Source organism: Leptidea sinapis, chromosome 2 (genome assembly GCF_905404315.1).
Source record: "Leptidea sinapis chromosome 2, ilLepSina1.1, whole genome shotgun sequence".
Taxonomy (NCBI): Eukaryota; Metazoa; Arthropoda; class Insecta; order Lepidoptera; family Pieridae; genus Leptidea; species Leptidea sinapis.
Window position 1 is genome coordinate 11,284,621 of NC_066266.1, and position 1,153,433 is coordinate 12,438,053.

The 1,153,433-nt window shown below is 34.7% G+C and overlaps 13 protein-coding genes and 1 long non-coding RNA gene across 21 annotated transcripts; 9 read left to right on the forward strand and 5 right to left on the reverse strand.

Moving 5' to 3' along the window:
• Nucleotides 1-10,436: 10,436 nt before the first annotated feature.
• LOC126971812 (cell division control protein 6 homolog) lies at nucleotides 10,437-14,798 on the forward strand. Of its 2 annotated transcripts, XM_050818254.1 has the most exons (3): nucleotides 10,441-10,523; nucleotides 10,572-10,617; nucleotides 11,132-14,798. In XM_050818254.1, exon 3 carries the CDS (start codon nucleotides 11,153-11,155, stop codon nucleotides 12,500-12,502), a length of 1,350 nt encoding a protein of 449 aa, XP_050674211.1. In that variant the 5' UTR covers nucleotides 10,441-10,523; nucleotides 10,572-10,617; nucleotides 11,132-11,152; the 3' UTR covers nucleotides 12,503-14,798. The 2 variants fall into 2 exon arrangements, with proteins under 2 accessions (XP_050674204.1, XP_050674211.1); XM_050818247.1 differs by having other exon boundaries at nucleotides 10,437-10,617.
• A 2,497-nt stretch (nucleotides 14,799-17,295) lies between these two features.
• On the reverse strand, nucleotides 17,296-27,197 carry LOC126972000 (uncharacterized). Of its 3 annotated transcripts, none has more exons than XM_050818535.1 (6): nucleotides 27,093-27,197; nucleotides 26,708-26,926; nucleotides 25,274-25,341; nucleotides 24,547-24,666; nucleotides 23,331-23,381; nucleotides 17,296-21,018 (listed from the first exon to the last, which is right to left on the reverse strand). In XM_050818535.1, the coding sequence occupies exons 2-6, from the start codon at nucleotides 26,892-26,894 to the stop codon at nucleotides 20,932-20,934; spliced, it is 513 nt and encodes a 170-aa protein (XP_050674492.1). In that variant the 5' UTR covers nucleotides 26,895-26,926; nucleotides 27,093-27,197; the 3' UTR covers nucleotides 17,296-20,931. The 3 variants fall into 3 exon arrangements, with proteins under 3 accessions (XP_050674492.1, XP_050674502.1, XP_050674484.1); XM_050818545.1 differs by having other exon boundaries at nucleotides 27,053-27,161; XM_050818527.1 differs by having other exon boundaries at nucleotides 26,708-27,190.
• Nucleotides 27,198-204,299: 177,102 nt separating this feature from the next.
• LOC126971895 (rho guanine nucleotide exchange factor 17) lies at nucleotides 204,300-214,285 on the forward strand. The gene is made up of 7 exons (XM_050818411.1): nucleotides 204,300-204,321; nucleotides 205,730-205,910; nucleotides 208,160-208,227; nucleotides 209,133-209,266; nucleotides 210,085-210,262; nucleotides 211,513-211,671; nucleotides 213,295-214,285. Exons 1-7 carry the CDS (start codon nucleotides 204,315-204,317, stop codon nucleotides 213,576-213,578), a joined length of 1,011 nt encoding a protein of 336 aa, XP_050674368.1. The 5' UTR covers nucleotides 204,300-204,314; the 3' UTR covers nucleotides 213,579-214,285.
• A 2,108-nt stretch (nucleotides 214,286-216,393) lies between these two features.
• Nucleotides 216,394-218,263, reverse strand: LOC126971751 (uncharacterized). Its single transcript, XM_050818144.1, has one exon. The coding sequence runs from the start codon at nucleotides 218,241-218,243 to the stop codon at nucleotides 216,420-216,422; it is 1,824 nt and encodes a 607-aa protein (XP_050674101.1). The 5' UTR covers nucleotides 218,244-218,263; the 3' UTR covers nucleotides 216,394-216,419.
• Nucleotides 218,264-290,890: 72,627 nt separating this feature from the next.
• On the forward strand, nucleotides 290,891-635,498 carry LOC126971639 (stAR-related lipid transfer protein 13). 2 transcript variants are annotated; one of them, XM_050818006.1, is made up of 20 exons: nucleotides 290,891-291,190; nucleotides 544,348-544,419; nucleotides 578,249-578,400; nucleotides 596,492-596,605; nucleotides 598,011-598,153; nucleotides 610,007-610,616; nucleotides 611,858-612,000; nucleotides 614,825-614,965; nucleotides 615,575-615,684; nucleotides 618,673-618,840; nucleotides 619,905-620,017; nucleotides 621,727-621,979; nucleotides 622,846-622,949; nucleotides 623,850-623,977; nucleotides 624,769-624,928; nucleotides 626,042-626,136; nucleotides 628,583-628,720; nucleotides 629,918-630,058; nucleotides 631,802-631,978; nucleotides 632,540-635,498. In XM_050818006.1, the coding sequence occupies exons 1-20, from the start codon at nucleotides 291,106-291,108 to the stop codon at nucleotides 632,652-632,654; spliced, it is 3,162 nt and encodes a 1,053-aa protein (XP_050673963.1). In that variant the 5' UTR covers nucleotides 290,891-291,105; the 3' UTR covers nucleotides 632,655-635,498. The 2 variants fall into 2 exon arrangements, with proteins under 2 accessions (XP_050673963.1, XP_050673972.1); XM_050818015.1 differs by lacking the exons at nucleotides 290,891-291,190; nucleotides 544,348-544,419 and adding an exon at nucleotides 553,894-554,045.
• A 2,565-nt stretch (nucleotides 635,499-638,063) lies between these two features.
• On the forward strand, nucleotides 638,064-661,696 carry LOC126971971 (putative glutathione-specific gamma-glutamylcyclotransferase 2). Its single transcript, XM_050818503.1, has 3 exons — nucleotides 638,064-638,496; nucleotides 641,086-641,121; nucleotides 659,686-661,696. The coding sequence occupies exons 1-3, from the start codon at nucleotides 638,287-638,289 to the stop codon at nucleotides 660,187-660,189; spliced, it is 750 nt and encodes a 249-aa protein (XP_050674460.1). The 5' UTR covers nucleotides 638,064-638,286; the 3' UTR covers nucleotides 660,190-661,696.
• Nucleotides 661,697-672,096: 10,400 nt separating this feature from the next.
• Nucleotides 672,097-785,530, reverse strand: LOC126971707 (fibroblast growth factor receptor homolog 1-like). 2 transcript variants are annotated; one of them, XM_050818108.1, is made up of 15 exons: nucleotides 785,362-785,530; nucleotides 742,259-742,406; nucleotides 692,998-693,154; nucleotides 690,594-690,721; nucleotides 686,703-686,984; nucleotides 686,118-686,309; nucleotides 684,117-684,334; nucleotides 683,342-683,477; nucleotides 680,449-680,705; nucleotides 679,604-679,841; nucleotides 678,830-679,019; nucleotides 677,568-677,679; nucleotides 676,921-677,114; nucleotides 675,699-675,836; nucleotides 672,097-674,781 (listed from the first exon to the last, which is right to left on the reverse strand). In XM_050818108.1, the coding sequence occupies exons 2-15, from the start codon at nucleotides 742,359-742,361 to the stop codon at nucleotides 674,577-674,579; spliced, it is 2,550 nt and encodes an 849-aa protein (XP_050674065.1). In that variant the 5' UTR covers nucleotides 742,362-742,406; nucleotides 785,362-785,530; the 3' UTR covers nucleotides 672,097-674,576. The 2 variants fall into 2 exon arrangements, with proteins under 2 accessions (XP_050674065.1, XP_050674066.1); XM_050818109.1 differs by lacking the exon at nucleotides 684,117-684,334 and adding an exon at nucleotides 685,342-685,544.
• Nucleotides 785,531-794,117: 8,587 nt separating this feature from the next.
• On the forward strand, nucleotides 794,118-863,181 carry LOC126972103 (uncharacterized). Its single transcript, XR_007731048.1, has 2 exons — nucleotides 794,118-794,171; nucleotides 861,357-863,181. It is a non-coding gene; the product is annotated as an uncharacterized LOC126972103 (long non-coding RNA).
• Nucleotides 840,668-863,181, forward strand: LOC126971927 (syntaxin-12). 2 transcript variants are annotated; one of them, XM_050818441.1, is made up of 6 exons: nucleotides 840,668-840,875; nucleotides 843,333-843,573; nucleotides 849,199-849,364; nucleotides 850,222-850,350; nucleotides 851,082-851,220; nucleotides 856,948-863,181. In XM_050818441.1, exons 2-6 carry the CDS (start codon nucleotides 843,350-843,352, stop codon nucleotides 857,121-857,123), a joined length of 834 nt encoding a protein of 277 aa, XP_050674398.1. In that variant the 5' UTR covers nucleotides 840,668-840,875; nucleotides 843,333-843,349; the 3' UTR covers nucleotides 857,124-863,181. The 2 variants fall into 2 exon arrangements, with proteins under 2 accessions (XP_050674398.1, XP_050674408.1); XM_050818451.1 differs by having other exon boundaries at nucleotides 843,347-843,573.
• A 6,406-nt stretch (nucleotides 863,182-869,587) lies between these two features.
• On the reverse strand, nucleotides 869,588-899,120 carry LOC126971774 (general transcription factor IIH subunit 1). The gene is made up of 11 exons (XM_050818175.1): nucleotides 898,732-899,120; nucleotides 898,103-898,304; nucleotides 896,956-897,092; nucleotides 894,667-894,868; nucleotides 893,213-893,318; nucleotides 889,906-890,031; nucleotides 881,052-881,276; nucleotides 879,654-879,752; nucleotides 877,270-877,396; nucleotides 876,225-876,412; nucleotides 869,588-874,475 (listed from the first exon to the last, which is right to left on the reverse strand). The coding sequence occupies exons 1-11, from the start codon at nucleotides 898,883-898,885 to the stop codon at nucleotides 874,353-874,355; spliced, it is 1,689 nt and encodes a 562-aa protein (XP_050674132.1). The 5' UTR covers nucleotides 898,886-899,120; the 3' UTR covers nucleotides 869,588-874,352.
• A 6,822-nt stretch (nucleotides 899,121-905,942) lies between these two features.
• On the forward strand, nucleotides 905,943-910,493 carry LOC126971630 (transcription initiation factor TFIID subunit 3). Its single transcript, XM_050817994.1, has 2 exons — nucleotides 905,943-906,142; nucleotides 906,297-910,493. Exon 2 carries the CDS (start codon nucleotides 906,317-906,319, stop codon nucleotides 909,773-909,775), a length of 3,459 nt encoding a protein of 1,152 aa, XP_050673951.1. The 5' UTR covers nucleotides 905,943-906,142; nucleotides 906,297-906,316; the 3' UTR covers nucleotides 909,776-910,493.
• A 543-nt stretch (nucleotides 910,494-911,036) lies between these two features.
• On the reverse strand, nucleotides 911,037-914,791 carry LOC126971730 (AFG3-like protein 2). The gene is made up of 2 exons (XM_050818114.1): nucleotides 912,977-914,791; nucleotides 911,037-912,082 (listed from the first exon to the last, which is right to left on the reverse strand). The coding sequence occupies exons 1-2, from the start codon at nucleotides 914,427-914,429 to the stop codon at nucleotides 911,217-911,219; spliced, it is 2,319 nt and encodes a 772-aa protein (XP_050674071.1). The 5' UTR covers nucleotides 914,430-914,791; the 3' UTR covers nucleotides 911,037-911,216.
• Nucleotides 914,792-922,998: 8,207 nt separating this feature from the next.
• Nucleotides 922,999-961,951, forward strand: LOC126971759 (serine/threonine-protein kinase 40-like). 2 transcript variants are annotated; one of them, XM_050818156.1, is made up of 7 exons: nucleotides 922,999-923,721; nucleotides 924,512-924,745; nucleotides 927,489-927,621; nucleotides 929,702-929,882; nucleotides 932,332-932,425; nucleotides 947,359-947,538; nucleotides 953,966-961,951. In XM_050818156.1, the coding sequence occupies exons 1-7, from the start codon at nucleotides 923,245-923,247 to the stop codon at nucleotides 954,458-954,460; spliced, it is 1,794 nt and encodes a 597-aa protein (XP_050674113.1). In that variant the 5' UTR covers nucleotides 922,999-923,244; the 3' UTR covers nucleotides 954,461-961,951. The 2 variants fall into 2 exon arrangements, with proteins under 2 accessions (XP_050674113.1, XP_050674121.1); XM_050818164.1 differs by lacking the exons at nucleotides 922,999-923,721; nucleotides 924,512-924,745 and having other exon boundaries at nucleotides 925,981-927,621.
• Nucleotides 961,952-1,121,192: 159,241 nt separating this feature from the next.
• On the forward strand, nucleotides 1,121,193-1,121,798 carry LOC126973125 (uncharacterized). Its single transcript, XM_050820270.1, has one exon. It carries the CDS (start codon nucleotides 1,121,193-1,121,195, stop codon nucleotides 1,121,796-1,121,798), a length of 606 nt encoding a protein of 201 aa, XP_050676227.1.
• Nucleotides 1,121,799-1,153,433: the final 31,635 nt, after the last annotated feature.

A 1,153,433-nucleotide genomic window follows, 5' to 3' on the forward strand; every position in this document is an offset into this window, starting at 1 on the left:
CTTCCTGAGGTAAGAAATTTCAGTCGTAGAATGTCTTACGTCAATCAATATATGGATGGAATTTCGCACTTTAAGGTAATTTCCGGTGGTGGAATTCAGCTGCTGGTAAAACCCGAACAATCAAGGTAATCGGAGATTAATCCGCTGATTTGGCCGCTGTTAGTTGCATGCGGTCAAATGGAAAAAGCTGGCACTGGAGAGCGCCCGCCTATAGATGAGAAAGAAAGAACTACGAATATAATCATTCCTGAAAAGCGCCATCTTTGATGAGATTAATGTACTTAGAATTTAAAGCTACCGTACCGTTTGCGACCAGATAAGTAGTCATCGCCACATTATTCCGTGCTAGAGTTATATCTATAGAAGTGAAGATGGCGCAGTTTTATATATTACCCATATATTTAAAGCCATTCGTGCTTATATTTCACTGTTTTACAAGTAACTGTATATCACAAACTGTCACAACTAACAAGTAAGTACACCATACACCATATACGAGAGATAGATGTGCAACTGCTTTTATTTTGTAAAATCAGTATACCCAGGCTAAGAGAGCACTGCGTTATATTATTTTTATTTTTTATTTATTTTTATATTTACGCCCATAGCAAACTGTAGCTAGATGGCGCTCATTACGTTTATAATATTGCAGTAGAGTGTAGACCGTATTGATTAATATTGTGATTTGTATTTTTTTTCTGGATAATAATAATAATATTGACACACTTTATACACAAATTATCTTGCCCCAAGTTAAGCATATATAGCCTGTGTTATGGGTTTCAAGACAATGATATATTTAATACAATATACCTACTTACTTAAACATACATAAATTCTTATAAACATACATAAATACATTTAAACATCCATGACTGGGAAACAAACATCCGTATTCATCATAACTATAAATCGGATCGCTAACCACTCGGCTATACAGGTCGTCAAATTCGATACAAATTCTTAATGTGTACCTAATGTTCGGCAAACGGCAGTTACCTTTAAGATTAGAGTAGGCATACTATGATATAACACGATTGTCAATTAGTCTTGTATTATTATGTTATTTAAGTAAGTTTTTTGCAATCACTAGCTCTATCTATCATGTATGTAAAATGATCTCCATCGTGATGAAGTTACAGCGTACCTAATGAAATAGATGGCAGCACTTTCAATGCAATTTTTTGGTGAGAAGCGCCTTAAGCACGGCACTATGCCGGATTTTTACCTCCGGCATATATGAATCGCACCGCGGAATATGCGGTGGTGGTGCACCTTGGTCATCCAGAGTCGAGTTGGACGCGAAGAGGGAGCCCAGGAGATCAGCTTTTTCTTTCGCGTCATGGGCCAGCGAGTCATCATCTGTGCAGTGGCGGAATGGCTGGCTGGCAGAAGTTTCCTTGGACAGCCTTGGCGAGCGACCAGAACGCACGAGTTCCCGAGGGAAGGTGTACAAGTCTTTCGCCAATTCTGCCAATGTGCTTCGACTTCGCGTCAGCAATAACTCTTTTGAAGGACCTGGAGGCATGATTGAAGTGTTTTTTAAGTTCGCTGGAATTCACATCCTTAGATACCACCGCATTGACCCAAGCCTGATAGCACTCCTGCTTTCGGCGAGAGGCCATTTTGCAGGAGCGGTCAAACCATAATTGGGACTTGCCACCGATAGGCACAGAGGAGTATGGAATGAAGAGTTCCATACCTTGCAGTACCACATCAGCAACAACGTCAGCAGCGGCATCTGGATCTCCCAGCGAAAAACAGATCTGCCTCCACGGGTAGGATGCAAAAAAGCACCGCATCTCGTCCCAGTCTGCTGACCTATAGCGGCGACAGCCTAAGAAGCGGGGCCGTGTTAGGCGCGTGATCGGCACGGTGCTCCGGATCAGGCAGTGGTCCGACGATCCCAGAGGAGGGTCAACGGAAACTAGGTAGCCGTCCGGATGTGAGGTCAACAGAAGGTCCAACAGTGAAAGTGTATGATCTTGCACATCTGGGATTCGCGTTGGCGCAATAACCAGTTTCGTCAGACCATATGCTAAGGCGAAGTCGTGAACAGATCTCCCTGCATGATCGGTGGTACGTGAGCCTAGCCATTCGGCGTGGTGGGCGTTAAAATCGCCAAGAAACACGCTCTCTGCAGTGGGGATCTGCTCCAACACGGAATCTGTAGCCATTTGGATGTGTTCGAGGAGCCGGTCAGTCTCTGCGTAACCGCTATGGGACCTATACAGGCATGCGTAGATTCGCGGATGGTCATCGCAGTCTACACGCAGCCAGATGATGGATAGGTCCTGTCCTTCAAGAAAACTCAGGCGTCGAGAACAGACATCCTCCCTGACGTAAACGCACACGCCAGCCTGTGGTATCTTTATACCACAGGCTGGCGTGTGCGTTTACACTCCTTTGAGTGTTCCAAATTATACCCCGGGTAGGAAAGGTAAGATGAATCAGCCAGGGAGGATATCTGTGTCTCGGTTAAAAAGAGCAGGGCCGGCTTCGCCGTCTCCAGGTGAAAGTGGACGGCATTTAAATTTGATCGAAGCTCCCTGATGTTGCAAAAGTCCACAGCGAGTGTGGAGTGGTTTGAGCCTCCTGCTCTGTTTGCCCCGAGTCAGCGCAGATTTGCCCCCTCCAGAATACGTGGGGCAGCCTGGGCAACCACTCTTAGGTACAGGCCCTAATTGTGGACGCCCAGGGACGGATTCTCCAGGGCTGCATAGCCTGGTACCGTCCTGGAGTAGTCTCTTTTTAGTCTGTGCTGCCATTTGTATTTGGGAGGGGGGGTGTAGGCCTCCGGATACCCCACTCACCGGACGAAACACAGCGGCATAGCCGCTATTTCACGCCGGTTTCGAGTGGGGGAGTGGTATTTCTCCGGGCGTGCCGGCCCAATTCGGTTGTGTCCGTGAGGACCCAACATTGCACTACCACTCCTTGATAATAGTTAATATATTATAGATGGCTGGTGGGCTGGATAAGGGAGTTTGGTCGGGATGGGTGGAAGTGGGTGGCTGTGAGTGGCAAAAATGTGAAATTGTGTACATCTGTCCTTCTACTAACTAACTAATATAAAATTCTAAAAATCTCGGGAAAAATCTAGAAAGTTCCAGAATATTTGTAGGGTAAGGTGGGGCACAGTGTTACATGGGGTACACTGTTACAATGCAAATATCTATGTTGCTGACAATTATTTTTATAATGTTGGTATACAGTTTTCACAACCTCATAAGCGGCCATCTTTGAACAGATGTAATCGCTTCAGTATGTACCGCGTTTTAAAAAGAACAAACAAAAATCGAATTTATGTTTTCAAAATTAGAAAAAAACAAATCAAATTTATTAATTTGTTTTTGGTGTATTATGTAAAGGTAAGTGATTGTGATTTTCCTCTATTCCCTGTATATTTAGCTTCAAATTATCATTAAGTAGATTTTTGTAAATATTTCTGAAAAGACCCTATTGATATTTTTTTCGATTTGTCGTACCTGGGGCACTGTGTTACATTGTACCAACTAACATTTCTTTAGGTTTTAAAAGAAAATGGTAAGAAATAAACTTGAAAAAGTAAACAAAAACAATACAACACAAAGAAAAGAAATTCGATGCAAGAGAGATGAAAAACTTCGAAAATTACAACAGAAATTTGTAAAGTGATGTATATAAAGTCAGCTATTTACATAAAAGTGGAAAAGTTGATAGTCATTTCTACTTTCCTCTTGAACCAGATATGGCAACGGCACATACCGTTGGAAGACATATTAAGATTTTTCTTTCTCTTGAAAACGTTTTTATACTATTTTGATGTTGTAACATTGTGCCCCTTACCGTGTAACTGAGTACCCCAGATACGGGGTTCACTGTTATAGTCGACTGATCTGATTAAAGTGCAATTTAAGTAAAGAAGTTCGTAATAAAAGTTATGTTTAAATAATTTTAAATGAAGAGAGACTATTAAAGTTTATATACGTGCTAGTTAGAAGTTGATTATATAAATATTTTTGGCGCTACATTATCGCTTGTTTTTTTTGTAACAATGTGCCCCACCTTACCCTATTCCAAAATGTGTACAATTGATGATTTCATCATGATGCTAAACGGTCTAGAAAATTCTAAAAATTTCTGAAATGATCTGGGAAGTTCTAAAATGGTTTCAATACTTAAATTTCCAAATCCAGCGTTCCTTCCTTTTAAAATTCGGCCAGCAAATTGGGCGGGAACGGCTAGTACAATTTAATTATTTATTACTCAGGTTGGTCACTAAAATACCTTTTGTGCTTAAAGTACAATTCGAACGTTACATCAGTCTTTGATTTGTGTGCATCATATGGCATACATAATGTCGGGACCATACTATGTTTTGTTTTTTATTGGTTGACGCGGTATGTCTAAAAGCTCACTGAAATTTAACAAATAAATTATTTGTTCATTCATATTTAAAAACAACTTACTAGCTTTCCATCTATTTCCCAAAGTCTGCCCAACAGCTGTCGGTTCTCCTAATATTTAATATATCCCCAGGATGGCAAAAAATCTCCAAGCTGAAACTGAACTTGCAAGAGATAGGTTACACGTACAAAAAAATATAATCTGTGGGTACTACTTGATATTTTCTAGTACTAACTTCTTACTGATTACTACAAACTTGAAGCTACTAGGTGTCTACCCCCACCTCGGGTCTCTCCTGAATTGATTTGATTATTTATTACTCTAAGAGTCCAATGAGGATGTAAATAGTTGGTTAAGTGACCTTAGTAGACTGTAGAAGTAGCGTTGCTAGAATGTTACTTTTGTAACCTTTTAAGTAATATTTTTAACTCCGTCAGGTTGCTTGTAGGTTACCCAACTCAAAAGGTCACTTTAGGTGATTTTCCGAATCTCGTGGAATTGATTTTTTTATGGAAAAAGGAGGACAAACGAGCGTACGGGTCAACTGGTGCTAAGTGATCACCACCAATCACATTCTCTTGAAACACAAGAGGAATCACAGGAGCGTTGCCAGCTTTTAAGGAAGGTGTACGCGATTTTTTTGAAGGTATCCATGTCGTATCGTCCCGGAAACACCGCACAAGGAAGCTAATGAGCTTCCTTGTGCGGTGTTTCCGCCGTGTGGAATGCCACACCTTTGTAGTACGTGGAAGAAAGCTCCTTGAAAACCTCACTGTTGAGGACCGCCACACATCCAGATGTTGGGGATGAGATCCTAACTTGCGGCGTGTTTTGCGAAGGTGGAATTCGGCGGCAGGAATCAGGTTAATCAGCTCTTCGGAACACTCCCCGTGGCAAATGCGGTAGAAGACACACAATGAAATAACGGCTCTACGCAACGCCAAATGATCCAGCCGTTCACAGAGCACTGGGTCCCAACAATTCGAGCTGCTCTGCGTTGCACGCGCTGAAATGGATCGAGCTGATACTGGGGTGCGCCTTTGATTCTTAATTTCTTATATAAAACCAACATAAAGTGGAACGCAAATTGAAGCAAATCATATAAATACTATTATTTAATATAATAATAGTGAAAAGGGCTTAATGGTTTATAATTTGACGCTGTAACGTGCAATTTCAGCTTCATGGTACGAATCTTAGTGATTCAATTTAGGTACCTAAATTGAAATGCATCGGAATTGAATCGCTAATTAAAAGTTAATGGTAGGCCTTCTGTTCTTTAAAGAACATGGTCTCAAATATAAAGTAGCAAAAACTGAAGTACTCGTCTTTAGAGCTGGTAAAAGTCCGTAGGCGTTGCCGCCAATATTTTTACAAGAATCATTAGTTCGTGTTGTAAAAAGTTTTAAGTTCCTTGGGCACATCTTAACAGAAGATTTGAAGGACGACAGAGATATGGAGAGAGAGCGCAGGGCTCGCTTAGTGGGAGCTAACATGATGTAGATTCGTGCGCTGCTCTAATGAAGTAAGGTGACCTTGTCTAAAGCATTTTGCCAATGTTTTTTAGACTTTTCAGCTGTGGACCAGGATTACCGAGCGAAGTTATAATACGTTTAGAATTTAATATAATAACGACTTTCCCACGCTAATGAAATAGTCTCGCTAACACTTCTGCAGTGCTAAATCTATGTTTGCCATGCCTCCGCGTGAGAACAGCTTGTAACGCAGATGTAAACAACGTCCTAACCCGTTTGCAAAAGTATTGGTCCCACTTGCACCGATACGTGAATAACACTTTTACGTGAAAGTATATGTTAATAAGATCTTCGATTCTATTTTTAATTTGCTATTCATATTTGTACTTTTATTTTTCTATAATGTAACACATATATGTAGTTGTACATGTGTCCTGTAACCTGAAAATAAAACATATTATTATTTTAACCTTTACGTTGTCACTAGAAAAAAATATAAGGTTATTTGTTACACTAATAGGTTACTTTTTTATTTGTTTCGGATACCTTTGACTAGACCTGGGTGGCAGCACTCTGAAGTAGTGTTCGGCCTATGGACTTGCATCCCGTGCCACTAAATAAATTTAAAAATAAAGTATTTTTCTGAAAATTTATCCTTGCCACTAAATAAATTAAAAAAATGGTGTGTTTACTGTTTATTTACGTTCAGACAAAAAAGTTATAATTGCAAATTTTATTAGTTTGTATTTTCAGTTGAGAATACTAACATATTGTTTAGTCGAGTTTCCAATATATCTTGATACTATTTTCGTTTTAATATTATATGATATGAGCGCATATAATGTTAAAAACTTAAAAAATCTTTATATTATTAAAATGGTTGCTTAGTTTTTGTAATATTTTATTAATAGATTATCAAATCTGTGCTTTTTGTTATACTAGGCATGTATTTTATATTTTACAGAAGATACTAAAATGATTTGTAAACACAATAAGTATTTACTTTTAGTTGATAACAATTATCATGGTGTATCAGGCTTATTGTTAGTTTGTTTTTTAGAAGTAAGTAATGCCACTCACTCCTGCTGAGAAGCAAATAAGGTTTGAAGAAATCATAAAGAAAGATGCAAAAACTGAAAAAAAAAGCAGAGAGAAAGAGAGTATTATCACAAGAAAAAAAAGTTGATTGGAGATTTATCAGCAAAAGACAGAAATAATAAAAGGGCAATGTGGAGGCTACGAAAACAAGAACAGCGCCAGCGTGACAAACAGCTTGCTGGTGTGTTAAATGATTCTTCTCCTGGAACACACTCACAACAGCCTCCTGTGAATGACCTTGAAGCTCAGGAAGAAGATAGAGTACTTGGTGTACAAGATACATCTGGAGTTTACTCCTTTATGTACATAATATAAATTTATATATAAATTACTTATAAAAATAATAATATTACCACACTTTTACACAAATTATGTTGCCCCAAACTAGGCACAGCCTTTGTTTGCTATGGGATGCAAGACTACAATATATTTAATATGTATATGTATGTATTTCTAATCTATCTATTTAAACATACATAAATACAAATTAACATCCATGACTCGGAATAAAATATCTATATTCATCATATTATAAATGGCTGCACCTACCGGGACTTAAATAAGTAACTTTTTAACATTATTAGTATATAAGTATTTATTTATTCATTTTTGAAATACTTCAATTATTATTTTAATTCTTTATTATGATTAAACTGAAAAAGGATTGTTATATTTTTTTATGCAGGGTTCTGGTTGATATGGATGATGCCCCCAATACACAATTTGTTTTGTGTGGCATTTTGTCACTTTTTGTTGAAGTTTTAGTATAGAATTTTTTTTTTGTCTAATTTAAAAATCATTTCATTGCGACAATTATTCTACTGAATTGGTTTATTGAAAGTTCAAAATAAAAAATTTGTTTAAAATTATTTCTGGAGGTGAGCATGAATAATTTTAATAGTATTACCATAACCTATAAATATTCTGGATGGACCATAATCTATTAAAAAAAGCCTAGAAAAAGTACTAAAGACAGCTTATTAGAGCCTTAATTTTGTATATCTAATTTGTATTTATATTTTGCATATATTGGCTGTAATAGTTTCTGAGAAGAATGTTCAATATGATGACAGATTTCTGCGAAATTAATATTTTGTGTACATTCTATCAGTAAAAGATACGAAATAAGTAAAAAGTAGATTACCAATTTTTCTTTTATTTCACGCTTACCCACAATCAGTATTCTACTATAAGTGGATGTGTTGGTAGATCTGGCTAGCACTTGCTCATTCCGGTGAGTGCACTAGTCTTTCTTAATTCGGTCCTTGACTTCAGAGCTGGGGTAAACTGAGATTGGATTTTGTGTTTAGGTTTGGGCCTATAAAGGGATATAGCTTGGGCTGTGTGTCCTTTTCTGACGTTTTGGTGAATTTTCTATAGAGTCGCCTTTGAGCTAACACATTCGGGTGGGTCCTTAATCTGGATTTGTATTTTGAGCTGGTATTTGCAATCTCTTCTCTGATCGTAGGCAGATTTGAGAACTGGTGAACTTTGTTGTTTGCTATGAACCAGGCTTTAACGATGGTTTTAAGTATGGCATTTTGGGAGTGTTGCAATATTTCTATGTTGGACTGACTGGAGCTTCCCAACAGTTGGATACCATAAGTTCAGATTTGCTTTATAGCCACCTGGTATATAAGCAACTTGTTTTCTACTGAGAGTTTGAATGCTGAAACCAGAAGCCAATACAGATATGGAATCTGAAGTTTGTTGCATCCTGTTTTCCTCTGATTTGATGTTTCCATGTAAGTCTCCAATCCAAATGGAGACCTAGTTATTTCAAACAATCCACATGTGGCAATGTTTCATTGGACTAGGATACAGAGGGGCAGTTACCTTGACGGAGGGTGAAAGTAATTTGATAGCAATATTGTCAGCATAGGGAATAATAAGATAAAAACAAGTAATCAAGAGACTTGTGTAACTGCGATGTATATGCTTGAACATTTTCCCAGAATATGTACAAAACAAATGTGTTATGAAGTTCAAAAGAATTGTTAAAAAATGTTCTGTGTTAAGGTATACCACAAGTTTGCCAATGTTGTTAAGGTAGACCTGGTGGTCTACTACCTACCTACCAAGCTTAGAGTATTTGTAGTACCTAGAGTATCAGTGCTAAAGATTGAAACAAGATTTATTTCCTTTTTTATACCTGAAACAAATATACCTACATGCTCAGACTATAAAGGACACAATAATAATTAATAATAACATACACAAATATAATTAAGTAAGTACTTCAATTGTTACATATTAGTATTTAGTGAAATTTTTTATTTTAATAAATTTACAAAAGGAGTGAAAACTAGGGAGAGGAGACATATACAGGAAGTTGGGCGGGGAACTTCAGGTGGTATAAAATTGTACAAAGAAGGTTGCATTAAAGGGCAATTGAAGAAAAAATGATCCATATTTCTCTCATGTAGACCACATTCACAAAGGGAATTGTCCCTAATTCTTAGTTTAGCTAAAAAAAAACTGGAGTAGTAGGTACTCCAGCATGATTAAAACATAAACAACAAATAGTACATATTACTGATTTGTTGGGAATTTTAAATTTGTAGAACCAAGGTTTTTGAGGAATTACAGGTTGTAGATCTCCATAAAATTTGCCTATAGAGTTTTTTGGAAACTTGTCATAATATGTTGGACCAACTCTCATGCATCTTGGGTTTCAGGATGGTGCCCAGGTCATGAGAGAAAATTTCAGAATATTGGAGGGAAGCTGTTTCAGTAGCTGACCTCGCACAGGCATATGCATTTTCATTATACCTAGAATCCATGCTAAAACAATGTTAATATTAAGGTTGTAGCATTCTTTCAATGATTCTCTTATTTTGAGTAGGTATAATTGGAGACTGACTTTTTGACCTAAATGGATTTGATAGTATTGATTTAAGGCAACTTTTAGAGTGAAATAATAATAGAATTATTCATGGCATGAGAATTAACAAAAAAAATTGCTTCAAGTATGGCAATTGATTACCAAGTAAAAACAGAAGTGATAGATGGGCAGCTATTACTCAGTATAATTCTTGTTGAGGGAATACATACTGCAGCACCAACCGGACTCATGTCTATTTTTGAAACATCAGTTTTAGTTGTAGATTTTATACCAATATTGAAAATCAGTGAAGGTACATTAACTGAGAAAAAGTTTTATTGGCTTCTATGGAAAACTTATCTAGGTATAACCAGGTTTAAAAGTACAGATGGTTGGAAAGTGATTTCATTAAAAGGCATTGTAAATACAGGCAATTTGGATTATTGGAAGAGTGGGGTTAGAGAGGTGAGAATATAATAATCAAAATGCTTTATGCCTGATAATTTATGATCTAAGCCCCAGAAACTTAACATGGGTCGCAATAGGTAACTCAACATCATAAATTTTAATATGATATAACTAACCTAACTACTATACTTTTAGATACATACTATATATTTAGAAGTTGACAGTGACAGCCCATGTTGCATTAAATAATTACTTAGCAAGATATTCAAGTGCGTAATTTAAATGATTAGATGAATCTTGTATAGACTTGTTAGAAGTATAAAGAACAATATAATCTGCATATTGCAATATTTAGCAGAAGGGGTAGTATACAGAGCTAAGTATACAGATTGTAAAGAAGGGGACTAAGGACTGAGCCTTAAGGTAAGCCTTTTCAAACTGACTTGGGAGGGAGGTAAAAGGATGAACCTTTGATAGTGACTGTTCATTCCATTGACATGTTACTTATGAAACGAGATAACATCACAGGGATTCTCAGCTGGTTGAGTTTACTCCTGAGAGGAGAATTTTGAACAAAATGCAGACGGTGGCAAATTGTGTATATTATTATTGATTAGCTGTCAATTTACATTTTTATAATAGAATGACAAGTACATATTATAGTATTTAACTCTCCTGCATGATATTATATCAAGACAAGCAAGCATAATTGCATTGTTTTATAAATTGTGAGCTAAATGTAAAACTCTGGGTAGTACTAGGTATAAGTTACAAAACAATAATACACTTGTTGCATACGTGCCGGTGTGCAAGTAAGGAAACTGCAAAGTTGGTAATTGTATTATTTTTATTTACTTATAACATTTTCTAATGTCGTTATATAAATAACCTCTTTAAGTCGTGTTAGGTTACTTTATAATGCATGTTTTTATTTTAGAGCCATCATTAGTTGTTTAAAATGTCAAGACTACAAACTAGAATTGATTTTAAATCACGGAAGAGGACTCGCCCTAGTATTAAAGTGGCCAAGCAAAATATAGATGACAGTAATAAATTGAGTGCATCTGCTGTGGATCACTGTCCACCAGCTAAGCAAAAAAAAGAAAATTCATTTAATGGGGAACACATTAAAAATGGAGACACTAACTCCAAAGCACTAAATCCATTGACCTGCAGAGAGGATGAAATACAATTTCTTGAATCATTTTTAACTGAACATCTTGAGAAGGCGGAATCTGCCTCATTATATATTTCGGGACAGCCTGGAACTGGAAAAACTGCGTGTTTATCATATATATTGCAATTGCCAAAGGTACAAAAAGGATATCAACAAGTCTACATAAATTGTACAATGTTGAAATCAGCAGCTAGTATTTATAACAGAATCTGTACTGAACTGCAGTTGCCTACCAGTGGCACTTCTATGAAAGCATGCCTTGGGGCAATACACAAATTATTTAAAAATAATCATAAGATGATACTCCTGGTGCTGGATGAAATTGATCAACTAGTCAGTAAACAGCAATCTGTTTTATACACAATATTTGAATGGCCCTCACTTCCACAGTCTGGAATAGTACTAGTTGGCATTGCCAATGCCTTGGATCTCACAGAGAGGACCTTACCGCGCCTTCAATCGAGGTGTGCCTTGACACCATCAACATTACACTTTGCCCCATACACCAAGCAGCAAATTATAAATATTTTTACTAATTTACTTGCTGATGAAGACAAAACCAATATCTTCTCACCGGTTGCTTTACAAATGCTAGCAGCAAAGATAGCTGCTGTGTCAGGAGATATGAGGAGAGCTCTGAACATTGGATATAGAGTTATTGAGCTGGCTGAACGTACTAAGTTTTCTAAGACTAAATCTCTTGACTCCATCATGAAGGACTCTAATGTAACAGTGGAATTAAAACAAGTACTAGAAATCCTGAACAGTGTTTATGGGGATTCAACAAACATAGATACTTGTGTTGAAGAAGGCATGCCAATGCAGCAGAAGTTAATACTATGCAGCTTGTTATTAATGTTAAAGAATGGAAAAAATAGGGCAATTCTCATGGGAAAACTGTATGATACTTATAAAAAAGTGGCGGAGTCACGCAACATCTGCCCGTTGGACATGGGCGAGGTGTGCGGCGCCGTGGAGCTGCTAGAGTGTCGCGGCGCCGTGCGGCTCGGACGGAGGGCGGCCTCGGCCCGAGCGCGGCCCGTGCGCCTTCACTGGCACGAGTCGGAGCTGGACGCCGCACTCGCTGACAAGCCGCTACTGTCCGCGATACTGGCAGGGAAATACAACTAACCTCATGATGCCACGTTGATTCCTCATACAATGATAAACTGCCAAACTGGCGGCAACCAAAATTGCGGTCTCACGTCTATGTAGATAAAGAATTTTTTTGACCATAAATGTAACGGGAGTTTTTCCCAACAACGAAAATGGCGGCTTAACGTAGATGTAGATATAGAATTTGCCCATAAACCTAACGGGGGTTTTTCTAGTAATCGAGTATATTGAAAAATCATTCAAATATTTTCGTACTTTGGTTTAAGCTAATGGTCTTGTTACTAATGCACTGAAAAAATGATAAACTGCCAGAATTTTGATCATGAAACAGTATCAATTCTTTTAATCTCCAGTGATATTACAATATAGATTTATACTGACAAAACTATTGAAAATTTTTTTCCCCATGGCACACTGAAAAATTAAATAAAATCAAAATATTGGAGCGATCAAAATATTAAGAAATAAAGGACATCTAGTATTTGTCACCGCCAAACTTTTTGTAAACACTGTAAAAATGTGACGCTTTGGAGACACGCAAAGCGTGGTCTAATATGAGCTATTTTTTATGCATATTTTTATTAGCTATTATTCTCTTTTAAGTTTTGGAATAATATTAATATTTAGTACTCTGTCGATAATAACTTGACTGTCTATGCACACTATGATTACCGCTTTGACGAATTTCAACAGTAACTGGCTTTTTATATTCCTATTGAAATAAGTAATTTGTAATAAGTACAAACTTGATATCTTTATTAGGATATCATCTATATTATAATAATTAGGTATGGCAAGTGTTTCATAGTCTTGTATTAATAGAAAAATGAATATTACTTGAATTATAAAACCAAAGTTACATTACCGTAAGTTAAGTTGAACGTAGTTAAGCAGAAAGGACTCAAACCACACAAAGGCACTTTTGAGATATAGGCGTTTGAAGTGTCAGCTGTAAATAATCTTCGAAAAACAAGTCTTTTTTTGTTTTTTTTTGGCATATGAAATTGAAAGACTATATTTTTTTGTCCATTAAATTATATTTATATATTTTGCAATAGATTTCGAGATATTAAGTAAATTGTGGGATGAGTCTTTACCATTTAACTTCAGTTTGTAAAGACAGGTATTTCTTTTTAATTTCGCAGAAACGACTCAAAACTACCCTTATTAGACTAGAAAAAAAGTTTGTAAAAGAGAATAAATGAATGAAAGTAATAAAACGTTACATATTTATTGTCCTTAAGCGCAATACTAGCAAAATCACATAAAAACACCATTATAAAAATTTAAATAAAAAAAATAAAGGGAACAAAATGAGCTCAAAATCAACTTGTCTCATCCTCTTCATCCAAGTCAAAATCTTTGTATTAATTTACATTTACATTTTTGACTTACTCGTGTAAGACACTGACTATTTGACGTTTGAGTGTGTCTGTTGCATCATTCTACATTTTACATATTATATTGTAATTGAAATGATTTGTAAATCGATGTAAATGTAAATCTTGATATAAAAAAAGAGTGGCAATGAGTTTCTTGCTACTTCTTCTCATTAGCTCAACCCTTTACGAAGTAGCGGTAGATTCAATAAGAAAGATATTTTTTTTGACATTCATAAGTGTAATTTCCGTGATCTACGTGAATAAACTGATTTTGATTTGATTTGATTTGAAGTGGTACATTAACATATGCAGATTCTTTGTCAAGGAAAACTTCCAAAAGCTGTTCTTTACTGAGGAGTGCTATTCTAATGTCAGTTGTAAGGATGCCTAAGCTATCTAGGGAACTCTTGCCCTTTCTGAAACCATATTGAGAGTTGGAAAGTAGATAATTGTTTTCAACAAACCACTCGAGTATGTGTTTTATCATGATTTCAGAAACTTTTGCAAGAGTAGAAGAGAGGGCAATTGGTCTATAGCTGGTGGCTACAGATTTATTCTGACCAAGATTAAGCATTGGAATAATTACGTGATTTTTCCAGGGTGGAGGGATGATGCCAAAATGTTATTATATCTGGGTAATATTCCTTGGATGTACTTGATGAGATTTTTATGGAAAAATGGGGGGTTGCATCTGCAGCAGAATCAACTACACTGTCTACAGAGAATGAGTTTAGAGAAGGAGAGGGGGGACTCTATGATATGAGTTGAAGCAATAGGGCTTGGAGGGGATGGAAAATAGTTAATATTTGGAACTGAACATTCTATCTGAAACGTATTCAAGCCATAAAGATGAATCCACACTTAAATCATGCTCTTGAGCACAAAATGAGCTTCTAAATTTTTTAGTCTGTTTCCAAACCATGAAGTGCTTAAAGACAAATTTTGGCAAAAGTTAATCCATCCTTATTTTTTATTTTAAATAAATTTAAAAGCTTTAGCAGGTACTTTTTATAGTGGATAAAGTTAGAAAGAGACATATTTCTGTTGTAATTCTTTTCCTCTAATACCTTTGTTTGGCAGCAGCAGTGCACTCATCATCCCACCAAGGAGTTAAAATAAATATTAGAAAAAGAGAAAAGTTTAGTGAAATAAATATTATGACAGTACACTGGCAGTACATATACGAGGACCTTCTATACGCTCATAAAAATATTAGCCAATTTAAAAAGAATAGTGATGTATAAATAGTAATGTAGAAAAAAAACACAAGGTGGTATTGTTTGCGGATGACACTTCACTTATATTCAAAGTGAAACGAAGCCAAGTTTTATATGACGAAATAAACAATGCTCTATCTGACATCGTGTACTGGTTTAGCGTTAACTTATTGTTAAATAATCATAAAACCAAATATATTAAATTCACCGCGCCAAATGTCAAAAATGTAGATGCGAATATTTTATTAAATGGAGAGGTGGTAAAACCAGTGGAATCTGCTATATTTCTTGGCATTACTCTTGATTCCAAATTGCAGTGGGGCCCCCATATTGAAGGATTGGCGAATAGGCTTAGTTCTGCAGCATATGCGGTTAAGAAAATCAGACGGTTAACTGACATAGATATGGCGAGATTAGTATACTTTAGTTATTTTCATAGTATTATGTCCTATGGTATATTGTTATGTGGCAGTGCGGCCGATATTAATACTATCTTTGTGCTGCAGAAGAGGGCTATTCGCGCGATTTATAACCTAGGTCCTAAAGAATCATTAAGAGAAAAATTTAAAGAAATAAACATTTTGACTGTTGCTTCTCAATACATTTTTGATAATGTTTTGTATGTTCATAAGCACATTGAGGAATTTTCTAGAAACTGTGGCATTCATAATGTTAACACGAGGAACAAACATAAACTTGTTATGCCTACTACTCGGTTGGGTCGAGTTAATAAGTCTTTTGTTGGGCGATGTATATGCTTCTACAATATGATCCCAGAAAATGTACAAAACAAATGTGTTACGAAATTTAAAAGAATTGTTAAAAAACGTTTGTGTGGGAAAGGTTATTATAGCATAAACGATTTTCTTAATGACACCACGGACTGGGATTAAAGCGAACACCCTCAGGCCCTTTAATTATTAATGTTTATTGTACGATATTACATTGTAATCCATATTTTATATAAAAAAAAGCCCGCTGAGTTTCTTGCGCCCATTCTTCTCAGGTCTGAGGCAGTCTCTTTTGAATGGGTGGTAGATTTTGACGTTCAATAAGTGATTATAAATCCTATTTTGAATAAAAATATTTGAATTTGACACAGTGTCAATACTCGAAACAAACAAACTCGCAATTCCATCTACTAGGCTCCGTAAAACTGCTAAATCTTTTAAATTGGATTGTGTTATATTTTATAATAAACACCCAAATGAAATTAAAATAATACCTATTAAAAAATGTGTCGTAAAATATAAATTAACATCTAAGGCCTATTATAATGTGAAAGATTATTTGAATGATAAAGATAGTTGGAATTAATGTTCTAAATTTTGTTAATGAATATTGTTATACTCATTTGAATGCTTTTGTAACTTTTGTACTTCATCCTGACTTGCACTAAATCTTAATATATATAAATCTCGTGTCACAATGTTTGTCCTCAATGGACTCCTAAACTAATGAACGGATTTTAATGGTGATTACTTCATGGAGTGCAGTTTGGTCCAACTTGAGAGATAGGGTAGTTTTTATTTCGATTTGGGACCCATAAATATTTTTATTTTCAATATTTGTTTTGTATGGACATATTTTCTATGAGAGAATTTAGTGACGCACGGTTTGACAGTTCCGCTGTGAAACAATTTCATTCTAACAACAGGGAGCATTCTTTACGAAATATTTCTTGATGTTTAGAAATTTTATTGGAAAATTCTGTTTTATAAAACAGTATTTTTTTATTATCTACAGAACAACGTCTGTCGGGGCAGCTAGTAACTTATAAAGTTTTACAGTGAATAAAGATTTTTTTACTTTGACATTATTTTGCTGTTAAACATGCAATGTGTGTGTGTGTGATAAATGATTGACAACGCCCAGCTTTAGACATTTTTAGGGATAGCAGTGAGTGTAACATAGATTGACAAAAGTACCCATAAATAAATCAAAAAGGTTTCCACCAATCACAGAGCATTAATAAATTCCAATTTAAATGTATAACTAATACACATATGATATATGATTATTTTATATCAATACCAATGACACTACAATATTGTATATTTTATTTAAAAAAGCGCAAAAAAAGAATGCGCCATTTGTTTCCGAAGCGGTAGTAGTATCTAGTATATTAGAAATGACATCAAAAAGAATTATAATGGAATCTATTTTGAGAAAATAAATGCCTTTTATGCCTTTAGAAGAATACTCAAGATTTTTCAAAAATTTTTTATTGTAAATTTTATATAGTGTACAATACATTTTAATTACAATAAAAGAAAGAAATAGATATCATAACATAAATCAGTCAACACTGGACGGATTAAACTTAAACTAAACATTATTATTCACAATTACAACATGGTCACATTGTCTCTGGACCTCCATGGACCCAGCCTGTTCCCCTTACACCCCCTCTCGCTCGTACGGTTTGCAGTTACATTACCGTTAGGTACATGTCGTGCTATCACTGTTTTGTTTTCGAACTTTTCATTGTTACTTTTTGACTTTTGTTGTTAATAGGTCTGTTGTTCTGTGCCAGTTTTAATTGGCAGGTAGCTGATATTATAAGGAGTAACTTAGGCTACGTTTATTTTGAAAAAATAAAGTAATGTTACAATGTCCAAGAGACGGTCTAACTCTAAAAATAATTTATATGGCAAAATAATGTTTGCCGGGTCAGCTAGTACATAAATAAAATTAAAAAACCCACGACCAGTGCCAGTGCTCTTCCAACTGAGCAACCGTTCGAGTGAAGTATCGTCATAAAATCTGGTATGATTTGTTCAACTCTCAGGTTGAATAATATCATAGTTTTGCACACGGTAACAAAGTGACGATGTGACATCACCGAAGTCAAGTCCAGAGATGATGTAACCGGGTAAGTAATGCATATTCAAATAATCGAAAGGTATATTATAAAGACATGCATGTATCTATAGTGATATTGCATGGAGCGTCAACACTCACTTTATATGGCATACAAAGCCGTTTATGGTTCATTAATATTGATACAACAGTTCCAAAGAATAACAATTCAGAAAGGGGTTCCAAAAGAAAACAACTCGAGTCGTCACTGTTTGAAACGAAATTATTCTAGACTTATGAAGAAATATTGGAAGCATAGATCATTTATACATCTAGATAGACTATGACAGCTGTGAGAACGTCAAAAAAACACTAACACACAACACAGTGACATACATATCGCGAGTGTAAGACGTAGCTTGTCACGCACATTAAAGTAATATTCCTGGCTTGTTTTTACCGGTTGTTAAACAGCAAGAGATTCTATCTTGACAACTAAACTGCATTTACTTCTTTCTCTTTGGTAATGGTGGGTTATTAGTTATCTCACTCATACTTACACTTTGGAACTGTGGTATCATTAAAATTTATACTATGAAATTTAAAAAGAAAAGTTTTTATTACAAAATTGGCATATGTTATAAACTATTCTAAAACTAATTAAACATCTATATGATATCATAATTAAATATTAATTAGTACATTTCGAAACAAGTGCAGAAACTTGAAATGAAAATGAAAATTCCTTACGTGTGTCGAACAATTTTTTTTAATACATTTGTGAAAAAATATATTCATCACAATCACTAATAAATCTAATATTTTTAGACGATTTGGCAGTGCAGCGGTGTCTATGCCTTCAGCCAAATTAAAAACAATAATTTATCTAAATACAAAATACTTTTATTACCTACGTAATAATTTTTTTTTAGTTATGTTCTTCTCAGGTCTGAGGCAGTCTATTTTGAATGGGTGGTAGTTATTGACTTTCAATAAGTGATTTTGAATCCTATTTTGAATAAAAATACTTGAGTTAATATTATTTAAAAAAAAAAATAATTCATGTATTAATTATTCACGCTGTAAAATAGTTTTTTTTTATGACAATAAGGGACGAGACGAGCAGGAAGTTCACGTGATGGTCATTTATAGGTACGCCCTGCCCATTACAATACAGTGCCGCTATGGATTCTTGAAAAAGACAAAAAGATTCTGAGTGGCAACACAATTGCGCTCGTCACCTTGAGACATAAGTGATATGATGTCGAGTCTCATTTGCCCAGTAATTTCGCTAGCTACGGCTCCCTTCAGAACGAAACACAATAATGCTTACACATTACTGCTTCACGGCAGAAATAGGTGCCGTGGTGATACCCATAATCTAGCCAGCATATTGTGCAAAGGAATGCACAGAAAACTTTTTGATCAAAAACTATCTTCATGGATTTCCATTACCAGTAGATACTGAAATGAACAACTTTCGTTCTACTTCAACACATATGGAAAAGTCTCATTTTCGAACAAATGTATTTAAAAAATATTTAGGTGACACGAAAAAAAAATGTGAGATTCAAGTAAATATTTTGTTACAAGAGTTGCAGTTTAAAAAATATTGAGACCAGTTGAGATTAAGACGTCATGCCCACTAGGAGTTTTCTCCGTTTTCTGTGGACACGAAATAGCGAGATTCCAAGCAATTATACATCCCCAAACTTTTACCTCTAAGGCGAATACGGCACATTGAGTCGTATGTACGTCGGTGGTTGAATCCGTATGTCAGTATAAATGGATTGTAAACTAATTCTGTTATATTATTAACTTACGGCCATTCCCAATATATTATCTACAGATAGAGATAAATTACCACCTTCTACTGTCAGTAATTATCTGTCAATAATCTGAAGCTGTCCCAATATACACGATAAGTCAGTCTTATCGCCTTATATTAGGACGCGTGAATTGCAACTTTATATCGCTGGTAAGCTATACGTCGTCCCATTGACAGACATCGTGCACGGATAAGGTAAGTTACCGTCGATAAGTTAATTGGGACAGAAAATTCAATGATACTTAAGATTTTTATCTCAATTAAGAGATAGACTGAATACTGGGAACGGCCGTTAAAGTTCTAGCATTATCTATATATATAAATGAATTGCTGTTCGTTAGTTTCGCTAAAACTCGAGAACGGCTGGACCGATTGGGCTAATTTGGGTCTTGAATTGAATTTGGTCTAAGCCCTTTGAGATATAACAAAATAATGTATGGTGGAATTGTATATCTTATATAGGTCTACAGAAAACTCCCTGATGCCATATATCTATCTCCTAAGGATCCTACAATACACATTTTAATACTTAAAAAAAAATTGGCATTTATAAATCCGCAATGTAAAAGCTGTACACAAATACGATATTACCTAATCCATATCATTTTATTACTCAATAATATTATAAAATCATTCAGACATACGTTTTTGTTTCATTTTGAACTCAATAACTTTGATTACCCATTACTGATGGCTTTAGACTATATTATTCCCGAATACTTTCATTTTATTTCTACTGACAGACATAGGTCCTTAACCAGAGACTATATATAGATATGGCGCAGTATAAAAATGTGTTGGGCCAGAAAGTAATTAAAATAAACTACAACTCAAATGGTGTTTTATGCCTTTCCCGTCCTATTTCGGACTACACAAACTTAAACGACTGCAGGATTTTATTTTAAATCCTTGGCATACTTTTAGTAAGTATTCTACTTTATGAAGTATGAATATGTCTTATAGGAAATCTATTTAGTGGATGCAACCACAATGCCAATAGCCAGTATAACTATAGACGGTTACACAGTAAATTTTTAGTAAATTTTTGTATGATCAGTACAGATGACATTGGTCTGCAAATTTTTCGGGTTAAAAATATGAAGGGTTGATGTAAGTAGAAGAATGAGAAGAGAGAAGTAACTCTTAATTTACATTCCTATCAATATTTACGTATAATATTCTAATTTGTACCCAATGGATTTGTTGTAATTCTTCTTAGTAGTCGACAAGTATTTCAATATTGGGTGACTGCATTTCTAATATAATCTGGTACTGAGATAGCACACACAGCCAGCAGTATATCTGAAATATAATAATTATTTATATTATTATTCTAGTCAATAATCAACAACGTACCAATAAACCAGATGGATAAATATCTCAGTCTGTAGACAGTCAAGAGAAGCAATTCCTGCAATATCACCCAAGCTGACATGTCGACTTATCAGCCTAAACAGACATGACATCCGAGTCATAGGGCACCCTTCACTAAACAAGCACCTTTTACACTATGTGGGTAAGGGGGACAGTCGTCAGTGCAGAGGCAGTCTAGCTAAACTTAACAAAGGCAAAAGCCTCAGTGATACAAGGAAGAAGAAGTTTGAACCTCTGGAGGGAACTGGGCTGGCTGGAATGACTGGCCAACACTGCACGCAAAATGGAAACAAATGAGTGAGTTTAATTGTGGAAACAGGAGCCCCTCTATGGATAGAGAATGTGACTACCTCCACCTTTTACATCATTACTGTTGTTAAGACTTTTCTGAGGAAGGAGTGTATGGGTCACCTGATGATATGGATGGTACTGTCATGAAATCTAGAGGAATCATAGGCATGGCCGCCTTTTTGGTCGGTCTCCGCGCTTTTTTAAGGTACATAGGTACCTTTTTAAGAACACAGGTTCTATCGTACTGGAGACACCACGCATGGATTATTATGATAATAATAAAACATTTATTTCGGATCAGATCCATATCTCTGTTAGTAATGTTTTACTTTAAAAGAAATGTTGGTAGGCACCCACGTCAAAATTATTTTGTATTGTTGTGAAGCCTTATCCACCTTTGTAGAAGGGGATACTACCAGCAATCCGCAAAAACGCACAGGATAGTGTTGGTGCTGCCGCGGACTCGAGCGAGTAGAGATGCGCATCTTTTCGTATAATGGCTGCGAAACCATCAATGGACGCCTCAGCGAACATCCCTGGTGCACTGTGTAGCTTACTGATTTTGTACACCGTGGAAACCTGCGAGCCAGCATGTTACATCGAACAGCCAGCAAACTATAAATTTCAACATTATCACTTACTCCTTAAGTGACAAGGGGAGCTTTATACAGAGAAACATAAGGAACGGTTGGATATTAAAAAACCAGTTGCCTTGAAAAGCATCAGTTCACTTTTTCGAACGTTATACTTAAGTCCACAAGTCACCGCATATGATTCACACATTGACACTAGTCTTCTCATAGCACTTATCAATGGACTCAGCAATACCATATCATGTACGTAATTCATATTATTTGTACACACTCCATCAATATGTCTTTAGTTTTGCTTAGCTCAACAATGAGATGATTTATATACAGATTAAAGAGTCGAGGTGAGCTTACTCCTCCATGCCCCATTCCACATTCCAATAGATAGATATATATATATATATATATATCTGATAAAGAACCATTCCAGCTGTGATGTTGGAGGTTCGGGTATGAAGTGATTATAAGTCTGACTGCAACTATATACCCCTTTAGTACTCTACGCAATTCCTTGTGTGCATAGGTGTATAAAGGTGATACAAACACTACACAGTTTTATTGATTGCCATACCAATACTTAAATATTGAAATAACCTTGTGTGGCAGAGAAGATTCAGCTTGTAACTTATGAAACAACACACCATAACTCACAAGATTGCATGCCTACAACAATTCCAAGAAATACAAGTATTTTCCTTTCATATAATGCTGTACGGTCTGCTTGAGGCATATGATAGCACTTTCAGTGAAAAGCCCGGGTCTGAAGCCAAACTGAGTATCATGTAGTTCAAGGTGTTTGGCTTATTGTTTGTCAAGCAGACTATTCAGCACATTCGCTATAATAGTGGACAAGGATATAAGGTCTGTAATTGGATGTATTGGAAATTGTAATTAAAAACTATTGGATTGGCAAGCTTAACAAAGTAAATATGAAATGCACACTCTAATTATTAGTGAATGATGATTTGTGGAGTCAACAGAGTTCACACCAAATAGAAAATAAGTGGAAATGGAAAGCAGCTACAGCATGTATGTATGGAAATTGTATCATTGTTTTCTGTTATTGTGACTTTAGTGACAATGATATATTTATGATATAAAGAGCGAATTCCACTAGTATTTGCTATTTCGTGCATAAAACCCCACATTGGGTTAGGGACAGCAGCATGTCATAAGTGAAATTCTACTTTTGATTGGTTAAAACAGTGATATGCCTACATCAGATTTATTCTGTTTATAATAATAATAATGATAAATTTTACTAGCATTATATGAGTTGTGGATTGATAATTAAATTATTTTCTTATATTTAAGCAAAATATAGTTTTGAACAAGATAAAAACACCATTTGTTACTCACATTATATGACATCCACAGAAAATCAAGGAATGCAGCAAATGTAGCATCCAACTGAAATATTTTAAAGGCAATGTAGGTACACATCTAACATGTAATTTATTTCATACAATTGCTGTAAGTAAATGAAAACATAAATAACAATCAAGTTGTCTCTGATTGACCAAACTCTATGGCATTGTGTAGAAATATATATTCCATCTGATATTTAACAGAGGTGTTTGCAAGAATTGTTCAAGTTCAGTAGCCAGTTTACCAGTGGGAGTGCTAGTTTGCACAGGATACCGGCTAGATTATGGGTGTGGTACCCATGGCGGTGTGGTAACCATGGCCCAGTGGCGAATATTGCTGCCATGAAGCATCAAAGTGTAAGCATTATTCTGTCGGCTTGAAGGGCGCCATAGTTAGTGAAATTACTGGGCAAATTTGACTTAACATCTTATGTCTCAAGGTGACTAGCACAATTTTGGTGATGATCATAATGTTTGGGTTTTTCAACAATCCTGAGTGGCACTGCATTGTAATGGGCAGGGTGTATCAATTACAATAAGCTTAACATCCTGATAGTCTCAGCATTAATTTTCATAAAAAAAAGGCTAACTTTTATATATCTGCATTGTACAACCACAAAATTGACAAGGGAGTTTTTACCTCACATAGCCATTTTGTGGAATCAACTCCCAGCTACAGTAATCCCAAACAAATGGAGCTTAGAGCCCCTTGAGTGTCAAGCATATTTTCATTTGGAAATGTAGTGGAGATTTCCATGCTGCAGATGGTGGTATTGGCTTGTCATTTATTAAGCCAAGTACCTAATTTTCAGCCTTGTTGGCACTAAAACTAACCGAACTCCTGATGTGACTGGAATTTTATTGAACTTAATTGTACACTCAAACTGTTACTTACAATTCTGTTTTACTACATTAAATACCATAGTAATTGCATTGAACTTTGGCCAAGTGTTAGTTATAAAACAGTAATAATGTGGCTAACTTTTTAGTAAAAGATGTAAGATTTTTATACATTTTGAAGAGAAACTGTACGGCTTTGTTGGAAAAGCTTTTAGAGCTGTCAGCACAGAGGAGGTTATTAAAGGGTTTACACCTGAGCCTGACATATGGGTCCGGGTTTTGGGGTCTCCAATATATAAATATAATTTCCTTGTCAAAAAAAATTTTTAAGTTTTCAATCGCACATGTAAAAAATAACACACACTCACATAAATATAATATCCTCCAATAAGCCACAAACCAAAAGCAAATTGGAACACAATAATGAGTCCCATTGTTATCATCCACGGCAGCATTAGCCCTCTCATCCATATATTAACACCAATCACCTTAAAATATGCAATTTAATTATAAAAACTTTCATGAAACAACTACACTATTTGTTACTTACCAACACTGATACACTGTGAGGAAAGCTGATTTAAATAAATAGTAAAAATATGCAATTTAACATTCAATATCATAAAATGGTTAGAACTTTGTGAGACATTATTTTAATATTAACTTAAAATCGGCTTACCCATGGTTTACTGGTGTTGGTACCAACAAGATTCCTACCACTTGGAGGTCCTTCCTCAGGTTGAGTGTAGTGAGTTCGCTGTGACATCCCATCTCATTCTCAACCTGATGAGGGACCTTCAAATGGTCTGAAACTATTCAGTACAAACTCTGATAAGCCTTGAGTAAAGCCAATTTAAAATAAATAATAAAAAAATTCAATTAAGCTCTCAAATAAACTTTACTTTTGTATGAATATATTTGCTTTAGTAGGCAGTAGATTCTAAGAATCTTCAAAATGGGAGAAATGAACAAAGTTTCTAAGATTTTAATAAAAAAATAAAAACAAAAAGTAAGCTGTAACAGTTTCCATGGCCCACCTATTAAGGTACGAGCTTAATAATAAAATTAAAAGTTATAATAACTCTCCAAACTTACCATTAAGACAGATGATACAATTAGGACTCCAAATATTATAATGAATATAATCCCAAACACCTGTAGAGCTGGAAGGAAAAGTGGAAAAAGATTAAATACGGAAATTTATAGGAATTGAGCTGCTGTAACTAATCAATAGTGCTGGAATCACAAATTTCAGAGATTCCAGCACTAGAAAAAGGCAAGATTTTAAACACCTGCATAACACCATGTATGTCCTATGAATGCCAAACCTGGGCCGTTACAAACAAAAATATGAGAAAACTGGAAGTATGCCAAAACACCATGCAGAGGAGCCTATTGGACATAAAATTAAAGGACAGAGAAAGACTAACGGACATAAGAGAAAAAACAAAGGTGACATAACAAAAGTTGTCAAAAAATGATCAGAGGCCTATTTCATATAGATACTAGAGGAAATTTGAATTTGATGACATAAAGAAGGTTGCTGGACCAGTTTGGAGTAGAGAAGCGCGGGAGACAGAAGAAAAGAAGAAGAGAGAGCACTGGAAGGTCCTAGAGGAGGCCTATGTCAGTGGACTAGCTAGATATATTGTTAAAAAATAGAGGAAATAAAAAATAAACATGTTAATACATCACTAATATCTAGAAATAAAGGCTATCTTTATCTTTAACTAATCAATATTATGATGGATAACCTAAATTCTTTTCTACTGGAAAGGGATAGATTTCTTTGACTGTGACTCCATCAATTTGCGACAATGTGTGGATGTGAATCATCATCAGCTAGATGATATCCGCTGCTGGACAAAGGTCTTCCCCATAGACCTCCATGGCTATTGGTCCTAGACTGCCCTCATCCAATGTTGGTAATACTATTGGCAAATTTAATCTCAGAATACCATTACCTTCTTAGCCATACACTCCTGGTGGAGTGGTAGTAATTGGATTCACCCACAGCATTCTTAAGAGTAGTGTGAATCATCATAAAGTAAATGGCACAACTTACTGTCTCATTATTTCTTACGACAAGAAGTCTTAATATACTATGTCATGCTCTCCTTTAAGCATTTATGATTACATGTTCCCATAGAACAATATGTTAACTCTTACAATGACAGTTTTGGCATGAACAAATAATATTATTATAATAGGTATCAGTGTTCGTATTTCCTCTAGAATATGTTATTGGAAAGAACAATTTACTGAATTTAAAATATTCATTTATATTTTAAATTAAGTTAGTGCAATTCTCTGAAACAATCACAGCATTTATGCTTTACCTAACCAATGGAAACCTAAAAAAATTGTTTTAAGTGGGGTTACCCATACACTTTCAACTTATTTTAACTACCAAATTTACTAATGGTGAGTTTGCTTTAATGATTATAGTGTATTTTATCAACACCAAATACCACTAACCAAATAGACTTATAAAACCAGGTATTTTAATGATTTTGTCAATATACTTACAACCCCTAACATCTGCTTCGAACAATGGATTCCAAAGTTGAGTTGAGTCTCCTCCATCCATTTGATAAGCAATAAAAGTTATCAGTACCATGCTCATTGCTGCAGTATACAATGCAACAGCTTTGCTGCCCACTTTCGTATTTGAAGACCAAATGCATGGTGACCAACAGGATTCCAACACGGGCATTTTTTGGAATTTTTAAATATATTTCTCCGCAACTGATGACACAAAACCAAAGTTATTATCCTGATGCGAACTAAACAACCACACCCTCTATAATCTGTAACGGATTATATTGTGCCGCAACAAATTAAGAGAAGAATAATATTAATGTTATTAAATACTTATATAATATAATTTCAGTAGAATTTTAGAAATTCTCACAAGTATCTGTTTATAAAATATTATTCTCATAGAATCTTCAATTCTGAAATTTGAATCTCAAAATTCGCTATCGCAATCAAACCCAAACACAATTCACAAAATATGACAAATTTGAAATATCTGTATTTGTGAAGTCAAATTGTCAAGAATGTCAAGTCAACTTTTGACATCATAATATGTCAAAATCTAAGAACATTTTTTATCTGGCACGGGAGCTGTGCTCGCCATAAATCAGGGAATCGAGCGAAGAAGAAGAGAGGGAATCATAATTAGTAGTTTTACAATTACAGAGCATAATGCAACTCAGTGCCGCACAATGCCGAATTGTGCTGATGCTTAATTGGAACATGAAGTAGTTTTAAAATGCACCTGCAGAGTGCGTGTGTACTAAGTTCAGTGTTTAAAAAGAATATTCATAGAGTTAGCAATCTAATTAGAAAATAAGATGTTGTCTTCTTCATTTTGATAAATATGTTCATTTCCACGAAGACATTTATGATGTCTGCTAAGTTAAATGATTCGATCAAGCCATTGCAATGTTGACAAAAGTATACATTTCTATTCAATAAATTTGTGTATACTTTAGAATTCTAAAATGAAATTGTATTCACATTTTTAATGTGGTATAAAAAATTAAATAGTCAATGTTTGTACCTTCATTTGTTTTAGTTTTATTTATTTAGAGCATTGGTAATAAGACCATCAGCTCAAACCAAAATACAATAAACGAAGAATATTTAAATCATTTTTCGGTAAATTTGTGCCTTTATCCATACTTACATTTTTTTAACAGTCAAGTTTTATTATTTCTAAAAAACTACGACGAAACGAAAGCTATCAATTTTTTTTCAACAATAAACAATATTACTACCGATTAATGGCGTTCTATACATATAGACAATGCACCTCATACAAAATCAAAGCCAATATGTGGCACATGCGACATAATAAGCTTCGACTGCTATGTCTAAACATTTCTGCGTTTACTCCAGTTTTTAAAATATTATTGGCAGCAAATAGTGCTTACTATATGATTTTCAGCTGTGTATTTTGAATTTAGAACCCGATCTGGACAGTGACATCAGTGGAATAGCAGTTAAGTATTTTTTTAACCTTTTATTATTTTTGTTTTACGTTGGTCAGTCTGTCCCTATTTTCCGATTAAAATCTGTTCAGTTGGAGGTTTTTTACTTTCTTAATCAAAAATTACACTCATATTATATAGGGAAAAGTTTATATATTTATTCATTGGTTTGTGTTTTTTATTTGTTACTTCTTTACGTTCTAAAGGGATTTGGATTTAATAAGTTAAAATAACAATTAATGAGAGAAACTAACACTCAAATATAATATTTTATTACATCCTTTCCAATAAAAAGAAAATTATCTAAATCGGCTGGCGCGATATTGAGTTATTTGTTAATTTATTGAGCACATACATTAAGCAAATTTACGCTATTGCTATATGACCACAGGGGAAGCACCAGCTTTCAGCAGTTCACCCAGTAGAAAGACCTGAGGTAACAAACATAAAAAAAACATAGCGACGAATTGAGAACCTCCTCCTTTTTCAGAGTCGGTTAAAAAGAGCGACTCTATTGTTTTCGTTTCTGACTGTGTCCTTTCATGTGTCCCATTCTAACAAGCGGGTCTTGTCTGGGGACTTGTCAATAATATTGTACCATATTTAATGAAAAAATATTCGTTTTATTAAATCACTTCCGATTTTTACATATCAATCTTATATAAATACGAGCTGACCCAGCAAACGTTGTATAAAGTAATAAATAAATTTTTGGGGTGTAAAAAGTAGATGCAACCGATTCTCAGACCTACAAAATTTATGGTACTACAATTATTGTAAGTATTGATCCATTGCCATCTTGCAGCCCTACCCGGTAGTCCAACATTAAACGTTCTAAACCAGCTCATTAGAAAAAACATTTTGAACAAAAGTGGAAGAGAATAAACAGATCTCTAAAAATGGATGGATGGTTTTTTTTATTAATCCAAAATCTTAAGAGGTATCGGCCGATATAGCAAAAGTGGTTGATAAAATGGGTCAATAAACGTAATCAGAAAAGCTTACAGAAAATAAGAGATGCAAAATTTTTTAAAATAGTTTTCGAGATATCAGCCAAAACTTTTTTTTTGATTTATGATTTCAATTGGATCGAAAATTTTGTGCGAGGTCAAATTCAATTTTTACTGGTCTCCATAATTTAAGCCGCTTTTGATAGGTTTTTCTTGCTGACCATACTTCCTATAACTGTCATTCGAGCTAGGTCCCGAGTTAAGTTGACGGACTTATAGAGGTCCGGTACACGAAAGAAGTCTCGCAGACACGGCGCGGTCATGCAACAAAATAATGATTATGTATTAAACTCTACAGAGTTTGACTCAGCTATACTTTTTCCATTTTATTTATAGTTTTTTCTAATAATATAACAATATTATTGTAGGCTTCATGGCCGGGTACAGTGATGTGCACACATAGCGATTACTTCAATTGTGTCACAGATTCCAAATAATCGGAAGAAATAAAATATGTATGTACCTAAATAAGGTGTAATAATTATACATGTAATTTAATCATTTTAAAGTTGAAACTAAAAATTTAAAATATTTATATTGTACAAAGTTTTACTTTCTTCTTCGTTTAAAATAAAAGGGTATAAATAAAAAAAACTCAAATTGTTTAATTCCTTTTAGTAACATGAGTCTTCAGAATTATAGTTTACATTACATTCGTTCGATCTTCAGTAATGAGTCTTCAGTAATAAAAAAGATTAACTCTTGTGTGCATAAATTATCAAATGCAATGTCACGGTCCCCATCAGACATGACTCTCTTAGTTCTCTCCACTACACTTGCCCAGTTCTCTTCTAAGTCGTTCTCAAGTGCACTTGAAAAGTTTAGCCATTGCCATTGTCGTGCAGTTGCAGCAAATAGATATTACATATATTATTATGTTTGTCTATAATGAAGGAGCTTCACTACAACGGACACAGATGTATAGGGACGCAATTAGTTCTTTTTAAAGCTTATCCGATACTGTTGATATTTATAGGATAACTATTTTTATTATACATATTAACAGTTACTTTAACATAATTTTATATCTTATCCTCTTTGTAATTTTAGTGTATCTAGAACCCGGCCACAGGGGGCTGCCAGAATAGCATTTTTACATTCAGCAGGTATTAAAAGCTTACTCTTTTGATTTTTCAAGACTGATGAAATGACAACACATAATTCGTTGCTGCCTCTTCGGCTATAGGCGCGCAAAGCTGTGTTTACTTAGTTGATCAATTAGTTAAAAGTCTTCGTAGGTCATCATGGGTTTGATAGATAATTTTATATGAAAGAGGTCACATAGGTCATAACAAGGATACAGAAAATCATTAATTTTCTAATGTTGTTGATTTACATAAAAATATCAAGTTGCAACGTCATAATTATTACATTGATGAAATATAATTATTATTATTGTAGATCTTTTTGTTTGGTAGTGCACACTAATCATGTTTTGAATGTGATTGACCGATACAATTGTTATCGGCTAGCGATCGCAACACTCAAAAGATATCGATAAGTGTAATACAGATAAGAAAAATCGATGATAATTTAAAAAATTATCGAATGGCTAGCTAATTGTCTTACAGCTTACTCAATATCATTATAATGTCACATATTATCAATATCATTTAGATCTGTAATTGATGTTTATTTAGAATTCTGTTTATACTCTATTCTACTAAGGTAGATACCACCAACCCAAGTGTCTACGTTTTCTACTTTTAACGGTAACGATCGGTGCTATGTTTTGACAAAGTTTTATTTTCTTTTTATACCTGAAACAAACATACATGCTGTTACACTGTTAGTAGGACATACACAGATAAAATTACTTCAAAAATTAAGTATGCTTAAGTACTGATATTTACAACTTAATCTTTTATTTTTTCAGACATTCAATATAGCATCCGCTCGCAGCAGATACCACAACCACTCGCCTGGTAGATAGTTGATTTTATGAACAATTTTAAAGGAATACGTATATTGTTCAGTGGGCATAGAACAATAATAATAAATAGGCATCAAGTATGGATCAAATCTGATGTATTAACATGTTGGAGTGTTTAACCTTGCGAAGATGGTATTTTTTATGTAAGAAAAAAAAGTGTACGTATCCCTCATTTAGGTATGATTTCTTTGAAGGATGAAATGTGGTTAATTTGCCATATCGTTTTCTTCTTCAACCTTGATCTACCCAATACTGAGTAAAGGTTTCTTCAATCTTAGACCATTTTGTGCGGTCGTGAGTTTTCCACATAAAGTCCTTCGCAGCCGCCCGCACCAAATCGTCCCTCCATCTTGCTGGTTGTGGCATATCTTTTGTAAGCGGCCACAGGACATTAGTCTCATTGTTTGTTGGCATTTCGAACCAAGTTCATTGAGTTGATGTTCGCCAGGCTTAACATTCAATAACACCTCCCTAAAGGGCTGGCCACAGCTCGTTCGTCCTCCTCTGATATATAGAAAAATGCTCTATTTTCTATATTTTTGTATATATACGCTCGAATATATACATTGGTATACATACTTTTTCGATGTGATGCGAGACAAACTGAACTTGGGTATATTTTTGAAAAAAGTTTGGATTGCCTTTCAATTCGATAATTCATATGTTATCATTTGAAGTATGCATGCATTACACTTTAGATTGTTAGCTCATTTTGTTGAATTTGAGTACTTCCTGAATTATGTACCAACTAAAATATTTGTGCATTTATAGTGTTGTTTCATCATGGAACGTTCTTCCACGCACAAATAACTAATAGAGCAAACTTTCTTCCTCTGTGTTTCCATGTCTATAGCACAAGTTTATATATTGGGATATATAAAGGCGAATTATCATGTATCCACAAAAATAGCATCTCCATTTGATTATATACTCTAAAACTAACGAGCTACATGATGCTACATTATACAAACGATGGACTTTATAATCTCCATCTGTTTACAATTATTGGATTACACCGATCTTTATAAATACACTCACAAAATATTTATATTGAGATTATTTTTGGCTACCCATTATAATACTTTTTGTATCTAGGCCAGAGGCGATATTTGAACAAAGTTTTTGTTTGATTTGAACTTTTTGTTTTTATTTTTTTTTATTTATCAACTGAGGCCAAGATTATGTTGGTATGATTCTGTCAACTTATATTAACCATAGCTTTATAATGTGTGGTAATGACGTAAAAATAATGTATTAAATTAAATATTGACAATAACTTAGATAAAGGATTGATCTCCTCTGTGCTACAACTCCATACCGCAGGCGTCGTCGCAAAGTGCGGCAACGAATACTACGCCCAAGTGGGCGTACTCGAGGCAGTCTCGAATAATGTGTGACGTTGACGTGCCACATGCTTAAATGCCGGGTTACGTAGTAACCTTTGTTAAAAATAATACTACAAGAAATAAGAAAGACACTGGGATCACATATCATCAGTAATTATTATGTATTTTATTAATTTCAATGTAAAATAACACGAAGCGTATGCGACAAAATTTGAAAGATGCCATTGAGTGTCAAGATACCACGCACACAAGCATCAATACAAATTTGCCGTAATAAAAAAGCTGTTGTTCTTAGGTAGTACGGTATCTAGTTGGAGCGCAGTGTAGACCAATCCTCAATCTAAGGCTGAATAGTTGGTAATTTTTCAAGAACAATGTTACCACGATTCATACAAATATGTAAAAGATGCCTGTAATTACAGGAATACGATTTTTTGACTTGGTGTATGATTTTATGAATAAAAAGGCATTTATTTTCTCATTATTGATTCCTTTCGAATTCTTTTTTATGTCATTTCTAATCTACCACCGCTACGGAAACAAATGACGCTCTGAGAGAGAAAAAACGGCGTAAGAAACTCTTCTAGCGTTCTTTTTCATTGCGCTCTTTTTAATAAAATATACAATACTATACTGTCATTGCTATTGCTATAAAATAATCTTGTCCCAGGCTGTCCGATCACTTAAATATTCAGCTGTGGACTAGTACGATTTACGACGGAGACATTGCTTAATAAAACATTTTAATTTATTTTTAGATAATACCCGAACTTTATTATAAAAATGTATACATTTACCCTTAAAGCTATAATAGCTTATACATAAGTATCTTATGCTTATTATTGACATCAGCTGTATGCTTTCTGCTGGCAGCATGCAAGTCTAAATAAACTATGGCTTATTTGGTAAGTCTTGTTGGAAATTTCCAAATCTGTTTTCCATAAGTCTAATATGAACAAACGTTATAAAATTTATAAATTATATAGAATATATAGAACTAGACGACTATAAATAAATAATATAATAGACTATATAGAAGTATACTTCTAGATAGTCTCTTGCTCGTAGACAACAGACAAAAACAGGCCAGGAATATTAGTTATGTGTGCGTGAGAAGCTACGTCTTCCACACGCGATTTGTATGACATTTTGCATTAGAGTGCGTGCATTGCTCAAAATAGAGGTTAGTTTTAAACTGATTTTTTTTTCGACGTTTTCACAGCTGTCATAGTAGTCTATGACAGACTATTTTTATAAAAAATAATGAAATAAAACTTAAATGATCTCATAAAATTAATTAATTACAAATTGTGAATATCATTTAAGAACGCTGTCGGCAGGTAGCACAGTACAGAAAAAACAAGTTTTCTGTTCTGTGGCAGGTAAGGTGCCTATGAAACTGTCAACGTTAAGATCTTAGTTATGTAAGTTAAATATTAGAAGTAAATTATTGTATTGTTGTATAAGTAGTTATATATTTTATAAATCTCTTTTTTTTTATAATAGAAATGTATTTAAGTCATTTTTTATCATCATTTTTGTTTCACACTTAATCTCTTTAATTTTATTATGTTTAATTGTTGAACTTAGTTATTCTTTTCGCACTATTGTAAATGTTGTAATCACATGTAAAGACATGTCGTATTGTTCCATCCCTTGTGTGATGTGTTGTTGGTGTAACTATCTAAATAAAAAAATAAATAAACGTTACCTCTTTGTATGGCCAAACTAATCTTTTGACAGGCGTATGTTAGCCCTTGGGTCAATACAATCTTCTATACAAGAGATTTCCACGTATATAGTCACTCATCACGATATCTCTGGAACCATTAGAGCTAAAGACTTGAAATTTGGTAGGAATATTCTTTTCACCGAGTAGAGGTAGAAATTCCAAGTTTTTTTTAAATTATGAACAGAACAACGTCTGTCGGGTCAGCTAGTTTTATATAATAGAGATATCTATAAAGGTAGTGATTTCTTTTTTTGAGGTAAATGTGAAGACAATAACAGATTTATATTTAAATGTGTGAGAATATCTACAATATTCTAAAAGACAATAATTATACAAAAAAAAAACAATTTTTAAGATTTTTTGGATTATAAACTATTTTTAATACATTCGGCCTACTTATCCCAAGTGACTGGTCAAATTTTAACAGGACTTTCACTAGATGATTTTTTTTTGCCAATACGGGACGAGATGAGCAGGATGTTCAACGGATGGTAATTGATACGCCCTGCCAATGGGCAGTAATGTAATGACAATGCAGTGCCTTTCAGGATTCTTGAAACATAAGTCACCCTGAGACATAAGATGTTCTCTCAGTCTCATTTGCCCTGTAATTACGCTAGCTACGGCGCCTTTCAGACCGAAACACATTACTGCTTCACGGCAGAAATAGGCGCCGTTGTGGTACCCATAATCTAGCCGGCATCCTGTGCAAAGGAGCCAAAAAAAACTTACAATTTTTTATGAATTTCTTACAAATGTATATTTTTAGTAGTTTTGTCTAGTATATGACCTTATTACCTTTTACAAATTTTATAGTTCTAGGTCATCGATCCCAAGGATCCACTTGGCCAAGCGAGCCCAAGGCCGATTTCCTACCAGATGGAGCGACGAAATAAAAGACTCCAGGTCCCCGAGGCTTAGCTCCGTCGTCAGGACCGCGATGGATAGAATCCGATGGATACAAATAGTTCACTCCAAGAGTGGACCACTTGTTGGTGACTACGGTCCTCAGTCATGAGGAAACTACTAGAGAGAGAGATCAACGATACGACATGGGTATCTCAAAGAGCGGGTAAAAAAAGCGCGTACACTTTTTCAAAGGGCCGGTAACGCCCTTTAATTCCTCTGGTATTGCAGGAGAATGTGACCCGTTCGCAATTTTGTTTTCTCTTTTTTTTATGGAAAAGGAGGACAAACAAGCGTACAGGTCGCCTGGTGTTAAGTGATCACCGCCGCCCACATTCTCTTGCAACACCAGAGGAATCACAGGAGCGTTGCCGGCTTTGAAAGAAGGTGTACGCACTTTTTTGAAAGTTCCATGTCGTATCGTCCCGGAATCACCCCACAAGGAAGTTCATTCCACAGCTTTGTAGTACGTGGAAGAAAGCTCCTTGAAAACCGCACTGATGAGGACCGCCACACATCCAGATGGTGGGGATGATATCCTAATTGGTGGCGTGTCGTGTGAAGGTGGAATTCGGCGGCAGGAATCAAGTGAAACAGCTCTTCAGAACACTCCCCATGATAAATGCGGTAGAGGAAATTATCTTCTCTCTAAAAATAGGTGAATACCTTATAAATTATGATCCCCTTGGGACTGTCGAAATATGCGATTTTTGCAGCATCAGCGGCCGTTTATTTTTTTCACGGTAACTTAGAGGTTTGATTTTTTCACAGTCTCAAGAGATTTAAGGCTTGAGTATATCATTTTAATTTCAGCTCGATACCGGCAAGTGTTCCCGAGATAAAGGGTCTTGACAGACAGACGAACGGGTAACAGCCCTAAAAATCAAATTGAAAAGTTGGCGGGCAAATACGCGTGCGGCTTGTCGTATCTAGTACATAATTTCATTGTTATACATTGTGTCAATAAATATTAATGTCAGTGTGATACTAGAACATCGATAAATGTTACCCAAGAAGATATTACTAGGTAAGAGGCTTAGATTAAGGATTAATCTCCGCTGTAAATAGTAGTTTGTTTTATTATGGCAACTTTAAGATGCTTGTGTACGTGTCATCTTCAAACTCAATGGCATCTTTCAAATATTGCAACATACGCTTCGTGTTATTTTACATTGAAATTAATAAAATACAATTTGCTTACTGATGATATGTGATCCCAGTGTGTTTATTATTTCTTGTAGTATTATTTTTACAAAGTTGTAATACGGCATTTAAGTTTCAATTATTAGCAAAGTTTAACAGAACATGTGGCACATCAACGTCACACATTGTTCGTGACTGGCTCGAGTACGCCCACTCGGGAGTAGTATTAGTTGCCAGACTTTGCGACTACGCCTGCGGTATCTGGTTGCAGTGCAGACCAATCCATAATCTAAGGCAAGAGGTTGATTAGCTGAATTCTTTTTGAGATTTAAGAATCTAAAATCAATATTTCTGTCTCGCAAACGCAGGCGAAAGAAATAGACTTATTAGTGTGATAAAGTCAATTCCGACTTAAAATCGTACGTAAAAACTAAAAAATCAGTTTCGTCCTCGACTATCTTCTCCAAAATGCAGCACTTTACAAACTAATTTGATTTATTACAGCCATTATTTATATTATAGCCATTGTAAAATACTCTATTGATTGAAAAGAGTGGCTGTTGATTTTCTTGTATCTTCTATTTTTACCAAACTTATGGTCTATTCGGTAATTTAAAAGAAATATTTATAGCATAGATCATTTATACGTCTAGATAGACTATGACAGATGTGAAAACGTCGAAAAAATGAGAATTTAGAACTAACCTCTATTTTGAGCCATTCACGCACACTAATACAAAGAGTCATACAATTCGCGAGTGTAAGACATAGCTTTTCACGTAGCTAGTGAAATTACTGGGCAAATGAGACTTAACACCTTGTGCCGCTCAGATTTTTTGGGTTTTTCAAGAACCCTGAGCGGCATTGCATTTTAATGGGCAATGCGTATTAATTACGAGTTTCTTGCGCAGTTACTTCTCTCTTAGAGCGCCATTTGTTTCCGAAGTTCTGGTAGTGTTTAAACTGACATCAAAATGAATTTTGAGTAAATAAATCGCTTTAAATAAATATTGGTCTTATCAAGCCAAGTATACGTCTTCCATACAAAAGTTTTCTGAATGTTGGCGTTACTAAAACGTGTACAGTAACTGTATAATAGAGAACTTATGTATGGAAGAATTGCTGATGTGTCCTGTTAAAGGGGTCCTCAGTTATAAGCAAAATAATTGTTATGTAGAGTAATCAGTGTGCGCTACAACTTCCAATTGGTTACAATACAGCGCGCGTTTCGTGGTCGGACGAAATCACGTTTCGTTCGCACGTACTTCACACTGGTTAGTTCAGTTTTAGAGCAGCTCGCGTCAGCGAAGCGCTTGCGCTGTTCAGTTTTGTTGCCGGCGAGACGATCTTTTTTTAAAACGGGATTCATCAAACCACGCAACTTTTTACTCTGAATATTGTGCTGTTAAAGCGGATAACTTATTTAGTTTCTTGTGTTGTGTTGTTATTGTGATTCTACACTGTTTTTGGTGACCCGTTTGCGCTTGGTATATGATACGAATTGCTATTTGCTTCACACAAGTTCATTGTCATCTTGTACATCTGATTGACTCCCTGGTGAGTGTAATTGTTCATCTTAATAATTCTTATAAGACTGATACTCTCATAAATTATGTAGAATGCCACAGATAATAATTGATAACAAACTGAATATCGTACACCTATATGTCTTGATCAGCGTTCAAAAAAAGATAAAAATGACTAGAGGTTTTACAAGGGACTCTCGTCTGTGTAGGTATATAGGAATCTTGTCTGTTTAATTAAATAGTCGTGTGTTTAGTATCGATTGAAAAGTAATATTAATATTGTGAATGTACATTATTATAATGTAATAACATATTATTGTGATACCATTTTGTTTAAATGTTGTTCGTGTAATGATACCACTGTGTAGGCTTTGTTGTAAACAAGTTATGAATATAATCGGGTGTGCACTTTTTTCATGTTGCTGAGTTAGATATTGATATTTTGATTCTGAGAATAGAACTTAACTCATTACCTAAGAATATGTAATAGTACTCATTACTTAGAAATCAACTTCAATATAGTTTTATAATATAATTATTAGGTAGTTACCCGCAAGGTACTTCGTGCGCGTGCAATTTACTGTGGGCAGCATTATTTATTTTTTAATATACTCACTTTGCAAATAATACACAACAAATTGCTGTGGTTAATACATTTTTATAAACTGCCAGCTATAGAACTTTCAACCCCTTTCATATCTCCACACAGGTCTAAATTTCGACAACGCTAGAACAAATATATATTTATTTATTTTCTTTGATTAACTCGAGTGTTACACATTTAAATAAAACACTTTTAAAGGATTAAAACGCGTGTAGGGGGACTGTCCCCTGAAAACGAGATCTGGAAAGATCTTGAAACTTCGGGTTAACTAAAATAAAAATGTAACTTTTACGCAAACATCTAATGTAAAACCGTTACAATTACACGCGTTTTAATCCTTTAAAAGTGATTTATTTAAATTTATTTATTTCTTATCAAGTGCCTTAATATAAATTTTCATGGTTTACTTCGCTATTGAAGAACTTTCATACAAATTTCCACCCCCTATTTCAACCCCGCCAAGCCTTTTGGTTGAGATAAAAGGTAGCCTATGTCCTTTCCCATTCACATTTATTATATTAGTAGGTACCTATGAACTAAATTATTTGTATGTTTATGTGCATGATGTGTTCACCTGTAAAAGCAGGAACACGATTTTTGGACTTTGTGTTACAATTTTATGAATTGACATGTGTATTCTGTGTTAGTGGACCTTGAATAAATAAATATATAAACGGAATAAATCTTATAATTAGGTATATCTCGTTTGATAAAAGAAAATATATTTTTATTTGATTCTTGGTAGGTACCTAGATTGAACTAAAAGAGACTTCATACAATTAATAATTATTGTGGTTACTCCGATATCGCTTTTTAAAAATAAGTACCGACTTAATAAAAGCGAGACTTATTTCTATGAATATTTTTTACTTCGCTAATATCGAGCGATACTTCGAATTCCGTTCTTTAATTCTTCGCATTCTCCTCGGATATCGATGTATTTTTAAAGACTTTGATCGTATACTTACCAAAGTTGGTTATGATTAAACAATATCATGCACTTATGATTAAATTATGGATTTATTTCCGCTACGCTCCAAATAGATACCGCGCTACCTAACAACAATAGATTTTTTATAACGGCAACTGTTAGATGCTTGTGTACGTGAAATCTTGACACTCAATGGCATCTTTCAAATATTGTAAAATTAATAAAATATAAAATACCTACTTACTGATGATAAGTGATCCCAGTGTGTTTCTTATTTCTTGTAGTATTATTATTCGCAATCCGGCAATTTAGTTTCAATTATTATTAGTTAACTTTAACAGAACATGTGACACACGTCAACGTCACACATTGTTCGAGACTGGCTCGAGTACGCCCACTTAGTTGCCGCACTTTGTGACTACGCCTACGGTATCTAGTTGGAGCGCAGCGGAGACCAATCCTCAATCTAAGCACTTATGATTTATCGAGTCTCATTAATATTATTGAGTTCTCGATATTTTAGAACTACGCTGTCTTCACATTCAGTAATGTATGTACTTATGTTGTGATCATAAAGGTCACGTTTCTAACATTCGTAATATAAAATATATCAACACATTGGCTAGTATATTATTACTAGGTATACTATTATATTGAAATACAACGACTCTAATAACTATAACATCTGATCAGTGTTGTTATATAAATAAAATAGTAGATTGTTAACCGAAGGGTCGAAAGAATCAATTCGCGAGGTATTTAGACGCCCGAGCGCAGCAAGGGCGGCTATAGTCCGAGTAGGAATTGATTATTAAAAGTAGTTGTTTATCTAAACTATTTCTTGGTAATATATAATGATATTAGTGGTAACTATTTAAAATTAATTGTCAAATTAGGACAATATATGTCGACTTTTCAAATTTTAAATATGGAACTCACCGCGTAATTTTTGCAGCTTATTCCGCTCAAAGAAGTTTGCACTGGTTCACACTGGCTGTTTAGAAAGTTACGTGGCCGCAGATTTTTTTTCTACACAAAACTTCACAGCTGTCAGCAGTTCTATTTTTAAAATTCATTCCGGCCCTTAGGTGGGAAGTAATTTGTATGAGTTTTTCTCCTCTTTATGCTTTTATCCTTTTTTTCCTCTCTATGGAGGGAAGCAGTATTTTCCACCCAATAATCTGATCAAAACAACATAACTTACCGAGCATGAGAAATGAAAAAAATATTACATTGTTAGAGCGCTTTTGCACTATATTCCATTATAGTCCGATTCGTACCCGTGAAAATAGGGTCCGAAGTAGTCTTAGAACTATTTCTATGCTAGTTTACGAACTATATCCGGCTTCCGTCATCCGATTTCTTTCCAATTTTTTATTATTCGTGTTTTCTCGGATACGAATTCTGATCGGACGTAGTGCGAAAGCGCTAGGTATAACAATTTAATATTGAATCCAATCCCGAACATTACTTGTAATCTTTGAATGTGCGGGATCGTTGATTATCGATCCCGCAGATAGATGCCGCTAGTGACATGCAAATATACTGGATGCCTACTAAGTGTTTTATAAATGGTTATTTAATAAATAACATACCTAGGTCATTGAGTGCAAAATTTAAAAAAAAATAACATCTTGACTGTTACTCCTCAATATACCAATTCTTGATAATGTTATGTAAACGAACATAGGCACATAAGTGTATTTACCAGGAACTGTCATAAGCATAATGTTAACAACACCAGGAACAGCCATAAACTTATAATGCCTACTACTCGGCTAAGAAGAGTTATGCTTTTACAACAAGATCCCAGAAAATCTTCAAAACAAATGTATTACGAAATTGTTAAGAAACTTTTAAAGGTTATGAATAACATAAAATATGACTTTCTTAATGATACCACAGATTCGGAATGGAGCGACTGCCATCAGGCTATAAAATAATAAGTTTAATTGTACGATATGACTTTATAACCCACGGACTAGTAAAAAACTCCGTGTCACCTTCCATAACAGTGTAGCCCCAAAACAAGCCGATTAACGTGTAAATACATAGCCCCACGCTCACACTTACACTACTACAGGCCGATAGGCGGTCATTATGAGAATTGTCATCGTCTGTGACAGATCAGTTTGCGTCTCAATAAAATATTTCAAAAATGCCGTCGTGCGTTGTGAAAAAGTTTAAAAACGATACTATATATAAATATTTGTGGCCATATATGATTATTTAAGGGAGAATAAATTGTGTGTCTAGGTATCCCCTGTAACCGCACAGACACTAGCATAACGGTGCTTCACTTACTAATATCACGGCGCGGAGTCCGTCTTTTTTTACTCGTACGTGTTATCACTATATTTTTTATGAAAAAAACGAAGCCCGCAAACATACTCAATGTTCCGCCCGTTCTTCTGAGGTCTGAGGCATACTTTTTGCAGTGGGTGGTAGTTTTTGACTTTTAATAAAACTAATACATCCTTTCTTTATGGAAAAGGAGGACAAACTAGCGTACGGGTCACCTGGTGTTAAGTGATCACCGCAGCCCACAATTTTGAAACGAAACGAAACGTCAGGTTAACTAAACGGATAATAAAATTGTGATGTTTACGCACATATACGCATGTAAAACACATTTACAAAACACGCGTTTTAATCCTTTAAAAACTGTTTTTTAAATTACGTAGATAAACTTATATAAGTTAAGTATATAACTTATATAAATAGTCATAAATTTTTTACAAAAATAAGTGTACAAAAGCGTCAAAAAGTAAATTAGGTAAACTTACCTAATAAAAAATAGCGGTTGACATGATAGAAATTTCACACTCAAAATTTTTTTTTGATAGTGTGAGAGTGCAGTGGCTTGCATTCTATATAGGCATTCAGGCAATGCCTATCTTAATAAGAACCTAACCTTACATATGCCACTAGTGTTAGGTAATATTTTAGTTCTATTATTCTATAACAAAATTTCTATTGAACATCCAACCACCAAGTTTTAGCTTACTTACTTTTAAAACCACAAAATTAACATGTCGAGAGTAAATCACTATGTCAAACTCTTCGCGATATGTCTGCAATATTTAAATATTATATTATTGAGATAGTTAATTGCCTACCTTGCCAGAAAAGAATACGATGGCAAGTAGTAGGATCTACCGAATTATTTTTTAGCTTTTATTACATTGTATAAATAATTTAATAATTATTTTCATTAAAATCGTTTAACTTAAAAAAAATACTCATTTTTTATTAGTAGTTACATTTACTTGCTTCTGTAAATATGTATTATTCTTTACGCTCTTGGCAGAGCGGTCGTGGTCATCACGAAGTGACATCTTTTGGCATATGTCATTCGCCTGACGAGCATTTACCACTTTACCCTGCTGGCCGACAGTCTGGCACACTCGTTCAATGAACCTACCACAGCAGATTTAATTAATTGGTCAGTCCATCGCATGGGCGACCTTCATCGCCCTCTGGTGCCCTCCACGACAAGGTGCTCAATGGACTCACGCCGGGAGACGTGTCCGAAGAACTTAACAATGCGTCTCTGTACTAACACCGAATGCCAAGTTCTTGGAGAGTAGAGACGTTGATGCGAAACTCGGTCCACTCCCCGCACTCCCAGCATTCTCCTCTAGCATCACATCTCCAAAGCATCAATTTTCTTTTTCTCGTCTTTTCGCAAAGTCCACGTCTCTGCATTCCTGTGTTTCTGTAGCTAGTGAAATTATTTGGCAAATGAGAGTCTCAAGCTAACGAGCGCGTAGTAGTGCCACTCAGAATGGACTGGACTTTTCAAGAATCCTGAGCGGCACTGCACTGTGTTGCGCTGGGCGTATCAATTACCATCAGCTGAACGTCCTGCTCATCTCGTCCCGCGTAAAAATATGGGAAAAACAAGTGTTTTTACGTAACATAGGTATATATAAGAATTGTAATTTACAATAATTGCGCCGAGAACTATGATGATATAGCTACGTAAGTATGATAAATATATGATTGATAAGATAACTTTATGTTTGACGGTGAACTAGATAATAATACAGTGACAACTAGGTGCGTGTAGATAAAGGTCAGCTGTCATATGTCATCAATTTTTACTTACAAAAATATATAATAACTAGCTGACCCAGCAAACGTTGTATTGCCGATATTAAAATCGCGATACAATAGTAACTGTTGATCGTAGATGGGTGAAAATTTGAAGTTGTATGTATTTTTTAATGCTGACTCATAATCAAACAAATTTAAAAAAAAAATTCGTGTGGACCACCCTTAACATTTAGGGGAATGAAAAATAGATGTTGTCCGATTCTCAGACCTACCCAATATGGACTCAAAATTTTATGAGAATCGGTCAAGCCGCTTCGGAGGAGTTCAAAGTTTAACACCATGAAACAAGAATTTTATATATTAGATAATAAAAAAAATCCATAGTAATTGTTAGTAATATGTCCTAAATTATGTTAGTATAATTATAACTAGACAGGCACATGAAGCCGCATAAATGCCTTTATAATTGGCGCATCATAATGATTAGCAATGATTCGCAGAATGATGTTAAATATGCCTACCGTCTTAGATTAAGGAGTGGTCTCCGCTGCGCTCCAACTAGATACAGCAGGCGTAGTGCCAAAGTGCGGCAACTAAAACTACGCTCAAGTACTCGAACCAGTCTCGAACAATGTGTGACGTTGACGTGCCACATGTTCTGTTAAATGTTGCTAATAATTGAAACTAAAATGCCGGGTTGTGTAGTAAAACTTTGTAAAAATAATACTATAAGAAATAAGATAGACACTGGGATCACATATCATTAGTAAGTATTTTGTATTTTACTAATTTTAATGTAAAATAACACGAAGCGTATGTTACAAAATTTGAAAGATTCCATTGAGTGTCAAGATGCCACGCACACAAGCATCAATAGTTGCCGTAATAAAAAAGCTATTGTTCTTAGGTAGTGAGGTATCTACTTGGAGCGCAGTGGAGACCAATTGTCGAGGACCCAGTGCTCTGTGAACGGCTGGATCACGTGGCGTTGTGTAGAGATGTCGCTTCATTGTGTGTCTTCTACTGCATTTATCACGGGGAATGTTCCAATGAGATGTTTGACCAGATTCCTGGCGCCTTCGCACGACACGCCACAAATTACAATATTATCCCCACCATCTGGATGTGTGGCGTACGTCCATAGTGCGGTTTTAAAGGAACTTTCATCCACGTGTAACCAAGCTGTGGAATGAGATTCCTATAGCGGTGTTCCTGGGACGATACGGTATCTTCAAAAAAGCGCACATTCTTTACTAAGAGGCCGGCAAAGGTCCTGTAATTCCTCTGGTTTTGTAAGGGAATGTGGGCGACGGAGATCACTTAACACCAGGTCACCAGTACGCTGCTTTGGTCATCTTTTGATTTGGAGTTAAATAGCTTTAAGGATAAATGTTTATACTTTTATAATAGAGTCCCAGTCACTGTTCAGGCATTATCTATAAATAAATTTAAATGTTTTATTAAAGAATGGCTCTGTCGTAAATCCTATTACTCCACGGCTAAATATCAAAGTTATCCGACAGCCTGGGACAAGATTTTGATTATTTTATAGCGATAGTAATGACATACAATATTGTATATTCTATTAAAATAATTCTTGCGCCGCTTCTTCTCTCTCAGAGTGCCATTTGTTTCCAGAGTACCAGGGAGACATGATACAAATTCACAAAAAAGCGCATTTTTACATTGGGCGTACTAAGTTGTACTAATTCCACCACGACTCGCCAAAAATTAGGATATCATCCCCACCATCTGGATGTGTGGCGGTCCTCCACAGTGTGGTATTCAAGGAGCTTTCTTCCACGTACTACTAAGCTGTGGAATGAGCTTCCTGGTGCGGTGTTTCCGGGACGATACGACATGGGTACCTTCAAAAATAGAGCGTACACCTTTCTTAAAGGCCGGCAACGCTCCTGTGTTTCTTCTAGTGTTGCTAAAAATGAGTCACTTCTTATAAGATAACCTACAGTCTCGATCTAATTCTATATATATACTTTGCACTTCATTGATGAACATAGTGGGATCCATCAAATCTTATGATTACATAACTTACAACTAACTTACCAGTGGGAGGCTCCTTTGCACAGGATGCCGGCTAGATCATGGGTACCACAACGGCGCCTATTTCTGTCGTGAAGTAGTTATGTGTAAACATTGCTGTGTTTCGGTCTGAAGGGACCGTAGCTAGTGTAATTACTGGGCGAATGGGACTTAATATCTTATGTCTCAAGGTGACGAATTGTAATGACGATCAGAATTTTTGGGTTTTTCAAGAATCCTGAGCGGCATTGCATTGTAATGGTTAGGGCGTATCAATTACCATCAGCTGAACATCCTGCTCGTCTCGTCCCTTATTATCATAAAAAATTTAGGAATACCTTCAAAAAAAAACAGTGTGTGTGTTATGATTAAATGATAATTATGTACGCACGCAAGAAGTTATAATTCTTCGTGATAAAACAAAAATCCTAAAAAAAATTTTCGTGCTATTTTACGTTCGTAGAAAAAGCAATATTGTAATAAAGAATGAATTCAATACCAGCCTAGCGATACTATCTAAGAAAATGTTGAGAACTATGTTACCACGATTCATACAAATAAATTAATCTCATTTCAAAAAAGCGATTGTATGAAACGTGCAGTCGTTGATAGATTGACAGATGTATAATCTTGTAAAAAACGGAGATAGCCGAAATCCACTACTTATTAAGCAACTGCTCGCTTTCAAACTTAGCCGGATTATACTTCGTCGCGAAAATAATATTGTAATTACTATTTAAAACAAATGTATGCGCGTTTCATACTAAACTAAATTTCAATTTTTACTTAGGCAGTCCGTCCTCTATGTATTATTTATATATCCTCTCTGTTAAATACAACCATAAAAATCTTAATAATAAGGCACTATTATTAAGATTTCTATGAATACAACCAATGAAAATATTGTTATACCGCATAATTTGTGTAAATAAATATAATTAAATTATTTTTATACAATTGGAGATTTTTTTTTTAATTACAGCCCTTGTTATATATGTAAGTTGAAATTATAGATTGAAATTTAATTAATTCTCTTCCATTGGTTGTTGAGGCTTACCCCCTTATTCATAATGGTCCGATAACTTTAAACAGCCGCCAAGGAGTGTTTTTTCTCATTCTGACTTAGGTCAATAGAAGAAGACAGAGTGAGAATTAGCAATGCTTTAAGTTAGCAGACTATTATGAATAAGGGGGTTAGTAGCTGAAGTATGATATAGATTGTCTAGTTGATCAACTTTCGTCAGGGTGTCGAGCTTGCGTGACGGTGTGCGCGCGCATCGTAAAAATCACTCTTATAATATTTCCCTAACGCGCCAAGAGAAGTATAACTTCAAAAACATCAAAACAAATTACAACATTGAAAGCTAAATCTCTGCGCAAACGAAAGAGTTCACAGAGTTTTAATATGAGCGTTGCGGTCATAACGAGGTCAATACTTAGTATTTAATATTTAAGTCTGAAGCCCGGCTCGGGTTGCACGCGCGAAATTTGATATTTCTGATACTACGTGCTAATAATTTGGGCTGTAGCACAGCGAAAGCTATACTATAACGCAGAGCTGCGCGAATTGTCCGGAACTTAGTACACTGCGAACAGCTCTATCTCTTGACATTTAGAACTATCAGTAACATGTTTTTTTTCCCTTTTTGAAATGAAAACTTCGCTATCAGGCTCGGTTGTTTAACTCTTGTTCGGACAAATTGAGCCAACCGTTTGCACACTCAAACCGAGAGGTCGCGGGTATGAGTACAGCATCATTCATAAATTTTGGATACAAATTTAATCTCCATAGATGTGTTATAATTCCACATTGTTAACTTTATAATACAAATAAAAAATACGTTAAATCCCAGTAATGAGAAAGATTGACCAACACTTTTATTTTAAGACAACCTTTTATGGATGAATTATTTTTATATTATGCATTGTCTCGCTTTGTGTACACCCAGTCTTTATATTCAAACTAAACATTGGCTATTTAAAGTGCGAAATGTATTAAAAGTATACATAATTTATTAGCTGTTTTATGTATCACGATAGACATCTATTGCGTAAAGTCTAAATATAAACGTATTAAGAATCGAAATTTTGAATAACTTTCAAAATACACAAAAGCTGTAATTTTTTTATACTGTAATAAAGTGACGTCATGAGCAAGATGTGGTTTTGATGGTAATTGTTAACGCCCTGCCCATTACAATGTAGTGTCACTCAGGATTCAAATATTTTTATTCAAAACTAGCTGACCCGTCAGACGTTGTTCTGTATATAAAATTAAGTTAATTTTTTACCTCCTGAGAAAGTTAGAAAGATATAGATTCTAATTAGTTATTTATTTTAAACTATTCTCTCAATTTGATTTCTGAACTACGGGGGACACATCAAAGGAATAACCAAATTGTTGTTTTTATTTAATTCCGAGCATTTTCATATTTATTCACATTTAAAACCTTCTCTGGACTTCCACAAATAATTCAAGACCAAAATTAGCCAAATCGGTCCAGCCGTTCTCGAGTTTTAGCGAGACTAACGAACAGCAATTCATTTATATATATATATAAACTAGTGGAACCGACAGACGTTGTCACAGGACAACGTCTGTCGGTTCCACTAGTTTATGTGTTTATGTGTATATTTAGTGTGTACAGACACACGTCTTAAATTTGAAAAATCGGTCCAGCCGTTAGGAGGAGTTCACTAACATACACATGAGCAGGAGAATTATAATATATGGACGGAGTTGACATTGACACACACAAAAAAATCATCAAAATCGGTCCAGCCGTTTAGAAGGTAGTTCAATTGTGAATCTAAACCATCCTCGAATGCCCTTGAACTCACACAAAACACTTCATCAAAATCGGTCCAGCCGTTTAGGAGGAGTTCAGTGACATACACACGCACACAAGAAATATATATAGTAAGATTACCTTATATTAAGGATTGGTCTCCGCTGCGCTCCAACTTATTATGGCAACTATTAGATGCTTGCGTGGCAAATTGACCCTTAATGGCATATTTTAAATTTTGTAACAAGCGCTTATATTTACATTGCGCGAGTTATTTTACATTGAAATTAATAAAATACAAAATACTTACTAATGATATGTGATCCCGGTGTCTTTCTTATTACTTGTAGTATTATATTTACAAAGTTTTACAACGCATCTCGGCATTTTAGTTTCAATAATAAGCAAAGTTTAACAGAACATGTGGCACGTCAACGTCACACATTGCTCGAGACTGGCTCGAGGGCGCCCACTTGGGCGTAGTATTAGTTGCCCACTTTTTCACTACGCCTGCGGTATGTAGTTGGAGCGCAGCGGAGACCAATCATTAATCTCTTCAATCTTAACCTCAGACCTGAAAATAAAGGGCGCAATAACTCAGTGGGCTGCTTTTTATTTTAATAAAATTTCGATACAATCAAAATTATAATTTTGAAGCCTGACGGCGGTCGCTCCATTCCCAGTCTGTGGTATCATTGAGAAAGTCATATATGTTATATATACATAACCTTTACCTCATAAACGTCTTTGAACAATTCTTTTGAATTTGGTATTTATATTTGTTTTGAACATTTTCTGGGATATTGTTGTAAAAGTATGTAAATGGTGTTTTACAAAAGACTTACTAACTAGACTTAGCCGATTCTCGATTGAACCAAAATTCAGAGCGGCACTGCATTTTCTCAATAAACTTTGTGGCATAAGATGTTAAGTCATAAAAGCTATGTAAGTTCACTACCTATGGAAAAAAATAACGGGTTGCACTCCGGGAGTGTCGGTAGAAGTGAAAACTTAAAGTAATTTAAATTGTAATTTTTATGCACGATAGCGCAATAAATGAACATTGTATTTAACCACATAAATGCTATTATTTTTATACTGAAGTTATTCACTAACCATTCCAATATATTAAAAAACACACTGTTAATGTTCAAGTTTTCATTTCTGCCGGCACTCCCGGAGAGCAATCGTTTATTTTTTTTAAAGTAAAAACTTCTTTGGTTTGTTGGCGACTTTTGAGAGTTCGTGTGACCATCAAACGTTTGACATTTGAGATAAATTTTATTTATTTATTTATTTCTTATTAACAAATTACATATTGTAAATATCAAAATTCTTAGACATACATAAACTCATTCGAGTTTTACCGTGTACAAAAAATCGTAGGAATACATAATATTATTTAAATTAAAAGTGTAATACTTCATAATTTATAAAAGAAAAAGGAAACAACTTAAAACTACATACAAATATTAAATTTGTAGAAAAAAACAAAACAAAAGCATAATAAACATTAAGACATTATATGAAAAACATTACAAACTAAAGAATTTACGAATACCCTCAATAAAATTAATATTTAATTGTAATTGTAAGTATTTCATATAGATTTTTACTAAATTACTTAATATATTGATAAAGAACATTTGTATTAAAAAGAAATAGGTAATACAACAATATAATATAATAATCTGCCAAAAAAAAAAACGAAGCATTGATAACGAAAATGAATTTATTAAGATACTAAAAACTTTTTATTAGAAAAGTGCTACTATGCCATAAATGATTTCCTAAAAGACTCAAACGAAAATAAGTAAAAATGTGGGTCTCCTGTGCAGACCAAATTGCGACACCCAAACTGGGTATCCATAATAGTGCCTTGTACAATTATATATATACCCCAAATGTTATATTTAAGGATTGTATTTATGGAATTGCAATAAATTGAAATTGAAAAGTAATGCTTACAAGTAATTACCAAGTTCTTACTGCTAATTTTTACTTCTGACGTTCAACTCTAGGATTGACCTTTTTTTTTAACTAAAACGTACCTTACATTTGACATACAGAAATAGCCCGAACGGATGTAAGCATAACTTTTAATGACCTGTAAATAATTGATACAATCTAGATAATTTAATATGTATTCGGATGTGATAAGCTACCGGTTCGCGCGAATATTGCGTCATTACGTTGTACAAGAAACTTGTTCACTTTTCCAAAATCAACTACGTATTTAGCTCGCTGTTTGAATCAAGAAAATTGGCATTTTTGATTTTGATATTTCGCAAACGGATCCCGGTACTGAAGTATTCAAATTCATTATATTTATCAAATCGAGAATGAAAGCAATGTTCACGAGGGTGGAGCTTTGGAGGTTGTAGGCACGAGGACTAGAGGATTCGGAAAACACCAGATTATTTCCACAAATAATTGTTGATAAAACGTCAGTTGGTTATGTTGTCCTTACTAGGTACAGTTTCGTAGATTATAGATCAATTCATCTAGAGAATTAATCAACGTACCTGCCTTTGGTATTACAAGTAGTAGAATAGTAACTAATAGAGATATCTACTAATTTGCTAATTCACTGACTGACTATATACCACTGGACTGGCGGCTGTCAAAATGCTTTTGTGCCTGTTTGATATTCGACATTTTGGCGCTGTTGGCCATGCAGCGAGAGTCTGCGGTACTAAAACTAGTGATGACAACCTCAGCAAACATCGATAGATGGTGGGAAAATATTTACAAAAAAAATTGTGTACTTTATTACGTTGATTCTGGAAGTATATAAATAACAGGGAAAACGACCGAAATCAGTTCAAAATGCAAAAATACTTCAGAGTATTGTACGCTTCTCTCGCAGCCATTTGTATTATACGTCAAACTTCTCTGGACGCTCGCGAGTGGCGCTTCAAATAGGCACAAAGAAATTGCTGTCAAACATATGGAACCTCCTGTCCAGTGGTATTTATACAGGTCAGTGGTTAAAATTGTTTTCGCAAATGCTGCAACCAATTATACGGACAACAATGACATTCATTTTAATCGAACTGAATATACTTCAGGAATCAACGTAATGAAATACACAATTTTTTTGTAAATAGTTTTCCTATCGATGTTTGCTGAGGTTGTCATCACTAGTTTTAGTACCGCAGACTCTCGGTACATGGCCAACAGCGCTAAAATGTCTGAGGCAGTCTATTTTGAATGGGTGGTAGTTTTTGACGTTCAATAAGTGATTTTATATCGTATTTTGAATTAAAATATTTGAATTTGAATATAGTAAACCAATGTAAGGGTTGTAATCAATCCATATTTTTTATCGATAATTAACTATACTATACAAAAAGTATACTTTCTTATATCGATAGTTACATTAGTATAAATGTTATCTAATTTTAAGGTTCCCTCTGCTAATTTTAAGATGGACCCAGGCCGAGTCGAACTAGTTAAAACTAGGTATACCTTTTAATTATCTCAAAGAAAAAAAGAATTTACATATTTTTTTTTTAATAACTTTCTTTTGCATTGTGTATAAGTTTTGACAGTCTTTGGTTTTTGTTTTTCAGATGTTGCATTAAATGTTTTTGAACTAGTGGGAGGCTCCTTTGCACAGGAAGCCGGCTAGATATTGGGTACCACAACGGCGTCTATTTCTGCCGTGAAGCAGTAATGTGTAAACATTACTGTGTTTCGTTCTGAAGGGCGCCGTAGCTAGTGAAATTACTGGGCAAAGGAGACCTAACATCTTATATCTCAGGGTGATGAGCGCAATTGTAGTGTCGCCTAGAATTTTTGGGGTTTTTCAAGAATCCTGAGCGGCCCTGCATTGTTATGGATAGGGCGTATCAATTACCATCAGTTGAACGTCCTGCTCGTCTCGTCTCTTATTTTGATAAAAAAAAGAAGTATAATAGATTTTTCAAGTTTAATAGATAGTTGCGCCAGGCTGAGTGATTTGTACGAACTTCACGATGGAAATCTAACATTTACGATTTGGTCGTCTTAATATTCAAAACAGATTTCTACAAACCCATCAATATGCAAGATTATATCTTAAAGACTTAAACGATTGTAATAGCCTTTAATTTATGCAAGACATTTGTATAAAAACGATTTGACTTATTACAACTTGTAATTTAAGGTTTTTGGGGAACATAATATATATTTACGAGTTGTGTTCAGTGGTTTGACATTTTTGACGGGTGACAAATATTTTTTATTTTTAAAAAGTGTTATCGTGGCTAATTTATAAAACACTAGCGTCTGCATCCGACTTTACCCGCGTTATGTTCGTGTCACTTAAAAAAATCTTGAAAAATTTTTCCTGTTGATATTTTACGTTTGTAGAAAGAAAAACAATATTGTAATAAAGATGTTATCAAACACAACCAATGAAAATATTATTATACCGCATAATTTAGTTAAATAACGCGCAATTAAATAAATATCATTAAAATTATTTTTATGCAATTATTAGAGAGAAATTATTTTTTATATTTTTATACTTGTATATATAAATTGAGATAATAATATAATAATGAATTTTATGTAATTCTCGTCCATTTTTTGTGGTTCAGTGGACATATTATTGTGAGTTACAAGAGGCTTGGTAGCTGAAGTATTATTCAAATGGTCTAGTTGACCAGCTAACGTCAGGGTGTCGAATTTGCATGACGGTGTGCAAGCGCATCGTAAAAATTCATAATCATCCACGGAAGAAGTCCACTGCTAGACAAAGGTCTCCCCCAAAAGACAATCGGTCCTGCGCTCCCCTCATCCAACGTATTCCGGTGATCTTGACTTGATGGTCGGTCCATCTTGTGAGTTTATTGCATCGTCTCAAACTTTTTCGTCTATGTGTTGCATGTCGCGTGACGATCGGGGGGCGCCTATAGTTCGCAGCAGCTGACCGTGTAGTGTATAGACTATTACTCATTTGTGCCAGTGCTCCACGCTATTTTGTTTGTTTTTGTCAGTGTTCAATGTAAATGTTGTTATATTTTAGTTAAATGTCTATAATGTGAAAAAAAGTTTCACTTTTACCGTGGTTTCATAAAACCACACAATCCTTTTTTCCCTAACGCGCCAAAAGAAGTAATAACTTCAAAAATAATCGCTTTAGATAAATAACTTCAACTATACCAGTCTGCTTAATATGGATAAATGTTCTCCTTTCGGGGCAATGCTGAGATAACAACTAGTAATAAATATATCACAAGTATAAACTTGAATAATACATCACGATAATGAAGCATAAAGAAAGAGTGGGTAGAAATACTTGTAACTGTTTCTCTGAGCGACGCGCAACTCGATTCTTAAAAATGATTTGCAATTGCCGCAATCATTCATACAAGCAGTCTAATTGTCTTGTTCCTTGTACATATATTGTGTTTAACTTATTGTTATGTAACCTTTGCCCTGTGAATGCGGCTGTGTGTATATTTGCTTATTGAAAGTTATCAATTTTAGGACTGAGTTGTACACTTGGGCTTTGCTCTAAAACTGCAGCCTAGCGAAACACTCTAAGAAAAAAGCGATTCACGCGATTGTATGAAACGTTCAGTCGTTGATAGATTGACAGATGACGGCTATAATCTTGTAAAAAACAGATATGGCTGATATCCACTACGTTTTAAGCAACTGATCGCTTTCTAACTTAGCCGGATTATACTTCGTCGCCAATCTGCTGTAATTACTACTATTTCTTATGTCAAATGACTGCACGTTTCATACTCAACTAAATTTCAATTTTAAATTTGGCAGTACCGCCTCTTATTACGTAGTATCTTTGAAAATTCTATGCTTACAAATAGACATTTTGTTTATGATTGGTTTATTCGGACATATTATAACGTTTCCCTTCTATTTGCAAGAAATTTACTAGCCATTTGGCAAACTTCAGAATTATCATTGTATTAACAGTGTTGTCAGCATTTTGAATATTCTTAGTTTATTCTCAGGTATAACTTTATACTAATTTTATTAATTGTAAGGCCGTATAAGTATATCTTAATGGAATTAGTAGTTTAGTACTAGAAACTGAACAATTATAAAAAGCATGCTTAAAAAGTGCTAAAATATAATTTTGAATACTTATCCGTACTTTCCCTAAACGTCCAAAGGGCATTTTTTATCCTCCCCTTTGGTGTGAAATAGGTATTTTTCTATATGAATACGAGATAGGTCTCTCAGTTACCAATGTATCCATGTATCAAGTTTGCCTGTTTTATATACCTACCGCATCGGATTATTCTTAATTAATGTTCTCAAGTGTGTAGTAATAAACAACAAATGATAATGAGTAAACAAGTTGTTTACATATTAGCAAGGTATGTCATACTCGACCTTATTGTGTGAGTCACAAGGTCGAGATTCCTATACGCCGCCGGTAGGTACATGGAATTCTATGACTCACGATATTTCAACGCTCGACATGACATTCGTCACAATATTGTACATTGTTCCTTTTTGAATATTGAAACTACAACAGTAATTATTTAATTTCAATTTAATATTTATTCAAACAAAACAAATCTTATAAATATATTTACAATACTATGATTACATTAAAACTAAGCTATGATTACGGGGACGCGTACCAAGTATACTGGCTGTATTTCCACGTTGGATAGCTAAGCTAATCCATTGACCGAAATAGCTGCCAACGCTTGGGTTGGGTACTTTGTACATTCTCCGCGCCTCTGGGCCCCACGAACCAAGTGTCTCGACACCAAACGGCGCAAAGATGTAAGATTTACTGAGACCGACATATTTGCGCCGCTTGCTGTCTTCGCCAGTCGAAGCAGCAGCCCCGGCACCAACTGACGTAACTTGGACATGAGAAGGAGCCCGAGTGTGGACGCTAGTCGCGTACCACACCAGCACCCTTCTCCGTGCCCAAGAAGCCACCAGAGTCATTCCAACAGAATGCTTGCCATCGCGGCGGGTAATAATACCATTTGGCTCTAAAACAGCTGGTATATTAAGAGCGGAAAATGCTCCCTGCGGATGACATCATTAATGCTCGCATGACGACTGATACGCACACACACACATACTCACGCCTTGTTCCCGTCGGGGTAGGCAGAGACAATAGAATGCCATTTGCTTCTATCCTTACAAACCTCACGCGCTTCCTCTACATTCATTACTCTTTTCATACATGCTCGCCGGTTGCGGGTGCTTCGGACCTCTCCTTTTCTCAAAACGTCCCCAATTTGATCGACGAATGTTCTACGAGGTCTCCCGCGACCGGCTTGCCCACACACACTTGCCTTATATATTTGATGCGTCATTCTTTCTTCACTCATTCGCTCCACGTGTCCAAACGATTTAAGCATTCCTTTTTCAGTCCTTGTCACAACATCCTCTTTCAAACCACAGCGCGCTCGTATTACCGCATTCGGAATTCTATCAGTCAGTCTTACCCCACACATACTACGCAGTGATCGCATCTCAACTGCGTTAATTCTGCTTTTATGCTTCTTCTGCCATACCCAACTCTCACTTCCATACATTAACGTGGCGACAAGCACTCCATTATGTACAGCCATTCGCGCTTCTATTGGCACAGTCTTACCGTTTATAAAGGCATGCAGCGCTCCATTCACACAATTTCCCGCAGTCACTCTCCTTTCAATATCACCTTCAAATCTTCCGTCTCTTGTAAACATGCTACCCAAATATACGAATTCTGTAACTTGTTCTACCCTTTCATCTTCAATCGTGATAGTACACTCAGTCAACCTTTCATCGACTGATACGGCCTGCCGATTATATATATAAACTAGCTGACCCGGCAAATGTTGTTTTGCCATAAAATTTTTGAGTTAGACCATTTCTTAGAAATTGCAACATTACTTAATTTTCTAAAATAAAATAATTTTTCTAAAATTAATGTAGCCTAAGTTACTCCTTATTACATCAGCTACCTGCCAATAAAAGTCCAGTTAAAATCGGTCCAGCCATTTCAGAGATTAGCCGGAAGAAACAGACAGACAGACAAAAATTTAAAAAAATGTAATTTTGGTGTATATACCGTATATATATTCATATACGTCATGTAGTAAAAACGGTTATTTCAATATTACAAACAGACTCTCCAATTTTTTAAATATGTGTAATGATTATTATACTCAGCCTAAAATGTAAAGATTTCTAAGATTGATACATTTTTATTAACTTAGCTCATTTGTTATGTCCCAAAAACGGTATTAACCAATACCTTAAATAGCCACTACAGTAATTATATAATTATAAATTATAAAAAATGGATTCCGTAAATATTTTAAACAAATAACTGTTATCTTTAAATAGGCAGTATTTAATTAAGAACTTGTATGTTATGTCTATATTAATACTAACCAGTTATTTAATAGGGTATTTGCTTGGGCAAGTTCTAGCACAAGGATATAGGACGATATAGGACGATCATCTGCATGGAAGTTGGATCGGATAAACTCTGTGATACCAGAGACAGCGGCAGAGTTATCGCAGAAGAAACTGAAAATTTAGAATTTGTTTCTATGGAAGAAGATGACATAAATACTTGCGAGATACTTGATATTAATGACTGACACACATATTCCTCTAAAACCGATGTCTTATGTACTTTGGATTGCTGTGGTAGAGTTTTCGGAGTAGGAATTGAAAAAGGAGGAATTATTTATATGGTAGAAGGGGACATAAAGACTTGCGAGATACTTGATAGTAATGACTGACACACATATTCCTCTAAAACCGATGTCTTATCGACATATATACACTTTTGATTGCTGTGGTAGAGTTTTCTGAGTAGAAATTGAAAAAGGAGATTTTTTTCATGGAAGAAGAGGACTTAAAACCGATGTCTTATTGACATATATATAAACTGGATTGCAGTGGTAGAGTTTTCGGAATAGAAATTGAAAAAGGAAAATTTGTTGTCGTTAAATGTCGCATCGACATATATGAACTTTATTTATTTATTAAAGCACACCACATCATATATAATACAATTTTCTTAATGTTATGTTTTAAAGTGATAACCCTCACTTCTAGGATTAATACACAAATAAAATTTGATAAACAAATTTTATGAACGATGCCGGACTCGAATCCACGACCTCCGGCGTTCCGTGCCAGTGCTCTAATCAACTGAACTAACCGTTCAAGTACGTCACTCGATCGATCGTCATAAAATCTTGTATGCTTTGTTCAACTCTCAGGGTGTGGCTTCATCTACAGGATCTACTTTACAGTTGATAGCTTGCTCAACCCAAATATTTGCATATTAGGAAAATGACTTAAGATGTCGCTCATGTAAATCTATATACCAAATTGTTTAGAACGGAACGCCGGAGGTCGTGGGTTCGAGTCCCGCATCGTTCATAAAATTTTGATATTAATTTTTTTTTGCAAATATATCAAGTTCTGAATTAGTATCGTATACTTTGGGATTGTAGTTAATTTAAAATTTTAATAGTCCGTAGTAGAAAGCCGCTTGAGTCTTTACAATAGTAAGTAATGTTAATAGATTTCATCTTATTGTCTAGTTATTAGTGTGGTTAAAATAAAAAAAGACCCCTCCTTCTGTGCTTATATAAACTTCTGTATTTATAAAAAAAAAGCGGCCAAGTGCGAGTCGTACTCGTCCATGAAGGGTTCTGTAGGAACACGTAACATAATATAAAAGTTCTTTAATAGTAGTAATAATAATATTTGAGTTGATTGAATGAAAGGTGAATCGGGGTTTTCGATTAATTACGTATTAAAATAAAACAACTTACCTTACAACAAATAACTAATTTTGTAATGTACAGTAATGTACATCATATATTTTTTAGAAGTTACAGGGACGCACACAGGTTACCACTTTGGAAATGTCTCTCGCCCAAACTATTCAGTTAACAAAGAATTTATTTTCGAATCCTCAATATCATTTTTGAAGACCTAACCATAGATAAGTTTTTGAGTTTCGGTTCTAGTATAGATTCGGAATAGGGAAACCCCAAAATTTTTTGTTTTTTTTTTTCAATTTTTGTATTAAAATGTTAACGCGGTTCACAGAATACATCTATTTACCAAGTTACAACAGATAGTGCTTATAGTTTCAGAAAAAGTGGCTGTGACATACAGACGGATTTGCCATTTGGTCACGGAACCCTAAAAAGTAACTTTTTATCTTTGTCGGGGAGTAATTTTCAACTTGGAGTAATGTTTCGTTGCCTTTATTATTAACAGCTTGGACGAGGACCACCTCCATTACTACCCATCTCTTGAAACCAAATACTATTATCACTTATTGAACGTCAAATTCTATCAATCATTCGAAAAATGTGTGCCTCAGATCTAAAAAGATCCGGCGCAAAAAACTCTTCTTTTAAATAGAATTTCACAACAATAAAATTTATTTCTGTCAGTCATTACATAATATTTCTTACAGTAACAAATTTTGATTTGCTTGTTCAGCGTCAAACATTACGTTCATAACAAATCCTGATTTTGTATAGATAAATAATTACCTCACACAATACATCGAATCCTCGTAAGGCAAGACAAACAGACTCAAGAAATTTAAGCGTAGATTCCTCATACACTTATCGCGACTAGCAAATATTGTATGAACAAATAAGTGTTCTGGTATTAAGTGGGCGGTGTTAATATTGGCGCCGTTTTATTTTTATATTTATTCTTATCTTTATAACGTGACTAATAAGCTCTTATATTTTTTATTTATTTATGAAAATAAGGGATGAGACGAGCAGGACTTTCAGCTGATGGTAATTGATTCGCCCTGTCCATTACAATGCAGTGCCGCTCAGGATTCTTGAAAATCCCAAAAATTCTGAGTGGCGCAACAACTGCGCTCGTCACCTTGAGACATAAAATGTTAAGTCTCATTTGCCCAGTAATTTTACTAGCTACGGCGCCTTTCAGACCGAAACACAGGAATGGTTACACAGTACTGCTTCACGGCAGAAATACTCGTAGACGCCGTGGTGGTACCCATAATCTAGCCGGCATCCTGTGCAAAGGAGCCTCCCACTGGTAAACTCTTATATACAAATATATGGTGTTAAATCTTACAATAAAATACAAGATATTGTACTAGGACTCACTGAGAACAAATTCAAAATTTAAAGCTTCTTCTACAAAGAAGAGGAAAGATTTGATTGTTTGCGTTCAATGGGCTCTGAAATAGATTCGAAAAATTCTTTTCACTTTTGGGAAGCCACACTATCCCTTAATCTATATTATATTTACAATAAATATTAGGGATTCTTATTAGAACTCATTTTTTTTAACTTGAACATGGGGAGAGGTGAGGCAAACGCCCATGGACATCCGAAACATCAGGTGCCAAGAGATGCGTTGCCGAACTTTTTAGGTGGGAGTATGCTCTTTTCTTGAAGGTCCCTAAGTCGTATCGGTTCGGGGAAACCGCAGCCGGTAGTTGATCCTACAAAGCTGTGCGAGGCAAGAAATTTCTTGCAAAAGGCGCAGTTATGGAATACCAGACGTCAACGTGTTGCGGGTGAAAATAATGTAAAATTACTTACAATATTGATGATCGAATAAAATAATGTACTACGACTCTGCAGAACACATCATGATTTACGCAGTTTCGCATCAGTATGTGTTGTTTTATTTTACTACTACGTGCTAAATTATGTGTGTACGCGGACGAAGTCGCGGGGTATCAGCTGGTAGATTATATAGAGGATAATGATGCATTCCTGTCTGGTTCTGCGCAGGCCACCTAAAATTGTATAATGTTATAGTAAATAGGCTAAATTGTTATATGAATTAAAATATCGTATGTGAGTTTCTTATCAGTGCTTCTCCCCATGCACTGACCTGTATAAATACCACTGGACAGGCTGTACCATATTTGACAGCCTATTTGAAGCGCCACTCGCGAACGGCCAGAGAACTAATTTTGATGTATAATACAAATGGCTGCGAAGGAACATACAATACTCTAAAGTATTTTTACGTTTTGAATTAATTTAGTTCGTTTTCCGTGTTATTTATGTTCATGAATCAACTATCAATCAAATACAGGATAATAAAACACATAAAAATCACCCACACATAGCAAATATATACAACATTTAGCAAAAAAGGTTATACAAATTAGATTTGTAACCAACTGAAGCTGAACTGAAGCCACAACTCAGGTTGTGGCTTGAGTTGAACAGAGACATAGCAAGATTTATCAAATTTATGTCACTCGAACAGTTCAGGCTCAGTGGGAGAGCATTCTCACACGGAACGCGAGAGGTCGCGGGTTCGAGTCCCGCATCGTTCATAGATTTTGATTTAATAAACTTAACATATACTTCAATGTTTGAGGTCTACGTAGAAATTGAGGGCTGAAGTACCCTTCAGCTGCACTATTTATAAATTGATAAAATTTCGATACAATCTCAAGTGAAACATTCGCGAATCCGAAATCAAAACAATCGTTATCTGAGGAATGCGGCCGAACAAAGAACGCTTGCGCAGTTAACACTGGAATTATATTGTCTGACACGATAGCCTGGACAAATAAATGAGTTGGCGACATCCGTCACTAGTCACGACCAAGGTCCCGCTGAATAACTTGCGTCTGCGTTCTTCAGATGAAACTCACTTCGTTGTCTTTCGGAAATAATCCCGATTTCTCAACACGGTAATTGCTAAGATCATTATCTGGAAACGGAAACAGCCGTTATCTACAGATAGAGGTAAATTACTACCTTCTACTGTCAGTAATTAGCTGTCAATAATCTGAAGCTGTGTCAATATACCCGATAAATAATTCTTATCGCCTTGTATTGGGACTCGTGAATTGCAATTTCCATACAAACTTCTAGCTATGTCGATAAGTTCATTGGGACAGAAAAGTCAACGATAGTTACGATTTTTATCTCAAGTAAGAGATAGACTGAATATTGGGAACGGCCGATATACGTCTAGATAGACTATGACAGCTGTGAAAACGTCGAAAAAAATGACTTTAGAACTAACCACTGACCTTTATAAATACCATTGGACAGGCTGTTCAATATGTTTGACAGCAAATTTTTCGTGTCTATTTGATGCGCCACTCGCGAGCGTCCAGAGAACTTATTTTGACGTATAATACAAATGGCTGCGACAGAAGCGTACCCTAAAGTACTTTTGCATTTTGAATTAATTTCGTTCGATATCCGTGTTATTTATGTTTCAACAATCATCGTAATAAAGTACACATTTTTTTTTGTAAATAGTTGTTTGTTTAGCTAAGGTTGTCATTTTTAGTTTTAGTACATATCACATCGAACGAACGAGCCTTAAATATGCTCAATGCGCCTAAACAAGTTTGCACTTCAAAATGGGAGGACGAAAGTGATATGCCTGGAATGGGTTTGAAAAGAAAGACTAGAGAGTAGCTAGATAAGCAAACTTTAGGAGAGGATTTTGCCAAAGAAAGGATAACCTGGCGTAATACCGTTAGCTCAAACTATATGAGGTTGCTAAATGGAATATTCAAAGTCACCCACATAGATCTGCTGGTTGCGGAACTGAAGTGGCAGTGGGCAGGGCACACAGCTCGGCGGACAGATGCCCGTTGGGACAGTAGAGTCCTCGAATGGCGACCACGTACCGGAATACGTTGTGTTAGTAGTCTCCCACAAGATGGACTAACGATCTGATCAAGATCGCCGGAATAGTTTGGATGAGAGCAGCGCAGGACCGATCGTCATGGCGAGTTTTGGGGGAGGCCTTGTCCAGCAGTGGACGCCTTCCGGCTGAAATGATGAAATGGTACCTGTATATTATAGTCAGTAAAATAGGCTTCATTGCTAAAGTAATACCGGCTCAACGTTCTACTCGTCTGGTCCCTTATTGTGATAAAAAAACGAATTTGCGCTCGTTGCGCGTGGCTTGACAAGGTGTACTCAGTCATACTTAGCTGTTTCTTATTATTTCATATATTAATTCATAGAACTGGTATGTATTTCAAGTAACAGATTAACAGTCTGATCCGTTGCAGTATAGTTTAAGCATAGATAGTTTAAAAGGATTGTTGTGTATTACCCGTCAATTATAATTTCATTGACATTTTGATGGGAACAAAACATTTGCACAGTCACTGGCATAAATGGCTCCACCAAACAATGATTTCTAATGAACGCGGTTTGTGATTGACCGTTGATTAATCATTGATACATTGTAGTATGTACACACACAGTCACACACATTTTTAGGTACATAGATTTTAGGGTGGCGCACCAAAAGGGTAAAAATGGATCCCTCCAAACTAAGACTCCCATTGTTTTTAATATCTATGCAGAATAAATCATGAGAAGTGCCCTAGATGGATGGGACGGAGGATTTACCATAGGAGGTGTTGAAATCAACCTAAGATAAGCGGATGACACCATACTCTTTCGATCATCTGAAAAGGAACTATCTCAACTGTTCGATTTTCATGTCTTAATGGAGATTCAATTCGCTAGGACAGGCGAACTTTCGGATTTGAAATTTTTAAGCGACCTTGTGTACCTCGGATCTTTAGTTTCGGACAAAGGTGGGAGTGAACTCGATATCAGAAGACTAATTCAAATAGCCAAAGTCGCGATGAGTGAAATGATCAGAATTTGGCAAAGCAGGAAGATCTCTTATCAACCAAAAAGAGACTCGTGAATATCTTAGTCTTATCAATCTTCCTCTATGGATCTAAAGCGTGGACGATCCGAGCGGCAGAGAGTTGATGTGGTGTTGGAGAAGAGTGCTTCGCATACCATGGACGGTTAAGAGAACAAAAAAGTCTATCCAGGAGCAACTTCGCATTGAAACTAGATTGTCCACACTCTTCTATCAAATATCTTCGGGTATTTTGGCCACATTGCACGTCGTGGCATAGTCATAGGTATAGTGGAGGGTAAAAGATCACGTGGACGATCACCCAGCCGGGCCAGATCAAAACACTCACAGGCGTACACTTACGACCGCAATAAGGAAAGCCGAGGACCGAAAGGAGTGGAAGGAAGGCTTTAGTGACCAACGTTATGAAAACTTTGAAGACACGACTTTCAGAAATGAAGAATACGACCACGAAGATGCTAAGACTCAGCTATCCGTCCGTCTGTATGTACATTTATCATCTGTATGACTCGTTATAGACAATTGAAATTTTGATCACAGATGGTGTCTTCTATTGTCGCTGTTACAGCAAATACTAAAAAATAGAATAAATAAATAGGTATTAATATTAAGGGGGCTCCCATACAACAAATGTGATTTTTATATAAAACGTCTTAATAGAGATGATGTTTTTATAGATAACTAGCTGACCCAGCAAACGTTGTATTGCCGATATTAAAATCGCGATACAAAAGTGACTGTTGATCGTAGATGGGTGAAAATTTGAAATTGTACGTATTTTTAAATGTTGACTCATAATCAAACAAATTTAAAAAAAAAAATGTCAAAAAAATTAAAAAAAAAATTTGGCGTGGACCACCCTTAACATTTATGGGGAGGAAAAATAAATGTTGTCAAATTCTCAGACCAACCCCATATGCACTCAAAATTTCATGAGAATCGGTCAAGCCGTTTCGAAGGAGTTTAACTACAAACACCGCGACATGAGAATTTTATATATTAGATGGTACGGAGGTCTTCGTGCGCGAGTCCGACTCGCACTTTGCCGGTTTTTTCCTAATAACGAGTAAATAATGATAATAGATAATTTAAGATGTTACTTCCCAGTTCTTTTTTATTTGTTTCTCATAATTAGTCCTAGAAGTGAGGGCTATCAGTTAAAAAAAAACAAATTGTGTAGATTTGAAAGAGCGACATTTTAAGTCAACTTCCTAATATGCAAATGTTGGGGTTGAGCAGTTATTAACTGTAAAGTAGATCCTGTATATAAAGCCACAACCCGAGAGTTGAATAACACAAACAGGATTTATCAACGATACGTCACTCGAACAGGTGGCTCAGTGGTAAGAGCGATCTTACGGAACGTGAGGGTTCGAGTCCCGCATCGTTCATAAATTTTGTTTTCAAATTTAAATTGTGTTTCTAATAATTGTTCACATAATTACGTTTATCTTGAATTGCCAATCTTTCATATTTTTATGTAATACCAATGTATTTGTTTATTTTTTTTGGATTTATTACCTTCACTTTTTTATCCGCCCGTCTGTCCTACCGTATCTTTCTAAACTGTTAAGATATGTCTTTTACCTGTTCTGTGGTTAAGACAGTCACAATTTATATGACCTAAAACTATGAAGGAAACTACAAGGATAAGAAAATGTCTGGAATTTATACAAAGTCTAGTTTTAAAACAGAGTCTTTATAAAAATAACGGTGAGTTTGAATTGTGTTAACCATGTCATATGGGGTATATTATGATAGGGCTTCATTGGCACAAGTTTAAACTGATTGAGATTTATTTTTATTACCAAAAGAACAACGTCTGTCGGATCAGCTAGTACAATTAGAAATGTTATTAGATTATTAATTTATTTGTGCAAACCTTACAGCATTTTTATTTACAAATTAATACTGTAAACCTACATGTATTGCCTCTTACAAAGTTTAACAGGTTAAATTATAATTAAATAATAACGCTAATAATAATATTACATTGTTCTATTGATTGTTACTATTATGGTATTTAAATAAAAAAAAGAAGAAGAAGTACTGAATAATGTGTGCTTGTGATACATGATTATATATAGACGATAGCATAAACGATTTTCTTAATGACACCACGGAATGAGAATAAAGCGAGCACCCTCAGGCTCTTCAATTATAAATGTTTATTGTACGATATCACATTGTAATCCATATTTTATATTAAAAAGAAAAACCCGCTGAGTTTCTTGCGCCCATTCTTCACAGGTCTGAGGCAGTCTGTTTTGAATAGGTGGTAGTTTTTGACGTTCAATAAGTGATTTTAAATCCTATCTATATATATAAAAATGAATTGCTGTTCGTTAGTCTCGCTAAAACTCGAGAACCACTGGACCGATTTGGCTTATTTTGGTGTTGAATTATTTGTGGAAGTCCAGGGAAGGTTTAAAAGTGAATAAATATGAAAATTCTCGGAAAAAATATATACATAAACAAAAGTTTGTTTTTCCTGTGATGTGTCCCCCGTCGTTAAGAAATCAAATTGAAACAATAATTTAAAATGAATAACTAATTAGATTTTATATATCTTTCTTTCTTAATGATACTAAGCACTTCTTGGCCAACATTCAGAAATATAACAGCTGTTTCCCGATGACATCTATTTTGCACACCCGTATATTATATAACAACTATTAGCCTAGATAATTATATAATTAATATATAACCTGATTATTATATAGTCTGAAAATTGGTCGTCATCTATTTTTTATACCCCAAAAATTTTAATTATTAATTTTCTTATTACTTTATATGGCAATACAACGCTTGCTGGGTCAACTAGTTTTGAATAAAAATATCTGAATTTGAATTAAATAGATGAGAGAGTGTTATGAGTTGTCAGTAGTGTGTAAAGTTATCAATGCGCTTACTACGTTTGATAGTCATAGGTTTGTTATGAAATTACAAAACAAATTTGCGTAATAAGTGGCGCCCGATTCGGATAAGAAAATGTGAATGTATTGTTATTTTAATTAAAACATCGATGCCATTGTGAAACAGACGTGTAACTGTCGATAGTTCGGTACGGCTCTTAAAGGGCATAATGTTATGTAATCTTTAACTGAGCGCGTTCTCTCCATGATATAACAAAAGTTTGATTTCTGCTGGAGTGTTCACGTATCAACTATCAACATATATAAAAAAGAATTGCTGTTCGTTACTCTCGCTAAAACTCGAGAACGGCTGGACCGATTTGGCTATATTTGGTCTTCAAATATTTGTGGAGGTCTAGAGAAGGTTTAAAAGGTGAATAAATATGAAAATTTTCTGAAATTAAATAAATACAAAATATTGTTTTTCCTTTGCTGTGTCCCCCGTCGTTCGGAAAACAAATTGAAAGAATAGAAAATGAATAAGTTATTATAATCTTTATACCATTATAACTTTCTCAGGAGGTAAAAAACAAACTTAAGTTTAGCTGCATATAGTTGGTAGTTAACTACAATTGTTAACTATGATGGCAATACAACGTTTGCTGGGTCAGCTAGTTCGAAATAAATAATTTGTGATGTGATAACCCTCACTTCTAGGATTAATACACAAATAAAATTTGAAAAACAAAATTTTATGAACGACGTGGGACTCGAACCCATCACCTCTAGCGTTCCGTGCCAGTGCTCTAATCAACTGAGCTAACCGTTCGAGTGACGTATCGTCATAAAATCTTGTATGCTTTGTTCAACTCTCAGGTTATGGCTTCATCTACAGGATCTACTTTACAGTTGATAACCTGCTCAACTCCAATATTTGCATATTAGGAAATTGACTTGAGATGTCGCTCTTGTAAACCTAAATACTGACACGCCAGAGGTAGTGGAATTGGGTCCCGCATCCTTCATAAAGTTTTCTTTTTCAAATTTTATTTGTGTATTCGAAATAGCTGGTTTTCTGTTAGATCTTAGTATACTTATCACGGGGAGTATTCGAATTCCATCTTCGCACGACACGAAACAAATTAGGATATCATCCCCACCATCTGGATATGTGGTGTTCCTACACAGTGCCATTTCCTACCCATTACAATGCGGTGCCGCTCAGGCTTCTTGAAAAACCCAAAAATTCTGAGCGGCACTAAAATTGCGCTATTCACCTTGAGACATAAGATGTTAGTCACATTTGCCCACTAATTTCACTAGCTACGGCGCCCTTCAGACCGCAACACAGTAATGTTTATACTGCTTCACAGCAGAAATAGTCGCCGTTATAGTACCCATAATCTAGCCGGCTTCCTGTGCAAAGGACTCTTCCACTGGTGAACTATTATTTTTATTAAATTTTTTCGTTACTAACCCAAGATATGTTTAAAGGCTTTTAAAAATAAATTCTACAGCAGAAGCTGCTAATTATGATTAACAACATAGTCATGATCATTTATCATATGTACATCTGATCACAATTTGCAAATTTTTTGCTTTACAGCAGACATTCAAGCCACGCACTTCTGTATGATAAATTATTGAAACATCAATAGAGTCATTGACTTATATGAGTTAGTCAATAATTGTAGTGAGCAATTAAGCGAAAATCGAGAGGTCATGACCTTGTGAAATTTATTGATGTTTATTCCAGTCAAGTTAGAGTCGGAGGAGAGTAATATCTAATATATAAATTCTCGTGTCATGGTGTTAAACATTGAACTCCTCCGAAACGGTTTGACCGATTCTCATGAAATTTTAAGTGCATATTGGGTACGTCTGAGAATCGGACAACATCTATTTTTCACCCCCCTAAATGTTAAGGGTGGTATTCCACACGGTTTTTTTTTTAAATTTTTTTGTCATTTTTTTTAAATTTGTTTGATTAAGAGTCAACATTAATAAATACATACAACTTCAAATTTTCACCCATCTACGATCAACAGTTACTTTTGTATCGCGATTTTAATATCGGCAATATAACGTTTGCTGCGTCAGCTAGCTTTATATAAAGCGTGCTTTTTAGTTTTTTTTAACTATTATTTATTTTTCATTTTTTAGTCAAATTTTCTATAAAAGCGTATTTTTAAAACTATTAAGTACTTTAACATCAATTCCTGCCTTATCGACTATAGATGAAAATTGTATAAATTAACAAAAATCATATTTGGCAAATTGAAAAATTGCATAATTTTATGAAATTAGTGTAATGTCATCGGTCCTCGATAAATCAACAAAGTTTGAACGAAATCTAGCCGTTTAAAGTGGGTGAAAATAGCGCCCAAAGAAGTCGGTTACAAACATACAAACATACAGGTGAAGCTAATATAAAGCGTATAAAAAGGGACCCGTTTAGTCATACATATAAGGTGTAATTCAGATCGCACAGCGCTACTAACCTATTTTTATTAACCTAGAAGTTGCCTCTCTTTCTATCACGTGACTCTTACCTCTTCTGACGACATCAGGGTTGACTTATTTACCTAAAACTGTACCTACCTAGTATAAGGTCATCTTATTATAAAATAGCTCAGTTTTTTATAATACAAATAGGTATGTTATCATAATTTTAAAGCAATATTCTTTCGTTTTCAAACCTACATTACTTGCAGATGGTAATGTATGCGTTGGAAGACCACGACATAGATGAACCTACTTAGTATATTGTAGGAAATAAATAGGTAGCTATCATGAATTGTAATTTTATAATAATAATAATCACTTTAAATTACATTTTTTCACAGTATTTAGGAAACTTATAAAATTAACAATGACCTTAAATATGCTTTGCTTTATTTATGTTTCTCCAATTTTAAAATAAAGGTCGGATCTATGAAGTAGGTGACATCAAAGCTCGCTCGTGCGAGTTCCAGGTATACAATTATTCGCTGCATTTACTTCAGAATAACTCATATCATGTTTCACCACTTTGTAAAGACAAAAGTTACAGTTCTAGTACAACTATTCTTTGATAAGTTTAAATGTAGACAAACAATTTGTTATTTTAATGTGATAATAAAATTTATGAACGATGCGGGAATCTAAGATAAATATAAAGAAAAAAATAAACCTTTTTTCCGGAATTCCTTAAGGAAATATTAGTAAATAACTTATAATTTACAAAAAAAATATTATTTAACATTTAATTTCTAAATTATAACTTTAAGAATTTAGTAATTTATATTTGAATAAATGTTATTAATGTCTTGTGTTTTTAACTTATAAAGTATAGTATTATGTTTCTTGTGCCTTTGAATCCCTCACTAGGCTCAGGATTCTAACTAAGAATCACTCGCTCCACGCGTGATTCAATTATAGAATCCTTCGCTTGCTCGGGATTCAAACTCAGCACTAGCAACAAAAACGAACGTTACTCTCTTGTTGAACAAATAATAATTACAAGTTTTTGAATCCAAGAAGTGATCACGTTCTGACGTACGTGACGTGCCCATATAAGGACATATCAATCGCAGTCTGATAGCGAACGGCAATAGTGTGCTTAAAGACAATGTAACTCCTAAGTCGGTTGTCAACTGTCACTGTCCGAATCAAAACTGAACTGAAAAAATGTTTTTCATTGCTGCTAATTCACCAAGAATATTTTAAACAACTGGAGTAAATGCGACAATGTATAGATGTAATATGATTTGTCTTTAAGTATAGAACGTCATTGCTTTAAATAAAGAATATTAAATTTAAACTGTATGTACCTACAACTGTTTGCTAAACAATACACATCAAGATACATAATATATCGAAACACAATCATCAAATTATGCGACACTCCTATACCATCTCACGGGGCCATAAATAAGAACTGTGCTCGTAAATAACAAATAACAAATGAGTTTATTGACCACGGAGTTACTACTAAGACATGACGTGACTCAATTGGCTTTTTTGTCACGACAATCAGGATATATCTCAGATAACGCAACGAAATGGAGACGTATTAACCTGCGCTCCTGTCTAATTAAGATGAGGAAGGAGTTCCTTCTCGTTTTTAAAACTTGCTATTTTATTCTTGAGAATTCGTAATTATTAATACAAACAGTGACGCGTTGTTTTCAGTTTATTACCAGTTAAATTCAGTTATATGTATGTCATTAATTGGCATATTAATAGATTCTATGGACAGTTACGTCACGCAATCTCAAAAGTATCTCTTAGGTTAGAATAAGTTTTATTCCTAGGAAAAAGATGTTATTTACTCTCAGATAAACATGTCTTCATTTTGGACAGAATTGGGCCAAGGTTAAATCCCTGTGGTACACCCATTTAAGCTATGGACCCAGCGGACTGTTTTCCAATAATTTTAACTCCCTATATCCCGTCACTTTAAAATGAAGTAAGAAGATCCAAATACATAAACTTCATCCTATATGCTGCAATTTCTTCTATATTAATATATCTTTGTATACAGAATCAAATGCCTTAGACAAATCCCGTTAAGGTCGGATTTCACCAAAGTAGAATATATTTTATTATAAGTGGAATAACTGGCTTATTCTTATGATAAAATCAACATGGTGTCATATTTTTATCTTAGCTAAGCGCACAGAGTATATTAGAACTGAGCGACCATATTCGGAAGAAGAAGGAAATCTATATACATAAAAATGAATTGCTGTTCGTTAGTCTCGCTAAAACTCGAGAACGGCTGGACCGATTTGGCTAATTTTAGTCTTGAATTATTTGTGGAAGTCCAGAGAAGGTTTAAAAGGAATAAATAGGAAAATGCTGCTAAATTAAATAAAAACAACAAGTTTGTTTTTCCTTTGATGTGTCCATACATAATTTCTATGAGAGAATTTATTGACACAAGGTTTGACAGTTCTGCTGTGAAACAATTTCATTACGACAGCAGGGTGCATATTTTACGACGTAATTTTTGATGTTATGATATATTATTGACAAATTTATATAAAAACATTATTTTATTTATTATATACAGAACAACGTCTGTCGGGTCAGCTAGTATGTTAATAAAAATGCAGCGTTCGAGAAAACAGCAAATAAAACGTAATTGAAACACCGCACAGCGCGACTTTACTGATAATTTGTTTGAAAAAATAGCACTTGACACATTGAAACAAGTTCAAAGTGACGACTAAATTAAAAATGTTCTGTCATGCCTACTGTAATGAGACAATAATTACAAGCCTATTTAATGTCTGCATTCATGTGCTATAATAACACTTATCAAAGAATAGTTGTACAAGGGGTAACTTTTTGTCTTTACAAAGTGCTGAAACGTACTATGAGTTATTATGAGAGTGCAAATTCAGCGAAAAATTTTATACCTGGAATAGTTATTCTCGTATGATGACTTCATTGGTAAAATTGATCCTTAGATGCACAAGATAAAAATAATGTTTGTCTTATATGATTTATACGGCAATTATCATATCAATATACTTTTACCCCCTTATTCATAATGGTCCGCTAACTTTAAACAGCCGCTTAGGAGTGTTTTTACTCATTCTGACTTAGGTAAATAGAAGAAGACAGAGTGAGATTTAGCAATGCTTTAAGTTAGCAGACTATTATGAATAAGGGGGTTAGGGTTTTGTAGAAAAAATGAAAAAAAAAACGGAACCTACCCTTATAGGAACACTGCGTCTGTGTTTTGTTTTGCAAACCTTACTGTATATCAAAAAAATATTTTGACTGACCCTTCCCCCCCTTGATCCCCGAAATTAACGAGCCTAAAATTTTGATAAAAATTTAAAATATTGTTCATTGATTGTAAATTACAACATTAACCGAAATTCACATTCGGTTAGAGGTATTCTAAATATTCTAAAATTGAATAAAAAACAATGTTTTGGAATTGTACGGACCTCTCCACGCGAATTCAACTCTCACTTGGTTGGTTTTTTGAAACGCAAGAGCGTCCACAGCTTGGTTATACGTCGAAGAAAGTTTCTTGAAACCGCACTGTGAAGAAACACCACACATCCAGGTGGTGCCAATAATATCCTAATTTATATTGTTACACTCCCCGTGATAAGTGCGGGTTAAAGACACACAACGACTTTATCCTTTCATCTATTCACGTTCCAAGTATAACATCCAAAGGTCTTCCTAAAACAAAAATGACTCATTCCATCTTCGGCTTGTCTAGCATCGTCTTTAACACCAGTGTTTTTAAATTTACGAGCCGATTATATTTAATAGAAAACGTTTATGTTAAATGATGATGTGTTATCAATTAAGTAAGATACTGGGAAGTGTGTTAAGTTAGTCTAAAAACAAGCAAATTGATGTTCGACCTGCGCGTAGCTTAATGTGGCCATTACTTTAATGTTAGCTATCATTCAATTTCAAATCGTCAGCCGACAGATGGTAATTTTAAGTTGGAGATAAGTTTGATTTGAGTGTTTTAAGTTTAAAGTCATCAACTTCGCTTTTGGTGGTCTTGTTCACTGGTGTTTTTTGTAAGCTATTCAAGAGCATCATAAGGCACATTGTATCTTTACAAATAAAACTGGAGACTTAAACATTTGTTGAAAGTAAAAAAAAACACATCATATGAATGTATAATGTACAAAAATGTTGAATGTAAAAATGACGGATAGATTCAGAAAAAGTGTCAGCAGAAGCAAAACAATAGTTCCGGACATTACCACGAAAATCAGAAAACTCAAATGGAGATGGGTAATTTCAAATACGTATAGCTAAAAGTACTCTGTGATGATCAGTGCACATGGTAAGATGATGAGGTAAATGGAACACAATTGTTACAAGTTGGTACTCAAGAGAAGGTAAACGCAAAAGAGGAAGATTACATAAAAGATTGGACTAGTATATGAGACAAGTGGTAGGAGTAACTTGAAATAGAGTCGCAAACGAAAGTTAAAATTGTGCGTTTAATGCTTTTTGTATAGATTATACATATAAATGCAACCAATAAATACTTTTTGCTTAGAGTGCCGATTGATGTAAGAACGAAACAACAATTAATCTAATTTTTAACCGACTTCAAAAAAGGAGGAGGTTCTCAATTCGTCGGTATATGTTTGTTACCTCAAAACTTTCGACTGGGTGAACCGATTTTGATAATTCTTTATTTGAAAGTTTTTTTTTATTTGAAAGCTGGTGCTTCCTGTGTGATCCAATTGTAATTTGGGCCAGATATGACAATGGCATCCATGAGAAAACCATAAAAGTCTTAAATTTGCTGCATATCTACGTATACCAACGTGGATGATAAATTTACGAATACATCAATCGCGCCAACCGATTTCGATGATTCTTTTTTATTGGAAAGGATATACATCAAAGATAGTTTGGTGAGATTCCAAAAATGACAATAATCGTAGCTAGAATTAGATTATTAGTTATATTGTATAAAAATACGCAATTATTTTTGAACTTTTTAGTGTATATTATATCTATTGTTTTGAAATAGTGTTTTTGAAGTCGGTTATTTTTTTTAAAAAAAAAAGACCTGCTAACCTTCATAATTTAATGCATTTACTTCTGTGGGTGATATGAATGCGATATGTGTCATCAGTATATTAAGTTTCACGTCTTACATCGTTTTGCACTGCGCGCTGGACTTAAAGATAGAATTAAGTCATATGGTTCGCAGTGGGACAGGTCTACCCAAAGTCATAATCATAGGACATGGAATGTCTCGTGAGCTTGATATTACACTGGAACCAAAAGTACTTAGTAGTTTTACACAAATCAAACAAATCTTCGATCGATCTTTTTGTTTGTAGCTTTGTAAAATTAAAATTAAAATATTTTTATTCAATATAGGATATGAAATCACGTGATGTTTTACTTACTTTGCCACCTTCATCCTTCAATCCAAAACACGACAGTTAAAGTACTGATAATCTTGTGTCATAATATGTGGTAGTACTGAACGGACGAATCCTGCGTGTACAGCTATTCAGACCCATTATTGAAAGACTTGATTTTTACAAGCACCAAAGAAATTCACAAACTAAGTTTAAACACAGGTTTACACAGGCCAGGCTTTACGTCTATATCTACTTGAAATTGTAATCGTACAGTATAATACTCTCTTTGATCGAAAATTGATGCCTTGCATAAATATTTAAATATACACGTTTTTAGAATCTTTCCACTTTTTCGCCACTCAAAATTGTGAATTCGTATTTTAACTCTCGTGAGATTCCCACTTTCTATAGAATTCAAGACATGTTATTTATATTAGCCAGATAAGTAAAAATTTAATACTTTTAGTCGACCGAAAGCATCACTTTGTATTTAATTCAAAAGATAAAACCAGTTCAGCGTTTAGCACCAATTCATATCATATTATTATTAAGTAAGGCTTTAGATACACCGTCGACGTTTTTATATAACATTATTAAACAGTTCTGACTTAGCCCATATTATTTTATTTTAGATTAAAATGTATAATATATAGCATTGGAAAACAAAACCAGAATAAGATGGGAAGATAGTTAATAAAAACCTAAATAGGAGTGGACCAAGTATAGATCCTTGTGGTACACCAATTTAAGCTATGGACCCATGAGATTGTTTTCCAATAACTTCAACTCCTTATATTCTGTCACTTAAGTATCAAGTATGTATATCTAAAAACATAAACCTTATCTTATATGCTGCAATTTCTATAATGTGAATATATTTTGATATAGATAATCAGATGCCTATGTAAAATCCCTTAAAATGTATTACGTATCTTGAAACCTGCATGGTACAAATGTGGCTGTAATACAATACTGGTAATCAACCAAATGGTTAAGGTTGAAGAGAGTTAACATCATTAAGGTAATGTTTTTTATAGCTTACTTCAAATCAGATTAACATAAATTTACATGAATATTAATATTATGAACTAGGTTTTAGAGATACCTACCTACTGCCGTATTTGAGCAATGGTTTCTTACCAAGTTTCATTACATCCATACAAACTCGACCAACATTAAATATGTAAGTAATACCAAAGATTAATGTATAATTTTATTTGCATTCATCACATTAATCGGTCAGTTTTAAATCTCTTAATGGTTTGTTGTCATTGTCGCTTGGCGTGACTTATCAAGGTGCTAGCCCACGCTCAAAAACTGTTTGTTCATATCTAAAAGTGCAGTTTGATTATCGCTATTAGGGGCAGATCATATCTATATATATCATAGTGGCAGATGATATCCTAATTTGTGAGGTTACAGATGAGCCGATATATAACTATATATGATATAACCTTTTTTATTTCTATAGCTGAGCCATAGTAAATCGTAGTCTGTAGCCAGTTGTCTTAATACACATAAAAAGCAATTATGTGGTTTTATGAAACCATTATGCAAGTGAAACTTTTTTTCACAAAATAACAAAGGTATTAATATCAGCATAGAAAAAAAAACAAATTTAAATATTATTGTTTACATTTTCATAAAATAAGAAAACCTTTATTTAGTGTGTGGGGGTCGAAACTAATCTTCCACCCGAACGCAAATGCATCCAATATGAGAACTATAGGCGCCGCCCGACCGCCACGCGACATGCAAGACACAGACGAAAAAGTTTGAGATGATGTAATAAAAGTTTCACTTTAATAATTATAAAATTAACAGTGTGCACGATGCCCTACAATTTGATAGGTACCGCCCCGTACATTTACATAAAAAATTATACTGTATAATTCTATTCAATCTTAATCAAGCCGTTGACACAATTATTGATAAATATTTCACAATAATATCCTGTTGAAGTGTTATCACGTATTAAGAATAATTAATTTAAAAGTAATAAATGTGGGACATTTAAAAATATATTTACATAATAGTGCTGTGTAATACGCATAATAGCGTAATAAATGTCTTTATTTATTTATTTATTTATTTAGAATTGGTCCACCATCAGTTATTACAATAAATTTTATAAAAAAGCAATGAATATGTATAACTATTACTAATTGTATAACTAATTACAGGTAAACACCACAAATTCAAATTCAACTATTTTTATTCAAAATAGGATGTGACATCACTTATTGAAAGTCAAAAAATACCACCCATTAAAAATAGAATGCCTCAAACCTGAGAAGAATGGCGCAACAAACTCAGTGGGATTTTTTTTCATAAACAAATATATATGTTTTCAAAGTAATATCGTACAATTAGACTTATTATTTAATAGCCTGAGGGCGTTGTCGTAATGAAATGTCATTCACTGAATTTTCTGTATTGCGATTAAATGTAGGTATTTCTAAGTTAAAAAATATAGATTCCGAATAAGTAATTAGTAATCACTAACATAGCCCAAATTATTGCGAAACTGAAGGGGCAGTGGGCAGGGTACATCTTCTTCTTCGGCGATACACTCTTGTCAGAGTGGTCATGGTCGTCACGTCGAGGTTAGTGGCCTGTTTCACAATGCGACGCCACTCGTGGTCTAGTGTCCTCGACTTTACCCTGCACTATTAAGCGTTCTATGGAGTCGCTTCCACGTCGCGATATATGCCCGAAGAAAGTGAGAATGCCTAGTGCAGGGTACATAGTTCGACGGAAAGATCGCCATTGGGACATTTCCCTCCCCTGGACTTACAACCTTTCGGTTATAAAGATCTACATCCCATTTGCGCCAAGCCACTACGACTCCGCCACCAATGGAGGGGCACTGATAACCAGTGAGCTCCCCTCCCCCATAGCACCCGTGTCGGTAAAGCTACCTCCACCACGTTTGACGGGTAACCGCCGAGGAACCTTTCGGAACCATCTACTTCAGGTCAATTGAAGGCCACCGCGCCCGTTGCTCGGATAACCGAGATGAGGTGGCTACTTGACCAACTTTGGGACAGTCAAGTCCTTGAATGGCGACCACGTATTGGAAGCGCAGGGCAGCGCAGGACCGATCGTCGTGGAAATCTTTGGGGGAGGCTTTTGTCCAGCAGTGGACGTCTTACGGCTGATGATGATGAATCACCAACATAACATAGGTACTAAAACTCTGCTTACTACTACTTCTTAGTAATATTCCGACCACTTCAGTAGTTTTCGCAGTATAACCGAAGGAAAAGCTCTCGATTTATAAGTATAGATTAATACTATTTGTCAGTGAAATCGATAAATGCGGTTTTTGAAGTGAAAATTCAAATGAAAAGCTACGATTTATTAAAAAGTTGTTACAACATAGTAAACTTGATAGTAAAGTTATTCATGATTGCATAGATTCTTAAATATTTTTCTTAAATCACCTATCCTTAATCTAAGATCCTATTAATTTTTTTGTTTGTAGGTCGTGGGTATAGATTTCATACTAAGTTGCCCAGTCCCCTATTATATTAATGAATTGTATCGGCCTATATTAAATTTTATTTATTTATTTTATTTTTTTATTTTATCTTAACGTCTTATGTCTCAAGGTGACGGGCGCCGTTGTAGTGCCGCTCAGAATTTTTGGGTTTTTCAAGAATCCTGAGCGGTACTGAATTGTAATGGGCAGGGCGTATCAATTACCATCAGCTGAACGTCCTGCTTGTCTCGTTACTTATTGTCATATAAAAATTTGGTATCATAATATATTTAATTTTATCAAGGTTATCTCAATTATGTAATCTAAGTCATTGGTTGTTTGTTATTTTATGGGTGAAATGGCTGTAAAAAGGCCATATAGCCCGGTGGTCAGTGACCCCGCCTATTGAGCTAGAGGTCCCGGGTTCCAATTCTGGTAGGTGCAATCATTTATATGATGAATATAAATGTTTGTTTCCTTGTAATGGATGTTTATATGTATGTTTACGTAAGTATATTGTATTAAATATATCGCCGAAGCCTTTGAAAATGATAAAAAGTGAAACAAAATAATAGTAGGATGAAACCCATTGGTAAAGGATGAGAATATAACAAACATTAAGGGGAAAATAAATTACGGGCGATCTGAGGTCGGGAATTGGACAAGGGGGGGTGTTTTAGGGTAAAAAATGGTTTATCTCGATTTCCGGCAAAACTACAAATCCTATGGCAAAAAGTTAGTTGGCAAAGTTGTAGGTAATAAAGAGATCTACAACTTTTGTATTTACACTTTTTTCACATAACCTCCAAATTTAGGTGAAAAATTAAAAAAACCAAGTTTTTTTCAAAAAAAAATTTTTTTTTCTACGAAATTTGGTGAAAACTTACCTTATTATGTCCCAAATACCAATGGGTTTCATCCTACTGTAATTTTTTTTGGTTTCAAAAATTATCGACCCTGGTCTATATGCCTAGTTTGGGGGCAAGATAATTTGTGTAAAAGTGTGTCAATCTTAAATATATTAAAAAATATTTAAATAAATATTTCGCCGTTTTAGCGCCGCTGTACAATTAAATGCATTAAGTTCTTAGTTAGTTCTCATAGGTATAATTGCTGTGGGCGGATGTAGGTAGAGTCAGCAAAAGCATCGTTAATCTTCTGCTGTCGTGGTTTCTAACTGTACCAGAAACAATACTACTTAACGGCGTACCGGAGATATTAATGATCCTTGTTTGTATACAAGCCTGATGTTATATATATTTAGCCTGGCCATAAATACTGTTAAAATTAACTTACTTTACGTTTGAATTTGGAAACTATCCTTCTAATATATAAGTAATAGATGATGCGCGCACTTCGTCCGCTTAGATAAAGGGTTTTTAAAATAATAAGCAATTATCCAATTGAAGATTATCTCATGTCCTATTCTAGTTCCAGTTCCCGTTTTCGCTTCCGTTCCCAACATATTATATGAATCTTATTTCGAGAAAGATTGCTATGGGAAACTAAACCTACTGAAGTATAGTTAAAGCTCATCGACTTGAAATCCAGTTTTTTACAAGTCCCGCAGGAACCACGGATTTTTCAGGGATAAAATGTAGCCTAGGTCCTTTCCCAATCTCTAGTCAAGCTCAGGCGTAAAAGCGTAACAAACAAACTTACATTCACATTTATAACATTAGACTTACTTCCTCTTTGATATAAACTAGCTGATCCGACAGACCCTGTCAAGGAAATGAGTTAGAATGAAACAAAAACGTATTTCTGAGTGATTTTATTATATGTAGTAATAAAAAATGATAAGGATTAGGTAATATCGTATTTGTGTAAAATTCTTTTACATTACCGCTTCATTATTGACAATTTTTTAAAGTGGATATAGTATGTAAGATATGACATTACCGACTTTTCTGTAGATCTATATAGTTCAACAATTCCATCAAACTTTATTATATTATATCTCAAAAGAATGTGTTGTAAGTTCCCAGGCGGCAATATTTTTTCCGACACCTCCAGCAAATATCGTTAATATATACAAAAACTTAACGAATTATATACTCAAACCTTCCTCGAGAACCACGCTATCCATTGGTGAAAACAGAATTAAAATTGGTGCAAAAAAAATTGAAATTAATAAAAGGTATATTAGTTTTAAAATTTCATTGGTAATAAGAACGCGCTGTGGTAATGAAGAAGATGTCCTGACAAGGAATTCAGAAATGGTTTGGACACGTTGAGCGAATGAGTGAAGAAAGAATGACTTATAAAATATTTAAGTGTGTGTGGGCAAGTCGTTAGAGGGAGACCTCGTAGAACATTCGTCGACCAAATTGGGGACGTCTTGGAAAAAGTAAAGGTATCGCAACCAGCGAGCTTGTATGAAAAGAGTGATGAATGTAGAAAAAGCGCGTGAGGTTTGTAAGGAAAGAAGAAAGTTGCGTTCTGTTGTCTCTGCCTACCCGGATGGGAAACAGGCGTGTATGTGTGTGTGTGAAATTGCATATTTTAATACTTCAACGCTTAAGCTATATCTGAGAATTAACCATGAACATGCATAATGTTTACAGAATAAATTCTAAGCTTTCTATAGCTGTCATTAAATATTTTGTTTCAATGACTTTCATTCGATTTTCACTCATTTATCCTTTAATTTATTTTATATTACGAGTTTTCCGTCATAGGTTAATCCGATCGCTGCGTTGGTTAGCTAAGATTATCAAAATTAACAAGATAATGCACTTTACTAAGGTATGTACACATCCGTGGCACACTTCCAAACTATATTCCTAGTATTCGCTTTATTGGTCCTTTGCACCTACGTTGTCTATTTTAAAAATCTCTGCGTGTCGTCGCTCGGGCTGAACTATAGATCTACAGTATACTAGCGTATAGGCAAAGCGTTTAATGAACAATATCTGTAACGGAGATACAGCAAGAAAGGTAAGTAACCGATTTTCATTGCTAGGTCGTAAACAGCTCCTAAGTATTATGATGACGAACGATACGGAGACGTGGTCGCTAACTATGGCCTGATGAGACAGCTCTTGGTCGCACAGAGGACAATGGAGAGGGCTATGTTCGGAGTTTCCCTACAAGATCTCAGGCACATAGCTCAACGGGCAGATGGCCGTTGGGGCAGTAAAGTCCTCGAATGGCGACCACGTACCGGAATACATAGTGTTAGTAGGCCCCCTTACAAGATGGATCTGGTCAAGATCGCCGGAATACGTTGGATGAGGGACGAATCGTCGTGGACATCTTTGGAGTAGGCCTTCGTCCTGAGTGGATGTCTTCCGGCTGATGATCATGATGAAAGATATAACGTTCTCCGCTTCCATACTTGTGTTCTCCTGGTGTCTATGTAGTAATACGTCGTGGGCATGATGTCAGAATATATTAAGGTATATATTCGTGTTATACATAAGACAATCTCTTCTACAAAGTCAAAGTTTTTATTTGCATAAACATGTTGATTGATGTAGATTCATGTTACATAAATATTATAAAGTACATGTTTGCCACAAATTTAATAAAATACATTTCTAAATCATTAGTTACAATAATATCAATTAAACCAAAGATTAGTAGCAGTGTTATATAGTATATAGTCAAGTTTTTAGTTGAAAATATTCGTCTAATTAATATAAGCAGTTTTTACTAAGGCATATTTTCAATTTAGATGAGAAATTCCAATTTGACGACACCTCTCTTATTATTTTTGGGATGTAATTATAAATTATTATGCACATACACAAACAGTTTCTCTGAAATAATGTAGTTCTACAGCAAGGTACTTGTAGTTTGGTGGGGTCCCTGGATGGGAAAAGAGAAGTGTTTTCATGTTTATTGAATTCGCTAAAATTTTTTCCAACAAACATACAGCACTCAAATATGTATAATTCAACAATTGTTAATAAGTTATATTTTTTAAATACGGGTCTGCAGCTTTCAAGAGGTCCTTTTCCCGCTGCAGCCCTAAAACATTTTTTTTGCGCTATTAAGACTCTATTTATTACTGTTGAGTTACCCCATATTATGATACCATACCTAATTATGGACTCCACGTAAGCGTGGTAAGCCGTTAAAGCCGCTTTTTCCGATATAGTTTTTTTAAGCACCTTATTGCAAAAACAGACTTATTAAGACGTTTGCATAATGATTCAACGTGAGCTTTCCAATTACATTTATTATCCATTATTATGCCTAAGAATTTGGTATTTTCAACCTCATCAATTTTAATTTCATTGTAAGTTATAATTAATTTTATTTTAATTTCATTCCTAAGGGTCCACCCCTTGGTATTATAATTTTTAAATGTATAAGTTTTGTTTTTATTATTTTATTATTTAAATTGTTACTTTCTAACCATTTGCCGATTTTAATGATTTCATCATTTATGACCGAGTCGTATGATCTTTTTGAGTTTGTGTCAGGGATAATTATTGTAATGTCATCAGCATATAACACACACTTCAACTATGATCGCCTGGTATCACTGTATAATTAATGCTTCCTTTCTCATTTTCTTCCAAATCTCCAAATCGTATGAATTTATGTGCCTGTTTATTTTTACTAACTTTTGTTTTGTATTAATTTACAATTACTTTTTTGACTTTTGAGTATGTTTGTTGCACCACTCTACGTATTTATATTGTAATTGAAATGATTTGTAAAACGATAAAAATGTAAATCTTGATTTAAAAGAGTGACAGTGAGTTTATTGCTAATTCTTCTCATTAGCTTAACCCTTTACGAAGTAGCAGCAGATTCAATAAGAAAAATCATTTTTTTTTCACATTCATAAGTTTCATTTTCGTGACATTGAAAAAAGTGATTTTTATTTGATTTGACTGTCGCGCTTTTTCGTTTCATCGATATTCATTATAAGACTCGCGGCAAAATAACGATATTGTTAAACAGGTCCTCCAACTTCAATATATTACAAGTAAGTTTTTGAATGCAATTATTCAGATAAGATCGAGCTATTGCATCTCTGGCCCGAACCGTTAACATAGAGGTTAAGACGAGATTTGCGATAACATTGACACGGAGCATAATTACATGTTTAATATAACGTATCTATCGAATATTGCGTAAACTGTTGATAAACATGGCGCTGCGTTAATTAAAATATTGAGTAAGCAATAAATCACAAAAACAAAGAGGATACTAATCTTATCTCAGACATGCTTGGAAATTTGAACATTTCTTTGACAATTCATTTCGAGATAAAATGAAATTGCTGCAACGGCCGTAACCATGCGAGCGGCGGCTCGTCACCTTGACACATAAGATGTTAAGTCTCATTTGCCCAGTAATTTCACTAGCTACGGCGCCCTTCAGACTGAAACACAATAGTGCTTACACATAACTGCTTCACGGTAGAAATAGGTGCCGTTGTGGTACCCATAATCTAGCCGGCATCCTGTGCAAAAGAGCCCCCCACTGGTAATAATACTAATTATTACACGTTCGTCCATCAATGCCTCTTTTGCTGACCGCTGCAATAATTTACTACCTACTAACAAATGCATATGAATGCTCTGTTTGTACAAGTACGAATTTATCCCGTTGAGATAGATGGCGTATGAACCAGCTATTGCTTCGTATTTTAGGAAAAGGAACAAGCTGTCGTTTATGTTCTTAATAAGTATAAACTGGCTCTGTAATTATTAGTTAAACATTCCATCCATCCAAAAAAAATATGGTTAAATAGGTGGAAAGGTTAACAAAATTCGCAGCCGATTTCCGTCTCATTAAATTTAAAACGATTTCAAAATGAGTTTTAAAATCATGACATTATATGATATAAACCGATTAAACCCATAAAGTGTTAATATTATAAAGTCGGTTTGTTCTCAGTCTGAAAGATATTTTTATTGAATTGAATAAGTTTATTAAATAAGAATAGCGACATCTAGTGAGTGTAGTGATACTTAGCAGTGCAATCCGCCCGCCCTAGGCTCCATATCTGAAAACTCAAATTAGTAATCTTACTGTATTATTGTAGATGTCGTTGAAGAATAATTAATAAGTATTCGTCAATGTAGCACTTTGATGATGATATCTGTTATCAAACATTCTTTCCCTGTGCGGTGGCAGATGGTAGAAATCTGACGGAGTTAGAGATTTTAGAGTAAAGCATAGCACCTCGAGTTTGTTAGGCAGAATCAATAATATTTGGAAACAGTAATAGATCTCTTACTGTTTAGAGTTTAGAGTACATATATCTACTGTGGTTTAGACGACCCATAAAGACCCTATCTACTAGCTGACTAAACCTTTATATGATGAATATTATTGTTTTTTACGAGTCATGGATCAGGATGTTAATATTATGTATTTAAGTATGTTTAGGTAAGTTTACTGTTTGCGGCTACAGTAACAGGGCTATGCCTAGTTTGCGGCAAGATAATTTGTGTAAAAGTGTGTTAATATAAAAAAAAACTATATGTGAAGTATTTGTCTGGGCCAGTAGGTACTGTATTCACACCTAAAATTATGGATTAAAGGGTGAAGGCAGGTGTTATCCAAAGGTGCACACTCCATACTCTCTAGGTGATGATGCATTTTGATTCATATTTTTTTTTTTTTGATTAGAAATGGCGAGACAAGCAAGACACGCAGTGCCGCACAAAGTGAAAGTCAAAGTCACGTAAACTTTATTCAATTAGGATTTTACTAAGCGCTCTTGAATCGTCACTACAAATATCTAAGAAATTTGACTTGGTTCTTCTACGGATTTCCTCATTTCTGATTCGATCTCGCAGTTAAACGCCGAGCAGAACCCTCTACATTGCCCTCTGAGTGGCCATGAGCTTCCTCATAAGGCACATAGTTAGCGACCACGTCTGCGTTCCGTATGACACTGGTTAAAAACCTTCGTCTTGTAATAATATATTATTAAAAATCTACACAAATAAAACGTAAATTTCATCGTAACAATTCATATCGGTAATATTTTAATAATGTTACATTTTATCTCGAAATCTTAATGAGCTCTCTAGGGACCGTAATATCAGCTAGAAGCTGCGAAAATAATCTGGTTATATTGAATATTATATCTATGACACAGCTCTATATGCACCAGGGCCTAGAAAGAAAGAAAAGGTACAAAAGTATTTTGAAGTGATCACTTCTTATGGGAGGCTAAGCCGCTTCGTAACGCAACGTGTTACGGCGCCAGTCTGTCTGACTTCCCTTTCCCTCACGCATACGACAGCGTCCTCTCTCACTCTAACCATTTGTTACTTTCAAAATAGTAAATAATAATACAAATAATGTACAAGCACACAATTCTAATGGACATATTCAAAAATTGTAACTAAGAATAAAATATATGTTATAATCAATAAAATATTTTATTAATAAATAACCTAAGTTCCTTATATTATCATATAAATATAATATATTATATACTAGTTGGCCTGGCAGACTTCGTACTGCCTCAATTGATAAATAAAAGACCTAAACTTTTGTGTATAATAAATTTAAAACAAACAGGAATCCTTTTTTTAGTAAAACAAATAAAAAAAATACACGGTATGAATGAAATTATATTATTATTTTCGATTTTTCCTGAAATACTGGTTATTTATATGGTTTCAATTTGATATTGACAGTCACACACAGTTATGATCTAATTAGTTATACATTATAAACTATTATTTTAATTTGATTTCTGAACCACATCAAAGAAAAATCAAAATCGTTGTTTTTATTTAATTCCGAGTATTTTAATATTTATTCACCTTTTAAACCTTCTCTGGAAATCCACAAATAATTCAAGACCAAAATTAGCCAAATCGGTCCAGCCATTCTCGATTATTTAGCGAGACTAACGAACAGCAATTCATTTTTATATATATGTATATAGATTTATATAACATACTTCAAATTTAAGTAATAACCTAAGCTTTTCACAAGTTAAACAATTTCAATATTAAATAGTTCAACTTAGACTAGTTTAAGTTAACACTTCAGTCTCTTTTTAACTCTGTTTGTACTTACAATATTTAAGTACCAATGAAATAGATATGCTCAGTGTTTGCAGCAAGTTATATTTGATACATCATGAGTATTATTTCACTTCAAAGTGAAAATGACACCGTTTTCAAATATTCATTGTAATGTTTGCGAACGGATGTACATTTTTCATTTTAATATTCATAAGTGTTTGGTTTTATCTTGTAATTTAAACCGATATTGTTGCGGTGGTTGCGAACATCAAAAGACATCCAACGAATAGGGTTGTCAAATTCATAAAAATTATTACAAATTTGAAATAAAACTATTATTAAGTTATAGTATTATATTAATTTTGACACGATACAATAATAACATAAGGTTTTTTTTTGTTTACAAAGCTTTAAAAATAAAATGATTTTGTTTTTAATTCAGGTGATAAAATTACAGTAATGAATGTCCAAGTTGTAGCTAGATATTTACATTTACAAACACCTTTTAGATTAATGAATTAAAGTGGCAAGAAACTCATTACCTCTATTTTAAATCGACCATCAGCCGTTTACAGAATATCTATATAATCACAAATACTCGAATAAATTTAGAAAACAAAAGTAAACAATCCAAACTTTGTGAGTTTTCATATTTTTTATAAGGCTTTGCCCAAATTTAACGAACAATAGCTAAAGAAAGCCAGTGAAAGGCTTCAGTTTCAATTGTTTTCCCGGAATCCAACATAATCTTTCATATAGAAATAATAATAATATTGACACACTTTTTAAACAAACTATCTTGCCCCAAGTTAAGCATTTATAGCATGTGTTATGGGATACAAGACAATGATATATTTAATACAATATACTTGATTAAACATACATATATTCATATAAACATACATAAATACATTTAAACATCGATGACTCGGAAACAAACATCTATATTCATCATATAAATGCTTGCACCTTCCGGGATTCGAACCCGGGACCTCTAGCTTAGTAGGTAGGATCGCTAACCACTCGGCTATACAGGTTGTCATATGAACCCGGCATATGAACAGGCAAGTCATAGTCACCTGATCATAGACTTAGATATATAACTTGCGTGAAGACAAATGGACACCCCTATTTCCTGACATTCGGTTTCGTTGATTCTTCGCCAGTAAAGACCTACATTCGAAGCAAGGGTTGTAAGTTCGAAAAGAATTATTCTTTTTGATTTATTGCTGAGATTATATAAATAAATATAAAAAAAGCAATAATTGTGTGGTTTTATGAAACCACGATGAAAGTGAAACTTCTTTCCACATACTAATATATCAAAATTATATATATTATGTTTTAATCAATAAACAAACAAAATAGCGTGGAGCACTGGCAGAAATGAGTAATACGAGTAGTCTATACACTACACGATCTGCTGCGAACTATAGGCGCCGCCCGACCGTCACGCGACATGCAACACACAGACGAAAAAGTTTGAGACGATGTAATAAAAGTTCATTTTAAATTATACGATAAATAAATATTCAAGATTAAATAAAATAATTTATATAGAAATCAGATACAAATACAAAGATTCTATAAATATAAGTTTTAACAAGATTTTGTAACAGAACTAATGACCAGACTAGATAGATCCCTTAACGGTTTTTTTTAACGATTTAATGAATAACAAAGCTCTATGATATTATAATAATGCTATATGCATTATTGCTTTTTATTTTAACTTATTCGTGACAGCCCTAGCTGTTTTCATGACATATATACACGTGTTATAATCGTATCACCTCTTTTGTGAAATTAACAGAGGTTGGGCATAAACAAATGTTATTATAAATTTAATTAAATCATTACTCATTTCATTTACTTCCTTTGACAAAGCTGGTGAATATTATGTTTGAGTTAAATTATATTTATTCTCGTCGAGTTGTTCCATTTCAAATGGTTTTGTATATTTAAGTTTACTTTGAAGCAAGCATTTTTTAAATACATAATTTGTAAGCTGTGTTTTTGATACTTTTGCGGTGTCCACATCGTCTGCTATTAAAAAAATAATGAACTCCAACCCTCCAGAAACAAACATATGACTAACTTGATTGTATGTGATTACCACCGCTATTTCCCTCTCTCATGACGACATACGAGTGTTGCTGGCTGAATAGACTGTAAGAATAGCTTTTTTTACCCCTACCAATGACGTTCAACACACACACTCTATTGTAAAATTTTGAAGCTGAATATTTTTTTATCTCGACCACCTAGAAACCCAAACTCAACGATTTTAAGCTTTTCTCATCAAAACCTCTCTGTATCTCTTGTGGTTGCTGAGGAATTATTTCCAACACGTCTTTGTGCTTTGTCTTAATATTTAATTATTATATTAATTATAATATACAGTGTCCTGATGTTTGTTTAAAGGGAACTCCTAAACTAATGAACGGATTTTAATGGGGATTACTTCATGGAGTGCAGTTTAGTCCAACTTAAGAGATAGGATACTTTTTATTTCGATTTGGCACCCATAATTATTTTTACCCTTGGACCGATGGTGCCACACGCGGCGACACTCTGAGAAGCGGGGCCGTTGCTCGGCACGGTGCTCCGGATCAGGCATTGGTCCGACTACCCCAGAGAAGGGTCAACGGAAACTAGGTAGCCGTCCGGATGTTAGGTCAACAGAAGGTCTAACAGTGAAGGTGTATGATCTTCCACATCTGGGATTCGCGATGGTGCAATAACCAGTTGCGTCAGACCATATGCTAAGGCGAAGTCGTGAACAGATCTCCCTGCATGATCGGTGGTACGTGAGCCTAGCCATTAGGCGTGGTGGGCGTTAAAGTCGCCAAGAAACACGATCTTTTCGGTACGGATCTGCTCCAACACGGAATCTGTAGCCATTTGGATGTGCTCCAGAAGGCGGTCAGTCTCTGCATTACTGCTTTACCGCTATGCGACCTATACAGCCATGCGTAGATTCACGGATGGTCGTCGCTTAACACGCAGCCAGATGTTGGATAGGTCATGTCCTTCAAGAAAACTCAGGCTTCGAGAACAGACATCCTGCCTGACGTAAATGCCTAGTCCTCCGCACATATCGGACGAAACACAGCAGCAAAGCCGCTATTTCACGCCGCGGCCGGTTTCAATTGGGAGAGTGGTATTACTCCGGGCGTGCCGGCCTATTTTGGTTGTGTCCGTTAGGACCCAACATGGCACTACCACTCAATAAATTCTGCTTTTGAGCCTGACACTGTAAAATTATATACGGCACCAGGAACATTATATGTAATTTTAATTAATAATAAATAAATGAAATGAAATAAAGATAGTAGTAGAAATTGAAATGTTTAAAATGGAACCCTTTTACTAAGACTCCACTGTCCATCCGTCTGTCTACTCACCAGGCTGTATCTCATGAACCGTGACAGATCCACGGTTGAAATTCACAGACTTTCACTGTATTATGCTTTTTTTCAGTCAAAGTTTTATATATTTTTCATATGTGACATCAATCTAAGTAGGTTGATGTTACATATAAATATTATAAAGTACATGTTTGCCATATTTATGACGTGCAAATTTTACAATAGTTATTTATGCTACTGTTGTGTATTAAGGGATATTAAAACACGAATGTGGGTTTATCAAACGAGGCGAACTGATAATAGTATCACATGAGTGTTTTAACACCTAATTATCAACAGTTGCATACAAGACTGTATCTGCATCCATAATATGAATCCTCTATAAAAATTCTGAAACAGTTAGCTTACTGTTAACATTTGAAAAGCTAGTCCTAGTAACCATAATATCATTCAAAGGAGTGTTATCATAAAAACGAATGACATAATGTTGTACTGAATTTTATTACAACACTCCTTTGGATGATGTAATGGTTATTACAACATTGGTTGTTTTAATGTTGGCAATAAGCTTACTGTTTTAGAATCTTTAATTGGATTTAAAGCATGGGTGTAGATAAAATACATTACACATTACTAAATCATTAGTCACATTAATATAATTTTAATTTAAAAGGGTCTCAATAACGTCATAAAATGAATTCTGATTCAAATTTGCATTGCAATAGAAACTAATTTCTAAAGAGCACTAGTGAGTTTGCGGGCATTAAAATTGTACGAGAACTTTTAATTAACTTTCAGTTTGCTAATTACGTGAGTGGCGCTTTCATCGCTATAACTTTAGCCAGTAAACAATTTCCCTTACCGTTCGAATTTATTCATTCGTGACAACCCTGATTTGCATTTGGTTGCTCACTAATGGGTAAATAATTCATAATAATATTATATTTTCGTTCGAGTAAGAGAGACAAACTTATGCAACGACTGTAGAGCGTCATCTCTTTCTCACACCGCGGACCAAAGACGAATTTATTTAGTTCATTCTTCATAAGCGATCGAAGCGCCATTCAGTAAAAGGCACTTCATGGTATGAATTTTAGCGATTCAGTTTCGGTACCTAAACTGAACTGCATCGGAATCGCATCGCTTAAAAAGTTGATGGTAGGCCCTCTGTTTTAGTCAATGAATCGTTTTATTTGTTAAATGGGCGAAGCATCCTTACACAAACAATGAATTCTAAAAAAAGCTCTTATTTCAACTTTGTTTACATTTTTTTTGTGGAATAGGAGGACATACGAGCGTACGGGTCACCTGGTGTTAAGTGATCACCGCCGCCCACATTCTCTTGCAACACCAGAGGAATCACAAGAGCGTTGCTGGCCTTTAAGGAAGGTGTACGCGCCTTTTTTAAGGTACCCATGTCGTATCGTCCCGGAAACACCGCTCTCATATTTTGTTGGGGGAAAGGGGGGGGGGGGGAATGGCTTCCGGTCCTCGACCCATGCGAAACATAGCGGCGCTAGGCCGCTACTTCACGCCGATATTCTGTGCGAGTGTGGTAAGTAACCCGGACGAGTCTGGCCCGATTGTGCTGACGTCAAAAGACGGTAGCGTGACTCTCCCACTTTCAATAAGCCCGTAGTCGCCTCTTACGACACCCTTGGGCCAGCACAGGGAAAATTGTACTTCCTTTGGCGCGTTAGGGAACGGGGTTTTTCCATTTGGGTTAGACCATTTGTATCATACTTCAGCTTCCAAGCCTCTTGTAACTCTTATGTCTACTGAACAACATTCAATGGACGAGAATTAAATGAATTCCAATATACACTGGCCTTCAAAAGTAAGTATCACACTTTTAAAATTGGGATAACGTTTTAAGTTCACAAGATATACTTTCGAAATAAAAAGGACTCCAAAGAGAATTTAATTTTGTACATAAAAACTTTATAGTCGGTAACCTTCTTTTAAGAATTGGCAGAAAAAAAACTTCAAAAACAAAACCATTCCTTTTTCAAAGTGGACGTTTCCCAATTACAATTTTACCATTCACATTTTTCTTTCTGTTTTAAATTTTTTTCAAGATGGATGGGTCTTGTTTTAAAAATTTATGCTAAAAAGCACATAACATTTATTAATCATGCCTCTTTCAGTTGAAGAATGTGCTAGGATCATGGCTTTTCTGGAACTAGGTATCAGTATGCGTCGCACTGCAAGAATGGTGGGTGTGACGGTACGAACGGTCCAGAAGGTAAAGCGAAGGTACGAAGAGACTGGACACTATCTGAGGAGACCTTGTAATGGCAGACCCAGGTGTAACAGTGCCCGAGAAGATCGTTATATTATTTCCACTGTGTTAAGAAATCGCCACCAAAATGCAGTTGAAGTCCAGCAACAGCTACTTCAGACCCGGAGGGACTACATTAGTGACAGTACAGTGAGAAGAAGACTTGCTGAAGCTAATTTGAAACCCCGAAAACCAGCGAGTGGCCCAAAACTCGAGAAACAGCATCGAGTAGCAAGACTGCGATACGCCCGTGAACACATGCAGTGGGATGAAGAAGAATGGTCAAGAATTTTGTTTGCAGATGAGTCTCGATTCTCCCTTTACACTTCTGATGGAAGGCGAAGTGTTTACAGGCGACCTGGTGAGCGATACCTTCAAGCCTGCATCTCAGAAAGAGTCCAATACGGTGGAGGCAGTGTACATGTATGGGCTGGCATATCTTCAGAAGGTCGCACAGAGCTAGTAGCCATAGAAAATGGCACCCTCACTGGGCAAAGATATGCTCAAGAGATTCTCAATGAGTATGCAGGGTCGTATTTAGCAAATATGGGTGATGGATCTATGTGATGCATTAGCCCGGCCACACACGGCTCATATCGTACAAGAGTATATTCAGGAGGTCGGTATCAGCGTGATGGCTTGGCCATCAAGAAGTCCCTATCTCAACCCGATTGAACACGCCTGGGATGAGCTTGGGAGGCTAGTCAGAAATCGCAGACCACTACCTACTACCCTCAGGGCACTAAAGCTAGAAGAATGGGAGAATATTCCCCAACATCGGCTTCAAAACCTAGTGTTCAGTATGCCAAACCGGCTCGAAGCTGTAATCAGAGCTCGAGGAGGCAATACCAGTTATTAAAAATTAAATAACATGTGTAACATACATTTTAGTTGAATTTTTTTACACTAAACTAAAAATCTATTTTCATTGTTTTATGTTTTTTAAGTTAAAAAAGTTAATTATGTATAATTTTAGTTTCTAAGAATTAAAGCCTATAAAATTTGCAACAAAACGTTTTTAATCTTAAATATCTACCTTCTATAGTTAAGAAAAAAAAAGTTAATTTGAAAAGTGTGATAAAATAAAAAAATTCTCTCTAATTCTATAAGAATAATTCAATGAAATTTAATTACACGTCATTTTACTAAATTATGATATTTTATATTTATTATAGATAAACGTCGAGGAGTAGAAAAAAACATGTAAAATGCTCAAAAACACTGCTTTTTTAAAAAGAAGATTTTGTACTCCAATAAGACACCACCAGCCACACACGTTTATAATATCCTATTCCTCTGATGTCGTCAAATTACGCACAACTTTCTATAATTATTATTAACAATAATAAGCCCTTTTATTCCTAAACTATGTTCTTACAATAATGTTTAAATCAAATTAACAAACATTTCTAATTTTTGCGTGCCTCTTGCCAGAGGCCTCCTCTAAAGTTTTCCATTGTTTACTATCTTGCGTGATTCTCCTCCAGTTAGGACCCGCTGTTAACTGTATTTCATCCTACCATCTGGTCCACTGCCTGGCTCCAGTTTTTATCACTAACACACCAATGATATTTTAGTATTAAAAGAGGTAGATATGTCACAAGTGCGGGGAAAATCAATCGCCTAAATAGAGTCAATTGGTTCCTTTGCTCGTAGTCGCTCTTTCTATACGAAAACGCTACGCACTCGTTTGTTGTTGACAGAATTGCTTACAATTTGATATAGGTACACCATTAAAATGCCGTCTTGTGTTAAGGGAAGATGCAGTAATTACGAAAGCAAAAAGATATCATAGATTTACATACCACAGTTTAGAAATCATGAATTATAACATTTTATTTGATTTCATTAATTCTGGAACAAAATAAATATGACACCATGACATCGCCGATCGACGCCAAGCCGAGTCAAGCCGAATGCCGCAGCGTGACTCGAGTCTCGAGTGCGGACATAGATTAACGTATGGCGAAATATTGATGCTGTCTGTTTCGGGATGATCGTGGTAGTATATTTTAGGAAGTGATGTAAAAAAGCGTTGTTCCAGTGAATGTAATACGAAATGTAGTAATAAACAAGTGCGTATATAGGGTAGCTGAACTATCAAACTACAAAAACAAGTTTTAGAGTAGGTAGTTTTTTTCAGTAACACTGTCCCTTTCGGTATATCCCTTGCTAACTGCAAAAGAATCAATGGATCATTTTATTCTTCTCTTACTATCGTATTGTAATAAACCCTCAACAAAAAGACATTCATCAATAATATAAGATACATAAAATAATAATTGTAAACTTTAAACTTTTTGGGAGCCGTCTTTAGTAAAATTGTAGAAATGGGACCCTTACTGTAAATAAATTTCGGTTGTGTTTTGTTATGTCTGTATGTTTTTCATTATTTCATGTACAAATAATTGATATTGTCAATGTGGCTATATACTATAATTAATATTAAATTTAACTTAAATATATTAAATTTAAATATTTTTTTTGTGAAATCAATGACACTTTATTTAAGTACCTAATTTCAATGCAGTTTTACTACTTTCAAACTTTTACTACGTGAACTCATTAATGAATCGTATTTTAGGCATAAATCACGGTGTACGATAAAAATGATATCTGATGGATGATTCTGTATTTATCTATTCAAATACTAAGCAATTAGCAAATTAGATTTATCTCTTTTTCGCTTGCTAGTGTGCTGTTGCAATGTTAAATTATTCATGTGTGCGTAAGTGTATCATTTATAAACACTGAATGTTGTCTAGGTAACCTATCTATACTTTTAAATATTATTGATACACATACACATTTCCAACCTTCACACAGACATATATATATACTGACTACTATCTGTCCGAATACAATCATGGTGTTTTACTGTGTTGATTGCTTAAAAATTCAGGCTTTTATAACATTAATCCCCATTTGGCGGTTAAATTATATTTTATGTATTATTTAAAACTTTTGAGAAGCCGTGGATTATGTATAGATAAATAAATGACAGAGTTACCGACATAGCCCAATGATTGCGAAACTGAAGTGGCAGAGGGCGTACATAGTACATAGTTCAACGGACAGATTGCCGTTGGGGCAGTAAAGTCCTCGAATGGCGACCACGTACCGTAAGACGTAGTGTTGGTACGCCCCCAACAAGATGGACCGACGATCTCGTCAAGATCGCCGGAATACGTTTGATGAGGGCAGCACCGATCGTCGTGGAAATGTTTGGGAAAGGCTTTGTCCAGCACCGGACGTCTTCCGCTAATGATGATGGATGATGATGATAATGAAATAAATGAAGGTAATATTTTGTTGCAGAATCGCGGGCAGTCGAATAAAACATGTTCGGAGTGACGTAGCACACATGGCGTCGGACGCGCGTACACGATCTCCGCAAGATGGCGTCCGAAGGAGACGCGACACCACCAGGTCCCCTGTATTTACCGTTTTGTGTTTATTTTGTTAATTTTAAGTTACTTTTATTATTATTATTTAATTGATTCTACATTTTTTTTAATTTTCACCTGGCGTTACTTAGTGACGTCGTTTCATTATGTGTCTTCTACTGCATTTATCACGGGAGGTGTTCCGTATTCAATCTTCGCACGACAAGCCACAAATGAGAATGTCATCCCCACCATCTGGATGTGTGAACTCTCTTCCAGCTCCAACCAAGTTGTGGAATGAGCTCCCTTGTGTGGTGTTTCCAGGATGATACGACATGGGTACCTACAAAAACCTCCTTTTTCATTAAAAGAGGTAATTATGGTTAAAGAGATATAGCATATTGAAAATTCAACGCAATCCCGTTAGGAGGTGATATGAGTATGCAATGTATGTCATTATGAAAGTTTTTTTTTTCAGTTTCTTTGAAATAAGTTCCTATTTGTTATGCATTGTTTGAGAGCTAAGAAAACGGTTGTGTTTAAATAGTTAAAATAATCTGGAAGCTAAGTTTCATAACGTCTTTTTTTTTTAGTTTAAGACATTTTAGCCGCCTTAATCACAAAAAAATAATGAAATAATATCGTATTTATATTTCGCATTTTTATGCAAATATTAATAAGTAACAAGGGGTTTATCCTTGCTATAAAAATTAGATTTAAATTGATACTTTTTTTAAATAATATTATGACTTGTTTTGAAAAAAGCTAAAAAACATGATAACTCAAAAAGTGTCACTTTTGCTTAATGGGGTAAATTTAAGGGGGTAAAATTATCGCAAATAGCCCCTAACACCTTACCTACTAACCAATAACTCTGTATATATGTAGGATCATACTTGACTGCGAGTTCGATGCCCGCTGAACATTTCATAGTTTTTAGAGTAGTGTTATTAATCACCGAATATATTCCAGGTGTTAGCAATATTGAGGGAGGCGAACTTATTGGCGTCCGTATAACAGGCACAATACTGTTTCGATATTGCTTTGAAAATTTCTTCACTAAAATCCTATTTCACTTTGCACTTGGGATTGGACTGCGCGGTTGAATTTTGTTCTACTGCATGTTATTTTCTTTTTGTTTTATATTAAATCTAGAATAAATTTAAAAGCATGCTGTGTTCACTTCCAGATCGAGGCACTCGGCACATGTGAACGTATAAATCTGTTTTATATTTTCCAAATAAAAAAATGTATATTTTACTTTAATCAAGTGATAACGAGTAGGCAAGCTACAAGCTACAGTTATTGCACAGATTTAATGCATTTCCTGTTGTACACAAATAAATTCCGTCAACTATCTTAATATTATAAATGATATAAAAACTCGTTTCTTTGTCTTTTGCTGTATGATACGAAATGTAAACATTGCTCCGAGGTCGACCTACTGCTAAATTGCCAACGTTCGCCTATTTATACCCGTGGCGTCTTCCGTTTGTCTGTCAGCCAGCCATCGCGGCCGTCCTCACACATATCACAGATGCACTTGTACGAAATAGGCCATATAATATTCGCTTGTCATAAAACTCTCAGTTCGCTCTCCATTTGCGACATATAAACTGTACAAAGAGAACACAGATGCGCATCATCAACACCAATATAACTCCATCGGAGTGGGTCGTGGGGAATCCTCCCGGAATTCAGTAACAGGTTGCGGGGGACGTTCGGGCGCTCTAAATTCGTCCCACTCGCCGCCCGACCGTTTGGCGAGTTACACGTTACACTAAATATATCGGCGCTTGCGCAGGTCGCCGTACGTGAGCCTGGGCGCCGTGCGATACACGGTGCGGCGAGCTCCGGCGCCGCGCTCCTGTCCGTGCCACTGCTGCTCCGAGGAGGCGGTGGCAGCGTGCCTCGGCCGCGCCAGGCCCGACCGACGCACGCTGGAGCGCTTCCAGCGCCGACTGGGGCGCGGCTCGCGCGAAGAGCGGCCCTCGCGCCAGCAGCGCCTGAAGGACCTCACCGAGCGGCTCATGCCTCGAGGGCACTCGACCCCCACGCCGCCCCCGCCTCCACCGCCGCCACCGCCACCACCGCCGCATTCAGCCCCTGTCCTCCCCCCAGTTCCACCCCCACGCTTGCGACATCGCCACAGTCCGCCCCGTGGCGTCTCCGTCGACCGTGATGACTTCGATGCCGACAACATTACCCTAGTTCGCGTCGAACCGCGCTCAATCGTCGGCTCTTATGCACAAAAGACTATTCCATACCGTAGTGCATCATTCTCCCAAGGTGACTTTGTACATGATAAATATTACCGTAAACAGAACTCAGTGTTTGACTTTAGCAAACGGGATTCTAAGCCAGAGACTGTGAGTAATTTTCCGCGCCGCTGTGATTCCGCGAGTGTTATTGAAGAGAATGTGAATGAGGGTGGATCTGTTGCGTCAGTTGATTCAGCGGTAGGCTCGGACGAAGGACTATTGACGCACACAGCGCCGGCCGCTAGATCCTCACCGCCTGATGCTCTACACAAACAATTAGGTGCCCGATCATTGACACATCCATTACCGCGTCGCGTACCTCCAGTGCGGGAGGAGGGACCGACTGAAGCCGGTGGAAGCTTACCAGCTTTGATACCTCCGAGGGTATTGCACGAATTACGCGAAGAAAGTGACGGTTCTCAAGCTGACAGTGCGCAGGCCCATAGTGAGGGTACGTCGCCCTTAGAGCCAACTCAACCTTTTACGTTCCCTCCCCTTCCGGCTCCTCCGTCGAATGTATGTGCTAACGTAGATTGTGAGTGTGCAAGTGTTCCGAAACGTAAGGAATCGTTTGGTGAATTAGACAGTACTATTCCGATTCCTATTCCTGTGTATGAGTGTATTGTAAAACAGTGGTCGCAAGATGTGCTACCTGACGAAGCACAGAAATCGGATGCCGCATCGGACGGATCATTAGACCGCGACAAGGAAGACGAGACTATAACGAGTGAACAGGTTGCAAGTTTGCTAGCGGCTGTGCATAACCCGTGTACACCAGCCCCTATTGGAGCTAGGGAGAGACGAAGGCCCTTAGACAAAACAAAGAGAAGAAAGGGAATTTATATAACAACTGCCAGTGACGACGGTGGTGATGATCCACCTCCACCTGTGAACGGCAGTAACAGAGAAAGCAGCGACGTTTCTGTACAAGATATGCGGTTATCTACTGAAACACGGACGTCTTCATTACTTGGTGACAAATCTGATGATTCCTGTACAAACGGGCCACCTAGTCCTTGTGAAAGTTCAAACACAATGTGGACGAAATCAGATGATCTTACAGCGAGACGAGCTCGGTTCTCTCATCAGAGTTCTGATGAGAGAGATGAAGATGCCTATAGAATAAGAAGGAAATATGGAGTCACATCGCGTGGTGATTCACCTTCTGAAGTTGAAAGTGATACATGTTCGCGAGATCGAACCGCGTCACCGTCACCGTTCACTCCTGATACGTCGGATGTTGAGGCAAAGAAGCAATTTACGAGACCTTTCGGTAGAAATTTGGAGGCTCCATCTAAATCAGTTGAAGTTGGTCGCAGAAGTTTTTCTGATGCAACAGTTCCTTGTCGTAAAATAAGTGCCGGAGCTGCTCCTAGCTCTTGTAGTAGATCTAAGGGTCCTACTCACGTAAGGGCAACTTCGTCACCGTCGAAATTGGCAGGAGTAAAGCCTGGGACAGACCTACTGGCAGAACTGCTGCGCGGAAGTTCCGAAGCCTTATCGAACTCATCGACCTTCGACAACGTGATCCTGACTCTTCATCAGCACAATGTAAGTACTTTAAGATAGCAATATGATTATTATTTGGAATAGTAGATTGTTTGTCAGACTACTTATATGATGGATAAGAAATGAAAGAATCTCTTAAAATTCTGTGAAGTTTTACAGCACTCAATCGAATGAGTTTGTAATATTGCCAAAATTTTTCGTATTTGCGCGGATGTTCACGCGAGAATGTTTTGCGCGTCAGTGAAATTTTGTTTAAAGCGAATAATTTCGTTTATGTTCCGCTTAATCCACGAATCGTCTCAGGGTCAAAGTGTAAATACATTACTCCATTCCAAACAACCAATGTCGTATGAATCACATCCCAGCTGTTACAAAAAACATTAAAAATCTAAAGGGCAATTGTGTGTATAAATAAATACTGTTCGAACAGTAAAATACTTTTAAGTACATTTTATTTCGAGAATATTGGCTAATTAGTGATCTTTTTGGGTACATATTTACATTATTGGCATTGCTAATGTAAAAAACTTAAGATCCGTTGTCATTTTATAATTAATACAACTTAAGCTACTGGAAATGATTTATTATATTTAAAAGTATATTTATACGTTTATTTTTAACGAAGACTCGGATGAAGGAAAGTTATTGCAGGCATGTTCGTGTTATTTATCAACTTTGTGTATAAATTACTCGTCAAAGGGGCGTCAGTGGCTTGTTAAACATCAAGAAGACGATTAAAAAATATCATTTTTTAATTTCTTTCTCAGTTAAATGAAATAAAAAGGATGCTATTTATTTAATAATTCAACACCAGATTTTATTGATTATATGCAATTATAGGCAAACACAACTTATTTATATTAGGTTTAATTCAATAGAGGTATAACAAAGTTTTTTAACAAAAAAGCATTTTAATAAACAATATGCTTTTTTAATGCTAGTGCTAAGCATTGAAGATATCAATGTAGAATTTGTTTTGTCAGATTGTTTTTGAAATGAAGACTTCTTTGGCGGTGTTGAGCTTTTATTTATTATAATAAGGACGAGACGTTCAGCTGATGGTAATTGATACGCTCTGCCCATTATAATGCAGTGCCGCTTAGAATTCTTGAAAAACCCAAAAATTCTGAGCGGCACTACAGTTGCGCTCGTCACCTTGAGACAAGATGTCTCATATGCCCTGTAATTTCACTAGCTACGGCGCCCTTCAGACCGAAACACAGTAATGCTTACTCATTACTGCGTCACGGCAGAAATAGGCGCCGTTGTGGTACCCATAATCTAGCCGGCATCCTGTGCAAAGGACCCTCCTACTGGTTATGTTGGGATGGGTATAAAATCTTAAACTGCCCTGTTACACGTGTGCTGATCGAAAACTCGTAAGACAGTCGTTGGAATTACGGATGAAAGTTGTTTTTTCTGAGGGATACTTTTTAATGTAAAGTAATTGTAATAGTTCTAAAGTGTATTTTTTTTATTTAATATAAATTGTTATCTATGTGTACGATAGCGCAATTAATGAATATTGTATTTAACCACATAAATGCTAGTACTTTTATACTAACAAATAAAGCAATGCGAAATTATTCCCTAACCATTTCAATTATTTTTCTGCCGGAGTGCAATCCGTATTTTTATATTTTCTAACGGCCGTTCCCAATATTCAGTCTAACTCTTACTTGAGAGAAATATCGTAACTATCGCTGTCTTTATTGTCCCAATAAACTGTAAATTGTATATTGGGAACGGCCGTCAATCTGCTAAACTATGTCTGCTTTTATTTATTTGGTAAATATTATTTATGTTGGTATTGAAGACCAAATTGGTTCTGTACCCTTTCAAATACAAATGCTTACATTTACAAATCTAGCGTTACGTCTTGGAACTTGGAACAACAAACTCAATACAAGTCATATCAATATTGTTAATGCTATCAGTATGACATTATTGAAATAGTTGATTGTTAACCGAGGGTCGAAAGAATCAATTCCCGAGGTATTTAGACGTCCGAGCGCAGCAAGGGCGGCTATAGTCCGAGTAGGAATTGATTATTTTACCCGTGTTAAACACTCTACTTTTCATTTCGAATATGAGGAAAATAAAACTAGTTTATCTAAACTATTTATTGATAATATATAATAATATTAGTAGTACCTATTTAAAATTAATTGTCAAATTAGGACAATTTATGTCGACTTTTTAAATTTTAAATATGGAATTCGCCACTTAATTGTTGCGGCTTATTCCGCTCAAAGTAGTTTTCGCTAAGTTCACACAGGCTGTTTTTTTAGTTGTTTTTTACATAAAACTTCAAAGCTGACAGGAGTTCTCTTTTTAAAATTCATTCCGGCCCTTAGGTGGGTAGTAATTTGTATGAGTTTTTCCCTCTCTATGGAGGGAAGCAGTATTTTTCACCTAATAATCAGATCAAAATAACATAACTTTCCGAGTATGAGAATACGCCATTTTGTGTTCTATTAGTCTACAGTGGCAAAAAATATTTAACAGTACAAGTAACAGCGGCGATCATAGTACGCTCTTTGAAGCTGAGATCTACAGAGCATACTTAGAAATTGCTCAGACATTACTCATATAAAATTTAGTTGAGTGTTATAAAACAATAACTTGACTTTTGCATTAGGCTGTCCTAGGCTAGCTTAAGATTAGCACAATTAAAGCTATCAAATGACTACAAAAACGATGCCCAAGGTTATGCTAAAGATAAAGCAATTGAGTGGTTGAAAAAAAATTGACACCACGATGCAAGTGAAACTGTTTCTTACAAAATATCATTATTAATGTGAGCATAATAATCGAAACAAAAAAAAAAACATATATTACTTATTCGTATAATAAGAAATATCTGGACGACCGAGCCTTGCTCGGCTTTTTATGAAGTTACAAAAAAAAACTAATAGGACATCTGGATTCGAACTGGACTTTTCTGTCATCTGAACTATTATAGTATTGTATATGGTGGCGATAGCAGTTTCTCATTAAAACACGGATAAAACTACATTTTTTTAAATTGAAACCTAGCTTGATCAATTTCTAGCCCCCGAAACCACCTGTATACTAAATTTCATTAAAATCGTCGGAGCCGTTTCCGAGATTCAGATTATATATATATACAAGAATAGCTCGCTTAAAGATATAAGATATATACCCTTGTCAGTTGTGAAATTGTAGTAGTAGTACGGCCAGCGCGTACACCTTCCTCAAAGGCCGGCAACACTCCTGTGATTCCTCTAATGTTGCAAGAGAATGTGGGCGGCGGTGCTCACTTAACACCAGGTGACCCGTACGCTCGTTTGTCCTCCTATCCCGTCCTATATACTATCAGAAATGCCAACCCACGCCTACCTAACCAATGCTTTAATAGTCAAAACCGATATGAAAGCAGTGATTGTAACTTTACCCCGCGGCTGGCTGTAATGCAACATGCGATAGATGAAGGAAATAAATTAAAGCAATATAATAAAAGTTTCACTTTTAAAATCAATCATATAGTGTCACTTCGCTAGGTTCCATCAGCTATCATAAAGTGACCAGATTTTCGCAATAATACTCTCTCTTGTCAATCATTTACGAATATTTTGCGACATTAACCATGTAATGTGAAATGTTAACACCTGGCAAAGGTCGAATTTTAAGATTGACCTTGTGTTCGCACTCATTTAGGTCAAAACATTAATTAACCTAGATTTAACTCTAGTACCCACAGCGAGTTTATAATGCTATTCAATATTTCACTGTCCTTTACTTTTTTAAAGAATATGTACCTGGTGGACGTGATATGACCTGCCCAATAATACAATGCAGCGCCGCCCAGGACTTTTACGTATGTATGTGTAACAAACCAGTGGGAGGCTCCCTTGCACAGGATGCCGGCTAGATTATGGCTACCACAACGGCGCCTATTTCTGCCGTGATGCAGTAATGTGTAAGCATAACTGTGCTTCGGTCTGAAGGGCGCCGTAGCTAGTGAAATTACTGGGTAAATCAGACTTAATATCTTATGTCTCAAGGTGACGAGCGCAGTTGTAGTGCCATTCAGAATTTTTGGGTTTTTTCAAGAATCCTGAGCGGTACTGAATTTTTATGGGCAGGGCGTATCAATTAGATATTAATAATTTTTGTTAGTATTTTATGCTTAATGTGAAGATGTTATTTTTTTTTTAAATTTAAAATCAGATTGTAAAGGTCTCTTCCTTCATTCATCTACAACTTTTTTCTTCCATAGCTGCCGTTATTGTACCTGTCTCATCAAATCTCATCCCTGTATCTCGTCATTGTTTGTACCAGACTGGCTTCAATTAGTAGATGCAAACTATGTGGTTCTGAGGTATAGGCATTACCAATCACTATCATCCAACTCGACATCACTGTGAGCCTATTTGAATAGAAAACAGTCCCGGCTTGAAGTTCTTTTTGAAGTGAAAACATCTTTAGCGGAACACTATTCTTGGGATGGGTATAAAATGTTAAACTCGCGTCAGGACACGTGACCTGATCGAAAATTCGTAAGACAGTCGTTGAAATTATGGATGAAAGTTGATTTTTCTGAGAGATAATTTTTTTAATGTAAAGTAATTGTAAGAATTAAGAAGTGTTACATTTTATATTTAACTAGTTGACCCGACAGACGTTGTTGTGTATATAATAAATAAAATAATGTTTTTATATGATTTTGTCAATAATATATCATAACATCAAAAATTACTTCGTAAAATATGCACCCTGCTGTCGTAATGAAATTGTTTCACAGCAGAACTGTCAAACCGTGCGTCAATAAATTATCTCATAGAAATTATGTATGGACACATCAAAGGAAAAACAAATTTGTGGTTTTTATTTAATTTAGCAGCATTTTCCTATTTATTCACCTTTTAAACCTTCTCTGGACTTCCACAAATAATTCAAGACCATAATTATCAAATCGGTCCAGCCGTTCTCGAGTTTTAGCGAGACTAACGAACAGCAATTCATTTTTATATAGATTTCAATTGGCAAATTTGTGTTCGATAGCGCAATAAATGAATATTGTATTTAACCACATAAATGCTAGTACTTTTATACTGATAAATAAAGCGATTTGTGCGAAATTATTACCTAACCATTCCAAAATATTAAAAAATGCACAATGTTAATGTTCAAGTTTTCATTTCTGCCAGCACTCACGGAGTGCAACACGTATTTTAAGTAATCCTAAGTTTATATGATCGACCACGTTCGCCCAATGCAAGTTGGTGGAACTTAACACGCCATCTTTAAATTTCTGAGCGTGGTGTGTAGGTTTTTATATTTTTGTTTTATATCATTTATTTCAAAAACAAAATTACGTAGCGATATAGACATAGGATTCTGCCAAATAGCGCAGCAGTTTGTTGGCAGTAATTCTCGTGTTTCGCATATTATCAAACCATTAATATATTTATTGTGTGACAATTTTATATATTAGATTGATAATATTATCATGACCCGCAGTAGCTACGAATTTGTACGTGGCGATCTTAAGGATACAAGGCAACAACCAAAAATTCTTTTTATTTTGGTATTTAGCTTGGTTAAATAAAGATGGTTTTATCACGTCCTAATTTTGTAGGAGGGAGAAAATACCAAAGTGATTATTTACGTGCGCTTAACGTCAGGCTAGTTCGACACCCTGACAGCTGCTCAACAAGACCATTTGTATCATACTTCAGGTGCCAAGCCTCTTGTACCTCATAAGTCTTCTGAACTACCAATAATGGATAAGAATCTTAATAAATTATTAAAAAAAAAAAAACTTAAATTATGTGGTATGATAATATTTTCATTGGTTGTATTTAATACATTATTTATTGCAGTTTTAAACAATTTGTTATGTTTTTAAAGTGATAACCCTCACCTCTGGGATTAATTACACAAATAAAATTGAAAACAAAAAGGTAAAATAGATAGTAAAGTAGATCCTGTAGATGAAGCCAAAACCTGAGAGTTGAACTAAGCATACAAGATTCTATCAACGATACGTCACTCGAACGGTTGGCACAGTTGGAAGTGCACTCGCATCTAACGCGAGAGTTCCCGCATCGTTCATAAAATTTTGTTGTCAAAAAAATTATTTGTGTAATATTGTTCTTTATATAAAAGTGAAATACCACCAGGAATAAATTTTGTTAAGGATTTTTGTTTTGTTACGCCAAAAAAGGATTCTTCTTGCGTGCTTACAAAAGAATACTTCTTTTTTCTTCTCCATTCCTCAAACCTGGAGTATTCTTTCTCCATTCTGAACGGATATTGAACTGGTGATATTTGTTTTGCTTACGTTATCATAATTTGCACACCTCATTACCAATTAACATAATACGCTCACTCATCGATATATATGACCTCCGCTATAAGATATCTTTCCACTGCTTTTGATGTGTATTTCTGCCGTGGAGCAGTAATGTGTAAGCATTACTGAGTTTCGGTCTGAAGGGCGCTGTAAATAGCGAACTTACTGGGCAAATGAGACTTAATATCTTATGTCTCAAGGTGACAAGCGCAGTTTGTAGTGCCTCTCAGAATTTTTGGGTTTTTCAATAATCCTGGGCGGCACTGCATGGGCAAAGCATCAATTACCATCAGCTGAACCCCCTGCTCGTTTCGTCCTATATTTTTCGTTTATTTTATTTATCGTTTATTTCGCACTTTACATGTACACATTATATGCTAACCTCAACACTAGGCGTTGTCTGTCTCGTGGGGGAAATAGTTATATTAGCAGAAAATAAATACATTAATTATAACATAATATATGGGTCCCCTTAAGTAGGTACTTTCAATCACTTAGATTTTCTAACAAGGTAGGCACTGTAGCTTAGTCCGACAGTACGACATAAGTTGTATTAAACGTTGCTTACATAAAGAGGTAGGCACTGCCTAACTCCCTATATGATATGCACGCCTAACCTAACCTAACCTAACCTAACTCCCTATATGATATGCACGCCCCTGAATAGATGTTTTTTTGGTTACTATTTATAATTTATGTTCAATTATTCATTTATGTAGCATATATGTTTTTTTGTTTGTTACTAGAATAATATTATCTCAGTATGTGAATATTTTTTTCAGATAGTTTCTGAAACATAATTGTATATTATACAAGCGGCTAGTGACAACAAGATGTTTACTAAAATAAACTAAAAATAAAGATATAAAGTGATAGTAATAACTATACAAGTATTAATTGTGTTATAATTTTATAACAATCGAGCAGGACGTTCAGCTGATGGTAATTGATACGCCCTGCCTATTACAATGTAGTGCCGCTCTGGATTCTTGACACCTTGAGACATAAGATGTTAAGCCTCGTTTGCCCAGTAATTTCATTACCTACGGCGCCATTCAGACCGAAACACAACAATGCTTACATATTATTGCTTCACGGCAGAAATAGGCGCCGTTGTGATACCCATAATCTAGCCGGCATGCTGTGCAAAGGAGCCTCCCATTGGTAAAAGTGTCTTTTATTCTTCTCATCCCAACACCTCAACCCATGACTGTTCTATCTTGCTGAACGCCAGCCAAACCAAGTTACGCACAATAATTACATAATATTTTCATTTACTTTCACCGCAACTTAAACTCTTACTTAAGTCATTAAATAAAACTTCACAATAATTCTGTTCCGATTATTTTATACCCGTGTTCCTTGGTTATTGAGTGAAAGTTACATTCAAGTTGAATCTTAATTAATCTTAATTCAATTATTTTGAAGCCTTTTGCATTTTACACTTGAAAATTAACCGCTCAAGAACGGTGCCAAGTCCTATACGTTTTTATATTCTCAAATTCAGTCTAATAAGCTTTATTCGATTAGGCTTTAACTAATCGTTTTTGAATCGTCACTATAAATGTTTCTTTTTTATTGAGTTTGCCACATGTTTAAATAATATTAACAATTTCATAAAAGTAATAAAGAATTAATTGTATAAATATAAAATATCGTATTTTGTATGCGTCAACCTTTAGAGACCCCGCAAACTGCAGACTTTTGATCGGCCGATAGTTTGCTTGGTTTCTTAATCAGTATGAAGATGTATGAGAATGCGCACATTATAAAGATTCGGTATTGGCCGACAAAAAAGTTTGATGGGCTTCACGATTGCCTTCAAACTGAACCGTCAGAAAACTATCGGCCGACTGTTAAATCAGTACAGCGCTCTTCTAGGTGCGCAAACCACCGATTGTTTAGTCGGCCAGACTCATCAATAGCCGATTTAAAACTAATAGCGAATCGTCCCTAAAACTGTCGGCCGATAGTTGTCTAGTGTGCGTACTCATCACAGACCCAACTGTTTAGTCGGGCCAGTGTGCGCACTTAACAGCCGAACTCAACCAAACTATCGGCCGATCGAAAGTCTGGAGTTTGCGGGGTCTCTTAGAGCTTGAATTCATTGTTTGCGTAAGTATGCTTGGTGAACATGAAGGTCGTGATTACTGTTAATAATTAGTAATCACATCCAACAAATACAATGATTTATTAACTTTATCGGGTCGACCTGGTACCACATGCAGCTCTCGTTCACGAGTTTTCACGAGCTGATGCATGGACCAGTCGTTCCTCTCTTTTCCCCCATTTATTTTGAAAACAAACTGTATTAACAATAAATATAGAAAAAGAAAATCATTAATTAACCAACAACAGTTTCTAAACAAAAAATACATTTAAGTTGGGAGAGAAGATGAATAACTTAATTGAATTATAATGTATGTTAAAAAACTGAGAGCCGGTTTTTTTCCTTCTGTTATACTGCAAAAAATACTGAACCGATCGGAATAATACTCATATCATAACATGCAGCGTGCTTCCTAGAAGGCTTTAGAAAAGGATATGTTTCTGATTACTAATCCGAAACCTATATTTTTAGACTCAAAAATACCAATATATTCGCAATACAAATAATTCTGTCAATGACATTTCATTACAAATGAAAATTCATACATATAGCAATACAACTCCGGGTCAACACTTGTTTTAAATTAAACAAAAATCTAACAAATTAAAAAACAGAGAGATACAGATAGACCATTTTCAAATAATAAGTTAGGTACCGACTTAGATGAACTGTAATGAATTACCATTGCATATATATCGGCTTTAATTTGCGAATACCCTCAGATTTAGAAAATAACGTAACATGAAAGAAAACCGATAACGTTAGACCTTTGTGGATGCAAACTTATTCTCAAGTGGATTACTTCATTACAGTACTGAATACTATCTGAAAAAAAAAGCCTAGATTTTTTTTTTAAATTAATTAAATCAAAAATTGTTTTATTACTAGTCAAAGTGAGTCAGCATCGAAATAGGTCACAGGCGATGTACTGCGTTAGTTCGTCTATGTTTGTTTCTAGGTTACATCACAAAGTAGACGCCGGCCGTTTATTATGGGTGCTGTAAAGTTGATGGCACACTGAGCGCTGAGAGCTATCCATACATAATCAATTTGAATTTTTGTATCTATGTGATTAATTGAACATTATTGAGCAAACATGCGATGGTGTGATAATCACCATTATATAATTAAAATTGCTGGGGCATTATACATAGTATTTATCACGGTATAGCAGAGCCAGTTCTTCTCTGCAGGTCAATACAATAGCTTAGCACTGCTGTTTTTGATATCCAATTGGACACTACGGATATTAGCAGAAAGATTAAGAATAAGCTATACTTAATCTTTCTGCCGATGTCCATTTAGGTACAGATAAATGTGTTCGTATAAGTTTCCCATTTAATCAGTTTTTTTTATTGTGTACTTTGCAGTTGTCGTTTAATTCGTTGGTGTTGCCTTGTGTGAAAGATGATTTATTACTGTAATTCTCATTCCGAATTTAAATTAAAACACAAATAAGATAATATTCTACGTTTTATAGACATATTATTGTTATTTTATATGCTGTTAGGATATTCTCTAAATCTAAAAGAGTATAGACTATTGGCTTTTATGATAAGACCATAAGGTCTCGGTTTATCATATACAATTTTAAATTCGGGCCACATGTTACAAATACCCTGAATGGTTTTACTAACAAACTCTCTCTAGGTGGAGCTCCAAACTATTGTGACTATTAAGACAATTTTTCATCTCTATATGAGTTTCGCAAATGTTTGTATTTTGAATAGTGAGTTTAAATTCTAACGTTGTAACGTCAATATTGCCAATCAAAATAAAACTCACACGCATATAATTTTGGGATAACACTCTTTCAAAATCGTTTGTGCTCAACAATTTCTTCGTTAAAATATAAGATATAAGTATTTTTAGTACAAATCGCTGGATTTTCACTTAATCACATATCTTTTTGACTCTTGACAAAAAGGGTAGAGTGAGAACGATTGTTCAAAATAAAGTTATATTAAGTACTAATGATAAATAATTCATATCTTTTCAAATTTTGTCTAAGTTTAATATATAATATTGAAGATCGTTCTTGTTCTGTAACAGTAATTTTAGATTACAAGACGCTCTTTTACATCCTTAGGAGTACCTTACATAGTACCTAATTGAAATACATCTTTAAATAAATTTCGCTTTTATTATTGCTTTTTATCAATTAATTCCGAAGAAATCAATACATGCAAACATGAACTCGTGCGTCATTAAAACTAGAGACAGTAAGGTAATGGTTTCTTAAAATAACACCAATACCTACTGCTACAGAATTAAATTTTACAATAGGAATACTCTTAAATAACTACAATTAAACTTCTTTTTAATTTATTTTTGGCCCGGTGTGCCCCCAGCACTAAAGAAACGTTTCAAAATATTATATTTATTATTTTATGCAATTTACTACTGTTTATTTTGCGCTTTGATTTCATAGATTATTAATTCTTAGTCTCAAGTTCATACGTGGGAAGTTAATTTGATTGGGAAGTGAATCTAAATGTGATTTGTTGTTTATCAGTTGAATATTATTTTCGATTAGTTGAGGTAAATTAGCTTTTTTTTTAGCAGGACATACAACTGATGGTTATTGATACACCCTGCTCATTACAAAGCAGTCCCGCTCAGGATACTTGAAAAATCCAAAAACTCTGAGGGGCACTACAATTGCGCTCGTCACCCTGAGACATAAGATGTTAAGTCTCATTTGCCCAGTCATTTTAATAATAATAATAATAAACATAACTGCTTCACGGCATAAATAGGCGCCATTGTGGTACCCACAATCTAGCCGGCATCCTGTGCAAAGGAGCCTCCTACTGGTGAAGTTTATGAATAGAATGTCATATACAACGCCTGTACGCCTATGATTGAGATAATATGTTATCATCGTCGACAGAAGAACCTTAAAAGATGGTAACAAAAGTCATGATTTGTTAGAAAATAATAGAATGCGAGTAAGAAGAAAGTACTGGTATTATTGCAAGACAAAACAAGGCGACAGTATCTACCAAGAGATAGAACCTTCGTATGTTGTTTTCGAGCGGTGCTGGACAAATATTAGGTAAATATCCCTAAAATGCAAAATGATTGCTGACTGAAATGACTTGTCAACGGAAACTCTCGAAACTTATTTATCCAAAAAAACCTTCCTAATAAATTGGGATGACTAAAAATTTTAAAATTTTAGCCACCATCATCAGCCGGAAGACGTCCACTGCTGGACAAAGGACTCCCCCAAAGATCTCCACGAAGATCGGTCCTGCACTGCCCTCATCCAACCGATTCCGGAGATCTTGACCAGATCATCGGTCCATCTTGTTTGGGGGGTTGAAAAACTTTGTCTTCAGAGACAAACTTTAGTCATACTTATGTCGAGTAGTAGGCATAATAAGTTTATGTTACTTCCTGGTGTTAACATTATGATTATGATCGTTGCTAGAAAATCACTGCTGTGCCTATATATAGACATAACATTATCAATAATATATTGAGAAGCAACAGTTAAAATGTTTATTTTTTAAAGGACCTAGGCTTATAGCCTGAACCGGATCTCCCAAACTTATATTGTTATCTACCGCCACTTTTTCCATCTCTTGGAAACCATTTTGTCACTCCCAATTTCCCCAATTGGTTAATCTTAAAAAGTTTCCACGGGAAACGCTCTAAAACTTCCTTACTTTCGGATAAAAGCTCTTAAAAACTTAATCGAAAACGTCTTATAAAAATTAAAGACATCCGATAAATAAGTGATACGCGGTTTAATTATTTAAATAAATATCAATAAACCCAATGTTTATTTTCATAAGAAGCGGTCGATAAAAATTAATCGTTTCGGTTCGCGCCAACGGCCACGCAACTATCTTTATTTTTAATTTTGGCGCCAAATGAATAATTAAACATGTCTCCGACGAGAAGCGTGGCAAATTAGCGAATATATTTTGTGAAAAAAGATTTATGACGGTAGAATCATATTTAATACTATCTCGTGTAACCTTGGCACAAGTATTATCTTTGGCTAAATGTTAGAAGTCTTTTCTATGATGCTCCTTACCGTGTGGATCGATTCTATTTTACGAATTCATCGGTTTTAAGCGTATCCGTCGTGGTAACCGACATATCCGTCATTTGCCTGATCCATTTTTTATTTACTTACGAAAATCAGGGACGAGACGAGCAGGACGTTTAGCTCGTCACCTTGAGACATAAGATGTCTAGTCTCGTTTGCCGAGTAATTTCACTAGCTACGACGCCCTTCAGACCGAAACACAATAATGTTTACACGTTACTGCTTCACAGCAGAAATAGGCGCCGTTGTGGTACCCATAATCTCGCCGGCATCCTGTGCATAGGAGCCTCTCACTGGTATTAGCCCAGGTATGATGATAAAATCATTGTTGCCCAACAATTTCCGGGCAATGCATATTTAGCGAAGTAGCGCTCGATTATTTAAGGGCTATCAACCAGCTGTGATTGGAATTTTTAATTAAGTACAGTAATATTTACAAATACTAGTCTTTTCTAGTCGTCAATAGAAGTAATGGAACAAGTTGTGTTTTTGTTTTTTTTTTCTCAATAATCCAAGTTTACAGCCAAAACGTAAATTTTGAAGAATCTCGCGTGAGATTAGGGGTGGGGAGGGAGTTGAGGGAAATCTTACAATATCTCACAAAGGGGGGACGGGGATCGGAATATTCTCAAAAATGCCTCACGTAATTAATGGACGCCCCCAAAATGCCTAAATTATCAAAGTTTCAAATATTCATAACGAAATTTGTAGAAGTTCAATAATTACAATAATTATTTCCTTCGCCCCTGTTCTTGTAATGAAAATATAATCTCACAACAGAACTGTCAAACTGCGCGGCAAATATCTATCTCACATTCATACAGAAATATAATTTGAAATTAAAAATTATAAAGGGTCATGAAAACTAAATAAATAAAAGTCGTTTAAAAAAACTAAAAAACACGCATTGGTTGAAAACATAATGGTTAAAATTTAAATTGAACATCAATACCTGCCTTATCGACGGTAGATGAAAAAGTTATATAAATTAACAAAAATCTTATATATGTTTATCATAAGGACGATTCATAGATTATTATTTATAAATATTGTTCTCATGTAAGTGACAGTTTGTAATGTTTTTTAATAAGAATAAATGATCTTTAATTAAAGTTTCACTTTAAAACTATTCTATATCTCAAGTTGGATCAAACAGTACACAGTGTGTAAAAATTTATTAAAATCGGTTCACTAGGAGTTCATCGCGGACCAAGAAAGTGATACGAAACTTTTAAGATTATACATTTTATCTTCGTAGAGAAGATAAAATTTAAATTTGAAAAATACTTAATGAATAATGATCTGCTGAAACATACAATTAAACGAGAAAAAACGACATAAAGTAATTAGGGTACCAGTCTAACTAGATATGTCAGATCTAATCGCTGTAGTAAAATAAAAACTCGAATTATATGTGACGAGTGAAATTATTCGTAGAAATTTTTATACATCATCAAAGCAGATGTTTTGAATCAACAATTAGTTCTATATTTCCGCGTTCTTGATTAAGTTCTGTGAAATTTTGTCACATTACATGTCCTATATTCAAATTCAAATGTTTGTATACAAAATAGGATTTTAAATCCGTTATTTTCATCGTCAAAATCTACTCCCTGGGCACTTTTTGGTAGGGGAAAATCTTATGAGTTCGCGTCACCAACATGCTCATGACTGACGCACGTGGTAAATATACAATTGATATATAAATATATAAAGTTTGACACTTTTAGATGAGTGAGTGAGGTGATTTAGATGTGTGATCTCGTGAGTTCGCATCACCGAAATTATTATAGCAGTATATCTGTAGCTATACAGCTGACGTATTGTGCAACATTAGTGATGTGTTTATCTTTTAAGTGAAATTTAATGGATTTAGTGAAAATTTCAATTTGTATATACTGTGCGTTGTTAAAATAGTGTTTTTGTTTGATTAATAAATTATTTAAAATAAATTTTAAAAATAAACTGAAATTAATAATGAAATTGTTTATAAACATTATAAAATTTCAAATTTTATTAATAAAAGTTCGAAGTTTTTACTTCTATCGGCAGTCTCTTCAACAGCCATTTTTTTTTAGTAAATATCCTGAGGGCGTTCGCTCCATTCCCACTCTGTGGAATCATTAAGAAAATCATGCTATAGTAACTTTTACCACATAACAGGTTTTTAACAATTTCTTATACCTAATACAAATATATTGTTATATCTTAACTATAAATACATTTTTGCGATTATTGTTTAAAATTAGAATGTTATATTTTTCGCGTGAATAGAGTTTCAAATGAATCCCCAAGCAGCTTAACTTTAATTCTACTTGGTTTATACGTCAAAATAGTAATACTATTCTGTATTCACAGAAAAAATTCGTAGTAGGCGAATATGTGTACCTATATAGTTTGCTTTTGATTTGGATAAACGCCAAAACAGCTTCCGTGTGTTTTATAGACATACGATTTCCACTGCAGTATTTTCACGCCATAGCGTTCGATAAACATTGAATCTATATCTACCTGCTATTACTCCACTGCTGTATATCTAAATGATCGGACAGCCTGGGCTTAGATTGTGATAATTTTATAGCGATAGAAATAACTGTACAATATTGTATATTTTTATTGAAAAGAGCGCAAAAGAAAAATGCTGGGAGCGTTTCTTGCGCCGTTTCTTCTCTCTCAGAGCGCCATTCGTTTCTGAAGCGGTAGTAGTATCTAGTAGTTTAATCAATTTTGAGAAAAAAAAATGCCTTTTACGCCTTTTTATGCCTCTTATGTGTCTTCTTCGCGTGCCTCTCCGACTAGCGGAAGTTGGCAGTCAGCTTTGTAAATTCAACGTTTTGTTCTTCGCGATGTGAAATAGTAATGCCGCGCTCGCGATTCCTGTCCACTCTCGGATGTTGCGCAGCCAAGATTTTTTTCTGTGATCTACGCCTCCTCTTCCGGTAACTTTTCCCATCATGATGACTTGTAGGAGTTCGTACCTCTCGTGCCTAAGCACGTGCCCCAAATATGCGACTTTCCTCATCTTGATGGTTTGCATGATTTCGCGTATTTGATTGTTGTGGCACAGAACTTCCATATTCGTGAACTTGTTACTCTAACGAATGGTCAACATACGTTATACGTATGCCCTTATTTCGAAAACTTCTATACGTTTCCTGAGGTCTTCTTCCCACACAATATATAACAAAATGATTGTCTACACCTTTTTTATGGAAGAGTCGCCTGATTTTAATTGATCACCGCCGGTCATATTCTCCTGCAACACAAGAGGAATCACACGAGCCTGGCCGGATTTTTAGAAGGTGTACCTTTTTTAAGGTACCCACATCGTTGAGTCCTGAAAACACTGCAAGGAAATAAACTGCTGATCGTGACGTATGGCCTACATGCAGCAAGCCGTTGGGGCAGTAAAGTCCTCGAACGGTGACCACGTACCGGAAGAAGTAGTGTCGTTAGACCCACAAGATGGACCGATGATCTGGTCAAGATCGCCGGAATAGGTTGGATGAGGGCAGCGCAGGACCGATCGTCATGGCACTCTTTGGGGGAGGCCTTTGATGAGTCGGCTGAAATGATGAAGTGGTTTTTCCTTGACTTACATAAATACAGTGAATTTGAACATATGAATTTTAACATATGCCACAGTGAAACCTGTGTCGCGGAAAGTGTGAAGGTAGTGTAAAATAGTAAATTATGCACCTAGGGAGAAAAGTAGGTCATTCTCATCCCCGGAATTTTCTCGTCTTTGGCTTGGGTGACAATCGCGGGTGGCAATACTTATCTCACGTGGTGGGTATACGATTGTTTTCCCACCCTGATGAAAAGCTCGCTTTTAGTCCCTGGTACGAGGGACAAAAGTGGCTGATTCTCTACCGGCAAGACGACTTTTGTCCTTAAAGCGATCTTTTCATGCAGGTGGGAACAAAAAAGCTTTTAACTATGAGTGATTGATAGATGCACTGAAATGGTATAACAAGGTTATTTTGTTAACTTATATCTATTGCTGGTATGTATTCAATTATAGGCATGTCTGTACGACTCTGTACATAGACATGAAATAGAGTTGTTGGTTTATGGTTTGTTTGGACCAAATCACTAAGACCTACAGATTTATAGAAGTGACGCGACAACCAATATATACACGTAATGGTAAGTGATATTTATAAATTTATAATTGAATTGTAAACTTTAAGCCTTTTACTTTGTGGGTATTTAATGAAACTAAGTTGTCATGCTCGATTATGTAACGCATTTTCGAATGAAATCGGCTCTTATATATATTGAATATGTTATTTTTTTTTAATATAAGAGTAGGCACACAGGCAAGAGTCACACGGGATAGGGAGTGGTGAGGCAACCGCCCATGGACATCCGCAACATCAGGTGTCAAGAAATGCGTTGCCGGCCCTTAAGGTGGGAGTTTGCACTTTCTTGAAGCTCCCTAAGTCGTATCGGTTTGGGAAAACTCGGATTTCGATGATTCTTTTTTTTTTAAAGGATATACTTGAACGGTAGTTTGATGATATTTTGGTTAGTTTCTGATTACGGGATCCATGACAAAGTAACGGAACTCGGATTTAACGTCGTAGTCGAAGACTTCAAAATCTCAAAAGTATAAAATAACTTTATAGTGATTTAATTTAATACACCTCTTATGCAAATCTATAAGATTAATATTATGCCATTAATATTATTAAAATACTGTTATTAGTATATGCTACCTATTGATAGGGTTTAAGTCGGTGCTTGCCCGCTTTGGTTGTTTGGTTCTAGACGAAGCTATCCCGCTCAAATTCACGCGTGGCAAGAGTAGGTACCTGTTATTACATTTGGCTTGGCATCGAATTCAAACCTATCAATAGGTAGCATATACAAATAATAGTAGTTTATTAATATTAAAGGTATAAATTTGGATAAGAGATGTATTAAATTAAATCTCTATTAGGTTATTTTATACTTTTGAGTTATTGAAGTCGGTTTTTTTAAACGTAGTTTTTTTTTTACTTTTTAGTGTAATTAATCTGGTAAACTATAAAATTTCGTTGCTTGCATATATACAATAGTATATATTATAATAGCATATATAATGGTTTTAAGTAGCTATGGGTAGGCCTACGAAAGGTTCCACGTGCCTTAAAAAATACAGATACCATACCTATTTCACGTTTTTGTGAGACAATGAAATATCGTGAGGAACGTTTGTTAGCTATGAATAACAGAATAATGCTATGAATAATAATATATAATCAAACTAAATGAAAACTCCTAAAAAATCAGTACACACTATAATAACATCATCCACGTAAACAAAAATATTCATAAAAATGTTCATAAAATGAAAACTAACTGAGCCAAAGATGTCAAATTTTTATGAGGACCAAATGGCAAACATTCTGCATTAAACTAAAATAAGAATCACGAAAATCATAAATCTCAGCGTAATCGGTGTACATACATTAAAAAATATACAGATTGAATTGAGAGCCTCCTACTTTTTGATGTCGGTTAAATATTAATAGTTAACGCACTTGAAAAAATCAAAATTGGTCACATATAATCGTCGTCACGTCGGCTACTTACTGTAACCAGTATCAGATCGTAAAAATAAGATATATATATATATACATATATCGAAGTATAAACGTATCCAACACAAAAACAACAGGTTACACACAATTTAAAGATAGAAACAAAAAAAGTGTCGCTTGCGCATTGGTTGGCAAGCGGCGGAGCGCGCGGGCGTCTCCCCGGTAATTACTACGTGGACGTCATTCCTGCGTCAAACCACGGTTACGTTGTTCATTCATGATCCAATGTGCGACCAACTCCTTATTTGTGCTAATTGAAATAGATCCCAGTCTAAATTTATCAATTATAGTTTTAATTATATTTTACTAGCCGTTCCCGCCCGCTTCGATGGGCGATTTTTATAAGAAAGGAACGTTGGAATTCGAAAAATAGTAGCCACAAACCATCTAGGATAAATTTCGCATCGAATAGTGGTAGTTTCATATCGATACGATTAGTGGCTTAGGCGTGATTGAGCCTTAAACAAAGACCATTTTCATTATATATTCAGATGGCCGTTGGGGTAGTAAAGTCCTCGAATGGCGACCACATCCCGGAAGACCTGCGTCGTGTTGGTAGGCCCCTCACAAGATGGACCGACGATCTGGTCAAGATCGCCGCCGGAATACGTTGGATGAGGGAAGCGCAGGCCGGTCGTAGTGGAAATCTTTGGGGGAGGCCTTTGTCCAGCAGACGTCTTGCGGCTGATCATGATGATATTAAAACTAGCATTACCATTTGTTTTAACACTGGGGGACTCCTTTGCGCAGGATGCGGGCTAGATTATGGGGTACCACAACGGCGGTTTTTTCTGCCGTCAAGCAGTAATATGCATTATTGTGTTTCTATCTGAAGGGCGCCGTTGCTACTGACTTACCATCAGCTGAACGTCCTGCTGGGCTCGTCCCTTATTGTCATAAAAAAGCCAGGCTTGTCGTAAGGTCCTTAATATTTTGAATATAAAACCAATAGCTAACACGCACAATTCAAATTATCGGTCTGTCAGGTGATCTATATCCTAGTAAGTATATTGGTGTTACCTACAACATAAGGATAGACAATATGTAATAATATGCAAGGGCATAGTAACAGTATCTAGTGCTTACGAACAATATAATATTTGGTCATACAAATAATTTTAAACATTACTATTCCTATAATTAATTAGTAAGCAATGGGAGGCTCCTTTGCACAGGATCCCGGCTAGATTATGGGTACCAACGGCGCCTATTTCTGCTGTGAAGCAGTAATGTGTCAACATTATTATGTTTCGATCTGAAGGGCGCCGTAGCTAGTGAAATTACTGGGCAAATGAGACTTAATATCTTGTCTCAAGGTGATGAGGGCAATTGTAGTGCCGCTCAGAATATTTGGGTTTTTCAAGAATCCTGGGTGGCACTGCATTGTAATGGGCAACGCCTATCGGTTACCATCAACTGAACGTCCTGCTCGTCTAGTGCCTTATTTTAATAAAAAAAATATAATAAAAACGCCCAGTGTGTCCACAGCTTTAACATCAGGCGTAACATCAAAATAGGAAAGTAATGCAAACACAATAAAATATCTTTTTAGAAGATCTTGCTTGTAAAGTTGTTTACTATCGAGTTATGGAGCAACAATAGCCCGTGATTGCGATATGAAATAACCATAGGCTTAATTCTTAACAAACTGTTAATTCATTTAACCGTTTGTCAATTAATTTCATTCATATTGCCAATCATTTGCACGGCGCTTGGGTTAGAGGTTGTGAAGAAATTTCATGTGAGGCTTACTGCAACTACATTGGCATCTACAACAATAAGTATGTTTTTAATAGAATAATAATAAGTAATAAGTTAGACTGCAATAGTTTTTGAGCTTGATGCTTGTCATTCTATTCTATTGATTGGCTTTCATGGCCGTTACCGCCGCAACCGCAATAATCCTAGCACGATTTTAAATGGGCCGGACTTTTGGAATCAATCTAGCTAGTTTTAGGATCTTTGCGAAAATCTTAGTTTACAGATAAACGTTGATTGGTTTATAAAATAGCTGATTAACAGCCGTTCCCAATATTCATTCTATCTCTTACTTGAGATAAAAATCGTAACTATCGTTGAATTACAGTAGAAGGTAGTAATAGATCTCTATCTGTAGATAGTATATTGGGAACGGCCGTAAGAGTATCTTTATTTTGATTCGTCAGAAATATAACCTAGCTTTATTTTCAACCAATCAATTCTCGTAATGTGATGGTTATTAGAAATTTATCTAAGCCAAGCCGTATTTGTCGGGCAATTGTCGGGGACTCAGTGCTCTGTGAACGGCTGGATCTCTTGGCGTTACGTAGAGACGTCGCTTCATTGTGTGTCTTCTACCGCATTTATCACGGGGAGTGTTCCGAAGAGCTGTTTAACCTGATTCCTGCCGCCGATTTCCACCTTCGCACGACACGCCACAAGTTAGGATTTCATCCCCACCATCTGGATGTGTGGCGGTCCTCCACAGTGCGGTTTTCAAGGAGCTTTCTCCCTCGTACTACAAAGCTATGGAATGAGCTTACTAGTGCGCTGTTTCCGGACACAATACGACATGGGTACCTTCAAAAAAAGCGCGTACACCTTCCTTAAAGGCCGGCAACGCTCTTGTGATTCCTCTGGTGTTGCAAGAGAATGTGGGCGGCGGTGATCACTTGGTGAACACCAGGTGACCCGTACGCTCGTTTGTCCTCCTATTCAATAAAAAAAAAATCGACATGATCCCAATTAAATGTTAGATATTTGCAGAAATCTGCTTTATAGTTCAACTATTTTTATTATATAGCTTTATCGTTAGCCATTCAACGCCCGTAAGGTGATTGATGGTTATTTGCAATTTACCATGATCCCCCAAAAAATCTTGGATATTTGTAAAAATTACTCTTATTACATTTGTCCCATTGCAATCATCCAGGATTCTGACAATAATCCAATCGTCTTATTACTGTACGAATTCTGTTAATTCTTACAACTTCGTTCCAAACTTATCAAATTCACATGAATTATCTTTGTAATGCCACTCAGTACTGTGCTCGAATATAAACTGCTGTATAATCCGTTAAAGCCTTAAAATTGAGCATGAACGTGTCAATTTTAACATATTTATTATTCAACGCACTCCGCGCAATATTCTTGACAATGCAACAATTATTGCGTGACCCAAATACATAAATGTCAACAGTTTTATTGCCATTTAAGTTCATAAAAGTACCAAATTTACGTTCGAAATTTATAGCTGTTGTACGCTTGCTAAATATGTTCGTAAATATCGTAAGTTACTTGATTTATTGCTTCGGTATTAGACTCTTCATATTGGTTCACTGGCACAGTTTCACAGTGTTTTTTTAGGATACCAAAAGGTTATGGGACTTTATTAACAATCTGATTAAATTCAACAGAGTTCTTCATGATCTCTTAAATGCCACTCGCGAGGGTTTGAAAGGGAAACGGGAGGGGGCATTACGTTCCAATGACGTTCAGAAATAATGTGACCGTGTTGTACAAAGTTTCATTGTAATCATGGCAGTCAGGTTTGCAACTTTAGGAGTATCTTGGCATAAAGGTGAGTATTGTATCATCCAACCACTGGTACGATTCCGTCATGTGCTAAGTTTTATATATTGAAGATATACTTCTTTAGGCGCTTTATGAAAAAATTATAAGAGTGAAAGATGCGCTCGCATCACTGTACCACAAAAGTAACAGGTTGAAGTTGGTTATTAAAATATGTCTTTCAAACATTGAAAATTAACAATTATTGGCAATTGACACATTTCTGACAAATTACATTGATTGTTTGTTTTATTATATTTAGAGTATTGGTAACAAGACCAAACCGAATTAAAATACAATAAAAGAATATTTAAATAGGTTTATAACTGCAAAATAACATTGACATAAAAGCAAAACATAATGTCGTTTATACTTTTTAGATGTTATTGAAGAAAAACTTTGACTGTTAACGATGTGCGCGCACAGCGACATCTAAAAATAAAAGTTTTCAGAAATTTTCTGACGTTTGCGACAGTAACAATTTTTTTTGGTTTCTTCGTCTATTATTGTAGTCTAGTATAACTTCTTGCGTGCATACATAAGTATACACACACTGTTTAATTATTGAATTTCTATTTCGATTATTATGACCCAAAATATCGTGGGAAGCCTACACACACCTGCGATCAAATTAAAAGTGTTTTTGTTTTTGTGTGATGTTTAACAACTCAAGCAGTTCCAGCGTAGGCGATGAAAACCACGGTAACGGCCGTAGGTAGTATTACAAAAATACGAACAATTTTACACAAACAAGATGTTTTTGTTGATGACTTATTGTAATTGGTATCAAACCAAATACACAATTTTGTTATTATAAAAAGAGGGTAAACAAAAACCTAAGGCCAGTTTTAGACATGGACTACATTTCCTCACAAAAAAAAACATAATTGCTCCATTAAAAATATATTTACTTCTCAAATGTGTAATGTGTGTGGAAACTCCGTTACTTTCACCTCTTTTTTTATCAAAGTTTAATACTCAAGCAAGGCTTATGATGGGTTGAATAGACAGGAATCATGGGGGGTGCTATCTATGTTAGGGGGTGGACAATTTTCTGATAAGGCTCTGAAATCTCTGTATAGGGATTCTCGAGCCTGTGTTCGAATTAATGGTGCCTATACGGGCTAGTTTGATATGTACAAGGTTCGTTTAAAATTAAAATAAGCCTATATTGCTATTCACAAATATTATAAATGATACTTAACTAAATATAAACTTAAATCTAAATTATATGTTAAGTTAAACAACTTGTCCCTTGATAAAGGGCTCCTCTAAAGGTTATTATTATTTTACCTCATCTTCCCAGCGTTTAATTTGTCTAATGCGTTTAATGAATCTTTCATTCACGTACACCCTTAAATTTTTATTCTATTCTCAAAGGATGTATCAATAAACATCACGAAAATATGAAACAGTTAATAACTTGAGTTATTATGAATAATATTTCACGCAGATTATCCTATTTTGCATCGCATGCACGCTTTTTTTCAGTCGCGCAATTTCCGCGGATCCCGCGCCCGTAATCCCGCATCTAGCGGGATTGGATCTGTTATTATTTAAGTCAATTTTTTATATACTTAACATGAGTCTTATCCATTGCCATTTAAGTGTTCTGCATATTGTTTTAGCCTCATTGAATTTAGTCATACTTTTTATATCTTTTTTATATCAAATTTTACTTTCTTTTTGCATCGCCTCAAATTTTGGTTTGTCCGTCGCATTACACCCGGCCGCGGAGTAAGGGTGAAGTAGAATCAATAATTTCAATGTCTGCTTTCAAGTCAGTTTGGCCGAGTGATCTAAAATGCCAGATTTAAGCTCTAGTAGGCGAGAGGGGAGCGTGGGTTCGAGCGCCACACCTGATAACGGTTTTTATTACATTTATAATATTTTTATTTTATGAATAAGTAAATTAGCATTAATCTTTCGATTACTAAGCTAATATTAATATTATTTTGTGAAAAAAGATTAACTTGCATCTTGATTTCATAAAACCATAAAAATATTTTTTCTTATTTAAATTTATTTTAAAATATTTCAGCATTATAGCATATAAGTTTAGGAAATCCATACAACTTCACCTTATTAATGTCATCATAAGACGTCCACTGCTGGACAAAGGCCTCCCACAAAGATCTCTACAACGATCGATCCTGCGCTACCCTCATCCCACGTATTCCGGTGATCTTGACCAGATCGCCGGTTCAGCTTGTGCGGGGCCTACCAACACTACGTTTACCGGTACGTGGTTGCCATTCGAGGACTTTCGTGCTCTAAGAGCCATCTGTCCGTCGAACTATGTGCCCTGCCCACTGCGACTTAAGTTTATTTTATGGAAAATGAGGACAATCAAACGTACGGGTCACCTGGCCTTAAGTGATCACCAACGCTTGCAACACCAGAGGAATCACAGTAGCATTGCCGGTCTTATTCATTCATATTCATTTATTTGCTATTAAATAGGATGGTACAAATTTGGTCTTACAGTAGCTTAAAGTATCTCCTGCTTAGCCATTACCAATAGCATGCAAACTTGGTCTTGGGCTAAAATTTTATTACAATATAAATTTATTTATTTTATATAACACAAAATTATAATTTTATACAATACAAAAAAAAATTAAAGTCAAGATAAGAATAATCCACTTACAATGCAATGTCAAATTCCTTTACTCTTTGTGGTCAAAAAACTCTTCTATTGAATAAAATGTGTTTTGAAGAAGCCAACTGTGTTAGGATACTTTAAATCTTGAAAAAGGTAACAACTTAAATGAATCAGGGATCTTATAGAAAATTTTCATGCCCATCCAGAAGCAATTTTTCTGAAATAAAGTGCTATGTGGTGCTCTCTCTTGCACGCACAGCTCACGCGGAACGTGACGGTTTTTCGTGCGTGCAGCCGGCGTTCATCGATTTATTAGCTTCTAACAATGTTAAAATAGGGAATATTGTTGCCAACTAAATAAAATTTAATAAACGTATAGAAAAACCTAAGCTTTTTAAATACTTAATGTATGCGCTTTAATGCTAAAAAAAATAACTCTAGTCACTAACCTATCAGCTTTCCTAAGTATTCTAGTACTGTGGGTCATATGCATTTGCTGTAAGTATAGCACACTGTGATTTTCCTTTACAAATTTTGCCATCTCGTAAATGTATAGATCGGGCAGTGTCAATAGTTTCAGTGACTTGAAAAAGGGCTTGCATGAAACGTCAGGCTTAATACCACAGATAGATCTGATGCACTTTTTCTGTGCAATAAATGCTTTGTTTATTATTGAAGAGTTGCCCCACAGTATGAGACCGTATCTAAGTATGGACTCAACGTACGCATGGTACGTACTTAAGGTGTATGCGCTTTTTTTAAAGGTACCCATATCGTATCATCCCGGAAACACCGCACAAGGAAGCTCATTCCACAGCTTTGTAGTACGTGGAAGAAAGCTCAATCATTTGGGCTACGTCGATGACTGGTACTCCTACGGCATCTTAACTTAATCAAAAATTCTTCCTCACTATATTACGACATTGAAACACGACTTAATCTAAAAGAATGTAAGACGAGGTGTTGAAACAGTCGCCATAATTTTCATGATAAGCTCCCGAAATTGCCACATAAATTATATTTCAGTGAAACGCTGCAACGTAAGAGGAATACTCTTAAATTATTTAAAACCGCCGGTTTATAACTGTACATCTATTTTAGCAGATTTTAATGCCATTGCCAAGGAATTCTGTGGTTACATAATATACACGGACTATTCATAATTTAGTTTGTCTTTATTATTGGTGAGTCACGCTCAGGTGTTGGGAACTTATATATCTTCTTCTTCTTAGACATATATATATGTCTTATCTTAATATACATAAATTACGTGACACGTTGGTTGTCCGCGACGGACTCCTAAACTAATGCACAGATTTAAACGGTTATTACTTCATGGAGTGCAGTTTAGTCCAACTTGAGAGATAGGATACTTTTTATATCGATTTGGGACCCATAATATTTTTATTAAAAATAATTACGGTTTGACAATTCCGCTCTGAAACAATTTCATTATAACAACAGGAAGCATATTTTACGGAATTATTCTTGTGTCATGAAATATTATTGACAAATTCATAAAAAAAACATTACTTTATTTATTATGTACAGAACAACGTCTGGCGGGTCAGCTAGTATAGGTATATATATATATATATAATGAAAATGGTATTTGTTTGAGGCTCTTTCACGCCAAACCACTGCTCGTATCGACATGAAACTACCACCATTCGATGCGAAATATTTTTCGAATTCCAACGTTTCTACATTAATTTATTTAGTTTTAAAATTTGCACAGCAAAGCGGGTGGGAACGGCTAGTATCTAATATATAAAATTCTCGTGTTCCGGCATTTGTTAACAAACTCCTCCGAAACGGATAAACCTATTTGTTTGAAAATATATCGGCTAGGTCTGAGAATCGGCCAACATCTATTTTTCATGCCCCTTAAGGTTGACCCACCCCTAAATTTATTTATTTTACAATTTTCTACTTTTATTTTATTATGATTCAGCATTTAAAATACACCCGTATAAATTCACCCATCTACGATCAACATCTATTTTTGCATCGCGATTTTAATATTATTCTATTCCATCCATATATCTTCGCAATAGAGATAAGGGCTTCCAATCCCGTGGCCTGTATTCAATCTCGGCATTTGCGGGACTACGAATTTTGTATCCCGTGGGATCTAGGTATTTGCGGGATCCCGCATATTGAAAATATTTTAAAATAATGAATTTATCAACTCCACAGTTATTAACGTACATATTTCTATTAAAATGAGATATATCAAATTATACTGGTTTATTCACAAAAAAAAATAATAACAAATTCTGAATAAAAAGCAAATCAAAACAAAACAAATCGTTTTCAAAAAACACACAACGCAAAAACAATCAACCAAAAACGTATTTTAAACTGATAATTTATTACTTAATTATTAAATTTTTCAGATTTTAATATTAACTGAAAATGTTTGCGAAGGAAACTGCGTATTTTACTTTACTGCCTGGCCAGAAAATGCCCTTGCTGCTTCCACACTTGTGGGCGGTATTCCTTTTAAGGGCTTGTACGTGAATGAATCTTTCATTCACGTACACCCTTAAATTTTTATTCTATTCTCAAAGGATGTATCAATAAACATCATGAAAATATGAAACAGTTAATAACTTGAGTTATTATGAATAATATTTCACGCAGATTATCCTGTTTTGCATCGCATGCACGCTTTTTTCAGTCGCACAAACATTATGCTTAGCTATTATTCATTCAATAAAAATATAATATAATTTAAAAATATATCTTGGTAAAGGTGGGGTGCGAACCCACACTCCCTCTCGGGAACTAGAGCTAAAATCTGGCGTCTTACACCACTCGGCCCCAATGAATTGACCCCTTAGCTCAGCAGCGGGCTTTAATGCGACATGCGATAGAAGGAACAAAGGCGATGTAATAAAAGATTCACTTTCAAAAATATAAAAATTAATATCACGCACGCTCCCGCCATTTACATTCCGTCATTTGATATCACAAAAAGTCCCAATAAAAACTCTCATGAAACCTATTTTAAACGAGCCGTAACTCTAGTTCGTTGACTGATGACTCCGATGATTTATGGACGATGATCTCATGAAGGTTAAATCAAAACGACGTCAAATTTATTGGGCGATATCTTCTGGTTTCCGTTTCCGAGATTGCGTTTTGTAGACACAAATAAAGAGGACAAAGGCGAGTCTCAATAAAACACCGCGGGTTCCGTGCTAATGAAATAACAAGAAAAATTTAAATGCATTCAAAATAATATTTGTTTTATTCAAAATAGGATTCAATTCAATTCAAATCACTTATTGAACGGCAAAATCCTTTACGAATCCATTCGAATATCTTATATATACAATTCTCGTTTCCCGGTGTTTGTTACCAAACTCCTGTTAAAAAACGTCCGAAACGGCTAAACCAATTTGTTTAAAAATTTGTGTGTATATCGGGTGAGTCTGAGAATCAGCCAACATCTATTTTTCATACCCCTAAATTATAAGAGTCATTCACCACTTCTTTCTTATTTGTTTTGATTGATGATTCAGCATTAAAAAATACTTACAACTTCAAATTTTCACCCGTCTAAGATCAACACCTATTTTTGTATCGCGATTTAAATATTAAAAGGCATAAAGGCATTTATTTTCTCAAAATTGATTCCTTTAAAATTCTTTTTGATGTCATTTCTTATACTACTAGATACTACTACCACTTCGGAAACAAATGGCGCTCTGAGAGAGAAGAAGCGGCGCAAGAAACTCTCCCAGCATTTTTTTTTTTTGCGCTCTTTTCAATAAAAATATACAATATTTACAGTCGCTATAAAATAATCACAATCTAGTCCCAGGCTATTATTCTATTCCATCCACAGATACGCAATAGAGTTGCAAGATGGCTATCGAATATGATGATTATTGTAGTACGATAAATTCTATGTACGATATATTTGGTAGGTCTGAGAATTGGTCGACATCTATCTTTTATACCCCAAATTTTTTAATTATTGTTATTTTTTACTACTTTATATTGCAATTCAACGTAGCTGTGTCAGCTAGTACATATATAATAACTTTGACCTGAGAAGAAGAGACGTAAGAAATTTGACGGGCCTTTTTCTCATTCACAAAAATTTCGTTATAATAACATTAGGCTAAGGCGTCGTATAAAGACTTAGAAGTAAAAGATATAACACTAATTTGCACTTGTTAATTTAAGTATTTATTTATTTAAATTAAAAAGACCCTTAGGCCAATCATCCTCTCTATCTCTTGTTCCTCTCTCTCTCTTGCACGCACAGCTCACGCGGAACGTGACGGTTTTTCGTGCGTGCAGCCGGCGTTCATCGATTTATTATTAGCTTCTAACAATGTTAAAATAGGGAATATTGTTGCCAACTAAATGAAATTAATTAAAACTTATAGAAAAACCTAAGCGTTTTAAATACTTAATGTATGCGCTTTAATGCTAAAAAAAATGTCAGAAACTCCAAAATTAACAAAATAAAATTATTATTTTAAAGATTTATGAATTAGATTTTTTTTTTTTTTCAATGAAAATATACAATATTGTACAGTCATTTCTATCGCTATAAAATAATCACAATCTAGTCCCAGGCTGTCTGATCATTTAGATATTCAGCTGTGGAGTAATAGGATTTACGACAGAGCCATTTTTTTTTTATAAAACATTTAAATTTATTTATAGATAATGCCTGAACAGTTGCTGGTACTTTATTATAGAAGTGTATACATTTACCCTTAAAGCTATTATGTATCTTATGAAGCCTACTAGAATTAGTTACAAGCAATCCCTTATTTCTAGTGTTATAATAATGAAAATCACTATTAAGAGCAAAAAGGTGACGATTTTTGTGATCAGGTATCCCGAGAAATCGCCAAAATAGCGAATAATTGAAACCATTTCTTAACGTTTTATATTAAGGATTTATTTTTAATTAATTATTAATTATTATTAATTATTTATTAATTATTTATTTAATTATTATTATTTTTTACAAAAAAATAACTGAGTGTCTACAGAATATGAGAAGAAAATTCATATTTTCTTTACATTTCTATCTTCAATAGACACTGCGAATAAAAAACAGCAAACTAATCTTACAGCTAGTAATTCAATCTAGATAAAAATTGTATGAAAAATTATTAACTGTTTACCAATCGATTTAGCATGAAATACTTTTGTTATTTTTGTAATGAAAATTGTATTATGTTTGTTAAGAATTAAAACGTGCTTCTATTTCTGAAATAAACAATGGCGATCATTTGCGAGAGAGGTAACCTAGCTCCGCTCAATTCCTCAAGGCCATTGGCTCCGTCCCCAGCCTTAAGGCGACACTAAATGCCAGCGACCTTGAGCGGTATGAGTTCCCGGCTGCCGGCCCGCAATGTATGTAACAAAGCTAATATTTTCAAAATTCTTGCGTGGAAAACAGTTTATATGCTTACGATCCTCGTTATTCACTACTAATCTGAAAAAATCTAAACAAATTATAAGAATAACTTTTCTGAGAGAAGTACCAAAAAAATGCGTCACGCTATGCCAAAAAACTTGTTTAACTTCAAAGAAATGTGGTAGTTCAAAAAGGCTCGGCAGTGTTAATATAACCAACAGCAAGCCTTAGCAACCTACAATTAAGACTTAAGGATATGTGTAACAGGATTAAGTAGTGTTCATAGCTCGAAATGCTATACTTTCACCACAAAACTTGTCTAAAAACACCATGTTTGCGTGTTTTCTGCTTACTCTTCGCCTTAAGAGTTAAAATATTTAACTAAAATGGCAGTTCTTTTGGTTAGATTGAATAGGAAGCGTCATTGTTTCATATTGAAGTCTTCGCGACTAAAACTTCATTAAGGAAAATGGTTCCTTACTTCTTTTAGAGAACCCTAATCACTGTGGTTCTGTCACATATCGTAGGTGGCACTGCAAATATATTCTAACAATAACTGGCTGGAAAACACTGAGTCAGTCCATAAAATTTATTTTTAAAAGTGTTCATTCGGCTTCAGATAAATCTTTTCTACTCCCATCATTTTTGACACTTTGTTTGTAAAAATGTCGTATTTTTGACAGGCTGCTATGATCAATGGGTTACATCTTAGATCAAGCATTGGTCTCCGCTGCGCTCCAACTAGATACCCCACACTACCTTCGGACAGTAGCTTTTTATAACGGCAAATATAAGTTGATTGTTTGCATCTTTCAAATTTTGTAACATACGCTTCGAGTTATTTTACATTTAAATTAATAAAATACAAAATAGTTACTGATGATATGTGATCCCAGCGCCATTCTTATTTCCAATAGTATTATTTTTACAAAGTTTTAATACGCAACCCGGCATTTTAGTTTCAATTATTAGTAAAGTTGAACCGAACATGTGGCACGTCAGCGTCACACATTGTTCGAGACTGGCTCGAGTACACCTACTTGGGCGTATTATTAGTTGCCGCACTTTACAACTACGCTTGCGGTATCTAGTTGGAGCGCAGCGGAGACCAATCCTTAATCTAAGAGATAACTTATACTTCAAATTGTAGCGATAAGGCGAAACCTTTGCTAATTTATACGCCACATTATATAGAGCCACAACACGAACCATGCGTCACTCGAACGGTTGGCTCAGTAGGTAAGAGCGCTTGGACGGAACCAGACATATCGCGGGTTCGAGTCCCGCCTCGTTCATAAATTTGGTTGCAAATTGAATTTGTATAATTTTAACGTCTATATAGAACCTCTAGCAGTAGCTAGACAATCAATGAAAACAGGCCTGGTTTATAACTGTTTATAACTTAACACACTCACAATTTGTATGTCACTTTATGTTAATGTGCGCGCATTGCTCAAAATAGAGCTTAACTATCAACCTCAATTTTTACGACGTTTTCACAGCTGTAACAATCTATCTATCTATAAATTATCTATGGGCGAAACTTTGCGTTGTCGCAACACGTTTGGATAAGCAATTCGTCATCATAAAATTTATATGCATAAGAGTCTTGGCTTTAAATTTGTTATGCCATGCCAAAGCAGTAGATATTACCTCTTACGTGCGTACATAAGTACTCACATACTTTTTATTGCTTCAATACAAATTTATATCAGTCTTCAACGGACGAGCGTGTAGCTCAATTGTTAGTATATGTCATATGATCACCTACACACATTACGTTATTAAGAAGGCTCTCTCATAATTCTAAAACAATATTCAATGGGTGGGACAATATAGGGTATGGGCGTTTTTTTTATTTTTCTGTACCAAAGTCAATTTAATTTTTGTGATTTGGCCATTTTTGGCCAGATTTTTGTGTGTGCCAAAGTCTATTTGACAAAAAGGAATTATTGACAGCTAATTATTAATATTTATGGGTTTTCTTGTAATATTAGTTATGTGAACATTATATTTTTTTGAGAGTTCTCATAAAAAAACAATTTGATTATTGCTAAATGTTATAAATTAGTCTCAGCTTGAGCACCTTTAAGTTCCACTGAGTTACAATATAATTCCTTTTGTTTTCATAATGTTTTTTCTACTAAGATACGTTTTGGTTATGCAACTCTAATATCTTTTACATTAAAATGTCATCACGTAAATGCTCTATAGATATAGAACTAAAAACCAATTCAATGAGATCAGATTAATACTTGCTTTAAAAAAGTAGAGTGGCCTTAAGAACACATAACGATTTTTTATGTTTTCTGAATGCCACTTGTCGTGAGACACCCTTAAAAAATATCTTCTATATAAATATATGTAACAGATATTAGAGCAGTAAAATAATAAGTGGATTTCATGTTTATTCATAAAAAAAATATAAAATTAGTATATGTATGTAACTTATGTTGAATATATGAAAATTTAATATATGTTCACAAAAATCGTCACCTTGTTGCTCTTAATAATGATTTTCATTATCATAACACTAGAAATAAGGGATTGCTTGTAACTAATTCTAATAGGCTTCATAAAGTCCCAGCCACTGTTCAGGCATTATCTATAAATAAGTTTAAATGTTTTATTGAAAAATGGCTCTGTCGTAAAACCTACTACTCCAAAGCTGAATATCTAAGTGACCCGACAGTCTGGGACTAGATTATGATTATTTTATAGCAATAGCAATGACAGTACAATATTGCATATTTCATTAAAAAGAGCTCAAAAAAAGAATTTTCCGAAGCGATAGTAGTGTCCGGTATATTAGAAATGAAATCAAAAAGAATTCTTAACGAATCTATTTTGAGAAAATAAATGCCTAAATATATATTTGCTTAGTATACTTATATATATATGTTTCTTTAATCTTTATTATTACTGATTATATCTTAAATAGTTTCATTATAATTCAGTAGTTTTCAGTATAACCGAAGGAAAAACCCGGCTCTACATTTATTAGTATAATATAGATCGTCAAGACTCTATCTTACACTAAGCCTAATAAGATATCTCAAAGCGTTGCTGATTTAAGAAAAATATTTGAGCATAATTAGATATTAGATAGAGATTTTCTGAATTTTTTACGTTAATTCGTTTAAAGGTAATGAAATTTTAATAATTACAAATAACCTTTTTAATTTGCCAGTTGTCAGTGGACAGTGTAATATACTATTTTTCATAAAATTGTATATTAAAAGTATTTCACAGATTCAAAAAAAAAATATTAGTCTCTAATATTGACAAAAATCATTAGATTTAGAGGACTGATTGAAAAATTAGATTGTTAAAGTAGTTTCACTTCTGACATGACATGACATGACATGTGTACTTTGTACGCACACAATTTTTTTTCTTTTTTAAATTAAAGCAATCCGACACTGATTATGAATCATTGTATTTGTTGGATTAAATTATTAATTATGACAGAAATCACTACCATCGGGTTCACGAAGCATCCTTCCACAAACAATGAATTCAATCTCTAAAGGTATATATCTCCAATATACTATAATTATATTTATACAGTTAATTATTTATAACTTTTTATGAAATATATTATATTATTTATATACGGGATGCAGCACCTTACAAACTTATTTGTTAGGTATATTACATCCATTGTAAAATACTCTATTTGATTGAAAAGAGGGGCCGTTGAGATTCTTGTATGTTCTTCTCACGAGCTTCTACGTTATTCGAACATATGGTAAATTCAAAGATTAAAAGAAATATTTGTAGTGCCGATTTAAGCCTAATTGAATAAAGTTTATTTTACTTTGACTTTTATATTGGAACACTCGTTTATTTGTTGCGAAATTTCTGTTATTGATTTTGGTATGGAAAAGGAGGACAAACGAGCGTACGGCTCATTGTGTTAGGTGATCACCGCCGCCCACATTCTCTTGCAAAACCAGAGGAATCACAGGAGCGATGCCGGCCTTTAAGGAAGGTGTGAGCGCTTTTTTTGAAGGTATACATGTTGTATCGTCCCGGAAACACCGTAGAAGGAAGCTCAATCCACAGCTTTGTAGTACGTGATAGAAAGCTCCTTGAAAAGCGGACAGTGGAGAACCGCCACACATCCAGATGGTGGAGATGATATCCTAATTTATAGCGTGTCGTGCGAAGCTGGAATTCGGCGGCAGAAATCAGGTGAAACAGCTCTTCGGAATACTCCCCGTGATAAATGCGGTAGAAGACGCACAATGAAGCCACGTCTCTACGCAATGCCAAGTGATACAGCCGTTCACAGAGCACTGTGTCCCCGACAATTCCAGCTGCTCTGCGTTGCAAGCGGTCAAATGGATCGAGCTGATATGGTGGTACGCCAGACCAGAGATGACAGCAATACTCCATATGTGGCCGGACCTACGCTTTGTAGAGCTCTTTTTCTTTTGCTGTTTTTAAACACTTTTTTAAACCTTTACCCCTTATTCATAATGGTCTGCAGACTTTATACAGCCGCTAAGGAGTGTTTTTTCTCATTTTGACTTAAGTCAATAGAAGAAGACAGAGTGAGAATTATCAATGCTTTAAGTTAGCAGACTATTATGAATAAGGGGTTAGTCATACATAATATTTAATCTAGTGCATGCAATGAACTATTATGTCGCTGTATACGGTTTCACAAAGCACTGATCGGAGAAGTAGAACAAAGCCACATGTAAAACGTTGTTAGCACACGAATCATTTGACTGTTTGCCAACGATTTTGGGTCATGATCACTATCCTCGGTTAAGTATAACTGAAAGTTAAATGCTTTGAACTCGATCTGTCTTCCAAATGTTTATGTACATTTTTTATTGTATACTCTGGGCTTATTTCTCAAGGTGCGTTGTATGAACGTCTTAGATAATTCATACGACTACGTAGAGCCTCTTGTTCCTAGGCAACACCTAGGTTTTTTATGAAAATTAGGGACGAGACGTGGAGGACGTTCAGCTGATGGTTATTGATAATTCCTGACCATTAGAATGCAGTGCCGCTCAGGATTCTTGAAAAACCCCAAAAATTCTGAGCGGCACTACAACAGCGCTCGTCACCTTGAGACATATGATGTTAAGTCTCATTTGCCCAGTAATTTCACTAACTACGCCGCCCTTCAGACCGAAACACAGTAATGCATGACATGTGTACTTTGTACGCACGCAATTTTTTTTTCTTTTGTAAATTAAAACATATTCCGACACTTATGATGAATCATTGTATTTGTTGAATGGAAATATGACTGTAATCATGACCATCATGTTCACGAAGCATCCTTCCACAAATAATGAATTCAATACAAAAATTCAAAATTCAATCAATGAATGAATACATAACTGCTTCACTGCAGAAATTATGCATGATAACAGGTCAGATTTATTACTTTAGTGTGCACGACAGCTACGTTATACACTCGCGATACGTCGGTAGGTCACTTTGTTTTAATGTGCGTGCATTTCTGAAAATAGAAGTGAACAGTTCGCCGCAATTTTTTTCGACGTGTTCACAGCGGTCTAGACGTATAATTTATCTAAGATGATCACACCGAATCGACAATAGTAGATTCGATCAGAAGAGAATTTTTAATTAAATCCCACCAAATTTCATCCAATGAAATTTCTGGTCAAATGAGACTTATTTGTAGATCTTATGTCTCAAGGTGACGAGCGTAATTGTAGTGCCGCACAGAATTTTTGGGTTTTCTAGAATACTGAGTGGTACTGCATTGTAATTGGCAGGCCGTATCAATTACCATCAGCCGAACATCCTGCTCGTCTCTTTTCTAATATTGCCTGCCACCTTCGCACGACACGCCAAAAATAAGAACATCATCCCCACAACCTGGATATGTGGCGGTCCTCCACTGTGCGCTTTTCAAGGAGCTTTCTGCCACGTACTAGCAAAGCTGTGGAATGAGCTTCCCTGCGGTGTTTCCGGGACGATACGACATGGGTACCTTCAACCAGTGCTTACACTTTCCTATTATATATGTTATAATAAGAATCTATCGCATGTTGCATTACAGGCGACCGCTTAGTAATGTTAAATTTAATTCATTTCTAACTACGGTTTTCAAGTCCGGTTACCTAAGTAGTTTAAGGTGTCAGATTTAAGCTCTGGTTCCCGTGGGTGAACTTGGGTTCGAACCCTATACGTGACACCGGTATTCTATGAATAAGTAAAGCATCTTCTATATAAAATTCTCGTGTCTCGGTGTTTCTTACCAACGTTCCTCCGAAACCGCTAAACCAATTTGTTTGACAATTTGTATATCGGGTAGGTCTGGGAATCGGCCAACATCTATTTTTCATAACCCTAAATGATAAGGGTCATCCAATTTATTGACAATTTATATTTCAGCATTAAAAAATACATACAACTTCAAATTTTCATCCGTCTACGATTAACACCTATTTTCGTATCGCGATTTTAATATTATTCTATTCCATCCACAGATTCGCAATAGAGTTGCAAGATGGCAATCGCATATAATAATAATTATTGTAGTACGAAATATTTGGTAGGTCTGAAAATCCGTCATCATCTATTTTTTACCCCCAAGATTTTAATTATTGATTTTTTTTACTATTTTATATGGCAATACAACGTTGGCTGGGTCAGCTAGTTATATATATAAATTTGACGTTTTTTTTCTTTCATTATTATTTCATTCTGGAAAAAAGTTTAATTGGATTGTGCTCAATAATTATACGATATAATAATATATTCATTGGTTTTATTTTAATACATTCTTTATTACAATATTATTTTTTCTACAAACTTAAAATACCACAAGTAATGAAATAAAGTATTTAAGGATTTTTGTTTGATACGCCAATGAAGTAAAACTTCTTGCGTGCGTAGATTAGTACACACAGACTTTAATTACGAAGTACCGCACCGATAAAAACTTTTACGACCTTACAAATAAACTTGGTATTTCGTTGACTAACGGCCGTTCTCAATATACTATCTACAGATAGAGATGAATTACTACCTTCTACTGTCAGTAATTAGCTGTCAATAATCTGAAGCTGTCCCAATATATTCGATAAGTCATTCTTATCACCAGTTCACTGTTGCAAATTCCATACAAACTTCTATTCCTGGTAAGCTATACGTCGTCCCATTTACGGCCGTTTTCAATAACCTATTTATCCTTAGTTTAACTTACTAGAGGTAGAGAAATCTATCCTTTAACGCTTACTTACATTTCAATAACCTATCGACATAAATCATTGGACTATAACTATATTGGACACAACTATGGACAGATAAGAACTTGTCATTCAACGGTGACAGCAATGTATACGTATGTAGAGATACGTTATTGAAAACGGTCGTTATAGACAGCGTGTACGGATAAGGTGAGTTACCGTCAATAAGTTTATTGGGACAGAAAAGTCAACGATAATTATTTTTTTTTATCTCAAGTAGGCCACAACCGTAGACGAGAAGAAGACTGAATATTGGGAATGGCCGTATTTCTTTGACAACACTGTCAATAAAATGATAATTCTGAAGTTTTCCGAATGTCAATCAGCCTTGCAAATAAACGCGGGAAACGTTATACGTCCGAATAAACCAATCATAAGCAAAATGTCTATTTGTAAACGTTTTGCATATTGGTTTATTCTCAAATATAACTTGGTACCAAGTTTATTTGTGAGGCCATTAGAGCGAATTGAATTGTTTAGTCTAGCGTAAATAATTGACGTACGAAATGACGTAAACAAGCTAGGACAGTATTAACCCTTTGTGCGCGAAAGCCTTAAAATAGAAGACACTCTTTGGTGACATAAATTCGAAGCACCTTGTTTCACTTAAGGTGAATTTTCTGCAGATGTGTCGTTCTATTTATGACAACTTTGTTGTTTCTTACAGTTTGTACTTATCAAGCTTTTAGCGGGTTTTATTCTGTAATAAATTTTTTGTTTTTTCTGTTTTAAATTTTAAGAAAACTAACTAGGGTTATGAGGCCAATAATAAGTTTGCACACCTTTCAGTACTCACAAATTAATGCCGAAACTTACAATTTGCACTTTAATGTGCACTGTCACGTCTATAACATATATTGTGAATGACGGACCGTTGCCCGGTTTGAATTTATTAATTAAACATAAAAAAATAATTGTAGTATCATCGACAGCACATTATCAACTATTTGAATACTATTTGCTGATTCCGCGGTTATCTGTGAGGCAAATTTCTTTTTAAAAATACGGGTTTTCGTGGAAGTTAATAGACCAACACAGGCAACACTCAAAGCCTTCAAAACACGTGTTACGGCTCTACGGAGAGCCGCTTCAGCTACACGTAGAGCCATCAGCTCTCATGTTTTTTTTTCCTGCTTAAACCATTTGACAGCGTGCAATGCAAAACGAATTGTCAGGAATCTGGTACTTTCTGAACGGCGTGACCACTTGGCGTAGCTAGTCGCTAGTCGCCATACTGTAATTACTACTATTTCAAACTTATGTCAAATGACTGCACGTTTCTTTTTTTTCTTCTTACTTCTTACGTAGTATTTATATCGTCTTTGGACATAACTTCAAAAAAAGCGCGTACACTGTGATTCCTTTGGTGTTGCAGTTAAATATGGGTGCCGGTGATAAAACATCAGATGAAACCCATGTTAGCCTGTCCTTCTATTCCCATAATAAAATTCCTAAGCGTCCGATCGAGTGCTGCATTGTTCGTGAATACAGCCGACAGTAACTCGCAGTAGGAATATTCATCACATCGAATATCTTTCAACATTTACATGTCTAATTATAGTCTATAAATAGTGGAGAATTGTAAACAATGTAATGTTATAAACGGGATGATAGAAATAGTCTGTGACGTCACTGCGGACGGTACACTCGTTGCCAAACTTTGTGCGAAATAAAAAATATAATTATAACTTAATTTACTAAATAATAAACACATGTCATGTTAATTATATATTATATATATATCAATTACCATAAATAAATCTAAATTCAAATCAAAACTCATAGCTACATTCAATGATACATCGTAGTAACTGATGCATTAACATATATTTATCATGGACGAGTAAAAAAAAATAAGGACTCCTAGTCACCTTACATAACAGTGAGCCACCAAAACAAGCCGGTAAACGTGTAAATACAAAGCCCCATGCATACACTTACACTAATACAAGCCGATCGGCCGCCATTATGAGATTTGCCATCGTCTGTAACAGATCAGTTTTTTAATGCCGTTGTGCGTTGAAAAAGTGTAAAAACAATATAATAAAAGCATTTGTGGATATATGATTATTTAAGGGAGAAAAAATTGTGTAGCTGGTATACCCCGTAACCGCACACACACTAGCATAAAGGTGCTTCACTTGCTAATATCACGGCGCGGAATCCTTATTTTTTTACTAGTCCATATTTTTTTACTAGACTATATTAATATGTTTATTTATTTTATCACATCCTAAACATATAGTATATAGTACCTATTATGTAGATATTTAGTTAAAATATTTGTTTATGTAACGAAACGACCTATAATAATAATATATAATGCCAAAATAATTCTTATTTTTGTTAGGGAGATATCGCACCATCTTGAATTTTTCGTAAACCGTAATATAATTTAAGTGAAACCTGTTATTGGCATAATTATTGTAAAATGCTATTAGTTATTTATCTAATCTGTAATATGCTGTTGGTTTTCTTAATAAAATAAATAAATAATAAAAGTCATACAAAATTGCACGACTATCTCCCAGTGGATGTGGACCTCTGTTCGCCTTAGTTCTGATTTACTTCAATTTTAAATTCAATTTATATTGAGGGACTAGCAGGAAGTTCAGCTGATCTTTATTGATATTCATTGCCATTTAGGTTCAGGACTCTTGAAAAACCCATAAATTCTAAGCGGCAATACAATTGTATTTAATTTGAGCAATTGCGCTCGTCACCTTGAGAAATAAGATGTTAAGTCTCATTTGTCCATTAATATCACTAGCTACGGCGCCCTTCAGACCGAAACACAGTAATGCTTACACATTACTGCTTCATACTATTATATGTGGTGGTATTATTACTGCGTATACTTTGATTAAGGAATGGTCTGCGCTGCGCTCCAACTAGATACCGCAAGCGTAGTTGCATAGTGCAGCACTAAAAATACTACGTCCAAGTGGGCGTACTCGAGCCAGTCTCGAACAATTTGTGACGTTGACGTGCTACATGTTCTGTTAAACTTTGCTAATAATTGAAACTAATATGCCGGGTGCTGTAGTAAAACTTTGTATAAATAATACTACAAGAAATATGAAAGACACTGGAATCATATACCATCAGTAAGTATTTTCTATTTTATTAATTTCAATGTAAAACAACACGAAGGGTATGTTACACAATTTGAAAGCATTGTTGTGTTTCGCTTTAAAGGGTGCCGTAGCTAGTGAAATAACTGGGCAAATGAGACTTAACATCTTATGTCTCAAGCTGACGAGCGCAGTTGTTTTGAGTTTTCAAGAATCCTGAATGGTACTGCATTGTAATTGGCAGGCCGTATCAATTACCATCAGCTGAACGTCCTCCTCGTCTCTTTTCTAATATTGCCTGCCACCTTCGCACGACACGCCTAAAATAAGAACATCATCCCCACAATCTGGATATGTGGCGGTCCTCCACTGTGCGCTTTTCAAGGAGCTTTCTGCCACGTACTACAAAGCTGTGGAATGAGCTTCCCTGCGGTGTTTCCGCGATTATACGACATGGGTACCTTCAACCAGCGCTTACACTTTCCTTAAAGGCCGGCAACGCTCCCGTGATTCATCTGGTGTGCAAGAGAATGTGGGCGGCGATGTTCACTTAACACCCACCTCCTCTTTGCATAAAAAAAATACACCATCGTTTTTTTTTTTATGGAATAGGAGGACAGACGAGCGTACGGGTCACCTGTTGTTAAGTGATCACCGCCGCCCACAATCTCTTGCAACACCAGAGGAATCACAGGAGCGTTGCCGTCCTTTCCGCTGTCATATTCGGGTGGAGAGGGGGGGGGGTATGGCCACCGGTCCTCGACACTAACCTATGCGAAACATAGCGGCACTAGGCCGCTACTTCACGCCGGTATTCTGTGCGAGTGTGGTAATTAACCCGGACGAGCCTGGCCCGATTGAGCTGACGTCAAAAGACGGCAGCGTGACTCTCCCACTTCTAAAAAGCCCTTAGTCGCCTCTTACGACACCCGTGGGCCTGGGACTCCCCTATTCTTTTTATGCCCCGGGGAAAATAAAATAAAATAAATTATTGTAAAATATTGCAAGACTCACGCTCGAACCAAACCACAGACTCGATTAAATTTTAATGGACCTAGTAATCGACGTCGCGGACTCATAACTGAGTTAGACCCCAACTTAAATAGAGTTAGTTTGCTATCGGGATGCACTCTGACATCTACGTGATTAGATTTACTTTGACCTGGTATTTCCAAGGTATCGGACGTGGAAATTGATACAATATTGCATTATCATTATGATGGATATGTTGTTAGGTTTATGCATAGATAATTAATACCAGTGTACCTATTACGGAAATTTCTGCTAGACATAAACTTTACAACAAATTCACCGATTTTAATAACACTCTCATAGTAACAGTAGTATTATGTACCAGTAAATATACCAGTGGGAGGCTGCTTTGCACAGGGTGCTGGCTAGATTATGGGTACCACAACGGCGCATATTTCTGCCCTGAAGCAGTAATGTGTAAGCATTATTGTGTTTGGTTCTGAAGGGCGCCGTAGCTAGTGAATATGACTGGGCAAATGAGACTTAACATCTTATGACTCAAGGAGACGAGCGCAATTGTAATGCGATGGTAGTTGATACGCCTTGCCCATTACAATGAAATGCCGCTCAGGATTCTTGAAGTACCCTAAAATTCTGAGCGGCACTAATAGTAATTCACGGCAGAAATAGGCGCCGTTGTGGGACCCATAATCTAGCCGGCTTCCTGTGCAAAGCAGCCTCCAACTGGTGAAATTGTGAGGGTTATCACTTTGAAACATAACAAATCGTTTACACTAAGGACTGTGAATTCAGTGCTGTCATTCGTTGACCATCAGAAAAGGCCTCTATCTAGATGTATCAATTATCTATACATAAAATGGAATACATATGACTTCCTTAGAGCTCCCTATAACAGAATCATATTCTATCATAGTATGGAGGCTATACTAAACAAACTCTTGCGTATTTGCGTATTTTACTATCGTATGAATGGTAGTACGGCTAAAAAATGAACTTTTGAAAAAATACAATTTACTTTCACTTAGCTCAAGACGTCACATTGACTGTGTCACCTTAAGAAAAATATGTGTGAATGAACTAACTTGTCCCGAACTTCTCGAGCTTTTGCCATTCAATGTTCCTGGCAGGTCTTTACGCACGCACAGAACTTTCAACCTACCGACTCCTAGAACCATTATTGGGTTTCGCGCGGCTCTTCACAGAATGTGTTCTTCATTGGATTCTCACAATAATGCCGACCTGTTTTCGAAAGTTAAAACAACAATTACTGTCCTTACCTTAAACCTTGTATCTTTATTCGTTATTTTATCCATTAGTATTTCTCTCTGTGTCTTGATTTATATATACTGTGTATTCGCCTAAATATTCTATTATTTACTTATCTTAACGTTCTGTTATCATGTCTGTATAATTTTATTATTTCGTGTTCTCAGTGAAACTATTCTAGGATATATCCAACTAGCTGACCCGGCAAACGTTGTTTTGCCATATAAAGTATAATTCACGCGATAGTTTTATAAGTAATAAAATATTGCCTACATTATAGCCTGTACATCATTTTGTTCTATTGTAAATAGTTTTTGCAGCGCACGCAAAAATAGGTTTTCGATTTTACACCTTGTGTTACAAAATAGCAATTTTATTACGGATCCCTAATTTTGAAAAAAAAAACATAACCTATAGCCTTCCTCGATAAATGGACTACCCAACACTGAAAGAATCATTCAAATCGGACCAGTAGTACCAGAGATTAGCGCGTTCAAACAAACAAAAAAACAATGCAGCTTTATAATATTAATATATATATAATATATATTTGTATAGATATTGTCGTTTTTATATTTTATTTAACTTCATACTCGTAATGTACTATAGTGATATATTTGTTTTTTTTCTTAATAAATAAATATTGAAATTTTAGCGATAGAGTTCTGTAGTTGCAAAAAAAAAATTTTGTGATTTTTTAGACCGCATTGTAATGCAATCTACAGTACCCATGTAATAACGTTCAATGTCGCGTCTCGTGCAACGCTTTTTACGTTGTTGCGACGAAATACATTCCATGATTATTGGCTTTTAGGGTTGCGTGTCCAAACGGCAAGAAACGGTACCCTTATGGATTCGTCATGTCTGTCTGTCTGTCCGTCCGAATGTCACAGCTACATTTTTTTTGAAACTATAAAAACACTAGTCTTGAAAGTAGATGCTAGTAGATTTATTCTTTGAAACTCAAAAATTTTAATTCATCAAACCCATAAGTGTGGGGTATGTATGTACAGGTCTTCAAAAATGATATTGAGGTTTCTAGTATAATTTTTTTCTTACTGACTAGTTTGCGCGAGAGACACTTCCAAACTGGTAAAATAATAAAGAACGATAAAACTAAAAGAAATATTCGATTTACATTACCATGCAAACTTCCAACGAAATTTAGTTTGAACGAGATCTAGTAAGTAGTTTTTTTAAGACGTTATAAATCGTTACATCGAATTACAAGAACTTTTATATTATGTTACTTGCTGTTACGGAACCCTTCATGGGCGGGTCTGACTCACTTTTGTAATTTTAAGGGCTATTAATAAAGATAATTAGATAGCTCTCATTTATAAACGGAGTAATGTTCTGCATTTTTATTTATCCTATTAATATTATAAATGTGAAAGTATGTATGTCTGGATGTATGTTTGAACATCTTTAACGCAAACACTACTGAATGAACTTTGCAATAATATAGCTTCTTACACACCAGAATAACGTTATAACGGCTATAATTTATAAAAATATTGTGTGAATTATCTATACATTTAAATAAAATTGGAGTGTCTGTTTGTAATATTGAAATAACCGTTTTTAACTAAATTTATATTATGAATATATATACGGTACATACACCAAAATAACATTTTTTACACTTTTGTCTGTCTCTCTGTCTGTTTGTTCCGGCTAATCCGGCGACTTTTATTGGCAGGTAGCTGATGTAATAAGGAGTAACTTAGGCTACGTTTCTTTTAGAAAAATAAAGCAATGTCCAAGAAACGGTCTAACTCTAAAAATAATTTATATGGCAAAACAACGTTTGACGGGTCAGCTAGTAAATAATATTAATGTGCATCATATTCTTTATATTGGAAATTTTCAGTGCCAACTTATTAAGAATCAAGGTCCAATTACAACCACCCACGTTTAGGATGCAGTACGTAATAATGTGTAAGTTATCTGTAAACTTATTGAAGTGGAAAATTATTTATCGGCGTTGAGAACTTTTTTTTCGAATGGGTACAAAATGTGAAAGTCGCATCAGGACTCTTGACCTGATGGAAAATTCGTAAGACAGTCGTTGGAATTATATATGAATGTTGATTTTTCTGAGAGATAAACTTTTTAATGTAAAATAATCGTAATTATTCTGAACTTAATTTTTTTTTGTAATATAAATTGTCTATTTTGTATATAATATCGCAAATGAATATTGTATTTAACCACATAAATGCTAGTAATATTATACTGATAAAGAAAGCAATTCGTGCGAAATTATTCCCTGACCATTCCAAATTAGTGTGCGATCGTTCGGTTTCCGAAAATAATATATATCTGTTGCCTGTCTAGTAATATTTCCATGAGGATCACCAGACTAGCATACATGATATTGTTATCGACTGTTGTAGTTTATAGGAATAGTGATTCCTTCCGTATTTGAATGATATATTGGATAACGTCAGAATGCTTATTGTGCTATCGGCACAATTGGGCTGACGTATTCACCGATGTGTGTGTGATATAAGAACTTGTACCTTCTTCGAACTATTTTTATATTATTTTCTACCAACTTTTGATTAATAAACATGGCAGTCATACCAAAACCGACTTTAAAACGTAGTATTATCGTTTCGGTTTTTTATAGTTAACCTTTGAAAGTATGTTCTATTTCCTATCCCATTAATTTGACATACTGCTGTCCTTAGCTATCACAATAAATATTTACTGACATATTATAAAGCCTGGCGTCGACTAAACGCGTCAAATCGACGCGAGCCGATTCTTAGACCGAGTGCGTCTATGTCTGAAGAATCGATGCGAATTGTGCATTCATCGCAAAATATCATCAAATTAGGTTTATGCGTCATGAATAGCTAGGATAAAGAGATTTTTTTTATTTCAAATAAATTTTATAAAGAAGAGGAGAATTGAAAAAGGAAACAGATAAATACTCCTCCTAAATACTGAGTACACGACATTAATATAAAAGTAAATAACTAATTATAGAAATAATAAAAATCCGCGTCGACTTGAGGTATGGATGAGTCGAAACAAATCGCACCAATGAAAAATTCGCCTGTCGAGCAATTCGTGCGGTTGATTCAATTCGGCGCGCCGCGGCTAGTCGCTAATGGACGCAGTTTTTTAATAAATATATAGGAGGCGAATTTCTGCGATTCGATTCGCCACGGCTCGGCGAGCCTAGTGGATGCGGGCCTTAATACTCCAGTATAATATGAAACGAATATTCATATATCATATTCAGCTCTTCCAACGCGTCAATAAATCGCTTTTCACGTGTACACCAGCCACTTTAACGTTCTGATAAATAATAATATGTGTGTCAAATAACTAATTGGACGTGAAAAATTAACGAAATAATGGGTGCGAAAATCTTTTCGATACGAATTAAAAGGTGATGGAATTCAGTTCGCTATTGTTCTTACTAGTTGAAGCGAAATTTCCAATACCAGAATGAGATTTCGTATTTCAATAAACAAAAATGTTGGCAGATTTCCGTTGATGACATTTATTTGATGAAAATTTAAAATAATGAAACTTTCGTGTGGCATACCAAATACGTATTTTCACTAACTTAGACTTTTACGGCCGTTCCCAATATTCAGTCTATCTCTTACTTGAGATAAAAATCGTAACTATCGTTGACTTTTCTGACCCAATAAACTTATCGACGGTTACCCACCTTATCCGTACACACTGTCTGTCAATGGGACGACGTATAGCTTACCAGCAATAGAACTTTGCATGGAAATTTCAATTCACGCTTCCCAATATAAGACGATAAGAATGACTTATGGAGTATATTGGGACAGCTTCAGATTATTGACAGCTAATTACTATCAGTAGAAGGTAGTAATTTATTTCTATCTGTAGATAGTATGTTGAGAACGGCCATTATACGTCTAGATAGACTATGACAGCTGTGAAAGCGTCGAAAACATCAACTTTAGAACAAACCTCTATTAAGAGCAGTTCATGCACACTAACACAAAGTGTCATACAAATTGCGAGTGTCAGACGTAGCCTGTCACGCACACTAAACTAATATTCCTGGCCTGTTTTTATCGGTTGTCTAACAGCAAGATGCTCTATGTATATATTATCTAAGGTCTAGATATACTGTGACAGCTGTGAACATTTCAAAATAAATTGAGGTTATCTGTTAGCCTTTTTTTCAGCAACATACGCAAATTAAAACAAAGTGACTAACGTAAAGTAAATTCCTGGCTTATTGTCATGCTTTGCCTAACAGCTAGAGGCTCTATCTAGACGTATAAATTATCTAAGGATGATGTTACTTATGGTCGTAATTTGATGGCTGACAACGAAAATGGGTCCAACAAATATTATTGTTGCTCAAAATCTATGCCTGGGAGTTACTATACTAGCGGCACGCTATGACATATTTTTTTTTTGACGTTTTGACATATTATAATAGTGACGTGAAATGTCAATTTATTCTCGAAAAAAATATAATCGAATCTATTAGTTTTTTTTGCAAGTAGTACCCGATTAAAAAGGTATAATAAAACAAAAATATAAATGTTTACTTAATATATTTGAACGAACTGACTATTGGAATGAAAATGAATATACATACTTTATATGCACATAAGAAACATATGAATACAAAAAGAGACCAAAAAAGGTGTAACAAAAGGCCAGATTTAATCAGATTCGTCCATACTGCTATTTTCACTGTTGTCACTGCTATCATCACCTATATTAATTATAAGTTCGTTTTCTAAAATATTATCTATTTTCACATCTCTTTCATAATCCTCCCTTATTGACTTAACAGTTCTATTTACAACCTTTTCCCAGTCTCCTTTAGTTACATGTTCACAAGCTTCTTCTAATATTTTTATTATTTTTGTTGTGGTAAATGCGGGTTCCGTATTGCGTCTTGCAATCATATCCTCATATCCCTTAATTTGAGCCCACATCAACTCAATTGCATTATATTCACAATGGTAGGACGGTAACCTTATAACTCTGTTACCCGTGTTATAACGCTATTTCGTCAATGACGTATCGGATCTTAGTTGGTTTGTTTTCTTTTAAAAGACGTACTAATTCCGCTTTTAACATATTTATATTTGCTTCTACGCCATTTTTTTAAAGCCATGCGACGATGTCAGCTTTCTTTTGGGATTGGGCAAGTGGCTTGTCAATTTCCATCGAGTGGTATGGGGCGTTGTCCATAATTATAATAGATGGTTCAGGGAGGCTACACAACATTGAGGTAAACCATTCAGTAAAATTTTCTCCATTAATTTCTTCATGATAGTCTCCAGTGGTTTTTGTCGCAAAAGCCATGAGAGAACCTTCGACAAACCCGTTGATGGTTCCGGCGTGACAAATTATAAGTCGCGATATTTTTCCAACAGGAACTTTGGATGTAGATGCTGCAGTGCTTAATGCTAACCATTCTTGAACCTCATCGGTTCAAGAATGGTTAGCATTAAGCCATGTTTCATCCAAAAACACAACATTTCGCCAATTTTCAATTTCTTTCACTTGCCGTAAAAAACTATATCTTGCCATCACGATATCAAATAAAAATATTGATGAAAAATCAATATTTTGCGTTTGTTACATTGTTTGTATCAAAATGCAACGGTCTTCAAAATCTTCGTTTAAGAACTTTCCCCACCGAAGAATAATCCAGCTTCCTTCAGTGATTGCACTAACTTTTTTCTTGTTGGATACTCCTTCCGTAAATAGTAGCCGTACACATGTCTTCGGATGGCATCGGCATCAAAGCTATCGATGCCTACGACTGGTTTTGCTAGTTTTATCTTTTTTGGTGTGTGAAGTTTATTTTCTTCTGTGCCAGTCTCGCCATGTTTTTCTTTAGTCTATATTCATCTTAAAGTTCGTTTTCTAATATAAAGCGCATCAGCTACGCGTTCAACTACTGACGTTATAGGTAAAATTTGCCCTCCATTTTGAGATTCACGATCAAAATAGTTACAAAGGCGTATAACGAACTCACGTGTCTGACTGTTTAGAACAGTTCTCTGCGTACGTTCGGCCATATCGACGAAACACACAACAAAAGGCGAAAACAGAGTCCAAATTAACGAGCAAGGGTCAACAGTAATGCAGTATCAATATCTGAAATCCAAAGCCAGGTAAAAACCATATCACAATCGCAGTGCACTCACAATTTGTACTTTTCGAAGCAACGTCAAGTCGAAACTGCTTTGTTTCGCATTGAGCATTGACGCGAGTTTGCCGGAGCTTGTAGTTGTGCTGGCCGGCAATCCTATGTGACGATCGTATTAGATTTCATTTAAAAAAAAATTGTATTTCGAAAAACAAATACCGTGTTTTGTGGTAAATAAGTAAACCAATATTAATTACAATCTTATAAAAATAAAAAATAAATGTTCGCGGGACCCTAATATAGTTTAGAAATCAATGTAATAAATAAATTTTGTGTCCTAAAATTATACATTCGATACATTTTTATATCTAAGTGCACGTCACTATTGACAATAAAGAACAGTAATTTGCTCCTTCAATGTAATTATTAATTAATACGAAACTTCATGAGTGGGCAGACGTCAAAACGGCCATCATAGCGTGACGTACGTATACGTGCAATATCGATTGACATTGAGCAAATGCGTCGCCATGACAACGAGAGCTTCATAATGTCAAGGTTGCCAGCATCCGTGGGAGGTAGATGCAATATCGATTGACATTCAGCAAATGCGTCGCCATGACAACGACTAACGAGAGCTTCTCAATGTATGAGAGTAGTCAACTTGAGTGTTATGTGTTTGGATTTAAGAAAATTTATTGAAGTAAGCGCTATTTTGTGGAAATCCATAATTATACAAATGATTTGAGTTTTCTTTAGTGCAGCCTCGTGCCAGATTTTGGCGAGACAACACGTTCTGAGGATGCCTCGTGCAGAGGCGAAACTCGTGTCGAATTGTTTAAAGACAAATAAATATTGGCGGAATTAACACTAAAGAAAACTCAAATCATTTGTCTTTGGATTTTAAAATGTATGTTCTGGATCAAAATGGGTTATCTTGTCTAAAATTAGGCACTTATCTTAATTATACTTGCTGCTTCTCAATATATTTTTGATAATGTTATGTATGTTCATAGGCACATAAGCGAATTTGTTAGAAACTGTCATAACCATAATGTTAACAGCAGGAACAGAGAAACTTGTAATGCCTACTATTCGACGAAGTCGAGTCCTTTGTGAGGCGATGTATATGCTGTTACAACAAGATCCCAGAAAATGTTCAAAACAAATGTATTACGAAATTCAAAAGAATTGTTAAATAACGTTTGTGTGGTAGAGGTTACTATAACATTAATGATACCACAGATTGGGAATGGAGCGACCGCCCACAGGCTTTTAAATAATAAGATTTATTGTTCGATATATCATATTAAAGGTGCAAGCATTTATATGATGAATATTGATGTTTGTTTTTTGTATGTTTAAGTATTTTGTATTAAATATATCGTTATCTTGCAACCCATAACACAGGCTATATGCTTAATTTGGGGCAAGATAATTTGTGTAAAAGTGTGTCAATATTATTATTATATTATTACATAAAAAAAACATACGCCCGCTGAGTTTCTTGCTCCCCTTCTTCTCAGGTCTGAGGCATACTTTTTATAATGGGTAGTTTTTGACTTTCAATAAGTGATATCATATCTTATTCTGAATAAATTTATTTGAATTTGCTTTTCGATATACCAAAAAGTGTGTGCTTGTCATATTTATGCGCGATTGTGGTAAAACTAAATGATAATTAACTTTAGGAATAATTAACATATATAAATATATATGTAGTAAATAATTATTCCTAAAAAGTTGAAAGACAAGAAGAATTTATGTACATCTTGTATGTATATCTATAAGGGTATTCTTAGTTAGCGTGATGGGTGCAATGTGATGTTATCGGGGTCATATCATAATATAATCCATTTGTTCGTTTTGTATTGTGTTACGACATTGTCATGGGTAGGCTGTGACGCTTGACATTTTGTTGGATTTTTGGATAATCTTCTCGAAGTAATTTATTGACATAAAAAAACATATCTTTATTATTTCGGGTTGTAGAAAAATCTACTCAATTTCGTCTCGACAATGAACCACCGTTCGCATATGATATATCTCGGTAGAAATATTTTAATAAATTTTACGCTGGCAACAAAATATAATTTACATGAGTACCAATATTACTTAATAATAATTAATTTATTTCACAGCTACGTGATGAAATATTAATAACACTAAGGTATTAAAAACTCTAGATATTCAGAAATATATAGTTTTTAAAATAAATAGTTTTCGAAAATGTCATTCCATACTGAAACCTGTTTATGTTTTGGTTTTAGGGAGCGCGCGACAGCTGTCACTCTGTACAACTATACAAATATATCGTGTAACGGAGTACCGTATCTGACAGTTGTCAGAGGTTCTCGTGTAACGCTAGAAAATCTGACGCTAAGCACGAGTAGACAGCCCGAACGGCCGGAACGTCCATATAAAAAATTAACTTCAACAAGCTAGGTACCCAAAAAAATCTCGTGTGGTAGTGAGATCAAATGAACCGTCAACTCATTTGCGATTAATTAATTAATGGAATGGGAGGACAAACGGTACGCTCGTTTGTCCTCCTATTCCATAACCTCACCTCTTGCAACACCAGAGGAATCACAAGAGCGTTGCCGGCCTTTAAAGAAGGTGTACGCGCTTTTTTGAAGGCACCCATGTCGTAACGTCCCGGAAACACCGCACAAGGAAGCTCATTCAACAGCTTAGTAGTACGAGGAAGAAAGCTCCTTGAAAACCGCACTGTGGAGGTACGCCACACAACCAGATGGTGGGGATGATATCCTCATTTATGTCGTGTCGTGCGAAGGTGGAATTATTAGTTAGTTAATTATTATTATTATTTATTGAGATGTAATAAACTGAACTGTTTTTGAATAGATTGAGTACTGGAGATGAAAATGTCACGGTCAAAGGTCGGTCAGGCTACAGAGACTGAGGCAAAAGTCAGGATAGTTCTCAATCAGTTCACAGTCAAATAAACTTTATTCAGTCCATTACTTTAAGCCCAATTAAACTAGGCGTTTTTCCATCGTCATTAAAAATATATAAGTAATTTAAATTACTGAATCTACTATATCTTCGTATAAAAGTAGAGCTCGTGATAGATAACCAAATTACTCAACGGCTACTCTTTTCAATCAAATAGAAATTTTGGAATGAAAATAAGGGTCGAGACGAGCAGGATGTTCAGTTGATGGTAATTGGTTCGCCCTGCTTGTACTACAATTGCACTCATCACCTTGAGACATGACATCAAATGTTAAGTCTCATTTGTCCAGTAATTTCACTAGCTATGGCGTCCTTCAGACCGAAACACAATAATGCTTATACATTACAGCTTCACGGCAGAAAAAGGCGCCGTTGTGGTACACATAATCTATCCGGCATCCTGTGCAAAAGAGCCTCCCACTGGTATATAGAGTATTTTACAATGGATGAATATACATAAAAATATTGTTTGTTAGGTGCTGCATCAAATACATGAATCGTGTCTAAATAATATCAAATTTTCATAAAAAATAATACAGAATTAACTGTATCAATATAAATTATCAAAATATATTCGATGCATCAACCTTTAGAGCTTGAATTCATTCGTGTAAGGACCCTTCGGAGATGATGGTCGTGGTTACTGTCATAATTAGTAATCAAGCAAGATTTATTAACTACTAGCTGACCCGACAGACGTTGTTCTGTAAATAATAAATAAAGTAATGTTTTTATGAATTTGTCAATAATATATCATAACATCAAGAATTACTTCGTAAAATATGCACCCTGCTGTCGTAATGAAATTGTTTCACAGCAGAACTGTCAAACCGTGCGTCAATAAATTCTCTCATAGAAATTATGTATGGATACGTCAAAGGAAAAACAAATTTGTTGTTTTTATTTAATTCCGAGTATTTTCATATTTATTTAAACCTTTTAAACCTTCTCTGGACTTCCACAAATAATTCAAGACCAAAATTAGCCAAATCGGTCAAGCCGTTCTCGAGTTTTAGCGAGACTAATGATAACAGTTGATGCTGTATGTATGGTGGGATTGGAAAGGCGTTATTATATCATTTAATTTATTTGTGTTGTGTCTGTTGAAATACTTACTCTGTGCCTATCCGATCCATAGAGTAAAATTATTGTGGAATGGAACTTAATTCATTACGGCCCAACTTTGTAACGTCGCCATCTCTTCAATAAGACAATCATTTCGCTCCAACTTAGAAAGTTACTACGAAATGAGTATCAAAGAAGACTTTGAGGCTGATATGCATAGTTTGGGTCTTATTTTTCCGATTGTTTTTCTTGAATTAACGCTAGCATCACGGAATACTCTTAAAATGACATGAATGCGAGTCAATATTTTTTTTAATATTAAAAATAATAATGATTTAATCAAGTCTATAAATATATGGTTACTATAGAATGTTTTGTACCCTGTGGTAGGATAGCCTGAAATGCAGAGGCTAGGTCCTTCCGTAGAATTGACTTGATTTTGAAAATTTTGTTTATATTCTATGTTAGAATTACATGAGATAAAATAAGTGTAAGTAATTGATGCTTAAGTTTCAATTTTATTTTATTCTTTTTACATACATATGCTTTGATACATAATAGCTTTAAGGGTAAATGTATACACTTCTATAATAAAGTCTCAGCCACTGATCAGGCATTATCTATAAATCAATTTAAATGTTTTAATAAAAAATGGCTCTGTCGTAAATCCTATTACTCCACATGTGAATATCTAAATGATCGGACAGCCTGGGACTAGATTGTGATTATTTTATAGCGATAGAAATGACTGTACAATATTGTATATTTTTATTGAAAAGAGCGCAAAAAAAGAATGCGTTTCATGCGCCGCTTCTCTCTCAGAGCGCCATTTTTTTCCGAAGCGGTAGTAGTATCTAGTATATTAGAAATGACATCAAAAAGAATTCTTAAGGAATCAATTTTGAGAAAATAAATGCCTTTTATTTATTATACTATATTTTGTTTTTCCACCCTTTGCTAAAGCATAAAGATTTTGCGGGTTTGTTATTCGAGAGCACGCCACTTAATATGTCTTCCTATGGGATTAAACATTGTTTTCTTAAAGTATTTCAAGTAACTTTTAAACGTTCTAATTTTGTTACAAATATAATCAAAGTTAAATTCGTAGCAAGGCGGAAAGCGCGACTTTGTATGGTTTCAATGCGAACTTTGATCCCCTATTTCAACCCCACGCAGGTGGAAATTTCAAAAACAATAGAAAATAAATATTTACTTATTTCCTAGAAAGTGCCCTATTACAAAGTTATTTCGGTAATGACGAACTTCCATAAAAACTTACATCCCCTATTATATAGGGGTTGCTCCTAGCTTTTTTCGCAGTAAGAAATAGCCTAAGTCTACGTACATATTTATTTTTTGTATATTCGCTCCATCATTTTAACCATGTGCTTTGGGGGCCCGGTGACTTGTAGCACAGGTATTTGTTACCTATTTCAAGCACCGGTCTCTCACAATTATAAGAATGTATCAATATAGATTTTAATAAACTGTGTATTGTAAGTTTTTATTGTGAGAGAAAATAAATATATTTTCATATAAATATAAAATAAAATAAATAAATTATTTCATTTCATTTCCCTACCTCTAGTCTATCTTGTTACTGAATTTCATCAAAATTGGTTCAGTAGCTCTGGCGTGAAAGCGTAACAAACAAACTTACATTCACATTTATAATATTAGTAGGGATGTACAGAGCAACATGTGTCGTGTCAGCTAGAAGCCTATATTGTTGTCTCAACCTATGTATAAATTACTTAACTAAGTTTTGCTCTGACTGATCGCGTTACACACCCGAGCGTGACAGCTCAGTCTCATTTAGTACCTACACAAAATTGATCAAACAAAGCACTCAGCGAAACAAGTTTTCCCTTCAGTAATATCCAAGAGTAAATACGAATATTCACAATAATTGAAGATTTAATTAAATAACTTTAAAAGCGTCGGTGGCCCAATAAATTTAACCGTTACTCTCCCCACGGAGTTTCTCCCAGTTCGATCCTCGCCTGCCTTGTAAGCGGCCTCTCTTTTCAGTTGTCGAATTCATAATATGTAAGTTTATTAGACATTTTATAACAGCGGCAAGGCTCCTGTAATTCGTCTGGTGTTACAGGAGTGTATAGGCTGCGGTGGTTACATACCATTAGGTGACCCGTATGCTCGCAGAAATCGGCACCGTTGGTTCTCTAAGGAAACATTTGACGGCACACTTTATATGAAGTTATACTTCTTTATTTATAAGAAGTGTTTCGAATAATATGCCGCTAAGAATTTTTGTTTTTTTTTTTTCATGAACCCTAAGCGGCACTGCATTGTAATGGACAGAGCGTATAAATTATCATCAGCTGAACGTGCTGCTCTCGTCTCTTATTTTCATAAAAAAAGAAAGAATAGCTCTGGTATATTGTTAAAAAGAAAGTCTAAAACAAACATAACACCAGTCAAAACGAACTCTACGAAGCATTTGTTGAAGCATGGAACTAAATCCCCTAAGAAAAATGTATGAATTTGATTGAATCAATGCCACGTCGTTGCAGTGCTGTTATTGTTATTTACCAGTGGGAGGCTCCTTTGCGCAGGATTCCGGCTAGATTATGGGTACCACAACGGCGCCTATTTCTACCGTGAAGCAATGTTCAAGTAATGTTTCAATGTCCAAGAAACGGTCTAACTCAATAATTTATTAGGAAAAACAACGTTTGCCGGTTCAGCTAGTTACAAAATAAAAAAAGATTCCGGTGAAGTATCTTACATAATATCACGGACCGTTGGTAGTTTTTCTTATTATACGACCACTCCTGTATATCTATCCCTGAGTGCACCCCATTTCATTTATAATACTTATTGAATGAATTTATGAAAAGCAATCCAAACGCCCTTAAAGCCTGGTAAATGGACTTGAGCCTGTCAAAAAAGCAAATAATGATAACGTAATGATAGCTCGCGTAATGATTAATAATAACCCTAATGAAACAGGACTTGCTTAGAAGAGCGGGCGGAACGCGCTTCGAACAAAGGGATATACACCTACGTACTGAAAAATAGACTACAAGCGACATTACATCGTATGTTTACGGGTTAGGTTTCAATGTCGCGTAAACACAATGAATCCGTATGAAACTCCCTAGAACGAAGCTTTCAGTCAGTGCCGATCGGGGCGCTGCTGTCGGCGGGCGTTGGGACGCTCCGTGTATCGCGTTAAATATACCATAATAAACGTGAATTTATTAACAGAATGTACAATAACGTAAGACGAACATGCTTCGTATTAAAGTGACCTGTGTTTTAGGCGTAGTTTAACATAATCTAGATATTTCACCTTGATTTTTGGCAGTATCGATACGATTACAGTTTCGTGAATGGTTTTCACCTTAATTTAGCATTTGCTTGTCCTTTGACTCGAGTTATTTTATAATCAATACATATTCTTCATTTTATATATAGAAAGCTATATTGTTTTCCGTGTTGTTTTTACCAAATATTTTGAGATGTTATGTCTGCGTGTAAAAATCAATTTTCTTGTAGGAAACGCGTTTTGTTAATGTATTTTCTTATGGCGGATTACGCGTTGCGTCTTGTGTACTACACATAAAACTTTCGAATGTTCGTAATACTGGCATTAGTTTCCCAGTTTTCCATCGTACTTAAATTCTGGATAATTGCTCCCGATAACCGTACAAAAATGCAATTAGATTTTATTACAGGGATATTCTATGTTATCTTAATATTATTGGTATAAATAAAACTACCAAACTATATGAGAATTTCTTGAGCGGAGTTTCCAGGACAATGCGACATGGTACCTTCCTAAAAGGCTGGCAAAATGATTTCTCTGGTTTTATAATAGAATTTGGGCGGCGGTGATTTGCTCGTTTATCAAATAAATGTGTTACGAAATTTAAAATAATTCTTAAAAAACGTTTGTGTGGGAAAGGTTACTATACCATAAACGATTTTCTTAATGATACCACAGACTGGGAATGAAGCGAACACCCTCAGGCTCTTTTATTATAAAATATGTTTATTGTACGGTATTACATTGTAATCCATATTTTATAAGAAAAAAGCCCGCTGAGTTTCTTGCGCCCGTTCTTCTCAGGTCTGAGGCAAACTGTTTTGAATGGGTGATAATTTTTGACGTTCAATAAGTTATTTTGAATCCTATTTTGAAATATTTGAATTTGAATACCGAACTCTTTCATAAAAGCAAAAAAGTTCTAGGATATAAATAATCTCGTGCCAATATCGCATCATTAATCTTCGAGAAAAAAATCAAAATTGTTCACGCTTTATCGGGCTCTCAGATTTATACGCTAGTGTGTTCACAGTCTATGAACCCGAATAAGGGAAATTATCCTACGATAAGTGTTTCTCAATTATCATTTTATTCACGTATACTACCCGTGCCCGCTCGCTTCGCTGGGCGAATTTTAAAAGGAAATAAATCAATGAAGGAACGTTGGAATTCGAAAAATATTTCGCATCGAATGGTGATAGTTTTATGTCGATACGATCAGTGGTTTGGCGTGAAACAGCCTCAAACAAAGACCATTTTCATTTATATATATATAGACTAGCCGTTCCCGCCAGCTGGGCGAATTTTAAAAGAAGGGACGTTGGAATTCGTAAAAATAAGTAGGCATAAACCATCTAGGATAAATTTCGCATCGAATAGTGGTAGTTTCATGTCGATACGATCAGTGGTTTAGGCGAGATTAAACCTCAAACAAATACCATTTTCATTATATATATATAGATTCAACCTTTCACCCTTCGTGTAATACTCGACGTTATAGCGCTCCTAGAGGTTAATATGGGGAAGTCGAAATAAGAAAATAAAACAATATGTTTTTTGCTCCACTAGGGAACATAATAGGTTATTTGTTATAATATTATTGGCCCACTTATAAACAATCTAGTCTAAACTTAGGCTGATAAGTGACTGTACTTTTAATGCTAGATACATGAAACTATAATGTCTCTATTAACACATTTCTGAATTAAGGGGAAGTCACTTTTGTAATATCACTCTATTTATATTGTTTTACACTCATTCACTAGCACAAACTAACTAACACTAACTAACTCAAATGGTTTTGTTCGTTATAGTCTTCTTACTATGTCTACTAATAAATGTGAATGTAAGTTTGTTTGTTACGCTTTTACGCCGGAGCTACTGAACCGATTTTGCTGAAATTTGACAAGAGCTAGGGAAGGGACATAGGCATACATTATATTCCGGAAAAATCCATGGTTCCCGCGGGATTTCTGAAAAACTATTTCACGTCGACGAGCTATAACTATACCAATAGAAGGCTAAGTTAGCCATAGCAATTTTCCTCTTAATAAAATTCAAAAGATATATTCATCACAATATATGACATATAGGGAACGGGCGAGAAAACGGGAACCGGTACTGGAATAAGACATGAGGTAATCTTGAATTCCTAACTTGCTTATTATTTTTGAAAACCCTTTATCTACGCGGACATCAGCTAGTGAAAATATGAAAGAGTGAGTTTATTTTATTCAATTGACAAGTATTGGGTATTTTAATACATTTATTACTAGCTGCAGGTTGTGTCGCGAACTGCCGATAATTTGGTATCGGTAACATCGTCAGCGCCGTTTGGCCATATTATGAAGAATTTTAATAAAAAACTATATACAACTGATGTCCCCCATTGAATGACCCCACTCCCCCCAAGTGGGGCGCACCTTACGGGTTGGTAATCTATGTTCTAATGTGTTCAACCCATTTCAAACTCGAGCTTATCATTTTATATAGAGCCGGATTTTTACGGAAAATAATCTCGAGAAAATATCACGTATTAAAGAAATTTCTGCTAGACATAAACTTTACTGTGTTTCGGTCTGAAGGGCGGCGCAGCTAGTGAAATTACTGGGCAAATGAGACTTAACATCATATATCTCAAGGTGACGACCGCAATTACTGTAGTGCCGCTCAGAATTTTCGGGTTTGACAAGAATCCAGAGCGGCAGTACATTGTTATGGGCAGGGCGTATCAATTACCACCAGCTGAACGTCCTGCTCGTCTCGTCCCTTACTGTCATTTAAAAAAATAATATTATCACTGTCTACCAAAGGTAGTACGTATGTAAACACCTTAGGGACTTCCCTACGTTAGTTGCATGTAAAAATGGCAGACTATATAAATCATAGAATTGTCATCGGTCCTTGTGAAAAGTTTGAAATTAATCTGACGTTTTGAACGGGTCAAAAGTCATATTAAAAGATTGCTGTACGTAAACAGCTAATAAAAATAACATAGACAATTTAAATTATTGTAGTGTCCTTGAATAGAGTGCAAAGTTTAAATTCAAGCCGACATTTGAAAGTGGGTGAAAATGACATTCAAAAATTCTGTTACACATTGCATGGATATAGGTCAAGCTAATAATAAGGGTCAAGGTATGAAATAGCCGTTTTATTATAATAGGTATTTCGAGTTGACATAGAACTGATTGTTGAGTGAAACTTTTTTCACATGGTAACTCTATATTTATTCAGCTTAGGCGAGAAATATGGATACTTCGAAAATTCGAGTGATTTTTGAATGCGAGTTCCTACGCGGAACAAACGCGGCAGAAACAGGTCGTCATATCAACGTTGCGTTTGGAGAGGGGACTGCTAATGACCGCTTAATGTGATTTTGGTTTAAACGCCTTCATGATGGATTCTTTGATTTGAAGAATGAATCACGTGGAAGACCCCACAGGAAAATAACAATGAATTGAAAGAGATGGTGGAAGCCGATCCGAGTGAAATTACCCAGGAATTAGCGGCATGGTTTAACGTTACCTTACGAACAATATTGACTCAATTGTGTCAAATTAATAAAAAAATATAAAAAATGGGTGCTTCATTATTTGACTGATCTACAGAAAGAAACGCGTGTTGAAACTTGTGTTGCCATGTTGAATCGATACAGAAATTAAGAAAATATTGGATCGAATTGTGACATGCGATGAAAAGTAGATTCTTTACGATAACCGTAACCGAAAAATGCAGGTCAAACGCTACACCAGTGTCCCAAAGCAAAGCTTACCAATAAAAAGGTAATGTTAACTATTTGGAAGTCTCAGCATGGTGTTATTTACTACAGATTTCTCCGATCTGGTCAAGCAACAACGGCAGATGTCTACTGTACCGAACTTCGAACAATGATAGCAAAACTAGCAGTGAAACAGTCCCGACCCATGTTTCGATCTTCACCATTTTTGCCAAATGATAACACGAGACCTCATACAGCACGAAAAACCATTTTAACTCTACTGGAACTGGAATTAGAAACCATTCGTGACCCTCCGTATTCGCCAGACCTTGCTGCAACGGACTACAATTTTTTCGTGATTTGGACAATTTTCTACGTGATAAAAAGTTTTCGTCTCAGGACAAAATGTTTTCACACACAAAGGCATAAATGACGTTCCTATTAGATGGCAGCAATGTATAGATAATAATGGTAATTATTTTAATTAATAAATAGGTTACATTTAAAAAAAATCAATTCAAATTTTTCAGTACACATCGGCAATTTCATTTTTTAAACCCTTTAATATAAAGCGTGTCTATGGAAAACATGCTGCGCCACTCACAGCAGGACGTTACATTTTCTACTTCTAACTATACAAATTAACTTTGTAACCAAGTGATACCACTTTAAAATTAACAAAATACTTCTAAAACTAATAAATTCAGCTCATAATAATATAATGAACTACTTAAGTTAAGAACTGCCAAGACCCTCTCGAGGTTGACCCCGCTAGTCGCTTCTGGCGGCCTCGGTGAAGACCTAGAAAGTTCTCAAGTACGAAGTACGTGACGTTCATAATGGAACAAATCTTTGAGCGGATTTGACCAAACTGGACTGGAAGTGTATAATCACGAGTAACAAAGGCTATATTAAGATTAAAGTTAATTCTGCATTTTACCAACCACTTACCCTAAAATAATATTACTATACGCGAGTAAATATTTTAACGGACGATTTTGGCGGTACCAAAGATTAAACTGAGAATCAGTTGTCATAGCAGAGATGTCACTTGTCACTTTGACATAACATTTGACACTTTGTTTTATTATCCTACAAAATATATTTTATTGAAACAAAACAAATCTTAAAACTATATTTACTATACTATGATTACATTAAATTAAAACTATCATTACGGGGAAGCGTACCAAGAGTACCTGCAGTATTTCCACGTTAAAAAGCTAGGCTGATCCCTTGCCAAATTAGCTGGCCGCGCTTGGGTTGCCAGAGGCATTGAGGCGAGAAGATAGTACTTTGTACATTCTCCACGCCTCTGGGTCTCACGGGCCAAGTGTCGCGACACCAAATAGATCAAAGATGTAAGACTCACCGAGACCCACAAAATTCCTACAGAATTGAATTGTTATAGCATTTCATGTAACGTTAGAAGAAACAATGGAGCATTGAATTTTGTCGGTTTATACATTCGTTCGCCCTTCGTTCCTTATTCATTTTTTAAACCGAGATAGCGTACTCCGCAAGTACATTGGAAAAACGGCAGCAAACATATCCCAGGGATAAATTGTAGGAGTAAAATTATCCCCGTGCAACATCATGTTTGGTCGAAGCAGCCCTTAAGCGTCACACCCTTGACAAGCAACGACAACTCAGAACTATTATATTATTACTCGATAATCTAAGGGCGTTTCAGCTTCAGTTGGTGATTCTACACCAAACGTCGATTAAGATCCGCCGCATAAATTTGGTTTTATGATCAGAATAATAGTTGGCCTTTTAATACAATTCATCATTTATCGATTTACTAACTGACCCGATAGACGTTGTTCTGGTAAAAATTAAAAAATAACGAATTAATTGGACTCTTACTGCCTAACCATTGAGAGTTATTTCAAATAACGCTTGAGGTTTCATTGAAAAAGTTTATAATAAAGTTAATCGTTATTTTTTTTTAATTTCTGTGCAATTTTGTTAACTTTTTTAAATTTACGAACATTCTTAGAAAATATGAAAAACATGATGAATGAAAGCCGTTCTCAAGTTAAGCGTAACTAGGAGAAATAGGGGTTCATTTTATATAAAATATAGATTACATATCTCGAGCCAGTAGAAAAAATCATACAATATGTAGTTAAACTAAACCAGAAAACAATTTGCTAGGAAGCTAAAGCATAAAATCATATAAAAATCACACAATTGGTTATTTTTAGAACTCTCCCTACTTGAAAATTACTTTGTACTTATTACTCTAGCTTTCCTCCATCCTTAAAGTTAATTTTTCATTATATCACATGCTATCTTTGTCTGTCAAAATGTAAAAGAAAGTGACGGTATTATATTATACGAAACATTAACTTTAAGGATGTTTTCTGCAACCAGCGGATAGTCTCTTAAACCATTATTCACCTTTTTACTTATGCCTCATAATTAAGTTAAATAACGCGTAATTAAATATCATTAAATTATTTTTGTTCAATGAGATAGAAATATTTTTTTTTATTTTAAAATTTGTATAAGTATACGTTTCGAGACCAAATCAGGGACGTCTTAAAAAAGGGCAAGGTCAAGAGTACTCTAAGCCGAAGAGCCTGTATGAAAGGAATAATGAAAGTGTACGAAGCGAATCAAGTATGTAAGGATCGTAGCAAGTGGAAAGAAGTGGTCTCTGCCTACCCCTACGTGAAAGAGGCGTGATTATATGTATGTATGTATGTATATAATTGTAATATATTCGCGTCCATTGGTTGTGGTTCAGTAGACATATGAGTTACAAGAGGCTTAGTAGCTGAAGTATGATACAAATGGTCTAGTTGACCAGCTAACGTCAGGGTGTCGAATTTACGTGCGCGCGCATCGTTAAATTCACTCTGATAATATTTCCTTAACTCTCCAAAAGTAGTATCACTTCAATAATTCAAAATTCGAACGAGTCCCAACCTTGTTACACTCATATTCTGTCCCACGTTAACTATTACATCACAGCTCAGGAATTCGGATTTAGTGAGCTTTACCGTCCTTAATACTTCCTATATGTCAACCTTGAAGTATGTTACGATCGGTTTGCGTTACATGCCATACGCTACGAAACGTACAAAATATCAGTTTTTGCTTGTTTTTGTATTTTTAAAGTGAAAACTTCATAAGCATCGCTGTGATTTGAAAGTCGATGAAACGAAAAAGCGCGACAGTAAAAACATGGGCACTTATAGATTCATACGTGGGAGAAAATTAGATAGGAAGCAATATTCAGTGTTTTGGTACCAGGCGATCATAGTTGAAAAAGAGATTGTCTTATGTATGACGCCAGTATACTATAATATATTCTGACGTCAAGCGCACGATGTATTACTACATAGACAACAGGAGAACCTAAATATGGTAGCGGTGATAGTAATGTCTTTCATAGCGGTTGAAATCATGTGTTATCCTAGCAAGATGTACCAGGACTTCATATGCAGTTCAGAGATTCATGTACAAAACACATCTTAAAATATTTATACAATTAGTGCTGTACACATGTTTTTTTTTAATTTCATAACTCGCAAGGGACAAAATGCGACAAAAGCTCTTAAATTATGTTTTCTTTTTTATTTATTTGGTTAGCATATTGGGACAAAGTCAGACTCAAAAATAAATGTAGTAGACAATATGTAGTTACAGTAATACCAAAGTGGGCACCTTAAACAACTCAACAGTAGTAAGCACAAAATTACATAGCTTTAGGTTATTCAAACTTCAAATTCAAATATTTTTATTCAGAATAGTATTCAAAATCACTTGTTGAACGTCAAAAACTAACTCTCATTCAAATTAGACTGCCTCAGACCTGAGAAGAACGGGCGCAAAAACCTCAGCGGGCTTTTTTACACAAATTAAATTTGAAAACAACATTTTTCAACAATGCGGGCGCTCTTCCACTGAGCCCACCGTTCGAGTGACTAGTGTCACTCAGGTCCTGAGTTAGATTACAATTTATGTAAAGAAATGCAGCAGAAAACTCAAACGTCTTACTAAGGCAAAATTTCACCAACACTAACGGCCGTTTTCAATAACCTATCTACCCTTAGTTTAACTTCCGAATACATTGCTGTCACCGTATAATGACAAGATCTTATCTATCCGTAGTTATGTCCAATATAGTTATAGTCCAATGCTATCTGTCAATATGTTATTGAAATGTAAGTAAGCGTTAAAGGATAGATTTGTCTACCTCTAGTAAGTTAAATTAAGGATTAATAGGTTATTGAAAACGGCCGTAAATTGACACAATTTAATCTGTCAATATATTCGATGGTTAAATTTCGTTTCAGCACGGTAGTCTATTGAAATCATACTATCGCATAGTTACTCTATGACATTGAACGAACGAATGCGAAATGCACCCGAGTAAAATAGACAGTTTGACATATACTTGCACAAAAGCGCTACGTATTCTTTTATTTGCTTGTATAATACGTTAACTTGACAGTTGAGTTGACAATGATCTCGTGTTTCAGTATAAATTATAATGTACTCTGTGCGTAAAACTTTACAACACAGTTAGAGGCACAGTGACACTCCTAATCTAGAAATAACAGCTTACTCGTCCAAAATCGTTTAGGATTTTACTCTTGTATTTAAATTTTATTCCTAGATTAAATATTGGTGAAACGTAAAATGGGTTTACTTTCAAGTTATTCAAATTAGCTTTTTACATAATTTTTTTTTTGTTACTTAATCACATTATTCGTAGTTTATGCTTATTTAAATTATTTGCAATAAATGAATATTGTATTAACATCATAAATGCTAGTAATTTTATACTGATAAATAATTTCCCTTACCATTCCAAAATATTCAAAAATGCACAACGTTAATATTCAAGTTTTACAAGGCACTAGTTAAACCATATCTATTATATCTCATAGAATATGGGTTTGTACTGCAAACCCGAAATTATTTAAACTACAGACAACACAAAATAAACTAAAAAAATCTACACAATCAGAGAATTACACACATACACTACATGCTTACTCATTTACAAGGATTTAAATAAAAAAAATCACTCTAACACACCCTTTTTAAAAAAAAACGGATTTATTACTATGAATTGTTACACGAAGAGCTAGTCATATTGAGCTGCCAATTGTAAGAAGTAATTATGGAAAACAGGAATAACCTTAGGTCAGATGAAATAAGAAATGCCACAACATTAACTTCTTTTAAGGCGAGACTTCAAAGGCATATACTCCATCATTTTGAAGCGTTTCAATAACATAAGTGGATTGTTTTATGTTTTATCATCTGCCTAACATTGTATACCTACCAAAATCATTGTTTCTAAGTACCTACTTTAATTGTTAAAATGTTAATTTCTCATGTAAGTAATAATAGGTCTTAATGAGTCAAAAATAGATCACATTGTTCGTAAGAGTTTTTAAATGCTAGGTTGTATTTTCCGTAATACTAAAGATTTTAGAAGTATTTTACCACTCAAGATACTTTTCCACTCTGTTGTCAGATCTAATCTAGAATTTAACTCAGCCGTTTGTTGCCCATATCACAAAAAATGTATATCACGAACCATAAAAAAAAAGTTTCTTTCAAAGTTAAGTTTTTTTTTTGCAAATAAATATAGCCGCAACGATAGCTAGGAGAATAGATTAAATACATTTCAAATGAGATCTCTACGAATACGCAGAAATGCTTCACAATTGCTGTGTTTGCATAAAACTTTTAAGCTATGATATGAACTGTCCTTCGCTTTTATCACAAATTGGTTTGCATGTGCCTGCCTTCAATTATCGGCTTATTACTTTTTCCCCAATGCACATTAAATTCCACCACATGCATTATGGCTTAAACTCTCCTCTACAGCTAATGTTATAATTATATAATAGTATTTTTAATATAGATGAAAACAATGATATCTTCTCTTCATATTTTCAAACAAATTTATATTGCTCTCCAAAATTAATAGATTTTAGCTTTTAAAATATCACATGTATTTCGTATAGTAATGTTGTGCCTACCTATAATTTAAGTACATTTATTTTGATTTATAATATTTATTTAATTCTCAGTGCCTAAGTTAATAAATTGTCTTTAGTTGGGAAGACTTTATGAATAAATAAATAAATGAGAATAAAGTTACTTAAACCTAAAAGAAGAACGTCTTAAGTCTAACACTCAAGCAGGGTTTTTATTTATTTATTATACGTTGTGTTTTATACTATTACTATGTTATAAGGAGTAACTTATGAATAACAAAGATTTCGTGCAAAACATTAAAATATATTCTTAATTTATGAGCAAAAACTTATTCAAATGTCATATCGCTACATATCTTTCGGTAATTTCGCGGGCGCAGCTTGTATTCGTATAAACTAGTTATTGTAAACATCGGAAAAGCATATTACATACTAAGAGATGTAATTAGTAACGATCCACCAAAGGACGTCCTGCCCTGGCGATTAACGTGTCGGATTTCACTTGCGTAGGCAACTAGGGTGACCATTATATAACATCTATGCTGAATAAAAATGCAGTTATTATTTTTAATTGTATAGTTATTTGTTTATCTTAATTTATCACAACTTACTCATATAAAAGACACATTTTCTTCTCATAGATTTATTGATCTTATTTGTTATTAAGATATTATTATCTTAAGTCAACGAACATTAGTTTCAGAACCGTGGCATCTATTTTAGAGCTTTTTTAATCATTCTGGAATATTCTATGGAAATTTCTGTTTCTAGATGATTCCAGATTTTTTTTCGAACGTTTCAAATACGCTCGATCGATCGGAGCCTTAGAACACTTATTCTGGGATGTTCTAGACTCTAATCAAAAATTTTCTAGATCGTTCTAAGATTTTCTAAAACACTTTCATTTAATTAGTATACAGGCTTTCTTTTGAAAACTTTCCAAATAATTCTAGAAATCTCTAGATCATTCTAGAATTTTCAAGAACTATACAAATCATTTTAGATTAATGATAATCACACATTTTTATAAATCACATGTTTCAACCTTCGTATCTTTTACATCCTTATAAGTATGACTTGCAACCACCATAGTGCACGATGGGAGCCTTGTACCTATTGCGAAATGCAAACATTATACGTTTACGACGTGCAGTTTGTAATTGAAATATGGGTTTGTACTATTACATATATCAATAGGGACTCACATCTCTATTGATATATGTAATAGATAAACAGCCTTTATTATTGGCTACATGAAATAATTTAAAAAAGCATTTAGATACTAACTATGTGTAACTCATAAAACTAAAATACAATGTTTCCTTATATTCTATTGAAGAATTTTGACGTTATATCCTTCGTTTAAAAAAACCTTCAGTAAAAATCGGTGTGTTGCTCCAATATCATACAACAGGAGTAAAAATTTCGGCAGTCAGGTTTAATAGTACGAAATTTTTGTTTTTTTCCCTGTTCATAGAAGAATTACATTTATATTATATTAATAAGTATTATAATTACTATATATTATAAATCAAAGTCCACCGCCGCGTCTGTGCGCGATATAATCAAAAACTATGCACCGATTTTCATGCTGTTTTTACCAATAGATAGTGTGGTTCTCGAGGGAGGTTTTAGTATAATTTGTTAAGTTCTATACATTAATGATATTCGTTGGAGGTGTCGGAAAAACATTAGCCATAGGGCTTTCGACGAGAACGCTGCCAAAAGCTGCCCTTTGAGGTACAACAATATAATCCATGGTAAAATTGTGTATCTTATATAGATCTACAAAAAAGGCCCCTAGGATATATGTCTAACTGTTAAGGTTAACATACTATATCCATTTTAATACTTTAAAAAATTGGTGCACATCATACTTTAGACTACATTATTCCCGAGTACTATTATGTTTTATAATTTTTTTTTTCTACTAACAGAACAGCGTCTGTCGGGTCAGCTAATAGTTTATCATTCTGATAGATTCTTCTCTCTATTATACGAGTCTAGCCGAGTTTAACGAACAATTATTGAATCTTATTTAATACTCACAAAATAGAGTGTTCAGCGCGCACAAGAATTAATTAATTTAATATATCAATATATTTGTACGTACTGAATCTGAAATAACAAAAAAAAATATATAAATTAGTTTAAAAATAGTCTGTTAAATTATAAAAGGCTGCACGAGTAACGGGAATGATCTAACAAAGGTCACCAGTACTCCCGCTTTTAGAGTATCAGATTTCTTTTGCGTAGGTGACTAGGTTCACCATGAATAACATTAATGTTGGATAAATATTCTAAGACAATGCTAATAGTGCATTACCTAAGAACAATAGCTTTTTTATTACGGCAACTATTAGATGCTTGTTTGCATTGTATTTTGACACTCAATGGCATCTTTCAAATTTTTTAATACGCTTCGTGTTTTTTTACAATGAAATTAATAAAATACAAAATACTTACTGATGATAAGTGATCCCATAAAGTTTAACAGAACATGTGGCACGTCAAAGTCACACATTGTTCGAGACCTATTGGGGCCCATTTGGGCGTAGTATTAGTTGCCGCACTGAGTCTTGGAGAGAGAAGATGGTAGGTAACTTTCTATAGGTGAACGCGTTTTAAAGGTTATTGTTAAAAAAATCTAATATCAATTTTCTTTGAATCATTATGTTAGTAGAGAGTAACATATAAAAATCTTTATAAACTTCAGATTAGAAGTAGTTAGACAGAGTATGCTTCTCTTAAACTAAATCAATTGTAACGAAACCCGAATGGCTAAGAAATATAGTGTCTGACTTTTTTTTATTATTCCGCATATTCTTGTCGGTTTAGTGTTGTAGTCGTCTGACTGTGGTCTATATGAAGCCGTTTTTAGTACTGAACGAAGTCCTTTAATACTGACAAAAACAAAAGTATCAAAAGAAACAAAACAGAAAGACACAGATAGTAATGATATTGATCTTATTTGAAAATATCAAGGGCAATGACGTTCTATAAACATATAAGGACATATAATTCGCAGTTTGATAGAGGAACGGAAAAAATGCTTAAACGCTTAAAGACAAGTCAACTGTCACTGTCCGAATCAAATCTGAACTAAATAACTGTTTTACATTGCTGCTTATTGACCAAGAATATTTTAAACAACTGGAGCAAATGCGACAATGTATAGATATAGAAAAATCCAAACTTATTATCGTGTAATTTGTGACATGTTTCATCTTTCCGCTTTGCTTTTATACGACGTGATTTGTCTATATTTATAGAACGTCATCGATTTAGGGCTAAAAACCAACGGTGAAAACAGCCCAGAACGTTTGTAAGGAAAAACGGCTAGTAATGATATTATCCCTTCGTTTCGAATCACTAGAAATGCTACATAAATTAATTAACACCAAGCTGATTTTATTGCTTTGCGAAACTTTTAAAACTCTTAGAATATATTCAAAACAAATGTATTACGAAATTCAAAAGAAGGTGTTGTTAGGTTCGAAAGGAATGCTGAAATGGTTTGGACACGTGGAGCGAATGAGTGAAGAAAGAATGACTGATGAAATATATATGGCAAGTTTGTGTTGGTAAGTCGGTTGCGGGAGACCTCGTAGGACATTCCTCGCCCAAATTGGGGACGTTTTGAGAAAAGGAAAGGTCCGAAGCACCCGCAACCGGCGAGCTTGTATGAAAAGAGTAATGAATGTAAAAGAATCGGGTGAGTTTTGTATGGATGTGGCTAGCAATGTGTGATAAGCAAGTGGCGTTCTGTTGGTTCTGCCTACCCCGTCGAGAAACAGGCGTCAGGCGACAGAAGTTTTATTGTACGATATTATATTGTAAGCATAATTTTATGAAATAAATAAGCTGAGTCTTGCGCCCGTTCTTCTCATGTCTGAGGCATACTTTTTCGAATGAGAGGTAGTTTTTGACATTCAATAAGAAACCATATCCTATTTTGAATAAAAATATTTGAATTTGAAACGATTACTGATGTAATATATAATTCTTCTTGTTTGACAAAATCTCTAATTACTTAAAGCTTCTGCCAATATCTAGAATATATAATGAAGAATATCGACAATTTCATCTTCTATATATATTCCTTTGACAAATATTTACAAAAAAGATCTTTTCGCAATATATGTCTTGAAATCGAATAAAACTATGGTCACATTAAGAAAAGCCTGTTAAACTTTACGAAACTCTCATTACAACTTAAAATTAGATTAGGTAAAAATAACATTCCAAAGAGTAACCAAAAATAATGAACCATGAAACGGGATGGCTTGAAGTTGCGTTTGAGTGGCACCTTCTCCGGTAGTCTGTCGGTGCACGGCTCGGAGTCGGATGATGATGGAGCCAGAGGAAGAAGGTCGAGGAGTGGAACTGAAGAAGAGAGTCCGCTGCCTCTTGCTATCACATCAACAACTGTAAGTAATTCTTTTTAGACAATTTTAGGACGACATATTTACTGTTTTGGTCTTACCAATCTAAGACGCACAATCACGCTCAAAAATTGTCTGAAGCAAAACTTTACCTACGCGTCTATAAAGCAAAGTTTTCGTTCAGTTCAGACCGCGCTTTGAATATAACGCCACGCAATCACAACAACTGTCAAAATCACAGCATATCCAAGCTTAAAAAGGATGGAGTGTCGTATTTTAGGTAAGTGCCCCTTTATATTAACAAAATTATGTTACTAACTTGACGTTTATAATCATTTTGCTAAATAATTACATTTCAAATGTTCTTGCTTCGAGTTCGCGCCCAAGTTTCTTATGAGCGTATTTCTTCAGACAATTTTTATTGTATTTCAATGATTCATTGTCCAATTATTTGAAAGATTTATAGGTAATAATACTCTATGCGGGAACTTTCTACCATTCTTAAGCACATCGTACACACAGAAGTGTGTGAGATTTACTATAACAGTGAAAGTTCACACATTACGTGTTTTTTTTTAATCGATTGCAATTGCGAATTTATTTTATATACTAAGGATGTACCTATTAGAACAAATAATTAAAATGAGCAATTCTTGTGAATGTATATAATATATGGACATAATATATATTTTTCTTTTATTAACGCGAATGTTACACATTTAAATAAAACACTTTTAAAGGATTAAAACGCGTTTTCCATCTGCAGTCCCGCTGAAAACGAGATGTGGAAAGGTCTAAGAAAGAAAGAGAAACGTCGGGCTAACTAAAATAATAATAACAATTTAACTTTAACGCACAAAACCTAAAAACAGTTAAAAATTACACGCGTTGAAATCTTTTAAAAGTGTTTTATTTAAATAATATGTCTTATCACCTTGCGAATTTTCGAAAAGCTTAAAATGTGATGTTATTGCATTGCAGATTATATTTTATGGATAACACAGAATCTGGATTGTAAATAATATTAAACTAGAGATTGGATACAGAAAGTAGCCGTAATTCTCAATCCAAAATTGTTTGTATATCTTATGTTTGTTGCTCAATAAAAGTTTACACACCGCAAGCTACCGTGAAGAGTGCGAATGACGTTTGTGGTTAAGTTTGTTAGGGTTGTCACTTATTATTATTGTAATTTTTTTTTATGATACTAAGGGACGAGTCGAGCAGGATGTTCAGCTGATGGTAGTTGATACGACCTGCCCATTACAATGAAATGCCGCTCAGGATTCTTGAAAAATCCACAAATTCGGAGTGACACTACAATTTCGCTAGTCACCTCGAGACATAAGATGTTAAGTCTCGTTTGCCCAGTAATTTCACTAGCTACGGCGCCCTTCGGTCCGAAACACAATAATGCTTACACATTACTGCTCACCGTAGAAATAGGCGCCGTTGTGGTACCCATAATCTAGCCGGCATCCTGTGCAAAGAAGCCAGTAAATTTCAAAACCATAATAACCAAAGGCATAATTAACTACTACTTATTCTAAGTAGTAGTTAATTCTGCCACTGTCAATTTTTTTTTATATAAGAGTCGCAAACGGTCAAGAGGTTGACGTGATGGATGTAGTGATTCAACCGCTCGTGATACAACACCTGATGCGTCAAGAGATGCGTTACTGGCTTTTAAGTTGGGAGTGTGTTCTAAGCGGGAAGGTCCCAAGGCCCTATCTTAATTTCATAATTATGGAATGAAATTTCTTTATGGAAGTTATACTTCTTTAGGCGCCTTGTGAAAAAATGATGAGTGTGAGGTTTTCAGTTAACCGGGTGAAGCTGGTTCCTCATATTTTCTGACGTTTGCGACATTCGTTATTTTTTTTTTGGTTTCTTCGTCCATTATTAGGACAGGCAGGGGGTTCAAGCCCATACAGCCGCATTCATTATTTAATAATTAATTGTCAAAACCATCTTTGCAAGAATTTTACAATATTGTTCCTTCTACAAACGTAGAATAGCACCAGCAATAAATAATTTTAAAGATTTTTGCTTTATTATGCCAGAGAAGTAAAACTTCTTGCGTGCATACATAAGAACACACACACTTTTTTAATATAGGTACAATTTGAACACCTATGAAAATCAATTTTGATGCCATTGGTTCAAAAGAATACGAGGAGGCCTTGTTCTGAGAAAAAGCGGCAACAAAGTCAGCAAGTTTTATCCTTCCCATGCAGTTTTCACACTACCCACATATTTTATATGGGTGTTTTTTATGGAAAAGGAGGACAAATGAGCGTACGGATTAAGGTCATCTGGTGCTAAGTGATCACCACCGCCCACTTTCTCTTGCAACACCAGAGGAATGACAGGAGAATTGCCGGCCTTTAAGGAAGGTGTACGCGCTTTTTTTGAAGGTACCCATGTCGTATCGTCCCGTAAACACCGCACAATGAAGCTCATCCCACAGTTTTGTAGTACGTGGAAGAAAGCTACTTGAAAACCGCACTGTGGAGGACCGCCACGTCCAGACATTATATTTTTTCAATACTTTATTTTCAATTAATGTGATTATAATTATATTTTTATTACGTACTTATCTGTGAATTTGAAAAACCTTACATGGAAATTTTAAAGACACTGCGATGTCACGTCCGAATTAGGAGAGCCTGGGTATCTTAAGATACAGGATATTGCTTAATTCTGGTTTTTGTATTCTTATAATTATGGTAACATTTAAGTGCTAGTTCGGCAGTTGGCACTATATCTGTTACAATCAATGACGAAATATCGAACATACCACAAGTTCCACCATAATACGCTTAGATAGGTATATCTATATACATTGCTGCATTTACTCCAGCTCTTTAAAATATATAGTTTAGGTTTGATTTGGATAGTGACAGATGAAACACGACTAAGGAGAAAAGTGTGCTTACATTGTCTATAAGCACACTTTTAGCGTTCCGTTATCAGACTTCGAATGATATGTCCTTACATGTGTATCTAGAACGTCATACAAGACATGCGATAGTGGAAAAAAATAATTGTTGTGTAATAATAAAGTGACAACCCTACAACGAAGTACAGGTTATACAGAACACACTTTTCTCTGCATCTAGCAGCCCTAGAACAATAGAACGAGTTGAGACAGGTACTCGAACAACAATATACCTGACACTATGCTGCTACTTTCACTGCTACAATTAACAATAACGTGGATAATACAGTTTTATTGTTGTGTCTACGACAACGGAACAATATATAAGTGGAAATTGTTTTATATTAATTATTACTGGATGTGGCATTTCTGTTGTCAAAGCATTGTTAGACTCAAGATAATATTCTGTGTCTATTGTTATGTGTAGGTTTTAACTCCTTTAAGCATATTTGAATAGAAACATCCTTTCCTCCCGTCGCGCTGCGAACTTTTTGTGTATGCTTAATGAGTTTGTGTATGCTAAGGCTGTGGACCGAGCCAACAGCCTTGAGGAATCGAGCGGGGCTAGGTTACCTCTCCCGTACAAGATCACCATATTTTAATTTATCACAAACAATACAATTTTCTTTACTACTTACTTTACTTACGTTGAGGCTAGTTATCAATAGAAGCACGCACTCTTTCCATAGGAAAAAACTTCACTGCCAATCGTACGGATTGTTCTATGGACTCAAAATTATCATTGCGCTTAGAGCAAGCCGTATTCTCTAAAACTGACCATAAATCATTATCCAGTGGATTAAGATCGGGACTAGACGACGGCCAGTCTTCAGCTCTGATGAAGTCCGAAACGTTCGTTTCCAACCAAGACTGCGGAGACCGAGCTTTATGACACGGCGTCGAGGCTTGCTGGAAGGACCATTCTTGGTTATTGAACATGGTGTTATTAAGGGGCTTCACTACCTTCGCAATAGTGGTATCTTGATACACTTTTGCGGATGTTTTGATACCTTTTTCACAACAGTATGGCTCAGTCACTCCTTCATAGCTAATACCCCACCAAACCATCACTGAAGTCGGATAGTGCCCACTAATTGGGAAGCTTCCTTAGAGCTTTGAGCATAATTGTTTGTTAAAATGTTTCTCAACTGTAAAAAAAATCTCATCCGTAAATAAATTTTTACTGTGACCTCCCTTTGCGTACCGCTTCAGTAGTTGTTTCGATTTTACCACCCAATTCTTTTTATAAATAATCTGTTAAGAAATGACCAGTAAGCCTTTTATAGACTGCAAGTCCTAAGTCATCTTCTAGTAAGCGACATGGTTCTAGGTGCTACGTATCTCTCGAGATAAAATAATTTGATTAATTATTAATTTAATTTTTTTTTTTAAATATTATAACCTTTTTAATGCCATCAAATATAACAGCCAAAGAATTTTTATTACCAGTTTATATTATACAGATAAGGAAAGGCGAAACGACTTTTTCCGCGGAAAATAAGTTTTGAATTTAGCCATTTTCGGCAAGTTTAAAATGAACTTTAACGGCCAAACATATAAACTTGGTATAAAGTGATACCTGATATGAAACCTGAGAATAAACCAAGAATATGCAAACTGCAAAAAACGTACCGGAAGACGCAGTGTTAGTAGGCGCCGACCAAGATGGACCGACGATCTGGTCAAGATCGCCGGAATACGTTGGACGAGGGCAGCACAGGACCGAACATTGTAGAAATCTTTGGGGTAGGCCTTTGTTTAGCAGTGAACGTCTCACGGCTGATGATGATTCAGCACAATGATAACTGAAGTTTTCCGAATGTCAAGCAGCAAAAAAACGCGGGAAACGTTATGCGTCCGATTAAAACACAAATAAACCCATTATTATCAAAATGTCCATTTGTGAACATTTTTTATATTCTAAGGCCGTTATTGTTTTGTCTATTACATTCTTCTATCATCCTAATACAAGCAAAATTAAGCATTATTCAATAATCTGTTCTGTGATATGAGTTTTGTTTATATGTTATTAATAGATCTTCATTACACAATGATTTCGTCTTTAATAAAACAATAAGGAAAACGCGAAATGGGTCAAACACATTAAATAGTGCATTGACTGATGAATGGTTTTTGATTCAATGTTGGACTTTCATTTGGCAATGCCGTTTTCCTTGTGTATTCTTGGATTTGCTGGAGGATAGGCTCGTTGATTCATAATAGTATGCATGTGTAAACAGTTTGTTATTTTGAAAGTGTTCAGTTTGTTTGATGATGAATTTATTGCGAAACTAAAGTGGCAGTGGGCAGGGCTCATAGCTCGTCGGACATCTGTTCGAGCTATGTGCCCTTGATGCGGCCATTTCGCCGTTGGGGCAGAAAAGTCCTCGAATTGCGACCCGTACTGGAAGACGTAGTGTTGGTAGGCCCCCCACAAGATGGACTGACGATCTGGTCAAGATCGCCGGAATAGGTTGGTTGAGGGCAGCGCAGAACCGATCGTCATGGCGATCTTTGGGGGAGGCCTTTGTCCAGCAGTGGACGTCTTCTGGCTCAAACCCATTATATTTTTAAATTTCAAATTTTATTTCTCTATTACTGTATCGTATCGGATGAAGTTTTGACGCACAGTTTGACAGCTCTGACATTACAAGAACAGGGAATAGCGAATACTTACTGGAATGATTAAACTATTACAAATATTGTAATTAACAAATAATAATATGAACTTTGATATGAAATTTTGTATACGTGCATTTGTTTAGATGAAGCGAAAATTTGTCAGATTAAAAGTATTTTTTCTATGTACATATAAGGACATGATAGTATAGCGGAACAGAAAAAGTGTGCACTTTTTCTTTTTCTGTGAAAAAGACAATGTAGACTTTTCTCCTTAGTCATGTGTTAACTGTCGCTGGGTTCTATACTGAATTACGTAACCTGAACTTATTAAATGTTTTACATTGCTGCTTATTGACCAAGAATATTCTAAACAACTGGAGTAAACACGGCAATGTATAGATATGGCCGTTGAAGCTTATTACGGTGTAATTTGTGGCATGTTCCATATTTCGGCTTTGTTTTTATACGACGTGATTTGTCTGTATGTATAGAACGATATTGGTTGTGACTTACAAATATATTTTATGCATAAGTATTCTGTGTGTAATGACTGTAATCATATTTATAACTGTCAGATTCGTCGAAAGATTCTCAACTCGCATGAAGTAGGTAAATTACTTAATCCTTGAAATAAAAGTATTTCGCAGTTCGCTTTAGTCACTGGCAATAAGATTTTGTTCCATTCCGATAATATTTGATATAAAACTGAATCGCATATTGTATTTGTGGTACTAAAAACAAATAACGAATTCGGATCCCAAGAGCAACAAATAAAATTGGCATTATTTATGTACTACCCTGTCATTTTATCCCTGGACCTCGCGTGACCCCTCTCCCGTTCCCCTTTCACCCCCTCACCCTCGACGTTGCATCAGTACAGTTTGCAGTTTCATTACCGTTAGGTACATGTCGAGATTTTCGTGCTATCACTGCTTTCAAAGTCAAAGTTCTTTATTTGCCAGAAACATTCACAAGTAAAGGTGTTACAAATTTAATAGAAGGCACATGTTTCGTCTTGACAGACATGCAAATATTTTAGTGGTTTCATTTTATAATATTATAAACTTAACACAATCAATAATTACTGCTACATTTAGTTTGACCAACGTTAAGCTATACCCAAAACTAGGGTCTGTTCACACAACACACTAACATTTCTTTGTTGTGTTTTTATTTGTAATTGTATAATAATTACAATAATTAATGAAATGTTAAGTATATGTACATTATAAATAAAGTTGTTGTACATAATAAAAATAATCACAAAAATTTATATCATTAAAAATAGTTTTGGTGCCAGCTATACCACTTCGCTTGATAATATTCGTTTATTGAGAAAAAACAATATTTTTTGAATAGTGTTAGTAATTTAAATATAAATCTATTTAACACTGTCTCCTCTCTTATTTATTTTGGTAAATGAGGGGTACTCGAAGTCTGGTAGGATCACGCGATGGAAACAAGAAACAGTCGCCGAGCCGAGTGAATAAGTTTTATTCTTCTTAACAAATGATGAAAAAAATTAAATAACCTTTTAACCAGTGATTCTATATGAGCCTTCCAGTCTAAACTTTTATCTACACTGATACCAAGGAAATTTAGAGTAGCGACTTCTTCAATTAATTTACGTTGATACTTATACTCTTAAATAAATTATAATCGTGTTTTTGTTACTTAATTGAACTATATTCGTTTATTCAATAATTACACTTAATTTCTTTCTTTCCATTCTATTTATAATTGTTAAGATTTCATCTTTTACAATTTTGTCATTATTTTTTGGGTTAAGGTCAGGAATTAGAAGAGAAACGTCGTCCGCAAAAGTAAGCATTTTCGTGATGTTGAATTTGGTAAATCATTTACATATAGAAGAAACAGCAAAGGCCCTAGAAATCTGCCTTGTGGTACACCTGAATTTGAATAAGTCCACTTGGATTCATAAACTATTATATTATTACAATTTTTCCAGTTCAAAGTAATTCCCCTTAAAGAATATTTATAACATTTAATTCATAATATATCATGGTCAACATAGTCAAATGCTTTGGTCATGTCAAAAAATACGCCTGTAACTCTTTTTTATTGTCAATATATTTTAAAATATGATTCACGACGGAAAATATAGCACGGGGAGTACATTTTCCTTTTTGGAATGCGTATTAAGCCTCACTGAAAACATTAAATTTTGTTAGAAACTGTACCAATCTACTTTGCATTAATTTCTCATATAACTTGGATAGGATCGGAATTAGTGTGATCGGTCTATAGTTGCCTGCATCAGTTTTATCACCTTTTTTGTGGACTGGTCTTATTATGGAATATTTAAGTTTTTCTGGGAATTTTCCATGGGAAAAAGAAAGATTTATTAGCGTATCTAATTAATAATCGAGGAGTTCGACAAATAAGGTAAATCTACTGCAATATTTTTGCAGCTTGTGATTTTGTATCTCATAATGATTTTATTGCAGCTGCTACTTCATCGTGTGTGCATGGCGTCAGATAAATATAATTATTTACTGAATTAACTTGTTTATAACTTCTATCAGTGTGAGTATTATTATAATTGTGATATGTCATATTCACAAATATTTTACTATTAAACAGGTCAGCAATTTCTTGAGGATTACTTATTGTAGTTCCTTTGTATATTAATTTATCGATGTCCGCGGAGAGATAATAATTGTCGACATCGACATGAGGTCCAGAAATAATGTAACCGGGTATTCAATTGCCAGCTCCGCGTAAGATATTCTCTTGTACCCCGCAGTTGCGGAGCTGGAACTTCAGTTGTTATTTGCATGTTATGTATATATGTAACAGTATCTTTGCACGTAATTTTAACTCCTTAACCGCTTTACGATTTGAACTGAACGTTTTCCCACTGATCAATGACCAATTAAAATTCAATAATTTATTTAGTCTGTATAGGGTTCTTTAGGGTTGGAAATTTCTTTATGAAAAATACCCGCAACCCGGTAGTGTATACCTGAGATTGCCTGAGAGTCGATTATTCGCTGCAACGAAATTATCATTGCCAAGTTAGACTATACGGAACTTGTATTTGGTTCATAGATGAAGTTATAACTCGTTTCAGCTAGCTCCGATTCGGACAGTTTTCAAGGAACTTTCAGTGACAGATGCTACAGTTTATAGCTCCTTAGAGAAGGCCACTTATATGTAAGAAAATGAACGAGATGAATTTTTGTTCAAAATAAGTTTTAAAATCACTTATTGAATATAAAGAACTACTCACGCATTCGAAATAGTGTGCGTCAGACCTGAGAAGAACTGGCGCAATAAAATCAGCGAGCCTTTATTAAATAAAAATATGGATTGCAATGTAATATCGTACAATAAACATTAATAATTAAAGAGCTTAAGGCTGTTCGCTTCATTTTCAGTCTGTAGTATCATTAATAAAATCATTTATGTTATTATACCATTACCATACATATATTTTTAACAATTATTTTAAATTTCGTAACACATTTCTTTTATACAATTTCTGGGATCATGTTGTAAAAGTATAAACATCGCCCAATAAAAGACTTACTAACTCTACTTTGCCGGGTAGTAGGCATAACAACTTTGTATTTGTTCCTTGTGTTAACATTATAATTGTCACAGTTTCTAGCAAATTTCTCTATGTGCTTATGAACATATAGAACAATATATGTATTCAGATGCAACAGTCAAAATGTTTAATTCTATAATTACATACGTTCAGGCCGCTATCGACTCGCGGTCACTTTATCCATGCTTAGCGTCAGATTTTAGCGTTACATGATATCGTCAGATTCAGTACCGTTACACGATTTAGAGGTATACAGAATGTGAACGTTCTTCTGTCTTTAACTTATGTCAGTCAACGTGGCTGGTGTGGCTTTCTACCTCTTTCTCAACTCTAAGCATCCACGCTAGTCAGTTAGTTTGAAATTTAAATATCCGTTGCGATCAGCTGTTTCGTTTATCCTTTCTGTCTATTATAAAAAAACTATGAAAATTTTCCCTCACCTCCTTTTTTTTCAAATTTTTAACGCTTACTTCGTACGATTTATATTATAAAACTTCGCTTCTTGAGCTTCGCCTGAGCGTCCCTAGAGGGCACTGTTATTTTTTTATTGAAGAGGAGGATAAGCGAGCGTACGGATCTCCTGATGTTTAGTGATCACCGCCGCCCACATTATCGTACAACAATTCTCCTTTGAGAAAAGTATACATGCTTTTGAAGCAAAACTTTTTACGGACGTTGGCCGGCTCGCCACGCGGGCTCTATCCGAGCTGAGCGTCAGATTTAAGACCGTTACACGATGTAATATATAAGTATACACAATTCTCGAATAACATAAAAATCAGACACATATTCACCAGTGGGAGGCTCCTTTGCACCGGATGCCGGCTAGATTATGGGTACCACAATGGAGCATTGTGTTTCGGTCTAAAGTACACCGTAGCTAGTGAATTACTGGGAAAATGAGACTTGACAACTTATGTCTCAAGGTGACGAGCGCAGTTGTAGTGCCGCTCTGAATTTTTGGGTTTTTCATTAATCCTGAGTGGCACTGCATTGTAATGTCAATTATCATCAGCTGAACGTCCTGCTCTTTTCGTCTCTTATTTTCATAAAAGAACATATTATAGCAATAACTCTACTAATCTACTCATAAGATTAGATTTTCTTATCTTCGATTTGTTTATATTAATCTCGTAATTAGATAGGCACTGTTAAAATAATGATAGTTTAATACATAGTCGATAGCCGGTACGCACACGAACACCGAAATTGTACAAAACGAATCGCTTTATACTTATAACATTAAGATCTTCCTTTAGGCGTCCTTAGATAAGACGGTGCTGTTATTTTTTTTAAAGCTAACATAACCATCATAGGTTAGGTACTTGTAGTAAATTGATTGATAAAATGTTCAGTTCGATTAAGCCTCAATATTATATATAATCTGTAACGGAAGCAGTCTCTTATTACGTGGGAAATTCATGAGTCCATTTTATCAGTCGACCTCCATGTGGCAATCGATAACTCATCAAATATTTCACACCACCGACTGCTAAAAACTGGTCAACGTCATAACAGACAGATGGTCGAATGAACTTATACATAATCAATATATATGTTATTATTAGTGAGACTTCAAATCTGAAGTTATATAATAAAAAATAGAAAATTTATTATAAAATTTAAAATTAACATCAGACTCGTGCCAGATTTTGGCGAATCAACATGTCCTGAGGATGCCTCGTGTAGAGGCGAAACACGAGTCGAATTGTTTAAAAGACAAATATTGGCGGAGTTAACACTAAAGAAAACTGAAAACATTTGTATAATTATGGATTTCCGCAAAGTAACGCCTACTTCAATAAATTTTATTATCATCAATAAATTTTACTAATATCAATTCTTGCCTGAATCGACGATAGATAAAAAAAAAATTATTTAAATTAACAAAAATATTATTTTGCAAATTAGAAATGGAATAATTTTATCAAATTAATGTATTGTCATCGGTCCTCGATAAATCTACGAAGGTTGAATGAAATCTGGGCGTAAAAGTAGGTCAAATTAGCGCCCAAATGTATCGGTTACAAACAAACATACATACATACAGGTGAAGCTAATAAAAAGCGTGTAAAAAGGCATTTATTCTCTGAAAATTGATTCTTTTAGAATACTTTTTGATGGCAATTTAAACGCTCATTTTTTTTTCAACTTCTGCTCGTTTGGTTGCCTTTTTTGTAGAACAATATAAAACAAAAAAGAAAATTAAAATATATTTTTAATAACAATTTTTTTTTTTGAATTATTTATATGATAAATGTAATAATATGAATGGCGCTCGCTGTAAGTATCCGATTTGTTTCTAGAATTGAAAGTATTTGCAGTAAATTCAAATATTTTTATTCAAAATAAGATTCAAAATCACTTATTGAACGCCAAAAACCCATTCAAATAGACTGCCTCAGACCTGAGAAGAAGGGGCGCAAAAAACTCAGCGGGCTTTGTTTTATAAAAATATAGATTACTTACATCGTACAATAAACGAGCCTGAAGGTCACTCCATTGCCAATCTGTGGTATCATTAAGAAAGTCATTAATATTATAGTAACCTTTACCACACAAACGTTTTTTAACAATTCCTATGAATTTCTGCTGAAAAATCATATACATCGCCCCACAAAACACTAAATTGACTTAGTCGAGTAGTAGGCATAATAAGCTTATGTTTGTTCCTGGTATGGCTATGACAGTTTCTACTTTCTTTCTCAGTTCTTCTTTTCTCTCTAGAATATTCACTTATGTAAAATGGTTGTGGGTACATACAAAACCTTATCACGAATATATTGAGAAGCAACAGTTAAGATGTTTATTTCTTAAAATTTTGCTCTCATTGAATCTTTAGGACCTAGGTTATAGATTGCGCAAAAATTAAGCTCAAATATGGTATTGATATCGGCAGCATTGTCCCATAGCAATATACCATATGACATAATATTATGATATTGGTATTAGTATTCCAAAGACTTATTTTAACTGTTTATTGAACGCCCCTCGTATGTACGTCTTGCCTTAAAAGGCTGGTTTTATCTCTTGTTGTACAATTTACTTACAAACATTACTTCATGATGTGATTTGATATTAATTACAAGTATTGTTGTTAAGGGGCGACTTTATAAAACATAACGGCTGAACCGATTTGTATGAATTTTTGTGTGCATATCGGGTATGTCGGAGAATCGGCCAACATCTATACTTCATACCCCTAAATGATAAGGGTGCTGGATGACCCACCCCAAAATATTTATTATTATTTTATTGACAAATTTTTATTTTTATTATGATTCAATATTATAAAATACATACAACTTCAAATTTTCATCTGTCTGCAATCAACACCTTTTTTTGTATCGCGATTTTTATATTATGCTGTTCCATCCACAGAAATAGGGTTGCAAGATGGCAATCGAATATAATAATTATTGTAGTACAATACATTTTATGTACGATACATTTGGTAGGTCTGAGAATCCGTCGTCATCTAATTTTTATACCCCAATTTTTTTTTATTACTTTATAAGGCAATACAACGTTTTCTGGGTCAGCTAGTTTATGTATAAAATTTCTCTGTCTGGCTCACTCAGGGTGCCTTTGTGTCAGATGTGACTTTGTATCTAAAATGAATATTTTTTTATTGGTTTCAGGACACTAGGACTCACGTTGTGGTGGAGTTGTACGAGACAGAGAAGTCGTATGTTGAAGCTCTGGAGATTCTAGTCAAGGTACGTTCATCTATAATTGTTCTATCTATATGTTACTAGTGACGACCCGCTCGTCTCTTGCGTATCTCCTACTTTGTTTCTTGCGCCTCTTCTCGCGGTAGTAGTATCTAGTATATTAGAAGTGACATCAAAAAGATTTCTAAAGGAATCAATGTTTTAAAAATAAATGCCTTTTATGCGTACCATTGTTGGCACGTTTTAGTTAACAAACCTCATTTTCAATGTAACTCTATGGAAGATGTTTGATCCTGAATAGATTTTGATCCCGACCAACTAGAAACCAAACTCAATAATCGTATCGAACTTTGTTTGCGGCGCTGGGCTCAAATAATCCAAAATGCAAAGTTCTAACGAGGAAATACAACCGTGCCTCCAGATTCTTTAAGCTGCAATTGGCCCGTGCGAAATACGAAGCACGTTGTCAAAAATCGGCGAGCAGCGTTTCAGTTACCCGATTGGAACATGTAAGTCCTGGTCGTTGTCGAAAGCAGCTCTTGGTAACTTCAACCAGCCGTCCCTATCCCCTTGCACATGAAAAATGACACCCTGGCCCATACGGCAAAAGTGAAAACCGATCTTCTGTGCGCTCTTTTTGCCTCCCAACTCGACTCATGACAACAGCGGAAATATAAGGTGTCAGAGCTCTATGCCTGAAGTACAGTTCAGACAGAAAACTGTTCGGCGAGTAAATAGTACTTGGTTCTGGTTCTGATATTCGCCCTCCTACCGCTGCGAATGCTTTGCACGAGTACGCGGTGAATTTCAGATGCGTGGATTCATTTGTCTGACAACGTAGGTCCATGTATCCACTGCAGCACACACTATACAGGGATATGAACCCACAATTATGTACAACTATAGTGTAGCTTACCACCATTTTGACAACGTTGAGCTAAGTCAGCGCCTATTGGAGCACGAATGTATCAATGACGTCAATTGATGCTTAGCGTGTCCGTGGGCTGCAGTGGACAATTTTTTTTATGTAAATAAGGGACGACACGAGCAGGACGTTCAGTTGATGGTAATTGATGCGCCTTGTCCATTACAATGCAGTGCCGCTCTGGATTCTTGAGAATCCTCCAAAATTGCGGCTCTACAATTGCGCTCGTCACCTTGAGACATAAATGTTAACTCTCATTTGCTCCGTAATGACACTAGCTACGGTGCCCTTTAGACCAAACATAATAATGTTTACACTTTACTGTACATATTAGTAAAAATACTAATTAGTAATTTAGTATTTTTTCTATGAAAATAAGGAACAAAACGAGCAGGACGTTCAGCTGATGGTAACTGATACGCCCTGCCCATTACAATGCAGTGCTGCTCAGGATTCTTGAAAAACCCAAAAATTCTGAGCGGCACCACAATTGCGCTCGACACCTTGGGACATAAATGTTAACTTTCATTTGCCCCGTAGTGACACTACAAACAAAGGACACTAATGACGCTACTGACAAAGGAGCCTCCCACTGGTAAAGTGAAGTTGGCACGCTGTATATATATATACACGTGCATCGTATATATATCGCCGCGCCGTGGTGGCACAGCGCCTTTATATCACAAAATGTATTCAAAATATATTTTATAACGTATTGTGTTGCATTAATCACTCAAATTAAGTAGAGTTATGTTAATTTAACGCAAGATTAGTGGCTATAATTTAGACTTCCTTGGGCAGAAGGACGACATATTGATAATGTTTATTAACGTGATGAAGTATCCAGATATGTTTCCTTGTTTACAATTATACATCTACAAATATAAGGAAGTATGACAATTTCTATAATAATATTTTTGTATCACAGTAACGAGATTATTAAAGTCTAACTTTTACCCGCGGTTTCATCCGTATTTACCAGTATAACAATCACAGAGAGATATATAAAGTGAAATGATAAATCAGTGGGTATGTCTACCAGTGGGAGTCTCCTTTTCTCAGGATGCCAGCTAGATTATGGGTATCACAACGGCGCCTATTTCTGCCGTTAAGCAGTAATGTGTAAGCATTACTGTGTTTCGGTTTGAAGGGCGCCGTAGCTAGTGATAGTGAATTACTGGGCAAATAAGACTTAACATCTTATGTATCAAGGTGTCAAGCGCAATTGTGGTGCGGCCAGAATTTTTGGGTTTTTCAAGAATCCTGAGCGGCACTGAATTGTAATGGGCAGGGCGTATCAGTTACCATCAGCTGAACGTCCTGCTCGTTTCGTTCCTTATGTCATGTTAAGTCTCATTTGCCCAGTAATTTCACTAGCTACGGCGCCCTTCAGACGGAAACACAGTAATGCTTACACATTACTGCTTCACGGCAGAAATAGGCGCCGTTGTGGTACCCATAATCTAGCCGGCATCCTGTACAAAGGAGCCTCCCACTGGTAAATGTATTTTAGGAAGTATGTGAATTTTGTATATTTATAGTTTTGTGTGACAGTAACGAGATTATTAAAGACTAACTGTTACCCGCTACTTTTCTCTCATTTACCAGTATAACCATATTTGTTGGTATTTATGCTGCCACATGAATATATACAAAACAATCACAGAGAGATATTATATTATGATCGTTCGTTAAGGTAGAGGTCGTAAGATCCATTTTCGTTCGAACGTTTTTTTCGACTTTCTTTGCCTACTAGCTTATTATGCCCGCAACTTCGTCCTCGTAGATAAAGGGTCTTTTTTAAATAATAAGCAAGTTGGAAATTGAAGATTATCTCATGTCCTGTTCCAGTGGCGGTTCACGTTTTCGCTCGCGTTCCCAACATATTATATGAATGTTGTTTCGAGAAAGATTGCTATGGCAAACTATACGTAATAGTATGTTATAGTTATAGCTGATCGACATCAATTTAGGTTTTTCACAAATCCCGCGGCAACCATGGATTCCGTGATAAAATATAGCTCTACTCTATCGCTGTACCAAATTTCATCAAAATCGGTTCAGTAGCTTCGGCGTGAAAACGTAACAAACAAACTTACATTCACATTTATAATATTAGTAGGGTTTTTTATGAGACAGAAAATCAGTCTAAAAATCATAACCCCTATTTTTTTTTTAAATTAAATTGCTAATTTGTTTTTAATATTGTTTACGCACGTGTCAGCCCTAGCGACTGCAAGCGTGTACGCCAAATCTGTCAATGTCGTATCAATAGAGCGGGAGAAGAGAAGTCTTCTCGGAGTTAAATTGGACATGGTTCATCTTACTCCATTCCGCGAACCTTCTCGAGAGAGGACTCTACAAAAGATACAAGTTTCTTCCGGCACTTGACGACGATTTCCCGAGAGAGACCTGCATGGCCCTTCTTTACGAACTTCAGTACTGTTATCCGCATAGCAATGTAACATACATTTGGAGGCGTCCTAAATTTTTGCATAGAGACATCGCTTCATTATGTGTCTTCTACATAATACTACAAGAAATAAGAAACATTATCAGTAAGTATTTAGTATTTTATTAATTGCAATGTAAAACAACACGAAGGGTATGTTACAAAATTTGAAAGCAGTAATGTGTAAGTAGTATTGTGTTTCTGTTTAAAGGGTGCCATAGCTAGTGAAATTATTGGGCAAATGAGACATAACATCTTATGTCTCAAGGTGACGAGCGCAGTTGTTGTGCCACTCAGAATTTTTGAGTTTTCAAGAATCCTGAGTGGCACTGCATTGTAATGGGCAGGCCGTATCAATTACCATCAGCTGATTGTCCTGCTAGTCTCTTTTCTAATATTGCCTGCCATCTTCGCACGACACGCCACAAATTAGAATATCATCCCCACCATCTGGATATATGGCGGTCCTTCAAAGTGCAGTTTTCAAAGAGCTTTCTTGCACGCACTACATGGGTACCTTCAAAAAAAGCGCGTACACCTTCCTTAAAGGCCTTTGGTGTTGCAAGAAAATGTAGGCGGCGGTGATCACATAAGACCAGGTGAGACGTACGCGCGTTTGTCCTCCTTTTCCATAGAAAAAGATGTTTATAATATGCAGAAGATACAGTGGAGGAGATAGCACACAGCCTGGACTACGCAAATCTCCGCCTATCCGAGAAGCCCTGTCTTTTATGTGGTTGGTACTAGATCTGGAGTTCACCAGAGATGAAACAATCAGTTCATGTCTTCTGCGACTTAAAGAGCGCTTGGAATCTTTTTTTATTGTGAAAAGTTTGAATCGTGCAAACAGCACACTGTGCAACTAATGTATTTTAAGTCTCGTCGTGACGCGCGTAGTACGATGTGACTTGGATCGCAAAACTAAGAACCTAAGACTTAAATCATTTTATGATTTGTGATGATTCACATGTTATTATTACCGTTGATGTTACACCGTAACATATTATTATAAGTCGCATTAAGTGAAATGATAATTCAGTGCATATATCCGTCAGTGTGTGCCGATTTTGTTGACAAATTAATTATATCGATTCTGGCACTGAAGTATTAGGGCTGTCACGCGCGCGTTCTTCGATCTAACGATGGCTGCTCAAAATAAAAAAATACAACTTTTACCCAGTAGGATCAATGCAATCACTTTGAATCGTATTGGCACGTTATGGCGTCACAAAACGATCTATTCTAGAATTCTGCTGTTGTTTGTAGTAAAAAGTACAACGTCATATAAATAAATGTATAGAAGAAAATATATATATTTATATATATATATATAAACTTCCTTTAATTATTTATGGCGGATAGGTACTCGTAGTTCTTGAAAGGTTTTTATAATATTTTAATTACTTTTGCTTAACTTAGGCGAATCTATTGACTTTTCAAGTTGCTCCCAATTTTTTTTTTAAAGTTGAATGAAATGTACAAATGTATTTCTTTGTGTTTATTTAATTTCATTTATTGAACTGTGGAAACCGCTAACTGCAAATATATTAGTCCATAGCATTTTATCGTTAAATATTTTTTTAACTAAACTGCTGTTTTTTTTTAAATAAGTTATGACGATATTCTTCACTATTAGATTCTTTTTTCATTTATTCATTGCTGAAGAAGTCCCAAATTATCCGAAACGTTGCAAGCGTGAACAGCAATGTATTGTATGTATATATAGGCAGTCGTCCCGCAGGGTCATTTGCACATAATATAACACTTCTTTTACTTTCTCATTTAGATTTGAATATTAATCGTTAAACAAATAAAATTAAAAACAAAATTTTAATAACGATGCGGAACTCGAACCCGCGACCTCTCGCGTTCTGTGCGAGCGCTCTTCCTAACTGTGCCAACCGTTCTAGTGACGTATCGTTTATAAAATCTTGTATGCTTTGTTCAACTCTCAGGTTGTGGCTTCATCTACAGGATCTACTTTACAGTTGATAATCTGCTCAACCTCAATATTTGCATATTAGGAAATTGACTTGAGATGTAGCTCTCGCAAATATAAACAATTTGTTATGTTTTAAAGTGATAACCCTAACTTCTGGGATTAACTACACAAATAAAATTAAAAACAAAATTTTATGAACGATGCGGAACTCGAACCCGCGACCTCTCGCGTTCCGTGAGAGCGCTCGCGAGAGGTGAGGGTTATCACTTTAAAAACATAACAAATTATTGATCGTTGTAACTGACAGCCCTATTTCGATTATATCTGTTGGACAAGTATGTCACAAATTACATTCACGTTGGTGAGTATTTCACTGGACAATCTGGATATTCAAGTGTTTCTCTAATATAGCTTCAAGTTCGATAATACGGATTAAAATGATCTGCCAGACCGAAGTTGGTCCCTTATACTTTTTAAAAGAAAAGATTTTATTAACATGTACTGCTACCGATAGCCGAGTGGTTAGCGATCCTACCTACGAAGCTAGAGGTCTCGGGTTCGAATCCCGGTAGGTGCAAGCATTTATATGATAAATATGGATGTTTGTTTCCGAGTCATGGATGTTTATATGTATTTATCTATGTTTAAGTAAGTATATTGTTTTAAATATATCGTTGTCTTGAAACCCATAACACAGGCTATATATGCCTAATTTGGGGCAAGATAATTTGTGTAAAAAGTGTGTCAATATTATTATTATATATATTACTACTAGCTGATCCGACAGACGTTGTTCTGTACATTTTTTTTTTTTAATATTTCGTAAAATGTGATGCCTGTTGTCATAATGATTGTTTCACATCAGAACTGTGAAACCGTGCGTCAATAAATTCTCTCACAGAAAATATGTCCATACAAAACATATATTGGAAATTATAATTATTATAGGTCCCAAATCGAAATAAAAACTATCCTATCTCTCTAGTTGGACTAAACTGCACTCCATGAAGTAAACCCCATTTAAATTCGTTCATTAGATGAGAAGCCCATCGCGGACAAACAACGTGTCACGTAATTTATATATATTAGACTATAATATAATATCTACTACGTAAATCTGTTCAGCCTTTTCAACACCGGTACACAAGAAGTTTATATACTAGAATAGGTGACTTTTCCCGCAAAAGCGTTACATTACCAAGCATAATAGTAATCTCAATCAAATAATAATCTCATTCAATATCCACAAAAAAAGTACTCAGGGACTTTAATTTCAATGAACATTTGAAAGTTAAGACCGACAATATTTTAATTCTGTAACATCTTATTGATTCATTTTAATATCGCAAAATATTGTACAATGTATTGGCGCCGAAATGAATAATCATATAAAAATGAATTATTCCAAATTCAAATGTAATATTTTGTTTATTTTTAATTGTTTACACTATCTCTGGACATGACGTCGATGACGTCACATCGTCGCTTTGGTACGGTGTGCAAAACAAGCATCACTAGGGTATTATTATTAATAAATAAACAATGATTTATTTTTCCTGTATTTTTATTGATGTCAAAGTGTTGCGTTGTGATGCTGATTATCATTGTAATGATGAAAAATCAATGAAAGAGATTCTTTTGGTTGAGTTGTTGAGAGATAAGGGTTGAGTACAAAAGGTATTTATGCTTCTGACAAAACTCTTATAACAACACAGAACTACTAAAGCAGTTATAGCACGAAAATATCACGACATGTACCTAACGGTAATCAAACTGCAAACCGTACTGACGCAATTCTGTTTATTTAAAATATTCTCGTACAAATTACGCAGTTATTACAATCATGTGACTTAGATATATATATTATTTAAGAAAATTTATTGAATTAGGCGTTACTTTGCGGAAATCCATAATTTTACAAATGATTTAAGTTTTCTTTAGTGTTAATTCCGCCAATATTTGTTTTTAAAACAATTCGACACGTGTTTCGCCTCTACACGAGGCATCCTCAGGACGTGACAGTCTCGCCAAAATCTGGCACGAGACTTCAGTCTCGGCGGAATATTGGCCGAATTAACACTAAAGAAAACTTAAATCACTTGTATATTATTTAATCTTAATTAGATATAAGAACGAAGTTGGCAACATTATATTTTGATTAGTTGTACTGTTATATATGTGTGATCGTCTAAATCACAATCACAAATACGCTTCTATTTATTCTGTTATTGAATTTTGTATAGTAATTTATAGGAATATTTTCATCTATTCGATTGACTGATTCGATTCACTGATCTGTATAAATATAGTAGAGGTCAGTGATTCGATTTAATTATTTTTATATGACTGTTTGTTCATTTAAAATAATTAAAATATTAAAGGTTGCCAAGTTATATCTTTAATTTTGACAAACTTAACATATTATTATAATCTAATAGCATACTGTCACTTCAAAGCATATTTAAAACGTCTGGTATTGCAGATGTGCATGAGCAATGGTTCATGTACTTATTATTATTATTCTCGTCTTGTCTAAAAAAAGCTCTAAATACAGTCAATGCTAATATTATTTATCTTTGCGTTACAGAAGTACCTGCATCCGCTCAAGAGTCCAGAAAACGCTGGTCTCCTGGACGCTTTTGTGGTAGACGAGATCTTTTACCAAGTTCCAGCTATTCTGAACGTGCACCAGGTCTTCCTGGAGCAGTTGAGAAGGAGATTGGAACAATGGGACCTTCAGCAGAAAGTCGGAGATGTATTCCTGGACGTGGTAAGATTGATTGAATATAGACTCGAAACTGATGAAATGTGTTTCTAGATTCCCTTCATTATATATATAGTTCTTTTGGATTATCTACATAAGCCATTAATGGCTTTATCATTTGATTACGTTTATTTAGAAGATCGATTTATCAACAGCTTCAAAAAATTGCGGGATACTAACCGAATAATATTTTATTTACAATTTGAGATTTTGAAGAAACAGGTCTTGTCTGAAGGACATATAGATATATAATGGATGTAAAGAATGCTAAAAACATAGAAACAGTAAAACAAACAATAACGAATTCTCTCCGCAATAGCCAGAAAATACTTTAACACATATTCCTAGAACCGACGGCAAAGAAATGCTAGTACTAGTTCCAACCTTATCTATTAAAAAGCTTGCCTGAGGACATCCGACTAGAAACCAGTAAAAGAAAATATAAAACTAAACTTAAGAAATATTTATTGTCAACACTGCCTTAAAATTAAAATTAGATTTTTTATTATATTTTTATCAATATTTGTTAATTGTAAATTACAAGTGTATTGTATAAAATCAATGTTCTAATAAGCATTAATGTATTACAAGAGTCCCGCAAAATTGTCCAAACAGTTTTTGCGGGACTATGTTAGCTTTTAAGATTTTTTCCGTAAATGATTAATAGTATAAATAAATAATAAAATAATATAGTGAATCCATTGTTCCTTTTAAACTAATGTTTTTAATGTTAAACTTGTGCAGGAAGTTGATATAGAACTAATACGATATATTATTAACATTTCAGTTTACAAAACCCACCGTAATGGACACCTATATGTCGTTTATAAGCAATTTGAAAAAGGCAAAGGAAACTATCAAGACCTCTGCAGCATCGAGGCCAGCGTTTGCCAAGTTCCTGGACGCCATGGCGAGAGACCACAAGGGGAAGTTGTCATTGGACAATCTTCTCATTAAACCTGTACAGAAGTTCCCAAGTTACAAGCTCTTGATTCAACGCTTGATCAAACATACAGGTACTTACTTTCATATCTGTTTTGTTTGTTCTCTTTGTATATTTCTTTTCCTTTTTGCTACTCTGGAGTACCATCGTTCCCAATATTCAGTCTATCTCCGGTTGTGGCCTACTTGAGATAAAAATTGTAACTATCGTTTTATCTCTTTCTGTAGATAGTATATTGGGGACGGCCGTAAGTGGAACCAAACGTTACAGTTTTATCAATCTTATACTTTCAAACTAACAATTCATGCAAAATATATATCTTATGTATTGGACATGAATTTTTATTTTTGTGACTAAAATCAGTCTCTATCATCTTTAAAAAGATACAAGTATTTGCGCTGGTCGTCTTTCAGAAATCTCCCTCTTTGAATGAAGCTTTCATCTTTCACTGCTATTGGTAAAACTGTTTAACGAGAAAGAAAACCCATTAATCCTTTGCAGTCTGAACAAAGCTAGATTACATAGCTATTGGACGTGTAAGAGTGCACGATTCGGTTTCAACACGTAATTCTTCAATGTTGGTTTTTATATTATTATAAAGTTATAGACACCTAGTAATCGAGTGATCCCCGTTTTTGCCAGTCGGCTCTGCTTCCTAGCACATAGCAATAGTAGGTACTTGGCTTGGTAGCTCAGAATGACAGTTAGATTGATACCGGTGCTTTTTCTGCCGCTGTGTGTGGAACACTATTACTGTTTCGGTTTGAAGTCTTCAGTGAAATTATTGGGCTGATGAGATTTAAACTCTTATGTCTCAAAGTCACGAGCGCAATTGCAATGTCGCTCATAATTTTGATTGTACCAAGAATCCTGAGCGGCACTTTTTCTTCTTTCTCCTCCTGTATGAAAGTAAGTGTTTTTAATAGGACAGACGGTTCATTGAACTTTGTATTATTGTTTTCATCTCTGTGGTTAGTTTCCAATGATGCGTCTATGTTATGATTTACGCCTCACGCTTTGATATGTCTACGGGGCGTGATTTACGATGGAAAGTTTAGGAGTAATTTTAGGCAGCGACTCATAAAAATAAATAAAATGTAGCCTTCAAATTAATGCTGAAATCGCGTCTTTTATCTTTAAGACGTAGGTCAATGTTAGCGCAATAACACCATCATGAAATCTTTTGATGTAAATGTAGCCGATGAAAACTAATATAATGGTGACGATTCAAGAGAAAATGATTCAGTAAATTTTTAATAAAAATAATCTTTTGTCCATGTCTTTATGTTTGGTTGTAAGTGAACTAGAGTAAAATCAAATTTCCCGATCAATTCGATCAAGCAATCACTATTTGTCTGCTTCTATAATCTGACTACGTGCGCGACCGTTCCACGGGGTTACAGACGGTGGTGGGGTCGGTGTACTAAAGATCTCAGCGGGTAGCGGGTGGTGTTACGGGGAAGGGCAACGCATGAGACTACCGTAACACGCTACCCGCATTAAGTTGTCGGATTATAGAACTAAAAGCCAGTTTCTGCAAAGTACTATCGACAATATTGAATCGTGACCCACCTTTATCATTCTCTTAGTCATAGTAAACAAGTAGGTCTAAATTAGCTTGAACGTACATTTCCTAAGTAACTGTTAACATTTTATTGGACACTGACAGTTCATCAATTGTCATACAATCTTTTTCGTGTATTATTATAGTATTGTATTGGAAAACCTAAAAATTCTGAGCGACACTACAACTGCGTTCGTCATTTTGAGACATAAGATGTCAAGTCTCATTTGGCCAGTTATTTGACTAGCTACGGTCCCTTCAGACCGAAACACAGTAATGCTTACATATTACTGCTTCACGGCAGAAATAGGAGCCGATGTGTTACCCATAATCTAGCCGGCATCTGGTGCAAAGGAGCTTCCCACTGGTTTTATGCTATGATTTCAATTTGGATTAAAATTTTCTTTCCAGATCAGACCCACCCCGACCACAAATTACTGCTGGAAGCCCAGAAAGAGATCCACGACCTCTTAGAGCTTATCAACTGTACAGAACGAGAGAGTCTCGAGTTGGAAATGCAACAACAGACACTAAGGGACTTGGAGCAGATGATCGAAGGTCTATCGAACTTGGTGACAGCAGACAGGACCTATATAAAACATGAAACGGTGATGATGACGGCAGCGCAGGGGAACACCAAGGATCGATCCCTGTTTCTGTTCAGTGACACCTTGCTGATAACGAGTGTGAAGCGACGTACTGGGACCATTAAGAAACCTATTCCGTAAGTTACTTTTTTAGGGTTTCATATTTCAAAAATTAAAACAGGACGCTTATAGGATCTACCTCTTATAACGCATATCGCATACTTTTTGAAGTTATACTTCCTTAGGCGCGTTATGTAAAAAATGATGAGAGTGAAATTTTAAGATGCGCGCGCACGACGTAACACACAAAAGTAACAGGGTGAAGTTGGTTCCTAAAATTTGCCGACATTTACGTCATTCGTTATTTTTTTTTGGTTTCAAGCCCATACAGACGTATTAATTATTTAATAATTAATTGTCAAAGCCATCTTTGCAAGATTTTTACAAAATTGTTCTTTCTTAAAATGTAGAATTAGCACGAGGAATAAATCATTTTAATGATTTTTGCTTTGTTAGTCCACAGAAGTATAACTTCTTGCGAGCACACATAAGTACACGCACACTTTTTTTTCGATTGGGTGTAGTTTATAACATTCAATAAGTGATATCATATTCTTTTTGAAAAAAACATATTTGAATTTGATCACTTTGTTGTCCGTCTCTACGTCCGTCTGTCTGTCAAGACCCTTTATCTCGGGAACGCGTGGAGGTATCGATATGAAATTAAAACGATATAGTTAAGTCTACAGACTCTTAAAGCTGTGAAAAAATCAAACTTCTAAGTGAACGTTAGAAAAAGATACGGCCGTTTATGCCCCACAATATGTATATTTCGACATTCTCAAGGGCATTAAAATTTATAGGGCAATTTTCGTGGACCTAGAACTATTAACTTTAAATAAAATACTAGCGCGTATTTTTGTAACTGTGTTTTTACACCAGTTTTTAAATAAAAATGTGATTTTATCGCAAAATCATGTGAAAACACAGTTACAATTACACGCGTTTTAATCCTTTAAAAAGCGTTTTATTTAAATTTGTAACACTCGCGCTAATCAACGATAATACTATGAAAACTATTCACTTGTCGTCTCGTGCCAGATTTTGGCGAGTCCACATCTCCAGAGGATACCTCGTATAGAGGCGAAACACGGTTATATGTAACTGTATATGACTATACAAGCAGGACGTCAACTAATGGTAATTAATACGCCCTGTGCCGCTCAGGATTCTTGAAAAATCCAAAATTTCTGAGTTATAAAAGATGTTAAGTATCGTTTGCCCAGTAATTTCACTAGCTACAGCACCCTTCAGAATTATATCATGGAAAATTAATTTATTTTGGTGAATTATGTATATTTTTTTTTTTTATCATTACGGTTAAGGTGTTTATTTAAAGTCGCCAATGTAGCCCCAAGCTATATACGTACATTACATTGCTGCGTACGCTTGCAACGTTCCGGCTATTGCGGGACTTGGGCAGCAATAGTGTGAAAAATGGCGACAAAACGAATCCAATTTCAAAAGTTATTTATTTTTATACCGAAAATAGGATTTCTTGTTACTTGTTGGATGTCAGAAACTACCACCCATTCGAATATTTATGCCTCCGACCTGTGAAAAATAGACGCAAGTAACTCAGGGGGGTTTGTTATTTAATAAAACTTCGTTACAATTTTTTTTAATTAAATAGCCCGAGAGCCATCTCTCAATTTCCAACCTGTGGTTTGATTGAGAAATAAATAAACCAGCGGAGAGCCCTGTTCTGATAAATATTACATTATTGAGGTTTCTAATTAAATTATTAAATATAAATTTCAGAACATACCAAAGTAGCATAGCGAGTCAGATGGAGGGAAACAAATATAAGCTACTAATGCGAATCAACTTGGCTGATCTTGAAATTGTTAAGTGTAAGTACAGATTCATTATTAAAAGTATATTAAGGAGTTTGATAGCGAGTAGTTTTTTATAGAGAAGCGGGCGGGGGCCTTGGAGGCCGAAGGGGGTGAGGTGCGGGCAGGGAGTTATCATATAATATTTTGTTTCATATTTTGCAGCCAAAGATGAAAACTTGCGCCGAGTAATGCACGAGCTGGATACGCTTAAAGAGGACGTGAACACACTCACACAAATAAGCGAGCACGTGGCCGCGTTGCACACACAACACACACAGCTGGAGGAGATAGTCCGAGAGATGCTGCACAATGTTAACAAACAACTTGCCGAGCGGCAGAACAGCGATAATCAACTCTGTCACATGGAAATAAGTGTTCATACGCCGTAAGTTGCCTGTATTGTATATATTGTCATGTAAAAACAAAAGCGACACGGCTGTATCATCCTTTTCTCTAAACAGTTCAGGCCATCTTCAACGCCTTATAACTTCGTTGTGGATAAAACTACAATACTGAATTTTCAGTAACCATGCAGGCAATATACAATATAAACACAGTATATTTAATTAGTTTAAAAATTATAAGTTTCATGCAGTAAAATATTTTAGGTTTGCTAATTACCTTAAAACTTAATACTGACGGACCCTTAAGTAGAGGTTGAGGAAACCGCCAATGGACATCCGCAACAACAGATGTCAAGAGATGCGTTGCCGGCTTTTAAGGGAGTATGCTCTTTTCTTGAATCATCAGCCCGTAATTGATTCCACAAAGTGGCTGTCCGAGGCAAGAAATTTCTTGCAAAACGCGCGGTTGTGGAATGCCAGACGTCAACGTGATGCGGTGGTATTTTCTATTATTTTCTGCTTAGTATCATATTACTTTTTTGTTTCGACAAAACTACTGTTCCGACAGAGACCAGATCCAGCCAGACCAACCAGTAATCTGGTTGAGCCTTATTCAACTATTGTTATACAGCGCGCCAGACCCTGTTACTTGGAGCAATGTTGCAACGTGGCTGTAGTGTGTACGAGCCTTAACGCCACCGTTAAATGATTGTTTATTATCTTTTAAATTGTTAGCTCTTGGCCTATTTAAATTTCTCAATACTTCTTCTATTCTACATTTTATTACAGAAGCGGTCCGGAACACCTGACCATTATTTTCCCGAAAACCGAGAAGAGGAGCAGTTGGGATGAACTTATCACAGAAACTAAGCAGAAATTATGTAAGAATAGTATATTACTAGTATATTATATACTCAAGCGAATGACCATCATCAACTTCGCTTTCGTGGGCATACGCCATCTTGTCGCAAGAGTTGCACATACTTTTTTGTATTATTTCCGACTCCATATTCGTTTATAAACTTTTGTAACTTAAATTATTATTTTATTTATAAAATTAAACTGTCAGACGCGTCAACCTCAATTCAGTTTTGATATTTCGATTGTATTTTTTTTGTTATTACTATATTTATTTTAGCAATTTTTTCTATTTTGCGTGTGCCAAGTATAATTTGCGTGCGACAAGAAAACTTATCGCACTCAAACAACAGTTTCATTTACGAAAAAACTCACGCGTAATTTTAAAATGGGCAAACGGCTCTTGTTCAACCGCAACCGCGAGCGCCACTATACTACTTTTCCCGCATGAGAAATACAAAATATTGCATTTGAGTTGTGTATACGCTTGTGAAGTCGTGTATATCTTGGGGACAGAATTTTTTTATTTCCATCAAGAATATTTTACTGAGCAATGACAGCACGATCAAAGTCGCCTCCTGTCAGATGCAGATGTAGGCGATACTAGCGCCACCAGACGTCGTTTATACTTATTTGTGCAACTGTTGTGTAATAAGGGATATTAAAACACGAATGTGGGTTTATGGTGGCTAATAGACAACAAGAGTGCTTTAATACCTCTTTATCAACAGTGCATAAAAGACTTTATCTACACCTATAATATGAATCCTCTATAAAAATTGTGAAACAGTCAGCTTACTGTTAACAGCCAGTCCCAGTAACCATAATATCATCCAAAGAAGTATTATTATGAAAACGGATTGTATAATGTTGTACTAAATTTCATTACAATACTCGTTTGGATGATGTATTTAGGCTATTGACTGTTTTAGAATCTCCAATAGAGGATTTAAGGTATTGGTGTAGATAAATGTACTTTATACCCTTCACCTTAGACTAAAGTGTAATAATTTAACTCTTTGCGTAACTAGTAAGTCATCCACTTACGTATTTTAACACGCACGAAATACCGGATAAGACTATTACCGACGCACTCCACACTACCTCATTCAACTTTTGGTCTTATATTGCTACTAGGAAGTGCTTATTTCCGTCACGTGACTTCGTCGTCAGCGCTCCCAGTGATACTATCCGAAACTAAGTAAAGGAGCACAACGCAAGCCGCCATACTCATCATCGCCATACTCATCAGCTAAAAAATATTGAGAAAGCTACTTTTGTGACTGAGTACAATTTTGTCAACAATCCAATTCTCGACAGTAATATTATTTAAAAGTCATTTTGTGGCGCCAATTAGGTTTGCCAGAATATCGTTTACAGAGTACTTTTCTAAAAAATTGAGTGACGATACTGCAGACCTACAACTACCAGGCGAAGCCTCTATCCCAGCTTCAGATAGAGTTCGTCTCACCCAGCCATCTATAACCACAGCAGAGGCTGGCTTGATAGGTTCCCTGTTAGTAATAAATAATTAATTTGTCAGAGAACCCCTAACATTCATTGAAATCTGTAACAATGTTCTAATCCAAAACAATGGATCTGTATTTCGGTCTGCTGAAGCCAGGAACGTCCAACTTGATTGACTATATGATGCTGAATCTGTTTTAGAGCCAAAAACAGGGTGTAATGTGATGGAATCTCCATGATCAACTAAATGCTTAGGGCCACAATGTAAAAGCGTCAACCCATGTACTCTACGCCGGTAAGCAAAAGAATCGTGGCATTATGCCGGGAGACATCAAATATATTACTTAGATTAGGATTGTTATTTTTAAAAACTGAATAACAATTCTCGCATCCCAGATCGGTTATTTAGGTTGAGTTGGTCTAGCTAAAGATATGGCTTTAACTATGTGCCTAACTAAAGGATTTGAGTAAATTCTTATATCGGATAGCGTTTCACAAACTGATGCTATGACAGATGTTTGTGTTGTAATAGTGCGGTATGCTAATCGATCTGTAATATAGGGTTTAGCTAAATATGAAAATCTAAATTATTTTGACGGCACTACTGTGACTATTTGTTCCATATGGGGGCATGTGTTTTAATAGTAGATGCTCTCCAACATATACACAGTAGCTGTTTTTCTTCAGTTGACCAATGTTCTGTTAAGGTATCCCAGCCGAAATGAGCCAGGCTTCCAACTGTAGGTTCTGTATTTGAGGTAGAGGGCGGCCTGTCACTGTATCTACCAAAAATGGTTTCAGTTGCTGAATTTTTACAGGATGTGTAAAGGAGCGGCTCTTTAGGTCTGGTCTCCAAAAGGGTTTCTCCCACCAGGTAAGGCCTGGCTTAAGTCGAGTTTTACCATCCATTCGTTGTTCTGTAAAAATTTTGGAATTTGGTAATGATGAAACAAACGGAAATGTTTTGGTTTCATGAATAGGTTCAGTGCCTTCAAATTTAAACTACCCCGTTTTTTGCCGTTGCTCTTTGTAACTAGAAATAATGGGGATATGAATAAAGGTGTTACTGGTGCATGCTCGAGAATCTGATTTTCGATTTGACATTTTGACATTTCTTGAGAACTTGGAGTTTGAATTTTTTTCGTAATATCTGGTGTTGGGAGGATTAATGGTGGTAACTAATTGAAAGGAATACGGGCTGAGGTGATCAATTTGAGAATTGATTTGGGTGGCTGTAATTTTGCCCAAATCTCTCGATAAAACTTTAGCCGCCCGAAAACCCTCGAGAGTTATTTGCGTCTGTTCCTGTTAATATGGTCTCTTCAATAAGCGTACGCAAAGCTGTATTAACGTATTCATTTTGTGTTTAAAAATTTGCATTCGAAAAGGCTGCAAAGTTTCGTTCCATTTGAAACCACATTATCGAAGCGAGAGGATCCTCTAAACGTCTCAACTCCTGATTTACCTTAAGCTCCATAAACGCCGCAAAAGCGGCATTTTTCTTTTGAGTGTCAGCGTATCGCATAGAGTTCCAGTCGGGAGTATAAAATCTTATCAATGAATGAAGCTAACTCATCAACCCTGACGGCTCCTTAATTGAAACATTAATTCCACATTATCAGCCACCAAAGCAGATGAGTTTAAAAAGGAGTCGTTCAAAGCAAACGGGCCCGCCATTAGAGCCGGAGTCAGTATTTGACTGTGTATTAGCTTAATTAGCACAAAATATATTATTAACATGACTCACCAATTGTTGAGACAACAACTCAAACCTGCGGTCCATTTCTCGCCACACCCGCGCCGATTGGACGGTGGCTCGTCGTCCTCGCTGGACCTGCTGCTCCACGACGACCTCGTGGAGCTCGACCGCGTGGTGGTCCGTGATGTGGACCCCGTGGCATGCCGCGCTTGGGTTCCACCCGCACATGCTTTCTCTTCTTGTAGGACGAAGCCGGAATCACGCTCACAAGACACAGTCATTTTAGCACGGTCGTTAATTTTTCACGTAACGGATTAAAAATAGAATAAAAACCGAAATTTTAACATTCTAATTTGATCTCGAAAGTTTTAAAGTATTTATTATTATAATTTTATAATTTTTTCAAAAATGTATTTTTAAACAATCTTGCGACCAGAGTTTGTTTTAAAAAACGACGGAACAATGAGAACAAATATGGCGGCTTCCGTTGTGCTCGTTTAATTAGTTCCAGATAGTATCACTGGGAGCACTGACGACGAAGTTACGTGACGGAAAAGTAGCGACATCTAACGGCTACGCACAAAAAGCGACGAACTATCTCATTTAAAAGAACTTCGAACGTCAATCAGAACTCATAATAATAATATTGACACACTTTTACACAAATTATCTTGCCCCAAACTAGGCATAGCCTGTACTATGGGTACAAGACAACGATATATTAAATACAATATTCTCACTTAAACATACCAAATACATATAAACGTCTATGACTCGGAAACAAACATCCATATTCTTCATATATAAAATAATAATAAATAAATAAATATATATATCAGCACCTACCGGGATTCGAACCCGGGACCTCTAGCTTAGCGTATGGGTCGTCAAATGATTTGTAATATTATCATATTTACATAAAAATAACCCGATATTATCACCTTTTTTATGAAAGAGGAGAACAAACGAGTATAGGGTTCACCTGATTGTAAGTGATCACCGCAGCATACTCTTGTAACACCAGAGGAATCACAGGAGCATTGCCGAACTTATAAAGCGTCTAATAAACTTACATAATGAAGTCGAAAGCCGAAAATTAATTGAAACGTGGCGGGCGAGAATCGTACCGGGACTCCGTGGTGAGAGTAAACGGCTCAACCTATCATAGGTATTTTTTAATTACTTAAATGATTAAAACTTAACTCCCATAAACATTATTATAGTAATTCTTCAACTCCGCTCATACCAGCCATATACATATTATATCACTGGATGTGAAATTTTACTAATAATTTTAGAATTAAATATTTTTAATATTCATTTACTAATAAACTATGACAGAGAGGGAGGGATCTGTTCGAATCAGAAATCTGGATAGCCGTTGGAGAACCATAGTCACCGACATAGCCCATATTATTGCGAAACTGAAGTGGCAGTGCCACAAAGCTCGACGGACAGATGGCCGTTAGGGTAGTAAAGTCCTCGAATGGCAGTGTCGGTAGGCCCCTCAAAAGATGGACCGACGATCTGGTCATAGAATACGTTGGACGAGGGCAGCGCAGAACCGATCGTCATAGAGACCTTTGGGGGAGGCTTTTGTTAAGCAGTGGACGTCTTCAGGCTGGTGATGATGATACAAAAACATAGACTAATAACATAAATTCATTTATAATTATTATTAACAGCGTTCAACAGTTTTGCTAACGGTACTGATTTTATCAAACGCCGCCCTATCCTTACGTCACTAACATGGCGGCCGCTCACATTAGCAATTCTTAGGAGTTATTTGTGTGACTTTTTTCAGGTGTGTACGGTCAAGAGCGTACCGCACCAGAATTTCTGTCACCAGTTCCAATACGCAAGACCAGAGCTGGTCTGCAGTTTACCTGTGCGGCCCCAACTTTACCGCCGAAGGGACAGTCACCAGATGTTTGGGTAAGGATATTTTTTTTTGTAGATTTTGATGTGCCCTTTAAATATTTTGATGTTTAACTAAAAAAACTTAATACACTAAATAAAAGTCAGCTAAATTGAATTCAAATATTTTTATTCAAAATAGGATATGATATCACTTATTGTAAATTAAAAACTACCACCCATTCCAAAAGGTATGCCTCAGACCTGAGAAGAACGGGCGCAACTCAGCGGGCTTCTCTTTTTTTACTTATCATAAAAATATGGTTACAACGTTATATCGTACAGTAAAATTTATAATTTAATAGCCTGAGTTCGGTCGCTCCATTCCCAATCTGTGGTATCATTAAGAAAGTCATTTAAGTTACAGTAACCTTTACTACCAACCAACCATGTTGCGAAATTGAAATGGGAGTGGGCTGGCCATGTCGCCCGCAAGCATGGCTCGTGCTGCAAGGCAGTGATAGAATGGAGACCGTGGGCTGAGAAACGCCCAAGAGGAAGACCGCAGATGCGTTGGTACGACGATATCAAAAAACTGGCGGGAACAAAGTGGTTGGAAACTACTCATCACCGGAAAAGATGGCATAAGCTTAAGGAGGCCTACACCTTAGAAGTTGAGAACGGCTACAGAATAAGAACCTTTACCACAGACGTTTTTTTTACAATTCTTTTGAATTTTTTATACATTTGTTTTGATTTTTTTCTGTGATCTTGTTGTAAAAGCATATACATCGGCCCAAAAAAGACTAAATCGACTTAGCCGTGTAGTAAACATTACTACCCTACCCAGGTAACTTCTATTATAACATGAATGAAATGCGTGTTTCCAGGTGTGCAATAGCGACGGGTACGTTGGTCAAGTGTGCGTGCTTACGTTGTCGGGCAAGCCGCAGGTGACGTCATGCAATGGCGTCTGCAACGCACGCATTCTGTGTGTGTCATGCGTGCCCCCAGCGCCCGCTACCCGCGTACTCGACATACCGTACGTAGTTTTGTTACTTCACTATAAGCGCAACTGTATATAAAAAAGGTGTTTGTAATAGTGTACACACGTAAGAAGTGAAACTTACAATCAAGAAGTATCTGCAGTAAATGTTCAAAATATTCAAATATTTTTATTATTATTATTTAATTATAGTCACAAAACTACCACCCATTCCAAAATGAATGCCTCAGGCCTGAGAAGAATGGGCGCAACAAACTCAGCGGGATTTTTTTTTATCAAAAAATATGCTTACAAAGTAATATTGTACAGTTAAACTTATTATTTAATATCCTGAGGGCGGTTGCTCCACACGGGCGGTTATATACCATAGGAGATGTATAAATCCATTGAAATAATTATTATGACTTTGAATCTCGTAGATATTATTTTTTACCCATTTTCACTATCTAGTTCTATTCAAGTAATCTATTGTAGCATTTAGTATGTACAGTAGAAGTTTCACTTCAAAAATGTATTTATTAAACTTTAAATGACAGAATTGTCAGTTGTCAGTCAGTACTGTATACTACAGCCCGTATGTCACGCGTATACAACAAATGTTGAAGGCTCCCACTTTTTGTGAAAATATTTAGCCACGCTCTGGTCAATTAATTAGTGTTTAACTTTCTATTATATTCAACATTTGTTATTGTTCAGAAAACCATATTCTTCCAACTAATACTCATTATATAACTTATTATTAAGATACTTAAGTAGTTTTTAGTCACCTTAAATGCAAATTAGAGTCACTGTAATTGTTATGGAATTATGTGTTCTCCTATAATTGGTAGTACATACAAATGTTTAGTTATAAGGCATGTGTTAGATGTAAGTTAATAGATACAACTGTTGGAGATCCATACAAATAAATAAATAGTACTGTTGCACTTAAAACAAGAACAAAATGGCGCGTAACCGAAAATCGTGACGATTCGCTGTAAAATTTGTCTCATACGTCGATAAAGAAGTTTCACTTCAATAATACATAAATAGTAGTATAGTATGGCACAAGTGAGCTAATTTGCTCATTATACAATGACGTAATGAGGCTGTGGGTTGCAGCCCGAGCCGTAGGCGAGTGCGTAAATCAGCCGAGTGTCTAGCGAGCAAGTTACTCACTTACAAGGAAGAAACAAACACTAGTACACAGCAATAAATGCTATACAAACAAAAAAAAGATGTGGTGGACACCAGGTAGGCACGAAGTTCCTTCGGCTAATGTAGAATCGACACAATTTGTAAAAAAAAAACTATGTAGTTAAATTTTATGTAGGTTTTCTTGATTTTTCTCTTAAATTTTGCAGATTAGTTTTTATTTAAGTACAGGCAAGTATTTAGGAAATTCAGTATTTTAGTGAATAATAAATTACGTAAAATAAAAATAAAATCGTAATCCAAATTATCAATTAAAATAACAAAATATGTCTCTTTATTTTTGTTTGACAACATAAAATTACATAGAAATAGAAATAATTACAAAAAAGTTTATTATTATTATAAGTAATTCTTATTAATCAGTCATTAAATTCTATTGCTGAAACTATTGGCTTGTGGTAACTAAAATATGATACATATGTAATAATTAATTTTTAGTCGCGCACGTCTTATTTAACGGTTTTATTCCACGGACTTTTTCTTACGGTTCACATTGTTTTAAGTTCGGTCCCGCAGCAAAATCCCTATCTCCTCCAAGGCTGCCGTAAGGAACTTCGTTCCAATAAGAAAATTATGGCGCGCAAGTTTTTTATGTCACAATTATTATTTTAGAGATAGAATAAATATTTTTAATAACAAATGATTGGGATGTATAAATAATTTGATATTAATAAATGCTTTTCGTCTTCATTTCGTGTTAGATAATTTACTTATTCCAAAAATGGAAATGGATTTTTAAGGCATTAAACCTCTTTGGTGTTACAAAAAAAAACTGTATTACCCGGTTAAATTGAAAATGCTCTGTTTACTCTCATAAGTATAATTTGCAGTAGGGTACTAAGATAATTATGTAGGGATACATCTATTATACACTAGTGTGTAAAATAGTTATGCAAGTGTGTGTTATATTTGGGTTTATGGCCCTAAGAACGATCTAAACAGGCTAGGTTTATTACGTTAGTGTGCGTTACGTCTACGTCTTACTATCGCGATTTGTATATCACTTTGTGTTAGTGTGCGTGCATTGCTCAAAGTAGAGGTTAACAGTCAACCTCAATTTTTTTCGACATTTTCACAGCTGTGACAGTCCTTCTACACGTGTAAATGATCTTAGTGTTAACCATTTCTAGTTCTGCATCAAGATAAAGACGCTTTTACAACAGCTGTACTGTTATTCTGGTGTACAGGTGTTCAGGTGTCGGTGTAATAACAGGCATATAAATATCGCGGTACGCTACGGCTGAGCTCTTAAGATCACATCAATTTTTTTATTTATTATTACCATAAGAAATTATGGATATATTGGAAGTTCGCTGGATCCTAATCTTACAATCCAGATTAGATAGTAAGTTTAATTATCTGTGTTTATAGAGAAATTTTACATTATTTAACTAATTCCAGGCCATCGGCGCTGAATACCGGCGCCAACAAGCCAGGGATCAGCATATCGGATCCTGATGATAGCTGCAAAAATATACGCCTCGACAGGTACATAATTTACAAGTACTATTAACTATATCATATCTGTTACGATGTTTACATACAGCGTGACGCTAGAATTGCATTCACTTTTTTCATTTTATCAATTTTATATAATATTACTAGCTGACTCGACAGACGTTGTTCTGTGCATAATAAATAAAATACTGTTTTTTTATGAATTTGTCAATAATATATCATAACATCAAGAATTACTTCGTATAATATGCACCCTGCTGTCGTGATGAAATTGTTTCACAGCAGAACTGTCAAACCGTGCGTCAATAAATTCTCTCATAGAAATTGTGGGTGGGTGTATATAGAAGATAGATATTATTTCAGAACAACCTGTAATTAATCTACTAGCTCCGCGTAGGCATTGATACCTATTTACCACGCTACGCTGTAGCCGTTACGAACTCGTAGGTGTATAGCGACCTAAATATTTACAATAATTTTCAAAAACAGTTCATCATCAAGCGATGAGGAAGACGACGGTTCATCCAGCGAGAACCAAGATGCGCTCTCGGAGCGTAGCCAGGAGTCGGGCAGCCTGCGTCTCACCACCATCAACAGGACCCTGACCCCCAACCACAGCAAGAGTCTGTCAACGCCGCACACCGGCCAAATGCCAGTACATCCGGTGATGAAGTCAAACTCCAACCCTGCAGTTGATAAGCAGGCTATGGGCATCTCTTCTGGTGAGTTGAGTAATATAACTTAAAAAAATACTTTTTTTTAAGTTATATTACTAATCTGTGTCTTTGTGTTGGTTTGCATTAAACAATCTTTAGACATTGCTTATATTTAAATTCGTGTAGAAGCAAGCGTGTTTAATTTGTATATATCACATTCATAATAATTATGAAAGATTTAAATTATATGATGACAGATAGATGACAGCTCAAAAATCTTTTTTCAGTCTTATTCCATTCAAATATTTACTAACATCCTAACACTTCCTTTCATGCACCAGTACCAGGGAGGATAATGGCTGGTATGGTATTGTTTTTATTTCTAACAAGCTTGATATGTTATTTGCATTGCAAAATATATAAATTTATAATTTCAGGTAATCGTCAGGTATATAATTAAAAGTTATAAGCAAGAGTTACTTTTATCTTTCCTCATGCCACATAAGCACAACGCCTTTATTTTTTTATTTTATATAGTTTTAGAAATCCCTTCTACTCACTACATAGTATAAAACAAAGTCGCTTCCCGCTGCCTGTCCCTATGTTTGCTTAAATCTTTAAAACTACGCAACAAATTTTGATGCGATATTTTGAAGTTATACTCCTTTAGGCGCGTCGTGAAAAAATGATGAGAGTGACAGTTTAAGATGCGCGCACATCAACACAAAAGTAACAGGTTGAAGTTAGTTCCTAGAATTTCTGATTTCCTTTCGAGTTTGCGACATTCGTTTTGTTTTGGTTACTTCGTCCATTATTAGGACAGGCAAAGTATTCAAGCCCATGCAGCCATATTCATTATTTAATAATTAATCGTCAAAGCCATCTTTGCAAGATTTTTCCAATATTGTTCTTTTTACAAAAGTAGAATAGCAGGAGGAATAAATAACTTTAAGGATTTTTGCTTTGTTACGCCAAAGAAGTATAACTTCTTGCGTGCATACATAAGTACACACACACCTTTTTAATAGATAGAGCTATTGTGTAATTTATTAAATTATCTATGAAAATTTTTACTATGCAACTATTATTTTCATTATTTAGACAGCGTAGTGATGAAAATTATAATTTTATTTCCGTTTACGTATGTTTGCATGAATAATAATCTAAATCGGTTCACCCAGTTGCAAGGTAACAAACATTAAGAATGTCGAATTGAGACCCTCCTCCTTTTTTGAATTCGGTTAAAACTTATGTTAAACTATTTGTCTTATTAATAAACGCAATGAAAAGTTACTCTAACTTTGAAATTACTTCTCCCTATCATGTAATTCTGTAGTGACAAAGGTTAGAAGACAAAGAAATTAAATTTGTAATAACCTATACCAGTGGGCGGCTCCTTTGCAAAGAATGCCGACTAGATTATGGGTACCACTACGGCTCCTATTTCTGCCGTGAAGCAGTAATATGTAAGCATTACTGTCTTTCGGTCTGAAGGGCGCCGTAGCTAGTGAAATTACTGGGCAAATGAGACTTAACATCTTATGTCTCAAGGTGACGAGCGCAGTTGTAGTGCTCCTCAGAATTTTTGGGTATTTCAATAATCCTGAGCGGCACTGCATTGTAATGGGCAGGGCGTATCAATGAGCATAAGCGAACGTTCTGTTTGTCTCGTCCCTTATTGTCATAAGAAAAACCTTACTTCGCGTTTGTTAATAACACAGTTTGTGTGTAATGAATGGATGTTTTTACGTTTTTTTTTGCTTTTTTCAGGCACCCTTTCTTCTCCAGCGTCCCGCCAATCATCAGAAGACAGTAGCACAACAGCCAATCAGCCCACCATGTGGCTTGGCACTGAAGATGGCTGTATACACGTGTACAACTGCCTCGATAACATCCGGATTAAGAAAAACAAAGTCAAGCTGCAACATAACTTTGGCGTTCACTCCATCGTGTGAGTTATTTACACTGGTGTAACCGTTAAGCATGAATTGAGAGATAATATTTAAGGTATGGATACAGTCACGACACGCGCAACGCTGTTCAATCATATTACGTTGGCTCACACGCATCAAACAAGCACCCTCGTTATCCCCGCCCTCAATCCGCTGACTGTCGCGACACCGGTCACCGCTGTGTGTGACTAACGTCTTGTTCGTTAGGTGTAAGCGCGAGCGCCGACAGGACTAGGTACTTGATCAGCTCAATACTGTTGGTGCGGTAAACAGCATGACTCGTGAGACAATATTTAACGAAAGTACAAAATTTTAATAATGTAAGGCATTTTTGAACATATATTCCATTAAAAAATTGAGATGTGGATAAATTCCCGACACGCACAACGCTGTTCAATCATATTACGTTGGCTCACGCGCATCAAACATGCACCCTCGTTATCCCCGCCCTCAATCCGCTGACTTTCGCGACACCGGTCACCGCTGTATGTGACTAACGTCGTAATCGGGAGCGCCGACAGGACTGCTTGATCAGCTCAATACTGGTGTTTCGGTATACAGCATGACTTGTGAGACAATATTTAACGAAAGTACAAAATTTTAATAATGTAAGGCATTTTTGAACATATATTCCATTAAAAAATTGAGATGTGGTTACATTCCCGAAACGCATAACGCTGTTCAATCATATTACGTTGGCTCACGCGCATCAAATAAGCACACCCATTAGCCCCCGCCCTAAATCCGCTGAATGTCGCAACACCGGTCACCGCTGTGTGTGACTAACGTCTTGTGAGTTAAGTGTAAGCGCGAGCGCCGACAGGTCTGCTTGTTCAGCTCAATACTGTATACAGCATGACTTGTGAGACAATATTTAAGGAGAGTACAAAAATGTAATAAAGTAAGACATTTTTTTTAAATTTTTCAGTAAATAAACAAAATGCGGATACATTCCCGACACACAGAACGTTGATTCAATCATATTGCATTGGCACGAGTGCACAAAGAGCACTTTGTCCCGTGCCCTCAATCCGCTGACTGTCGCGACACCGGTCACCGCACTGTGTGACTACGTCTTGTTCGTTAAGCGTAAGCGCGAGCGCCGACAGGTCTGCTTATTCAGCTCAGTATTGAGCGTTACGGTATACATCATGACTTGTGAGACAATATTTAAGGAGATAGACAGAAGCACCGCCGTTACGCTCCGCCCTCAAAGCGTTGCGTCACCGGTCACTGCACTGTGTAACTAACACTGACGCACAATAAACAATTACCGCCTTATTCATAATAAAACGCTGCCCGAAGGTATAAACCTGTAATAGTTAAAACGTATTTTAAGCCTATCGAACGTTCGATAAAATTATTTATTCATAATAGTTTGATAAACCTCCATTAACTAATACGTCTCTATAGTACGCAATGTTGCCATTTCGTACAAAAAACATGATTTTAACTGATTTGACGAGGGCCTGCATATAGAAACAGACAGCTTTTCAAAAAATTTCAAAAAAGCTTATCATATTATGGATTGTCAGTTGTCAAAATTAGATGTCGAAATAAGTTCAAACTTCTCAAAATCAAAGTGTTGAGTAGCGCTGTGGATGGGTAATGATAACTTGTTACAGCTATGAACCCGTGCCACTAAATAAATAAAAAAAAACAGTTATGAACTGACTGACATCGAAAAACAAACGTCAAGCGAAGCAGCTGATCGATGTCGGCCTTATTTTTTGCTATAGTGGGCTTAAAATAGGTTTAGAAGGGTTCTAATTATTATAAGCCACATCAGCTTTATCGAAGAGAAAATGAGCGTTTTAGCCGTAATATGTGATTATGAATACCATTTTTAACAAGCGTTTATTAGCGATGTTTTAGGCCTACGATAAATCCTTATAAATAAGATCGTTAGACTTACAATCACCTTTTAAAAGTTCGTCAGAAACATTCCGGCGGCGTTGCATATACGTATGAATGAACTTCTACAGATAAAGTTAAAACATATCTTATCTAAACTATCAGAAAAAAGTCAGTTATATAGGAGCAAATGCTGACGACAACATATTGCATCATTACAATATTTAAAACTGTTTTACAATAAATTTTAATGTAAGAAATAATATTATGTCAAGAATTTTATGGAAAATAAAAAAAAAGCCTTCTCATAAATTTTCAAATGGGTGGTTCAATAAGTGATTAAAAACCTGTTTTGTTTTTCATTTGAATTAATTTAACGTTTATTATTTAACAGATACATGGAGGGCAAGGTGTTTGTGGCGCTGGGAAACGGTGATCTGGTGGTGTACTGTAGAGACATTGGTATGTAAGTTTTACTATATAAAACTATAATAAACTTTTAAAACGACATCAAAAAATATTACCTTTCTAGCTGCTGCCCGCAACGTCATACGCGTTAACGCTTTAAAGTGGCAAAAATATATAGGTATATGCCTGCATCTAGCGTGAAAATATGTAGCCTATATGTTGTATCAATCTCTTGTTATGCAAATTTTGAATTAAATCTATTCAGTAGTAAGCACGCCACCGGAGCGCACCATAATATCGCGCACTCGGTTGTTTATCGTCATCGTCATAACTATACAAATATTTCTGAAAATTATGTATTGTAAAACACAAAGTTTATCTAATTTAAATACCAGATGCAATAAAAGTATTTATTTTTATATAAGGATTAGTTTGTTACTGCCAAGTGCGCGTAAGAAATAAATTATTTTTGTATTTATTGTGCACTATTTTGGCGATAGTGGCTTACACATACGAAAACAATGAAGATATATGATGTCGCTGGATTTTTTGTAGGACTTCTTAACATAAATATTTCCATTACACATTATATACCTGTAACTGCAACGGGTTTTGCGGCTTACGCCAGAATAGCTCGCAAAAAAGTGCAGTATGATTCAGATCATATTTTCTAATTCATGAGTAGGTTCATTTCCCTTCCCATTTGGCAGTGGGCATTGCGCATAGCAAAGTCCTCTAATGGAGACCACGTATTGGAAAAAGTAGTTTTGGTAGGCCCTTACAGGATGGATTGATGACCTGATCAATGTCGCGGGAATACGTAGGATGAGGGCAGCGTAGGACCAATCGTCGTGGAGATCTTTGGGGGAGGCCTTTTTCCAGCAGTGGACGTCTTCTGGCTAATATGATGATGATTCCATATAAAATAAATGAATAATCAATTAATGTTTCATCTTCAGATGGATCGTGGGCAGAGTTGACAACGATAGCAGTAGGAACCCATGGCGCAGTTAGCTCTATGCTGTTGTCTGAAGGTCGGCTCTGGTGTGCCACTCACTCCTCCATCAAGATCATTGACCCACACACCCTGCAGGTCAGTCACTAACTTGCTAATAATTGCCAAAAGGTTTTATAATGTCTATAAATTACGTCACTCGAATTTCATGCTTCTGTGACCCCTCCCCCATTAAAAATATGTGATGTTACAAAATTTGTGACATCTCCCCGCCCTTTGTCACACAATGTCACACTACGTGGACCACCTGTCTTACCTTAACGTGTGACGTAATTTTTGGAAGGCCCATAGTTACGAATTTTAGCAGTTATTGTTTTGGGAGTAAACAGATTTCACGGGATCAATTATCTGCAAGTCACCTCTGATATTGCAGAATTGGCACAATAAAGTAATAGATAGGTAGTAAGCACAATACTGAATCCACGCTGTACACCAGCCACCGAGACTGGTGTCTGTCCGAGTTAAATTAGCACGCCGTCCGTGTCGTCAATATTTTTAATATACCAATCTTATTATACCATAGAATGATATTATATGTCAATACTCTATATTGTACAGGGGCTAAAATGAATTAATAGTAGTATGGCTGTATAATGAATGAGTTGCGGTCTCCTTGAAATATATTGGTTATACATATAGGTTGGTACATATAAAAAGACTGAAGACGCGGACAGAAACCAGTCTCGGCGGCATACGGCGTGACACTCAGTTGATTTGTCTTCCCAAGATTGCTTAGCGGCCGTGTAAATCGTGTATGTGTGCGTGCGTCAGACGCTCTTGTGTGAACTTAAAGATCTGTTCTATTACTGTACTGTGACAAAACGCACGCCAACAGATATTGCTATTGTTTTAACAGATTTGCAGCTAAAATATAATAATTTTAAAAACACCTACAGGTGGACGAAACATTCCAAATAAGCTCGGAGACGAAACCCATAAGTCACATGGCGGTTGCTGGCAACCGAATTTGGCTATCGCTGCATAACGCTGCTCAACTCCGGTGCTACAACACCAGCACCAGGGAGCAGCTGGCTGAGATCAACATCACGCCGCAAGTCACCAAGATGCTGCACAGTGAGTGTAGCTTACTATTCTAACGCCCGTTCAACAATCACGCGAGAATCTCGCGAACAAAATACGAGAAATGCGAATGTGGAACCGATTCGAATTAGACAATTAACTGACATAGATACGGCGCGACTAGTATACTTTATATAGTATTATGTCCTATGGTATATTGTTATGGGGCCGATAATATAACCTTTATCCTCAAGAATCATAAAAAGCAAATATGTTTTGAAATTTAATAGAATTATTAAAAAACGTTTGTCTGGGATAGGTTACTATAGCACAAACGTTATTCTTAATGATACCACAGACTGGGAATGAAGCGGACACCCTCAGGATCTTTAATTATAAATGTTTATTGTACGATATTACATTGTAATCCATATTCATATAAAGAAAAAAACCCGCTGAGTTTCTTGCGCCCGTTCTTCTCAGGTCTGAGGCAGTCTATTTTGAATGGGTGGTAGTTTTTGGCGTTCAAATAAGTGATTTTTAGAAAAATATTTGAATTCACATAATCTTCGAAGGTTTTGGTCTTGATCTCCGATTTTTATCGGTTTTTTGGCGCGAACTTCTATTGACTCCACATCCGCATGTTTCTCACTGTCGGTAGCGAGATACTCGTCGAATATAAACCGTTTTGCTTGGTATTTGCTGAGCATCGATATGAGCCGGATTTGGACCACCGAACTAAAATTGACATTCCTAGAATTTGTTTTTATTTTCTGCCGCTTTCAAAAACCTTAGTTTAACTTGCTATAGATAGACAAATCCATCCTTTTACGCTTACTAACATTTCAATAACCTATCGACTTAAAGCATTGGACTATAACTATATTGGACATAACTATGGATAGATAAGATCTTGTCATTAAATGGTGAGAGAAATGTATCCGTAACGAGATACGTTATTGAAAACGGCCGATAATAGTTATGTTTAACTAGTTATGCGGTAGATATAATAATATTTTCACTGGTTGGTTAATGTCAATATTTTTCTTTCCGAACATCTAAAATAAATCTCGAAAGACGCAGTGTTGGTAGGCCCCCCACAAGATGGACCGATGATCTCATCAAGATCGGCGGAATACGTTGGATGAGGGCAGCGCAGGACTAATCGTCATGGAAATCATTGGGGGAGGCCTTTATCCAGCAGTTGACGTCTTACGGCTAATAATGATGAAGCCTAAAATAGCACGAGGAATAAAAATGTCTGTATTCTAATTGTACTTTATCTATGTTTTTGTTTTTACTAGGTTGTGACGACATAATACGCCAGCATAAAGCGGCGTGTCTACGCGTGACAGCCCTGCTGGCTCATCGGGATACTCTCTGGATCGGCACCAGCGCAGGAGTGTTGCTTACTGCGCCGCTAAATAACTCGAGTCACACCTTCACCGTGCCCCAGCTCACTGGTGAGACACCCAGTTGCAACTACCACAGTACAGTAATAGAACAGTGCCTTAACTTCAGGACCTGTCTTCAATATGACGTCACTAAGATGGAAGCCAGTCCCATTTTCAACGCGCGGGTTTAATACAGTGTAGTTGCACAATACAAGTGATGGAACAGTTGCGTAACTCAGCCGTCTCCTTGAAATTCATACCTACGACGGGGCTTGGAACATACAAAATGATTGTCGGCGCGGCACTCAACAGTTTTATCTCCCTAAGATTGCTTAGCGCCTCTGTAAATCGTGTGTATGTGTGTGTGCGTCGATTCGGGCGCTCTATAGTTGGGCCATTTCAAACGTGCGACCTGAGTCATAAAACATTACGTCAAAGGGATGTGACAATGCCGCATAACTCGTTATCAATAAAGGGATGCCGCTCGGACGTAGGATGACTAATGCAATAAGGTCAAATGTAGGTGTTTGTGAAAATTGTTTTATAATTGTCATTAGACTTTCATAAGCGAACCATGGACGCATTTTTTTCCAACTTAACTTTGTTAAAATTAAAGAGCGGTATGACTAGGCCTGCTAATGACTATCCGACAAATCCCTTCTTTGTTGCACACAACACTAGCAGTGCGAGCGAGAGTTCCGATATGCCAATAAGTGTGAGTGAGAGATCTGATAAAAATGATTTACGACTCAGTTCGCACGATTGTAATGGCCTAACTATAGAGCGCCCGAATCGACGCACACACACATACACACGATTTACAGAGGCGCTAAGCAATCTTGGGGAGATAAAACTGTTGAGTGCCGCGCCGTCCGCGTCGACAATCATTTTGTATGTTCCAAGCCCAGACGTAGGTATGAATTTCAAGGAGACGGCTGAGTTACGCAATTGTTCCATCACTTGTATTTTGCAACTACACTGTATTAAACCCGCGCGTTGAAAATGGGATTGGCTTCCATCTTAGTGACGTCATATTGAAGATAGATCCTGACAGACATATTAGAAATACAGTTTGTATCCTATGATATGAGTACATACGTATATTCGTAGAATATACTAGATTAAAGACGATATTACAGCCCGATAATACGTAACCAAATTCAATTTGTCAATTTACGTGTTAGCTAGCTCTCTAGCGAAACACAACTGAACGAAAACTCTGCCTAATAAACGCGGAGGCAGAGTTTTGCTTCAGACAATTATTGAGTGTGGTTGTGTAATAAATAAGGAAAAATAAGGGGCGAAACGAGCAAAACGTTCAGCTGATGGTAATTGACACGCCTTGCCAATTACAATTCAGTGCCGCTCAGGATTCTTGAAAAACCCCAAAAATTCTGAGCGGCACTACAATTGCGCTCGTCACCTTGAGACATAAGATGTTAAGTCTCATTGCCGAGTAATTTCGCCCTTCCGATCGAAACAGAGTAATCTTGCCCTAAACTAGGCATAGCCTGTACTATGGACACAAGACAACTCTATATTTATATAATATATTTACTTAAACATACATAAATACATATAAGCATCCATGACTCGGAAACAAACATCCATATTCATCATATAAATGATTGCACCTACCGGGAATCGAACCCGAGACCTAAATACTAATTAATACGCAATTTTTTCTCCTAGGTATTCCATACGGGCACACAGGCCACGTCCGTTTCCTGACAATCGTTGAAAATCCAGTCCCAAAGAAGCCAACGGCAAAACCGCAAACTCTAAAAACAAAGGGGCTAAGCAGACGATCCACAAATGCGGAGAAACTTCAGAAACAAACAGAAGCTCCGAAAAACAACGTTGAAACTTTAATTATATCTGGCGGAGATGGCTACGAAGACTTTAGGACGTCCACCATGTCTGAAGATGCAGGTCGAGAGGATTCCACCAACCATCTGCTGATCTGGAGAGTTTGAAGAACCCGACCGGTTTTAAGGAATCAAGTATTCGCCGATAATGTCTCGGCTGAGTTGCGCGTAGATACGTTTGTCGGGAGCCTTATTTATAAAGTCATGTTCCAACTATTTTGATTCATTGACGTTTTTCATGTATTAAAATTGTTTTCTACTCGTGACCGTTTGATGTTGAGATTATTAATGTAAGTTAGGACATTAAATGTCGTTTATATCAGTGTCTAAATATCAAAATTATTCTAACAGTATTAAAGTGAACATAGTATTGATTATAATGATCAATATATTTTGTGGTTGTTTAGAGTCGTTGAATTACCTGTCTATTCATATCAAAATTTAATAGATTTAAACTCTAAAATAGATTTAATTACGTGTCTAAATGTGTAGATGAATTGTAATATGTTGATAGATAAATGTGAATTCTATCCCCTTTTTCATGTAGATAATATTTGCAAAAGTTTTGTTTGAGCGCAGAGTTTAATAGACCCTACCTATTAGCCTTTTAAAAAATACTTAAATGTTTCAAGAAAGATCTCAATGCACATGAAATATGCCGTAACGTTATTGATTCGGTTTTGCTCAAAGAATAATAGAAACGATTTGAAATACCACACTGTAATATTGATATTGATTTGAAGAGCAAACTTGATTGTCAAAGATGCGAAATTGTAGGAATATTTAGAATGATAATAAAAAAGTGCACTCAATAATTGTTTTCTTTTATCATATCAACCATGATACCTACATACTTAGAGCGCTTTCCCACTACGTCCGATCCGAATCCGACCCGTATCCGTGAAAATACCGTCCAGTGCAGTAGTAGAACTATTTGTACCGGTTGACGGAAAAAGATCGGGTGACGGAAGCTGGATCTAGTGCGGAAATAGTTCTTTCCACGACTACTTCGGACCGTGTTTTCAAGGATTCGGATCGGAAGAGTGCGAAAGCGCTCTTACTCCGAACGGTGCTGAAGCAGAAAAAGTTAAGTTCGTTGACCTATTACCTATCCCTGTCACACACATACAACCATTACATCTCACTTACGCTTACATCTCACTTACGAAATTTAATCGAATAATATAATTTATTAATAAAAATGATTTACTTTAATACCTATATATGTTATAGACAGCTCTCAAAGAAAAAAATAAAGATATAATTATGACTATTCATTTTCAGTACATTTATGAAAATTTAATATACATTCACAAAAATCGTCACCTTTTTGCTCTTAATAGTGATTTTCATTATTATAACACTAGAATAAGGGAATGCTTGTAATTAATTCTAGTAGGCTTCATAAGATACATAATAGCTTTAAGGGTAAATATATACACTTCTATGATAAAGTCCCAGCCACTGTTCAGGCATTATCTATAAATAAATTTAAATGTTTTATAAAAAAAATGGCTCTGTCGTAAATCCTATTACTCCACTGCTGAATATCTAAATGATCGCACAGCCTGGGACTAGATTGTGATTATTTTATAGCGATAGAAATGACTGTACAATATTGTATATTTTTATTGAAAAGAGCACAAAAAAAGAATGCTGGGAGAGTTTCTTGCGCCGCTTCTTCTCTCTCAGAGCGCCATTTGTTTCCGAAGCGGTAGTAGTATCTAGTAGTTATTAGAAATGACATCAAAAAGAATTCTAAAGGAATCAATTTTGAGAAAATAAATGCCTTTTATGCCTTTTATACCTCTGATGCAAAGCTAATACTTTTAATATTAATAAAATATTATTATTTGCATGTGCACCCTATTGATAGATTTAAGTCGGTGTCAAGCCCTAAACATAATAAAACTCATTAATATGTAAATGTAAATGCAAATAGATGTCTGCCTGCTTGGGTTGTTTTGTTCGAGACTTTAAGAGTCTAGAAGTCACGCGTGGCGAGTTGTAAGTACTATTTACATTTGGCTTGGTACCGGCTTCAAATTTATCCATTGGTATAGTATTTTATTATTATTAGGTTTGTATCAGCGGTGTTTTAAATGAAATCATTATTAACTTAATTATAATTTTTAGTTTATGAAGTCCGTTGGCTTTCAAAACGTGGTTCTTTATTTTTTTTTATACTTTTTAGTGTCTGTAATAGGTTGTTCTGTAATCTACAGTAGGATTTTTTTAGATTACTCCAGGTAAATTATAACATTTCGTTTTAACTGTCATAAATTAAATAATATTTTTTATGGAGCTATCCCAAGAAACGGGAAAGGAAAAAAGAATCTACTCCAAAAATGCTATTCTAAACTGTATTTCACCTTCTTGTGAGTAAATGAAATACCGTGAAGAACGTTTGTTAGCTTTGAATGAATGGTCGTCTAAGATCCACTATAACTTGACTCAGATAATAATATTATTTAATCAACAAAAATGTTCATAAAATGAAAACTACTGGGCCAAACTATATTTAAATTGTATGAACCCAAATGGCAAATTTTCCGCATCAAGCTAAAGAAGAATCACGTAAATTGGATCATAAATCTTATACATACATAAATAAATATGGGTATTTTATTTATGTATGATATTCGGTATATTCAATGGGTCTCCCTACTACGGTCTGTTGTTCAGACCAAATTGCGACACCTAAACCATATATACTGGGTATCCATAATATACTGCCTTGTATAATAATTACAGTATTAACTCCAAATGTTATATTCAAGGAATTGCAATAAATTGAAATTGAAATAGCAATCGAATTGAGAAACTCCTCCTTTTTGAAGGCGGTGAAAAATAAAATACACTTTAAATGCTCAAAATTAATTTTATTATTTTCTTACAACTATAATACAATCTTCTGTGTGTAGTTTCTTTTTAACATATCCAAAAGCTTTATGCAGAACATATTTCATAAAACATATTGACTAATGCATACAAATCTGAGTTTTTTTCATTGGAATCAAAATCTTTTTTCCCTCTGCTGACAAAATACGGATCAATTTGCAGCTGAGCGGCTAGTTTTTTCAGGATAGTGCGCCTTTCTCTATCAGAATCATTCTCGCTCTTCTTGACTTCACTGCTTTTATTGAGAAAAGAATTTATTACACCACAAATAACTTCTTTATCCTTGTCTGAATAATTTAACAAATTCCTTATTTTGGCTACGTTATCTGTGTCCTTCTTACCTCTAGCAATATAAAACGGATCGTTTCTTACAGATTTTACTATATCGTCAATTGCCCCACGACGCCCTCTTGCGGTTTTGGCCTCGGTCATTTTTTTCCCTCTTGAAATATAGTAAGGATCATCTTCGGATGAAGATCGACTACTTCTCTCTATTAGAATATAATGGGGTTCTTCGGCGAAAATTCTATCATCATTTAAAGTATTTTGCTCCGAAGGCTTTGCATGATAGCCTATATTGACTTCTTTGTTTAAATTTGGAGTGTATTTGAGTCGTGCTCTCACTGGGTAGTTGAAATAATGTTTAAATTTGCTATTTCTTCCTCTGTTGGACCAAAACGATATTTCAGTATTCCGTTTTCGTTTGCATTGGAAAATGTTATCTATCTGGCTACACGTATTGATTTTTTGTGTTATAGGCCATGGCGGATCATCATTTTCTAGATCTCTACTTCCCCAATTCGAATCATCATCTTGTGGCCCTAATATTAAACCATCTAAAACTTGCTGACTTAGACTATTCTGATTAAAGGTAGTTGTTCTTTTACCTCTATTTGCCCAAAAAGGACCATCATCTTCATTTTGTCTACGCAACCCATTATCTCCAGTAATTCGTCGGCCTCGATTACCCCAAAAAGGCGTATCTTCGGTCCTTCTTCCTCTATTAGCCCAAAAAGGGTCTTTTTCGTCACTTTGCTTTTTGAATCTATCTTTTTCAAATAAACGTCTACCTCTACTTCCCCAAAATGGCTCGTCTTCTTCAGTAGTGACCTTGTTTGCTAAGTTGGGTTCATACTCATCAAGCTGTTTTTTATGTTTACTATCCATAGATATTCGTTGGCCTCTATTTCCCCAAAAGGGTACAACTTCTGGCCTGCCTCTGTTTCTCGTTAATGCATCATACTTATCATCTTCACTTCTATGTTTGCTAGTTCCAGATAACCTTCGCCCTCTATTAGCCCAAAATGGTGGATCTTCTTCGCTTATGCTATTTTTCCAAAAATTATCATCATCATCATTTTGTTTCTTTGCTCTACTCTCATCCGACTCACGTCTACCACGACTACCCCAAAATGGCGGATCATCGCTTGCGCCTCGATTCATTAATAATTCATAATGTTTATTTTGTCTCACTGTTCTTTCTTGGTTTTCCCACGTTGCTGAGCCTCGAAATGACCGACCTTCTTCTCTCCTACCCCTGTTTGCCCAAAAAGGACCGTCATCATCGTCAAGTTTTTTAAGTCTGTTGCTCCATAGCTTGACAAATTTTTCTTTGTTTTCTTTAGGACTCGGCAGATCTTTGTCTTTATAAGACACGCTCTCACTTGTATCTTTTTCGGTTAAATCATCTTTATTAAAGACAGAACGAGAAATATAATTTACACTTACAGATCTCTTATTCCTGTCAGATGTGTCAGATTTTATTCTTGACTTGTTGCTAAATTGACCGTTTTCTAATTTTGTTGGTTTCAAACAGACACTAAAATCAGAAACGATAAGGACTGTTATGAAAATGCATATGTTTTTGAGCATTTTTATCTTCCACTTTTTCAAAGACGATATTCATCTGATATTTATGTTTAATAATTTATACTTGAAATAACAGAGTACATAGTAGATAAAAACTATAAGTTGGTTCGTTGCGTACTGAAGTTATTCTGAGGTCGAGATTTTTGCGTTTGGCTTTATATAGAAGCTGGGTTGTGGGCGGCGGTCTCTAGGGCTGTCGGTCCGTGTTTTGTGTTTTCTTTTTAACGAGTAATGTGTTGGGACTATGTGACCGTTATTAAATTAAAACAATGCTTTCTGTTATTGGTTTGGACGTGGTAAGGGAAATACAGTTTCACAATTTCTTATTTCAGTTATATTGTATTAAAACGCATGTAATCTTTATGGTATCGAATTTTTTGTGTGCTGCGAACTAAATACGATCTAATTAATTTATATTAATGAATACTTCATAAATAAAAAAAAAACAATTGAATTAGATGCAGTTTTGAAAAGGAAATGCAGCTACATAATTTTTATTGCTTACATACAATTTATTTATTTAATTCAGAGAGATCTCCATATATATAAATGTAAATTAGTAACAATATTTCTTAATTACGAACTATGTTAGTATTATTAGTCATATATATTTACAAACCTAGAGCTAGCTGGACCCAGTGTTTCTGGAAGGAACAGTCAGCTCTGGCAGCAATCATCTTTAAGATGCTGTTACTTTTTTTACGCTTTTTTGCGCATTATGGCATGGAAACCATCCACAGATGCATCAGCAAACATTCCAGAGGCACTAAAACGCCACGGTAGCCCCAACAGCCTCCTAAACGTATTATTATATGTGACATGTAGAACGCGAAGAGGACACCCACAAGCCACTCGAGTAAAAAGACAATATTAACAAAGTTTTATTAATAAATTAAGTCCATTTACTGAAAGTGTTGTTAAATGATGTGAATGATAATTAATGTAGGAAAAACGGAAACGTTATGGTAAGTGACCACTAACTGTCATGTGATGTAGTGGAATGCCAGACCTGAAATGACTTTGTATACCGAAGATTCATTCTCGTTATAACCGTTTTTCTCTTAATTAATACGTCTGGTGGTACGTATAGTAACAACTTTGTATTTTTTTAAATCACGTGTTGTAACGAAAACATCTTAAAAAACATAAAAATGCGGCGGAAATCAAGTTACCATTAGAAGTCAAACATCACAGAAATGAAAACTACGAATGTCAACATCACTTTGGAAAAGATGAGCTTTAATGAGAAGGAATGGCGAAACTCATTGCCACTCTTTTTAAGTCCTCATATAAAGTGATACACCAACATTTTAACGTTTTGACTTACTTGTCTACGTAAAAAAAGTAGTGATTAATCTTCAAATAAATTCATTAACGAGTGCAGTGTGTGTCAATTAATCGCATATGTAATTAAAACCTGAGTGACCCTTTGAAAATAAAAGATAAAAAGCAGCGCCGGTTCACGATCATGACGCATGGACTAGTCATCGCTTCCCTTGCACCTAACTTTGGGAAGCTGTTAAAAACTGACTAAAGCTGTGTAAAACTCACTAATACTTTTCAGGTACCAAGTTTATCAGTACACAGGATGCCGGCTAGTAATGTGTAAGTAATATTGTGTTTGGGTCTGAAGTGCGCCGAAGCTAGTAAAATTACTGGACACATGAGGCTTAACATCCTATGTCTCAAGGTCACGAGCGCAATTGTACTGCCGCTCAGAATTTTTGGGTTTTTCAAGAATCCTGAGCGGCACTGCATCGTCATGGGCAGGGCATATCAATCACCATCAGCTGAACGTCTCGTCCTATATGGTTATAAAAATCAAATATTATCTCTACCTACTTCCTCAATACGAATCATCTTCTTGTATTACTAATATTAAACCGTCTAAAATTTTTTGACTAACCTCCTTATTCATAATAGTCTGCTAACTTAAAGCATTGCTAATATTCACTCTGTCTTCTTCTATTGATCTAAGTCAGAATGAGAAAAAACACTCCTTAGCGGCTGTTGAAAGTTAGCGGACCTTTATGAATAAGGGGGTTAGACTATTCTGGTTAAAGGTAGTTTAGTAGTTTTTTTTTGTTACCTCTATTTGCCCAAAAAAAATAATAATCTTTATTTTACTTAATCCACTTTCTTCAGAAATATGTCGCCCTGGATTACTCCAAAAAGGAGTATCTTCGGTCCTTCTGCCCATATTCGCCCAAAACGGGTATTTTTCGTCATTTTGCATTTTGAATGTATTTATTACAAAATACGCCTCCTTCCATTTCCCCAAAATGATCCCCCTCGGTCCCATATGGGGATGTCACATTAAAATTGCCGTTACCAACCCTATTAAGCCCATACGATATCAGTGTAAACCAAATTAGAATATGAATATATTGATGTTAGTTATACTGAACTACTCTTCCGTTGACCCAAGGATCAAAGCAGAAGTGAACATATTGCATTTGAATGTATGAATATTAGATATTAGCAAGATCCGTTCGCAGAACTCACTTCACTGTATATATATACTAATATATTGTCAATTCACTATATTACAATTTCACTAGTTATATTATAATTTAACGGTAGATTGTTATTGACATATTCTTTCAATTTAACGGCCTGGTTTTAGTGATATTGTAATGTGACTGGTACACCATAGTGATATTGTAAAACAATGATGATGTTATTAGTTTATGAGGCCGTCTCTGATTGGTCTGTGTCTTGTATTTATTGTATTGTCATTATTTTTTAGTTATGCATGAGTGTAATCAACTAATTGTTATCTAAGCTAATCGGCATTTGTTCACTAGTAGGTCCGAAAAACAAATTTAGACCGTTGGCCGCAACGCATGAGCCGAGCGTAGCGTGCCGTAGATTTCTGCAGTTTCTGGTGATGAGCCAAAATATACCTTTTTCAATCGTGGAATGAATTTTCCACGGTGCTAGAACTGTTTATCGACCTTGGTCGATCTTGGTTGCATCAACGATTTAGCTCTAGCGTACGACCCTTAAATTAAGTATAATTTAGTGCAAAATTCATATGCCTATTACGATTGTGGATGTAACGGCGAGTTCGGGTTTAGCGACTGTTTTCAAATAAATCATTTATAACAAATTCATAAAAATCCCATGCATTATTGCGACCGGAGTAGGCTAAAGACACAAAGTTTTCTTACTCTTTGTTTAGAATCACACTTTTAGCTTTTTTTATTGGTAGATATTGGTTAAGTAGGTCGGTACTGTTTATGCCCTATGCTTCCCAAGGGCGTAAAAACAATAGGGGAGTTCCAGGTCCAAGGGTAAGTATCGTAAGAGGCGACTAAGAGCTTTTTAGTAGTGGGAGAGTCACGCTGCCGTCTTATGACGTCAGCATAATCGGGCCAGACTCGTCCGGGTTACTTACCACACTCGCACAGAATACCGCCGTGAAGTAGCGGCCTAGTGCCGCTATGTTTCGTATAGGTTAGTGTCGAGGACCCGAGCCCCGGAGCTTCCTGATTGTCCCGCATAAACTGTACTACTGTGCTGTGCTGCGACCCCTGCGTCGCATACGTTTAGCCTTAATGTGGACTTTGGCAACATTAAGGGAATCCACTCCAATTTGTGTTTCCTGCACGATACCTTCCAAAAAAAGTGATTCCTCTATTGCAAGAGAATGTGGGCGGCGGTGATCACTTGACACCAGATGACCCGTACGCTCCTTTGTCCTCCTTTTCCATAAAAAAAGGTAAGCAGGTACGTTTCAGAGTTAAATTTATGGTTCAGTTACAAAGTGACATTCAATATTGAATGAATACGGCTCCTAAAAAATTCATATGTTATTCTAAAGTAGAAAAGATGTTTTATTCGTCAAATAGGGATTCTGTTCAGAGACATTTCAAATACAATGTTAAATAATAACGTGTAATTAAGTATAAATACAACACATAAAATACCTATTTTATTGCAGTAGTATTCCTCTTAACAGCATCACGTTTGTAACAAGTTGACGGCTTTGTTTGTTGCTGAGATTAAACCTGAGACCGACTTGACGATGGGGAGACTGGGGAAAAAGTCGTCATTTTTTTGTTCTATATTTAAATAAGCTCAAAGTTTATTGTAAGTGAAAATATCTATATTATATTGTTTTGACACGAATAATCGTCAGATCGAAGTGTCAGATCTATCAGAATATTTTTATGTAAGTATTAAATGTTTGCTGTTAATCTCAGTTGAAGTAAGTTCGATCACAAGTTACTAATTAATCTGTTAGATTATTTGGCATTCGATTAAGAAGACGGAGGTAAGAAAATTTAAGAGTTTGTTGTGTGCCGCATCGCTACTGATAATTTATTTTGAGAGCGAACTTTTTTGTTACAAAAATCTGATATTTTTGTATCTGCTTGGCATATCTACTTTTTATGTAAAAGGAAGACAAACGAGCGTACGGGTGACCTGGTGTTAAGTGATATATAATTAATAATCACAATATAAACCAGGTCTCGTCTCGTCTCCAATCGCGACCAGATTGTTTCTTGAAATAATAAAATAAAAACGTCTAGGGCAAAAACAAATAGGGAAACAGGTAAAAACAAAACAAATAAATTTTCTATTTGTATGAGAAAAGGTTGAGTCGTCATCGAAAATTGTAGTGATATCGCTCAAACTTTTGAAAACTAATATTCCTGTTCAGATTCAGAATAAGCTGAATACTTAAAACTAATGTACCTCAGTGCATAGTTTTATTTAATTTTAGGCACGCCACTACTAGTGAGATAATCAAAGTTTAAAACTCATTTAATGTATCTGTTAATACGGCTTTACACAATTCTTGTCGGTATCAGTGAGTGTGGTAAGTCCGCGGTAGGTTCGTGGTACCGACAAAAACGTGAGTAAAGCCGTTTTAACAGATAATTTAATAATGACTCACGAAAGTTTTAATAATATAATCATTAAATGTAATTGAATTCATCCTAGCAAGTATAAAAGAAGTATCAAGGAGTATAATACGGGAACCTTTACAACCGTTCTCGCAATGGTATTAGATGAAAAAAATTTAGTGAGGTTGAAAAGAGTGGCCGTTGTGTGTTCTTCTCACGAGCTCCACTATTTCGCTACATATGATAGTTTTAGTAATTTAAATGAAATATTTATAGTGACAATACAAAAGCGCTTAATTTAAGCTAAATTTTAATAAAGTTTATTTGACTTAGACTTTGACACGTAGTACACAAATTCTTTTATTGTCGCATTTCATTCAAACACATATTATGTACATATCTCAATTATTTTCATTTTGCTAAAATAATAAATGAAATGCATAAGAATCTTGAAAGAAATATGATATTAAATGATGAACATGAGAATACATGTAGATTTTTTTTACTATAAATCATATTCTTAACGTACAGAAATGTTTTTTTTTTAATTAAATTATTACTACTGGGATAAATATCTACCACATATTAACGATTTTTAAGTTGCGAAAACAAAACTGCTCCTTAAAAAACTGTGTCAAATGTCAAACTACTAAATTGTCAAATCATGATATTGTGAATCATTTGTCTATTAGTAAGTAAGTAATAAAAAAGTCATATATTTTTTTTAATTATAACATCTGTTAAAAATTGGTTTACTATTTGCCAGTGGGAGGCTCCTTTGCACAGGAAGCCAGCTAGTTACCACCTAAGTGGTGCCACAACGGCGCCTATTTCTGCTGTGACGCAGTAATGTGTTAACATTACTGTGTTTCGGTCTGAAGGGCGCCGTAGCTAGTGTAGTAGTAGATTACTGGGCAAATGAGACTAAACATCTTATGTCTCAAGGTGACGAGCGTAATTGTAAAGCCTCTTAGAATTTTTGGTATTTTCAAGAATCCTGAGCGGTACTACATTGTAATGTGTACATCGTATTAATAATTATTATCAGCTGAACGTCCTGCTCGTCTCGACCCTTATTTTCATAAAACATTCTGCCCCTGGCATTCAAATGTTATTTTCATGCTCATAAACAAAATAGCTGAATAGAGAAAAATCGACTAAAGCATATCAACGGAATAAAAAATAGAAAGACTGATGTGACTGTCATATCCTATCCGTCCCCAGTATCCCCTCAGCTCCTCAGAGTATTGCACTCTAATGAGACAAGCCATGTTTCTATTACCGGAACCGCCCTTCTAGACTTCACCTCATGCCGTATAAAAGGACCACATTTCTTAGAGCCTCTCATTCCGTATGTAATCGTAGTTTAGTAAAGAACAAGATTTTTTCAATACTGGTTGGTACTGCCTAAATACATTATGATGTGTGGCTATTTTTATATATTTAAGTAGCTCTAATTGACTAGTAGCCCTTTTCCCTATTATTATTATATATTTACTGAGAAGTGGTAATAATTTAAACTAATTGCCAGGTTTTTAAATCAATTATATTTGCAGCTTAATACAAATAAAAAGTACTCTAAGTTATAGAGGTACAGGAAAGTTGTAAGTAATATATCAAAATCATATTAAGTAGTTATTTAAATTTCTCAAGGAGATTCACCGCCGAAGTATGGGATCTGGTTTCCCATTGTATCATGATATGTGCCTTCATGAAACTAACGTAATTAATAAAGTATAATACAGCAAAGAAATTCGCGGATTAAAAAATTGTGATCCAATACAAAACTGTTGTAACAGTTTGGCGAGATGTAAAATCTAAGTACCAACTGTGCATATATTTATGATTCAATAAATTTATATATATAAAAAAAGCTATTTACTTGGCAATGTACATTACATTAAGTTTTGTTATCTTCAACATGTAGAACCAATCATTTTATAACAAATTACGCTAATAGATGTTAGATGGCGCTGCTTCACACTGCTATAAGAAATTAGTACGCGCTGTATATATTCGTTGATAATTGATCTAGACACTTGTGAATGTAACTTTGATTTTCCACTGGCTCTGGTCATCCTCACCAATGTCCCCGAGTCGAGGGAAATCTTCAAGAGAGAGCTCATCGTATGTGGGCTCTCAAACATCCGTGTTGAAGCTCCACACAGACGGGGCTTCCCAGGGCAGTGCCATCGCTGCCAGCTTTATGGCCACGCAGCTGCAAACTGCTCAGCCCCGCCTAGGTGCGTCAAGTGCCTAGAGCCACACACAACCAAGGAGTGCAAACGCACCCGCGATGCGGAGACTCCTCCAGCTTGCGTCCTTTGTGGGCAGGAAGGACATCCCGCGAACTACCGCGGATGTCCCCGCGCCCCTCGTCCCTCAACATCGAAGCCTGCTAAGAAGCAGGCTTCTAAACCAGGGCCACCTCCGGCCACTGGCACGAACTTCCCTCAACTGAGGAAGAGGACAACCGGGCCTTTACTCTCCACTTCTTGGAGACAAGCAGCCCCGATCTCCCAGACATCCAATGTCAATTCCCGCCCTGTGCAAGTCACCCCGAGTGGCCGCAGATGGGCAACACCTACCCAACCAGACTCAGGAGTGCAAAACCCCCTGAGTTTCTTGAAGAATGGAGAATTCGATATTAAAGAATTCAACATTCTCGCCAACAAATTTAAATCAGCTAGGTCTCCCGCTGAGCGCCTGGTTGCAATGATAGAGCACCAAGACCTGGTGAATTCTTTGTACTAATGTCCCAATCGCGTAACGCTTCATCATCGAACATGGGGCGAGTGAAGCCTCAGGGCTTATCACTTGTCTCATTCAATACGCGCGGCCTGCGCACCAACCTCCCAGAGATTAAGGAATTTGTTCGCAATAAGGACATCGACCTATTGCTTATCCAAGAAACATTCCTTAAACCTGACGCTTCAAAGGGATTATCGATCCCTTCCTACTCTCTTGTACACAATGGCAGAGCCGACGACCGTCGTGGCGGAGGCACAGCCATTTACTACAAGAAATCCCTTCATTGCTCGCAAATCGCTACTCCAGTGCTTACCAACATGGAAGCAACCGTCTGTCAGTTGGGCATGTCAGGTCATCCGTCTCTGATCATAGCCTCAATCTACCTCCCTACTCTCAAGATCCCTCTCCAGAGCGACCTTGAGACTCTCCTCTCTCTAGGTGACTCAGTCATCTTGTTTGGGGATTTCAACTCCAAACACACTGACTGGAAGTGCCTATCCACAAACGGGAATGGCATCAAGCTCCGCCGTCTAGTTAGGTCTATGGACTTAGACGTCCTAAGTCCCACCTCTCCAACGCACTACCCGGATAACGTAGCACACTCCCCCGATATTTTAGACATCGCCTTGGTCAAGGGTGTCGCTCTTAATTTAAGGGCGATTGAACCACTCGATGACCTGGGCTCCGACCATCGTCCAGTCTCCCTCAAGCTCGGGCCCCATGCCCCCACTCCTACCACCATACACCCTAAAACCCTCACCAACTGGGAGGGTTATAGGGAGTCTCTTGCATCAACTTTTGATGCCCACAATTCACCGTATGCAATCTCGTCCAACTATTTCGATAGTACGGATAAGATTGACATCACGGTAAAAGCACTTACTCAAACAGTGCAGTCCGCTCTCCATGACAACGAGCGGGTGGTTAAGATTAACAGCCATAAGCTCCCGCTTGATGTCATGAACCTCATTAGAGCCAAGAATGCAGCTCTCAGAAGAGCCGCCAAGTACCCAACGCCCAACTATAGGTCACGCGCTAACTTCCTCCAGAGCCAAGTTAGGTTACGTCTCTCCGAATTGAGGAATTCCAATTGGGATTCACTCATGGAGAACATATCCCCTTCACACCAGGCGTATTACAAAGTGGTGAAAGCCCTTCGTACTGACGCAATATTCCACACTCCGCCTTTGATACGCCCCGACGGCAGTACAGCTTTCGAGGACAGGGATAAAGCGGAGTGTTTTGCTGAAAGCATTGCTTCACAATGCTCATCCAGCACTTCTTCTTTCGAACCCCTCCACGTAGCGTCGGTGGAGAATGAGGTCAGCCGTCTGAACTCAATGCCTCTCACCGACGATCCCATTCCAACTTCTGTAGAGGAGGTTAAATCCATCATCCGTGGATTAAAACCTCGCAAAGCTCCAGGAGCCGACGGTATTTCCAACCTGGCGCTCAAACACTTCCCCGAGCAGGTGATCTTCTTTCTTGTCCTCCTCTTCAACGCCTGCCTCGACCACTGCTTCTTTCCAACCGCTTGGAAAGAGGCCATAGTTATAGGGATCCCTAAACCAGGAAAACCCCTCAATATCCCCTCCAACCATCGCCCCATCAGCCTCCTCTATGGGGAAAGTCTTTGAACGGGTTATTCTGTTCCGTATGAGAAAGCATCTCTTTCCAACGGACGGCCCTCCCTTAATAATAAATCAACAATTCGGCTTTCGTGCTAAACACTCTTGTCCTCAGCAAGTCCACCGCATTGTAGAGTACATCTACAGCGGGTTCTATCCCAAACGTAAGAAGACAATCGCTGTCTTCTTCGACGTCGCCAAGGCTTTTGACAAAGTCTGGCACGAAGGCCTAATATATAAACTCCACGCTCTAGGCCTCCCATCCCGATTAGTCCGCATAGTAGCTTCTTATCTTCACAAACGTACCTTTCGTTTCAGACACGAAGGTGTCCTCTCCTCCCCTCGCCTGCTCGCGGCTGGGGTACCACAGGGCTCAGTGCTCTCACCACTTCTATACATATCGTATACCAACGATATTCCCATCCCTAGAAATGGAGTCCAACTCTCTCTCTTCGCTGACGATACCGCTCTCTACGTCCAGTCCCAACAGATTTCTTCAGTCCTCTCCAGGCTCCAACGCTCAGTTAATGAGCTAGGTGACTGGTTTAGGAAATGGCGTATTGAGGTCAACCCGGATAAAAGCTCCGCAGTCCGTTTTGATTTTAAGCGCAGACGCTTCTGCCGGGATCGACCCATTCATCTATTAGGCTCCCCTATCCCCTTCAGGTCCACAACCAAGTACTTGGGTGTGACCCTCGACTCCCAACTCACCTTCAGGCCTCACGTCAAGAAGGTGACCGGAACCGCCCGCTTCTATCTGTACCGCCTAAACAGTATGTTAGGTAGGCACAGTAAAATGTCTTTTAGGAACAAGCGAACACTCTTCAAGGTTTGCATTCGACCGGTTTTGACTTACGCCGCTCCAGTTTTCGCTCATGCGAAACCCAATATTATAGACAAATTACAAACAGTTCAATCCATTTTCTGCCGTAAGGCTGTCAATGCCCACTGGTGTGTTAGAAACGCAGACCTTCACCGGGACTTAGAGCTCCCCACCATCCAACAACACCTTAAGTGCTTGTCTGAAACTTTCTTTAAGTCCTCAGACAATCACCCAAATCCCTTGATTAAGGAGGCAGCGGATTATACCGCCTCCCCTCCTTCACGTCATCAAGTCAGGAGGCCCAGACACGCCCCCTCCGATCCCCCTAACAAACTCTCGTCTGACCTGGAACGCCTCTTGGCATCCGGGGACAATCAGACGCACTCACCTCTATTTTGTGATCATCCTTCTGATGTGACTAGTCCCAATTAGATAGCACCCTCTGTGCAATATCCCAGCGGAAACTCCATAGGGAGTGCCGCTTGCGCCTCTCTCTCCCCATGAGAAGGTCGCCTTCGATGTAGGCTTAGAGGGCACCTGCCCAAAGCCAACTGCAGGTGGTGTTTAGTGGGTAGGCACCTAGGTTTCACGTGAGTCCCACATAACCAACGCAGACTTAGGCTGCGTTGGTATGCATGAGCATTCACCACCTCCCTCCCGTCGTTATCCCGGAGGGTAGCCCATTCCCTTGCTTGGGCGCAAAAAAAAAAAAAAAAAAAACTTTGATTTATGATTCAATAAATACAACAACCATTATAATATTGGAATTTTTTGCAGGGTTAACTTCTGTGCCATAATAGAAGAACCTTCCTGAAAATATTGAAAAGTCTCTTTTAAATAGAGGTGTGTCATTGAAGTTTAAAATTAATTTAATTAAAATGTTATTTGTCAATACTCAAACAGGTTTTGAAAAATCGGTTAATGCAATTTTTAAATAATTAGGTTTCATATTATATTAATTATTAATAACATTATTAAAATTTAGTTTCTACGTAGTAGCTATTACTTTATCCTACTAATATTACAAATGTGAAAGTTTGTATGTCTGGATGTATGTTTGAACTTCTTTAACGCAAACACTACTAAATGGATTTTGATGAAACTTTGCAATAATATAGCATACACACCAGAATAACATATAATTTATAAAAGTATTGTGTGAATTATCTATAAGTACATTTAAATATAATTTGAGTGTCTGTTTCTAATATTTTAAATAACCGTTTTTACTATATGTATATTATGAATACATATACGGTACATACACCAAAATAACAATTTTTGTCTGTCTGTCTGTCTGTTTGTTCCGGCTAATCTGGCGACCTATTGGCAGGTAGCTGATGTAATAAGGAGTAACTTAGGCTACGTTAATTTTGTAAAAATAAAGCAATGTCCAAGAAACGGTTTAACTCTAAAAATAATTTATATGGCAAAACAACGTTTGCGGGTCAGCTAGTTCAATATAATATCAAGTCAACTTTTTCGTTCTCATCTTCGTCAACTGTTTTGAACTTACTGTTTCAGTGAAGCATTCAATCATTTTACTGGCGTTGTTGTGGCGGGAGTGCAACTGAGAAAGGAATAGGTCCAAAGGGTCGGAATTATGCTACATTTATTGCGAGTTCCGGACGAAGACGTTGATTGAATTTATTAGGTTCAAATTTTTTTTTCACATACAAATAAGAGTTCTTTTATCATATTAATATTCGAAGTATTTTTATATGTTTGGACTTTACAGTTTACAGTATATAAAGTATAGTAGCCTTATAAATTATATGCTATTTATTTTATTAATAGATACTACATAGATTAGATTCACGTGATATAAAGTGAAAACTGTTGCCATTTAAAATCGGCATTAAGCAGTGCTCTTACGGCCGTTCCCAATATACTATCTACAGATTGAGATAGATTGCTACCTCATACTGTCAGTAATCAGCTATTCATCTTTTGAAGCTTCCAATATTCCCAATAAGAGATTCTAATTGCCAGTTCACTCTAGATTAGCTGCCTATCTGCCTTCCCATGCGTTCGAGCTAACGGAAAATAACGGAGGGAATTTAGAGAGGAATTCGTCATCTCAATATTTTTTTCTTTTCTATCTAAAGTGTTTTTTTTTTACAAAATAAATACTAAATATAATAATTCAACTTACTTTATATTATGTTTAAATATAAACAAAATAAACAGATGTGCTGACAAAGGAACGTTTCTCTAATGGCAGTAATTCTTGATATATTATATTGAATAAATAAATAAATAAATATTCTTCATTGACGTTTCATGTTAATTTGTCGGATACTTTTTGCATTGTGGACGATAATTTATGCAGTAACAGCAAGATTACAATGCCATAAATACCGCCTGCACATTTTGACTTAATATCGAAAAAGAACCCTAAATTTTCAATTTAAAATTCTCGCGTCAAAAGTACAGCTTTTTAAAAAAAAAGTGGATGGGCTTTTTATTCCCATCTAGCAGATAGACTCAGCTCTGCGGCATATGCAGTTAGAAAGATTAGAGAGTACACGAATGTTGCGACCGCTAGATTAGTGTACTTTAGTTATTTTCACAGCATCATGACGTACGGTATATTACGATGGGGTCATGCTGCTGACATTGATATATTGTTTGCTCTGCAAAAGAGAGCTGTTCGTGCTATATATCAGCTTGGTTATAGACAGTCTCTCAAAGAAAAATTTAAAGAAATAAATATTATGACTATTCATTGTCAGTACATTTATGAAAATTTAATATATGTTTACAAAAATCGTCACCTTTTTGCTCTTAATAGTGAATTTCATTATTATAACACTAGAAATAAGGGATTGCTTGTAACTAATTCTAGTAGGCTTCGTAAGATACATAATAGCTTTAAGGGTAAATGTATACACTTCTACAATAAAGTCCCAGCCACTGTTCAGGCATTATCCATAAATAAATTTAAATGTTTTATAAAAAAATGGCTCTGTCGTAAATCCTATTACTCCACTGCTGAATATCTAAATGATCGGACAGCCTGGGACTAGATTGTGATTATTTTATAGCGATAGAAATGACTGTACAATATTGTATATTTTTATTGAAAATAGCGCAAAAAAAAGAATGCTGGGAGAGTTTATTGCGCCGCTTCTTCTCTCTCAGAGCGCCATTTATTTCCGAAGCGGTAGTAGTATAAGAAATGACATCAAAAAGAATTCTAAAGGAATCAATTTTGAGAAAATAAATGCCTTTTATGCCTTTATGCCTTTTATTGAAATCTTTACTTTTTGATAAAAATATAAATATAGTATATATATTGTTATAAGTTTTTATATTTTTGTGTAGATACTTTATAAAGTTATTTAGATAGTAAGTAAAAAAGGAATATGTCTTATTTTAATAATGTTATTAAGTACTTGTAATTTAATTATCCAATTGCATGTTAGCCTATAATGTTATTTATTTATTTTTTTTTAATCGTGTTGTTTTACATTGAAATTAATAAAATACAAAATACTTACTGATGTTATGTGATCACAGTGTCTTTCTTATTTCTTTTTTACAAACTTTTACTATGCAACCCGGCATTTTGTTTCAGTTATTAGCAAAGGTTAAAAATGTTCACGAGTTTATGTTGTGTTTTAATGAATTATTGACAAAATTGAAAAAATAATAACGGATTGTAGAGCGACGTATTTCATCTTCAACTTTCGTATTAACAACTTAGATCGTTAGAAAACTACGTATTGACATAAATCTCAATAATTTTTTAACCTCTATTAATATAGAAATTATAATGTAGATCTTGACCATGTGACCGGCCATGTGCCATGTGTGTGCGCCACGTGTATATACGTGGGTAACACTGAGAATGTTTAGAACTGGCCAGAGTTTAGAAACATTGCTTATGAAAACTTTTTTACCACTATTTACCATTGGTTTAACGAGTTTAAGCGTGGACGTAGCAATCTCAATGATGATCCTTTAACAGTGACTACTGAAGAAAACATCAGTGCTGTGCGACGCATGATAGAGGAAGTGAAGAGAGTGACCTATCAGCTGATACGGTAAGCCTAGGTATGGTATGAGTCAAGTTCAAAAAATATTATACGAACATTTAGGCGTCAGGAAGCTTTGTCTCGATGGATTCCCCATACTTTAACCGACGACCAGAAACACCTAAGCTTGGACTGGTGTCGCCAAATGTTAGATAAGTTCAACGGCGGTGACTCAAATGGTGTATTTGACATCGTCACAGGTGGTGAAAGCTGGATATATTGCTACGAACCTCAAACCAAAAGATAATCAGCTCAGTGGGTGTTTCTTTTCGAGGATCGGCCAACTACGGTTTACCTTAGAAAGGAAGAAGTCAAGAAAAAGATAATTGCCTCATCCTTTGGTCGGAAAGGTCATTTCGCGACAGTTGTGCTAGCCGATGGAAGGACAGTTGCTGCAGACGTGTGTTTATCGCTGTTTGCCTGTTGTCTTGGAATAAATTCGACAGCAGCGCCCTCGAAGCAGGATCCTCCTCCACCACGAAAATACTTCAGCGCACTCCGTAAAACGAACTGTTGAATATTTGCCTATGGCAGGTGTCGAGATAATGAGTCATCCGCCATACAGTCCCGACCTGCGACTTTTACTTATTCCCAAGAATTAAAGATAAAATTCGACTCGGCCTCGGGTTCACTTGTCATTTGTGTTCCCAACTACGATCAATTTCTCCAGGCTCTCATTACCCCTTCGCATTATGTAGCCAAAATACGAAAGAATTCATTGGTGGGATGTCGTAGACAGACAGGTTTTTATCTTAAGCTGCTTAGAGGATCGACACATTTGTTCGCTTCGTCCAAGGTATCCTCAACATACGCCTGCAACATCACATCTCCAAGACATCAATCCTCTGCCTCTCTCGAAGGTGTACGCGCTTTTTTTTGCAAGTATCCATGTCGTCTCGTCCTGGAAATACCAACCAAAGGAAGTTCATTACTTAGCTATTTACTTAGCAATGTTCATTACATTAAGTTTTGCTATCTTCAACATGTAAAACTAATTTTATAACAAATTACGCTATTTCCTGTTAGATGGCGCTGCTTCACACTGCTATAAGAAATTAGAACGCGCTCTATATATTCGTTGATAATTCATCTACAATGTATCTTTGATTTATCACGTCATTAATTAATGAACATGAACATTCTTTTTTTGCAGGGTTAACTTCTATTCCATGATAGAAGAACCTTCCTTTTATTAATAAATCGTCAGTTGTAAATAGATGTGTGTCACTGAAGGTATTTAAATTATTGTGATTTAACTGTGTTTTGTCAATTGTAAACAGGTTTTGAAATATCGGTAACAAAAAAAGGAATTTAATTACTTAGCTATTTACTTAGCAATGTTCATTACATTAAGCTTTTGCTTATGTGCGGCCGATATTAATACCATCTTTGATCTTTGTGCTGCAGAAGAGGGCAATTCGCGTGATTTATAACCTTGGTCCTAAGGAATCATTAAGAGCAAAATTTAAAGAAATAAACATTTTGACACTGAGGAATTTTCTAGAAACTGTGACATTCATAATGTTAACACGAGGAACAAACATAAACTTGTTATGCCTACTACTCGGTTGGGTCGAGTTAGTAAGTCTTTTGTTGGGCGATGTATATGCTTCTACAATATGATCCCAGAAAATGTACAAAACAAATGTGTTACGAAATTTAAAAGAATTGTTAAAAAACGTTTGTGTGGGAAAGGTTACTATAGCATAAACGATTTTCTTAATGACACCACAGACTGGGAATAAAGCGAACACCCTCAGGCTTTTTAATTATAAATGTTGTACGATATCACATTGTAATCCATATTTTATATTTAAAAAAAAAGCCCGCTGAGTTTCTTGCGCCCATTCTTCTCAGGTCTGAGGCAGCTTCTTTTGAATGGGTGGTAGTTTTTGACGTTCAATAAGTGATTTTAAATCCTATTTTGAATAAAAATATTTGAATTTGAATTTATCTTCAACATGTAGAAGAACCAATCATTTTATAACAATTTACGCTATTTACTGTTAGATGGCGCTGCTTCACATTGCTATAACAAATTAGTAAGCGCATTATATTATATATTCGTTCTTAATTGATCTAGAAAATAGTGAATTAATCTTTATGACTGTCTTCGTGTGCTGAGTCTGCTGACGTCTAGGAACTCGCACCGGCGCTCGGGCCGTTTTAGCGTTTCAGTGAACAGTGATACCGCTTACTGAAACCCTATTTTTGACCACGGTTGGTGTTCTGGGTCAACACGACACACCCTCCGGTCTGGGTTCGGTCTGCCACCAGTGGCAAGTCTCGGGAGCCAGGCTGGTGGGGTGCTGGCGAGCCAGTACCTCCGCTTGGGCCGCGCTTAAGGCAAGGCAAAAAAAATTGCAGAATTGTAAAACATGCTACCGCCGATCCTGCCGCCGATATCGCGACGCGCGACTAAACCGCGTCCGCTTCGCCGCAAGGTTTTTGTGCGGTCGGCGATCTCCGGCCTCGAAGCAGGGTTGGGCGCGATGATAGCGTCCGGCCAAGCCAAGCTCGCTGCCGGCGCAAGGAGGCGATCCGACCCTGCTCAAGCGGGTCCATCGACGGGAGCTGGTGAGGAGACGTTTCTCGCGAGTCCGCCACGCCCAGGCGACAACCGAATCCCATGATTTCCGCAACACCGATTTGCGAGATATTCATTCTTACTCCTGAAAACTCACAGGAGTTACAAATATACTTAATAATGTTTAATGAGAATCTTAAATAATCCTACAAAAAAGTGAAGGGCGGTCGGACGACTGCGGGCGGGGTGCGGGGTGCGGGGAAGGGGTCACTTATAGCTGAGTGCGCGACCCGAACGCATGATGCAAGAGCTCAGGAAAGTTAGCCCCCCAGATTTTTTTATTTTTCTGTTCTTGATTGTTCTCTATAAACATTTGTTTGTTCTCGTTTTTTTTTTTTTAATTTGCAATTCATTAAAATTGGTTAGGTTAGATTATGTTAGAACAGTTAAAACAACGCATGAGCCGAGCGTAGCGTGCCGCGGGAGCGGCCGGCGAGTGCCAGAACCAAATAATAGGCGTTTCCCCCATTTTTAATTAATTGTTTTTAAATAAACAACAAAAGAACAAACAATTCTTTATAGCGAACAATTAAGAACAAACTACGAACTAACGATATACGATATTGAAAATTGAAAAATAGAAAAAAATTTTTTTTTGGGGGGCTAAGTTTGATGAGCCTGATGCAAGAGTATGTAAATATTGTCGAACGCGGGCGCCGGGTAGACAGCGTTGAAGGTTGTGTCCTTAATGCGAATTAATGTATTGTAATAGTTTTAAAGGGTTTTTTTGTGGTTAGGAGACACGTATAGAAAGATACTTTATTTTTATAAGATTACATCGGTGGGTTACTTTACTTTATACTTAACAGTTACAATAATTTCACGACATCTTAAATTTTTGGGGTTGTTACTTATAAGGAGTTAGGATTTTTATTTTAATCACTTAAGTTGGTATTTGATTTTTATGGACATTACTACTTATAATAAGACCACGAAAGCGAAATTTATTTGTGCTGAATAGTTAATTATAAGGGATAACTTCGTTTTTATTTTAATTACATAGTTTAATAGTTGTTTTTTTTTTATATTTATATAATAAATAACATATTTGGTTTTCTTTTTGTTAAATAAGAATGCGAAAGTTTGTGAGTGGGTGTGTATGTTTGTTACGTCTTCATGCAAAAACTACTGAATGGATTTTAATGAAGCTACAATAATAAAGCTTAATAATTTTACTCTGAAATGCTACTAATATAATAAATAGGAATGTTTTTGAGTGTGTGTGTGTTTATTACTTCTTCACGTAAACATGTTTGCCGTGTAAAGCCCGTAGGACTTACATAAATACATATTATAATGTATATCGGCGCAAATACTACAACATATCTATTATAAAAACGAAAATAATAAGATTAATAATTTTACTATAAAATTAAATCATAAATCATCATTTGATTACATTGTGATGTAAAATTATTTTTAAAAGGAATTAATCGAAAACACGTGCACTTGCACCGAGCCCTATAAATATGGTCACACTATCGATACTCGAGGCATTCGTGCTCGGTCTGTCGTACGGTACGGGCCTCTCAGGGTCGTTATAACATTGCCTGTATACGAAGGTGGTCAAATACTCTTGTAGTTTTCTTTCGATGATCCAATTAAGATTGATCACTAGCAAGTTGACAATTGTGACGTCACACCTTTAAAAACAATACGGAGGCCGTTTCTGCGTCATCGAAGGTGGAATAAAGGATTCAAATTAACTTAATTTGAATTTACCGATAATTCGACGTTATTTTTGAAGGTAGTTTTAAAACAAAAAAAAGGGTGTCGTAGCTACTGTTTACAAAGTCGTGTGATAGTGAAAAAAATATTTTTGACGAATAAATAAAATACTTTCTGATAATAATAATGTCTGGATTTACTGAAACGATTTTAAATTTTTTCTTACCAATAGAAAGCCACATTTTATGTAAGTGTGTTATGCTATATTAAATTAACCCGAAAAATGAGAGAAAAACGGTCAAAAACTAAAAATAATTTATATGGCGAAACAACGTTTGCCAGGTCAGCTAGTGACTGCATAAAATTGAAAAACCAGAACCCTTATCTACATAATAACCGGTAAGGAATTATAAAAAAAATAGGAAAAGTATCAAAATGATTTATTACTACTTTAATTGGTAATTAGTAATACCATATGTTTTTTTTTTGTTTTTGCCACCTTTTGCTAGGTTCAGATTTCGTTAGCCAAACTATACCTCTGATAATACACTAGGTACTGTACTGGAGCGTATATTTTTCGTTGTTTGGTGTTACTTGTTAGCACCATCTTTACGAAGTACTTTCTCTTGTGGTAACTTCGAATTTCAAAAGTTCTGTTATTGTGGTAAAACAGAACTTACATAATTCTTTTAATAATTATGATGTAATAGTAATAATTATTATGCTTTCCTGTGTTGAGTGGATGCATAAACAGTGATTCTGACTTAGTAACTACAATATTAAAATTTGCCATTATCATACAAATTATTTAAAAATATTATTATATTATTCACCAGGTACCTCAGATCATTTAAGTGATAGGTACCATCAAATTATCATTTTTTTTTTAAAACAAGCCCGTCGAGCCCTATTATTACGTATTATGTTGTTCGTAGGCACAAAATACCTGTGAATAAATAAAAATATGAAAAATATCAGAAATAAGAATAAAAGAAGAAAGCTTTTAATTGTGTTCACCATGAGACTCTTATTAATAAATTATATCATTACGGTGTACGAGTCTCGCTGAAACTGTTAAAATCATATTTACGAGGAAGTATCCAATTCGTTAATGTAAATGAAAAGCAATCGCCTCGTTCTTTTGGTCTCAATGGGCGTATCTCAAGGCTCAATACTGGGACCTTTCCTGTTTCTGGTATATATTAACGATCTGAGATTTTTTATAAATAACAAGTATCAAATAGTTGTGTTTGCTGATGACAGATGTTTGTAATCATTAATCATATAATAAAACGTCAGCAAGATAAGTGTGATGAATTAAATAACGCCTTGTTAAGAGTTTCAAAATGGTTCATTTGTTACTGAATAAAAAATAATTTGAACACTGGAAATAACTACAACCTTGCCCCCTTAGGCTCTGTGAAATAAACAATTCTTCGGCATGCAATGGTGTTACATATTACAGTAAATTACCCCAAAGGATATATTGTAGTAAGTACATAGAAAGTGTTACTTTTTATAAATTACTAGCTGACCCGACAGGCGTTGTTCTGTATATAATAAATAAAATAATGTTTTTATATGAATTTGTCAATAATATATCAATATCCGGACGACCGAGCCTTGCTCGGATTTTTAAGAATGTACAAAACTTGAACAAAAAAAAAACTAATAGGACATCTGGATTCGAACCGGCGTCTTCTGCTTTCCGGATCACCCAATGTCCCATCTGAGCTATAATAGTCTTGTATATAGTGGCGAAATTTACCTTTGTATTCTAATGTTATTGTAGCTGTTTCTCATTCAAACATGGATAAAACCATTTTTTTTTAAATTGAAACCTAGCTAGATCGATTTATCACCCCCGAAATCCCCTGCATACTTAATTTTATGAAAATCGTTGGAGCCGTTTCCGAGATTAAGATTATATATATATATATATATATATATATATATATATACAAGAATTGCTCGTTTAAAGATAACATCAAAAATTACTTCGTAAAATATGCACCCTGCTGTCGTAATCAAATTGTTTCACAGCAGAACTGTCAAACCGTGCGTCAATAAATTCTCTCATAGAAATTATGTATGGACACATCAAAGGAAAAACAAATTTGTTGTTTTTATTTAATCTAGCATTATTTTCCTATTTATTCACCTTTTAAACCTTCTCTGGACTTCCACAAATAATTCAATTCCGAAATTAGCCAAATCGGTCCAGCCGTTCTCGAGTTTTAGCGAGACTAACGAACAGCAATTCATTTTTATACATATAGATATGGTTCCTTGTGTTATTTTACTAGATTGCATTATTAAAGATTTGTGAAATCAGCATGTATTTAAATTATATTTTTAGTGATTGACGTTGACGAGCAATCTGTTGATTTTATGTCAATTAAGTATTTTTGACTTTGACTTCAAGAGTGTAATAAACTTTGGAGCAACACCCAGGTTTAACCCATTCCAAAACCCTAATCCTTGAGCCATGAGGCACTAGGGATAATAAGGGAAAACTTACGTATTCTAACCAGGACTCTGACAGGGCACTGCGGATTAAACAAACACCTCTCAATCAAGCCTCATAGATTTCGGAGCGTGTAGATTCTATAATAGTGCAGATGAAACCCCGTTACACATTCTCTCTGAATGTGGTCCTTTAATGCGTTAACGTAGCATCTCTTTGGCAAGTCCAACTCTTTAATGACTTTAGATACGTCAGCTCACTGCAAACGATGTAATAAGATTCATGAAAAGAATTAAGCTATACTTAACAGTGGCTATCACCAATAGATCACATTGTTTGCAGTGGGAAAGGGCTGCTGTTTATTTTTTTTAAGTTTACTTATGGCCGTTCCCAATATTCAGTCTATCACTTGAGATAAAAATCGTAACTATCGTTGACTTTTCTGTCCCAATAAACTAATCGACAGTAACTCACCTTATCCGTACACGCTGTCTGACAAAGGGAGGACGTATAGCTTACCAGCGATAGAAGTTTGTATGGAAATTGCAATTCACGCGTCCCAATATAAGGTGATAAGAATGACTTATCGGGTATATTGGGACAGCTTCAGATTATTGACAGCTAATTACTGACAGTAGAACGTAGTAATTTATCTCAATCTGTACATAGTATAGTATTCCTAGTACCTTCGGGTACGGAATTATAAAAATATTGGAACTATAAGAATTACGATATTATTCTGGCAAATACATGAAGCTGAATAACGTAAATAACGATCGTAAACGGCCGCGAAAACAAACCAAAGTGGTGCCGTATTTATAGATCGGTTTAGCTTTGATATGTCGGATACATCGATGATAACTTTGACTTGTTTAACGATATTATATATATATAGATTATTATTTATCGGAACTACCGTTGAGTTTAAGATATTAAATGTAGTTTAAAATCAAACATCAAATTCGTTACAAGGAAAATTGTTCGTAGTTTCTATATTAAATGTTTATTTGTAGTAGTTTGCCTAATGTTTGTAACGAACGCTGTTAAACTATGGAGTGAACAATTTAAATGTTTTTAAATGTATTTATTACTTTTAGATAATTCGTGATATTATTTACATGCATACATTTTGAGAATGAATCGTTATTTTTAAAGAATCAGCTCTTTTATGACAATGATCAATTCAACGTCAAAGTCAAAGTCAAATAAACTTTATTCAAATAGGCTTAATCGAAGCGCTTCTTTCTTACAAATTACTGAATTTACCATAAGTTCTTCTCAGCTCGTGAGAAGAACTTATTATTAGAAACTCTTTTCAATCAAATAGAGTATTTTACAATGGCTGTAATATACATATTAAATTCGTGTTAAAATAATAATGCATAAATATAAATTATCGTTTATTGGATGCATCAAACTTTAGAGGTTGAACTCATACTGTTTTTGTAAGGGTACTTTGGGAACATGATGGTCGTGATTACTGTCACAATTAATAATTGCATCCAACAAATACAATAAATTATGTATATACACTATAATCCGACAGACGCAGTACTGTCAATAGAAAAAAATGTGAGTATTCGGCATAATAATGCACTCTAAAGCGATTGGAAATCTGTAATCTTATTTAATTAATTAGAAATGAAACAAAAATGTATTTCTGAATGATCATACCCTTCAACTACCGTTCCTTGTAGTGTCGTATCACGTCAAATAATTATATTGTGTTAAAGAGTAAAATAATAAGGATTAATATCGTCGTTGTGTAAACAGCTTTTACCTACACCCATGCTTTAAATACTCTATTAAAGATTCTAAAACAGTTAGCTTATTGCCAACATTAAACCATCCAATGTCCTAATAACCATTACATCATCCAAACGAGTGTTGTAACGAAATTCAATACAACATTATTTCATCCGTTTTCATAATAACACTCCTTTGAATGATATTATGGTTACATACTAGGACTGGCTTTTTGAATGTTAGCAGTAAGCTGTTTCGGAATCTTTTATAGAGGATTTATATTATAGGTGTAGATAAAGTCTTGTATGCAACTATTGATAATTAGGTATTGAAACACTCAAGTGATACTATTATCACTTTTTAATTCCTTTGGGTTGGAAGTTGAATATATTATGGTTACTAGAGTTAACTTTTTTAATGTTGGCAATAAGCTTACTCTTTCAGAATCTTTTATAGAAAATTCAAATTATGGGTGTAGATAGTTTTGTATGCAACTGTACTGAATTTCAAGCTAACAATCTTTTGTTTTTTTTCGATCCCTTCAAGCGCTAAGAGTTTCAACAGATAGCCACATTCTTATTGCTCGATGCGTGGTATCTGTATGAATTTCAAAAAAAGAACATTTTCGTTAACGCGTGTTCCACACTACCAGAACGTCGCGTAACTAAGTAGGTTATTCGAAATCCCGCCTTTTTTTTTTTGTTATTTTTATTGTTTTGTTTATAAAAATATTATGACCAGATATTTTAAACGCTGCAATGTAAATTACTAGGTACTAAAATAAATAAATATTTCATTAAATCTCAGTTTATTTGTATATAATCAGTAATGGATGAAATTAGGTTACTACTAGGGCTGGCTGTTTTAATGTTAGCAGTAAGCTAACTGTTTCAGAATCTTTTAGAGGATTCATATTATGGGTGAAGATAATGTCTTGTATGCAACTGTTGATAATTAGGTATTAAAACTCTCATGTGATACTATTATCAAACCCACTTTCGTGTTTTAATACCGCTTATTACACAACAGTTGCATAAATAACTATTACATTACCTCTTTATAGTTGCCAATTTTTTAAAGTATTAAAATTTTTATATCGTATTTTATCTTTAAGAGATAGACATATGTCATCGCAGACTGTTCGATAGGCCTATATAAGATACACAATTCTACCATACATTATATTATTATATCTCAAAGGGTTTAGACAGCATTTTTATTGAAAGCTCCCAGACGGCTTACTTTTTTCCGACACCTACAACAAATATCGATAATGTAAACAAAAATGTATACAAAATTTATATACTGAAACCTTCCTCGAGAACTACGCTACCTATAGGTGAAAACAGCAGAAAAATCGGTGCAGTAGCTTTTGAGTTTATCGCAAACAGACAGACAGACAGATGCGGAGGAGGACTGGTTTTAAAATATATAGTGATATAAGGAGAGTTTTGTGTGAGAGATGAGTGGGCTCGGGGTATTTGATTTATATGGCAAAACATCGTTAGCCAGTCCAGCTAGTAGCTTAATTTACCAGTGAGAGGCTCCTTTGCACCGGATGCCAGCTAGATTATGGGTACCACAACGGCGCCTCTTTCTGCCGTGAAGCAGTAATGTTTAAGCATTACTGTGTTTGATTGGTCTGAAAGGCGCCGTAGATAGGGAAATTACTGGGCAAATGAGACTTGACGTCTTATATCTCAAGAAGACGAGCTCAATTGTGAATCCTGAGCGGCACTGCATTGTAATGGATAGGGCGGATCAACTACCATCAGCTGAACATTTAACAAAAATTTAAAAAACACAAAGATGGCTTTGGAAATTTTATTCCTAAGCAACACAAACATACCCACGTTCTTGATGAGAAAAGCTTAAAATCTTTGAGTTTGTGGTTCTAGGTGGTCGTGATCTAAAGCTATTCAGGTTCAAACGTGTTCCATAAATTGAGGTTTGCTCACCAGGCATGCATACACGGACAGGAGACAGGGTTGTCAATAATATACGCGTACTTCACAGGTAGTTCTCAGAGTTGTTCGGGGTAATAGCAATCTTTGGAGGGGGCCGATCAAATTTAGTGTACGCAAATAAAATTTATGAACCATGCGTTACTCGAACCCGCGACCTCTACGTGTGAGCACTCTTCCACTGAGCCAACCGTTCGAGTGCGTATCGTTGATAAATCTTTTATGTCGGGTTTAACTCTAAGGCTGTTGCTTCATCTACATGATACTCACTTCTGGGAATTATTACACAAATTAAATTTTAAAACAAAATTTATGAACATCTTCAAATTTAATTTTTGTAATTCATTCCAGAAGTACCCTTACTTTATCACTTTAAAATAACAAATTGTTTAAAATTTAGAGTAATTAAATCCTAAGAACAGTCTCTCTTTGTCGTATCCCCTCCACTCCTGGTCACTCCTCCAACTGCCACAGCCTGTATCGGTATAATTGGCGGCGATATATCGATTGCCTTGATTGCCTCGTACACTCACTTTGTAGAATCAATTAATGGCTGTTATTTTCCCTAACCGATACGACTAAAGGATCTTCATACTTAGAGTATATTTCTAAGGGCGGCAACGTATCTGATGACACCTGCGGCCCTACCATGAACTGAACCTAAAATAAACTGCTTTGCTATTTCATGCCACGAGGTCATTAGAGCTATCCAATTTAGGTTGACGTAAAATCAAGTCGCACATGAATAACGTCGTAACGGGACGTAAAATGAATCGCAAACTGAATTTTAACCTAAACTGGGTTACTTATGTGTCAAAATGAGCGATTCGCGATTGCGAAAAAATAGTAAAAACATGCAGAAAAGTTTATCGGAATTGATGAAAGATGAGATGATTAAAAGTTGATGTTAGGCATTCTGGTGTTGCGAGTATCTATGGGCGGTTACCTCGCCACTCCCCATCCCGTAAGCTTCTTACACGTTTACCCGCTCCTAAATATAATAATATAATAAAAAATATATATTTTAAATCATTGGAAGTGGAACTTTAAAAGATAGTTGGGATTTCTCATGAGTCGTTAAAAATACATGAATGAAGGGTATGTAAGACGTAAGTTATGGTAATTGAAAGAGATGGGTATTTGTTGGGTATATGACAGAGAATAATATTATAGATAATGATTAATAATTTCACTTTCTCATGACAAGCTACAAATTAGGATATCAACGTCACAATCTGGACGTATGACGTCCTCCACAGTGCGGTTTTCAAGAAAAATCTCAAGACTTTTCAGTAACGGCAGACAGAGGATCGAGAAATCGCTAAAATTGCTTGTAATTAATAAGTCTTATGATATAATTTAATAATTTACATTTATATTTTTGAATTAATCGTGTAAGCCATTGAAGATTCGTCGTTTGAATATTTCTTTTGCATCACTTTATATATCATCATCAGCCGAAAGACGTCCACTGCTGGACAAAGGCCTCCCCCAAAGATCTCCACCACGATCGGTCCTGCGCTGCCCTCATCCAACGTACTCCGGCGATCTTGACCAGATCGTCGGTCCATCTTGTGAGGGGCCTACCAACACTGCTTCTTCCGGTACTTAATATATTTTATTATATTGTGATTAAAATTATTTGTAAAACAGTGAAACTATAAACGTTGATTTTAAAAGAGTGACAATGAATTTCTTGCGACATTTTCTTATAAAAACTCAACCTATTCAGCTGTGTTGGTAAATGGTAAAAAAAAAAAACATATAGGTACATATTTATAAGTGTCATTCCCTTGACCTAGATGTATAATTTGATTGATATGATTTGATTCATATAATTTATGTATTAACTTTGGCGTTAAGACTACTGTGTACTCTACGCTAGCCTACTACAATTAGTTACCAGAAAAATAGGAAAAATCCATTGTATTTCCAAACTATCAAGTTAATGAGAATGAAACGTTAAACTACCATGATTCTGCAATATTTCAGAGGAAAATACATTAATTTACCAACAGAAATAGGTCGACGATCGTTACTTGTAATTAAAAGAAAAAAAGCTTCTGAACAGAGAATAAATTGTAACTTTTTAATCATCTAACAAGACGAGAACTGAGTATCGTTTATGTTTAAGTCACTTAGCTGTTATGCTAAGTTACTTTATAAGGGTCCTCGTAGCTTTACGTAGCTACTACGCGATGTAGCGATTGTAAGCTGTTGAATTTTTTGACGTCAAAAGCAAGCTGTGGAATGAGCTTTCTTGTGCGGTGTCCACACATCCAGGACGATACGACATGGATATCATCAAAAAAGTCCGGCAACGCTCCAGATATTCTTCTGGTGTTGCAAGAGAATGTGGGCGGCGGTGATCACTTCACACCAGGTGACCCGTACGCTTGGTTATCCTTCTCACCAGTAGGAGGCTCCTTTGCACAGGAAGCCGGCTAGATTATGGGTACCACAATGGCGCCTATTTCTGCCGTGAAGCAGTAATGTGTAAGCATTACTGTGTTTCGGTCTGAAGGGCACCGTAGCTAGTGAAATTGACTCAAGGTGACGAGCGCAATTGTAGTGCCGCCCAGAATTTTTGGGTTTTTTGAGAATCCTGAGCGGCACTGCTTTGTAATGGGCATGGCGTATCAATTACCATCAGCTGAACGCCCTGCTCGTCTCGTCCCTTATTATCATCAAAATAAAAAATTTCTTCCATAAAAAGTATCGTTAAAGAGCTTTCATTTCAATAACACACTAGTTACTATGTTATTTTTTCCTTTGAGGTAATAATTTTTGAATTTTGAATTCAGTTTGTGTTATCCGATCTATGTAACATATTTATTTTTATGAAAGCATAGTAATATGATGTGAAATGCAATAAAAATTACCAAGGAAGTCGCGCAAATAAATTTCAATAGATGCAATAATATTTTCACAAAATCTGAAGTTGCAAACGCTTACTTCCATTAAAATAATATATTTTCTCAAACAAAGTATCAAGATTTGATGAAAAGCTTATTAACGATTATTTAAACCACATATGTTTATCATAAAATTTATTCCACACATTTATAGAACGCTCAATGTCGTTAGCAATGGTCCAATGCGATTTTCCACGCAATCGAGAAAATACAGTCATCTCGTTCTATCCAGGGTTTTCCATCGTTTCGTCTCCTTCACTCATTACGCGGGAAAATGTGCCACTGCGGTCCGTCAGACCTGTAGAATCGCACGCTTACAGTGGACGCTTTTCGCAAGCTTTCAGTGCTTAAGTAGTGGCGGTAACTTAGAACTTAGAGCCTTGTGTAGTGTAGTGATGCTTAGTTGAAAGACATAATAGTGAGGTAAGTTCTTAAATTAAATTATTATATTATTAAATAATCTATTTTCAATGCTTCAACTGCTTTTGTTTACATTATAAATATAAATGGAGATTTGGATACGCGTTTAATTTTGCAGCTCTGATAATTTGAACAATTCTAGAAATCTTAAGAAGTATGTTATTTGAAATTTAAAAGCAAATATTTCATCAATAATATATTATCCAACCAACTTGATTCACAATTCCAAAGGCTAACCATAATATTTATTCCCGATCAAAAGATATTTCATACACTCGACCCAGTTTTATGCAAACGAGATGCAAATTTTTATCATTAATGAAACGATTTTAATGAACATTTTAATATATTTCAAATTAGTGGCTTCATTAATTTAACAGCTCATCTTATTAATAACAGCATACCTTACGGCCAATAAAATGCTTTTTTCCTCAAATTCATGCTAATATTTCATCCCTTAGGGAATGAAATTCAGAACAAAATGTGCCTTTTCTTTTTTGTAATAACATTATTCAGAAATCACTTAGTCTGAAATCTATAGAGAGTACTTGCACTTTGCTCAGACTGACTTTCACCTGATTCCTGCTGCCAAATTCCACCTTCGCACGATACGCCACAAGTTAGGATATCATCCCCACCATCTGGATGTGTGCGGGGTCCTCCACAGTGCGGTTTTCAAGGAGCTTTCTTCCACGCACTACAGAGCTGTGGAATAAACTGTCTTGTGCGATTTTTCCAGGACCATACGACATGGGTAACTTCAAAAAAAAGGCCGTTCCTTAAAGGCCGGCAACGCTACTGTGATTCCTCTGGTGTTGCAAGACAATGGGCGGCGGTGATCACTTAACACCAGGTTACCCAAACGATCGTTTGTCCTCCTTTTCCATAAAAAAAGACTTTATTAACGTAATACTTTGCTGAGTGTGATAAAACAGGAGATTGTCTTTTGCAATGTCTTAGCTTAAGCTCAGCATAAATTTCAGTTGCCAAATGACTAGAAAAACGAAATCAAAGATTATGCTAAGTTTTAACTAAGTCTAACGTGAGTAAAGTATAAGAACACTCTATGATTAATCATCAGTATATTCAGGATAAATAATTAATCGTCACACCGTAATTTGAACATTATATTCGAACGAACACTCACATTCACTCACACCACACAACCAACTCACCATTTAAGTTTGAGTAACTAATAATATGGTACCATACCATATGGTAAGTAATATGGATACCATTCCTTCTTTTCTTTCGATGCATTTTTTTCTTGTAAGTTTTTCTTGAGCACTTGTTAATGGTATCACACTACGCGTCTCCTGGAGAACTGCTGGTCCTCGTGTAAATGATTTCAAATGGTTTGATCACTAACACGTGTACCGATCGCGTGCCGCAAACGGTTTTGTAAGGAGCGGGCTGTGATGCAGGGTTCTCTGCGCGCAGTCAAGTGGACGTAGCAGTCCTTTTGTGCAGTAGTTACTCGAACTTTGCCAAGTCCACGTCTCCTGGTTATACTCCCAGTGTCTTGAAAACTATTCCAAGCATATTTTTCCCGGGTTTTTCCCGGGTTAAAAACCCAGCTGCAACGCCACAGAACGCTGCGCATGGCCTTCTTGAGGCAATGTAACGGCCCTAGTTACGGTTGGAAAGTCCATATGGCGTTGAATTCTCAGCATAACTTTTTATAAATGTTAATTCAGCCACTAGTTAAACAAAACTTACAGTGTTCTTGACAGAATCGTCAATTTGACCGAGTTGAAATCCGTCCTCAAATCGGGTAGAATCAAGTGGTTCCAATAAATTATCAAAACTACCCACTTTAAACAATAATGCAGGTGAAATACTCAAAAAAGTATGTGTAAACAAATAAGGTAACACGATAAATAATCAGCTACTCGAGAATGCATAAAAAAATAATTATCGCTAATGAGGTCAAAAAATCAAGTGGCCCTTTTTTTTTTTGTCTTTAACTACAAATTTGTCACATACTTATTGTACTGTTATTAGTATTCCTTTTTATTGGCGTATCTATTCTGTATTCTTTTTAATATACTCTTTACATTTTGTTAGCTGTACGGAATCATAAATAAATAAAATAAAATAAACCAGTGGGAGGCTCCTTTGCACAGGATGCCGGCTAGATTATGGGTACCACAACGGCGCCTATTTCTGCCGTGAAGCAGTAATGTGTAAGCATTACTGCATTTTGACACAAATTATTGGGCAAATGAGACACCTTTTGTTTCAAGGTGACGAGCGCAATTGTAGTGCCGCTCAAAATTTTTGGGTTTTTCAAGAATCCTTTGTAGTGGGCAGGGCGTATACGCCCATCAGCTGAACGTCGTGCTCGTCTCGTCCCTTATTTTCATAAAAAAAAAATAGATGTCAGCCTAAGTATCGGAGCTACTATTGCATTTATTTGATCGCCGTATACTTTCAATATCCAATCTATTACAATACTATTAGCTTAATTTCATTTTCTCATGTAAATTTCAAACAAAAAAATATCATCCCTAAAGTCTTTTCGTGAGTGACATTTTGGGATTTTATCTTGCCCGTATACGTTAAATAAAATGAAGGTATGTCACGACAGAGTCTTCAAGGAAATATAGAAAAATATTACAAACATACGTTTTCGACTACTTTCTCCATGGTTTTAAGCCCATCTAAGGTAAGGTCAGTATTTTTTTAAGATAACTCTGTGATAAACCTCACTTCTGGAATTAAAAAATGGGGACACAAATAAAATTTGGAACTTAGGTCACCGTTCGAGTGACTCAAATTCCTAATATGCAAATATTGGGGTTGAGCACGTTATCAACCGTAAAGTAGATCCTGTAGATGAAGCCACAACCTGACAGTTAGCTCAGTTGGAAGAGCACTCACACGGAACGCGAGAGGTCGTGGATTCGAGTCCCGCATCGTTCATAAAATTATGTTTTCAAATTTTATTTGTGTATTAATCCTAGAAGTAAGGGTTATCACTTTAAAAACATAACAAATTGTCATAATTAGCTCAAAATTTATCAACTGAAATAGTGAACGTCTCGCCTAACTTAGCTATAAAATATCTAAAAGTATATAAGTATATTATTATTATGATAAAAATACTCAATGGAGTATTTATTATTATTATTAATATCGTCGCCCACATCCTTCTGCAGTGCCAGAGGAATCACAAAAGTGCTGTCGGCCCTTTAAGACCCATATCGGATCATCCTGGAAATCCCGCACAAGGAAGCTCATTTCACAGCTTGGTCGAATGAAATTTGCTTAAAAACCGCAATGTGTGTGTGCTAGGATTAAAAGGGCATTGTTAATTACGAGCTTTTACCGCCAAACAGATCCACCTATTCAGATCTCTACTGATGAAATAACGATAACACTACACTTCACACATATTTACTCACTTGGCAAAAATTAAGAGAGTTTGCCTGGGAAGTTAACACTTGCCTTTCCCGACCTTGAAATTTCAGATTTCCAATTGTTTCTCTCTCTTCCGAATTCCTTAGGCAGTGTGAGGTTTATATCAAAGATGATGTTTTTTATGACAATAAGAAAGGAGAAGAGCAGGACGTTCAGCTGATAGTAATTGATAAGCTCTGCCCATTACAGTGCAGTGCGCTCAGGATTCTTGCAAACCCAGAAATGCCGAGCGTCAAAAATTTCGCTCGTCATAATGTAAATAAATATAAATACATTCAATAAAAATCAAAGAACATACCGTTATAAATGATCTCATATTTATAATTCGATAATATGAGTTTTCATAATGTATTTATTTCACGAAAAAGTTAAATTTCCCAGTGCTTTATAACAACTATACTTTTTAAAGCAGGTTTCAAAATAATTCGCAGCTCGTTAATTTAGTAACAGACGTTTTATAAAATTTGGATATAGTTTTTGTATTGACTGTTTGTGAAAGGTTCCTTTAATATATGTACCTCAAAATTCTCTATTTCTTCATCTGTTTTGTATCTCATGTACGAAATAATACACCGCAATCACTGTACTTCCATTGCGTGTACATCTCTACAGTTCTGCCGACGAAGTGACCGTCGTTTAGTCTGTGAAATATCTGCTAAAGACATTTTGCGCGCAGACTTTTTGTGTGCCGCAGACTCGATAGCTGAAAAAGTGCGTCGTCTGCGATAGGCCTAAACGGATGGATAAGTTAGCTTTTGTAACTATACGAGACTGCAACTTGGTTTGTGGACCCCTGGTCCCAATAATTGCAATAAAATTAATTCAAAACAGTATCAAGCTAACACCAGTTAAAGTCAGCTAAAATCGACTTAGCTGTTTAGCGATTAGCGGCATCAAAAACAGATAAACAGACAAAACTGCTAGGAATACTTATCGATGGATTTATTGCCATAATAATTAGCAACTATTAACAAATTGTTTAGATTAGCAAACCTTTCAACTGTCACTGTTTTAATTTGGTATATGTGTATGCGCACGCACGCGCGCGGAAAAGGATTTATATTATTAAACTTGCGAAATCAGTTATGGCTAAAATATGCCGACGTACCTGAGATCCTTAGTGCGATGGTCTGCAGCTGGGGGCCCCTGCTAATCCTCTAGGAACTCCTGGTGCTAAGGTGTGTGTTACTTGCTCTCGGCGCGTGTAGAAAAAGAGTTTTGCGATGCGTTACACCGAGAACTTATCGATTAGATCGTTGATTCCTTTAATTATTTTGGGTGATAGAAACGTTTAACTAATAAATTCCGTCTGCTTCCCCAAGGCCCGTAGAAAAGCTTCGCAATACACATAGAATTAGTTTGTATATGCGGTGAATACGGCTTCTATATACCCAAACTTTCCAAATTATATTACCATTTGTGATAATTCCGTAAAAGCCCCAAAATTAATGGAATTAAGCAATTTCGCGCTTATCCATCAAAAACTTTTAATGGTGATGAGATGTGATTGTTATATAAATAATTTGGTTTAGAAAGCTTGGGAACTAACAGACGCGAAGAAGATGGTTTTATTATAATTAAATAAGTTTTAATTATTTCAATTATTTTTAGACAGTAATGGAAAATCTTTAGTACAATTATCATTTTCACTCTTTCCTTTGACGACGTTTCACCACACACGGGTCACACGGGTCACCTGAAGTTAGGAAAGTTAGTTAGTTAAGTGATCACCGCCGCCCACAATCTCTTGCAACACCACAGGAATCACGGGAGCGTTGCCGGCCTTTTTGAAAGGTGTACGCGCTTTTTTTTGAAGGTACCCATGTCGTACCGTCCATTTTGAAGGAACATGCTGTGGAATGAACTTCCTTGTGTGGTGTTTCCGGGACGATACGACATGGGTACCTTCAAAAAAAGCACGTACACCTTCCTTAAAGGCCGGCAACGCTCCCGTGATTCCTGTGGTGTTACAAGAGATTGTGGGCGGCGGTGATCACTTAACAACAGGTTACCCGTACGCTCGTTTGTCCTCCTATTCCATAAAAAAAAAGTAAAAAATTAATATTCAAATATTTTTATTCGAAATAGGATGTGACATCACTAATTAGAAGTCAAAACCTACCACCCATTCCAAAAAGAATGCCTTAAACATGAGAAGAACGAGCGCAATAAACTCAGCGGACTTCTATTTTCAATAAAAAAGATATGGTTACAAAGTAATATCGTACAATTAAACTTTTTATTTAATAGCCCGAGGTCGCTCCATTCCCAATCTGTGGAATATTTAAGAAAGTCATTTATGTCATCGTTACCTTTACCACACAAACGTTTTTTAAAAATTATTTTGAATATCGTAATACTTTTGTTTTGAACATTTTCTGGTATCTTGTAAAAGCATATATATCGCCCCACAAAACACTAACTCGACTTAGCCGAGTAGTAGGCATATCAAGTATAGTTTTGTTCCTTGTGTTAACATTATGATTGTCACAGTTTCTATGTGCTTATGAACATATAAAACACTAGCTCACCCGACAGACGTTGTACTGTACATAATAAATAAAATACTGTTTTTTATGTATTTGTCAATAATATTTCATAACATCAAGAATTATTTCGTAAGGTACGCTCCTTGTTGTTATAAGTAAATTGTTTCACAGCAGAACTGTGCGTCAATAAATTCTCTCACAGAAAATATGTCTATACAAAACAAATATTGGAAATAAAAATAATTATGGGTCTCAAATCGAAATAAAAAGTATCCTATCTCTCAAGTTGGACCTAACTGCACTCCATGAAATAATCCCTATTCAAATCCGTTCATTAGTTTAGGAGTCCATCGCGGACAAACAACGTGTTACGTAATTTATATATATTAAGAAGATTATCAAGAATATACAAATTTTCAATAACAATTATTAACAAGTTATCAAGGAACTTTTTTTCTTGGAGCCTCAGTACACCATGGTAATATAATAAAAAAAAAATATTTAAAACTCCCATTAAAATTCAATATTTTTAGTTTATTCTCTTTTTGTACTATTTTTAGACGGTTATTATGACTCTTACCGCTACGGTGACGGTGACTCTTAAGTCACAAAAGGAACCGGGTTGTCTACAGCTGCTGTCAACAGGCCCACTTGGTACCTACTGAAAATCACTGTTGGAATTGTTGTGATCCTGATTTCAATTCCAAAAATGCTGAGTGGGTGTCCTTTTCATGACATCCTATTTTTCATTTGTTAATTTTATTTATGTATATAATTTTTGGGTTGTCATGAATAAATGCATACTTTACTTTACTTTACTTTACCTAATAATTCGTTCTGGGATCACTGTTACCTGTTGTTAGTGACATTAAAATACGACAAGAGCTACATAACCGTGATCATTAGATAAATCTCAAAATTTAAGAAAATAATAGAAATTTTCAGGCAAACATTATATATTAAAAAAGTGCTGATCAATTACATTTTTTTGACAGCTACAGCGCGACGTGGGAAAAGTAGGTGTCAGTGCCTACGCAAGCGCTCGACTACTAGATTACTTACAGGGTGTTCCGAAATGATATTATGGAAAATTGATTTATTGCGGTGAATTATGTATTTTTTTCTATGATTATGATAGCTTTATTTATATTATATCTTGATCGGTATAGCTGTAGGTAGTCGAACAGATTTAGCAGTTGTACTGATATACACCAAAATTACGTGTTGCTTCACGTCCGCCGTTCAGATTTGTACTAAATCACTACTTACTGGGTGGTGGTCCAAATATCACCTGCGAGGCGATTTGATTAATGCAGTTATGTCAATTCAAGTAGCTTAATATTATTTAGATTTCTTTTTTACCTATTCTTTACCGCATTAATTTATTTATTATAAAAGGCTTACCAACTAGATATACAATTAATATTATGACAACTTATAATTACAATTTCCTATATTTAATACTTATATATCTAATTAATAGGTATTTATATATGTATCTCTAATATATAAAATTCTTGTGTCATGGTGTTAAACATTGAACTCCTCCTAAACGGCTTGATCGATTCTCATGAAATTTTGAGTGCATATTGGGTAGGTCTGAGAATCAGACAACATCTGTTTTTCATCCCCCTAAATGTTAAGGGTGGTCCACACGAAATTTTTTTGACATTTTTTGACATTTTTTTTTAAATTTGTTTTTTAAACAGCACAAATACATACAACTTCAAATTTTCACCCATCTACGATCAAGAGTTACTTTTGTATCGCGATTTTAATATCGGCAATACGACGTTTGCCGGGTCAGCTCGTATCGATGTATATATATATATATATATACATCCAAATTATAAGGATTCAAAAGTGTATTTTTTTAAATTGCGAAATGTATTAAAATTTATATCTATTCTACTATTACTATGGAATTTGTTATATAATTTTGAAGTAAGTTGGATAGGTTAATTTGAGTCGTAATAATTGTTTCCGAAAAATCGTACATGTACTGGCAGATGTGTACTAATACGACAATAATAAGGTGGTACGATTACACTCAACCCAATCTTGGATAGAAGTAATTGACAGTCTAATTGATTACTTAATGATTTATATAAGAAAAGAATTTGTGATACATTGATTGAGATATTCAATTCACCGCATCTACCACTGATAGAGTTCTACAGAGTTATTTGAGTTGAATCATACCGCAGAGTTACAATCCTCAATTACTGGATATTGGCTTCATATTGGATTTGTATATTAATATTTGATATGTATTTAATTATTCTGAGTAGTGTGAGGATGTTTACGGTTATAAATACTAAATTTTCAAGTTAAGCTTAAAGTGAGTGACAATCCAGTCCAACGATTTAAAAAGGATCTTCTTACATGGCTTATAGATAAATGTTTTTATTCCATAAATGAAATGTTGACACATTACATCAAATTAAATTGACTTTAAAATGTATATTAATTCTAGTCTTTAAATAATGACATTTAAAAATAATAATTATAATTTAAATTGACCTAAGTGCTTAAAATATAGAGTTTATTAATGTTAAATCAATTATAATACAAACTAGAATTTTGTTAATAATAATTTTGCATGCCAGAAATGGCCGATAACATTGATACATTAAAACTATTTACACCCATTGTTACATGTTTTCTCGCAAAATAAAGGATTATTTATTTATTTATTTAGCATGCAGCTACATCCATAGTATATAAAAACTTTTTCCACCTTCAGCATCTAGAGCTTTATTCCATCGCGTATCCAAAATTAGAAATATTCATAAACTCGGTCCTTGATTTTCCCAGCTTTCTCCTCCAGCACCACATCTCCAGAGCATCAATTTTCTCTTTCTCGGCTTGTCGCAACGTGCAGCAGTTTGCAGCATACAAAAATATGAGAAAAACAACTTGTTTGTAACTTACAAAAATTTCTGCTTGTACTGTTCATCAATAAAATTTTCCATTTCTGTATGTTTTGACTATTTTTTACAAGTTGTTAACAACACGATTCACTTTCCTCTAAGGAAGTAGCAACTTTTATCGAATCACTCACTTACGCACGCTATCCAGTTTAGGTTGAAATATTACCTCGTGGTACGAATGAATGAACGAACTAAATCGGTTTGCGATTCAATTTTTTGATTTGACCTCAACCTAAAATGGATAATGACGTCGTGGTACGAAATAGTAAAGCAGTTCATTTTAGCTTGTCAATTGAATCGCAATAAGAGTTCATGGTAGGCCCGCAGTTCTATTGCTGTAGTGGAGTCCACCCGTTTGTTTATATATCAGACCGCTGAGTTATGACACCAGAAGACCTACCATCAACATTTAATGAGCGATGCGATTCCAATGCAGTTCAGTTTAGGTACCTAAACTGAATCGCTAAAATTCGCACCATGAAGTGTCTTTTACTGAATGGCGTTTGGATCGCTTATGAACAATTAATTTTTTTACTGTCTTTAGTATTTTCATTTTCGGCATTTATTTTCAGTATTTTGTTTTACAAAAAAGTCCAATAAAGTATTCTCATCTCATGTTTCATCAATAAAATTTTCCATTTCTGTATGTTTTGACTATTTTTTACAAGTTGTTAACAACACGATTCACTTTCCTCTAAGGAAGTAGCAACTTTTATCGAATCACTCACTTACGCACGCTATCCAGTTTAGGTTGAAATATTACCTCGTGGTACGAATGAATGAACGAACTAAATCGGTTTGCGATTCAATTTTTTGATTTGACCTCAACCTAAAATGGATAATGACGTCGTGGTACGAAATAGTAAAGCAGTTCATTTTAGCTTGTCAATTGAATCGCAATAAGAGTTCATGGTAGGCCCGCAGTTCTATTGCTGTAGTGGAGTCCACCCGTTTGTTTATATATTTATAAAAACTACTGTATCAATATTATGTTGTGCAGGAAAAATATTTTATTTTAATAATATATTTTTCTTTCTTTCCAGGAAAGAATAGAACAAGCGGTTAACGATTGGAAAGCAACCTAACCATTTTAATAACTATTTTTGGAGTGTAGAACTATTGAATTGTTATCAAATTTCATTAAATGAAATCAAAATGATCTATCAGTATTAAATTCAGTATTATATTAATACATAGTATTTTTAAAGTTACGTTTGAAAATATTGTAGAGATTTAAAAAGGGAATTTGAAATGGGGCCATAAATAAACCGAATTTAGAAAAAAGCGCGAACGTTGCTTATAAAACAAAATGGCGTCTAATTCAAATACTCATAAAGATCCGTCACCGCCGCCAGCGGATCAAATGCCAAGCAAGATGGAGAGAAGAATGTCACAATTCAAAGAGTATAAGTTCTTCAGGAGTTTCAGCGCGAAGATTGAGAATTGGCCGATGAGAAAAGCCGAACAGATATGGCGGAGGATGAGAGAAAGAAAAATAGCAGGTTTGTTTTATTTATTACAATTTTTTTGAAGTAAAATCTTTTTTAGGTAGGGTAGGGGAAAATCTTATGTGTTCGCGTCATCAACATACTCATAACTGGCGCTCGCGATAAATATATAATTAAAAAGAGACGTGTGGCACTCGGGGACTGCCGCGGTAAAGCTATTGCATAGCATTTTTTATCAATTTATGCAATTATAATTATTTATTTTATTTATGCAGTATTTTTTTTTTGATAAAATTAATTTGAAAAGTGAGTAAAATTTAACTTGCAAGATTTAATTTCAAACAGACAACGGGACAGGTGTAACTAAATAAAAATGCTTGTCATAATAATAAAAATTAAAAAACGTGATAAAAAAAATAAAGAAATTAAAAAAATCAAGACGTACCCCAGGCTCGAACCTGAGACCTTCTGCACAAAAAGCATACGTGATAACCGCTGTTCCACGGCAACTGCAATAACCGTGGCGAAATATCTATATAGATCTAGTAAGTAAGTGTTAGGTTATTTTCGTTACGGAATTTTTGGATTCGGTCTCCACGCTCAAGGCCCGTGATAGAAGCTATGCAATAGCTTAAACATAAATATGGATAGACACTATTTGGATGGGTGAAATCTCGTGAGTTCTTGTCACCAAAATAGTATATCTGTAGCTATACAGCTGACGTATTGTTAAACATTAGTGCTGTGTAGCTCTATATTAATATAAAACAAAGTTCATCGCGCGTCTGTCTGTCTGTTCGCGATAAACTGCAAAAATATCTGCACCGAATTTTCATGCTGTTTTCACCAATGGATAGCGTGGTTCTCGGGGAAGGTATTTATTGTTATTTACTTATGTTTATTGTATACATTAACGATATTTGTTGGAGGTGTCGGAAAAAATAAGCCGCCTAGAAATTTTCAAAGAAAACGCTGACGAAACGGAATTGTGTATCTTATATACATAGGTATCTCTTAAGCATAACATATTGTATCCCTTTTGAATACTTACAAGAATTGCCGCTTAAAGATAATACAATAGGAATGAAAGAGCTGTTTACACAAATACAATATTTATCCTAATCATTTTTTATTACTTCATTTTATAAAATCATTCATAAACAAGTTTTTGTTTGATTTTTAACTCAATTATTTCTACTTCAAATACTTGTTTTCCGTTGATAGAACAGCGTCTGTCGGATCAGCTGGTATCTTATAAATGAAATTGAATATATTTAGTGAAAAGTTTCAATGTATATAATATTATACTGTGTATTGTTGATATAGTGTTTTTGTTTGATTAAAATACTAGTGAAAGTAAGTTATAGAAATTAATATGTTAATTGGTTTAACACTAAGAAATTTCAAATTACATACTAAATTTTAATTTTTCACTTTTATCGGCAGTCTCTACAACTGCCAATAAAAGAGATTTTTTTATATTTTTGTTTCAATTCTTTTTTCGGCCGTTCCCAATATTCAGGCGATACGATAACGTATTCCGGCGATCTTGACCAGATCTTTGGTCCATCTTCTTCCGTTACGTGGTTGTTATTCAAAGACTTTATTGCCCCAACGGCCATCTGTCCGTCGAACTACATATGTGCACTGCTTATTGCCACTTCAGTTACGCAATCATCTGTGCTATTTCGGTAACTGTAGTTCTCCTACGGATATCCTCATTTCTAATTCGATCACGCGGGGAAACTCCGAGCTTTCTCATATGGCCCATAGCGAACACGTGAAACAAAGAAATGTATATTTCGAAGTCAAGCAACGAGTACGAAGATAAATCGGTACTCGTCTTAGCTAAGTAAACGGCGTGCAGTGCGATTGCGGGCGAGAGCAGGCACCGGGCGAGCGCCGGACAGGCAGTCAGGGAAGAACTTTCGAGCGAGGCGGTTGTGTCGCACGCGCATTCCGAGAACACCACGTTTATTACGTAATCGTCATTCCTGTGATTGTGAAGTGTACCTACTTCTATGATTGTAACGTTTGTTCCTAATAATGATTCTGACACGAGAGTGGGTCAGGGATTGGAAATAATACTCCGCTTATAGAAAGGAGTGTTTATTTGCGTTCACTTTTCTGAACGTGCACTTCGCCGGTCTGCCGCTGTCGGCGGCGGTACCTTTAACGCGTCACACCGCACCGAACACTAAGTCTCTTCTATCTTCTTCCTCCTGCAACACTTCCACTTTTCACTACTTCTTCTTTTCTTCTTCTTCTTCCTTACACTTTCGAGTCAGAACTGGAACTGCCGTAGGCCACGCTTAGTACGGCTTATATACCCCCGGATCTATTCTATTCTCAAAATGATTCTCCCATTCCATCTTTAAATTTAAATTGTACTAAAAATTTCTTTTAACTGTTGTTAGCCTGCTTACACATTTTCCATCCTCTTTACTCTGTTCGTTTTGATCTTGAACTTACTAGAAATTTCCATTAACTTAACAAAACCCAAAAAATTCCATACACTAGTAGGTGTTATGATTCAGCTTTTAAAATTTTACAAATTTTCACCCGTCTAGAATCAACACCTATTTTTGTACCACGATTCTAATATTATTCTATTCCATCCACAGATACGCAATAGAATTGCAAGATGGCAATCGAATAAAATATTATCGTAGTACGATCAGTTTTATGTCCGATAAATTTGGTAGGTTTGACAATCGGTCATCGTCTATTTTTATACCCCAAAAATTTTAATTATTTCTTTTATTACTTTATATGGCAATACAATGTTTGCTCGTTCAGTTAGAATAATAAATAAATGTTTATTGTAAATACAATCAGCCAAGTTTACAGTTTTGTGCGTTTCAGTTGTTATCACTTAAGATTACTTGAGGAGACGGTCTTAAAATAATACAAATAAATAGTAAAATAAGGTCTTCATAGGGTTGTCACTTCATGAGTGACAAAGGGATATATTAATACAATTTTTAAAAACACATTTATCAAAGTTTATGTCCTTTTATGAGAAAAAGTGACGAAATAACTATAAATAAGACGTTTTTTATCTACCAATCTGGCACTGGCCACTCGTGTCTTATGATTGAACTATACAATTTATAGTTAGCGACATTTGGACTACTTTTTTTTAATAAATGGGACGAGACGAGCAATAAGTTCAGCTGATGCTTATTGATACGCGCTGCAATGCGGTGCCGCTCAAGATTATTCAAAAACACAAAAATTCTTAGCGGCACTACAACTAAGCTCGTCACCTTAAGACATAAGATGTCAAGATTCATTTGCCCTATTATTTCACTAGCTACGGCGCCCTTCAAATTGAAACATAAAAATGTCGTTCTGGTGAACTTTCCCGTTTTCATCGTCTTTAGTTAAAAAAAAAAACAGTGGATAAACTTATCAAACATCAGGACACTGGATTGGCAAATTTCAATTGTGAGATTCCGACAAAGATAATAACTGAGTGGCTGAAACCTGGCTAATCTTTGTTTCCACTTAGTAAATTTGTCACGAATTATTAACATTAATTTATTAATACTTATTGTGGCGTCCCATATAAAAAACAGACATCACAAAATAGTTTACTGGTTGGTCACTGACTCTTACACCAGCTGTGCACGCTTTTTCTTCCAATTTACTTTATTAAATCAATATTTGAAGGTAGCTAAGAGGTGATATAGTGCTGATGAAACCCTGTTACACATTCTCTCTGAATGTGGTCCTTTAATGTGTAAACGTAGCATCTCTTTGGGAAGTCCAATTCTTCAAGTACTTGAAGTTTAAAACGTCAGCTTGCTGCAAAAGATGTAGAAGAAAATTCATAAAAAGAATCAAACTTAGCAGTGAGCTATAGTTAACAGTGTCTGTCACAACAGATCAAATTGGTCGCAGTGAAACAGGGCTGCACTTATTAACTATACTAATTCACTCTACAAATCATAAGAGGTGGTATGGGCGTTAGGGCTAGCTTTAAGTGCTAAAAAATCTTTACAATTATTCGTGAATGGCATAGCATTGTTTAAAATCAAACAACAATCGGATATTGCAGGGGTTTGTCATGCCCGCTTGCTTTGAGGGAAGCGATGGATGGTCCACGTGTCATACTGGTGAACGGACGCTGTTTTTGAGTTTTGGTCACTTCTCTCATTGGGGGCTTCTATTATATATTTCTATTTATTGGTATCGTTAAGCTAAAAATAATATATTTCTTTGGTTTTATTTCATTTACTGATAAAATGCACGTATACTTATTTACATTGCATACGTATTGATGCAGCTACTAAAGTTGAAACTCTTATGAGGTATTTTTATACGGTATATATTATTAATCATTTAATCTACATCATTTTATTAACTTCCACAAGTAAGTTGAAACTTTTGAAAACATTCATTGAACATAATATTGTAAAATACCGAAGCTGTAATTGATTTAAATCTTAAAAGTCCAACTTTTCTAAACATCTAAACATTATAATACATCTTTGACACAAGTATTTCCCTGTGAGATCGAATCAGAAGTGAGGAGATCCGTAGGAGAAAGCTACCGAAATAGCCCAGATGGTTGCGAAACTGAAGTGGCAGTGGGCACGGCAAATAGCTCGACGGACAGATGGCCCTTGGGGAAGTAAAGTCCTCGAACGGCGACCACGTACCGGAAGACGTAGTGTTGGTAGGCCCCTCACAAGATGGACCGACGATCTCGTCAAGATCTTTGGGGGAGGCCATTGTCCAGCAGTGGACTTCTTCCGGTTTAAATGGTGATGAATGGTTAATGATTTACTTGTGTAAAAAATTTAATCGGAATAAAAAATAATATTACTGTATGCGACAACCCTAGGGTGATAGATAAAGCGAGCAATAAACGCAGTTACCAAGATGGACCGTAAAAAGGACAATTTCATGAAATACGATGTCGTCTCATCGCTCGTTGTATGATTGCTCATCAAATTGAGGTAACTTTTGACGTTTATGTACTTTATGTTCCATTAATATTCAATGTTATGGCCGTATTACCTTGGTCTTGTTCAAGTTTATTTATATACGTGTTGTTTATATTGAAACTGAACACAATACTTGCCAATTAACCTAATTACTAGGTTTATTATGATGGAAAATTATGAACTATTAATTTTACCTAGCTTTTGCTAGCATACACGGTGAATTTAGAATCAATTAGAGAACTTTACTTGCATTTTATAATATAAAGTAAACTCTTTAGTTACTGCTTCTCTAGTTACTTTTTTAAATGTTTATTAACGTTTAAGAGCCGTATCATCATCATCAGCCGTAAGACGTCCACTGTTGGACAAAGGCCTTCCCCAAAGATTTCCACGACAATCAGTCCAGCGCTGCCCTCGTCCAACGTATTCCGGCGATCTTGACCAGATCGTCTGTCCATCTTGTGAGGGGTCTACCAACACTGCGTCTTCCGGTACGTGGTCGCCATTCGAGGACTTTACTGCCTCAACGGCCATCTGTCCGTCGAACTGCCATCACTAACGTCGCCACTTCAGTGTCGCAGTCATTTAATAGTCGTATATACCATGGTATATATGTGAAATTTGTTCAACGAGTTTTTTCCTTCTTTTATAGTGACATAATTTCGTTGCTGCAGAAATTTTGGGACTTTTGATCAAAAAATAAGACAGATGGATATGAACTCCCATGATGATAATGCGACATTGTCTAAAGAATTCCGAACAGATCGAAACAGGTGGAAATCTGAAGTCGCAAGTCCGAGCTGTATGGCCGATGCTAAAACAAGTCCCAGCCAAATTCTCTAAATTTTTACTGAATGGCTAAAGTTGTGTCAGGCTTAGCGTAATCGTGATGAAAGACTATTTATATTGTACATTTCCGACCACTTTCTCTATCATTTTTACTTTAATTTCTAATAGGAATATTCCTACCAAATTTCAAGGCTCTACGCCTTATGGTTCCAAAAATATCGTGATGAGACAATACATACGTGGAAATCTTTAATTTATGTTTAGGTTGATAAACGTTTTGTATTAATGATTAATAAATAAATGAATTACTAGAGACTGGGAGTACAAAACCACGATGCAAGTATAACAACACAAAAAACATTAAGAACAGCATAATAATCGAAAGAAAAAAGCCTTATATATATTTAATACTTTAATTGTTCAAAAATAAAAGTATAATGTAATAAAAAAATTACGTGCGTACAAATTACACATGTCAGAAGTGAAACTTGCAATGTGTATGAACCTCTAAGCTGCATAGGAAATCCTGGTAAATGTTGCTAGGATAACACACGATTTCAACCGCTATGAAAGACATTACTATCACTGCTACCATATTTATGTTCTCCTGGTGTCTATGTAGTAATACGTCGAGCGCATGACCTCAGAATATATATTAAGGTATACTCGCGTCATACATATAGCAATCTCTTCTTCAACTATGATCGCCTGGTACCAAAACGCTGCATAATGCTTCCTATCTCATTTTATCCCAGGTTAAATCTTATGAATTTATGTGTTTGTCTCTTTTTACTGTCTCACTTTTTCGTTTCATCGACTTTTGAATCACAACGATGCTAATGAAGTTTTGACTTAAAAAAACCTGTGTGTTCGAATATACACTCCCTTTCGGGCACCAGAGCTAAAATCTGTCGCCATAGACAATATTGCTAACCGGACTTGAAAGCAGTAGTTAAAATTAATGATTCATATTAAGACCTACTTATTATTATTCCAAATTTAAAGCAAACCAAGCAAATTGGATAAAATTATTAAAATTCGAATGTTGATACGCTCAGAAACATTCTAGTAAAACAAATTGTAATCGGAAACGTAATTCTTTCAATACTCAAACCCTTATTACTAATAACTAACATTGATTATCGTCGAAAAACACAGTCGAAATTAAAGAACGGAAACGATAAATCTTAGCGGTTGTATAACATCCTTGATCTGTTTATATTTCACTGAAAACTTTGTTTGAAATAATAAACACGGTTGACGTTGTAAAAACGTAATGTCTCATCAAACTCTCAATTTCACTCGTATGTGTTTCAGTTGTGTTTTGACTGTCTATTGCTTGGTAATAGATTTATTTATGATAATAAGGGACGAGACGAATAGGAAGTTCAGCTGATGATAATTAATACACCCTGCCCGCTATATTAAAATTAAAATGCAGTGTCGGGTCTTGAAATACCCAAAAATTCTGAGCGGCACTAAAATTGCGCTCGTCACCTTGAGACATAAGATGTTAAGTCCCATTTGCCCAGTAATTTCACTAGCTACGGCGCCCTTCAGACCGAAGCACAGTAATGCTTACACATTACTGCTTCACGACAGAAAAAGGCACCGTTGTGGTACCCATAATCTAGTCGGCATCCTGTGCAGAGGAGCCTCCCACTGATTAATTATAAGGACCCTAACCACTTACGATATGAAGAAGTTACGACGGTTGATCTTAGCTACAAAAAGCTCAGGATATGAGCGACCACGATTCGAAAGAACTAGAATTTAACTTATAGATACTGGATTCTGGACTCGGAAAGTACGTAAACTGATGTTTTAGCAAAGCAATTATTATTTCGATTCCTTATCCATCAAGGATGAATAACGTTTTCACTTTATCTCTGAAAAGGGTAATATTTTTGATAGGTCACAATGACACCTACCTCTTTAATCATTATCTTAACATGGCGTTAGGGAAAATGGCGCCTCCATTGGAAAAATCCTATATATTTCATACACATAACCATTTAACTATTCGTTAATTTGTATTTTTGGGGTATACCTTGCATTTTTTTTAAAGAGGTGTATCTCCTATCAGACTCTCTAATTTCTTCTATGGAGAAGGCTCGCGGAGGGGTTCTTCTAAGCCAAATAGAAATATAATTTTACAATTTCAAATACAAATGAAAGATTTAAATTTACTAAGTTATAAATATATTATGCAGGTCAATTATCATTCTATATTCTATATTATCCTGTCGCTTCTAGTAGCTGCTAATACTGTGCAGATTCATGTCGGTATCAACTCACTCTGTGTTTTATTGAGGGTACACCTTATTTTGGATACAACAGTGAAGTAGAGATTATTTTGTGCAATGTGTACCATTTTTATTAGAAACTGTGGTAATAATGTAGTGTGTTTGATATTTATTTAATTGGTAGACATCCTGTTATTTAATTAAGTGTAACAAACCAAAGATGTGAATCAGGTTAGCTACTCAACTGGCGAAATGGTCTGGGTATGTAGGTACCGAAAGTTATTTTACTTAATCACATTACACGTATTGTTTAGATTACTTCAGCTGACCTAAATAATTAATAAACGATATTATTTATCAATACTGACACGATAGTGGGTCAGGTATTGGAAATAAATACTCCGCTTTTAGGAACGAGTCTATATTTGCGTTCACTTTTCTGAACATGCACTTCGGTCTGCCGCTGTTCCTCTTGCGGGCGGCGGTACCTTCAATGCGTCACACCGCAGCGAACACTAAGTCAGATAGATCACTTTCCACTTTTCACAACTTCCTCTTTTCTTCTTCTTCTTCCATTATACTTTCAGAACTACAACTGCCGTAGGCCAGGCTTAGTATGGTTTATATATTACCGGATCTATTCTATTTTCAAAATGATTCTCCCATTCTATCTTTAAATTTAAATTATACTAGAAATTTCTTTTAACTATTGTTAGCATGCTTATACATTTTCCATCCTTTTTACTCTGTTCTATTTGATTGTGAACTTACTAGAAATTTCCATTAACTTTACAAAACCCAAAAAATTCCATGTACAGGTAGGTGTATCGAACCCGGGTCTACAGCGTCTAAAGTAAACACTATTCCGCTGAGCTACGAGTTTTGCAGACGGAGCTGTTGAAATTATCAATATCTTGAATTTTGACAACTCTCGTCATGTACGTTGCACCACGATATGAAGTTTGACAACTCTCGTCGTGTACGCCATTTGAGCGCCATTTGTTTCCGAAGCGGTAGTAGTATCTAGTATATTAGAAATGACATCAAAAAGGAATCAATTTTGAGAAAATAATAGCCGTTTATGCCTTTTTACGTCGAAGCGTTGCTACGCGACAATACTTATATTTCAATAGGTTTAGGATACATTTAAACTTGGCTAATTTAAATCTAGGTAATAATCTAGGCAATAATAATAATATATACCTCCCTTTAATAATTAGCAAGTAATCACATATCTTTTAGAAAATATTATATCTATCTATATTCCATACATATAATAAAATATACAATAAAATACCTTCACTGGTATGTATATAATAATCTGGTGGTATACTTACCTACCTACATATTTACTCATTACTACTCATACCCTTAAATTATATTTTACCTACTTACATGGAATACTATATTATATTACGTAGTTACTTTTCCTCTCAAAATTATTAAACTACTACTCATATTGTGCATTATAATAGTCAGACATACACATTCTTTAACTATGCAATAACCGACCGATACACGGGGAGTACTAATATCCTAAACATAGGGAAACTTTGGAGTTAGAGCTCAGCCTTGTACCAGTAGATTGTTGTCATAATGTAGACTACATACCTACTCTCCAGTAAAATAGCAATTTTCTGGAAAGGCACCAGCTTTTATGTCCGTTCCACATAAACCTACTGTCTGTATGTGCCTAGTTTATTTAAGAAGTACTAGCAATTAAAACTTCGTATCGCTTGTCTAGATGCATTTACCAAACTTAAATATGTAGACTTCTTCTTAATGTTTGTACCTAAAGGTTGTGATGTATAATGTTGTGTAGTAGGTAGTATGAGTATGTAGTAACTTGTACATTGTTCTTTGTATAATACGTTTTCTTTTGAGACAAAATAAAATATTTGTACTTGTATTCTTTGTATTATTATAATACTTTGGAATGAATTGAAGATTTTATATTTTTTTATAATAATAAGTTGAGAAATTTAAATAAATTAAAGTAACCTCATACAAAAATGTCAATAGTGACATCGAAACTTCAACACTAACAATAGAAATTTATAATAACATCCCGAATTATATCAAAAATAAAGAGAAGCCTCCTTTGTTTAAAATACACCTGCGTGCAATGTAGAGCAGCTCGAATTGTCGAGGTCTGTGAACGGCTCGATCACTTGGCGTTACGTAGAGACGTCACTTATAACTGTGTGTCTTCGACCACATTTATTACGGGGAGTGTTCGTATGAACTGTTTCACCTGATTCCTGCCGCCGATTTCCATCTTCGCACGACATGCCATGTAGTAGAATATCATCCCCGCCATCTGGATGTATCGCATTCTTCCACAGTGGGTTTTTCAAGGATCTTTCTGTGGAAACTGCGGAATGAGCTTCCTTGTGCGGTGTTTCCGGGACGTTACGACATGGGTACCATCAAAAAATGCGCGTACATTTCCTCTGGTGTTGCAACAGAATGTGAGCGGCAGTGATCACTTAATATCAGGTGACCGGAACGCTCGTTTGTCCTTTTCCATAAAAATAATAGTTGAATAATGCTTCTATGATCAGACAGAATTTTTTTGTACTTACTGTGAGAATTAGTTTTAATATAGATAATATTATAGTAAAAGTAGTTGTACTCGTATCATCTGTGAAACTTACTTCTTAATATTGTTTTGTTTGTATCTGTATATTGTACCACTAATTGGAATAATGAGACTTGCATTAAAAATATTATAATTGATTTTTTTTTAAGGAAATTATGGGACGTTCATTACAATGCAGTGCTGCTCAGGGTTATTGAAAAGACCGAAAATTCTGAGTGGTACTACAATTGCGCTCGTCACCTTAAGACATAAGATGTTAAGTCTCATTTGCCCAGTAATTTCGACAGCTACGGCACCCTTCAGACTGAAACACAGTAATGCTTACACATTACTGCTTCACGGCAGAAATAGGCCCCGTTGTGGTACCCAAAATCAAGCCGGCATCCTGTGCTAAGGTGGTGATGGTGATTTGATTCAATTTTATATTTATAACAAACATTTTTGCTTTTATAAGCTGCGAAAAGTAAATTAATCTCATGTTTCGATACGATTTCAATCTATCTGGTTGTGAAAGCAAGGGAAATCTCAAGTGATTTGGATCAAGGTCGGTTCGTATCAGATTTATTAGATGTCTAACAGTGCCCGCGACTTTGTCTGATACTCTCCGGCCGAATGCAAGGTCGTCAATCGTGACGCAAAACGATATTAAATGCTATAAGGTATATAATAAATTTAAAAAAAATAAACTTACGATGAAAGTAAAACTTTTATCGGAAATATGGTTTTGATTGGCGTTGTTCTTATTGAAATATTTTTATTCAAAATCACATATAGAACGTCCGAAACAACCACCCATTCAAAATAGACCTGAGAAGAACGGGCGCAAGAAACTCAGCGGGTTTTTTTTTATAAAAATATGAATTACAATGTAATATCGTATAATAAACATTTATAATTAAAGACCCTGAGGGTGTTCGCGTCATTGCCAGTCTGTGGTATCATTAAGAAAATCGTTTATGCTATAGAAACCTTTCCCACACAAACATTTTTTAACAATTCTTTTAAATTTCATAACACATTTGTTTTGTACATTTTCTAGGATCATATTGTAGAAGCATATACATCGCCTAATAAAAGACTTACTAACTCGACTTAACCGAGTATTAGGCATAACAAGTTTATGTTTGTTCCTCGTGTTACCAGTTGCACAGGATTCCGGCTAGATTATGGGTACCACAACGGCACCTTTTTCTGCCGTGAAGCAGTAATGTGTGAGCATTATTGTGTTTCGGTCTGAAGGGCGCCGCAGCTAGTGAAATTACTGAGAAAATGAGACTTAACATCTTTTGTTTCAAGGTGATGAGAGTAATTGTAGTGCCGCTCATCATTTTTGAGGGTTTTTCAAGAATCATGAGCGGCACTGCATTGTAATGGGCAGGGCATATCAATTACCATCAGCTGAACGTCCTGCTCGTCTCGTACCTAATTGTCAGAAAAATAGCATACACATCGCCCCCCGCCATATAACTATAAGAATGATAAAGCGACTGTGATCTGCGTTGGAATACGCAGTTACGGTCATAATAATAAGCAATATGTGAAGATTATTGCAGTTTAATAACATTCAAGTTTGTCTCCGTATGGTTCATAGCGTTATGACTCAAACATCACTTTCAATTTTGTGTCATCTCGCAATATTATTATGGAAATCATATCCATCATCGCTGTAATAAAATATCTATAAACACGAGATGGCACCATGCCAAATCTCTCGACGTCGGTATACAGTCTGAAGAGAATCATTAACGGCCGTTTTCAATAAACTATCTATCCTTAGTTGTAGTTACTAGAGGTAGACAAATCTATCCTTTTACGCTTACTTACATTTCAATAACCTATCGACATAAAGCATTGGACTATAACTATATTGGACATAACTATGGATAGATAAGATCTTGTCATTAAACGGTGACAGCACGGTATCCATAACTAGAGATACGTTATTGAAAACGGCCGTAAAGCTATTGTTAACTTTAAATAGCTGAATAGCGATCTGTCAAAAGTTTCAAATAATACGATGGTGCAACACATTCCGCAGTGTGTGTTAAATACTGTTATCGTTAAATTTGACTTAAACCTTAACTATAACAGCTAATATAATAATAATAATAATAATAAAATAAGCCTTTAGTCAGATAGTATCATTTACATATATACTTACAAACTATCCTTAACTAAATATCTATTACTCTCTGTTTGTCTATTGACAAAGGCCTCTTCCAACTTCTTCCACTCTTTTCTATCTTTAGCTAACCTATACCATATCTTGCCTGCTATCGTCTTAAGTTCGTCTGACCATCTCGTGTATTGTCCCCCCGGTTTCCTTTTTAAGTTTCTGGGATACCAGTCTGTGATACATTTGCCCCAATTGTCTATACCCCGAAAGGTGTGTCCCGTCCAGTGCCATTTAAATTTTCTTATAGCATTAGTGACAATAGTGATTTTTGTTTTCTGTCTTAGGTCTGTGTTTTAACAGCAAATATAATGCAACCCAGCCTTTATGTAATACCAAAAATCTAACTAATTCCTTACATACAAAACTGTTTTCGATTAAACTTAAACAAACAAATAAAAAGTTGATTGATCCGATACAGATCCTTTGAACGTATGTTTCTTACTGAACTTAAAAAAGCTTTTGTGTACATTTGTGTTATATTGATGGTTCATATTTAGATTTGAACAATTATAATATGAATGGTATAAATCTGTAATGATTTCGCTATATGATACAACATTTTAAATACAGTAGGTATGCCATGTAATCACTGATAGCAAAGAACGCTTACTAACATATAGAGTAATATAGTCAAAGCAGTTTTTACCTGTATAGCCGAGTGGTTAGCAATCCTACCTACTAAGCTAGAGGTCCCGGGTTCGAATCCCTGTAGGTGCAAGCTTTTTATGAATATGGATGTTTCTTTCAGAGTCATGGATGTTTATATGTTTTTATATATGTACTATCTGACCCAGCAAACGTTGTATTGCCGATATTAAAATCGCGATACAAAAGTAACTGTTGATCGTAGATGGGTGAAAATTTGAAGTTGTATGTATTTTTTACATTTTATTTTTTTAACAAATTTAAAAAATAAATAAAAAAAAAATAAAATTAAAATTTCGTGTGGACCACCCTTAACATTTAGGGGGATGATGTTGTCCGATTCTCAGACCTACCCAATATGCACTCAAAATTTTTTGAGAATCGGTCAAGCCGTTTCGGAGGAGTTCAATGTTTAACACTATGACACGAGAATTTTATATATTAGAGAGATAAGTAAGTATATTGTATTAAATATATCATTGTCTTGCAACCCATAACACAGGCTATATGCCTACGATAGTTACGATTTTTATCTCGAGTAAGAGATAGACTGAATATTGGGAACGGCCGTAAGTAACCTAGTTCATAAATATAATGATATTTTTTTAAAGTGCCATACATTTAAAATGTATAAAAGGAAATTATTATAATAAAGTTACATAAAGGAAATATAAAGTAATATAGAAATCCAATTGAATTTACATTATGAAAGCTTTAGTAGTAAGTAGCAATTCTTTTATAAACAAAATTCAAAGCAATTTCAATGGAGTCTGGCGCACCCCAGTATCAGCTCGATCCATTTGACCGCGTGCAACGCAGAGCAGCTTGAATTGTCGGAGACCCAGTGCTCTGTGAACGGCTGGATCACTTGGCATTGCGTTGAGACGTCGCTTCATTGTGTGTCTTCTACCGCATTTATCACGGGGAGTGTTCCGAAGAGCTGTTTAACCTGATTCCTGCCGCCGCATTCCAACTTCGCACGACACGCCACAAATTAGGATATCATCACCACCATCTGGATATGTGGCTGTCCTCCACTATGCGGTTTTCAATTAGCTTTCTACCTCGTACAACGCTGTGGAATGAGCTTCCTTGTGCGGTGTTTCCGGAACGATACGACATGGGTACCTTCAAAAAAAGCGCATACACCTTCCTTAAAGGCCGGCAACCCTCTTGTGATTCCTCTGGTGTTGCAAGAGAATGTGGACGGCGGTGATCACTTAACACCAGGTGACCCGTAGGCTCATTTGTCCTCCTATTCCATAAAAAAAACTAAACAAAACTTCACTGCAGTGCTAAAACACATATTTATAAAAAATATTTTAATTACTGCATATACTAATGAATACTACTATAATTTATGGTAGTTAAAATTGTATCGTGGATTACATTTCGCCTGTTGGATTCTATCCAATTACACATGAGAAAGTAATTGCTGTGAAATAAAATTCAGGCGCTACGTTTCGACATAATTACTTGTGAAATTTGAAGAATTTTCGTTGAAAACTGTAAAGGAGATGCAATGTTTTATTTTTAATAACTACTACGAGCTATACCAAGGTGTTTGATACATACATACATATGTTATATTTGCAATACTAATCTTTGAAATACGTGATATTAATGTTTTTTCCCAGACTTTTAGATTGTTTTTGGTGAAGTGAAAAATTCTCTAAGGCGCTTTTAGTACCATATTTGGAGGGTGTTGAATGAAACTGAGCTGTAATGCCTGGCTATGAAACGCTTGTTGTAGCACGGTTAAATAACCATAATAATATAATAAATATACATAAATAATCCTCCTCCTTCTTTTTTGAAGTCGGTTAAAAATAAATAAAAGTAAATTAAAACGAAAAACCTTGAGTTATTGAGTGCAGTAGATGCAAAAATCCACACACACCCTTAATAAATAAATTTTACGACCATTTTATATGCAATTATAAAAATATAATGATATTTAATTTTAAATTACGTCACATATTGTTCGAGACCGGCTCAAGCACGCCCACTTGGGCGTAGTATTAGTTGCCGCACTTTGCGACTACGCTTGTGGTATCTAGTTGGAGAGCAGCGGAGACCAATCCTTAATCTAAGAGAACAGGTTTATATTTACACGAAAAGGAGTGTGTGACAATAATTGGTGGAATCTTAGAATCTAATAAAATGATAATAGTTACTTAGGAGATGTAGGTTCAAGCGAATTTCAACCTAATTGTTTATTATGACTGTATGAAAATTATATTAAGAAGGATTACGATTCAATTTTGTCGATATCGATGTCGATGGTCGTGTGTCCTCCTCAACCAAAAAAAAAATTAATAAGTCAAAATGTCTATTTCTTAGAAGTATTTTCTTTATGATTCGCTTTGCATCAAAAATTCTTCTTCTTCTCCTTTTCTTATTAGCTCGGGATGGAACGAGCAGATGGTCCATCTCATACCGTATGCAATATAACCTCAATCTTAATGATATCAACAATACTAAAGATTATACTAGCTTATATCTCATGTTATACTACCGGAAACAATTCTATTTACTATTTCAAATTAATTACTGTCAATAATATTGAATACAGTTATTAAACTGAAATTATGACTAAATACAAAATTTGAAAACAAAAGAAGTACTTACAGTACACAAAAGTATTTAAGAAGTACGGGGGTATATATATTTTAAGTACAGTTGCTATAAAGTGGCGTATTGCAGGGACGTATAGCGTTCCGGATGTGGGCTATTACATACTCAAGCTTTTTCTTTACCAAAGAGAATTTAAGCACTACGTTAAAGAGACGGCTGCCATATAAAATAATGAGAAATGTCGCTTGTATTGTATTGTACTAAACCTTGATACCAACATAATCAACTAATGACGTAATATCAGAGCTGCCAATACAATAAATATATAGGGTTGGAATCAATCCATATTTTTTATCGATAATTAACTAGTATATAATATCTAGTGTATATTATGAATTAATATAAATAATATCTTATTTTAAGGTTCTATTTTGTTAATTTTAAGATGGACCTATTTATGATTAAGCCAAGTCTAACTAGTTTAAACTAGGGATACGTCATAGTTATCTTAAAGAAAAAAACAATTTACATAATTAATATTTTTAATAGTTTTGTTTTGCGTTGTGTAGTAGTTTTGATTTAGACAGTCTTTGGTATTGGTTTTTTTATTATTCTATTAAATTGCTTCATTTTTTCGCAACTGTTTTAAAAATGGTTGTTCAGTACACGTGCGGAACTGTCATTGCAACTTGTTCCGACTGTCAACCCTCACCTTCGGCTGCGCTCGGCTCGGGTAGACATTTGTCGGAACTCTTTGCAATGACAGGCTTTCCGCACTCGTAATGAAATATACTATCACACTTGTACGGAACCCTTTATGCATATTGTGTTCGATTTTTACTTGACCGAGTTTTATTTGAACTAGTGATGTAAGGAGCAGATGGCCTGACGTTTAGTGACGTGATCTTAACGGTGACATTCTGTTCTTAGTCATAATACTCGTACAAAATAAAACAACGTAACGTTAAACATTTGACAAACGACTTCAAACACATTCCTGTGTTTTTCCTTATGACAATAAGGGACGAGACGAGCAGGGCGTTCAGCCGATAGTAATTGATACGCCCTGCCCATTACACGTAGTGCCGCTCAAGTTTCTTGAAAATCCGGCACTACAGTTGCGCTCATCACCTTGAGACATAAGATGTTAAGTCTTATTTGCCCAGTAATTTCACTAGTCACGTCGCGTTTCAGGCCGAAACAATAATGCTAACACTTTACTGCTTGCCTGTGCAAAGGAGCCTCCCACTGGTTTCTGCTCCCCCCGAGGCTTAAGACGAAATATGTCTCATAGAGGTAACTTTATCATAAACTTTCCGAGACTCTTAGCATTCGATCCAATAATTTATTTTACCATTCGTGAATGTTTTAGTTGGAAGCATATTGCATACCATCAATATATCCATCGCCAAGATCTTACCAAGTGATATGAAAAATATTATATACCACATAACCCAAATGCATCATATGTTACGTAACGTAAATCCATTTAATAGTAAAAATTGCAAAAGCAGATGTATTCTATGTGCATTAAGGGCACGAAACTAGCATAGAAATATGAAATAGCATAGACAAACATAGAGCAAGTTGAATGACCTCACATTCGTTGTAATGTGACCATACTTTAACCCGACGCGTTCCGGGCACTCTTAACCTTGAATATGGTTGTAGTCTAATTAGTACCCTTATTCCCTCCTAGCCTTCCCAAATCAGCAGTGCCCCAGGGCACTAGTTTTTTCAAATACACCAAAACCGAAAGTGCCGAACGGCACCCTACTCCCTCACCAAGTTCTGACTCTTATTTTGTTTATAATATGGTTTATTTTGCATGGTATTGTAGCTTGTTTTAATAGCTTTCTGATACATTCACTCAAATTATCCTAATTATAAGCAATCTATTGCTTCACGTAAAATAATACTCATTAACAGAACGCTGCGCGAGCGCCAAAATCGTCTATCTGAGTCATACCGCAATACCGCATACAATATCAAATCACCAGATATCTCAATGAGTTCCCAAGAATAAAAAATATGGTTCTTATCGTCGTGTTAAAACGATTAATAGGCATTTAAAAAGTTTTAGTTTATTCCTTTATTCGCTCTTACTTTAAATTTCGATCGCGAAAATATTTAAATGAAACAAATATACTCAAGTAATAATTGGAGATATACTTAACTAGTGGGTAATACCGTCTCGTACAAAAACTTAGATAACTCCGAAAATATAATAGTAAAAATTTTTTTCACTAGTATTTGTTAAATTTTGATTAAATTAGATATTTCATGCAAAATAATATATTTTTATAAAGTTTCCAGTTAAAAAAATACATTTTATTTACGATATTATTCGCTAATTGCATTAACCCTTCTCTTTTCCATGAAGTTCCGAATATAACAGTTTTAATATTGTTCCAAGTTTTTGGTATAATTGAATGCACACTGCTACACTTACCTCTTACATAAATAAATCTGTGAACATATACACATTATTTACATTTTAAGTGTTTCCTTAAGAATAATGTATTAAGTACCATCGAAGAAAATTGATTTCTGAAAGGGAGTTTATTATGACAGTGGTAAATGTGAATTATCAGAGTTTTCCTGCGAAATCCAATCAGAAATGAGGAGATCCTTAGGAGAACCAAGGTTACCGACATAGTCCAAATGATTGCAAAACTGAAGTGGCAGCGGACAGGGCACATAGTTCGACGAACAGATGGCCATTGGGGCTGTAAAGTCCTCGAATGGCGACCACGTACCGGAAGACGCATTGTTGTTAGGCCCCTCACAAGATGGACCGACGATCTGGTCAGGATCGCCGGAATACGTTGCATGAGGGCAGTGCAGGACCGATCGTTATGGTGATCTTTGGGGAAGGCCTTTGTCCAGCAGTGGACGTCTTCCGGCTGATGATAGTGATGATGATGAAATGTGAATTATTGGATGTGAGAAAAAAATACATAACTCAATATATTAGTGTTAATATCGTTACCGACAAGAGATCAAATCCGTTTTTAAATTGTCTAAAAAATAAGGAATGAGTTTTTTGTGTACAATAAAATACCTGGAAATCCTGAACCATGGTCACTGTACTCTCCATTGATGCGTGTGCGCATCGTTCATTGTATGGTAATTGTTTCGAGTTCCTCGTGGCAACGCATGGTTTCGGACACTTGTCTTACTTTTGAGGAAGTCATACGATGATCCGACATACGACAGCATTGTCACGAACCCTGCTCACGAAGGTAGCAAATATCATGTACGATTGTTTTAGTTAATCCATCTATTATTTAATTTTATTATTCCGTTTTAAATAAATAGCAAAAAGGTTAGTTGACATCACAGGAGACCGAAGAGCTGGCAGCTACCTCGGACAAAGAATTACTCTAGCTATTCAAAGGGGGAACGCTGCCAGTATCTTAGATTTACATTCGCTTTTACGCCGGAGCTACTCAACCGATATTGACGAAATTTGGTACAGCGATAGACTAGAGCATGGGAAAGGAGATAGGCAGATAGACTTACATTTAATCCCGGAAAAATCCATGGTTGCCGCGGGATTTACGAAAAACTAAAATTCACGTCGATGAGCTATGACTATACCAATAGTAGGTTTAGTTTTCCACAGCAATCTTCCTCGAAATGAGATTCATATAATATGTTGGGAACGGGAGCGAAAACCGGAACCGCCACTGGAATAGGACATGAGATAATCTTCAATTCCAAACTTGCTTATTATTGTTAAAAACCCTTTATCTGCGTGGACGAAGTCGCGGGCATCAGCTAGTTAAGGCAAAGAAGGCATTTATTTTGTAAATTGAATCTTAAGAATTCTTTAAGATGTCAGTTCAAACACCAACCACTGCTTCGGAAACAAATGGCGCTCTGAGAGAGAAGAAACGGAGCAGGAAACTCCCTCAGCATTATTTTTTTGCGCTCTTTTTAATTAAATACCTACTCAATACCGTATCGTCATTATTATTGCTATAAAATAATCATATCTATAGACCAGGGTCGATAGTTTTTAAAACTAAAATAAAATTGTAGGATGATCCCCCCAAAGCCATTGGAAAAGGTAGAGAATATAACAAAAAGAAAGGAAAAATAAATTAATAAGTAATCTTAGATCGGGAAGTAGAAAGTAGTAAGAAGTAAGTAATGTATACTATTTTACACCATCAAAAAGTAGAGATTTCAAGGAACAAATGGTCCACCGAATTTTTTGGAAAAGCTGATATTTTGACGTGAGAGTTTTCGATTTTTCGAAATGATGGTGTTCGTTTTCGATATTAAGTCAAAATAAAGTGAAATAATAAATATTTAAAATAAAAAAAAAATATAGTGCCAAATTTCGTGGATTTTTTTTTTGTAAAAGAAAAAATTAAAAAACCACAAACTTGGCAATTTAAATTTTTCAGATAAATTTTGAGATAATGTGAAAAGAGTGCAAAAACAAAAGTTGAAGATTTTATAACCTTTAATTTTGCTATTTAACTTTTTTCCATAGGACTTGTAGTATCGCCGGAAATCGATATAAACCGTTTTTTAACATTTCCACTTCTAGACCTCAAATTCTCGACTTTATATTCTCTTCCTTTTCCAATAGGTTCATCCCACTTTTATTGATTTTTTCACTTTTTATCATTTTCAAAGGCACTGGCCTACTAGTCCCAGGCTACCCGGATATTCAACTGTGGAGTAATAGGATTTACGACCGAGCCATTTTTTAATAAAACATATTTAAATTTATTTTTATATATGCCTGAACAGCAACTGGGACTGAGGTTCTTTTATGATAAAACTTACCATTCTTCTGAAAATCGCGAAAACTCATTCTTTTGACCTTTGACCATGGGTAATTTTTTTACACACACGGGAATGATTGGGTATGAAAATATGTTATGAAAAGTTTCACTGATTTCCAACTTTTTGGGAATTTATGCACCTTCTCTCATTTTTAAGTCTAGATTAAACAGTCTAGTCTCATCTATGCACAGTTATAAAGACTGCCACCAACACAATTGATTATGTAATACGAATATATTGACCTCAAAAATTCAATGAATCATTGCCAACTTAGCGACGAGTTGTCAGAAATTAAACGATAAACTAAAATATCGAAGTACCGTCAAGCATGATAAAACACGATTCGGCTATTAGTGTGATTAATAAACGAAAGTTAATTAATTTAATGGCGTGACGTCCTACTGCGAGCATGGTATTAGAGTCAACAATTCATTAACCAATTACAAGCTAGTGACTAGAAACGGTTAAGCTTAATTTTTTAATTATTGGTTAGGTTATTAATTACATTAGGACGTAATAAAATTTACGGTTGTCTGTCAAAACAAGTTGTTCAGCTTTCGTATGGAGTTCTTGATATTTTAATGTCATTTCCTTCTTTCATGTACCTCACATTAAAACTACTTTGCAAGTATACAGTATTTTTTATAATGAAAATAAGGGACTATGGATAGAAATTGATACACCTTGCCCATTACAAGACAGTGCCCCTCAGGATTCATGAAAAACCCCAAAAATTCTGAGCGACAATACAACTGCGCTCGTCACCTTGAGACATAAGATGTTAAGTCTCATTTGCCCAGTAATTTCACTAGCTACGGCGCCTTTCAGACCGAAACACAGTAATGCTTACACATTACTGCTTCACGGCAGAAATAAGCGCCGTTGTGGTATCCAAAATCAAGCCGGCATCCTGTGCAAAGGATCCTCCCACTGGTATACAGTATGAAAAACGTGCGGCCTTACTATGTAATAAAATAAATAAACTCAACAATATATATGAAAAATGTAATGATATGCATATGCATATGCCTATGAATGCAAGAAAATAATAATTGAGTGGATAAGGTCATATAATTATGAAGAAAAGAAAACCTACTTATAGTTAGGTACTAAATCTTTAAGTGTTCTTTCAAACTAACACACACCCACACACACACTCACCAATACATACAGTCACACACACGTCCACATACACATATACACATACCCACACACACACACACACAGCACATTAAGTTTAGATTACAAATAAATCAATTTCTATTATGTTATTATTGTTAGTAGTTTTCATTCCCTTAGTTTATTATATTTAAGTTAAGGTCAACTTGTTTATTATTACATCATATTATTATGTTTTTTGCTATGGAAGAGCGGGACTCCTACTACAGATAACTCTTTGCTTAAAAGAAGATCCTAACACTGATATTGTATATTGTTGTAATAAATAAATATTTGTATTTGTTCTTTAAAATAGTACATCGCCTGTCATTGTAAGTTTATACATTTAATTAATATTTTTCTATTTCAGTTAAAAAAAAAAACGAATTTATCTATATAATAATGTCATGTCAAAACATATTGACATAAGTCACTATAATAATGAAGAGATATGAGTACCAATAACAAACATCGTACTTAAACCGCCGGCTGCCTGCGCTTGTCTATAGCTGTGCTCCCCGTACCATAAACGTCAGTGCACGACGATAAGCGGCACACGTCATACAGTTTGCGATAATTACGCGAAAGTCACTATTCCGAGACGTTTCATAATATTTTTCGACTATCAGCGAACTGAATATAATAAATTGCAGACTGACAGATGACTAAATAATGTTCTAATATCAAACTTAGACGCTTAATTGCATTATTCATTTCCATATCGCAAATGAAAGCGACCATAAAATTCATTGACACAAAAATTTAAATAATCTACAAATCAATATTTGCTATAATCTACAGCAATAAAATCAGACAGCCTTTTGAAATCGCCGATGAATTGATGTGATACTCGTATCAATTCGCCAAAACCTTATAGTGACAGTATAAATTTTATGATAGTGTTGAACGCAAATTGATTACATTGGAAAGCTACAAGTTGGTCGTCTGACTTAGAAGTCTTTTTTATTGCTAATAAATTGCAATGTTAAGGGGAAGGCTTATTCGGATTATCATCTTATGGACGTTGATCTCTCAACCTTGACATTAGATGCTGCATGAAGTCAACCATGTAAAATTACGGCCGTTTTCAATAACGTATCTCTAGTTAAGGATATATTGCTATCACCGTTTAGTGACAAGATCTTATCTATCCATAGTTATATCCAATATAGTTGTTATACGGCCATTTTCAATAACCTATCTATCTTTAGATTAAGTTACTAGAGGTAGACAAATCTATCCTTTCTTACATTTCAATAACCTGTCGAAATAAAGCATTGGACTATAACTATACTGGACATAACTATGGGTATATAAGATCTTGTCAATAAACGGTGACAGCAATGTATCCGTAATCAGAGATACGTTATTGAAAACGGCCGATAGTAGAATGCTATCTGTCAATAGGATAGTTTTGTCTACCTCTAGTAAGTTAAACTGTTAAACTAAGGATAGATAGGTTATTAAAAACGGTCGTTAGATAATTTATACGGTTAGATAGATTGGACAGTTGTGAACACACAAAACGACGAACATTTAGCCTCCATTTTTAGCAACTCAAGTAAAAGCAAAACGTTAGTGTGCACTAAAGTATTAAACCTGGCCTGTTGTAGTGCGTTTCAGAAAATAGCTCTATCTAGACCTGTAAACTATCTAAGCACGTAGGTTACCAAGCTTTATTTTAATATACATAGAAATTGTGTAATGAATATTTGTGATATTATATTGCAATAATTCCAGTCTTCCGGTACGTGGTCACCATTCTAGGACTTTACTGCCCCATCGGCCATCTGTCGGTCGAACTATGTGCCCTGCCAGTGGGCAGAAACTGAAGTGGCAGTGGCCACTTCAGTTTTGCAATCATCTGGGTTATGTTGGTAACTTTAGTTCTCCTACGGATCTCCTCATTTCTGATTCGATCTCGCGGGGAAACTCCAAGCATAGCCCTCTCTATTGCCCTCTATATTTCAAGTAATTGTCGTAGTCGAATATGATGATCAATGGGACTCCTTAATGACTTACAGTAAGGGTAAATCTGTGGTAGAATTTCTTACTCTCTGTAATCAAATTGTATTCTATTTTCGATTGGTTTGAATCTAGTCGGTACTAAAACAGACTGATCGTGAGTAATGCCGACTTAAGTAAATCTAATTAATAATATCTCACGAAATAGAATTGGAAAGGGGTAGGACATGTGGTACGTCTGCAAGACCAATGGACCAAAAAGGAGACTGTATGGAAAGGACCTCAATGGGCAAAAAGAGGCAGACCCTATGCTAGATGGAAAGACGAAATTATTCAGCCAACTGGTAGTAATTGGTTTCAGCTAACACAAACCACAGAATACTGGCGATCCTTGGAGGAGGCCTTCACTTGTGGAGGAGTTCTTGCAATTATATTGACTCAAACATAAAGAAAAATATTATTTTAAGTACTAATAATTAGTTTCACAAAAGTTACTAATCCTACCAACTGAAATGTGAAACAATTACAATGTTAATAGGTGTATGTTTGTTTTTTGCAAGCAATATAAGGCTTTTTATTAAGTATTTTCTTTAATTAACGCGAGTGTTACATTAAAATAAAACACTTTTTAAAAGGTTAAGACGCGTGTAATTTTAACTTTGATTTTACATTAGATTTTTGCGTAAAAGTTACATTTTTATTATTATTTCAGTTAACCCGACGTTTCAAGACCTTTCCAGATATCGTTTTCAGGGGGACTGCAGATGAAATGAGTCAAAGATAGTATTTGTCATAGTTGTCAGTAAGAAGTTTTGAGCCCTTTATTGCCTCGGAGGTGGTATTCGGTATGGTTAACTAAAATATAATAAAATTTTTGAATTCTACACAAAAATCTAGTGTGAAAATAAAGTTCAAATAACACGCGTTAATTCTATAAAATGTGTTTTATTTTAAAGGCTTTTTATTATTTATTTATTAGTCTCACGAAAGTTTTCATAATTGAATCTCCAACTCTTAATAATAGAATAAAAATATGCTTTTTCTTAAATCTTTACTAACGATACAAGTTCTAATAACATTAATCGTAACTGGTATTCGCCTTAACGAATGCAAATTGCCAATGAAGTTTGGTTTCCTATTTAATTTACAATGTCTTTCTACTTTGATTAACGACATGTTTCCATCTTTTTATGTTAAGCATTGTATTCATAAATTAGATTTAATGAATATTATGTGCTAAATTATTATTAAAATATGATTCTTGACACTGATCTTGTGAGAGTGAAACCTATTGGTATATTTATAATTTATTATTTTTATTTTAGTAATGCACTGTTATTACAATTATTTCGATTCCAATTATAGCCTAAACACACAATCGGATTTGGTAAGGCTGAACAATCGGACCATGTTTGATGGTCCGGACCGTACCGAGTACGACGCCTGACTAATTGGTGCGAGGCGCCCACCGGATCGTGCGATGGTCCGGCCGTACTTCGTTTTGTATATTACGTACAGCCATTGCGAAATACTCTATTTGATTGAAAAGAGTGCCCGTTGAGTTCCTTGTATGTTCTCACGAGCTTTTACGTACATTTCTAGTGATATCAATCTTTCAGCGGAATTTCGGACACAAATAGTATTTGCACTCTATTTATTAGCAGGAATATATGCATCTTCTGGCTCGTTGATTTTTATGATAATAGAATCATCGTTTCAATCGAAAGACGTACTGCCTACAACTAAAGACGTACGATGTTCAACCGAAAAGCACTACTGGACAAAGGTCTCCAAGGAACTTCAAGATGCTCGGTCCTGCGCTGGCCACATCCAATCTATTCCAGATATCTTGACCAGATTATCGGTCCATCTTATTACCTACCAACACTGTGTCTGCTAGTACGTGGTTGCATTTGGAGGACTTTGCTGCCCCAACGGCCATCTGGCCTTAGAGCTATGTACACTGCCCACTGCCACTTCAGCTTCGCAAACATCCTGGCTATGTCGGTGACTTTGGTTCTCCTACGGAATTCTCATTTCTGATTTGATCACGAAGGGAAACTCCGAGCAGAGGACTATCCTCTCCACTGCTTTCTGGGTGACCATGAGCTTTGTCATAATGCGCATAGTTAGCGATCACGTCTGCGTTCCGTATCATATAATCTCCTAATAGAATCCACTTACACCTGATAATATTTCATTGGGCTATTTCTTGCGATACTTAAATTGATAGTCATAAAAGTATTGTTCGTTTAATTAACTAACGTTATAAATCTTGTGGTGTGACTAAAAAAGGGAAATTAAATAAATTTACCCCTAGTAATTATGGATGGGGTGCGAATATCACCGGAAACACGGTTTTTTACTTATATTTCGTAACTCTACCCCCCTAATGAATTTATACTTACTCATCGCTACTGCATGCCTTAAGTGATAAGCATATAGCGAGATAATATCTATGTTACGAAAAATAGATACCGTCACAAAAAATATATCTTCTGTAATATCAATTGTATTAGAGTTTGTTTTTTTGGATATGCTAAAGTTAAAAACTCAAATATGAATGATTACTAATTTCATGTAGCCAATATTTACGATGTGATTTTCAATATCAATAAAAGAGGAAAACCTGAAACCGTTGAGTTACGTTTCTACATTAGACACTAATTAGTAATCCCAAAGTCTTCCTGGAATAGTGTGACATAAACTTTTCAAATATTTGTTTTCAAACCAATCTTCTTTCATGCCAATAAATGATTATGGCAAATGGAGGGGCAGTACCTTAAATAAAACAGACGTTACATTTTACTGAAAGAAGTCTTTATTTTAATTTAAAAAACAATTTAAACAACTGCATTTATAGTTTTTTTTTTTAAATAACTGCCTGATTGAACCGGGAACCGATCATGATAACGTCAGTTGTCGTCATAATATCCTTATGGAAATGTCAGTTTTTCATTTTCCTGAACAAAATTTATAATAAATATTATATTTATAAGTCATGGTGTTTATTTTATTTGTCATATTATGTAGCAAAAATAAAACCTTACGATGAAGCCTTTCGACCTGTTTATATAACTACAGTATATTTTTTCTCGTGTAGCGGGTTCGGTTAATTAAAAGGCAGGCTGCACCTATATTTAAAAAAATATAGGTGCAGTTTAAAATATTTTTTTATATTAAAATAAAATTTTCGATCAGTATAATGTTACAATATTTAAGGTTCTTGTGGCATAGCCGAGGGACATCCTATATACAAACTCAACTATTCACAGTAATATTCACTTATTATTCATAACAAATTCATTAATCTAAATACCTAAAAATACTCCTAAAAACGAGAACCAGTATAAAAAATAAAAATAGAAAATTATGAAAGCATTCAAGGATAAAATCAACCAATGTTAAATTTATAAAGAAAAATACTTCCATTCAAAAATTTATCTCAGGACACATTCCTTTTTATGCTAAAATTCCGTCACCGAGTTTCAATAAAGAAAACATCGTCTACATAAGTGATATTTAAATATAATATCGAGTGAAGAGTATTTATAATAGGTTCCTTCTCGGTGTCTATTAATATGAGTTTACGTAGGCGTGCTGTAAAAATTGTATCAAAAATCAAAATTTTATCGTACTTTTCAAATGAATGACTTCTGTGAAAAGAGTAGGTATATATAGTTTGACAGTCAATTAAAAAATTAAGTAGCTAACTACTCAGTAATAAAATTATGTTATTGTTTTTCATGGTAACATTTTTATTATGTACGTGAACGTAAAGTATTTAGTATGGCTTAAGCGCGAAGTGCGTAGATATGTTCTAGTAGGGCCTAAAAATCAAAACTTCCACGATTTGTCGCATAAAATCGTGTATAACAATAAAATTGATATAATAAGCACATCGTAAGAAAAATAAATGATTGTTGAATTTATCAAAAAAAAACTAAATCGATTAATAACTGTTTTTACATACATAAATGGTTTTAATGGCTTATGGTGCGGATTTATAGAGTCCGCGTGGTGGGGTAAACACAATAACTTCTGAAAATATAAATTCTTTAACTAAATATATATTTTTTAATCTCTTCATTAATTATGTGGGAAGCCATGGAATGTAAATGGCAGCATAATTTGGTATGTTTAATCAGAGTTATTGTCAGATCAAAGTGCCATTGCAGGACTTTCGATGAATACAACTAAAACAAAAATTTTGACCAATGGTTCGCAAACCTATAACATCACAGTAAATACGAAAAAAATTGAATATGTTAAGGAGTATATTTATCTAGGTCAGCTTATAGCCGCAATTGACACCATGCTTAAAGAAATAGACAGAAGGATAGCCAACACCGGGAAAAGATTTTGGTCCCTTAGCGAGATTATGAAAAATGCAGATATGCCAATTAAAGAAAAAAGAAAAGTATATAATACCTGCATTTTGCCATGTCTAACGTATGGTTGCCAAACATGGGCATTAACAGAAAAGTTGTTGTAAAAAAATCGAAATCTGCCAAAACGGAATCGAAAGAAGTGTTATTGGAATTAAAAGAAGAGATAAAATAAAACTATCAAAAACTAAGAGGAAAACTAAATTCAAAGATGTGAAAACTGTGTGCAAAACATTAAAGTGGAAATTATTAAATTATTATATGTTATCAAAATACTTTCGTAGATACTTCTTTGATTTAACATAAAATATATTTGCTTAGTTATTTGCTTACCATACTAAGTCAGTCAGTCATGCCGTCTCATTTAACTATAAGTCTTACAGTTAGTCCTTTTTCCAGAAGGCGTATACGTAATTGAGTGTATTACTGTCTGTTTTATGCAGAGTTGTGAAGAGAATGATAACTTACCCATGATAACGGATGAGGAATCTTCTGGAATACGAACCTTAGTTTCTACAATGATAACACTTTGACAGGTCTATTCAGGATGGCCATGATTGCAATCAACGTTTGTGGATTGAACATAACTAAGAGCAAATATTTATGCTATAAACTGCTAATTTTGTAATGTCTTATCGTTACAATCACATTCAAATACAATATTAGTTAATTTTCAAGACTGAATTATAATATAAAATAAAATATCGCTGCAGCTTACATCTTGCACCACCTTGTCGTGTCGGGTTTAGTTTACTTTCGCGCAGCGCACGCGTCGCAACTTCCTGTCGAAATACGATAAGTTTTATATAATAGACTATAGAGTATCGATTTATTGAAAACATGTGTAATGCGGATTAGTTCTGTAATACACATACATTACAAATATGAACTTTCTTTTTCATTTTACAATTTATTGCATTGTGTTTTTTATACTTATTTAAACAATATTCAATAAATAATTCCATTTACATAAGACTGTGGTGGTAACATATTCCTTTAATTAAAAAAAGGATCAACACATATGTACTTATACAATTACATTAAAAACACTGCATTTGCTACCTAAGCTTAGATAAGCTTAGTAGATTCATCTAAACTGAACCCTAACAATGATGTAATATAAATAATAAATAAAATATAGTTTTCGTCCACAACGGAACATATCTCGAAAGATGATTGTAAAAGCTCGCTTCTTTTCGAGTTTAGTTCCGATAGTTTTGTAGTTTGGCTATAATATAAGAAATGGAACAAAGAAAAAACATATTATAGAGATTTTATACATACATTTTAAAAAGAATGATATAATTTTATATTCGTTACAAAATAACACTTACGTTTTTTACAGGTCAAGTCATTATCAGGTTCCTGTTTTTCTCTTTTATTGCAATTGCAAGAAATAGTTCTTGCTGAAAGAGTAAAATGTCCTGGGACTCCGACATTTGACTGGTTATTATTTCTTACTTATACTTTATAAAATTTATTAATTAATAATATTATATACTTTATAAAATATATTAATATAATAAAATAAAATAATTGAGAATAAGGAATTAAAGGTTAGTAGATTAGTACACTACAATATATATAACGTTGTTATTGGCTTATATAACGTTCTTTAAAATATTAAAGAACGTTATATAGGGAATATTTCTGAAGACTTTATGAATAAGACAAATGTACCTAGTATCAAATAAACAAATACACTTGGGGTTTAAAAAAATACTAAGCAGATTGAAAAATATTTTTTAAAACCTTTCAGTTTTATTCATTGACAAAACTAAAATTGTTTAACAAAACGGAAGAAACGCTGCGCTATTTCTGTCAGAAAAAAAAGTTTTGCAGTGGAAACCTTAACTTTAAGGTTGTGAATTGTTTTTGTGGAAATATTTTGGAATAGTAAGGAATTAATTTCTTACGAATAACTTTATTTATCGATAGAAAGTAGTAGCAGACATTTGCATTTAAGTGGTTAATACAATATTCTCTTATTGTGCTATCGTTCACAAAAGTGATAATCTATATTACATAAAACATTTAACACTTCAGAACTATTCCAATTATTTACATTAAGAATTTATCTCTCAGAAAAATCAACTTTCGTCCATAATTTCATCAATTGTCTTATGAATTTTCGAACAGGTCACGCGTCCTGACCCGAGTTTAACATTTTATACCCATCCCAAGAAAAGTTCTCAACGCCGCTAAAGAAGTTTCTATCAACATTAATAGAAGCATTTACATATTGCAATGAATTTCATCAGAACACATCAAATGTATCTAGAGTCTAGCCTTTCGAACATACTTCTGTGTAGAGTCTGCCACAAGCATATTGCGACAGAATCTGATTACGTTTCTTAATAATGAGTGTAAATTACAAATTAGCAATTCCTACTTTTCATGACTAGCCAATTAGAGACGTGATAATATTGATGATTCAACATTGCCAAGCTTGGTCTTATATCGTCATCACTATTTCTGCCAATGTCCTTGGAACCAATTGTATTAACAGGTCAGGTGTTTCTTACAAAAATATTTTCTTTATGGAAAAGTAGGACAAATGAGCGTGTGGGTCAGCTGATCTTAAAGTTAAAGTTAAAGTCAATTATCCAATTAGGCTTTAACTAAGCACTTTTGAATCGTCACTATAAGTATTTAATTTATCTACCATAACATGTTCGGAAAAAGTAGAGCTTGTGAGAAAACCATACACGAATCTCAACGGCCACTCTTTTCAATCATTGGAGTATTACATTAGCTGTAATATATAAAACAAATTAGTTTGTAACGTGCTGCATCCAATATATAATAATAATAATATTGACACACTTTTTACACAAATTATCTTGCCCCAAGTTAAGCATATATAGCCTGTGTTATGGGTTACAAGGCAATGATATATTTAATACAATATACTTACTTAAACATACATAATTACATTTAACATCAACATCAATGACTCGGAAACAAATATCCATCTTAATCATATAAATGCTTGCTCCTACCGGGATTCGAACCCGGGACTATCGTTAGGATCGCTAACCACTCGGCTATACAGGTCGTCGTCGTCAGGTTGTATATGAATCTTGTTTAATGTTAAAAGCGTTTTAAATATTAAATATTTCATACAAATTAATAAAGAATAAACTATATTTGATGCACCAACCTTTAGAGCTTGAATTCATTGTTTGTGTAAGGATGCTTCGTGAACATGATCTTTCCTGAGAGATGAATGGTCGTGATCACAACCGCACACATTCTAATCTATAATATTGATTTAAAAGAGTGGCAATTAGTTTCTTCTGACTTCTTCTAATTTAAGCTCAACCTCACAGTGTGGTTTTCAAGGAGCTTTCATTGAGCCGAATTCGACCTTCGCACGGCACGCCACAAGTTAGAATATCATCCCCAACATCTGGATGTGTGGCGGTCTTCCAAAGTGAGGTTTTCAAGGAGCTTTCTTCCTCGTACTACAAGGCTGTGGAATGAACTTTCTTGTGCGGTGATTCCGGGACGATACGAAATGGGTAGCTTAAAAAAAGCGCGTACACCTTCCTTAACTAAACGCTCCTGTGATTCCTCTGGTGTTGCAAGAGAATGTGGGCGGCGGTGATCACTTAACACTAGGTGACGCTTGTTTGTCCTCGTTTTCCATAAAAACAGAACGTTTACAAAGCGGTTATAAATGGTGCAATTTAAAACTTCGACATTCATACGTATTTTTTTATATAGATACTGTAGCGCGTGAGTCCTCTCTCACACGCGGGCTCGTTTCAGAATTAAACAATGTTACTCCGTTAATATTTCTATATTCACTTTCATTTACTATTAAACATATTAATTATAAATATTAAATATTAGGCCGAAGGCCGACCGTTCTTGCTTCATTCATTCTCTTTTCTCTGTATCTGTTACTATTCGATTGTCTTCTTCGCGTCACTTGAATCTCTTTTAAATATTTTATTTTAACCCCCTTATTCATAATAGTCTGCTAACTTAAAGCATTGCTAATTCTCACTCTCTCTTCTTCTATTGACCTAAGTCAGAATGAGAAAAAACACTCCTAAGCGGCTGTTTAAAGTTAGCGGACCATTATGAATAAGGGGGTAAATCTTTACGGCCAACCATACAACAATGAGTTCATATATGCGGATAAGAATTCCTTGTTACAATACTTAAATATTTATCTTTTTTTGATTTGGTTTAATCAGTTTGCACTTGTCTCATAATGCTGACCCCGATGATACAATTGTTATTCCTTATATTAAACCAAGGTTATCAGTTAGAGAGATAGATTCAGTTTTATTTTTATAGAGCGTGAAAAATATTAATATATCTGTTTTATTTGATCTTGTGCCATTAGTACAGGCTACGCCTAGTTTGGGGCAAGATAATTTGTGTAAAAATATGTCAATAATATTATTTATTTTTCCTCGCAGAGGTTCTTACAACAATCCAGTGGACTCATAAGTGTTACATTTAAAATTAATCATTAAAATGCTTTTGTGTGGAGCTGGTGGAAGGTTGACCCTGTATTAATGACCACTAGGACCTCATCAGGACAGTTTGAAAACGATTATAAATTACACTACAGCAAGAAAAAGCATTAGAAAATAATAGTACAGTACACAATTTTAATTTGAAAATTTATGAACGATGCGGGACTCAAAGCTCTCGTGTTCCGTGCGAGCGCTCTTACCACTGAGACAACCGTTTTATTTACGTATCGTTGATAAATCTTGTCTGTCTTGTTCAACTCTCAGGTTGCGGCTACAGGATCTACATTAAAGCTGATAACCTGCTCAAACCCAATTTTTGCATATTAGGAAATTGAATTAAGATGTCGCTCTTTCAATTGCACGGAACGTGAGAGATCGCGGTTTCGAGACCCGCATCGTTCATAAATTTAGTTTTCAAATTAAATTTGGGTAATTAAACCCAGAAGTAAGGGTTATCACCTGCTAACAATACAGTATTTAAAGATAAAATGTGTGCGAGTCTGTGTATGTGTTTGTTTTAAACTCAACGGGAGATAAATGACATCAAATATAATTGTAAAGGAATCCATTTTGAGAAAATATATGCCTTTTATGCCTTTAACGTTTCAGTAGATTGGTAGTCCAAACTACTGTTTCAAGACAAACTTACATTTAGTTTTATTGAGGTAACAAATTTACAAAAGTCTGTTCACCTTACTGTAAAAGTAACCTACTACCTGCAAACAGGAGAAGCGGTTAAATAAAAATGTAAATTTGATGCAAAAAGCTAATGTAAAAATACATATATTTTTTTTTTAAGAATACAAGGGTTGAGACGAGCAGCATATTCCGCTTATAGTAATTGATACGCCCAGCTACTATTCTAGTTACGACGCCCTTCAGAGTGAAACACAATAATGCTTACACATTACGGCTTCTCGGCAGGAAAACGCGCCGTTGTGGTACCCATAATCTAGCCGGCATCCTGTGCAAAGGAGCCTCCCATCAATACACGCGCTTCAATCCTATAAAGAGAATTTTATTGAAACTAACAATCTTGTTAATCAAACAAAATACTAAACTACGTGTTTTACTAATAAGAGTTTATGAATTTAAAAAATTATTAGTAGTATAAACTAGGGCAGGAACGGGGAGGGAGTAACGAGGAGTAACGGGTCAAAAATATTATCCATCTAAGTGGCAGCTTAGAGAATAGGGTGACCTCCTCGCTTAGAGGTTATGGTAACCTAGTTAAAAGGCATAAAAGGCATTTATTTTCTTAAAATCATCATCATTTCTAATATACTAGACACTACTACCGCTTCAGAAACAAATAGCAACAAATAGAGAGAAGAGGCGCAAGAAACTCTCCCAAAATATACAATATTGTACCGTCATTGTTATTGCTATAAAAATTTATAATCTAGTTAAATTAGCAGAACTAAGTTTAAAATTAAGTACTCAATGTAAAATCCCATAAATAACCAATAAAACGTTTTTATAACATATTACACCATAAACAGTCCGTAATAATTTACCAGAGTAATAAAAATATGTAACTGCACTCATATGGCAATAATTCGGCCGTTAGCCCGAGATTTAGGGATGTGCAAATCTTATCGATGATGTGTTGTGGTAATAGTTGATACGTTTGGCCCCCCGCTTAGTTCAACTTAGTTTAGTCGTTTAGTCACAGCCGCACTCCGACGAAAGGCGCACGTTCGAATCGTGCGCATTGCGTTCAAGACCACTTCTACGATCGTAACTACAAACAAACTAAACACATTGTTTTTTTTTTTAGTTTTAACAACTAAACTATATTTTGTTTACGTGTGATGCTTAGTTCCGTTCGGCGGGTTTGTGTATGTGTTATGATAGTGCTGTGTACTTAATGTTTTGTGGAAGGCTGTTATCATGACGCATTGATGTCTAGTGAAGCTGATATGTCTATTATTAGCGAGCTGAGATGGCTGCAAGATGAAGAGCTGTTCGCGTTATCCTTGCAAAACGGTAATTCGCATATTTGATTAGAATTAAAGATTTTATTTACAAATCCCACATGACATTGTGCAATATTCAATTTAAAATTTAAAACTATAATATAAACCGCCTGAATAAAGTCATTTTGTAACATATATACGTAAAAAAACAAATAAACACATGTAATATACTTTTTTGTTTTTTTTTTGTTGACTCTACAATCAACATAGTTATATGTAGCGTTTATTTAAGTGCTAGGAACCACAGCAAAACCTAGTATTTTCATTTTAATTTCTGAGTAAAACTATATGAAATTACAATTTAAATTTAGTGAGCACAGATAACACAAAACAGAAGACTTATACAATGCGTCCGTTGGCGAGAATAGAGTTACTTGGTTGTTATCAAAGTTTAAAGGTTTCTGTGATAAGGCTATTTAAGTGTTAATGTAATGTTTGATTAGTGACAGAATGGTTCCAAATATAGTGTAACAGGTGGAGAAACATTCATAAGAAAATATACGCACAATTTTAAGGTTATATTAACTGTACGGCGTAAAGGTAGAGTCTGCATGATAATTGTTATCAACGTAAGACTCTCCTTTTCTATTTCATAACGTAAAATGCTTAATTTTGTAATATATTTTGTTTGTACAAAAGGGTCACAATATATTTTTAAGTTACTTATATGTTTTTATTATAATCTTACGCATATATATGATAAAAAAATACTTTTCGCCTTTGTAAATGTTTATATTACATATATCATACTGTATACAAGTCATATGGTAACTAACCCAAGTGCTTAAATTACTTTTTGCTTTACAAACAGCTTTGCGAATTTCTTGACAGTTGACACTCGACTAAGGAGAAAAGTGTGCTTACATTGTGTTTAAGCGCACTTTTCCCATTCCGCTAGCAGACTGCGAATGATATGTCCTTATATATATATAGAACGCTATTGCTTTTATTAAATAACGACATATATGAAGAAAAACTATGTAATGTACCCAGCGGAGATTGAATCCGCTAAGTGTTAGTTTGTTAGGAAAAAAACCATTGATCTCTGCCTAACTTTGTGCATGGGATTCGTCAAACTTCGTTCAAAATTAGATTCTTGGACGAGACGAGCAGTACGTTTAGCTGTTGGTTATTGATACGCCTTGCCCATTAGAATGCAGTGCTGTTCAGGATTCTTGAAAGACCCACAAAATCTGAGCGGCACTACAATTGCGCTCGTCACCTTGAGACATAAGATGTTAAGTCTCATTTGCCCAGTAATTTCATTAGCTACGGCGCCCTTCAGACCGAAACACTATAATGCTTACATCACTGCTAAATATCGACCAAAAAATCAACCTTGTCACAATATCTTGCTTAATAAACAGCTTCTAACTTCAACCAATAAGATTTGTACATTATTGTGCGCGTACGCAAATCGACAAAGGAATTTTTTCTGTAAACACAATTTTAATAACCGGTTTGGCAATGTAAAATTCAGCGGCCGCGTGACAATTTATTTCCTATTAATTATAATGAATACAATTCTGTCGTTTACTCTCAAGTTATTTAAGTAAATGATTTATCGATCTACAGCATAACTTAGACTGGTTTATTAAATTTAATTAAGTAGCACTTTGTTTAAATAAAACACTTTTTAAAGGATTAAAACGCGTTTAATTGCAACTGTTTTTTTTAAATTAGATTTTGCCACCCTCTGTCTACAGCAAATACCACCTCCGAGGCAATAAATGGCGCTAAACTTCATAATAACAAGTATGACAATTACGACCTGGACTCATTCCCACTGAAAACGTGATCAGGAATGTCGGCTTAAATAATTATAAAAAAGTTACTTTTACGCAAAATCTAATGTTAAAACACAGTTACGATTACACGCGTTTTAATCTTTTAAAAAGTGTCTTATTTAAATGAAATACTAGTTTGTTTAAAATTTTCTCAATCTACTTTTTAGTATAGTGATCGATACTAAATTATTGGGAGGAGGGAGTAGCAGGGTTATCAACCTTGCAGATGACAACTTAAATAAGTACCACAGTTGCCAGCCTTGAGACTAAATTTTTAAAGTTTTAATTATTTTAGAGCGTTAGGGAAAATTATCAGAATATATTATTACGATGCGCGTACACCGTGACGTAAATTCGACACCCTGACGTTAGCTGGTCAACTAGACCATTTGCCATTTCAGCTACCAAGCCTCTTGTAACTCATATGTCTACTGGACTACAAATAATGGATAACAATTAAATAAATTTCAATTTATATATACAAGTTTTAAAACAAAAAAATAATTTCTCTCTAATTTTAAATTTAATTACACATTACTTAACTATAACGTCTTACTAGTTTATTTGTTTTACTATACTTAAGCGATACTGTTATGTTTTAATTTTAAGTGTAAATATAACTAAGTTAATTAATTTGTGTGGTGTGAAATAGTGTCTGTCTATTTGTAAGGCCATTAGGATAAGGATTATTTAATATCAACTAAGCAAGAGAATCAAATATAGTAATCAATACATTTAAATAGACTCCAGTGTAAGATATATATCTATAACTTGGCATGAAGTTATAAAATGACATAATATAGGTCTGAGGCAGTCTATTTTTTATGTTTTTGACGTTCAATGAGTGATTTTGAATCCTATTTTGAATTAAAATATTTGAATTTGAATTTATAGGATCTATTTATTCGACGACCGAATAGCCGAATGGTTAGTGACTCTGACTACTAAACTCGTGGTTCCGGGTTTGAATTCCGGTAGGTGCAAGCATTTATATGATGAATATGGATTGTTTCCGAGTCATGGATGTTTATTATTGTTTTATGTTTGCTTCAGTATGTTATTGTATTAAATATATGGTTGTCTTGTACCCATAGCACAGACTATACCTAGTTTGGGGCAAGATAATTTGTGTAAAAGTGTGTCAATATTATTTATTATTATATATTATATACACACATAAAACATACACACAGATATAAACATAATGTATGTAAATACAACTTATTTTGCTGTATTCATCTTAGAGGTACCGCTGAAGTTAAAATTCTTGGTGATGTTTTCTCATGATCATGTATATCAAACAGATGACCTCAATAATGACCGTAGCTAATTAAATCTGACCCTGATTGGATAATAAAACTATTTCGTCATAGCTGAGCAAAATAATTACCTTACCTACCTTACCTTATTTGATAAAGTAGATACAAAATATTTTCAATCATTTACAACAAGAAGAACTGATTCAGGGGGAGAACACGAACAGATATCGAGTAGAGAAAAATAAACACAATAAGTAGTAGACATCATCAAAGCAGATATTAATTCAGGAAGAAAACACAAACAGATATCAAGTAGAGAAAAATTAATAAAATAAGTAGTAGATATTATTAGAGAAGTTATTGATTCAGGATGAGAACATGAACAGATATCGAGTAGAGAAAAATTAACACAATAAGTAGTTGATATTATTAAAGAAGTTATTGATTCAGGAGGAGAACATGAACAGATATCGAGTAGAGAAAAATTAATATAATAAGTAGTTGATATATTTAAAGAAGGTATTGATTCAGGAGGAGAACATGAACAGATATCGAGTAGAGAAAAATTAATATAATAAGTAGTTGATATATTTAAAGAAGGTATTGATTCAGGAGGAGAACATGAACAGATATCGAGTAGAGAAAAATTAATATAATAAGTAGTTGATATTATTAAAGCAGATATTGATTCAGGAGGAGAACATGAACAGATATCGAGTAGAGAAAAATTAATATAATAAGTAGTTGATATATTTAAAGAAGGTATTGATTCAGGAGGAGAACATGAACAGATATCGAGTAGAGAAAAATTAATATAATAAGTAGTTGATATATTTAAAGAAGGTATTGATTCAGGAGGAGAACATGAACAGATATCGATTAGAGAAAAATGAAGACAATAAGTAATTGATATTAATAGAGAAGTTATTGATTCAGGAGTACAATATGAACAGATATCGAGTAGAGAAAAATGAACACAATTAGTAGTTGATATTATTAGAGAAGTTATTGATTCAGGGGGAAATCATGGACAGATATCGAGTAGAGAAAAATTAATATAATAAGTAGTTGATATTATTAAAGCAGATATTGATTCAGTGGGAAAACACAAACAGATATCGAGTAGAGAAAAATTAATATAATAAGTAGTTGATATATTTAAAGAAGGTATTGATTCAGGAGGAGAACATGAACAGATATCGAGTAGAGAAAAATTAATATAATAAGTAGTTGATATATTTAAAGAAGGTATTGATTCAGGAGGAGAACATGAACAGATATCGAGTAGAGAAAAATTAACACAATAAGTAGTTGATGTTATTATCAAGCGAATATTGATTCAGGAGGAAAACACGAACAGATATCGAGTAGCGAGACGATGAGAACAGTGAGTAAATAGGAAATAGTTGTCAAGGTGAGCTGCTTGTCGGCTGTTATGCCAGTCGCCAGAACATTACCGGCACTAGCGAAACATTTATTGGTTTATTTAATATCTACAGTTCAAGAAGCACTTGTTACTAGAAATATTGATAGCAGCCTAGCGCAACGCTAAGAAAAAATCGATTCACTCGATTGTATGAAAAGTGCAGTCATTGATAGATTGACAGATGACGGCTATAATCTTGTAAAAAACGGTGATAAACGAGATCTACTTAGTTTTACATCCTCTTCTATTGATAGTATGTCAAAATTTTTTCAACTAAGTCGAATAAGTAATTCTTTGTGGGGCGATGTATATTTGCTTTTACAACAAGATCCCATAAAATGTTCAAAACAAAACACGTATAACGAAATTCAAAAGAATTGTTGAAATATGTTTGTGTGGTAAAGCTTACTATAGTAAAAATTACTTTCTAACTATACCACAGAATGGGAATAGAGCGATCGCGCTCAGGCTTTTAAATAATAAATTTTGTTGCACGGTATTATAATGTAACCATATTTTTATAAAAAAAAACCGGCAGAGTTTTTTGCACCCGTTCTCCTCAAGTCTGAGGCATACTTTTTCGAATGGGTGGTAGTTTTTGACTTTCAATAAGCGAAATTATATAACTATACAATTTTGAATAAAATTTTTAAATTTGAATTTGAATGCAGCAGTTATTTATACTACCTATATGCTGCACTAAAGAGACAAATTTAAAGAAATAAACATTTTAAACTGTTTTCTCTCAATATATTATTGTTGTTAATGTTATGTTTGTATATTGGTACATTAGCAATTTTTCTAGAAATTGTGATAATTCAAATTTAATTAAATAAAATAAATTTTATTACAATGATTTATATTAATAAAAGAAGTGTATGTTACAACATTTGAAAGATGCCATTGAATGTCACGTACGCTACGGACATAAGCATCTAATAGTTGCCGTGATAAAAAAGCTATTGTTCTTAGCGCGGTATCTAGTTGGAGCGCTGCGGACCAATCTTTAATCTTAGTTCGACGTACATAAAAATTAAAGAAAAACTCAAGCTTTTCAATGAGAGTACTCTAATTACTGTTTATAATGCTTAAAATATCTTATTCAGATAAATACATTTTATATACTAGAAAATAGAAATTATTTATTAAACATTGACTGTTTAGTTGAGATATAAAGTTTACTGGTTTCATTATAATTAAAGAAATACGAATTATTTCACTTTTGAAGTGATAACATCTTATAGGAGGGTAAACGCGTCGTAACGTAACGCGTTACGGCACCAGTCTGTCTGGCGTCCCTCTCTCTCACGCACACGGCAGCGGTAGGCAGGCTCCTACTATCTCACTCTAACCAATTGTTACTTTTATAGGATTAAATAATGATACTTATGATGTACAAAACACAAAATTCAAATGTACAAATTCAAATATTTTTATTCAAAATATGATGGACATCTACGTTTTACACGTTTACCGGCTTGTTTTGGTGCTTCACTCTTATGTAAGGTGACACGGAGTTCTTTTTTTTTACTAGTCCGTGGACGTGACATCTCTGATTGAAAGTCAAACCCGTTCCGAAAAAAATGCCTCAGACCTGAGATGTATGGGCGCCACAAACTCAGCGGGCTTTTTTTTCACCAAAAATATGTTTAGAAAGTAAGAATTTACAATTAAACTTATTATTTAATAGGCCAAATGCGGTCGCTCAATTCCCAATCTGTGGTATCATTAAGAAAGTCATTTATGTTACAGTATATTTTACCACACAAACGTTTTTAGCAATTCTTTTGAATATTGTCATATTTTGTTATAAACATTTTCTGGGATCTTGTTGTAAATGCATATAGATCGCCCCATAACAGACTTACTGACTCGACTTAGCCGAGTAGTAGGCATAATAAGTTTATGTATGTTCCTGGTGTTAATATTATGGTTATGACAGCGCTATAGCAAATTCACTTATGTGCCTAAGAACATACATTATATTATCAAGAATATATACATATTCAAGTGTATTTTTTTCCTTTATTTATTTAGGGGCTTTTATATGTATGTACATGTCAGCTCCATTATAATCTACATCCTCCATTATATCCTCCATTATAATGTACATTAACACTAAAAAAAAAGTTAATAAAAGGAAAAGCAAGTTATACAGTCTTCAACAAATAAGACTTATGGATTCAAACAGACTTATGGCATCCTTAGATGCAGGACGGGCAAGAAGTATATTTACAAACATGCCCGTATCAAATCTGTTTAAACCCATAAGTCCTACAATTTTGTCTCTACTAGACTGAAATTGGACACATTCATTTAATAAAAAGAATAATATATATGTATATATATATATATTAATAAATTGGTAGATATGTTTGTTTAACATCAACAATAAGCTTCCCTTATCGATACAAACGTAGTGCTCTATTGTGAACAGTATCAAGGTTAGCGTGAAGCAAGAACGGTTATTGTTCATCAGTTCAGCTGTCAGTTATGTATGACTGCTGCGAGTCTGATAACCTAAGCGTTTGATGTAACTGTGCTGACGTGAGAACTATCACGCCTTACGATCTTAAAGCTCACTAGTGTCCGCTCCCGACTTCGGGAATTTTTAGTTGGTGAACTAGACCATTTGTATCATACTTCCACTACCAAGTCCCTTGTAACTCATATGACTACTAGACCACAAGCAATGTACGTGAATTAAATAAATTTCAATACATAATTTCAATATAATATATACAGGTTTTAAATAGAACAAATAATTTATATCTAATCAATTCTGTGGGGAGATTGTTGATTTTGTATTTTGACGATACGATGGTTGAATAATAAATAAATAAAAAATGTAATTCTTGTGAAAATTTAATGAACACCATTTCGTGCTGTTGTTTTAATTTGCAAGCATACACAGTTCAATTTGTTTTTTAAAAAGCCTAAAATACATCAATTAATAAAATATTCATCTTGAGCATCTTAAAATATTTGATTTACAACTTTTATTGTAAAGAATTAATAATGACGCGCAATTATATGCAATAAAGTTATCCGCGGGAGAATCTACATAATTATTTTAAAAGAACATTCACGACGAAAACTTAGAGTATATAAGGAGGCGGAGACGTTATTATGTCATTGTAATGCTGGTACATAGAGTTGAGCAGTAGCCACTTTTTACATTACAATAAATCTTTGATTGAATCTTGATGTAATAAATATAAATTATACGTAATTATGTGAAATTTAAAACGTTATCCGCGAGAGAATCTACATAATGATTTTAAAATTCAATAAGATAATTGATATGCGTTTAAAAGGAAGGCTTAGACTATTTAATAAATCGGAGACGAAATATATATATATATATATATTATGTGCAGAGCCGCGCAAACGTTGTTTCGCCATATAAATTAAGTACTCCAGGCCCGCTCATTGTATGAATCTGTAATGATATGTCACTGACTGAATTATTTGTCTTGCGAATATATAGGTGTTTCTAATTCAAAAAAATATAGGTTACGGATAAGTTATCACCGTAATGATATACTAAAACCTTTACTGAAACTTGTTCCATCTTACGGTTTAAGTATTATTCCGATCGGTTCAGTAGTTTTCGCAGTATAACCGAAGGGAAATTCAGTTCTCATTTAGAAAGATTTATAAACTTATTTTAATGCGTTCTCAATAAGGTATTAATTATACATATGCTTTAAAAAAAAGCGGTTTGATTTGAGTACAAACAAACACTTACAGTCGAAAAGCTTTGGCTGGCGCATTGGTTAGAACTATTGACACTTATCAAGGAGCCGAGGTTCGATCCTCGCCCGCCACGTATCAAAGTGTTTTCGGTTTTCAAATTCACATGTACGTTTATTTGACGCTTTATAAGGTTGTTCGCTCTTGTGATTCCTCTGGTGTTACAACAGATGGGCGGCATCGGGTGTCTTGTATAAACATTTCGCATGCATCGCATATCCTTTTGGTTAAGTATTCTGAGACTGAAGGTGATTATAATATCAAGCAAAATATTTTCGGCACATTATAAAGATTTTATAGACTGTGGTTTATAATATTTTCCAAAAATATTGTAATAATTCTAAGCTTCAAGGATATATTATTTATAATCTTCTTCTTCTGGATATATATACTGAAGATGGTCTTTGTTTGAGGCTCAATCATGCCTAAACCACTGATCGTATCGACATGAAACTACCACCATTCGTAGCGAAATTGATCCTAGATGTTTTATGTTTATTTATTTTATGAAGTCCAACGTTCCATCATTAATTTATGTCCTTTTAAAATTTGCCCAGCTAAGCGGGCAGGAACGGCTATTAATATATATAAATCCAGTGTCCTGATGTTTGTTTCCAGTGAACTCCTAAACTATCCAACGGATTGTAATGGGGATTACTTCATGGAGTGCAGTTTAGTCCAACTTCAGAAATAGTTTAGTTTTTATTTTGATTTGGCTCTAAAAATTATTTATATTTCCAATATTAATTGTTTTGTATGCACATATTTTCTATGAGAGTATTTATAGACACACGCTTCGACAGTTCTGCTGTGAAACAATTTCATTATAACAACAGTTCTTGATATTGTTATGAAATATTATTGACAAATTCATAAAAACAGTGTTTTATTTATTATGTAAAGAACAATGTATGTTGGGTCAGCTGGTAATACATATATTATTTTCACAATCTGACTAAACAAATGATGAATTAATGTTGTATATATACAATTACATACGTCTTTCGCTTAGTGAATGAGATAAAGTAAAATGATTTTAATTATTATTTAACTTTATGATTAAATTTGTTTGATATACATCTTTATTTCAAGGCTCGTATTCTAGAACACGTCTCAATATCTAATCCTTGATCAAGTCTATTTTGTCTCTTTAACACATGATTTTGAAGACAGTGACAAAACATACTTGATTACTATTAAAAATTAAGAACATAAAATTACTGAACAATTTTTTTATAAAAAAAAAAGAAATAAACGAGAAAAATTGTATCAGGATAATAGCAAATCATTTTATGGAATAGGAGCACAAACGAAAGTACGGGTCACCTGGTGTTAAGTGATCACCGCCACCCACATTCTCTTGCAACACCAGTGGAATCACAGTAGCGTTTCCGGCTTTTAAGGAAGGTGTACGCGCTTTTTTGAAGGTACCCATGTCGTATCGTCCGGAAACACCACACAAGGAAGCTCATTTCACAGCTTTGTAGTACGTGGAAGAAAGGTCCTTGAAAACCTCACTGTGGAAGACCGCCACACATCCAGATGTTGGGGATGATATTCTAACTTGTGGCGTGTCATGCGAAGGTGGAATTCGGCGGCAGGAATCAGGTTAAACAGCTCTTTGGAACACTCGCCGTGATAAATGCGGTAGAAGACACACACAGGACACATTACGATAAAATATGTTATGGTGTGCTCTCGTACAATTCACAATTTTATTAATAAACTATATACCCGCAAACATTGCTTTGACATATAAAATTTTAGTATTTGTTAAAAGACTAAGGGTGGATTGCATCATATTAACTGTTATAGTTAAGATTTAAGTCAAATTAACTTTAACAGTTACGCTGACTTTAACATAGACTGCGTAATACAGACAATATTGAATATTTGTTTGAAACTTTTGACACGTCGCTATTTAGCTATTTATCATTAACAATAGCTTTAGCCGGCGAAGATTTGACGGTTACCGTTAACAGTTAAAGTTGTGACGTCATCTAAAATTGTCAAATGGTGCAACTCACTTATTTCTTAACCGGTACTTTAACAGGTTTGTTATTGCTAATGATGGTTGGTGCAACTCAGCCAAAACGTAGGAAAGATTATTCAAACAGGGTATACATCAAAGAGGATGTAAATATTACGTATTAAGAGGGAGAACTGCCTAAGGAAAAATTGAAATTTAGTTTAATATGAAACGTGCCGTGATTTGACATAAGTTTGAAATAGTAGTAATTACAGTATGACGATTGGCGGCGAAGTATTATCCTGCTAAGTTTGAAAGCGAATAGTTGTTTAAAATGTAGTGGATTTCAGCAATCTCTGTTTTTTACAAGATTATAGCCGTCATTTGTCAATCTATCAATGACTGCACGTTATATACTCGTACAATCGCGTGAATCGCTTTTTACACACTTTATTTTAGCTTCACCTGTAGATATGTATATTTTTTTTTGTAACCGACTAATTTAGCGCGATTTTGACCCACTATAAATAGCCAGATTTCGTTCAAACGATAAAATTACTCCATTTTTCAATTTGCAAAATACGATTTCATCGTTTTTCAATTATTTTGTCGGGTTTTCTATAAGAATCATGTTTATTTAGTTTTTTTAAACTTTTATTTATTTCTTAGAGAGTTTTGCTACTCTGGGTGGTATGTGTTTGTAATGTCAACGATAACGAATTAACGGTTGACAAGGAGTATTATATAGTCTTCAAAAATACGTTTTCAACGATATCAAATGTTTTACTTTGCGTATACAACTCATGAGATGAATAAACAGCATAAAACGGATGTAGCACATAAACAGAAAGATTAACCAAGATCCCATCACCTTGCTAATGTTAATGATGATGAGCAAACCGCCCCAGGGTCACTGCAAGCATTTATCTTCAAACAAAATGATAGCACGACACTTTATCTCAACGGGTTAAGTCTTAAATTACAATGTCAATGCATTTTCACCCGCAAATAGCGTCTAGATATCGCAGTCGTTAAAATCGGTAACACAGTCTTGTAAGAAGCGATTGCGAGTTGGTAAAGGAAATTATAGTAATTATTGAATACATATAGTGTAGTTTTCTCGTCCTTAATGCTTAGTATTTGCCCGTTTATTGTAGTGTAAAAATTACACGAAGCAGTTATGATGTATGGGATAATTGTCGTGTTAAAACTACACGGGGCATTAGTGTGTACAAATTAATTGCCTTGGTGTAATCTTTTACGATTCAAGTGATACGCCCTGCTAACATGATAACTAATTGCCGCTCAGGCTTCTAGGCATCGCAATTGCGTTCGTCATTTTAAGACAAAAGTTATGTTAAGTCTCATTAGGTCGATTATGGAGCCCTTTAAACTGAAACAAAAAAATTGCGTGTCAGAAGTGAAACCTCATTCTTCTTCGTAATTTAATGAATTTGATTATAATTAAAATAATTATAATTACTGTCTTCAATAATACTTGCACATATAACTTATTGACGCCGAATAAAGAACAGAAGAAAGAGCCGGTGTGACCACTAGACTCCTCCCAAGAAGCCTCCCGCTGGAAAATTGGTCGCATGTTAAAGAGCACTAGTTAGCACTAAATATTTGGGACCATTCCAGACATACTATATATTTTTATTATAAAAGAAAATGCCTCTAAAATCGATAGAAAAATGCAGTTGATTTGGACTTAAGTAAATACAATAAATGTATACACTTCTACAATAAAGTCCCAGCCACTGTTCAGGCATTGTCTATAAATAAATTTAAATGTTTTATAAAAAAATGGCTCTGTCGTAAATCCTATTACTCCACTGCTGAATATCTAAATGATCGGACAGCCTGGGACTAGATTGTGATTATTTTATAGCAACTGTACAATATTGTATATTTTTATTGAAAAGAGCGCAAAAAAAAAGAATGCTGGGAGAGTTTCTTGCGCCGCTTCTTCTCTCTCAGAGCGCCATTTGTTTCCGAAGCGGTAGTAGTATCTAGTAGTATAAGAAATGACATCAAAAAGAATTCTAAAGGAATCAATTTTGAGAAAATAAATGCCTTTTATGCCTTTTATGCCTTTTACAAAGTATACTTAAAACTGCATTGCATATGAATAAATAAACCTAAACTTCTTTAGTTAGCCATAAACAATTTGGAACTAACCAACCATACTGCCCATTATTTCACCGGAAAATGCTTCTAAAATCGATAGAAAAAGGCAGTCGGTTGGGACCAAAATATTATTATTACTATGGCATCCATGCCATCCAACGCAAAAGAACCGCGTCATTGCTGAAGAGGTTGCGGGGTAGCCGTAACATCATTCTGCAAACCATTGCTAGTCATTATGATGCGCCAATTATAAAGACATTTATATGCCTGTAATGTCATTGTACTAACAATTATTATGTTTTTTTTTTCTCTTAATTAAATTATTATTATGATTATTAATTATTATCTTTTTAATTGTGATGATATTAAATTTTTATCTGTAATTTAATTAAAATGAAATAAAACTCAACAATGTAATGTAATTTAAGTTAATATTGTTTGTAAATCTATGGGTGAATTGCCTGAAATAAATGATTATTATTATTATAATTATTATAAGTTATACTTATTTGAATATCTTGTTTATTGTTCTATGAGTAAAACATTATACATTGACGACCTATGTAGCCGAATGGTTAGTGGCCCTGACTACTAAGCTAGAGGTCCCTCATCAGAGGTTCAATCATTTATATGATGAATATAGATGTTTGTTTCCGAGTCATGGATGTTTATATGTATTTATGAATGTTTAAGTAAGTATATTGTATTAAATATATCGTTGTCTTGTACCCATAGTACAGGCTACGCCCAGTTTGGGGCAAGATAATTTGTGTAAAAGTGTGTCAATAATATTATTATTATTCTCGGCGTTACGAATAAACTTGGTGTAAAGTGATAGCTGAGAATAAACCAAGAATATTGCAAAATATTAACAAAAAGACATTTTGCTAATGATTGGTTTATTCGGACGTATATTGTTTCCCGTGTTAATTTGCGTGGCTACCTGACATTCGCAAAACTTCAGAATGATCATTATATTGACAATATTGTCAGCGTAACAGACAAGATTTTGCGTATTATTGGCTTATTCTCAGGTTTAACTTTATTTGAAAGGCCGTAGCAGAATAGAATACTATGTCACTGGTGTAACATATAATTACTTAAGACGAAGCCTTTCAAAACATTGAGTCATAGCTATAAAATTGGATACATTCAACGTTTAACCAGAAAAATACTTTTACGGCCGTTTTGTGTTTTTCCTTATTGTCATATTGATTATAAAACAATTTAATGGTGCTGAGAAATATCTATATTAATTCCTACGTAAAGTTTTTATTTTAACATACATAAATCCAGTGTCCTGATGTTTTTTTTTCCAATGAACTTCTAAACTAATTAATGGATTTTTGTGGGTATTACTTCATGGAGTGCGGTTTAGTCCAATTTGAGAAATAGGATAGTTTTTATTTCGATTTGGGACCCATAATTATTTTTATATCCAATATTTGTTTTGTATGGACATATTTTCTATCTGTTTCATTTATTTTCTCTATCTGTTTAAATAAGTGAATATAATGAAGAAATTCAATACATTCAAAAAAAATGTGTACATTGCAATTTGCACGTGGTAGAAGTGAAACCTTCAAACATTTTGGCTTCAAGATGGTCAGCACTTGTATAATAATTATAAGATGTGCATTGTGCATGAAACTCTAAACTGCATATTATGGTTTCCTGGTACATGTTGCTACCTACGATGACACATCATTTCAACCGCTATGAATGACATTACTATCGCCGCTACCATATTTATGTTCTCCTGGTGTCTATGTAGTAATACGTCGTGCGCATGACGTCAGAATATATTAAGGTATACTCGCGTCATACATAAGACAAACTCCTCTTCAACTTTAATCGCCTAGTACCAAAACACTGTATAATGCTTCCTATATCATTCTCTCGCCGGCTGACTTCTACACATTTACCTGTATGTGTATTTATCGTTTCGCTTTTAAGTATCATTTCTAAAAATTGAGACGTTTGACGTATGAGTAGGACAAAGTTGGTTTAGGCCCGATTTCACAAAGACTGTATTTACACTAGAGTCCATCTAGTACAACTATACTCAGTCGATTTATTCGATGGTTAACTTCAATAACGTTTCACCATGTTAGTTTATGAATATGTTACCTTCGCATAGTAACTCTGTGACATTGAACGAATGAATCGATTGAATGCATAATGCATCCAAGTATAATACACAGTTTGACGTATTTTGGCACAATAGCGCTGCGTACTTAGGTATATCGCTGACAACTGAATACAATGATGATTCTGAAGTTTTCCGAATGTCAAGCAGCCTTACAAATAAACGCGGACACGCTATACGTCCGAATAAACCAATCATAAGCAAAATGTCTATTTGTAAACATTTTGCATATCCTTGGTTTATTCTCAGGTATAACTGTATACCAAGTTTATGGTAAGTTCGCATAGATTAAATATTACATAGTTCATATATATATATATATTTTCTACATAGAATTTTTTTAGTTTAATTTTGAAATTTTTCATTATAATCAAAAATAAAAAAGTCATCGAGTAGTGAATTTAGCATCTAAGGTAACAGTGGTAAGGTATCTTATTATTTGTATAAATGAATATATTTCGAAATATTTCAATTCATAAGGTATTGCAGACTTTTAAATTACTTTTGTAATATTATTTTTTTCTATCTGGCTTTGGTTAATTCCTGTTTTTAACTCACTTTTATATTTATGAAGGTATGATAAGCGAAATTAGCATGTAGCGTTAACCTTTGAAATATTTTGCATACCCTGTGCATTTAATGTAAATTGTAAATAGTATAATTTTTTTATAACAGTAAGGGACGAGACGAGGAGGACGTTCAGCTGATGTTAATTGATACGCCCTCCCCATTACAATGCAGTACTACTCAGAATTCACGAGAAATCCAAACAATACAATTGGATTTGTCTCCTTGAGACATAAGATGTTAGGTCTCATTTGCCCAGTAATTTCGCTAGCTACGGCGCCATACAGAGTGTAATACAATAATGCTTACACATTACTGCTTCACGGCAGAAATAGGCGCCATTGTGGTACTCATAATCTAGCCGGCATCCTGTGCAAAGGAGACATCTGGTAACAGACTATAGAGAGCGTAATTCTTCAGTTGAAATCCGATCCTTACAGAATTACTACTTGTTATATAACTACATATATACATACAACAATGTTGCTATCGTTTTTGCCCGCGTATTCTTATAAGGTCCGAACTTCATAGATGTTAGAAGCGATGAACATACAATAACAAGTCCGTCACGACTCGGCAATACCAAGTACTGAGTGTCATGACCTTCGCTCGATTTTGACAGTTATGTAATTAAAAATAACTTTGAAGTTCCTTTATCTGACCCTGGCGGTAATCGTTGATCGAATCAGTTCCTTGTTGTTGTTTTAGCAGGAACAATATTAAATGACAACATAATTATTATTAACTAGCTGTCCGGACAGACGTCGTTCTGTCAAAAGTTAATATTAAAACTTAAATAAATATTATATATAACGTAAATATCTGACAATAAATGACGAATATCTGGACTATACCCTCCTTTAAGGCCGGCAACGGTTTCATGATTCCTCTGGTGTTGCAAGAGAATGTGGGCGGCGGTGATCACTTAACACCAGGTGACGCGTACGCAAACCTCCTCCAGCATAAAGAACAGTTAGTTTTAACTAGGTACCATTGTATATTCTTAACCAGGCTTGCAGACACGCGTAGGAGATACTCGAGGTACAACCAGGTCGTCACTAGTAGTGAAATAAATGTATTCTATTTTCAAATTGGACATGTAGGATTAGTTGATTATAAGGATGACTCACAGAAGGCTGTACTGTGACATAAGTCCGTCGCGCTCAATGGATTAGTGTTGCTCAAGCGATTACTGTTTGTGCTGGCTTATATATTTAATGTCAACTTACCTACAGTCTGACAACTTATGCTTTGTGCGAAACAATTACATAATACTTGTTAATGAATGTCTTGAAAAAAAAAGCAATTGTATGGTAGTATGAATTTACGATGTGTCATTTTTTCCACAAAATATAATCAATATCAGATTAATAATTGGAAGAAAAAAAAACTAGATTAAATAATACAATAATATGCTTTGCTGATTCGTAAAAAAAAACCTTAGTTATGTGTCGGGTTTGAACCTACGTTCCCTCTCGAGAACCAGAGCTAAAATCTGGCGCCATAGTCTTCTTGGCCAACCTGACTTTATGGTAACAGTTGAATCATTTATATCCGAATGGCAATGGAGCGACCGTCCTCAGGTTATTTTCCAATAAATTATGTATCGCAATAAAATATTTTTAATCTATACACATAAATAAATTTGGAGTGTCCGTTTGTTATATTGAAATAACCGGTTTTTTACTACATGTATATGAATATATATACACCAATATAACATTTGTTACAATTTTTATTTCTCTGTCTGTCCGTTTGTTCCGGCTAATCTCTGACATGGCTGGATCGATCCTGACGGGACTTTTATTGACAGGTAGCTGATGTAATAAAAAGTAACTTAGGCTACGTTTATTTTTGAAAAAATATTTTATTTTAGAAAAATAAAGTAATGTTGCAATGTCCAAGAAACGGTCTAACTTTAAAAATAATTTATATGGCGAAACAACGTTTGCCGGGTCAGCTAGTATATTATAAATTAAATGCTCACTGAGTATCACCCCTTCTTATCCAGTATAATATTTTAAAACCCTATTTTGAATAAAAAACATGCCAAAAACCATTGCTGTAAAATTTACTATTGACAAATAAGGTCCAACAGCCATCTTCCATACTGAAGTAATTGACAGAAACAACCTTCATAATTGCTAGCTAGCTCCTTCTGATACAAATATAACACATTCCATCATTTCTCAAGAATATCTCCAACCATAAGTCATACAGTGCTATTTCTTCACAAATGGCGTAAGCTTCGTGTAATCGCTTTTGTAATTAGTGCTAAATAGTTTTGCAGTCATGTATAACAGTTAATCTCTCACTTATGCAGCCTGATTCTAATCTAAGTCTATATATTACACATATAAGCCAGATAATTAAACTTTATATTCATTGACGTGCAATAATCAATTACACTCACAATCATCAAAAATTGTTTGAAGCAAAACTCTGCCTACGTGTCTATTAGGTGGAGTGTTCAATTGTGTTTCGACTGCGCTTTGAATACAACGCCACGCAATGACAAAGTGTTCAGTGAAACATTTGAGACAAAATTGGGTAACTAACTTGACGTTTTAATCATTTTGCTAAATAATTACATTTCAATTGCTAAAACAAAATGTTCTTGCCTCGTGTTCGCATCCGAACTTCTAATGAGCGTGTACAATAGACTTTGATCATTACTGTCACGAAGTAAGGTGCTAATTTGAATGAATATTTTTATGTTGTCTATACAAATTAATATATACGTATATACAACGCTGCTCCGCTAGTACATTATTTGACGCCCTTTTAATAGGCGATTGAGTATAGTGAGTGTAGTGAATTCGCAATGATGTCCCGTCTCAAACTGCGTATTTGCGCTCGCAGTGCGCGGCTAGATTATGGGTACCGCAACCGCGCCTTTTTCTGCCGTGAAGAAGTAATGTGTGTAATTTTTGTGAAATTACTGGGCAAATGAGGCTTAAGATCTTATATTTTTTTATGAAAATAAGGGTCAAGACGATCAGAACGTTCAGCTGATGGTAATTGATACGCCCTGCCCATTACAATGCAGTGCCGCTCAGGATTCTTGAAATACCCAAAAATTCTGAGCGGCACTACAGCAGCGCTCGTCACCTTGAGACATAAGATGTCAAGTCTCATTTGTCCAGTAATTTCACTAGCTCCGGCGCCCTTCGGACCGAAACAGTAATCCCAAAATCTAGCCGGCATCCAGGAGCCTCCCACTGGTATCTATAGGTGCGTAATTGTAGTGCCACTCAGAATGTTTGGGTTTTGGGTTGTTGTTTTGGGTTTCATTGTAATGGGCAGAGTGTAACAATTACCATCGGTAAGTACTGCTCATCTGTCCCTTGCTATCATAAAACAGATTAAAAAGTGTTGGGGAAATATTTGAGGAAATGCAAATAAGGGCTCGCTTCACATGCACAATATTAGCTCACGTGTAACATTATTTGGAAATGAAATGTGTTTCATGCCACTAGACGAAATTCTTATCACGTTTTCTTTACTAACTGGTCTTTAGATAATTAGGTGAACTAAGCGTGGGAGATGTGTACATGAGCATGTTAAGACGAGTTCACACTACACGGCTTTACGGCCGGTTTCTAAATTCATTTGCAATCTGAATCGGCGATCCGATATTGATAGCTTAAACTATCTTCCGCTTTTGGTTCACAAATTGGTGATCTTTTTTTGTCAATCCATCTATAGGATGATGTATTCCTATATTTATTATTATTTCAAACGAGTGTACATGTGGTCACCCAAAGTAACGAACACATTTACGATCCCGTTCAGAACCTTGGGTTCAATCAATACCACTTACTCTCAGATGAAAACCTACTCTCGTCACTATTTCTCATAAAAAAAATTGCCTGCGTACAAAGTACACACGTCAGATGTGAAACCTGCATTATGCATGAACCTCTAAACTGCATATGAACTCCTGGTACACGTTGCTAGGATGACACATGATTTCAACCGCTATGAAAGACATTACTATCACCGCTATCATGTTTATCTGGTGTCTATGTAGTAATACGTCGTGCGCATGATGTCAAAATATATAAAGGTACATTCGCGTCATACATAAGACAATCTCTTCTTCAACTATGATCGCCTGGTACCAAAGCACTGTGTTATGCTTTCTGTCTCATTTTCTCCCACGTTAAACTTATGATTTTATGTTTCTGTCCCTTTTTACTGTCACGCTTTTTCGTTTCATCGACTTTGAAATTACAACGATGCTAAAGTAGTTTTCACTTCAAAAGTAATTCTTCTTATAATCTACTAAGTAGGCTTAGAAGCCAATAGCCAGGTTTTCTTATTAAAGAATGTTTAGATTTATATGCGCGGAGAGACTTGGATTTAGTATGCGGAGGAATTCAGAGATAGTTTATCTAACATCTGCTTTAATATTGTTGTCACGTTCTACAATAAGATTATTACTTAATAATATATTTGTTGTTTCAAATTGACCTATTAGTTAGTAGTTTATTACTGATGAGTATTACCTCATTTTGGATATTTTTGAAGTGATAACTTCTTATGGGAGGATAAAGCGCTTCGTAACGTAACGCGTTACGAGGCCAGTAAATATTAAACCACTCGCTAACTCACACATTGACATAAATTTGTCACGTATTATTGTCACGGATCGAATACTCCGCGACCGCCTGTAGTGCGACATGGGATAGATAGATATATTAAGGCGACGAATATAACACTTATTTTTAAATATATCCCTCCCATACTTTTGGGATTAATATACACAGCTGAGACTTGAACAAGACATTCCAAGATTTACGATCGATTCGTCACTCGGACGATTGACTCGGTAAGAGCGCTCGGACACCCGAGAGGTTGCGGATTCGAGTCCCGTGTCGACAATAAATTTTGGTACAAATTAAACTTGGATGTAATAAGGTTATCACATAAAAAATATGGATTTATTTTTTTACTTATTAAGTGTGCAGGGGCCTTAATGCGTTTGTTGACACGGCATCGTTATCAATCAAGTAGACGGTATGATAGCAGACACCTGACTGTCAGGCCTGTGCTTTGTAACACGAGCTTCTTATTTACACACCTCTATTCTATTACGTTTTATATTTCATTAACCTTTCACAGTGTCCAATTTCAAGAGCGTCATGTAAAATTGTCTTAAAAACAATTGCAATGTGTGACGGGTCAGTAAACTTGATGTCGTCGACGGCGGTCGTTGAACCTTTACGTCGTAAATAATAATCAATTATTTATATTTTTTTTTTGTCAAATACTATGTAGATGGACTTATAAATCATCCGGCCAAATTACGGCGTGCCAATTTAGGATTGCTATTGAATATGTAATTGGCAGTTATTTAATGAATTACGATGTAAATTAATTAAAACATCTCTAGGTTAATTGATAGTACATTTTTTTTATGACATTAAGGGACGAGACGAGCAGGACGTTCAGCTGATGGTAATTCATACGACCTGTCCATTACAATGCAGTGCCGCTCCGGATTCTTGTAAAACCCAAAAATTCTGAACTGCCACAATGCGCTCGTCACCTTGACTGTATAGTCTCATTTACCCAGTAATTCTACTAGTTACGGCGCCCTTCAGACCTAAACACAATCATCCTCGAGAAGTAAGCTTCGCTTAGACCATCTCGTCCCCACACGCCCGTTTACGACCATGAAGCATGGACCAGCTACTTTCGACAATGTTTTAAAGAAGGGAACGAGCCGTCCCCCAATGCAACGTAGCGAAAGGAAATAACATCGAAGCGCATACTCATATTAAAGTAGGTAGGCTCATATCAAAGGTATTTAAAAATAACGTGATTAGGTAAATGTTGATGAAATTCATCATCAACATCATTATTTCAGCCGGAAGACGTCTACTGCTGGAGAAAGGCCTCACCCAGAGATCACCATGATGACAGGTCCTGCCCTGCCCTCGTCCAACCTATTCCAGCGTACTTGACCAGATCGTCGGTCCATCTTGTTCGGAACCAACACTACGTTTTCCAGTACGTGGTCGTCATTTGAGGACTTTACTGCCCCAACTGCCATCTGTCCATCAACCTATGTGCCCTGCCCACTGCCACTTCAGTTTCGCAACCATCTTTAACAGGCAACAGGTTATGTCGCTAACTTTAGTTCTCCTACGGCTTTCCTCTTTTCTGATTGGATCTCGCAGGGAAAACTCAAAGCATAGCCCTCTCCATTGCCCGCTGAGTGACAATGAGCATTCTTATAAGGCCCATAGTTAGCGACAACGAAATACACTGGCCTGCAAAAGTAAGTATCACACTTTTCAAATTAAATTTTTTTCTTAACTATAGAAGGTAGAGATTTAAGATTAAAAACGTTTTGTTGCAAATTTTATAGGCTTTAATTCTTAGAAACTAAAATTATAAATTAGTAACATTTTTAACTTAAAAAAGATAAAATAGTGAAAATAGACATTTTTAGTTTAGTGTAAAAAAATTCAACTAAAATGTATTACATGTTATTTAATTTTTAATAACTGGTATTGCCTCCTCGAGCTCTGATTACAGCTTCGAGCTGGTTTGGCATACTGAACACTAGGTTTCGGAGCCGATGTTGGGGAATATTCTCCCATTCTTCTACCAGGGCCTGCTTTAGTGCCCTGAGGGTAGTAGGTGGTGGTCTGCGATTTCTGACTAGCCTCCCAAGCTCATCCCAGGCGTGTTCAATCGGGTTGAGATCAGGTCTTCTTGATGGCCAAGCCATCACGCTGATACCGACCTCCTGAAGATACTCTTGTACGATATGAGCCGTGTGTGGCCGGGCATTATCATGCATCAGCATCGATCCATCACCCATATTTGCTAAATACGGCCCTGCATACTCATTGAGAATCTCTTGAGCATATCTTTGCCTAATGAGGGTGCCATTTTCTATGGCTACTAGCTCTGTGCGACCTTCTGAAGATATGCCAGCCCAAACATGTACACTGCCTCCATCGTATTGGACTCTTTCTGAGATGCAGGCTTAAGGTATCGCTCACCAGGTCGCCTGTAAACACTTCGCCTTCTATCAGAAGTGTAAAGGGAGAATCGAGACTCATCTGCAAACAAAATTCTTGACCATTCTTCTTCATCCCACTGCATGTGTTCACGGGCGTATCGCAGTCTCGCTACTCGATGCTGTCTCTCGAGTTTTGGGCCACTCGCTGGTCTTCGGGGTTTCTAATTTGCTACAACAAGTCATCTTCTCACTGTACTGTCACTAATGTAGTCCCTCCGGGTCTGAAGTAGCTGTTGCTGGACTTCAACTGCATTTTGGTGGCGATTTCTTAACACAGTGGAAATAATATAACGATCTTCTCGGGCACTGGTACACCCGGGTTTGCCATTACAAGGTCTCCTCAGATGGTGTCCAGTCTCTTCGTACCTTCGCTTTACCTTCTGGACCGTCCGTACCGTCACACCCACCATTCTTGCAGTGCGACGCATACTGATGATTTTAAAACAAGACCCATTGATCTTGAAAAAAATTTAAAACAGAAAGATAAATGTGAATGGTAAAATTGTAATTCGGAAACGTCCATTTTGAAAAAGGAATGGTTTTGTTTTTGAAGTTTTTTTTCAGCCAATTCTTAAAAGAAGGTCGAAAATATATCTTGTGAACTTAAAACGTTATCCCAATTTTAAAAGTGTGATACTTACTTTTGAAGGCCAGTGTAGATACAAGATAGATAGATAGAATAGATATAGATATAGATACAATTAATAGATCACCATGATTAAATTAAACTTACGTAATTTTGCCAAAATAATACAATTATCACATTTGACATACGTATAGACAAGCTTTCGTAAAATATTCTTCGAATGGGTGGTAGTTTTTTTGACGTTCAATAAGTGTTTTTTAACAATATATCGATTTCGAATCGTTATCGGAATTAGCTCTTTGTAATACCTAGATAATAGATACTACCTATAGGTCTAATCAATAGACAAAATACTGTTGTAACAAAAGCGGTACAGTTAGTAAAAAAAGCGCAATTTTCTCTTTCGACTGTTTTCCCACTGTTCGTTAACTTTAGTCCGTATTCTAATCAATAGGTAATCCTTGATTAGCTACATTTGTCCCATTTATGCACAGTTACGAAGACAGTGACAAAACACTCTTGATCACAGATTCTATAATACGAGCAATTTTGCGTTATAGATTTAGTTGTAATTTTTTTGCACGCAGTACTCCCGCTAGTGTGAGAATAAATAGCAATAGGGTGTGAGGGACAAAGAAGTATAAGTTTCGCCATTTTTAGATTGTTTTCTATCGATTTGATTGATACGATATAAATATAAAGCGTCATAAATAGAGCATGGCAATACTTCAAGCCGGCCCACTTTCTAGCGCTCTACAAAGCGCAGGTCCGGCCACATATGGAGTATTGCTGTCAGCTCTGGTCTGGCTCACCCCAGTATCAGCTCGAACCATTTGACCGCGTGCAACGCAGAGCTACTCGAATTGAAGGACTCGGTGACCCAGTGCTCTGTGAACGGCTGGATCACCTGGTGGTGCGTTGAGACGTCGCTTCATTGTGTGTCTTCTACCGCATTTATCACGGGGAGTGTTCCGAAGGGCTGTTTCACCTGATTCCTGCCGCCGGGTTGCATTTTCAACACACCGCAAATTAGGATATAATCCCCACCATCTGGCTGTGTGGCGTTCCTCGACAGAACTTTCTTCCACGTACAACAAAGCTGTGGAGCTTGTGCGGTGTTTCCAGGACAATACATGGGTACCTCCAAAAAAAGCACATACACCTTCCTTAAAGGCCGACTACACTCCGGTGATTCCTCTGGTGTTACAAGAGAATGTGGGCGATGGTGATCACGTTACACCAGATGACTCATACGCTCGTTCGTACCCCTTTTCCATTAAATAAAACTTAGTTATTTCAATTTTAATAATAAGTGTTATATATTCACACATTAACGAACTCAGTGATTTATTAGTATACAAGTAACTCTTCTTATATGTAAATACCTCGGAGCTTTAAATTCTTGTGTGTTAATAATTGGTCTAATACTTCTTCAGTGCATCTATTACTGGTTAAAATACGTGAAGCCATTTACTTGTAAAATATATTATCCATATCATAACGACATCTACGTCACATCCGCTACTTTATCTACAAATTAACTCCATACCATTTCTATTGAAGTTTTTATCAAGGAAATTGCTTTATCAATTACTTTCTTAGTAATAAAAAGTTCATCAACCCACTTTTAATTGGATAACGTGTGACAAGTTCTAAGTGTTTGATAAAATTTCTAAAATATTATGCTATATTTTATAAATATATATGTTATAGTTATTATTTCTATAAGATACTCTGTGGAATAAATACTATCGGCCTTACAAATAAAATTGGCATAAAGTTATACCTAAGCATAAACAATGAATATGCAAAATGTTTACAAATAAACATTTTGCCTATGATTGGCTTATACGGACGTAACGTTTCCCTCATTTATTTGTAAGGCTGCTTGACATTCGGAAAACATCAGAATTATCATTGTATTGTCAGTGAAATAGCCAACATTTTGCATATTCTTGGTTTATTCTCAGGTATAACTTTACTTCAAGTTTATTTGTAAAAACAAAGTATAAATAAAAAATAATGTCTAGCAATCAACAGATTATGTTACAATTTACGCATATTTTAAGTTTATACGATCCATTATTTATTATAGCTCGTTCATTTTAGACATGATTTTCAACAGCCTAACAAAAATCACTAAGATAAACGAATCACTCGATTAGATGAAACGTGGAGTCATTGATAGATTGACAGATGACGGCTATAATCTTGTAAAAAACGGAGATAGCCGAAATCCACTAAGTTTTAAGCAACTGTTCGCTTTCAAACTTAGCCGGATTATAGTTGGTCGCCAATCGCCATATTGTAATTAATACTGTTTCAAACTTATATCAAAATCACGTTTCATACTAAAATAAATTTCAACTTTTACCTAAGCAATCCCGCCTCCTATTACGTAGTATTTAAATCCTCTTAGATTTTCCAACTCTGAAACAATTTAGACGATAAATATATTTCCTTTGTATGGTGTGAAGAGATATCTTATTTCAAGATAATTATTCAGTAAGTGACACTGTCGGTACATAACAATAGATCACTATGGTAACCAAGATGTCAGACTACTACAGCGATTTGTATTAAAAACTCACTGTAGTCTATATATATATAAGAGACTTCCACGTATATAGTCACTCATCACGATATCTCTGGAACCATAAGGCGTAGAGACTTCAAATTTGGTAGGAATATTCCTTTCGCCGAGTAGAGGCCAGCGGATTTTTACGAAATTCCACCTCTAAGAGTTTTTTTATTAACAGAACGTCTGTCGGGTCAGCTAGTATAGTATAGAGTGATTTGTTATTCTAAGATATTTTTTATTTAACATGAGACAGTTTGTATTGAAAAATTTAACTAAAAAATGACCGACTTTAAAAAAAACTTTAGCAAAACAATAAATATAATATGCACTAAAAAGTATAAAAATAATTGCGTATTTTTATACAATGTTATTAATTAGTCTAGTTACGATTATTGTTATTTTGGGAACGGTGTCCTCTCCTCGTCACTACGCGCGTGCGACACAGGCACATCTCACCTTTCACTATGTTTGTAAATACAAATCTACCTTGGCTGACAAGAATAACAAAATTGCAATAGGGACATACGGGAAGCAACAGCTTTCAAACAAAAAAAGAATAATCGAAATCGGTTCACCCAGTCGAAAGCTCTGAGCTAACAAACATAAAAATAATCCCGTCGAATTGAGAACCTCCTCCTTTCTTGAAGTCGGTTAAAAAATCTGTGTACTCCATTTACTTCCTTGTTATTAAAGCCTTGTTAACTTGAATATTTTCGAGGTACGGAATCATTGAAAAGTAGCACCATACGGTCAGTCGAGATAATAATTGACACCATATTGATATTAATATGAACAGACGTATTCTTGACCTGGCCTACAATTCGCGTGTCTCAATGAAATCTTCTTATTGGTCGATGCTCTGTATTTGGCGTTGCCCCTGCGAAATTAAATTGAAATTTACGCTTAAATTTGTACAAATTGAATTTTAAACTTTCGTTTTCAATGCGGGCTGCGTAGTTTGGGCATGTATGTGACCTTTCATATAAGGATAGAGTCGGTTAAATGAAATGACTTCACTCGGATGGAATTAGATTGGTAAAAACATATATTATAGCTAATTATATAAGGATTTTTTATCTCGCTTAAATTATTGCAACTTTTATAGGGCTCATATTTCGAAATTACTTTTTATAATTGTTTTATTAATTAGGTAGATGCTTGCGTGCATGGCATATTGATACACAATAGCATCTTTCAAATTTTGTAACATACGCTTCGTGTTATTTTACATTGAAATTAATAAAATACAAAAGACTCACTGATGATTTCAGTGTCTTTTCCCAGTTCTTGTAGTATTTTATTTACAAATATATATATCAGCAAAGTTTAACAGATAATGTCAACATCACTCATTGTTCGAGACTGGCTCGATTGCGCCCACTTATGCGTAGTATTAGTTGCCGCACTTTGCGACTACGCCTTCGGTATCTAGTTGGAGCGCAGCGGCGACCAAACCTTAATGTAAGATAAAAATATAAAAAATATATAGTTACTTAAATAACGATTTTTAATCTCGCTTAAATCGTTCGCTTGTTATAATTTCTTAGGGGCTTATATTTCTAAATTATTTTTTATATTATATATAAAAAAAATCTTTTTAAATCTTGGACGGTCATCGACAAAAGTACCATCAGAAAATCTCATATTATTTTCAGTCGCTTATCGATATTGCAATAAATATACATATAAATATATGGAATATAATATTTAGAAAGCCAAACTCGCATTATAACAATAGACATATAGTATGTCAAACGTTTATCACAGTTCGTTATTAATAGTTACTTTAGTGCTATATTTGTTACACTTTATCGCTCGCCATTGTTAATCTGTGGCGTAGCTTGTGTTATTGATGTGGCCTTTACTAAAACTATCAGGTATCTTAATGTTTTATTGTTGTATCTGTGCTATTTAAATGTTTGATTTACGTTTCTGTATTGCGTAGTATTAAATTTAGCACAACTATTAAACAGTATCTAGAGCCTATCATTAAACAGATAGCATAGTAATAGAGATTTTAAACAAATTACTAATGGAGTCGTTTACCAGTGGGACTAGACAAGACTATGGGTACCACAACGGCACCTATTTCTGCCGTGAAGCAGTAATGTGTAAGCATTACTGTGTTTCGGTCTGAAGGGCGCCGTAGCTAGTGAAATTACTGGGAAAATGAGACTTAACATCTTATGTCTCAAGGTGACGAACGCAGTTGTAATGCCATTCAGAATTTTTCGGGTTTTTCAAGAATTCTGAGTGGCACTGCATAGTAATGGGCAATCCTACTCGTAAATTTTGTTCTTCCTTAGATGCGTTGAGCACTTTTTTGTGGTTATTAAATGAGTTTGAGCTATGACGCTTGCTTTGATAATATTTTCACTTTCAGTATTACGTTAATCAAAAAAATTGTTAAAAAACGTTTGTGTGGTAAAGGTTACTATAACATAAATGACTTTCTTAATGATACCACAGATTGGGAATGGAGTGACCGCCCTCGGGCTATTAAATAATAAGTATAATTGTACTATATTACTTTGTAAACATACTTATTCGATGAAAAAAAATAGCCCGCTGAGTTTGTTGCGCCCATTCTTCTCAGGTCTGAGGCATACATTTTGGAATGGGTGGTAGTTTTTGACTTTCAATAAGTGATGTTACATCCTATATTGAATAAAAATATCTGAATTTGAATTTGAACTTTTACCTTAAGCACTGACCGCTTTTTTGTATAGAAAAAAGTTATAACTTTAGTAGTTATTTCGGCCTAAACCATTTGTTTGGAAAGTGTGATGTTAAAAAAAAATACATAGAAACAACATATTCGCTTGTTGTAAGACTAAAGATGTTTATTCCTACTACTCTATACAGCTGAATGTCTAATTGATCAGACAGCCTGGAACTAGATTATGATTATTTTATAGCAATAGCAATGACAGTACAATATTGAATTTTTATTAAAAAGAGTGCAAAAAAGGACGCTTCTCTCCCAGAGCGTCATTTGTTTCCGAATTGGTAGAAGTGTATAGTATATTACAAAATGACATCAAAAAGAATTCTAAATGAAATCAATTTTGACAAAATAAATGCCCTTTATACCATTTAAGAGCGCTAGCGTTACGCGAACGGTGATTACTAGATCATTTCGTAATTTCATTTCGTTCTTGAACAATTTTATAAATTTATTTTAATTCAGTCGTTTGGTCTAAGCCACACTCGTTTTTAATTCTCATAAAAACTCTTTAAAGTCATTCTTAATCTCTTCAGAAATGTGAAACTGGTTGAAATCTCGTGGTTGTTTCAAAATAACTTTAACTTCATTTCGTATCTGACAGAACCCATGTTTGACTTCAACCAAATACTAGCTTAATAAACCTTTGTGGCATTTATGCAAAACCTTCAAACATGACGGGAGAAAGGACACGTTTGGAACTGTAGTGAAAACGTGAATTATCTTGACCTTAGCAAATACAGAATAGCCAGCATTATTGTCTCTACTTTTATGGTACAGTGTTTGTTTTCATTACCTAATACGGCAGAGCCTTTCGCAATAACGGAATTTATTTCAGTATAAGTACTTAAGCGTAGTGCAACCAAACTATCATTAAAAAAAAGTGTGCGTGTACTTAATTATGCACGCAAGAAGTTATACTTCTTTGGCCTAACGAAGTAAAAATCATTAAAATGATTAATTACGTTTTTAGAATAAACAATTTTGTAAAAATCTTGCAAATATGGCTTTGATAATTGATTATTAAATAATGAATAGGGCTGTATGGGCTTGATCCTTTTGCCTGACCTAATAATAAAAAAAAATCGGAACCAACTTCATCCTGTTACTTTTGTGTTAAAAATCCTAAAAATTCACTCTCATCATTTTTTCATATTGCGCCTAAAGAATTTTAACTTCAAAAATCCTTTTAAATTCTATGTTAGAATAAATAGAAATATTTACCATAGGGAGTGAATAGCATAACGTATTGCAACAACACTTGTACGTCATGAAGCTACATCAGTTCGTAAATGGGCTTTGACATGGGGAGAAGAACTGATAAGAAACTCTCAGCCGATCTTTTAAATCATATAACTACATAGCATACTTAATATAGTATCTTTAAATATATAAATCCAGTGTCCTGCTGTTTGTCTCCAGTGAACTCCTAAATTAATGAGCGGATTTTAAAGGGAATTTCTTCATGGAGTGCAGTTTAGTCCAACTTGAGAAATAGGATAGTTTTTATTTCGATTTGGGACCTATAATTATTTTTATTTCAAATGGAAAAAGTGTACTTAAAGACAATTTAAGTAAACTCTTCTCCAAAATTCTGTGTCAACTGTCATTGTCTGAATCGAATCTGAATTGTATAAATGTTTTACATTGCTTCTTTTTCACCAAGAATATTTTAAACAACTGGAGTAAATACGGCAATGTATAGAAATAGCAGTCGAAGCTTATGATGGTGTAATTTGTGGCATGTTCCATATAACGGCTCTGTGTTTAAATTAATTTGAAGACCAATATCTTTAAGTATACAAAGTCATTGATCTTCAAATTCATACTTACGGCTGTTCCCAACATAATATCTACAGACAGAGATAAATTACTAACTTCTACAGTCAGTAATTAGCTGTCAAGAATCTGAAGCTGTCCCAATATACCCGAAAAGTCATTCTTATCGCCTTATATTGGGACGCGTGAATTGCAACTAAAATACAAACTTCTATCGCTGGTAAACAACACTTCCTCCCATTGACAGACAGCATGTACGGATAAGGTGAGGTCGATAAGTTTATTGGGACATAAAAGTTAACGATACTTAAGATTTTTATCTCAAGTAAGAGATAGACTGAATATTGCGAACGATAATCTGTAATGTTAAAACAAGAAACTGTCGAAAACCCTTTCAAACAACAAAACGCGGATGAAACCGTAAACAAAGCTTGCGTATTCCTTTAAGTTTTAAACTGTCGACTCGCAAACAACTCAAGACAAGCATAATTAGTATTATGCGGCTAAATCTACAACACTTCGGAAGTTCTCAAGATAACTTTATCGAAATTTCAATAGCTGAGAGTAAAACAATTTGTTGTTCAACACTCTTATCACATTGAGGTATATTTATTATATAGCTGTTGTAATAATAGATTACACAAGGCTTTGAGGATATTTACGGTACATTTTAACAGCAAATGGCTTATTTACTTTAGGTATATTTACTATTTTAGATGCTCTAAAGCGATACTAGGAGAATGAGACCAGTGCAGAAGCCTTTGAAATTGATAAAAAGAGAAAAAAAATTCTAGGATGAAACTTATTGGAAAAGGAAGAGAATATAACAAAAATGAAAGGAAAATAATATACGGGCGATCTGCGGACGGGAAGTGGAAATGGGACTCCCCTTTTTCTATGGGTTTCATCCCACTATATTTTTTTTGGTTTCAAAAATTATCGACCCTGGTCTTAATAGAGTTAAAATGATTCATCATAATAAAATAAGTAGCAAGTCTGTGGTTCTGTACACTGAAGAGGTCCTGGTATTCCGATAGATTCTTACATTTATTTGATGTAGTTGTTTGTGTCAGATTCATAAATATTTATTATTTACTAGCTGACCCGACAGACGTTGTTCTGTATATAATAAATAAAATAATGTTTTTATATGAATTTGTCAATGATATATCATAACATCAAAAATTACTTCGTAAAATATGCACCCTGCTGTCGTAATGAAATTGTTTCACAGCAGAACTGTCTAACCGTGCGTCAATAAATTCTCTCATAGAAATTATGTATGGACACATCAAAGGAAAAACAAATTTGTTGTTTATATTTAATTTAGCAGCATTTTCCTATTTATTCTTTTAAACCTTCCCTGGACTTCCACAAATAATTCAAGACCAAAATTAACCAAATCGGTCCAGCCGTTCTCGAGTTTTAGCGAGACTAACGAACAGCAATTCATTTTTAAATATATAGATTGATAGATAGATAGATATGTATTTATGTTGCCATTGCTGACTTACGGTACGCAGACGTGGTCGCTAACTATGGGCCTGCTGAGAAAGCTCATAGTCGCTCAGAGGGCAAACGAGAGGTTGGTTATACTCGGAGTTTCCCTGCGAGATCGAATCAGAAATGAAGAGATCCCTAGGAGACCGATATAGCCCAAATGATTGTGAAACTGAAGTGAAGTGGGCAGGACACAGTTCGACGTATAGATGGCCGTTGGGGCAGTAAAGTCTTCGAATGGCGACCACGTACCGGAAGACGCAGTGTTGGTAAGCCACAAGATGGACCGACGATCTGGTCAAGATCGACGGAATACGTTGGATGAGGGCAGCGCAGAGCCTATCGTCATGGAGATCTTTCGGGGAGGTCTTCTTCCGGTTGATGATAATGATGATGATGTTGGTGTAACGCATTAATATATCGTTGTTTTCTATCTGTAATTTCATTTTTGTAAACTTTAGATAGTGTGTGTTAAACGATAGTTCGGTTAGAACTGTTCACTAGAATATCCTAGGCTATTTTACTTAATCAATTGAACTATACTTATATTATAGTATTGTCACTACAAAACTACAGTATATGTTACTAGCTCACTTTAATTTTTTTTTAAACCCAGACAAACGTGAAAGGGGCTTCCCTCCCATACCAATGCATCTGGCTGGGTTGGTTATGTGGGACTCACGTGAAACCTACGAGCCTATCCACTAAATACCACGGTCTGAGGTTGGCTTTGGGCCAACCATCTCTATGGGAGAGAGATCAGAGAGTTGTGCACCGCGCAAACGGCACTCCCTTGGGAGTAGCGCCGAGTACATCTTGACTCGAGTCAGGCTCGATTCCCGCTTTGGACACGCCTACTCGAATATCAATTTATTTTGATTCGAGTACGCCTGACTTGCTTCTGGTACTCGAGTCAGGAAAATCGACTTTTGACTCGCTGACTCGATTCTATAACAAGTTAAGTTCTTAAATAGATTCTAAAAAGATTATTATTTTGTGTGATAAAACTTATAGAATTTGATCTCATTTCTGGTTCCTAGATACCTCCTTAGCATGCTGTTTCTTTCAAATGTTTAAAAAAATTTTCATGAAAAATGTTTGATGTTTTATCGTTGTGTCGTTAATATGAAATGTACTAAGTTGTTTTAACTCCATTTCGATGTTTTGCTTGTTGACCAGAACTTCCAAACTAGAGTTATGGACTCAATCAATCAAAATCATTCATAATTCGAATACCGTATAACAGCCGTTTTCAATAACGTAACAAAATGGCTGATAGTCCAATGCTATCTGTCGATAGGTTATTGAAATTTAAGTAAGCGTAAAAGCATAGATTTGTCTATCTCTAGTAAGTTAAATACCCCCAAAAAAAACTGAAACTGAAAAAATATATAAAAACATATGAACGATTACTTAAGATTGTGATATTATGTAGTATACCCAGTGCACATAATAAGATAAACTTGAATGGGACTCGAAGTTAAAAAAAAACACATCGGCGCTCTTAATATCAATCAAAATTTTAAAGTACTCCGAATCGAAATATCTTTCATTATTGATTAAGAGTCAAGACTATATTTAGCATTTAAGCAAAGGAATTCTAAATGCGAACAGTATTCAAGTAACAACGCGCAAACTTAAGCAATCACAGTCTCAAATATTTGGTTAAGAGATTAAAGCGCTGATAACGTGATGTAATAGGTCATTTCTTAACATGTTATACTTAGAATATACTAGCGTATAGAGTACCTGACAGCCAAATCACGCGAGACCAATTGATTTTTGTAAATGTTTGCGTTAGATATCTTTTATGGAATAGGAGGACAAACTAGTGTCACCTGGTGTTATGTCGTATCGTCCTGGAATCACCGCACAAGTAACCTCATTCCATAGCTTGGTTGTACGTGGAAGAAAGTTTTTTTTTTTATGAAAATAAGGGACGAGTCGAGCAGGACGTTCAGCTGATGGTAATTGATACGCCCTACCTATAGCAATGCAGTGCCACTCAGGATTCTTGAAAGGAAACCAAAAATTCTGAGAGAGATTGTGCTCGTCACGTCATAAGATGTTAAGTCTCATTTGCCCAGTAATTTCACTGGCTACGATGCAGAAGACCGAAACACAGTAATGTATACACATTACTGCTTCACGGCAGAAATAGGCGCCGTTGTAGTACCCATAATCTAGCAGGCTTTCTATGCAAAGGAGCTTCCCATTGGTCAAAAAAAAGTAGTTTCTTGAAAACCTCACTTTGGAGGAACGCCATGCATTCAGATGGTGGGGATGATCATGTAATTTGTGGCGTGTTGTGCGAAGCTGGAATTTGGCGGCAGGAATTAAGTTATGCAGCTCTTTGAAACACTCCCTGTGTTAAGCTAATGGTTAAATATTTAAATAACGAAATTCATAAAATAAAAGCCAAGATTGACTGACTGTTTACGACTTGTCAAACCGGTTACGCTCACAATAGGTGTGCTTACCTTCTCTGTCTTTCTGTATCTCCTTGGAACACTCACCGTGATGATGCGGCACAAGTCGCACAAAGACCTCATCCAACGTATTCCGGAGATCTTGACAAGATCGTCGGTCCATCTAATGGGAGGACTATCAACACTACGTACGTGGTCGCCATTCGAAGACTTTACTGCCCCACCGGCCATCTGTCCGTCGAACTATGTGCTCACTGCCACTTCAGTTTCGCAACCATTTGGGCTATGTCTGTGACGTTCGTAAGTTAGTTCGTCCATAAGTACACAGAAATTCAAACATATATATTATAAACATATGCAATTATTGGGTATCCAGCGGGGATTATGGTACATGTTGGTTAACAGGCTATTAAGTTGACCACTCCAATATGTTTGTCGAAGCTAATGCCTGAAGGTATGAATAGCCGTTAAGTAAAATATAAATATTAAGAAAATAGCATAGCATCCAATGATGTATGTACATAGTTTTGCAGATACAGTTAGAAATGCCTTAGGCACTGCGTAGTTTTTTGCAGATGGTATGGGAGATTCTTATCAGTTTTATTTTATTTTTTATCAAAATAAGGGACGAGACGAGCCAGACGTTCAGCTGATGGTTGTTGATACGTCCTGCCCATTACAATGCAGTGCCGTTCAGGATTCTTGAAAGACTAAAATTCTGAGCGGCACTACAACTGTGCTCGTCACCTTGAGACAAGGTGTTAAGTCTCATTTGCCCAGTAATTTCACTAACTACGGCGCCCTTCAGACCGAAACACAGTAATGCTTACATAATATTATGCTTCACGGTTCACGGCAGAAAAAGGCGCCGTTGTAGTACCCATATTTTAGCTGGCATCCTGTGCAACGAAGCCACTGTTAAATGCAATAGTAATACTAAAGTGATACACCTTCCTTAAGGCGATTAACGATCCCGTGATGCCTCTGGTGTTGCAAGAGAATGTTGTACGCTCGTTTGTCCTCCTTTTCCAAAAAAATGCCCTAAGTCTCCTCTTACGATACCCTTGGGCCTGGGACTTCCCTATCTAATCCCCGGGGAATTTCAGAGCATAATATATTTATTTATAGTGTATGTCGTGTCAAAGGGAAGGCATTTTTTTATAAAGAAATGGACATTATGAGTCTGATTTCATCTATGTCGCCGATTATCAAGTCGACTTTGTCAAAGGTCGACACACCGGATTCCGTGAAACAGGTTGGTGACGTGAGTCCCAATAATAATCAGAGTAAATCAAAATATTACATGATTGTGTTGCACTATTTCTCTGTTAATTGGAAAACCCATTTCAATGTTTCTTTAGTTTGTATGAATTTTACTTCAGAATTTTCACCCTATTAGAGTGAAATTTGAAATTCAATTACCTAACTTCTGTTATTTAATGCTGCTATCCGAGACTAACGCATCTAATACATTTTGTTGAATCCTTAACTTAAATAGGAGAAAAAAAGGTTTGAAAAGATTGAGTTGAAAAAAATATTTTCAGAAGTTATGCGGACTCTATAAATCCATTCCATAAACTACTAAAACCAGTTTTTAAATGTAAAAATAGCAAGTAAACAATATTTTTTTTCTTACGATGTGCTTTTTGTATCAATTTAACTGTTATATATATACGATTTTGTGCGACAAAACGTGGGAGTTTTGATTTTTAGACTCTATTGGAAAATACCCATGTGCTTCATTATGCAATTTTTTTGAATATCTCTATGGTTTATTTAATATGATTTTATATGAAACATTAGAAATAACTACAAGCTTATAATGCCCCCTAAAAGGCTCTGTAAAATAAACAATTCTTTTGCATACAATGGTATTAAATTTACAATAAATTTCCAAAAAGTGTATCTGAATTATCAATAAATAAATTTAAAACTTTTATTAAACGCGACGACTTAATATGTCGAAGGCTTATTACAGTATTGAAGATTACGTAAACAATATTACAATGTGGAATTGAATAGTTGTTTTTTTTTATGGATTTTATGGTTCAGCCTTGTGTTGTTTTACTGGATTGCATTATTTTTATAATATAATATATGTTTAAACTTTTGTGTAATTAACATGTATTTAATTGTATTTTTGGTAATTGACGTAGACGAGCAATCTTTTGATTTTATGTCAATAAAATGTTTTTGACTTTGACTATATTTCGGCCTCATTAACACCAATCAGCGGGCCCTTTATTCTTCACACGACATCGATGTTTTGATATTCTATTCACAAATACAATTAAAAGCACAGTAAGAAATCAACTGTTACTCTGGGCATAATAATTAATCTGTACAATCATTGTCCATTTTGCCGTTTTGTGACTATTCCATCGTTTCGACTTGTTACTTTTTGTTATTACCAGTTATAGCGACCTTCACGGCTTATGGCTTATGCCCTCTATTTGCGTTGAATGTTTTCCTCCCATACACTACATACATACCAAGAGCAGACTTGTGCGTGTATTCCATTGCTTGACCGTTTAATATGATTTCATGGTTTCTGCTTTGCGAATTCGTGAAACGGTACATTATTAACCACCTATAACGTTGTCTAGTAAAACATAATTAAAAAATAAAGATTTCTTTCATTCCTTTATACAGATTGATTTTTAACAAGGGCGGTGATATGGTCAAGTCGTAGACGAGACTCACGTAATTCCAATATTCAGTCTATCTCTTACTTGAGATAAAAATCGTAACTATCGTTGACTGTTCTGTCCCAATAAACTTATTGACAGTAGCTCACCTCATCCTTGCACGCTGTCTGTCAATGGGACGACGTATAGCTTAGAATGCAATTCACGCGTCCCAATATAAGGCGATAAGAATGACTTATCGGGTATATTAGGACAGCTTTAGATTATTGACAGCTAATTACTGACAGTAGATATACAGAGTATATTGGGAAAGGCCGTTAAAGAAAAGTTGTGAAAGGAGTCATGCCATCAGAATATATGAAGGTATACTACCTAGACAATATCTTCTTCGAGTATGAGCGCATATCTCATTTTCTATTTTTCATACACAAAAATCTTATGAATTTATGTGTATGTAAAATACTGTCAGTGCAGGCTCAAGTAAGATTAGCAATACTTAAGGAAGAATATCTTAATATGAAGGGATTAAAAGGTAGGGTGCGTAACGCCAATTTGCGTAAATTGGCTAACTATAAAAGGTTTGAGTTGCCATAAACCAATAACATATATGGTAAAAGAAAATGGGACTATATATTGCCTATATTTACCCCAATTTTTTTTTATTTTTATCTTATTATGCATTGAAAAATACATACAACTTCACATTTTCGCCCATCTACGATCTACAACTATTTTTGTATCGCGATTTTTATAATATTCTGTTCTATCCACAAACTCTATAGGTTACAAGATGGCAATCGAATACAATAATTGTAGTACGATAAATTTTATATATCCAAATACGATATATGTATTTGGTAAGGTCTGAGAGTCGGTTGTCATATATATTTTATACCCCAAATCTTAATTATTGATTTTTTTATTAAATTACTTTATATGTCAATACAACGTTTGCTGGGTCAGCTAGTTTCTATATAACAACTTAACTCTCCAAAGTGGTGAATAGCTTTGACATCACCCATAGTTCGTATACTGACATTATTCTATTATGCTTTTTAACAAAAGTGTATCACACGGGTTATCAAAAACTTACATTTAAATAATATGTTACTAAGACTAATAAAACTTTATAATAAAAAAAACGATTAAATAATTTCCTTAAATCCATGCCATTCTTCTTCTATTAACTCTTATCTTCGATACTAAGCCTGTTAATTCCCGCCATATGTGATTCTGAAAAAAAAAAATTGTATTAACAAACTAATCATAGCTCGGTGAAAATTGTCTGGAAAAGTGAAGCAGTAACAAGAAACACGAAGAAAGTGCGTATCGCCGGAATGTGATCTGGACCGTAAAACCCTTTCTCATTTGTAATTTCTAACAACATTAATTCTCAACAATACTTTTATTACTCAAAATAATCATTTCATTTTCTCATTGTACAAAAAATCCATTAGGCCGGTCACACCCTTGAGCGTAATTAAATTAAGTCAAAACTTGGATGTTGAATATTTAAGTAATGTTTTTATTAATTACAGTTACAGTGAGTTTCTTGCGCCCGTTCTTCTCAGGCAGTTTATTTTGAATGAGTGGTAGTTTTTGAGGTTCAATAAGTGATTTTGAATCTTATTTGAATAAAAATATTTGAATTTGAAATTGAGTGGACTACGATAATTCACCCCTGTGATATGATAAAATTTATACGTCTAGAAAACTGATAAAAATGACATGGGTACCGGCCGTTAAAGGCCGGCAACGCTCCTGTGATTCCTCTGGTGTTGCAAGAGATTGTGGGCGGCGGTGATCACTTAACAACAGATGACCCGTACGCTCGTTTGTCCTCCTATTCCATAAAAAAAAACCGGCCAGGCTTATACTTTAGTGTGCGTGACAAGCTATGTTATCACACTCGCGATTTGTATGACACTTTGTGTTAGTGTGCGTGCATTGCTCAAATATATTTTGAGCAATCATAATAAATCTAAACTCAATTTTTTTCGACGTTTTCACAGCTTTCATAGTCTTTTGTTTTTTGGCGCCATTTGAATAAATGACGTCAAAAAAAATTCTAAAGGAATCAATTTTAAGAAATAAATGCCCATTATGACGTATAAATGATCTAACATATAAGTTTATTTTCGATGAAACACTTAATATAATTAAAGGAGACAAAAGTAATATTTCACTAAGTTACAAATTGAGTAGTAAACTCAATTAAGATCGGCAAAGTGGCAACCTCTACCTATTCCACATACATAGACACCTCTACACTTTACCCCTTTCAATTTTGTTATCTTAGGTAAACTTATACTTATTATAAACTAACCATGGAATATTTAGTTTAATTATAAACGTCCGGTTTTTATTTCTCCAAAATAATATTATTTTTGTTTCCAAAATGCAAAAAAGTAATATACATCGGGTGGGTCTTAATCTTTTTAGTCATCAATTATTATAAATTAATAATCATTTAAACCTAATACGGCCCTCCTTCGCCCTATGCGTTAAGGCGAAGGGTAATGAGAAAACACGCAAACAAGGTCTTTTTAGACAAGTTTTGTGGTAAAAATATAGAATTTGGAGCTATGAACACTACTTAATCATGTTACAAATACCCTTAAGTCTTATTTGTAGGTTGCTAATGCTTGCTGTTGGTTATAGTTAACACTCCAGAGCCTTTTTGATCTACCACTTTTCTTTGCAGTTATACAAGTTTTTTTGCATGGCATGACGCATTTGTGTAGTACTACTCTCAGAAAAGTTATTCTTATAGCTTGTATTTTTTTGTGTAGGTACATTTATTCAGGTAAAAAATGAATAACGAGGATTGTAAGCATATAAACTGTTTGCAACTGTTAAAATATTACGTTTTCCACTCAAGAACTTTTAAAATTTTGGCTTTGTTGCATAGATGGCGGCCGGCAGCCGTTAACTCATATCGCTCAAGGTCTTTAGTGTCGCCTTAAGTATAAACGCCTAAGAATAACGTGTAAAGTTAGCAATGACTAATTGTACGGTAGGCTTCGAAACTTCATCGTTAAATGGAATTGGTATGATTTACTGAAACATTATGACATTTTATTTAAATTATAGGTCAAATTTTTTAATTTTCTTGTCATTTATGATAGATATATCTTTGCGTATTCTTTCGCCACATTCACCTCGACTATATACCACTGGACTGACGGCGGTTAAAAGTGCTTTTGTGCCTGTTTGATATTTGTCATTTTGGCGCTGTTGGCCATGTAGCGAGAGTCTTCGGTACTAAAACTAGTGATGACAACCTCGGCAAACATCGATAGATGGCGGAAAACTATTTACAAAAAAAAATGTGTCAAATGTACTTTATTACGTTGATTCTTGAAGTATACACGGAAAACGAATTAAATCAATTCAAAATGCATAAATACTTCAGAGTATTGTACGTTCCTTCTTAGCCATTTGCATCATATGTTAAAATTAGTTCTCTAGACGCTCGCGAGTGGGGCTTCAAGAAAGCACAAAAAAATTGCTGTTAAACATATGAAACAGCCTGTCCAGTGGTATTTATACAAGTCAGTGGTTCGCCATAATATTTTAATGACCAAGGCTGTAGATTCGGTCAACGGATTAGCCTAGCTATGGAAATGCTGCAAGTATTTTATAATTTATTGTAATCATAAAAGATACATAATAGAGTCTTTAAGATTTTTAAAAATAAAATTTTGAATAGTAAATATATTTCTGTAGTGTGAAGACGCCTTTATGCTCTAATTACATTTTTACGCAAGCACCAAATTGCCTATTTCGAAATCTCCACAGAACGTTAAGTACGTATTGCGCATTGTTTTCTCCAAGAGGTGATAATTTGTTGAAAGTTTTCAAAATAGAGAAATTCTTTGAAGTCGAGCGTGTGACTAGATGTTACAATCATATATAAATACAACTTTCTCTGGGATTCGTGGGACGATCGTTTATATCTTTATTATAGTATTATTGTGTATCACTTATATTATGTAAAAGATGTCATTGTATTGAGTGAAAATTTTACATCTAACATAATATTATATAACTACATAATAATGGGGCTTATGGTGCCAGATTGACATATTAATAAATCATTGTATTTCTTGGATGCGATTACTAATTATGACAATAATCACGACCATCATGTTCACGAAGCATCCTTACACAAACAATGAATTCAAGCTCTAAAGTTTGATACATCCAATATACGATAATTTATATTTATACAGTTTAATCTTTATAACTTTTTATGAAATATTTGATACTAGCTGATGCCCATTACTTCGTCCGCGTAGATAAAGGGTATTTAAAAATACTAAGCAAGTTTGGAATTTAAGATTTTCTCATGTACTATTACAGTTCCGGTTCCCATTTTCGCTCCCGTTCCCAACATATTATATGAATCTTATTTTGAGGAAGATTGCTATGGCAAACTAAACCTAATATTGGTATAGCTATAGGTCATCAACGTATATTTCAGTTTATCACAAGTCCCGCGGTAACCATGAATTTTTCCGGGATAAAATTTAGCCTATGTCCTTTCCCAAACTCTAAGCTATCGCTGTACCAAATTTAATCAAAATCAGTTCTGTATCTCCTTAAAGCGTAACAAACAAACTTACATTCACATTTATTATATTGGTAGGGATTTGAAACGCTTTAAACTTTGACCATGATTAATATATTGGATACAGCACTTCAATGTAAAAGAAATATTTATATATATATATTATAGTGACGATTAAAAAGCGCTTAGCTTAAGCCTATAGTACTATTGTCTATTTTAGCCTATTGTATATTTTTATTAAAAAGAGCGCAAAAAAAATGCTGAGAGAGTTTCTTGCGCCTCTTCTTCTCTCTCAGAGCGCCATTTGTTGCCGAAGCGGTAATAGTATCTAGTATATTAGAAATGACATCAAAAAGAATTCTAAAGGATGATTTTTGAGAAAATAATTTTTTTATGCCTTTTTATGCCTTTTATGCCTAATTGAATAATGTTTCTTTTACTTTGACCTATGAAAAGTTTAAGGATAAAGTAGTAAAATACTTAATTTGCTTAGTGCAGACTCTGTCTTTTCCTTTTATGGTGTTATAGACCTGAACTGAATTGGTGCATCTCATTTAGAATCACAAACTCTGAATTAATATGGCTCACACAAAACAAATATTAAACACTTTTGAAACTGGTATTATAAAAGTCAAAAGGATTTTATCACTTACTTGAGATGCCCTTCCAGTTCTATTAAGCCCTCATTCTAGTACACAATATTATGATTTTATCACTTACTTGAGTTCTATTAAGCCCTCATTCTTGTACACAATATTATGTTGTCGTCTTTTGGTGTTTCAGCAACTGAAGTCCCTTAGTACGTTCAACAAGATTCCAAGGGTGCCCTACCTGTTGCGCAAAGCGTGTTAAGTGATTCACGACCTAGTGTTTACGGCTTTGAGGCGAAAATCCATTTCTTTATGTATTCAAACGAAGTTGAATTGATTCAATCTGTATACTACGACTCACTGTGCACAAATTCTAGAAATATATTAAAAGTTCTTTGACAAGAAAGCAAAAAGAAGAATGAAGAAGTTTAAAATGAAATTTATAATGATTTATTTAGAATCATAATTTAAACACTCTATACACAGCCAAAATGCCTCAGGCATAAGAAGAACTGTCTCAATAAGCTAAATCCGAATTCTTACTCAAATTGAGGTTTTCCTCAAAATCCAACCACAATTGTATCAACATCATAATCATCAGCCGGAAGACGTCCACTGCTGGACAAAGGCCTCCCCCAAAGATCTCCACTACGATCGGTCCTGTGCTGCCCTCATCCAACGCATTCCGGCGATCTTGACCAGATCGTCGGTCTATCTTGTCGGGGAGTTTTCTGCCCCATCGGCCATTTGTACGTCGAACTGTGTGCCCTGTCAAAAACGCATACTGTGCAGTAAATCTACTTGCATTTATCCTCTTTCTCCAAATAAGATCAAAATATCTATCTCACTGGTAGTTCCGAATAATCTAAAGTATCATCGTAATTTACGATCAAGTGAACTCCATGCGCGTCAGCCATCATGAAACAGAAATAAATGCAAATAATTATTGACTTTCTTAGAGAGATGAATGTTAAGATTTCACTTACGCTTAATATGTTTGTCTAAGGAAAGTCGAGTTCGATAACGTAAACAAGACGCAGACATTTGCACAACTGTGAGAAAGTGGTACTTTTTGAAACATTACAATTATTAGTGTCAAAGATGTGCGAAATTAAAAAAAAACTTCGTCAAAGAAGTTTTTTAAGAAGAAAAAAGAACAACGCCTTTTTTTCTTGTTCAAACAAGGCGTTGTTCTTTTTTTGGTGTAATAATACAAAAAATCTTAAAAAATATATTCCTCGTGTTATTTCGATTTTAACAGAGTGCTTGGGTTTTTGTGAGAGGAACGGATGAACGGTATTTGGATGTAAATTAATTGTTAGTTATTTACAGTAAACTTTGTATTTATTAACTATTATTTGTGTAATATGTTTAGTTTGTAACAAATTCTTACTTTAATATTGTAATTAGCTTACGCCGTTTTATTACAGTATAAATAAAATAAAATAAAAATAAATAAAATAAAATTCATTACGTTTGTAGAAAAAACAATATTTTCATAAAAATATTATTATTATAATGTAAACGAGTTATTAAATATCATAAATAAATTATTTTTATACAATAAGAGAGAATATTTTGTTTATTTTAAAACTTGTAGGTATATAAATAGAAAATTATATATTATTGAATCTAGTTCATTGCTTGTGGTTCAGTAGACATATGAGTTACAGTTGGTAGCTGAAGTATGCTACAAATGGTCTAGTTGACCAGCTAACGTCAGGGTGTCGAATTTGCGTGACGGTGTGCGCGCGCATCGTAATAATTCACTCTGATTATGTATAAGTTCAATTACTTCAAAAATAAATCAAATATTTACTTGAACATAAAATAATAATTATTAAACGTTGCAGAAACGCTGTGTAAAATGTAAATGCTGTGAAGTGAGGATTTTCGATTTAGCATAGTTTGTGTATCTTACCAGTAATAATAAGGCAAAGTAATCTCGGGGAAAATGGCAATAGTACAGGGTAAAAGTATGACATAGCAAATCTGTATGAATATAAAGTAGTATTGTTTGTACTAATGTTTATCTTATTCCTCCCGACGAATTCCACCCTCACACGACATGCCACAAGTTAGGATATCACATCCACCATCTGGATGTGTGGCGTTACTCCACAGTGCTGTTTTCAATGAATTTTCTTCCATGTACAACAAAACACTGAGCTTCCTTGTGCGGTATTTCCAGTACGATATGTCATGGCATTAATAAAGCGCTTTTACCAAAAGTATAGTAGGAGATACGTGCGGAGGCGATCACTTAAAATTAGGTGAGCCGTACGCTCGTTTGTCCGCCTCTTCCATAATTAACTCTATTATGAAAGATACATACGTACACACTCACGCCCTGTTCCCGTCGGGGTAGGCATAGATAATAGAATGCCATTTGCTTCTATCCTTACAAACCTCACGCGCTTCCTCTACATTCATTACTCATTTCATACATGCTCGCCGGTTGCGGGTGCTTCGGACCTCTCCTTTTCTCAAAACGTCCCCAATTTGGTCGACGAATGTTCTACGAGGTCTCCCGCGACCGACTTGCCCACACACACTTGCCTTATTATGAAACATAATCTATATATATATCAGGAATGTTACCAGTGGGAGGCTCCTTTCCACAGGATGCCAACTAGATTATGGGTACCACAACATTAATGTTTAAACATTATTGTGTTTCGATCTGAAGGGCACCGTAGCTAGTGATATTACTGGGCAAATGAAACTTAACATCTTATGTCTCACGGTGATTATCTCGATTGTAGTGCCGCTCATAATTTTTGGATTTTTCAAGAATCTTGTGCGGCACTGCATTGTAATGGGCAGGGTGTATCAATTACCATCAGCTGAACGCCCTGGTCGTCTCGTCTCTTATTTTTATAAAATCAAATGTTTTCTAATGGAATAAATATTTTCCATTTAAGAAGACTCTTCTATTTGAGAAGCCTGAGAAGAAAGTGCGCAAGAAACTCAGTGAGTGTTAGCTTCTTTATATTCTTAAACTGTTATTCAAGAAACAGCCTATATAGGCAATCGCTAATTTTCCAAGTTCAAAAAGTATCCATTGTAATAAACGGTGATTCAGTACAGCCGAAAATATTTAAGCGAGAACAAGGAAATTGTTGGAGACCTTTTGCAATAGAAAATGATATTTAATTAAATTAGAATAAAGTTCAATATATACCATTGATACTATATATGTAATAAAACATCTCAATATATATAAATCCAGTGTCCTAATGTTTGTTTCCAGTGAATTCCTAAACTAACGAACGTATTTTAATGGGGATTAGTTCATGCAGTTTAGTCCAACTTGAGAGATAGGATAGTTTTTATTTCGATTCGGGACCCAAAATGATTTTCATTTCCAATTTTTATTTGTATGGACATATTTTCTATGAAATAATTTATTGACGCACGGTTTGAAAGTTCGAAATAATTCTTGATGTTATGAAATATTCTTGACAAATTCATAAAAAAACATTATTTTCTTTTTTTCTTAGCTAGTATTATATATGTGGGACAATATACTTGACTAACTTTTACGATAAGTATAGATGTATATCGTCACCTTTCTGCTCTTAATAGTGATTTTCATTATTATAACGCTAGAAAGGCTTCATAAGATACATAATAGCTTTAAGGGTAAATGTATACACTTCTATAATAAAGTCCCGGCCACTGTTCAGGCATTATCTATAAATAAATTTAAATGTTTTATAAAAAATGGCTCTGTCGTAAACCCTATTACTCCACTGCTGAATATCTAAATGATCGGACAGCCTGGGATTAGATTGTGATTATTTTATAGCGATAGAAATGACTGTACAATATTGTATATTTTTATTGAAAAGAGCGCAAAAAAAGAATGCTGGGAGAGTTTCTTGCGCCGCTTGTTCTCTATCAGGGCGCCATTTGTTTCCGAAGCGGTAGTAGTATCTAGTAGTTATTAGAAATGACATCAAAAAGAAGTCTAAAGGAATCAATTTTGAGAAAATAAATGCCTTTTATGCCTTTTTATAAAGATCAAGGAATTTCATATTGACATTTCACCCAAGTAAGTACATGACCTGTAGTAATTACCAAAAATGGAGCTATAATATAAAAGTGTTCAATCATGCACATTCCATGGCATCGTGCGAAAGTTGGAAAGTCGAAAAACAAGTAATTGAGCCGACCCTATCATCGCACTTCGGTACTTGATCACTTAAATATACTTAGAACGGGATGATAAAATGGTTCATTTTAAGTAAGGCTTCCTGCGTTCATTATACCGTAACTTATGTGCCACAGTTTGAGCTTTAAGTAATAATAATACAAAAATAAAATTAAATAAACAAACAATAAATAAAATAAACATCAACATATTTTAGGTGACTAACAATGGTTGTTATGCGACTAATGTTGACAACAATAACGATTTTATATTTAATTTAGGGTGTGTGTTATGTGTTTGTGTATATGTCTATGTGTGTGTGTGTGTGAATATGTGTTTAGCTTTTTATTTATCAAATGATATGCCTAATATAAGAAGACATTAACGAATTAGATTTCCAGTAGCTTCGTAATTTAGGTTCCTTAATATGTTTTTGAGTTTATGAAGTATGTGGTCTGTTTTTGTCATTATTGGAATCATTTAAAAGAATCTCTACATAACACACAATATCATTTTTTTTACTTAAGAACGGGGTGGCCAACAAATGGGCAATACCTTGGTTAATACAAGGTCGCTGCAGGACGTCTGCAAATAGCCCAGGAGTGTTCTGAACTTCTGGAAGGTGCTGGGCTGGTTGGAATTTTTGGCCAACACTGCACGCAAAATGGACCCAACTGAGTAGTCTTAGCGGCACCAGGAGCCCCTTTGCCAATACCAATTCTACTTAACAAACCAATCTTTATCAAATTATAAGATAATATTAAAATTTTGTTTGGTAGACTTTTTTATGTTAGACTCCAAACTTGCAAGATGCTCACTGAAAGGGAGTGGTGGGGTAAATGACCATGGACATCTGCAAGTCTGCACTAATCTTGAAGGTCCCTAAGTCTTATCGGGAAAATTGCAGCCGCTAATTCATTCCCCAAAGTGGCTGTGTGAGGCGAGAATTAACTCGCATAACTGTATTGTAGCTTGTAATGATTTGTGGAATTTTTTTTTTTTTATTGTTTTGACATGTTAGCGTATAGGACTTCAATTTACTAATTTCATGTCCTCCTCCTCGCGTCGTTGTCCTCATTACTGAGGGTCGTGACTCCTCCGCTGCATCAGTTTCTCCCGTATGCTTCCCCTCCATCTGCTGTGATCCTTAGCCTTATGAAGGGCATCATGGAAGTTGATGTTTAGACCAGATCGTACTTGGTCAGAGCATCTCGTGGGACTGCGTCCTCTGGGACGCAGTCTGCCATCTACCTTGCCTGTCACCATCACATGTTCCAGAGCATAAGCAGGGCATAATTAATTTCATGTGTTCACCTATAATTCTAGGAACACGATTTTTGGACTTTGTGTTACAATTTTAATAATTGACATGTGTATTCTGTGTTGGTGGACCTTGAATAAATAATTAAATATATAACCCGCGGTTGACTAGGCCTGTATTGTATTGACTAAAACAATAACTAAAAATTTTCGCCTAACATATTTAAATGATGACATAAGGGTCACCTGATGGTAATGATCACCGCAGCCTACTCTCTTAAAGTACCAGAGGAATCACAAGAGCAATTGAACATAAAAAGCATCGAATAAACCTAAAATTTGCAAACCGAAAACATTAGGATCATACCGGAGGCACAGTGGTAGGCGACTTAGGGTGAGAACTATAGAGATCGGACTTTCCTTCCGTAAAAGGCTAGGCTATTTCTCTTCCTTGAATAGAATTACCAGGGAATATAATAGTCATCACGATGAAGTCGACATAATATTTGATCATAACTTACATAAATTTAAAAAATATATTAAAACGGTTCTTTCAAAGGATGGATGACACCAATCTATATTTTTCGATAATATTTTGTGTAAATTTATATTAAGATTGTAATCATAGATATTTAATATATTATAGTTCTTATTTTATTTTGTGGCTTAATTTAATTGAATAGCATGTCATTTTCGCCTATAATTGAGGCATCACTTACAATGTGAATGTTATTATTTTTGTATTATACGGTGTTTATATTGGTGTATACCTTGTTGACGGAATTTAATAAATAAACAAATAAATCTTAGCTGAATGTGATAAAATGCGAACTTGATTTATGCATTCAACTGTCTTCGCTTAATCTCAACATAATTACAGTTGTCAAATGACTATAATAACGAAATCAAAGATTGTGCTGAGCTTACACTCAGCTATCTTTTACGTACAACTACTTATCCCCTTATTCATAATAGTCTGCTTAAATCATTGCTAATTCGCACTCTGTCTTCTTCTATTGACTTAAGTCAGAATAATTAAAAACACTACTTAGCGGCTGCTTAAAGTTAGCGGACCATTATGAATAAGGGGGATACTGTTTTACCAGTGGGAGGCTCCTTTGCACCCGATGCCGGATTATGGGTACCACAACGGTGCCTATTTCTACCGTGAAGCAGTAATGTGTAAGCATTGTTGTGTTTCGGTCTGAAGGGCGCCGTAGCTAGTGAAATAGCTGATCAAATGAGATTTGACACCTTATGTCTTAAGGTGACGAGTGCAGTTGTAGTGCCGCTCAGGATTTTTAGGTTTTAATTCAATTTCAATCAATTACCATCAGCTGAACGTCCTACTCGTCTCGTCCCTTATTTTCATATAAAAATAACGTAAGTGAAGTCCCAGTGCGCTCTATAGATCTCATACTTAATCATAATATCATTTTCATCCTTATTAAACACAAAAAATTAAAAAAAAAAGACCATAACAATAAGACGTATCACGGATAATGTAGGCATATATACCTACCATCAAGCGAATAACAGGAAATCGATCTTCAGTCATGTTATTAAATAAAGACACACAAAAACTTAATCCTTATTATCATAACCACAGAATTACTATTACTGATAACGAATACATTGAATTTAAAACTTTGTGTCTACAACATACAGTTAAAATTTCATACCAATGCCAATATCGGGGCGTATGATAAATCGTTTTTTGTTAACAATTTCAATGTATAGAGTATAATTTTGGCATCACATAAAACATATATGGTGTTCATTTGTATAAGACTTGTATCTTCTTAGAAGTCTGCGGTTAAGATGACTTCATGGTCCTAAATAATTTTTATAATATGATCAAAGGAAAGAAACGTATGAGAAAGTCTTCACATTTGAAATTTCAACTGGTAAAGAAAAATCCGCAATTTGATCTAGAAATAAGTAGGCCTAGGTGGCCTTTCTTACTTTTTACTTTTTTAATCCCACCCTGTTAATTGAAAAAAATAGACCCTTTGGTTTACGACAACTTGATATAAATTACAAAAACATTTTACCAAAAATTAATAATAAATATGGGAAGAAAACGATCAAATACGTAATACCAGATTACATTAATGAACTGCCCAAAGAGCTGCAAGAGATGTACATAAATACCACGAAAATCAAAACTCGCTTTAAAAGATACTTCCTGAAAAAAGAATAGAATTTGGAAAAAAAGAATTGAATGGCCCTAGGTAAACAGATAAACCCGTGAGGTTTTCGTGGTACTTATTTCATAAGAATGTATGTATTTGTTCTGTATTGGCCAATAAAATAAAGAACAAAAAAAACTTACTTTCTTATTTCTAAGGTATCAGTCAAAATCTTGGTACAACTAAACATTTTATGATGAATTCGTTTGTCAAAATATTTATATATCCCCGCCCGAAACATATCAATATGTTTTCGGTTTTACAAATTCATATGCTCATTTATTCAACGCTTGAGTCGTGGGTATATTCATGCAAAATAGGCACACTGTAGAGCTGCGTCGATAAGCCAGTGAATTTTGTTTCGGTATTTTATTCTGCGATGTCCATATTATATCGTGTGTTTCGTTTCAAAAGGCACTGTACCAAGTGAAATTACTGAGCTAATGAGACGAAACATCTTACATCTGAAAGTGACAAGTGCAGTTGCAATGCCGCTTAGAATTTTGGGTTCATTTAAGAATCTTCGAATCAAGGCAGGGCTCATAGCTTACTGCTTGTTGCGGCGACGTGGGATGGGTCGTTTCCTTCCTTAAAATATTGTCGATGCCTCCCTCATGCCTCATGCTCGTGAACGGGCGCTACTTGTGGTAGCAGGATGATCCTGTTACCAGAAACTCTGCTTCATGTTCTTAAATTCAAAGTTTTTTTTACAATCGCTAATAAAATGCTCACAGAATACTTTTATTTATTTGCGGTGTGTGTGGATTGATGCATCTACTGTACTCAATAAATCTGGTTTTTACGTATTAATTTACATTTAATTTCTTGACTAATACTCGTGTAGGGCATTATGTATTTGAAATTATTTGTAAAAAAAAAGAGTGGCAATGAGTTTCTTGCAACTTCTTCTCATTAAAGCTCTACCTTTTGCGAAGTGGCGGTAAATTTAAAAAGAAAAGAAAACTAGACATTCGTGAGTGTCATTTCCTTGACCTACACGAATAAAGTGATTTTGATTTGATTGATTCGAATTGTCAATCGTATTTCTCGACTCGTGATAAGAACTCTTTTTCATTTCACTGAACAAAAGATTTCTTTTTTTAATCTAGTAGAAAAATCGTAGACAAACACTAAACAGTGAGGTATAATTTAGATGATTTACAGAGTGTACAGTTATTATACAACGCCCACAGTTAACACAGCTGATTGTGAATATTCACTAGATATTCAAGGTTAAATATCAGAAAAAAGGAATGCGGTGTAGCAAGTTTAAGTTTTAATCGAGTTTATTTATAAAGAAACTTATTTGTCATCGTGGTAAGGCGGTGAATGGATTCTTGATTAATGTTTGTATTATATCAGGATAAATCAGACATTTTGGGGCTTAAGTGGCTGTAAACACCTATAATAAAGTAGGTGTATATACCCGTCTATTATATCACTACATATTATAGAAAAAGTCCTCCTCCGCTTCATGCTGTTTTTACCAATGGATCGCGTGGTTCTCGAGAAAGGTTTTAGCATATAATTAGTTATTTAGTTTTTGTATGTATGTATTTACAATATTTGTTGAAAGTGTCGGCAAAAAAAAAGCAGTCAGGGGCTTTTGAGGTATAACAAATAACTATGGAACCCAAATCGAAACAAAACCTATCCTATCTCTAAAGTTGGACTAAACTGCACTCTATGAAGTAATTCCCATTAAAATCCGTTAATTAGTTTAGGAGTTCACTGGAAACAAACATCAGGACACTGGATTTATATATATTAAGATGTCGTGCAAATACATCTGCATGAAACGCACACCAAAGACACAAATGTAGCAGATCTAGTGTGCGATTCAAATGTGTCGCCACAATTTACACGCCACAAATGGTCTGGTTAATTTTTATCTATACTTCAAAAATATTTTCTGTACAATTTCTAATATATTTACAAGGCTTTATTTAAATAAATAATATTAGTTAGCCTTGAATTTGTAAAATAAATCCACTGAAAATGATAAAGAGGAAATACATTTGCAGAAATGTTTTAAAAGGTTTACATCAATTTGAATAATCCGTGAAAAGTATCCAATTTAATATTCCAGCAGCGACTCGCCGTTCAGAAGTAAGAAAGGCACGCTCTGTCTGTTAATTAACTTAAAATGGAAATATGAAACAGGCAGTAGGCTATTCAAAAATATTTTTTTTTAAATTCAACGAATGCTTGTTAGCTAAAAATGGCTGCCAGATATCTCTCTAATATATAAAATTTTCGTGTCATGGTGTTAAACATTGGACTCCTCCGAAACGGCTTGACCGATTCTCATAAAATTTTGAGTGCATATTGGGTAGGTCTGAGAATCGGACAACATCTATTTTTCATCTCCCTAAATGTTAAGGCGACACGATTTTTTTTTAATTTTTTTGACATTTTTTTTAAATATGATTTATTATGAGTCAGCATTAAAAAATACATACAACTTCAAATTTTCACCCATCTAAGATCAACAGTTAATTTTGTATCCCGATTTTAATATCGGCAATACAACGTTTGTTGGGTCAGCTAGTACAAATATATAGAAGAAGGAAGCCCTTTTGTAATCTGTCACATTTACCTAACAAACATTAAAAAAATAAATTATTAACTTAATTTAATGAATTTAACCTAGTGAGCCATCCAGAGAAATATATTAAGGATGCCTCTTTGTTTCTGTTTTTGAGACTGAGACTGTAGATTTATATTGGCATGAACACCAATGTATGTAATTATAATCAATAAATGAAATAAATGAAAAATTTAACTCGATAACTTAAGTTAACGGTCCTCCACACAGTGCGGTTTTTTTTTATGGAATAGGAGGACAAACGACTGTACGGGTCACCTGTTGTTAAGTGATCACCGCCGCCCACAATCTCTTGCAACACCAGAGGAATCACAGGAGCGTTGCCGGCCTTTAAGGCAGGTGTACGCACTTTTTTTGAAGGTACCCATGTCGTATCGTCCCGGAAACACCGCACAAGGAAGTTCATTCCACAGCTTTGTAGTACGTGGAAGATAGCAGCTCCTTGAAAACCGCGCTGTGGAGGACCGCCACACATCCAAATGGTGGGGATGATATCCTAACTAAGGAAGAAACAGTTTTTAAGGAACTTACTTCCTCATACAACAAAGCTGTGGAATGAGCTAGCTACCTTGTGCGATGTTTCTGGGACGATACGACAAGGTTACCTTGAAAAAAAGCGCGTACCTACACCTTCCTTAAAATCTTCTTTCTTGCAAAATAATGTGGGCGGCTGTGATCACTTAACACCAGGTGAACCGTACGTTTGATTGTCCTCCTTTTGCATAAAAAAACTATAACCTCGACATCAGGTTTAATAAATATTATAATTATTGTACAATTAAATTAATGCGAATAGTAAATAACTACAAATAATAGAATACAATGAAAATGTAGTCAGATACATTATCCGTATCTTACTATGAAAACGCATCTTACTCGATTTTGATACGAAATAAAAATACATACAGAAAAAACTTATGTACCAGAGTACATAAGTAAGAAATGAAACTTCTCTAAGACATATGTTTTTTTACTATTTACAATTTCACACAAATAGGATAGATAACGCTTAAGAAAAATCAATTTTTCTCTATTAAATTACAGCTATTTTATTATTATAGATATGCTTACAAATAAGTCTTATTATTTTATCTCTTTCATTCTAATATATTATTCTTTACGTCACTATAATGAAGTTTCATAAAAAAGCAAAATGGCGCGAATCCGAGAATTGTGACAAAATTTCTCTCATACTTAGAAAACTTCACTTCAAAAACAATGAAAATAATTATTGAGGTATACTCGCGTCATACATAAGACAATCTCTTCTTCTACTATGATCACCTGGTACCATAACACTGTATAATGCTTTGTATCACATTTTCTCCCACGTTAAATCTTAATATGAATTTATGTGTCCGTCTCATTTGTCTCGCTTTTTCGTTTCATCGAATTTCAAATCACAACCATTCTAAAGAAGATTTCACTTCAAAATATAACTAATACACATAATTATGTGTCTATTTATAATGAACTTCAAATAGTATTCTGTTTAAATGTTTGATGCTTAAAAACTCGAATAGTAAGCATAAAACACGAGCATAATTTTCGATGCGGGTGGTTCAACAATCTATGGATCGTACACATAAATAGTTTACCCTTATTAAGCATTCTATATACTATTATTATTCCAACACTTACAAAGTCTTTTGTTAATATTCTATAGTTCTCCATGTTGAATAAGTTATTCAATGCAAGTCTTTTAACCTTAGGCGTAAGTGCCCTTAAGTATTTGCAATTTAAATGTGTTTACTCGTAAATGTGACACTTGGGAACACACTCAAAGTAGTGCTTGTATACAAGATTGTATTTGAATGCAATACCCATTCGTTTTACAGTATTTTAAACTTATCAGTCATCGATTTCAAAAATTCTTAAAACATTAGAAAGCTGCATATTCACTGAGTGACATAGGCTATATTACATTTAAAAAAAATAGGGATCGCTAATGAAAATGTAATATTGTAGCCCAAGGTGTGAAAAAAAATTGTCATCAAAAATGTGTAATTGCGTTCGCTGGGGAAACTATTGATGATAGAACAAAAAATGTTCTGCAGTATTATATACTGGGTGGCCGAGAAGTAAACGACCAAAGCTAAATTTGAATTTGGCTCATTTTATTGGCAATGTTCTTTGAAGTTTTTAAAAATAGTTATAAGCCATAGGCTCTCCATTTAATTTTTTTTATACCTTGAACATTTTCATAAATTTAGCTGGAGCAGTTATCTTGAACATACGACTCAAATCTAAACTAGTTCCGCATTGTTTAAACTATTCATAGTTTCTTATGTGGTTATTGCAACTGTAGTTAATAATTATCAACAGTAAAATTAACTAAAAGTGTTCAAAAAATTAGAAAAAAGTCCTAAGCCACAAGTAGGTGAAAAAAGCGGATAAAAGGGGAAAAAAAATATCATCTCCTAAACGACGCAAAATCGTAGAACATACATAGGGGTGATTCGGATACTCATCACCATGAGGCTTTCAAATTTTAGCTTTGGACGTCATCTTCCGGCCACCCTGTATAACGTATCAATTCTACAAAAAAGACCACGGTACCATTTGTCCACCTACTGTTATAGTTATGCCCACAGACATAGATCCAAGATAACGCAAATCTCTCCGTCTGTATGAAAACCAAGCGTACCTTTTTTTTGTACCTACTGTGACGTTGTTAAAAATGCCAGTGCATCGAGCCTAACGTTTAGCCACTCATCTCATCATTAGTTGACGTTTTCAGTACATCAATAGTCGGTATTGCTTATTACTAAAATCGGCAATGTATTACAAATCATAATAAAAAATAAAATAAAAGCGTCAAAGGAAGAGCATTGCTCATAAGCTTCTCCTCTTTTTGACACGCGAAGTACATACACTCGCGGCATCTATTTGGATCCATGTCTGTGGTTATGTCATTATAACTACTTTTTTACATTTTAAAAGTTGGTAAAGTTCCTACAATAATTTAAACCATATTATTCATACATCTGTATCTATGAAATAATATTTTATTAAAAACCATTTTAAATCCTGTAAAATACTTTTTAAATTATTAAAATCGGACATTCCAATCAAAAGATATAACGAATTCAAAAATTTCAATCTAAAGAAAATAATGCAATAATAAAATAATAACAAAGTCATATAAAACTTTACTCTACCACGAGTGAAACCGCGGGACATTGCTAGTATTAAATATTTTATCCATAATATTATGTAAAGTAGTGTTAAACTGGTATTCAATGTACTATAATTGTTGACAATTGAAAATAAAATTAAATATTCTATAGCGTACACTTGTGCCAACGTTGTATGACCTCACGTGTTTTACAAGTTGCCTTATGTTTATTCTTGCATATGTTTTAGGAATTCATAAGTGCTTTTTGTGGGTTGTAATGATGTAACTTACAATAGGTATGTCTAAGAGCATTGACTCAGAATAAACTGATGTATAGGCCAGGCCACCTGACAGCCCGATAATACTTGAATAATTTTGATTTTTCTCAAATGTTGCTGCTTGCGGCGTTGACGTGGGAGGGGTCGTTCCCTTCCCTAAGATAAGGTCGAGGGGAGCGATGGCTCATGCTCGTGTACGGGCGGCAGATTATTATATTTTTTTATATTATCGCTTACAAAATGCTCGCAAAATGTTAATATTTATTTACGGTGTGTGTGGATGATGCAGCTACTGTTCTCAATAACTTTCGTTTTGGTATTAATTTATATTTACTTTTTTGACTTACTCTTGTCAGATATTGATTATTTAACGCTCGAGTATTTTGGTTGCATCACTTTACATATTTTGAAATTGAAATGATTTGTAAAACGATGAAAATGTAAATCTTGATTTAAAAGAGTGGCAATGAGTTTCTTGCTACTTCTTCTCATTAGCTTAACCCTGTACAAATTGGTAAATTCTATAAAAAAAAATTTTTTTGACATTAATATGATTTGTCAATGTATGCTTTCTTTTGGTAGTGATATAATATTCAAAATTCTAAGGACCTATTGACAAGCGTGGCTAACAGTTTACGACTTGTCGATAAGTCGCAATAAAGTCTCGTTTGCACAGTAATATCGGCGCCCTTCAGACCGCAACACATTAATGTTTACACATTACTGCTTATACCTATTTATATTAATACCGCGCAGTAGCTGGTGAAGTTACTGGACAAATGAGATTTAACATCTTATGTCTCAAGGTGACGAGCGCAATTGAAGTGCCGCTCAGAAAATTTGGTGTTTTTCAAGAGTCCTGAGCAGCACTGCATTGTAATGGGCAGGGCGTAGCAATTACCATTAGTTGAACAGCCCGGTTGTCTCGTTCCTTCTTTTCATGAAAAAAAATCGTTCTGTACCATCGTTTGTTCCGTAGTTTAATCTTAGTGTATGGTATGGACTTTAGCTATAGTTATTCTGATAGCCTCGGCATTGTAATCACACAATCAAACTGTTTAAACAATACCATTTTGTTTGGTTAATGTCCATGGAAAATATTCCCATAGACGCTGTCGAGTAATCTTCTAAGTCAATGACCGTTCCGGTCCGAAAGGTTTTCGACATCCGGAAACGAGAATAAGAACATTATATAGGCTCAAATAAGATTAATCTCGCGGGCAGATTTTTGATAATAGGAAGTGATGACTTTTAATAATTATATATAATATATTATAATAATAATCTTTATTAAAATATTATTAAAACAACCATTATACAGCTTCTTAATCTATACAATTAACTAAACACAATATAACTAATTATTATTCATAGTTAACTTACATTATTATAGGTAACTTAGTGGCTGTCATTAAACTGATGAACCCTATCGTTTCGTACTAGTAAATACTGTATCACGAAAGGATAGAATTCATCCTTAGATCAGCGATACTTTCGGTGCTATTAATTTCAAGTACAACTTTCAAGTACAGTAAGTTATTAATTTCAAGTACAACTTGAAATTAATAAACCTAACTAAACTAGGAACTAGATTGTGTTCAAATTCGATCCTGTTATATTTACGTTATGACTGTTATGTGTGGATGGGTATGGTATTCACCATACCCATACACACATTCGTGTGTACTGTATTTACGTACCCGAGGGGAAGTAGTGCCTTTGTGCCTGTCGGTCAAATAAGATTTTCCAGTAAATTTTCGGTTTGACATAAGGCGTAATTCGCATATTTGGTGAGTTTCTTCAAGATGGAATTTTGTCATCGGTTGAATGAGAATTAATAGACAAAGTTTGACCAAATCAGCAATTTAACAAAAGCAGTTGATGAAAGTACCTTCATAAAACGTTTTATTTTTATTCTATATAGCATCTATCACACTAAGCAATGGAATCAAACAATATTTCCGAACTAATTTAAGTTTTCAATCTTGTATATTTTTTAATAATTCTGTTTTAGTCTCTTCCTTTATTCTCACGCTTAATTCAATTAATTCATGATTTTTATTATAAAAAAATTCAGAATTACATTTACAAATAAAAAAAAATACAATAATAAATAACTAAGTATAACATGAATGACTTTATTAATAATACCACACCCTTAAAGCGAACGCCCTCAGGCCATTAAAGTTAATAATTTTAATTAAATAAAATACTAAAAACAGAGTCAGTTTGAGTTACATACGCCGGTTGCTCTCAGGTCTATGGCATAATTATTATATTGTCAAATGAGTTGAGGTTATCGAAATTCAATTAATGATATTATCCTGTTGTGAATAAAAACTTACGGATTTGAATAAATTCCTACCTCTAAAGACTTGTGAGACCTCATCTGTGGAAATTGGTTCGTTGCCCTATTGTATTTCTGTCCACTGTAAGGAACTTATGTGCAAGCGGGAAATCGACTCTAAACATTCTTAATATGACATCATCTAGCAATAAAACCGCAGCACTTATGGGCATCAGATGCACTAATAGCGGATGTGTCGTAAATTCCGTCTGTCTTACCATAAGCCGTACATAACATCCGTTGAAGATGCTCAAATATAAATAGCATATGGTTCAATCCGAGTTTCACAATTAATGAATAAAGAATGAGATTTGATAGGGTCAGCCAGTTGTTACATTTACTAAAAATATGTTATTATTTCACTTATTTATGACATATAATTATAATAACAATACTATGATACATTGAATTAAAACTATTATTACGGGGAAACGTACCAAGAATACTGGCAGCATTTCCGCGTTGGGAAGCTAGCCTGAGCCGTTGACCGAAATAGCTGCCAGCGTTTGTGGTGCCAGTAGCCCTATTGAGGCAAGAAGATAGTACTTTGTACATTCTCCGTGCTTCTAGGCTCACCGGACAAGTGTCTCGACGCCAAACGGCACAAAGATGTAAGAGTCACAGAGACCGACAATATTTATGACATTTGCTGTCTTCGGCAGTCGAAGCAGCAGCCCCAGCACCAACTGTTGTAACTTGGATATGAGAAGGAGCCAGAGTGGCATCCCCATCCACACGCGCGCCCAAGCCACCAGGGTCATTCCGTCGCGGAGGATAATTTTGCATGGCGGCATTTGGCTTTAAAACAGCTGGTATATTAAGAGCAGCAAATGCCCTGCATAACATCATACCAGCCGGAAGACGTTCACTGCTGGACAAAAGCCTCCCCCAAAGATCTCCACGACGATCGGTCATGCTCTGCCCTTATCCAACGTATTCCGGCAATCTTGACCAGATCATCGGACCATCTTGTAGTCGCCATTCGAGGACTTTACTGCCCCAACGGCCACCTGTCCGTCGCACTACGTGCCTTGCCAACTGCTTCGATCTCGTATGGAAACTCTGCACATAGCCCTCTTAATTGCCCTCTGAGGCTCGCTCAGACAATGAGCTTTCTCATCAGGCCCATATTCAGCGACCACGTATTTGTACCCTAAGTCATCTCTGGCAACTCAAACTTGTTGAAAGCCTTCGTCTTCAGACACTGTGGTATTTGAGACGAGAAGATTTTACGGAGCCTCCCAATATTGTATTGAAAAACAATAATATCATATTCGATGCAAAAGTGTGCGGTTTCGTAACTTTTAAACAATGTATGTGTAGCAAAATAAAGGCAACGCAGACAATTTTCCACATGAAACCGTAAAATCATGTGTTACACAAAAGAATTAGGTAAAGCCAAATAACGCAATTCAGTCTAAATCTTAGCCGAAATATGGCGCAATGAGTTCGTTCACAGGCATGTACTGTCATCGTAAAAATGTATCGATAGCTTGAATTTTTTGTGTTTTGAAGTATTTTATTTTTAATCAATGAATATATTCTTGTATTGAGAAAACTGTACCCTATTAGGGATGTGCTTGTTATTGAAGTGCCAATTCTCATAATATATTCTACTGTCTACAATGTATTCTACCTTCCATGCATTCATATATTCTACATATTATATAAGAATATGATATGGGTAAGTATTTTAGTTTATTTATTTATTCCACATTAATGAAGTGTCATATTCTAAAATTGTTAGATTAACAGGATATAAATTATAGACCTATACTTTTTAAAACTCGATAAGACGAAAAATCAAGACGATAAAGACACATGTACACGGCATGACGCGAGTATACCTTTATATATTCTGACGTCATGCGCACGTCGTATTACTACACATAGACACCAGGAGAACATAAATATGGTAGCGGTGAGAGTTAAGTCTTTTATAGCGGTTGAAATCATATTGTGTCATCCTAGCAACATGTACCAGGACTTTATAATTGTGCAGTTTAGATGTTTAATGTAAATTTTGCATTGGATATAGCGATTCCATTGATTGAGTTTTTGGACGCCAAATTTAATTTGAAAATGTGCAGCAGTCGTACTGTATCAGGAACAAAATCAAAAACAGTAACTAAGGCAGTATTAACAGGTAAAATATAGATCGAAAAAAGGAAAAACAAGATTTAAATTTTTAAATATTGGGTTACAGGTTTTAAATGATGTTAATGATTGATACATGTATCTTGTAAAACAAATCGTTATTCAAATTACCCGTGTGCTTATTTGGAGGACAAATTTTCGAATTAAAAAATAGTATTGAGCCCATAATATGAGAGCGCTTTGAGCAATTTGCTAAGGTTTTATTTTATTGAAGTAACTGGTTTCATTTAGCGACTATCTTTTCATTCTTGAGATTATCTTATGAATTCACGATTTAAACGAAATACTTGCATATGAGCGAGTAATAAATTAATTGTAACTTAATATTTTTTTAGTAAAGCATAAATTCTAATTAACATTTATTTTGAATAAATATATTAATGCACAATTCAGTTCATAGTCTCATTATAAGTACAGTTACAAACAGAAATTCATTTTATGACATGAATCCGATAAAATAAAAATAGAAGAATATACATTTTTTTATACGAAGACTACAGATGTTTTTAAGTTATTACAATAAATAGCCAGACTACTTAAATAATTTTAGTATGACAATATCATTTTTACCTACTAGGTTTGTAATAAATATTTTTTTTTTCAGGTAAGCAACAATCGACTCTTCAGTAAGTGTAACTATCAAACAGGATTTGGTACGTACTTCCTAGAGGGTCACTAGTTGATCATCAACGGGTAGTACGTAGTATCGTTGATCGGCTGGCAATCTTCTTTTATATCTAAGACATAGATAGGCGGAGGCTATCGAAAGCAATAAAGAAGACCTGACATTTAGTCTGGATATAGCGAAGGCCCTATCGTATGTGGTACAAGAGTCTTTCTACACATCTGTCTGTCTCAGTATAATGCATAATATAGTACATAGATTCTATTTTTTTTCTTCAAATTATTACTTAATTATTATTTATGATATATTTGTAGCGTAATGTATCTGCTGAAGACTTCACTAAAGAAAATGCAGGATTTTTTTTCCTAATTAATTAATTTGAATCCAGGCAGTTTTTAAAAAAAGTTATAAATGAATTCATTCATATATTTTGTAAGCCTTTCTATTCTAAATTCACACAAATAATCTTTAATATTAAACTTAAAAAAAGATCGCATCGATAAAGCCACATACATCACTACAGTTCAAAGTTGACCTATATCGTATAAAAACACGCTTCCTCGTTGATTCACAATCGGCCCACTGTTCGAGTGTTGTGCCGTAACAAGTATTTGGGTCGATGACATCGATACGTTTTGGTAACGCTCATGTCAAGTGTATTTAACGTAATATTTTAAGTCGACAGTTAATTTGTAAACTTAGCCTTATGCAATTTGCATAAGTAGTGAGAGTAGATACAGAAATATTTATAGTTAGTTATTGTCACTAGAAGAATCGAGTTTTATATTTGATTGATATGGCCGTTATTTTAATACATACATACATAATTATTCAAAGGTAGTAATTTTCATTGAGAATAAATTCTGCTAAGTTTTGCCTTTACTCAATTGGACACGTGTTTCCAGATTTACCAGTGGGAGGCTCCTTTGCACAGGATGTCGCCTAGATTGTGGGTATCACAACGGCGCCTATTTCTGCCGTGAAGCAGTAATGTGTAATCACTATTGTGTTTCAGACTGAAGAGCGCCGTAGCTAGTGAAATTATTGGGCAAATGAGACTGAGCATCTTATGTCTCAAGGCGACGAGCGCAATAATTGTAGTGCCGCTCAGAACTTTTGATGTTTTTCAAGAATCCTGAGCGCCACTGCATTGTAATGGGCAGGGCGTATCAATTACCATCAGATGAACGTCCTGATGGTCTTATCCCTTATTTTCATAAAAAAAAAGTTCTAAACCCAGAATTTGGCGAGTCAACATCTCCTGAGGATGCCTCTTTTACAGGCAATACATGTGTCGAATTGATTAATTACAAAACATAGCGGAAATTACACTCGATAAAAATTACAACATTTGGCTAATCGTGTTCATAATGTTAAACAAGTTTTATAGCCTTTTATTGCCTTTAATAAATTCTTGGACTGGGGTTGTCATCAGTTCAAATGGAATTACATAGCTAGTTCACTTCCGATTCTTGTGAGATTTTAACTAATTTAACGTGCTTTCGATATCAGTTTAAAGTTTTTTGATATCTGTAATACTTACGGAATAAAAGCGTTGTAACACTTAACACAGAAAGTCAAAAACTACCACCCATTCCAAAAGGAATGCCTCAGACGAATGAGAAGAATGGGCGCAACTGAGCTAAGTATTTAGTTTTATCATAAAAGCTGTATAAGTACCTACAATATTTAATAAATAATTAAGTAGGTATTTAATTAGTCCAATAACATAGGTTAAGGTAAATAAATACCTTCTCTTTATTCTATCTTTATTCTCTTCCATCCTGAGTAAGAGGAAAATAAATATGTTTTTTTAAATAACTCAACATAATTGAGTGCTTTAGTCACCTGTCGCACTGCTCTAGACACTGTAGGTTGAGATACTGAGTTGAAATTACTCTGACGAACAATGGTTTGGAAAGATCCTGAAGCATAAAATACTAGTGCTATAAATACCTATAATGTAAAAAAGCACATGATTTTATTATTTATTTAATTAAAGTTTTAAATATAGTAAATATCTAGTCCGATAAGTCGGTAGGTACCTACTAAGATCTTTCTTGGTAACTACCAACCTAAATAGGAAACTAAGTATAGTATTACGCTCTCATAGAATTAGAGGAACGAGGTCTTTAATAAGACCAAGGACTAAATCCTTGGTAAATCGAAATGTTTTCACGAACTCCGTATCTGTCATTTCGAAAGCAAAATATTTGTTGATCCTCTTATTATTTCGGCGTCGACGTTCTCTCCGCCGGTCTTCCCTTTCGGAAAGATCCAAAAGTAGCCAAGACAAGCTGATATTCATGTTTATGAAAAATCTTTCAACAGCCAACAACTGCAAATTACTAACTTCAGTTCAGTGACTTCTCAGGCGTTCGATTTGACATTAAATCGTTTGTAACCGATTGTAAAAAGATAGCAGAATACCAATGACACAACGATTGAAGTCCGTCTAGCTGACGTGAATACGCTTTAGCGATTTTTGGGTCGCTGCGATATCGCTCATGTAAAATTACGTGAATCGGGCCGCTGAGAAGAATGGGCGCAACAAACTCAGCGGGCTTTTTTTTTCATCAAAAAAATATGTTTACAATGTTATTTTGCACAATGAAACTTAATATTTAATAGGCTGAGGGCGGTCGCTCCATTCCCAATCTGTGGTATCATTAAGAAAGTCATTTATGTTATAGTAACCTTTACCACACCAACGTTTTTTAACAATTATTTTGAATAGCGTAATACTTTTGTTTTGAACTTTTCTGTAATCTTGTTGTAAAAACATATACATTGCCCTACAAAAGACTTACTGACACGACTTAGCCGAGTAGTAGTAGTAAGTTTATGTCTGTTCCTGGTGTTAACATTATTGTTATGATAGTTTCTAGCAAATTCACTTAATAAATGCGCCTTAAACATACATTATTATCAAGAATATATTGAGAAGAAACAGTCAAGATGTTAATTTCTTTAAATTTTGCTCTCAATGATTTTTGACCTAGGTTTCAAATAGCGCGAATAGCCCTCTTCTACAGCACAAATATTGTATTAATATCGGCAGCGTTGCCCCATAGCAATATACAATATGACATAATACTATGGAAATAAGTGGAATAAAGTGTACTATTCGCGCCGTATACGAGTCCCCTGTATTTACATCTCTTATTGTGCGTAAATCTTTCAAAATGAATAGTAATGGCAAAATAAATGCATTTCGCAATCACATCAAAACGTATTGCCTCATGTTAATCTGCGTTACTAGTCGCATTAGATTGACACAACAACTTTTGTTTTATGGCCTATAAAATGTAACAAATAAATGTCTATGCCGCGATTGTCATATAACCAAAGGCTAATAAAATACCAAATCTATGTCCATTGCGTATATAACCTGAAAATACATCGGTGTTGAGTTACAAAATTTCAATGTACGAAGTCGTTCCGTTGCACGCTATCTTCCCATAAAATATCCCGACTTGCAATATGTTAGTGTACTTCTAACAGAGATAAATTAACACAATAATAAGCAGTATTGAATTTCTTGCGATAATACTGCGAGAGGTGATGTAGGTCTTAGCAAATAGGGTAATAATTGGACGCAACAATTTAATTTCATGGTTATATTGCATGGCTATTAATAATGAAATATATCTTTATTGCACACCACAAAATAATTAAACATCAAGACATAACAAAAATCGAGACTACAAAAAGCAATAGGCGGCCTTATCGCTTAAGAGCGATTTCTACCAGGCAACCTGTAAAGAAGTAGTTTTAGTTGAAAAGATAACAGTACAGTACAGTACAGTAATGAATTTGTCACAGTAATAAATAGGAATTATGGAGCATTGTTTTGAAAGATTGGAGAGTTTGAGCCTTTCTGATTTCAGAGGGAAGAGAATTCCATAAATTAATTAAATGGGGATTTTGTTTGTATTTTTGAAGTTATACTTCTTTAGGCGCGTTATGAAAAAATTATGAGAGTGATATTTTAAGATGCGCGCGCATCACTTTTACACAGGTTGAAGTTGGTTTCTAAAATTTTCTAACATTTGCGTCCATTATTAGGGCAGGCAAAAGGTTCAAGCCCATACAGCCGTATTCATTATTTCATTACTAGCTGACCCGGCAGACTTCTTCAGTAAGAAGGCAGTCCTCAATCGATAAATAAAAGACCTAAACTTAATCAATTTAAAGCTTTCTGATAAACGTTATTTTTTGTTTTGTTTTGTGGTGCGGTTAGGTTCAGAAATTTTATTTATTAACAAAACTTAAGATTTATCAATCTACCAGTTAGTTGTCAAATGCTAAATAATTCTGTTTGCGTTCAGAAAATTAATTTGTGACAAAACTTAAGATCTATCAATCCATTTAAAAATAATCTGAGAGATAGTTAACAGCTGTAGTTAATCTACCAACCATAACTTTAAGTTACATACTAAAATTAAGTTTATTTTTTACCTTCTAAGAAAGTTAGATAGATATAAAAATTCTAATTAGTTAATCATTTTAAAATATTTTTTAATTTGATTTCTGAACGACACATCAAAGGAAAATCAAAATCGTTGTTTTCATTTAGTTGCGAGTATTTTCATATTTATTTTTCACCTTTTAAACCTTCTCTGGACTTCCACAAATAATTCAAGACCAAAATTAGGCAAATCGGTCCAGCCGTTCGCGAGTTTTAGCGAGACTAACGAATAGCATTTCATTTTTATATATATATAGATTAATTGTCAAAGCCATCTTTGCAAGATTTTTACAAAATTATTCTTTCTAAAAACGTAGAATAGCACGAGGAATAAATCATTTTAATGATTTTTGCTTCGTTAGTCCAAAGAAGTATAACTTCTTGCGTGCATCCATACATACATAAATTTGTATACATAACCTAAGAAGTGAGGGTTATCACTTAAAAATAACAAACTGTTAAGAACAAAATTGTCAAATTGACTAACCTGTTGTTACCAACGAAAAAGTTAAGACGGAATAAAAATAGTTTAAATTGGTAATGTGCCTTTTAAAAAATATATTTTTATTAATTATATTATAGTGTTTTGGCGAAGGTTTTCAACAAGTGTGTGTTGCCATTGGTGACATACGGAACGCAGATTGTTCGCTAATTGTGGGCCTTTTGAGGAAGCTCATTGTCGCTCAGAATGCAATAGAGAGGCCTGTGCTGGGGAGTTTCCCTTCGAGATCGCACCAGAAATGAGGAGATCCGTAGATGAACCAAAGTACCGACATAGCCCAAATGATTGCGAAGCTGAAGTGGATCTTGCAGGCGACGGACAGATGGCCAGTGGGGCAGAAAAGTTCTCAAATAGCGACCACGTACCGGAAGACGTAGTGTTGGTAGGCCCCACAAGATGGACCAACGGTCTGGTCAAGGTCACCGGAATACGTTGGATAAGGGCAGCGCAGGATAATCGTCGTGGAGATCGTTGAGGGAGGCCTTTGTCCAGCAGTTGATATGAATGAATGAATAGTTTTGAGGGATTTTTTCAAGCGACCTACTTCCAATATATTTTAGCAGTTGGGTGAAGATTGCTTCCTAATATACCTACATACATACATATAATCACGCCTCTTTCCCGTAGGGGTATGCAGAGACTACTTCATTCCACTTGCTACGATCCTTACATATTTGTTTCGCTTCGTACACTTTTATTATTCCCTTCATACATGCTCCTCAGTTTAGGATACTCTTGGCCTGGCCTTTTTTCAAGATGTCCCGGATTTGGTCTCGAAACGTCCGCCTAGGCCTACCCCTTCCAACACTTTCATTCACACTTGCCTCATACACTTTTTTCGTCAAACGTTATTCATTAATTCTCTCGACATGGCCAAACCATCTCAGCACACCTTTCACAATTTTTGCCACAACATCTACTGTCAGACCACAACGTTTCCTTATCTCACTCTTTTATCCTGTCACTCAGTGTAACTCCTATCCTATTTTCATGTTTCTTCTTCCATACCCAACTTTCACTTCCGTACACGGATTAGTTAAAAAAGGTATTTTTGTATTTTTTTACTAGACCATGTTCCGTATATGAGTGTTGGAATCAACACCCCCTCATCCAAACGAGCCTTGTTAGACACCTTCTGCCTGTTCATTAAGGAGTGCAAAGCTCCATTCACCATGTTTCCTGCATTCACTATTCTTTCAATATCACTCTCACTAATATAAAATCCTCTACTATATTAGGAAATACATATTCACATCCGTCAATATGACCACAAAGCATTGCGAAATAAACAAATGATTGGCCGCAAGACGCACAGAGATGGTCGCCATCACGGTACATCAACTTGTCACTCCGATTACGAAAGATGGCACTTAGCGGTGCGCACGCGCATCATTGTATACACTGTTATTAATACCGATCTTAATCGGTGTTGTAACTTGTATTTTTAATAAGGCGCTTTGGCTATTATTTATGTATTTATGGTTGTAAAGCATACACAAATAACCTCATATGTCATTGTTCCCTTAAATTTTATATTAACACTAGTTGCTGACCGCGACGTCACCCGCGTGGATGATATTAGGCAGGAAAAATTGTTTTTAAGTAGAAAATATATATTTAATATTTATAGTTTAAAATTTAAAAACGATGTATGACTAGAATATGTTAATAGATAGATAGGACATAGGACAATTTAAACCATTTGTTATTTTTTAAAGTGATTAAGTACACAAATTAAATATGAAAACAAAATTTATGAACGATGCGATACTCGATCCCGCGACCTCTCGCATTCGTTAATCTCGTTTAAATATGCAAATATTGGGGTTGAGCAGGTTATCAACTGTAAGGTGGATCCTGCAGTAGATGAAGGCTCAACCTGAGAGTTGAATAAGCATACAAGATTTATCAACGTTACGTCACTGGAACGATTGGTTCAGTGGAAGAGCGCTCGCACGGAACGCGCTCTTGCGAGAGGTCGCGGGTTCGAGTCCCGCATCGTTCATAAATTATGTACTAAATCAAATTTAATTTGTGTAGGGCAGTTTGTTCAAACTGTGACATTTTTCTTATTTAGATAATTTTTATACCCAGTTCTGTTTCCGACTCACTCATCACTCATAATGGAAAATGTATTTATTGATGTACAAGAAATACAATAAAATATAATTCGCAAGATATCATATTATCCTAAAAACATTCGAAAGATTTTTATTTGACAATGCGAAATTTAAAAAAAAAGTAATTTTCAATAAAAATCAATTTTCGTATCACAAAAGCGTTAAAACGATATTATTTCGGTTGAGAAAGTTTATCACCCGACGCAACTCGACAAAGAAATAACAAACCGTAAAATTACCACTACAAAAAAGTCACCGCGCGATTGTGCCGAGGTTTTTATAATTTTTATGGTAACACTCGAGCGTTATTCAATTACGTTTTACGGTCCCAGTGGCACCATTGAGCCCAGAATACCGTGTGATTTATAGCACAGTTTATTCTAGACTTATTGTGCCTAGTTGGTTACTCACGGGAGGCGGGATTGATCAAGAATAATTCTTATTGAAGTGGAATGGTTATAAAATGTCATACACGCTGCCTGATCGAAAATTCGTAAGACAGTCGTTGAAATTATGGATGAAAGATTTATACTTCTAACTATAGTTCGGCTATTTTAACCTGATGATCATAAGGTGATTGGACCAGTGGTTGGATCATTGTGATTGCTAAGCCGAAACTCCGCGAGGTCGATGGATCGAATCTCAGCCTTGAAATATTTCTACAGTTTATTATGGCTGAAAGTTGATTTTTCTGAAAGATATACTTATTAATGTAAAATAATTAATTAATAGTTCTGACGTGTTAAGTTTTTTATGTAGTATAAATTTTCATTTTTGTTTACCATAGCGCTATAAATGAATACCTATTATATTTATTTAACCACATAAATTCGTCATAATTAAATATTACACAAGATAACACTTATTAAAAATCTGTATAATCTTGCTAATGAAGCCATTTCATACGATACTCCCGCAGCTAGTAAATTACTGGGTTAATGAGACTTTACATCTTATGTGTCGAAGTGACGAAAGCCTTAGATTTTCCAGCTTACACAGATATTATCTTATCAGGGAGCAAACCTCGATGATATTTCTAGTGTTAAAGAACAAGAGCCCTTCATTTACAACCATTTATTTTCCTAATTGTAAATTATAACATGTATATATTCCGTATTTCATAAACATCATCCTGAAATTAGCAACCGACATTTACAAATGTAGCGTAGGTTGAATGCGCATTGTACGTTTCGGACTAAGTTTATGTCAAACTCTTAAAGAAGTAATCATAAGTGTAGAAGGGGTTGGTAATTTAAACGCACTTAAAATTTAAATATCTGTATTTTACAGTTTCCACTAATTATAATTTGGGCACCGTTACCCCTTATAATTCACAATAAGTAATGTCCACTCGAAAAAAAAATCTATATCCAATTCCAAATTAACTTATAATCTACTTATTATAGCAATTTACAATAAAGCCTTATATATGTAGGTCTCAGAAAACTTATTTCTACAACCCTAACTACGTGTTGAGGGATAAAACTTTATTATGCTTAAAACTAATAAAAAACTGGGAAAACCTGGCTATTTGCTATCACTGTCCACTCGATTTTTTTTTGCGCCCAAACAAAGGGAAAGGCCTACCCTCCGGGATAACGACGGGAGGGAGGTGGTGAATGCTCATGCATACCAACGCAGCCTAAGTCTGCGTTGGTTATATGGGACTCACATAAAACTTAGTTGCCTACCCACTAAACACCACCTGAGGTTGGCTTTGGGCAGGTGCCCTCTAAGCCTTCATCGAAGGCGACCTTCTCTTGGGGAGAGAGAGGCGCAAGCGGCACTTCCTATGGAGTATCCGCTGAGATATCCACTCGAACTGAGCGCTCTGGCTTATATATAGAGCACGACTGTCTACCGTGATGATGTTACCAACTCTTAGGTGGCACTACTGTAGTGCCAACTAACTTACACGAATCAAGGTAACTAAAGATCTGAATATAATATTCTATTATAGTTATTTCTGATAATAGTGACAATTATACAAAAAAACATTACTAACACAGTAAGTAGTTAAATGAATGTTATAAATAATTGGGATGTATAATGGCATACATCAAGTAATCAATATTTTCACACAATATCATCAGGTAAGGCCAATGCTCGCACAGAATATAAACATGAATTATTCATGGAAATAGGTAGTGCCTATAATTGAAATTAATTTTAAACAAATTTGACCCAAACGTAAACCCTTTTATTGCTGCCAGAGCTGACTGTTCCTTCCAGAAACACTGGATACAGCTAGCTCTAGGTTTATAAATATATTTAACTAACAACTCTAACATAGTTCATAAGAAATATTGTTACAAATCCATTTACTTATATGTATGGAGATCTCTCTAATTTAAATAAATAAATACAATAAAATTACTTAAGTAACATTCAACCGTAAAAAAACAATTTGTAGTCTAATTAAAACAAACAAAACAATGTATTTCAATCTTATTTATGTATCTAATAAAAATTAGGTTTGAATAACGATTCATCTCAAATTATTGGAATAGTTTACTTTGATAGTCCGCCGAACGCCGGCGGCGCATATCTTGCATTTTCCTTCTAGTTTATTTGACAGTGAGCATCGTAAATTCTGAACTAAATCAATCGGAGGAATAAAATTTAAATGAATAATAAAACATTACTAATTAGATATATATATATATATATATAATGAATATGGTATTTGTTTGAGGCTCTTTCACGCCTAAACCACTGATCGTATCGACATGAATTTACCACCATTCGATGCGCCATGAATTTATCCTAGAAGGTAACTTAGCTACTTATGTTTTTTATTGTTTAATTTATTTTTATTTAAAATTCGCCCAGCGAAGCGGACGGTTCGGCTAGTTTGTCTATATAAATAATCTATATAAATAATCTCTATATTAGCTGACCCGACAGACGTTGTACTGTACATAATAAATAAAATACTGTTTTTTATATATTTGTCAATAATTTTTCATAACATCAAGAATTATTTCGTAACGTTGTTCCTTGTTGTTATAATGAAATTGTTTCACAGCAGAACTGTCAAACCGTGCGTCAATAAAATCTCTCATAGAAAATATGTCCATATAAACCAAATTTGGAAAAATAATTATGGGTGCAAAAACGAAATAAAAAGTATCCGTAGAGGTATATAACAAATAACTATGGAACCCAAATCGAAACAAAACCTATCCTATATCTCAAGTTGGACTAAACTGCACTCCATGAAGTAATCCCCATTAAAATCTGTTCATTAATTTAGGAGTCCATCGAGGACAAACAACGTGTCACGTAATTTATATATATTAAGATAATGAAAATGGTATTTGTTTGAGGCTCTTTCACGCCTAAACCACTGATCGTATCGACATGAATTTACCACCATTCGATGCGAAATTTATCCTAGAAGGTAACTTGGCTACTTATTTTTTTATTGTTTAATTTATGTCTATTTAAAATTCGCCCCGCGAAGCGGACGGGAACGGCTAGTTTGTCTATATAAATATATAGAACGTCATTGTTACCACATCACAATTGAAATATCAATATTACATGATAGAATTTTTGCGCATAAAATTGCCATCTGTGTGTGGCCGCTTACAAAATAAAGATGATTATGAATCATTATATAAGTAAAAAGAAGTAATATTAAAATAATAAAAGAACAACATAATTATGTTATTACGTCTGTTGTATGCTATTAAGTATGTCCATACATTAATTGTATGGTACGCCTTATATGTCAATATTTTAATAATCTTTTTAAAGAATAACTTACTCAAAATTTAGTCTGGTATATAATTAATTATATTTATTTGTAGCTATAACAATTGACTTTTTATTTTTTATCATACGTGTTTGCTTTACAATTGATTATTCTTTTTTTATGACAATAAGTGACGAGGATGTTCAGCTGATGGTTATTGATACGACCTGCCCGCTACAAAGCAGTGCCGCTGAGGATACTTGAAAAATCCGAAAATTCTGAGCGACACTACAATAGCGCTCGTCACATTGAGACTTAATAATATGATGTTAAGTCTCATTTGCCTAGTATTTTTACTATCTACTGCATTACTGCTTCACGGAAAAAGGCGCTGTTGTGGTACCAGAGGTGCCTCCCACTGGTCCTTCGCAGTCTAGACCAGTCTTTATCTTAAAGTTATTATTGTTATGATTAGGGGATTCAGATGCACTTACTATTGTTCCCCATGCTTGCGCTTACGCGCCTAACCTCTACTTCTTATGTCTAAAAACCATCTTAAAGGCTAGGCTTAAAAGTTAAACGTTAGGCTTATTTTTAACTTTGCAATCCTTTAAAAAAAATTTGTATAAATATTAATTAAATTCAGCATTAAAAAATACATGCAACATCAAATTTTCATCCTTCTACGATCAACCCCTGATTTTTAATCACCATTTATATACTTTTCTGTTCCATCCACAGATCCGCAATAGTTGCAAGAAGGCAATCGAATACAATAATTTTAGTACGATAAATTTTATTAACGATATATTTGGTAGGTCTGAGAATCGGTCGTCATCGTACTACGTATGTTGGGTCAGCTCGTTAATATATTATCTTAATATATATTAATTACGTGACACGTTGTTTGTCCGCGATGGACTCCTAAACTAATGAACTGATTTTAATGGGGATTACTTCATGGAGTGCAGTTTAGTCCAACTGGAGATATATGATAGTTTATATTTCGATTTGGGACTGATAATTATTTTTATATCCAATATTTGTTTTGTGTGCACATATTTTCTATGAGAGAATTTATTGACGCACGGTTTCACAGTTCTGCTGTTCACAGCAAAACTGAATGAAATTGTTTCAACAATTTCATTATAACAACAGGGAGCATACAAAATAATTCTTGATTTTATGAAATGTTATTGACAAATTCATATGAAAACAGTATTTTATATATTATTTACAGGACGTCTGTCTGATCAGCTAGTACATTATTATGTGCTTATAGAGTTCTAAATGCATTGTTAACCTGCAAAATTCTCTTACGGCCGTCCCCAATATTCTATCTACAGATAGAGATAAATTACTACCTTTTACTGTCAGTAATTAGCTGTCAATAATTTGAAGCTGCCCCAATATACCCGATAAGTCATTCTTATCGCCTTATATTGGGACGCGTGAATTGCAATTGCCATACAAACTTCTATCGCTGGTAAGCTATAGGTCGTCCCATTGACAGACAGCGTGTACGGATAAGGTACCGTCGATAAGCTTATTGGGACAGAATATATAATAGTCAACGATAGTTACGATTTTTATCTCAAGTAAGAGATAGACTGAATATTGAGAACGGCCGTTATAGTATCGAGTCAACATTGAGACTTAACCCTTACGTATCAAACCAATGCGTGTGGTAAATAAAAATAACTTAGGCAGGTTTAAAAATATCCACGAAGGTCGAGTAAATTAACTTGAACAACATTTAATGACTTCATTATGAATATAATTATTATATTTATTATCTGAAGGAATTGTTGTAAATATATTGTACCTTTTTATTAATTACATGAGGCATAATATTTTTATATTTCAATAATTGTATCGTTATTAAATGAGCGACCTAAAGGTTCTCTTTTCTCAATATTACGTAAAAATATGCATAGACTTTGAATATACTAGCGTTTAGATGAGAGACAGCCCGATAATACGTGACCTATTTTGATTTGTAACGCTGGCTGGCAACGCTCCGGTGATTCCTCTGGTGTTATTATAACTTTATCATCAGATTACCAAATTGCTCGTATCATGAAAAAAATATAACTGACTCGCCGAACTCTGGCACGAAATAGTCACGTGCCATAGTTTGGCGAGTCAACATCTCCTGAGGAAGCCTCGTGCATCTCGATGGCTTCTTTTATAACTATATCGAACGAATAGCAGAACAAGACCACAACATACTCAATACTTTTTTACTGAACTTGTATTCGCCTTAAGAAGCAGGTTTGTATCTATTACGTCACTTAAATATGTATTCAATCATCATCATTACGTGTATAAAGAACCAAGAAAATACCCAAATAAAGGAATAACTCATTTAATCAATAATTCAACAGCGTGTTTATTTCCATTGAAGCAATTCATGTCAAAGGTCCAATCACAGATTAAATATGACAGCTTGACAGCTGTCAACATTATGTCAGTGTTCGGTTCACACTTGATATTAGTGACGGTGTCTATGGTTGCGCAATTCAGCCATATGGCTTCCACAGACGCCTACAGTATTTCGTAACTAAGGCTCATTTTTACTGGTCTATTTAGGTTAGCATCTCAAATGGCCCGTTTTGGAAGATAAATGTGTCTTTGTTTTCATTACAATGAGTAGGAATGCGCTGTTGCAACAGTTAAATGGATTGTATTTTTCAAAACTTACTATCTCTCGAGTGACTCCAAAATTAATCACACAACATTGCAAACGAGAAATGAAAAATTGGTAGGGTTTTTTTAAATCATATTTTATACGTGTTCTACAAAAATAAATTATGTATTTATTGTCATATGGTTAACTAGACACTATTGAATATATTATTATAGAGAATTGTATTATGATTATAAAGTAGTTTCATAAAACTATTAGATTAAGTTGAGATAGTTCGTCTTTTAAGATAATATTTTAGATTTGCATTTATTATATGTACTGTTAGTTTTTCAATTTATTAAGAAATTACATTTTTAATTATTACTTACTAGTAGGAGGCTCCTTTGTACAGGATGCCGGCTATATTGGGTACCACAACGGCGCCTATTTCTACCATGAAGCAATAATGTGTAAGCATTACAGTGTTTCGGTGCAAAGCGCGCAGTAGCTAGTGAAATTACTGGGCAAATGAGACTTGCCATCTTATGTCTCAAGGTGACGAGCGCAATTGTAGTGCCGCTCAGAATTTTTGGGTATTTCAAGAATCCTGAGCGGCACTGCATTGTAATGGGCAGGGCGTATCAATTACCTTTAGCTGAACGTCCTGCTCGTCTCGTCTTGGCACTACAAGTCTAGTAATTTCACTAGCTTCGGCACCCTTCCGACCGATACACAATAATGCTTACACATAGGAATGTTGGGATACCCATAATCTAACCGGCATCCTGTGCAAAGAAGCCTCCCACTGGTAAATGCCCTTAGTTGCCTCTTACGACACCCTTGGGCCTGGGACTTCCCCATTCTCTTTATGCCTCAGGAAGCCCAGGTCAAAGGGCAATATATTTTACCATGGGTTAATTTTGATATTTCATGAACCCTACATATGGTAGGTACCTAGTCTTCAGGGTTTTGATTAGAGTTGTTCTCACACGAAGATTTAAACACTCCTTTCCCATTCCATTTCCCACATAGGTACATTAAAGTTTACCTATCTCCTGGTGGAATATTTGATTGAGGTGCTCATCAATGACGTTCTATACATATAGTTAAATCACGTCGTATAAAAACAAAGCCAAAATATGAAAACACGTCAGAAATTACACCTTAATTAGTTTCCACTGCTATTTCTATACATTGCCGTGTTTACTCCAGTTGTTTAAAATACTCTTGGTGAATTAGCAGCAATGTAAAACATTTATTCACTTCAGATTTGATTCGGATAGTGACAGTTGACACACGACTAAAGAGAAAAGTGTGCTTACATTGTCATGCACACTTTTGCCGTTCCGTCATCAGACTGCGAATGATGTGTCCTTATTTGTAACTAACCTAACCTTTACCTAACCTAAACTAACCTAGAATTCAGAGCATCAAAAAATTATATCAATTGTAATTTTCATTATAAAACCTACTATTGGTCTAGCCATAGAAAGTTTAGTTCATTTTTGTTAATTCACGTTATGGTTCCCAACATTCCATCATTCTCTAATTTCACTGTTAGTTTCTATATTATTAGTAATAATATATTCCGGCTTTCTATAATTGGCTTGATCTTTTGGTATTGCGATGACGTCACTTCAATCTACGTTTTCTACAGAATTTGTCGTGAGACTATTTCTTTACTTGATCCCTCTTGCTGAATCGAGTCGCCCACTACAAGAAATCAGACCATAACTTCTGGTAAAACTAAATCCCCTTATTCATAATGGTCCGCTAACTTAAAACAGCCGCTAAGGAGTGTTATTTCTCATTCTGACTTAGGTCAGTAGAAGAAGACAGAGTGAGAATTAGCAATGCTTTAAGTTAGCAGACTATTATGAATAAGGGGGATAGAATATGGACGTTAACTAATGACGCCATTTTAGTAATGTAATACTCCCATAGGTATTTTATTCATTGAAACTTGTATAGACATTTGCACTATACTGTTATGACTAATGATTATGGTTCATTAATATGACATTGTTTCCTACAAATAACATGGAACTAAGTAGGTTTATTGGCATTTAAATTGCACAAGCCATTCGCAAAGCTATTAAAACGTAGTTAAGGCTATTTTGCTTTGTCTAGATAAATGCATAAAAAGACGTTGGCGTGAGAGCCCGCATAGTTGGTCGTTACGTGCAACGCATGCTGAATGTGGACTATGACGTCATAGCGATCGTTTTGGAAATATGCGTGGCAGGACCAGGTGTTGCGACCGTGAACTTTGAAGTTGTGATATAGACTTTTTGAAGTACTAATTCTTTTTGCGCGTTTGGGAAAAATAATGAGACTGTATTTATGAGTTATGCGTGCACAACGACATATAAAAATAAACAGTATGAAGTTGGTTTCTTTATGTCTCTTAAATTATCTTGGTGACTATTATGGAGTGTAAAGTCTCCATTTTATCTGAGTGATTATTCAAATATTTATGAATTTAACAACACACGTTTTTATTATATTAATGGGGATAAATATTGAGTTTTTTGTACATTCACAGCGCCTCTAAACCTCACGGGCTAAGTGTGTGGACACCAAACGGCACAAAGATGTAAGACTCACTAATACCGACATAATTGCTACTTTTGCCGTCTTTGGCAGTGGAAGCAGCAACCCCAGAACCAACTGACGTAAGTTGGACATGAGAAGAAGCCAGAGTGTCAACACTAGTCGCGTCCTACACCAAAGACACTAGGGTCATTCCATTAGGACGCTCGTCATCCTGACGCGTCTAAAATAGCTGCTCTATCTCTTGTATTAAGAGCTATGGATGACTTCATAGGCTAGTAGCCTAATGATCTGTCCTGCCTTACTTCAACTTAATTTATAAAAACTTTTTTTTATGAAAATAAGACGAAGAAGTGACGAGACGAGCAGGACGTTCAGCCGTTGGTAATTGATATGCCCTGCCCATTACTGTGCAATGCACTTTGAGACATAAGATGTTACGTCTCATTTGCCCAGTAATTTCACTAGCTACGGCGCCAGAAATAGTCAAAGGAGCCTCCCACTTAAAATAGATTTGGATGACATCTGAAACACAATAATTGGGTTGTTATATGAAGTTGTTTTAGAACATTTGCGGTATTAATTAATGAAGTAACAAGTAATATTGAGGTAACCAAAGGTATAGATGACATAATAATTATTTGTCCATATCCGACAATATCGTGTTCCACGATTAAGTAATAAGTAAGCTTTAAGTTATTATTGGTATTTGTATGTGGTATGTTGTAACTTAACCACAGATTAGGATCTTGTTATATCTTTATAACTGACCTTTTTGTTTTGTGTTCATTTGTTCATAGTTTTTTTTTTGTTAAATAATGAAGACAAAAGAGGTCACAAGTTACTTTAAGTTTTTATGATTTGTTTGTAAGCCGTAGTTAGTGACTTACGGCCGTTCCCAATATCTACAGATAGAGGTAAATTACTACCTTCTACTCTCAGTAATTAGCTGTAAATAATCTGAAGCTATCCCAATATACCCGATATGTCATTCTTATCGCGTTATATTGGGACGCGTGAATAGAAATTTCCATACAAACTTCTATCGTTGGTAAGCTATACGTCGTTCCATTGACAGAAAGCGTGTACGGATAAGGTGAGTTACCGTCGATAAGTTTATTGGGACAGAAAAGTCAACGATAGTTACGATTTTTATCTCTCGTAAGAGATAGACTGAATATTGGGAACGGCCGTAAGTGTTAGTTAGGAAGTTATGCGGCAGGGACAGAAATGATCACTTATTCACCAGGTGACCGACTTTATCTTACAACTAGCTGCCGCCCGCGACGTTGTCTGCGTGGATGCTATATAACAGAAACAATACTATGTCTGCATTTAACGAGATAATATATAACCTATATGTTGTACCGACCCCTTGTTTATAGTCATAAAAATATATAATTAAATCAATTAAGTATTTTTTTTAAATAAAGTACTTTATATTCTGGTTTTGTTTGTGGAACTACACAGAAATATTCTTCTAAAATAAACATGCAAATATTGTGTAAAATTTTAAATTATTACTATTTTATTTGATAGTTAATTTAATTTATTAGAGATAATGTAGCTGTGGTATACATACACAAATTTTCGCCTTTTTGGCAGATTTTTTTATGAAAATAAGGGACGAGACGAGCAGGACGTTCAGCTGATGATAATTGAATCGCCCTGCCCATTACAATGCAGTGCCGGATTCTCGAAAAACCCAAAAATTTTGAGCGGCACTAAAATTGCGCTCGTCACTTTGAGACATAAGATGTTAAGTCTCATTTGCCCAGTTATTTAACTAGCTACGGCACCATTCAGACCGAAACACAGTAATGTTTACACATTACTGCTTCACGGTAGAAATAGATTTTGACAAAGCCCTGGTATTAAGTGGAAATATAATATATAATTAACAGTTATGTAAAGGAAACTTACAGGTTAACAAAAACAAAACCATCAAATGTATTGAAATTTATTTAATTCTCGTCCATTGGTTGTCGTTCAGTAGATATATATATGTAAGAGGCTTATAGCTGAAGTATGATACAAATGGTCTAGTTGACCAGCTAACGTCAGGGTGTCGAATTAACGTGACGGCGTGCGCGCGCAACGTATAATTCACTTTGACAACACGGACGAGTAAAAAACGAAGGACTCCGCGCTGTGTTATTAGCAAATGAAGCACATTTATGCTAGTGTGTGTGCGGTTAGGGGGATACCAGTTCCACATTTTTTTCTCCTTTAAATAATCATATATGGCCACAAATACTTTTATAGTTTTGATTTACACTTGTTCAGAACGCACGACGGCATTTTTAAAAAAATTTATTGCGACGCAAACTGATCTGTCACAGACGATGGCAAATCTCATAATGGTGGCCGATCGGCGTGTATTACTGTAAGTGTGTGCTTGGAGCTATGTATCTACACGTTTACCGGCTTGTTTTAGGTGCTTCACTGTTATGTACGGTGACACGGAGTCCTACTTTTTTTTCTCGTCCGTGCTTGACAATACTTCCCTAACGCGCCAAGAGAAATATATCTTCAAAAGATAAAAATCTCAACAAAATTAACTTGCATTCGGCCAGTTCAGATAAAAACCAAATTAAAGCGACATACTTGAGGAATGCGCACCCAAAATCACACTCAACTAGGTCATAATCAAATCATCTTTATTACTGGTATTTCGTGGAAAATAAAACCAGAATAAATTGGTTTATGGCGTAAGTTAAAATTTTTGCCTGTTTGCTTCCAATTTAAATCCACTTTGCTTCGAACGGTATGTATTATGAAAGTTGAATGAACTTTTTTAAATCTAGTATTTACTTTTATCAACGCGATTGTTACAAGTTTATATAGAACATTTATTTTATTTATGTTTTACTTATGAAAATAAGGCACGAGACGAGTAGGACGTTCAGATGATGGTAATTGATACGACCTGCTCATAATACTGCAACGCCGCTTAGGATTGAAAAACATAAAAATTCTGAGCGGCCAGTAATTTCACGGCGCCCTTCACACCGAAACACAATTATGTTTACACATTACTGCTTCACGGCAGAAATAGGCTCAATTGTGCTACCCATAATCTAGCCGGTATCCTGTGCAAAGGAAAAAGGATACACTGGTAAAGAAAAAAAGAATACTTTTTAAAAGATTAAAACGTGTGTTATTTTAACGGTCTTTTCACCATTCTGTTTCTGCATAAAAGTTTTATTTTAGTTTGATAATCCCCCTGATAACCCCAGAAAGTTACTCTGCAAAGGTTACGAAATTTAATAAACCTAAAAACGACCATAGAACCTTTCAAAATTGTACAGAAACAATATGGTCAACTCTTCAAAAATCCCATTTGTTGGTTTAATATAATTCAAAAAACGCCGATATAACGCTTGGAACTAATACAGAAACAATCTGGCCAGCTCTTCATAAATTCCGTTTATCTTTATTTAATATAAATCAGTTTTGATTCAATATACTTCAATTTTGGTTTATAAACCTCCAAAACGCCAATATAACGCTTGGAACTAGTACAAAAACAACATTATGGTTAGCTTTACAAAATTATCTTTCTTGTTATATAATATATATACCTCAGTTTTGATTTAATATATCTCAAAATGTTTTAAACTAGTACAGAAAGAAACTGTTCAGCTCTTTAAAATTCTCTCTATTTTTATAATATATACAGAAAGACTTGCACATGCTTTGAAACATAAACCCATGAAGATAAAATGCAGTCTGCTTTTATAACAAAGGATGTACTTGAGCGTCGTTCCTTCTTGAGATATAATGTAAACACGCGGAATGGTCTGCTAAAATAATTCACTATAATAATATCTGTTTTTACCATCATTTCATTTTAATCGAGATACCATGAGGTTACGATATTTTCCTAAAGGCTAAACCCTAATCAGGTTGATGGAATTAAACTAAACAAATACAAAAGACAAAGTTATTAAATTTATTAAAAAAAATATGCTATACTTAATTACTAACTATAACTACTTTAATTCAACAAGTTTTTTTATGAAAATAAGGGACGAGACGAGCAGGACGTTCAGCTGATGCTAATTAATACGCCCTGCCCATTACAATGCAGTCCCGCTCAGGATTCTCGAAAAACCCAAAATTTTGAGCGGCACTACAACTGCGCTCGTCACCTCGAGACATAAGTTGTTAAGTCTCATTTGCCTAGTAATTTCACTAGCTACGGCGCCCTAAGTTTGATCACAGAACTACAATTTATTTACTTTAAGTCAAATTAATAAACAAGAAACTAACTTAAATCAGTTCTAGTGTTTTAAGTTACCTACGAGTAGTAGGTTTCATCATAGATTTACTACAAATACTACTATTACATACTATTTCAATTTATTGAAAAGCCGACTGTAGTGGAAATCTTTAATAATAAATTGAGTCTGGCTAGACAAGAGCGAGCGTGGAGATCGACATAGGTAGCCCTGATATAAAGCCTTTATTCCTGTTATTTTTAACTTAATTTACAAAAAGAGTGCATCTTATCTTTAATGATTATAAAATATATTTAATTTTACTTACAATTCTTGCATATGTAGGTTAGAGAGCGTTGCCGGCCTTTAAGGAAGGTGTACGCGCTTTTCTTGAAGGTACCCATGTCGTATCGTCCCGGAAACACCGCACAAGGAAGCTCATTCCACAGCTTCGTAGTACGAGGAAGAAAGCTCCTTGAAAACCGCACTGTGGAGGACCGCCACACACCCAGATGGTGGGGATAATATCGTAACTTGTGGCGTGTCGTGCGAAGGTGAAATTCGGTTATTTATTAGTTTCATTATTTAATTCTATAAAAGTAACAATCAGCTTATGATGGCTATAATAAGCAACCAAATTTTTACATTGTATGTCATCTAAGAAACTTGCAAAGACGGCTTTGAAACCCTTTGCCTGGCAGATACTGGACGAAGAAACCAAAAAAAATAATGAATGTCGCAAACGTCAGAAAATTTCTGAAAACTTTTTTTTATTACTTTTTACAAAAGTAACATTATAAATAAATAAATACACTTGGAGATCACCTTAAAGCCATTAAATTTTAACGGTTAAAAATTGTTTCAATTGTTTTTTCTGACGGAAGTATAGCGTTACGTAACGGAGTGGCTTACCCTCCTGCAAGAAGTTATCACTTCAAAACAATTTAACTAAAGTAACGTAAGCCATAAAAAATTCTATGTATTACCTTAAATTTTTCTATTGACAGAGTATTACCTAAATTCGATAATATCACATTCCTTGTTAGCGTAAAGCAAAATGGCCAACGGCGCATAATTCTTGTCCACAGAACCAGTATTAGCCGCTGTAAGGTCACACAGCTTTGTTGACATTCATTTTTCTCGTCTAACTGTTTGCGTCAGCCCATTGTTGTGACGATGTTTGGTCCGGACTGTGGCTTTTCATACTAAACGCCGCGTTGCGTTTTAAACTTAGATGAACTAACCGCTGGATGTTTAACTAGGGCCGTGTTCGCTTTTACTCCTCTATCCACATACCGAGGCTCAGTAAAAATATGGTGCTGTCACTATGACGCGAGATGTCAAATTGTATTATTAAATATTATCACAAAAACTGACAAATACACTATTGTTTTGCAACAATGAGGATGTAAATACTGCGTAATAAGAGGCGGAACTGCTTTAGTAAAAACTGAAATTTAGTTTAGTATGAAACGTGCATTAATTTGACATAAGTTTGTAATAGAAGTAATCTGGCTAAGTTTGAAAGCGAACAGTTGCTTAAAACGTAGTGGATCTCGGCTATCTCTATTTTTACAAGATTATAGCCGTCATCTGTCAATCTATCAATGACTGCACGTTTCAAACAATCGAGTGAATTGATTTTTCGTTAGATAGTTTCGAGAGGCTGTTTTGCAAGAATTATGTCTTGTTTGTTGGTATCGTACTATTGGTATCGTACGTGAAATTATGTAAAGGTCACTTATAAAATAACTAGTCTTCTCTCAAGCACAACCAGCCTACGAACGAGAATTACTGCTGCAGGCTTTGTGAGTAATTTTAAATAGTGACAAACTTAAAAGTGAAATAGATAGTAAATATTCTTAAAAATTCAATAGGTACTTTACAAATAAAATTATGTGATTTATCATATACTACAGTGAAAAGACGTTATCTGCATGGAATTAAATAATAAATAATTTCTCCAAATTTTGTTTCTATTAAGAATATTTATAATCACTTTGTATACGCCGCTTTATTACTCAAGTAATTGAAATAAGTTTTTAAAACCGCTTAACTTAACGCATCTATCTCCTGTATGAAAGACCTTTATCCTTCCATAGTATCGCTTCAACAGAATCGGTACACGGTAACGGTACTCTTATCGAAATTGCGTAACAGTGCTCTCGCTATTGGTAGTGAATTTTTGATAGAACCTTTATAAGGTTACAAGTTACAACAGAATAGATCGCTCGGTAAACATCAAGGTACTCAGCTATCATTTACCTTGTTGATTGATTATGTGATAGGTTTCATGACATTGCGATTTTTAGATTAATAATTCTTGTGTTATATAGATTAATTGTCATGATAGTCATCTATATATGTAATAATAATCATAATATTGATACACATCATCATCAGCCAGAAAACGTCCACTCCTGGACAAAGGCCTCCCCCAAAGATTTCCACGTCGATCGGTCCTGCGCTGCCTTCATACAACGTATTCAGGCGATCTTGACCAGATCGTCGGTCTATCTTGTGGGGGGCCTACCAACACTGTGTCTTCCGGTACGTGGTCGCCATTCGTCCATCGGCTATCTGTCCGTCGAAGTACGTGCCCTGCCCACTGCCACTTCATTTTCGCAATAATTTGAACTATGTCGGTAACTTTGGTTCTCCTACGGCTCTCCTCATTTCTGGTTCGATCTCGCAGGGAACCTCCGAGCATAGCCCTCTCCCTTGATACACATTTCACACAAATTATCTTGCCCCAAACTAAGCATAGCCTATGCTATGGGTTGCAAGACAACGATAGATGTAATGCGATATACATACTTAAACATCCACATTCATTAAACACCTCCTGGAATTCGAACCTGGGACCTCAAGCACTGGGCTGTGTGGGTGGTCAAATGGATTTAGACCACCATTGCGTTTACTTGGTGGTATGTAAATGGTAACCATGATTAGCACATGGGATATTACAGGTTTAGTCGTTAACTGCCGGATTTCCACTTAATCGGCGTTAAACAGGATTATATCATATTAATTTAGATAAACAAAATGAAACTTCGCATAAGTGTACTTTATTTTAATAATCAAGACCCAGTAAACGACGTATTGTCATATAAAGTAATAAAAAAAAATTGCTATTTAATAAATACATGAAGAACGATTCTCAGACTTACCAAATATATCGTAAATAAAACTTATCGTACTACAATTTAAAAAAAATGAAAAGAGTGGAGTTTTTTTTTGCTACTTCTTCTCAATAACATTAATGACACATGTAGCCCATTGTGTAGTGAATTTACCTACCCGGTCCCGGTTTTGAATCCCGGTAGGTGCAAACATTTATATGATGAAAATGGTGACATAATATGTTTGTTTCCGACTCATGGATTTTTTTATGACAATAAGTTTAGAGCATGGTAATTGATACGCCCTGACTATTACAATGTAAGAGAATTTGAGAAAATCCCAAAAATTCTGATCGGCACTACAATTGCGCTCGTCTCCTTGAGGCATAAGATGTAAAGTGTCGTTTGCCCAGTAATTTGTGGTACCCATAATCTAGCCGGCATCCTGTGTAAAGGAGCCTCCCACTGGTATAATGTTTTTATGTATGTTTAAGTAAGTATATCGTATTAAATATATTGACTAGCACCCATAGTATAAGGCTATGCCTAATTGGAGTCAAGATTATTTGTGTAAAATTGCGTCAATATTAATAACAAAAGTCATATAAAGCCTTTTATGTGTTTGAACTAATTCTTAATATGTTAGAATTTAATATCTTCTAGTGTAAGTGGGGCAAAATTCTTAGACACCATTAATATTCTCGGAAGCTTGACACATATTAGGATTTAAATTAATTGCTGTTTGTCACGCGAAGTTAAATTATGCCAAAGAAAAAACTGGTCACACATTGGGTTATAAAAGTGTGTTGTTATGTCTTGATTACTTAAAATAAAATTCAGATGCTCTTTGGGAAATCTGCGAGAGAAAAAATAATAAATGACCATAATTCCAGAAAAACGTTCCAAACCACAATTATTTCGAAATGTTAACGGACTGACAAAAAATGGCAGCGATAATGTCACTCTTTAAATGACATCATGACTTAGTAGCGCAACCCACATGTATGGAATACAAGAATATTGACTAAACTTTAAACAGGAATTCCTTAAAATGTGATGAATGTGGCTTGGAACGTTTTTCAGGAACTACGTCCTAAAAAAAATATTCCAAAAAATATAATACCTACTTACATTAAAATTTTGTTTAAAAAAATATTTATAAAATCAAAATTTCTGAAACATTCCAAAAATTTAAAAAAAAAATATTGATGTTAGTACCTATATTTCAAAACAAATTATTCTACCAAAATTCAACTTCCCTTCCACTCGCCCGATCACACTTTTCGTAACGCTCTCGTCACTCTTGACTCAATCTAACTAAAAAATACTTTTATATAGAAAACCAAATAAAAAGTAGAAAATAATTTTCAATAAGTATTTAAACTACGAATAGAGTAACAAAAAAATTGTATTTTATTAACCAACTTCAAAAAGGAGGATGTTCTCAATTTGATCATAGTGTCATGTCTTACGGAATTATATTGTGGGCTGCAGATATTGAAAACATATTTGTGCTGCAGAAAATAGCAATTCGAGCAGTCTATAAAATGCGGTCAAGGGATTCATTGAGAGAAAAGTTTAGTGAAATAAATATTATGACAGTACACTGCCAGTACATATACGAGAACCTCCTATACGCTCATAAAAATATTAGCCAATTTAAAAAGAATAGTGATGTACACAGTGTCAATACTCGAAACAAACATAAACTCGCATTCCATCTACTAGGCTCCGTAAAATTGCTAAATCTTTTAAAGTGGTTTGTGTTATATTTTGTAATAAACTCCCAAATGAAATTAAAATTTTACCTATTATTAAAAAATTTAAATGTATCGTAAAAAATAAATTAACATCTAAGGCCTACTATAATGTGAAAGATTATTTGAATGATAAAAATAGTTGGAATTAATGTTCTAAATTTTGTTAATGAATGTTGTTGTACTCATTTGAATGTTATTGTAAGTTTTGTACTTCATCCTGACTTGCACTAAATAACTTATAAAGTTTTACAGTGAATAAAGATTTTTTGACTTTGACTTTGATCGGTATCTTTTTTTATGTATGTACACCGGAATTCTTTGGAGGAGGCTTTTACCCAAAATGAGTCCATACAAAACCAGGGATAGTAAGTTAGAAGTAAGATTAAATAATTATAATTTTGTGCATGGAATCAAATAAAGCTTCATTATTTGAGATTTATGATCGGATTTACGTAATTCTTCTTCAGTCGATGCCAAGCCAAAAGCAATAGCAGATACCTACACTCGCCACACGTGACTTTGAGCGGGATAGCTTCGTCTACAACCAAACAACCCAAGCGGGCAAGCACCGACTTAAACCCTATCTGTGAATAGGTAGCATATACTAATAATAGTATTTTATTAATATTAAAGGTATAAGATTTGCATAAGAGGTGTCTTAAATCAAATCTCTATTAAGTTATTTCATACTTTTGAGTTTTTGATTTAATTAATAATTAATGTATAAGTATTAGTACTATCTTTGACACAGACACTACCAGGTGTCGGTTATGAAATCTTGTCAGATAAATCATAAAAAAATTGTATGAACAAATAAAATATTTCTGTTTTGAATATATCTAAAAAAATATTACCAGGATGGACCAGCCCTCATAAGCAGCTAGAACAAAACGTATTTCATCATTTACCATCATAAACATTAGTTACACAATCGCGCAGTATCTGTGCGATAATTACCCGCATGTCATTGGCAACTAACATAATTGCATATTGAGATTGAATGCTTAGAAAAATAATAAGTTACTCTTATTTTGAAGTGAAAACTTCTTGGGAAAAATGATTTCGCGTCACCGACATGCTCATAAACAATAAAAAAATACAATAGATATATAAATATATTATTGACACACTTTTTACACAAATTATCTTGCCCCAAGTTAAGCATATATAGCCTGTGTTATGGGTTGGTTACAAGACAATGATATATTTAATAAAATATACTTACTTAAACATACATAAATTCATATAAACATACATATAAACATACATAAATACATTACGTACATTATGTAGATGGACACTTTTTGGATAAGTGAAATCTTGTAAATTCGCGTCACTGAAATGCTTATAGCAGTGTATCTGTGGCTATACAGTGGACGTATTGTTAACATTGGTGCTGTGTTTATTTTATAAGTGAAATTGAATGGATTTTGTGAAAAGTTCAATGTGTATATATATATATACTATGCATTGTTGATGTAGTGTTTTTGTTTGATTACTATATTAATGGAAATAAGTATTTAAATTCAAATTCAAATATTTTTCAAAATCACTTATTAAACGTAAAAACTACCACCCATTCAAAAGAGACTGCCTCAGACCTGAGAAGAATAGGCGCAAGAAACTCAGCGGGCTCTTTTTTTTAATATGAAAATATGGATTACAATGTGATATCGTACACTAAACATTTATTATTAAAGGGCCGGAAGGTGTTTGCTTTAGCCCCAGTCCGTGGTGTCCGAAAATCGTAAAATAACTTGAAATTAATAATATAATTATTTTTAAGCATTACGAAATTTCATATTGTAATACTTAAAGTTCTATATTCTATCGATAGTCTCTACAATTGCCAATATTTTGTTATTTATTCTATGATAGGAAACTACTTGCTACTTCGATGTTTCTACATAATACCATCTGATTCACTGCCCTATTCTATGATTTAAATCAATATTAAATTACTACCCGTATAAAATAAATATAATTCTGTGATTCCTATCGCTGTAATTACTGCTGTACTTTTATTAACATTTTAATTACTTCTAGACACGCAAATGCATTCATATCCCCATACGTTATTCTCATACCATAAAAAGTTATTTTATGAAATTATCATATTTTTTTTTCAGAAGATTTATGAGCGTTATGGTTATGGGTTTTGAAGCGGCTAGAACAGTTCAGTGCAGCCCTGTTTCACTGCGACCAATGTGATCTATTGTAAATGTAATTGATTCTTATCATAAATCTTATTATATACTATATACTCATATTATAACACGTGTGTGTTATAGTTAGTTTGTATATGAAAAGAAAAGAAGTAAAGTGGAGTAAGTATTTCAAAATTATTTTGCATTTGTTTCACAGCACCGCTGGAACTAACAGTTATTCATTTCTGTAAGGTCTGCCCTTAGAAATCTGCACTTATGTAATCCAAAAAAAAAAAAACCAATAAAAAATAAATGAAACAAAAACACTATTTCTACAATGCACAGTATATACACATTGAAATTTTCACTAAATCCATTCAATTTCACTTATAAGATATACACAGCAAATAATTTAACTAATGTTGCACAATACGTCAGCTGTATAGCTACAGATATACTGCTACAATAATTTCGGTAACGCGAACTCACGAGGTTTCATCCATCCAAAAAGTGTCTCACTGTATAAGTATATATTTATTTTTGTAATTATTCCTTTATGGCGTGCGCCAGTCAGGAGCATGTCAGTGACGCCAACCCATAAGATTAGCCCCTACCAAAAAGTGCCCAACACCGCTAAAGGTTTCACTTCAAAAAACTGTGACACTCTGGGAATGCCCGTTGAAGTGAAAACCTTATCAATTACTTGTGTAATTTTGGAATCATCAGGAAATATTTTTCTTTACGGGAAATACTTTTAAATGAAATGTTTTTGGAAGCGGTAACAAGAGCAAGTTTACAATTTCAACGGTTTTTCCCATCTCAAAAAATATCCAACTATATTAACGACTACTGAAACGGTTTTCACTTAAAAAAAAACAAATAAGTTTAAGTACCTTTTTACTTACGACATTTGAAGAAATTGCTGTTTTAGCACTCTGAGCAAACATTTTATCATACTTCAACCGCTGAATAATAAATTATTGTTTCTAGAAGCTTCCAGCCGTTATTCTCGGCATTGTTATTCGAAATATGAAAACATGTGAAACAATATGGCCGCTAAAAATAGCCAAGTTACCAGTGACATGTGTGGTCGCACCCGGGACTTTATTTAGACGTTCGCTTTGTTCTCAAAAAGGCTATGAAACGGTTGCTCAGATGCTATTGTTAATTGTTATCATGTTTAAGGTATATTCATAGAAGGTATCTAGTTTACTGTAATACGTAATGTAAATGTTTCTATAGCTGTCATAAGTTACAACGGTCTCGATGTTTACTATTTATTTTAAATGAAAATACGGGACGAGACGAGCAGGACGTTCAGCTGATGGTAATTGATACGCCCTGCCCATTACAATGCAAAAATTCTGAGCGGCACTACAATTGCGCTCGTCACCTTTAGACATAAGATGTCAAGTCTCATTTGCCAAGTAATTTCACTAGCTACGGCGCCCTTCAGACCGAAACACAGTAATGTTTACACTGGTTCACGGTAGAAATAGGCGCCTTTGTGGTACACATAATCTAGCCGGCATCTTGTGCAAAGGAGCCTCCCACTCGTAAACTGTATATGCGAAAGAAATGGAAAAGGAGTCATAAATGCTTTTGCAACAGCTGAAATTAGAAGATGCCTTTGCGATTTGCCAATGAGAATGACAGCAGAAAATTTTGAGGAGTTAGTAGCGATACATCATTAACCTTACGTGAAGGGCAGATTATTTCATTCATCATTCCAGCGCTGTACTGGAATAATGTGAACCGAGCCTTAGTCTATAGTAAAACAATTTATTCTCATCGTTTGTCAGCAGCAAACATTCCTCCCTCAAAATAACTTTACGGTATAGCCCTTGACCAGATGGCATATAAATTAAATATTTTATTAAATTGTTTCTCGCTTAGGGACAGTATTTCTAATGTATACGATAAATACGATATTAAGTTCCTGTCATAGTGTTATGGCCAGCGTGGGGCCTTAGACCATATTGAGTTTCATTTGAGACACACTGACTGCACGAACGGCACATAAAGTTATCTATATATTTATTTCAAATTTCTTTTTTACTTTTATGTTCAGTGGATGTTTTCACAGCGCTGTAATAATTGGAATTCGGATTGGTCTTATGGAGAATTGAAGTACTAATACTAAAAATATAAGCAATGTTTGTAAAACAAATTATTTATCTAAATATATAGTTTTTACCTCCATGCTGCAAGTAACGAATACGATAGCTAAAGATACATTAAATACTAATCTAGCTTATAATATAATTAACCTGATTCCTGCCGCCGAATTCCACCTTCGCACGATACGCCAAAAGTTAGGATATCATTCCCACCATCTGGATGTGTGGCGGTCCTCCACACTGCGGTTTTCAAGGAGCTTTCTTCCAACTACTACAAAGCTGTGGAATGACCTTCCTTGTGCGGTGTTTCCGGGACGATACGACATGGGTACCTTCAGAAAAAGCGCGTACACCTTCCTTAAAGGCCGGCAACGCTCCTGTGATTCCTCTGGTGTTGCAAGAGATTGTGGGCGGCGGTGATCACTTAACAACAGGTGACCCGTACGCTCGTTTGTCCTCCATAAAAAAAACTCTAATAAAAAATTGTCTTATTTTGCAGAAAATTCCAAAAATTAAATTTTCGTATTTTATTAAATAAACTTTTATATTTCATATAAGTTAATAACTTTTTTGTTTCTTTTTTTACAAACATGATATATACTCCAAGAAAAATAAACAATTAAAATTCAGCTTTCCATTTTATGTATCTGTATGTCATTAATATGTACTTAAGTATTGTAAAATATGTTCACATTCGTTATACAGCGGCGATCTATAAGAAGTATTATTTCTGAGTCGATAATTCCAAATAATTAATAAAATGTAATAGTTACTTAAGTGAAAGCCTTGTTGGCAATGACAGGTGCTTTATAAATTAATGCTTGTCTTCGAATTCCAATTATTTTATCTTTTAATTACAATATTTTGATTGCAACAAGAAATTGTTAATTGAAATATGGATAATTGTTGTTTTTTTTTTAATCCAAAGGCGGATTTTTGTCATAGATACCTACTTTACATTGAACAATTAGAATGATAAAAAGTCTTGCATATTTTTAATACGTTACTGAAATTCAATTAAAAAAAAGAAACGTAAGAAGATTATTATTATTATGACAACCCATATAGTGGTTAATGACCCTGGCTACTGAACTAGAGGCCCCGGGTTCGAATCCCGGTAGATGCAAACATTTATATGATGAATATGGATGTTTGTTTCCGAGTCGTGGATGTTTATATATATTTATGTATGTATAAGTAAGTATATTGTATTAAATATATCGTTTAGTACAGGCTATACCTAGTTTGGGGCAAGATAATTTGTGTTAAAATGTGTCAATATCTATTTATTTATTATTATATAGTCTAAAATAATAAAAAAAAAATTGTATGAAACGACTATGTTACTACTATTTCAGTTATTATTAAATGACAAATATCATAATTATATTTTATTCGATTTTAGATTGATAATCTCTTGTATGAAATTATTAATAAGAAGTTTAAAAAATATATTACTTTTAAATCTCTCTGGGGTCGATTCCTTATATCTGAGCATCATGGTCAGTATAAGGCTGCATCTGGAGTGGATAATCTCCCTCCACCAGGTTCCGTCCAGCGTTTCTCTTACAACCTTGGAGAATTTAGAAGAGTCTTTCTTTTTTATGGAAAAGGAGGACAAACGAGCGTACGGGTCACCTGGTGTTATGCGATGACCGCCGCCTACATTCTCTTGCAACACCAGAGGAATCACAGGAGCGTAATCGGCCTTTAAGGAAGGTGTACGCGCTGTTTTTAAGGGTACCTATGTACCCACAGCTATGTAGTACGTAGAAGAAAGCTCCTTGAAAATCGCAATGTGGAAGGCTGCCGCACATGCAGATGTTGGGGATGATATCCTTACTTGGCGTATCGTGCGATGGTGGAATTCGGCAGGAATCAGGTGAAACAGCTCTTCAGCAAACTCCCCGTGATAAAAGTCTTTAATTTGGTCTATCTGTGTTGTTGTACACGACCTTAACATATAATAGTGTATTTAAATAGATAACATTTTAGAAAAAAGGCCGCTGTGTACTATTTTTGGTTTTATATGGACAGGACGGGATGAGAAGTCTTGGAAATATCGCTGAAGATGCTTAAAGCTTAAACACATGATCGAATTTGGTACGGCCAGACTTTCGCACGCGGTCTGGGAGCGGATCATATTTGATGGTTTTCGCATTGTTCATCGCACACAAAATTATAATTATTACCATCCGGACCGTACCGAGTACGATGCTGGTCCAATTGGTGCGAGGCGCCCACCGGACCGTCCGCTGGTCCGGCCGTACCAAATCCGACCTTGTTCCTAATATCGCCTTTGTTATATTTTGACTGTAGTTTGACTAGATCTTGTTCTATTAGCTTCTTATATTGTTAGTTTTAGACTCATAAAATCAAAGTTATATATATCAATACTGATAATAAAATATTTCTAATACAAATAATAATATGGTTATAAAGTTTCACAAGTGGTACGCCCCAGGGGAGCGCTCTTGGTCACAGTTTATTTATTACCTTCATTATTGCTGAGAACTCCTAATTACACGCCCAATAATAATATAATTTATATGAGCTATTATATTTTAAATCTTTATTCATTGAATGACAGCGCTATTAATAATGCGAGTGACTTTAATGTGGCTCTTGTTTTTTGTTTTCCTTTGTGATATTCTTTTTAATACTATTATATACTTATATAATATTTTCAATAATAAACCAAATTAACTTGTAGTACCACTGGGTACAGTATGAATGTATCTTTTTTAAATAGGCTTTTGCGACAATATCTATAATTTCTAAGCGACCTATAGATAGTTTTGGAGATATGAGTAGCACAATTAAATTTGTAACCAAAATTAATGAACGATTCGGGACTCGAAACAGTGATCTCTCGAGTTCCGTCCAAGCCCTCTTCCAACTGACCCAACTGAGTGATACAGGGTTTGTAAATCTTGGAATGTCTTGTTCAACTCTCAGGTGGTCCATCTACAGGTTCTCCTTTACAGTTGAAAACCTGCAACACCAATAATATCATATTAGGAAATTGACTTGAGATGTCGCTCTTTCAAAACTAAAAAATTGTTATTTTTAATGTGAACCGGAAAGGACGCGGGTTCGAGTCCCGTATCCTTCTTAAGCTGTGGTTACAAATTTAATTTAATTAATCCCAGAAGTCAGAGATATCACTTTAAAAATAACAAATTGTTAACAGTACCACAATTTAAGAAAAACCTGACATTCTGATTTGTAAAATATAATGACCTTATTTTAATAACATATACGCAATGCAGTGACAAATTTTGAAATTAAATGAAATAAAGTATATTTTTTGTATGAATCGTGATTACTTATTTACTTAAAACATAACAAATTTCATCAATAAATCGATATACAAATATTTGTTTATATGAGTGAATTCGTAGCTTGTAATGAATTGTAAAATTAATTTAATTTATTAATTTAGATTAAATTAATGATTGGTGTCCACTTGTGCTTCAACTAAATACCGCAGGCGTAATCGCAGCGGAAACTAATACTACGCCCAAGTGGGCGTAAGTAAGCCAGTCTCGAACAATGTGTGACGTCGAAGTGCCTCATGTTCTGTTAAACATTGCTAATAATTGAAACTATTTTTTTATGAAAATAAGGGACGAGACGAGCAGGACGTTCAGCTGATGGTAATTGATACGCCCTACCCATTACAATGCAACACCGCTCAGGATTCTCGAAAACCCCAAAAATTCAGAGCGGCACTACAATTGCGCTCGTCACCTTTAGACATAAGATGTCAAGTCTCATTTGCCCGGTAAAATGCCGGGTTACGTATACGGGTTATTTGAAAAATGATCACATAATCGTTCTCTGCACCCTCGAGAACCTCGGATACGATACCCATAATGTAGTTATCATAATTTTGAGCGGCGGCCATCTTGGATTTCAAAAATTATCACAAAATCGTTCTGTGCACTCTCGAGAACCTAGGATACGATACCCATATTTTTTTGATCATAATCTTGCACGGCGGCCATCTTAGATTTGAAAAATGATCACAAAATCGTTCTCTGCACCCTCGAGAACCTCGGATACGATACCCATAATGTAGTTATCATAATAACTAACATAACTTTGTATAAATACTAATACATACAAGAAATAAGAAAGACACTGGGATCATAATATCATGAATAAGTATTTAATTAATTTCAATTTAAAATAACACGAAGCGTACGTTACAATTTTTTTTACATGCTATTGAGTGTCAAGATGCCACGCACACAAGCATCTAATAGTTGCCATAATAAAAAAGCTATTGTTCTTAGGTAGTGCTTGAAAATGCTGTTTTGAAATTTTAGCGTTTAATACTTCATTTCGAAGTATATAGGTATTAGATTGTCTATATTCCATTGAGAAGTCATTATTTGAACTTCGTAAAAAGGCATTTATTTTCTCAAAATTGATTCCATTAGAATTATTTTTGATGTCATTTCTAATAACTACTAGATACTACTACCGCTTCGGAAACAAATGGCGCCCTGAGAGAGAAGAAGAGGCGCAAGAAACACTCCCAGCATTATTTTTTTGCGCTCTTTTCAATAATAATATACAATATTGTACAGTCATTTCTATCGCTATAAAATAATCATAATCTAGTCCTAGGCTGTCCGATCATTAAGATATTCAGCAGTGGAGTAATAGGACTTACGACAGAGCCTTTTTTTTAATAAGAAGTAAATGTGGTTATATAATCTATCTGTATCAATATAATGGACAGCGTAACAGACAAACAAACCATGTAATTGATGTTTATCGCTATGAGTTAAGAGTTTAATAATAAATTATTCTAATTTGATTCGCTATCATATTCAATGAATACAAAATAGTGACTGATTTAAGACTGATTTGAACTCTTCTAACAAAGTAATTTGTCTCGCGTTATATCTGATTTTATATCTTCTAATATATAAAATTCTCATGTCGCAGTGTTTGTAGTTGTTTAGTAACTCCTTCGAAACGGCTTGACTGATCATGAAATTTTGAGTGCATATTGGGTAGGCCTGAGAATCGGACAACATCTATTTTTCATCCCCTTTAGGTAAGGGTGGTCCACGCCATATTTATTTTTGAAGTTTTTGACATTTTTTTTTAAATTTGTCAGAAGATTATGAGTCAGCATATACATACAACTTCAAATTTTCCTCCATCTACGATCAACAGTTACTTTTGTATCGCGATTTTAATATCGGCAATACAACGTTTGCTGGGTCAGCTAGTTTTTTTATAACAATAAGGGACGAAACGAGCAGGATCTAACCAAATTTTTGGATTTTTCAAAAATCCTGAGCGCCACTGTATTGTAATGTGCAGGGCGTGTCAATTACCATCAGGTGAACGTCCTGCTCATCTCGTCTCTTAATTCATAAAAAAATATAAATTAAGATTTTATAATTTTGGAATATTTTTCACCAGTTCAATAAGAATATCTCCATCCATTGGCCGAGACCATTTGGAAATTATAACCACATATATAATATGTATATCTGAATTATACATGTTTATATATATATATATATTTATATATATATTTATTTAAATTTATTGATACTTAATCTTTCTCGTCACATTTGTCATAAAAATCCTTAAAACACTCAAACATTTCCAATGATTTCTATAAAAATCAGTCGCTTCATTAAAATTACTCAAGGAAGAGAAGTAAATACTCCTGCAGAAGTATTTCATATTAAATTATAATAATTATTATTTACAATGAATGTATTTAGGACCCTACATCAACCTTCGTTTCGAGGTACTTGACCTATTATCTAACAATGCTTATCATCATGAGCGCTGCACCAGATTCACAACGTGCCAATATGAATAACATGTTCTACAAGATACAATGTATAACAAAACATATTATGCGCCTGACAATACGGCGACTAATTCGTGGAAAAACTTAAATATAGTTCAATCCTGATAATTGAATAAAGTAACCAACGCAAATTAAATTTGGACACAACGCGTTCCGTGCGAGCGCTCTTTCACTGAGCCCACCGTTTGAGTGACGTATCGTTGTTAAATCTTGTATGCTTTGTTCAACTCTCAGGTTGTGGCTTTTTTTATGCCAATACGGGACGAGACGAGCAGCACGTTCAACTGATGGTAATTGAAACGCCCTGCTCATTACAATGCAGTGCCTTTCAGGACTCTTGAAAAACCCAAAAACTCTGAGCGGCACTACCATTGCGCTCGTCACCCTGAGACATAAGATGTTAAGTCTCATTTGCCCAGTAATTTCACTAGCTACAGTGCCCTTCAGACTGAAACACAGTAGTGCTTACACATTACTGCTTCACAGCAGAAATAGGCGCCGTTTTGGTACCCATAATCTAGCCGGCATCCTGTGCAAATGAGCCTCCTACTAGTTATTGGGCTTCATCTACAGGATCTACTTTACAGTTGATAACCTGCTCAACCCCAATACTTGCATATTACGAAATTGACTTAGAATGTCGCTCTTTCAAATCTGAACAATTTGTTATTTTTTAAAGAGGTCGTGGGCTTGAGGCCAGCATCGTTCATAAATTTTGTTTGCGTAATAAATCCCAGAAGTGAGGGTGAGCACTTTAAAAAATTAACGATTTAAGTAACCAATTGTTATCGTTGTTGTCTCAATTTTATGTTAATACATCTATGTTCGTCTTTTTCCCGCTTCCGTAGCGGAAATGGGCTTCCGCAGTCTGTAAAACAATTTGATGTTCAGTTTACTTTAATATATCTATTTGTTTTGTTTTATTCCTTTCTTGAGTGAAAACTTTTTCAAATAATTATAAAGCATTTAATTTTATGTGTATTGTAGTGTTTTATGCGTACCTATCCTTCGAGTGTCATCAACTCAATTCGACTATGGAAGCGATAGATTGGAAGATATCAGAGTATTTATGCCATAGATAATATACCAGCGTATTGACAAAGAAAACATTAAAGAAGTACGAAAATCTCTAACGGATATACAGCAATACAGAAAAGATAAGCGAATTTTTTGTAAACGATTTTTAACCGACTTCAAAAAATGAGCAGGTTCTCAATTCGTCGGTTTATTATGTTTGTTACCTCAGAACTTTCGGCTGGGTGAATCGATATGATAATTCTCTTTTTATTTGAAAGCTTGTGCTTCCCGTGTGGTCCCATTGCTAATTTGCTCCAGTACTGACAATCTAATAATGGCGATATATAATCAGAAAAATCTTAAATTTGTTGTAAGTATGTGCGCGACAAAATTTATAAATAACTCAATATCGCGCCAACCGTAGTTTGGTTAGGTTCTGATTATGGGATCCATGACAAAGTAACGGAACTCTTCAATTATTGGTAGCAAATTAACGATACTAGGCCGAATCTTTTATGCTATCCGGATATTTGAGTTATGTACCGTACCGTCGTTATGATCAAGTAATTTTCATAATCTAACTTAATGAATTACACAAAGGGTGCGATATGTGGCATAATTTCTGTCTGTATTAAAAATTGCAATGCGCTTACGTTCATTATTGCGTTGCATAATTTAGTAGATCTACACAAATTTAGACAAATTATTAGGTAGTCTAGTTCAGATTCACTAACATTATTAGCTCCTTAGTGTTTTGAATATAAAACCACAAGCTTATGCACCATATTGACGAAACCTGTCACGCATTCTCGAGCTGTCATGTTGTGTATACATATAAAAGGCATTTATTACCTCAAAATTGATTCCTATAGAATTATTATGTCATTTCTAATTTACTAGATACTACTACCGCTTCGATAACAAATGGCGCACTGAGAGAGAAGAAGGGGGGCAAGAAACTCTCCCAGCATTCTTTTATTTTTGCACTCTTTTTAATCAAATATACATTATTGATTTGAATATCTAAATGATCGGACAGCCTGGGACTAGATTGTGATTATTTTATAGCGACTGTACAATATTGTGTATTTTTATTGAAAAGAGCGCATAAAAAAAGAATGCTAGGAGAGTTTCTTGCGCCGCTTCTTCTCTCTCAGAGCGCCATTTGTTTCCGAAGCGGTAGTAGTATAAGAAATGACATCAAAAAGAATTCTAAAGGAATCAATTTTGAGAAAATAAATGCCTTTTATGCCTTTTATGCCTTTTTATTGCTATTGCTATAAAATAATCATAATCTAGTCCCAGGCTGTCGGATCACTTAGATATTCAGCTGTGGAGTAGTAGTCTATTATGCATATTTGAGACATAAGATGTTAAGTCTCATTTGCCCAGTAACTTCACTAGCTACATCGCTCTTCAGATTGAAACACAATAATGCTTACACATTACTTTTTCACGAGAGAAAGAGGCGCAGTTGTAGTACCCATAATCTATCCGGCATCCTGTGCAAAGAAGCCTCCTCCTATTAATTTGATTGGTCTGAAAGACTAAATTTTGTAGAACGCACGAAGCAACTGAATAATTGAAACTGAATGAACGCCTGAAGGCACCGGTACTATTAATTAGCAGTATATCGCAATTAGTGGCACCTGACTCAAATTGTTAATTAAGGAAATTGCAGCTTACATCGATTTCCTCACAATACCTTTTGTCTGTTTGCGAGTTTATTTTGAGTATTTAATTAATTTCTTGAAACGTCATTCGATAATTCTTTGTTTCCCTTTTTGTGTTATAATATGACGTGTTTCATATAAATTGTATTTTTTGTTTTAATAATTGATAATGTTTCTTTGTTTTCTTTTAGTAAATAATGTTCAAGAAATATTTTCTTTAGAGTTAAACAAACAATTAAATTTTAAATATCTCAATAGAAATGTTGTGTTGCCCGAATAGGTATAATAATATAATTATGTTTAACTTATTGTGAGGAGCATATTTGGAGCTTTAACTGCATATGGCTTTCAGATTAAAATTAAGTTAAATTTTCACACTTATCGAGGAGTTATATTTAAAAAAACATAAGTAGAAATGAAGCCTACTAATCATACATAACCTTTATGAGTTTTACTATAATATTTTCTTGTATCATTAAAATCTTATAAATAATTATATCATTTATAAATGTTTCCAAATTATTTTCAATTTAATTGTAATGGTATATAAATCCCATTCCAAATATATCATAATTACAAGAAATTAAAAGTTGCATGGATATGACTTGCTAATATTAAATACACTTTAAATTTTATACAAATTAGAAAAACGCCCCTTACGTTCAAAATTGAATGTACTTAGGTGCTGATAGACTTTTAATAACAATTTTGTAATAAGCACTTATTAACTGATATTTACCGATATGTTAAAGCATTAAGTAGTGAAGATTAATAGCAATGCTAAATAGTAAATCAGTGTATCTATCTAATTACTACACAACTCCTTACTAATGATACGAGTAATCACATTATTAATAATATTTTCCAAAGATTTTGTAATAATATGAACTAATAAATAGTTTTAAAATTGATCAAACGTTTGTAATTATTACAATAAACTACCATTAATGAATACTCCTATATCCCTAATAATTAATATTTTTTTGTTACAGGTAAGTTCCAACAACCGTTGCAGCCAGTACATTGATATTTGAACATCTGCTCTCATCAACGACCTAAAAGGTGGGACCGTTCGTAAACAACCCTACAAAAGAGAAGCAAAAGAAAAACCACACTTTCTTTTGTTGGAATATCCATATTATGATGTCAGTGACTTAAAATGGCGGGAAATGAAAATAGACTTTAATATAAAGGAATTAGGTTAATTTTAGATTGCGTAGTCATGGTTAATACCTTTTGTTACTTAGCGGCGCCTATGGCACGTGAGTTAAAAGAAGCCATCTGCCATCCAATTAGGACCTTTGGTACTAGCGGCCTTGTCCTGTTTGTTTTTCCTTTATTGTACTCTGTGAATAGAGTTTTTGAACAAGAATGTTCATTCAGATATGATCTTATCTCATGTAGGGCTTTCACACTGTAATTATGCTAGTTAAGTATTGATACGGCTTATATTTATATATTTTTTGTCGGAATAGTTTATAGACTACATTTTTAATTTCGACATCGATACCTTCAAAATAAGCGCGTTCCTTGAACATGGAAGGTATGCCGGCAACGCTCCTGTGATGCCTCTGGTGTTGCAAGTGAATTTGGGCAGCGGTTAACACCATGTGACCCTTACGCTCGTTTGTCCTACTTTTCCATAAAAAAACAAACGTTTTCGTTCGATCGTTTTTCTCGAACTTTATTTGCAAATCGAATTACCACGATAAAATCTAATTATTTTTGGGGTTAATATACCTATGATATGCGGCAAATCAGTTGCAACAAAAATGATAGAATTTTTAAAATCCCCCTCATTATTATACATTAAAGCTTCTGTTCTGCCCACCTAAAGTTGTATATACAAATGATTTAAGTTTTCTGAGACTGACTTGCAGTCTCGTGCCAGATTTTGGCGAGACAGCACGTCTTGAAGATGCCTCGTGTAGAGGCGAAACACGTGTCGAATTGTTTTAAATACAAATATTTGCGGAATTAACACTAAAGAAAACTTAAATCATTTGTATAATTATCGACTTCCGCAAAGTAACGCCTACTTCAATAAATTTTCATGACGTTTACCAATTGTTGTTGCAATATGATATTGTCACTCCCTATGGTAAATTAATATACTTCTATTTATATTTCCCCCTACAAAATCACTTACTTTATCTCTTTATAACATTAATATTAAATATGGGTTATTATTGGGTCACATACAATATTTACATTACCAAAGTTACCGACATAATTCAAACGATTGCTAAACTGAGGTGGCAGTGGATAGGCACACAATTCAACGGACAGATGGCCGTTGGGGCAGTAAAGTCCTCGAATGGCGACCTCGAACCGGAAGACGCAGTGTTGGTAGCCCTCCCCACAAGATGAACCGACGGTCAAGATCGCCGGAATACGTTGGATGAGGGCAGCGCAGGACCGTTCTTCGAACAATCTATGGGGGAGGCCTTTGTCCAGCAGTACACGTCTTCCAGCAGATGATGATGATACAAGATTTAAAAAAAATCTTTCATAATCTATTACCAATTACCCTAGCTTATATAATTAAACGACTAAAGTATTAAAAGATGGAACTTTTGTAGCGAGAGGTTTCAAATTTAACATGAAACATTTATATGATGTCCTTAACTTCGAAGTGCCTATTGGCAAACCCAATTGTCTCCAGTACTTCCGGTCCGGAACAACCCTGTTCCAATACGGGCCATATGTCTGATATAATTCGTCCTCCCATCGTCATCATTGGGGGCCGTCCTCTGAGCCGTTTGCCTTCTCTTGGGTACCAGAGAGTAATCTGCTTGGACCATTTTTCCAACAGCACAGCAAATGACCTGTCCATCTCCATTTTTGCTGATCAATTCGGGTTAGGATGTCCTTGACTTTTGTTTTTTGTCGGATGACTGTGTTATGAACTCTATCTTTAGTTTTTATTCCCACAAACTCCTTTCCATATCCCGTTGATATACTGCAAGTTTCTTTCTGTGTTGTTGGGTGATAGCCCAGGTTTCACAGCCATAAGTTATGCATGGTAGAATAAACGTGTTGTCAGTCTTTTTTTAATGTTTATTCTTCGGTCTTTCCTATTTAATATCTCCTTATATAAAAGACTTAACTAACGTATAATTTTTAACTTCAGCCAGAAGATATTGTAGTTGTTAATCGTAAAATGACCATAGGCACGTTAATGTTATTCACTGCATACGTAACTCGTCCTATATTCAAGAAGTGCTGTTTAGAAGGTTATCAGACCGTGTCGGTAATTGTAACGTCAATAACTCCGAAACATTTCAGATATGTCTGAATCATTGAAACTAATTTAACTTTGACTAACAAAGTGATTCGCTACCATTAACAATAATACTATCGTAACTTCGATTATTGAAATCCCTGACGTGGGATTTCCTGATAAGATATGCGTAAGCTTAAATAATTTATGCGTCTAAAGACAACGACAGCTGACAGCGACCAATGCATTCACACTAACAAAAAGTGACACAGAAATCGCGAGTGTAAGACGTAGCTTGTCACGCACACTAAGGTAATAAACCTGGCATATTTTTATCAGCAGCACGAGGCTCCATTTAGTTTTAGTCGTATAAATTATCTAAGTGCATAAATTGAAACCTGAATTCTAGCTCTTTTATCTTACACATTTTTTTTTGCTTTTTTCTATCTTAAAAAAATTACAGCCCTTTCAAAAATAGGTCAACTTAGCATCTAACAAAAAACAGCAAAGGCTACAATTATTAATGCTTATGTAAGTTAAGAAATCAGTAAAAACTATTGTTGGTCTTAGAAAGAATAAGAACTTAGTATACTTTCTTATATATTTCATAGATTCTGTTATAGTGTTTTTATAAGTAAATCCTTTAATCTTTAGTAAATATGTTGCATTAATAATTTGACCCGCTCAATGGAATTTAGCAAGCGAGCTACCAGTGGGAGGCTCTGTTGCACAGGATGCCGGCTAGATTATGGGTACCACAACGGCGCCTTTTTCTGCCGTGTAGCAGTAATGTGTAAACATTATTGTGTTTTTGTCTAATGGGTGCCGTAACCGTAAATTAATGGGCAAATGAGACTTAACATCTTATGTCTTAAGGTGACAAGCACAATTGTAGTGCCACTAAGAAATTTTGGGATTTTCAAGAATCCTGAGCGGCACTGCATTGTAATAGTGTAGGTCGTATCAATTACCATCAGCTGAACGTCCTGCTCGTCCCTTCCTTACTGTTATAAATCCTTTCCTTCCTTTATGTTATAAAGCAAGCTATGAGGTAATCGACGGTTCGTATGCTGACATTTGTAGGAGGAAGTGTTTAGATGGATCTTAAAAACTAATTCAAATTTTAAATTCAAAGTCGCTTATTGAACGTCAAAAACTACCACCCCCCTCTGTAATAGTGTGCCTCAGACCTGAGAAGAACGGGCGCAAGAAACCGAGTGTACTTCTAATATACATAAAATTCTTGGTTCCCGGTGTTTGTTACGAAACTCCTTCGATACGGCCGAACCGATTTGTATGAAATTTTGTGTGCATATCAGGTAGGACCCACCCCTATATATATATATTTTATTGACAATTTTTATTTTATTTTAACTTTTTTTATTTTAAAACTTTTGAATTGCGATATTTATATTATTCTGTTCCATCCACAAATCCGCTATAGGGTTGCAAGATGACAATCGAATACAATAATTGTAGTACGATATATTTGGTAGATCTGAGAATCGGTTGCATCTATTTTTTAGGCCTCAAAAATTTTAATTATTGTTTTTTTTTAATTACTTTATGGTGCAATGATATAAATGGTACAATTAACGTTTATAATTAAATAGCCTTGACCACTCCCACTCTGAAAAATAAAAATACTTTATTGTTATTTTTATAGAAGTACCTACTAGCTGACCCAGCAAACGTTGTATTGCCGATATTAAAATCGCGATACAAAAGTAACTGTTGTTCGTAGATGGGTGAAAATTTGAAGTTGTATGTATTTTTAATGCTGACTCATAATCAAACAAATTTAAAAAAAATGTCAAAAGAATTAAAAAAGAAATTGGCGTGGACCACCCTTAACATTTAGGGGGATGAAAAAAAGTTGTCCGATTCTCAGACCTACCCAATATGCACTCAATATTTCATTAGAATCCGTCAAGCCGTTTCGAAGGAGTTTAACTACAAACACCGAGAGATGACATTTTTATATATTAGATAGTACAAGTGAGTGTACTATTTTTAATTTTTTAAAACTCACATACTCTTATAATATCTCTATACTATCTATCTATCTATTCACTCATATTTCCTTACCCTTTTGATCAATATCGAAACATACAACTCGTAAATACGATATATAAATATCAATATTAAGTTGTAAATGTATAACATCAAAATTAATTCTGCTTATTCTAATATGTCTATTTCGTGAAACCGTTGGTAAGTTAATTAACTTGGCATCTCATGCCAAAGAATAATTAAACAGAACCATCTTTATTACTCCTATCGTATTTATTTTAAAAGGCACTAATTTAAAGATTTTATTTATATTTGCTATTTCATAAGCTAAATTATAATTTATAGTTCTTTTTTTTATGGAATAGGAGGACAAACGAGCGTACATGTCACCTGGTGTTAAGTGATCACCGCCGCCCACATTCTCTTGCAACACCAGAGGAATCACAAGAGCGTTGCCGGCCTTTAAGGATGGTGTACGCGCTTTTTTTGAAGGTACCAATGTCGTATCGTCCCGGAAACAACTCTTCAAACAAGAAAACATTAACAGCTCTTCGGAACACTCCCCGTGATAAATGCAATGTAGAAGACACACAATGAAGCGACGTATCTACGCAACGCCAAGTGATCCAGCCGTTCACAGAGCACTGAGGCCCCGACAATTCGAGCTGCTCTGCGTTGCATGTGGTCAAATGGATCGAGCTGACACTGGGGTGCGCCAGACCAGAGATGACAGCAATACTCCATCTGGACCTACGCTTTGTAGAGCGCTAGAATGTGGGCCTTCGCTACAATGGAATGTGTTCTTATATAATTTAATACAATAAATATATAATATAAGTATAGTATTAATTCTTATTCGTCATAATGCATCTAATTTCTGTATTTATTAGGTATCAGAATCGATTAAATAATAAATTAATAGATTATTTCGTCCTGTTCGCCCTAGAAATCAATAATAATTGCATAAAATAACGTTACTACCCAACGAGGGTTTCGAAGAGCTCTTTGATCTTATTTCTGCAACCGAATTCCACCTTTGCATGACACGCCACTAATTAGGATATCATCCCCACCATCTGAATGTGTGGTGTTCGTTCACAGTTAGGTCTTTAAAGAACTTTCTACCACGTACTACCAAGCTGTGGAATGAGCTTTCTTGTACAGTGTTTTCGGGATGGTACCACATGGGTAGCTTCAAAAAAAGCGCGTACACTTTTCTAAAAGGTCGGCAAAGCTTCTTTGATTTTCTCTGGTGTTGCAGGACATGGTGGGTGGCGGTGATCACTTAAAATCAGGTGACACGTACGCTCGTCTGTACTGCTCTTCAATAAAATAAAATAAGACTGTTAAATAAATGATAATGTTACTTGTGTTTTCTTACTATCGGCAAGTTATAGATAAATAATTTAATAAGAGCAGTTTGCGAGAAACACAAATAAAATATGAATACAAAATTTTATGAACCATGCGGGACTCGAACCCTCGACCTCTCGCGTTCCGTGCGAGTGTTCTGAAAACTGAGCTAACCGTTCTAGTGACGTATCGTCATAAAATCTCTTATGCTTTGTTCAACTCTCAGGTTGTGGCTTCATCTACAGGATCTATTTCACAGTTGATAACAATAAGCTGATATATTGCTTTAAAGTCATTTAGATAAAATAGTTTTAAAATTTGTGCGTATCTGTACTTTCTGCGAACTTGTCTTTGACATTTCAAGTCTAGTGTAACCTCTGTGATGAAATTGAATTAGGTTTGTGCGTCCCGAGCGAATCCTTAGGTGTCAATCTACTTACTTATTTAAGAGTACATTATATTATATCATATATTGTTCCCTTATTTGTGTAATTAATGCCAGAAGTGAGAGTTATTACTTTTATTTATTTATTGTGATTCACCAGTGGTAATTACAATAATACATTTATAATTATTATGTTAATTTACAAGGGTCTTATTACTAAATGCATTACCTTTTAAGGCGAATACCACATGCTAAATTATGCGTGAAATAGTTACATAAAATAAGTATAAGTTATAAAACAACCATTCTATAATGTAATGATATTAAGAAATTAACAAAATCTACTAAACAAGTCAAGATAAACGTATCAAACAAACCAAGAATACGTATAAATTATTTATTTACAATACATTTTTTTACATTTTTGCGAAACCTTGCCAAATAATCACTGGATGGGTCTAAGCATTTATAATCATTCATAATTCTGCATAATCGCGACACAGGTGAATTGATCCCCAAAATAGTTCTGCGAGAAGGTTTTTCAAATAAGTTCACAGGTTTACGTGGGCATCTAGGCACTCTAAAATTAAACATAGACACAAGAAAGGAGTTGTCATAAATGTTGTTAATAGTTTTGTATAAGAAATGTAAACTAAATATGTCCCTACGTTGTTTCAGAGTTAGTATATTCTAATATGTAAATCTTTCAGAGTATTTTGCGAGTGATCTAGATTTCCCAATTGAGAAAGTGATAAAGAAAACGCTTTTGAATTCTATATTTATTATTATGATTATATTTAAAAACGTAACATATTGCTTAGATTTACAAGAGCGACATCTCAAGTTAATTTCCTAATATGCAAATATTGGGCTTGAGATGGTTATCAACTGTAAAGTAGATCCTGTAGATGAAGCCACAACCTGAGAGTTGAACAAAGCATACAAGATTTTATGAACGATACGTTACTCGAACGTTTGGCTCAGTTGGTTGGAGTACTGGCACGGAACGCGAGAGGTCGCGGGTTCGATCCCCGTATCACTCATAAAATTTTATTTTCAAATTTTATTTGTATTTATTGTTTAACTTTGGAGGTTCTACTTAAGCTGTCTATAGATAGACATATCAATAGCATAGGGATACAAATGTCAAATGTTCCTGAAGAGAGAAATAATTTTTAAGAAATGGAAGGTATTATTAATGTACCTACGGACTCTGACTCTTGTTCCACAGAACATTTAAGGACACATCCTTCCTGTCTAGGTTTTAAGTACATACTTGAAATAAATATTAAATATATATTCTTATACCGGAAGACGCAGTGTAGGTAGGCCCCCCACAAGATGGACCGACGATCTGGTCAAGATCGCCGGAATACGTTGGATGAGGGCAGCGCAGGACCGATCGTCGTGGAAATCTTTCGAGGAGGCCTTTGTCCATCATTGGACGTGTTCCAGCTGATGATGATGATGATAATAATGATGAAAACCCGACAGACGTTCTGTACATAAAAGTCTAAAATTTGAAAATTTTTAACTCTTAGAAGCTGCAACTCTGGACCGTTTTGATAAAAAAATTTCAATACATTAATACAATATCATCCCAAAATATTTTATACCAGGGTTATCATAATGCCAAGAAGATTTGGAAAAGGAGGTAAGGCTCTGAATTCTGAGACTAGAAGAAATAATGCATGGAATAAACGACGAACTAAATAAAGATATCAAATTAAGATTATTACATGATTGTAAATTCAGGTCAATGCTTATTTTGTTTATTTGTATCTAATTGAAATTAATGTTTACCTTGATGTAAATATTCAAGCTGACAATGCGTCAAATAACACGTTTCATTATACGATATTTAATTTTATAAGATGTTATAAGAATGACTCGATGGCATATACAAATTATCAAATCAAATCAAAATCAGTTTATTCACGTAGGTCACGGAAATGACACTTATGAATGTCAAAAAAAAAGAAAAAAGGTAAAGGGTTGAGGTAATGAGAAGAAGTGGCAAGAAACTCATTGCCACTCTTTTATATCAAGATTTACAATTACATCGATTTACAAATAATTTCAATTACAATATAATATGTAAAATGATGTAACAAACACACTCAAACGTCAAATAGTCAATGGCCTACACGAGTAAGTCAAAAAAGTAAATGTAAATTAATACAAAAGTTATTGAGTACAGTAGCTGCATCATCCACATACACCATAAATAAGTAAAGGTATTCTGTGAGCATTTTATAAGCGATTATAAATAAATAAATATGTATATATCCATACATATATATACATATATATGTGTATATATATATATACATATTATGTAAGGACATAGTATCCGGAAGATCGAGCCTTGCTCGGATTTTTCAGAATGTACAAAGCTTACACACAAAAATAGCTAATTGAACATTTGGATTCGAACCGGGGTCTTCTGCTTACCGCATCATCCAATGTCCCATCTGAGCTATTATAGTCTTGTATATAGTGGCGAAATATACCTTTGTATTCTAATGTTATTGTAGCTGTTTCTCATTAAAACACGGATAAAAGTACATTATTTAAAGCTAGATCGATTTATCTAATAATAGCGATATAAGCTATACGTCGTCCCATCGACAAACAGCGTGTACGGATAGGGTGAGTTACTGTTGATAAGTTTATTGGGACAGAAAAGTCAACGATAGTTACGATTTTTATCTCAAGTAGGCCACAACGGGAGATAGACTGAATATTGGGAACGGCCGTTAGTAAGTTAGCTACAGTTAAGGGCTCCTTCATAAGTCTTGGTATTCAATTTTACAATCAATTACTAGACAGTATACTCAAACTCGCTGAGCACAAATTCAAGAAATATACTAAAGCTTGATTGACAAAGAAGGCTTAAGTAAGAGAGACTGAATATTGGGAACGGCCGTTAGGTAGGTTTGAAAGGAAAAGAAGGAGACAAAGGTGTCAAAGTGAGCACTTGCTTATATTAAAATTTATTGCCTTTTACTACAAAGTTATAAAAATTAAGTGTCATGCCAGGTGTAGACATGTAGATTTAATGTTATCGAAGTTATAGATAAAAATGATCGAAATTTTGTTGATAGGTGTGATTTGACATGCATAGAGGCTTCTCGCGCTAAACTTGCGTGAATCACCGCTAGTAGGGAAGAGTTCTACTTACTCGGGGCTGCGCGGTATCGTCTCCCGCATCGTCCATGAATTTTGATACAAATTAAATTTGTTTATTAAAAAAAAACTAAGTTTGTAAGGCTATTTAAAGATAATAATTTAGATTTCTCATAAATTGAAGATATTCAGGCAACAAATAAGCTCGAATTTTATGAAGATTATAATTTGCCGTTTTAATATTGATGGCGTCGACAAAATGAGCTCAAAATCAAAACAGGGTCAAAGGCAATTCCCGGGTCACAGGATATTCGTTGATATATTCTTACTTCATATAACGCTTGAAATCTAAATGAAGTCCTATTAGTGAGGCATATTTGTTTATTTGAAGGACGAAACTGTGTATATGTTAAATGTTTATTTCATCTTTATCATCTAAAGATAAAGATTAAGGTAAACCTTAATAATCGTTATTATCAAATAGATATATAATCTCACCTGTTAAATTTCAATATATTTTATTTTTGAATTTTTTTATGATTACAGTTTCATAGCTTTAAAAAAGAAGACAGAAAGAAAACTTTTTTTAAATAATACACTACAATAAATTTTAAATCTAATTAAAACAATCTACATAATTATACTGATCAGTAAAAAAGGGAAGTGCCGGTAGAAGTGAAAACTTGTACCTACATTAAAGTTGTGCATTTTTGATTATTCTGGAATTGTTAGGGAATAATTTCACACGAATTTCTTTATTTATAAGTTTAAAACTAATACCAATTATGTGGTTAAATACAATATTCATTTATTGCGCTATCGTACACAAAAATGACAATTTATATTAAATTAATAATTTAACAGTTTATCAGTATCACGATTATTTTACATTATATTAATTCAGATTTTTTTTTTAATTTCATCATAACTATTGGGACGAATGTCTTACGAATTTTTGATCAGGTCACGTGTCCTGACGCGAGTTGAACATTAAATTGAACCTACCCAAGGAAAGTGCTCAACGCCGCTAAAGAAATTTTTACTTAAAAAGATCTAAATATAGTGACAAATGTGACCAAATGTAGGTCCCATTCAGCATCACGCTGCACCAAGCTGCAGCGCTGGTTGTCTGTGTGAACCTTAAATGTGGGCGGCGGTGATCACTTAATTCCAGGTGACACGTACGCCCGGTTGTCCTCCTTTTCCATAAAAAAAGAAAGTCATCTATGTAATAGCAACTATTATTTTAACAATTCCTTCGAATTTCGTAACATATTTACTTTATACTTTTTCAATCGCCCCACAAAAAGCACTCTTGACTTAAATACTCAAATATTATGGTATTTTTTAAACATGATAACAAGATTAAGGGAATAAATATTTCTACACTAGCCGTAGTCCCCGACATCCGAATGCTGCCTTATTTGGTAGTCTTAAGTAGTGAAACTGCAGTCGCGAGCATAACCTTTGTTTTACCGTCAATACTGTTTCAAACCGGTACTTCAAAGCAATCCTTCATGGAATGGTATGAACACTTCGTGAATACCGCCAAATGTTCGGAATCAATATATTATTTCTATGAGCAGAATCTAAAACGGCGTGAACAATGGGTCGTTTGGGCTTCCGTCTGTCTGTGGTCCAATTTAGAAGCTGATTTCTCTTAATTATCAATATCACTCTTCAATCTCTTTATATTTTTAAATATCTCAAGCTCTCTAAAACCTTTTATCACTGTTATTAAGCAATACGTTGTACATTTAAATTATGATTTTACTTGGAAATTAAGTTTGGAAGGGCAAATTATAACAAATATTCATCGCTTTGTTATTCTATCACGATATTAATATGATGAGTACAAAAAAAATTATAAAAATTACTAATAATGTTTTTAATAACTCATGCTCACTTGAATAATGAGAAATTATGCAAATCAGAATGTATAATTAGTTAAAGAAGGGGTGGTATAGTTTCGAAATGTCATTGAATGAAAATGTCATGAAATGAAAATTATTATCATTCCATACCTACAAAATCACAAGATTTTACATCGTAACCATATTTAAAAAAAAAGAAGCCCGCTTAGTTTTTTGCGACCGTTCTTTTCAGTTCTGAGGGATACTCGAATGGGTGGTAGTTTTTGACTTTCAATAAGTAAGATCCAATTTTTAATTAAAATTTTTGTTTTTCAAATAAATTTGAATTTGAATCCAAAATTGGCATATTTGTAAAGTTATTTGTAACTCTATTATAATGGTATATAAAACTGTTGGATTATTAATAATAAATAAATAAATGAACTTAATGTCTCTTAACTCGAGTCAGATTCGCACTTATATTTTTTATCGGTTCATTATTTAATAAATCGCTTCATCTTTTAACTTGGATACTTACGTCACGCTAACCACAAATTACTGTCTCACTGTGGTTATTATATTGTACACTATAATAATTACTTCCTGGCGTGCGACGAAGTGTCCGATGCATGTTCGTAAGCGCCCCAATATTGTATTGATGTATGAAGCTATAATGTATAGGTCATTTATTGTGTTGCAGAGTTTAAATGACTCATTGTACTTAGTAATTATTTACAATGAAATCCGATCGTGGCTTCTGTCTTTGAATAAAATATCAAGACTCTGGATTTATTCTCAGTTTTTTGTTTCATACATTCATACAATTACTTTTTTTGTTAATTAATTAGGGAAACAATCAATGTAATAGTGCTTATATGATTCTTATATACAAAAATACATACTTCAGCTAAGTTTGATAGAAATTACGTGAACATTGGGTAGCAATAACAAAGATAAACCAGATACAATTAAACATAGGTATCCGTATGAAAACGAATGGTTACAAATAACATAATTCAGGCTCAAAACTTAAGTATAAAAAAGAAGTGATAAATGTGGTAATTTGTTACGCTTTTACCCTGGAGCTACTGATTCAATTTTGAAGAAATCTGTTGTAGCGATAGACTATAGCTTGGGAAAGACATAGGCTCAGACATTATATGACGGAAAAATCCACGGTACCCGCGGAATTTGTGAAAAACTGAAATTCACGTGAATGAGCTATAACTGTACCAATAGTAAGTTTAGTTTCCCATAGCAATCTTCCTGGATATAAGATTCATATAATATGTTGGAAACGGAAGCGAAAACGGGAACGGGAACTGGAATAGGACATGAGATAATCTTCAATTCCAAACTTGTTTATTATTTTTAAAAACCCTTAAACTACGCGGACAATGTCACGGGCATCAGTTAGTAATAAATAATACGTAAAAAGGCATAGCAGCAAAGTAGCATACATGTGTTACTCTTGTTTCTAACCTACAAAAATTTCTGCTTGTACTTTACACTTTACGGAGGGGTGTTTATAGAATGACGTCACGGTGCAGCGAATATTTTATTCCAAAGCCCACCAACCAAAGTATAAGTTAAAAAATCTGAATAACTTCTATCTTACTATTTATATTTAACTTTGTATATTGATATAAACTAAGTATCATTCGGCAAGAGTTGGGAGGAAAAGATATTACAGCTGGTAGGAGTTGGAATGCATTAACACTAGTTGTCCACAATTTGCTATGAAAATACCAACAAAAACCACTTACGACCGCAATATGTAAGGCCGATGACCGAAAGGAGTGGAAGGCTTTAGTGACCAACGTTACGAAATACGGACATGACCTTCTGAAATGAAGAACGTGACCAAGAAGAAGGAGTTGGATCCCTAATTATAACGCTGCATGGACATCCGCAACACCAGGATTCAAGAGATGCGTTTCAGCCTTTAAGTAGGTTAGTAGGCTCCAAGCTAGAGGAAACAGTAGTGGATATTTTTCTTTTAAAACATCCCCGACTCTTTTCTCCTTCATTTTAAATCCTAGAACAAAATTACTTTCAAATCAGATCAATATCATCATTATCTGTGTCTCTCTCTTTTGCTTTTTTTTATATTATTGTTTTTGTTAATGCTTGTGTGTTTCTTGAAGCGGCTTTATCATATAGGCAACAAACAGAAGCTTAGTATTGAAATTCAACACAATAGACGAAACAATCAATACATTCCGACACAGCATATTTCCGTCCTATTCTCTTTCAAAAATTTCGTTATGAAAATTGCCGAGAGCAAAACCCTGATATTCAAATATTTTCTCTGAAGATATCTCTTTACAGTTTAGTCTTTTTATGATAATAAGGGACGAACGCCCTGCCCATTACAATGCAGTGCCGCTCAGGAATCTTAAAAAACCCAAAATTTCTGAGCGGCACTACAATCACACTCGTCACATTGAGACACAAGAAACACAGTAAAGTGTACACCTTACTATTTCACGGCAGAAATAGGAGCTGTTGTGGTACCCATGATCTAACCGGCATTCCGTGCAAAAGAGCCCCGTTATGGTAAAAATCTAAGTCTAATGCAATACCCATAATATAAAGTGCTTAACGCACCATAAGAAATTTTCACTTCAAAAATAACAAATACATTCACGATCTTCAAACAAACGAAGCCAACAATCAGATCTATCCGCTCTGTGTCAAGGTGAACCGCAAGTCTGTTTGCTAATCACAACTCAATCGTTGGCCAATAAGTGTGACAACATTTGCATAAGTGTGTTTAGCTGCCAAATGTTCGTTCGCCTACACGGCAAACTTGATTGCAAACTGCAGTTGTAATGAATTGTGTTGCAATGCTGTTGAAGATAATATATTCAATTACAATTTAATTAACCCGTGTTATATTACGCCCTGTGCTTCCCCTGGGCATAAAAAGAATAGGGAAGTACCAGGTGTGTGTCGTAAGACTGCGACTAGGGGCATTTGCACAGGTAGCCGGCTAGATTATGGGTACCGGAACTGCAATGAAGCAGTAATGTGTAAGCATTATTGTGTTTCGCTCTGAAAGGCGCATTATCTAGGGAAATTACTGGGCAAATGAGACTAAACGTCTACGACTACGACTTACGTCTCAAGGTGATGAGTGCAATTTTAGAGCCGCTCAGTCTTTTTGAGTTTTCCAAGAATTCTGAGCGACATTGTAATGAGCTCAATTAACATCAGCTGTACCGTCCTGCTTATCTCGTCCCTTATTGTCATTAAAAAAGATATCGCCTATTATTCATTTATAGCAAATAGCTTTACAGCCGGCCGCGTAGTAGGGGTGAAGTTGAATCATTAATTTCACCTACTACTCTCAAGTCAGGTTGATCGAGTGTAGTGTTGTTTCGAACCCCACACCTGATAAAGGTTTCTTATTGCATAATATTTTTAATTAAACATATATCTGTTACATATATTCTTCTCGCTTTATTGAGTCTATCAGAGTTGTTTTTTTGTTTAAATCTCCCAAATCTCCCTGTTTAAATCTCCTCAATACTTATAGAAGATGCAGTGCAGTAAGATATTTTTTACCAGTTTGTCTCCTTCCATCAAATTTGTGCGACGGAAACGATAGCTGGTCCATGATTCAACTCGTCAACGGGTGCTGCTTGTGGTGCCAGGTCAACCTGGTAGTCAATAAATCATTGTAATTGTTCTCGAACATCTTATTCACTAAGCATCCTTACACAAACAATGAATTAAAGCTCTGAAGGTTGATGCATCCAATATACGATAAATTATATTTGTACAGTTTATTCTTAAGTTTAAATGAAATGAAATTTAGAAGCAATATTTATAGTGACGATACAAAAGTTCTTTTTTTAAGCCGTATTGAATAAAGTTTATTTGATTTGTACTCTGATAAAAAATATGTACAATATTTTTACAAACGGATGAAAATTTGGCTGACTTAGTATAAAATCTATAGATCGTACTAAGACTACACTTACGTAAAACTTTGCTGAGTGTAACAAAACGCGAACTTGACTATTGAATTGGTCTATCTTTATCTGCTGTCAAATGACAATAAAAATTAACGGCCTTTTTCAATAACCTATCTATCCTTAGTTTAACTTACTAGAGGAAGACGAATCTATCCTTTTACGCTTACTTACATTTCAATAACCTATCAACAGATAGCATTGGACTTACGGCCGTTTTCAATAACCTATCTATCCTTAGTAGTAAAATCTATTCTTATACGCTTACTTACATTTCAATAACCTATTGATAGATATTATTGGACTATAACTATAATGGACATAACTGTGGATAGATAAGATCTTTTCATTAAACGGTGACAGCAATGTATCCGTAACTGGAGATACGTTATTGAAAATGGTTGTAAATCAAAGATTATGGCAAAGCTTACACTCTGCTAAGTTTTTCGTAAATAAAGTTTGAGCAAAGCCTCAGTAAGTATCTCAGCCTTAGACTGAGCATGGCTTCACAGCGTCACTATTAGTTAAAATACAATTTTTCATAGCGCATAGAAATAGTGTATAAACTATTTATATTTAAAATAAATAAACAGAGCAAACATGAATCATATCAGATGAAGTGGAAATACCTCTGCGTGTTACGGTGTGGCCAAGAATTCAGCGTCACGGCACAGAATCGCTGTGGTGTTAGCGGAAGCGACTGTGGTAATCAGATTATTAAAAATATACCAAGTTACAAAAAGCATGGTTGACTTTGGTGTACTAGAACTTGGAGTTATCGATTTAATATAAAATGTTTGATAATAAAACCTCAGGTCTAAAAAAATGACTCAGTCTATTTCAAAGGCGTGTTTCGGTCTATCATTATTATTTATGTGTGATCGAACGATTGTAGAGGCGCTGAATATACGAATAATAATTTCATAATAATGGTTCCAATTGTTTTGTTTTTTTAATAATATTAATTGTCTTATATTTATCTGCTCGTTTTAGTGGTACCTTTCCTGTATTCCATTGTACTAGACTTGGTGATATAAAGTGTTTTAGCGATATACTCGGTATGTCTTTATTCCTAAGAGCAACAGTAATATACGATAAATATATCATTTTTATCGTATATTATTAAATTGTGTATATAAAACCTAATTTTTCTAACATGCCAGACAAACCTCTATGATTTTTGGCCTGTGATATATTTATAAATTGTATTTCTGTTTTTCATAATAAATAAATAAATTGTTTTACCGCTTGGTACAATGCACTAAAAATCGCTCGGAAAAGCGCAGTCGTGGCCACATTGTTACATGACTCATATGGATACAAGATCAATTTGTTTATGCCTTTATAATGTGATGAAATCCTATTACTAAACTATCTTATGAAAATGATAGAGCTTAGAATAAAAGAAGGAAATTCACCGTTTAAACTGTTGGTAATCGATACATTAATATCGTCAAAAACAACTTGTGCTTGCATGTTTTGACGAGCCCCTTAATCGAGTAATAGAAACTCTGCGCATTGGAATAGCGATAGTCTTCTCTACTGTTTTGTCATCAAAATTACACTTAAAATATTTTTTTTTGAAGTGAAAACTTCTTTTGTGTCGTTGTGATTTGATAGTCGATGAAACGAAAAAGCGAGACAGTAAAAAGACACGGACACATAAATCCATAAGATTTAATGTGGGAGAAAATGGGATAGGAAATATTACACAGTGTTTTGGTACCAGGCGATCATAGTTGAAGAAGAGATTGTCTTATGAATGACATGAGTTACCTTAATATATTCTGATGTCTTGCGCGTGACGTATTACTACATAGACACCAGGAGAACATAAATATGGTGGCGGTGATAGTAATTATCTTTTAAAGCGGTTAAAATCATGTGTCATCCTAGCAACATGTACGTGGGTAACACTGAATATGTTTAGAAATGGCCAGTTAGAAACATTGTTAATGAAATTTTTTTTGAATTTCAATTTAAGAAACTCTTTGGCAACCAAATGTAAGTAAGTAAGTATATTGCATTCATTTGTCATTTATTTTTGTGAATTGGCGGCAAATATAAAAACTCGTGAAAATGAACCTAACGGGAGAAAATTTTCGGTCAATCATTTATTATGACATTCGTTGTGGGCGTACTCAACAACAAAGCTATGGTAGGCTGCGATTAGCATTTCTTAATGAAGCCCCATCTCGTGCCACTATTTATAATTGGCTTAACGAGTTTAAGCGTGGACGTAGCAATCTCAAAGATGATCCACGTGAGGGATTTAACAGCGTCTACTGAAGATAACATCAGTGCTGTGCGACGCACGATAAAGGAAGATAAGAGAGTGACCTATCAGCAGATACGGGCAAGCCTAGGCATTGGTATGAGTCAAGTTCAAAAAATATTACACGAACATTTAGGGGTCAGGAAGCTTTGTACCAGATGGATTCCCCATACTTTAACCGACGACTAGAAACACCTTCGCATGGACTAGTGTCGCCAAATGTTAGATAAGATCAACAGAGGTGACTCAAATGCTGTATTTGACATCGTCACTGGTCACACTACGAACCCGAAACCAAAAGACAATCAGCTCAGTGGGTGTTTCCTTTCGAGAATCAACCAACTAAGGTTAAGAAAGGAAGAAAGTCAAGGAAAAAAGATGATTGCCTCATTCTTTGGTTGGAAAGGTCATTTCGCGACAGTTGTGCTAGAAGGTACTTTTTTGAACGGAGATTACTTCAAAAAATAATAAAAGCATTGGCAACTTCTACATTAAGCTGTTTTTCATTCTCTAAACATTTTCAGTGTTACCTAGGTACCAGGAATTCATATGCAGTTTACAGGTTTAATATAAATTTTGCATCGGATACAGCGATTTCGTTGATTGAGCTTTTGGACGTCGAATTTAATTTGAAGATGTGCATCAGTCACTGGCACTATATCAACAATATGCTAGAAAAAAAAATACTATTAAAAACCGACTTCAAAAACTGAAAAGTATCAAATAACTAAAAATTTAATTTAATACACCTTTACCTTTAATATTAATAAAATGCTATTATTTATATGTGCTACCTATTGATAGGTTTTAAGTCGGTGCCAAGCCCTAAATAAAATAAAACCTAATATTATAAACAGCTTACTTACTGTAATTATTAAGGTTGTCTGGCCACGCGTGTCTGTCCGCTTGGGTTGTTTTGTTCTAGACGAAGCCATCCCGCTGAAAGTCACGCGTGGCGAGTGTAGGTACTTATTATTACTTTTGGCTTGGCACCGACATCAAAGCTATTAATATGTAGCACATACCAAATAAAAGTATTTTATTAATATTGAAGGTAAAGGTGTTTTAAATAAAATTTTTAGTTAATTGATACTTTTCAGTTTTTGAAGTCGGTTTTTTAAACGTAGTTTTTTTTTTTATTTTTTACTTAGCACCTAATTTCTATGCTTACTTTTTAGTGTCACTTAATAATTATAATATATAATCAACCTGAATGAAAACTCCTAAAAAAGCCGTACACAAAAAACAATTATACCATCGAGGTAAACAAAAATTTTCATAAAATATGTTCATAAAATGAAAACTACTGGGCCGAACTATGTAAACAATTTATGGGACCAAATGGCATCTATTCTGCATCGAACAAAAGAAAAATCGTAAATCGGATCATAAATCTCAGAGTAATCGGTGTACATACATAAAAAAAATACCGATCGAATTGATTACCTCCTCCTTTTTGAAGTCGGTTAATCAGTAATTGACGCAGTATTCCAAAGATATATTGACCATATTAAGACCAAAGTATTTATGTCATACTTTAGTTACCATGTAAGCTCTGAGTCGGAATAAATCTATATATATCGAATTATTAAAATTTGTATCACAATGATCATTACTCAAACCTACAATTATCCTCTTCCCGAAATTTTACATTCGTCTCATTATGTTAAAGCCAAAATGTTTGAAGGTTTCACTACCACGTGTTAATTGCACACATTATGTTTTTTTTAACCGAAGCAAAGAAATGGACGTTACTAATATTAACCGGTGTTGGCCGCTATTCTTTTCAACCCTTTTGACAGCTTTTGAGTCTAAGTATTTTTTGTCCGTGTGATCCACGAATCCCGTGTGGGCGAATATGCGAGCGGTAATAATGCTGCTAATAATCCTTTGAATTCTCTGCTTACAAGTGTGTCTGGTTAAGTTCCTCATTAACCAGCACTAAATTACTGAACAAATTTGAAATTTCACCCCAAAGAGATTGTTTGATATAAATATCAAAGCTGAGACAAATTTTCTCCTTTGTAATTTAGAGGTTCAAATTACGTCAACTGTAGTTAAGTCTTCTTTAGTTACTTTAATTAAACAAGATCTAAACAACAACATATAACGTTATAAATATTTTCTTGACTAAGTAAGCAGACATAATCTTAAACAACTTTAATGTCAAAGCATAAATACCGGAATACTTCTACCGCCGTAAAGAATGACGCACACTGCGCTAAATAAGCTTTCTTCCACGTACTACAAAGCTGTGGAATGAGCTTCCTTGTGCGGTGTTTCCGGGACGATACGACATGGGTACCTTCAAAAAAAGCGCGTAAACCTTCCTTAAAGGCCGGCAACGTACCTGTGATTCCTCTGGTGTTGCAAGAGATTGTGGGCGGCGGTGATCACTTAACAACAGGTGACCCGTACGCTCGTTTGTCCTCCTATTCCATAAAAAAAATATAGACACAAACATGTATGCCAAAACTTCAGTAAGTATCAGTAGGTACGTACAGGATCTTGGTTTAAAAAACATTACTTATCTACTTACAAGTATACAATATATTATGCGAATGGTAATCAATGCTCTGAAAAATTTACTCCTCCGTAACGGCTTGATAAATTTTAATAAAATGTTATATATATATATATTTGGTAGGTCTCAGAAAAAGTCGTTACCTATTTGGTATACCTCATTTTTACTGCAATTTTTTATTATTATTGGCGATACTACGTTTGCTGGGTCAGCTAGTAATTTATAATATAATATAAATTTAAAATAATTCCCAATATTTCTTTATTTAATTTTTTGTGGCTTTATTTCAAATTGATTTAAATGTTTTTATTTATACATTTAAGTTATCAATGGATAATGAGTCCAGAAATACATAGTTTTCTTATGGTTATCAATATTCGAAATATTTGTCCATCCATCCATATTTATCCAATTTTGTGTCCATATCTACGTTTTCTTACTACGACTTATTAGGATGGTAAAAAGACAGTGATAACTAGAATCACAGTAAATACATACGCGCAGTGTGAGCCTCCCTTTATTTGGTTTTAAATAACGTGTAAATTTTAATTGCTTCGCTGGCAGATTAGTAATAAGATTGTAGCTTCCAATATGTCGGCCTTCAAGATTATTGCAGAAGCTGCCTTTAGAACATCTAATCAATAAAAGACGAATGATTAATGTTGTGCATCCAATAGCTCTTTAATGGAGAAATAAAATAAATTTTATTTAAGTTTATTTTTAAGAATACATTTGGAGCGATTTGAAAAAAATGCTAGGTGCGACCAGACGGACCAGTGGGAGGCTCTTTTGCACAGGATTCCGGTTAAATTATGGGTAAGACAACGGCGCCTATTTCTGCCGTGAAGCAGTAATGTGTAAGCATTACTGTGTTTCGGTCTGAAGGGCGCCGTAGCTAGTGAAATTACTGGGCAAATGAGACTTAACATCTTATGTCTCAAGGTGACGAGTGCAGTTGTAGTGCCGCTCAGTATTTTAGGGGTTTTCAAGATTCCTGAGTGGCATTGCATTGTACATTGGCACATCAATTACCATCAGCTGAACGTCCTGCTCGTCTCGTCCATTACTTTCATAGAAAAAGACATTGTTGATTACGCTTTATTATTAGTGTGACCTGTCTTTGCATGGAACCTGTCAACCTAATTTCTATGCTTGCTGTGTTTATATGTAAATAATCACTATATTATAAATTCCCAGTTCTTAGTTCTATTTTTATTTGTGTGTATTATTGTAACTGTAAATAAATAAACCTAATTTTCACAATAAAGACAGATTACAATACAATAATAATAATATAATAATATTATTGACACACTTTTTACACAAATTATCTTGCCCCAAGTTAAGCATATATAGCCTGTGTTATGTGTTACAAGACAATGATATATTTAATACAATATACTTACTTAAAGATACATATATTCATATAAATATACATAAATACATTTAAACATCCATGACTCGGAAATAAACATCTATATTCATCATATAAATGCTTGCACCTACCGGGATTCGAACCCGGGACCTCTAGCTTAGTAGGTAGGATCGCTAACGACTCGGCTATACAGGTTGTCATAATATTCATATCTTTGATCTTATATCTAAACGGTATACTACATTTTTTATCATATAATGTTTTCACACTATAACTACTGGACCGATTTCAAAAATTCTTTCACGATGAGAAAGCTGCATCTTCAGTGAGCGACATAGGCTATATTACATTTTCTAAAAGTATTAGACTTAGTAGACTTTCCACTCAGAGTGAAACCGCGGGTAGAATGAAATATTTTGAATAGCCAATTGACTAACAATATACTAGTGCAAAGACAAACAAAGTCTGTGAGAGAGATACATATCTAACGGAGATATAGCAAGAATCAATATTGAAAAAGTAATCGAATCTATTGATTCTGTAACCGATTTTGATTGATAGGGCGTAAACAGTCAGCCACGCTTGACATTAGCTCCAGAGTATTTCGAATATTAAACCACTGGCTAAGGCAAACATTGATAAATCAAATTTTTCACGCATTATAGGTCAACTATGCGCAAGTATTTTCTAAATAGCCAATGTCGGCTTTATCCACTACACGTGTATCGTGCTAGATTTTGGCGAGTCGACATGTCCTGAGGATGCCTCGCGTAGAGGCATCCTCAGGACATGTCGACTTGTTTAAAGACAAATATTGGCGGAATTAACACTAAAGAAAATCAAAACATTTGGATAATTATGGATTTCCGCAAAGTAACGGCTACTTTAATAAAAATGTCGGCTTTTATGAAATAGAAAAAGAAATATCTTTATTTACAATAAGGAGTGACAATAACATATTGCAACAGCACTTACGGCCGTTTTCAATAACCTATCTGTTCTTAGTTTAACTTACTAGAGATAGGACAAATCTATCCTTTTACGCTAACTTACATTTCAATAACCTATCGACATAAAGCATTGGACTATAACTATACTGGACATAACTATGGATATATAAGATCTTGTCATTAAACGGTGACAGCAATGTATCCGTAACTAGAGGTACGTTATTGAAAACGGCCCTTAGTAAACGAAAAAAAAAAAGATAAAGATAGGTACATAAATTTGTAAAGGGGCTTTGACATGGGGAGAAGAACTGATAACAAACTACCAGCCCATCTTTTAAATCTTACATACATACATACACACACTCACATCTTATTCCCGTCGGGGTAGGCAGAGACAATAGAATGTCATTTGCTTCTATCCTTACAAACCTCACGCGCTTCCTCTACATTCATTACTCTTTTCATACATGCTCGCCGGTTGCGGGTGCTTCGGACCTCTACTTTTCTCAAAACGTCCCCAATTTGATCGACAAATGTTCTACGAGGTCTCCCGCGACCGACTTGCCCACACACACTTGCCTTATATATTTGATGCGTCATTCTTTCTTCACTCATTCGCTCCACGTGTCCAGACCATTTCAGCATTCCTTTTTCAGTAAATTTAGCCTTTTAAATCATATAATAAGCCTACTGAATATAATATTATACAATTCTAGGTGGCCTGCATAGAACCAGACAAGAACCATGCATCATTAGTCAATAGAGGTTCTATATAATCTACTATAGTAAGCCTTTTTTGTCAAAGAAGCTTTAGTATATTTCTTGAATTTGTGCTCAGTGAGTTTTAGTCTACTGTCTGGTAATTTATTGTAAAATTGAATACCAAGACCTATGAAGGAGCCCTTAACTATAGCTAACTTACTAACGGCCATTCCCAATGTTCAGTCTATCTCCGGTTGTGTCCTACTTGAGATAAAAATCGTAACGTCTGTCAATGGGGGGACGTATAGTTTACCAGCGACAGAAGCTTGTATGGGAATTTTAATTCACACGTCCCAATATAAGGCAGTAGGAATGACTTATCGGGTATATTGGGACAGCTTCAGATTATTGACAACTAATTACTGGCAGTAGAAGGTAGTAATATCATCTCATTAGCTCAACCCTTTACGAAGTAGCGGTAGATTCAATAAGAAAAATATTTTATTTTTTTTTGACATTCAGAAGTGTCATTTTCGTGACCTACTTGAATAAACTAATTTTGATTTGATTTGATTGAATATATCTCTATCTGTAGATAGTATATTGGCAACGGCCGTAAATGGCATGTACAGTTTATTCTTTCTTCTTAAATTGAATGATTGATTGATGTAAGAATTGATAATCTCTAAAAATATTTTTATGTTGTTGATAATTTACGACTAATAACATCGATAAAAATACCAATAAATCAAAAAATCAATGGTCCGCTAAACTATGTGACCCGGATTCGCCATAAAATAACCTCATTCACTTTCCATGAACGAAATTTCGGTGAAAGTACTTAAAAATAATGGAAATTGATTTTTATTGTGAAGAATTATGGTGTCCGTGTAATTTAATACCAATTTTGTATTTTACCCAGATTATGTCAATAATAACTGCTAATTGAAATATTGGGCAAGCTGATTGTTCAGGGGATATCGTATAACTATCAGATGAAAGAAATTAACATTTTTTATTTTAAGTATGCATATGGAATTTTTCAACGTCAGGAAGAAATCTTAACCTAAATAGGCTGTTATATAAATCTGAAATAAAAGGAATACAGGAATCGGAAATGAGGAGATCCGAAGGAGAACAAAATTCACGGATATACCCCAAATTAATGCGAAACTGAAGTGGCAGTGGGTAGGACAAATAGTTTAACGGATAGATGGCTGTTGGAGCAGTAAAGTCCTCGAATGGCGACCACGTACCGGAAGACGCAGTGTACGTAAATCCTCTAGATGATGGATTGATGATCTAATCAAGATGGCCGGAATCAATTCGATGAGGGCAGCGCAGGAAGCGATCCTGAATCGTCGTGGAGATCTTTGGGGGAGACCTTTGTGCAGCAGTGGACGTCTTCCGGCTGATATGATTGGCATTATTGGAAGGCCTATTCACAGCAATAACGGTAATAAAGTTACAAATTCCTATTTATTCGAAGCAAAAGTTCTGAGCCTTCAAAATATACGCAGAATTAAACTGCGGTGTTATTCTAGTAATTTCAAAATCGTTGATGACGTTGGAGATCCAGTGGTTCAGACTCTACTATGATGTCAGTCAATAATTATATATTACGTCTATTCTAAACACTATATTTATCCCACTTCCGACTCTGCAATAATAATATAAACCGTATATTGGTCCCACTTCTGATACTGCAAATGTCTTGCTCTCTCGAAAATTACGCTTCCCTTGATTTCATTTTCACGACGAGCTTAACATAATTTTTTGTACAAACTGCTTCCTGACTCTTCGTCCAAGAGAACTCAATTTGCGATAAAATATATACTCATAATTTACCAGTGAGACTGCTCTGAAGAAAATGTTGGTTGCTAACACAGCGTCGCCAATTGTTTCCATGAAATAGTAATTAAGTTTCGCTATGAAGGGTGCCGTAGCTAATGTAATTACTAGGCTAATAAGTCTTAGCATCTTATATCTCAAAGTGTCGACCACAATAATTGATATGTTACTTAGACATTTGGTTTCTTTAAATAATCCTAAACGGCACATCACGACACTGATCACGTTCTATACATCGTATAAAAAGAAAGCCAAAATATGAAACAAACTACAAATTACACCATATTAAGCTACGAGTGCCATATACTATACATTTCTGCGTTTACTCTAGATGCTTAAAATATTATTGGTCAATAGGCAGCAACGTAAACACTTTTTCAGTTTAGGCTGCATATTTTGAATTCAGAACCCAATGTGGACAGTATCATCAGTAGAGTAGCATTTAGGTATATTTTTAAACTCTGACGAAAAAGGGGGTACATCTTAGAATTGCCGCATTTGCTTAAATTGCTTAAAATATTATTTTCAGTTCGGATTTGATTCGAATAGTGACAGTTGGCACACGACTAAGTAGGAAAAGTGTGCTTACAACTTAAAGGCCGGCAACGCACCAGTGATTCCTCTGGTGTTGCAAGAGAATATGGGCATACGGTCGTTTGTCCTCTTTTTCTATAAAAAAAAACACACTTCTCCCGATCCGCTATCAGACTGCGTATAATATGATCATTTTAATTAGAAAAGTTTCATTCAAGAATCCTAAACGGTACATTGAAATGACCAGAGCATAGTGCTTACAATAAGGTGAACGGTGTAACTGGTCTTTCATTTTATTCTATCAACGTTCTCATCAACTATTTGTGGGCCATTCACCTCGCCATAAGTCTAGCCCGTCAATCACATTGGAAATTGTCCACACGGCCTACTGCCCTCTTGTCTGTTTTCTCCGACAGTGGAACCTACGTTTTCCCGCTATACGTGACTTAAATCAAGAATGCTTCATGATATACTAACGAAGTAATTTACGTTGATCTGACTTATCACATATAAACTTCAAATCATAAGTATTTTTATGGTTCAAATTATAAAAGAAAGAGAGAAAGTACCCGTAAAGTATCATCACCGCGCATTACGTCAAAGTGCTAATTACGAACTTCGTCATGTTGATGGCTTTCCACAACTGCGCGTTTTGCAAAAAATTTTTCCTTGGCCTCGCACAGCCACTTTGTAGAATCAATTACCGGCTGCTGTTTTGCCGAGCCGATACGACTTAGGGACCTTCAAGAATATAGCATACTCCCACCTTAAAGGCCGGCAACCCATCTCTTGACACCTTGTATTGATGATGTCCATGGGCGGTTGCCTCATATAACATAAAGTGAGCCCCTTTCCCGTTTGCCCTCTTTTATATAAAAAAAGTAAAATCATTTATTCACTTAACGTGACACTTATGAGTGTTTTAGATATTACCAGGACTTCGAAAAGGTTGAGCTTTAAGAGAAAAAGTCACAAAATCCCATTGCCACTTAGAAATCTATTACTGTCAGCATTAACATTATATTTTATACAATGTATGTTAATTGATGCATCAAAATTATTTGTATTGCGAATATACAGGTATTTCTAATTAAGAAAAATATATGATCCGAATTAGTAATCATCATAAATTGTATAAGCATCCTTCTCCGAAATACGCTGCTTCTTATTGTAGAATATGATTCCGATCGGTTCAGTAGTTTTCACAGTATAAACGAAGGAAAAAACCTCTCCGCATTTTCATTGGTATAGTTTTGCTTCATATTGTTCATTATACTATCGCTACTCTACGATGTAATACATCTAAATTTAAATTGTTCTTTACCATTTTTAGTATTTTTGTAATAAAAAAAAAGTGGCTTACATACAAAGACAATCTTTACAAAATTTTTAATGTTCATAATTGTATTTTAAACTATGTTCTAACTTAAATGTTACATAAATGAAATAATATGTTATTATACTTTGGTTGTCATCTGAACGCTTTTGTAAAACAAAACGGCTACAATTACAATAATTTACAAGCCAATGTGAAATTACCTAATTATAATTCAAACAAAACAGTTTATGAGACTATAATTCCATCTTGAACAACTTTACAAAAGCCACAATAATTAAAAGCTTTATCGAAAGCCAAAAATCACCGACGTCAGTCTTAACAAATTATCGCTGCAACGGGGAATAAATCCTCGACTTTCACCATTCTTTGTAAGAGATAATTGTGCATAAACAATGAGCGAATGATCAACTCCATCGTGATCGAACAAAAGGAGACTCCACAGAGACTGTGTACGCTCATAAAAATTAATTAGATTTCCATTAATTTGAATGTAATTTGTAAATAAAACAAATCTTATAAGTATATTTACATTACTATGATTACATTAAATTAAATCTATTGTTATGGGGAAGTGTACCAAGAATACTGGCAGCATTTCCTCGTTGGATAGCCGCCAGCGCTTGGGTTACCAGTAGCCCTATTGAGGCGCCTAGATAGGACTGTGTACATTCTCCGTGCCTCTTGGCCCAAAGGCCAAGTATCTCGACAATTTCTGTCAATGATTTTAATATCAGCCCTGTGTGTCTTGAATTTACATAATATGAGCCGTTAATAATAACTTAATAGGTACATTAATATTGTATGGTAGCTGCTATAGTTTTTTTAATAGGTAATCCTCTAATTAGTAATTAATTAATTATTACTCTCTGAATGTCTACTTCTTTCCGGATCAGCCATTGTACCATCTGAGCTTAAATAGTCTTGTATATAGTGCCGAAATTTACCTTTGTATTCTAATGTAGCAGTATCTAATGAGAAAACACGGATAAAATGACACTTTTTAAAATTTAATCCTAGCTAGATCGATTTCTCGCCCACGAAACTACCTCTATACAAAATTTCATTAAAATCGTTGGAGCCATTTCCGAGATTCAGATTATATATATACAAGAATTGCTCGTTTAAAGATATAAGATTCTATGAAGTATATGTACTTATAAGTAAGTATGTTTTCTATATCTATATAATGTACAATCTTCGCCTTGTGGGGTCCCCACGGTCGCATACACAACTGAAATTAAGTTATTAAGCAATGCAAATGAATGTGATATGGTAATTCACGTGTATAAACACGATATGTTGCATTCTGAGTTTATCATACAGATTTAATGTTTCTGAGACTAGTAATAAGGTAGAAATTCGTGTAAATTTTAATGTGCTTGTGTTCCTCTTAAGATTTGCCGGAGGAATCATAAATTGTAGAGACATTTAAAGCTGCTTGTTATTATTTTCATTAGTTACAAATACTTTCTTTTAAATAAAATCTTTTTGGTGTATTTAATACGTGTAACCTTTACATTATGTATGTATATTTATTGGCAACATTATAACTATTATGCTATATAATATGATTAAATAAAGTTAAAACTCTCTCTACGAGGAGGTGTACCAAGAATACTGGCACAATTTCCGCTTTGGACAGCTAGGCTGATCCGTTGGTCGAAATATCTGCCCAGCTGCCCTATTGAGGCGCGTAGATGTACTTATATACTTTATATATAACTAGTGACGACCTACACGTATCTTGCCTGTCTCTTGCCCGTGTATGCAGGCCTGGTAAAACATATGTTATTTTTTAACAATAGTAGTTAAAAGTTAGAAGAAATACTCCATTTAGTTCTAAAGGGATAAAGATTCAAGATTTCCTGTAGCCGGTATATTGGCAGTCCCCATTTTCAATGTAACTTACGGGAAACTTACCAGTGGGGCGCTCCTTTGCACAGGTTGCCGGCTAGAATATGGGTACCACAACTGTGCCTATATCTGCCGTGAAGCAGTAACGTGCAAGAATTATAGTGTTTCGGTCTGAAGGGCGCCGTAACTAGTGAAATTCCTGGGCAAATGAGACTAAACATCTTATGTCTCAATGTGATAAGCGCAATGGTAGTGCCGCTCAGAATTTTTGGATTTTTCAAGAATCCTGAGTGGCACTGCATTGTAATGGGCAGGGCGTTTCAATTACCGTCATGCTCGTCTCGTACTTTTGTTGTAAATGGTTTATCAATAATATTTAGTATTTATTTTGGAAATTTGAAATTTATAGTCCAATTGCAATTATCCACTTTTAGGGTTAACATAATCTGTATTCCCACTTCCAAATGATCCCATTTAAAAAAAACAACTTGTACTTAAAATCTCATGGCAGAAGTGTAGACGTCATCAATGCGAGGTAAAGAATACGAAACAAAAATATTTTCTGAAGTGAAATTTGTTTAGCCGTGTTGGGCACTTTTTGGTAGCGGAAATTCTTATGGGTTTCGCGTCACCGACATGTATATATGTAGTATTATTGCTGTGTTTATCTTATAACAGAAATTGAATGGATTTGAGTGAAAAGTTCAATGTCTATATTCTGTGCATTGTTGAAATAATGTTTTTATGATTCCCGACTCGTGGTCACACCAGTTTATCAGACCAGTGTGACTACGAGTATTTTTTTTTCCTCGTCGTCACACCAAGGGTTTTACTACACCCTGTTGGCAAGTGATATAATAAGTTATGTGTCAATTTCTATTATCATGATCTCGACATTCTCGACAGTTTAGATAACGAATGACTATGGACGGAAAATGTTTATTTCCTCGTCTTCACACCACGGGTTTGACTACACCTTAATTAAAATAATATTTCCGTAAAATGGCCTAAAGATATATAATTATTTATTTGATTAATATATTATGGAAAGTCTTAAAAATAAATTGAAATTATTAATTTAATTGTTTTTAAACATTATTAAATTACAATTTTAATGCTAATAGTTTAATGTTTTCACTTCTATCTGCGCTCTCTTCAACTGTCAATTTTTTTATATTACGAAGAAAGTACCTACTCTTGGCTAAATTGTGCTCTTTAGCCGAACCAAGAAGACTTTACAGACATAGGCCTTCTTATGAGGAAACAATGCTATTTACAATGTAAACCAAACTGTGTATAACGTTATAAATGTGTGTAAGAATTTGTTTGTTTATATTATTTAAATTATTAAATTACACAAGTTTAAGTCAGTGCCGTAAACATTTTTTTGAAATATAAGATTATTTACTAAACACACACATACGCATTCACACACACACAATATAAGAAACACAAGAGTAAAATAATATTGTAAATATGTTATCTATAATGGCCTTTAGAATTAAGTTTTATATTATTGTTTATTAACTATTAACTGTAACGCTGTTGATTACCAATAAATAAATAAAATAAATATACTTTCATGCGTCAGTACCCAACCATTCATGAAATTTTGCTAATACGGGGAGTGCTCAGAGGAGGTGTTCGGGTTAATACCAACGCCCGAATTCCACCACCAGACATCACGTCAAAATGTAAAACACCACCCAGTGGTGTCTGGTATATCACGACCTCACGGTTTTCAAGAAATTTCTTGCCTCGTACAGCCACTTTGTGGAATCAATTACCGACTACTGTTTTCCAGAACCGGTACGACTTAGAGACTTTCAAGAAAAGAGCATACTCCCACCTGAAAGGCCGGCAACGCATCTCTTGACCCCTGGGTTTGCGGATGTCCATGAGCGGTTGCCTCACCACTCCCCAACACACGAGCCTTTTGCCCGTTTGTCCCCTCTTATAGAAAAAAAAAAAACGGAAAGAACATTTATCCCAAAATTTTATAGAAGTCCCTAGGGAGGATGATTTTTTTTATCAAAATAAATTGCTATCTGCCCATTACAATGCAGTGCCGCACAGGATTCTTGAAAAACCCAAAAATTCTGAGCGGCACTACAATTGCGCTCGTCTCCTTGAGACATAAGATGTTAAGTCTCATTTGCCCAGAAAGTTCACTAGCCACGGCGCCCTTCAGACCGAAACACTGTAATGCTTACACATTACTGCTTCACGGCAGAAATAGGCGCAATTTTGGTGCCCATGATCTAGCTGGCATCCTGTGCAAAGGAGCCTCCCACTGTGACTGTGTCCCACGCAGCCAGGTGCTCTACATTCTAGTGTGAGTATAAATTGGTGAAAATAGCACTTACTTATTATTTAAACGTCTAGAATCAAAAATATTGAGACGTATCTCTATCCCTAAGCCAAAGATAGATAAATTGATGTTGAAGTAATCTCCTGTTACAACGGCGTTGTAAATATGAATCGAATGAAAGATCGGAGATATGACACGACTCGAATAGAATAAATTCGAATGCGGAGATTCGACCGTGACACAATAAACTTGATAGATAACAATATCGATGTTATAATCCTTACAAATGTGTCGTCGTTGTGTGTTTAGAAAAGAATAGAGTATAGTATATAAAATAATAAATAATAAAATATGATGCAAATGGCTTAACTGATCGAAGAGCTCAAAATAAGACAAATTATATAATCATATATCCTAAGTAATAAATCGTCGTACAACTTGAAGGTAAGGATTTAGCATGAAGTTGTAGGGATGGCCTTTAGGGTCAACCATTTTCCTATTTATTTTTAAAAAAAAGTTTTCCAAATTATCGCAAAGCTTAACCCACTAATAGCTTTTACTTTCAATGTCAAATTATTATTAATATTAACCCCATTATTCATAATAGTCTGCTAACTTAAAACATTGCTAATTCTCACTCTGTCTTCTTCTACTGACCTAAGTCAGCATGAGAAAAAACACTCTTTAGCGGCTGTTTTAAGTTAGCGGACCATTATGAAGAAGGAGGTAAATATTTATCTCCAAATCATAGGGGTTCGGATCAATTTTTGATATACCAAAAGTTATAGTAATATATTTGGCTTTTACTTATTCAATAATTCAGTAGTGGTAAATAATATAAATATTTAAATCACAAAACTGATAAGATTTACTATATCTTTCCATTGTGGAGGTAAACACATAAATAACTTGGAGATATCTGAGTTCTAAAGTTTGTGGTACAAGACATAAGAGGTGATTTGTTTAAATGATACTTTTCAATTTTGCTAAGTCTATCAGCAATTGCTTATCCACGGAGCTTTCTCAATTGTGGATGAACATTTGCACATTAATTATATGCCACATAATCTATTTTTAAATTTAGTTTCGGTACTATTAGTGGAACTATTTAGAACTGCACTGTTTCTAAGCAGTCAAACTTTAATAAAATGTATTATAAAAAGTGGCCATAGTATATTCAAGGAAATCTGTCTACATAGGTGTTAACTTTTTTTAAATGTCAATTAGGGACGAGACGAACAGGATGTTCAGTTGATGGTAATTGAAACGCCCTGCACTTTTTCACATTAAAGCGCAACTTTTCCAAAGTGGGGGCTCAATTTATCCAAAATCTTTGACATTCATAAGAGTAATTTTGGGCTTATTCTATAAATGATTTTTCTTTCTTTCTTTCTGACTATGCTTTTATTTGCTTAATGCATTAGCGATAAAAGATTTTTGTAATCAAGGTTTTTTGTAATGCGTTCACGACACGGAAAATTATCCAGATTTATAATTTGATATTTCGATCATCTGCCAGTTCAATTTCGTATTTTTATGAAAAAAATTCAATTGTTGGCTAGTTTTCCTCGTTTCGTGAAATTAATTAATATTTTGTATGAAACCATCCACAAATATATCTGAAAATGCATTTATATTAGCTGGCAATGCAATTTATTGCAGAGAAATTCAAAAACCGTGCGAGGTCGAGATTTTATTTGTGATTTGTCCACGACAAAGTGTTTTTTTTTTATGAAAATAAGGGACGAGACGAGCAGGACGTTCAGCTGATGGTAATGGATACACCCTGCCCATTACAATATAGTGCCGCTCAGGATTATTGAAAAACTCCAAAAATTCTGAGCGGCACTACAACTGCGCTCGTCACCTTGAGACATAAGTTATTAAGTGGGAAGAATATCATTGGCACTCTTTTTAATCTTTATTTTTATGGAATAGTAGGACAAATGAGCTAGTATTAAGTGATCACCGTCGCCCACATTATCTTGCAATACCGGAGGAATCACAAGATTATACACTATATTTTATACAGTGTATAAAAAGTGATGCACCAAAATTACTCAAACGCTATGACTTACTTGTTTCAGGAAAAAAAGAAGTGATTAATCTTAAACAAACTCAATTGAGTAATGATTTCAGTTGATGCATCAATTTGCATAGTCTGCAAATAAGTTAGTCTGTAAATAAGCTAGCAAAGCTATGGCCGCTATGAGCTTATGATGTGTACCACGTAAGCGAGTGACTCACGAGTATCGCTGTCGCTTCTTGTGTTACCATCAACACTTCCTATTTCACAAGCCGAGTTTGAGAAATGTTGTTCTGTTACTCTACCGTCGTCAAATGAAAGTTATATGTATGATACTATTTGCAAAGGGTACATTTTGTATTTATTTTGTTGATTCTGTTATTTATTATGCTACCATACACTATATACGGACGAGCGTGGAGCATAGGTTTTTTTTTAATGAAAATAAGGGACGAGACGAGCAGGACGTTCAGCTGATGGTAATTGATACGCCCTACCCATTACAGTGCCGCGCAGGATTCTTGAAAAACCCAAAAATTCTGAGAGGGAGTATGTTTGCGCTTGTCACTTTGAGACGGAAGATATTAAGTCTCCTTTGCCCAGTAATTTCACTAGCTACGGCGCCCTCCAGATCGAAATACAGCAATGTTTACAAGATTACTGCTTCACGGCAGAAATAGGCACCGTTGTGGTACCCATTAATCTAGCCGGCACCCTGTGCAAGGGAGCCTCCCACTGGCTGCTGAGTTATGCTACTGTTCTATGAGTGAACTGTGGTATTAATAGTCTAGTACAAGCACGGCCATCCCAGGACGTCACTATAAGCAAGTAATCAGTACTCGACCGTATTTCCAACATGACCATACGCAGATATGAAAATGAATGCAATAATGCCTTTTAAATATGTCCAAAGCGCTGTCTTCGTTTGCATTTAAAATCAATTAATAACATTAACACACTCATTATCTCTTCATATAATTTATGGCGTGCAAATTTGGCAATATTTTCGAAGAAATCTGATATTTTATGCTGAAATTAAAAACCACCGAATATATATGGATATGTCGAGTTCTTAAATGTCAATGTTGAAACCTAAGAAGGTATGTGTTGTACTAGCTATTACCCGCGATTTCGTCCGTCTTTAATTCGTATCTGTAGCCGAGATAAGAATATTTAATTTAACTTATACGTCTAGATCCTAGAGCCTCTAGTCTAGCAACAATCGATGAAAATAGACCAGGTTTATTACTTAAGTGTGCGTGACAATAGCCACGTATTACGCTCGCGATTTGTATTTCACTTTGTGTTAGTGTGCGTGCCTTGCTCAAAATAGAGGTTAAGCGTCAAAATCAATTTTTTTCGTCGTTTTCACATCTATCACAGTCGACAGTAAGACGTATAAATGATCTAAGTTAAATAAGTAGATAAATTATTGGCCTCGAATTTGACGTTCCTTAACAGATGGACCTAATAACACCAGTGGAAGGCTCCTTTGCACAGGATGCCGGCTAGATTATGGGTAACACAACGACGCCTTTCTCTAACATGAAGCAATAATATATAGCATTATTTTGTTTTACTCTGAAGGGCGCCGTATTTAGTAAAATTACTGGGCAAATGAGACTTAACACCTTATGTCTCAAGGAGACGAGCACGATTGTAGCTCCGCTCAAAATTTTTAGGTTTTTCAATAATCCTGAGCGGCACTGCATTGTAATGGGCAGGGTGTATCAATTACCATCAGCTGAACGTCCTGCTCATCTCGTCCTTTATTGTCATAAAAAAAATATAGATGACTCGACCTCAAATTCGTGTTGCCCTCCTTTGGAAACTCTTAATTTCAGGATAAAATGTGCTATGTTTAATCTTAAACGGTTGAGTAGTTAAAGCAAAAAGTAGCTCTTCTTTCTGAATAATTATAAAAAAAGTGTGTGTGGTCTAACGAAGCACAATGCATTAAAATGATTTTATTACATTTAGAAAGAACAATTTTGTAAAAATCTTGCAATAATGGCTTTGACAATTAATTTTTAAATAATGAATACGGCTGTACGGGCTTGAACAGGCAAAGGCCTGTTCTAATAATGGAAGAAGAAACCAAAAAAAATATAACGAATAACGCAAACGTCAGAAAATTTTAGGAACCAACTTCAACCTGTTTCTTTTGTGTTAGAGTGATGCACGCGCATTTTAAAATTTCACTCTCATCATTTTTTCATAAAGCGCCTAAAGAAGTATAACTTCAAAAAAGTTCTTTGTATTCAAGAATTCCAATTTATATGGTGTAGACTTAGCGCCTGCCTTGAAAATCTCTCCGTGAATAAATCAGCAATAAAAATGTTTAATCTAAGAGTCGAATGAGTGTTTACAAAACAAACATTTCTCGATACATCGTCGAATCGAATCGGATCAAAGACGCCAATTCGATTATCGATGAGGAGTTAAATTTAGAACTAATTTGAACGTGTTTCACTCTCGTACTCGCGTAAAATTTATGTGGAACATATTTTAGGGATGAAATTTTAAAATCGAATTATTGCATTAAGGTCAAGTCTATGTTATAAATATTTCACAAGAGTTCTTTAAGGCTGTATTATTTGCTAGATTATGCATGCAAGCATCATGCGTGGATTTTTTTACCGAAAACGATTGTATGGTGCGCCCGACGCTAAGTGATCACCGCCGCCCACATTCTCTTGCTATACCAGAGGAATCAAAGGAGCGTTGCCGGCCTATCATTTTCTGAAAAAAATGCGCTTCTTTTTTAAATTACTCATTCGTAGGAAGCTCATTCCATAGATTAGTTGTTCCTCGAAGATGTTCCTTGAAAACCCAACTGTACAGGCACCAAAAATCTAAATGATGTCGATGGCGTCTTGTAAGCGGAGACCAGGGTATCGTGATGTTTTTGCCTCGTTTGTCCTCGGTTTTTTCAGTACCCCTTCATTATCATCATTTCAGCCGTAAGAAGTCCACTGCTGGACAAAGGCCTCCCCCGGCATCGCTACGACGATAGTTCCTGCGCTGTCCTCATCCAACCTACTCCGGCGATCTTGACCAGATTATCGGTCTATCTTGTGGCGGGCCTACCAATACTACGTTTTCCGGTACGTGGTCACCATTCGAAGACTTTACTGCCCCAAGATCTGTCCGTGGAACTATAGGTATATAGTGCTGCCTGTTTCTGATTCGACCTCGCAGAGAAACTGCGATCATAGCCATATCCATTGCCCTCTGAGCCACCATAAGCTTGCTCATAAGACCAATATGAAACTTAATAAATACGTTTACGAAATAAAATTTATATGTGTCACACAGAGTATCATTGAACCAAGGCCTACAAAAAAACATTCACATGTTTGATCGAGTCGGTCAAAGTATGCCGGTCTCATTCTGTGACCATAAAAGTCAGTCATGAAATGTTTGCCCTATACGTACATATCGGTCGGGGCATGAGTATATCATTAGCTATATTTTAAGCGCTGTTTTGTGCGCCTAGTAATTTAAACACCGCTTATAAATTATAGCCGGTTCACATGACTACGGTAGCATTCCTGATAATCCAGCGCTTGAAAGCTGTTTGTATAAATTGTAAATGTTATAATTGGCAGCGCTTATATCGCTTACTTTGACAATAATTTCTGTTATGTTGTGGTAAAACTATTGTAAAACTATTGTGGTAAAACTGAAGAAAAGTTATTCTAAATTTAAAACTTTTCGTCTTTATCTTACCTTTGTCACTACGGAATTAAATTACAGGTAGAAGTAATTTTAAACTTTGAGTAAATTTACACTGCTTTTTATTAATAAGACAGAAAATTTAACGTTTGAGTACATTTTTTGACTTGACAAAGAATTGACTAACGGCCGTTCCCAAAATTCAGTCTATCTCTTACTTGAGATAGCAATCGTAACTATCGTTGACTTTTCTGTCCCAATAAACTTATCGACTGTAACTCACCTTATCCGTACACATTGTCTGTCAATGGGACGACGTATAGCTCACCAGCGATAGAAGTTTGTATGGAAATTGCAATTCACGCGTCTCAATATAAGGGGATAAGAATGACTTATCAGGTATATTGGGACAGCTTCAGATTATTGACAGCTAATTACTGGCAGTAGGCGGTAGTAATTTATCTCTATCTGTAGTATATTGGGAACCGCCGCTAATCAACGCAGAGCTGCTCGAATAATTGGGGACCCAGTGCTCTGTGAGAGGCTCGATCACCTAGCGTTGAGAGGAAGAGACGTCGCTTCATTGTGTGTCTTCTACCGCATTTATTACGGGGAGTGTGCTATAGAGCTGTTTCACCTGATTTCTGCCGCCGAATTCAATCTTCGCATGACATGTCTACTAACAAGGATATCATTCCCACCCGTTCTTCTCAGGTCTGAGGCATTCTTTTGGGTTAATTTTTGACTTTCAATAAGTGATTTTATATTATAATTTGAGTAAGAATATTTGGATTTGAATGCGCTTCCTTGTGCAGTATTTCAGGGACGATACGACATGGGTATCTTCAAAAAAAGCGCGTACACCTTCTTTAAAAGGCGGCGGTGGTCCTTGATTTCTCTGGTGTTGCAAGAGAATGCGGTGAAGAGTGGTGATCACTTAACACCAGGTGACGCATTACCTCGTTTTTCCTCTTCTTCCATTTAAAAACCTACATGAAGTGATTTTGATTTTTTTTTATTGATTCTGTGATTCCTCTGCTGTTACAAGAAGTTATTGGCAGCAGTGATCACTTACCAGTTTGTAACCTTGTACCATGGAAAACCCCACGATAACTTGCTTACTTATATCTTATCGCAGTCCCTAAACGTGTTAACTTAGAATTCAATAGGTAGCTTGAAGGCCAGACATGTCGTCTGGTAACTGGAAAAGCTTTCCACTTTCCTAAGGATTTTACTTTAGAAGTTGTCTTTATAAAATATTTATGAGTGGATCTTACGTACACGGACTAATAGATTTATTAAAAATGTTAGTAGCTACACTTTCACACATTTTCTAATTATCTATCTTTATCTATATATGTATATAAAAATGAATTGCTGTTCGTTAGTCTCGCTAAAACGGCTGGACCGATTTGGCAAATTTAGGTCTTGAATTATTTGTGTAAGTCCAGAGAAGGTTTAAAAGGTGAATAAATAGGAAAATGCTACTAAATTAAATAAAAACGACAAATTTGTTTTTCCTTTGATGTGTCCATACATAATTTCTATGAGAGAATTTATTGACGCACGGTTTGACAGTTCTGCTGTGAAACAATTTCATTACGACAGCAGGGTGCATATTTTACGTAGCAATTTTTGATGTAATGTAATCCGACACACAGTATTGCTTATACATTACTGCTTCCCGGCAGAAAAAGGCGCCGTTGTGTAATAACTTACATTAATGATGATTTGAACTTGATGTTCAAAAGAAGAATTACTATGCAATTTAAAACAATTTTTTGAAACTGTCTATGTTTCACGGGTAAAAAATTTTTTAACTGACTATTTTCTTCTGGTTTTTTAAAATGAATTACCCCCAAGAGGCGCCTAAAGAGATTTTACTTCGAAAATTCGTATTTTTCATCATAATAGCGGTGAGTAAACATATAAGGGTGTGTGTGTGTAAAGAAAATTAGTTTTAAAATTAAATAAAATACGTAAATATAATAAATTGCTCTGTATCTACATAGTAAAAATTTATCATTTTTTTTTATGGAATAGGACGACAAACGAGCGTACGGGTCACCTGGTGTTTAGTGATCACCGCCGCCCACATTCTCTTGCAACACCAGAGGAATCACAAGAGCGTTGCCGGCCTTTAAGGAAGGTTTACGCGCTTTTTTTGAAGGTACCCATGTTGTATCGTCCCGGAAACACCGCACAAGGAAGCTCATTCCACAGCTTAGTAGTACGAGGAAGAAAGCTCCTTGAAAACCGCACTGTGGAGGACCGCCACACATCCAGATGGTGGGGATGATATCCTAATTTGTATATAATAATAATAATACTGCTATTATAGCTTTCAACTGCACTTAGTATTATCTATAGAATTGCTATTTGAATATTATCCATAACCCAATGGTTATGAAACGTAACGCAAGCAAGATATTAATCAAGTGATTAAGTTAATGTACTTAAATCATAGATACGCTTAATACTTTATATGGAAGCCATGTTTAATATCGTAATTACTATGTGAGACTATGCTTAGTCTACGGTTCGACGTTGATTGATAAAACTACAAACTCTTTCGCGTTTATAAAAATATTTTGATATTTTTAGATGATTTACATCAAACTGTATTACTTAAAGATTTCCTCTTAGATTAAGGATTGGTCTCCGCTGCGCAGGGGTAGTCGCTAAGTGCGGCAATTAATTCTCGCCCATGTGGGCTACGTGGGCGTACTCGAGCCAGTCTCGAACAATGTGTGATGTTTACGTGGAAATCTTCTGTTAAACTTTGCTAATAATAATACTACAAGAATTAAGAAAGACACTGGGATCACATATCATTAGTAAGTATTTTGTATTTTATTAATTTCAATGTAACATAACACGAAGCGTATGTTACACAATTTGAAAGATGCCATTAATACAATGGTCGTTCGAGTCGGGTTCGGGTCCCGCATCGTTCATAAAATTTTGTTTTCAAATTTAATTTGTGTATTAATCCTAGAAGTGAGGGTTATCACTGAAAATACATAACGAATTGTTTAAATACGAATATAATTTACAATAGATTAAACAGTACTTAAAATCAAATAAAGCAAATTTAAACGAAACAGCCTTCTTCAACTCAAAAGCAATCTCTAATTGCCAAATAACATTTTACCCTGATCAAAGAACGCCGAAACATCTTAATTATTAAAAATAAATGTATGTTGAACTTGGCCCGCCAAAGGTTTGACACACCTGATCTAAATTAATCACTTAGATCAGATAATAATTTGGCAATACAATAACGAAAGTGAAAGGTATGAAATAAAATCGATAATACAATGAAGGTTATTGGCAAGGCTGATTTTTATGGGCTTAAATTACAAGACTCTTCAATCAGATATTCGAAATTTAATCTGTTCAATCATATTAATAATATAGAAACTTTTAGATTATTCGATGTCAGTATCGTTCCAATTTCAAATCTTACTCACTCCATTCGCAAGATTCATTCATTTACGTATGACATTCATAAGAATGTCAAAAGTTATATATTTTACAAATACCCACTAGCCTAGTGAAACTCTCTAAAAATAAAGCGGTTCACTCGATTGTATGACACGTTCAGTCATTGATATATTGACAGATGATGGCTATAATCTTAGATATAAAAAAAACGGAGAATACTGCACGTTTCATACTTAATAAAATTTCAATTTACACAAATTCGAATCGTCTTTAAAGATCGGCAACTTAAATAATTTATACGTCTAGATAGACTATGACAGAAACGTCGAAAAAAATTGAGTTTACGCCTAACCTATATTTTGAGCAATTCACACACACTAACACAAAGTGTCATAAAAATCGCGTAAGACGTAGCTTGTCACGCACACTAAACTAATATTCCTGGCCTCTTTTTAGAAGTATATAAGTCTAAGAATATAAACTCTAAGTGAAGTATGCATTTTTGGTATAATTTCATTGAATATTTCAACAGATACAAACCATTATACAAATTAAAGTTTTAGCCAAAATTTATGTACGATGCGGGACTCGAACACAATTATAAGAAATTGTTTATAACCTAAACACATGGTCGGATTTGGTACGGACCATTGGACGGTCCAGTGGGCGCCTCGCACCAATTGGTCCGGTACACGGTACGTTCCAGACGGTAGTAATAATAATTATGTGCGATGGAAGAACCGAAATACTATCGAATATAGTACCAAATTCGATAATACACTATCTGTAAAGATATACATACATATACGAAATATTCCTATTTTCTTAATTACCTTCAATGTGAATTTACCGTGCTCCCTAAAGGACTGTCAAAGCAGCTAACGTCATTTATGAAAGTGTTGTCAATGTCAGCGACTTGTGTCTCATCTGTGTTTTAAAGTTATATAACACTACAAGATTGGAGGTTTTAGGTAAAATAGATTATGTGAAAAGATTGAATTGAAAGTTGAAACAATTAAAAATAATTAATAAGGATTTGGCTTATTTAAAGAATGAACTTTAAATTCGTTTCTTTTTTCTTCAGTTGTGTTGTTATAAATTAAGTGTGTAAAAAACTATAAAGTAACTAGCTGACCCAGCAAACGTTGTATTGTCGATATTAAAATCGCGATACAAAAGTAACTGTTGATCGTAGATGGGTGAAAATTTGAAGTTGTATGTATTTTTTAATGCTGACTCATAATCAAACAAATTTAAAAAAAAAGTCGATAAAATTAAAAAAAAATTCGTGTGGACCACCCTTAACATTTAGGGGGATGAAAAATAGATGTTGTCCGATTCTCAGACCTACCCAATATGCACTCAAAATTTCATGAGAATCGGTCAAGCTGTTTCGGAGGAGTTCAATGTTTAACACAATGACACGAGAATTTTATATATTTGAGATAAATTAATAAATATTTTATTTCGGAGCAACACATTATAGTTTTATTATTTTATCTATTTATATGTATTTATAGCTTTAGTTACAAACCATTTACAAATCAGCCGTTTGTATATTGATCTTGGTGATCAATAATAACTTAAGCTAGACTGTTTGCACTTTAGCTTAAGTAATAATTATTTTGATTAGCTAATTAACATTTGCCGTTTGCTTTTTTGTTGTTATCAATAGTATCTTTAATTACCTTGTTATGAGCACTCAAGTGTAAACGATATAATTGTAATTAGTTTATTTACAAAATGTGCCAATAACTCAGACCAAAAGCCTTCGCTGATAAGGCGTTTTGTCAATTTACGGGTTTTTTTTATGCAATAGGAGGACAAACGAGCGTACGGGTCACCTGGTGTTAAGTGATCACCGCCGCCCACATTCTCTTGCAACACCAGAGGAATCACAAGAGCGTTGCCGGCCTTTAAGGATGTCGTATCGTCCCGGAAACACCGCACAAGGAAGCTCATTCCACAGCTTTGTAGTACGAGGAAGAAAGCTCCTTGAAAACCGCACTGTGGAGGACCGCCACACATCCAGATGGTGGGGATGATATCCTAACTTGTGGTTGTTTTCAATAACCTATCCTCAGTTTTACTTACTAGAGGTAAGACAAATCTATCATTTTATGCTTACTTACATTTCAATAACCTATCGACATAAAGCATTGGACTATTACCATACTGGAAATAACTATGGATAGATAAGATCTTGTCATTAAACGGTGACAGCAATGTATCCGTAACTAGAGATACGTTATTGAGAATGGCCGTAAAAAAATATGTTTTTCAACTCTTTGTTGTACAGCTATCGAAGTTCTTAATTAAATACACTACTTTATCTACCCACATGTCATAAGCCTCTATGATACATGCAGGAGCCGCATAGTATAATGACCAAAGAGAATGTAAATACTATGTAATGAGAGGCAGGACTGCCTTAGTAAAAATGTTATTATTATTTAAAATTAGTATGAAACGTGCAGTCATTTGCCATAAGTTTGAAATAGTAGTAATTACAGTATGGCGGCTGGCGACGAAGTATAATCCGGCTAAGTTTTAAAGCGAGCAGTTGCTCAAAACGTAGTTGCTTTCGGATCTCCTTTTTATATGAATTTTTAAGCTATTGCATAGCTTCTATCGCGGGCCTCGTGCGTGGAGACCGAATCCAGAAATTCCGTAACGAAAATAACCTAACACTTACTAGATGTATATAGATATTTCGGCGCGGTGATAAAAGTTACCGTGGAACAGCGGTTATCACGTATGCTTATTGTGCAAAAGGTCCCAGGTTAGAGCCTGGGGTACATCTTGATTTTTTTTAATTTCTTTATTTTTTTTATCACGTTTTTTTAATTTTTATTATTATGACAAGAATTTTTAATTAGTTTCACCTGTCCCGTTGTCTGCAATGTCATGTAATCAAATCTTGCAAGTTAAATTTTACTCACTTCCCGTTTTGCTTTTTTTAAAATTAATTTTATCAAATAAAAATACTGCATAAATAAAATAAATAAATAATTATAATTGCATAAGTTGATAAAAAATGCTATGCAATAGCTTTACCGCGGCAGTCCCCGAGTGCCACACGTCTTCTTTGATATAATTTATATCTGTCTTAACAACTGTGTATTTTTCGTTTCAGGTAATCATTATGCATTTTAACAACTGGAAAGCGAGATAGCAGATAGGTATCGGGAGGAACGCTTCCTGTTTTTATTTTATCAGTGGGAGGCTCCTTTGCACAGGATACCGCCTAGATATCGGTACCACAATGGCGCCTCTTTCTGCCGTGAAGCGGTAATGTGTAAAGCATTATTGTGTGTTGGTGTGAAAGGCGCCGTAGCTAGTGAAATTACTGGACAAATGAGAGTTAACATTTTATGTCTCAAGATGACGAGCACAATTGAAGTGCAGAGTTTTTGGGTGTTTCAAGAATCCTGAGCGGCACTACATTGTAATGGGCAGGACGTATCAATTACCATCAGCTGAACGTCCTGTTCGTCTCGTCTCTTATTATTATAAAAAAATAGCTTTATGATAATAATAAATTATGTTTGTTTTATTTATATATTTGGGTCATCAATATAACATATACGTATTTTAAACCCGCGCCTCTCGGGTTCCGTCCCAGCGCTCTTCCAACTGAGCCAACCGTTCGAATGATCCATGCGATCATAAATTTTGGTATGTTTTGTTCAACTCTCTGGTTATGTCTCCATGATAGATGGATTGCCATCGGGTTTGAAACCCGCATTAATATTTATAATTTTTAATTATTCTATATGCAAAATGGTCAAATCTAAGTGTATTTGGTTAATATGCTGTAGATGAATATATTTTTTTGTTATTTGGTTGAGTTCTCGTGACAGGTTTCATTACGCTCGCGTAAATGTCACTGCTTGCGGCGGCGATGTGGGACGGGTCGTTCCCTTCCCTAAAATATGGTCGAGGGACTGTAACCAGAAACTCTGCTTCAGATTCTTAAAAGTTATTATATATTTTTTATAATCGCCTATAAAACGCTCGCAAAATACCTTTATTTATTTACGGTGTGTGTGGATGATGTAACTAGCTACTGTACACGATAACTTCTGTTCTGTATTAACTAATAAATAATACATTATTAATTGCTCTTTTCATTAAAGAACTGATGGAAACTGTCTCAGCTTATACCAGGGATCTGAAAAGAGATGATGATGAGACCAATTCTGATGTTATCGTACCAAGTAGTTGATGATATTTGAAAATTTAATATAAGTTCACAAAAATCGTCACCTTTTTGCTATTAATAGTGATTTTCATTATTATTACATTAGAAAACAGGAATCACTTATAATTAATTCTAGTAGGCTTAGTAAGCTACATAATAGATTTAAGGGTAAATTATGTATACAATTTTATAATAAAGTTCAAACCACTCTTCAGGCATTATCTATAAATAAATTTAAATGTTTTATTAAAAATGGCTCTTTCATAAATCTAACTACTCCACAGCTGAATATATAAGTGATCGGACACCTGGGACTGGATTATGATTATTTTGTAGCAATAACAATGACAGTACAATATTGTATATTTTATTAAAAAGAGCGCAAAAAAAAGAATGCTGGGAGAATTTTTGCACCTCTTCTTCTATCTCAGAGCGCCGTTGGTTTCCGAAGCGGTAGCAGTAGTATTTTGAGAAATGAAATGCCTTTTATGCTTTTTAAATGGAAAGTCCAAATTTCATTCCTCCCTGAATCAAGTGAGCCAGCTATATTCAGTCAAACTAACATTAAAATGACGGGAGGGAATGTATATTCTATGTTGGCAAATCATCGATCTGGCTAACAAAAGTTGTTGGAGCACATCAGTAAATAGGATCAAGGTAGAAACAAGTCGTACAATGAAATAGAAACTTTACAACGTGTATCGAGAATTGAAGTTTGCGTAACATGTAAATAAAGCTGTTATATTTAATCGTTTTGCAACTGAGGCCGATGTAGACTGCATGACGCGTAGATCGTGTGGTTTTTGTAACCACTATCTAGAAACACTAGTGTTGTGGTTGATGTGGATATTTTTGATTTATTGAGATAAATTCGATGTTTTTGTTATGGTAATGGAAGCTAAAAGTATTTAAGGAATAACCAAAAAGTTGATTTTTTTTCGATAGTGCGAGCGTATAAGAAACATTATTACGATAGCACACGCACTCTAAATATAAATTAATATCTGATTTAGTTTTATTGAAACTGAAAAATTACATTCATGGCTTATTGCACCGATTGTAAGAAAGATAACGCTGAACTGAATTGATTTTTTTTTAAATATATTTGAAAACAAAAATCCATTTTATTCATACAATTGCAATTAAATTACAAGTTCATCGTTATATTATATTCATATTTTCGAAAAAAAAATAAGAAAAAAATTAAAAAATCTACGAGAATGTTCGTGTTTTCTTCGGATTAATTTAATAGTCTTTAATAAATTATAAAAAAAACACTATTTAATTGAGGTTTCATAATAATAGCTTTTTGATATATCGATACAATTTAATTACGATCGCCCATCACTAGTCAGTATAAAATGTCGACGCACCGCGGAACCAGTAGTTGCTCATTTCATAAAAGGATCACAAGCTATTTTACTTTTTACTATACAGCTGCGATGTATTCCATGTTTTTTTTATGGCATAAGAGAACAAGCGAACTTGCAGCTTACCTGATTCAGGTAATCACCAGCACCGCATCGGTTTCATTTTTGTAGCACGCAGGAATAAAAAAATTCGTACAAAGTACACGTCATGTCAGAAGTGAAACTTGCATTGTGCTCTAAACTACATATGAAGTCCTGGTACATGGTTGTTAGGATGACACATGATTTCAACCGCTATGAAAGACATTACTATCACCGCTACCATATTTATGTTCTCGTAGTAGTAATACATCGTGCGCATGACATCAGAGTGCATTAAGATATACTCGCGTCATACATAAGACAATCTCTTCTTCAACTATGATCGCCTGGTACCAAATCACTGTATAATGCTTCCTGTCTCATTTTCTCCCACGGTAAATCTTATGAATTTTTGCATTTGTCTCTTTTTACTGTCGCGCTTTTTCGTTTCATCGACTTTCAAATCACAGCGATTTTAAAGAAGTTTTCACTTCAAAAGGAACTTGAACATCGGTTTTACTTTGTTTCTAGACAATCCCTTAACAAAAAACCAAGTGATCTAAAAATTATATTCAGGAGTTGTGTTTGGAAGCAGCTCGCTAAACCAATAAAATAGGTATGGAGTGTCTATTGTGCCAAAAGTTTTTTGTCAGAAAGTTTTTAATAGATTGCATTGAAATAAATATAATATCAATAAGTGTTCTGTTTATTAATCACATATGAAACTTTGAAAATGGAAAACTCATTTTTGGTAATGGGGTGATAGCAACTCCATTTAAAAAAGATCGTCCGGTTTTCACGAACCATTTTTTTTCTTAATTTATTGTAAACACATGTGAATTATAAAAGTGGCTAAACTCAGATGTCATGCCAAACCCGTGGGTCATCCACGTATGGTGAGCAACCGATATACCCCATCGGTGGGCATGCACAGTGAACATGATAATTTTAATGAACGTACTACGCCTGGCTCCGAGGATCGTCACTATTTTTCACGGTCCTGACTAACCGTAGATTCTTTCACTTTCATCAAACCCTTCATACAAGTCTTATTCTTTGTGCTTTTGTCTCGGCGTACAACTTTCCTAAAACCACCTCACATCCATTCTCACTTTATAAATGAGTGCAGTCAATCTACTTTTTCTTTGTACAAGTTTGCACAGCAAGCCAGTGCCAGCAATGTGCCCCGATCCTGTTTGAAGGGCGCTGTAGCTAGAGACACTACTGAGCAAATGAGACTTTGTATCTGTTCAGTCTCAAATTAACGAGCACAAGCATAATGCTGCTTAGTATCTTGGATTCAATTATTAAATTATTCTCTATTTTATCAAATTTCAACCTACCATTTTAGTCTTATAAAGCATAATTGTTATCCAAGAAATACTGGAATGACCTCTAGTAGTTTTTTGGCACAAATAAGTGTGTCTTTGCAATGTAGGTTCTCAAGAATCTTGTAGAATGCTATTCAAAAAGAAGTGTACATGCAGTAAATGAACTTACAAGTAATACTAGCCCACACAAGTATAGGGAAATCGATTTTTTAGTAATAACGCTAATTTATAAATGTGAAATTTTCAAAATAAATATCACAATAAAAGTAGTAAAAGCAAACAGTTTGATTAGACTCTGGCGTAGACAACCTACCCCTAGAAGAGCGGCAACTATGTAGTATCGTTGTAGTCGTATGCTACAACAACATCATGATAGCTTGCACTGCGTGGCAACGTCGCTTTTCATTGTTCAAGGATTCAAGTTCATTGAATCATTAACCTAGTGATCAAAATTAAGAGTCTACTTTTTGAACTTCTTAATGCACCGGTTCCGTTTTTATATATCATCAGCAAAATCATTAGCAAGTATGTAGGCATATTTATTGTATACCTATAACATAGTGTATAACGGTACAAAGCTTTTAGTTTTGCAACGTAACACTAGATGTAGTGTTTGCTCTAGGGACAAGCTTTTAAGCTTAGCATGTTTAATGCGAGGTGGAGTATATTTGTGTTTGTTTACCTCTACCATTTAGGTTCTACATTTGCATTAGCAATGACCTTTGTAAGAAATTTCTCTTATTGGATGTCTCGAAATCAGTATTTAGCCCAACTTCAAGAAAAGGAGCTTAAGGTTTTCAATTAGTGTGTATTTTAAAAGGAAATTCTATTTTTTTGACGTCACATAAATAGATGGACGCCAGCACACACGAAAAAGCATGACTCATTGTCACATTCCGTCGAATGCGAACGTGTGAGCGAGAGCGCGGATCGAGCGATAAAGACAGACGATTGGCAGAAGCGTTCGGCTTATGATTAAATTTAAATGATTACTTGAATTAACGGTTATTTATTGTATATCAATGCCGTAGACCAACTTTAATAATAAAGCATTATTTAATTCCATGCATAGTACATACTAAACGATAACAATTGGTAATTTATCAACATAATAATTAATTACATTTATTACACTTAAATTAATTTTGTTTCTAATTATAGATTCAATTTTGTAACTAGTTTAATTATTGTTTGCTTGAATTAGCAACTACCTAATTATTTAATGCATGGACCCCGTTTGGGTAAAAGCCTCCCTCAAGGAATGCCATTGAGGGTGCAAATGTAGACGGTACTTTTCGTTTCGATAATGGTTGTTCTTGGGAGGTTTTCGTCGAGCTCTACTGTGGTGACCGGCCGTACTAGGAGATGAGGGGTTGGCAGAGGGTTCGATTTTGATTGCTATGCTGTGTTATGGTCTGATGTCTTTGATTGGCGTTGAGGTGATTCTGTATTAGCGAGAATTAGTTTGAGCTTTTGTATTATATAGTTCTTCATGTCTCCTTATTTTGCTTAGATGTTTGTTTACTAGTCTGTTCAATATTTTTATCAAAAATCTTTAAATCCATTTCAAGACTTGCTCGTGTAATACTACAAGTTAATATAATATAACTTCTATTGTTATTTGGTGTTAGTAAATCTGCTTCAGTAATTAGTCGTCACAATATTTACGAGCCACTAGCTACATAGGCGACAACGACCCATAAGATTTATCTGTTTCCTCTTAATTGGATAACTATCTGTTGTAATTGGCTTCTTGATATCTGACTGGAAATAATAGAAGATATTATATCGCTTTAGCCGAGAATTGAACACATTCAAAGAGATAGTTTATATATTATATTATATCGTAGGTATATTGTCAAAGCTGTGATATTACAATTTTACTGGTGATATTATAATAAAATTGTAGATTGTCAATCGACTTCATTTCTTACAATTAAATGGTCTGGTTGTAGTGATATTGTAATGTCACAGGTACACTATAGTGATATTATAATAAATCTAGGTATATTATAAATGAAGTAAGCAGTGTGAGACTTCGAGCGTACTGATTGGTCGATTTTTTTATATATATACGCAATTTGCAAAATAATAATAGTAAACTTTGGAGCGTGTATGTAATTTTCCATTTGAATTGTTTTTGAAATAGTAGTGAACAAGGGCTGATTCAGCACTCACCAGCCGCTGCCGCGGCACGCTACGCTCGGCTCGTGCGGTGTGATTAACAGTGTTAATTTGTTTATTGAACCTACTAGCAAACAAGGGCCGATTTGGTTCAGCCCCCGCTGCATCACCTTCTCCCACTTGTGTCGCCTATTCATCGCGTAGATGTTCTACTTATATATTTATTACTTAATTTGATGTTAGAGTTCCCGTTGCTTATCTTTCAGTTACGTAATTCTTAAACGCGATATATTTCAAAGTGTTACAAAGAATATACTGTCAAGTAAATTACTAATTTCTTAGTGATGAGGAAAAGTTTTATCGTAATTTGATTCCATCAAATTTGAAGTGCTGGCTTAAATAATGTAATGAGAACGTAGGCTTCAACTTTTTACTGCCTTACGACGTGTTGCCGGATTTATCACTTCTTTATTTATGGTTGAACTGTTCTAAAAGACATGGAGACGTTTAAATTTTTAAAATCTAAAATAATTCAATGTAAGAGTAAAACAAGGTAACTCAAAATTAAAATAAATATTTTCTCTGTAGCGTTTTGAAGTTGGAGCTAAGTTAAACAAAAAGATTACGATATTCGATACTTATATTGTATAATATCTAAAGTGATGTTAAAACGAAATGTTGTTAGTTGTTTTTTATTTGGATGTTATTTGTCTGTAATTATCTGTAACTTCGAAATATAGCTTTTTTATGTCTATTCAATAGATATTCGTGGGTTTGTATGTATAAACCAACTTTAAAATATTTAAGTAAAATATAGTATTCAGATAAATAGCAAAAATAATTTAGATTTAATAAAGTATTTATGTTTTATTTTCAAATAGTCTAACTACTTCATAAATCTGTGAACGAACTTATTTTAGAGTTTTTGCATGACTATGCATACAAAAAAACGTTAAAAAGGTCTAAGAGAAGGTATGGGTAATGGCGAATTTTCGACGTTATGCGTGGCACTATTGTCAATATCCATACATAGTTCCAGAGTTTTTTTTGCGACCTTTTATTTTGTGCGACCGATGTCATTTGTAATTATTTAGCAAAGTGACTAAAAACGTCAAGTTAGTTACATACTTTTTGTAAAGTGGGCACTTAACAAATAAGATTATTTAGACAGTTTTCACTGAACACTTTGTTATTGCGTGACGTTGTATTCAAAGCGCGGTCGAAATCCAACTGCACGAAAACTCTGCCTGATAGACGCATTGGTTTGCTTCAACAAATTTTTGAGCGTGATTGTGAGTCTACTTGTATACTTTACGTCAATGTTCACTGTAAGCCCAGGCAAAGTTAGCCTAACTTAGAAATACAAAGTAAGGGAATGAAGCGGACACCCTCAGACTCCTTAATTATAAATGTTTATTGTACGATATTACATTGTAATCCATATATCTACCACTGGGAGGCACTTTTACACAGGATGCTAGCTAGATTATGGGTACCACAACGGCGCCTATTTCTGCCATGAAGCAGTAATGTAAAAACATTACTGTGTTTCGGTCTGAAGGGCGCCGCAGCTAGTGAAATTACTGGGCAAATGAGACTTAACATCTTATGTCTCAAGGTGATGTTCGCAATTGTAGTGTTGTTCAGAATTTTTAGGGTATTTCAAGAATCCTGAGCGGCACTGCATTGTAATGGGCATGGCGTAGCAATTATCATCAGCTGAACGTCCTGCTCGTCTCGTCTCTTATTTTCATTAAAAAAAATATTTTTATAAAAAAAAGCCCGCTGAGTTTCTTGCGCCCGTTCTTCTCAGGTCTGGGGCAGTCTATTTTGAATGGGTGGTAGTTTTGACGTTCAATAAGCGATTTTGAATATAAATATTTGAATTTGAATATGTGTTCCTCATTACCATTTGATCCAGATACCAAGTACAGATAGCCAGTACTTACTGCCGGTTCGAATCCCGGTACGTGCAATCATTTACCTATATGATGAATATGGAAGTTTGTATCCGATTCATGGATGTTTATATGTATTTATGTATGTTTAAGTAAGTATAATATTGTATTAAATATATCATTGTCTTGTACATAGTACAGGCTATGCCTAGTTTGGGGCAAGAGTTTTTGTGTCAAAGTGTGTCAATATTGTTATTATTACTTACAGTAGCCCGCTTCTTGGCGTAAATGAGAAACTTTCGACTGTCATCAAATGCATTTCAAACAATTGCAAGTGACATTCAGATTCTATATAGTAGCGATGTCTTATCGCAAAACAACGCGGAACCACCGGGCGCCATATTGTTGGTTATTTATCAATAGCCACGATTTTTGATAGAGCCGTCCATGATCCGAGATAGATGTCTTGAGAAATAGTTGGTGATATAAATGAATTATAACGCAAAACAAGAATGCAATTTTGTTCCATATAGATGAGCGCGGTACTAACCAATCGAGCGCAGTTAAATGGTAAATTTTGTAGCTTTTGATTATTTAAAAATAATTGGATTTTTTTTTATGAAAATAAGAGACGAGACGAACAAGACGTTCAGTTGATGATTGAGTGCCGCTCAATATTAATGAAAAACCCAAAACTTCTGAGTGGCACTACAATGGCGCATAAAAGATGTCATGTCTCATTTGCCCAGTAATTTCACTAGCTACGGCGCCCTTCAGACCGAAACACAGTAATGCTTACACATTACTGCTTCACGGCAGAAATAGGCGCCGTTGTGTTACCCATAATCTAGCCGGCATTGTTAAATTTTTGCTTAAGTATCTAGAATTGGCCATACTGGATAATTATTTTAATTTACATAAGAAACTAAAATTGACATCACATCACATTTAGAAAATTTCAGTGTTTAGTACTTAGATAATACCTAAATACGTCTAGAATCTAGATAGAGCCTTTTGTTGGTAGACAACCGATGAAAACAGGCCAGGTATATTACTTTACTATGCGCGACAAGCTACGTCTTACATTCGCCATTTGTACGTCAATTTGTGTTAGTGTGCGTGCATTGCTCAAAATAGAGGTTAAAAATCGACCTTAATTTGTTTTTCGATGTTTTTACAGCTATCACAATCTATGTAGACGTATAAACGATTTAAGTCTTAGTACATATTATAATCTACTTTCGAAATATTTTTTTTTTAATTTTTTACTTCAAAGATCAAAGTTTATGTTATATGTTATTTTAGACATTTTTCGTAATATTCTATAGAATCCTCTTAGGTAGTGTTCTAAAGAAAGAATAGTCCGTAAGCAATAAATGATAAGTGTAGTTTTTTGGAACTAAAAAAATTAAACAATGCACATTTAAATTTTCACTAAATCCATTCAATTTCACTTATAAGATATACACAGCACTAATGTTGCACAATACGTCAGCTGTATAGCTACATATATAATGCTACAAGCATTTCGGTGACGCGAACTCACGCGATTTCACCCATGCAAAAAATTCTAACTATATATTTTCATATTTATATTTTTGTATATCTTTTTCAATTATTAATTTATCGCGTGCGGCTGTCATGAGCATGTCGGTGACGCGAACCCGCATTAATTTCCCCTACCAAAAAGTGACCAACGCTGCTAAAGAAGTTATCAATTCAAAAATTCTAGAATTTACGTCTACTAATTAAAATATCTTATTGTTTTATTATATAGCATCTCGAGCTAAAGGATTTGAATCTCACTAAATTGCCAACTTCGAATTTAACAAAAGGTCCCATAATGAAAGATTTTAATTAAAATACATACCCCTGTCATGTTTCGATCCCTTTGTAACTTTAGCGTGGAGTATTCGAAGAATTGAGAAGTAACAAAAACAAATCCTGATCCTACGAAAATATTTTTGATTATGATAAATTAATTTAAGTTTATGTAGTTTGTGTTTGATAACAAGGCAAAGAACATGGACGAGAAAAAAAAAGGACCCCGCGCCGTGATATATCAGCAAGTGAAGCACTTTTAAGCTAGTGTGTGTGCGGTTACGGGTGTACCAGTGACACAATTATTTCTCTCTTATGGCCCCAATTACATTAAACTCCGATTTTCAAAATTCCGATAGATTGTTTTACACTCTTTCACAATGCCTGACGGCTTTTTTAAAAGATTTTATTGCGACGCAAAATTAATCTGGTAGAAATCGTAAGGACGGCCGATTGGCTTGTATTGGTGTAAGATTGTGCGTGGAGCTATGTATTTACAAGTTTAGCGGCTTATTTAGGTGCTTCACTGTTTTGTGAGGTGACATGGAGTCCTTCTTTTTTTACTGGTACGTGGCAAAGAATAGTATGTTGTGCAACTCGTGCGACAAGTATAATTTGCGTGCGACAAGTAAACTTACGCACTTAAGTAACAACTAACTAAGCAACTTAACTTAAGCACACAAACAACAGTTGCATTTACGAAAAAACTCACGCGTAATTTTAAAATGGGCAAACGGCTCTTTTTCAACCGCAACTAATACTTTTCCCGCATGAGTAATACAAAAAACATTACTTACTACATATTCAATTCTTAAAAGAAACAACTTTACGCGCGTTGAGAACTATTTTGTGGGTTTTAAATAAAATTGAGTGTTACGCTAGTGTTTGTAATTGTAATTCAGCCGAACTACGAGAGCACAATTAGTCAGAGAAACTGTTGTTGTTGTGGAAAATTTATCATCATCAGCATTATCATCAACCGGAAGACGTCCACTGCTGGACAAAGGCCTCCCCCAAAGATTACAACAACGATCGGTCCTGCGCTGCTCTCATCCAACGTATTCCGGCGATCTTGACCAGATCGTCGGTCCATCTTGTGTAGGGCCTACCAACACTGAATGGAAAAAAACTTTATGAATATACTATATATAATAAAAAAAAGTAGCTATAATTCGTATTATTAACGTCGCCTTATAGTATTTTATGCAACAGTTGTACAAAAAGGGTCAAAACACGTGAGTGGTGTGGATTGCAATGTGAGCCGCAGGCAATGAATGACGACACGAGCATGTTTTGACCTAGCTATACAACGTGTCGCATACAAAAAAAAACTACGACTACGATGATTTAATTAATTATTAAACAAACAAATACCACAAGTTCCGAGTTGCCACTTAAATGGGCGGGAAATGTATTGTATACATACTTATCTGTGGTAAGTGGTTTTATTTTTACTTCAAGGAATGGCAAAGCTACACCCATACAGCCAAACAAATAAACGCGGGAAATGGGATAATGACAGAACCAGCACCTTGGCAAATTATATTCTAAAAAGTATTTTCTTAAATTTACATTAAAATGTTTAGTTATTTATTATTTAAAAAAGGAAATATTATGTATGTTGTAGTACTACGTACCCATTACCAGTTTCATGAACCTACCATACCTAACCTAGATTTAGTTGTCTTTGGCACCAAAACACTGTGCTTTTCTGGTGACAATAACGTACGAGAAACAATGTTTTTTAGGCCATAGAGTATATAATTTTTAAAGGCTCAATAAAGTATGTTCTAGTGTGGCTGTATAAATGACAGAAAAAGTAAAGGAGTAGAAAAATGAATTTTTCACTTCATCCATAATAGGTTTGTGTTTTTATATGTTGGTTTATCATACTTGCCATCGTTTAAAATACACACTTTTAAATTTGTCTTCTACGGCTTATATTTTATGTTCAAATTTCAGTTAAATGACTCATAATTAAATTAATATTTATTAATTTGTTTTAAAAATACATGCCCTTAATTAGGGTCAGTAGAGCTTTCGAAATTTAAATAAACCAACGTAATTGGTCATGCTTGAACGTAGTTGTCGAAACATTACTCCAATTAATTAACAAAATTCCAACCCCAGACTCAATCTAGAGTTTCGCCGTCGAATAGTTAGCGTTCCTGTTGCTTTGAATGCGCCAAGCCTTGGATTACATAACTTTTGTCGTGGAATATTTAACAAGGTCGCTTTATAAATATATCGAAGTTAGTGTTTGTATGCATGTATTTAGTATATATTGTTTTTATTATTAATAATCGCTTATTACAACCTAATATAAAAACATACAATATTAGTGTTGGGGTCTCCTTTAAGCGCGAGTTGCCTGTAATAGATGTATGCTCTTCCAAAGTCAAAAAATATTTTCTTGACATAAAATCGAAACATTGCTCGTCAACGTCTATCACCAAAATATAATGCAAATACATGTTAAATACACAAATAAAAATACATATATATTTTAAAATAGATGCAATTCAGTAAAAAAATACAAGGATGACCCATAAAAAAACAACAATAATACTATTCAATTCCACATTGTTATATTGTTTACGTAATCTTCAATACTGTAATGTGTACTACTGTAATTCAAACTTATTTATTGATAATTCATATACACTTTTTGGTAATTTATTAGCAAAAACATAATATGACGTTATAATAAACAAGTTTAACTTAACATTAGTAAAACAAAACGTAAATAACCTCCGACTGAACAGTTCTTTATCGGAAAATAGGGACAGATTGACGAACTTAAAACTTATAGCAGCCCTCATTTGAGTTTGCGTTTAAAAAAATACCTAACTGCTACTCCACTGATGTCACTGTCCAAATCGGGTTCCAAATTCAAAATACGTAGCTCAAACTAAGCATATTACGGTGTCATTTGTGGCATGTGCCATATTTCGGCTTTGATTTTGTATGAGGTGCATTGTCTATATGTATAGAACGTAACTGCCTGTAAATGATTTACTGATAAAAAAAATCTATTTGATATAACACAACGCGGAGACTTGAGATTAAGTTAATTAGAACCTAATATGAAATCTCTGTGCAGCAAGCATCAAACGCAAGGATCGCACTAAATGAATATAGAAAAAACATTATTAAAATTATTTTGAATTTCAGTTTTTCATTACAATTATCTTTCGAAATTTTACTTACCATGTTTTGATAACAATTTTATAGTGGTTTCATCCTAAAGTATCCACACAAAAATAATTTTAAATATTTCTTACGGGAAAAAATCGAAAAAAAAAATGCGATAGTAACATCTTGGAGCGAACCAGCGGGCAAGAGTAGCCGAGGGAGACCACTAACCAGATGGGAAGACGACCTCAGACGGACAGCTGGCCCTAACTGGATAGACGTAGCACAGGATAGAGACGCGTGGGCATCTTTGGAGGAGGCCTTTACCCAATCCGGGGTCCTTGCTAACAAATTTAGTTAATTATTATTAATTTACTTACAATATTTAAAAAACTTTGTAAAAGCAAGAAATAAATGGCTTATTATTATGGGAACAAAACAGTATAAAAATTTTAGAAAAGTTAAGCTAAGCATGGCCTAAAAAAGATTGGGTAACATTAGTTTAGTGCGGTGGTGATCAATGTATTTATTTTAAACATAAAATATTTTCAATAATGGCTCGGTCGGCGAAACGCTACGCGCTATAAAGATTTCATCATACCGAGAGCTAATTGTTTCCCAGTGTTTAACAATAAATTATTAATTAACGGATATTGCGAGCTCTCGAAATTGTATGTAATTATAATTTATAAAGAGATAAAACGGTAAATCTGGTGATCTACAGATACCCCTGAGCTTCTTCAACATAACAAGCAATTAGAAGATAAACCTTGGTATCATAACGATGACTCCGAGATACTGGTTCCGTCTCCTGGCCTATCCTTAGAAACCTGTTTCTTAAGCCAACACAATAGCCGTCAACATACTTTCATATAACACTATCTTGAATCTTGCCACTGTCCTCTCATGACTAGGGTGACCATAATTTTGTTAATTTTAAATTTTTGCTTTAAATTACCGTATTATTAGAAATCTCGAAAGTAATTGAAGCGAAATTAAACTGTTTAATGAAGAAATTAGACAAGACTGATCTTAAGCTAATTTCATTTGTATATATAAAAAACAGAATTTTAGCAAGTGATACATCAGTGATATATTATATAACTGTATTACGGGTTCCCGTCATAAAGGGTGTTAAGCTTCTATACGCAACCATAACTCGTGGGCGCCATTTTACCATGACCAAACATGTCCTTCCATTTTTTATAAACTGCTATAGCTTTAAATTGTAATAGGTGACATATAGAGTAGGTAACAGTTATACTGTGGATAAGTGTAGCAACTTCGTTGGTATAACCAACAATAATAAACCGAAGATGTTGAACTCCAAATAGACAACCAAGCAAATGAGATAATATTTTTTTTATTTGCATGGCAAATATTTCGGGTATTGATCCCCGTAATATTTGAATAACAATCTAATCAAAACAAAAATAGACGCGTGGACAGCTTATTACTATCTACTATCAATCATAAATACCTTAATTTATTTAGATTGTATATAAATTAAATTATGCGAATATATCAAAAATATGAAGGAATAAAATAAAAGCAGCCAGGCAAATATGATTTATTTTATGAAAAAAAGGGACGAAACGGGCATGACGTTCAGCTGATGGTAATTGATACGCCCTACCCATTACAATGCAGTGCCGTTCAGTATTCTTGGAAAACCCAAAAATTCTGAGTGACACTACAATTGCGCTCGACACCTTGAGACATAAAATGTGAAGTCTCATTTTCCCAGTAATTTCACTAGCAACGGCGCCCTTCAGACCGAAACACGATAATGCTTACACATTACTGCGTCACGGCAGAAATAGGCGCCGTTGTCGTATCCATAATCCAGCCGGCATCCTGTTCAAAGGAGCCTCCCCCTCCAGTTTTCATTTCATTCAAGTATTTTCCAAATAACAAATTAAACGAATGGGTAACGTGAAACTTATGGTCACCCTAAGATTTGTTTATCTAACTCGGTGGCGAGTTAATCGCTGCCACAATCTTATCTGTGCATCGTTAGGTAAAAGTGTGATAGTAATCATGTGTGTGTTGATTTGTGAACCCGAGCGGGTCTGCGCGTACCAGCGCTTTCATTGTTTAGTTTCCTCATACTTTATGTGCTATTCTTACTTGTTAAATGAAAATTTAGTGGCAATTGTTACACTCACGCCTAAATATGACTCGCTAGTTGCAATGCGCAAATGATTGCGAAGCTGAAATGGCAGTGCACAGCACATAGTTCGACGGACAGATAGCCGGTGGGGCAGAAAAGTCTTTTTATTTATTGTCACCTGGTGTTAAGTGATCACTGCCACCCACATTCTGTTGCAACACCAGAGGAATCACAGGAGCTTTGCCAGCCTTTAAGGAAGGTGCACGCGCTTTTTTTGAAGGTACCCATGTCATATCGTCCTGTAAATGGAATCGTCCTTGTACACGTATCGGAAGACGCAGTGTTGGTAGGCCCCCCACAAGATGGACCGACGATCTGGTCAAGTTCAAGGCAGGGCAGTCGATCGTTGTGGAAATCTTTGGGGGAGGCTTTTGTCCAGCAGTGGACGACTTCCCGCGCTCGCCACGGGATGTCTACTCGGGGTTAGCGTCAGATTTTCTAGCATTACACTAGAACGTCAGATTTAGAACCGAACGTTACGAGAACGTCAGATTTTTTGTTCAGCTGATGATAATTAATACGCACTGCTCATTACAATGCAGTGCCGCTCAGGATTCTTAAAAAACCCAACAATTCAGAGCGACACTTCAATTGCGCTCGTCGTTCGTTATTCGTATAACTTCATGTTGCTAGTGAAAGTTATTAATTATTATTAAGTAAAAATTGGTACTCATGAAAATTATATATTGTGGCCGCCGCCAAAAAATTATTGTGTGAATTTTTTGTCAAAATGATTGACCATTTAATGTTTTACATGGGTCTACATGAAACTATAAAGAATATTGTCATTTTTATTTTTCATCCATTGTTAGTACCAAACGAGTGACTGTTGACGAGTGATGCGGAACTCGAACCCGCGACCTCTCGAGTTCTTAATCAGAATGTTAAGTCTCATTTTCCAGTTATTTCACTAGCTACGGCGCACTTGACATCGAAACACAATAATGCTCACACATTACTGCTTCACGACAGAAAATTCCGCCGTTGTGGTACCAATAATCTAGCCGGTATCCTGTGAAAAAAACCTCCCAATGCCCTTAGTCGCGTCTTAATTGTTATTCATAAGCCTAAATTATGAATTGCTTTACAATAAAAGTTTTTTTTTTTATGTAAGAGGGGGGAAACGGGCAAGAGGATTCCACCTTCGCACCACACGCCACAAGTTAGGATGTCATCCCCACCATCTGGATGTGTGGCGGTCCTCCACAGTGCGGTTTTCAAGGAGCTTTCTTCCACATACTACAAAGCTGTGGAATGAACTTCCTTATGCGGTGTTTCCGGCACGATACGACATGGGTACCTTCAAAAAAAGCGCGTACACCTTCCTTAAAAGCCGGCAACGCTGCTGTGATTCCTCTGGTGTTAGAGATTATGGGCGGCGGTGATCACTTAACAACAGGTGACCCGTACGCTCCATATAACCATAGGCATCCGCATCACCTATCATGACATATCATCATCCAAACATTCCTTACAAGTACAATTTCACAGAAATCGATAAGTCTATTTAACTGTGAAATCGGAATATACAAATCACTTTCACATTTATATTAAGTAAGGATTAATTCCGATTTAAACAACTTTCTACCTAAACATTACATCAATAAGACTCACATCTAATTACCATTGATTTGCTATAAATCATTTTTACTTACACGTTAAGCTTAAAATTAATTCCACACAATTCACGTTTGAATAATGCAAGGTGACATGCAATTACAGGATGCTACGACCAATTATCTTTTGCCTTTGTGTCGAGGCTTTGTCTTGTCTAGAGTTAATTAAAATTCTTGCCTAGGACGTAAAGCGTCGAGTTTATAAAGGAGATGAAATATCAGTAGGTAATCAGGTTTTATGTACTGTTACAGTATGGTTACAACAAAATGGAGACTTCACATTTCATACGAACCTCGGCTCATAAGTGCCGGCCAGTAAAAAACAAATAATCCAAATTATGGCCACATTGATCTGATCATTTCATAGTAAAACAACAATATTCTATAGTCAATATTGTAAATGCTAATAGAAATGACCCTCACTACTAAGCTAGAGGCTCCTTTGCACATGAAGCCGGCTAGATTATGGGTGCCACAACGGCGCTTATTTCTGCCGTGAAGCAGTAATGTGTAAAAATTACTGTGTTTCGGTCTGAAGGGCGCCGTAGCTAGTGAAATTACTGGGCAAATGAGACGTAACATCTTATGTCTCAAGGTGACGATCGCAATTGTTGTACCCCTCAGAATTTTTTAGGTTTTTCAAGAATCCTGAGCGGCATTGCACTGTAATGGGTAGGTCGTATTAATTACCATCAGCTGAACTTCCTGCTCGTCTCGTCCCCTTATTTTCATAAAACAAAAACACTTTAACTGCCTTACAAAGCACATAACTTGGTTTAATTTAAAACTGAGAATAAACCAAGGATGCAATGCAATTTTTTTATCTATATCGCTGACAACACTGTCAATACAATGATAATTCGGTTCTTAGAATGTCAGGCAGCCATGCGAAAAAACGCGGCAAACATTTTACCTACGTCCGAAAAAAATATTTGCAAACATTTTGCAGATTATTGTCAAGTATTAAGTACTAAGTTTATTTGTAAGGCTTGTTTGTTGTTGTATTGTCTATTTATCTATCTATATATATATAAAAATGAATTGCTGTTCGCTAGTATCGCTAAAACTCGAGAACGGCTGGACCGATTTGGCTGATTTTGGTTTTGAATTATTTGTACAGACAAGGTTTGAAAGGTGAATGAATATGAAAGTGTTCGGAATTAAATAATAACAACAATTTTGTTTTCCTTTGATGTGTCCCCCGTCGTCCGATATTTGTTTTGTATGGACATATTTTCTATGAGGGAATTTATTGACGCACGGTTTGACAGTTCTACTGTAAAACAATTTCATTACAACAGTCGAGTTCATAAAAAAAAACAGTTTAACTATTTATTATTTACAGAACAACGTCTGTCCGGTCAGCTAGTACTATATAAATATTCTCATTTGAATGATATTTTACAGGCTACACATTATATAACATAATATTATGGTTGTTTAAATTAGTTTAAATTACAGTCAAGCTACATGTATGGCGAAGTACTTTTAAATGAAAGTTTGAAAGGAATTATAAATGCAGAGTAATTCGCATATAGTGAGTGTTAATTTTTTCATCAAAAAATTATGTAAAATATATTTATTGTAATGCACATGTTACTAATTTGTTCAAGTTTAATATATTAACAGTAATTGAAGCCACAAAACATGATGGTTTATATTTTTTTAATCATTAAACATAGATTGAATTCTGTATGTTTTTAAAGGTAATTTTGAATATAATAATAACTTATCTCGTGTAATTTCAAAGAATGAAGTTTTCAAAGAACTTTCTATCACGTACTACCAAGCTATGAAATGAAATTCGTTAGGAAGGGATTCCTCGATATCGTTACCTTCAAATGCAACTATCCTGTGATTCCTTTATCCTTGTCATTAATACATGCGCTCTTTTGTCTTTCTCGTACATTAAAATGTTAAGCTGTTTTCTATTATTTCGTATTAATCTTGCAAACTGCGAAATTTTGGGAAATCTACAAATTATGTTTGTAATACCATTACTTGAAATAAGTTCCATAAAAACCCAATCCATGAAATAATGCGTACATTCCAATATAATGATGCATCTGAATTATATTACTACTCTGTGATATAAATTAATAACTGTAGACACAAATGTAAATAGAGGTTACATGTCGGTGATATCACCCAAATCATAGACATCGCGACGCCAATCGTAATCAAAATCAATCAATCGATAAGAATTAGTGATGCGAGCGCTTGATATCGATAATCAGTAGCGGGTGCCAAATCGACCGTTAATCGATTCTGCTCAAGGCAATATTTTCACTTTCTATGCATGTGTCCGTTTGTGAAGATCTATAGCAGTTTTAAATAGAAATGTAATTTACTAGTGCCATAAATAATTTATGATATATTTTCATTTAGCATTTAGGATAACCGGTGCTGTTGGTCTGAAAACACATATTAAGACTATAAATTATTGTGATGATAGGAACCAAAACAATTATTTGACTTTCACGAGATTTCATATTAAATTACGTTTTGGCTTAAAGTTGTTTAATTTAAAACAATGTTTCATTGGTTTGCTCCTACGCACCTTATCGAGGTTATTAAATATACTACCCAATTCAATTAGTCAAAAATAATAATTGATAGACAATTATGACATCAATTCTGTTGTGAGATAAACTTTTTTTTTAGCTTAGCTGACTTTATGACAATGTTTTAGTAGTGATGTTCATCATTGTGGTATTATATGGCTTAGGTGTAGTAAAATATAGTTTCGTCATTTACCTGCAGTGCTCTGTGAACGGCTAGCACTTGGCGTTGCTTAGAGACATCGCTTCATTTTGTGTCTTCTACCGCATTTAAGAAGGGAGTGTTCCGAAGAGCCGTTTCACACAAGCCACAGAATTCCACCTACTCCGAACAGGCCACAAGTTAGGATTTCATCCCCACCATCTGGATGTGTAGCGGTCTCATCTCTGCAGTTTTCAAGGAGCTTTCTTTTACGTACTACAAAGCTGTGAATGAGCTTCCTTGTGCGATGTTTCCTGGTAGATACGATATGAATGCCTTCAAAAAAGCGTCAACACCTTCCAGGCCGGCAACACTCCTGCGATTCCTCTGATGTTGCAAGAGAATGTGGGCGGCAGTGATCACTTAACACCAGGTAACCGGTACGCTCGTTTGTCCTCCTTTTCCATAAAGAAAGATACATATGCACATCAATTTTGCTGTGAGATATACTTTTTCTTAGCTCAGATGAGTTGATTGACAAAGTTTCAGTAGTGTTGTTGATTATTGTAGTATTATATGACTTAATAGACTTAGTAAAATATAGTTTCGTGATTTACCTTAAGAGATGTTATTACTGAACGAAAACTATTACCTGTACAAGTAATTAATAGAAGCTTTAAAATTATTCAAAATAAATTGCAATTAATTCTATTACATTAATACTTTTAGTCTCACTGAGTATATATTCTGAGTATCCATTTTCACTAACGGTTAATCTATTCTACACAATAGTGTCGTGCTTTCCTTAGAAGGAAAATGGTCTCACTATTGATTCAAACGAGGGCTCCTATTATGAAAGGAGGTATCAACAGCAGTGTATCTGTAGCTGTTTGTGAGAATTCTACGATCATTTTAATGGTGGGAATGGTATTCTTTGCGTCCATAATTTTTGCTAAGTATTGAGCTATACATTTTGTATCCGAGGGATAAACAGACAGCGCACCTTCAGGTCAATAAGACTTAGATATATACATCGTACCTAGACTTTACTAAGTCGCTGATTGTAGCATAAACTTGAGAGAGAGGAACAAACATAAACTTTTTATGCCTAAAGATAAAAATCGTAACTATCGTTGACTTTTCTGTCCCAATAAACTTATCGACGGTAACTCACAAAGTTTACCTGCGATAGAAATTTGTATGGAAATTGCAATTCACGCGTCCCTTATATAAGGCAATAAGAATGACTTATCGGGTATATTGCGACAGCTTCAAATTATTGACAACTAATTACTGACAGTAGAAGGTAGTAATTTATCTCTATCTGTAGATAGTATATAGGAAACGGCCGTTAGTTGTGTTGGTAAGTCTTTTGTGGAGCGATTTATATGCTTTTACAATAAGATCCCAGAAAATGTTCAAAACAAAAGTACAACGATATTCAAAAGAATTTATTTTAGTGAAAAAAGGTCACGATGGAATACATCTATTCAAATTTCTACGAAAATCTTTTGTTATATTTCTGACGTTATTATTTTTTAATTAAATTATGACTGCTTATGCTTACTATTTTATTATTGGTTTGATGTTGATTTTATGTTAATAAAGTATTTTTGATTTTTGAATTTTTTTGAGTTTTTATGATACTACCTGCGCTTGGCTTTACCATATATTTGTATATATTCAAAATTACATTAATATTATTTTTTGTTATTTATCAAATTCGTTGAATTTTGATCTTTACAATAATTGTTTGGTTGTTGTAATGAAATAATGTAAGAACTGTGAAAGTGTGCCTCAAAAATTTTTCTCATACAATTATTCATATGGAAATCAAATTTGAAATTTAAAAATATTAAGGATCATGAATCGAAATAAAAACTCCCCTACTCCCAGGCTGGATAAAACTACACACAGTGTATCAAAGTTTGATTAGAATCGGTTCAGTAGTAGGAGTTCATCGCCGACAAATAACGTGACACAATTTTTTTATAAATAAATATTTAATACGAAAATGTATAAAAGAAAAAAAAAATTAAATTAAAAATTATTTAAAGCCAAACAGTCCATTTAACAAACAGTCATTGTAAAATGCTGAAGTCATGAAATGATCCAGACCTCTATCCATCCTCTCTCCATCTAACTTACCTGCATCTCATTGTCTTTTATTATGCTATTAGTCTGCAATTCGAGAAGAAAATTAATCTCCGTCATTAAAATACGTTAGATGAAGACATTCTTGTAAAATTGCAGCACAGAATTCAGCTAGTAAGCGGCAATTTGTCAATCATTCCAATTCCACAGCAATTGCTCTCCAAGAAATACGATTATATTTGTTTGATGGAAGTATTATTACTTGTTATAAATATTTTATTTAAATACTGTGAAATTTGACTCTTGATAAAAATTCGCTTATGAAAATGGCTTATGAAAGATACTTTCTTGATGAAGATAATAATAGCTAAAAAAGTACTACAAAGCTGTGGAATGAACTTCCATGTGCGGTGTTTCCTGAGCGATACGGCAACGCTCTTGTGATTCCTCTGGTGCTGCAAAAGAATGTGGGCGGCGGTGATTACTTAACATCAGGTTACCCGTACGCTCGTTTGTCCTCCTTTTCCATAAATAAAATGTATTGATATGATCAAGCATGTAAAAGGTAATGTATATCCTTCACCTTACTTAACTTACACCTTACCTTCCCTTCTAGCAGTGGTAGGTACATAATATTTTTATTTTTTATGTACACACCTGTTACTAAAAGTATTTAATCATAACCCCAAACATTCAATCGTTGTCCAATATTTTGCAATGTGAAACAGCCTACATTTCATTTAATATTTATATATTCCTGCAATCCAGTCGAGTTTGAATTGCAATATGGGACGTAATGTGTGTAAGTCGAGAGTTTCAATGCCCAATAGAGATGTCAACAAGATGTATCGATAAAGCAATCAGTCAAACCCCTTTTTGCATATAACGGTGTTGGAAATACTAATTCCCAATACTATTATGTGCGAATATTATTCATAGCTATTATGTACAGACCATTGAAACGTCGCTAACAGTGTTCGATTATAAATTGTAATTATGTTGAAGGTCAGAGGCAATAAAAGTGAAATTGTATAGGTAATTTTATAGGAAACTAGCTGATCCGACAGACGTTGTTCTGTTCATATTTAAAAAAAAATCTCTTGGGGGTGAAATTTCGTAAAATCCTTCTTAAAATCTTTCTTAACTGACCTCTACTCGGCAAAAGGATTATTCCTACCAAATTTCAAGTTTCTACGCCTAATGGTTCCAGAGATATCGTGATGAGTGACTATATACGTGGAGATTTCTTATATATATAGATTCATAAACCAAAAGCAAGTTGCTATATCTTCATAGACTCAGTTTATTAATAAATTGGCACTAATATTATAAATGTGAAAGTTTGAAGACATAAAAAATTACAAAATGGATTTAATTTAAACTAATAATATAGCTTACACATCAGAATAACACAGGCTATAATGTATAAAGATATAGTTTGAATTATCTAAAGCCTCTGTGAGATAGGCAGACATATTGTATGTTTGTTGTTTTTATGGAAAAAGTCCGCGCTGTAATTGAAGGTCATGACATATCACGAAAGAGTGAGTAAGGAAGTTTGTAATTACTGAGAGCAAGATTGTTGTTTATAAGCCGCTACTGATGAAGACTAGCTGACATATAACGCCTGGGTATCTTGAGTGAACCGGGAACGTGTTTACATTCAATAACTATTGTTGGTATTTGGGTTAGTCCGAAGTTATAATAGTTATTTATGCAACTGTTGTGTAAAAAGGGGTATTAAATCACATGATTATTTTAATACCAAAATATCAACAGTTGCATACAAAACTTTATCTACAACCATAATATGAATCCTATTTAAGAGATTCTGAAACAGTTAACTTACTGCTAACATTAAAAAAGCTAGTCCATGTCATCCAAACGAGTGTTGTAATGAAATTCAGTACAACATTACAACACTCATTTGGATGATGTAATGATTATTAGGACATTGGGTGTTTTAATGTTGGCAATAAGCTAACTGTTTTAGAAGATTTAAATCATGGGTAGACAATAAATTTTAAGTAATCGCAACATCACGTGAATATTTTTCATAATATCAGCCTATTTTATGTATCGTCAATTCGAGTAACTTACGAAGTGCAAAATTTTTAATGCCTGAGAATAAATTATTGCAAATTTTGTAGGAAACCATTTTTTTTAAATAAAATGCTGGCTATACCACTCATTGATAAACTAGATTTCTACAATGTTTTACACCAGTTCAGGCATTTTTAAGTTTATCCATAAAAATATAAAATCTTCAATTATTTCCTTTATTACTAACACATCCTTGAAATAAAAGTAAAGGTTGCTTTTGTAAATACAAATCCTTTATGACACAAAGGATAAAGAAAAACTATAGGAATAGATTTTACTTTATAAAGCTGATTTCTCGAATCAAAATGGATCATATTTTTAATATTAACCCGTAGAACGAAGCCAGTAAAATTGTTGTCTTATTTGAATTTACGCTTTGTCTTTAAACATGTACCATTCTACAACCGCAAGAAAATTCGCAAATTTAGGCGGCATTTAAGAGAGATTTTTTATTTCAATTAAGTCCATGCCTCGGTGATTCGTCAATTTGTAGTCCGGTTAATCCTTGCGTCTATAGAACTGCGCACACAAATTACTCGCAGCAATAAACATCAATTAAGTTTAATTACTAGACCCACATTTAACTTCCTAATTCCATATTTCCCTCTCAACAATTAATAGCGAAATTGTCTGAATAAATACCAAGGGCGACGACCTTTATATATATTTTTTAAAGCCATTTGTGATCAATTATAAGTAGTGATGGGCCGAACTTGGGCGGGTTGAACAGAACTTCGATATTCGGCCGAAGTGCGGCATTTTTGAGAAGACAAAATTAAAAATAACATCTGCACTTTTTTTGATTGAATATAATAGCACCAAAAATCCATCATATCTGTTACATAAAACAAGAACGCTATAAAATAATACTCCTCTATATATGCCCTCGTTGTAATTAAATTTTATCCTACTTGATTATACTCAGTTTTACATAAAACACAATACATAGCCATCAATAACAAACAATGAGATAAAAAGTGAGAATTTAAAAGCAAAATAGTTACTCATCAGTCATTAAATAGTATTTATCACTCGCATTCTTTACGAAATAAAAAGGTATAAAATTGAAGGCAATGCGCAATTATTAAAGCATTATTTATAAGTGCGTAGTTTGCCCGCACCAGTACAAAGATCTGAGCAGTGCAATAATTATAACAGAATTTTATCTCGTGCTCGACTATTTTATTTATAGTCTTAACGTTCCCACTGTGCGCCGAGGGGTGCTCTAGTGATGGGCTCGCAAATTTTATCGATAAATTGCGAAAATAAAAGCGGCAACAAAACTTCTTCGCTGTCTTTAACTTCGTTATTACTGGATGATTAAAACAGGTTTGAACAGTTATATTTATAACTAAATAATATATAAACTATTTAGTTTGCATATAAAGTTCTATATTTATTATTGCATATTATATTATTCAGCACATTCTACAGTGAAATTTGCTACAAAAATACAAGGGGTATTAAAAAAGTAAAAGCATATTAATAAATTAAATTTCTATTTTTACTTGTTATTAATAATAATAATGTTTGAAATGTATAACATAGTGACGCTGGCTTACTATTAAAGTATCACTTTATTTATTTAGGTAAACTTTTTATAAAAAATTATTACAATATAAGAAAATTTATTGAATTAGGCGTTACTTTGCGGAAATCCATAATTATACAAATGATTTAGGTTTTATTTACTGTTAATTCCGCCAATATTTGATTTTAAAAACAATTCGACACGTGTTTCGCCTCTACATATTAAAATATACGTACTTATCCATAAAATCCAGAACTAGTCTGAACATAATCAATGGAAATGTAATTGGATGTTGTTTTAGTTAATGGAGAACCGTAAAGAAGAAAAATTATCGACTGTTATTTGTTATTAATCTGCACATCACTAGAATATTATCATGTACCTACATAATTATTATGCATCAGCAACATTACCAAGCCATTAGTTAATATTACTTGGTTCTGTTGCATAAGTCAGTATCTAATAAACCACAATAATCGTTAGATTCATTTGTTTATTAAATTCAAAAGTTCTTAATAGAATAAATAATATGTTTTAAACTTTAACTTAGTTGGATTTGACAATTATCCAAATAAGTGTTTGAGACATTTGTTTCAATTCACATGACACAAAAACTAATATACTATATCTAAATATTATTACGGTTTTGCACAGATCTTAAAAAAGGTTTAATTTCTTAAAATAATGTAATTTATGTTCTTTTGTTTAAATCTTAGAACGGCATCAATAATTTACGTAAAACTAATTATTTCCAATTCTTCGAATCTAACATCGTCTCTTCCCTCAAAGGGATGAAATATGACATAATAACAAGACCAGCAAGACGTACGCCCTGCCGATAATACTGCATTGCCGTAAAAATTTTTTTTGCGCTCAATTACACTATGGGATATTAGATTTGAAGTCACTCTAGCGCCGTAGTATCACTAGCTACGTCGCCCTTCCCACTAAAATACAATAATGCTTGCGCATTATTTTTTCTCGATAAATCAAATCAAATCAAATAAAAAGCACTATATTCATTTAGGTCAAGGAACTGACACTTATGTATGTCAAAAGTAATAGAAATAAACAATATGAAGGTGCAAGGTCGGCCACGTGGTCATTGTTGTGGGCATTTTAACACGACAGAAAGTAAAACACAGTATGATAATCAGCAACAAACGTTACATTCGCAGAAATAGGTATACTTCAAAAACACAGCAATTAAGATAACGTAATAATAACGTTGTATTCCCGACATGCGTATGGGACACAACCGCCTCGCTCGATAGTTCTCCCCTGACTGCCTGCTCGGCGCTCGCCTGTGGCAGCTGTCGCCCGCACTTGCACCGCACGCTCTTTACACCCCGAGAGTACCAAAACATCTTCGTATTCTCTCATGGCTCGACGTTCTTTTCTACGACATATATGTAGTAGTTAAAGAAAAGGCTTGCTCTACATAAGGTTTAGAGCTTTCGTCGTCGAACAAATTAGAAATCGACATAAAATATTAAAGAAAATGGCAATTTGTAATTTCGCAAACCCACCGTGTTGATTTAACATTGGAAAGTTATGAGCAACGGTGCGTGGGTTCGGTATCAATAGTGGTTGTAAGCACTCATCCAATCAGTGCCAAATTGTTTGTATGTCTTGTAGAAAGTAGATTTGATGTATGTTCCACAGGCTATTAAATCAAATTGAATTTTATCTAACTTGGAGTTAGCAATTTGGTAGAACAATGTCTAATCATTTTGCTTGATGATATCTTATGATAATTTATGTTGAAATACAATTTCCTAATATAATTTATACGTCTGGATAGAGACTCTTGCCATTAGACAATAGATGAAAACAGGCCAGTTTTAATACTTTAGTGTGCGTGACAAGCCACGTCTTATTATTATTATTATAATTTGGGGATTATAATGCACTTAAATCCTAGGCCTATCTCTTGTGATAGCACGCCTACCCTCAACTCGAAAGTTTAGGAGGAGAATCGAGGTTACTAACTAGGAAACGTGTTACTGTGCCGAGATTTAAATTATATCCTCGAGACCTATTACTTTTAAAAGGCGTAGGATCCTCAGAGGGTCCAGGCAGGGCACGTCCTTTGATATAAGTGAAGGTATTTTAGGACACCCCAGCCTGATTCTGGCAATGGCTTCACATTCCAGAAGGATGTGTATAGGATCTTCAGCGGCTTCGAAGCAGAATCTGCACAGGTTTGATTGACTGAGAACCATTCTGGCTATGTTCCCATTTAGCTTACAAAGGTTGAATAGGAACCCCGTGAGGTCAGTTGTCTACGTCTTACACACGTGATTTGTATGACACTTTGTGTTAGTGTGCGTGCCTTACTCAAAATAGAGGTTAATTCTCGTCTCTCACTCATCAGTTTTTCGACGTTTTTGCAGCTGCCATAGTCTAGCTAGACGTATAAATTATCTTAGACGGTTTCAAATAACTTATATAAAGTCCTTAATCATTAATTAAACATCAAAATTCAGCGGGCTTCTTTTTTTAAAAGATTTTTATTACAATAAAATGTATTGGTTGAAGCCTCAGGATGGTCGCTCCATTCCCAAAGTATGATATTATTAAAAAAATAATTTTTGTTATTTATAACCTTTACCAGAAAAACGTTTTTTTAACAATTCTTTTGAATTTTGTAGAACATTTGTTTTGAACATGCTTTGCTCCACAAAAGACTCATTGACTCGACTTAGCCGAGTAGTAGGCATGACAAGTTTATATACAAATTAAATTTGTATATTTAATCAAAGATATTGCTGCTGCAAACTGCTTAGAATGTTATTGATACCGAGTTTATGTTTATTTGGTGTTAACATTATGAATATCACAGCTTCTAGAAAATTCATTTATCGGCTTTTGTACATACGTCATATTATCAAGAATATATTAAGACGCAACGGTTAAACTGTTTATTTAAATATTTTTATTAAATCATAGTATAAAAAATCACATCATAATTATTAACATTAAAAATAAATCATAACAAAAAAATGGTAAATGATGCTTACGATCACGTGAAAGAAGTTAAGTGTTTTTAATCGTATGAAATACAATTCTGCTTACTGATGGAGACGCCCAAATTTACACGAAGCGTTACAAAGTGGAACGTGATGTCTCAGTCTCATTCAATACACACAAAAAAGAGTTCATCTAAAGAATTTATCACTTCAAAAATCAAAGGGGATCACCTACTATCAAGCGATCCCGCCCGCATGTTATTAGTGACAAAAAAACTAATAACATCTATAAATAAGTAATACTTTCAGTCTCTATAACCCACATTTATAATTAAACACTTAATATAAAATATATTTACATAATACCAAAATAAAGATAAAAAAATCCAATCTTGTAAACATTAGAATCGCAATCTTTTATGCTGTAGAAAGTAATTTACATTTTGCATAAATTTCACATAAAAACACATGTAAACGACGCGACAGCTAAGTCGAAACAACAAAATAATTCAAAAATTAATCGTCCCGTCACATAAATCAATATTTCGTAACTTTCATTAGTATTAAGATATGTTTGGAACCAGCTATACCATTATAAACACTTATTATCTATGATAATTTATTAATATGAATATTGTGGCCGAAATTGACGTTGAGAAAAAATACACGCTCTATGTTTTGCTCATCACCGTAATTGACTTTATATTATGATACTTATATCGATCAAAATATCATTATGTGAGGGCTTGGTGCAAGTGCAAGCGTTTTAAAAATTTTATAATTTATTTTACTTCCATTATATACTTGACGGAAGGCCGGTCAGATGGTTAGTATCGTCGGGGTTGTCTATTGTTGTGGGCATTTAACACCACAGTTTCACTTCATATTTTTTTACGTTACTTCACAGGTATTATATACATATTACGTAATAAGAGCGTGGTGTTCCCGGCATGCAGGTGTGACACAACCGCTTTGCTCGATAGTTCTTCCCTGACTGACTCCTCGGCGCTCGCCCGGCGCCCGCTCTCGTCCGTACTCGCACCACACGCTGATTATACCTATCGAAGACGAATACCAAATAATCTTTGAATTTGCTACTTGGCTCGACGTTCTTGACTGCGACATACATACAATCAAGCTTGTCATCCAGATGGACAAAATCATAACTAAGGCTAGTTTTCACATTGATTAGATCTGATAATAAAAACAATAATAGTCTCATATTTGCATTAAGTATGTGCGTGACAAATGAACGAATCAAATCGAGCCTTCTGATTTGGATTATTCTTGTATCTATTGGAAATACTTTAAGGCTAATTAATTTGGTACAAAAAAATTCACAAATTACTCACACCGACACATAATAAACACCAAAAGAATCAGTGAAAAACGAAGTTTTTCTTTTTTCTTGATTTTTGCCATTATTATATTGTATATAACGATCTGACAGTAAACAAATTCAATCATAAACCTTATCCATTTTATTTTTGAATCAATTTTCTATCTCACAGCAAACTTTGTACACTTTATTTTTAATGTTTTATTTAAACTTAAAAGCCACCTAAGGAATAATAGCATACCACAATTGGGCCCCTCACATCGCACTCTACAGTAATTAATGTATTAAGTAATGTACCTAATATAATTTAACTATTGTTCGTTAGGTATACCTTTGATATTATAATAATTAAAAGGAGTTGATATTTTACTTGATACTGTCCTAATTGCGAAGCATTTTGACCATGAGTACCGTTTCCGTACATAAACTTTGACACTGGCAAACCTTAGAATTTTTTTTTATTGTTTTAATCACGACATATTTTTGATATCATTTCAAATTGAATCATTTTACCAGTGGTAAGCTCCTTTGCACAGGAAGCCAGCTAGATTATGGGTAACACAACAGCGCCTATTTCTGCCGTGAAGCAGTAATATGTGAACAGTTCTGAAGGGCGCCGTAGCTAGTGAAATTACTGGGCAAATGAGATTTAACATGTTATGTCTCAAGGTGACGAGCGGAATTGTAGTGCCGCTCAAAATTATTGGGTTTTTCCTAAATCCTGAGCGGCACTGCATTGTATTGGGTAGGGCGTATCAATTACCATTAGCTGCTCATCTCGACCCTTATATTCATAAAAAAAATTGAATCACTTTTTTCGGTGTTTAGTTATATGCACATTATATTTATTGTTTATACCGCTCAAAGCTTATATCTTACGACCAGTATCACATCCACTTATTTACATGTACAATGAGGCACATCCTGTACAAAGCCATATTATGGTGACCCCGGATCAACAATTGAATTTCTAGTTAATTTTTTGCTCTAACGTCAATGCCATTTTGTGTAGGTATGGTCGCCTGGGGCTCAGAAAGTTTATTTTTATTTTACTGAGTGAACTTCTTTTTCGTTATTACTTAAAATAATGTTGGTATTTATACCTTTTAAACTATCATAGATTTTAACATTTTGAGTATTACAAATGGGATATTTTCATTATTTGTGGAGCTATATCATAGTAAGCCCGACTCACCAAGTCAATTAAGATTTTTTTTTTATAAAAAGAGAATGCTGTTAAGTGTAGGTACGGTTGTTTAAAACTCAGAAAGTTACTTTAATTTGGCAGAGTAAACTTTTTTCTCGTTAGTCTATTATGTAATATAGGTACTTATAGACTATAATGTACTTATAATGTACCTTTTTAGACTGTCATAGTTTTAAACCTTTTTTAGTTATTCAAATGGGAAATTTACCACGATTAATGGCGCAATTTCAAACGACATACTGGCAGGCTGACTGAAGACTGAAGTTATAAGTAACATTAAGAAAATGCTTTCTTTTTTTTCCACCTTCGCAAGACACGCCACAAATAAGGATATCATCACCACCATCTGGATGTGTGGCGGTCTTCCACAATACGGTTTTCAAGGAACTTTCTTCCACGTACTACAAAGTTGTTGAATGAGCTTCCTTGTGCGGTGTTTCCAAGACGATACGATTGAGTACCTTCATAAAAAGCGCGTACACCTTCCACAAAGGCCGGCAACGCTTCTGTGATTCCTCTGGTGTTGCAAGAGAACGTGGGCGGCGGTGATTTGATAACACCAGATGACCCGTACGCTCGTTTGTCCTCCTTTTCCATAAAAAAAAGAGTAAGTCCTTCACTAATCGGGCCAATCTCTCTTCTCAATTTTTTTCTTACTTCTTGTCAGAATACATACTAGTTGGGTTGTGATGATGGCACATGAAACTGCCCCAAATATCGGAAAATGCTAAACTCTTCTCAGAGCAAGCCACTACAAAGAAAGTAATAAAATTCAAATTGTTATGTAAATTATATGCGATTAAAGCCTCAAGCGGCATCTTCTATGTACAATATAATGTGTAATTATATTTTCCTTTGTAGTATCTCATCGACAACCGTATCATCACTATATTTCGAAACACATTCACACATCTGTAATCACCCTTAAATTACATAATCTATAAGGCTGACTGCACATCACAATTACCTCTCGTCCATTGTTCGTGACCGCTTGTACTGGGAGCGTTATTACACGCTGTTCGGCTTCGTTTACTTGACTCTACGCAAATTATTTCCTCGTGAGTATCGCCCGGATGTTGCTAATTACTAGATCACTGCAATTGCAACATCTATGATTGACATGAATTGGTTTATACGTACATAAACTTAGTATACTATAGCGTAACAGACAAACACTCTCCTCATTACGGCGAGACTAAATTTAAAATGTTCATGTGTGCTAGTTTTACAGATGTGTTAGTAACGGCGTCATATTCATGTACACATATTTAAATTTGTAACACCTATTTTATTATTAATATAATCTTTAGAAAATAGTATACTTCATATATAAAATGTAATACAAAGTATTTTAGTGCGAGAAAATAAGCGAAAACGAAAGCAGTATAGAAGAATCGGTATTTACCTGTGAAATGTTTCTTTATTTGGATTATAGCTGTAAATAACAACACAACATTACCCATCCAATTAACGGAATCAGTAACGGTTTCATTAAGGGAGCAGTACATGATTATTATTTATTATATAATTATTAGGTAATAACCACGACTTACTCCGCGTGGAATAGGTACTTTGGGCAGCATTTTTTTAGAAAAATAATTATTTTTCAGAAATTACTTTTGTAAAATCAATTTCGCAGGTAGGCGTGAAAGCGTGCCTTTGCTTGGACTCCATATGAACTTTCATCCCCTATTTCACCCCCCCACAGGTGGAAAATTAAAAAAACGCTAGAACAAATATTCATTTATTACTTATCAAGTACCTAAATACAAAGTTTCATGGTGCCATCTTCGATAGTGATGACTTTCCATACAAACTTCCATTCCCTATTTCAACCCCTCTAGGCCTTTTTTTGCGATAAATTGACTTGTACAATTAGCACTGCGCTCTTCCATATGTTGAAAGGCAAATTTTTGTGCCTATTTAAAGCGCCACTTACGATCGCCCAGAGAACTAATTTTCACATTTAATTAAAAATGGCCGCGAAGGAACGTACAATACTCTGAAGTATTTTTGTATTTTGAATTAATTTCGTTCGTTTTCCGTGTTAATCTTTCAATCAATTCTTCAAGAATCAACGTAAAAAAGTACACAATTTTTCCCACCATCTATCGATGTTTGATGAGGTTATCATCACTAGTTTTAGTACCGCGGACTCTCGCTATGGCCAACAGCGCCAAAATGGCGAATATCAAACAGTCACAAAAGCACTTTGACAGCCGCCAGTCCAGTGGTATACAGTAAAGGACAGTGATCAGTAGGGATAAGAGAGATTATAGATTATTCTTTGAATTATGCTAGAGCTCTAAATACCCAAAGTATCCATGCACTCTTTTAACTATGTTTAATATGCACGAAATGTAAACAATCTGCCTTTGACAAGCGCGCAATCGAACCCCGATCTAGCATGCCCATGTTTATGTATGGTGGTACCGTTAACACGTGTTCATCACTATTCCAGTAACGTTACAAACCTCGTGAATGAACGTTTTTTATTGTTTCGAGCTGAGCCGGTGTAAATATTTATCTATCGCCACGATCTTGTGAGTGCATACAAATGTTTTGCGATTTCTATTTGTTGATTAGATTATTTCTTGTTACAGGTAAGTTGAATGCTGAATATCGAGGAGTTGGTGCACCTGCCGGAAATACTTTGATGTGTTATTAGGTAAGTATACTAATATTATAAAGAGGTAAAATCTGGGTGTAGTAAGAGGCGACTGAGGGCATTCTCCTTTGCACAAGATGCCGGCTAGATTATTGGTACTACAACGGCGCTTATTTCTGCCGTGAAACAGTAATGTGTAAGCATTATAGTGTTTCGTTCTGAAGGGCGCTGAAACTAGTGAAATTATTGGGCAAATGAGACTTTACATCTTATGTCACAAGGTGAAGAGCGCAATTGGAGTGCCGCTCAGAATTTTTCGATTTTTGAAAAATGCTGAGTGGCACTGCATTGTAATGGGCAGGGCGTATCGATTACCTTCAGCTGAACGTCGTGCTCGTCTTATCCCTCATTGTCATAAAAAATGTGAAGTGATGTTACAAAAATGCTCAATTGTTAAATTCTCAATGACTTAAACTAGTAAAAAAAAATATAAATATTTAAAAAAACATTATATATCTTTTCTGAGTATCATAAAATTTTAAATCATTTTTCTTTATTACGAACTGTCAAATAATGCGTCAAAATTTGTCTCGTAGATAATTCTTTATTCATACAGAAATAAAATTTTAAATACTTATAAAATACTAGCTGACCTGGCAAACGTTGTTTTGCCATATAAATTATATATTTAAACCTTCCTTGAGCTTCAACGAATCTATTACAAAAGATTTCATTGGTATCGGTCAAATATTTTAGGAGTTATTAGGGAACATACAAACATACATTCTCTTTTATATATATAGAAGATAAATTAAGGGTGACGAATCGAAATCAAAACTATCCTATCTCTCAAGTTGTATCAAACAGCACACATTATGCAGAATATGCTTACATTCGGTTCTGTAGTTTAGGGGTTTATCGCAGACACGAAATTCTTATAAATTAAGTTACAAGAAAACTTTAACTTTTACAACACAAGGCAGAGTTTCCTATGACATAATGTTTATCCAGCCACATCGGTGGTTTTTCTAAGGTGAAGCAGAAATGTGGATTAGTGTGTTTCGGTCTGAAGGGCGCCGTAGCTAGTGATATTACTGGGCAAATGAGACTTAACATCTTATGTCTGAAAGTGACGAGAGCAATTGCAAAGCCGCTCAGTTTGAGTTCTTCAAGAAACCACACTGGAATTGCATTGTAATGGGCATTTAGCATCATTAACCTTTTTTGTTATAAAAAATAACCAGCAAACGGGCAAAAGGCTCAAGTCCACAAAACTAGGGTTTAAAGATTCGTTGCCGGCCTCAATGGTAGGTATGCTCTTTTCGTTAAGGTCCCTAAGTCGTATCGGTTCTGAAAAACAGCAGCCGGCAATTGATTCCACAATGTGGTATAAAATATCTTAAAAAAACACGCGTTTGTTGAAGACCAGACGTCTACGTGAAACTTCTGGTCATCTTGTCACTGTTTATCGTAGAAAACTTTATAATATAGCTCTTTACTAAAACTAAAAACAACTATATTAATAACATTCATGCTAAATAAAATGGTAGCCTTGTCGGTAATTGAACAATTTGCGCCGTTTTCCCCGTAAAATGTCGAGGAGGTTTCACCGTTTTACTAAATTGATGGTTCTCTATGCCCCCGAGGGAAATAACTTAGACATACACTTACTCGTACTCACAGATTCTATGTTCATGTTTGAGTGTTAATACCTTGATGTAAAACTTCTAAAACTATCATGTTTATACTGCAATAGAATCTATGTGGCGTTTTTCGACATTTTAACTAACCCTACACTTAGAGACATAAAAGTATAGCCGAAAACATTTGGGCATCATTTACGGTAGTTAAAAGTATTCAGAAAAGGGGCGTAGTGTTAGCACTACTAGCGTATTAATACTTTATTAATACCTTGTTGTGAAATTTCTAAAACTATTTTCGTTATTACTGTAGTAATAATTTAGCCTTATTTGAAATTTTTTTTACCTGAAAACATTTCAGCATCATTTATGGCATTAAATACGACGCAAAGTATTCAAAAAAAGAGCATAGTGTTCATACCACGATGTGAAAGTTCTAAAACTAGCTTTTTTTTACTGCAATAGACATTAAGTCGGCTTTTTCGGCTTTTTAATCTAATCTTAGGCTTAGAGACAAATAAGTATAGCCGAAAACAATTCAGCATCACTAAAGGCAGTTAAATACGCCAAAAATATTCATAAGAGGAGCGTAGTCTTAATACCTTGATGTGAATTTTATAGCACTATCTGCGTTTTCACTGCAATAGTAATAATATGGCTTTTTTCGACATTTTAAGCTAATTTCATGTAGTGGTTGATAATCTCGAAGTCGGATATATAATATTATAAATTTAATTAAATTCCACTCTCTTGCATATGCATGCATGCATTCTTCCCTTCCGTTTCCTAGCACGATCTCATTATTAATGCATGTCATAAGCTTGTTTTATTCTTGTACACAGACAGACAAACTGCTCGCTACATCCGCATGCCATTTATAAATATATTTTATTTCGACAAGACATTAATATTGTTTCTAAACTAAAGAAAGAACTTAGTAACTCTTTGGAAAATAAAACAAGATAAAAAAAAACTAAAAAACACGTAAGGTTGAAAAAATAATAGTTGAAATTTAAAATGAATATTATCAATTCCTGCCTTATCATAGATGAAAAAATTATATAAATTAACAAAAATCTTATTTTGTACATTGAAAAATTTAATTATTTTATCAAATTAATGTATTGTTATCGGTCCTCGAAAAATCTACGAAGTTTGAACGAAATGTGGCCGTTTAACACTTTAAGAAACACGGTCAAAATCGCGCCCAAATGAGTCGGTTACGAACATACACACATACAGGTGAAGCTAATAAAAGCGTGTGAAAAACGAAAGCCTACCGCAGTATGTTCATATTATTCATTATTTTCTTTAAGTACCAGAAAGTAATAGAAAATAACTGAAAATCACAATTATAAAGAAAACCAAACTAAAATTTAGAAAATCATTTTTAATAATCATAAACTACGAACTAATAAAATAATACAAATTAGTCATTAAACATAAATTAATAGAAACGAACTGATTACCTCCTCCTTTTATGATGTCGGTTAAAACAATGTACGTTTTTATATTGTGAGATAATAATCTATGAAAAGTATCGTCCTTATTGTATCATGTCTTCTATTTGTTAATCTAAACGTTCTAAACTTAATATTATAAAGAGGAAACATTTGTGTGTTTGTATGTATGTTTTGAAAGAAAAACTACTGGACCGATTTCAAAAATTATTTCACCATTACAAAGTTGCATCTTCACTGAGTGACATGGGCTACTTATTACTACCAAAAACATAGGGATCCCTAATAAAAATGCAATTATATAACCCAAGGTGTGAAAAAATTAGTCAAAAAATCTGTCATCACCTGTGCTGCGGAAATTATTTAGATAGAACAAAAAATGTTCTACAGTACTATAGAACGTATCAAAATCTACAAAAAAAGTCCACAGTACCGTTCGTCCAACTACTACTGTAGTTATGCCACTATAACTGCTTTTTTACATTTAAAAAGTTGATAAAAGTGCCGCCAATAATCAAACGATATTATTTATACCTCGGTATAAATCCTTATCCCATTAAATGTTATTATATATGTGTTATATTTTATTATAGTCCTTTTCAATACCAGTAAAATACTTTTTAAATTATTAAAATCGGACATTCCATTCAAATGATATAACGAATTTAAAAATGTCAATTTAAAGAAAATAATGCAATATTAAGCTAATGGGGTGTGGGTGATGCTACAGGGTGGGGGAAAGGGGCATATATATTATAGATATCTGTTATATAGATCTGATTAGATTATGAATGTAAGTATCTAATAATCTAAAAGGATGTAATTAAAAACTAAGTGAAATAAAACTTTTATGTAACCAAAAATAAATCTATAGTCCAACTTAGCAGTACTTTCCACTACCACGAAATCGGTATCTACGCGAGTGAAACCGCGGGTCATGGCTAGTACGTAATAATAGTATAAAATTGACGTCAACAAAATATTAACTCATTTCCTTTTAAAAGCCGAAGCGCTTTAAAAGCTTTTCCCGAGAAATTTAATAAACCAACCGCACTGGAATATAAATGCATAAGATATAGCTGATGTAAATCTGTTTTTAGTTTCCGAACCAGTAATATATTATGATAAACTAGAGTCTTTGTAAATGTATTACTCTAAATAACCGAAGTCACCGACATAGCCCAAATGTTTGCGAAACTGAAGTGGCAGTGGGCAGGGCATATAGCTCGACGGACAGATGACCGTTGGGGCAGCAAAGTCGTCGAATGGCGTCAAGTTTTATCGACGATCAGGCCAAGATGGCTGGAATATGTTGGATGAGTTGAGTTGTAGATCTTGGAGATCTTTGAGGGAGGCCTTTGTCCAGGAGTGGACGTCTTTCGGCTGACGATGATGATGATGACAGAAATAATTATTATATTACCCTTTATGATATTACGTGGAGTTTTGTTAATTTTTTACGTAACCTGTACATTTTTTTTAATCCACAACAAAAACTAATCGTTTTAGGGCTTAAAATAACTGGGTGTAACAGACCTACATAGGATTTAAAATATATTTATAGTTAGTTATCTATATAAATAAGAGACTTTAAGAGACTCCCAGCCACTATTCAGGCATTATCTATAAATAAATATAAATGTTTTATTAAAAAATTACTGTGTCGTAAATCCTACTACTGCACAGCTGAATATCTGAGTGATCCGACAACCTGGGACTAGATTATGATTATTTTATAGCAATAGCAATGACGGTATAATATTATATATTTTATTCAGTTTCTTGCACCGGTTCTTCTCTATCAGAGCACCATTTGTTTCCGAAGCGGTAGTAGTTGTGTAGTATGTTAGAAATGACATCAAAAAGAATTCTAAAGGATTCAATTTTGAGAAAATAAATGCCTTTAATGCCTTTTGCACGTGAATCTAATTAATTGAGAGTACAAATCCTCACCCACTCACGCAAATCTGAGCTTCGATAAAGGTCATCCACAAAATAAACATAACAGAATCAATCTGCGGCTCGACGTAATCGCTAAATACATTTCCCACGCGGAGTATTACGAAAACATCAAGAAGCGAGAATCATTGAGTTGTTTCAAAACCAATATAATCGTGACCCTAACTCCTACTCGTTCCGTTATACAAATCAATCTAAAATAATCATTATAGTTGCTGTAATACAGATTAAAATAGCGTGGAGCATTAATTTATCTGTAGTAGCTAATTTTGATCGAAAAAATACACTGTTCCCTGCTGTATAAAGATCAATTTTATCTAAGTACGATTTGCTTGGGGCAGTAAATTAGAGTTGAGGTATATTAATTCAACTTTTGCATCACAAAAATAGTGAAGTTGAGGACAACTTATTGTACCCACATACATGAATTAATATAATGAATTGTACTGTTTTTTATTCATAAAAAATAAAGTACACATATTTGTACATCATACTATTAATTTTAGAAAACTTTTTCAATAAAAAGCGTTATACAAAAATGTACGTATTTCAAACAAATTCAATCAAAATTTAAATATTTGAGCATTTTGAGGTTGGTGCCAATTAAAACATCAAAACACAGTGTAGAGACAGACTATTTGACAAATATTTTATTAAAAAATTGTCAGTGAATTATGCAAAAATAAGTAGAATTACATATTTTTTTATTTAAATATTGTCTCGTGGGGTTCAGTAAATATGCATTTATTTATAAACTTATCGGTGAATGATATAAGAAATGGTTACTAACACAATACTTATTATTTAGTATGACTAAATATTACTTTAACGTATTTATTTTTATTTATAATATATTTGAAAGATATAGAAATAATTTGGTACTGAGCTACAACTAGTCATTGCGGTGAAAAAATATTTATTGTTAATTATTAATAAAATAATAACATTTAAAATATCTATATATTAAATGAATATAATTATAAATAAGTTGTTATATTGTCTCAAACTAAATTTTCTTGAGAGCCCAATGCTTGTAAAGGAGTAGTTTCATTCGGAAGCTATTGATGAAAAGAGAAAACGGAAGGCCAGTTAGACTTTACTTACTAAAATATAATAGAATTTACTAAAATACACATTCGAAGCGCAGTTCTCGAGTTATAAGTTCCGTTTCACAGAGTTCCGAGTAATACTGACTGCATTTCACAAATAATTCACTGCTTTGACTACTTACCAGCTGACCTTCAAGCAGGACGGTTTGGCAACCTCGCATTCTATAGTTCAGTTTTACAAAATGGAAATATAAAAAAAGGTTCTAATACGAAATAACTAAACGTATGTCAATAGCTTTTAGTACATAATTTTATTTCATATCCATATTACAATTTTCTTTTTGTATAATTTTAAATGGCACTTGCAGAACTAATTTCACATTCAAAACAGTCATCACATAACTCTTTTGGAAATGTCAACAAATCAAGCAAAACCATAATAATAATATATTGTAATGTTGTATCAAAAGTGTTTGCTAAAAAAGTGTCCTTAAGTACACTATAATCGTAAAGGCCTACGCAGACCGGGACGGCAAGGCAAGGGATTTTGCCGTGAGTCAGCGCACACTGGCCGCTTAGATACCGCGGCATTCCAGCACTTTGCCACGGCATGCCACGGCGTGCCGCGGCACGACAAAGCACGCCTCAGCGACTCCTGCTGCCTGATACACTTTTAGTCTTCAGTTGCGTTTGATCGAGTGTTGGTGTGCCTCAGTTTTAAAATGGTAGATTGGGATTTGGTGTTGATATCGATTATTGCAGATGAAGAAGAAGGTGCACAGGCTAATAATAGGGATAGAAGAAGATTTTGGGTTGATAATTTATGGAAAGAAAGGGAATCAAAGGGTGAATTCAATAATTTATTTAATGATTTAAAATACGACGTGCAAAAATTTTATGACTATCATAGAATGGATTATGAGCACCCCGCAGTATATCACTACGAGCGCCGGAGTCCGTGGCATGCCGTTGCCTACCGCAGTATGCCACGGCATCCCGCCACGGGAGCCTGTGGCGCGTGTTGCGATAAAATCCCTTTCAATGCCACGGCATCATTTTAAAGCATAGCAATTTATGTCGTATTTCTGTACCAGTACGGTTGAATGTCCATTAGTAAAAATTAAAATCCCTTGCCTTGCCGTCCCGGTCTGCGTAGGCCTTTACTGATATCATAAGATCAGTGTTTCTGTCCTATTATCGAATGTTTAGCTCATTGTTTAGAAATGATGAATCGATTTGATATATCCGAGTGATATGTATTAAGATATATGGCGTTAAGAATTACTGTGAGGTTTTTATTGATTGCTTTGAGATAAATATTTTGCGAAGATTATTTATCTATGAGTAAATTTTATTTAGCTACGATATTATTGTTCGGTTCTTTACACATTGTATTTTTACCATTAATAACACTTAATTACCTTTTCGTTCCTTATCAATATTTTATATTGTATAAGGATTTATATAAAATTATCTATATCACCTCACATTAAGGATTGGTCTCCACTATTGTCCAACTAGATACCACAGGCGTAGTCGCAAAGTTTGGCAACTAATACTACGCCCAAGTGGGCGTACTCGAGCCACTGAACACTACGCGGCAAAGTGTCTCGACGCCAAAGACCAGAAAGATGTAAGACTCACTGAGACCGATATATTTACGTCGCTTGCTGTCTTCGCCAGCCGAAGCACCAACTGACGTAACTTGGGCATGAGAAGGAGCCAGAATATCGACCCAAGGCGCAAGTCAAGAATGCTGGGAGAGTTTCTTCTGCGCTTCTTCTCTTGCAGAGCGCGATTTGTTTCCGAAGCGGTAGTAGTATCTAGTATATTAGAAATGACATCAAACAGAATTCTAAAGGAATCAAATATGAGAAAAATAATGCCCTTACGGTCTACCAATTTTAGACAGGATAGCCCTGACGCCCAAGAGCATCTACTTGCAAACCACATCTGCATTGATGTGGTCCATTTAATTATATATCTATCTAGCCGGGGTGATAATCATATTATTGACAATATCATATTATCAAGTAACGATCCAATCGGCGCTGAAGACGATCCTTATAGCCATAACCCCAACTCATTTAGTCTCCAAAAACACTACTACTCTCCACCCAAATATTATGAAAGTTCTAAGATATAACGAATTAACAGAAACTGAACTATTAGTTGTTGCTTACTTGAACTTAACCTAACTTAAGTTCCTGTATCCCCTATCTGGGGCAGAGAGCATCCACAGTGCATCTCCATCGCGATCGGTCCCGAGCATCTCTCTTAATTTCACTCCAGGTCTTTCCGATGTCTATCGCTTCGTCAATGACAATCCATCGCCAGGTTTGCTTTGAGGGTTCCAGTGTAGGGCTTGCCTCGGTATATCATTGGGATCCCTCCGGAGTGTGTGGCCTGTCCAGCTCCATTTGCGGCGTTTTATTGTTGGTCAATTGGGTTGATGACAGCGTTGCCAAAGGTGAGCGTTGGAAATTTTGTCGGGCCAGTGAATACCGAGGATATTTCGATGGCATCGGTTAATAATAATACAATTTATTGTATAGTTATATAGTTTAGAATTGTATAGTTACATAGTTACATTGTATAGTTTTAGTTAGATTTAAATTTAGAATACCTACTTCCATAAAAAAAATAACCGCCTTGAACAAAATATTTTGATGTTTGTGTTATTGTTACTGTATCAATGGCTATATCAATGTAAGTTTACGTAATAGTGAGCCCTATACGAAATATATTTATGGGTCATATTTGTGTGATACGGCGTGTCAATATTTACCATTCAATGAGCATCAATGAAGGTCGTATAGAAACATTCGGTAATTTTATAATCATGACCTCAATACAAAGAGTTTATGTTATATTGCATCAATTTGTTTTGAATATTTTTTAGATACAATCAGTTTTACTGCGTTTGGGAATCAAATACTACCACCCATTCCAAAATGCCTCAAGACCTGAGAAGAACGAGCGCAAGAAACTCAGCAGGTTTTTTTAATAAACATCGTACAATAAACATTTATAATTAAAGAGCCTGAGGGCCGTCGCTCCATTCCCAATCTGTGTTATGATTAAAAAAGTCATTTATGTTATAATAACCTTTACCACAGAAACGTTTTTTCAATAACAATTATTTGAATAACGTAATACTTGTGTTTTGAACATTTTCTGGGTTCTTGTTGTAAAAGCATATACATTGCCCCATAAAAGACTGGACTAGACATCATCTTACAAATCATTTCAATTACAATATAGGTATTAGTGTCGTATGTCCGGTAAGTCCCCTTTAAATTAACAATTTGTGTTACCATTTTGATATTTTAAAATCATTTTGCTAAATAACTACATTTCTATTGCTAAAATACATCGCCGACGATATGTGTGAAAGAGACCAATAAGTTTCTTATGAGCGTATAAATTGATTTTGAACATTACTGCCACGAAAAAGCGGCCAAGTGCGAGTCGGACTCGCCTATAAAGGGTTCCGTAGCAGCAAGTAACATAATATAAAAGTTCTTGTAGTTCGTTGTAACTTTATTCAATGTTTTAACAATATTTTATTTAAAAATACTACTTATTGGGTCTCGTTCAAACCAATTTTTGGTGGAAGTTCGTACCAACGGTAATGTATTGTATGTATTTTTTGGTTTTATCATTCTCTTATTTTAGAAGTTACAGGGAGGGAGGGACATTTTACCACTTTGGAAGTGTCTCTCGCGCAAACTAGTCAGTTTAGAAAAAAAATATATTAGAAACCTCAATATCATTTTTGAAGACCTATCTATAGATAACCCACGGGTATGGGTTTGATGAAAATTATGAACTTGAGTTCTAAGTATGGGGAACCCCCCAAATTTATTGTTTTTTTTTTCTATTTTTGTGTGAAACTATTAATGCGGTTCACAGAATACATCTAATCGAACCCTAAAAAAGGTGTTAATTTGAATGTATTTCTTAATGTTACATATCTGTATAAGTTAATTTATACGTATATACAACGCCGGTTGGACATTTTTGACAATCTTTTAATAGGTGGTTGGAAGCCTAGACGCTAGTTGTCTATAGTACGTCAATGAATATGATTAATCGTACATTGATATCCCCCCCCCCCCTCCCCTAGACATAAGCCACCACGATCGATACAATGCGATTCGTATGCAAATAACTTTTGAGTTAATATGCAAATGTTGGAAACTGATACAGACACATTGAGGTTGTAATCCGGTGGGCGATGAGTACTGAAGCCCGGCTTACAATGGATAGCATATCTAGGCCACGTCATGTCAGACTCTCTTGTATTAATTATCGACCGATTTATTTGTGTTGGTGCTTCCACATGGCACAATACAGTCATAGAAAAGTAGCGTAACTCAATTTTTTTTTTATGAGAAGAGGAAAATACATTTGCTTATTGAAGACCCCGAATCGGGGGACTAAAACCTCGTCTATGCTGTTAGCCCTGAAGGCCTGGAGACTCGAACCTTGGACTGGCTGTGTGCACAAGCAAGGAATGGAAGGAGAGAATGAAGATGAAGATGAAAGATGGGAAGAACACACTCGCCGGCGAGTGCGGTTATGTATTGTGTAATGTATGTCAGTGTGTATGTATGTGTATGTGCATGAATATATGTATGTAAGTAGTGTAAATGTTTGTGTGTATGTATGTGGTGTATGTCAGTCCGTCAGTCAGTCCGTGTGCGAGTGATCGACTCAGCTGTCTCCCTGAAATTTATATCTTCGTCTGGGTATATATGTATAAGTATTTCAAATAAAAAAAGGACTTCGGATAAGTGATCCCCATATATTATGTTCTAAAACCGTGTCCGAAACACGTTCAATTTATACAAATGATTTAAGTTTTCTTTAGTATTAATTCGGCCAATATTTGTTTTTAAAACAATTCGACACGTGTTTCGCCTCTACAGTCTCGTGCCAGATTTTGGCGAGAGAACACGTCCTGAGGATGCCTCGTTTAGAGGCGAAACACGTGTCGAATTGCTTTAAAAACAAATATTGGCGGAATTAACACTAAAGAAAATTTAAATCATTTGTATAATTATGGATTTCCGCAAAGTAACGCCTAATTCAATAAATTTTACGTTCAATTTAATTGAATTATTATCACTGAATTATCATTATTTTGTAATATACAAAGAAGGAGTTCTTAATTGAAAGTTGCAATTTTTCGATATATTAAAATTTATTTGCACTCAATACTTCAATTTTTTTTAACTTAAATTAAACCACATTTTAGGTCGATCATGTCTCTCTATCTCTTGTTTCTCACTCTCACTTGCACGCACACTGTGATACTTTTTCTTGTTCATACTTCATAGTTGTAATTGTTTTCATATTTGTTTGTATTCATTGTAAGATGTCAGAAAAACTAAAATCATATACCTACCTACATGTTAAAATCATAAAACCATCCAGATCAATTGGTAGGTACTTACGGCCGTTCCTAGCTACATATCTACACATAGAGATAAACTACTACCTTCTACTGTCAGTAATTATCTGTCAATAATCTGAAGCTGTTCCAATATACCCGATAAGTCATTCTTATCGCCTTATATTGGGACGCGTGAATTGCAATTTCCATACATACTTCTATCACTGGAAGCTATACGTCCGTATCGTACTGTATCCGTACACGCTGTCTGCATTGACAGGTAATAAGATAAGGTGAGTTACCATCGATAATTTTATTAGGACACAGAAAAGTCAACGATAGTTACGATTTTTATCTCATGTAGGCCACAACCGGAGATAGATTGAATATTGACGACCTGAATAGCCGAGTGGTTTACGATCCTACCTACTAAGCTAGAGGTCCCGCGTTCGAATCCCGGTAGGTGCAAGCATTTATATGATGAATATGGATGTTTGTTTCCGAGTCATGGATGTTTAAATATATTTATGTATTGTAGGCATTGCGAATCACTAAAAGCATTAGCGAATCTCCCTAAGGCGATTGTTATACTTGTATTACTCTCTACCTTAATATATTTTCTTGCAACACCCGAGGAATCACAGGAGCGTTGCCGGCCTTTTAGAAATATGCACTTTCTTGAAGATACCCACGTCGTATCGTCCTGGAAACACCGCACAGGGAAGCTCATTCTACAGCTTGGTTGTACGTTTCTTGACAACCGCACTGTCCACAGTGCCCTCCAGGGCCACGACACATCCAGATGGTGGGGATGATATCGAAGGTAGTAGACAAAAATTTCATCTTTGCAAATTTTTTTTTATGAAAATAAAGAGACGAGCAGGACGTTCAGCTGATGGTAATTAATACGCCATGCCCATTACAATGCAGTGCCGCTCAGGATTTTTGAAAAACCCAAAAATTCTGAGCGGTACTACAATTGCGCTTGTCACCTTGAGACGTAAGATATTAAGTCCCATTTGCCCAGTAATTTCACAAGCTACGGCGCCCTTCAGACCGAAACACAGTAATGCATACACATTACTGCTTCACAATAGAAATACGGGCCGTTGTCGTACCCATAATCTAGCCGGCATCCTGTGCATCCCATTGGTAAAACATTACTGCTACACACAACAGCTCCTTAACATGTGTAACATCAAAAATTCATAATACAAAAGACGGGTTGTGGTAATTACCACACCCACAAGCAGGAATGTGTAAGGTCAAGAACCTATAAACGATTGTTGATAGCAATATTGGGCTCAATCGGCGCGGAGATAACAGCTTGAATTAATGAGCGGGGTTCAGTAATTGTAGTACCGCATAACACTTTATATAAACTCTATCGGCGATCATTATTTATTAATACTTTAACTTTTTTATTGGTTGATAAGACAAGAGTAATAGCTTTATTTAGAATTATGAATGTGAGGCATGCCCTTAAAGTGTGGTTTTTATTTGTTAACAAGCGTAAAGATGACGATATATGGAGAGGGCTATGCTCGTAGTTTCCCTGCGAGATCGAATCAGAAATGAGGAGATACGTTAGAGAACCCAAGTTACCGACATAATCCAAATGATTGCGAAACTGAAGTGGCAGTGGGCAGGGCACATAGTTCGACGGACAGGTGGCCGTTGGGGCAGTAAAGTCCTCGAATGGCAAACACATACCGGAAGACGCAGTGATGGTAGGCCCCCCACAAGATGGACCGACGATCTGGTCAAGATCGCCGGAATACGTTGGATGAGGGCAGCGTAGGATGGATCGTCGTGGAAATCTTTGGCGGAGGCCTTTGTCCAGCAGTGGACGTCTTCCGGTTGATGACGATGATAATTAATATTTTAGCGTACATTTAAACAAACAACAAACTTAATTATCCGTTCAATGTACTTTTTTAAACAGCATTGTTTTAGCTCATAATAAATCTCTAAATTACCGAAGCATTCGTTTTCGAAACATAAATAACTTTACAATTTTATATTGATTGAAATTGACTCATATAGCCTGTGGTTATTGACCCTGACTATATAGACTATAATTCGAGGACTGTATTGCCCCAACGGCCATCTGTCCGTCGAGCCATATGCCATGCCCACTGCCACTTCAGTTTCGGAACCACTGAGCTATGTCGTTCTGCTGCGGATGTCCTTATTTCTAATTCGATCTCGTAAGGAAACTTCGAGCATAGCCCTCTCCGTCGTCCTCTGAGCGACCATGAGCTTCCTCATCAGGTCCATATTTAGCGACCACGTCTGCATACCGTAAGTCATCACTGGCAACACACACTGTTTGAAAACTTTCAGACAGATAATGAGTTAGTCGCTATCCATACCAATAAAATGAAATGTTCATGTTTATTAGTGTTAGAAGAGGTTGATCATTCACATTCTCAATTATAATATCTGTGTTTCCACTTAAAATTCACAATTATTACTTTCTTGGCGTATTTCCTACAACCAATTGTGCTTAAAGCTTACAAAAAATACATGAATCATATAACAATTAATTTTACTAAAGATCTGAATATTATGAAGATATGTCCATACAAAACAAATATTGGAAATATATATAATTATTGGCCCCAAATCGAAATATAAACAATTCTATATCTTTTAAGTTGGACTAAAGTGCGCTCAATGAAGTAATCCCCATTAAAATCCGTTCATTACTTTAGCCCCCTTATTCATAATAGTCTGCTAACTTAAAGCATTGCTAATTCTTACTCTGTCTTCTTCTATTGACCTAAGTCAGAATGAGAAAAAACACTCCTTAGCGGCTGTTTAAAGTTAGCGGACCATGATGAATAAGGGGGTAGGGAGTTCACTGGAAACAAACATCAGGACACTAGATTTATATTAGACACTAGATTGCTGTCATTAGTTTCTATATATTGAAGTAGTCAACGAAATCATATACAAACATTCATATATAACATTCCGTAGTTCTGTGGTCAATTGAAGGCTAAAATGGATACATGTTAATCTTACGTGGCCTCCTCGAAAATCAATTAGTATTTATTATAATTTATGTCGTTTTGTTTGTTTAATTATAAAAAACAAACAGACAATATATGTATAAAATTGTTAACATAACCAGATTAAATTTAAAGTCAAATTCAAAAACTTTATTCAAACTGGGCTTAAATTAAGCGCTTTTGAATCGACACTACAAATATTTCTTTTATATTACTGCTTTTACTCAACGGCCACTCTTTTCAACCAAATAGAGTATTTTATATAATACTAGTGGACCCAACAGACGTTGTCCTGTACACACGTCATAAATTTGAAAAATCGGTCCAGCCGTTAGGAGGAGTTCACTAACATACACATGAGCAGGAGAATTATGTTATATGGACGAAATTGAGAATCTAAACCAATCTCAAATTCACTGAAACAAACAAAAAAATTATCAAAACCCGTCTAGGAGGAGTTCAGTGACACGCACACTAGAAATATATATATAAAGATTTGTATCGTATTTAAATAATATAAATTATTTCATAAAAAGTAATAAAGATTTAACTGTATAAATATAAATTATCGTATATTGGATGCATCAACCTTCAGAGCTTGAATTCATTGTTTGTCTAAAGATGCGTCGTGAGCAAGATGGTCGTGATTACTGTCACAATTAGTAATTGCATCCAACAAAAACAAGGATTTGAGTGATAAATGACAGATTCTTATACAGCAAACTTACATCAAATTGAGAACTTCCTTTTTTGAAGACGGTTAAATAGGAAAAGTAACAATAAACCCCTAATTAGCTTTAGACATATTTTTTATCGAAGCTTCATAAGAAATCTCTCAATTGAGTATTTATCAAGGAATCCTCTTATAAAATTGTAACAACAAAAGAACCCAACCCATATGGGTTAAAAATAAATAAGGGATAATATTTTAAATATTGAATTAACAGACAATACCATATCCGTCCGTACAATGGATCGCTAACAATATTCTATTACCGGGTGGAATGACTTGGGGTTTTATAATTTTTTATTCTTGCGTACATGGATGTGTGAATGACACGGAGAAGGCAATTTAATTTTTATATTTTATAGTATACATAATATTATAGTTTAAACTAGGTATTAATTTAGTTGGACCTCGAATGAATGAACTAAATAGAAAAGAACTGCGCGCGTTTTGCCCTCTATATCGAAAATGGTTCAAGTAAAAAAAATGTTTATACAGAAATTGTAGAGAATTTACAATGTTTATAATATCAAAATAGCATATAACCCATAGAAAACGAGATTTGGAATAAATTTGTAAAAAATCTATTTTGTCCTTAGAATATCTGTAGTCCCGAACACTACTAAAAGTAGCTTAGGATGCCAAAATAAATGCTTTATACATTTTCATACTTTATAGCTGACTGCGAGATTATGGCCTCATTTGACTAATTTTCCTGGACTGAAATTCTTTCAAATATTATTCCGATATCAAACTACAAACATGAAGTCTAAAACAAGGTATCTTGAAGTAAAAAATAAATACGTTCTGCAAAATTTTCAAATATGCACGATTGCCGTTACCCAAATACCACAAGGTAAATCGAAAGATCGGTTACCCATCTTCTTTATATAACAGTGTAAAATATTTGTGGTTTGTGGATTTTTTTTTAAATACAAATGGAAGATAAACGAGCGCACGGGTCACCTGCTGTTAAGTGATCACCACCGCCCACATTCTCTTTCAAAACCAGAAGAATCATAGGAGCGTTGAAGGCTTTTAGAAACCATGTCGTACCATCCTGGTAACTCTGCACAAGGAAGCTCAAGATCAAAAGTTAAAACCGCACTGTTCAGGAACGCAACACATCTAGATGGTGTGGATTACGTCCTAATTTGTGGCATATCTTGCGAAGGTGGAATTCGGTGGAAGGAATCAGGTCAAACAGCTCTTCTGAACAGTACGCGTGATAAATGCGGTAAAAGACACACAACGAAGCGACGTCCCTACGCAACGCCTAGTGATCCAATCGTTCACAGAACACTGGGTTCCAACAATTCGAGCAGTTCTTTAACGTAAATATGAAACGTTTTTTCTATGACGGAATAAGGGACGAGACGTGCAGGAGGTTCAGCTGTTTTTAATTGCTACGCCCTGCCCATTTCGATGCGGTGCCGCTCAGGATTCTTTGCAATCCCAAAATTTCTGATAGGTACTACAATTGCGCTCATCTCCTTGAGAAATTAGATGTTAAGTCTCATTTATCCAGTAGTTTCACTAGCTACGGCGCCCTTCAGACCGAAACAAAATAATGCTTTCACATTACTGCTTCAAGGCAGTAATAGGCCCCGTTATGGTACGCATAATCTAGCCGGCAACCTGTGCACAGGAGCGTCCCACTGGCAAACTATTAATTTCATTTCAAAAAATATTTATGGATATAAATTTTATGTTTATATAAAATCCTCTACGGTGTAATTGTTTACAACCCAAATACAAAAGACTCAATTTTGTATTCATACTAAAAACATAATAAATATTGTCACATCCATTTATAGTACATCCCTTATAAAAGGGGCTGTTTTATGCAAACAATGGCTTATTTCTAAAGATATAATCTTACTTAAATACGATAGGACTATGATTGTAGAAATATTTTGTTTGTATATTAAGCCAGTATCACACGCAATGAGATATGCGTAGTTTTTTATTAGTGTAGTATAACGTAGTGTTAATAAATTTTTTGTATACAGCCACGCGTACTTACAAATAATCCAATGAGAGAATCATCTTTAAAGTACCCCGCTCGCAGCTGCCCGCAGCGCACGGTTGTTTTGCGAACGCGATACCTATGTTTCGTTCACCTACCCGCAATACCGCGAGTCGCGGAAGTGATAACACTGTTGTTTGTGATACTGTGCAATGTAAGGAATGCAAATTAGTGGTAAATGAACTATTGGCTTTTGTGAGTAATAAAATAGATACTTTACCAGAAACGGGTATCATACAAATATGTTTAAGTGCATACAGTTGCGATGAAATCGAGTCTGCGCGATTGATAGCATACAAATTATTAGCACCGACAAAAAAATTCATGCGGAGGAGAGATGGCTCGGAACAAAAGGGCCTACAGGATATAATAAAACAAATAAAAGAATACGATCCATAATCCGATCCGATAAAAGATACGAGTAATGAGCAAATAAATAAATATCAAAAGTATTGCTATGAACACTTTGACAATTTCCCAGGTGTATTTCACTGTAATTGTAATAGTCATAAAACTTGTTCGCATTATAAAGAATACTTCTCGAGTATAGAACTGTACTACAATTTTATCGTTGATGTATTGCAGAAGGCAGCATTAATAAGTTCGCGTCCGACGCACCTTCATACTAAAAAAAAACATGTGACGGGGTGGAATTACTATGTCAGAGACAGTCATCAGTTAGCAAGATTATATTTTAAAACCTGGGTTAGTGCGGGAAAACCTAGTAATGGGGAGCTTTACGAGAAAATGAAAATAAGTAGAAGGGAATTCAAAAATAAACTTAAATGGAGCCAGCAAAACGAAGAATCCATTAAAATGAATATTTTAGCAACACATCAGAAAGAAAACAATTTTATAAAATTTTGGAATGCAACCAAAAGACTACAGGGTAAGGAATGTAGGCCGGTATCCATAGATGGGTCTAAAGAAATTTCACATATTGCCAACATATTTAAAACTAAATTTAGAGCCAAACCCCTGACCACAAATTGTGTGGTTGACACCAAAAAAGTACCAAGGTCAGAGTTAGATTCTTCCGGTTGTTTTATACAGTTTACGCCTGAAGATATTAGAAATACAGTTAAATCTATTAAACGCGGTAAGTCACCTGGGCATGATGGTCTTAGTGTCGAACACATAGTGTGGGGTACAGATAAAGTATACCATCATGTATGTACATTTTTTAATCTATGCATAAAATATGAATTTTTACCGGTTTCTTTAACTAAAACATTAGTAGTTCCTATCGTTAAAAATAAAACAGGCAATTTAAATGATTCTGCAAATTACAGGCCCATCTCGCTTAGCACAATTATTAGTAAAGTTCTGGAGCGTCTAATTCACCCGGTATTGCAAAGATTTATCAATATTGATGACGCACAATTTGGTTTCCGACCAGGTTTGTCAACGGATTCAGCTATCGTTACACTAAAGAGTTGTGTGAGCTATTATACAGAACGTAGAACCTGGGTATATGCATGTTTTCTTGACCTAAGTAAAGCCTTTGACCTGGTCAATTATGACATTCTTTGGAAAAAGCTTTCTGCTACGAAAGCTCCTACTGAGATCATAAATTTATTAAAATTTTGGTACGGAAACCAAATAAACTGCGTTAAATGGGGTGACACCCTATCTAGTGGCTACAGACTAGATTGCGGTGTGAGACAAGGAGGGTTGACTTCTCCTGATCTGTTCAATCTTTACATCAACGATTTGATCGTCGAACTCAGGAGGGCCAGAATAGGCTGTCATGTGGGAAATATATGCATCAATAATTTAAGTTACGCTGATGATATGGTCCTGCTGAGTCCGTCGATCAAAGGGTTACGTAAATTAATATCAATATGCGAAAATTATGCTAACAGTCATGGATTGAAGTCTAATGTTAATAAAACCGTGTTTATGGTATTTAAATCTGGAAAGGGTCCAGAAAATATTCCTGGGGTATATCTGAATGAGAATAGTGTAAAAATTGTAAATCAATTCAAATATTTAGGTCATATCTTAACGGAAGATCTGAAAGATGACTGCGATATTGAGAGGGAGCGAAGGGCGCTCTCGGTACGTAGCAACATGATAGCACGAAGGTTTGCAAAGTGCAGCAATGAGGTGAAAACAACACTATTTAAAACTTATTGCCTGTGTATGTACACCTGCCAACTGTGGTGTAATTATTCAAACAAGACCTTAAGTTCACTAAGAGTGCAATATAATGATTCCTATCGAGCTCTTATGAAACTTCCAAGGTATTGCAGTGCTGCAAGTATGTTTGCGAGAGCGAGAGTGCCCGACTTCTTCGCAATAATTCGCACACGAATTGCTTCTTTTTGGGATCGAATGAGACGCTCCACCAACGGAATTCTGATGACTGTCTCTAACAATGTATATAATAACGATATTTTCAAAAGATGGATGGACATCCATCTTAATAAAAATAGAAAATAAGATATTTAATGTAAGTAAGTAATTTGTAATTTATTTAATTTAATTTTTTTGCATGGTTAGTTAATTCGATTTAGTTGTAATTTAATTGTAATTTTGATTTTAATTTGTATTTTCTATGGGTTATGCCTGAAATAAATGATTATTATTATTATTATTAAAGGAAGGCTGTGAAGGACTATTATAGCATTGATAACATAGAATCAGGATACCAGTAAACTAACTTAACCTTATAATACAAAACAATATAAGAAATTCAACGTATTATGAGAAAGTCAGTATTATCCAAATGTTTTGAGACTGGTCTGAGTCTCGTGCCAGAGTTTGGCGAGTCAATATCTCCCGAGGATACCTCGTATAGAGGCGAAACACGTGTCGAATTGTTTAACGACAATGATTGGCGGAAGTATCACTGAAAAAAAGTTAAAACATTTGGATAATTATGGATTTCCGTAAAGTAACGCCTACTTCAATAAAAGTCAGTATTATAAATTAGTCAATAAGTTCTGACTTTTCCATCATAGAGATTTTTAAAGGAATGATACGAAGGAAAAACCGAATACAAAAGTACTAAACAGAACAGTGATATAGAATGGAGGAGGCCTAGTATTATTATTGATGTCATCAACTCACCTAAGTTGACAATCTTAGGTTTTTTATGGATTGGGAGGACTAATGTTAAGTGATCTCCGCACTCCACAATCTCTGGGATACCAGAGGAATAAATTTGTAAGCGCATTTAATTAAAAACAACCATGCCGTACGCTTTGATTTTTATTTATGTTCAGGTATTCTGATATATACTCAGCTTGCATCACATCGGTTTAAAAATTATATCAATTTTCTTGCATCTACTTTTAGAACTCTGCAGCGTATGCGAGTCGATGTATTTGCGAGTCTTATGTGTCTGATGTTATTACTATCTATATAATATATCCATAGATAATAATAATTATATAATATTTTCACACTTTTAAACAAATTATGTTGCCCCAAATTAGGCATATAGCCTGTGTTGCAAGACAACGATATATTTTATACAATATACTTATGTAAACATACATAAATACATATAAACATCCATGACTCCTAAGCAAACATCTATATTCATCATATAAAATCTTGCACCTACCAGGATTCGAGCCCAGGACCTCTAGCTTAGTAGGTAGGATCGCTAGATAGCTGAATGAATTGTGCCTTGCTGTATTTAAAACACAAAAACGAAATTCTGAAATACCTTTTTAGAACTGGAAATAAAAATTTTGCATTAAAAAGTTAAATAAAGAATATGTGGAAATTTTTAAGATGATTTTGACATACACAGAGGATAGATGAATGAATATTGACTACAGAAGTCTATAAATAAGATAACGAAGATATATTGAGAATAAGTCATGTTCGATAGTGTCAAGAGCAAAGACGGAGAAAGAAAGGATGAATGTGTATAAGGTAAAGTAGTATATTTCTGAGATATGGTTGAACGGTCACTTCTGTATCGAGTTGTTTAGGTTTTCTTTCAAGGTTTACTTATAACAGATTATTTTCCTTTGATCTAAATGATCAAAATCTTTTAAATTCAGTAGCCGGATTTCATAGGCCAAATATATAGAGTATCAATGTCCCACGTAACTTCAGCCCTGAAAATAAAAAAGAGTATGTTATTGATATAAAATAAATTACTATTTATATTTCAGATATACTAAGCAACTGCATGCTATTAATAGCACCATCGATATCTTCCGATAAAATAAAGGGTCCAAGATTATAAGTGAACTAAACAAACTGATGTCATTAACTAGCATAATGTTTTTTTTAATTTAATTTCCAATAATGTTTGTTTTTACTAACGTGTTGTTGTTTTTGTTTTGTGAATGCTGTATACACTTTAATAGATGTTACACTTCGAACCATAGTTATAAGTTATGAATAATAATTATTATTAACATCTTGACTGTTGCTTCTCAATATATTCTTGATAATGTAATGTATGTTCATAGGCACATAAGTGAATTTGCCTGAAACTGTCATAACCATAATGTTAACACCAGGAACAGACATAAGCTGACGATGCCTACTACTCGGCTAAGTCGAGTTAGTAAGTCTTTTGTGGGGTGATGTATATGCTTTTACAACAAGATCCCAGAAAATGTTCAAAACAAAAGTATTACGTTATTCAAAAGAATTGTTAAAAAACGTTTGTGTGGTAAAGGTTACTATAACATAAATTACTTTCTTAATGATACCACAGATTGGGAATGGAGTGACCGCCCTCAGGCTATTAAATAATAAGTTTAATTGTACAATATTACTTTGTAAACATATTTATTCGATGAAAAAAAAGCCCGCTGAGTTTGTTGCACCCATTCTTCTCAGGTCTGAGGCATTCATTTTGGAATGGGTGGTAGTTTTTTGACTTTCAATAAGTGATATCACATCCTATTTTGAATAAAAATATTTGAATTTGAATTACTTATTTATAATATTTAATAGTTTATAATTTAAATAGTTATAAATGCTTAGTGTAAGATCAATAGTGTATCAAACATAGTTATGAAATCTCTACTTACCCGTCAGATAGTCAAGCGTGATTACATATTATACATATAATATATTTGTACATTTCACATTGCCTCTAAATACGAAAATATGATATTTATTTTATTTTTTATGACCAAACCTACTTAACCACTGACTGATTGTGAAGAACATACCACAATATAATAAGGCGTGTGTAACAGCCCTTAGTCTTCGTCACATTTATGGCGCGACGGATTTACGAGCGCATAAAGATAAAAATTTACATAGGCGGGATTTTCAGCTTAGTGTGAATGTGTGGAAGGTTAATTGCTTTTTAACAACAGGTAAAACATTTTAGAGGTCAGTGCTAAAGAGGATTTCTTTTACCTAGATTTTCGTGGACACAAGTTATACGAAAATGAAATTTAATTTAACCCAAAATTATTTTTCAAGATTTAATAAAAAAAATACAGTCCACATTCTCTTGCAACACCAGTCGAATCACTGCAGTATTGACTGCTTTTTATAAAAGTGTACTCGCTTGAAAGTACGCGTGTTGTATTGTCTAGGAAACAGCGGACAGGGAAGATGTGGAGCTTGGTTGTACGTGGGTCAAAGTTGGATCAGGTGGGTGGGTGGAACATCCGTATGGAAGGCATGATATTCGAATTTGTGGTGTGGCGAAAGTGGAATTCGACGGCAGGATTCAGGTCAGACCACAGTTTTCCAATGGGAGGCTCCTTTGCACATGATGTCGTGTTATATTATCTTTTTTTAAAGTGTCTTTTGTTTACCCTGTGCTTCCCCGGGGCAAAAAAAGAATATGGGAAGTCCCATGCCCAAGGGTGTCGTAAGACTGCGACTAGGGGCTTTTGAACTTGATGCCGGCTATATACCGCTATTATGGGTACCGCAAAGGCGCTTATTTCTGCCGTGAAGCAGTAATGTGTAAACATTATTGTATTTTAGTCGAAAAGGCGCCGGGCTAGTGAAATTACCGAGCAAATGAGACTATTTTGTTTCATCGTGACGAGCGCAAATGTAGTGCTGCTCAGAATTTTTGGATATTTCAAAAATAACCTAACCTAACTCAACTTAAAATGTTCTGCAATACCAGCCAATTAATAACTTCCAATTGTTATTAATGTAATCTTTACTCTTATTCTTTAAGGTCCGTCTCCAAAACGCATCTAAATATTCCATCAATTTTATCCGATTATGTGATAGGATTAAACTATTTTTATCGTCAAAAGTAACCAATGAAAAGGCGTAACGTGCCGACAAATAAACTCTTACACATTGACTACTGCTCTTTAAAGCTATGCGATAAACCTCTTTGCTTCCATAAAGAATTGGCTTTGATGTCGCTCTATTGTGTACAGTTATACAGGATGCTTCATTTTAAATTAAAGCATTGAAAATTAATGTTCATAATTGTATTGTTTTGAATATTAAATAGGGTATTTAATGAAAATAATGGACGAGAAGAGCAGGACGTTCAGCTCATGGTAATTGAAACGCCCTGCCCATTACAATGCAGTGCCGTTCAGGATTCTTGAAAAACCCCAATAATTCTGAGCGGCACTGCAACTGCGCTTGTCTCCTTGAGACGTAAGATTTTAAGTCTCATTTGCCCGGTAATTTCACTAGCTGTGGGTATTATAAGTCTTGAATGCTGAGCGACACCTATAATGAATATGGCGAACTACATACTGGTAAAGATATTGCTCATCTCGCCAATTTTTTCTCCTTAAAAATATCATCCAATTAGTTTATCTAGAGCTTTCTATTCATTATTCAAAATACCTACTTACATAAAGCTAGAAAAATCCTTTTTCTTATGCAAAAACGGTACAATAGACAAAATAGAGAAAAACTGTGCTATAGTCTTGAACTTCTAAGTTAATGAAAACTTGAACAATACACAAGACTTGGGTCAAACGCGAAGTGTTAATTTCGTTTGAACTTGAAAGCTCTGTAGTATCTTCGTTTATAGACCAAGAGTAATTTACGAGACATAAAACAGGTAATATAACAGTTAATAAAATACCCAATCTTTATAATAGTTTACATAAAATATTTTGTACGGATTAAAATGCGTGAAATTGTAACTGTTTTTACATTAAAGTTACATCTAACCCGACGTTTCGCGACCTTTCCAGAGCATGTCTTCAGGTGGAATGCGGTTAAAATAAGTCATAATAATGTTTTATTTAATTTTTTGCCTATGAAAATAAGGGACGAAACGAGCTAGGCGTTCAGCTGATGGTAATTGATACGCCCTGCCAATTACAATCCAGTGCCGTACAAGATTTTTGAATAACACAAAAATTCTGAGCGGCACTACAACTGCGCTCGTCACCTTGAGACATAAGATGTTAAGGCCCATTTGCCTAGTAATTTCACTAGCTACGGCGCCTTTCAGACCGAAACACAATAATGCTTACACATTACGGCTTCACGGCAGAAATAGGCGCTGTTGTGGTGCCTATGATCTAGCCGGCATACTGTGCACTGGTAAAAATGTGTAACACTCGCATTAATCACATGTAATACAATTTTAATAATAATTCTATAATGATTTCATAAATATCTGAATTGAAATATTAAAAATAAATAAACAAATAATTTTGGTGCAACCTGTATAATATCATAAATCGCAGCGCTCCGGCCAAGTAGATCATAAGCAGATTATCCTAATAAATGTCCTAAGTGCACTTAAGCCCTTTGAATACCCGATTACAATACGTAGCTCTATTTTATTGGGTATAACATTGCTGGCTTTATTAATCTGTATTATGAACTTAGATATTAATAGGAGAGATGTAAATCAAATTAATGTAAAAAAATGTGACAGATACATTTTCTTTTTTTACTAGTGGGAGCGTATGACTTAGTCCAAATTATTTTAACTTTTTAAGCGCTACGGCCGCTGTCTGCGCGGGCTATATATCTACGCTAGGCGTCAGATTTGAGCGTTACACGAAAACTTCAGATTAAGGAGCGTTACATGATATATATCGTTATGTTATGTTCATTCTTTCCATCGATTATAAACGGTGTCAATTGTTCCTCTCGTCTTTTTTTCATTACTTTTTTAACCTAATTGTTAAAAAATAAAGAAAAAAAAAAGGCTTTATACTATAAAAAGTTCGCTTCCTTCGCGTGTCCTTAGACAATACTTTTTTTGTTTTTGAATATATCTTAATAAAACTAGCACTACATGTTATGCGGAGCTTTCTTCGATATGTCAGTGATAGCCGCTTTTAATTCGGTTTAGCCGTTTCTGAGATTCGCATGCACAAACAAATGGATAAAAAAGTTGAAATTTCTAAATATTACTTTTTAGTCCTCGATCACATAAGTACCTACTCAAACTCAAAAGTTATTTTTAATGTAGATATAAAATTACTCGTATCTCTGTTTCAATTATATATTTTACTAAAGTGGTAACTTCGTACAAGTTGAGTTTTAATGAGAACATTAATAGTAAGTTAGTCATTGTCGCTTTTGAAATCAATATTTAATAATAAATATATATTAATATTATAACCACAATTTAAGCAGTGATGCAACGAAATACTTTCAACCTTCAAAGTCAAAGTCAATTAAACTATATTCAATTAAGCTTAACCTAAGCGCTTTTAAATCATCATTATAAATATTTCATTTAAATTACTGAATTTACTATATGTTCATAAAAAGGTAGAGCTCTTCAAAAGATCATACAAGAAACTCAACGGCCACTCTTTTCAATCAAATAGAGTATTTTATATTGGCTGTAATATACAAAGCCAATTAGTTTGAAAGGTGCTATGAGTACATCTACTAATGTACTCATAGTATTTAAATAATATCAAATATTTTATGTAAAGTAATAAAGAATATCTATCTATATATACATATAAAAATGAATTGCTGTTCGTTAGTCTCGCTAAAACTCGAGAACGCCTTGACCGATTTGGCTAATTTTGGTGTTGAATTATTTGTGGAAGTCTGAAGGAATTTTGATTTTCCTCCGACGTGTCCCCCGTCGTTCAGAAATGAAATGAAAATAATAGTTTAAAATGAATAACTAATTAGAATTTGTATATCTTTCTAACTTTCTGAGGAGATAAAAAATAAACTTCCTTAAAACACGGGTAACACTTAAAAAAATGATTCCTGTTTTTTGTTTGAAGTTTATTTTATACAAAAGTTAAGGTCTTTTATTTATCGATTGAGGTAGTATGAAGTCTGCCGGGTCAGTTAGTGTTGTATAAATATAAATAATCGTATATTGGATGCTTTATATTATATGTTATGCTTTTTTTTGTACCTTTAGAGCTTGACTCCATTGTTTGTGTAAGGACTTCTTAAGAAGGAGTAAAAATAAAATGTAATATTATTTACAAACCTCAAGATTTAATAAGCACCTACAGTAGATGCATCAATTTACACGCTCTAAATAACTAAAGATATTTTATTATTCATAATGGTCCGCTAACTTTAAACAGCCGCTAAGGAGTGTTTTTTCTCATTCTGACTTAGGTCAATAGAAGAAGACAGAATGAGAATTAGCAATGCTTTAAGTTAGCAGACTATTATGAATAAGGGGGTTAAATATTTGATTATATATAATAATTGCTATAAGTTACATAGTAAAAGTAATAAAAGTTTCACATTAAAAATATATAAATTGGCTTTTAATCTAATATATAAAATTACGAGTGGGATCCTCCTTTGCACAGTATGCCGGCTAGATTATGGGTACCACAACGGCGCCTATTTCTGCCGTGAAGCAGTAATATGTAAGCATTACTGTGTTTCGCTCTGAAGGGCGCTGCAGTTAGTGAAATTATTGGGCAAATGAGACTTAACATCTTATGTCTCAAGGTGCCAAGCGCAATTGTAGTGCCGCTCAGAATTTTTCGGTTTTTCAAGATTCCTGTGCGGCACTGCATTGTAATAGGCAAGGCGTATGAATTACCATCAAGTGAAAGTCCTGCTCGTCTCGTTCCTTATTTTCATTAAAATAAACATTCGAAACGAAAAACGTAACGAAAGTGTTCCAAACATTTCACTTAAAAATCACTCATTGTAAAATTATAAGACGAACAATTTCTTATCCCCGAATCAAGTATACTCCCTGAAGGAAAAGAAAGTACGGAAAATTGTTTTGAATCACAACTCAATGTTTATTTATGAGTCCATTCAATGTCCACTCTGATGCACCTTTCATTTTATTAAAGTACTTCCCGTCAGATAAATCGATTAATAATTTATCAGACGATAAAAGCTATCGGGCGATCTATCGCGAGAGAGTTGCAAACTTTTGTATGATACTTTCTTTGGTTCTTTTTTATGAAAATAAGTGACGAGACGGGCAGGACGTTTAGCTGAAAGTAATTGATACGCCCTGCCTATTACAATGTAGTGCCGCTCAGAATTCTTGAGAGACCCAAAAATTCTGAGCGGCTCTATAACTGCGCTCGTCACCTTGAGATATGTTAAGTCACATTTGCTCAGTAATTTCACTAGCTACGGCGCCCTTCAGACGGAAACACCGTAATGCTTACACATTACTGCTTTACGGCAGAAATTGGCCCACTTGTTGGTATGCTATCTTTATTCGTAATAAAACTTATTATTAAATAGGCTGCGGGCGGCCGCTCCATTACAAATCTGTGGTAACGTTAAGAAGGTCAGCTATATTATTCTAACCTTTACCACACAAACGTTTTTTTATGGAATAGGAGGAGAAACGAGCGCATAGGTCACCTGGTGTTAAGTGATCACCGCCGCCCAGATTCTCTTGCAACACCAGATTAATCACAAGAGCGTTGCCGGCCTTTAAGGAAGGTGTACGCGCTTTTTTCGAAGGTATCCATGTCGTATCGTCTCGGAAACACCACACAAGGAAGCTCATACCACAGCTTTGTAGTACGAGGAAGAAAGCACCTTGAAAACCGCACTGTGGAGGACCGTCACACATCCAGGTGGTGGGGATGATATCCTAACTTTTTTTTAACAATTCTTTTATATTATGGTTACACATTTATGTGGAATTTGAGAAAAAAAAAGTAAATAATCACCGCTGAAAGGAGTCATTTCCAAGATTTACCATTTCTGTGTCAAATGAAATGTTCAATGTACTTAATTTAGTTTGGCCTCAACGCGAAAATTAGGAAAATAAAATAATCTGTGACAAAAAAGAAGAACGGACATTATCTTTTTATTCCTATTAAATAAAAAGAGAAAAAACATTGTCGTAAGTTTATGAGAGACCTAAAACACAATCATTCATTCTTTTCATAACTAAAAATTGAATTAATGACGTTAAATGAATTTGAAATTTTAGGAGGCTTTTATCCAAAAGGGGTCCATATAAAATCAGAGATAGTTACTTAGAGTAATATTAAACAATTGTTATTTTTTGCATGGAAACAAATAAATCTTCATTATTATTATTATTTATTTATCTTTCTACAATTTAATATATTATTACTACTCACCTTCTATTCTCAAAAGAAATATCATTTTAATTTATATTCGTTTTTGTAACAAACCTAATTTTTTTCAATATTTTTGAAACGAAATGACATCCGAGAGAGGGTAAGATAAACGATGCGAATTAGACTTTATCAAAACGCATCAAAGAAAAAAATGTATAATTTTTTCAAAAATATTAGTTGTTCGATTTCGTTTCTACGGCAGCGATTTGTTTTGTACATTTTATGTGATCATGTTGTAAAAGTATCTACATCGCATCGCATCTTAAAAGTTTTCCGAAGTACAGTACTTTACCTGTGGGAGGAATGGATCTAGCCGGCATCATGTGCAAAGGAGCCCTTGCACATGATGCCGGCTAGATTATGGGTACCACAACAAGACCGAAACACAGTAATGTATAAGCATTACTGTGTTTCGGTCTGAAGGGCACCATAGTTAGTGGAATTACTGAGCAAATGAGACTTAACAACTTATGTCTCAAGGTGACGAGCGCAGTTGTAGTGCCGCTCAGAATTTTTGGGTCTTTCAATAATCCTGAGCTGCATTGTAATGGGCAGGGCGTATCAATTACCATCAGTTGAACGTCTGGCTCGTCTCGTCCCTTTTTCATAAAAAAAACTAAGTTTTCCGATTTTTGACCTAAATATAAGAGAATTGAGTAAGAGATTTAGGAATTTTCGAAAGCAATAAACGTTCTTTCAGAAATTATGATCCGTAGTAGGGGAACCTGTTGGACCTTGGCACTTTATGTACCTAGGCCTATAGGCTTTTTAGAAAATTCCAGTTACGTTAAATTCTTTTACTTGTATATTCTGTACGTCACTTATGACTATTCAATGTGAAGTTATTCGCTTACCGCCATTAAGCCGGTGTTTGGTGTTATCGACGTTAAAAAGTAATTTGGGGTCAAAAGTAAGTATTTTTATTATACTTTGATATCTTTTTCAAGTATTAAAATAATAAAAAACTTACGAGATAAGTTACCTCAATTTTTTTCAATTTTACCGTTATGTTGAAGTTGGAGTTTTGTTGTACCTTGCTCAGTGGTCAAGGTACTTACACATGTTATGATTTGGCTTTAGAGAATATTTATTTTTAATTATTTCATATTCATATAATATGTTACTAATAAAACACATGAGCTGATGAGCTGACAAATCCCATTAAAATGATAGGCATCTTATAAAAAAATAAGATTCAGAACTTGGTGAGAGAATAGTGTGTTGTAAAAATAAAAAATATACATCTAAAGAACTGTCCAAGGTACAGCAGGGTCCCCTATTATTTAAACTTAATTAAATAGATTTATTTCCAAAGCGAAAGTCGATATTTTACCCGAAACGAATAAAATATTCATAAGACATTTACGGCACATCATTCGACCCAAAAACGATTCCAAAAATTCCAAATAAATAAGAAATTAATTGGTGTTTCATTAAGTCCATGACGTTTACATGAAACCGAGAAAACAAAAAACGCTATCCCGTTACCAATTTAAAATGCATTAAAACCAACAAAAAGACAGACAATTCCTTTTGTACTCACAAAAATGTCTAAAGACACAACGGGAGATTCTTCATGTTTATTTAACGACATCCATTCAAAAGTCCACCACTGTTTATGTTGACTGTCCAAGTTTTTTGCTGACGCTACTTAAATATCGCTACTGTTTTAAGTCATCAGACGCTCATTGAATTCAATGCATGTTTGTAAAGTACAGTTAGCATAAACGTGTTTAATATTACTTTGGTAATATATATTATTTTATAACACAATATTTACAGACGGTAATTTCAAGATAACAGGTTTAATTACTTATTTTATCCTGTATCTTTTTGGGTTTTCTGGAAGAGATCGCTTGCTCATTGCATACCTTTGGCAGTAATTAACTTAATATCATTTTTATAAATCGTTTTATTTTTAAGTCTGTATGTAATATATGTAATATGGTATGCAGTAAAGTGTTTATCAATCTATCTATTTTATTACACTATATTATTGATTGATTTTTGAAACGTACGATGCTGAAATATAGAAAATATATTCATTGACAGTTTATTACCATAATCGTAACTAGAATTAGATACTGATATATTTTATTATTATACTATATATTTAATCAAAACAAATCTTATAACAATATTTACAATACTACAACTACATAAAATTAAAACTATCATTACGTGGAAGCGTACCAAGAATACTGGCAGCATTACCGCGTTGGATAGCAAGGCTGATCCGTTGACCGAAATAGCTGCCAGCGCTTGGGTTTCCAGTAGCCTTATAGCGCGAAGATAGTATTTTGAACATAGGTAACATATATTCATTTGGTTCAAAAACATATTTGCAAACACAAAAAATAATAATACACAAAGATATAAACTTTGAACCAAAGGTGGTCTGCTCAGCTTTATGTTGTGAAACTAGCCACAAACACTGGTATTTTGTAGACGTATATGGTTTGGTTGCTACGAAAGTTAACATAATAAATCAAATCTTGACAACAAAAACCACACTATGAACAGGAATAAAATAAAATCTATATATATAAAAATGAATTGCTGTTCGTTAGTATCGCTAAACTCGAGAACGGCTGCACCGATTTGGCTAATTTTGTTCTTGAATTATTTGTGGAAGTCCAGAAAAGGTTTAAAATGTGAATAAATATGAAAATGTTCGGAATTTAAAAAAATCAACAATTTTGTTGTGTGTCGTCGTTCAGAAATCAAAATGAAAGAATAGTTTAAAATGAATAACTAATTAGAATCTTTGTATCCGTCTAACTTTCCCAGGAGTTAAAAAAACAAACTTAATTTTAGCTACCTATAGTTGATAGATTACCTACAGTTGATGATGATACTTTGATGGCAAAACATCGTTTGCTGGGTCACCTGGTTATAAATAAAAATAGAATTGTGAAAAAAAATATAGTCGTGGAATAATACTCAAAGTCTTAAATTAAAATTTAAGTAAATTAAAATAAAACAAGACATGTTACCCTATAATGAAAATAACAATGGAAAATTTAAAATAAAACTTGGTAATTAAATATATTCTGATATTAAGTAAATGATATAAAATGATAAAATCCGACGTAAAACTTCTGCTTAGTTGATTTCCTTTTGGGTTTTTAATAAATAAATACGGAGCCTTAATCTACAATGTCATACATGTAATTTAAAAAACATCGGGGACCCAATAGGTTGAACCGTTGAACTGTTGAACTCACCACGGAGCCCTCAGTTCTACCCTCGCCCATCACAAACATACTAATGTGTTTTCAGTTTAAGAATTCATATCTACGTTAATTTGTCACTTTATAAGGTAGACAACGCTCTTGTGATTCCTCTGGTGTTAAAAGACAGTACAATCTGTAGTGATTACATACCATCAGGTAATATTATGCTTGTTTGTTCTCCTCTTACATAAAAATAAATTATTACAATAACAGGATCTAGTGGTCTGAACGGATGGATCATTTGACGTTGCATAGAGACGCTTCATTGTGTGTCTTCTACCGCATTTATCACGGGTAGTGTTCTGAAGAGCTTTTTACCTGATTCCTACCGCCGAATTCAACTTCGCACGACACGACACAATAAGAATATAATCCTCACCATCTGGATATGTGGCGGTCCACCACAGTGCGGTTTTCAAGGAACTTTCTTCCACGTACAACCAAGCTGTGGAATGAGCTTCCTTGTGCGGTGTTTCCCGGACGATACGACATGGGGTACCTTCAACAAAAGAATACCTATGATTCCTCTGGTGTTACAAGAGAATGTGGGCGGTGGTGATCACTAAACCCCTGGTGACCCGTACGCTTACTAACTGTCCTCCTTTTCCATAAAAAAATAATATATATTGGAAGTAAATATTCACATATAATATAATTTTAAACTCTTGCCAACAAGGATCCTAAACTTTTTATATTACGGTTACTCACGAAATACTATATCTGTAGCCGATATTCTGACTTACTTACTTTTGATAACGTGGTCACTTCCATCATTAACAAAATTTATACGAAGGTATTTTTGTAGGGCCGATATTGTTATAAATTTGGAATAACCTTACTTCGCATTTTTAAATAACACAGTACAATATGTTTAAATTTTTTTTCAAAATTTATTTTTCTGACCGTACCTACGCGGTATAGACCCTTTTTTAAGACATCCTGTCTCATTCAACCGATGTCACGAAATTTTCAATGCATTGAGTGCTTTACTGTTCGCGATTTACGAAAAGGCAATAATGAATTAAACATTATGTACGTGTAAATCTGTGTTATGATATGAATTATGTGTGAAATTTCGACTGTCCGTTGATTTACGGGTTTCGACTGTAGAAGTGACCTGAATATCCTATCGAAACTTACGTAAACTAGTATATATGATTTACGCGGCGATTTTAATGTAATAATTAAGCCTTTTATAAATTTTCTATATTTTTTTTATATTTTAGTGTTAGTATGTATTGTAGTACGCCAAAAGATAAACATCAATTTTTTTCTTAACGTTTATGCTTTTTTATTTATGACAGTAAGAAATGAGTGGAGCAGGACGTTCAGCTGTTGGTTATTGGTATGCCCTTCCCATTACAATCCAGTGCCGCTCAGGATTCTTCAAAAACCCAAAAATTCTGAGTGGCACAACAATTGCGATCGTCTCCTTGAGGCATAAGATGTTAAGTCTCATTTGCCCAGTAATGACACTAGCTACCTACCAACCTACTAGGTGCCCTTTAGAATGAAACACACCATGCTGACACATTACTGCTTCACGGGAGAAAAAGGCGCCGTTGTGGTACCCATAACGTAATTTTTAACTATGTTACTTTAGTTCATATTTTGCTATTTTTCAAATGGATCCCAGTTGGGTAAAGGCCTTCTCCACTTATTTCATTTATTACCTTTTCGAGCCAGTTAGTTCCCCCAGTCTCTATAAATTCATCGGTCCTTTTTATGGGATCTGCCCATGTTTCTCTTTCGGACAGGTTCCATGTTGTGGTTCGAATGGTCCATTTTCGCCGGGAAATGTCCCTGGCCCATTGCCACTAAAGTGGCTGGTAATACTTGATTTAAAGCAGCATTTTACTTTTGTTTTCTTTCTTATATTTTGACTGCGTACATAAGGGGGCGTCGATTAATTACATAAGGTGTTCCAGGGGGGGAGGGGATCAAGCTAAATCTTTCCAAATCTCAATTAGGGGGGAGGGGTTGGGGTCTTGGCAAATATCACGAAATTATTTTTCTATAAGCGGTGTTAAATTTGTTCGAGTCTCCATGGACTGAATTAGAATAAATCTTTACTAAACTTTCCTAGTCTTCAATAAACGTAATAAAACAAGCTGTGTTTTTGTTTCTTTTCTATCAATAATCCAACATATTTATAGTCAAAACATAAATTTTGAAGAATCTCGTGTGAGATTACGGGGAGGTGAGGAAAATCATACGATATTTCAAAAATATCTCACGTAACGTTTTTATATCATTGTATTGTATATTTTATTAAAAAGACCACAAAAATAATGTTAAGAGAGTTTCTTGCGCCACTTCTTCTCAATAAATAGTAAATCAAAAAGAATTCTAAGTGAATCAATTTTGAGAAAATAAATGCCTTTTATGCCTTTTAGACGTGTACCTTTTATGTGCGTGAACTGCTCTAAGTAGAGCTTAATTCTAAAATCTATTTCTTTCGACGTTTTCACAGCTGTCATAATCTATCTAGATGTACAAATGATCTAACCCTGCTTATAACTTTCGTATTATTAGTAACTAAAGAGAATAACCATGGTAGATATTCTGTGGTTGTTTTGTTAAGTCCGGTTAGTGTGGATACAAATGGCATATCAATATATGGAAGTTCATTCATGAGGACATGACGAGAAGCGAGTATCGGTTGCATTGTGACGCTTTATTACTGAACATATTCGTGCTATGTCGCCTTTTAAGCGATAAGCAGACGCGATTTAATGGAAAATAATAATTTTAATGTTTCAAAGAAATATCAGTTTTTTTTATGAAAATAAGGGACGAGAAGAGCAGGACGTTCAGTTTATGGTAATTGATACGCCCTGCTCATTACAATGCAATGCCACTCAGGGTTCTTGAAAAACATGAATATTCTAAGTGGCAATACAATTGCGCCCGTCACCTTGATGCATAACATGTTGTCTCATTTGCCCAGTAATTTCATTAACTACAGCGCAGTTCAGACCGAAACAAAATAATGCTTACACATTACTGCTTCACGGCAGAAATAGGTGCCGTTTTGGTCCACATAATCTAGCCGGCATCCTGTGTAAATGAGCCTCCCTGAGTTACTGTATCTTCGTTCAATTTTTATTTGAAACATATGGTTTCTATACTTCCTTTGATGTTTACAGTAAGTTCACCCGCAAACTCCATTTGAATTCTGTTTTATAAGACTAGAACGGCGAATTTTTTGTATTTCATGATTTCAATGATTTTGTGCATTATTAAGAATCACAAGATCCATAGCGGATTTTTTGCTCTATCTGAATTTATAATCTTACGAAAAATAAATCGATTTATAGCTACAATGTGTGTGTTTGAAAAAGTCAAAAAGACTCTCAGAATTGGGTGCCTTAATGCTGCAGAAGAATATTACTACTAAAATACAATACTAAATGTAGGTTGTAAATAATCTGATGATAATTATTTATATCAATATATAAACGTCCTTTCGTATTGTTAGCAAATATTTCTATTTTACCACGAAATCTTTTCAGAAATGTATGTCGGACAGATGGAATATCTTATAAACTTCTCGTGTCACAGTGTTAGTTACCTTACTCCTCCGAAACGGCTTTACTGATTTTTACCAAATTTTATATGCATATTCAGTAGGTCTGAGAATCGGCTTCTGTCTATTTTTCATTCCTCTAAATGTTAAGGGTAGTCCACCCCAATTTATTTTTCTTTTAATTTTTAGACAATTTTTTTTTATTTTTATTTTATTATGATTTTGCATTGAAAAATACATACAAATTTAAATATTCACCCTTCTACTATCCACAAGTATTTTTGTATCACGATATACGATATATTTGGTAGGTCTGAGAATCGCTTGCATCAAAATTTAAATAATTGATGGGTCAGCTAGTTATTTTATGAAATTTAAGCAAAATCTACATTTCATAGTCGTGGCATAGGAACTTATTTTGATTACTTTGTGCTGTTTTAGTTTGGTTTTATTTACTTACTTTTTACAATGTAATGTTTAATCTTATTTATATATATATATATGTATGTATGTATGACAGTATATGTATTAGGAACCTGTTACGATCGAAGTTAAAATGTTTGACATAATACAAAGACGCGACAATATAATAGTACAAGTAACTACATTAACTCTTTTTAAATAATTTTTTGTAGCTACAAATTCAAAGTAAAATATTTTTATTCAAAATAGGAGTAAATCACTTATTGAACAGTAAAAATTACTCCTCAATCCTGATAAGAACAAACGCAAGAAACTCAGTTTATTTTAATAAAATTTCGTTACAATAAACATTAAATATAAGTTGCATTTATTATAATTGTTGCAACTATCCTACTAATTTCAAATTCCAATTCAACTTCCCTTTCTTGGCGTGCGTTCGTACAAAATGAGATGTCGCTATGCAAACTTAATGGCTGACAGGATTGCCCTGCAAGTTTCAGTATGACAACTCTCTCTGTTAATGATTATCCTCATACTTATACAAATGATTTAAGTTTTCTTTAGTGTTAATTCCGTGACGTGTTGTCTCGCCGAAAACTGGCACGAGACTCAAAGTCTCGAGTCGAATCGAGGCGAAACACGTGTCGAATTGTTTAAAAACAAATATTGGCGGAATTAACACTAAAGAAAACTTAAATCATTTATATAATTATGGATTTCCGCAAAGTAACGCCTACTTCAATAAATTTTCTATCCTCATACTATTATATTATATCTTTTTTACTCGTCCGTGCATGCCACATAATATTTATGTCAAAACGCTGCAACCGCATCACTTGAACCACACATATAGCTAAAAGCAAAATGGCATTGCACACAGCGCGCGGTCGATCGCAAAAAAGCCGCATTGACAGACGACTAAACGGGTTTCAATGAAATGATAATTGAAGCAATAATAATAAGCTTAGCGACAATTATCGAACGTAATTGCAGTTTCACCTGACGGGCAAAAAGCACAACAGTTAAAAACGCTTTTGTGTTATTAATGTGAAATTGTTTGGAATACTTTTCTGATATGGTATTTGCAATTTTATAATTGCAAAAAGGACCACCTTTTTATGAGTAGTGTCGACCTGGAAAGGCCTTGAAAACTGGGCCGTAGCTATACGACTGCTTTTACTGTACGATAAGACAATAAAGAACAATACAGACTTATGATGATAGCTCTGTGTCTCTTGCAACGCCAAGAGAATATTAATAGTTTATTGGTAGCCTGTTTTTTACGGTTGCTAAGCCATGCGCTTTTAACAGGAACGCCTGCATATTATGTAAAGGGGCACGAACTAGTAAAAAAGAAGGACTCCACGTCGTGATATTAGCAAGTGAAGCACCTTTATGCTTGTGTGTGCGGTTACGGGGTATACCAGATATAAAATTTTTTCCCCCTTAAATAATCATATATCCACAAATACTTTTATAGTATTGTTTTTACACTTTTTCACAACGCACGACGGCAAAATATTTTATTACGACGCAAACTGATCTGTCACAGACGATGGCAAAACTCATAATGGCGGCCGATCGGCTTGTATTAGTGTAAGTGTATGCGTGGGGCTATGTATTTACACGTTTACCGGGTTGTTTTGGTGCCTCACTGTTATGTATTCGGTTTAGTCGGAATCCTTCTTAATTTACTCGTCCGTGGTAAAGGGGTTATTTCGGCAATCCTCCTTAATTGGGCATGTAATAGCTTAGATAATATATACGTCTTGCCTAGACAACCGATGAAAACAGGCCAGGTTTTTAACTTTACGGTGAGTGACAATAATACTATAACAGACTTTCTTAATGATACCACATATTGGGAATGGAGCAACCGCCCTCAGGCTATTAAATAATAAATTTAATTGTACAATATTACTTTGTAAACATATTTTTTCCCGCTCTACTCAGGTCTGAGGCTTTCATTTTGGAATGGGTGGTAGTTTTTGACTTTCAATAAGTGATGTCACATCCTATTTTGAATAAAAATATTTGAATTTTAATTTATCCTATTTTCACTCCCTAATGTAAATGCGGACGAAGTCACGTGTAATAGCTAGTCCAACATTAAGTGATACGCAGTATTGGACATGTCAAAATCTTAAACCATAACTGCCGTACCTACCCATCCATTGTCACAACACACTCCCACATATCTTACTAAACTTATAGTCATTGCATTAAAACATGCATTATTCATATTGCATATATATCCTCATTGTATTCTAATGTGGTGACTTTCGCCAATTACTTGGGCTTCGCGGAGCTTTCGTGCTTGTAATGATCAGGACAATTTTGGTGTTGTCATAGAAAGTGGGCTGATGTAATCGGGCCACTGGTACCATGCTATCCTTCTACGGATATTGTCCTAAATCGCATTTCAAATGTCATCCATGTGCAGTTGAAAACTTCGTGGCCATTATGTTGTATATGGTCAATGTATTTTATGAGGTGTTGAGCTGCCCCCATATTGAAGGATTGGAGACTTAATCCTGCAGCATGTGCGGTTAACTGACATAAAAATGGAGTTATTTGTTTACCATAATTATTTTCACAGTTTGTATTATGTCCTAAAGTAAATTGTTATGGGGTATCGCATGTCGCATTACAGGCGGTCGAGGAGTAGGGGTGAAGTTGACTCATTAATTTCAACTACTGCACTTAAGTCATAATGAACACTCTAAGTACCCTCTATAGATCTCAGCCTCAGTCAACATCTCCTGAGGATGCCTCGTATAGAGGCAAAACACGTGTCGAATTGATTAAAGATAATTCTTAGCGGAATTTACACTCAAGAAACCTTACAACATTCGGAGAAAAAGTTGTCTAATAACTGAAATTATTTACCGCTTTGTAATATGAAGTTATTTTATTGGACAAGACAAGCTCTTAAGCCGCCCTACTACTGTTATTACCAAACCGTAAGCCTTAAAGCCGGGAAAGTAGTAATAAATAACAATTTATCTCCCCATCATATCCCTGGTGGGCGCAAGGCTACTGAATCAACAGATTTGACAAATCACACACAAGCGTTGACAAATCGATTCAAACGATCGTTTGTCGTCGCCCTATTGTTTGCGTAATTTGGGTATTACTAATGATTTTCGAGGTCTAATCGATTAGATGTCGAACCGTTTATTTGGCTTATACTCCCACGTGGATTTCTAATATGACGCTACTTGTGTAAATGCTTGCATAGTTAGGATTGCGGTGAATTGAAATATTTTAGGTCACATTATCTCATAGTTATGTACTAAAAACGAAGATACTTTGATGGTATTAATCATGCACAAGTATGTAATAGTCCGGTCAATCTAGACATTAGAAGGTGCATAAAAATAGGAACCCTTTAAGAATAACTTTTTTTATGACAATTAGGGCTGAGATGAGCAGGACGTTCAGCTGATGGTAACTGATATGCCCTGCTCATGACAATGCAGTACCGCTCAGGATTCTTGAAAAACCCAAATATTCTGAGCGGCACTATAATTGCGCTCGTCACCTTGAGACATAAGATGTTAAGTCTCATTTGCCCAGTAACTTCACTAGCTACGGCAATGTAATTACATTAGGGTTGCCTCTGGTGTAACGAAAGTATGGGATCACATACCATCAGGTAACCCACGTGTAGGCTCGTCTTCAATAAAAAAATTGGTAGATATAGAGACTGCCGTTAGAACTGAAAACTTGGAACTTTTAGTATTAAATTAATACTATTAATTTTTGAAATTTATTAATATTTATATTTAAAACTACTATTTTCAATAATATATTAATCAAACACTATTGAAAAAACACTATTTCAACAATCTACAGTATATAATGTGGAACTTTTCACTAAATTCATTCAATTTTACTTATAAGATCTACACAGCAACAGATATACTGCTATAAGCATTTCGGTGACGCGAACTCACAAAAAAATACCCATCCATAAAGTGTCCAACTATATATTTATATACATTTGTTAAAAATATTTATCTATCACGAGCGCCAGTCATAAGCATGTCGGTGACGCGAACCCATAAAATTATTCTCCACCAAAAAGCGCCTAAAAAAGTTACTTCAAAAATGCTAACTGTTTTTGATTTAAATTTTGTGCGTGTGTGAGTGAATGATTCCGTTACATACATGAGAAACTAATAGGTTATAAAGAATATAAAATATGATATGACAGACGATAGTAAGGGACGATACAATTCATTGCCACTATGTCGTGAGATGTCACCCGTTATCACTGGAATCCGTTCGCACGACAATTATCGAGTACTTTTATCGATTCCATCGAATTCATTACAGAAACATATTTCTTGGTGAAACTTACTTTATTACTTGCCTCCTGGGCTTTTGGCGCCATTCGGAATCACATTATAAATCAATTATTTTCTTGAGATGCGTCTTGAGATGACATCGTGACCTCGAGACTTTTTGTTTGATTTTAAGAAGATCATATAAATCACAAATTTTCGTCTTATATATTTCATGTGAATCTGCTTTTCATTGTTATATTATTATTTATAATTTATAATAAATAATATATAAAATTTATGTATACCAATACTGATATTACAGGAATAACTAAGGGTCAAATTCATCAATTTGTTTCTAAAGACATTGATATATTTTAGCATTTTTTTTTATGTGATAACCCTCACTTCTGGGATTAATTACACAAGTTAATAACAAAAGCCACCACCTGAGACTTGATCAAAGACACATCAAGATTTATGAACGTTACGTCACTCGAACGGTGGGCTCAATGGAAGAGCACTTGCACGGAACGTTTGTGAGTCAATTATTTAAGTTATACTTTTAATAAATATTGACAATACTATGCATAATAATTAGTTCAATTTGTAAATAACAAGTAATAGATTTATATTAAAAATGTTAATTAAGAAGTTGTCCACGTATTCACTATATAACATAATATGAATAAAAGCCTCAAATACGAGGTATCATGTTGTTTTAAACTGTTAAAACACTAGGGACTTTTGATTCCTAAAAAAAACAAACAGTTTGGTAAAAGAAACAATCCAAATAAAAATCCAAAATCCCAAAATTTATGTATTTGGAATGAAATGAAAAAATTTAAAATGTTTATTTTGAAACGTATAGTACACATAAATATACAAATAACTTAAAATAAAACTTACAAAGGAGACAAACAAAGAAACAAAATCTGAAATAATACTACCTATGTGTTACAAAAATGGTCCCAACTCAGCATGTTTGCTGGTGTGAAAACCAATGCTGGTCTTCCGTTGGGCCATTTGGTGACGTCGCGCTAAATATAATTTTAAATAATAAAATATTATATATGTAACTAGCTGACCCGGCAAACGTTGTTTTGCCATATAAATTATTTTTAGAGTTAAACCGTTTCTTGGACATTGCAACATTACTTTATTTTTCTAAAATAAAATATTTTTTCTAAAAATAAACGTTGTCTTAGTAACTCCCAATAGGGAGTTACTATGTAATAACATAAGCTACCTGCCAATAAAAGAGCCGTCAAAATCGGTCCAGCCATTTCAGAGATTAGCCGGAACAAACAGACAGACAGACAGAGAAAAATTGTAAAAAATGTTATTTTAGTATGTGTACCGTATATATATATATATATATTCATTTACATGGAGTAAAACACGGTTATTTCAATATTAAAAACAGACACTCCAATTTAATTTATATTATGTATGTATAGATATTTAAGCTAGTAAATTAACGAATGGAATTTGGAAATTAAAATGAACAAGATTGCTTTTAAAAAAAGTGAAAATTTGTTAATTAATTATATGCTCTCTCTTTACTGTGTATGACACCTTAGGGATTTGGGGATGACTGAAAACCAGCGCTGCATGAAATTTTTATTTCAAGCCGCATAAGCTAAGCCTTCTATCTTTTGCCTTAATGTATGTTTATAATAAGTTGATTTTGTATATTTAAATTTACTTCAAGGCAATAAATTTTCTTATTACTAGCTGACCCACCAAACATTGTATTGCCATATAAATTAATTAAATTTTTTTGTGTATAAAAAATAGATGCAACCGATTCTCAGTCCTTCCCAATAAATCGTACTACAATTATTGTATTCGATTGCCATCTTGCAACCCTATAGCGGAATTGTGGATGGAAAAGAATAATATAAAAATCACGATAAAAAAATTATTGTAGAACGTAGAAGGGCGAAACTTGAAGTTGTCATTAGTTTAGTTTTTTATTAGATTAATCATTAAGGGGTATGAAAAGTGTATGTTGATCGATTCTCAGACTCACAAAATTTCGTACAAATCGGTTCAGCCGTTTCGGAGGAGTTTGGTAACAAACACCGGGACACGAGAATTTTATATATTAGATTATATTTAACTATCTTAATATGTATATTTTTTTGTGCATCTGTTGTTAATATGTATATTTTTTTGTGCAACAGATTAAACGGCTGGATCGATTTTAATGAAACTTTCTGTGTGTCTTCAGGTGGATTCGAGAATGGTTTAGATTCAAAATTGAACTACCTCCTAAACGACTGGACTTTGATGATTTTTTTGTGTGTTCCAGTGAATTTGAGATTGGTTTAGAGTCTCAATTTCATCCATATAATATAATTCTCATGCTCATGTGTATGTTAGTGATCTCCTCCTAACGGCTGGACCGATTTTTCGAATTTAAGACGTGTGTACAGGACAACGTCTGTCGGGTCCACTAGTATATATATATATATATATATATAGGGGGCTTATCACACACAGCGATTAAACGCAAGCGATCTAACAATAGCTAAAGAACGCACAGCATCTGGTGTTTTCTTTTACTTATTTCAATACCACCGTGGATTTCTGTGAAACAGTGGCTTTTGTTTTTGTTTAACAAAGTAGAAAACATAAACAACGCCACATCTAAAGACGGTTTAAATTTGCAGTGTGATGCTTAAGTATAGAATTAAAACAATTAACTTTTTATAATAAACAATTTCTTATATTTTAATTGGGATAACCATCACTTCTGGGATTAATACACGAATAATGAAAACAAAATTTTATGAACGATGTGGGACTCGAACCCACGACCTCTCGCGTTCCGTGCGAGTGCTCTTCCAACTGAGCTAACCGTCCGAGTCATAAAATGTTGTATGCTTTGTGCAACTCTCAGGTTGTGGCTTCATCTACAGGATCTACTTTACAGTTGATAACCTTTTCAACACCAATATTACTCGCACGGAACGCGAGAGGTCGTGGGTTCGAAATCAGCATCGTTCATTAAATTTTTGTTTTAAAATTTTATTTGTGTTTTAATATTAAAATTAATAACCTTTTATATTAATCTCTGTCTTCTTGAAACTTGTCATGCACATGATTTGGAATTACTGCAAAAGTCGAGTTTTAACAATTCTATATCTTTGACTTAAGGATTTGTCATATAATACTGGCTCTTTTATTTCCTTTTTAAATAAGAGGGGGCAAATGGGCTAGAGGCTTTCGAGATGGGGAGTGGTGAGGCAGCCGCTATGGAAATCCGCAACAACAGGGGTCAAGGGTTTCATCGCCTCAGGTTTCCAACTAACTGAGCCAACCTTCCGAGTGACGCATCGTTTGTAAATCTTGCTATGTCTTGTTCAACCCTCAGGTTGTGGAGAAGTGTGTAAGAGTGCTCGGACGGAACCCGAGCGACGTGGTTTCAAGTACCGCATCGTCCGTAAATTTTGGTACAAATCAAATTTGTTAATGACAGTAAGGTACGAGACGAGCAGACGAGGCCCTGCAGTACAATGCAGTGCCATCGTCACCTTTAGACATAAGATAATAAGTCTCATTTACCCAGTAATTTCACTAGCTACGGCGCCCTTCAGACCGAAACACAATAATGCTTACACATTACTGCTTCAGGCAGAAATAGGCGCCGTTGTGGTACCCATTATCTAGCCGGCATCCTGTGCAAAGGAGCCTCCCACTAGTAGTACTGGTAATCCGAGAACAATCCACTTAAAAAATTTCTTATTACTATTTATTATTATTATAATATAATATAATAATATATTGACACACTTCCTACACAAATTATCTTGCCCCAAGTTACGCATATATAGCCTGTGTTATGTGTTACAAGACAATGATATATTTAATACAATATACTTACTTAAACATACATAAATTCATATAAACATACATAAATACATTTAAACATCCATGACTCGGAAACAAACATCCATATTCATCATATATATATAAATGCTTGCACCTACCGGGATTCGAACCCGGGACCTCTAGCTTAGTAGGTAGGATCGCTAACCACTCGGCTATACAGGCTATTATAAAAATAATAAACTGTTGAAACATTTCTCATTGTAAGAAAAGTAGTGGTTAAATGTCAAATGCAGAAAATAGTAAAGTAATACGCGACAGACCAGAACCAGTATTTCGCTTGTCATCCCAAGAAATTGTTCTTGATTGTAATGGTAGCTTGATCTTTAAAAGCTTTTACGTTTCGGGATAGTTTTCTCGATCCGTTCAACATTAAACCTCTTTCTATTGATTCCATTAATTGGTTTAAGCCCGATTGAAATCTCAACGGCTCAAACAACCCACATTTATTTCCAATTAGAGTTTACAAAAGAAAATAGACTCTTTAATATATTGTGGTTGAATGTGGCATATTTAAATTAAGCTTTAACTTTTTTAAATCTTAGCTCTTCTTCTTCAATTTAAATAAGTTACTTTTTTATAAAAACCTCGCATCTATTTGTTATGTCTTTTGTGTTTCTCCTCATGATCATACAAACATTAGAAGACATCTGTTATGAACGTCAGCATAACTGGTGACACTTTAACAGACTCGAGGACATAATATTATCCAATGATATATGATGAAACTTGTCTGTCCTACGTTTAAGATGGAAATGGGCTGGACATATATAAAGAAGAAAAGGCGAAAGATGGTCCAAAGTAATAATGAACTGTTATAAAAGCTGTAGCCTTAAATGATGTAAGGAAATACATCTCTTAATAAAAAAATATGATGAAACAAAACAACATTACTACATGATACGCCTTGGCCATGGATCCAGAGCGGCACTGCATTGTAATGGACAGGGCGTATAGATTACCATCAGCTGAACGTCTTGCTCGTCTCGTCCCTGATTTTCTTAAAAAAAATACTACTTACCTTAAGTAGCAAAGTAAACATTGTATTGATGTTATTTGAACACATTGGTGACAAAAAAATCGAATACACCAACTTGAGAATGGAATCGTTTGTTTGTCGATTTTAGCAACTATAAAGATAGATTTAAGAATGAATATTGCTTGAAGGCATCGATTTTCTTAGTATTTGAGTTGATGTTGAGAATTCGCAGGATTCGCGCGTCGTGGCCTTTGTCCACGAGCAAATAAGTCTCGAGAAAAAATCATTAGGAATTTGAGCAAATATTGCTCGAACGGAAAATAAAATTTTGAGTTGTACTTGAAATGTTATTAGTACAGGTATATTTCCGACTTTTATAAAGTATGAATTGTTTGGTAGGAATATTAAAAGCTTAATCTTTACTGAAACCTTAGGGCAGCTGCCTTAGTATTTATTTCTTTTATGACAGTTTGATACGCCCTGCCCAGTACAATGCAGTGCCACTAAGAATTCTTGAAAAACTTAAACAAAAATTCTGAGCGGCACTACAATTGCACTCGTCACCTTGAGACGTGAGATGTTAAGTCTCCTTTGCCCAGTAATTTCACCAGCTAAAGCGCTCTTCATACCGAAACACAATAATGCTTGCACATTACTGCTTCACGGTAGAAATAGGCGCCGTTATTGTACCCATAACCTAGCAGACATCCTGTGCAAAGGAGCCTCCCACTAGGAATATGTCACAACCGGGCCGAAACTGTGTCATTTATTTTGTACAAATAAGCAGGCAATTTTTTTTATATGAAAATCTATTTCTAATGTGTTTTTAATTAATATATTTATTTAATATATTATGAATAATTTTTTAAATTGAAAACTTCACTTTTTCCATGGGTGAAATCTCGTGAGTTCGCGTCACCATAATTCTTATAGCAGTATATCTGTAGCTATACAGCTGACGTATTGTGCAACAGTAGTGCTATGTTATATCTTATAAGTGAAATTGAATGGATTTAGTGAAAAGTTCAATGTGTTTATACTGTGCATTGTTGAAAGAGAAGAAAAGAAGTTGAAGACGTTTTGTTTGATTACATTATTGAAAATAAGTTTTAAAAGTAAATTTAAATTAATAATTTAATTGTTTTTAAACATTATGAAACTTTGAATTTAAAACTTAAAGTTCTGATTTCTCACAAGTCCATTAAAATGAATTCGTCGCGTATTTTTCTTCACGAGACGTTTTCAGGATCTGTTCTCGCAAAACACAATAGGCAATATGTAATATATTAGGCTGTTAGTTGCTTTTTCGGTAAACTATACTGGCCTGTACAAATGTTGTGACTGACAGTACATTCGTATACCTTTTCCATTTCAGCCGAAATACATTAACTGCTTGACAAAGACCTTCCCCAAAAGATCGCCTCCACGATCGGTCCTACGCTGCACTCATCCAACCTACTCCGTCGATCTTAACCAGATCATCGGTCCATCTTGTCCTACCAACACTACGTCTTCTGGTACGTGGTCACCATTCGAGGACTCAACTGCCCCAACGGCCATCTGTCCGTCTAACTATGTGCCCTGCCCCTTCAGTTTTGCAAACATCTGGTCTATGTCCAAGTTTGGTTTTCCTACGGATCTCCTCATTTCTGATTCGATCTCGCAGGGAAACTCCGAGGATAGCCCTGTCCACTGCTCTCTGAACTAGCAAGAGCTTCCTCATAACGTTAAGGACTACGTGTGGGTCACTGCGTTCCGTATGTCATCACTGGCAATTACTTGGTACTATCGAGGTCTGTTATTACGCGTTGTTCATATAAAAAATACATTTATTTTATAACGAAATGTACTTAGAATCCCTTTATCACTAAAAAGAATACAGAAAGAAGCACAAAGCACTCATTATATCAAAATTACACATAGACGTAGATCGTTGCGAGATAATAAACAATTTATTTAATGATAATTAGATAATGTAATGGTAAGAACAAAAAAGGAAGGAATTCAAAAAGCAAACACAAGATCTCCTCAAGGCAGGTTTCGTAAGTGCGTTGATGTACACAAACTGTAACATCATTAAATGTTGCTCCATGTCATAATCTTGAAGCGTTTTCTTAAAATTGATTTTATTTTTTAAGTAAAACTATTTTATTCGTGACTTGAGGGTAAATCAAATTCTTTCTAAGCGTTAAATATTAAACAATATTTTTAACCGTTAAATATAACGGTTTAAAAAATCTTCTTGAAATTGCTCAATATTTTTTTTTAATTCCCAAGCGTATTTTCTTATTTATTTCTACTTTTGTAATAAATAAATAATTTAAAAATTATTCAGAAATTTTCCGGAACTTGGCTCTGAAAGATCTTTCATATATTCGACACAAGTTCTGACCTCATTATGTTGATATGATAGTTTATTTTGCATGGTCTTATAGCTTGTTTCAATAGCTTTCTTGTCCAATATCTCATTTCATCCTAATTATAAGCAATCTATCAATACACGTAAAATAATACGCATTGACAGAACGCTGCGCACGCGCATAAATCGCGCCGATCTAAAGCATACAGCGTCCCCGCGCCGATTTCGAAAGGTTAAATATTTAATAACAACGATATAATAACATGACGTAATAATCCAACATTCAATTTCATAATCTCAATTATAATATTTAAATAGTAATTTTTTTTAAATGTGAAAGTGATATAAATTTACATTATAAAGAATATTAAATGTAATAATAATCACATAAATAAATTGGCGGAATCCCAGAAAATAAGAATAAAAGAGAAAATCAAGAACCTGATAATGACTTTACGTGTGCAAAAGTATTTATTTTTTATGTATATCATTCCTAAAGTTAATTACCATTAATTTTTACTTCAATCACGCGTAGAAATTACACGCACATTCTTTTTTTTATTCGTACTGAAAACCCTTCAAGAAACATGGTTAAGCAATCAAATGTCTTCATCATAAGACAATTACCAGTGGGAGGCTCCTTTGCAGCGGATGCCGGCTACATTATGGGTACCACAACGGCACCTTTTTCTTCCGTGAAGCAGTAATGTGTAAGCATTATTGTGTTGCGGTCTGAAGGGTGCCGTAGCTAGTGAAATTAATGGGCAAACGAGACGTATCTTATGTCTCAAGGAGACGAGCGCAATTGTGGTGCTGGATCAGGACTTTTGGGATTTTCAAGAATCCTGAGCGGTACTACATTGGAATGGGCAGGGCGTATCAATTTCCATCAGATGAACGTCCTCCTCATCTCGTCCCTTATTGTCATAAAAAACTCTCTTAAGTTTTTTTGGAAAACCTTGTTTCAAAAAGCGCAATTAGGGGCCCCAAATGCACAGAAAAACGTAAAAAAATATCCTAAAATTAACTTAAGTTCAATATATATATCCTAATTTTACTAAAATCAAACTTCTATAAGTCTATAAAAGCAATAATGTTTACATTATATATTTTTATTGAAGTAAATATTTCGCTTATAACATAGACTATTGTTTAATGACCCCACAAGTAGTAGTGTCATTAATCATATTATTCAGTGCATTTGTAAATGTTTGCTAAAATAAAGTTAAAAGTTTTGACGATGGAATATCATCCCCACCATCTAAATGTGTGGTGTTCCACCACTGAGCGGTTTTCAAGGAACTTTCTTCCACGAACTACAAAGCTGTCGAATGAGCTTACCTGTGCGGTGTTTCCGGGATGATACGCGCTTTATTTTGAAGGTACCCCTTCAAACTAAAGCGCGTACACCTTCTTTAAAGGCCAGCAACGCTCCTGTGATCCCTCTGGTTTTGCAAGAGAATGTCGGCGGCGGTGATCACTTAACACCAGGTGATAAAAAAATGCGTCATATTTATACGCTGCTAAGCCCCAGTTTATTTATAATTACAAAATTATACAATCTATCTATCGCATTACGGTACCCCTTGGATCATTTTCAGATGCGTTGCAAATCATATCATAATGTCGTTGTTAGTACCAAACGATGAAATTTACTATCAAGTGATCAATAGGCGCAATATTTCATCCACTACTATAAGAAAAGTGAGTTTCCATGTTAGAAATATATTTTATACAAATAAAATTTGTAATGAAATATTATGAACTATGCGGGATTCGACCCGCACCTCTCGTGTTCCTTCCGCGCGCTCTTACCAACTGAGCCAACCGTTCGAGTGACGCATGTATCGTAAAGTTTGGGATATCTTGTTCAATTCTCAGATTGTGTATGGAGACACACTACAGGATCTACTTTACAGTTGATAATTTTTGTTCATTCGGGTTACAAATTTCAAATGTATAATTAATCACAGAACGGCGAGTGACAAAAGATTTTAAGAGCACCAAACCTAAAATTATTTTATATGATGCACTTGTGCGGAGCATTCTTGAATTTGGCAGCATAATATGAAATCCATACTATTCGGTACATAGTGACCGAATCGAGAGGATTAATCGTACGTTTACTCGACATCTGTGTAAAAACATATGCAATAGAAGTGATTATTATAGCAGGTTACAGTTCTTCAATATACAAAAATTAGCAGTTCGTCGGCGTATGCTTGACATTACATATCTATACAAAATTGTAAACAATAAAATAGATTCTGTGGACATATTAAATTGTATAACATTTCAAGTACCTCAACGTAATACTCGAAATAAAACAATTTTTTTCTATTTACCGGTTACGAGACCTAATATAGGACGGAATGCACCTATCTATAGGATTTGTTCCACATATAACTCTATAATTTTGAATAATGCTGATTTAGATCTCTTCAACGACAATTTAGTGGATCTGAAACGAAAATTACTTGCAATTGCTTAATATTGTCATAAGATTTTCTTGTATATATTCATAAATTATTAATTTTTATCATATTTTGTAATAAGTTTAATTTAATTTACTAGCATTTTGTTTTAATTTTTATGTCTTGTTTTTGCCAATTGTAAATATCTATTATGAAATGCTGTGAATGCCTTTAAGTAATAGATATACTAGACTATATAGAATCTTAATATTGTGTAAGCAAAGGTCATGTATACTTATTGTTGGTGTTCCAATAAATAGAACTTTAAAATGAAAAAGTACAGCCTTATAATCTGTTGACAAATTAATGGTCTTATAGGAAAGAGCCTCGTCCATCATCTCAAGAGGCTCTCGCTTAATAACTGGATTAAGGGTCAGTTACAGAAAGCATTGTTTTGGGAACGGCACGCATCGTGCGGAAGTTCCTCAGTCTGTCGCGCTAACCACCGGCGGAATTGTCGTGAACCAACGCCGGCGGGACTATATCTTTTATATTTATAATAGCTGACCCGACAGACGCTGTTCTGTAGATAATAAAAAAAAACTGTTTTATAGGAATTTGCCAATAATATTTCAAAACATCAAGAATTACTTCGTAACGTATGCTCCTTGTTGTTATAATGAAATTGTTTCACAGCAGAACTGTCAAACCGTGCGTCACTAAATTCTCTCATAGAAAATATGTCCATACAAAACCAATATTGAAAATGAATTATGGGTCCCAAATCGAAATAAAATCCTATCTCTCAAGTTGGACCAAACTGTACTCCATGAAGTAATCCCCATTTAAATCCGTTCATTAGTTTAGGAGTCCATCGCGGACAAACAACGTGTCACGTAATTTATAAATATTAAGATTTGTAATATTGTTTTTTATAAATATATAAATGTATAAAATAACGTGAAATTATAATAAAGGCAATAATTAATAATCATCTCTGGTCTGGCGCATCCCAGTATTAGCTTGAACCATTTGACCGCGCGCAACCCAAAGTCGTTGATTGTTACAAAATGGCGACCCATTGTTCGCACACCATTATAATTTCACACAGATTACAATCCCTGTCGTAATCAAGGCATAGTTCGCAAATTACCTTCGTCCTACGTCCTCACCTACGACTCTCGTATTAATCATAGATTCTCAATGCTTTCCAATCGATTGTTCTACTCGTAGTAATTACCATACTTATCGATGTGTCGTGATTCTGCATAATAATTTGTTATTACAACTGTGTGTAATGCACAATCGAAAGCGTTCACTTGCAACATATGGAAGTCTACGAAACTTTTACAGTAATAGGTTACACTTTTTTTTAAATGAAAAAAAGGGAAAACTAATGAAAATCAGGTAATTGTTACGCCCTACCCATTACAATGCAGTACCGCTCGGGATTCTTGAAAAAGCCAAAAAATTCTGAGCGGCACTACAATTGCGCTGTTCGCCTTGATACATAAGATATTTAGTCTCATTTGCCCAGTAATTTCACTACCTACAGCGACCTCCAGACCGAAACACGGTAATGTTTTCAGATTACTGCTCCACAGCAGAAATAGGCGCCGTTGTGGTAGGTACCCTAAATAATCTAGCCGGCTTTATGTGCAAAGGAGCCTCCCACTTACAATCAATCGAAACTTCAGTAGTCATATATGTCTACAAAAAGCAAGCTTTTAACTTTTATGTCAACTTTGGTGCACTAAAGCTCAATGTAAATACAGTTTACGACACAGCGCCTTACCTCACTCATCAATAACAGCCTTCACTGAACATAAAACGATCGTAAATTCTCACCATATTTTCTGCCACTTTCGCGGCGTATTGATTTTTACGCTTCAGTTAATTTTTGACTGAGAAGCCGGTGGAGATAATATGGTCGTAAAACACCCATCTAGATCATCGTAAGATAAGCTTTCACCAATGCCCATGGATGGCGCATGTAAAGTACGTTAGTCCGTAAGTCTTTTTTTTTAAAGCATGTGGGACATTCGATCCTCAGAAATTAATATCACTCACAATCGGTCTAGTACCAGAGCCTAGTGGGCCAGTTATAGTAAATAAAAGATTGTAGGATATAAGATACATAATAGCTTTAAGGGTAAATGTACACTTTTATTATAAAGCCTTAGCCAGTGTTCAGATATTATTTATAAATAAATTTAAATCTTTTATTAAAAAATGTCTCTGTTGTAAATCCTATTACTCCACAGCTGAATATCTAAGTGATAGGACAGCCTGGGACTAGATGATGATTATTTTATAGCAATAGCAATGATAGTACAATATTGTATATTTTTATTAAAAAGAGCGCAAAAATAGCATGCTGGGAGGGTTTCTTGAGCATTTCCTTCTCTCTCAGAGCGTCATTTGTTTCCGGTAGTAGTATCTAGTGTATTAGAAATGACATCATAAAGAATTTTAAAGGAAACAATTTTGAAAAAATAAATGCCATTTATGCCTTTTATGTATTTGCTTGCTTAATTATGACAGTAATCACGACCATCATGTTCACGAAGCATCCTTATACAAACAATGAATCCGAGCTGTAAAGACGCAATATATGATAATTTATATTTAAACAGTTTATTTTTAATTACTTCTTATGTATTGTTAGATATTTATAGCGCTTTTTAACTTTGAACATGATTCATATATTGAATCAAACAGCTTACAAACTAATTTGTTATAAAAGTATATAACATCTATTGTAAAATACATTACATACATTGCTTTAAAGAAGTGGCCTTTTACCAACGTATTATAGATACAGTAATTCAGTAATATTAAAATATTATATTTGTAACTACGATTAAAAAGTTTAACATGCAGCTTAACCCTATTCAAATATTTGTATTTTAATTTGACAATTTTCAATTGAGAATTTTCCGATGTCGTATCGTAATCGAAATTCCAAGGAAGGTAGTTCGTTATTTAGTTGGATAGCAGGTGTAAAACAAAGTGTGTGAGTACTTATGTATGTACGCAAGATGTTATACTTCTATTGCCTAACAAAGAAAAAATCATTTTAATTATTTATTCCTCGTGCTATTCTTCGTTTGTAGAAAGAACAAAACGCAGCAACGAGGATGTCTCGTGTGGAGGCACTACGTGTCGAATTAACACTAAAGAAAACTTAAAACATTTGGATAATTATGGATTTCCGCAAAGTAACGCCTACTTCAAAAACTTTCAAAAGAACAATTTTCCCAAAATCTTGCAACGACGGCTTTGATAATTAATTATTTTATAACAAATACGGCTGTACGAGCTTGAACCCTTTGCCTATCCAAATAATGGACGAAGAAGCCAAAAAAAGAAAATTACGAATGTTGCAAACGCCAGCAAAATTTTAGGCACCAACTTCACCCTGTTACTTTTGTGTTAGAGTGATGCACGCGCATCTTAACATTTCACTTTCATCATTTTTTCATAACGCGCCTAAAGAAGTATAACTCTTAGTTGATTGAGTGCCGCACTCTCGAGGAACGCTATACATCCAGGTGGTAGAGATTCTACTTAAGTTTGTGTGTGGTATGATGAGTTGACAGCTAACATGTATTTTGAGCAATGCTGCGTGCTTTAACACAGTGACACTAACACAAAACGCGAGTATAACAAAACTGAATAAACCTGGCCTGTTTTCATCGGTTGTCTTGCAGGAAGAGTATCTAGACGTATACATTTTATAAGGTTACAAACGTAATATATACAAAACTAGCGACAGATATTGTCTTGTAAACATGTATTAAGTTTGAAAAATCGGTCCAGCCGTTAGGGGGACTTCACTAACATGGGCAGGAATATTATATATGGAGTGAATTGAGAATCTAAACCATTCTCAAATTCACTGGAACACACAAAAAATCATCAAAATTGGTCCAGCCATCTAGGAGAGAGTTCAATCGTGAATCTAACCCAACCTCGAATCCACTTCAACACACACAAAAAAATTCATTCAAATCAGATTAGCTGTTTAGGAGGCGTTCACTGTCAACACACGTACAGATGAATTATATATATAAAGATAAATAAAATGCTGTGTTACACAGATAAACTCGAGGGGCGCAAGATACGAAAGCCAATAAAACAAACAGATAGTTAGAAGTGAGCAATAAAATAATCTATCAAATGTTAACGATTGCTAGGGGTTGAGAGGATTCTTGTTTGGAGTAGTAAACCGAACGGAAACGGCATAAATATCAAGAATTAATTTCTAGCACATGAAACTGCTGTGACACTTTGCACAGGATGCCGGCTAGATTATGGGTACCACAACGGTGCCTATTTCTGCCGTGAAGCAGTAATGTATAAGCATTACAATGTTTCGGTCTGAAAGGCACCGTAGCTAGTGAATTACAGGGCAAATGAGACTTAACATCTCAAGGTTGTCACCACAGTTGTAGTGTCGAACAGAATTTTTGAGTATTTCAAGAAACCTGAGCGGCACTGAATTGTAATGGGCAGGGCGTATCAATTACCATCGGCTGAACGTCCTGCTCGTCTCGTTCCTTATTATCATAAAAAAAGAATCATCAGAAACTCTGCCTACTCGTTCCAGCACTTGCGTCCTTATTTTTTTTAACTTAATTTAATGTAACAATAATATTCTTCAAAAAGATTAGTTTCTCCCCCACCCTAATAATATAATAATAACTTTATGAATATATATAACAGGTTTATGGTCAATGCCATTACTTAATTAATAAGTTAACTAGTAATTGAACTTACATTATTTTTTAATATTCATGATTGATTGACTTCATTGTGCAGGACTTCAGAAATATTGTCCTCCATTTTTTTTATTTTATTGAAACGAGCGCCAGAATGAAAAGGTGGCATAATAATAAATGGAGTCATCACAGCAGTCACTTGAGCAAGTTACATCGGCATCTAGACCCTTAACATTAAACCCAACTGTACAATTTCACCTGCTTTTTTGGGGCTGAAATAACCATCAGACTAGAAATAGATAATACCTAGGGTCTAGAGTAACATACTATTCCGTGGGTATACAAATACAAATAAGGACTCTGTGTCACCTTATATAACAGTGTAGCACCAAAACAAGCAAATTATCGTGTAAATACAAAGCCCCACGCACACACTTACACTACTACAGGCCGATAGGCGGCCATTATGAGAAATGTCATCGTCTGTGACAGATTAGCTTGCGTCTCAATAAAATATTTAAAAAACACGGTCGTGCGTTGTGAAAAAGAGTAAAAACGATACTGTATAAGTATTTGTGGCCATTTAAGATTATTTAAGGGAGAAAAAATTGTGTAACTATTATCCCCCGTAACCGTACACACACTAGCATAACGGTGCTTCACTTACTATTCACGGCGCGGAGTTCTTCTATTTTTTTCTCGTCCGTGTATATACCCACTTAATTTGTTATTTTAAAGTGATTTATCTAAAATCATATCGGCGACCTCTCGGGTTCCGGAAGGGAAGACGCGGATTGGAGTCCCGTAAGGTTCATAAATTTTGGTTACAAAAATTATTCCTATATACCCCTCTATACTGTTCTAAAGTAAAGATTTTTCATGTGTATCATTCATGGAAAGTGAGTGAGCATCACTTAGCTTGATCACTGCATTAAATTCTGTGATATGAAATTTTAAATAATCATTATTTATTACAGGAAAAATGAAAAAAAGATTCAAATCCTTTTTACAAAATTCTGTCTCCATTAGTTAAGTACTCCAAGATTTTGACTCTTCACCCATCGCTTTCAGCTAAACGTTGGAATTTAAAATCGCTCGTAAAGTTGTTGTGTGGTCTATTGCTGGGGACAAAATGTCCCTTTATAAATCCACAACAGAAATACGTTGTAGTTGTAACAACTATTTATAATAGTATAAATTGTTGTAATTTAAAGATACATTATAAATAATCTCTGACGAAATTTTATTTACTATGCATAGGTTTGTTTCTGTGGTTTGAAAGACAGCAGTTTAATGACTCGTAATTGTTTATAAGTATTGTAAACTTACAGTATATAGTTTAATTTTGTAACAGATATAATATTCGTCAATAAATAAATAACACTTCATTATATCTTATATCTGTCAGATTTATGTTTTTTTTTATTTAAAGACACCAAGATTCCACTTTAAATGAAATACTTAATTATAAATGGTAATAAATATCATAAAGGTCCCAGTCGGAAGGTAAGATGCCTTTCTGTACCGCCAAACTTATTCTGTGACAGATGAAGTATTTGTAATCCGTCACATCGGTACAGCGCCTGAACAATTCTTATCTTTTTTTTTTATTTTAAAAGGAGTCAAAAGAGCGAACGTATACAATCTCTTGCAAAGACGGAGAAATTACAGATGCGTTGCCGGCCATTTAGAAGAGTCCGTGCATTTTTGAAGGTATCCATGTTGTATATTTTTTTTATGAAAATAAGGGACAAGACGAGCAGGACGTTCAGCTGATGGTTATTGATACACCCTACCCATTACAATGCAGTGCCGCTCAGGATTCTTGAAAAACCCAAAAATTCTGAGCAGCACTACAGTTGTACTCGTCACCTTTATACAATACAAGATGTTAAGTCTAATTTGCCCAGTAATATCACTAGCTACGTCGCCCTTGAGACTGAAACAGAGTAATGTTTACACATTACTGCTTCACGACAGAAATGCACCGTTGTGGTACCCATAATCTAGCCGGTATCCTGTGAAAAGGAGCCTCCCACTGGTATTAAGCGGGAAAGACCACGAAAGGAAGTTCCTTCTAAAGTTCGGAATGGGTCTTAAATTCATGAAAAAAAAAACATTGAGGAGTCATCAACAATGAATCATGTGTGACTAACGGTCGATTACTTACAATCTCTAGTGTAAGGTAGATCAGAATTTTAAACCATCCGTTTAGAATCTGCATTTCAATATTTCAATCTTAATTTGCAAATTAATTTACAACAGAAATATCTTGTCACTTTAATACGATAAATATACGAATACGTCGTTAGACAATTTATGCGTCTAGATAAAGCCATTTGGTGCTACAGAACCGATGAAAACAGGCCGGGTTTATTACTTTAGTTTGCGTGACAAGCTATGTCTTACACTCGCGATTTGTGTGTCACTTTTTGATAGTGTGCTTGCATTGCTCAAAATAAAGGTTAACAATCAATCTCAATTATTTTCGACGTTTTCACAGCTGTTTGGAAAAAAGGCATCAAAACTATAAATTAAAAAAAAAATACTCTGTCGTAAATCCCATTACTCCACAGCTGAATATCTAAGTTATCGGACAGCCTGAGACTAGATTATGATTATTTTATAGCAATAGAAATGACAGTACAATATTGTATATTTTATTAAAATGAGCGCAAAAAAGAATGCTGGGAGAGTTTCTTGCGCTGCTTCTTCTCTCTCAGAGCGCAATTGTTTCCGAAGCGGCAGTAGTATCTAGTATATCAATTAAAGAGTAATATACCTTTTGTTATAATTTATCAACATTGTAATGTTATTATTATTAATTATAATAATTGTAATGTGACCTTGTGTTATTTCCTTAACGACTAATTATTAAAACAAACCTGATTCGCCGAAAAACTGTCCCAAATTTATTCCAAATAACATCGCTTTCATTACCTACCAACAATAGTATTTTAATTAAATTTAACTTTTTCAACGTCATATTTTGGTAATGTGAATATTTAAATTGTACGGTTTGACCTCACAAATAAATTGGTGCAAGTTTAAAATACTTAATGAGGTTTAACTGTGTTAATTAACGTTTAAAAATAAGTTTGACTTGTATACTGTCGAAGTTTATGAAACCATGAATGGAAGTAAATTTGTTTTTATTGGAATTAATTTCATTTACAAGATTGCGGATTAACGTTACTAAGTATAAAACGATCGAACAGGATGTAAATACTACGTAATTAGAGGCAGGACTGCCTACGAAAAAATTTAAATTTAGTTTAGTATGAAACGCGCAGTGATTTGCCATAAGTTTGAAAGCGAACAGTTGCTTAAAACGTAGTGCATTTCGTCTATCTCCGTTTTTTACAAGATTATAGCCGTCATCTGTCAATCTGTCAATGACTGGACGATTCATACAATCGAGTGAATCGCTTTTTTCTCAGAGAGTTTCGCTAGGCTGAAAGGGATAATATAAACATCAATGATGATTTTGAAATATGATGTAATCTGGATGTTTTTAAACCAAATTCCAATCAAACTTCAACCATTCCAACATAAATGGTAAATAAACCAAATATGAAAGAAAAATAGCAAATTTTTGATATAAAACGTGGTGCTATAATAGCGACATTATATGAACACACGGATAGAGCTATATAACCTTAATCGTAAAAAAAATAATTCAAAAATTTACTGTATTTAATTAAAATTTTGAAAGAAACAAATTATGTATTTAGGAAACAAAATTTTAATCACTCTTACGTGGTGCATAAAACGGCACGAAGTAGGCGTCAATGCCTACGCTAGCGCGCGGCTACTAGATTTCTTACAGGTTGCTCCAAAATGATATTATGGAAAAAATATTTATCTAAGTGATTTATGTATTCTATTTTTGAATATTTTTTTATGATTACGGTTTAGTAGTTCTTGTGTTTATTAAATTTTGCCATTCCGCCACGCTGTATATAGACTTTGTTTTTTTTTTTTCATCTAGTTACCAGTAATTTGCTACAAATTAATAGATTTCTATTTAAATTTGTGATTTCACTTATCACACATTCATAGATGTATCCTTTGCAATTGCACTGAATGTTCTGCAGAACGCTCAGCATTGAATGAATAAATGTTTGAAATTTGAAATTTTTTGCGCCCAACCAAAGGAGAAAGGGCTACCCTGCGGGATAACGATGGGAGATAGGTGGTGAATGCTCATGCATACCAACGCAGCCGACTGCGTTGGTTATTTGGGACTCACGTGAAAACTACGCGCCTGCCCAACAAAAAACAACCTGAGCTTGGCTTTGGGCAGGTGCCCGCAAAGACTTCATCAGAGGTGATTTTCTCATGTGAGAGAGAGGCCCAAGAGACCCTTGGGAGTACCCGCTGGGATATAGCTCAAGGTTCTATCTAATTGGGACTAGTATTCAAGCGCGCCTCTATATATACTTTTAATCATTGCTGTCGAATGATATCGAGTAGTGCAGTAAACAATAAACATGTAAACAGGTTCTTTAATAAACAATGTTTATGTAATAGCAAGTTGTGTCATACTTGACCTTAATGGTCGAGATATAAGGTCGAGATTACCTTGCGCTACCAGCGTACGTACATATCGAATTATTTGTATCCCTCGAAATTTTTAATGGGGAATTTATTTTTTAAACGCCTACGCGACAAAAATATGGTTAAATAATTTATCATTTACCAGTGGAAGGATTGTTTGCACAGAATGCCGGCTAGATTATGGGTACTGGGTAATGTATGGGTAATGTATAAACATTGCTGTGTTTTGGTCTCAAAGGCGCCATAGTTAGTGAAATTACTGGGAAAATGAGACTTAACATTTTACGTCTCAAGGTGACGAGCGCAATTGTAGTGCCGCTCAGAATTTTTGGGTTTTTCAATCATCCTGAACGGCACTGCATTGTAATGGGCAGGGCGTATCAATTATCATCAGCTGAACGTTAAAAACAAATTAGCGGTTTTCATTTTGGTAGGTAGGATTGAGACGAATTCAAAGCTTAAAATATTTGACACAAAATAATATTTATAATTTTAAATACGTCTGCTCCTGTCCGTGCAATTTGTAAGTATGTCAAATAAATATCGTTGTAATATCTCTATCTCTTAGACAACACGAAGCCTGTTAGCTGACGTCTAACAGATATGAAGGCTCTATGAAATGACCCTCACAACCGCAGGTCAGGTTCGTTTGAATAGGTCACACTTGTTTCCTGACCACCCAGTGAGTTAAGCTTGTTGTAATGCGGTCAAATTGGTTAAGCGGGCGATTAATTCGCACCGTTTGCGTTTGGTATTCCGATGTATTTGGGTTACGAAAGGTTTAATATCATTTAACTATTAATAAGAAAATATTTAAAATGAGAGAAATATTTAAAATTTAGAAACTTGTGGAAGAGTTATTGTTATATAAAACCTTTATTTGATATTCTTCAGCTAAATATGGGTTCAAACCATTTGACCGCGTTCAATGCAGAGCTACTCGAATTGTCGGGGACGCAGTGCTCTGTGAACGCCTCGATCACCTGGCATTGCTTAGAGACGTAGCTTCATTGTGTGTCTTCTATCGCATTTATCACGGGGAGTTTGCTTAGAGCTGTTTCAACTGATTCCTGCCGCCGTATTTCACCTACGCTTGACACGCCACAAATTAGAACAACATCCCCATCATCTGGATGTTTGCGTTCCTTGAAAACCACACTGTGGAAGTGTGGAAGGAACTTTCTTCCACGTACTAAATATTTGTGGAATGTGCTTCCTTGTGCGGTGTTCCCGGGACGATACGACATGGGTACCTTTAAAAAAAGCGCGAACACCTTCTTTAATGCCCGGTGACGCTCCTGTGTTTCCTCTGGTGTTGCAAGAAAATATGAGCGTCGGTGATCATTTAACACCAGGTTATCTGTGCGTTCGTTTGTCCTCCATTTGCATAACAAAACATAAAATTAACATTCTCTTGCAATAGCCATTTTATAAAAAAATTATAAAAAAATCTCTTAAAAATTTGATATCCTTTTATTCCATGAATGTTACTACGTCTAAAGTCTACTAGTCAATATACTAATGAATAATTCATTCAGTGTCATTTGTTATCAGCTAGTGAGTCTCTTTAGTTTTGGTGATGAGATAATTATTACTTTGAGATTTCATTTAGAAATTGTGGTTATGTTTAGGTATTAAGATGTACACGACATTGGAATATTAAAAACTTTAACACAAATATTGGGGTACATATTGAGAAATTTTGATATGAAAACTTCTTTAGCGGCGTTAAGCACTTTACGTGGGATGAGTTTAAAATGTTAAACTCGCGTCAGAACACGTGGCCTGATCGAAAATTCGTAAGACAGTCGTTGAAATTGTGGATGAAAGATTTATACTTCTAACCAATAACTATAATTCAGCTATTTCAACTTATTGATCATCAGTGGACCAGTCGGCTTCGCAATCAAAATGATTCAATGTGATTGCAAAGCCGAGGGAGCGAATCTTAGCCATGAAATATTTTTTCAGTTTAATTATTTGGTGTTTAAGCTTTTCATTAGCGAAGGCATTGCGAATCATTGAAAACATAGCGAATCTCCCTAAGGCGATGGTTATACTTGTATTACTTTCTTACTTATTATTTTGTTTATTTTTTTTTCAATTTTGTTTCTTACTTCAGCTACCATAAAACTAATGTATCAGTTTTAGAGATAGGCAGTGGTAATGAAGATGTTGAAATGGATGAATAATTGTAATTGTTCTGAAGTGTTAAATTTTTATGTAATATAAATTGTCAGTTTTGTGTACGATAGCGAAATAAATGAATATTGTATTTAACCACATAAATGCTAATACTGATAAATAAAGAAATTCGTGCGAAATTATTCCCTAACCATTCCAAAATATTTAAAAATGCACAACGTTAATGTTCAAGTGTTCACTTCTGCCGGCACTCCCGGAGTGCAACCCGTTTTTTGTATAAAAGAGGGCAAACGGGCAAGAGGCTCACGGGATGGGGATCGGTGAGGCAACCACCCATAGACATCCGAAACAACAGGTGTCAAGAGATGCGTTGCCGGCCTTTAAGGTGGGAATATGCTCTTTTATTTGAGGTCCCTAAGTCGTATTGGCTTAGGAAATCGGGAGCCGGTAGTTCAATAAATACAAAAAACATATTACAAAATAAAATAATAATTAAAGTATTGATTGCTAAATATGGCAGAGGAAAACTTAAAGCAGAATAAATGAAATGTAGAAATTCGTTGCGCGGAATATATGTATATTTATTATATTATCTTTATGTTTTTCCTACTATCCTACTCCTCCTTCAGTATCTTTTTTACCGTTTCTATGTACCTAAGATTATTCCTCTCCCTAATGGCAGCGTACAAGGCCACACAGATGGCACTAGTAGGTCGGGTAAAGCCTTCAAATCTGCTAATTGCAAGAGGTGAATCCAAAGACGGACGTTAATGCCTTTGAAGTTCCGCTTGAGTGACATCGCCACACCGCCGCATATAATATATTGAGATTCGCGCAATCACCGCATTAACTATCTAAATAATTAATTACCTGTATCTGTGTAATAAGTGTAAATCAAGTGTAAAAAGCGCGTACACCTTCCTTAAAGGCCGGCAACGCTCTTGTGATTCCTCTGGTGTTGCAAGAGAATGTGGGCGGCGGTGATTACTTAACACTAGGTGACCCGTACGCTCGTTTGTCCTCCTATTCCATAAAAAAAAGTGTTACTTGGAAATCAGCTGGAGAGAGAATGAGCTCATCGAATAAGGTAGGTTCGTTGATTTCCTTCCGCCATATGTAATCCTGATTTAAGTTAATACCTACATTACCTACTTATAATTTTGGACCAGCCAATACAGTCCAAAAATTCCGCAACACCAGAAATGTGACTTTTGCCTAGTATTTCTTGGCAGAAACAGACTGAGATCAGTTAAAGAAGAAAGTATTAAGAGTCGGAGTTATTAATATAAGTACATTGAGAAATTAGAAATATTTGACAAACTCATTCCATGTATTAAATTTTGACTATCGACCTTGTAAAAAATATTTGCCGTACGTTACGGCTTTTCTTGACATTATGTGGTATACGCTTAAATAACTTACATATAAAATTTCACAGCAGATCAATTATATGTATTAACTCTTATCGGGTAACTAATATTATAAATAGGAAATATTTGTGTTTTTGTAATATTTTCACACAAAAAACACTACTGGACCAATTTCAAAAAATTTTTCACCATTAGAAAGATGCATTTTCATACATACGCTAAATAACATTTTCAAAATAATAGGGATCCCTAAAAAAATGCAATAGTATATAATATAATTAACACCTGTAAAATAATTTTTAAATTATTAAAATCAGACATTCCATTCAAAGGATATAATGAATTTTAAAAAATACAATCTATAGAAAATAATGCAATAATAAAATAATAACTAAGTAAAAAAAAGTGTGTGTGTACTTATATGTATGCACGCAAGAAGTAATACTTCTTTGGCCTAACAAAGCAAAAATCCTTAAAATTATTTATTCCTGGTGCTATTCTACGTTTGTAAAAATAACAATATTGTAAAAATCTTGCAACGCTGCCTTTGACAATTAATTATTACATAAAGAATATAGCTGTATGGGCTTAAACCCTTTGCCTATCCTAATAATGGACGAAGAAACCAAAAAATAAAACGAATGTCGGAAACATCAGAAAATTTTAGGAACCAACTTCACCCTGTTACTTTTGTGTTAGAGTGTTCAGCGCTTCTTAAAATTTCACTCTCATCATTTTTTCATAACGTGCCTAAATAATTATAACTTCAAAAACTTTTATGTTAACAAAAATAAATCTATAGTACGACTTAATAAACTTTCCTCTACCACGAAATCGGTATGAACGCGAGTGAAACTGCGGGACTAGTAAATAATAAATACAAACTTAATAATGAAAACAATATTCCCAGATATAGCTTCATAAATATAACAGTATGTTTTTGATTACTATTATTCTGCTCACATATGAGTACATCTTACACTTATTTCAAAAGAATCCGCTTTCTTGTACAATGTGATCTTTACCCAATGCGTATTTAAAGGATTATGTCAAATTTGGCGTTAAATCTCTGAATATCGCGTAATCTGCAACAAGTTTCGCTTCATTTCGATTTCTCGTGATTGCCTTTATAACTTTTATTCTCTCATAGCGATAAAATTTTATATTTTAAACCGGCGTGAGATGTTTATTGCTGTTTTACATGCGTAATAGTATTTTATGTACTTTAATCGGTTATAAGTGCAGTAAAAACGAGGTAACAGGTGTGTAAATACAACTTGTTAGTATCGAGCATGTTACTGCTATTTGCTTTGTTTATATGAGCAGTTTATAGTAAGTTGAATAGTAAGAAGATTAGTATACTGGCGTGTTCTTATCTTTGGAGAGTTAGAAAGGGGTATTAGAAAGAGAGGCAGGCCTTGTGGTAGGTGGACAGATGAAATAGTGACAGTGGCGGGGCAAAGATGGATAGAGACTGCAAAACCCAAAACTAAATGGAGTTCTTTGGAGGAGGCTTTTACCCAAAACGGGTCCATACAAAACCAGAGATAGAGATAGTAACTTAGAGTAAGATTAAATAATTGTTATTTTTACATGGAATCAAATAAAGCTTCATTATTATTATTATTATATTATTATACTGGCTTGTACAATTCGCTTTGGCGTGAGTGTCAATGTAAGAGGGAGACGGAGATAACTTGAGCGAGAGAGAAGTTCGAAGTGGGTCATTGACCGAAAATCTGTCTACTTTGCGACCGGATGCATGTTTTAATCGCATGCTCGCCTCATTAAATAGATTTATATGAAAATCAAGGGCTAAGTGGATTTAATGAAAGTGATAATTATTGAAAAGGGAATGTTGATTTGGTGATTGATGAAAGTAGATTGACTGCAGGGAAAAGAGTTAATTCAGAAGTATTGGAAGACAAAGACAATGACGTAAGTTTCACAAACACTTCGGTTATGTACTCATTTCAAATTTAAATACAAATATTTTTATTCAAAATAGGATGTGACATCACTTATTGAAAGTCAAAAACTACCACCCATTCCAAAAATAATGCCTCCGAAGAATGGGCGCATCAAACTCAGCGGGCTTTTTTTTTCACAAAAAAAATGATTAAAAATAATATTGTACAACTAAACCTTTTATATAATAGCCTGAGAGTGGTTGCTCCATTCCCAATCTGTGGAATCATTAAGAAAGTCATTTATGCTATAGTAACCTTTTTTTTTAACAATTATTTTGAATATCGTAATACTTTTATGGGATCTTGTTGTAAAAGTATATACATCGCCCCACAAATAGAGGTCAAGTTAAAACTGCTAAGGGTAAATATACAAACGGGTAAAATAATTTCTTTATCTTAGACGAAGGATACAGAGACGAATACCAAAAGCGTGGCTTATGAATATCCATACTCTCGACCTATTCCCCAGAAAGACAGAAAGCTACATATCTCTGAACCTCCCTGGAACGTGAAGCCCTCTCTTGTTCCCCTTTCACACCCTCGCGCTCGTCCTGTTGCGTCAGTACGGTTGGCAGTTTCATCACAGTTAGGTACATGTCGTGATATTTTCGTGCTATCGCTGCTTTGTTTTTGAAGTTCATCGTTTCATTTTGACTTTTGTTCTTAATAGTTCTATAGTTTCTGTTGTTCTGTGTAATAGTTCTTCCAGAAAAATCCAATATTTTTTACCTAAGCCAAATTTTTCATTGCTTTTTCATCAATATAATAATAATAATGATAATAATCAGCATCACGACACAGCACCTTTACTTACATCAATATATAATATTGACAAAATAAATCATTGTTTATTAATTAATAATAATATCCTAGCGATGCTTTGTTTTGCACACCGTAATAAAGCGACGATGTGACGTCATTGACGTCAGGTCCCAAGACAATGTTACCGGGTTACGATTAACTGTCTAATTAAAGTGATATTTTTGTCGAAGATTTTCTTCAAACCAGACTTATGAATTTTGTTCTTGATTTAAGTCACGTTTTAATATGCTAGAGGACGACATTGGACATCTATAAGGTTTCTTTTAATATACATTTCATAGGTTTCAATTGATTGTGTGAATTGGCCCAGACTAGAGAAATCATAAAAGTCTTACCGAACTATAGGGACTGATTAAAGAATAAAGTTCTATTGACATTCGTGTACTCATATCTTTCTTGATGCTATAAAATCACTATACATCCAAGTGCTGATGAAATAACAATAAAAAATTATATTATTTAACAATAGTAGTTACTCAATAGGTCACCAGGGGTCCGCTGAAAATCAGCGCTGTGTTGGTATTATACCAACGCAACATGACGCTGAGTCAGCTCCTTTTGGTAGCAATAACTGCTACACAGTACTTTTAAATTAAGATAATTAGTATAATATTATATATACATATATTACTTTTTGTATTTCTTTCATCATCAACAGCCGGAAGACGACCACTGCTGGACAAAGGCCTCTCCCAAAGATTTCCACGGCGATCGGTCCTGCGCTGCCCTCATTCAACGTATTCCGGCGATCTTGACCAGATCGTCGGTAAATCTTGTGGGGGCCCTACCAACACTGCGTCTTCCGGTATGTGGTCGCCATTCGAGGAATTTACTGCCCCATCTGTACGTCGAACTGCCACTTCAGTTTCGCAATCGTTCGGACTATGTCAGTTACTTTGGTTTTCCTACGGATCTCCTCATTTCTGATTCGATCTCGCAGAGAAACTCCGAGCATAACCCTCTCCATTGCACTCTGAGTGACCATGAGCTTTCACATAATGCCCATAGTTAGCTTTTTATGTTATTAGTTCTTAATTTTTTTTAACTCTATAAGTCCTTTCTACTTATAATATGCTTTTTTTTTGTTATTAATATTGTTTTCATTCATTCACATATATAATAATCCAAATACATTAGATTCAAAGGTGCGAGCGAGTGGACGATAGTGGCAATTCTACTCCCTCACTGCGTGTTGAGTAGTTGTATGAGTTTGCATACGGTTGTTACCTTAGTATAAAAATACAGAATAGTTCTCTAAATCTGTCTTAAAGTATATCGTTAATATTATAAATGTATTACCATAGTTGTACAGTTACTAATAACCTAATTGCTATTTGTAGCAATGGCTGGAACATCTGGTGAAGCTAGATTCGCTTTCAGGAAAGCTCTCGAGTTTATAACGGGGCAGCCGCAGACGTAATCTTCTTTGAAATGATTTACGAGTAGCTGTGACCATATTTTAGGTATTTTTAGGATATTTAAAGTAACCTTGACTACGCATCTGTTTGGTATTTTTCTACTCCATTTTGGTACTTACTCAATACAAACCCTCAAATCATTATTTACACAGAACTATTAATAGATTGGTGATGAATTATGAATGTAAATGATCATCTCAAAATAGTCAGCCAAATTTTGAAAACAATGGAATTTTTTCAAACAGTTTCATGGTATTAGCTACAATTGTATGATTATGGCTAAATTTCATTGTTTATTGCATTCATTATTTGGGGGAACACACCAGTGGGGGACTCTTAAGTTGGACTAAACTGCAATCCATGAAGTAATCCCTATTAAAATCCGTTCATTAGTTTAGGAGTTCACTGGAAATAAACACCAGGATATTGGATATTTATTAAGATATCCATAATATTTTTTTCTTTAACTTTTAAAATTTGCACTTTTCATATAAAACATATTTTCAATGTAGGCTGCAACCCGTGACTTTGACTTCATATTTTACATATTTATTTTAGTTCGGACAATAGTCTTTTGATTTCATTGGCCTTATGGTTTCTAAAAAAAAAATGTGTGTATACTTATGTATGCACGCAAGAAGTTATACTTCTTTGGCCCTACGAAGCAAAACTAAATAAAATGATTTATTCCTCGTGCTATTCTACGTTTTTAGAAAAATTTTGTGAAAATCTTGCAAAGATGGCTTTGACAATTAATTATTAAATAATGCTGTATGGGCTTGAACCCTTTGCCTGTCCTAGTAATTGACGAAGAAACCAAAAACATCAGAAAATTCCAAGGAACCAACTTCAATCTGTTACTTTTGTGTTACAGTGATGCGCGCGCATCTTAAATTTCACTCTCATCTTTTTTCGCCTAAAGAAGTACCTATAAATTCATAATCGGAATAAGATTGTATAAAAATACGCAATTATTTTTATACTTTTTAGTGCATATTATATCTATTGTTATGGAATAGTGTTTTTGAAGTCGGTTGTTTTTTTTGTTTTTATCTTTGATTTTTAGTGAATTTGCAGTACACTAGCTAACAACTTGTCTAAATATGTGCAGATATTCTAAATTCTAAATGCAGCAATGAACGTAAGCGCTTAACTGAAGAGTTACGTCACTTTGCCATGGATACCGTAATGAGAACCTAAGCAAACTCTCACCAAACTATCTTTGAAGTATATCCTTTCTAATAAAAAAAATATCCTCGAAATCGGTTGGCGCGATATTGACTTATTCGTAAATTTATCATCCAATTTGCTTGCTATGTATAGCAAATTTAAGACTTTTATGATTTTTCTTATGGATGCCATAGTCAGATCTGGACCAAATTACAATGGGACCAAGTAAAAAAAGAATTATCAAAATCGGTTCACCCAGTCGAAAGTTTTGAGGTAACAAAGATAAAAAAAAATACCGACGAATTGAGAACCTCCTCCTTTTTTGATGTTGGTTAAAAACAGATATAAAACCTGATAATCTCATCTAGTACATAAATTTTACAAATAAAGATATAGTAAAGTATATGCAATTATCCCAACAAACAGAAACATATGTCACCATAATTATAATGTTGCGTGGTATTTATTAATTGCATTCGTAATTGATAAACAAATGGAGCTAATTCGTTCAAGGTTCTAGTGAGTCATTATACCGAGAAATGATGTTTATCATGATTTTCCTATAGGTTTTATGAGCGGTTTTATGTTATGTGAGTAAGCCGTGGAAATAATTGACCGTTTTATACTTAGTTAACTGGAAACTATTATGAGGTTTTGTGAAGGTAGATATAATCACTATTTAGCCGACAGACAACGTCAAAAAAAATTTTTTTTATTACTAATTTAAACAATTTGTTATGTTTTTAAAGTGATAACCCTCACTTCACTCTATTAATCCTAATACACAAATAAAATTTAAAACACAAAATTTTATGAACGATGTGGGACTCTAACCCACAACCTCTGGCGTTCCGTGCCAGTGCTCTTACCAACTGAGCTAACCGTTCGAGTGTCGTATCGTTATTAAATCTTGTATGATTTGTTCAACTCTCAGGTTGTGGCTTCATCTACAGGATCTACTTTACAGTTGATAACCTGCTCAACCCCAATATTTGCATATTAGGAAATTGACTTGAGATGTCGCTCTTGTAAATCTAAACAATTAACACGGAACGCCAGAGGTCGTGGGCTCGAGTCCCGCATCGTTCATAAAATATTGTTTTTCAAATTTTATTTGTGTATTACTAATTTAATTTAAATGTTTTTTAATTGCCTGTAAGTAGTTACGTAATTATAATTTTTTTTAAATATTTTGTAATTTTAGTGGAATGTATGTTGTAGTTTCCGTAGGTAGTCTTAAATAAATAAATTGAAAGAAGGTAAGTAAGATAATGAAAATGATCAGCTATTTAAGTTGACGAAGCTATTTAAGATGACGAACGAAATGGTGCGAAAATATTAATTAAAAAACTATTTAAAAGTAAGCTTTATTTTATATTCAATACTTTATCGTTAAATATATGAAAAAATTGGATGTAAGTCATATAAAACATGATTATAAATAAGAAGTTTGATGTTTACAAACCTACTTATGATATAGAACAAAGCAAGTGTACCATCTGGTTTAAAGTGATCACCTCCGCCCAACAGGAGGCCTTGATACCATCTGGTTTAAAGTGATCACCTCCGCCCAACAGGAGGCCTTGATACCATCTGAAGAGGTGTTCGTGCACTAGATTTAATTGGTTTAAAAGTTTGTTTATTTGCGATAAATATTTTTAAAAAATTTCGCACAGCAATATTTTTATGTATTTCTCTCAGCAATCCATACTTTTTCATAGGGATGAACAAAACAAATGTAACAGATTCCATACGAATTAGACTATGTTTAAATCATCACAAATTAGTATTATGGAGACTTTTCACAAAATAAGATACAACTAAAACGATTCTATATTCACGAATAATTGTACAACTTCATGGTCACCCTACACGTACTCGTAAAATTACTGTAAAATTAAATATCTTACTTCAGTGAGGTCTCATTTTTTATTTCGATTACCACAACTCTGCTACTGATGAAAATGCTGCAGATTTTCTGCTTTCTCGGAATTCAATACTGTTAAATTCTTTAAATGATATTATTTACATATCATTAAAAACATTGCCGCTGAAAGATTGTTAAAAACCCCAAATTGTGAGCTGCTGCTGTGAATGCGCCCTTCACTTAGAGACATTAGATGTAAAGTCTCATCATTGCAGCCGGAAGACCTCCGCTGTTGGTCAAAGGCCTACCCTAAAACCCTCATCAAACCTGTTCCAGCGGTTTTGACTAAATCATCGGATCATATTGTGGGAGGCCTGCCAATACTGCGTCTTCCTGGTCGTTATTGGAAGATTTTCGCGCCTTAACTACAAGTTATTTGTCTTTCGAGCAATGTGCCCTATAGAGGGGGTTTTGCCATAATCACCACGCTTGATAGGCAGGCTGGCGATCGCAGTAGATGGTGGTGCTCTCACGGAAAGTTGCTACTGCCCATCCTCCGTTCTTTGGATCCCTTAAACACCTCTTAGGACACCCACGGAATAATCGGTCATCTTATGGGCGGCCTACCAACACTGCGTCTTTTAGTACGTGAGTGCCATTCGAGGACTTAACTGCCTCAAAAGTTATCTGTCCTTCGAGCCCTACATCCAAAAACTCTCTCTTAATTCATCTGAATTTACCATCAGGTGACCATGCTCTTTTAACTATTCGAACCCCTAAAAACACTTAAAATATTAATTCCCTGATGAATAGCTGTTTAAATCATCTGTCCATGAATATTTACATTTACATTTTCAAATATAATATAGTCTAATGTTAAGTAACAAAGTTGAATGGCGGTCACTGATAACGTAACTCACAAAATATTCCTTTAATTTTTAAACCCATTCCGCCGGAAAACGCAGTTACATAATAATGGATGTGGCATATCAGAATACTGTTTTGAAATAGATATTAAAAAATATGTAAAAGTGTTGTTGCAGTATGGTATAAATATATTTCTATTTTATTATATTATGGACCTCTGTGATCACATAACATTACCCGTGAAATATGCTTGTTTGTCTTCCTGTTTGATAAAAATATAAGCATTTTTAATGTTGAGCACTCCACTAGGCGACGGAGTGAAACCGATGGAGACAACTCCTAGACCAAATGAATATCAATCACGATCCTCAACAGTGTGGGAACGACTACGAAGAGACGATGTTAAATAACATTAAAAAAATACATGAGTACTTATGGGACGAGTGTTGCACTCACCCATAACTGAAATAACTCCTTCATTTAAGTTTAAAAAAACCGATATAAAGACGTGTGAAACTATGTTTAAACATTGGAAACTATAAACTTATATATATAATGTAAATTTGAAACAATGTTGATTTATATCTGTATGTGTGTATGTAATAACAAAACCTCTGCCATTACAAAGTATTAACTTATAATATTTAAAAAAGGAATTGTATGGTTTTATGATGGAAGTAATGAATGAAAAAAACAAATGCTTTACTTCTTTATAACTTTTTAAAGATAAATAGTGTGGGGTTCGAAACTACTCTCCCTCTCAAGAACCAGAGCTTAAATATGGCGCCTTAGACCGCGCCTTTAAAGCAGTTGTTGAAATTAATGATGCAACTTCACCCCTACTTCAGGATTACAAACGCGGTACTCGGCCGCGGAGTACCGCGTTTTTAATGCGACATGAGCGAAAAAAATGTGGCCATGTAATAAAAGTTTCACTTTAAATATAAGAATTTTTTATGACAGTAAGGGACGAGACGAGCAGGACGTTCAGCTGATGGCAATTGATACACCCTGCTCATTACAATGCAGTGACGCTCAGAATTATTTAAACATAACAATACAATGCCGGTCAGGATTCTTGAAAAACCCACAAATTCTGAGCGGCAATACTTTTAAGCTCGTCACCTGGAGACATAAGATGTCAACCCAGTAATGCTTACACATTACTGCTTCACGGCAGAAATACGCGCCGTTGTGGTACCCATAATCTAGCCGGCATCCTGTGCAAAGTAGCCGTAAAACAGTATTCAATAAGTTTTTGTATATATCTGATAAAATTCCACGAAATTAACGACACGCGCAAAAAATGTAGATTCCAACAAGGTGCAACAACATTCCATATTACCTGGTCACCGCTTGCCTTCAATAAATTCTTCTTAAAATCGTTAATCTTAAACAGGGCTAGTTCGCAATTGACATTTATAATTCTATATATGGCCTGGTTTTATGAACAAGTATTATATCTGTCGTATTGCTTTACATAACAAATTTATCGTATTGACAATATCGTTATCTTGTGCAATCAAGAATAATAGATAATAATTTACACATAATGTTACGTTTTTATAACAAACTTAAATATTCCGCATTAACTCCTCCTTCCTACAGGATGTCTGGTGTTCCTCTTCAAAACAGTTTTCCAAGAACCTACCATATACAACAAGTTATGGAATGAAACTTCTATGACACACTAGAAATAAGGGATTACTCGTAACTAATTCTAGTAGGATTCATAAGATACATAATAGCTTTAAGGGTAAATGTATACACTTTTATAACAAAGTCCCAGCCACTGTTCAGGCATTATCTATAAATAAATTTAAATTGTTTATAAAAAAATGTCTGTGTCGTAAATCCTTTTACTCCACAGCTAAATATCTAAATGATCGGACAGCCTGGAACTAGATTGTGATTATTTTATAGCGATAGAAATGACTGTACAATATTGTATATTTTTATTGAAAAGAGCGCAAAAAAAAATGCTGGGAGAGTTTCTTGCGCCGCTTCTTCTTCAGAGCGCCATTTGTTTCCGAAGCAGTAGTAGTATCAAGTATATTAGAAATGACATCAAAAAGAATTCTAAAGGAATCAATTTTGAGAAAATAAATGCCTTTTATGCCTTTTTAGTGCGGTGTACCAACACAACAACTTTTCTAAGAGGCCAGTAAACGTATTTTTTCAAATCAAGAGACCCTTAAGGTCGTTTGTCCTCCACTTCTTTAAAAAAGCATATTTCAATAAAATAATCAACACACGATACAACAAATATAATAGCTCTGAAATAATATTTAAATTAGGTCAAAATAACGCACGTATTGATAATTTCAAAAAGTATTTTATTTAAATTTGTTTCAAACTACGCAAAAAATCTCAACTTAAAATTGTCTGTTAAAAATTGCGTTAATCATCTGTTTTTTTAAATAAAATTGATACCAGCGAAATTGATGATATATTTATTTAATATTAAATATTATATAAGTGTAAATTTCGAGTAAACAACTTACTTTTTAATAAAAATACTGCTAATATTATTATAATGAATCAGTATGACATGTCAATAACAGCAGCGAAGTAATCTTCAAACCATAATTACATTTTAATAAATTACCATATCAATAGACCAATTAGTTTTCCTACTTCAATGTTCCAGGGCTATCGGTGACGTGTCCAGTGATTAAAGGACGTAAGTACCCACTAGTTATGATAAACACTGATAATCTCATTCTAGAGCAACGCCTCAAGTGTTCGCGCGTTTATTTCTTTTTCATTCCATTTTTAAATTTCGTTTTTTAATTAACTGCCAGACAGCACGAAGCTACCAAAAAGTTTGTAATTGGAATGGTTTTAGTCATCGATGTTTTGGTGCCACACCGTTATATTTAGTCGTAAAGCGAGCTATTTGTATTCAAAAAATTGGAAACGTACAGGTGGAGCTGTTAACACCTCGAAGCTATAGTGTAACGTTGGAAAATAACTTGTTCTTTCGGCGAAAACGTGTATTAGTGTTGTGATTGAGTGTTTATGGATGTGTCATGTGGATCAGTGTATTTGGGTATGCGTACGCGTCGATTCGATAGAACTTCGTTTTCGTTAACGTAGTGATGAGTGTTCCAAACTTAAGTGCCGACCAAATTACAGGTACTTTCTTCTATTATGTTATAAATTGATCTTTGTAAGAATGAAATCACCCATTTTTTTTTTTTTTATATTCTATTTAATTAACTCACAATAATCGTATCAGATGATCGTGAGCCGAGCGTGCAAGAGAGATAGAGGAACAAGCGATAGAGACACGATCGGCTTAAGGTATTTTTTTATGGAAAAGGGGGACAAACGAGTGTACGGATTACCTGGTATTAAGTGATCACCGCCACCCACATTCTCTTGCAACACCAGAGGAATCACAGGAGCGCTGCCGGCTTTTAAGGAAGATGTATCAAATGTCGTATCGTCCCGGAAACACCGCACAAGGAAGTTCATTCCACAGCTTCGTAGTGTAGTAGTAGATGTGGGTTAATTAAAGAATTTATGAATTAGCGAGTGCATTCGAAAACTTATTTTATGAAAAATTTCTAATTTATTATAACTTCTTCTTTTTAGTATTAATATTGATAATTAAGTGACAATAATTCGATTCAATTTATAAAACTATGCAATTTTTCATCAATGTTTTCAAGGGACGTAATTTTTTTTCAATAATATTTCGAAGTATTGCCTTGATAATTCAAGTTTTGAAATGTTTTATTCTTATTTCTTTTTAATTTCGTTTTTCGTATTTTTTTCAACAAACCCTTTTGGAGTTATTTAAGATGTCTACTTTATGTCGACCATTGAGGAGTTTCCTCGTTAGAAAGCAACCTTGAGCGCAAAAGGCATGTCATGGTGACTATTTAAACCAGTTTCCATATTTAAATGCGTACATAAAATATCATATTTATACTGAAACCCAACGGCGTTATATACATAATATTTATGGAAATATCATTCGCAGTGTGATAGTGGTATGGCAGAAATGTGCTAAAAGACACAATGTAAGTACACTTTTCTCCTTAGTCATGTGTCAACTGTCACTGTCCGAATCGGGTTCTAAACTCAACATACGTAACCTGAACTGAAAAACTGGACTAAATGCGGCAAGGGCAAGTTTTATATTTCGGCTTTGTTTTTACACGATGTGATTTGCATATAATTAATGATATACTATATCTATGTAATTGCTGATAACCAATGAAGTATTCCTTTATGTGGAGCAGATACTAGCAATCCAGGTGATGCTAAACATAAAAATGTATTTTCATTCGAATAGAACCAACACATCAAATGTCATCTCAATTGGTTGAATACAACAGATCCAATATTTAGTTGAAAGGCTTGACTCACTCATAATAATGAAAATACCAGAATGCCTGGTTGTTTTAAAGGATAATACACGGACACTCATATAAAGCAGGTTGAAATACGCTACTTATATTATTTTGCAGTCATAGTTACTATAAAAGGCTCCTTAATGTTAACTATAGGTGTGACTAATTACCAGGGGGATGCAAGTTGGTGAAGGAGTTTAGAAACGTCAGGTCGTCCAATCTCCAGGATCACTCCTGGAAGTTTAATAAAAGTAGAAAATAGTAGTTCCTTGAGTATTTAGACGTTCTACTGGATTTAGTAAAAATCACCATTTCAGCTGAAAAACGACCAAAGATCTACTCGACGATCGGTCATGAGTTACACTCATCTAACCTGTTGCAGCGATCTTGACCAAATCATCGGTCCATCTTGTCGCCTACCAACACTACGTCTTTCAGTGCGTGGTTACCATTCGAGGACTTTACTGCCCCAACGGCCATCCCTCCGTCGAGCTATATGGCATGCCCACTGCCACTTCAGTTTCACAACCATCCGGGTTATTTTTGACTATGGTTCTCCTACGGAACTCCTCGTTTCTTTTAGTTAGCGACCACTTAGCGACTTAGTTAAAAACCTTTGTCTTGCGACACTGTGGTATTTGGGACGAGATGATTTTACGGAGCATCCCGAATCCAAGTTGGATTCAACGAGTGACCTCTTTCGCGAAATTAAACCTGCCTAACTGGATCATGTGTCCAAGCTAGACATGCTCATACACATTACGAGAGTAGGTGCGACAAAGACTTAAGAGATGCTCTGCGTTTTATCCATGTTCGTTTTGGAACCTGCTTCATGGGAAGATGTACTGAGGCCATCGAAATAGTAAAAAGCTTTTATTGTAAGTAGAAAGATGTATTTGGTAAGCATTATTACGAGTACTTGGACACAAATTTACATTTTTTTAATTGTTTGAGGTTCCGGCGAGAATGTTAAACTTCAACATTTTTGCTTCAACGTCATTGCTAGTGGCGGTGTCATGGGGCGGGTCGTTCGCTTCGTAAAATATGGCGAGGGAAGCGCGCTGCTTGGGGTTACTCTTTAATCCTATCTGTCATCTTGAAATCTGCTTATATATCTTATCTATCTAATTTGCATTTTTCCACAATTATTGTTAGACGACCTCTATAGCCCATTGCTAAGTGACCCTGCCTACTGAGCTAGAGGTCCCGGGTTCGAATCCCGGTAGGTGCAATCATTTATATGATGAATACTAATGTTTGTTTCCGAGTCATGGATGTTTATATGTATTTATATATATTTAAGTAAGTATATTCTATTAAATATATCTTTGTCTTGTACCCATAGTACAGGCTATGCCTAGTTTGGGGCAAGATAATTTGTGTAAGTGTGTCAATCAATATTATTATTATTGTAGTAAACATTTTATTTCCAGTGAGATTATTGTTTCGTAGTGTTGTAGATTCAATAAATTAAATTAAACTTGTAGCGATAATTCCAAAGCGCTTAGTTTAAGCCTATTTGGATAAAGATTATTTGAGTTAGTTTAAAAGGAACATTAGCTAATAGGCTTCGGATAACAGTATAATGGTATTTTGAACGTTAACAAATTACTGTACCCTATCCGAATGTTATCTTTCTATATGGTGGTCCAAACAACATCTCGGTGTACATTTTGTTGCGTTGGTTATACGTTTCTAGTGTTATAATTCGAATTTTAAGCTTCGAAACCAGCCTAGATAAGCTCTCTAAGATAAAAGCGATTTACTCTATCTATTGTATGAAATGTGCAGACATAAATATAATGACAGATGACGGATATAATCTTGTAAAAAACGTAGATTATAGAAATACACTACTTTTTAAGCAACTGTTCGCTTTCAAACTTAGCCGTATTATACTTGGTCGCCTATCGCGATACTGTAATTACTACTATTTCAAACTTATGTCAAATCACTGCACGTTTTATACTAAACTTAATTTCAATTTTTACTTACGCAGTCCCGTCTTTTATTGCGTAGTATTTACATCCTCTTTGTTCTAAACATTTTTTTTTATTTCAAAAACCTATTCAATTGTATTCAACAACTATATTCTGTTGATATAGGAGGAACTTTGCTTAAAGTTGTTTTAAATGAAACCTTATATGTTTATTCTGAAGATGTATCTTTTTTATTTATTTATATTTATAATCCTTAAAAAGAATGCTCGCATAAATCCTTTATGTCCTTACAGTGTGTGTTGATTTTTCATCTATTGTCGTTACGTACGTAATAAATATTTTGTTTTTTTTTTTAATTGTTACATTTATTTATAAACTTACTAGTGTACTAAGGTATTTTCTTTGATTTACGCGAGTGCATTTAGATAAAACACTTTTTAAAGGATTAAAACGCGTGTAATTTAAACTGTCTGTAAACAGCAGTGCCACTGAAAAATAGCTTTGAAAAGGTCTCGAAACGTCGGGTTAGCTTAAAAATAATAAAAAATTAACCTATAGGCAAAATCTAATCAAAAAACATAGTTACAATTACATAGGTTTTAATCCTTTAAAAAGTGTTTTATTTAAATGTGTAACATAGTTTGCAATTAAAATTGATTGCAATTGTAATTAAATTTGTAAAACGATGAAGCTGTAAATGTTGATTTAAAAAAGTGGCAACGTCTATGCCAGTACTTTTGACAATCATAAGTGTCATTATTGACCTACATGAATAATGTGGTTTTGATTTGATTTAATATTGATTTAATTTATCAAAGGATGGCGTTAACATTGCACGTATTGTTGCAGAGATTGAAGCGGCCGAAGCCTGCACATGGCTGAGAGCAGCTGGCTTCCCGCAGTATGCGCAGATGTACGAAGGTAAGATTTACGATAAGTCTCACAATATCGATTATATGCTTTCATGTTATTGTGTACTTTTTCTACCGTCGCGTGCTGTCCTCGTTAATATGAGGGTGGATTTTTGTTATGAATATACAGCTCGAGACGAGTAGGACGTTCCGCTGATGGCAATTGATACGTCTAGCCCATTAAAATTCAGTGCCGCCCAGGATTCTTGTAAACTCCAAAACTTTTAAGTGGCACTAACATTGCGCTCAAAAAGGTGACCCTTGAGACATAAGATGTTATGTCTCATTTGCCCACTATTTTCACTAGCTTAGGCGCCCTTCAAAGCGAAGAACAATATTGCTGACACATTACTGCTTCATGGCAGAAAAAGGCGTTGTGGTACACATAATCTAGCCGGCATCCTGTGCAACGTAGCCTCTCATTAGTAAATGCCCTGAGTCGCCATATTCATTTTATGCCACTGGACAGCACGGGGAATAAAGACTTTTTCATGATCTTCTTTGAGTGACAAGCTAGGGGTGACCAGCTAATTAGTCATATTATTATCTATACTAATATTATAAAGAACTAAGCGACGGACGTCAGGCTATTAAAATGATACATTTTCGAGATTTTATTTAAAAGAAAAAGAGAGAAGAAGCCCGCTGAGTTTCTTGCACCCGTTCTCTCAAGTCTGAGGCATTCATTTCCGAATAGGCGGTAGTTTTTGACTTTCAATGCGTGATATTATATCATACTAGCTGACCCAGCAAACGTTGTATTGCCGATATTAAAATCGCGATACAAAAGTAACTGTTGTAGATCGTAGATCGTAGATGGGTGAAAATTTGAAGTTGTATGTATTTTTAATGCTGACTCATAATCAAACAATTTAAAAAATAATGTCAAAAAATAAAAAAAAAAATCGTGTTGACCACCCTTAACATTTAGGGGGATGAAAAATAGATTTTGTCCGATTCTCAGACCTACTTACTCAATACGCACTCAAAATTTCATGAGAATCGGTCAAGCTGTTTCGGAGAAGTTCAATGTTTAACACCATAACACGAGAATTTTATATAAGTATTAGAATTTTGAATGACGTATTCTAACTCCAATGTGTGACGTTTTTTTACATTTTGAAGTAAAACTTCTTTAGGCGCTCAGTGCAAAAGTCAATTGAAAAAACTTTTTAGCCGTTATAATTTAATGTTTTGAAAAAAAATTTCAAATTGTTCAGTAATATTTTTTAAGAATCTCCGAGTGTTTTTATTGTTTATTTATTACTACTATTGCAATAAATAATATATAAGTTTTCAGTTATTTTCTGACATCCATTAATTTGTTCTTGGTTTTTTTTTTTCGTTTCCATTATTAGAATAGGCAAAGGGTTATAGCCCATGCAGCCATATTTGTTAATATTCAGTAACAACGTCATTTTTCGGTCAACGGATCAGCCTAGCTATCCATCGCGGTAATGCTGCCAGTATTCTTGGTACGTTTCCACGTAATGATAGTTTTAATTTTATATAGTCGTAGTATTGTAAGTATAGTTATAAGATTTTTTTTTGTTTGAATAATAAATATGTATCTATACAACGTCATATATGCTAATAATAATATAACCTTCAATTTCTAGTCATCATTTTTTTTATTAATGAGCGAAAATTTCAAAAATGCGAATGGACAATGAACCTAATGATAAATAGAATATATAATGAAAATAATAATCAGTCACATAAAATGGAATAATACCAGGAACATTTTACTCTTTCATCAATAAATAAGAATAAAAGAGAAAATCAAGAACCTGATAATGACCTGACCTGTAAAAAGTGTAAATGTAATTCTGATGAATAATAATATCAAAATATAACATTATATAATTCTTTGTAAAGTATATAAAATCTCACATGATAAAATAATATTAATTGTTTTATATGTTAAAAAAGGCATTTTTTTTATTTTAGGTATAGAGAATGCCAAATTTGCTCAAAAGATGTAGTTATATCGTCAGTTATTACCTGGTCAGTTATTACCAGTGGGAGGCTCCTTTGCATAGGATGCCGGCTAGATTATGGGTACCACAACGGCGCCTATTTCTGCCGTGAAGCAGTAATGTGTAAGCATTACTGTGTTTCGGTCTGAAGGGCGCCGCAGCTAGTGAAATTACTGGGCAAATGAGATTTAACATCTTGTCTCAAGGTGACGAGCGCAGTTGTAGTACCGCTCAGAATTTTTGGGGTTTCAAGAATCCTGAGCAGCACTGCATTGTAATGGGCAGGGCGTATCAATTACCTTCAGCTGAACGTTATGCTCATCTTGTCCCTTATTTTCATAAAAAAAAAGCATTTCCGAGAAAAAATTAATGTCTGTCCGTTGTCCGTCTGTTAATTACTCATAAAGTTAATTATTATTAAGTTTTACTTCAATCGCGCTTAAAGATTACACGCACACACTTTTTTATTTACTCTCAATTTTTCAAGCAACTCAAATGCATAGTCAATTGCAGAGTAACTAATTGAACTCACAACCGGTCCTGACCTGTCCCACGAACCAATTTATAATACTTAACGAACATTACTTGTACAAGTATATGTACATAATACAAACAGACATACACAATACGTGTTATACGTAGTTATAATACTGTATCGATTACTACATGCAAAAACTACTGCCAACTAATTTTAGTATTACGGAAATGACAATCCACAAGTTAGGATATCATCCCCACCATCTGAATGTGTGGCGGTCCTCCACAGTGCGGTTTTCAAGGAGCTTTCTTCCACGTACTACAAAACCGTGAGCTTCCTTCTGCGGTGTTTCCGGGACGATACGACATAGGTACCTTCAAAAAAATCGCGCACACTTTCCTTAAGGCGAAGAGTAAGCAGAAAACATGCAAACAAGGTGTTTTAGACAAGATTTTCGGTGAAAATATAGCATTTCGAACTATGAACACTACTTAATCCTGTTACACATATACTTAAGTCTTATTTGTAGGTTTCTAATGCTTGCTGTTGGTTACAGTTTTCACTCCAGAGCTTTTTTGAACTACCACTTTTCCTTGCAGTTAACAAGTTTTTTGGCATGGCATGACCTATTTTTCAGTGATTTATTTATTTATTTATAAGACAATGAGTAGTTGTTACATTCTAATACGCTTAAAATATATTAAATATTAACAAAATATAATCATTTGGCGCCTAACAATCTCGTAATATATATTTTTTTTGTGATGCGCGCACAAATGAAAACCTCTTTCATTTTATTTATATAGATTATTGAATTAATGTGAATTTCAAAGTACTAGGCCTGCTGTCATCATATTGGGTCGTAGTCTTTGGTATGTTAGCCCAACATTGGCAGGGTTCATCTATTTTTTTAGTTTCTCTATTCTAATCAGCGCTTCCCATGTTTTTGTTTTTCTGTCAAAGCCTTGAACCTGGGATTGCTTGTAATTAATTCTAGTAGGATTCATAAGATACATAATTAAAGGGTAAATGTTTACATGTTTATAATAATGTCCCAGCCACTGTTCAGGTATTAATATAAATAAATTTAAATATTTATTACAAAATGGCTCTGTCATAAATCCTACTGCTGTGGAGTCACAGCTGAATATCTAGATTATGATATAGTAATGACAGAACAATATTGTATATTTTTAATAAAAAAGAGCGCAACAAAAGAATGCTGGCGAGTTTCTTGCGCCACTTCTTCTCTCTCAGAGCGCCATTTGCTTCCGAAGCCGTAGTAGTATCTAGTATATTAGGAATGACATCAAAATGAATTCTAAAGAAATCAATTTTGAGAAAATAAATGAATTTTAGGTCTTTTTATCAGCGTCATCATCATCCCAGGCAGAAGACGTCCACTGCTGGACAAAGGCCTCCCCAAATATACATCCCCATATAAATACCATCTTTTCAGTATTAAATATTTTTTTAGACTTCACAATGACTCATTCCACTCGACGATTGTTCGAAGCTGAAGTTTTTTATAATGAAATGATAGCCTTATGAAATCTTCAAAAAAAATACAAACGAACAGATCATAGGCGATACCAAGGCGATGCGTGTCTAATATAAAGTTAACTAAAAAAAATAGACAACGAACCCTTTATAAAATCATTTCTACCGCAGCTGTGTCACGCATAAGTTCTCGATCACACGAACCTATTAATCTTACTTACGTACTATTATGTCAGTCATATCTCTATGTCTACAGGGTGACCTAAATTATATTATATCATAGCAATTTAAATATTGTTTGCAATGGGTAATTCCTCCATGCAGTCAAAACAGGCCTGGGTCGACTTAGTGGTCTAAAATATGTTAGCGAAATTCCTTGGTTTATATAGTCTTTTTGGTAATTGATACTAAAATAATTACATCTACATTACGCCTTTTCTGATATTGAGCTCATGGGAAATGCTTCAAATCCCTTGGACAGCATTCCGCACCAACCAATCCATCATTCACACTAGGTGTAGAAACCAAACTGTCATCCATCTGCCTCCGTAGAATCTTAGAGTTCTTTGGACATATCGCCAGAAAAGATGGCCACAACCTCAAACAACTGATAGTTACTGGGAAGGTAGACGCCCCAGATATCGCAGCCCTAAAAGATGTTCTGACCGAATCCACACATCTCTAGATACCGGACTTCACGTAGCCAAACTCAGACACATATGACCAACTATTTTCAAAAAGTGGAGTCCTCAGAGAAAAAAAAGGGACGACGCTCAGCAATCAGGAACACAATGCGAGGAGACATTACGTCACTCACTCCATAAGTCTGAATTGCTTACTTTTGTCATTTAATTTTGTTAATATACTTTGATCAAATCAAACCTTGATAATGATGTAGGTAGGTAACACACTAACATATTTTGTAATGCATCGCTTATTTGAGCAGTTACTGCAGAGCTTGTTGTAATTTGGTATTAGGTCAATACATAATAGCTCAATACATAATGATGTTCACCGATTGAGTTTATTTAGCCGTTACAGAAATACAATTTAAAGTTTTAAACATGCATGGATATATTATAAATTTTGGATGTATAGTTAAGGTCACGCTTGAATTTTAATTATTGAAAAACCATTTACCAAACTCGGGCACTTTGGCTACTTTGCACCGGAAGCTGGCTAGATTATGGGTACCACAACGGCGCCTATTTCAACTGGGAAACATTAATGTGTAAGCATTACTATGTTTTGGTCTGAAGGGCGCCGTAGCTAGTTAAATTAATGGGCCAATGAGACTTGACAACTTATGTCTCAAGGTTACGAGCGCAATTGTAGTGCCTTTGCTTTGTAATGGACAGGGTGTATCAATTACCATCAGCTGAACGTCCTGCTCGTCTCGTCCCTTATTTTCATATAAAAAGTAAGTATATCGTTTTCAATACATCGTTGTCTTGCAACCCATAGCACCACAGGCTATGCCTAATTTGGGGCAAGATAATTTGTGTAAAAGTGTGTCAATATTATTATATTTTATTAATCTCGGAATGATTTTTTTATATTTTTTATGAATAAAGTAATAGCAACCTGTAGATTTGTTCCGAGTGAAGGTCAGCTGAGGAGACAGTTAAATCCTTTTCAGTCGACTGCCGTTCTTGGTTAATAATAATCTTTACGCTCCTTTTATTATGGTTTTTCAATATTTAATTATTGTTGAATACCTCGTTTGTAAAATAACATAAAATAACCATAAATTATATCAAAAATAATATACTTATTATTTTGATATTCACTTTCACATTCATTATAATTTCACCAGTGGGAGGCTCCTTTGCACCGGATGCCGGCTAGATTACGGGTACCACAACGGTGCCTATTTCTGCCGCGAAGCAGTAATGTGTAAGCATTAATGTATTTCGGTCTGAAGGGCGCCGCAGCTAGTGAAATTACTGGGCAAATGAGACTTGACATCTTATGTGATGAGCGCAATTTTAGTGCCTCTCAGAATTTTTCTATAATTCTGAGCGGCACTGCATTGTTATGGACAGGGCGTCACAACTACCATCAGCTGAACGTCCTGCTCGTCTTGTCCCTTATTGTCATAAAAAAATGAATCTCCAAAAATTATCAATAAATCACAATTTAAAATAGGTTTAGTTAAATATAAGTATATAACGTATAGGTAAGCATAAAGTATTTAAATACCTATAGTTTTAAAATACATACAAATATTAAATGATTTAATTCGATAATTAACAAAACTAATGTACACGTTAATTGTGTTTGGTGAAAGTGACCTATGTAGTTCGATCAAGACTAATAACCATTTAGGCGTACTTGATTTAAATAACTAAGTGTTTGTAAGAATCGCTTAAGGTAATACCTAGTCATAACAGTTTATGTAATATAGTCTTACGTAATAAGGACTTGTGGTAACGTGATAGGGCTATAAAAAGTAATAACTTCTGGATAATATATAGGGCATAGTTTGAAAGGTGAAAGCTGAATGCTCGCGGAAATATAATTTAATAAACTGGTTAAGTGCCTGTCAAACCGCGGCAATGATAGTGTGGATTCGGCTTTATTTAGATAGAATTTGTATATGTAGATAGAGCCTAGATAATAGGCAACAGAAGAAAACAGGCCAGCTGTATTACTGTGTGTGACAAGCTGCGTCTTATAATCGTGATTCGTATGCCAGTGTGTTAGTGTGCGTGCTCTTACACATATTATCTTGCCCCAAACTAGGCATAGCCTGTAGGTGCAAGACAACGATATATTTAATACAATATACTTACTTGAACAGTATACATCCATGACTGGGAAACAACCATTCACATTCATCATTTAAATTATTGCACCTACCGGGATTCTAACCCGGGACCTCTAGCTCAGTAGGCAGTCAGTAACCACTGAGCTGTAGGGATCGTAAATAGAGGCTAACTCAATGTTTTTCCACGTTTTCATAGCTGGCACATTCTATCTAGACGTATAAATGTTCTAATTTGAAAATATATTTCGTCACTTGTCAATATGTCAAACCAATTTGAATAAAACAGTGTATTCAAATTTGAATTTGATATTATTTTGTATGATATTATTGTATGTAAAAATAAAAATACAACAATCTTGAGCAAAGTCAAGTTAATTTTATTGTGTAAAGTTTGTTTTTTAAGAGTCGTTTTTTCAATCGATAAAAGCTAGACTTTTGAGATATACCTATAGTTGAAACTGGTGACTGGTGCGCTTTGTGTCACCTTAACAAATGGATATATACAAAATTACTTCTAATTAATTTCAAAATAAAATTTAATATCCAAATGTAGTAAGTTTTCTTGAGTGTTAATTCCGTTTTAAACATTTCGACACGTGTTTCGCCTCTACACGAGGCATCCTCACGAGATGTTGACGCGCCAAACTCTGGCACAATAGTCTCATGCCAGAGTTTGGCGTCAACATGTCGAATTGCTTGAAGACGAATATTGGCGGAATTAACACTCAAGAAAACTCAAGACATTTGGATATTAAATTTTATTTTGAAATTAATTAGAAGTAATTTTGTATATATCCATTTGTTAATATGACACAAAGCGCACCAGTCACCAGGTTGTAATTATTAATTAATTTGCCAATAATATTACAAACCATCAAGAATTACTTCGTCATAAATGCTTAATGCATTATAACAACAGGGGTTGTTATAATGAAATTGTTTCATAACTGTCAAACCGTGCGTCACAAAATTCTCTCATAGAAAATATGTACATACAAAACAAATATTGAAAATAAAAATAATTTTGGGTCGCAAATCGAAATAAAAACTATCCTATCTCTCAAGTTGGACCAAACTTCGCACTACATGAAGTAATCCCCATTAAAATCCGTTCATTAGTTTAGGAGTCCATCGCGGACAAAACAACGTGTCACGTAATTTATATATATTAATATATTGTAATTATATTATATATGATATTTATTTTCGGGCTTATGCGATATGAAACGTGAAAAATTCATCTCAACTATTCAACCTAGAATTCAAGCTCTCAAGTCACAAAATGGCTACAAAAACAAACTTCGAAAATAACTTGCATCATTTAAAAACTATTTAAGTTTCCCCGAAGTGTACCTAAACTTTACGTCATTATCTTAACATTATCTTAGAAGAGATTTGCATACTTAAACAGATAATGTGACAAAAAGAAGTTTTAACAATTGTGTCTTAAGTACACTTGCCGCCACCGTTAAGGGAACCATATTTTATCTTCAAATGACGTAATTTACTTAGCATAAAAAAGCTCGAAGTGGAGCGAATACTTAGAGTATTTAATCATAAGGAGACGCATATGAAACCTATTTTTTTTGTTTTTAAGGATCTAGGAAGTGTTTATTAGACTTTTTGTTTGTAGCGATTTGCAGATTGGTCCAAATTGATCCGTAAATAACGGAGTTATACTCGTTAATGATGAAACCTTTCCCCTACTATACATATTTATTTGTTCAATATTTTTTTTGTAAAAGAAACAATTTTTTTATTGTATCGCGATTATTTTCGCTATCTCTGTTTTGTTATTTGTTGTTATAACAGCTATAACATAATACATGCTGACAAAATTTAAGCTTTCTAACTATAATTGCGTTATATGTGGTACAGCCCGATGACAGACGGACGGACTGACAGTGGAATCTTAACTATAGGACTTAAATTCGTGAGTTCACATCGTAAGGAACAGTAATGTAACGCATGATTTGATAACCTCTTCTGATTGATAATAGAGTATATTACAAGTTTCTTAGGTGTTTTAAGCAAATATGTCGTAAGTCAGCACTGAGTAGGTACTTAAGTTATTCATATATGACTCATTTGATGACATTGAGTAAATTATACAATTGTTCACAAATCGCAAACCAACTACAAGCATAGCTGAATACTACACTCCCCCGATCACGTCGTACTGTGCCGGTCTATAAAACTTCAAAATTTAATTTCTTATGTATTAACTAGAAAATATACCTTTAATTAGATAGTACTTAAAATTAAAACTTTAATTAAATTTATGATATGTGTGTTTTCCTTTTTTTTACATAATGATGCCATCTCCGATGGGTTACATACTCTAACAACGAAAGTGATCCTGTCATAAAGCTAAATATAATTTTACGTCATGCCTTCCACAAACAAAACATAACCGATTAGACTTATCACTCCCAGGTAAACGATTCTCAACTATTTCCAAATTATGCATACAACTGATTTTCAACTTTGTCACAATTTCATTTGAATTGCTACTCGTTTGACATTATATTTCGCGTCTAGACTTCTTCAAAAATAAAATGACACATCTATTGAAATATTATCCTTAATACAATTACGTAGAGTTTAAAATTTGATGGGATATGAATCACATTTATTACTATCAGCGTGGCATGGGGTCCGTAGGTTTGACAGCAACGAAAACAGATATGTCAAAATTTTTTTATCTGTGCCGATTAGTTCAGGTATAGCGTCTGTTAGATTAGGACGTGGTCACATTCTTGTGGTGTTTGGACAGAGTTTACGTCAGATTTGTGTGTTTTAGATAAATGTTATTAGTGAATGTGACATTTTTGTGAAGTTTACAAATTCGTCACAGCAATTAGTGGAATATTAATGATACTTTAATCGTTGTTGGGACCTTTAACAAGGTATGGATGTTTTTCTTTATTATTTAATACTTTTTCGTACTAATAAATAATTTTTAAGTGATATTTTTTTTTAGTTATTAAAAATTAAAAGTTTTATATCTTTTTGAAGATAGGCCTCGTAAGGCCTATACAAAAGTGCGATGAAGTAAAATATAATGTGAAACTCGCCTATAAGATTATTAGTAGGCAGTAGATCTAAATTAAAAGCACTGTATTTAATTATTCAATAAATGACACTAATGATTGTTTCACAAGATTAACAAACACATTTAAATTGTTGCCAAAACTTCGGAAAACATTCATTTTTAATAAGAAGAAGTGGCAAAAAACTTCATCATGTTTAAATTTATGATAGTACAGTTTAATTTAAAGTGATATTGATGAAAATGAATCATAAATGTAAATAAAAAAATAAAAGTAAATTAAAATTAAAAAATAATAATATTATATTATATTTTTTTATTAGTTATATTGAGTGCATTAGATGACTCAATCCACATATATTGAATATAAAAAAAGGTTTTACTGGAGCAATATATCAGCAATTTGAAAAAATATATAACTATAAATATATATTGCTCTTGTGGTTATTCTATAACTTTATATTTATTTATTTCTTGAATAATTACATCTAGACAGAGTCTCTTGCTGTTAGACAACCGATAAAAACAGGCCAGGAATATTAGTTTAGTGTGCGTGACAAGGTACGTATTACACATACCAGTGGGAGTGGCTCCTTTGCACAGGATGCCGGCTAGATTATGGGTACCACAACGGCGCCTATTTCTGCCGTGAAGCAGTAATGTTTAAGCATTACTGTGTTTCGGTCTGAAGGGCGCCGTAGCTAGTGAAATTACTGGGCAAATGAGACTTGACATCTTATGTCTCAAGGTGACAAGCGCAATTGTAGTGCAGCTCAGAATTTCGAGATTTTTCAAGAATCCTGAGCGGCACTGCATTGTAATGGGCAGGGCGTATCAACTACCATCAGCTGAACGTCCTGCTCATCTAGTCCCTTATTTTCATAAAAAAAAAACACTCCCGATTTGTATGACACTTCGTTAGAGTGCGTGAACTGCACAAAATAGAGGTTAGTTCTAAACTCAATTTTATCGACGTTTTGACAGCTGTCATAATCTATCTAGATGTAAAAATCATTAAGATTTTTTGTAACTTACTCGTGTAATTCTTAAGTATTTTTTTTTCATCATTTTATATATGGATTGTGAGTACAATAATTTGAAAAATGATGAAATGGATTTAATAAATCTGATACAATTCATTGGCTCTGAATCGGTGAGTTACCAAAATAGCTTCTTACATTAGTCTTACGTAATCTAGCAAATATGTTGTATGTTCATAATATATAGACAAATCCATGGTGTGACATCACTATATCATAAAATATATATACAAGTTTTGACTACGTATTGTAATTTTTTTGACCTAATGGAATGAATCTCTTTTAATATAAATAAGTAAAGATTATTATTTGCAAAATAGAACAATAACTCTCAACTATCGCTCAAGTTGGACTTAACTGCACTCCATGAAGTATTAAAGTCCCCATAAAAATCCGTTCATTAGTTTAGGAGTTCACTGGAAACAAACACCAGGACATTAGATTTATTTATACATTATTAAGATGTTTCATACAAATATCTTAATGATGTAAAACAATCCTACTATATGAATATAATCTTGAGTAAGCATTGCAAAACGATCGGCTAAGAATTTAGGAGTTGCAATAAATGAAATACTTCTTAAAAGATTGAAATGTGAGTAGGTAATGCACAGAGTAAAGATAGATGCAAACGTATAAAGTAATTGTATTTATTTTATTAGGTTTATGCGTAAAAGTAACATTTGTAACATTATGAATACAACTCGACTTTTTTTTATGGAATAGGAAGACATACAAGCGTACGGTACAACTGGTGTTAGGTGAGGTGACCGCCGCCCACATTCTCTTGCAACACCAGAGGTATCACAAGAGCGTTGCCGGCCTTTAAGGAAGGTGTACGCGCTTTTTTTGAAGGTACCCATGTCGTATCGTCCCGGAAGCACCGCACAAGGAAGCTCATTCAACAGCGTTGTAGTACGAGGAAGAAAACTCCTTGAAAACCGCACTGTGGAGGACCGCCACACATCCAGATGGTGGGGATGATATCCTAACTTGTGGCGTGTCGTGCGTTGGTGGAATTCTGCGGCAGGAATCAGGTTAGACAGCTCTTCGATACACTCTCCGTGATAAATGCGGTAGAAGACACACAATGAAACGACGACTATACGCAACGCCAAGTGATCCAGCCATTCGCAGAGCACTGGGTCCCCGACTTTCCGAGCTGCTCTGCGTTGCACGCGGTCAAATGGATCGAGCTGATACTGGGGTGCGCCAGACTAGAGATGACGTTTAGACGTTTCGTGATCTTTGCAGCACCACGTTTTCAGGGCGTTAAATAGTAGTTAAGTATATAAGCTAGGGACGCAGAAAGCTGATGTATAAATACAGTTACAATTCCAGGCATTTAAATTATTTTATTTGAATATATGTGTTACACTTGCGTTAATATAAGAAAATACTATTTGTTTAGCATTTTCGGCGAGTTTGACGTGTTTTCGTGATAATCTGGTTTAAGATTGGTTGGTGCCTTATCTGTTATCTAATATGAAACTTGTCTTATCTTAGTTATCTAAGAGGCGCTAGTTATGCATCATTCTTACGATGGACTTACAGTATAATATTTGAGGTTTTTATGATCTCATAAACATACATAACTATATAATTTAACAGTGGTACCTTTTCATAGGAAGCCGGCTAGATTATGGGTACCACAACGGCGCCTATTTCTACCGTGACGCAGTAATGTGTAAACATTACTGTGTTTCGGTCTGAAGGGCGCCGTAACTACTTAGCTAGTGAAATAACTGGGCAAATGAGACTTAACATCTTATGTCTCAAGGTGACGAGCGCCATGGTAGTGCTGCTCAGAATTTTCGGGTTTTTCAAGAATCCTGCATTGTAATCAAATACCATCAGCTGCACGTCTGCTCGTCTCGTCCCTTATTTTCATTAAAAACCAAAAACATAATTATCAGACATTGATTTTTTCTAGCTGAATGACGTTAAAAGATAATCTTACATTTATTTAATGTACGTGAAAACGTTTTCAGTCTACAATTTTTTCTCCGATTAACTTTGTAAATCCATCAACCACGAAAAAGTATTTTCTTTTATATAGTGTTGGTAGGCCCCCATAAGATGGACCGACGATCTGGTCAAGATAGCTGGAATAGGTTGTATGACGGTAGCGACGACCGATCGTCGTGTAGATTTTTGGGAGAGGCCTATTAGAAGTAGAGGTAGACATATCTACCCGTGGATGATGAAATGACAATAATGACGTGCTTAGAAGAGTTATGCAGGCTGATACCAACAGTCGAACTTCACTATTGGACATTACGGCAAAATGCGAAATTCCACTCAAATCATGTTGACGTCTGGCATTTCGCAACCGTACGTTTTACAAGAAATGTCTTGACTCGCACAGCCACTTTGTGGGATCAATTTCCGGCTGCATTGATTCCAAACCAATATGACATACCAAGCTTAGCCAACTCATATCTTGGAGTTGCGGATCTCTATGGCGGGGTCCTCAGCACTTCTCTTAATGTGAGTTTCTTGCAGCCCACTCTGATATAAAAAAAAACCGATTCAAAAACCATATTTCATAGTATTTTCTTTGGTTAACGCGAGTATTACACATTTAAATAAAACGCTTTTCAAAGGATTAATACTATGTTTTACATTAGAGTTTTGCGTAAAAGTTACATTTTTATTATTATTTTAAGGGGACTGCAGATGAAATAAGTCAAGATAGTATTTGTCACATGTAGTTGTCTTAATAAAGTGTAACGCCATTTATTGCCTTGGAGGTGGTTTTCGGCAATATTACTGACAGTCATCGAGTTAACTAAAATGATAATAAAAATGTAACTATTATATAATAATCTAATGTAAAACAAAGTTACAATTACACGCGTTTTAATCCTTAAAAAAGTGTTTAATTTGACTATACTTCAGAGTTATGTTTCGATATCAAGTCTCTTATAGAAGCAACACTCATTTTCTAAAATTAAAACAATGGCTGATAAAATTACAAACACCGATATAATAAAGTTTTCTAGTTCTTTAAAAACCCTTCGTATCTTTTGAAGCCCCTTTGCTTTTGATTTTACAACGGATCAAACTCATATAATATGGAAATTCAACCCAAAATTTAAGGACTCATATTTCAAAGGTATATTCGGTTAATGATACCCCCTTATTGGGCTGACAATAACATTCTTCACAGCTTTATTTATATTGTATGTATTCAAAGTTAAAAGCGTTTAAAATATAAATTATCATATGATGCATCAACCTATAGAGATTTAATTAATGGTTCGGGATCATGATGGTCGTGATAACTGTCATAATAATTAGTAATCACTAATCGCATCCAACTGATTCTAAATAGTAAAAAATGTATTTTAGTAAAAATATATGATTTGAGTCGATGATTGAAAAAGTAAAACATAATTTGAGTCGGTAAAGTATTATAAGTAGTCACTTGATATTATTATGAGAAAAGAGAACAAAAGAACTGCTCTGTTGGAATTGTGGAGGGAAGTAGTTGAATCAATCTTACAACGCTTGTATTAACAGCTCATGCACATGTGCCTTAACCTTGGCAATTTCGTGTAATTGAGTATGGCTTAAGTTGGGCGCTTAAGCGGACTGTTTAATTTTTATGACCGAAGTTCTTGGAATCCACATAAAATAGAATGTCGCAATCAGAACTGAATTGTATATAAATTTAGTAATTTTGTTATAATTAATATTAGAAGAAGAAATTTTCACAGTTGAAGTAGCAAAAGATAGATGAAAATTAGATGTTCTCCAAAGCTTCTTTCAAAGTTTCTTCCAATAAGCGACAGTTGTTTATCATATTCTATTTTATGATTTATCTCTCTCTCTCTCCATTGATTTATTTTAATAGGATAAAATTTAGTTATTTCCTTTGTTTCCATACTGAAACTTCATTAGAGGCCGATAGAAAAAGCATGCTCAAAGGTCTCAAACGGCTTACTCTCCGCCTGTAGTCTGAGTTTATTTTTACTACACTTAGCCATCTATCTGTTATTCTGCGTGAAATCAGTTTTATTTTTTTTAATCCCCTCCCCTCTGGCCTCCCCCCAAGATATATCATATTTATTATTCATCCCCTAATTTTAATGTCACCTACTAAAATTTCACAGGCATGCTAATATCTAAATAATTAACTATAAAATTAAATATAATAATTTGCTAAGATTCTAAGAATTAATTTAACACATAGACTAATAATCGAACAGAAATTGGGCAGAGTTACACCCTAACTCGCCAACGTGTCGGTTGAAGCGGAAATGTTTGAAAAAAATTCAAATTTCTTGTTTCTATATTTGCTATTAAAATATGTACAATTTTCAATTAAGCCTTATATATGTAGGTCTCACAAACATATTTCTATAATCCTTTGTACGTGCTGAGGGATAAAACTTTATTATGCTTAAAACTAATACATCTGGTTTGTGGGGGAAAATCCAGTAAACTGGTAAAACCTGGCTATTTGCTATCAGTTTACCTAACTCAAGACAACTGACTAGAACTTAAAATTAGAGTAAATAAATACATTGTGTGTGGACACCAGGAAAACACAGCCTTTATTGAATAAGGCGTTACTTTGCGGAAATCCATAATTATACAAATTATTTAAGTTTTCTTTAGTGTTAATTCCGCCAATATTTGTCTTTAAAACAATTCGACACGTGTTTCGCCTCTACACGAGGCATCCTCAGGACGTGTTGTCTCGCCAAAAGTTCAGTCTCGTGCCAGATTTTGGCGAGACAACACGTCCTGAGGATGCCTCGTGTAGAGGCGAAACACGTGTCGAATTGTTTTAAAGACAAATATTGGCGGAATTAACACTAAAGAAAACTTAAATAATTTGTATAAACACAGCCTTTTATAGATATCTTGAACGACCATCTCCACCTCTCACTTCCTACAATATATTAATTAATTAACATGTCATATTAAATATGACGGGCTTATATCAGTGATAATGATGTTGATAATTCGGTTTCTGATAAAAATAAATTACTTATTAGAAATACAATAAAATAAGCACTAATCTTGTAACATGCACCACACATCGCACAGCACACAAATGGTGTATTATGACCTCAAGACCTGAACATGTGGGTTCAATTGAATTGTGGAATCTCATTGACTCTACATTCGCAGGCCTTGCTCATTGTACATAATTATTTATTGCAACAAATTGAACACACACAACTAAACATTTTTTGTATACGAATTAAGTTTAAACGAACGAAATTAGATAAGGCATTGTTTGAAACGAACACATTGCGATTAAGTGCTTGTAATAATACATTTATTTTTTATTATCTATAAGTATAGTCTATAAGTAAGTGAGCAGTGTCTATTATACCAATATAACAGCTTTTTACTAATTGAAAGTACTACCCAAAACTGTTCCAGAAACACATTTTTTGTATGTCTGTCTTTACCGACTAATCTCCTAATCTCTAAAAACAGTCGCACGGATCTGGAGTGATTGGGTTTGTGCAAAAAAAAACCGTTGAGCTTAATGTTTTACATGACAGAAGTAAAAATGAAAAAAAAAGTATATACTAGTTGACCAGATATTAATATAATCTAAGCAAATAGTTTTCGTTTCAAAAATCTTTATATAATAACATTTTATCGAGACTCGAGTGTTAAAATTTTTAAATAAAACACTTTTTAAAGTTTTCGGGTAAAAGCAATAAACGGCGCTAAACTTTATAATTCCATATATAATATGACAAATAGTATGTCGATTGCTGTCAATAAAAAAAATAAAAAAACTAAAAAACACGCTTTTTATAGAAAAGCGAACTAAAAAACAGGAAATATTTTCTACTTTTTAGTTTGGTTTATATAAATATAGCTCATGTTTTTTTGTTGCATTAAATTGTAGTTGCACTATTATTTGCATTGTTTCATTAAAAATTCTCTTTGGCATTCGAAAATTTCGTAATATTAAATATATTGGTTAAAGATAATGGTTGATTAACATTATTTCCTGACTTATACACGATATATAAATATTATATAAATCAACAAAAATCTTATTTTGCAAATTGAAAAATGGAATAATTTTATTATTTATAATTATCAATGTATTGCCATCGGTCCTCGATAAATCTGTGAAGCTTGAACAAAATCAGGAGTTCTATTACCAAAATCGAAATATGAAGTTACACTTGACGAATTGTGCGTTTTCCTATTACGAAATCCGGATAAATCCGAAATAATTTCGAATACAAGTTCGATATGAAGTTCGCGATTAGAAATTTTGTCTTTCATTTAACTAATTCCCAAATTCATTTGACATATACTTTTTCATTGTTTGACATTATTAATTCGAAGTTCGTGTTTCTTTCTTTTCGGACCGACACTTCGGCTTTCGATTTTGGTAATAGATCTCCTGGCTCTTCAGAGTGGGTCAAAATCGCGCCCAAACGAGTCGGTTACAACAAACATACATACATGTGAAGCTAATAATGTTCATCAAAGAAAATACTAAGTGCTAAATTGGTAATTGTTATTGTATCTTAGCACTTCTTTTCAATACAAAAAAAAAACATTAAAACTTCTCGTAACCAAAAGAAGTGAAAACAGAAGCAATAATCTTATTGTGTTTCGGTCGATCAAACACCAACAATAGTTCAACTCTCGCCACCTCCAAGGGCTTTACGATATGATTGAAATTCTTTAGAGAATATTCAATTTTACTTTCATACAATCTTAGAATTCTTTAAACGTTATAATGTTTAGATAACAATTTGTTATTCTTCTGTTATAGCATATATTTCATGTGTTAATTAATGCACAGAATGTTTGCTCTCCATAACTCTAGATTTAACGATGTAGATATGTTTACGTGTTCCTCTAAAGCTTAGAAACTCAGAATAAAACATATCCTGGCACAAACAGAGTAAGTTAGAAATCACGAAATTTCTTCTTAATTGTAACAATGTCTACAAATGCATTATGTTAGATTTATTAGTTAACTGGTTGTTTGCTACTAAGTGTAATTTAAGTGTAAATTTAAATATTAAGTTTACTTAGTGAATCTGTTTAAGGAGACATCCTTGTATCCATATTTCTATTTTTACTTTATCTACTTTATGTTTAAGGATGTATTTGTTTGCAAATAAATAAATACTGCGGTTTCACGATCATATCGGAATGATACGATTTGGGAACATTCAAGTTTAGAGTTTACTCCCAATTTAAAAGCCAGCAACTCATCTTTTGACCCCTTGCGACCATTGACCCATCTTTTACCACTTTCCTTAAATTATCTAAGCCACTTCCCATAGCTTGAGCCCCTTGCTTATTGGCCCCCTCTTGTATGCAAAAAGATAATTCGCATGCATTTAATTATACAATACGATAAAAGCATATTACTATGCTACTTTGACACAAAATAGAAAAAGTCAACGAACCCTTCAAATTGTTTTTATTTTGAATAGTAACAAATTGAAGTAGAAATATATTTATTTACCATAGGGAGTGACAATAACATAACATATTGCAACAACACTTGGTAAACGTCATGAAGCGACATCGGTTTGTAAAGAGGCTTTGACATGGGGAGAAGAACTCAAAAGAAGCTCCCAGCCCATCTTTTAAATCATATAACAACTTAGCCTACTGAATATAATATGATACAATTCATCAGACGAAAACCATGCATCTATCAATACGACGACCTACTAAGCTAGAGGTCCCGGGTTCGAATCCCGGTAGGTGCACGCATTTATATGATGAATATGGATGTTTGTTTCCGAGTCATGGAAGTTTATATGTATTTATGTATGTTTATATATATTTATGTATGTTTAAGTAAGTATATTTTATTCAATATATCGTTGTCTTGCAACCCATAACACATTCTATATACCTAAATTGGGGCAAGATAATTTGTGTAAAAAGTGTGTCAATATTATATTATTATCAATCTACTAAACTATATTAAGCCTTCCTTGTCAAAGAAGGTTTGATATTCTTCTTGAATTTGAAATCAAATCGAAAATATTTTTATGTCATAGGTAAATGTCATATTACACTTGAAATAAGATTAAGAACACAGGCTATATATGCTTAACTTGGGGCAAGATAATTTGTGTAAAAAAGTGTGTCAATATTATTATTATTATTATTATATGTAATTGTTTTCAGACAGCTCATCCGGAAGGCAGGTTTCCTCAGAGAAGAAAGAGCAAGAAACTCTAAAGTTGCTCTTTTTTTGTGCTAAGTGAGTCCTATTATAAAAAAAAACAAAACAGTGCTGAATGAATTACTGCAGCAAAACAAAATAGAAACAAAGGACGACACCTACAACATATTTTTATCATGAATATTAACAAAACAGTGCAGCATTCAGTTGAGTTAATCAAATCCACGGTTGAATGAATACCGGACATTGCTTTCATTGAAATTGATGTGTGTATCAGGTTGTGTGTTACACGAGATAGGGGTAAGCTAGCGTAAGGGTCAATCGTCGGTAGAACGCAGCTGGTAACACACATCTGGATAAATAATATGAATAATAATTACACCCATTCGAACTTTTGTTAATATTTTTTATGAAAACTAAGGGACGAGACGAGCAGGACGTTCAGCTGATGGTAATTGATACGGCCTGTTCATCACTATGAAGTTCCGCTCAGGATTCTTGTTTTCCAAAAATTCTGAGCGGCACTGCAATTGCGCTCATCACCTTGAGACGTAAGATGTTAAGTCTTATTTGCCCAGTAATTTCAGATACTAGCTATTCTAGCTACGGCACCCTTAGGACCGAAAAACAATAATACTAACAGATATAGGCTCATAATCTATCTGGCATCCTGTGTAAAGGAGCCTCCCATCAATATAACGAACGACGACTAAAGCTGACATCAGGAACGAACATAAACTTATGCCAACAGCAAGCAGTGTCTCGCCTTTCTGAGAACACCAAGCTTTCTGAGGCCAGTTAGTTAGTGTAGCTGGGCTGATTACAAAATTAGCCTCTTGATTGGGCCATTGTGCGTTTTTAAAAATGTCTTCTCACTCCAACCAGCCCAGATCATTCCAGAAGTCTAGTAGTCTTTTTAAATTTCTGCAGGCATCCGGAAGCGATGCTGGTGATTGGAGTAATTGTGCCCGTTGTTTGGCCACACTTCTGCAGGCTTTCTGGAGGCCAGTTTGGCATTCTCTTCCAAGTGACCACGGAAGTTTGGGCTATGTTTCACCGTGACACCACAGTGGTGCAACCAGTCGCCTCATAAACAAAATGTATACAGCTCCATAGAGAGTTACTCACTGACTGGTTGGCGCGACCAGCTCGGATGCGTCATGACTCTGGTGTCTGTACGGCTAGTAATATATATATTAAACATTAATAGCAGTATCTCAATTCACATAACACTATAGCACGGGATAATTTTAACTCGTGTTCATTGGTCTGTAACCGAACGGTCCAGTTCACTCGCTTTCATCCTAAACGAGGAACTTTGTATGCGAATTGCTATATTATCTGACGCGTACGCGAACATTTTTGTGACAGAAAAATGAATTTCCCACTGAACTTTTGTCTTTTTGTCAAGAAGAAACAAGAATTACTCGCCTTTTGACTGCGTTTTGTGTTTCAATGCCGCGATCGCTTCCAATTAAAGCATTTTCATGTTCGTTGTTTAAGAATACTTGTATATTTTTTATTTTAGAAATTTTTATTATTTCAGGACATCTTTCATATAGTTGTCAAGTGTTTGCAAACAAAGAATATTGACCAGTTTGTTTTAATTCATATAATATTTTAAATCACATAAATGAATTATTTCTAAGGTCGGAAACTTTAACATCCATTGGTTTTTCAAGAGAAAGATTATTCTGAACACCACATAAGGAGCTCAAGTTATTCACAATACAAAACCGCAGTAGGTTTTGTTTGTTCAGTAAAGTCTTCCGCCTGCGGGTAGGGACTATTCGCCCAGGGCGATTCACCCTTAATACCTTTCAAAGTATATCATGACTGTCAGTTATGTTCCAAAACCGGAACTTTCATATTAATGTATTGTATCGGCGTTGTAGTACTCGCGATGCGTCAGTAACTTTGTTTTAGGGTGTGTGCGATGCTGAAAATAGAGGGTAACAGTTCACCGCTATTTTTTCAATTACATTTCACTATTTTTGTCACATTCTATCTAGACGACTTAATAAGTTTTGGAACATAAAATATACAAAATAATATATTAGGCACCTAGGGAGAAAAGTAAGTTATTCTCACCCGCGGAATATTAATAATCGCGGGTAGCAATGTCGTACTTATCTCACATGGTGCGTATACGATTTTTATTCCCACCGGGATGAAAAATCTCGCTTCTAGTCCCTGGTACGAGGGCTTCGGCCCTCGTACCAGTCGTCTTGCTGGGAGAGAATCGGCCACTTTTATCCCTCGTACCAGGGACTAAAAGCGAGCTTTTCATGGAGGTGGCAAAAAAATATAAAATAATTTTTTTTATAATAATAATATTGACACACTTCGACACAAATTATCTTGCTCCAAACTAGGCGAGACAACGCTATTTTTAATACAATATACTTACTATATGTTGGTCTCAGTGAGTCATACATCTTTCTGCCGTTTGGTGTCGAGACACTTGACCCGTGGGGCCCAGAGGCGCGGAGAATGTTCAAAATACTATCTTCGCGCCTCAATAAGGCTACTGGAAACCCAAGCGCTGGCAGCTATTTCGGTCTACGGATCAGCATTGCTATCCATCGCGGTAATGCTGCCAGTATTGGTTGGTACGCTTCCACGTAATGATAGTTTTAATTTTATGTAGTCGTAGTATTGTAAATATAGTTATATACTTACTTAAACATACATTAATACATATAAACATACATGACTCGGAAACAATTTCTTTTTCCTTATTCAATACAATGTTAAAAGCTCGACTTTACCTTTCATATGCGTTCGGTTATAATTGAGTTTTGAACTTCATTTCCACATGTCGAGGCGCCGAGGGATGAAATGAAACAGGGAACGAGTATTAAAAGATATTGATTACTCTAGAAGAGTATTTTTAGTTCGTTGATTAGTTTTTGCTTTATCTAACGAAGTTTGCTTGTGAATTTCTCTTATTATAAAAGTGACAAGTTTTTTAGATTCTGAGCATTTCATTTTCTACTAGCTGTTTCGTAATAAAACAAAGTAATGTATTTCGTACACTTTTCATTATTGCTAATCTTGATGATAACTAATTATTATCTTAATATGTATAAATTACGTGACACGTTGTTTGTCCGCGATGGACTCCTAAACTAATCAACGGATTTTAATGGGGATTACTTCATGGAGTGCAGTTTGGTCCATCTTGAGAGATAGGATAGTCTTAATTTCGATTCGGGACCCATAATGATTTTTATTTTCAATATTTGTTTTGTATGGACATATTTTCTATAAGAGAATTTATTGACGCACGGTTTGACAGTTCTGCTGTGAAACAATTTCATTATAACAACAGGGAGCATTTTTTACGAAATAATTCTTGATGTTATGAAATATTATTGACAAATTCATATAAAGAGTATTTTATTTATTATGTACAGAACAACGTGTGTCGGGTCAGCTAGTATATTATATATAAAGATATGATATTTTCCTAATCTTTTTTGTACATAAAACAATTTTATATCCATTCATGTAATAATATCAGCAAATTATGTAAACTTGTTATTTTCAGTTTTCTTTTGTTTTAAGTATGCCGATGTATGTGTATCGGTCTAATATAAGTATTTTAGTTGGCAGCTTTTTCGAGCTCTACACAATTTTTAATTCCTGTTACAAAATATGGAACTCTAGGTGTATTAGATTTCATATATTTATTGTCATATTTGTTTAAAACTGTATGTTTCCCAAATAAAAGAAAAAAAAAACATCTAATTGAAATTTTGAAACATTTAGAAGTTTATACTTTAGATCACAGTTTTGGGCAAAGAGAACCCTGATTTTTGAGTTTTTTACTCACAATTAATCGGACCAGCATTTATCCTTCACACTGATAATTATATTGTTCGCGTGAACAAGATGATATATGTTGTTATACCATTCTTAAATTTGAAAGATGCCTCAGTTAATATTTCCTATAAAGTACTCTATTACAGTATGCTCCAATGACCTGTATAAATACCACTGGACCGGCTGTTCCATATGTTTGACAGCAATTTTTTCAGCATTTGAAGCGCCACTCGTATATATATAAAATGACTGCGAAGGAACGTATGCATTTTCCGTGTTATTTATAATTCAAGAATCAACGTAATAAAGTACACATTTTTTTTGTAAATAGTTTCCCACGATCTATGTTGTACGCTAGGTTGTCATCACTAGTTATAGTACCGCAGACTCTCACTACATGGACAACAGCGCCAAAATGTCGAATATCAAACAGGCACAAAAGCACTGTGATAGCCGTTAGTCCAGTGGTATATAGTAGAGGTCAGTGATATGCTCTGACATACTGCGGACCCTAATATTAATTTTCGAGCCGATTTTACCCGAATGATCGTACATATCTGTGCGAGACTGCTCACTGTAAATAAATATCCACATAATAATACAGGTGTTTACTTTTCTTATAACAGTCAGGGACAAGACGAGCAGGACGTTCAGCTGCTGTTAATTGATACGCCCTGCCCATAGCAATGCAGTGCCGCTCAGGATTCTTGAAAAACCCAAAAAGTCTGAGTGGCACGACAATTGCACTCGTCACATTGAGACAAAAGATGTTAAGTCTTCACCCTTCAGACTGAAACACAGAAACTTTTACATAACTGCTTCACGGCAGAAATAGTCGTCGTTGTGGTGCCCATAATATAACCTGTGCAAAGGAGCCTCCCACTGGTAAACCTAGAACAATAAAATTGTAATCTTAAGTTTTCATATTCATATTTGTAAATGAGAATATATATAAATAGAGTATAGGTATAAGGGAAATAGAAAACTTAATTTGCAGAAAACTTATACAATACATTACTTGTCCGTGTCACTTCGTGTAAAGTAAAGTGTTGTTTAGGGTTGTCAAGCGTTCCTTTTTTATAAAACCTCTCTGTGTGTTATTTTATTAATGACCAGCTGATCCGATAGACGTTGTTCTGTATATAATAAATAAAATAATGTTTTTTATGAATTTGTCAATAATATATCATAACATCACTTGGTAAAATATGCACCCTGCTGTTGTAATGAAATTGTTTCACAGCAGAACTCTCAAACCGTGCGTCAATAAATTCTCTCATAAAAAATTATGTATGGACACATCAAAGGAAAAACAGAATTGAAGTGTTTACTTAATTCCGAGCATTTTCCTATTTATTCACCTTTTAAACCTTCTCTGGACTTCCACAAATAATTCAAGACCTAAATTTTCCAAATCGGTCCAGCCGTTCTCGAGTTTTAGCGAGACTAACGAACAGCAATTCATTTTTATATATATAGATAGATAATTTAATAAATAAAAAAAACAGTCTTGTCAAAACTCTCAAAGCTTAAAATGAAAATTGAAAACCGAAACTTAAAATTATTACTAATGTAGTGGATAATACTAACTAATAACGAATGATCTATACAAATATAACAAAGCTAATACCGTCCTTGTTTTTTAAATAGTATTTTGTAAATTATGTAATTGTAGAAAATATTTGAAAAGTTGATGTCACAAAAAGGCATAAAAGGCATTTATTTTCTCAAAACTGATTCCTTTAGAATTCTTATTGATGTCATTTCTAATATACTAAACACTACTACCGTTTCGGAAACAAATGGCGCTCTGGGAGAGAAGAAGCGGCGCAAGAGATTCTCCCATTATTATTTTTTTGCGCTCATTTTAATAAAATATACAATATTGTACTGTCTTTGCTATAGCTATAAAATAATCATAATCCCAGGCTATCTGATCAATTAGATATTCAGCTGTGGAGTAGTTGTAAATCACAACAGGGCCATTTTTTAACATACATTTAAATTTATTATTATTAAAGTGTATATATTAACCCTTAAAGCTATTATGTATATTATGAAGCCTACTAGAATTAGTTACAAGCAATCCTTTATTTCTAGTGTTATACTAATGAAAATCACATACAAAAGCAAAAAAGATATATAAATACTATCCAAGATGAACACTTGTTATGTATAAAAAAATCTGGTTTAAAGTAAATAAGTACTAAATTAATTGTAAACAAAAGATCCCATGAGTTTAATTATTATAAAATGAAAAAGAATTATGTATCAATCTGAATTTATTTACATTAAAAGATCACGCACTCAGCATTTTACTGAGTAATTGGTAAAGTCATAATATATATAACCAGTGCTCCTTTTCACAGGAAGCCAGGTAGATTTTGTGTACCACAACGGCACCTATTTCTGCTGTGTAATGTGTAAACATTGCTTTTTTTCGGTCTGAAGGTTGCCGTAGCTAGTGAAATTACTGGGCAAATGAGACTAAACATCTTATGTCTCAAAGTGACAAGCGCAATTGTATTGCCGCTCAGAATTTTTGGGTTTTTCAGGAATTCTGAGCGGACTGCATTGTAATCGGTAGGGGGTATCAATAACCATCCGCTGAACGTCCTACTCGTCTCGTCCATTATTTTAATTTAAAAAATATACATATATATATAGCGAATATTTAATTTATTATCTAAATAAACAATTGTATCTAAGTACAGCCCTACCACTGACGCCACAGAATAGCGTGCAACGTGTTCCTTCATTGAATTTTCTTTGTAGCGCTTAACGATATTTTCCTTTGAATAACCGCAACGCCACGTGTTAACTATTCACAAGCTAAGTACTTTGAATACATAATATCACATATTGTTTGAGCAATCGAGGGATCATTGCGAGGTACAAAGAGCCTTCCATCAACTATGATTGTATTTTGATAAGGATTTGTTTTGGAAAGGATTGATGTGTTCTATTCTCAAATATTCGTGACTTAAGGATAATTTTTATGTGTTTATGGAAAAAGGAGGATAAACGAGCGTATGGGTCACCTGGTGTTAAGTGATCACCGCCACCAACATTCTCTTGCAACACCAGAGGAATCACAGAAGCATTGCCGGCCTTTAAGGAAGGTGTATGCCCTTTTTTTGAAGGTACCCATGTCGTATCGTCCCGGAAACACCGCACAAGGAAGCTCACAGCTTTGTAGTACGCGGAAGAAAGTTCCTTGAAAAGCGCACAGTGGAGGGCCGCCACTCATCTTGATGGTGAGGACGATATCATTATTTGTGGCGTGTTATGCGAAGGTGGAATTCGGCGAAATTTATTATGAATGAAAATTGTACATAAGTCATAAGTACACAGCTGATGGTAATTGATACGTATTGCCCATTACAATGTAGTGCTGCTCAGGATTTTTGAAGAACCTCCAAAATTCTGACAATTACGCTCGTCTCCTTGACACATAAAATGTGAAGTCTCACTTGGACAGTAATTTTACTAGCTACGAAGCCCTTCAGACCGAATCACAATAATCCTTATACATTATTGCTTCACGGCAGAAATAAGCCACACGGATAAGGACACATCAAAGGTAATACAACATGTTTGTTTTTATTTAATTCCGAGCATTTACATACTTATTCTCCTTTTAAACCTTCTCTGAACTTTCACAAATAATTCAAGACCAAAATTAGCCAAATCGCTCCAGCCGTTCTTGAGTTTTAGCGAGACTAACGAACAGCAATTCATTTATAGATATTACTAGCTGACCCAACAGACGTTGTTCTGCATATAATAAATAAAATAATGTTTTTTTATGAATTTGTCAATAATATATCATAACATCAATAATTACTTCGTCCCTTCTGTCGTCATGAAATTGTTCCACAGCAGAACTGTCAAATCGTGCGTCAATAAATTCTCTCATAGAAATTATGTATGGACACATCAAAGGAAAAACAAATTTGTTTTTATTTAATTCCGAGCATTTTTATGACCAAATAATTCAAGACCAAAAGTAGCCAAATCGGTCCAGCCGTTTTCGAGTTTTAGCGAGACTAACGAACAGCAATTCATTTTTATATATAAGAAGATATAACACTGATTTTTATCTCGAACTGCGTTGGCGGGCAAAGGGGACAGACTCTCCGGAGTTAATTAAATAAAAACTTTGAAAGTTAGTTTCTCAAATATAATTTGCTCACTCAATTGGAAATAATTGATAAAAGTTAGAAATATTTAATATAAGCCTCTTTCTAATAATAGATTAATTACACTATGTTTGTGTTAGGGAAATAAAGTAATGATTTTGGTCGGCAAATGGGTCTAAGGTGTGTGTGTGTTTAGTCGTAGTAATGTATATATAATAATAATAATATTAATAAAATATTTTATATGCAGCTAAAATAACTTATAATTGACAAAAGTATTAGTACAAAATATAGTAATTCTGTGACCAATATTAATAGTTATACCCTATGAATATATAAACATTTGTTTGTCAAATATATAATATGTATATGACGGGGAAAGTCCGGTCACTTGGTCAGGTTCTTCGCCTTCGTGGTTGTCCATTGTCATATCTTTTATTTTACTTCACAGTAATGATAGGTTATTAGTGGACCTGACGGACGTTGTCCTGTATACACGTCTTAAATTTGAAAAATCGGTCCAGCCGTTAGGAGGAGTTCACGTACATACACATGAGCAGGATAATTATATTATATAGACGGAATGGAGAATCTTAACCATTCTCAAATTCACCTGAAGACACACACCAATCTCAAATTCACTGGAACACACAAAAAATCATCAAATTCGGTCCAGCCGTTTTCCTAAACGTATTTTTACTGACTTGAATTAGATTAATTCATTAATCTAATTCTAGTTACGATTATTGATATATTTCGATTCGGTTTCCTTCCGCCGCGTCCCGCTCTCGCCTCTCGCCTCCTCACGACTCAAGCACATCTCACCTATACCTATGTATGTAGAAACATGTATGTAGTATCTTGGATGACACCAACTCCAAAAATTACAATAATCATAACAAGAATTAAATTCTATAAAAATATGCAATTATTTTTATACTTTTTAGTGCACATTATATCTATTGTTTTGGAATAGTGTTTTTGAAAAAAAAAATTTATATTTTTTTTTTAAGTTTATGATTTTTAGTGATTTGAAATACACTAACTAACAATTTGTCTAAATATGTAGATATACTAAATTTTTCAATGCAGCAATGAACGTAAGTGCTTTGCAATTTGATTACAGACAGTGTTCCGTTACTTTGTCATGCATTCCGTTATCAGAACCTAACCAAACTCTCACCAAACTATCATTGAAGTATATCCTTTCCAATAAAAAAAGAATCACCGAAATCGGATTGCGCGATATCGAGTTATTCGTAAATTTATCATCCACTTTGCTGTACCTATGTATAGCAAATTTAAGACTTTTATGGTTTTCTCATGGATGCCACTGTCAGATGTGGACTAAATTACAATGGAACCACACGGGAAGTACCAGCTTTCAAATAAAAAAAGAATTATCAAAATCGGTTGAATCAGTCGAAAGTTTTGAGGTAACAAACATAAAAAAAACATACCGAAGAATTGAGAACCTCCTCCTTTTTTTGAAGTCAGTTAAAACTAAAAAGTGTCCTATTAGAAATTGCGTAGACAGAAATAGATTAGCTCAATCAATAGGAGGCAGTAGTAGGCGTATTTAATTAACAGACAATGTCAGGAGAATATATATCTTTGAGATTATTAATGAAAGTAATTAGACGGGTCGGTGTTCGTGAAACTTGATTCATCAATAAATTTTTCTTATGGAAAATCTATAATTGTATGTAATATGTATAACAGTATAAGAAACTCTATAGAATAAAAATAGTGTTAAGATCTTAAATTAAGGATAGGTCTTCGCTGCGCTCCAACTAGATACCGCACTATCTAAGAACAATAACTTTTTTTATTAGATGCTTGCATGCGTGGCATCTAGACACTCAATGGCATCTAATAAATTTTGTAACTAATATACGCTTTCGTGTTATTTTACATTGAATTTAATAAAATACAAAATACTTACTGATGATATGTGATCCCTGTGTCTTTTTTATTTCTTGTAGTATTATTTTTACTAAGTTTGACTACGCAGCCTGACATTTTAGTTTAAATTTTTAGCAAAATTTAACAGAACATGTGGCACGTCAACGTTACACATTGTTCGAGGCCGGCTCGAGCACACCCACTTGGGCGTACTATTAGTTGTCGCACTTTGCGACTACGCCTGCGGTGTCTGTCTGCCAATCCCTAATCTAATATTAAGATTGTATCAGAAGGGCTTTGCTGATAGTAAATTAAGTTACTTTATGTAGCAATAACTTATGTATTTTATTTAAATATTTGAGGACCCCTTTTTTTTTAATTTCTTTTTTTTTTCACCATATCCTATTATGTGATCTGATGATGGAGTGGTCCAAATTTTGGGAATATAACTATTGATTATATTACTTACAATTGTCCGCATAGACGCTATAAACAGAAAAATGCTATATTTGCATCAATTGTACGTAGCCTTTATGTAGTATTTTATGGGTTTTGCCCATACATATATACATATAAACAAACCGAAAAAGAGACATAAATTCTATATGTAATACATTCGTGGCTATACTCTTTCAATCTCATCAAATCAAATGAATAATATCACTTTACTTACTCAGGTCAAATAAATGCCACTTATGAATGTCGAAAAATATACTTTTTACGCCAACTTTGGAAAAGGTTGAGCTTTAGCAAGAAGAAGTGGCAAGATACTTGGCGCCACTTACAACTTACATTATAAAATAAGCCATGCAACAACATACTCAAAGACTTAAATGAGTAAATTAAAAAAGTATTAAAAATCAATACAAGATTTATTTATTAACATACAGTTTAAAAAGAATACTACATACAAGACCTTAACGACTTAATCACTATAGCAAATCTACATTCTACTACAAACTTAAACACTGTTTGTACTAATTCTCTCATCTTCATAAGGTTAAGACGGTGCGATCTGATACTTAACTAATTTACATAAATCACGAATTATTAACAAAATTTAAATATGCAAAAGAGAGCTGTTCGTGCTATATATCAGCTTGGCTATAGACAGTCTCTCAAAGAAAAATTTAAAGAAATAAATATCATATATATGACTCATCATTGTCAGTACATTTATGAAAAATTAATATACGTTCACAAAAGTCACCTTTTTGCTCTTAATAGTGATTTTCATTATAATAACACTAGAAATAAGGGATTGCTTGTGACTAACTCTAGTAGGCTTCATAAGATAAATAATAGATTTAAGGGTAAATGTATACACTTTTATAATAAATTCCCAGCCAATGTTCAGGCATTATCTATATTATAAATTTATATGAATTATTAAAAAATGGCTCTGAATCTCTAATATCTAAGTGATCGGACAGCCTGGGACTAGATTATGATTATTATATAGCAATAGCAATGACAGTACAATATTGTATTTTTTATTAAAAAGATCGCAAAAAAAGAAAGCTGAGATAGTTTCTTGCGCCGCTTCTTCTCTCTCAGGGCGCCATTTATTTCCGAAGCGTTAGTTGATCTAGTATATTAGAAATGACATCAAAAAGAATTCTGTAGGAGTCAATTTTGAGAAAATAAATGCCTTTTATGTCACGGAGTGCTGTGGTGCTACGAGCTTGCTACGTGTCTACGTTTTATTGCTACACTTGAAACCTGTGAATGACGCTAGATCTTAGATCTATAGAGCGTACTTACACTTTGCTCACTTTACTTATTACAAGCCTATCTTTTATTTGGTATTTACAGTCATTTGACAACTGAGATTATGCTATGCTTGAGCTAAAGCCTAACACGCATTAAGTTATCAAGTAGTTTACTAATTTTTAATTTAATTTTACGTAAGTCAAGGTCAAAGTCAGGCAAGGCATTTATTTTCTCAAAATTGATTCCTTTAGAATTCTTTTTGATGTCATTTCTTATACTACTAGATACTACTACCGCTTCGGAAACAAATGGCGCTCTGAGAGAGAAGAAGCGGCGCAAGAAACTCTCCCAGCATTCTTTTTTTTTGCGCTCTTTTCAATAAAAATATACAATATTGTACAGTTGCTATAAAATAATCACAATCTAGTCCCAGGCTGTCCGATCATTTAGATATTCAGCAGTGGAGTAATAGGATTTACGACAGAGCCATTTTTTTATAAAACATTTAAATTTATTTATAGACAATGCCTGAACAGTGGCTGGGACTTTATTGTAGAAGTGTATACATTTACCCTTAAAGCTATTATGTATCTTATGAAGCCTACTAGAATTAGTTACAAGCAATCCCTTATTTCTAGTGTTATAATAATGAAAATCACTATTAAGAGCAAAAAGGTGACGATTTTTGTGAACATATATTAAATTTTCATAAATGTACTGACAATAAACAGTCATAATATTTATTTCTTTAAATTTTTCTTTGAGAGACTGTCTATAACCAAGCTGATATATAGCACGAACAGCTCTCTTTTGCAGAGCAAACACTATATCAATGTCAGCAGCATGACCCCATAGTAATATACCGTACGTCATGATGCTGTGAAAATAACTAAAGTACACTAATCTAGCGGTCGCAACATTCGTGTACTCTCTAATCTTTCTAACTGCATATGCCGCAGAGCTGAGTCTATCTGCTAGATGGGTAATATGTGGACCCCACTGAAGCTTTTTATCTAACGTGATACCCAGGAAGACCGTAGTGTCCACAAGTTCCAATCTCTGGTCATTTATAAGTACGTTGGTTTGTACCTCCGCTGTGTTTGGTGTAATGAACCGTAAACTGTTTACACGCATCCAGATAAGTAATTTAGTAAAGTAAATCTGAACTAATGAACTTCACTAAAATTGGACCTGTCTTACGTACTTAACATAAAATAGACAAAATTCTATTCTAATTGTTTACTTGCACACTCAGTTTTTACTTGCAACTTATTACTAAATTCACTTTTTACATGCAATATGCCACTTAATTTTAAACTAAAATTTTGTTAACTACTTGACAACTGAATGCATGTAAATAAGGCTATAGGCAAAAAGTTACATTACAAACAGTACATTCTCAATTATTCTTAAAAAGTTGAAGATAGAAGAGATTGTAATTTATTTAAAGTTTAATCTACTAGATCTTTTAATTTAGGGTATTTGGATAACTATTAATACAGTTTACCCTGTTCTTAAAAATGAATGATGTAGGAATAGACAAGTCCAAGGTTGTCGTTAGAGGCAGCTAAAAGCACCTACAAGTGGAAGGCTTTTTGGCACAGGATGCCGGGTAGATGATGGGTACCACAACGGTTTTCTGCAGTAAAGCAGAAATGCGTCAGCATTATTGTGTTACTAGCTAGTGAAATTACTGGGCAAATGAGACTTTATATCTTATGTATCAAGGTGACGAGCCCAACTGTAGTACCTCAGAATTTATGGCGTTTTTAAGAATCCTTAGCGGCGCTGCATTATAATGGGCATGGCGTCTCAATTACCATCAGCTGAACTTCCTGCTCGTCTCGTCCCTTACTCTCATAAAAAAACAGAATTCCACCTCAAATAGAGATGTAGGATAGATTACAAACAAGTAAACATCCCATTATATAACTGAAATTCAATCTAAATTGCTTATTACTATGTCTATTAATTGAACTAAAGCTGGTTGAAATTATTGATTGAGTTTGTCGGTGAACCACAGGATTGATTAAAGGTTTCTTGTTCGTTTCTTTGTGTAATTGTAAATCCAATTTATTTACATAATTGAAATCGTAATAAATTTAGTTTTAATTTTGATATTTTTAAAGGAAATTCAGGTTAATGTTTTGCTGGCTAATTGATAAGTCTCTACATACATATTTTTTGGTAATTCTATGTATTTTTATATTTTGCGAGTATTCAAAGTTCTTATAGAACAGTTTGTTATTTTAAGTGATACCAACATTCATGGACGATGAGGGATTTGAACACGCGTCTCTGGATTCACGTCGTAGCGCTTATACCAACTAAGCCTTAAACCTTCGTTTTAGGACGCTTATAATAATTAAAGGTTATTGAAAATTTTTCATCCCAAAAACAAATCTTTTTTGTGGAGGTTATTTTACATGAGGTTATTATTTTATAGCACACAGCAGCGATGGATGCCTAAATATAAGTTCCTTTAAGTTAATATATTTTTTACAGCCAATGTACCATCTATTCAATATAATAATAATGAGGCACTTAGTATGTTGCCCCAAACTAAACAAGGCCTACAGCACAATACAGTAATAGAACAGTACATTAACTTTATACTACAGCGCCCGAATCGACGCACACACACATACACACGACTTACTAGGCCGCTAAGCAATCTTGGGAAGACAAATCTATTGAGTGTCACGCCGTACAACGCAGAGACTGGTCGCTGTCCGAGTCAAATTAACTGGAGCGCGTCGTCCACGTCGTAACGCTCTACCCAGAAGTAGGTATAAATTTCAAGGAGCGCGACCACTGAATTAAGTTAGGGACAAGACGAGCAGGACGTTCATCTGATGGTAATTGAAACGCCCTGCTCATTACAAAGCAGAGCCGCTTAGGATTCTTGAAAAACCCCAAAATGGCACTACAACTGCGCTCGTCATCTTGAGATACAAGATGTTATGTCTCATTTGCCCAGTAATTTCACTAGCTACGGCACCCTTCAGACCGAAACACGGTAATGCTTACACATTACTGCTTCACGGCAGAAATAGGTTGTTGTGTACCCATAATCTAGCCGGCATCCTGTGCAAAGGAGCCTCCCACTGGTAATACTGAGGCAGACAATGCTGCATAAGTTTGGTCATCCAACTAGTCGCGTCAGGTTTTCATAAAAAAAAACTCTGTACTCTCTCTATACTCTTTGTTTAAGAACCCAGTTTGCACCCAACTGGATTAAACGTATGTTTATTAATAATAGATGTTTCTCTTGTTTTAGATCTCCAGTTCCCAATCGACATATCAGGTGTTCAAAACGACCACCCGTTCCTTGATGCGGACTCTCTTCAGTCGCTGTTCAGACGTCTCACGGCGCTCAACAGATGTGCGAACATGAAGCTCGAACATCATCACCATCATCAGAAACGATCCGTGAGTCATTCATTTTATCATCATCATCATGGCTAGCTAACCCGGCGAACTTCGTTCCGCCTAACAGTCGATTCTTTAATTTTATAGTTATTTTTTATTATGATACGGCCATGTGGTGGCGTGAGCTCTCAATAATGCGCGGTACTGGACAGTATTTGTATATTGCAACATTACTTTATTTTTCTAAAATAAAATATTTTTCTAAGTTAAACGTAGCCTAAGTTACTCCTTATTACATCAGCAACCTTCCAATAAAAGTCTCCCAAAAATACATTTCGCGTATGCCAAAAATTGCTTTCTTTCCATTTCCCATAATTTTGCTTTTATATTATTTATTTTGTTTATACATAATTTTTTTCCTCACAAGTGTGTTGAAATAATGCATATGAAACTCGTGAGCAACTTTGATAACTTACAGCATAATATACTATTGTTTCTATTGCAGCTATATTACATATAGAAAAACATTTCATAGAAAGCTGTTAGGTACTAACGCGTAAAAGCCTATTTAGTCAGATGGTACCAGTACTGTAAAATATCTTAAAAGCCATAGTTATTGCTAAAGCTTATCAATAAAGTGAGTATTTACGAACATTATACATAAAATCCTCTAATAAGTGCAGTATTACTGTGCCTCGTTTACATTGGAGAAGTACTTGTGTTTAGTTTGAACTATGAACTAATTTTAAAAAGAAAAGCCTTGATTTATTGTATTCGTATTGATATAAGAATGCTAAAAAACCAATAAAAAAATGACCACTAAAAGGCAACCTTCTCAAGTCATAAAGGAAATTCCAAAAATTTTGTAACCGTTACTAAAGTTAAATTTCGGCTTTATGTAAACTTATTTTAGATTGTCAAAACACATAACTTGAAAAATGCCTCTTTTTTTGAAATAGGCTAAAAAAGATATCTGGAATAATTTTTACACCAAAATAATTCTCTATTCTGAAGTAAAATAAAGTGTTAATATATATTATGAAATAAGTACGAGATATACAAAGTATTATGGACCAAGTAAATATTGGATTTTAAAATTTGATTTATATGATACGTAATCTTATCAAACATCTCAAGACTGCGATTTTAGCACATTGACATCGATAGATTAAGTATTTGCCAAGTTTCGCAATGCAAGTAAAATCTAGCAAGTGTTTCGTTATAGTTATTTATGCAACTGTTGTGTAATAAGGGGTATTAAAACACAAATGTGGGTTTGAATTGTGAATTTGATAGTAGTACCACGTCATGAGTGTTTTAATACCTAATTATCAACAGTTGCATACAAGACTTTATCTACATCCATAAAATGAATCCTCTATGAAAGCTTCTGAAACAGTTAGCTTACTGCTAAAATAACAAAACTTTGTCCTAGTAACCTAACATCATCCAAAGGAGCGTTATTATATCGGATGAAATAATGTTGTACTGAATTTCATTACAATACTCGTTTGGATGGTGTAATGGTTATTAGGACATTGGATGTTTTAATGTTGGCAAAAAGCTAACTGTTTTAGAATATTTAATAGAGGATTTAAAGCATGGGTGTAGATACATTTTAGTGAGTTGTAAATCAACAATTATTTTAGTCGAGTTTATAAGTCATGTGCCTTTTCGTCACAGATTTCATGTGCAAATATTTATCGATTGGTAGTAATTAAATTAGTAAATGTAGCTATTTGTTCAGTTGGTCAGGAAAACGGATATAGGGATTAGAGAATAAAAAATGTGTTAATTTTAAGTGCTACTTGCGTGTATTTGTACGTAAGAAAAAGTTACAAAGCTCGAGGAGAGTGGGGCGGGGGAACAATCTTATACAAAAGACCAATAGCCGTTTAGAGTGGCGTATGACTTTTAGATTTTTTTTTCTTTATTGTTCACAATAAAGACGAATAATAGAGAAAATACATATAAAGTCAACCACAAGAAACATGTGAGGTTTATCCGTGGGGAAGAGATCGCTCTAAATTACTTACAATATTATATTGATCTAATTATATTAACACGCCTAATAATATACACATTAAAAATTGTCTGATTAATATGTAAGTTCAGAGTGCAATTCTAGATGTCGTTGCCAGTCATCAACATATTTAAATGGTTTAAATTATTTACAGAATTTTAATATGTTATGATATATATGATAAATGAATTACCATCCGATCTTTGTTGGGTGCTCACGGGGTACCAATCAATTTTGATTTAATTGATTGACAGGCAAAGACAAAGGAATAATGATATGATTGCAAAGTATATTTGCTGTTAAAATATGAAGCAATTTCATTAAAATATTTTGACAAGCCTGTTAGACGAAGGGTGACCTTACCTGTCAACAACAAAGAAGAGGCATATTCTACCACCAGGAAATAGAATATCCGATTTGTACGTTTTAACTTTTGATTTCAAAATTCACAGATAATGCCAATATTGGCATATTATTAATCATCAATTAGTTGTTTGCCCGCCACCGGACCGCACCATAGTATCACGCACTCAATTAGTCATCGTCACAACTATTAAAAATATTTTGAACTTATGATGTAGCGTGAAAGGCAAAGTTTATCTATCTTCCTTAAATAACAGAAAAGATAAAAGTGTTTATTTTGATATAATAATCAATTTAAAACTACCAAATGGCAGATGGCAAATTTGTTTCCTACTCACTTTACCCTTAACGTAATATTTTGGATAATTCACACTTTATCTTGATAAATTATGGCCTATGTGTTATTCTAATATTTAAGTTATAGTCTGGTAAAGTTCTTACAAACTTTCTCGTTTATAATATTAGTAGGATGATCAAACCATGCGTCTATCTATATATTTTCAAGTATCAAAGCAGAATCTACTTGCGTGTTTAGTTACTAATCAGTTAGTCAACGAAGCATGTACAATTAATGATAATATAAATTATCACATATAATAAAATGATCGCAATGAAAATGCAAACGTGATATCATTATACTTTCCATTTTATATTACACTTAATAATATTAACGAGCTTATTTATAGATCAAGCTTAGCGCTTATGTTAACGGTCTTTTTACTATTGACTCTACCGCATTTACAACTAATAACCTCTTACTCTACAAAATCTACATCTTTTTAAAATAAAAACGCGTGTCTCTGGTCGTCGCACAGAAGTGTTAACTTAAACTAATCAAAGTTGAACTATTTAATATTGAGATTGTTTTACTTGAGAAGGGCTTAGGTTATTACTTAAATTTTATGTATATTAATATGATAATGTAAGGAAAGGTTAGTAATAAAATATATTTCATTCTTAGTTACAATTCTTGAATATGTTCATTAGAATTTCGTGTATGTACATTATTAGTATCATTATTTAATCCTATAAAAATAACAATTGGTTAGAGTGAGAGAGGAGGAGCCTGCTTACCGCTGCCGTATGCGTGAGAGATAGGGAAGCAAGTCATTTTGGCGCCGTAACGCGTTACGTTACGAAGCGGCTTATCCTCCCATAAGAAGCTATCACTTTAGTATAACTTGACTATTTTCCTTTTAGACTGAAATATTGTATAAGGATACACAGACCTCGTGTGTTTTATAAGTTTGCCAAGGACAACTTATCTTGAAAATGGTTCCAAAAATCTTAGCTTTCTCGTTTCATACGGCCTGAAAGTATATAAATAAGGTATGAGTCTATTTTTATGACAATGAGGGACGAGATTAGCAGTACGTTCAGCTGATGGTAATTGATACGCCCTGCCCATTACAATGCAGTGCCGCTCAGGATTCTTGATAAACCCAAAAATTCGTGTATGTTAAGTCTAATTTGTCCAGAAATTTCACTAGCTACGGTGCCCTTCAGACCGAAACACACATTTCTGCTTCATGGTAGAAAATGGCATCCTGTGCAAAGAATCCTCTTACGACACCCTTGGGCCTGCAACTCCTGGGTCTCTATTATTTTTATAAATAACATAACAAATATATTCTTTATGTTAAATGTATACTAACGAGTACAAACGAGGCGAAGAATTTAACAATGTGTAATGGAATAATTTATTTCTTTGGATGTAAAGTATTTGAATGAATAACCTAAAACCCGACAAGGGAAATCCATTTTCACTGAAAGGCTTCTTGTATTGTTTTATATCAACTGAATTAAGGTAACGGAAATGTGTTTATTTTGTGATGTAATTTGAAGAGAGTTGTTTTTGAAACTTCAATATGTAAAATTATATGGGTAAGATTATTGAGTTCGTTCAGATTCTTCTTCTTGTATTATATAATGAAATACATAACATTAATACAAGATACAAGAATAGATTGTTGATTCCAAGATACCGATTACAAAAACTTAACGATTCTTTCATGGGAAACTCTGTGGGTTTCTATAACAAACTCCCATCAAAAGTGACAGAGCTATCAATCCATCAATTCAAATCTTGTATTAAAAAAACAATTAATTAAGGAAGCCTATTATAGAATAGATGATTTTATAAATGCCAAAGTACCTTAGGCAGATGTCGACCTTAGGTTCTTGTAAACTACACCGGTGGTAGGACTAGTTTTGTATAACATAGTGCAATTGTATAATTAAGAATACAACTTTATATTTTTGTATATTAGAATAATTTATTGTGTGGCGATTCAATGTAATCCTCGAGATTTTATTGAATAAAGATATTCTGATTCTAATGACTGTCGTCGATTTTTTTTTTATGGAATAGGAGGACAAACGAGCGTACGGGTCACCTGGTGTTAAATGATCACCGCCACCCACACTCTCCTGCAACACCAGAGGAATCACAAGAGCGTTGCCGGCCTTTAAGGAAGGTGTACGCGCTTGTCTTGAAGGTACCCATGTCGTATCGTCCCGGAAACACCGCACAAAGAAGCTCATTCCACAGCTTCGTGGTACGAGGAAGAAAGCTCCTTGAAAACCGCACTGTGGAGGACCGCCACACATCCAGATGGTGGGGATGATATCGTAACTTGTGGCGTGTCGTGCGAAGGTGAAATTCGGCGGCAGTAATCAGGTTGAATAGCTCTTTGGAACACTCCCTGTGATAAATGCGGTAGAAGACACACAATGAAGTGACGTCTCTACGCAACGCGAAGTGATCCAGCCGTTCACAGAGTACTGGGTCCCCGACAATTCAAGCTGCTCTGCGTTGCACGCGGTCAAATGGATCGAGCTGATACTGGGGTGCGCCAGACCAGAGATGAAAGCAATACTCCATGTGAGGCTGGACCTGCGCTTTGTAGAGCGCTAGAATGTGAGCCGGCTTGAAGTATTGCCGTGCTCTATTTATGACGCCTAGTTTCTTCGAAGCCAGTTTGGCTTTGCCCTCCAGATGGACACAGAACTGGCAATCGCTCGAGATTTCGAGACCCAATATTCCGATACTAGGCGAGGCTTTAAGGGAAGTGTTTTCGAAGAGCGGTGATACGGCAAATGGGGTTTTTTGACTTGACTTGCAGGGCATTCTGTATATTAAGACCGGTTTTTTCTCCATTTGGCTGAAAGGGTCGCTGATCAACACCGCAGTTTTCTGCCATCGATCTTTACCAGTACAGTCATTTCCTCCAGAATATCTGGTTGGTCTGGAAATGTTATTAAAATAGCTTTGTATCCAGTGATGACAGATGGTGGTATTTCAGTTCCAGACCTTGAGTTGATTGTATTTTTAGCAGTAAATGTTACTATGAAACTTGATACCTGCAAAATGAATAAAATTCATTGTTTTTCATATCACATAATTTTATTAACGAGATGCTCGAAATGACAATTTTTCTTTTTCAATACAACATTAAACTCTTTCAAGTAACGATTTTACTATTGCGTTTTGTATCTTCAGATGACAAATGTATGTTACAATTGTCTCAATGGCTGCTCATAAGTCACTCAATGGTGTCGTAGCTTGTTTTAGACACTTCATCCTTAACATATCTCCACGAGAATTAGTAATCTAGTGGAGTTAAATCCGGTGACACCGCGGGTCCTTTAATAGGACCGCTTGTACCAATCAATTTGTGGAGAGCTATCATTAAAACAGTGTCGAGCTCTGACTATTTTGAGCCGGTGGGATATATACTCTTTCTTTTTCTTCTGCTGACACTTCGGCTAAGATGTCTGAGACAGCAAACTACTTGAATCTTTGAAACTCCATCATAAGTTTAAAAACATTAGAAGCTTATTATTAAGTATGGCCGACCTAGCTGTTAAATGAGAACCTTTTTTTTTATTTTATGGAATAGGAGGACAAACGAGCGTATGGGTCACCTGGTGTTAAGTGATCACCGCCGCCCACATTCTCTTGCAACACCAAAGGAATCACAAGAGCATTGCCGGCCTTTAAGGAAGGTGTACGCGCTTTTTTTGAAGGTACCCATGTCGTATCATCCCGGACACACCGCACAAGGAAGCTCATTCCACAGCGTTGTAGTACGAGGATGAAAGCTCCTTGAAAACTGTGGAGGATCCCCACAAATACAGCCTAACATCCAACCTAACGTAAGGGATTTTATTGACTCCAATAGTACTGATTTTGGCGGTTGTTCATTCCGTTGTTGGTAAATTGTGTTACATCAGAAAGTATCCGTACTTTAAAAAAATGTGTATCTAGTTCTATCAATTCTTGCATTGCGAACAATAACCAGTTTTATATAAGTAACTTTAACCTGTACTTTCCTTTGAAATTCAAATTGGTCGTTGCGAAATATTGTCATTTTTATTATTTTCTTATGCGATTACAGCTAATCCAGAAACATTGCGTACAATAAACAATTTTGTATAAGTAACTTTAACCTGTATATATTTTAAAATCTATTATAGCCGTTGCGCAAAACTGTCATTTTTTTATTTGTTTTTGCGATTTCAGCCACTCCAAAAATATTGCGAATAATAACCAATGTTTTAAAAGTAACTAATCTGTATATTCTTTGAAATTCAAATTGGCCGTAGCGAAAAGTTGTCATGTTATTATTTTTTTATGCAATTTCAGCTCCAGAAACATTGCGAATAAAAACCGAATGAGAGAAAGATCTAAAATTACAAAAACTCAAAAAGAAGAGAACACTATCAGTCAATTTTGCTTAAAACAGATCTTCATACTACCTTCGATGCAAAAAATTAGCATAACTTCTTTTCGACAAATATAACTTTTATATCAAATTTTCCATATAAAAAACCCTTTGTAGGACATGAAATGAATCGCATAAAACCATTTTCAATTTTTTTGTTTGTTCCTATGTTTTCGCTAATTTAAGAAATGTCTAAGATCATAATTATTCCTGTGCAGTTCTTGGGACATTTGTTTTGATTAAAATAGTTCACAAAAAATACTTTGGAGTTTTTTTTTTTTATGGAATAGGAGGATAAACGAGCGTACGGGTCACCTGTTGTTAAGTGATCACCGCCGCCCACAATCTCTTGCAACACCAGAGGAATCACAAGAGCGTTGCCGGCCTTTAAGGAAGTTGTACGCGCTTATTTTGAAGGTACCCATGTCGTATCGTCCCGGAAACACCGCTCACACCTCAAGGAAGCTCATTCCACAGCTTTGTAGTACGTGGAAGAAAGCTCCTTGAAAACCGCACTGTGGAGGACCGCCACACATCCAGATGGTGAGGATGATATCCTAAAATGCCGAAAAAGCACGTAATTGACGTCAAAAAGTATTCTTAAGGAATCAATTTTAAGAATAAACTTTAGATCATCAATCAATAATTAAATTAATATAATTTTTAACAATGATATGATTAAAATAATAATTTAACTTATTCATAATACTTAAAGTATAAATCAAATCAAATAAGGTTTTAAGATAAGGATGAACGAATACCGTTTACATTGCTAACAATCAACAATGTTTTAGTTTTTTTTGTTTTTGTAAAATTGCTCATACCCGTTCTTTGATAAACTTGTTAAAAGAAAGTGTGAAGTAATTTTGTTTATACAAACAGCTTTCAAAGGGCTGGCCAGTAGCTAACAACATTTGGTAATTATTATTTATAATGAAGACTAAAACTTTGTAAAATACATTTTGAAGTGATTTAGCCACGGATGAAAGTAGGTTGATCCACGTAAAGATAGCCGTTAGTACAAATAGCCAGTTGGGAAGTAAAGTCTCCGAATGGCGACCATGTCTTAAATGGTCGTGGAGGGCCTATGACCTGGTCAAGATCGCCGGAATAGGTTGGTTGGGCAACGCAGGACCGTTTCTCTTGAAGTCCTTTATCCAGCTATCTTCTGAGGTCTTTCGGCTGAAATTATGATGATGATAAAAGATTGTATATTTATTAGTTTGTTAGTTATAGGAAATCTCCGAAACTAATTTAACAGAATTCTGAAAATTCCTTCTATATATGCGGCTAACGACACTTATGTAATAATAATAAATTTTATTCAGATAAGAATTACTTTTTTGAATTATTTTAGAGCTAGTAAAACGGAGAGAATTACGCTATTTGACTGTTTTATAGGCCTAGGTTAAACGGTTGCATTAAAATTATTATAATGTATTTTTTTAAATCTAATATTGATATACAAATAAGTTTGCGATACCTTTAATATAGCTATTTAATATACCTAGAATATTTAACAATATATGTAGAATAATTATGTTTGTATTTTATAATTCCTAAGAAAAGATTTCCCCTTTACCTTTTAACTTTAAATATATAAATATATTGCATGCCTTGCATGTCGAGCACTTTTTTAAGGTTGGCAACCCCTGGCCTATCACGTTTGAATGTCAGGTGGATCATTACTCAGGCCATAATCACAAGAGGCGATGAAACACCATTTGCATAATAATTTAACCATTACGATTTAGGATGAGACGGCCATTTTATGAATTATTTTCTTTCGTAACAATAGGTTTTTGTCGGCTTGTTAGCCTTTGGTACAAGATAATGTTTATTCATCTGCACTGCAAGTAGTATACTAGTTAAGTACCCCAACTTTTCCTTGGTAAAATTTTTAAAGACAAAAGTTCAAACAAAATTTATTATGCGGACGCGAACCCGCGACCTTTCGGAGATCCGTCCGAGCGCTCTTACCAACTGAGCCAACCGTTCGAGTGACGCATGGTTAGTAAATCTTTGTATGTCTTGTTCCACTCTCAGTTTGTGGCTCCATCTACCGGATATTACAATTGATAACCTGCTCAACCCCAATAATTACATATTACTATATTGAATTGATATGTCGCTCTTTCAAATCTAAATAATTTGTTAGTTCATACATATTTCTGGGATTATTTAAATAAATTAGATTTATAGAATTATTGTATAGCTAGAGAGCATGGGGATATTTTATATCGAAGTGTGTAAAAATATATATCAAATAGTTATACCGGTATTGCATTAAGATAAAAATTTACCACACCAATTTATAGCCAAGTCTCGTCCAAAAAGAGCCAGCATAATATATATCTCAACTTTGAAACCCTATTTCCATTGAAGGTTAAGAAAATTACCCAGTGTTTACCATTTTCCATTACAGCAAGATGCTGTGCGCTTAGATAATTTGTACCTCCAGATAGAGGCTTTTGATGCTAGACAACCGATAAAAACAGGCCAGGTTTATTACTTGAGTGTGCGTAATAACCTAAGTCTTACACTCACTATTTGTGTGTCACTTTGTGTTAGTGTACGTTGCTTTTCTCAAAATAGAGGTAATCTGTTAACCTCAATTTTTTCCGATGTTTCTACAGCTGTCACAGTCTATCTAGACGTATAAATGATCTAAGAAGATGCGTATAGATGATCTGACAGCCCGAAAATGCATGACCACCTTTGATTTGTCAATATATGCGTTAGCTAATACTTTAAAGAAATGACATCAAAATTATAAAGGAATCAATTTTCAGAAAATAAATGCCTTTTATGCCTTTTTATACATTGTAAAAATTCAATTTCAAAGGAGCTAATGGCATGCGTGGATGTGGCAAGTAGTGGCTGTCTGCTTACGACTTGTCAACCAAAATCGGTTACATTAATAATAGATATACACATATACACTCACACCTTGTTCCCGTCAGAGTAGGCAGAGACAACAGAACGCCACTTGCTTCTATCCTTACAAACCTCACGCACTTCCTCTCATTCATTATGATACTATATACTTACCTTTTCTACCTTGCTCTATCTAGATGTACATATTCTTCTGTCTTGCACGCTTTGTTCGTCTATTCGCTAGTATGCTGTAAATCTATGGTCACCGACGAAAGAGTTTTATATAAAAAAAATTTCATCATTCTAAACCATTATGTGGGAGATGTACCACAATTTAGCGACGTCATGTAAAAGTAGGCAACCATAGAGTATTTGTTATCCAATTTTTTATGACAATAAGGACTAGATGAGCAGGACATACAGCTGATGGTCATTGACACGCCCTGCCCATTAATTATAATACTGCTCTGGATTCTTAAAAAACCCGAAAGTTCTAAGCGAAACTACAATTGCGCTCATCGCCTTGAGAAATGTCAAGTCTCATTAATTTTACAAGCTACGGCGCCCTTCAGATCGAAACTCAATAATGCTTACACATTTCTGCTTCACGTCAAAAAAATCCACCGTTGTGGTACACATAATTTAGCCGGCATCCCGTGCAAAGCCTCCCACTGGTATCTTAAGTTTGAGTTCAGTTCGGTTGACTTCGATGCACGAAACTTCAAAAAAACAACAATATCGACGCGTTCAACAATCAAGGTGTTTCTTCAAAGTAATCAATCATGCCTTCGGGTGATTATTCGTAACGAGTCATTGATCCCTCGAACAGGATTCAAAGTTGAATATACTAATTTCGCAATTGCGTACCTTAGCAAATTATTTCACGATTTACGCAGAGTCATTCATAGGGAGTACATTCGACGACATTTTATACGAAAACTATTTTAGCCGCGTTGGTTTTGGTAGGGGAAAGTATTAAGTCACCGACATGCTCATGACTAGCGCACGCGATACATAAATAATAAATAAAATATATTATATAGTTAGACACTTTTTGGATAGGCGAAATATCGTGAGCTCGCGTCACCGAAATGCTTAAAGCAGTATACCTGTAGTTATACAGCTGACGTATTGTACAACATTAGTGCTGTGTGTCTTATATCTGAAATTAAATGGATTTACTAAAAAGTTCAATGTGTGAAGAATGTGCATTGTTGGCATAGTGGTTTTGTTATATTATTGAGAAATAAGTATTAAAAATAAATTGAAATTAATTATTTGTTTTTAACTTAATGTGATTTCAAATTTAAATATAAAAATTTGTAAGTTTTCATTTCTGCTCTCTACAAGTGCTAACTTTTTTTATTGTTTTCTAGCTGATATCCCGCGACTTCGACCGCGTTTAAGCAAGGGTCCTTCGAAGGATATGGATATTTTTTTTTGAAAATATAATAAAGCCTGTTATTATATTTATGAAAACTATAACTCTTCTGTACGTTAAATTATATGTTCATAAATTATAATATAGTATATAAAATTCCTTGCGATGCTCGGAGTTACCCTGCGAGATCGAATCAGAAATTAGGAGATCCATAGGAGAACCAAAGTCACCAACATAGCACAAATGGGCACGGCACATAGTTCGAAAGCCCTGGAATGGCGACCACGTACCGGAAGATGCAGTGTTAGTAGCCCCCACAAGATGGACCGACGATCTGGTCAAGATCGCCGGAATACGTTGGATGAGGTTAGCACAGGTCCGATCATCGTGGAGATATTTCGGGAAGGATTTTGTCCAGCAGTGAGCGACTTCCATAAAACTCAGAATAAGCTGATATAAAGTAACAAAAGACTCGTGATAAGATCATAAATCAAACATTATTATCAACAAATACTTTTGAGAAACATTTAAATCAATTAAATTTATTAAAGGCACTTTCTCACGTGACTGTACTTGAATCAGTATCATTGTATCTGGCTTGTCATTGCTACAAATTGCCTGGATACGATTATTAAACAGCTCATGGGCTTAGCTCGCTAACAAGCTACTGACAAGGGAATAAAGCGTCTATTCTTATAAAATATAATAAAAGAGAAATCAATTCAAACCATGACAAGAATAAGTCCATTGTACTTTGGCTACGTTGAATAGCTAGTTAAAGTTCAAAAACTAATTGGAAACAAAAACTATTTTAGCATAATGGGTAAGAAAAAGATTGAGTACTTTAGTAAAAAATGTCGGTGACGTTATGAGTAGAAACGTTGCAGTCATTTCATAAAAATTATAACACGCAACTTATGGCACTTAGATTAGTGATTCGTCACCGCTGCGCTCCAACTAGATACAGTACAACCTAAGAATAATATCTTTTTATTACAGCAACTATTAGATGCTTGTGTGCGTGGAATTTTGACACTCAATGGCACCATTCAAATTGTCTAACATACGCTTCGTGTTATTCAACATTGAATTGAATAAAATACAAAATACTTACTGATGATTTGTGTTCCAGTGTGTTTCTTATTTCTTGTAGTATTATTTTTACAAAGTTTTACTACACAACCCGGCATTTTAGTTTCAATTATTTGCAAAGTTTAACAGAACATGTGGCACGTCAACGTCACACGTTGTTCGGGATTGACTCGAGTACGCCCTCTTGGGCGTAGTATTAGTTGCCGCACTTGGTGACTACGGCTGCGGTATCATGCCTAATCTAATCCTTAATCTTAGTTATGACAGCGGGCCGAGTACTTTGACATTTACATTCATACAAAAATAAAATCTGAAAACAACATTTTATGAACGACGCGGGACTCGAACCCACGACCTCTCGCGTTCCGTGCGAGTGCTCTTCCAACTGAGCTCAGATTCAATCTTAAGAATATACTTTACAGTTGATAACACTAATCTGAGAGTTGAACAAAGCATGCAAGATTATATGAAGATACGTTACTCAAACAGTTAGCTCGGTTGGGAGAGCACTCGCACGGAACGCGAGAGGTCGTGGGTTCAGTCCCGCGCCGTTCATAAAATTTTGTTTTCAAATTTTATTTGTGTATTAATCATAGAAGTGAGGGCTATCACTTTAAAAACATAACAAATTATTCTCATTTATTCAATGTTGATATATAAGTTGCCAGTAATCACTGTGATGATACATCATCAATAGTTAAATTATCGATATTATCGATATCGATATCGATGAACGTAGTTGTGTTAACACATAGTGTAATCATTTTAGTCACTCCTTCACCTGCTTACTGGTGTCACACATGTATAAATAGACACTATATCATATAAATGTCATGGACTGAATTATTTATTTTGCGAATATATAGGAAGGTACTTTAAGTTAAAAAAAATCTAAGTTAGGATAAGTAATCACCATAAATTGGGAATCCAGTGTGTGACTCTTTTGCACAGGATGCCGGTTAGATTATCGGTACCACAACGGCGCCAATTTCTGCCGTCTAGCAGTAATGTGTAAGCATTACTGTGTTTCGGTCTGAAGGGCGCCGTAGCTAATGAAATCAGTGGGCAAATGAGACTCTTATATCTCAATGTCACGAACGCAGTTGTTGTGCCGCTCAGAATTTTTGGGTTTTTCAATGATCTTGAGCGGCGCTGCATTGTTATGGGCAGGGCGTATCAATTACCATCAGCTGAACGTCCTGCTCATCTCGTCCATTATATTCACAAAAAATATTAGTAGTTTTTGTACTATAGTAATAGTTCGAACTGGATTTTGGATAGAGTTAGCAAGAATAATAGGACCTCCTCCTACTCACTCCTAAACAGAGTTATGTTTAAACGTTTTAGTTGCAAATGTAGCCTTAATTTGCACAGTGAGTGGTGTACAAAAGCGATTGAGTACAGTGGCTCTCAATAAAGCCTTCTGGGAAATCAGTGGGAGGCTAATGAAATCTCCGAAGGACGGTGCGATTAAGAGCAAAATTGTTAGGAAAAAATGTAACATGTTCGTTGAAAGTATTGATCGATAAAATTTAACTATGGAGGGTGATTTAAATAAAATAATTATACAAATTTTACAGTTTGTAAGTTACGTATTCACACGAAATATTTTACTATTTTTTTTAATTCTTGATAATGTTCTATATGTTCATAAGTACATTGAGGATTTTGCTAGAAACAGTGACAATCATAATGTTAACACGAGGAACAAACATAAACATGTTATGCCTACCACTCGGCTTTGTCGAGTAATTAGTCTTTTGTGGGGCAATGTATTTGCTTTTACAACAAGATCCCAGAAAATGTTCAAAACAAAAGTATTAAGTACGGTATTCAAAAGAATTGTTAAGAAACGTTTGTGTGGTAAAGGTTATTATAACATATTGAATGACTTTCTTTATGATATCAGATTGGGAATAGTTCGACCGCCCTCAGGCTATGAAATAATAACTTTTATTGTACGATTTTACATTGTAACCACATTTTTATAAATAAATAAGAAGCCTGAGTTTGCCTGCTGAGTTTGTTGCGCCCGTTCTTCTCAGGTCTGAGGCATAATTTTATCGAATGAGTGATAGTTTTTGACTTTCAAATATTTGCATATGAATTTAAAATATTATTTGTACAATCTAGAAAACATATATGTTTTAAATGCCACAATTTTTTCTAGTTATAAGTTAATTGTTATAAAGAATATACATAAATGTTTAATTCATGTTAATCAAATGTTATTCAAAACAAATACAAAATATCTTTGTGCATCTTGTTCGTAGATTATTAAAACAAATTTCTATTGAATCTTTCACAAATGGTTCCAGAATCGTAAACCTCAATTTATTAGTATTTACACAAATATATATTGCGGAAACTCAAACTGATTCGTCGGATAAATAGTACGGTTATCAAATCGAATTACTGACAACTGGTATTTCGTATGGTATATCGAACCAGGCTTAGCAAGAATCCACGCAGTGAAATAAATTCAATTACTTAACCCACTTGGTACCATGTTACTCAAAACAATCAACCTTGAGCCAAATCAGAGCATCTTAATTTGTATCTATAACTAATCAATTTTAGCCGTTTTCATTCAGCTTTGATCCTTGCGTTTATACGTTGGTAATAAGATTACTGGTAACAAGCTTATTCAGAACCAATCAGCGTGGGTAGGTAAATCAATTTCTACCTATATTGGATTTACGTCCAAGGTTTGAGCTCTTGAGCAACAATACATTGAGCACGTCAATATACAATATTAGGTTGTTAAATTCAAATAAGGACCTTCAGGTATGTTATAACCTTGGGTCGACATTAACGAAGATTAAATTGAATAAAGATTGAATAAAGATCTGAAAAAAGTAAAGCTTTTATATCATGATACCCTTTCTAGTTTTGTTTAGTGACATTAACTATTTCAATTAAATTTGTAACCAATATTTATGCGCGAGTCAAACCCGCGCCTCTATGGTTCCGTCCAAGCGCTTTTACCAACTGAACCAACCGTTCGAGTAACGCATGGATCGATATCTTGGTATGTCTTGTGCAACTCTCAGATTGTGGCTCCGTCAGGATCTACTTTACAGTGTATAACCTGCCCAACTCCAATAATTGTTTCTGTAGCTGTTGTATCTTAAATCGTTATACATTATTTTATATATATAAATTAACTGTACGTAACTGTCTGTACGTCCATTATAGAATTGTAAACTATGCATTTGATTGTGTGATAATTTTCAGCAGTATGTTGTGCATGAGCCCACGAAAGTTTCTGGGTATATTTTTTAAATGAACAAAATCAATAAAATTGCTCAAAATAAATTGAATTATTATGTAATGTCTCCCCTTTAAATTTATTTTAGTTAGTGCCGTAGAAACCCGCGCAGGGTTCAGCTAGTAAGCTATCAAATTATTGGAAAATAACTCGTCCAACGTAATTTTGGTCATAAATTTTTGTAACGAATTTGTAATACCACAAAGTGAGGATGGATACTTATCTATTAACAGAGATACAGCTCATACTACGAATGAAACTACCGTAATGCCCATCACAACAGCGACAGTGGTGAACAGTAATATAATTCAATTTGTATTAACGTAAAAAACTTTTCTATGAATGAACACCACGTCTTTGGAACATATTGTTTAACCTGGAGATGAATAAAACAAAAAAAAATATTGTAATCTACTTTTTCCATTGTGTAACGGCCATTTTTTATTTGCTAGAAATAATATGAGAATAAAATCAAAAGCATTGTTGGTATTTTATGTTTTGTCTAATTGGCTTTGCTTATTTCAAAATACATTCAGAACAGCTTCAGACAGGTATCGTATAAATTCACAATACGATACACAGACTCTATTCACATGCCATGAAATCCAAGTAATCTTGGAGGAAAATTGTTTTACACAATGCAGCTCGAGACGACGAAGCTATTGCGATATTTCAATGAATACCCACCACTATAAGTTGAGCTCTCGTATTATTAATACTTGGTTTTATTCTTACTTAGGATTAGTGCTATTTATTTATTACATTTTATGGTTTTATTTATTACTAATGGCGTAATATTAAGTAAATCCTCCAATTGTTATTATATAGATGTGCTTCGCTTCTGGAAGCTGTGTATTAAAATTTAAATCCGAAATTATAAATAATTATTAATGCAACCTTTCAATTTGAAATTCAGTAATGTTTGGATTATATGGAAATGACGGATTAAAATTTCGAATTTATATATTGTTGAGGTGGAAACTTCTTTAGCGGCGTTGAGCACTTTTCTTCGGATGGGTATTAAATGATAAACTCGCGTCAGGACACGTGGCCTGATCGAAATTTCATAAGGCAGTCGTTGAAATTATGGATGAAAAATTTATACATCTAACTAATTATAGTTCGGCTATTTCAACTTAATTATCATACGGTTATTGGACCAGTGGTTGAATCGTTTTGATTGCGAAGCCGAAATATCGCGAGGTCGAGGGGATCGAATCTCAGCCGTGAAATTACAGTTTATTTATTTGGTTTTATGCTTTGACATTAGCGAAGACTCTCCCTAAGGCGATAGTTATACTTGTATTTCTTTGTTTAAATTTTTTATTTTATTTGTTATATTTTACTTCAGCTACCATAAACCTATTGTATCAGTTTCGAGATTGGCTGTGATGATGCTGATAATGAAGATGGTGAAAGAGTTGTTGAAAATATGGATGAAAGTTGATTTTTTTGAGCGATAAACTTTTTAATCTTAAATTGTTAAATTTTTATGAAATATAAATTGTCAATTTTGTGTATGATAGCGCATCGCAATATTTACTTTTATACTGATAAATAAAGCAATTCATCCGAAATTAATCCTTTACCATTCAATTCATTCACCTATTCAAGAATGCACAACGTTAATGTTCAAGTTTTCACTTCTGCCGGCATTCCCGGAGTGCAACCAGTATTTTTTTTTTACTTATATCACTCTGCGAAATCATTTATTAACATTTGCAGGTTCTCCTATCTAAACAATTTGTTATTTTTAAAGTGGCATCTCTCACTTCTGGGTAATAAAAAAGAGGTCACAGGTTCGAGTCCCGCATCCTTCATAAATTTTGAGTAAAAATTTAATTTAGGTTCTACTATGTTACTTAATTTTCTATTGCCTTAAAGCTTCGGACCAGAACAAATCAAGATTAAAACTAACCCGGCCTCATAACGAGACATAAGAGCCCATTCACACGAGGACGATTAGTGTATTTTTACGGAAGCAATGCTTTTTAAATGCCCATGCTCACACGTTTCAAGAACCACAAGTCAATCAAAAATAAGGGACAAGATGAGCTGGACGTTCAGCTAATGGTAATTGATACGCCCTGCCTATTACAATGCAGTGCCCCTCAGGATTCTTGAAAGACCCAAAAATTCTGACCGGCACTACAATTGCGCTCGGCACCTTGACACATAAGATGTTAAGTCTCATTTGCCCAGTAATTTCACTAGCTACGGCGCCCTTCAGACCGAAACACAATAATGTTTACACATTACTGCTTTACGGTAGAAATAGGCGCCGTTGTGGTACTCATAATCTAGCCGGCATCTTGTGCAAAGGAGCCTCTCACTGGAAATGAACACGCCCTTAGTGATTAAAATCCATCTGAACATATTTCTTAGAATAAACTTCCTCATGATTATATTCGTTTCAGAATGATTCTGATGATGAGCAGTGTGCATTGAGCGATAAATGGCAGTACGAGAGGAAGTCAAGGCGATGGTCGAGGGTGGTTGAGATCACACCGCAAGCTCAAAGAAGGTTACAGGTGAGAAGACATCTCATTGAACCATATTGTATGTTCTAGGAAAAAAGATCAAAAGGGGTTTTTTATAACAAATTTTAATTCTTATAATTAACTTTTAAATGAAATAGATCAATTCGTTTAGCTTCTAAGAATAAATATCAAATAACAGAACGATTAATATTCGAACAGAAATCGGGCAGAGTAACACCCGATTACTGTTTTAACTCGTCGACGATTGCAGCGGGAAATGTCGCATTTTAGGCCAGTTTCAACTTGTCCACCTGTCACTGTCAACAATGTTATTTCAAAAAGTTTCAGTTTTCCAAAATGTTTAAAAACAACTGCTAAATCTGTATTAGTCAAATAAGTAGTGTTTCTTTTTTTTATCTTGTATTTCAATTTATAATTATGTTTTTTTTAATTGTAACCATAGTATTAGTTTTATTTTTCAAAAGTAATTACAGAGAATTTTTTAAAATTTTTATGTTCACCATAATTATTGTCCTATTACCTTTGATCAACAATTACCTATTGTAACCAATGACCTTCTATACATATGTCGTAGATTGTAACATAATATATAGAAAATTGTTCTATCATATCGTGTACTTAATTAAATAAACAAATAAACAGCTATAAAAGAGTAGTATTAGTAATAAGTATAAGTAAGATAGGTCTCACTTATAAAATATTATTTTTTTAAATTTGGAAAATCCAAAAAATACTATAAAGATAGATAGAAACGAAACTGTTGGTTGGTTGAAATTAATCTTGTACAAACATATTATAGTTATGAAACAATATAGGTTATGCAAACTGATCCAGCTGTTTTGAAGAGAATAGTTATACATAAATAAAATAGTCAATTACTAGTAATTATAATGATAACACCAGAAACTTGTAATGCCTACTACGCGACTAAGTCGAGTTAGTAAGTCTTTTGTGGGGCGATTAGATGCTTTTACAGCAAGATCCCATAAAATGTTCAAAACAAATGTAGTAAAAAATTGTAGAAAAAAAATTAATGTTGTTTATGTGGTAAAGGTTACTACATATGATTTTCTTAATGATAAAGGTTACACATATGATTTTCTTAATGATTCCACAGATTGGGAATGGAACAACCACAATCAGGCTATTCAAATTATAAATTCGATTGTTTCGAAATTTTATTTAAAAAAAAGAACCCCGCTGAGTTTCTTGCGCCTTTATGTCAGGTCTGAGGCATTAATGCCTAAATGGGTTACAGTTTTTTACTTTCAATAATTGATTTGATTCTATTTTAATTAAAAATATTTGCATTTGAATTGGCAGCACATACTTTTTGCACATGAACGGTTGTTAAGTGACCAATCTAAGAGTTATTCTAAGACCTAAACTTCTTCGTTGGTATCTGGAATAATCAGAATATGCTTATCAATCCCAGGTTATAGCAGCACGGGCTCTTGCCGAACGAGAAGCAAGGGAGGCTCGGGGTGAGATTGAAGATGATGAAGATGAGACCCTACCAACCATCAGGGTTGGACTAGTTGATGCAGATGGACACTATACAGATGTTGATCCTGATTTGTAAGTATATCTGTTTTATTCATTCGTTTAAGTTGTGTGTGGAGGTAATTGGAAGGTTCATATTAAATAACGTCACAAAATTAAAGTAAAACAACATCCTGCAGATTCCAAACGCCGCGGCCGCACCCTCGCTTCTTGCCTTGTCACGTTGCGCGTGCGACACAAGCACATCTCACCTATAACTATGTATATAATTAAAAACCTACCTTGGATGACAAAGACACCAAAAATAACAACCACACGGGAAGCACTCAAAATCGGTTCACCCAGTCGAAAGTTCTGAGGTATCAAACATAAAAAAACCAACAAATTGAGACCATCATCCTGTTTCAAAGTCGGTTAAAAAGCATATAAAGAATGAACACACACGTCATATTTTCTTATAACAAGACGCAAAAGAATAAAAATCAAACAACAAACCACAATATCGCAACCGATCATCGGACGTTGACTTATCATAACATTGAATCAGCTTCACATCATAATCAACTTACCGTGTATTTACAATAGAAACTCGTGTATAAAAACAAACATATCCAAAGAGTTTTAATTCCAAACATAATCATTTTCGATCAGACAAGGCATCAATCAATAAAGTAACAAAGGAATTAATAAAATCTCATGTACAATAGCCCTAATCACTTGCTGTCGTGTTAATGAGAGTAACAGAACACGAAAGCTCTTCAAATTGGCCCTTGATTGCGCAAGAGTCGATTGAAATATTAGATAGAAGGCGCGTCTTTCTTTTAACGACGACCAGTATAACTTGAACCCTGTTACACCTTGCTTGAATTTCTAAACACGAAAGTTGTTTTGTAGTAGCCATTAGAAAAAGGTGTTAAAGAGTTGTTTTATTATTGCTATTTTACGTTTAAATTTCTTATTACTGTACTGTTTTATCGTGGTTTTATCAAAGGGAATTAATATTGAGTCTAATGTATGTTTGTAATGTATCGATGCTTTCTTGTACCTATAAAGTTTGTGGAGGTCTTATTTTTATTTATAGATTACATCGTCGATCGATTTTGTTCATTGGGTTAAATGTAGATTAATAAATACCCTGTAAATTTTTTCTTTCAAAATAGCCCATAAATTGCATGGACATGTGATATGAAAAAGTATATGAAAAACAGCAGACAGTACATTTGTCAATCTTTTCCTTTTTGTAGTCGGTTGAAAAGGCTGTCGAAAACTATTCAAAAAACACTCGAGTGAAGTGCCGTATTTTAAGATTATTTAAATAGTTGCTAGCTAAGCTATGCATTGCTTGTCTCAGGATCATAATTTTATGCCCCAATGTAAAAGAGAGGTGTTATAAGAATAACTTGTGTAGGTGTTTTAAGTTATTATTATTTGATTTACAAAATGAAGACTTAAAACATTAAAAAATAGCAAATTAGTCATAGATTCTGAAGTAAAATAAAATAGACGACAATATTTCATAATACGAATACGTAAATTGTGCTGTGTGTACCCTCAAAATAAGGTGATCAGCACGCTTGAAGGTTTTTGTTCTTCAAGAAGCTTAAAGTGCAAATAATTTTTCATTTCGGGAAGGAAAATTTTTTTTTTGGAGTTTACTCCACAAGAATCGTTATACATATAGCGCACGTTATGAAAAATAGATGGGTAGTAAAATCAAACCTTAACAAAAAATGAAGTGTCACATTGAACTAAAGCATGCCAAATTTTTTATTTTGTTGAAAGGAGAACTCAACTTAAATCTTCTTTCTGATTTCGCTCCTCTTCCTAACATATTTTATGAATATTTATTTCCAGGAGGATTGCTATGGCAATCTAAACCTACTATTGGTATAGTTATAGCTCATCGACGTGAACTTAAACTTTTCTCAAAACCCTGCGGGAAACATGATTTTTCCGGAATAAAAGGTAGCCTAAGTCCTTTCCCAAGCTCTAGTGTATCGCTGTACTAAATTTCTTCAAAATCGGTTCAGAAGATCCGGCGTAAAAGCATAACAAACGAAATTACATTCAAATTTATAGTATTGCCAATTTTATATTATATTATAAAATAATCGTTTTTAAGGAGTAAACTCCAGTCATGCGTTGGAGCAGACACGCGCCACTTTCTGTATAAATTGTGGTAAAGTTTCTCGACAAGTACAATGGCATTTACGACTGAAGGTGACAATGTAATGCATTACGTTCAGTCTGGTGGTTAAGAAGAATTGGTCGGCCAGTGTCAATAATTATCTTACTTGTTCTTAATGGCTGTCAGACCGCCGGCGCTACTTGCAACAAAATAATACAGTTACAGACAAAAATATAATGGACGCAGTCATGCTTAAAGCCCGCCTTACACTCGCTTTTATTTTAAAAGAATCGACCTATTTTTTGAAGTGAAATCTTCTTTAGCTGCGTTGGATAATTTTTTGTTGGGGTAAAATCTTATGGGTTCGCGTCACTGACATGCTCATGACTGGTGCACGCTATAACTAAATAAATAATCAAAAATATAAATATAATTAAATATAGTTAGACACTTTTTGAATGGGTGAAATCTCATGAGTTCGCGTCACCGAAATTCTTATAGCATTATATCTGTAGCTATACAGCTGACGTATTGTGCAACATTAGTGCTGTGTATATCTTATAAGTGAAATTGAACGGATTTAATGAAAAGTGTTATGTGTATATAATGTGCATTGTTGATATAGTCTTTTTGTTTGATTAATAAATTATTGAAAACAAGTTATAAAAATAAATTGAATGTAATACTTTAGGTTTTCTCTTAGTTTACTCTATGTTTTCACTTATACCGGTAGTCTGTACAACTTTTTTTGTCCAAAATACATACTCTACATAGTAATGAGGTTTTTACGTGGAACAGAAACCTTAGTGTTTGTGTCGAGCGTTTTTATGTGCAATATGTAATATTTAAAAAAAAATGAAGTTTAAATCCATGGAGTTTGTATATTTGACGGATCCAGGGGTTATTAATCAAATAATATTATATTTTGTTATACTATCAACCTGATGATCAAAACCTTGCCATGATTAAATTTAAAAGTCTATAACATCGCCTTTATCACAATACTGTAAAAATCAATAACATAGACCTTACTTTACAAGATATTTTTAAAGAAACAAAAATGATGATTGTTTATTATCACAAACATTATCTATGTTTTGCTTTAAAATAGTAGTTTTTATACATTCAACAATATAAATAGAATGTTACTTGTTCTGGAATGTACCAAAAATACATAAAATTTTGAGGGTAAATGAATAAAACTTTAATAAATTTAACTTTATTCACACATATCATTTGTATTGCAGGGTACGTTTTCTGTAATTTCTACAACTTTTTCAATGAAAACTCTATATTATCGAGATTCTCTTGGTATTATTCATAATCATACACAAACATATACACACACAAACATATTTTATATTTAGTCTCAATAATATAGACAGTAAGAGTGGGGGGACAGGAGACTCATAGCACAGGTTCTACCTAGTTTGAGCTCCTGTCTCCCAACTGTAGCTTAACATTTTAAGAATAAGTATTGCTATACTATATTGGGAGAATTATACGTATTTGATTTGATTTGATTCCAATGTTTTAGAAGACAAAACAAATAATGGCAAATTCAATGGGTTTGTCTTGTCAAACTATGGAGTTTCGATCTCCAACTTCCAGATCCATAATCACACTCAAAAAATCACCTAGCAAACAAATCAAACGAACCCAAGCTCAGAGGATTTATATGGTTTAGTTTTTAAGTCCTATGCTCACCATTCGAAATTATAAAAAATTTGAGCCCAATTAAGCGTCAGTATTTCTGTGGTTCTTTTGAATTTGACCCTTAATTAACACTGCAAGTTTAATAAATTTTATAAAATACCTTAAACTATACGATGGTACAAAATGATCAAAAATAATTTGCTGTAAATATGACAACAGCAGATTTTCTAAATAATAGGACTGACTGGGATTACATTTTATAATGGGATGAAGTAGAAGACATCAAAAATGATTTAGATAGAATCAACTGTGATAAAGTTTAAATACTTGTAATTAAAATGCGGATCAGCAATTTTATAAGGAAGCACTATAATTTTATTAGTTTGATTGTATGAATATAAATCATCTATATATATAAAAAAGAATTGCTGTTCGTTAGTCTCGCTAAAACTCGAGAACGTGTGGACCGATTTGGCTAATTTTGGTCTTGAATTATTTGTGGAAGTCCAGGCAAGGTTTAAAAGGTGAATGAATATGAAAGTGTTCGGAATTAAATAAAAACAACAATTTCGTTTTTCCTTTTATGTGTCCCCCGTCATCTGATATTTTGTTTTGTATGGACATATTTTCTATGAGAGAATTTATTGACGCACGGTTTGACAGTTCTGCTGTAAAACAATTTCAATACAACAACAGGGAGCATATTTTACGAAATAGTTCTTGATGTTATGATATATTATTGACAAATTCATATAAAAACATTATTTTATTTATTATATACAGAACAACGTCTGTCGGGTCATCTAGTATTAGAATATTTTGTTAAACACAGAAAACAAATATTGTTTACAGCAACGTGGAATTAGAATATTGTGTATCCAACTTATAACGTTATTGTTTGCACACGAAACAGCCCGAAGCTATTTTTTCAGACGTTGATATCCTTTTTTCCCTCTTGCAATTTATTTTCAGTCAATTTTCTCTGACACTTTAATTAAACATTATCCATAAGTCCAACTATAGTTTACTTAGAGATTCAATAATATAGTTTAAGGAAAATTATTATTATTTTAATTTTCTGTTTGCTTTAGTCTTGGTATTTTATTGATTTTCTTTGCACAGGTACATCCAAGTGGCAATGGTAGTCTATCAGCAATTGATAGAATGATATTGTGCTTTTTGACTTGCCATAATATAAGTTTGTTCCCGAGCAAGTTCTGGAAGACGGCCGTACCAAGCTTTACTGGGATCTGTCTGTCATAGTATCATCATAGACAGAACTATTCTCGCTATAAACCTGATATGATCGCTTTTTTACGGAAAAGGAGGACAAACGAGCGGACAGGTCACGTGGTATTAAGTGATCATTGCCGCCCACATTCTCTTGCAACACCAGAGGAATCACAGGAATGTTGCCGGCCTTTAAGACCTTAAAATAATAACAGATATATGGTTTGTTTTATTAATCTTTTTGTTTTTGCACCATTTTGTTGATTCAATCCAAGTAATGCCTACTAGATATAAATATTTCGAATAACTAGACAAAGCCCTAAAAACAAGTTGTCAAATGTCAAAAGATAATTTAATATGGCACAAAACAGTGACATTCAAGATTTGTCTTCAAATATTGTCGACGTGTAAGGAGCCCTTAATAATTACACTTTTGACGTCGACAGTACAGCGCCGTCAAATTTAATGGAGTCGTCAGACTGTCTTGTTTCACACGTTTGATAGAGTGTCGCGATAGAAGTATTTTTAAAGTCGGAAACAAATGAAATAAAAGTAAATGTGCCGTTGTTCCTGACAACATATTCTCTCATTGCTTCGGAATTTTGTACATATAGGAGTTTATATGCCTCATTACTAAGATTTTATTATACATATGAGGATATTTTTTATGAAAATAAGGGACGAGATGAGCAGAACGTTCAGCTGATGGTAATTGATACGCCCTGCCTGTTACAATACAGTGCCGCTCAGGATTCTTGAAAAACCCAAAAGTTATGAGCAGCACAAGAATAACTGCGCTCGTCACCTTGGGACCGATGTTAAGTATCTGTTGTCCAGTAATTTCACTAGCTACGGCGCCCTTCAGACCGAAACACAATAATGTTTACAGTGATTTACACATTACTACTTACGGTAGAAATAGGCGCCGTTGTGGTACCCATAATCTAGCCGGCATCCTGTGCCTAGGACTCTTCTGGTCCCTGTCCTCCCACTGGTAAATTTTCAAATAAGAAGTAATTTTAGATAATATTCTCCATGTCAGCCATCAACTAAACATAATAAGGCTTAGTTTATAATAGTACCACATTCAGAGAGGATGAAAAACCGTTACACATTCTCTCTGAATGTGGTCCTTTAACGCGCAAACCTAGCATCTTTTTGGGAAGTCCAATTCTTCAACCACTTGAGATACGTCAGCTGCTAAAGATATAATAAGATTCATGAAAATAATCAATCTTAGCAGTGAGCTATAGTTGAGTCTTAACAGTCGCATTGGTCGGAGTGAAACAGGGCTGCACTGAACTGTACTAAAGCCGCTTTACAAACTATAACCATAATAGGATCCCCGCTTTAATTAAACTGCAACGAGTAAATATTAAACAACAACAACGAGAAAGATTTTCACTCACGAACTTTATCTTCTACGTCTCGGCTCTTATATTTGCGAATATTGCCTTGTCGCCCCATCAATATTTATTTCAATAAAAGTTTTTGTCGGGTTTTTGCAATAGTCAGTTTTGTGATGATAATAAGGGATAAGATGAGCAGCACGTTCAGCTGATGGATACCTGCCCATTGCAATGCAGTGCTGCTCAGGATTCTTGAAAAACCCAAAAATTCTGAGCGGCACTACAAAGTAATTTCACTAGCTACGGCGCTTTTCAGACCGAAACACAGTAATGTTTACACATAACTGCTTCACGACAGAAATAGGCGCCGTTGTGGTACCCATAATCTAGCCGGCATCCTGTGCAAAGAAACCCACTGGTAAATCTTATTTAAGCCAATGAATGGACCTCGTCAATATTTTTCACTTTCCCTTAAACTTTAAAAGCCTCAAGGCGAGAAACAAATACGCAACAGAATCGTAACATTAAAAATGTCATGTTTTATTAGTTATTACAAAGCCCTCTTGGCCCTTACATAAAAGGTGTACCAAATTTATCAAGTATAATAACGGCTGGTGGCTATTTGTTCTACTTTACAATTTGGACACTTAGGCCCTTCACCTATCACGTTCCTACTATTGCCAAACCGGAGGAAATAATGATAGGTTACTTTACGTATGCCTCTACTAGTAGCGTTTTATTTTAAGCTACTGCCCCACCCTTGCTGTTATCTATATATATATATATCTTTTATAAAGTATACCTTATTTTATGCATCATAAAAAGTTTTCGCGACGTTACCTCAATAATAGCTCGTATAGACAGCTTTTGATACCTTGCTTTATTATTGATATTTACGTAAGCTTTATAATTTTTGAAAATAAAATAAAACATACTCGCTGATAAAAGAGCTTTCTTCAATTGAAGTCGTTTTTGTAAGCTCGTTTACTTAATCTAAACGTATACAATACGTGGAGGAAACCATTTTTTATTTTTATAATATTATGTAGTAAAATAATAATAAAATAAGAACAAAACTTCTTTGCGACTATCGGTTATTAAGACATGAATTCCGATTTTACAAAATGTTTTCAACTATAAAAAACAACTCTATTATCAGCAAGTAATGTGAATTCATAATGAATTATTAAGTCCATAGCTTTTGTGGTCATCACTTATGAAAATTTTTCTTAATGTTTATCCTTAAGAATTTTTTTATGAGGTAAGCTAAAATATACGCCAGGAGATCTACCCTCAGAAAGGATATTGACCCACCATGTACCTCGTCAGCGCAACCACGACCACTCTGACAAGAGTGTCCGACTAAGAAGAAAAATATATCATTGAATTATGCTTTTATTTTAGCGTCTGTTAACTGTTTTCATAAGATATACGTTGTTTATTTTTTAATGCAAAAAATAATTATATTTCTTTAAAACGCTGTAACAGCCACCACACCCTGATAAAGCTAACCTACTTACAAGGCGTTTGATTTTTAGAGCGTAAGCTACATGATTAATTGTTAAAGTTCGAAATTTAATTAATGAGGAACAAGTGAGAATTAGCCTTTTCACACGTGTATGTGAGAGGTTAATTAATATGGTTTTAATTAGAAGTTAATCATGGAGTCCGATTAAGCGGATGTTTAGATGCTTTCTGTTAGATATGTTCCACAGATGTTAGTTTAAAATATACTTTTAAAAGCCCGTTGCGTGGCTAAGGTGTTAAACACACAATATTTATAAATTACTTTGCATTTATTATTTGTTCTGTAGACCTACCGTACAACTGCTTCGAGATTTCAATTATTACAAAATTCTGACGATAAATAACACTTTTTTACGTATCTTAGTATTACCTGTGCAATTTCGAGTTGCAGTCGTTTTAGCTGGAAGACGACCACTACTGGACTAAGGCCTCCCCCAAAGATCATCATTCAACCTGTTCCGGCAATCTTGACCAGCGTCGGGCCATCTTGTCTGTCTGTCACCAACACTACGTCGTCTGGTACGTGGTCGCCATTCGAGGACTTTACTGCCAACCGCCATCTGTCCATCAAGCTATGTACCCTATCAACTGCCACTTTAGTTTCGCAACCATCTGAGCTATGTGGGTAACTTTGGTTCTCTTACGGATTTACTTATTTCTGATTCAATCTCGCAGGGAAACTCCGAGCATAGCCCTCTTTATTGCCCTCTGAGCGACCAAGTCTGCGTACAGTAATTTTGCTCGATAATTTCCTATTTATATAAATAAGAACGTACTAGTATTCCTATTTCTACCTCTACGAATAATATATATATGTATATAATATATAATACTCGTTCGTATATAACGTACATTATAATGTACTTAAAACGGAACCGTTATTTCAATTGTTTTATTGTTCGCAATCAGTTTAATGTACAGCCATCTTTATAACTCTTAAAGTATTTAACCAAAAGGTATCGGCATAAGTAAAATGAAAAAAAAAATATTATTAATCTACATCACATTTTAATTGATTGCTAGTAAATGAGATATGAATCTTGTAAAAAAATAATTATATTTTTAAACGGAGAATGTTTGTTTATCTAAACCTCGAGAATCGTTATCCCAATCGAAATGAATATTTACCCATATATAAAGAACAACATGGTGGCGCTGGTGGTGATTTTTATCTTTTGAATTATAAGTCCAATTGTTATGAGAATTTCTAAATGATAAAAGTGTGCTATTTCCAGGACGATAGCACCTTCCTTGTTTTCCCTGTGCTTCCCCGGGGCACAAAAAGGATAGGGAAATTCAAGGTGTCATAAGAATCGACTAAGGGCACTTGTCAGTGGGAGGCTTCTTTATACAGGATGCCAGCTAGATTATGGCTACCACAACGGCGCCTTTTTCTACCATGAAGCAATAATGTGTAAGCATTATTGAGTTTCGGTCTGAAGGACGCCGTAGCTAGTGAAATTACTGAATTACGAATGAGATTTAACATCTTATGTCTCAAGGTGACGAGTGCAATTGTAGTGCATATCAGTCTTGTCGTTAATTGTAATAAAAAACGCCGATGATGTGAGCGTATGACCAGCGGTTACCACTTGCCATCAGGTCAATGGCATCTCTGTCTGGTTACGTACTCTATGTTAAAACAATATAAACACCGGCCATTTAACCACAATCTGATTCCGTCATTTACAACGTATAATTAATGTAAATCCAACTTTCTCTGTCCAAACACAGCACCAACATATTGCATTATAGGTGACTACGTTTTCCATATAAATTGTTACTAATTGCCACCTTTCAAGCGAATCTCATTCCAATTTATATTTGAGAATAATATTCCGTGATTAATACGATATTGTGATTGTTAATATTCTTAATAAATGGTTTTGTTATGCTAATTCAACATTTATTTGTATGTAATTTGCGTACACAATGAATAGTTTTCATTTCGTAATTACCTTTTTGCGTTTGGTTATTGATAGGTGAAAATGTTTGATTTTAGAACTTACTAGGCTATACAATAAAATTTTGTATACGTAAATAAAATTTGAAAACAAAATTTTATGAACGATGTGGAGCTTGAACCAACGACCTCTCGCGTTCCGTGCGAGTACTCTCCCAACTGATTACATAAAATTTTGTTTTCAAGTCTTATTTGTGTATTAATCCCCGTTGTGAGGGTTCTCACTTTAAAAATATATATAAAGGTGTGGTCGCTAAGTATGGGCCTGATGAGAAAGCTCATGGACGCTCAGAGGGCAATGGAAAAGACTACGCTCAGAGTTTCCCTGCGAGATCGAATCGGAAATGAGGAGATTCATAATAGAATCAAAGTGATGGACATACCCAAAATGATTGCAAAACTGAAGTGGCAGTGGGCAGAGCACATAGCTCAAAGGACAGATGGCCGTTGGGGTAGTAAAGTCCTCGAATTGTGACCACGTACGGGATGGGAGGCAGTGCGACCCATAACTGGGGAGACCAAGGGCGACTAATATAGCGTCATCTTGGCAACCACGACCACTTTGACAAGAGTGACGAGAAGAAGAACCGGAAGACGTAATGTCGTAACTAATCGTTAGTTTAGTTCATAATTACAAATATAGGTAAAGTTCAAGCTAATATATTATAATAACGAGCTGACCCAGCAAACGTTGTATTGCCATATATAGTAATACAAAAATCCAATAATTATAATTTTAGGGGTATAAAAAATAGATGACCATTTCTCAGACCTACCATATATATCGTACATAAAATTAATCATACTACTATAATTATTGTATTCGATTGCCATCTTGCAACCCTATTGCAGATCTGTAAATGGAACAGAATAATATAAAAATCGTGATACTAAAAAAATAGGTGTTAATCGTACAGAGGTAAAATTTTTAAGTTGTTTGTATTTTTCAATGCTGAATTATAGTTAAATAAAAAAAAATTATATAGAGAATACATTCTCAGACCTACCCGATATGCAAGCAAAACAAAACAAAGGTCCAGCAGTTTCCGAGGAGTTTGGTAACAAACAACGGGACACAAGAATTTTATATATTAGATAATGTACACGTTACATCTGAAATGGTGTTGGTAGTGGGGATTAAGCCTTCAGGTGGCTTTAGCTCGTTTATCCTCGTCTTTATAAGAAAGCAGCTATAAGAAAATATCTTAAACAAGTAAACGATAACAAAAGAATTAATACTTTTAGCTCGAAAGATTATTCTTTGTTCTTTACAAAAGTTAATTAAACTTGCTTCGTATTCTGTATAGCCCTCTGAATCTCGTGTATTTTCAGAGAACAATTATTATTTCTTATTGTGAATTTTCCATTAACCTTCATTTCAAAATGTTTAATTTTGAATTCATCCCCTTTGAACTAAGATCAATAGATGTAATCAATCTCAATTTTGTTGTAAATGAATTAAGGAAATTGTGAATTGATTACAATAATTTTATAAATTAATTATTGGCGATAATTGGTGCTAGACGAGGATATTTCGAAAACATTCAAATTATATTTATTCGAGCAAAACAAATCTCATCACTATATTTGAATATACAATACTATAATTACATTCAATTAGAACTATCATTACGGGGAAAAGTACTAAAAATACCGGTCCCATTTCACGTTCGATAGCTAGACTGACCCGTCGCCTATAGCTCGCAAATCCAATCGCTGGCGATTTCCAGTAGCCCGATTGAGGCGCGTAGATAGATTGAGTGCTTTGTATATTCTCCTTGCCTTGCATGGCCGTCGGGCCCATGTCGGGCCATATATCTCGACACCAAATGGCACAAAGATGTAAGACTCACTGAGACCGACATATTTACGACGTTGGCTGTCTGCGGCAGTGAAAACAGCAGCCCCAGCACCAACTGAAGTAACTTGGACATGAGAAGGAGCCAAATATATATTTGTATACATTTCGATATGAATGGGACCAGTTTTTTGAAGTATGAAAGATTGGAACAGCAAGTCTTTTCTACCTCTTGTGTTTATATTGACACTGAAATATATCTTTGCTTTTGTTTCAGATTGACAATACCAGGTCAACAAACACACATACAGTTACCAAGCGATAAAGAAGATGAAGAAGATATCGGTACTAGATTTAGACGAACCGGCTCCGAAAGGTTACGGGACGGCGCTAAAGCTCTCCTACGAAGAGTTGAATCCCTCAAAACAAGGAGAAGAAAACGCCAGAATAGAACAGAAGTGATTGTGTCATCACCGCACTTTCTAGATGTTTCCGACAAATACCCCGACTTGAATTACATTGATATGACTCCAACTACTCCTTCTGCGTTTCCATTTCCTGACTTCCACAGCTCTCCTTTGCATGTTGCAGCTATTAGAACTCAGCCACCTTCTCCTATGACTGTAATGCCTCCGTCCCCTATTGGTCAGAATGAGCAAGCTTTTGTCCTTAACCCGCCGTTTGGAGATGACAGTTCGAGCTACGCCTCAGATGGTAGTGTAAGTTCCAGTAATAAGAGTTCAAAGTCCAAATTAGGGAGGGCGAAGAGGATGTTCCATAGAGGTTTGAAGAATGAGGATTCCTGTGCGCTAAGTGATTCGGAATGCCAGCCAGCTAGTTGGAGACACAACTATTATAAGGAGCATAACATTCATCACAAGACTGAGGTGAGAATTATAAATATAATTATAGATTATGGGACTTCTCCCACATAAAACCAAAACCAAACCAAGCTGAGGAATGAGCTTCCTTGTTTTTCCAGGGTTATACATCATCAAAACGCGTACACATTCAAAAAGGCCAACAACTTTCCTGGGATTCCCTTGTTTTGCAAGAGAATGAGGTGATAACTTAACATCAGTTGTTTCGTACGCTCGTTCGTCCTTCACTTTTTCTATGGAAGAGAGAAATCTAATAATGAGGATGTTAAATATTTCGTCCATAAAAACGATACCTTTAATGAATTAATTATTAACAATAATAATAATTGAATTTATTAATTGATAATTTCTAGACGCTCTACTTTTATTCCGCAATATAAGCACGAATAACTTTAGAAGAACCTCTTCCATAAAAAAAGTTGATCATAATAAAAATTAATACAACTTACTTCAATATAACCGGTTTGAACCGGTGCACCAAGCAAAGACTGCATTTCGTCCTTCCTCCTGTCTGTCAGCGGCCTTTATCTGAAGAATCCCAATTTAGGTTAGCCGAAATTATGATGGAGTGTAAATTTACCTAGTGTTATAATATTTTACGATGGTATGGAACTCTGGCTATGAAGGGTACGCTTTGCACTTGGCTGGTTTTAGTCTGGTTAGCATACGCTTTGGTCATCTTCAATGACAATAATATAATATGATTTCTCATATGTCAGACATTTAAATAAAATACTTTGTTTAGTACACAAGCTTCTCCTATAGATTCCTATAATATCAAAAAAAAAATTTAAAAAAATTTGGCAGATGTAGAGACTGCCCATAGAAGTGAAAATTTCGAACTATTACTATTAAAATATGAAATTTCATAATGTTTAAAAGCAATAATATTATTTATTACAATTTATTTTTAAAACTTATTTTCAATAATATATTAATCAAATTAAACACTTTTTCAACTATGCACAATATATATATATAATATATATGCCTTGAACTTTTCACTAAATCCATTAAATTTCACTTATAAGATATACACACTAATGTTGTACAATACGTCAGCTGTATAGCTACAGATATACTGCTATAAACATTGCGGTGACGCGTCCTGACGAGGTTTTACCCATCCAAAAAGTGTGTATCTATATATATTTTTTTTATGCCGCCATCCCATTCCAACCCATAAGATCGACCCCTACCAAAAAATACCTAACGCAGCTAAAGAAGTTCTCAATTCAATATTTCAGGTATACGTGGAACCGGCATCACCAGTGGAGCTGAAGCCGGATCCAGAAGTACTTCGGGAAGTACAGAAATCTCCAGCTCACACACCGCACAGACGCCAAGCTATTCGGACAAGTTCGCTGAATTTAGGAAAAGATGGGCAAAAGTGAGTTTATGATTTACTTATGGGTAATAGGTATTTTATTATATTTTATGGGAGTAGAAGAACAGATAATCTAACAGATGTAAAGACACATCATCTGCCTATAAGAGTGTTAATCTGATCTAAATAGTAACTCAAAGACATTTAAAGAGATTAGACGAACAATACAAACTATAAAGTAAACGTCAACTAATTTTCTCGGGGGATATGGGCGTGGCGTCCAGGACGCGATCAAAATTAACCAATCACGTCGCTTCCCGCCAAAGTCGGTATGTTAAAATTGTTTAATATTATACGACCAAGTTATATAGTAATTTTGTTGAAGCAATAACTCTCATGATTTGGTTGCATTGTAATCAATAACATGGTGTTTTAATATTTATGGTTACTAAGTTAGCTAAGCCAATATTAAGTCTATTCGATTTTTACACCACAAAACAGAAAATTTCGGCACTTTGGCCGCTTTTTGTCTCGCTCTGTGTTGCACGTTCCAGGTCTGAATTCCGACTGAGCGAGCATCAAATGTATTTTTATTAGTAGAGGTCACTTGACCGCTTCGCAGTTCAAAAGGAAAGCTTAGCGCTCGATTAATGGTTTGTCTATAACTTTAAATATCTAGGATAATTTGATCATCCAGCCTCTAACAAGTAGCGCTTGCTTTCAAGCATATCTTTCTATATATATAAACTAAGAATAGAGAATTTTGTCCATCAGGCCTAAGAAGTCCTAAATAGTATATGATTCTTCTATTTAACATAAAGACTTAAGTAATAAGTTAGGTACTGTTTAGGATAATAAAGGAGTGAATGATTTTGTCAATAGCTATTGCGAAAACAACATACAATGTAGCTTTAGTACAACATGTACATAAAGATATACAAATTGAATGGTGTTCTTAATAACCAATAGGAGTATTTGTGCCATTTGAAACGAACCGATTAGTCCGCGACTAATTGCCCAGAGCAGACAATTACTGAACATTGTATGTGATTGTACGTGAGTAGATATTTAACAGAGCAAATAGATAGGCATAAAATATGGACATTTTGTATCCTATTATTTCGGAGAATTATCCTCATAAATTATATAAGAACAGAGAAATTATAGCGGTAATTCAGTTATTTTTAATAATGATTAAATTTTTGTGGTCACCTTACGTATTCGAGAATTAAATATTATTGTTGGTTCAAAATTAACGAATAAATCGGTTTATTCGTAGTGAATACTTTCAAAATATTATAATATTTTTGCATATAATATTTAATGCACTATTTTATGCAATGAAAAGTAAATAAAGATGTAAATTCAGGTCGGTACTTTAAACAAAGCACAGCTCTTGTTCGTATAGAATTTTAAACGAAAAATGATATGTGGTGATTGAAATTTCCTCCTCATGTTTTACTACTAACTACTTTACAATTGTCAAAAAAGAACAATAATAGACTTATGAAAAATTTTACAGACTCTCCTTGCGAATTTAAAATATTGTTAGTCGTTATTTTCAGTGGTAATACCACAAAATTTCGCACAATCACTTCGGCCTGTATTTTGCAAAAAAGCCACCAAATGCTGGTACGAGAGAGCCTGACTTTTAAATGTGTAAATGTCATGTTTTTGCTCACGTTATAAATTAGTATTTGGCATGCGAATAGATCTCACCATTGATGTGCAACAATTCCAAACAGCACATATGACAAACAAATAGAATATGGCTCTGTTCAATAATTGATCTGTGACAATCTATTTGTATGGTAATGTTCGGTCAGTGGGACTAATGTGCGTTTTTCTACGTACGTTTTTTGGGTCGATGAACTGAATGTGTTTGTTCTGCCCAAATTTAAATTGCTCTATTTGTGAGGATCGTTCATTGTGTTTATAACTTTCATCCGCATCTTTGTTTGCGGATAATTGTCTAAAGCAATGCTTTATTGTCTTCAGAAATTACGATTTCCTTTTTAAGATTAATTTGCCACGATCCTGACTCTTTATCTTATTAAACGTCTATAAAAGTTCTCCTATTATTTGTACTGTTGACTTGATTTATTAAACTTTTGCATAAACATGCCATATCTTCCTTTTTTCACTTTCACGCAAATTCTCTACACCAAACTGTGGAGTTCCGAACAACATGTTTTTTACAAATGTTTGCACCTACCGGGATTCGAACGCGGGACACCCAGCTTAGAGACAGGGTCATTAGCCACTAACTGATTGGTATATCTGGAATATATCATTTAAAGGAGTATAGAATGTAAACCTTTTTTACACGCAGAAAGGGTATATATATATACACCTACTTCAACCTGTGTGTATTTCTAGACGGATCCAATGGCGGAATCCAAGCTCACGTTTAGTATACAGTCCGGTCACACCAACAATCGTCGTGGATCTTTGGAGAGGAGATGAGAAAGAGTCCAGCAGTGGACTCGTTCAGCGTGCTCAAAAAATAGGCACTAGTGGGTACTCTAACTGCTCTTCGACTGAGGAACAGTCCTTTTAGAGAGAAATTGTATCATTTAAATGTTGTGAGCCTTCTTGAGTGTAAATTCCGCTAAGATTCATCTTCAATCAATTCGACACGTATACGCCCCTACACGAGGCATTCTAAGGAGATGTTGACTTGCCAAATTCTAAATTCAAAAACTCGAAGTATCGTGCCAGAATTTGGAACGTGTGGAATTGATTGAAGACCAACGCGGAATTTACACTCAAGAAGGCTCACAACAATTGGATAATTATGAATTTCCGCGAAATAACGCCTAATTTAATAAATTAGAAATCTTTCTTTCAACGTGTGTGTATTCAATTCTGGTTAAAAAAATCACAGGTTCCGTGATCGCAGCCTAAAGAGAGACAAGTCAGCGTCGAGGAGTTCAGAGCTGGATAGCAGCCAAAACTCCGCAGGTTCCAGGTCGCATGATGGTGATCAGGATGATGATGATGACAGCTTAGATATGAAATCAAAGAAGTAAGCCAATGAATTTGTTTTAAATTTGAATAAAGATATAGCAATAAGCCAGTCCTGACTCCAGATTATACAACATAAGGTAAAAAAAACGAGTAAATTCTTAACTAAAGGTTAAAAGAATGAGTTTTCTAGATATCCGAATAGAATGAGACACTTTTGAGAATTTAAAAATCCTTCATGGATTTGTATCGTATTGGTCTGAGAGTATCACTAAGGGCTATATTACACCGGGACACCATGGACACCGGACACCACGCAACCAGTCACAGCTTCCAAGAAAATATACATAGTTCTATAGGGAGTTACTCACCTGGTGTCGCGACCAATTTGGTGGCGCGACCAGCTCGTACGCGTCATGACTCTGGTGTCAGTAAGGGCTATATTTCTCCGAGGCACCGCGACGGACGGACGCACCATGACTAGTGTCTGTATGGTGTCTTGTTTGGTAGCTTATGAACAACACCGGGACACCACGGTGGTTCATAAGCACCATCGCCTTCTGAATGAGCTGTATGAAAAAATGACATATTTCAAGTGTAATGCCTACGATTTGATTTGATTTAATTTGATAAGAGAAATGAAATTTTAACGTGTAATAATTTTGTTTAGACACAACATCCAAAGGTGGTATTCATTTAGAACAAATACCTTAAATGGTGGTCCGAAGGCAAATAACACGCTCCAACCTGCACCGACTCAGAAAAACCCGGAGGCTTATTGTAAGTATAAACTTTAACATTTCATAGCCATTTCTAGTAAACCATTACTAAAGTAAGCCAAATTGCAAACATAACAAAAAAAATATGTGTGTGTACTTATGTAAGCACGCAAGAAGTTATATTTCTTTGGCCTAACAAAGCAAAAATCATTAAAATGATTTATTCCTCGTACTGTTACGTGTTGCCTACGTTTGTGGAAAGAACAATTTTGTAAAAATCTTGCAAAGATGGCTTTGACAATTAATTACTAAATACCAAATACGGCTGTATGGACTTGAACCCTTTGCCTGTCCTAATAATGGACGAAGAAACCAAAACAAATAACGAATGACGCAAACGTCAGAAAATGTTAGGAACCAACTTCAACCTGTTACTTTTGTGTTATAGTGATGCGCGCGCATCTTAAAATTCACACTCATAATTTTTTCATAACGCGCCTAAAGAAGTATTACTTTAAAAATATTGCAATACTAACATTAGTGTACAAATAAAGGGAATGAGAGAGAAGAATATCTCGAATAAAAGGAAAGCGAAACTATTGTTACTGTAACTGATTTCGATTTTCAAGTCGTAAGCAGTCAGCCACGCGTTTCTGGGTATTTTGAATATGAACCCTGAGTGTTGCACACATTGACGAATCAAAATTGGTCACGCATAATTTATTTATTTAATTATATAGCACGAACAAGACGAATACTAACAAAATTATAAGTAATAATATTATTACAATCAATTATAAATTCTACAGGCTTAAGTCACGGTCTAGTAAAAAAATAAGGACTCCGTGTCACCTTACATAATAGTGTAGCATCAAAAAAAGCCGATTAACGTGTAAATACATAGCCCCACGCACACACTTACACCATTACAGGCCGATAGACGGCCATTATGAGAATTGTCATCGTCTGTGACAGATCAGTTTGCGTCTCAATAAAATATATAAAATATACCGTCGTGCATTGTGAAAAAGTGTAAAAACGATACTTTATAAGTATTTGAGCCATATATATGATTTTTAAGGGAGAAAAATTTGTGTTACTAGTATCCCCCGTAACCGCACACACACTAGCATAACGGCGCTTCACTTGCTAATATCACGGCGCGGAGTCATTCTTTTTTTCTCGTCCGTGAGCACAGAATATGTAGCATGCTTCACAATCACTATATACATGTCTTACTACTTGACACTCACCCACACACACACCCATTCATCCAACACTCAACACATCAAACACATACATGTCCTGTATGTATATATTTTTAATATCAAGTAATAAGTCTTTTGAGTTAGTAAGTCTTTTATTCGGCGATGTATATGCTTCTACAATATTATCCCCGATAGTGTACAAAACAAATGTGTTACGATTTTTAAAAGAATTGTTAAAAACGTTAGTGTGGTAAAGGTTACTATAACATAAACGATTTCCTTAATATTACCACAGACTGGGAATAGAGCGAAGGAATCAGGCTCTTTTTTTTTCTATGGAATGGGAGGACAAACGAGCGTACGGGTCACCTGTTGTTAAGTGATCAACGCTTCCCACACTCTCTTACAACACCAGAGGAATCACAGGAGCGTTGCCGGCCCTTAAGGAAGGTGTACGTGCTTTTTTTGAAGGTACCCATTTATATCGTCCCGGAAACACCGCACAAGGAAGTTCATTCCACAGCTTTGCAGTACGTGGAAGAAAGCTCCTTGTAAACCGCACTGTGGAGGACCGCCACACATCCAGATGGTGAGGATGATATCCTAACTTGTGGCGTGTCGTGTGAAGGTGGAATTCGGCGGCAGGAATTAGGTAAAACAGCTCTTCTGAATACTCCCCGTGATAAATGCGGTAGAAGACACACAATGAAGCTACGTCTCTACGCAACGCCAAGTGATCCATCCGTTCACACCGGACCTGCGCTTTGTACAGCGCTAGAATGTGGGCCGGCTTGAAGTATTGCCGTGCTCTATTAATGACGCCCAGTTTCTTTGAAGCCAATTTGGCTTTGCTTCAAGATGGCCACGGAATTGGCAATCGCTCGAGATTTCGAGACCCAGTATTCCGATACTAGGCGAGGCTTTTAATATAAATGTTTATTGTACGATATTACATTGTAATCCATATTTTTATAATAAAAAAAGCCTGAGTTTTTTGCGCCCGTTCTTCTCAGATCTGAGGCAGTCTATTTTGAATGGGTGGTAGTTTTTGACGTTCGGTGATTTTCAATTCTATTTTGAATAAAAATATTTGAATATGAATTTCAATACCAAACCTTAACTAAATACATTTACCTATTAAGAACTTTATGCAGAGAACATTAGTCCAGTACACACACACACACACAATATATATATACAGTTTGTTCTTTTTAAATGTTATCCCTCACTTCTGAGAGGATTAAGTACACAAATTTAATTTGCGATAGGACGCGGAATAGCATCGTTCATAAATTTTGTTCCAAATTAAATTTGAATAGCATTTATAAAAATTGTATAAAACCTTTGATCATTTATTCATTTAGATAGACTGCGACAGCTGTGAAAACGTTGAAAAAAATTTAAGATAACAGTTAATCTCTATTTTGAGCAATGCACGCAGACTAACCCAAAGTGACATACAAATCGGGAGTGTAAACCATAATTTGTCACGCACACTAAAGTAATAAACTTGGCCTGTTTTTATCGGTTGTCTAGCAACAAAAGGCTCTATCTGGAGGTATAAATTATCTAAGCGCACAGCATCTTGCTGTAATGGTAAATGTATACACTGGGTAATTTTCTTAACCTTCAATGGAAAGAGGGGTTCAAAGTTGAGATATATATTATGCTGGCTCTTTTTGGACGAGACTTGGCTATGAATTGGACTAAAGTAATAAAATGGCCTGTTTTCGTCGGTTGCTTAGCAAAAGGCTCTATCTATAAGTATAAATTATCTAAGTTTAAAACGTTTACGCGAATTTCATTTGTGGCTTTGTTAAATATCTAATAAATGTTTACAGTGTCGCGTCCCATGTCATCGTTATCATGCGGTCAGCTTCATATACTGCGCAAGTTGGCACTACTGAGGTTGACCGCTTGTATGGAGAGGTATTGTCCCTCGCACAAGTCGGGCTGGAACTGGGAACTGCCGAAGATAATCAGGAAGATCAAAGCGCCGGATTATAAAGGTGTGTTTTACTTTGCATTCGAGAAGGTACCTAAAAAGACAAATGCAAGCTTGATATAAGAAACATAATAACTTTAAAGGTAAATGTATACACTTTTATAATAAAGTCCCAGCCACTGTTCAGGCATTAATATAAATAAATTTATATGTTTTATTTAAAAAATGGCTCTGTCGTAAATCCTACTACTCCACAGATGAATTTCTAAGTGATCGGACAACCTGGGACTAGAGTATGATTATTTTATAGCAATAGCAATGACAGTACAATATTGTATATTTTTATTAAAAAGAGCGCAAAAAAATAATGATGGGAGAGATTCTCGCGTCGCTTCTTCTCTCTCAGGGCGCCATTTGTTTCCGAAGCGGCAGTAGTATCTAGTATATCAGAAATGACATCAAAAAGAATTCTAAAGGAATCAATTTTGAGCCTTGATTTTATGCCTTTTTATAAAAAAAAAACATTGTTATATTAAGATAATATCTTTATGATTTCTAGGTTATTTTTGACGTTCACATTCTTGTCGTATTTCTCAGTATTCCGGTTAGACCATTCAAGTTGTAATCTAGAGATTATAAGGAATAAATCTATATATTATGTTTCAAAAATATACACATACACTCACGCCTTGTTCCCGTCGGGGTAGGCAGAGACAATAGAATGCCATTTGCTTCTATCATTACAAACCTCTCGAAGGGCCGAGAGTGAGTCCATAGAGCGCCTTGTCGTGAAGGGCAAAGTTGAGGGCACCAGACGGCGAGGAATGTCGCTCATGTAATGGACCGACCAAATTAAGTCTGCTGTGAGCGGTCCATTGAACGAGTGTACCAGACTATCGGCTGAGTAGACAGAGAATCCTGAGCGTCACTGCATTGTTATGGGCAGAGCGTACCATCAGCTGAACTGCCTGCTCGTCACGAGAGGAGCAGTGCAGTCTAAATTGGGTTGAAACGCATTAGGTTACTTGTGGCGCGATATAACTCTATTTCTCTCTCTTAAAATCGCTTTATTTTATTTGTTTGTGGCCATGTTGTTCGTAATTATTTATAAACATGTTTTTGTTCCAGATAAAACGGTCTTCGGCGTTCCACTAACAGTTTCACTGCAAAGAACGGGTCACTCTCTTCCAAAACCGGTGCAATGCGCGTTGAACTGGCTTAAGAAAAATGCAATGGATCAGGTACAAATATATTCCGCGTCAATTTATGCTTTATGCTCGTTAAAATCAAAAATAATTAAAAGTATATTGATTAAACTCTCCCATTCAATTCATATGTGTAAGCTATCCTATTACTATTATAAATGTGAAAGTTTGTATGTCTGGATGTATGTTTGAACTTCTTTAACGCAAAAACTACTGTTTGGATTTTGATGAAACTTTACAATAATATAGCTTACACACCAGAATAACACATAGGCTATTTATTATTCATAAAACTATCGCGTGAATTATACTTTATATGGCAAAACAACGTTTGCCGGGTCACCTAGTAATAAAATATTTACGTCATTAGATCATAATATTTATATTTTTTCAAATTTTAATCCTTGTCATTAAAAAGATTATATATAGATTAGTAAGTAAAGTGATTAGTAGTCCATTCATAATTTTTATTTTTCTAATTTGTTTCAGAGTTGGTTTTCTAGTTTAGTAACGTTGAGTATACCTTTAATTTAGATATGTAAATAGTAACTTACTAATGTTTATCTTATTTGTATATGTTAAATTATGTATCTAGTTGGTAGGCCTTAATAAATAAATAGATGACTACAAATGAATACTTGATTATAATGACAGGGCTAATTAAGAAAATTTATTATCTTGTCTGTCGTTACACACTCCACAGCTGAATATCGTGAATCCGGGACTAAGTTATTACTATTTTATAGCAATAACAATGACAATACAATATTCTATATTGTATATTTTATCAAATTTATGGGCACAAAAAGAGTGCTGCGAGAGTTTCTTGCGCCGTTACTTCTCTGTCAGAGCGCCATTTGTTTCCGAAGCAGTGGTAGTCTTTGAATTGATATTAAAGAATTCTAAAGGAGTAAATTTTAAGTAAATAAATGCCTTTTTGCCGAAAACCATATCTATCCAAATTGAATTATTTGTCTTAACGGCTAATTCCGCTAAGATTTGTCTATTTATACCTTTTCGACACGTGTTTTGCCTCTACACGAGGTATCTTCAGGTGATGATGACTCGCCGAAGACAAATCTAAGCTGTTTGCTTACCCCAAAATTGACACATTTTTAACTAAACCCCGTGCAATTCGGGATCTGATGACCAAATCATACTTTCTCTAATACATACTAAGTACTCAAAGTTCTCATTAAAATCAATGTAAACTTTAATTATATTATTATTAACGTAAACGTTTTAGAAACGTAAACTTCTTTCTGTATCTTTATATATTATTATTATATACTATTAATTATATACTTAGAAATAATGTAATAGATTATGAAATAGCGTAACACTCTAGTATTTTTAGAACTAATTAGATTCATATATGTGAAAACAGTTTAATGCGTTTTTGTTTTACAAATAGATGGCAACGTTGATATAAAAGGCTGTAAGTTTTCTAAATAAATAAACACCAATGGGTGGCTCCTTTGCACAGGATGCCGGCTAGATTATGGGTACCACAATGGCGCGTATTTCTGCCGTGAAGCAGTAATGTTTAAGCATTACTGTGTTTCGGTCTCAAGGGTCACTTTAGCGCAATCGTAGTGTCGCTCAGAATTTTTGGGTTTTTGAAGAATCCTGAAAGGCACTGCATTGTAATGGGCAGGGCGTATCATTTACCATCAGTTGAACGTCCTGCTCGTCTCGTCCCGTATTAACATTTGGATAGTGCTAATTATTCCCATTTTTATCAGATGGGCTTATTCCGGAAGGCTGGAGTTAAGTCTCGAATAGCGAAACTCCGAGGGATGGTCGAGTCAGCCGGGGCATCGAACGCAACCTTCGCGATCGAAAATATCAACACGATCGATCCCAGTCTATCCAGTTTGAACTTCGAAGGTGCACAGGCTCATGATGTGGCTGACATGGTGAAGCAGTACTTCAGGGAGCTGCCTGATGCTCTCTTGACGAATAAGTTGAGCGAGACTTTTATTGCTATATTTCAACGTAAGTTTTTTTTGTATATTTTATATACTTTTTTATTTATTTAATTAATAATAATGATAATGACACACTCTTGCACAAATTATCTTGTCCCAAACTAGGTATAGCCTGTACTATGGATACTAGATAGAACGATATATTTAATTCAATATACTTACTTAAACATACATAAATTATAAATAAACATCCATGACTCGGAAACAAACATTCATATTCATCATATAAATGATTGCACCTACCGCTCAGTAGGCATGGTCACTAACCACTGGGCTATAGAAGGCTTATGTAATAATTTTATTGAATTTCTACATTCAAATAAAAATGGACTATCCTGCCTAAGATCGGCAGGCTGTATCAGTAGTCACGCCAGCATTAATGAAGTCATCCGCAGGTCATTTGCCGCTCTTAAAATATCAGCTGTTTTAGAGCCAAACAGTATTACCCGCCGCGATGGCAAGCGTCCTGATGGAATAACGCTGGTAGTTTGGGCACGGGGAAGGGCGCTGGTGTGGGTCACGACTTGCGGTGACACTCTGGCTCCTTTTCATGTCCAAATTAAGTCAGTTGGTGCTGGGGCTGCTGCTTCGACTGCCGCAGACAGCAAGCGACGTAAATATATCGGTCTCATCTTTGTGCTGTTTGCTTTCGTAGCGTCCATGACCCGGAGTGCCCAGAGGCGCGGAGAATGTAAAAAGTACCGTCTACGCCCCTAAATAAGGCTACTGGAAACCCAAGTGCTGGCAGCTATTTCGGTCAACGGATCAGCCTAGGTATCCAACGCGGAAATACTGCCAGTATTCTTTGTATACTTTTCCCAGTTATAAGATTTTTTTTTAATAAATAAAATATATTACGTTTCTCTGTTTCAGATGTTCCCGAACCACTTCGACCTGATGCAGTGCAGTGTGCTTTATTATTATTACCTGAAGAGCATCTAGAGGCTCTACAATCTTTATTACTGTTCTTAGCAGAGGTGCGTATAACTATAATTTAATGAATATTATATTCTACTAGCGACTACATCCTGCAAACGAAAAAATAGACGACGATCGATTCTCAGACCTATCAAACATATCGTATATAAAATTTATCATACTCCAATAATTATTATATTCGATTGCCATGAGGGGTATATTCCATCCACAATGAAATAGAATAATATTAAAATCGCGATACAAAAATAGGTGTATTTTTTGTCAATTAAACAGAAAATCGTATCCGGTGTAAGACTTTTAATTCTAACTTTAGATGATTGTATAGCTCTACTTTAATGTTGTTTTGGGACAGTGGTCATAAACTAGTATATCTGGTAATGGGGTGGAATAAATATATATAAGGCAATGTCAAAATATTTAACTTTTTAAACAAGTCCTTCCATGAAAATGTCCGACCAACTCCACGTACCCGCGAAGATGTATTTTAATGACAATGTTACAATTATACCACCACTTTAGAAGATTGAACATCGCTTCAAGTTTTAAAACGCTTGTAATTGGAGCTATATTAAGTTACATTTATATAAATATTTATTTTACCTTACGTTTTGTGATCTTTGCAGGATCAAGTTTTCATAAGAAAAAACTGACGTAAAAATATAGTTAAAATTACAGCCGTTTTAATCCTTTAGAAAGTATTTTATTTATTTTTATTGAAAAGGAGGACAACTGTGCGTATGGGTCATCTCGTGTTAAGTCATCACCGCCGCCCACATACTCTTGCAAAGGAATTACAGGCACGTTGCCGGCCTTTAATGAAGGTGTACGTGCTTTTTTTGAAGGTACCCATATATATATGTGTAACACTCGCGTTAAGCAAAGAAACTACCGTCGCTTAAATATCATTACATTATAAATTATTACATAATACATAACAGGTAGCAGAGCATTCGGCTGTGAACCAGATGACTGCGTCGAACCTGGCGGTGTGCTTCGCTCCGACACTGTTGAGGCTCCATCACGCGCCCACGCATACTGGCAGCACGAAAGAAGGCAACTCTAACAGGTAATTTATAAAAAATTACATAATTACAGTGTTAATGGCGAGAAGCCTGGGTACCTTATTATCTACTTATAAATATGTGTTGCCTTCGGTAAGGCAGTACGCGTTTAACCATTAATAAGGACGGTCCCAGTAACCAGTAACCATTCATCTATAACAATTACAGGGCCGGTCCGAGTAACCATTATTACCATTGTAACCAATACATAATTGAGGTCCGGGTATTTACCATTATAACCATTAATTATAGTAACATACATAAAAAGAATTACTAAAGATGGGTCAAACGTCGTTTTATATTTGGTTTAACCGAACTTCGGTGGCTTGAACAGTACTTCGGCATTCGTCCGAGTTAGAAAACTTATTTGGTTCAAACCAACTTCGGCCCATCATCGACCATAATTATCATAAAAATCACTAAACCATCCGAAATCGGGTGAAATATGTCATTCATATATAATTATTCAGATACACCAAAATCGGAAATGCCGTAAGGCACACTACGCCCTGACCAATTTCTGGAGGGTCCATTGGTTTTTAACATGGTCTATTTTGCATGGTCTTATAGCTTGTTTCAATAGCTTTCTTATACATACACTCAAATCATCATAATAATAAGCAATCTATTAAATAATCCGCATTGACTTGCTGCATCAAAATGGCGCCGATCTGAGCCATACCGCGGCGCGGGGGCCCTTGCCGATTTCGGAAGGATAAATCTTCATACCTATGGGCAACCCTTTTCAGTAATTTTGGAGTAGCGAACAACTTTTGATGAGACAATTTTCCAACAGAATGATCATCGAAAGCGTGGCTGATCAGCGTCAGATTAGCGAGAGCCGTGCTGCCCACGCTTGTCTCCTGCTCCTGATACAGAAGCACCAGCTCCTCTTCTTAGCACCAGCAGACATGCTGGCGAGATGCAAATTTAATTACTTCGAAGAAAGTGTTCCAGTAAGTTTTTATCGAACAAGAAACTGACTAATTTAACCATTCGTCGTACGAATATAGCGCACTTACCGGACACGCCACAAGTTAGGATATCATCCCCACCATCTGGATGTGTGGCGTCACAGTGCAGTTTTCAAGGAACCACATACCACAGGCAACAATGAACCTACTTATGCGCGTTTTCCGGAGACGATACGACATGGGTGCCTTCAAAAAAAGTGCGTACACCTTACATAAAGGCCGGCAACGCTCATGTGATGCCTCTAGGGTTGCAAGAGATTGTGGGTAGCAGTGATCATTTAACATCAGGGGACCCGCTTGTTTATCCTCCTTTTTTATTAAAAAAAACTTGTTATTGATTGGCAAAATGAGAACGCACGTTAGTTGCACTTATTTAGTTTACAATATTTTCATAAAGATACTTACCTAGTTAAATAACAGCAACCATTGTTATCTTTTGTGACAGAAAAAGGTAAGAAACAAAATTTTTATGTTCTATATATATAAAGCACAAGAAGGCGTTCGAAATTGTATTCCTCAACAACCACAACAGGTACAGAAAAGCTTTTCAGGATCAAACATTTCCCATAGAGCTGCTAGAATTGTCGGAAACCCAGTGTTCAGTGAACGGCTAGAACATTTGGCGTTGCGTGGAGACGTCGCATTGTTCGTTACCTCATTTATCACGGGGAGTGTTCCGAAGAGCTGTTTGACCTGATTCCTCCCACCGAATTCCACCTTCGCACGACACGCCGCAAATTAGTATTCATCCCCACCAATGTTTGACGTTCCTCCACAGTGCGCTTTTCAAGGAAGTTTCTACCACGTACAACCAAGCTGTGAAATGAGCTTCCTCATGCGGTGTTTGCGGGACAATACGACATGGTAACCTTCAAAAAAAAGCGCTTACACCTTCCATAAAGGCCGGGAACGCTCCTGTGATTCCTCTGGTGTTGCAAGAGAATGTGGGTGGCCACTCCGTCCTTGTCCTCTCTTCTATTACAAAAGAGTTCACTAGAACACGCTAACAATACATATGCTTTACCAGGCATGCATACACGGGTAGGAGACACGCGAATATAATTACTAAAAATTCGTAATCTTTAATTATTTCAGGTCGCTTTGGAAGAACTCGGTGCTGACTTCAACCAAGACTGGAAGGGTTTTCAACAGGCCTGCATAAAGGCGTTATTAAAAGAAGCCAAAGAAAAGTATGTTAATTTCCATTAAGATTATTAATTGAATTAAGATTTCCTTGCATTTGAGAATTTCTGAAAAAAATTGCAGTTGTAAATTGATAAGCTTATTTACTTTATTTTACTCGCCTTCATTGATGTACAATAAAGAACTAGACTCGCAATCACGCTCAAAACTTGTCTATAGCAAAACTCTGCCTTCGCGTCTATCAGATAGATTTTGCATTCAGTTGTGTTTCGACCGCGCTTTGAATACAACGCCACGCAATGACAAAGTTCAGTGTAACTTAAAAAAGGATGGAGAGTCGTATTACAGGTAAGTGCGACTTTAAATTAACAAAATTATCTAACTTGACGTCTTTAATCTTTTTGCAAAATAATTACATTCCGTCTTAAATTACCGTCTTTCGCACATTTAAGCGCATTCTTTCAACCGTATAGGTAGAACACTAGACTTAGAACATTGCTGCCACGAAATAAGGTGTTATTTTGAAGAAATGTTTTAATGTTATCTATTTAAGTAAATGTATGTAAGTATATTACATTTATGGATATTTTTCACGGCCTTTTTATAGGCGATTGGTACTCTAGTTCTTTATAGTATGTCAATCCTCGCCATGTATAAGATCAACTATAGTCAATTTTAGTTCTATATTTTTTTCACAAGTGCCTTAAGGTATTTATAGTCGCTTAAGATTATTTTCCTATTTCATTCATTCTATTCTAACCTTTTTAGAGTCAGTGGAAAATCTGGAAAGAGGTGAGATGTGAATGTTAGAAAAACGTTCATTTGTTTATCATTTTCATTTACATCTGTTCTTTACTTATACCTTAACATAAATTCTATTCTTTCTTATAGTATTTTCGTAAATTTATTGTTATCTGACTTAATATGTTATAATTACGATTTTAAGGTACTTATTTTTTATTCCATCCCCGAGGTGTTATGAAGATATCATATAATATACCGGGTGTAACCAGACTACCACCGAATACGTAAGGGTTCCATATAGATCCCTAAAAATGAATCATAGCTATAGATAATCAAAGTTCAGTAGTTGCAGAAAAATCCGGCAATCAGCAAAAAAGCAGCATTGTAATGCAATGTACACTACGTACGTAACCAGAGTCAATGGCATTTGTACAACGTTTTTAATACTGTCAGCTGTTGGGGCGATATACATTTCTGCTTTTTGGTTTTCTTATTATTTAAAAGACTACTTCTAAACATAATTAGATTTGAAAAAACTTAATTGCATTGCATTTTTACTCTAAAACATTTAAAAATGATTCGCATCACAATTTTTTTATTTTATTTTGGAACTTTCAGTGCCAATATTTTGGCAGAATCATGGTCCAATTGCTACCCCCCATTTTAAGGATGTAGTTGTTTTACACCCTGTATATTTACCTCCATCTCCATTAAATGAAACACGGGTATATCTACTTAACTGTAAGCATTAAAATAATCTAAAATTAAAGTGAAAAATTTATGGTATGGAGACATTAGGTTTTTTTTGGAGAGGAGGAAAATTCACATCGTAATCGGGGTATCCCCCGGTTTTTAGTCAGACTTAGTTTAGACTAAAAACCTCCTCTGTGCTGATAGCCCTAAAGGCTTTTACAGCGAAGCCGGGTGGGGCCTTTGGAGGCCGAAAATGTAGCTCACAGGCGCGGGGCGTCTCGGAAGGAGGCTCGAACCTCGGACTGCCTGCTCACTAGGCTGGATGGAGAGAAGATCACTAACGATCTAATCTATCTGTTAGTCCAAAGGCCTCTACGTTTGAAGAGAATTCGCACTCGCCGGCGAATGCAGTGATATAAGTATGTGTGTTTGTAAATATGTGTGAATATATGTGTGTAGTGTTATTGTAGGTGTGTGATTTGTGATGTGAGTGGTGATAAACGATTACATCCCGAGGACTATCTCGTTGTGTAAGCACATGGCTCCCTCACCAAGACATTAGGGTGCTCGGCCGCCTTATCAAAGTAGCGTCGCGATATGGAAACAGTAGGTGTCATGTCTACGCTAACAAGCGACTACTAATTTCGGTTGCTCCTAAAATATATATTGGAAAATCAATTAACTAAGATGAATTATGTATTTTTTTATAATTATGGTTTAGTAGTTGTACCCGTGCGTTCATTTAATGTCTCCAACTCCACACTAAATCCAAATTAAATTTAAAGTAAAGGACAGAACATTTCGCAATCATTCGTAGACGTTTTGTGAACAAATACTCTTGATGTTAGTTTGGTGTGAGGTAGTTAAATATTTGTTTTAGAACAATACAGAGAAGAACTGATGGACGACATAATTTTCTCTTAAAGTGCCAAGAGTGAAAGCCTTATTTACCACAGGATACCGACTAGATGGTATTCACCATAGCGGACCCTTTTTCTATATATACAATATATAATATAATTAATTGTGATCGATAATAAAATTAATTGTGGTCAGATCGCGAGGATGGATGTCGGTATCGGGCGCGGCAGCTCACGTGGAACTTTGCTGCAAGAAAGTTGGCGATGGTCATCCTTTGAGGCTGTGGAGAGCAACCACAGATATAGAAGCACCGCCACAGGAAGTTATGCAAAGGTAAGTATTGTGCACCTGGGCGTAGAATTGAAGATGAAATAGAATAAATGATCACTTAACATCAGGTGACCATCCATCAGGTACGCTCATTTGTCCTCCTTTTCAATAAAAAAATTCGACGATCCCTATAGCCCAGTGGTAAGTGACCCTGCCTACTGAGCTAGAGGTCACGGGTTCGAATCCCGGTAGGTGCAATCATTTATATGATGAATATGAATGTTTGTTTCCGAGTCATGGATGTTTATATGTATTTATGTATGTTTAAGTAAGTATATTGTAATAAATATATCGTTGTCTTGTATCCATAGTACAGGCTATGCCTAGTTTGGCGTAAGATAATTTATGTAAAAGTGAGTCAATATTATTATTTAAAATTAGAGGTCTAGCTTCACATTGGTGAAAGCTGCATGCGATTCCTTACAGTATTTTTTCAAATAATTAATTTTACAAATTGAACGCAGCGGTTTAAATGATCTTTTTGTAAGCATCTTAAAGTGATTTTAACTTTAACTCACAAGTATAGTCTTCCGTTATGATATTTAACCACAAAAATGTTTTCATTTAAACTTTTCTGGCTCATATTTGTTCGAAATTGGACGCAGATTGGGTCCACTTTCCAAGAAAGTGTAATGATAACTTTGTTCAAGACTTGAGTTTTTTCTAAGGCATGACGGGGTAACTATAACGGTGTAAATTATAAAATATTTATATAGAATATGAAAATAAACGGATGTTCAAAATCACCTTACCAGTGGTTCCTTTGCACAGGATGCCGGCTAGATTATGGGTACCACAATGGCGCCTACTTGTGCCATGAAGCAGTAATGTGTAAGCATTATTGTGTTTGCGACTGAAGGGCGCCATAGCTAGTGAAATTACTGGGCAAATGAGATTTGACATCTTATGTCTCAATTTGACGAGTGCAATTGTAGTGCTGCTTAAAAATTTTGGGTTTTACAAGAATCCTGAGCGGCACTGCATTGAAGTGGGCAGGGCGTGTCAATTACCATCAGCTATACGTCCAGCTAGTCTTGTCCCTTATTATCATAAAAAACCTGAAGGTAAAGCGATCATTGTCACTCACATCGACTGATAACCTAAGAAATAATTTCATATCAATTTTCCCCCTTACCAGGATCTTTCTAGTAGCTGGCAGAAATTTTTGTAACTCTATTAAATAAACTGTTTTACAAACAGGATACTACGTGAGCGGCATATATGGGACGATTCGTTGGTGAAGTGGAGGGTAGTTGAAAAATTGGGACCCACTGCTGAGGTATTTCAGTATGTGACAGCTTCTAGTTTCAACCTACCGCCACGTGATTATTGTGTGCTACGGTGAGATATTCTTATTAGTTCTTCTATAAGTATATTATGACACAAATGAGCTAAGTTGCTCATCATACACGAGAGCTTGAGTTGCAGCAAGTTGCTCAAAAGTTTCATTAGCAATTTTTCATGACACTTGTGAGGAAAAATCAAACGTGTATTGAATAAATCTATCAATTGTTCATCTTCTGTACTGAAACTTGACATTTTTACAATTTAAATAATTGTAAAAATGTACCACACAACAACAAATGCGTTACAAACAAAATATGAAAATTAAGTATATTTTTTTTGCACGCGCCAACTATAATGACATACATTCAGCCTACTTCTAAAATATAATTTTAGTGATAAATTAATGCATAAGAGTTTATAGCAAATTATTGTGAATTATAAATAATTTGATAATAAAAAAAACTTTTTGGTCTTAGTTTCGAACACATTTATTCCAAAAATGTAAATGGATTTTCAGCGGCATAAAACCTCTTTGGTGTTACAAAAATTTAATTGATTTTAAAATCGGCTGTTTACTCTTATATAATTTGCAGTTACCAACGGTACGTAACGGTACGGTGTGTAATAGTTCGATTTATGGCTTTAAGAACGATGTAGGAAGGATTTTTGAAGCTATGAAGGATTATTGATATTATTAAGTTATGTGATTGTTACCATAGAACTCCATCGTTTATGTGCTTTTTCAACATCTGAAAAGTTATACCAGGGCAATGGTATGTCCAGATAATGTTATCCAATCTGTTTCTTAATTATATATTTTGAGTGGTTTAACCGTGCACAAATCCAGGGGTAATTTATTATGCCTGCGCTAAGATACGTACCAAAAACTCGTCGCGCTTGCGTCGCCAACCCGACGAGAACTGCCGAAAGGAATAAATTGGACCAACAATTCAATTTTGTTCATAGTCAGTTAGAGTCACATCCACCGGCACTGATAGTTGGGGTCCTCTAACAAGTAGCGAACTGCGTATTATTGGCGAACAAACGCGATATTTTGCAGTTATTACATACAAGCCTATATATAGGACCTACACGTGCATCAACCCTTTAAAAAAAAACATACATGTACAACAACTAAGAGACTCATGTGTTCCACGGTAACTGCGATCTTGTTTTTGTGTTTCCATTATTTTCCATACAAGAGTACATCCCCAAAATCGACTGCTTGTGTAAAGTTTATATTGTCGTTTAGTCAAAGACCGAAACACGCTATTGACATTGACAAGATTGTTTTTTGGTTTTTGACCATAACATACGTAATACTCTGGAATCATCTCTCTCTGGGGTGGGTTAATCATATCTCAGGATCGTGGTCAGCGTTAGGGTTGCATGGAGCGGAAGTTCTGCCTCCACTAGTTTCTGTCCAGTCGTCTCTTATAACCGTGAAGTACGTGGATGACGAACCTTTAATTTGGTCGGGCCATCTTGTTGGAAGTCACGGTCGCTCAGAGGGCAATGGAGGCGGCTATGCTGGGAGTTTTCCCGCGATATCGAATCAAAAATAAGAAGATCCGTAGGTGAACCAAACTTAGCGACATAGCCCAGATAGTAAAGCAACTGAAGTGGCAATGGGCAGGGCACATAGCTTGACAGATGGCCGTAATTCCTTGAATGGCGACTACGTACCGGAAACGTAGTGTTAGTAGGCCCCCCACAAGATGGACCAACAATTATTCACCGACGATCTGGTCTATAACCAAACAGTTTTTTCTAAAAGCACTTTTAAATTTTTTTCAGATCATGGCAACAAGGGGGTGGTGGAGGCGGCTGGTGCGCTGTGGCCGAGACTTCAGTAGCTCACGGATCAGCACCAAGTGATAGCTCCCGAGGGGTGGTGCTAGCGTCACGGTACCTCGCGCAGCCGGCGGGCAAGGGCAGAAGTAGGCTGGTGCACTTGGCGAGAGTCGACACTATGTAAGTGTTTAAAAAGCTGTTAACTTATTGGGAATTGGGGGTGGGGGGGGATGTGGGGAAAAATGAGAAGAAAACGAAAGCCAGGGTACCATAGCGGTGCTTTACCTATCGTCAGCAGTAGTGTGCAAGCATTATTGTGTTTCAGATTGAAGAACGCGTAGAGTCAAAGATATTTCTAATTAAAAATTAAAATCTAAGATCTTTAGGTTGGTCGAGAATCCTAAGTGACACTACATTGAAATTACAAATTACGAAGATACACACATCGACGTCTTTTTCTGTCTCAAAGCCCTATCTTTAAAGCACAATTTGTGTAATGTTTTGAAGAGCGCCTCGGCTAGAGCAAATGAATGCTACTGAAATTTATTATTATGTTACGTTACAATTGAAATTTTCCAAACCGGTTTTAGCACCGTCATAGCAAGCCAGTAGTACAGTGCTACTCAACAATGGATCCAATGAATATTAATAGTAAGAATATTCATGGGAGATTAATTTATTACCAGGGCTGGTGCAATTAATTAGGCTGAGGACTAAAAATGTTTTAAATATTTGTTTCAGGGGACGAACACCGGAATGGTACAACAAATGCTACGGCCATATTTGCGCTTTGTATTTGGCCCGAATTCGAGCTTCGTTCAAGCACAACACAGAAGGGCCGGAATCGAACGTATGATCAAAACATTCCACTTAAGTCCTCACGTATTTGAGCATGACTTAAGTTTTGTGAATAGTATCTAATAGACAAACTATGGACATTGTCTTATCTGTGGTCTCTGATATTATTATCTGTAATCGTATTTAAAATTATTGCCGGACTAAAATATTCAATGTTTCTGTGTCGCTGGAATATTTAATTGTACAAAAATACTTATTTAGGTTAGAATCTATTACCTACCTCTGTAAATCAAGTTTTATCTTTAGTAAACCCTTCGCGGGGACCTACCAAAAATCCTGACTGCGTTTGAGACTAGAAGTTTAAGTTTGTGTTTAGATTTTGTCTTTGGTGCATAATATTAGGTAAGCATCACAATTTTCGAGAATAGGTACCTATTTATTAAGTACAATTTATAAATGTAATCTCATTTTGCAATAAAAAAGATATTTACCAATTCCTTTTATGAAGTTATCATAACATATCACTAGTCATATATATTATAATATTTTAAATAATACAAACATTTTAAATTTAAATATATTGCCGTACCTGCCCTGCTTTGAGAATGTTATAGTATTTAAATGTATTTGTCTATATCACAACACACTTACCCTTATTATATTTGAAATTAAAACTATAACTATAGTTATTATCTACTAAATATAATATTTTATTGATAAAATTCATTGTAGGTTAAAGTTTTGATGTTATTATTGTACACATTTTAGTTAGTTAAATGTGATCACAATTTAGGATAGATATATTGAAGTTGTAATGTCTGTAGTGTGCCATTGATATTTGTTACAACAAGCGATCAAGTTGATACGACATAGATTGAATGTAGTGTTGGCATTATGAAGCTTTTCTTTAATGGTTTATATGAGTATGATAAAATCGTTTACAATTTAAAAGCAATTATCAAATGTCGCCATTTCAATAGATCTTATGCAATTATATTATAATTTAGATACACTTTGAATGTCGACCTGCTATAGTTAATAAATCAATGTATTTGTTGGATGCGATTACTAATTGTGACAGTAATCACGACCATCATGTTCACGAAGCATACTTGCACAAACAATGAGTTCAAGCACTAAGGGTTGATGCATCTTACGATACTCTCATACGATAAATTATATATTTTATTCTTTATTACTTTCCATGAAATAATTTATACGAGTATTATTATTTTGACACGACTCATTTATAGGATACAGCACCTTACAAACTAATTTGTTATGTATATTGCAGCCATTGTAAAATACTCTATTTGATTGAAAAGAGTGGCCGTTCAGTTTCGTGTATGTTCTTCTCACAAGCTCAACTTTTTACGAACATATGGTAAATTCAGTAATAAGAAATATCTGGAGTTACGATTCAAAAGCGCATAGTTTAAACCTATTTGAATAAAGTTTATTTGACTTAAACTTTGAAAAAAAGGAGAGTTCCACACCAGACTGACACACTGAATTGATGTAAAATAATGCGCGACTGAAACAGAAGAAGATAGACAGCTACAGTTGTCACTGTCAAACTTTGTATGAGCAAACGATACTTACTGTCAAAATGCGTCCCGAACCGGTCGTTTTGGCACACATAATGCTTGCGTTATGTTATTAAATGCTTCTTTTTTAATATTATGTAAATATATTAATAGTTGATATTATCACAATATATTTTTAATATTTTATAATGCCTTCAATTGTTTGTTATCAAATCGGAGCTTAAGACAAATGTGATTTATAGGTATCTATGGCACACTTCATTCAAAAAAATATTAATATGGAATACTGGAAGCCAAATATCACATTATATTATATTTGTAAATATGCAATAAATAGTATTTTATGTAGAAGGTAATCTCAGTAAATTATGTGTTGTTAGTTACCTGTGGAATCACAATATTTTATCTAATAATTAAATTGGTGCCCTTATTAATTAAGTAATTAATTCATAGATATTTTTCATAGTACCTACCCACATAACGACTAATGTCAAAACTAATGGTTTTTTCCAAAAATATATTGCTACAGTAGTTAAAATTTTTAAACTTTTTAAAAATTTATGAATGTTTTATTTCTATTATTATTAATAATACTGAAGGACTAGAATCAATGGGATGACCAATGACGGCATAATATTCGTGGAATCTGTGAATTCACGCATTATCGGGCTGTTAGCTCGCCTATACGCAAGCCTATTGTAAATCTATGCTTCCATATCACAAATCTTAAGCCGGCTTCACATATGCGGTGTGAAGTCGTGAACAGCGAATGTTCATAGCTTAACATTCGTGCGTTCCCCGATTAGTATCGGTCTTTCCTCCACCGTCAGAGAATCTACGTTTCGCTCTCAACGTTGTACCGAATGTAGTGTTAATGTTTCAATTTTAGCCACGATAATATTCATATTTAATAATAAAACACTATACTTTTATATCATTCCAATTATACAGCTTTTTATAAATTTGTTTGGATGTTTCTCAAAGAATAGTTATAATACTTGCGATAGTTTGGTTTGTATCTGTCCTCATAATTACCTAAATCCAATGCAGATGTAAGGTAAACTTCAATTTAGTATAATATAATCTACAAAATATATATTAATAGGTAATATATTCATATAAATGAAAGAAAATATAATATTTCAATTTATACTATACATAATTATTATCCTATTTACCATTCTATTTCCAAATGGATGTTGTAAATGCACGCGTTCTGTGTAGTTAATATTAAGCTGAACATTAATCAAGATATTCACAAATTAATACTCTGTGTAATTTGTAATGTATAAAGCTATATCAACTAATGCATTGTGATTTATTCTTTATGAATTAAATGGACCATTTTAATTGAGTTTATAGTGTTTTTCTGCAAATTAGCTGGGATAAATAATACCTAGTTTTATTTCAGATTACTGTATTTTATTGTTACAATAGCGCTTGCGTCGTTTTAACGAAAAGAAGGATAAAATAGCCTAAGGATCACTTGATGGGAAATTGCCGCCTACACTCTCTTCCAACACCGCAAGAATCAAATATATAAAAAGCGTTACCACCTTTTAAGTAGTTGCAGATTTTTATTAACGCCGAACGCCATACATCCAGATGGTGAGGTTGATTAAGTTTTCGGCGTGAAGTGCAAACTTTTTATTCGGCGATAGGGTTAAACAGCTCTTCGGAAAAGTACCCGTCGAAAACAAAAGTTACTACGTAGCGCCAATTGACAAAGCCGTTCAAAGTGTACTGGGTTTGCGATTATTCGAGCAGCTTTGTGAAGTCATATGGGTCGAGCTGATGTGTTTGTACTAGAGATGAAATGGATATCCGGTAACTATCCGGTATCCGGCCTATCCAGCGGCCTTAATACTATCCGGCCGAATACCGGATAACTACCTACTATTCGACCGGATAGGCATCATGCCGAATTAAAAAAATCTGTACAAAAGATATATTTTCGAGTAATTATTTGCTTTATTAAGTTAGTTTAAGTATCATTTAAGAAATATAATTAGTTTTAGTTGTAAATTTTTAATCACACCATACTAAATAAATGTAATAGAAAAAAATAATTAATGAATACTCATACTGCACTCAAGGCAAATTATGGTGGATTAATACTAATTTCTCTGCATTGAGAGGTAGCAAGCGGTTTCGCTTCTCTCAACCGAATCTAACCGAGTCTAATCGATCGTTCGCGCGCCGCCTACGCAAGTCTGTGTTTGTGTGTGCGATACACCAAACGGCTAAGTTACGCCGGGTATCCGGCGGCCGGATATTCGGCTATTCGGCCGCATGGTTGGCCAAATATCCGGTATCCGCTATCCGGCCAAACTGCTATCCGTTTCATCTCTAGTTTTTACCATAATGTAGCCTAACCTCCAACTTATAGAATGCCTAAATACGGGCCGGCTTGAAGTAGAATCTCGCTCTTGATACCCAGTTTTTTTTGCTTATGTGGCTTTGACTTTCAAGTGACAGTGGATTCTACAATCTCTTTTAACTTGGAGACCTAGTATTGCGACTATAATATATTATTATTATAATAATAACAAGCCAATTATTTCTTAACCCTTATTTTACAATCAAATGTTATTAATTTAAAGTTCTTAAAATCTAGTGATAGTCTAATTTAAAATGACCAAAATAATTTATTCTTTATAATTATTTCATTTTTATTTAATTTTCGTTATGGGATCCCCATTTTGGTTATCCTCTCCCAACTTTTTGCACTTTTCCCTATTCTTGCACTGATCGATCCAGTTTCTCCCCGCCGACTGCACGATAACATCTGCCCGTCGCTGCTTCTACCAGTGCTTCTTTTGCCTGGAGATGATGAGATAAAAAATGAAATATCCGCACCCTGCGCCTTGGTAGTTGTGTTTCCACCTTTAGCGATTCAATTGCTTTGTTTTTTTTTCTCATTCCAAAACGCCCCATACCTGTGAGCTACAAATTTTACCTACAAGAAACCTCCCCTTTACGAAATTTTTTCCAGCGATAAGGGACGGGGTCTCTTTAGGCTAAATTTGTAGCTTGCGCGGAGCTTTTCGGAATGAGACTCGGACCTCGGACCGACTGCTATGCTGAATTGAGAAGAGAATGGAGAGTGAGATGGCTCACTGGCGATTGCAATGGTGTATGTTTGTATATTTGGGATTACTTATGAATATAATATTATGTAAGTGCTACCCACTAGCTCATACATATATTCTGAATATTTGTGTATAGTGTGATTGCAGGTGTGTTATTCCCGATGTGTGTGTGGCGTTAGGCGATTACAGGACGAGGACTATCTCATCGGGCTTCTAACATAGTGTGTGACTTGTATTAATTTCGTTTGGGGGCCACTTGCTATCGTCAAAGTGACGAGTGATAGCGATTTGGTATATAAAGCCGCGACTACGTGTCCGAGGGTGGAATACATTTGATGAGTGTAGAAATACGAAGAATTTTATTTTCGAGGGCTGCGTATTTTGACCTTAGAACAATTTCAAGATTTCTTGAATCTTAAAAATCATAAATTACTTAGTTCAGCAGTTACAACATGACGTTTTTTGCTCGCTTGTGTTACTAAAACACTACCTAATAATTAATAAGCAATAAGTTGTCATAATATTATATCAAAGTTATCAAAAAATGTACGGCAAAATCAAAGCCTGATAGTGGAAATACTGCCCTGAATGCACCCCATTTTGCCTACAGACTTACATGACTCACTCCCAGTTTGCAAAAAAAATACGTCTACGTCTCGTTAGAGTAAAAGTGTTCTGTGTTCTACGTACAATACACTTGCTATCAAGTGTCACTGTCAGTTGTCATTTGTCTGTTATTAAAAAAGAATTATTTGTGTTGTCAGTTGTCACCACTTGTCAGTTGTGATGGTTTATGTAGGTACTATGGTGTTTGTTGAGTGGTGACTTGAAAATTCTTTTTCTATTTTATTTCTTGACAGTTGTGGATAGTTTGGCGGAATGAGTTGGTCGTTGGAAAGTTTATTTTGGTATTACGTTATTTTAGATTGAATTAGATAGTTTGTCGTAGGAAATGTATAGTTTAAAATTTCTTAAATCAAAAATTTTTCCTTACGCTCCCACCCCTCTCGTAGAATTCTAAGAGAAAGTAGGCCGCACTTAGAATTTAAAAATGGAATATAACTTAAATTTAGAAGAAAACTCATTGCGTGAAGAAAATAATAATGAAACCAGCTACAAAAACCCAATATGGGTTTTCGGTTACGGATCTCTGTGTTGGAACCCTGGGTTTGAATATCAACAATCTGTTACTGGATACGTTAAGGGGTTTTCCAGAAGATTTTGGCAAGGAAATACTACTCATCGTGGAACAGATGCAAAGGTATGTAGAATGTTATATGAAATAAATAAATAGTATTTAAAGCAATTATTTACTTTTTATGATATCAGCATCATAATTAACGAATTACGTAGGCATTATTAAATCTAAGATTATTCAATAAATTTCATTTAATGAATAATTATTACCATTATTTTCCCTTTATAAATTAATTAAAATTTTATGGTTATATGCACCTATACAAAAAATCTCAGAAAGGTTATGTGTTGAGTTTCAACTTTGTATGATGCAATTTTGATGTGTTCTTTCACCTTGATTTGTTGAGTCAGCTACAGTTATTTATTCATATTAAAATTTGTTATAATCTCTTAAACTTTATGAGAACATCCAAATTCAAAATATATTATAATTTCTGTGTATATCTTAATATATATAAATCCAATGCCCTGATGTTGGGCTCAAGTGAACTCCTAAACTAATGAATAATGACCCATAATTATTTTTATTTCCAATATTTGCTGTGTAGGGACATATTTTCTATGAGACAATTTATTGACACACTCTTTGACAGTTCTGCTATAAAACATTTTTATTTTAACAGCAGGGAGTATATTTTACGAAATAATTCTTGACTTGAGTATTTTTTTTTTTTATTAACTACAGTACAATGTCTGTCGGTTCAGTTAATATTATACAAATATTGCAATGCATGTTAAAATTATTCAGTCAATGCAAGTTTTTGATACAGCAATGATTTTTGGAATTACATGTACAATCTTTGAATGAATCACAAATACTGCATTCACATAGGTGTGTGCTCAAATATTTGGTATTAAAAATTTAATAATGTGCTAATGTACAATAATTTGGTACTAAACTGGTAAACATACTTTGAAAGTTAAAGTATCTACGACAAGAAATAGTGTCCTAGTTTGAAATGTTACTTATTTCATGAAACTATTTATATGTTTTATGGGCAGGTCATTAATTTTGATGTAATGAGCCACAATCAAAGGGCAACACTTAGTTTATTCACTTTTGCATGATTAATCATAATAATAATGTTCTAACATAAATAAGGAAAAGTTTCTATTATATTCAACGGTTTTGAAACTTTGGGTTGATTAATTATAATATCAAATAGAAAATTGTTTATTTGATTGAAATGTAATAATTAATACTGTTTGTTTTATAATATAACGAACTTTGTTATTCACAAAGCTTCACTTAATCATGAAAGCTATAAAATATTATTCATATAGACAATAGATATAAAATCCATTTAGATAAGACTATGAAGTCAACGAATTGGATTGCAAAACAAATATTACATTAATACATAAGTCCATTGTTTTGGAGATTATATTAACTCAATTACCCTCTACATGTTGGGTAATGATGCTGCAGATTAACTTCCACGGTTTTGATGAATTAGCAACCTTATTGGCGCCTATTTCTCATTGCTCTCAGAGATTTTAAATTTTTTAGAGTAAATGAATAATTTTATTCCTAATAGGATTTAAGACACTTTTTGAACCTAAAAACACCACCCATTCCTCATTCAACATATGTGCCTCAGACCTGAAAAGAACGGGCGGGCGCAAGAAACTCAGCAGATTTTTTTAAATTTATTAATTGTCTGAAGGATTCCCTCCACTACCATGATTGGTGGCTTCATAGGCTGGTGTCCACATCCCTGTAACTTTTTTGCAAATACCTTATGTAAGAAAGAAAAAAAATTGTGTGTCTCAGGACGCCGCACAGAAGTGATAACTTAAACTAATCTAAGTTGAACTATTTAATATTTAAATTGTTTAACTTTGAAAAGCTTTGGTTGTTTAGTACTTAAATTTATGTGTATTAATATGATAATGTAAGGAAAGGTTACTTAGATAATAAAATCTTTTATTGAAAATACTTATCATAAATAAAATATATTTTATGTTTAGTTACAATTCTATAATATGTTCATTAGAATTTCGTATATGTACATTATTAGTATCATTATTTAATCCTATAAAAGTAAAAGTAAAATTGGTTAGAGTGAGAGAGGAGGAGCCTGCCTACCGATGCTGTATGCGTGAGAGATAGGCAAGCTAGACATACTGGCGCTGTAACGTGTTACGTTACGAAGCGGTTTAACCATCCCTTATGAAGTTGGGGTTGAATTCAATATAGTAATAAGTACACACATGTTAATTCTTTAAAATGTTACTTTCATGTAAATCTTTATACTAAAATCAATGAACATCATTTTTTTTGGAAAAAGAGGACAAACGAGCGTACGGGTCACCTGGTGTTAAGTGATCGCCGCCGCCCACATTCTCTTGCAACATCAGAGGAATCATAGGAGCGTTGCCGTCCCGGAAACACCGCACAAGGAAGCTCATTCCATAGCTTTGTAGTACGTGGAAGAAAGCTCCTTGAAAACCGCTCTGTGGAGTACCGCCACACATCCAGATGGTGGGGATGATATCATAACTTGTGGCGTGTCGTGCGAAGATGGATTTCGGCGGCAGGAATCAGGTGCAACAGCTCTTCGGAACACACAATAATAAATGCCTCTACCGACACACAATGCTATAATAATTAAACATAATATTAAACGTGTTTTATTTCTATTTGTTCCAGCCGGGTCGTGTCGCCACTCTAATAGAAGACAAAGAGGTATGCTATCATTATACATTGCAATCATAGTGACAACTTAGGGTCATTATTGATATGAAATATGACACCTTTGTCCTATTGTCTATTCACTCCTCGAGTGCAAATAAATCTCAAATTACATCATATTTATCGGTCAATATAAGTTCATTAGTATACACAAACATGAATATCGAATTAAAGCACAAAATAAATATTCTAGCGTCAGACATAAGCAAATTACTTTAAGACCATCTTAAAGGATATTATTACTGTGGATAAACCTGAGGTGTATCTAAACGCAACGCTTATAAATGTTAAGCAGTTCAAATACTTAGGACATGTGCTTACGGAGCGGCTACAAGACGACGAAGATATCGAGCGAGAACAAGGGCCCTCGCTGTAAGAGGAAACATGCTTGCGCGACGTTTTGCTAACGGTCGTTCCCAATATACTATCTACAGATAGCGATAAATTACTACCTTATACTGTCAGTAATTAGCTGTCAATAATCTGAAGCAGTCCGAATATAGCCGATACGTCATTCTTATCGCCTAATATTGGGACTCGTGATTTGCAATTTCCATACAAACTTCTATCGCTGGTAAGCTATACGTCCTCCTGCCAATGGGCAGACAACGTGTACGGATAAGGAGAGTTACCGTCGATAAGTTTATTGGGACAGAAAAGTCAACGATAGATACGATTTTTATCTAAAGTAGGCCACAAGCGGAGAATATTGGGAACGGCCGTAAATGCAGTAGGGATGTAAATACTACCCTCTTCAAAGCTTACTGCCGAGGCATGTACATCTGTCAGCTGTGGGTAATAGTTACACAAAAAGCTTTAAGAAGGGTAAGGGTCCAGTATAATGATACAGGCCCTTATGAATCTTCCGAGATTTTGAGCTTATAACACCAAAAAAAAACTAGTCGCCATATTTCGAATATTTTCTCCATAAAGGCCGCAGTGGTATATTTCAGTAAATTCTTTATTAAAATTCTACCAATAGACCAAACTGAATCGGTATGAAAGTCTCTCAAAGACGTTAATTATGCAAGACGGTGGTAATTAATGGTCTGATATGATACACATTTTTTTTTTATAAAAACAGTTGGAAATCACTTTATCTTAAATCAATGGCATTCAGACATTATTAACCCAAGATTGATGGATTCTTGTACGCGTTTGATATGCTCATCCTCAGATTAAGGATTGGTCTCCGCTGTCTTCCAACTAGATACTGCAGGCGTAGTCGCAAAGTGCGGCAACAAATACTACTCCCAAGTGGGTGTACTCGAGCCAGTCTCAAACATTATGTGTGACGTTGACGTGCCACATATTCTGTTAACTTTGCTAATAATTGAAACTAAAATGCCAGGTTGCGTAGTAAAACTTTCTAAAAATAATACTACAAGAAATAAGAAAGACATTGGGATCACATATCATCATTAAGTATTTTGTATTTTAATAATTTCAATGTAAAATAACACAAAGCTCATATTAGTTACAAAATTTGAAAGAATGCCCATTGATTGTCAAGATGCCACGCACACGAGCATCTTTACAAATAGCCAATACACTTACAATATAAAGTTGATGTAATAAAAAAGCTATTCTTACGTACTAGGTATCTAGTTGGATCGCAGCGGAGACCAAACCTTTATATAAGTGCTTATCATTGATTACTAGTCATATATTGTACTCATTAATTACTTCTAATCCGTTACATTTGTCAAAAATCGTAAATTTTATTTTATTCGGGTTAAAAATCAAAGAGTTTTCAAGAATCTTAATTAGAAATCTGCAATCAAATTAAGCCGTTGCAATAAAGAAACCTCGTCGTAGCTATGACAAAAGTTTTCTTACTCAATATAGTCAATTTGACTTGGGTAATGTACCAAATACTGTTCCAATTAGTTTTCGCTTTGTTTAATGTGCCGGTGATTGGGTTTCGTCGGTTTGTTTGTCGATGTCTTTGAGGAAGTTATTGCATGATGTTTACTGATTACTAATGGTCGGTGGACCTTTGTTAGGTCTATTAAGATTCATTATTCAATTGTATTATTGCGGTAATTTCATTAAGGCAATTCAACGCAAGCGTGTCGCCTTTTCATTTTGTAGAGGAGATGAAATTTTTTATCTATATTGATGACTTCGCGGGGTGTATGGGAGAACTCATTCTTAGTAGGTGCCCGTGGGAGGCTCCTTTGCACAGGAAGCTAGCTAGATTATGGGTACCACAACGGCGCCTATTTCTGCCGTGAAGCAGTAATGTGTAAGCATTACTGTGTTTCGGTCGGAAGGGCGCCGTAGCAAGTGAAATTACTGGGCAAATGAGACTAAACATCTTATGTGTCAAGGTGACAAGCGCAATTGTAGTGCCGCTCAGAATTTTTGAGTTTTACAAGAATCCTGAGCGGCACTGCATTGTAATGGATAGGGCGTATCAATTACCGCCAGCTGAACGTCCTGCTCGTCTCGTCCCTTGTTTCATAAAAAAAAACTTCGTAGTTGTGGTACTTAGGTAGTCGTTTAGTTATTAATTAATACGTCTTTTGGCGCGTAAGAGAAAAATTATCCGAGTGATTTTTTTTATGATTCGCACCTATCTTTATATACTTGTGCCGATGTTTTGATACCTTTTTCTCAAAAGTAAGGCTCAGTCACTCCTTCAAAGAATACCCCAGCAAACCATCACTGAAGTCGGATAGCACCCACGTTGCACTCTATCGACTAATTGGGAAGCTTCCTTAGAGCTTTGAGTATAAATACGGTCATTTTGTTTGTTAAAATGTTGCTCAATTGTAAAAAAAATCTCATCCGTAAACAATATTTTTCTGTGACCTCCCTTTGCGCACCGCTTCAGTAGTTGATTCGATTTTACTACCCTATTCTTTTTTAAATTATCAGTTAAGAATTGACTTCTTATATGGTGCAAGTCCTAAGTCATCTTTAAAAATACGCGATATGGTACTAGTTGAACCATGTAGAAATTAAATCTTTTGCTTTCGGACAGGATTTCTTCGACTTCTTTCCCTTACTGCTTTGACCACCTTTTTCCTACGTACACTAAGTGGACGGCCAGGTCTTTTTCTATTGCATGGTACACAAATATTTTACTATTACCAAGAGTATGGAGAGTTTAAAAAATTGCATTTGGCTCCATACCTACAATGCAATCACAGCTATTTGGTTTTCTTTATCACCCTACTCCATTTTAATATCGCAAAATATTGTACAATGTACCTATAGGCGCCAAAATGAGAAAACTCAATGAACAATCATATAAAAATGACAGATGCTGTCACTGCTGTTACGATAACATTAGTGACAGCTCTTGAACGCGATCATACTATAATATTATGTTAAACGTGCAAAATTCGGCGGTCAGCATTTAACGTGTTTAGTTTGTGGTTGTGAGATGCGAATTGAATCTGTCATCAGATTGATTTCAAGGAGTTTTTTTTTATGACAATAAGGGTCGAGACGAGCAGGACGTTCAGATGAACCGCACAGGATTATTGAAATACCCCAAAATTATAATTTCATTTGCCCAATAATTTACCAATAATTACTGCATCACGGTAGAAAAAGACGCCGTTGTGTTACCCATAATCTAGCCGGCATCTTGTGCAAAGAAGCCGCCCACTGGTAAATGCCCTTAGTCGTCTCTCTCGACAATCTTGGGCCTGGGACTTCCCCATTCTTTTTATGCCCCGGGGAGGCACAGGGCAATTAGTGAATTGAGAGCACATAGCATTAAATTATAGATTACTCCATTATTTTTCCCATATCTCCTTCTGGCGCAGTCGAGTAAAAAGGAAGCTAGACAAAACCTAATAAAAATAAAATAAGCATTTATTGTTGTTATTTTTAACTTAATTAACAAACATATTAAAAGTTTAATAGAGGTAACAAAATATCATTAACTTAAACTAACTAGGTGGTATCGTTGGCATTCGGTTGATCTTCCCTTGCAACTTTTCTTTCTACAAAGGCCTCCTCTAAGACTTTCCACTTCTCTCTATATTTTGCTATACGTAACCATTTAACAAACATATTAAAAGTTTAATAGAGCTAACAAAATATCATTAACTTAAACTAACCAGGTGCTATCGTTGGCATTCGGTTGTTCTACCCCTGCAACAGCTTGTCTTTCGACAAAGGCCTCCTCTAAGGCTTTCCAGTTGTCTCTATCTTCTGCTATACGTAACCATTCTGGGCCTGCTGCTTTCTAAATATCATCTGCGCTCTATCTGCTATCTCTTTGTCTGTCTTCCTCTGCTTCGCCAGCTTTCTCTAGGGTACGATTCGGTTATAATTTTGGTCCATTTCTCTTTCTTTTCTCTCAACATATCAACGAAACCAATAACCTTACAATAACTGTATTTGTCTTTAATACAAACACATTACATCCACGATAATTTTTATCAAGCGTGAGTACTGTGACTAATGTTGAAATTGTTTCCATTTATAACATTTTTATCAATTCGTACGGTTGGCACGTGCCTTTGTTTATTTATATAAGTTTGTTGTTTTTAAATTGACTTTAATGCTATTTGGCTCGACTGTTGCCAAATCGTTGAGGTTAGTTTCATTTGAGGTTGGATTGTTTTTGTTGTATTTATGGCCCATATAAGGCCGGATACACATGTAGGTATAACCATATTAGACTATATTATATTATCCTAGCGTATATATGTAGACCCAGTGGGATTATTCGAAAATACGTAATTTCAGGAAGACGATTTATGGTTTTTCTGCACACTGTTTTTCTTTCAATTTTATCGCTTTCTATTGCTTGTCGTCAACGTATGCGTTGGATGAAACAATTTTTTTTATGGAAAAGGAGGACAAACGATCGTACCTGGTGTGGTGTGGCCGGTCACACATTCTCTTGCAACACCAGAGCAATCACAGGAGCGTTGTTGGTCTTTAAGGAAGATGTACGGGTTTTTTTGAAGGTACCCATGTCGTATCGTCCCGGAAACACCGCACATGGAAGCTTTTCACAGGTTTGTTACTACGTGGAAGAAGGTTCCATGGAAACCACACCGTGGAGGACCGTAACACATCCAGATGGTGGGGATATCCTAAATTGTGGCGTCTCGAGCGAAGGTGGAATTCGGCGGCATTTTTTTTTTCGACCATGTTTGCGTTGACCGGGAAGGCTTATTTGAAATTGCTGTGGGTGGGCATCGTAAAAAAATCGCTACCATATTTTAAAAGCTTTTATTTAGTCTTTTCCTATATAAAAAGTATTAATATCAAAATGCTGATTGAACTGACTGTAAATAAACATTGCCGTTGTTCAATCAATGTTTTGCAAAATTCCATTGACGGTAACTTAGGGCGGAGTCAATTACATCCGGCGATTTACAAATTGAAAGATTGATATACTTGTATGTGTCAGTCATAATGTTTTTATGGGAGGGCGTTATATAATCGCCACGCTTAGCAGGCAGGTTGGCAATCGGAGTCTATGGTGGTGCTCTCTCGGCAGGATTCTGCTGCCCATCTTCCGTTCTTTGTATCCTATAGTCGCCTCTTAGGACACCCACGGGAAGAGATGGGTGGTGATATTCTTGGGCGACACCACACAGACGTGGTCGCTAACAATGGGCCTTATGAGAAAGCTCATGACCGATGCAGAAATGAGGAGATCCGTAGGAGAACCAATGTCACCGACATAGCCCGGATGAATGCGTAACTGAAGTGGAAGATGTGATGTTTGTAGGAACACGAGATGGAAAGATGATCGCCGAAATAAGTTGAATGAGGGCATCGCAGGGCCGATCGTCATGAAAATCTTTGGTGGAGGTCTTTTTTAAGTAGTGGACGTCTTTCCGAGATGATGATACCTATATCTTGCTTCGGATCGGACAATTGCTGCCATGCTCGAACATTGATTAAAGAAACTTCTGATGGTGGAGGTGGAATTATAGGGGCTTCTGATATTCGAAATAAAATTTCTATAAATTTTATAATTAACCCCCCCTTACATTTTTTAATATAATACAACATCAAGTATAGGTATGATATCACGTACATTGGTGTCATAAATATCCTCCATAATATTGGGTTCGGTTAAAACACGAATTGAATTGCGCAATTAATTTATTACATTTCGCAGCAGTTAGTAATGTGCTCCTTATTAGATTTTTATTACACGGCCTCATTATCTTAGGACCTCTATGGAACCTTTCCCGTTCCCCTTTCACCCCCTCACGCTCGTCCTGTTGTGTCAGCACGGTTTGCAGTTTCATTACTGTTAGGTCACGGACGAGTAAAAAAAGAAGGACTCCGCGCCGTGATATTAGCAAGTGAAGCACCGTTATGCTAGTGTGTGTGCGGTTACGGGGGATACTAGTTACACAATTTTTTCTCCCTTAAATAATCATATATGGCCACAAATACTTATATAGTATCGTTTTGATACTTTTTCACAACGCGCGATGGCATTTTTAAAATATTTTATTGAGACGCAAACTGATCTGTAACGTTGATAATTCTCATAATGGCCGCCCATCGGCCTGTAGTAGTGTAAGTGTGTGTGTGGGGCTATGTATTTACACGTTATGTAAGGTGACACGGAGTCCCATATTTTTTTACTAGTCCGTGTGTTAGGTACATGTGATACTTTCGTGCTATCACTTTGTTTCAAAATATTCGAAAGTTTATATCGGGTGCGTTGAGTCTGAAATATCTGCCAAAGACATTTTGGGCGCAATGCCGACTTTTTGTGTGCCGCAGACTCAATAGCACAAAAAGTGTGTCATCTGCGATAGGCCTATTAAAAACACTATGCGCTTTCGTTAAAAGCCGATTTCACAAACAAGTAGAAACTCGCAAATCAGTATTAGTATTCCGCGTTTTATATCGGAAAGTGTAAATAGCCATTTTATATTCAGTCTAGTTCATTTTGGCACGTGAAAACAAATATCTACATGAAATTAAAACGTATTTTCGCTTTCATGCATACCCATCTACCTAATATTTTAATTAGTAAACATTCGAAGCAATGTCTGACTCATTATTTGTTTACATTTTTTTTAATGTTGGTGAATGACACTGTGACCTTGGCATTATCGAAATACGATCGATACAAACGTGTAGGTAAAATCGGTTGTCTTATAAAACGATACCGTAGTGCTGGTTGTTTTTGCAGTTTTGGGTCTTGTGGTTTTTTTTTATGAAAATAAGGGACAAGACGAGCAGGACGTACAGCCGATGGTAATTGATATGTCCTGCCAATTACAGTGCAGTTCCACTCAGGATTCTTGAACAACCCCGAAAATACTGAGCGGCGCTACAACTGCGCTCCTCACTATGAGACATAAGATATCAAGTCTCATTTGCCCAGTAATTTCACTAGCCATGGCGCCCTTCCGACCGAAACACAGTAATGCTTACACATTACTGCTTCAAGGAAGAGATAGGCGCCGTTGTGGTACACATAATCTAGCCGGCATCCTGTGCAAAGGGGCCTCCCACTGGTAAAGTCGTCGTGAAGAGTTATGGTTACGCTACTGTTCTATTGTATTGTGGTAGAAGAGACTTTGTTCTGTGATTGGTCAATACAAAAGAAAGGTTAGAGATTGGTCATCTTGGATTGAACAACTATCTCACGTAGTTAACTAACAATATTTTGATAACGAACACCAAACACTTATTATCAAAACGTCGAAGTACAGACGTCCATTGTGTTATCTCTATGATCGCATTATTAAAATATAAAACAAACCGTGTTTATGTTACGCGGGGTCACCATCATATATTGCGCTATTATTGTTCACTCACTGTGCAGGCTTAATGTCACTTTCAACGGAAAGTGTTTGGAAACAGGACGCTGTTTGTCTAGAATAAAAAATTTACCACTCCACCGCATGCGTCAACAAATTCAGAGGGCAGACGGGAAATAATAGCTTTCCGTTCCAAGTGTGGTAAAAAAAATGCACGTCTCGGGACGCTTGAAAGACTTACACTAATCTAGGTTGAACTATTTAATATGGAAATTATTTAAATTGAGAAAAGCTTAGGTTGTTACTTAAATTTAATGTATATTAATATGATAATGTTAGGAACTTAGGTATTTATTCATAAGATCTTTTATTAAAAACATAATATACAAATAAAATTTGAAAAACAAAATTTTATGAACGATGCGGGATTCGAACCCACGATCTCCGGCGTTCCGCCGTACCGCCTCGTTATAAAATACTGTTTGTTTTCAAATTTTATTTGTGTATTAATCCTAGAAGTGAGGGTTATCACTTTAAAAACATAACATATTATTAAATATATTTTATTATGAGTAACATTACTTAATATTATAAAAGTAACATTTGGTTAGAGTGAGAGAGGAGCCTGCCTACCGCTGCCGTATGCGGGAGAGAAAGGGAAGCGAAACATACTGGCGTCGTAACGCGTTACGTTACGAAGCGGGTTACCCTCCAATATGAAGTTATCATTTCAAAATTGTATACGCACGGGAAGGGAAAAAGCCATCTCAAACCGAGTCCAAATTGACACACGTTGAGAAGCTATGACCTAATTCCGTCCGTAAATTATCCGTACGTAATATTATACTATAAATACGTGGCCCTAGAAAAAAACACGTAAAGTCAGAAGCGCATGTGAAGGTAGAAGTACTATCGCACTTACCAGGATGCTAACTAGGCATTGTCGCTCAATAAGGCACCTCAATGTGGTCGGAATCAAAAACGATAAAGCTTGCAGATTTCGCCTGCTTATTTCAATGCAGTGCCGCTCAGGATTCTTGAAAAATCAAAAAATTCTGAGGGGCGGTTGCGTAATTGCAAAACTAGATACGTACGACGCCCTTCACACCGAATCACGATAAAAGTGTGCAATGGAGCCTCCCACTGGTAAATGCCGTAAGTCGCATGTTACGACACCCTTGGGCCTGGGGCTTCCATATTCTTTTTATGCCCAGGGGAAGCCCAGGGGAGAGATGCACAGTTTTTTGCAAATAATAGTGAAGAAAGAACTTAGTTACACCACATAATACTTTATAGATACAGAAATAAGCGCGGTGAATTATTCAACCATTATTCAAATGTAAATACGAAATAACGAAGAAATGTTTTAAAAATATTATAAGAAACATTTGACAATATCTATAATTGAATCTTAATAAAACAAATAATAATCCCAAACTGTCAGTGGAGAATTACGTGCTTACGTAAAAGACGTGCGTACGTAAACTTAATAAAATAACGCATACGTTTACGTAAGTAATACGCTAATACGTATGTGTCACAATAACAAGATATTTAGTGAAACAAGATTATGCTATAAATATATAAAGTAGGTACTTGAGAATATCTTTCGCACTATCGCGACAGTTTGCATTATTGAGGTTTTGCTGTCACACTGACCCGTCTGTCTGCTACAGATAAAGATATCAAATGTCTGAGTGAAATCTAAAGTATCTGCAATGAAGCACGATGTTTAAAATCTGAATAATTGCTAAAAGTCGCACTCGGGGAAGGTTTCTTTGCATTTTTTATCAATACTCAAGACATTTGTATTTTAATTTTGTTTGAAATTATAACTTATTTTGGCGCGTTTGGGAAAAATTATCAAAATTTTAATGTGTCTTGCAAATTCTACACCCTGACGTTAGCTGGTCAACTAGATCATCCATATCTTCAGCTACCAAGTCTCTTGTACCTCATATGTCTTCGGAACGAAAACCAATGGACGAGAATTAAATATTTTTAATATATTATGACGTAATAATATACTTAGTACAAATTTGTTTTTTTACAAACTTAAAATAGCACGAGGAATAAGTTTTTTAAGGATTTTTGTTTTATTAATGCGAGCACGCATTGCGGATTTTCAACCGAGCTGATTTTTCTAGCGGTCTAAAATCCGCGTACCAAGTTTCAACGAGCACACAGTGCGGTAAAAATTCCACGCGATTTGAGTCAGTTTCAGTCAGTTCTCGCATGTAAATGTAAAACAGAACATAGTATTTTTGCCTTGTATGTCACCAATACTGAGGGACGAAAAAATTATTACTATTATTTTTGACTACGAATAGCATACGGAAATTAAGCCAGTTTAAAAGTTAAATACGACTTGTGTCAAGAGCAAAAGTAACAATGAAAGAAAATTAAGCTATCAAGTATCAATCTATTTAATTTATATATTCATATAATTAATACGAATTACGATACGAATCATCAGTTTTTTTTTTTTTTCAAATATCATTAATTTTTGTCTGTCCACCTTGTTGAATTACGGCTTGACCGATTATGATGATAATTGGTATATATTTACATATGACGTGATCGCGCAAATAATAGGTAATAATTATATTATATTCTACATACATTTTATATTTTTTGCCGTTTGCCAACACTTGGCAAATAGTCCCGTTACTGTAGAGACTTCGGGACTTTTAATCAAAAAAACGTGGTGACTAGATTTGGCAGTGATATCTTGGTGGTAATCTGACACTGCCTATATAAATCTGAATAGTCCCCAAGGCGGGAATCTGAACTTAAAGGTCAGGGCCATCTGGTGGATATATTAGCACCTTCTTATTTTTGCTGAGTGGTTAGTTCCAGAGGTTATTGTCAAATGTTAGTAAGTCTTTTTTGTGGAGCGATGTATATGCTTTTACAACAAGATATCAGAAAATGTTCAATACAAATGTAAATACGAAATTCAAAAGAATTGTTAAAAACGTTTGTGTGGTTAAGGTTACTAACACATAAATTACTTCCTAAATGATACCGCAGATTGGTAATGTAGCGACCGCCCTCAGGCTATTGATTATAAGTTTTATTGTACAATAGGTATAACATTGTAACCATGTTTTTTGCCAGTTCAGGTCTGATGCATACTTTTTCGATTGTGTGGTCGTATTTGACTTTCAATAAATGATATCATATCCTACTTTGAAAAAAAATTATTTGAATTTGAATGTGATCCACTTTTCATTGATCTCTTCAAAAACGGCTCGGTTTCATTTCGTCTCAATAGAGAATCGCAAATGGGTAAATGGTTTATTAGGTTTCTCTCAGTGAGCTGGTGTACCCAAATTTATCTCGCTTTTTTCAGATGGGTTAATACTATTTTGTGGTCAATTTCCAGTTCTCCAGCCTTATCGTACTGATATGCCAATCTTGTACTACTGCAACTATTTAATAATATTGGGAGCTATTAATTTTTACCAGTGGGAAGCTCCTTTGCACAGGATGCCGGCTAGATTATGGGTACCACAACGGCGCCTATTTCTGCCGTGCAGTAAGAATAAGAATAATTTATTTAAATCGATCTTTTTACAAATGCATTGTCATTAAATTACATTAAGTTTAAATATTTTACAAGCTTAAATAGAAGTATGAATAAATTATGATAGCCATTGAATCGCCACACTAGTCGGACTGTATCGTGGGATCAAATAAAGGTATGAGTAACAGAAAACCATTATCTTGGTAGTCATCATTGAGTCAATGAGTAAGCATAACTGTGTTTCGGTCTGAAGGGCGCCGTAGCTAGTGAAATTACTGTACAAATGACACAATGTCTCAAAGTGACAAGCGCACATGTAGTGCCGCTCAGAATTTTTGGGACTTTTCAAGAATCTGGGCGGCATAACATTGTAATGGGTAGGGCGTATTAATTATCATCAGCTGAACGTCCTGCTCGTCTCGTCCCTTATTTTCATTAAAAAAAAGCTACCTGAGGTCGTAATTTTTAATACTAATTAAATAATTAATAATACTACTGTCACCGAAACTGTTAGTCATGTTATTTTCTATAAACAAACATCATATGATATCATCTCATGTTAATTGTTAGAGATTAGAGGTCATAATACAATATGTCTGGTATAGCGGCTAAAGTTTATCATAAAATGGCATACTCGTGGATTTAATAGGTCAAAACGTAGCCTGTGTTATGGTTATAAAATAATTGGTATTGGGTCTTATTAAAACACTTCCAGTGTGATTTCATGACAGTAATAATTTACGTAACGCAGAAGTGGTCGCTAACTGTGGGCCTGATGAGAAAACTCATGGTCGCTCAATAGAGGTTTGCTCGGAATTTCCCTGCGAGATCGAATCAGAAATAAGTGGATGCCTAACCAAAGTCACCGACATAGCACGGATGATTGCGAAACTGAAGTGGTAGTAGGCGGGGCAGTAAAGTACTCGAATGACGACCACGCACTGGATGACGCAGTGTTGGTAGAACCCTCACAAGATAGACCGATGATCTGGTCAAGATCGCCGGCATATGTTGGATGAGGGCAGCGCAATTGTTATGAAGATCTTTGAGGGAGGCCTTTGTCAAGCAGCAGAAGTCTTTCAGCTGATGTGATAAAATCACTTTCGCCTAGAAAATCATCTATAGTGGCAATGCCATCTTTCGACGTCAAACCAAATTAATTTTCTTTCTTTATTTGTTATTATTTTACAGTATTGAAATAGCATATATGAAATAAATGTAGGCACATATTTGCTGACAATAAACCAAAAATTAACCAATCTGTCAAAAAGTAGATTTTTCATTTTAAGCAGATCTCAACGTTCTGTAGAATTATGTAACTGGGTCAATGGTTGAATGAACTTGAATATTTCAATATCATAAACGGCGTTGCCGATTTGCCGTGCAAGAGTTGAATGGCAGCGCTTTGAAAGAAAAGCCGCCAGTGTCTTGACACGTGTATTTTAAAGCCTAAACAAATGGTCGGATTTGGTCCGGCCGAACCAACGGACGGTCTGGTACCGGACCATATTCGATGGTATGTTGCATTGTCCATCGCACAAAATTATTATTATTACCGTCCGGACCGTACTGAGTACGACGGCAGACGAATTGGCGCGAGGCGTCCACAAACGCCCACCGGACCGTCCTATGGTCCCTCCGGCAAATCCGACCATGTGTTTAGGCTATAAATACACTGGCGGCATTCCTTTGGTAGCGTTCACGTGCTGGCGGTATCTCTTTGACGGTTACGTGCGGCGACTTTATTCAAAGGCAAGGTCGAACTTCTTACCGCGGCGTAGGATAAGGACATCTTCTATCGATAATCTTTAAAGGCATTCTTTTAAGCTTTCTTTAAAGGGAGTTACAATCGATAAATAATAAGCTGCTTAAGTTTAAATTGTTCTGTAATGATTATTGAAAAAAATACTACACTCTAGGTATTTAAAACAAAACAGCTTCGTAAGTTTGTTTTTACAAATTATGAAGTAGTTTAGAGATAATGATTGTAAATTTTGAGATCTAAACAATAACAATTTATTACTTGTTTTCAATTCGAAAGCAACCTATCAAAAATCGTACCAACTCACTTGTTCGCTGCTCAGGAAACCACTCAGAAAATAGTGGTTTCGTAAATTCAGTTTTACCAGTGGGAGGCCTTTGCACAGGATGCCGGCTAGATTATGGGTACCACAACGGCGCCTATTTCTGCCGTGAAGCAGTAATGTGTTTAGGTCTGAAGGGTGCCGTAGCTAGTGAAATTACTGGGCAAATGAGACTTAACTTACTTAACTCAAGGTGACGAGCGCAGTTGTAGTGTAGCGCTCAGAATTTTTGGGGTTTTTCAAGAATCCTGAGCGGCACTGCATTGTAATGAGCAGGGCGGATCAACTACAATCAGCTGAACGTCCTGCTCGTCTTGTCTCATATGTTCTTAAAAAAAATATTGAACTTACAAAAATAAAACTATTTTTTTACAAATCTTATCCATTCGTTAATTTATTAATTGTTAAAAATATTAAAACATTCGAATGGCACACATCAATACTAGTTTTTAATACTGCCCTGGTAATCGAAAGGGCAGTAAGTCAAAGGTGGCCATTTTTTTTTTATTACTGATTTGGAATGTACATCAAACGAGCTTTCTTCCTATCTAGGTTTCATACATCTACGTATATTAGAAATGCATTTTCTTTTTTGATGAATAGCAGTAAGAACGGTTAAATAATTTAGTTAACTAGGTAAAAGAGCAGTATTTCATTGATATACTGCCCTTTTCATTAGTATTCACATATTTCTTAACAAAAGAGCAGTAAATTTCTGACATACTGCTCTTTACGTTAGTATTACCCAAAGTACCAAATGAATTTTACTAGTTTAATCTACAGTATGGAGCTGTACTGCGCTTTAAGATAGTAATTTTGTAATGAATGACTCATAATACACATTAATATAAACACAGTATCATCACTTACTGCTTTTATAACATAACAAAAGATGAAATAATTTAATAGTTTTGTAAATCAGTAGAGCAGTAAGTGGTTGTTACTGCTCTACTAGCTACGTATTAATGATCAAAATATTCGGTCATTTCGCTTCAAGTAGCGCGGTTGAGTGATGGTCGTCTGATTTTATTTTATTTACGCCTTTTCGTGACGCGATAAGGTGAGTAATTATTGTTTATTTTAAATATCGTAAGGAATCCTTTTATTTAATATGCTTTGTTATGTGAAATAAACAACTTACTTAAATGGAAAATAAAGCTAATTACTAATCCGTTTTGAATAATAATACTTTATATTTGTACCGTTTATACCCGAAAAAATGTAACGATAAATTCACTCATGATGCGGTTGGAAGATACACGATAATTATTTGAACCTTGGTTGGGAAGCACAAGGAGTAATGATAAAGAACCTTACATCCGAAGTCAAGGAATGTTCAATCAAGAAAAAATGTCAATGAAAGCAACACTTATAAGCGCAATAAAACGTACAAATATTTTTTTTCTGACATCTGATAATGAGAAAATCGAAGTGTGTATAACGTTTTTTCTGACCACGTTAGGATATAATAAAAAAAATGACAAAAGGTAATTCAAAATATTAGAAAAGATATATCTGATCAATAAGAGAAGAGGGGCAAACATAACATTAGACAAAAAATAAACACAGTAAGTAAATTTAGAAACCACGTTCTTCAGTATAAACCAGTCATATCACACTATCGAAGAGAACATGCTCCGAGAAGAAGGTATTTGTCGAGCGATGTGACTCTTAAGATTATCTACGAGGATTACAAAGCCAAGTATCCAGACCATAAAATTTCATACGAATTTGTTACAAAACAAATGAATATTTCATGTGTAACTCTTTCTAACTAAGAATGCGAAATTTGTACAGGGTATAAAATGCATAAAGAAGAAACTAAGCACAGTGAGGAAGATATATGTTCAGATTGTGTAAACTGCAATGCCTATCTGAAACATAACGAAAGATACATTAACAGCAGAGAGGAATATCAAAATGATGTGAAAAACCAGGAAAGTAATGAAGAACTAGAATTACTTATTTTTCAGCGGATCTTTATAAGGTAGTGCTGCTTCAACGTATAGATATATTCAAAATTGTCTTGTTTACCACTCGTATTATATAATTCAACGAGAGCTTTGTGCCTTTAAGCAAATTCACAGATAAACAGAAACCGGTCGCTGTTTTGTGGAATGAAGTGATATCGGGACGAAAATAAGAAGATATTGCCTCTGCCATGTGTCAGCCGATATCATCATTTGGTTAAAAAATCTCTACAAAAGCAAAGGAAGGTTTATGATTTTAATGATTATGTCAATTGTGTCGCAACTTGTACGAAAAATGTAACTGTTAAAAAAATGAATGTCACCGACTTCTTCCAGTTTCAAGATAAATCATCTCAGCATAGGCTCCGTAATACTCAGCCCAGGGTATACTTGAAAGACATAGTTGCTGTACAAGTTATCAGAGGGAGTTTAGATATTCATTACAAGATTAACCAACCATAAAGATGAAACATTCCGATCATTAAGCTTTTTACAGGTGTAAGTTCTTAAATTAAAAGAAATACCTTGTTTACCTAGAAATACCTCTTTCAATAATTCTGTGGTCAGGTCACAGAATTATTGAAAGAGGAATTGCTGACGAAAGGAAAAAGCAGATAATTCAAAACTTGTGTCCGTTAATGCCTGTTAATCGTAGATTTTTTTGGGAAAATTTGTTTGTAAATAATGTTGAAAACTTGGCAATCGAGGAAGAAGAAGTCGGAGAAAATGAAACACAGTAGCTTATAAAGTGATGAATAATATTTTTAATAACGATTTTTTTATTTTCCCTACTATTTACAGACATACTGCTTAAGAAATTCTGAAAAGACCTTACTTATAATACTCTAAAAAGCAGTAACGTTCTTTACTCCATAGTGAAATGGTCAAAATATAATTAAAAATCTAAGGTAAAGGGCAGTATAATGCTTCTTTACTACCGTTTTAAGTAGTAATTTAAATTTATTATTTTGGATTCTTTTAGCAATATAGCAGTATGAAATAATACTAAGCAAGAGTGCAGTATCTATGGCAGTTACTGCCCTCTTACCTAAATATTGATTAAAATAAGTTAAGAAAATGGTAATGAAGACACGATTTGTGATGTTTTAGAATAACCCTATTAAAAATGTTAAAACAATGTTTTTCTTCTGTAAAGAACACATTTTTTCCTTTCTTTTGACATGTATAACATAAAAATCGAGTGTATAATTTTGTCACAAACGCTTAAATTGTGACAAATACTTTGCGTGCTGTTTTCTCGAAACCGCCTTTTCTGACTTACTGCTCTCTCGATTACCAAGGCAGAATACCTTGTTTAGGTTATTAGTAAGTAAATATTAGTAGTAAATAAAATATCGATGTACTAGAATTTTGGGGTATGCCCTGCCCTAGTTACGCCTTAATTTTTTTTCGCCATTTTAGTTTGTTGATACAGTAATCAGTTTTCGGCTAGCTTCCGGATAGTGTGTACGATCTGTCAGAGCGTCCGTGAATACAAGTGGGTGCCTTACGCAGGGCGCGATTGTTTTAAGTGATAGACTGTATTTATTAATTTAACTTTCTAAAAGTTCAAGTGAAATGTTCAAATCAATTTTCATATATTCGCTTATTCTTAAGAGCTTGTTTATGAGAAGAGAAGTAACAGCCGATTTGGCGTCTATGTGCTACGTTGTCGCCCCTCGGGGTCAAAGTACGTTGTCTAAACAGACTGTTTTCTTTTTTCTAATTCAATTTTGATTTTTATTTTCTTCGAAAATTTCACTTTTATGATTAGGGATTTCAATTTAATAACATTTTTTTCTATACTTCTGTGGACCAGTTTGACTTGTATTTTCATTTATTTCATATATATGCAAAAAATACTGTATATTTTTACGTGATAGGACTACAGGGTTCGGAATACACCTGTATAGTCCAAGGTCAAGGTTCCCTTAGGCCGATAAGTACCATCGAATCCTCGGGAAAATTCGAAGTAATTATTATTATTAAAATCAACTTCTGTCTATTAGACACACTAAAACTGGAACGACAGCTTGACTGGTAAATATTTATATTATCATTGAGTCGACGATACAAATAAAACCTTTTTTCACGAAATAACACATTAATATCATAGCAGTCAGCATAATAATCGAGCGTGCGTTAGCTTTTTAAGGGGGTATTTGCGCATTTGTATGGTACTCACGTCGTATAAACTCAAAAATACCGCGCAACGGAGCCAATAGTTTGTTTCACCCGGAAGGTAATTCCTTGATAGGCTCGTTACTTGTACTTTTACTGTTTCTTGTTCAGGTCAAATTCCAAGCAAATCGGTTTTAATTAAGGTTTGCGTGTTAATCACAAAAAATCTATTCATCGTACCGCTTTCGACAATATTTATTTCTCTTACTGCCTCACCTTGTTAACTCCAGAGAGTTGAGGTTATCAAGAAGGCCAAGCCAAATTGTTTTTTAAGAAACTTGTTATTGTTATAGACAATGCAATAGTGATACAAACTCGTCACCAGTGGGAGGCTCCTTTGCACAAGATGTCGGCTAGATTATGGGTACCACAACGGTGCCTTTTTGTGCCGTGAAGTAGTATTGTGTAAGCATTATTGTGTTTCGGTCTGAAGGGCGTCGTAACTAGTGAAATTACTGGGCAAATGAGACTCAACATCTTATTCGTCTTGATGGTTTGCATGAGCTTGCGTTTTTTTATTGACGCGTCGCAAAACGTCCACATTCGCGATCTTGTGAGCCCAACTAATGGCCAACATACTTATATGCTCAATTTCAAAAGCTTCTATACGTTTCCTGAGGTCTTCTTTAATAGTCCACTCCTCACATCCGTATAGAAGTATAGGCCAGGTGTAACAGCGCAGTAAACGATTGCGTAAGGATATCTTAAGACCACGGTTGCAAAGTACTTTTTTCATTTTACTAAAGGTGCTTCGAGTCACTTCAATTCTGGTCTTGATTTCTTAATCGCTATTCCAGTTCTCATTTAACCATATACCTAAATATTTGTATTTGAGCACTCTTTCTTGATAAAATTAATAACAGAAAAATGCTTTACGTCATGTAAAGTTATAACAAATATGATAGCGTGCAACAACTTATTACCTACTACCACAACCTTTCCTTGCAACTCAAATTACATTGCGAGATATAAACAGTGTTTTGTTAGAAAAATAACCAAAGATTGACGCGTATTTATATAGACAAACACGCAATAATAATAATGTAATCACTTTGCAGTAACATAGTTTTTTGTTACAGGGTATAACTTGGGGCAAAGCGTTCCTCATCGCCGCCGAAGATAAAGCAGCTCTGCCTTACCTCTCAACAAGAGAATGCCAATTGGGAGGCTACAGAACGTATTCTATCAACTTTCATCCACGCACGCTCCCCTCCACGTCAAATAATACCGGAAAAAATGCTCTCCTCTATGTAGCCATACCTGAAAACAGACACTGGCTTGGTGCGGCCCCTCTGCCAGATATAGCACGGCAGATTTTAGAATGCCATGGTCCATCCGGTTCTAATGCCGAGTATCTTTTGCGGTTAGCCGACTTTATGAGAGAGGAGGTGCCTGAGGCGTTGGACGAACACTTGTTTTCGCTGGAGAGGCTTGTTAGGATATTTGCAGCCGACATGAAAATATGCCTGAAGACGCTAATCGGTGAAAAGCCAAAAGATGAAAGCAGAGATGCTAAGCCCGTTACTAGTTTACAATTCGCGGCTCGAATTCCTGAGAAGAAGTTGCGTTGTGTCAATATGTGATAATACAGCATTGATTTGTATATTATTTGTATATTGCGCTTTCGCATTACGTCCGATCCGAATCCGATCCCTACCCGTGAAAATACGGTTCGGTGTAGTAGAACTATTACTACGGTTGACGGAAAGAAATCGGATGACCGAAGCCGGATCTAGTGCGTAAACAACCATAGAAAAACGACTACTTCGGACCGTGTTTTTACGGGTTCGGATCGGATTCGGATCGAGCGCTCTAACACTGTAATGATAAAAATAAATGCTTTTGGGCCAAAATTTTAGATAGATAATTTTGTTTGGCTAAATACGATAGTCTTACCTAATACCTTATTGATTTCACTTATATGCAATAAGTGTAGATACAAGTAATACTGGCCCACAGAAGTATAGTAAAATTAATTATTATTTGATTAAAATCTTAAATTTTTGATCTAATTACCTCCATCTGGGGTGGTTTGCTTAAAATTAAAAGTCTGCTTTTTGACATGATAAATGCACTGATTTTGTTCATTTTTTGTATATCGTGCGTCGCAAATGCGCATACAATACCTATATTTATTGCATATAAGTAAGTGAAATCCATGCTGTATGCTGGAAATGTATTACTAGTAAATGTCGACACAATAGAGCTAGGCTTCATAATATTATAATTTTATAAGTAATCATTTTGGATATGCCGCTAGAGACTTTTCGACTAAATTTATTAATTAGTTCTAAGCTACGTAAAAAAAAAGATATGGGTTATGAAGTAGTTAAATTATGTTTTTTTGTGTTTAAAGCTTTAAGCCGTTGTTTATAATTACTAAGCGTTTTTTTGTGATTGAGCTGAGCTCTGTAACAATGTGATTACCATTATTATGACAATAGATAATACTTTTTGATAAGTAGGGCGTACCTAATTAAATATTTTATGACTATTAATGAATTTTTTTTAATATCGAAGGTATTTGATAAAATATGCTTCCTACTCTAAAGGAAATTCGAGCTATTTTTAATATACGTTTTTAAACATTGCATAATACATTTTGATTATTTTTATATAAAATATGCTTAGTATAGGTACTTTATTAATGGTAATGCATTTTTTGCAAAAGATAAATTCACAGGGACATGACATTCCTGAATTGCAATTTGACAAATGACAGTTCTATAGTTTGACGTAGATGTCAAATCAAATTTTAGAACACGTAAAGGCAATCTTGACGTTATGTAAGAACCTAGCTAGTCACAAATAAATGTAATCTTAAAATAACGAAATCAAAAAGTATTATTTTGAATCTATTTTAAGTTAAGATGTTTTGTTGTGACAGGAGAGTTCAAGAATATCATAAGAGTATTTATTCATTCAAAATGGCTGACTATGACATACATTAAGAATTAAGAACAATATTATAATTGTAACACTAAAGGTATAATTATTGTAATGTCATGTATAGATGATAAGATGTAATTCAAAAATCATGTTGTAACAATAATTTGTAATTCGTATTAATAAAATGATTTTTCATCTCTTTATCTAAGTTTTTCTTAAATTCTATTACTTACATTAAATAAAATGCGCTCAAGACCTTACGAAAAAAGCGAATAATTTTTTCAAGAGGTTTATAATGAGATATATTACTTTTGTTATCCTATTATAAATGTGAAAGTTTGCATGTCTGGATGTATGTTTGAACTTCTTTAACGCAAAAACTACTGAATGGATTTTGAAACTTTACAATAATATAGCTTACACACCAGAATAACACATAGGCAATTATTTATAAAACTATTGTGTGAATTATACTTTATATGGCAAAACAACGTTTGCCGGGTCAGCTAGTATATTCATAAAAATATAATAAGATCTCATGAAATACCACTCCAGTAAGACCAGTATTTATGTCACTAAAATTTTACAAATACATTGTCATTTTTTATATAAGTTATTATTTAAATACATTTGTTATTTCAAGACAACCTTTCAGTTCGAGCGCTCGATAAGGTGTGCGTAAAAATTGCAGCTCTGCGTCTAACATCGACATTTGAACGGAAATTACCGAACATCAGACTATATTTTTCACTTCATTCATTAGTCATATATGTGATACTAATGAGATACTTTTATTTTGAGAGAAAAAGATCTATAAGTAACGGAAATACAGCAAGATTGAAAAGGTAAGCGAACCTATTGTACCTGAAACAGAATAAAACAATATTATAAATATAAAAAAGCGGCCAAGTGCGAGTCAGACTCGCCCATGAAGGGTTCCGTAGTAACATAATATAAAAGTTCTTGTAGGTTAAAGATTTATGACGTATTAAAAAAACTGCTTACTAGATCTCGTTCAAACCAATTTCGGTGGAAGTTAGCATCAAATGACAGATTGAATATTTTATTTATTTCATAAAATCTACAGCACATAACATCACTTATTTAACATTATATCACGATATCTGATAACATTCTCCTATCTTTGAGAGTAACTAATTTGAAATGCTTACACGAGTTTAGGTAGTGTATGGATTTGTACTTTGTGCGATATTCTAGGTGATGTACAAATTTTTGTTGTATGCGCTCAATATATTTCTGGTGTACCACAAAGTGCGAGTTACAGATGGAGTAACAGTACTCTAGATTGATTGCGTTATATAAGAGTTTGATGCATGCAATATCTGAAAATGGTGGACTAATTCCGATGATAAAACCAAGATTTTTATAAGCCTTGATTATTGAAGCATTGATGTGTTTTACGTATGACAGCTTGGAATCTAAGAGTACCCCAAGGTCCTTAGCTGTATCAGTGCTGGGAATAATAGAGTTGTTAATTTTACAATTTTATTTAATTATATTTACTTTCCTTGAGAATGTGGTTTGGTTGCAGTCTTGTGGCGTTTACTCATAATCCACTCGTATACTATAATATTTGGATAGAGACACAAAAACGGATCAAACCATTGCTTAAAATGCCATTCGTCAAATCGCATATAAATCATGTTCTCCGTATTCAAAACTTTTCTTTAATATAACCGCAAATCTTTATTAGGTATCTCCTGGTAGATTTAATAGGCCAAAACACAGCACTGTATTATCGCCTTGACATTATTTTAACGTTCTGTATATACAATTTAAAGAAGTATTTTTAGATATTTCCGCTTGGCATGTGATTAACATTGAGGCCACGTGAATTTTCAGAGCAAATATTACCGATTTATGTAGTAGTAGTACTAGTACTATTATGTACTATTTGGTAGTAGATATAGTGTCGTTTCGTCGTTACTACCTAACCGTTAACAGGGCTAACTAGCTCTAGTTGAGCATTGGAATATGCAATGTGGAGATTCCTTACCGACTTCCGTAGGTATTTAGTATCAGAAAGGAAAAAATGATGAGTAGGTGTTCAAAAGAACTTTGGATATAATATAAGGGAACCAAAATAAAGTAAATTATCTTTAACACAAAATTGATTTAGGTCCATAACGAGGTAGGCACTGCCTAATTGCCTATATGATACCTATGCACTATTCTATTCGGTTTTGAATTAATTGTACGTTTATTGGAAGATTGACAACTCTCTTGTGATTCCTCTTGTGTGACAAGAGAATATTATTTGCGTGGTGACATACCAACAAGTGCCCGTATGTATTTGATGATTATTTTCAGATGTCAGAATTTCTCGGAATATTAATGCTATTTATAAAATATAGTCATGTTGGTGCAAAGTTGGTTAGCACCAGTTTTACCAGTGAGATGCTCCTTTGCACCGTATGCCGGCTAAATTATGGGTACAACAATGGCGCCTTATTCTGCTGTGAAGCAGAAATGTGGAAGCATTACTGTGTGTCTAGGGTTGCCAACATTTTTTACAAGAAATAAAGTATATTCAGGTCTCTGAAGACTATTAAACAGTATTTTAGAAAAATGAACAGTATTTTATTTATTTATTGTTTTAAATACATAGATTTTTGATCTTCTCGCACAACTTACTAATTTAATCTTGTTTAAAAACTTCATACGCCTCACCACAATTATAACTAAATTTAAAAATAATTGAGGTAATACACGGTCCACATAAAAAAAGGTTATATACCCTGAGAATGAGAACCAGAACGCATACACTCGCATGTCTGTCACTGACAGTCTTGAATATTTGACATTGACAGATTCGTTCAGAAACTCGGTGTGATTTGTTTGTGGCTACGCTGCAGCTGTGCAGCAGTGAGCGCCCTCTGACTAAATAAAACAAAGTGTGAGCGAGTAAGTATAACAGGTAATGTGTTTGCATGCTGAAAACAGTATTTTGTATGCTTTATTTTTGTTCAACAGTAAAAAGTATAATTTAGTGAAAAACAGTATAATACTGTTGATAACATTATAGTTGGCAACCCTATGTGTGTCGGTCTGAAGGGCGTCGTTGCTAGTGAAAGCCTCCGAAATCCGAAAAGAAAGTCGAGACTCCCACTGGTGAAGTATATGATTAAATTGTGATAGATTAGTAACCCAGCGAAGTGTGTATTCACAGCTAGTATAATATAATCACATGTCATAGCGAGTAACATTAATATAACATATTGCAACAACACTGAACATCATGAAGCTACATCAGTTTGTAAGGGGGCTTTGACACGGGGAGAAGAACTAATAAGAAATTCTTACATAAACTGTTTCACAACTTAATTGATAGCCCAGACTTGCTGACGAAATTGTGTATTAATTTACCTCGAAGTGCCCCTCGAAGCCAACGTCCAATTTTTGCACTAATGAAAGTAAATACAACTCCAGAGTTAAAATTCTCCAATCGAGCGAATGGCAAGAGAATATAATGAGTAGGTACCTAAATAAAATACCAGACTTGGACATTGGTGCAGATGGGTTTACAATATTTATAAATAAATGTACTAAAATTTATAAGAAGTAAATGCTGTTGTTTTGTATTGGACTTAATTTTAACATAATACTTAGATAAACTGTAATTTTACTAACATAACTAGCTGACCCGGCAAACGTTGTTTTGCCATATAAAGTATAATTCACGCGATAGTTTTATAAGTAATAAAATATTGCCTATATTATAGCCTGTACATCATTTTGTTCTATTGTCAATAGTTTTTGCAGCGCACGCAAAAATAGGTTTTCGATTTTACACCTTGTGTCCCTAATTTTGAAAAAAAAAACATAGCCTATAGCCTTCCTCGATAAATGGACTACACAAAACTGAAAGATTTATTCAAATCGGACCAGTACTATTTTAGGTGGCCTGCACAGAACCACTCAAGAACAATTCTATTATCCTCTGTATAATATTATACTGTATCAGAATACAGTACCTAAGCCTTCTTTGTCAAAGAAGCTTTAACATATTTCTTGAATTTGGGCTCAGTGAGTCCTAGTATAATATTTATTATGTTGTCTCTTGCTGTTAGACAACCGATAAAAACAGGCCAGGAATATTAGTTTAGTGTGCGTGACAAGCGAGTGTAAAACGTATCTTACATTTGCGATTTGTTTGACACTTTGTGTTAGTATGCGTGAAGTGCTCAAAATAGAGATTAGTTCTAAAGTCAATTTTTTCGACGTTTTCACAGCTGTCATAAAAGGCATTTATTTTCTCAAAATTGATACCTTTAGAATTCTTTTTGATGTCATTTCTAATATACTAGATACTACTACCGCTTCGGAAACAAATGGCGCTCTGAGAGAGAAGAAGCGGCGCAAGGAACTCTCCCAGCATTCTTTTTTTGCGCTCTTTTCAATAAATATATATACAATATTGTACAGTCATTTCTATCGCTATAAAATTATCACAATCTAGTCCCAGGCTGTCCGATCATTTAGATATTCAGCTGTGGAGTAATTGGATTTACGTCAGAGCCATTTTTTTATAAAACATTTAAATTTATTTATAGATAATGCCTGAACATTAACTGGGACTTTATTATAGAAGTGTATACATTTACCCTTAAAGCTATTATGTATCTTATGAAGCCTACTAGAATTAGTTACAAGCAATCCCTTATTTCTAGTGTTCTAATAATGAAAATCACTATTAAGAGCAAAAAGGTGACGATTTTTGTGAACGTATATTAAATTTTCATAAATGCACTGACAATGAACAGTCATAATATTTATTTCTTTAAATTTTACTTTGAGAGACTGTCTATAACCAAGCTGATATATCACGAACGAATATAGCAGGAACAGCTCTCTTTTCCAGAGCAAACACTATATCAATGTCAGCAGCATGACCCCATAGTAAAATACCGTACATCATAAATGATCTAGGACGTTTGGTTTATTAAGACCCTGGCTTTATTTCACTAATTTTTAAGTCGAGGTCAACATATTTTATTCATTATTATCAATTGCAATAATAGTAATCTTTGACATTATTTTTAATTGTGTTACTTAAGATAACATAATTAAAGAAGCATTTCGTTACAAATGTAGGTATTATTTCAAACACAAAATTTTGACGCAGACCATGGTGCAAGATACTGTGTGCTTTTGTTATTCTTCCTTTTTTTGAGAAAAAATTACGAGACGTGCATCTGATTCTTGATTGAACTCAAAACTCTGATTGGATACGCAATAATAATTGTCCTTGTCAGTTTTGGACATCAGATGCAGCTCAGTAATTTCGCTTGCTGCGTCCACTTTCAAACCGAAATTAAATACTTGTTATTAGGTACCACTTCATGATTTGCCCTGTGCTTCTCCGGGCATAAAAAGAATAGGGTCCCAGGCCCAAGGGTGCAAGAGGCCACTACACACACACACCTCTATTTTTATATGTTTAATATATAGATATCATTATAAATGAGTAGGGAACCCGCAAACGCTCCCACATAGATTTCACAAACATGACAATCTGACATTAAAATTGGAATTTGTTAATAATTTTTATTGCACGGCAAAATAAGGGTTTTCTAAATACTCCAAAATAAGTCAAGATAGGATTTTCACTTACTAGGTAACTGTGCAAATCCAATTTAACCTTTTTTTTATCGTAACCCGAATGGCATAAAACAGAATTAAAGTTCAAGCTGTACACAATACATCAAAGATAACCGGATTCAAATAGATACATCCAGCTGTTTCTGATAAAAAATACTATTTTTTTTGACATTAAATTGCTTTCAGCCTTTCTCTAAATGTTAAATGAGTAATAAGTAGGTACCTTCCTACGTATAAAGTAGGAAGTGTACTTAGCTAACTGGTGTAAATGAAGATTTATTAGGTATTTTTGCTTGTGTGTGACGTCGTGTAAAAGAGACAGTTTGACTTCTCTTTCGGTAAAAAAGAAAACAAATCAGAACGTAGGTATCTCTGCGGCGGCTATTGAAAGCAAGGGGGAAGGCAGTTAGTCTGGATATAGCGAAGGCCTTTGATCGTGTATGGCACAAGGCGGTCCTCTCTAAACTTTCATTATTTAGGCTTCCCGAGAGTTTATGCAAGTGGACCTCCAGCTTCCTCACTGGGCGCACCATACAGGTTGTTGTCGACGGTTATTGCTCAAACCCGAAGTAGGTGAACTCTGGAGTACCCCAAGGCTCTGTGATATCGCCCACGCTGTTTCTTCGGCATTTTAATGATATGTTGTTCACGTCCAACATACATTGCTATGCAGACGACAGCACTGGTGATGCCGCATACACGGGCCATGCAGGTCTCTCGGAAAATCGTCGACCAGTGCCGGCACAAACTTGTGTCTTCTAACGAGTCTTCTCTTGAGAAGGTCGCGGAATGGGGTAAATTTAACCTTGTCCAAATTTAACCTCAAGACGACGAAGAAGACTCAGGTTTGCGCGTTTACCACAAAAAAAAACCATTTGTCGTATCACCGCTTTTCGACAACGCTTCCTTTAAAACCTCGCCTAGTATCGGAATACTGGGTCTCGAAATCTTGAGCGAAAGCCAATTCCGTGGCCATCTGGAGGGCAAAGCCAAATTGGCTTCGAAGAAGCTGGGCGTCGTTAATAGAGCGGCATACTTCAAGCCAGCCCACATTCTAGCGCTCTACAAAGCGCAGGTCCGGCTAAACATGGAGTATTGCTGTCATCTCTGGTCTCGCGCACATCCATATGACCGCGTGCAACGCTGAGAAGCTGGAATTGTCGGGGACCCAGTGCTCTGTGAACGGCTGGATCACTTGGCGTTTCGTAGAAACGTCGCTTCATTGTGTGTCTTCTACCGCATTTATTACGGGGAGTATTCCGATGAGCTGTTTAACCTGATTCCTTTCGCCGAATTCCACCTTCGCACGACACGCCGCAAGTTAGGATATCATCCCCACCATCTGGATTTGTGGCGGTCCTATACAGTGCGGTTTTTAAGGAGCTTTCCTCCACGTACTACAAAGCTGTGGAATGAGCTTCTTTGTGCGGTATTTCCAGGCCGATACGACATGGGTGCCTTCAAAAAAAGCGCGTACACCTTCCTTAGAAGGTGTACAAAAAAAGCGCATACACCTTCCTTAGAAGGTGTACGCGCTTTTTTTGAAGGCAGACAACGCTCGTACATGATTGCTCTGGTGTTGCAAGAGAATGTGCACTTGTCAAATCTTGTGACTTTACAAATCTAATAAATTTTTGGCTTTTATATCAAAGAGAATTTAAGCACTACGTTCATTTTATATAAATCAGTATTAAATCCATCGATAGTCTATCCTCCCCCAGAGTAACACTTAATATGTAAGGAATAAGTATCCATTCCTACTCTATGGTAACACTAATAGCCAAAACACATGGTCGGATTTGGTACGGCCGGACCATCGGACCGTCCGGTAGGCGCCTCGCACCAAGTGGTCTGGCGTTGTACACGGTGCGTTCCAGACGGTAATAATAATAATACTTTTGTTCGATAGACAATGCGGCATTCTATTGAATTTGGTCATCATCACCATCTGTTTAGGCTATATCATACGGTGTAAATATCTTAAATTTATTATACTAGCGTATACTAATTTAATGTATGGTAATTAAACAGCCAATTTAATTCAACTTTTCAAAAGTGACATCTATTTGGTTATTATAATAACCCATGATTGGCGTTAAATGTAGAACAAAACTGATGATACATCTAGTTAGTATTTTCCAAATTGAAGAGATGGCGCTGTATCAACAAATCTTAAGAATACTTGTTTCAGTGATATTACGAATGTAAATGCAACATTTTTCACATTCGCGAATGCGATTTTCAATATACGAATTCGAATGCGAAAGCGAATGCATGGAAATAACATACAAAAACTTTAATCAACTTAAGTTATTATTTTTATTACTTATAATAGGAAAATTAAAATATATTAGAACAGTAAACAAACACTATACTTATATATACAGTAATAGTATTTAATAGTCAAAGTTCAAAAGACGCATATTACATTTCAGAAAAAGTACTATTCCTGCCTCGCCCATGAGGCGATTTTCTAAGGAGCTCTTAAACATAATAATATAAAGCCAGATCCTCAAAACATTTGCTCATTCGGAACGCACACTAGCCGGTGGAGCGCTCAGATATTTGCCAACCCGATTTTACAGCAAATTGTCGTATTTTAATTTAGTTTTCCACCAGTCGAGAAGGTTGTTATCGAGAGACGCTCGTTTTTCTTTAAGATAGACCTTCATTTGAGCTTTAATTTCGCATTTTTTGGGTCTCTACACTACATCAGAGTCTTAGTTTTCGCTTGAAGAATCAAGTTTTACTGCCGGGTTGCTTATAAGACTTTAGCAGAACTCGTTGAAGGCTCATCAATTCTGATTATTAACACCATTACCGTTAGACAGACTTAGAGCCAATACAACAATATCTGTGTAGACTTTATCTTTAATAATAACACTGAATTTATTCTTGTATCGTGAGTTTATAAAAGTGGAGATTGTGAAAAATGATACATTCTCCAGGTTGCCAAACGTTTTGTTTACGTAAGTAATTTGGTTTTGATATCGTAAATAAAGCTGACATTAACATTATTATCAACGGTGTCGCCTTCAGTAGGTAGATATGCACGACTTGTACACTTTTGCATTCCCAGCGCAAAAATATGTGAGTTTTTTTTACCTATAAATTCGATCTCGTAAAGTGAACTACGATTAGTATGACGTCTGTGATGTTTTCCTCTACTTTCACTAGATGCCGCTCTTTCGACTTTCACACTTGGCACTATGAATGCAAATGAACCTATAAATACTCGTAAATTCTGTATTAACTATTAATTGTTATTGGCCAAAATAGAGGGTAGGTATGTTCTGATATGCACTGCGACCACTGTACAGTGTGACGTCATTTTAGTATACTGTGAAGCCGTCCCTTTAAAGCCAGTTAAACTGGTTACTATTTAAAACGGAACGCAATCCCGTATACTGTCGGCATTACTGCATTTTTGATGCAGCATTCAAATGAGTGTATTTAAAGTTTTCTAGTTCATTAAAAAAAAACTGTTGTTGGAGTACTATCAAATTAAAAATATTTGGGATAAAATTGTAGGTAACTATTGCTTATAAAACGTTAGGCACTCGAGCGGTTTTGACTGATCACGTGATCAAAGTACTGCGAGTACCTTACCTCGAAAACGCCAGTGCTCACAGTAGAATATGGCGGCGTTTTATGACGTCATATATTTCCCTAGGGTACTGCGGCAGTATACTGCCAGTCCATAACGGAACGAATTTTTCTACACAGTGCAGTGCTCCCAGTGCATATCGGATCATACCCAAAATTTAATGTTGCAGATTGTTATCACTGCTGGCAGCTGTGAAGTCGGCGGTAGAGGCCAACAGCAGCTCTTGATGAAAATACTATATTTCTTATTGCATTTGCGCAAAATTCTCGTAAGCAAGTTGATACTTTTTTTTAACATCGGTGATAATTTTCAATCACAATTAATTTGGTTTCTCTTTGAATGTCATGTCATGTTGCGTGTAAAGTATTCATCACTACTCTGTGGTAAAACAGTGAATTGAAGTTTTCAACGATTCAATTTAATTTATTTTGATTCAATTTGAAAATAATTAAATTCATCATTATAAAGGAAAATATTATACTTACAATGGTCCTTCAGCAATATGACTTAGCTTTGCTTTGAATAGAGAATCTATTCAAAGCAGTTTCTTTTCAAAGTCGAAGTCATATAAACTTTATTCAATTAGGCTTAAACTAGGCTCTTTTGAATCATAAATATTTCTTTTAAATCACTGAATTTAAGTACCATAAGTTCGTTAAAAGTTGAGCTCCTGAGAAGAACATACAAGAAACTCAACGGCCACTCTTTTCAATCAAATAGAGTATTTTACAATGGCTGTAATATACATAAAAATATATTTTTTTAAGGTTCTGCGTCTAATATATGAATCGTGTTTAAATAATATTAATTATGTCACAAAAAGTAATAAAGAATCAACTGTATAAATATAAATTATCGTATACTAGCTGACCCGGCAAACGTTGTTTTGCCATATAAATTGTATTGATCTTGTGCTTGCTAGTTGATAAGAGATGGCGCTAGTTGTATTCATTAGTAACAATCACACTTCTTTTATATTTTGTATAATTCACACTATAGTTTTATAAATTATAGCCTATTTGCTATTCCGGTGTGTAAGCTATATTATTGTAAAGTTTCATCAAAATCTATACAGTAGATTTTGCGTTAAAGAAGTTCAAACATACATCCAGACATACAAACTTTCACATTAATTATAATATTAGTAGGATTTGATGCATTTACCTTTAGAGCTTGAATTCATTATTTGTGTAAGGATACTTCGTGAACATGATGGTCGTGATAACTGTCACAATAAGTAACTGCATTCAAGAAATACAATGAATCATTAACTATATATAACATGTGGACTTGGCACCACAAGCAGCACTCTTTCATTAGATCTTTGGGTCTTTTTTGCGTCTTATCTTAAATTCAAAAATAAAACTAAAAATTCATCCGAATTCACAATTTATTCACAGTTCACATACATCCTACAACATAACTTAACTTAATATACCAATCATAATACAATTCAACTAATATACACATACAAGAAAGTAACTCGTGCAGAATTTAGAGAGTTGTTCGAAATTAAGTTTAAAAAATAAGCATTGAAAATACTCTTCACAAGATAATGCCATAGTCTAAGATAATTTACACGTCTAGATAGAGACTCGTGCTGTTAGGCAACGGATGATATCAGGCCAGGTTTACTATTTTAGAGTGCATGATAAACTGCGTCTTACAATCACGATACGTCATCACTTATGGTTAGTGTGCGTCCGTTTTTAAAAATAGAGGCTTACAATTCGCCGCTATTTTATGACGTGTTCACAGCTTTCACAGTCACTTTAAAGGGGACACATTGAAATTAATACAATTATATAGTCATGATTTCATTTACTGACGCAGAAAAAAATATTTATTTAATTATTATATTGAAATCTTTTTACCAATATATAAATTAACGTCTATAAAATATTCATTCACACGAGTTACTCAAAGAGAAAAGTTTATAAAATACTTAGATAATTCATTAACATTTACACCTTAAAGAGAACTTAGTCATAAAATAAAATATTCGAAAACAAATTATTAATTATTTATTATAAACGTTTGTAAAGATTGGTGTGGATAAATTGTATTTAGTTATTACAATTTAAATTTACATAATATTAATTATAGCACTACTTCGACAGAAAAAATATCATGTCCTCGTGATATTTTTAAAACAATTGTTCTTTAAAGTTGAAAACAAAATTGATAATAGATTTTCAACTTGCGTAAATGGGTTGGACTTATTCAAGTGTGGGATTAGTATGGAATTACTTTTTTACCCTTTTGATTGTTTTTTTTTTTAATTCTCTTTCCACATATATTTACACTAAACGTCTAATAAGCTTAGATAATTAATACGCCTAGATAGAGCCTCATGCTGCAAGACAACCGATGAAAACAGGCCAGGTTTATAACTTTAATGTGCGTGACAAGCTACGTCTAACACTCGCAATTTGTATGTCACTTTAAAATAGAGGTCAACAGTTAACCTCTATTTTGTTTGACGTTTTCACACACTGTCACAGTCTATCTAGATAGACGTATTTAAATGATCTAAGCTAATAAGTTCACAATAACAGAAATTCCACTTAATATAAGCAAAATAGTGCGTAATATTCGTAATCACTAATTTTCATATAACATTAGGTATATAATATTGCAAAGCTTAATAAGTCTTAGAACTAGTTAAGTACAAAAAATTTGGTGAACAAAATGCATTCGTTATTGTATAAATAATATTATGAAATAGACTAGATGTAACATAATAATATAGTTATCAATACCATTTAAAAAAAAATCTTATTTATTATTTGATAGTGAATAAATTCATATTTACAAATTCTCATACCTACTCTAATTATTTACACCAATATGATGTCGAAACTTTGTGATTATAATAAATTATTAATATATAGATCTAAATAATGGATAACATCTAAAAGAGAAATTCAGTCCTAAAGCATTTAAAAAGGTAAACGGTTCTTTTTTTAATTATTATAAGATAAATAAAAAAGTATGTTAATAATCAATTAATGTTTGAAATTAAAAATGCTATTCAAACGCTCTGGTAAAAAGTATCTATTAGAAAAAAAAATTAAACATGTTTTAATACTGAGATTCCATAAGGCATATTTATACTAACTAGTTTTAGAATACCATTCAAATAAATTAGTTATCAAAGAGGATATAAATACGACGTAATAAGAGGCAGGACTGCCTGAGTAAAAATTGAAAAGTTTAGTATGAAACGTGCAGTCATTTGACATAAGTTTGAAATGGTAGTAATTACAGTATGGCGATTGACGACGAAGTATAATCCGGCTAAGTTTGAAAGCGAACAGTTGCTCAAAGCGTAGTTGATTTCGGCTATCTCCATTTTTTACAAGATTATAGCCGTCATCTGTCAATCTATCAATGACTGCACGTTTCATACAATTGAGTTAAATCACTTTTTTCATATAGAGTTTCGCTAGGCTGTTAGCTATCGCTAAAAATTCAAGCCATGTCAAATGTAAAATGGCGCCTATGCGAGGGCTTTTCTGGCGTTTTAACCCGTTATTATGTATGAATCAAGCATTATTGGTTGAAGTATTAAAATATACATTTTCAGACCATTAATCATTAATTACTATTGACAACTACTTCGTTTAAATACCACACGCCAACTTACATATGACATAATAATTAATTAATAATTATTCAAACAGTTTTCGCGCCACAAGAGACGCAATAAACGCACCATCGAAATGTCAAAGTATTCTTCTACGTGTATGTCACTGTCAATATTATTCAACTACACAGTTCGTATGTCAGCTCAGAGACAATAGAAGAAATTGGCGGGAAAAGCAAAAGTTTGATACACGTTCAATCTTGCTATTTTATAAAAGGGAATTCACTGTCACTTTCGTCACCAGAGCCGTCGTAACTAGAAGGTGGGGTGTCCAACTGCGGGAGGCCAAGGTCCAGATACTCTTGGTTCGCCGTCACTGTTAATATTTTATCTAGGTCTTCTACAAGTTCAGTGAATGACGGTCTATCGTTTGGAGAAAAAGACCAGCATTCGCGCATTAACATATAGCTGAAAATAAACACATCATTTTAAACAAGTATAAAAGCTTTGGTAGTTTATACGTCTAGACAGAGTCTTTTGCTGTTAGACAACCGATAAAAACAAGCCACGCTTTATACTTAAGTGTGCGTGACAAGCTACGTCTTACACTAGCGATTTGTATCTCACTTTGTGGTAGTGTGGGTGTATTGCTCAAAATACAGGTTAACTCTAAACTCATTTTCAAAGTAACTTACTTTGTCAATGAAAAAACTCATAATTATTATTCAAAATTGCGAGTTTATTGGTTCTTACAAAACAAACGCGTTCTAAAGTTCTAAACCTAACTAAATAGTGACTTTGGATGTTGAAGCGTGACACTGCATGTCTTGAGCATACTTTCATAAGATGGTACGTAATTACCGATTTTAGTTTATTATACCGGATTTTTTTCACGAGATCGACTCAAAAAGCACTCGCGATCCACCTGTCGATCCCGATCGACCGTTTGAGCACCCCTGCTCTATGATATTTTTATATATTAACAAATAGACTACCAATCGCCTATTAAACATCGTCATGCATAAGAGAGACGTCTGTCTCTTTCGCACATTTCGTCGGAGATGTATTTTGTAGAATGAAATGTAATAAAAAAAGTAAAAAGATAAAAACGTCAAGTTACACAATTTTGTTAATTTAAAGGGACATTTACCTGAAAAGTGAAATACTACACAAATTCATACATTTTAAGTTTGGATATGCTGTTATTTGAACAGTTTTTCACTGAACTTTGACATTGCGTGGCGTTGTATTCAAAGCGCGGTTGAAACCCGAAGGTAGAGTTTTGCTTCTGACAATTTTTGTGCGTTATTTTGAGCCTAGTTGTTTATTTTACATGAATTACTATTCTACATAAATATAAAATACCTGTATAATAAACTACTTACATTTCAAGGCTGCAGCATGGCGGTTTCTCCATTCGGTGTCCAGCGCTCAGGTGCTGGTACATATACTGTCCAGGAACCGTGGGATATGGTGTACCTCCAAGCGTCATTATCTCCCACAGCAATACTCCAAACGACCATCTATAAGCACAAAACAATGCACTGAACTATCCAACAATATACCGCTGACTTATAAGTCTAAATTGTATAATGTAGAAGTTGACATCCTGACGTTAGCTGGCCAACTAGACCATTTGTATTATACTTCAGGTACCAAGCCTCTTGTAACTAATTTGTCTACTTCAGTAGACAACAATCAATTCACTTCTTCACAACAATGAACGAACGATCATTTAATTATACATCTAGATAGACTATGACAACTGTGAAAACGTCGAAAAAAATAGAGTTTAGAACTAACCTCTATTTTGAGCAATTTATGCACACTAACACAGTGTCACATACCGCGAGTGTAAGACGTAGCTTGTCACTAAACTAATATTTCTGGCCTGTTTTTATCGGTTGTCTAACAAGAAAAGACTATCTAGACGTTATAAATCATTGCTGTAAAGTTGTAAAATAAAAATAAACATATTTTTTCTAATTATTAAAAAAAATAAAATAAATGATATTTGAATAAACCTTATTTAACTAAATTATGCGGTATAATATATATACATTCGTTGTATATTTAATAGATTATGTGTTAAAATATAAATCGTACTTCTACAAACGTAAAACAGCACGAGGAATTAAAAAAAAATATATATTTTTTTTGGTTACGCCAAATAACTTCTCGCGTGCGCACAAGCACTTTTTTGCTGCTTCGTGAGCATCTTAGCATACATGTACTAAAGACAAACATAGACTTTACCATCACGTGAATGTCGAGGCTATCCAGCTGCTTGACAACACAGATATTGTAAGAAAAGTAAGACGAACAAATCCTTCTGAGTAAGTGTAGTGCTAGTGAATTAATGTAATACAATATAAAACTAGTGATATTATAAAAGACACATGAATAATGTGAATTCCCCTTAATAGAGATATTAAGAAATGTGTTAATGGGCACATTCTTAGTTTAATGTATCTAACAGTTTAAGCTAAAGTAGAATTACTTATTAGTCTAAGTTAAGGCTAGATTTTAATGTAAGTGGGGCAATATTATAATAATTATATTATTATAATTCCCAATTGAATGAAAAAATAAAACTTGAATACTAACACGTCAGTTTGCGTGGTGAACACCTTATGGTAAAGCGATTCCGGCGCCATCCACCGAACTGGCAGCCGACCCTCTGTCTTCTTCCGGTAGTAGTCATTGCTGTGGACATCCTTCGCGAGGCCGAAGTCAGCTATTTTGAGCACGCAGTCATCCGATACCAGCACATTACGGGCGGCCAGGTCGCGATGAATACACTGGATTTAATAAGACAAGATTAAAGAGAGATAGAATTAGATCTATAGAGACTACTTAGACTTTGCTCAGACTGATCTAAAAGGCATAAAAGGCATTTATTTTCTCAAAATTGATTTCTTTAGAATTCTTTTTGATGGCATTTCTAACTCTATCACCGCTTCGGAAAGAAGAAGCGGCGAAAGAAACTCTCCCAGCATTCATAAAATATACAATATTGCACTGTCATTGCTACTGCTGTAAAATGATCATAATCTAGTCCCAGGCTGTTCGATCACTTAGATATTCAGCTGTGGAGTAGAAGGATTTATGACTTAGCTAATAAAAAGCGTGTAAAAAAAGAATAATCCTAGTTTGTCCATTGAATACAATGAAAACGCAATATATTTAGATTTGAGATACGCAAGGCATATTTTTTATCCACTACCAAGTAAATCAGTAAGTGCTTAACGTACCCGTCTGGAAGCTAAATACTCCATTCCTCTTGCAACTTGGTATGAGAAGGACACTAAATCCTTTTGCGTTAATGTTTTCTTTTCCTTCAAGTCTTCTGTCGGAGATTCGTATCTGAAAAAAAATTGTTAAATTTGATAATTGAAGATTGTAGCTGGCTGGCATGGTACTGATGAATTTTCTTTATATATTATACTAGGGAGTTGTAACACCACCCATTAGTTACGCCACGGGTCCGGTAGATCACGTTATTATTTGTTGTAGGGTACAACATATATCGGCCTGTGACCCATGTTAGCCCATCTTTCTTTCCCTAAGAGAAGGTCGCCTTCGAGGTCACTTGCCCAAAGCCAACCTCAGGTTGTGTTTTTACGTGAGTCCTACATAATCTACCACCTCCCTCCCGTCGTTATCCCGGAGGATAACCTTATCAGGGTTATAACTTTATCAGAAACTGCAAAAATGTGCAAAATAAAAAGATATTAAGTGAAGTCCTGGTAACTGGTAAGTACTGCTTCCGCCGCTATAGGGACAGAACGCTCCGATAGCTACCAATTATTTATTCTACAAATATAAATCTTGAACTTAGCATCCCGACCTTTCACTTCGCCACTCTGCGACATCATTGTCATCAATCATCATTCTAATATAGAGTTCTTTAAAATAAAATCATAAAAACATTTTATGATTTAGTTTAAGTCGACATAGTTTTCGCAATACTATACAAGTCATATTAATCTTTATATATACAAATGAATTGCTATTCGTTAGTCTCGCTAAAACTCAAGAGCGGCTGGAGCGATTTGGCTAATTTTGGTCTTGGATTATTTGTGAAAGTCCAGAGGTTTAAAAGGTGAATAAATATGAAAATGCTCGGAATTGAATATAAAGAACTATTTTGTTTTTCCTTTGATGTGTCCCCCGTCGTTCAGAAATCAAATAGAAAGCATAGTTTCAAATGAATAATTAATTTAGAATTCTTATATCTTTCCAACTTTCTCAGGTGGGATAAAATAATCTTAATTTTAGCTAGCTACAGTTGGTAGATTAGATACAGTTGTTAACTATCTATCAGATTATATTAATGTAGATTTATAAATTTTCATTTAATATAAAGTTAATAAAGTTTTAAGTTAAGAACTAATGATTTTTATAAGTACTACGTGCTTTATCATGTGTGCATGCGGACGAAGTCGCGGGTATCAGCTAGTAAGCTCTTTAAGATTTGACAAGTTTATTATATAAACACTTCGCAAAAACTCACCTGTTACCAGGCCGATGATTTCTCAAGAACTCTCTCAGGTTTCCGTTAGGCGCGTACTCTACAATGACGTACAGTGGTCCATCCTGAGTGCAACAACCCAACAAGTTGATGATATTCACATGTTTCCCAATCATTTTCATCATCTCCATCTCTGACACCAGCGCCATCATTTCAGCATCAGTGTGGCCCTCTGAAATTATTAGTTTTTAGTTTTCTAATGTTTGAAATTACGCTTTAAAAGGATAGCCCAGTGTGCATATGTGATATGCATAGGTTGCACAGATGAAAGCGCATTGCACCTCGTCTCGAGTGCCCTAGGTTTGGCCGGTGGAGATGCGACCTGGAGATTGTAAGTGGAATGGCCATCGTGGAGCATTTGTCGCGCAGCCATGGAGGACTGATTTAAAATTGTAAAACTATAATAATATACGTATGAATAAGAAATGAATATTTAATCAATCATTAAAGTACATTGTAGTTATCTAATGTACAGAACCGTATACAACCCTTAGAATAAAAGATTGAGTGCCTAGATTTTAATACAATGATGTGTTATGATAATTTATTTGGCTACTATCGAGTTTTAGAAGACGTCACCAGAAATCAACTGTTGCTTAAACTAATTATTTTGATACACAATTAAAATAAAAATAATATATCTACTGAAATATTACAAGTACTAGAATAATAATTGATATTTGTGAAATTGCAAACCTGATGGACCAAAACATGCAAGAATAAAGTGATTTTGATTTTTGATTTTGAATCTCTCACCTTTCAACATCTTAACCGCTACAATAGATTGCATTCCAGGTTTTAGTATACCAACGCAATCAGCTTTCACGACTTTGCCAAATTCACCCTCCCCAAGAATCTTTCCCACAGTGAGCGAATCGCGCGGTACTTCCCAGTCTATGTCCACTGGAAGCTCGTATTCTGACATCATCATAGAGTCAGAGTGGTTCTGCACTTGAGATAATTTCTGCTTCTCAATCTTTACAACTGGCATCAACTAAAAATGTTACAAATACATCAAATTCAAATATTATTATTCAAGATAGGATATGATATCACTTATTAAAAGTCAAGAACCATTCGAAAAAGAATGCCTCTTGCCTGAGAAGAACGGTAGCAGGAAACTTTTTTGCATGAAAAAAAAAAGGTTACAATGTAATATCGTACAATTAAACTTATTGTTTTCCATTCCAAATCTGTGGTATCATTAAGAAAGTCATTTATGTTATAGTAACCTTTACCACACAAACGTTTTTTAAACAATTCTTTTGAATTTCGTAATACATTTGTTTTAAACATTTTCTGGGTTCTTGTAGTAAAAGTGACCGCCAAATCGTATCTTCAATGGCTTCTTAAAGGGAATTAGTTCTTTAACATCTACATAAATGATTTTATAATAAAAGTCTTAATTATTTCTTGTACCTCTTGTAAAGTAATATATACTAATATAGTACTTCACCGAAAAAAATACATTTCTGCATCTCGAATTCTCCAAACGACCTTTAGGCTCATACAAGAGTTATTGAGTTAGATATCTCCAATACCTTTTGCTAATTCTATATTTTTGTTTTATTTACGTTTAACTAATGTTATTGAGAACTCACCAAAGCTTCCCCAGTCGTAGTTGGCGATCCATTCAACTGTGGCTTCTCAACCGTGACCTTCTTCGTCCAATGTGTCACGATCACAGCTCTCGCCGTTTCCAAGGCAAGTTGCTTCTTCAACTTCTCTTGCTTCAGCTTCTTGAAGATCATCACCACAATGATTGCTGCCACGAAGAACATCGCACCTAGCACCGCTGTTAAGATGTTGGTCAGTAGCGTGTGTTTACCGTGGTCCAATGCTTCCGGTACTGGATATGCTAAAAATTGTGTTTCGATATTATAACTTTTATGGCTTCTTCTTCTTTGTTACGAAAGGTCGCTCAACAACTGATGCGGGTGTTGAGCTTAATCATCATATCTATGATGCCTGGGAGGATTCAATGGATGCGCTCGGTGTTTTTTGTGATCTATCTAAGGCATTCGATTGCGTCCAACACGAGACTCTTATCAAGAAATTACAACACTATGGCATCAGAAACAATGCGCTGACACTTATTAGTTCTTATTTAGAAAATAGAATTCAGACTGTTGATATAAATGGAAAGCGCGCCCCTGGATCAACCATAAAAATGGGTGTCCCACGGGGTTCAATTATTGGTCCATTTCTATTCTTGATCTATATAAATGATTTGCCATATGTTGTTAAGGATAATCATGAAATTGTTCTATTCGCTGATGACACATCCCTTTTATTTAAGATTAAAAGACGTGAATCAGTCTTGGATGATGTAAACAATGCTTTGTCCAAAATTGTTCATTGGTTCAATGCTAATAATTTGCTTTTGAATAGTAAGAAAACTAAATGTATTAAATTCATAACCCCAAATGTCAGTCAGGTGAATTCAAATGTACTTGTGAACGGGGAGTACTTGGAACTTGTAGACACCACAGTTTTTTTGGGTATTACTTTAGACGCAAAACTCCAATGGCGTCGACATATAACTGGTTTGGCGAATAGACGCATTTGCTGTAAGAAAAATTCGCCAGATCACAAACGAAGGCACGGCACGTGTCGTATATTTTAGTTATTTCCATACTGTTATGTCTTACGGTATATTACTGTGGGGACACGTTAGTGATATTCAAACGATTTTTGTGCTGTAGAAAAGAGCTGTTCGAGCAATCTACAATCTGTCCAGTAGACATTCGTTGAGAGATAAATTTAAGGAGATCAACATATTAACAGTACCATGTCAAAACATATTTGAAAACCTAATATTTGTGCATAAAAATATAGATCGTTTTAAAAAAAACAGTGACATTCATAACTGCAACACTAGAAACAAACATAATCTTGCTCTGATTCACACAAGGCTAACGAAAATAGACAAATCATTCAGAGGACTATGTGTCCGTTTTTATAATAAAATCCCTGAAGAAATTTGCAAACTAAAATTAAAAAAGTTAAAATATTTGTTAAACAGAAACTTTTAAAAAAAGCTTATTATACAATTAAAGATTATATAACAGATAAAAGTGCATGGGATTAAAGCAATGTAAATAATTTAGCAGTAGGACTGTATTATTCTATTATTTGTATATTTTCTTGACTTCAAAAAGTGATGCGGTTATCCTTTTTTGAGAAATAAACTATTTGAATTTGAATATTTGTATTCGGATTACTCTTGACAGAGCAGTCGTGGTCACGTCGAATGACGAATGATTCTACGCCAGTTATCCTGGCTGTTGTTTCTCTGGCACATGTGTTGAGGGAAGTATTGGTTAGGGCTTTGATCTAGTCTGTCCAGCGCATAGGGGAGCGTCCTCTTGACCTACAACTGTTGACCCTTCCCTGAACAACAAATCTTTCTATGGCATGGGGAGTAAGGGGAGAACGGAACTGACACCTTATCCGACCCAATCGTCAACCTCACCTGCACGCGCCGGATGGCGGCGGAGTGGCGTGTTACCGCTCCGTGGTGCTCCCTGCTAGGCAACAGACGAGGCTATGGCGACTGAGTCAATGGCGGTATAACCATACACCTGACTGGGAAACCGGTTGGAAGACGCTACAGCGGCCTTGAAGACTAAATATAGCTGAAATGACTGGTGCAGAAGGGAAGGAGAATCCACTGCACTATTTTCCAATGATAGTCACGTATGAATATGAATAGACTTTTATGGCAAATGAGGAGAAACAAACGCATGGTCTTAAAACCAGCCGGTAAGGAACAGTTCAATAACAATCAACAGTTTTGTTCTAAGTGGAAGATAGTTCCTTGAAAACAGCAGTGTTCAGTTGTGAATGTTGGGATGATATGCAAGTTTGTCGCGTGTTGTACGAAGATGGAATTCTAGGGCAAGATGGCCAAACAGCTCTTCGGAAGGCTCCCCGTGATAGACGCCGTAGATAAAAAATCGATGTCTATGTATAAATACACTTACATTTATACTGTAGGTAATACGCACTTCTAGAGGAGGAAATAAATATAGGATTTACTTGCCTTCGGATTTTCCGATACTAGGCGATGCATTTACAGGACTTTTGTCAAAGAACGGTAATACGAGAAATGATTTCTTATGCGGTTAACGCGCAAAAATTGAGTCTCCTGGGAGATAAACTGAACAAGGTTTATTTCCCAATAATATTAAAATAAGCAGTTGTACAATACATGTAGTATTGGAAAGTGATAATAATAATACCATAACTAAATGTCATGCGATAATTAATGAGTTTATTTTTGACATTAAGTTTACTTTCACCTGAGGCTGAAACTTACACTGTAACATTCATAGCTCTTGTTCATTTGTCACTCATTAAACCATCCATCATATCGAACATTCAAAACTTTATGTATAATTAAATCATTTAGAGCTTAACTATCATTGAAAGCACGATTAAAATTTTCAATAAAAACATGAACATTAACAATTTCTATTATAGCTAACTTACAGTCAACGACAGTAAGGTATCCTTTAGCGGTTGTATTTCCCAGGGTATTCAGTGCCACACACACATACCAACCCTCGTCCTCTTTCGTCACGTTGTATATTGTTAACTGTTCTGGCTTGTCTTCAGGATTTTCACTCTGTAAATACATAATAGTTTAAAGACACTAAATATATTAATAATGTAAGAAAACATGCAACATCAACAATACCAATGAAAACATGGAAATTAATATAAGAGTCCATTTTGTTTTGGGTAGCTTATTTCAAAAATTACTGTAATTAACATAAGATAGAAAGCTAAGACTAAGAAGAAAGAAATAGAAAAAAACAGTAAACGGATAACATTTACAATAATAAATGGGAGCGCTTTATTTTGTATTTAATACAAAAAGCAAAGAAAAGCAAATTTAGTTTTAAGATACTAAAGAGGCAATTGTTTGAAAATAGTTCATGCGGAAGATACATTCCACGCAATTTACAATGATACAAACTTATGCAAAGAAAAATCTATTCTAAATATACGTTTAGAGAAATATTATTTAAATCCATTTTAATTCTGTTAAATCTCTCCTTTTAACAAAGAACCTCATTAAATACATATATAAGAAAAATTTTGATTACTGCAATTTTGAAGTCGATAAGAAAATGCCTATGTTAAATGCGTTATAAAGGCATGCATGATCTGTAAACATATGAGATACGACGTCAAAGACCAAAGCATGCTAAAGCATGCCAACAAGCAACATAAAGCCCACACGTTAATAACAAACCCTCACCACAACGATTTTAGTAACGTCTTTATAAACCACGGACTCTTTACTCGACGCGTCAATTGTGGACTCATTATAGACATTCTCGTGTTTGTTGAAATACATCCAATAAACTGAAGGATGTAAGTCAGATAGGAATTCGCAGCTAAACTTTGCTGTTTGGCCAACGAGTTTCGTCTGGTTAACAGCGGCTTGAGTTAGCACTGGCTTTGCGTATAAACGCTCTATGGACAAATACATCCTATTAATTATTAATGCATTTTACACCTAGCATGTGACTCGTATCGGCAGAACTAATGAAGCGATCTGTTTTTACATCAACTTACGCTTCACTGGGCAAATTTTTCAAAGGAAATAAATTAAATTTTATTCATCTTATTACAAATACAATAAAAAAATAAGTAGCCAAAAACCATCTAAGATAAATTTGCATCGAATGGTGGTAGTTTCATGTCGATACGATCAGTGGTTTAGGCTTGAAAGAGCCTCAAACAAAGACCATTTTCATTATAATATATATAGATAAATAGAAGATAATCAGATTCGTAGATTTTACAGTTATGAGATAATAAACCCATACACAATCAGTTTCTATACAAGTAAGGATTCTAGAAAGTTAGATTAACCTTTAACCTGGGAAAACAAATGTGTTGTCATGAACCATCACCGAGACCTTCACCAATTACCGTACTATGTTCGATGGACTTTCATTGTGAGGAAATAATGAGTTAACTTAAAGAAAGTGAATTAATGGGCTGTTTATTGTGATTCTTAGTATAATAGTTCTACAATACGATCTGCAGTGGCGGATTTACAGATTTACTGCCTGTTTATATGTTGCTTTTCATGTGCAAGATTATCTTTAAATTTTCAATTTTATCCAATTCTTTCGTCCATTATCGCATGTTGAATTTTAGGCGGTAACGGAGTAGGGGTGAAGTTGAATCATTAATTTCAGCTATTGCTTTCAATTCAGGTTGGTAGATTAGTCTAAGGCTGTCCATTACTGATGTACATATTATTTAAAAACTTAAGGATGATCAAATTGCGAAATCTGGGCGACTTTATGGAGCTTAGGTACAATCTGTCTTAGAAAGATAATCCAAAAATTCCCGCTTTTAAATTCTACGTTCCTCAAACTGGTAATACTATTAGTAAATCCGCCACTGTCAATTTGTATTGACCTCCCACCGATAGTAATAGTACCTCCACCTATATCAAAAACAAAGACCTCTATAACTTCTCCGACTGGAATTGGCGCATCGCTTGGTCCGACCTCGCCGTCTTTTATGGAGTAATTAGATGGTCTTATCCAGTACAAATATGGTTCAAGATCAGAAACTGGTGGGCATATGAGCTGTACTGTATCGTTAACAAGCACTGTGATATTTCCTGGATATCCCTCTTTGATGTATGGCTTTGAAGGGTACCGTTCTACGAGAACGCAAATCGTTAAGTTACAAAATGTAAGCATTATTATATTTTAAATTAAACTTTATACCTTAAAACTTCTCATAGTCTTAAATAATTTCTGTAAAAATAATTGCTCGGCGGTAAAGTTTACTTAGTGAGCAAAAAATTCATCAAATGTTCATCATTATTTTCATATAATTTTAGTTGATGTAATAAATTAATGTGAAGATTCACAGTTGTAGGATTCAATGATAAACTTATTAAGTGACATAGTTTTGCCACTGTTTCTATAGAAAACATTTGCTTGCTTATTGATTATAAAAGGCTCTTGCACTGTTGTACTGTTTAGATTTGCAAGAGCGACATCTCAAATCAATTTCCTAATATGCAATTATTGAGCAGGTTATCGACTGTAAAATAGATCTTGTAGATGGAGCCACAGCCCGCGAGTTGAACAAGACATACCAAAATTTCGGTCAATGCTTCACTCGGACGGTTGGCTCTGTTGGTAAGAGCGCTCGGACGGAGCCCGGGACTTTTGGTACATATTATTATTGGTTATGAATTAAAAATAACAAACTGTTAAAGGCTTACCTTGTATATGCAAAATATAAGTGTGTTGAACACATCCTAGATCATTGCAAACTTTGCAGGTATAGTTCCCATTATCAGCTTTTGTAAGTTCGTCTAAAGCCATAGACCACTTTCCATAAGATGGCTTAAAGTAACTTCTGGATATCGGCGTCCCATTATTTTTATACCACGTTATGTTTGGCATGGGGTTACCTGTAAAGTTTACGACGCAATAAAGTATTTATATCTACAGCTGTTCAAGCTCGCAGCTTCGTAATAATATCGGTGTTATGTTTACAAGCGAATATGTTTTCTAGAAAATATATCTTTTGATGTTCATGAAATTATTTCTTTTTGTTTCTGTGTATTCTGTAAGTGTTCACATTATAACAATACTAATAAAATATCATTCTTTCATATTAATATACTGAAATTATACAGAAAGGGCTAATTAGGAGATGAATGATGATATTTTTTTAATTTCTTCAAGAAAAACTGAATGAATGTAACAGTACATTTTTAAGGCTATTTCATTTAATATTTGTTATTTTTCTGTTATCTTTTTTTTATGGTTTAATTTTTTCTTAAGCAAAAAGTGTATATTACCTTCAGCGGCACATTTGAACCTAATTGAACTTCCAGCCGGTTTCATTTCCATGTTGAACATCTTTAGCGGATGTTTGAATTTCGGTGCATATTTCGATTTAGTATCATCAACGTGTCCATAATTCAGATGATCTTTTTCACTCCTCTCATCAGGATCATCATCTTTGATATCATATTTAGGGTCAGTGGAGTTTTCTTCTATCGTATTGTTATCAACTAATTGGGCTGCATGCTGAGAGAGAATTTCTGGCATTAATTGGTGAACATCATCAGCCTGGTATTCTGTAAAGAAAAATATTAAACAGATTGTAATGAATTTCGCGACAATAGAATAGATTGTAAGTCTTGTGTGTGGTGTTGTTTCAAGAATTATCTAAGTTGTAGGAAATATAAGAGTCATTATTATGCTCTGTTCATCGCTTCAGTTTGTACTTTTACTAGGAACAGAAGGTAGTTCACTACACCTTCGGAATTTATTAATTTAACATCCCAACAGTATGTACTAGATAGAACCTATTAGTTAGTGATGAGCTCAATGCTCTATAGGCTCAATCACTCGACCAATGAATCAAAGATGTTTATTTATTCAGGTACACTAATAGTTGTAAAAACTCAAAATTTTAGCAATACAGTTTTAAATTACACAACATACCTTAACTATATTAAATAATGACTTTTTGTTATGCCTACCTATTATCATAACACTAAAAGTTTATAAAATTGCTAATAGTGGGAGTTCTAGTATAATTAGTGATAGAAAACGTAAAAAAGAAAATAAATGAAAAGATAGAGAATACAATAAAAAGATAACAAATGAAATAGCTTTTGTTGGGAAATAATACTGTCATTATAAATCCTGCAGAGTACAATTTGCTAACATTTCATATCATCATTTCAGCCGGAAGACGTCCTCTGCCGGACAAAGGCCTCCCCCAAAGATCTCCACGTCGATCGGTCCTGCGCTGCCCTCATCCAACGTATTCCGGCGATCTTCACCAGATCTTCGGTCCATCTTGTGGGGGGCCTACCAACACTGCATGTTCTAGTACGTGGTCGCCATTCGAGGACTTTTCTGCCCCACCGCCCATCTGTCCGTCGTACTATGTGCCCTGCCCACTGCCACTTCACTTTCGCAATCATTTGGGCTATGTCAGTGATAGTCACATTTCATATACACTGGCCTTCAAAAGTAAGTATCACACTTTTAAAATTGGGATAACGTTTTAAGTTCACAAGATATACTTTCGAAATAAAAAGGACTCCAAAGAGAATTTAATTTTGAACATAAAAACTTTATAGTCGGTAAACTTCTTTTAAGAATTGGCTGAAAAAAAACTTCAAAAACAAAACCATTCCTTTTTCAAAGTGGACGTTTCCGAATTACAATTTTACTATTCACATTTTTCTTTCTGTTTTAAATTTTTTTCAAGATCGATGGGTCTTGTTTTAAAAATTTATGCTCAAAAGCACATAACATTTATTTATCATGCCTCTTTCAGTTGAAGAATGTGCTAGGATCACGGCTTTTCTGGAACTAGGCATCAGTATGCGTCGCACTGCAAGATTGGTGGGTGTGACGGTACGAACGGTCCAGAAGCTAAAGCGAAGGTACGAAGAGACTGGATACCATCTGAGGAGACCTCGTAATGGCAGACCCAGGTGTACCAGTTCCCAAGAAGATCGTTATATTATTTCCACTGTGTTAATAAATCGCCACCAAAATGCAGTTGAAGTCCAGCAACAGCTACTTCAGACCCGGAGGGACTACATTAGTGACAGTACAGTGAGAAGAAGACTTGCTGAAGCAAATTTGAAACCCCGAAGACCAGCGAGTGGCCCAAAACTCGAGAGACAGCATCGAGTAGCGAGACTGCGATACGCCCGTGAACACATGCAGTGGGATGAAGAAGAATGGTCAAGAATTTTGTTTGCAGATGAGTCTCGATTCTCCCTTTACACTTCTGGTGGAAGGCGAAGTGTTTACAGGCGACCTGGTGAGCGATACCTTCAAGCCTGCATCTCAGAAAGAGTCCAATACGGTGGAGGCAGTGTACATGTATGGGCTAACATATCTTCAGAAGGTCGCACAGAGCTAGTAGCCATAGGAAATGGCACCCTCACTGGGCAAAGATATGCTCAAGAGATTCTCAATGAGTATGCAGGGCCGTATTTAGCAAATATGGGTGATGGATCGATGCTGATGCATGATAATGCCCGGCCACACACGGCTCATATCGAACAAGAGTATATTCAGGAGGTCGGTATCAGCGTGATGGCTTGGCCATCAAGAAGTCCTGATCTCAACCCGATTGAACACGCCTGGGATGAGCTTGGGAGGCTAGTCAGAAATCGCAGACCACCACCTACTACCCTCAGGGCACTAAAGCAGGCCCTCGTAGAAGAATGGGAGAATATTCCCCAACATCGGCTCCGAAACCTAGTGTTCAGTATGCCAAACCGGCTCGAAGCTGGAATCACAGCTCGAGGAGGCAATATCAGTTATTAAAAATTAAATAACATGTAATACATTTTAGTTGAATTTTTTATACTAAACTAAAAATGTCTATTTTCATTGTTTTATCTTTTCTAAGTTAAAAATGTTACTAATGTATAGTTTTAGTTCCTAAGAATTAAAGCCTATAAAATTTGCAACAAAACGTTTTTAATTTGAAATCTCTACCTTCTATTGTTAAGAAAAAAAATTAATTTGAAAAGTGTGATACTTACTTTTGCAGGCCAGTGTATGTACTTTCTTTCAAAATCCTTATGGGAATTATAAAAGGTATGTCCCTTTCGTGTACGAGCTAAAACTTATCATAGATTCGCCTAGACTCTATACAGTTCGAAAATAGCTATAAAAATCTCAACCGCATATTTAAATTCTTATGAAGGCAATTATTAGTAATGATTGTTAAATGGAAATGCAAATCATAAGCTAACAAGTCCAGATTGCAATAATTATTGTCACTGTTGCCAACTTTATGCGCTCAGTTATTTTCATATGATAATTAATTGGCATCTTTATTTGCCGGCCAGATGTGTAAACATAGCTTACTGAACAGTTTAATATTTTAGTTGATAATATTCATTATTTCGTACTTGTGTTTCTGCCAAGTTATTGATTGATAATTCCCTGTATCGTGTTTGTAACTATTTATGTTTTGTCCATTCATGACATGTTTTTGTTTCATGAATATTTGTTACTTATCATATTTTATGTATGTGTAGATAATATTTAATACATTTAGATAGAGCCCCTTGCTGTTAGACATCGCATGAAAACAAGCCAGGTTTATCAGTTAACTGTGCGTGACAAAGTACATCTTACACTTGCGATACGTATGTCACTTTGTATTAGCGTTTGTGAATTGTTGAAAATAGAGGTTAACAGTTAGCCGCTATTTTTTTCGACGTTTTCACAGCTGCCACAGCATATGTAGACTAATAAATGATCTTAGGGGATATATAATAAACTATCTCCATCAGAATTTATGTATTGCAAGAACAATCAAATTTTAATTAATATTTATTCAAACAAAACAAATCTTATAACTATATTTCCAATACTATGACTAAATAAAATTAAAACTATCATTACGTGGAAGCGTACCATGAATACTGGCAGCATTTCCGCGTTGGATAGCTAGGCTGCTCCGTTGACCGAAATAGCTGCCAGCGCTTGGGTTTCCAGTTGCCTTATTGAGGCGCGAAGATAGTATTTTGTACATTCTCCGCGCCTCTGGGCCCCACAAAGATGTAAGACTCACTGAGACCGATATATTTGCGACGCTTGCTGTCTTCAGCAGTCGAAGCAGCAGCTCCAGCACCAACTGACGTAACTTGGACATGAGAAGGAGGCAGAAAGTGTATATAATAAGTTGTAATTATTACCATCAATGTTATCTGGATATGGCTCAGGTCTATGTTTGATGGTGACACTGACTTCTCTAGAGTTGTCTTCCTCGTTTTGACAGGCGTACACTCCAGCAAAGTTAGGACGGAAACCTTTAATTCTCAAGCTGTAAAAAGAAAATTTTAATTGAGTATAGTTAATTAAGAACTGAATTGATTTAATGTTCGAATTATTATTCGGTCTTCAAGACTTTCAAATTCAGAATTTAAAATTGACTAATCCTAGGCAATCCCTAAACCTTAATAGTAATAATTATAGACTAAGAAACAATGAGAAGAAGACCGATTATATTAATTTGAAACAAACGCTTTTTACATTATTATATAGAAAAATCATAAACACATCAAATATTGTTCTAATATAATTAGTGTTTTTACAAATTCTAGTGGTACAAATGACATATATGGATGCTAAAAGAGAAGACGTGGGGGGAGATATACATAGCGTGGTTAGCGATCCTACCTAAGCCAGAGGTCCCGGGTTCGAATCCCGGTAGGTTTAGCATTATATGATGAATGTTTGTTTCCGAGTCATGGATGTTTAAATGTATTTATGTATGTTTATGTAAGTATATTGTATTAAATATATCGTTGTCTTCCAACCCAAAACACAGGCTATATATTATTTGGGGCAAAATAATTTATGTAAAAAGTGTGTCAATATTATTATTATATTATTACTAATGGACCCGACAGACGTTGTCCTGTACACACATCTTAAATTTCAAGATTCGGTCCAGTCGTTAGGAGTTCACTAACATACACATGAGCAAGAGAATTATATTATATGGACGGAATTGAGAATCTAAACCAATCTCAAATTCACTGGAACACACAAAAAATCATCAAAATCGGTCCAGCCCTTTAGGGGGTAGTTCAATTGTGAATCTAAACCATTCTCGAATCCACCTTAAGACACACAGAAAGTCTCATTAAAATCGGACCAGCCGTTTTGGAGGAGTTCAGTTACAACAGACGCACAAAAGAAATATATATACATATATTAAAATATACATGGAGAATGGAGAGAATTGACAGAAGAAGATAAAACAGAATCGTTACCCAAACTCATAAACAGTTGTAATATAGAGAAAAAAAGAAGAAAAAAAACGCATATACCTTTTATATATTTTCAATAGCAAAGCACTTACAAATATTCTAGGGCTTAATCCCATATTATCAACAAAAACTGTTCACACATTTCAGGCAAGTCTAATTTTAGTCGAAGCCCCTCAGATCTGATGATCGATTGAAAACACCGAGATCGACAGTATGTTTTCGATGGCATTTATTGAATCGACGCCAGTTGTATTATGATTTATCGTCTGTATTTTCAACACCGACATCCCAATGTGTAAATATTGATGAATTCAAACACGAATTATATTTAGTTCCGTTTCTAGAATTGGGTTTCATTGGTTTATGACTGCTGTTTTAGATTAGTTATGAATGGTGCAGAGGTTGCTGTTTTTGAAAATCATTAATAGAAAATTTTAATGAACATTTTTTCTGTTTTACCTCAATATGTTATGCATTAGCACATGTTCAAGAATCTGTGATAGGCGCCGTAGCTAATGAAATTACTGGGCAAATGAGACTTAACATCTTACGTCTTAAGGTGACGAGCGCAATTGTAGTGACGCTCAGATGTTTTGGGTATTTCAAGAATCCTGAGAGCACTTTATGTAATGGGCAGGGCCTATTAATTACCATTAACTGAACGTCTTGCTTATCTCGTCCTTTAGTTTCATAAAAAATTATAATATTAACACTAGAAACAAACATAAACTTGACTGCCTTATATTAATAAACGCTATGTAAGTTACTCCAAGTTCAAAATTACTTCTCCCTGTCATGTAATTCTGTAGCGACAAAGGTAAGTTATAGACAAAAAGTTTTAAATTTGGAATGATTTAACATCGCGTTTGTTAATTTTTTTTCACAGGCTATAACTACTCAGTAAAGTTGAGCCAATAAGTTTTTTGTTGGGCGATGTATATACATATATTATTATACAAATTCCAGAAAATTTACCAAAAATGTATGACGGAATTCAAAAGAATTGTCAAAAGACATTATGTGATAAAGGTCAGTATAACATAAATGTCCGATGGGGAGCGACCGTCCTTAGGCTATTTAAATTACAAACAATTTTATTGCAATGAAACTTCAGTTCCTTGCGCCCGTTCATCTCAGGCATAAATTTTCGAATGTATGGGTAGTGTTCATCGTTCCATAATTTATTGAAAATTCTATTTTGAGAAAAAATATTTTAACGTGAAACTTTTGGGTTTTGCAAAACTAAGATATATATAAGTACCTGCTATAAAAAGTGTAAATAAAATGTCATAAAATACAAATTATGTTGTAAACTTTGACTTACTATTGCCGCTGTTGAACCAATCGGTTTTTTGTCTGGGCGTCTAAAGGTTTCCCGTCGAAGAACCACCTCACACCTTGAACTTGGTTTCTGGGCTTGAGACCGCAGATAAGACGTATCCTCTCATTCGAGGCAGCTTCTATCACTGTGTAGGAGTCATCTGTAACAAAAAACATGTGTTAAATTACAAGACGCCATCCATGAACGCTATTGGTTGGTTAAGAAAGCTCATTAAAAATACATACTAATCCATTTTTGGCGTTTTTGAAGTTATACGTTTATTGTGCGCGTGAGGGAAAAATTATCAGAGTGAATTATTACGATGCGCGCGCACACCGTAACGCAAATTCGACACCCTGACGTTAGCTGGTCAACTTTTTTTTATGAAAATAAGGGACGAGACGAGCAGGACGTTCAGCTGATGGTAATTGATACGCCCTGCCCATAACAATGCAGTGCCGCTGAGGAATATTGAAAAACCCTCAAAAAATATAAAACCTCGAGATCAAATCAAAAAATATTTTATTTCGTAGGTAATGAAATGTATCTATGAAATAAAATATTTTTCGGAATATATAAATAAAAATACTCGGAAGGCAGAATTCTGATCGCCTCATAATATCTTATTCGATCTTGCAGGGAAGCTTCGAGCATAGCCCTCTCCATTGGCAAAACGCATTGATTTAAAACTTTCGCCTTGAGAAGTGGTATTTGGGACGAGAAGGTTTTACGGAGCTTCCCGGACTATCTATCACCTATCTCACACAATTCTTTTTGTTAACTTAAAGCAAAATACGCAGCACAAAACAGTTATGTTGCACATGTAGTAACTCAAATTTTAATGTCTTAAGTCTTAGCCCAGCCTGTTGCAATATATTTGCGATATTTTCGGCCTGTTTTATGAGTAATTAAGCCGAGTACTAATCTCTGTTAATATTTTATTACTCATTTTAACATAACGTTCTTTATATTTTGTTAAGTATTTCATTTATATTATTTTGAATTTAATTAATATATTTGTAGGTTAATTGAAGCTTTGAACGCAATAAAATGCTATAAGTTTTTATGTATATAGTTAAATTACGTAACCTTTTACCAAAATTCCTATTATATCGACAGCCCATATAGCCCAGTGGTTAGTGACCCTGCCTACTTACTGAACAAGAGGTCCCGGGTTCGAATTCCGGTAGGTGCATATATGTATATGATGACTGTGAATGGTTGTTTCCGAGTCCTTGTTGCTTGTATGTGTTTATATTTGTTTAAGTGTGTATATCGTATTTAATATATCATTGCCTTGCACGATAGTTTAAGTAAAAGTGTAGCAATCACCATATTAAAGATTTATTATTAAATTACAGTTAAGTACATCTGAATATTATGCTTTTAAATAAATATTATATTTATCAGATTTGTATGAAATCTGTTGCTTTTTGAGGGACGGGTCATTCCAAAGTATGACACTGCATATAGTTCAGAAATGCAAATTTGAACACCTTTACTGTAAAGAGAAATCAATCAGGAATTCATTTTTAACGATAAAATGATCTACCATTAAACGACCCCAATTGTTCGCCGATGACTGGCATAAATGAAATTTTAAGAAAAAAAAGAGTCTACAGTAATATTTTGTTTCATTTCATCGCAGTAAGGGTTAAGGAGTATTTCATGATGTCAATTTGCAACGAAGTGACAATGTTGCATTTCTTTGTTTTGAGAGTGGGCCGTCTCGAAACATTAACTGCCATAGTGATTTGTGGCTTGGAACAGTGATGTCGGTTGTTCGCCCAACGTCGATGAAATAAGCGAATACCAATATCTTTGTTCCCAGTTCGTTGCGCCAATAAACAACGCTGTTTTTACAAGTCATACGATGGAACAATTTACTTCACTTAGTTTAATTTTTTAATACTATTATTGAGATTTAAGCTCTGAAACGAAGCTGATACTTTTGATATGTAATCGTGTGTATTGTGACAAATTGTAATTCTTATGAAATGATATTTGTTACTTCCGTTATAAATATCATGAATACATTCTACATCTTAAATTTATAGTAGTCTCGATCTTTTTAATTATTTAAGTAGCCAAAACATATTTAATATTCATAATCTGCCAAGTACTCGATAATGCTATTTACATTAAAATATTCTATTCGTCTACTTTTAATCAGCATGAAAAAAAATACTCAAATTTAAAAATCCTTAACATAACATATATTTTTGTGAATCAACCGTTTTAACCGAAATCTTAGAAATCGTGTCTGAGGTAAGTTTTACAGTTTTAGCGGTAGATGATTGTAAAACTTTATACACTTATTACTTAGTGATGACTTGATGCATTACATATTTACAATACAAGCTAAATATAATTTACTTAATGTGACAAACAATTACAGGTGACTACCACATGCTTTGATACTTTTTAAATTTGAAAATTTGAATTTTCAAGTGACAATGACACAATTTTTAAAAGATTTTATTTAAATTTATGAAAATTTGTTTGATAAGGTTAAAACATGCACCCAGAATTAGGAAGAGATTTAATTTAGCAACTACGTTTAGTTCAGAATTGAAAAGAGTATTTAAAATAGTTTTACACTTTAATTTATGAGCTAAAAATAAAAATGAGTTAAAGGATAATAATTATAGTCAACTATAAGATATTATGTAAATAAAAGTTTTAAAATAATAATAAATAAATAAGAAAAAGTAGAAGAAGGGTAAGCAAAGTAATTCGTGAAACATGTCAATCAAAGCTTAAACTTATTAATATACTAAAATACGATTTCTATCTGGTACATTTAAAAATAAATTGTTGTTCTACTAGATTTCCCATCTCTAAACATCGACAATCAAGTGTCATCACTATTTCGTTTGCAAAGTTTAAGGTCGATTTAGTGGTTGCATGTGTTCAGCAGATGTAACGTGCCCCACTACCTAACGACTTTCTTAAATCGCAGACATTTTTGTTTTCAAAAACAATACTTTTTCGTCGGCTGGGCACATGTGATGACCGATGGTGGGTATTTTAAGATGTTTTTATAAAATCAGACTACAAAATTCACACAGAATAAATCATAGATTGTAGTTGTTTTCTTTGGACATCCTTTGAGAAATACTAATACGGAGATTAGTGACTGTTGAAAGCTTAGTTTCTAAAATAATCTTCATACCGAAATGCTCAAAGGTTTTTTATGTTGTTGTTTGGGTATTAATTAAGGCTAAAAATATTGGGCGGCGTGTTAAACGTTTACCAGTTAGCGGCTAGATTATGAGTATCACAACGGTGCCTTTTTCTGTCGTGATGTAGTAATGTGTAAGCATTATTGTGTTTCTGTCTCTGAAGGGCGCCGTAGCTAGTGAAATTACTGGGTAAATAAGACTTTTCAAGAATCCTGAGCGACACTTTAATTTTTTATGAAAATAAGGAACAAGATGAGCAGGACGTACAGCTGATGGTAATTGATACGCCCTGACCATTACAATGCAGCGCCGCTGAATCCGCAAGATGATTGAAAAACTCAAAAATTCTGAGCGGCACTACAACAGCGCTCGTCATAAGATCTAGATAAATCTCATTTGCGCAGTAATTTCACTAGCTACGGCGCACTACAGCCCGAAACACAGTAATGCTTCAACATTACTGCTTCACGGCAGAGATCGACGCCATTGTGGTACCGATAATCTAGCCGGCATCCGGAGCAAAGGAGCCTCCCACTGGTGAACTGGCTCTGCTTTGTAATGGGCAGAGCGTATCAATTACCATCAGCTGAACGTCCTGCTCGTCTCGTCCCTTATTGTCATAAAAAAAATGTTAGTACATTTTTATATTTATTAATCCTATGTATTATCTGACGTTAATACAGTAATTTGAGCATTTGTTGAGTTTTTTGTGGATTCTCAAAATATTGTGATGTTTTCCGAAATTGTAATAATAAAACTGTACTATTAGAAGTATAATGTACTATATTTCGTAGATAATGAACCAGTCACTCGTCTAATCTATTGTCTATGCTCAGATCAAAAGACACCAATATTATAAAATCTCTATATAATTTGACAGCCAAATGTAATAACGGACATGATGATTTATTTTTTACTTGTTTATTTGTCTCCAGTGTGGCCTCATTGTATAAGTGTAACCATAATTATACATTGATTGTATTCAAATAATCCAAACTGAAGAGTAAAGAGTGTGGAACAAAAGAAGGTTTGTTAAAAGGCTCGAGCAATGATGTTCTATAGGAACATATAAAGATATTAAGTTTGTTGCACCATTTTACATATCATATTGTAATTGAAATGATTTGTAAGGAAATGTAAATCTTGATATAAAAGAGTTGCAATGAGTTTCTTGCTTCTTCTTCTCATTAGCTCAACCCTTTACAAAGTAGCGGTAGATTCAATAAGAAAAAAAATTATTGACATTCATAAGTGTCTTTTCCGTGACCTACATGAATTAAGTGATTTTGATTTGATTTGAAATATATCATTCTCAGTATGAAAAATATTTCACCAGGACACCATGGTTGTGGAAACAGTTTATACGTTAAATATTTAATAAAAAGTAATAAAGAATAAACTGTATAAATATAAATTATCGTATATTGGAGGCACACATTGACAAATAAAACGGCTTACTTATTATAGTCTTTACGCTAGTAGATATTCTATTATCATATTATCCATTTCTGCTATAGTTGCCTCTTAAATCATACATCACATATTTATCTAAGTAAATGCAAGCTTCCATTATTTATATCAGTGGAGTATGGGTTTTTGATTGTTTGGTCTATGTCCAAGTGCGTGGGTGTTAGCTGTCTGTTGGACTATTATGGTGCGTACAGATTTGTGAAATGTAACATGTAATGTATCATGCAATGTAAGCATTCATCGTGCACATCATGCAATGTATCATGAAAGGTAAACACACTTTGTAACAATTAAGAGCTAACTTAAGAGCATTTGATATCTCAAACACAGGGAAAGTTAGTTAGGAGTTAGAGCTCAGCCATGTACTAATAGATTGTTGTCTTAATGTAGACTACATAGCTACTCTCCAGCAAAATAGCTATTCTGTGGAATAAGGCACCAGCTTTTGTGTCTGTTTTACATAAACCTACTGTCTGTATATGCCCAGTTTATTTAAGAAGTCCTAGCAATAACAATTTCGTACCTGCTTGTTTAGATGCATTTATCAAACTTAAGTACGTAGACTTTTTTTTAATGTTTGTACCTAAAGGTAGTGATGTATAATGTTATGTAGCAGGTAGTATGAGTATGTTGTAACTTGTACATGGTTTTTTTTTGGAGTTTTCTTTGGAGAAAAAAAAAATATTTGTATTTACGAAAGTTACAATGATACAATATTTCATCTAACGTTTCACCAGTCTGTACGCACGTTTAGATTACCTAATACCAATGAGATATTTTTTCTCATTTCGAGTATAATTGATTGTCTGAACAAATTGGTGTGTTTGATTGATTTTAGGTATTCGTTGTCAGATTTTTATAATGGCATTTAGTAAAATAGGGTGTTTGTGTTACTGTAAATTTAATTAATATATTCCGATTCTTTCTTACTTATTAATAGTAGCCCTACAGGAAACCCAAGCGCTAGCAGCTATTTCGGTGAACGGATCAGCCTAGCTATCCAACGCGGAAACGCTGCCAGTATTCTTGGTAAGCTTACCAGTAATGATAGTTTTAATTTAAATGCGATCATAGTATAGTAAATATAGTTATAAGATTAGATTTGTTTGAATAAATGACTTTATAAACAATCATATTATATCTCTCATCATTGAGACGGCGTTCGTAAGACATGTTTTTTTTTCGATTGTTTTTTTCTCCAACATACGTTGCAAATCAGACTACCAAGAAAAACTCTTTTCATTTTTCGGGTTAATGCATTTTTTATCTTGATATATATAAAACCAGTGTCCTGGTGTTTGTGGAAACAAACACTGGAAAGTGAACTCTTAAACTAATGAACGGATTTTAAAGGGGATTACTTCATGAAGTGCAGTTTAGGCCAGCTTGAGAGATAGGATAGTTATTATATCGATTTGGAACTCATATTTATTTTTATATCCAATATTTGTTTTGTATGGATATATTTTCTATGAGAGAATTTATTGACCCACACTTTGACAGCTCTGCTGTGATACATTTTGCATCATCATCAGCCGAAAGATGTCCACTGCTGGAGAAAGGCCTCCCCCAAAGATTTCCACGACGATCAGTCCTGCGATGCCCTCATCCAACGTAATCCCGCGATCTTGATCAGATCGTCGCTCCATCTTGCGGGGAGCCTACCAAAACTACGTCTTCTGGTACGTGGTCACTATTCGAGGACTTTACTGCCCCAACGGCTATCTGTCCGTCGGACTATGTGCCCTGCTCACTGCCACTTCAGGTTCAGCATTCATTTGGACTATGTCGGCAAGTTTGGTTCTCCATCTCCATTATTGGTTAACTATCAGGTATTATAACTTTATGCCAAGTTTATTTGTAAGGCCGTTATATTTTTGTTCTTGTATAATAAGCAGACAATGTCGTGGGAAAATAATACTTATTAATAATTAATTACATACATGCGGCCTGTAGACGCTCAATTTGTTAAAATCTCGTAGAGAGTCTAATAATAACCTCAATTCTTTGCCAAGTTTTCAATTATCATACTCGACTGAATTTATGTAAATATTATAATTATTGCCTCCATTAAAAAATAATATTAGATATGAAATAATGCCAAATCGAAATAGTACTGATACATTATTACATGGCTTAAGTATATTTCAAAGTTATCACTGAACTCTTCACAATGACTTATAATATACTATCGAATACAAACGTCTAGAAACATCTCTAACAGATATACATCAAGATAGAAAAGGAAAGCGAATCTGTAGTTACTGTAACCGATTTTGATTGAAAAGTCGTAAAAAGTCAGCCACGTTTTATATTAGCATCTGGTATTTGAATATTAAATCCATACACTTACAAAGAACATCTGTTACAGTTAAATAGTAAATTTGAAAAGAAAGCGAAACCAGTAACACTGTAACCAATTTTACTTGTAACCAACTGACATAGACTATATTTTAGTTTGAGATTAATATCTACTTTGGAACCTATAGAATGCATTGATAAATATTTTAAAAAAAGCCTTGTATGTAATTACAGTCCCTTGATTTCTGCTGCCACACTAATTTCTGCTCTATAATAAACTTAACGTGTTTCTGTTGTTTTTGCGAAAAAGTAGGGCAAACGAGCGTACGGGTCATATGGTGTACGCATTTTGAAGGTACCCATGTCATATTTAGTGAGAAACGGAAGAAAACGAGAAGAAGCGACCCGGTTTGATTACAGCGCATAAAACCGTAATTGGTCTTTGATAGAATTAAGAAATAGGTATTCTCAACCCATTATAAATACAATACAATAAGTTGACCAGATTGAAGTTCGTTTCCCCTATTGGCGACCAGGTACAGTAAGCCATAGTGTTGGTAGGGAGACAAGACTGGACCGATGGCGACGAGCTGGTCAAGATCGCCGGAATGGGCTAGATGAGGGCAGCGCAGGACCGATCTATGGGGGAGGCCTTTGTCCAGCAGTGATGAACAGGTTGGATGAGGGAAGCGCAGGACCGATCGTCACGGCAATCTTTGGTGGAGGCCTTTCTCAAGCAGTGGACGTCATCTGGCTGATATGATGATACTGATGATATTTTTATATATAATGTTGTTATTTTCCTAAGACTCCGCCTCAAACAAAATGTTCCAACTAATCCACGCGATATATTTTGATAAACGTTTTCAGTGTTATTTATTAGCTATTTTCTGGCGGAGAGTTTCTTTAAGTGGAGATGTGTATGATTTAGTGCCGATTTATATAAAATCGCTGGAAATCTGAGAGGATGGGAGAATAATGATTGCGTTGATTATTTATGATAGGGGCTTGTTGTTAAATGGTTTGAGTTTCGTAATCATTGTGTTTGATCTTCTACTTGGCTGGATTATTCTCTCGAACAATGGGCGAAAACACAAGCTAAATATTTGTAACATTAAATAAAACGACTTAGTTTGAGAAAATTGGGGAAACATCATTTCGTCAGACGTTTCGTTTACCAGAGGCTCCTTTGCACATGTATATGCAAAGTACACAAAGTACACGCTTATGTCTCAAGGTGACGAGCGCAATTGTAGTGCCGATCAGAATTTTTGGGTTTTTCAAGAGTACTGTGACAATTACCATCAGCTGAACGTGTTGATCGTCTCGTCCCTTATTTTCTTAAAATATAAAAACAAAACTAGCTCGCTGGCTCGGCCACGTAGAACGCATGGGAGAAGATCGTGGAGTGGAAAGGCTTACTTGGGACTTGTAGATGGCCGACGCCCAGTGGGTCGCCCTAAGTACAGGTGGAAAGACCGAGTGAACGATTTTTTTAGTTTTTCAAGAATCCTTAGCGGGACTGCATTGTAACGGGCAGGGCGTATTATTACCGTCAGCTGAACGTCATGCACGTGTCGTCCCTTTTATTTTCTTAAAAAAAATAATCACATGGTTAAAACTGAGGCAGGACCATACCCTGACTGTCTTATAGATACAGAATATACCGTACGAGACTTAAAGTGTATTGAGTAACCATGACAGTTTAGTCTAAGAAGGTTATTAATAACATGTTATGCATCAACTGAACTATTACACCCTCAAGAGAGGCGTATCAGTGTCGTCTAAAATGATACCACGGCTAAACAACTTCGGTTTGCAGTTAATAAGCAATATTTAAAACAATTTGAACCTTATGCGTATGTTAATTAGATGACGTCTTTCCCAGAGTTGTCTTGTAATGCAAAGGGTGTCATGTGGCAATGTCAGTTTTGGCATGAGATTTAGGAATACCGTCATTTCCGGTTCAAGTGACATTGTAATTTGTAGTAAGTATTGCTAAAGTTTATGAATTAATAATTTTCTGATAGATTATTTTTGTTCTGGGGATATTTTCTGTACTACTGGAAAAATTAGACTTGACATCTTATGACTCAAGGTGACGGGCGCAATTTAGTGCCGCTCAGAATTTCTGAGTTTTTCAAGAATCCTGAACGGAACTCCATTGTAATGGGCAGGGCGTATCAATTACCATCAGCTGAACGTCTTGATCGTCTTGTTCCTTATGCATTTAAAAAAAAGGTTTAATAAGGCTATTTCTAAATCAACAAAATAGATGAATTGATGCACGTTATATCCAAATTACATTAAATACCTTTTAAATTGACTTCTCTGTATAAACTATATCGCTGAACTTTTTGTTTTTGCCAATTTATATGTATATAGACTGGCTGTTACCAGCGACTTCGTTCGCATTTACTAGTATAACCATATAAGTTGGTATTCCAGTACTGCCATATCCAAACATACAAAACAATAAGAAAAAAATTAAATAATACCTACTAGTACTAATATACCTGAGATATTGTTTTCTGTATAAAATAAAATCGAGACGAATCTACTCATAAAACAAAGTATTGTAACACTTTTGCTACGTATTCGACATCATCCAAAAATGACGGAGATAATACTAAAATGGAGTCCAAAAGACTGGCCGAGTTCAGAAAGAAACTAAGAGAGACTACACCAATTGAAGATTTAGGTCAAGGTTAGAACAAGTAGAACTTAAATCAACAAAAGATGAAGCTTTACCATCTTGGCCAAATGATACAAATCCTAACACTGGAGAAGTTGGAGGGCCCAGAGATCCAGAGCCAACTAGATATGGAGACTGGGAAAGAAAAGGCCGGGTTTCTGATTTCTAAATTAAAATGCTTCAAATATAATTAATGATTTTGTTAGAGATTGTACAAAACAATCGTAATTATAATATCTCTTATCGCAGCGTTCCTAAGAAAATTTCGTTTAATTATTTTATCGCCGTCTAAAATCTTTTAATTTTTCGGGTTTATATATAGTCTATGTCCTATGTCCTATGATATTCACAAATAATGTAGCTCTCTACTGGTAACAGAATTGCCAAAATAGGTTCTGTAATCTCTCTTTGTTATCACTACATACTATATTATAATTTATTAAAGAAAGTGCTCCGCGCGTCTGTCTGTCTGTCTGTTCGCCATAAAATCTAAAACTACTGCACCTATCTTCACGCTGTTCACCAATGGATAGCGTGGTTCTCAAGGAAGGTGTTAGTATATAACTTGTTAAGTTTTTTATACAGTATTTTGTTGAAGATGTCGGAAAAATAAACCGTCTGGGAGCTTTGAACGAAAACGCTGTTTACCTTATGTCTATGTCTTAGGTCTACAAAAAAGCCCGCAGTGGCATAATTATGTCTATCTCTTAAGGATAACATACTATATACATTTTAATATTTTCTAAAATTGACAATGTAAAAGCTGTTTGCACAAATACGATGTTAATTCTTATTATTTTCTATTGGGAGAACAGCGTCACTGTCGAACACTGTCAGGTCAAATCGTACAGATAACCATCTCAGGAAATAGTAAAATTTATTATTTCCCGAAGAAATGACGCAGCTACTATTCTTAGTAAGCATCTGTCAGAAGCATATTTCATATTTATTCCCGACAACAATGCAATAGCAGAGCATATGAAAAATCATTGAATTATCAAAGTTGGTTTCACTTCAAACGGTTTATAGTTAGGAAGTGGCGTATGATATTAGTAGAGAACTTTTATTTTTAATCACCGCGTTGCTAGCGCGAGCGGAATACAAAATAAAATGGAATTATTAAAAAGGCGACAACGACACATCCGTTTCCTCTCCACGGATTTCGGTTACGTTTCGGCATTTGAATTTTAAAATATTTTGTAGCTTGTTTCTTGACAAATACGTTGCCTGTTTATAGATCGGTTTAATTTTACTTACTCACACACACTCTTACTACTTAACAGATTTCAATGTCGATTACTTCATGGAGTGCAATTTAGTCCAACTTGAGAGATAGGATAGTTTTTATTTCGATTTGGGACCCATAATTATTTTTATTTCCAATATTTGTTTTGTATGGACATATTTTATTTAATTATAACGACAGGCGGCATATTTTACGAAATTATTCTTGATGTTATAAAATATTATTGAAAAATTCATAAAAATAGTAATTTATTTATTATGTACAGAACAACGTCTGTCAGGTCAGCTATTTGGTATTTAAAGAAATTGCAGTAGTTAACAATATACTATTCTTGTTCACAGTGCATTCTTGAGTGCACTCACTATACATATCTTTTTGTTAATTATATTATTATACTCACCTCATTTTATGAATATTTACTTATAAATTATAACAACAGACTGTAAGGAAAATAATGATTTTTTTACCTTAATTACTTTGCAAAGCCAATAATGAATTGTTTTTAATAACGGAAATAAAACTGAAAATAAAATTTTATGAACGATGCGGGTCTCACAGTCTGAGAGTTGAACAAAACATACAAGATCTAACAACGTTACGTCACATTTTGTTTTCACGTTTTTTTCTGTAATTAATCCCAGAAGTTAGGGTTATCACTATAAAAACATAACAATTAATTATTTTTAATAATATTAATTACCTTAAATTTATCTTAAGCCATTAGACGAAAGATTTTTGTATTTATTTTAAGACATAAATCTCTTGAGTTTAATACTTAATAAGTTATAACAGCCAATGGTTTTAATCTCCACCGTTTTCGATCGCTATCAATATTCAAGTAAGGCTTTCTCGTTTCTAACAAGCCCTTAGCCGGCTTGCTATCAATGTAATTTTAACTTAATATTATTTATTGAATAAAGTAAAGTAGGAATAGTTTTATATACAGTAAAAGCTATATATTGGTATCCCCATAGGTTTCTAGGTGATAAAACACAGAACAAATAGTTATAAACAATTTTATTGAAGTTTTTGACCATGAATTATTGTCTTCTCATAGAATTGTTGATGAAGAATTTTGATTTAAAAGAGTGGCAATGAGTTTCTTGCCACTTCTTCTAATTAAAGGTCAAACTTTTCAAAAGTGGTGGTAGATGGAAAAAGAAAAGAAGACTTTTGACATTCATAACTGTCACTTCCTTGACGTAGATGAATAAAGTGATTTTGATTTAATTTGAATACAACCAGAAACACTAAAAATGTCACCTGAACAAACACCAAGACACACGTTCGTACAGACAGATCATAATATCGATTTCCCACAAATCAAACTAATTGAAAGCAAGCTACTATGCGCACGCGCACCGTTATAAATAAACAAGATGGCGGACGACCCTTCGGTGACACAAAAAATAATTTATGAATGCTTGGAGACAATTAGCAGAAATTCAACCTTTGTTTGACTGTAAATCAATAATTATTGGTAAAATGCGTGTTTGAAATATGACGATCACTCGATACAAAAATAGAATGGAAATAAATATACTAATTTACCATAGGGAGTGACAATAACATAACATATTGCAACAACACTTCGTAAACGTCATAAAGCTACTTCAGTTCGTAGATGAGCTTTGACGTAGGGAGAAGAACTGATAAGAAACTCTCAAAACAATTTTCTAATATAATATAATATTTACATACTTTAACACAAATTATCTTGCCCCAAACTGGGCATAGGTTGAACTATGGGTACAAAACAACGATAATACATTTCATACAATATTCATACTTAATCATACATAAATACATATAAATATGCATGACTCGGAAACAAAATCCATATTCACCATAAAAATGTTTGCACCTACCGGGATTCGAACTACGAACTACCCTCTTGCTCAGTAGGCAGGGTCACTAACCACTGAGCTATAATAATATATGTACAGGTCGTCAAAATAATAATATTAAATCAAAAAATAATAATGTTTATAAACTTACTTAAAACATTACAATACAATTTTAGGTGGCATTTTTTTCTATATAATCTGCAGGTAGACTGCAATAAAAACACTATTTTTGGAATAGTCAAGATGGCCTTGTTTAATATTGAAAAATTTGTCGAATCGTGGTGATATTTTTACCCACTTCAAAAAGAAGGGCAACAAGTGTCAATAATTTTATCATCCACTAAACTGGATATCCATTTAACCTGCATCACGTTTGCACTGTGTACAAACAATCAAACATACATAAACAAATCTGGTTCATTGTTCCGAATGACGCACACTCATCGTTGTATTCCGAATTATGAGTGATCAACACCTATTTAAAGTATTTATAGCTCATTTCTCTTCATTACTCATCATATACAGCTTCCAATAAGGAGAGTTTTTAACCTAGACTACATAGTATACAGAAAAATAGTATAAAGAGAATTTCGTAGCATCTCTTTGGGAAGTCAACCACTTGAAATACGTCAGCTCACTGCTAAATCTAATATATAAAATCATTAAATTTTGAGTGCATATTGTGTAGGTCTGAGAATCGGACAACATCTATTTTTCATCCCCCTAAATGTTAAGGGTGGTCCACACGATATTATTTTTTTATTTTTTTGACATTTTAAATTTGTTTGATTATGAGTCAGCATTAAAAAATACATCTTCAAATTTTCACCCATTTTCGATCAACAGTTACTTTTGTATCGCGATTTTAATATCGGCAATACAACGTTTGCTGGGTCAGCTAGTCATATATATAACATTCCCGGTGTTTGTTACCAAACTCCTCCGAAACGGCTGTGTGTATATCGGGTAGGTCTGAGAATCAGCCGACATCTATTTTTCATACTCCTAAAGGGTCACCCACCCCTAAATATTCTTTTTGACAATTTTATTTTATTTTATTATGATTTATCATCATTATCATTATAAATACAACTACAAATTTTCACCCGTCTACGATCAACACCTATTTTTGTATCACGATTTTAATATTATTGTATTCCATCCACAGATGCGCATTAGTGATGCGCAAAAATTAGTGATTATTGTAGTACGATAAATTTTATGTACGATATATTTGGTAGGTCTAAGAATCCATCGTCATCTATTATTTATACCCCAATTTTTTTTTAATTATTGAATATTTCTATTACTTTATAAGGCAATACAGCGTTTGCTGGGTCAGCTTGTTTATATAATCTACTATATAGTAAGCCTTCTATATCAAAGTAGCTTTAAATATATTTCAATAGTTTGTGCTGAGAAATAAAATGTCCTAGTGAAATGACAATTTTATTGAAGATCTATTTTCAACACGTCAAAACGATAGCAGCGCCCCCATTTAAGCGATAACTTACACTTCATACGGTGTATGTTCAAGACAAACGTAACTTTGCCAAATCAGTACAGTGTATAACAGTATCGAATTTTAAATTCACTACGGCACCTAACTATTATTATAACAATATGCTCTATGCAAATAGAAATTCAAAACAGTTATGAGTTTTTTTTTAGAAGGAATGATGAAACAGCTTCACTTCTCAGCTTCAGTTGGGGAATCGTATTATCTCCGAGTGATCCTGCTTTATAATTGTAAAAGGGTGTAGTATAATGGGGTCTTAGATTATGTATTGGTCTCCGCTGCTCTCCAACTAGATACCGTACTACCTAAGAACAATAGCTAATATAAGCCATAATAAATGCGGCAACTATTAGCTGCTTGCGAACGTGGCATCTTGACACTCAATGGCGCCTTTCAAATTTTGTAACATACGCTTCGTGTATTGTGATCCAAGTGTCTTTCTTATGTCTTGTAGTATTTTAGTTTCAATTGTTATTAGCAAAGTTTAACAGAGCATAACGTGGCACGTCTACGTCACACAATGTTCGAAACTGGCTAGATTACGCACATTTGGGCATAGTAGAAGTTGCCGCACTTTGCAACTACGCCTCTGGTATCTAGTTAGAGCGCAGCGGAGACCAATCCTTAATCTAGGAATGAGGTTACAACTTAAAAAAATTATAACTTTAGCAAAAACTTGCAAAAATTTAATTTAGAAATTGTTACATTTTTAAAGGGATATCCCTCACTACTGGAATTAATTATACATTATAAATAGGTAACCAAAATTTATGAACGATGCGGGACTCAAAGCCGGAACCTTTCGGCTTCCGTCCAAGCTCTTACGAATTGAGCCAACCTGAATCATTACCCATATTTTTGCTGCTAAGAAATAACAGGTATGGATTCTCTATGAAATGCCTTTTGATGGGCATAAATTTTCTAAACATTTATAACTAAACTAAACTTTTAGGAAAAAGCCGACATTTTGACAGGTGAATTTTCGATTGAAAAACAAAGTTCTTTTTCGATACTTTAGTAAAATGAGGTGATAAAAAAATATTTCAATTCAAATAAATTACAATATTTTTGGGACATAAATGGGTAACTTTCACCAAATTTCGTGAAAAAAAATTCATTTTTGTAAAAGAGAAAAATAAAAAACCAATAACTTGGTTATGTGGAAAAAGTATGAAATCAAAAATTGTAGATTTTTATTACCTACAACTGTGCCATTTAACTGATTTCCATAGGACTTGTAGTCTTACCGGAAATCGAGATAACCGTTTTTAACCCTAAAACACCCCCCCTTTTCCACTTCCCCGACCGCAGATTGCCCGTAATTTATTTTTCCTTTAATTTCTTTTATATTTTCTTCCTTTTCCAAAAAGTTTCATCATACTATTTTTTTTTTTCACTTTATATCAGTTTCAATTTTTATTCGGCTTCAGCTCTAGTCTTACACATTACTGTTTCAATTATATCTCTTACTCCTTTTCAGGGATACGGAACCATTTCCACACGTGTCTAGCTCGCACTTAACCAGTAGCAACCCGTTGCTAGCAGTTAGTATTATTCGAATCACATGTTGGATGTTACGAAGATATTTTGCGGGGGATATACCCGTTACCCACGTGTTACATAGATTACAACTTCCGTTTAACTCCCGCGCTTAAATTCCTATTGCCTGACTCAGATGGCTATTGTTTTACTTTTAGACGAAAATTATATACATTTATCCACCAAATAGGATCTTGAGCGGTGTTATTAGAAGTCACTAACCGCCGTTCCCAATATTCAGTCTATCACCTTTTGTGGCCTACTTGAGATAAAAATCGTAACTACCGTTGACTTTTCTGTCCTAATAAACTTATCGACGGTAGCTCACCTTATCCATACGCTGTCTGTCAATGGGAGGACGTATAGCTTACCAGCGATAGAAGTTTGTATGGAAAATGCAATTCACGCGTCCCAATATAAGGCGATAAGAATGACTTATCGTCTTATATTGGGATTATATATTGGGACAGCTTCAGATTATTGACAGCTAATTACTGACAGTAGAAAGTATTAATTTATCTCTATCTGTAGATAGTATATTGGGAACGGCCGTAAAATAAAACTAACCAATATAAGTGTCTGGTAAGTAGGAAAGAAATCTGCCATCTGTGAGCTATTGTGGCGTGCGCCGCAAAAACCGTTGTAGTAACAATATGATAATCTATTATAGAAATGTTCATCTTAAATCATCATCAGCTGGAAGACGTCCACTGCTGGACAAAGGCCTCCCCCAAAGATCTCCACCACGATCGATCCTGTGCTGCCCTCATCCAACGTATTCCGGCGATCTTGACCAGATCGTCGTTCCATCTTGTGGAGGACCTACCAACACTGCTTCTTCCGGTATGTGGTCGCCATTCGAGGACTTTTCTGCCCCACCGGCCATCTGCCCGTCAAACTATGTGCCCTACTCACTACCACTTCAGTTTCACAATAATTTGGGCTAAGTCAGTGAATTTGGTTCTTAAGTAGTCTATCTTATCTATATCTTAAACAGCATATATATCTATCTTTTATGTGTAAGCCATTATCATCAAAATAGTGACCATAAATATATAATAAAATTTGATAATTTATAAATTAGCATTTTGAAGCTAAGTATCCACGTTTACCCTAAGACTGTGCGTTGATTCACTTGACCTTGCAGACGAGACAGTTACCAGACGAGCAACAAAACTGGCCAGATATTGCTGCTGTCATTTGAGCTGACTCACCCTTCGAAATAGACCTTGCTTCATGCTAATGAGTATTTATTAATTAACTCTCTTTATAGGGGCGTCAAGCGATTAATTTTCTTAAGCTCTGATTTTAATTCACTTTTCTTGTCATAAGATACATAATAGCTTTAAGGGTAGATGTATACACTTTTATAATAAAGTCCCAGCCACTGTTCAGGCATTATCTACAAATAAATTTAAATGTTTATAAAAAAATGGCTCTGTCGTAAATCCTATTACTCCACAGCTGAATATCTAAATGATCGGACAGCCTAGGTCTAGATTGTGATTATTTTATAGCGATAGAAATGACTGTACAATATTGTATATTTTTATTGAAAAGAGCGCAACAAGAATGCTGGGAGAGTTTCTTGCGCCGCTTCTTCTCTCTCAGAGCGCCATTTGTTTCCGAAGCGGTAGTAGTATCTAGTATATTAGAAATGACATCAAAAAGAATTCTAAAGGAATCAATTTTGAGAAAATTAATGCCTTTTATTAAAAAATGGCTCTATCGTAAATCCTACTACTCCATAGCTAAATATCTAAGTGATCCGATAGCCTGGGACTAGATTATGATTATTTTATAGCAATTGCAATGACTATTTGATTACAAAGAGTCAAAAAATTGATCAAAAGAAAGATGCTGGGTGAGTTTCTTCCCGCTTCTTTTCTTTTAGAGCGCCATTTGTTTCCGAAGCGGTAGTAGTGTCTAGTATATTAGAGATAACATCAAAAGGAATTCTATTGGAAATAATTTTGAAAAAATAAATGCCTTTTATGCCTTTAACCAAAATAATATTCTACGATTAAGGATTGGTCTTCGCTGCGTTCCAACTAGATACCGAACTACCTGAGAACAATAGCTTTTTTATTACGGCCACTATTAGATGCTTGTGTGTGTGGCATCTTGACACTCAATGACATTTTTCAAATTTAGTAACTTACGCTTGTTTGTTTATTTAACTTACACCAGTGTATTGCTTATGCACACAATAAAAACCAATAAAAGCTGCATACGTTGGAAAACTTAGAGTTAGTATTATTCCAATATATATAAAGACTAGAGTTCTTTGTAGTTTCAAGTTTGTGATTATTTTTAGAAGTGGGAGTCGTTACAAGTATGAACTAGTACAGGGAAGTAATAATAATAATAAAATAGATTTATTTCGTTCGAAAAGTTTACAGAAATCTTATAAGTAATAACAATATGAACATCTTAGATTATGGATTGGTCTTGATACCGCACTATCTAAGAACAATAGTTTTTTTATTAAGGAAACTATTAGATGCTTGTGTGCGTGGCATCTTGACACTCAATGGTATCTTTCAAATTTTGTAACATACGCTTCGTGTTATTTTATATTGAATTTAATAAAATACAAAATACTTACTGATGATATGTGATCCCAGTGTCTTTCTTATTTCTTATAGTATTATTTTTACATAGTTCTGCTACGCAACCCGGCATTTAAGTTTCAATTATTAGTAAAGTTTAACAGAACGTCAACGACACAAATTGTAAAAGACTGGCTTGAGTACGCTCACTCGGGCGTAGTATTAGTTGCTGCACTCTGCGACTGCGCCTGCGGTTTCTAGTTGGAGCGCAGCGGAAACCAATCCTTAATCTAACAATATAACATGGTACTTTCCTTAGACAATTTATACGTTTATGCATGACAACCAGCCAGGTTAATTACTTTAGTGTGCGATACGTCAGTCATTTTGTTTTAGTGTGAGTGCGTTTGCTGGAAATAGAGGTGAACTGTTCGCCGCTATTTTTTGGACACATTCACAGCTGTCACGGTCTATCTACACTTATAAATTATCTATGGGATTTTATACGTGTATGGCAAATCCAGTTGATAAAATAAAAAATATTGTTGACAATAACAATTCATAGGCACTAGCTCTAAAAGTTGTTTCATTGTTTTATTTAAGACGTTTAAGTTGAGTTGTAAAAAAGGTATTATCAATGTTTGACGCAATTCTATTATAGTTAAAAAAAAATAGGTAGCACTCCGGGAGTGCCGGCAGAAGTGAAAACTTGAACATTAACGTTGTGCATTCTTGAATATTTTGAAATGTTTAGGGAATAATTTCGCACGAATTGCTTTGTACTTTAGTATAAAAGTACTATCATTTATGTGGTTAAATAAAATATTCATTTATTGCACGATTGTACACAAAAATGACAATTTATATCACATAACAAATTTAACACTGTTACAATTATATAACATTAAAAAGTATATCTCTCACATAAATCAACTTTCATACATAATTTCAACGACTGTCTTACGTATTTTCGATCAGGTCACGTGTCCTGACGCGAGTTTAACATTTTATACCCATCCGAAGAAAAGTGCGCAACGCCACTAAATAAGTTTTCACTTCAAAAAAAAAAAACAAGATTACATTTATCACGAGTGACTTTGTCTCACTCTCAATTTTAATATAAATAATAATTAAATACATGTTGAAACCATTCGTATCATTCATAAATGCCGTTCTTTAACAACGAGATAGTTGACTGTAACTTATATTCTGCTAAACTAAAAATACCTTCAATCAGTGCCCCATGTGTGGCATTAAAGTCAATCTATTTTTGGTAAGTAATACCAGAGCCCCATAGAGTACTGGACAGGGGTTCAAGGGCGCCATCTATTTACTTTGTGGCAATTGATGTTTTGTTTACAGCCAGGCAGGATATATTTAGATGGAGCCAGAACATTGTTGAAGAGGAAAGTTTTATTACCTGCGAAATTAATCTGGCTAGAGACAAGGGGAAAGTATTGTTAAATGAATGATAGATTTATACTGAAAGAAAAACTACGCCTTTTCAATACCCTAGGTGTAAACTGTGTGTTAGTTTTACCAAAATAACAGCATTTTACTTAATCTTTTACAAATTACAGTATCTTTTATTACAGAGCTGAAGCTTTTATCACTGTCTATCTATTCTGACAATCTCAGATACAACTGGGCTAATTTTGATAAGATTTTCACTGGCAGTTATTATGAATTAGGGTTCCAACAATAATAAATATTAAATTGTGTAGGAAATTGGATTAAAATATTGTTTGTTACTTAGAGAAAATATTAATTAATCGACCGAACTCCTCGAGGCGTGAAGAAATTTCCATTCCGATTTTATGGGAATTGTCCTCTGAGGAATCAATATATAGAGATAGAAATTTTTATAAATAATAATAATAATACTCATACACTTTTACACGAATTATCTTGCCTCAAACTAGACATACTGTACTATGTGTACAAGACAACGATATATTTAATACAATATACTTACTTAAACATAAGTAAATACTAATAAAACATCCATGACTCGGAAACACACATTCATATTAATCATATAAATGATTACCTAACGGGATTCAAACCCGGGACCTCTAGCTCAGTAGGCAGGGTCACTAGCCACTGGGGCTATAGGGGTCGTCAATATAGGCCAAATATAGGTAAAGAGCCCGTTTCTGTTTCAAACATATCGTTATAAATATAAATACCCACACATAAACTTGTTTTAATACACAAATTAAATTTGAAAAACAAGTCACAACCTGAGAGTTCAACAAAGCAAACAGAATTTTATAACGAGGCGGTACTCGAACGATTGGCTCAGTTGGTTAGAGCACCGGCACGGAACGCCGGAGGTCGTGGGTTCGACTCCCGCATCGTTCATAAAATTTTGTTTTTCAAATTTTATTTGTGTATTAATCCTAGAAGTGAGGGTTATCACTTTAAAAACATAACATATTGTTTTGTTTTAATACGTCAAAGATTCGAGGTAGAAGTAAAAGATACAGTAAACAGAATATAATGTATGTAATAATGTAGGGAATGCAATTTAGAATGTCCACAATAACATTTGTTTGTCATCCACTAGACGACGGGTCCTGGACGGTTCGACAAACAATATTAAATGGCGCCAGCTCTAGTAACAGTCCACACGTAAATCTTAACAGAAAATACTTGTGACTTTTTTATGAAAATAAGGGACGAGACGAGCGAGGCGTTCAACTGATGGTAATTGATACTCCCAGCCCATTACAATGCAGTGCCGCTCAGGATTATTGTAAGACCCTAAAATTATGAGCGGCACTACAATTGCACTCGTCACCTTGAGAAATAAGATGATAAGTCTCATTTACCCAGTAATTTCACTAGCTACTTAGACCGCCCTTCAGACTGAAACACAGTAATGTTTATACATTCCTGCTTCACGGCAGAAATAGGCGCCGTTGTGGTACCCATAATCTAGTCGGGATCCTGTGCAAAGGAGCCTCCCACTGGTGACTAAAAAAATGCTAAGTTATTTTGAAACATATTAAAATGAATATTATTCTCGTTATGGTTAGTATCTCCCATTTATGAGAACACAACCCTTTGCCAGAAATATACGTCAGTTTAATCAGTATTTAAAAAAAAAAATGGCACATGATCAAAAAATCTTCCGAAGGCAAGGGTAAAACAATATTAAAATAGTATTTTGAACATTCTCACAAATTCTTTCAATGATATTTAAAAAAAAACAAAAAATATAGTTTAATGTTATTTGTATGTGATTTTGGGAATGGAGTGACCACCCTCAGGCTATTAAATAATAAGTTTAATTGTTCAATATTACTTTGTAAACATATTCTTCTGATGAAAAAAAGAATCTCGCTGAGTTTGTTGCGCCCGTTCTTCTCAGGTCTGAGGCATTCGTTTTGGAATGGGTGGTATATTTTGACATTCAATAAGTGAAGTCACATCCTATTTTGAATAAAAATATTTGAATTTGAATGTGAATTTGAACCAAATATCAAATTGGATTTGACAAATGTTCTAACCGGTTCTTATAATGTATAACTCTTTCTGAACTTCAAAAGTCATGGATGGCAGACGTAACATTAAAAATAATGCATAAAAGTTTTCAGATTTTGTTTCAAAATGCCCTTAAATCAAAGATATATTATCTTTGATCTTATTATTTGTTTGTTTATAATTTAGATTTTATTACTATCCATAGTTATGATTTAGAGTGGTTTCTTTTGATGTGGCTTAATTTCTTCTCTATCTATGTACATATGTGGTTTCATTTGGTATTTATACAGGCCAGTGGGTTGCATGACTTCAATCTTAGATCATTTATACGACTAGATAGACAGCTATGATATGACAGCTGTGAAAACCTCGAAAAAAATTGAATTTAGAACTAACCTCTTTTTGAGCAATTCGCGCGCACTAACACAAACTGTCATACCATGTTATACAAATCGCAAGTGTAAGACGTAACTTGTCACGTACACTTAACTTATATTCCTGGCCAATTTTTATAGCTTGTCTAACAGCAAGAGACTCTATCGATACGTACAACTTATTTAGGACTTCAATTAGAATCCAGGCTTATCAGCTCCATTATACCTTTAAATTTTATTTCCTGCCTTCAGATGAGATATTTGAAACACACAAACACACAATTACTACTTAACCTATAACAATAGCGTACAATTACGTAAAACATACAAATACATTATGTATGATACAAATCAATGTGTTGATTGCAAATGAAGGTTGCAACTAATCAGCAAAACTCTGACAAAGACATACAATATTATTTTAATCCTTTTTATTCATACAGTTTTTAGGTGCTGCGATCTAGTTCATACACGGCATATTATTTGCATATAGAGGTATTACTTCATCTAATACTTTCAATAACGCCCTTATTCATAATAGTCTGCTAACTTAAAGCATTGCTAATTCTCATTCTGTCTTCTTCTATTGATCTAAGTCAGAATGAGAAAAAACACTCCTTAGCGGCTGTTTTAAGTTAGAGGACCATTATGAATAAGGGGGTAAATCTTTGTAGATACTAGATACATAAGACACAGATTAAATTTTAATAAAATAGGTAATACTTATACAAAATTATTTTCTACCATTTATTGAATGATGATTATTCATTGAATTAACACACATAGTACAATATATTTATTTTCTTTTAGTTTACTTATTTGTACTATTGTTCAAACCATAGGTATTATTTAAGTTTACTTCAACTGTTATCTATAATAAGTCATTAGCCACATACAGTACTTCTTATTCCGTATAAATATAAAATATTTAATTGATGTTGTTTTGTTGAGCAATTTTTATGTACCTTCATTTTTTCTAATTCTTCAGTTTGTTTGTTTGGCATGCTTAGTCGTAGGTTGATGGCTAAAGTAATATTATAAAATTCTCAAGTGATTTTACGTTACATCTTACGAGAATAAACGTCCTTCAACCGAAATCGATGCGGGTATAAACCAACGCAACTGCAGATATTGCCTCTAATGTTCTTAACCCAACAGCTTTTACCGCTACGCCAACCGTCCGAAGACAGTTGTCAAAAGAAATATGTATTTTGGCTTTGGTAGATGGTAGGTTTACTTCACTCGCAAAAAAATACAATATTGAAGTTTCGTTTCTGTGCAAATAAAGCACATTCATATAAGTGAAAAAGAAAAACAGTTTAAATTATATTTTCATGTCCATTCTATAATTGATTGAAGTTTCGTCTCTGTGTTGTATTTTATCGGTATGTATGTATATAACTCTTAAATTGCCGGCTTCCTCAGTAGTTAAGGTCAGACAGACATCTTAAATTACAATATCATTGAAACTTATTGATAGATAGTGTAAGAGACGCGAAACTTTTACAGATATATTGTTTTATTATTTAGCAGCAGCTCGATTTAATTTCACCCAAGTTTTGTTGGATAGAAAAAATATAAGAAATATAAAAAAAGTTGTCATCAACATTAAATTTATCTGATAAGTTTTTTTATGTAATATTTGTCCAGATTTTCTTTTCTTTCTTTTTCGAACCTTCAAATACCATATAAATATTGAGATGTAAAATAATAAGCTACGAAGTTTAAAGTTGATATTTATTTATATTATATTGATCTCTGGTTAACTTAAAATATATAAGTCAAAATATTGAGAGGATTAATGAGAATAGATTAATTAAAAGTGTGTCAAATCCAGATGCGTAACAGGTGGTTTTCACTTGCCTCTAGATCGGTCTGTTAGCCATAAAGACAAAGTCTAAACTTTATTCAATTAGGCTTAAACTAAGTGTTTTGAAATCGTTACTACAAATATTTCTTTTAAATTACTGAATTTACCATATGTTTGGAAAAAGTTGAGCTCGTGAGAAATACATAGAAACTCAACTTTTCAATCAAAGAGAGAATTTTACAATACGAGTAGGTGCAATAGTTTTTAGCAAATAAATTAGTTTGTAAGGTGCCGCATCCAATATATAAATAGAGTTTAAATAATATAAATTATTTCATAAAAAGTAATAAAAAATTAACTGTATAAATATAAATTATCGTATATTGGATGCACCAACCTTTAGAGCATGAATTCATTGTTTGTATAAGGATGCTTTTGCTCGTAATTGCATCCAACAAATACAATGATTTATTTTACTTTTATTAAAAAAATATTATGATATATTTATTTTATACAAACATAGTATTTTTGTTGCTTCAGAGAAAGTTTATTATTTATTGTCGACTTAAACTAATTTATACTGTTTCATACGTACCGTAGTCCAAACTTACACTAGAACATCTTACTTATCCAAGAGATAGTTTAGTATATTAATAAGCACATAACTATATTAATAGACACAGATTAACAAGGCATTACTTTCGCATGGGAATTCGCAGTTGCTAATGTAATATGCATTTTAAAAGCAAAAAGGACCTCTGTAACAACGAAAATTGGCGGATATCTAAGTGTGAAGAAAATTTATAAAAAACAACTGACTGCAAAAACACTATTCCAAAACAATAGATATAATATGCACTAAAAGTATGAAAATAATTGAGTATTTTAATACAATTTTCTATTTCTTGTTTAATTTTTATATTTAATAATTACCTATTAATGTGTTTTAGTCTGAAAGGCGCCGTAGGTAGTGAAATAATTACTAGGCAATTGAGACTTGACATCTTATGTCTCAAGGTGATGAGAGCAGTTGTAGTTGCGCTTAGAATTTTTAAGGTTTTTCAATCATCTTGAGCGGCGCTGCATTTTAATGGGACGGCGTATCAGTTACTATCAGCTGAACGGCCTGCACGTCTCGTCCCTTATTTTGATATTTAAAAAAAATTAATAACAATCTAAGCAATATTATAATTACAAAAGTCTCGCCAACTCTTGGTCTATACATTTTACTTCCAAATACAGTTACTTGCCATAGACTAACAAAAACTCAGACGAAACATGTTCGACTATTATTGCGATTATTTTCACGTCACGGTGCACTGTTATCCTTGAAAATTGCAACTATCATTCACAATCGAAAATCAACTTTAATTTATTACTTTTTACGTTGGAATTACATTGAGTGAATCAGTGTTTTGACCAGCGACCAGATATATAATATTTCCGCGTCATTAATTTTAATGTTTCGTTTAAGTGGTTCAGTTTCGGATATAATGCTAATAAATTTATGATTATTGTGTACGAAATGTAATAGTTGTTTTTTATTATAAAAAAAATATCAGTTATTTTGAATTTCGTTTATTTTTTTTAATAATTCCTTATTTTATGTTTTAGATTAATTTGTCCTCATTTCGGAAATAAATGGCTTTTTTATTTATTTATTTATTTTAAATAAACGCAATCGACCCGTGCGACGAATAGAGTTGCGAAAAGGCGTTTTAAGAACCAACTAACGGCCATTCCCAATATTCAGTCTATCTCCAGTTGTGGATAAAAAATTGTAACTATCGTCGACTTTTCAGTTCGAATAAACTTATCGACGGTAACTCACCATATCCGTGACGCTTTCTGTCAATGGAACGACGCATAGCTTACCAGCGATAGAAGTATGTATGGAAATTGCAACAGTGAACTGGCGATAAGAATGACTCATCGGGTATATTGGGACAGCCTCAGATTATTGACAGCTAAACTGACAGTGGAAGGTAGTAATTTATCTCTATTTGTAGATAGTATATTGGGATCGGCCGTAAGTCGGTTGAAAAGATAACTTAAGTTGACATCTGAACCAGTAGGAAATGTAGCAACAAGAGGGCTTACAATGTTTTTGTTGTAACACGATCGAAATGACACACGATACATGTTTTCAATAAAAACATTAGTTCCGCGTACGATACGTGGTTGATACATTTGTATGTTCAACGTTTGTGATAGTAATTTTCTCATTGTGGTTATGTGTACTACGTACTTGAAAAGTCATTCTTAACAACTTATAGGGCACAACTTGATAAACAGTGAACGAAGTACTTTGACATACATTAAATGTTAATATGACATGACAAGCACACGTAGTCTAAAGATGGAACCCAATTAAAGGTCCCAACTCAAACCCACACTCAATCACACACAAAACACACATACACACACAGTTCTCAGATTTATTTTAATTGTGCGATAGTTGTAAAATTTGGCTTTTAATCATTTTTGTTTATTTCTATATTATTTATCAAGTAATCTGTGTCCGCTAAGGAAGCCGCGAGATATTCCCACTACAAGTGTCCTAAGACAAATTACTGGGAAGTCTCAACCACTAAAATATACATGCAATCTTTGAAATAAACGAACTTTATTTATTTATGTATTGTGTAGATATAAAATCATGGATGGTTATATGTATTTATGTATGTATAAGTAAGTAAATTGTCTTGTACCCATACTACTAGTAGTACGTTTTAGGCTATGCCTAGTTTGGGGCAAGATAATTTGTGTAAAAGTGTGTTAATATTATTATTGTTATCTTTATTGCAATTTATTATTATTATTTTTCAAAATATAAGCTTTATATAAACCGTCAAGGAATGGTTTCAATTATACGCTATTATGGCTATTTCTTGGGATTGCGGCCTTAGCATTAGTTTATCAGCCATCTGTTTGAACCGCAATAGATTCTCACAAAAAACAAGTGAACAAGGCGATTTTAAACAAGGTATAGTATATTTTGCATTTAAAACTTTGACATTTGAATCTTTTACGGTTTTTTGTGCAACTTGACGCCTCAGTTTTTTAGCACAGACGTAAAAAGAGTCGTCAATAAATCTGTGAGCTAAATTGGGACATAGAAATGCGTTGAGCTGTTTTATACTTCGTTTTTTTTAAAATTTAAAACTTCTAATTTTTTAACAAAGATAAAGTACAGCAATGTTCAATTATGCTGTGTTAAAACGACTCGTTTTAATAATTATGAAGTCTTAGCGTTTGTCAATAATTTCTATTCATTAGTTGAACATATGCGACCTCAAAGTTTAAATATTCCAAACTAAGTACAAACACGTACTTTACATGCTACTCCTAACACATAAACTCACTTTTCTCCAAGTTTAACTTGAATTCAACTCAAGTAAATCCTATCGCTCGTACATATTAAACATTTTCGATGAATAAACAGCTGCATTGCATTCCTGTTCCAGCCACACGTGTGCTTCGTGAGAAAATTGAGATATAAACATTTTGTTTCTTTGAGTTGCCGCTGTTTGCAAAATGGGACATTTCGTCCTAAAGCCACGTAGATGTGTTTTAAATTAAAACTTACATTTACTCACACACTACTCACTGGTTTTGTTTAATTTTTCTGCCTTCAAATATTTTTAATTATAATTTATTTATTTTTGTTTTATTAGTTTAGAGTTTTTTTAATTGAGAAACATTCAATAGCAATGGATTTTAGATTGGAACTCTGCTAGGAAAAATATTTGCATTTTTCCGCGTATGTGCGTACAACTTGACATATCGGTTTCTAGTATTTTTTAGAATGATTCTAGATAATATGTTAAAGATATTCTTGTTGCATATATTTAATGTTATTATTTATTACATACTTTATGAATTTAATGCAAAATCTAATATAAGTAAATGTATACACGTTTATAATATCTAAATTTCAAGTTCAGGCATTATCTTTAATAAATGGCTCTTTCGTAAATCATACTCCTATACAGGAGAATATCTAAATGATCGGACACTCTGGGACTAGATTATGATTATTTCATAGCAAAACAATGACAGAACAATATTGTATATTTCATTAAAAAGAGCGAAAACAGAATGCTGGAAGAGTTTCTTGCACCGCTTCTTCTCTCTCAGAGCGCCATTTGATTCCAAAGCGGTGGTAGTATAAGAAATGACATCGAAAATAATTCTAAAGCAATCAATTTTGAGAAAATAAATGCCTTTCGTAAAATTTCGTTCAAATAATGTGTGCATTATTTTTATTATGCGATTAAGTGCATCAGAGTAATTTTGGATAAAGGGTAAGACCGGATAACTTAAACTTCTAAACTTTTCAGCTCTTAGCACCAAACGTCATTTTAGCCTGCACCTGGCTATTTTGCCAGCAATCACAGGAGCGTTGCAGGCCTATAAGGAAGGTGTACGCGCTTTTTTGTAGGTACCCATGTCGCATCGTGGAAACACCGCATAAGGAAGCTTCTTCCACAGCTTGGTTGTGCGTGGAAGAAAGTTTTGGAAAACCGCACTGTGGAGGAACGTAACAAAATAGTTACAAAGATATTTTTCATATGGTTAATATCAATAAATTTCAAACCGACTGTAAGTAAGTTGAATATTAGAAGAATTATTGTATTGTTGTACAGTTATATTATTAATCTCTTTTTTTTATAATACAATTGTAATTAAGTAATTTTTTATCATCATTTTTACTCATTTGTGCCAGTGCTCCACGCTATTTTGTTTGTTTTTGTCAGTGTTTAATATAAATGTTGTTATTTAGTTAAATGTCTATAATGTGAGAAAAAGTATCAAATTTACCGTGGTTTCATAAAACCACACAATACTTTTTGTTTAACTCTTAATTTCTTTAATTTTATTATTTTTTATTTTTCAACTTTGCTATTCTTTGTAAATGCACTATTGTAAATGTTGTTTAGACATGTAAAGACATGTCGTATTGTACTATCCCTTGTGTATTTGCTAAAATTGTATAATGAGGTGTTGTTGGTATAACTATCTAAATAAATAAACAAATTCAGATAGTGGGGATGATTTTTTAATTTAAGGGGTGTCGTGCGAAGGTAGAAAATTCGGTGGCAGTAATATGGTCAAACAGCTCATCAGAACACACCCCGTGATAGATGCGGTAGAAGACATACGTGCCAACTAAAAATAATAAAATACAACACGAGAAAGATTCTTAAAATCAAGAAACAACTTATTAAAATGTTAATATCTAATTGGTGCAAGGCTCAACCGACAAAACTAAACGGCTAATAAACCCAGACATTTTAGTCCCAAGATGATCTTTGCAAAAATGACCAAAATGTCTCCGTACGACATCTGGTCACCTGAACCGATACACAAATATATTATGTTCCTAGAATAGCATCAGACTGTTAAACGAAGACAGGCTGACTACCAGCAACCGAACACGAATTTATAACCTATAGATTAAGTAGTAAAGTTTAATTTTCTGTGCCTTATTTTTGCAGTAATCGGCAAGTAGACAATTTGTCATGTTCTTTTGGCGTTGACGGCCAGATTCGGACCAGTGCTAATGGTTTTAGCTTCAGTTGAGACGAGTTGAATTTTTTCGAAATTCATTTCCTTTGCTTTGTAGCTAATAAGTAATTTATAATAAGCCAAAGGCGGCTTGTCAGTATATGATTCATTGCTTTTGGTACCCCGCATACTGACCCGTTATCTTTAGACCTGGCGTCGATGACGTCACATCGCCGCTTTGTTACGGTGTGCAAAACAAGCAACACTAGGATATGATTATTAATAAATAAAGAATAATGTAATTTTTCAGTATTAAAGATTGATGTAAAGATGTTGTGTTGTGATGCTGATTATTATTAATAATGATGAAAAATCAATGACAGATATCATTAAGTAGAAAAAATATTAATTTTTCTGGCAGTACTATTATAGCGACTCAGAACAACGGAAACTACAGAACTATTAACAACAAAATTCAAATCGTAGCACTAAAAACTTCAAAAAGCAGCAAAATATCTCAACATTAACCTAACGGTAATAAAACCGTACTGATGCAACAGGACGGGCACGAGGGGGGGAAAGGCGAACGGGAGGGGGCATTACGTTCCAGCGAGGTTCGGAGATAATGTGCCGTGTATATATAAAGCGTATAAAACAAAATTTACGTAGAATGTGTTCTGATATGTTACTCAATGACTATGACACAATATTGAGCAATGCACGCACAATAACACAAAGTCTCATACAAATCGCGAGCGTAAGACGTAGCTTGTCACGCACACTAAAATATTAAACTTGGCCTGTTTTTATCGGATGTCAAACAGCAAGAGAAATGTGAATAGAAATGGAGGCTATGTTTTTAATAATTCTCAATTTGCAAATGAATTTATGAATTTTTAGGCGCGCTGGCTCACACTGATTTCACTATCGAATTGAATAATATTGTCATGTTATTTCAATTGTCTTTATTATTATGTTATTTATAGTGTTAATTATTATATTATATTTTGTCTGTATCGTTATGTTATTTAAAGTGTTAATTATTATATTATATTTTGTCTGTATCGTTATGTTATTTAAAGTGTTAATTATAATGTTATATTTTGTCTGTGTCATTATGTTATTTAAAGTGTTAATTATTATGTAATATTTTGTCTGTATCGTTATGTTATTTAAAGTGTTAATTATTATATTATAATTTGCCTGTATCGTTATGTTATTTATAGTGTTAATTATAATGTTATATTTTGTCTGTGTCATTATGTTACTTAAAGTGTTAATTATTATGAATATTTTGTCTGTATCGTTATGTTATTTAAAGTGTTAATTATTATATTATAATTTGCCTGTATCGTTATGTTATTTATAGTGTTAATTATAATGTTATATTTTGTCTGTGTCATTATGTTATTTAAAGTGTTAATTATTATGTAATATTTTGTCTGTATCGTTATGTTATTTAAAGTGTTAATTATTATATTATAATTTGCCTGTATCGTTATGTTATTTATAGTGTTAATTATTATGTTATATTTTGTCTGTGTCATTATGTTATTTATAGTGTTAATTATTATGTAATATTTTGTCTGTATCGTTATGTTATTTAAAGTGTTAATTATTATATTATAATTTGCCTGTATCGTTATGTTATTTATAGTGTTAATTATAATGTTATATTTTGTCTGTATCGTTATGTTATTTAAAGTGTTAATTATTATATTATAATTTGCCTGTATCGTTATGTTATTTATAGTGTTAATTATTATGTAAAAAGTTTGACGATGCATATTTTAGTCCAAATTATACGTTTGATTATTTTCGTTTAGTCTTTGAAGAGCTTAAATATTTTACATTTTAAAATTATAACTAGATGTTAGACAATTAGTGTAATTTCTTGTAGTTACTACATTATAACGACTTAATTTCTCATAATGACTGACCTATTACTAATAAATGAAAGAAAAACATTACATATTTTTTAATCGTACCTAATGACTATAGACTTACGGCCGTTTTCTATAACCTATCTATCCTTTTACGCTTACTTACATTTCAATAACCTATCGACATAAAGTATTGGACTATAACTATATTGGACCTAACTATGGATAGATAAGATCTTGTCACTAAACGGTGACAGCAAAGTATCTATAACTAGAGATACGTAATTGAAAACGGCAGTAAAGCTATGCATAAAGATAATTAACAATATGTTATTTATTATGTTATTTACATTCACACTTTTAACGTAGTTACGTTAATTTGCCTGTATCTATTAAGAGGAGTTCCTCCTAATACAAAATTCAAAGAAAATTAATTTGTAATTCCACAAAATTCAGTCCAATACAACTGAAAATTTAACCATTTAGGCTAAAGCTTTTAATGAAACCAGAAACCTGAAGTAATTGTAACTAGCATTACTTACAAGAATGCGTTTATTAAATCGTTTACAGATCGTAAATAGATCTAAGCTCAATGAACTTCAGTGTATCATAGCGAGGTAACTATTATTTACTGAGGGCAGCTGTGTAGCTGGCTCGTGCTTGAGAAGTTCAGCAAATAAATTCAAGTATTTTTATTCAAAATAGGATATACCTAGGTAATAAGTTTTTTTTATAAGACAAGGGATGAGACGAGAAGGACATTCAGCTGATGGTCAATACGCCATGCCCATTACAATGCAGTGCCACTTAGGATTCTTGAAAAACCCCAAAAATTCTGAGCGGCATCACAATTATTGCGCTCATTTCCTTGAGACATAAGATATTAAGTCTCATTTGCCCAGTAATTTCACTAGCTACGTCGCCCTTCAGACAAAAACACAATAATGTTTACACATTACTGCTTCACGGCAGAAAAAGTCAAAAGCAATACACAAGTATGCCTCAGACTAGAGAAGAACAGGCGCAAGAAACTCTTTTTAAATAAATAAATGGTTATTTATATAAAATCGTACAATGAAATTTAATTTTTAATAGCCTGAGGGCGGTTGCCCCATTCCCAATCTGTGGTATCATTGACAAAATTCATTTATTTTATAGTACCCTTTACCACACAAACGCTTTTTAACAATTCTTTCGAATATCGCAATAGATACATTCGTTTTAAACATTTTCAGGGATCTTGTTGTAAAAGCATATAAATCGCCTTACAAAAGACCTACTAACTCGACTTAGCCGAGTAGTAGGGATTATAAGTTTATGTTTGTTCCTGGTGTTAACATTATGGTTATGACAGTTTCTAGCAAATTCACTCATGTGGCTATGTACGTACATAACATTATCAAGGATATATTGAGAATCAACGGTACAGATGTATTTTTGTTTAATTTTGCTCTAAATGATTCTGTAGGACTTAGATTATAAAATCAAAGTTTTACATACATGCATATCCTCTCCGCTATCAATGGAGCCACGAGGCACAATTTTACATACGCAACAAAGTAAAAAAAATGTGCGTGTTCTTATGTATGCACGCAAGACGTTATACTTCTTTGGCCTAAGAAACCAAAAATCCTTAAAATTACTTAGTGCCATTCTACGTTTGTAGAAATAACAATATTGTAAAAATCTTGCAACGAAGGCTTTGACAATTAATTATTAAATAACGCCCACCGCCCAATTCCCACTCATTTAAATCAACATTAACAGATCATCTTTTCATCTGTTTACAAATCATTTCAGTTACAATATAATTATGTAAATTGATGCAACAAAACTACTCAAACATGAAATACTGACCGCCTTAAACGAGTAGGTACGTCAAATAAACATATATCTTCTAATATATAAAATTCTCGTGTCATGGTGTTAAACTTTGAACTCCTCCGAAACGGCTTGACCGATCCGTCTGAGAATCGGACAATATCTTTTTATCATCCCCCTAAATGTTAAGGGTGGTCCACACGAATTTTTTTTTTAATTCTTTTGACATTTTTTTTTAAATTTGTTTGATTATGAGTCAGCATTAAAAATACATACAACTTCAAATTTTCACCCATCTACGATCAATCAAACTTTTGTATCGCGATTTTAATATCGGCAATACAACGTTTGCTGGATCAGCTAGTATATATATATATATATATAAAACGTAAATTAACATATAGAAAGCTCAATCTTAGATTTTGTAAATTGAGTGGACATTTTCTAATAAAACTTTACTTTTAATTAAAGCAAAAGACACAAAGCAATTCCAAGTTGACGCAGAAATGTCATTCTAGTTTCAAAATTAAATGAATGAATAACTTAACCACGACTGGCCAACAGATAAGAAATACAAAACTCCGGCACAAACAAGAATAGCAGTTATACTTTGCGCTTTATTTTTAGCCAATGAAAACATGAGGTGGAATCATAAATTAAGTCGAGGCGCATCATACTCAAGTAAAATAATTGTTAAATATACTATGCAATATATTAAACTGACTTGACGGTTGAAAGGAAAGCTTATTACCTGTTGACGTGCTAATATACCACATTAACGAGTAAATGCACTTAATGAAATTCTTAAGTGTAACGAGAATTACTACTTAGATATAGAAGTGAGTAACGGCCGTTCCCAATATTCAAACTATCTCTTACTTGAGATAAAAATCGTAACTATCATTGACTTTTGTGTCCCAATAAACTCATCGACGGTAACTCATCTTATCTGTCGTACACACTGTCTGTCAATGGGACGACGTATAGCTTACCAGCAGCGATAGAAGTTTGTACGGAAATTGCAATTCACGCGTCCCAATATAAGGCGATAAGAATGACTTATCGGGTATATTGGGACAGCTTCAGATTATTGACAGCTAATTACTGACAGTAGAAGGTAGTTATTTATTAGCCGTTACTCTTGCGAACTGCACTTAAACAGATAAAATTATAACATCGAAATTGATAAGGCTGAAAGTGTTAAAGATAATTAACACTTTAACTCAGTTACAACCTGTCTTGGCAATCATAAACTTAATTTTAATACAAGATTCATCTTCTCGTTATCGTCCTTACGAGCTTATATAAACCGACAGACAATATTATATTGCTATTATCTATTTATAAATATGCCAGCTAAAAGTTGTTGTAACCTCAATTTCTAAAAACACGAATATAGCTTTTCTCACAAAGTTAAACTACTTATCCTTTACTAGCTGACCCGGCAAACGTTGTTTTGCCATATAAAGTATAATTCACGCGATAGTTTTATAAGTAATAAAATATTGCCTATATTATAGCCTGTACATCATTTTGTTCTATTGTCAATAGTTTTTGCAGCGCACGCAAAAATAGGTTTTCGATTTTACACCTTGTGTTACAAATTAAAAATTTTATTACGGATCCCTAATTTTGAAAAAACCTATAGCCTTCCTCGATAAATGGACTACCCAACACTGAAAGAATCATTCAAATCGGACCAGTAGTACCAGAGATTAGCGCGTTCAAACAAACAAACAAACACTGCAGCTTAATAATATTAGTATAGATTAATAAGATATAATAGAGTATTTACCAGTGGGAGGCACCATTGCACAGGATGCCGACTAGATTATGGGTACCACAACGGCGCCTATATCTGCCGTGAAGCAGTAATGTGCAAGCATTACTGATTTACGGTATGAAGGGCGCCGATACTAACCATCTTCTGTCTCAAGGACTCGGAATTTATGGGTTTTTTGAAACTGAAGTGGCACTGGGCAAGGCCCATAGATCGAAGGATAGATAGCCTTTGGGGCAGTAAAGTCCTCGAATGGTCTACGTACAGGAAGACGGGTATGGTGAACGGGTGCTGTTTGTGGTGCCAGATCGACCTGTTACTAGTTAATAAATCATTATATTTGTTAAATACAATTACTAATTTTGACAGTAATCACGACCATAATGTACATGAAGCATCATTACACAAACAATGAATTCAAGCTATAAAGATGGCAATCAATATACGATAATTTATATTTATACAGTTTATTCTTTATTACTTTTTATGATATATATAAACATTCGGATACTGAATGTAGCACCTTACAAACTATTTTGCTATGTATATTATAGCCATTGTAAGTTACTCTATTTGATTGAAAAGAGTGGCCGTTGAGTTTCTATGTTATTTTCACTAGCTGAACTTTTTCCGAACATATGGTAAATACAGTAATTTAAAAGAAATATTCGTAGTGACGATCCAAAAGCGCTTAATTGAAAAACGTTTATTTGACTATGACTTTGACGCAGTGTTGGTAGGCCCCCCACAAGCTGGACCGATAATCTAGTCAAGATCGCCGGAATAGCTTGGACGAGGGCAGCGCAGGACTAATCTTTGTGGAGATCTTTGTGGGAGGCATTTGTCCAGCAGTGGACGACTTCCGACTAAAATGGTGGTGTTTTAAACTAGGTATTTAAAAATAGCTTAGTTCTGAAGTTTTTAATCGTCAAAGAATTAAGCAGTAGCTGCAAAAGGCTTTGTAACATCGGACATTTATCAAAACCAGTGACACTGCAGGATCGTATTGACAAATTGCATATTCAATCCGACTTGTAAGTGCAAATAAATCATTAATTTGTCACGTGAACATTGTAATTTAACTTTAAGCGTGTGATCACAAGAGTCAGTTTTGTTTGTACAGAATTAATTAAATAAGAAATATATTCGTTATTTATGGTGGCTAAAGATACTCCGTTGAAAAATTGACTCGAGGAATAATACTTCAAAATGAGTTATGAGCTTTTTAAGTAAGCTGGAATCATATTTGTGTTAGAAAGTACAGGAAAATAAACATAAATTATTATATATACATAAAATGGTATATATATTTATTTATTTACTAGCTGACCCGACAGACGTTGTACTGTAGATAATAAAAAATAGTGGTTTATAGGAATTTGCGATAATACATTAAAACATCATGAATTATTTCGTAAAAAAACTTTCACAGAGGAACTGGCAAACCGTGCATCACTAAATTCAACTTCTATACAAAACAAATATTGAAAATACAAATAATTATGGGTCCCAAATCGAAATAAATACTATCCTTTCTCTCAAGTTGGACTAAACTGCACTCCATGAAGAGTAAATCGCGGACAAACAACGTGACACGTAATTTATATATATTAAGACAAGGTTTGCCAACAGGATTACTAGGATCTAAGTTTCGACCAGAATTCACATTCATATTATAAATAGAGTTGGAGACCCAATTGCAGGCAACCTCAGCTTGCTTTTAAAACTAAGATCATATATTTGTCTCGACTATGACATCTATGAAAACGTCACAAAATATTGAGTTGTCAGATAACCTCTATTTTGCGCAATGCACGCACACAAGCACAAAATGGTATACAAATCGTAAGTGTAAGATATAAACTAAACGTACACTAACGTAATAAACCTGGCCTGTTTTCATCGGTTGTCTAGAAGCAAGAGGCTCTATCTACGTATTAATTATCTAAGATTCCAAAATAGCAATTTTGTACTTGTATAAGTTGTATTAATATTAAGTTGCAAAAATCTGTCCTTCAAAAACAATAAGAAATATTGAAAATATTGTTATATAGGATAAGATAAAGTTATTTACAATACTATGACTACATAAAATTAAAACTATCATTACGTGGAAGGGTACCAAGAATACTGGCAGCATTTCCGCGTTGGATAGCTAGGCGGATCCGTTGACCGAAATAGCTGCCAGAAGATACGATTGGGTTTCCAGAAGCCTTATTGAGACGCGAAGATAGTATTTTGAACATACTCCGCGCTTCTGGGGCCCACGGCCCTAGTGTCTCGACACCAAAGGGCATAAAGATGTATTACGCATGACTCACGAAAATATAGTATTTTAAATGAATAAATTGATAAATACAGAATGATAACACAATCTAAACAAGAATGGATTCATTTCTTGATGGCATAGATAGAACATTGCAATATTAGACTGAAGAATTAAAGTAGGTATCTGTCAGGGGCGTGCATTCCATATAGGCATTTAGGCAATGCCTACCTTAATAAACCTAATATAATATACTACTAGTGTTAAAATTAATTTATATAAAAGGCATAAAAGCTATTTATTTACATTCTCAAAATTGATTCCATTAGAATTCCTTTTGATGTCATTTCTAATATACTAGATACTACTACCGCTTCGGAAACAAATAACGCTCTGAGAGAGACGGAACGGCGCAAGAAACTCTCCCAGCATTCTTTTCTTGCTCTCTTTTTAATAAAAATATACAATATTGTACTGTCATTGCTATTACTATAAAATAATTATATTATAATTTCCTATTGAACACCGACCCAGTAAGTTTTAGCTTACGCTAAATACATAGTGAAAATCTTTGTCTACAAATACAAAGGATCGAAAATCCGTAGTTATAAAATCCTAAAGCTTGTTAGTTTAGTTTAGCCACAAAACAGAAGCCATTAGCGATATATCCCAGTCTATTTTAACAGTTATAAACTTTTATATCACTCTCTTAGTTCGTAAATGTATCTATTTATTTTTCCAGCTATAAAGTTTAACGATCGTTATGTTCTTAAGTCGGAGTCTTGTAGAATCATCTGCGTTTGCATTTTTGGTCTCTATTCCGACCTGAGTCTGTGGTTTTGTCTCCACAATAATTCTCATATATATCTATCGACTTAAAGAATTTCATTTATCTCCACTTTCTAGAATGCGCTATTATTGCAATCTCAGCTTGTAAAAGATGTCTCAGAAAAAATTATACTTACGCCATTCTCAGAACGTTAAATTTAAAAGATATCAAAATTGCTTTTAACAAGAACATTTGCTTGTTTTTGAATGACATGTATATACGAAAATAAAGTTTGGTAAATCCGAAAGTGCACGGCTCATAATCTCATTTTCCACAATATTAATAACTATAATAAAATGTATAGTTATAAAAAATAGACAGTCGTATATTAGTTTTTTTTAATAATTATTAAACGACGGTGAATTAAATGCTCGTATTGATTGAGAAAGTCCGCAGGGGTTACTTTAGATAATAAAAATAAATTAATTATTATTATTATTATTATTGAAATATATTTTATTTGCCTCACAGATTAATATAATATTTTGGAATGTTAAAGGAATTATATCGCACGAATTGCTTTATTTATCAGTATAAAAGTACTAGAATTTATGTGGTTAAATAAAATATTTATCTATAGCGGTATCGTACACAAAAATGACAATTTATTTTACATATCAGAACTATTACAATTATTTTACATTTAAAAGTTAATCAACTTGCATCCATTATTTCAACGACTGTCTTACGAATTATTGATCAGGCCACGTGTCCTGACGTGAGTTTAAAGAATTTTTCACTTCAAAAATCGATGGCGTGCGATAATCAATAGAATATAGTTATATGTTGATAATAAACATGATTCAAACATAAAATAAACCCGTAATGAAGTATTGCTTTCAGTTTCTCATCAAAAGTTTCTTAATGTTTAATATTCTGAGTAATACATACATGATCCTTGTAACTCTACAAGTAATATCTTTCCAATGACATATAACACAACATGTGCATTAATATCTGTAGTTGTTAATGCAATGTTCAATGTATCTGATAATCTGAGATATAACTTTGCTCATCCATCCTTTTGCTATATCTACCTGCCTATACATATTAACAGATAAGAAATACACACTTGCATTAATCTAATAAAAAACGATAGATAAAAATAAGTACAGCTGCTAATCATTATTGGGTACTAGAATTCAAAACCCTTTTACATTTTAGATTATTCATATGTTTAGAAAGACTGTGACAGCTGTGAGATCGTCGAAAAAATTAAAGTTGACTGTTAACCTATATCTGCCATGAAGCAGTAATGTGTAAGCATTATTGTATTCCGGTGTGAAGGGCGCCGTAGCTAGTGAAATTACTGGGCAAATGAGACTTCATCTTATGTGTCAAGGTGACGAGCGCACTTATTGTAGTGCCGCTCAGAAATTTTGGGTTTTTCAAGAATGGGCAAAGCGTATAAATTACCATCAGTTGAACGTCCTACTCGTCTCGTCCCTTATTTTAATAAAAAAAAAATCAAACTTCGTAGATTTATCGAGGACCGATGATAATACATAAATTTTATAAAATTATTCCATTTTTCAATTTGCAAAATAAGATTTTTGTTAATTTATATAATTTTCATCTGTCGTCGATAAATCAGGAAATAATGTTTATTTTAAATTTCAACTATTATCTTTAACCGATTTATCTAATATTAGCAAATTTTCGAATACCAACGAGATTTTTGTACTTTTAAAAAGGAGCCTCCCACTGATAAAAATGAAATCTGGCCGTTTAAAATGGGTCAAAATTGCGCCCAAATGTGTCGGTTACAAACAATCATACATACAGGTGAAGCTAATAAATACCGTGTAAAAAATTGATATTGTTTCTCGTCACAGTACCTCAAATTTGGTATAAAGGCTCCAATTCAAAGGATTATTCTAAAAATCAAAACAAATTTGACAAAAAGGATTTGCGATCTTATTTTTATTAGCAAAAACCCTGGTTCCATCCAATCGTAGAATTTTGGCACATATATACATATTGGGTACAACGACGCCTATTTCTGCCGTGAAGCAGTAATGTATGCAGCATTACTGTGTTTCGGTCTGAAGCTAGGTCCGTAGCTAGTGAAATTACTGGGCAAATGAGACTTAACAACTTATGTCTCAAGCGCTGTTGTAGTGCCGCTCAGAATTTTTAGGTCTTTCAAGAATCCTGAGCGGCACTGCACTGTAATGGGCAGGGCGTATCAATTACCATCAGCTGAACTTCTGGCTCGTCTCGTCCGTTATTTTCATAAAAAAAAATCTCAAATGTGTCACGTATGGATGTGAAGTACGCTTAACAAGTCGATAGAAATAGCTAACAACGAAACATCTTGTTAGCTATAACTCGTTAATGTCGATGTGTAGTTTTATATCCCTTGCAGAACAATACGACTCTGCGGTTGGTTAATTAGTTGAGAAAGACCGGACCGTTAAATAAGACATTTATATTTACTGTTGACGGATCAATATTAATTCTAACAGAGTAACGAGAGAATGGAGACATTTTACGAGCGTTCACATCTAAATGTTTCACATTCTACACAAAAATTTACAATTAAACAATGCTTCTAAATACATAATATGAACTAGCAGATCCGACAGACGTTGATCTGTCACAAAAAAAACTCTTGCGGATGGAATTTATTTAAATTCGTTCTTAGCTACTCAGCGAAAGGAATATTTCTACCAAATTTCAAGTCTCTACGCCTTATTGTTCCAGAGATATCGTGATGAGTGACTATGTACGTGGAAATATCTTATATATATAAATACTAGCTGACCAAACAGACGTTGCTCATAATAAAAAAAACTCTTGCGGTTGGAATTTTGGAAAATCCGTTCTTAGCTGACATCTACTCGGTGAAAATAATATTCCTACCAAATTTCAAGTCTTTAGCTCTAATGGTTCCAGAGATATCGTGATGAGTGACTATATAAGTGGAAATCTCTTATATATATAGATAGATTTGTATGATTACTAGCTGACCCAGCAAACGTTGTAAAATTTATTCCTTTAAAATTCTTTTTGATATAATTTCCAATATACTAGATACTACTACCGCTTCGGAAACAAATGGCGCTCTGAGAAAGAAGGAGCGGCGCAAGAAACTCTACCAGCATTTTTTTTTGCGCTCTTTTAAATTAAATTATTGTATCGTCATTGCTATTGCTGTAAAAAAAAAATCATAATCTAGTCCCAGGCTGTAGGATCACTTAGATATTCAGTTGTAGAGTAGTAGGATTTACGACAGAGCCATTTTAAAATAAAACATTTAAATTTATTTATAGATAATGCCTGAACAGTGGCCGGGACTTTATTATAAAAGTAACCCTTAAAGGTATTATGTATCTTATGAAACCTACTAGAATTAGTTACAAGCAATCCTTTATTTCTTGTGTTATAAATTTCGTCTAGTGTATAAAATTTTTGGGGTATAAAAAATTGATGGCAATCGATTCTCAGACCTACCGAATATATTGTACATAAAATTTATTGTACTACAATGGTTATTATACTCAATTGCCACCTTGCAACCTTGTTGCGGATCTGTGGATGGAACAGAATAATATAAAAATTGTGATACAAAAATTGTTGTTGATCGTAGATGGATGAAAATTTGATGTTGAATGCATTTTTTTAATACTGAACCATAATAAAATAACAATAAAAAAAATTGTCAAAAAGAACATTTAGGGGCAACCGTGGGAAAATGTAGGGGTAACGTTTAACATTTAGGGGTGTGAAAAATAGATCTTGGCCGATTCTCAGACCTATCCGATATGCACACAAAATTTCATACAAATCGTTTAAGCCGTTTCAGAGGAGTTTGGTAACAAACAAGGCGATACGAGAATTTTATTTATATAATACTAGCTGACCAGACGGACGCTGTTCTGTCAAGCAAGAAAGCAAGAAAAAAATATGAAGCCATTCATCCAGACCTAATAGAAGAAATGTGTTAGCATTATTGTGTTTCGGTCTGTAGCTAGTGAAATTACTGGACAAATGAGACTTAACATCTTTTGTCTCAAGATGACGAGTGCAATTGTAGTGCCACTCAGAATTTTTTTGTTTGTCAAGAATGCTGAGCGGCACTGCATTGTAATGGGTAGGGCGCATCAATTACCATCAGCTGAACGTCCTGCTCGCTCGTCCCTTATTTTCATTAAAAAAAACCTACGGTAAACAATCTCCACATTGTTTATGCCAAAGCTAGAAAATTAACGCATTTGATTTCTATCAATCTTCATAGAACAAAGCAACTAATATTAGAATGGAATAGAATAAAAATTTATTAATAAGAAACCACCACCACACAATTATTAAATAACAAAACAGAATGAGTAATAAATTCTGAAAACTAACAAATAAAATCAATTAAATAATACAATTTATAGCCTTAAAACGAAAAAGGTACTGTGCGGCAATGAATGTCACCAGATGGAGCTAACTCAGTTATAAGCTGCAATGGCGTGGTGCCAATGTAGCACTGGTTTTCAGTAGCCCCAAATTGTTTTGAGTCCTGGAGTAGCAGCGATTAGTAATTTTTAAATTATAGTTATGAATTTAATTCAATAGAAGTTAAAATCAGTAAATAAAAGCAGTATAGATCTAAATTTTTTATTTTAACAAAAAATGTATTTAAAAAAAATACGAGGTTATTAATAATAAATAAATGTTAATTTATATTATGGTTATAAATGTTAATATTGTAATACAAAATTTAAAAGAGGTACAAGCAGTTACACAGGTTTATAAATGTCATTGAGTAGGTAATTTTTAGTTTTTATTTTGACATTTTGAATGGTATTACTAAGTTGGAGTGGAGGTGGCAAATCATTACAACTAAGCATGAGGTAATATTGGGTAAGTGTTTACTTAGATCTCCATCAACATTAGAATAGAATATTAAGTCGTTGGCAGGAAGTCGGCATTCTTTATGAAGAGCGGATGCCAGCCAATAGGAATACATCATATCTGCTATCGATACGTTTACTGCATTTGCAATATGTTGGGGTGATCGTGATCATCCAATCGTGACTGCATACTGCATCCCCGGCCTTATGCAGCCTTGGAAAATAATCTTATTTATATTCTGCATGTGGGGTTTATAGTCTGAGAGATGTTGGTCTATTTTTAAACGCTTTATATTAGCTTCACTTGTATGTTTGTATGTTTGTAACCGACTTCTTTGGGCGTGAATTGGACCCACTTTAAACGGCTAGATTTCGTTCAAACTTTGTAGATTTATCGAGGACCGATGATATTACACTAATTTGATAAAATTATTAAATTTTTCAATTGCAAAATATTATTTTTGTTATTAATTTGTAGATAAGAAACTGAAGTTTACATAAATTATCCATAATATGTAATATTTTGTAGGTAGTTTTTCCCTGTGCGTAAAAGGAATAGAGAAGTCACAGGCCCAAGTGATTCGCAAGAGGCGACTAAAGGCATTTATCAGTGGGAGGCTTATTTGCACAGGATGCCGGATAAATTATAGGTACCACAACGACGCCTTTTTTTGAAGGGCGCCATTGGAAATGGGCAAGTGGAATTACTGGGCAAATGAGACTTAACATCTTATGTCGCAAAATGACGAGATAGAGAGAGTTTTCAAGAATCCTGAGCGGCACTGCATTGCAATTGGCAGGGCGTATCAATTACCATCAGCTGAACGTCCAACTCGTGTCGTACCTTATTTTACTTTTTATATCATCAGTTGTCACATGTTCTAGCTAAAAAACAGTTCTGAATATGGTAATTTAAAAAAAAACTAAATGTAAGGATGATAATATATGTTATACTACTATAAAAATGTTTACTCATATTTAAATTTATATTTATAGCAAAGTTTTATTATTATTGGCCTTCATCGTTTACGACACCCCAGAGAAGTGATTGAATGATGCAAAACGGCAAAATTATACATACAGAAAACTTGCTATAAACCTTTTAGCGTAAAATTCAAAAATATCAAACAATCTATAAGCATAGATATATCAATTATTAAAAGTCTACCAAGCAGGTAAGCAACAGAAAATCTTTTATATTCCGGTCACTAGCTCTTATTCCACACGGCAAAGTAAACGTGGGATTAAAATGTAATGTAAATGCTGAAGTGTATTGTTATAATCATATTATTATGACATCCAACATGAATAGGAATCACTGTTTTACATAGTCGTCGTGTATTTAAATAGAGATTATGTATAAAAAAAGTACATTTATTCGATACTTTATTTGCTTTATGTTTTCCTTTGATGTTTACAATGTTTTTTTTGTAATATTAGTTTTATTCTTCAATTTATTATGTTGAGAAGGTAACAGCTTTTTCAGCTAAGTTCTATACATATGTATAGAAAGTCATTGTTCGTAATAGTTAATTAGAAGATTAAACCCCAAATTCGTGCGCTTAGATCAAGGATTGGTCGCCGCTGCGCTCCAACTAGATACCGCAGGCGTAGTCGCAAAGTACGGCAACTAATACAACGCTCGAGTGGGCGTACCCGAGCCAGTCTCGAACAATAGGTGACGTTGACGTGCCAGTTGTTCTGTTAAACTTTGCTAAGTATTGAAACTAAAATGCCGGGCTGCGTAGTAAATCTTTGTAAAAATAATACTCCAAGAATCAAGAAAGACATTGGGATCACATATCATCAGTAAGTATTTTGTATTTTATTAATTTCAATGTAAAATAACACGAAGCGTATGTTACAAAATTTGAAAGATGCCATTGAGTGTCAAAATGCCACGCACACAAGCATCCAATAGTTGCCGTAATAAAAATGCTATTGTTTTTAGGTATATAGCTGTATCTAGTTGGAGCGTAGCTTTCTTGTAGCAATGCTTAATCTAAGTTCGTGCGCATATATCTGACAAGACAAATATGTCAAAAACAGGAATACTTTAGCAGAAAAAAACATGATAAAATTATATTATATCGCAATTTTATAGTATTGTATTTTTTTCTTGCAAAATAGTCCCTTATCGAAGATTCTACCTATCTTATGTTTAGTTAGGACGAATCGCATTTGTCATCTATGCAAATGTTTACTGTCTGATATGGGCATATTTGTTTTTATAATGAAATATGATTTTTGATAACAGTATTGTCAATAGTGATGTCCCCATAGCAGAATAGTGAATCCGCTTTTTAAAATCTTAGATTACAAAAAGTAACTTCGATATTTCTCCCTTCCAAATAGCAATTTCCAGTTTATTTTTATATAAGAGCGAGCAAACGGGCTAACAGCCGTTACCAATATACTATCTACAGATAGAGATAAATTACTACCTTCTACTGTCAGTAATTAGCAGTAATCTGAAGCTGTCCCAATATATATATATATAAGTCATTCTTATCGCCTTATATTGGGACGCGTGAATTACAATTTCCATACAAACTTTATATCTCTGGTAAGCTATACGTCGTCCCATTGACAGACAGCGTGCACGGATAAGGTGAGCGACCGTCGATAAGTTGATTGGGACAGAAAAGTCATCGAAAGTTACGAACTCCAGGTGAGTAACTCTCTTAGCTCCTTAGTATTTCTTCTATATCTTATCTAAATATATATAAATTACGTGACACGTTGTTTGTCCGCGATGGACTCCTAAAACAATGAACGGATTTTAATGGGGATTACTTCATGGAGTGCAGTTTGGTCCAACTTGAGAAATACGATAGTTTTTATTTCGATTTCGAACCCATAATTATTTTTATTTTCGTTTTTTTAATTAGTTTGTTTTGTATGGCCATATTTTCTATGAGAGAATTTAATGACACACGGTTTGACAGTTCCGCTGTGAAACAATTTCGTTAAAACAACAGGGAGCATTATTTACGAAATAATTCTTGATGTGTTGAAATATTATTGGCATATTCCTATAAAACAGTATTTTTATTATTATCTACAGAACAACGTCTGTCGGGTCAGCTAGTATATATATATATATATATATATATATATATATATATATAGTTATATATATATAGTTCTATATTATTCTATATTATTATAGTTATATATATATAGACCATTTTCATATATATATATAATGAAAATGGTCTTCGTTTGAGGCTCAATCACGCCTAAACCACTGAACGTATCGACATGAAACTACCACCATTCGATGCGAAATTTATCCTAGATGGTATGGCTACCTATATTTTATTGTATTTGTAATAAGATGAATAAAATTTTAATTCATTTCCTTTTAAAATTGACGGAACGGCTAGTTGAATATAAAACCACTAGCTAACACACACACATTCACAAATCAAATTCGGTCACGCATCACTACTAAGCTAGAGGTCTCGTATTCGAATCCCGGTAGGTGCAAGCATTTATATGTTGAATATGGATGTTTGTTTCCGAGTCATAGAAGTTTATATGTATTTATGTATGTTTATGTGTATCTTTATATGTATTTATGTATGTTTCAGTAAGTATATTATATTAAATATATCGTTGTAAATAATCTAATTTGGCCTGGCTGTCAATTAACGGCCTGTCAATTGTCTATGGTACGTACATACTACATAAACATAAAAGTTTTGAAGTTTTAATCAAATCGTTGTCTATTCTAGTAATAATATGAAATGCAACGTCCGGAGATCTCAACCAATAAAGGCAGACCCCGGCCGCATTGATGAAAGTAAAGGATATTAGAATATGAGAAGAAAACTAACGGTCACATTATGTTGGCTATTATAATAATTGTCTTTGCATCCGGGGCTTAATGAGTACCAAATGAGAGGGTGAATTAGATGCGACAATCGATTTGAATCCGTGAAGAAATTACCTCTTCCGCTGTGTAAATATAAAATATTTTTTTCTATTTGTCAAAGTCAACTAAAATCAAAGTCAAATAAACTTCAACTAGGCTTAAACTAAGCGATTTCGAATACTCAATACAAATATTTCTTTTAAGTTACTGAATTTACCATATGTTTATAAAAAGTTGAGCCCGTGAGAAGAACATACAAAAAACTCAACGGCCACTCTTTTCAATCAAATAGAGTATTTTACAACGGCTGTAATATACATAACAATTTAGTTTGTAAGGTGCTGCACCCAATATATGAGTCGTGTTTCAATAATATAAATTATTTCATAAAAAGTTATAAAGAATTTAATGTTTAAATATAAATTATCCTATATTGGATGCATGAACCTTTACAGATTGAACTCATTGTTTGTGTAAGAATGCTTCCTAAATATGATGGTCGTGATTACTGTTACTGTAATTGCATCCATAAAAAAATATAGTATACTAGCTGACCCAGCAAACGTTGTATTGCCGATATTAAAATCGCGATACAAAAGTAACTGTTGATCGTAGATGGGTGAAAGTTTGAAGTTGTATGTATTTTTAATGCTGACTCATAATCAAACAAATTTAAAAAAAATGCCAAAAAAATTAAAAAAAATAATTGGCGTGGATCACCCTTTTCATCAAACATTTAGGGGGATAAAAAATAGATGTTGTCCGATTCTTAGACCTACCCAATATGCACTCAACGTTTCAACTCACGTTTAACTACAAACACCGTGACATGAGAATTTTATATATTAGATTAGCAGCAAAAATACTATCTTTGTATTGAATAATACAAAGATAGTATTTTTGCTGCTTCACAGCGTCTATGCGGGCGACGTCGTGTGCATCAATGATAATAATGTAACCATTTTTTTTTCTTGGAAGAGGAGGACAAACAAATCACAGGAGCGTTGCCGGCCTTTAAGGAAGGTTTACACGCCTGCCGGTTAAATCTCTTAATTCAATATACCTATAAAGATCTATATATATATTTTCTATATTGATGAAATATTTAAATTGATTTGACAAATTAATGTCAAATAAACGCAACGACAATGAAAGTTTTATTGTGCATACAATTTGCACACAATTACGTAACTTTTCTAAATATGGCAACCCCGTACACAATCGATGGCACGCAATTTTCAGACCAATGCCAAAAGCAACTTCCATTAACGGATTTCGACTACTTATTTTGTATGCAGATCTTAAATCTATAAACTTAAAATTCTTAACGTTTCATCGAAGATTTTGTTAATAATATATCGCAAAGTACGCATATTGAATGCGTAATGATATTTAAAAATTATCAATATTCTTTGTATGTCTGCTATTGTTAATAGGTAATGTTAGGTATAAATTTTGGCAATAACATTTTTGAATAATGATTTAAGACATCCGCACAGTAACGACTACATCCGGTTATTATCGTGCATATTCAAATCAAATCAAATCAAAATCACTTTATTTATGAAGGTCACGGAAATGACACTAATGAATTTAAAAAAATTAATTTTCTATCAACATTTACGTTTTCATCGTTTTACAAATCATTTCAATTACAATATAATATGTTAAGTGACACAACAAAAATACTCAAACTTCAAATAGTCAATGCCTTACACGAGTAAGTCAAAAAAGTAAATGTAAATTAATACAAAAGAAAAGTTGTTGAGTACAGTAGTTGCATCATTCACACACACCGTTAATAAATAAAGGTATTTTGCGAGCATTTAGGCGATTATAAAAAATATATAATAAGTTTTAAGAATCTGAAGCAGTTTCTGGTTACATCCTGCCACCACAAGTAGCGCCCGTTCACGAACATTTTGCATGGGCTTGTTAGTTACATAAAGCATGTATTCGCACAGCGGATATAATATAAAAAATAAATAAATTACACTTTTATACCCACAAATAGGCAGGCATAACTTAATAATTTGTTATTTTAAATATGTAAAATAATAAACAAACTCCTAGTTTGCAAATATTGGTGTTGAACATGTTTTTAACTGTAAAGTATATCCTGTAGCTGGCGCCACAAGCAGCGAGTTGAACAAACATGGAACAACCAAGATACCACGCGTCGTTTCAACGGTTGGCCTATTTGGTATGACAACTTGGCGTATCGTAAGATACTTAGCTGCAAAATGTATGTTTTTTTTATGAAATGGACAGCATAATTATTAAAACAGTAAAAGCTTTCTTTAAACAAATCATATTGAATTGTTTTTAAAGGTAATAAAGCAATGTGACAAAATATTTGCGTTTAGAAAAATTACTTTGTTTTTTTCTTTCTATTTTTATTGAATTTTAAAAATAAAACTTACCCAAGACAATGTCCCTGGCTGAAACGACGCATACCATTGCCACAAAGGCAAATGTGACAGCGATTGGCATTTCGCGCCAAAATGCAATGGCGGCGAGCGTCATGTTTCACTCCGAAGCTCAACTCGTCTTACTGGGATCCATTAGCCTCTGAAACAATGAAATCAACTATTTAATTTATTTTCCTCTTTGAAGATACTTGAGCCTTGAGTTAAATAAATCCTGTGTAGAGGAATTTGTTACTAAAATAAATTTGCTGTGTTGTTTTTCATTCTTAGCAAAACGATTCAATTGTGTGATGCCATATAGAAACAAGACATTTAAGCGTAAATCCATAGAATATCATTAAAAATCTTAATATCTTAATATATTATATAAATAACGTGACACGTTGTTTGTTTGATGGACTCCTAAACTAATGAACGGATTTTAATGGGGATTACTTCATGGAGTGCAGTTTGGTCCAACTTGAGAGATAGGATATTTTTTATTTCGATTTGGGTCCCATAATTGTTATTATTTCCAATATTTGTTTTGTATGGACATATTTTCTATGAGAGAATTTAGTGACCCACGGTTTGACAGTTCTACTGTGAAACAATTTCATTACAGCAACAGGAGCATTTTTTATGAAATAATTCTTGATTTTTTGAAGAATTATTGGCCAATTCCGATGATACAGTATTTTTTTTATCTACAGAACAACGTCTGTCAGGCAGCTAGTAAATATATATATAAATCCAGTGTCCTGATTTTTGTTTCCAGTGAACTCCTAAACTTATGAACGGATTTTATTGGGGATTACTTCATAGAGTGCAGTTTAGTCCAACTCAAGAGATAGTTTTTAGGTCCGTTTCGTTTTAGTTCCCATAATTGTTATTATTTCCAATATTAGTTTTGTATGGACATATTTTCTATGAGAGAAACAATTTCAATATAACAACAGAGAGCATATTTTACGAAATAATTCTTGATGATATGCAATATTATTGTAAAATTCATAAAAAACAATATTTTATCAATTATGTACAGAACAACGTCTGTCGGGTCAGCTAGAATATAAATTTAGCTACTATCTATACTAATATATAAAGCTGCAGTGTTTGTTTGTTTGAACGCGCTCTGGTACTACTGGTCCGATTTGAATGATTCTTTCAGTGTTGGGTAGTCCATTTATCGAGGAAGGCTATAGACTTGTTTTTTTTTTCAAAAATTAGGGATCCGTAATAAAATTGCTATTTTTTAACACAAGGTGTAAAATCGAAAACCTATTTTTGCGTGCGCTGCAAAAACTATTGACAATTGAACAAAATGACGTACAGGCTATAATATAGGCAATATTTTATTACTTATAAAACTATCGCGTGAATTATACTTTATATGGCAAAACAACGTTTGCCGGGTCAGCTAGTAACGTAATAATATGTAGGTTTCCATGTTTAATTTTAATATTTATATTTCTTTTTTTATAATTTAGAGATCTTGGCTTATCTTTGCCTTTCCATAATACTAAAATTACTCTACTTAAAAATGTTTGTATGCTATAGTAAAATATTTATAGAGTTTTACGACATCTTCTGGGCCAAAACAAGAATCAGTTAATATAACTGGCGACAAATACATGATTTGCAACATTGTTACCCCTAACCACCTCACCAGATGTTGTTTTCTTAAAATAGTTTTCATATAACACTGCCTATAAAATCTATACATATAAATAAAATTGGAGTGTGTTTGTAATATTGAAATAATCGTTTTTTACAAATTTTCTCTGTCTGTCTGTTTGTTCCGGCTAATCTCTGAAATGGCTGGACCGATTTTTACGGGACTTTTATTGCCAGGTAGTTGATGAGTAATGATTATAGATTTTAACCAAAAGTAAGTGATTACGAAATCTTTACTTTCTCGTGTAGGACATCTTTTAACGCGATTAATTTCCCTTTCTTTAATGGAAAAGGAGGACAAACGAGCGTTCGGGACACCTGGTGTTAAGTGATCACTACCGCCCACATTCGTAACACCAAAGGAATCACAGGAGCGTTACCGGCCTTTAAGGAAGGTGTACGTGCTTTTTAAGATACCCATGTCGTATCGTTCCCTACCTTAGAATATATATTATTAAAAGCACTTACAAAAAAGAACATACAAGACAACTCACAATATGAAATACAAACTTGAGAAGCCGAAACTCTAAAAAGATGTGGAAATAAAAAAACAACAGGCCAGGTTTATTACTTTAGTGTCAATGACAGCTACGTCTTACACTCGCGATACGTATGTCACTTTGATGAAAATAGAGGTTATCTGTTCACCGCTATTTATTTTCGACGTGTCCACACCTGCCACAGTCTATCTAGACGTTTAAAATGTCTAAGGTCTCAAATAGTGACGAGCGCAATTGCGAAATGCGATGACGCTCAGAATGTTAGGTTCAATGAAGAATCCTGAGCGACACTGCATTGAAATGGGCAGACATTTTGTTTTATGAAAATAAGGAACGAGACGAGCAGGACGTTCAGCTGATGATAATTGATGAATACTACACATTACTTCCAGTGCCACTCAGGATTCTTGAAAAACCAAAAATTCTGAGCGGCACTACAATTACGCTCGTCACTTTGAGACATAAGATGTTAAGTTAATTTCTCTAGCTACGACACCTTTCGGACCAAAAACAATAATGCTTACACATTACTGCTTCACTGCAGAAATAGGCGCCGTTGAGGTACCCATAATCTAGCCGGCATCCATAGGATCCACTGGCACCGGTGCTGGTACATACCATCAGACTTACATGAAGCTAGGCTTGTCACTATCTTAAAAAAATTGTTGATATTTTTATTTTACAAATGAAATACAGCAAGTTTTGTCTACAAACTATAAATAATCTGAACTTGTTTATGTCTGAAACCAATTTGTTAATTCACGACGTTCATAAAAACCGTAATATACAACTATTATAAATTTTTTACCGGCGATGACCACAGCGTTTTAAAAATCAGCAAACTCTGCCTTATTACACTCACACACGGCCTACACTCGCCTGTATCGTTAAATGGGACAAATTTAAAAGTACGTGATGTTGTGAAGAAATTTTTAATGCATTTTGTGCATTTGGATAATTTTAGATATTAATTCAATCGGGGGCGGTGCGCCGCGCGTTCGTTGACTGTATTAAATTAAGCATTAAAATAAACATTCGTATAAAATGGCCGCCCGATGCGCATCTGTGGGGTTGGTTTTTTACTCTGTGACAATCAATTTGAGTCATTTGTCAGTCACATGTTGATCATTCTAATTTCATGGTAACTAATTCAAAATTCAAAAGATTAGAAGTGACAGCATTAGGGAAAAGACAAAACTGATAGATGCTCTTGAGTACACTGTAACACAAAAGTGACGCCCGGTCATGTGGAGATGTGGAGACAAAAGATGTACAATTGAAACTACACTTTGGGAAGAAACATCTGGCTAAAGAAAAAGAGGCCGCACAAGAAACAGATGGGTAGATGAAATAATAAAAATAGCAGGAAAAGAATGGAAAGGAAAAGCACAAAAGAGGGATACGTGGAGTAAGCTGGAGGAGGCCTATACCCAGAGTGGGGTTCCAATAACATAACTTTTATATTGTACGCGTAGTCCTAAGATAATATTATGTATTCGAAGATTGATGGAATCAGTAAAGGCTTATTATTATTATACAAATTTTCATGTTCAGGGCCATAGTTGTTTTTTATGGAATAGGAGGACAAACGAGCGTACGGGTCACTTGGTGTTAAGTGATCACCGCCGCCCACATTCTCTTGCAAAACCAGAGGAATCACAAGAGCGTTGCCGGCCTTTAAGGAAGGTGTACGCGCTTTTTTTGAAGGTACCCACATCCTATAGTCCCGGAAACACCGCACAAGGAAGCTCATTCCACAGCTTTTTGTAACACGTGGAAGAAAGCTCCTTGAAAACCGCACTGTGGAGGACTGCCACACATACAGATGGTGGGAAAAGAAACAGGTTAAACAGCTCTTCGGAACACTCCCCGTGATAAATGCGGTAGAAGACAGACAATGAAGCAACGTCTCTACGCAACGTTATCGATAGTTGTCCTATGATTAAGTAATAAAGTTTGTTAAGGCGATATTAAAAAAATCAATTGTACTACACTGCACCGTTATCTCTGTACTTCGATGGGACGTTAAGATCGCCCGCGTACTCCTTTAAAACCCTCGCACTCGTCCTGTTGCGTCAGTACGGTTTGCAGTTTCATTAGCGTTACATGTCGTGATATTTTTATGCAATCACTGCTTTATTTTTGACGTTTTCATTATTACGTTTTGACTTTTGTAGTTTCTGTTCAAAGAGGATGTAAATACTTCGTAATAAGAGACGGGACTGCCTAAGTAAAAATAGACATTTAAGTTTGAAATTGTAGTGATTACAGTATCGCGAAAGGCGACGAAATATAATCCGGCTAAGTTTGAAAGCGAACAGTTGCTTAAAACGTAGTGGATTTCGCCTATCTACGTTTTTCTACAAGATTTTAGCCGTCATCTGACAATCTATCAATGACTGTACGTTAAACAGTAGTAGTTCAAGGGCAGTAGGCCTTATTTACAACAAGGTATATGCATTTATTAAATATATTCGTTTTATTAAATAGTAGTAGGTTATTTAAGAGTAAAACAATTTCAAACGAATTTTCAATTGAGTACAATTTAAAAGAATAAAGAAAAGATAGTATTGTTGAGATAAAATTCCTGAGGAGCACAGACACTAGAAAGAAGCATATCAATGCTTTTTTTTACTTACCACGTGCCTAAGACGCATATATCATGATGTTGAAGGGTTAACCTGTAAATAAAATGCTGTAACGCATTTGAGGGTTGGGTTACTTTTTTATTGTTATGCTACAGATTCAAAAATAGAACTTTCAACGATCTGTTTTCAGTTGATTTATTTTTGAACTGTCGCTGTTAATCTGTGGTATTAATAAATGACGTTTAGATAATTGACTGCCCTTATCAAGAATATTTATATAAATTGATGGAAATAGTATTCCTTTGTGATACTACTAACAAAAAGAAAATATAGGTATTATGATATAAATAAGATTAGTTTGCGGTGTAACTATCGCATTTATGTTATAGATAGACACTCTTTTGCATATTCAAATTAAAATTCAAATATTTTTATTTAAAATAGGATGTGATATCACTTATTGAAAGTCAAAAACCACCACCCGTTCCAAAACGAATGCCTCAGACCTGAGGGGGCTGTTTTTCATTGAAAATTGGTTTACAAAGTAATATCGTACAATTTAGCTTATTATTTAATAGACTGAGGGCGGTCGCTCCACTCCCAATCCGTGGTATCATTAAGAAAGTCATTTATGTTATAGTAAACTTTACCACGCAAAACGTTTTTTAACAATTCCTTTGAATATCGTAATACTTTTGTTTTGAAACCAAATAGACATAAAAATATAAATTGACGATAAGATTAAATATTATAGTAAAACTTTGTAAAAATAATACTACAAGAAATAAGAAAGATACTGGGATCACATACCATCAGTAAGCATTTTGTATTTTATTAATTTCAATGTAAAATAACACGAAGCGTATGTTACAAAATTTGAAAGATGCCATTGAGTGTCAAGATGCCACGCACACAAGCATCTAATAGTTGCCGTTATAAAAAAAACTATTGTTCTTAGATAGTGCGGTATCAAGACCAATCCATAATCTAAGATGTTCATATTGTTATTACTTATAAGATTTCTGTAAACTTTTCGAACGAAATAAATCTATTTTATTATTATTATTACTTCCCAGTACTAGTTCATACTTGTAACGACTACCACTTCTAAAAATAATCACAAACTTCAACTACAAAGAACTCTAGTCTATATATATATTTGAATAATACTAACTCTAAGTTTTCCAACGTATGCAGCTTTTATTGGTTTTTATTGTGTGCATAAGCAATACACTGGTGTAAGTTAAATAAACAATAATTATATAACAAAGTCCCTGTGTTCCGACGCCACGAACCAGATGGCGTGCGCGTCTGTTTTTTATGAATATTAGTAAACCATCCTTATTCATTTCAGAGGGTGTCCGTTATTTGACGGGCTTACCTTTTGTTGATCCCTACTATTAATATATATATCTATAATGAAAATGGTCTTTGTTTGAGGCTCAATCACGCCTAAGCCACTGATTGTATCGACATGAAACTACCACCATTCGATGCGAAATTTATCCTAGATAGTTTATGGCTACTTATTTTTTAATTGTATTTGTAGTAAAATGAATAAATTTAATTTATTTCCTTTTTAAATTTGCCCAGCGAAGCGGGCGGGAACGGCTAGTAATATTATGTGTATAAGTTTGTCTGTTACGTATTCACGCCGGAGCTACTGAAACAGTTTTGATAAAATTTGGTACAGCGATAGACTAGAGATTATGCTATTTAGGAATAAAAGGCATGAAGGCTTTCCCATGTTTGAATTTGGTGGCAGTAAATAAATCAGACAGACCTTCGGAAGACGGTTATATATATTATTCGGACTGTATTTTATTCTTCTTCTCCAGTATCTTACAACTTACAAATATGAAAGTTAGTATGAGTTGCCAGAATAGCTCGTTCAAATTTAGTGCAGAGATACACGATATACGTATCCCATCGGATATATATTTTTTTTTCACATAAAATAAAAATTTCCACGCCAAACGAAACTGTGGGAAACGAGTAGTTTATATATATCTCTAATAACTATTGGTTACTATCAAACGAGTGAATAATAAAATCTATGTAACATCCCATTTATATATATACAATAATTATTTAAATCTGAAGTAATTGATACTCAATGTGGCGATATATTTATTTAAATGCAATAAAACCAATCATCTTCAAACCGCAAACCACAAAACTACAGTAGCAATAATGTAACCACAGCATTTACATAACTTATGTATATATTTATTGCTTTACAAGAACACTAAATGATACATACTTATCTATCAAAACAGTGACAATAACCGAGTTTTTGAAGTGAAAACTTCTTTAGCGGCGTTGATCACTTTTCTTGGGATGGGTATAAAATGTTAAACTCGCGTCAGGACACGTGACCTGATCGAAAATTCGTAACACAGTCGTTGAAATTATACATCAAATTTAATTTTTCGGAAAGAAAAATTGTTTAATGTCAAATAATAGTAACAGTTCTGAAAGTCTTAAATTATTTAATTGTTATTTTTGTACGATAGTGCAATTAATGAATATTGTATTCAAACACAAAAATGCTAGTACTTTTATACTGATAAATAAAGCAATTCTTCCGAAATTATTCCCCCTACGTTCATATTCATGTTTTCACTTTCGGCGGCAACCCGATTTTTTATTATAAGTTTGACGATGAACATTTTAATAACTCCAAATTATACATTTGATTATTTTCATTTAGTATTTAAAGCGCTTTAAGTCCGACTTCGTAACCTCAGCATTTTTTTAATCGTACTCAAGGACTTCAGACTTGAGCTACGCATTTTAAATCCTCATTATTATTTTAATTTACTTTATGATTAGAAACGTAAAATGTAAAATAAAACGTATTTTTAAAAGCCTTATTACAATTCCTAGCACCATTTCATTTCAACTAAATAAAGACCGGAACTCGATAGCTAATCCGTTTAACAGTCAACACCATAGACAATCGTATAAACTGTAAAACAATCAGGCTAACAATCAAGTAATCCGCGAACGTTTCACATTTAGCACGGGCACGGGCACGGGGCACGGGCGTGTATCGGTGAATTCTAAAACATCCTGTAGAGCGACGCACGTGCTAACTTCCTGCTTACCTAGAGCTACAAACAATGTTAACTTTAGTTTTCGCTTCGGAACTATTGCGTTCATATTTCTGTGCTTCGAATTTTGATTTTATCTTCATCGTTATTGTTTTTTGAAGTTATACTTCTTTAGGCATGTTATGAAAAAATGATGAGAGTGAAATTTTAAGATGAGCGCGCGATGAGAGTTTCTAAAATTTACTGACGTTTGCGACATCCGTTATTTGTTTTTAGTTTTTTCGTCCATTATTAGGATAGGCAAAGGGTTCAAGCCCGTACTGCCTTATTCGATTATAATTAATTATCATAGCCATCGTTACAAGATTTTGCAATATTGTTCTTTCTTCAAACGTAGAATAGGACGAGGAATAAATAATTTTAAGGATTTTTGCCTTGTTAGGCCTTAGAAGTATAACTTCTTACGTGAATACATAGGTACATACACACTTTTTTTTATAAGTATAAGAATAATTTATTTAATTCAATATTTTTACATATGCATTGTCAAATTACAATAAGTTTAAATATTTTACAAGCTTATATGTATGTTGAATGGCTTCGAATTCTTTAGAGGATATATTATTGTTTGAATTCTAATACTTTACCAACAGTTAAGAAAAAAAGGTTGAACTCCGGGAGTTCCGGAAGACATGAAAACTTGAACATTAACGATGTGCATTTTTAATATTTTAAAATGGCTACGTAATAATTTCACCCGAATTGTTTTACTTATTAGTTATAAAAGTACTATCATTTATGCGGTTAAGTACAATATAAATTTATTTCGCTATTGTACACATAAATGACAAATTATATTGCATAACTTAAAAAACAATAATTCTTTTACACTAAAAAGTTTATCTCTCAGAAAGATCATCTTTCATCCATAATTTCAATGACTGTCTTACGAAATTTCGATCAGGCCACGTGTCCTGACGTGAGGTTAACATTTTATACCCATCCCAAGAATAGTGCTCAACGCCTCTAAAGAAGTTTTCAATTCAAAAATTACAGAAATATAGCATATTTTGTGTAATTATCAGATATTTTTTTTAAAAGATGACCTGAGGATACTTAGAACAGGCCAAAGAATCTATACGCGTTAAATATATTTTTTATACATTTTTTTACGTTATGTATGTTTGTATATGTAAGCTCAGTTTAATATAGTGGGTATGACTAGTTTGAGGAAAGATAAATTGTCAAAAATAATACTGAATGCATGAATCGCTTACGAAGCAAAATCCACAAAGAGTTAAAACTGGTGTAGCAAGAGAAAAATATTTATCATATTTCAATAATAATACGAACTAGCTAATAAGAAAATGCAAATTTAAAAGGTATTTATTTTTAGCATCTGTTTTTTAAATTTCCAAAGTGAAGAAAAGTCTTAGTTTTTTTAAATGCATCATAAAAAATAAAATGTCCAAAAAAAATAAGTTAATCTCTATTTTGAGCACTTACACTAACAAAAAGTGACATACAAATCGCGAGTTTAAGACGTAGTAGGTTACGCACACTAAAGTACATATTGTGTTCATAAGAAAATTCCTTTGCACAGTCTTCCATTGAACAGATAAATTCATCAAAGTCCCTGTTATAAATCCATGTAATTACCACGTAAAGCTACCGCTAATTCAATCAGTTTCACCAATCTGTAAATAATATGTTACAATTGTAATGCTCACCGATGCAGACCGCTATGTAAACAAACTAGCTACGAGGAACGTACATTTCGATAAATTCTTTGAATCTCAATGTTGCATTCAGTAAACGTGCGGGGAATGTGGATTAAATTTTTCCGCGATTAAGGTTTTGAGTTATATACGAAACTTGATAATGCCTTTGCGCTTGTTTTGGAATATATAAGTTTACAAGCTGATCCGACAGACATTGTTCTGTACATAATCTATATATATAAAAATGAATTGCTGTTCGTTAGTCTCGCTAAAACTCGAGAACGGCTGCACCGATTTGGCTAATTTTGGTCTTGAATTATTCGTGGAAGCCCAGAGAAGTTTTAAAAGGTGTAAATAGGAAAATGCTGCTAAATTAAATAAAACACCAAATTTGTTTTTTCTTTGATGTGTCCCGCGTCGATCAGAAATCAAAATGAAAGAATAGTTTAAAATGAATAACTAATTAGAATCTTTATATCTTTCTAACTTTCTCAGGAGGTAAGAAACAAACTTAATTTTAGCTATAGTATGGTTGGTAGATTTTATGCAGGATTTAATATTTGGTAGGTCTGACAATCGATCATCTTTTTTTCAAAAAATTTAATCCTTGTTTTTTTTCTTATATGGCAATACAACGTTTGCTGGGTCAGCTAGTAATAAATAAAATACTGTTTCTTGTGACTTTGTCAATAATATCTCATAATATCAAGAATTATTTCGTAAAATATGTTTCCTGTTGTTGCAATTGCATTGAATTAGGCGTTACTTTGCGGAAATCCATAATTATACAAATGATTTAAGTTTTCTTTAGTGTTAATTGACTGCTGCTTTGCAGTCTCGTGCCAGATTTTGGCGAGACAACACGTCCTGAGGATGCCTCGTGTAGAGGCGAAACACGTGTCGAATTGTTTTAAAAACAAATTTGGCGGAATTAACACTAAAGAAAACTTAAATCAATTGTATGGCTAGAAGTACATTTTATCAACAAAAAAATTCAATTAAAGTTTCGCTGGCATCTGGTGAAAAGTTACGTTTTATCTATAATGTTGACTCCACACTCCGGGATTGTTGGATTTTGAAACTTGAAAGATGTGGTTGTATAGACGCATGCTCAAAATTTTATGGACCTTATCACAGCCGTAAAGAGAAGGAAACCTGCGTATTATGGCCACATCTACATAAACAACATATATGATTTACTCAGGAGGATTATTGTGATGAAAATCGAGGGAAGCAAATAGGCCGAGAAGATTAAATCCTGGATGGGAATTCAGACAGCTAACGAGCTGATAAGAGAAGCTGATGATCAGGGGCTTGCATTGGTTTGCTTGCAAGGTAGGCGCAAGTACCTAATAATATATATACAAATGATTTGAGTTTTCTTTAGTATTAAGTCTGCCAATATTTGTCTTTAAACAATTCGACACGTGTTTCGCCTCTACACGAGGCATCCTCAGGACGTGTTGTCTCGCCAAAATAGGGCACGAGACTGAAATCATTTGTATAATTATGGATTTGCGCAAAGTAACGCCTTCTTCAATATTTTTTTTTAATAATATGTAAGCAAGAAATTTTGGTATTGCACACATAACTTACTGGGTGAGTGTTCCATAAAAATTTGGTTATAGAATAATTTAACTAAATTATTATCTTTCACACAGTGGCATATTTTATGAAAATACGGGACGAGACGAGCAAGGCGTTCAGCTGATGGTAATTGATACGTCCTGCCCATTACAATGCCGTGCCGCAATACTGAGCAGCACTACCATTGCGCTCGTCACCTTGAGATATAAGATGTTAAGTCTCATTTGCCCAGTAATTTCACTCGCTACGGCGCCCTTCAGACTGAAACACAGTAACGTTTACACATTACTGCTTCATGGCAGAAAAAGGCGCATATATTAATTTGGGTTCTTATTAGGGTAGGCATTGCCTAATTGCCTATATGGAACGCACGCACCTGCTGATGATTCAGAAGGGAATAGAGAAATTATCTCCTGCATCCCTTAGGGCGAAATGGTACCAGAATTTAACTAACGTTATTATTATTTCAATTAACGTAACTTGTTCATATGTGAATCAGTTGGAATGAACAAAAAATGTTATGGGAATATTGCAATAAATCTAGTGAGACATTTTAGCCGTTTCCAAAATTATTGAGCAAACAAACTGACTAAAATTCTATACAATGTGTATATTTCTTTTTTTTACTTTTATAATAATTATACACTGCACGGATAATATTTTAAATGTATTTCACTTAATTCAAGCGACTTGCATTGACACTCTGTCTCATTCTCATGTCTAAGTTACGTCAGTTGGTGCTGGGACTGCTGCTTCGACTGTCGAAGACAGTAAGTGTCGTAAATATGTCGGTCTCAATGAGTCTTACATCATTGTACCGTTTGGTGTCGAGACACTTGGCCCGTGGGGCCCAGAGGCACGGAGAATGCACAAAGTACTACCTTCTTGCCTCAATAAAGCTACTGGAAACCCAAGCGCTAGCAGCTATTTCGGTCAACTGATCAGCCTAGCTTTCCAACGTGGAAATGCTGCCAGTATTCTTGGTACGCTTCCACGTAGTGATAGTTTTAATTTTATTTAATCATAGTATTGTAAATATAGTTATAAGATTTGTTTCGTTTGAATAAATATGTATGTTTGATAATTGTTATCTAATAATGTTGTTTATTTAATAACAGCATCTACATAACTATAAACTACATTATATGTACGCTATATACAATATATATATATGTAATTTAGGACGACGTCGGCCAAAACTTGAACGCAATACGCTATTTTCGTATATTGTATACACAATGGTGCGTTTACACTTGCTGGAAAGTAACCAACAACTATCACAAGGTACAAAACACGAAATCAAACATACGTGAAACTCACTTTAATCTTATAACAATTACTATTAATATATACTATTTCGTAATGTATTCGCTGTTGATATTGATGCTGATATCAGATTGGTAGAGACCATGGAAGACTTAAGCCATATGCTCGATGGCCTCAATACATCTCAAGGAGTAGGTCTCAAAATGAACATGGACAAGACGAAGATAATGTAAAATGTCCATGTCGCACCTGTTTCCGTAATAATTGGGAACTGTCCTCTAGAAATGGTTTACGAGTATGTCTACCTCGGACAAACAATCCAGTTAGGCAGGTCCAATTTCGCGAAAGTGGTCATTTGTCGAATCCAACTCGGGAGGGCAGCGTTCGGGAAGCTCCGTAAAATTTTCTCGTCCTAAATACCGCAGTATCTGAAGACGAAGGTTTACAACCGGTGTATGTTGCCAGTGATGAACTACGGCACGCAACCGTGGTCGCTAACTATGGGCCTGATGAGAAAGCTCATTGTCACTCAGAGGGCAATGGAGAGGGCTATGCGGTGAGTAGAAGAACCAAAGTCACCGTCATATCCCAAATGAGAATATAATAATTTTGAGTTTGAACCAAAATCTCTATAATAATTATTTTCAAATATGACTTCCATTGTTTAACCATTTTTATTTTGTGCTTCGATATAACTAACATCAACTTTGAAATTCCAAAAGCAATAATAATAATAATAATCATGAGCAGCGTAAAAGTGTTTTTCTTGGCTTTATGTAATCTTTGTCTTAAGCTGATAAACTTAGTCATAACAGTAAAGCCATTCTATAATTTATTTTATGAACCCACGAGTCACTAGAACATTAACTGGCACGGCGTGTAAGCGCGCCTCAATTTACAACTGCTGTTTTCAATCCATCGAAGAGATCTGCGAAATTGTATCCCAAATAATACTGTGGAAAGTTATTTCCTGATAACGGCTTAGTAAATTTAGATTTTACGCTACATCTAACGTAAACCATTTGTAATTTAAAGAAAATCGGACATATCAAGGTATAGTTCAAATCGGGAGAAGGTTATTCGGCCAGCTCAAATCCATGCCACTTTATTCATTTAAGTCAGAGGGATGACACTGATATGAGAAGAAGTGGGGAGTAATTATATGCCTCGCTTTTAATACAACATTTGCAGCTTGAATATTATAATTTACCACAAAAATGCTAGTACTTGTTATTCTGATAAATAAAGCAATTCGTGCCAAATTATTCGCTTATAATTTCAAAATATCCAAAAATGCACAACGGTAATATTGAAGATTTCATTTCTGCCGGCATTCCTGGAGCGCAACCCGTTTTTTTATTAATTATAAATGTATGTAGATAATACACTAATCGTAATAACCATAAAAACGTTTGGACTTCAATCAAAAATAAGTATCTGTAACTATAATATTCATCGACGCGTAAAATGTAACTATTTGATAAAAGGTAATAAACATTGAAACCATTAAATTGCCCTCATTTTATTCCCCTAGTTGTCCATATCCAAAATTTCACATATTTATTACTATTCAAAATATCACAGATTTCCCATAAATACATCCGGATCATTAAAAGCTATTATGAAACTATTAAATCGTTGTTATGTGTGATTCCCCTATATCGTCCATTGTCCGAATCATTACATGGCATTGATAGTGATGAGTGATTTATTTAGTATATCGTTACGATGAAACACTCACTCTTTCCGTGCTTAATTATTAACCTACATATAACTTGCTCTGTGCTATTTTGCCCTGTGCTTACCGGGCGGGGCATAAAAATAATAAGGAAGTCCCAGGCACAAGGGTATCGTAAGAGGCGATTAAGGGCATTTACCAGTGGGAGGCTTCTTTGCACAAGATGGCGGCTAGATTATGAGTACCACAACGGCTACTTTTTCTGCCATGAAGATGTAATGTGTAAGCATTATTGTGTTTTGTTCTCAAGGGCGCTGTACCTAGTGAAATTACTGGGCAAATGAAACTTAACATCTTATGTCTCGAGGTGATCGGCACAATTCACAACTCAGAACTTTTGGGTTTTTCAAGAATCCTGAGCGGCACTGCATTGTAATGGGCTGGGTGTATCAATTGCCATCAGCTGAACTTCATGCTCGTCTCGTCCCTTATTGTCATAAAAAAACTGAGCTTTGTGACAATATAATATTTTTAATAAATTACTATCAACACGAGCATTTCCTATTCGAATTAAATTTACATTATATTATACATTCTTATTTGGAACTTTTTCATGTTGCATTATTTACTCCAAAAACAATATTTAAAGCTAATAAGAAGAACAACTGCTAATTAAATAAACTACTGGTTTGGACTATAAAAAAAAATATAAAAAACACAATCAGCAGATCCCATTTATTTTAGATAGATTTTAAAATAGGACATTTTTTGTTATAATATCTTCAATTAAAGTAGAATCATCATTGACGATATAATATATATAATAATATATTTAGCTGAGCCTAAAAGAAACAAAACTATTGAAATACCTGGCGATGGCCCAAATTAGAATTCCAATTACCCAATATATACATTCACAATCTATTCTAACGAGCATAAAATATAATAAATGTCAGTTTTATCGATATGATCAGCGACCGCGCCTCACTAGTAACTCTTAGCGAATTCTTCATACAACTCGACCGTTACAGATGCTACGAGCTGTTACGTGGTACGAATTTATAATTCATATGAATTTTTTGTAAGAATTATACTTTGTTTATTTTATTTATTAAAATTTATATCTGAACGTGATGGTGTATGCCACGACACGATTTGATTAAATTAAAGCATATCACACCATTAAATACTATTTTAACGCTTGTAAAATTTATTTGTTTTTGCATTGTTTCATCATCATCAGCCGGAAGACGTCCACTGCTGGAGAAAGGCCTTCCCCAAAGATTTCCAAAACGATCGGTCCTGCGCTGCCCTCATTCAACATATTCCGGCGATCACAATAGTTACAGTAATAAATAATTATTCTGATTTCCAAAACAAACCTACCAACACTGCGTCTTCTGGCACGTGGTCACCATTCGAGTACTTTACTGCCCCAACGGCCATCTGTCTGTCGAATTATTTGCATTGGTTGTTTGGTATAAATTACCATTTTTTTTTTGTTTTTTATTACCCTAACGTGTTGCAGAGGGTACCTATTCCATTTAACGTTAAAATAGTGTTGCTACACGAATACGAGTTGGAGAAGTTGACCAACTTAAATCACTTCCAGATCTTTATAAACCGCCGCCATCACCGTATTCTAGGAATTTACTGCACCATGTAAATCTTAAGCGTAGATCTATGGAAAGACTGCAATGAGATACCGATTGATAATGAAATAGGATTGGCTACACAGACATATAGCTACCACGGTATACTATCGTGTATACCTCGGGGCTTGCACTCCGTGTCACCTTACATAACAGTGAAGCACCAAGACAAGCCGGTAAACGTGTACAACATAGCCCCACGCACACACTTATACTAATACAAGCCGATCTGCCGCCATTATGAGATTTGCCATCGTCTGTGACAGATCAGTTTGCGTCGCAATAAAATAATTTTAAAATGCTGTTGTGCTTTGTGAAAAAGTGTAAAAATAGTACTAAAAAGTATTTGTAGCCATATATGATTATTTAAGGGAGAAAAAAGTGTAACTGGTATCTCCCGTATACGCACACATACTAGCATAAAGGTGCTTCACTTGTTAATATCACGGCGCGGAGTCCTTCTTTTTTTACTCGTCCGTGATAGCTACATGGCAAGCGCTGGTTTGCAAGCCCCGAGGTTTATGGAAATGTAGTCGCCCTAAGGACACCTGGGGATAAGCGACAGTATATTTGAGTGTGAGAATCAATGCGTCTTCTTATAAAGTAATGCTGTAGTCATAAGAACACAATTCATCTTCAAACATCTTTTAATAGAATATAACAATCGATGGTCAGCGAGGAAAACGAGCATTCTTGGTATTAGATGACGCAAACTGTTTGAAGTGAGTTAAAAATGATACCAAACACAAGATCTGTTTCAACGGCGTTGTATTTCGGTAACTGAAGGTCAGGAAATCCGTGGCTGGACTGGTAATGTTTACTAAATGTTAGATTTTACGGAAATTTTAATAATAAGTTTGACTAGCGTTAATACATTCAAAATCGATTTAAAGAGCGTGGCTTAACCCTTTCACTTCAAGAAGAGATAGCACAGTACAAAACCGTCCAAAACCAATTTACATTTATGAAACTGAGGGTTGTGTCGAATCCCGCATCGTTCATAAATTAAATTTTTATCCTTTATCCCAGAACTGAGGAATATCACTTAAAATAACAAAAATTATGTACTAAAACCAAGGTGAAACGGTACAAATATAATAAGGGCAAAAATCTACTTTGGCGATTTTTTCCTATCAAGACAATTTAAATTGGTCATATTTTTGACTTTGGTTCTTGTAATATTTTCAACAATATAGTCAAAATCCTATATTTGAAAAACAGACTTGTCGGTATCCCACGTGACGAGAAATAGATTATAAAATATTATTTTGTTAGAGGTAGACCCTTAACATGCATAAATGCGTACGAGATTTAAACACCTGGGTAAAAGCTTTTATTTTGGGTGCGTGGACTAAGTTCTCATTCCACTCTTATTGAATCTATTGTATATATCTTTCGTCGTTGTAACCCAGACTAGTAGTATTCATATTGTCTCCACCGTAAACTGTCCATAAAGATCAGACCGAGAATACTCCACTGCGATGTCTGGCCAGTAGTGCTATACGGTTGCGAGGCTTGGACTTTGAAAACTGACACCCAGAAACGTCTCGAAGCCTTTGAGATGTGGTGTTACCGCAGAATGATCCTTATCAGCTGAACACAGAAAGTCTCCAACGTGAGACTAATGCAGCGCGTCTCCAGAAGCCAGGAAATTACTGCAAAGTGTCAAGAAAAGTAATTTTGAATTGTTGGGCCACGTCTTGATACACGAGAGATACCAACTTCCCCAACTTACAATGATGGCCAAAGTAGAGGGCAAACGACACGCTGGAAGAAGAAAAAAGTCCTGGTTGTTAAACATCCGGGAATGGGTGAAGCTCGCCAACCTAGAAATACTATATCGCTTGGCGCAAGACAGCAAAAAATTCGCTGAGCTGACGGCCAACTTCCAATTGTGGAAAGGCACAGGACGAAGTATCCTTATACATATATTTATATTCGCAATGCAAACAACTCAATCAACCAACAGAGGTGAGCAGGCACGTGGTACTTAATGCTCATTAATCACGAAACTATCATTGTTTGGCATTGATTAATAATAATCGCCCTCTGTACATATTAGATTAAGTCGGGCAAATCCAAACTGAATCTTTTTGCTGTAAACAAGTTTGTTTATCCAAACGTTGTATGTTTTATTGAGTGTAAAATTCGCCATGATTTGTCGGTTTGATCGAGTCTCTTGCCAGGGTTTTGTAAGTTCACATCTCCTGGGGATGCCTCGTATTGAAGCCAAGCACGTGTCAAATGGATTAAACAAATCTTGGCGGAATTTAAACTTAAGAAAACTACAATATACATACTTAAACATACATAATATAAACATCCATGACTCGGAAACAAACATCCATATAATTATAGGTATAATTCTTCTGTACGTGTGTTGACAGTGAACTCCTCCTAAAAAGATGGGCCGATTTGAATGATTTTTTTTGTGTGTGTAGAAGTGGATTAGAGGATGGTTTAGATTTACAATTGAACTACTTCCAAAACGGCTGGACCTATTTTTAAATTTAAGACGTGTGTACAGGACAACGTCTGTAGGGTCCGCTTGTTCATTATATAAATGTTTGCACCTACCGGAATTCGATCCCGGGACCTCTTGCTCAGTAGATAGGGTCACCAACCATTACTATATGAGACTACAAATTGCATCAGTTATAGACTGAGAGATGTTGGTATATAATTCCAATAACAACCACGCAAGTTCTGATTTTATTTACACATCCATTTAGTGTTTACCGGAACAATACTTCATAAACTGCAAGCCGGATATTAAATATTTGGCAACATTAACAACAACATCCTCTTCTCGAAACAATGAGCGGGAATTAGGCTAATAAACAGCTTTCTTCAAACCAGACAGACTAAATAGGTTATGAGCTGCAATGATTAAGTACGCCAACGCTCCTAGACGCCATCTTGATTTAAACGTCAGATATATTAAAGTGAATATTCAAATTAATCGTGTTTTTGACGCCTACAACAGCATATATTTATATTATCATGATTGGGGTAGCAATATTTTATTGATTAGTTTATACATTATATTTATTATTTTTTTTTATTATAAAAAGTGACAACTGACAAGACGAAGGCACGCCACACCATGCTTTCTACTATTCGATACTGCCTAGAAATCTTAATTATTTTTTAGTTTTTTTGCACGACACGCCGTAACTTAGGATATCATCCCCACCATCCTCCACAGTGCTGTTTTCAAGGAGGTTTCTTCTACAAAGCTGTGGAATGAGCTTCCTTGTGCGATGTTTCCGGGACGATACGACATGGGTTCCTTCAAAAATTTACGCGTACACCTTCCTTAGAGTCCGTGCTAAAGAGAATGTGGGTGGCGGTGATCACTTAACACCAGGTGACACGTACGCTCGTTTGTCCTCCTATTTCATAAAAAATAAATAAATATATTTCTATTCTAATTGTCGAGATTCTTTAGTGTTTCGGTATACGGCATCACAATACACGCAGGTCGCAACAATAGGGGCGTTGTGGGTGAAGCAATAATGTAGATTAGTTAACAAGCACTCAAGCCACTTCACTGAGCAATGTTTATTTTGAAGCATCGAGCATCTCCGATCGATCGCTTTTAAGCACATCTTTTTTTGGATGTTTACTTTTTGGAGCAATTAAAGTTGGTTATTGAAGAGTTGGTTTAGAGGAGCTTGTTGAACTATCTGCCTTTACAGTTATGTGGGTTCAATTCTGTTGGACTTAATTTACTGGTCTCAAAATGTTTGTGACGTCATGTTCTGAATATCTTAGGAAGGTTCAGGAAAATAAATTTGACTGTAATAATAGGAAGCTATTTCTGCCGTGAAGCAGTCATGCGTAAACATTACTGTGTTACGTTCGGTCTGAAGGGCGCCGTAGCTAGTGGAATTACTGGGCAAATGAGACTTAACATCTTATTTCTCAAGGTGACGAGCGCAATTGTAGTGCCACTCAGAATTTATTGGTTTTTCAAGAATACTGTTACAATTACCATCAGCTAAACGTGATGATCTTCTCGTCCCTTATTTTCTTAATATATAAAATCAAAACTCGCTCGCTGGCTCGGCCACGTAGAACGCATGGGAGAGGATCGTGGAGTGACAAAAGTTTACTTGGGACTTGTAGATGGTTAGTAGGTCGCCCTTAGTACAAAGACAGCTGACCTGTGCGAGATGAAAAATAATTGGGGTGATATCGCACAGGACCGAAATAAGTGAATGCCTCTCGAGTCGGAGACTAAGACCAACTTCTTTTTCGCTGCGTCGCAGAAGTAAGTAAGAAGAGGCGTGAATATCATATAGGCAATCAGGCAGTACCTCGTTATGAACCTAAATAAATATAGCACTAGTAGTGTTAAAGTTAATTTACTACCTACAGTAGATAGTATACAGATTGCATATCCGAAGCAAGCAGCGGTTCATACAACTTATGTCGTACTATCGGAATAAAGCTCAACTACGACTAGTTAGATCTACAGTGTCTACCTTGCTGGAAAACCAATGCACATCCTGTAAGGAAGTAAATATTTCTTGGAGTAATTAAAGTTAGTTTAGAGGAGCTTGTTGGACTGTCTGTCTTTACCTGGATTCAATTGTAGTAGACATAAAAAGCCGTACACAAACTAAAATCACATCATCCACGTAGACAAGAATATTCATAAATTGAAAACTACTGAGGGAAACTCTGTTAAATTTTAATGGGACCAAATTGCAACTATTCTGCATCAAATCAAGAATCACTCACGAGTCATATATCTCAGCGTAATCGGTGTACCTACATATATAAAAAATACAAATCGAATTGAGATCCTCCTCCTTTTTTAAGTCGGTTAATAAATCACACTTATTAGTATTTTTTTATGAAAAAGGAGGACAAACGAGCGTACGGGTCACCTGGTGTTAAGTGATCATCGCCACCCACATTCTCTTGCAACACCAGAGGAATTACAGGAGCGTTGCTGGCCTTTAAGGAAGGTGTGCGCGATTTTTTTGAAGGTACCAATGTCGTATCGTCCCGATAACACCGCAAAAGGAAGCTTATTCCACAGCTTTGTAGTACGTGGAAGAAAGCTTCTTGAAAACCGCACTGTTGAGGACCGCCACACATCCAGATGGTGGGGATGATATATGGAACAGCTCTTCGGAACACTCCCCGTGATAAATACTATAAGTAAATAAATCTCGAAATGTTTGTGACGTCATGTTCTAAATATCATAGGAATGTAAAGGGAAATAAACTTGAGTGCAATAATAGGAATAGTCTCCGTGCATACTGCAGATCTGTGATTATCGTCCTCCATTTCGCAAACTTCCGACATATCTAATTTGTTTTCATGTTCTATTGCTAGGATATAACTAATTTTACATTTTGTCTTGAAATCCTAAAATGTGACAACGACGACCCCTATAGACCAGTGGTTAGTGACCCTGCCTATTGAGCTAGAGGTCCCGGTTCGAATCTCGGTAGGTGCAAACATTTATATGATGAATATAGATGTATGTTTCCGAGTCATGAATGTTTATATGTATGTTTAAGTAAGTATATTGTATTAAGTATAACATTGTCTTGTAACATAGCATAGCCTGTACTATGGATGCCTAGTTTGGGGCAAGATAATTTGTGTAAAAAGTGTGTCAATATTATTATTATTGTCAATTTTAGCTTAAAGTCAAAGCCATTTTAATGTAGCTTCTTAACGATTTACAAGTAATATATTTCTAATCTACTATCTTTTTAGTAGAAAATTGCAAATTAGTTTTGACTTTATTATTAATATTTTCTTTGATTGACGCGAGTGTTACACATTAAAAAGAAAAACACATTTTAAAGGATTAAAACGAGTGTAACTGTGTTTTACATTAGATTTTTGCGTAAAAGAGTAATTTTTATTATTATTTTAGTTAACCCGACGTTTCAAGATCTTTCCAGATCTCGTTTTCAGGGTGACTGTATATTAATAATATTATTATTATATATATCTGTTCACCGCCAACACTAAAATCTCCATTGTACAAACATATTTTTCCAAGTGTTCTCAGAAAGCGGCCTAATTTTGAATTCTCGTCACATCGCTAGGACGAAACGCCCGGACTCACAATACGGAGATTAAATCTCATTGGACAATAGCAGGCGATATCAACACCTTATTGTAAATTATTTATAAAATAACACCTTTTTTTTCAACATTCCTATCAGATCTACAATTTTGATAAGCTTTATGAAGAATTCATTTATTCAATTGTTTTGGTACGTTACAAATTGAACTTCAATAAGTTTTTTAGGTTCCGTACGCCAAGAGGAACCCTATTACAATGGTTCAGTCGGTATGTCTGTCTATCATAAACCGTAATAGCTGAAATAATGTATTACGAAATTTAAAAGAATTGTTAAATAACGTTTGTGTGGTAAAGGTTTCTATAACATTAATGACTTTACTTGATTATACCACTGATTGGGAATGGAGCGAATCTTATTATATAAATTCAGTGTCCTAATGTTTATTACAGTGAAATCATAGATTAATGAACGGATTACTTCATGGAGTGCAGTTTAGTCATATTATCTATGAGAGAATTTATTGACGCACGGTCAGTCAGATATTTTTCTATAAAAAATATAGCAGAAAAAGCCCGCTGAGTTTCTGAGAAGCGGAAATGATTTGTAGCTTTGACGTTCAAAAAGTGATCTCATTTTCTATTTTAAATAAAAATATTTGAAGAACGAAGAAAAGAATAATGACAAATAAAATGGCTTATAAGCAAAAAAAAATATAGCAATTACAAAAATATTTAATAACTAGGCATAGCATTATGGAACTAATGTGGTTGGTCTGTTTTTAATTCTTGCTGTATCGTTTATTACTTTTTTACCTACATATTAGGCCCGGTATCCACCAAAGCGGAGAGGAGAGGAGACGAGACAAAATAAGCCGCGAAGCTGTTACTATTACTATGTAGTGCCGCTCAGGATTCTTGAATACCCAAAAATTCTGAGCGGCATTGCGCTTGTCACCTAGAGACATAAGATGTTAAGTCTCATTTGCCCAGTAATTTCACTAGCTACGTCGCCCCTCAGACCGAAACACATTAATGTTTACACATTACTGCTTCATGGCAGAAATAGGCGCCGTCGTGGTACCTATAAACTAGCAGACATCCTGTGCAGAGTAGCCTCCCACTGGTAGACCAGGTAGGTAGGTCTACGAAAGAAAGATCTGTCGTTACAAAAGTTATATTTTAACTTGCTCGACGAAGAGGAACTAGAGGTTGAAGAAACAAAATTAATTCTTCAGTATTTAAACTATCGAAGGAAACATGGGTTCTGGTTGAGGCGCCATCCGGCCTCACCGATTGATCGCTAGACGCGACATAAAGTTTGCTTTTTTTTTAATGAAAATAAGGGACGAGACGAGCAGGACGTTCAGCTATTGGTAATTGATACGCTCTGCCTATTATAATGCAGTGCCGCTCAGGATCATTTAAATACCCAAAAATTCTGAGCGGCACTACAACTGCACTCGTGACCTTAAGACATAAGTTGTCAAGTCTCATTTGGCCAGTAATTTCACTAGCTACGGGACCCTTCAGACTGAAACACATTAATGTTTACACATTACTGCTTCACGGCAGAAATAGGCGCCGTTGTGGTACCCATAATATGGCATCCTGTGCAAAGGAGCCTGGTAAATGATTTGATCCATTTCCACCGAAGCTAACCGGAAAGGAGATTTGGAAATAACGAAATCTGATTATTTATTAAAATACATCTCCTCTCCTCTCCACTCCACTTTGATGGATACCGCGCCTTGGGCTACTTTATATTCGTACAGTTCGTAATAAGTACATTAGGTGAATGTACAATAGAACCACCCATGGGGAATTAAGATTTGTGACGTTATTCCGATAACCGTAACACGAAATGTCACGACAAGCTCCGAGAATTCGTAACGCGAGGAATGCTAATGCTTGTCGCATTTTGTGTTCGACTTATGTCATTACGAGTTAAGAATTAGGCCACGGATTTTGAATAGCTTAGTAAATAGAACAGCGCCTTTGAAAATGTTAAAAGATAATAGTAGGATGAAACCTATTGGAAAAGGAAGAGATTGAGTTTTACATTAAATTTTTCACATAAATTTTGAGGTTATGTGAAAAAGGTGTGAAAACAAAAGTTGTAGTACTTTTTATTACCTACAATTTTGTCATTGAACTTTTTTCCATAGGACTTGTAGTTTTGTCGGAAATCGAGATAAACCGTTTTTTACCCTAAAGCACCCCCCATTTTCTACTTTCCGCTACAGATTACCCGTAAATTACTTTTCCTTTCATTTTTGATATTATCTCTTACTTTTCCAATAGGTTTCATCCTACTATTATTATTTTTTGGTTTTAAAAATTGTCGACCCCGATCTAATAGGCATTTGATCGGTGAGCAAAACCATTGCTAGTCATTATGATGCGCCAATTATAAAGGCATTTATGCGGCTTCATGTGCCCGTTTAGTTATAATTATACTAACATAATTTAGGACATTTTAGTACCAATTATTATGGATTTTTTTCCTAATTTAAATTATTAATATTATTATTATGAATTATTTTCTTTTTAATTGTGATTATGACATATCTAAAATTTTAAACTGTAATTTTATCTGTAATTTAATTAATTTCAAATTAAACTCAACAATGTTATGTAATTTAATTTAAGTTAAGATTGTTTGTATATCTATCGGTAATGCCTGAAAATAAAAATGATTTATTTTTTATTTATTCATTTAAAACTAATCGGTAAAATGTGCAATCGTCTGTGGTAGAGCTGATTGAGTCGTAAACTTGGCCCAGACTTGACTGACGTAAGACTTAGATGACTGTTAGCTTACCATAATCTCTGATTTCGTTTATATATATTTTTGGCTTTTTAGGAAACACCGCACAAGAAAGCTCAAACCACAGAACCACACAACCACCTATCTTATAATAGCAGCTCCATAAATACGGCAACTTTATGTTGTAATCCGCAAATTATAGGTAATGTATACATATTTTTATTACTTGATGCTTAGATTAAAGATTGGTCTACGCTGCCCTCCGACCAGATAACGCTGGCGTTATTATCAAGTGTGTAAACTTCATACTACAAGAAATAAGAAAGACACTGGGATCACATATCATCAGTAAGTATTTTGTATTTTATTAATTTCAATGTAAAATAACACGAAGCGTATGTTACAAAATTTGAAAGATGCCATTGAGTGTCAAGATGTCACGCACACAAGCATCTAATAGTTGTCGAAACAAAAAAAATGTTCTTAAGTAGAGCGGTATCTAATTGGAGCACAGCGGAGACCAATCCTTAATCTAAGACTTTAGGTATTTTTTACACAGTTTTACTCCCAACTAAAAATATGCTTAAGTGTCCTGTTACCTTCGGTTTGAACGAAATTCCTTTCCTGGTATATTATTATTGAAAAACGTAGGTATCATATTATTAATTGAAAAATAAATAAATTATTAACGTCTTAAAGCGATTAAACGCAGAAATAAGTGATGAAATGCAAGTATGACAGAAAATTTCGTAATTATTTTTTCGACTAGTAAAGATAAATAATTCATTGTACATACGGTGATAGTTTTAGAAGTGACATCAAAAAGAATACTAATTTAATCAATTTTGAGAAAATAAATGCATTTATATGAAAATTTATTGAAGTTTTTTGTGGAAATCCATAATTATCCAAATGTTTTGAGTTTTCTTGAGTGTTAAATCCGCCAATATTAGTCTTCAAACAATTCGACACGTGTTTTGCCTCTACACGAGGCATCCCCAGGAGATGTTTACTCGCCAAACTCTGGCACGAGGCTGAGTCTAATTCAAATTGTTTGAAGACGAATATTGGCGGAATAAACACTCAAGAAAAGTCAAATTATTTGGATGTCTTTTTATACCTTCATACACCATGTGTTGGATTTTCGTCATAATTTACATGAAAGATTTTTACAAAATTCATTACATTTTAAACATAATATTTTACAAGAGAAATAGTCAAAACTGGGCCTGTCTTCAAGTCAATGACTTAACGAAACCGGAAGCTTCGATAATATTCCACTAGCCACCACGAATATAGATGATTGACTGCAATAAGACGCTCCTATCACCCATCTCTTTCACACACAGGCTACACAGCCACGTACAAGAAGGATAGAACATGTCGAATAAAATGCACTACACGTACCAGGAAGTAGGAATCATTTCTGATGTCGGTAGAGAATTATTAATCGTGGACTCAAATGAGTGAAAATTAAATATTCTATAAGGGAACGTGACATTATCATATCCGAAGAAGTGATGCCGTGTGAAAAGGCCCGGAAACTATAAGATACCGGTCCTGATAAAAGCGAAGTCAAGCCCGGATTTTAAATTTTTAATAATCCAACGACGCCATTTTGGGCGCCATTTTGTTTGGGAAATAAACTAATAATTATTATAATGTCACTTTTAGGAAGGAATTCCTAACTGTATTGCATAATTGTTTTTGTTAGATGCAATTACTAATTATCACAGTAATCACAACCATCATGTTCATGTGAATAGGCCGGGAAACTTAAAGATACCAAGGTCCTAATAATAGCGATTCAAGTCTGGATTTTAAATTAAAATAATTGTGAAATATTATTTACTATTATAATGTCACTTTTAGGAAGATATTTCTGACTGCATTGCATAATTATTGTATTTGTTAGATGCAATTACTAATTGTGACAGTAATCATGTTCATGAAGCATCCTTATACACACAATAAATTCAAGCTGTAAAGGTTGATGCATCTAATATACGATAATTTATATATAAACAGTTAATTGTTTATTACTTTTTATGAAATAGTTTATATTATTTAACCACAACTCATATATTGGATGCAGCACCTTACAAACTAATTTGTTATGTATGTTCCAGCCATTGTAAAATACTCTGTTTGATTGAAAAGAGTGGCCGTTGTGTTTTTTACATGTTCTTCTCATGAGCTCAACTACTTACGAACATATTTTAAGTTCTTGGTGCGGTATCTAATTGGAGCGCAGCCTCTGATGGAATTGGTCTCTACCAAGCCTTAATCTAATTTTGATTCTTTGTTTTTTAGGACATTTTGAAAACAATGCTAAACCAATCCTCGAACAAGTTCTCACGGCAAAGAAATCAAAATCCCGTAAGACAATCCGCCCGTCTTCGGATAATTGAAATTTATTGCGTCTCAAACTATTCGTAATATGAATTGACATCGCTTCGTCACTCGTCACTTGATATCGGACTCTAACACACTTATAGTACGGTTGTTTTTATTTTGTCAGATCCGGTGTCCGTTCCTGCAGACGATAATGCTCCACTCATGTGATTGAAACAATCAGTGGCCGCTTTTGTTTTATTGAATTAGGGGCCGTTTGGTACACGAGCACGTGTTTATGTACCATAGAGTTTTCAGGTTTGTTTATGTTTTTTTTACTAGCTACCGGACCAAACTTCAGGGTTTTCGCTAACCGATGCCTTGGAAATATCCTCGGTATTCACTAGCCCGACAAAATTTCCAACGATCATCTTTGACAACGCTGTCATGAAGTCCCAATTGATCAACAGATAAAACGCAAATGGAGCTGGATAGGCCACACAGTTCGAAAGGATCCCAACCATATACCGAGGCAAGCCCTAGACTGGAACCCTCAAGGAAAACGCAAATGTGGCCGTGCAAAGCAAACCTGGCGGTGGACTGTTATTGACGAAACGAAAGACATCGAAAAGACCTGGAGTGAAATTAAGAGAGATGCTCAGGACAGATCGCGATGGAGATGCACTAAGGATGCCCTCTGTCCCAGCTAGGGGATACAGGAACTTAAGTAAGTAAGTCAGACCGGACCAATGCGTAAGCGCTACATAGTCGAGACTTCAGCAAGACGGTTAGACGATCCTGAATACTAAGTTATGCGGTATGATTTGGGTTTCCAACTACGCAACTAGGGAAAAACAATTTAACACAATATGGTTCAAATGAAATCAAGGAAATCACACTTATGAATGTCAAAAGTGTTCTTTTTATAATTACCTTCATTTCGGAAAGGGTTCTGCGTAGACCATTTTGTTTTTTAACCGACTTCAAAAAAGAGGAGATTATCAATTGGATCGGTATTTTTTTAACACCGATTACTCCGAGATTTATGATCCGATTTACGTAGAATAGATTCCATTTGGTCCCATAAAAATTTTACATAGTTTGGCCCAGAAGTTTTCATTTTATGAACATTTTTTAAAAAAAATGTATATCTACATTGCATTTGGCTTGGCACCGACTTAAAACCTATCAATATGTATGCACATATAAATAATTGCATTTTATTAATATGAAAGGTAAGTAATTTTTATTTATTTGATACTTTTCAGTTTTTGATCTCGGTTTTTTTAAACGTAGTTTTTTTTCTGGGAGTTCATCCCATGAGTTCTTTTCCCCATTTCAAAGCCCCTTTACGAACTGGTGTAGCTTCACGACCTTTCCTTATGGAAAATAAATATATTTCTAATAGGGCTAGGGATAAACAAGAGAATATCGTTGCTATGGAAACGATATCCAGTTCCTCAGTATGTCGGTTATTGACATTCCGAAAATGCTTGGACTAAAGGACAATAACATATCCTTACTATTCGATCTATACCATAACCACATGCCTACTTACACCAAATTAGGGCTGTCGGTATATTAAAGGATTTTTAATACCATAGAGTACGCGCTTAATGCACGTATATATTTTGAGGCACGTAGGGTTGTCCAATTTTATTAATACTAAAATAATCAATTAGACTAGCGATAGAAGTAGAAACTTTTAGTATTTAAATTTGAAATTTCATTATGTTTAAAAACAATTAATTTCTTAATTACAATTTATTTTTAAAACTTATTTTAAATAATATATTAAACAAACAAAAACGCTATTTCAATAATGCACATTGTATATAGTATATATACATTGTACTTTTCACAAAATTTATTCAATTTCAATAATAAGATATACACAGCACTAATGTTTCACAATACGTCAGCTGTATAGCTACAGATATAATGCATTTCGGTGACGCGAACTCACGAGATTTCACCCATTCAAAAAGTGTCTAACTAAATATGTATATTTATATTTACTTCTTCAATTATTTAATAATCGCGTCCAAAAAACCGTATAATGCTTCATTTCTCTTTTATAATAAAGTCCCAGCCACTGTTCATGCATTACCTATAAAAGAATTTTAATGCTTTATTAAAAAAAATCGTAATCCTACTACTCTGACACAACAACTGAATATCTAAATGATCCGACATCCTGGGACTAGATTATGATTATTTGATTATATATTTGATTAAAAAGAGCGCAAAAGAAATGCTGGGAGAGCTACTTGCGCCGCTTCTTCTCTCTCAAAGCGCCATTTGTTTCCGAAGCGGTAGTAGTGCTTAGTATATTAGAAATGACACCAAAAAGAATTCTAAAGGAATAAATTTTGAGAAAATAATTGGCCTTTATTGTGTAAAGGCTTACTACAATTGACAACCCTATTCGTAGGTCGTGATGCGTGAGTGACACTTAACATTAGTGTCCTCTGATTAGCGTGACGTGGACACCATTTGTGGTCATTCCTTGTGATTGTATCGACCGCATAAACTGTTCTGGCGGCCTCTATATAACATGTTCTTTAGAAGATGCTACCATTGTAATTGACTTTTTAAAGCCTTTTTGAAATGGTAATGGAACAAAGGATTATTATTACTTTTGTAAGTGCAATAGTTACGTAGGACGCAGTTACATCTATGTTTCAAAGATACCAAATCTTTGTAATGGCCTTTTGTAAAATATACCGACTATTTAGATTAAGGATTGGTCTTCAATCTTCTTATATATAAAATTCACGTGTCGCGGTGTTAGTTAGCAAACTCCTCCAACACTGCTTGATCGAGTTGTATGAAATTTTGTATCAGGTAGGGCGGAGAATCAGCAACATCTATTTTTTATACCCATTTTTTTTGTATTTTTCATTATTTTATATGGCAACATAACGTTTGTAGGGTCAGCCAATTATATATAAAATTTTCCTGTCATGTTGTTTGTCCGCGATGAAACCCCTAAACTACTAAACCGATTTTAATCAAATTTGCACATTGTGTGCACATCTAACTTGAGAGAGTAGTTTATAGGTACTTCGATTAGTGAACCTTTATTAAGAATAAATTGAAAATATAATTAATTGATAATAGTAATATATCGTACTATAGTATTCATTATATTCGATTGCCATCTTGCAACTCTATTGCGCATCCTGTGGTTGGAATAGAATAATATTAAAATCGCGATACAAAATAGGTGTTGATCGTTGACGGGTGAAAATTTTGAGTTGTAATTTTTTAATGATTAATCATATTAAAATAAAAATAAAAAAATTATCAAAAAGAAATAAAAAAAATATTTAGGGAAAAATAGATGTTGGCCGATTCTGAGTTGAACAAATCTGTTTAGCCGTTTCGGAGGAGTCTGGTTTTGTTACCAAACTCCTCCGAAACCGGGACACGAGAATTGGATATTGAATTATTTTGTGATGATTTAGAAAAACTAAATGAGTTGTTTTTTCTTTGTAAGTATTCCAGTGTTGAGACTAGTCAGATACTAGGCTAGCATAAGTTGTAAGGATAAATTGGATGTGTCAATCACAGAAGTGCCAGCGGGCTTGATTACTGTTATCAGCGCGCTATCACGTTCGTAAGGAAACAGTGACAGTCGGAAGTTATTGCACTTGTGAATAATAAGGACAGTGGTCATATATTATATAAAATCATTTATATTATGTTGGAGAAGAGGGCCATTCGCCTTATTAATAACCTAGGTCCTAAATAATTATTAAGAGAAAATTTTAAAGAAATAAACATTTTGACTGTTGCTTCTCAATATATTCTTGATAATGTTCTATATGTTCATAAGAACAATGAGGAATTTGCTAGAAACAAACGTTGACAATCAAAATGTTAACACGAGGAACAAACATACACTTGTTATGCCTACTACTCGGCTAATCGTCGATAATCGAGTTATTAAGTCTTTTGTGGGGCCATGTATATGCTTTTACAATCCCAGAAAATGTTCAAAACAAAAGTATTACGATATTCAAAAGAATTGTTAAAAAACCTTTATGTGGTAAAGGTTAATATAACATGTGATTCCGAAGTTTGGAAATGGAACGACCGCCCTCAGGCTATTAAATAATAAGTTTAATTGTACAATATTACTTTGTAAACATATTTTTTGATGAAAAAAAACCCGTTAAGATTGTTGCGCCCGTTCTTCTCAGGTCTGAGGCATACACTTTGGAATGGGTGGTAGATTTTGACTTTCAATAAGTGATGTCACATCCTATTTTGAATAAAAATTATATTTACGCCACACGAGTTTACTTATTTATAGGCGCGAGTACAGTCAACGCCAAAATATAGAAAGTACTCAATCTTCACCAGTGGTAGGCTCCTTTGGACATATACTTGGCAAGATTATGGGTACCACAATCGCGCCTACTTCTGCGTGAAGCACTAATGTGTAAGCATTATTGTGTTTCAGTCTGACGTAGGTAGTGAAATTACTGGACAAATTAGACTTATAATCTTATGTCTCAAGGTGATAAGCGCAATTGAAGTGCCGTTTAGAATGTTTGGGGTATTTCAAGAACCCTGTGTGGCACTGCATTGTTATGGCAGGGCGTATCAATTACCATCAGCTGAACATCATGCTAGTCTCGTCCCTTATTTTCATTAAAAAAAACTTTTACTAAATATTTCTTGCAAATTTGATATTTGTTCACGTATTTTTCTTGAAGTACTGCTGTGGTTTGGCAGCATTGTTTACTGTCTCGTAATCTTATCTCTCAATTTACAATATCATAAAGTGAATACGTGTTGTCAAGTCTTTGCCAAAAACGTGATATAAAAATACATTTCTTTTATGATTTCCTCCGAAAATCAATTGTTAGTTTCCTATATTATAAGAAACATAATAGTATACATTTTTATAATAAAGTCCCAGCCACTGTTCAAATATTATCTGTAAATAAATTTAAATGTTTTATTAAAAAATGGCTCTGTCGTTAATCCTACAACTCCACAACTGAATATCTAAGTGGTCCGATAGCCTGGAACTACATTATGATTATTTTATAGCAATAATAATGACAGTACAATATTATTAATATTAAAAGAGTTCAAAAAAGAATGCTGCGAGATTTTATTTCGCCGCTTCTTCTCTCTCAGAAAGCTATTTGTTTCCGAAGCGGTGGTAGTGTTAGAAGTGACATCAAATAGAATTGTAAAGGAATCAATTTTGAGAAAATAAATTCTTTTTATACGTTTTTATATAAAAGGCATAAAAAGCATCTATTTTCTCAAAATTGATTCCGTTAGAATTCTTTTGATGTCATTCCTAATAACTACTTGATACTACTACCGCTTCGGAAACAAATGGCACTCTGAGAGAGAAGAAGCGGCGCAAGAAATTTGACTAGTAAATACAACGTTACTTGTACTGTTGAGTATTATAAAACTGTATTTAGGCTTTTTTATTTTCGATGTCAAAATGGCAGGACGAGCAAAACCTTTTTTGATGGAAAGGAAGATAAACGAGAGGGTCACTTGGTGTTAAGTGATGACTGTCGCCCACATTCTCTTGCAACACCAGAGGAATCACAGGGGCGTTGCCGGCCTTTCCGGATGATGTACGCGCTTTTTTTGAAGGTACCCATGTCGTATCGTTTCGGAAACACCGCACAAGGAAGCTCATACCACAGCTTTGTAGTACGGGGAAGACCGCCACACACCCAGATGATGGGGATGATATCCTAACTTGTGGAGTGTCGTGTGAAGGTGGAATTCGGCGGCAGTAATCAGGTGAAACAGCTCTTCGGAACACTCCCCGTGATAAATGCGGTAGAAAACACGCTGAAGCGAATGAAGCGACATCTCTACGCAACGCCAAGTGATCCAGTCGTGCGATGGACAATGCGACATCAAAACCAGACCGCTTCCGATCGTTTGGCCGGACCAAATACGACCATGTTCTACCAGTGTGAGGCTCCTTTGCACAGGATGCCGGCTAGGTTATGGGTACCACAACGGCGCCAATTTCTGCCGTGAAGCTGTAATGTGTAAACATTACTGTGTTTCGGTCTGAAGGGTGCCGTAGCAAGTGAAATTTACTGTGCAAATGAGACTTAACATCTTATGTCTCAAGGTGACGAGCGCAATTGTTGTGCCGCTCAGAATTTTAGGGTTTTTCAAGAATCCTGAGTGGCACTACATTGTAATGGGCAGGGCGTATCAATTTCCATGAGCTGAACGTAATGCTCGTCTCGTCACTTTTTTCATAAAAAAAATGTGCTTAGGCTATTATTAAAACATAAATAATCAACGAATTTCATCTCAACCCTTACTCCAATACTTAATACAGCGTAAACAAACACTTAACACGTACCAAATATTCAAAATATTGAAACAGTGAATGATAACAACAATTATAATTAACTCTCTAGAACAAACAAGAACAGGTTGTAAACAAATGACATTAATAAATATTACATTCATTACATTCGTAGAATATAATATTCCAAGATCATTCTGTGATTATGTCATAGAACCGCTTGTGGAATTCCTAATTCTTTATTGGACATTGTATACAATTTATTTAAATCAGATTAATTCCTGGAATATACAAGATATTGCGAACGATATGGGATGTTACATATTTTATACTAAATGTATTTATTGAAGTAGGCGTTACTTTGCGGATATCCACAATTATCTAAATGACCTTTTGAGTTTCCTTTAGTGTTAATTCCGCCAATATTTGTCTCGTGCCAGATTTTGGAGAGTCAATATGTCTTGAGGATGCCTCGTGTAGAGGCGAAACACGTGTCGAATTGTTTAAAAGACAAATATTGGCGGAATTAACACTAAAGAAAGCTCAAAACATTTGGACACTAAATGTTGTTGTTAAATTGTTTTAGTAATGAAATGTTTACTTGTATAATATAATGCGTTGTATATACTTTTACAATATCATATTCAAATATTTTTATTCAAAATAGGATAAATAACTTATTGAAAGTCAAAAACTACTACCCATTCCAAAAGAATGCCTCAGACCTGAGAAGTACGTTCGCAACAAACTCAGAACTTATCTTCCCAAGAAATGTACAAAACAAAATATTTGTTACGAAATTCAAAAAAAAATCTTAAAATAACATAATAACATAAATGACTTTCTTAATGATACCACAGATTGGGAATGGAGTGACCGCCCTAGGTTCAATAACTGTTTGACAAAATTATATTTTGATACAAATAAATTTTCATATGCCCAGATGCGCAAGAAAATGTAGAATTAATTGTAGGAATCAAATTTGCCCGTTGTACTAATCAAAATCACTTTACTCATGTAGGTCACAATTCAACAAAAAAAATTCTCATTGAATCTACCACTACTAAAGGGTTGAGCTAATGAGAAGCAGTAGCAAGTAACTGATTGCCACTCTTTCAATCAAGATTAACAATTCCATCGTTTTACAAATCATTCCAATTACAATATACTACTATTATACTAAGAATATTTTAAAATTTTAAACATAGTTAAACGGCTAATGAAATATTTGAAGTACCTCAAATAGGATTTTGCGATAAAATTAAATATTATAACATTTTTCTTATATCGTAACTGTAATAAATAATAACGAAATTTTTACATTATTTTACTACCCTCATAATAACAATATGATATATCCGTGAATATTTATATATTTAAATGTAATTTGTACGTGGGATGCTTAGACACTTTAGATTTTTATTCAAGAGGCCGATCATAGAGTATGTATTGCATATTAAATGAGTTACTTATGGACATTTTAGATACACAGCTCATAGGAAACTATTGTTCGCTTCCTAGTTCGTTACATCATAGTACTGTCTTACGGCCTTAAAAATAAACTTGGTATAAAGTTATAGTTGAGAATAAACCAAGAATATATAAAATGTTTACAAACATTGCTTATGATTGGTTTATTCGGACATATAATGTTTCCCGCGTTTATTTGAAATGCTGCTCAACGTTTGGAAAACTTCAGAATTATCATTGTATTGACAGTGTTGTCAGCGATATAGTAATCATTTTTTTTATGAAGAGAGGAGTAGGACGTTCAGCTGATGGTAATTGATACGCCATGCCCATTACAATGCAGTACTGCTCAGGATTACTGAAAAACCCAAAAACTCTCAGCGGCACTACAATTGCGCTCGTCACCTTGAGACATAAGATGTTAAGCCTGATTTGCCCAGTAATGTTACTAGCTACGGCGCCCTTCAGAATGAAACAGTAATATTTACACATTACTGCTTCATGGCAGAAATAGGCACTGTTGTGGTACCCATAATCTAGCCAGCTTCCTGTACAAAGGTGCCTCCTACTGGTAGGCTAGGTAGGTACGCTGAGAACTTTCTTTTTTGCGTTTGAGACCGAGCCATCACGCTCTTTGGGTTAGGTCGGCTCGAAATGACCAGGGGAAAGTAAATATTATTTTAGTTAATCCGCCGCGTTACCGACGCTATCTTTCGACATAAGCATGCATTTTTCCATACAACCGAATTAATTTAATTTTTCAAATATTATTTTCATATAACATCAATTTTATCATTATCTGTTATGCTTTTTTTCATATTTTTTGTTTTTTCAGCCAGTTCAAGATGAAGTTAGATCATTAAAATGGCTTTCAGTTAATAGGGTAAAAAGTTATATCCTCAGAAATCATAATCAATTTTCTAGGTCAATATAATCTATTTTTTATGAAAATAAGGGATGAGACGAGCAGGACGTTCAGCTGATGGCCATTGATACGCCCTACCCATTGCAGTGCCGCTCAGGATTCTTCAAAAACCCAAAAGCTGAGCGGCACTACAATTGCGCTTGTCACCTTGAGACATAAGAGAGATAAGATCATCACATGAGAAGACCGAAACACAGTAGGTAATGCTTACACATTACTGCTTCACGGTAGAAATAGGCGCCTATAATATAATCATCGAATATGCTTTACATTTTAATATTTTAATACAGCTTCTATGCGTTATATTAAAAGTGATTCAAGAAGCTTTTAGTTTTAAGTTTATAGAAGTTTTACAACACAATAAACAGCAGAAATAAACCGTTGTGAATCATTCACATGTTTTGTTCTAGGCGGAGAGTGAACTGTGAGTGGTTTGGCAACACATGAGTTTCAACCATTACTCGTCACACATGAGTTTACTTTATAAATTAGATTAAGGATTGGTCTACAACTCTCCATCTAGATACCGCACTACCTAAAAACAATAGCTTTTTTATTACGGCAGCTATTAGATGCTTGTGTGCGTGGATCTTGACGCTCAATGGCATCTTTCAAATTTTGTAACATACGCTTCGTGTTATTTTACATTGAAATAAACAAAATACTTACTGATGATATGTGATCCCAGTGTCTTTCTTATTTCCTGTAGTATTATTTTAACAAAGTCTTACTACGCAATCCAGCATTTTAGTCTCAATAACACAATATAATACATTTTAAATTTATGTATTAACTAAATTTTTAATTATATGCAGTTACTTTTAAACAGTATGTCCTTTTTCTTTTAATTGTTTGTCCTTCGACAAAGGCTTCCTCCAAGATCTTCCATTCTTTCCGATACCTTGTTATTTTGGTCCATAGCGGTCCTCCTATCTGTTCCAGTTCATTTTCCTATCGTATGAACTGCCTTCTTCTTATCTCCTCTAGGGTACCATTCAGTTATTGCTCTCGTTCTTAGCTCTAGCGCAATAATCACTTGATATATCTAATAATAATCACATTTCTTACGCCAGTCCGCTATAAATTTGAGAGAAACTGAAAGATCCCTCTGTATCTGGTGTGTAGTTCGTTATATAAATCATAATAACTATAATTTGATCTACAGCAAGCTCGTAAAAATGATCAAAGAACGCCCGGAATATACGCAGTTAAATTAAAGGAAAAATTCTTTCAGAACGGCTACAAAGTTCTCAGAAAACCTGAACGAACAATAAACCTCTTTTAAGATATCAGATATTCTTTAATTGAGACTAAGTTACTTATGTAGAGAACTTAGAAGAGAAGATTAATATCAGCCATTTTGTGCCTCCCTTTTTGACCTGCGCTTTACCGGGGCATTAAAAGAATAGGGAAGTCCCAGGCCTAAGGGTGTCTTAAGACGACTAATGTCATTTACATGTGGGAGGGCAATTTGCACAGGCTAGATTATGAATACCATAACGGCGCCTTTTTCTGCCGTGAAGCAGTAATGTGTAAGCATTATTGTGTTTACACATTACTGCAGAATTTATGGATTTTTCAAGAACCATCTCGGCACTACATTGTAATCGGCAGGACGTATTCATTACCATCAGCTGAACGTCCAGCTCGTCCCGTCCCTAATATTCATAAAAAAAAACTTAGGAATGATTAGCAAACTTCACTAAAATCTGCGTTTATAAAAATGTCAATCAATATGAGTATACATGTAAACAAGTAAAACTATGGTAAGCCATATTCGACCCTATGCCTTGTAACATAAAGTTGAACTTCACTTAACATTGTCGTAAGACATAGACCTTTTCACATTGCGTTTTTGTATAAACGCATATCAGCTTTGATTGCGTGTATAAATCCATATCCGAAAAGTAACAATATGTACACTAATATACAAATGTATATAATTTTACAATAAATTCCCAGTAGCTGTTCCAGCGTTATCTATAAATAAATTTAAATGTTTTATTTAAAAATGGCTTCGCTGTAAGCATTACTACGAAACAGTGAGATCCTTTGACAAGATAATGATTATTTTATTCAAATAGCAATGATACGGATCAAAATTGTATGTTTTTAAAGAGCGCAAAAAACAATACTGGGAGAATTTCTTGCTCTGTTTCGTCTCTCTCAGTGTGCAACTGGGTTTCGGAGTGGTGGTGGGTTACATCATTTTAGCTGTTATAGTTAAGGTTTGCATACCTTAATGTTTCATCATCATCATCATTTCATGCCCTCACCCAACCTATTCCGGCGATCTTGACCAGATCGTCAGTCCATCCTGTGTGGGGCCTACCAACACAAAGTCTTCCGGTGCGTGGTCGCCAGAAGACTTTACTGCCCCACCGACCATCTGCCCGTCGAGCTATGTGCCCTGCCCACTGCCACTTCAGTTTCGCAACCACCTGGGCTATGTCGATGATTTAATGTTTACCAATAAGTAATGACTTTCATATATCAATTATTAAATACGCCAAGTAAATAACAAACAGACAAGATCCAACCATATCACCGAAGTGTCAAAGTCCATTTAATAAGCAAGCACCTGTAAATAATTAACATCAATAAGCGGTCAAGCTAATCTATGTCATATAACCTAAGTAATAAGAATTGATTTACATTAATTTTATTATATTTGTGTTATTGTAATTAACGTTATCACTATATTGTTGTCAATAGTCCAAATAAAATAACCTAGCTCATAAAATGATTAGAGCGGCTTTATTTCAAAATTTATATTAGGTACTCGTAATATTATTAAAACTTTATTTTTGCCTGTCTCTTTACTAGTCTCTTATATCAGTATTCAAATTTATAAATGTGATAAAAATATTCACTTTTGATTATTTCTATTCGTGCCCCCATACGTTTAAGTTGAGCCAAAACAAACGATTTTTATTTTTAACTCTATTTTATATTAGAGGCTTCTTTTGATTGTTAGCTTAAAAATACACCCATGAGGAGTATGAGAGCCAGAGGCATACAATCTGGATTCCGGAAGTATGCATCGTCCATAAGTTAAAGTAAAAATTAAAATTTGAATATTAGGAATGAGGAATATGAGAATGAGGAAAAAGTTATTAAAATTTGAAGAACAATATCTCAAGTCAAATTACAAAATGAAATTCGAACGTCTGAAGAAAACTACAATACATAATTATTATTATGGTCTTGGTCTAGCTTCAATTAATGAAACCAGCTTCGAAATACTTGAGAATTTCCTTCAATGATATTACTCGAGTCTGTGTCCAAGAGGATTTTTCACGTAATTCGTGATTTTGTCACCGTCTTCATAACTGTGTATGAAAAAAAAAATAGACTTAATCATGGATTAAAAATTGAGATGCCTTTTGGAATAAGCCTAAAAGAATTTATAATCTGATAGGGTAGAGATTAGAAGATAATGAATGCAGTAAAAATAAATTCATCATATTTATGGTGTTCAGAATCTATTTTCTTAAAAAAAGAATATATTCAAAAACCAAAAGTATAATGAATAAATCTTACCGTAAATAATCCCACTTAAAGATCCATGTTATCGTGTATTCATGAACTATTCATACCGTTCCTGGGATATCTGATGTCCTTGATATTCAAAACAGCAACACATAAATATGCTGTCGCAAATCCCCAAAGTTGTTTTTCTAAATAAGTCAAAATAGACAAATGTTACATTAAGATGTATTCAATCCATTTTTTGTGGGAGCTCTAGAAAATATCACGTGTTTCAAGTTTTTTCTTGTGTCAGGAACAGAAATAATGGAGACTTATTGGATGGTTAAAATATTGTCACTAAAGTAATTTGATTTAAGATGGGAGTGTATAAATTGATCACCTGATAGTATATATATTTTATTATTTAATTACTTCTGAAATGCATAAATGGGTAACAGTAATAAACTTTGTATCATTTATTTACTTCTGCAATTCTAGAGTAAATGGGAGATGAGTAGACTAATATGGTTTAATTAAATACAAATACCTCTCCCATAAGATCACTTATCTATAACTATTAAGTTATTGGCAATTTTTTATTAAATTTTATAAGCAAAATCAACATTTCTAAATACAAAATTATTTTCAATCATAAGTGAGTCCAACATTTTCAAAAACTAATTTTCATTTCAGCAATAAAAATTATACCACAGTATAAAATGTGCAAATAAATTTCTTAAAGAATAAAATTATATTGAACTGATGAAACTCCATGTATTCTCTGTTCAACAAAGAGAACATAAGCCACGTGTTCAGATACGCGGGACGCATACTCTAAGGGCCTGCAGATTCTTTAGCTCTACTCTGGCCTTCACAGTCCTTTTAGAGCCTGTAATTGTTCGATCCATGTCACTCAGCTTGTAATGTTATCTGCCCTAATATGTAAGTAATGGAACTTATGTTGGAAATTTTTATTCTATGGATTGCATTGCACATCGTTTTTAATAGCTTCTTCACTCGTTATCTTTAAGACTTTATTAGTAATAAAAAACATAAGGGTAAAATAGGAATTATTGTAATTTATACGCCCTGCTCTCCTGATCCTGCCCAGGATTCTTGATTGAACCCAAATGCTGAGTAATATCATAATTGTAAGCATCTTGCTAAAATTGCATTAGGTTTTAGGCTTTCTCGTCTCGTCACGTTTTCTCACTTAAAGATAATCTAAAAATAATTCATGGTAAGAAAGTGAAGCACGCTGAAGTAACATAATAAAAATAACATAACGATAAGCAACACAGTAGATATCCAATTGTAGTTAAATATATGTAGAACGGCTTTCTTATTTGCTAATGTATATCAAAAATAAATCGACCTTTAAAAATTAATAAAAACTTTTGCAGGTTGCCGATAAAAAAGCAAGGAGAGTGAATATTTCATTTGAATTGTTTGTTAAAGTTTTGAGAAAAGTGACAGGTAGATAATTATCATGAATAAATATTAATTTTTGCTTTTGTGAGAAATCTTTACCTTTCATGAGGGCCCCCAAGCAAATTTTTATATGGGGCCCCGCCCAGGCACGCTACGCCACTAATCCTAAGACTTACATTGAACTTAATAAATTAGGCAAACGTATTACTCATTTTATTGTCAACACCTTTGTTAGTTTTGTTTCTTCTTGCTACTTCTTCTCATTAGCTCAACCCTTTACGGAGTAGCTGTAGATTCAATAAGAAAAATATTTTTTTGACATTCATAAGTGTCATTTCCGTGACCTACATAAATAAAGTGATTTTGATTTGATTTGATTTGACAAAACAAATTACGCAGTTGAGTTCAAAACTCGTATTTAAATTCCAAGCTTAGCAATACGTCTGTTGTTAAATCCTATAATGGAAGCCCTATTTGTGACAAGACTTAAATTGAATAGAGTCGCCTTTTTGTAAAAGTTTTTTAACTTGTCCCATTACGCGGCGCCTTGGAGGTCTGAATAGTAAATTTATAGGTCACTTAGCGCGTTGTACAGAATGATATGTAGGCGTGGATATCTTGCAATTTTTATCATGCTTACAGTGTGTATATAGGTGTTGAATAGGATTAAACAATGATGTATAATACAATGGATATTCCAATATTGTCGGTAGTTTTAAATATTCTACTATTTATTCAAAAAATACTATATCTGCGATTGATATTTCTAATTAAAAATCAATACTATAAATATGGATAAATCAATACTTTTAAAATATTATTAACTAATGATGCTATAAGTTGAACTAATTATAATTGTCACTATTTCCTTCTCACATATACTCAAGAAACTCTGCTTTCTAAGTGAATTTTTAAATACCTACTCTCAATAAAAAAAATAGAAACAGCGCGAGTAGAATACTTTAGTTATTTTCAAATTATTATGTCCTATGGTATATTGTTATGGGGCAGTGCAGCCGATATTAATACCACCTTTGTGCTGCAGACGAGGGCTATTCGCGCTATTTATAACCTAGGTCCTAAAGAATCATTCAAAAATTTATAGAATTAATAATTTTAACTGTTGTCTCAAAGTCTGAAAATATTTGTAATTAAATCATAATAAAACAGGTTCTTTATGCACGGGATGTCGGTAAAAATTTTGAATTGAGTTAACCGTGTGTGTGATTGAAGGCAATCAATGGTAAATCTCCCGGCGAGGTTATCTAATCATAGCTATCCATTGTGTTATCCTATGATAAAGTAAGTAGGAGTATTGCTGCCAGTTTTAAAGTGAGTTCGTGCATATTTATTAATGGGATATGGATGTGGAAAATACTAGGAATGAAGCTCATTCCACCATTGAGAGGCTCCTTTACACAGGAAGCCGGCTAGATTATGGGTACCAAAACGGCGCCTATTTCTGCTGTGAAGCAGTAATCTCTAAGCATTATTGTGTTTCGGTCTGAAGGGTGACGTGAAAGCTAGTGAAATTACTGGGCAAATGATACTTAATATATTATGTCTCAAGCAGGCGTAGGTACGCAATTATAGTGCCACTCAGAATTTTTGGGTTTTTCAATAGAATGAGTGGCACTAAATTGTAATGGGCAGGGCGTATCAATTACCAGCCGCTTAATATCCTGCTCGTCTCATCCCTTATTGTCATAAAAAATATCCACAGTTTGGTCATGCATAGTTAAGGTTCCATAAAAGTTGTTTTGTGAGTGAAGATATCCAATAGGGTTTTTAATGGTGCGTCCTATCAACCAGATAATACTCGAAATAGTATTCACAAAAAAATATTGAAAAAGTTTCAAAATGTAAATGGACGATACTCTTTGTCATAGATCTGTACTCCTCATTTAGTATCTCTTCTTCAAGTAAAAGTTGGCAATCCTGTACCTAAAATTCCCGCGAATATTTCTTTCAAAGTTTTCCTTTATAACATAACATTGATAAGAGTTATTAAAATATAGAATAGGAGGTATACGACTAGAATCAATACCCGCGTTTTCGTCTATGTATACACTGATAAAAATCGTTGTTACTTAAAACTTTAATAATTTTAATAATTAGTTATATAAATTAATATAAAATTAATTAGAAATCGCAATAACTTTTAGATAAGGGCCGAGTGTCTATGAAATTAAATTTAATTAAAATCCAATAGTTTTTCTCTGATGCTTGCTCAAATGAAATTCTCTATTATTTTATTAAGTAATATATATATTTCATAGATAACATAAAAAATATAGAATATGAGTTTAATGTTAATATTCACTTTACAATTTTTTGTTTAGTTTAAGCAACTCAATAGTTTTTTTTTATGAAATGAAATGTATTTTTGTAGAACATACAGTCTCCATGTTGTTAGGATTATTATATTTATAATATATAAATTAATTAATTTATTTATGAACCAATTTCCCGCCAAATTAAAAAATCCATCCTAATGTTGACAAAACACCGTCCTGTTTCCAACAAACTATGAATCATTTTAAATAATCCAATTATATATCCACACGGCCGTTCTATTTTTAATTACATCTTAAAATAACACAAATCTACTCACCGAAAGAAATGATAACTATTCCAACGCTGACAAACACAAGTCACTGAGTCTCAGAAATTGTTAGATTAACATAAAATTCACTAACTCACTCAACACAAGAGTTCCGAATGATTTCGTGAGTGTTTTTCAGGGGAAGCGCCAACTAGCAAGACGTCCACTCGAACGGCAGGTTAAGAGAGGACTGAAGAAGCTTTCAGTGGAACAAATAAGTTGCGCGCGCGCACTCCTATATCCGAAGATTTGTTATCTCTTTCTCATGTTTGGTTGCAATTTACTGTCTCACTCCCGCTTAATGTCTCCGTGGAAATTGAGAAAACGTAGCGGCGTTTCTCGTTACGCAACGGTTTGATTTATTTTGTCGTCTGATTAACGAATTTAATGCTTTCGGTTTGTTATGCTTAGTGTTGGACATAATTTTTATTGTAGAAACTTTTACGGCTTTGCTGTTAGTTAAAACTGGAACATATATATTACGAGGTGATATGCCAGTCTCGAGATATTTGCTTTATAAAATTGTACTTATATTGTTTTTTTTCACAGCAATATTACTTAAATAACAAATGTGCTTTTTATGGAAGAGCATGACAACGAGCCTACATGATAGGGGTCACCTGTTGGTATGACCAGAGGAATCAAACCAAAAACCAAATAAATCATTGTATTTTTTAATTGATAATTATGACAGTAATCACGGTAAATGGTAAAATATCTACTAATTAAATAACTTTCCTTAACAGTGCTTGCGACGAAATCGTGTACCGGGTCGTCTCCTTTACTCACATATGTGCGATGGCAACAATGTCTGGTCTATGCGTCAACTCCTGAACGAGTACTGCTTGTGGTGCCCGGTCGATCTGTTACCGTTAATAATTCATTGTATTCATTGGATGCGATTACTGATTGTGACAATAATCACGACCATCATGTTCATGAAGCATCCTTACACAAACAATGAATATACAAATGATTCGAGTTTTCTTTAGTGTTAATTCCACCAATATTTGTCTTTAAACAATTCGACACGTGTTTCGCCTCTACACGAGGTATCCTCAGGACGTGATGTCTCGCCAAAATCTGGCACGAGACTCGAGTAAGTTGATGTTTCCAATATACGATAAATTATATTCGTACCGTTTATTTTTTATTACTTTTTATGAAATATTTCATATTTAAAACGCTTTCCCTTAATACATATATTGGACACAGCAACTTATATACAAATTTGTTATATATATAAAATTCTTATTGATTTTAAAGAGTGGCCCTTGAGTTTCTTTTGTATTCTTCTCACGAGTTCCACTTTAGCCGAACATAAGTACATTCAGTACTTAATTTAAATTGCAAATGTATAATGACGATTTAAAAGCGCTTAGTTTAAGCCTATTTGAATAATATTATTTGAATTTGAATTTTGAACACTTTGACGAATATATTAGAAACTGCGACAATCATAATGTTAATATAAACTTGTTATGCCTACTACCAAAGAGTATGTAGGTAATAGTAAAAGTAAGTAGTAAGAGGCCTTGTATTGGGCGATGTATATGCTTTTACATCAAGATCCAAGAACATGTTCAAAAGAAAAGTATTACCATATTCAATGTATTCGATTTACTAATGATAAAACACTATTATTGTCTGGTCAAGGTTACTACCACAGGGCACAGATTGGGAATGGAGCGACCGCTGTCAGGCTACTAAATACTCAATTTTATTGCACAACTAGCTGACCCGGCAAACGTTGTTTTGCCATACACATTATTTTTAGAGTTAGACCGTTTCTTGGACATTGCAACATTACTTTATTTTTCTAAAATAAAAGATTATTCTAAAATAAACGTTACGCCTTAGTTACTCCTTATTACATCAGCTACCTACCAATAAAAGTCCCGTCAAAATGGATCGAGCCATTTCAGAGATTAGCGGGAACAAATAGACAAACAGACAAAAATTGTAATAAATGTTATTTTGGTGTATATACCGTATATATAATCAAATACATGTAGTAAAAAATGGTTATTTCAATATTACAAACAAACACTTCAATTTTATTTATATGCATAGATATTACGCTTACCATTTTTTTATGAAAAAATAGAAGCCAATTGGGTTTCTTGCGCCTGTTCTTATCAGGTCTGAAGCAAACCTTTTCGAATGGGTGGTACTTTTTGACTTTCAATAAGTGATATTATATCCCATTAAATTTGAAAATGCTATACCAATTATTATATCAATACTTCGTTCTATTTTGTATTTACAGCAATGATGTAACGGCAAGTAATATATTGTATCTAATAGTAACGTTGATGATAATGTTGCTAGAAACGCCGAGGAAATGAATTTCCTTCGTTTACAATTCGTAGAATATTTATTTAAGCGTAATGATGCATCTTATTTAGTTCCGACTTCCTTGTTGAGCATATGTTACGTCTGCTTAGGGTTTAAACACATTATGTGACCATTTTATGATTGCGATTTTGTACTGGTAAATTCTTAAATGTAATGGGGTTTTTTTTATGAAAATAAGGGACAAGACGAGCAGGAGGTTCAGCTGATGGTACAATTACACTGCATTATAATAGGCAGGGTGTATCAATATACACCCTGCCTATTATAATGCAGTGCCGCTCTAGATTATTGAAAAACCCAAAAATTCTGTGCGGCGTTACAACTGCGCTGACACTTGCGTCACCTTGAGACAAACGATGTCAAGTTTCATTTGCCCAGTAACTTCACTAGCTACGTCGCCCTTCAGACCGAAACACAGTAATACTTACACATTACTGCTGCGTGTCAGAAATGGGTGCCGTTGTGGTACACATAATCTAGCCGACATACGGTACAAAAGAGCCTCCCTTTGTTAAAGGGCAAATAATTATTACGTGGTACAGAATTTGGGATGAATAGCGGTTCATTAATTTTTTTTTATGTCACCTGATGTTTAATGATCACCGGCGGGTCACATTAAGATTTCGAGATCTAGCACTATCGGAAATACTAGCATTGTGTCAATCGAGCGGAGCTGGGTTACCTCTCTAGTACAAGATCGCCATAGTTTTAATTGAGAATTAAAAACATTTTTAATTTATTACACACAATATAATTATCTTTACAAAACTAACAACTATGTCATTTTAAATAGTATTGGTGTACAATTAATACATTTTCGTACAATTTTTATCTAGATTGAATAATTAACATAGCTCGAACTGTAAAGTTTATGGGGAGTTTTAAAAAGAGAAATGTAAAGAAAAAATGAATTTGTCTAATATTGTGTAGTGTATGTAGCTTTATACATATAAGGCGTCAAGAAATTGTTCCAATTATGCGCTACTATGGCGATTTCTGGGAATAGCGGCCTTAAAACACATATATTATTGAAGTGATAACTTCTATAAGCTGGTCGGACATTTTTTTAGAGTGGATCATAATATTGAACTCGTGACACCGTTACTGTTAAAAAACACTTTGTTTAAAAGTATTTACTCCTCTATAATATGTTTTCTGACAATAATATGTGTTCAAGTTTTCACTTCTTTCGGCACTATGACATAGTTTGCGTTTTTTAATAGAATTTGGCTTTTTAGCAGAATTCGGGTTTTTACAGTATCCATAGTGTTGTCTCATCTTCTTCTTCTTGTTCGTCGGATTACTCTTGACAGAGCAGTCGTGGTCACGTCGAACGACGAACGATTCTACGCCAGTTATCCCTGGCTGTTGCATCTCTGGCACATGTGTTGAGGGGAGTAGTTAGGGCTTTGATCTGGTCTGTCCAGCGCATAGGGGAGCGTCCTCTTGACCTACTGCCGTTGACCCTTCTCTGAACAACAAGTCTCTCTATGGCATGCTCTCCACGTCGCATGATAGGTCCGAAGTATCTGAGGATGTGTTGTCTCATAACTGTTGAATTTGCTCCACGTGCAAGTATTATTGTGTTTGGATTTTAACGGCGCTGTTACAAGTAAAATTACAAGTATAATGAGACTTAACAACCAATGTACAAGAGGACGATTTTATTTGCGATGTCACTCCGAACTTGGATTGAATCAGAGCGGCACTGCATTGTAATGGGCAGGGCGTATCACATAATAGTATACTTACTTGTGATTTAAATTGCAACTTTCATCATTCTTCATCGCAACATGTGACGCTAGAATAATCAGAGCGTGCCCTTATTTACGAGAATGTTGTGACAAATAGTGACTTTATGATTTAGATGGATTTTACGAACGTAATGAAATGCGCTGTCTGCTTTCTGTCGTTCGCAACAATGTCGAATTTTCGAGTAGCATAAGATTACGGTAAATCCAGAATAGAACCTTCTCCAGTAACTTATAAAATTTAACTCTGTGTACTTTTTTAATTCGCACGTTTCCTTATTTGCGTGGCGTGCATTTTTATTCACTTGCGTATGGGTGGTAGTGTTTGTGTTTCGATAAGTGATTTCATATTCTATTTTGATTATGATATTAATGAGTTTTTTTTTATGACAAAAAGGGACGAGACGCTCAGCTGATGGTAATTGGTATCGCCCTGCACATTACAATGCACTACAATTATTGCGCTCGTCACCGTGAGGCATCTTATGCCGTGAAGCAGTAGTGTATAAGCATTACTGTGTTTCGATCTGAAAGGAGCCGTAGCTAATGGGCAAATGAGATCTAGCATTTTATGTTTCAATGGTTGTATATGCTTTTTCAAGAATCCTGAATGGCACTGCATTTTCATGGACAGCGCGTATTTTTTTATAAATATAAGGGACGAGACGAGCAGGACGTTCAGCTGATAGTAATTGATACGCCCTGCCCAATACAATGCAGCGCTTCACAAGATTTTTGAAAAACCCAAAAATTCTAAGCGGCACTACAACTGCGTTCTTCACCTTGAGATATAAGATGTTAAGTCTCATTTGCCCAGTAATTTCACTAACTACGGCGCCTTTCAAACTGAAACACAGTTATGCTTAAACATTACTTCTTCATGGAAGAAATAATGGCCGTTGTGGTACCCATAATCTAGCCGGCATCCTGTGCAAAGAAGCCTCCCACTGGTCATCAATTACCATCAGCTGAACGCCCTGGTCGTCTCGAACCCTATATCTATCCATCGTTGGCTACGTAGTATTAAAGACTCTTGTCTCAAACATAAACAAAACGAAGTTCATTAATCAATCAACAAACTTCGCGGTCGCCACGAATTAGTTTCTCCACACATCTCAACTATCCTCTTCCGGTAGCCACGTGCCCGTCCGGAAGCGGGGATTTTTATACTCAAGCGGCTTCATTTATTTATGCTCTGTTTGAACTTTTGAATGTGTTTTTGATTGTGCGGCTCTCAAGAGCTTGTTTTAGTACTTCGTAATGTTTGGTTTTGAGCACAGGATTGCATTATTGCTTAGATCATTTAAACGTCTACATAGACTATGATAGCTGTGAAGACGTCGAAAGAAATTGAGTTTAGAATTTACCTATATTTTGACCACATGATCCTACGAGAAAGTGAGAAGAAAAAGATCAATGCTCTTGAGTTGTGGTGCTGGAGAAAGAATGCTCGGTATATCGTGGACGGAATTCCGAACCAATGAGTCTATACTTCGGGAGCTCGGCATAAAACAGAGACTGTCTACTACCGTACAAGCTCGCATTCTCACTTTCTTCGGGCATGTGTCGCGACGCGGCTGCGCCTCCATAGAACGCTTAACAGTGCAGGGTAAAGTCGAGGGCACTGGACCACGAGGCAGGTCCCCGATGAGGTGGACGTACCAAGCGAGGCTAGCTGTCGACGGTACTCTGCATGAATGCACGAGAAGCGTGGCGAAGAGAGTGGCGTCGCATTGTGAAACAGGCCACTAACCACGACCACTCTGACAAGAGTGAAACGCCGAAGAAAAAGAAGATATTTTGACCAATATACTCATACTAACATAAAGTGTTACACAAATGGCGAGTGTAAGACGTCGCTTGTCACGCTGGAATAGTTAAGTGTGCCTGTTTTTATCGGTTGTCTAACAGCAAGAGTAGACGTATAAATTGTCGAAGGTTTTTCGTTTGTTTGTTTCACCGCGCTGATCTCTGGATCCAGCAGTTGGATTTAAATAATTTAATTAATATAATTAATACGACAAACATATATATATACTTAAGTAAAACACAATTAAACATTAATCTTAAGATACATAATAGCTTTATGGGTAAATGTATACACTGTTATAATAAAGTCCCAGGCACTGTTCAGGCATTATCTATTAATAAATTTAAATGTTTTATTAAAAAATGGCTCTGTCGTAAATCCTACTACTCCACAGCTGAATATCTAAGTGATCGGACAGCCTGGGACTAGATTATGATTATTTTATAGCAATAGCAATGACAGTATTGTACTGTAGCAATATTGTTATTGTATATTTTTTATTAAAAAAAGCGCAAAAAAAAAGAATGCTGGGAGAGTTTCTTGCGCAGGCTCTTCTCGCTCAGAGTGCTCTTTGCTTCCGTAACTAGTATATTAGAAATGACATCGAAAGAGTTCTAAAGAAATCAATTTTGAGAAAATAAATGCCTTTTAGGCCTTTCAAAACAGATTACGTCGATCGAAAACCAGCCTTCTAATAATTATGGTCTGTAGTATTTAACTTAAATTGACTTAAGTTGACTTAAGTAGCCCAACTATTTTCGCTTCGTGTGAACGCGTTGTTAAATTAAAATAACAGTTGCAGAATACATGCACACTGCTCAGTACAAACATAAACATAATATAATAGAACAACTCAATGTGTGGCCTAATCCACGCCACATCAACTGCACTATGACGCTCCATTCCCGTGCAGATTTATGGCGTTTCGTTTCCAATATCCCCCGACATCGGCTCGTCATTATATAAATACGATTATACATCTGACTATCTTCTCAGAAACTTTAGCTTACAATGATTTTTCATATCATTTTGTGTATACTGTAACGTGAATTAATTAATCTCGAATTCTTCGCGAGTACAATAAGTTAAACGATACCAATTCAGAGCTTGACATATTCGGTAGTGGGCTGGACTGGTTTAAAGAAAGTGTTGTTAAACACTAATCCCCTTATTCATAATAGAAAGAGAAAAAACACTCCTAAGCGGCTGTTTAAAGTTAGCGGACCATTATGAATAAGGGGGTTTGCTGGTACTCAATAATCAGTAGTCAAATAAATAGTTTTTCTTTTTTTTTTCGTCTCCATTATTTCAATTTATAATTTGTGCTTTCATTTCTTATCATGTTTTTATTATAGCGATAGTATTCGTTCTATTTATTAGTTTTATTTTATTATATAATTACTTAACTTAGATTTAGATTTTTGTTATACTTAGTTGTAGGTAATTAAAACACTTACTATATGTTTCCCTAACTATCCTTTTAACAATTCTCATTTGATTAATGCAGACTTTCAAATTTTTTATGAACTTTTTTCATTGGATTAGTTAGTTAGTTTTTAACTCACTTTTAGATTTGTAATAATGAATTGATAAGCGAGATTAGCATGTAGTGTTTACCTTTAAATGATTTTGCATACCCTGCACATGTAATTTTAATTGTTAATTGTATAAGAAATATTTTTATGTAAAATCGCGCATAAATAAATACATTTTTCAGTTGTAATTAGAGAGTATTTTTAGGAATTTTATGTTCACCATAATTGTCCTATACTTTAAAACTACTAACTGTAACATAAGATTATGAAAATTATATTCATTTGGTTCATCTTATATCTTTTAACGAGACATTCTTATATATATATATATTTAATGCTGACATAATCAAACAAATTTAAAAAAAATGTCACTAAAATTAAAAAAAAATCGTGTGGACCACACTTAACATTTAGGGGGATGAAAAATAGATGTTGTCCGATTCTCAGACCTACCCAATATGCACTCAAATTTTCATAAGAATCGGTCAAGCCGTTTCGGAGGAGTTCAATGTTTAACACCATGACACGAGAATTTTATATATTAGATAGATATATGATGAATATGGATGTTTGTTTCCGAGTCATGGATGTTTATATGTATGTTTATGTAAGTATATTGTATTAAATATATCGTTGTCATGCAACCCATAACACAGGCTATATATGCCTAATTTGTGGCAAGATAATTTGTGTCAATATTATTATTATATGTATATTTAATCTGAATGTCAGAAACGGCTTCAATGATTTTCATAAAATTTTGTATACTGGGGATTTCGGGGGCGATAAATCGCTCTAGCTAGGTTCGAATACAAAAAATGTAGTTTTATCCGTGTTTTAATGAGAAACAGCTACAATAGTATTAGAATACAAAGTTAAATTGATATATAAGACATATAATAGCTCAGATGGGACTTTCGGTGATCCGGAAAGCAGTAGACCCCGGTTCGAATCCATATGTCCTATGAGTATTTATTTGTTCAAGATTTGTACATTCTTAAAAATCCGAGCAAGGATCGGTCGTCCGGTAATTATTCTATTATATACTTTATCTTATATCATTATATTTAAAGCTAGACTGGAGGCCGACCGTTCTTACTTCACTTCATAATCTCCGCTCTATTCTCGATGGTTTTTTTCATTCGCATCATTTAAATCCTTTAAATTACGTTCTCAGGGCTATATTTCACTAGATACCGTGGTGTCCATATCTCGGTATCAAACTAGAGACCATACAGACACCAGAGTTATACCCAAACTGGTTGCACAACCAACAAACTAAATAATAATAAGTACTAACACTAACACGGTGCCGTAGCTAGTGAAATTACTGGGCAAATGAGACTTAACATCTTATGTCTCAAGGTGACGAGCGTAATTGTAGTGCCGCTCAGAATTTTTGGGTTTTTCAAGAATCCTGAGCGGCACTGCATTGTAATGGGCATGGCATTACCATCAGCTGAACGTCCCGCATGCATTGTCCCTTATTTTCATAAAAAAATAATTGAGTAATTCCCTATGGACCTATGCGCCTCGGTGGTGTCACGGTGAAATGTAGACCTAAAACTTTGCGACCAACCGAATAACAATAAGTTGCTATATGCGAATAAAAACTCCTTATAACAATACTTTCATCTTAAATGCTTATGATACTTATAAAAGTATACTAGTATAAAAGTATCATAAGCATTTAAGATAATAATATCTTATATATGAAGTTCCCGTATCCCGGCGTTTGCTACCAAACTCCTCCGAAACAGCTAAATCAATTTGTCTGAAAATTTGTGTTTATATCGGGCAGGTCTGAGAATCGGCGAACATATTTTTTTTTATATTTTTTTTGACAATTTTTTTATATTTATTTTATTATGAATTCAATTGAATTTTAAAACTTTCACCCGTCTACGATAAACATCTTTTTTTGTATCGCGATTTTAAAATTATTATATTCCATCCACAAATAGGCAATAGAGTTGCAAGATGGCAATATTAAATGCTTATGATACTTTTATTATCTTATATATGAAGTTCTCGTGTCCCGGTGTTTGCGACCAAACTCCTCCGAAACAGCTAAACCAATTTGTTTGAAAAAAACTGAACCAAGTTGAAACCAAGTAAAATTGTAATGGTCATAGTCCATTCCAAATCCTATACCTATCCTTTTATAAAATCTTTGATACAAATATCGGAAGCGACTGTAGCTCGTCAAGTTAGTGTAACAATACACCTTACATTTTCCAAAGAACAACTTAAACAATTCATTGTACAAGCGAACAAATTAATCTTGAAGCAACGACATCCCGACAAGAATAGGAAATACATGCACAAGGAAACGATTAATTGTTAAAAAGCCGCTTTGAGATTTCGGCGCGTGCGCATCCGTTCGCTGAGACAACTCTACAGTTTTTTCTGTTCCCAATATAGATATTTTTTTGGATATCTATCCGTTGGCTGAAATAGAGGCAATACTTAACGATGTCCTGTAGGATACAAAAGTATGGAAGATACTTTATTTTAGGATCAACTTTACCATTATTATGATTTTTCTATGATAAATCGAATATATTCATTGGTTGGTAAGAAATACTAAACTAAATAATAAATAAGGTAACTTATTCATAAGTGAGAATAACAATGCAATGCTCGGAGTTTTCCTGCCAGATTGAATCAGAATTGAAGGGATCCGTAGGAGAACCAAAGTCACACATAGCCCAAATGATTGTGAAATAGATGTGGCAGAGCACATAACTCGACGGACAGATGGCTGTTAGTATATTTCTGTCTTATAAGCGGGATCTTTTTCTTTAGATTTCTACGGTTTCTATACTATATACATCACAATAAGCAATAAAACAAAGAAAATATTTTTTTCGAAACACTAATTTTTTTCGTTGTTTTTGTATATCCATACTTGTCTAGCCGCGTCAAAGGTACCGATACCTTGTGACAGACAGACAGTCGTCTACCGTAGGAAGTCATTAGTTACGCGTTGCGGACGCTACCGGCAATGATGTACGGTCAACATAATTGATTGTTCGTCACAAAAATATACCTCTTATGAGGTATATTTACAATTGCGAGAATTAGATGCGACTATGTTTACAATTGCGGCATTGATCTTACTTATTCCTACAATTTACTTCTTTATAGTAGGGTTTTGAGTAATAAGACCATGTCTGCGTCGTTATTATAAGTTTCTTTTTTGGGGGAAGCAAAATGCTTTCACACGAAACAAGTCGCATGCAATTCTTCCTAATATATACATCAAAGTCTAAGTCAAATTCAAAATTCTTTATTTTTTCTTTGTCTGTCTGTTGGTTCCGGCTAATCTCTGAAATGGCTGGACCAATATTGGCGTGACTTTTATTGGCATTTAGCTGGTGTAATAAGGAGTAACTTAGGCTACATTTATTTTAGAAAAATTCTCTTATTTTAGAAAAATAAAGTAATGTTGCAATGTCCAAGATACGGTCTAACTCTAAAAATTATTTATATTTATATATTACAAAACAACGTTTGCCGGGTCAGCTGTGTCCTGATGTTGTTTCCAGTGATTTTAATGGGAATTTTACTTCATGGAGTGCAGTATAGTCCAACTTGAAAGATAGGATAGTTTTAATATCGATTTGGGACCCTGGATTGGATTTTTATTTCCAATATTTGTTTTGTATAGACATATTTTCTGTGAGGGAATTTAATGACGCCCAGTTTGACAGTTCTGCTGTGAAACAAGTTCATCAAAACAACAAGGAGCATATTTTACGAAACAATTATTCTTGATGTTATGATATATTATTGACAAATTATGTACAGAACAACGTCTGTCGGGTCAGCTAGTCTATCTATATATATAAAGATGAATTGCTGTTCGTTAATCTCGCTAAAACTCGAGAACGGCCGGACTCATTTGGCTAATTTTGGTCTTAAATTAATTGTGAAAACCCAGAGATGGTTTAAAAGGTACAATATAAATATGAAAATGCTGGGAATTAAATAAAAACAACGATTTTGATGTGTCCCACGTCGTTCAAAAATCAATTTAAAATAATAGTTTAAAATGAATAACTACTTAGAATTTTTATATATTTCTAACTTTCTCAGGAGGTAAAAACTAAACTTAATTTTAGCTAACTATAGTTTGTAGATTAACTACAGTTGTTAACTATCTATCAGATTATTTTATGTAGATTGATAAATCTTAAGTTTCAAGTCAAGAAATAAAATTTCTGAACCTAACCGCACCACAAAACAAAAACTATTTATCAATAAGATTTAAATTGATTAACAGACTGTATCTTATCTGTGTGTGTCTGTCTATATCAAATTGAAACCTTATAAATAGCTAGTATTTCAGGAAAACTCTGTTTTGTAAGGATGTAATTAATCGAAAATGTGTATGATGTAATTAATAAAAAACGGATCATTTTGTTTGTTTTAAACAAAAGTTTAGGTCATTTATTTATCGATTGAGGCAGTACGAAGTCTGTCGGGTCAGCTAGTAGTATATATATATATTTATTACAGTGTAGTGCAATATGTGTTGAACACCGAGACGAGACGACCCATTTCACTTTCCGCAGCACACAGAAATAACTCATGTATTTATATTCATTATTTGTGTCATCTGATGTACCATTCTCTAAGTAAATTCCTATTGCAGTTGCGGCCACAGTCACCAAGTTATGTAATAGTCTTTCTTTCGCACTGCTTTCAAGATAATCGCGCCTGAAAAGCTGACAAATCACTTGTTCAGTATAAAATGCTACTTGATAACTGTGAAAGATCAGATAATAAAATACAATAGCTATTTACGTAAATACATAATTTCCCTAAAATAAAATACTGAAGCATAAAAATAATAGTGAAGTCCCAGGTCTAAGACCCAAAGGTGTCGTAAGAGTCTACTTAGGGCCTTTACCAGTGGTAGGCATCTCTGCACAGGATGACGGCTAGATAATGGGTACCACAACGGTGCCTTTTTTAAATGTGTAAGTATTATTGTGTTTTGATCTGAAGGGCGCCGTAGCTAGTGAAATTACTGGGCAAATGAGACTTAACACCTTATCTCTCAAGGTGATGAGCGCAATTGTAGTGCCACTCAGAACTTTTGGGTTTTTCAGGAATCCTGAGTGGCACTGCATTGTTATGGGCAGGGCATATCAATTACCATCAGCTGCTGAACATCCTGCTCGTCTCGTGCCTTACTGTCATAAAAAAAGGAAATGTTTGAACTTAAATAACAAATGAAAACGAGGCAAACAAAACAAACTGTTATTAAATATTAAGCCATAATTAAAGTCAATGCACTGGTAACATCAATATAAGAATGGAATAAGTAGCACACATATTATTATAGTTTATCTGTTCCATCTATTGGGGAGGTGTCACTTGTAGAATATAGAAAGTAAATAGATAGAACAATATTAGCCCCACAGATTGGTACAGATATGACTTCTGGCATGACGTGCGAACATTTGTACCGTCAACATCAAATAATCCTATTAATATTATAAACATGAAAGTTTGTATGTCTGGATGTATGTTTGTACTTCTTTAACGTAAAAACTACCGAATGGATTTTGATGAAACTTTACAATAATATAGCTTACACACCAGAATAACACATAGGCTATTATTTATAAAACTATCGCGTGAATTATTCTTTATATGGCAAAACAACGTTTGCCGGGTCAGCTAGTGTATAATAATTTAAATGATTAATTAAAAAGTATGTGTCATAATGTTATATATATAATTCTTCTGTACGTGTGTTGACAGTGAACTCCTCCTAAACGCTGAATCGATTTGAATGAAATTTTTGTGTATGTTCAAATGGATTCGAGGTTTGTTTAGGTTCATAATCGAACTACCTCTTCCGACCGATTTTGATGATATTTTGTATTTTCCAGTAAACGTTAGTATGGTTTAGATTCATAATTCAGTCCATATATAATCCTCCTGCCCATGTGTATGTTAGTGAACTCCTCCTAACGGCTGCACCGATTTTTGTGTATACAGGACGACGTCTGTAGTGTCCGCTAGTTCCATATATAATTTTGTCAATTTGTTTTATATAAAATATTAGGTTAGAGAAAGTTTCTTCTCATTTTATATATTGGCGCAAATACTACGATATGCCTATTATAAAAACGAGAATAATAACGCTTTTACAATTCTACTATATAGTTGTTTTTTTTTTTGTATAAATCATCATTTTATTACATTGTGGTGTGAAAGTATTGTTAAAATGCATAATATTATTTCAATCATTGTTATTTCAATACTTAATCGAAAACCGTCTTCTCAGTAATGCCGTTTCCGATGTGGTGTTAAGCGTTAAACGTCGTCTTTTCCCTAATAGTCATGTAAAATTACATATTTTTTTTTTCTATTAAAAGAACAACGTCTGTCAGTTCAGCTAGTTATTAATATAAGTGAATGCCTGTTTGTGACGTCACATGGCAGCCAACCATCTAACGATTTGCGGGTTCTTACCTACTTACAAATAAATTTTATAGGGTTTGAAGACTTATTGAATTTTAATGAAATTTTATGTTAATGACAAAATATCATGTGAAAATTAAACAGTTAAACTTTGTTATATCAGTTATTGTTTAGACGGAGCAGTCTATGTTTAAATAAGTCTGTAGTGTCACTATACAATGCATCGTACTATCAAGGTCGTGCCATAATACATCACTATGGACGATGCATACAAAAATATTATAAGAAACTAGTTTGGTACCTTTACCGTTTATAATAGATTTTCTAAATAATATAATATTTCTCCAATATGCTTCGAAAAAGATGTATTAAATCCATAACAGCTGTCGTGAATCGGCCAAATAAATAACATAGTAAACTCATAACTGTCGTGTAATTTAAAAATGGAACGATCTTTTATTTCTAAACATGGCAACCAAGGAACTTAGCTCACTTATCAAAGGTTTTATTAAAATTTCGTACTTTCTTGCAATTTGAATTCTGTAATGAAATAAAAGAAATAGAAACTATCACGGGAAAATTTGGTGTTCGTTGTTCGTAATTGAAAATCAAAAGTAATTGCACAGTTGTATTTGACAAAAATAAAAATACTTTTGAAAAAACCGACTTCCAAGACTGAAAAGTATAAAATAAATTAATTTAATACACATCTTAGCAAACCTTTACCTTTGATATTAATAAAATACTATTATTTGTATATGCTGTTTTGATTTATTTACTATTATTTACTATTTGTATATGATAATTTGATAGCTTTGAAGTCGCGTGCCAAGCCAAATGTAGGTACCTACACTCGCCACGCGTTTCTTTTTTTTTAAACATAGTGTTTTTTTTTCAGTGTCAGTTAATTATAATCAAGCTGAATGAAAGACCCCAAAAAAATCGTATACAAAAATTACATCATCCACGTAAACAAAAATTTTCATAAAATGAAAACTACTAGGCCAAACTATGTAAAATTTTTATGGAACCAAATGGCATCTATTCCGCATCGAACTAAAGAAGAATTAAGTAAATCGCATCATAAATCTCAGCGTTATATCTGTGTATCTTAATACATAAGAAAAAATACCGATACAATTGAGAAACTCCTCCTCTTTGAAGTCGTGAAAAATGAGTTTCTATGAAGACAATGAGTGTGATCAACTTACTTTAACACGATCTGAAGAGGATGATTTATGCATCTAGATAGAGTCTGTTGCTGTTAGACAACCGATTAAAACAGGCCAGGAATATTAGTTTAGTATGCGTGACATGCTACGTCTTACACTCGCGATTTGTATGACACTGTGTTAGTGTGCGTGCTCAAAATAGAGATTAACTCTAAACTTAATTTTTGTCGACGGTTTCACAGCATGTCATAGTCTATATCTAGACGTATGTATGATCTAAAGTTTTAAGTATGTGTTTCAGCCCAAATTTAAACGTTCGTCCATTAACACCTCTTTCACTGCAGTAATGTACTATTAATAATTGTAGTTGTTTAATTATATAATTGCTCTTTATCGGAAAGTTCATGTGGAATTCAAGTATGTATCCAGCAGAAGGAAAACTATTTCTTGTCAATTTCGGGATACAATGAATCCTGTAATGTCAGATTATGTTTCCACTAAGTTTTATAAAAATCGTTCCATTGCTTAAAACGTGGAAGAGAAACAAATATATATATACCAGTGGGAGGAACCTTTACACAGGATGCCGGCTAGATTATGGGTATCACAGCGGCGCCTTTTTCTGTCGTGAAGCAGTAATGTGTAAACGTTATTGTATTTCATAGATTGTTTAATCTTAATTGTTTGTGACAAAGTAATGCAATAAAGGCAAGGCATTTATTTTCTCAAAATTGATTCCTTTAGAATTCTTTTTGATGTCATTTCTTATACTACTAGATACTACTACCGCTTCGGAAACAAATGGCGCTCTGAGAGAGAAGAAGCGGCGCAAGAAACTCTCCCAGCATTCTTTTTTTTTGCGCTCTTTTCAATAAAAATATTGTACAGTCATTTCTATCGCTATAAAATAATCACAATCTAGTCCCAGACTGTTCGATCATTTAGATATTCAGCAGAGGAGTAATAGGATTTACGACAGAGCCATTTTTTTATAAAACATTTAAATTTATTTATAGATAATGCCTGAACAGTGGCTGGGACTTTATTGTAGAAGTGTATACATTTACCCTTAAAGCTATTATGTATCTTATGAAGCCTACTAGAATTAGTTACAAGCAATCCCTTATTTCTAGTGTTATAATAATGAAAATGACTATTAAGAGCAAAAAGAGCAAAAAGGTGACGATTTTTGTGAACATATATTAAATTTTCATAAATGTACTGACAATGAACAGTTATAATAATGAATTTCCTTAAATTTTTCTTTGAGAGACTGTCTATAACCAAGCTGATAAATAGCACGAACAGCTCTCTTTTGCAGTGCAAATACTATATCAATGTCAGCAGCATGACCCCATAGTAATATACCGTACGTCATGATGCTGTGAAAATAACTAAAGTACACTAATCTAGCGGTGGCAACATTCGTGTACTCTCTAAATTTTCTAACTGCATATGCCGCAGAGCTGAGTCTATCTGCTAGATGGATAATATGTGGACCCCACTGAAGCTTTTTATCTAACGTGATACCCAAGAAGACCGTAGTGTCCACAAGTTCCAATCTCTGGTCATTTATAAGTATGTTGGTTTGTACCTCCGCTGTGTTTGGTGTAATGAACCGTAAACACGTTGTTTTTTTACTGTTTAAGTGCAGATTATTCGTCTCAAACCAACGCACTATCTTTGAGAGTGCATTGCTTACCTCGTCATCAATATCCGCACGTCGCTTCACTTTAAAAATAAGTGAAGTATCATCAGTAAACAATACAATCTCATCATCTACCACAAACGGTAGATCGTTAATATATATAAGAAACAAGAAAGGACCGAGAATAGAACCCTGTGGAACACCTATTTCCACAGGTTTACCCGAAGACCGTTTGCCATTTACATCGACTATCTGAACTCTTTCGCTTAAATATGATTTTAACAGATTTAGGGCTATCAACGCTGAATAAGTATTGTTGAAGTTGTTTGGCCGTTTAACAAATTTAACATTCAGATATGATCTATTGGTAATTCGCGTGGCACATTTATGTTAACACCAGGAACAGACATAAACTTATTATCCCTACTAATAGCTTAAGTCGGCGCGACTAGTATACTTTAGTTATTTCCATAGTATTAGGTCCTATGGTATATTGCTATGGGGCAACGCTGAAAAGGGCTATTCGCGCTAGTTATAACGTCGGTCCTAAAGAATAATTGAGAGCAAAATTCAAAGAAATTAAGACTGTTGCTTCTCAATATATTCATGATAATGTAATGTATGTTCAGAGGCGCATAAGTGAAATTGCTAGAAACTGTCATAACCATAATGTTAACACCAGGAAAAGACATAAGCTTATAATGCCTACTACTCGGCTGAGTCGTGTTAGTAAGTCTTTTGTGGGGCGATGTATATGCTTTTACAACAAGATCCCAGAAAATGTTCAAAACAAAAGTATTACGTTAATCAAAAGAATTGTTAAAAAACGTTTCTGTGGTAAAGGTTACTATAACATAAATGACTTTGTTAATGATACCACAGATTGGGAATGGAGCGACCGCCCTCAAGCTATTAAATAATAAGTTTATTTGTACAATATTACTTGTATATTTAATGAAAAAAAAGCCCTCTGAGTTTGTTGCGGCCGCTCTTCTCAGGTCTGAGGCATTCGTTTTGGAATCGGTGGCAGTTTTTGAGTGTCAATATAGTGATGTCACATCCTATTTTGAATAAAAATATTTGTATTTGAATTTGCACTAACATAGCACAAAGCAAATATGTTACACAGTTAACACCATGCCAGAACAGTTATAAGCATGCATCATGCATATTAGATTATTTAGACATTTCTCAGTAATACTTTCTATATATTATATGAATACTTAAGCGGCAGTCTTGTTTAGAAAACAGATTGCGATTTGCGTATTTGGTATTTTGCACGCATATTGCATTGAATTGAAATGAAAAATTGAAAAACACTATTTATATTTTAAATTAAATACACACTTATGAAGTTATTAGTACTGATATTGTTGATCTCAGCGGATACTCCACAGGGAGTGCCGCTTGCGCCTCTCTCTCCCTAAGAGAAGGTCACCTTCGATGAAGGCTTAGAGGGCACCTGCCTAAAGCCAACTGCAGGTGGTGTTTGTGGGTAGGCACCTAGGTTTTCACGTGAGTCCCACATAACCAACGCAGACTTAGCCTGCGTTTATATGCATGAGCATTCACCACCTCCCTCCCGTCGTTATCCCGGAGGTTTGGGCGGAAAAATAAAACTGATATTGTTACCGATGTTGAGTGTAATCTTATCAAAATCTTAGATTTTATTTTTATAGTAATTACTGGGCAAATAAGACTTAACATTTTGTCTTAAGGTGACGAGTTCAGTTGTAATGCCATTCAGATTTTTTGGGGTTTTTCAAGAATCCTGAGCGGCACTGCATTGTAATGAGCAGGGCGTATCAATTACCATCAGCTGAACGTCCTGCTCGTCATGTCCCTTATTTTCATTAAAAAAAGCTGAAGTAATAATGAGCTTAAGACAGAATGCAAAAGTTAAGTTCGCATTTTGTCACACTCGGCAAACAAAATTTGAAAACAAAATATGAACTTACGACCTCTCGCGTTCCGTGCGAGTGCTCTCCCAACTGAGCTAATCGTTCGAGTGACGTATCGTCATAAAATCTTGTATGCTTTGTTCAACTTCAAATTTTCAAATTTTATTTGTGCATTAATCCTAGAAGTGAGGGTTAACTGCAAACACCGCGACATGAGAATTTTATATATTAGATAGATCTCACTCCCAGTATCTTAACTTCTCATAACGTTAAGATCGAACTCATTCAGTAGGTATAACCTCATCAATTGGCTTGCGATCGTCTTAATAAAATGCAATTGTAGCGATCATGATTCGAGGAACTTTCATTAATGGCCCTTGACATTTAATAATTAATTATCAACCGAGTATTTGAACGGGAACAAGGGAATAAATATGAAATTATTATTGTTAAGGACATGGTGCAACCAGATATCTTCGAAAAACGTAAGGGTCTACTAGGTTCTCTGAAGCTTGGCATTGTAGCGAGAGAGTTCCGGTTTTTTTTATGAAAATAAGGGTCGAGACGAGCAGGGCGTTCAGCTGATGGTAATTTATACGCCCTGCCCATTACAATCCAGTGCCGCTCAGGATTCTTGCAAAACCCAAAAATTCTGAGCTACTCTACAATTGCGCTCGTCACTTTGAGGCATAAGATATTAAGCTCATTTGCCCAGTAATTTCACTAGCTACGGTAGATAAAAATAAAAAAATTGTCAATAAAATATATTTAGGGGTGAGCGAACCTTATCATTTAGGAGTATGAAAAATAGATGTTTGCCGATTCTCAGACCTACCCGAAATGCACAGAAAATTTCATTCACATCGATTCAGCCGTTTCGGAAGAACTTGGTAACAAACACCGGGACACAAGAATTTTATATTTAAGATTATTAGAAAAACGCAGCTGCACCAATAATCTGTTTGAATTGAGCAACTAATCCAAGACAATGGCAGTGTTAACGTGGTTTGAATTATAAATGATACTTTTAAAAGGGCCATCAGTATTTATGTAGGGCCAGTAAACGAGCAGGCTGAAAAATTAATGGTTAATAAATTTATTGGAGCATTCATGGTGTTCCAGGGGGGATAGGAGATCAAGCTTGATCTTTTCAAATCTCGCTTAGGGGGGTGGGGTGGTACATGGCAAATATTACGTAATTATTTTTCTAGCAGAAAACGGTGTAAAATGTACACAAGTCTCCATGGACTGCATTAGAATATTATGTTCAAAATTAAATTAAAATTTAAATTACGGCTATATTCACAGATATACGATTATTTGGTAGTTTTCAATAAAACTAATAGAAAATGTTGTGATTTAGATGATAAGAAGCGCCCCTTCACGAGCATAACGCAGAGACCATAGCTCTTATTTTATTTTAGGTTTTCTTTTAATGAAAATAAGGGACAAGACGAGCAGGACGTTCAGCTGATGGTAATTGATACGCCCTGCCCATTACAATGCAGTGCCGCTCAGGATTCTTGAAAAACCCCAAATATTCTGAATGCCACAACAACTGCGCTCGTCACCTTGAGACATAAGATGCTAAGTCTCATTTGCCCAGTAATTTCACTAGCTAATGCGCCCTTCAGACCGAAACACAGTAATGCTAACACATTACCGATTCACGGTAGAAATAGGCGCCGTTGTGGTACCCATAATCTAGCCAAAGGAGCCTACCACTGGTAAACAACGTAAGTAAGGCAACAACCCGTTCCTCTTATTAAGGCTGGGGACCGAGCCAACCGCCTTGAGGAATCGAGCGGTGCTAGGTTAACTCTCTCGTACAAGATCGCCATAGCCAACAAAAACAGTATTTATATAATAAACTAGAAAAATGTTAGAGTGTTTGTCACAACTTGATCACACTTCAGCACAATGCTGATAGCTAGATAGATCGCAACCAGCGCTGATCTTCCAATGGGACCAACGAATGACGCCAATAAAAAATATTCAAGTAATCTATAAATGGTAACAATAATTTTTAAAACAGAACGTAGGAATTCTTATGTTTAATGTGCCGTTCTTAAATACAAATTGCGTATAAACCTCAAATTAATTGACACTAATGTGTTGTTGCGACGCGGTCGCCAGCTTTAGTCGGCCAAAATCGTAAAAACTACGATCAGTCGCAGTTCTACAGGAAACGTGAGTCTTTTTAAATTGATACAGGAACTAATTAATTATGCGCAGATTGTTAAAATTGCAGCATTCACATATTATACTGAGAAAATTTACGCTTTACACCTATCTATCTCTATATCGTGTTTATATTGAACTAGCAGCGAAACCCGGCGTTGCTCGGGTTAAATTACATCGCATGTTTAATGGTATAAGAAATATTTAAGGATCCACTTTGTAAAGTAGATAGATTTCATAGATTTCTGTCTTAGATAATAAGACTTATTACTTATTTGGGAACTTTCTAGATCTTTCCAGAAGCTTTCTAATACATCCTAGATCATTGAAACCATTTTAGAACTTTTTAGATCATTTTAGAATTTTCTAGATCGTTACGCATCAATTTCATCAATGTACACATTTTGGAACTTTCTAGATCATTCCAGAAAGTCTTAGAACCTTCTAGATTTGTTTACAGAAGCTTACATTAGTTAGAGAAGAACAGATGTATATAATTTCACATTTTTGCTACCCACAATCACCCACTTCCACCCATCCCGACCAAACTCCCTTATGCACACCAGGGGACCGAGGGGTATTTGCCCCTCGGATGCGGATGCTAGAGAAAACCGTGGACATACGTACGAACATAAGCATTTTATATAAAATATACTAAGTTTTCCATTACTTTAGGGTTATATTATAGATTAAAACCCTACTTGTTTATTATGGCTGTAGAAAAATGATATTAAGATGGGACACGATTAAATTTTGTAGTACATTCTTCAAATAATTAAGCCTTGCGCTCCTATGTTGGTCATATTAGCATCTAAAATAATGTAGGTAATACCGCCAATAATTACATTTTATTTAAAAAGAAAAAAAAGCTAAGATTTTATTTAAAGAAACGTTTATTTAAGGATGTGAGAATTATATCGGGCAAGTTTTACCGCGTTCGAAGTGTTGCAAAAGATTTACAGTATTCAAAAAATTTGAATCACTTTAATGATAGTCTAACCTAACGAATAAATAATTATAATTATTATCAAAAACTGCGATAATCTCACGGCATTGTAACTAGTTACTACGTGGTCAAATAACAAGTCATTATTGTACAATACGATCTCTTCAATTGAATAACGATTTAAATACGCGCCGCGAGGGGACCCTGAGTAGTGATGGATCGGGCATTTATCGATAAAAATATAATATTACCTGCACGTACAGTCGATATTTGCAAATTAGACTTATAAGTCCTCAAACATGTGTGGGAAATATATGTGGGATATACAGAAAGCAACAAACTTAGGAACTGATTTGTTGGAATAAGGAAAGCATAGTAAGGAACAGAGGAGGCTTTCACCCAATAATAATCCTTTTTAATAAATATATATATACTCATACTAACGATTAAGTGATTAACAAGACACTAGTGATTAAAAAAAGCGCGTACACCTACCTTCAAGGCCGGCAACGCTCTTGTGATTCCTCTGGTGTTGCAAGAGAATGTGGGCGGCGGTGATCAATTAACACCAGGTGATCCGTACGCTTGTATATCCTCCTTTTCCATAAAAAAAAGGTATACTATAAAAAAGAAAATAAAAATAAAGCTACAACAATCAACTTCTATGTCATTATATTGTTCACAGTTTGTTCGCGTTAGTCACATCAAAGAGCAAGCACCTGTCCTACGATTGTACATTCGGTTTCTTATCTGTCGTATAGCCTTGTCTGTGCTTGAGTCTCCTCGGTCGATACTGTCACCTCAAAATCTGCTTTTTTTAGTTATATAAAGGGTCAATTAAAAAATAATGCGCTATGCGAATACAATATTAAATATTTTATTTTATTTAATTAATTTTGCTTTTATTAACTTCACAGGTAAATCAATAGATACTGAATGATTGAATGAATGAATGAAGCCTTTATTGCAAGCAAACAAAAAAGGTACATTGTTAACTTATGCTACAACTTTATAACTAAATGATTAAATGATGATATTAATAATTATATTTGACCTAATAAGTCAATAGATACTACGAGAATGTAAATGTTGATGTAAAAGAATCAAGAATGACTTGGAATTTCTTACTACTTCTAAGTAAGTGGCGAAATATATAATTTTGATATTATGACAATAGGAAGTATCATATTGGTAATATAACGTATTGATTGGTTTAATTAGAAATATGATTTTCAGCTTCAACTAAGCTAACGTGTTTTTATGACAGTAAGGGATGAGATGAGCAGTGCCGCTATGCGAGTGCATTTGCGGCATAGCGGCACTGCATACAGCGCCCTTCAGACCGAAACATGACAATGCTTACACGTTACTGCTTCACGGCAGAAATAGGCGTAGTTGTGTTACCCAGTACTACCCCCGTAGCTAGTGAAATTACTGGGCAAATGAGAATTAACATCTTATGTCTCAAGGTGACGAGCGCAATTGTAGTACCGCTCAGAATTTTTGGGTTTTTCAATAATCCTGAGCGGCACTGCATTGTAATGGGTAGGGCGTATCAATTACCATCAGCTGAACGTTCTACTCGTCTCGTCCCTTATTTTCATAAAACATATAAAACCCATGATCTAGCCGGCATCAAGGACCCTCCCATTGAAGAACGTAAAGTATTTGATGCTAATTTCAAATTTATCGTGAGAGACAGACAGTTTGACAAACAGGCGAATATCGAAGAGTGAACGCGAAATCTTTTTGAAGTACGGACAGCTAAATAATGAATTTTAGTTAATAAAAATTAGATAAATATTAAGATCACTGCCACCCACATTCTCTATGCAACACCAGAAGAATCATAGAAGGGTCGGGTGCCCGTCTTTAAGGAAGGTGTTGGTGCTTTTTTTGAAGGTATTCATGTCGTATCTACCCGGAAACACCGACCAATGAAGTTTATTCCACAGCTTTGTAGTACGTGGCAGAAAGCTCCTTGAAAAGCGCATTGTGGAGGAACGCCACACATCCAGATGGTGGGGATGAAATCCTAACTAGTGGCGTGTCGTGCGAAGGTGGAATTCGGCAGCAAACATCAGGTGAAACAGCTCTTCGGAACACTCCCCGCGATAAATGCGGTAGAAGACACACAATGAAGCGACGTATCTACGCAACGCCAAGTGATCCAGCCGTTCACTGAGACTGGGTCCGCGACAATGCGAGCTGCTCAACGTTGCACGCCGTCAAATGGATCGAACTGGGGTGTGCCAGACTAGAGATGACAGCAATACTCCATATGTACCCAGACCTGCGCTTTTAGCGCTAGAGTGGAACATCACTAGTATTCACTTATCAAAGACGTACAAATCGACATAATGGCTGTTTCGAGTGGATACGGGACTCTATTGGCATTGTACTAAATCACATTGCCATGATCTAGTTACTGAGATTTGTTTGTCGGTTCACGTCAATTAGCTGTCTTAATTTGAACTGTAATGAATAGTAAATGTGAGGTAAAAAAGAAAACCACAGACTATCTTAAACAATTATCATATTCAGAAACGGAAAGTCTACTGTACATATGTCTACTGTGACTGTAACCTACTCACTAAGAAGTAAACACACACAAACACACACATTTGATTTTATTTATTACTAGCTGACCCGACAGACGTTGTTCTGTTCATAATAAAAAAAAAACTCTTGCGGATGGAATTTTGGAAAATCTGGACCTAGCTCTAGTGGTTAAAGAGATATCGTGATGAGTGGAAATCTCGTGGAAATCTCTTATATATATATAGATTGAACTTCGGAAATGGATTGTCTTGATTCATACCACAAACTTTCAAGGATTGGCCTTAAGATTTGAATGGTCAGGGCGAATGCGAGACGGATCGGAAATTAAAGATTTGCGGGCTAACTCGTCATGCAAAATGTTCATTAAGTAGTTGCTTCAGATCTGAAAAATTGCTATTATCATTGCTGCATTGATCTCTTGACATCGATCAAGTTATTTGTCCATGTTGCCCATGAAGTATAATTGTAAAAATTTAAGCTGTGCATCTTCGACAGGTTGCAGTGATCCAATACGATGGTGAATCTGTCCTTATATCTACAATATCAAAAGCAAAACCCGTATTACTGATTTAGTGTGTCTAAATAGGAATAAGTATAGTACGTATGTTTTTCTTTTACTGTATTGTGTCTAAGTATGTAAATAAATAAAAACCTTGAATGTCGGATTAAATCCTCGTTCTTAGATATCTGCCCCAAATGAGATAATTTGGAAACAAACATTGTATTTTTGAGTGTTTTCTAGAACATGGCAGCACAATTCTTGCGTTTCTCCGCAGAATACTCGCAGACAAGGTCCATCGGCCCAAAACGAAAGATAGTATGCAAGCAGTACTGCAGTACAGTATAAGTACTGCAATCGAAACGCTGCTCGATTCAAAGCAGTACTTCATAAACTTCTTCTTATGCGTCGAAAATTATCTATAAGTTGTCGTTGAGGTTTTACTGGACGATTTCGTATTGCCAGCCGATCCGTTTTACGGGCTGCTACGCTTTGCTCTTGTGATTCATAGCACGAAGACGATCCATACTAACGCGGTTCTTTTTACCTGCAATTTCTTGTTCTTCTTCAGTCTTTTCATTCGCAATATTTCGAATCCTAGTTGCATTACGTCTTTGTCGGGAATAATTTGATCGTCTTGGTCGTGACATTGTTAATGATAATATCGGCACAATAAGCTAATAGAAACTCGAAACAAACACACCAACCGGTCAACTTGAATAACATGACGTGCACTGTCAGTTGTATTTTACAACTCATGTAGGGTGAAAGTAACAAAAAACTTTATTTAATTCTTTCTATTCTCGAGATGTCATCAAAATGTCAATCCATGCAAAATGTATCAGATTTTTTTTTATAATAATATTTTTTCGTAATATTTTATGACCTATTATATCCTATGTCCGTCTCCTGGCTCTAAGCTACCTCTTCACCAATTTTCAGCCATATCGGTAAAGCCGTTCTTGAGTTATAAATAGTGTAACTAACACGACTTTCTTTTATACATATAGATTAATAGTTTCGTTTGTCATTGTCATTTGTAGAGACGTCGCTTCATTGTGGGCCTTCTACTGCATTTCTCACTGGGAGTATTCCGAAGAGCTGTTTAACCTGATTCCTGCCGCCGAATTCCACTTTCGCACGACACGACACAAGTTAGGATATCATCCCCACAATCTGGATGTGTGGCGGTCCTCAACAGTGCGGTTTTCAAGGAGCTTTCTACCATGTACTACAAAGCTGTGGAATGAGCTTCCTTGTGCGGTGTTTCCGGGACGATACGACATGGACAAAACGGGTACTTCGAAAAATTCGCGTACACCTTCCTAAAAGGCCGCCAATGCTCCTGTGATTCCTCTGGTGTTGCAAGAGAATGAGGGTGGCGGTGATCACTTAACACCAGGTGACCCGTACGCTTGTTTGTCCTCCTATTCCAAAAAACAAAAAATCACTGACCCGAAGATACAGTTTAAACTAGTTTCGGGATCAGACCTTTTAATATCACTGCAAAACCGTTTTTTAATGTTATTATCAATACAATTACCGATAAAAAGATGTAAATAATTAGTATTCTATAATAAATATTGTACATTTAGTTATTTAATTTATTTACAGTGAGTTTAAAAAATTAAATAAAATATTATTTTTATATAATGTCTAAAATCCCTACTAAGATTAAGGATTGGTCTCCGCTGCGCTTCAACTAGATACCGCAGGTATAGGCGCAAAGTGTGGCAACGAATACTTCGCCCAAGAACGTACTGGAGCCAGTCTCGAGCAATGTGTGACTTTGAATTGCCACATGTTCTTTAAAACTTAGCTAATGATTGAAGCTGAAATGACGGGTTGCGTAGAAAAATTTTGTAAAAATAATACTACAAGAAATTAAAAAGACACTGGAATCACATATCATCAGTTAGTATTTTGTATTTTATTAATATCTATCTAAAATAATACGAAGAGAATGTTCCAAAAATTTGAAAGATGCCATTGAGTGTCAAGATCACCCAAGCATCTAATAGTGGCCGTAATAAAAAAGATATTGTTCTTAGATAATGTGGTATCTAGTTTGAGACCAATCCTTAATATAAGCTATTTATATATAATAAAATTTATTACCCGCCGCGATGCCAAGCGTCCTGATGGAATGACGATGGTGGCTTAGGCACGGGGAAGGGCGCTGGTATGGGACGCGAATTGCGTCGACACTCTGGCTCCTTCTCATGTCCAAGTTACGTCAGTTGATGCTGGGGCTGCTGCTTCGACTGTCGAAGACGACAAGCGTCGCAAATATGTTGGTCTCAGTGAGTCTTTCATCTTTGTGCCGTTTGGTCGAGACACTTGGTCCGTGGAGCCCAGAGGCGCGGAGAATGTTCAAAACACTATCTACGCGCCTCAATAAGGCTACTGGAAACCCAAGCGATGGCAGCTATCTCGGTCAACGGATCAACCTTGCTATCCAACGCGGAAATGCTGCCAGTATTCATGGTACGCTTCCACGTAATGATAGTTTTAATTTTATGTAATCATAGTATTGTAAATATAGTTATAAGATTTGTTTTGTTTGAATAAATAGATATATTTAGGAGACCAATCAATAGTCAGGAGTCTAGTCTAATTCAACGATTGTCTTCAGATAGAAGCATAACATTTTGCTGCAGTTGAAACATCAATACAATTTATTTGCACTAGAAGTGAGTAACAAACAACAAACGCAATTATAATCAGCTGAATGTGTATACATTCTGTGTATTCTGTGTATAGTGTATATTGGTGGAGAATGTCCCCACCAACAAGTTTTGTACAGTTTTGTCATCTGTGGCTACTGAAACTAGAACCAGACCAGTTTTATTAGTTTAGTGTGCGTGACAAGCTACGTCTTAAACTTGCGATTTGTATGACACCCTATGTTGGTGTGCGTGCCTTGCTCCACATAGCGGCTAACTGTCAACCTCAATTTTTTTCGACATTTGCACTGCTGCCATAGGTTATCTAGACGTATAAATGATCTAAGCAAAATCCAAACATACATTATAATGTGACAATACCTAACTACTCATCTATTTTTTTATGAAAATAAGAGAAAAGACGAGCATGAAGTTTAGCTGATGGTAATTGATACGCCCTGCCCATTACAATGCAGTGTCGCCCAGGATTATTAAAAAACCTAAAAATACTGAGTGGCACTACAATTGCGCACGTCACCTTGAGACATAAGTGGTCAAGTCTCATTTGCCCAGTAATTTCACTAGCTTCGGTGCCCTTCAGACCGAACCACAGTAATGTTTACATATTACTGCTTCACGGCAGAACCTATTTCTGTTGTCGTACCCATAATCTAGAAGGCATCTAGGCAACTGGCCTATCCCCTTTTAGAAAACAATTGTATATACCTAAAAGTGTGACCAGGCTCGTGGATATTACGCATTACGCGGCAAGAGATAAGAGAGTCTTACTTGAATTATACAAATTAAATGTATTACCAAATATCAAATTTAATTATTACTTATATAATTAATACGAGAAGCGAAGGATGTCACTTTAAAAAATATTAAATACTAGCTTACCCGACAGACGTTGTTCTGTATATAATAAATAAAATAATGTTTTTATATGAATTTGTCAATAATATATCATAACATCAAAAATTACTTCGTAAAATATGCACCCTGCTGTCCTAATGAAATTGTTTCACAGCAGAACTGTCAAACCGTGCGTCAATAAATTCTCTCATAGAAATTTTGCATGGACACATAAAAGGAAAAACAAATTTGTTGTTTTTATTTAATTTAGCAGCATTTTCCTATTTATTCACCTTTTAAACCTTCTCTGGACTTCCACAAATAATTCTAGACCAAAATTAGCCAAATCGGTCCAGCCGTTCTCGAGTTTTAGCGAGACTAACGAACAGCAATTCATTTTTATATGTATAGATTATATGAATGAGTGACATTCCAAGTCAATTTCCTAATATGCAATTATTGGGGTTGAGCAGGTTATCAATTGTAACAGATCCTGTAGATGGAGCCACAACCTAAGAGTTGAACAAGACATACCAAGATTAACGATCCTTGCGTCACTCGAACAGATGGCTCAGTTGGTAAGAGCGCTCGGGCGGAACCTGAAAGTTCGCGGGTTCGAGTCCCGAATCGTTCATAAATTTTGGTTACACATTTAACAAAGATTTTTACAAAATTGCTCTATCTAAAAACGCAGAACAGCACGAGGAATAACTCATTTTAATAATTTTTGCTTCGTTAAGTATAACTTTTTGCGTGCATACAGAAGTACACACACACTTTTTTTTATCTATTGTAGCGAGCAAACAGCATCCACAGTGCATCTCTATTCCAATTAGTCCTAAGCATCGGCTCTCGATTAGATTAATTGATTCACTAAGATTTAACGCAGGGCCAAAACTAATGGAAACCTGTCAGAAAGCAACTAGAACTATCATCATGTAGCCCAACTAGATGCCTTGTGAAACCATTGCTTCATTATTAATCTTTTGTAGTAATGGTTCAACGTCTTCTGAGTGATAAAAGCGTACAAAGTATACATGTCAGACGTGAAACGTGCATGAACCTCTAAACTGCATATGATATCCTGGTACATGTTGTTTGGATGACACATGTTTTCAACCAAAACATTACTATCACCGCTACCATATTTATGTTCTCCTTGTGTCTATTTAGTATATACGTCGTGTGCATGACATCAGAATATATTTAGGTATACTCGTGTCATACATATGACATGCTCTTCTTCAACTTTGATCGCCTGGTATCAAAATACTGTCTAAAGCTTCCTATCTCATTTTCTCTCACGTTAAATCTTGTGTCTTTCTCTTTTTAGTGTCGCGCTTTTTCGTTTCATCGACTTTCGAATCACAACGATGTTAAAGTTTTCACTTTAATAATTTTCGATTAGATATTGGTATGTATGGGACAAAACAATTAATAGATTATAAGACGGCGTTATAATTTTCATTCCTCAGCAACCACAATAGGTACCGACAGAAGGTACAGTTATAAAAGTCTTGGTAAGGAAAGAACAAATCTGTACTTGTAATTTATGTAGTATGTTTGTACTCGTATCTACAGACACTAACGATTGGTTTGTAATTGCAGTTCCTGTAGAGTTAATACGGTTTCTCGTGCTGTATGAGGTCTCGCGTTATCATAGAGCAATAATGGTGAAAATCGCTGTATGAGTCGGGGCTGTTGCTGCTAGTTTTGCTATCATTGTTCGGAATTTGACACAGTAGACATCTGCCGTTATTGCTTGACCAGATAGGAGAAAGCTGTACCGAATAACACCATGCTGAGACCACCAAACAGTTACCATTACCTTTTTATTGGTAAGGTTTGCTTTATGACACTGTCGCATTGTTTGACCTGGGGTCAACCATTGCATTTATCGCTTACGGTAATCGTAAAGAATCCACATTTCATCGCATGTCACAATTCAATCCAATATTCCTTCATTTCTGTATCGATTCAAGAAGGCAACACAAGTTTAAACACGTGTTTCTTTCTACAGATCACTCAAATCATGAGGCATCCGTTTTTCATATTCTTTTATTGATTTGACGCAATGAGTGAGTCAAATGAGTCAATATTGGTAAGGTAACGTTAAGCCATGTCGCTAATTCCTGGGTAGTTTCGGATCGGCATCCACTATCTCTTTCAATTCATTGTATTGACGACCTGTATAGCCGAGTGGTTAGCGATCCTACCTACTAAGCTAGAGGTCCCGGGTTCGAATCCCGGTAGGTGCAAGCATTTATATGATTAATATGGGTGTTTGTTTCGGAGTCATGGATGTTTAAATGTATTTATGTATGTTTATATGAATTTATGTATGTTTAAGTAAGTATATTGTACAGGCTATATATGCTTAACTTGGGGCAAGAGAATTTGTGTAAAAAGTGTCAATATTATTATTATTGTTGTTATTCACATGTGTGGGCGGATTCCACGTGGTTCATTCTTTATATAAAAGTTTCCATTGAAAACGTTTAAACCAAAGTCACACGGTGCGTTCATTAGCATTCCCCTCTCCAAAGGCAGCATTGATATTGCGAGCTGCTTCTGCCGCGTCGGAACTCAAATTCAAATATCTCTCGAATTTTCGAAGTTCCTATTATTATATATTCCTTTAAAAAATGTGCAACATTTTTTAAAGGAATACTACATCATCAGCCGAAAGAAGTCCACTGCTGGAAAAAGGCAACCCCCAAAGATTTCGACGACGATCGGCCCTGCGCTGCCCTCATCCAACGTATTCCGGCGATCTTGACCAGATCGTCGGTACATCTTGGGGCCTATCAACACTGCGTCTCCGATACTTGGTCGCTATTCGAGGACTTTACTGCCCCAAGGGCCATCTGTCCGTCGAACTATTTGCTCTGCCTACTGCCACTACAGTTTCGCAATCATTTGGACTATGTCGGTAACTTTGATTCTCCCATGGATCTCCTTGTTTCTGATTCGATCTTGCAGGGAAACTCCGAGCATAGCCCTCTCCATTGCCCTCTGAGCGACCATGAGCTTTCTCACAAGGCCCATAGTTAGCAACCACGTCTGTGTACCGTAAGTCATCACTGGCACACACACTGGTTGGAAAACTTTTATATACTTACTGTAATAAAATATAAATAAACATGAAAAACGTCTTGATCTTTTTCCCAACCTATTATTGTTCCAATAAACGGACATATTTATTTCATATAAACACACAGCAATCAATTCAAGCTCTTGAACTACGGACTATAAATCTTAACGTTTATGAACGATTCTTAGCTGAGCCTGTAATTGAATTGTTGCTTGAAAATTGTTGGGTACGTTCGCTGATTGTATCTGTGATTGATTGTTTATGAGTGGTTGTAATAACAGTTATAAATAAAGATGGTTAAATACATCGCCTTATTCATAATAAAACGCTTATTTAAGGTACAAACCGATATAAGCTAAAACGTGTTATAAGCCTACCGAAAGTTCGATAAAATTCCTTATTCTTCTACATTTGTTAGGCTTTTTCGGGAAAAAAACGTGATTTTAATCTATTTATCGAAGTCTTGTCTCAGAAAATAGACAATGTCTAAAGTTGTTAGACAGATAATTGTCAAAAATGTAAACAAAGCAAAGAATTACATATTTACGCGGGAAAGGTTAATTATGTTCTATTTTAGTTTAATATTTATTTGTTTTGTTTTTTTAAGTTAAGTTTTAGTAATCAGCTTGTTGTCACTAGCCGCTTGTATATTTTATTTTCTGTTAATTCTAATATTTCCCCCACGATACAGGTAACGCCTAGTGTGGGGATCAGTATAAAATGTTACTGTGTACATGTAAATGCGAAATAAATGATTTTGTATGTTCGGTTCACATGGTTCGATTTCTGTTCAAGTGTAAACATATAGATTGAACAATTTAATTGAACAATACATTTTATCAATTTGATTCAATAGTTTTTTGACCTTATGTGACCACAGCTTAATATTGTTAACTGACTTAAATTGGAAAACAAACGTCAAATACGAAACAGCCGACCCACGTCGGCTATTTTTTTATATTCTATAATAGAAGGGTTCTTGCTTGTACAAACACAATATCACCTATATTGTAGAGATATTGAGCGTCTTAGCACTTTTTTTTTTAGTAATTAGTTACAAAAAGTAATCATTTTAAACATAATATTACTAAAACAGAAAAAATTAACAATTTGAATAAGAATTATTCTCTATCTTTGCTGTTATCTACGTGTGCTTATACCACAAATTAACCACAACCTTAATTAGCAATAATCAAAACAGACTGAGAATTTACGACACTGTTTACGACAAACCAAACAGTAGCATTCAATATCAAAAGCAGATGCGATGTTAAAAGAGCATCAAAGAATGGTCGCAGCTAAGATCAATGGTGGTTTGTAGCACTCGATGCTATGTGATGTTGTAGTTCGGTAATGAGGGCTTTGTAATAGCGCGGAGTATTAACCGAATCGGATATGGCTTTGACAGAATTGTGTCTATTAAATATTGGTAAAGCAATGAAAACTATTGCCAGTCGTTAGTGGATTTGATATCATAGTGCTCTTCTTCTTAGTGAAATTTCACAAATTAAGGGTTACAAGGTAGTATTGGAGGCTTTAATTAGCTCAGGAGTCATCGAAATGAGATTTGACCCTGAGAATATTGGCATATCAGTTACAGGCAATGTATGAAATGCTTGAACCGTCCTTGGAACTAATGAAAAAAAAAAGTTCATGCAAACAATTTATGTGATAATTTAAAATCTTTAAAAACACTAATCTTGTGTAATGATTGATCGTCTTTCTCCGAAACATAAGATAAATCATTTAAATCCATCTTTTTATCCATCAAACAGAGCTAAGCGAGAGATTTAATAACTAACCGCCAGCTCAAGTTTGCGCGTTTATCACTAAAAAAACCTCATTTGCCGTATCACCGCTCTTCGATAACACTTCCCTTAAAGCCTCGCCTAGTATCGGAATACTGGGTCTTGAAATTTCGAGCGATTTCTAATTCCGTGGCCATCTGGAGGGCAAAGCCAAATTGGCTTCGAAGAAGCTGGGCGTCATCAAAAGAGCACGGCAATACTTTAAGCCGGCCCACATTCTTGCGCTCTATAAAGCGCAGGTCCGGCCACACATGGAGTATTGCTGTCATCACTGGTTTAGCGCACCCTAGTATCAGCTCGATCCATTTGACCGCGTGCAACGCAGAGCAGCTTGAATTCTCGGGGACCCAGTGCTCTGCGAACGGCTGGATCACTTGGCGTTGCGTAGAGACGTCGCTTCATTGTGTGTCTTCAACCGCATTTATCACGGGGAATGTTCCGAAGAGCTGCTTAACCTGATTCCTGCCGCCGAATTCCACCTTCGCACGACACGCCATAAGTTAGGATATCATCCCCACCATCTGGATGTGTGGCGGTCCTCCACAGTGTGGTTTTCAAGGAGCTTTCTTCCACATACTACAAAGCTGTGGAATGAGCTTCCTTGTGCGGTGTTTCCGGGACGATACGACATGGGTACCTTCAAAAAAAGCGCGTACACCTTCCTTAAAGGCCGGCAACGCTCTTGTGATTCCTCTGGTGTTGCAAGAGAATGTGGGCGGCGGTGATCACTTAACACCAGATGACCCGTACGCTCGTTTGTCCTGCTTTTCCATAAAAAAAATATTCTTGGTATACCTAGAGGGTCACCAGTTGATCAACGACCGACAGTGCGGCTTTCATTCATCATCAGTATGACGTAGTTGGTCGATGGGCGATGTTCTGGTATACCTAAAATAGATGGGCGGCACTATTGAAAGCATGGGAGAAGACCTGGCCATAGGGAAGGCCATTGTTCATGTATGGCATAAGGTTGGGGTTAATCTATGGTATAGACACACGAAGATAAGAGCATAGATATAGAATTAATCTTATTTAAATAGTTATTTTTTTATGTTTTAGTAATATTAAGCACTAGCTGACCCGGCAAACGTTGTTTTGCCATATAAAGTATAATTCACGCGATAGTTTTATAATTAATAAAATATTGCCTATATTATAGCCTGTACATCATTTTGTTCTATTGTCAATAGTTTTTGCAGCGCACGCAAAAATAGGTTTTCGATTTTACACCTTGTGTTACAAAATAGCAATTTTATTACGGATCCCTAATTTTGAAAAAAAAAACAGCCTATAGCCTTCCTCGATAAATGGACTACCCAACACTGAAAGAATCATTCAAATCGGACCAGTAGTACCAGAGATTAGCGCGTTCAAACAAACAAACAAACACTGCGGCTTTATAATTTTAGTATAGATAAAATCGTTACTAGCTACTAGAGTGCTAAGACGCTCATTATCTCTCCAAAAAAGGTGATATTGTACTTAACTAGTCTTGCCATAAATACTGAAACAAAGAAAAAAAAAATAGTGCGATAATCTCATGAGAGTTGATTGCAAGCGTCGTCTCCTTTGGTTAAATGATCTGCGCACCTGTTGTTAAAGAAACGCGTTAGTGATGTATGGGATTCAGAATAGAATAGTTGTTAATAAAATTATATTGGCCTGAAGGAGCTTTGTTAGCGTTACGAGTATTATAAGAATTTTGAAATATTGATATTATTAGAATACAGGACGATATCCATACTTTGTTTGATTTGGTCATGATACTCCTAAAAGATAAAGAAAATTCCTGATGGAATCGATAGGAAGTTTTAAAAAATTATCCGGATGTAACTACAAACTTGTAGATCTTTAGAGTTCGTTCTTTAGATTTCATTGGTGTAACAGAACAAAAAGCCTAAAAAAATATTCCAGGTGCTCGTGACTTTTACTGTTGTAGAAAGAACAATTTTATGATAAATAAGGTATTAAAATTAAATAGAAGCAATGAAAGTAATATACCGCATAATTTTGTTAATTTAGTCTGAAGTACAAATGATCTAGTTGACCAGCTAACTTCAGGATGCCAAATTTTCGTGACGGTGTGAAAATATTACTCGCATAGATCCAGGCTATTGCCCACTGATTTTTTTCCCATTGTTGTGTTTATGGCGGTGAACACTTCAAATTCAAATATTTTTATTGAAAAAGTACCACCCATTCGAATGAATGCCTGATGAATGAAATAAAATGAAACTAATGAAGCCAATGCCTCAGAACAAAACCAATCTAGGACCGACAATTTTGAATATATATATATAAATCACTAATTATTTTGATAATTCTTTTTCTATTTCAAAGCTGATGCTTGTGGTCCCATTGCAAATTGGTCTAGATCTGAGAATGGCATCCATGAGAAAACCATAAAAGTCATATTTTCTATATTTATGTGCGCAAGAAATTTACGAATAACTCAACATCGCGCCAACCAATTCAGATGATTATTTTTTTACTGGAAAGGATATACTTCAAAGGTAGTTTGGTGAGAGTTTTTCCACTTTCATTTCGATCCCAAAAATAAGAATAATCGTAACTAGAATTAGATTAATTAATTAGATTGTATAAAAATACGGAATTATTTTTTTACTTTTTAGTGCATATTATATCTATTGTTTTGGAATAGTGTTTTTGAAGTCGGTTGTTTTTTTGTTAAAATCTTTACGTTATCTTCTACTTAAGTAATGTTCTTTATGAATAAAAGAATCAGTTCTATACAAATTCCTATTCGTTGGAATAACCTATTTAATATTAGCTTTCACCAATTACGTCCTACACTAATTAAAAGGAAATTAGTAGGACAGTGAGGGCAACTAGTTAGCACGAATCGTTCCAAAATATCTGTTAATTGCACTAAACCGTGTAAATAAAGAACTATTTCCTTTTACTAATAGCTGTGAATTAATAACTCAGCCTAGCCAAACTCTCTGAGAAAAAAGCGATTCACTCAATTGTATGAAACGTGCAGTCTTATTACGGCAGTTCCCAATATACTATCTACAAATAGAGATAAATTACTACCTTCTACTGTCAGTAATTAGCTGTCAATAATCTGAAGCTGTCCCAATATAATCGATAACTCATTCTTATCGCCTTATATTGGGACGCGTGAATTGCAATTTCCATAGAAACTTTATGTCGCTGGTAAGCTATATCAAATTGATACGTCGTTCCATTGACAGACAGCGTGCACGGATAAAGTGAGTTACCGTCGATAAGCTTATTGGGACAGAAAAGTCAACGACAGTTACGATTTTTATCTCAAGTAAGATAGACTGAATATTGGAAATTTGTATGGAAATTGCAATTCACGCGTCCCAATATAAGGCGATAATAATGACTTATCGGGTAAATTGGGACACCTTCAGATTATTGACAGCTAATTACTGACAGTAGAAGGTAGTAATTTATCTCTATCTGTAGATAGTATATTGAGAATGGCCGTAATGGAATAACTACTTCAAACTTATGTCAAATCTCACTGCATGTTTTATACTAAACTAAATTTCAATATTTACTTAGGCAGGCCCGACTCTTATTATGAGTATTAATATTCTCTTTGTTTGACTGGATTTGAAGTTCTTATGTGTTTTTTTATAAGATTTTATGGTAATGAGACCGAGAGTAGATGTGGTATTTTATGGCCATAAAGAAATTAAACATAAAGACGCAGTGTTGGTAGGCCCCCACAAGATGGACCGACGATCTGGTCAATCAAGTCAAAAATCTGGTAGGTTGGATGAGGACAGCGCAGGACCGATCGTCATGGAGATCTTTGGGGAGGATTTGTCCAGCAGTGGATGTCTTCCGGCAGATGATGATGATAATGTGGTATTTTAGTTTTTTAAATATTATCATATAATTTTATTCAAAAAAATCTTATAACTATACTGTTTACAATTCTATGATTACATTAAATTAAAACGATTGTTACGGGAAAGTGTACTAAGAATACTGGCAGCATTTCCACATTGGAAAGCTAGGCTGCTCTGTTGATCGAAATAGCTGCCAGTGCTTGGGTTTCCAGTAGCCTTATTGAGGTGAGAAGATAGTACTATGTTTAATGTACATTCTACGCGCCTCTGGGCCCCAAGGGCCAAGTGTCTTGACACCAACACCAACACCTGACCGACAATTTTTAGTTGGTTCAAATTATACAGCCATTTGATTTGGAATTTTATGTAGAAGAGAGCTATTCGCGCTATTCAAAACCTAGGTCCTAGAGAATCATTAAGAAAAAAAAACTTAAGATATAAACATTTAGACTGTTGCATCTCAATATATCTCGATAATGTTCTTTATATTCATAAGCACATTAACGAATTTGCTAGAAACTGCGAGTATCGTAATATTAACACAAGGAAGAATCATAAACTTCTTATGCCTACTAGTCTAATGAGTAAGTTTTTTATTGGGTGATGTACACGATTTTAAAACATGATCGTAGAAAATATTCAAAGCAAATTATATTATTATCAAATTCAAATAAACTTTATTCAATTAGGCTTAAAGTAAGCGCTTTTGAATCGTCCGTATAAAATATTTCTTTTAAATTACTGAATTTATCATATGTTTGGAAAAAGTTGAGCTCGTGAGGAGAACATACAAGAAACTAAACGGCCACTCTTTTAAATTAAACAGGATATTTTACAATTGCTGTAATATACATAACAAATTAGTTTGTAAGGTGCTGCATCAAATATATAAATCGTATTAAAATAATGTAAGTTTAACTGTTACTCGTATTTTAGGTATTCTTTTACATAATCCATCAGACCTGTTGCAGCAACATTAGTAATCTTTAATAATGTTATAATTGGAATATTAATGTAACTATGTAACCTACTCTACTTTATTAATTAGAAAAAAAAAATTCTTAACTTATTCTATATAATACCTAAAGTTAGTTATTTCTGTGCATGCTGTTTATTTGTAAGTAATCACTACATTTAGTTCCTAGTTTTTTATTTCTACTTTTTATTTTTGTGTGTATTATTGTGATTGTAAATAAACCTAATATATAAATAAATAATCTTTGCGAAGACATCTCAATATAGGCGAGAGCTGGCTGCATAGAACATGAGATTTTGTTAAAAACTCCGATAATTGATAATATGATGCTAAGCACACACACATGCTATTACATTAGCATTGATAAATTTGTAGTTATTTTATTTATTTATTATTTTACAGTATCTCCAACATTTGCAATAGTAATGGCAATGTTGAATGGTTTATTGTTAATCGTAGCTCTGTTTGATCCCACGATACAGTCTCCGACTAGTGTGGCGATTCAATGAAAATCATAATTTAGTCATACTTATATATAAGCTTGTAAAGTATTTATACTAAGTGTAATTTAATTACAATAGATATGTAAAAAGATCCATTTAAATATATTATTTTTAATCTCATGTATAACATATATACATATAACTTTGTGCGTAAGTATCCATTCCTATTCTGTGATATAACCAAATATATTAAAATATTTAATTCTACTTAACAATCTGCTCGAATTGGCTTCAAGCAATCGATAGACCATTATTTTACTATGTATCCAATGATGTTCTATACATAAAGATAGATATAGACATATCACGTTGTATAAAACCATAGCCGAAATATGGAACATGCCAAGACTTACACCAAAACAAACAATATATACAAAATATAATAAGCATCGACTTCTTTACCTATACATTGCCGCATTTACTCCAGTTGTTTTAAATATTCTTGGTTGATAAGTAGCGATGTAAAACATTTATTCAGTTCAGATCACATTTGCCATTCCGCTATCAGACGAGAAGACGTTATTGGTTCTATCATTTGACAGAACTACATCTGTCGGGTCCACTAGTGCTAGGGACTAAGCTATGAGATAATAATCCCTTAGTTACATTGTCAGTTCAAAAAGCACACAGCAACAAATACAAGTATTCTTTCCGGTACAATGAACTTCCCAAAAGCCCGTGAAATTAGTGAACAATGGCCATGAATTATTAAATACTTGTCAAATAAATCACTTCATGTCAGCTCTAGTGTTCAAGACTTGTTACGTTCGGAATATTCAACCATCCGGAGGCGGCATTCAATTTAATTTAATATAAAAAAATAATACAAAAAAACAACAGACTTCAATAAATGTTATCCGAAATAATATAACAATCACTAAAAAGTATAAAAAATAATTGCGTATTCTTTTACAACTTAATAATCAATATATTTAATATTGTTGATTTTGCCTCTCGTTCTCGCCTCGTCAGGTCACGCGTACGACACAAGCACATCTCACCTATAACTATGTATGTAGAACATTTAAGACTTATATGATTTTTTCATGGATGTCAGAACTGAACTAAATCGGACTACACGAGAATTACCAGCTTTCAAATAAAAAAAGATTCATCAAAATTGGTTCACCCAGTCGAAAGTTCTTAGGTAACAAACATAAAAAATACAGTCGAATTGAGAACCTCCACCTTTCTTGAAGTCGGTTAAAAATATAAGATTTGAACAGAAGTTTTGACATTTAATCTAAAACCACTTGGTATCTTACTTCTTGACGTCTGACTTTAAATATGATTATGTTATTAATTTAAAAATAGCCTTTACATATTTTTAGGGCTAGAGAATTAACGGATAAACCATAGACAAAATGTTAAGTCTCGGTCTGCCTTAAAGGAAAGACCAGCCATCCAAACCTCTAAGAAAAAAGCGATTCACTCGATTGTATGAAACGTGCAGTCATTGATATATTGATAGATGGCGGCTTAAGCAATTGTTCGCTTTCAAAACTTCGTCGCCAATCACCATACTGTAATAACTTCCATTTCAAACTTATATCAAATCACCGCACGTTTTATACTAAACTAAATTTCAATGTTTTGCTTAGGCAGTCCCGCATCTTATCCTTACATCCTCTTTGGAAAAGACCTTCTTTAAAACCTTCTAATGAGTTCTGTCCTGTGGTACTCATCGCTGTATGATCCTGCTGTGTTCATATGTTCATATCTTCCCACCCTTCATCGTCTACTTTCCGTTGAGTTTCAAAAATACCTCTTGTAACCTTGCTCTGCTTTTCATACTTAGAACTTACCATGTACTTAGTATAATCCACTACTAATACTTTCACGCTTCAAATATTTTTAGCTATCTGTCCGAATTTTTCTATTCTATTTATTCCAGCTAATTTCAGATAATAATAGGTGTACTGTATCTTAATAAAACAATTACTGACTAATAATAAGGCTATAAAATTTGACAAATTCCTTACACCTTCTTCTGATAGGTCATCGATTAAAATTGTAATTTATAAGACAAGTATATTATTTATAACCTTCTTTAAAAAATAATTGGATATGCTTTTTATAAGACTTATGTAAATGCTCGCACCTACAGACTTTCTATTCGCATTTGATTTATTGCTTATTTTTTACGTACCTACTTTGGAACTTTTCATCATATACCGTCTCGTTTCAGTTTAATTCTCCAAGCTTGTTCCTCTGTTCACTACTTGGTTAATTTATATCTACTCTACAGTGTATTTCTGTCTCTTAGGTGTCAGTACTATGTAAGAACTTGACAGTATTACAGATTACTATTTGAATTTGTTTCGTTTCATTTTTTAATTACCATCCAACGAGACCCACGCAGATATTTCAAAAACACGACGGTGACACTGAGCAAATGTAACATAAGAAAAATTTAATCCAGGACGAATTAATGACTGAGTTTTGGATTTTTGGAGAGATTTTAAGTTATTATTTTAAATATATAACTGCTTGCATAATACTTTTACTTATATACAGTGTATACGAATCGATGCATCTACTGCACTGCAGTTTGAGTTTTTTATGATTAATCACTTCTTCTTCTGAAGCCAAGTTACGTAAGTACGCTCGTTTGTCCTTCTTTTATATAAAAAAAAACTTTCCTTAGTTTTACTACCAGTATTCCAATCGGCTTAGATAACTCTTCTAACTAGATAACTAAAAATACTGATAAAGTCGTTTTATTTTTGAAGTGTAACTTCAAAAAACTTAGTTGATCAAAATATAGACCATTTGTATCATACTTCATCTACTATAAGCTTTTGCAGGGCTTCGGTAATGTTCGCGGTTGCGATGGTGGACGACTTCCAAGCCATCTAAAGACAAAGAACCGTGCCCTTGCTGAAGAGGTTAGGGCTACTAACATCATTCTGCAAACCATTGTTAGTAATTACGATGTGCCGACTATAAAGGCATTTATGCGGCTTCATGTGCCTCTTTATTTATAAATATATTCTAACATAATTTATTAAGGACATTTTACTGACAAAAACTACTACTACTACTACTGACCAAACACCTGTCAATACTAGCCCTAGAAATTGAAGAGCGTGTAGATTCTGTAATAGTGTGAAGCCCCGTTATACATCCTCTCTGAATGTGGTCCTTTAAAAATAAACAATTGTTGACAATACTTAGTCAAGCCACAAATTCTGTTACAATAAACGCCATGATAATAAAATTTGGAGTCCAGAAATTTACCATGGAAAGAGTGCGTGCTTCTATTGTTACTGGCCTCAACTCCTACTTACTACTTGATATAATGTTCATAAGCACATAAGTGAATTTGGTAGAAAAAGTCATAACCATAATTTATAATGCCTACTACTCGGCTAAGTCGAGTTTGTAAGTCTTTTTGTGATATATCATATGCTTTTACATCAAGCTAGGCTATTAAATAATAAGTTTAATTGTACAATAATACTTTAAGAAAAAAAAGCCCGCTGAGTTTGTTGCTCCCATTCTTCTCAGGTCTGAGGCATTCGTTTTAGAATGGGTGGTAGTTTTTGACTTTCAATAACTGATATCACATCCTATCTATATATATAAAAATGAATTGCTGTTCGTTAGTCTTGAATTATTTGTGGAAGTCCAGGGAAGGTTTAAAAGGTGAATAAATAGGAAAATGCTGCTAAATTAAATAAAAACAACAAATTTGTTTTTCCTTTGATGTGTCCATACATAATGAGAGAATTTATTGACGCACGATTTGACAGTTCTGTTGTGAAACAATTTCATTACGACAGCAGGGTGCATATTTTACGAAGTAATTTTTGATGTTATGATATATTATTGACAAATTCATATAAAAACATTATTTTATTTATTATATACAGAACAACGTCTGTCGGGTCAGCTACTTTTGAATAAAAATATTTGAATTTGAATTTCATAAATAGATAACATTTATCGCAGCGAAGCTGAATACTAAAGCCGCTTTATCAACCATAAACATAACCATACTGTCATTATGACCATTGTCCATTTCACCGCCAAACTTCCCCTCGCCATTGTAAATCAATGAATTACATGAAGACGAATGATGCATAATGCGTCTAATTTGTGCATCATTAACGGACCGGATGTCCACCATCAGACATGGGGTTGTGCGGGGTCCAATCAATATAGTTAAGTGGCCATCAGCTTTGTACATACACAAAAAAACACTCGTGGACTTGTCGGACACTGTTTTGTAGCATCAACTATCATAATAGACAAAAAGGCATTTATCTTCTCAAAATTGAATCCTTTAGATTTTTTTATGTCATTTCTAAAATACTAGACATTTCTACCACCTACTACCGCTTTGGAAACAAATGGCGCTCTGAGAGAGAAGAAGCGGCGCAAGAAACTCTCCCAGCACTCTATTTTTTGCGCTCTTTCTAATGAAATATAGAATATTATACTGTCATTCCTATTGCTATAACATAATCATAAACTGGTCCCAGGCTGTTGGATCAGTTGGTTATTCAAAAGAATTGTTAAAAAACGTTTGTGTGGTAAAGGTTACCATAACATAATATCTATTCTAAAAACAGGCTTTCTTAATGATACCACAGATTGGGAATGGAGCGACCACCCTCAGGCTATTAAATAATAAGTTTAATTGTGCAATGTAACTTTGTTAATGTTACTTTAATTGTAAAACATATTTTTGATAAAAAAAAGCCCGCTGAGTTTGTTGCGCCCATTCTTCTCAGGCCTGAGGCATTCATTTTGGAATGGGTGGTAGTTTTTTTGACTTTCAATAAGTGATTTCACATACTATTTTGAATAAAATTTTGAAATAAAATTTTGAATAAAATTTTGAATAAAAATAGTATGTTGGGGTTAGGGTTGTAAGGGGGTAGGGTTGTAAAATCGAAACAACTACTGAAACGGTACGCAAAGTGAGGTCACAGAAAAATATTGTTTACGGATGAGATTTTTTTTAGAATTGAGCAACATTTTAACAAACAAAATGGCCGTATTTATGCTATAAGGAAGCTTCCCAATTAGTCGACAGAGTTATATTAATGTATTAAACTAACACACTGTAAAAGTAATAAATGTTATTAAATCTTCTTTTCCTTGTTTCAGTATTTTTGGGAAGACCAAGTATAAAGATATAGAATATTTTTGTTTCTATTTCAAACAATTCAGTACGTTAAATGTATTCACAAAGTATCTGAATGCACTGACCTTCACTGTTTCCACAAAACACACCTGTTTTCTCAAATTAGAACTGAATTGATAGAATCTTGTTTATTATCTTAACGTCAATACAAAAAAAAATCACGTTTGCCTTCCAGCGGTTTTACCAGTCTTACCAGAGGCTCCTTTGAATAAGGTGTCGGCTAGATTATGGATACCATAACGGCGCCTATTTCTACCGTGAAGCAGTAATGTTGCATACACATTACTGCTTCGGTTCGCTTCGGTTCGGTTGTTGTGTTTCGGTCTGAAAGGCGCGGTAGCTAGTGAAATTGCTGGGCAAATGCGACTCGACATCTTATGTGTCAAGGTGACTAGCGCAGTTGTAGGGCCTCTTAGAATGTTGTGGTTTTCAATAATCCTGAGCGGCACTGCGTTGTAATGGGCAGGGCGTGTCAATTACCATCCGATGGACGTCCTCCTCGTCTCATCCCTGATTTTCATTAAAAAAAGAGGACTTTCAGTCACAATTCTTTTGGTTGAGTTTGTTGAGTACGTTTTACATGTACATATTGATATTTTCATCGAAATTTCCCTTCGTGAATAGTGTGGATAAGTTTATATATATTATACGTACCTATGTTAGGTTTAGGATTGGTCTCCGCTGCGCTCCAACTAGATCCCGCAGCCGTAATCGCAACGTACAATACTACGCCCAAGTGGGCGTACTCGAGTCAGTCTCAAACAATGTGTGACGTTGACGTACCACATCTCCTGACGTAACCTAAGTGAACTAAAATGCCGGGTTGCGTAGTAATACTTTGTAAAAATAATTCTCCAAGAAATAAGAATGACACTGGGATCACATATCATCAGTACTTATATTGTATTTTATTAATTTCAATGTAAAATAACACGAAGCGTATGTTACAAAATTTGAAAGATGCCATTGAGTAGTAAGTAACCTATGTACATATTTAAATCAAAAATCAAAACAAAATCAATTTATTCATGTGAGTCAAGGAAATAAAACTTATGAACGTCGAAAATTTCGTTTCTTTTTACGTTTGCCACCACTTCGGAAAAGGTTGAGCTTTAATAAGAAGTCTAGAAAGACATTGCCACTCCTTTTTTCATTACATAATATGAAATCAGTGGAGTTTTTTGATAAAAAAAAAATGTGTGTGTGTACATATTTAGGTAATGTAACGCTAAAAGTTATGTAACTTCTTTGGCGCAACAATTCTTAACTGTACATTTTTTTTTTACAGAAAGATTTTTTTTAAATTACAACTCATTCATATTGAAATGTATTTAATTCTCGTCCATTGGTTGGGGATCAGTAGACATAATATGAGTTACAAGAGGCTTGGTAGCTGAAGTATAATACAAATGGTCTAGTTGACCAGCTAACGTCAGGGTGTCGATTTTGCGTGAAAAAAATTAACTGTGATAATTTTTCCCTAACGCGCCAAAGGTGATAATGCAATCCCTTTCGACATTAGTTTGACGAACCCGAACTAAACATCAATAAACGCTTGACTCTCATTCATTACTTAAAATAACGTTGGTTAATCTAAGACCAAAAAAATCCTTATTCAGTTACGCGTTGTATTCAATACAAAGCCGATACGCGAATATCTGTATGGAATCGTAAATATCCTGCGATCCAGGAAGCGCGTGCAATAAACTTCCTGTTACACACACGTGTGAAGAAATGGACGCGGTAATTGAACAGCAGCAATTATCTGGTAAATATAAACTTGCGAATGGATGCCGCGTCCAAATATTGCTGTTGTTTGTAAAACAATCTCAGAATACAACCGGATTATTCCGGGAGCTGTTTTGCGAGAATTCTTCTAGTAATTGGTGAACGTAATAGCTTACTTTGTTAAACTGATTCACTTTTTTACATCCTTATACAAAAGGGAAATAGCACAAACAGGCTTACTATACCATAGTTATACAAATGATTTTAGTTTTCTTTAGTGTTAATTCCGCCAATATTTGTTTTTAAACAATTCGACACGTTTTTCGCCTCTACACGAGGCATCCTCAGGACGTGCTGTCTCGCCAAAATCTGGCACGAGACTCTAGAGGCGAAGCACGTGTTGTTTAAAGACAAATATTGGCGGAATTAACACTAAAGAAAACTCAAATCATTAATGTATTACTCATGTATAGCATTACTTATAAGTATTTGACGTTTGAGTATATTTTTTCAGTCTCGTGCCAGATTTTGGCGAGACAACACGTCCTGAGGATGCCTCGTGTAGAGGCGAAACACGTGTCTAATTGTTTAAAAACAAATATTGGTGGAATTAACACTAAAGAAAACTTAAATCATTTGTTTAATTATGGATTTCCGCAAAGTAACGCCTACTTCAATAAATTTTCTATACTATAGTTGATTATATAGAGGTATAATATTATATTAAATAGGCTAAGTTATTATATGATTTAAAATATGTTCTGGGTGTTTCTTAATAGTTCTTCTGCCCATGTCAAAGCCTGCACTGCGCAGCTGTTTGTCGCCAGTAATTTAAACAATAATATGTTTTTGTGTATGACCATTTAATAGTCCTTACCAATATTACTTAAGTCAAAGTCAAAGTGAAAAAATCTTTATTCACTGTAAAACTTTATAAGTTATTTAGTGCAAGTCAGGATGAAGTACAAAAGTTACAATAGCATTCAAATGAGTATAACAATATTCATTAACAAAATTTAGAACATTAATTCCAACTATTTTATTCATTCAACTAATCTTTCACATTATAATAGGCCTTAGATGTTAATTTATTTTTTACGATACATTTAAATTTTTGAATAGGTAAAATTTTAATTTCATTTGGGAGTTTATTACAAAATATAACACAAATCACTTTAAAAGATTTAGCAATTTTACGGAGCCTAGTAGATGGAATTGCGAGTTTATGTTTGTTTCGAGTATTGACACTGTGTACATCACTATTCTTTTTAAATTGGCTAATATTTTTATGAGCGTATAGGAGGTTCTCGTATATGTACTGGCAGTGTACTGTCATAATATTTATTTCACTAAACTTTTCTCTCAATGAATCCCTTGAACGCATTTTATAGACTGCTTGAATTGCTCTTTTCTTCAGCACAAATATGTTTTCAATATCTGCAGCCCTACCCCACAATATAATTCCGTAAGACATGACACTATGAAAGTAGCTGAAATATACAAGTCTAGCCGTTTAAACATCTGTCAGCTGCCTAATACTTATGTATATTTGTTACGGGCATTGTGCTAAGTAAAAGAGTAGCTACAGGTGTTATTAGTCACAGAAGTTCTCAAATACTGTAATATAAGCCTAAAACTTACGGTGATCATATTACTTATTTGACAGATATGATGGCTCGGCAACCTCCTACCACCAACACAAAGGGGCTGAGCAAGAGGAGACGATGGCATCCTAAAGCCGGTGACAACCAATGATCCAGTGGCATCTGACTCCAACCACGTGCAACGCAGAGCAGCTCGAATTGTCGGGGACCCAGTGCTCTGTGAACGGCTAGATCACTTGGCGTTGCGTAGAGACGTCGCTTCATTGTGTGTCTTCTACCGCATTTATCACGGGGAGTGTTCCGAAGAGCTGTTCAACCTGATTCCTGCCGCCGAATTCCACCTTCCACGACACGCCACAAGTTAGGATATCATCCCCACCATCTGGACGTCAGGCGGTCCTCCACAGTGCGGTTTTCAAGGAGCTTTCTTCCACGTACTACAAAGCTGTGGAATGAGCTTCCTTGTACGGTGTTTCCGGGACGATACGACATGGGTACCTTCAAAAAAAGCGCGTACACCTTCCTTAAAGGCCGGCAACGCTCTTGTGATTCCTCTGGTGTTGCAAGAGAAATATGGGCGGCGGTGATCACTTAACACCAGGTGACCCGTACGCTCGTTTACACGCCCACTGCACGACTGGGTATGAGCAAATATGTCGGTCTCAGTGAGTCATACATCTTTGTGCCTTTTAGTTTCAAGACACTTGGCCCGTGGGTCCCAGGGGTACGGTGAATGTACACAGAACTATCTTCGCGCCTCAATAAAGCTACGGGAAACCCAAGCGCTGGCAGCTGTTTCGGTCAACGGATCTTATCAACGGAGCTATCCAATGCGGAAATGCTGCCAGTATTCTTAGTACACTTTCCCGTATTGCTAGTTCTAGTTAAATGTAATCATAGTATTGTAAATACTATTAACACTTAACATACATGTTAAATATTGATAAACACTGTAGAATTCCCCACTAATTGGATTTATTTCTGGAGCTCAATGTATGAATATTCACGCCCAGTTTCACGTCAAATATAACCATAAATTGGCTTGATTTAAACATTGCTGAGTTTCTGCAGCTATTTATACATTCAAAGGGTGGTTTCGACTGGAATAACTATATGGTTACCTGACCGCAGAGTAATAATTAACTAATAGAACTTACTCTTGACACGCGCAAGATAAAAGTTAATTTGCATTTTATAATTCTGGTCAGGCGAAAATCAACTGTATTACCACAGACCTACAAAGGGCGTGCGAGAAAGAATTACATCTCTAACGGAGATACGGCAACATACGAAGGCAAATCTATTGTGACTGTAACTGATTATGATTAACAAGTCGTAAACAGTCAGCCACGCTTGACATTAGCTCCATAGTATTTTGCGTTAGCTAGACAAATCTAAATTGGTGACGCATTATTGGACGTTCAGATCGTATAAAGGATAGTAGGTATATTAAAAAATATATATATAATTTAAAATAGCCCTAGGGCAGTCGCTCCATTCCAAATCTGTGGTATCATTAAGAAAATCATCTATAACCATTAACCATCATTTAAATGTAGTAACCTTTACCACATTTAAATGTTTTTTAAAATTCTATTGATATTTGTAATTTTTTTTAATATTCTGGGAACAGGTTATAAGAATACACAATGTCCCACAAAAGACTTAACCGAGAATCAGATATGTATAACATCTATATTTTATTACTGGTGTTGACATTATGAAGTTTCTACTAAATTTGCTAATATGCATACATACATAACATTGTCGAGAATATAATATTGAGAAGCAACAGTCCAGATGTTTATTTCTTAATATTTTTTCTAGCTGTTACCTGCGACTTTGACGGCCTTAACTCAAATAACCATATTAATTGGTGTTCTAATGTTACATGCATATATACAAAACAATCATATTATATCTCTCATCTTTAAGGCAGCTCTCGTAAGAAATATTTTCGATCTACAGTTTATTCTCCGACTTTCAAGTCCGACAGACAGTCGTTACAGTAACAGAAAATCCTTAATTTTTCGGGCTATTGGTAAAAGAAAATCAAAATAAGTTTTTTTATGGAAAAGGAAGACAAACGTGCGTACTGGTGTTAAGTGGAGGAATCACAAGAGCGTTGCCAGCCCCTAAGGAAGGTTTACGCGCTTTTTTTGAAGGCACCCATGTCGTATCGTCCCGAAAACACCGCACAAAGGCATAAAAGGCATTTATTTTCAGTAGTGACCCTAATGTACCTTATACTGTTGTTCTGTGTAATATTTAGGCTGGATAATTTGTGGAAATGCGGCTCAATAAAATAAAATAAAATAAAAAAGGCCAAGTGCGAGTCGGACTCGCCCATGAACGGTTCCGTAGCAACAAGTAACAGAATATACAAGTTCTTGTAGTTCGTTGTAACTTTGGGTTGGGTGCAAGACAACGATATGTAATACAATATACTTAGTTAAACATACATAAATACATATAAACATCCATGACTCGGAAACAAACATTCACATTCATCATATTAATGATAGCACCTACCGGTATTCGAACCCGGGACCTACCTCAGTAAGCAGGGTCACTAACCACTGAGCTATAGGGGTTACGCCCTGCCCATTACAATGTAGTGCCGCTCAGGATTCTTGAAAAACCCAAAAGTTCTGAGCGGCACTACAATTACGCTCGTCACCTTGAGAAATAAGATGTTAAGTCTCATTTGCCCAGTAATTCACTAGCTACGGCGGCCTTCTAACCGAAAAACAGTAGGTACCTAATGTTTACACATTACTCCTTCACGGCAGAAATAGGCTCCGTTGTGGTGCCTATAATCTAGCCGGCATCCCGTGCAAAAGAGCCTGCCACTGGTAGATAAAAATTATAATAAAAGTATAGATAAAATTTATAATAGGCTTTAGAGTTATTGAAAGCTTGTGGCAGGATATGACGACCGCAACAATTTGTAAGATGTTTTATCAAAGCACTTAGAGTGCAAAAAGCGCAAAATATTTGAATCCATTCCCGCGAGTACCGGCCACGACGGCGGAACTCAACACTTAAGCACAAATTGCTAGACTTGTCTTGATAGTGGCAATAGCATCTTGCCGCCAGAATGTACATTTGAATGCGGCTAATGGCATTTAAAATTGTTCTAATTGCGTTAATAAAGATAATTTTATGAGCGGTTATGGTCACACTATAATTAACAATCGACAGTTTTTTTTTTATGAAAATAAGGGACGAGACGAGCAGGACGTTCAGCTGATGGTAATTGATACGCTCTACCCATAACAATGCAAAGCCGCACATCATAATTTCAGCCGGAAGACGACCACTGCTGGACAAACGCCTCCCCCAAATATCGCCATGACGATCGATCCTGCGCTGCCCTCATCAATCTTACTCCGGCGATCTTGACGAGATCATCGGTCCATCTTGTGGGGGGCCTTCCGCTCAGGATTCTTGAAAAACCCAAAAATTCTGAGCGGCACTACAATTGCGCTCGACACCTTGAGACATAAGGTGTTAGGTCTCAGTTGCCCAGTAATTTCACTAGCTACGGCGTCCTTCAGACCGAAACACAGTAATATATAATACATAATATTATAAAATCATTCAGAGATACGTTTTTGTTTCATTTTTAACTCATTACACATTTCCGATGGCTATAGACTACATTATTCCCGAATACTTACATAATTATTACTTCTATTGACAGAATAGTATCGGTCTGGTGAGCTAGTCCTTCTATCTTTTATCTATCTTCTTAATCTTTCTATATATATATATATATATAGACGTCATAAGATACATAATAGCTTTAAGGGTAAATGTATACACTTCTATAATAAAGTCCCTACCCAGTGGCTGGGCCATCATTCAGGGCTTATCTATAAATAAATTTAAATGTTTTATAAAAAAAATGGGTTTGTCGTAAATCCTATTACTCCACAGTTGAATATCTAAATGATCGGACAGTCCGGGACTAGATTGTGATTATTTTATAGCGATAGAAATGACTGTACAATATTGTATATTTTTATTGAAAAGAGCGCAAAAAAAGAATACTGGTAGAGTTTCTTGAGCCGCTTCCTCTCTCTCAGAGCGCCATTTGTTTCCGAAGCGGTAGTAGTATCTAGTATATTAGAAATGACATCAAAAAGAATTCTAATGGAATCAATTTTGAGAAAATAAATGACTTTTATAAAAATGACGTTGTTCTGTATATAATAAATAATAAACTGTTTTTATGAATTCGTCAATATGATTTCGTAACATCAAGAATTATTTCCTAAAATATGCTCGCTGTTGTTGATACGAAATTGTTTCACAGCAGAACTTACAAACCGTACGTCAAAAAATTCTCTCCTAGAAAATAGGTCCTTATAAAACAAATATTGGAAATAAAAATAATTATGGGTCCCAAATCGAAATAAAAACTATCCTATCTCTCAAGTTGGACTAAACTGCACTCGATGAAGTAATCCCAATTAAAATCAGTTCATTAGTTTAGGAGTCCATCGCGGACAAACAACGTGACATGTAATTTATATATATTAAGAGATATATATGTAATGAGTGAGTTTGTTTGAGGCTCTTTCACGCCTAAACCACTGATCGTATTGACATGAAACTAACACCATTCGATGCGAAATTTATCCTAGATGTTTTATTACTTATTGTATTTGTAATAAGATGTACAAAATTTACTTTATTTCCTTTTTAAATTTGCCCAGCGAAGCGGGCGGTAACGGCTAGTATTATATTAAAATAAAATACTAATACCTAAACGACATTTTAACAAAAACTATCATAAATATTAAATGAATTAATAAAAATTAAAAACATGAATGGTTGGACATTAGTAACTTTTAAATGTTCCCGGCGTATTTCTCGCGTGCAAGAATGCTAACGAAGTTAGTAGAGGACGCATAAAACATTTGTTGCGTGTTAAAAAATAATGCGAATCCTTGGAAAATAAAATACCAAGTACTTAGAGGTCGCTCGGAACGGAACCTTCAGGGTTGTTCTCTGCATACGTAAACAATATATGACCTTCCCTTCACCTGATTCAAATAGAAATAATCGTTTATAAGTCATTTATTTTTTTGAAGATTGATTCTCATGCTATTAGACAACCGATAAAATTATGCCAGGTTTATTAGTTTCAGTCACTTTGTGGTAGTGTGCGAGAATTGCTCAAAATAGAGAATAGTTCTTAATTTAATTCAATATTCTATCTAGACGTTTAAGGAACGTACAATACTCTGAAGTATTATTGCATTTTAAATTAATACCGGTCGTTTTCCGTGTCATTTTTTAACTTCAGGAATCAACGTAATCAAGTAGACATTTTTTTTTGTTAATAGTTTTCCTATTGATATTTGTTTTGCTGAAGTTCTCATCACTAGTTTTAGTTCCGCAGACTCTCGCTACATGGCCAACAGCGCCAAAATGGCGAATAACAAACAGTCACAAAAGGACTTTGACAGCCGCCAGTCCAGTGGTAAATAGAGGTCAGTGTTCTAGGTAGAGAAAGTGCCAACCTTACTTAAAAGATGAGATATTATCGTCAGCAATACGTGAGAGTTTTGCTGTTTACAAGGCTTTAATTAATGTAGGTATATAATGTAATATGTATATGTATTTATGTATCTATTAATTATTCTTAAAGTTAATCATTATTAAGTTTTACTTCAATCGCGCGTAATTACATGCACACACTTTATTAGGTGGAGAGTCTTGGTGGAAAATTCGAGGTTCTTTTATACCTATTGCTAAGAGGTTTCGCACTGTTTTTCAGAGTAATTACAGGATAATCCTTAAAGAGACAGATTATAGCTAAGAAGTTACGAACTAAGACACAATTCACTTCACTTTTAATTTCTCACGAAACATCTAAAATATTGTAATAGAAATAAAAAAATCAATCAGCCAAAACTTAGATACTTAAGACAGACCCTCTTGCTGTTAGGAAACACATGTACACAGGCCAACTTTGTTCCTTTAGTGTGCAAGTCGGCTATGCCTCGATTTGTTAATCGTCAAATCGTAGTGTGCGTGCGTTGCATAAAATAGAGATTAACAGTTTAACGCTATTTATTTCAACGTGTACACAGCTGTCACAGTCTATCAAGACTTACTGTAAATTATCGAAGAGTCAATATAACAGGAACATAGTTATGGGATAATCTTGCACAAGCCACGAAAACATTCAGGATGTTGGCATATTCTGTTGTTAAACTTATAATAGGTAATATTGTTGTCTCTCACGTAAAGATGCATTTGCTTTTTGATTAATGAAAACGAAACAGCACGATAACGTGAAGTCTTGTGTGGATTTTGTATTTACCAGTATAATATTTATTTCTAAAACGATTACAACGTGCCTATCTAAATGTATTAATTCTATATTATAGTAGCCGACCCAGCAAACATTATATTGCCATATAAAGTGATTAAAAAAATTTTTTGAAGTATAAAAAATAGATGCAACCGATTCTCAGACCTATCAAATATACCGTATTACAATTATTGTATTCGATTGTCATCTTGAAACCCTATTGCGGATTTACCTGATATGCACACAAAATTTCATACAAATCAGTTAAGACGTTTCAGCAGAGTTTGGTAACAAACACCGGGACACGAGAATTTTATATATAAGACTAGCTGACCCAGCAAACGTTGTATTGCCAATTAAAGTAATAAAAAAATTCAATAATTAAAATGTTTGAGGTATAGACAATAGATGACATCCGATTCTCAGACCGACCAAATTTATCGGACATAAAATGTATCGTACTACAATAATCATTTAATTCTATTGCCATCTTGCAACCCTATTGCAGATCTGTGGATGGAATAGAATAATATTAAAATCGCGATACAAAAATAGGTGTTGATCGTAGACGGGTGAAAATTTGAAGTTGTATGTATTTTTTAATGCTGAATCATAATAAAATAGAAATAAAAAATTGTCAAATAAAATATTTAGGGGTGGGTATGAAAAATAGATGGTGGCCGATTCTCAAACCTACCCGATATACACACAAATTTACAAACAAATTGGTTTAGCCGTTTCGGAGGAGTTTGGTAACAACACACCGGGACACGAGAATTATATATATATAAGATATTCAAATTTAATTAGTACCAAAACTTATGGACAATGCAGGACTCAAACCGCACCTCTTGGGTTCCGCCCCAGCGCTCGTAACTAACTGATCCAACCGCAATATTTATAGTATACTATCTATCTGATATAGTCTACCAGAGTTTATTTCTTTTGACTTCTTATACAAACTTTTATCGGGTCCTATGATAAAGCGAAGCGTCATAGACTAAGACCCACACACCAATATCAGGCTCCCAAACGATTTTAGTTTTCGGCGTTTCATAGCGTTTTTGTCTGCCCAGCCTAGCGAAACCAATGTATGAAACGTGCAGTCATTGATAGATTGACAGATGACGGCTATAATATTGTAAAAAACGAACATAGCCGAAATCCACTACTTTTTAAACAACTGTTCGCTTTCAAACTTAGCCGGATTATACTTCGTAGCCTTTTAATTACTATTTCAAACTTATGTCAAATCTCAAGGCACGTTAAGGCCCGGTTCCTATTAACTTGTTAATTTCTTGAAATGGATAGTTTTTGGGACTCGCAGTAATATTTACAATATTTCGATAGGATAATAATTATCTTATTATATTCATAGAAATATTGGACGAAAAATATATCAAACTAGCTGACCAGACAGACGTTGTTCTGTACATAATAAATAAAATACAGTTTTTGATGAATTTGTCAATAATTTTTCATTGTAACATAATAATATGCTCCTTGTTGTTATAATGAAATTGTTTCACAGCAGAACTGTCAAACCGCGCGTCAAAAATACTCTCACAGAAAATATGTCCAAACAAAACAAATATTGGAAATAAAAATAATTATGGGTCCCAAACTGCCAGTTATCGGTAGCTCTCCTCCGTTGGTAGTGATCTTTCAGTAAAATGTCATCACGGTTGGTGTTTTAGAAACAGTTTTAGTGATTCCTCTGGTGTTACAAGAGAATGTGGGCGGCGGTGATCACTTAACACCAGATGACCCGTACGCTCTTTTGTTCTCTTTTTCCATAAAAATGTCATGTTTTGTCATGTTAGTTTTGTTATGTGATGTTTTAATTTTGAGTGACGCAGTCAACTTCAAAGTCCTATTGACATTTGACATTTGAGGATATTAAATTGTTCTAAGATAATTCTCTATTGGCAGTTGCACTTGGCAATATTTTATTATTGATATTTGTCAATAATTTTCATATTTTGCGTTGGAATGTGCAACTTCTTTCAGCTTGTTTGTTTTAATATTTCATGAAACATAATATAATTTCAATAGAGCTATGGTATAGTTGATAATAAATGTGTGAAAGATTTTCGTGGTGCATACCTAGTAAAGTTTATAATCCAGTAAAACCGGTCGCTACACGTAAGTATCAAATTCAATACATTCTAATAATTCTACGAATTGTGATTCATCCAATAATAACGTAATGTGAAACGCATAATCAGAGATGTGCTTTTTAGTTTTTATTTAGGTAGATCAGATATTTCAACAACAATGTTAATTCAAAGCGTAGTATTACGTTGCAGAATTATTTTAATCCTGTTATGAATATAATTCTATAGTTAAATCAATCATTGCATTTATCTAGATTTTTCTATAACATTGTCTTTCCACTGTATTATTAATAATAGACCTATCTGCTCGTTTCTAACAATAAAATCTTAATAAACAAATATACTGAACATTCACTATAAAACACCAAGTGCTATTTTAGTTTTAAGCTATTTTATAAAGTACTTATCTTAAGGGAACAAAACAATTTTTAAAAGTTAAATATTATAATAATAATAATATGTCATTTATTAAATGTAATTATAGAAATATATATGTAAGTTTTACAAAGAAATCACTATATAATTGTTATCTAAACATCAGCGGTCTTACAAATAAACTTGGTATAAAGTTATAACTGATGATAAACAAAGAAAATGCAAAATGTTTTCAATATTGTTGACAACACTGCCAATACAATGATAATTCTGAAGTTTTCCGAATGACAAGCTGCCTTGCGAATAAACGCGGGAAACATTATACATCCGAGCAAACCATTCGTAAGCAAAATGTCTATTTGTGAACATTTTACATATTCTTGGTTTATGCTTAGTTATAACTTTATGCCAATTTTATTTGTAAGGCTGCAGAAGTACAATTTCAAAACTAAAATTTAATAAAATTTTCTATATTCATTTTGTGCTCCTTGCGCTTGATGCTTGCTGCACAGCAATTTTATATTATATTCCAATTTACTAAGCTTTAATCTCAAGTCTCCTCATTGTGTTGTAAAAAGTCCATTTCGTATTTTTTATCAGTAAATCATTTACAGCACTAAATCCATGTTCAGCTAAATATGAACATGGAAATGGTAGTTAAAGCTTTCTTGCACATTCTTGGAGTTTGCCTTTTTTGTTAAATTTGTCACTGATATCTAGCATTGCATTGCATTTAGATAGACCCAAGCGAAAGGATTAAAGTTGTGTCAAGTCCAATTTTTAAATTGCCCCCCTTATCTTTCAAATTGCCTCCCTGTGGGGCGTGGACATGCACCCTAGTGTTAGGTGAAGTTCTTTTTACAAAAATAAGGGATGAAACAAGCAGCTGATAGTAATTGATACACCCTGCCCAGTGCTCATTACAATGCAGTGCCACTCAGGATTCTTGAAAAACCCGAAAATTCTGAGTGGCACTACAATAATTGAGCTAGTCCAGGCTAGCTAGGCTTGTTAGCCCAGTAATTTCACTAGCTATGTTTACACATTACTGCTTCATGGCAGAAATAGGCGCCACTTTGGTACCCATACTCTAAGCCTGCATCCTGTGCAAACCAGCCTCCCACTGGTGTTAGTTATCCCTTTTTACAATGTGTTATTGTAGTCTTTACATGTGATTGAATATAATATTATATATTTAGTAAATTATTCATAAAAAGTTGAATTACCATTGAACTAAACATTCCTGGGACTCTGCCATTTCATTAAAATGATTATTTTGTTTTTTATTCTATTTAAAACTCATTCATGCCAATGCGAATTTAAAAACATTTAAAAACATTAAAATAATTCATTTATTACAAAAGTAGTGACAAATATACTTCAAAAAATGTGACTAAACAATTTGAAAAAAATATTCATTATTATAAAACTGTCCAATTTCAATGATAATAAAAATTGTTTGACTAAATATAAAATAAAATTGTTTGACTGACAAGTCAGTCTCATGGATGAAAGTTCCATTAGAAAAGACTAAAAAAAATCTGAGCAACGAACATTTATTGAATTTATTGTCCTTATTTTACGCAAATCCATAATTATTATTTGTCAATCAACTCAACATGTGTTTCGGCTCTACACTAAGCATCCTCAGGGGATGTTGACACACCAATTCTGGCATGAGACTGTTGAATATCTTGAGAATGGCATGAGACTGTGGTGTAGGGGCGAAATATGTGTTGAATTGATTGAATTTACACTCAAGAAGGTTACACTTAAGTTTTTATGAAGAAGTTTTACTACAATAAGCTATTTCAGTTCATTTTTCAAATATATGTTGCATCAATCTTTGCTCTTTATCATATAGATATAATATAAAATGGATGACCACCAAATAGATTCTCATGGAAAACTAGAAGCATTATTAATGATTGTATTTTAGACTACTGTAAAAATCTAAAGAATTTGTTATTTTTATATCCCTCGCTTTTAGGATTAATTATACAAATTAAATTTATAACAATAACAAATTGTTTAGATTTGCGAAGAGTGAAATTCTGGTACCAAATTAAATTTGTATAACTGTAAAATGGTAAGCTCCACTTTCTTTCAGGTGTGAATAAATAGAAAATGTCTGAACGAGATCTAATAAGTAGTGGCTCAAGCCGTGACTATGGCTCAGCAGCTGCTCCACCCACTGTAGGCTTTGCGGACTTCAGCCCAACAGAGCTATACAACTTAAGTGAAGGTATCGCTGATAATGTGAACAAAATCAACAGCGGCCTGAGAGCTTTGGAGAAGTTTATGAAACAAATTGGAGGCCCAAATGATAGTGTACAGCTAAGGGATAGAATGTGAGTATTTCATTGATAATATTATAAGAACAATAATACTGACACACACAATTAATTATCTTGCCCCAAACTAGGAATAGCCTGTACTATGTACCAACTACTATATTATGCACACTAAATTTACTTTTTAGTTTGATATTTATATATTATATCTATTCTATCAGTTCAAATGTTCACCACAATTCAGTGAATGTTGCAGCCCACCATGCTTAGAGTATATTATTTCATTGGTGGTTACAAATTTATCAGTGTTTATTGTAAACTGTAATGATCTCTCTGTGTCTCTCATCTCATTATCTCGATGCCCTCATGCTGTTAATAAGAAAATCGTATTAACAAACAACTGTTTGAGTATAGAATGATAGTCGGCACACAGCTATATTATAACTTTCTGGGTCTAATGGAGGATGTGTAAAATGAAATAAAATAAATAAGCATGTACAAACATACAAAGATTAAGTATCTAATATCTAAGTAATCAAGTGAAAAGTGTCCGTTTGAAAGGAGACAATTTTTTTTGTTCAACGAATAGTGCCACCTCAAAATGTAGTGTATAGTGTTGAAACATATATTGATTTATTTCTTATAAACTCTAGATTACAACGGTATATTTAGTTAGAAAAGGTTATCTGGAATACCGAGAAAAACAAGAAAAAATGTGATCCTCAAAATAACCAAAAAATCATAAAGATAGGTTAATAATAAGATATAATGTATTATAATAAGATATAATATAATCTTGAGAATCCACAAACAGCCAAAATTTAGTAGGGGCTACCTGATATCAAAATAAACAGAGCCTGTAGGAAAAGTAAGGATAATAAGCTGATAAAAGATAGTTTACAATGATGGACAGAACAGAAATGTTCATCACACAAGTATTAATAGTGTCAGGCGTGTGTCCAACACTTCACTTAAGCAGTCGGGGCACTAACCATAACCACTAAACCAGAAAGCTTGCCGAAATACTTAACAACCATCATTATAATTTCAAAGTCGTGTCTTAAGATAAGTATTTCATAATAATATATTGAGGTAAGGTTTTGTACACTGTTTATCATGAAGACAAAACACATTGTTTAAATATTATAAATATTTATTAGTAATCATGATTTTCAAAATCATCTTTTATTATAAAAATCACACCCAGAAACAATTCAGGAGGCTCAATCTCATCTTGATGCCATGCTCTAAGTACTACACAACACACAACCAGCAGTATGTCTTCCCACCAAACAATTGCAACAGTATCCGGCAAGAGCAGCTCTAGTATTAGAAATCGATGGTGTGGTGTCAATCAGTACATAAGTGTTTCTCTTTCTGTGCCTTGACCATACTCATGGATAGGTTGCAGGAATTCTTAAATTTTGTATTCTCTAGAGGCCCAGTTCAAGTCTCGATGTTTTCGAACAATCCGATGATATGTAGGAAATCACATGCACAATTGAGACAAAGACCCTCTGGAGTATAATATGATGTATGTGCGATATCAAATTTTTTGAAATAAACTAAATAATTATAATAATCGAAATTAAACTTTCTAATATATATAACTAGCGGACCGACAGACGTTTTTCTATTATAAAAAAAAACTCTTGCGGATGGAATTTCTTTAAATCCGTTCTTAGCTGATCTCTACTGGCGAAAGAAATATTTCTACCAAATTTCAAGTCTCTATGCCTTATGGTTCCAGAGATATAGGGATGAGTGACTATGTACGTAGAAATCTCTTATATATATATATATATATATATATATATATATATACTAATATTATAAATGTGAAAGTTTGTATGTCTGGATGTATGTTTGAACTTCTTTAACGCAAAATCTACCGAATAGATTCTGATGAAACTTTACAATAATATAGCTTACACACCAGAATAACAAATAGGCTATAATTTATAAAACTATCATGTGAATTATACAAAATATACAAGAAGTGTGATTGTTACTAATGAATACAACTAACGCCGTCTTTTATCAACTAGCAAGCAAAAGATCAATACTATTTATATGGCAAAACAACGTTTGCCGGGTCAGCTAGTATATATATATATAGATAGATAGATACAGAATTCTGTTTTGACAAGATAAAAATCAAAATGATGCACAGATCACAAATCTATATAGACTTTGTGTATGTTACATTATGCCATTGCACAGTAATATTAAACTATGTACTTATTACTAAATTAGTTTAATTTCTAAAATATAATTAAAATGAGCTTCATGGATCCAATAGATATTATTTACTTTTCAAACGCCGATAATAATCACTGTTACCACCACTTTTTTCAGTAATATTTTTATTATAATTTTTATATTATCTCACATGAATGTTACAAATGTTTCATTATAGTTACGCATAGTTACAATTTTACTAGAATAATATGATTAATAATCATAACCATATCCAGTGGGCCCAAAAAAATTTTCTCCTTTTACAACAAATCTTATCTAGGAATAAGTTTTATTTTACTGAATACTCTGCCATGACACACCAGGAATTTCGACAAAAGGTGTGACTAAATTTTGATGATGTCTTGAGTGACCCCTAAATATAAACAATAATTCTTTATAATCAGTTGTTTTGTTAACACAAGTTCATCAATATTATCCTGTCATCCTATATGAACTGATAAAAAATAACACTTATTTATTACCTACTAGCTGAACCGGCAATCATTGTTTTGCCATATAAATTATTCTTAGAGTTCGACCGTTTATTTTTTTCGATTTTCTATTTTTCTAAAATAAACTTAGCCTAAGTTTCTCCTTATTACATCAGGTACCTGCCAATAAATGCCGTCAAAATCGGTCCAGCCATTTCAGAGATACGCTTTCGATTAGATTCGGAACAAACCGACAGACGGACTTGTAAAGACTTGAAATGTTATGTTGGTGTATTTACCTAAGACTTGAAATATTATGTTGGCTATTTCAATATTACAAACAGAAACTCCAATTTTATTTATATGTATAGATTATAGATGTATAGAGATTATGACATTGTTATAAAACAGTGAATCTGTTGTCTATACAATGGAAGGAAATTAATGTAAAAAAAGATAGGGGATCACTCTTTATTTGTATTTTATTTGATAGTGCTCACCTTCTAAATAACTGAACAGATTTTAAGAGTAACAGTTGTGTATAATAATTATAATGTTCAGTCAATTGATGTCAATTGGATAATTTAAAATATTCTGTCATACTTTTATGAGGTAGGTTTGTTGGTAACAGAATAATTGAAAAGGATTTTGTACCCCTTCAAACATCAGAATTATTTATCCTTTACACACTTATCAAGCAAGGACAAAAGCGCTTAAACCTACTTCTAAAGACAATACAAGTTTTGCAGAGCATTGCAACAATAACATTAGAGAGATATCAAACCTAAATATCTCATTCATTTATAATTTACATTGACAAAATACACTTAAGGTAGATTAGAAACGTTTTATTTTCATGGACTCATTTCATATTTATCCTGACATAATACAACATTCTAGTGCTCTACAAAGCACCGACTGGCCATTTAAGGATTATTGCTAATCTGTGTTGCTGTCACTTCTGATCTGGCACACCCCAGTATCAGCTCGAACCATATCACCACGTGCATCGCAGAGCTGTTTGGATTGTCGGGGATCTATACCTCTTTGAAGGGCTGGATCACTTGGGCGTTGCGTAGAGACGTCGCTTCATTTTGTGTCTTCTACCGCATTTGTCACTGGGTGTTCCGAAGAGCTGTTTGACCTGAGTCCCGCTGCCTAATTCCACTTTCGCATGACACGCTACAAATTAGGAAATTGTTTATGTGGCGTTCTCCTACTGTGCGGTTTTCCAGGAACTTTCTCCCTCGTACAACTGAGGTGTTTCTGGGACGATATGACTTGTGTTCCTTGAAATAAAGTGTGGATCCTCGCGTGTTGCAAGAGGTGGGCGACGGTGATCACTTAACATCAGGTGACCCGTACGCTCGTTTGTCCTCTTCTATAAAAAAAATATAAATACTTCCAATGATATCCAGAGTTTCTTATTATTTACATAATAGTACATTATAATTTATAATAGTAATTAATAATTATCTTACACAGCTGTTAAAGAATTTTCATTTCTGAACAAGAACATTATTTTATTATATCATTAAATTCCAAAGTACATAACATGTGAATAATACTGCAAGCGGCATTTTATTATATTAATATTAAAAAGTTTTTTTTTTTTTATGGAATAGGAGGACAAACGAGCGTACGGGTCACCTGTTGTTAAATGATCACCGCCGCCCACAATCTCTTGCAACACCAGAGGAATCACAGGAGCGTTGCCGGCCTTTAAGGAAGGTGTACGCGCTTTTTTTGAAGGTACCCATGTCGTATCGTCCCTGAAACACCGCACAAGGAAGCTCATTCCACAGCTTTGTAGTACGAGGAAGAAAGCTCCTTGAAAACCGCACTGTGGAGGACCGCCACACATCCAGATGGTGAGGATGATATCCTAACTTGTGGCGTGTCGTGCGAAGGTGGAATTCGGCGGCAGGAATCAGGTTAAACAGCTCTTCGGAACACTCCCCGTGATAAATGCGGTAGAAGACACACAATGAAGCGACGTCTCTACGCAACGCCTAGTGATCCAGCCGTTCACAGAGCACTGGGTCCCCGACAATTCGAGCTGCTCTGCGTTGCACGCGGTCAAATGGATCGAGCTGATACTGGGGTGCGCCAGACCAGAGATGACAGCAATACTCCATAACAATAAAGTAGTCTCTTGTCGGAATTTGGCGAGTCCACATCTCCTGAGGATGCCTCGGGAAAAGGCGAAACACGTGTCGAATTGATTGAAGACGAATCTTAGCGGAATTTACACTCAAGAAGGCTCACAGCATTTGAATAATTATTGATTTCCGCAAAATAACGCCTAATTCAATATTTTTTTTATTTATATTAAACCCTTTTTATATTAAATTATTAAAAATGTACCCTAAATCATATTTACATTAGATTAATAGTTAATACAGACAATAATTAATAGACAGTCTCTCAAAGAAAAATTTAAATAAATAAATATTATGACTGTTCATTGTCAGTACATTTATGAAAATTTAATATATGTTCACAAAAATCGTCACCTTTTTGCTCTTAATAGTGATTTTAATTATTATAACACTAGGAATAAGGGATTGCTTGTAACTAATTCTAGTAGGCTTAATAAGATACATAATAGCTTTAAGGGTATATGTATACACTTCTATAATAAAGTCCCAGCCACTGTTCAGGCATTATCTATAAATAAATTTAAATGTTTTATAAAAAAATGGCTCTGTCGTAAGTCCTATTACTCTACTGCTTAATATCTAAATGATCGGACAGCCTGGGCTAGTCCCAGTTGTGATTATTTTATAGCGATAGAAATGACTGTACAATATTGTATATTTTTATTGAAAAGAGCGCAAAAAAGAATGCTGGGAGAGTTTCTTGCGCCGCTTCCTCTCTCTCAGAGCGCCATTTGTTTCCGAAGCGGTAGTAGTATCTAGTAGTATAAGAAATGACATCAAAAAGAATTGTAAAGGAATCAATTTTGTGAAAATAAAAGCCTTTTTATGCCTTTTAATTTCATTTACAGCCATGATACACAGCAGAAGGTGAACAGTTCTGTGTCGGCCACGGCCAGGGATATTCAACGGCTGGGTGTGGTCATCCGAAGAGGTGATAAGCCCCAAAAGTTGCAAGTGGAGCGGTTGACCCAGGCATTCAGAGATGCTCTTGCTAACTACTCTTCAGTACAGAAGGTCAGTGATACAGTTGGGTAGGTGAAACTTAAACAGAATAGAACAAGTCTCACAATAGTTTGATATGATGTGTTTCAGATAAAAGGCATTTATATTCTCAAAATTAATTCCTTAAGAAATCTTTTTGATGTCATTTCTAATATACTAGATACTACTACCGCTTCGGAAACAAATGCAAACTCTTTGGAAACTCTCCCAGCATTCTTTTATTTGCGCTCTTTTTAATCAAAATCAAAGTGTTTTCCTACTCTTATGTCCAATAATCAAATAAACTTCTAATATCAGTAATATAATATATAAAGATAATATTCTTCATAAAATCGTTGAAATTTTAATAGCGTGGTGAAAATGTTTAAAAATTTGAAATATTAAAGAAATAAAAAATGTCCATAAAATTTTTACACAATTAAAAATGACATCTTGGTAGCAAGAGGAATTAGCCTTACAGTAAAAACAATCCGCCATTAATATTTATTCGAATAATTCCATGCTTACTCGCATTTTTTTTAAATGATAAAGTTTTTCAGACGATTTTATACACAACACTATATAATTGTGAACAGAGAACAAAGTGAACAGTTTATGCGTTCTCCTTCTCTATTTCTTTCTCCTTTCACACACACATACACTATACTATGCGTAACGGTACCAACCTCACGCAAAATGAGTTGGCACCATCTCACAGCAATCTCTCCGCCAACGCGCGAGCTCATCAGTCAAATCAAATAGCGCGCTTACGAATCCTGTTACACATTTCCGTCCCTTTTCACGAAATCACTCCCACGATAAATATCCATGTATTTGCCAAAAAATTTGACTTGCGACACATGCACCTAATCTGTGCAAATATTTTTCAGAAAGTGTCAGAAAAAATGGCCGCCCATATGCCAACGCAGCCGAGAAACAGAAACGATCCAGAGGCGTTGGAGAGGCAGGCCATAGCCGACGACGAGGAAGCGAGCCTTCTGGCCAACCAACAAGCACAGGTGATTATTAATACGATACGGAACCCACTTTTTACTTCTGGTGTACCGCTTCGTAACGTAACGCGTTACGGCGCCAGTCTTTCTCTCACGCAGACGGCAGCTGTAGGCAGGCTGCTCCTCTCTCACTCTAACCAAATGTTACTTTTATAGGAATAATAATAGTGTCAAGGACCGGAACCCTCCTTGGGTGACTTCAACGGGCACAATGCCATAGTTATCCGCCGTAGAATACGACATTCGCAGGGCGCTCGAGTAATAATAATATTGTTATTGCAACAAAATATAAAATATACAATATCAGTGTTGGGGTCTCCTTTTAAGCATGAGTTGATGAGAACTCTTCCATAGCAAAAACATAATAATATGGTGTAATGATAAGCAACTTGACCTTAACATAAATATCATAAACTAAGGAAAAGAAAACTATGTACTAACAATAAAAAATTATTGATTTATATGTAAGTATCTAAACTTAATGTGGTGTGTGTATGTATCTATGTGGACGTGTGTGCGATTATGTGTATTAAATAAATAATTAATTATTAGTTCAATTAAAAAAAGCGCGTACACCTTCCTTATAGGCCGGCAACGCTCTTGTGATTCCTCTGGTGTTGCAAGAGAATGTGGGTGGCGGTGATCACTTAACACCAGGTGACCCGTACGCTCGTTTGTCCTCCTTTTCCCATAATAAAAAAATTGGAAATGGACTAATCAATTATTTAACTTGACAGGCACGCCTCGTACAGTTCGAGACTAGTATGCTGCTTGAGAAGGAGGCCTATGTGAGTAAGATAGAGGCGGACGTGCTGGATGTGAACCAGATAATGCAGGAGTTAGCAGACATGGTCACCGCGCAGGCGCAGTCCGTCGGTGAGTTACAGATGCTGATACAAGGATAGAAAAGTCAATGAGCTATAACGGTTTTATTACGAAAAAAAAATTAGGAAAACTTTTGACCCTAAAAGCCATCCCTGCAACGTCCCGCTAATTCAATACCTAAATGCTTCAAATTGTACTTAAGGCGATCTGTGTTGTTTTGAGCTCTTCGAGTTGAAAAGTCTGGTAAAAGTTTTATAGAACACTATTTTAATAATTTTCAAAGTATGGCAATCACTTTTGAACCGATTTTCTCATGGTTGGCGGCATTAGAGGCAGTTTTTTGAACATCATTAAGAATTTTTGAGTTTCAACTGATCGAAGTCAGAATTTTGGTTTTCTTTCGTCAACCATATCTCTTAAACAAATCAATCGATTTTGACGGTCCGAATTGTATTCAAATATAATATTCAAATACAATATTCAAAAAATATTCAGTTTGGTTAAGCGCTTTCGAATGGCGCCAACAGCGATGAAATCGGTCAAGCCGTTCAAAATTTATAAAAGGTTTACATACATCCATACATACACACACACACATACATACATACATACATTCACCATCGCGGAAATAGTCTGGGGAGCTTCTTAGGACGTTAAAACGTCGAGATCTGATGAAACCTCGATTTTCGAAAAACGGGGTTAACAAATTTTCCAAAAAAAAAAACTTCCCAATTTTTGAAAATTTTCAATTTTCTCAGCGGGAACGTGTTGCACTCCGGGAGTGCCGGCAGAATTGAATACTTGAACATTGACGTTGTGCATTCTTGAATATTTTGGAATGGTTAGGTAATAATTTCGCACGAATTGCTTTATTTATCAGTATAAAAGTACTGGCATGTTTGTGATTAAATACAATATTCATTTATTGCGCTATCGTACACAAAAATGTCAATTTATATTACATAAAAAAAAATATTTTACGTTAAAAAGTTTATCCCTCACAAAAATCAACAACAAAGAACAATTATTCATAATTTCAACTACTGTCATAGGAATTTTCGATCACGCCACATGTCCTGACGCGAGTTTCACATTTTATACCCATCCCAAGGATGGTGCCATCAATACAGAACATGTCATATTAGAAACGTGTTTCGTTAAATAGTGACCTAACTATAACAACGTCAGTGACGTAACAATATCGACGTCTAAAATGGAGTTATTCTTTTTCTATTACAAAACAGTGTTTAGCTTGTTGTGTTTAACTAAAACGTCGTTAAGCACAACATAAACTGAAGTGTACAGGAACAAATAAAGTAACGAGACGCAATTTTTGTCAGCTGTCATGTACCTATCTGTCATAATTTATTCTAAATCGTCCATATGAATATAATCTATTTGTTAGACACACCTTAGACTCGTGTTTAAATATAAGCAATGTCAAAAGATTATTGAACGCTAAACAACAGAAGCACTCAGATTTGTAATAGAACTTTTTTAAAACAAGTGTTCAACACTTGCCTAACTTTTTTTAATAACACAGGATTTATTATTTTAAGGATTTATTAAAATTTACTAATAACGCACACACAAAACATCACGGTCTTATTCATAATGACTTATTGGAGGTTTAAAACGTCGCTTATGTACGCTTGTTTAAAAATGGTAATCACCACAGACATAGATCCAAGTAGATAACGCAAATAACTACCTACGTCTGTATGAAGACCAAGCGAGCCCTTTTTTTGTACCTACTGTGACGTCGTTAAAAATGCCAATGCATCGAGCCTAACGTTTACTCACTCACCTCATCATTAGTTGACGTTTTCAGTACATCCATAGACGGTATTGCTTATTACTGAAATCGGCAATGTATTATAAATCATAATAAAAAATAACGCTTTTATTTTTACGTCAAAGGAAGAGCATTGCTCCTCTTCTTGTCGTAATTTTGACACGCGAAGTACATACACTCGCGACATCTATTTGGATCCATGTCTGGTATGGTATTCATAATCGCATATAAGAGCTATAAAGGTAATTATATCTTCGATAGAGCTGTTGTGAGTTACAGTAGCTAGGACCCTTCTATAAACCTATTTTAACCCTCGATAGCAAAAAAACATGGCCGACATATAGTCTCGTATTTGACGCGAGTTTATGTAACACTCGCGACATCTATTTGGATCCATGTCTGGTATGGTATTCATAATCGCATATAAGAGCTAAAAAGCTAATTATATCTTCGATAGAGCTGTCGTGAGTTACAGTAGCTAGGACCCTTCTATAAACCTATTTTAACCCTCGATAGCAAAAAAACATGGCCGACATATAGTCTCGTATTTGACGTGTGTTTTTCGATGTCAGTCAGTTTGCCAGTGGTAGGCTCCTTTGCACAGGATGCCGGCTAGATTATGGGTGCCACAACGGCGCATATTTCTGCCGTGAAGCAGTAATGTGTAAGCATTATTGTGTTACGATCTGAAAGGCGCCGTAGTTAATGAAATTACTGGGCAAATGAGACTTAACATCTTATGTCTCATGGTGACGAGCGCAATTGTTGTGACGCTCAGAATTTTTGTGTTTCTCAACAATCCTGAGCGACACTGCACTGTAAAGGGCTGGGCGTATCAATTACTATCAGCTGAACGTCCTTCACGTCTCGTCCCTTAGTGTCATAAAAAAATGTTTATTACTGTTAGTAGTTATCATTATCAACATACAGACTTTGATTTTTGGAGTTTGAACTTAATTCGACTTCGACTTTTGATAACTGACAAGCCATTACATTGATAAGATGTCTGTTTCCATAGACAGTTCCTCGTTAAATTAGTTAAAATCATGTTTTTTGTACGAAATGGCAACATTGCGTACTATAGAGCACCAATATAATTGCGCGCGTCACCTTGACACAAGATGTTAACTCTGTTTAAGATTTTGCGTAAAAGTTACATTTTTACTATTATTTTAGCTAACCCGACGTTTCGAAACCTTTCTCGATCACGTTTTCATTGGGCACTTTAAAAAGGGTATCCTTTAAAAGTAGGTTGCAGATATTATGAGTGCTAATCTGTGGGAAACCAGGAACACCTTAAAAACAGTTTTTTTTTTTTAAATTCAAAATTGGAACGCTGTTTTTATATAAGAAACTTTCTTTCCTTCATTAAATATCGAAATTTGTTAATGATTTTCGTAGGATAAGTGTCTTGTTTAAGCTGCACATATCTTGAATGTGGCGTAATCGAGGGCGATTTTTTTAATTTTTTCCATGTATCTAAAGAAAGGGCCTAAATAGCATATCTAAAAAGTATACATTATTAGCATTGACGATTAAAATACGACATTCCATCCATTTTAAGTTTGGATATGTTGTTGTTTAGACAGTTTTTCACTGAACTTGATGTAATATTATATATATATATACTACAGGGCATAGGTATTTTTATACAAAACTCTGTAGTGCCGATCGGTGGCAGATCACAGCCCTGGTCCGATACGTCAGTTAAAGCAGCATCTGACTGCAAAAAACAGGCGTATTAATCTTGGATTGCGGCGCTGGGATCCGAACTGCATAGTTCTAAGGAGAAAATATAACCGTGCCTCCAGATTTTTAAGTGGTAAATCGCCCCTTACGAAATTGAAGCACGTCATCAAAATCGGTGAGTAGCTTTCCAGTTACTGATCGAAAGGTCTGTGTCGACTGGAACACGCAAGTTCTGGTCGTTGTCGAAAGCCGCCCTTGCTAACTTAGCACATGAGTAATGAAACCCTGGCCTATACGGCAAAAGAGAAAGCCGATCTTCTGTGCGCTCTTTTTGCCTCCAACTCGACTCTTGACGACATTGGAAAAACACCGCCGACCATCCCGCGTTGTCAGAGGTCTATTCCTGAAGTACAGTTTCGACAGAAAACTGTTCGGTGAGCTCTGTATTCGTTGGACGAAAGGAAGTTGAGCGTGCTAACGCGTTTATTCCGACACTCATATTCAAAAGGCGTAGTCCCTAACTCCTGGAAGTCAGACCTTGTTCATCTGATCCAAAAACGGGAGACAGTTCGGATCCGGTAAACTACCGACCTATTACCTCCCCCTGCTCTCCGAAATCATGGAGAGCATAATTAACCGCCAGCTCTTGATATACCTAGAAAGTCAGCAGTTAATCAACGACCTATACAGTACGGATTTCGCCATGGTCAGCCTTTGATCGTGTTTGGGCTTCCCGAGAGTTTATACATACAAGTGGACCACCAGCTTCCTCACTGGGCGCAACATACAGGTCGTTGTCGACGGTCATTGCTTGAACCCGAAGTCCGTGAACACTGGAGTGAAGGCTGTGTTAGCACACAGTGTTGGAGATAGCTCTCCTACACTGTTTCTTCTGTATCTATCAATGATATGTTGGACGTGTCCAACATCAAACAGAACATACAACATGCAGAAGACCGCAATGGTGATGTTGTATACACGGGCCATGCAGGTCTCTCGGGAAATCGTCTTCTATAGAGTCCTCTCTTGAGAAGGTCGCGGATTGGAGTCAATTGAACCTTGTCCAATTTAACCCCCAGAAGACTTAAGTTTGCGCGTTTACCATTAAAAAAATCCCATTTGTCGTATCATAATCTGAATACTGGATCTTGAAATTTCGAGCGATTGCCAAGCTTGGCGTGCCATCTTGGCCGAATTGGCTTCGAAGAAGCTGGGCGTCATAAATAGAGCACGGCAATACTTCAAGCCGGCCCATATTATAGCGCTCTACAAAACGCAGATTCGGCCACATATGGAGTATTACTGTATCATCTCTGGTCTGGCGCACCCCAGTATCAGATCGATCCATTTGACCACATGCAACTCGAATTGTCGGAGACCCAGTGCATTGTGAATGGCTGGATCCGGCGTTGCCCAGAGACGTCGCTTCATTGTTTATACTACCGTATTAATCACGGGGTGTGTTCCGAAGAGCTCCTTTCACCTGATTCCTGCCGCCGAATTCCACCTTCGCACGACTCGCCATAAATTAGCATATCAATCCCAACCATCTGGATGTGTGGCGTTCCTCCACTTCGTTCAAGGAACTTTTTTCCACGTACTACAAAGCTGTGGAATGAGCTTCCTTGTGCGCTATTTCCGGGTCGATACGACATGGGTACCTTCAAAAAAAGCGTGTACACCCTCCTTCAAGGCCGGCAACGCTCCTGTGATTTCTCTGGTGTTGCAAGAGACACATTCTCCTTCAAGAAGATACATTTTCATTATTATTTTAGTTAACCCGACGTTTCATGACCTTTTAAGACAAGTTTTCAAGGGGACTGAGGTTGACAGGAGTCGAGATAGTATTTGTCATAGTTGTCATTATGATTGAGGGCCATTGGTTACCTCAGAGGTGGTTTTTGCTGTAAACAGTCTTAGCGTGCTCAATGGCCATGTAACATCGGGTTAAATAATATAATATTAAAAATACAACTTTTACGCAAAACCTAATATAAAAACACAGTTAAAATTACACGCGTTTTAATTTCTGTAAAAAGTGTTTTATTTAAATGTGTAACACTTGCGTCAATCAGCCTATTAATATATTATATAACCGCTAAGAATTTGTGGATTTTTCAAGAATCCTGAGCGGCACTGCATTGTAATGGGTAGGGTATCAATTACCATCAGCTGAACGTCCTGTTCGTCTCGTCCCTTATTTACATAAAAAAAAAAAACAAAGAAAATACTTGGGGAATAGTAATTTCAAGTGTTTTATCAATAATTTTTTAATATTTTTTTTATTCCTGCAGATACAGTGGAAAGTCACATAGAGGCGGCCGCAGCTAGCGTTGAAACTGGCGTGGATGAACTGGCGAAGGCAGCGGAGTACCAGCGTAGGTACAGAAAGAGAATGTTCTTCTTCTCTCTCATAGGTATCATCCTTGCTATCATACTTATTGTGTGGATAGTAAAAGCGTTTAAATAAAACTCGTGTGAAACATCCGGATAAAGAATGGGATTAGATACATCGGCTTGCTTTAAAAAAGTGTGTGTCTACTTGTCTATGTATTATGGATACCACAACGGCGCCTATTTGCTGCCGTGAAGCAGTAATGTATAAGCATTACTGTGTTTCGGTCTGAAGGGAGCCGTAGATAGTGAAATTACTGGGCAAAGGAGACTTAACATCTTATGTCTCAAGGTGACGAGAAAGAATTATTTGGTCTTTCAAGAATCCTGAGCGGCACAGAATTGTAATGGGTAGGGCGTATTAATTACCATCAGCTGAACGTTCTGCTCGTCTCGTCCATTATTTTCATTAAAAAAAAATATTTTTTGTCAAAACTGTAACACAATATATTATTATTGCACTCGCCGACTGATGCTACTTTTTTTTATTATCAAAGAACAGGATGCGTCATAAGCCGAACGTTGAGGACGATCGTGTCACTCTCTCGCTTGATCCTCTCTCTCTTTTGCACGCACGGCTCACGCGGAACGTGACGATCATATAAGACGTTTTCACGTCAATAAAATGTATTGGCGAATATGAGACAATTTAATCCCATTCTTTATTTTCGGAGTCTGTGAAACTTGTATCTATATAAATCGTTATTTTCTTAGCCTTAGCCTCGATACTTTTTCTTAACAGTTGTAAAATTAGAAGTGTAAGTAATAATTCCCTTTGCTAAGAAATATTATTGTTGTGTCGTTGGGATAATTTTGTATACATCAATTCAAATATATGTACATAATATTACCTATATAAAATTATAAATGATTTTCTATTATAAGGTAAATTTCTTAAATCTGTATTTAAGATAGAATCCGTTTAAATCATAAAATTAGTCCCATTATTTGAATCTTTTGTAAAAGAAAAGAACCAATACTATGCTGTTATCGGATAGAAGAATTCAATCCGATCCGATATTTTTCAATTCGAAATAGTCGTAGCATTTAAGTCAGTTAATAGTTGTAACAAATAGGTCAAGGGACTGGACTTGAATAGAATTTATCTTTGGCTATTTGTATTATTAAAGTTTAACATATTTAAATCAAATTGATAAAAGTCTAACATATTTAAATCAAACTGATATAAGTCTAGCATATTTAAATCAAATTGATTTAAATATCTTAATCATTAAAGGATTGTAATTATTATTATTGTGGAATTGCAACATAAATTACTGCGAAAAATTATTATTATAAATTCCTGAGCTTACATAACCCGCCTGTAAAATAAACTAATACTTTTTTAATCAAATTCAGTCACATTTCTGCGTTTAATTCCTTTTAAAGTAAAGTATTTAATTGAATATTGTTTGATTTGATTGTTATATTCATATTATGGTCTTAGTCTTATTATTTTTGTATTCGATTTATTGCATACGATAATTAATGTTTTTTTTTTGATAATAAATCTTCCTTTGTTTAAAATCGATGCAAATTAGGCAATGGAAGAACTTCTAATACAAAAGAAACGCCACGCAGTGACAGAACAACTATTTAGAACAAAAACAAAATGCGATCGGATTTAGATTTTCTTTTTAATTTAACAATTTGTATAAAAAACTGGCTTATTTATTACTTCTAATAACAGACTTATAATCAATCAATGCAATACTTGTAATCTTTCATATATGACGATAAGGCATGCTTTAAATCTTTTAATATTATTTTTTAGTTTTGTATCGATTTTTGGATCCAGACTATGGTCTGATTTCTTGAAATATATTGGCCTAGAAAAAGACACAAACTAAAACGAAAAGATGCGAACTTTATGTATTTAATATTGGTTCAATTCACCTTGCAAAAAAATATTTTTGTATTGGTAAATTAGTGCTTGTTAAGGCAAGTTATTTTACAAGTAATTCTCGTATTTGAACTTAAATGTAACTATATGCTTATCAGTCTTATTTCGTAACATCTGTAAATAATATAAAAGTATTTATTATTTTGAAACAACATGAATATGTGCAATAAGTTTATTTATAATTAATTCAATCACTGTCAATACTATTTTATATAAAAAAATGATGCAATTATTCTGTACTTGATATAAGAATGCATGAAAATATATTTAGGTTAATATAGTTACATATGGTTACAGAAACGATTATATGAGATGTTTATTTTGTTTTTACGGTATTTTATTACGTTTTGTTATTTGTTTTACAACGGTATTGTTTTGTTGGATGTTAGCATATTATGTTTCAAATGGAATAAAACAACTTGTATTTAGCTTTTCGCTGCTCTTTTTAGATCAGATAAAAAAAAATCAAATCTTAAAATACATATATAGGAGCCATCGTAAATACCTTAGTAGTTAAATTATTGATCATTCCGACACGTAAGGTTACTTTAAATTGAATAAGGAGTGAGCCAACCGTCCGAGTGACGCATGATTCGTAAATCTTGGTATGTTTTGTTCAACTGGTCCTGACACAGGTCGTGGTAGAGTAGATCCCGTTGATGGAGCCACAATCTGAGAGTTGAACAAGACCTACATATTTACAAACCATGCGTCACTTGGACGGTTGGCTCAGTTGGTAAGAGCGCTCGGACGGAACCCGAGAGGTCGCGGGTTCGAGTCCCGCATCTGTCATAAACAGAGGTTTTCTTTTTAAAGATTGGGTTAAACATAATGCTCTGACATATCTCAAATACTACTTACTGCATCAATATAATTTATAAGATGTATCACACTTATTTAATAGTTACATATATATTATATACAGGGGCTAGAGTAGCAACTAGGTATATTTGAAACGGAACGCTAAATTTAACTTAAACATATTATTATAAATAAAATAATTTAAAAATTTACACATATTTTATGTTATCCCTATATATTATGACGACCTGTATAGCCGAGTGGTTAGTGATCCTACCTACTAAGCTAAAGGTCCCGGGTTCGAATCCCGGTAGGTGCAAGCATTTATATGATGAATATGGACGTTTGTTTCCGAGTCATGGATGTTTAAATGTATTTATGTATGTTTATATAAATTTATGTATATTTAAGTAAGTATATTGTATTAAATATATCATTGTCTTGTAACCCATAACACAGGCTATACATGCTTAACTTGGGGCAAGATAATTTGTGTAAAAGTGTGTCAATATTTAAAAAAAATATATTATACAGCTTGTCACAGCTTTAGCATTATTTTTTGTTCATTTTAAAAATTAAAAATTACAAAATCGCGGGACTATAAATTAAGTTGTTTCAAAATTTGCCAACATAAAATTATACAGTACATAAAGTTGCAACTGTTTTTATGTAAATCTTTACTAGGTATGTAGTTAAAATTGTAATATAAATTATAGTTTGAAAATATGACGTGATGATTCATTTCGCAACCTCTTGCTACTGTAGCGCCATTGCGGGCCTATTTGGAACTATATTTATTAGTGATAGTTGAACATGTTCTTTGTTGTTCGATCTTGCCTGTGTCCTTTATGATTATGGAGGGAAGAGGCCATGAGTATCATCTCTTAACGAAGTAAAGTTGAAAAAGTATGCAGCTTATGTTGTAAACAACAGTTCAAAAAGCTTCCACAATGGCGCTGGTGTATACGGTATGGTATGAAGTATGGTGAATGTAGCATTTGTAAACGAAATGAAGTATGTCGAGTTAAAAAACTTAATAATCAACTAAAGTAGTTAAATTGTAAAAATTTCAACAACTTACGTTGTACAAAATAATGTAGTTAATTTATAACCTTAAAGAGTTATTATGAGAAAACATGTAGCTAAAATGATTAGTATCTATATAATATTATATATATAATAAAAATGGTCTTTGTTTGAGGCTCTTTCACGCCTAAACCACTGATTGTATCGACATGAAACTACCACCATTCGATGCGATATTTATCCTAGATGGTTCATGGCTACTTTTTTTGTTATTGTTTTAATTAATTTCCTTTTAAAATTCGCCCGGGCGGAAACGTCTAGTTATATTTGGCGCTTCTTTTAAAATTTACCCTGATGCTATTGTAGCGCCGCCCTAATTTAACGGACTTTGACGGAACTATTGTTGATTAGATGATTCTCCTTACCTCTACCCTCTATAGTCTTGACACTGTTCTCCTTATCTCTTCACTCCGTAGAGTGGGAGTGGGAGGCTCCTTTGCACAGAAAGCCGGCTTGATTATGGGTACCACAATGGCGCCTATTTCTGGGCAAATGAGACTTACCATCTTATGTCTCAAGGTGACGAGCGCAATAGTAGTGGTTTTTCAAGAATCCTGAGCGGCACTGCCTTGTAATGGGTAGGGCGTATCAATTACCATCAGCTGAACGTCCTGCTCGGCTTGTCCCTTATTTTCATAAAAAAAATTGAGATAATCCCTATCACTGTCTAGATATTAATCCAAAAATAGGTATAAATCAGACTTTACAACATTAAACGATTATTTGTCGTGTTACTTCTATATCTAATAATTATTTGATTATGCTCGAGTTATAATTATTATAATAATATTTTATTAATTTTTATGGTAATGCATGCTTACTACTATTATTTTAATAGTAGCTTAAGTATTTAGTTCAATTATTTGCCAGTCGTTTATTTATTTTATATGTGCTCAATTTCTTTATCTCAGATTGATGTCTCGGAATACTTATTAATTTAGTACCTATAACCTGTAAGCTAAGAGACCAGCGGGTTTGAATCCCAGACTGGCGAAACTAAGAAAAAAGCGATTGTATGAAACGTGTCTATATGTATGTATGTTGTTAAAAACGGTTGTAGCCGAAATCTACTGCGTTTTAAGCAACTGTTCGCTTTCGTGCTTAGCCGGATTATACTTCGTTGCCAATCGCCATACTGTAATTACTACTATTTCAAAGTTATTCAAATCACTGCACGTTTCATACTAAACTAAATTTCAATTTTTACTTAGGCAGTCCTGCCTCTTATTACGTAATATTTACATACTCTTTGTACCAATATATGCAAATATTTGTATATTCCATATGAATATTTATTAGTCTGGGGCTCGATAATATTTTTCTTGTAATTCTTTAACTTTGAAATGCCTTTTAATTTTTTTTTATTCCATACATTCCATTAAGCCAAAGCAGTCATTAATTGTCTTCATCTTAATTTAATTTATCTATAAATATTTTATAATAGCAATGGCACATCTAAAAATTTGTTTAACCTATTGTTAACATGTATAATTAAGTTTTATATAAATACCAGAAACATGAACTAAATAAAACTAATCCTTGATGACGTTGATTAAAAATCACTCGGATACGTAATCCGTGTCGTCTGGGCATCAATATCATCTATATATGTCTTAAAACAGGCCAGGGATATTAGTTTAGTGTGCGTGACAAGCTACGTCTAACACTCGCGATTTGTTAGTGTGCGTCAATTGCTCAAAATTGAGGTTAATTCTAAAGTCAATTTTTTCGACGTTTTCACAGCTGTCATTGTCTATTAACGGCCGTTCCCAATATTCAGTCTATCTCTTACTTGAGATAAATATCGTAACTATCGTTGACTTATCTGTCCCAATAAGCTTTTCGACGGTAACTCACCTTATCCGTACACGCTGTCTGTCAATGGGACGACGTATAGTTTACCAGCGATAGAAGTTTGTATGGAAAAGGCAATTCACGCGTCCCAATATAAGGCGATAAGAATGAATTATCGGGTATAGTGGGACAGCTTCAGATTATTGACAGCTAATTACTGACAGTAGAAGGTAGTAAATCATCACTTTCTGTAGATAGGGATTGGGAACGGCCGTTAGACGTATAAATGATCTAGGCGTAAGACGAATTTACTGACGTGACGTTTGATTGTCAATGTCATCTATTTATGTATACAATGTATGTTAACGTGACACTAAGTACTAACTATTGGTTATTTCAGAGATTGTATGTTGTTTTGATGCGGATTCAATATGCTAAGTCTACGATATTATTCTAAAAACAGTATTTATTCGTTTTTATTTGTACCTCAGCCACGTGTAAGGCATCTACACTATATTATACTAGAGTATATTAAAATGTTTTCCATTTATTGATTATTGTTTCATTTAAATATTATCCATCATTGAATGTATTTATAAAAAACTACGTTTAAAAAAATCGACTTCAAAAACTGAAAAGTATCAAATAACTAAAAATTAAATTTGATACACTTTTACCTTTAATATTAATAAAATACTATTATTTGTATGTACTACATATTGGTTTTAAGTCGGTGCCCTAAACAAAATAAAACTTAATATTATAAACAGCTTACTTACTGTAATTCTTAAGGTTGTCCGGCCACGCGTGTCTGTCCGCTTGGGTTGTTTTATTCTAGACGAAGCTATCCCGCTCAAAGTCACGCGTGGCGAGTGTAGGTACTCACTATTACCTACATTTGGTCGGCTTAGGCTTCAGTAGTTGTTTCAATTTTACAACCCTATCATTTTTTTAATGATCAGTATGACTCTTATATTTTGTAAGTCATCTTTTCAAATATGCGACATGGTTCGAGTTACTATCTTATCGAGATAAGATCTTTTGCTTTCGGACAGGATTTCTTCGAATTATTTCCCTTACTGGTTTGACCACCTTTTTCATACGAACACTGTGTCGACGGCCAGATCTTTTTCTGTCACAAACAGAGGAAGTCTAATTGTACCTATTAATAGCCCGGTACACAAAATTTTACTTTATGTAAAATGCATGCGCATGAATCCAAGCTATAGCAGAGTTTTAAAAATTGCATTTGGCTCTATACCTATTTTGTAGGTATGTTCCGATATAGTGCATATCGGAACATACCTATGCGCTTTTTTCTACAGTGCTATCACTGTAAAAAAAAGCGTTCCATTATGGACTGCCAGTATACTGCCGCAGTACCCTAGGGAAATATATTCCGTCATAAATCGCCGCCATATTTTACTGTGAGCACTGGCGTTTTCGAGGTAAGGTACTCGCAGTACTTTCATCACGTGATCAGTGAAAACTACTCGAGTGCCTTACGTTTTATAAACAATACCTACAGTTGAATCCCAAATATTTTTAATTTGACAGTACTCCAAAAAAAGATTTTTTTTTAAGGAACTAACTAGTAAACTTTAATACACTCATTTGAATAATGCGTCAAAAAATGCGGCTGAAAGAATACAGGATTGCGTACCGTTTTGAATAGTAACCGGTATAACTGGCTATAAAGGAACGGCTTCACAGTATACTAAATTGACGTCACACTGTACAGTGGTCGCAGTGCATATCGGAACATACCCTTAGTAATGCAATCACAGAGATTCGGTTCTCTTTATCACCCCTCACTTAATATCGCAAAATATTGTACAATGTATTGGCGCCAAGATGAGAAGACTCAATGAACAATCTTATAAAAATGACAGATTCCAAATTCAAATGCAATATTTTGTTTATTTTTAATTGTAACAGTATTTATGGCCAGATTAAGAATAGCAACACTCAACAGATTTAGGAATAACAATGCACGCTGAAGCAATATTGTTGAAATTTTTTGTGTGTGTACCAGTGAATTCGAGTATGGTGTAAATTTTCAATTCAGTCCATATAAACAATTCTTCTGTCCATGTGTATGATACTTTAATCCTCCTAAACGGCTGGACCGATCTTGATGACACTTTTTGTGTGTGTATCATTGAATTCGATGATGGCTTAAGATTCAAAATTCAATCCAAGTAAAACTTCTCAATAGCTCCGGATTAAAGATACTCATTGAAAAGTATTGAAAAAAAAAACAGTCGCTCTATGTAAACCGTATCTTATAAATACATAAAAAATGAATTAGGATCATTGAGAGCAATTCAAATTTCATCCTTTTCAATGGTATTGAGATGGTTAAGTATATCTAGAGTACCTATCAGGATAAATATAAGGTTTACTATTTTTCACTAAGCTTAATTTTTTTAAATATTTTAACCATTTATTTGGGAGAGAAAAAATCTTCGATATGAAAATAATTTTCGACGTAATTCTTGTGCATTAACATTTTTACCATCCTGTTTTGAATGATAAAGAGAGCGACCGATCGTTTTAGTTGGATATAAATTACTTTGCTCCGTTATCATATTCAGGCAGGATGTCATCATCGAGGAGATACTGGAAATATTATAGTGGCGTTTTTTTACGACAATACTGTACATAGTTGGTAACTCTTTACCTATTATATATTTCAGCCTCGTGTTCAAATTGCGCGCTGGTCTTCAATGGTAATAATACTACATGTCGGTGGAAATAACTACCTATCCATATATCTCCACAAATATGCACTCATAGTTGGGGTTGTGTATAAGACAGTTATCTGCACCTTCGAGAACCTCGGACACGATATCCATATTGTTAAAATTATAATTTGACGGGGTGGCCGTCTTGGATTTAAAAAATGATGCCAAATCTGATCTCGGCATACGAAATTCATATTGTTCAAATCGTTATTTTACGCCACTGCCATATTGGATTATAAAAATGATCCCAAACTCGTTCTCTGCACCCTCGGGAACCGCGATAAGATATCCATATTGTTGAAATCATAATTTTGCGCAGCGGCCATCTTGGATTTCAAAATGACAACAAATTCATTCTCTGCACCCTCGAGAACCTGATACGATATCGATATTGTTGAATCATAATTTTGCGCAGCGGCTATCTTGGATCCCAAATTCGTTATATGCACCCTCGAGAACCTCGAAAAGGATATCCATATTTTTGAAATCATAATACGGCGCGGCGGCCAAAATAATAGGGTGGCAACGGCACCTCTTTCGTCTCGCTTTTTAGTTTCAGAGTTTCAAATCACAACGATTCTAAAGAAGTTACACTACACTAAACAAACTGCCAACATTTGGCATTTCACTCTATTATCCTACAGATTTGAATTAAGGCATTTCATGGCACGTTAGACGAAACAATAGAACATGGATTTGTAGATTTATACATTTGTTCATGATTCACTTTTAAACCATAGGATAACAATACCGAGAAAGCGAACTAACGCAAGTACAAAATGGTAACTAAAATATTCAAAGGAAAGGTAAAATATGTGTTATCACATTAGGCATTTTCTCACCACTAGGAATTTTATAATCTAAGCCCACCCCTATACACGGGTTAATAAAACACCGAAAATCATTTTGTACAAATTTATTATAGTCTATTTCAGAGATTTACAGTTCCAGCCTCAAACAGAGGTACTATGAGGTACAAACAATAAATATTTATAAATTAATTATATTGTTAATGTCGCGTTGCAGACAGATCTTCTGACAATGAACCCTTTATACCTGTCTGTTACTAAAAGTTGCTATTCCGCTAGTATAAGTGTAACGGGATGTAAAATTGCACATTTATTGTCAACAATAGCGACCACACCGCAGAGAACCATTTGTTTATTTTTATTATTGTTTCTATGGCCGAGTCCAACTATAAAATGCGGTTGAACGGATTACTCTATGGGTATGACATATTAATAAAGTCATATGATACTTACATATATTTAAATCGGAAGGTATATTTAGCTTTTAATGGAACAATATTATGGTTTCCACATCAAAATGTTAGGTCTTGACGGATTATAAGAAAATATAGGCTTCCACATTTTGGTCATTACATTCTTTATTAACTTAGGTGCAATACTGTTGGGTCGATATAGTAACATCCTTTCATGAAACAAACACTCCCAGACACCAATAATATAAAATTTCTTGACAACTTCTATTTAATAAATACAGTTAAAAAAGACAAGGTTCGTAAACTTAAAAGATAAAATACAGTGTATTTTCACATTTCGTATTGGTTTTTGGTAAAACAAAAAACTCAACACTGACAAAGGAACTCTCATACGTCTCATTCATATCTCGAAACAGTGGGTTGCCGAATGTAACCTATATTGTATTGTCTTTTATCGTGTAAAAGGAAAATAGGAAATAAACAATCTTTAATAAGATAATGATGAACTGTTAAATATTATACCGGATACCAAACATTTCGTTGTTTACAAATATCATAAACGTCAAAGATTGATTGGGTTAGCTATAACTTTGGATGTTAGAACAACATGATTAATGAGAGCGAGCGCGCTATATCGTCAATACTTTTCCCTCATATCATTAGTGTCCTAACACACAGACTAACTAATAAAGAAGTACATGACGAAATGATACTTGACTCCAGAAATACTAAGCCAGACAGTTGGTGGACTAACTGGTGGCTAACAAAAATATATAAATAAAAGTTTATTTAAATGTAACTTTAATTAGTAATGATAACATTTATTATTTAAAAGATGTAATATGTTTACGTCGCGCATAATTAAACCATACTATGTAAATATCCACAGTTGGATTGTTTAACAAGTGCGACTAATCATCCGTCTCGTTATTTTTTATTAATAGTCTAAAGTTTAACAATCCAAAAACAAACAATTCAAGATAACGTAAGCATATAAATAACGAAGCCACAGTTGTTACTTACTATTGTTTACTTGATTATTGTTTAAAATCCCGCACCTATACACATCTAAAACCACAGAGAAAAACTACGGTTTGGAAACTTACGACTGCCTGATGACGTCACGCAAACGTTAATATTATTTTTAATATCACAAGATTCCGTTCCTTTTCCAACGCGCAAGGGTTTTAATACAATTATAATATTAACAAATATTTCAAATAATTATTGTACATAATCATTAGCGAACCCTAAAAAGAATAATATATGAACGGGAAGAGCTACTTAATCGTAATCATTAAAATGGATTTAAAAAAAGACATTATCTATCTAAATAAATCAATTTTCCATAATATCATTTCGAAACAACTTGTAAGCGATCTAGTTGCCGTGTGGTAGAACACCGTTCAGAACATGTTGGTGAGTAGCGCTCGTATTTTGTTTTTTAAATTTAAAATACAATTTGTTTGAAAATTTCAATTATTTGCTTTAAGATTTATTTTTTTATGATAACAATTTTTTTAATTTATTTAGTGGCACACTGGCATATTGGCATGGAAGACCACTGGCGAATGACCCTTGACTATGAGTCTGTATTGGAGACATAGTGAGATCTTTACATTTACTAGACAGGGATGGGACATTTGGTCAAGTTCCACCGCAAGAGGAGATAAGGGAACATGACACGATTACAAACTACATAGTGTTTACGTATTAATTGCATTTTATGAAATAAGTTTAAATGATTTTTTTATATTTTCATGTTTAATGGATCCAACTGTGTGCCAGACTCGGAGTGCTACAAAGTGTTCCTTTTCTGTGTTGTTAAGGTTCTTTTAAAGAACAGCACCCCTTCCGGTTTTTAAGAGATCCTACTTTTGTACACATATAAAAAGATGCTTGCCAAATAGTCTGTGAGGTCAAAACATGTGATAGCCGCAATGTATATATACATTGAATTGTTTATTTACATTCATTATCTAAGTAATTGAAACTACATTATTGTTTTAAACTTGATACGTAGTGATAAATATTGTGCTGAAAAATTAAACATTCACTGCTATAAAACATATGAGGAACTAAACTTTAGTACGGCCAACGAAATGAGATAAAGATGTATGTAAACAAAGTTTCAGGGGTTCAGAACATTTTTATTTGATAAAATTATATTAAAATTTTGGATTCCCAATTCTAATCGCTCTCGTCTGTATTAGACACAGATGATTCGAAGGAAGAGTCCGAATCAGCCGTATTTATGAAAATATAACTCCGTAACGTTCGTTTCTTTACATTAATTAATATAAATATTAGTATAAATTGGAATCTATTGTTTGGAATCAATCTTAATATTGATAGATAATGAATTTCAAAAATTAACTGCTGCCAATTGGATACATAAATACTTGAATACTAGACTGATCGAAGATTATTTTACTTTGATACTTTACATTAAATTATTATCTGTACGCGATTTTGTGCTAAACATAAACTATAATTTAACTTTGGTACCTATGCGGGTAAGAAATAACTAATATTAATTTAATTGGAACTTATTAACCAGGAATAAACCAACAGTATGCAAAATGTTTCCTATATACCTGACAATACTGTCAATACAATGATAATTTTGAAGTATTCCGAATGGCAGGCAACCTTGGAAATAAACGCGGGAAACTTTATACGTCCGAATAAATCAATCATAAGCTAAATGTATATTTGTAAACATTATGCATATTCTTGGTTTATTCTCAGGTATAACATTATTACTAAGACCGATACAGTATATGTGTCATAAAATATAGTAGACAAAGAAAAAAATCTGAATGTATGTCGTATGTAGCTATGTCAAAAGATTGACTGTTCTTACTGTTCATTCTGATGTGTATGCTATTAGGATACGCAATTCGAAGTGCGGAATAAATAGGTCTCTAACTTTAACTCGAGTAACTAACAAGTCTCTAACTCTAACTTTAACCTAGTTTACTAGGTGGTGGTAGTTGCAAAGAGGGTGATATTTAATGGAGCCCAAATTGAAAATGGTTCAGTAAATGGATTTAAATAATAAGTTTATATAAACACAACGAATTATTCAACAAATTAAATGGAATATATAGTTGTAAACCAGTGGGAGGCTTCTTTGCACAGGATGCCGGCTAGATTATGGGTACCACAACGGCGCCTATTTCTGTCGTGAAGCAGTAAAGTGTGCGCCCTAGCTAGGGAAATTAATGGGCAAATGAGACTAACATCAAGGTGACGAGCGCAGTTGTAGTGCCGTTCAGAATGTTTAGGTAATGAAGAATCCTGAGCGACACTGAATTGTAATGGACAAGGCGTATCAATTACCATCAGTTGAACGTCCTGATCGTCTCTTCCCTAATTTTCTTTAGTATTTTTGTGTGACAACTTTTCGTACACCTTATTTACCTTCCATAGTAATAACGCATTCTTAGAAGTCGTAGACTTGTGCAAACAATTTTGTCTTCAGAGAAAGGCATAATGCATCTACAGTTGGTTGAAACTCTTAGAACGCAAATAATTAGAAATATTAAACTAATTCGCAATAGGCATTATGGTAACACTTTAATTTTGACTTCCACTTAATTTCTAATATAACAATTATTGTCGCCTTATTTACATTATGCTACAGAAAGAAACAATTATAAAAAATTTAAACAAAGTCGGCCGAAAAAATAATTAATTTTATAGCCAGTAAGTATTCAAAAATAGTATTATTTTTACATATATTGGGAAATCTAATAGAATTTAGATTCAAATAAGTGTTAATAATTTCGTTTGTTAATGTGGAATAATTACAATAATATTAATTTCGAAAGAATTTCGCGAATTTATATTTTGACGGTACTTGTAGATTTTAGGTTAGAAATTTAATTTTTTTGCATTTCATTTATTCGGTGGGCCTATATTTAGTAATCGTTCCAATATTTATTCGATATTAATCGACAAAAGCAAAAGGGGTACTTTAAACGAAAATAATCTTAATTCAGATTTCACATCTTAATTTTGAATTTATTTTAGCGATAAGTATAATTTTTAACTTTGGTACGTAGTAAGTTATCTATGGATCCAGGGTCCATACAATGTTGGTCCAAATGTCAAATTGCTGCCCGATATAAGTATGGTAATTCTGTAAGAACTTCTCCCAGTAAAGATTTCTTATATAAATCCCATACTTTGTGTAATTTAAAAAAGTTACTTATCTTTTGCTATTCCATAGAAGTTTTATTTATGATTTTCGGACTTTAAATTTTTATCGGGCGATAATGTACAAAACAAATGCGTTACGAAATTCAAAAGAATTGTTAAAAAACTTTGTGTGGTAATGGTTACTATCACATGAATTATTTTCTTAATGATACCACAGACTGTGAATGGAGCGACCACCCTCAGGCTATTTAATTATAAATTTTATTGTATGGTACTGCATAATAACATTGTAACTAAATAAAGAAAAAAGTCCGCTGAGTTTCTTACACCCATAGTTCTAGGCATACTATTTCGAATGGGTGGTAGTTTTTGATGTTCAATAAGTGATTTAAAATCCTATTTTGAATAAAAATACTTTTTAGACAGAGTCGAACTAATCTTATATTAATTGTAAACGATGGTTGGTTGGAATTTTTTGATAAACTTTCTTATATATCTATTATTCCTACCACTAGGAAGATACTCGAATAAAAAACTAAGTATAAAAAACCGACTTCAAAAATGAAAATGTATAAAATTTTATGTAAACCTGACACTTTTAATATTAATAAAATACTAGGCATTGATAGGGTGTAAGTCGGCTTCTGCCCGCTTTCGTTGTTAGGTTCTAAACGAAGCTATACCGCTCAAAGTCACGCGTGGCGAGTGTAGGTACCTGCTATTACATTTCGCTTGGGACCGACTTCACACCTATCACTAGGTAGTATTTTATTTATTAATATTAAAGGTGTCAGGTTTACATAAGAGGTGTATTAAATTAAATCATTATTAAGTTATTTTATACATTTAAGTTTTTAAAGTCGGTTTTTTAAACGTAGTTTTTTTAATTTTAAATTTTTAGTGTCTGAAATAGGTATCTGTAAACTACAGTAGGATTTTTCTACATTAAATCAGGTAAACTATAAGATTTCGTTGCTTTTTATTGTCATGTATTAAATTGTTTTTTATGTAACTATGGGTAGGCCTACGAAAGGGGCCGCGTGCTTTAAACAATATAGATCCCAAGAAACGTGTGCGGTAAAAAGGAATCGATTCTGAAAAAATGCTGTTCGAAACTCTATTTCACGTTTTTATGACACAGTGAAAGATCGTGAAAGCGTTTAATAGCTTTGAATGACAATCAGCCTAAGACCCACTTATCGGGACACGGATTAATACATTATAGTAATTTATAACCAACCTAAATGAAAACTCCAAAAGAGCCGAACACAAACTATAATAATATCATCCACATAATTTAAATTTTATATGGGACCAAATGGCAATGATTCTGCATCACACTAAAGATGAATCATGTAAATCGGATCATAAATCTCATCGTAATTTGTGTAAATACATTAAAAAAATGACCGATCGCATTGGAAACCTCCTCCTCTTTGAAGTAGGTTAAAAACACCAAAACCACTCAGGCGTTGAATTTACTTAATATCATTTCAATGTGAAATAGTCGATAAATAATAATTGATTATTCCTCCGTTCTGATTTCAATTTCAAATAGAAATGTCAAATATAACATATCAAAAATTATATTTGTGTATCTGACAGTCACTTGGTTGGGATTTGATTATCGGCCGTTTTCAATAACCTATCTATACTTAGTTTAGCTTACCAGAGGTAGACAAATCTATCCTTTTACGCTTACTTACATTTCAATAAACTATCGACATAAAGCATTGGACTATTTCTATATTGGACATAACTATGGATAGATAAGATCTTGTCATTAAACGGTGACAGCAATGTATCCGTAACTAGAGATACGTTATTGAAAATAGCGGCCGTATGTAAATATATAGACGATTGACTGCACAAATTTTTAAAACGAATGTGGAATTTTCGGGAACGGTCAACGTACATAAATATATATATCTCGGGGTATACTGAAATAGTATGGCCTGATGAGAAAGCTAATGTTCGCTCAGAGAGCAATGGAGAGGGCTATGTACGGAGATTTCCTGCGAGATAGAATGAGAAATAAGGAGATATGCTGGAGGACCAAAGTAACCGCCATAGCCCGAATGATTACGACATAGCTCGACGGACAGATGGCCGGTGGGTTAGTAAAGTCCTCGAATGGCGACCACGTAGAAGACTTAGTGTTGGTAGGACCCCCCACAAGATAGACCGCAGGACCGAGAAGGGGGGGGGGGGCTTTCTTTAGGCTAATGATGATGATACTGAAATGGAGACCAGATAGCAAGGCTAAGGAAGAAGAATAGTAAAAACCTCAACTGTATATCCCATATATTTGGCGAACGCTTTACGATACCACATTAGGAACACAGATCTTATATATGTATATCTACAATAGTCGGTAGCGACTGCTTTTGACCGCAGATATAGGTGTGGTGCTAGTAATGCCACAACAAACACTACAACAAACAAACATACAATAAGTTCTACTTATACTTATTATTGGCTTTGTGTGAAGCGAAGTAAACGTTTCTTAACAATCTAATTTCCTTCAGCATCACGATACCCAGGGCCGGATTTAGGGGAGGGCAACCGGGGCCTCCACAATAATGGGGCCCCCATAATGAAGACTTCGGAAAAAAGCCGTCTATCTGAGCTTTCTCTCCTAAGCATTGAAAGTTATCTACTTCGAGAACTGGGTGTCTGCGAAATCATCAACGATTATTCGGTTTCGTTCGTTAATACTAAAATTTAATTTCAGAGAACTCTTGTTTCCGATTATGATTAAGTTTGTTACAAAATTAAAGATTTATATAGGTACTTGATTACACAATAAATTATTTTGTTGGTAAACTCAACTGAAAATACGTTTATTTAATTTACAAGTCTTCACACTTTTGTTGCCCCGAGACCTCTAAATCCGTTTTTGACAATACTTGCTCAAGTCATGCCCAATTTGAGAGTGAAACACTTATGGATTATAAATTATTCAGTGTTTCGGTGTTTTATACCCATTGACGTACCATAAGCAACTAGACTCCCAATCGCCTATTAAAAGGGCGAAATAAAGAGACGTCTCTTTCGCATATTCAATCGGCGATGTATTTTTTTTTGAGCAATTGAAACGATATTAATTAATTGTGTTATTAACTTTTGCTTGAGCAATTGGAATGTTATTAGTTAATTTAACAAAATGATTCAATGCAGTGCCACTTAGGATTCTTGAAAAACCCAAAAATTCTGAGCGGCACTACAATTGCGCTCGTCACCTTGAGACATAACATGTCAAGTCTCATTTGCCCAGTAATTTCACTAAATAACGACAAGTTAGTTACACAATCCATCATTAACGACACTCCATCCTTTTAAAGTTTAGATACGCTGTTATTTGGACAGTTTTTCACTGAACACTTTATCATTGCGTGGCGTTGTATTCAAAGCGCGGTCGCAACACAACTAACCGAAAACTCTGCCTAATATTTGAGCGTAATTGTGTGTCTAGTTGATTATGGTACGTGTGCATACACTAAGATACCGGACAATTTTTGTCACGTATATCAGTAACATTGTCAAATTTCAACGAGGGTATAATTGGTCGGTGTAATGTGAATACTATCTGAGTTTGGCCTGTCTCTGTTGCCAGACCATGTACTTGGTGCAGGCTGCGTCTATCATTTGGTTCAAGTGTCGAGTTAGAGATGTCGCTAGTGGACTGAGATCTCGCAGCATTTTGTCCTGAAATTAGAATGAAATTAATGTTGTACATATTTAAATAAAACTGTAGGAGTAGGAGACTCCTTTGCACCAGTGGGAGGCTTCTTTACATTAGCAGTGGGAGGCTCCTTTGCACAGGATGCCGGCTAGATTATGGATACCACAACGGCTATTTCTCCCGTGAAGCAATAACGTGTTAACAATATTGTGTTTCGGTGTCAAGGGCGCCGTAGCTAGTGAAATTTTGGGCAAATAAGACTTAACATCTTATGTCACCAGGTGACGAGCGCAATTGTAGTGCCGCTCAGAATTTTTGGTATTTTGGTAGGTATTTTCAATAAGCCTAAGGGCACTGCATAGTAATGGGCAGGGCGTATCTATTACCATCAGCTGAATGTTCTACTCGTCTCGTCCCTTGTTGAAAACAAAAAAAAAACACTAAAGGATAAAACGCGTGTAATTGTAACTGTGTTTTAAATTAGTTTTTAAGTAAGAGTTAAATAAACCGTAAGTAACCGAATTGTTACTGTAACAGATACTTGTATATCTTCCTATATTGTTCAGTTCTTGTGTTGTGTTTGTTATGTTTCCCTGTAATAATAGATAAATACGGCGCGACTGGTATATTTTACTTATTTCCATAGTATTAGGTCCTATGGTATATTGCTATGGGGAACACTGAAATTCGCGTTATTTATAACCTCGGTGCTAAAGAATAATTGAGAGCGAAATTCAAAGAAATTAACATCTTGACTGTTGCTTCTCAATATATTCTTGATAATATAATGTATGTTCAGAGGCACATAAGTGAAATTGCTAGAAACTGTCATAACCATAATGTTAACACCAGGAACAGACATAAGCTTATAATGCCTACTACTCGGCTGAGTCGTGTTAGTAAGTATTTTGTGGGGCGATGTATATGCTTTTATAACAAGATCACAGAAAATGTTCAAAACAAAAGTATTACGTTATTCAAAAGAATTGTTAAACAACATTTGCGTGATAAAGGTTACTATAACATAAATCACTTTCTTAATGATATCACAGATTGGGAATGGAGCGACCGCCCTCAGGGTATTAAATAAATTTAATTGTACAATATTACTTTGTAAACATATTTTTTGATGAAAAAAAAAGCCCGCTGAGTTTGTTGCGCCCGTTAATCTCAGGCCTGAGGCATTCATTTTGGGTGGTAGTTTATTTGACTTTCAATAAATGATGTCACATCCTATCTATATATATAAAAATAAATTGCTGTTCGTTAGTCTCGCTAAAACACAAGAATTGCTGGACCAATTTAGCTAATTTGGTTCTTGAGTTATTTGTGGAAGACTAGAGAAGGTTTAAAAGGTGACTAAATATGAAAATGCTCGGAATTAAATAAAAACAACAATTTTGTTTTTCCATTGACGTGTCTCCCGTCGTTCAGAAATCAAATTGAACTAATAGTTTAAAGTGAATAACTAATTAAAATCTTTATATCTTTCTCAGGAGGTAAAAAAAACTTAATTTTAGCTTTATTCAGCATTAAAAAATACAAACAACTTCAAATTTTCATCCATCTACGATCAACACCTATTTTTGTATCGCGATTTTTATATTATTCTGTTCCATCCACAGATCTGCAATAGGGTTGCAAATGGCAATCGAATACAATAATTGTAGTACGACAAATTTTATGTACCGATTTTTTGTGTCAGCTAGTTTTGAATAAAAATATTTGAATTTCAATAAATATGCTATGAGTTGAAAACAAACAATACGCACCTCAAACGGTCTTAGCTTGACGTTTCTAAACCTCAGCAGTGCCTCGTAGAACTTGTTCGCTCGTGCGGCACTGTCTTCTGTCTCAGCGGCGCCGGGCTGTGGGAAACATCGCCATAGCTCACGGAGCAACTCGCCGCTAGACAAGTACAGACGGTGCAGCTCCGTCTTAATATCCGCGGGTATTAATTCTGCAACACAAAACTAAATTAGGTACTATAACAAGGAGTTCTTATCCGCATATAAGAACTCATTGTTCTATGGTTGGCTGTCAAGCTATAGAATAGAATGTGATTCAAATTTGAAATATTGGCGGGGATGAGAAAATAATCGAATAAGAAAGATTAGAGAATGAAGAACGGTCGGCCTTCGGCCCAATGTTTAATAGAAAGTTAAAGAATGTATAAATAAGAATATACATATTTAAAAGTATTAGATTGTTTGATTATGCAACGATCCCGCGTGTGAGGGAGGTCTCACGCACTACAGTACTCTACTCCATATTCGTCATAAACGACAAGATTTCTTGACCCTCCATAAAAACTACATTCCAAATTAAGAGTGGGACGCTTTGCTATCTCAGATAAACATAAATATTAGACAAATTGGCCGAATTTACCAGTGAGAGGCTCCTTAGCACAGGATGCCGGCTAGGTTATGGGTACCAGAACGGCGCCTATTTCTGCCGTGAAGCAGTTATGTGTAAACATTACTGTGTTTCGGTGTCAAGGGCGGCGTAGCTAATGAAATTACTGGGCAAATGAGACTTAACATCTTATGTCTCAAGGTGACGAGCGCAATTGTGGTGCCGCTCAGAATTTTTAGGTTTTTCAAGAATCCTAAGCGGCACTGCATTGTAAGGCAAGGCGTATTAATTACCGTCAGCTGAACGTCCTGCTCATCTAGTCCCTTATTTTCATAAAAACAAACCATACTGACACAACAGAACGAGTACGAGGGGTTGAAAAGGGGGCGAGGGCTTCATGTTCCAGCGAGGTTTAGAGACAATGTAGACTTGTAGTAAAATGAGTCGGTAATTTGAACTCACGCGCCATGCACGCGGCGTGGTGTTGCCGCATCAGCGCACCTCCCGGGCTCAACTCGCCCAAAGCCCCCACAGCAGCCGCGGCACTCACGCGGATCGGCCGCGGACACTGTTGACCGTTGGACCACGCCTGTGAACACCACAACCGATACTCAACTACTATACTAAGGGTCGATTTTTCAATCCTCAGTTAAACAACTAGATAAGAGAAATACGACGGATAGTACTATTTCGAATTTTTCAACAGGCAGATAGAAGTTATCGAACGAATTAAGACTATATCGGGTGATTATATTTATCAGCCCCTTCGGGAGCCGGTTAAGAGCTATCGGTGGGATAGTTACAACGGGTTTTTAAGTTTTTTAGGCCATATTACTTTGTAGATAAGTCATTCTCTGGTTATAAGTGTATTATCTATGCTCATGTCAAAAGATCTAATAACTATCATCTTTTGACGACTACACACGTAATTTATGTTATAACTATCTAATATAGTAGAAATTATAATATAATGAATATTTTTGAGACAATTGACGACTTCGCGATTGAAGAAGAAATCCATTTCCTCAACAACAACGAAAACAATTTTAAATTGAAATAAACTGAACAAATAAACGAGTGAAGTGGTTTGTTGTAATTAATTGTTGTGATCAATGTCTAATGTCAAACAAGCATCCTTTGACCTTTCTCTGTCTTATGCGTTAAATAATATATATGTCCATCTCGCTTGCACGTATGAAGTGTGAAGTTGCTACGACAATACCACAGATATCTATTCTTTGGATAAAAAGCGACTGAAAAATTCAAAACTTTTAATCGTTAGATAAACAGTAAGTTAATTTTATTCTCTTGATAGTTATCTGGTGATTTATCTGAGGATTGAAAAATCGGCCCTAATATTACTAATTATTGATATTAATTTCATTTCAACTTTAGGGAAGATTACACTAATAAAACTGAAAACAATTTTATGAACAATGCGGGACTCGAACCCGCGATATGGCGTTCCATACGAGCGCTCTTTCCAACTGAGCAAACCGTTGGAGTGACGTATCGTTGATAAAATCTTGTATGCTTTGTTTAACTCTAAGGTTGCGGCTTCGAATTAGATTAGCAAGAGCGACATCTCAAATCAATTAAAAAGAGCGCAAAAAAAGAATGCTGGGAGAGTTTCTTGCGCCGCTTCTTCTATCTCAGAGCGCCATTTGTTTCCAAAGCGATCTAGTACCATCTAGTATATTAGATATGACATCAAAAAGAATGCTAAAGGAATCAATTTTGAGAAAATAAATGGCTTTTATGCCTTTTAATTTCTTAATATGCAAATGAACGATGACGAGTTGATGTTGATGGATGTTTTTGCACATTCTGGGCCCCAGCAGTAATGTTTCCGGTTGAACGCACTAGAAGAGAACCTACACGGGTTGCTTTATCTAATAACGATCCATTTTCACAAACTCTTCACAAATTTGACGCACAACCTGAACTGAAGGCAGATCTCTTCTCGAAAATATTCCAAGTAAGGTTCTTACAGTTTGCGTTAAGGACTCAGTATAAACCAGTATAACTGGTTATAAAGGAACGGCTTCACAGTATACTAAATTGACGTCACCCTGTACAGTGGTCGAAAAAACTATCTTCCTGTCAAAAACTGAATGTCATTCAACCTTTCAAACTCAAAGGAATCGGTACTTCAAATTTAAAACAATAGATATACAACAGTTGCATACAGGACTTTATCTACACCCATAATATGAATCCTCTAAAATTTGATAATCTCTAATTCTGAAACAGTTATCTTGTTGCTAACATTAAAACAGCCTCCTAGTAGTAACCTAATATCATCCATTACTGATTATATACAAATAAACTAAGTATTAATAAAAACAATTACTTATTTTAGTAGAAATTAACATTTTGTATCGTGCAATTATTAAAATTCGCTTGAATATTATGTTCTTTTGCAGCGTTTAAAATAACAGCGTATAAAATAATGAATCGCTCATTTTTAATTTGTAAACAAAACATTAAAGATATCAAAGAAAAATGGCGGGGTTTCGTATGACCGACTTTTTTTTACGGCGCGCCACGTTCTCGTAGTGTGGAACGCGCGTAAGCGAAAATGTTATTTTTTTGAAATTCATACAGATACCACGCATCGAACAATCAGAATGTGGCTGTTTCTTGAAACTCTTTGCGCATGAAGGGATCGAAATAAAAAAAACAAAGGAGTGTTGTTATGAAATTCAGTACAACATTACAACACTCGTTTGGATGATGGAATGGTTATTAGGACATTGGGTGTTTTAATGTTGGTAATAAGCTAACTGTTTCCGAATCTTCAATAGAGGAATTAAAGCATGGGTGTACATAAATATTCTACTTACTTGACAAATTGATGAGAGTGCGGAGACCGGTGGTACATTGTACATATTCGTCGTGGACTGTGACACTTGAGAAGACGGCCCTAATAAATACCTTTCTACCTAAAATAATAATAGTAACAAATTATTAAATATAAGACATAAAATTAAAAAAAAATCAGTAACATAGGTATCACAACCCCTATAGACCAGTGGTTAGTAACCCCTGCCTACTGAGCTAGAGGTTCCGGGTTCGAATCCCGGTAGGTGCAGACATTTATATGACGAATATGAATGTTTGTTTCCGAGTCATGGATATTTATATAATTTATGTATGTTTAAGTAAGTATATTGTATTAAATATATCGTTGATTTGTACCCATAGTACAGGCAATGCCTAGTTTGGGGCAAGACAATTTATGCAAGAGTGTGTCAATATAAATATAATAATATAAAATATTAATCTTGGTGGTTCTTTACTCCGTCGTTATATCTGGGTACCGTTACTTTTATGATAATAAAGAACGAGACGAGCAGGACGTTCAGCTGATGGTAATTGAGATGATCAGGATTCTTGAAAACCCCAAAGATTCTGAGCGGCACTACAATTGCGCTCGTCACCTTGACACGTAAGATGTTAAATCTGATTTGCCCAGTTATTTCACTAGCTACGGCGTCCTTTAGACCAAAACCATAACTGCTTTACGACAGAAAATGTATGCCGTTGTGGTACCCATAATATAGCCGGCATCCTGTGGAAATGCCTCCCAATGGTAAATGCCCTTAATCGCCACTTACACCCTTGGGCCTTGGACTTCCCTAGTCGCGACAAGCAATTCGGCAGGACATTTATAATTAAAAATTATCGAGCTATTTGCTATGCTATTATGTCAAAGAAGTATTACTTCTGACATTCGTACATAAGTTGTTGATAAATTTCATTAATTTACACTTCCCTTCCCTAAAATATGGTCGAGGGAGCCGATGGCTGGTCCATGCGTCATGCTCGTGTAGAGGCAGGATGATCCTGTTACCAAAAACTCTACATCGTGTTTTTAAAATTAAAGTTTTTATATTTTTTACAATCGTTAATAAAATGCTCGCAAAATACATTTATTTATTTACGGTGTGTGTGGATTGATGCATCTACTGTACTCAATGACTCTAGTTTTTACGTATTAATTTACATTTACTTATGTTACTTACTCGTGTAAGGTTACTTTAAAGTATTTGAGGTCTGAGTATTTTTGTTGTGTCACTTTACTTATATTTTAGTTGAAATGATTTGTTAATAAAATTAAAGTTGACATCCATAAGTGTCATTTCATTGACCTACATGAATGAAGTGATTTTGATTTGATTTGTTTTGACCCGAGTGATTGTTTGCTCTCATTGATCCAATTGTAATTTAAAAAATCAAACCTTAGAAAGTTTCAATTCCTGCGCACTATTGCTGTCTCCCTCGCTTCCCAGATCCTCATAATGCAGCTTGTCCATTATCCTCTGTTTCTTGTTGACGGGCGCAGACGGCGGCTCGTCGGCCGCTCTTTTCTCGACACCATTCGTCTCTTTTACGCCGTTCTCCAACTTGACGTTATTAGTCGTTTTATTACTTGTACTATTTAATTTCTGACTAGCTTTGAGCACCTGTAGACAAATTGTTAATAATAATTACTATTTTAATTTTTATCTACAGGGTGGTTTTTTGAAAAAGGCGGTGATTGCCAAGTCAGAAACTACGAGAATTAGAGGAAAGAGGTGAAAGCAGTCATGCCCTCGATTTATAAGAAACCAATAACTGCATATTTAGTTTCTTTTTAATTTCTTGAACTTTGGCGGCAATCGACCCGAATGATTTAAAAAAATATTACATTCTGTATTATTGGACCAATGGACTCTGTTGCTGATAAGGATAAATCTTTGCAAAAATATGTATTAATAAAAATTAAAGGAAATACCAAATTTTCTGTTTTATTATTTTTACACGGAAGAAAACTCAGCTTCTTTTGAAACTTTTTGTTAGAAATCATACTTTTTTTGTTGTCATTCTTTGGGGGATAAATCCTGTCACGGTATGAAATGCAGTGAGGTCATTAGAGAGACGTATAAACATATGCATATTGGAGTCACCGGAAACCATTTGAGCAACTTATTTGTTAGGTAAAAGTGTGATATAAAAGCAATTTATACAATTTTTCTATTTGCTTTCATTTTTAGTGATATATATCTTTGCAAAGGTTGACCCTCATCAGCAACAGAGTCCATTGATTTGATAATACAGGCTGTAATTTTTTTAAATCATTCGGGTCGATTTCCGCCAAAGTTTCAAGAAATTTTAAAAAACTAAATATGCAGTTATTGGTTTCTTATAAATCGAGGTCATGACTCCGTTCACGACTTTTGTCCTAAGTCTAGTAGTTTCCAACCATCACCGCTCTTTAAAAAAAAAGCCTGTATACTAATATTACAAAGAGGAAAGATTTGATTCTTTGTTTGTTTGCATTGAATAGGCTCCGAAACTACTGAGCCGATTTGAAAAATTCTTTCACAGTTAGCTGCACTATCCCCGTCCTACATTATATATATTTTTTTTAAATACTTACTTAAACGGTTACAATAATGTATGCCAAGCTGTAAAAAAAATACTTAAAATATATTTACATCGCGTGCGCTGCGAAAACTGGTGATGATAGAATAAAATAATGTACTACGGCTTTGCATAACACATCATTATTTAAAAAAAAAGTCGCGATTGCATACATGTTATGTTATAAGTGTTCCTTTATATCAATAAATTTAATTGTAATGTCGCTAATGCGTGCTCAGCTCTGTATGTAAATACAATCTGTTTGTCTGCATTTACTAGTCAAAACCAAGCAAATGCAGCATGTAGTGTGTTATATATTTTATGTGTTGTGTGGAAGGTCGTGTTCGTCAATTTGCAAGAACTTTCTTACGATTCGGTATATTGTATTTAGAATCGCCGCTTGATAAGTTTCCTTTAATTCTAGTTTAATAATTTTTGACTATGTGAGAGATAGTTTGGGAAAACACCAGTGTTGGAAAGGACTATTGGAATTACGTATACTTTATTTTTATGTTGCAATGAAAGAGATTCAATGCCAAATGGCCGACTATAGAAGTATTTTTAAATATGACCGAGTTGTCCTAGTGTTCCTTGTTTTTTTATATATAAACTACATACATACATACACACTCACGCCTTATGAAGTTTTCCGAATGCCAAGCAGCCTTGAAACGTTATACATGCGAAAAACACAATTAATTACAAGCAAAATGTCTATTTGTAAACAATTTACATGTTCTTGGTTTTTACTCAGGTATAAATTTACAGCAAGTTTACTTGTAAGGCCGTTTATGTCCGAGAATTTTCAGCACCTGAGATAGCGTGCGAAACTTGCACCTTTAAACAAAACATTGAAAGAAAAAATTAATGTAATGGGCCATCCATAAATTACGTCAACCTTTAAAATGGGAGATGAATAGGTTTTTGACGTCACATGCTAAAATCTAAAGTAATATATGCTAAAATAAATATTAAAACTAGACTGTTTTACATATTAAATTAAGTTTTAAATATTAAAACTACTGTTTTATTAAATAATGACAGTAAGGGACGACACCAGCAGGACGTTCAGCTGTTCGTATTGGATTTAGTTTGAACGCGCTGCCCTTAACAATGCAGTGCCGTTCAGGATTCTTGAGACACCAAAAAATTCTCAGCGGCACTACAATTGCGCTCGTTACCAGAGAGACGTTAAGTCTCATCTGCCCGGTGATTTCACTAGCTACGGCGCCCTTGGCAGTAATGTTTACACATTACTGCTTCACGGCAGAAATGTGCCGTTGTGGTAGCCATAATCTAGTCGGCATCCTGGGCAAACTTCCCACCCAAAGCAAAATCTATAGAGAATAAAAAATAAAATATTTATTTTATTAGTTGTAAAAATAACAATTAAAAAAGGATTAATATAACAGCAGGGCTCCTCCCTGCTGGTTGTACAAATGTAACAACAAAGTTTGACAGGGAAGAAGAGGGTTAAAATCCATTGAACTTGTGCGACGTAATTTATTGAAGGGCCTTAACATAGAGCAATGGTGAGGAGTACGACTGGTTAGAAACTACCGTATAACATTAGAAACACTGACCTAAAGCTGATGGTAATTGATACGCCCTGCCCATAACAATGTAGTGCCGCTCAGGATTCTTGAAAAACCCCAAAAATTCTGAGCGGCACTGCAATTGCGCTCGTCACCTAGAGACATAAGATATTAAGTCTAATTTGCCCAGTACGTTCACTAGTTACGGCGCCCTTCAGACCGAAACACAGTAATGTTTACACATTACTGCATCACGGCAGAAATAGGCGCCATTGTGGTACCCACAATCTAGCCGGCATCCTGTGCAAAGGAGCCTGGTAATCGCTCTAAAGTTTATATCTTTACATTCTTAGATTGTCAGATGTTCATTGTTTTTAAACTGGTTTATTATTATTATTACTTCAGTATTTTATATAAAATTTATAATCTTTAACAGTGTATCACCATTTTACATTTTTTTCTCTCTTCGCTATCTGTTGTATCTCAAATAGGTTTTTTATGATTTTTTATTTTATTGTCTAGCCTATATAATATAAAATCACTTTAGGGAATATTTTGTACTATATTATCGAGATAATAAGTGATGTAATGTGCTGTAGATATGATGAAATATATAAATAAAATATATATATTGAAGTTTCATTGGTGTCACTGCGGATAATCACTTCAAATCCATGTGATTATCATTTATTGCAGGTTTGATGTACGGTGCTACAAATAATTAACAAATGATTGTGACCAAAAACCAACATTTAATATTCAACTTGGTCGTGGGTTCGAGTCCCACTTCTAACTTTTAATAAGACAATTAAATTCTTCGATCCATTACAATAGAATATAAATTTATTAATTTCACTATAATCGCAAATACTTAGTCTGGCCATTGTTATGATTGCTCATTGAGGATTCTCATTTTAGCGCCAATACATTGTACAATATTTTGCGATATTAAAATGGAGTGGGGTGATAAAGAGAACCAAATCGCTGTGATTGCATTACACAAAGTAGGTATGGAGACAAATGCAATTATTAAAACTCTCCATACGCTTGGTATAGCTAGTTTGGCTAGCCTATATATATCTCCTATATATATATATCTAAATATATATAAATTACGTGACACGTTGTTTGTCCGCGATGGACTCCCTAAACTAATGAACGCATTTTAATGGGTATTACTTCATGGAGTGTAGTTTGGTCCAACTTGAGAGATAGGATAGTTTTTATTTCGATTTGGGACCCATAATTATTTTTATTTTCAATATTTATTTTGTATGGACATATTCTCTATGAGAGAATTTAGTGACGCATAGTTTGACAGTTCCGCTGTGAAACAATTTCATTTTAACAACAGGCAGTATTTTTTACGAAATAATTCTTGATGTTTTGAAATATTATTGGCAAATTCCTATAAAACAGTATTTTTTTATTATCTACAGAACAACGTCTGTCTGGGCAGCTATATATATATATCTCTCCATCCTTCTCTTAGTCCTTCCCTTATCCCTAGTTCATCTAGTGGAAGATAGCCAACCATCACGTGGTAATTGCCACACATTGTGGTACACATAAAATACCACTCAACATCATTTGCATATATACATAGTTACATACATAGTTCCTGGACATCATCGATCTGGTAACAGACTACAGCTTGTATATTCAAATGCTTTTCTAGCGCCGATAAAGCATAAGTGTTCAAAGAGTGAGATCTCTAGAAAATTAAATACTTCTACATTTTTGGTGTCCAAAAATTTAAATATTAACCCCCTTATTCATAATAGTCTGCTAACTTAAAGCATTGCTAATTCTCACTCTGTCTTCTTCTATTGGCCTAAGTCAGAATGAGAAAAAATACTCCTTAGCGGCTGTTTAAAGTTAGCGGACCATTATGAATAAGGGGGTAAGCCTTCAATTTACAATATTAATAAAAATCTTAAAATACTAAGTTAAAGAAGGTACCAATAATTATTAAAATATAAAAAAATATATAATATATTAAAAAGAACTGTGTAAGAAGTCTGTCTACGAAGGCTTTTTGTTGTTGAAGGCCGTTTTCAATAACCTATCTATACTTAGTTTGGCTTACTAGAGGTAGACAAATCTATCCTTTTACGCTTACTTACATTTCAATAACCTATCGACATGAATAATTTAAGAAGTTCACTGTGACCGCACCCTATTCCGATTCTATTTTTGATAAGCAATTACAATATTCACGCTATCTACGACACATCTAAATAGATGTACATGAGAAACTATAGATGGTATTATTACCATAAACAATACATATAAATAAAATTGGAGTGTCTGTTTGTAATATTGAAATAACCGGTTTTACTACATGTATATGAATATACTACGGTACTTACACGCAAATATTTTTTTTTTTTCAATTTTTGTCTGTTTGTTTGTTTCGGCTAATCTCTGAAATGGCTGGACCGATTTTGACGGGACTTTTATTGGCAGGTAGCTGATGTAATAAGGAGTAACTTAGGCTATTAGATTAGATATTAGTATTTTAGAAAAATAATGAATGTTGCAATGTCCAAGAAACGGTCTTAGGTACTCTAAGAATAATTTATTTGGCAAAACAACGTTTTGATGTCAGCTAGTATAGCAATAAATTTATGAAACTTATTTATTTACATAATTATCTATTATCTATTATAATACTATATATTAATTATAATAATCTATTATCTACGGATCAAGACGTTTTTCCAAGCTATAATAGCCAATGTAGTTACTCAAACATCCAAATGGCTCATAGGGCGAAATATATCGTTATTCTCTTTTCATGAAACTTAAATTATATGGAGCTGACCAGACATCGTAATACTAAATGATATATATAACATTAGGGGAATCGGGTGACCAGCTGGTCCACCACTTGCAACTGCTCCAAAGAGTACTGCCGAATAGCTGAGAGCAATTTTACAGCTACGAAACTCGCTCACTAACTTCATAATCAATTAAAGTCACTAAGATTTTGCATGTGATTATATTATATTACATTTATACATTATAATATTACAATCGACCAGTGGCTGTCAAACTCAACCAGTGGATATAAATCCAAAGAATTTCAGCAACTTTCTGGCGTCCCGCAAGGCTCGCATTTAGGCCCGTTACTATTCACACTTTCTCCAAAAATATTTTTTATTCTAGTCATGAATTATATGCTAATGATTATATTTATTTAATTTATCGAATATAATATATACGTGTGCCGCCACTTTGGTGAGCGACAAACCTTATGCAGCTTAACAAAAATAAATGCAATCATTTAAGAATGTCAAGAAAACATATAAAGTTTAAGACCACATATAACATGGCGTATTGATAAAAAATACTAATGAAATTAAAGATTTATCGTAATAATAGGCAATTAACTTAGTTTTAACAGCCACATTGATAATATTACACAAAAAAAAGTCATAAAATGCGTGGTTATTTTTCGAAACACTCGAGACTTTAGATCCACTGAATCGTTAAAAATACTGTTTAATTATTTAGTGAGACCTATCCTAGAATATAATTCTATAATTTCGTGTCCATAAGAAATACATAATCGAGTTTATGATTTTTTTTATAGAATCAGTGCATAAAAAATTCGTGTCTAGACTCAGTTATATCGATAAAACTTACCATATTTATAATTACCTACTACCATTAATTAAACTTGAAACTGATTCTCTGGAAATGCGTAGAAAGGCGGCCCAGTGGATTTTTCTTTATAAACTCATAAACATCCTTATAGACTGTCCAGATGTTTTTCAAAATATTTGGCATTTGTGTACCGTCATTTAATTGTGGAATATTTGCTTATTCTCCAATATTTATTAACTTTTATAGAAATAACTACGGATTAAACTCTCCCATTCAACTTATATATGTAAGCTATAATAAAATATTTACATTGGATCGTAATATTGATATTTTTTCAAATTTTAACTTTTATAAAGAACAGGTGTCATTAAAAAGCTTAAATATAGTAAGTAATAAGTAGGAAATTCATTATTTTTTATTTTATTACATTGTTTTTGGTATTAGTTTTTTAGTTTAGTAACGTTGTTAAATTATAGTAATAATTATGTAACGATGTTGTTTAATTTAGATATATAAATAGTAAAAGACTTATTAATAATTATCTTATTCGTATATGCTAAATTTTACACTTTCGCCTGCTCCAAAAAGAACTGCCTTATAGCTGAGAGCAATTTTACAGTTAAGGAACTACCAACATAATAATAAAGTGACGTCACAAACATTTGGCATGTGATTATATAATACGTGGGGAACACTGAAAATGTTTAGAACTGGCCAGTTAGAAACATTGGTAATGATAACTTTTTTGAATTTCAATTTAAGAACTCTTTGGTAACCTAATGTAGTATATTGCATTCATTTGTATTTGTGAATTGGCGGCAAATCTAAAACTCTTGTTACACGTGAAAATGAACCTAACGCGAGAAAAACGGCGGTGACTCAAATGCTGTATTTGACATCGTCACAGGTGATGAAAGCTGGATATACTGCTACTTATCCCGAAACCAAAAGACAATCAGCTCAGTGGGTGTTTCCTTTCGAGGATCGGCCAACTAAGGTATAGAAAGGAAGAAGTCAAGGAATAATTATGATTGCCTCATTCTTTGGTCGGAAAGGTCATTTTGGGACAGTTGTGCTAGAAGATGGAAGGACAGTTACTGCAGACTGGTATGTCAATCGCTGTTTGCCTGTTATCTTGGAAAAAATTCGACAGTAGCGCCCTCGAAGCAGGATCCTCCTTCACCACGACAATGCTTCAGCAAAACGTACTGTTGAATATTTGACTATAGCAGGTGTCGAGATAATGAGTCATCCGCCATACAGTCCTGACCTCGCGCCCTGCGACTTTTATTTATTCAAGAACTAAAGATAAAATTCGAGGTATTCGCTTTACGAGCCCTGAAGATGCGGTGAAAGCGTACGAAAATGCCATAGAAGAGAGAGAAGAATGGGCCCTGCTTTCCTCAGTGGTTCCATCGAATGCGAAAATTTGTAGAGAGGAACGAAGATTACTTCGAAAAACAATAAAAGTATTAGCAACTTTCCACATTAAGCCGTTTTTCATTTTCTAAACATTTTCAGTGTTACCTAGATATTAGGGTATATGCAAGATTTAAAAAAAACTTGAATTTCTTTTTTTACATCCTAAAAGTTATTAAACACATCAAATTATTGATAAAAATTCAATAAAAAAATAAATATTCTTCTCCGCCATTTTGCGCGGGGTTTCTGTGACATCAAAGTCTATCTCAAGAATTCGCGTCATCAAAACATAACACCTTAAACGTCTATTTTTGGAAGATTATCTTATTGCCCTTTAATAAATCCACTTTCAGTCATTGTAAGCAATAATACAGACCAGTCAATAATAAAAAACCAACATAAAATGTAATAATAACCACCGAAAATAATATTTAGAACCCATTCCAGTGAATTTGTTTATCCAGACTTTGACGTCACACTGCGTTTCAACCAATAGCATTGCGTTTCAATGTTTTATATTTCGCGCCTATTTATTGCACTTTTGTTTATTTAATACTTATTATTCAGCACAAATTCAAAAGGATAAAACTATTTAAGATAAAATAAATATTTAAAAGAATATTTTGAATAAATTTATTTATTTTAGCCACGGATAAATTATATGAAAGAGATAAACATGTACGTATATATAAACCAAACAATAAAATTTATTTGCTTAGTAACAATTAAAATAGACAAAAATAGATCAAAGCATAGTGCAGATTATGACGGCTATGTTAATACATATTAATGTTTATTACGTAAGCATCAGTTATTCGCTTTCATTTATTATATCTAATTAAACAATAAACCCTATAACTAAAAATATAATAACTAAATCAATTATTTTGTTAATTATATCACACACAAAAATGGATACATAAATGATTGTGACCAAAAATCAAACAATTAACATTCAAATCAAATAAAAAATTTCATATTTGTCAGTTTCATGGATTGCATAAGAGAAAATCTTACATCATATATATATATGAAAGTTTCTTGCAACTTCTTCTCATTGAAGCTCAACCTTTACCAATGTGGTAAATGTAAAAAAAAAATAATTTGATTTGAAACTCACCATTATAGAATGTTGGTTGAACCGTTTAATCATACTGCGATGTATCGAGTTGCTATCTTTTTCTTTTTCTACGCCATCCTCATCTGGTAACAATGGTACAGGTTCCACAAACTGGGGCAAATCCACCTGGAAATAATGTATTTAAGATTTAGTTGCTTCTCAAGCACAATGGCTGAGATGTATAGCCTTTTTTATGAAAATTAGGGGTGGTCACCTTCAGACATAAAATGTCAAATTTATTTGGCCAGTAATTTCACTAGCTATGGTGCCCTTTAGACCGAAACACAGTAATGCTTACACATTACTGCTTCACGGCAAAAATATGCGCCGTTGTGGTACCTAGAAGTACCAAGACCTATTTTATTTTTATTTTATTTGGAAAACTTACAGTGTAACAATAACTTAATTACTAAATAATAGTGTGAACATTTTACACCATTTAATAGTTTTCGCATATTGTTTCTAATAACACATAACGTAATATAGGTACATCTTTTTTATTTATTTTTTCTTATACAAGTATTATATATAATATGTTAATAATTACATAGGTATTACATTTATTATGCTCAGAGAGAATTTAAATACTACGTTCAATTATGTTTATAGTAACAGTTAGGGAAACACATTAAACCAGTTTTTAGTAATTTTTGATCTGATGGAATTTGTGGATGAATTAAACAGGTCAAAATCAGGAAAGCCTTTAAGATTATTTATGCAGTGAGATGCTCTTGAGAAAAATGAGTTTTGTTTGTAATTTGACGCACAGTGGGGTATATGTAAATATTTAGGATGCCTTGCAGAGATTCTGGGAATATTTAAATTTATATTCGAGAGAAGATGTGGAGCGTCAATGTGACATTGTGCTATTTTTGTTAAGAATAGAATATCAGCTATTTTGCGTCTCTCGTGGAGTGGTAATATATGATATCTCCTGCATCTTGAATCATAATCATTGTCGTATGTCTTGCTCTTATATTCAAGGTATTTAACAAATCTGCGTTGGATTGATTCTAATCTGTTAATATATATATCATACTGAGGGTTCCAAATTTGTGTACAATACTCGAGTATGCTACGAACATATGTACAATACAACGTTTTTATAACCTTGATACTTGAGAATTGGGAACAGGATCTCTTGATAAATCCTATACACTGGTTGGCCCTATTAGCGATGTTTTCAATGTGTTTATCATATGAAAGCTTAGAGTCGTGAATTACGCCTAGATCACGTATCTCATTTACAATTTTGAGTGGATGACCATTAAGTGAATATTGAAATTAGGCTTACGGGTAAATGTTATAGCGTAACATTTCGGAACGTCCTATCTAAGCCTACTTAGACTTAACTTGACTTTGATTTGGACTGTCTTATCATAAGCTCAGTATAATTTCAGCTGTCAAATGACTATTAAAACGCAATCGAATATTATGCTAAGCTTACACTCAGCTAAGTTTTACGCAAGTAATATCTGAGCAAAGTCTAAGGACGCTTTATAGTTTTCAGCCTAAGTTCCATGATAGGACTAATAACAGATTTACAATCAACTAGCATATATAGAAACAAAGTGAGCGAGAGATAAGACCATCTCTAACGGAGATACAGCAAGATAGAAAAGGTAAGCGAATCTATTGATACTGTAACCGATTTTGATGAGCAAGTCGTAAACAGTCAGCCACAATTGGCATTAGCTCCTCAGTATTTTTAATGTTAAAAGACTTGGTAACACACACATTGACTTGAACTTTTGAACACAATAGTATATTGTGTAACTCGTGTGACAAGTTGCCGATTGCCCACGAAAGCGAATATGAATGCACGAGCGACGCGAGTGCGGTCATTCGCTTGAGTAATCGAGAACGTAGCACGAGTTGCACATACTATTTTGAATTACAAATGCGACGATTTATGTTTTATTTCCGACTTCAATATTCGTTTTTAAGCTTTTGTAAATTATAATTTTATTATTTAAATTAAACTGTCGGACGCGTCAACCTTAATTCAGTTTTGATATTTCAATTGAGTTTTTTTTTTGTTATTATTTTATTTATTTTAGCAATTGTATCTTTATTTAACCGCAACAGCGAGCGCCAAGATACTACTTTTCCCGCATGAGTTATACAAAAACTAGCTGCCATCTAGTTACAATTTTTAATACTTTTTATACATAGTTGTATGGAACAACTCTTTTAAGCTCTCATCACATTTCAGGTTCAAATGGAAGTGAACTAAACACTCTAGCATTGAGAACTAACATTCAACAAATCAGTCTTTCTAAGTAAGGCCAACAAGACGAGAAAAAGAATGTAAACAAAGTTTCAGGGGCCCAAAATATTTTGATTGAATTTTATCTAAATTTGCGTGCGACAAGTAAACTTCTCGCACTCAGACAACAGTCTCATTTACGAAAAAACTCACACGAAATTTTAAAATAGACAAACGGCTCTTTTTCAACCGCAACAGCGAGTGTAAGATACTACTTTTCCCACATGAGTAATATACGTATTACTTTTGAACGCAATCCGAACAGGAGTGAACTTGTTCACAAAATGACGGACCAAATGTTGACAACTGCAGTACTGCTTTCCTGTACCACGAAACTCGCAACTATTAGTGTGAATGAGTGATAAGGACAGACATAATAATCGGTCGCCATCGCAATGTAAGGCCCTTTTCATACATCCCGGTTGCCGGGTAGCGGGCGCCAAATGTCCGGTAACACATTCAGCTTTCACACGATTGGATTTTGTATCCGGTAGCGTTCTTACCGTCGACGGTACACTCGCGTAGTGACCACGCATTCATAATTTAATTTTCAATCTTCTCCAAAAAGGACGCCAAGAAATTATTAGGTTCATCCGATTACCTAACATGAAAAGAGATAACTGTAGAGCATTTCACACCCTATTTCCAGACCTACTAAATCATGCAAACAAGTTTTTTCACGTACTTTAGGATGTCAATGCCCTCTTTTAATCAATTACATCACAGTTCGGACAACCATTTACAGCCTTTCTACATACGTCTAGATACGTCTGTATTTTGCAATTTTCGCATAAATTATGACGACACGCGGTCGTGAGACAAAATAAGGTGATTGTACCTGGGCGACTGACCGCCGGTGCGTATGAAAGATTATTACATGTTCTATACACCACTGTGGGTTTTAAATGTAATTTATGTAGACGTACCGGACGTGTGAAAGCTATCATACGCGACCCTACACTTCGCCGCCGTAACGATCCCTTTGTTTACATTATATGTCTCGTCCTATTGGCCTCAATATATATACAACAACAATACCGTAAGATCTAGCGGTGTGTGTTTCATAGCAGATGCTATTGCTTGGTCGTCCATCTTTGCACATTCTCCAAACAAATCCTTACTTGATGATGATGCTATACGATCTCTGAAACAAAATATATTTTTTTTTACAATAAGGGACGAGGCGAACAGGACGTTCAGGTGATGGTAATTGATACGCCCTGCCCATTGCAGCGCCGCTCAGGATTCTTGAACAGCCCAAAAATTCTGAGCGGCACTACGATTGCGCTCGTCACCTTGAGACATAAGATGTTAAGTCTCATTTGCCCAGTAATTTCCCTAGCTACAGCGCCCTTCAGGTCGAAACACAATAATGCTTACACATTACTGTAAATCTCCAATGTATGTGTGAAAAATGTTGAGGTTGAAAGTGAGAAGATAGGACGTATGTAGTAATTTTTTTTTATATAAGACGGGGCAAACGTGCAAGAGGCTAACCTAATGATGAGTGGTGAGGCAACCGCCCCATGACATCCGCAACACTAGGAGTATGCATTTTCTTTATGGTCCCTAACGGCCGTGCCCATTAAGTAGTCTATGTCTTACTTGAGATAAAAATCGTAACTATGGTTGACTTTTCTGTCCCAATAAACTTATCGACGGTAACTCACCTTATCCGTACACGCTGTCTGTCAATAGGACGACGTATAGCTTAACAGCGATAGAAGTTTGTATGGAAATTGAAATTCACGCGTCCTAATATAAGGCGATAGGAATGACGTATCGGGTATAATGGGAAAACTTCAGATTATTGACAGTAGAAGGTAGTAAATTATCTCTATCTGCAGATAGTATATTGGAAACGGCCGTAAGTCATACGACGGTTCGGGAAAATAGCAACTGGTAATTGATTACACAAAGTACCTATGCGAGGCAAAAATTTTCTTGCAAATCGCGAAGTTGTAGAATGGCAGCCGTCAACGTGATGCGAGGGGATTTTTTTCGCATTTTAACGTAATGCCCTTTGGTAAAATTCAGCCGCTGGTATCAAACCAAAGATCTCCTCTGAGCACTCCGCGTGATAATTGCGGTAGAAGATGTAGATGTATCTCTATGCAATGCCAAAGAATCAAGCGGATCGGAGATGACATGATCGTCGATAATTCGAGCCGCTCTTCGTTGCATGCGGTCAATTGGAAGAAGCTGGTACTGGGGAGCGCCCTCACAGAGGTAAGAACAGTACTCCATGTAAGGCCAAATTTACGCCTTATATAGTTGCAGGATGTGGCTTACTGAGAAGTAGTGTCACGCCTTAGTGAGTATACGAAGGTTTTTTGAGGCCAGTTTGGCTTCCTCTCTGTCTTTCTCTTCAAGTGACCACGGAACTGAACGTTGCTCGATATATCTAATGCCGAGTATCGCAATACAGGCAGTTGTGTATGAAATTTCTGAATAAAAGGCTAAGTTATTATTTTAATGATTCACATACATACCTATGAAAATAATGTGATTGAAAAAACTTAGTCCAAAACTCTGCTTCTGTCATCTTGTTTGGCACATAATCCATATGTTTCTTTCTAACCGCTGGATATGTCTTAAATATTGCATCTATTATATCCTGTGTTAGGTTATATTTGAGGCCGTTACAGCCATCAGTCTGTGGCTGGATATCAGCTAAGAATGCACCGGAAACACCTACAAATATAAACACTTTATCATATAAGCAATTTAATATTTCAAAGTGATATCTCACTTCTGGGATTAATTAAAAATTGATTAAAATTTGAAAGTAAAATTTATGAACTATGCGGGACTCGAACCCGCGATCTCTCGGTTTCCGTATTCTTGAAACCATTGGAATTACATATGGTTCGTAAATCTTGGCTGAGCCTTGGACACATTTAGGTAATACATTATATTAAAATTAAATATTCTCTTTACATAATTTGCACAGGCAACAGAACTCTGAAAGGTTAGGTATATGGACTGTCTTATTGCTACAGTTTATGAGTCTGAAGTTGTTAATATTAATATTAAGTTCTATTTTATTCTTCCTACTATATCTCCTGTGGAAGGTATACCACAAGTTTCCCAATGTCACGTTAAAATAGACCACAATATTAAGTTAAACAGTGGCAAATTTGATGGATGGTGTGAATCATGTCTACTCAGGCCATAAATAGTGTTACAATTAAAAGGAAACAAAATATTAGATTTGAATTTGGAATCTGTCATTTTTATATGATTGTTCAATGAGTTTTCTCATATTGGCGCCAATACATAGTACAATATGTTGCAATATTATAATGGAGTCGGGTGATAAAGAGAACCGTATCGCTGTGATTGCACAAAGTAGGTATGGGGCCAAATGCAATTTTAAAACTCTCCATAGGCTTGGTATTAGTAAAATGGTTGTGTACTGGGCTATTAATAGGTACAAAGAGGTTATTTGTGACAGAAAATGACCTGGCCGTCCACGTAATGTTCCTACGAAAAAAGTGGTCAAAGCAGTAAGGGAAAGAATTCGAAGAAATCCTGTCCGAAAGCAAAAGAATTTATCTCGGGATAGCGGTATGCAAAGGGAGACCGTATATATGCTGAAAGCTCTAGGAAGCTTCCCAATTAGTTGACAGAGTCCAACATAGACACTATCCGACTTCAATGATGGTTTGGTGGGCTATTAGCTATGAAGGAGTGACTGAACCATATTTTTGTGAAAAAGGTACCAAAATATCAGCACAAGTGTATCAAGATCTTGAGAAGGTAACGAAGCTCCTTAACAACACCATGTTGAATAACCAAGAATAGTCCTTCCAGCAAGACTCGGCGCCGGGTCATATAGCTTGATCTACTTTGGAAACGAACGTTTCGGTCTTCATGAGAGCTGAAGACTGGCCGTCTTCTAGTCTCGATCTTAATCCGCTGGACAATGATTTATGGTCTGTTTTAGAGAGTATGGCTTGCTCCAAAGCTAATCCGTCCAATGCTTCCGTTATCGCCATTCAAGAGACGTGTCGAAAAATGTTTAAGACATATGTGTTGAAGAAAGCCACAATAAAAATTAGAGGTTTAATATTATTAGTAGGTTATTATGGTGAAAAAACTTATAATTTTTTTATTATTTTAATATAGTGTAAAATTTATTGACACACTTATGATTGTGGTCATTATGTATAATTAGGTCACAGAACTATCACATTCCTGAACTTTTTTATGGAAAAGGAAGTGGTGGTTAACACCAGGAGACCCGGTGTTAAGTGATCACCGCCAACGTTCTCCTGCAACACCAGAGGAATAACAGGAGCATTACCACCCTTTTATTAAAGTGTATGTGTTTTTTTGAAGGTACGTGTGTTGTATCGTCCCAGACTATGCATTAAACTCGCGTCTGTATATTAATTTAAATAATTAATCAGTGATTAGTTAAAGTTATGGATATTGCACTCATTTATCTATCATCTATATGATGAGGCTGTACGGTAGATACATCCTCAACTAAAGTGAGAAGGCTTTCATCGCTATCTGTGAATTATTTATCGATATCCTGTAATAGTGAAAGTTCAGTAAGCATATAGTTACTTAAATATTTCCTTAGCTAAGAAATCAAGTGACGCCTCTGAGATAGAACCCTCCTTAGTAGATAGCATACTTAGCTAAGTACTCCCTAGCACTAAGTAAAGGAATGACTACATTATTTTACATTATGTTACATGCACAAAACATTATTTATCTGAGTTAATATTAGAACAACTAATGTTGTATTCATGACTAAATAAATTTACCAGCTTCTTGTTTCGTATTGGTTGATTCCGTGTAATGTTTTAATGTTGGTGTATTCCAATATTCTTCACTATTTATCACTTTGGATATAACTAAATCCTCATATAAATGCTTTAGTATCGGATGTAGTGATAATAATCTGTAATATAAATGTAAAAATTATGTGATGCTGAGAATATTGATGAACAGATTTTTATATTTTATGGAATAGGATGACACATGAGTACAGATCACCTTATGTTAAGTGATCACCGCCACTCATATTCTCTTGCAACACTAGAGGACAGGAGCTTTTAAGGGAGGTATACACACTTTTTTTGAAGGTACCCATGTTGTATCATCTGGGAAACACAGAACAAGGAAGCTCATTCCACAACTTGTTTGCATGAGATAATGAATCAAAAATCAAGAAGGAACTACTTATAAATAGAGTTAGAATTTTACTGTAATGTAATTTGAATATAACTAATAGCCTGACAAATACAAATGACATCATATTTATTGCAAATGCATAAATTAATTTATTGTGTTTGGTATAACTCTTTGGCATTTCATTCTGAATTATATTTCAAACATCCTTGCAATTATCTACAAACAAGATATTTATTGGTCAGTGGTCTATCAGGATAATCCTCTTATTTTATATTAACTTAAAGCTATTTTCAGAAGTGACTGAGTTCTATGTAACTGGGTTTGATTTGACTGTACATTTTATACATTGAAGGATAGAACTTAAAGTACATCACAATTATATACATAAAAGAAGAAAGAACTTTTCCTCATAAAATTAGTTTTACTGAGCACAATATATTATATTATACATAGTAAAACTATTTATGCTAATGGTTTTCTAAAGTGGCTTTGGTTAAGTTCAGTGAAGCCCTGTTTCACTGTGACTAATATGATCTATTGTAATAGCCACTATTAATTATAGCTAATAATAAATAAATAAGATTGATTTCTTGTCATGACTCTTATTATATCTATTGCAGTGAGCTGACATATCTCAAGTGGTTGATGAATTGGACTTCCGAAAGAGATGCTACATTTACACACCATGACCACATTACAGGACCACATTCAAAGAAAAGTGTTTCATCTGTACTAATATAGAATAAATATATTATTATTAGTAGCAAAAATATTTACTTCGACTTCATTTCAAGATCACCATCAATTTGCCTTTTGAATTTTGGCAATAAATTCTGTAGTAACATTTTGACCTGATCTCTATCTTTGGCCTGAGCATCTGCACCAGCTGGGTTAACAAAGTGAAAAGTAGAACATGTACCATCATGCAGTACTACTTGTAATTGCACTTTTGGTTTACCAATTGGGGATATTTTTTGTGCTGTAACAAACATTTGATATTAAACAATTACTTCTACATGTAATTTGGATGTTAGACATCCAATTTAGGCTGAGATCCATAGACTGTACTAAGAATTTGCTCTGACTTTCTTCTTATTTGTGTGCCGCTCCAACTAGTGAAGATTGGCAGTCAGCTCTGTTAAATCAACTTGACTTTTGCATTGGGCTGTATTAGTACAAATTCAGCATAATTTTAGCTGTCTAATGAATATTAAAATAATATCAAGGTTTATGCTAAGCTTACACTCAGGTAAGTTTTACCTAAGTAAAGTCTATGTCCAATCTATAGGCCTTAATCTTTATTGCAATATTATGACAAAGATATAATTATGAAACAGAGATTATAAATTAAATTTTGTGAGTGTAGCTTTAAGCTATGAATTTCTTGTACAAAATATTTTACTCACTTTTAATATCAGCATATTTATGAGAAACGGCCACCTTATCCCTGTTCTCTAGCATCCAGGCCAGTCTTGTATTCATCACATATAATGTTCCATCACCTTTTTTAAATCTAACATAGTTAACACTAAGCAGTACGTCTTCTGATGAAGTAGTCATGGTTATTATGAAAAGTACTTAACAAAAAATACTTCGAATCTCTGATCCACTTCCAAAAAATCTTGTTTCTTACGGCCTTGACAAAGACAGTCTACACTAAATTTTTATAGTAGTTTGAGAACATGTTGTATTATACTAATTAATTCACCTTTTGACGTCTCTATTGATAATAAATACAATTTAGTTAATATAAATAAATTCATTACATTTAAGTTAATGTACAGAAGCACATCCCCGTTTCGTTTCTACTGAATAGTGAATATGTGATCAGTGCACAGAACACTTTTACTCGGTGATTGTGAAATGTGAAAACCTACCAGTGTTGCCAACAGGCAAAACCAAAATTATCCTAAATCACATACAAAATTATCGTATTTTTATCGCATAATATATTTTTTCATGTAACACATACATAATTTGGAAAAAGGAATTTTTATTCAAAGGACTACCTTTTATTTTGAGTATTTATTAAGGAAGAGTGGGAGGTGCCTTTGCACCGAATGCCGGCTAGATTATACGAGTAGGTACCACAACGGCGCCTATTTCTGCCGTGAAGCGTTTTTCGGTCCGAAGGGCGCCGTAGCAAAGGAAATTACTGGGCAAATAAGACTTGACAACATGTCTCAAGGTGACGAGCGCAATTGTAGTAACGAATATTTGGGTTTTTCAGTAATTTTCAGCGGCACTGCATTGTAAGGGGCAGGGCGTATCAATGACCAACAGCTGAACTTTCTGCTCGTCTCATCCCTTATTTTCATTAGTCACCCTTGCACGCACGCCTAGAGTTGTTATCACCTTACGGAAATAAGAATGCCATAGACAAAATCACCATAGTCTAAATGCTATCGATTTTGTTGATTGTGATAATATAAAAAATAGTAGCGGTCATTTTCATATGCTGCGTTATCTTTTAGGATCTCAAAAATTTCGTAAGATTTAATAAATTATCGTATGAAACAGTTAAAGTATCGTGCGATACCCCGTTATTATTTTATATCGCGACATAAAACTATTGTATGCTTATCATTATTATATCGTATGCGATAATTATTACATGGTTGGCAACACTGATACGTACACTAAACACATAAACAGTGATTAGTGAATCAAAGAGAATTTAAACACGTTGAAGTGAATTGAGAATTACAAAGTGTGAAATTCATTGTATATCTTGTGCGAATTAACATGACACCTCGTTCGAACTTGACAGTCGCCTTATGAGGACAGTAGCGATAGTAGAGTTGGCTTGGTCGTTAAAGTTGTTAATTTATAAATACGTTTATTATTATAACACTATTAAAAATTAAAAGTAACTACAGCGTTATATTTTTCTGCGTGGTTTCATATAACCATCTGTTAATTTAATATTTTATTTATGTTAGCAACAGCTAAAAACTACTTAATAAAGCACAGCATCATCGACCTCCAAAACAGTGTCTAAATATTCATATTTTATTTAAACTAACTAAAATCGTCTTTGAATAATGTTGAAGACAGACACCTATATTTACTTTTAAGGACAAAATATTAACTTAAGGCAATAGAATTGATGACCTAAGACAAGCTTTCACTTCATCTGCACGTGTACCTCGTGCGACAACAGGCAACGTCTGTCTGAATTCACCAGCCAATAGTACCTATTACATTTACCTTTATAACCTTCGACCCCTCATTTCACCCCATTAGGGGAGGAGTTTCTCAAATCTGTTTCTTCACATCCTAGAAAGAAACTACCTTCCAAATTCCAAGTTTGTAGGCTTTAAGGTTTCTGAGATTTCGTATTTCGTATTTCTTTGTGAGCACCTAAATATATAGACTAAAATATATATAGATATCTACAGTCTTATACCACAAGTATAGTGAAAGGTCTAAGAAATAAAACTAAACATTTGTATTTAAATCATAAAAAAAATAACGGTACCGTCTGGGGACGGCCAAAGTTTATAGAATAGAGCGAGAGGTAGTGGCTCTTCGAGCGTGGAGAACGTAGGTACCTATCTAAGTTTTATGTTCCCGAATAATAGGAATAGCCTAAGCAAGTGGTTTTATGAAACCCCTGACATTATAGATATTTAACTAAAATTTTTGGAATTGCTTTATCAATCTTAATTTTATATCTGAAAAATTGGAATGATAATGGGAAAAATAAAAGTAGACCAAGTCTCTAATATTTTTATCGAACTCTGTGTCTTAGCCCTGGTTAAAAATATTGATTGAATAGGATTAAAATGATGAAATTTTAATACTTTCAATTCTTTTTCATGAATATATAGATATACAGTTTACACGGGGTGACTGATTCCCAATACTTTTCAATCAATATTTTTAATCAGGGAGAGTACGACATACATAATATTTAAAACAATTATTTAGATGGCAAAAATGAGGAATAGTCTATACACTACACGGTCAGCTGATGCGAACTATAGGCGCCGCCCGACCGTTACGCGACATGCAACACACAGACGAAAAAGTTTGAGACGATGTATAAAATTTAAATCTCGATATGAATTTCCTGTTGCAAGAAATCTTAGTGTTAAGAACCAATTTTTATTTTGCACTAATACTGTCAAGTATGAGTAGTAGTATCTAGTAGAGATGGTATCTTGCTTTTCAATAAACGGTGTCACAAGATTTAATTATATTATGTCAAACGATCTCGAATCCATTCGTAGATCATTTCTGAATTCTGCTGGTTCTAAAACACCTATTCTCTTTGTCATGTTTGCTTACGACGTTTGTGTCGACGACTGACGTGCAAGGCAGACGTGTTGCTAAACTTAATTAAATTATTACAGTTAATTGATTTTGATCTTTGTTTTGAGTGCAATAGTATATAGTTGAGTCCAATAATCTAGTTTTGCGGAAGTGGATTGATATCACCATCTTATTCCGTACGAAACAAGTGTGTAAATATAAATAATAAATCTGTTTCGGCTTCGCTATATGCATTATACTATCGGACACTCGCACTAGTTACCTATTCTGATAAACATCTGGCAATCAGAAAACAATATGAATGTAACACGCTCGCCTACTGGAAGTGGCTTGATTCATGGGTGAAATGGTTGGCAACCAAACTTTTTCTCTGAGACTCCTCGTTTTGAATCTCACTCTAACTTTCGAATTAAGCGTAAGCGTTCAGACGATGAGATTAAAACACAACTGTCAGATATACAACAGCAAATGACGCAAATGATGTCTTTACTTACAACACAAAATGAAAATTTCTCAATTATAAGGCAAGACATTTTAGGCATCCAAAACACTATTACCGAAATTAAGTCGGATATGCAGTTAACCAAAGACCAACTAGAAGGAATAGTAATGGATCAAAAGCGAAATTAAATAAAACTCAAAAAAAATTCAAATTTGGCACAGAGTTCTAAAAAAAAGATAGTGTCCCTAGAGAACGATCTAAAAAACCTAAAAAAGCAAATAAATCCAACTTCATCAATAAGTAGTAATGATAATCAATGATATAATTCTATTTTAGCAGAGTTTAATGAGCAAAATTTGAGACGAAAGAATATATTAATAGCTGGTATACTTACCAGAATCTGTTTCTATAGATCGAGATGAAAGACACACATTCGACAAAAATTAAGCAATGAGTACCACTAAAACAATAACACCAGACTGTCCTAGCCCTATTAATATTTTCCGTGTTGGGAAATATAAACCAGACAAAATACGCCATATGAAAGTGTGTTTTAAACATAAGACTAATATAAAACTACCAAAATAAAAATATTCTCGGATCAGACACCATACCAGCAGGCTCAATTTTAAAATCTGAAAGAGGAACTTCAGCGCCGTATTGAGAAAGGCGAAGAAAATTTGCGCATTAGACATATCAAGAATGTACCCAAAATCATTACTATCCATTCAAAAAAAATCCATGACATAGACTTACAAACTAGAAGAAATTAACTCCACATCAGAACTTCAGAGCCGTATTGAGAAAGGCGAAGAAAATTTGCGCATTCGATATATCAAGTATGTGCCCAAAATCATTACTATCCATTCAAAAAACTCCATGCAATAGACTACAAACTAGAAAAAAATAACTCCATATATCAAGCTTTAACCAATCTCAATGAAATTTCCTCAACCAAAAATCACTAAAATGCTTCTATGCAAATGCACGTAGTATCGTGAAACCAGGTAAACTTGATGAGTTCGTCAAGTGTTATTGTAGTTACAATGTGCTATTCACTCTTTCGCAGCAATCATACGTATTATAATAGTATTGTCTGAAACGTGGATAAAAACCGAAGAAGATGCTAAACGAATTCAATTACCTGGTTACACTCAATATTATCAGTATAGACAGAATGCTTATGGTGGTGGTGTTTCAATTTTGGCTCATGTGTTTTATACGATCGACTTGAGACATACTTAATATCTATAAATTTCTTATTTAGTAAGCAATATGGTTGTATACCGAAATCTAATACACTTTCGGCTGCAGCAGATTTGGTAACTAAATTAAAAAATAACATTGAAGCTAAGAAATATAGCATAGGCATAGTTTATAGACTTTAAAAAAAGTCATTCGATACAGTTAGCCACAAAATAATTCATGATAAATTAAATGATATTGGTATCACTGGCGTAGCTCACAATTTTTTTAAATCGTTCTCGACGGATCGCCAACAAGTAGTCAAACTTGGCAAGTATGAAAGTAGTCAGGAAACTGTACTTAATGGAGTTCCTCAAGGCTCAATAATAGGACCATTGTTATTTCTGGTTTATATAAATAACATTAGTAAATTGCAGCTCAAAGGAACACTATCACTATATGCAGATGACACTAGCCTTTTTTATTTTGGTCATAAAATTGAGCCAATCATACAAGACGCACAAGGTGACCTAAACCTGCTCAATGTGTGGTTTCAGTGCAATTTACTGACGATAAACATATCAAAAACCCATTATGTTATATTTTCCGCTAAAAATAAAAAGATTCCAAATCATTTACCATTAAAAATTAATAACCAATTGATTAAAAGAACAGATAGTGAAAATTTTCTAGGCCTTTTATTAGACAATTATTTAACACGGAAAACCCATATTGATAAGTTAAAGTCTAAGCTGACATCCCTTACTGGAACACTGCGTAGTATAACACGTTGTCTCCCCCGAAATGTACGTTATATTATATACAACTCTCTCGTAAAACCGCATTTTGATTATTTGGTGGAAATCTGGGGTTCGGCTGCTAGAACTAATATAAATTTAATCCAAACTGCACAATATAAACTTATAAAAGTATTATTTAAATATGATTTTCTGAGACCAACGAGCAAAGTATATAAAGAAACTAAAATAATGGACGTAACACAAACAAATAAATATTACACATGTATTCTTATTCGAAAAATATTTACTAACGAAATACACACAGAACTAATGTTTAAAAAAAAGAAGTATTCCCAAGAAAAAAACTTAAGAAGTTGTCATGACTTAATGCAACGTCCACTAAGAAATAATTACGGTAAAAGGAACTTTACTTACGAGGGAATTCAGATTTATAACAAACTTCCAAATACTATAAATTAATTAAAAGTACGGCATTATTAAAAAGAAACTAAAAGCACTTATTATTAACAACACTATTTTTAATTTAATATAATAATTTTTCTAAGTATTTTTTCATCTTAACTTTGTTACGAATAAAATAAATAATATGGTTTAAAAAAATGCTCGAATGCACAATCACTCATATAAACATGTACTTATTTGTTTTAAGTTTTCTTATTTGTATTATTGTTCAAACCGTAGATATTATTTTAGTTTACTTCAACTGTTACCTTTAGAGTCGTTAGCCACATCCAGTCCTTCTAATTCCGGATAAATATAAAATATGTTGTTGTTTTGTTGAGAAATTTTTATGTACCTTCATTTTTGGTAATTGTTCACATTGTTTGTTTTGCATGCTTAGTCATAGAAACCTAAAGTAATATTATATTGTTTATATAAAATTCTCATGTAAGTGATTTTATGTTAAATCTTATGAGAATAAAATAATGTCTAAACCGAAAACCGAATTTTAATTTAGTCATCCTCGTACTTATACGACACGTTTGAATTCATCGCGCTTTAAGTGGTGACTGATTCAGTAACTAATTTTAGGACAGTGTGATCAGAAGCTTCTTATGTGTTTCTACATTTGCTTCTGAATTTAAACAACTTGATTCAGTTTAATATAATAAGCGCTATTATACTGACTTTTGACAGGGCAATAGATTCACCAATAGATATCGTGTTTGACTTTTGTAGTTTAAACTTATATGAAACTTGACAAACTACAGAACCTGAACATGACATTATCAGATGCATTTGAATTTATAATTTTATGAATGACCAGAGGGTGATCTTTATGACAACAATATGAAGAAGTTTAAGTAGTCAATCACAAAGAGTAGATATACTACTAGAATATCAATAAGAGCGTGCGCTAGGTTGAATGGCGTTAGTTAGAAATCTATCCGCTAGGTACTGATGGCGAAGATGAACACACTCCACTTGAAACTAAATGATGGGGCAACGAGTGATTGGATTTGATCTTCTCCAATTTGGACAGGATGATTTTGCTATTCGACTCAAGAAGTCAAAATCAAATATTTTATTTACATAGACATGTTAGATTGAAAAGTACTAACATCGCTGAAATGACTAAGATTTACGCACAACATGAAAGTGTTTGAAAAAACGAGTTGGTAGACCTGCGAACCCCTAAATTTTCGAATTTGCTGCCTTTTGCTAGGTTCAGCTTTGGTTAGCGAGACTATATAATATGCACTAAAAAGTATAAAAATAATTGAGTATTTTTATACAATCTAATTAATTAATCTAATTCTAGTTTACACACGATTATTGTTATTTTTGGAATCGAATTATTTTTTTACCTTTTAGTGCATATTATATCTATTGTTTTGGAAGTCGGTTGCTTTTTTGTTTTTTTTTATAGAACGGAAATTTAATGACCGCCACTTTCCTAATTATTTTTAATACCTTGCAACACTGATCATTGACAATCCAAAATGCAATCATGGCGCACGGGGTACTGTGTTTGTAGAATGCTGAGAAGTTTTTACGTAAACACTTCAATAGATTGCGTTAATATTAGTAATTGTTTCGTTATAAATTGTACTTGTGTTTAGAAGAATCGTCTTAAGGTTACATATGTGTTCTAAAGTCCAAGATTCCTTGTGTACGCAACATCGTCTCTGTAGTATCAGACACTTACAGGTACGAAATTCACAAGATTTGCAGTATTAGTTATGTTTGTGTGTATGCGGCATCAGATTTCATAGTGACTATGTTGAATATGATCAGCAAATTCCAGATACCACTTGCAGTAGTTGAATTCTTGTTTAAGTATAGATGTACGCATTTGTTCCAGATAACTTAGTTGGTGTCATAATGTCCGAGGAGTACGCTCGTGAGATACTTCGAAGGAATGTTGCTCAAATATGTCAGACCATTGGATGGAATGGGATTAATTCCACACCACTTGATATTATGGTACATGTCTTGGAAAAGTATATTCGTTCATTAGGCACACAATCAAACAGATATGCTGAGCAATTCAACAGAACTGAGCCCAATTTAAACGATCTAGGATTAGTATTTCGCGATCTTCATATACAGTTGCCTGATTTAAGTGAATTCACTCAGTCAGTACCATCTGTACCTCCACCTGTCAAAACAGAAAATTTTCCAAAACCAAAAGAATCCAACCTAAATTTTCTAAAGCCTGGCAGCCATGAAGTTGTTACAAGACCTATGCATGTTCATGAACATTTGCCACCAATGTATCCAGAAAAAGAGCAGGATACACCAGTAGTTGCTGGAACAATTGAGATCTGTCATAATGGTGTTGATGGTGGTGAGACCAATCCTTCTCGTGCAAGTCCTGAAATATCAGTCACAGACAGTCCCGAAAAGCCAAAGGATATATTCAAGAGGCCGATAGACCCAGTATCATTACCTAGTAACAAAAGGCCAAGGTTACGCATGGATGAAGAAGAAAGAACTAGAGAAATCAGCAGTGTTATGATGACCATGTCAGGCTTTTTGTCACCTGCAAGGGAAGGTAAATTACCTGAAGCAAGACCACCAGCTATCGTTTCAGATAAACATGACAAACATAAAGCTAATTCACACCATTCTAATCCAACAAAAGCACCCATGTTAGATAAATCTGATAAGAAATCAAAGAAAAATAAGTTAGTAAATGGTAAAATTATTAAAAGCAAAAGAAAGGATAAAAGCCATAAAGGTGAAAGTGGTAAATCTAAGGATAACAGTAAATTGGACAGATATCCACCTGGACATCCCACTAAAAATAAAGACACACATACTACACAGCATAATAATGTGGCAATGCCAGCACCAAATGTAACACCGCTACAACAACCCCCTAGGCCATTAGTGCCACCACTACAAACACCAATAACCCCAGCACCAATATCTGAATCCCCTAGACCCTTAGGAATTAAACAAGAACAGTTGGAAACACATCAACAACCAACTGCATCCAGTTCTAGAAATCTTTTACCTAGAGAAGATGCAATACCTGTACCCAGAAAAATACCTATCTCAAAATCACCACTTGTCCCCTCTACACCTGTAAATAAGAATGCTACAGTAACAAATTCAATAATACCAGATATACAAATAAAAAAAGAAGTGGTTGTAGAGCAAGAAAAACTTGCATCACAGCCAGATCGATCAAAAATTAATATATTTAAAAGAATATCGAACAAATCGAAAGAAGATAAAAGCCACTCTGATGCTAGTACAGAGAAGCCACAATCTGAATCTTTGATCTCAAGGTTGCAGAATACTGCACATGAAAATTGTAGCTTGCAATCACATGATAACATTGCGAACAATAATAATAGTAGTCCTGTAGATTTATCAAAAGTAATCGATATCAGAGCTCATGAAGTTATTAGTCTTGATGATGATTCCTTAGATAATTTGCCTACACTGCCAGGTTTGTCTGCCTTAGAATCAAAACCCAGCTTATCTATTACTAAATCACTACCATTATCAAATTCTAAGGATTTTGGAAGTCCAAAAGTGAAAAAAGATAAGAAACATAAAGAGAAGAAGGACAAATCTGCAAAGTTAGAAGCAAAGCTTAAAAAACAACAACAACAATTAGCTTATGAAATGGTACAAATGCCAGAGAAAAAGAAGACAAAAGTTGGTAATGAAAAATCCAAATCTGGTAGGCCAAAGAATCAACCAAAAATGCCACAGATGCCACCAGGTTTTCCATTTTTTGCAGCTATGCCACCTGGCAGAGGTATGATGCCTGGACCAGGTTTGATACCTAATCCTGGTTTAATACCTGGAAATGATTTTTTAGCTGGGCTTGCAAATAATCCAGCATTACGAGGCCTGCCTGCACCAAATTTGATAAGTAATCCATTTGCTCTAGGGGCGGGGGGTCCCGGTCTTATTCCAAGTTCCAGTTTTTTGCCAGGAATACCAAATCACCTACTCCCTATGGGTAATTTTCCACATTCATCAAGATCATCTACAGGTAAAATTCCACATATGCTTAGAAGGCCGAGTTTAGAAGTAATACCTGTAGACAATGATGAAGAACACATGACTAAACCACCTGGAATATGTCATGATAAAGACAGGCATGATAAGCACAAACCACCCACAGTTCCCAACATATTACAAAAGCAGAAGTCCAAGTCAAATAAGGATCACAAAACTAACATATACAGAATGCCTCCAGTTCAACCTGATATCACTATACAACTGAACCCTCCAAAACCAGAACTTATACGACAAGAGCAAACTCGGGAACCTCCACCACCTGAGCGATTACCGACTCCAGAGCCGGCACCCATTGAAAGGCCAGAACCCCAGATAATTGCAGAGTCAACATCAACAAACACTTCCATACCCAATATTTTAAAACAAGAATTAGACAGTCCAGAAAAGAAAAAGGATAAATCACATAAAAAAGAAAAGAGAGATAAGGATGGCATTAAAATTAAGAAAAAGAAAGACAAAAAAGATAAAAACAAAGAAAAGTCTGATAAAAAGAAGGATATGGAGAAGCAAGAAGAGAAAGACAGAATTAAAAAAGAAAAGAAGGAGAAGAGAAAAGAGAAATCTGCAGAAGGCCTTGTGCCTAAGTTAACTCTTAAATTGAGCTCTTCCAATTCAAATTCACCAATGCCTCCAAGTTCGCCTGATATATTTAAGCTTAACATAAAACCAGTTATTAAAAAGGAAGATGATAATTCATCAGTGAAAGAAGAGTCTGTATCTCGTGAACATAGCCGATCTCCAGAGTTAGCCCAAATATCAGCATTAGTAACAAGGCCACCTAAACAAAAACCTGTAAAACAAAATCAAGTAGCTGAACCTGAAGTGTCAGTATCTTCCCCTCCATCAGCATCACCATCTCGGAAAAATCACCCTCCATCAAGCCACTCAAAGTATAAGAGAATTTTAATTAAACCCATCTCGAAAAAGGGTCAAGCTGATAATTTGGATGAAGACTCACCTGTTGTTGTAGAAGATACAACAGCCCCGCCACCTGCAACAGACAAACCAAGTGGGCCATTGCCTACTCCTTATTATGTTGATGAACACGGTAACAAAATTTGGGTGTGTCCTGCCTGTGGACGTCCTGATAATGGCTCGCCTATGATCGGATGTGATGGCTGTGATGGGTGGTACCACTGGGTTTGTGTTGGTATTACAGAAGAGCCTGGTGCAACTGAGGATTGGTTCTGTAAGTCGTGTATTGCAAAACGAGCTGCAATGGTTTTGGCTGGAGTGACAACTGGTAAAAAACGTGGACGAAAACCGAAAGGAGAAAAAGTCAGAGACTGTAATTAATACAGAACTTTGTTATTACTGAGATTAGATTTAGTTTTTCTTGATTCTATAGACAGGAGTAAATGGAATGTGATTGTTAATGGATTATTGTTGATTGATATCATGCTGATAAGTTTTCATCATTTATAATGTTAATAATATCATAAGTTAGATTTAAGAATAAATAATAATTGAATAAATAATAAATATTAACATGAAATGTTGAACATGAAACTAGTGTAGGCTATATAAGAATAAATACCATAATTATAATTATTTTTGTTAAATTTCTTTTTATTTCTCATTTGCTCGGTTAGATCAAGACTTTGAGTGTGGGTGTGTATGTACACATTGCGCGTGTAACATAGATTTTAATAACTATAAGATTCTTTTTATATTGTACAAACGCTGAATTTACTTAAGAAATTGGTGATGTATAAAGTAATGTTAGCGAATATTTAAATAAACATAAAGGGCTGAATGTATTTTCAGTCTATATTTGAATATTTTCATATTATAATTTTATTATAACCCTGTTTTTTTTTGTTAATGTTGTTCCTTCGGATCTTGTACAGGGCCAGCACAATCTCGCAATACCTCCTCCTTCTCTGGCAATAAATCTATATGATTATGTTCGAAAAAACAGCGAAAGGGTGCTTGTCCTATGATTAACATTGAGAGGAGGTTTTATGTTAAATTTTAAATTCTGCCAGTGGCCAATTAAATAATGGTACTCAAATGTGTTGAATTATTTTAATCCTTAAATGAAAAATACAATTTATATGTGTATTGTGTTTCTTGCGCCCATTCTTCTCAGGTCTGAGGAGGTCTCTTTTGAATGGGTGGTAGATTTTTACGTTCAATAAGTGATTATAAATCCTATTTTGAATAAAAATATTTGAATTGATCAGCAAAAATGGAGATTATTCTGTGCTGCAACCTGGAAAAATGTTCCAGGCAAGTTACTCTCTGGTACCCAAGAGAAGACAAACAGCTCAGAGGAATGGACACCAAAAAGATGGGAAGATGAAATATATCGGACATTAGGCCCATATTGCTCTAGACCAAAAGTACTGGAGAGAACTGGAGGAGGCCTTTGCCAATAGGAACTTTGATGTCAGACATATCATATAAATGTTTACTTTGAATTTGGAACCTCTAGCTACGGAAGTGGCATCTTTTAATACTTTGTTTAATTTTATAAGCTAGGGTAATTGGAAACAGACTTCGAAAATAATAAAGGCTATTATTATTTTTATTAATGAAAAATACAAACACAGCATGATATTATATTATTTATTTTAAGAAAACGCTTATTCAAGCAAAATAAACAATACTGTTTAGCTTTGCAGACTAATTTCAAAAGTACACTTCAACAAAAAAAAATACACATTAAAAGGCTTTGTCTTAATGTAAATTTATTACACATACACTGACTAAAATTCAACAAAACACTACATAATTAATTTTTACTGGTGGTTGAACCTGATGGTATACTCTCAGGTGGGGGTGTTGCAGGTTGCTTTTCTTTGTTCCAATGCTTCAGACCCTCAGGCAAGGTAGTATCTTCATCTAATGAGCCAGTACCTTCTACAAATTCTTCATAAGTACTCTTTTCAGGGAAAGGTCTTTTACCCAAAAGCTCAATCATGTCATCTCTACTAAGTATTTCCTGTTTTAATAATCTCTGTGCAACTTTTTCAATATTTTCCTTATGTTCTGTTAACAATGCAGTAGTGTGTTTATGGGCTGTGCTAATAAGTTCTCTGACCTCAGAGTCAATTAGTTCTGCTGTTTTCTCTGAATATGGCTTATCAATAACCATTTCCCCTGGTTGAGGCATCTCAAAGGATACATTACCAACCTTTGTATTCATGCCATAATGTACAATTTGTGCATATGCACTCTGAGTGATTTTTTTCAAGTCATCCTGTGCACCAGTTGTGATTCTGCCAAAAAATAATTCTTCACTGACCCTGCCACCAAGTGTCATGCACATTCTGTCAAACAATTGTTCCTTGCTGTAGAGATATTGTTCTTTAGGGAGATACTGTGCATAGCCTAGCCCCTTACCCCTTGGTATGATAGATACTTTAAGTAATGGATCAGCATGTTGTAAGAACCACCCAGCAACAGCATGGCCCGCCTCATGATAAGCTACAATTTTCCTTTCCTCTGGCTGGAGCACATTTGACTTCTTCTCCATCCCTGCCACAACCCTTTCGATGGCTTGCTCAAAGTTCTTCATACTTATGTCAGTAGATAATTCTCTTGCAGCAATCAAAGCTGCTTCGTTGCATACATTTGCAATGTCTGCACCGGTAAATCCTGTAATCAATACACAAGTGAGACAATGGTATCATAAAAGAAACAATAGTTTATAACAAAAAGTGGACAAGTTTTATCATAGTTATTTATGCAAATGTTGTGTAATAAAGGGTATTAAAATGTGAATGTGGGTTTATCACACGATGTGAAACCAGTGTGATAGCATACAAGACTTTATCTACCCCCATAATGTGAATCCTCTATTAAGGATTCTGAAACAGTTAACTTACTGCTAACATTAAAACAGCCACTCCTAGTAATCATAATATCTTCCAAAGGAGTGTTATAATGAAAACGGATGATATAATGTTGTACTGAATTTCATTACAACACTTGCTGGGATGTAATGGTTATTAGGACATTCGGTGTTTTAATAGAGGATTTAAAGCATGGGTGTACATAAAATTATTAAAACTTTCACTGTTAGCCCTAGAAAGGTCTAATATATGTGGCATTTTTATTTTTTCTAACCCAGAAGAAAACTTATTTACAATTCTATATTTGTGGTTATATTACCATGTAAAATAAATTTATCTACACCCATGCATTAAATTCTCTATTAAAGATTCTAAAACAGAAAGCTTATTGCCAATTTTAAAACATCTTATGTAATGAAATTCAGTACAACATTATATCATCCATTTTCATAATAACACTTCTTTGGATGATATTATGGTTACTAGGACTAGCTTTTTGAACATTAGCAGGTAGCTAACAGTTTCAGAATCTTTTATAGAGGATTCATATTATGGGCGTAAATAAAGTCTTGTATGCACCTGTTGATAATTAGGTATTAAAACACTCATGTGATACTATTATAACCCACATTCGAGTTTTAATACCCCTTATTACACAACAGTTGCATAAATAACTATTATTACATTAAAAACAAACCTGGTGTTAAAGCAGCCATTTTACGAGCAAGATTCTCTTTATTTAAAGAAGATTTAAGAGGACCTAAATGAACTTTAAAAATAGAAGCTCTTCCCTTGATATCTGGTGCTGGGACAAATATCTGCCGATCAAATCTGCCGGGTCTCAAAAGAGCTTTATCCAGAATATCTACTCTGTTAGTAGCTGCCAGTACAACAACATTGGTTGTGGTATTAAAACCATCCATTTCAACAAGTAACTGATTGAGGGTGTTCTCTTGTTCTGAGTGGCCACCAAAACTACGGCCTCCCCTCTTTCTACCAACAGCATCAATCTCATCTATAAATAGTATGCATGGTGCATGCTTACGGGCCATTGCAAACATATCTCTGACTCTTGAGGGACCTACACCGACAAACATTTCTAAGAACTCCGACCCAGAAACAGTTAGGAATGGTACATTAGCTTCTCCTGCTGTGGCTTTAGCCAATAGAGTCTTACCAGTACCTGGCGGCCCTGTGAGTAAGGCTCCCTTAGGGATCTTTGCTCCCAAATCTATGTATTGCTGTGGGTTCTTCAAAAAGTTAACAAATTCCATAATCTCAATTTTTGCTTCCTCACAACCAGCCACATCTTGAAACTTTACACCAATATCTGTAGGGTTTATCAGTTTTGCTGTAGATTCCATCACTCCACCAAATAACCCACCACCTTTTCGGCCCCCCCGACCCATCATATCTGCAGACCTTCTCATCATATATATTAGAAATCCAATTATTAATAATGTAGGCAGCATTCCTGTTAGGCTTGATGCTTCAACCTCAGATTTATAGATAACAGGTAAGAAATTTGGAGGATCTACACTCATTTCAATTTGTGCGTTTTCTAAATTTCTTTCAAATGAGTCTACACTGCCAATGGCAAACCATATAACTTTGCCTTCAAAAGTACCAGGATTCAATCGGACACGTACCCATTTCTTGTTAATAACTTCTAGTTTTTCAACTGCTCCCTTTTTCAAATACTGATTAACAAAGTCGCGCCAGCTTATTTCTCTATACTTAAGTTCAAAATATGCTATTGAAGCTATTAAGGTCACTACACCCAGTGCACCAAACATCATCCATTTCTCACGGTCTTGACCTTCATAACCACCGCGGTTAGGTCCTCCTCTACTTCCTGAGCCACCAGAGAACATATTTATATTCCATTTGTCTGTCGAAGAGCTCGGTTTTGAAGACGGCGGTGAAGACTTTGACGGGGTAGGAGAATCATCTTTTTCTGGGGCCTTTTCGTGTTTTTTACTTGTTCCTGGCTGAAAATATTTTTCAAAACCCTTGGGCGGTTTCTGACAAAATTCATACCATTGGTTGAGGACTGTATCTAAAGCCGGAACACCAAGATATTGCAATGTTTTTCCTTTGAAATGTATCTTCGAAAGCTGCGACTGAGTAAGCCTAAGACTTTTCCACATGATGTTGCAGTAAACTTATGTTATTTATTCAGTATATATTATTATATTATGTCACAAAAGAATCAAATTCTAGGAAATTACACAAGTCAACATGTTTCAGTAAAAATCCTAAAATCTGTCATTTTGATAACAATGACAGTGAATAATTGAATATTTTTACTCTGAACCGTTTAACTCTTTCTACCAAGCATGGATTGTGGAACCACTAATCACTATATAACAATTAAAGAAATGGACCAAAATAGTAATAGTTAAGTAACTTGTTAGTTATCAACAGCTATGTTCCCTTCTCCCTATGAAAATATTTTTACTGATTGCACAAGATTTCATCAAACACCTATCGATATACTCTGTCCCATGGCAAATAATTATAATCATTGACAGTTTTGACACTAGTTATAGCCGCGTGCATGCGCGTGCCCAAAGAGAATTTTGCGTGCCCTTTGGTAGTCTGTGCTTTTGATTTTTTTTTTTTAATATTAATTCGTTCTTTCGAACAGGCTATAGCCAGGGGCCTTACTGCCTTGTCGTTAGTATTTTCATTTCTTTGGTATTTATTATTTTCACTATTTTGTTTTACAAAAAGTCCAATCCAGTGTTCTCATTTCATCTTACATTATTTCCATTTTCCTTTTCCAATTATGTATATTCGATAGCGAATATTTATAGTAGTTTCTTTCATCAAATCCAATCCAGTCTTAAAGTCATCAGTTATTTTACCATTTCCGTTAATGTATAATTCTCTAAAGAATATTTTCCATATTTTCCTTTTAGTAAGTCCAAATCCAGTAATATAGTCTCTAATAATTTTCCCCTTTTCTTAAAGTCAAATCCAGTGTAATTTGCATAACTTTTTAGAATAATACCTACCTATTTACAATATCTGTTCAGTTCGCGAATTGCGCTATGCTATTACTAGTTGTATATGTACAAGTTATAACGTATTTATATAATTATAAACAAATTTACAACGTATGTATCTACAAATTACAATGTATTTACAGTACTACATACAAATTTATACAAGGATATATAAGTTGATGTGTCCTTTAATAGATCTATTACTGAGAGCGGGATTATATTGGGTGCACCATATATTTCCAGTAGCTCATCCATCAGCACAAGGCGCTGTATGCCAAAGGACGAACAATCAAAAAAGATGTGATCCAGAGACTGATCTTGTTGCTTATTACAATGGTCACAAAAAGGAGAGGAGACAATTTTTTTGCGATGAAGATGAAAATTCAATCGATAGTGACCAATACGCATTCGTGTTATTGTAGTATAGAACTTTCTGTGAGCGTTATTTTTAAACTTACAAAACCAGGGTGTGCTATTAACGGGATTATCTAACAAAGTATACGAATGAGCCTTATTTTCAACTTCTGTATAATTGTACCAATATCTTCCCCAAAGAAGAGTCATACGCTGTTTTAGATTACTTATTATATCTGTATATGGTATGTTAATGTCTAGATCTTTGCAATCAGGATATAGGGATAGATCGGATATATTAATGATAGTTCTAGCTAGAAAATCAGCGCTTTCGTTTCCTGCTACTCCTATATGGGACGGGACCCAAACGAAATCCACTTTAATATCGATTAAACATAGTTCGAACCACAATTCCTTTATAGCAAAAATGATGTAATTGATGTTAGCACTCATTTTGTTATTTGACAAACTTTTTAACACACTCATACTATCACTAACTATTACCCACTTCTTATTAAGTTGATTTTGTTTCTTAATATGCTTTAAAGCAAAAAGAATAGCGACGGCTTCAGCAGTAAAAATACTGGCATATCTATTAATCTTAAAGCCAATTCCCTTCCTAATTTCAGGAAGGTAGATTGCAAAAGAAACATTTTTATTGTTTTTTGCGCCATCCGTATAAACAAATTTACAATTAGACCATTCTGACAATAATACATGAACCTCCTCTTTTGAAGTTAAATTTGGATCTATTACAACATTAATTGCAGAATATTTACATCGAAAAGAACATGCATGGCAGGGAAGTATATCATTATTCCGATGAATATTTAAATCTTGTAGAAATTTAAAAAATGAAGAAAAATCTTGCAAGATAAACAACTGTCTCTGAAATGAAGACGATTGATAAGCAATAAGATTCTTAAGAAGATTGTTCGTTGGCAAGCTATAGAGCTTTAAAATAAATCTTTCTTTAAGATAACTAAATCTAATACACAAAGGAGGAAGGTTGGCCTTGATTTGCATAGCAGCTATTGGGCTAGTTTTAAGTGCACCCAATATTGTACGCATACATTTATTTTGTATTTTATCCAGACTATTAACAATTTTGCTGTCTGCGGCGAAGCAATGAAAGCCATATTCAAAATGACTACGAATAAGCGATTTATACAAAATTAACAATATTTTAGGGTCCACTCCCCACGACGTTGCACACAAAGATTTTAATACATTATAAGCTTTATTCGCTTTAATTATAACACTATCTGTATATTTTTTCCAAGAAAGTTTTGGAGTAAATGTTACACCTAGAAATTTTATGTCAAATGGGAGGCAATATGATGCGTTTACGACTAATCACAAAGACTTTTGATTTGGTTGGATTTACATTTAAATTAAGATAAGAAAAGTATTGATATAAATAAAGTGCTTTATTAATAGTAGCGGCTAAATTAATCAGATCAACTCCCGATACATAGACGACTAAGTCATCTGCATACTGTAGGTTTACTATATTTGGCCCCAAAATAAGGTTCAATCGTCAAAATGAAGGCACCTGAGATGTCAAAAAATACAGACAAAAGATACTGATTACTTGCTAAACATTGATGCGCATCAAGCTGTAACTGCGCTATACTCTCCCTAGAAGACCGACCTTTGCGAAAACCAAACTGATTATTAGGCAAAAGACAATTTTGTTCTATAAAGAACTCGAGACGTTGTTTTAGAAGCTGCTCAAATATTTTCCCAACACAAGACGTGAGAGCTATAGGTCTATAAGAGTCAGGTAACATTTTATTTTTGTCTGGCTTTAAAACTGGGATTCAACAGTCTGTTTTCCATTCTGCAGGAATAGTATTCTCCTTCCATAGGCGATTAAGATTATTTAAAAAGATGTTGAGACTGTGGCAATTAAGTTTTTTGAGTAAAATATATGGAATGGTATCAAGACCGAAAGATGTATCTCTTCTAGTAAATAAAGCGGATTTTAGTTCTTGTAAAGAAAAAGGCTCTATCAAATATTTATTACTATCATTAACAACATTTACATAGTTAGTTAACTCATTTGATACAAAGTCAGAAGTATACTTTTGTAGAAAATCTGGAATCCAACTATCATTCAACACACTGTCAGGAATGTAAGTTTTGTTAAATTTGCGCATGTATTTCCAAATTGAAGACAAAGGAGTACAACGATTAAATGAATTGCACAAGCCTATCCAGCTATTTCTTCTTTCACTTTTTAAGATAAGTTTTTTTAAAGCCCGCAATCTCTTAAACTCCACATAATTTTCATCAGTGGAGTTGTTTTTAAAATTAATGTAACCATTTTTAGCATTTAAAACTGCTTCTGTACACCTCTGATTCCACCAAGGCAACCAAGGATATTTAAAAGATTTTTGTGAACAAGAACTAGTAACATTATTACTATTAGAACTTTTGGAAAACAGACAGCTAGGGATTGACTGCTTGGCAGCAGAAAGTAAAATATTACAAAAGGAATTAAAAGCATCTATTGAAGATAAAGTGTCAAATTTAACATCATCCAAATAAGAAACAACTAAGTTACTATACATATTCCAATTCACCTGCTTATAATTAGGGTGAGTGGGCAAATGTAGATTATTACATAATGTGTTTTGCAAACTACTACTATCACTACTTACTGCCATTTTTATTATTACAGGGAGATGATAACTACTGCCCAGAGGACTGTCAATAACTGACCAGTCACATAAAAGAGCCAATGATGGAGTTACCAAAGTCAAGTCAAGAGCATTAGGACGCCAAGATGGAGATCCTATTGTGGTAGCTTGACCATTATTCAGAATAACAAGACCATTCTCATCTATAACCTCTAAAACATCTTTACCTCGAGGCAATGTATCAACACATCCCCACAACATGTGATGAGCATTGAAATCACCTCCAAATATCATTGGCTCTGGAATGGACTTAATTAAACTGTTTAAATTGTTTTTATTAAATGGAGGATTTGAATTGGAAGGACTGTAAAAACTCACAATACTCAGTTCTTTGTTATTAATTTTAATTTTAATGCAAACATTTTGTAGAGCACTATCAAAATATGTATTTATGTTAGAAAATGTGATATTATTATGAATAAAAATTGCTACACCATTGTGTTTATTACCACAATCATTCCTTATTGTGTTATAGCCTTTTATTAAAAAATACTGATGTGGTTTTAACCAAGTTTCCGAAATTATAGCAATATGGATATGATTTTCATATAAAAACCTTGTAAAAATAAGCCTATTACTAATAATACTTTGAGCGTTCCACTGCACTATATTCAATGTATCCATAATAACAATTAACTAGATGTCTTTTTTCTAAAAGTGTTATTCAGAATTTCCTTAATACTATTTGAATTTATAGTTAACTTATCTTTATTCGTACAAATTTGTAAAACTGCTTCAACCAAGAGGTTCATAAATTTGTCAGATTTTATAAGATTGCTCAGGTGTGTGTCAATATACTTTGAGTTTAATTGAGGGAAAGCAGATTCATTGAAGAGATCTGAGTATCTAACACTACGGGACTTCACTTTGTTTTCTTCAATTTTTTGTTTTTTCAAAGGACAGGTAGATGAGATAGCTATGTGATCTCCACCACAGTTGGCAAATTTTGTTAAAGTTTTTGGACACATTTTAAAATTGTGATTGTCAGAACATATGGAACTAACTTCATTGTTTCTACAAAATTTAGCAATATGGCCAAATTTCATACAGCGTAGACACTGTTTAATAGGGGGTACATATACATTAACCTCATGCCTCCAGTGATCAAGTGTTACATACTCAGGTAACAACGTTGATGCAAATGTGACTGCAACAGTTTGCGTTGGAACAAAGGAGACAACACCCTGTGGGTCCTTTACTCGCCGCATGAACCTTCTCACAGCAATAACTTTTTTACTCGATGCAATTAATTGATGAATTTTTTTGTTGGAGATTACTCCAACAAAAAAATTCCCCATGGCGATGGGGAAGCGCACTTAACAATTTATATATACAAAAATCGAATATTTATAAACCAGGATAAACAATTTACAAGTATAAAAAATATATGCACAATGAACAATAATTTAAACAATTTTTTTTTGTATAAGCGCGCCTTCCTTCGTTCACTCGTTCCCGCCCTTTTTCTCACAAGTGTCCTGTGCCTTTGATCGCCTTTGATAAGTTTTTTTTTATTTCACTCCTTTTAGGAGACTTGGCTGGCACATTGGCATCCGCCAGATTCAAGGTTTCTTTAAATGGAAGTTTTCTTGTATGTTCTCCTTCAAAGTATTTTTGTTATTGTGTTGTAGTTAAAACGCATAACATATTATTGTTATTTTATATACTGTAATATTAGCTCTGATAAGAACCATTTAATAAAGCTGTACATCAAGTCATAGAATCATGCAGATCACCAGTAGTCATTTTATCGAAGTACAAGCCACGTCACGTTCTCTCGAAGACCGCCCATACACACACGTGACCAGTCAAATGCTCCGCGTTACACAACCACACAGCAAGGCCGACCGTAGCGCGTAGATTACTATTCATTCAATTTTAATCAATGAGCCACAGCAGTGAGTGATCAAAGACACCCGTCGATCGAGCATCGACGCGAATTTGCACAGCGCCCGCTGGCCGGCTCACTTCCGTTAGCATTCGTTTTAGACTGAGATAGAACACATTATATTATTCTCATTTCGTATTGAATGAAACGTTTAACTATTGGTCAAAATGTAAGCTTTAGCATTGGTGTGTAATTTCTAAACTTGTAAATATGATTTGCTGCTCAAGCAGTTGGTTTATTCAATCTCCAAACGCTCAGACTGTCATATTTAGGGCATGAAAACTAAGTGATCCAGATCCCCAAAGTCATCTCCGCATTCACATTGTGGACTATCTATAAACCTTGCAAGGTGGGTCGGACAAGTGGTGTGTCTTAGACGTGATCTATATCGTGGTATTGATTTTTATCAAGTTTAATGACAGAGAACCATGACCTGTTAGGAATTATTTGTTGAATTTATAGCAATAATTTTTGCATTTACATTGGCTACTTTCTGCCCAGACTTTACCCCAGGAGTTCCTGAGATAAAGATCAGGAAGGGAAGAAAAATCCTGAGCACATATTTTAAAGGGGAATTTGTCACCACACACCACAGCTTCATTTACAAGTGTGTAGGCTGTTTCGTTGCCTGTTAACGCACAATGGCTAGGTATCCAGACAAAATTTAATGCCAACGAAGTCCACCTTCGCATGTCACGCCACAAATTAGGATATCATCCCCACTATCTGGATCTGTGGCGGTCCTCCACAGTGCGATTTTTCAAGGAGCTTTCTTCCTCGTACTACTAAGCTGTGGAATGAGCTTCCTTGTGCGGTGTTTCCGGGACGATACGACATGGGTACCTTCAAAAAAAGCGCGTACACCTTCCTTAAAGGCCGGCAACGCTCTTGTGATTCCTCTAGTGTTGCAAGAGAATGTGGGCGGCGGTGATCACTAATACCAGGTGACCCGTACGCTCGTTTGTCCTCCTATTTCATAAAAAAAACACCTTTTGTTATACACTCGTAAAGTTTACTTCTAATGTGTGCTATAATAGGAGCCTGTAAAGCTCTCCTGGAATTACATAAAATTTAACTATTATAAATTTTAAAAAGTAAAACATATTCTAATGCTTTGGCGATGCCAAGACATTCAGCGGCATTAATTACTGACGTATTAGATGGGCATTTTATTTTCCATTTGCCCTCGCTTGGCATGCACACTGACGCAAGCACTATGACTCTTTGTTCTCAACAGAGCAGTACTGGTTTAGCAGAGTGGTTTTTATGTGCTTGGTATATAAATGCAAGTTCTTGGTTTGTCTACTGAGGTGTTTAGTATTAACTTATCGCCAATGTTCTCTGATCATGGCGGCAGTGTTGTTGGGTTAAGTCTCCTTTTCGGTTGGCTGGATGATGATGGTGGTGGTGGTGGTGACAGCGACTCCTGCGTTATCTATACCGTTACCAGCTCTATAGAGGTGGAGGGTACAGGAGGTCTTCTCGCAAAATCGACTACGATATATGTAGAACGATACGATAATTTATTAAAAAATTATGCAATGAATATAATATGACCATTTAAAATTGAGTGAATAATACAAAACTAAACTTAAAATTAAAAAAAAGTAGCTCGACCCTTCTCGTCGACTTCCTATTTGTCAGACAGCCATTTGCATTACTTTCTATGCAGAAGCGATCATCAAAATGACTTAAATTACTTGGTAGTAAAAAAATCCTGTTGAATAGTAAATCTCATATTATTGTTTTAATAATATTTATTAAGTATTTATATTGTATGGCAAATAAATATATACAACTTGAAACGATAATAGCAACGACAGCCTAGAAGGTGTTGTTGAGATTATCGTAAAAGTGACGTTTGATTATTTGTCAAATTCGAATATTCGTCTCTGACATTTTACACTAAGAGTAGGGTTAGGACCGATAATGTCGAATATATATATATATATATATATCAAATTATGTTTCGTTCGTTCAATCATCGTATCAACATTGAATACGATGTAACTAAGAGTAGAATTCGACACGACTAATACAACGATATATCGAATATCGATTTTGGGAGTAGGACTACAGTAGTGGAGTGCTGCGTTTCCGTCATTGGTGCTGGCGCCTTCTTGCGCGCCTATTGGGGCGACTGCGTTTCAGTTGAGCTTTGTGCCCTGTCTTGTGAATCTGAGTCTGTGTCTGATCCGTTTATTTTGATCAATGAATGTGAATCATTTTTGTCCTGTGCTTGCATTTCCATTGTTCCTTCATCAATACACAAACGCTCACTATACCCGCGCTTGGTGTGTGTGGATCTTTGTGGATGGACTTAGACCTCCGGTGCTACGTGTGGGCCCGGGTGTGATTATGCACTGCCAAGGTGCGGCTAGTTTCGGTTAAAGAAATTAAGGAAGGATAGGGGTTTGGGTTTGTGAGGACCGGTAGGTTGGGTTTATTATTATTATTTCATATTATTATTATTATTTCATAGGATTTTTTGTTTTACGGGCCGCAACTTCGAGAAGGATAGTCTACTAGCCTTCTTTAGGGGTTCACTGTGAATTTCACTGAACACTAGATACATTCGCCAAACCCCGTATTGGACATAGATTGGGAGTGGGGGAATAATCAATCAATGTGATATTGTTTGACCATGCCACCGCCCATGCTACCAGACCATAAAATCTTATTTCAGAAAAGTTTTTACAGTGAAGTGTCAAAACTTTTTTATCTCATGTCAGCTTGACACGTGTCATCATAAGTAATTCAGAGTAGGTAGGCAATTTTATTAAATTTTATCTTTTCTCCATCTCAACTCACAAGTCTGAAGCCACAATAATTATTATTCATGTCCTATCATTTACAATAATGCAAGTTGTTTTATACATTATTTAAATAAATATAGCTCAATTGCAAATTTTCTCTAAACAACTACTGTACTTAATTTTTTACGCATCGTTAATTCGGGCCATATTTATCAATTATTAATATTACAAAACAGTAAGGTGTTAAAGAAATGGATCAAGAAAAATCTGAACCTACGTGTTCTACCACCCAGGCAAAACGAACTCGTCCATTGTTAATACAACCGAGTCCAAAGATTGCTAGACTTTCCACTTATACAAATTCAACCTCAACTTCTTTGCTCAAAAACCCAAAAAAGGTGTCACCTAAAAAACCAAAAGTGTTATACAATAAAAGTGACGTCCCTGCACCAGGCACACCTGTTCCAGATAAAATTGTTCGAAAGGCTGGTCCCTACTTGTTAGGTCCTAAATTAGGGCCAAGTCCTGTTAAAAGTATAATGCAGTGTTTAGCTCGCAAGGAGAAAACAGATGACTTTTATCAAATCAAAATATTGACTTTGAAAAATGAAGGCCAACCAGAGACTCAGGATGACAGACAAGGAAAAATGCTTTTGCATACAGAATACTCATTATTGTCATTATTAGAAGATCAAGATGGGGTGGTGCATCACCATGGATTGTACAAGGTACTGTAAAAGTGTGTCAATATTATTGTTATTATTATCTACTTGTAAAACTTTAGACACACTACAAAATAAGGTTTTTTACTGACTTAGTGTTTCAAATATTATATAGTATACAAGTAATCTGTTTTAAGGTTTTAGTTATATGGATTTTTTTATTATTCTAGTAATTTTTAGTTTTTTTTTTTTCATTTATTTCCATCAACATAAATCTATTTTGATAGTTAATACTAGGTACCTAACAATGAGTTTGTAAATATGTTAATCTGCTGATAATTATTAACTAAGAGGGCTATGCTTGGAGTTTCCCTGTAAGCTCAAATCAGAAATGAGGAGATCCGCAGGAGAACCAATGTCACCCACATAGTCAAATTATTGCAAAACTGAAGTGGCAGTGGATAGATGGCAGGTGGGGCAGAAAAGTCCTCGAATGGCACCCAGGTACAGGAAGACACAGTGTTGGTCTCCTTAAAGCACACCTCTTCTGTGATTGCAGATATGTAGCTTAGGAAAGCAGGAATAAATGGAATTCAGTATTTTGTGTTTCTGCAGTTTCAACTTCCCTGTGTATACCGTGGTAGATGATAAATTATGTTCTAGTCTCCACCTTGTAATTTCAAGTTCAAAGTGTTAAATGAATTGTAATTTTGTTCCCGATGCATTTGTCTTCATGCTTTCCTAGTGAGGCGCGCCCCCCACTTTGACATGAATACATTTAGATTCTAGATTATAAATTATCAAAATATCCATTTTAAAATGAGTTATTTTTAAAATTTTGTGAAATGCATTCCAGGATTATGCTTTAGAAGAGGCACCTAACCCAAAAGGTCAAGGTCTTATATACACAGGACGAGTTAGACAAAGATTGTTCCTTGTGTTAGATTGTGTTTCATCACACCAGTTCAGTGAGAAAGGCAGCGAACTGATAAATCTACAACAGTATGTGACTAAAGTCAAAAAAGTACCTGAAAAAGAAGCCATTATAATATTTTATGATATAGTGAGGGTAGTTGCAAATTTACACAAGGTATGTTTTATTTCACACTTGTTTTATTATAATGGTATAATTAGTAGGCGTATGACCTATTAACTTATTTTGAAAATGTGTATTATTCACAAAAATGGTTATTTTCTGTTGCTTTAATTTTCTCAAGGTTTGTTAATTATTTCAAAGCTACTATAATAGGAAGCCATTATATTGTTTTATGATATTGTGGCAGTAGGTGCAAAGCTACACAAGGTCTGTCTAATTAATAAATGCAGTGTAAAGTTACTCTAAGTTTAAAACTTTTTGTCTTTATCTTACCTTTGTCGCTACAGAATTACATGACAGGGAGAAGCAATCACTACATTTAATACTAAACACTGCATTTTTGAGGCTATGGTTTTCTGAATTTGAGAGAGGTCGGGTTTCTTTACATGACGAATTTCGTGAAGGGTGGCCTTCAATTGCCGTCAACGAAAATAATGTGGCTACTGTTAAGTGGCTAATTGAAGAAAACCCGCGGATTACCTATGAGACAATTAGAGGACTATTGGAGATTGGTATGAGCCAAATTCAGAAAATTTTACTTGAAGAATTGAAAGTTCAGAAACTTTGTTGTCGTTGGATTGATTGTCGTCCCATGAACTGACAGCGGAGCAGAAGCGGGCTCGCGTGGAATGGTGCTCACAGATGCTAATGAAGTACGACCACACCTTCTAATGCTGTTTATGACATTGTCATAGGAGATGAAACGTGGTGGTTTTGAACCCGAAAAAAGATAATTATTATTTTAATTTATTTTATTAAAATATAATTATTTTATTATTATTAGAAGTATTTGTTGTTCAACTATGGATGTATGTCTGAAATAAATTATTATTATAACAATTGAGCTAACAGAATTTAACTGCTCAAAGTTAAACAATTAGTCATGACAGCTATTCTGCTAAACCTACAGTGCAGTTAGAGATGTAAAATAATGAAAGTAAAGGAAGATTTGCTGTCTTTACTTATTTTGATGAAATTCTGCCACTAACTAGACTTAACAAAAATGATATAATTTTTTAACTGACTTCAAAAAGGAGGATTTATGATCCGATTTACGTAATTTTTATATGCCATTTGGTCCCATAAAAATATTACATAGTTTGGCCTAGTAGTTTTCATTTTATGAATGTTTTTTATGAAAATTTATGTTATAATTGTTTTTTGTGTACGGCTCTTTTATTCAGGTTGATTAGGAGTTTTCATTCAGGTTAATTATGTATTGTAATTATGAACTGACTCTAAAAAGTAAAAAATAAAAAAAATCTACGTTTAAAAAAACCGACTCCAAAAACTGATAAGTATCAAATAACTAAAAATTTAATTTTATACAACCCTTTAATATTAATAAAATACTATTATTTGTATGTGCTACATATTGATAGCTTTGAAGTCGGTGCCAAGCCAAATGTAATAGTAAGTACCTACACTCGCCACGCGTGACTTTGAGCAGGATAGCTTCGTTTAGAACAAAACAACCCAAGCGGACAGACACGCGTGGCCAGACAAGCTTAATAATTACAGTAAGTATGCCGCTTATAATATTTTGTTTAGGGCTTGGCACCGACTTAAAACCTATCAATAGGTAGCACATATAAATAATAGCATTTTATTAATATTATAGGTAAAGGTGTATTAAATTAAATTTTTAGTTATTTGATACTTTTCAGTTTTTGAAGTCGGTTTTTTAAACGTAGTTACTTTTGTTTTCCAACCATAAGCCCATAAATTTTGTTCTCAAATTTAATTTGTGTGACTTGCAATTAAGTCTGTGTTATAACGAAAGGTTTACAATAACATTCACAATATTTACATAATTGTGTTACATTGTCAATTAATTTACCTGTATTAACAAAACAAACTATACTTAAGTCTAATTTTTTATGACATATTCAGAGTTCTATTCATTCTATTGTGGCTTCTTTGGAAGGGTCACAACAATTTAGCCAATGTCACGTTTCAGTAGACCACCAAGCTTAGAGTGTTATTTGATCGGTGTTAACGCGTTTACCAGAGTTTATGGTAATAATCGGTGCCAAGATTGAACAAAGTATTATTTTCTTATTATACTTGAAACAAGTATACAAACAGATTATAATTCACTTACAAACAACAGATTACAATCTTCTTCAGCAAACTGTTAGTTTGTCTCTGTTTGTGTGACATCAAATCTAAGAATAAATACTTAAAATAATACTTAATCGCCGTAGCTAGTGAAATTACTGGGCAAACGAGACATAACATCTTATGTCTTGTCCCTTACCTTCATTAAAAAAAATGTCTCAAGTAGACGAGCGCAATTGTAGTGCCGATCAGAATTTTTGGGATTTTCAAGAATCCTGAGCGGTACTACTCTCGTCCCTTATTGCCATAAAAAAAATCTAAGAAAAACAAAATACTACTATGAGTTGTGATTTTATTTTATGTACAGTGAGCAAAACCAATACGGCCTTACAAATAAACTTGGTATAAAGTTATACCTGAGAATAAACCAAGAATACGCAAAATGTTGACTATATCGTTGATAGCACAATACAAATATAACTCTGAAGTTTTCCGAAAGTCAAGCTACCTTGCAAAAAAACGCGGGAAACGTTATACGTCCGATTAAACCAATAAAGCAAAATGTATGTGTAAACACTTTGATTGTGATTGGTTTTTTCTCAGGTATAACTTTACACCAAGTTTATTACACCAAACAACAAGAACATTGATTAACAAATTGAAATTCAATTTTCAGAGAAATATAGTTCACAGAGATCTGAAGTTGGGCAACATTGTATTGAATCAGAGAACGGGAAGAGTTATTTTAACTAATTTCTGTTTGGGAACTCACCTTGGTAGTGATAGAGACCTTTTAAAAGACCAAAGAGGTTAGTGTCTATTGCTTTTACTACTTATTTTTTTTAAGTATAGTGTGGCGCTAAAATGGCGACATGAAATGAACACACGGGTAATTTTTTTTTTTGGAGAGGAGGAAAATACATTTACGTATTGAAGAGCCATGTCGGGCTCGGGTGTAAACACCCCCTATCGACGCAAAACCTCTTCTGTGCTTATAGCCCTAAAGGCTTTTACAGCGAAGCCGGGCGGGGGCCTTGGAGGCCGAAAACATAGCTCACAGGCGCGGGGCGTCTCGGAAGGAGACTCGAACCTCGGACCGCGTGTTCGCTAGGCTGGAAAACGGGTAGAACTCTTAGCCTTTATCATAAAAAAATAATTAAAAAACAAAAATACATAATTCACATATATAAACCATTTTTCCATAACACCTTGTAAGTAATCTTGTAGCCGCGAGCTAGCGTAGCACTGACACCTTCTTCCACGTTGCGTCAGAACTTGTAGGTGTAACGGTGATTAAATTTTTGTTTTCTAACGGCCGTTCCCAATATACTATCTACAGATAGAGATAAATTACTACCTTCTACTGTCAGTAATTAGCTGTCAATAATCCGAAGCTGTCCCAATATACCCGATAAGTCATTCTTATCGCACTATAATGGGACGCGTGCATTACAATTGCCATACAAACTTCTATCGCTGGTAAGCTATACGTCGTCCCATTGACAGACAGCGTGTACGGATAAGGCGAGTTACCGTCGATAAGTTTATCGGGACAGAAAATTCAAAGATAGTTACGATTTTTATCTCAAGTAAGAGATAGACTGAATATTGGGAACGGCCGTTAATGTATAACTGTTGTAAATTATATTCTTTGTTGTAAAATACAAAAATTTCAATTATAATTATTTTAATTTCAAGAAATATTTTTGTATAATCACTTTATTTATCATTAAGGTTCATTTAATGACGTCATCTTAGCGCCACACATACTTATGTAAAACTAGTCTGGGCATAGATATTGTCATAAGTGAAATACTTCTAAATAAGTAAATGATTGAGACAATTACTATAGGTGCAAGACATCGATAAATTTAATACAATATACTTATTTAAACATAAATAAATACACATAAACATCCATGACTTGGAAAGAAACAACCATATTGAAAATCAGTGCCATGTTGGTATTATTCCAATGCAGCATGACACTGAGTCAGTTCCTTTTGATTACAATAACTGCTACACAGTACTTTTAAATTAAGATAATTACTATACTACACTATAATATTATGCATACATTTGTTTTTTTTTATCATTTGTATATTTTTATGCAATAAGCTTTTTTTACCTCTGTAACTTTTATTTAGTTGTATTATTCTGTGTGGTTTGTGTTTGTTAATAATAAAGTTTTCATTCATATTCATCATATATATGTTTGCACCTACCGGCATTCCAACCCTGTACTTTCGTAGGCAGGGTCACTAACCACTGTGCTATGTGGGTCGTCACTTACCTACTATATATTATGATATACCTACCTATACTGCCATATATCGCCTAGACTGTTCACTTTATCTCTCACTTACTGAATGACTCAATCAATGACATTATGTCCTTATATGTGCATAGAAAGCACTGACCTCTACTATGTACCACTGGACTGGCGGCTGTCAAAGTGCTTTTGTGCCTGTTTGATATTCGCAATTTTTGCGCTGTTGGCCATGTAGTATGCGGTACTGAAACTAGTGATGACAACCTCAGCAAACATCGATAGATGATGGGAAACTATTTACAAAAAAAATCTGTATTTTATTACGTTGATTCTTGAAGTATATAAATAACACGGCAAACGAACGAAATGAATTCAAAATGCAAAAATACTTCAGAGTATTGCGCGTTCCTTTTCAGCCATTTGTATTTTACGTCAAAATTAGTTCTCTAGACGCTCGCGAGTGGCGCTTCAAATAGGCACAAAAATTTGCTGTCAAACATATGGAACAGCCTGTCCAGTGGTATTTTTACAGGTCAGTGACTTTATCCCTCACTGAATGACTCAATCAATGACGTTATGTCCTTATATGTGCATAGAACGTAAAAATATCTTTACAGGCTCCCCAGCATACATATCACCAGACGTGTTACTGTGCAAACCTTACCTGGGTAAACCATCGGACATGTGGGCGTTGGGTGTTGTACTGTACACAATGCTCTACGGACAGTTCCCTTTCTGCGACACGAGCTTAGCTCAACTCTTCAACCGAATACAGACGGCGAATTACAATATACCACCGTAAGTTATATCATTTTAAGTGGACTGTAATGTCCACGTTATTAACTTAGTTATAGGGCCATTAATGATTGTAATCAGTCTATCTCGCTCGCACGCAATGTCCATGTTATTAACATTTTTTATACGAAAATAAGGGACGAGACATGCAGGATGTTCAGCTGATGATAAATGATACGCCGCTCATACAATGCAATGCCGCTCAGGATTATTGAAAAACCCTAAAAATTCTGAGCGGCACTACAACTGCACTCGTCACTTTGAGACTGTAATTTAATTGTAAGTAATTTCACTAGCTACGGCGCCCTTCAGACCGAAACACAGTAATGCGTACACATTTCTGCTTCACGGCAGAAATAGGCGCCGTTGTGGTAACCACAATCTAGCCGGCATCCTGTGCAAAGGAGCCACTGGTAAAAATCTTGTTCAAACACATTGTACTTACGGAGCTTGATAGTGATGTGCGTAACTGTTAGTTGATATCGATAATATTTAATAAATATATATACAAATTATTTTGAAACAATTACGCCAGAGTAACAAGAATGATAATATCTGCGCAATTAAAATCTGAAGCGTACACAACAACCCCGTTTTCCGGACTAAGAGTATACTATATAAACATATATTTTTAACAATCCAGACTCCATAAAGTAATCATCATTCAAATACCACTAACTATTTGCGTTTTATTTATTAAGTATAACATAATTCGGAAAGAGAAGAGCTCGCGAGAAGGACATTGAAAAAAACTCACTGGCCGCTTTTTGAACTTTAAGTTTTGTACATTAATTTATATTTTTCACAATGGGTTTAAAGACCATTCATTATTCTTATTAAAAATATATAAACAGTCATAAAATATTAAGTTAGCTAGAGTTAACGGGTCCTTCATAGGTCTTTGTATTAAATTTTACAATAAAATACAAGACACTGTACTGGGGCTCATTGAGCACTAAATTCAAGAAATCTATTAAAGCTTCTTTGACAAAGAAGGCTCACTCTAGTATAAGTTCACGATATGATTGCTTTTAGCTTAAACGCTTTAAATAATTATATGTCGTTAGCCACATCCAGTCCTTCTTATTCCGGATAAATATAAAATATGTTGATGTTCTTTTGTTGAGAATATTTTATGCACCTTCAATTTTTGTAATAGTTCACTTTGTTTGTTTTGCATGCTTAGTCATAGAAACCTAAGGTAATATTATATTGTATATTTATGTAAAATTATGAGAATAAATGTTTTTAAACCGAAACCGAAACATATCTGTTGGCTAGGAATTAGATCGGCTCCTAGCCAGTACCGACTAACGTAGTAGCTATGGACCTTCCGTACGGAAGTATTGTATATTACCATGCATAATTATATTTATATTATATTCAGTATATTAGAGAATAATGATGCATGGTTCTTATCACCTAAGATTGAATAATATTGCTAGCTGAGGCGACAGACGTTGTTCTGTAAATAATATATAAAAAACTGTTTTTTTTTATGAATCTGTCAAATAATATTTCATAACATCAAGAATTATTTCGTAAAATATGCTCCCTGTTGTTATAATGAAATTGTTTCACAGCAGACCTGTCAACCGTACGTCAGTAAATTCTCTCATACAAAACAAATATTTTAAATAATAATAATCATGGGTTCCGATAATCGAAATAAAAACTATCCTATCTCTCAAGTTGGACTAAATTGCACTCCATAAAAAATCCCTATTAAAATCCGTTCATTGGTTTAGGAGTTCATTGGAAACAAACATCAGGACACTGGATTTATGTATTTTACGATTAAGTAGGATAAGTTGTGATATGATTTAAAAGATGGGATGTGAGTTACTTATCAGTTTCTCTCCCCATATCAAAGTCGCTTTACGAACTGATGTTATAGCTTGATGACGTTTACCAAGTGTTGGTTCAATATATTATGTTATTGTCACTCCCCATGCTTAATAAATATATTTCTTTAACTCATATAACAGATTATTGAATGGGGCGATAGTAAATAAAATAGGGGACTAACTATGGGCCTTATGAGAATGCTCATGGTCACTCAGAGGGAAATGGAGAGGGCTATGCTCAGAGTTTCCCTGCGAGATCTAATCAAAAATGAGGAGATCCGTAGGAGAACCAAAGTTACTGGCATAGTCCAAATGATTGCGAAACTGAAGTGGCACTGGGCAGGGCACATAGTTCGACGACTAAGAATGGCGACTACGTACCGGAAGACGCAGTGTTGGTAGGCCCCCACAAGATGGACCGACCATCTGGTCAAGATCGCCGGAATGCGTATCATGAGTGCAGCGCAGGACCGATCGTCGTGGAAATCTATGGGGGAGGCCTTTGTTCAGCAGTGGACTTCTTCCGGCTGATGATGATGAAGAAGAAATAAAATAGGGCGAAGTCAATTGGTCCACTAGTATTAATATAAACCTCATATTTTCAGCGATGGCAATCCAGTGAACGTGTCGGATAACACCGTGTTTCTGATTCAGCGACTTCTCGTGAAGGATCCCAAGCATAGGCTTGTCGCTGATCAGGTAATATTACATTTTTTAATGAGGTAAAGTGATATGTCCTGCCAACTACGATGCAATGTCGCTCAGAATACTCCCTAAGATTATCTACATAGTTGTCTATAACTACTACTAATAAGCTGTCCGTACAAACTTCGTTCTTTCAAAATTTAATAAATACTTACACGAGAATGGGTCAGGGTTTGGAAATAATAACTCCGCTTTAAGGAATGAGTCTTTATTTGCGTTCACTTTTAAAACTTGAACTTCGCCGGTCTACCGCTTTTCCTATTGTCGATGGCTGTACCTTCAGCAGATCACACCGCACGGAACACTAGTTCTCTTCTATCTTCTTCTTCTTAGTCACTTTCCACTTTTTACTACTTCTTCTTCTCTTCCTTCATTTCCCTTTTCACTTTCGAGTCTGAACTAGAACTGCCGTAGGCCACGCTTAGTACGGCTTATATACCCCTGGATCTGTTCTATTTTCAAAATGATTCTCTTCCGTTCCATCTTGAAATTTAAATTGTACTAGAAATTTCTTTTAACTACTTTTATCCTGCTAACACATTTTCCATTCTTTTTCTCTGTTCGAGTTGATTCTGAACTTACTAGAAATTTCCATTAACTTTACAAAACCCAAAAATTTCTATAGACTGGTAGGTGTATCGAACCCTGGTCTACAGCGTTTGAAGTAAACACTTTTGTGCTGAGCTACGAGTATTGCTGATGGAGCTGTTGAAATTATCAATGCCTTGAAGTTTGACAGCTCTCGTAATGTACGTCGAGGCATTGCTACGCGACAATACAATATATTTCTATAACACACGATGATAACATAAAAAAAATTAGCTTTCTATTTCGTAGACTGCAATACTTTATAAATTTGTTGATAATCATTGTAATGCTTTCACTGCCGGCACCGCCGCAACCGCAATGCATTTTAAATACGTAATATTTTCGTAAATATTCATTTGAATTACAGCCTGTTAATATCTATATTAAATGCGCAATGTATTTAAATGTACTTAATTAGATAAGGATTTATTCTGCATTGCTTAAAATCGCTTCGTAAATAAGCTATATTATTTCTCGTGCAAAGTTAAGGATAAAAAATTGTTGTGTTATCCCTAAGAGAAAGACATATACCATTGCGAACTTTTTGTAGTCCCTTTCAGGTGTACAATATTGTAGTATATTATTTTGATCTATCTCGTAGGGTTCAGCCAGTGCTTGCAATATTAGCGAAAAACATGTTTAATTTCGACATTAATCTACTATATATTATGCATGTAGTATACATATAAACCTTCCTCTTGCATTACTATATCTATTTAAAAAAGTGTGTGTGTACTTATGTATGCACACAAGAAGTTATACTTCTTTGGCGTAACAAAGCAAAAATCCTTAAAATTATTTATTCCTCGTGCTATTCTACGTTTGTAGAAAGAACAATATTGTAAAAATCTTGCAACGATGGCTTTGAAAGTTAATTATCAAATAATGAATACGGCTGTACGGCCTTGAACACTTTTCCTATCCTAATAATGGATGAATAAACTAAAAAAAAAAAAAACGAGTGTCGCAAACGTCAGAAAATTCTAGGAACCAACTTCACCCTGTTACTTTAATTTAATCTTAAAATTTCACTCTCATCATTTTTTCATAATGCGCCTAAAGAAGTATAACTTCAAAAAGGTGTTGCGTAATTTTATAGAACTAAGCATACATAGGGACAGATAGACAGTATGAAGCGACTTTGTTTTATACCATGTAGCCCGTTAGTGAGTATTCACTAACAATATAAAAATACTACGTATCGGTTATCAAAAGCTAGTGCAGGCGAGGCCGGATGGGGGACCGTATTTTGGTCTTGTGTGCTTGGCGATTTCTATTCTATTCTTCCTACTGTGGCTTGGCGATTTATAAGTAAACTGAGAACATTTATACATCTAGATATACTGTCATAGCTGTGAAAAATATAACGATGTTGACATATAACTTAAATTTTGAGCAATGCACGCACACCAACACAAAGATTTTTTTCTTTCAATTAGGGAACATAATATAGTTATTATAATGTTGCTCCACTCGCGTTACAATCTAGCCTTAACTTAGACTAATAAGTAATTCTGCTTTAACTTAAACTGATATATAGATTAAACTAAGAATGTGTCCGTTAACACATTTCTTATGTCTCTGTTAAGGGGAAGTCACTTTGTTCATGTGTCTTTTATAATATCACTATTTTTATATTGTATTACACTAATTCACTAGCACTAACACACAGGTATTGGTTCGTTTTTCGGCCGTTCCCAATATACTATCTACAGATAGAGATAAATTACTACCTTCTACTGTCAGTAATTAGCTGTCGATAATCTGAAGTTGTACCAATATACCCTATAAGTCATTCTTATCATGTATATTGGAACATTTATTACTCAAACCTTATATTGGGACGCGGGAATTGAAATTTCCATACAAACTTCTATCGCTGGTAAGCTATAAGTCGTTGCATTGACAGACTTTAACATTGGTGAGTTACCGTCGCTATTTTTATTGGGACAGAAAAGTCAACGATAGTTACGATTATTATCTCAAGTAAGAGATAGACTGAATATTGGGAACGGCCGTTAGTCTTCTTACTATATCAGTGTTGTCAAGGAGAAACACAAAGTGACATACAAAAAAAGTGTAACACGTAGCTTGTCACTCATACTAAAGTAATAATCCTGGCCTGTTTTCATCGGTTGTCTAGCAGCAAGAGGCTCTATCTTGAGTTTAAATTTGTCTAAGTAAGTAACATCGTGAATTGCGAATACTTACTTACATCGTACGTTGTGTGCCATAAGCGAATTTTATTACATCATAGACTGTGTGTCCAATAACAGCACTAGAGCGCATTATGCGGCATAATGCTCAACTTTGAGTGTTCTAACTACAGCAACTCTTCATAAAATCGAGAACTCTCTAAAGTACTGCTTTCGCGTGATGCGTAGAATAGATACAAACTCAGTGGCAGAAAATTAACGTGTGTTTTTTCTATAAGTTGGCATTGAACCAAATTTTATCTACTATCGGTAGTAATATTGTCGAAAAAAAAATTTGTAAGCTTTCGTGTCGTCGTAGTTTTTAGAAATAATAAACCTTAATTCAGACTGTGTTAAAAAAAATGTAAATATGAATAAAGGTTAAATTAACGAAAAATGATTTAAATATTCTTCGTTTATTGTATTTTGGTTTGGGCCGATGGTCTTGTTACCAATGCTCTAAATAAATAAAACTAAAATTAATGAAGGTACAAACATTGACTATTTAATTTTATATACCATTGTGAAAACAATTTCATTTTAGAATTCTAAAGTATACACAAATTTATTGAACAGCAACACACTTTTGTCACAATTGCAATGGCTTGATCGAATCATTTAATGAAGCAGACATCATAAATTTTTTGGTGGAAATGAACATATATGTCAAATTTTTTTTTGTTAATTATTTATTTTACACACAAAAAAAAGTATTTTACAATTTACTTAAATTTAAGTACAAATATAAAACCCATTCGGATTTTACCGTGTACTACACTCGTCGCATGTTATAAATAACTAAGAGAAAACAAAGAATATACTATATGACATAATATCAGTACTTCAAACTAATTACAATATGACTTCAAAGCATTTATTACAATTAATAACATTAAACACTTATTCTAATTTTTACAAACTTCTTTTATAAAATTACAAACAAACAAATCTAGTTCTTACCGCATACTTATTTACAAGTACCCTTCAATTCACTTACGTTTGTGTATTATTGTTCTCTGTTGAGGGTAAGGTGGTTTCATTACGACATATACAGGATGTTTGTGTTTCATATTTATCTATTTATTATTTATTATGTAATTATCAAGATAATATTTTTTTTAATTTAAATTAAAAAATTAAATGAAGAAGAAAACATTCTATTTTCTTATTAGATTGCTAACTCATTAACATTATTAACAATTTTTTTTTCAACACTGAACTTAGCACACACGCACTCTGCTGGTGCATTTTAAAACTAATTCATGTTCCAATCATTAATCATCACCACTTCGGCATTGTGCGGCACTGAGTCGCAGTATGCTCTGTAATTGGAAAATTACCATTATTACCTACAAAATACTAGACCTACTTACAACATGTAGAAAAATAATTAATATTACTTTTGAATGATAAGTAGATAAGTACTGTTTAGTTTGTGTAATTTCTATTTTGAGTTCATAAATTTAATAATTCTATGGATTGAGTTTAATGTTGTTTTTCGAAGCTTCAAACGTTTCAAATACATATTATTATTACAATAATTAAAGTTCATATTGGATCATGGATGTGTGACATCTACTGGTGACTTATACAATACAATAACACGTCATTATATTATTAATAATCGTAAAATCGACATTAAAGAACTTGTCCCGTTTTTCTATGGAGTGTGGTTTTTTAATTTTTCCGTGACTAAACAAAACCAAACCGCGATGCCCTATGAAATATTAAATTATCTAAAATAGCTACTTCAATAATTTTAAACAAGCTGAGTGGTGCTCCCACCAGGTGACTCCAATTGATTTCTGTGTTAAATTGTGTCACGGCCATTTCTGGACCGATTTTTAAAAAAAATGCACTCATAGAAAGCTTTCGAAATTATTATTATAATTAAAAACAAACATGATTTACAAATTATTCTAAATTAGCACGCGCTATTTATATTTATTAAAAAATTTAGCCGATTTATCAATTCACAATAAGTTTTAATTGTAACACTGCTATCATTTGATCATTTTCGAATGTTCGTGATCTATAAGCATCAGGTTTTTGTACAAAGACTTAGTTTACCTCCGCAGCCGCTGCCGCAGCGAAGCGATACGACGAGCGACTGCGGCATCCTAGTTAAATTAACTATCAAAGCTACCATTGTATTATTACAATAAAAATAATACAATATTACAAATAATTATTATAATTTAATATAACAATATTCTATTCTATTCTTCCTACTATGGCTCCTGTGGAAGGTATACCACAAGTTTGCCAATGTCACGTTAAGGTAGACCACCAAGCTTAGAGTATTCTTTTACTAATTTTAATGGTAGTGATCGGTGCTTAAGATTGAAACAAGTTTTATTTTCTTATACCTGAAACAAATATACATGCTGTTAAGACTATAAGGGACAAACACAAATATAATTACTTAAATTATTTGATATAAGTACTTAGTGCTATTTACAACTTAATCTTATTTATTTTAATATATTTACACAAAATATATACAAAAGGAGTGAAAACTAGGGAGAGGAGACGTTTAAAGGAAGTTGGGCGGGGAATTTCAGGAGGTATAAAATTGTATAAAGAAGGTTGCGTTAAAGGGCAATTGAAGAATAAATGATCCACGTTTCCCTCATCTAGACCACATTCACAAAAGGAATTGTCCCTAATTCTTATTTTAGCCAAAAATACTGGGGTACAAGCATGATTAAAACGTAAACGACAAATAGTTGAAATCACTGACTTGTTGGGAATTTTAAATTTCGAGAACCAAGGATAACAATATTACAAAGCACAAATATATAGTCTTTTATTACATTAGCCTTATGTCAACATGGTAATTATATGTTATGTACCTTCAACTGTCAACGCCAAAATGTTTGTTTACGTTTTGCAAAAAGTCCAAGAATAGGTATGATATGAAATTTATTTATTGAGTCGAATACAGTATACATTATAGATCTTAAATTTATTGTAGCGTCTTCATTACGGCTAATTTAAATAAGCATGCAAAAAGTTTACTTAAAATTTAAAAAATCCTTACCACAGTAAAAAAAAATGTCGATTAAGCATTAAAACATTAGTCCAGTAAATCGTTTTGTGGTATGTTTTTTATTTCGAAAGGTAGATGAATAAATAATTTTATACACATTGCGTAGCTACTGTTTAGGTATAATGATGTTCTGGGATAGTGGCCATAAACCAGTCTATCCGGTAATCTGGTGGAACGAGGTTTCAATTCAATAGCCCTTTTAAATAAATGATTGTTTTGTTTTACAAATTTAAACGCTTCAAATATATACATATTGGGCAATGTCAAAATGTTTAACTTTTTAAATATTCTTTTTGAGCAACAAATGCTTGATGTACTCCTTTGCCATTTCCGAAGATGAGAAGACCGTATCTGAGTACTGACGCGACATATCCATGGTGCCCCATCAAAGATAACTTATTAGAAGCCATTCTCCTCAGTCTTCTAAGGACATACACAAATCTATAAATTTTAGAGCATAACTTATCAATGTGATCAGAGAAATTAAGGTCCTTATCTAAGATAACACCTAAAAATTTAGTACTGTCAACTTTTTCAATATTTATTCCATTGTAATTAATATTTAGATCAGTTTGTCTACGTCCTTTTACACAAAATTGCATATACTTCGTTTTAAATAAATTCACTCATTAGTAAATTCATTATTATGAAGCCAATTAATAATATTTTTCAAAGTACAGTTATTGGCCGATTCATATTCATTTAAATTATCAGTATTAGAGGACATGAGAATCGGTATATCCTCAACAAACATAAAACAACGGTATTGAGTTATTTTTGCAAAGTCGATATTTATCTTAATATATATAAATAACGTGACACGTTGTTTGTCCGCGATGGACTCCTAAACTAATGATTGGATTTTAATGGGGTTTACTTCTACGACTGCAGTTTTGTCCAACTTGCGAGATAAGATAGTCCTTATTTCAATATGAGACCCATAATTATTTTTAAATCCAATATTTGTTTTTTGTGGACATATTTTCTATGAGAGAATTTATTGTCGCACGGTTTGACAGTTCTGCTATGAAACAATTTCCTTATAGTGAACGTAGTGCTTAAATTTTCTTTGATTATAGTCAACAACAGGAAGCTATGACGTTCTATACAAAATGACGTCAGGGAGCATATTTTGCAAAATAATTCTTGGTGTGACAAATTCATAATAAAACAGTATTTTATTTATTATGCACAGAACAACGTCTGTCGCGTCAGCTAGTAAATTATAAACAAACAAATCACCCAAAACAGTTCCCTGAGGAACTCCACTTTTACAGTTGGAATAGGATGACTGATGAGTTATTACTTCTTTCTTTACGTTTACCACGTTTATTTGCGTACATTGCCTGTGTCCAATTAAATATGTTTTAAAGATAAAGCAGGGCCCTTAATGCCATACTTTTCCACTTTTCCTAATAGAATATCGTGACTTACGAAATCGAAAGCTTTGGACATGTCAAGATATAGAACAGTTACCTATTTTTTGCATTTCTTCATTTTTTTTTCATTTCATTAATGATTCTCAGTTACTGACTTTAATAGGTTAAAAATGGCAAGGGAAGTGGATTTAACCTTTTAATATGCATATTGATTTATTGAAATAATATTAAATTTTAAACAGTATTCATTAGTCTTAAGAAAACTTTAGCAAAGATAGAGATAAGAGTTATTAGACGGTAATTAGATATATCTGATTAATCTCCCTTTTTAAAAAGTGGTATTGTGCGTGATTATTTCAACACATCCGGGTAAGTGCCTCTTTCGAAAGATAAGTCAAAACACTCAGGATTGCAATTCCGGACTTCTTTAAGATCTTTGTACAAATTTCATCTAACCCACAAGCATTGGTATTATTTAGTGACTTTACTATTTCTGCAATTTCTAGCTCACTGAATGGCATAACAAAGAATGAGTTAGGCACTGAGTCTACAGCCCTAGCAGCATCAGCTGGTGAAATTTTGGATTCAGATTTGATTGGTATATTACATAAATAGTTATTAAATTCGGTTACCATGATGGATGGATCAGAAGTCTCAACATTTGAGGTTTTCAAGACTGAAACATCAATTACTGGATAGGTGCATAAGTGCTTTCTTCTCCACACTTCTTCTTAGGTCCTAACAATTTATTGGATACTGTAATCCGAATCTTAGGGAGGAATCTGCAATCAATCTTCAATCTGCATTGGTTGTACAGAAGACAAAAAGTTCATGGAAACTATTAAAAGCTTTGTTTGTATCTTTTTTAGTTAAATTATCAAAAAAACTTAAACTTTGCAAATATGACACAAACTTGTTTTGATTTTCTAAGGGAAAATCTTTTTTTATAACATACTTATGCCTATACCTTCTGGTTTTCTTTTAACGGGAATACGCACAATTTGTGCAGTATTATGGTCTGACATGTGTAAATGCTCAACACTTCCTTTTATGTCTTTTACATTACTTATTATAAGATCTACACATGAAGATCCTCTTGTCGCTGTATTTATGTGTGAAGTTAAAGTATAGGTAAAGTATAGTATTAGGTAAAATTTAAATGCGAATTTCTTAATATACAAATTATGATTCAAGTTACAGCAAGTAACCTCAACAGCACAGATCTCAAAAATATTATTTTCTAAGTATTTATCTGAAATATTTATTTACTTGAACGGTATTCCCTTTTTTAAGAGTATACATCAACCTCCCCTTTTAGTATTCTTTCTAGAATAAATGGCAGCAACTTCGTAGTTGTGGATTCTAATATTTTTTTCGTCGTGTTTTATAACATCTCAGTAAGGCAAATGGCATATTGCAATTTCTATTTCCTCCTTGGCTAGAAATCTTGCTATGTTTTGATGTAATAATTCCAAATAGCTGATGACGTTCTGTTTATCTTTTCTATTAATATACTATTTTTATTAAACGTTTTATTGGCTTGCGCATTATTTAAGCGACTCAAATTATCAATATTTGAACATTTTTACGAGTCGTATTATGTGTTTGTGTCACTATATTTCTAATCTCTCTTTTTCTTGTTTTTCCTGTCACTGTTTACTGTACATTCATTAATATGCACGTTATAGTTATCAAAATACGACTGTCGTAATATTTCTCTACAAATTAGCTGTGATAAATGTCTAGGAAAATTCTTTCTACTAGGTAGGAATGAAGTTAAGTTCATGTCTTAATATATTACATTTCCAATTAATCTACAAATACCTTCAGTTTCTTAAATTTACTTTCATTAAGGATTTTATTTACTGGTACTTCGGTAATTATCATATTGACTTTGGTTTTTAACATATCATGGAGTAAACAATAAAGAAAACTACCATGTTCTACTAGGCTGACATAATTTTTGCCTGTTAATACAATAAGGAAGTCCCCACTAGCTAAGGATTTAGCTTCATTACAAGAGCTATTTACACCATCCGAAAGTCTAGCATTAGGTTTATACAATGTTATCACTCTGTATCTCTTTCCCAAGAGTTACTGCAAGGTGCCTTGTAGAATTCTTCCCTGCTCATCTGCAAGAATGAGTTCGGTTTTCTTATTTTGTTCGTGTAACCTCACTGTTGCTTGCTGCCTTTTTTTCTAAAGGATTGTTCACAAAAGGGTCCGAGCCTACATTTGAACGACTTCTATCGGTAATTTTTTGTGGGAGTTGATCAACTATTGTAACGATAGAATTTATGTCATCCCCGTCCCTGAGTGTTTCCAAATTTCTTGTGATCCTGCATTCTTCAGTGAGAATTTTCGATGGGGTTGTCAAAATATTATTGTTATTTTGTGTCGGTGTACTTTTGAATAACATATGCCTTAGTTTATCGACATTGTTTTTAATTTAGCACTGTTTCTGTGTTTCTTATTTGTAGTAAGTTAAGTTTATCATTAGCAATTGTCGGGTATAATTTCGTCAGTTCTTCTATTTTTCACTCATATTTATCCAACTGATTTTTTAACTGAACGTTTTCTGATAATTGTATCTCTATTTCATTTTCCGCAATCTTTCTTGTGTATTGGCTAGCTTTTCTCTCAGCTGTTCAACTTCGGCGTGAATACTCAGGTCAATTTCCCGGCCGGAAAGCCTGCCCGACTTGGATTTTATTATAAGTATCGATTATTTAGGTTGATATGATGTTTATGTTGATATTTTTATAATATCACTTCTGTATATGTCACCTGGCTTTCTATATTTTGATATTGCGTTGCTTGTCGCGTCTTATCTACAGCTCAGTAGTTAAAACACGTGATAAAATGCCACGTGTATACAATTACTAAGTGGTAAATTCAGTTTACTATCAACTACGAGCTCCATCCTAAAATGATTTACATATTCCCCGAGTTTACTCTTTAATGCTAAGTGGCAGCTACAGCAAAAATAATCTATTGATTGTGTTGTTATATGTACTTTTGATTGTTGTGACTTGTGAGCAGTGAGAGACACCTTCTCTCAATCTGACATAAAACGTTTAAATTGACACTTTAAAGATAAATTTTGGAAATAATAAAAAGAAACTTCGTTTAAAAAAAACCTACTTCAAAATATGAAAAGTATTAAATAACTAAAAATTTAATTTAATACACCTCCTATGCAAACCTTTACATTGAATATTAATAAAATACTATTATTTTGTATGTGCTACAAATTGATAAGTTTTAAGCGGGTGCCAAGCCCTAAAAAAAATAAAACTTAATGTTATAAGAGCTTACTTACTGTAGTTATTAAGGTTTCTGGCCACGCGTTTCTGTCCGCTTGGGTTGTTTTGTTCTAGACGAAGCTATCCCGCTCAAAGTCATGCGTGGCGAGTGTAGGTACCTACCAGGGGCGTGCATTCCATATATGCCAATAGGCATAGCCTACCTACTATATTTAGATTCTAAATAATATACCTACACTAGATCAAGCTAATTCAGATAAATTTAGGTCTTTTATTCTATAATCGAACTTCTATTGAACACCCAACCGGTAAGTTTTTCGCTACGCGATATACTACTATTTATCGCATCGTATTTAAGTTCCGATAATGCCTACTCAAGACTAGTAGAATACGTTCAATTTCCATAACAAAATTTATTTGCCAAGGTTATACGACCACAGCAAAAAATATACAATTACTATTTAAATCGTTCTTAAATATGAATATGACTTCTTTGGCACGTTTCGGGTAGGCAAGCTTATGACAGTTAGAACTGACAACCGTAGCTGTCACGGATTAAACCAACGAAAGAAATTATACCTACATTAAGATTTATGAGTAATTATTATGACGTATCTCGTTCGCTTAGTGTTCGAGTTTCAACCTTATTGCGCTCCCATAAGAGTTTTGACATCGCACATAACGTGATTCCATTCCAATTTATTGGTCTGTTTGGCCTGCTGTTTATTTTCTACAACGAAGACTGTGTGGAATGATATTAGTTACGGTGACTTGAATAATTTGACAAATAATAATTTGATAAAATATTAATCGACTAGTTAGGCTTACAGTGCCTACCGCGCTGGAAAACCAATGCACGCCCCCGGTACCTACTATTACATTTGGCTTGGCACCGACTTCAAAGCTATCAATATGTAGGACATACAAATAATAGTGTTTATTTATATTAAAGGTAAAGTATTCAATAAAATTTTTAGTTATTTGATACTTTTCAGTTTTTGAAGTCGGATTTTATAAAGATAGTTTTTTTTTACTTTTTAGTATCAGTTAATAATAAAATTTTTGTCTACGTGGATGATATACAGGGTGGACCAAAAGTCCGTATAATTGGAATGATGATTAAAATAAAACTAATTACAGTAGATCAAAATTGTTTATTGTTTTCGATAGAAAACAAAAGGGGAATTTATTTCTTAAAAATCACATCATCCATATGCAATCCTTCATTATACTGGCATTGCTGCAATCTAGAGCGGAAATTTTCGATGACAGCTTTACATGTTTCTGTTGAGATGTTTTGGATTTGTGTGCGAATACGATCCTTTAATTCGTCAAGAGTTACTGAGTTGGTTGGCTGGAATGCAGGGGTTTTTGATCACGATCACATAGTGTCACTCCAATAACGACAATTTTGTATATTAACATGCCCATTTAGGTGGAAGTGTGCCTCGTTGAGAAAAAAATGTTTGTAAAACTGGTGAATCGCCAACCATTTCGTTCGCAAACTGCAATCTAATGGCATGGTCCTGAGGCCTTAATTCCTGCACCATTTGGATTTTATAGGGATGTAGACTTAAATCTTTCTTGAGAATGCGGTTTAATACATCATTATCTTGACACATTAAGGACAGCAGACCGCTTTCGAGTTGAAAGTCCAGGTTGGTCACGAACAGACGATTTTACTCGCTCCACGTTTTCGGGGTCCCTCGACGTTCTAGGCCGGCCAGATCGAGGTAAATCCATTGTCGAACCCGTCTTCTCAAACTTGAGCACCCATTTTTTAATTAATACACTATTTATATATATAATTATGATGGAGCTTGATTTTCGTGTCGTATCTTGTAATGATTGCAAAACTTTCGTTGAGCTAAGGTCGCAGAATCGTTGTTTAGATAGTATTTGCGTACACAAAACGCACGTTGACTACCACTAAACGACGCCATGGTACTAAATTCCCATTAGCCGCTCTTGCAATGCGTAACCCCTTCATCCCCCTCCGCCGCCGTTGCTAGACGCGGCAACCGATTCAAATGTTAACGGACTTTTGGTCCACCCTGTATTACATAAACATTATTACACAAAAATGTTCATAAAATGATAACTACTGGGCCAAACTTTGTAAAATTTCTGTGGGACTAAATGGCAAAAAAATACTGGATTTTTTCCAATTGAGAACCTCTTCCTTTTTGAAGTCGGATTAAAAAAACTAATCTATGAGTGTATTACTAGCATGTACAAATGCGATACATACAAAAAATAGGTTTATTTATTTAAAAAAAAATGATAAAATAATCAGCTAATGTTATTTTTACAATAAAACAAATTAAATCATTGAATCCATACTAAAATAAACGAAAAAAATGAGATTTTTAGATGTTAGTGATAGTGATATTTAAATGTTTCTTTTTTTTGTAAAAACGCAGGTGTTTAAAACTATTTTAATCATCAAATATGGCTATGAAGCCCTAAATCTAAAAAACTTTCAATTATAAAGTTTAAAAAACATAAATATTAAGAGACCACTTACGAACAACTCTTTTATGCAACATCTTAAATATGCATGACAAATCGACACAGTGATTGCAATTTGCGTCTTTGTTTTCGAAGAACCCATAAATTCTAACCGGCACCACTATAGTCACCTTGAGACATAAAATGTTAAGTCTCATTTGCCCAGTAATTTCCCTAGCTACGGCGCCCTTCAGACCGAAACATAGTAATGTTTACAGATTACCCATAATCTAGCCGGAATCCTGTGCAAAGGAGCCGCCCACTGGGTGCGTGCAGTAAGTTGTCACCGGCCGGTACTTTGGATATCGTATAAAGTTTAAATACACTACCTACCTATCTAGTTTATATCTTCATTATGCGCCTTTGCTGTTTCGTTTCTGCTAATTTAATATTACTGTAATAGTGATTCGGATCGAATTTCGAAATTATATATGAGTTGAATAATATAGATAGATAAGTGGCCATATGTGGTTCGAACAAGAAATAATTATTGGGAGCAATGGGATGAGATCGAATTCATACGCCGTTTTCAAAGCTACAGCGAGGGCTATTTTAAGCGAAATTTAAAGCGAAAAAAATCATCCTACCGCAAGGCAAATTTTCTTTCATTAATGACATGATTTTAGAGTAAATAATCTAAAGTATTGTAGTTAATAAAACTTTGGGTATTAATACCCAAAGCTTTATTAATGTAATTAAATAGAGATACAATACGTTGACATAAAAACAAAAACAGTATTGCTACTTTGAAGAAGAGCGCATAGGCGGCCTTATCTCAAAGATGATTTTTTGAAGGCAACCCGAGCAGCAGAACGGTTGAAAATAGTAGGTACCTAAACACTAAAGATTCTGAAGAAGAAATAAATGACAGTGTAAAAGATCAAATATTTTATTCGTATTCCAATTAAAAAATTCATTATTTTTTATTTATTCAAAATAGGATGTGACATCACTTATTGAAAGTCAAAACCCATTCCAAAAAAAATGCCTCAGACCTAAGAAGAATGGGCGCAACAATCTCAGCGGGCTGTTTTTTTCATCAAAAAAATATGTTTACAAAGTAGTTTTGTACAATTAAACTTATTATTTAATAGCATGAGGGCGGTTGAGATAAAATTAAGAAAGTCATTTATGATATATTAACCTTTACCACAAAAATGTATTTTAACAATTCTTTAGAATATCGTAACACATTTGTTTTGTACATTCTGGGATCATATTGTGGACGCATATATATCGCCCAACAAAAGACTTACTAATTCGACTTAACCGAGTAGGCATAACAAGTTTATGTTTGCTCCTTGTGTTAACTATTATTGTTTTTATCCGACACCAAGCATTGTCTACAATAAACCAACTCCTTCTCACGCTGCGATTCTATGCCACTGATTGGACCAGCTAGCGCTCCATAATGATTTCTTCTTACGATACGTACTTCGGTGGTATTTTCATATTTCGCCCGCAATGTCTTGCCATTTCTTGGATAAATACCCGATGTACAGTTGGATTATTTTGCGAATTTGCACCATGTTTCTTATTTTAGTTTATTATTAACTACGTGAAATCATTAAGAAAGTGATTTATGTTATAGTAACCTTTACGACACAAACGTTTTTTAACAATTCTTTTAAATTTCGTAACACATTCGTTTTGTACATTTTCTGGGATCATGTTGTAGAAGCATATCAGACTTACTAACTCGACTTAACCGAATGAACGAAATTAGAATGAATTAAGAAATACCGCCGTGTGAAAAAGGCTAATCGAAGTTTAGTTAATCTGTCCACATTTTCTGTTAGATCTTGCGACAGTATATTAAACCATCGATTATTTTTTATCTTGGATTACGAATCCAAAAACTCCTTTTTATCTTGCGGGCCTACGTGATTAGTCCGGCACTGGTTATATGTCACTTACAGTTGTTTTGTCGTGTCAGGTCCTGGATCAGTTGTCAAGCATAATAGCGAGCTATGTGGTGGTGCCCAACCCTCCCGAAGACCTCCAGGTGGTGCCAGATGTGCCACTGGAGGAGGACAGTAAGCCGGAGCCGGTCACTAACACCGAGAAGAAACCACTGTTCCCAGTTGGCGATGGAGAGAGAACACCTAACCCAAGCGTAAGGCTGATATTTTTTTTTAATGGAAAAGGAGGACAAACGAGCTTACGGGTCACCTGGTGTTAAGTGAGCACAGTTGCTGACATGCTCTTGAAACACCAGAGGAATCAACAGACCGTGGCCGGCCCTTAAGGAAGGTGTACGCGCTTTTTTTAACGGTACCCATGTCGTATCATCCCGGAAACACCGCACAAGGAAGCTCATTCCGCAGCTTTGTAGTACGTGGAAGAAAGCTCCTTGAAAACCGCACTGTGGAGGAATGCACCGCACCATTTGCATTCATTATTTAATACTAAAAATATTTGTTATTATTTAATAATATACAACGAGAGACAAATCAAAGTTTTTAGTAGATCATGTTTCGAAGAACTTGCGTGCTTTGTCTAGTCTTGGACAAAGTACAGACAATTGGGATATTTTAATAATATACTTAGTATCTTCACATACTTATACATAATATAATCATACATTATCAAGATGAGAAGAGTGTCGTAGTAATACAAATGACGAAATAGGGCAGATGTTCTCGAAGCTCTTCAAAGAAATAATTATAACTTATATGTTGGTCAATCAAATAAAATAATATAAAATTTAGCCAAAATAACAATAATAAACATTATCAAACTAAATCAGATTAACAAAAAAACAAAATCATTTTCTGTGAACACCATATATATGATTGTGATATATTCAAATCAAAATCATTTCAAGATAAATGGGCAGAAATACATAAGCATAAACTATGTTCCAATTGCTTAAGGAAAGGACATTCTTTTAATAATTGTTCTTAAGGTCCTTGTAAGATTTGTATGGGGAAACATAATACTTTCTTACATAATTCAGGGTACATAAATGAAGTCAAATCCTACCCTATCCAACACAGTATCTATTGCAAGTTATTCAAGTGATTTCCATAATCATATTCTATTGTCTACAGCTATAATTAAATCAACGAATACAAAGTTAAATCAGTCTGTTCAAGCTCGTGATCTATTAGACTCTGGTAGTCAGTCTACATTTATCACAAATCATTAATGGATCATTTAGCAGTAAATTCTGTAAATCAAGGATTCATTAATATTGTTGGAATCGGAAATAAATGTACATCTCAAATCTTAAATTCTTGCAGGATACAATTAAGTTCATTACACAGCACATTTAATGTTACAATGTCTTGTCTAGTTTTGAAAGAACTAACTCGTAAGATACCTGGAACGGTCTTGGATATCTCCGGGCTTAATATTCCCAAAGACTTTAATCTTACCGGTCCTAATTTTCATCAACCATCGGCTACGAATGTCATAATAGGTGCTGATATTTTCTGGAATATTCTAAGTAGTGAACAAATTCACCTGGGATCTATGAAACCGATACTACAAAACTCAAAATTAGGATGGTTGTTAGCAGGACCTTTACATATGATTTCATCAAACAAAAGTTATTCACTCTAATTGTTCAAGTATAAAAATCACTGATTAACTATTAAAGCAATTTTGGGAACTGGGTAGTTTACTACAACAAAGCAAGTTAACTATATCAGAAATCGAAATAGAAAAACATTTAATTGAAAACATCTATCGTTTAGAATCAGGTAGATTTTGTGTTAGTTTACCACTAAATACATCACCAGATTGTAGGTGATTCATATCATCCGGTAAAAAGAAGGTTTATGCTTTTAGAAAAACGATTCTGGAAGAATCATATTCTTAAATCACAATATAAAAAAATTATTCGGGAATATGCTGATTTAAAACATCAGTATCTAATACTAAAATACCTTCTCCATCATACATTTTCAGTCACCACGCAGTTTTTTTAAAAATAATAGTGAATCTAAAAAGTTTCGAGTAGTTTTTGACGGATCCTTCCCTTTTTCATCGGATTATTCACTCAATGACATTCTGAAACTAGGCCCAAATATACAAAATTCTCTTTTCTCCATTTTACTAAGAATGCGACAGTTTCAGTATCTATTGACTGCTGTATCGAGAAGATGTTTAGACAGGTGTTAATAAATGAAAAGGATCGAAATTTACAATTAATTTTGTGAAGAGAAGAAGAGCATTTACTAATTCAAACATAATGTTTAAATCCTATAACTTACGGAACTGCAAGTGCTAGTTATTTAAGTACACGATGCATTTGGCAGTTAGGTGAAGAATGCGAAGATAATTTAATTAAGACATTTATACGAAATGACTTCTTAGTAGACGATTAAGTATAAAAGGTCTATATAATAATGAATGAGATGAAAATGTTAACATTTATAAGATTTTTCAGAGTGAATTATGTTTTTATGGAGATATTCTGTTACGAGGTACAAAGATTGTAATTACAATTCAAAGCTGCGCACGAAGGCCACCTAGACATAGTGGCAATGAAAGGCAGGCTGAGATCTAAGGTTTGCAAAATGCGATAAAATTATTGCAAAGCTTGTAAGGGTTGTATATTGGTTTCTGCTTCAAACCCTCCAAACCCATTAAAATGATGAGAGTACCTACCGAACCTTGTTTTGACTCCGTAATTGATTTAATGGTACCACTACTACATGGGGAATACATACTACGAGGCATGCCTGTTAAGTTTTGTCTTTTGAAGAAAAAACATAAGTATAACCTTATAGTACTTTTTATTGTTTTTCAAAGTATTCACCACGTAGCTTAATACACTTTTCCATTCGCTCAAACCATTTATCATAACATTTGTTCAACTCTAAAGTGGGGATTTCAAAATGGCTGACTTGAAAGCGTCGACTGCTTCTTCACCGGACTGGAATCATTGACCACGAAGACTTCTTAATTTTAGGTAATGTAAAGAAATCGTGAGGGCTTAGGTCAGGACTGTATGGAGGATAGTCAAGAATTTCTACTTCTTCCTGCTTCAAACACTCAATCGTTTGACGAGCGTTGTGTGAGCTTGCGTTGTCGTGGTACAGGATGATGCGTCGCTTTGAGTTAGATTTTCGAAGTTCTGCGATGACTTGTGGTATACCACTCTGCGTTAACCGTTCTACGATCTTCAAGTGCAATAGTCGCAACATGGCCGGTTTTTCCAACGAACGTGGCCACCATCTTCTTTGAAGTGCTTCGAGCATGAATTACTTTAGTCAGGTGATATCGTAGACGTGATTTGACTCTCCTCGGTTGAACCTTTGCAGAGTTTTCTTACACCATCTGACTCGGGCCGCCTTGTGTTCGTTGGAAAGCAGATGCGGTAGCCAACGGCAAACTAGCTTTCTCACACCAAGCGCTTCATGCAAGATATTATGAATGGTTGTCCCTGAGATGCCTAATAGAGCCTCTATCTCTTGATACGTCAGATGACGATCTTCGAGAATTAGTTGTCTCACAGCAATGATGTTATCTTCAATGAAGGCGGATTTTGGGCGTCCTTCGCGAGATTTGTCACTAACACTAGTATGTCCTCGGTGGAATTCTAAATACCAGCGTTCAAGAGTCCGCAGACATGGGGCTTCATCACTGAACACAGATGCTAGCTCTTCAAAACACGCAAGCACGAACATTTACCTTATAAGGATTTATTTTCGTGCGTAACCCGACAGATCCAGTCTCGATAACTGCAGATAAAAGATATTTTTAGTAGACTTGTTAACCCAGTCTCGATTACTGCAGATAATGGACGGCAGTTTACAATTGAACAGTTCAAGACTTTCAGTACTGAGAGAAACATTGTAATCTTTAATGCGATTCCTTATTGGCCTCAGCAGAATGGCGAAGATAAACGCCTAAACAGGGATACATTAAAACGTCTTAGAATTTCTCAGGTTGAAGACATAGATTGGTAAGAAGCATTGTGAGATTACATGATAATGTAAAATAGTACGCCGCACTCGGTAACAGGAAAGACTTCTGCAGAGTTGTTCTTCCGTCACAAGTTCAGAGGCAAGCTACCAGTGGGAGGCTCCCTTGCACAGGAAGCGGGCTAGATACGGCGCCTATTTCTGCTGTGAAGCAGTAATGTGTAAACATTACTGTGTTTCGGTCTCAAGGGTGCCGTAGGGGCACCCTTGAGAGATGAAGTGAAAATAATGGGCAAATGAGACTTAACATCTTATGTCTCAAGGTGACGAGCGCAATTGAAGTGCTGCTCAGAATTTTTAGGTTTTTCAAGAATCCTGAGCGGCACTGCATTGTTATGGGTAGGGCGTATCAATTACCGTCAGCTGAACGTTCTGCTCGTCTTGTCCCTTATTTTTATGTAAAAAAACCTATGATCCAGGATATGACATATATGGATTATCAAGAAATGAGAGATAGAGACAAACAACAGAAGGGGATAGGGTATACGTCAAGAATATGAAAAGAAGTAATAAATTGAATTCGAATTATGACCTTGCCCCTCATACAGTCGAGTCGAGCAAGGGTGGAGATATAACAGTCCTTAATTAAACGGGCCAACAAGTAAGGCGAAATGTAGTGCATCTTAAAAAATAGAATGTCCATTATGTGTGAGTAAGAGTGGGAGATGCCGGCTAGATTATGGGTACCACAACGGTGCCTATTTCTAGCAGTAATGTGTAAACATTATTATGTTTCGGTCTGAAATAACATCTAATATCTCTCTAAAAACCAGCTCATGTTCCGCCAGTGATACTGGAAGGAGTGGAACTAAAAAGAGTGTCGCAATTCAAATACCTTGGCCATATTTTGATCGAGAATTTGAAGGATTACCTAGACATGGAGAGGGAAAGGAGATCCATTGCGGTCCGATGTAATATGTTGGCTCGCAGGTTCGCACGATGTACATTAAATGTTAGTCACGCTTTTTAAAGAGTTTTGTCATACATTATACACGTGCAGCCTGTGGGTTAAGTATACGCAGAAGACGTAGAATGCTCTCCGAATCCAATACAATAACGCATTCAGGGTGGTGTTGTGGCTCACCCGTCATTGTAGCACATCAGCGATGTTTACGAACGCACAGACAGACGACTTTTATTCAGTCATGCGGAAACGAGTCGCATCGCTCATGCGGGGAGCACCAACAACATGTTGAGTGTGGTTATTGATAACCCTAAGTGCCCCATTCTGAGGCATTGGATAAACACACGTTGCACATAGTTAGTGCCTCAGTATATCGTGGCAAGTATTTAAATTAAATTAAATCAAAATTAAATTGCGTTATATTAATTAAATTGATTAAATTAAATTAAATTATGAAATGTGAAATACTAACATGATTTCTAAGAAATACTAACACTTATGGGCCAACAGTCCGAAAGAAACAGATTTTATTTTATTTTTATTCTTAAAATACAGCGCGAGTTTGTCTCGTAATGGGCTACGCTGAAAACCAGCGCTGTAGCATTTGCATTTGCACACGCTGAGCGGTGTCCATTTTCGCATTATTCTTGATTATGTAATTTTTTTTCACAAGTATTACTTTAATTTCAGCGATATTGTTATGGTGGTTATAAGGTGTTTAAGAAAACTTTGTAAATTAATTTGTGTGATGTGAAATAAAAATATGTTGATTGAAAGTGTGTGCTGCAAACTAGAATTTTACTCTAGGAAACAGGTAAAAGAACTCTTCGAGACTTTCTACCTGATAAATACGAGCGATTCCCGACAACAATTCAAGCAGTTCGGTGTTGCGGCGGTATGCCATCTTTATTTCTATCTACAAATGTAAGCATGAGAATTTTTTTTTAATGATTTTATTAGGATAAATGTATCATATATAAATAAAGGATCATATTTTATTTTAACACTATTATTTTAATTTAAAAAAAACTTTCGTGAGACGTTTTTCCCGTGAGACGAGACGTTACCGCGAACTCAGTACACTCTGATGATGGACCTCTGAATGGTCCGAGACTAGTCCGTACATATACCCAAATATATAAAAAATTGGCAATTGTAGACACTGCCGAAGAATTGAAAATTTAGAACTTCTAAGTATTAAAATTTGAAATATCATAATTTTTTAAAACAATTACATTATTAATTTCGATTTATTTTTAAAATTATTTTCAATAATTTATTAATCAAACAAAAACACTTTTTCACATAATTTAAGATATACACAGCAGCATTAATGTTGCCCAATACGTCAGCTGTACGTAGCTACAGATATACTGCTTCAAGCATTTCATTTACGAGATTTCTCCCATCCAAAAAGTTTCTAACTATATATTTATATTTATTATTAGAAAATGCAGGAATTCTCGTAAACCGTAAAGTAATATTACGTTGGTAACCTATGAATAAACAAAAATAATGTTGATTTTATTGGCAGACGAATTATATAAGATTGTATTATGAATGGTTGAATCTAGATTTCGCATTGCATAATTGCACTCACCTTACATTATATATTCTTGGTTTGCCTACGCCTTTCCCCCCCTTAACAAAATCCTAGCTTACCTTGCCGTTTTAATATAATAAAAATATTTTTTTTATTACAGGACGAACTTGGTGTATACTGCGTTCCCCTACCGGACTTCTTAGCGCTCAACTTTCCTTCCCCGACCCGAGTTCAACAATCCAGCATTATCGTTCACCCGACCAACACAGAGGCGACCCAAACACAGAAGCAAATATCCATCCAGCGCATAGGACGAGACGCTAGACCCTTGCTGGCCTGTGAAATAGCGCGATACCAGCATATGTTCACGAATCGCCAGGAGACCAGACGATCGGAGACGCAGAACTTCGTGCCCGAATCGCGGGAGAATAGGACGAGAACACGCAATACGCGTTCGATACCTTCGACTTCTTCAGAGTTCCGGGCCATACCGTGGTCTGAACGGCGGCTGCAGGTGGACCAGGATTATGTGCTACGGTTCCCGGATATAAGGAATAGCAGGATAATGAACCCTGCGCCCGTGCATTCGGTGAACCCTGAAGCAGTGGTGAACAATCCCAGACCACCTACAGACAGCTCTGATGTCGAATACTGATTTGCCAAATTTGACCGATAGTGGCTATTGGCCATATTTTGTGTATGTTGGAGTTTTAGAATAATGTTTTGATAAAATAAGTGTACAAACATGACATGTTGGAGATATTTACCTTAGATCATTTACACGTCTAGATATACTATGACAGCTGTGAGAATGTCGAAAAAATTGAGGTTGGCAGTTAACCTCTATTTTGACCAACACACTAACAAAAAGTGACATACAAATCGCGAGTGTAAAACGTAGCTTGTCACGCACACCAAAGTAAATAACCCTGGCCTGTTTTCATCGGTTGTTTAGCAAGAGGCTCAGTCTAAACGTATTAATTATCTAAGATATTTACATTCAATATATTGCCTTTCCATTTAACTTTTAACATTAAGTATTGCTGCTGTAATAGCTAATAATAATTTCGAAAGAATTCTCATAGATGGAGCTAACAACTCTAATATTTAAATTCTTTTTGAGGTCATATATGATGGTAAGTAAATATGTACATTTAAATTTATGTATAACCGAAAGAAATATCCCGAGTACACGCACTTTTCAGTATCACAAGCTCACTCTAAACCGAATTTAAACAATCGTAGTAATTTACTTGAAATAACATTGCATCGGCTAAATCAATGGTTTGACCATAAACTAAGAATATTCTAGGATATTGCATTGACGACCTGACAACCTCCTAATGAGTCACCAGTTTTGCTATAACGCATGACCGGTCTTGGCCCTATGATACCTAACCTACGACCTGATATTCCTATAATACTTGACCAGTTGTTTGCATCGGCACAATCTATAGTTTGACCATTGTCTTGGAATGTTCTAGAATCTACCGTACCTATAGACGACCTGACAATCCTATAAGGCTTGACCAGATTTTGCATCGGCAGAATCTATAGTTTGACCATTGTCTTCGAATATTCTGGAATCTACCGTATAGACGACCTGATATTCCTATACGGCTTGACCAGATTTTTGCATTGGCATAATCTATAGTTTGACCATTGTCTTGGAATATTGTAGAATCTACCATGTAGACGACCTGACAGTTCTATAATGCTTGACCAGTTTTTTGTTTCGGCACAATCTATAGTTTGACCATTGTCTTGGAATATTCTAGAATCTACCGTATAGAAGACCTGACAGCCCGATACTGCGTGACCACTTGTCAACTAAAATCGGTTAGAGCAACAAAAGATTCGCTCACCTTTTCTATCTTGCTGTATCTCCGTTACAGACTCTATCAGTGGGAGGCTTCTTTGCACAGAATTCCACCACAACTGCGCCTATTTCTGCCGTGAAGCAATAATATGTAAGCATTATTGTGATTCAGTCTGAAGGGCGCCGTAGCTAGTGAAATTACTGGGCAAATGAGGCTTAACATCTTATGTCTCAAGGTGTCGAGGGCAATTGTAGTGCCGCTTAGAATTTTTGGGTTTTCATGAATCCTGAGCGTATTGTAATGAGCAGGACGTATTAATTACCAGCTGAATGTCCTGCTCGTCTCGTCTTGTGATAAATACAGTAGAAGACACACAATGAGCCATAACTTACTCAATAAACATTTCGCCGAATTTCACCTACGCACGACACGCCACAAGTTACGATATCATCCCCACCAACTGGATGTGTGGCGGTCCTCCACAGTGCGGTTTTCAAGGAGCTTTCTTCCTCGTACCACGAAGCTGTGGAATGAGCTTCCTTGTGCGGTGTTTCCGGGATGATACGACATGGGTACCTTCAAGAAAAGCGCGTACACCTTCTTTAAAGGCCGGCAACGCTCTTGTGATTCCTCTGGTGTTGCAGGAGAGTGTGGGCGGCGGTGATCACTTAACACCAGGTGACCCGTACGCTCGTTTGTCCTAATATTCCATAAAAAAAAACTACGATTGTAATTATTATGACGGGTACTCACGATATATATTTTATTAATTTGATGCCGATATTTCGATCCATTTGCATGAATCGTGGTCACAACGGAACTGCAGAGGCGGCGAGAAACACTTGACACATTGACACTTGACACTAATAGCACATCAAACTGTCGGCTTGGCGCCTAGTTCGTTTTGGTCTTTCATTCCCTAATTCACGACACACACTACTGACGACGTCCATACTTTCGACCACGGGATTCCATATTTGCGCTAGCCTAAAACCATCCTCCGTAATAAAATTGTTAGGGTGCTTTTTAATTTCTGTAGCTTCTCTAACAAGCCGTGGGATGTATTGGCGTTTAACGGCTTTAACAAGTGTATCACATAGGCGCACCGCAACGGTGGACCGGCAAGTGGCATATCTACCATATTTCATGTATGTCACTGATAAAATAGGTAGGAATACTTAGGAGGAAGTATGACATAAAAAAAATATTTCAACGATAAAAACATAGCGATTATTTTCTATGATTTGATTATACTATTTTGATCAATATTCACAGTCAGACAGAGATTTGGTTTGTAATATAATGTAAATAATAATATATAAGTAATAAGCTATATTTTTAAATAATTCTAATGCTAATTAATTATAAGAAAATAGTATATAGTGTTCATTTTATATTGTGTTTTTTTTATTATTTTAGGTTTTATATGTATTATTTTTAATTCCTTATTTTATCTGCTATTAATTTTTGTAATGAATTTGTACTGTTTTGACTTCGATATAATATAAGACCAAGTTTGAATCAGACAGAGATTTAAGCACGTATTTGGAAGAAAATGTAGTCTGGTGCAAATCCTTTTTTTTTTGATAATTCGTCCCTAAGAAACCTTCAAGGAATATCGATTATACTGTTACGTTACGGAAAATAACAGTATCATAACGCAAATAACTTTAATCTACACCCATGCTTTAAATCCTCTATTAAAGATTCTAAAACAGCTTATTGGCTTGAGAATAGGTCTCTGTTTTAGGGGCATGAGAGGTGGTACTGCTGCAGTATCTTCTGATTGTGAACTTGTCATATTTCGGTTTCTTTTTAAACTTAGCACTTTGAATAATTCTTCACTATCATCAAATGAGTGTTTGTAGTATAATACTCCTGAATTAATTCTTCATTGTATCCATTTTATTTGATTCCAAACGACCTTTTCTTTCACTGAATTTATCTTTCTGTGTGATTATATACGTAATTGTAAAGTTAGCAGTTTTTGGAAGTTGTAGAACTGACTGTTGCATTTCTTCAACATTTATTTTTGGGTTCCTATTGACTGTTCTGATTAGGTTTGCCCCGTCTTTTGGTAATTCTATTTTCACTGTAGTTTTTTTTAGATTTTTCTATAGAAGCATATATATTGTCTGCTTCCATATGTGTATGGCCTGGTTCTAAAAACTTATGGTTTATAATGCTTCCGAGTTGATAGTTTTCTATAAAATACATGATCATAATAGCAACATCAATATTTCGATTCTGTCCTGGGCAGCTGTCACTATACATGTTATTTTCTTCTGGGTTATTAGGCAGGGTATTCAGATACAAGAAGCTCAACCAGCAATTGTTTCATCCCATAATAAACAATATGCATCAGCTGATGATTGTGATACTCTACAAATTGTTAATTTCGGGGTTCATAATTGGACGGAATTCCAGAAAAACGTTCCAAACCACAATCATGTCGAAATTTAGTTAAGAACACAAAACTGGTCACGTGATTCATATCAACGGACTGACAAAAAATTGCAGCCCTACTGTCACTCTTTAAATGACATCATGACTTACGGCCGTTCGCATTATTCAGTTTATCTCTTACTTGAGATAAAAATCGTAACTATCGTTGACTTTTCTGTCCCAATAAACTTATCGACGGTTACTCAAGGTGAGTTAACGTCGATAGTCCGTACACGCTGTCAGTCAATGGGACGACGTATAGCTTACCAGCGATAGATGTTTGTATGGAAATTTCAATTAACGCGTCCCAATAAGGCGATAAGAATGACTTATCGGGTATATTGGGACAGCTTCAGATTATTGACAGCTAATTACTGACAGTAGAAGTTAGTAATTTATCTCTATCTGTAGATAGTATATTGGGAACGGACGTTAGTAGCCCAACCCACATGTATGGAATACACTTATATTTTATACTTTAAAATCGAATTCCTTAAAGTGTGATGTTTGTGGCTTGGAACGTTTTTCAGGAACGTCCAATTGTGGCTTGTAAAAACTGAACCCTGCTGTTGAATAAGGTATTGGAAGACACTTCTGTAAGTCAAAAGACTGTTATAACTTTGTCATTTAATTTAGCTTATTCACTGTCTCTTCTTTTCTCAGCATATGAAGGCTAATACAGCTTTTCATGTTCATATCTTTCTGCCTCAATTTATTGTTTCTTTTCTAAGTTAGGCTCCACTTCCAATTGCAATTTAAATTTGTCATATTTTCCACAAGTGTAATTTTTCGGTTTTTTAAATGTCAAGTTAAACTCTTCCACAAAAACTTTCCTGTAGTAGCTCTCTTTAACGGGGGTTTGTCCATTTTTGTCCATTAGAAAGATCACCATTTAAATATTTTTTTTGGGTATGAGACCTAGAATAGTGGCTTTCATAAGTTGGAAACATTTTAATATGCTCTTTTACTTCAGCCTTACTGGCCTCGCTAATTCTTTTCAATTTTTGGTGCCTTCCTCGCTGATGTTCAGAAAGTATTTCTAACTCTGAGTTCCTTTTTTTCTCAACAATTACTCTTACTTTTTTCAATGACAATGATAATGTACTAAGGAACATAGTTTGACATACTTTAGTTCTACTTCACTTTCCTCTTTCGAAGTATTTTCGGGTCCATTGGCGTCTACTCAACCCATTGACAACTTTAGTCGACTTGGACTTGGAAATACTTCAATCAAGCTTGCTATATACTGTGATTGACTTTCTGCAGTGAAATCATAGAACTCGTCAATTATCTTTTTTCTCAGGTATTCAGGAAACTTCTTAGCAAATTTTTTCTTGCAATTGCAGGAAGGCCTAAGTATTTTAGCCGGTTTTAAGGTGTATTTGCATGATTTATAGCTTCTGCTATGAGTCCTTTGTAACATTTCTTGTCCAGAATTTAGGATTCCTTTTTCTTCTTCTACTCAATTGATTTGGACTCTCAGGAACAGCAAGAGCAGAGATATTATTTCAGACATTATTCAAATGTGAAGACAAAATTTTAGTACTGGCAGCTGGTTGAAAATATGACCAAAGTTATTTTAAAATAATTTTAAAGTTATCTTTGGTCTTTTAAATATTATTGTAAAAATATAACTGACTAAGGCCCTTCCCAATGTTCAGTCTATCTCTTACTTGAGATAAAATCGTAACTATACTTTTGAAAGAGTTTCTTAGCCGAAAAAATATCATACTTTTACAATAAACTGGCATTACAATCTTGTTTCATACAAAAACGTACTTTGCCCCTCATAGCACCATACCACAGATATATTTATAGATTTGGAAAAATATCCCAAGTATACATATAGACAAGTATATAAGCGACTAGCTGTTGCCCGTGACTTCGTCTGCATATACATTGTAACCTTAGATTAAGGATTGATCTCCGCTGCGCTCCAAATAGATACCGTACTACCTAAGAACAATAGCTTTTTTATTACGGCATTTTTATACTGAAGTGTGTATTGTCTATTTGTAAAGATGCTTGTGTGCGTGGCATCTTGACACTCAATGGCATCTTTCTAATTTTGTAACTTATATACGCTTCGTGTTAATTTACATTGAAATTATTTATTTATTTCAGGGAATATTATTAAAAATTAATAAGATACTTACTGATGTTATGTGATCCCAGTATCTTTCTCATATCTTGTAGTATTATTATTACAAAGTTTTACTACGCAACCCGGCATTTTAGTTTCAATTATTAGCAAAGTTTAACAGAACATGTGACACGTCAACGTCACACATTGTTCGTGATTGGCTCGAGTATGCCCACTTAGGCGTAGTATTAGTTGTCGCAATTTGCGAACATGCCTGCGGTATCTAGTTGGAGCGCAGCGGAGGCCAATCCTTAATCTAAGGGAAGAGTCATTTTATTTAATAATTTGGAAAAGAATTTGAAAAATATTCAAGTATACATATAGATAAGTATATAAGAGACTAGCTAGCTGTTGCCCGCGACTTCATCCGCATATACATTGTATCCAAATTAGTTGATATTCTAATTTAAAAAACAATAATAACTGTCATCGTTAAGGCAGCGTTTATAAGAAACGTTTTCGATCTTACGTTTTTTTCTCCGACTTTGTCTCTGACAAATCTACTGACTACCACAAAAAAATCTTTTTCGAAAAAAAAAAGTCTTAACAGAATTTTCATAATGGATTCAGTAGATCCAGGGATTACCCCCAACCTGACAAACTTTACCTCTTAATATTTGTATGGATAAACACTCTTCCTTGCGCGGTTTTTCCAGGACCATAAGACATGGGTACTTTCTGAAAAGGGCGTTTTTCTTCGTAATTGGCCGTTAATGCTCCTGTGATTCCTCAGCTAGGTATTGAAGGAAAATGTAGGCGATGGTGATCACTTAAAATTAGGTGACCATTACTTTCGTTTGTTCTATTCCTAAAAAAAGGCTATGGTTGTATTTGATTATACTTCAGACATTTACCTCCCCCATATATTCTTTTCGCATACATTCGCCAAAGCAATATATTTAAATTGGCTTTTTTAATCATTGCGCTAAGATTTTATTCAGCATGGCATTTTAAAGAAAATTAGCTTCAGCCGAGATATAAATTAAAAAAAATATATGGAGGCACCATTAAGCCTCATCATATCAGCCAGAAGACGTTCACTGCTGGACGAAGGTCAAAAGGTCAAAGTACAATTTCACTATTTTCTTAATTATTATCTTCCGTTGTTCTTCTGTTGCTGGCGTCTACGCCGCAGTAGACATATGTAACAGTATGGAAACTAAGCCTTGTTTACAAAATACTTACCTACACGTGCCTACAATCCATTGAAGCAATAGGGTTGTCATGTTATTTTTCTAACCGACTTGAAAAAAGGAACTCAATTCGACTGTATTTTTGGAACCAAGTTTCATAAGGGGCGTTGCGGAGTGTAAAAAAAAGTCTATATATGATGGCAAATAATAGCGTGACACTCGTCTTAACGCGACACTCGCAACTGCAAGACCGCGAAAACAGCTTAGGGGCCAACTCGATGCGCATGTTTGTCCACACTGTTACATGTGTCGGTCCACATTTCATGTTATGTTTCACCAATGTGTACGCACCATTACGCAGCTGTGTTAATATATCATTGTCTTGTATTTGGTTTTATTATTTACTCCAATGTTTTGAGGGGTTTTTGTAAACTTAATTTTTATTATTTTTAGCGAATTTAGTTACGACACAAATAGTTTTGTATTGATTTGATGGGAATTAACCGCCGAATTGTTTTGTTAAATATTTGTTTTGATATGTTATTGTAAGTAGAACAATTTCGTTGTATTATGTATCCGTATTGAATAAAATATTTTTAAAGAGAGATTGTTTTTATTTTAAACAACTGTAACACCTGAATTCGTCTGAAGTAATTTTGTTAAAATAATGGGACGTTATATACTGAGTCAATTTTTTCCTAGATCCTAAGCACGGCGCATTTTTTTTCTAAAGCTTCTAGAATATCGTATAAAATTATGGCATTTATTTTCTCAAAATTGACCCCTTTAGAATTATTTTTGATGTCATTTCTAATATATTAGATACTATTAGCGCTTCGGAAACAAACAGCGCACTGAGAGAGAAGAAGCGGCGTAAGAAACTCTCGCAGATTTTGTTTTTGCGCTCTTTTTAATCATATATACAATATTGTACTGTCATTGCTATTGCTATAAAATAATCATAATCTAGTCCCAGCTTGTCCAACCACAGGATATTCAGCTGTGGAGTAATAGTATTTACAACGGAGCCATTTTTTTATAAAACATTTAAATTTATTTATAGATAATGCCTGAACTTTATTGTAAAAGTGTATATTTGTATCTTATGCTATCTATCTTAAATATGCAACCTCAAAATGTTAATAGCTCCCTGTTTTGCCTCAATTGAGGTACACCTCATTACACATACAGAGGACAATCCGACAGACAGGCTGACACAGGAGTCCCGGATTAGAATGTTTCAGGGTTTTTTCACTTGGACGTACTGAACTCTTAAACACAGATAGATATTATGTACCTATATGTAATAATGCATACCAAATTAAAAATTCGTAATAAGTACAATAATTTCTACGTCTAGATAGACTGCGACAGCTGTGAATACGTCAAAACAAAATTGCGGCGATCTATTAACCTCTATTCACAACAACGTACGCACACTAAAATAAAGTGACATACAGATCGCGAGTGTTTAACGTAAGTTGTCACTTACACTAAAGTAATAAACCTGGCTCTATCTAGGCGTATAAATGATCTAATTACAATAATTATGAATTCGATCTCAGCAAACACCGGCCTGCCCACATTCTAGGGCTCTACAAAGCGCAGGTCCACACATGCAGTATAGCTGTCACCTCTGGTCTGGCGCACCCGATCCATTTGACCGTGTGCAACGCAGAGCAGCTCGAATTGTCGGGAACCCAGTGCTCTGTGAACGGCTGTTGGCGTAGAGACGTCGCTTCATTGTGTGTCTTCTACCGCATTTATCACTGGGAGTGTTCCGAAGACCTGTTTCCTGCCGCCGAATTCTACCTTCGAACGACACGCCACAAATTAGGATATCATCCCCACTATGTGGATGTGTGGCGGTCCTCCACAGTGCGGTTTTCAAGGAGCTTTCTTCCACGTACTACAAAGCTTTAGAATGAGCTTGTTTGTGCGGTCTTTCGGGGACGATACGACATGGGTACCTTAAAAAAAGCGCGTACACCTTCCTTAAAGGCCGGCAACGCTCCAGGAATCACAGTTCCTCTGGTGTTGCAAGAGAATCTGGTCAAGTCTTACACACTTTATAAGAAACACCATTGTCAAATTGACATATTTTGCAATGTTATTATATATTCAATCACTTATATTATGGATTTCAACAACATTACGACTCCAACTACATACCGTACCTACTACCTAAGCTATAGCATTCTTAACCGACTTCAAAAAGGAGGAGGTTATCAATTCAATCAGTATTTTTTTTATGTATGTACACCGATTACTCTGAGATTTATGATCCGATTTACGTAATTCTTTTTAATTTCTTTTGTTTGATGCAAAATAGATGCCATTTGGTCCCGTAAAAATTTTAAATAGTTTTCATTTTATTAACATTTATATGAAAATTTTCGTCTACTTGGATGATATAATTGTTTTATGTGTACGCCTTTTTTTGGAGTTTTCATTCAGGTTGATTATATATTATTATTAACTGACAAACGTAAATTTATTTTTTTATGACGGCAACTTTATATTGTAGTGTGTATAGGCTATTTAAAGTTTGTGAGTGTGGCATCTTGACACTCAATGGCATCTTTTAATTTACTACGCAACCCGGCATTTTAGTTTCAATTAGCAAAGTTTAACAGAACATGTGGCACGTCAACGCAGCATGTGGCAGCGATCCTATGATTCCTCTGGAGTTGATTGTGCTGAGCCAAGAAAATGTGGGCGGCGGTTTGTCACTTACCACCAGGTGACTCCTACGCTAATTATCTCCTTTTCCACGAAAAAAATAATATACTTTTTAAATATGCTGTTGAAAAGTATTAAAAAGCATGTAAATTTATGACATTACTAGTGGACCCGACAAAAGTTGTCCTGTACACACGTCTTAATTTTGAAAAATCGGTCCAGGTGTTAGGAGGAGTTCACTAACATACACATGAGCAGGAGAATTATATAATATGGACGGAATTGAAAATCTAAACCAATCTCAAATTCACTGAAACAAACAAAAAGTCATCAAAATCGGTCCAGCCGCTTAGGAGGTAGTTTAATTATGAATCTAAACCATTCTCGAATCCACCTGAAGACACACACCAATCTCAAATTCACTGGAACACACAAAAATATCATCAAAATCGTTCCAGCCGTCTAGGAGGAGTTCAGTTACATACACACGCACACAAGAAATCTATGTATTGAGATATTTGTAAAAAAGATATACATAAAGTACGATTCCGCGGGTGTTATGAGTTATTAAAGCGTTTAACTTTTGCCTACAAACTTCACCCCTGTAGGAAACGTTTACATTCATCTCTTATTGAACAAAGTACTACATTTTTTAAATGAAAATAAGGGACGATTAATACGTGCTACCCATTACAATGCAGTACCGCTAACGACTCTTGAAAAACCCAAAAATTCTGAGCGGCACTACAATTGCGCTCGTCACTTTGAGACATAAGATGTTAAGTCTCATTTGCCCAGTAATTTCACTAGCTACGGCGCCTTTCAGACCGAAACACAGTAACGTTTACACATTACTGCTTCACGGCGGTTGTGGTACCCATATGAACATATCAACCTCTGTAATAAATAAGTAATCTAATATTTTACAACTACAACTTTCTGGAAACAAATAAGAAAAGTTTACGTTGCTGTTTTCACAAAACGTCAAAGCTTTTTCATTGTAAATTGAAAAATGTTTCAACTACGGCGGGCAGCAATTTTTCAGTGTCAGGGCATACCATTCTCCCGTCAGTCGTAACCCCGCTTTAAATGAAAACTAATTTCAATATTAATATTTCGTTCCGGTGAGAAACTATGGACATAATTCATGTTGTTTACAGAACAGTTTAACAAGACCTCACACTGAAAGGAACGGATTAAATATAAGCCGATATTAAATATTACTTTTTAATTACAAATAATTTATACACAGGACATAAGTTGTTACAAATAAAATACATCTGCAAAACTGCATCAACTCGTGAACGGGTGCTTCTTGTGGGGCCAGGTCGACCTGTTATAGTTAATAAGTCATTGTATTTGTTGAATTCAATTACTAATAATTATGAAAGTAATCACGACTATTATGCTCACGAAGCATCCTTACAAAAATAATGAATTCAAGCTCTAAAGGTTGATGTATCCAATAAAAGACAATTTATATTTAAATACAGTTTATTAAATTTCTTAAACTGACCATAATTTGTACACTATATTTGTATGGGGTTCAGATCTGGGCTAAGCTAGGGCAAGAATTCAGTTCTTGCTCAAGCCCTGCCCATTGCAGTGCTTATGCGCGAACTTTGCCAATTAAAAAATGGAATACTTCCTTAACTACATTCTTCAATTTTTTTTCAATCAGTAAGCATTTTGTTCGAGTCACTCTCTTTAACCGTAACGGACCGTAAGGATAAATTTAGGCATGAGAACATGCCCTAAGTTTATAGTTTATTTTTTATTTACATAGTATTTATGACGTAGGCATTGAATATATTAGGTAGACCTACTTACCAGTGGGAGGCTCTTTTGCACTCGATGCCGGCTATATTATGGGGACCCCAAAGGCGCCTTTTTATGCCGTGAAGCAGTAATGTGTAAGCATTGTAGTGTTTCAGTCTGAAGAGCGCTGTAGCTAGTGAAATTACTGGTCAAATTAGACTTAACATCTAATGTCTCAAGTTGACAAACGCAATTGTAGAGCAAGCAGCTCAGAACTTTTAGGTTTTTGAAGAATCCTCAGCAGCACTGCATTGTAATGGGCAGGGTGCATCAATTACCATCAGCTGAACCTCCTGCTCGTCTCGTCCCTTATTTTCATATAAAAAACCTCAAACGCCATACCGTGAAAAAAAAAATCAATATTTTTGAAATTTATACTGAAGCTAGCATTCTTTACAAAACAAATAATATCAGGAAGCAGGTATGTAAAGATGTTATGAATAATTTATGAGCTGATGACATCAGATGATATATCTGGCCCGGCTTGTGCCCGCGACACGCCTTGCAATCCTCGTGCGTTACTTAAATATACATGGTACTACAGGGTGTTCTGAAATATATACATACTAGCAGACTGACCCGACAGACGTTGTACTGTACATAATAAATAAAATACTGTTTTTTATGTATTTGTCAATAATTTTTCATAACATCAAGAATTATTTCATAACATATGCTCCTTGTTGTTATAATGAAATTGTTTCACAGTAGAACTGTCAAACCGTGCGTCAATAAATTCTCGCAAAGAAAATATGTCCATACAAAACAAATATTGGAAATAAAAATAATTATGGGTCCCAAATCAAAATAAAAACTATCCAATCCCTCAAGTTGGACTAAACTGCTCTCCATGAAGCAATCACCATTTAAATCCGGTCATTAGTTTAGAAGTCCATCGCGGACAAACAACGTGTCACGTAATTTATATTTATTAAGATTTAGATTTAATATAAACTTTTACATTCTTGTGAGCGTTTAGTATGGGAAAAGTATGAACTCGCGTTATTGACATGCTAAAGAGCATAAAGTATGATACTTTTAGGAAATCTTTCATATAATTCAAAATATTGAAAGAAATAAATAAAAACATACAAATACATGACTAAATCACTTTAAAGAACAATTCGTTACAACTCTACATTTCATATTTTTAACTGCCCGCTAAGAAAAATGAAAATTTTCAAAAAGGTGGGTAGTTATTAGTTTTACCCCGTTTTTCGAAATTCGAGTTTTCATCAGATCACGATGTTTTAAGACTCTGACTATTCCCGCGACGGTGTCCGTACGTCTGTATGTATATGTGTGTGTGTATGGATGTATGTAAACCTCTTATAACTATCGAACAGCTCGACCGATTTCCTAGCGGTTGGGCAATTCGAAAGGGCTTGACCACGCTTAGATTTCAAATACAATTCGAACAGATTCGGACCGGTAGATTTTAAAATTATAAATTACCTAAGTTTATGTGCATAGAATAGAAAGTTAAGAATGCATTGAGACGTTACAGGAAAATTTTACAAAGCAATAAGAATAAACATTTAAAAAATAATGTTTTAATTTTTTTACATCCTATAGAAATGAAAATGAGTTGGCAAAAGCAGGTCGTGAATGAAATGAAGATTTGGCGCCTCATATGCAAATCAGATTTATTAAAAATTCTCAGAATTATACACTTTCCGCCATCTTGGCTTTCAAGTTTGATTTGAATTCGATTGATACGGATCAGAATAAAACACATTCTAATTCAAATTAGTTCAGTTTTCTAAAGTTTTTCTAAGTTTACCAGTGGGAGACTCTTTTGCACAGGATGCCAATTAGTTTATAGGTACCACAACGCCTATTTCTGTATGTAAACATTACTGTATTTCGGTCTGACGGGTGCAGTAGCTAGTGAAATTACATCTTAGTGCCGTTTGGTGTCGAGACACTTGGCCCGTGGGGCCCAAAAGCGCGGAGAATGTACAAAGTACTATCTACGTGCCTCAGTAGGGCTACTAGTAACCCAAGCGCTGGTATCTATTTCGTTCAACGGATCAGCCTAGCTATCCAATGCTGCTAGGATTCTTGGTACACTTTGCCGTTTTATAGTTTTGATTTAAATCAATACTTTAATCTAATCATAGTATTGTAAAAATAGTTATAGGATTTGTTTTGTTTAATATTAAAATAGTATACGACCCAACTTCACGATTGAATAGAAACATATTTTTTTTATTTTTTTTTTGTTTTTATTATGAAAAATAGAATTACAATTTATTATTATATAACAGGCCAAAAACCACAGAGGTTTGTCCGGCATGTTAGAAGAAATACTATTATCGATTACAATTACAATAAACATTAATATTAACTTATAAATACACAATTTAATAATATAGGTACAATACAAACGAAAAAATTCATGTAGGTACAACAACAACAGTACTTATTGTAGCACGGGTGAGTCGCATGGCCTGCCACCGCAATGTATTGAATTTTTGAATGACCGTCTGTTTAGATATATTAATTAGTAAACAATACTCAACTTTATAACGAATAGTTAAGTACTCAATTGCGGATAGCACATCACGCTACGTACTAATCATGGCTTCGACAACGAAAGGAAATTAAATTAAACAAAATTTATATCTATAAGTCGTTTCATTCCCTCGAAAGTCCAATTATTCAGTTCGTTTTCAAATAAAACAGCAATAAAGAATAAACAAGGAAAATCGCTCATACGATCACCGTTACTGTGCCAATAAAATCCACATGAATAGAATCCATCGCATCGCTTCGTTTGGAAAATTTTTGAATTTTACGATCGTAATACTTCAATAGGATTTTATGATTGTTTTAGTGCAGTGTCGTTTATACCTGCATTTAAATATTGATTTAACTGTCTGTAAATTATTGCAAATTGCATGTGAGGGCTTGAAAAAGATTAGTGTGTAGGTGACGGTTAAATTTAAAACTATATGTACGCATTCGTTTAAGATGAAAATCGACAAATTCAGATACGTGTTTGTTGTTGATAAAGCTCGTAAAATATTCATATGGTGAAGTCATGGGTCACTCGATTCGAAATAACGTCTAGGAAAATGTATCGAAACCTTACACCAATCAATCTTTTTTGTAATTATGTTTACTACATTATCTCTAAACATTTTATTAAATATTGTATATTGTAGGCCCTTTTAGGTATGACTTTACGTTGAGCAACTTAAATGTAGTAGTAATTATTGATTTATGTTAGTCTATAATAATAATTACAAAATGAAACCACCGGAATATTTGCATGTCTGTCAAGACGAAACACATGTGCCAACTTTTAAATTTTTAATAACTTTATTTGTAAGTTAGTTAAGTTTGTGAATTGCTGGGGATAATCTCTTGATCTACTGAACTGATTTTGAAAATTCTGTTTCCAATAGAAAGCCTCATTTTTGTGTATTGCTATATATTGAACTGAAAAATGAAAAGACTTTTTCATGTCCCTACTCTTAAATGTATAATAACTCTACTTATAGATTTTTCTAGCAAATAAAGAATTTTGAACTTTAGATAATTTATACATCTAGATAGAGTCTCTTGCTGTTAGACAATATCTGAAAAGAGGCCAGATTTATTATTTTTGTGCGCGTGACAAGCTACGTTTGACACTCGCGATTTGTATGTCAGTATGTGTAAGTGTGCGTGCGTTACTCACAATAGAGATTAAATTTCAACCTCGATATTTTCGAAATTTTCACAGCTGCCACAGTATATCTAGAGTATAAATGATCATAAGGGCCGGCGATTCCTCTCTTGTTGCAAGAGAATGTGACCACTTAACACCAGGTGACTCATACGCTCGTTTGTCCACCTTTTCCATAAAAAAGATCGAAAGTATGTATATTAGTACATAAAAAATTGCAATTGTTATTAATTTATTAAGATGCCATTAAAGATAGCATTTAGTTTCTCGTACATAACTCAAACACTGTTGAAATTTAAGGTATTTTAAATGTATTTTCCGTGTTGATTTAAAATTATAAATAACAGAGATTAAGTTCAGAGAGTCAAAATATATTATTGGAAATTACCTCTTCTTTAAGGTCTTTTTTTCAAAATTCCTGAAATATTAATAGCTTTTGAGTTAGTAACGAAAAACTAAATGCAATTTTTTTTCATCTTAACTTGTTAGTAACAATTGCAATTATTTATTTGCTAATATATACTTTTGATATTATTTCTTAAAAAAGCAAAGGCATTAAAGTCAATTATTTTCTCAAAATTGATTCTTTTAGAATACTTTTTAACGTCATTTCTAATATACTAGACATTACTACCGCTTCGGAAACAAATGGCGCACTGAGAGCGAAGAAGCGGCGCAAGAAACTCTCCCAGCATTTTTTAACGGTGTTTTCAATCAAATATACAATATTGTACTGTCATTGCTATTGCTTTAAAATAATCATAATCTAGTCCCAGGTGGAACAGTAAGATTCACGACAGATCAATTTTTTTATGAAACATTTAAATTTATTTATAGATAATGCCTGAACAGTGGCTGGGACTTTATTATAAAAGTGTATACATTTACCCTTAAAGCTATTATGTATTTAATAAGCTTTTTAAACGTCATTCCGAATCGTATAAGCTGTCGTTCATATTTTTAGATTCCATTTACCAGTGTGTTATATTAGTTAGCGTTCCAATGGTGTCACATACATATATACAAAACAATCATATATTTTCGTTAACACACTGTATTGGTAAAAAACGTTTTCGGTTTGTTCTACTACTTACTTTGTTAATTATTAACTTAGTTAATATATAGCCTATGCCACTCACAAATTATGTGGCTTTCTATTGGTAATAGAATTGCACGCCTCGAACGCGAAGCGGCGAGCTTGAAAAATAGACCCCTAGAAAATAAGCCCCCCATTTAAAAAAAACTTAATGAAGATAAGGGACGAGACGAGCAGGACGTTCAGCAGATGGTAATTGATACGCCATGCCCATTACAATGCAGTTCAGGATTCTTGAAAGGTCAAAAAATTCTGGACTGCCCTACAATTGCGCTCGTCACCTTGAGACATATGATAATAAGTCTCATTTGCCCAGTAATTTCACTAGCTACGGCGCCCTTCAGGCCGATACACTGTGTTTCGTTTAGACTTTTTATTCTTCTAATGACCCTAAAAACTGTGACATATGCGAGTGTAATACAAAAAAGTCTTGCAACAAAAAATCTTATATTTACCGTATTATTTCAATAAAGTTGGCGATATTGCAAAAGATAAGTCAGTAAAACAGTGCAATAAATAAAAATTGAAATATGAATCACATAAAGCGACGATAATATAATTTGCGATACACTTACTGATGTATGTGTAACAAAGATTATGGAAATCCATTTTGGATGTGGCATTTATTCTCTATTAGGGTATATTTTGCAATAATTAATCATTTATTAATTTAGTAAGAACTTAAAAGAGAGTGGTTCAGTGTTATGTAATACACATCTTTATTTTAGTATCTTATCTTTTTTTAATTTTCTTTATTTACGAAACGGTGTACAAAGTTAAAACTAAACATATTGTACTCGCCAAACTTTAACGTTTGATGGCGAGATAACGCTCTTATTAAAAAAAAACAATACTTTGGAATCAAATAAATATAGATATATACATATTATATTAAGAACTTACAATATATTATTAACTAACAATTTATTATCTTAATCTGGATTTCATTCCTTTACAACCTACTAACATAATAATCTGAATATCAATCTAAGTCTAATAAGGAGTGATAGTTTGAAAAATATGTTACCAGTAATATTTTTTTAAAGAAAATATTTTATTGATTTAAGGAGCCGAGCATAATATTCAGATTTTGTGTGGCAAGTACCTGTCATGTGTACTTTTGGCTTTGAAAATGACTTTCTTGACGATCACATATGTGAAAGTAAAGTGGTCATATGGACTTATTTATATTGATTATTCAACTATATTTAAAGACTAACATTTTGATTTTCATACAACTGTCATGAATTTTTATTTAGCGTTGAGAGGAGAAACGACCGTACGGGTACCTGATGTTAAGAGATCACCGCCGCCCACATTCTCCTGAAAAACCAGAGAAATCACAGAAGCGTCGCTGGCCCTTTAATAAAATTTACTGGTGGTTTTTATGAATTCCGCATTGTTTTTTGGAAGTGACTTTGGGTTTTCGCCTCTCAAGAGGCTAATTTAATTTATTTCATTGTCGACTCTTTTGGGGGATTTAGAAACTAAGCAATATGTAATAAATTTGCTTTTTGTAATAATTAATGTAGTCGATTCGGTCTAATAAAAACGTATCATCACATTCTGGAGTGAAAAACCACTTGCAAAAAATACAGTTATTCAAAAATGCCTCGAGCAGCTTATACGTAAGCGTTAGAATTAATGTGCAGTGTTTAAGTTGTCAGGATTTAAGGGTATATTAGATCCTGATAATTACAGGCATGAATAACGCAGATGTAACGTATTACCCTACGCCCTAATTCGTTTTGTAATGATATATTATTCGTATACGAATTATGCATCAGTACATATTGTTCCTCTAATAGATACCGCTAAGCATCATGGGTACTATCCGCTAGATTATTACACTTAATCTCATATCGAATATGAAGCTAAATTATGAATTAGAAAGTACATTCCCAAAATTCTTATAAATTGCCTACTGTCGCTTATTGAATGCCATATCCATGTTAACATTCGTACCTCCTTGTTAAAATTGAATCGAGTGTGCAAATGTGATGATGCGCGTTACGTTTTCATTTGAGCGACGCGGGCGGGTGTCGATTGATGGCCGTCATTTGTCTCACAGCTCTGTCTATATGCTCGTTCTGCTGATGACTCTATCTACATTATTTATGCGATTTATACAAGACTAGACTCTCACCCCAATTTCACCCGGGTAGAATTTAATAGATAATAACCTAATCGATAACCATATAAAAAGTAAATGATAGGGAAAGACAAAACTATTAATTCATTGAAAGAAATGACATATCGAAGGTTTATGTAATACATTTAACATCGGAAAAGATGAACTTCAATGAAAAGATGTGACAACAAAATCATTTCCACCCTTTTAAATTATCAAATTTCAAATATGCAATGAATATTCCTAAATAATAAATAATCCTAAATGACTTGCCATATTCTATGTACCAGTAATACAAAATCACAGTTTGTAAGTCGATGTAAGAGACATTTCTTGGGAATGAGTGACGCTGATCATAGCCACATAGTCTAGGAAATGCTTATTACTAATGAGCATAGCCTGGGTATCTCATTGTCTCGTATTCTCGTATTTTTATTTTGCTTTGTCTCCTTTGCTATTTAATTTAGTCATTTTATTCTATGTAAAAAATTTTTTTCGACTTTAATTGAATATTTTTAGAATGATAATTAATTAATGTTAAAATATTTTAAGTTTATAATAAGTGCACTCGCTATTCCTCACATAAACACTTAAGTTTCATGAGGATGGCTTATATTGTTTAGAAGTTTGTTTCTTGTATATTTTGAACAATAAATATAAAAAAAAACCTACCTGACAAAAGCTAAGGCTATTTACTCAAATATTATGTACATATTTATATTATAATGTATGTAAGGAAAGGTTATTAATGAATAAAATCTTCTATTGATTATAAAATATATTTTATTCTTACTTACAATTCTTGAATATGTACATTAGAATTTTGTGTATGTATCTTAGTATGTCTGTATTTTAGTATCATTATTTAATCTATAGGATTAGAAGTAACAATTGGCTTATGGTATATTATGGTAATATGTTATTAATAAGCAAGCCTTGGCTTTGACAGTTAATTATTGAATATTACCGAATGTGTCTGTATGGGCTTGAACCCTATGCCTGGCATATTATTGGAGAAAGAAACCAAAAAAAAATACTGAATGTCACAAAGTCAGAAAATTTCTGAAAACTTTTATTTATACTTTGTATAAGAACTTGTATATGAACAATTGAACAACATACTTGTTCTAGAAGTGGGAGACTCACGCTGCCGTCTTACGACTACGAAATTAAACCTTGTCCAATTTAATACACAGAAGACTTAAGTTTCCATTCTATTTTTTCCCAAAAAATCCCATTCTTCGTATCACCGCTCTTCGACGAAACTTCCTTTAAAGTCTCCCCTAGTATCTCGAAATCTCGTGCGATTGCCAACTCTGCGATCACCTGGAGGGCAAAGCCAAATTGGCTTCGAAGAAGCTGGGCGTCATAAATAAAGCACGGAAATACTTCAAGCCTGCCCACATTCTAGCGCTGTACAAAGTGCAGGTCAGGTCACATATGGAGTATTGCTGTCATCTCTGGTCTAGCGCAACCCAGTATCAGCTCGATCCATTTAACCACGTGCAACGCAGAGCAGCTCGAATTGTCAGAGACCCAGTGCTCTGCGGACGGCTGGATCACTTGGCGTTGCGTAGAGACGTGGCGTCTTCATAGTGTGTCTTCTACCGCATTTATCACGGGGAGTGTTCCAAAGAACTGGTTCACCTGAATCCTGCCGCCGAATTCCACCTTCGCACGATACGCCACAAATTAGGATATCGATCCCCACCATCTGGATGGATCCTCCACGGTGCGGTGTTTCGGAGACGAAATGACTATCTTCCAAACAAACGGCGTATACCCTCCTTAAAGGCCAGCAAAGCTCTTGTGATTCCTCTGATGTTGCAAGAGAATGTCCTCACATATATTATTTAAAATTGTCCACGCATTTCGGAGTAATCGGGGAACATACTTAAAATAAAGGGAAACCTCCTCTTTTTTTAAAGTCGGTTAAAATCTGTCGAATTTATAATAATCTCCTCCTTTTAAGACGGTTAATTTTTTTGACCACATAAAAAAAGCTGACATGTGTTAAGATAGTCTTCAAGCTACACACATAAACATACATACAAACCGTTCGAATACAGAACCTCCTTTTTTGAAGTAGGTTATAAAACAAAACTTTTTTACACACAATAGGTATATTACAATATTACTCTACCATATTTTATAATATCAGTAAAATGTACTGAAAACGAATATACACAAATAAAACTAAAAAATTTTAATGTAATGCTTAATAAAAAACTAGTGTATCCCAGAAGTGAGGGATTTAAAACATTGTTCTTAAATTTTTTATTATTTTTAAATACATAACAAATTAATTAAATCAATACTCACGCACCAAGCTTTGGGGGTTGAAGAATATTCTGGCTTTCCTACGTTTGATACGTCCTTCCGTTGATGAGATGACGGTGAGGCGACCGATTTTGCGCGCATGTTTTACTGTCCATTTTAGAAATTGAATTTCCATGTTAAAAAATTTTTATTTTGCATAATATTTTTTTATATTAGGAAAAAAGCTTAAAATAACGTGCTAAACATTAGAAAATAAAAATAATAAGAGGCTGAATTATTTCGTAGAATTACGTAATTTTTTTCTACTGTTTTTTTGTAGGGAAATTGAAACAAGTGATCAACACAAATGCAAAAAAAGGTCATATATGCTTTTGTTACTTGTATTTTTATATTCATAATTTCTCTTTGTTTTTCCGGAAACGATGGTCAAATTTCGGTCTGACGTCGATTTTGAAGAAAATGCCATTGACTATCGAATGATTACCATTAAATGTGAAGGTTTTTATTAAATCCCTTCTGACGTGCATAGTTTTGATAATGCTACGTAACATATTCTCAGAATCACGAAACAAAAATGATCGAATCCAGTCGTTTTAGAGGACTTAAACTTAAACATAAAATATAAAGAATATGGACCGGTTGATTTATTCTTTTACAATTAAAAACATCACTTATATTGGCAACACTTAGTACATGTATATCAATAAAACTACCAGTGGGAGGTTCCTTTGCCAGGATGCCGGTTAGATTATGGGTACCACAACGGCGCCTCTTTCTGCCATGAAGCAGTAATGTGTAAGCATTACTGTTTTTCGGTCTGAAGGGCGCCGTAGCTAATGAAATTACTCGGCAAATAAGACTTAACATCTTATGTCACAAGGTGACGAGCGCATTTGTAGTGCCGCTCAGACTTATTGGATTTTTCAAGAATCCTGAGCAGCACTGCATTGTAATTTAGGGCAGGGCGCATCAATTACCATCAGCTGAACGTCCTGCTCGACTCGTCCCTTATTATCATAAAAAAAAAAACTATTGTTGAAGTTATATCTATCAACGACCGAAATGGGATGCATTTCGGTCGCAAAAATAAAAAATACTTTAGGTAATAAATTTTAAATTGGAAGGGATAGGTTTACATTGAATCCATTAACCTAATTAATGCTTAACCACAGGTAAGCGAGATAAGTTATCTTTACATGGTGAAATTGAGCCGGAGGCGAGGTTCGGATTGTATTACAATGGAATGAATTACTTAGTTAATATGTAATGGAGGAACCTTTGTTGTTTGAAGTGGTCGCATCTATATAGATATCTAATATCTAATCTAAGCTCATATGAGTTATTGTCAATAGTATAGAGGGCATTCATTAAGAATTAATTAAATTAATAACCAAAAATTAATTTTACTTTTATATAAAACACTGCTTAATTTTTTTTAATAAAACTGTTCATATATAATGACATAAGATATATCAGCATAGATATAATTTACAAAACCGATCACAATAGGTAACCAATAGGTAACCAGTAAGGTCCTCGACACTAACCTATGAGAAATAACGGCACTAGGCCGCTACCTCACGCCCGTATTCTGTACGAATGTGGTAATTAACTCGGTCGAGTCTAGCCCAGACTCTCCATCTTAAGCCCTTAGTCGCCTCTCACGACACCGTTAGGCCTGGGACTCCCCTATTATTTTTAAGCCCCGGGGAAACACATTAGGGAATTCATGTGACCGCAGACATAGAAATTTGCGTAATGTTCGGACTCCTCGTAGGCTACGCAATGGGTCCTCCTCAAGTTCACGTTAATAATATTATAGGTAGTTTCGAAGTTCATGCAGACTTATCTGCGGGAGTAAGATAGCTTATTGTCCATAAGTCCACAGAATAAACCCGATTTTACTTTACAACAGTACTGTATAAACATTTTATGTACTTCCAACATTCCATTTATTCTAACCACCTGCGTCCGCCATTTTGTTTTCCTCTGACGGATTACCGTGGCTAATTCTAATTTAAGGCGTATTAAAGCATCCCTCTGAAGTCTACTATTATTACAGCTATTAACAATGAAAGCAATTATAAAAAATGTCGGCTTAAGATGTAATTACCGAGTTTTTTTTCCTTGTTATTTTTGATTAATTTTTCTAACTTTACTTCCTACCATTTCCGGAGCGGCTTTTATGAAATATTAATGAAATGTTTTTACTTTTTTTAAGTGTACATAAATATTTTTGCTATGAACTAATAAAATCCATTAAAAAGTTTTTTGGTTCAGACGTTAACTGGTCAACTAGATCATTTGTGATTTATATCATACTTCAGCTTGCATAAGCCTCTTGTAACTCATATGGCTAATAAACCACAACCGATGGATGAGAGTTAAATCAAAAATTAATAGTTTAATACCTTTTTTTATGACACTAAGGGACGAGGCGGCAAGGACATTGAACTGATAGTAATTGATACGCCCAGCCCATTACAATGAAGTGCCGCTCAGGATTATTGAAACCTAAAAATTCTGACGGGTGCGCCCGTCACCTTGAGACATAAGATGTTAAGTCTCATTTGCCCTGTAATTTCACTAGCTGCGGCGACCTTCAGACCGAAACACAGTAATGTTTACAAATTACTGGTTAAAGGCGGAAATGGCGCAGTTGTGGTACCCATAATCTACCAATCCGTGCAAAGGAGCCTCCCACTCCCACAATATTATTCTGTCTGGAAAATACCACAAGGAATATTTTTTTAGGATTATTGATTTTTTTTTGAAAATAAGGGACGAGACGAACAGCGTTCACCTAATAGTAATTGATACGCCCTGCCCATGCCCAATGCAGTACCGGTCAAGATTATTGAAACACCCAAAAATTCTGAGCGTCAACTGCACTCGTCAACTTGAGACAAAAGACGTCAAGTCTCATTTGCCATTTTTGTTTTGTTACGCCAAAGAAGTAAAAATTCTTGCGTGCTTACATAATTAAGGATATCCTGAATCATTACTATTATTAATTATATTATTCAAGTCATACAAAGAGCAACCAACGGATTACTCTCCTTACAATCTCCGTCTGAAATCACATTAAACTTGATACTTTGTTTCAAATTGCATTTTCTGAAGCACTTTATAAAAAGGTATACATAATGTATGTTTCGCCTGCAGCTGGTTTCAAGCCACTACTGATAATACTCGAACCACAATACTCAGTAAGTAATGTTTAATATGGTATTCATCCATAGTTTTATAAGGCTCCTATAAATTAAACTATGACTCCTGTAAGCACGTCTAAACAAATAGCGGCAAACTGTAAGCCTCCATTTTTAGCAAATGCACGCACACTACAATAAAGTTACTGACGTTTCGCGAGTGTAAGACATAGGTTCATGCACACTAAAGTAATAAACCTGGACTGTTGTGATGCGTTGCCTAACAGCAAGATGCTCTATCTAGACATATAAATTATATAAGGTTTTATCGCTTACAAAAGAAGCGAACTCTGCTAGCTTTTCCTTTGGTAGCGATCAAACCATTTTTAGGACAGGTGCTTATAGTTATTTATGCAACTCTTGTGTAATAAGGGGTATTAAAACACGAATGTGGGTAATAATAGTATCACATAATACCTAATTATTAACAGTTGTATACAAGACTTTATCTACACACAGAATATGAATCCTATAAAAGATTCCGAAACAGTTAGCTTATTGCTAACATTAAAACAGCCAGTCCTAGTAGTAACCAAATATTATCCATTACATTTTGTATAGTGCAATAATTAAAATTCAGTTGATTATTATGTTCTTTGAAACTTCAATCGCTCATTTATTCAAGAAAAATGGCGGGGATTCGAATAACCTACAATTTTTTTAAGGCGCGCGACGTTTTGGTAGTTTGGAACGCGCATAAACGAAAATGTTCTTTTTCTGAATTTCATACAGATACCACGCATCGAGCAATAAGAATGTGGCTGACTATTAAAACTCTTTGCGCATGAAGGGATCGAAAAAAAAACAAATAAGTTTTGTTATGAAATTCAGTACAACATAACAACACTCGTTTGGATAATGTATAATGGTTATTAGGACATATTTGGGTGTGTTAATGTTGGCAATAAGCTAACTGTTTCAGAATCTTTAATAGAGGGTTTAAGGTAAGATGGGTGTAGATAAAAGTTTTTACACTACTTTTGGGAATAATATCACGAAGTTATTACTATTCGCAAAACTTACAGCTAGGTTATAAACAAGTAGGTATATAATTAAGTATTGAAGGCTAATTACAAATTTTCACTTATAGTTATATAAATAAGATTAAAAATTAAAACAAAGGGATTAGATTAAAGTCGTCAAGTAAGTAACACTTCAAAAAAATTAGGTTAATCACATGTATGTTACTAAATATTTGATTATAATGGTATTCACGCACGTTTAAAAAATGTATCATTTAAAAGTTTCCTAAGGCAATGTACTGGTGTATTAAAAAAGTCGACATCTATTTCAACTTCTAATGCCAACCTTAAAAGACAAAAACTCCTTTTATCAACTATATTTGAAGAATTATTCTAAAGAGAATTAGTTCGCGAATTTATTTATTATTATAATTATTATTTCCTTTAAAGTTAAAGTTATTTATTTACGGTATGTGTGGATTGATGCATCTACTATACTCAATAACTCTTGTGTTTATAAGTATTAATTTACTTTTTTTCTTTTTTTGACTTACTCGTGTAAGCCTTTCAGTTTTTGACATTTGAGTATTTTTGTTGCGTCTCTTTGCATATATTGTGATTGAAAAGCATTTGTAAAACAATTAAAATGTAAATCTTGACTTAAAAGAGTGGCAATGAGTTTCTTGCTACTTCTTCTCATTAGCTCAACCATTTACGAAGTAGCGGTAAATTCAATAAGAAACAATATTTTTATTTTTTTTGACATTCATAAGTGTTATTTCCGTGACCTACATGAATAAAGTGTTTTTGAATTTGAATAAATTTGAATTTAAATTCAATGTACGTTACACTTCAAACTTATCCTTTCGATTATGAGAAATATTTCGAAAAAATATCTCTCAGAAGAAGGATCGGAAGAAAGGAAATCTCATTAAAAAAAATCTGATGATAAATGCTAAAGCATATAAGCTTTTTTATTTTATTGCCCTTATTCACGGACGAGAAAAAAAAAGAAGGACTCCGCGTCGTCATACTAACAAGTGAAGCACCTTTATGCTTGTGTGTGTGCTGTTACGGGGGATACCAGTTACACAATTTTTTTCCCTTAAACAATCATAATATATGGCCATGAATACTTTTATAGTATTGTTTTTAAAAAATTTCACAAAGCACGACGGCATTTTTAAAATATCTTATTGCGACGCTAACTGATCTGTCACAGACGATGGTGAATCTCATAATGGCGGCCGATCGGCTTGTATTATTGTAAGTGTGTGCGTGGGGTATGTTACATTTACACGTTTACCGGCTTGTTTTGGTGCTTCACTGTTATGTAAGGTGACACGGAGTCCTTCTTTTTTAACTCGTCCGTGCCTTTATTCATGAAGTTCAAGGCGAGCGTTTTCGGGGCTTGGGGACTAGAAGTAAATAATTGCGATCGAGAACAAATAGTAAGTAACATTAAAAAGATAAGTCTTTCTGTATGAGACTGTGACGGCAACTTGAAATGCTAGCGGCTAGCTTATCTAACCGTTTCTCGATTTCACGCAAGCCCTAAAGGCGAAATCTGATTTTACTTTAGCTTTATAAACAATAATAATCATATCATATTTCATTTACATATTAGGATTTATAATAGCAGTATTTCTTGCTTTTTTAACACGCCTTTTTAGTTTGGATGTACTTAGTCTGGACATAAATACTGTTACAATTAAAAATAAGCAAAATATTACATTTGAATTTGGAATCTGTCATTTTTATGTGATTGTTCATAGAGTTTTCTCATTTTGGCGCCAATATATTGTGCAATATTTTGCGAAATCAAAATGGAGTGGGGTGATAAAGAGAACTAAATCGCTGTGATTGCATTACACAAAGTAGGTAGCCAAATGCAATTAGTAAAACTCTCCATACACTTGGTATTAGTAAAATGTCTGTGTACCGGGTTAATATGTAAAATGAGACCTCCTCTGTTTGTGACAGAAACAGATCAGGCCGTCCACGTCATGTCTGTACGAAAAAGGTGGTCAAAGCACTAAGGGAAACAATTCGAAGAATCCTGTCCGAAACACGGATTAGTAAAAAATATGGACTCCGTGTCACCTTACAAAACAGTGTAGCACCGAAACAAGCCGATTAACGTGTAAATACATAGCCTCACGCACACACTTTTTGCACACATGTTTGGAACACAAGACTCCACAACGCGTGATAGTAACATCCAGTGTGACCGGAAAATAAAAATAAAATAAAAAATAAAATTCATTTAATTCAGATCATTATAAATCCAAAGAAACAGGGATATTACCAGAACAATTGGGTAATCCATATTTTAATGGTGTTCTAAGTAGATAATTATTTTTTTTTTATAAAAATAAGAGTCGAGACGAGCAGGACGTTATGCTGATGGTAATTGATACGCCCTGCCCATTAAAATGCAGTGCCGATCAGGATTCTTGAAAAATTTTCTTCCTAATATTCTGAGCGACACTACAACTACGCTCGTCACCTCGCGACATAAGATGTCAAGTCTCATTTGCCCAGTAATTTAATTTAGGATTTACCAACTTTTTTTTAAAGTAGTGTGGAACACTTCTTCCACACTACTTTAACAAAATGTTGGTAATTTTTTACAATTGAGAAACATTATAACGAAAAAAATGACAGTATTTATGCTAAAAGTTCTAAGGAAGATTCCCAATTAGTAGACAGAGTGCAACGTGGGCACTAATCGGCTTCAGTGATGGTTTGGTGGGGTATTAGCTATGAAAGAGTGACTGAGCCATATTTTTGTAGAAAAAGTATCAAAACATTGGCACAAGTGTATCAAAATACCATCCTTGAGAAGGTAATGAAGCCCCTTAAAAACACCATGTACAATAACTAAGAATGGTCCTTCCAGCAAGACTCGGCGCCGTGTCGTAAAGCTCGGTTTACGCAGTCTTGGTTGGAAACGAACGTTTCGGACTTCATCAGAGCTGAAGACTGGCCGTCGTCTAGTTCCGATCTTAATCCACTGGATTATGATTTATGGTTAGTTTTAGAGAGTACGGCATGCTCTAAACTACAAAACTAATTTGGAGTCCCTAAAACAATCCGTATGATTGGCAGTGAAGAATTTTCCCATGGAAAGAGTGCGTGCTTCTATTGATAACTGGCCTGAACATTAAAAGGACTGTATTGCAGCCAATGGAGTCTTTTTCAAATGACCTTTTATATTTTTTATATGTATGTATTAAACTAACTGTAAAAGTTATAAATGTTTCAGTATTTATGGCAAGACTAGGTATTTAAGAATTTCGAGGTCTTTCAAATATACTTCAATCCAAATTTCCTCAAATTTACTTTCAAGATGCTGAATGCTTTCCGCATTTAAAAAATTATGACGCCTTCGTTTTTCTAGATAATAGTGCTGATACGATCACGGCGAAATACATCACACCTTCGAAAACGCTGTGATAAGATATATTATCAAAAGTTTGAAGTCGGTATTATTTTACTGGAAAAATCAACAAAATAATGAAAGTTACTCTATGTAAGAGATTTTTATTAATGTAAGAGGAGGAGCCTCTTTTAACACAAGAGGAATCACAAGAGCGTCATGAGATCAACGGTACAACCTATTGCGTCACCGACGTCATAGTAGAAATATGGATTAGTATGGAAACTAAGCCTTGTTGATATAATACTTACTTACACGTGCCTATACTCAATTGAAGCAATAGCGTTGTCATGGGTTACCACCTTGGATTTACATTTTGACAGCACTTTGTATTTCAGCACCCTCGAAAATCATGAAAATGACACCCGTGACGAAAAAGTTGAAAATTTTTGAATTCTGAATTTTGACAGCACTATTTTCAACACCCACGAAAACCATGACAAAATAGTAATGTAAGTAGCAAAATAGTAGAAGCTAACTAAATTTTGTCCATTATAAATAAATATAAGAAAACATCCTCGAAAACCACACACATAAAAAAACTTGATAGTAAATATTGCAGCCGCCATCTTAGTTTAACATTTTGAATTACGTTCACAAATTTATTACAATCGATCTCACGGACTTATAATTTGAAAATCTACTAATTATAATAATATTGTGACAATTAATGCATCTTCTACCGTATTTATCATGATGAGTGCTCAGAGGAGCTGATCGGGTTGATTCCAGCGGCCGAATTCCACCACCGGACATTTCGTGCAAAGTACCATCCGCATCACGTCGACGTCTGGCATTCCACAACCGAGCGTTTTGTTAGAAATTTCTTGCCTCGCACAGCCACTTTGTGGAATCAACTACCGACTGCGGTCTTCCCGAGCAGACGACTTAGGGACCTTCAAGAAAAAAGCATACTCTCACTTTAAAGGCCGGCAACGCATTTCTTGACACACCTCTTGTTGCGGATGTCCATGGGCGGTTACCTCACCTCTCCCCATCCCGTGAGCCTCTTGCCCGTTTGCCTTTTGCGTATACTACCTTATAGTTTAAAAAGCAAAAAACGATAGCTCCGGTTTTGATGGAGCCGAGTTCAAACAGCCGTATACCACGCAATCCGCTGGCATTTTTAAAAAGATCTCGGAAACTAATAACAAGTGACACTCAACTCGTTTTGACCGCGAAAACCGCTTAGGGGCCTCGTCGATACGCATGTATGTGTTAGTGTGTAATTTCGAACGTTTGTAGGTAGTTTCCATACTGGCACATATCGCCGACGCCTTAAAATGTATTAAGTTCCAATTAAAATTATACGTTATGAAAATTTATATTTCGCAAGCTTTTAACGGTGGGCCCGGGGCTATAATTAAACAAATGAATATTGCGCTCATACCAATTTATTATTTTTGTCTGTCAATATCACATAGTTAAATATTATTAAATTGTACGAAAGTTGTTTTGTACATTTATTGTTCTCCTTTGTTATTAAAGAAAATATTATGAACTGTTAGTGGGAATTTTCTTATGACATTTAGGGATATGTCCCTAAATGCGACAAACTTTTAAATGGTGTAAAATGTTCACACTATTGTATAGTAATTAAGTTATTCTAACACTGTAAGTTTTCCAAATAAAGTAAAGTATATATAATAATAACGAAACGAGCAGGACGTTCAGCTGATGGCCATTGATACGCCCTGCCCATTACAATTTAGTGACACACAGGATTATTGAAAATCCTAAAAATTCTGAACGGTACTACAATTGCGCTCGTCACCTTGAGACATAAAGTGTTAAGCTTCATTTGCTCATTAATTTCACTGGCTACGTTGTCTTTCGGACCGAAGCACAATAATGCTTACACATTACTGTATCACGGCAGAAAAAGGCGCCGTTGTGATGCCCTTAATCTAGCCGGCATCCTGTGCAAGGACTGGTAAATTCCCTTAGTCGCCTCTTACGCCACCCTTAGGCCTGGGACTTCCCAATTCTTTCTACCGAAAAAATCGGAAGAACGCAATGCTGCAGTAAGTGTAAATCTTTTATCTTTAAATGGGCAATTCATGTATATATATAATATGAATCTCTGAACAGCTCCAAAGGTTTTCTAGCAAATTTAGTATACAGTTAGTTTCGAGGGCGAGACATCGATCTAGCTGGGTTTCAATTTCAAAACATGTTTTAATAATAAAATAATAAGTTTTATTCGAGTTTTAATGAGAAACAGCTACAATAACATTAGAACAAAAAGATACATTTCACCACTATATACAAGACATTGGGCGTTCCGGTAAGCAGAAGACCCCGGTTCTAATCCAGATCTCCCACTAGTCTTTTTTCTTCTGTTCTTTAGTAGTTTTTCAACCAAAGGAATCTCGCAATAAACATACTTGGACAACTATTAGCATATGAATAATATTGATATTTATATTTGTAATTTTGAAGTGCAATAAAAAACCCTACATCGAACCAATAATATAGAAAATTACACGCCAGAAACACATAAATTATTTCATCAAGTTATAATTTTGTTGACGTCCTTGTATATTGAAAGGCAACATACAGTTAATGAAAAATTTATTGATTAACTTGTGTATTTGCTACCTTAGTATTCATGTACGGCCTTACAATTAATAAACTTGATATAAACTTATACCTGATTATAATCCAAGAATAGGAGAAATATTGACTAAATCGCTGACAACACTGTCAATACAATGATAATTTTGAAGTTTTCCGAATGTCAAGCAGCCTAGCAAATAACCGCGGGAAACATTTTACGTCCGAATAAGCCTCATAATGTCTATTTGTAAACATTTTAAATATTCTTGGTTTATTCTCAGGTATAACTTGATGCCAATTTTATTTGTAACGCCGTTAGGGTATCTAACAAACCGCACGGAAATGTCACCAATATGATTTACGTTAGACCATCAGAAAATAATCAGATAGTCGACAAGATCGTTACGCAACCAATAACTAAGATAATGAAAACAGTATTCATTGTAATTCAAATGTTGCTACTATTTGATTTTGGATTTGTTCAATACAGATCAAATCTTCAAAAATATTTAATTAAAACAACATACGTTATTACCTTTGTTATAATAATTATATGTACTTTGTTTATTACTAGAGATATTACTTTCTGTTACATTATATTTGGGGAAAATATTTTGTTAATAATTATTCTGGAAACCATCGCCTTCATCGATGTAAATAAAACATTTTATCACTATATAAAGACATTGAAAACAATTGATTCGAAAATGGGTACCAATTGCTTTTCATATAAATTAGATTTGGCGCTATTGAGTCAGTTTATTATATTATTTTTTCCAATAATTTTATCAGTCTTATATGGTGAGTTATCTGAAATGCAAACGTATAAAATATTCTTAATTACATATTTTCATTTTATAACACCTCATATCAATTCGATTATTGCGATTTCATACTTGTATGCGGCATATTTAATGATAAAAAATTTAAGATTGATTTTGACCAGGAATCAGAAGAATATTAGAGCACTCAACTTTTACTACAAGGATTTAATTGATGCCGTTGAATATAACAAGGTTGTATTGGAGTGTATGGTAAGAATTAAAGTTATTAAATTATTTACAATATTTTAACATGACATGAAGTCAAATTATTATTATTTTATTAAGTTTAAAAATTAATAGAGCAAATTAATTTTATATTTTCAGATCATTATTAAGTTATTTTTCAATATACCATATACAATGGGTATTATATATTCTATCCTGGCTGACTTGAAAAACAATCATGTAAGTTACTTTCTGTTCTTTACGTAGGTCACACTAAAAGTTTAACTTAAACAAACAACATGTTATAACCAAAATATTATGTTTATTGCTTTTCAAAATACTCTCCTTTACATTTTAAACATTTTTTCATGCGATCGAATCATTTTTTAAAACAGAAGGACCACAGATCTGACCGCATGTTTTCTACATGCTGATTGAATCGCTATCACTGCCTCTTCGGAATTGGTATAAAAGTGAAACCCTCTCATGAAATCTTTGATTCTGGGGAAAATACAGAAATCACAGGGTGCTAGGTCAGGGCCAATGCAGCAAGGGTGACGAGTTGTACTTTTTCAGAAGCTAAAAATTATTTTTGTTAGCCGTGTGTGAAGAAGCTTTGTCATGATGTAGGAGAACACGGCTTATTGATCGTCTTTCGCGAACTTTTTTTAACACCATGGGTAACCAAATGGTAGAATACCACTTGGCATTAACATAACATTAATTAAAAAATGCGATCATTTTGTTACTAACGTTTCTCGCCTGCCTCACTTTTGTTGGCCTGTTCTTATTTTCAAACACCCATTCACAAGATTTCTGTTTTTTCGGGTTCAAAACAAAATCCACGTTTCGTCTCCTGTGACAATGTCATAAACAGCATTAGAATGTCCGTGGTCGTACTTCTTTAGCATCTGTGAGCATTTGCATCACATTTATTCATATACTCGTATTGATTATAGTGTGCCATTATTGAGTGTAAACAGTTTGTAATTTTTCAGCGTAGTATCTCTGTCCTAAGCTTAGAGCCAGTTTATGAATGCCAATGTTTAGTATTTATTTGTTATGTTAGACTATAGATTGTGTACGATTCGCGTCACATTGTTCATAAATTGTGTGCCACTATTGCGTTTATATAGTTTGTAGTTTTTCAGCGTTGTAACTTTTACCGTTATTTTTTGATTGTGTATGATTTGGTCTCATTTTTGTTTAAAATCGCCCCTGAATATTCTTTACTGTGCAGTTTTAAATCTTATCAGCTAATAGTTTATAATAAGTACCGTGTTACCTTAGTGTTTAATCAAGTAACAAATCTTTCAGAGCTAATTAACATTTATGATTGAAAGCGATTATAACTGGCTGTGTTTTGAAAATTCGATTATTTTGACCACTTGACATTACTATATCAAGTTCTAACTATATTTAGTTCCCATATATTTTAAGATCAATTTCTATGTAATATTAGCGATCTGAGGAAATACAGCTTTTGGTTTTAATAACTAAGCTATTGATAACTTATGGCTATCTATTTTTTCAGTCTATCTATGGGATGACATTATCTTTTTGTGTTATTTTTTTAAATGAAGCACAAATAAAATTTATTTAAATATGTGTTCAATGAATATTTCTGGTGTTTGCGTAGTTTTAAGTTGGAAATATATGTAAAAAATAAGGATAATAAAAAAGATTTTCTTTTCAAATACGTTTTTTTTCTGATATTATTAAACGAGCATATACAAAAAATTAAATCGTGGAAGCTAATACGGGAGATGGACAAGTTATGGTCAAGAGTGGCAAAGGAAAGAGGAGACTGGAAAAAGTTGAAAGAGGTCTTTGTCTATTTATCATAAACGGGCATTTTGATATTAAAATACACAGTGTCATTAAAACTAGACTAACCTATAACTTCGGCTTCAGAACTCGAGCAAATGATGCAAGCTCTGAATAATGTAAGCAAAAAAGTTGGACTACATATTGACACAAGTAAAACAAAAAAAGAAGTGTGTGCGTGTAATCTTTACGCGCGATTGAAGTAAAACATAATTATAATTAACTTTAGACGTAATTAACAGATACATATATATATACTTTTTTGGTTATCTGATAGCTCATAGACAAAATATTATGTTTGTCCCACCTATTCGAGGACATCCAGCATATAACAAATATTCTTAAAACGTTGAAAGACAAGAAGATTTAATTTAGACCATTGAATATATACTTACATTAATTAAAGCCATGTTATTAATAAATATAATTGAATAAAAATAATTAAATTATTAATATCATACATATCAATATTACGTTGTTATTGAATATTATCGAATATGGCTCTTTGGGCTCGGACCTTTTGCCTGTCCGATGGACGAAGAAAAATTAAAAATGTCGCAAACGTCAGACTGAGAACTTTTATTTATTACAAAGTAGTCATAAATGAACAAATAGACTTACTGATCGATTTGAAACAATTTTTGAAACCATTAAATTATAATGGTTAAGAATTGTTTCAATTGACTTTTTTCTGCCGGGAGTACTAACGTTACTTCCGTCGGTCCGTCAAAATATTCTGAGTTACCCCCAAGTCACGCCTGAAGAAGTTTTACTACAAAAATCTTAACGAATTACCATCATAAGCTTATACAAATAGGCTCACATCAGATACAATATGTAGAAGATTATGTATATCTTAGGAAGCAAATATCGTTTTCACCTCTCCAGTACGAAAAGGGCGCAATTGTTACGCTTTCTGCTGTGAGGCAAAGTGATTTAAATTTCGAACCCCACGTGACCATACATCCAGGAATTACTCCGCGTTATAAAAATAAACAATGCGATCCGGTGTATTCCGAAACCGTTTTTATGAGGGTTTGATATTTATAATAAATATTGTTAAATATTATCTTAATTGTTTCTCTTACTATAACACTTTTCTCGCTAGTCGAGGTGTAAAGTTGTATTTTTCACACGAGAGCAGATTTTTTTTTTGTCTCGTGCCTTTAAATCACTCACTAACACAATAGTCTATATTAGAATCATTTTCAATTCTAGACTACTTCGCCAATTCGTCATTTAAAGTCAGCACTCGCAGCAAAAATTAATTATTAATTCTGATAATTTTTCTTTAACACGCCCAAATACCTTCAAAAAACTCAGGATATCAAATCAAATCAAATCATTTATTAATAACACTATGTTACAAGTCAAAAAACAAAAATAGGTTAATTAAAAATTCAAATTATCATTTTAGATAGGTAGGGAAGTACCTACCTCACAATAATACAGTATTATGCAATTATATATTGTTATGTATATAAAGAAAAAAAAATTTTTTACGTATTTTAAAATAAGTTTCTTGTAAAACTCCTCAACTGAGTAAAACGTGTGTTCGAGAAGCCATTTTCGAAGTTGTGTCCCTCCTAATATTATAAATGTAAATGTAAGTTTGTTTCTTACGCTTTCACGGTAAAACCACTGGACCGATTTTGTTGTAATTTACTACAGAGATAGACAAGAGCTTGGGAAAGGGCTACCTTTTATCGCGAATAAAAGGCTTGACGGGGTTGAAATAAGGGGTCGAAGTTGCTACGAAAGTTCGTCATTATCGAAGATTACATCATGAAAATGTTGTATTTAGGCACTTGATAAGAATTAAGTTAATATTTGTTCTAGCGCTTTTAAAATTTAGACCTGTGTAGGATGAAAAGGGGGATTTCATCCCCTATATAGTTCTTTAGTTGGTAGTTCATAAAAATTTATAAACCACAGCAGTTTATTGTGTATTATTTACAAAGTGAGTATATAAAAAATAAAAAATGCTGCCCAAAGTAACTATTGCATGCGAACGAAGACGCGGGTAAAAGCTAGTATAAAACAAAGCTTAGTAGGAAGGTGTATCTATAATAATTACAACGTTAAATCTCGGTAACCTTTACAAAGGCATCAATTCCAAATATATCAAGGACACTCGAAGTAAACAGAATCAGTTCAGCTGAAGTGGGATATATCGTAATTTACGACGTCGGGTGCAATCCGATACATTGGTGTGAGCAAGATTTATGGAGTCTATGAATTATGGAACAATAATAATCAGCTCTGAGGTAAATCTTAGTCTTTGTTTATCTGTTATTAAATTATTTCAATGACTATGCAGTACAGCATATTATTGAAGTGAAACTTCTTTATCGACGTATCAGAGAAATTTTATAGCAAATCGTCACGATTTTCAGATACGCGCCATTTTGTTTTTTAAATCCAAGATGGCCGCCGCGCAAAATTATGATTTCAACATTATGGATATCGTATCCCAGGTTCTCGAGGGATCAGTGCGCGCCTGCAAAAACGTAGGACATCTTCCCCACTAGCTTTGTATCGTGCAGGCTTAGCGCGCGGATGCGAGTATCATATATATAGAGTATAGGACATTTATCACGGGGACTGCTCACAGGAGCTGTTTGGGTTGATTCCATCTGGCGATTGTCACCACCAGACATTACGTCAAAATGCAAAATACCACCCACATCACGTTGCCGTCTGGCATTTGACAACCACGCGTTTTACAAAAAATTCTTGCCTCACACAGCCACTTTTAGGATTCAATTAGTAGCTGCTGTTTTCCCGAATCGACACTACTTACAGGACCTTCAAGAAAAGAGCTAACTCCTGACTTAAAAGCCGGCAACGCATCTCTTGACACCTGTTGTTTTGGAAGTCCATGGGCGGTTGCCTTACCACTCACCATGCTGTGAGCCCTCACTCATATTTAAAGCAATGTTGAGTATATTACGTCCATGACTACTATTACTCGGTCCATCAGGTCAAATTTAAAATACAGAGATGGTTACGCACTCACTTATGTAGACATGGAAGCTATTCTTAAAGTTATAGCTTATCATTCATGTAATGTTAATACTTTGTAACATGATTAAGCAGATACTAACACTCACTCACACCCACCCTCACACACACACACACACATACACACACACCCAGAGACACACACGTGTACACACACACATATACAGAGTGCACTTTTTGACCTTTCGGTTCATATTGTTAACCTTAGGATGTAAATTGGTTGCCTACAGGACAGGCTACGCCTAGTGTAGGGACCAAATATAATGTAATATTATGTGATAAAGTGTCTGTATATAATAAATAAATAAAAAAAAAAATTAAAGCTTTATCTATGCTCTATTTAGTAATATGATGTCCTAAGCTGTTAACTGAACCAAACCTCTAAATTCTGCAGAATACTGATCTATCCACAATAATTGAAGTTCAAACTTGACACGAGAATTTTTTTTTATGGAATAGGAGGACAAACGACCGTACGGGTCACCTGGTGTTAAGTGATCACCACCGCCCACATTCTCTTGCAACACCAGATGAATCACAAGAGCGTTGCCGGCCTTTAAGGAAGGTGTATGCGAAGAATGACATACATGATACGATTTTCCCTGATCGAGCGTAACTTTATCACAATTGGAACTGAACCGAGAACCTGGGTTAGGTCAATATGAATTTTAAATTTTTTGTCATACATTTGCTTGGAAATTATTCTCGTTTTGTTACGAGAATAGGGCTACAGATTGGCTATACAGTAAAATACCAAAAAGGCCAGTAAGTGATCTAAGAATTTGTACCAAAACAATTGAACATTCCTGTTTCACGCATTTGGCAGAGGTCAGGCAGTAGTTGTTCAGTAAGTAGCACTACACCCGGGAACGTCTGCTCCCGACCAATTACTGAATGGAACTGGCGAGTAGCGCTCCCATTGTACTGTGCATCCCTTATATAGCACTCAACGTCACACGGTTAATGACACTGTCGATGTCATGACAGTGACAATGATTATTATTATAACATTCAGACTAGATGACAAGACTCTACTATTTCCTTTAGGAAACCACAAAAAAAATCCTAGTATGTTTTAACATACTAGGATTTTTTCTGCAAACACATATTAGGACGCCATGTAGCTTTCTGCCGGACTGCTGAATGCTACAGAACCATATTTATCTTAATTAACCATTTCGAAAAGTTAAAAATTTATGAGAATAAAAAAATAGTATTTATAATAATGAAGTCTTCCTTCTTCGTCCCGTAACAAGCTTTTGAATAAAAGAAGGTATGTGATACGTGGGATCCATTATATTGATGAACCCAAAACTGGTGAATATTTTATCTGTATGATGATAAGCTTTTTAACTTAATATAATATAATATAATATAATATAATATAATATAATATAATATAATATAATATAATATAATATAATATAATATAATATAATATAATATAATATAATATAATATAATATAATATAATATAATATAATATAATATAATATAATATATTATTATATTATTATAATATATTATTATATTATTATTATTATATTATAATTAATATATTATATTATATTATATTATATTATATTATATTATATTATATTATATTATATTATATTATATTATATTATATTATATTATATTATTATATTATATTATATTATATTATATTATATTATATTATATTATATTATATTATATTATATTATATTATATTATTATATTATAATTAATATATTATATTATATTATATTATATTATATTATATTATATTATATTATATTATATTATATTATATTATATTATATTATATTATATTATATTATATTAATAATAAATATAATATATTATTAATATTAATAATTATAATATATTATATTATATTATATTATATTATATTATATTATATTATATTATATTATATTATATTATATTATATTATATTATATTATATTATATTATATTATATTATATTATATTATATTATATTATATTATATTATATTATATTATATTATATTATATTATTTGATTTTTTCACGACTGTGTCGGTTACTTATCTAATTATCCCGTCCCAAGACCCTCAGGAAAAAGGATATCTAGAGTTATGATCCTGTTCTATCCCCCCATTTAAAATATTGTGTGATCGAACGGTCGATCCTTGGAGTTGAGTGTCAGATGTGGATGAATGGTATGAAGACGTTGACTGTGTGTTTGAGTTTGCTGTGTGTTGTTGATGTGCCTGCGATGATTGTGAAACGAAAACGGTATCTCCAAGCACCTTACTAATTATGGTGGAAGAATGAAGTGCTGCTTGTTTTTGTAGTATGTGTATGTTAATATTTGCATCTAATTTGTCACAATACCGCTTAAGGCTCTTCGTTACTGCACCCGTGGCTCCTACTACAATCGGAATAATTGAGACGGTGGTGTTCCATAGCCTGGAGAGTTCAACTTTTAGCGGGTGATATTTGCTAATTTTTTCTATTTCCTTAGCTCCAATGTTATAGTCCGATGGTACCGAGATATCTATAAGGTAAGTATGGTTGTTTTGTTTATCTATGTGAATAAGATCTGGTCTATTGTGAGTAATTGTAATGTCAGTTTGGACAGGGATTTCCCACATTAGTTTGGCTATACTATTTTCTTTTAACATCGGTTGCTTCAGTTCTTCCTGCCACCATAACTTGTTTACATCGATTTCGTTCTTCTTAGCCAAGCACCAAAATACATATTGAACTAAATTATTGTGTCTTTTTACAAAATATGTTCCAGCGAGTTTTTCGCATCCTGCTAAAATATGTTGTACGGTTTCGTCTTTATTTGCACACAAGCGGCATTTGCCATCTGTATTTCTTTTCAATATATCGCGTTCGTGCTGTCGCGTTAGCACTGCCTGATCTTGTATAGCAAATAGAGACGACTCCAATGTTGGCGAAATAGGTTGTTTCTTCAGCCATTTAAATGTAAGCTCTTTGTCCACATTGGCAAGGTCGAGGACCTTTTTAGGGAATTGCCCATGCAGGCTCTTGTTTCTCCAGGCTTCATTCTGTTTCTTTATTATGCTATTTTTAATTTCAATTTTGGTGTGATCTTTGCCCGTTGTTAGCTTCAGTTCTTTTTCTATTTCATACGAGTCCTTATAAATTGAATGTGTTTCTCTGTTCTTATCGTGTTGTGTTATTGCTTCTATGAGTTTATCATTTTTCTGTTCTAAATATTGTTTATATTTCAAAATATGAGCTTTGTATAAGTTTTCTAAATTAATCAATCCTCTGCCACCCATTGCTATGGGTAAATAAATTCTATCCACATCTGCCTTTTGCTGGTGAGCCTTCTTGATCGCTAACAACTTACGCGTCTTCATATCGATCCGTTTTAAGTCGCTATTTTTATAATTTATGACTCCAAATGAGTACATCAGAACAGGTACAGCGTATGTATTAATCCCTTTTATTAGATTTCGCGCATTTAAATAAGAATTTGTAATCTTTTTAACTCTCCTAAAATATTCTTTCGTTAGTTGGTCCCTTATGTCGCTATGATTTATTTTCCCAGATTCGTTAATTCCTAAATATTTGTATGTTTGGTCTAATTTTAATTGCTTAAAGGTATTTCCGTTCAGTAGTATATGTTCATTGCCATCAGTATGGTTTCTATAGCCAGCGGTTATATGAAGTATATTACATTTATCCAGGCCGAACGACATGCCTATATCTGTAGTGAAAATTTCGACACTATCTAGTAAAATTTTTAGGTTAGTTTTATTGTTTGCATAAACTTTAAGGTCGTCCATATATATTAAGTGATTAATCCATACGCTGTCCTTAAGATGATATCCTTTGTTTTGATATTTCTCTAGAATAGTAGAAATCGGATTAATTGCTAAGCAGAATAACAATGGAGATAACGAATCTCCCTGAAAGATACCCCGCCTAACATAAATCGGCTCAGTAGTGTAAGAGTCTGCAGAGCCCTTTGCCGTCATTATAACCTTCCATTTGGGCATTGCCCTTTCAAGGAAACTTTTAATTACCGGCGGGCATCTATAAATGTCCAAGACGCGGAGCAACCACACATGCGATACACTATCAAACGCCTTCTGATAGTCTATCCATCCCATGCTTAAGTTCTTTTGAGCCTCATGTGCATCCTCCAATATTGCCTTGTTTAGCATCAAATGATCTTTACATCCCCGAGCCCCGCGCCGACATCCTCTTTGCTCTGGGGCCATGATATTGTTTGTCAGGCAGTGAGTATACAATTGGTCGGATAATAGCGAAGTTAGGAGTTTGTACATGCTCGGTAAACATGCGATTGGGCGCCAGTTCTTTGGATTTTCGGTATCCTTATTCTTCGGTATTAAAATTACTTTGCCTGTTGTTAGCCAATCTTCTAATAATTCTTCCCCTTTCAGAACTCTCGTATATAGCATGGCGAGGTGGTCGTGTGTCTTGGTAAAATATTTAAGGTAGTAGTTCTGAACTTTATCCTGCCCTGGTGCCTTCCAATTTAACATTTTACTTAAAGAGTGTTTAATCTGTTCAGAAGTTATTACATCAGCTGAGCTCGTGATAATATTGTTATTAGATTGTTCCATGTCTAAAATCCATTTTGCTTGATGATTGTACTCAACCGGTTGTGATAAAATGTTTGTCCAAAACTCCTCGGTGATGTGTTTACTCGGTATCATAACATCTATATTTTCGTTATTACTGTCTAAACTTCTATATAACCTATGTTCGTCTTCTGTCAACATTTTATTTTGTCGTTTTCTGCTATTTATTTCTTCATAACGCTTTATTCTGCCTGCCAGAGCTTTTATTCTTTGTTTCATTATTTCTTCTGTACTTTTTAGTTCTATTTCATTCTTTATCTTATATTTTGCGTATAGTTTATCCCTGATCTTTATCATTTTCCTTGAATTAACTCCTCTTGAAATTTCCACCATCTGTCCTAATTCTTTCCTCAAACGTTCTATCTTTATCTTTATCCTATTTTTCCATGGTGGGTCTCTATGCGGTTTTATTGTGCTGCTAGGCGAGTAAGGGTGTTGGTTGTTGTTGACTATTAAAGTTCTCGCGGCGGAATAAATAATGTCATTAGTACCTCGGAGAGTGCAATTACTTGCTAAAATTGTTGGTAAATAGTTATCGATTATGGTTAAATTTTGCAAAAATTGTCTATTGATTTTAGCTTTCGGCAGGTAATCGCGCTCTTCGATAGGTATTTCTTTTGTTTCAGCTAAACATTGTAGGAATTGGATAACAAGAGGGTTCTGCTCTTCCTCATTATCACACGTTACGGGACATTGTGCTATCTCTGAATCAAATCTGTTTCTACTCTGAATATCTAAAGTGTCTTGTTCATTGGTTTCTTCTGTGGTATTATCTAAGACTAAAGTTGACGTTGTGTTTGTGTGTGTGTCTATATCGATGGGATGAGACTGGTGCATTTCGTTTTCAGCGTTGTGTTTGATTTGGTTCAGTAGTTCTTGCGAAATAAGGTTATGTTTTAAAATTCGACGTGCTTGATTAGATAACGTATTTCCATTGAATCGGTGTATTTTTGGATTGTCTGGGTTTCTCTGTTTAAATAATTGCTCTAGTTCACTGATATACTCCATTGCCTCATTTTTTGCTTTAAAATAACAAAACATTAGTTCCTCTTTCTCTTGTTGCGTCCATCTTCTTCTCCTATCACCGTAATATATTTCAGTGTTGTGTGATGTGAGTACTTCATTGTTTTCTGTGATAGGTGTTATAGAATTCTGTGTTTGAGGTGGTTCATTTTCTATTGTTTTTTGTATTGTGTCTAGTGTGTTTTTCGGTAATACATTCTGTTTAATTATCCTACGTGCCTGATTCGAAAGTGTGTTGCCATTAAATTTATGAATTTTAGGGTTATCTGGGTTTCTATTGCAAAAAAGTTGTTGAAGTCTGGCTATGTATCCTGGTCCTCCTAATTTGGCTTTAAAATAACAGTATATTAACTCCTCCATCTCCTCTGTTGACCACTTTCTTTTCTTATCCTCGTTTATATTCGTGGTCGTAACAGATGAGCCGGCAGAGTGTTGTGTGGGAGTGAATTCCCCTCTCTGCAAAGCATCACCCGTTTCCCCCCCTCCCCGTTGTTCGGCTGTAATACGTTCAGGTTCCCCGACTTCTGCCCGCCTGCTCAGCAGAGAGTCACTGACGGTCCGTATGCTGTCACGCCCAGCGTCAGCTCCAGACGTGCCCCGGCGATCACCCCCGGGAAGCGACCCATTACGTGTATTTCTTAATTGTCTCTTCATATTTCCTTTTAAAGGCTGCTTGCTATAGCTCCGTTAGCCATCGATTAAGTTACCGTCTGACACACAGACTTCGATGTTCCACCCCTCACGTGGCAAAGGTGTTGTAGCCGGACGTGGAGTTAGGCTTTGAGGGGCATATTATATTATATTATATTATATTATATTATATTATATTATATTATATTATATTATATTATATTATATTATATTATATTATATTATATTATATTATATTATATTATATTATATTATATTATATTATATTATATTATATTATATTATATTATATTATATTATATTATATTATATTATATTATATTATATTATATTATATTATATTATATTATTTGATTTTTTCACGACTGTGTCGGTAACTTATCTAAATATCCCGTCCCAAGACCCTCAGGAAAAAGGATATCTAGAGTTATGATCCTGTTCTATCCCCCCATCTAAAATATTGTGTGATCGAACGGTCGATCCTTGGAGTTGAATGTCAGATGTGGATGTATGATATGAAGACGTTGACTGTGTGTTTGAGTGTGCAGTGTGTTGTTGATGTATCTGCGATGATTGTGTAACGAAAACGGTATCTACAAGCACCTTACTAATTATGGTGGAAGAATGAAGTGCTGCTTGTTTTTGTAGTATGTGTATGTTAATGTTTGCATCTAATTTGTCACAATACCGCTTAAGGCTCTTCGTTACTGCACCCGTGGCTCCTACTACAATCGGAATAATTGAGACGGTGGTGTTCCATAGCCTGGAGAGTTCCACTTTTAGCGGGTGATATTTGCTAATTTTTTCTATTTCCTTAGCTCCAATGTTATAGTCCGATGGTACCGAGATATCTATAAGGTAAGTATGGTTGTTTTGTTTATCTATGTGAATAAGATCTGGTCTATTGTGAGTAATTGTAATGTCAGTTTGGACAGGGATTTCCCACATTAGTTTGGCTATACTATTTTCTTTTAACATCGGTTGCTTCAGTTCTTCCTGCCACCATAACTTGTTTACATCGATTTCGTTCTTCTTAGCCAAGCACCAAAATACATATTGAACTAAATTATTGTGTCTTTTTACAAAATATGTTCCAGCGAGTTTTTCGCATCCTGCTAAAAGATGTTGTACGGTTTCGTCTTTATTTGCACACAAGCGGCATTTGCCATCTGTATTTCTTTTCAATATATCGCGTTCGTGCTGTCGCGTTAGCACTGCCTGATCTTGTATAGCAAATAGAGACGACTCCAATGTTGGCGAAATAGGTTGTTTCTTCAGCCATTTAAATGTAAGCTCTTTGTCCACATTGGCAAGGTCGAGGACCTTTTTAGGGAATTGCCCATGCAGGTTCTTGTTTCTCCAGGCTTCATTCTGTTTCTTTATTATGCTATTTTTAATTTCAATTTTGGTGTGATCTTTGCCCGTTGTTAGCTTCAGTTCTTTTTCTATTTCATACGAATCTTTATAAATTGAATGTGTTTCTCTGTTCTTATCGTGTTGTGTTATTGCTTCTATGAGTTTATCATTTTTCTGTTCTAAATATTGTTTATATTTCAAAATATGAGCTTTGTATAAGTTTTCTAAATTAATCAATCCTCTGCCACCCATTGCTATGGGTAAATAAATTCTATCCACATCTGCCTTTTGCTGGTGAGCCTTCTTGATCGCTAACACCTTACGCGTCTTCATATCGATCCGTTTTACGTCGCTATTTTTATAATTTATGACTCCAAATGAGTACATCAGAACAGGTACAGCGTATGTATTAATCCCTTTTATTAGATTTCGCGCATTTAAATAAGAATTTGTAATCTTTTTAACTCTCCTAAAATATTCTTTCGTTAGTTGGTCCCTTATGTCGCTATGATTTATTTTCCCAGATTCGTTAATTCCTAAATATTTGTATGTTTGGTCTAATTTTAATTGCTTAAAGGTATTTCCGTTCAGTAGTATATGTTCATTGCCATCAGTATGGTTTCTATAGCCAGCGGTTATATGAATTATATTACATTTATCCAGGCCGAACGACATGCCTATATCTGTAGTGAAAATTTCGACACTATCTAGTAAAATTTTTAGGTTAGTTTTATTGTTTGCATAAACTTTAAGGTCGTCCATATATATTAAGTGATTAATCCATAGGCTGTCCTTAAGATGATATCCTTTGTTTTGATATTTCTCTAGAATAGTAGAAATCGGATTAATTGCTAAGCAGAATAACAATGGAGATAACGAATCTCCCTGAAAGATACCCCGCCTAACATAAATCGGCTCAGTAGTGTAAGAGTCTGTAGAGCCCTTTGCCGTCATTATAACCTTCCATTTGGGCATTGCCCTTTCAAGGAAACTTTTAATTACCGGCGGGCATCTATAAATGTCCAAGACGCGGAGCAACCACTCATGCGATACACTATCAAACGCCTTCTGATAGTCTATCCATCCCATGCTTAAGTTCTTTTGAGCCTCATGTGCATCCTCCAATATTGCCTTGTTTAGCATCAAATGATCTTTGCATCCCCGAGCCCCGCGCCGACATCCTCTTTGCTCTGGGGCCATGATATTGTTTGTTAGGCAGTGAGAATACAATTGGTCGGATAATAGCGAAGTTAGGAGTTTGTACATGCTCGGTAAACATGCGATTGGGCGCCAGTTCTTTGGATTTTCGGTATCCTTATTCTTCGGTATTAAAATTACTTTGCCTGTTGTTAGCCAATCTTCTAATAATTCTTCCCCTTTCAGAACTCTCGTATATAGCATGGCGAGGTGGTCGTGCGTCTTGGTTAAATATTTAAGGTAGTAGTTCTGAACTTTATCCTGCCCTGGTGCCTTCCAATTTAACATTTTACTTAAAGAGTGTTTAATCTGTTCAGAAGTTATTACATCAGCTGAGCTCGTGATAATATTGTTATTAGATTGTTCCATGTCTAAAATCCATTTTGCTTGATGATTGTACTCAACCGGTTGTGATAAAATGTTTGTCCAAAACTCCTCGGTGATGTGTTTACTCGGTATCATAACATCTATATTTTCGTTATTACTGTCTAAACTTCTATATAACCTATGTTCGTCTTCTGTAAACATTTTATTTTGTCGTTTTCTGCTATTTATTTCTTCATAACGCTTTATTCTGCCTGCCAGAGCTTTTATTCTTTGTTTCATTATTTCTTCTGTACTTTTTAGTTCTATTTCATTCTTTATCTTATATTTTGCGTATAGTTTATCCCTGATCTTTATCATTTTCCTTGAATTGACTCCTCTTGACATTTCCACCATCTGTCTTAATTCTTTCCTCAAACGTTCTATCTTTATCTTTATCCTATTTTTCCATGGTGGGTCTCTATGCGGTTTTATTGTGCTGCTAGGCGAGTAAGGTTGTTGGTTGTTGTTGACTATTAAAGTTCTCGCGGCGGAATAAATAATGTCATTAGTACCTCGGAGAGTGCAATTACTTACTAAAATTGTTGGTAAATAATTATTGATTATGGTTAAATTTTGCAAAAATCGTCTATTGATTTTAGCTTTCGGCAGGTAATCGCGCTCTTCGATAGGTATTTCTTTTGTTTCAGCTAAACATTGTAGGAATTTGATAACAAGAGGGTTCTGCTCTTCCACATTATCACACGTTACGGGCCATTGTGCTATCTCTGAATCAAATCTCTTTCTACTCTGAATATCTAAAGTGTCTTGTTCATTGGTTTCTTCTGTGGTATTATCTAAAACTAAAAATGACGTTGTGTTTGTGTGTGTGTCTATATCGATGGGATGAGACTGGTGCATTTCGTTTTCAGCGTTGTGTTTGATTTGGTTCAGTAGTTCTTGCGAAATAAGGTTATGTTTTAAAATTCGACGTGCTTGATTAGATAACGTATTTCCATTGAATCGGTGTATTTTTGGATTGTCTGGGTTTCTCTGTTTAAATAATTGCTCTAGTTCACTGATATACTCCATTGCCTCATTTTTTGCTTTAAAATAACAAAACATTAGTTCCTCTTTCTCTTGTTGCGTCCATCTTCTTCTCCTATCACCGTAAAATATTTCAGTGTTGTGTGATGTGAGTACTTCATTGTTTTCTGTGATAGGTGTTATAGAATTATGTGTTTGAAGTGGTTCATTTTCTATTGTTTTTTGTATTGTGTCTAGTGTGTTTTTCGGTAATACATTCTGTTTAATTATCCTACGTGCCTGATTCGAAAGTGTGTTGCCATTAAATTTATGGATTTTAGGGTTATCTGGGTTTCTATTACAAAAAAGTTATTGAAGTCTCGCTATGTATCCTGGTCCTTCTAATTTGGCTTTAAAATAACAGTATATTAACTCCTCCATCTCCTCTGTTGACCACTTTCTTTTCTTATCCTCGTTTATATTCGTGGTCGTTACAGATGAGCCGGCAGAGTGTTGTGTGGGAGTGAATTCCCCTCTCTGCAAAGCATCACCCGTTTCCCCCCCTCCCCGTTGTTCGGCTGTAATACGTTCAGGTTCCCCGACTTCTGCCCGCCTGCTCAGCAGAGAGTCACTGACGGTCCGTATGCTGTCACGCCCAGCGTCAGCTCCAGACGTGCCCCGGCGATCACCCCCGGGAAGCGACCCATTACGTGTATTTCTTAATCGTCTCTTCATATTTCCTTTTAAAGGCTGCTTGCTATAGCTCCGTTAGCCATCGATTAAGTTACCGTCTGACACACAGACTTCGATGTTCCACCCCTCACGTGGCAAAGGTGTTGTAGCCGGACGTGGAGTTAGGCTTTGAGGGGCATATTATATTATATTATATTATATTATATTATATTATATTATATTATATTATATTATATTATATTATATTATATTATATTATATTATATTATATTATATTATATTATATTATATTATATTATATTATATTATATTATATTATATTATATTATATTATATTATATTATATTTGATTTTTTCACGACTGTGTCGGTTACTTATCTAAATATCCCGTCCCAAGACCCTCAGGAATAAGGATATCTAGAGTTATGATCCTGTTCTATCCCCCCATTTAAAATATTGTGTGATCGAACGGTCGATCCTTGGAGTTGAGTGTCAGATGTGGATGAATGATATGAAGACGTTGACTGTGTGTTTGAGTGTGCTGTGTGTTGTTGATGTGTCTGCGATGATTGTGAAACGAAAACGGTATCTCCAAGCACCTTACTAATTATGGTGGAAGAATGAAGTGCTGCTTGTTTTTGTAGTATGTGTATGTTAATGTTTGCATCTAATTTGTCACAATACCGCTTAAGGCTCTTCGTCACTGCACCCGTGGCTCCTACTACAATCGGAATAATTGAGACGGTGGTGTTCCATAGCCTGGAGAGTTCCACTTTTAGCGGGTGATATTTGCTAATTTTTTCTATTTCCTTAGCTCCAATGTTATAGTCCGATGGTACCGAGATATCTATAAGGTAAGTATGGTTGTTTTGTTTATCTATGTGAATAAGATCTGGTCTATTGTGAGTAATTGTAATGTCAGTTTGGACAGGGATTTCCCGCATTAGTTTGGCTATACTATTTTCTTTTAACATCGGTTGCTTCAGTTCTTCCTGCCACCATAACTTGTTTACATCGATTTCGTTCTTCTTAGCCAAGCACCAAAATACATATTGAACTAAATTATTGTGTCTTTTTACAAAATATGTTCCAGCAAGTTTTTCGCATCCTGCTAAAAGATGTTGTACGGTTTCGTCTTTATTTGCACACAAGCGGCATTTGCCATCTGTATTTCTTTTCAATATATCGCGTTCGTGCTGTCGCGTTAGCACTGCCTGATCTTGTATAGCAAATAGAGACGACTCCAATGTTGGCGAAATAGGTTGTTTCTTCAGCCATTTAAATGTAAGCTCTTTGTCCACATTGGCAAGGTCGAGGACCTTTTTAGGGAATTGCCCATGCAGGCTCTTGTTTCTCCAGGCTTCATTCTGTTTCTTTATTATGCTATTTTTAATTTCAATTTTGGTGTGATCTTTGCCCGTTGTTAGCTTCAGTTCTTTTTCTATTTCATACGAATCTTTATAAATTGAATGTGTTTCTCTGTTCTTATCGTGTTGTGTTATTGCTTCTATGAGTTTATCATTTTTCTGTTCTAAATATTGTTTATATTTCAAAATATGAGCTTTGTATAAGTTTTCTAAATTAATCAATCCTCTGCCACCCATTGCTATGGGTAAATAAATTCTATCCACATCTGCCTTTTGCTGGTGAGCCTTCTTGATCGCTAACAACTTACGCGTCTTCATATCGATCCGTTTTAAGTCGCTATTTTTATAATTTATGACTCCAAATGAGTACATCAGAACAGGTACAGCGTATGTATTAATCCCTTTTATTAGATTTCGCGCATTTAAATAAGAATTTGTAATCTTTTTAACTCTCCTAAAATATTCTTTCGTTAGTTGGTCCCTTATGTCGCTATGATTTATTTTCCCAGATTCGTTAATTCCTAAATATTTGTATGTTTGGTCTAATTTTAATTGCTTAAAGGTATTTCCGTTCAGTAGTATATGTTCATTGCCATCAGTATGGTTTCTATAGCCAGCGGTTATATGAAGTATATTACATTTATCCAGGCCGAACGACATGCCTATATCTGTAGTGAAAATTTCGACACTATCTAGTAAAATTTTTAGGTTAGTTTTATTGTTTGCATAAACTTTAAGGTCGTCCATATATATTAAGTGATTAATCCATACGCTGTCCTTAAGATGATATCCTTTGTTTTGATATTTCTCTAGAATAGCAGAAATCGGATTAATTGCTAAGCAGAATAACAATGGAGATAACGAATCTCCCTGAAAGATACCCCGCCTAACATAAATCGGCTCAGTAGTGTAAGAGTCTGTAGAGCCCTTTGCCGTTGTAGCGGCCAAATCCGCTACTTACTTCCGCACCGCCGCTTATGTTCTTGGACCACACGACATCACGCCACATCGTACGATCTATGACGACAGCCTACGTCACGGGTGGTGCGAGCTGCGAACCGGCTGCATCGCGTGCGCGTCCCCGCGCCCGCGCTCCCGCCGCACACCGCGGGCCCTGCGCCCGCCGCCACAGCTAGGCCTCCCGCGCCCGCGCCCCGCGCGTCGCATAAATACCAGAGGCGATCGCCCGCGCCACGCATTCTGCACATTTATTTACCTCGCGCTCACAGCTTTCCGCTTGCTTTATTTTTGCTTTGTATAGACGCTCATTTCATTCTACATTTTGTAAAGTATTTCTTTTAATTAGTAGTAAATTCAACCTTTCATCTTTGACTCAATCTTTCATTCTTACTTCGCTTCAAACGAATATCATAGCATCCCTAGCTCAGCCAGGGGTAGTCATCGAGAAGTCGTAGGAGTAGAATACGTGCTACAGTGGTGACCCATCCGACAAGTGACACGATGACTGGCGCAGAACAACAACAAAAGGGATTAGGCGGTGGTCCAAGTACAAGTGACGGCGGAAATAACAGTGACGTATTTCGAGTGGGCGTACGGATACCACCCTTTTGGCCCGAGGAACCGGCTGTATGGTTTGCCCAAATTGAAGGTCAGTTCATTTTGTCTAATGTTACAAGTGACTCCACCAAGTTTTATTATGTCATTAGCCAATTAGACCATCAGTACGCAGCAGAAGTCAAAGATATCATTATTTCCCCGCCGGCTACAGACAAATACGAGAAATTAAAGTCGGAACTTATCAAGCGCCTCACAACGTCTAGAGAACGTAAAATTAAACAGTTGTTGATGCATGAAGACCTTGGTGATAGAAAGCCATCTCAATTTTTGCGTCATTTACAAAGCTTAGCAGGGAAGACAATACCAGAAGAGCTTATACGAACTATTTGGTCGAGTCGATTGCCAAATAATTTACAAACAATTGTCGCATTACAGAAGGACAGCGCCCTCGAAACCGTGGCAGATCTGGCGGACCACGTTCATGACATAACACCGCCCGCAGTCGCTCAGGTAGCCAGATCAGCAACTGAACAGCCAGGTACTGCTTTTGAAATTATGTGTAACAAAGTAACAGAACTGACACGGCAGGTGGAGTCACTAATGCAGAGCCAGCAACGGCAGTCTCGATCCCGCTCCAATGACTTTAGGAACGAATACCGCACGTCACGATCCCGCTCAAATTCCCGATACCGACAGCAACCAGAAGACGATACACAATGCTGGTATCATTTCCAATTTGGCTCGAACGCAAAGAAGTGTGTCAAGCCCTGCACATTTCGTTCGGGAAATGCCAAGGGCAGCCACTAGTGGCCGAACACGTCTGCCCTACATCATCAGGCCGCCTTTTTATCACCGACCTTAACACAAAAGTACAATACCTTATCGACACAGGGTCTGACTTATGCGTTTATCCACGTTCTCGCATTCAAGAACATCGCACGAAGACGCAGTACGAGCTCTTTGCAGCAAACGGTACGGTGATATCAACATTCGGGTACGTTCACTTACAACTCAACCTAGGGTTGCGCCGCGTATTCAGTTGGCGCTTCGTGGTGGCAGACGTCTCCAAACCAATCATTGGCGTCGACTTCCTTAGCTTTTATAACCTGCTCGTCGACATCCTCTTTGCTCTGGGGCCATGATATTGTTTGTTAGGCAGTGAGTATACAATTGGTCGGATAATAGCGAAGTTAGGAGTTTGTACATGCTCGGTAAGCATGCGATTGGGCGCCAGTTCTTTGGATTTTCGGTATCCTTATTCTTCGGTATTAAAATTACTTTGCCTGTTGTTAGCCAATCTTCTAATAATTCTTCCCCTTTCAGAACTCTCGTATATAGCATGGCGAGGTGGTCGTGCGTCTTGGTAAAATATTTAAGGTAGTAGTTCTGAACTTTATCCTGCCCTGGTGCCTTCCAATTTAACATTTTACTTAAAGAGTGTTTAATCTGTTCAGAAGTTATTACATCAGCTGAGCTCGTGATAATATTGTTATTAGATTGTTCCATGTCTAAAATCCATTTTGCTTGATGATTGTACTCAACCGGTTGTGATAAAATGTTTGTCCAAAACTCCTCGGTGATGTGTTTACTCGGTATCATAACATCTATATTTTCGTTATTACTGTCTAAACTTCTATATAACCTATGTTCGTCTTCTGTAAACATTTTATTTTGTCGTTTTCTGCTATTTATTTCTTCATAACGCTTTATTCTGCCTGCCAGAGCTTTTATTCTTTGTTTCATTATTTCTTCTGTACTTTTTAGTTCTATTTCATTCTTTATCTTATATTTTGCGTATAGTTTATCCCTGATCTTTATCATTTTCCTTGAATTGACTCCTCTTGACATTTCCACCATCTGTCTTAATTCTTTCCTCAAACGTTCTATCTTTATCTTTATCCTATTTTTCCATGGTGGGTCTCTATGCGGTTTTATTGTGCTGCTAGGCGAGTAAGGTTGTTGGTTGTTGTTGACTATTAAAGTTCTCGCGGCGGAATAAATAATGTCATTAGTACCTCGGAGAGTGCAATTACTTACTAAAATTGTTGGTAAATAATTATTGATTATGGTTAAATTTTGCAAAAATCGTCTATTGATTTTAGCTTTCGGCAGGTAATCGCGCTCTTCGATAGGTATTTCTTTTGTTTCAGCTAAACATTGTAGGAATTTGATAACAAGAGGGTTCTGCTCTTCCACATTATCACACGCTACGGGCCATTGTGCTATCTCTGAATCAAATCTCTTTCTACTCTGAATATCTAAAGTGTCTTGTTCATTGGTTTCTTCTGTGGTATTATCTAAAACTAAAAATGACGTTGTGTTTGTGTGTGTGTCTATATCGATGGGATGAGACTGGTGCATTTCGTTTTCAGCGTTGTGTTTGATTTGGTTCAGTAGTTCTTGCGAAATAAGGTTATGTTTTAAAATTCGACGTGCTTGATTAGATAACGTATTTCCATTGAATCGGTGTATTTTTGGATTGTCTGGGTTTCTCTGTTTAAATAATTGCTCTAGTTCACTGATATACTCCATTGCCTCATTTTTTGCTTTAAAATAACAAAACATTAGTTCCTCTTTCTCTTGTTGCGTCCATCTTCTTCTCCTATCACCGTAAAATATTTCAGTGTTGTGTGATGTGAGTACTTCATTGTTTTCTGTGATAGGTGTTATAGAATTATGTGTTTGAAGTGGTTCATTTTCTATTGTTTTTTGTATTGTGTCTAGTGTGTTTTTCGGTAATACATTCTGTTTAATTATCCTACGTGCCTGATTCGAAAGTGTGTTGCCATTAAATTTATGGATTTTAGGGTTATCTGGGTTTCTATTACAAAAAAGTTGTTGAAGTCTCGCTATGTATCCTGGTCCTTCTAATTTGGCTTTAAAATAACAGTATATTAACTCCTCCATCTCCTCTGTTGACCACTTTCTTTTCTTATCCTCGTTTATATTCGTGGTCGTTACAGATGAGCCGGCAGAGTGTTGTGTGGGAGTGAATTCCCTTCTCTGCAAAGCATCACCCGTTTCCCCCCCTCCCCGTTGTTCGGCTGTAATACGTTCAGGTTCCCCGACTTCTGCCCGCCTGCTCAGCAGAGAGTCACTGACGGTCCGTATGCTGTCACGCCCAGCGTCAGCTCCAGACGTGCCCCGGCGATCACCCCTGGGAAGCGACCCATTACGTGTATTTCTTAATTGTCTCTTCATATTTTCTTTTAAAGGCTGCTTGCTATAGCTCCGTTAGCCATCGATTAAGTTACCGTCTGACACACAGACTTCGATGTTCCACCCCTCACGTGGCAAAGGTGTTGTAGCCGGACGTGGAGTTAGGCTTTGAGGGGCATATTATATTATATTATATTATATTATATTATATTATATTATATTATATTATATTATATTATATTATATTATATTATATTATATTATATTATATTATATTATATTATATTATATTATATTATATTATATTTGCCGAGAGAGAGTAAGAGAGTTACGAGAGTTCTGAAAGGGGAAGAATTATTAGAAGATTGGCTAACAACAGGCAAAGTAATTTTAATACCGAAGAATAAGGATACCGAAAATCCAAAGAACTGGCGCCCAATCGCATGTTTACCGAGCATGTACAAACTCCTAACTTCGCTATTATCCGACCAATTGTATACTCACTGCCTGACAAACAATATCATGGCCCCAGAGCAAAGAGGATGTCGGCGCGGGGCTCGGGGATGTAAAGATCATTTGATGCTAAACAAGGCAATATTGGAGGATGCACATGAGGCTCAAAAGAACTTAAGCATGGGATGGATAGACTATCAGAAGGCGTTTGATAGTGTATCGCATGAGTGGTTGCTCCGCGTCTTGGACATTTATAGATGCCCGCCGGTAATTAAAAGTTTCCTTGAAAGGGCAATGCCCAAATGGAAGGTTATAATGACGGCAAAGGGCTCTGCAGACTCTTACACTACTGAGCCGATTTATGTTAGGCGGGGTATCTTTCAGGGAGATTCGTTATCTCCATTGTTATTCTGCTTAGCAATTAATCCGATTTCTACTATTCTAGAGAAATATCAAAACAAAGGATATCATCTTAAGGACAGCGTATGGATTAATCACTTAATATATATGGACGACCTTAAAGTTTATGCAAACAATAAAACTAACCTAAAAATTTTACTAGATAGTGTCGAAATTTTCACTACAGATATAGGCATGTCGTTCGGCCTGGATAAATGTAATATACTTCATATAACCGCTGGCTATAGAAACCATACTGATGGCAATGAACATATACTACTGAACGGAAATACCTTTAAGCAATTAAAATTAGACCAAACATACAAATATTTAGGAATTAACGAATCTGGGAAAATAAATCATAGCGACATAAGGGACCAACTAACGAAAGAATATTTTAGGAGAGTTAAAAAGATTACAAATTCTTATTTAAATGCGCGAAATCTAATAAAAGGGATTAATACATACGCTGTACCTGTTCTGATGTACTCATTTGGAGTCATAAATTATAAAAATAGCGACTTAAAACGGATCGATATGAAGACGCGTAAGTTGTTAGCGATCAAGAAGGCTCACCAGCAAAAGGCAGATGTGGATAGAATTTATTTACCCATAGCAATGGGTGGCAGAGGATTGATTAATTTAGAAAACTTATACAAAGCTCATATTTTGAAATATAAACAATATTTAGAACAGAAAAATGATAAACTCATAGAAGCAATAACACAACACGATAAGAACAGAGAAACACATTCAATTTATAAAGACTCGTATGAAATAGAAAAAGAACTGAAGCTAACAACGGGCAAAGATCACACCAAAATTGAAATTAAAAATAGCATAATAAAGAAACAGAATGAAGCCTGGAGAAACAAGAGCCTGCATGGGCAATTCCCTAAAAAGGTCCTCGACCTTGCCAATGTGGACAAAGAGCTTACATTTAAATGGCTGAAGAAACAACCTATTTCGCCAACATTGGAGTCGTCTCTATTTGCTATACAAGATCAGGCAGTGCTAACGCGACAGCACGAACGCGATATATTGAAAAGAAATACAGATGGCAAATGCCGCTTGTGTGCAAATAAAGACGAAACCGTACAACATATTTTAGCAGGATGCGAAAAACTCGCTGGAACATATTTTGTAAAAAGACACAATAATTTAGTTCAATATGTATTTTGGTGCTTGGCTAAGAAGAACGAAATCGATGTAAACAAGTTATGGTGGCAGGAAGAACTGAAGCAACCGATGTTAAAAGAAAATAGTATAGCCAAACTAATGTGGGAAATCCCTGTCCAAACTGACATTACAATTACTCACAATAGACCAGATCTTATTCACATAGATAAACAAAACAACCATACTTACCTTATAGATATCTCGGTACCATCGGACTATAACATTGGAGCTAAGGAAATAGAAAAAATTAGCAAATATCACCCGCTAAAAGTGGAACTCTCCAGGCTATGGAACACCACCGTCTCAATTATTCCGATTGTAGTAGGAGCCACGGGTGCAGTAACGAAGAGCCTTAAGCGGTATTGTGACAAATTAGATGCAAATATTAACATACACATACTACAAAAACAAGCAGCACTTCATTCTTCCACCATAATTAGTAAGGTGCTTGGAGATACCGTTTTCGTTTCACAATCATCGCAGGCACATCAACAACACACAGCAAACTCAAACACACAGTCAACGTCTTCATACCATTCATCCACATCTGACACTCAACTCCAAGGATCGACCGTTCGATCACACAATATTTTAAATGGGGGGATAGAACAGGATCATAACTCTAGATATCCTTTTTCCTGAGGGTCTTGGGACGGGATAATTAGATAAGTAACCGACACAGTCGTGAAAAAATCAAATAATATAATATAATATAATATAATATAATATAATATAATATAATATAATATAATATAATATAATATAATATAATATAATATAATATAATATAATATAATATAATATAATATAATATAATATAATATAATATAATATAATATAATATAATATAATATAATATAATATAATATAATATAATATAATATAATATAATATAATATAATATAATATAATATAATATAATATAATATAATATAATATAATATGCCCCTCAAAGCCTAACTCCACGTCCGGCTACAACACCTTTGCCACGTGAGGGGTGGAACATCGAAGTCTGTGTGTCAGACGGTAACTTAATCGATGGCTAACGGAGCTATAGCAAGCAGCCTTTAAAAGGAAATATGAAGAGACAATTAAGAAATACACGTAATGGGTCGCTTCCCGGGGGTGATCGCCGGGGCACGTCTGGAGCTGACGCTGGGCGTGACAGCATACGGACCGTCAGTGACTCTCTGCTGAGCAGGCGGGCAGAAGTCGGGGAACCTGAACGTATTACAGCCGAACAACGGGGAGGGGGGGAAACGGGTGATGCTTTGCAGAGAGGGGAATTCACTCCCACACAACACTCTGCCGGCTCATCTGTTACGACCACGAATATAAACGAGGATAAGAAAAGAAAGTGGTCAACAGAGGAGATGGAGGAGTTAATATACTGTTATTTTAAAGCCAAATTAGGAGGACCAGGATACATAGCCAGACTTCAACAACTTTTTTGCAATAGAAACCCAGATAACCCTAAAATTCATAAATTTAATGGCAACACACTTTCGAATCAGGCACGTAGGATAATTAAACAGAATGTATTACCGAAAAACACACTAGACACAATACAAAAAACAATAGAAAATGAACCACTTCAAACACAGAATTCTATAACACCTATCACAGAAAACAATGAAGTACTCACATCACACAACACTGAAATATTTTACGGTGATAGGAGAAGAAGATGGACGCAACAAGAGAAAGAGGAACTAATGTTTTGTTATTTTAAAGCAAAAAATGAGGCAATGGAGTATATCAGTGAACTAGAGCAATTATTTAAACAGAGAAACCCAGACAATCCAAAAATACACCGATTCAATGGAAATACGTTATCTAATCAAGCACGTCGAATTTTAAAACATAACCTTATTTCGCAAGAACTACTGAACCAAATCAAACACAACGCTGAAAACGAAATGCACCAGTCTCATCCCATCGATATAGACACACACACAAACACAACGTCAACTTTAGTCTTAGATAATACCACAGAAGAAACCAATGAACAAGACACTTTAGATATTCAGAGTAGAAACAGATTTGATTCAGAGATAGCACAATGTCCCGTAACGTGTGATAATGAGGAAGAGCAGAACCCTCTTGTTATCCAATTCCTACAATGTTTAGCTGAAACAAAAGAAATACCTATCGAAAAGCGCGATTACCTGCCGAAAGCTAAAATCAATAGACAATTTTTGCAAAATTTAACCATAATCGATAACTATTTACCAACAATTTTAGCAAGTAATTGCACTCTCCGAGGTACTAATGACATTATTTATTCCGCCGCGAGAACTTTAATAGTCAACAACAACCAACACCCTTACTCGCCTAGCAGCACAATAAAACCGCATAGAGACCCACCATGGAAAAATAGGATAAAGATAAAGATAGAACGTTTGAGGAAAGAATTAGGACAGATGGTGGAAATTTCAAGAGGAGTTAATTCAAGGAAAATGATAAAGATCAGGGATAAACTATACGCAAAATATAAGATAAAGAATGAAATAGAACTAAAAAGTACAGAAGAAATAATGAAACAAAGAATAAAAGCTCTGGCAGGCAGAATAAAGCGTTATGAAGAAATAAATAGCAGAAAACGACAAAATAAAATGTTTACAGAAGACGAACATAGGTTATATAGAAGTTTAGACAGTAATAACGAAAATATAGATGTTATGATACCGAGTAAACACATCACCGAGGAGTTTTGGACAAACATTTTATCACAACCGGTTGAGTACAATCATCAAGCAAAATGGATTTTAGACATGGAACAATCTAATAACAATATTATCACGAGCTCAGCTGATGTAATAACTTCTGAACAGATTAAACACTCTTTAAGTAAAATGTTAAATTGGAAGGCACCAGGGCAGGATAAAGTTCAGAACTACTACCTTAAATATTTTACCAAGACGCACGACCACCTCGCCATGCTATATACGAGAGTTCTGAAAGGGGAAGAATTATTAGAAGATTGGCTAACAACAGGCAAAGTAATTTTAATACCGAAGAATAAGGATACCGAAAATCCAAAGAACTGGCGCCCAATCGCATGTTTACCGAGCATGTACAAACTCCTAACTTCGCTATTATCCGACCAATTGTATACTCACTGCCTGACAAACAATATCATGGCCCCAGAGCAAAGAGGATGTCGGCGCGGGGCTCGGGGATGTAAAGATCATTTGATGCTAAACAAGGCAATATTGGAGGATGCACATGAGGCTCAAAAGAACTTAAGCATGGGATGGATAGACTATCAGAAGGCGTTTGATAGTGTATCGCATGTGTGGTTGCTCCGCGTCTTGGACATTTATAGATGCCCGCCGGTAATTAAAAGTTTCCTTGAAAGGGCAATGCCCAAATGGAAGGTTATAATGACGGCAAAGGGCTCTGCAGACTCTTACACTACTGAGCCGATTTATGTTAGGCGGGGTATCTTTCAGGGAGATTCGTTATCTCCATTGTTATTCTGCTTAGCAATTAATCCGATTTCTACTATTCTAGAGAAATATCAAAACAAAGGATATCATCTTAAGGACAGCGTATGGATTAATCACTTAATATATATGGACGACCTTAAAGTTTATGCAAACAATAAAACTAACCTAAAAATTTTACTAGATAGTGTCGAAATTTTCACTACAGATATAGGCATGTCGTTCGGCCTGGATAAATGTAATATACTTCATATAACCGCTGGCTATAGAAACCATACTGATGGCAATGAACATATACTACTGAACGGAAATACCTTTAAGCAATTAAAATTAGACCAAACATACAAATATTTAGGAATTAACGAATCTGGGAAAATAAATCATAGCGACATAAGGGACCAACTAACGAAAGAATATTTTAGGAGAGTTAAAAAGATTACAAATTCTTATTTAAATGCGCGAAATCTAATAAAAGGGATTAATACATACGCTGTACCTGTTCTGATGTACTCATTTGGAGTCATAAATTATAAAAATAGCGACTTAAAACGGATCGATATGAAGACGCGTAAGTTGTTAGCGATCAAGAAGGCTCACCAGCAAAAGGCAGATGTGGATAGAATTTATTTACCCATAGCAATGGGTGGCAGAGGATTGATTAATTTAGAAAACTTATACAAAGCTCATATTTTGAAATATAAACAATATTTAGAACAGAAAAATGATAAACTCATAGAAGCAATAACACAACACGATAAGAACAGAGAAACACATTCAATTTATAAGGACTCGTATGAAATAGAAAAAGAACTGAAGCTAACAACGGGCAAAGATCACACCAAAATTGAAATTAAAAATAGCATAATAAAGAAACAGAATGAAGCCTGGAGAAATAAGAGCCTGCATGGGCAATTCCCTAAAAAGGTCCTCGACCTTGCCAATGTGGACAAAGAGCTTACATTTAAATGGCTGAAGAAACAACCTATTTCGCCAACATTGGAGTCGTCTCTATTTGCTATACAAGATCAGGCAGTGCTAACGCGACAGCACGAACGCGATATATTGAAAAGAAATACAGATGGCAAATGCCGCTTGTGTGCAAATAAAGACGAAACCGTACAACATATTTTAGCAGGATGCGAAAAACTCGCTGGAACATATTTTGTAAAAAGACACAATAATTTAGTTCAATATGTATTTTGGTGCTTGGCTAAGAAGAACGAAATCGATGTAAACAAGTTATGGTGGCAGGAAGAACTGAAGCAACCGATGTTAAAAGAAAATAGTATAGCCAAACTAATGTGGGAAATCCCTGTCCAAACTGACATTACAATTACTCACAATAGACCAGATCTTATTCACATAGATAAACAAAACAACCATACTTACCTTATAGATATCTCGGTACCATCGGACTATAACATTGGAGCTAAGGAAATAGAAAAAATTAGCAAATATCACCCGCTAAAAGTGGAACTCTCCAGGCTATGGAACACCACCGTCTCAATTATTCCGATTGTAGTAGGAGCCACGGGTGCAGTAACGAAGAGCCTTAAGCGGTATTGTGACAAATTAGATGCAAATATTAACATACACATACTACAAAAACAAGCAGCACTTCATTCTTCCACCATAATTAGTAAGGTGCTTGGAGATACCGTTTTCGTTTCACAATCATCGCAGGCACATCAACAACACACAGCAAACTCAAACACACAGTCAACGTCTTCATACCATTCATCCACATCTGACACTCAACTCCAAGGATCGACCGTTCGATCACACAATATTTTAAATGGGGGGATAGAACAGGATCATAACTCTAGATATCCTTTTTCCTGAGGGTCTTGGGACGGGATATTTAGATAAGTAACCGACACAGTCGTGAAAAAATCAAATAATATAATATAATATAATATAATATAATATAATATAATATAATATAATATAATATAATATAATATAATATAATATAATATAATATAATATAATATAATATAATATAATATAATATAATATAATATAATATAATATAATATAATATAATATAATATAATATAATATAATATAATATAATATAATATAATATAATATAATATAATATAATATAATATAATATAATATAATCAATAATTATATGGAGCAATGTCAGCTATAATAAAGTCCTCGAATGGCGACCACGTACTGGAAGATGCAGGCATGTATGTTGGTAGGCCCCCACAAGATGGACCAACGATCTGGGAAAACGTTGGATGAGTGCAGCGCAGGACCGATCATCATGGCGATCTTTAGGGGAGATCTTTGTCCAGCAGTGGACGTCTTCCGGCTGAAATTAATTAATGACAACTATGAAGGGACTAAAATTAGTATTCAATAGAAGTCGCTCGCCGTACCAAAAATCACCTGGGACCTTGTCGGCATTAGGGAACGTTATACCGGCAAACGTGAACCAATAGAGTTTATTCAGCGATTAAGTATGAGGCCAACTGAATCATCCATCCATCAATCCTGCACCCATACCATCATACAGGATATAAAATAATCTTATCACATGTTACTAAAGCGGCAATATTAATACATGCTCATACAAAATATTAGTAATATTGTAATATAAATTTTCATATTGGTTGTTACTCTTTGTATAAGGCAACCTTAAAAGTACAGAAATCGTAGCCTAAAATACATTCGCTTTACTTTGTAAGGCATTAGCAGATAGGCTGTAGAGGCATTTAATCACCTGCACTTTCTCAATAGCAGTTTAAACCCGAGACTAACTTTATTTTAGTCCATTCGACCCTCTAAATCCGTATTTAATGACCAGCCTTACAATGCATGACTCGGGTTACGGACAGTGTATTTGAACTATATCAGTATCAAGTAAATTGGAATCGTTTTTTTTATTTATTTTTCATGTTGAGACAATTAATGAAAAAAAAATAATAAAAAAAGAATCGTTTCCCAATATCTACCGATTTTTGCTGAGGTTGTCATCATTAGTTTTAGTACCGCAGACTCTTGCTACAGCCGCCAGTCCAGTGGTATATAGTAGAGGTCAGTGGGTTTATGCGCAAATTGGGAGTCAAAAGCTCTTTACAGCATACATAGAAAGAGACCCAAGCGTCACTATTACACAAAAAGATTATATTTTTAGGTAATTAGAACCTAACATTTTTGGAATTTGCAATGTACTGACTATTTCTACAATATTCTAATCACATATTTTTCTTTTAATAATTTTCTCAACATGAGCAATAATAAAAAAATCGATTTCATTACTGACATGGTAGCAGAAATGTAAAGATAAACATTTCTTTTTACTAGTGACAAGTATCGGGCAGCTTATAATCGCTAGTATTGGCACCACAGACACATCTATATTCTTATATTCTAGTCGTATTTTATTTGTTATAATAATTTTAATGATTTCATGTTGAAGTTTATATAAATTCTTAATGTAAGTTTTAAATGTACGAACATACATTCCTAATAACGAAATCAGCCTGTAAGAAATGCTGCATTCTGAGTATGTTGTTACAGAGCTTATATATTATATAAGAGTAATTTTTACAAAGTACATACTCGATGTGGGCTTCGCAATGAAAGTTGTTGTCGATAACTAATCACAGGTAAGGATGCTGTGTAACTAACTCGATTGAGCTACAGGTAGAAGTGATGGGATGAGGGCATATGCACTGATGAGAATGCGCAGTTATTGAAGTTATATAACGGCCGTTTTCAATAACCTATCTATCCTTAGTTTAACTGACCAGAGGTAGAAAAATCTATCCTTTTACGCTTACTTACATTTCAATAACCTATCGAAATAAAGCATTGGACTATTACTACATTGGACATAACTATGGATAGATAAGATCTTGTCATTAAACGGTGACAGCAATGTATCCGTAACTAGAGATACGTTATGGAAAACGGCCTTTAGTTGAGTTGATATAAGGTAAACGAATATGCATTAGCTAAGTTTTACCAGTATTACATCACTGTGCTCACATCGTAATCAAATCGGCATAAGGTGTCATAGTTAAGTTGCAAAATCTGTTCTGCATCTAATTAGCTCTCACACTTAGTTATACATCATGTACTGTCAGCAAATTGGCGTATGGGAAGACGTTGCAGATGTCAATAATATATTCATCATCATCAGCTGGAAGACGTGCACTGCTGGACAAAGGCCTCCCCCAAAGTTAACGACATCGTCCAAATTATTCCGTAATTGAAGTGGCAGTGGGCAGGGCACATAGTTTGACGGATAGATGGCCGTTGGGGTAGTAAAGTCCTCGAATGGCGATCACATACCGGAAGACGTAGCGTTAGTAGGCCCCTCACAAGATGGACCGATGATCTGCTCAAGATCGCCGGAATACGTTGGACGAGGGCAGCGCAGGACAAATCGTCGTGGAAATCTTTGGGGGAGGCCTTTGTCCAGCAGTGAACGTCTGGACATGGACGCAGCAGGATGCTTGTATAAGCGTTGCGGAATTATTAATAGTACAGCTAACATTACACACATCCTCCTCAATGTGAAAGTACTTTACAATTTGAAATTAATTGAGTGTGTGTCTTATATCAAACCACCATTTTTACACACTTAAGTGACGAGTTTCATTGATTTGAATACACCAACGATATGATGACTACCGACCGAAAGGTAGAGTAAAAATTTATTTGACCGCAGAACTGCCTAACAGAATAGCAAAGGCTCAAAGCTTGTTACAATTATATAAAAAATAATTATAGAATTAAAATTTGCAAGTTATTAGCGAGACTTGAAGTCTTATAGTCACGTTTCATACTAAATATGTGCAACAAATATTAAAAATTACAAATTGACAAATTATGTATGTATATGTATGTATTTCAATTTTATATATTTTTAGAATAATGGTTTAAGTAGTATGTGTGTAAATTATTTGTTTAAAAGTCTATACTATTGACATCATCTGAACCCCAGCATTATTCATATTGAGCCCGTAAGATGTATCAACTGTATTGTCCTCACCGCGAAGCACAAATAAGATAGATACAGCTGTATAATTTTCACATGCGTCTGTCTGTCCGTAATATCACTATATTTACATACGTCCCTTTGTTTGACGCGTAATTACTGTGTCCATTCCTACCGCTGATATATCGGGTCGGATTTGTCAATGCTTTCAGCAGAATAGACTATATTAGCTTGTTTGGGAAACTACTCATATTGTCATTTATAATACATTATATAGCCATTTATAAGTCTTTAGGTTTTTATCTACGAGTACGTATATCAAATTAAATAATAACAGTTATAGATTTTTTTAAATCTAGCTATCTAGTTGATTTTCGTTGTATCGTTCGTTTGATTTGCTAGCGGATAGTTTGAAAATAGCGAAGTCAAATCAAGTTTGCCACAGCACAGCGCTTCAAGCGAAGGTAGCCTTCCTTAATCCCTAGATTTGTGAAAATGGTTCACTAGCTCTTTGCCTTATCGGAGCATCAAATCTGTTATCGACGGTGCAAGCTCAACTTACGCCCTTATACACTGGTTCCGTTCCGCTAGGCTGCATTCTATCCCCTACATTGTTTATATATGATGGCGTCTTTATCGCCTGAAATCGGGAAAATGTTGTGTCATCAATAAGCATAATAAGAGTAATTGGACTTTGGGTTTTAATTTAAAGATATTTTATGTGTTCAGAAAAATCTTTATTGGTGCAGGTTTAAATTGAAGTAATCTCAATACAGAATCAAAATAAATGGAATTAATACAAATGTGTCAATTGGATAACCACTATAAAGTAAGTAATGCAGATATTTAATATTATAAATGGCATCTTTGCATCCATCGGCAATACAAACATTGCTTTAAACTTAATTGGATGAGCACCGATGTATGCGATAAATTCTTCTATTGCATTTTCTTCTTTTTTATCTGCAAGAAAAATAAATTATATTATAATTTTAACTAAAGTTAACTAAAGGTTCTCTTTGACCATGAATTATGGAAGTCTAACAGCACAAACACACACACACACATCACAAACGAAGGGAAAAAAACCCCCTATGTTTTCGTGGAATAGAAGTCTCCATTGTTGTCTAAGTTTTAGGAGAGTATAAGTGACTGTTATGTGTGTTTGCAGAGCAACGGTGCCTACCTTTCATATAGACGTATTTGCTTTTTTGAGGATAATGTTAAATCGTACAGCAAACACCGTGCAAAAAAGTAAATTCTATTGTCTGGTTGTGCGAGGATGAGCGTCTCGTAATCGAACGCCACATTAAGTTGTTGATATTTTAGTTTGTGGCTTGTGATGATATGGTAGATCTCGGTGGCGGGAGTCAACGGGAAATTATAACTTACGTATTTCCAAGTGATCGAGATGTTTACAGATTAGTACTCGAAGTAAATTTTGAAACCCAGTTTAGAACTAGAGGAGACTTTAAAAGGACAGTTAACAATAGTATAAGACAAGGCCTTCTTGTTATATAGTCTTAGTTTTCCTTCTTCTGTGTTTATTTAACTTTAAATGAGTCTACCGAATCAAATTCATATTCATACTAAACTGTGTCATACTATGACCGTGCTATGAACGTATTAGGCATGGAAAAAACCACGACACGAACTTAATGTGCCCACTACAATGTATCACCACCGATTTGCACGACAATTATTCTTTACGTTTCTTGCATCGCACCTATGTTGGTCTGTGAAGTGTCTATTATAATTGGCGTATTGTCATACTTTTCAACAAATAATATTTTTTTTCCTTCACATGATCCAATCAATGTCATATGATAGTATGGTAATTAATGGGCAGACTCCTTTTTCAAATACATTTTTTTAATGTTTAAATGTGATATAATTTGGTTATACCTGTAGTCATTAACAATTTATCATATAGAATCACTTTAATGTTATTTGTCTCATTTAATAGCTTTGCTCCAATGAATGCGGGAATCAAAATTACATGAATGGATTCTAGAATAGTACAAATAATCTTCCAAATGTAATCACTCAGTTGCAAATCCTAAAATTAAAAAAAACTTTACTTATAATTAGAGAATATTTCTTCTGGCGCTATTTCTAAACATAAAGTAGTTGCATTAAAGCAATCGTCTGAATGTATCGGAATACACAGTGTTCCACCGAAGTACGTTGGATGAGGGTAGCGCAGCACCAATCGTGGTGAAGATCTTTTGGATAGGCCTTTATCCAGCAGTGGACGTCTTCTGGCTTATAAGATGAATCTTCTGAACACGACGAAAAAACTAAGTTCAAACTCGAATCGACCACCTGCAATTTTTTATTTGAATATCCACGAAATACAGTGCTAAGCGTGCCTTAAAAGTTTTCATTTTAAAAACAGTCTTAGAATTGATGTAAAGGAGATTGCCCATTCGCAGCCAAGGTTTTAATTTGAATTAATAACAACTCTGAATTTGATGCAAGTCTAGGCGGCTTTTCTTTACCCTTTCATATGGTTGGAAGCGATACTATACCTGTCTTAGTGGCGTCTCAACGGAATACACCTGGGTGTATTCCTAAGGGCATATTACAATGTAATGCTACAATATATTATATTATGTGCAGAAACATGTTATAGTTGCTGTCCATCTTATGAGTAGAGATGTTGAATTATATTTTACATTTATCTCAACAACATCAAACCGACAATTATGACCTAATAATCTGTTTAGCTATAATTGAAGAATATCAATAAAATTATATTAAATTCAATACTTACAGAATCAGTTTCTGCCAGGATTGAATAAATAAATAGCATTACATATGGAATAAAAAATATTATTTTAATAGAGACCTGAAATATAAAAAAATACTTTTAAATACAAATGATACACATGGCGTTCGCTTAAGAATTGAAGGTTATCCTTTGGGATGTTGTTTGGCTTTCTACCTCTTTCTTTGGTGATGATCCATTGGTGGATCTTTTGTTGAGCTTAAACTTTATATAGTTAATTAATTGAATAGATTGTATTTTTAGGGCTAATTGGGCTCTAGCGCAAAGTAGAGTATTAACTTCCAATCAGTCAAACACTTTAGGTTTATGTGAAAATAAAGACCCAAAATACACCAAAATATCGCGGGCAATGTGCTTGTACGTAGGTTAAGAGGGGACGCTAGCAGCGTATGCAAACGTATTCCCCTTTTTTCACCCTGGATAATGCTTCAAGAGCAGAGAAGGAAATCGTGCGTCGTAGGGATATCAAGGCATTGCTGTAAAAGGGAAGGATTTCATTTTTTCCTGCACAGTTGGACTCAAGGTCGTGGCGAAGACTCAGGCGATTTCCATCGGGCGGGTTCGCCTTTTGCCGACCCCAGTGTCAGTCATGGACGAGACCGTCGAATGTTCCCTGAAGGCCAAATACCTCGGCACCATCGACAGGACCCTCTCGATGCGGCCCCATATGAAAACGTGATCACCCAGATGCGCACCGCACAGAACGTTCTCTGCCCCGTGCTGGCGTTCCACCTACCTCTCCGTACGAAGCTGTGCGTATACAAGGCGTACTTTCGCACGCGACTCACCTACGCGTCCTCTAAATATTTCGCGCTTACAAGCGAGACGTCGCAAACTGCTGCCAACGGAGCAGTCGCTGACGCTTGTACCATATCCGAACTGGCCATTTCTAAACATTTTCAGTGTTACCCATGTATATATATTCTGTACATATATCCAAAATAAGCAAATTAATATTTTATTCATCGCGTGACCTGAAAGTGTCTGAATTGGGGCTCACTATCATAGTATATTATCTGTATTAGCGCGTGCGTAGGAAATTTTAATATTACAAATTAAAATTAATTATGGCGAAACAATAGACAAATAGAGGAGAGCTGGTACTGCTGCCTGGAGTAGGTGCTAAAACTGTGTGTCCGCTGGGCGTAAAAGAAAAATGCGCACAGAACACTATTACTTATGTCTTATGCGATGCAAATATGCCTAGCACCTAGTGCCTAGAGATTGATTGATTTCCAATCAGATACTAATGATAATAATGCGTCTGCTGTCTAAATGTATCTCCCGATTTCCTACAGGAAACTATCTGCACTGTAGTTTACCATAACAAAAAACACAATAAAATAAAGAAAGATAACAATAGACAAATGCGGCGCAAACATTACAATAATACAGCAATCGCAATCAAAAGTAAACTACGAGCTGTCTTTTTTTATGTGTAATTCACGTCATCATTTTGAAATCATATCTTTGTATAAGTGCGCTGAATTTAACACTTTTCTAGGCAGTTTTATGGAATCTATATCGTATCTATCTACATTATAATTTCATTGCCTATATAACAAACATAAAAAAAAATATTATAAGTTGAATTCTTACCATACAATCCACAACAACTTTGTGATATTCGACAGCATCAATTAGATCCTTGTAGAACAATTTCGCTGCTCCAGTACTCACATTACTACTACTCAGAAACAATCTTATATTTTTTAGCAGTAAATATGCTGCATATAAATAAAGAATAACAACAATGAAAGGGATATGGGGACATATAAACTTAAAATATATCAGAAATACTAAATTATATGAATGTGATAGTTCATATATTAAGCGTTTGTAATCTAACAACCCTAAGACTTTTACAAAAAGTATAAAACTAAGTTGAATAATTAGCGTCAAATTCAACTTGAACGATAAGCAATTTGTGCCCATTTCTGAGTCAATCCTATTCAATTTTTTTAAATAATTATAAAATGTTTTCGTATTAGCAAAAAAGACGATGGCGTTTAGGACAATTACTAATATGATGCTTTCAGAATTAAAGAGAAGATGGAACGAAAAATTTCCAGCTATCAAAAAAACACTCAGAAAACTCATAATAATAAAAAAAGAACAGCTTGTTGTTTTGATTAAATATTTTTGTACAACGGATTTGTATTCGAAAAATCCAAAATCCAGTGAGAGTAACATTTGGACCGCTATGAATATTATTTTCATGAACTTTGTTATTGGTCGCGTATTGATTTGATTATCGGTTTTCGGATTATAATTTGATGGTATAACGTAAATCATGGTTAAAACTTCCGTGCGTTGGTAACAGAGTTAAAGTGAAGACTGACGTAAGTAAACAATCATCATAATTGTTTTTATCGTTGTATGTATCGATTCAATTACCATAATTCATATAAACAGTCTCTTGGCTTATATTAATTACCAACTAAGGAATTAATATTTGAAATAATGAGCATTGGAGCACCGTGCCAGTACAGTTTAATAAATTTTAGTGGCATATATTTTTATATCTATTATATTAAGCTCGTTTTCCCCTTCTAACTTAAAAATTTTGAAGAAAAAAAAACGTGTGCAATTCACATGTGGTAGAAGTGAAACCTTCAAAAATGATGAAGAATTTTAGTATAAATATCATGAAAAATCTCTGCAAACGTATAATACATACACGTATACAAACACCATGGTTTCTGTGATGCCTTTTCTCAAGCTTTGTACTACGCATGCTTGCACAAACACGTATTAACACACGTACAACAAAGCCCAAGCAAACTGTGGGAGTTTGCCTTGGTAAACACCAGTGGAGGAAGTACAAAGCAGAGCACAAAGAGAACCTCATGAGATTGTCATGCGCACGACGCGCATGACAATCTCTTCTTCAACTATGATCGCCTGGTACCAATACACTGTATAATGCGTCCTATCTCATTTTCTCCTCGTTAAATCTTATGAATTTACAATTAATCTCTTTCTCATTTCTCTTAAAAGCTGAGTCCTATCCTGTTTGTGTCGCTTTTTCGTTTCATCGAGTTTCAAATCACAACGATTGTGAAGAAGTTTTACTTAAAAATAAACTTTTTTCAGTTTATTGAAACTATTTTGTCTTATATATGATTTATATGATTTTGAAGGCATTTCAAAAGATTCTTATCATCAGCACATGTTCGTATATCACAATATCCACGTAAAGTTTTCAGTGTAACTTTGTAAAAACTGATATTATTATTATTATGGAGCACTACATTTACACAACCATTTCCTGTATGCTTTTTGGTGGCCTACGAGTACTTGTATTTCCGCTTGAAGAGTGCCGGAGCTAGTGAACTAATAGGCTAATAAAACTTAACAACTTTTCTCTCAAGGTGACAATTTTGCTGCTCAGAATTTTGGCTTATTCAAGATTACTAAGCGGCACTTAAGTGTCAATTCTTTTTCTGATAAATGAAAAAAAGAATACAAACCGCTTCTATGAAGCTAATGTTGTCCATGGGAAGAAGCTTGTTAATGGATTCAGATGGGAATTTAAGTCCACAATTATAAACTGATTGCACTTTATCCAGGAGTGTATTTAATTGGGATGTAATAATGTGTTACATCGTTTTCGAAACAGAACTAACATCTGGGGAATGCTAAGCCTTTCGGTATGCAGATGATTGCTTAGTCTGCAATTACCAATACTTGTTGTTCTGCTTGGAACTCTTATGTAGTATCTGCTCAAGTAGCAGTTGCTCTACCACTACTACAGTCCAAGTAATTTTATAGTAGCCCTGTTCAAGTGTCATTGACTATGTGCCTTCTCTCTCCGAGCTCTAGGTTTTTGTCCATTGCTGTTTGCATTTCGTCCATCTCCCGGGGTAAGCAGAGATTGCAAACCGAATTGTTAAATTACGAATACTATGGATATTCAAATATTTTAATATATTTTATACAATAAGTAAGAAGGTAAAAACGAAAAACAGGGGAATATATTCTTAGATACAGTGATTATTTTGGAAAACTTAGTAGTATACAAAATAATATACTAAAATATACAGCTAGAGAAAGCGGGCTTTGTGTTTCTTTACGGAGACGCAGATAATATCTCGACCTAGCGATACATCATATTGCATCGTTGCTCCAGTTCTCGTCCATGGAATCTGTTCGGATAGGATTCTTTTTCTCTTCCTGACAAATGCAATGTTTGCATTCCTTCGGACAAGGTCTTTTAGATAAAGCATCAGCGTTCTTCTCATCTTTAAATTTAAATTTCTTTTAACCATTTTAATTCTTCTTACACATTTTCCATCCCTTTTATTCTGTTCGATTTGATCTTGAACTTAACTTTTAAATATTTCCATTAACTTTACAAAACCCAAAAAATTCATACACTGGTGTAGGTGTATCGAACCGGGTCTACAGCGTCTATAGTAAACAAGTTTCCGATGAGCTACGTATATTGCTGACGGAGATGTTGAAATTATCAATTTCTTAAAGTTTGACATCTCTCGTCATGTACGTTACTACATGACATGAAGTTTGACAACTCTCGTGTCGTGTACGTCGAAGCGTTGCTACGCGACAATATTTAATGTACCCTGGACAACCCTGGATACCAAATTGAGCATAATTTTTTGCTCCATGCCAGGGTTTGTGTATATGTTAGGAAGGATATCTGCTCCGCCGCATTTGGCACTACAAGTCAGCAGATTGGGATAGGATGCGTACCTTTTTTGCATCCTACGCATGTGTTTGTTTACTTTCGGATAATTTCAGTGCGCCTGCATGGACATGGATATTTTTATACCAAGCTCTGTACGATCGGTTGCAGATCACTCACTGCAAAAACAGGCGTATTGAACTTGGGTTGCGACGCGGGGCTCAAAGGATCCAAACTGCAAAGTACTAAAGAGGAAATATAACCGTCACTCCAGATTTTTTGAGCGGTAAATAGCCCGTGCAAAATGAAGCACGTCGAAAAAATTGGTGAGTGTCTTTCCAGTTACTTGACTGGAACATGCAAGTTCTTGTCGTTGTTTAAAGCAGCTCGTGGTAACATCAACCAGCCGTCCCTGCCACCACTGCACATGAGGGGTTGCAACCTGGCTCATACGGCAAAAGAGAAAGCTGATCCCTAGTGCGCTGTTTTTGCCTCCAACTCGACTCTTGATGACAACGGAAAAACACCGCCGACTATGTCGCGGTGTCAGAGCTTTGCCTGAAGTACAGTTCAAACAGAGAACTGTTCGGCGAGCTCTGTTTTCGTTGGACGTAAGAAAGTCAAGCGGGTCGGATGGTATTTCTCCAACCGAGCTCAGAACGTGTGCCCCTGTTTATTCCGGTGCTTATATTCAAAGGGTGTAGTCCCTGATTCATAAAAAGGCGTAGCTCTCTCCAAAATCTTGCCAAACTGATGGTGACAGAAGGCTTCCTTATCACGCCTCACCAGAGGCACTAATTATCTTACAGGGCCATGGAAGCTCCTACTTACAAATTACTAATAGCTACTGCTAGTTCCAATAAAATACAGAGATATGTGAAACCTCGACAGTATGTGCCAGTAGCAGTTTTCACTTCTGCTACAGCTGCTACTACATCTTTGTCTAGAAACAGACAAACTACTCGCCCCAACTTCCATTGCATCAGTGGAGCGTTTTTCTTCTATCATTATTAGAACCAGCATGATTCTGCAACTATAAATGCCTAGCATTCATACTAGAACGCTCGCTAAAACGTCGCTTTGAAAGTTGATGTGGCTGTGTCATCTCCGAATTCCGCCATTTTCATATATATTTTGTTAATATCACGTCAGTAAAAGACACCCTTGTTACAGTAGCCCTACTCTCGGAGCTAGAGACAGTGACACCTCTTGTCACTGTCTCTAGCTCTTCAGTAACTTTTTCGCCGAGAAACAAATAACCAAGCTACAGTAACACTGAACAAGCGAGGCGATTGAACAGTCTTCGCTTTACCCTATGTTTTGACTCAACTCATTATTGTAACTCGGAACAGGGTGGTTTGCTCCTACACACCTTAATCTCACAATAAGAATCTCTGTTAGATTTGGGTCCTTGTAGTGGTATCAACGGATGAAATGTGTTCCTGAATTCGCGCCAGTCGTTACTCATCTAATCCGAAAAAAAGTGTATTTAGTTGATTATCAATTGGCTCATTTGATTTTATTTGTTGAACGGACAGGCGGTAGCGGTTACTTTGGACAAAGCGAAAGCCTTGGATTAAAATTGCCATAGTACAGCGCTTCAAGCGAAGCTAGCCTTCCTGAGCGCATACATAAGAATTCGTGCAAATGGGTACCTAACTATTTGCCTGATCGGAGCATCAATTCTGTTATCGACCGTGCAATCTTCTAACGGCCGTTCCCAAAATACTATCTACAGATAGAGATAAATTACTACCTTCTACTGTCAGTAATTAGCTGTCAATATTCTGAAGCTGTCCCAATATACTCGATAAGTCATTCTTATCGCCTTATATTGGGACACGTGAGTTGTAATTTCCATACAAACTTTATTTCGCTGGTAAGCTATACGTCGTCCTATTGACAGACAGCGTGCACGGATAAGGTGAGTTACCGTCGATAAGTTTATTGGGACAGAAAAGTCAACGATAGTTACGTTTTTTATCTTACCTTATCTCAAGTAGGAGATAGACTGAATATTGGGAACGGCCGTTAGTCTTCTGTTCCGCCAGGTTGCGTTCTATCCCCAACATTGTTTATTGCTATGCCTACGACTGAAAGCACAGGGTATACTTTTTCTCACGGGATAGCGTCGTCGAGAATCAAGACAAACTTTCGAATCAATAATATTTATGCTGTTTTAAGGCCTTAGACACAGCATAATGATAATAAAATGAGCAAAATGAGAGTAATTCAAAGAAATTTTATGTGTTTAGACAAACGTTTATTTGTGCATCTTTAAAACTAAAACAATCCCAATATAGAATAATAATAATGAAACTAGTACAAATGTGTCAATTGGATAACCACTATAAAGTAAGTAATGCAGATATTTAATATTATAAATGGCATCTTTGCATCCATCGTCAATACGAACATTGCTTTAAACTTAAATGGATGAGCACCGAAGTATGCGATTAATTTTTTTATTGCATTTTCTTCTTTGCGTCTCCGTAAGGAAATACTCAAGGTGGTGGTGGACGGCGTTTCAATTGGAGTGTATTGCCCTATTCGTAACACTAACCCATGCGAAACATAGGGGCCCTTGGCCGCTACTTCATGCCGGTATTCTGTGTGAGTGTGGTAATTAGCCCGGACGAGTCTTACCCGATTGTTTTGACGTCAAAGCCTTGGGCCTGGGACTCCTCTATTCTTTTTACGCCCCGGGGAAGCACCGGGCGAAATTTATTAAGTGTAGAAGAACGTCTGTTGGGTTAGCCAGTTAAAATATTTTATTTATTTCACAGATTATTTGACTTGATATAAACGCACTCATTCTAACCTGTAAGTGCGATGTAAATAAAAAAATTAATATCAGTTTCGAGAAAACTGCCTTTTTGACAATATGTGGAGAGTAAAGTACTACTTTAAAACCCTTCGCTTATGACGTATGCATTACATGAAGTTAATACAAATGTGTGATCTGAATAACTACTATTATGTAAGTGACGCAGATATTCAAAATAATAACCGGCATCTTTTGGTCTATGAACAGTACTGACAACAATCTAAACTTAAATGGACGAGCGTCGATGTATGCAATAAACTTTTGGATTGCATTTATTTCCTTTTTATCTGAAAGAAATTGGTTTGTGCTTAATATAATATACAAGAAGCTTTTTAAATCAAGATCCTGTTATTTATATTTGTTCCTTGCTAAGAGTAGCCAAACTATAGTATTATTTATATTACTAGTGGGAGCCTTCTTTGTTCAAGATGATCGTTCCAACTATTTGACCGCGTGGTACGCAGCGCTGCTCGAATTCTCAGGGATCCAATGCTCTGTGAACGGCTGGATCAGTTGGCGTTTAGTAGAGACGTCGCTTCATTGTGTTTTCTACCGAATTTATCACGGGAAGTGTTTCGAAGAGCTGTTTCACTTAACTGCCGCTGAATTCCACCTTCGCGCGACACGACACGAATTAGGCTATCATCCCCACCATCTGGATGTGTGTTGTTCGTCCACACAGTCGGGTTTTCATGGAAGTGCAGTCACAAGGAAGATCATTCCACAGCATGGTTGTATGTAAAAGAAGGTCTTCAGAACGATACGACATTGGTACCTTCAAAAAAGTGCGTATGTGTCTTTCTAAAAGGTCGGCAAAGCTCCTGTGATTCCTTTGGTCTTCCAAGGGTTTGTGGGCGATTGTAATTACTTAACAACAAGTCGTAATTGTAATAACTTATCACACTAACATTCGTTTGTCCCTCCCTTCAATAAAAAAAAACTGATATATATTTTTTTTATTAGTTTATTTTCAAGTCGAGTCGAGCAAGGCAGGTAGTATATTAAAGTATAATAGGTAAGACTTCGGTATATGTGATGAGATAAACTGATTTTTGTAATAAATTTTAATTAATACTTATTTCTAGATTTTTGATATACATCAACAAAAATGTGTACCTGCATTGTTTAGCATTTTGTCGTACAGAATCACTTTTATTTTATTCGTTTCATCGATTAACTTTGCTCCAAGCAAAGCAGGAATTACGAAATTGTGAATGAACTCTACCAAAACTAGGTATAAACGCTCCATAATATGACCAGTGAGATGGAAATCCTAAAATAATAAATAAAATTTAAAAAAATTTAACCTCACATTCGTTGAAATGAGTATTTATTTCACAATTTTGTTGCCAATGTTGGTTATTTAACATATTTCAGATTGTGCACCACTTTAGCTTGTCGTGTTAAGCCTCATACATACGTAACGATTCATCGTAGCGATAAATCTGTGCAGACCAGTTTGCGCAGTTTTATCGATCGTTTGTATGAAAAATCGATAATCGTTCGTCGGTGGCAGTTGCAATTTCTATCAGATAAATCATTGTCGATTACATTTGCACAGTTTTATCGTTGCGTGGGGACGGCGATCAGCTTGGCAGTACTTCACGGAGCTTGCTAGTGTGCGCACGTGCACATCGCTTTCACAGAAACATGTCGGAAGACGAAAGAGTTGGACACCGCGAACTACTTCAAGATTTTATAGAAAGCTTCCTTTTCATGAGCCACTCTTTACACCATAGACTCCGCTTCTTTTTTTTCTTCAAACACACAACCAGGCCTAATATAGCAAGTGCGTCATAATCTTCCATTGTGAACATGTATCTTGCGCGAGGTTCTGCAGAGAACTGCTCGATCGACGTCGATATCTGAGGCGTGTGGAGGCACTAGGAACGTTCGATTTATCTGCACAGTCTGGAATCACTACGATAAATCGTTACGTATGTATGAGGCTTTAGTTGTATCATCAACACTAACAGAAACAAGATATTCCATATTATATGTTTATGTGCTAGAAGTATTCAGAAACCTTGTGTTAACCGTTAACCGTGAAACAGAATGGATTCGACTTTCAGCAATGAAGAACATGGCCGACAAATAGAAAACAGAAAATAACTCACGTGATTGTTTTTCAAGTCAGCCAGGATAGAATAAATAAGGCCCATTGTATATGGTATATTGAAAAATAACTTAATAATGATCTGAAAATATAAAATTAATTTGCTCTATTAATTTTTAAACATAATTAAATAATAATAATTTGACTTCATGTTACCATTAAATATTGTAAATAATTTAACAACTTTAATTCTTACCATACACTCCAATACAACCTTGTTATATTCAACGGCATCAATTAAATCCTTGTAGTAAAAGTTGAGTGCTCTAATATTCTTCTGATTACTGGTCAAAATCAATCTTAAATTTTTTATCATTAAATATGCCGCATACAAGTATGAAATCGCAATAATCGAATTGATATGAGGTGTTATAAAATGAAAATATGTAATTAACAATATTTTATACGTTTGCATTTCAGATAACTCACCATATAAGACTGATATAATTTTTGGAAAAAATAATATAATAAACTGACTCAATAGCGCCAAATCTAATTTATATGAAAAGCAATTGGTACCCATTTTCGAATCAATTGTTTTCAATGTCTTTATATAGTGATAAAATGTTTTTTTTACATCGATGAAGGCGATGGTTTCCAGAATAATTATTAACAAAATATTTTCCCCAAATATTTTGTAACAGAAAGTAATATCTCTAGTAATAAACAAAGTACATAGAATTATTATAACAAAGGTAATAACGTATGTTGTTTTAATTAAATATTTTTGAAGATTTGATCTGTATTGAACAAATCCAAAATCAAATAGTAGCAGCATTTGAATTACAATGAATACTGTTTTCATTATCTTAGTTATTGGTTGCGTAACGATCTTGTCGACTATCTGATTATTTTCTGATGGTCTAACGTAAATCATATTGGTTGACATTTCCGTGCGTTTGTCAGAAACTATAAATGAATACTAATGTAGAAAATACACTAGTTGATCAATATATTTTTCATTAGCTGTATGTTACCTTTCAAATTATAATTTACAAGGACGTCAACAAAAATTATAACTTAAAGAAATAATTTATGTGTTTCTGGCGTGTCATTTTCTATATTATCGGTTCGATGTAGGGTTTCTGTTACACATCAAAATTACAAAAATAAATATCAATATCATACTACAGACCTTACAGACCTACGATTAGATACATCTGCCAGTAGTTGTCCAAGTCTTTTTTGAGACCGAATTTGCGACTTATATAGTTGCAGGTGGTGGCTTATTCTGAAGTACTGTCTCGCCTTACTGCGTACACCAAGGTTTTGAGAGGCCAGTTTGGCCTTTTCTTCCAAGTGACCACGGAACTGAAGTTGCTCGATATATCGACGCCAAGTATGCCAAAACAGGCTGTGGCAATTAAATAATTTTGATATTAACATAATATAATCAACTAATTTTAATATACCGAACTCCCTGTGACCTAGAGATATTTCATTATGATAATTTTTCACATGAATATAATATGGTATATTATATATGTTTTGGAAACTTTATATTAATTTCTTGCTGTATCTGCCTTAAAAGATTATGCATTTAGAATTAATACTTGCATTAAAGTAATTATCACTGGTGTATTAAATAAATAAATAATTTCTAGCACAGATTACATTTAAAAAAAAACGAATCGAATACCTTCTCCATTTTTGAAAAAACCGATGTGATCCATGTCGAATTACTTTGACAAGTCTATTACATGTCTCTTTTCTGTCGGATATCCAGCTATTCACCATAATTATGTATAATCATCAAGATCTTCATTATCTGAAGTTTAATTGGTACATCAGTATCATGTTTAATACTGATTTAGCTTATAATATCATATTCTATAATTATTAGATAGTGTAACTAGTAAGCTCGTATGGTTTTAATCAGATTGCACTAGCTAGCTACAATTAGCCTTGTAACATTGTCGTTATAAATTCGATATCATCGTCGCAGCGTAGAATTTCCATTGTTGATCTATAGTGATGTACAAGTTCGTCTTAATTAATTACATTATTAATTTATTATTTAATAGGGAAACATTATCGGAAAGATGGGATTCATTTCATACATAACCTTCTAGCCTTCAGCCTCAGATTGTAGCTTACAAACTTCATCCTGAGGTATTTTTTCTGAAATTAATTTTAATATCAATGAAACATTCGTTATCTCATATATATCCCTGTTATTGTAGCTGATTAGACTTCAGCAGATTCTAATTGAAAATTTGTGCTTGTCAGCTCCAACGCGTGGCTGGACTTTACTCCTTAATTCCGTGCGTGCGTTAAGTTTTTGATTGTTTTTGTATTTATACCCAATATTCGGTAAGTTGCTACAGTTTTAACGTAATTTTATTATATAAGACATCATATAGTAAAATTATAATACTATGGATAAATACTATTTATTGATATAAATAAGCCTTGAAATAGGGTCTATTCAAATCGAATAACGACTTTGAAGCGTCGTTATCTTTGAGTGTTTTTTTCTGTTCATTCAGTTTGGAATATGTTGAAATATGTTTAGTTTACTTGAAAAATTATAGTACAATATAGTTCAGTAGTTATTTTTTCCAAATTATATAGTATATCATACACAAGCAATCTCGCACTTCTTCACTCGCACGGTTTCGCAAGTAGTTGCACCGACACAATTCTTGAAAATTCATAGACAAAGTTGAATTTGTACGTACAAACTAGTTGATTGATCAGATACAGGCTGTGAGTTATTGCTAAGTAAATACTTCGAAGAACATCATTATATTTTTAGACCCACGCAGAGTGGATCAAGCAATCGCATTTGAATGGTAAGACTCTAGAAAATCCATAAAAATTTCCTCTACTATCTTTTTGGTGTCTGATGCAGTTAATTGAGTTCTACCGTTATGTTATTCCTTATAAGACGATAGTTGAATAAAAATATATGCAAATAATATGTATATTTATTGAGAATCATGATCGGTTAATGATTTGGTCAGTCACTCATTGTATGTGTATTTAAAATTTAAAAGTAATTATAAATTTCTACTAGAACTTTTTGCTTCTAAATGTTGATGATGCTTATAAGATTATTCATGGGTTCCATAATCAGATCATAATTATTAATGGGACCAATCCAGAAACAAACTCATTTGCAAGAAAAACGAGTGGTTTAAATTTTTTCTGTCCCTTTACAAAATACAACACATAAGAGGTTTTAATCATTTTAAAATATTACTGGTACATTTATGAAGTGTTGTAGTGCATTAAAAAGTTTCTTTCTTTTAAATTGTTACTAACACAGCTTTACTGACGCTTCATCGGTGTTGGTACCGACTAGTTTCGGACCGTTAATCAGCCCATAATTTCAGTGATACCGCGCTCACTACCGGCGTAGACCGCGCCCCCCACCCTCACAAGCCGCGCACTACGAGCACAAGTCCGCAGTATGAGACGGGACGTTATCGCAAACCCACTACACTCACCCTAATGATGAACCTAAGAATGTTCCAAAGTCAGTCGCAGAAACGCGTTAAAGCCATATTAATAAATAAAGTTATAAAGTCTGACGAAAGTTTTAATAATTTGATCCATAATAATATAATTATCATAGAACATAAACTATGAAAATAACTTAAGTTTCGTTCGACTCGTCATGTCTAATCTGTTTAACAATTTGGATTAGCCGCTTATGCTGCAGAACTAGGTCTATAAGCCAATCCATGCAATCGTCCGGTTGTAATTTTGAATCAACAATATTACCAATTGCCTAGAAATATAGCAGATTCTACGGATCTAACCACCTCGCCGTTTAACAAAACACTAGCATCCACATTTTTTAACATTTGGCGCAGTAAATTTAATTTATTCAGAGTTTTCTTGCTATATACATAAATTGTAATTACAATGCTCTGCAAAGAAACTATTCCTTACTAGCGGACCCGACAGACGTTGTTCTGTTTCCTTATTTTATTTTATTAATTTCCTTAAATCCGTTCTTAGCTGACCTCTATTCGACGAAAGTAATATTCCTACCAAATTTCAAGTCTCTACGCCTTATGGTTCCAGAGATATCGTGATGAGTGACTATATACGTGGAAATCTCTTATATATATATAGATTGACCATGGGAAATCGATTTTCTAGATTCAGACCACAAACTATCAAGAATTGGCCTTGAGATTTGTTAATGGTCATGGCGAATGCAAGACGGATCGGAAATTAAAGATTTGCGGGCTAACTCGACATGCCAAGTGTTCATGAAGTAGTTGCTGCAGATCATCATCTATTATCGTTGCTGCAATGATCTCTTCATGTTGTTGTTCCTCCATGTTGCCCATGAAATATAATTGTTAAAATTTATAGTGTGCATCTTCGAGAGATTGCAATGATCCAATTCAATGGTGAATCTATCCTTGTATCTACAAAATCAAAAGCAAAGTCCGTATTACTGATTTGTAAACACTTTTAGAATAAGCATACATAATACATAGGAATAAGTATAGTAGGTATATTATTCTTCTACTGTATTGTGTGTAAGAATATAAATAAATTAATACCATGAATGTCGGATTAAATCGTCGTTCTTAGATAATGTCTGCCCCAAATGAGAACATTTGTAAACAAACATTGTATTTTTGAGTGTTTGCTAGAAAATGTCGTGATTCGGCAGCACAATCCTGGCGTTTCTCCGGAAAATACTTGCAAACAACGTCCATTGACCCAATGTGAACGCTAGTATGCAAGCGGTAATCAGTACTGCAATCGTATCGAAACGCTGCTCGATTCAAATCAGTACTTCATAAGTTTCTTCTTGTGCGTCGAAAATTATCTAGTTGTTGATCTCTGAGGTTTACTGGCTGCCTCGCTTTGATCTTGTGATTCAGAAACAACGTCGAGCCCATACTAACGTGTTGCTTTTTACCTGCAATTTCTTGTTGTTCTTCAGTCCAATTCGCAATGTTTCGAATCCTAGTTGCATTACGTCTATGTCGGGAAAGATGGCACAATAAGCCTTTTTTTTTATATGAGAGGGGGCAAACGGGCAAGAGGCTCACGGGATGGGGAGAGGTGAGGCAACCGCCCATGGACATCCGCAACAACAGGTGTGTCAAGAAATGCGTTGCCGGCCTTCAAGGTGGGAGTATGCTTTTTTCTTGAAGGTCCCTAAGTCGTATCTGTTCGGGAAGACCGCTGCCGGTAGTTGATTCTACAAAGTGGCTGTGCGAGGCAGCCAACGCGCGGTTGTGGAATGCCAGACGTCTACGTGATGCGGATGGTACTTTGCACGTAATGTCCGATGGTGGAATTCGGCCGCTGGAATCAACCCGAACAGCTCCTCTGAGCACTCACCGTGATAAATGCGGTAGAAGATGCAGAGAGAACCCACATCTCTACGCAATGCTAGAGAATCAAGCCGATCGGAGATGACTTGATCGTCGGTGATTCGAGCCGCTCTTCGTTGTATGCGGTCAAATGGAAGAAGCTGGTACTGGGGAGCACCCGCCCAGAGGTGAGAACAGTACTCCATGTGAGGCCGAATTTGCGCCTTATAAAGTTGCAGGCGGTGGCTTTTAGTGAAGTACTGTCTCGCCTTACTGAGTACACCAAGCTTTTTAGAGGCCAGTTTGGCCTTCTCTTCCAAGTGACCACGGAACTGAACGTCGCTCGATATATCGACGCCAAGTATGCCAATACAGGCTGTGGCAGTTAGAGGAGTGATCTCGAATCGAGGGGATACGACGAAGGGAGACTTTTTAGTGGTGAACGCACAAACTTGTGTCTTCTTGGGGTTGAATTGGACTGAATTTTGTCGGCCCCATTCCGAGACTTTGTAAAGCATAGTCTCGATTTCAGACACAAGTTTGATCCGGTTCTCGTCGACACTATCCCGGGACATGTTGGCACGGCTGGTGTAGGAAGCATACCCCGTGCTGTCGTCTGCATAGCAATGAATATTGCTGATTAGCATCATATCATTGATATGCAGAAGAAACAGCGTAGGGGATAGCACACAGCCTTGCGGGACACCAGAGTTTATGGGTTTTAAGTCGGAGCATACACCGTTGACAACAACCTTGATGCTCCAATCAGCCAAAAAAATAGTGACCCATTTGCACAACTTCTCGGGAAGCCCATAGGATGGCAGTTTCGCTATAAGCGCTTTATGCCACACCCGATCAAAGGCCTTCGCTATGTCCAAACTCACCGCCAACGCCTCTCCCTTCGACTCAACCGCTTGCGCCCATTTATGGGTGAGGTACGCAAGAAGATCACCAGCTGAGCGACCCTGACGGAAACCGTACTGGCAGTCGCTGATCAACTGGTGCCCCTCTAGGTATCCCAAGAGCTGGCGGTTGATGATCGACTCCATTACTTTGGAGAAAATGGAGGTAATGGCAATGGGGCGGTAGTTGGACGGATCTGAGCGTACACCTTTCTTAGGGATCGGGTGCACTAAAGCCGCCTTCCATAATTTCGGGACTACGCCTGATGAGTAGGAGAGCCGGAACAGACGGGTAAGGACCGGCGCCAGTTCCGGAGCACATGTCCGCAGCACTATCGGGGGAATGCCATCGGGCCCGCTCGATTTGTGAATGTCCAAGGTGAGAAGCGCCTTAAGCACGGCACTATGCCGGATTTTTACCTCCGGCATATATGAATCGCACCGCGGAATATGCGGTGGTGGTGCACCTTGGTCATCCAGCTAATAAAACTCGAAACATACACACCCAATGACATTCTAGACATCTTATGTATAGAATGTTATATTACGTCATTGCACCCACCAGTCAACTTGAATAACATGACGTGCACTGTCAGTTGTATTTTATTACTCATGTAGCGTGAAACTAACAAAAAACTACATTGAATTCTTTCTATTCTCGAGATGTCATGAAAATGTCAATCCATACAAAATGTATGAGAAAATAAATGTTATTATAATAATATTTTTTTGTGATTTTTTCGATATTTTATTACTTATTATCCTATTCCGGACTAAGAGAAACCCAAAAAATCAAACAACAGAAAAATTGGTCTAGCCGTTCTTGAGTTATAAATGGTGTAACTAACACGACTTTGTTTTATATATACATAGATTATAATTGAAAAAATATCAGGATATTAATTGCATATTTCTTTGTTGGTATCTATTTCTTTTAACACTCACGACTAATAAATGTTTATCGAAGTGAAAACCTGTTATCATCAATTGCGTACACAGAGAGGCCGTTTGCATGAACCACCTCCGCTGGACAGTGCGCTATTTATTTGTACGTATATGGCCTCTGTGGGGTGATATAAAGTAAGCCAGAGTTAAATGAACAGGGCCGTATCATCGACAGTAAATATATATTTCTATATATTAAAACAAGTTCGACTCAGCTCCGTATTAAAGATCCAACAGTGATAATATTATGATTATAAAATATTGAAGATACAACCATAAGTTAACCAAAATTCACTTAGCTCAAAAGTTACTAATGAATGTATTAATATAATCTATATATTTCCATTACTTCGGAAAAGCTCAGTCACAATTGAATGAAACTAACAAAATATTTATACTATTATGAGTTGTCCAAAGTAAAACAAAATTACTCAATGCGTACGACCTATGTGAGGATTTTTAATAAATTCTATAACAACTTTCACCCGTCTGGCTAAGCATCGAGTCGTGTTTAATAATAACTAATTTAATACTAACTTATAGTACGGTTTTCCATAATCTTCTTCTGCCAAACCGACAAATGCGTTGAATTTCTAATTTGTCATTTTCTCTTTTGAGAGCTTAGCTCAACTTAACTTAGGTTGGCTCAAGTAATTATTATTATTATTATCAGGATATTATTAAACGAAGAAGGCGCTAAGCTTCAAATAATGAGACTGCCGATATGTCTATCAAAATAACTGAATTAATAACTACTTATGTAAATTTTCAATCCAATTTAAATTGGCTTCATTGGCTAATGTTGCTAGGGCAGTAGATTCAGTGTCTCATCCTTTCTAATGCTATTTAGGGAGCTTAAAGTTGCAATCACAAGATAATACCAATTCTTGTGGGAGTGATGTAGCATTAGAGGTCCTGTCTTTTAATAGAGGTTTGAGTATAATTTATAATATATTCGTGATAATCGTAACACTCGGTTCTCAGTTTTGTTAGGAATTGATGTTTAAAATAATAATGTTCACATTAGGGATTCCATAGAATGTACAAAGCACGAAAAGAAAAGAAAGCAAAAGAAGTTCTTAAAAACATTCGTTTGGTAGAGACCTGTGCAGCATAAATGACTTTACTACTGATTTTAGGTAATTTTAGGCACCTGAGCTGAAATTGAAATAGAAAAACACAATAACAGCTTGTGACGCTCATTAATACTATAAATAGGAGTTTGAACGATATGTTACAAAAAAGTGTTATAACGTAAAAGGCCAATCTAAATATTACAATAAAAGATTAACTTACCAAACGGACAGAGGTTCCTTATACTAGTTCACAGTAAACGACAAAGAGGATGAAAATACTACTTACGTATTAAGAGGCGCGACTGCCTTAGTAAAAATTTAAATTTGGTTTAGTATGAAACGTGCAGTCTTTTTTTTTTTGCAGAGGAGGAAATACTGTTACGTATTTACGCCCCGGAACGGGGCGTAATATGTCGGACTCGAGTGTCCGCGTAAGCGGACGCCCCATACCGACTAAAACATCCTCTGTGCTGTTAGCAGCCCTGGCTTTCACAGCGAAGTAGGACGTGGGCCGTGGAGGCCGCAAAGACTACGCAACAACAGTCGCGGGGCGTCTCCTAAGGAGACTCGAACCTCAGACCGGCTGTGTGCTTGTGGGAAGGAGAGAGAATGAAAATGAAAATATGAGAAGAACACACTCGCCGGCGAGTGTGGTGATGTTTAGTGTAATGTATGTGAGTGTGTGTGTATGTGTTTATGATTGTATGTATGTTTGTATGTGTGTAAGTAGTGTAAATGTTAGTGTGCATGTATGTTTGTGTTTTGTGTCTGTTTGTGGAGTGTGTTTGTGGTTGTGTAAGTGGTGTATGTCAGTCCGTCAGTCAGTCCGTGTATTAGTGAGTGTAGTGAAACGATTACAGGACGAAGACTAACGTAATCCATAATTCCATAATCAGATCATAATTATTAATGGAACCAATCCAGAAACAAACTCATTTGCAAGAAAAACGAGTGGTTTAAATTTTTTCTGTCCCTTTACAAAATACAACACATAAGAGGTTTTAATCATTTTAAAATATTACTGGTACATTTATGAAGTGTTCTCCGGAAAATACTTGCAAACAACGTCCATTGACCCAATGTGAACGCTAGTATGCAAGCGGTAATCAGTACTGCAATAGTATCGAAGCGCTGCTCGATTCAAATCAGTACTTCATAAATTTCTTCTTGTGCGTCGAAAATTATCTAGTTGTTGATCTCTGAGGTTTACTGGCTGCCTCGCTTTGATCTTGTGATTCAGAAACAACGTCGAGCCCATACTAACGTGGTGCTTTTTACCTGCAATTTCTTGTTGTTCGTCAGTCCAATTCGCAATGTTTCGAATCCTAGTTGCATTACGTCTATGTCGGGAAAGATGGCACAATAAGCCTTTTTTTTTTTTTATATGAGAGGGGGCAAACGGGCAAGAGGCTCACGAGATGGGGAGAGGTGAGGCAACCGCCCATGGACATCCGCAACAACAGGTATGTCAAGAAATGCGTTGCCGGCCTTTAAGGTGGGAGTATGCTTTTTTCTTGAAGGTCCCTAAGTCGTATCTGTTCGGGAAGACCGCTGCCGGTAGTTGATTCCACAAAGTGGCTGTGCGAGGCAGCCAACGCGCGGTTGTGGAATGCCAGACGTCTACGTGATGCGGATGGTACTTTGCACGTAATGTCCGATGGTGGAATTCGGCCGCTGGAATCAACCCGAACAGCTCCTCTGAGCACTCCCCGTGATAAATGCGGTACAAGATGCAGAGAGAACCCACATCTCTACGCAATGCTAGAGAATCAAGCCGATCGGAGATGACTTGATCGTCGGTGATCCGAGCCGCTCTTCGTTGTATGCGGTCAAATGGAAGAAGCTGGTACTGGGGAGCACCCGCCCAGAGGTGAGAACAGTACTCCATGTGAGGCCGAATTTGCGCCTTATAAAGTTGCAGGCGGTGGCTTTTAGTGAAGTACTGTCTCGCCTTACTGAGTACACCAAGCTTTTTAGAGGCCAGTTTGGCCTTCTCTTCCAAGTGACCACGGAACTGAACGTCGCTCGATATATCGACGCCAAGTATGCCAATACAGGCTGTGGCAGTTAGAGGAGTGATCTCGAATCGAGGGGATACGACGAAGAGAGACTTTTTAGTGGTGAACCCACAAACTTGTGTCTTCTTGGGGTTGAATTGGACTAAATTTTGTCGGCCCCATTCCGAGACTTTGCAAAGCATAGTCTCGATTTCAGACACAAGTTTGATCCGGTTCTCGTCGACACTATCCCGGGACATGTTGGCACGGCTGGTGTAGGAAGCATACCCCGTGCTGTCGTCTGCATAGCAATGAATATTGCTGATTTGCAGCATATCATTGATATGCAGAAGAAACAGCGTAGGGGATAGCACACAGCCTTGCGGGACACCAGAGTTTATGGTTTTTAAGTCGGAGCATACACCGTTGATAACAACCTTGATGCTCCAATCAGCCAAAAAGCTAGTGACCCATTTGCACAACTTCTCGGGAAGCCCATAGGATGGCAGTTTCGCTATAAGCGCTTTATACCACACCCGATCAAAGGCCTTCGCTATGTCCAAACTCACCGCTTGCGCCCACTTATGGGTGAGGTACGCAAGAAGATCACCAGCTGAGCTACCCTGACGGAAACCGTACTGGCAGTCGCTGATCAACTGGTGCCCCTCTAGGTATCCCAAGAGCTGGCGGTTGATGATCGACTCCATTACTTTGGAGAAAATGGAGGTAATGGCAATGGGGCGTTAGTTGGACGGATCTGAGCGTACACCTTTCTTAGGGATCGGGTGCACTAGAGCCGCCTTCCATAATTTCGGGACTACGCCTGATGAGTAGGAGAGCCGGAAAAGACGGGTAAGGACCGGCGCCAGTTCCGGAGCACATGTCCGCAGCACTATCGGGGGAATGCCATCGGGCCCGCTCGATTCGTGAATGTCCAAGGTGAGAAGCGCCTTAAGCACGGCACCATGCCGGATTTTTACCTCCGGCATATATGAATCGCTCCGCGGAATATGCGGTGGTGGTGCACCTTGGTCATCCAGCTAATAGAAACTCGAAACATACACACCCACCCAATGACATTCTAGACATCTTATGTATATAATGTTATATTACGTCATTGCACCCACCAGTCAACTTGAATAACATGACGTGCACTGTCAGTTGTATTTTATTACTCATGTAGCGTGAAACTAACAAAAAACTACATTGAATTCTTTCTATTCTCGAGATGTAATGAAAATGTCAATCCATACAAAATGTATGAGAAAATAAATGTTATTACAATAATATTTTTTTGTGATTTTTTCGATATTTTATTACTTATTATCCTATTCCGGACTAAGAGAAACCCAAAAAATCAAACAACAGAAAAATTGGTCTAGCCGTTCTCGAGTTATAAATGGTGTAACTAACACGACTTTGTTTTATATATACATAGATTATAATTGAAAAAATATCAGGACATTAATTGCATATTTTTTTGTTGGTATCTATTTCTTTTAACACTCACGACTAATAAATGTTTATCGAAGTGAAAACCTGTTATCATCCATTGCGTACACAGAGAGGCCGCTTGCATGAACCACCTCCGCTGGACAGTGCGCTATTTATTTGTACGTATATGGCCTCTGTGGGGTGATATAAAGTAAGCCAGAGTTAAATGAACAGGGCCGTATCATCGACAGTAAATATATATTTCTATATTAAAACAAGTTCGACTCAGCTCTGTATTAAAGATCCAACAGTGATATTATGATTATAAAACATTGAAGATACAACCATAAGTTAACCAAAATTCACTTAGCTCAAAAGTTACTAATGAATGTATTAATATAATCTACTAGCTGACCCGGCAAACGTTGTTTTGCCATATAAAGTATAATTCACGCGATAGTTTTATAAGTAATAAAATATTGCCTATATTTATAGCCTGTACATCATTTTGTTCTATTGTCAATAGTTTTTGCAGCGCACGCAAAAATAGGTTTTCGATTTTACACCTTGTGTTACAAAATAGCAATTTTATTACGGATCCCTAATTTTGAAAAAAAAAACATAGCCTATAACTATAGCCTTCCTCGATAAATGGACTACCCAACACTGAAAGAATCATTCAAATCGGACCAGTAGTACCAGAGATTAGCGCGTTCAAACAAACAAACAAACAAACACTGCAGCTTTATAATATTAGTATAGGTATGTATTAATATAATCTATATATTTCCATTATTTCGAAAAAGCTCAGTCACAATTGAATGAAACTTACAAAATATTTATACTATTATGAGTTGTCCAAAGTAAAACAAAATTACTCAATGCGTACGACCTATGTGAGGATTTTTAATAAATTCTATGACAACTTTCACCCGTCTGGCTAAGCATCGAGTCGTGTTTAATAATAACTAATCTAATGCTAACTTATAGTACGGTTTTCCATAATCTTCTTCTGCCAAACCGACAAATGCGTTGAATTTCTAATTTGTCATTTTTCTCTTTTGAGAGCTTAGCTCAACTTAACTTAGGTTGCCTCAAGTAATTATTAATATTATTATCAGGATATTATTAAACGAAGTAGGCGCTAAAGGTAGCTCCTTTAATTAAAGTTACTTCTAAGCTTCAAATAATGAGACTGCCAATATGTCTATCAAAATAACTGAATTAATAACTACTTATGTAAATTTTCAATCCAATTTAAATTGGCTTCATTGGCTAATGTTGCTAGGGCAGTAGATTCAGTGTCTCATCCTTTCTAATGCTATTTAGGGAGCTTAAAGTTGCAATCACAAGATAATACCAATTCTTGTGGGAGTGATGTAGCATTAGAGGTCCTGTCTTTTAATAGAGGTTTGAGTATAATTTATAATATATTATATGCACATAGGCACATTATCATTTTTTTTACAAACTGTGATAATCGTAACACTCGGTTCTCAGTTTTGTTAGGAATTGATGTTTAAAATAATAATGTTCACATTAGGATTCCAGAGAATGTACAAAGCACGAAAAGAAAACAAAGCAAAAGAAGTTCTTAAAAACATTCGTTTGGTAGAGACCTGTGCAGCATAAATGACTTTACTACTGATTTTAGGTATTTTTAGGCACCTGAGCTGAAATTGAAATAGAAAAACACAATAACAGCTCGTGACGCTCATTAATACTATAAATAGGAGTTTGAACGATATCTTACAAAAAAGTGTTATAACGTAAAAGGCCAATCTAAATATTACAATAAAAGATTAACTTACCAAACGGACAGGGGTTCCTTATACTAGTTCACAGTAAACGACAAAGAGGATGTAAATACTACTTACGTATTAAAAGGCGCGACTGCCTAAGTAAAAATTTAAATTTGGTTTAGTATGAAACGTGCAGTCATTTGATACAAGTTTGAAATAGTTGTAATGACAGTATGACTATTGGCTATGAAGTAAAATCCGGCTAAGTTTGAAAGCGAACAGTTGCATAAAACATAGTGGATTTCGCAATCTCCGTTTTTACAAGATTGTAGCCATCATCTGCCAATCTACCAACGACTGCACGTTTCATACGATCGAGTAAATCACTTTTTTATATCAGGGTTTCGCTAGGCTGGTACATTAAATTCTTCTCTCCACCTACTCGTCGACGCCATCACTGCTGACGGAACGAATGACAAGAGATGTCATCGCTTCCGCGATCTCTTGACAACTCCTGTCATTTGTACCACTATGACGCCTCCTGTCATCCTTTCTTAAAATGTCGTCTCCTTACTATGCGTCTAACAGTTTAATAACAATAAACATAAAATTCAAGTTTTATCACGAAATAATACTTCCGATCCGGCCCTGGCCCAAACTTTATCTCGTGACAGTGTTAGTGAAAGACAGAATTTAAGGTAACAAAGTGTCGAGCTCGCATAATATGTCAAGTAACTCTTGCATGCTCTAATGCAATACATTCCACTGTTACATAAACTGTGCTTGTATATTGCATGCGTCCGTGTATACTCTCTGTACCTTAGTTAGTAAGGATCTCTCGTTAAAAGGCATAAAAGGCATTTATTCTCAAAATTGATTCCTATAGAATAAAAAATAAAATTCCTTTTTGATGTCATTTCTAACATACTAGATACTACTACCGCTTCGGAAACAAATGGCGCTCTGAGAGAGAAAAAGCGGTGCAAGAAACTCTCCCTCTTTTTAATAAAAATATACAATATTCTATTGCTACAAAATAATCATAATCTCGTCTCAGGCTGTCCGATCACATAGATATTCATCTGTGGAGTAATGATTTACGACAGAGCCATTATTTAAGTAAAACATTTTAATTTATTTATAGATAATGCCTGAACAGGGGCTGGGACTTTATTATAAAAGTATATACATTTACCCTTTAGGCTATTATGTATCTTATGAAGCCTACTAGAATTAGTTACAAGCAATCCCATATGTCAAGTGTTATAGTAATGAAAATCACTATTAAGACCAAAAACGTGACGATTTTTGTGAACATATATTAATTTTTCATAAATGTACTGACAATGAACAGTTATAATATTTATTTCTTTAAATTTTCCTTTGAGAGACTTTTGTTTTTGATGATATTCTAGTAGGTACTTCTGAAGTAATAATTTCCCTTCTGCGGAAATATAATAGCTAAAATGCAAAATAATACTAGCTGACCCGACAGACGTTGTTCTGTAGATAAAAAAAAAATACTGTTGTATAGGAATTTGATAGTAATATTACAAAACATCAAAAATTATTTCGTAAAAAATGATCCCTGTCGTTATAATGAAATTGTTTCACAGCCGAACTGTCAAACCGTGCGTCACTAAATTCTCTCATAGAAAATATGTCCATACAAAACAAATATTGAAAATAAAAATAATTATGGGTCCCAAATCGAAATAAAAACTATCCTATCTCTCAAGTTGGACCAAACTGCACTCCATGAAGTAATCCACATTAAAATCCGTTCATTAGTTTAGGAGTCCATCGCGGACAAACAACGTGTCACGTAATTTATTTATATTAAGACTAGCTGACCCAACAGAATTTGTACTGTACATAATAATGAAATACTGTTTTTTATGAATTTGTCAATAATATTTCCATCAAGTATTATTTAAGGTAAACTATGATTTAGGTACGTGAAGAAGTAATGTTTATATTTGCACCAAAAATATTGTATGACAGTTGGATTATCAGTGACGAATAAAATGATAAAAGTTACTAAGGAAATGTATGTTATATATAAAAGTATTATTTAGCTATGATTTTCTGACACCAACCAGCAAAGTATATAAAGAAACTAAAATAATGGACGTATCACAAATATATACACACTAACGAAATACACACAGAACTAATGTTTAAAAAAAGGAAGTATTCCCAAGTAAATAATTTAAGAAGTTGTAATGACTTAATGTTACTTCCACCAAGAACTAATTACGGTAAAAGGAACTTAACTCACGAGGGAATTCAGATTTATAATAAACTTCCAAATACTATAAAAGACATTAAAAGTACCGCACTGTTTAAAAATACTTAAAGCACATATTATTAATAACAACTCACAAATAATGTTAATTTTATAGTTATAAGTATTTTTGAATCTTAAATGTGTTACGAATAAAATAATTAATATGATTTAAAAAAAATCCTCGATTCACAATCACACATAATATAAACATGTACTTATTTTCTTGTTCAAACTGTAGGTATTATTTTAGTTTACTTCAACTGTTATCTATATAACTCGTTAGCCACATCCAATCTATCTTATTCCGAATAAATAAAAATATATCGATGTTTTGTTGAGCAATTTTTATGTACCCTCATTTTTTGTAATTGTTCACTTTGTTTTGCAGGCTTAGTCGTACCTTACTATACCTAAAGTAATATTATATTGTATATTTATGTAAAATTCTCGTGTAAGTGATTTTATGTTAAATCTTATGAGAATAATTTATGTCTTTAATGTTCAAGCGAATTTCGACCTTTCTGTTTATTATGACTGTAGGAAAATGACATTTAGGTGGGCCACAATCTAATCTTGTCGATAGTACATACGCACAATATACCGATTATAGTTATTATGTTTGTGTATCGATGGTAGCCTAATGAAGTGATCTCATAAATCAACCTAAGCCATAAATTATCATAGATTCAGTATTGACGTCGGACATTGAACATTCATCAACCCGTGAGTTTAGTTCTGCTATATTAATTGTGATTTACAATCCGAATATATCTGTCTGTGTCGAAATGTTACCTTTTTAAATAATACCTCTGATGGTAAATAAATCTTCCAAAACAAAAGATATGAGACAATCGTTGCCCGTGACGGAACGCCTGGCTGTAAAGCATCTCAGTCACTGACCTCTACCATTTACCACTGGACTGGCAGCTGTCAAAGTGCTTTGGAATTTTAAAATAATTCATACTGTATGCACCTATGGGTGAAAAACCAAAAAATCTATCTATTAAAAATCGTTAAAAATATAGGAAATTACAATACAGTAACCACAACCCAAAAATCGTTGCCATCATCAGCCAGAAGTCGTCCATTGCTGGACACAGGCCTCCTCCAAAGATTTCCACGACGAGCGGTCGTGCGCTGCCGTCATAAAACGTATTCTGGCGGTCTTGACCAGATCGTCGGTCCATCTTGTGGGGGTCGTACCAACACTGCGTCTTCCGGTACGTGGTCGCCATTCAAGGACTTTACTGCCCCAACGGCCATTTGTCCTTTGAGCTATGTGTCCTGCCCACTTCAGTTTCGTAATCAACCGGGCTATGTCAATGACTTTGAGTCTCCCACGGATCTCCTCATTTCTGATTCGATCTAGCAGAGAAACTCCTAGATGAGCTTCCCCATAAGGCTCATAGTTAGCGACCACGTCTGCGTTCCGTATGTCATCACTGGCAACACACAGTGGTTAAAAACCTTTAATTATATTCAATTGAACTTAATATTTAAAACTGACATTTTAATATTCATTTTGAAAAAGTATTGCGGTGCCTGATGATTTTGATGACACTTTATAAGATCGACAACGCTCTTGGGTTTCTCCTGTAGTACAAGAGAATGCTCATATTAATTTCTTATAACTTGTCCTCCTTTTTCATTAAAACATACATACATTGACGTATTATAAATCAGAATGGTAAGGCATCTATTTTAATCGGCTACAATCTACACGCAACAAGAAAAGGCAAAGCGCACAACCATTGTTCCTTACCCTACCACATTATCTAGACGTCACTGACACACTAACACACACATAGACACTGCATCATAGTGCGTTGAACTTAGGGTTGCATACATCTTAGAAATGTATCTGAAAGCTTTAGTACCTCCGGGGGTCTCTGTTTAATGTAAGACTTATATGTGTAAAGACAAGGAAAATAATTATATCTCATCCTTTGAAAAGGCAGGTATGGATTATATATACAAAACATAATTTACGTTATATCGCTGATATCAGAATGCAACTGTCACATCTAGTAACTCGTTATCGATGAATCTATGTAATCTGGTATAGTGAGTAAGGCCTCGTTTCCACCTGCAAGAAAAGTCGTGGAAGTCTTGCATGAGTTCTTTCAATAGTGTTTACATGTCGTACTAATTCCTGCAATCTATTTCGCTATAATTGTCTTGCAAGAAGCTCGCGGATCATACTATCGCAACTTATCGCGGAGGTGTTTACACACAGAGCTTACGAGTGTCGCGATAGGAACTGTCAAGACGCGCACGTGTAGCAGCTGCATTAATAATTTTGTTGTTGAATAAGAAAAAAAGATCAATTTGGGTTAGAGAATGGATTTATACGACATGTGAAGCTGGTGTTTACCATAACTTATTACGTGAAATACAACTGGAAGATGGTCAACAGTATTTCAATTTTATTCGTATGACCTCAGTTATTTTAGTAAAACTTGGTGACGTTATAAAAAAAAAACAAGTCACAAGACACACATTTCAGAGATTCGATATCACCGAAGGAAAGACTCGTTGTGATGCTGCGATTTTTCAGACTTCATTCTCAGTTGTAGAGAATTATTTTACGTTGGAATTAAGCACAGAGCTATTTTTAATTCGGTTTTTATAATCCGCATGCCGTTTCTACCACAAAGAAGGATTGCACTCATAAAATCCTAATTACTTTATAGTTTCTTCACGAGACCATTCGTGACTTTGCCGATGACACATTATTTTCAATTTAAACAAAATCACAATCCGTGCAGGTCATACTTGCTGCGAGATATACGAAAATAGACCGATAAGCATCGAGATCTGTCGCGAGTCGATGCAGACATGTTTAGACATGCTTTGGCAACTACTCGCAGGAAGCGCCTGACAAACTGTCGCGACAGCACTTGCAATGGGGTTTACGCTTGCAAGCTGCTGTCAAATAGACTGTCGGACATTTCTCGCGGAATTTATCTTGCAGCTGGTGGAAACACGGCCTTAACTGAGTAGTGACTCAACAGTCGCGTCGACTGTAACGTCGACCATCCCGCGTCGGTATGATTTTGATGCGATGGTATTTTAAAACTACCCACTAGTATTATACTTTTTATAAAGCAATACATTATGTAGTAGAAATTAGAAATTTATATAAGCTATACGTACCTTTTATTTTAATGAAAATAAGGAACGAGACGAGCACGACGTTCAGTTGATGGTAATTGATACGCCCTGCCCATTACAATGCAGTGCCACTCAGGATTCTTGAAAAACACAAAAACTCTGAGCGGCAATACAATTGCGCTCGTCACCTTCAGACATAAGATGTCGGCGCCCTTCAGACCAAAACACAATAATGCTTACACATTACTGCTTTACGGTAGAAATAGGCGCCGTTGTGGTACTCATAATCTAGCCGGCATCCTATGCAAAAGAGCCTCCCACTGGTATACCTACTAAACTTATTTTAATTACTACGTATTTAATGTACGCCTTAAGATGGAATTTTGTAATCCACTTTTTATAACATAGCTTGTAAGTTCCATTTAAGTGGAAATTCCTTTATGGAACAATAAATGTTTTAAGCCACAACTCGTTTCCGGTTGCCAGAACACGAACAGCATTTGACTTTTCACCTGTCACGGCCGCTGGTCACACCGATCACCAATATTGGAATGGATCTGATGATTTCGGCGCAATTTTTACAAAATAATATTTTATGTTAATAAAAGAAAGAAAGGAATATTATTCCAAACTCGTGGGTACAATTATAACTTGAAATAAACAAAAAAGGCCCGTCTAAACACTGAGTAATTAAGAGCGTCGTATTTTTCGAGATAAAGGTATCAGTTGTAAAACAAAAGAAGAACGCTTCTCGCTTCTTCAACGGAATATGAAACGAAGAAAATTGCATAATTAGTCTACACGAAGCGAGCATTCATTTACAGATAGTGTTGCGTTAAAATGAGCAAAAACAGTGGGAGCTTACGTTATGAGCGAGTTCTGTACTTAGCTGATTAAAATGTTTTAGAGTTACTATTTGAAGCGAAGAGTGAAAGCATTGAAAGACAATTGTTACCGTTTGGAAGTCAAAATATGAATGTTTTGCTTAAACGGCACAGACAGACTTTTTACGGTTAATTTTTTAAAACATTTTTCAAATCGAAAATCGAGTCCGTTTCAGGAGAAAAGGGCCTAATAAGAAAAATAAGTTTAGCAATAATTATCACTGTGTACGAATAATTCAACTTTTCCCATTCAGACCAGACTATGTTTTTTTAATGAAAATAAGGGAGGGGATCAGCAGAACGTTCAGTTGATAGTAATTGATACGCCCTGTCCATTACAATGCAGTGTCGTTCAGGATTCTTGAAAACACAAAAAAATTTTGAGCGGCGCTACAATAGCGCTCGTCATCTTGAGACGGACGATGTCAAGTCTCATTTGCCTAGTAATTTCACTAGCTACGATGCCCTTCAGATCAAAACACATTAATGTTTACACATTACTACTTCACAGCAAAATTAGGCACCGTTGTGGTACCCATAGTAATCTATCATTATTCAGTTAGTGTAAGTTATCTGTGTTTTATCGTAGCTTACATCCTATTCCAATTTATTATTGATCCAAAAACATGCGGGGTGAAAAACATTCACTTTGAATCATTGGCATTCATAAACTGAGAGCAATTTATGAATGCCGATTTAATATTTATTTGTAATGTTAGCCTTTTGACCGAGTACGATTCGAGTCATATTTATTAACTAGCTGACCCGGCAAACGTTGTTTTGCCATATAATTCATTTCGTCATTAAGTGTTCGACGATTTTTTCTCCGACGTATTTTACAAATACAACTACTAAGATAAAGTCTTTTTGGGTTAATATATAGCTTATATATGACAATCGCAAAAAGCGAGTTTCTATTGGTTTTCTATTGCTAACAGAATTTTCAAAATCGGTTCAGTAGATCCAGAGATAAAAGCCGGTAATGCTCTTGTGATTCCTCTGATGTTGCAAGAGAATGTGGGGGTCGGTGATCACTTACAGATCACCAGACGGCTTGTACGCTCTTTAGTTCTCCTTTTCCATAAAAAAAGATTACCCTTCAGAAAATTGTGATAGTGATTTTTAAATGAAATAGAATTATTTTTTTTTGGCAAAATTTTCAATTGTTTTTATATTATTCTGCTATTCGGGGCGGAGGCAAATCCAACAAATAAAAAATAACTAATTATATGTTAGCTGTATTATTGTAAAGTTTAAATAAAATGCAGTAAGTAGATTTCGCGTGAAAGTGCAACAAACATATGTATGTTTGTTGCAAGAGAATGTGGGCATCGGTGATCACTTACAGATCACCAGACGGCTTGTACGATGGATGTCCAGACGTCCATACTTTCTTACAAACTTTCGTATTTATAATATTAGAAGATACTTCTATGGAATGCTAGAGGGTAGGGCTGAGATTTTCACAGGGTTGCATGATTAAGTTTTGTATGTACCTTTATATTATGTCTGACCTAAATGATTTGTCGTTCTCACTCTTCGCCTCAGGAGGATATTAAGTAGGAGTAGATATTAGGATATAAGGTATTTAAATTGATGTGTACTAAGCTATATATTTAACCCCCAGAAGACTCAAATTTGCGCGTTTACCACTAAAAAAACCCTATTTGCCGTATCACCGCTCTTCGACAACACTTCCCTTAAAGCCTCGTCTAGTATCGGAATACTGGGTCTTGATATCTCAAGCGATTGTCAATTCCGTGGCCATCTGGAGGACAAAGCCAAATTGGCTTCGAAGAAGCTGGGCGTCATTAATAGAGCACGGCAATACTTCAAGCCGGCCCACATTCTAGCGCTCTACAAAGCGCAGGTCCGACCACACATGGAGTATTGCTGTCATCTCTGGTCTGGCGCACCCCAGTATAAGCTCGATCCATTTGACCGCGCACAACGCAGAGCACCTCGAACTGTCAGGGACCCTCGCCAAGTGATCCAGCCGTTCACGCTGGGTCACTTGGCGTTGCGTAGAGACGTCGCTTCATTGTGTGTCTTTTACCGCATTTATCAGTGGGAGTGTTCCGAAGAGCTGTTTAACCTGATTCCTGCCGCTGAATTCCACCTTCGCACGACACGCCACAAGTTAGGATATCATCCCACTATCTGGATGTGTGGCGGTCCTCCACAGTGCGGTTTTCAAGGAGCTTTCTTCTATGTACTACAAAGCTGTGGAACGAGCTTCCTTGTGCGGTGTTTCCGGGACGATACGACATGGGTACCTTCAAAAAAAGCGCGTTCACCTTCCTTAAAGGCCGGCAACGCTCCTGTGATTCCTCTGGTGTTGCAAGAGAGTGTGGGCGGCGGTGATCAGTGTGTATTCAGTTTTTAATTGTTCAGCGTTTTATCTTTTATAGTTTTAAACTGAGAGGTAGTTTATGAATGCAAATGATTTAGTATTTACTTGTTATGTTTGTATTTTGCTCGTAAAGGATTTGTTCATAAATGTACATGTAATGTCGCGCGTGGATGTAATAATTTCGATCGAAAATTGACAAAAATAAAAGCATGGGGTTCAATTGATGATAGATAATAACCTCCGCCTATAGCATGATAAATAATTTATGCATTGCATGCATGTATACTCTTATCAGATGTTACTTCGATTTTATTAAAAATACTTAAAATAAAAAAAACCGCTTCATTATCTTAATAATGCGCCTCACCGGAGGCTGCTGCATGTATAGCTCTGTAATAAATAAAATAGTTATAAGGGCAAACGTCTACACACAATCTAGACTAATGTTACCAAGAGTTAATGTTCGTAATGTTGAAGGGGCTAATCTCTGTACCAATTATGAAAATTCTGTTATCAATAGAGAGACACATTATTTATGAGTATCAAACGCATAGCTCCTTCATAACTCCTAATATCTATGACACAGTAGAACGAACCTTGGTTTAAATTCGCCCCTCAATAGAATGAAACCATCATATAACAAACTGCAAGCTAATAATAGCACTATCGATATCTACCGATATAATAAAGGGTCCAAGATTATAAGTGAACTAAAAGAACTGATGTCAAACACTATCTTAATGTTTTTTTTAAATTTTTAAATTTAATTTCCAATATTTTTGTTTTTACTAACGTCTTGTTGTTAATGGTGTATACACTTTAATAGATGTTACACTTCGAACCATAGTTATAAGTTATGAATAATAATTATTAGTTATTTCTAATATTTAATAGCTATAAATGCTTAGTGTAAGATCAGTAGGGTGTCATAATAATACATAAATAACATAAATAAATATTATATATATATATTATTAACCTGAAAAAAAGATCCTTTTGTGGTAGTCGGTACTGCATAGTAATCTATATATATATATAAGAGATTTCCACGTATATAGTCACTCATCACGATATCTCTGGAACCATTAGGCGTAGAGGCTTGAAATTTGATGGAATATTCCTTTCGCCGAGTAGAGGTCAGCTAAGAACGGATTTTAATATGAACAGAATTAAGTCGGGTCAATTTAAAAGGTTGGTACGTTTATTCGCATACATAATTAGAATTTGTCACAGCTGTAAAGGCATTAATAAAACAGTGTTTTAAGTAACAAAAAAAAATAACCCAAGTGGGCTAATAGTAAGCATTCAGAATTTAACTGGTCATCAAAAGAGTAGAATAAAATTAAAGGAATCATAAATAATAAACACTAATGACCGTTATAATTCTATATTTAAAAAAGCCACATACACAAAGTGATAATAGTTTAGTTAAAGTTTGAAGTATCCATCAGCCTAATATATAATAAGCCAGGTATAGTCATTTACTTTATATGTTTTTCAAGTTTCAAATTCAAATTCAAAAACACTTTATGTCAAAAAAAAAATTATGTTTCTTATTGAATTTACCGCTACTTCGTAAAGGGTTGAGCTAATGAGAAGAAGTAGCAAGAAACTCATTGCCACTCTTTTAAGTCAAGATCTACATTTTAATTGTTTTACAAATCATTTCAATTATAATATATGCAAAGTGACGCAACAAAAATACTCAAATGTCAAAAACTGAAAGGCTTACACGAGTAAGACAAAAAATGAAAAAAAAATAATACTTATAAACACAAGAGTTATTGAGTATAGTAGATGCATCAATTCACACATACCGTAAATAAATAGAGGCATTATGCGAGCATTTCATAAAATAAAATATATAATAACTTTAACTTTAAAGGAAATAATAATAATAAAAAACACATCAAGCAGACCTCCCGGTAACAAGACCATCCAGCCACCACGAGTAGCACCCGTTCACGAGCATGACGCATGGACCAGCCATCGCCTCCCTCGACCATATTTTAGGGAAGGGAACGACCTGCCCCACGTCGCCGCCACAAGCAGAGGCATTTAAGCGAACATGACGATACCTGTCACGAGAAATCGACCGAATAACAAAAAAATGTATAGAAGTATATTCAGTAATAAAATCGTTCACATTTAAATGGCGTGTACTTTGTCTCAGTTGTGAACCATCAGGGTCAACATTTTCGTTTTCATCTTGATCATCAGGGGGAATGTTTTCGTTACTATCTTGCATGGATAAGTTTCTAATAAGCATTAATAAAAAAAAAATAATAAATAAGTAAAAGAATCATAAATAATAAACACTAATGACCTGTATAATTTTATATTTGAAGAAGCCACAAACACAAAGTGATAATAGCACTAAGAATTCTCAGTATGTTACATGAAAATTACAGTATTAAAAGCTTCTCTAGAACTTTATAACGATTAAAACATAATTACTTTAAAATATATTAAAGACATCAAACGTTAATGTACCATATTATGTTTTATTACAATGGTTACAAATTCTTAGCTTTTATTATACCAAAACATGTATCGTTTAAATAAACTAAATGAAAGTAGATCTCTTTTCGTTAAATATACACAGAGTAAGACAGGCTACACGATATACCACAAAAAAGGTAATTTAAAAGAATATAAATGATTTTTTTTAATTTTAAAACTTTATCTTTGTAAAATACGACAAGCCGTCAAAATGTGGTCAGCCGTAAAAATTATGTGTAGCAGTCGATTTAAAAATTCTTTTTTGTATTATCTATGGTATTTAAGTAACTATTCTATTACTAATGAGTAACTTTGAAGTATGTTTTAGTTATAAAAATTATTACTTACATTCATTAGTAATAATCGAAATGTAATCTGTAGGTAAATCTAAAAAAATCATAAAAATGCATGTACTTTATGCGAAATTTGTTTAAATTACGCAGTATCTATTGTTTATGTTATCTAACAAAGCGCTAGCTTGTTTAAAAACAAAAGCTTCGACGTTCGTTTTTATAAACAAGCCCAAACACTTCAAAAGCAATAAATAATTTAGTAATCCGAGCCCGTTGCGTCATGCGGTAACCTTGGCGTCGCTTGGCACCGATCGGCGTGCCGGGACACGCGTGGGGTGCACCATTTGCCAGTTGACAGGCTAGAAACTATTATATTCTTAATGTTAACACCAGGAATATAGATGATTTGTTATGCCCACTACTCGGTAAAGTCGAATTAGTGAGTGTGTTGTTGAGCGATGTATATGCTTTTACAACATCATTCCCGAAAATATATAAAACAAAATTTAAAAGATTTGTTGAAAATGTTTTGCCAACTATACCTATAGCTATAATATTATTATTTTATTATTTATTCATGTATAGGATATAACAAACAGTGTAATGGAAAATATTAACAGATGTTACAACTTATACTTTCACCAGTGAAGTATCCAAAAGTTAAAAAAGAAAACCAACGGCTAAATAAAAACCACAAATCAAAAGTAATAAAAATTAACAAATAATTACAATCTATGTAAGTTACACGATATTATACATTCCTCTTATACAATACTACAATAAATTAGTTACAATGAGTTAAGGATTCAGAAAAAAATATAAGAATGGGGTTAAAAATAACAGTTATTATATTAAACTAGCTGCCCCGACAGACGTTGTTCTGTAGATAGGAAAAAAACAACTATTATATATTTCAAAACATCAAAAATTATTTCGTAAATATGCTCCCTGTTGTTAGAATGAAATTGTTCCACAGCGGAACTGTCAAACCGTGCGTCACTAAATTCTCTCATAGAAAATATGTCCATACAAAACAAATATTGAAAATAAAAATATTTATGGGTCCCAAATCGAAATAAAAACTTCCCTATCTCTCAAGTTGGACCAAACTGCACTCCATGAAGTAATCACCATTAAAATCCGTTCATTAGTTTAGGAGTCCATTGAGGACAAACATTGTGACACGAGATTTATATATATTAAGATTATCACAAACCAGTGATCTGAAAACATTTAACTTTTCATGAATTATACGTCAACATGACTGTATACTCTATTATAACAGCTACATGCCCTTATTATTACAGATAAAGGTACATAAAGTTAAAGCCTTTATATAACTAAAACATTAATTACTTTTTTAAAGATACCACAGACTGGGATTGAAACCACCACTTTCATGTAATAGGCTAGCATAATAATAAAATTTATTATTTGAATATAAATTTCTTATCTTTCTTGCGCCTGTTCTTCTCAGGTCAGAGGCATAAATTTTCGAATGGGTGGTAGTTATAGAATTTTATACGTTCTTTAAAATCTTATATATCTACACCCATGCTTTAAATCCTCTTTTTAAAGATCCTAAAACAGTTAGCTTATTGCCAACATTAAGACACCCAATGTCCTAATAACGTTTCAGAATCTTTCATAGAGCATTCATATTATGGGTGTAGATAAAGTCTTGTATGCAACTGTTGATAATTAGGTATTAAACACTCATGTGATACTATTATCACACTCGGATTCACCTCGTGTGATAAACCCACATTCGTATTTTAATACCCCTTATTACACAACAGTTGCTTAAATAACTATTTAAATGATCGTGAATATCCGTTATGTAACTTGGAAGTTTGCATGAAATTAGACAGGAGAATAAGTTGACTTGACTTATTTAGGGATATATTCGAAATCGACCATAAATTTATCAAATTTCAATACCAAAGAAGATTTGAAAAATAATGAATTTAGAACAAATGCGTGATTTGAATTATCACAATTAAATAAGTAACAAAGATATTTAACAATGTTACTGGTAACATTGCGTCTATAGAAAGTATTGAGAACATTTTGAATTTGAACGGACGAGCATCGATGTATGCGATGAATTTCTTGATTTTCTTCTTGTCCTTTTCACCTGAAAGAGGAAAAAAGTTGAGAGCAATCACAAAAGGTCACAAGTCACATAAAATATTTTAGCATAGGTATGAAAGCCATACTAGTATAAATTCTTCTCTTTTCATAGAACTGTAGAATGCTTATCACACACACACCACACATGCAACGAAGATCACATTCACTATATACATAAGATCATTATCACTCACTCATATTCGACCAACAACATCACATTAAATACATTCCAATTAATAATATTATGTTTGTTTTATTATTAATTATTAATAAAAACCTAAGCTAATTTAATTTACCTTAATATAATAAATAAATAAAAGAAAAAGCTTTTTATTACTTGATCTTAGATTAAATTATCTAAGATCAAGTAATCTTATCTTATATCTTCAAACGAGCAATTCTTGTATATAATATATATATAATCTGGATCTCGAAAACGGGTCTTTTTAAAAACGGCTATTTCTGTTGCTTGATACTGTTAACCAGTCCTGGCCTGCTCTATGAGACATGTCTACCCATCTTGTTTGCGGTCTGTCTCCATATAGTCCATCTATCATCGGTCATGCTGGTTACATGACTTAGCCATCGCCATTTTAACCAGTGGGAGGCTCCTTTGCACAGCATGCCGGCTAGATTATAGGTATATCTATAGTGAAGCAGTAATGAGAGTCCAACGGCGCTTATATCTGTAGTGAAGCAGTAATGAGTATGTAAGGTGTTTCGGTCTGAAGGGCGCCGTAGCTAGTGAAATTATTGGGCAAATGAGACTTAACATCTTACGTCAAAAGGTGACAAGCGCAATTGTAGTGCCACTCAGAATGTTTTGATTGATTTTTCAAGAATCGTAAACGGCACTGCATCGTAATGGGCAGGGCGTATTAATTACCATCAGCTGAACGTCCTGCTCGTCTCGTCCCTTATTTTCATTAAAAAAATAGGTAAATAATAATAAATAGGAAATTTATACTTCTAAATCTTAGACTTGGTTCAATAAACCAGTCTATTTTAGTATATGAACCATGCATAAGTAAATCAGTATGGAAAATTTAATAAAGTAGGTACCTACAGAAGTATTACGTTGTAACAATATTTAAGGTTAGACAAGTTGCATATTCCACTAAAAAAAAAAATTCCTGTAAAACACACACACTCACATACTCACGCCTTGTTCCCGTCGGAGGGGTAGGCAGAGACAATAGAATGTCATTTTCTTCTATCCATACAAACCTCACGCTTTTCCTCACATTCATTACTCTTTTCATACATGCTCGCCGGTTGCGGGTGATTCGGACCTATCCTTTTCTCAAAACGTCCTCAATTTGGCCGACGAATGTTCTACGAGGTCTCCCGCGACCGAATTGCAAACACACACACACACACACACTTGACTTGTAATTGATAAACCATTCTTTCTTCACTCATTCGCTCCATGTGTCCAAACCATTTCAGCATTCCTTTCTCAGTCCTTGTCACAACTTCTTCTTTCAGACCACAGCGCGCTCGTATTACCTGCAAAACAAATCCATTAAAACTCTTTTTAGCGTAAACTATCTCTTCTCTCTAATCAAACCAAGGAATACAGCAAAAAGTATTGCTATTCATTATCCACTTAACGGGATTCAAACCAAAGTATGCTATTTTGGAAAATTACATTATATAACATAGCTTAGTATTGAAATTTGAAGTATAATTGCATAAAAAAATATCTAATATAATTTATCTGCACCCATGCTTTAAATCATCTATTTAAGATTCTAAAACTGTTAGTTTATTACCAACATTTAAACACCCAATGTCCTAGGAACCATTACATCATCCAAACGAATGTTGTAATGAAATTCAGTACAAAAATAATATCATCTGTTTTCATAACAACACTCGTTTGGATGATGTAATGGTTACTAGGACTGGTATTTTTAATGTTAGCAGTAAGCTAACTATTTCAGAATATTTTCTAGAGGATTCATATTATGGGTGTAGATAAGGTGGTTAAATAATGGTTAGGTATTAAAACCACATTAACTAATAACGAATACATAAACAAAATTACCTCTAGTATTCAACAGCAGGTTATAAAGCATCAGTTTCATTTGGTTTGTCTCGTTACGAAGCATTGTTCCTAATATTGCGGGTATCATATAGTTAAGCATTGATTCCAGAATAATAGAAATTAACTGAAGCCCGTGAACGAAAAAAGTAAAACCCTGAAAATAAATTACATCTATATTTATAATACAGCATAACAGTTTTACCAGTGGGAGACTCCTTTGCACAGGATGCCGGCTAGATTATGGGTACCAGTACGGCGCCTATTTCTACCGTGAAACAGTAATGTGTAAGCATTACTGTGTTTCGGTCTGAAGGCTGCCGTAGCTAGTGAAATTACTGGACAAATGAGACTAAACATATTATATCATAGCTCAGAATTTTTGGGGTTGTTCAAGAATCCTGAGCGGCACTGTAATGGGCAGGGCGTATCAATTACCATCAGCTGTAGGTCCTGCTCATCTCATCCCTTATATTTATAAAATAAAATAATTACTGTAATCGAATATAATATAAACTAAATAAACAGAAGTCAAGTGAGAACACGAGCGGCAAATCCAAGAGTAAATCACACGACTGCTTTCTATTATGGACTAATAATCTTAAAATTTAAAATTAAGTTCGCACAGAAGCTGACTGATGAAAATATAGTAAATGTATGTATGTGATTAAAATTCTGAATCTTTAGAAGTCCCACAATATTTTCTAAGGGATAATGAACTGAATTCAGATCGAATATTAAAATCACAAATGGCTTATTTACAACTTAATTTTAGTTTTGTTTACTGCAAACGGGTGGAAAAGGGTTCACGAAATGGAAAGTGGTGACGCAACCGCTCATGGTAGTTGGCAACACCAGACTCCATGTATAAACCTGCAGACATTTTGAATGAGCATGGCCATGAGGTTTTCAAACTTACGCCGTATCATTATGAAGCATTTAGGAGGCTTTTACGCGAAAGATAAATCGTATATAAATATACTAACGTAGTTAAAAGCAGCAAGCTAGACACCATATTTACACTAACTAACACAAAAGTAAAATGTAAGAACATAACTGTATATTAAATGAAAACTCACCAAATTATGCTTGATTTCCGCCAAAATAACATAAATATCTACCATTGAATAAGGTATATTAAATATTAGTTTTACGAATAACTGAAAAAGACGAAGTTAATTTTAAAGGTTGTCCAATAGTTAATGTTATTCCCTTAGATTAATAAATGGTCACCGCTGCACTCCAACTAGATAGCGCAGGCATAATCGTAAAGTGCAGCAACTAATACTGTGTCTGTAGACGTACACGAGCCGGTCTCGATTTGTCTCGTGGCGAACAATATGTGACGTTGACGTGTCGCAATGTAATGTTCTTCTTCTTCTGTCAAATTTTTAATAAATTTCAATATAAAATAGCATGAATCGTATGTTACAAAATTTTAAAGATGCTATTGAATGCCAATATGCCACGCACACAAGTATCTAATAGTAATCGCAATAAAAAGCTATTGTTCTAGGTAGTGCGGTATCTAGGTGTAGCAGCGGAGGACAAACCTATATCTAAGATTATTCCAATAGGGATATAGATAATAGAAGCTATATCATATTACAAAAAAATTAGGTTTACTACAAAACCACCATTAAGTATAGTGCTTTATCTCTATTAACATTCTTTATCGTGATTTGAGATATTATTTACTCTGACATAAGGGCACTGAAGCAAAATATATTGAAGAACTTCGAATTCTAAATGTCCCTGGGAGGTGCTACTTCATTAACCAATATGTGAAACCCTTTTTTCATTATAAGTTAGTAAGTAAATCTGTCGTTATTCATTAGGTATAAAATACAGTATTACCATACAATCGGCGACAGTCTTGCACTGCTCTACGACATCAATCAAATCCTTATACAACAAGTTAACTGTTTCAATATTTCGAGTATCCTGAAAATGCATTCTTATATTCCGAAGCACAATGTACGCCGCAAAATAAAACACAATCACAACAATGCTAGAGACATGTACTGTTATATAATTATAAAAATTATAAATTATTAGATAAAACTTAGGTCTCGTTTGAAAGAGATAGAAGTTATATGTAAGAAAAATTATTAATAAAAGAAGGAGCTTGAATAACAGTAATAGATTTAATTTAATAAAGATGCAATTGGCGCCTGTTTTTTCATTAATAATTCTCAATGTTTTGAAATAGAAGGCGAGTGTCCTGTTCTTCATTGTAATAGATATAATTTTCAGGACGATTATTAATGTCACGATTTCTATTTGCATAACACTCCATTGATTAATATTCAAAAGGAAAATGTTTAGAATAATATTAAGCAATGGAGACACATAGTGCAATATTTTTATATATATCTTCTGCAATACAGATTTACACTCTAAAAATCCAAAGTCAAGCGATAACAATAGCTGCAACACCAATAATATAAATTTGACATATTTAGGTATTTGCTCAACAACGGTTTTATTTATTTCTGAAGGCCTCAAGCGAATCATTGTATTACTTTCGTTCACACTGGCCTCTCGACTAACCTAGAAGGACACTTAAACAAATTAATTCCCGTAATAAATAATGTTATTATCAGTAGAAAGACCGTAGTGGCTGTTTTATTAATTGATGTCGCTGCAGTTAGTAATTTAGAGACTGAGCGTTTGGCGATTAAATAAAACAACTGCTTGACTGTGAGGAATATGTGGAAGATATGATTTATTTGAAAGTTACATGATATATATACAAAATCCTTTAAACTAGTTACCCAATTACAATTGTTATTTAAAAAATATTTACAAGTTCAGAAAATACACACCAATACTAAAGCTTACATTTTAACCAATAGTAAAACGTTTCATTCAATAAGAATCGAGAATAATATTATGTGTTCTATCTCGCTTTAAAACTAATGCTATCGCAGTAAGCCGGCCAACGAGCGCGGTTTGCGTAAACTCGCGTCGAACCTCGATCATACGATGTCAATGAGCATTCAGCACCTACGCTGTCGCTCAGTGATTAAAATTGCATGAATAGCGATCGACCCCCGAGTCCCGACGCGTCATTCGAGGACGTTCGGCCTTGCTGTGCGGTTGTGTAACGCGGAGCCCATGACTGATCACGTGAGTATATCTGCGGTCGTCGAGAGAACGTGACGATGCTCGTACATCGATGAGATGACTACCGGTGATCTGTATGATTCTATGAGTTGATGTACAGCATTATGAAATGGTTCTTATCAGAGCTAATATTACGTTATATAAAATAAAATGTTCTTTTTAGAACGAATCTTTCGGCATACGCTTATTACAGTTGAAGGGTTTTTTACAAAAACAACGTATCTAACAAATTTGCTCATTTTTTGTTTCTGGTATCACTGAAATCGTTATCCAATGTTACTTAGGCAAGTAAAATCCCTATTTTGCAAAAACGACGTAATCAACAACAAAAACGCAGGAGAAAATCAAGTGGTTTTACAAAAACCACGTAATTTTTCATACTTTTTACAAAAACGATGTATGTGATGAATTTGCATTGTTTTTGCAATAACTAAACAGATTGACATCTGTCATTTTGAAAGGTTAGGTTAGGTTAGGTTAGCAAATAAACTGAAGGGTTTTTTGCGGTTTTACATCATGATGGAGAACGATAAAAATAAGAGAAGAGCTAAAAAGCAGAAGAAAGAAGACATCGTAAAATCAAAGAAATCAAGAGGTGAAGAACACTTCAACCATAAAAACCAGTTGGTTCTAGCTCGTCAAACCGGAGAGGATCGCAGGTTGGTACAATCATTTTGTACCTATCGTGTTTTCTGTAAGTCTATCGTCGTTTTTAAGTATTTCTGTTATATTAACAAACTTTTTTTTCTAGGTGCACTCGCTTAAAATGTTTCTCCAAAACATCTGCAGCTGAGAGACAAAACATTTTGGACCATTTCAACAGTATTGGTAACAAAAATGATCAGGACGCTTACTTGATGGGTCTGATTTCAACGTCACCAGCCGAGCGGCATACCAACAACAATCCCCAGGTATTCCGTATATCAACATTCAAATATAAAATACGCATTGGGCTGCAAGAAATTCCCACCTGTTTTACAGCATTCTGTAGCATACATGGAGTTGGCAAAAACCGTGATCGCCGCCTGCAACGATTGTTATCAGCAAAAATGGCAGTGCCTAAAGATCAAAGAGGAAAACACACTGAGAACAGAACAAAGAAAACACTTGAACCTATACTGAATTTGATAAGATATCACATATCTTCATTCAAAGCAAGATAATCTCATTATTCTAAAAGAGATAATCCTAACTGCTTGTATTTACCAGAAGATTTAACAGTTAATAAAATGCATGAGATGTTTTTGAAATCGTTCTGTATTAATGTTAGCTACATTGTTTACTGGACTATTTTTTCAAAGGAATATAACCTTAATTTTGGGTTGCCACGCACTGACACATGTGCAATTTGTGATGCTTATAAGCTCAAAATTCAATGTGCAGCTCTGCCGGAAACTGCCAACATTTTACGAACTGAACATAGCTTACACCTTGCTAAAGCAGAAAAGTTTAGAGAAATAAAAAGAAGCCTAAAACAAAAAACACAGAGAGGTGAAATCATGTGCTTAAGCTTTGATTACATGCAAAATCTTCCGCTATCCCACATTAGAACATTTTCTACAGTCGACAACTGTGGAATTTTGTTTTTGGAATTCATGACTTGGGCAAAAATAAAGTTTGTATGAACAGTTACTTGGAAACAGAAGGGAAGAAAGGACAAAACGATGTGACATCCCTCCTACTCAAGTACTTTAATGAGCATGAAATACATAGTGAAAAGCTGGTACTCATTAGTGATGGATGTTCTGGGCAGAACAAAAATTACGTCATGATAAATTTCTTGTACGCCTTAGTTCATATTTTTGAACTATTTCAATCCATAAAATACATATTTCCAATACGAAGACATACATATCTTCCAAACGATCAAGATTTTTCTCTCATCGGTAGACTAAAGAAGAATGGTACTGTGGAAACTGATGAAGAATGGAATGACATAATCAAATCTGCGCGCAAGAATCCTTCACCTTTTGAGGTAAAAAGTGTGAAACATGGTATGTTTCATGATACGAAAAGAGCTTTGGAACCATATTTTCTAAAACAGAGTAAGCCAGCAATGCATATTAAAGAGGTACGTATGGTAAAAATAACGAAACATTCTCAGTTTGTTTATGTAAAGTATAACTTTACTGGAGGATGGACAGCAATAAACATTAGAAATTAAGAGAAATTTACCAAGTGAAGTTAACTTCCATCCACTTCATACTTCCAGCTTACCAATAAACCCACACAAAGTGTGATTTCTATGACAAAATTTTTAATGGCCACATTGATTCTACTTTACAAGATGTAGATATTGACGCAGAAGATAAAATAAGTGGAGGAGAGTAATTTAAATTAGATGTGGGTAAATAATAATAACTAGTTTATAGATTAATAAGTAAGTTTAATAAGTGTTAAGTGAAAATAAACAAAAATAGTACCAAAATTATGTTCTCTTATTTAACTTTTTTTACAATTTTTTTGACAAAAACAATGTACACGCAATATTTTTACAAAAAATGACTTAACTACTGCACGTGTATCTTCATTTATATCAAAAACTATAAATAGCATCATAGTCTAAATGTGACACAATATAACTGACTATGCTAGTCTATTAGAGATATTATCAAGTACATTTAAGTCACACAAGAGAAGATTTGTTGATTACAGGTAGTTTTTTGCTTCCCCTGTATAATAGTCCTATAAAAAATTGCGTTGTTTTTGTAAAAAACTCTTCAGTTATTATGCACGATTAATATTTCTACGATCTATAATGCTACGTTACAAGTTAGATATTAGACATTTGTTGTAATGTTGTAATTGATATTATTGGTTGTAGGTACAGCTACAGGAGTCCCCTTCAAGTGAAACGCACCGGCAACTTGATGTGTCGGCCTGTCCTTGACATTTTGATAGGCTGGGACGTCAAGTTGTTCGTAGGGTCTGGTAACTTGGTATTTTGGGTATTGGTGGTATGTTTGTTAGGTATGGTATCGTTAAGGTTTTTGGTAACTTGTACAGGTAAAGGTAATGAATATAATGTATTGTTTTCTTTAGTTTCATTTAATATATATGCAGGTTTTAAACGGTCGATCGATATGTTTGTTTGTCGACCTGGTAACTGAATGGTATAAACTTTACCGCTTCGCTTGATAACACGGTACGGTCCTTCATATGGTGTTTGTAATGGTGGTTTTACTGAATCTATTCTAATAAACACATGACTGCATGTATGTAAGTCTTGATGAACAAATATGTGTTTCTTATTACGATGTGAAGTAGGTGAGTGTGGTTTATTAGCTGCGATATGGGTACGTAATTTATCAACGTAGGTATGATCCAATGAGGTAGATGATGTTTGTGTGTTTATGTCGAAGAAATCACTTGGTAGACGAAGGTTATAGCCGTATGTTAGTTCGGCGGCGCTAACGCCTGTGTCCGATCGTAGAACTGCGCGCAGGCCTTTGGGTTATAGCTAGTACTTCGTATCCGTCTAACTCCCATAGTTTTCATGAGGTTGGTAAACAGAGTGCTTTCGAATTGTCGACCTTGATCACTTGTTAGTGTCGCTGGGCATCCAAATCTTGAGATCCAGTGATTGTATATGATATCTGCAATTATTTCGGCTGTAATATTGTCGCTAGGGATTGCCTCAGGTCAACCAGTATGTCTGTCGATCATTGTTATCAGATAACGATGTCCTTGAGCAGAGGTAGGTAGAGGTCCAACAATATCTATGTGTATATGCTGAAAACGATCGCTTGCGTCAAAACATTGAATTTTGCTGACTGTGTGGCGTTGTATTTTTTACTTTTCTGACAATTTATACAAGTTTTACTCCACTTCCCGATGTCGATATTCATTGATGGCTAAAAGAATTTTTGAGATATTAATTTACGTGATGTTCGTATTCCTGGGTGAGTAATATTATGAACACTATTAAAAATTTGTTTGCGGAATTCTGTAGGTATGTAAGGACGTACATGACTTGTTGATGTTTCGCAATATAATTCTAGGTTCGTGTTAGGTACATTTATTTTCTTGAAGGTTAAGTTTGGTTGTTGAATGAATTGTGTTATGCTACTGTCTCGCTCTTGTGCGTTTTATAATTCGCTGTAGTCGATCGTAGGTGATACGGTTATTGTTTCTATGCGACCTAATGCGTCGGCAATAATATTGTTTTTTCCACTGATGTGTCGAATATCGGTTGTGAATTCACTGATGAATAATAATTGGCGCGTTCGGCGTGGCGTTTCGTTTGCAGTATGTGTTTTATTCATAGCGAATGTGAGGGGTTTGTGGTCTGTGAATATAATTAATTCACGTCCTTCAAACATCTTACGGAAATGTTTCACTGATTTATAGACGGCTGAGAGTTCTCTGTCATACGCTGAGTATTTCTTCTCCGCCTCTGAGAATTTCTTTGAGAAGTAACCGAGTGGTTGCCAATTATTTTCGATGTATTGTTGTAGGACGGCACCTACTGCATTTTCAGACGCATCGCAGAATATTGCGATAGGGGCATCATGTGATGGGTGAGCGAGTAAGGTAGCTTTGGATGTAGCGTTTCTTGACATGGTGTAGGTAAGCGTTTAGCGGAGCTAGTATTGATGCAGCATTCGGTATGTGGTCACGATAGAAATTTAACATGTCTAGAAATCGTCTTAAACCTTCTATAGTTTTCGGTTTTGAATATTCGGTAATGGCTTTAATCTTCTCTTGTGGTGGCTGTATACCGTTTTTTGATACGATGTATCCAAGAAATTTGACTTCCGTTTGGCCTAAGTTACACTTCGCGGGGTTGATAGTGATACCGTTTTCTTCCAATCTTCTAAGAACTGTTCATAGGTGATCGCGATGCTCAGTCTCGTTTGCTGAGGCTATGAGCAAATCGTCGATGAATGGGAAAACGTAGTCTAATCCACGGAGCACTTCGTGAATAAATCGCTGAAATGTTTGTCCCGCATTCTTCAGACCAGGACACATGCGAGGAAATTCGAATAAACCCATTGGTGTGATGATAGCTGTTTTCTCTATGTCCTGTTCCCTGATCTTCAATTGTTGGTAAGCGCGGTTGAGGTCGATTGTGGAGAATATTGTTTTGCCAGACAGATGATGGGTGAAGTCCTTGACTCTCGGCACTGGATAACGATCGGGTTTGGTTATGCTGTTCAATCGTCTATAATCACCACATACCCGTATATCGCCATTCTTCTTAGGTACTATATGGAGTGGTGAAGATCATGGACTTTTACTCGGTCTGCAGAGTCCTTGTTGCATCATGTTTTCGAATTCTTTCTTCACTATTTCATAACGATGAGATGGAATGGGACGAGCACGGCAATGTAATGGAGGTCCTTGTGGTTCAATATAATGTTCCACGTTAATTTTTGGTGGTAATTGCATCGATGTTAATCTCGTTGTACCTGGGAATTCGGCGAGTATCGCGTGGTACGGGGCCTGTATATCGATACTTCTTATTGTGGGTGAGGTCGTTGACATTATTGGCGCGTTGATTTTAAGATTTGTGACGGCACCAATAAATTAATCTTCGATTTTTTAAGTCTACGATAAGTTGATGGTGGTTGAGAAAATCGGCACCTAATATTGGTTTTGTGACGTCAGCTACAATAAACTTCCACTTGTATGACGGAGGTTGAGATCGAGTTCTAATGTTTTCTCACCATAAGTTGAAATTGTTGTGTTGTTTGCAGCGTACAATTTAAATGGTAGAGGCGTTGCTTTCAGGCCTAGTTATCTTGGTAGGACGGATATATTAGCACCGGTATCTACTAAGAATGACATCTTTGTTTTCTTGTCTGTGACAAAAAGGCGGTATGAAGTGTGAAGGACGGCGGGTTCCGCCGCAGCTAACGTCCGTTCTAGTTTCCCGATGGCTCTTTCTTGAAGCTGCAGGGCGTAGTACAACGTCGTGCTTCACTACCAAATCGGCGATGGTAATAGCAGTAAAGTGTTGGTGAGCTATTGAGTGTGCGGGAACGGTGTTGTGACGAAGTTCTATTGCGAGATGACGAGCGAAATCGGTGGCGATGATAGTGTTGAGATGGCCTTGACTTGAGTTCGGCGACTTCTAGTGATAGTTTTTGTATCTCGTTAATAAGGAATTGTGTGTGATCTCCCTGATTTGACGTCGATGATTCTGGACCTGATGCTGGTGGCTGGAGACGGCTGGTGGCTGGCTGGAGACGGCTGCTACCTCCTGGATTTGCTCCATCATCGTGTCAGCAAGCAACGCTAGTTCCTCCAGCGTGGACTTCGCGCTGAATGACTCGCTGACGGCGAGCACAGAGCGGACGTGGGCTGGCAGCAGCTTACTCCACATCATGCGGAGGGTGGAGTCGGTAACCTTGTCCCTTGCAAGGTTACGCATGCGTCGCAGTAGCTGTGAAGGCTTCTGGTCTCCGAGCTCCATCTCGGCGAGTAGCTTCTGGAACTTGCGGCTGTCGGATTCTTCATACACCGATATGAGACGTTCCTTGATTGCTGAATATTGTTTGTCTCTCGGTGTGTTAAACAGGATGTCGGAGATTTGTTCGATGTCAGCCTTTTCTAATTGGACGAGCACCATCTGTGTCAGCTGGGCTTGACTCCTCTTGAGATCATCGGTGGCGGCTTCAAACCTGTGATACCACAATCGAGGATTTTCCCGCCAAAATGGTGGTATGCGCATCGACAGTGAAATGCTGGAGATTTCTGTCGCGGTTGGCGCTGGGAGTGGCTGAGCCTGGTTTGTGTCTTCCATTTCTACGTCGGGTTGATATTCCTCGAGCAGAGATTCTTCGAACAGGAATTCGTCGTTTCGGAGAGCTGGTGGAGCTGTTCTTCGATGTGTAGCCTGGCAGAGGTTCGGTGTATTCTGTTCTGGCTTCCTTCCGTCGGCGTTCTTGTTCGGGCTTCCTGGCTTCCTTCCGTCGGCGTTCTTGTTCGGGGTCACCACTTTAGAGACGGAGCGTTTGGCGATTAAATAAAACAACTGCTTGACTGTGAGGAATATGTGGAAGATATGATATGTTTGAAAGTTACATGATATATACAAAATCCTTAAAACTAGTTACCCAATTACAATTGTTACTTAAAAAATATTTACTTATTTATTATATTTTTCAGAACGAATCTTTCGGCATACGCTTATTACAGTTATTATGCACGATTACTATTTCTACGATCTATAATGCTAAGTTACAAGTTAGATTTTAGACATTTGTATTAATTGATATTATTGGTTGTAGTTACAACTACAGTAACATGATATTTTATTATTTTACAAAAGTGTGTAGTTAATAAAAAGTGACAATGACATTATCACATATACTATCCATCCATTAATCATCAATATTGAAGTGAAAACTTCTTTTGGTGCACCAAACACACATTTTATGACGGTAATAAAGTAAGGCTGATCCATTAGCTCTGCATACAAACGGCTGCTCCTCGCTGCCGAATGGTGAAAGGCTCAATCGGGTGAAACCGGGACCGCCGAGTATACCCGAGTGAGAAAGATACAATCAGCTGCTCTTCGCTGCTGTTGAAAGGCTCAATCACGTGAAATCGGGACCGCCGAGTATACCCGAGTAAGAAAGATGCAAGCAGCTACTCCTCGCTGCTAAATGTGGAAAAGCTCAATCGGGTGAAATCGGGACCGCTGAGTACACCCGAGTAAGAAAGATGCAAACAGCTGCTCTTCGGTGCCGAACGGTGAAAGGCTCAAGTGAAATCGGGACCACCGAGTATACTATATAATATTTAAAATTCACCAGTAGCTGCAATGCGGATAGGTGCGCTTCAGGCTTTGCTCCTAGGACCGTTCTTATTCCTCGTTCTTATCAACCTGACCTTCTGAAACATAGTAAAATTACACCAATATTTAAGTCGGGATGCTCTTCTGACCTTTAATAATATATATAATAAAATATCTGAATAACTATCGTCCTGTGTCGGTTTTGCCGACGCTTAGTAAAAAGTTGAAAAAATTTGAAGTCAAATGCTAACTTACTTTAACTCCCTTGTTACTTCATTTGAAACAATTTGGCTTTACTAGGGGACGTTCAACAACGGATGCAGGTATTGAGCTTATCAAGAATATTTTTAATGCCTGGGAGTTAACTGTGGTTTCTCAATATATTCTTGATAATGTAATGTCTGTTCATAGAAACATAAGTGAATTTGCTAGAAACTGTCCATAACCATATTGTTAACACCAGGAACAGACATAAGCTTATAATGCCTACTACTCGGCTTAGTCGAGTTAGTAAGTCTTTTGTGGGGCGATGCCTTTACAAGACGCGTTGTTAGTATATACAGACCCCCAGATGCAGTATATGAATTATTTGAAAGTGTATTGGAGGAGGTTTTATTAAGATTATCTGAGTCTAAGAAGTATATCATGATATGTGGTGATTTTAATATTAATTTATTAGAAAAATCCAAAACCAGTATTAGATTCAGATCTTTATTCAAATCATATGATTTAACCAATATTTTCTTAGAGCCTACTAGAGTAACTGGCACCTCCAAAAGCTGTATTGTTTACATATTTACTGTACCAATTATAAACCCATTTCTCAGGCAATAATTAACAAACTGAGTTCAGACCACTTTGGTCAGTTAGCCTCTTTTAATATTGAGGTCAATAAATGTACTACAATTAAAAAGTTTACGTTTGTCCCTGTGAATAATAGGCGAATGGAGAAATATAGAGGCAATGTGTCAGTTAAACTCTCAAATTTGGATTTATTCAAATATAATATTAATCCAAATGAAATGTATGATATGTTATTTTAAATAATTAAAACAGAGTTTGCTTCTATATTTATTTCTAAGACAGTCAAATCAGGTGGTCTCCTGTCATTTAATGATTGGGCAATAGCTGGCATTCATAGGAGCAGACAAAGGCTATATGAACTGTATAGTGAGAGATCATTGTATAATCATGATGCATCTTTTCTCGAGTATGTTAAAAAATACTCTAAATTATTTAAAAGTGTTTGTTCTATTGCAAAGTCTATGCTTATCAGACAAATAATTAAAAATGCACCAAATAAAATAAAGATGACTTGGAATGTTATTAACTGGGAATCTGGAAGATTGAAAGACCGCAACATTGAATATAATCTATCAATAAACAATACAATAATTCAATCTCAGCAGGAAGTTGCTACTGCTTTTGAGAATTTTTTTTCTGAGATTCCAGTTTCTATCACAAACACTCTTGTCTCCTCCACCAGTGTTGCTGAGTCACTTCTTCTGGAAAATGTTATAGGATGTCAACAAAGCTTCAATTTTAGTTTTGTTAGCCCTGGAGAAATAATTAAAACTTTTAAATCTCTAGACATGAAAAAAACTGCTGATATATGGGGCATTTCTGTTAAAATAATAAGTTCAATAATTGATGTCATAGCACCATATCTTGCGATAGTATTTAATAATTGTATTAATTGTGGCGTGTTGCCTGACCTTCTGAAACATAGTAAAATTACACCAATATATAAGTCGGGATGCTCTTCTGACCCGAACAACTATCGTCCTGTGTCGGTTTTTCCGACCCTTAGTAAAATTTTTGAAAAAATAATTTTAAGCCAAATGCTTACTTACTTTAACTCTCATAAGTTACTTCATTTGAAACAATTTGACTTTACTAGGGGACGTTCAACAACGGATGCAGGTGTTGAGCTGCTCAAGAATATTTTTGATGCCTGGGAGGAATCGTAGAATGCACTTGGCATCTTCTGTGATTTATCTAAGGCTTTTGATTGTGTTCAACATTCAACGCTGGTCAGGAAGCTATACCACTATGGCATAAAAGGAACTGCGCTCGATCTTCTGACTTCATATTATCTAAACAATAGAATTCAGAGGGTCGACGTGAATGGCAGGAGATCTCCTGGGACTCCTCTCAGTATGGGGTTACCACAAAGGTCTATTCTTGAACCGTTCCTCTTCCTTATCTATATAAATGATCTTCCTAATCTTATAGAGAAAAAACATAAGGTAGTATTGTTTGTGGACGACACTTCACTGATTTTCAAAGTGAAAAGAAACCAGGCTATGTATGACGAAGTTAACGATATTTTATCTGACATCGTGTACTGGTTTAGCGCTAATAACCTATTGTTAAATAGCAAGAAAACTAAATTCATTAAATTTACTGTACCAAATGTCAAAAATGTAAATGCAAATGTTTTGTTAAACGGAGAGGTGATAGAACCGGTGGAATCTGCTATATTTCTTGGCATAACTCTAGATTCCAAATTACAATGGGGCCCCCATATTGAAGGATTGGCGAACAGACATAGTTCTGCAGCATACGCGGTTAAAAAAATTAGACAATTAACTGACATAGATACGGCGCGACTAGTATACTTTAGTTATTTCCATAGTATTATGTCCTATGGTATATTGCTATGGGGCAATGCTGCCGATATGAATAAAAATATTTGAATTTGATCCCAGAAAATGTTCAAAACAAAAATTATTACGCTATTCAAAAAAATTGTTAAAAAACGTTTTGTAAAGGTTACTATAACATAAATGACTTTCTTAATGATACCATAAATTGGGAATGGAGCGACCGCCCTCAGGTTTTTAATAATAAGTTTAATTGTACAAAGTTACTTTGTAAATATATTTTTGATAAAAAAAGCCTGTTGTGTTTATTGCGCCCGTTCTTCTCAGGCCTGAGGCATTCATTTTGGAATGGGTGGTAGTTTTTTGACTTTCAATAAGTGATGTCACATCTTATTTGAATAAAAATATTTGAATTTTAATTTGAATTTGTCACCAGCAATATGTCCGAAGAATTCCAGCATCCTACGAAGGCATATTGTGGAAAGTCTAGTTTTGACATAAAGCTCTCTTAGAATATATACGTTGGTAAGAACATTTCAAAGACGTCTATTCGGTCTCAGTCGGCCTTTTTCAGTGTCCACGTTTCCGCGCCATAACTGAATATGGAGAAAACAAGTGAAGTCACCAATTTGGTTTTAGTTTTTCGCGTGATGTTACGGTCTCTCCATATCTTGTGCAACTGGGACATTGTATTTTTGGCCATCACTTTAAACACATAGACCGTATTCTTACAGTAGCATCTTAATTAAGAGAAAGATAAATCATGCAAATTGGTAAAAACTCCGACATAAAAATATTAAATTGAGACTATGTACGCATAAGTATCATAGAACACATAAGGAGAATAGAGTAGAATAGACAATAACATAATATATTGCAACAATGCTTGGTAAACGTCGTAAAGCAACATCAGTTCGTAAGGGGGAAGTTTGTAAGCCAAACAATGCATAAGCTCAGGCAGGAGACAACTGAGAGCCCTCACGGGGTTTCTCTCCAGCCAATGCAAGCTGATTGGTCACCTAGCCAGAACGGGTCTCAGTAAATCAAACCTGTGCAGATTCTGCTGAAGACCCCATATACATCCTTCTGGAATGTGAATCCATTGCCACAATCAGGCTGGGGTGTCTTAAAATATCTTCACTCAAATAACCTCTGAGGATCGGATTAAAAGTAATAGTAATAAAGGTCTTGAGAATATAATTTAAATCCTGGCACAGTAAGGACACATGTTTCCTAGTTAGTAGCCCCGATTTTTCCACAGCTTATTTTTAGACACAGGAAGTCAAGGGTAGGCGTGCTAGCGCAAGTAGGTGGTACAAGAGATCCTAGGATTTAAGTGCATCTAAACCCCCTACTCATAATAAGGGGGACATGGGGAGAAGAACTAATAAGAAACTCTCAACATCCCAACTCGTATAAGAACTATGCATCATTATCCTCTATATAAGTAAGGTATCTTTGTTTAATAAGTAATGAGAATTTAGATTTTATTATAAAGATATCTTATGTGTTGAGAAAATTATTTATTTGTGGATGTTTAAAATGATAATATAATTACATCTGAAGAAACCCCAAAACAGAATAAAAATTAAATTAATACAAATGTGTCAATTGGATAACCACTATAAAGTAAGTAACGCAGATATTTAAAATTATAACAGGCATCTTTGCATCCATCGGCAATACTAACATTGCTTTAAACTTGATTGGATGAGCGTCGACGTATGCAATGAATTTTTTTATTGCATTTTCTTCTTTTTTATCTGTAAGAAAAATAAATAATATTTCAGTTTCAACTTTACTAAATCAGTCAAGAAAAAAAAGGGTTGTTTTTGACCTTGAATCACGGAAATCTCACAGCAAAGGAAACATCCTAATTTAAGTTTTAGGAGAGTATGAGCGGCCCTTCAAATAGATACAGTTCCTTATTTTGAAGGTAATCTTGTAATGACCAGGACACACCGTGCAACTAAGTAAATTCTTTTATCTGATTGTGCACGCACGAAAGAGAAAATGGTACTGTGGAAGATTGCCACACATTCAGTTGGTGATGATTATATTTGAGTTTTTGGCTTGTGTGCTATGGTGGAATTCGGTGACGAATGAGTTAATAACACTTCTTTGAAACAGAATAAAACTTAAAATGCCTCTTTGAAATCGTTGCCCCGTTGTAATTTCCTCGAAGTAAACTCTAAAATCCAGTAATCCGGCACTACCGCTACGACCGAATCAGGCGCGGAAAAAACCACGAAACGAACAAATTTTCTCATTTCAATTTAAAACCAGCGAATCGAACTACTATTGTCGACATTCTTTGCATCGCATTTGACTGTGTTTAGTCAGCGACGGAACGGTCGTCGTCGAATAGTGGCTGTATTGTCATGCACAAAAAGATAAATTTACTGCTCCACATAACCCAAGCAGGGCCATAGTATGATAGTTTGGTAGGTAGTTAGTAGAGGCCTTTCTAATATGTATACATATTTTAGATTTATTATGTTAATATGTATGGAATATCGAAATAATTTGGAAATACCAGTTTACCTGTAGTGATTAACAGTTTGTCATATAGAATCACTCTTATGTTATTTGTCTCATTTTTAAGCTTTGCTCCAATGAATGCGGGAAACAAAATACCATGAATGGGATCTATAATAAGGCAAATAAACTTCCAATCATGACCACTCAGCTGGAAAGTCTAAAAATAAATACATAACTTATAATTTAATTTTTTTTAATTTCTCTAACTATACGAGGATATTTCTACTGGCACTATTTCTAATACCAAAGTAATTGCATTAAAGCAATCGTCCAATCATGCCGATAACAGTTACAGATAACAGCACAGTTAAGAAAGTCATTTTTCCTATGGTAATTAGTTATTGGATAGCCTGAAGACAGACTAGATTTTATTAAAAAAAATGCTGTAGAAGCTTTAACCAGGAAATAGGAATACATTTGTATGAAGACATTGCAACTAGGCAATAAACTAACCTTTATTTCTTTTCATCATATTTCCTAATAACACGGTAAAGGGTACTTTGTTTTATCAACAAAATGCCTTTCTTAACACCACAGGAATCACTCGTATTTTTTGAAGGTACGCATGTCATTTCGAACTGGAGTGACTGGTTTATGAAAGAAGGTTGCTTCCAAACTGTACTTCTAACAAGTAAATAATTTCGACTAGAATATCAAAACTGCCATTAGCTAATTGGATTATATTTTTTCATACGTAAATAGAGATTGACAAAATATTACCTATCTGAGATCTATCGAAGAAGAGAATCTATTATTAATTAAGATATTTTTTTATATGTTTTATATAGATATTTTATATTTGAATATTATCAAATAATAAACAATGCAGAAATTTACTTCTGCTATTGAGATTTATTTTCTGAAAAGCCCAAAATATATAGTATTGCATTTCTGTACAAAGAATAAAGTTCAATATTAATGATGTCATAGCAACGTATCTTGAAATAAATAATTTTAATAATTTTATTAATCACCACGTGATTCCTTCTAAAATATAGAAAAATTACACCGATAGTTAAGGCGGGCCCACTTTTGAGCCAAATAACTTTCCTCCTGTTTCGGTGTGTTACCCCTGCCATATTGAAAACAAATACGTACTTTACAGGAACACTTTCGCTTTACTAGAGGAGTTCAACTACAGATGCACGTGTTGAGATAATCAACAATATTTTTGATACCTGGGAAGAATTACAGAATGAACTTGGTATCTACTGTGATTGTGTTTAACATTCAACACTGGTCAGGAAGCTATGAATATAACAAAAAAGGAACCGCGCTTGATCTTCTGATTTCATATTTAAAACGTAGAATTCAGTAAGTCGATGTGAATGAGCCCTCCTTCTCTTAGTATATAGGAACACAAGGGTCTATTCTTGGACCGTTCCTCTTCCTTATCTATATAAATGATCTTCCTAATATTATAAAATTAGATCTTATAAGATTATGTTATGAGATTAGAACGCTCCAAATTGTAGATGCGACTGTTTCGTTAAGCGAAGAGATGTTCAAATTAGTGGAATCTGCTATAATATTTTGGCAGTATTCTTGATTTAACTAAAATTACAGCGGTGCCCCCTTAGTTAATTTTTAGCTAATAGACTTTATATAAGACAGATTAGACAATTAATTGACATAGATACGACGCGATTTGTTTTCGTTATTTTCTTAGTATTATGTCCTATGGTATTTTGTTATGGGGCAATGTTGTATTAACTGTTGTATTTCGATATACTTTGGATAGTGTGATGTATGTTCATAGGCATAAAAGTGTTATTTGTGGAGACTGTGATAATCATGATGTTAACATCAGGAAGAAATGTAAACATGTGAAGCCTATCGATTGGTTAAATTGAGCTAGTAAGTCTTTTGTTGGTCAATGTATATGCATCGATGTACAACTTGATCACGATAAATGTTCGAAACAAATGTTACGAACTGTTAAATTTTTCAAAAAAACGTTTATTTTGTGTTAAAAGTTACTGTAACACAAATTACATTCTTAATGATCTCACAGATTGGAAATGGAGGGACTGCCCTCAGGCTATTTAAATAATAAGTTTTATTGTAACGAAATTATAAAGAGAAAAAACTCAATGAACAAGATATGACAGATTCCAAACTCTAATGTAATATTTTGTTTATTTTTAATTGTAACAGTATTTATGGCCAGACTAAGTATACTTAATAAATATAAAAAAGAATAATAAATATCACACGAAATACTTACAGAACTGTAATTCATATCTGCCAAGATTGAATAAATAAAGACCATTGTATATGGTATAAAAGATATTAATCTAAAAGAGACCTGAAATATAAAATTACTTTTTTAATTAACGTCGATCTTAATAGTTAGAACGTTATTAAGTTTCTTCTTATTTCATCGGTCACTTAGCCGAAATTTTTGAGTGTGTCCACTTAAACGACATTGATGCAAAGCTACAGAATGAAAGATTATTTATATTTGAATATGTGAGGACAGGAGTGAAAAAGAATCTGTCTTAAGTACACCGTCCTTCTCTGCGTGTGGACAAGGCCAAGCGCCAAGATAATGACGTCTAGTTAGACTCAGAAGCTGTGACCCCGTCGATTAAAATAGTGGCCAACAATAAGCCTCTATTCCCCTCGGGTTAGTAGCGTAGGCACTTAGCGTCATTTTGGAAATAAAGATGGTGACTGCGCAAAATTGTCATTAGTGGAAGTCAACATTCAGGAAGTTAAAGGAAAATTGATAAAAAGCCAAGAATTAGATAATGTTTTACTTTGTTTCGAGTGAGCAAAAAATCGTGGTTTCTTAACTCTACGGCCCACGCGCAAGTCGCACGGATTCGGTGTGTGACTGGTGACATTGGCTGTATCGCGCGCGGCTGTCTCGCCATTCCAATATGGCGCGACAACTAGACACTACTACCGCTTCGGAAACAAATGACGCTCTGATAGAAGAAGCGGTGCAAGTGAGAAACAAGGATGCTAATAAAAAAATAATCGAAAGTACTTAACAAAACAGTAACTGTCTTATGCTTTCTTATAGTTTAAATCATGTCATCTTTTCAATATAATCATTTCAATATATCACGCTATGTACGCCGAGGGGAACACTTTTTTTAGGTTATTTTTTTTCTTTGACTTATCTATAATTAAGATATTATAATTTATGTTGAATTCTTACCATACAATCCACTACAATCTCGTGATATTCCACAGCATCAATTAGATCCTTATAGAACAAGTTGGCTGCTCCAATACTTATATTATTATTATTCAGAACCAATCTAATGTTCGTTAGCAGTAAATACGCTGCATATAAATATAGTATAGCAACAATCGACGGCATTTGAGGAGATATACACTTAAAATATATCAGAAATACAAATGTATATGAACCTGATAGCGTATCCATAAATTTGTCTTCTAATATAAATGAGAATTTTGGCAAAAATGTAAAAATAAGTTGGATCATTAGCGTCAAATTCAACTTAAACGACAAGCAATCGGTGCCCATTTGTGAATCGATTTTATTCAATGTTTTTAAGTAGTTATAAAATGTTTTTCTATTAGCAAAGAAGACGATTGCGTCAAGTATAACAATGAGTATGATGTTTTCAGAATAAAAGAGAAGATTTTGATTTTGCCAAGGCCAGTTGCCAAACATCAAAGAACAACTCAGAATAGTGATAATAATAAAAATACAACAGCTTGTTGTTTTGATTAAATATTTTTGTTGAACGGTTTTGTATTCGAAAAATCCAAAATCAATTGAGAGTAACATTTGGACCGCTATGAATATTATTTTCATCAATTTATTAACTGGTCGCGTAATGATCTGAGAATCGATTTTCGGATTAGAGCTTGATGGTAAAACGTAAATCATATTTAAAACTTCCGTGCGTTTGTACCAGAGTTAAAGAAATAACTGACGTAAGTTAACAATTATTGTTTTTATCACTGACTGTGTCCATTTAATTACAATAATTTATTACATACAGCAAGGACACTAAGTAAGAAATTAATGTTTGAAACAATAAGCATTGTAGCGCTGGGAAACATATCAACATTAAAAAATATATATATTACCGTTTAATCAATCGTAGTGCCGTATATTATATCGATATCTAATATATAAAATTCTCGTGTCATGGTGTTAAACATTGAACTCCTCGGAAACGGCTTGGCCGATTCTCATGAAATTTTGAGTGCATATTGGGTAGGTCTGAGAATCGGACAACATCTATTTTTCATCCCCCTAAATGTTAAGGGTGGTCCACACGATATTTTTTTTGTTTTTTTATTTTTTATGAGTTTTATTATGAGTCAGCATTAAAAAATACATACAACTTCAAATTTTCACCCATCTACGATCAACAGTTACTTTTGTATCGCTATTTTAATATCGGCAATACAACGTTTGCTGGGTCAGCTAGTATATACGAGTATATATAATCGCTTATAAAAAGCTCACAGAATACCTATATTTATTAATGGTGTGTGTGGATGATACAGCTCCTGTACTCAATAACTTTTGTATTAATTTAAATTTACTTTTTTTGACTTACTCGTGTAAGCCATTGACTATTTGACGTTTGAGTATGTTTGTTGCATCAGTTTACATATTATATTGCAATTATTTGTAAATCGATGGAAATGTAGATCTTGATATAAAAGAGTGGCAATGAGTTTCATGCTACTTCTTCTCATTAGCTCAACCCTTTACGAAGTAGCGGTAGATTCAATAAGAAAAAATATATTTTTGACATTCATAAGTGATCTATAAGATCACGAAAATGATCATATATGATTAAAGTGATTTTGATTTGATTTGATTTGATTTCATTCATCATCATTAAACCAACTGCTCAACGAGTATTTATTCAGTATCGCTACAAAAGCTGAATACATAGTGGAGGGAAAGGCATGAAAAACCTGTACTCCACTGGCGGGGTTATAACCTTAACATGTAGATTCGTGTAACTCCAAATTTGTCTATAGATAGCCTACGAGAAAGGTACAAGGGGCCTATCAAATTTATAATCCAATGAGAAAATTGCTAATCGCTTTTTACTTGTGCTAACAATAAGCGCATGTGGATAGATTAACCCACTCATTCATAATGTTCCGCTAACTTAAAACAGCTGCTAAAGAGTGTAATTTCTCATTCTGACTTAGGTCAATAGAAGAAGACAGAGTGAGAATTAGCAATGCTTTAAGTTAGCAGAGCTATTATGAATAAGGGGGTTAATATTTAAATGAAACACACATGTATTTTAAAACTTTGAAATCCTTAAAATTGTTCATACTAATAAACTAAATATAATAAACTAAAATATCAAGTAACTAATAAAAATACGTAAAATGAAACGTTCACAATTACAATGCAATTACGACCTCCAAACAATAGAAACCAAACTAAGGTCGTTTCGTGGTATATTATTATTCATTAACAAAATATATAAATTAATTACTAGCGAGTGAGAGCAATTAAATGAGACGGAGAATTAATAACGATTAAAGTAAGGCAGTGGTAGGAATGCCAGATAGATAGCTCGGCAGGCAACTAAATTCGCGGCTAGTCTATACGATTTATATCGCGTACATCGGAATGGTAACTCAAGATTTATCGCACGACCGTGGCAGAAGAAGATTTATTTTTATCATCATTTCAAATATTTTTACTTTCCAGTTAAGATATAAGTGAATTTTTTTTTTTATGGAATAGGAGGACAAACGAGCTTACGGGTCACCTGGTGTTAAGTGATCACCGCCGCCCACATTCTCTTACCACACCATAGGAATCACAGGAGCGATGCCATGTAACCATGTCGTATCGTCCCGGAAACACCGCACAAGGAAGCTCATTCAACAGCTTTGTAATCCGTGGAGGAAAGCTCCTTAAAAACCGCACTGTGGAGGACCGCACATCTAGATGGTGCGGAAGATATACTAACTTGTTACGTGTCATGCGAAGGTGGAATTCGGCGCCAGGAATCAAGTTAAAAAGCTCTTCGGAACATTCCCTGTGATAAATGCGGTTTATAATATTATTCCAAACTCGTACAATTTAAGCTTTGCATAAACAAAAAAGGTACTTCTAAACACTGAGTAATTAAGAGCATCGTATTTTTCGAGATAAAGATATCAGTTGCAAAACAAAAGAAGAACGCTCCTCGCTTCTTCAACGGAATATGAAACGAAGAAAATTGCATAATTAGTCTACACGAAGCGAGCATTCATTTACAGATAGTGTTGCGTTAAAATGAGCAAAAACAGTGGGAGCTTACGTTATGAGCGAGTTCTGTACTTAGCTGATTAAAATGTTTTAGAGTTACTATTTGAAGCGAAGAGTGAAAGCATTGAAAGACAATTGTTACCGTTTGGAAGTCAAAATACGAATGGCTAAAACATCTTAAAATATTTTGCTAAAATGGCGCAGACGGACTTTTTACGATTTTTTTTTAATTTTGCAATTTATTAGTGGCAGCTTCAGTTGTAATCTAACAATGCAATTAGAGTGAAAAACAAATTAACCAATTGGAGTAACGTACAAAAAAATTTACCTTTCTCATTCAGCTTTCTCAAGCCTGTAGTAATCTAGTAATCCACTATTCAGTAGGTGTAAGCTATATCAAAACTAACGTGGTTTTTCTGCCGGCTGGAAGTTTTCATGGAAAACGCTGTCAAATTCCCTTTAAGATATAACAAAACAATGGTTGACTTCTTTCTTTTTTATAGTTCTGCAAAAATATCTGCGATGTGTTTGTCACATAATATGATGTGCTAATTTGAAAGCTATTTAAACAGATTCCGTATTAAGCCTTATCAAATTAATTATATAAGTTAACTTCAGCACTTCATGCAAATTATCGAGACGAGCAGGACTTTCAGCTGATGGTAATTGATACGCCCTGCCCATTGCAATGCAGTGCCGCTAAGCTTTCTTGTAATACCCAAAAATTTTGAGCGGCACTATAACTGCGCAGTATTGGGGCCATCGAGGATAGAAGCAGTAATTTGTAAACATTACTGTGTTTTGGTCTGAAGGGCGCCACGGTAGCTAGTGAAATTACTGGGAAAATGAAACTTAACATCTTATGTCTCAAGGTGACGACGAGCTCAATTGTAGTGCCGCTCAGAATTTTTGGATTCTTCAAGAATCCTGAGCGGCACTGCATTATAATGGCGTATAATTGGTAGGGCGTATCAATTACCATCAGCTGAACATCCTGATCGTCTCGTCCCTTATTGGCATAAAAAAAATCAATAAAGACAGACAAGTTCAAACCTGCGAATGATGTATTAAAAGTCAAATACTAATTTCATAGCAGTTGTCCTTCAATATTGTAATTGAAAAAGTATCAGTCAACGATGGAGTAATTCATATTGATCCCAACATGCTTAATATGCAAGTAAAGGTATGAACGTTTGAACGTAATGATGTAAATAACTAACTTATATATTTTATTAAATGCAGAGTTATGTCGAAGGCGTATTATAGTATTGAAGATTATTTAAACGATTTTACAATCTAGAATTGAATAGTATTATAGTTGTTTTTATCATGGATTTTATGGTTCAGCCTTGTATTGTTTTATAATATTTAAGTATGTATATTTTTAAACTTTTTTTTGACTCTGACTTTGACAATTTAGCTGTTAGATCGAATATGATCATAAGAAGATTTAAGCAGTGCAGTTAAAATATTAATAAGCTTCTGTTTACCTTTCTCTTTCTTTCTTTTCTTTCTTTCTAACAACGCATTTAGAATGTTTATGGACCTGCCGCGTTACTGTAGTGCTTCCTTAATGTTTACACTGTGTAGACTTCTATGCAGTAAATAGAAAAGATATTATTTTTCATTAAAAACCGCATAAGTAAAATTTCCAATATTGTTTTAAATGCAGCGAACAGCTTGGATAATATAAAGAATAGAAATTGGCTTCAAAAATTAAAGTGTACAAATAAAAGTATTTAATTTTGTTACTAACCCTAGAATAAGATTTGAGAGACTAGAGAGACTGCTTACTGGTGAAAAAAGTATCAACTGGCCGTTTCTCTAGAATACTTAACGAGGCTCTAAATCAAATAGCCCGGCTTAATACTTCCGGAGATGGTTTTAGGTCGATTTATAACCACAGCTTCTAAAGTACTATTCCGAAATAAAATAACAGTCTATAGCTTAGGGCAACGCTGCTGATATTAAAAATATTAAAATTAAATTGAGTTTGTTGCGCCCATTCTTCTTAGATCTGCGGCATTCGTTTTGGAATGGGTAGGTAGGTAGTTTTTGACCTTCAATAAGTGATGTGACATCCTATTTTGAATAAAAAAAATTGAAGTTGAATAGACTATCCAAAATAAATTTTAGGAAAGTATTTCTGCCGAACCGATAACTGTCGGAATGTAAATTTCCTGGGACTGTCATGATAGAGTATCTCAATTGCAGATCTATTATTACGAGCTCTTTGTCTGTAGAACATATAAAAGATGCGTAATAAGATTTACGAGAAACGGTGATGCAAACGCGCAAAAATTTCTTTGTTTCTTAAAGCTAGGTGTAAAAGGTTCGGCTGCAATTTCGGTTGAACCTTCTATCTTACTTAATGACAAGGACCGTTGGTAGAGTTTCTAATTATACGACCACCACTGTATATATATAAATAGTTATAACTTTAAGATTAAGAATTGTTATATGAAATTTAATTCAGATGTTTTTTATTTATGAGATATTGATAAAAATCAGAAACTTTCTGCAACTCTTAGGCTAAACAAGCTGCTTTCAAAATATTATTTTCCCAAAATATATAGCAAATTAGGTAACTTATGTAAATAGAAAGCAAGATACAATTCAATGCAACCCTCGAGCAGATTGGTTGCTTTTGTGAATTCTTTACATCATAGATGTATTTTAATACTTTCTTAAAGATTTTGAATGTATAATACTAAATATTGTTATTTGAATTTTTTAAGCTGTACATCTTTTATTTTAAGAATTTTAGGAAAACTTACAGCTCACAAAAAAATCAATAAATTTTGAAGGCCAATAACAAGTTTCCACGTTTAGGACAGTTCAAACGAAAATACCTAAAAGAATTAATTAAAACAAAGATTGAAAATAGCAAACATACAAACATATTATATTAATTAAAACACAAAAAATAACAAAATGGTGACATTCTACATATTTAAAAAAAATATATTTTATAATGAAATTAAAGTCACATACATCACATGGACAAACGCAATTTATGTCTACATATTATACGTAACAAATTTTTAGTGAAGTCTACCAAGATACTGGCAGCATTCACGCATTGGATAGCTAGGCTGATCCATTGACCGAAATAACTGCCCGCGTATCGGTTACCAGTAGACCTTTTGAGGCGCGAAGATACGTTGTTTTCTGCGCCTCTGGGCCTCACGGTAACTTAGTACACTTTAAGCCAAACGACACAAAGACGTATGACTCACTGAGACCAACATATTTGCGACGTTTGCCATCTTCGACAATCGAAGCAGCAGCCCCAGCACCAACTGACGTAACTTGGACATGAGAAGTACCCAGAGTGTCAACGTAAGTTGCGTTATACACCAGCGCCCTTACCTTTGCGCAAGCCACCAGCGTCATTCTATCAGGACGCTCGCCATTGCCATTGGGCTCTAAAACAGCTAGTATATTAAGAGCATTAAGGTTTGATAATTTTATAAAGTTAATATTTTTTATTGAATCCAGTCTACACTGTAAAACACTTAGGTACACTATTGTACTTAAGATGTTAACTTAATATTATTGGTAATCCAATATGTTTCGTCAATTGATATGCAAAATATGTTATAGAGTTGTCTAATTTCACAATGCTATCAATAATATTTTTATATAATTAAAATATAGAGATATTATAATATAAGATGTAAATAATATAATAATTCATTTAGTAGCTATGTATAATGTCAACAAATTTAATATCATAAAAGTATATCATTTACATATATAATGTGTAAACATTTCATTAATAACGTAACATTTCAACATATGTATCAATGTGTCTCAGTCTGAAGGGCGTCGTAGCTAGTGACATTACTGGGCAAATGAGACTTAACATCTTACGTCTCAAGGTGACGAGCGCAATTGTATTGCCACTCAGAGTTATTGGGGTTTTTCAAGAATCCTGAGCGGCACTGCATTGTAATGGGCAGGGCGTATTAATTACCATCAGCTGAACGTACTACTCGTCTCGTCCCTTATTTTCATAAAAAAATATTTCTGTTAAATAAACCTGTCCAAAAACAACTGACGCAAGATTAGGCATTTTTATGTTTGTGATCGTTCACGCGCACGGCGCACTGCTTACAGATCGCGTAAACAATTTTGATCTTTTAAAAAAAATCATACGTGGGTGAATTATTTCATAGAATGACATAATTTCAGGCAAGGCAGGAGATCTCCTGGGACTCCTCTCAGTATGGGGGTACCACAAGGGTCTATTCTTAGACCGTTCCTCTTCCTTATCTATATAAATGATCTTCCTACTCTTATAGAGTAACAACATAAGTTTGCGGACGACACTTTACTGATTTTCAAAGTGAAAGGAAACCAAGCTGTGTATGACGAAGTGAACGATATTCTATCTGACATCATGTACTGGTTTAGCGCTAATAATCTATTGTTAAATAGTAAGAAAACTAAATATATTAAATTTACCGTACCAAATAACAAAAATGTAGATGCAAGTGTTTTGTTCAACGGAGAGGTGATAAAACCGGTGAAATCTGCTATATTTCTTGGCATAACTCTAGATTTCAAAATACACCGGGGCCCCTATATTGAAATATTGGCGAACAGACTTTGCTCTGCAGCATACGCGGTTAAAAAGATTAGATAATAAACTGATATCTATACGGCGCGACTTAGTTATTACTTACTTACTTAGTTATTTCCATAGTATTATGTCCTGTGGTATATTGCTATGGGGCAACGCTGCCGATATTAATTCAATATTTGTACTGCAGATGAGGGTTATTCGCGCTATTTATAACCTAGGTCCTAAAGACTCATTGAGTGCAATATTCAAAGAAATTAACATCTTGACTGTTGCTTCTCAATATATTCTTGAAAATGTAATGTATGTTCATAGGCACATAAGGGAATTTGCTAGAAACTGTCATAACCATAATGTTAACACCAAGAACAGACATAAGCTTATAATGCCTACTACTCGGCTAAGTCGAGTTAGTAAGTCTTTTGTGGGGATGTATATGCTTTTACAACAAAATCCCAGAAAATGTTCAAAACGAAAGTATAACGTTATTCTAAAGAATTGTTAAAAAACGTTTCTGTGGTTACTATGACTTTCTTAATGATACCACAGATTGGGAAAGGAGCGACCGCCCTTAGGCTATTAAATAATAAGTTTAATTGTACAATATTACTTTGTAAACATATTTTTTCCATTAAAAAAAAACCCCCGCTGAGTTTGTTGAGCCCGTTATTCTGAGGTCTGAGGCATTCGTTTTGGGATGGGTGGTAGTTTTTGACTTTTAATAAGTGATGTCACATCCCATTTTGAAAAAAACATTTGAATTTGGCTTAAAAGTTGTTTTGAGTATAATAATACTACAACTCAAAATAATTTTAATTCTAAGTCTATTGACTTAAGAAGTTATACTCCTAAGAGCGTTATGAAAAAATGATGAGAGTGAAATTTTAATATGCGCGCGCATCACTATAACACAAAAGTAACAGGGTGAAGTTGGTCCCTAAAATTTTCTGACGTTTGCGACATTCGTTATTTTTTTTTTGGTTTCTTCGTCCATTATTAGAATAGGCAAAGGGTTCAAGCCCGTACAGCCGTATTCGTTATTTAATAATTAATTGTCAAAGCCATTGCAAGATTTTTACAATATTATTCTTTCTGTAAACGTAGAATAACACGAGGAATAAATAATTTTAATGATTTTTGCTTTGTTAGGCCAAAGATGTATAACTTCTTGCATGCATACATAAGTACAGACACACTTTTTTCATACATAAAGTATGTTTGCATACTGAGTATTATTTTGTATTGTGCTTATAATACTTGGAAGTATTGATATCTCTTTTAGTATTAGGTTTATTATTGTTTAGTAGGTAATTAAGTAATGCTAAAGTTTGTTTATGCAATTTTCTAAATAATTATAATGTTATAATCATTGTTTGTGTGACTTTTTCAAATATATAGCTATAAATTCATTGCTTTTTTTTCAATTTACCTTTTTAAATTGATTGCAAAGAAATAGCCAAAGAACAGTGAGATTCAAAGAACACCTAAGAAAATCATTAAAACTATCTTTATGGAAAGATAATCATTACCTTACTACTAACTGCGACAAGTTAAAAGTTAAATTTGTGTAACAAAAGTGGTTAAATACAAGACGAATCATTTTAAACTAATTTTAGTTTAAGATGCTAAGTTAAATCAACTTCAAAATGTTGCAGAGAATATTTTTGAAATGGTAAAGATAATCCAAAATAAGTCTATTAAACACTTCTTCCGTCTCAACACAGCGGTATCAAATGTTTATTTGGCGGTTGCCAATGACGCCATTCCTTTATCGTTTTCTAGTGGGTCTCGGAGAACGCTAAGTGGTCGCACAAAAACTTAGATAGTGCTTCGTTAGCGCTTGTCAAAACTGTAACTTGGCTACGATTCAGTATCAGATGTAGTGATTTTAGTCTGTGGTAGCAATCAACATTTTATAAGCGATTAATTTCTATTCTATCATTTTGAACGATGTACACTTGGCTTCGTATTTTCTACATTTATTTTGACCACGTGACTTGACGTTAATTTGTTGTCATTAATATATGGGATATTTGATTAGATTTCTATTAGAGTTAATGAATTTAGTTTGTCGACTTGGCTAAGCCTGCTGAAGTGTTAAATTTTTAACGTAATATAAATTGTCATTTTTCTGTACGACAGCGCAATAAATGAATATTATAATTAACCACATAAATGTTAATACTTTTATACTGATAAATAATGCAATTCGTGCGAAATTATTCCCTAACCATTACAAAATATTCAAAAACACAACGTCAATGTTTAAGTTTTCACTTCTGTCGGAGTGCAACCCGTATTTTTTGGTTCTTAGCATTTTATAATGCAAGAGAAAGACAAAAAAGTGTACGGGTTACGTGATGTTAAGTGGGATTAGTAGATTAGGGTTAGGATTTACGACAGAGCCATTTTGTAATAAAATATTTATATTTATTTATACATAATGCCTGAACAGCGCCTGAGACTTTATTATAAAAGTGTATACATTTACCCTTAAAGCTATTATGTTTTATGAAGCCTACTAGATTAATTTACAAGCAATCCCTTATTTCTAGTGTTATAATGAAAATCACTATTAAGAGCAAAAAGGTGACGATTTTTGTGAATGTATATTAAATTTTACTGTACTGACAATGAACACACATTATATTTATTTCTTTAAATTTTTCTTTAAGTGACTGTCTATAGATATACCAAGCTGCTGATAGGTTGTTATGTGATACCACCAGTTGGAGCAGCTCTGGGTTGTACTCAATCAAATAATTTGAACTTGTACTAAGCTGCATCAATCGAGATGTCAACACTCTATACTAGGTGTGGCATTAAGGTGAGTGTTTTTTAAGAATACGATACGTCAAGTGATACGTCAAATGGTTTATTTTAGTTGTTAGAGCAAACTTAAGTCTTCCGGTGGTAAATTTAATAGGGAATAGTTTATGCTATTCCGCGACATTCTCAAGGCCTCATTGCGTGTTTGTTACAAATCAATAACTTCTTCTTTTTAATTCTACAAATGCATTCAATTATTTCACCGTTATCTATTGACCTTGCTGGCAACAAAATTATCATTTCCAGCTATATTTAGATTTTAATAATAATATTTGTAATCTCTTTTCATCTATCACAGGAACAATAAATAAAACATGTAATAATTACCTATATAAAATTAGTTTTTTTATTATAAACTTTTTCACGAGGTTAAACCAACTAGTACCAGCAATTATTGTCCACTTCTAATTTTATTAAAAGTCAAAAATAAATATTTCAACATAATATTCAAAAATAATTATTTATTTCGTATTCATCCACATATTTATTATAGTATTAGTAATAAATTATTAATAATTCACATATTAAATAAATATATAGTTAGTGTATATATTATATTTAATAATATTGGTCTTTGTTTGAGGCTCTTTCACGCCTAAACCACTGATCGTATCGACATGAAACTACCACCATTCGATGTGTAATGTATCCTAGATGGTATATGGCTACTCATTATTTTTTATTGTTATAATATGAATAAAATTTACTTTATTTCCATTTTAAAGCGAGTGGGAACGGCTAGTATTAGTATATAATAAATAAATAGTTAAAAGAAAACAGAAAATAAAACGACGCTTCAAATTCCTTCACTATTCGTAATTCGATTTGAATGGACGCTAGTTCAAATATAATTTTTATCAACGAATACTATATAGCATATTATTATATTTACAAAATATAATGTTTTGTATAAAAATTGTGTTATAACAATAGCAACTTACCGAATATTGGGTTTAAATAAAAAAAAAAAAACAAAAAAGAGACTACTTTAAAAAAAACCAACGACAAAAATTGTTATATTATATCAAATAACTTAAAATTTAATTTAATACACCCATAATGCAAATCTTTACCTTTAATATTAATAAAATACTATTATTTATATGTGCATCAACATATTGATAGGATTTAAGCCGGTACCTACACTCGTGACTAGTAAATTGTTTATAAAAATATGAAAATTAACAATTTGTTATTAAAATTGAAAATGGATCAATAATAAAATTATAATTTTTTTTTTCAATGCTTAATGAAGCTTTATAATTTTTCAAATTAGTAAATTGTTACTAACAAAATGAAAAATAACAATTTTTTAATTTTTCCATTGGGATTCTATTCTAAGACCTTTGAAAGATAGCTCCACGAAAGGAAAAAAATCTTAGATTTTTAACAATTATCGCACTTGCAATGTTAATGTTCGTGCTACAAGCGATTGTTAATTAATTAATGGATAATTTATTGAAAAATTGCGATAAGAATGACCACGGATTATTGTTCATTGATCTGTCCTATAGGCACCTGAATTTTTAAATTTTAAATTTTCATATTTAATATGTTTAAATAATACTTATTCATTAAAGGTCCGAGGGGGGCGTGGCTTGCGCAAGCCGCACTACCCGTTTTCGGGTGTATTTTCAACCCTCTGGGAAAATTATAAATATTGGTCCTACAATTCCAGGAGTTGCAACTTTTTTTAGAAATACATCCTTTTCTTTTTGAATCTTTTTTAAAATTTTGAGAAATCTTTATTAGTTTATGAGATATTTGCAAAAAACTAAACACTTTCTTTTTTAGTTAATTGTTAATAATTTTTGTAATTTTTGCAAGCGGATCTTAATTCTTTTTCGATAACCATCTAGATGAAATTCCGAATCGAATGACACCTCAATCATAATTTTCAGAGACTGCTGAAAAAAGTTGACCAAATAGACACTTGTGGACTAGACTATTATGCGATTGTTGAGTGTTGTAATAAAAACTTGTAACATCGGAATTATCAAACTGTATGTGAAATATAAAATGAAAACGAAAAATATCCATTGAAAAAATCTCAAGAAAATCATATTATATAAAATTAGAATTTTTTAGTTTGATCAGCTCGATATAACTTGTTTTTGGTGCTAAGGAGTTGACATCATACTTAGTTTTGAAGTGATACAATATTATGGGAGGGTTAAACCGCTTCGTAACGGAACGCGTTACGGCGCTAGTTTTTCGGGCTTCCCTTTCTCCCACGCAAACGGCACTTTTTTTTAGGTAGTAGGACGATCAGCTAATTGATAATTGGTTGGTGATTCTTGAAAAACCAACAAATTCTCAGAGGCATTACAATTGCTCTCGTCACCTTGCGACATTAGATGTTAAGTATCATTTGGTAGTAATTTCACTAGCTACCGCGCCCGCCCTTCAGACGGAACCACAGTATTGATTACACATAACTGCTTCACGGCAGAAATAGACGCCATTGTGGCACCCATAATCTAGCCAGCATCCTGTGCAAAGGAGTCTCCCACAGGTGGGCAGGCTCCTCTCTCACTCTAACCAATTGTTACTTTAAATAAATTGTGTGACATCAATTAAATAAACTGTCATTATGGTGATCCTACTGATTACATGTCTGTAGTATTAATTTATATAAGTGACTTTCAGCCTTCTAGGTTAGTCCAGTGGCCAGTGTTAACGAAAGTATTATAATGAATCGCTCTAGGCAGACAGATATAAACAATAAAATTATAGTTGAGCCAATACCTAAATATGTCAAATTTATATTAATGACGTTACAGATATTGTTTTCGATGGACTACGGTTTTTTCGAGTATAAATCTTTCCTGCAGAAAATATTTTTGACGATATTACACTGTGTTACTCCATTGCTTTATATTTCTGTTGTTATTTTATTTCTGGATACAAGGCATTGGAGTTTTTTGCAAACGGAAGTCGTGATATCAATAATTGTCGTAAAAATTTTGTCTATTTTTATGAAGAACAGGACACTCGCCTACTATTTAAAAACATTAAAAATTATTGAAGCAAAAACAGGCGTAAATTGCATTTTCTCAAAAATAAATTTTTTACTGTTGTTTGAGCTCCTTTTCACATTAACAATATTTCTTCCATATTATTTCAATGTGTTTCAATGGGGTCCTACATTTTATATTACACTACTTTATGATTATTATAATTTTATAACAGTACGTATCTCTAGCACTGTTGTAAATGTGTATTATTTTGCGGCGTATATTGTCCTTCATAATATAAGAATGCTTGTTAAAGATGCTCATAATATTGTAACAGTTAACTTGTTGTATAAGGAATTGATTGATGTTGTAGAGCAGTGCAAGATTGTCGTCGACTGTATGGTAATATTGTATTTTATTTTATCTTTAATCTATTTGATTCACTTTATAATATTTTAAAGTATCAATAAACAAAATACTTATCTAATCACAAGTGAAATGCCATCCCGCATAGACATTTGTGATTCTATAAAGGTCTGGCACTATGGTTTAGTATGTACTACAGTACTAAGTAAAAGTATAAATCCTTGCTAAGTAAGAGTAAAAAATATCTTAAATGAAAACAAAAATATAAATCAATTTAGTCTGAGATAAGCAAGAATAGCATTTTTGGGTTGGGTTGCACCAAGTAACTTGAGCAAAAAAAATATAATTTGCACAATATTTTGACAATTCTTAGATGACGTCATAACTGTAACTCTTAACTGCAACCGTCCAATCATCGCCGGTTAAAGCTTTTGTTAAATTTTAAATTGCTAAATAGCGATCTATCAAAATCACGTATCAAATATCTCTCCGACACTGACAAGACATATGGAACGCAGACGTGGTCGCTTACTATGGCCCTTATGAGGAAGCTCATTCTCGCTCAGAGAGCGATGGAGAGGGCTATGCTTGGAGTTCCCCTGCGAGATCGAATCAGAAATGAGGAGACCCGTAGGAAAACCATAGTCACCAACAAAGCCCAGATGGTTGCGAAACTCATGTGGCAGTGGGCAGGGCACATAGCCCGATATACATATGCCCGTTGGGGCAGAAAAGTCCTCGAGTGGCGACCACGTACCGGAAGATGTAGTCCTGATAACGTATAGGATTATATTGGAAAATTAATTGTTTTGTCTATTTTCAGTTATTCATAAAATTAATGTTTAACATACCTGCTACAATGAAAGCAGTTTATCTTCTTTTGGCAGAAATTAAGATCACTTTGGTGAGTTTTGAATTATACGAGTATATTACTTCTTATATCGATTTTATTGTTATTCTTACTCCTAGAAGACATATATTTTTTGCTAAGTGTCGGATAATTTAGCATAATTCTGACTAACAGTATTACAAAGATCTCTCTCGCTGGGGTCGGCCCTCAGGTCTGAAGATCGTGATCAGCGTTAGGGTTGCATCTGTTGCAACGGTTTCTGTCCAACACGTCTCTAACATCCGAGGAGAATTTAGATGACAAGTCTTTAATTTGGTATGTCCTTCTTGTAGGAGAACAGCGCAATCTCTTCCCTTCAGTATTTCCAACCTCAATTATTTTTTCTAAGCTTTAGTCGCCTCTGCGCATTGTCTGGCTAAAATATGAAGGAAAACGTTGTCTGCATTTGTTAGACAAGCTAGTTTTAATTCGGGCTGGTTCAGGACCGATGCATAGGTGTGTTTTATCGCCCAAGGTATTCTAAGCATGCGTCTTCAATCTACATCTCTCCTTTGCCATTGCCTTTCTCGGCTCAAGATTGTCCCCCATCGTTGTTTCGACCCCGTTTACAGGGAGTAGGGAAAACCAGTGCTGGTATTAGTTTAGACTTAGTTTTGATACCAATACCTTTAGATGTTGTTTAGTTAAGACATAGCATCGCTTGCCATTACGATTCTGCTTTTTACCTCAGGGATACAGCTGCCCAAATCAATAGTGACGGACTGTTGATTTGGGAGCCCAAGTACATGGTGAACGATTTTAAGGCCCGGAATGTTACAAATTACATTTGTTTACTTTCTTACTAACTTAACTACTTTTTTGCTCAGTTCACTGCTAAGCCGATGAGCCACTTTCTGTCTCAAGGCGCTGGAACCGCGTCATATATGCCATGGATGTTGCCACAAGAATGGTATCGTCGACATACCGGAGAATAATCTCTCCACCTATACAAAAGCCCTTTTCCCAGTTTTCCATGATCTTTCAAATAACGTACTCTCCATATATATTAAAAAGTGCAGGGCATAGGATTCAATATTGTCTCACTCCTTTCTTTAGTTTGGAACATATTGTAGTAATCATTGCCTATTCTGATGAGGCTTTTAGATGCTGGATCAGAACAAAAAGGTGTCCAGGAGCCCATTTCGACTAGCATATTCCATTACAAAGATACCACTGTAGAAATTTTAAAGCTCTAGCGACAACACAGGCTTCAACGGGATGTTCAAAGTTAGAGCGACACTGAACTTAATAAACATCTGGAGACTCTCGTTCTATTTGGCATGGCACTGCACTGCACTTACTCTGGCATAGTTCACCTCAGTCTCACCTTGAACAAATTAATCATATTCAACGCAGAGCTGGTCAAAATTCATATTTGAATAAGCACTATTAAAGTAGATGCGATACTCTGTGCACAGAATTGTGAGAGGTGATACTACCGATGCTTCTTCATTAGCTGGCCTGGCCTAGAACAGGAAACAGTACCTACTGATATCAATTTATTGTAGTCTTCCATTACTGTTGGCTTCTTTATAATCTTTATATACATTAGTTATTTATCAAGGGATGTCATTTGTTTTTCGATAATAAATAAAACACTTTTAGGTTTGTCTCGTAATTATTATATCGCTCTTGCCTACTTCAGATTTAATTTCTTAGGAGTAGAAGAAGAATTTTGCAGTATTTTTAGCAGTGTGCTTAATAATCTGTTAAGTATAAATTAAAACATATTTTATGTTTTGAGATTTAAATATACGCTAAAAGTAGGTTGTCATTGACTCCTTCCTGATTTTGGTACTTATATGAAATTTATTAAATAATTTGCTAAAAAGAAATACATGTTTGTTTTATGGACTGGATTCAGTTAACTCTCTCCCTCTGAAGAAAATTATAGTCTCGTATAATACCAGTATTCTATTGATGTTGTAAGGCAGTTGTGATAAAATATTACTATTTGAACAGTCAGCTCGTGTCCTCACTCATTGAATTGTTTTTATTTATGTAAAGTTGTTATTCAATAAAGGCGACACTAAATGCCAGCGACATTGAGCGATATGAGTTCACGGCTGCAGGCCCGCCATCTATGTAACAAAGCCAATATTTTCAAAATTCTTGGGTGGAAAACAGTTTATATGCTTACAATCCTCGATATTCGCTACTAATCTGAATAAATGAACCTACACAAAAAAGTACAAGCTATAAGAATAACTTTTCTGAGATAAGTACCAAAAAAATGCGCCAAAAAACTTGTTTAACGTCAAAGAAAAGTGGTAGTTCAAAAAGGCTCGGCAGTGTTAACTATATCCAACAGCAAGCATTAGCAACCTACAAATAAGACTTAAGGATATGTGTAACAGGATTAAGTAGTGTTCATAGCTCCAAATGCTATACTTTCACCACAAAACTTGTCTAAAAACACCATGTTTGCGTGTTTTCTGCTTACTCTTCGCCTTAAAGTGATTACCATGATTTATTATAAGACCATATTCAATTTCTTTTCAGACTTTTAACTTATTCTATCACAGCCTCGAGTTTTTTTCAATTTTTCTGGAAGAAATTAATGACTATTTGATACCAGCAATATTAGGAACAATGCTTCTCAACGAAACTGATAAAATGAAAGTGGTCCTTTATAACCTCCTGTTGAACACTAGTGGTAATTTTATTTATGTTTTTATATATAAGGTTTATTAAAATTATTGTTGTCATAAATATGTACTTGCATCTAACCAGCTAATCCGACAGACGTTGTTCTATTCGTAATAAAAAAAAAACTCTTGCGTGTATTATTTCGTAACATTCACTTTATGGTTCCTGAGATATTGTGATGTCTGGAAATCTTTAATAAATAACATATAGATTTCAATTACTTTTTCAATTTCAACAAATTATAGGTAACAATAATAAAAATGTGAAATAATAAAAAAAAATCGTTTCAAAATAGCTTTCTATGATTCAAATTTGTTGTGTATTCACACATACAGTTTTTGAATACGCTAAAATAATTTAAATTAATTTTTCAATATGTATTGCATTGTTGATTCAGTGAGAGAGATGGATAATCAATACTCCGGTTTGATTTATTTCATTTTTTTTATGAAATTAAGGAGCAAGATGAGCAGTACGATCGATGCTAATTGATACGCCCTGCCCATTACAATGCGGTGCCGCTCAGGATTCTTGAAAAGCCCAAAAAATCTGAGCAGCACTACAATTGCGCTCGTCACCTTAGACATATGATGTTAACTCTCATTTGCCTAGTAATTTCAATAGTTGCGGCGCCCTTCAGACCGAAACACAATTTTGCTTACACAGAAATAGTCTCCAAAACTGCAGGGATTTGGAAGACAGCTGATGATCAGTGCAGTTATCGCAGTGCTTGCAAACAGACATTGCCAGTGAGCGAACTGCGAGTGATCGCGCTCGAGATTGGTCGTGCGTATGTTTCTCTGTAATCCCGCAAATCCCGAGGATCCCGCACCCGTAATACCGCATTCGATCCGATCGATCGTAAAACCGATCTCGAAATAGCGAGATCCTGCAATATCGAGATTGGGAATTGGGGTGCCCTAGTTATAGCTATACCGAGATGGGGAGCCCTAGTTATAGCTCTAGCCTAGATATAGCTCATCGACGTGAGTTTCAGTTTTTCACAAATCCTGCGTGAACCATGGATTTTTCGGGATAAAATGTAATCCTTTATCCTTTCCTAAGCTCTAGTCTATGGCAGTAGCTCCGGCGTAAAAGCGTAACAAACAAACTTACATTCATATTTATAGTATTATTAGGGATTTAGTCTGCTACTGTTCACCTTTACAAAGAACGGATGAAGTTTTTCGTAAAGCTATTCACCGTCACCAAGAATGAAATATATTGCTTGTGATATAAAATTTGTTTGTAATTTATTATGTTATGTTGCTTGGATACATACCTCATATATATCATTTTATGTATAGAACACTATGTTAGCCAACGTCTTCTGTGATTGCTCCTAACTTTTTCTTCTTTCAGATGAAAAGGACGAGGAGAAAATCAAAAAATTCATCGCATACATCGATGCTCGTCCGTTCAAGTTCAAATTGTTCTCAATAATTTCTATAGACGCAATGTTGTCAGTAACATTGTTAAATATATTTGTTACTTATTTAATTGTGATAATTCAAATCACGCATTTGTATTAAGTTCAAGGTTTTTCAAGCTCTGATTGGTCATTTGACACCTTTACGGTCAATTTAAAATTCTTCTTTAAATTGAAAAAAAAAAAAACTAACGTTGTTCCCAATATACAGATAGAGATAAATTTCTACCTTCTACTGTTACTAATTAGCTATCAATAATCTGAAGCTGTCCCAATATACCCGATAAGTCATTCTTATCGCCTTATATTGGGACGCGTGAATTGCAATTTTCATACAAACTTCTATGTCTGGTAAGCTGTATGTCGTCCCTTTGTCAGATAGCGTGTTCGGATAAGATGAGTTACCTTCGATAAGTTTATTGGGACAGAAAAGTCAACGATAGTTACGATTTTTTATCCCAAGTAGGCCACAACCGGAGATAAACTGAATATTGGGAGTGACCGAAAGTCGTTTTACTCTCCTGTCTACTGTGCTCTAACTTTTAAGCCACGTAACGGATTTCTATGTGTTTTTTATTGTCACTATTCTTTTTAATAGATTTACTTATACGAAACATATATAAGTATACTACATGTGTTAGTATATAACGACTTATATAACAGAATTTCTGTATTATAAAAAGGTTTACAGAACACATAACGATGGCCATTCCAATTTGGTCATTATTTCTCACGTTTGAGAGTTGCATCTTTATTATAGCAATGAGCTTGTATTATATGTAGTAGGAGAACCTGTTGAACCTTGGCACTATTATACCAGCCATTAGGCTGGTTTCCAAAATTCCCGTGATCTTAAATTCTATTGTCTTGTATATTCTGTACGTCACTACTGACTATTCAATATAAATTAGCCGGTGTTTGGTGTTATTGACGTTAAAAGTTATTTGGGGAAAAAGATTAGTATTTTTAATATGCTTTGAAGTCTGATTCAAGTGGTTTATAATAGTCACTGAACTTTTATATGCCGTTGGTTCTTTTCTTTAACTAGTATTAAAATAATAATAAAGTTACTAGATAGGTAACACTAAATTATTTTAAACCCACCATTTTGTTGAAGTTGGAGTACAGTTGTACCTCGGTCACTGTCAATCAACTGTATTTTGATCAGTCAGGGTGATCATTTAGATGTTGTACTTTGGCCACGAGAATATTTTCTTAAATTATTTCACATCTACGTAATATAATATTCCTGATAAAATATAAAAGCTTTGTCTCATTAGAAAAAAGAAAATATGAATATCATTTTGATATTGTTCAGAATTTGTGAATTAATTTTTTGTTTAATATATTATTTCAACGAATATTCTCAATGTGTCCTAGGTACACCATAGTACTCGCCTTGGTACATGGGTATGTTGTACTTTGGGCCATAAATCCCTTTTTTTTTTGTTCAAATTATTAAAACACATGTAAGTATGAAATATATATACATTTTTGATAATTTGGTGGTGAATACTTAAATAATTGAACTTTCAAAAGATGCAAAAAAGGTTTTGGGTACAGCTCGTTAAATAAAAATAAAAAATACATATCTAAAAAACTGTCCTAGGTACAACAGGTTCCCCTACACATCCAATAACATATTATTATACATCGTATACATATAATAAATTATTAAATAACACGTTTTTCAGCGCTGAAATATTAATTATGGTGTTTGTAAAGTAGTTTGATACTTTTATTTCAAATACATTATGTAATTTTTTATGCTATAATACTTGGATGTATTGATATTAGGTAAAGTGTTTAGTAGGTAATTAAGATAAGCTAAAGTTTCTTACTTTGTGCAACATTCTACATATATGTAATATTATTTTATCATATCACATATTTGTGTGAGTTTTCTCAAATATAAAGCTATAAAATAAGTTGAGTTCATTATTTGTTTATTTAAATGAAAATTAGTTGTTTTTAAAGTTTTAATTTGATTGTGACAAACAAATAGCCAACACAGCAGACATACAAAACAGCGACATTCTCAAATCATCTTTAAAATCATTTAAACCATCGTTATGGCCAGATAATAATACCTTACTAATAACTGTGATAAGGTAAACATTAAATTTGTCCAACAATAGCCAACAATTTATGGAGACGACACAGTTTGTCGTGTAGTCTTAGCCCTTACTGCGACTGGGATCTTTAAAAGACCAGTCGTTCGGCTTTGTCCTTTACCATTTAAATAAATCTGTTCATATTAGTACCTCCCACGCCACTTCCTTAAATTAATTAAACGGAATCTTTCTCTAGTTAAAATCAATACTTTTGAAGCTGGGGAGAATGTTAACGCCACTATCTTGTTATCCTTGTCCTTGTCCTATCACACTCACCCCCCCTTCCCCACTTCACTACACCGCGACATTTTGATCGAGGAAACCAGTCCTTCGCCGAAACCTACACGGTCTGCGCACGCGTTATGAAACGCGTGAAAAGTATGAACCAACCAAGTGAAATTATAATAATAAAATAGCCTTTATTTAGATAGTAGAATTTACAAAAATATTTAAATACTATCCTTAACTAAATATCTATTACTATCTGTTTGTCTATTGACAAAGGCCTCTATCAACTTCTTCCACTCTTTTCTATCTTTAGCTAACCTAGACCATATCTTGCCTGCTATCGTCCTAAGTTCGTCTGACCATCTCCTTTATTGTCCCCCCGGTTTCCTTTTCATATTTCTGGGATACCAGTCTGTGATACATTTGCTCCATTTGTCTTTATCCCTAAGGGTGTGTCTATTCCAGCGCCATTTAAGTTTTATTATAGCATAAGACATTAGTGATTTTTATTTTCACCCTTAAATCTATGTTTCAAACTTTATGTGTTTTCTTAATATTCAACATACTTCTCTCGTCTCTACTATCAGCGCAGAAGACCAAGTCTGACAACCGTAGGAAATTATCTCCAAACGAATTGTGAAGAGCAGGAAAACAACCTCAACTAGTTGGATTACAAACAAGGACTGAATCTTAATTACTTACGCGGTACTTATACCGCCAGGGTGCGGCTTGATCAGGCTAGTCCTACATACTCACACTCTGCCAGAAGTCCGCTGAACTGTGTTTGTATTGCTCAGCTGACTGTGGTCTTCACACATACTGTTTTTTTTTTGTTAATATCACTTTTATTTACGTCACCTTTTTTACATAAATTGTAATACAGTAAGTAACAGCTTTTATGATTTTTGTCTTATCAATCTTATTTGTTGATTGCGTAGCTATTGCATCTTTTATGTGAACAAACAATTTGTTATTTTATCAATGGTAGAATTTGCTTGTACTGCTTGACAAGCCTGGTCGAAAATTAGAACAGCTGTTGCTATATGCACGTAGTTACACCAAACCGGTTTGCTTACGCTTTGCACAGACACCAGACACTTGGTTGCCACTGCTGCAAAGGTTGCTATATCCTTAAAATTTATCAATCACGTGCTAAATGTAATCACTAATCAATCTTTAGGTTATTAGTTCGACTCCCAGATACTAAACTACTTGTTAATAGTTATTTTTTTTATGTTAAAGGAGGACAAACGTGCGTACGGGTCCTGGTGTTAAGTGATCACCGCCGCCCACATTCTCTTGCAACACCAGAGGTATCACAGGAGCGTTGCCGGCCTTGAAGGGAGGTGTACGCGCTTTTTTTAGAAGGTACCCATGTCGTATCGTCCCGGAAACACCGCACAAGGAAGTTCATTCCACAGCTTTGTAGTACGTGGAAGGAAATGCCTTGAAAACCGCACTGTGGAGGATGTGCACACATCGAGATGGTGAGGATGATATCCTAACTTGTGGCGTGTCGTGCAAAGATGGAATTCAGCGGCAGGAATCAGGTGAAACAGCTCTTCGGAATACTCCCCGTGATAAATGTGGTAGAGGACACACAATGAAGCGATGTCTCTACGCAACGCCAAGTGATCCAGCCATTCACAGAGCACCGGGTCCACGACAATTCAAGCTGCTCTGCGTTGCACGCGGTCAAATGGATCGAGCTGATACTAGGGTGCACCAGACCAGAGATGACAGGTATACTCCATATGTAGCCGAACCTGCGCTTTGTACAGCGCTAGAATGTGGGCTAGCTTGAAGTATTGCCGTGCTCTATTTATTGCGCCCAGTTTCTTTGAAGCTAATTTGGCTTTGCTCTCCAGATGGCCGCGAAATTGGCAATCGATTGAGTTATCGAGACCCAGAAGTCCGATACCAGGCGAGCCTGAAAGGGAAGTGCTGTCGAAGAGCGGTGATACGACAAATGGGGTTTTTTTTAGTGGTTAACGTGCAAACTAGAGTCTCCTGGTGGTTAAATTGGACAAGGTTCAATTTACCCCATTCCGCGACCTTCTCAAGAGAGGACTCGATAGAAGACACACGTTTATCCCGGCACTGGTCAACGATTTCCCGAGAGAGACCTGCATGGCCCGTGTAAATGGCATCGCCCGTGCTGTCGTATGCATAGCAATATATGTTGGAGTTGTCCAACATATCATTGATATGCAGAAGAAACAGTGTGGGAGATAGCACACAGCCTTGGGGCACTCCTGCGTTCACGGACTTGGGATTCGAGCAATGACCGTCAATAACGATCTGAATGCTGTGCCCAGTGAGGAAGCTGGAGGTCCACTTGCATAAGCACTCACAATGATGGATTTTTTGCGAGAAGCGCCTTGATTGTGTATGGCATACACGATCGAAGGCCTTCGTTATATCCAGGCCAACTGCCAGGCCTTCCCCCTTGCTTTCGATAGCCGTCGCCCATCTATGTGGAGTTAGGAACCTATACCAGAATATCACCTGCCGACCGACCATGGTGAAAGCACTGTCGCTCGTTGATCAACTGGTGACCCTCTAGGTATACCATGAGCTGGCGGCTAATTATGCTCTCCACGATTTTGGAGAGCAGGGCGGTAATAGCTATAGGCCTATGGCTTACCGGATCCGAATTGTCACCTTTTTTTAATGGGATGGACAAGGGCTGACTTCCATTAGTCAGAGACTACGCCTTGTATATATGAGTGCTGGAATAAACGCGTTAGCACCGGTGTCAACTCAGGGGCACACGTTCTTAGCACGATTGGAGAAATGCCATCCGGCCCATTCGACTTCATGACATACAACGAAAACAGAGCTCGCCTAACAGTGTTCTGTCTTAACTGTACTTCAGGCATAGAGCTCTGACACCGATATGGTCGGCGGTGTTTTTCCTTTGTCGTCAAGTCAGTTGGAGGCAAAAAGAGCGCACAGGAGATCAGCTTTCTCTTTTGCCGTATGGGCCAGGGTGTCATTCCTCATGTGCAACGGCGGCAGAGACGACTGGATGAAGTTACCAAGAGAACTTGTGTGTTCCGGTCGTGTAAAAAATCTGGAGGCACGGTTATATTTCCTCTTCAGAACTTTGCAGTTCGGACCCTTTGAGGCCAGCGCCGCAACCCAAGTTCGATACGCCTATATTGTTTTGCAGGCAGATGCTGCTTTAACTGACGCATCGAACCAGGGCTGTGTGCCACCGATCGGTACTACAGAGCTTGGTATAAAAATATCTATGCGCTGTAGTATCACATCGGCTACTGCAACGGCGCAGGCACTAGGATCATGCGAAGGGAAACAAACCTTGCCCCAAGGATAGGATACAAAAATGGAACGTATCCTAACCAAATTCGCTGACTTGTAGTGCCAAACGCGGCAGGTCGCTGGTAGTATACGACGTTGGCGTCAGATAGGCACTACACTCCTGACCCGGCATTGGTCGGACGAGAGAGGCGTCGACAGAGACCTGGTAACCATCGGGATGTGTAGTCAGCAGAAGATCTAATAAGGACGGCATGTGGCTATCCACATCCAGGAGCCACGTTGGCGACTCAAACAATTGGGACAAACCATACGCCAATGCAAAATTATGCACAGATCGACCTGCGTAGTCTGTGGTACGTGATCCAAGCCATTCGGCATTGTGCCCGTTGAAATCACCCTAGACTACGATTTCAGCGGAGGAGATCTGTGCAAGCACGTCGTCAATTGCCGCTTGAACGCAGCGCAAGGGGGTGATCCGTTTCTGCGTTACCACTATGGGACCTGTAGACACACGCATAGATACGGACGCGTTCCTTAAAATCTACACGGAGCCAGAGAGTAGACAGGTCCCTACACTCAAAATTGCCGAGGAAGCGACAGCAGATATCCTCCCTAACGTACACACATACCCCGGCATGAGGCAAAAAATTGTGCTCAATTTTATACCCGGGTAACGTTAAATATGACGTATCGCTAGGTAGAGATATCTGCGTCTCCTTAAGGAAACATAAGGCAGGCTGTGCCGTCTCAAGGTGGTGATTGACGGCGTTAAAATTGGAGTGAATTCCCCTGATATTGCAAAAGTGCACGTTGAGCGGGCAGCCCGAGCGAGAGTATATATATTTTATATATAATCCCGTAAAATGCTCACAGAATACCTTTATTTCATTACGGTGTGTGTGGATGAGCATGCAGCTTCTGTAGTCAATAACTTTTGTTTTTTAATAATTTTCATTTACTTTTTTGACTTACTCGTGTAAGGCATTGACATGCACTGACTTAAAACCCATAAACGCAAGGCTGCGTGCTATCTCCTATACTGTTTCTTTTGCATATCAATGATATGCTGCAAATCAGCAGTATTCATTGCTATGCCGAAGACAGCACTTGGTATGCTTCCTTTTGGCGTGCCAACATGTTCTGGGATAGCGTCGACGAGAACCGGAACAAACTTGTGTCTGAAATCGAGACTATGCTTTGCAAAGTCTAGGGATAGGGCTACCAAAATTTGGTCCTATTCAACCCCAAGATGACACAAGTCTGTGCATTGACCACCAAGAAGTCTCCCTTTGTCATCGAATTGAGATAATTCGAGATCACTCCTCTAACTGCCACAGCCTGTATTGGCATACTTAGCGTCGATATATCGAGTAACGTTCAGTTCCGTGGTCTCAAGGCCAAACTGGCCTCTAAAAAGCTTACTTGTGTGCTCAATAAGACGAGACAGTACTTCACCATAAGCCACCATCTGCAACTTTATTTCGCCTCATATGGAGTACTGCTCTCACCTCTGGGCGGGTGCTCCCCAGTACCAGCTTCTTCCATTTAACCGCATTCAACGAGGAGCGGCACGAATCATCAACGATCAAGTCATCTCTGATCGGCTTGATTCATTAGCGTTGCGTAGAGATCTTCTACCGCATTCAGTGCTCGGAGGAGCTGTTCGATTGTCTATTGATTCCAACGGCCGAGTTCCACCACCGGACATTGCGTGCAAAGTACCACCCGCATCACGTTGACGTCTGGCATTCCACAACCGCGCGTTTTGCAAGAAATGTCTTGCCTCGCACAACCACTTTGTGGAACCAATTACCGGCTGCGGTTATCCCGACCAGATACGACTTAGGGACCTTCAAGAAAAAAGAATTCTCCCACCTTTAAGGCCGGCAACGCATTTCATTTGGGCAGCTGCCTCACCTCTCCCCACCCGGTGAGCCTCTAGCCTGTTTACATATTAATAAAAAAAAAACGAATAAGGCGGATTCATTTGTATGCTGCGTACTTTGACCGATGCCGCCAATCGCTGAAATTAAATTAATACATGAATGAAATGGGTGTGTGGGTGGGGAATAATGAACACTCACCTGAGTGTACGTAGCTGACTTTCTATTTCTTTCTCTATAACGCATCCACGCTAGTTACTTTTGAAATTCGAATATCCGTTACGATCAGCTAATATCCTCTCTGTCGATTATAAATGAACCGTGTAAATTGTCACTCATGTCTCTTTTCTTATTAAGTTAGGAAGGCTAAGAGGTCTTACGCCTTATACCATACTTTGATACTTTTGGGCATCACTAGACGGCACACTATCTTATCTAAGGATAATTTCAGAACCCACCTTTGGAACGGTTATGAACATTGGGACCTAATCATCTTCGATGAAACATAGCTGTGTTATCAGTATATTAAATAAAAGCTTTTTATTACAGAAAGAAATATCTTAATTTGTTACAATTATGAGGCTTAGAATTGTAACAGGTAAAAAGGCAAGGCATGTATTTTCTCAAAATTAATTCCTTTAGAATTCTTTTTGATGTCATTTATAATATACTAGATACTACTACCGCTTCGGAGACAAATGGCGCTCTGAGAGAGAAGAAGCGGTGCAAGAAGCTCTTTAAGCATTATTTTTTAGTGCTCTTTTTAATAAAATATACAATATTGTACTGTGATTGCTATTGCAATAAAATAATTATAATCTAGTCCCAGGCTGTCGGATCACTTGGATATTCAGCTGTGGAGTAATAGGATTTACGACAGAGACATTTTTACTAAAACATTTAAAATAATTTAAACATAATGCCTGAACAGTGGCTGTGACTTTATAATAAAAGTGTATACATTTATTCTTAAAGCTATTTACCTTAAGATGTGTAATTCCATGTACGTAGTTCCCTTTTGACATTTGAAATTTAACAAAAAATATGAGAAAATTTCTGCAACTCTTAGGCTAAATATGCCGTCTTCAAAAGATTATTTCCGCGAAATAGATAGCAAATAAGGTAACTTTTGTAAATAGAGGCGAAGATACTATTCAATGCGACTCTCGAGCAAATTGGTTGCTCTTGTGAATTCTTTACATCAACAATGTGTATTGATACTTTCCGTAAGATTGTAAATGCATAATACGAAATATTATTTTTTAGAAATGGGAGGTGTTTAATATTTAATAAACGAAAAAATAAAAAAGTCCAGTCTAGAAGAAGTAGAACGCAAAAAACAAAATGATTTTTGCACGCAATTTTCAAGATACTATTATTTAACACTAATTTTTGGTGGAGGAATTTCATTTTATTCTTGGTGAAAATGTATACAATAACTTAACGACAACTTACATGGGTACATAATATAATTAAATACGAATAGCCAAAACAGCATCATTAACGTCTTTTACTCCTGACTTATTTAAAATAGAACAATTACTAAGCGTTAGTTAATTGTTATTGTAGTGAAAACTTGTCGCGGCGGAATTTTTAAACTTAATGATACACTGAAACAAAACTTATCCAAAATAAAAACAAAGGATAATTAAATTATATTAAAATTAGAAATGTAACCAATTTTTTTATTGGACCAGCTAGTTCTATTGTAATTCTTTATCGTTCCAAAGAGTTTACATTTTATTTATTTATTAGGTTTATTTACAATCACTTACAATAATGTACTGGAGCTGGAATGTTACTGGAGCAATATAAAACGAACAAAATAGGTACATTAACACACGCACATATACACAAACACACACTACACGCACACATACACATCCAAACATAAAATAAACACTATAACCGATTATAGCATAATATAATAATAGATATATATATTAAATTCGCATTCATACGCATAATATTATTCTTTTAATGTTTAAACTATACTTATTATTATGTTAAAGTAAATTAAGTTGAAATTCATTTAAGTCGATTTTTTTTGTTTATAAGTTAAAGTAATTTAAGTTGAAAACTCATTAGTTGATTTTTGTTTATATAGAGAGACCTGTAATTGGATATTATATGTACAGTAATTTTTAAGACCAATTTGTAATATTTATGCTGTTGGTCTTTTCAATAAATAAATAAATAATACACACAAATATAAAAAGTAGAACTAAAAACTAGGAACTAAATGTAGTGATTACTTACAAATAAACACAGCATGCACAGAAATAACTAATTGAACATTTTTTTTAAATTAATAAATGAGTAGGTTACATAGTTATACACAGTTACATTAATTTTCCAATTATAACATTATTAAATAGTCTTGTGGAATTTGGCTAAGGAATCAGCAAATATGTCAATATCAGCTAGGCCATAAGAATTTAAAATTTTACATAACCGTGGGACTGCGGAATTGGTACATCATTCTTAGTTCATTTTTTTGAAAAGAAGGGACAGCAGAAAAGCGGGATGCGCAAGGACTTTCAGCTAATAGTAATTGATACACCCTGCACATTACAATGCAGTGCCGCTCAGGATTATTAAAAAAACCAAAAATTCTGAGCGGTACCACAACTGCGTTCGTCACCTTGAGACATAAGTTGTCAAGTCTCATTTGCCCAGTAATTTCACTAGCACAGTAATGCTTACACATTACTGCTTCACGGCTGGCATAATCTAGCCGGCATCCAGTGCAAAGGAGCCTTCCATTGGTAGTTTGTACTTAAGACTCTACACAATTTTGTGATAGTAATAATAGCAGCTGTTTTGGGAACGGCACGCATCCTGCGGAAGTTCCTCAGTCTGTCGCCCTAACCACCGGCGGAATTGTCGTGAACCAACGCCTTGTGGATTCTATTTTTTATATTTATATTTGTAATATTTTTTATAAATATGTTATATATATAAATGTAGAAAATAAGATGAAATTATAATAAAGAGAATAATAATAATATTGACACACTTTACATAAATTATCTTGCCCCAAACTAAGCATAGCCTGTACTATGGGTACAAGACAACGATATATTTAATACAATATACTTACTTAAACATACATAAATACATATAAACATCTATGACTCGGAAACAAACATTCATATTAATATAATAAAAAATTTTATAATACTGTCTGTGGTGACATCAATTTATTTAATAGTCATTAAAGTAATTCTACTGATTAAGTACCTGTGGTATTAATTTACGTAAGTATTTTTCTAGGTTAGTCGAGTAGCCACTGTAGGCGAAAGTTGTTCAATGTTTCGCTTCAGGCAGTCAGAAATACCTGGATATGCCAAAAATACATCATTGGTGCTACAGATATTATTTTCGCTGGACTTGGGATTCTTTGAGTATAAATCTTTCCTCCAGAAAATACTGATAACGGCATTACACTATGTGACTCTATTGTTTTACATGTTTACTATCATTTTATTCCTGTATACAAGGCATTGGGATTATGCGCAAACGGAAATTGTGATATCAATAATTGTTCTGATGTTGTTCTCTACTTTCACAAAGAACAGGACACTCGCCTACTATTTAAAAACATTAAAAATTATTGAAGCTAAAACAGGCGCAAATTGTATCCATTTAAAAATACATCTATTACTGTTATTTGAGCTACTTTTTACAATAACAATATTTCTTCCATATCACTACATTATGTTTCAATGGGGGCCTACGTTTTATATAGTTCTTTTTGATTTTTATAATTTTTTCACCTTACATGTCTCTGGCATTGTTGTGTTTGTGTATTATTATGCGGCATACATTGTGCTTCAGAATATACGAATGCTTGTTAAAGATGCTCGTAACATTGATACAGTTAACTTGTTGTATAAGGCTTTGATTGATGTCGTAGAGCATTGCAAGATTATCGCCGACTGTATGGTAATATTGTTTTCTATTCAACAATTATAGATTAACTTTACAAATTTTCAATATATGATCTACAAATGTACGACTTACCTATTTGCAATTGAAATACTACACCTCATAGACATTTACTAGCAGCTCAAATTGTCGGGGACCTAGTGGTCTATGAACGGCTGGATCACCTGCGTAGAGACGTCGCTTCATTGTGTGTCTTCTACCGCATTTATCACGGGGAGTGTTTCGAAGAGCTGTTTAATCTGATTCCTGCCGCCGAATTCTACCTTCGCACGACACGGCACATGTTAGGATATCATCCCCACCATCTGGATGTGTGGCGGTCCTCCACAGTGCGGTTTTCAAGGAGCTTTCTTCCACGTACTACAAAGCCATGGAATGAGCTTCCTTGTGCGGTGTTTCCGAGACGATACGACATGACCTCCCAAAAAAGCGCTTACACCTTCCTTAAAGGCCGGCAATACTCTTGTGATTCCTCTGGTGTTTCAAGAGAATGTGGGCGGCGGTGATCACTTAACACCAGGTGACGTGGTTTGTCGTCCTATTCCATAAAAAAAATACAATTCTGTAGATGTAACAATTACTTTACTTCAGTGCCTCTAAGTCAGAACAAAAAGTCTCTTAAAAAATTTAAAATAATTTCAACTAGTTAAGACAGAGTTAGGAAAGTATACCCTTTGATTTCTTTAGAATTCTTTTTGATGTTATTTCTAATATACTAGACACTACTACCGCTTCGGAAACAAATGGCCCTCTGAGAGAGAAGATGCGGCGCAAGAAACTCTCCCCGCATTTTTTTGCGTTCGTTCTAATCAAATATACAATATTGTATTGTCTATTGCTATAAAAAAAAATCATAATCTAGTCTCAGGCTGTCGGATAACTTAGATATTCAGCTGTTGAGTAGTAGGATTTACTACAGAACCATTTATTATTAAAACATTTAAATTTATTTATAGATAATGCCTGAACAGTGGCTGGGACTTAATTTAAAATATACATTTATATTAATAGCATTTTTAATTTTATAAGATATGCCTCCTGATATCCCATTGGATAATCTTCATTAACTTGCTTTTACTAATTTCAGTTATTCTTGAAACTAATATTTAACATACCTTTAACAATGGTAGCAGCTTATATTTTCTTGGCAGACATCAAAAAGAAATTGGTGAGTTTTGTTTTAAATATTAAATTGAAATTCGTTTAATTTTACACCTAGATGACATATTTGTGGCTTAGTGTCTCTTCAAGTAGCAGACTAAGTAGTTAGTTTTAATCTTCTAGCTTATTGGCGATAAAACAGGCTTTGAAAGAATTTTCAAAGATAGAGTGACTCTGAAATAATATTTCGTGCTCTGTGACGCGATGTACTGTACTAACTGTGTTATAGCAGACCTCAGTATCAGATTGAGCTCCACATGCCCTTTAGATACAATACTCTAATTGGGTTTTATACATACCTAGATTAAAAGGCATAAAAGGGCATTTATTTTCTCAAAATTGATTCCTTTAGAATTCTTTTTGATGTCATTTCTAATAACTACTACCGCTTCGGAAACAAATGGCGCTCTGAGAGAGAAGAAGTGGCGCAAGAAACTCTCCCAGCATTCTTTTTTTGCGCTATTTTCAATAAAAATATACAATATTGTACAGTCATTTCTATCGCTATAAAAAATCACAATATAGTCCCAGGCTGTCCGATCATTTAGATATTCAGCAGTGGAGTAATAGGATTTACGACAGAGCCATTTTTTATAAAACATTTAAATTTATTTATAGATAATGCCTGAACAGTGGATGGGACTTTATTATAGAAGTGTATACATTAGATTAGCATGTCTTGTATATCTTAAATGTTGTAAATACTACAAATTAAATTATTGTATTATTATATCAATCTTCTCTATATCAGATTTAACGGACCATTGAAGCCCTTGCCATTTGGCGTGTCGGTTTGGATTGATTTGTTGTGTCTGTGGTCATTTGGATAATGTCGATTAGTATCGGCGCAGACTTGGCCAAATGAAGAACTGCTTGTATGTGGATTTGAACAGTTTGACCAAATTGACATATGAATGGTTACTTTCGATATGATAATTACTTCCTATGATCTACGACAAAATGTGCATACAAACCAAGGTACCTTGTTACGTTTGGGTTGGTGAAGTAATGAGAAATATTTAATTCCATTTGCGGAGTTCTTTAAAAGCTCTGAAAACAGCAGCAATTACATTAATACTGTCATGATTTATAATGCTGTGTAACATTTATTTTCAGAGTTTCAATTTTTACGATCACGGCCTGGATTTCTTATGTATTTTTCTGGAAGCAACACATAACTTTATGATACCAGCAATATTAGGAACACTGTTGGTCAACGAAACAAACAAATTGAAAAAGATGCTTTTTAACCTCCTATTGAGTACCACTGGTAATTATATTCATATTTTTCGAGATTTCTAAGTCGTTTTATATAAATGTCATTTGCAAAATAACTAACATAGATTAATTAATTTCGGTGTTCAGTCGCATACTAGAATCTCTTATTGTCGTTTATGTAACAGTACAATTAACACAAGTAAGCGGTTTATGAAAATTTATGTAGATCTCACTAAGCGAATTCTTGGGCGTCCTTGATAGTTCTGCCATGGCATTATAATATTCTTACTTGAATCTGACCTTAAAATAAAATAAAAAAAGACATGTGTGTGTTTGTGCGAGTCACATACGGTAGAAGGGAAACTTCTGAAAAGTATTGAAAAAATAAACAGTCGCTTTATATAAACTGTAATTTATAAATACATAAAAAAGGAAATAGGATTAGGAAGGAATTAGGATTATTGAAAACAATTAAAATTTCATCTTTTCAAAATCATTGAAGATTTTTAATCAGCGGTAGGCTACGAGATATTGAGATGGAGTATCAGGATAAATGTAAGGTTAATTATTTTTCATCAAATTTAAAAATTATTTAATATTTTAATGTAAGCAATTATATTACTTAAATAACAAGTTCTGCGGCTTTACAAATCTCACATAAGTTGCTTGAGGCACATATATATCCACCTCCATAGAGCTTACTAATTTGTTTAACTCAAACTTACTATTCGCAGTTAACAAGTCGATGCAACCCATGCATTAAATGGTTACATAGAGATCTCACCACAAAACCAGCTAGGTATCCAACTATTTGCTATATATATTCTCGAGCTTGGCTATGATCTAGTAAACGAGACATTATGCCTCCATTTTCTTCTGTTTTCTAGTGTTTCGTGTTCGTGTTCATTAGTACACAGTTTCCTGATTTTAGTTCCATGTGGCACAACAATTTCCTTAAAATGCCTTTTGGTTGTTTGGCATTAGGATGTTCATTATAACCACGCATACGTATACCCCCAAAAATATGTTGCGCGGCGGCCATCTTCGATTTAAAAAATGATCCCAAATTCGTTCCTTGCACCCTCGATAACCTCAGATAGGATATCCATACTGTGAAATCATAATTTTTCGCAGCGGCCGTCTTGGATTTCAAAAATGACCATAAAATCGTTCTCTGCACCCTCGAGAACCTCGGATACGCTATCCACAATGTGAAATCATAAGTTTGAGTAGTAGCCATCTTGGATTACAAAAATGATCCCAAATTCATTCTCTGCACCCTCGAGAACCTCGGATACGATATCCATATTGTTGAAATCATAATTTTGCGCGGAGGCCATCTTGGATTTAAAAAATGATCCCAAATTCGTTCTCTGCAACCTCGAGAACCTCGGATAAGATATCCATATTGTTGAAATCATAATTTGGCTCGTCGGCCTCAATAATAGTTTTATTAATAATAGCTGGCAACGGCGCCTCTATTGTCTCGCTTTTTCGTTTCATCGAGTATAAACGATTCTAAAGAAGTTTCAATTCAATAAAATAATACATATAAATAGATTATTATAAAATAATATGTAATGTTATTGTCACTCCCTATTATAAAAAAATAGATATAAATCATTTTTCGTACTTTTTAATGAACGAAATGAAAAGATACGACAAACGTTTTGAAAATGAATGAAAATTAAAAAAGTTTTATTTACGTAAATTTACAAAAAGCATCTGTAAATAGTCATAAAATGTTCACAACTGCGCAAAAGCGTCAAAAAGTAAATTACTTAAATAATTAAAAATACGTCAGTGGATGCTACAGGGTTGCACAGAGACTTGCGATATGCATGGTACCGTACTCCAAACTTCTTTATTCTCAATACATTCCTTAATATTAAAGTAACCTTTTCCCATTAAAACAGTTTTATATATGTCTTGAATGTTTTGTCAGGCAATTCTGTTATGGTTGATAGAAGATTATAGAATCTAATAGAATTTCCGTTGGTACAGTATCTGCCAACTTCACCTGACAGCTGTCAACACTGTCATATTGACAACAAAAACAAAATGGCGCGTAAACGAAAAAAGCGACGTTTTGCTATAAACTTTCATGCGTCGATAAAGACTATTAAATATTTATGTAGTAATGAAATTTGAAGATTATTCTTTCAGATGAAAAGGACGAGGAAAATATCAAGAAATTCATCGCATACATCGACGCTCGTCCTTTCAAGTTCAAGATGTTCTCAATACTTTCTATAGACGAAATGTTACCAATAACAGTGATTAATATCTTTGTTACTTATTTTATTGTGATAATTCAAATCACACATTTGTATTGAATTGATGTCTTGTTTAGCTTTATGCATATTTAGTATTTACATTAAGATATATTGACGGCGGTCTAAGAATAATAATTATAATATTGACACAGTCTTACACAAATTATCATGCCCCAATCTAGGCATAGCTTGTACTATGGGTGCAAGACGACGATATATTTAATAAAATATACTAGCGTAAATATACACAAATACAAATTAACATCCATCACTCGGAAACAAACATTCATATTCATCATAGGTATAAATGATTGCAATTCCATCTACTAGGCTCCGTAAAATTGCTAAATCTTTTAAAGTGGATTGTGTTATATTTTATAATAAACTCCCAAATGAAATTAAAATATTACCTATTGAAAAAATTTAATGTGTCGTAAAAATAAATTAACATCTAAGGCCTATCATTTGAATGCTGTTGTAACTTTTGTACTTCATCCTGACTTGCACGAAATAACTTATAAAGTTTTACAGTGAATAAAGATTTTTTGACTTTGACTTTGATTTTGCTCTTACCTACCTACCTACTACAAATACTTATCTCTCTCAAGATATCTGTCTTATCTTTTTATTCTTCTGTCTTCTCATCTCTAACTTCTATGCCACGCATTTATACTATTTATCAGTATCACTTAGACAATTATTTCCACTAGATTCATATTTTCAATACATGTACAAGTATAATAATGGAGAAAAGCCAAAAATGTTTGAAGCTTCTAACAAAGCTGTAGAAAACATTTTTTGATTTACATTAAGAATAACGATGGCTAATGACTAGTATTACAGAATTTGTATATCATAAAAAAGTCTTACTTTAGAAAGCATAAGCAATTTTTTAAGGTTATGTTATTTAAAATTAATGGGTTCTTAACAAAGATGTTGTAAACAATAGAGTATTAATCCATATCCAATTTATTATTTTAGATAATAGTAGATCAAAATGATTGTGTTCTTCTTAACTTATCTTAATATTATATATAAATCCAGTATCCTGATGTTTGTTTTCAGTAAACTCCTACAATAATGATCGGATTTTAATGGGGATTCAAAGTCAAACTCAAAGTTAAATAAACTTTATTCAGTTAGGCTCAAACTAAGGGCTTTTGAATGGTCACTTCAAATATTTCTTTTAAATTACTGAATCTACCATATGTTCGTAAATAGTTGGGCTCGTGAGAAGAACATATAATAATAATAAACTAAACGGCCACTCTTTTTAATCAAATAGAGAATTAAAATTCAAAAATTTTTATTCAAAAATTTATAATATAATTTAATATAATATAATATTTTTATAATATATTTAATAAAAAACTACCATACATTCAAAATAGACTGCCTCAGACCTGAGAAGAATGGGCGCAAAAAACTCGAGGATTACAATATAATATCATACAATAAAAAAAATGGTTAAAAAAAGAGCCTGAGAGTGTTCGATTTATTCCAAGTCTGTAGTATAATTAAGAAAATCGTTTATGCTTAGATAATAATAAATCATGGAGAGCATAATTAACCGCCAGCTATTGGTATACCTTGAGGGTCACCATTTGATCAGCGACCGGCAGTACGGCTTTCGCTATGGTCGGTCGGCAGGCGATCTTCTGGTATACCTAATACATCGATTGGCGGCGGCTATTTAAAGCAAGGGAGAAGGTCTGGCAGTTAGCCTGGATATAGCGAAGGCTTTTGATCGTGTATGGCACAAGGCGGTCTTCTCAAAACTTCCATCATCTGGTCTTCCCGAGCGCTTATGCAAGTGGACCTCCAGCTTCCTCACTGGGTGCAGCACACAGGTCGTTGTCGACGGTTATTGCTCGAATCCCAAGCCCGTGAATGCTGAAGTGCCCCAAGTCTGTGTGCTATCTCTCACGCTGTTTCTTCTGCATATCAATGATATGTTAGACAACTCCAACATACATTGCTGTGCAGACGACAGCACTGGTGATGCCGTATACATGGGCCATGCAGGTCTCTTTCGGGAAATCGTCGACCAGTGCCTTGAGAAACTTGTGTATTCTATAGAGTCCTCTCTCGAGAAGTTCGCGGAATGGGGTAAATTGAACCTTGTCCAATTCCCAGACCCCCAGACGACTCAAGTTTGAGCGCTTACCACTAAAAATCCCCATTTGTCGTATCACCACTCTTCGACAACACTTCTCTTAAAGCCTCGCCTAGTGTTGCAAGAGAATGTGGGCGGCGGTGATCACTTAACAACAGGTGACCCGTACGCTCGTTTGTCCTCCTATTCCATAAAAAAAACATTTTCTGGGATCATATTGTTAAAGCATATACATCGCCTTAACCGACTTAATCTTTACTTACTAACTCATGCATGTATACAAGTTTATGTTATGTTTTTCCGAAACATTGCCTCTCCATTTCTCCATTCGCATATAATAATTTACCGGAACAAACATAAACTTTTTAATTGAAGTATATTTGTTTACTTCAATATTAACAGAGGCTAATTGACCAAAAGTTGTCTGATCTCAGTTTACCAATTATTGACTGAGAAATAGGTTTATAATAATATTTTATAAGTTTATTGATAAAAATATTTCATTATAACAACGGCGAGTACATTTTACGAAATAATTCTTGATGAAATATTTTTTGACAGATTAAGGACGCGTTCTCAAAACAGAGAGGTATCGAATCGCACTACTACACTGACACCGCTCAAACACATACACGTACTTAAAGTTAATTGCGGGAATCAAATGAATTTGATACTTTAGCAAGTTTGAATTTTATTTTTTTAATACCTTTGTATTTTTGATAATTGGTTGATGTATTCGTTTAGTAGTTAAATATTAGAATTTTAGATGGCAATTCTGTCGCATAACGTCGGGTGCAGTAAACGCAGTTTTTTTTTAATCCAAGATGGCCGCCTCGAAAAATTATGATTTCAACAATATAGGTATCGTATCCGAGGTTATCGGGGGTGCAGAGAACAATTAGATAGGTCTTTCAAAATCAAATTTTGAGATTTTTTAATTAGATTGGTAACGGAATGTGTTTTGTACATATTGTGAGTGAAAAGTCGAAACGTAAATATTTCTATATTTAGGGAATGAAGAATTAATTTAGCATGTGGGATATTGTTAGACAGGCCTTTTATAAGATAATTTAAGTTTATGAATGAATTCTAATTTTGATGAATTCAAATGGCGCTCTGAGAGAGAAGAAGCGGCGCAAAAAACTCTCCTAGCATTCTTTTTTTGCGCTCTTTTCAATAAAAATATAGAATATTGTACAGTCATTTCTATCGCTATAAAATAATCACAATCTTGTCCCAGGCTATCCGATCATTTAGATATTCAGCAGTGGAGTAATAGGATTTACGACAGAGCCATTTTTTTTATAAAACATTTAAATTTATTAATGTACATGTGTATAGAACATCATTGGGTTTTATAGCTGATTAATTGATGTCTTATGGATATATTTTATTTTGTTTAAACGGTCAAAGTTATGACTTATCTAATATTTATTCAAACCTATTGTTATTTTACTTATAAGAAAAATTTTGCCGATTACTTACCAATGTTATGATTTAATGTTATGTTATTAATATTTTCCTTAAATTGAGAAGTGTATTAGTTACTAACAGTTTTTATTTATTAATTTAACTTTAATTTTATTTATTATTTTTTGTATATATATATACTTACATAAATTTATTGCCAATGTTTATGTTAGCAGTAGACTTGGGGGATTATAAATATATAAATATTTAATTCTCAAAGTCTGTGTCTCGGTGTCTAGAGAATACCATCGTTGAGAAGTAAAATTCCCAACATAATGCTAACTAGACACCATTTTGGTTCTGTAATGTCCATAATATTGTTATTAGTAATAAGATTTCTGTATTTTTGAACCAAATAAAGTTTTTAATTATTAATTAATATTATTAAAAAAACATGAAAATGACACCCATGAAGAGAAGTTGGTAAATTTCACAGGCGCCATCTTGGATTTCGGTTTGACCCGATATTCGTTATTGTTGACCCCAAAAACCATGAAAATGACAACCATGAAGAGAAGTTGGTAAATTTCACAGGCGCCATCTTGGATTTCGATTTTGATCCGATATTCGTTATTGTTGACCCCGAAAACCATGAAAATGACACCCATGAAGAGATGTTGGTAAATTTCATCGGCCCCATGTTGGATTTCGATTTTGACCCGATATTCGTATTTGTTGACCCCGAAAACCATGAAAATTACACCCATGAAGAGAAGTTGGTAAATTTCATCGGCGCCATCTTGGATTTTGATTTTGACCCGATATTCGTATTTGTTGACCCCGAAAACCATGAAAATGACACCCATGAAGAGAAGTTGGTAAATTTCATCGGCGCCATCTTGGATTTCGATTTTGACCCGATATTCGTATTTGTTGACCCCGAAAATCATGAAAATGACACCCATGAAGAGAAGTTGGTAAATTTCATCGGCGCCATCTTGGATTTCGATTTTGACCCGATATTCGTTATTGTTGACCCTGGAAACCATGAAAATGACACCCATGAAGAGAACTTGGTAATTTGCATAGGCGCCATCTTGGATTTCGATTTTGACCCGATATTCTTTATTGTTAACCCCGATAACCATGAAAATGACACCCATGAAGAGAAGTTGGTAAAATTCATAGGCGCCATCTTGGATTTCGATTTTGACCCGATATTCGTTATTGTTGACCCCGAAAACCATGAAAATGACACCCATGAAGAAAAGTTGCCAATTTTATAAGCGCCTTCTTGGTTTTCGACTAGACATAATATTTAGAGATGAACTTATAAATCACCAATTCTTCAAAAAAAATACAGAAACTTAATTTATTGAAAATCTGACTGCGTACAAAATATGTAAAGTATCAAAGACAGTATTGTATAGCTTATAAAAAGTATTCATGTTCGTACAGCTTTCCGAGTACGAGCTGCTGCTTACAACCGACACAGTGTCTACCCACGACGGCGGCCGAGCGCGGACTGAGGTTATTTCGATAGATCTTCCTGTGCAATGCGTCCGTACGCATGTGTCACTCCGTAGTGACAAAATAAAATAACCCTTAATACCACACTTTAAAGATCATGCTTATCAGAAATATATATGAATTTTAGAAGATTCATTTTTATTTTTTTCTGAGATTATTTGTTAGATATTCATTAATTTATTTCCCGTGTTTTTGAAAATATTATATCTGCTTTCCTTACATACTTTTTAAGAGCCAAAATTGTGTAAGTGGTAGCAGAAAACTGATCCTGAATGAAGCCCCATTTCGTCAATTTTGTGTGAAGAGGTAACGGATAATCGTTTTTACGACATAAAATATCAAAATTTCAAAGCAAACATTTCCCGCTAATTGGAGATAAAGAAGTAATCTATTTGTGGCAATTTTTAGTTCTGTTAGACTTAGTTTAATTTCATCACAAACTCTACCGAAAAATATCTTATTTTTGTCGGATTCGTAAACGCGTCCTTAATAAAAAACAGTATTTTATTTAATGTACAGAACAAGGTCTGTCGGCTCAGCTAGTAATTACGAGTAAATAAATATCATTCATAATTGATTTCACAGATTTAAAATTATTATTTCTATAATATTATGTGCATGTACGTATGTACTCGAAATCATATTTAGATAATATGCTTTAAGAGAACGTTAAGTTCCTAGTTTGATTTTAAATATTTTTGAATTTTAATAAAATTTCAAATAGCCTAGTTAGTACATTTGTAGTATTCAATTATTTGTCTTAAAATAGGTTTTTAAATAAAAGTAATGTATAATTGCATTAAAGAGTAATGTAATAACTGCATAAGGTAGTTTTGATTATTATTATAGTTAAAAGGATTATTTATTTATATTATTTTATTGTGTTGTAATATTTTGAAGTTCTTAGTTACCTTTTTTAATATTATGTTTAGTATTTAGTAGGTAGTTAAGTTTAGCTGAACTTTGTAAAGAACGTTCTAAATTTTTGTAATATTATTTATTATCACTGTGTTTGTGTGACCTTTATTAAGAATAAAGATATAAAACAAAGTTGAGTTAATTATTTAAAGATTTAAATAACTGACACTGTTTTAAGTTAAATTTAAACTTTATAAACAACCAAAGAGTAGCCATTTTCACAGAACACATTAAATAAATCATTCAAATCATAGTTATGGCAAAAATACTAAATCTTACAGTTCTCACTAGAAATCACGAACTGTAAGAAGTTTTAAATTCAAAAATTATTACAACAAAAGTGGTATACAACCAGACAATGTACCTTAACCTTCCAAATTCAGGAAGTGCCATACGTCATTAGATTATTCAGATACACCAAAATCGGAAGTGCCGTACGGCACACTACGGCCTGGCCAAGTTCGGACCCTCATTTGGTTTATAAGATGGTTTATTCTGCATGGTATTATATCTTGTTTCAAATCAAGCATCTGCTCGGGTGCCAATATTGTGTCACTCCGCCACCCAAGAATGACAGAACGAATGATCCAGACTCGTTGGATAGTGTTGACCATTCCTTGCAATTTAGAATCCTTATATTGTATAGGTACATTACGCAAGCTTGTCGGCTTAATAACGTCTGTGTTCTTTGTTCTCCAAATGTCACTCATGCACCAATCATTTCGCAAAATCACTTGTCTTAATGATTTTACTCTGCAACGTTTGTTCTAAGTATTTCTGTTTGCTTATTATTAAGTGATTCTGTAGAGAAAAGTATAGGTTTGAAAGTGCGTACCAAGTATTGCACCTTGGGCAACCTCAACAGGTTTGAGCGTTGTTTTTTGGGCAAAACTCCAAATTGAAGAAACAATACAATAATATATATAAAACAACAACAATATATGTGACTGGCAGAGGGCAACGTAAAGTAAGTCATAAAAAATACCGGCAGTGCAAGAAACAGTTTAAGTTTTACACGGATAGCCTTCGAGGACAATATGATGCCTGCAGTTGCACATAAAAGCACACAAACGGCCTTATAATAAATTCGAGAATTTACTAAACCTTGAAAAATAATTGTGTATTGACACAAAATCAATATGTCGAAGGATCTATCACCTTCTACGCTTCAGTTAAGATTTTCATACTACTACTTTTAAATTAGGCACTTATTAGTTAATAGTAATATATAACGATTAATAGTGCGTCAAGGAGGGCTAACCTCTCCGGACCTCTTTAGCCTTTATGTAAATGATCTGATTGTGGAACTAAGGAATGCCGGAGTTGGCTGTCACATAGGGAAAACGTGCGTGAATAACTTTAGCTACGCTGACGATATGGTGCTTCTAAGTCCCTCAATCAGAGGCCTCAGGAAACTGCTGGCTATCTCTGAAAATGCAGGGCAGCATGGCCTCAAATATAATGTAAAAAAACACAAAATGATGGTGTTTCCGGCTAAGAAAGGTCTGGAGAGAATTCCGATGGTCTTTTTAGACGGTGTATCCATAGATAGAGTGGACCGATTCAGGTTCTTTGGGCATATCTTAACTGAGAACTTGTGTGATAGCGATGATATAGAACGCGAGCGGAGGGCTCTGGCTGTTCGATGCAATATTTTCGCACGCCGGTTTGCACAGTGCAGTCCTGAAGCGAAGCTGACGCTGTTTAGAGCATATTGTAAAACTGCACGAAGCAGCATCAGACTGCAGTATAATAATGTATACCGTATTCTGATGAGACTGCCCAAATATTGCAGTGCGTCGGGCATGTTTGCCGACGCCAGAGTCCCCGATTATTTCGCAGTGATAAGATCACGAGTTGCTGCTTTTTGGTCTCGCATTCGCGAATCGGAAAACGAAATTCTCAGTGTATGCTCTGAGCACCCAGAGAATCCTATACTCCATTACTGGCTTTCGGTGCATCGTGACATTAACCAGAAATAGTATTATCAGTACATTACTTTTATACGAACCCCCCCTTGGTGCAATTTTAGTTTTAAGTTATTTAATTATTAAGAACTGTGATGTATACAATTTTATTTTTTATTTTTAAGTACATCTTATTCTATTTTATTCAATTTACTGTAATGGGTTTAGAATGCCTGAAATAAATGACATATTATTATTGTTATAATACAAATCTAAATTTAGGTAATCTACAATAACATTCATAAAATTCAGTTACATTTTCCTCTACAAAATACAACAACAGCTAAAAGTAATAAAACAAAAACAACTTACCAACAAACATGTATGTTCCATTATCGGAACACTAATTACGAATGCAAATCTTTCACGTTCGCCGACAAATCTAGACTTGTACGTGTCTGGCGTTGATGGGTCGGACCAGTGAAGCTGATTTATACTTTGTATGCACACTGTGATACACAGATCCAAGTCAATTACGTGCATCCAGAGAAACAACTGAAAATAGCTGATTGCGAGTCCACTTTTTCATATAATTTGTTCATTTGAAAAATGTGTGGTACATTATTCATTTCCAAATACTTAACAAATGTTTGATGTGGTATAATTGAACCTTTTTTAATGTTTAAAATACACAAGATGATGGAACTTCAGCAAGAAATTGATAATCTTAACAAATTTAATATATCTTTAAAACATATCATTTTTTTTAGTTTATGTGACTGTTTATGTGACTGAAAAGGCATTAAACAAGAGTGTGGTCTCATGTTTTCATAATAACATCACCTGAATGTTTTAATGCCTAATTATGTACTGTTACATACACTACTTTATCTACCCACATATCATAAGCCTTAATGATGCATTCAGAAGCCGCATGTTATGACAACCATAAATTTTAATCGGTATTCATATTCATATTTATTTATTTGCTATTAAATAGGGTGGTACAAATTTGGTCTTACAATAGCTTAAAGTATCTCCTATTTAGCCATTACCAATAGCATGCAAACTTGGTCTTGGGCAAAAATTTTATTACTACTATATATATAAATAAATTTATTTTATATAACACAAAATTATAATTTGATACAATACAAAAAAAAATATTAAAGTCAAGATAAGAATAATCCACTTAGAAATCAATATATTATATCTTAATAATCCACAATAAATCCTTTACTCTTTGTGGTCAAAAAACTCTTCTATAGAATAAAATGTGTTTTGAAGAAGCCAAGAAGGTAATGGCGGTAATGAAAAGTTTTCTGGCAACTAGAATCGGCCGCAACTATTAAATTCTTTTAATATTTTACTTTCGTGCAACATTTGTCAAATTTGTTTCTCAAATCAAATTTATTTGTTTTCTGAGATGTTTGAAATTTGAATGAAATAACACTATCGAACAGTCTGTTTTTATGGCCATAATGTTTAATATATATTTTAATATATATTTCGCCATAATGTTCGGTTCTTGAACGTATCATGGAGGGTTTATGATATTTGAGTATATCAATTTTAAAACGTTGCTGAATTACTTTAGCTTCTTGTGAAAGAATGTCAATTTAGTGTTCCATTAAATTAATTAAGTTTAACTTATGTCGTAAGATAAGTCTGACAAAATATCAAATTGTCTATTAATTTATATTAAATTATTTTGCGGATTTCACTTAATGGCTTTTCTAAATAATTCGTATATAATTATTAACTATTTCTCTACCTAACTTTGCTGGAACTATCTATGTAAACTTGTAATTAGCTTTTATTATTCTTCTGTATTTATTGACTAATTTCTTAATATTAATCTGTAAGTTTTCTTTTAAAATAAAATAATAAGTCCTACTCAAAATACCAAACATTACGAGAAACACAAAACGGGTGATTACTCTTTTGTTCACCGACCACAATGTCCACGTAACAAGAAAAAGCATAACACACAGACATTGTTCTTTACCCTAACAGATCACCAAGACATCATTGACACACTTACATACTCATAAATACTGTATCACGGTGCATTGAACTTAGGGTTGTTCATCTTAGAATTCTTCCTGCAAGCCCTACAACCCTTTCAGCAAGGGAATATCGTGCAAAGCAAGACTTATTAATGTTAATACAAGAATAACAGTTATAATGCTCTTGATATCGAGAGGAAATATAAATGGAAGTTGAAAACTATTATCCTCGGTACATGTTTAATAATTATGAACAAGGAATTAATTATAATGTAAAGTTTTGACGACTTCAGAGGATATATTTTAATTGCATCTTTGTATCACTAATACACATACTGGTGAAATACGAATATTTTTGTGTTATTTAAATAAAAAGTTACGAGTGAAATTAGTTTAACTTTTTTTTAAGAAATAAGTACTTACTTTTTTACAGTTAGTTACTAGTGGGAGGCTCTTTTGCACACGATGCCGACTAGATTATGAGTACCATAACGGCGCCTGTTTCTTTTGTGAAGCAGTAATGTGTAAGCATTACTGTGTTTTAGTTTGAAGGGCGCCATAGCTAGTGAAATTGCTAGGCAAATGAGACTTAACATCTTATGTCTCAAGGTGACGAGCGCAATTGTAGTGCCGATCAGAATGATTTGGTTTTTCAAGAATCCCGAGTTGCACTGCATTGTAATGAGTAGGCCCTAGCAACCATCAGCTGAAAGTCCTGCTCGTCTCGTCCGTTACTGTCAAAAAAAAAAAGTTTTAGCTCCACCTCTGAAGGTTCGCGCTCGAGCCTCATAGTCCCTATCTTATCGACACACAAGGTAACGGTCGTCAACTAACTCGTTGCTACTGATATCCCTACAATTAGCCATATTTCAGTGAGGCATATAACATTGTAGTTAGTTTGACAAGAGTTTCTGTAGAATTATACAGCTTTGTTCGATGACCACCTGCATTTTTATAAAATATGTTTGACGAGCCCATCACGAAATGAAAATAATAACCTGTAATATGAAAAATTATAAATAACTATTCCAACTACTAATTCTGCAGCGCGTATGATATTTGAATGATCACCAATTTAAATCTTACGTATTTACATGCAGTAATTAGCAATCTTTTAATATTTTTTAAAGGCAGGATCAGCAAATAATTATAGTGTATGCCTTGCAGTATAAGTAGTTACCTGGGAAAAGAAATAATAATCTTAACACTTTGCGTACCTAGTAATACGATTGTCTTAATTTAGTAACACGCACGAAATACCGGCTTAATGAAGAAAACCATACGGACCTCATTCAATTTCTGTTTTTATTTTGTTACTAGCTGACCCGGCAAACGTTGTTTTGCCATATAAAGTATAATTCACGCGATAGTTTTTATAAGTAATAAAATATTGCCTATATTATAGCCTGTACATCATTTTGTTCTATTATCAAAAGTTTTTGCAGCGCACGCAAAAATAGGTTTTCGATTTTACACCTTGTGTTACAAAAAAGCAATTTTATTACGGATCCCTAATTTTGAAAAAAAAAACATAGCCTATAGCCTTCCTCGATAAATGGACTACCCAACACTGAAAGAATCATTCAAATCGGACCAGTAGTACCAGAGATTAGCGCGTTCAAACAAACAAACAAACACTGCAGCTTTATATATTAGTATAGATTAGAAAGCGTTATTTCCCTTTCAACTTATGATAAAGTGAAAGCGAAAATTGTAGGTATGGCTTTCAACAGACAGATTCAAACACTTCAAATCACTAAACATAAAAATTTGCCCGCCAAAGTAACAGTACTGGCCAAACACTATTATTGTGAGTGGTTGTATTCGTGAGTGTGCACTTTTCGTTTTTTTTTTTATTTAAACCCATGTTTTATTTAAAACTAACTTCGTTAAGTTGCTATTGTTATAACACAAGCCTATTAAACAAAACTTTTTATTATCAAATATAAATAGGTATGGTTGATATAAATTCTACTTGAAATAGCGTCCGATCAAATCGAATAACGAATATTGAAGGTCTTTTTACTTGACGGCAGTAGAATATAAAAATTTATTGCCACATATTTTGTACGTGGAAATTTCTAGAAGAAATAATATGCTTAATAGCTAACATTCAGGGACTGGTTTAAGAAAATAATTAATGTGTTAACTGTGGATTTACAATGAACATCTTTTATATGATCATAAAAACATCAGTGAATTCAACAAAAGAAATGACGTTTACAAAATAAATACAACTAATAAACATAATGTGCAACTGCATCAAATACGTCTCAACAAAATTTGTAATTCGTTTATGGGTCAGTCAATATCCAGGATCTATATTTATTTATTCCAATATGTCAATTTAAACTTATAATTTAGAAAATTCTCTGTAATAGGGTGTTTATTACAAAATATCTGATTATTTGGCTGACAAACAGCCTTGAGATCAAAGCTGTTTATATATTTATAATAATTTTAATTAAAAATATTTAAAAAAAAAGTTAATTACTCAATTTAAGACATATAAAAGTGATATTTTAAGAAAGTTGGTTTTACTTATTGGTTATACACGTAAAAGTAATATATTACGCATTGATGAGAGACTGCGTAGGCTTCACTTTCTTCCTCTTAAAGAACGGAGAGATACAGCTGATGTAATATGTTACTTCCTTAATAAAGCAAAAGGCACGGTAGCCAGTTCTGAGCTACTTGAACAATTGGGACTCAGAACTAACTTAGCGTCACTAAGAAACCCTTCTTTATTCAAATTCAAATTCAAACATTTTCATTAAAAATAGGATGTGACTTATTGAAAGTCAAAAAACTACCACCCATTCCAAAATGAATGCCTCAGGCCTGAGAAGAATGGGCGCAACAAACTCAGCGGGCTTTTTTCGTCATCAAAAATACGTTTTACAATTAAAGTAACATTTACTAAGTAACATTGTAAAATTAAACTTATTATTTAATAGCCTGAGGGCGGTCGCTCCATTCCCAATCTGTGGTATCATTAAGAAAGTCATTTATGTTATAGTAGCCTTTACCACACAAACGTTTTTTTAACAATTCTTTTGAATAACGTAATAAACATATCATATCCACCAACTACAGACAGAACTCTTTTACGGTTCGTTCAAGTAGAAATTGTATGTATTAAATATTAACATCATCGACAGCTCAAATTAAGAAAATTATGAATGATAATTTTTTTTAAGAAATGCCAATAGTGCTTCAGTGATATAGTTCTAATAATTATATTTGTTACCACGTCCGCGATTTGTAACATAAAATATTATGTAGACATAAAATTGCGATTGTCCATACGATGTGTGTTCCTTTTAATTTCTTCTTGTAAAATATTTTTTTCTTTAAGTATTTAAAATTGAAATGGAATGAAATCATTGTAGATTTATAATAAAGCCAACTATATAGCTTAATATGAGTTCAAGACAAGCCACCCTTCAACTTTATATATATTACACCATTTTGTTATTTTTTGTGTTTTTATTAACATAGTATGGTTGTGTGATTGCTATTTTCAATTTATGTTGTAATTTATCCTTTTAATTTTGGTATTTTCGTTTGAACTGTTCGAAACGTGGAAACTTATAATTGGCCTTCAAAATTAAGTGAAGTAATTTTAATTGTGAGCTGTTAGTTTTCCTAAAATTATTAAAATGAAATAAAATATGTATAACTTAAAAATACAAATAGCAATATTTAGTATTATACATTCACAATCTTTTAGAAAGTATATTAATACATCTATGATGTAAAGAATTCACAAAAGCAACCAATCTGTTAGAGGGTCGCATTGAATTGTATCTTGCTTTCTATTTACATAAGTTACCTTATTTGCTATCTATTTTGCGGAAATAATCTTTTGAAAGCAGCTTGCTTAGCCTAAGAGTTGCAGGAAATTTCTGATATTTATTCAAGTCTGATAAATTAAAAACACCTGAATTAAATTTCATGTAGCAATTCTTAATCTTATAGTTATAACTTTAATAAAAATCAAATCAAAATCACTTTATTCATGTAGGTCACGGAATTGACAAATATGAATGTAAATAAATTGGATGGACAAGGGCTGACTTTCATGGGTCAGGGACTATGCCTTTTGAATAAGAGTGCCCGGAATAAACGCTTTAGCACCGGCATCAACTCAGGGGCACACGTTCTAAGCACGATTAGAGAAATGCCGTTCGGCCCGCTCGACTTCCTGACATCCAACGACAACAGAGCATACTGTAACTGTCAGTAATTATTATAAATTAACTAAACATACGTTCAATTTTTGTTAAAATCTTTTAGTTAATTATAATACCATAATATTATCAGGTTTCACAGCTCCCTCTAGAAATATCCCTCAATATGTTTATATAGAAACTAGTAATTATAATTTCTTTGACCTTAACAAATACTTAAATTTAAATTCAGAGACAAATAGCATAATACTAACTACTTAATTGTTAAAACTCTCTTCTCCAGAATTACAAAACTACATACTGCTAGTTCAGTTATGTTCCATCGAGAACATTAGTTTTCAATGTTTATAATTATTCCAAAGCTGGATTAATATGGTCTATTCGTGGTTAAACATGTAGACGGGGTTGGTAATTTTAACGCACTTAAAATTTAAATATCTGTATTTTACACTTTCCACTTTAATACAATTTGGGCAGCGTTACCCCTTACAATTCACATTGTGTAATTTTCTCTCGAATTATTTTTTTTGCACCCAAACAAGGGAAAGGGCTACCCTCCGGGATAACGATGGGAGGGAGGTGGTGAATGCTCATGCATACCAACGCAGCCTCAGTCTGCGTTGGTTATGTGTGTGCCTACCCACTAAACACCACCTGCAGTTGGCTTTGGGCAGGTGCCCTCTAAGCCTTCATCGAAGGCGACCTTCTCTTGGGGAGAGAGAGGCGCAAGCGGCACTCCCTATGAATTATCCGCTGAGGTATAGCACAGAAGGTGCTGTCTAATTGGGACTAGTGACATCAGAAGGATGATCACAAACTAGAGGTCTAAATGCGTCTGATTATCCCCGGATGCCAAGAGGTGATCCAGGTCATACGAGAGTTGGTTAGGGGGATCAGTGAGGGCGTGTCTGGGCCTCCTGACCTGATAACGTGAAGGAGGGGGGCGGTATAATCCACTGCCTTCTTAATCAGGGGATTGGGGTGATTGTCTGAGGACTTAAAGAAAGTTTCAGACAAGCACTTTAAGTGTTGTTGGATGGTGGGGAGCTCTATGTCCCGGTGAAAATCTGCGTTTCTAACGCACCAGTGAGCATTAACAGCCTTACGGCAGAAAATAGACTGTTTGGAGTTTATCAATAATATTGGGTTTCGCATGAGCGAAAACTGGAGCGGCGTAAGTCATAACCGGTCGAATGCAAAACTTGAAGAGTGTTCGCTTGTTCCTAAAAGACATTTTACTGTGCCTACCTAACATACAGTTTAGGCGGTACAGATAGAAGTGGGCGGTTCCAGTCACCTTCTGGATGTGAGGCCTGAAGGTGAGTTGGGAGTCGAGGGTCATACCCAAGTACTTGGCGGTGGACCTGAAGGGGATAGGGGAGCCTAATAGATGGATGGGTCGATCCTGGCAGACAGGTCTACGCTTTATATCAAAACGGACTGCGGAGCTTTTATCCAGGTTGACCTCAATACGCCATTTCCTAAACCAGTCACCTAGCTCATTAACTGAGCGTTGGAGCCTAGAGAGGACTGAAGATATCTTTTGGGACTGGACGTAGAGAGCGGTATCGTCGGCGAAGAGAGAGAGATGGACTCCATTACTAGGGATGGGAATATCGTTAGTATACAATATGTATAGAAGCGGTGAGAGCACTGAGCACTGTGGTACCCCAGCCGTGAGCAGGCGAGGGGAGGAGAGGATCTTTGTGTCTGAAACGAAAGCTACGATTGTGGAGATAGGATGCCACTATGCGGACTAATCGGGATGAGAGGCCTAGAGAGTGGAGTTTATATATGAGACCATCGTGCCAGACTTTGTCAAAAGCCTTGGCGACGTCGAAGAAGACAGCGATTGTCTTCTTGCGTTTTGGATAGAACCCGCTGTAGATGTACTCTACAATGCGCTGGACTTGTTGAGGACAAGAGTGTTGAGCACGAAAGCCGAATTGTTGGGGTCTTATTAAGGGAGGACAGTCCTCATACGGATCAGAATTACCCGTTCAAAGATTTTCCCCATAGCCTTGAGGAGGCTGATGGGGCCGTGGTTGGAGGGGATATTGAGAGGGTTTCCTGGTTTAGGAATCCCTATAACTATGGCCTCTTTCCAAGCGGTTGGAAAGAAGCAGTGGTCGAGGCAGGCGTTGAAGAGGAGGATTTCTCTCGAACTGAGCGCTCTGGCTTATATAGGGCACGACTGTCACAGTGATGATGCTACCAACTGTTAGTTGGCACTACTGTAGTGCCAACAAACAAAAAAATTATAGTTAGAATTATATAAAACAGAAATAACACAGTAAGTAGTTCAATAAATGTTATAATTAATTGGGATGTCTAATCTAATCAATTATACATCGTGAACTTAAAATGTCAAATAATGTCAAAAATGTCAAAGTCTTATGACAGTTCATGTCGTTAGTAGCGCTTGTAAACTCATCAATATCAACTGACAAACATTTATTTAGCATCCTTAAAATATCCTTAGACAAGTTAAAGATTATTTTTATTTGACGAACTCCTACTGCATGTTTTCAAAATATATTTTGATGAAGCACAAATGTTATGTTTGCCGTTGTTAAGATATACACAGTTTGTATCTGGCTGGTGTGGAAGAGTATTAAGGAGGTTTTAAGTAAAAGAAACGAACTATTGCTATTTTCAGATATTTTCCATTTGTATATTGAACGTAGTGTTTTATTTCTCTTTGTTGTATATTTTATTTCAGTCAAAATGACTTTATTGAAAAACGCTGTTACTAGTGCAATTATCGGATGAATAACGTTAAATTAATCGTCCGCTAAAAATTTTTCAACGTCTCCGTTTTGTGATTTTTTTACATATTTCATGGCCATGGATGCTACTCGTAGTCCAATCTTTGGGTTTTTTAAGAATCCTTAGTGACACTGAATTGTAATGGGCAGGGCGAATTAATTACCATCAGCTGAACGTCCTGCTCGTCTCGTCCTGTATTTTCTATATTCTATCTTCCACTGATCAAACAAAATTAAGGAAAAACTGGTGTCACCATTAATAGCAAAAGCAATTGATCAATATGAACGGGATATAACATTACTATATTCCAAAATTCAAAGATAGCTGTCACGTTTAATACTCAAGTAAATGACATAATTGACATGTTTAACTAAAAAAAAAATGAATATTTATTAAAAATCTTGTTGAATTATGAATTGAAATATTAAATGATGGTACAGAAAAAATATATGGATATATAAATAATTATATCTACGTATACGATACATTGAGTGTAAATTTCTTTCCTTAAGAAAAACTCTTAAGCAAATGTAAGTCCTGTGTTGCAGATAGATACTACTGCTTCATTATGTCTTTTTAAACCTTAAATTAAAAAAAAAAAATCACTAGGGTAAGGTCAGATGAGTAGGTATGGTGTATGATCATGAATTTAGAAGCTACCATCCGAAATTGCAGCCATAGCAACGGCACACCTTTTACTCCTAGCATTGGCTTTATAACTAACAAAGAAATATTGCTAGTTTGCATAATCGTTTCCCGTAAATCTTTTTTTCGTAACGTTCTGCTGATGGTAATTGATAATCCCTGCCCATTACAATGCAGTGTCGCTCAGGATTCTTGAAAAACCTAAAACTTCTGAGCGGAACTACAATCGCGCTCGTTGAGACATAAGTTGTTAAGTCTCATTTGTCCAGTAATTTCACTAGCTACGGCGCCCTTCAGAAGGAAACACAGTAATGCTTAAACATTACTGTTTCACGGCAGAAGTAGGCGCCGTTGTGGAACCCATAATCTAGCCGGCATTCTGTGCAAAGGAGCCTCACACTGGTAAAATTTTATTTGTTCAACAGACAAAGAGCTCGTAATAGTAGATCTGCAATTGAGATATTCTATCATGAGAGCTCCAGGAAATTTACTTTCCGACAGTCCGTTATCGGTCCGGCAGAACTACTTTCCTAAAATTTCTAATAGTTGGATATGATAGTATATTACAAGCTATAGACTGTTATTGTATTTGGGAATAATAATGTTAAAGATCAATTTTAGTTTAAATGAAACTTAAAACGATTTTAATTATTTTTACAGACGCAAAGAATCTTTTTTTTATAAAAATACGGGACGAGATGAGCAGGACGTTCAGCTGATGGTAATTAATATACCCTGCCCATTACAATACAGTGCCACTCAGGATTCTTGAAAAGCCTAAAATTCTGAGCGGCACTACAGTTGCGTTCGTCTCCTTGAGACATAAGATGTTAAGTCTCATTTATCCAGTAACTTCACTAGCTACGGTGCCCTTCAGACCGAAACACAGTAATGTGTACACATTACTGTTTCACGGCAGAAATAGGCGCCGTTGTGGTTCCTATAATCTAGCTGGCATCCTGTCCAAAGGAGCCTCCCATTGGTATCTCCAGAAATATGAAGCCGGGCTATTTGATTGCGTGTCTCGGTAAGTATTCTAAAGCGGTAATTTGAAATACTAGTTTGCTTGGCTATAAACATACCGTGACACGAAGATCTGGTCAAATATTTGTTTCTAGTTTTAAAGCCATCCGTTCAGAAATCTCAATGTTACGAGTTATGAAGTGTTAAATCAGCTATGATTTTGAGTCTACACGAGAGCTCTCTCGTTTCTCTGGTGGAGGGTGCATTCAACCCGTTTGGTTTAGGCTTATTTAAGTCATTGCGTTCAAACTTTCATACCTTTACTTCCATATTAAGCTTGTTGGGATCAATATGAATTACTCCATCGTTGACTGATACTTTTTCAATTACAATATTGAAGGACAACTGCTATGAAATTAGTATTTGACATTTAATATATTACCTGCTGCAGGTTTGACCTTGTCTGTATTTATTGATTTATACATTTTAAATTTCATAGACACAAATATCATGAAGGTAACTTGATTCAAAGTAAATAAGTATTTTTAAGTATAAAATCAGTTCTGAGCGACATCGCGATTGCGCTTATCAGTTTGAGACAAAGATTTTAAGCCTCACTTGCCAAATAATTTCACTAGCTTACGCATCTTTCTAACCGAAACACAAAAATGCTTCAACTACTTCACTGATACCCACAGAGCCATCACTCATTTATAAGATACTATCTCACTCGTTTGTTGAGAATATGAAATATATATCGTTCTATTATTGACAAGTAAACCACAGCTGAAGACATATCTACAAATGCTGTCAATGCTGTGAAAGTAAAAAGTCAGCGAAATTATAAAGAATAAATAAATAGTAGTATAAAAACTAAAAAACACGCTTTTTATAGAAAACCGATTTAAATAATAGATAATTATATTAAATAACAAAAATCTCATTTTCAAGAAGGCGAAATTATTCAGTCAGCAGAGATCTTGCAAATATAAACTCAAACGTGAAGAAAATAATACATTAAGTACCTTTTAACAATTAGTTTTACAAAAGTTACTAGCCCTAGTAATTACAATTTTGTGACAAATACCATCGCGGACTTTTTTGCAGAACTATAAAACAGAATGAAGTCAACAATTATTGTTTTGTTATATCTCAATGGGAATTAGGCAGCGTTTCAAACAAACAAAAATAATTTTATTTCGTAGCTAAATTGCATTACACTTGAAATATGTCATTTTTTTTCTTACAGCTCGTTCGGAAGGCAGATTTTCTTAGAGAAGAACGAGCAAGAAACTCTGAGGTTGCTCTTTGCAGAAATGAATGATATTACAGATTCTTATTTTCAAATTAATTTTACAAATCATTTCAATTACAATAAATGCAATGTGACGCAACAGAAAAAAAAAGTTTGCCATGAAAGCTTCCAGCCGGCTTGATTATTTACGAGATCATTAACAATCATTGTCATAAAAGATATAGATCACGTACACACAGAATAAAATACAAGTGCTCATACTTTGCAGTTCTACTGACAAAGAAGAGCCACGTTAGTTTTGATATAAAATACATTTACTGAATAGTGAAATACAAGATTAACACGTCTAGCCTAAATGAGAAAGATTTAATTTTATGTACGTAGCTCCAATTGTTTAATTTTTTTATCACTCTAATAGCATTATTACTTTACAACTGAAGCTGCTTTAATTAATTAATAAATTACTAAATTAAAATATTTACCGTAAATATCCGTCTATGGTCTTTAATATTTTAAGATGTTTTAGCCATTCATATTTTGACTTCCAAACGGTAACAATTGTCATTCAATGCTTTCAATCTTCGCTTCAAATAGTAACTCTAAAACATTTTAAACAGCTAAGTACAGAACTCGCTCATAACGTAAGCTTCCACTGTTTTTGCTCATTTTAACGCAACACTATCTGTAAATGAATGCTCGCTTCGTGTAGACTAATTATGCAATTTTCTTCGTTTCATATTCCGTTGAAGAAGCGAGGAGCGTTCTTCTTTTGTTTTGCAACTGATATCTTTATCTCGAAAAATACGATGCTCTTAATTACTCAGTGTTTAGAAGTGCCTTTTTTGTTTATTTAAACCTTAACTTGTACGAGTTTGGAATACAATTATAAACAATTTATTTATATTTAAACTGGAAAGTCAATGGGTTAATCATATTTGCGAATTATGATCCAAATAAATCTTCTTCTGACACGGTACCTACGAGCCGCGAATTTAGTCGCGTGCCGAGCTTTCTACCGTCATTCATACCACTGTGTATACTATACTATGTCAGTTAACCGTCTAATTTTCTTAACCGCATATGCTCCAGAACTATGCCTATTCGCCAATCCTTCAATATGTATCAATGGAGAGGGCTATGCTACTAGTTTACCTGCGAGATCGAATCAGAATCAGCAGATCCGTAGGAGATCCAAAGTTAGGTAGGGCACATACTCGTAGTTCAACGGATAGATGGCCGTTGGGGTAGTACAGTCCTCGAATGGTGACGCAGAAGAGAGACCCGAAGACGTAGTGTTGGTAGGAACAAGATGGACCGACGATCTGGTCAAGATCGCCGGAATACGTTGGATGAGTGCACCGCTGGACCATATGTCGTGGAAATCTTTGGAAAAGGCCTTCGTCCAGCAGTGGACGTTTTCCGGCTGATGATGATGATGCTTCTCACTCGCTTGTAATCCATACATTTAAATTTGTTTATGAATGATATACTAGGAAAGGATCTTTGTTCCAGCCGAGTGGAATCCGCGTCGAACACGACACTCAAGCAGAAGTTTGGTTTCTATTATTGTGAGTTTGTAATTGCATGGTAATTGTGAATGTTTCATTTTACGTATTTTTATTAGTTACTTGGTACACAAAAAAAATTTGAAAAACAAAATTTTATGTACGATGCGGGATTCGAATCAACGACCTCCGGCGTTCCGTGCAGGTGCTCTAACCAACTGAGCTAACCGTTCGAGTACCGCCTCTTTATAAAATTCTGTTTGGTTTATTTTCATATATATTCAGTTTGTGGCTTCATCTACAGGATCTACTTTACAGTTGATAACCTGCTCAACCCCAATATTTGCATATTAGGAAATTGACATGAGATGTCGCTCTTGTAAATCTAAACAATATGTTATGTTGTTTTAAAGTGATAACCCTCACTTCTAGGATTAATACACAAATAAAATTTGAAAAACAAAATTTTATGAACGGTGCGGGATTCGAACCCACGACCTCCGGCGTTCCGTGCCGGTGCTCTAACCAACTCAACTGTTCGAGTACCGCCTCGAGTTATTTGGTATTTTAGTTTTTAAGGATATTAAGTATGAATTATTTTAAGGATTTCAATATATCAAGATACATGATGTTTCAAGTAAATCTATTCACATGCGCTTATTATTAGCACAAGTTATAAGCAATCAGAAATTTTCTAGTTGGATTAGATATTTGGACTTAAACGAATCCACATGTTAAGTCGTAAAAAGGTTCTTACCCTGCCAGTGGATTATAGATTTTTCACGTCTGGTTCTATGTATTTAGCCTTTGTAGCGATACTGAATAAATGCTCGCTAAGCAGTTGGTGTTATGATGATGAATGAAAAGATGCAATAAAGGATCATGGAATCCATGCGCACAAAATATATCATACTCCGATCAGCCATAAAAATTTGTTCACGGATAAATAAGCCATGATGTTTCTCTTAATATATCATTTCCTATTATTTCCGTATTTATTTTGTAAGATCTGTTATCACAGGTGTCGCAGTCTGTGCAAGTGACATCTTACAAAATTAGTTTGACCGGATGTTCTTTTTATAAGTACTGACAATTTATCGCCTTGGTCTGAGTCGCATTTTAGTAAGTGCAACCTCTGGCCGTGGTTGCGATCAACCGTGTGGTGTGCTAATTTACACTCCCGGGCTGAGCAACCCACAAATAACAACAATTAACAAAAGGGGAATGAGACGAATATACGAAATGTTGATTTTTAAATTATTATTAGTTAATGATTTTACTATTAGATGGTCACTTTTATTTCGGTCTAATTTTTGAAGTGATAACTTCTTATGAGAGTTACTTAACGCGATACTTCCCTCAGAATAAATCAATTGAAACAATTTTTAACCTTTATAATTTAATGGCTTTAAAATGTTTATAAAAACATGTTTTAAAGTGCTCCATAATATTTTTTGAAAAATATCCAAGTGAATTTGTTTATTTATTACTACTTTTGTTACATTGCGACATTCGTTAATTTTTTTTTGGTTTCTTCGTCCATTATTAGGACAGGCAAAGGGTCAATAGCCCATATAGATTCGATTAGTTTCAACTTAGATTAGTTTAAGTTATCACTAATGTCGGGCGTCACGAGACGATAACTTTTTTTATTTGACATCAATCCTGACAGATTTCCTAGATTATATTAATTACTAATATAATCGTCAGAGGTCCGCCTAGCAGACCTATGATTCTTTACTCGTGACATTACAAGGAAAGAAATATCTCTCAGAGGTATTTTAAAAAGGTAACATTTAAGTTTGTAAGTTCGACACAGACAGACATATTCCGATTGTAAATCACAATTAATATACCACAGCTAAACTAACGGCTTGATGAATGTTCAATGTCTGATGTCAATACTGAATCTATGATAATTTATGGCTCAGTTTGATTTATGAGATCACTTCCTATGGCTACAATCCATATTTACTATACTGAAACTACATTTCCCAAGGTAATACGTATGTACCCATTGGTAGTGATTTTGTTAGAATATAAATGGAGATTTCTTTACTTTTTTTTATGGAATAGGAGGACTAACGAGCGTACGAGCGGGTCACCTGGTGTTAAGTGATCAACGCCGCCCACATTCTCATGCAACACTAGAGGAATCGCAAGAGCGTTGCCGGCCTTTAAGGAAGTCATTGTTCAAATTCCTATGCACCAAATTTTTATTAATAATTGTTGATACATTTGTCAATACAATGTCTCTCTTTAAAAATATCGGTAAATTATGTGTTCCACACAAATGAACAAAATAACAGAATATTTGATTTGGGTCGGAATGCTTTACAATATCATTATTATTTTCAAAGGCTTTTTGAGCAATATTTTGAATCATTTTATCCATCATATTATTATTGCTACAGGCAATGACGTTATATACATAAGAATTTTTATGAATTCTTATGAACGTCATTGGCTAGAGGCACAGCTATAGGTGTAATAATTATTTTATTATTCTTTGAAGGCTTAATGTAACTCATAGAAAATTTTATTTAACATATTTCTGTTCAAAATACAGCATATAACGCTCCTTTGAACTCATATTCGGTCACAAATTCTACATACCAAAATCCGTACTTGAAATGAGACTCTACTACTTATTCCGACTATATTACAATTACTATAACTGAACACATTACAACTTTTAAACGTCAGAGACCTACTAGTCCCATACTGAATATCCTCCAATGCGGAGTGCTTCAGGGTTAAATCCTAGAACCGTTCTTATTCCTCGTCTTTATTAACGATTCTCCTTAATTGTAGCTTGATGACACTGTATTAGTTTATAATGTTAACAAACTATCACAGAATTTAGAAAAAATGAACCTGACCTTGGAAATTTTCTAAATGGTTAAGGATAAATAATATGTCACTAAACACATGTGAATTGAATTCTACTTGAATTTGTATGAAAAAATTGCAACTAGGCTATTATTAAGTAACCCATATAGCATTGTGGCTAGATCGGGAATGACTGGGCTAAGAAAGAATGTTACTTGCAAACTGCACTTCAAACAAGCGAATAATTTAGACTGGAATATCAAAAATTCCATTAGAACATAGAACATAGACAATGGAAAGTTGGCATACAAATATAAACGGAAAACAGGTGCGGGTCTTATATGTCACCTTTTTTCCGTTTATCGGCCACCGATGTGATAGTGAAGTGTGCAGAATTTTGTTTTTTTTTTCATGTTAAGTTTCATATGCCGTCTTAATTAATTTTAGGCTAATAGACTTTATACAAGACAGATTAGACATTTAATTGATATAGATACGACGCGATTTGTTTCTTTAGTAATTTTCATAGAAAAATAAACACTGTTTATAATATTAAATAATACATATTCACTGTTGTCTTTCAATATATTTTGGATAGTGTGATGTATGGACATACGCATAAGAGTGTTATTTGTCACGGACTAGTAAAAAAAGAAACACTCCGCGCCGTGATATAAGCAAGTGTAGCCTTTATGCTAGTGTGTGTGCCAGTTACGGGGTATACCAGTTACACAATTTTTTCTCCCTCAAAAAATCATATATCCACAAATACTTTTATGTTGTTGTTTTAACACGTTTTACGTGTTTACGGTATATGTGCGGCATTTTTAAAATATTTTATTGCCACGCAAACTGCTCTGTCACAGACGATGATAATTCTTATAATGGCCACCTATCGGCAGCATGTAGTAGTGTAGGTGTGTGCGTGGGGCTAATTAAATGTGTATGTATATATATATTTACACTTTAATCAGCTTTTTTTGGTGCTACACTGTTATGTAAGGTGACACGGAGTCCTTATTTTTTTACAAATTCGTGTTATTTGCAGAGACTGTTATAATCATGATGTTAACACCAGTAACAAAGATAAACATGGCCTACCGATTGGTTAAATCAAGCTATTTAGTATTTTGTCGGTAACTTCAATGTAAAATTTTATCAATTAATGTTCAAAACAAATGTGTTACGAAATTCAAAAGAATTATTCAAAAAAACATTTATTTTGTGGTAAAAGTTACTGTAACACAAATTACTTTCTTAATGATCCCACAGATTGGGAATGGAGCGATGGATCTCAGGCTATATAAAAATAAATTTTATTGTAACGAAATTTATATGTAATAAAAAAACCTCCTTCTTTTTGCCTCCTTCTCCGAGTTCTTTGCCTCCTTGTTCTTCTGAGGTCTGGGGCATTTTTTTTCAATGCGTGGTATTTTAGAAAGTTAAGTGATTAAAGATGAAACCTATCTTTCATCTAAAACATTCAGTACCGACACACATGCTGTGTTACGGATTTGAAAGTTTGTATTTTTGAGTAACATACTGTAGAGTAGAAAATGTGAAAGCAAAATATAAACATTTTCTTTTTCTTGTGGACCAAGCTTTAGAAATTCCTATCTTAAAGCATCTATGCTCTTTTGTAAAACAATAAAATTTCTTGTCTGTACTGTCTGTAGCGACATCAATTAATTAAACAGCCACTATGGTTATTCTATTGATAATAATCTTATGTAATACTGGTACTTAATTTGTGTAAGTGTTCTTCTAGGTTAGTCGAGTGGCAAGTGTGGGCGAAAGTAGCACAATGAATCGCTTTAGGCAGTCAGAAATAAATAAAACCGTTGTTGAGCAAATACCTAAATATGTCAAATTTACATTATTAGTTTTGCAGATATTATTATCTCTTGACTTTGGATTTTTGGAGTGTAAATCCTTACTGCAGAAAATATACATAAAAATACTGCACTATGTGTCTCCATTGCTTAATATTATTCTGAACATTTTCATTTTGGATGTCATTGGAAATCATTGGGTTGTTATACAAATAGAAATCGTGACATTAATAATCGTCCTGAAAATTATATCTATTACAATGAAGAACAGGACACTCGCCTTCTATTTCAAAACATTGAGAATTATTAATGAAAAAACAGGCGCCAATTGCATCTTTATTAAATTAAATCTATTACTGTTAATGAAGCTCCTTCTTTTATTAATAACTTTTCTTTCATATAAAATCAATGTTATTCAAACGAGGTTTAATGTTTATATGATACTTAATTCGTTTTATAATTATATAATGGTACATGTCTCCAGCATTGTTGTAATTGTGTATTACTTTGCGGCGTATGTTGTGCTTCGGAATATAAGAATGCATTTGGAGGATACTCGTAATATTGAAACAGTTAACTTGTTGTATAAGGATTTGATTGATGTTGTAGAGCATTGCAAGACTGTTGCCGATTGCATGGTAATATTGTATTCTATTACTAATAATTACCACAGATTTACATACTATTCTTTATTAAAATTGTCAATGAAAAAATATTTTACACAATGTTTAATGAAGTAGCACCTCGCAAGGACATTTAGAATTCGGAGTTCTGACATACTTTGCTTCAGTACCCTTATATCAGAGTAAATAATACCTCAAATCATGATAAAGAATATAAAAAAAAACTATACCTAATGGTGGTAATTTTGTTGTAATATGACATACCTTCTTTAACCCTATTGGGATAATTTTAGATTATGGATTTGTCTAGGTCTCCGCTGCGCCACACCTAGATACCGCACTACCTAAGAACAATAACTTATTTATGTGCATGGCATCCTGACACTAAATGACATCCTTAAAATTTTGTAACATACGGTTCATGTTATTAACAATGAAATTATTAAAAGTTTGACAGAACATTACATTGTGACACGTCAACGTCACACATTGTTCGCCACGAGACCACACGAGACTGGCTCGAATACGCCTACTATTTGGAGCGCAGCGGAGATCAATCATTAATCTGAAGGAATATTAACTATTCGATTACCTTTAAAACTAACTTCGTCTATTTCAGTTACTCGTAAAACTAATATTTAATATACCTTATTCAATGGTAGATATTTATGTTATTTTGGCGGAAATCAAGCATAATTTGGTGAGTTTTCATTTAAATATACAGTTATGTTTTTACATTTTACTTTTGTGTTAGTTAGTGTAAATAAGGTGTCAAACTTGCTGCTTTTAACTACGTTAGTATATTATATACGATTTATCTTTTGCGTAAATGCCTCCTCCATCTTTCTGCATCCTGACCTGTTTACATCGCTAGTATGTAATCGACCTACCGTCTTTTGGGTCTTCCAACTTGTCTTTCCTATCGATTACTACAATTCTGTTACTTTCAGTTACCTGGTCAATCTTTTTGTTCTCAATTTTGTTTCGGTTACCCTGGTCTTTATAATATTTATTTTCTGTATGAATTGTGTGATCCGTTTCTCTCTGTAGATCAGACAAATCACACCCATTTTTCATATTTTATTATTTTATTTGTTTGACGCAAATGAGTCAATATTGTTGGTAAGGTAGCGTTAAACCATGCCGCTAATTTCTGGGTAGTTTTGCTCGGATCGGCTTCCACCATCTCTTTCAATTCATTGTTATTCACCTGTGTGGGCGGTCTTCTACGTGATTTGTCAACATCAACGTTTTCATCACGAAAGCGTTTAAGCCCAAACAAATCCCACTGTATGTTCATTAGCCCCCTCTCCAAATACAACATTGATATTGCGATCTGTTTCTACCGCATTAGTTCAGCGTCGGTACTCATATTCAAAAATCACTTGAATTTTCGAAGTATCCATCTTTCTTGTCTAAGCTGAATAAAAAAACATCTGAAAGTCGCTAATCGAATTTTGCACCTTATTTTAAAAGAAGAACTACATAGTTACCATGTGAAAAAAGTTTCACTCAAAAATCGCAAGCCATGAAGGTTCTATGTCAATCCGAAGTACCTATTACAATAAAACGGCAATTTCATACTTTAACCCTTATTATATTTTATTTCATAGGTAAATGATATTTACACTTGAAACAATACGTCATCTTATCTTTATACAGCTCATTTGCAAGGTAGATTTCCTTAGAGATGAACGAGGAAGAAACTCTGAGGTTGCTCTTTTCAAAACAGATTAGGTATTACAAGTTCTTATTTTTAGTGAATGTGCAAAGTGATGGAATAAAAATACTCAAACGACTAATGAAATACTAAATGGCTTACGGCCGTTGCCCATATTCAGTCTATCTCTTACTTGAGATAAAAATCGTAACTATCGTTGACTTTTCTGTCCCAATAAACTTATACGACGGTAACGTACCTTATCCGTAAATTATGTTTCAGAATTTTTATCACATATATATTTCACATTATATTTTCATGCGTCAGTTTCTGTGCTAATTTAACTATAAATTTTAAGATTTTATACTATAATAGAAGGCTCCTTTTATCTTCGTCTTTCTTTCTTTCTATGTATTCGATTACAGTAATACTGTCATGATTTATTGTAAATATAAATTTCATTTATTTTCAGAGTTTTAGTTTTTACATTTACGGCATTCACTTTTTTTCTATTATTCTGGAATCAATGCTTAACTATATGATACCAGCAATATTAGGAACAATTCTTTGCAACCAGACAAACAAAATGAAACTGATGCTTTATAACCTGCTGCTGAATACTAGTGGTAATTTTGTTAATGTATTTGTTATGTTATATATTTGATTTTTTTTTAATTAAAATACCATTCAAATTTTTACTAAGCTATTTTATATCATGTAATTTTGCAAAATAGCTTACTTTGGTTTGAATCCCGTTAAGTGGATAATGAATAGCAATACTTTTTGCTGTATTCCTTGGTTTGATTAGAGAGAAGAGATAGTTTACACTTCGGTTAATTTTTATTATTCTACTAGCTGACCAGACAGACGTTGTTCTGTACATAATAAATAAAATACCGTTTTTGATGAATTTGTCAATAATTTTTCATTGTAACATAATAATATGCTCCTTGTTGTTATAATGAAATTGTTTCACAGCAGAACTGTCAAACCGCGCGTCAAAAATACTCTCACAGAAAATATGTCCAAACAAAACAAATATTGGAAATAAAAATAATTATGGGTCCCAAATCGAAATAAAAACTATCCTATCTCTTAAGTTGGACTAAACTGCACTCCATGAAGTAATCCCCATTGAAATCCGTTCATTAGCTTAGGAGTCCATTGAGGACAAACATTGTGACACGAGATTTATATATATTAAGAAGATTAAGATGAAGATTAATCAATAAACGAATTGTTTGACGTTGAATTTGACAGCTATTCTGCTGTCATTAGTTTTTTTTTCGGACGGACAATCGCTTAGTCAAAGTAGTAAAAGTTATTTATATTAATAATTTAAGGTGCTACTGTTCACCTTTTTGAAATAACATAAGTAAATTGTCGATAATGTTATTATATTTATTATCTAACAGAATTAAATAGAAAGTTGTCGCTTGTAATATAAATATAATTTATAAACTATTATAACAAATAATAGTATACAAAAAGGTAAACGCGTGCTGATTAAGATTGTATTATTACATTCCCTGTCGTAATCTTGGAAAATATTTTTAATGGAATACTTAATATGTTTTGCAGAAATCCCTTATAATAATATAATCATATTTTATTTAATCTTACACTTTTCTTACACTCACTGCATGTAACTTAATTTACTAAATGTATAATATTTATTGTATAATACTAAATATTAACATCTTTTTATCGTTAATTGTAGTAATAATAAAATTGGAAAATGACAAATGAAATAATTAATAATAAATAGAAATTAAATGTGTATATATGTGTGTGTGTGTGTGTTTAATACTTAACTAGTTGAATATGCAACTGGCCTGCCAAGAAATTTAAATGGTGATAGGCAGGTCATGTAGCCAGAATGATAGGTGGACTATACGGACTACACTATGTTCAGGTCCAGTCGGCTACAGAAAAAGAGGCACCAGCAACCAAGATGGGTAGATGGTCGGAACTCGGTGACAGTAGCAAGTAACAAAAATATATGGCAATTAAATTATCTTGAATTATTGCATTAAAATACTATATACTTATATAAATGTTAAATTTTATTTGCTAAGTTTAATTTTAATATAATGTTATCTTAGATCAAGAAATAAAAGTCTTTTTTTTATTTTATTTATTTATTATATTAAGGTAAATTAAGTTACGTTGGGTTTTGATTGTTAATTGATAATAAAACAGTACAGTACATATTATTATGATTTTGAATGTATTTAATAATAATAATAATAATATTGATACACTTTTACACAAATTATCTTGCCCCAAACAAGGCATAGCCTGTACTGTGGGTACAAGACAATGATATATTTAATACAATATACTTACTTATACATACATAAATACAAATAAATACCCATCACTCCGAAACAAGCATTCATGTTCATCATATTATAAATGATTGCACCTACCGGGATTCGAACTCGAGAGCTCAGTAGGCAGGGTCACTAACCACTGGGCTATTGGGGTCGTCGGTGTTAATTAATGTGTTGAGTGTTGGGCGAAAAGTCTGATTGTGAAGTTTGTTGCATGTGTGGTGAGTGTGGTCTTGTTGGGTGTGTGTGTGAGTGATAAGCATTTTACAATTCTATGTAAAGAGAAGAATATATATTAGAATAGCTTTCATACGTACCTTAATATATTTTTTCTGACTGACCTTTTGTGACTGCTCTCAACTTTTTTCCTCTTCCAGGTGAAAAGGAGAATAAGAAAATCAAGAAATTCATCGCATACATCGACGCTCGTCCGTTCAAATTCGAAATGTTCTCAATACTTTCTATAGACGCAATGTTGCCAGTAACATTGTTAAATTTCTTTGTTACTTATTTAATTGTGATCATTCAAATCACGCATTTGTACTAAATTCATTATTTTTCAAATCTTGCATTGGTATTGAAATTTCATAAATTTATGGTCGTTTTTGAATGTATCTCTAAATAGAAACTAAGTTGACTTATTCTTCTGTTTAATTTAACGCAAACTTCTAAACCACATAACGGATTCCCAATAGGCTTTTCACCATCATTTAGAAAATTCAAATACAAATATTTTTAATGAAAACCAGCCCTTACCGCTGGCTTCGCTGGGTTAATTTAAAAAGTAATAAATTAAACTATAAGAACTATTATATTTATATAAAGAAAATATAAGACTAGCCGTTCCCGTCCGCTTCGCTGGGAGAATGGGGGAAATTTTAAAAGGAATTAATAAAGCTACGTTGGAATTCGAAAAATAAGTAGCCACAAACCATCTAGGATAAATTTCGCATCGATTGGTGGTAGTTTCATGTCGATGCAATCAGTGGTTTAGACGTGATTGATCCTCAAACAAAGGCCATTTTCATTACATATATATATATATAAAGAAAATATAAGACTAGCCGTTCCCGTCCGCTTCGCTGGGCGTATTTTAAAAGGAAATAAATTAATAAAGGAACGTTGGAATTCGAAAAATAAGTAGCCATAAACCATGTAGGATTTTATTATTATGCTAGCCTATTGCCTGAAAGAGGTGGTTCCAATCCCACTTTGTGGTATTCTTAAAAAAATAATTAATGTTATAGTAATATAAAGAGTGAACTTTATGTACTTTCTCTATAATAATAAGGGCATGTAGCTGTAATAGTAGAGTATACAGTCATATTGATATATTTCATGAAAACTTTCATGTTTTCAGATCGCTGGTTTGTGATCATTTAAAATAATTACTTTTTTTAACACCTTTCTTATATTTGTTTCTGAATCCTTAACTAATTCAGTGTAGTATTATTGAGCGAAGCTGAGTGGAGCTCCCACCGGGTGACTCCTATTGTTACGACCATAATTTTGACTTTTAACGGTGGCTGACTTTACATTTTAAAGTATGTTTGTTTTAATCATTTGCTCTTTTAATATTTTCTTTAGTATTTAGTAGGTAATTCAGTTATAGAGAAGCTTTTAATGCTATTTTATTTTTTTATTTTTTTCTATGAAAATAAGGGACAAGACGAGCAGGACGTTCAGCTGATGGTAATTGATACGCCCTGCCCATTACTGCCCAGCAGTGCCGCTTAGGATTCTTGAAAACCCCAAAAATTCTGAGCGGCACTACAACTGCACCTGTCAACTTGAGACAAGATATTAAGTCTCATTTGCCCAGTAATTTCACTAGCTACGGCGCCCTTCAGACCGAAACACAGTAATGCTTACACATTACTGCTTCACGGCAGAAATAGGCGCCGTTGGTACCCATAATCTAGCCGGCATCCTGTGCAAAGGAGCCTCCCACTGGTAATAATGTTTAATGTTTTTATCACTTAGTGTGTAGGATTTTTTTCAAAAATAAAATTATAATGCTAATGATTTATTAATGACTTTAATTTATTTTTTGATCATTCAATTTTATTCTACTTGATGATGACCACTTGAATTCTAAGTGCACACGATTCCTCCGAAGCCATTCAAGTCACACTTGCTCAAATTGTCTCAAATATACCGCACTTATCACTTTAAGAACATAACAAATTGCTTAGATTTACAAGAGCGACATCTCCATTCAATTTCTAAATATGCAAATATTGGGGTTGAGCAGGTTATCAACTGTAAAGTAGATCCTGTAGATGAAGCCACAACCTGAGAGTTGAACAAGGCATACAAGGTTTTATGACGATACGTCACTCGAACGGTTAGCTCAGTTGGTTAGAGCAATGGCACGGAACGCCAGTGGTCGTGAGTTCGAGACCCGCATCGTCCATTAAATTTAGTTATTCAAATTTAATTTAAGTCTCAAATATATTCAAATAGCATAAAATAATAATATTATTTGTCAAAATAGGATAACTTTTTGAAGTCACAAGAAAATATGCACATAATAAATTAATACATACCTACCGCTTGTAAATTAAAATATGCATATCTTAAAAGATTCTATTGAACAAATATTTTAAACTTTTTAATTGTAGTTTGTAAATTTGTTCATGGATTTTATTATAAAAACGGACACATTGTCCCTTAAATGATTTGTCTATTTTCGTTAGCCTTGTGTGAATCAGAGCAAGATTATGCTTATTTCTAGTGTAGATAGATATAGAGTTATGAATATCACTGTTTTTTTTTAAAACGGTCTATATTTTTATGTGCAAATATTGGGATTTTAAATATTATGTTGATCTCCTTAAATTTATCTCTCAATGAATGTCTACTGGACTATATTGGTGGTTAGTAGTACTGAGACATACACAATACAGGCGATGACTCTTTTGTTCATCAACCACAATGTCCACACATCAAGAAAGAGCAAAACAGACGGCCATTGTTCATTACCCTAACACAACACCAGAACATCATTGACATACTTACATACTCATAAATACTGTATCACGGTGCATTGAACTTGGGGTTGTTCATCTTAGAATTCCTCCTGCAAGCTCTACAACCCTTCAAGGGGATAGTTTGCAGTACAAGACTTATTAATTTTAATATAATAATGCTAATTACGGACTAATTCATTAGGCCGCGCAAGACCGGTCGTCGTGGAGATCTTTGGGGGCGGCTTTTGTCCAGCAGTTGACGTCTTCTGGCTGAGAATGATGAATGCTGATTGACTGTCTCTTAATTCATAACTTGTCATTAATTATGTAATGGATCTTTTGCAATTATATTGTCCTAACTGTGATTATTCTGTGTGATCCGATATAGATCTAAAGTAAGGAACGAAGACTGAAGTACGTAGGTCACACTAATAATTTTGCGTAACTTAAAAAAAAAACAACATGTTTTAACCAAAATATTATGTTTATTGCTTTTCAAAATAATCTCCTTTACATTTAAAACATTTTTCATGCGATCCAACCATTTTTTAATACAAGAAGGCCACAATTCTGAAGGCATGTTTTCTACGTGCTGATTGAACGCTATCACTGCCTCTTCAGGATTGGTAAAAGTGAAACCTCTCATCAAATCGCAATCTTGGTAAAAATGCAAAACTTTTAGTATGCCCAAAATCTGTATGTGTGATCACATAACCTCAGTTGACTCGCATAAATATCTACTGATAGATAGAAAGAAAGAAGGAGACATTTTTATTTTAAAACGTATAAGTACAGATAATGATGTTGCATTTCTCACTATCAAATTCAGCGAAAATGAAATCGGGGCGATTGACTAGTACATAATCATCCAACTTAAAGCTACATACTGCCATATAAAAATGCTTGATTGTGAATGTCCGATCTCCATTTGTTTTGATGTATCCGAAAACAATGTTGCGCTTGAAATCCATTAACGTACAGTGCCGAAAGCATTCACTTTGATACAACACACAACTCAGTTTTTAACTGGCAATTAAGCAGGCCGGAGTATTTCAACACGTATCGCTCCGTGTTAGGATGCATAATCCCGTAAATATTTCAATACCAGGGGCTCAGTCATAGATGGAGAGTGTTTGGCAAATATGCATTCGTGGATAGTCATTTCGTAACAATACACAATACGCATATTGGCTTTTAAACTCCAGTAAGGCTGACGTAAAACTGTAAAGCCCTTTTTAGTATGGGAACTATTTGTAATTATTCACAAGAGGAAACGTTTTCAGTTTATAAACATTAGGGAGGGATAGTATTTAGAGACGCTGCGCATTAAAACGTTGTAAAGATTTCACTTCCACTTTGTGGAATCAACTACCGGCAGCGGTCTTCCCGAACAGATACGACTTAGGGACCTTCAAGAAAAAAGCCTACTCCCACCTTAAAGGCCGGCAACGCATATCTTGACATACCTGTTGTTGCGGATGTCCATGGGTGGTCCAAAAAAATAAAAAAAAAATTCCAAAAAGAAAATATCATTTCAATTTCATTTTTTATCCGTAACTTTTAAAAATAAGAGTGACCAAAAGGTGTCGCACCTGTCAATGTTAAAATAAAAGACAACACAATATGTCCTTACCAGTGGCAGGCTCCTTTGAAAAAAATGCCGGCTAGATTTTGGGTACCACAATGGCGTCTATTCCTGCCGTGAAGCATTAATGTGTAAGCATTATTGTGTTTCCGTCTGAAGGGCGCCGTAGCTCACAATTTCACTAAATTACTGGGCAAATGAGGCTTGACATTTTATGTCACAAGGTGACGAATGCAGTTTTAGTGCCGCTCAGAATTTTTGGGAGTATTAATTACCAACATCTGAATGTCCTGCTCGTCTCGTCCCTTATAAAAAAACAAAAGTTGTTTATATATGTGATGACTTTTTTATTCTATGTATTTCATAATAAAATAAACCTAACTTAATTTTTTTAAGGAAGCTGTCTATTCGAGCTTAGCGTCAGATTTTCTAGCGTTACACGAAAATGACATATTTTTACATAATAGACTGTGACAGCTGTGAAAACGTCGAAAACCTATAGCTTGTCACGCACACTAAATTAATAAACCTGGCATGTTTTCATCGATTGTCTTTGTAACGTAATTGCTTCGCTTTTCTCCTCCTGAATTAATACAGGCTCCTTTGGGATGTGCAGTTGATCTGACTAAAACTAGACTGCAATAAAATGTGGTAAAGTCAACGCCGAAGTTTCCCTTCCTAATGATATCTCCTAGTTTGTGTGACTCAATTTCATCTGAAGTTGTGCGCAATTTGTGCAAATTGGTCTGTAAAGGAGTTTAGACGTTATCGCAAGTTCTGAGTGTAATATGCAAGGTGCATGTAAGATGTCTTGGAGCGATAGTTCTAGAGAATATTGGAACTAAGTATTGATATACTCACTAATTCGATGGTTGCAAGGTATAAGTGTAAATGTAACTTTAGCCGCGTTGGAAACTTCTTGGTAGAGGAAAATCTTATGGGTTCGCGTCATCGAAATGCTCATGATTGGTACGTGATAAAGAAATAATTAAAAAACAAATAAAAGTCTTACTGGCTTTGATCTTTTTATTTATTGAATCTATAAAGCTCTTTCCTGACAGGGTAACCTATTGTGATTCATGTCGAAGTTTTATTTTGAAGAAAATAAGGGTCGAGACGAGCAGGATAGTAATTGATACGCCCTGGCCATTAAAATGCAGTGCCACTCAGGATTCTTGTAAAACCCAAAAATTCTGAGTGGCACTGCAATTGCGCTCGTCACCCTGAGACATAAGTTGTTAAGTCTCATTTGTGCTGTAATTTCACTAGTTACGGCGCCCTACAGACCGAAACACAATAACGTTCACACATTACTGCTTCACGGCAGAAATAGCTTCGCCGTTGTAGTACCCATTATCTAGCCGCCATCCTGTGCAAAGGAGCCTCCCAATTATCTTTAGATATTGAAACATTATATCATATTATATCAGTTTAAAAGACAATAATTAATCTCTCACGATTTAACATTAAAACACTTACACGAGAATTTTACGTAAATATACAATATAATATTACTTTAGGTTACTATGACTAAGCATGCAAAACAAAAGTAAAAAAATTGGAACACAATTTCTCAATTGCCAGTCCCTGCAACTTAAGACATGGTTTCATTCATTTATCGTCAGCCCGTTTAATATGCCTAATACGCCAACAACAGAAGCACGAGAACCCCTGATACAGCAGAGTTTTCCTGGATAATCTTCTGTTGATGACAATTTGGCATCCTACAAAATTCAATCAGCCCTAAGTGAGAATAATAAAGACGAAGAGGAGTCAACTCCGATTTTGTCAATGAACCCATACATGAGCTGTTAGTGATTTAAGACGCCTTGCAGTTTCTTTAAATCAAAGCGAAGACACACTGCTAAAATTAAACTATTGTAAAAGTCTTGTAATTGCTAATATGCATCAAAATCTTTGTGTCAAACCAAAATTAGTCAATACTTTAAATAACGCAATTAAAAATACACTACGTATTTAATTTAATATATAGATATATAATTGATATTATCTGGAACCCTCAGTATTCTGTCCACAAAGATCGTATTGAACGAATTAATCGCTCTTTTACCAAGCACATATTATGTTTTATGAATAGAAATATAAGCAACAGAAGCGACTATGGAAAAAGATTAAAGTTTTTTAAAGTGAATAAGCTCTCTGATAGACGTCCTATACTTAACCACTAGATTTTATATACAGTTTTAAACAACGTACACCCAACATCCTTAGCAAAATAACATTAAACATACCGAGATTAGTTACAAGAAGCAAACACAAACTTTTCTATCTAGCCAAAAAGATATGTGCTAATTTTAATAATTTAGGTAGTTCTATAGTTCTATTTGCAAAAAGCATTGTGAGGATTTCCATAGTAAATAAAATAGATAGATGTATGAATGATGATGAACCAGATAGACGGTAAATACTTGCAATCCCTTTCCCCCCAGGATTTTCACCTATAGAGGGCTTACAAATAAAAATTCATTATCCAAAAAAAAAAAAAATTATTAGAACTACTGACACTAGAAATTATAATTTGTAGTTCTGAATTACACGAAATACAAGACATTTTTATTCTGATTTTTTATTAACCTCATGGATTCCATTATAAATGTTTATTAATGTGGTCAGACAAGAAACTTTCGGAATTGGTTAGAATCTAAAAATCTGTGGGTAATTAAGATCGCATGGTGTAATTGAAATCATTAAGGCAAGGTTGATAATTTAATGAAATACAATTATTATATTATAGTTGGCAGTGACATCACAGTATCATACCTACAAAATAAAGTAGTTTTCAATTCAAAACTTTATTATGTCTTATATTGATTTATAAGAGAAGGAGGAAATTAATAACGACGCATCAACGGGCCGCTACTTCATAATATCTAAAGTAGATTTATGCGTAGCTTTTGATGAAGTTCGCATGCGAAATGTCTTCGTAATCCTGTATAAACCTTTTTCAATCCAAGGGCTATCAGTAAGGCTAGTTGCTATAATAGCGTCAACCAGCTCATCAAGTGATACAATAGCCAGCATAATTACCAAAGATATTATAGTTCTATCTATCATTGGCATGTATCGCTCCAATAAGTTTGCAGTTTTATATAATATTTCTATTTGTGCTAAGGGCTCGCATGGTGACTTTAATACCGTAAAAGGTATGGATAGGCACATGAAGACTCCAATTAAAGACATTAAAAGTGATACGCAAGTGTCCAGAAGGCGATTTGTTTTCAGCTGAGTTTTGTATGCTATCTTTTTCTTTCCGAATATTAGATGTTGCCATCCGAAATGTTCAAGTACTCTGTAAAAATTAAAAGAAGAAATATTTATAATTATCATAACCGTTTTGTTGTGGAGGCGTTTTTACACAAGTGCTTGCTAGATATCACAGCCTCGTCTTTTTCTACCGCAGTACGGTGATTGATCGTTGCCGTAGCTAGTAAAATTACTTGGCTAATGAGACTTAACATCTTAAGTGTCAAAGTTACAAGCACAATTGCAATGCCGCTTATCAAGATTCCTGAGCGGCAGTGCGTTGTAATTTTCATTGAAGGAATTGTCTTTTGCGGAGGTCCTTGCCCAGCAGTGAACGTCTTTCTGCTGTTAAATACAGCATTGTAATGAGAAGGACCTATCACGGTTCATCAGACGGTAACTTGTTATCGATTTTTATGCTGAGTTTTTTTCGCTATTTTAATTTGAAGTTTCAACATAGTGTCTTCTCTTCTGGTAGTTATTCGATGCCAACTGAAAGACATCATAGCGTTTACCTACGTCCTGGCTAGCGCAGTAACGCCATATGCTGGACTGACTTAATACTGTGGAGCTGAACGGGATCGGGGTAAGGATCAGATGCTCCAGTAACGCAACACGCTCTTTTTGATGGCAATTTTTCATTTAAGGGAGTCCCCTGAATCTGCCATATGTTACCACAGGCTAATTTCTGTTGGTCCCCGCAAGACGGTGTCCAACTATGCTGACGGGATAAAAATGGGTGGAGAACCTCGTATATAAGATCAATCCACCAGCTGCTCATCTCGAACCCCTGATTGTGCGCATGGACACTAGCCAGCTAAGTGCCAACATAGCTCTGAAGTTCAAGTTGATGAGACAAGGACTGAAACTTCTGTCAAATGCTACCAATTGTAAATGGTAATGGAAGTTGCACCTGCAGTTACCATACCAGTGAGGATCATGTAGTACTATGTCCCTTACTACTGCCCACTCAGATGAGCCAAGAGCCCAACTATGGTGGGGACCTGAATTAAAGAGGCTCAGAAGGATGGTAACATTGGCAAAGAACGGGATTTGGGTGACTGCAACATAGTAAATACAAATAGAAAAATAAAAACTTTAAGATACAGATATCTGAAGTCCTGCATAAATATTAAAATGAATTGAACGCTACAACCAGTATAAGAAAAGTTCTCTCTAGCTAACCCAGACAAATTATACAAAATTCTACAGGTTCTTTCACCTCTTTCTCATTGTTATGGATACTTGTCATCAATCTGAATTGGAA

Coding starts and splice junctions, on each gene's coding strand:
- LOC126972000 (XM_050818535.1), bottom strand. CDS start 26,894: ATGCCCGTGTTGGAATCCTGTTGGTCACCATGCATTTGGTCTTCAAAT. Junction 25,342..26,707: donor CGAAGCAGATGTTAGGGGTT/GTAAGTATATTG, acceptor TTTTCCTTCCAG/CTCTACAGGTGTTTGGGATT. Junction 21,019..23,330: donor TTCTGTGGATGTCATATAAT/GTGAGTAACAAA, acceptor ATTATATTTCAG/ATATACTGCTGGCTGTGTGT.
- LOC126971895 (XM_050818411.1), top strand. Junction 209,267..210,084: donor TTGACCCACACACCCTGCAG/GTCAGTCACTAA, acceptor AAACACCTACAG/GTGGACGAAACATTCCAAAT. Junction 210,263..211,512: donor AGTCACCAAGATGCTGCACA/GTGAGTGTAGCT, acceptor TGTTTTTACTAG/GTTGTGACGACATAATACGC.
- LOC126971971 (XM_050818503.1), top strand. CDS start 638,287: ATGGAATATAACTTAAATTTAGAAGAAAACTCATTGCGTGAAGAAAAT. Junction 638,497..641,085: donor ATCGTGGAACAGATGCAAAG/GTATGTAGAATG, acceptor TATTTGTTCCAG/CCGGGTCGTGTCGCCACTCT. Junction 641,122..659,685: donor CTCTAATAGAAGACAAAGAG/GTATGCTATCAT, acceptor TTTTTGTTACAG/GGTATAACTTGGGGCAAAGC.
- LOC126971759 (XM_050818156.1), top strand. CDS start 923,245: ATGGATCAAGAAAAATCTGAACCTACGTGTTCTACCACCCAGGCAAAA. Junction 923,722..924,511: donor ATCACCATGGATTGTACAAG/GTACTGTAAAAG, acceptor AATGCATTCCAG/GATTATGCTTTAGAAGAGGC. Junction 932,426..947,358: donor ATAGGCTTGTCGCTGATCAG/GTAATATTACAT, acceptor TTGTCGTGTCAG/GTCCTGGATCAGTTGTCAAG.
- LOC126971812 (XM_050818247.1), top strand. CDS start 11,153: ATGTCAAGACTACAAACTAGAATTGATTTTAAATCACGGAAGAGGACT.
- LOC126971730 (XM_050818114.1), bottom strand. CDS start 914,429: ATGTGGAAAAGTCTTAGGCTTACTCAGTCGCAGCTTTCGAAGATACAT. Junction 912,083..912,976: donor AATGGCTGCTTTAACACCAG/GTTTGTTTTTAA, acceptor TATTGATTACAG/GATTTACCGGTGCAGACATT.
- LOC126971639 (XM_050818006.1), top strand. CDS start 291,106: ATGTCTAGTGAAGCTGATATGTCTATTATTAGCGAGCTGAGATGGCTG. Junction 612,001..614,824: donor TTAGGAAAAGATGGGCAAAA/GTGAGTTTATGA, acceptor AAAAAATCACAG/GTTCCGTGATCGCAGCCTAA. Junction 620,018..621,726: donor AGAAAAATGCAATGGATCAG/GTACAAATATAT, acceptor CATTTTTATCAG/ATGGGCTTATTCCGGAAGGC.
- LOC126971774 (XM_050818175.1), bottom strand. CDS start 898,885: ATGACTACTTCATCAGAAGACGTACTGCTTAGTGTTAACTATGTTAGA. Junction 894,869..896,955: donor CAATACGAAACAAGAAGCTG/GTAAATTTATTT, acceptor TTATATTTGTAG/GTGTTTCCGGTGCATTCTTA. Junction 877,397..879,653: donor CACTCTCATCAATTTGTCAA/GTAAGTAGAATA, acceptor TGGTGTTCACAG/GCGTGGTCCAACGGTCAACA.
- LOC126971707 (XM_050818108.1), bottom strand. CDS start 742,361: ATGACGCTCGCCGCCATTGCATTTTGGCGCGAAATGCCAATCGCTGTC. Junction 686,985..690,593: donor ATATCCAGATAACATTGATG/GTAATAATTACA, acceptor TTTTCTTTACAG/AATACCAGGCTGATGATGTT. Junction 677,115..677,567: donor AGTATTTAGCTTCCAGACGG/GTACGTTAAGCA, acceptor TATTAAATCCAG/TGTATTCATCGCGACCTGGC.
- LOC126973125 (XM_050820270.1), top strand. CDS start 1,121,193: ATGGTGCTTCTAAGTCCCTCAATCAGAGGCCTCAGGAAACTGCTGGCT.
- LOC126971927 (XM_050818441.1), top strand. CDS start 843,350: ATGTCTGAACGAGATCTAATAAGTAGTGGCTCAAGCCGTGACTATGGC. Junction 850,351..851,081: donor TGGCCAACCAACAAGCACAG/GTGATTATTAAT, acceptor TTAACTTGACAG/GCACGCCTCGTACAGTTCGA. Junction 851,221..856,947: donor CGCGCAGGCGCAGTCCGTCG/GTGAGTTACAGA, acceptor TTATTCCTGCAG/ATACAGTGGAAAGTCACATA.
- LOC126971630 (XM_050817994.1), top strand. CDS start 906,317: ATGTCCGAGGAGTACGCTCGTGAGATACTTCGAAGGAATGTTGCTCAA.
- LOC126971751 (XM_050818144.1), bottom strand. CDS start 218,243: ATGCTCAAAAACATATGCATTTTCATAACAGTCCTTATCGTTTCTGAT.